The sequence below is a fragment of the Balaenoptera acutorostrata genome, chromosome 10 (genome assembly GCF_949987535.1).
Source record: "Balaenoptera acutorostrata chromosome 10, mBalAcu1.1, whole genome shotgun sequence".
Lineage (NCBI taxonomy): Eukaryota > Metazoa > Chordata > Mammalia > Artiodactyla > Balaenopteridae > Balaenoptera > Balaenoptera acutorostrata.
The window spans coordinates 37,525,874-38,617,356 of record NC_080073.1 but is presented as its reverse complement, the minus strand read 5'-3'; the positions used below and the strand labels follow the sequence as shown (position 1 = coordinate 38,617,356).

Here is a 1,091,483-nt window from a genome sequence, read left to right as displayed (position 1 = left end):
GGGAAGCTGCCCGTTGCCCGAGGCAGGCCTGAATCAGCTGGGACCCAGCAGGACGGAGCTGCCCAGGCCTTGGCATCAAACCCTCATTAGGAGAGACCCCGAACCCGGCTAGGCGGCCAGGGAAAGGGCAGCAGGAAAAATCCAGTTTGAACTGGCAAGGCAGCTGCCGGCTTGAGAAAACCCTGAAGAAAGAACTTCCTCAAGCTGGTGGCTGCTAGGCCCATGGCAGTGCCAGCTGATCAGAGGGGGGCTTCCTGAGTCTGGTTCTCAACAGCCCCAGGCGCCTGACTCCAGCCTGGGGACTCACCCAGGAGCCCCGTGGCCCCAGAAAGGAGCTGGACACTGGCCTAGAGGTGGCCGCAGCCCAGAGTGCCCCTGGCATGCAGGGCTGCCCTCTGGGGGTCTCTGGCGTCTTCCTCGTCAGGTGAGGCCATGGCCCTGCCTGAGACCCTTGGCTCCTGTGGAGTAGGAGGCAATAAAGGGCAGTGTCCATCCTGCTGACAGACCCCGGGTATCTTTTCTCAACCTCCCTCCATCCAAAGAAGGCTGCAGGTCAGAGCAGCAGCAGGACTGCCTGGAATCTCTTAAGACCCCAAGCCTGGCTTCAGGCCTCTCAGACCAGGGGGATGAGCTGACAGTCGCTCCACCCACCCCTCCCCGCTGCCACACACTTACACACTCACCCACATATACACAGCTGGGGTGGAGGAAGGACCCTGGCCCCTGGAGGCCATCTCTGCCTGCCAAGCAAGTTCTCCTCCAGACTGATTGCTGGTCAGCAGGCTCCAGGGGGAAGGGGGCAGGCAGTGTGGCCACTACACTATATCAAAAAGTCAAGTGCCCACAAGACTGTTCGAAAATGAGTATCTCTGGCTGTCAAGTTCCAGCCATTTGGCCTCCGCGAGGATGGGTCTGCAGGCCCTTGGTCATCACTAAGCATTTTTGTATGTTTTGAAGAATTTCCCAGGTCTTTTTTCTTCTGGTTTGCTTTTTTTAATTTGCTCTGAAAAAAATTTTTTAAATCTGAAATGTTAACAAATTAGAGCAGGAATTCCCTGGCGCTCCAGTGGTTAGGACTCTGTGCTCTCACTGCTGAGGGCCCGGGTTCAATTCCTGGTCGGGGAACTAAGATCCCACAAGCTGTGTGGTGCAGCCAAAAAAAAAAAAAACCCAAAATTAGAGCAGCACAGAGGTCGTCAATATTTCTTTTCACCGCTTTTCTTATGACTGCTTGTAACAGAAAAATAAGATAATACAGACCAGGAAAAAGGGCCAAAGCATAGGCCTTGGTCTCCCTGACCAGCAGTTGCCCCTGCCTGCACCCTTCTCACCTGTGTGCACATGCACACATTCGCCTATCAACTGAAAAGGAATTCATTGTTCATTCATTTGACAAGTATTTATTAAGATTTCCTATGTGCCAGGCGCTCTTCTAGCACCTGTATGTACAGCAATGAACAAAGTGAAGAGCCCTGCCTTCCTTGGACTTACAGGTGGGGGATTGGATTCAGACCAGAAACATGAAACATAATCAGTAAGTTATATCATTTGTTGGCAGATGATCAGTAGTATAGGGAGTAAAAATGGCATGGTAAGGGCAATGAAGAATAAGGGTTAGAGGACTTCCCTGGCGGTCCAGTGGTTAAGACTCCGTGCTCCCAATGCAGGGGACACGGGTTTGATCCCTGGTCGGGGAACTAAGATCCCACATGCCACGTGGTGCAGCCAAATAAAATTTAAAAAGAACAAGGGTTGGGAGGTGGGTCAGGGTGGGCCTCACTGAGGAAGGGATGTTTGATGAGAACTTGGAGAGGGAGGAAGCCATGTAGATGTCTGCAGGGAACATCCAGCCAGAGGGATCAGCCAGTGCAAAGCCCTGAGGCAGAACGTGCCGGGCTTGGGAGAGGAGCAGCCAGGAAGCCACGGAGGCTGATGCTGAGAGAAGTGGGAGAGGGTAGAAGGGGCGACTGGGGGCTAATGAGGGGATGTTGTGGGACCATGCCAGCCACCATAGGACTTTGGATTTTTCTGTGGAAAAGGCAAGAGCCAATGCCAGGTCCTGAACAGAGGAGGGGGCAGGATCTGACTCAGTAGCAACTCTAGGTTTTAAATGGATTATTCTGGCTGCTGCATTGAGACTAGACTCTGGGGTGGGAGATGGGGAGCCAAGGGTGACACTGACACAAGGGCTACTACAGTTGTTCCAGACAGACATATCAGGTGTCTCAGCCCAGGTAGTGGCAGAGTTGGGGTGAGACGCTGGGCATATCCTGAAGGGTTCCCTGATGGCTTGGGTACGTATGAGGGGAAGGGCAGAGACAAGTCCAGAGTGACTCCAACTTGCCACTGTATCTGCTGAGGGAGGCGGGGGGAGGAGTAGGCTTGGGAGGGAGATCAGTTTTGCCCATGAAAAGTTTAAAACACTGACTGGACATCAAAGTGGAAATGCCATGTTTGCTGCTAGGTGTGTGACTCAAGTTCAGTAGAGTGACCAGTGCTGGAGCTTTGGATCTGGGAGGTAAAGAGTGTGGGTTGGTACTTAAAGCCAGGCTCCTGGATGTGATGGGAGCAGATGGGTTTGGAAGGAGGAGGGCAGCAGTAGGGACTGAGCCCTGGAACATTCCTCTGTTAGGAGGTAGAGATGAGGTGGAACCAGCAAAAAAGCTGGTGGGAGCAGCCAGGAGGTGGGAGGAAACCCAGGAGAATGCGGGCTCCTGGGAACCAGACGAGCATCAGCTGCTCAAGGAGGAGAGGGTGGAGCACAGACCACTGGGTCCAGCAACGTGTAGGTCACTAAGGACCGTGACCAGGGCTTTTTTGTGGAGGGAGGGGCAAGCCTGCCTGGAGAGGGTAGAGGAAAGAGAGGTAGAAAAGAAAAGAAAAAGTGTAGACAGTTTGTGTGAAGTGAGAGGAGCAGGGCCAACAGAGGCATTTAAGGAAGACTGGGAAGAAGCAGCTATTGAGGGTAAGAGATTGGAAGAAGCTGGCAGGGTGGTAGGTTGGAGGCAGGTGACGGACTTCTGGGCCAGAGCCCTGGAAGTACTGAGCTGGAAGACAGTACGCGGAGGTTGGGCAGTCGTATCAGGGAGCATGCAGGGTGGCCACAGCCTGGCCTGGCCAAGCCAATTGCTGGTAGCTAGGAACATCATGGGTCCACGATGAAGCCAAGGACATCAAGGAGCATATGCAGGGACCCAGAAGACTCTTTCAGATCTCTGCCTTGACCTCAGTTTAAAGTCATCCAGCAACTAACTTTCAAACAACGTGAAACAGTAATAATAGACTGCAGGCTACTTAGGAAGAAAAAGTAGCCCTGGGAAAAATCGGAAAGAACAAAACTGCTTTCAAAACCATACAAGGCTGCAAACCTGCCCTGCCACGCACAGCGGGACCTGGACAGGATTAGACTTAACCCGCACACCCCACCCCCACCCCGCCCCCGCCCCCACCCCCGCCGAGCCACAGAAGGCGGCCTCTGCTGCCCCCTGGCGGTCAATGGCCAGAGTCTGGGCGGCGCAGTGACCCACCCTACACGTTACAGGACCTGGTGGTGGGGATGGTCAGCTATGGCTGTGAAGCGGGACCCTGAGGCTCCAAGGCTGTCCAGGAAGGCGTCCTGGCTGGCGCATGGGAAGAGGGCAGGCAGGAAGGCTCCGGGCGGGGCGGAGCGGGGCGGGAGGGTGAGGTCGCCAAGGGAAGGGCCGGGGCTTCAACACTGGGCATCCTGGGCAGGTGAGGAACTGCCAGTCCCACACTTGGCCGGGTCCTCAGGGAGCCAGGCCTGGGCCCCCCATGAGCTGCCTGACCTTGGAGGGGTTCCTGGTGCGGAGGAAGGGGCCGAGTCCCAGCCCCACCCTTGACCAAGCGTTCTGGGAGCCCCACCAAGCATCGCCCAGCTCCTCTCCTTATGCTGCCCACATCTATTCTGGGGTCAAGCTCAGCAAGGCACCCGGAGCCCCCAAATCGCACCGGCACGCGGCCCCAGGCTCAGCGCAGACTATGGGCACTGAGCCACCCCAGCTTCAGGAAGCAGGGGAAATGCCCACCGGGATAGTCAACCAAATCAGCGTCTAATCTCCACTGTGAATTTGGGGGGTGGAGGCTAGAGAACATCCTGGAACGGAGGCGGTGAAGATGCCAGGACCAGAAGAAGCAGGAAGGCATGTGTCGTGGCACGTTCTGAGGATGGGCCGGGAGGGAGGCTAAGGCTGGAGGAAGGCCAGGAGGGATGGGGTCAGAGCAGGGCAAGGGCCATGGGGCGCCACGGACGGCTCTGAGCCAGAGGACACCGAACGGCTATTGCCCTATGAAGGGAGGGCCTCGCTGGCCACCGAGTGGGCAGATCGGCGGAGGCGGGGGCCAGGGCTGGAGGCTGAACGAAACGGGAAGGCAGGCCTGGTGGGGGTAATGGCGAGCGCCAGTCGGGAGAAGAGGAGAGGACTGCGGGGAGGTGCGGGCTCTGGGCCCGCCTCGGCTCCGGCGTTGCGCCAAAGACCCGCTAGGAGGCGCCGCTGCCCCGCGAAGCCGTGCCCTGCCTCTAGCGCCACCCAAACCCCGCACTCCCGCCTAGAGAAGCCCCGGAAGAGGCGGGGCGGCGCGCTCAGAGGCCGCTTCCGGTTTCAGCTTGGCCGCGAGGCGGGGGTGGTAAACTTGGGGAGGGAAGTCACGAATAGGGAGCGGGGAGGGAGCGAGGGGCCTGCGGTGGGCCGAGGGCAAGCAGTGTTAAGGGGTACTAGGGCAGGGGTGGGAACAGGGTGGCAGGAGGCCGAAAGCTGAGGGACAGGCTCTGGTCTTTGAGGCTCGCCCCACATCTGAGCCTCCGGCATTTTCCCTTGTGAAATACAGTCCTGGAGCTCCTGGGAAGCTTGGCGCTGCCCGAGACCTGGGTGCAGGGCAAGGAAGGCTTCCCAGCGATGGAGAAATGGGAAGGGAACTCCAGCAGCGGAGTAGAGAGGTGCACAGAGCTGGGGAAACAGCTATAGGGGCCTGGGGAACCCTTTAAACAGATTTTCTTTAAATGTTTGAGCCATGTCTATTTGGAGAAGAGGTCAAGCCTGTGGAGAAGGCTGAAAGGGGACTAGTCAGCCCAAACCTGCTGGAAGGAAACTAGCTCAGTCCAGTTATATATGCCCTGCCTCCCACATGTCCCCAGCTAGCCTCTCCTAGAGGATGTGGGACAGCCCTGTCCCCATAGGCGTCACTCCATCACCCTCATCTCCTGCACCACATGGTGGTCCCCCCGTGCCTCCTTCCCTGCCTTTCCTCTTGTCCACAGGGGCCACACTCTCCATAACAGTCAGAGGGAACTTTAGAAAAGTAGATCATGTCACCTGCCCTTAAAAACCCTCCAATTTTTTTTTTTTTTTTTAGGCTGCACAGCTTGTGGAATCTTAGTTCCCTGACCAGGGATTGAACCTGAGCCCCAGCAGTGAAAGTTCCAAGTCCTAACCACTGGACTGCCAGGGAATTCCCCAAAACCCTCCAATTGTTTCCATCACATTTGGAATAAAATTTAAACTCTTCCCTGCCCTTGGCCCTGATGATCTGGCCCCTCCTGACTACCCACTGGCGCTGGCCCATAGCTGGGCCTGTGCTCTGACAGACGGTGCTGGCCCAGGGGATCTCAAAAGCTTTTCTCCAGCAACCTGAAGCCATCCCCAACCAGGCTTATTCCTCTAACTCTGTCTAGTTGGCTTCAGTGGCAGCATTTGCTCCCTGCAGTACTGCAGAGCAATGTCCCATGCTTCCAGGGTTCAGTGACCGGCATCTCTCCCAGAACAGGTCCCCTTTCTCTTCCCCCTCTACTCCTGGTCACCATCTACAGGAAGCTCCTGAGCCCTGGTGGCTGGGCCTTGGAGGCATCTCATGGGCTGCTTGCTGTTGCATTACCTTCATCAGGGCTGTTTTTGCTCCTTCATTAAATTAAATTCCAGGAAGCAGTGCTAATGAAGGCCCTAACGAGTTGCAGGAGAAGCTACCAGCCCCAGCCTTTGGACAGCATGGCAGGGAAGTCTAGGCAACAAGGTGAGCAGAGGAGTGGCTCCCAGGGATAGGGCTGATTATCATTTCCCAGGCCCTCTAAGGACCCTGGGTTACCCAGGGGAGGTGGCCTTCAGAGGCTGCGTAGGTAACAGACACAGTGGCAAGTTGGACAAGAGCTTTTCAAGGACATGGAGGGGGGCTCAGCTCAGTCTTGGACCCAAAGCCTTGAAAGCTCCCTGGGTCCCCTGCTAAGTCACTGGGCAGTTCTCCCCCAGTCACATCAGCAGCACCCTGAGTGCCAGGATCAGCTGGATTTTCAGGGCCAGACATGGGTCACTGGCTTGGAGATGCTGGTGTCCACTGCAGGCTCATATGAACTACCTCAGCATCTCTTGGGCACTTGGGAGCCCCCTGCCTGCCCTATGCCTCACTGATGCCTCATGGCTGTCCTCCCTCACCTCACAGTCCCTCCTGCTCTGGCTGCTGTTCTGGCCAGGCTGGCCTTTCTGTTCCAGGAACACTCAGGCCCTTCCCGCCCCAAGGTCTTTGCACTTGCTGTTGCCTCTGCCTATCGCTCTCTTCTCTTGGCTTGTCACATGGTTGGTCCCTTCCCATCATTCAGAGTTCCCCTCCTTGGACTGTTCCTCCTTTTTTTTTTTAAATTTATTTATTTAATTTATTTATTTTTGGCTGCGTTGGGTCCTCTTTGCTGCGCGCGGGCTTTCTCTAGTTGCAGTGAGCAGGGGCTCCTCTTCATTGCGGTGCGTGGGCTTATCACAGTGGCTTCTCTTGTTGCAGAGCACAGGCTCTAGGCGCGCGGGCTCAGTAGTTGTGGCTCACGGGCTCTAGAGCACAGGCTCAGTAGTTGTGGCGCACGGGCTTAGTTGCTCCATGGCATGTGGGATCTTCCCAGACCAGGGCTCGAACCCGTGTCCCCTGCATTGGCAGGCGGATTCTTAACCACTGTGCCACCAGGGAAGCCCCTGGACTGTTCCTCCTGCATACACCTCCCAGTGGCTCTCGTGTCACCCTGTTGAGTTACTCCAAAACAGTGGAGTTCATTTCCCTGTTTACATGTTTGGTGTACTCCTGAAGGGCAGTGCACAATGGCACACAGTAGTTTCACAGCAAACAGTAGTTGAACAGAGGACTCCTCCTCTCAGAGCCTCCTGCCCATGTCAGGTGGAATCCCCTGGCCCCCAGAAACTTGAGCATGGAGTGCTGGGCCCTGAGTTCTCCAGGCCAAAGCCAATTGAAGGAGGTGGATGACTGTGAAAGGGGACCCTGGACCCCAAGGCCTGCCAGGCTTGGGACTGTTTCTCTGGGGGTAAGAGAAGCCTGGGAATAGCGGTTTGGAAGGAAGGGGCAGAGAGTGCAAGGTGGCTGACTCCAATCTCAGAAGTGCTGCTGGGCTCAGAAGCAGGAAAGGGGAAGTGCAGGGGATGTACTAGGAGGTGGAGCCTGGCTCCGGGTTGTAGGGAGGGACGGTCCTATCTGCAAAGCTGTGATTTGGTTGTACAGGGTCTAGCTGGGGACTCCCTGCCATCTGAGAGCCATGGAGGTAGAGTGGCCAGGATCCTGGACTTGGCATCCCTGTGGGGTCCTGCCTGTTCCTGGACTCTGGTGGGGGCAGACACACCCACCCTGAAACTGCCTTTGGGGAAGTTCTGGCAGCTTCCCCTTCCTGGAGTCTGTGGGCCGGGGTGTCGCAGCCCACTGAGGGGGTCTCCGTTCCTCACCCTGTTCAGCCTGGTGCACGACAGGAGCTCAGGACAAGCTGGACTTGCTCTGTGGCCTGTGGTGAGCCTCGAAGTTATCCTAGCTGTCCAGGTGAGCCAGTAGCTGCCTCTTCTCCATTCCAGCTGGGATGCCATCCTCAGTTCTGCTGAATGTCATTTTACTGTCCTTTACGGTCTAGTTCAGGTGCTGCTGGACCAGCATGCACAGACACAAGTCATGCCTCCTTTGGTGCCCATGAAGCCCTGACTGGGCAACCATCCTCTGCCCCCAGAACAATGTCTCTTGAAAGGATGAAAGGACTCCTGGGTTCCCAAGTGTAAAGGAAGCAGCATGCCTGTGATGTCCCTCACTGGATGACAGTGGTTGCGTCCTGACCCCTTCTGGGTCTCAGTGGCCTCAGCTGCAAAGCCAGGTGTTTCTCTAGCTCTGACCGTTGATTTTCTCCCCAGCCCGTTCCCGAACCCACCCTCCCAGTCCCTGTTCCCACTTCCCTCAGTGATCCTCTCCCTCTAATACTCCCCACACCACCTCCACCAAGAAGGCTCCCTGACCTTCCCAGGCACCATGAGTTTCTCCCGTCTCTGCACAAACAACTATGGCGAATATTTTTATAGTGATGGCAGGATTAGTGTTTACACCTCTCCCCGCTCCAGGGGGAACCCTTGGAAGGGTGGGTTAAACTTTGTGTGATTCATTCATTTCATTTGACAAATATTTACCTGCCACCCTCAAGGATTATGCTGTAAGGGGTCTGGAATCAGAGATCTGGGTGGGTGGGAGAGACTCACCACTGGGATAGTGGGATCTGGCTGGGGAGGGGAAGCCCCAGGACAATGGGAGTCAGAGATGCCCAGCTCACAGCCAGGGAATGAAAGATTGGGAGGAGGGAAGTGGGGGAAGGGAATGGGGGACATGCAAGAGAATGAGGAGAGCAAGGCAAATCAGATGGCTGGAGTGCTGGTGTGTTGCAAATGGAGGGAGATGAGGTGGGCCTTGGTCGGGGACAGCCCCTACGGGGCCTGGCAGCAATAAATGTTATAACAACTCACCCCTACTGAGGGCGTTTTGTGTACCATGCACATTCTGAACATTTACCTACATTTCCTCCCTTAGCCGTGACCTCAGCCAGTGTAGTGGATAGCTATTACTGTTAGGTCCATTTTACTGATAAAAAAAACTGAGACACGGGAATTTCCTGGTGGTCCAGTGGTTAAGACTCCGAGCTCCTGGGCTTCCCTGGTGGCTCAGTGGTTAAGAATCCGCCTGCCAACTCAGGGGACACAGGTTCGATCCCTGGTCTGGGAAGATCCCACATGCCTCGGAGCAACTAAGCCCGTGCGCCACAACTACTGAAGCCCATGCGCCTAGAGCCCATGCTCTGCAACAAGAGAAGCCATGACAATGAGAAGCCTGCGCACCGCAACGAAGAGTAGCCCCAGCTGGCTGCAACTAAAGAAAGCCCCACGCACAGCAACAAAGACCCAACACAGCCAACAATAAAACAAACAAATAAATAATAAATTTATTAAAAAAAGACTCCGAGCTCCCAATGCAGGGGGACCGGGTTCGATCCCTGGTCAGGGAACTGGATCCTGCGTGCTGCAACTAAGACCCAGTGCAGCCAAATAAAAAAAAAAAAATTAAAAAAAAACAAAACAACAAAAAACAGAGACACAAGGCGTTTCTGGTACTTGTCCAAAGTAATATGCAGCCGGCAAGTTTGTGGAGTGCTCCTCAGAGTCCTTGCTGTCAACCACCACTGTACCACCTCTGCCCCTGCACAGTCCAAAGCAGTGTGTGTGGGCTTTATCCTCAGGGTATTGGGGAGCCACAGAAGGTTTGTGTGCAAGAGAGTGATATGGTTTCTTTCAGCAGGATCCCCTTGACTGCCATGTAGAGGATGGATTGTAGAAAAACAGGAGAGCCAGGGAGGAGGCTGGAGGCCTAGAATAAGGGACAGTGGGGATAGAGAATGGGGACGTATTTGAGGGGGAGTTAAGGAGGGGAAGAAACTGACAGGATGTAGGGGTGGGGAGCAAGGGTCATGGCTCTGGCTGGTGGGAGGTCACAAAGTGGAAAGCCCAGGAACACGGGTTATTGGGGGTACCCGAAGTGTCTGGGCTTCAGAGCAGCAGTGGACATGGGGCTGGTGATCGGGGGAGAAGTTGGGCCTGTGGGGCTCTGAGCCCCTGGAGTGGGAGGTGTGTGACTGGAGGAGCAAACAGAGACTTCGCAGTAGCCCCGGGGACCCCCATGAAAATGGTGAGGGAGCAGCCAGGAGCACTGGATGCAGGGGTTGCTGGACTCTGTAGGAAGAGCACTTAACTGGAAGCGGGTGGCTAACTGGTGGGAAGGGTGCAAATACCACAGGAACTGGCTTGGGGCTGGGGGAAGCCATGCCTCCCAGTGGCCCTGTCCTGCCTCGCCTCCATTGACTGGGGTCTGTGTCTACCTACCTCTGGTGAGCCTGGCCTCCAAGGGGCGGACAGGTTCTTCCTGTTGCCTGGCAACTGCTAGAGCTGTTGCCTGTTGCTAGGAGCAGGCTGGGGAGGCCCAAGGAGGGAGGATCAGCTCTCAAGCGAGGGGCAGGGCTGACAGGGGAAGAGGCCCGCCTTGGAGCTGGGTTTGTAGTCTGTGTGGACAGGCTGTGTTCTTGGCTGTGTGCACCCATTTTTACAGTGTGTTCTGTGGATTTGAAGCATTTTGGAGGCTAAGCCTATGTATGGATGTATAGAGCCTATCTCTGAATGTCTGTGTCCCTGGGTGGGCATTGTGTGTTTTCAACAGTTGCGCTGAGTGCTCATGGCAGGGCCTGCCTGAGCTTTGGCTCCAGGCAGGAGGGAGCCCTGCGGGAACCATTTGAGGACTTACAGGCCAATGCCCCCTCAACAAGGGAGCCATTCAGAGAGGGACACATGGACATTCCAGGGAGAGCAGACTGAGGATTGGGAGTGGAAACAAGGTGTGTATCAAGGTGGTAAGGAAGGAGTCTGTGCTGAACAGGGGACTGTGGGTGGCTAAGCATTGATGACCAAGCATTGGTGGCCAGCTCCCTTCCCAGCTTTGTGGACCTTCCTTGTCTTTGGACTGGGGCCTCCCCAACTCATGGCACTAGGGCCACACAGGACACCTTCCTGGGTAACCCTTGGCAGACTTTTTAAATGTCCATCGGAGGCCAGGGCTGTGGCCTCCTCCTGGAGAACAGGATCAGAAAGACTGAAATGTCCCCCTAAAAATGCTGCTGCCTCCACCCCACCTTTGTCCAGCCATGGGGTTGCAGCCACTGTCCAGGGGTGACAGGCCATAAGATCATGGCCACTTATGTTCCCAGAAGTCAGGGGGCACCTCTCTCTCTCTCTCTCTTTCTCTCCCTTGGGTCATGGTTGCTGGGTCCCATGATGGAGTCCAGGATGACTACCTGCAGGAGAATACCTCCTAGAAGATCAGAGAAGGATGGATAAGACTTGGATGATTAGAGAAGGTACCCCAGCTGAGGGAGACAGCCTGGGCAAAGGTGTTGAGGTGGCAATAAACCTTTTTTTTAACTGCAACCTAGAGAGAGAAGGGGCCAACCCTGCTTTAAGACTAAGAAAGCCGCAGTCCAGAGAGTCTCCGGGGCTCTGTGGATCCTGAAACAAGTTTATTGGGTTCATTAACTTTAACAAGTGACGAAGACACGCCCCCTCTGCTCTGCTCGCCCAACTCAGAGGACTGGTTCCTGCTCGGCCCCTGAGGTGCACAGGATCCCCATCCTCAGGCTACGAGATCAGCCCGCCCCCGCCGTCGGGCCGCGGAGCTCCAGACGCCCTGCACCCAATCGGAGCCCGGCCCCGCCTACAGCCCGTCCTGCGCTCAATCCTTCTGGGCTAGGCTCTACCCCTACCGCTGTCCCTTGGCGTGGCTCCGCCTCCAGCCCGAGCCGAGCTTGGGCCGCACCTAACTTCGCCTTCGCTCCGCCCTAACTTCGCCTTCGCCAATCACCGGCCCCGAATCTCCTATGGCCCCACCTCCGGCCCCGCCCCGGCCCAGTCCCGGGCCTGACTCGCTCCGGCCCCACCCCCTGCCCGCCCTGCGGTCGGTGCGCGGCGGCCTGGAAGGCACCGCCCGCAGACGCTCGGAACTGTCGACCTGGGAGCTACCCGTAGAGGGCCGGCGGCGGGAGCGGAGTGGGTCGGGCGGGGCCGAGCCGGGCCGGGGCCGTGTGGGGGCCGGGCAGCGGCCGGGCCGGCGGACGGCGGGATGGGCTGCACCGTGAGCGCCGAGGACAAGGCGGCGGCCGAGCGCTCCAAGATGATCGACAAGAACCTGCGGGAGGACGGCGAGAAGGCGGCGCGGGAGGTGAAGTTGCTGCTGTTGGGTGAGGCCGCACCCTGCGCTGGGACCCCCGATTCCCCGCCCAAATCCCCGACTTTGACCTGAGCAGTAGGGCTTCGAACTCTCAGACTCGGCCTGGACCCCCACACCTGGACTTGAATCCCCCCAAACCCGCCTGGCAAGGACATACAAATAATGGATCAAAACTCTGGGTTGGCCTAGACCTGTGATCCATAGCCCAGACTCTTAGATCACATCCTTAACTCATCCCAGACCCCAAACCCCCAAATACAGCCACCAGTGCCCCAACACCCGCTGCCCAGAACTCTGCTTCACCATCCACCCTTGCTGACCAACCTCACAGATCCTCAGAGCCCCTGCCTGTCCTTCCATACTTCCCTAGACTTTACCCAACCCCCCAGAATCCCACTCGGCCCCCACCTTCAGGCACCACCTGTTCCCTCACCTGCTACCCCTATTCCTATTGGGCATGAGTATCTCCAGGGCCCCTCCCAAGCCCCCACTCACTCCCTCCTTCCCCCTCTGTGCCCCATCCCTACTCTGGACCTTATATCCTCCATCTGTGCACCTTGACCCCAAGGGACCTCTCAAGTGGGATGACTGCTTATAATCTCTCTCTCCAGCCAGAACCCCCAAACCTTTAGAGACCCCTGCTCCCTGCATCTGGCCCAGTAGCTCCCTCTCTGCACACATCTCTCCTCAAACCCTCTGCTCCCCTGCTCTTAAGTCCTCTCCCACACTCTGGCCTTCTCCAGGTTCCCCCACCCCTCCTACACCAGGTGGGCCGGGCTGAGAGGACTGGTCCCAGACCTCTAAGGGGCTGGACTGAGGCTCCACTGGTCATGTTGGGGGAGGGGACCTGGCCTCAAGCTTCCCAGGGAGTTCTGCTGGCTATCTGTTTCCCAGTTTCTAAACCCTGTCTGGGCCAGTGAGGGGGGCGTCTGGGAGTAGGAGGGAGTGTGGAGGAGTTTGGGTTGCGTTGCCTCCAAGGCCAGGGAAGATGGTGGCTGCTTGAGGGGTGGGGGGAAGTGGAAGTGGTGAGACAGCCGACATATTGCTGCCCCCGGCGGGCGGGCCAAGGAGATCTGCTGATGGGTGCTAGTCTTCCTGCACCCTTTCTGGGCCCAAAGGCCTGGGACATGGCCTCCGGGGGTGGGTGGGCCTGTCGGATCTTGAGGCCCTGTGAGGGGGGAGTGGTGGACCTGCTGGTTGAGTAGTTGGGGGCCTGCTGGGGGTGGGCTTCTGAAATGGATTTGTGCAAAGGCTGCGGGCCTGGTAGTTGTCCCTGTCCAGCCTCCCCCTGGGAGCAGGTGTGGTGCCCAGTGGCGGCCTGATTTGGGGGGGTTTCAGGCATGGGGGTGAGGGAGGCCCTCGCGGCAGCGTTGGAGGCTGGACCTGTATGTGGGGGTGTGTGGCCCCTCAGCCCCAGAGCCGCGTGGGGTCCCCAGGCTGTGAAAAGCGGGGCTTTTCATGCTGAGCGTTTGGCCGAGGGACAGCGTGTCTTCCATCCCGGACCCATCTGTTGACTGTCCCTGGGGGCCTGGCCTCAGGGGCACAGCCCCAGAGGTTTCAAAATGGCATCCGCTCCTCTGCCACTGCGGGGAGGAAGAGAAGGGGCGGGAAGGGGCGGCGGTCCAGCCTCCTGGGCTGTTTTGCGTTGGGCGCTTGCCTCTTCCTGTCTCTGCTGCGAGTGCGGCAGCGGCAGCGAGTGGGTGTCGTCGACGCGGCGGAATGCCCATCGCTGCTGCCCGCTGGGCCTGGGGAGGGTGCTTCCGGTACTGCTGCCTCCCAGTGCCTGGCCAGGGGGTCTCTAGCCAGCCCCTTCCCAGGCCGATTGCAGTTATGGCAGTGCCCGAGAAGATGTGGGACTGGGCCATGGGGCTCCTAGCCTGTTCTGTGTCCTGACCCCATCCCACCAGACTTGCTCCTTGGAGCCCCACTCAGGTTTTAGGCCTGGCCACCCCTCCCATGCTGGGCCGGCAGCAACCAGGGGTGCAGGGTCCCCTAGAAATGCTCAGCATTTTCTAGACTGGGGAGTCCATCTCAGCATTCTGCCCTTCTGGCCTTTGCTTCCTCTGTGAAATGGGCTTCCTGGGTTTGGGCCAGAGGAGTGCTGTGCCCAGGATGGGGGGAACAGGGACCTCGTGGAGGTTCCTGTTGGGAGTGGGAAGTGGGGGCTAAAACCCTGCAGAGGATACACTGTAAGGGGCTGGGAGACCAAACTTTGCCTGAAATTGAGGACTCAATCTGCCAGGACTGCCTGGAGGAGGATCCTGGCTGGCCATCCCTTTCCTATCCAGGTACAAGGAGGTGATGGGAGCCTAGCTGAGGCAGCTTCAGAGAGCTGGGTGCCTGTCCCACGTAGCGGAAAGACTCTGTCCAGGCAACGGAACTCAGGCTGGGCAATTGCCAGCCTTGCCTCCCAGCCAGAACCACGCCTGCTGCCCCACCCGCATACTGGCTCCTTCCCGTCCTGGGTTGCCCCGCCAGCAAGCAGGCATAGTCACTGTCACAGTCACCAAGGCAAAGGCAGATGTGGTACACACTAACTGGTGAGAGGGTTTTTTCTGGCAGCTTGGTAGGGGGAGCAGAGTTGCTGATACCACCCCTACTTCAGCGATACCCCCGCCTCTACCCAGTTCAACTTGACTGACCAGCTATCCCCAGGTAGAATTTGGGGACTCAGGCTGGGCACTTAGGGGAAAGTAAACCAGAGTGTGTGTGTTTAGGGAGTGACTCTGATTTGTTTGGGCTCGTGTGGGCAGTCTACAGAGAAAGGAGAGACAGTGCCCATCGCTGGCCCCAGGAAGGCTTCAGGGTATAAATACAGCAGTTCTCTCTTGCCCCTGGGACTTTGTATCTGTTCCCTTCACTTGATGTACTTTTCCACCTTTTCACTCCTACTTGATTGTTCTTCAAGACTCTGCTCAGGGATCGCCTCCCAGGATCCTTCTTTGACAGACCCCCTTCTCCAAGGCTCCTCTGCCCCCCGCCACCACCACCCTCAGCGCTACCCCCATCAGAGCGTGGTATTTGTCCGTGTCACAGCTGCCGTCCCTTGCGACAGGGGCAGGGCTGCGTCCTGTTCATTTCTGAGCCTTCTGTGCCAGCATGGAGCCTGGTACCTGTTGGGTGCTTCTTGTCTGTTTGTTGAATGAAAGAAGTGCTACTGGTGTGAACTTGGTCTTGGGGATGGGTAGATGGAGGAGCAAGATGGCGGTCACTGAGCCATCGCCTGCCATATCATGGGCAGGTGGCAAGGGCCCAGTGTAGGGCCAATGACCAGGACTGGGTGGGGGGGAGACTGAGGGAAAAGTTCTTCAGGCTGTTTCCTCCTGGTCTCATCAGGCTATGCTGGCACTTCGGAGACAGCCCTTATCCCACTCCATGCAGATCTCTTGCTGACGAGTGTGCAGCCTGTCACAGGGCACAGCACACAGTAGGGACTTCAACTGTTCATGGGAGACTGGCTTTACATTCTTCCTTTCAGCTCAGGCTGTTTGGGGACTGTTGCAGGCCCGCCATCTCTGCCACTCCAATAGAGCCTGTCTAGCTCTTAGGGCTGGAGCTGCCCCATAGTCATGTGGCTCAGACCAGAGTAATGCTGCAGGAGTTCTTGGCCTGGCCAGTGCAGAGACTGCACATACAGGGGCTCAATTAGGTTTATCAAATGAAAAGGAGGGGAGTTTTGTGACCTTTGTCCTGTCTGTGTCTCTCACAAGGGGCCTGGCACACTGTAGGTGCCTATTCAGTGTGTATGAAAAGAGTGAAACTATTGCGAACATCCGTGAACAGGGATAAATAATTCTGGGGCTGCTGCTTGGAGCTTGGTGTAGCTGGAGTTAGTGGGAAGGGCTAGCCCAGGATCCTGGCTGGCTGGGTAATGGGTAGAGGCTAATGATGCCTATGAGTGCGGGGGGTTGCTTCCTGGAGAAGGGGTCCTCTGGGTAGCCTTGAAAAATTAGCAACATTTGCCAGGCTCAGGCATTGGGGGCAGAGGGACCAACTCGGTTCCCAAGCCTTTGGGTGGGTGTTTCCTGGCCTGTGGCGAGGAGGGCTCACCCTCCTTAGACTGGCTCTTGGGGTCACACAGACCTAGGTTCAAATCCCAGCTCCACCTAGTGTACTGGCTGAGAAACCCAGTGACAGGTGAAATCCTAGTAGGTGACCTGCTCTCCATCCATAACCTGGGACGTGGTGCCTGCCTATAGCCACAGGTGTTGTGGGGACAGTACACCAAAGTCTGGGGGTGTGAAAACAGGTGGGGGACCCTCTGCTGACTCACGCAGAGCTGAGAGTTTGGTGGGGAGGGATCTCCCCAGCCTGGAGGCTGCCTGGCCACAATATGGAGCCCCTGGGAACCCCCTCCCTTTCCCTTAGGCAGCTGCTCACAGCAAGTGGGAGACTGAGGCTTGCAGACATTGGGTGCCATCTGGAGTGACACACTGTCCTGGGGACCTTAGGCCCAACATCTGGGGACTGAGCCACCTTCCTGGGGGTCTAGGGTTGGGGGTGTGGCAGGACCCTGGGTACCACGTGGGCTGGTACCCAGGCCAGCCTCCAGCCTCCCTATTCTCCCCATAGCCTTCACCATCCCACCATCCCGCTATCCCGCTATCCCGCCGTTGGGCTGGAGCTCATTAGCACTTGAATGGGGGGCGGGGCAGCTTGGGCCTCTGAGTCTCTTCTTCCCACCCCTCCCCCAGGCTAAGCCAGGCTTTGTCTTCCTGAGTCGGTAGTGCAGTGCTGGGGCTCCCAAGTTAGGGAGTGAGTAGGGGTCTAAGCCATTTCTGACCCCCTCTGCCTGGGTCCTGCTCAGGCCTCCTGGGCTCAGCCCCTGCCCATGACTCCAGTGTTGGTGCAGCCAACATGAAAAGTTGTACCTCTAGGATAGGAGTGAAACTGGGTCCTTCAAGTGATACCCCTGAGCTGGGAGACTGGGTGAATAAGGGCAGTTTTGCAAATGAAGTGACACTGGAGCTCAGCTGAGGGTATCCCAGGAGGGTTGGGGGTTGGAGAACCCCAGACAGAGGTCAGAGCGGGTGGTAAGGACAGAGGGAATGCCTGCCACTGTGGCCGGAGGTGGAAGTCAAGCCAGTTAGGGAGCTCAGGCTTCCATGCCAGGCCCTGAGGCAGCGTTAAGCCACCCACTGTGCTTGAGTTGGAGCCTAGGCTGCCAGATGGGGACTGGCATGGTCAAGGACCTCTTTGGGTTGGCCCAGGGTTGGCCCTGGGCTGGCCTGAGCTGCAGGATCCCTGGGTAGCATCATCGATACCCTGGGTAGCATCATCGATACCCAGGCCTGCAAACGTTGCCCAGTTGCCCAGCAAGTGACAGCAGGTAGCACTGGGGGTGGGGCCTGATGGGATCCCAGTGAGGTCCCTAGGCTCCAGCAGAGCAGGGACTGGCAGTTGGGACAGCTTGGGCCAGAGGCAGGCACACTGGTCCTGTACACCCTGCGCTCGATCTAAGTCCCTAGATGTGTGTCTCTCGGTCTCTATCACTAGAAGCCATCCATTCTTTTGGCAGGAACAGGATGGAGGAAGCTTTGTCCACATAAGCCCTTAGCCTCTGAGGGACCAGGGACTTGCCTCACCACATCCCCAGCAGAGGACGAGACAGTCCGACCCAGAGCCTAAGTGCTGTCTCCCCGGTAGGATGGGGGCAGGGCGCAGGCCAGCTTCTGTCTCACCTTCCCAGTATCTCAGGGCAGGAGTCCTAACCTAAAAGTTCAGGGAGGGAAAGGAGTTAACAGGTTCTGGCCAGGCCACAGCTGATGGGCCTGCCTAAGAATGCCCTGGGGAGGGCAAGGACTAGGCCCTTTGATGGTGGCCCTACTACCTGCTGCTCTCAGGCAGCCCCTCCCTCAGCCACAGGTGCAGGGTGGGGCCCCCTCTGCCCAGCCCCACCCAGCCTCTGTAGCCTGTAGCTCTTGTTCTTACTAAACCCCAAACACTCCACCCTCACCCCGATGCTGCTTTTGGGGCTATGATCGTCTTGGTGGTTGGAGAAATAATCTCCCTGGAATAACCACACATTCCCTAAACTGGGCTGGACCTTCAGTGTTGGCCTTCTGGGTACACTTCCAAGGCTTGGCAGTAAATGCCAGGCCAGTTTGAGCCAAAGCCTAGAGGTGGGATCATATAAGGCTTGTTGAGAAGGTGTCCTTATGGCTCGGAGGATTCCGGGGTGCCAAGGCTGCTACAGCCTCAGAATATCCAGAGGGGGTGTTGATGGCAGCACCTACTGTGCCCCGGGCTGGAGGAGGGGCAGTGAAGTCTGCATGGCAGGGCTGGGCCTTTCAGGGAAGTGGTGTCCACACCAGAGGAAAAGGAGGAAGCAGCTGGAGGAGGAGGAGCCCAAAAGGGGAAGAGGCTAGAGAGCCGCTCACACTCTGCACTGGGGTGCGGAGTGTGAGCCAGGTCAACTGGGGGATTTAGAAGGTGAGCCCCACCTGTGCAGGCTCATCTGCATATCCCTATGGTCGACCCTACTGGTAGTCACTGGGTTGGAGTCAATCTAGACAGCTCTGTCCCTCGTCCTGTCCCAGCAACCACTGGGCCCAAGATCTCAGAGAAGGTGGCGCCTCTGAGAAGGATTCCAGGCCCCTCCTTAGACCACAGGAAGTGGTGGATGGGAGAGGGATGCCGGCAGGGGGGCTAGCAGGAAAGCAGAGGGCTGCTGCTGTGTTCCCAAGCAGCCATTGCCCTCCAAAGCCGGAAGGCCGGCTGCAGGCCCAGATGAATACCCGGAAATGGAGCAGCAGCCCAGGGATTAGCTCACTCTGGGTTTCCCCTGCCTGGGGTAGACAGAGGGGCCCTTGATCCAGCCTAAGGATTCCCCCCACCCCACTACTCACTGGGCCTGGGGGTGCCTTCACTGGGCCTCAGTTTCCCCTCTGGTGATAATAGCAGCTGCCTCTGATTGATGACTATCGTGTAGGGCTGGTCTCATCGTATTTAACCCTGCAAGGCTGGGACTGACATTACATCCATTTCACTGATGCAGAAACGGAGGGTCTGGGACATCATGTGACTTACCCAATAAGTGGAGACACCAAAATGCGACCCAGGTAGTGACCCTGAGCACCTGCCCCCAACTGTTGTCACCCCTCAGGAGCCTGTGCCCAGTTGGCAAGAACTGCTCAGTCAGGATGACAGGCAGATGCTCTGGGTGCTCGTGTGTTCTGCATATGCCTGGAGGGGGGACCTCAATTCTTCTTTTAGGAGATTGAAAGGGGACCATCTGCCCAGGAGGGTGGGACCCAAGACTCTGTGCGTGAATCTTTCTCCTGCTTAAAGCCAGAAATCTGTGTGGCCATGGGGTGACCTCGTCCTAATATATCTGGCTCGTGTCCCCTCACAGGAATACTTAGGTCACAGTCAGGCAGCTTAGCGCTTCGCTCTTCCCCTAACATTACGCTTGCGCTTCCCACAACCCCCAGGCTTGGACTGAGACCAGGCCTGAGGAAAGCTCAGAGGCTGTCAGAGTCCAGCATGGGGGCCCCTGAGCCTGGTCTGAAGACTGGGAGTTGTCCAGATGAGGAACAGGGAAGAGTGTTTCAGCAGAGGGTCCCCACTAAGAGCAAAGCCCGTGTACGGTACTGTGTGGCGACTGAGATGTCTGTGGTGTGGGCTGGCTACAGCATGAGACGTGGTGAGGCCGGTCCTCATGCTACTTGGCCTCCAAAATCCAAGTTTTCTTGCCTTGCCTTCCCCCACGGAGGTTCCCAGGGTTTTGCTCTGGGTTGTCAGGCCAGGCCCTAGGGAACTGAGGAGCCTAAAAGACTTAGGAGAGCTAGAGCAGAAGCAGCAGAAGCATCAAGGCATCAGTGGGCCGTGAGGCCACACACAAAGCTGAGAACATGCATCCTCATGGCCAGTTAAGACTTCGGGGCCCAGAGCGCCCACTCCCCCGTCTTCCTCACTGTGTGACCTCAGGCTGTCCTCTCCTCTCTCTGTGCCCAGTGCTGGGACCTGTGATGTCTTGATTCTTGCATGGTCCATGGCTTGTGAGCACATAGGCAAACTGCCCACTTGGGCTGGACAGTTTGGGGTGGGTGTGAGGACCCAAGGGAGGCTGCTCAGGGCAGGCTTTGGGCTTGGCACACTCCCCTGAGGGGTACATTTCATAGATGGGGACACTGAGGCCCAGGCATGGGCATCTCACCCAGGGTCTACCACAGTGAATCAGGAAGAAAGGTAGGGGTTATTCAGATTCTTTGAAAACAGCAAAGCGATTCCTTAAATGAAGAAGCCTCAAGAAGAGGGGTGTGCCAGTGGCCTGGCTCCTTGTATGACCTGGGCCCTGTCCAGCACCGCCTGGCTCCTGTGGAGGGTGAGACCTGTAGCCTGAGTGGCCAACAGTGCACAGGTCTCAGGGCCTCCTCTCCTCCAGGGTGGCCTTCCTTACACGGTGCCTCAGTTTCCCTCTGTACAGTGGGCAGGGCCCCACTGAGGGAGACACAGCCCTGCCCTGGAAAGCCCTCTCCATGTCTGGCAGAACCCGAGGCCTGTTTCCCTTGCACAGAGAGCTCTAACTTGGCAGTAGCAGGCCAGGCCCTGGTTGTTGGTGCTTCCCTGATGGGCATCATGAAGCCATGGAAGCCGCTGGAGGCTTCCCAAGTGGCAGAGACTGGAGGGAGGGAGGTTCCGGGTTTGTTGGGGCACCTGGAGGAAGCCAAGGCCACGCACGTGGGTGGGGGTGTCACAGGGTCCATCCAAGACCCACTGCCCAGCCCCTCACAGTGCCAGACCCCAGCTGAGCCTCCTTGGCGGGAGTGAGAGGGCCAAAGAGCAGCACCTGGAGGAAGGAAGAGACGCCAGGGGCGGGGCTTGGAGGGCCTTTGTCTGGCGGGGCCCTCTCCCCCTCCCTGCCGTCTCCATTGTTCCCTGGCGTGCCGCGTCTCTGCGGGCCGAGGGCTTCCCAGGCTCGGGAGGGGGCCGTGGCTGCGGCACCTCCCCCAGCTGCCCCTAGCCGCGGCTGCTTTCCAGAAACCAACGCTCCTCTGCGCCGCCCAGCCCCCACCTCCTCCACCGGGCCTCTGGCTGACGGGCTCCCCCTGGTGGTGGCGGGGCGGGACCCTAAGGCTGCAGGGGAGGGGCGGGAGCTATGGGGCCCCAGAACCGCAGGCTGCGCTGGAGACGTGGCACCTTCCTGGGATGACCGTGGGAGGTGGTGCCAGGGCTGCCTTAGGGGTGGGCTTCCCAGGGCTCACCCCTACCTTCCCCCAGTGTCCCCCGCCCAGGGTAGGCCAGTGGAGGGGGTTGGGAGGGGGGCGGTGGGGGCGAGGGGGCGGGCCCGTGCTGTGGGTTTGAGCTGGGCTGCTGCCCAAGTCTACCCTGTGGTCCCAGCCACTGCCGCTTCTGAGAATCTCTGCCCTCAGGCCTGCCACGTCAGTTGGCTGCTCTCCCAAGCCCCACATGTTCCAGGGGAGCCCACCAGCACAAAAACCTCTGCAGGGAGGCCTGTTACCCAGCCTGCCCAGCCTTCTGGGTGAGGAGAGCCAGTGAGCAGTGTCTGCCGTGAGGCTGCTGGGCGGGAAGGAGTACCCCGCTGTGGAGAAGTGCCGGGTTGTGAAGGGAAGTGACAACTAAGAGCAAAAAGCCGGCAAAGGAGTGAGTGGCTCTGACTCTGGTCCCAGGTTACACAAGTCCCGCCAGGGAACCACCGCTGCTGAGTCAGCCTCTTAGCCACTGGTCATTGCCCTGTGCTGTGCTTTGTCTGAAAGCCTCAGAAACTCGCCTTCAAAATGAGATGGTCACAGCAGGCCCCTCTGCAGGCTGCGGTTGCAGTGACCTATGCAGCGTGGTCACTGTGGGTTGTAGGAAATGAGAGGTTTGGGGAAATCTGTCATCTTCCAAAGGGTAAAAGAAATAGTGATAATAACTTTGATCTGAATGCTCACCGTGTGCCGGGCACTCACCCGTCTCCTCGGACGAGATAATGGTGGTATCCTGTTTCACAGATGAGGTGCCAGAGGAAGGGCAGGATAGGGCTGCAGCTCTTGGAGATCTCAGGGAGAATCGGGGTGGACACCAGGGCTCTGGAAGGTCTGGACCTCCCTCTGGGAGAGGATCTGAAAGTGAGAGATGGGCCTGCTGGCCACTCGAGGCTTCACAGCTTCTGCAGAAGGGAAAGTGGGGCCAGAGAGGGAAGTGGCATGTCAGGGCCTCCCTGCAGGACAAAGGCTTGTCTGGGAGGTAGAGGGTTCAAGATACACCACAGCAGAGACCTGATGTTGGGGCTTGGGATCAGCATCAAGCCATTGGACCAGTGGCCCTGTCTCTGCTGCAGAGGCCCTGCTGGCCTTGTTCAGGCAGGTGGAGCCCTTCTTTCTCCCTTCCCCCATCTGTTCCCTCCTCCGTTGGGGCCCAGCGCTCCCAGAGTGGAAGCAGATGTTCTAATGCAGAGCAGCCGCTGTCGCCCAGCACATCTCGGCAATTACTGCCTGCCCGCTGGGGGCCCAGCAGCTGCGCCCCAGGGCAAGGGCTGCAGAGGCTTCTTCCTTGGTGGGAAGAGGTATGGCCCAGTGGGAACACTGAGGGCACCCCAGGGATCCTCTGTGGGTCCCTCTGGTCTCAGCTGGAGAAGGAACGCCTGGTGGGCCCGCTGTGGGTAGGAGACTCCTGGCACCTTCTACTGGCTGAGTTCCCCCCACGCAGCACCTTTGCAGCAATCCGGATCCAGCTAGTGAAGCCCCCTTCTCTGAAGGGAAGGTGCAGGGCTGGGTGGGGAGAACTGGGTGCCTAGGATTAGCAAGGTACAAGCAAACTCTGCTCCAGGTACCAGCCTATCTAACAGGGGGACATCATCAGGCCCCGATGGAAAAGGAGGTCCTGGGGCATCTAGCTTGTGGGCTGCCCGAGAACCAGGGTGTCCACCTGGATATCATGCTGTGGCCCCACCCACCTCTGTCCCCTGATCTGCTTGCTGTAGCTGCTCCTGGGCCATGCCTCTGATTCTGTCCTGGTGTTCTCCCCTGCTTTCTGCTTGGCTGCCAGCACCACACCCTTGTCCTGCCACTTAACTCCTTCCCTCTTGAGTCACAGCTGCTGGAAGGACAACGGGACTGCTTTGAGTCCAGGGATGGGGGCTCCATGACCTTGGCTTGTCCACCTGTCAAATGGGAGTTGTTCTGCAATGACCCCTGCTGGGGGCAGAGAATGTCCTCCTAACTCTTTAAAGGGAGAGGAAGGGAGACTGAGGCTCGAAGGGGACAGGGAAGGGAACCTCAGTGTCTGCCAGGTCTGCCGCGGCTAGGAAAATCAGATGCAAAGCAAGTTTGTGCTGTCATCCCCATCTCTGGGCAGGGTCATGGAGTGGCCCACACCCTTTACCAAGAGAGTAATCAAAGGGCCAGACAAGGAGACTGGTGCCTCAGGTGGACGGTGGTCCCAAAGTCACCCTCACCTGTGGTCCCCTACGCCCTGGAGATCTACCCGCTCTGAATCTCAGTTCGCCTGGCTGGGGACGGCATGATCGATCTGACCCATCACTTTGTATCGTTGGCCTCCACTCTTGCACTGGGCCCCCAGTCCTGGCTGAGATTTGTGGCTCCTGGGTCTTCCTTTGCTCCAGGATGTGTTCCCTCCCTCCTGCTCTGTGGGAGCAAGTGACTAGGTGGGAAGGACAGCCAGGCGGTCACCTGGCCCTCGTGGTTAGCCAGTCCAGTGCTGTCCTCCCTGCCCCGTGGATATTCTGGGCCCTGGGAAAAGCGCCTCAGTGATTAGGCATCACCATCAGGCCTTCCCAGGCCCTCTCCCCATGTCCCCACTCTGCAGGTGGGAAGTGTTAGTGTGAGGGGTCCTAGCTGTTCCCCTGCCATGCACAGCCCAAGGGAAAGGGAGGGATGTTGCCATTGACCAGAGCCCACACCCAGGGGAATGCACTGGGACTGGGGCCACTAGTGCCCAGGGGCCAGACCAATAGAGGGGCTCGTGCCCCAGCCTGCCCAGAGCCTTCCCATTTGTGCCACCCCCAGTGCTCCCCTATCCTGGGAAGCAGGCCTGGGACAGTCAAGCCCAGTGATTCCAGGCAGCTGGTGGTGTTTGTGAGGCCTCCTCAGGGAGGCCCCTGGGTTGTGGACATGCCCAGGCTCACAGCTGTGAGGGCCGCAGCTGCAGCTCAGTTTCCTCCTGGTCAATGTGGATCTGGGGTGGGAGGTAGGGGGGATGCAGGCAGGGCCTCAGCAGGGTCTGCTGCTTCTCGGAGGGCACTGCAGAGACTCAGACCTGTGTCTGCCTGGGAAGTAAACCCAGTGGCAAGGTCTGTGTGGCCCAGCCACAGTACCAGGCATGCAACACTGCAGGGTGGGCCACCTGCAGAGGGGCTATAACCATGTGACAGCAGCCTCTCTCAGTTTCCCTTTTTTTTTTTTTTAATTTTTTAATATTACTTTTTGGCCACACCCTGCGGCTTGTGGGATCTTAGTTCTCCGACCAGGGATCGAACCTATGCCCCTACGTTGGAAGCGCGGGTCTTAACCACTGGCCTACCAGGGAAGTCCCTCAGTTTCCTCATTTTCGAGGTGGTGGTGAGAGTAGAGCTACCCCCGGGGCTTGTTGTGAGGTTACTTAGTGGGCGTGATAGGCGTAGAATAGCATCTGACACGTAGGGAGCACCATTCACAGCTCGGCCGTGATCATCATTGCTGATGTTATTGCTTGCTGCTCATGGTAGTTTGTGTGTTAGCACCTTCATCCTCTGAGGTTGTCTTAACCAACCCTGAGGGATATGGGGGCCAGAGTCCTCAAGTGTGACTTCCCCACAGACCCCACCACACACCCTGCTGAGCTGCTCAGAGGGACAGACCCGCCACAGTGATCAGGAGGGTTGGGACACACGTAGGTGGAGCATGGGGCAGGTGTGCCCAACAAAGAGAACTGCATGGGCAAAGGCCTGGAGTTGGCAAGAGGAGATGCCTGGCGGTGATGGGGCAGAGCAAACAGTCTGGGCAAAGACTGGGAGGGAAAGCCAGGCCCAGCTGAGGTGCGCTCTACTTGGAGCTCAGGACAGGGAGCGAGCTGCAAAGGGAAGAGGTGAGACCCTGCCTCCACCCCCTCCACCCCCCAGCCAGGAGTTGAGTGGCCTTTCTGGTCTCACACTTCCCTGCAGACTCCCTGGGGAATGCAGATTTCTGGGCTGCACCCCTCGAGATCTGGCTGTGTGCCTGGGATGGGGCCTGGGAATCTGCTTTTTTTTTTTTTTTTTTTGGGAATCTGCTTTTAAAAAGACAAAAAAAAAAAAAAAAAAAACACCCTCCCGAGGCATCGTCCTGCAGCATCTGAGCCACATTTGGAGAAGGGCTGGGCAGGCCAGGTATCATCGTCATACATGTCTCCCTGCCTTTCTGAATCCTGGCTACATGATCTTGGGCCAAGACTTTAATTTTCTGAGCCTCAGTGTCCTTGTCTGTAAAATGGGAGAAACAGTACCTATCTCTGGGGCTGCTATGACAGTCACAAGAGAGAGTGCCAGCAAATCCCTCAGCAATGGCCAAAGAGAAATATAGGATGGGGCTCTGCCAGGGAAGCATCTTGAGTCAGTACAGGTAGGGTGTGTGTGTGTGTGTGTGTGTGTGTGTGTGTGTGTGTGTGTGTGTGTGTGTGTGTGTGTGTGTGTGTGTGTGTGTGTGTGTGTGTGTGTGTGTGTGTGTGTGTGTGTGTGTGTGTGTGTGTGTGTGTGTGTGTGTGTGTGTGTGTCACTGCATGTTTCCCAAGTCCTGGTCTCTATCTGCTCAGAGCAGACTTGGGCCCAGTGAGCAGGGTGCTGGGCCTTGGGCCATGTCTGGGAGGCAGGGGTATGACGCCGTGCCCGGATCCAGGCCCCTTGGCAGCTGCGGCTCAGCGTGGAGGGAGAGAGGGCTGCTGCCCTGCTGGAGTGAGCAGGGCTCCTCTGCTAGCTGTGCCTAGGCGCCATGTTGGGGAGCACTAGCCGCAGAGTGGCAAGCCTGCATGTGTGAGGATGACAGGGTGACTCCTGAGCCTCAAGTCTCCAGCCGAAGCCCCTGAACTCAACCAGGGCAGTGGGGAGCCATGGTGGGCAATGGACCTTGTGGGAAGCGAAGGCCTGGAGTGAGTCCACCATGGGGTCCAGGTGGCCAAGGTTGCCTTCACCCCTGTGGCCCTGCCAGCTGCACCCCTGGTAGCTCTGCTGCCCACCAGGCCCGACTGCCTCCATCTCACTGTGCAACTGATGGGGAGGGTGAGTTCTGTCTCCAGGCCACGTGACTGGCTTACCTCTGTAACCCCACTGGGCCTGCCCCCTGACCAACTGTGCCCTTTGTTCCAGGTGCTGGGGAGTCAGGGAAGAGCACCATTGTCAAGCAGATGAAGTAAGTGCTGTGTGCGGGAGGCAGCCTCCAAACCTTGATTTCCCCTCTTCTTCCTCTGGGCCTGTACTGGGTCCAGTATACCCAGCCCAGCCGTGTCAGCCAGGTCCAGGACCTTCCCAGAGGCAGCATCCATCCTCAGGTCCCAGTGGTTTAGAGGCAGTTTCCTCCTTTCTTTTTCTTTTTAAATTTATTATATTATATTTATTACATATATAAAATATTATATTTTATTTTTGGCTGCATTGGGTCTCCGTTGCTGCACATGGGCTTTCTCTAGTTGCAGCGAGTGGGGGCCACTCTTCATTGCGGTGCGCGGGCTACTCATTGCGGTGGCTTCTCTTGTTGCGGAGTACAGGCTCTAGGCGACGCGGGCTTCAGTAGTTGCGGCACGCAGGCTCAGTAGTTGTGGCGCACGGGCTTAGTTGCTCCGCGGCATGTGGGATCTTCCCAGACCAGGGCTTGAACTCGTGTCCCCTGCATTGGCAGGCGGATTCTTAACCACTGCGCTACCAGGGAAGTCCAGTTTCCCAGGGAAGTCCAGTTTCCTCCTTTCTGAAGTAGGTCTCTCCAGGCCCCAGCAGCCCCAGGCAGCCATGTGAGGTCCCTGTGCCCTGTACACCCTAACCCCTGACTCCTGGCTGCCAGGATCATCCATGAGGATGGCTACTCAGAGGAGGAATGCCGGCAGTACCGGGCAGTCGTCTACAGCAACACCATCCAGTCCATCATGGCCATCGTTAAAGCCATGGGCAATCTGCAGATTGACTTTGCCGACCCCTCCCGCGCGGTACGTGGACTCCCCAACACTGCCTCCCTCCCATAAGGCTTCAGGGCAAGTCTTGTCCTGGGGAAGCTGAGAACACCCCAATATGGGCCTCATTCCGGAGGCCTCCCTGCCTCTGACAGGTGGGGTGGGGGTGTGCTCCTGCGACTAGCTGACCACTCACTGCTGTGCCCAGGACGACGCCAGGCAGCTGTTTGCACTGTCGTGCACGGCTGAGGAGCAGGGCGTGCTCCCTGAGGATCTGTCCGGTGTCATCCGGAGGCTCTGGGCTGACCATGGTGTGCAGGCCTGCTTTGGCCGCTCGCGCGAGTACCAGCTCAACGACTCTGCCGCCTAGTGAGTACTCCAAGGGGCTGGGCTGGGGGTGCAGTGTGGGGAAACCTGGACTATAGCCTGAACCAGAGGGCCTGAGCACCCTTAAAAAGATACTGCCAGCCTCTGTTCGTGAAGCTGCTGACTGTCAGCCAAGGTCTTGGTCATCTTGGGTTTGGCCTGGTGCAGGGCTGTGGAGGGACATCCAAACAGATGGTGCCACCCAGATAGGCTGCTGGCCCTGTACTCTCATCTCTCCTCTCCTACCTCGGCTTAAGCCAGTCCCTCTGTCTGAACAGCTTTCCCAGTCCCACTGCCCATCCCATCCTGAGCCCACCCAGAGAGGGGCTGGACCTCTGTGAAAGTGGGTGGGAGGCCGGTCTTGCCTGGCCATGGCGCCTGAGCCCTGCCCGTCACATGGACAGCCGCCCCACTCTCCCTGCAGGGGCCTGAATGCACTTGTGAGTGCACGCCCCCCGCAGGAGCTGCAGAGTCACAGCCAAACACTGCGGGGGAACTCCCCAGAGGTCACAGGCTCAGTGCCAGCAGAGCTTTTGGGTCCTGGAGGCACGGAGGGGTGGGTCCTGTCAACCACTGCCATCTCAGTGCCCAGGATACTCAAGGAGGGCAGGGTTAGGGCCACCTTCCGGCTGCTTCCCACTCCTCCATCATCCTCATCCCTATTCTTCATTCACCAGACATTAAGTACCCACCTTGTGCCCAGCACCGTTCTGGGTGTGGGGATTCAGCCGTGAATGTGGGCCCTGCCCTCCCAGGCAGGTTTATGCCATGACAAGATCACCCAGAGGTGGGGAGCAGATTGGAACACTCCAGGGACCAGGCATACTCCAGCCCCTCCTCACAGCAATCCTCCAAGGCTGCTGTGGGGCAGTGGGTCCCTGGGGTGAGCCCACCTGTTGGGGACAAGGGAAAAACTAGTGTGGAACCCACCATGAGGCCTCTGGGCTGGAGGCTCTCAGTAGGGGGCAGGGTACAGTTTGCAGGTCACAGCACATGCGTCATGGTCCCCCATAGCCCTTCCTGTTTTTCTGTTCTGTCTCTGTGTCTCTGAGGTCATTTCCCTCTGGCCTAGCTGCTGGTGGGAGCCAAGGGCTGGCCCCAGCAGCCCTGCCCCAAGAGCAAGACACTGGTACTGGGCAGTGGCTGGGAGGCCTGGACCCATCCCCCAGGACGCAGCAAGGATATTGAGGCAGGCAGCAGAGCTGGTCTCAGGGCTTGGCCGGGGCGGCTTGGATTCTAATTAAGAGAGCTGGAAATGAAGAGCCCCTGGGACCCCTGCCAAGCGAGTGTTGATGCCTTCCCCCTGAGGAGCCCAAATTTTACTGGGCACAGAGCCCACTGGGCCTGGCAGGCCCCAACCTGTCCAGCCCTGCATCGAAGGACACGCCAGGCTGCTCTGTGGCGGGTGCCGTAATTACGCCGATTAGCATCCTGAATCTCTCACTGAAGGACTAATTTGCCCCCTCCCACCGCCCTCGCCTGTAGTTCCACCACCCTGGATCTTGTCTGACACAGGCCTGCCTGAGACCTGGGTGCTGGGGCTTGGCTGGCTAGCCACAGAGCTGCCCCTCCTCCCAGGCCCATTCCACAGGCAGGAGGCAGGGGTTCTAGTGCAGGTTTCCTCATCTGAGCAGTGAATGCAGTGCAGGCAAGTGTTAAAGAGGCAAGGGCTATGCCTGGGAAATGAGGGGATGGGAGGGAAAGGGGCCCGGTGGCCCCCACTGATCCCCCACCCCCGATCCCAGCTACCTGAATGACCTGGAGCGCATCGCACAGAGTGACTACATCCCCACGCAGCAGGATGTGCTGCGGACTCGCGTGAAGACCACGGGCATCGTGGAGACGCACTTCACCTTCAAAGACCTACACTTCAAGTGAGCGAGCATGTGGGCAGGGTAATGGGGCAGGAGCTGCCAGCCTTGCGGGTGACAGGGTAGAGATCCTCACTCCAGGGCCTGCCAATGGCTGTTGGGAAAGAGGGCTGGTCCAGGATCCGCAGCCCCACTCTGAAGTTTCTCAAGGCTTTGTGGTTGCCAGCAGCTCACAGCCTCTGCTGACCCTGCCCCATGTGGAGGCAGCCTACCCTGCTGACCAGCCTGACCCTGCTGGGCCAGACATGCCCTGGCCTAGAACCCCAGGGGTAAGGTGGGCCAGTGTGGATGATTCCATGGAGGCAGCTGCCATACTCTGAGCAGGCCTCTGTCCTCAGTCGGTCAACCTGTGAAATGGGGCAGGGACCTTCTCCCAGAACTCCCTTCTCTGGAGCTAAAGTGCTGTGTCTGCAGGATGTTTGATGTGGGCGGTCAGCGGTCTGAGCGGAAGAAGTGGATCCACTGCTTTGAGGGCGTCACAGCCATCATCTTCTGCGTAGCTTTAAGCGCCTATGACCTGGTGCTAGCCGAGGACGAGGAGATGGTGAGAGGCCCAGAGGCCACTAGGGGAGGGTGGGGGCCGGGGTGGGGGCAGGGGCTGGTGCTGAAGGCGCTGTCCTGCCCCCAGAACCGCATGCACGAGAGCATGAAGCTGTTTGACAGTATCTGCAACAACAAGTGGTTCACGGACACGTCCATCATCCTCTTCCTCAACAAGAAGGACCTGTTCGAGGAGAAGATCACACACAGCCCCCTGACCATCTGCTTCCCTGAGTATACAGGTGTGGGGTCTGGGCCTCTGGGGAGGAGCTGGTGGTGACCAGGTGGCCCACGGGCGCCCCCTGCTGGACAGAAGGGTAACTGTGGGACACACGCAAGGGCTGGTGCCTCACAGGCTTATATATCGATACTTGTGTCTGTACAGCCCAGGGCCCTTTTTAACACACTCAGGCATGTACTCTGTACGTCACTGAGCATCCTCCTTCACACAATCAGGTGCCCCTCTTTGCACACTCAGACATGCCTGTGCCCTCTCACGATTGTCACACGTTATATGCTTGTCAGTTCACACGCATAGTACCTCGCTGTACCTGTGGGACAGGCCTGCCAGCCGCACATGCAGCACGAGTCCTCACCATTTTGTCTCCCACAGGGGCCAACAAGTACGATGAGGCAGCCAGCTACATCCAGAGCAAGTTCGAGGACCTGAACAAGCGCAAGGACACCAAGGAGATCTACACGCACTTCACGTGCGCCACCGACACCAAGAACGTGCAGTTCGTGTTCGATGCTGTCACCGATGTCATCATCAAGAACAACCTGAAGGACTGCGGCCTCTTCTGAGGGGCAGCGGGGCCTGGCAGGATGGTGAGCCAGAGGGGGCCGGGCAGGGAGGAACAAAGTGGGGCCACTGAGCCGAGAGAAGGGACACGGTTGGGGCTGGGGAAGGTCCAGGTGGGGGTGGTGAACTTGGACACCCACTAGGAGACCAGAGGGCAAGGGGAGGGAGGCACAGGGTGCTGAATCAGGAGGGTGATGGAGTGCAGGGCACTGAGGAGGTGGCACAGGTAAGCTTGGGCTCCGTTCTGCCCATTGGTCCAGACAGCAGAAATGCCTGGTTGTATCCTAGGACAGAACTAGAGAGCTGTCCCGATTTTCCTTGGAGAAAACTCACTTCTCACCCACCAGGCCAGTGGCCTAGCCTGAAGGATCTAGATGACAGAGGGGGCCCAGCTGCCCCAGCTGCCCGCCACTCAGTATGACCAGCTCTACACTCATCCCTGCTGTATTCCCCTCGGACCTATCTGAGGGCCCTGGTCTGAGGCTGGCCCCACCAGCCCTGGGAGAGGTGGGGAGGATTCTGCCAGTGCTACAGACTCCCCGCCCCCACGTAACCCAGCAACACATACTGGCTTCTGGGCGGCCACTGTGTCCCTGGTAACGAGTGGGTGGGGAAAAAGGAGAAGGGTCATTGTCTAGGGAGGCGGGAGGAGAGACACACACTGGCTACCTCCCTCCCTCCCGACCCATGCCCTGACTGTCCCCCACCTCCAGGGCCACCGCCGACTCTGCTCCCCCCAGCCCCTGAGGAAGATGGGGGCAAGAGGACCACGCTCCCCGCCTGTCCCCCTGGCCGCTTTTCCCCTTCTCTCCTCTCTCTGTTCTTGGCTCCCCCTCTCCCCTCCCTCAGCTCCAGAGACTTGGGGGAAGGGTTGCCACAGGCCTCCCTGTTTGAAGCCTGCCCTTATCCCAGGTGCAGGGAATGGCCGCCGTACCCCCTCCTGGCATCTGTTCTGGTTTTAACTGTAATCTTGTTCTGTGATGGGGGAGGGGAGCACATGCTGAGTCTCCCAAGGCCTGTGTTTGGAGGGGCACCCACTTCTCCAGCCTGGGACCCCTGGCTTCGCCCAGCACCAGCCCCTGGCCCAACCCAAGTCCAAATGTTTACAGGGAGCCTCCTGCCCCCACCAACCCCCCCGCCCCCCCACCCCCAAGACACTCGGAGGCCCCAAAGGAAAAAGCACAAGAAGCGTGAGACGCCACCATTCCTGGAGACCACAGTCCACCGGCTCATTCTCGTAGCTTTTTTTTAAAAAAAAGAAAGGCAAAGGGAAAAAAAAAAAAGAGAGAAAACTGCAAACCTAGAACACTTTTTAGAAAAAAAACTATTTAAAACTGTCAGGTCCTGACCAGCACCCACCCAACACCCTTCCCGTGATTCCGTGCCTTGAGTGTGTCTGCGTGTTTACACCCATCCCTCTGCTGGTTGCCCCCTGTGCGGGCGGCGCCCCTGCCCTGCCCTCTACAGAATTGGGTTTCAAGGGCTGTTCCAGACAACTGCCAACGTCACTGAGGGCCCCGCCCCAGCGGCCCTGGGCCCTGGCTCCATTAACCTAAATGTAGCTCCTTAGCGCTAACCTAGGAACCGCCGCTGCCTGCTGAGGGGCCATGCCCCTCATGCCCTCACCCCAGGCCCGGGTCCTTCAGCGTTGAACACTTCCTTGCTTTTTTCACATGTTTTATGGAATTGTTCACCTGGTTTGAAATAATAAAATGTAGAAAGAAAAAATACCAAGAACTGCTCGGCATTCTTCTCTCCAGGGGGCAGAGACCCAGGCTAAGATGTGCCAAGGTGATGGTAGTCTGGACCTGGATCCTCACTTGTGGCAGGGCCCTGGGCACTCAGCTCGCAAGTCATACTCAGGCCCAGTACTCATCACTTTAGTTTTCCCCCTTGGACTAGTCATCTTACATGTTGGGGCCTCTGTGTCTCCCCCTCTTCCCTCAGCACCTCTGCAGTCTTGGGTCTGGGGCAGCCTTCTGGAACAGTGGGGCAGATTTCTTAAGGAGCTCTTCTCCTAAGGGATTCTTCCACATTGGGAGCAGGAGGAGTGTCCAGTGAGTCTGGTGCAGAAGGAAATGTGACTTCTGACCTCCCAGGCCCAGGGCCCAGGGACAGTGTGTGTTGCTGAGGCCACACAGCCAGGTGGGCTGCAGCCCCCTGCATACCCTCCCTTCTTCCTGTCTGAGACATTGCCCAGAGCCCTGCCCAGAACTGAGGCCCCTTGGGCTTGACTAAACAGAAAGTTGAGGACAGCAGGGGCCTTGAGACATGTTCAGAAAGGTCTCTGACCCAGAGGTCCCCCTCCAAACCTGAGGAGGGCAGGGACAGGCAGGTGGCTACACTTCAGTGTGACTGTAGCCACCGGCAGGGCAGCTGGATAGCTGCAGGGCTATGGCTATGTTGGGACCAGGGCTCTCAGAGTGCAGAGCCTTCCATGAGGCTATGGGAAGTGCTCGTGCATTGCTGGAGGAGGGAGCAGCAGATGACAGGGCCGAGGTGCCTGTGGGGTGAGCCCCTAGCTCCAGGCAAGGCACCTGGACCTAGGGATCTGCAGCTCTCTGAGCCTGTGGGAAGGGCTCGGTAAAAGGCCCTCCTCTGCTGGGCGGGGCTCCTAGGCGAGCTCTTCCGCCTTCGGCCGCCAGAGGGCGCAGCAGCCCGTGCTGGGCCCCGCCGGGCCGGTCGCGGAGGCTGACGTCATCGAGTCCTGCGGAGGCCGCCGGGCACAAAGGCAGCTTTGTAGGGCGGCGGCGGCCCCGCGCCCTCTGCGGGACAAAGCGGCCTGGGCCGGGGTCGGCGCCGCGGAGGCTGAGAGGGCGGGGCTGGTGGGAGGGTAGGGCCGGGGACCTGGGACCCCTCCTCCGCACACCTGCCAGTCCTCCTTCGGCCTTGGGGCCCCGAGTCCTGGCGAGAGATGAGAGGCTATGGCTGCCCCCTCGGAAGGAGTTCAACGGTCCCCACCCCCCGTCCCCGCCCCAGTCCCTCGGGCCTTTCCTGCTACCCCTGCCACTGAGGGCTGAGGATCGCCGACTGACAAGGAGAACAGAATCCCACGCCCAAGCCAGGATCCCTTCCTGCCCTCAGCGGTCAGCCCTGGTTCGCGCTGAACCCCAGATATGCGGGCGGGGTGGGAGTTCCGGTGCCCTGATATCCGCCCAGCAGGAAACGGGAGACAGAGATGGTTCCTTCCTTCCGTCCTGAGGGAGAACCCCGCCGCACAGAGGGACCATTGAGGAGCTGGCATTGTCTGCCTGATGAACCCAGTGTATCCCTCCCTGAGTGGGCCACGCAGGATTCTGGCCAGGATCCCCTTGTACCCGGCTTGGCAGTGGGTCTGGGTGGGGTCCTGGCAAGCAGTACTTCCCTGGGGGCAGACAGCTAGGCCCCCACCTGCCCTTGGCCTTCCTACCCCTGCTCTGATTTTGAGAGCATAAAGCTTCATTGTCCCAGCACTGGCTGGGGCGGCCTCTCAATTCATCCTTGTCTTTCTTGGTTGGGAAATTCCCAGCCATGGGGGGCGGTAGGTAGGGGGGGTGCATCCCAGGTGTCCTGTACCCCAACAGGAGGGACTCAATGAAAGTGACACCTGGGGATCCCCCCATTGCCTAGAACTGTTCAGGGCTGTACCTCAGCCATCCCGCATCCCTGGGTGAGGAGAGCCAGAGATTCAGTGCTCCTTGGCTGTGTGTCCCCCAGCGTTCTCCCAGCCTAAGAAGGCCCATCTTCCTGGCCCCACCCATGGGTAGCTGCATCTATGAGGCTCAGGACCCTTAGACAGGCAGAGCCAGGCAAAGGACCCAGGCTCCTGCTCCTAGACCAAGCCGTGGATCCCAGTTTGAGGTAGGCTGTCTCCAGCCAGTGGGGACCACCACAAGGCTGATCCATCTCCCAGAGGGCCCGCCCCACTCCAAATAGTTGCTCAGGCTACTGATGTGGTAGCAGCCTCGCTATTTTTAACCCATTTGGGAGGGTGGGGTGGGTGGGGAAATGGCTGGGAAGAGAGAAAGAGACAAGCTCTGAGAGAGAGTTCTGAAGAGGGAAGGATGTAGGGAGACCCTGTGGGGAGAAGCCAGTCCTGGCCTGCAGCCACTTTCCAGCTCCCCTGGGCCAGACCTCCCACCCCCAGCAGGGGGGTGGAGGCCCAGATGCCAGGTGCAGAAAGGGGAGGGGGCCCCATTAGGACTGGAGCCTCTGAGGCTGCGGGAGATTCCAAGACCTAGAATAACCCCTTACCATGTTTCAGGGCAGCCCCATAGCTCCTCCTGAGGTCAGGAAATCCTCCCACTCCCCTCAGAGCCCCTCAGAATCATTCCCCCCTACCCCAGAGTGCCAAGCCAGCCATGAAGGCTGTAGAATACAAGTCCTGACTCCAGCCACCTGGCCTGTGGCATGGCCAGCCAGGTCCTACTTGCCCTGGGAGTCAGGGACGGGACTGCAGCTTCTCTTGGCTGAGTTCTGGGTCCAGGCCCACTCCCAAACCACTGACCCCAATCCTTGGGTCTGTTTCCCTAAAAGAGATCCTAGGCGACCTCATCCCTGCCGTGAGGCTGTGCATTCCCCCAAGTCCGTGTCCCCCCCGCCCCCCCGCCTTTTAAAAAGATTAATTTTATTTATTTATTTTTGGCTGCGTTGGGTCTTAGTTGCTGTGCGCGGGCTTCTCATTGCGGTGGCTTCTCTTGTTGCGGAGCATGGGCTCTAGGCACGTAGGCTTCCGTAGTTGTGGTTCGCGGGCTCTAGAGCGCAGGCTCAGTAGCTGTGGCACACGGGCTTAGTTGTTCTACGGCATGTGGGATCTTCCCGGACCAGGGCTCGAACCTGTGTCCCCTGCATTTGCAGACGGATTCTTAACCACTGCACCACCAGGGAAGCCCCCCAAGTCCCCCTTGAACCCCCAAAGTGGAAGCCAGCTCCCAGCACACCCCCAAGGAGAGCCTCAAGCCAGCTGAGGTCTGCGTGCAGCTGTGTGACCCCAAGTATGTCCATGCCTGCCAGCCAATCAGCTCCTCAGTTAACCACACAGCGACGACGGGCACTGGTATCCAAGGGGACAGGGGTCAAGGCCATGCATCTCTTTCTTTTCCCTGCTTTGGTTTCCCCCTTTACAGGAGACTTGACCTCACAGGTGATCTTATTTAGGAGAAAAATCGGTTTGACATTCTTTGGCATTTACTCTGTTTTCTGACCTCATTGTGGGTGGAGGGAGTCAAGGCCTGAGTGACTGAAGCCTGAAGGGGCCTGAAGTCTCTCTTCTCCATCAACCCCCCATCCTCACCCAGGTTCAGCAGGCCCAGGAAGGTGGCAGGGCTTCCTGCGGGCACTCTATCTCTTGCTTCCCTGTGCCTGGGGCCCCCAAGGGATGGTGGCTGCTGGGGAACCCAGAGCCCTGCAGAGAGGCTTGGACCTGGTGTTATAAGCACCTGGGGCTTCACAGAGAAAAGTGGGTAGTGGGTGATGAGGAAAAGTCTAGCAGGTGGCAAAAGGGCAGAGGGCACAGCCCAAGCTAAGTCCTAGCAAAGGAACAGATGCCACCTCCCAGAGATGGGGTAGCTGGAGCGCTGGCAGGGTTAGCCAGGGCCGAGCCAGGGAGGGGTGTGTGAATGCCTGGCTAAGAGCCTGGGATGTCGCCGGGCTTCAGCAAGTTCTCTGAGTGAGGAGCTGGGGAGGCAGGGTACTGCAGAGGGGAGGCACTGGGAGGAGAACTGGCAGAAGGACCATGGGGACCCCCAGGCTGGGTACCTGGGGAAAGGGTCAGGCTTCAAGCTGCAGGGAAAGGAGCTGGGGACTTGTTCTATCTTAAAGGAGACAGAAGTCCTCCCTGAGTTGGGGGCTCTCTGGAGGGAGAAGGGTGTGGGCTTGGGCACTGCTGGGGGTGGGGTTGGAGACCTGTGGAGTAAGAAGACTGAGGAATCCCCAGCAGCTGGGGAGAGAAGGAGGTTCAGGTGGAGGGTCAGGGTGTTGTGCTGGGGGCTGGACTTGTGGCCGGGGTGGGGGGGCGGGGGGGGGGAGGGAAGGGGGCAGGAGGGGAGTCAAGCCTGAGAAAGGGCCCCATGAAGCTGGGCTGGAAGAGGCAGCAGTGACTCGCTCGAGGCCTCCAGGCCTGCATGCCACAGGATGCCCAGCGCTGAGATGGCAACTGGAGTGCACACCTGTGTACCCCACGGTGTGCCAGACCTGCCTGGCCCACCATTTTCAACGGCGGGGCAAGTGAGGAGAGTGATCTGAGAGGTTCAGTCTCCCCCTAGGGACACATAGCTGGTGAGCAGCAGAGTCAGGATTCAACCCCACCCCTTTCTGGCTACTGGGGAGAGGATTCTTGGGGCGGGCTCTGGTCTGCCCTCCCAGAGCATCCCGAGCCCTCAGCCAGTACTCCTGGGAGTCTCTCCCCCTGACTAGTAAGGGATTGTAGCATTTATGTTAATGTATGTTAACGAGTACAGGGTGCCTCTGGAGTCTACTTTGCCGCATTCCTGACACCTCCTCCCCCCCTCCCCCAGGCAATGGAGAAGGAGGGGAGAGGGAGGCCCCACCCCCAGGCCCCTCTTCCCCCCGCCCCGCTGGGCAACGAAGAAAACAGAAGTGAGTGAAGAGCTGTGATGTGGCTGGTGGGGGGGGCTCCCCCATCCCGGAGGGGCTGACCTCAGCCAGGGAGGAATGTGCAGGAGGCGGAGGGCAGGGGCGGAGCGGGTGGGGGTAGGGCCCCAGCTAGAGGCCCAGGGTTCTGGGTGGCCCCTCCCTCAGCCCCTCCACCTCAGCTCTGACTTGGCCCTCAGAAGGGAACAGGCAAGGAAGGAGGGGAGGAGCTCATCTTTCCGAAAAGGTGGGCTGGGGGTCCTCGGGGAGCCTGGAAACCAGGTGGGGGGTGGATGGGGGAAATGCCAGAAAGACCCTTCCCGGGAGATCCCCTGGAGTGGGTAGCAGATTGTCAGGGAAGTTAGGCCTCAGCTGGGCTTTCCAGGGCCCACTTTCCACCGCTTCCCTCCCCCCATGCCTAAGTCCTCAGGGTAGCACGTCCTAGTACCCACGTGACCGGAAGAGGGAAAGGTTGAGACTTTGGAGCCACCAGCCCTGATGGCTAAAGCAGGTGTGAGTGGGGAGCCAAGGCCCAACCCAGCCCAGGCTGGGCACTGGGAGTGTTGGCTGTAGCCTTCCTCAAATGGATGTCTCACCCCAGCCCAGTCGCACCACCCAGAGTCCAGGCAGGGTGCAAGGGGCAGGCCCAGCTGGCGATGAGGCCTGGGGAGGCAGGTGCTGGGACTTGGCACAATCCACTTATTTCCAGAAGGAAAAACCAAGGCCTTGGCAGGCTGTGCCACTGATAGGCAGCACCAGAGACCCAAGCTGCCTCCCCTGGTTTGTTCCATTCTGTCGAGACCCAGGCCCAGGCTGCATGATTCCAGAATCCTTGGGGACTTCCAGAGCCCAGTGTGACCCACAGCCAGTGACCCTGTCCCTAGAGGGCTGCCTCCATAAGTTTCCTACCCAGGGTCTGCATACGCTGGGACCTGGGGCTGAGGAGCAGAAAGGAGACCTTGTGGGATGGGGACAACTTGAGCTCCCACTCCTGGGGATCTCCCTTCCTGCTCCAGGGAGGGGGACACATCTGGAAGTGGGAAGGCAATGCCAAGGGCTCAGGTGGGCCAGGAACAGCCCAGTCCCTTCGGCTGGGGGTTGAGTCCCAGGGTGTTGGACAGATGGGGGGGGGGGTCCTGGTCCCATTTTCCAGTATGGACACTGGGTTGGGGGTGGGGATGAAACAGAGGCTGGGACCCTGGGCCTGAAGAACTAAAAGCAGTGGGGGCAAGTAGGGGGTACCGTGCAGTTGGGTAGGGACCTCAAAGGCACTTGCTGATCTTGGCTGCTTGGGTGGAAAATTGTAAACAGCCAAAGAATTTTGTTTGCTTGCATGAGGCCAGGGGACGCTGCCCAGGTCCAAGGCAAAAGAGCCTGGGAGGAGGGAGAGGCCACATCCTGGAAGCCCAGGAGCTCAGGCAGGGGTATGTCACCCCCACTCCCCCTCCTGAAGGCCCCTGGTCCTCCCACTAACCCCCACCCTTCACCTGCCCACCAGCCAGCCAGGCAGGGCCAGAAACACCAGGCCTGAAGTTCAGGAAAGAGGGGCATGGCCCCACCCTGGATGGGCACAGACACTTCTACTCCAGGGACTTGGCAGGAGATGGGCAGCAGAACCATGCACACTTGAAGTGCCCACATGGCCTCCCTCATAGACCCCTGAGGAGCTGCTGATAGCCTTGGGGAGGATGTAGGAGGATGCATTTTGGGGGGATTGAGGGGTGGAAGCCCACCTTCAAGCCCTGGTATGTTCACCCAGGTGGACCTGAGGGCCCCCCTTGACCATTGTCAACATTCAATCCCTCCAAGGAAGTAGCCCTGGCAGTACAAACAGGGTGTGTCCACCAGACTCACCTTTAGGCCAAGACCCCAGACCCTTCCCAACTGAGGCGCTGAGGTGTAGGAGCCCCATCCTATCCTTGAAGCCCCCTTGGGTACCTCACTCTGTATTTGGTGGGGCAGTTCCTCCCACCTTCAACCTTGGAAGAACGACTGGAGTTCATGGAGATGGCATAGAATGCCCCTCACCTCCCAGCAGAGACATGGGACCACCGGTCAGGACGGGTCTCTGGATGGTCCCACACCCTGCAGTGCAGAAGTGAGACTTGCCGCCTGCCTCCCTGCCCTGCCTGCCCCTCTGGCCCTCTTCTCCCGCCCCAGACTGGCTGTCATCAAAGCCACTGCCAGCCAGGTGACAGAAGTACTAAGTGGCCCAAGCCCTAAGGAAGGACTGGGGCAGGGTCTTGGGGGCCCATCAAACCTCCACTTGAGAACCCCCTCTCCGACCTCTGACCGGCCCTTCCCAGCTGGCTCCTGGGGACTGAGGTGGCAGCTGAGCCCCTCATTACCCACCTCCAGCTCCCCAGCTATGGAGGGACAAGTGAAGAAACGAGTCCCTGGGGGTGCCCCGTCTGAGCAATCCCTCTGCCGGAGCTGCCTGGGGCTAGGGGGTCTCTATTGCTTCTTCCTTATTTGCCTTGACTGCCGGCCCCACTTCCAGGACCGCTGCGTGGGGCATCCTGCTCTGAAGCCCTACGGGGGAGGGGTCGGCCCTGCCCGCCCCTCCCTTGTGCCCGCTCCGCTCTGGCCACCAACTCCAGCCGGTCCGGCTGCCTGCCCAGTCACCCGATCCGCCCCGTAAACTTGACGGCGGGGCGCGGCTGGCTTGGTGGGGGCGGGGGCTGCTCCTTAAAGGAGCCGTCAGAGGGTGCCCTGGGGCCCCTCGGCTTCTCCCCTTCTGCAGGGTGAGAAGGGGCCAGGGTGAGGAGCCGCTGCTGCCGGAGCTCTCGGTGGAGTGTGGGAAGGCAATCTGGTGTTTTGTGACGTCGCAGACCTCACGGGCCTAGAAGAGGCAGCGGCAAGTGTCAGTGGAAGGAAGGAGGGAGGTGGGAGTCCTAGGGTGGGAGGGGTCTGGAAGCGGCGGAGCTAGGCGGGGGTTTGGGGAGAGCAGTCTGGAACGTGCCCCGGCAGCTGTGCCCCTTGCTTGAATGCACCCCAGGACCTAACCCCACGCCAGGGCTACTGTGCCCGGCACCTGCCCAGCTAACTTCTGGGAAGGAGGGTGGGCATTGCAGCCAGAGCCTGGCCCCATCTGAGAGGTCCAGGGAAGGGCTCTGGCTCAGAGAAGTGGACGGTCTCAAAGATGGGGAAACCCTGAGGGGGAAGACGGGATGGAGAGGCTCAGGGAGACTCTGGAGGCTGGAGAGGGAAGGGCAGCTCACCCGAGCTGGGGGTGAGAATCTGCTTCAGGACCTTGGCTCTCCCCACTTGATTCCTCTTGGGTCTGAAGTCTGAGCTCACAGAATTTCTGTGTGTGACCAGCCCCTCCCACCCTCTGGGGTGGGGAGAGAGAGGTCAAGCACAAAGCTGGGGCTGCTGGATCCAAGTGGGAGCAGCTCCCAAATCAGAAACTGAGGCGTCTGCCCAGCCCTGGGTCTCCCGGCTGCACTTCTCCCTCTGAGAAGTGGGTTTCTGGAGTGTCTCAGAGTTGAAGGCAGTGATTGACGCTGCAGTTATAATTTGCTCACCTGCATGTCCAGAGAGACTTGTACACTTGTGCACAAACACATACACACATGTGCAACACAAACACGTATATTCTTACAAAGTGTACACACCCCCAGACATGTACACACTGTGTAGACATGCATACAATGCCGTGTGTGCACACATGCATGCCACACCTACGTGTGTAATACAACGCACACGCCACATGGTTTCACATAGATATGTACACATATGCCTGCACACACACTACACACACACATACATACACACTGCAGAATACAGATACACAAAGGGATCCTTAGAAGCACATTCACACTCAAAGACGCCCACACCATTGGCTCCAGCTCCAAATGTGCTTCTGTTCCTCTGTGGGCCCGTGGGTGCACAGCTACCTCCAGAGGTCTGACCCCCCCTCCTGTTACCCTCACGCCCATGACTGTCTTGTTTTGCTCATTACACTTGGCACCACTGCAATGACTACACCAATCTGAGTCCTTGGTACTCTGCCCCCTCCTGCAGGAGGACCTTGTCTGTGTGCCCCACTGCCCCCAGCCCCAGTCCCAGGCTGGCATGACGTAGGCACGCAGAGTTTGTGAATTAATGTCTGTGAGTGTGTGTACAGGAGGGCGGGTTACTGGGGAGGGTGACGTGGTGGGGCAGGCGCCTGCCAGTGTGGGGTTGACCCCGAGGGTGTGCCCAGCGTGGGTGTGTCTGTGATTGTGGCCAGGCAGGGCACCCTCCAAGGGAGAGGAGGGCTTGCAAGTGGAATGCGACCCCCCAGCCTCTTTCCCCTAGGGGCTGTAATCTGATCCCTGGGGACTCCCCCCAGCCTCCCTCCCTCGCCCTCGCTGCAGCTCCTTCTCTTCCAGATCCCGGGGCAGAGTCCAGGGTGGCTCAAGGCTCCTCCACACACGCCCGCTGAACCCTGAGCTCCCTGAGCTGCAGGGATGGGGCGGGCTGAGGCCGCCGCCATGATCCCAGGCCTGGCCCTGCTCTGGGTGGCAGTGCTGGGGGGTGCTGCCCCCAGCATGCCACGCCTTCGCCTCTCCTTCCAAGGTAGGTGCACCTGGCAGGCGGGAGGGCCCACCTCAGCGTAGGCAGGAAAGGGGCCCAGTGTGGGTAGGGGGCATTGTGTTTGCTGTTGCACTGTGTGTGTGCCACCGGCTGGGTTGGATTGGGGGCACGCTCAGGCCATCTCCAATTAACCCTTTCCTGGCCTCAGTCCCCAAGCTCTCTGCCCACATTCTCCTCATGCTTTCCCAGGAAGCATGGCAACAGATCCTGCCTCTGTTCCATCCCCTGCTCCCAGGGAAGTTGAGATGTGGGGACCATTAGAGCCCCCTTCCCACACCCCCTACACAGGGTGGTTACTAGGCAGTGGCATCATACTGAACCTAGGCTGGTGGCAGAGAACCCTCAGCTTGACTTTGGGGTTGGGGTTCTGGCTGTCCCAACATGCAGGCCTACCCCAGAACCCGTGCCTCCTCATGCGCTCGCCTGGAGACACTACTTGTCTGAGGTTGCCCTAGAAGCTCCACCTGCTTCCCCCCTGGGGGCAGGGGTGGGCTGCACTGCCCACCCTGGAAGCTCTGCCCCTGGGTGGGCCTGTCCCCCGAGTGTAAACTCACACGCGTGTAAATTCACATGTGTGTGGGCCAGGTCACATGTACAACCTTGGCCTGTGAGAGAGACAACAGGCAGGGCCTGGGAGAAGCTTCTAGCATGACTGGCGAATCCTCAGTGGTGTCCCCACCCCACAGAGCTCCAGGCCCAGCACGGTCTCCGGACCTTCAGGCTGGAGAGGACGTGCTGCTACGAAGCTTTGCTGCTGGATGAGGAGCGTGGGCGCCTGTTTGTGGGCGCCGAGAACCATGTGGCCTCCCTCAGCCTGGACAACATTAGCAAGCGGGCCAAGAAGGTACCAGGGACCCCCAGCCTCAGCACTGCCCCGGGACCCCACTCCAGGCTTCCTGGAGGAAGGGCCCCCTGAGTGGACACCCTCAGCATAGAGAACATCCCGAGTCCCTGACCTGTGTTCTCCCTCCCCCACCCTCCCCATAGCTGGCCTGGCCGGCCCCTGTGGAATGGCGAGAGGAGTGCAACTGGGCAGGGAAGGACATTGGCGTGAGTGTTGGCTGCCTGGGTGGGAGTGGGGAGGGTCAGCCCCTCACTCTAGAGACGGGCAGTGCTAAAACAGAGGCCTGCCTGTTCTGGCTATGATGGGGGCAGGAGGGTTGAGGTGGCTGAGGTCCAGAGGTAGTGAGTCAGGGTGGGGGCTATGTGATTCTTCTTGGAGGCCTCTGCGTCATGGGGGGCAATGCAGGCATGCTTCCCGATGAACCCATTCTGGTGAGAGGTGAGCCGGGCTGGTCACCAAGGGCACCTGAGTCCCTAGAGCCCATGTTAGTACTTGCCTGGACTAATGCGGAAAAGAAGAAGGGGTGGGAGTGCCACTGGTGAGCTGGGAGCCCTTAAGGCCACCTCCCTGGGGGAGGCCTCATTGTTCCTGCCCCTGCCCGCCTGCACGCTAGACTGAGTGCATGAACTTCGTGAAGTTGCTGCACGCCTACAACCGCACCCACTTGCTGGCCTGTGGCACAGGGGCCTTCCACCCAACCTGTGCATTTGTGGAGGTGGGCCAGCGGCTGGAGGTAAGGCCAGGTCTGGTCAGGGAGGGAGGTTGGGAGGGTAAGGAAGGGCCTGCAATAACAACTCCCCCCTGCCTCTCAGGAGCCCATGCTTCGGCTGGACCTTCGAAGGCTAGAGGATGGCAAGGGCAAGAGTCCTTATGACCCCAGGCATCGGGCTGCCTCCGTGCTGGTGGGTGAGTCCAAAGGCTGGGGCCCCAAGAGAGCTCCTGGAACCCCTCAGAGACTCTAGTATCTCACAAAGTCCCAAGACCCTCCCTAGAGCCCCAGGGATCCCCCATGGCCTCACTGGCTCCCCAAGAGCCCCCAGAGCTCCATAGTGCCCCCAACCCACCACAAGAGCCTTTGGTTTCACTAAGCAGCCTTGTCATATCTACAGGGGAAGAGTTGTACTCGGGAGTAGCCGCAGACCTCATGGGCCGGGACTTTACCATCTTCCGCAGCTTGGGTCAGCGTCCAAGTCTCCGAACAGAACCACACGATTCCCGCTGGCTCAACGGTGAAAGGCTGGTGGGACTGTTGGGAGGGGGCCCTCATCTCCAACAGAGCAGGTGCTGAGTAAGGCTCATAAAGGGAGTGAGCAATGAGTGCTCACCAGGTAGCTACCCTGGGTCAAGCCCTGCACTAGGCACTGGGTCGCAGGGCGGACAAGATAGGTATGGCCCGTGCCCTCTTTGAGTTCACAGACCTCAGAATGAATACACAATAAGATCAGTGCCAGTGGCCAGGAGATATAATGACAGAATGGAGAGGAAGGGAAAAGGAGACTAGGCAGCTGTGGTGGTGGTGGGAGGGTTGGGGAAAGGAAGCCACCCTGCTGAGAAAAGGTATGCGCTAATCCCCAAAACACAGCAGGATTGCGGGAAGAGCATAAGACCATTCCAAGCAGAGGGAATAATTAGTGCAAAGACCCTGGGGGCAGGAACAAGCCAAGGAACAGACTCATGAAGGGAGCAATGATAAGGGGTCCGGACTGTCATCACAGTGTAGGGCCAGGGTAGATTATTCTAAGAGTGATGAGACCCAGCAGAGTATTTGAAGCAGGAGTGGGGGCATCTACTTCCTGCAGAGAGGAAGATTCATGAGTGAAGGTAAAACCAGATACCCCATATCCCTCCTTTCTTGGCCCACTGGCATAGAGAACTGCCAGGGGAGAGGCGAGAGGCCCACCACTGGCCAGGGTCTGCCTGCCTGTGGGCCCAGGTAGCCATGGTCTCTGCTGCCCTCTCGTGGCTGCTTCTTGACGCGCAGGCCCTCTTCCTCTCGATTGTGTCCTCCGGGAGCACCATCTGAACTTGGTCCTAGAGGCTGGGTGGTCAGCTGCTGCCCTGAGGGCTTCTGCCAGCACGAAAGGAAGGGGAGGCAGTGCCTGGGCCTCCTAGCAGGGGGCAGGGCCAGGACCTTGCTGACCCCACGCCTCCTGCTGTGGCCAGAGCCCAAGTTCGTCAAGGTCTTTTGGATCCCGGAGAGTGAGAACCCGGACGACGACAAGATCTACTTCTTCTTCCGTGAGTCGGCAGTGGAGGCCACGCCGGCCCTGGGACGCCTGTCTGTGTCCCGCGTTGGCCAGATCTGCAGGGTGAGGAGTCCCTGGGCCACATTTGGTGATCTTGTCACCGCCCCTTTGCCTGTCTGTCGGGGCCTCGCCCTCATCCCCTCCTACTGACCCCGCAGAACGACGTGGGTGGCCAGCGCAGCCTGGTCAACAAGTGGACTACGTTCCTGAAGGCGCGGCTGGTGTGCTCAGTGCCTGGTGCTGAGGGCGATACGAACTTTGACCAGCTCCGTAAGCGCCAGGAGTAGAGGATGGGGGTGTGGGGAGGGGATGCAGGGGCGCAGACCCTGAGCCTGGCTGTGCACCCTCCCCCAACTCGGTCCCTTCCCTGCAGAGGACGTGTTCCTGCTGTCCTCGCGGGATCGCTGGACCCCGCTGCTCTATGCTGCCTTCTCCACGACCAGGTGAGGTGTGGGAGGTAGTGGGGCAAGGCTGGCTAGGCCCCACTTGAGCCCCTTACTCCACTTACATCTTCACCTGCAGCAGCATCTTCCAGGGCTCCGCAGTGTGCGTGTACAGCATGAATGATGTGCGCCGGGCCTTCCTGGGACCCTTTGCACACAAGGAGGGGCCCGTGCACCAGTGGGTGTCCTACCAGGGCCGTGTCCCCTACCCCCGACCTGGCATGGTGCGTAGCCCAGGGACTCCCACCACAACCCACTTAAAGCTTCAGGGGTGGAGAACTTGGCCTGGGGTTTTCTTGGTGAATGTTGTGTCTTCTTTTTTTTATGGGTGGGAAAACATCATCTTCATTAGACAGGGCTCCTCAGGGGAAGGCCATGTTTCCCCCTCAGACCCCCAAAGGCAAGGCTGGAGTTCCTCTTCAGATTCCCAGGGCAGGGTTCTGTCCAACACCCGCCCCCTGTGCGCGCGTGTGCGCACACACACACTCACACATGCTCCAGGTTCCGGGAGGTGTCCTGTGGACGGCTGCCCACCAGGCCTTCACATCCACATCCTTGTCATGCCTCCTTCCCACCCCCCAGTGCCCCAGCAAGACCTTTGGCACCTTCAGTTCCACCAAGGACTTTCCTGATGATGTCATCCAGTTTGCCCGGAACCACCCCCTCATGTACAATTCGGTCCTGCCCATGGGGGGGCGCCCCCTCTTCCAACAAGTGGGTGCCGGGTACACCTTCACCCAGATCACCGCGGACCGTGTAGCAGCTGTTGACGGATACTACGACGTCCTCTTCATTGGCACAGGTCAGTGTCCTGCCATGACCACCCACAAGACCCAGCCCAGGCTCTTTGGCCTGTTAGTGGAAGCTCCCCCTGTTCAGTCCCATCTCCATATTTTTCCGGGGGCTATGCCCCCATCTCCTTCTGGATGCTGCTCTGATTGCTCCAACCCACATTCTTCACCATCCCAACCATGCAGAGGGTGGAGGCCTCAGAGGTGAGGAGACCCCTGGCCCTGGCTCTCAGGGAACACAAGGAGTCACTCACCCTTCTCATCCCTGCAGATGCCGGCACCGTGCTGAAGGTGATCTCCGTCCCCAAGGGTGGCCGGCCTAATGCTGAGGGGCTGCTCCTGGAGGAGCTGCACATGTTTGAGGTGAGGCCTAGCCCCCGTTGCCTGGGGTACCCCCACCCCACGGAGCCCTGATCCCAGCACCCCTCCTCCCTCTCAGGACTCAGCTGCTGTCACCAGCATGCAAATCTCCTCCAAGAGGGTAAGTGACCAGAAGGCTTGGGGGTGGAATGGACCCAGCCTGTTCCCAGGTGCCCCCACCCCCATTCTTCTCTTGGTAATTACAAGCCCCAGTTTCCAGTACAGGCTCTGCCCTCACTAGACTGTGGGACCTGAGACCTCAGTGTTCCCTTTTGTCAAATGGGGGAAGGGATCCCTGACCTATGGGAGGCGGGCACGGGGCCACCCTCGGTCAGCCTGGAGCCCCTTGTACCCCTAGCACCAACTGTACGTAGCCTCTCGGAGCGGGGTGGCCCAGATCCCGTTGCACCGCTGTGCTGCCCACGGCCGCGCCTGTGCCGAATGCTGTCTGGCACGTGACCCTTACTGTGCCTGGGATGGGGCCGCGTGCACGCGCTTCCAGGCCAGTGCCAAGAGGTGGGTAGGATCAGGGGCGGGCTGCCTGGAGGGAGGCTTTATTCGCCCCTGGCTAAAAGAAGGGCTCACGGAGGCTCTAATGTCCCCCCTCCCCAGGAGGTTCCGACGGCAGGATGTAAGGAACGGCGACCCCAGCACACTGTGCACCGGGGGTGAGTGTCCCAGCTGCTCCCACCCCCCAACCCTTAAAGATTGCCCCACCCTGTCCTGCCTTGTCTGAATCTGACATTCCCTTTGCCCCCAGACTCATCCCATCCTGCGCTGCTGGAGCGGAAGGTGTTCGGTGTGGAGGGAGGTAGCGCCTTCCTGGAGTGTGAGCCCCGCTCGCTGCAGGCGCGCGTGGAGTGGACCTTCCAGCGCGCGGGGGAGGCGGCCTACACTCAGGTGAGCCTCCCGTCACTCCCCTCCCAACCAGGCCCTTGTTCCGACTCCTACGTCCAGGAAGTGCCCTCCCTGATTAATGAGGCCCTTGGCCTGCTCCGCACATCTAGATGCGATCCAGCTCCGCCCAGTGAGTCTCCGCCCAACCAGACCCCTAACGCCTAGTTTGGCCCCTTGCCTGCACTCCGCATCCTGGTGAGGCCCCATTCCTCTAACTAGGCTCCTGACGCCCGCGCCCCAGCCCAGTCCGAAGGAAGCCCCGCCCTTGCCCCGCCCACTGGGGGGGGGTCTCTGACGCGCCCCCACGATAAGGCGAGCCCCGCCCCGTTTCCTAACGCCCCGCCTCACGCTGATCCGGCCCGCAGGTACCCGCAGAGGAGCGAGCAGAACGCACGACGCGGGGCTTGCTGCTTCGCTGGTTGCGGCGTGGGGACTCAGGCGTGTACCTGTGCGCAGCCGTGGAGCAGGGCTTTTCGCAGCCAATGCGTCGCCTGGCGTTGCACGTGCTGAGTGCTGCGCAGGCTGAAAGGCTGGCCCGTACCGAGGAGGCTGCGCCCGTCGCGCCGCCTGGCCCCAAGCTCTGGTACCGGGACTTCCTGCAGCTGGTGGAGCCGGGCGGCGGTGGTACGAACTCCCTGCGAATGTGTCGTCCGCAGCCCGCGCTGCGCCCACCGCCTCCCGAGTCGCGGAGGAAGGGCCGCAACCGGAGGACACACGCCCCGGAACCGCGTGCTGAGCGGGGGCCGCGCAGCGCAGCGCACTGGTGACTCGGCCGTCCTCACGCTGGGGACTGGAGAGGTGGCAGCAGCAGGGAGAGGGGGCGGTCAGACCCTGGGAAGCAGCTAGGGGCCCGGCACACAGCGGTTCCTGGTGGAGGGAAGACACCGACCCGACAGGCCCTGGCCAAGAGGCAGCCATGCCGGCTTATTTATTAACAGAGAATAATCCTTGAATGTAACCCCGATAGGGGCGGCCCAGGCTGCGCACAGGGTCCAGCTGGTCAGGAGGAGGCAGAGAATCAGGGTCCCCGAGCAACGACCTGGGTGGGGGAGGTGCCCAGAATGCCCACCCTGGGGTAAGGGCCACCTCTTTGGGCAGTGAGCAGAAAGCTGTGAACAGGCTGGGGGGGTGGGGGTGGGGGTGGGGCAGGCCGACTGTACTAATGCAATAAACATGTTATCAGCTGAAGCTGGAACGGCCCCATCAGACAGCCGCTGGTCTTAGTGTTACTGACCCAGGTTCTTGGACTCTTTAATCAATAGAAGTTGGTAAGAGGTCAGATGAGAAATTCAGGCAAGGCTTTATTGGGGCTCATGCTGCAGCACAAGGGAGTGAAAATAAGAAACAGGTGTCCAACAAGCAACAGGTGCCCTTGCTTGCTTGCTGGGGGAACAAGGGTTTGGGGGAGGGTGGCTCCGAGCTGGTTCCTTGAGTGAGAGTAGGGGCACATCCATGGGTCAGGCCAGAGGGGTGGCTTAGGTTGTCTACCCACCGTCTTGGTGGTGTCGTGTGCAGGAATCATGAGTAGTCCCCTGCTTTTCTCCCAACACCTCAGAAGTGGCAGTTGGGTTTTTGGTTTTTTTGCGTCTTGCTCATAATTTGCCCCAGTTGCAGGTGTGTGTGGTTATTTTTAGTCCCTTATAGTTTCTTGTATTCTGTTGCTCCAGGAGATGTTTGTCCAGGTGTAAGCACTGCAGCAAAGGGACCCAGGTCCCAGCCTGTCTCATTCCCCCCTGAGTGATTCTACACCCTTTATTTTTAAGGATTAAGGGACTGAAGGTCTCTTCTTCTGAAATGTCTTCCTGCTGGACAGGGGCTGCAGATCCTAACGTGCCCTAGAGGTATAGAAGTCCCTTGCTGACTGTTTTAGGGACCTGGGTTACCCTTGTCTGGAATGGGTTGAAATCCTTGAGCCATCATGAGCCTTCCTTGAAACTGTTGGAGCCTAGAAAACACAAACAACCAAAAGCTTAAACAGACAAGGGCCAAAAAGGAGAAGAACAATAATAGCCACAAGAGAGCCTAGGAAGGGAAGGAATCATGTTAACTTTGGGAGGGCTTCCCTAACTGCTGACCAGACAATGGAGGCGATATCACCCCTGCCAAAATTGTGAAGCCATTCTGCTTGGGTGTATATTTCTTTAATATTAACTTCTGTCTGTCCTGTGACACTGATTTAGGTGCAGCAGGAAGTAATAGTTATCCCACAGATTGTGCCTTGTTCTGTCAGAAGGTAATCAAGAGCTAGATGATTATTAAGAGCTGCATTAACCAAAGTAACGGGAGGTCTTAAGTCCTGTTAAGGCTTGCCCTGTCTGTGTTATCACATAACCAAGCTGTCTGGTGAGATTTCTCAGTGTTGCTTCATGATAAGGGAAGCCTCCCCATGGAGCTGCCAGTCCTGTGGCCAGCGCTGCCCCTGCTAAGATCATTCCTAGTGCTCTCCGGGTTTGGTGGTGAGCTAGAGTGGTCCTGTTATAGATCACAATCCCTCTTAGCCCTGTAGTTCCTAGAGGGCACTCTCCTATGAAGTGGACATTATCAGTGCACTTATAGGCCAGAGCTTGGTTGGAGAAGGACAGGGTCTGGCCATAAATTTTCTAACATATGATGGTTTGGATGTCCACAGAGGAAAACAAACCCTTCAGGGGTGCAGGCCTGAATGTCTGTCTCACAGGGGTTAAGATAGTCCTTGAAGGACATAGCTGTTGCTACTACCTGTTCGACTAGGGGGGGACAGCAAACTGTTGTTGGTAATTTAGATCATATGATGTTATAAGACTCTCTCTCTCTCTCTTTTATTTTTATCTTTGGCTGTGTGGGATCTCAGTTCCCCGACCAGATATTGAACCCGGGCCACAGCAGTGAAAACCTGGAATCCTAACCACTAGGCCACCAGAGAACTCCTGCAAAGCTCTTGTTAATGCAGTTAGCTCAGCATTCTGGGCCGATGTCTGTGGTGGCAGGGCCTTGGTTTCTCTGACTTCATCTAGACCAACTATGGCATACCCTGCCTTCCGAGTTCCCATCTCTATAACACTGTTCCCGTCAGTAAACCATTTGACCTCAGGGCTGTCAAGAGGTTCATGTAGAAGATCAGACCTGCTGGAGTAAGTTTGTTCTATGATCTCTATACAGTGATGCAGTAAACCTCTACTCCCGACAACTGGAAGGAGGGTTGCCGGGTTCAGGGTTTGGCACATCTTTATGTCAAGGGTGTCCATGAGGAGAGCCTGATATCTTGTCAGTCTTCCTCCAGTCAACCAATGATGTCCTTTGACGTCCAGTACAGATTGTACTTGATGACGGGTTAATACATCTAAGTGTTGTCCCAGGTTGAGCTTGGAAGCCTCATTAACTAAGAGACCTGTGGCTGGTATTGCCCGTGAAAATAAGAAACAGGTGCCCAACAAGCAACAGGTGCCCTGGCTTGCTTGCTGGGGGAACAAGGGTTTGGGGGAGGGTGGCTCCGAGCTGGTCCCTTAAATGGAGTGAGAGTAGGGGCACATCCAGGTTGCTGGGCCATCCCAGGGTTATTGAGTCCAGTTGTTTTGAAAAGTAAGCCACTGGTCTCTGATCTGGTCCCACATCTGATCCCAGTTTTTGGGTCAGGACTCCTAGCGCTATCCCTGACTTCTCATGAGCATATTGGTTGTTGAGCATATTTGGCTTGTCCAAATTTGGAAGTCCCAGTGCTAGTGTTCTGTTTAACTCAGCCTTTAGAGTCTCAAAGTCCCATTGGTGGTCCCTATTCTGGTGAAGGAGTTCCCTTTCTTTTCCCTTTAGAGCCTTATAGGGACTTTGCTGGTGGTCCAGTAGTTAAGACTCTGTGCTTCCACTGCAGGGGGTACGGTTCTATCCCTGGTTAGGGAACTAAGATCCCACATGCTCTGCGGTGAGGCCAAAACACACACACACACAAAACACAAAAACAATTATCTAGAGCCTTATATAGGGGTTTGGCTATAATGCCATAATTTGGAATTCAGATATGACAGAACCCAGCCATCCTGAGAAAGCCTTGGAGTTGCCTCTATGTGGTTGGAGATGGTAATGCACTAATTGCTATTCTTTTTTTTTTTTAAATTTATTTATTTTTATTTATTTATGGCTGTGTTGGGTCTTTGTTTCTGTGTGAGGGCTTTCTCTAGTTGTGGCAAGCGGGGGCCACCCTTCATCGCGGTGGATGGGCCTGTCACTATCGTGGCCTCTCTTGTTGCAGGGCACAGGCTCCAGACGTGCAGGCTCAGTAGTTGTGGCTCACGGGCCTAGTTGCTCCGTGACATGTGGGATCTTCCCAGACCAGGGCTTGAACCCGTGTCCCCTGCATTGGCAGGCAGATTCTCAACCACTGAGCCACCAGGGAAGCCCCTGTCCCTAAGCTTTTCAGGGTTCTCTGAGAACCTGCCAAATCACTCCTTACAGATTTCTAGGTCCCCCAGTGAGAAGGGATCACACACTCTAGTAATTCCTCTGTTTTCCTGGAGCGGGTAAAAGCCTGGTGGGGCAAAAGTGCGGGCAACTTTGAACCTGATCAGAGCCCCATTGGGGAAAGCACCGTGGGTACTGATTTTGAGGTTTCTGATTTGACAGGGTAAGGTGTGGGGCTGGGGGCTGAGGGAGATGGTGAAGGGGAAGAAATGGGGGCCTGACAATGAGGCTCGGTGTGCTGACGGCTACTTGGCGGTTGAAAGAGGGGATCCGTGAGAAGGTCTGGCTTCACACCTTTTGGGGGAAACCTGGAAATAGAGACTAAACACATGACAAGAATCCCTCAGACCTTAATCTTGATAAAGTTTTATAAAGGCCTGTACATATGGGACTTCTCCCCATTTGGGGGACTGTTAACAAAACAAGTCCAGTAGTAAAATGGTGTTAAAGATAAGGGATTCATTCTCTGACCACTTCTGATGGTCATCCAAAGCATTTTGGGGCCAGGCTGTGTTGCAAGAAAAAATCAGCTTACTCCTTTTTTTTTCCTTAATTTTAAAAAATTTTGTAATGGAGTATAGTTGATGTATAATGTTGTGTTAGTTTCAGTTGTACAGTTAAGTGATTCAGTTATATATATATATATAGGTATCCATTCTTTTTCAGATTCTTTTGCCATATAAGTGAATAATTACAGAATATTGAGTAGAGTTCCTTGTGCTATATATTAGTAGGTCTCTGTAGATTATTTTTTTTAACAATGGAAGACACTTTATTAATTTTTTAAAATCATCTCTCAACATTTCAACTCTGGGTAGAAATCAAACGCATAGATCATCTTTTTGATAAAAAGTAGTGTGTATACTTAAGTCCCAAACTCCAAATTTATCCCTCACCTGCATGTTTCTTCCTGACCCATCCCCAGCAAGCATCAGTTGGCTTTCTTTTTTTTTTTTTTAATTAATTAATTATTTATTTTATGGCTGCGTTGGGTCTTAGTTGCGGCTCGGGGGCTTAGTGGCCCCTCGGATGTGGAAACTTAGATCCCCGTCTAGGGATGAAAGCAACGTCCCCTGCATTGGAAGGCGGATTCTTAACTACTGGATCACCAGGGAAATCCCACAAGTTGGCTTTCACGTCTGTGCTTCTGTTTGTGTTCTGCAAATAAGTTCATTTGTATCGTGCTTTTTTTCTTAATCCACACTTAAGTGATATCCTATGATATTTGTCAATCTCTGTTAGTCTGTCACTGTTTGGTGAATCAGTTCATTTGTATCAATTTTTATATTCCACATATAAGTCATATCCCATGATATATGTCAACCTCCTTCCGACTTTACTTCACTTAGTTAGATCGTCTCGAGGTCCTTCCATGTTGCTGCAGATGGCAGTATTTCCTTCTTTTGTATGGCTGGGTAGTATTCCATCGTAGATATGTACCACATCTTCTGTACCCAGTCATCTGTCGGGGGACATTTTGCCTGCTTCGGTGTCTCTGTTGTTGTATAGAGTGCTGTCATGCACCTTGGGATGCGTGTAGTTTTTTTTTTTTTTAATTAATAGCTACTCTATTTATTTATTTATTTATTTTTAGCTGCATTGGGTCTTCGTTTCGTGCGAGGGTTTTCTCTACTTGCGGCAAGCGGGGGCCACTCTTCATCACGGTGCACGGGCCTCTCACTATCGCGGCCCCTCCTGTTGCGGGGCACAGGATCCAGACACGCAGGCTCAGCAGTTGTGGCTCACGGGCCCAGCCGCTCCGCGCCATGCGGGATCTTCCCAGACCAGGGCCCAAACCCGTGTCCCCTGCATTAGCAGGCAGACTCGCGACCACTGCGCCACCAGGGAAGCCCTGCGTGTAGGTTTTTGAACTCTGGTTTTCTCTGGGTGTTTGCCCAGAAGTGTGATTGGGGATCAGATGGCAGTTCTATGTTTCTTTGGGAAGGAACCACCCAAGTGTACTCCCCAGTGGCTGTACCAGTTACATTCCCCCCAGCAGTGGAGGAGGGTTTGATTTCTCCATGCCCTCTCTGGAATTTATTGTTTGGAGACATTTTCATGATGGCCATTCTGACTGGTGTCAGATGATATCTCGTGGCTCTTTTGATTTGCAATTCTCAAGTAATTGGTGATCTTCAGCATCATTTTTTTTTTTTTTTTAGATTTATTTATTTATTGATTGATTGATTGATTGCTATGTTGGGTCTTCGTTTCTGTGCTAGGGCTTTCTCTAGTTGCGGCGAGCGGGGACCACTCTTCATCGCGATGCGCGGGCCTCTCACTGTTGCGGCCTCTCTTGTTGCAGCACAGAGGCTCCAGACGCGCAGGCTCAGTAGTTGTGGCTCACGAGCCTAGTTGCTCCGTGGCATGTGGGATCTTCCCAGACCAGGGCTCAAACCCGTGTCCCCTGCATTAGCAGGCAGATTCTCAACCACTGCGCCACCAGGGAAGCCCCAGCATCTTTTCATGTTTTTTTTTTCTTCTTTCCCAACAGTGTGAGTGAAATGTACCTCTTGAAATTGTCTCTGACAAATCCGGCCTGTTCTGAAGTCTTTTCAATTACCTATCCTAGGACATTTCTTGAGCGCAGGTGTTATTGTTTTAAAGCCCTGCAGGCCTTGTGAATCGTAGTGCCCAGAAGCACCGGTTTCCAAGTTGTTGTTCCAGAAATCGTCCGCAAGGCGGCAGGCTTCTTCGTGCCCATCTCTGGTCCCTCTGGCAACCAGAGCCTTAGGGAAAGAAAGCGGTGTTCCCGGGTTGTAACTTGGAGGGGCACATGCCAGAACCAACACCCAAGGGCTTGTGTCTCCTTCCTTTCTGCCTGTTACCCTTCACCCCCACACAAGTCGCACCCCTTGCCAAAGTGCTACACTGAGGGAGGGTGCCGAGGGAACTGTAGTTGGTACGACACGAAGGCAGGAGGCTGGAGGTGGGAACCCCAGCACCAGGAGATGTGGAGATCAGGTGACGTTTCAAAGCTCTTTCAGCCCAGAGGATCCACCCTCCTTTGGGCGCACTAGGCTTGGTTGAGCTATAGGAGGGCCTGCCCGGATCTGGAGATTGTGGTCCCATTTCGAGTGGACCAGACACTGCAGGTCCCAGGGGGGCTCATTTGCTGGCACATCCTCCCCAGTCCCCTCAGCCCCACGACAACCAGGCTTGAGACACAGCCTGCTGAGGCTGCAGGGATGTGACACCAGCCCAGGTCCCCGAGGCTGCAAAAAATCCAGTACACGTCTTTCATTTTCTTCCTTTCTTTTTCTTGAACTGCATTTTTCTTTCATTTTCAAGCAACTTGATGGACCATGTTGTGTCTCTTGCAGGTGTAAAGCGTTGTGATTTAGTCGTACGTATGCATATGTCTATTTTTTAGGATCCTTTTCTTTTATAGGTTGTGACACAGTGTTGGACAGAGTCCCCTGTGTTGTAGGGTAGGTCTTTGTGGAGTATGTATTGTATATATGTTCATGTATACATGTTAATGCCAACCTCCTAATGTATCCCTCTCCCCCATGTTTCCCCTTTGGTAAGCATAAGTTTGTTTTCTAAGTCTCTGAGTCTGTCGCTGTTTTGTGAATCAGTTGATTTGTATGAGTTTTTAGATTCCACATGTAAGTCATATCCCATGATATTTATCGACCTCCACCTGATTTACTTCACTTAGATCATCTCGAAGTCCTTCCGTGCTGCTGCAAATGGCAGTATTTCCGTCTTTTGTATGGCTGAGTAGTATTCCATCGTAGATATGTACCACATCTTCTGTATCCAGTCATCTGTCTGGGGACATTTTGCCTGCTTCAGTGTCTCGGTTGTTGTATATAGTGCTGTCATGCACGTTGGGGTGCGTGTAGGTTTTTTGTTTTTAAATTAATAGCTACTCTATTTATTTATTTATTTATTTTTAGCTGTGTTGGGTCTTCGTTTCGTGCGAGGGTTTTCTCTACTTGCGGCAAGCGGGGGCCTCTCTTCATCGTGGTGCGGGGCCCAGTCTTCATCGCGGTGCGCGGGCCTCTGACTATCGCGGCCCCTCCTGTTGCGGGGCACAGGATCCAGACGCGCAGGCTCAGCAGTTGTGGCTCACGGGCCCAGCCGCTCCGTGGAATGCGGGATCTTGCCAGACCAGGGCCCAAGCCCGTGTGCCCTGCATTACCAGGCAGACTCGCGACCACTGCGCCACCAGGGAAGCCCTGCGTGTAGGTTTTTGAACTCTGGTTTTCTCTGGGTGTCTGCCCAGAAGTGTGTTTGGGGATCAGATGGTAGTTCTATGTTTCGTTTTCGAAGGAACCTCCCAAGTGTACTCCCCAGTGGCTGTACCAGTTACATTCCCCCCAGCAGTGGAGGAGGGTTTGATTTCTCCATGCCCTCTCTGGAATTTATTGTTTGGAGACATTTTCATGATGGCCATTCTGACTGGTGTCAGATGATACCTCATTGCTCCTTTGATTTGCAATTCTCAAGTAATTGGTGATCTTCAGCATCTTTTCATGTTTTTTTTTTTCTTCTTTCCCAACAGTGTGAGGGAAATGTACCTCTTGAAATTGTCTTCTGACCAATCCGGCCTGTTCTGAAGTCTTTTCAATTACGTATCCTAGGACATTTCTTGAGCGCAGGTGTTATTTTTTTAAAGCCCTGCAGGCCTTGTGAATCGTAGTGCCCAGAAGCACCGGTTTCCAAGTTGTTGTTCCAGGAATTGTCCACAAGGCGGCAGACTTCTTCGTGCCCATCTCTGGTCCCTCTGGCAACCAGAGCCTTAGCGAAAGAAAGCGGTGTTCCCGGGTTGTAACTTGGAGGGGCACGTGCCAGAACCAACACCCAAGGGCTTGTGTCTCCTTCCTTTCTGCCTGTTACCCTTCACCCCCACACAAGTCGCACCCCTTGCCAAAGTGCTACACTGAGGGAGGGTGCCGAGGGAACTGTAGTTGGTACGACACGAAGGCAGGAGGCTGGAGGTGGGAACCCCAGCACCAGGAGATGTGGAGATCAGGTGACGTTTCAAAGCTCTTGCAGCGCAGAGGATCCACCCTCCTTTGGGCGCACTAGGCTTGGTTGAGCTATAGGAGGGCCTGCCCTGATCTGGAGATTGTGGTCCCATTTCGAGTGGACCAGACACTGCAGGTCCCAGGGGGGCTCATTTGCTGGCACATCCTCCCCAGTCCCCTCAGCCCCACGACAACCAGGCTTGAGACACAGCCTGCTGAGGCTGCAGGGATGTGACACCAGCCCAGGTCCCCGAGGCTGCAAAAAATCCAGTACACGTCTTTCATTTTCTTCCTTTCTTTTTCTTGAACTGCATTTTTCTTTCATTTTCAAGCAACTTGATGGACCATGTTGTGTCTCTTGCAGGTGTAAAGCGTTGTGATTTAGTCGTACCTATGCATATGTCTATTTTTTTAGGAATCTTTTCTTTTATAGGTTGTGACACAGTGTTGGACAGAGTCCCCTGTGTTGTAGGGTAGGTCTTTGTGGAGTATGTATTGTATATATGTTCATGTATACATGTTAATGCCAACCTCCTAATGTATCCCTCTCCCCCATGTTTCCCCTTTGGTAAGCATAAGTTAGTTTTCTAAGTCTCTGAGTCTGTCGCTGTTTTGTGAATCAGTTGATTTGTATGAGTTTTTAGATTCCACATGTAAGTCATATCCCATGATATTTATCGACCTCCACCTGATTTACTTCACTTAGTTAGATCATCTCGAGGTCCTTCCGTGCTGCTGCAAATGGCAGTATTTCCGTCTTTTGTATGGCTGAGTAGTATTCCATCGTAGATATGTACCACATCTTCTGTATCCAGTCATCTGTCTGGGGACATTTTGCCTGCCTCAGTGTCTCGGTTGTTGTATATAGTGCTGTCATGCACGTTGGGGTGGGTGTAGGTTTTTTTTTTTTTAAATTAATAGCTACTCTATTTATTTATTTATTTATTTTTAGCTGTGTTGGGTCTTCGTTTCGTGCGAGGGTTTTCTCTACTTGCGGCAAGCGGGGGCCTCTCTTCATCGTGGTGCGGGGCCCACTCTTCATCGCGGTGCGCGGGCCTCTCACTATCGCGGCCCCTCCTGTTGCGGGGCACAGGATCCAGACGCGCAGGCTCAGCAGTTGTGGCTCACGGGCCCAGCCGCTCCGTGGAATGCGGGATCTTGCCAGACCAGGGCCCAAGCCCGTGTGCCCTGCATTACCAGGCAGACTCGCGACCACTGCGCCACCAGGGAAGCCCTGCGTGTAGGTTTTTGAACTCTGGTTTTCTCTGGGTGTCTGCCCAGAAGTGTGATTGGGGATCAGATGGTAGTTCTATGTTTCGTTTTCAAAGGAACCTCCCAAGTGTACTCCCCAGTGGCTGTACCAGTTACATTCCCCCCAGCAGTGGAGGAGGGTTTGATTTCTCCATGCCCTCTCTGGAATTTATTGTTTGGAAACATTTTTATGATGGCCATTCTGACTGGTGTCAGATGATACCTCATTGCTCCTTTGATTTGCAATTCTCAAGTAATTGGTGATCTTCAGCATCTTTTCATGTTTTTTTTTTTCTTCTTTCCCAACAGTGTGAGGGAAATGTACCTCTTGAAATTGTCTTCTGACCAATCCGGCCTGTTCTGAAGTCTTTTCAATTACGTATCCTAGGACATTTCTTGAGCGCAGGTGTTATTTTTTTAAAGCCCTGCAGGCCTTGTGAATCGTAGTGCCCAGAAGCACCGGTTTCCAAGTTGTTGTTCCAGGAATTGTCCACAAGGCGGCAGACTTCTTCGTACCCATCTCTGGTCCCTCTGGCAACCAGAGCCTTAGCGAAAGAAAGCGGTGTTCCCGGGTTGTAACTTGGAGGGGCACGTGCCAGAACCAACACCCAAGGGCTTGTGTCTCCTTCCTTTCTGCCTGTTACCCTTCACCCCCACACAAGTCGCACCCCTTGCCAAAGTGCTACACTGAGGGAGGGTGCCGAGGGAACTGTAGTTGGTACGACACGAAGGCAGGAGGCTGGAGGTGGGAACCCCAGCACCAGGAGATGTGGAGATCAGGTGACGTTTCAAAGCTCTTGCAGCGCAGAGGATCCACCCTCCTTTGGGCGCACTAGGCTTGGTTGAGCTATAGGAGGGCCTGCCCTGATCTGGAGATTGTGGTCCCATTTCGAGTGGACCAGACACTGCAGGTCCCAGGGGGGCTCATTTGCTGGCACATCCTCCCCAGTCCCCTCAGCCCCACGACAACCAGGCTTGAGACACAGCCTGCTGAGGCTGCAGGGATGTGACACCAGCCCAGGTCCCCGAGGCTGCAAAAAATCGAGTACACGCCTTTTATTTTCTTTCTTTCTTTTTCTTTAACTGCATTTTTCTTTCATTTTCAAGCAACTGGATGGACCATGTTGTGTCTCTTGCAGGTGTAAAGCATTGTGATTTAGTCGTACCTATGCATATGTCTATTTTTTTAGGATCCTTCTCTTATATAGGTTGTGACAAAGTGTTGAACAGAATCCCCTGTGTTGTAGAGTAGCTCTTTGTGGAGTATGGACTGTATATATGTTCATGTATACATGTTAATGCCGACCTCCTAATGTATCCCTCTCCCCCATCTTTCCCCTTTGGTAAGCATAAGTTTGTTTTCTAAGTCTCTGAGTCTGTCGCTGTTTTGTGAATCAGTTGATTTGTATCAGTTTTTAGATTCCACATGTAAGTCATATCCCATGATATTTATCGACCTCCATCTGATTTACTTCACTTGGATCATCTCGAGGTCCTTCCGTGTTGCTGCAAATGGCAGTATTTCCGTCTTTTGTATGGTTGTGTACTATTCCATCGTAGATATGTAACACAACTTCTGTATCCAGTCATCTGTTGGGGGACATTTTGCCTGCTTCGGTGTCTCGGTTGTTGTATATAGTGCTGTCATGCACGTTGGGGTGCGTGTAGGTTTTTTGTTTTTAAATTAATAGCTACTCTATTTATTTATTTATTTATTTTTAGCTGTGTTGGGTCTTCGTTTCGTGCGAGGGTTTTCTCTACTTGCGGCAAGCGGGGGCCACTCTTCATCGTGGTGCGGGGCCCAGTCTTCATCGCGGTGCGCGGGCCTCTGACTATCGCGGCCCCTCCTGTTGCGGGGCACAGGATCCAGACGCGCAGGCTCAGCAGTTGTGGCTCACGGGCCCAGCCGCTCCGTGGAATGCGGGATCTTGCCAGACCAGGGCCCAAGCCCGTGTGCCCTGCATTACCAGGCAGACTCGCGACCACTGCGCCACCAGGGAAGCCCTGCGTGTAGGTTTTTGAACTCTGGTTTTCTCTGGGTGTCTGCCCAGAAGTGTGTTTGGGGATCAGATGGTAGTTCTATGTTTCGTTTTCGAAGGAACCTCCCAAGTGTACTCCCCAGTGGCTGTACCAGTTACCTTGCCCCCAGCAGTGGAGGAGGGTTTGATTTCTCCATGCCCTCTCTGGAATTTATTGTTTGGAGACATTTTCATGATGGCCATTCTGACTGGTGTCAGATGATACCTCATTGCTCCTTTGATTTGCAATTCTCAAGTAATTGGTGATCTTCAGCATCTTTTCATGTTTTTTTTTTCTTCTTTCCCAACACTGGGAGTGAAATGTACCTCTTGAAATTGTCTTCTGACCAATCCGGCCTGTTCTGAAGTCTTTTCAATTACGTATCCTAGGACATTTCTTGAGCGCAGGTGTTATTTTTTTAAAGCCCTGCAGGCCTTGTGAATCGTAGTGCCCAGAAGCACCGGTTTCCAAGTTGTTGTTCCAGGAATTGTCCACAAGGCGGCAGACTTCTTCGTGCCCATCTCTGGTCCCTCTGGCAACCAGAGCCTTAGCGAAAGAAAGCGGTGTTCCCGGGTTGTAACTTGGAGGGGCACGTGCCAGAACCAACACCCAAGGGCTTGTGTCTCCTTCCTTTCTGCCTGTTACCCTTCACCCCCACACAAGTCGCACCCCTTGCCAAAGTGCTACACTGAGGGAGGGTGCCGAGGGAACTGTAGTTGGTACGACACGAAGGCAGGAGGCTGGAGGTGGGAACCCCAGCACCAGGAGATGTGGAGATCAGGTGACGTTTCAAAGCTCTTGCAGCGCAGAGGATCCACCCTCCTTTGGGCGCACTAGGCTTGGTTGAGCTATAGGAGGGCCTGCCCGGATCTGGAGATTGTGGTCCCATTTCGAGTGGACCAGACACTGCAGGTCCCAGGGGGGCTCATTTGCTGGCACATCCTCCCCAGTCCCCTCAGCCCCACGACAACCAGGCTTGAGACACAGCCTGCTGAGGCTGCAGGGATGTGACACCAGCCCAGGTCCCCGAGGCTGCAAAAAATCCAGTACACGTCTTTCATTTTCTTCCTTTCTTTTTCTTGAACTGCATTTTTCTTTCATTTTTAAGCAACTGGATGGACCATGTTGTGTCTCTTGCAGGTGTAAAGCGTTGTGATTTAGTCGTACCTATGCATATGTCTATTTTTTTAGGATCATTTTCTTTCATAGGTTGTGACAAAGTGTTGGACAGAGTCCCCTGTGTTGTAGAGTAGCTCTTTGTGGAGTATGTATTGTATATATGTTCATGTAGACATGTTAATGCCCACCTCCTAATGTATCCCTCTCCCCCATGTTTCCCCTTTGGTAAGCATAAGTTTGTTTTCTAAGTCTCTGAGTCTGTCGCTGTTTTGTGAATCAGTTGATTTGTATGAGTTTTTAGATTCCACATGTAAGTCATATCCCATGATATTTATCGACCTCCACCTGATTTACTTCACTTAGTTAGATCATCTCGAGGTCCTTCCGTGCTGCTGCAAATGGCAGTATTTCCGTCTTTTGTATGGCTGAGTAGTATTCCATCGTAGATATGTACCACATCTTCTGTATCCAGTCATCTGTCGGGGGACATTTTGCCTGCTTCGGTGTCTCGGTTGTTGTATAGAGTGCTGTCATGCACGTTGGGGTGCATATAGGTTTTTGAACTATGTTTTTCTCTGGGTGTTTGCCCAGAAGTGTGATTGGGGATCAGATGGTAGTTCTATGTTTCGTTTTTCGAAGGAACCTCCCAAGTGTACTTCCCAGTGGCTGTACCAGTTACATTGCCCCCAGCAGTGGAGGAGGGTTTGATTTCTCCATGCCCTCTCTGGAATTTATTGTTTGGAAACATTCTCATGATGGCCATTCTGACTGGTGTCAGATGATACCTCATTGCTCCTTTGATTTGCAATTCTCAAGTAATTGGTGATCTTCAGCATCTTTTCATGTTTTTTTTTTCTTCTTTCCCAACAGTGTGAGGGAAATGTACCTCTTGAAATTGTCTTCTGACCAATCCGGCCTGTTCTGAAGTCTTTTCAATTACGTATCCTAGGACATTTCTTGAGCGCAGGTGTTATTTTTTTAAAGCCCTGCAGGCCTTGTGAATCGTAGTGCCCAGAAGCACCGGTTTCCAAGTTGTTGTTCCAGGAATTGTCCACAAGGCGGCAGACTTCTTCGTGCCCATCTCTGGTCCCTCTGGCAACCAGAGCCTTAGCGAAAGAAAGCGGTGTTCCCGGGTTGTAACTTGGAGGGGCACGTGCCAGAACCAACACCCAAGGGCTTGTGTCTCCTTCCTTTCTGCCTGTTACCCTTCACCCCCACACAAGTCGCACCCCTTGCCAAAGTGCTACACTGAGGGAGGGTGCCGAGGGAACTGTAGTTGGTACGACACGAAGGCAGGAGGCTGGAGGTGGGAACCCCAGCACCAGGAGATGTGGAGATCAGGTGACGTTTCAAAGCTCTTGCAGCGCAGAGGATCCACCCTCCTTTGGGCGCACTAGGCTTGGTTGAGCTATAGGAGGGCCTGCCCTGATCTGGAGATTGTGGTCCCATTTCGAGTGGACCAGACACTGCAGGTCCCAGGGGGGCTCATTTGCTGGCACATCCTCCCCAGTCCCCTCAGCCCCACGACAACCAGGCTTGAGACACAGCCTGCTGAGGCTGCAGGGATGTGACACCAGCCCAGGTCCCCGAGGCTGCAAAAAATCCAGTACACGTCTTTCATTTTCTTCCTTTCTTTTTCTTGAACTGCATTTTTCTTTCATTTTCAAGCAACTTGATGGACCATGTTGTGTCTCTTGCAGGTGTAAAGCGTTGTGATTTAGTCGTACCTATGCATATGTCTATTTTTTTAGGAATCTTTTCTTTTATAGGTTGTGACACAGTGTTGGACAGAGTCCCCTGTGTTGTAGGGTAGGTCTTTGTGGAGTATGTATTGTATATATGTTCATGTATACATGTTAATGCCAACCTCCTAATGTATCCCTCTCCCCCATGTTTCCCCTTTGGTAAGCATAAGTTAGTTTTCTAAGTCTCTGAGTCTGTCGCTGTTTTGTGAATCAGTTGATTTGTATGAGTTTTTAGATTCCACATGTAAGTCATATCCCATGATATTTATCGACCTCCACCTGATTTACTTCACTTAGTTAGATCATCTCGAGGTCCTTCCGTGCTGCTGCAAATGGCAGTATTTCCGTCTTTTGTATGGCTGAGTAGTATTCCATCGTAGATATGTACCACATCTTCTGTATCCAGTCATCTGTCTGGGGACATTTTGCCTGCCTCAGTGTCTCGGTTGTTGTATATAGTGCTGTCATGCACGTTGGGGTGGGTGTAGGTTTTTTTTTTTTTAAATTAATAGCTACTCTATTTATTTATTTATTTATTTTTAGCTGTGTTGGGTCTTCGTTTCGTGCGAGGGTTTTCTCTACTTGCGGCAAGCGGGGGCCTCTCTTCATCGTGGTGCGGGGCCCACTCTTCATCGCGGTGCGCGGGCCTCTCACTATCGCGGCCCCTCCTGTTGCGGGGCACAGGATCCAGACGCGCAGGCTCAGCAGTTGTGGCTCACGGGCCCAGCCGCTCCGTGGAATGCGGGATCTTGCCAGACCAGGGCCCAAGCCCGTGTGCCCTGCATTACCAGGCAGACTCGCGACCACTGCGCCACCAGGGAAGCCCTGCGTGTAGGTTTTTGAACTCTGGTTTTCTCTGGGTGTCTGCCCAGAAGTGTGATTGGGGATCAGATGGTAGTTCTATGTTTCGTTTTCAAAGGAACCTCCCAAGTGTACTCCCCAGTGGCTGTACCAGTTACATTCCCCCCAGCAGTGGAGGAGGGTTTGATTTCTCCATGCCCTCTCTGGAATTTATTGTTTGGAAACATTTTTATGATGGCCATTCTGACTGGTGTCAGATGATACCTCATTGCTCCTTTGATTTGCAATTCTCAAGTAATTGGTGATCTTCAGCATCTTTTCATGTTTTTTTTTTTCTTCTTTCCCAACAGTGTGAGGGAAATGTACCTCTTGAAATTGTCTTCTGACCAATCCGGCCTGTTCTGAAGTCTTTTCAATTACGTATCCTAGGACATTTCTTGAGCGCAGGTGTTATTTTTTTAAAGCCCTGCAGGCCTTGTGAATCGTAGTGCCCAGAAGCACCGGTTTCCAAGTTGTTGTTCCAGGAATTGTCCACAAGGCGGCAGACTTCTTCGTACCCATCTCTGGTCCCTCTGGCAACCAGAGCCTTAGCGAAAGAAAGCGGTGTTCCCGGGTTGTAACTTGGAGGGGCACGTGCCAGAACCAACACCCAAGGGCTTGTGTCTCCTTCCTTTCTGCCTGTTACCCTTCACCCCCACACAAGTCGCACCCCTTGCCAAAGTGCTACACTGAGGGAGGGTGCCGAGGGAACTGTAGTTGGTACGACACGAAGGCAGGAGGCTGGAGGTGGGAACCCCAGCACCAGGAGATGTGGAGATCAGGTGACGTTTCAAAGCTCTTGCAGCGCAGAGGATCCACCCTCCTTTGGGCGCACTAGGCTTGGTTGAGCTATAGGAGGGCCTGCCCTGATCTGGAGATTGTGGTCCCATTTCGAGTGGACCAGACACTGCAGGTCCCAGGGGGGCTCATTTGCTGGCACATCCTCCCCAGTCCCCTCAGCCCCACGACAACCAGGCTTGAGACACAGCCTGCTGAGGCTGCAGGGATGTGACACCAGCCCAGGTCCCCGAGGCTGCAAAAAATCGAGTACACGCCTTTTATTTTCTTTCTTTCTTTTTCTTTAACTGCATTTTTCTTTCATTTTCAAGCAACTGGATGGACCATGTTGTGTCTCTTGCAGGTGTAAAGCATTGTGATTTAGTCGTACCTATGCATATGTCTATTTTTTTAGGATCCTTCTCTTATATAGGTTGTGACAAAGTGTTGAACAGAATCCCCTGTGTTGTAGAGTAGCTCTTTGTGGAGTATGGACTGTATATATGTTCATGTATACATGTTAATGCCGACCTCCTAATGTATCCCTCTCCCCCATCTTTCCCCTTTGGTAAGCATAAGTTTGTTTTCTAAGTCTCTGAGTCTGTCGCTGTTTTGTGAATCAGTTGATTTGTATCAGTTTTTAGATTCCACATGTAAGTCATATCCCATGATATTTATCGACCTCCATCTGATTTACTTCACTTGGATCATCTCGAGGTCCTTCCGTGTTGCTGCAAATGGCAGTATTTCCGTCTTTTGTATGGTTGTGTACTATTCCATCGTAGATATGTAACACAACTTCTGTATCCAGTCATCTGTTGGGGGACATTTTGCCTGCTTCGGTGTCTCGGTTGTTGTATATAGTGCTGTCATGCACGTTGGGGTGCGTGTAGGTTTTTTGTTTTTAAATTAATAGCTACTCTATTTATTTATTTATTTATTTTTAGCTGTGTTGGGTCTTCGTTTCGTGCGAGGGTTTTCTCTACTTGCGGCAAGCGGGGGCCACTCTTCATCGTGGTGCGGGGCCCAGTCTTCATCGCGGTGCGCGGGCCTCTGACTATCGCGGCCCCTCCTGTTGCGGGGCACAGGATCCAGACGCGCAGGCTCAGCAGTTGTGGCTCACGGGCCCAGCCGCTCCGTGGAATGCGGGATCTTGCCAGACCAGGGCCCAAGCCCGTGTGCCCTGCATTACCAGGCAGACTCGCGACCACTGCGCCACCAGGGAAGCCCTGCGTGTAGGTTTTTGAACTCTGGTTTTCTCTGGGTGTCTGCCCAGAAGTGTGTTTGGGGATCAGATGGTAGTTCTATGTTTCGTTTTCGAAGGAACCTCCCAAGTGTACTCCCCAGTGGCTGTACCAGTTACCTTGCCCCCAGCAGTGGAGGAGGGTTTGATTTCTCCATGCCCTCTCTGGAATTTATTGTTTGGAGACATTTTCATGATGGCCATTCTGACTGGTGTCAGATGATACCTCATTGCTCCTTTGATTTGCAATTCTCAAGTAATTGGTGATCTTCAGCATCTTTTCATGTTTTTTTTTTCTTCTTTCCCAACACTGGGAGTGAAATGTACCTCTTGAAATTGTCTTCTGACCAATCCGGCCTGTTCTGAAGTCTTTTCAATTACGTATCCTAGGACATTTCTTGAGCGCAGGTGTTATTTTTTTAAAGCCCTGCAGGCCTTGTGAATCGTAGTGCCCAGAAGCACCGGTTTCCAAGTTGTTGTTCCAGGAATTGTCCACAAGGCGGCAGACTTCTTCGTGCCCATCTCTGGTCCCTCTGGCAACCAGAGCCTTAGCGAAAGAAAGCGGTGTTCCCGGGTTGTAACTTGGAGGGGCACGTGCCAGAACCAACACCCAAGGGCTTGTGTCTCCTTCCTTTCTGCCTGTTACCCTTCACCCCCACACAAGTCGCACCCCTTGCCAAAGTGCTACACTGAGGGAGGGTGCCGAGGGAACTGTAGTTGGTACGACACGAAGGCAGGAGGCTGGAGGTGGGAACCCCAGCACCAGGAGATGTGGAGATCAGGTGACGTTTCAAAGCTCTTGCAGCGCAGAGGATCCACCCTCCTTTGGGCGCACTAGGCTTGGTTGAGCTATAGGAGGGCCTGCCCGGATCTGGAGATTGTGGTCCCATTTCGAGTGGACCAGACACTGCAGGTCCCAGGGGGGCTCATTTGCTGGCACATCCTCCCCAGTCCCCTCAGCCCCACGACAACCAGGCTTGAGACACAGCCTGCTGAGGCTGCAGGGATGTGACACCAGCCCAGGTCCCCGAGGCTGCAAAAAATCCAGTACACGTCTTTCATTTTCTTCCTTTCTTTTTCTTGAACTGCATTTTTCTTTCATTTTTAAGCAACTGGATGGACCATGTTGTGTCTCTTGCAGGTGTAAAGCGTTGTGATTTAGTCGTACCTATGCATATGTCTATTTTTTTAGGATCATTTTCTTTCATAGGTTGTGACAAAGTGTTGGACAGAGTCCCCTGTGTTGTAGAGTAGCTCTTTGTGGAGTATGTATTGTATATATGTTCATGTAGACATGTTAATGCCCACCTCCTAATGTATCCCTCTCCCCCATGTTTCCCCTTTGGTAAGCATAAGTTTGTTTTCTAAGTCTCTGAGTCTGTCGCTGTTTTGTGAATCAGTTGATTTGTATGAGTTTTTAGATTCCACATGTAAGTCATATCCCATGATATTTATCGACCTCCACCTGATTTACTTCACTTAGTTAGATCATCTCGAGGTCCTTCCGTGCTGCTGCAAATGGCAGTATTTCCGTCTTTTGTATGGCTGAGTAGTATTCCATCGTAGATATGTACCACATCTTCTGTATCCAGTCATCTGTCGGGGGACATTTTGCCTGCTTCGGTGTCTCGGTTGTTGTATAGAGTGCTGTCATGCACGTTGGGGTGCATATAGGTTTTTGAACTATGTTTTTCTCTGGGTGTTTGCCCAGAAGTGTGATTGGGGATCAGATGGTAGTTCTATGTTTCGTTTTTCGAAGGAACCTCCCAAGTGTACTTCCCAGTGGCTGTACCAGTTACATTGCCCCCAGCAGTGGAGGAGGGTTTGATTTCTCCATGCCCTCTCTGGAATTTATTGTTTGGAAACATTCTCATGATGGCCATTCTGACTGGTGTCAGATGATACCTCATTGCTCCTTTGATTTGCAATTCTCAAGTAATTGGTGATCTTCAGCATCTTTTCATGTTTTTTTTTTCTTCTTTCCCAACAGTGTGAGGGAAATGTACCTCTTGAAATTGTCTTCTGACCAATCCGGCCTGTTCTGAAGTCTTTTCAATTACGTATCCTAGGACATTTCTTGAGCGCAGGTGTTATTTTTTTAAAGCCCTGCAGGCCTTGTGAATCGTAGTGCCCAGAAGCACCGGTTTCCAAGTTGTTGTTCCAGGAATTGTCCACAAGGCGGCAGACTTCTTCGTGCCCATCTCTGGTCCCTCTGGCAACCAGAGCCTTAGCGAAAGAAAGCGGTGTTCCCGGGTTGTAACTTGGAGGGGCACGTGCCAGAACCAACACCCAAGGGCTTGTGTCTCCTTCCTTTCTGCCTGTTACCCTTCACCCCCACACAAGTCGCACCCCTTGCCAAAGTGCTACACTGAGGGAGGGTGCCGAGGGAACTGTAGTTGGTACGACACGAAGGCAGGAGGCTGGAGGTGGGAACCCCAGCACCAGGAGATGTGGAGATCAGGTGACGTTTCAAAGCTCTTGCAGCGCAGAGGATCCACCCTCCTTTGGGCGCACTAGGCTTGGTTGAGCTATAGGAGGGCCTGCCCTGATCTGGAGATTGTGGTCCCATTTCGAGTGGACCAGACACTGCAGGTCCCAGGGGGGCTCATTTGCTGGCACATCCTCCCCAGTCCCCTCAGCCCCACGACAACCAGGCTTGAGACACAGCCTGCTGAGGCTGCAGGGATGTGACACCAGCCCAGGTCCCCGAGGCTGCAAAAAATCCAGTACACGTCTTTCATTTTCTTCCTTTCTTTTTCTTGAACTGCATTTTTCTTTCATTTTCAAGCAACTGGATGGACCATGTTGTGTCTCTTGCAGGTGTAAAGCGTTGTGATTTAGTCGTACCTATGCATATGTCTATTTTTTTAGGATCCTTCTCTTATATAGGTTGTGACAAAGTGTTGAACAGAATCCCCTGTGTTGTAGAGTAGCTCTTTCTGGAGTATGGATTGTATATATGTTCATGTATACATGTTAATGCCCACCTCCTAATGTATCCCTCTCCCCCATCTTTCCCCTTTGGTAAGCATAAGTTTGTTTTCTAAGTCTCTGAGTCTGTCGCTGTTTTGTGAATCAGTTGATTTGTATGAGTTTTTAGATTCCACATGTAAGTCATATCCCATGATATTTATCGACCTTCATCTGATTTACTTCACTTGGATCATCTCGAGGTCCTTCCGTGTTGCTGCAAATGGCAGTATTTCCGTCTTTTGTATGGTTGTGTACTATTCCATCGTAGATATGTAACACAACTTCTGTATCCAGTCATCTGTTGGGGGACATTTTGCCTACTTCGGTGTCTCGGTTGTTGTATAGAGTGCTGTGATGCACGTTGGGGTGCGTGTAGGTTTTTGAACTATGGTTTTCTCTGGGTGTTTGCCCAGAAGTGGGATTGGGGGATCAGATGGTAGTTGTCTTTTTCCTTTTTGCAGGAACCTCCGCACTGTTCTCCCCGGTTGTTGTACCAATTTATATTCCCTCCAGTAGTGCAGGAGGTTTGCGTTTTCTCCACGCCCTGTCCAGCATTTAGTGTTTTGAGACTTTTTGCTGATGGCCGTTCTTACTGGTTGAGGTCTTACCTCGTTGTAATTTTGATTTGTATTTCTCTAATAATTCGTGATGTTGAGCATTTTTTCATGTGTTTTTTTTCCATCTGTACATTTTCCTTGGAGAATTGTCTAGTTAATTCTTCAGCTTATTTTTTGTTTTGTTGTTGTTTTTATATAGAGCTTCCTGAGCTGTTTCTGTATTTTGGAGGTGAATCCCTTGTGGGTTGCTTCATTTGGACATGTTGATACTTTCCAGCATTTTGATGGTTTTCTTTTTTTATGGTGTCTTCTGTGCTGAACCATTGAAGTTTAATTATGTCCCATATTTTTGTCTTTACTTTCATTTCTTAAGTTGTGGATCCAAAAAATATTTTTGCTATTTATGTCAAACAGTGTTGTTTTTATGTTTTCATCTAAGTGTTTTAGAGTATTTGACCTTACACTTAGGTCTTTAATTCATTTTGATTTTATTTTTATGTATGGTGTTAGAGAATGTTGTAATTTCATTCTTTTACATGTAGCTTTCTACCACCAGTCATTGAAGAGAGTGTCTTTTTCCATTTTATATTCTTGCCTCCTTGTCGTAGTTTAAGTAACCATTTTAGGGTGGGTTTATTTCTGGGGTTTCTATACTGTTCCATTGATCTATATTTTTGTTTTTGTGCCATACCATCCTGTTTTGATTACTGTAGCTTTGTAGCATAATCTGAAGTTAGGGAGTCTGATTCCTCCAGCTCCCGTTTTTCTATCTCAGAATTGCTTTGGCTATTTTGTGTCTTTTGTTTGGGACCCAGCCTCAAGCTTTTGCAGTTTTCTCCTGCTATCAGGAGCAGAGTGGGTGATAAAATGCATGGTAAATAGTGATTTCCCTTCTGCAAACTCAGGGTCTGCATTGGTTTACTTCCTGAATGACCCTGCCTTCCAGCTCAGGAAGAGTGCTGGGTTTTTATCTTGTTTTTGTGTAACTTCTTGGACTTCATGATTTACAGGTTTCACCGTATACCTTTTCATTCCTTCTGATACACAAGTAACATGTTTCATCTTAGCCTGGCCTACATGATCCTCATAGTCCCAGTGTGGCTCATGATCTTGGATTGTGTTACCACTCACTTGATAAATTTGGTGGTGCAGATTGGTGGTCAGAAGGCCATCTGTGTGTTTTTTGTCCTTTTTCAGTATACGCTCCATGTCATTCAGGGTACAGCAGTGGGCCAGAATAACTATGATATCCTACCAGGTCAGGGAGAATGTTAATCCCAGCCTGATAAATTTGTCCCTAAGCTTTTCAGGGTTCTCTGAGAACCTGCCAAATCGCTCCTTACAGATTTCTAGGTCCGGCAGTGAGAAGGGGACATGCTGCACTCTAGCAATTCTCCATTCTCATCAGTTACTTCCCAGATGTCGTAAAAGCCTGGTGGGGCAAAAGTGGGGGCTACCTTTGAGCCTGATTGGAGCCCCACTGGGGAAAGCACCTGGGTTCTTATTTTGGGGTTTCTGATTTGACAGGGTAAGGTGGGGGTCCGGGCCTGAAGACAGGGAAGGGGAAGAAATGGGAGACCGAAAAGATGGCTTGGTGTGCTGACGGCTAGTGGTGGTTGAAATAGGCGTCTGGCTCCAAACCTTCTGGGAGAGACACAGAAATAGAGGCTAAACACATATGACAGGAATCCCTCAGAGCAGAGTTTTGACAGAGTTTTATAATGGCCTGTGCTTATGGGACTTCTCCCATTTTGGGGACTGTTTACAAAACAGGTCCAGTTGTAAAATGGTGTTAAAGTTAAGGGATTCATTCTGTGGCCACTTCGCCTGGTCGCCCAAGGCATATTGGGGCCAGGCTGTGTTGAAAGAGAAAAGCAGCTTATTCCTTTTTAAACCGCCTAATTTAAATTTTCCCCAGTTTTTAAGAATGCAACCCCGAGGATAGTCTTTGAGGATTCCCTGGGTGTTTTTCATGTTTACATATAAATTTGGGGCTAACAACTGGAGATCCCGGGGGCCAGATGGAGCTGAGGCCTAGCGTTACAACCAAGGGGGTCACAGAATTTCCTCCCCAGAGTTTGTGACACAAAGAAGGAGTCCCCAGGATGAAAGGAACAGGAGTGTAGGTGTAAGAATCAAGGGAGAGGTAAAGGGAGGAGGGATAGAAAAGACAGAAAGAGAGAGATTGCCGTTTCAACCTGCCCCCAGCAGGTGTCTATGTAGGCACCAGTCTGCGCACCTTCAGAAAGGGCCAGTGAAGGAGGCAGCACCCTGTCCACTGCCCACTGGGGTGATTAATCCTGGGAAACAACCATTTGTACGTCTCTGTGGGATTCTGATCCACAGGTGGGACTTCTATGCATGCGTACACTTTGTACATCATACGTAGGACTCTAACCCACAGGTAGGATTTGCACCCACAGGTTTTTATAGAAATCTGCCTTGGCCCGTTCCTGATGGGACTTCTCTTGGCGGCAGGAAAATAAAGGTGAGGATATTGTGATGATTGGACTTGCAAAAACTACAGGATATGAGGGTTGAACCTCTATCACTCTCAGAAATCTCCTGTCCGGGAGAGCCTGCTGGACCAAGATCTGCACTGCTTGAGGCGAGCCTCTCCCACCTCTGTTTGTCATCCATCAAGGTGAGTCGTTGGTCAGAGGGAGCATGGTCTCACAAGCTGAGAGGAGTGCTGCTGTAGCTGCCCGATGTCCACTCTCTTGGAACAAGAGGACAGAGAAAGGGGAAGTAGAGAGCTATCAGGAGAGGGAAAGGGAAAACCATGAGGGAAAAAGGACAAAGGGGAGGGGGAAAGCGTTGCCTGAATGATGGTACTGAGACTCTCAGGGGCCAGGAAGGCAGACTTACCAAACGTGATTATGCTGAAACGAGGTTCAGGTGGCAGCTTGTCACCTACGGGGAAACTGCGTTTGTTGGTTCCAGAGGTGCCTGGATTCTCTCCCAGGGAGGGGGCAGAAGTCCCCATAGGTGTCCAGTGGAGTTGCCACCAAGTACGTTACCGACCCAGATTCTTGGACTCTTCAGTGAACAGAAATTGATAAGAGGGCAGACGAGAAATTCAGGCAAGGCTTTATTGGGACTCATGCTGCAGCACAAGGGAGCAGAAACAAACAACAGGTTGCCTTGCTTGCTCCCTGAAGCGGGGGTGGGGGGTGAGTTGGTCCTTTAAATGGGGTGAGGGTAGGGTCAGATCCATGGTTCAGGCGGTAGGGGTGGCTTAGGTGGTCTGCCCACTCTCTTGGTGGTGTCGTGGGCAGGAATCGTGAGAAGTGCACTCCTTTTGCTCCCAACACTTCAGAAGTGGCAGTTGGGTTTTTGGTCTTTTTGTATCTTGTTCATAATTTGCCCCAGTTGCAGGTGCATAGTTATTTTTAGTCCCTTATAGTTTCTTGTATTGTTGCTCCAGGAGTTGTTTGTCCAGGTGTAAGCACTGCAGCAAAAGGTGCCAGGTCCCACCCTGTCTCACTAGTTCTTGCTGTGTGGCCTTGGACACCTTCCTGGAAGTCTCAAAACCTATTTATTTTAAGGATGCTGTGGTGAGGATTAAAGGTGGTTTCCATGTGACTGAGTGGATTCTGTAGGGCCTTTGGGGATACTGACATGCATAGTACAGTTAACCCTTGAATAACACCAGCTTGAGCTGTATAGGATCCACTTACATGTGATTTTTTTCAATAAATAGTACTACAGTACTACAGGATCCCTGGTTTGTTGAATCTGCAGATGCGGAACCATGGTTACAGAGGGTGGGTGAACTGTAAAGTTATATGTGGATTTTCCATTGCACAGAGGGTTGGGATCCCTAACCCCTAGTTATTCAAGGGTCAACTGTATATTCTGGATGATATAATTTCTGGGCTAAATGCTATGAAAAAAATAAAATTGGGTGATGTAGAAAAGAACGTGAGCAGAAGGCCTCACTGAGGGGGTGACATTTGAGCTAAATGACAGGGAGCCAGCCATGGGAGCATCTAGGGAAGAACATTCCAGGTGGGAACAGCCAGTGCAAAGGCCCTGAGGTGGGAACAAGCTTGCGTTTGAGGAATATCAAGAAGGATACAGCAGAGTGATGGATTTCAGATGTTTAAGAAGTAGCTCCTATTGTCTTGCTTTGTCCCATTTGGGAAGGAGGGGCACAGGGGTCCAACAGCAGAGGGTGGGTCCTAAGCTGGGCCACTCCCTCTCTTTAAGGGCAGGTGGTGCCATGCATCCTCACATGAACTTGTGTGACCTCTGTTCCCTTATGGAGAGAGGAAGGAGGATCAAAACTTTGCATTGGGCTAAGGGCTTCAGAATGTGCTTATATTTCCATTCTCATGTGAACTGTGCCAGGTAGGAACCATTGTTATTCCTGCTTTACAGATGAGAAAACAGGTCTGAAAGGGAGCATTCCTTTACCCAAAGTTGTAAACTTAGTAATAGAAGTATCAACCTTCAACCTATGTTCCTCCACTGACCAGCATGGGTACCTGCAGGTATTGGGGGTGTCTCTGTCCCCTTTGGGGGCTCTCAGAGCCCTCAGGGCACTGGGCTCCAGTTGTTCATCACTCCTAATTCGTGATGCCAGCAGATCAGTGGTGGGTGCTTGTCCCACATTTGCTAGATGAACCCGCTGTGGGTAGGGGTCTTCAGGGGGTGGAGGGGTGGAGATGCATAGGACTCCCTTGCATGGGCTTGCCATGTGGGACATCACTGGAGGTGAGCCTGAGGAGGCTTGTCTGGATGGACACCAAGGCCCTGCAGACATGAGTAGCAGGGTTCCCAGGGTACATGCACTACTGGAGGTGTGCTCTTGCCTGGGCTCCATCACCAGGTAGCTCGTCTAGGCTGGTCCATGTGGGTCACTCTGCTCCTTCCCATGGCTGGGAGGTGCCCCCTCTAAATATAGCCCAGTGTGCTGAGCTCACGCCTATTTTCAGCCCAGGTTGGGAGGCGGCCAGGCCTTCCCCAGGCTCTCAGCGGAGCCACTGCTGCCTCTATCTGGTCCTGGTACTAGGCACTCCCATCGACCCCCTGCCTGCCCAACACCCACCATGCCAGAGGAGGCCCAAGAAGGTAGGAAATGACTGTGAGGGAGGGTAAGGCCCCAATGCTGTGACCCTGTAGACCATGGAGAAACCTGGCCCCTTTCCTACTGACCTCACTTCCTTAACTAGTCATCAGTCACCGTGTCCTAGCTCGAGTGAAGGGACTGGCCCCCTATGCGTGAAGGAAGGGCCTACCATGCCCCGAACGCCTCCTCACCTCATACCTGTAACCCCTGCTGAGGACAGCAGGGAGGGGTTGGGGGCAGGGGAGGGTCAACTACAGGTTGTGCCCAAGTGGGTGTGGGCTGGGCAGGCTGGCCAGTTAAGCTCTTCCTTAAGGGAGGGCACTGGGATTGGGGGCAGGCAGTGGTTTTGCAAAGCATTTGGGCACATGACCCAGGGACTGGGAGTGGATAGGCTTCTGGCCTCCAGTGTGGGCCTGTGTGGCCCCAACTGGCTAAAGGTTGGGGTCCCTTGGCCTGGCCGGACTGACTTCTAGTTAAAGACTTTGGTGGCCACTTTCCTAATTGACTCACTGTCATGCAAAAAGTATGGAAGCTCAGAGGGGCCAGAGCAGGGACCTGGGAAGCTTCAGGTACAGTGCTGGCCAGGATGCAGGACCAGCTGCACCAAGGCTCCAGCTTGACCCAACTGGTCAACTCCCCCCATCACATTTTCGACATTTTATACTGAATGGGAGGGGACTGGCCCTGGGTGTGAGAGTGTTTGCTTCCTTTTGAGGTCTTTTTTTTTTTTTTTTTAATATTTATTTTTGGCTGAGTTGGGTCTTCGTTGCTGCGCACGGGCTTTTCTCTAGTTGCGGCGAGCGGGGGCTACTCTTCGTTGCAGAGCGCGGGCTTCTCATTGCGGTGGCCTCTCTTGTTGCAGAGCACAGGCTCTAAGTGCCCGGGCTTCAGTAGTTGTGGCTCACAGGCTCTAGAGCGCAGGCTCAGTAGTTGTGGCGCACGGGCTTAGCTGCTCCGCGGCATGTGGGATCTTCCTGGACTAGGGCTCGAACTCGTGTCCCCTGCATTGGCAAGCGGATTCTTAACCACTGAGCCACCAGGGAAGTCCCCTTTTGAGGTCTTAAGGATGACATTTACTATGTGTTCTTCCTGGTAACAGAAAGAACCCAAGATCAATTTAAAAGTGTGGGAAAAACACAGCCAAGTGCACAGAATTTAATACGAACCCCAATCCACCACCACCCAGACCTAACGGACAGACAGCACTGGTTTTTGTTTTACACATTTTTGAGCATGTCAAAGGTCAGTTTCAAGCAAATCATGAAGGTTACGGTACTATTCTGAAAGTGTTAGACCCAGAGAGTCCAATCACCCCTGCTTCTATCAGGAGGTATCCTGCCAATGCCCCTGAATTTGTTATCTAGCTTCCAGCTAGGCATCTGGAGATCTTAAGGGGCCAAGAATTTTTTCTTTTAATTTGGCTGCATCGGGTCTTAGTTGCAGCATGTGGAATATAGTTCCCTGACCAGGGATCGAACCCAGGCCCCCTGCATTGGAAGCGCAGAGTCTTAGCCACTGCCACCAGGGAAGTCCCAAAGGGGCCAAGACTTCAAGGGGAGGGGGGAAGCACCACCAGAAGAAAATATAATTTTTAGAGATCACAAAATAAATACTTCACTGGGTCCAAAAATAAGTAATTAAAATCACAAGAACGGTACACAGCCCCAGTGACTAAATGGGCAGAGGCTGTGAACTAGGAAGCCACACAGATATTGGTCAGGCTCCCCAAGCAAAGACCCCCAACAAAATTGGTCAAGAAAGGCCTTTTCTCATCTCCCAACTTAGCAAATATATATGTGCACACTTATGTATATAAAATTTTTTTCTATGGAGATGCCTATTGGTGGCGACATTTTACTCTTTTGGAGGCTGTGGACAACTATTCCAGAGGACAATGTGATGACAGCTTAAAAGGAAAAGTCCCTGCTGTTTGACCTAGTAATTCTGCTTCTGGGAATCCATCCTTAATAACTATTGGGAAACTGGGGGAAAGCCTTAATACTCAATGATGCATGTCCTTTTCTAGGGGGTTTTAATTTAGGAAGGGGATTGGAAACAACCTAAATGCCCAGGCAGCCTCGAAGAGATGCCTGAGGGGAGACCTCAAAGGCAAGTGGAACAGTTTGCTAACAAAGGTGGGTCTCCTCTCATGATGAGTGAGAACAGCAGGGTTCACAGCAGAATCACACTTAGTATGTAAAAGGAGGCAGAGCTGAGGCCAGGAGCAAAAGGCAAAAAGCTGGCTAGAATAGGGCTGCTTCTGCTGGGTACTGGGAGAAGGCCCCAGGCACAGGGTCTGCAGGGAAAACTGATAGCAGAAGCAGGAATGAACTTCATGGGCTGTGGGTTGAGTTCTCCAAGCCTGATAAATTCTCTAGAAACGAGCAAGCAGAGGGGAATGCCTGAAAGTCCCTGAGGTGCTTGGAAGGAAACAAATAAATGTAAGTCAAGCAGCACCTCCTGCTACTGTGGGTGAAACAGGCGTACGCAGTTTTCACGTTGTCTTGGTTCCAAATCACGGGTCACTCCTGAGTTGGTTTTAGGGGATCAGGAGCCAAATGCCCCTTCTACCTCTTCTGAGCCCCTGCTGCCGCTGGACACCATCTAGAAGGGAGGGCATGACCCGCTGGCTGAATCAGCCCCACGCTGCCCCTGCAGACACCGTGGCACCGACAAGGAGCAGGGCACCACTGGCTCCTAATCATGTGCAGGAGGTTCGCCTACACCGGGTGGAGTCCATCAGCGATCTGCACAGCGGAGGTGAGAGGGTGCAGGGGAGTGGGACCCATGGACTGGGAGAAGGGAGGAAAGCAGGCGCACCTGCCGCCCTCCTGATCCCCCGTTTGCCCTGCAGGTTCACTGTGGCCCTACCTGGCCGAGGAGGCGCAGCCATGGGATGAGCTGCTGGGCATCCTGCCTCCATCGATGTGTGCCCAGACCAGCTGCAGCCCCGCGCACAGCCGCGGCAGCTTCCTGCTGCTGCTGGCGCTGCTGGTGCTCACCTGCCTGGCGCTGGCTGTCCTGGCCGTCTACCTGAGTGGTAAGGAGGGCGCAGGAAGCCAGTGGAATGGAGAGACCGAGGCAGTGAAGGGCTGGGAGGGTCGGGTGTTGTGGGGTGGCATGTGGTCTGATAATCCCCCATTACTGCCCACCTGTCTTAGTGCTGCAGAGCGAATCCCTACGAGTGCTGGCGCACACACTGCGAACGCAGGAGGAAATGCTGCTCAAACTCCGGCTCGCCAGCCTCAGCCAGCTGCGGAGGCTCAACTCGAGTGAGGCCCGAGCACCCAGTTGAGATGCCACTTGGACCTGGGGCCTGGGGGTATGTGTAGGGGGGAATAAAGTGGCCATTGGTAGCTTTCCCCTCTCCCACTACTGCTCCACATTACTTCCTTGGTGAGGTTTTCATATAAGAGCCTGATCTGACCCCGCAGCTGCCTGCCTTTCTTGCCTTCTCCAGATAGCAGGTTCAGAAGTCTAAAAATAGCTGCCCACCCTGGTCACCCAAACTCTGCCAGGCCTCCCAGTGGGGGGGGGGTCCAGCCTCAGCTCTCAAAAGACAGGCTGGGCTCTGAGTAGGGGGAGGAGGGCCCCTGGGGAGAGATTATTTTGGAGGGCAAAGGTGAGATGGAGATAGGGAGGCCCAGCTGGGCCCAAGCCTGGGTTGGTGGATAGGGAGGGCAGGCAGAAACACCCAGAAGCCAGGGCCACAGAAGGCTGCACATTGTTTAATTAATTATCTCTAAAATCTTTAAAACTCAGCATATAAATCCACTTCAGGTAGCCTCACCTCCCCACATGTTGTAGTGGCAGTTGTCCAGATACTCTCACCACCCCCGCCCCGAAAGTGGGTCATCCCAGGGGAGCAAGGCCTGAGAAAGGGACAGCCCTCTTCTGCCTGCCCCACAGCCCTGAGACAGGGCAGGAAGTGGCCACAGGGCTGGCACAGGGGCAAAGCACGAAGGTCCCAAGTGGCCTGGCCTCCAGCCACCCACCCCCATGTCTGTTTTTGGTTTTGTCATTAAAAAAATAAAGCGACAATGCCTGGCAGGAACCAGGTGTTGCACTGTCTTCTGTTAAAAATATGGGCAAGGATGTGGACAGTCTCCTCTTCGGCTGATCCTGCCTCACAGGATGTCTGCCCGCTTGTCCCGCACACGGCTGCGTGCCTTGGTCCTGGCTTTGAAGGCAGCAGCGTTGTACAGGTGCTGGGGTGGGACAAAGAGTGAGGGTCTAGTGAGCTGGGAGGAGGCAGCCCAGGGCTTCTCCTCCAGCCCCTGCAGAGCTCCAGGCCACAGGAATGGAGGGAAGACAAAGGTGCAAACCTTCTCAAAACGTGAGATCTTGCAGGCCTTCAGGGCAGTGGCATCCAGCACCAGCACAGGGCCCAGACCAAAGATGTCACGGAGTAGCTCGTTGTTCTGGGGGCAAAGAAGGCAGTGAGCTCAGGCCAGTCTGAAACAGCCAAGCGGGGTACCCCTTCCCCATCCGCCTCCCCACCTGGAGGTGGTGGTGCATGCCGGAACCCAGCGCGTCCTTGAAGGCAGCGTAGACCCGGCGCCGAGCCCAGCTGTCCACATAGAGCACCTCGAGCCCGAAGCGGATTGTCTCCTCCTCACACTCGCCGCCCTGCAGGGTAGAGGGGCTGTGACTGGGCTTGGCGGCTATGCCTGGGGGTGCACCCTCGCTAGGACGCATCCCTTGTCACACGTACCTCGACAAAGTGCAGCACGGACCGGAAGGTAGAGCGTTGGCGCCGGCGGTCAGCCTTGGCCCGATACTTGTTGCTGTCAGTGGCCAGAGTGCGCAGCATGTTGCAGAGGGCCTCCATGTCCTCATAAACAAAGTCCTCCTGCAGTGGGAGCGATGGAGGACGTGGGAGCAGAAGCCTGAGCTCTGTTGGCTTTTAACACAGTGGGGTCGCCCAAATCCTTCCTTTCACCAAGAAAGTCATTTTCTTCTCTGCCTGACCCTCCTCTGCATCCCTTCTTGGCCCCTGCCTGCACCAGACACCTCCGCTAAGGGGCCCCATCAGAGCACTTGGCCTCTGAGTCTGTGTTGGGGCTACTTCCCCTCCATAATGACCTAAGGCTACCTTGTTTTCTGTGGCATCCCTGCACCCAGCCTGAGATGGGCAGGTGGTGTCAGCAGGCACCCTCCCCTGCGCCCCCCCGCCATCTCTCACACCTCAAGGTCCCGGGTGAGCTCAAAGAGCAATGCGATGGTCTCGCCGGCAGCCATCCGCAGGTTCACACTTTCACTGGACAAGAGCTGGGGCAGCCGGGGCAGCTGCCTGGGGAAGTGGCAGGCTGAGCCATGTGTGTGGGCTGGCGGCCTCTTCACCCTTCCCCTCCCACTCCCAGTGGGCAGTCACCCCTACCTGTCCAGGATGCGGCTGATATGGGCGCTGGGGCAGATGGTGAGTAGCAAGGCCCAGGCCTGCAGGGCAGCACAGAGCAAGCCCTGCAGGCTGACAGGGACCACAGGGGCTGTGGAGCCACCCACACCACAGGACCGGCTGAAAACGCCTTCCAAGCAGGTGAGGCAGGAGACCAGGTCCTAGAGGCATAAGGAGGCAGGGGAGTGGCTCAGGGGCAGAGCTAGGGCCTACGTGCTCTACTGCCTGTGCCTGAAGGCCACTTACCTGGACATCGGTGGCAGCCACGTAGCAGCCCAGGCCAAGAGCAGAAGCGCACTGCTGGGAGGAGGGCAAAGCCAGGCCGTGGTCAGAGGGTGAGCCTGGGTTCCCAGCCACGGGGCTCACCCTCGGAGCAGGGGAGCCTGGAGGCAGGTGGAACCCATGTCTCTGCTTAGGGATTAGGTGAAGGAAGGGTGTCACAGGGCAAGGAACACTCACGTGGAGCCGGGCAGCAGGGCTAGCTGTGCTGTCACTGAGCACAGAGACCAGCAGGGGCTGCAGGCTGTGGAATAACTCCTCACCCTTGGGTCCAGGGCCCAGCTGAATGCACAGCAGGCCTAGCACAGCAGCGGCAAGGGCCTGTTCCTCGCCCTTCCCTGCAGGGATGCCTTCCAGTCAGTCAATGCAGCAAGGGCCAGTACCCAGCCAGTTCAGGCCCCCTGTGCGCCCCCAGGCCCAACCTTTCTTGAGGCACTTTTCCAAGGCATCAGCCACTGTGAGGCTGCGCTCCAGCAAGAAGTCAGAGAGTAGGTGCGCTGCTAGGGCCAGACGCAGGCTCTCGAGAGCACCCTGCCGGGTCTTGGCACTGGGGGAGGAAGAAAGGGGTTTGGTGGGCCAATCCTACCTGGGTCACATTTGGCATGGGCTAAGCAGGGACACAGGGGAAGGGATTGGTTGGAAGTCAGGAGTACCTCTTGTCTGTGAGGCAGTCCACATATTCCTTCAACTTCTCCTCAAGGTCTTCCTGCTGGCCCTGCTCATCCACGGCATCCCCCCCTGCAAGGCCAGCTCGTCATCCCCGCTTCTTGCCCTAGCCCACGGAGCCCCACTGAGTCCCTGCCATATTCCCACCCACTCTCACCAAAGCTTTCCTCTGCTGCGGTGCTAAGAAGGCTGGGACATTCACTGGTGGTGCTGCGGGCCTCGCTGGCTGCCTCATCCTCACTGGAACCTGAGTCAGCTTGCGTACTGCTCCGGGCACCTGGGGAGGGTGGAATGGGGCACATGGTCTGCCTTCATTGGTGAGTGATGGCTTCGGTTACCTCACCCGGCCTCATGACCCCACAAGACAGAATGCTGCCCTTCTCAAGGCTGAAGTGGGAGGCACAGAGGCTGATGCCGGGGACTCTGAGCCAGGAAGCAAGAGACGGGGACTCTGAGCCAGGAAGCAAGAGAAAGGGAAAGAAGTCTATCTGCTGGGGAGAGTCACACGCCAGGCCCAACCTAGGATATCCTGGCAGGCTTGGTGAGCAGATCCTCCCTGAGACTAGAGCTTGCTTTAAGAAGGAGACTTAGAGGTGGGCAGAGGCGGAAGGGACTGCACAGGCCCCACCTAGGCCTGTGGCTCAGCCTGGAGTGGGGCATATCCAGGCGCATCCTGGGGGAGCTCAACCACCAGCCCAGATTACTCCCCAAAAGGGCCAGGGCAAGGGTCAGGGAAGTCTGACAGAACCGGGGTTCAAATCCCAGCTCTACATCTTAACAGGGGTGTAACCAGGTCAGGTGCCTAGTCTTCAAAGGCTCAGTTTCTCCATTGCAAAAGAGATGAGAAGCACCTATTCTGGGCAAGGTAAGTGAAGACAATGACTAGACAAGTGACTAGCTACGGCTCTTCGGTGGGCCAACAAGCTCATCAGGTCACCCATCAGCACTGGGGGCAGAGGCCCAGCTCCTAGTGGATGTAGGTGAGTGCCCCAGGCCTCAAGCATACTGTCTCCTGAGCCCACCTTGGTCCACTCCAGGCCTTCAGCCCTGGGTGGATGGACACACAGGCTCCTCCTGACCCTGGGAAGTGCAGAAAGCTGAGTGGCCCCTGACTTCATGAGCCCTTGAAAACAGGTGAACACAGGGGACTGTGAGGGTCAGCAGGGCTGGAACACTTATGTGTAAGGGCAGCTGCTGCAGCAGGAGCCCCAGACAGGTTCTGGTCACCAGGCTGGCCCTGCTTCCAGGAACTACGTACATACTCCCTTGTGCCTGCCGGACAAAGTCCAGCACATGCTGCTCACTCCTCTCTCACTACCCTGGCTGACCAAAGCAGCCCAGCCTTCCCTCATTTGTTTCACCATGCCATGGTCCCTCCAGATATCAGGCCCTCGCCCAGTGTATTGCCTCTAAATGGTGCTCTCCTCTTTACCTTCTCAAGACTCACCCAGAAGCCCCTCCCTTGAGGCTTCCTTGGTTCCTGTCTGGGACTGACACCACTCCGTGAACTCGTCCCCCAGCACTAGGCCTTCTGGAGTATTGCTACTTTCTTCAACGTCCTCTTGTAACCAAGCAGGACCCTATGGGGTCTTCCTGGGATAGACCCCCTCCACCATATCCTCTGTTATAGCTCATCTCTGACGTTCCTAGATAACAGTATCAGATGCACATTTCCTGAGTTGTTTTACAGGTGCTAAAACCACCACCAAATGGAAGAAGTTAACTATGTGATGACCATGAGCACGTAGACCCTAGACCTACTGGCGCCTAAGGATTGATAATGTTAACACCATGACACTGCCCTGTTACCTCACCATCAACCAATCAGAGAATTGTGCACAAGCTGATCACATTCGCTGGGACCCCTCTCCCTCACCTCGCCTTTAAAAATGCTTTACAGGGACTTCCCTGGTGGCGCAGTGGTTAAGAATCCACCTGCCAATGCAGGGGACACAGGTTCGAGCCCTGGTCAGGGAAGATCTCACATGCCGCGGAGCACCTAATCCCGTGCGCCACAACTACGGAAGGCCACACGCCCTACAGCCCGTGCTCTGCAACAAGAGAAGCCACCACAATGAGAAGCCCCTGCTCGCTGCAACTAGAGAAAGCCAGCGTGCGGTAACGAAGGCCCAGTGCAGCCAAAAAAAAAAAAAGTGCTTTACAGAAACCCTTCAGGGAGTTCGGGGTTTTTGAGCACCAGGCACGGCTTCTCCTTTTATTGGCACCTTACAATAAACATTGCACTTTCCTTCACCATAACCCAGTGTCAATGATAGGGACAGAGTAAAAGGACAAAGCAAGTAATTAAAGAGTTAATCCTAGTAAGGGATTATAAGTAAAGAAAAAAGTATGGGAGACCCCTGTAAGTTAATGATCACTCAAGAAAGCAGGTTTGCTTAACCACAAACCCATGCAACAGAAGCATGAGACATGCTCCAAAACAACACAACAATGGTGGAATGTGACCCACATCCTGCCCAGTGAGCTCCATAAATTAATGATTCCCAGGACACGCTCCTCTGCATGCACTAAAAACAAAAATATAAGGAAAGGTTGACGTTATACTAAAACTTGAAATGAATTCATATTTTATTATACATTACTGCCTTTTTGCTCATTTCCATTGCACCATGACAGTCCTGCTTTGACCATGTAATGACAAGAAAATTCCCCACGTGGAGAAGGAGCTGATGATGAAAGATTGATGTCTACTCAAGAATGAGGAAGCAGGTGGTCTTCTCCCCCTCCCCACTCTCCCTTTGATTATAAAACTGTAGCCCACTAACTTGTACCCAATTAATTTGGCTATATTTGGTAAATGAGGGTTATTTTAAAGAAAAATTTTTTTCACACCTACAAAAAATTATGTTTTAATAAACATTAAATTTTAGTTTTGCTAATTGAGGTCAGTATCTACTGTCTAAAACTCACTTTTCAAGACAGGATTAAGATGGCAGAGGAGTAGGACAGGGAGCTCACCCTCTCCTACAAAGACATTAAAAATACACCTACAAGTGGAATGATTCACACACACCTACTGAACGCCGGAGGAACACGTCAGACTTCCGAAAGGGCAAGAAAACCTCCATGTAACCGGGAAGGACAAAAGGAAAAAAAAAAGGGAATTTCCTTGCAGTCCAGTGGTTAGGACTCCACGTTTCCACTGCGGGGGTGGGGGGTGGGGGTCATGGGTTCCATCCCTCTTCAAAGAACTAAGATTCCGAAGCAGTGAGACTCGGCTTAAAAAAAGAAAAAAAAAGGTGGGGCGGGGTGGGGAAGGAATCTAGACACTAGGAATCTAGTGCCCCAGGGAAGGAGCAGTGAAGGTAAAATATTCCAGCACCCTGGGAAGCCTGATCACTGACAGGGACATTAGCCTAGACAAAGGGGAAGGTCCAGACCCTAAGAGGACAGTGCAGCAACCTGTTTGCAATGGCAAAAAGGAGAGTAATCTGCACATAAGGTAGGCACCTCCACCCTGTGCAACACCCTGTGCACCAGAGCCTGAGATGCTCCTCTGCTGGTGGGGGCGGGGTACTGAATATCAGGCTTCAGAGGTCAGACCAGGGTTGGCTGTGTGGAGACAGCTTGAAGAGGCTGGACTGTGGCAAATGAGGGTGTACTCCTAAGAAGCCTAGGTCCGGACTTCCCTGGTGGCGCAGTGGTTAAGAATCCTCCTGCCAATGCAGGGGACACGGGTTTGAGCCCTGGTCCAGGAAGATCCCACATGCCGCGGAGCAACTAAACCCACGCGCCACTGAAGCCCATGCACTCAGAGCCTGTGCTCTGCAACAAGAGAAGCCACCGCATTGAAAAGCCTGCACACCTCAACGAAGAGTAGCTCCCTCTCTCTGCAACTAGAGAAAGCCCGAGCATAGCAACGAAGACCCAATGTAGCCAAAAAAACAAAAACAAGAATAAGCAGCAGCAGCCTAGGTCCGCCAGAGAGGGAAGGCACAATTACTGGGCGGGCGGTGGGTGGGGGGGGGGGGAGCCGTGGTATGGGAAGAGGGGTGGGAAAAATTAGGGGGCTGGGATTAACATTTACACATTAATATATAGAAAATGGATAATCAACAAGGACCTACTGTAGAGCACAGGGAACTCTACTCAGACCCTATATCTGAAAAGAATCTGAAAAAAGGAACTTTCCTGGTGGTCCAGAAGTTAAGACTCCAGGCCCCGAACACAGGAGGGCCGGGGTTCGATCCCTGGTCAGTGAACTAGATACTGCATGCCACAACTAAGACCTGGCGCAGCCAAATAAATAAATATTAAAAAAAAAAAAAAAAGAATCTGAAAAAGAGCAGATATATGTAAATGTGTAACAGAATGACATTGCTGTACACCTAAGACAAACACAATATGGTAACTCAACTATATGCCAAAATAAAAGAAAAATTGAAAGAAAGAAAGGAAGGAAGAAAGAAAGAAAGAAAGAAAAAAGGAAAGGAAAGAAAAGGAAAGAAGGAAGGAAGAAAGAAAGAGAGAAAGAAATCCCTACTCTATTCCCCTCAGGCCTCAGGGACCTAGGCTGGAGTCACATCCATGGAGCTTAAGCAGGTTGGGTCCAAAGGCAGGACTGTTGTGGGCCTGAGCGAGCTGGGCAGGATGTGCCAGCAGATGAGCCCTCTTGGACCTGGAGTGCCTGATCCCTTCTGGATGAGACAAAATCTCCAGATCGAGGCGGGCCCTCCTACAGCTAAACCAAACATAGTGCACCCAAAGGATGGTGGACCCTCTGGGCTAGAAGAGCTTTGAAAAGTCACCTGGGGGCTTCCCTGGTGGAGCAGTGGTTGAGAATCCGCCTGCCAGTGCAGGGGACACGGGTTCGATCCCTGGTCTGGGAAGATCCCACGTGCCGTGGAGCAACTAAGCCCGTGTGCCACAACTACTGAGCTCTTGTGCCACAACTACTGAAGCCCATGCGCCTAGCGCCTGTGCTCCACCACAAGGGAAGCCACCGCAATGGGAAGCCCATGCACTGCAACCAAGAACAGCCCCCGCTTGCCGCAACTAGAGGAAGCCTGCACGCAGCAACGAAGACCCAACATGGCCAAAAACAAATAAATAAAATTTAAAAATTTAAAAAAAAAAAGAAAAGAAAAGTCACCTGGGCTGTGCGTCTCCTGGTGGTGGAGCTCCCACCTCCATCCTCCTTCCATAGAGTCCCCCACCAAAGTATGCTCAATACCCTCAGCATCGTGGTTTTACAGGGGTTGCGATTTGTCTGGAGGGTGAAGGGTAAGAAGGAAGAAGTAAGGAGACACAAGCCCTCGGGTGTTTCTTCTGGCACATTCTACTCTCAGTTACAACCCAGGAACAGGACTTCCTTTAATTAAGGCTCTGGTTGCCCTAAGACCCAAAGTTGGGCATGCATAACCCTGCCACCATGTGGCAGTTAAGAGTAACAACAACTCTAAAACCAGTGCTGCGGGATAATTAATATTCACAAGACCTGCGGGGCTGTAAATAAATGATACCTGCCCTGGAGAAATGTCTGGGAGTAAGTAATCAAAACAGAATTCAAAACAGGGCTGACTTTCAAGACCCAATTTTAAGAGGTACATTTTACTCTCACTGTTTCAAAAAAAAAAAAAAAAAGCACACAAAAACACACTCAGCATTGCTAATTATTAGAGAAATGCAAATCAAAACCACAAGGAGGTATCACCTCACACCAGTCAGAATGGCCATCCTCAAAAAGTCTACAAACAGTAAATGCTGGACAGGGCGTGAAGAAAAGGGAACCCTCCTACACTGTTGGGGGGAATGTAAAAGGGCACAGCCAGTATGGAGAGCAGCAGCGAAGTTCCTCAAAAAACGAAAAATGAGCAATCATATGATCCGGCAATCCCACTTCTGGGCAAATACCCAGAGAAAACCATAGTTCCAAATGGCTCATGCACCCCTATGTGCACTGCAACAGTATATACAATAACCAAGACAAGGAAGCAACCAAAATGCCCATCGATAAATGAATGGATAAAGAAGATGTGGTACATATATACAATGTAATATTAGCCACAAAAAAGGACAAAATAATGCTATTTGCAGCAACAAGAAGGACCTAGAGATGATCACAGTAAGTCAGACAAAGAATCAAAAACATCTTATGATATCACTTATATGTGGAATCTAAAAATTGATACAACTGAACTAATTTACAAAACAGAAACAGACTCATAGATTTAGAAAAGAAACTTATGGGTAATTCCCCATGGGTCCAGTGGTTAGGGCTCTGAGCTTTCACTGCCAAGGTCCGAGTTCTATCCGTGGTCACGGAACTAAGATCCCAGAAGCCGCGCAGCATGGCCAAAAAAAACAAGAAAAGCAAAGAAACTCATGGTTACCAAAGGGGATAGAGGGCAAGGAGGGATAAATTTGCAGGTTGGGATTAACATATACACACGAATGTATATAAAACAGACAATCGACAAGGACCTACTGTAGAGCACAGGGAACTCTACTCAACACTCTCTCATAAACTATATGGGAAAAGAATTCGAAAAAGAATATATATATATAACATTCTCTTTTTTGTACATGTGAAACTAACAAACACTGTAAATCAACTATACGTCAATAAAAATTTAAAGAAAAAAATCAATAACAGGAAAAAATAACTGTAAAAAACACAAACATGTGGAGGTTAAACAATATTTTACTAAACAACCAGTGGATCACTGAAGAAATCAAAGAGGAATTCAAAAAATACCTAGAGATTTCTGACGACAATGCTATGAGATTGGAAATCAATTAAAAGAAAAAAAACTGTAAAAAAACACAAATACATGGAGGCTGAACAGTGCGCTACTAAATAACCAAGAGATCACTGAAGAAATCAAAGAAGAATAAAAAAATACATAGAAACAAATGACAATGAAAACAGGATGACCCAAAACCTATGGGACACAGCAAAAGCAGTTCTAAGAGGGAAGTTTACAGCAATTCAATCTCACCTCAAGAAATAAGAAAAATCTCAAATAAACAATCTAACCCTACACTTAAAACAGCTAGAGTAAGAAGAACAGAGAAAACCCAAAGTCAGTAGAAGGAAAGAAATCATAAAGATCAGGGCAGAAATAAATGAAATAGAAACGAAGAAAACAATAGCAAATATCAATAAAACTAAAAGCTGGTTCTTTGAGAAGATAAACAAAATTGATAAACCCTTAGCCAGACTCACCAAGAAAAAAAGGGAGAGGATGCAAATCAATAAAATTAGAAATGAAAAGGGAGAAATCACAACTGACACCGCAGAAATACAAAGAATTATAAGAGACTAGTACAAACAACTATATGCCAATAAAATGAACAACCATGAAGAAAAGGACAAATTCTTGTAAAGGTTCAATATTCCAAGATTGAACCAGGAAGAGTTAGAAATATAAACACGGGCTTCCCTGGTGGTGCAGTGGTTGAGAATCTGCCTGCCAATGCAGGGACATGGGTTCGAGCCCCGGTCTGGGAAGATCCCACATGCCACGGAGCAACTGGGCCCGTGAGCCACAATTACTGAGCCTGCGCGTCTGGAGCCTGTGCTCCGCATCAAGAGAGGCCGCGACGGAGGGAGGCCCGCGCACCGCGATGAAGAGTGGTCCCCACTCGCCGCAACTGGAGAAAGCCCTCACACAGAAACGAAGACTCAACACAGTCATAAATAAATAAATAAATAAAAGAACGTGAATTTCTTTAAAAAAAAAAAAAAAGAAATATAAACACTTATCACAAGTAATGTAATTGAAACTGTGATTAAAAATCTTCCAACAAACAAGAGTCCAGGACCAGATGGCTTCACAGGTGAATTCTATCAAACATTTAGAGAAGAGCTAACATTCATCCTTCTCAAACTCTTCCAAAAAATTGCAGAGGAAGGAACACTCCCAAACTCATTCTATGAGGCCACCGTCACCCTGATACCAAAACAGACAAAGATACTATCAAAAAAGAAAATTATAGACCAATATCACTGATGAATATAGATGCAAAAATCCTCAACAAAATACTAGCAAACAGAATCCAACAACACATTAAAAGGATCATACACCACGATCAAGTGGGATTTATCCCAGGGATGCAAGGATTCTTCAATATACACAAATCAATCAATGTGATACACCATATTAACAAATTGAAGAAGAAAAACCATATGATCATCTCAATAGATGCAGAAAAAGCTTTTGACAAAATTCAACACCGGTTTATGATAAAAACTCTCCAGAAAGTGGGCATAGAGGGAACCTACTTCAACACAATAAAGGCCATATATGACAAAACCACAGCAAACATCATTCTCAATGGTGAAAAACTGAAAGCATTTCCTCTAAGATCAGGAACAAGACAAGGATGTCCACTCTCACCACTATTATTCAACATAGTTTTGGAAGTCCTAGCCACGGCAATCAGAGAAGAAAAAGAAATAAGGAATACAAATTGGAAAAGAAGAAGTAAAACTGTCAGTGTTTGCAGATGACATGATACTATACATAGAGAATCCTAAAGATATCACCAAAAAACTACTAGAGCTAATCAATGAATTTGGTAAAGTTGCAGGATACAAAATTAATGCACAGAAATCTCTTGCATTCCTATACACGAACAATGAAAGATCAGAATGGGAAATAAAGGAAACAATCCCATTTACCATTGCAACAAAAAGAATAAAATACCTAGGAATAAACCTGCCTAAGGAGACAAAAGACCTGTACTCAGAAAACTATAAAACACTGATGAAAGAAATCAAAGATGACATAAACAGATGAAGAAATATACCATGTTCTTGGACTGGAAGAATCAATACTGTGAAAATGACTATACTACCCAAAGCAATTTACAGATTCAATGCGATCCCTATCAAACTACCAATGGCATTCTTCACAGAATTAGAACAAAAAATTTTACAATTCGTATGGAAACACAAAAGACCCCAAACAGCCAAAGCAATCTTGATAAAGAAAAACGGAATTGGAGGAATCAGGCTCCCCAACTTCAAACTATACCACAAAGCTGCAGAAATCAAGACAGTATGGTACTGGCACAAAAGCAGAAATATAGATCAATGGTACAGTATAGAATGCCCAGAGATAAACCCATACACATATGGTCACTTAATTTACGACAAAGGAGGCAAGAATATACAAGGGAGAAAAGACAGCCCCTTCAATAAGTGGTGCTGGGAAAACTGGACAGCTATATGTAAAAGAATGAAATTAGAACACTCCTTAACACCATACACAAAAATAAACTCTAAATGGATTAAAGACCTAAATGTAAGACCAGAAACTATAAAACTCTTAGAGGAAAACATAGGAAAAACACTCTTTAACATAAACCACAGCAAGATCTTTTTTGACCCACCTCCTAGAGTAATGGAAATAAAAACAAAAATAAACAAATGGGACTTAATTAAACTTAAGCTTTTGCACAGCAAAGGAACCATAAACAAGACAAAAAGACAACCCTCAGAATGGAGAAAATATTTGCAAATGAAACAAAAGACAAAGGATTAATCTTCAAAATATACAAACAGCTCATGCAGCTCAACATCTAAAAAACAAACAATCTAATTAAAAAATGGGCAGAGGACCTAAAGAGACATTTCACCAAGGAAGACATACAGATGGCCAAGAGGCACATGAAAAGAGGCTCAACATCACTAATTATTAGAGAAATGAAAATCAAAACTACAATGAGGTATCACCTCACACCCGTCAGAATGGCCATTATCAAAAAATCTAGAAACAATAAATGCTGGAGAGGGTGTGGTGAAAAGGGAACCCTCTTGCACTGTTGGTGGGAATGTAAATTGATACAGCCACTATGGAGAACAGTATGGAGGTTCCTTAAAAAACTAAAAATAGAACTACCATATGACCCAGGAATCCCACTACTGGGCATATACCCTGAGAAAATCATACGTCAAAAAGATACATGGGGCTTCCCTGGTGGCGCAGTGGTTGAGAGTCTGCCTGCTGGTGCAGGGGACACGGGTTCGAGCCCTGGTCTGGGAGGATCCCACATGCCGCGGGGCGGCTGGGCCCGTCAGCCACAACTACTGAGCCTGCGCTTCTGGATCCTGTGTGCTCCGCAACAAGAGAGGCCGCGATAGTGAAGAGGTCCGCGCACCGCGATGATGAGTGGCCCCCGCTTGCCGCGGCTGGAGAAAGCCCTCGCACAGAGGCGAGGACCCAACACAGCCAAAAATAAATATAAAAATAAATAAGTAAATAAGACCCGGTGCAACCAAATAAATAAATAAATATTAAAAAAAAAAAAAGATACATGTACCACAATGTTCATTGCAGCCCTATTTACAATAGGCAGGACATGGAACCAACCTAAATGTCCATCAACAGATGAATGGATAAAGAAAATGCGCCACATATACACAATGGAATATTACTCAGCCATAAAAAGAAATGAAATTGAGTTATTTGTAGTGAGGTGGATGGACCTAGAGTCTGTCATACAGAGTGAAGTAAGTCAGAAAGAGAAAAACAAATACAATGTGTTAGCGCATATATGGAATCTGAAAAAAAAAAGAAAAAAAATGGTACTGATGAACCTATTTGCAGGGCAGGAATAAAGATGTAGACATAGAGAGTGGACTTGAGGACACAGGGTGGGAGGGGGAAGCTGGCACAAAGTGAGAGTAGGATCAACATATATACATTACCGAATGTAAAATAGTTAGCTAGTGGGAAGCACAGGGAGATCACCTCCATGTTTTGTGATGACCTAGAGGGGTGGGATAGGGAGGGTGGGAGGGAGGCTCAAGAGGGAGGAGATATGGGGATTCATGTATGCATATGGCTGATTCACTTTGGTGTACAACAGAAACTAACACAGTATTGGGAAACAATATACTCCGATAAAGATCTATTTAAAAATATATATATCTAAAGAGAAATGACAACGAAAACACCACATCCAAAACCTATGGGATGCCACAAAAGCAGTTCTAAGAGGGAAGTTTACAGTGATAAATGTGCTACCTCTGGAAACAAGTAAAATCTCAAATAAAGCAACATAACCTACACCTAAAGCAACTAGACAAAAAAGACAAACAAAACCCAAAATTAGTAGAAGGAAAGAAACCATAAAGATCAGAACAGAAATAAATGAAATAGAGACAAAGAAAACAATAGGAAAGATCAAGGAAACTAAAAGCTGGCTCTCTGACAAGATAAACATAATTGATAAACCTTTAGCCAGACTCATCAAGAAAAAAAAGGGAGTGGGCTCAAATCAATAAAATTAGAAATGAAAACTGAGAAGTTACAACGGACACCATAGAAATAAAAGGGTCATAAGTGACTACTACAAACAACTATATGCCAATAAAATGGACAACCTAGAAGAAATGGACAAATTCTGGGGAATTCCCTGGCAATCCAGTGGTTAGGACTCTGCACTTCTACTTCCAGGGGCCCAGGTTCAATCCCTGATGGGGGAACTAAGATTCCACAACATGTAGGGTGTGGTTATAAATATACACTTAAAAAAATTTGTTTTAATTAAAATAAAAAAGAAATGAACAAATTCGTAGAAATATACAACCTTACAAGTCTGAACCAGGAAGAATCAGAAAATATAAACAGACCAATCACAAGTAATGAAATTGAAACTGTGATTAAAATACTTCCAACAAACAGGAATTCCCTGGTGGCGTGGTGGTTAAGAATCCGCCTGCCAATGCAGGGGACACAGGTTCGAGCCCTAGTCCGGGAAGATCCCATATATCGCGGAACAACCCACATCCAAAGACAAAGGAGAAGCCACAGTGAGACGGTAGGAGGGGCGCAACCACGGTAAAATCAAATCCCATAACTGGTGGGTGGGTGGCTCACAGACTGGAGAACACTTATACCACAGAAGTCCACCCACTGGAGTGAAGGTTCTGAGCCCCACGTCAGGATTCCCAACCTGGGGGTCTGGCAACGGGAGGAGGAATTCCTAGAGAATCAGACTTTGAACGCTAGTGGGATTTGATTGCAGGACTTCGACAGGACTGGGGGAAACAGAGACTCCACTCTTCGAGGGCACACACAAAGTAGTGTTCGCATCGGGACCCAGGGGAATGAGCAGTGACTCCAGGGGAGACTGAACCAGACCTACCTGCTAGTGTTGGAGGCTCTCCTGCAGAGGCGGGGGTGGCTGTGGCTCACCGTGGGGACAAGGACACTGGCAGCAGAAGTTCTGAGAAGTACTCCTTGGCGTAAGCCCTCCCAGAGTCTGCCATTAGCCCCACCAAAGAGCCCAGGTAGGCTCCAGTGTTGGATTGCCTCAGGCCAAACAACCAACAGGGAGGGAACCCAGCCCCACCCATCAGCAGTCAAAGGGATTAAAGTTTTACTGAGCTCTGCCCACCAGAGCAACAGTCAGCTCTACCCACCACCAGTCCCTCCCATCAGGAAGCTTGAACAACCCCTTAGATAGCCTCATCCACCAGAGGGCAGACAGCAGAAGCAAGAAGAACTACAATCCTGCAGCCTGTGGAATGAAAACCACATTCACAGAAAGACAGACAAGATGAAAAGGCAGAGGGCTATGTATCAGATGAAGGAACAAAATAAAACCCCAGAAAAACAACTAAATGAAGTGGAGATAGGCAACCTTCCAGAAAAAGAATTCAGAATAATAATAGTGAAGATGATCCAGGACCTCGGAAAAAGAATGGAGGAAAAGGTCGAGAAGATGCAAGAAATGTTTAACAAAGACTTAGAAGAATTAAAGAACAAATAAACAGAGATGAACAATACAATAACTGAAATGAAAACTACACTAGAAAAAATCAATAGCAGAATAACTGAGGCAGAAGAACGGATAAGTGACCTGGAAGACAGAATGGTGGAATTCACTGCTGTGGAACAGAATAAAGAAAAAAGAATGAAAAGAAAGGAAGACAGCCTAAGAAACCTCTGGGACAACATTAAACGCAAAAACATTCGCATTATAGGGGTCCCAGAAGGAGAAGAGAGAAAGGACCAGAGAAAATATTTGAAGAAATTATCATCAAAAACTTCCCTAACATGGGAAAGGAAATAGCCACCCAAGTCCAGGAAGCGCAGAGAGTCCCATACAGGATAAACCCAAGGAGAAACATGCCAAGACACACAGTAATCAAACTAGCAAAAATTAAAGACAAAGAAAAATTATTGAAAGCAGCAAGGGAAAAACGACAAACAACATACAAGGGAACTCCCATAAGGTTAACAGCTGATTTCTCAGCAGAAACTCTGCAAGCCAGAAGGGAGTGGTATGATATACTTCAAGTGATGAAAGGGAAGAACCTACAACCAAGATTACTCTACCCGGCAAGGATCTCATTCAGATTCGATGGAGAAATCAAAAGCTTTACAGACAAGCAAAAGCTAAGAGAATTCAGCACCACCAAACCAGCTCTACAACAAACGCTAAAGGAACTTCTCTAAGTGGGAAACACAAGAGAAGAAAAGGACCTACGAAAACAAACCCAAAAGAATTAAGAAAATGGTCATAGGAACATACATATCGATAATTACCTTAAACGTGAATGGATTAAATGCTCCAACCAAAAGACACAGGCTTGCTGAATGGATACAAAAACAAGACCCATATATATGCTGTCTACAAGAGACCCACTTCAGACCTAGGGACACACACAGACTGAAAGTGAAGGGATGGAAAAAGATGTTCCATGCAAATGGAAATCAAAAGAAAGCTAGAGTGGCAATACTCATATCAGATAAAATAGACTTTAAAATAAAGAAGGAAACAGAAGCTTTAAATGACACAATAGACCAGATAGATTTAATTGATATTTATAGGACATTCCATCCAAAAACAGCAGATCACACTTTCTTCTCAAGTGCACATGGAACATTCTCCAGGATAGATCACATCTTGGGTCACAAATCAAGCCTCAGTAAATTTAAGAAAATTGAAATCATATCAAGCATCTTTTCTGACCACAACGCTATGAGATTAGAAATGAATTAACAGGGAGAAAAACGTAAAAAACACAAACACGTGGAGGCTAAACAATATGTTACTACATAACCAAGAGATCACTGAAGAGATCAAAGAGGAAATCAAAAAATACCTAGAGACAAATGACGATGAAAACACGATGATCCAAAACCTATGGGATGCAGCAAAAGCAGTTCTAAGAGGGAAGCTTATAACTATACAAGCCTACCTCAAGAAACAAGAAAAATCTCAAATAAACAACCTAACCTTACACCTAAAGGAACTAGAGAAAGAAGAAGAAACAAAATCCAAAGTCAGCAGAAGGAAAGAAATCATAAAGATCAGAGCAGAAGTACATGAAATTGAAACAAAGAAAACAATAGCAAAGATCAATAAAACTAAAAACTGGTTCTTTGAGAAGATAAACAAAATTGATAAACCATTAGCCAGACTCATCAAGAATAAGAGGGAGAGGACTCAAATCAATAAAATTAGAAATGAAAAAGGAGAAGTTACGACACCGCAGAAATACAAAGCATCCTAAGAGACTACTACAAGCAACTCTATGCCAATGAAATGGACAACCTGGAAGAAATGGACAAATTCTTAGAAAGGTATAACCTTCCAAGACTGAACCAGGAAGAAACAGAAAATATGAACAGACCAATCACAAGTAATGAAATTGAAACTGTGATTAAAAATCTTCCAACAAACAAAAGTCCAGGACCAGATGGCTTCACAGATGAATTCTATCAAACATTTAGAGAAGAGCTAACACCCATCCTTCTCAAACTCTTCCAAAAAATTGCAGAAGAAGGAACACTCCCAAACTCATTCTATGAGGCCACCGTCACCCTGATCCCAAAACCAGACAAAGATACTATCAAAAAAGAAAATTACAGACCAATATCACTGATCAATATAGATGCAAAAATCCTCAACAAAATACTAGCAAACAGAATCCAACAACACATTAAAAGGATCAAACACCACGCTCAAGTGGGATTTATCCCAGGGATGCAAGGATTCTTCAATATACACAAATCAATCAATGTGATACACCATATTAACAAATTGAAGAATAAAAACCATATGATCATCTCAATAGATGCAGAAAAAGCTTTTGACAAAATTCAACACCGGTTTATGATAAAAACTCACCAGAAAGTGGGCATAGAAGGAACCTACCTCAACATAATAAAGGCCATATACGACAAACCCACAGCAAACGTCATTCTTAATGGTGAAAAACTGAAAGCATTTCCTCTAAGATCAGGAACAAGACAAGGATGTCCACTCTCACCACTATTATTCAACATAGTTTTGGAAGTCCTAGCCACGGCAATCAGAGAAGAAAAAGAAATAAAAGGAATACAAATTGGAAAAGAAGAAGTAAAACTGTCAGTGTTTGCAGATGACATGATACTATACATAGAGAATCCCAAAGATGCCACCAGAAAACTACTAGAGCTAATCAGTGAATTTGGCAAAGCTGCAGGATACACAATTAATGCACATAAATCTCTTGCATTCCTATACACTAATGATGAAAAATCTGAAAGAGAAATTATGGAAACACTCCCATTTACCACTGCAACAAAAAGAATAAAATACCTAGGAATAAACCTACCTAGGGAGACAAAAGACCTGTTTGCAGAAAACTATAAGACACTGATGAAAGAAATTAAAGATGATACCAACAGATGGAGAGATATACCATGTTCTTGGATTGGAAGAATCAATATTGTGAAAATGACTATACTACCCAAAGCAATCTACAGATTCAATGCAATCCCTATCAAACTACCAATGGCATTTTTTACAGAAGTAGAACAAAAAATCTTAAAATTTGTATGGAGACACAGAAGACCCCGAATAGCCAAAGCAGTCTTGAGGGAAAAAAATGGAACTGGAGGAATCAGACTCCCTGACTTCAGACTATACTACAAAGCTACAGTAATCAAGACAATACGGTACTGGCACAAAAACAGAAACATAGATCTGTGGAACAAGATAGAAAGCCCAGAGATAAACCCATGCACCTATGGTCAACTAATCTATGACAAAGGAGGCAAGTATATACAATGGAGAAGAGACAGTCTCTTCAATAAGTGGTGCTGGGAAAACTGGACAGCTACATGTAAAAGAATGAAATTAGAGGGCTTCCCTGGTGGCACAGTGGTTGAGAATCTGCCTGCTAATGCAGGAGACACGGGTTCAAGCCCTGGTCTGGGAGGATCCCACATGCCGCGGAGCGGCTGGGCCCGTGAGCCACGGCTGCTGAGCCTGCGCTTCTGGAACCTGTGCCCCGCGACGGGAGGGGCCGCGATAGTGAAAGGCCCGCGCACCGCGATGAAGAGCGGTCCCCGCACCGCGATGAAGAGTGGCCCCCACTTGCCGCAACTGGAGAAAGCCCTCGCACGAACCAAAGACCCAGCACAGCCAAAAATAAATAAATAAATAAATAAATAAATAATTTAAAAAAAAAAAAAAAGAAATTAGAACACTCCCTAACACCATACACAAAAATAAACTCCAAATGGATTAGAGACCTAAATGTAAGACTGGACACTATAAAACTCTTAGAGGAAAACATAGGAAGAACACTCTTTGACATAAATCACAGCAAGATCTTTTTTGATCCACCTCCTAGAGTAATGGAAATAAAAACAAAAATAAACAAATGGGACCTAATGAAACTTCAAAGCTTTGGCACCACAAAGGAAACCATAAACAAGACGAAAAGACAACCCTCAGAATGAGGGAAAATATTTGCAAACGAATCAACGGACAAAGGATTAATCTCCAAAATATATAAACAGCTCATGCAGCTCAATATTAAAAAAAAAAACCACCCAATCAAAAAATGGGCAGAAGACCTAAATAGACATTTCTCCAAAGAAGACATACAGATGGCCAAGAAGCACATGAAAAGCTGCTCAACGTCACTAATTATTAGAGAAATGCAAATCAAAACTACAATGAGGTATCACCTCACACCAGTGAGAATGGGCATCATCAGAAAATCTACAAACAGCAAATGCTGGAGAGCGTTTGGAGAAAAGGGAACCCTCTTGCACTGTTGGTGGGAATGTAAATTGATACAGCCACTATGGAGAACAGTATGGAGGTTCCTTAAAAAACTAAAAACAGAATTACCATATGATCCAGCAATCCCACTACTGGGCATATACCCAGAGAAAACCGTAATTCAAAAAGACACATGCACCCCAATGTTCACTGCAGCACTGTTTACAATAGCCAGGTCATGAAAGCAACCTAAATGCCCACTGACAGACGAATGGATAAAGAAGATGTGGTCCATATATACCATGCAATATTACTCAGTCACAAAAAGGAACAACATTGGGTCATTTGTTGAGACGTGGATGGATCTAGAGACTGTCATACAGAGTGAAATAAGTCAGAAAGAGAAAAACAAATATCGTATATTAACGCATATATGTGGAACCTAGAAAAATGGCACGGATGAACCGGTTTGCAGGGCAGAAATTGAGACACAGAAGTAGAGAAAAAACGTAGGGACACCAAGGGGGGAAAGCGGCAGGGGGCTGGGGGTGGTGGTGTGATGAATTGGGTGATTGGGATTGACATGTATACACTGATGTGTATAAAATTGATGACTAATAAGAATCTGCTGTATAAAAAAACAAATTCAAAAATTAAAAAAAAAAATTACAGTAAAAAAAAAAAGAATCAAATAATGGCCTTTGCAGCAACATGGATGGATCTCGAGATTATCATACTAAGTGAAGGAAGTCAGACAGAGAAAGACAATTTATCATATGACCTCCCTTATATGTGGATCTTATTTTAAAAATGATACCAAATGAACTAATTTACAAAACAGAAACAGACTCACAGACCTCAAAATTAAACTTATGGTTACCAAAGGGGAAATGTAAGGGAGAAGGATAAATCAGGAACTTGGGATTAACACATACACATCACTATATATAAGGTAGATAATCAGCAAGGTCCTACTGTATAATACAGAGGACTCTACTCAATATTCTGTGATAACCTATCTGAGAAAAGAATCTGAAAAAGAATGAATATATGTATATGTATAACTAAATCACTTTGGTGTACACCTGAAACACAACATCGTAAATCAACTATACTCCAGTATAAAATTTTGTAACGTAAAAAAAACTCCCAAAAAACTCTCACTTTTCAAATAGCTCTTTGTTGCTATGTTATATTATTGTAAAGGTTAATTAAGTTATTAAAAAGATATTCTAAGCTTGTTTCTAAAGCTGAGCACTGTAATCTATCCTTAGATAAAAATTAGATGCCCATAATCTATAACCAGGGGATTATACATACTAGGGAAAAAAAATCATTTAGGGCTTCCCTGGTGGCGCAGTGGTTAAGAATCCGCCTGCCAATGCAGGGGACACAGGTTCGAGCCCTGGTCCAGGAAGATCCCACATGCCGCAGAGCAACTAAGCCCATGCGCCACAACTACTGAGCCTGCGCTCTAGAGCCCACAAGCCACAACTACTGAGACTGCGTGCCACAACTACTGAAGCCTATGAGCCTAGAGTCCGTGCTCTGCAACAAGAGAAGCCACCGCAATGAGAAGCCCGCACACTGCAACGAAAGGGTAGCCCCCGCTCGCTGCAACTAGAGAAAGCCCACATGCAGCAACGAAAATCCAATGCAGCCAAAAATAAATAAATTAAAATTAATAAATTAAAAAAAAAAGAAATATAAGAGTTCATGTGTTTTTTTCAATGTCCGATTTAAGTCTGGCAGAAGTTGGAAAGTTTTTCTGAGGATTCTAAGCTTTCCACAAAGAAGTTTACTTGGTTAATGATCTCACCAGGGGGGATTTACAAATCTTATTCAACTGCTGCACCCCAGAGAAAGAACAGCATATAATACTGGCAGCCTGAGACCAACAGGGCCACACAGTACACCGCTTGGGGAACAAATCTGTCCCCGAGGCAGACCCATAGTGGAATTACTAACTAACTAAGGCCCCTGCGCCACGACTACTGAGCCTGCGCTCTAGAGCCCACAAGCTACAACTACTGAAGCCCGCACACCACAACTACTGAAGCCCTCGCACCTAGAGCCCGTGCTCCGCAACAAGAGAAGCCACTGAAATGAGAAGCGTGTGCACCACAACGAAGAGTAGCCCCAGCTCTCTGCAACTAGAGAAAGCCCGCGTGCAGCAACGAAGACCCAATGCAGCCAAATAAATAAATACATACATTTTAAAAATAAATAAATAAATAAATACGTGGTAAAAAGCAATGGCCGGTCCTCAGACACCTGTAAGCGACTTGCTCCAATTGGCTTATTCAGTTTTCAATAATAGGAATATAACCTAAAAGACTAAATGCACCCAAAGAAATATACAAAAGGCCCAAATGATGGCAGTAACTTGGTCCTCTGAAAAACCACTAAAGGGGAGGCTGGGCTTTCTGGACCAATCTGGCCACGGTAAACCACAGGGCCCGTGGGTACCGAGACAAAACCAGTGTACCCTACCTGGACAAGGGGGCACTGAAGGAAAGACTGTGATCGATGTGCCCTTTGCAAATAGCCAGGGCACTGGCAGAGGGAATGCCCCAGATGCCAGAAAGCGACAGGGATCCCTCGGCCTTTGATGGTTTTACAATCGAAAGACTGAGGGGGGCCCAAGGCCAAAAGGGGATCCGCCTAGAGATACCATCTACATAACTAGTGTCCGAGCCTCAAACTTTGGGTGGTAATTGACATGGCGAGCCACTTGATAAAATTTCTCATAAACACCAGTGCAACCCTTTCAGTCTTAACCCAAGACTGAAAGCCTTAACAACCATAGGAAATATGTAATGGGAGTGTCAAGAAAGAGACAGGGGCACACTTTCCTGGAACCCCTTTTGTGCAACATCAATGGCCGGTCGTTTTTACATTCCTCTTTGTTTGTGCCTGATTGTCCTCTCTCTTTAATGGAAGGGACTTAGTAACTAGATTAGGGGCCACTCTGTTTCTCGAGGCACAAGGAAGCCACCCTTATCACTAAATGATATTAACAAAAAATAAAGAAAAACAGAGTAAATCTATAACTAAAATAAAAGTCTCAATAAACCCCAAAGTATAAAACATTAAGGTTCCGGGCCCAAAAGCAAACAGATTGAGGTCTCAAGTATCTGCCTACCAGATGTGTAAAATGTTTTGAAAAAATGGTTTGGGTCTCCAAGATCGTGGCTACAATCTCTTTTAATAACTCTTCTAATGCTTATTGCTGTATTTCTTTCTTTTTTAAAAAAATAAACTTATTTATTTTATTTATGTATTTATTTTTTTGGCTGCGCTGGGTCTTCATTGCTGCATGCGGGCTTTCTCTAGTTGCAGACAGCGGGGGCTGCTCTTCATTGTGGTGCGCAGGCTTCTCAATGTGGTGGCTTCTCTTGTTGCGGAGCACGGGCTCTAGGCGTGTGGGCTTCACTAGTTGTGGCTCATGGGCTCTAGAGCACAGGCTCAGTAGTTGTGGTGCACGGGCTTAGTTGCTCCTTGGCATGTGGGATCTTCCCAGACCAGGGACTGAACCTGTGATCCCTGCCTTGGCAGGTGGATTCTTAACCACTGCACCACCAAGGAAGTCCCTGCTGTATTTCTTTCAATTTGTATCTTTTATAAACTCATCTTCCCATGCTCAATGTCCACAAGGGCTAAAGAATAATGCTAACCAGAGGGGCACTGGCTTCTGATTCTCCTAACAGAGAAGGGACAGTCAGCCAGGTGTTTTACTTCTTCCCCAGGCAGGCCTACATCCCATCTCAGCAGAAAGTAGTTAATGATAGGTTGCTGCCCCTTATCCCACTTTAAGCATAAAGGGTAAACACCTGCAGGGGGGAATGATATGATACGGACAGAGTCAAAAGACAAAGCAAGTAATTAAATAGTTAATCCCAGTAAGTGATTATAAGTAAAGAAAAAAGTATGGGAGACACCTGAAAGTTAATGATCACTCAAGAAAGCAGGTTTGCTTAACCACAAAACCATGCAACAGAAGCATGAGACATGCCACAAAACAGCAAAACAATGGTGGAATGAGACCCACATCCTGCCCAGTGAGCTCAGGTTAATGATTCCTAGGACATACGTTCACTAAAAACAAACATATAAGGAAAGGATGACATTATACTAAAACTTGAAATGATTTATCATATGTTAGTGTATGTTACCGCCTTTTTGCTCATTTCCATTGTGCCATGACAGTCCTGGTTTGACCATGTAGGGACAAGAAAACTCCCCACCCGACTTGGAAAAGGAATTGATGATGGAAGCTTGATGTCTCCTCAATAATGAGGAAGAAGGTGGTCTTCTCACCCTCTCCATTCTTCCTTTGATTATAAAACTACAGCTCACCATGTTCTCCAGATGGCACCCTCTCACCCACCTCCTTGTAAGCCTCTCAAGTGTCCTACTCTAATAAGTCACTTCCTATCTAACACTTTGCTTTTCACTGAATTCTTTCTGCTCTAACGAACGGGAGCTACTCGGACCACGCACCCCCCCACCCCAATGCATTTCTGCGGTTTCATCAGTAGATTGGCTTTACTCCTCCGGGGCAAGCCGACCCACGTTTGGTTCAGTAACACCCTCACCCAAGCCCCACTGAAGTGGCGGCCAGGTCTGAGCTGTGCCTGAAAGGCACCCCATCCCTACACAGTAAACATGTGTGTTTACTGCACCAGGACATGCTCCTCTGGTCGACCTGATAAGCGACTCTCTGGACTGCCTCAGGCTCCAGGGCGCTCATCAACCTTCGGCGCTCATCAACCTTCTAGGTCCAGGCAGTCAAGGCCCAAATTTTGCAGCTTCCCCATCACCCCCTCTCTCAGTTCTCCGGGATAGCTCAGGCCTCCGGCCAACTTCCTAGTCCAGTCCAGGCAAGGATCAGGGCTTGGGGAGGGGGCTGGCTTTCTGCTCCGTCTGGCCTGTTTGTCCATCACAACAGACAACTTGGGTAGAGAGGCAATGAGGAAACCAACCAAGGCCGGGAGGTGCGGACCAGGTGCGGGCGGGGAGCGAGGGCTCCGGGCAAGCGGGCAGCGCACTAAGGTTAGGCGCACACGTGGCCGCTGACTCCTTGGGCATGTGCCGGTCACGGGGAGAGTTGCGGGTGGCAGCACCGGACTGGTCGAGGCAGGAGTCTCTACCCCAGGACTCTTAGGGACACCGACGGGAACCCACACAGGGCCCCAGCTCAACGTTCCTCAGTTGCCCAGAGCCCCCCACTTACCTCCTCCGCTGCGCTGGCCGCCTCTGCGGGGCGCGCTGCCTTTTCGGGCGCGGGGCATGCCGGGAATCGGGCGCGGCGGGGCGCGGGGTCAGGGACCCGGCGGGCGGGGGCTCCAGACCAGCGAGTCGCCGGCCAATGCGCTGAGTTGAGACTTGGGCAGACGACGGGAGCCACACGCCGCGCGCGCCACCATCTTCGCGAGGCGCCCCGCCCTGCCAAACGTGTCGAAGCGCCCCGCCCTGCTAAATGGGTGGCCGGGAAGGCGAGTTCCTGGTCTCTCGGTTCATGGAACCTCTCCATGCGGCCGAAACTACTATTCCCAGGGTGCTGAGCGCGGATTAACGCCCCTCCCCGGCTGGGCGCAGAGCACCTTGGGAATTGCAGTCAGCTTCAGGGACCCACAAGCCCACGACGCTCTAGCTCAATTATGCACCCACAATGCCTTGCGGTGTTCCTCCCCCAACCCCCCCTCGCCCAACACGTGTAGTCGTTAACTCTGTAGCTGCCCACGACGCAGGACCGGCATCTCTGGGCACTTGCAGCGGGACGCTCGCGACAGGAAGAGGGTGGGTTTGGTAGAATTGGGGAACAGCCAAACCTCAGGCAGTGAAAGAAAAAGTAACTTTATGATGAAAGCAGATTACAGACAACAGCTTAGCCCTTACAGATCTTAGCCAAGATCTCCTTGGCGGCCCACCTGCCCCTGGACGGGTCTCCTGTGACCTCTCCATGGACGCAGTGAGGTGTAGAACAGAGCCCTGGGCTGGCGACCTTAACCTTTTGGAACACCGACTCTTCCTGGGGCTGCTTTCTTGTCAGGAGGGATCAGGTGATGTCAGAGGGCCTCTAGTTTTAAAACAGTATGTTTTTTTCTGGCCTCTTCCACTCCCCAGGGATCCCATGGGAAGTGGGGTGTGTGCATGAGAGAAGTGACGGTAAGCTAAATAGAACAAGAGTGGGACAAAGTCCTCCCTCCAGGACTGGAAAGATGGCAGCAGGAACATGAAGGTCAGAGGCAGGTGACTCCTGGCTTTATGTTGCTTCTTCAGGCCCAAGCTCAGGCCTGGGCTCCTGGCAGGTAGGGCCAGCCCAGCCCCAGTAACAACGGCAGCTGAAGGACTCCCAATCTCCAGGGCTGCCATCTGGCTCCAGGTGCAGAAAGACTTCCAGTTGTCCTGGGTCTTGCCAAGCACATCGGCCATGGCCATGGCACCGCTGGTGACTGCAGGCCATGGCTGCCCTGGTCACGTTGATCACATAAGGGCCCAGGGTGCTCACTAGGTAGTCATGGAGATGCCAGCACTCCTCCTGAGGAGAGGGAAGGGATGTATCAATGCTTCTGCTCCATGGCCCTGACATGGTCTTTCCCCATCTCTGGGACCCCAGCATGGGCTGTGTGGCAGGCTGGAGGGGGCAATGATCACCTCAGAACTGGAGAAGCTCAGGTCCCCCCAGAGCACCACGCCGGCTGCCCCCAGTGCGGCACTCACACCAATGGTCTGCACAAGTTCTTCCTGGAGGCAGAGAGCTGCTAAGCCAGGGCTGGGCTGGCCAGCTCCATCTGGCCCTACCTCCACCTTCAAGAACTTTCATGGCTCACTGCCATGATCCGATTCCACCCCTAGAGGAGGGCCCCTTGGCCCTGAGCCTCTGAGTGGCTTCTCAGGCCCTCAGAGAATGTCATGCCTCCCCAGTCAGACTCCTAGACTTCAGTTTTCACTCACCTGGGACAGGAACCTCCCAGAGCTCTGGTGTGTGAGGCGGGCATAGGCCAGGACAGGCAGGGGATGTGGGTGCCCAGCGAGGGCCGCACGGAAGGCCTCCTCCAGGCGGTATCGGACAAATGCCTGGTGGTGAGCAGATGGTAACCTGGGTGGGAGGTATATGCTGGGGAAGAGGGCGCTGGAGGCGGCCCAGAGCCAATACAGTTGGGTGTTGCGGGCAAGGGTGGCTGCATGGCAGTGGCCCGTGTAATTCGAAGCTGTACCATGCCAGCCATTGCCACAGGCAGGGAAGTGATAGAAGCCCCAGAGCCCATGGGGCTGCAGTGCCCGGCCTAGCCGCAGTGTGTCCTCCATCAGTGCACGGGCTGCCTGTTCAAAGCCGATACGGGCCTTGTAGAGCTGCTCCTGGGGGTCCAGGTTGGGGAATAACCGCTGTGCCCAAGCCCAGGAGGCTGTCTGATAGACCTGGCGGCGGCCCCAGTTCCCAGCCCAGAGTGGACACCATTCCTCCCAGTCCAGTACTGCCAGGCCAGCGAAGCCAGGTTGCAGGCTGCGGCGGATCTGATAGGCAGCCCATGCCAGGTGGCGGTCAAGGGGCACAGCCTGGGGGATGCCCCCATTGTGAGCTGTGCCCCTCGGCCCAAGGTAGGGATAGAAGCCGAGCTGGTTCTTGTAGAAGATGGTGACATTCTGGCCGTGGAAACGCTGGCCACGGTTGGCTGCAATGCCCAGGGCCTCTAGTGGCAGGTGCACGCCAAAGCGGGCCTTACAGTGTGCTGAGGGCACGTTCCACAGCACCAAGAAGGGGTGTTCAGGGGCTTGCAGCAGGGGCTGGCCACACCCCAAGCACAGGGCCACCCCTAGCACCAGGGCCAGGCCTTGCTGCATGGTCATGCCCCAGGGATGGAAACCTGCAGGAGAGAGGGGGTGTGAGCTTAGACTCCATGGCCATGGCCACACCTTCCACACAGCAGAGAAAGCTGGGAAAACTCCTCCAGCTCCTCCTCACAAGAAAGGGAGGTGCGTAAAGCCTGGTTCCCAAGGGGTCTCATAGGCCTCTCAGAGCAGCCACAACCCAAGCTGGCTTGGGCAGCTCCCCTTCTGTATTGTCCATCTCTGCCATGGCACCACCGTGCCCTCTGACACCTCCCCCACCTACAGCTTTCACAAGTCCCCTTCTTTCCTCTGCCCATTTTGTTTACTGCCCCAAGAACACTCAGCCCCCACCTTGCCTGGCTTAATTTCTACTCAGCACTCAGGTCTCTGCTATGACATCACCTGCCCTGGGAGGTCTCCCAGATCTCCAAGTGGAGTGAGGGCACTTTAGCTCCCACTGTCCCAGCATGGATCCTGCCACAGTATGCCCTGCCCTGTCCCTTGGGTTGAGACCCTATCTGTCTAGTTCCCCACTGCCTGTGCCCAATCCAGGGCCTGTAACACAGCAGGTGCTCAGTGAATGGTGATGAGTGAATGTCTCCTTGTCCCCTGGGCCTGGCAGAGTGAGAGAGGTAAAAGGCAGGTGTCTCTCCACCCATGGCCCTAAGGCCGAGGTGGATCTGAGGGCCCCTGCAGGGACAGAGGACCTAAGACAAGGCTGGGAGATGAGGGTGGGGGTCAACAAATACACTGTCACAACCACACCCAACAGAAGCCTTTATTCAGCCACACTGAGAGCTCTGAGCCACAGCCATAGCGCCATCTCCACTGGCACTCAGGAAACATGCCTAGGCTGAAGCTGCCCTCAGGGGCTAGAAGCTGAGGGATGGCCAGTGGGCTGAGGCTGGTACTGTCCTGGGCAGTCAACTGACCCAGAAAGACAGCATCTTGCCCTGGGTAGCCCTCAGATGTCTTTCTCCATCCAGAATATGGGGCGTCTTCTCAGGTCTTGGTATTGAGTCTCCAGCAGGCTTTGTGGAGGGGGCCCTCCTGGAGGTGGGGGTAGGGTGGTCAAGGGCTCAGGCAGGGGTGGGGGTGGCGGCAATGATGACCCCTTGGGGGCTCTTGGGGCAGCTTGGGCAGTCAGGCTAGGGGCCTTGCAGGGTGGCCGGGGAAAGGGGGCCCTGGGGAAGGCATTGAGCAGGGTGGCAGGCAGCCGCCGACTGGTGAAGACCAGGCCTTGCACAGGCTCACCCAGCTGGTAGCCCAGGTGGGCGTAAAAGTGCAGCTGGTCATGGGTGGTGAGGTGTAGCCGGCGGAAGCCCCGGGCCTGAGCAAAGGCTTCGAGGCCCTCCATGAGGCGGCGGCCAAAGCCACGGCCCCTCAAGGCTCGGGCCACCACCACCGTCTCCACTAGGAGGCTCTGGGGCTGGTCCAGCACCCGTGACAGGCGGGCATGGCCCACCACAATGGGGGCTGCCTCTGGCGTGGGACGGGGGCTCAGCAGCATCAAGCAGAGGGGGAAGGCATCTGAGGACTGGCCCAAGGAGTGCAGGCGGGAGGTGCGGCTGCGGGGCCACTGCTCATTGATGAGGTCGGCACAGGCATCCAGGAGCTCAGGTCGGCAGTGCACAGGCTCCAGGGTCAGCTCAGCCAGGTTGGGGGCTGGGGTCTCCTCTGGCTGGCGTGCGGGATCCAGGGTCAGCTCAGTTGAGCCAGGACTGAGGGTCATCTCTGGATGGCATGCAGAACCCAGGGTCAACTCAGCTAGCCTGGGGCTCAGGGTCAGATCTGGCTGGTGTGTAGGATCCAGGATCAGCTTGGCCAGGTTGGATCTCAGGGTCACCTCTGGCTGGCATGCAGGATCCAGAGTCAGTTGGGCTGGAGTGGTACTCAGGATCAGAGCCACCTGGTGTATAGGGTCTAGGGTAGGGGTCAGCTTGGCTGGGCCAGGGCTCAAGAGTCAGCTCTCGCCTACATGTGGGATCCAGGCTCAGCTGCCAGGCTGGGAGCCAAGGTCATCTCCTGCTGGGTTACAGGTGGCTCAGTGGCAGGCTGGGGGTTAAGGCCACAGTCTCCAGGCAGTGGTATCTCCTGAGACCAGAAGGGTGCTCCTCCTGTGGACAACAGCCATGCTGGGCCGTGCCAGAAGGGAGGATGGGGCTGGGGCAGGGAGTGGCTGACAGAGTGCTAAGGAGGGCCACACATCCTGGAACTGGTGGGCTGCACCTTGTCCCCATACTCACCTGATGGCACAGGTGACCTGGAGGATCCCATCCCCTATACCTGGGGGACCTGACTCAGGTGGAGAGCAGAAGGGATGGGTCGTGGGTGCTCTACCTTACACTGTATGGAGGCTGAGGACTAAAGGCTAGGGCAGAACTCAAGAGTCCAGGCCCCAGCCTGCTCTGGCTACCGCTTTGTCCTCCCCAGGAGAGTAGATCCAGCCCTACACCATTGCAGCTGGCTGGCCATCAGACGGAGCATACAAACTAGACACCACGACCCCCTGCTTAAACGCTGTATTCCCTTCGGGGAACATAGCTTCCCTAGGAACTTCCCTGTCCCACCCTTCTCCCTACTCCAGGTCCCAGCCTTTTTGACCACCTGGGCCATGCCTGCCACCTAACCGATATTGGGGTGCCATTCACCCACCCATCAGGCTCAAACTTCCCCTCCCTTGACTGCCTTCCCTACCAGGGGCACAGAGTCCATGGCTCCCTCCCCAACACTGCCCAGCTCAGGACACTTTGACTGGGCATGGACCCAACTGCCCCTCAGAAAGGGCCCGGCTCACACAGCAGTGTGGCTCCTGCAGGCCTGGTTCCCCACTGGCCTGTTTCGCAGCCACCCTAGCTAGATAAGAACCACAGCTTCCTTCCTACATCCACAGGGGTGTCCAACGGCTACCAGGTTGGGGGCTCAGACCTCCTGACCCCGAACTCCATTGTGTGCCCATCCTACCCCAGGCTCTGCTGGCAGGAGGGTCAATGCTGGGGGATTTCTAGCGATAGGTGGCCGCTGGGCCCCACCCTTTTACTCACCTGTTCCATAGAGGATGACTTGGCTCCCCTTCCCCCCCTCCCCAGGAAGGACCCGTGAGCCTGAGGCCAATTCCACACTGATCAGTAACAGGTAGCCCCCTCCCCTCATACCACATCCCACTCAGAGGGCTATAAACCTCTCACCTGCATCAGCCACCTCCGCAGCAACTGCACCTCTGGACCAGGAGAGAGGAAACCCCAGGATCCGCCCCTGAGCCTGGAGCCCCAGACTTCCCCCTCAGGCTCAACCCCTTCTGTGCCGACCCCACCCACTGTGGGTGGGGCTCCCGGGTCCACAGAGAGAGGCGGCAGTCTCTCCTGCCTCAGTTTCCCCCTTCCTCCCACTGGGTGACAAACCGTGGAGTTTGGGGGTGGGGGCTTCGGGAACTTGACTCTGGGAGGCTGTGGCTCGGCATGCTCTGGGAGGGAACGACAGACGCAATGAGGGCGTGCGGGGCGGCTTAGTCACTTGAGAACTGTACGCGCGGAGCGGACGGGGAGAGCGGGGGACAATGAGGAGGAATACGCCGCGCATGGGGAGGGGGCAGTACTGACATGCTGACGCCTGGCTCCGGGACGCTCCGTGTCCTCCCTCCGCACGGATCTGTATCTCGCTGTCTCTGGCTCGGACCCCTCCGGCCCCCGGCGCTCGACCCCTAGCGCTGCGGCGGACGCACTGCAGCCGTCACGGCCCGCGGCACACCACCAGGTCCCGGGTCTTCGGGGCGGCCAGCCCCCGTCCCCGGCCCCTCGCGTCATAACACGGAACCGACACAGACTGGATCTCTGCCCTGGCTCTACCTCTGCCCCTCCCGCCCTTGCTTATCCAGGCCCAGCTCCCAGAGAGCGCAAACCGAGCGCTGGCTCCGTTACGGGTGGGCTGGGCTTCCATCTCGCCCCGCCTCGCCCCGCCCCAGACTCAGATAGGTCTCCCCCCAATTCAGCTTTGTCTCGGCTCACGTCAGCCTCCTGCCCAGTGTGGAAACGGTCAGGTGGAGCTTCCTCCTGAAATTTGGGCCTTACCCTGAGAAGCAGCCGCCCTCGGACAGACATCAAATCTGAGCGAGAGAAAAGAATTTTCCTGTGCCCTCTGGATCCCAGCGCCTGCACGTTTTAAGCGCTCAAAAAACAGCTCTTGAAGTTAGAATCATGTCTGCTTTATTTGTGAGGCTGTTACCTCTGAACGGATTCAGGTTGCAGTGCAGGGCTGATTACCGGCGACATATAGTAGGAGCCAAAGGGCTCCATCGCTATAGAGGTAGAGGTAGAGGGTAGAGATTCAAACCCAGATTCACCTGGGTTTGAATCTCAGCTGCTCTATTTTCTGGCTGCAACCTTGGGTAAAGTGCTTACCCTCCCTGTGTGTGCCTCAGTTTCCTCATAGCGTCGTGTTAGGACTGCACAATTAAGTTAGACTACTTAAAATGCCTAGCACGACTTGGAAAGAGTAGGCACCCAGTGAATGTCAGCTCTTTCTTTCTTTCTTCCTTCCTTCCTTCCTCCCTCCCTCCCTCCCTTTCTTTCTTTCAGCATGCGGGATCTTAGTTCCCTGACCAGGGATCGAACCCCCGCCCCCTGCAGTAGAAGCGCGGAGTCTTAACCACTGGACCGCCAGGGAAATCCAGAACGTCAGTTCTTGTGATTGCTGCAGTTTAAAGACTGGCTCAATGTCTCTGGAGGAAATATTTTTAACTCTGCTGGGTGCGTGCCCGAGGCTCAAACTCCTTATGCAACTATCTTGGTCTGTAAGCAAGTGTGAATGTGCTGGCATATGCTCATGACAGTGCCTGAGTGTACTTCTGACTGTGACCATGGCTCATGTGACTGTGCCTGTACTTGAGAAAGCTGTAGCCAGGTCCAGATTGCATTAGGTACTCAATGTGTGCATGTGCCAATCACCACATGCCCCACTGCTCACACCATGTTCCCGTCCACCCACGGTAGCAGCGACATTTGAACTCCACAGCCATCCGCAACTGATCCTTGAGTGAGAGGGCACCTCGGAGGGTCAGGGGCCCACCACCAGGCGTGGACTCGATGGAGAAACTGGTGGGGCTGAGGATGAGGCGGGCTTCAGGGTGACTGGGGCGCCGGGCACAACGGCCATGGCCAGAGCACAGGACTTGACTGCACAGAAGAGCCCCGCTGGTCACATTCAGGATGAAGGGCCCCAGTGTCGTGTCAACATACTCCTTGATGGCCTGGCAGGATTCCTAGGTGGGAGGGGGAGCGTCAGGACACCACGGCCATGCACGGGTCCACCTAGGGCATTGAGGCACTCACCTGCTGGTCAGCCAGGACTGCAGGGGTAAAGGGTGGGCCAGGGTCTCCCCAGTCAGCCTGGCAGCCCCACTCCTGCCCCCACCCTCACCCCCATCCTGGGCTTGAGCTCACCTTGGTTCTTGTGTTCTCCCAGCTCACCCAGAGCACCACTCCTGCTGCCCCCTGGGCTGCACTCTCCCCCAGGCTGTGCTCCAGCTCCTCCTGGTGAAAGGACAGCATAGCTCTGTGGGACCTCCCTCTGTCCCCACAGCAGACTGCTGTAACACTATTGCATGGGACAAATAATTCATAGCCTGCTCTAGCTCTGGCCAGAGGCAAGCCTGCCCTCACTCTAGCCTGTGAGTGCCATGCAGGCAGGGATGATTTCTTTCTGAAGAATGCTGAATTGTCTGTGCCTAGCACAGAACTTGGCACACAATAGGTGCTCAAAGAATGTGGGAGGGAATGGATGAAAGTGCCCCAAGGCTAAAGTGCCCCAGGGCTGTGTGGCCTCACTTACTGGACTAATGCCTGACAAGGTAGGTTACAAGGTGGGCAGGGTCACAGGAGACTCACCAGGGGCAGAAAGCGGTTAGTCATGTCGTAGAAGATCTGGACGTAGGGCAGCACTGGCAGATCAGGGTACCCTGCACCCACGGCCAAACGGAATGCCTCACCCACACGGTGCTGCACAAACATCTGTGCCTTCTTCGTGCCCTCCAGTGCTGCGGGCAGGTAGATGCTGGGGTAGAGGGCACGGCTCTGGCCCCACAGCCACCCCAGCTGGTCATTCTGGGCACGGATGCCTGGTGGGCACTGGCCGGTGTAGTTGGGATTTTTAAAGTCATAGTTATAGCAGTCAGGGAAGCCATAGAAGCCCCAGAGGCCACGAGGCCGCAGTGCGTGTCCCAGCCTGAGGGTGCCTGCCATCCAGGCCCGGGCAGCCCCCTCGAACTGGTCCTGAGCTGCTGCCTCCACCCAAGGAGCTGGCCAGTCAGGGTGCTGCCCCTGTACCAGTGCCCGTGAACGCTGCCGGTAAATGTCCTTGGTGTCCCAGTTGAAGGCCCAGCGTGGGCGCCATGCCTCCCAGTCAATAACTGCCAGCCCTGAGAAGTTGGATGCAGGCATGGCAGCCAGGATGTCCTGGAATGTGCGGACCAGGTGGACAGCCAGGCTGGCATTCTGGGGCAGGCCACCGAATACGGGCTCCCCAGCAGATGTGTAGTAAGGGTAGGTACCCAGCTGGGAGCTGTAGAAAATGGTCATGTCAGGGCCATGGAAGGTCTGCCCCGGGTTGACCGCCACATCAAAGACACTGATGTCCACGTCCACGCCATGCCTCTCTAGACACCACTGGGTGTTTGCATTCCAGATGGTGGCGAAGGGCCGGTTGGGTACCACGGGGTCCCTGGAGCCTTTGGCCATGCCGAGCAAGTTCAGGAAGAGGGTGCAGATGGGAAGCAGGTGGGCTGCCATGGCACAGGGCAGGTCTAGGGAAACCTGGCCAGGGGAGGCAGAGCTGAAAGCAGTCCTTGAACTCTCTGACCCCAACTGAGGGCAGGCAGGCCAAGTCCCTTATTAATCCACCTCTGTTCTGGCTTCAGGTAAATATTGACCTGCAGGGCTCGGGGAAGTCAGAGGGCAAAGGAGAGGCATTGAGGGGAACATGGCCACTAGAGGGCACACCCGAGTTGCCTCTTGGGCCGACCTCTGCCCTCTGTCTCCCACAGGTCTTGTCCTGGCTTGCCCACCCCCCTTCCCCAAGGGCCACAGAAGCCATGACATCTGTCTTGAGAAAAGTGGCTGAGAGCCAGGCCCTCAGCCCCCAGGCTGGCCGACTGATGAAGGCGGGGGCTTCCCTGTCTCTTCCCCCAGGAATCCTGGCCACCCATGCAGGAGGGGATGTCCAGCCCTCCTGTACGCCCGCCAATCTGCCCACTTGTCCCTGCTGACCTCAGGGCTGAAAGGCCTCATTCTCCAAACTTCCTGACCTCAGGGTGAGGGCCTATGCAGGGATCAGCAAGATTCTGTTCCTTAACTCTGGCCTCAGCTGCACCGAGACTCTTGGAGGAAGAAGCCGCTGCTGGAAACCCTGAGCTTTTGTAGGGGTCACCCCACCCAGTCTGGGGGCGGGCTGAGGGGCGGGCCCTGAGTTAGAGGGCTGGGCCAGACGGCAGAGCCACCTCTGCACTCCTGGCAAAGTGCCCTTGGTAGGAGGTGGGGCTAGGCCGGAAGTGGCCCCTCCCACTCTGTCAGCACTGGGGCTGGACTTTGTGGCTTTACTTGGGATGATGTGGGGATGGAGGCAGTGCATGGGGGCTGTCTGGGTGGCAGATCCGACTGGGCAGCCCTGTCTGTGATACTGGAGTCTGGGTGCCTTCCCCACGTGGCTGCATTATGACACCTATGGGCCCTAGGCACTTTCACCTTTGTGGACCCATTCCTCAAAAAAACATTTTAAGGGAATGGTTAGGACTCTGCTTCCACTGCAGGGGGCACAGGTTCGATCCATGGTTGGGGAACTAAGATCCTGCATGCTGCGCGGCCAAAAAAATACATATTTTTTAAAAAATATATTTTACGACTATATTGGCATAAGGACAGATATAATCCAGACTGAATTCATTATTTTATATTCATTATTCCTATATTTTTTCTTCTGATTAAAAAAGATTAAAATTAAAACATTTTTGTGGGCCCGTATAAGTATTGTGGCCCTGTGCCTACCGGTGTGCCTAGTGGATAAGTCATCCCTCCTTTAGGGACCTGTGTCTGAAAGGCACTGTGTTCCTGAAGTCAGGGCTGCGTTGTCACCCTTTGTATATGTGCTGGATCAGTGACTGTGTCTGTATAAAGCTCCAGTCAGTGGACACTTGGGACTCTCCACAAACTCCAGTAGTGTGTATGTGCAAGTGTGGGACCCAGTGCCTGAGACTTGGTGTGTGTGAGACCCTGTTGTCTTATGACCATGAGACCCCATGTTTGTGTGACTACGGGTATGAGCATGAGTGTATCAGTGATGACGCGCTTGTTCATTCCTTTGTGATTTTGCTTGTTTGCTGATTCAGACGCTAGCAACTGAGACCTGCTAGGTGCTCAGGCCCAGGCTTGCCTGCCAGAGTGGGATGAAGGAAACATCATATTCCTGGCCCAGGTGAAAGCACTGCCTGGGCCTACAGCCCAGTCTGAACCTGAGCTCATGGCCAGGTCACAGCTGCGTGGGTCAGGTCACAGGTATGTCTGGATAACCTGTGTGTTGGCAGGTTACAGATGTGGGCGGGGTAGCTAACAGGTGTGCATGGGTCACATCTGTGTAGGGGAGGTCACAGCTGTGTGTGGGGTCACAGTTGGGTAGGGGAAGTCACAGGTGTTGGGGAGATAGGTCACAGCTCCTCCTTCCTTGCCCTCCCTCTGCTGGCTCCACCATCTTATGGCCTTATTGATCTACACCTGAATCTTCTCTCCAGCCGGCCTCTCCCCACCTTGGTCACGAGCAGCCAGGACCCCTCCCCTACCCCCACCATGTGATTTGACATCTCCCTCCCAGTGCTACCACGCCACCTCCTCTCTATTCTCTGCCATCAGCAGCCAGAGGGATGAAGGATCACTTTACAACCTGAATCAATATCGATTTGGTGAGGATTGCTTCTCCAGGCTCTAACCACACCATCCCCTTGCCTGCATGCCTCTCTGGGGAGCACTCTCCACTGTCCAACATCTGACTTGGTCTTGGCATCCGAAGTGCATCTCCCTTTATGCCATCATACCCCTGAGGATGGCAGTCTTTGCTGGTGTGGTTCATGGGTGCATCCCCAGCACCCAGCCCAGCCCTGGCACATGTGTGTGCTCAGTGTGTTCACTGAACAGGTTAAGATAGTCACCATCATCAGACAAAATCAGGCCTGGTGCCACTCTAGGGCCACCTGCAGCATACCCCCCTGTCACACCCTAGCCTCAAACTCTGTGTCTCCATTTGTGTTCTGTCTTCCTCCAGCCTTTGCCCATGCTTTGTTCCCAGCATCAAGTTTCCCCCTCACCTTTCAAAACTCAGTGTAGGGACTCTCAATGTAGGGACTTCCCTGGCCGTCCAGGAGTTAGGAAACCGTGCTTCCACTGCATGGGGCAGTGGTTCGATCCCTGGTCGGGGAACTAAGATCCCATGTGCCGTGCGTGGTGTGCCACCCCCCAAAAAAAACCCAACCCAACCTCAATGTAGAAAGCACTTCCTTGAGGCTACTTCCCGAGTCCTTGTGGCTGGGGTGCCCTCCTCACTGCTCGACAGTTTCTTGAGTCTATCTCCCCAGAGCCGGTGTTATCTGAGGGCAGGGGTTCAGTCATCACTGATAGGGACAGGAGGAATCCAGGTGTGGGTCCAATGGCTGAGGGGAGGGGCAGGGCCCCACCCAGAATAACTCACTTCAGAAGCAGAGGAAGTGAAGCAGGTCAGAGCTGGTATGACTGCTCTGGCTGCTACTTCTCTCTCCTGGGACAGCTGGGGACAAGCTATGCTCTCCCATGGCCATTACAGGGCTGACTGTTGAGGATGCCTCCCCCTCACCCCATCATGCATCTCTGCAGTGCGACAGGGACTGGACCTCATGATTCGGATCCCAATGCCCTGCTTGCCTCCCTCTGACCATACCCAGTGGAGGACTCTGAGCCAGATGGGGAGAAGTGCGTGTGGCTGAAGTCCACTGTCCTTGGGACTAGGGAGTGGAGGAGACGCCCTTGCCTGTGAGAACAGCAAGGAGGAGTGATTTGGCTACCTGCCCAGCCAGGGAAGATCAAACATCCGCTTTCCCCTTTCTCCTTGGGTGGGCAAGGCGAGGCGACTGGCACCAGCCCAGCTGGGGATACAGTACCAAGTAGGAGAAGCACAATGAGCCCCATCCCTCACAGAAGATTGTACCCAACTGCTTTCCAATCAATATGGATAAAGCAAGGTCCTTGGTGTTGGGGTAGACTGTAAGTCCCTCCACTCCCAGTGGCCCCTGCCCTAGCAGGACAGCTAGAGTGGGAAGCTCTGGCCTGCAGATCCCAGTGAATGCATTTTACAGATGAGAAGTTCCCAGCAGAGAGTCTCACAGAGACAGAACTGAGCTCAAACCTTATATGGAAGACCCTGAAATCTCTCTCACATGCCCTGGCCCAGGCACAGACAGTCCAAGCAAAGAAGCAGTTGTTTCATATTTAATTTACAAAAGAGACCCCAAAATAATAATAATAAACTATTCAGGGGCAGGGGAGTAGGGTCAGGTCCTCCCCCGCCCAGCTGTGCCCCTCTTCCTCTCTGGCAGGGAGAGAAGGGGCCTCCCACGGGACTGTCCCTCCCCCTTAGAACAGGGGGTGGGAGCTGGTACGGACACCCTACTGGGCATCCCATGGGGCTCTGCCCCTTCAGACTCTGGTTTGTCCACCTCTTGTGGGCTCCTACATGCCTGGCAGAGCCCTTGTGGCAGAGGCCAGCTTGCCTGGCAGCTGCGTGAGAGACCCTTACAAAGTCCAGGTGAGGGCCAGGGCGGCCACAGCCAGCAGGCTGGTGAGGTGGGACCCAGACCAGGCCCCACTGGCACCCCCAGCTGCCCGCCTGCGGTCCCACTGGCATTGCTCGCCGCCCCAGCCTAAGTAGCACTGGCAGCGAAAGTGCGTCTGCAGGTGGTTGCGGTCGGCCCAACTGAGTTCCCCCTCTGGTCGCAGCTGCGGCTCACCAGGTGCGTGGCTAGGCACTAGGCGGAAGCTGCTGGCACTGAGGTGCAGGAAGGTATTAGCACCGGGGTCACGGCGCACACAGCGCCCGTGGCCATGGCACTGGGCCCAGCTGCAATACTGGGCAGCCCAGGACACATTGACGACGTAGGGTACCAGCAACCGAGTCAGGTAATCCTTGAGGTACTGGCAGGTCTCCTGGGGGCAGAGGTCAGGGATCAGGGTCAGCTGTCTTAGCCCACAGGCCCAGATGGAAACTCTGTCTACACTGTGGTGACTGTACCTTCTTTTAACAATGCACACACACACACACACACACACACACACACACACGCATGCCTGAGCCCTCACTGTTCCTATTCCTTCAAAGAAGGGGGTGGGGGCAGGGACTGGAACCCAGCAGGGCAGATGGGGCAGGGTGGAACTCAACAGCTGGTCAGGACAGCAAATTCCCCTTCCTGGGAGAAGGGGAGGGACTCTGTCTTCTCTGTTGGGACTGGGGCTCCTTGGGTGGGAGACAGATGAGGGGACCACTTTGAGGTTTGCAGCCAAAAGCACAGATGCTCTGCCTGTCCCTGCAGACTCAGCTCCAGTAGGCTGGGTGGATCTTACTTACCATGCTGGTGGTGTACCCCGCATCACCCCAGAGGATGACACCAGCTGCACCCAGGGCTGCACTCTCGCCAATGGTGGAGATGAGATCCATCTGCGTGGGAAGGAGATGGTCACTGGGGAAGACTGAGACTACAAGGTGAGAAGGACAGACAGGGTGGGCAGGCCCTAGCCTGTTCAGACCTGCTAACCTCCCCCAGCCCAGTCCTCTCCTCCTCACCCCTAGGCAGCAGCTGTTTCACTTTCTCCTTAAATGTTTAAGCCGTTTCCACCCCCACTTCCGGCCTCCCATTCCCAAGCCAAGGGCCCACTTGAGCCTAGTATGTATCTATCAGGATGGACCGCAAAGTCAGAATACTAGGCCCAAGTCCCTGCTCTGCCTGGATTTGCTGAGAAGTTCTGGGTAAATTTCTCAGCATCTCTGGCCCTCAATTTTCATATCCACAAAATGGAGATAACAACGCCACCCTTTCATAGGGTTACAGAGAGAATGAGGTGAGGAGATGTAGAGTAGCCAGTAAACTTGGGGGCAGGAGGCCTGCAGTGGTTTTCCAAGGACGAAGGCAGGGCCCTGGGAAGCACATACCTCGCTAAGCCCTGTGAGTCCGCGGCTATAGGTGGGCCTCGTGAAGACGTAGACCGGGAGTGCGTGGTTGGCATGGTGGGTGTGAGCCACACGAAGGGCCTCCTGAACACGGAAGCTGACAAAGTTGCGGCCATGAGTGGAGGAAGCGAGCGTCTCTTCCAGGTAGACAGAGGGGAAGAGGGCCGTGCTCTCGGCCCACAGCCAGGCCAGCTGGTCATTTCGGGAGACCTCAACATCAGGGCAGCGGCCTGTATAGGTCTCCCAGTTCTGCACATAATCATGGTTGTAACAGTCGGGGAAGAGGTAGAAGCCCCACAGGTGCCGAGGCCGAAATGCCTTGACAAATCGCAGTGTCTCCAGCATGAACTGGCGTGCAGCGAACTCAAACTCATACTGCGCCTGCTTCACTATGCGGTCTGGTGGCCAGTCAGGGTGGCGACTGGCCACCAACTGGCGTGATAATCGGCGGTACACGTCCTTGTCCTGCCAGTTGCGTACCCACACTGGCCGCCAGTCCTCCCAGTCGATGACTGCCAGCCCTGCAGGCTCCTGTGTACGAATGTAGCGTTCCACATGTCCCTTTAGCATCTCCAGGTGTACCCAGAGGCTGCCATTCTGTGGCACGCCACCATGAACAGACCTCGCCACTGAATCGAAGTGTGGATACATGCCCAGCCGGTCACGGTAGAAGATGGTGATGTTCTGGTTCACGAAACCCTCATTAGGTGAGGCCTGCACATCAAAGGCCTTCATGTCCTTTGGGTCCAGTGGCACCTTGTGGCGTGGGCCACAGTCTTGTGTGGGCACGTCCCATGCTACCACAAAGGGCCGGCCCGTGAAGATGGGTGGTGCTGTGGGCTTCAGCTCCGTGGCCCATGCCACCGCCAACACCAGGGCCAGTGTGACGGCAGGGCCCAGGCCTGCCCACATGCTGGGGGCTGCAGGAAGACAGTGTCACCTGCCTGGCACTAGCTCAGGAACTGGGGGAAAGGTGGGAGACAGCAAATCAGTCTATAGAATCCTGGAGGTGTACACCCCAAACCCATCCATACTCCCAAAGCCCATGCTGTGTAGGGCACCGTGCCCAGGGTTGTTCAGACCCTGTTATTGGGTATAACAGGTCTGAGAGACCACAGACCACTGAGAGGCAGGCAAGACACCCCCCGAACTCACTGCCAGGAGCACAGGGCTCCTTCCTGGAGCAGGTAGCCTACGGCTGGGCAGGAACTTGTTAGGTCTGTGACCCCTCTGAGAACTGGACGAATTGAGCTATAGACTCACTGCCCAGGGACTCACACATGGTTGAATACCACCCAGGACAAGGTTTCTGAGAGCCCCAAACCGAGGCCCACTTTACCCTGTGAAGTACTCTTGGTCCTGAGAAACCATAGCATTTGGGTAAGGCAAGGCACAGCTGATGAAGCAGCTAGGAAGCTGTAACACAGCCCCAGAGATGGTATCTTTTTTAGCACCCGCCCAGCAGCAGAGTGAGGCTAACAGACTTTGTCTCAGCGCAGACACTCTCCCAAGCTTGGTAGAGGCCCCGCGGGGACAAAGGGGTGGTGGATCTCCCACGGTGGCGCTGGCAGACCGGCATTTCCTCTACAGCTACCAGGAATGATCGCGCCCGCGGGCCAAGCGGTCCGGGGTAAAGCCCACTCCACCTGGCCTTTGTCCGGGACCCCGCCCCCGCCCCGCACGTGGGGGCTGAACCCGGCCCAGAGTTGGGGGGGGGGGGTCCTGGGCCGCCTCCCTGGGGGTTCAGAACAGAGCCCGCGGAGAGGGCCGCCAGGCTCGCACTGCCCTCCCTCACCTCGCGCAGGGAGCCGCCGGGACCTGCGCCATGGCCATCGCCATCCCCGCCCCAGCCCGGCCCGCTCCGGCAGCTCTACCAGGCACTGCCCCGGTTCGGCGCCTCTACTGGCTCCGCCCCCCCAGCCCGCGGGCCCTTTAAGAATTCAGCGCGGAGGCGGGCCCTGCGCAGGATTTGCGGCGGGGGCGGAAAGGTGTGCCTGACTTTCGGGCAGCCAGTGCTGCGTTTTGGGCTCCAAGGTCCCCAGATCCTCTGCCGAGGAATGTGGCCATCAATCTGGGACCGTGAGACCCCTCCAAATGGGGCTTTCTTGTGGAGTCTCAGCCGTGAGGGCCAGTCAGCCCCAAATTCCCCCCCGCAGCCTGCGACCGGTGGTACAGTCCTCCCTTCTCTGCGACGCGGCCAGCCGCTTAAAGGGACAGCATAAAGGACCGGGGTCGGGGAGGGAATAAAGGAGGTGGCGTTCCGTCACCCGGCCAGAAGGAGGTGCTGTGGGACCCAGAGGCCTTGGCCGGGGGTAGTAGTGAATCTGGCTCAGCATCCCTGAGCGTAGTCTCCAGTCCTGGGGCCCCTTTGTATGGAAAGGGGGACGGTGACCAGAGCCGATCTCCGGTCTCGCAGGACAGTAATGTGCCGCCCCCTACGGATCAGGGCTCCCTTCCCCCGACCCTGGTCTGAAGGGAATCCCCGCCCCCTGCCAGACTTGGGGAGGGGGCCTAGCACCCGCGTCTTAGCTCTTCCAGGACTGGGTGGAGGCAGTGGTTGTCCTGGCAACACGAGCTGTGGGTCGCAGCTAGGCCCGCCCGGCTGGGGCCAGTAAGCCCAGCGGGCCCTGGGGATAGGGCGTCCCCCTGCCCCCGACCTGCATCAGGCACAGGCCAATCCCTGGGCTCCCATCGCCTCCTGTCCAGTCTCTGGGGGGCCTGTGGGAGCCCCCAAGGCTTCCTTTCAACTCTGAGGAAGCTGCCACCCTTGCAGAAGTTCCTGGCCAGACGGCAGAGAAAGCCGGCCCGGCCAGAGGGTTTCCCCTGGGCCTCTCTGCCCAGTATCCTAAGTCCTTTCGTCCTGCAAGCCCCTCCCTCTGGGGAGCAGGCTTGGAGCTGGAATGGGGGGAGTATTCCTTGCCTCTTCCTAGATACGCTCCCCCGGGATCCTCAGCTCCCCAAAGGGCCCGGGTCTGTATGGCCAGCCCATTCCCCGCCCGCGCGCCTGGGAGGAGAGGCAGGGAGTGCTGCTGTGAGCGCATGTACCAGGGTGCAGACCAGTCGTCTGCCCTGGGCTCACCTGTGTGGGAGTCCGTCGGCCCAGTAGGTCGGCGGCCTCCCTCCTTCCCGGGGTAAGTCTCCAGACAAGCTACTCGCACCAGCTGCTGCCCTCCGGGCAGCCCGCCGGCAACTTGATAAACCCCATCCCTCCCACCCACTCCCGCCTCCCGCCCCGGCCCTTTCTCCTCACTTCCTGCTGCCCCTCAGAGAGGAAAGGGCCAGGAACATGCGCGGGGGAGGGGACCGCCTTGACCGTTTCCCTCCGGCATGCCCTGCTGGCTGGCTGCCCGCCCCACCCTTCCCCTGAGTAGGCCCTGGCCCAGCAAACTGCACCAGGTGACAGGAAGGCTGGGGGACCTGGTTCAGGTGCCAGCCTCCCCCGTGCTGGCAGCTTCCTTAACACTGAAAGCTTTTCTCCCCAACCTGCCCTTAAGGTTGAGGCCCATCCTCAAATCCAGCAGGTTTTGAGTGGAGAGGCCCTGGTGGTGGTGCTTCGGGGAGTCAAACTACTCGGGGGATGTTTGGCAGATGATCCCCCAAAGCAGGTGGTGAAGAAGAGAACCAGCCCTGGGGTGGGGGTGTTGGGGGAACTTACAGGAGCTGAGTCAATTTTTTTCCACTGAGAGCGGAAGCATCCCAAGTGTGACAGAGTGGACAATGTGTTGATGTGGGTGACTGTTGGGGGAGGGGCAGGGCCTGGGAGGGTTCTGCAGGGTGCTCTCCTGCCAGAGGATGTTCCTGGGTGGATTTCACTAAGATGCTGCAGAGTAAGGGGCTCCTTACCACATGGGTGAGGAAAGGGGTGTATTCCTGTGGGAAGGAGGTGCCCATAACGTGGCTGGCTCCCGGGAGGGCTGCAGCAGGGTCCCAGCAGACCCCTCCAGAGGTACAAATATGCACACCCTCAAATCACCCTGAGCCTTCCCGCCCCCCGATCCTACCAGCCCACCTCCTTCATGCCCAGGCCCTCTCTCCTAACAGAAGGCTGTGTAAGACTGGGGGACTGGGGGAGATGGGCACATATCCTAGAATCTACCCTGATGACCAAGGAGTCCAGGACATGGCATGGGAGGGTGGTGTCCCTGGACCACTGTGCTGGCTCCACAAGGGACACAGGCCTTCAAAGCTCCAAGGCTCGGGGCCCCTGGGGAAACAAAGGCCAGACCAGACTGTCCCAGGGCAGGGACACTTCCTCAGGAAGGAAGGAAGTGAGCACAGCCCAGTAGGAGGGAGTGGGGAAGCACAGCCATGACCTCCATTGTTTCCAGCTTTGGGGTCAGCTAGGGCAGGCCCAGCACAGGGAGTTCCCCCACACTGGGACAGTGGTGATGGGATGCCACCCAGCATGGCAGAACCGTGGCCCTGGGGCAGTCAGTGGGAGGGACAGTGGAGGACGATAGGGCCTTATGCCTGGCATCTTATTGGGAAAACGGGAAGGTGCCCAAAGAAGAACTGCAAGTCCAGGCTGCAGAGGGTGATCCTGCTCCACACTTGACAAGTTTAAACCTCCAAAAGACAGGTAGGCCAACTTCCCAGACCCAGCAGCCTGTGTCCCTGAACTCCCTCCTCCCTTACTGGGAGATGGGCTAATGGCCAAGGGCTAGGCCCAGTAGAGAACCAGCCTCATAGCAGGACCTGAGAAGTGTAGGCCAAATGTCCACAGGGAGCAGGCTGCAGGTGAGAAGACAGGGCAGAAAGGAAGTATTGGGTAGCTGAGCTTTACCTGCTGGAACAGAAGCCCCAAGCCTACTCTCCTGGTAGTGCAAGTAGGTTTGGGCTGCAGAGCCTCGCAGTAGGTCAAGGGCAGTGGTACCCACTTGGCTGCTCTCCACCTAAGGCTGGGCCTTGGAGGTCCATGGGGCTCAGGCTGTGACCTCATGTGGGGTCAGCTGGCACAGCTGGGGGCAAGACAACTGTTCCAGACCTATGTGAGGTCACACTCTGACCTCAGGTCAGGCAGGTGGGGCCAATCCCTAGTGAGGTACCCCAGGGCCTTCCAATTCCAGGGGTCCCCGCTTATTGAACACAATACACAAGTACAAATGGCTCTCCATCCTGAGGGGGTCTGCAATGAGGTCTGTGTGAATACACTGCCACCTGCTGGTTGTGGCTGGAATGGCCGCAGGCTAGGCTCAGGCTCACTCTGGGCCTCGCTGGAGATGTGGGCAACAAGAGTACCCCACCCAGGCCCACCTACTATGCCCAGGTGGTGGTCTAGATACTGGGTATCAAGCCTCAGAGATGTCATTCTTGTATGCAGGGTCTACAAATAATTTTATTGAACAAATAACACAACAGCCTTCCTAGATTGAGGGCTACCCTCCCCAAGCCATTTCTCACGCTTAAAGCACAGAGTTTGCACAGTAAGGAACTTAAAAAAAAAAAAAAAAAAAGTCATTTTTATGTAGAAATCAGACTCTGCTCCAACAACATCATGGACTAGACTATTTACAAGTTTTCACATTTTAAGTATTCCTTTATGATTGTTCTCTCCTTTCTGTCCCTACCCAGGGCTCCAGTACTTTTCTCTTACTGATCCTGAAGAGATGGGTATACTGTAGGAGAAGGGGTGGTGGGCTCCTCAGAGCTACTGGCACCAGCCCTAGGGTGCTGTCCCTTATCACACGGTGGTGGATGTGTAAGGGCAAGGGGGATTAGACACGGTAGGTGGGATGTGGCAACACCCCATAGGCACAGGCATCCAGAGCCCTTCCTGATCCCCATCCTATGCCCTCTCAATTGGCGTGGGGGTCAACAACTAGTTGCAGTGGGGAGGGATCAGCCCAGCCCAGGGTAGAGGGAGAAACCTCCCACACCTATTAACAGCCAGCAAACTGTCCATCCATCTGGGGGTGGGAACAGATGGGCAGGTAGGCAGGAAGAATCAGGCTTGTTCTGCCCCCAGCTTCTGTCCAACACAGGAGGAATCGAGGTAGCAAACGGCTGAAATGCTCCAACTAGAGGGTAAAGGAAGTGAGCGAAAGGAAGTTCCCACTTGTGTACAGCTCCCACAGCCCTGGGGCTGGAAGAAGGCAGACCTTACTTGTAAAGTGCTGTAGCCTCCAGCAGGGCTGGGACCTAGGCAAGCTTGGAAGAATGCAGGCCAGGCAAGGGCACAGGAACCAGGCATTCCTGACCAGCATATGCCCTGCCATGCTCCTTGTAGGGATTGCTGGGAAAGGTGGACTGGTAACTCCGCCATCAGCCCTTGCCAGCCACCAGCCACCTCTTGTCCACATACAAACCAACACCCAACCAGCATTGTAGGACTGCCCTGCTCACAGTTGAAGGTTCTGGGCCAGTGGAGTTTATTCACGGTTGTGGCCCCAGCCTAGGTTCCTCAATGGAAGCCACACCTTGAGCCTGGGGGTTTCTTGCTGGGGCAGGGGGTGTTTATGCCTGCCACCCCCCAGGCTCACACCTCATAGAGGATCACAGGGAAATCCACGTGGATGCGGGGGGGATCCAGCTTCACGATGCCCTGCCGTGGAAACAGAGGCTAGTGAGGGCCAGCTCAGGGCCCCTACTCCAGGAAGCCTTCCTGTTCCTCCCAGCTCCTCCCCCAAGAGCCCCCACCATAAGAGCAGACCCCATCTGGGTCTACCTCCACACAATCAACATAGGCTCTATGACCACTGCCCAGCCCCTCACCTGAGGAATCAGGTTCTTATGTACCCGCCTCAGCTTGGCCCGCTTCTGCCCGTTCTTGGTGACGATTGTCTCCTCATAGAACTCGTGAGCCAGATCCCCATCCTCGTCATAGAACATGGAGCTGTGCAGAGGAAGAGGGGAACAGGCTGGGCTGGAGCCCCAACCTAGTCATGGCAAATGCCATAGACCACAGCGAAGTATGCCCTCCCCCAAATGGGGAGGAACAACCTTGGTGGGAGGAAGGGAGGTTAGTATGCCTGGAGAATCCCTTGCTTAGGATCTGGGGTCTACTAGAAGGAAGTGGGGAGTGGGGTGGTGGCCAGTGCTACTCTGTCAGACTATGAGAAGAGAGGTCACACCAAAAAATCACTGGTTTGTTCAGCAAGAGTAGCCGTTCCATCAGGCCCTTGCCTTCACCCAGGGCTTCTAGAGTGGGCAGGATGGTGGCCTGGGCATGTTGGTCTCACTCCAGAAGACACTGCTGGCCCAGGGCCAAAGCCTGAGAGCAGATGCCTGAGCTAGGAGGGAGCTGAAAGGGAAAAAAGCCTGCATCCTCCCCCATCCAGGTGGCTGATGCAGCCAAACTGCCACTGTTGGGGTCTCCCTACTATCTACAGCCAAATCTCCAGCATCACCTGAGTGTCACTCCCCAGGGCCCATCACAGCCAGGTCAATCTAGTGCTCCTGTCTGGGCCGCTTGGGGGAGGGGGGAGGTCAGTGCTCCAGATCTGGGAAGTATACCTGGGTGACGGTCTTTTTCCCCAGGCCCCATCCCCAACACTGGGGACCAGTCCTGCTTTCCTGGCCACTACCCAGAGACGTCCAACCCCACCAGTGTGGGGAACGGAAACAGACAAAACAGAGGGTCATTCTCCTCGAGGGAGAACTGGGGGTGAGGGAGGATAGGAGCCTTCAGCTTGTAGGCTGGGATGGATGGGATGAAAGGAACAGGTTCTGAAGTCTCAGGGAGGTCCTATCTTAGCTTCACCGTGAGGAGGGCCTGCCCAGGGACAAGCCTCAGGTCCACCCTTCTCCTCGGGAGACCTCCAGAGCAGCCAGGCCGCCAGGAACCGACTGCTCGGCTTTCCCCACCCCTTGTTCCTCTGGGAGCCTGAAATATGGGAGCTGTCCTGACTCGGGTGTAGGGGATACAGCGGGGGGAGCGCCCCATGACGCGGGGCACCCAGCCGCCCGTCTTTCCTCCCGGGGGCGGAACCCCACGCCCTTACCCGCGGCGCGTGAATACGAAGGGGGGCACGACTCGGCCTCGCGGTCGCACCAAAGCTTGCTCAGCGACAGCCGCCTCCGGGCCGCCGCCCCCCGCCGCCGAGGCGAAGGGCCACAGGCCCCGAGCTTTGGAGCCGCTGGCGCCCATGTCAGGGCCGCCGGCGCATGGCGGGCCCGGCGACAGCTTTGCTCTCACAGGGCCGTCGGCGCCGCCATGCCCCGCCTAGGCCTCCGCTCGCAGGTGCCGCCGGCACCGCCTTCCGCAGGCTCCGCTGTCTCCACGGAAACCTCACTTCCGCTTCCGAACACTGCGTATGCTGCTACCTCTGATTGGCTGCTTCTCTCGTCGGTCCGCGGGGCTGGACTAATAGCTGCCCTCAGATACTAGGTATCCCAGCATGCACTGCGAGACGTCAGGTCCCAGCAGGCCACGCTCTCTCCAGCTGGGGCAGCTCACAGCCTGGAAAGCGGTGGCTGCGTCGTCCACCTGGTTTCTTCAGCTTGTACTGCGGCTCCGAAGTCCCCGACCCCCAGAGGTCAGGCTCAGCGGGTCTGCCCAACCAAAGCAGCAGTTTAGGGCCTGACCCTAGGCCAGTTTGGGCAGTGCCCGTCTGCCCTCATTCTATGCCCACACCGTTTTTACGATCCCCACTGTGGCACGTGGCAAAGAAACCGAACCTAAGGAAAATTAAGGAATTGGCTTAATGTAGTTGTACATCTACATTCAGGGCTGAAGAACTTCAAATTCAGAATTTTTTCCAGATCCACCAGAAGCCATGCTTCATGAAGGCAAGAGTTAACATATCTGTACCTTCGGTGCCATGAGCAGTGTCTGATCCACAGTAGTTATCTCAATATTTGGTGAAGCGCCTTCCACAGCTTGGAGTGTGTGGTTTCCCTAAGCTCTGGCTGCAGCCGATGTTCTTTCCCCCACCACGACCTGAGCCCCGGGGTTTGAGTGATGACTCAGTACATATCCATACACCACATCCTTCACAAATTTGTCCCATGGTCCCACTTGAAAAGGTGCTCTGTGAGCCTGTCCATCAACCTTGGCAGCCACTGGCACAAGGGGCAACTGCAGATGAGGGCCCATAATAAAGAATCCAAAAGCAGGAGGATTCTTAAATCTTTATTTAGCCAATTCTCTCAGACCCCAGGCCCTGATGACTGTCACCCCCACCCCTTCCCCCACAGGAGGCATTCAACTGAGGCCACAAAATATTACATACATTCGCACACATCATCAAAAATACCCAAGGGAAAGACCCTGGCTTTGACTGGCAAACAAGGCACAGACCTGGGCCAGTGCCCACACTCACACAGACCCTGGCACAGGGACATCCTCCTTGGAGGAGGCAGAGGCACTGTTGTTGCACCATGAGCCAGCACTCCCTGACCCCAGGGTGTGTGAGGAGTCAGAGGGTGCTGTAGAGGGAACCCTAGACTCTTTCTTGATGCCTGTCTTATCTTGAACACCCACCCTTGGTTCTGATAGGGCTGTCCTGAGACCCCATCCAAGACCCGAAACACACAACCTTTCACCATAGGTGAGGGCCCTCATCCCTGCAAACATGACCCTATTCTGTTTGTAGGGTCTCCAAGATTCTCATATCTGAGACACAAATTAAGGAGACTTCTGTCTCCTCTACCCCTGCTGCAAGCCTGGAGCAGCTTCCCAGGGCAACCCTGGCCCACCATGACCCAGTACACAAAGGGCAGAAGGATGCAGAGCCATGCTGTGCTACACCCACTGGTGGACACAGGGGGCCAGCTCCTTCGCTGTTCTCTGGGCTCATTCCCCCAGCAAGAGAGGGCCTCCATGCACACTCATTCCTCGGGCCACGTGGCCCTTTGCACACTCACACGGCACGCCCTTGGCGCTGCCTACTCTCCTCCTTCCACCCAGGGGTACAAGAGGTCACCCCAGGGGGCAGGCATGCAGGGCTTCCTGGATCTTCTGGCGGCAATACGAGTACTTCTGCAGGATCTGGCGGAGGTGTTCCTCTTCCTCCCGCTGCAGGATGCGTAGGAAGTTGTGTAGCTCAGGCATGCTGAAAGCATCCCACTGTAGGGGGAGAAGGGAGACATAGGCTACAGCAGGCCACTGCCAAACCAGCAGGCTCTCCCCAAAGAAGACCAGTGCATCACGATCACACAACTAGGATGGGGCTTTCTAATGTCAGGTTCTTGCCTGAATGGTCTGTGTTAGGAATCCCAACAACAATCCATATAGAAGATGGGCCCCACAAAGTAGGGCAGTCACCTCGTGGACAGGCAACCAAACCAAACATTCCCTAGTTACTTGTGAACAGGTCATGCCCACTCTCTCTGAGTTTGATCTCACTCTACAGATGCACTACCTTGGAGCTGTAAAGCTTCCAGGTAAAAAGTTCTAATGCCTGAAGGGGGTGCCTGCATGTTGTCCTGTGCCCATCTGTGTGGCTTCGACCTGGCCTGAGATCAGAATGCCATCAGATGGACTCCTGCATCTCCTGAGGACTTTCCACAATAGGAAAGAGCAGTGCACCAAGACAATTCTTCCTGGCTTCTTGGGACAAGCCCTAGACCTTGGCATGAGTTTCCTGGAAGCCTTCACTTTAGCTACAAGGCTCATGTACTCCTGGAGAGGCTTTGCAGGGCTTGTCTGCAGCCCTATTCCTCCTTCAAGCCTGCAACCCACCAGTCCTGCCCAGTCACAACCAAGAAACTAAGAAGGGCTGTTACTCACGTTCACCTCCCCAGAGTCATTCTCCTTCAGGACAAAGCTTAGGGCCTTCTCACTGGGCCCTGCAAGGAGCCGTAGCCGTAGGGGCTGCTCATCATCTGACAGCTTCCGGAGGTACACTGAGGGCCAGGCAGGGGGAAGGGAGTGTTTGATTAGAGCCAGGCCCAGCCCCCTCAGCTCCTACATGCACAGGCACATGCATATACACCCTCACACATGGTGGGATGGGGTGGGAAGCCCACCTTGGCCATGGCGCTCAGCCCGCTCAAAAAGTGCAAACTTGCGGGGGTCATCCACCACCAAGAACTTGCGCAGCAGGGCCTCGATGACCTCGCGTGCCCGTGTGCGTGACAACACATGCAAGTGCTTGACAGCATCCTTGGGCAGGTAGAAGGAGGTGCGGCGTTTCACAGCTGTACCCCGCCCTGGGCCCCGCCGGGCATCCTGCAAGGAGGGTGGCTTCTTGCTGGCGGGAACTGAGACAGGGCGCACCAGCTTCAGTTGAACCTTGATGAAGCCTGTGTAGGAGCCATCCTTGTTCTAAAGAGGAGAAACCAAACCATGACTAGATGCCAGATAAGATGGAACAGATTTGGGCACTACCAGTCCACTTAGGGCTAGGCTGGGTGTGAATAAATCACTGCTTGGGTCTACCCAAGAATACCTCAGCTGTGACCCTTTGGGCATCAGGCACACAGTTGGGTTCCTGTCTCTCTCCAAAACAGGCTGTCAACTCACCAGGCTCATGAACAAGTTGCTGTTGATCTGGCCATTGTACTCCTTGATCTTCTGCTCAATCTCAGCCTGAGAAAGGTCAGGTGTCTCCCACTCCACGGGCTCATCCTGAAAGATGGGCAAGCATGGACATAGGATCCTTATGAAACCCATTCCTCTGCAATGCATGTCACGGGCAAGGAGGTAAGCCCTGGGTGGACCACTCTGAAAAATGGCCTGTGGGCAGCCTTTGGAAACTGACAACAAAGTTTGAGGCCTGATGAGAAGAACCCATCACTGCCCCTGGTTCTGCATGCTATGGGTGGAGACAGCCAAGGCAGAATCATTTGGCTTCTCTCTGCCGCCTGCCTGGAGCCTCCTCAGCACTGGATGAGGCCCTAAGGATACCTTAAAACCAAAGCAACTGAAAGCACGAGGCTAGAAGCCAGGAAAAGATCGAGGACTCTGAAAAGGAACAGCTTGATCCCAGCACCCTAGTTGGATGGGGTCAGGGTGTACCCTGGAGAAGGCAGTCCACTTTGCCACCCTGCCCTGGCCAGGGCCCACTGCAGGGTGAGAGGTATGGGGAATGGTACACACCAGGAGCCCAGCCACCAGTGGGCAGGAGGAGAAGGGCAACGTCTACAACCTTAACACTCCTTGGTGGGGAACTTGGGCCAGCCCTGCATGTCTCAGACATAGTGAGGAAACCACTATGACATGCCATTTGATCTTGACCCAATCTGCACAAAAGGCAGCTTCAGGCCAGGCTCCAATCTGCCAGAAGTTGGCATGGGCAGCCTCCTGGTAAAGCCTGTCCCACAACTGCCAAAGAGGGAGGCTTATGTACCTCCTCTCTGCTGTCTAGAGGTTTAGCCCAAAGATGTTAGCTCTACCACTCAGCCCTTCCTCTGTTCCTCCAGGGACTGGATTCTTGTCTGAAGGGGGGAGTATGGGCCAGGGCTTCTGCCAAACTCCCTTAGTCCCGTTGCATCAGCCTTACCTCCTGTTGATGTCAGATAGGCCCTAGTAGGAATGAGAGTGTCACAGACACAGCTGAGATCATCACTGACCAATGCCTTGTCCCAGGGGAGTTCCCATCAGAAGGTCTCCTGCAGAATAAGCTTAACCTTGTGCTCAGCTCTGAGCCCAGGACAGCCAGGCTTCTTCCTGACTACTGCCTTGGAGCCCCCTAAGCTTAAACCATCTCATGGGGACAATAGGAAGGACAGATGAGGGGGTAGAGTAGGGTAGAGTCCACAGCCTTTTAGCAGTATGCTCTTTACCTAGAACCTGCTGCTGTTCAGTGGCCAGCAAGTACATGGCACTGAGGACTGAGGCTGGGGGAGGGGTGGGAACTGAAGCGTATTTGCTTCCCCAAGTTTCCAAGTCTCCTAGATGGAAAAGAGCATTGAGAAGTGAAAACTCTAGGGACTTCCCTGGTGGTCCAGTGGTTAAGGCCTCACGCTCCCAATGCAGGGGGCCCGAGTTCCATCCCTGGTCAGGGAACTAGATCCTGCATGCCGCAACTAAAAGATCCCGCATGCTGCAACGAAGATCCTGCGTGCCACAACTAAGACCCGGAGCAACCAAATAAATAAATAAATAAATATTGAAAACAAAACAAAACAAAAAAACTCTAGCAGAAACCTTGTTGGAGACAGTGGGAAACCCTGTAGGACTAGTAAGAACAAATGGTCTGGACCCTGGAAAACGAGGGATCTGGGAGGTAAAATGAGGGCTGGAGGTTGGGAATAAAGGGTGGATGTGTTTGTTCAGGCCCAAGGAGAGGGCTTGAGACAGGAAGAAGTGCCCCAGTGGGAAGGAGTGTCAGGATGGAAGGGGTGCTAGGGGCAGGAGGAAAGCTGAACAGACTAGTGCCAGGGCAAAAAGGAAGAGAATTCTACTTACAGAACAGGGTGATCAAAGAGATGGCACTAACTCATTCCCCTTCCTTGTGATGGCTCTGAGCTCTAGCCTGGGTCCTTCCTCTTCCCTTCCTGGGTTATCTAGGAGCCCTGAGCTGGGATGCAGTGACTTCAGTTTCAGCCCCTTCCCTTCTCCAGGTGAACCTCCCTCAGTATCTTTATTCATAAAACAAGGGACTTGGACTGGAGGTACTGCACTGTCCTCCCAGGATTCTAGAGCAGGAAGAGTATCTTTTTCCATTTTCCGAAGCTGACTGCTGGAGGAGGATTCCAACAGCTGTCCCAGAGGGATACCATGAATTTCCCTTCTGCGACACTATAGCCACCTACCCTCTACTCTGCCACTGTCCATAGTGACTGATGGTTTTATTTTACATACAACCTGGGACTCCCCAGCCTCCTTCTCAATTGGTTAGTGTCTTGTGGTTTTCTCACCTTTCCACAATGGAAGATGGCTCAGGCCTGAGTGACACACGGACAGTCCCAGGGATCCACACTCAAACCTTGCACCCAAACTCTGGGCTCAGCTTTCCAGGTATAGAATTTTCCCCTAAAGAGTTATCCACAACTCTCTTTTCTTGGCTCATGTAAGGAATTCTGCCCCACTGCTGCCAGGTATACTGAACTTTACTTCATGGTCCCCATCTCTCTTCCCTGATGCCCTGGCCAGGGTGCTCTTCTGAGGTGTACCATCTCTGGAACAGTTATCTGAGCCTGGTGGTCACACTCATGGCACACATCACAGAGGTCTCTGATAATGGGGACAACTGGGAGACTCCGAGAGGCACAGCTGCTCCAGCACTGCAACTTATAGTCCTGGATTAGTAACCCCTATCTCTCTTGACCCCTCTCAGGGCATTTTACAATCTAGCCTTCCCCACCTCTTGTGGATAAAGTGCTCCTGGATGCTTACAGTCCAGAACAAGGCTTCCTTCCCATCCATTCCCAGATCCCCTTTCTCCAGGTCCGCTCTAACTTTATATGCTGCCCAAGCGAGCACTCCTGGTCCACTGCAGAGGAGGGGAGGCTCAGAATCTTCCACAGTCCAGTAGCTGGTGACAGGCCAGGACCGGCAAGAGATGGGGACCAAGCTAGCTCCATCCAGGAGTGCAAATGGAGGGGCCTGGATCTTCCCTTGCCTCTCTCCTAAACACACTTCTCAATTCCCGGCGAGGACTCCTCCCCCTCCACTTCCTCCTGGTCCCCCAGAGAGGGGGTGGGAGCGCCCGCACGCGGAAATAGAGGTGTTAGTCTAGACTGCGCAGTCAGCCTTAGTAATCGGTGGATAATACCTGTCCCTGGTCTACCCCATGCCACTTAGCTGCTTCCTCTGGTTCAACCGGTCTGTGACAGAAACAGCAAGGCCTCAGCACTCAGTACCGACGCGTTGAAAGCCCAACACACGGTTCCGAGGGCTGGCCCACACTCACGGCAGGACGGGGCTGCCCACAAACTCTCGACCAGGCAACTTACCGGGGAGGAGCGGGGTCCCAGCGACCGCCCCCAGCCCGCTTCCCGCAACCCCCGGCCCCCACCTGATCCCGGCGCGGCCTGCGCGCCAGCGAGGTACGCGCTGTGAAGTACTGCTCGAGCTCTGAGTCCGAGTCCTCCTGGCTGCAGTAGCCACTGCTTGTCGTGCTACTCCAGGTCATCTCGAAAGAGGGAGTCCCCGCGTCCGCCTCGCCCATCGCCGCGCCCGCCCGTTCCCGTGCGCCCGTAGCCTCCCACCACCGCCCCAGGAGCGTGTGCGCGTGCGCCGGAACCAGTGTCCGCGCCGCAACCGTTAACACTGAAACGTAGACAGCGGGGATCTAGAGCTCATCTCGTTGGAGGACGAACGTCGAAGGGCGGGGCCACACGCGCCTCGCCTCCAGGAATGATCTCATCGCTCAGGCAGCTCAGCTCAGCTCCGCCTCGCAGGCCCCACCTCCCACAGGGAACTAGTCGGAACGTGTGCGCATGTGCACCAGCGTGGCCTCAAGACCGGATGCGGCTGCGGGAAGGTGCGGAAATTGTGCTTGCTCGGAGCCGCGGGGGCTCCGGGCGGTAAGGGCCGAGTCAGCACCACCCGCACCCCTTCGAGCCCGCGCGCAGAATTAGCTACTCTCTGCCGCCGGGAAGTCGGCTATCAGAACGTTCATTGCGCGTAGCGCCAGGCGGCCCTAGGGAACGCCTGCAATGTGGCCCGCTCGTCTGCGTATACCTGTCTTGCCTGTAAGCTCCCCGGTCCCGCGCTCACCACATTCGTGTCCCGCTCCAGCGCCGGTTCCCAGCCCAGGTCCCGGGGTCCGCAGCAGTCTAGGCAGACGAGCGCGCGGCAACGGTAGTGGCAAGTGAACTTGCAATCTGCAGAGAGGGCTGGCCGTGAGGCGGAGGAACCCCAGCACCAGCTCGGAGAAGCGTCCCGAGGGCAGAAGCGAAGCCCCGGGGTGAAGGCCGTTGCTCGCGGTGTTCTGCATGACCGGCCTTTTCTCAGGCCCCGTTACCACCCACTGCTACGCAGATCATAGTGTTGGTCCCCCGGCGTCTGGAAACTGGCGGGAAGGCCTCAGGTGGTTAGGGATCCAGGCCTGCTCAACAGTTGCATTTCTAGCGCCTAGGGCAGAACTTCCCCCTTCCTCATTATCAGCGTCCCTCCCTCCGTCCATTTACTTGAAGGGAAAAAATTAAAAACTTTTAACCCAGTGCCCCTCTCTAGTTGTCATTTGTTTCTATTCCCCTCACACCAAAAACTTACCAACACTGGTCTACAAACACTCTTAATTCCTCGCCTTCACCCTCTACCCATTCCGGTCAGGCTTGCCCCTCCCTCCAGGAAACTCCTGCGCACCGCCGAATCCGGCTGTCCCGTCTCCGTCTTCACCTCATCAGCATCGTCTGATGCTTGCTCCCGGGGGCCCCCACTACCCCGGTTTTCCTCCCACCTCCCTGCAGCTCCTGCTCAGCTCCTTTAGTTCTGTTTCACCTTCTAGATCTAATGGTGGAGTGTCCGAGGCTCAGTTCTGATCGCTTCCCTCCTCTGTGTACGCTGACCTACCCCAGATCCAAGGCTTCCATCACTGACCTCCCCACTGAGATCAAATCCTATGTGTCACTATCTTCACTTGGATGTCTAATAAACATTTCAACCCAACATGCCCAAAATTTAACTCACTTTCCTACCCCTTTTAATTCTTCACTTTTCCTCACCCTTACCCTTGCCAGTGTTCCTCAGCTCAGCAAAAGTCGCTACCATTCTCCCAGTTGAGGCAAAACAAAACAAAACCACCCCAACTCATCCTTGATTCCGCCCTTGTTTCTGCCTCTGACACACACCCAAATTGTCCTGTTTTTCATTTCCATCGCCACTTTAGTTCTCCTTGGGAACAATGCTGTATCTGAGCCCTTGTTCATGCTTTGTATTCTGTCACAACTCCCGTGCTCCTCCCAGCTGAATAAAGGACAAACTCCTGTACTAGATGAGAGGGTCTCCAGGCACACACAGGCTTGGGACACCTTCCCTAAGTTCCTAAATGGGCCAGAGCAGTGATTCTCAACCCAGGCTGCACATTAGAAGGATCTGTTTTTAAAAATTGCTGGTACACTCCCAGTGATTGAGTCAGCAGGTCTGTGGTAGGGTCCAAGCATAGGGGTGTGGAGGGCTGTAAAAGCATTCCAAGTGATTCTAGCTGGTATATAGCCAGTGGGAGAGCAACCTCTGCTTGCTGGTGATTCCTGGGAGGGCAGAAGCACCAGCTAGTGTGTGGCTGTGTTTCATGTTTTAGCACCTGGTTGACTGAACTTGCAATAGGTATTTGCTAAATACTCAAAACTCCTGCTTGCAGGGGGCCCACCCAAGGTTCTGACTTTTTCCAGGCCTTCTCCCATAGGTGAGTAAATTCCCTTCACGGCAACGATTCTGCAGCGGGACTTGGCGAGTGAATCTTTGGGAAGGGGCGGGTGTGGGAATATGAACTCAGAGACTGGTAGGCACAATGCCTTTCTCAAGAAGGACCAAGGCACCCTTTAAACTTGAAAGCAGCACCTTGTTATTTACAGGCAACAGCCTCTGCCTATGTCCCAGACACAGGTGGAGGTTGGCAAGGTTATAAACCATCGGCCCGCACTCTCTTATGCTATGGGGTAAAGGTAACGGACCTGGTCCGTGGGAACCGAACCCGCCGACCCCCTCCGTCCCAACTTGGCCCTCAGCGACGGTGCTGCCCCTTGGCCACCCGCTTGTCTCCCGCCAGCGCACAGGGCCGCTACTCACGTGCGCACTGCAGGCCCTTGCGCACGACGCCCCAGATGAAGTCGCCACAGAGGTCGCACCATGTGTGCGTAGTGGGCCCCGCGGGCTGGAAGCGGTGGCCGCGGCCTGGGACCAGCTGCCTTGCGGCGTTGCGCGCTGTGCCCGGCGCGATGCGCAGCGCGTTGGCACGCTCGAGCCGGGTGCGGCCCGGGGCGGCGCAACGCGCGGGTGCCAGGTCCCGCAGCTCAATGAGCTCAGGCTCAGCGGACATGGCCCTGTCGGGCCGGGAGTCCCACCGGCTCTGGGCTCAAGCGAGCGCGGGGCGGGCGGGGCCGCGGGGCGGGCCCCAATGCGGTGCCGCCCCTGGGATTCAGGCAGAGCGGCGGGAGAGCGGAGGAGAGCGGCGCAATGGAAACCTGGGCGCCCGGGCTGTGTCGGCCCGCAGGCGGAGTGGGGCGGCGGGCGCGGCGAGGGGCTGCTCTCGCGGAGTCCCCGCCCTCCGTTTCCTATCCTCCCTTCATCTAGCGAGCAACTCCCCTCCCCCTAACAACCACGACGACCTCAAAGGGCCACGCGGAAACAGGCGTGTTTCTGGAAGCTAGCTTTACTGTACTAGAGAAAGAGGGTCCCCACATCCGGCCCTTGCCCCCGGCCCAGGCCTCCTGCCCCAGCTTGCTGAGGCTGCACCCTAAGCCTACCCGCCGGATGGAGCAGGAAGTGGCGAGCGCTTTGCTGGGGGAGATGGGTCAGCAGCTCTTCCCGCCTGCTATCTTCACCACCTGGGAGGCTGGGGCACTTGCAGAGGCCGGACTGAGATCCAGAGGTTCAGGGGCACGGGGTTGTATGGCATGGGTGGTCGGCCCTCAGCAGCTGCAGCCTTCACTTGGCTCTGTCATCCTGGGCTGCCGGGACACAAGCCTTTCCATGCTTCTCCCAGTGCTTGACTTGGCACTCCCTGCAGGCAAATGGGCCGGTGAGGATGCCGTGCTATGAGAGGTATGGAAGTGGGACTCAGGGGTCCAAGGTCCTAGGATACTCTCACCTGCAGCAATACCACTCATTCTGGCATCGTGAGCAGCGCTTGGAGGCCTCTGCATTGCAGTAGGCACAGCGGGGCTGCTCTGGAGCCACTGCCTCTAGCACGTCCAGTCTGTAGGTCTCAGCCCACCTGGGAAAAGGGTCAGTCGGACTTGGCTGGACCTGGTGGGTGGGTGGACGGGAGCAGCCCTGCCCACATCAATGTCTTCTGCCTCCCTTCTACCCTTTCTGCCAGTTCAGCAGGCCTCACCTTCGTGCCTGCAGCCTCAGTTCCTGCTCTGAGGGGCTGAATACATGCCGCAGCTGATGCTTGGCAATAGCCTGCCACTTGCCTCTGTTCTCTCGCTCTAGCCGCTCCCAGATTTCTGGGATCTGGGGAAGAGAAGTGGAGAGTGGCAGGGAGGAGCTGGTTAAGTGGGCAGTGGTCCTGAACAACTAACTTCCTAGTGCCTACCTGTTCCAACACCAGGTCCTTCTTAGGGGGCTGGGCTTCGGTCAGGGCCAGGTGGGCCAGGAAACCCTGCAGGTCTGCCAGGTTGGGCAGCTGGTCGAGCAGTGTGTCTGTGAGGAAGGCCCGAAGCTGCAAGGGTGTCCAGGGGAGGCCAGTGTGAAGCGGTGCCGGTCAGAGGGTCGAGGAACAAAGAGGGCCTGAGCTGGGCTGAGCTGAGGGTGCCAGTGGGAACCATGTCCTACTAGCTGCTGTGTCATCTGATGCCCAAGGTGTGGAGAGAGGGCTGGGGCTGAGGTGAGTGGGCAAAAATAAACATAAAGGGAGGCATGGGGCAGTGCTGGGGCGGTGGTGACTGGTGTGGGAGGAGTTCCCTACCTTGAGTAGCTGTCCTTTGGCAAAGCTTGTGAGGCAGTAGCGGGCCCGGGCCTCAGGGCTTAGCAGCAGATTGTACAGGGCGATCCACACCTGCCCATCCAACTTGCTCAGCTTTTGCTGCTCTGAGGGGGACACTGTCTGCCAATGGCCGCTCTCAAATTGCTGCAGCTTGCCTGGGGAGAGGAACTAGCATACTGTGTGCAAGCGTTGCATGCTCTGTGAGTGAGCCAGCTGTGTGGGCTAGGGGACTGACCACTGTCTGGGCACAGGACATGCCCATGCTGGGGCGCTGCTCACTTCAGAGCAGGGTGAGTCCTCAGTGGTGGACACACAGGCCCTGCCTGCTGCAGAGTCCAGGTCTAGGCCCACTTTGGGTGAGGCATCCTGGTATTCTCTGTGGGCAAGGGGGCAAAGTTTTCTGCCTGTGTGCAAGCTGCCCGCCCCATTAATCCTGGAGGATGTCCTGGAAGCAGTGAACTGGGGCTTAGGCAGGTGGAGGAGGACCTTACCGCCTTCCTGCCGGCTCCAGGGACTGTGCTCCAGCAGTTCCACCAGGAGACAGGGCAGATTGTGGGTGCTGAGCATGCGGCTCAAGGTGCTCAGGGAAAGGCTAGGGACGGGGATGGAGAGGTGAGCTGAGGCTACAGGCCCAGGCTCCCAGCCCTCCACTGCAGGCCCCAGGCTTAGCAGGACAGCCCACCTGTCCACACAGTCTGTGATGTAGCGCAGCACTGAGAGAGCCTTCAGTGCGATCTCAAATTCCATCAGCTCTGCCTGCTTCTGCAGCTCCTGGGGTGGGGCACATGGTGTTCAAGCTAGGGGAGCCTGGGTCTAGCCCTTGCCAACCCCTGGGAACCTCAGTCCACCTGCATGGGGGTGCCGTACTGGGACTCCTCCTCCTCAGGGGGGCCACCATGGCCACTCTGGGCGACCAACAGAGTCAGTTTGCGGTGGCAGTAGTCCACCAGGTCCAAGATGGTGTCCTCTGCTGACTCACACACCTCCTGAGGGGCAGGTGGAGGGGAAACATTCTGCCTCTGATGCCCTTCCCAAACAGACACAACCCCTCTTGCTGCCAGACCCTGGCCTAGGCTAGCCAGTGGGCAGGGCTGGTGCCTCACCTTGTGGAAGAATGCTGTCTCCAGGAGGTTGATGATGGAGGCCTCATGGTGTAACTGTCAGATAAAGAGGAGGACAGGGCCCTGGGCTGCTGAGAGAGGGGTAGGGGCTACCAGCTACTCTCTCTAGTCCAGGGCCCTCTGAAGGGGTGGGAGGGGTTATGAACCGATGGCCCAGCTCACCACCATGTAAATGGGAAAAGTGTTCTGGGGCTTGAAGTCTTCCAGCCTGCACAGCACAGGGAACACCTTCTGCTTCCACATCTCCACTGCAATCAGCTCCTCCACCAGCGTCGGGATCTTTGAAGGAGAGGGGAAAGGACAGGGATGAGGTGGGCCTACCTTAGCCTGGCAACCCTCCCATCTCTGGCTCAGCCCAGCCCAGCCCGCCTCAAACTCCCCTGGGCCCCAGACTCTCCTATGCCCCATGAATTCCTTCCCGATCTCTCTCCTGCACCATAGACCTTCATTTCCAGCTGCCCCCGACATCTCTGTGGGGGCATTCCCCAGGCTTCCTATTACTGGCCCTTGCCTTGTCCCCAGGCTGCCATGCTCCCCCTGCACCTGAGCCCCTGTCAGTCCTCCCCCATTCAAGTGTACCTCTTAGGCCAGCCCTCCTGCTCATGCCCTCTCTCGTCCCTGTCCCTGTTCTCTGGCCTTCCAAGGCTTTTGTGTGCCTTGGCCTCACTCTTATTCAGGGCCCTTCACAGTGCCCTATTCCTACCTCACACCCCAGTAGGGGGCTCCACCTTTTCCTTGCAGAGGAATCTTTCTGTCAAGTGATATTTCAGGTCATCTACTGGTGCCACCTCCTGGCTCACATTCCAGTTAAGCCAATCCCTGGTTTCTAACTCCCTCTCTCTCATGTTGGGAAGGTTGCCTCCTTCTATGCCAAAGTCCCACCTCACTTCAGTGGTTGCCCCCCTCTAGCCTGACAGTCTATTCAGGAATGCCTTTAGAACTTGGGCCCTCCCCCTACAGCCTAGGCTGTTCTAGGATCCAGGACTATCTCCCTAATCAACTCACATCCTGCACCCCACCTGGCATGCCAGGGTCCTGTCCCATAGGGCTGCAAAATCAAATGTGTAACACACTTTTCCTTTTCCTTTGGGGCGGACAGGGGTGCCAGCCAGAGGGAAGTGCAGGCACCCAGGGTGCTCCTGAGGGGTAGAGTGGTGGGATGAGGGGTGGTGAGAAGACAGGAACTCTGCCTGTGACTCCAACATACCTTCCCATGGGTGACCAGCAGCTCCTGGATGGGCTCACCCTGGCTGGCCGTGGCATCAAGGATAGCCTGCATGTTCAGCTTCTCGAGGTTCTCATGCTGCTGGTTCCACCTGCCCAGGCAGGGTGTGTGTGCACATGTGTGCAGTAGGAGTGGGTGTGGCGGCTGGGTCTTACTGAAGCCTAACCAGGGTCCAAGATGGCTTAGGACCATATAACCCTGTCTCGGAGAGCTTTACCTCCCCACCGAGGGGCCCCTCCACGCCGGGCAACCCCTCCCCCAATGTCAGGCCCACAGTCCCCCACTCAAGGACTCTGATCCCATGACTCCACCTGACCCCGGATCCAGCTGCCTCACCCTCCGGAGCCCATCTCGCGCAGCTGGAAGCTGCGCAGTCCCCGCACTAGTACGTCAGCCTCCCCGGGCAGCAGCAACTCCAGGTCGCCCATGTCGGTGCAAGGGACAGGAAGCGGGAAGGTGGGGTTCGGCTGACCGCGAGCAGCGGCCTGCGCTGAGATGGGGATGCTGACACGCTTGGGGACCACGGTCTCCCGCGGGGCCGAAGTCTGGGACCCTACAGTTGTAGAGCAGTTGCGGCGCGTGAGTCCTCGCCGCCATGGAAACGGTTAGCTCAACGCCTGCGCACTGCGGCCTGGGTCCCGCCCCTACTGGCGGCCCGCGCTGGGTCCCGTCACGCCAGCGTCTGCTTGCTTGCCAGGCTGCAGGTAGCAACCCTCCTTAGACTCCTGGAGCTTTCTCCCTCACAACCGGCTGCGGCTCACGGGTCTCCCTGAGTTACAGACTTTTGCGGCCTAGCTTCCTCCTCGGATGGACGTCAAATCGGCCCGCCCCCCACCAGCTCTCCCTGTAGCTGCTCCCTCTCCGCCCACACGGATGCTCCTCTCCGTGGCCTCCTCGCTCCAGTATTCCTCGCGCGCAGCTCCACCTTGTTGGCTCTACACCCGAAATACTGCGCAGGGCTCACAACTTCTCTCCATCCTAAGCCAGGCTGCCGTCACCTCTCATGAGGTAACTACTGTGGTCTTTTTACTGGACCCATTTCCACCCTTGACCCTCCTGAGTAGCCAGGAGTCTTTTTTTTTTTTTTTTGGCCGTGCCACGTGGCATGTAGGATATTAGTTCCCCGACCAGGGATTGAACCCCGGCCCTCGGCAGTGAGAGCCCTGAGTCCTAACCATTGGACCACCAGGGAATTCCCACCAGGAGTCTTTTAAAGGTGTACATGAGACATTACTTCCTCACATAAGTGTGAATCTGGCTGCCTCTGGCTCTCAAAATACTATGTCCAAAGCAGCTTACCAGCAACTCTGCACAGTCAGGCTCTTGCCCCCTCTCCTACCTCAGGACTTCATTTCTTCCCCCTCTCCCCCTTGTCTTCTACAATATGTTCCAGCCCCATGGGCTTCCCTTGGCTTCCTCATACATCCTAAAGTGGCTTTTGCTTCAGGGCTTTTGCACCTGTTTACCTCTGCCTGGAATACTCTTCCTCCTTCAGAGTTCAATTTAAGTCAGTTCAGCTAGGCCTTCCTTGAGAATCTGATGCAGAGTAGCCTCAGCTCCCATCCCAACTCACTTTTCATCTCAGCTTCCCCATTGATTCTTTCTGGCTATTTATTTCAGTTTATAATTAGCGGGCACTTTTACATGCCCATTGTTGGTTCTGTCCACCAGATGGTGCTCCAGGGCGTCGGACCATGGCTATTTCTTTCACTGCGAGTTCTCTCTGGTGGCTGACTCAGATGCAGTATTCAATAAAGGTAGGTTGAAATGGATGACTTTATTTATAGAAATGAGGGTTAACCTTGAGACAGTATGGACTAGTTTGTAGGTCTAGTCCTCATGCACCAGGCAGGGCTTAGGAGGAGAGAATAGCCATAGCTATGTGCCTGATCCAGCCCCCACCAGCCTCACTTCCAGCAGATGATGATGTTGGGGTCGTTTTCCAGCCGTTCATCCAGCTCTTGGTAGCTCATGCCTGGGTGGTGTGGTGGAGGTGAGGTCAGAAGCCTTGGCTTGGCCACCCTGCCCTGACCCCACCTCAGTGGTCCTGCCTGCCTCTACCTGTCTTGCAGCAGATCTCATCGTAACTGTGGCAGCCTGTGTAAAGCCTGGCAGGGTGGCTCCGCTCCTCCCGAGACACCCGCACGGGATACTTCTGTAGTCGCCGGATGAGGTTCTTCATAAGCCCGAACTGGATCAGCTTCCTGGGGTGAGGGTTGAGGAAGAAAGGAGTGATGCTCTGGCCAGGCCTCCTTCTAGCCAGGCCAGTCTCCCCTCCAGTTTTGTTTCAGTGACCAGACTGGCCTTCAAACCCATCACCTCCAGGAAGCCTTCCTGGAGTAGCAGTGCCACATGATTCTGCTCACTAGCAATCTCCTGCTTTCTCTCTGACCCAGGGCTCAGGAGAGACACAGAGAGTGTACCTGCCCTCAGGCAAACCTTCCATGCCCCAGGGGATCCCCCTCTGACCGTTCATCAACGTGCTGCAGCTGTTGGGGGTGGCGGCCAATGAGATCTCTCACAGTAGTGCCAGGGCTCAGGCTGCAGTACAGCTGGAACACATCCCGGAGACTGGCCCTCTTGTGCCCTGTAAGCATCAGGAGTCAGCTCTCCAGGTGGCCCTTCCCTCCCTGAGATGGCCTGCCCCGGAGCCTGCCAATACCTTGCTTGGTCACGTAGGATAGACACGCCTCCTGCAGGGACTTGTCATCTACCAGGTCCTGGACCTTGGGCGTCGGGCAGTACACATTGGAGTACTGGAGGGTAGCAGGAGGCACAGGGGCCTGAGTGAGGGGCTTGGAAGTCTGACACAGCCCCAGTTGGGCTCAGCCACATGATCCATTCTCCATTTAATCAGACCCCAGACACACCTACCTGGAGGATGGACACCAGTGTCACAACGCCGTAGTACCTGGGGGAGATAGCTGTGCTCAGCTTCTGAGGGCCATGCCTTCCCAGCTCCCACACTGAGGGCCCCTGGGCTCTTCCTGACTGGCGACCCTGTCCTGAGTGTCACTGTTCCCCACTCACAGCAGGTTCTGGATGGCAATGCGCACCAGGTTGAGCTCCACATCTGCCTCGGCTGAGATCTTCTGGACGTGGCGGAAACCATCAATGTAGGGCAGGATCTGGACAGGGAAGAGCAGGGTCAGTAGGGGTGGGATGAGGCCAGGGCTATGGCCAGCCGCAGGTCATGATAGCCAGGGAGGGCTAGCATACCTGTTGTGTGGTGAGGTCCCACTGTGAGTTGAAGAAATCCTCCTTGTCTTTGGTAAAGACAGGCACATCATACTCCTGGGCCACAGGAGGGTCAGGCCGCTGCTCAATCACCTTCAAGTGGATGGTGTTAGACTCATCTGCAGGGGACCCCACCCATATCCTCAGTGCCATCTCTTCCAAGAGGCCATCAATTACCATCCAGTCCTCCCAGCCACCCTTGAGGCAGGCAGATGACTCTGGGTAGGGCCATCTTCTCCTTTTATGGAGCAACAGACTGAGGTCCATACAGGGGAAGGAACACGCCCAAGGAGCAGAGCTAGAGAGCTCTACTGGCCTCCCCCTCTCCAGCCCCATCACGCACTGGACCCTGGACATCATCAGCCCAGCTCATGGCTATTTACTGGCCACCAGTTTGTTCACGAGTCTTGTCCTTGACTGGGCTCACCTTCCCCTGCCACCTTCCCATCCCTCCTCAACCCCTCTGCTGTCCTTGCAGAGGCTAGGCCATACCGATGGGCAGAGTGCACCGGCCTGAGGCATTTAGCTCCTCCAGCAAGATGGTCATGATGGGCACCAACTTCTGTTTGCTCTCCTCCGTGGACACGAAGCTGCTCTCTAGCTGGATGGAGCATGGACAGCATGGTGGGCACACCCCAGGACCCTTGGCTGGCATCCTACCCTGGCAGGTTCCCGGGTCTGGAGGGCTTTGGAGACATGCGAACACCTTCCTTAACTCTGCCTGCCCATCCACCCAAGCCCATCGTGTTGCAGACCTCCAGTGTGGTCAGGTAGCCAGCCAGCTTTTTGACGATGGGCTCAAGGGCACAAGTCTTGGCCTGGGCATCACACACGAAGCCTAGGTTGAAGAGCAGGGCATTGCGGCTGTACTTCTTGTGCTCGATGCACACGGGGCAGCCGATCAGTTTCTTCTCCATGGCTGTGCTGGACGAGAGGAACAGATGGGAACAGAGTCAGGCTCCTCTCACCCCCAAGTCTGTCCAATCCTCCTGGGAACCCTCCCAACCCCCCAGCTAGGGCCTCACACAGTGATGAGCTTATTCTGCAGCTCTGGCTTGGTGATGATGTACACCTGGACAGTGTCAAACAGCTCCCGGGAGATGAAGTCCTCGGGGACCTGTGGAAGGGAGTGACAAGAATCCCCTTAGTGGACCTTATAACTAGGTGGAATACACAGGGTGACCCCCAAGACCTAATCCCTCTTCTCCAGGGTTTCTCCTCTCTCCCATCCACCCAGGCCTACTCTTTTGTGTTTCCAAACACACATTATGTTCTCACCTACCTCCTGGCTTTTGCATACGCTGTACCCTCCACCTGGCACACTCCTGCCTCACCTAAATTCCTATGCATCCAGGGATACTAGTGGATCACCACTCACACCTCTCGTAGAACCTGGCACCTCCCTTGGGCCCCCACAGCCCAATTTCCCACAGTCACTGCGTATGTGAATGTTTGTTCGCGATTTTCCGCGAATGAAGGGGTGGCGTGCCTGCGTGCAGCACGGGGCACGAGGTTCCACCGCTTCCAGGCAGCTGGCTGAACTCCCCCGAGCGTCCCTCTACCTTGCCTCCCATGCCCCGCGAGCCCGGATGGCACCTGATAGGTGATCTTGGGTCCCAGCGTGGGGTGGAACTCGCTGAAGAATATGCATTCGATGCGGCAGCTACTGCCCATGGCGCTAGTGGGGCCGGGGTTCGTAGCTGGCGCCACTGTCTCTGGGAGCACCTGTCAGAAACAGCCCGGAGGTTTGGGCAGCCTGGTCAAGCACGCCTGCGCACTGAACACCCGTGAGGCCATCTGCTCAACAGCGCCTGTGCAGCGCGACTCAGCAGTGTGGCTGCGGGGGACTGTCCCAGGAAGTCCCGGATGGGTAGGCGTCGCACCCGGAAGTTAAGAGGCTCCGCGACGGAGCGGCAGGGCGCGCGGCAGAGCCCCGAGTAACCCACTTTCTCGGGAGGGAACCACCTCGTCAGGTCGGCGCTGCGGGTGAGGCAGGCAAATCCCTAGCGTGTAGGGGAAGCATGCCAGCGGCAAGTGGGGAGGCTGTGCGCAAAGGGACTCAGGCCGTAATTTCGACGCAACTGGGAACTACAACTCCCGTAGTGCTTCACGCCCTTCCAGCAGGCGCTCCCGCCCGGCGACGGCGTGGTGCACGCTGGGATTTGTAGTCTATTACACGGCCTTACCCATCTTACCTGGAAGGTGGGCCAGTGATCAGTGCCAATTCAGATGCGGGTACACACTGACAGGCCAGCAGTCCTCGACTGTTCCTGGTGTCTGCCTTAGTACTGTCCCTTCCTACCTTAACTTTTTGGAAGAGAGTGGCATTCCTGTCCCGCAACCGTTGCTCCAGTGAAAGGAGTGGACAGCGGGCACCAGAGACCCTTGCTTACTCTGCTATGCTTTCAGGCTACAGCCGGCCTGGTTGACCATGGCCCTTTCTGTGGAGACCGAGTCGCACATATACCGAGCTCTGCGCACTGCATCTGGGGCTGCTGCCCACATTGTGGCTCTGGGCTTCACCATCTTTGTGGCTGTACTTGCCAGGCCTGGCTCCAGTAAGTAGAATTCATAGTTGACTTTTGGGAAGGAAAGTGTCACTTTTCCTGGGGAGCAGGGGCAATAGTAAGCCTTGGGTCTGACTCCTGGGAAAGGCCTCGTTGGCTGAGGGACATGCTATGCTGGAGGAATAAGTGGGGTGGAATAGATGAGAGTTGGGGCTCTGCCAGCTTGGCCAGGTCCCATAGAGTACCTGGCTTCTCTTGTCTTGGTGCTCCACTTAGCTGCCTCTGGCAAAGTGAAGGGGGAAGGAGGGAGGACTGCCAGAGGAGTAGCAAAGCATGGCTTCTGATCCAGGGAGGGTCCAGGAAGAGATGATAGGTATGGGGTCAGTTTGTTGCAGCAAGAGGGGGCTTGCGTTTTGGCAGCACCTCCTTGGGCAATGAGCTACTCATACTCCTCAGCCTGTGGGGATTGGCGTGGCTGGGTTCTTCTTGCTTCAGCTTCACGAGGCTTCCTCTTCTCATTCCAGGTCTCTTCTCCTGGCACCCCGTGCTTATGTCTCTGGCTGTAAGTAGTGGGCCTGGCCAGCTCTTGGGGATGGGAGGGAGCATAGCTATGGGTGGTCTTAGCGCCCTCTAAATGTTAATGAACACTTAATATCTGTTTGGAGTAATGGGATGTGGGGTTGGATGAACTGTTTGCTCCAACTCCTGCCTATAGTTTATATCCCACGCTTGAACTAGAGTATTCGAGATGCAGGGCAAATGGGTTTGTCTAAGCACAAAATGAGGCTTCATCCACCTCCAGGCAGGAGGCTTAGAATATGCATTTGGGTGTACCTTTGTCCCTTTTCACCTTAATTTATAGTGATGCACCTAATTTTCCTGAAACAGTGCACCCATGTGGCCAACTCTTGCCAAGAAATTGTATCCAGTCCTGTGTCAGAAAAACAAAGCTTGTGAATCATTTATAACTGCCACATCTCAAACCTTGTGTTTGCTGGGTAGCACAGCAGAGATGACATTTCAGAATAGCACCTAGAAGAAGTGTGGAGAGGTACCTCCTGCTGGTTACTCAGAGCAGATGTTCTGTCCCAGATGGAGTTCTCCACTCTTTTGCCACCAAATAGATACTCGTTAGTGGGGAGAGAATGAAGCGGAATCTGCCCATACTAGCTGGCAGCTTAGGTTATATCTAAAGCTTTCTTCCCTTCTGCTGGGCAGCACTCTCATTTAGTGTCCCATCCCTGTCTCCCCAGTTCTCTTTCCTGATGACCGAGGCACTGCTGGTGTTCTCTCCTGAGAGTTCGCTGCTGCGCTCCCTCTCACGGAAGGGCCGAGCACGCTGCCACTGGGTTCTGCAGCTGCTGGCCCTGCTGTGTGCACTGCTGGGCCTGGGCCTTGTCATCCTTCAAAAGGAACAGCTTGGCAAAGCCCACCTGGCCACGTGGCATGGGCGGGCAGGGCTGCTAGCTGTGCTGTGGGCAGGGCTGCAGTGCTCAGGTGGGGTGGGGCTGCTCTACCCCAAATTGCTGCCTCGATGGCCCCTGGCCAAGCTCAAGCTGTACCATGCCACTTCTGGGTTGGTGGGCTACCTTCTGGGTAGTGCCAGCCTCTTGTTGGGCATGTGCTCACTCTGGTTCACTGCCACAGTCACCGGTGGGGTCTGGTACCTGGCTGTGCTATGCCCTGTCGTTACCAGCTTGGTCATTATGAACCAGGTGAGCAACGCCTACCTGTACCGCAAGAGGATCCAGCCGTGAGCTCTTCCCAGAACTAGGGGAAGCCTGGATTTGCCCCTCAGTGTGGTAGCCGGGGATGAGACCTCCTGGACTCTCTCAGCTGACTCAGTCACGGGGCACCTCAGGCAATGGTGCGGTCAGGGGTAGCCGGAGTCCTTTGTGTGACATTATTACTTGCTCCTCATGCTGGAGTACCTCCCCTTTCCTTCTTTCTCTGCCATCCCAGAGGAGTTTATGGATCATGTGTCTGGATGAAGTTGGGTTGCAAGACTGCCCCCTGCCCACAGCAACTCAACTTGTGCTGGTATGTCCAGAAATGAGATAAGAGAAAAAACTAAAATAAAATTTTAAAAAAGACTGAAGGGACTTTCTCGGTGGTCTGGTGGTTAAGACTCCGCACTTCCAATGCAGGGGGTGAGGGTTTGATCCCACGTGCCGTGAGGCGCGGCCAAAAAGAAAAAAAAGAATAAATAAAGACTGAAAAGACTGGATGGGAGGAATAGCCCAAAGCTGGGGATAGTTCTTGCTAATGCCATCAGCATGAAAAAATGGGCAGCTGGGCAAGATGGGGACCCGTCCCTGGCTGCTCACTGAGGGGCTAAAGCTCTCTTGGCAGACTAGCCCCCTGGATCTGGCTGCTAAGCACCCCATGCCACCCAGGGCCCTAGCAGGCCTGAGGGCTGTAGCTGTGAATGGTGCGGCTGTGTGTATTTCAGTCTCCCAGCTGCTCACTATGTTGGAGTTTCTAGACTGTGGTGGTCAAATCTGGGCAATGACAGGATGGGAGCTGGGGATGGGCTGCCTCCCTAGGTGTCAAGCCCTGAGCACTCTGTCTTGGAGGTGAGCCATGGATAAGAACAACTCCTTATGATAGAGAGGCGCTTAATTGTCAGGTCCTCCCGGCAGGGCCTCCTTCACCAGGTAGTGCAGGGAGGCAGAAAGTAAGAGCCTGAGGTGACAGCTCTGGGAAGGCTGCTTGACAGTGGGCATGCAGTGGTGAGGCAAGGGGGAGTCTGATGGGGGGAAGGGGATGAGGGCAATGGGCTTTTTATCCAGCTGGAGTAGCCTTGGTGACTGAGCCCTTGAACCTAGAGTTAAGTCCCTGTCTTAACTCAGTTGAGCATGATGAGGGGGCTGCACAAGGTGGTCTAACAGAGCCCAGGAGCCATACCTCAAAGAACTGCTTTATTGATACTGCGAGGCTGGGCTTGGCTGCCCACTCAAGTGGTCCTGTAGAAAATACCTGGGAGCTGTGACTGTTCTGGCCCAGAAGCAGCTATGGCCACAGCAGAGGGAATCAGACATCTTGACATGAATGTAGTCTCTTTGGGGGCGAGCAGGGATGTACAGCCCTTCACTGGCTCCTGCACTGGCTGGACCCCCAGAATGTTTTTGGCAAATCCTTGCCTTGGCTCAGGGCTCTCGGCAACCAGTATCAGGTGTGAGGGTTGGCCTAGGAGCCATGGCACCAGTGCCCCTGCAGCCACTTGCTTGAGGCTGCCTGCTGAGGTACAGTCTTACCTCAGATGGCCTGGGCTGGCTGTGCTTCAGAGGCCCCATGCGTGGCATAGTGGTTGTCTGGAGTTGGAACCAGGTAGCAAGAATCCTGGGTAGTGTTGGCGAGAAATAGCAGAAGGCTGTGGCAACCCCCAGCAGGCCTTCTTCCCTCTCCTCAGAGCAGTCAGTGCCCTGGAGTAGCTGAGAGTGTGTCAAGGGGGGCTTGGGAGAAGAGGTGCTACACTCAAGGTGGTCTAGAGTTACAGCTTCGGGGGAGCTGCCTCAAAGGTGATCAGGCTGGATCCTGGGACAGGCCCCTTCCCTGGGAGCGTGGGGGCCTTGTCTGACGGCAGGGGGCTATCCACCTTGGCCCCAGCCTCCTCTTCATCGTCTTCCATGCTGGGCCAGACGGACTGGTCCTCCACTCGCTTCAACCGCTCGTTGAGGGCCTTCAGAGCCAGTTGCCTGGGGCCAGGGGAAAGATGACAGGTCACTCGGGATCTGAACTTGGCTCATGCCCTGCACTCTTTCCCCAGGAAACTGACATGCCTTACTGCTCACACTCCTCTCTCAGAACCCTATGGGTTCTCCTTCCCTATACAGGGCCCAGGGCTCCACAGGGATTGGATTAGGGCACACTCTGCCATCAGAATGAGGACCCAAAGGCTGTAGGGCCTTCCTTCCATAGCTGGGGCACCTCCAGGCTGAGAAGGCCAGCTGGGTGCCTGCCAGCCTGCCCCCAGGCCAGCCCCAGGAATGGTTCTGAGGATGGTGCCTAAGGTTGGGCAAAGCTGGTGTCCCTGGGCAGACAGGTGGAAGGGCAAGTCCCTGGACATGTGAGTTTCTGCTGGGCACTGGCATCACATTCAAGGCATTACTTCTCCCCCTCTCCTTGTTAGGAGTATTTTGAGCCTCCTGGCAAGGGTCTATGGGGAAGTTTGGAACTCAAGCACCTGCCTTGGCTCTCAGCCTGGGAAGCAGGGCCAACCTGGGTCAGCTCACCCCTCCTAACTGACTCTAATATTCTCCTTCCGAGAAGAATCTCCAAACCCACCAGGACCTGTGTTAGAGCAGGAACACACAGCGTCCTAGCAGGAGAAGAGGAAGGAGAAACAATCCATGTGGGTAGGGCAAAGGCCAGAGCCTACTGGTTCCACTGGGCAGATCCCTGGAGACCCCGCTCTGAGGGGAGGTGGGAAAGTTCGCTAGAAGAAAGTATATACATGCACTTGGGACCCTGCCCACCAGAAGGTGGGATGCCCATGCTGCCAGGTAACACTTCTGCTAGTGGTCACTGTGGACCCCTGATGCCTCCAACTCTGTGCCACCAGCATGGGGGACCTGTATAGCCTTCCATGTTCCAGCAGAAAACCAAAATCTCCACCATGCCAGGGAACATAACAAGAGGGACAACGAGAACTCAGGCACAGAAAGCCCCAGCACACTTCCACCCTGTCCAACAGCCTGGCACCATGGCAAGTTGGCACAGACAGGAGGGTCCTTCCCTGCTGCTACCCAGGCTCCCATTCTGGAGACTGCCTTGTCAATTCTGTTTAAAGCCTGCCAAGGCAGAGAGATGGTGGCATGCTAATCACTCCCTCACAAGGGTCAAAGATAGGAACCCCTGCTTCCCACTATCACTAGCTCTTTGGGTCAGGGAATGGCATGCAGCAAGATGTCAAACTGGTTGGTGGAGTAACCCCCATCCCCAAGCAAGGTAACAACCACAAGACTATGCCAAGAACCCACTTCCTGACACCACCCCCACCCCAATCTGCTTCCCCCTGTCCATTTTCTTGGGGCTGCGCAGAGGTTTTTCGAATGTTCAGCCAACCCTAACAATCCAAGATCTCTCACGGGGGGAGGGGACACCACTGTGGCCTGGGATCACCTGAACAGCTCTGAGGACAGCTCAGTTTCTACCAGGCCTAGCCCTCCTGACCGCATCTCCTCCACTGGATAAGGTTAATAGAGACCTCGGTCTTTAGGATTCATCAGCCACAGAGACACAAACTGTAGAGCCCACAATTAAGCTCTGCAGCATGCCGTGTGTACTTTTCAACACCTACCACCTTGGACCATAGTAATCTGTGGCCTTTCCCAGCTGGAAACTCCTTCAAGAAAGGGGGTGTGGCCCACACTCCACAGCCCCAGTGGAGAGTAAGTACAGGGACAACTCCAGCTGAATTCATAAAGCTGCCTGCTAAGAACTCATTTCACAGGTGAGCAAAAGCAGGCTTTGACAAATGCAGAAAGTATGAACAGAGCCTGCTCTAAATTTCACTACTCAAGTAACTGCATCAAAAAAAAACACTCAAGGGCTTCCCTGATGGCGCAGTGGTTAAGAATCCGCCTGCCAATGCAGGGGACATGGGTTCGAGCCCAGGTCCGGGAAGATCCCACATGCCGCGGAGCAACTAAGTCCGTGAGCCACAACTACTGAGCCTGCGCTCTAGAGCCCACGAGCCACAACTACTGAAGCCCGTGCGCCTAGGGCCCGTGCTCCGCAACAAGAAGCCACCGCAATGAGAAGCCCGCGCACTGCAATGAAGAGTAGCCCCCGCTCGGCGCAGCTAGAGAAAGCCCGCGCGAAGCAATGAAAACCCAACGCAGCCAAAAATAATAAATAAAATTTTAAAAAAATTAAAAAAAAAAAAAAAAAGAATAATGTTGGAAACAGAGCTGTGACCACTCTGGTAAGTCCACAGACCTGGGAGAGAGAGAAAGAGATGGATTAAAAAAGATCTGTCCTGCCCTGGCCAAGGTACATTCAGTGAATAATTCAGTTGGGATTCCTGATGGTGCAGATGGCTTGGTTTACAGATAATGAAAAGGTTGTCTCTACTTCCTGGTGTGATCAGCAGGCTCCCTCGGTGGATCATGTGGCTGTCCCCTGGGTTTGGTGACACATGCCTGCCAGAGTAGGCGGGGGGTGGGGGTGGGGGTGAGGGGGTGTGTCTAAGTCTAGTTATACCCCAGGCTTCCCTCAATAAATAAGCGGCAGAGAAGCACAACATCTGAATTAAGGCTCAGGAAGAGGGTGTAGTCCAGCGTTTGGAAACTAGGGTGGCCCAGATCATCTCTTAAGGATCCCATGTCTCCTTCTCTGTTCCTCTCTCACAGGGGAAGAAGGACCAGCAGGTTGTTTCTGGCTCCCACAGGACCAGTGTCTAGGATTTGGAGATTCTGAGACAAGGCCAGGGTTACGTGTACCTGGCTCTCCATCTGCCCCTCACACAGCTCAAAAGGAAGCAGGGCATTTCTTGAAACTTAAGCGGCCTGAGTGCTGAGAAAGGCCACTTTTAGTCCCTAATTTTGGAAAGCACCTCCTGCAGCCCAGACACTTAAATGCTGAGCTCCAGGCCACAAGCTGGCTTTTCTCTTTCTGAATCCGCCCCAACATCTGACTGTAGGCTGCCAGCCTACATACAGCAAGCACCTCAACAGATGGAATGTGACTTGATTAATAATACTCTCCTAGCCCGACAAGGTTTTGGAAGATTCCACAGTACCTTCTCCGCTCTGCGTCTTGAGGGTCTGTGCCTGGGAGGCTGATGGTGATGGAGGATGGGGCACCCACATCATAGCGCTTCACTGTCTTCTGGCATATCTTTACCTTCACCAGGAGGCCATGCACCAAGTTCGCCAACAGCCCCACCACAGGCTGCAGAATCTCAGGGAAGAAGGTGGCAAAGGCAAAGTGGTCGGCCATGTCGCCTCGGCCTCGGCTATGGCGCTGGTAGAAGCGAAGATACACCCAACTGGAGATCAGCCCAAAGCCATAGGAGGCCAGCGCTGGACTCTGAAGCAGTGTGGCCAGCCGCAGCAGCAGCAGCAGCCCCAAGAGCAGCATGGGCACCACACTGACACGCACCTGGGGCACTCGCAGGACCACACAGTCCCCCATGGTTTGCTTGAGTGCCACCAGGACACCACCTAGGAAGCCCAGGGCGCCGTGGATGCGGACAGTGAAAAGGTACACCAAGTTGAAGGAAGCCATGTAGGTGAGGAGGTAGGCAAAGGCCCCCAGTAGCCCCACAGACACGTTTACCACTGAGAAGAAGATGAGTAGCTCCAAGGCCCCCCAGAGGGGCTCCAGCAAACGTCCGGCCACCACCACTGTGGCTAGGCTGATGGCCACATCCCACACATGCTGTTCCATCAGCCCATGGGTGGCCAGGGTCCAGATCCAGAAGTTGGGTGGAAAGAGGTAGCCTGGGGTGACCGCCAGGCAGCCCGTGTCCACGGCGAAGGACAGCAAGTAGAGGAATAGTACCGCAGCGCACAGAGCCTTTACCACCACGCTGGCGCTGGACAGGATGGCCCCCAAGTGTTGGCGGGCGCCCGGTAGGGCGCGCTGCATCTTCCTGGCGGGCGTCGGCCTTAGGAAAGGGTTTACTGGGCTAGGGGCCTCCCCGGGGCCTCGTCCCAGTCCGGCCCCGACGGGAGGCCCGGGTCCGACCTAGTCACTGGCCTATGGCCCCGGTGAAAGCTCCACTTCCGGTCGGGTCGACTCCGGTCCCAAAGGGCAGAGCCGGGCCTGGTCGCGGGGCCGGGGCCTAGGCCCCTCGCCGGGGATCTGAGGGAAGGCCCTGGGCAGCTTAGGCACGCCTGACTGCCCGCTCTGTGTGGCCACCGCGCCGACCGGACTGGCGGTGATCTCAGGGCTCGATCTTCTCCATCCACTCTGGGGCCCTACGGTCGACGCGGGATTGGAGAGGCTGGTTCTGGGCCAGAGTCAAGTCTGGTCAGCTCCGCCTCGGCCTCGGCTTCGACCGTACCTCTTCCCTTCTCAGGCGCCGACAAACAGCGGCGCTGCGCCTGCGCGCCCGGGGAGGCGGCAGAATGCCCTCTGAGCGTCGGCCTTGAGGTTCCGCGGCATGCTGGGACATGGAGTCCTCGGTCGGAGCAGGGACCGGCGGAAATCAGGGTTCTGGGTAGAACAACAAGTCCCAGGAGGCTGTGCGCCGGAAGAGGAGGGTGTGCTTGGGAGTTGTAGTTCTCAGGACCGTTTCCGTCGGTTCTCCAGAGGTAGGGGAGGGTGAGCGGGCATCGCTAACCTCAGGAGAGCGGCGGGTACCAGCGGCAGCACAGCTGCAGGCCACGCGCGTGCTGAATTTCCCGGAAGGATTGGCTCAGTGTGTGCCTGTTTATCTGAGTGGGTGTGTCCTAGTGGGCAGGTGTGCAGGTAAGAATGTTGGATGGTCCAGGGGGCGCGAACTCCTGGAACTTCCGCGGTCTGGTGTGTGCCTGACCCAGGCTGGAATTCTTGCTCTGCCTTTTGGCGGCTGTGTGACAATGGCCAAATTACCGAACTTTGCGGAAACTCAATTTCATGGACAGTAAAATGGAGATGATGACTGGACCTACCGTGAGGATCCAAGGGGACTGGCGTGTACAATGCCAGTCCACCCTGGGTGCTCGGTGAGTGTGTTGCCCAGGCTGCCCTTGTTACAAGTGAGGTGGAGCCCATACTCGAACTCGGATCTCCAGCCCCCAAAGGGGTGAGACTGGGCTTCTCTTAGTGACTCTCTTCCTCACCACAGTCAATCGCTGATCCTGATGAAGAGAGGTCTCTCCACAAACTTGGGTCAGGCTGGCCTTGGGCCTCCACCTCACTGCAACGGTGGCTTCAGGTAGGTTGTGTCCTGTGCAAAACTGATTTTTTTTTTTTGTATATTGAGTTACTTTTTTAAAACGTGCATATAATTAAAATAAATGTATGACAAAGTACATTTATAAAGTGCAGAATCGCTTCCTTTCCGCCACTGATCTCAATACAACTGCCGACGTGTGCACAGCCTTCCAGATCACAAAAGGTGTTGCTTTCCTTTATCTTTGGGCTCTGGGTTCCTGCTGGATGCCACCCCAGGGTAGGGTTGCCAGATATAACAAATCAAAATACAGGGCACTCAATTGGAATTTCAGTTAAACAATAATTTTTTCAGTATAAGCATGTCTTCAATTTTTAGCATAGTTATGTCCCATGCAATGTTGGGAACATACTAAAGAATATTCATTGATTATCTGAAATTCCAAATTTGATTGGATGTTCTGTATTTTACATGGCAGGTCTAGCCCAGGACCTCTGGGGCTGTTGCGGAGCATGGGAGCTGCCTCAGGGGTTGCTAGTTACGCTTTGCTCTGTGGCCAACCCTTGCAGACTGTGAGAAAAGGTGTCTTCACTAAGGCCTGGAATGCCCTCTTTTATTTATTTAGCATCCAAGGTCCCCAAGCCACAGGGCACCTCATTTCCAAAACCTTTGCTGATTTCTTCCATCTGGGAGAAAGGATTTCTCCTAAGTCTCAGTTTGCTCATCTGCGGTATGGAGATAAACTAATATCCAACTCTAATGTTGTGGTGAGGACTCAGCACAGGGTGAGTGCATAGTGTGGAGTGTGTACTCTAAGAGAACAAGTGTCAGTAGTACTGGGAAATCTCTGCACTGGTGGTTATAAGTCTTTCCCGTTGAAAAGAAACTCAGAGGTCACACAGCATAGGATTGACTATTAAGAGAGTTGGGATTAAAATGAACAAGGGTGTAGGGCTTGCCAAAGGGAGGCCCGAGAAGATTTGCTGAAATGGACTCAGAGCTGTGTCCCAGTGTGAGCAGCAGTGGCCACTGAGAGCACCAGGCCTCCCTTGGGCTGGGAAGGAGCAGCCATCATGCTTGTGGGTGGGCCAGACCTTGGCCTCCTCTGGACAGCAGCATTGGCCCTCAAGCACGAAGTCATGGACTTGGGCCAGGTATTCACTCTTTGCTCCACCTGGAGGACCTGCGTAGGCCAAGGAGGTCTGATCCTATTGGCTAGAAGCCTGCATCTCATCTCCATCTTCTTTCCTCCACAGTCTTGGCCTTGAGCCTCTGGGAGACTTTTTTTTTTTTAAAGATAGCTTTTCCTGGAGGCTTTTGAGAAGATGATATGAGACAAAGGATGTCAAGGATCTAGCACTTAGGAGGCCTGGGAAGCGTCATGCCCTCCACCCACCCGAGACCTGGATTGCTATGGCCTTCACTCCCAATTAAGTGGTAAGTGGGGCTCTGAGGTCATGGCCATCTGTCTTCAAGCCACCCAGTCCTCACTCCAGGGCAGAGACAGTGTATGGGAACCATTTGAAGTGAAAATATGAACATTATTTAATAACTGATCTTCTGTAATAAACCATTTGAAAATATTTTACAAGGAATCACACACACAATATTTTACAAAGTTTCTTGACTTTTTTGTCACTGTTGTTTTTCCGACTTGTCTGTACAAAATAGAACAACCAAAAAAAAAGGGCAGATAAAAGGAAATGGCCCCCCAGTCCCCCACAGATCCCCCGAGCCCGAGGTGAGGGGACAGCCAGGTCGGGTGGGTGATGAGAAGGATCAGACCCAGCTGGGGGTTTGACAACTACCTGATGGGGATTGCTTTGTCTGCTTTTCTGTTTTTTAAACTTAAAATATATATTAATTTATCTGTATATGTTTCTTTTTTTATTTTTATATTCTCCATTGAGCACCTGACTACACTACAGTTACACACACGCCCCCGCAAGACATGGCTGGCATCTAGGCTGGGTGTACAGCATGGGTGCCCACCCTGGCACCAGCAGTGGGCATGGACCATACACACACACTGAGAAAGCGACAAGCAACGTGACATTAATTAACGGAGCCATTAATTAATGCATCACCCTCCCCCCCCTCCTCCCAGTCCATCTGAGCCCTACGGCCATATCCCCCTGCCCTCAGTCCCCCAATGGCCCCCAGGCTGGGATGCCTTTGCGAGAAATGACCAGAATGAATGGTGTGAAGAGGTGTTCCCAGGCCCAGCCTGTATGTGTGCACAGAGTGTGTATATGTGTGTATGTATGTGCAAGTGTGTGTTCAGCAGGGAGGAGCAGTTTGGCCAGGGAGTGTGTGTGTGTGAGTGGGAAAGAGACAGGCCTGAGTGTATAAGGGGCAGATTGGGGGTGGGATGACCCAGCTAGGAGTAATCAAGTCACCCCCGCTAAGGCAAAGGGTGATGCCTGGTGAGAGTTCCTCTGCTGAGGGGTGCAGGCAGTGGCATGTGGTCCCACTGGGGGCCTGACACTAGTGAGAAATGGTTACAATGAGCACCTGGCAGGGTCAGGGACATTAAGGGGACACTGGCGGCTAGGTCAGGACAGAGGGGTCTTCACCCTTTGCCCCAGCATTTGGCACTGTTTGACATTCAGCTTTGGAGATGGGGGACCAGCTGGGTTACAGGTCAGATAAGAGGCTGATGGTGAGCAGGAGATGGAGTGTGCACATGCCAACCTCCCACCAACCCCTCACCCTGTATAAGGCTTTGTGAGTCCCCACCCTCACCCCACCCCAGGGTGTGTGTGTCTGTGCACATCTGTGTTTGTGTGTGTGCCCTCCTGGGTATGTCCGAGTCCAGTTTCTGCCCTCAGGGCTCCAGGTGCGTATGGGGTTGAGTCTTAGCCGGTGTCACTGTCACTGTCCTGCCACCTGCCGGGCTTGGGGAGGGAGAGGCGGCTGTAGGCCTGAGAGAGGCAGGAGCTCATTGGGGGCTGCCCCAGGACCTCTCTCCTGCCAGGACTTAAGCTGGGATGCACAGGCCTCGAACTGCCCATCTCAATTTCCTCCATTATTTCCAGATTTAGTCCTGGGTGGGGCAGAAGGGCCAGGTTAGAGGAGTCCAGCTGGGGCAAGGCCTAGGTCTCCCACACAAAGGGAGCCTCGGGGCAAGGCGGGCAGTGGAGGCCTGGTTTGGCACCAGTACTGTGGCCTCCCTGGCCCAGCCCTCCGGGGTGGGTGAGTCCAGTGGGAATGAGGGGTCTGGGGACACTCTGACAGTTCAGCAGCCAGACGTGGCTTGGGGGCCAAAGACCTGCGGCGCCCTCCTTCGGGACCCCCCCCCCTCCAAGGCGCAGATTCTCGGGGCCAGGCGCACTCAGGTCCTTCAGTGGGAGGGGGGCGAGGCTCTAAGGCGGGAAGTGTGGGGCGAGGGAGCAGGGGAGCGGCGGGGAGGCCTGGTGGGGGGAGGGGGCACTCAGAGGCGGCGAGAAGGGTGGGCGTGGACTTGAGGCTGCGGCCGGGGAGGCAGGCTCAGGAGGAGCAGCAGCTGCAGGGACACCAGGACGCCCAACGACGGTGGGAAAGAGGCTCCGCGGCCGCAGTCTGAGGTATCTTCCTGCGCAAAGAGACAAGGAGCAGCCGGTCTGCCCGGTCTGGTCGGGCAGGGGATGCGCAGGGCCGCACTAGCTCTGGGGCAGGGGAGCTGCAGGTCAAGGCCGCCGCCCCGCTCCTCACCGTGGCGTTGTAGTCGAAGCAGATGTGTGGGCCTCTCCGGTATCGCGGTCTCTGCACCAGTTCACACTGCTCCGGGCCGTCCGCTGGGCATGGGTGGGGAGTCAAGGGGGCGGCGGCACGGAGGGAACGCGCTGGGCGGGAGGGGCCGGGGAGCAGCGCGGGAAGGATACAGTGTGTCTCCTTCTGCAGCAGCCGGCCAGCCTCACACTGGCTGCACAGCGGCTTCTCGGCCACCACGAAGAGAAGATTGGTGTTTGTGAGTCTCTGCGCGTGGAAGAGCCTGAAGGCAGCACAGAAAGGCGGGGCGCTGAGGTTCACCGCCCCGCCCCGCCCCGCCCCGCCCCGCTGCAGCCTCGGCCCCGCCCCGCCCCGCCCCGCCCCTCTGGCCAGCTCCAGGCGCGCACCTGGAGCAGTTTCCGCAGTCGATGATAGCGTTGTAGGAGGCGTTCACCGAACCGAAGTAGTACTGGGTCTGTTTCATGACGCAGCTGCTCTCGCGCACCTCGGGGTTCCCCTCGGTCTCTGCGGGGTCTGCGAGGGTCCAGAGCCCCTCAGCTGCACCCCTACACCCTGAGCCTCGCTCAGCCGTAAGCCCCGCCCTCCCTTTGGAGTAGGTCTGAGATTGGGGAGGGGCTTTGAGGAGGGACCTCCAAAGCCCTACCTACCTGCCTGGAACCAGCTGTGGTAGATGAGACCATAGAGAAGTTGCTGGAACAAAGACCTGCAGGGCATGGGTCACCGAGTGGGAGTGGTCAGCAGAGGCCAGTACCATGCCCCATTTCTTTCCAGCCCTCCTGCCCAGGGAGCACCCTCCCTCTCCCATTTCCCCTGGGGACTCACCAAGCCGCAGCAGAGGTCCACCAGGCTAGGTTAAGGAAGTCTGCAATGGTGGGCTGCAGTGGAGAGAGTGGCATGGGCTCCCACTGCTGTCCCTGGACCTGGTTCACCCCCAGCTTTCTCGTTAGAGGTGGGGGATCATCTGTGGGCAGGTCTCCCAGTCCCCCCATCTGCAGGCCAGGCATTGCTGGGGCTCACCACAAAGATGCCCCGGGGTGCAGCACCCAGGTTGCCCGGGGGCAGGGGGGCACAGGCCGCCTGATAGTCGTAGGACTCCTTGCGGGTGTAGAAGGAGTTATTGTAGAGTGCCAGCATCAGGTTGGCATCCACCTCACTGAAGAATCTGCCCACCTGGGGATGCCAGGAGGCAGTGGTAGTCACAGGGCTGGCAGTGCCATATCCCCAGAAGGCTCAAACCCGGACCCTCTCCTTCCACCCTCTTCCTGACCCTCACCTGGTCCCACTGATGGTTCTGGTTTGACAGCACCAGGAACCCCCCATCATCGATGAGGACACAGAGCAGGTCCTGAGAGGTGGGAAAGGGGGAGGAAGATGGGGAGGGGCTCCAGCCCAGCCTTTCCTCCCCAGACCCTGGCAGTCCAGTAGCTGAGTGGAGGGGGCACCATTCCCCCAGTTCTGGTAAAGCTGTGAAGTCAGGGTGGGATGTTGAGACCCACTGGCTAAGGGATGGGATGGGCTAGGAGCTGCAGTTGGGACTCAGGTGTCCGGGAGTGGGGTAAGCTAGGGTTCAGGGCACACGCACCTCGTTGTTAACCTCGCAGTCCATCTCACAGTGGCTGTTGGGGCCGCACTGCTGGGCAGAGAGCAAGGACCGTAAGTGCCCACCAGTTTTTCCCCTCCCATCACCCCTTATACATCGGGGACCCTGCCTCCCCATAGGCACCAGAGCCACTCTGAGTGGGAGGACTGGTAGGGGTTCCTGGGGACTCTAGAATGGGTGCTTCTGGGCTTACTGCCCTCATCCCTGACCAGATACCTTCTGAGGCTGGTCCTGGTGGGTACGGTTGCTGGCTAGCACCTTGAACTTCTCAGCCCAGGCCTCCAGGTCCAGCTTAACGCCTACCACTGTGGAGGAGAGCAAGGGGCCATCAATGCCCACCTACCTGGGCAGCACACTGCCCATTTTCTCTTTCCCTACCTCTGCCCTGGGTATTCACCTGCTGGCCTCAGTGTGCGTCCACCTAGGCTGAGCTCCACAGCCGTGCTGACGAGGATGCCCACCGTGTCATTCTCCAGCTCCAGCGGCCTTAACCGGGCTGGGGGTGGGTGAGGTGGGGTGGTCAGGAGTAGGGGCTGGCAGCCACATGACCACTCTGTGCTGGGCCCTGTGAGCCCAGGAACCCAAGGCAAGGCTGACCTCAGCCTAAGCACCAGGCACCCAGCATAGCGTTTGGCACAGCTTAGCCCTCTCTTTATCTGCCCCGTCTCAGCCAGCCAGCCTCGTATTTGAGAGGGACCTCAAAGAGCAGAGCCTCACCCTGGCCGAGCAGACAGAGAACCCTCAGCTTCCCACCTGCTGCTGTGCGCCTGGGAGGACACTCACCATCCTGCTGTGGGGGCTTGAAGACATAGCCATGGTTATCCAGGCTGCGGCGGTAGAAGCTGGCATTGAAGGGCTCAGGGGTCTCTGTCCAGTCCTCAGCTGCCCTGGTCACACAAGAGGTTGGTGGAGGGGTGGCTTGTGGGGGCAGTGGTCTCAGCAAATGCAAGAAGGCCTCTGGGCAGCGGGACAGGCGGGGTCCCAGCAGGGGCAGGGTGTCAGATAGTGGGTCAGGTCACTTACTTGTTGGGGAATACGCGAGTGATGCCGCCATCAGTGGCGGCGAACACGGCCAGAAGGCTGTACCTGGGGGCAGCAGGGAGGTGAGGTCACAGACCTACTTTCTGCAGGGCAGGGCCAGCGCCTCTGGGCCCATCCCAGCCTCCTGCCCCCACAGGGTGGGTGGTGCCTACGTGTTGAGATCCTGGTCCCGCCACACGCGCTCCACCAGCTGCTGTGTGATGCCCGTGTCCAAGATCAGGTTGTGCAGAAGGAAGTTGTTGCCTGGAACAGGAGGGTTGGGGTGGAGGGAGGATCTTCTTTGGATCCCTGCCCACTCTCCCCGCTACCCCCAAGGCTCCGAACCTTCCCCGTGACCTGGCCCAGGACCTGCCCTTGGTTTGGGCCTGCATGTTTCCACACCTGCCCAGTCTCTGGGTTCCTCTGGGCTGCCCCCTTGCTGTCTGGCACTGCCCAGACCCCGCTGCCCCACCAGTCACTCACACTGCTTGGAGTCTGGAGTCACTTTCTCCATGAGCTCAATGAAGTTCTTCAGGAACTCGGTGTTGTTGTCTGAGGCATTCAGTTCCTTGCAATACTCTCTGGGGGTGGGGAGGGGCAAGAAGAGTGGGCTTGGGGGGATGCACAGGGCAATAGGGTTGAGGCTTCCCAACAGGCCTGCCTGGCCATTCGCTGAGAAGCCCAGGCCTCAGGGAGGGGCATGTGTATTCTTACAGGCTGCAGTGACTATATGCCCAGCAGGTAGCCAGGTCTGGACAGGGGCAGAACTGACCTGCTTAGGTGCAGGAAGCAGAGAATGAGGGTCTGCTTCCTCCACCCAAGCAGGTTCTCCCTTCTGGGCATGACCCTGCAGAGCCTCCCACCTCTCCTGTGTAGCTGGAGCTAGACGGTGCACCTGGGAGGCCCCAGGAAATGCCTCATGGCTGGCTCATCCAACTGTGTGCCGTAGCGTTCCATGGGCACAGTGGGTGGAGTCCTGGCACTGGCTTAGTTGGTCTGAGACCTCATCCTGCTGCTTCCTGGCTGTGTACCTTTGGGCAACTCACTCAAGCTCCCTGAGCCATAGTGTTTTTCATCATACCACAGAGGGTGTCACCAAGTCGGTGGGAACATGTGGATTGGCTGTTCCCTCTGCCCAGAGTGCTCTTCCCCCAGAGATGGACAGGCCAAACCCCTCACCTCCTCAAGGCCCTCTCTGGGCTCAGACTGTGGGTCCAGAGAACGTAGGGGCTGAAGGGAGCGGGGAGATCTGCTTGGGGTCCTGCTCCCCAGGAAGTCTTGGCAAGCAGTCCTTCTACCCTGGTACATGGAGCTATCTTTCCTGCCTAATCCCTCATCCATACCCCTGCCATCAGAGACCTGCCTTGCATGGCAGCAACTTTGTGGGAAATTTTTAAATGCTCTTCTTCCCGAGGCTGTGCTAGGGCCCAAAGCTTGGTGAGGGCACCTGGGACTGAATCTCAGTCCCCACTTGCTCCCAGGGCCTTTGTGTAGTACACAGCCTGCAGTTCTACATGGGGGAGAACACACCTGATACACTCAGAGTGACACCCATACAGCTGAACTTGGGATACAAGTCACCTGCAATCCCTCCCCCTCACATAGTATGTACATTTACACTCACCCAACACATATTTATTGAGCTCTCCTGTGCCAGAGATACAGAGGTGACAAAAACAAACATGGTCCCTGCCCTCAGAGCTCCCTCAGGGTCCTGTGGGTCACACAGGCCTTTCCATACATTCCCACAGTCACCAATGCACACGGCCACCCCACATTTACACTTGGACTCTTACAAATGTACATGATGACTCACAAATACAAACACACATCTACAGAGAGTCACAGCGAACTTTGTGGGTGCATGCACGCACGTGCACACACATGGAGGTTAGGAGTGTCCAGAGCCCCCGAGTGGTACCTGAGAGTGCCTATGGATCTCTGTCAGTTGCACCCACCTGCCCTCATGCAAAGCCCAGGCCACAGGGGAGGGCTGCACCACCCGGGGGCCTGCTGGCCTCCTCAGATGTGGGCCAACAGACAGAGGGTGTGCACACAAGGGTGCACGCCAGGGATGGTCCAGGCCCAGGCCTGTGCTGGGCCCTGATCCCTTACTTTCCAGAGAGCTCTTCATAGCCCCCATCCCCTCATCCCTGTACCTCCCCCCAGTCCTCAGTGAGCCACCACACCTAGATGGGGCACTGCCGACAGGGGCTCTGGCTGGCTCGGTCCCCACACCCACACAAACACTGACTGACACAGGACAAGGACGGGTACGGGGTGGGGGTGGGGTGGGGAGGGCGCCACAAACCAGAGCAGCAGCTGCCCAGTGAGTGAGGGGCGTGCTGCGGACAGCCGGCGCAGGGCAGAAAGGGCTCCTTCCTGGTGGCCTGGGAGGGCAGGGAAGGTCAGCAGAGAGTCCAGAGCCCTCCCGTCCGAGGCCTGGTGGGAGCTGAAGCTATAGGCACTGGTGCCTGGTGCGGCTACATGGCCCAGGTATGCACACGGCCACACATACAGGGCTGTGCATGGCAGGGTGACACTGCACAGGACACAGACACACACAGCTCCAGGCAGCAGTGCAGGAGGTGGGCCCAGGGAGGTTGGGTTGGGGGAGGACACCTCAGCAAGGCCACACGCAAGCTACCTGGGAGCAATGAAAACATGTCCTTCAGACTCAAAGCTGCTGGGGAGCAGGAACTCAAAATCTGCAACAGAAACGGGGGGTTATCCGGCGGGGGCTGGGGAGGCGGGAGGCCAGGGGTTCAGAGCTGACAGGGCTGGAGGGACAGGGAAGAGGGTGGCTTGAGGGAGGGAGACACCAGCAAAGAGGAAACCCGCCACTTCCACGTTCAAGTTCGAGCCAGAGAGAAGGGGCGGGCGGGGAGGGCCTGTGGAGACTACAGCATCGCAGGAGGAGGGCAGTTATAGCCAATATGTTGCCCAGGCCTGGTCCTCTGTCGGCAGTGAGTCCCTTGGCGTGGCTGTATATGCTTCCATACGGCTGTATAGCACATATACACGGACATACACACACACATATATATATACACACACTGCTATATATATGCATGGTCTGGGGGAGGCACCAGTCTCGCTCTTATCACATCCATAATGGAAAAAACCACATGCTCAGCTTCCTTCCTCCAAAGAGACTCTGAGGAATGGAATTGGCTTTTGGCTGCGGATTTTTATCTCTCTTTGCTGTAGCTGTTTGCATTTTGGTAGGTCTTGCTTTTATTCTGTGTCAGGCATCAACATGGCCAAACCGAGGGGGTTCCTCACGGGCACAGACAGTCCAACCAGAGACAGTGTGGGCAGCTGGGGGTGGGCTGCAGTGCATTGTGGGGGTCCAGTGGTCTTCCCTGGGGTAGGAGGCTGGGTGAGGGGAGATCCTTGAATGTTCCCACACTGTGGGAGGAGAGTCTGGGAGCTGGGAGAGCACAGAAGCGCTGCTCAAACATGAACACCCTCTTGGGCCGGGGGCATGAGGGCAGGTTCTGGTCTATCCAGAAGGGCTGGGTCTGGTCTATCCTTCCGAGGACCTGTCTGGGCTCAGAGCAGCAAGGGAGAAGCTGGGGGCTCCAGAGAAGGCATGGGGTGCTATTGAGGGATCCATCGACTGGGCCTGTATGTGTGTGAGAGTGAGCACGTATGTATGAGCGTGTATGTGCATGTGAGAGCATGTGTGTGTGAGTATGTGTGTTTGCATGAGTGTGTAAGCATGTGTGCAAAGGTCCCTGTTTGGGTCTGTCAGTGAATCTGGGGATGTGGCTACTAGGGCTCCTCTGGGGCCTCTGCCTGCCCAGCTGGGCTGGCCACCTTGCTGGTCTGAGTCTGGGAGGTGTCCCTCTGTTCTCGCACTCTGAGCAATGCACCTCCCTATCCTTTCACCCAAATTCCAACCCCTCATTTTTTTTTTTTTTTGCCATGCGGCATGTGGGATCTTAGTTCCCCGACCAGGGTTCGAACCCACACCCCCCTTCACTGGAAGCCCGGCATCTTAACCACTGGACCGCCAGGGAAGTCCCAGTGCTTTATTTTTGCAGAAGAGGGGTCTTCCCTGTTCCAAAATACTCCCGCAGTGCACTGCAAGATTCTGGGGAGGGGGACTTTGGGTGCCTGGAGGGGCTGGGCAGTCACTGGTTGGACTGTTGCTTTCTGATAGGACTGTGAGGCGGGGTTTGGACACAAGCCAACAGGGAAGGGTTGGGGTGGGGAGAGGAGGAGGAGGAGAAAGAAAAAGAGGTGGGGGGAGCAGGAAGGGAGACTATGCTATGGTTATTATTGTTATCAGGGCCCTGCATTTCTGGGGTCACTGGAAGGGAGGGATGTGGGAGGGGGAGACAAGACAACTCAAGCGAGTGGGAGTAGGGCACGTCCTCCACCTCCACCCAGGCCAGTGGGGGCAGCTGGATCCCCTTTGCTGGACTAGGTTGGACAGGGCCACTAGGGCTTCTTAGGGAGGCCCTACTTCCCCATGTGGACTGGGGACAGGACATCTCCCCATGGCTCTCCATGGCCCATCTGCCTCGGTGTTCCGTGGGGGGGGCCTCTCTGTGTACCAGCGGCAGAGACCCTTGTGTGCTGTCCTCTCTCACTCCTCTTGTTCTTTGCCAGGGCCTGTGAGTTCACTGCCTACCTTTTCCCGAAGTCTCTGGCTTAAGTACCTCTGAGTGCCAGAATCTTTTTCTTCACCCCCAGCCTGATTCCCTCTAAGTTCCTTTGCTGACCCTTGGGGTCCAGACAGATCACCTTCTGTTCCCAGCCAGGCCTAGGGGCCCTGAGTCTGCCTTTGTTTCCCCGGGGAACACCTTCCCCATACCTGACTACTCTTGCCAGGAGCAGCCAGCACCCCAGGGCAGGGCTGGGCCAGTGGGCCTTAACAAAGTCACCAGGAGTAGCAGGGGTGGCAGGGGACAGGGGTTTCAGCACCTAGGCCAGCGCTGGGTCTGCCTTGCTCTCCTGGTGGCCTGGCTACTGCCCTATCCTGCCCCTGGGCCCCAGAGTCAGGGTGTGGGGCTTCCAAAGCCTTCTGTCTCCCCTTGGGAGGGCTGCCAGCTTCTAGAGAGAAACTGGAGAGATCTGAGGAGGGAGAATATCCCCGAGGAAGCCTCACATAAGCCCCTCTGAGGACTGATCTACCCCCTACATCTCAGGCCCCTTGCCCTGGTGGGTGGGAGGTGGTAGAGAGGCATCTAGCCCTGTCCCCACTGTTGAGTTGTCTTGGAGGGACAGAGAAGGTGGGGTGGGGGGCAGAGGCCTGCCCAGAGGGAGCGAGGAGGATGAGGAGAGGGCCTGAGCTCTTAGAACACGCCGGAGACCACCCTGCAGGCAGGGCCAGGGGAAAGGGCTGCTGGCTCTAATAGAGGTTTAGGGATCAGAGGAAAGGCAAGAACTAGAGGAGCCCAGGGGATGCTGGGGGGGAGCCCTGGAGAGCAGGGGTTTGGCTGGTCCTGGGCAGGGAGGGGGGCAAGCAGGGGCGTGAGGGCAGGGGGTGGGGTGGGGAGAGGAGGGTGCACTGGTTCTGAATATACTTGCCCTTCAGTTTGCTGATTGGCACTGGGACAGTCCACCAAGAGAGAAAGCGAGGAAAACAAAAACAACACAAACACAAAAACAAACGAAAAGGGGGAGGGGAAGGGGAGGGGCACAAACAATATTTTATTCAATGGCTGTTTGAATGAAAATATTGTGTCTCATCATCATACCGAAAGGAAACTTCTTGCAAAAAACGACATGAGAGAGAAAGAGAGAGCGAGAAAACTCAAAGGAGATGAGCCCCAGTCAGCCAGGCAGGTGGGGGGCGCCCGGTGGGGCCGGAGCCCCAGCCTCCCTCCCAGTGACCTCGGGCAGTGGGCAGGCGGGGCCACGGGCTCCGGAGGCCTCTGGGGGAGGCCCAGGGTGAGCAAGACATGCAGGGATGAGCCACAGGCAGAGGAGCGGGAGAGGGAGGGAAGGAAGAAGGGCAAGAGACAGGGAGGGTGGGGGAGGCAGGGATGAAGGCGGGAGGAAGGCAGCAAAGGAGGGGAAGGGGTAGGAGAGAAGATGGAGAGAGGAGAGTGTGACAGGAGAAGAGAGGGAGAGAGACTGAATGGGGAGTGGGAGGGAGGGGATGTGGGAGAGAGAAATGGAGGGAGTGAGCAGAAGGAAGAGGGAGGGAGATAGAGAAGGTGGGGTGCAGGGAGGGGAAAGGAGGAGGGAGGAGGGGGAGGAGGGGGAGAGGGAGCGGGAGGGAAGGAGGAAGGGCAAAGGGAGAGAGTAAGGGGGCAGGAAGGCAATGGAGGCAGAAGCTGAGAGAGGAAGTGAGGAGGAAAATAAGGGAGGATGAGCAAGGGGGGACAGAAGAGGGGGCAGAGTGGGGAGAGACCCGGGGGTGGTGCCGCAGGGGGAGAGCACTGCGCAGGGAGCAGGGGGCAGGAGAGATGAGAGGAGGGGGTGTCTTCCAAGAACTCAGCCCCCAGGCGTGTGTGGGGGAGGCAGGCTAAGGAGGGAAGACACGGAGGAGAAGAAACCAAAAACAAAACCTCAATGGAAACCATGAGAGAATGGTCAGGAACCAAATCTGAGAAAAGGCGAGCATGCAGAGTTCCACAGACTTTCCGATGGCTGGTGCCCCAGCCTGCGGGCGCCTGGGGGGTGGGCAGATTGGGCAGGAGGGGCCGCCTGGCCACAAGCGGCTGGCTATGCTGCCTGGGGCCAGCCAGGGTGCGGGGCAGAGGCGGGGGTGCAGGGCGCAGGCAGGGGCCGGGCCACTTACACTTGACCTGCAGGATCTGGTCACTGAGGTTGGCTTGGAGGTAGAAGGTGCTGTAGGGCGGGAGCACTAGCCCTAGGCTGGGGAGGAGGGGAGGGGAGGAGCACAGGTCACTGCTGGAGAGAGGCGGGCCCCATTGGCACCCTCCTCCCCACGGCTTTGGAGCTGGGTAGAGAGGCCCAGGCTGTGGCATCCCCTCCCCCGACCACCAGGGACACCTCTCCCTGGTTAGCTGTGAGAGATTCAGGGCCTAGGGGCCTGGGCCCTCCATTTCCCGAACTCTCCTGGAGGCCTCAGAACTCCCAGCCCCGGAGCAAATCCCCATCCCACCCCTCACCCCAGCAGCCTCCCCCAGCACACCACCTGCCCAGCCAGTCTCCTCCAGCTGGCCAGCAGCAGACTCACAGGGGCAGAATACTGTCAGTGAGCTAGGCTGTGGGGATGGGGGTGGGGGTGTTGCCATGAGAGCGGGGTCCATAGTCCCCAGAGACTCAGGCCATGTGAGAGCCAGCTAAAAGCAGGGCTGGCACTAACACAGTGAGGGGCAGTCATGGGCTGGTACTGGAGTGTGAAGGAGACCAGCTCTTGGGGCACGCAGAAGACAGTCAATACACTCTCTGAGGCTGTGACAACTGCTGAGAGCAGGCCGGTGAACGTGCTGAGGATGACATCCTGCATGCACACATCCAGGGATACAATCCACGGTGGGAGGGATGTAGAGAGGGTGGTGGGGAATGGGGAGGCATCAGATGCACTGTCATGTCTCCACTGTGCGCTCCCAGGAGATGCTGCTTGTTCATGAAGGGTCAGCGAGGGACCCTTGGGACTGAGCACCCAGGAGTGAGAAGTAAGCAGCCCTGGCTGCTGGGGCCCCACTGGGATCCTGGTCACAGCCGCTGAGAACTGGCACACGGGGGTGGGGGAGGGAGGGGCAGCTGGGGCTGCCCTGCCCCTCCCTGCCTGCCCAGCCTGGCCCCACTCACCTGTAGTTGGTGCTCCTTATAGGCACCCAGGTGTAGTTCCGCATCACCTCGTCTATGTACCTCTGGGAGAAGAGGCTGGGTCAGGTGCTTGGGGTAGCAGGCAGGGGTGAAGTTGGGGGTAGAAGGGTGTCCACCCTGACCTTCTGTCCCCCTTCTGCCACCTTCTCACCTCATCCAAGGACTTGACCAGTGTTCTGATCTGTTTGTGGCCCTTGTTGCCATCGATCATGCTCCGACGGATCTGGAAGGGTCAGAGATGTGAAGGGTGGGGCCCCTATCCTTCTCTGCTCTGGGTGGCCCCCCCATCCCTCCTCCTCTTCTTCTCCTTACCTCCTCCTTGTTCTCATCCTCCAGCTCTGCATCCAGGAAGTCCAGGGTCACAGGCTCCCGGAAGTTGGTGGTCTAGGGGAGGCAGGGCAGGAAGTCAGGAGTCCTTCTCTCACAGGGTTTACCCCCCATCTGCAGGCCACCCACCTGGCTCACCTGGGGCTTGAGATTGGGGTGCAGCAACACGTAGCCATTCAGGTCAATGGCAAACACGTAGCCGTTGGCTCCAAGCTGGGGGTATAGATAGGGGGGCTTAGGGCCTGGAGGGTTGGGCAGGGATTTCCTGGGCTCCAGAGCTCTTGCTCATCCTGCCTTCCACGCTGCTGGGGGGTGCCATCTGCCTTCCTGGGTCAGGGACCCCCACATGCCGCTCGGCCCCAAGCCTACCTCTCAAGCCAAGCCCAGCAGGCTGGTGCCCCGCATGCACTAGCCCTGGCCCAGGCTGGCCAGCTCTGTGGGACCTTAATGTGATTTGGCCTTCTCAGCCCCTCCCCCGTGTTCTCATGGCGCTATCAGTCAGCGGAACCTCTCCACCTCCACTGGCCCCACAAGGCTGCTGTTGCCCTCCCCTCCCCTCCCCACTACGGCCTCTTCCTGGTCCCCATCTTGGTAGAGCGCAGGGGGACGAGTGTACCCTTGGACGACCTGGGGTGTCCCTTCCAAGTGTAAGGGAAAGAAAAGCAGGACTCTGGACTCACCCCTTACCTCTCTGAGGCAGTTTTCTCACTGCATATGGAGGCCAAAGACAAGGGGCCTTCATGTGGCTCAGGTTTAAGCATGCTGACACACATCTCCCAGCCTTTTCACAACCAAGTCCCAAACTCCCTTTGCCATAGGCCCTGGGCCAGCCACACTGATCTGGTCCCTTCCCTGGCTTATGATTCTGTTTTTCACCTTCAGGCCTTTGCCCAGAGAGTTCCCTTTGCCTCCAAGGTACGCCTTCACCTCCTTTCTACCCAGGACACTCCTGCCTATGTGACAGACCAGGGGTCGACAAACTAGGGCCCATGGGCCACATCTGGCCCGCTGCCGGTTACTGTACTGCTGTGAGCTAAGAATGGTTTTTACATTTTTAAATGATTGAAAAAGAGGGATTTCTATTTCATGACTTGTGAAAATTATCTGAAATCCAAATTTTAGTATCTACAAACAAAATTGTATTGGAACATAGCCATGCCCATTTATTTATGTTCTGTCTCTGGCTGTTTTCTCAATGCAGCAGAATTGAGTATGAGTATGAGTATTTAAGCTGGCAGAGACTGAAATATTTATAATCTGGCCCTTTACAGAAGTTTGCTGATCCCAGTTCTAGGCCCAAGATCACCTCCTCTGGAAGCTTTCCCTGACCGCCTGAACTCGGAGAACTCCACAGAGGTGTGGGAATCCCCATGAGCCTCTGCTGAACCTGGCTTGTGTCCACAGGAGAGGCAGAACAGGGAGATGGGCAGGTGGACACTCACCGTGTAGTTGGGAGTCAGCCTCTTGATGTCATTCAGAGCCACGTCGATGCCCATCACTCCCAGGATCAGCTGGTTCTGGGAGCAGAGGCAGGGGGTCTGCAACAGGCTCAATTCCATGGGGGAGCCACCGTGCCCAACTGCCCATGCCCATGGCCTCAAGCTGCTCTCTCAAGCCGCTGCCCCTGTCCAGTTTAGAAGCCTGCCTATCCCCGCTCCATCCCAGACCTGTTTTGGGCATGCCCAGCTCTCCCCAGGCATGACTAGCCCTTCCCCAGTGGGGAACCTCACCTTCTTTTCCCCAGGGCCATCCTGCGTCAGGTTGAAAACAGGGAGGGTCCCTGTCACCACCAACCCCAGCCCCTGAAGGGAGAGGAGGAGGATGTGTCAGACCTCTGTGGCCAGCCATGCCCCGACCCTGAATGTTCAGAGCAAGGGTGTGGGGACAGGCCACCTCTCTTTCTCCTCTGTTTGGTTTACCACCATAAGGGGGCCCTCATGGGACCTGACCCTGTGGGCACATCCTGGGGGAAGGTCACCGGCCCCACCCCTTCCTTGCCCCGAGGCCTTACCAGTGCGTCCTCGTATACGTTGGTCCATTGAACCTGCTTGGCCTCCTTGCCCGCCAGCACCATGGGCCTTCCCAATACATCTAGATATTCCTGGGGAGGTGGTGGGGGCAGGGGTGGGGGGTCATGAGTCTGCCTCTCCCACTGTATCTTCCCTGTCCTGCCTCCCCATGTGTCAATTAGCCACCAGGGGGCGCTCTCATCACACAGCAGCCCATGGTTCCCACGACCCCGCGAAGCAAAGACAAGGGGCTGGGAGGAGGGGCGCCCCCACAGTCTCACCTGCGTGTTGATGCGAATGGCACCGATGGAAGGGATCTCAAAATAGTAACCTGTGAGGGAAGGGGAGGCAGAGGTGGGCCTGGGTGTTGCTTGGGATCCATGGCACAGGAGGCCCCGTACCCTGGGGTGTGTCTGCAGCCCTGACTGGTCTCTCAGGTTCCCTCTCTTTTTGGTGTCATTTCCTCTGAACTCATGTCCCTTTAGTGCTCCCTGCCATTACCCTGTGAATGGGACCAATGACATGGAAGGGGCTGTGAGTGTAGGGGTGTAAGGAAGCAGAACTGGGATGAAAAGAGGAGCCTGAGGCTCCCTCATTCTAGGATGGCAGTGACATCCAGAGTCCACCTGCAAGCCAGGCCCAATTGCATGGAGAGTCGGATTGACCAGAAAACAGATGCAGGAGCAGACAAGCTAGGGACAGATGACCAATGGACAGTCAGATAGGCAGAAAGATGCTGAGTCAGATGGACAAGTTAGCCACATAGAGAGATGACTAGTCACATATACAGAAAGACAGACACTGGATGAACAAGCATCTGGAAAGCTGGACATATGAAGGACACGTGGACAACCAACCCAATGGATTGGCAGGACACGGCAGGCAGGGCTTGTGGCAGTGACACCCGGACAAGGTACCTTTGTTGGTGCAGGCCATCCACTGCAGGGGCGTGACGTCGTAGTTGTGCTGCCCCACGGAGAAAGTGAACACGCGCACCTGTTTGGGGCTTGAGGTTACTGCCGTGGCTGCCAGAGGACAGCCCTCCCCTGTACCAGGCCAGGTCAGGGCAGCCCCCACCTGGGCTGAGCCTCACCGTCCGGTTGGGCCAATTGTACTTCTCAAAGACGTCCTGTACGCGGTCCTCACCGCCGTCCGTGAACATCATGATCATCTTATTGCAGTTGGCACGAGTGATGTTGGACTGGGCAGGAGTAGGTGTGGGGTCAGGCAGCTTTCAGCCCCTCCCCAGTCCACGGGTGGGTCTCCTTCCCCGGAATGGGCCTGGCCCTCTGGCTCCCCTACCCCACAGTAGACGGCGCTATCTGCCCAACCTGCCTGTTGGGTGCTAACAAGGCCATCTATCTTGATTTCCCTGGTGTCACCAAGCCTGGGCCCTTGCCTGTCCCTGGCCACCCGCTCGCCCACCCAGGGGGCTCACATTCTGCAGCTGATCGAAGGCATACTCAAAGCCGGCCTTGTAGCCTGTGGTGCCCTTGGCCACCATGCCCTGCACAGCTTCCTTGAACACCTTCTTGTTACGCACGTTGGCCTGAACCAGGTGTGTGAAGCATGACACAGGCTGTGCCTTTTCGTTGAACTGCAGGGACAGTGAGGGTGGTGAGTGGCCTCAGGCCGGCCCGGGCAGGCAGGGGTTGCATGGGGCAGGAGGGAGTGCCCGCCTACCGCCCTTGGCACTCACCGAGGCCACATTCACATAGTCATCATCGGAGAGCGTGTCCAGCATCTCACAGACAGATGTCTTCATCAGCTTCAGGGTCAACCCGCTCACGCTGCCACTCCTGGGGGGTGGATCACGGAGGCGCCTGGTCGGCCTCAGGCGTTCTCCTGCTGCTCCCCCATGATGTTCCCCAGCAGTAGATTCTAGCCCCTAGCCCCGCCCCCACCCCACCCGCCAGCATCGCTCACTCACACATCCACGATGATGACCATGTCCTTGGGCGATGAGGCCCCCTGGATATACCTGCCCAGGAGAAGCCTCAGTTAGGGCCAGCCTCACTGAGACCTTGTGGGTTCTTCCTTCCTTCACCCACATACTGATTCAACATGTTTCTATTGAGCATCCATGGCATGGGTCAAACAGGGTTCTAGGCACTGAGGATACCACATTTAATAAAGCAGACAGTCCTTGCCCATGGCATGAGTGACCTGGTCCCCCAACACGTGAACAACCCCAAGGAGGGGTGAGCAGGTGATCCAGAGAGAGGCTAGGAGGCCTGTTCCATGGCCTCAGTGGCTTGTCATTTCCCCTGGCCCAGGCTGAGGAGCCAAGGGCAGGGTCATAGCTGCGTAGGGGATTGAACAGGTGGCAGAGGAGGAGGCCAGGGAGTACTGCAGGAGAGGCAGAGCAGAGGGTAGGGGTGCCTAGGGCTCAGATGGGTACAGCAGGGGCTGGCCAAACCCACAGAGGATACATCCACCCTGGGGAACCCCCACTAGCCCAATCCCTCAGTCCCGAGGGGGTGGAGTGCCAGGCCGTGGACGGGGGGCAGAGGCAGCTGGGAGGCCTGCCTGGGTGATGGGATCCATTTTCCAGTGGCAACGATGTGTGAAATGAAAATTGGATAGAGCTGGCTGCGCCCTGCTTGGAGGCCTGGTTATTGGGAGGGAGGGGAGCAGGCGGGAGAGCTGAGGGGGTGTCCCTGCCCAGCCCCTGCTTGCTTGCTCACCAGGGTCTCCTTCGGACATCGTACAGGTCGATTTTCTTGGGGGCTCGCCATGGGGTGGCTGTGGGAGGAGAGGAGGTGACTGGGGACAGGCAGGGAAGGGCCTGGGGCTGGTAGCAGGCCTTGCAGCAGTGGCCAGGCCACCCCGCAACCAGCAAGGTGACCATCCCGCCCATGCACCCCAGGATGAGGGGGCCGGGAGATGGAGGAGGGTGGGGTGCTGAGTGGACTGGGGAGATGGGCTAGCGCTCACCTGGATAGTAGCGAGTGACTCCCGTGGCACTGCCGAAGACCTGCCACAGGAGTGTGGGGTCCTGCCTGCGGTTCTCGATGAACACATTCTCCAGGGCCTCTGTCCAGTTGAGCTCATTGAGGATGACGGTGGCTAGGGGGGAAGCAGGGGGCTGGGGTGGGAAGCGCTTCGGCTGTTCCCCCGCTGAGGCTCATCACAGCGACACCCATGCACGTGCCTCTCACTTAGAAAGCCTCACCTGCTCTCTGCCTACCCAGGTCTCCCTCACTTCCCAGGGCTCAGCTGGGACTGCACCAGCTCCTCCAGGAAGACATCCTCGTCCTCATCCCAAGAAACAGCTCAGCCTACCCTTCAGCCAGGCTCCACATGATCAGGCAGGGCAGCTGTGGCCTGTGGCCCCTGCGGAGGGGCCACCCAGGTCGCAGGGAGCTATGAGCCGGGATGCCCATCCAGCCTGCTGCCTGGAGCTTGCGGCTGGTCCCCTGTGAGCTCACCCACTCAGCATGCACTCCGGGCTGCAGCCACAAGAAAGCAATTAAGGGCTCGATGATGGTGCTGGAATTATTCAGCTATTAAGGTACCTGATAAGCTGGAAGCCACTCAGCTCCATGATTAATCAACTGGGGCCAGGAGCAGGCAGGGGTGGGGGCGGGGGCTCTTGGAGGGGCACGGGCTGTGCCATGATCCTGCTGCAACACTGGCACGTGCACATCCACACACACACACAGCCTGCACTTGTATACTGCATGCAGGTACACAACAGGTGCACCTATGTCTAACCTCTGTGTTTCCAGCCGGATGTGTCATCCCCTCACCCCCAAACCTACCTGCCCAGCAGCCTCACTGCTGCCATGGGCACAGGGGCACACATGCTCATACCTACATACCACTCTGCCGTTACAGGAGGACACCAACGGGTCCTGCTTTCACAACCCCCCACCACAAGTTACCCCTCCTCCCCCTCCCTCAACCTCTGTGGCTGCACAGGTGTGACGCCCTGGCCAGACCCATCCCCCCCCACACAGAGCAAGGCTTCTCTCAGATGGATGGCCTCCATCCATCCGGCAACCCGGGCAGAGACTTGGGATGGCTTAAGCAGTATGCAGCCCCCTAACTCAGGACAGCCCTAAATCTGCCCAATGTGTGTGTGTGGCACATGTTCTCACATGCGCAGTGTACCTGTCTCTGCGTGTGGGACACTCAGAAAAAACAGCAGGAGTTGGATACCTGCTACTGCCAGGCCTCTGTATTGCACCCCCTCCCCTAGGGGCTATTTCTTCCTCCAACTTCTCCCACCTCCTTTCTTTCCGGGTGGAGCCCTGACACCATCACCTCTCCCCGAAGATCCACTCCCCAAATGGGAACCAGAGCATTTCTTCCAAAGGCTCTGCTCTTCTTTTCAGAGAAGAAACCCTTAGAGCAGATGAAGAGCTGTGATTTATTTTTTATTTTATTTTATTTTTTGGCTGCACCGCCTGGCATGCAGGAGCTTAATTCCCCAACCAGGGATCGAACCCGTGCCCCCTGCGGTGGAAGCGCGGAGCCCTAACCACTGGACTGCCAGGGAATTCCCAGAGCTGTGATTTAAAGATACAGATGCTCCAGGCTCGGCCCACAGCCTAGGGGGTGACAATATATTCTGGGGCATTCTTCCCTCTGCTCTCTCTCTCCAGACTGGGGGGCCTCTGCTGTCTAGTCCTCCCCCTCTGCTCTCACTCCCTTCTCTCTGGCCCTGCAGCTTCCCTTAACTGACCATAATGTGAAAACAAAACACATTTCTAGCATTGGCTGTGCCTATTGAACAGTACGTTATGGTCCTGTTCCTAATTTAGAAACTTAGTGAGTTGTACAATTTCTATTTTTCTCTTTAAGGAAAAAATAAAGTCAGGCTCTCAAACATTTCACACAGTACTGTCTGCCCTGGGAGAGTCTGCCTGGCAGGTCCCACCCCTCACTGGACCTCAGTTTCCCCATCTGCACATGAGAGGCTTAGAGCAGACAGACCATTCTGGGAGCCCCTCTAGCTGCTGCTGGAAGAGGGGTGTCCCTGACTCAGGTCAAGGGCCGAGAGGAGACCTGGCTGGGCTGTCCCTGCAGGTAGCCATGACCACATGTACGCTCACACATACACTGTGAGACACACCTGGGGAGGGCGTGCTGCTCAGCCCTGTGACCACACACACACACTCATGTGCCCACACCCTCAGATCACACTGAGCTTGGAAATGGGGACCATGCCCCCTCAGGCAGGCGATTACAGATTTAATTAAAAGTGACACAGTAAATAAAAAACATATAAAATGTAATTTGTGTGGGTAGCGAGGGGTGACTGGGGAGGGCGGTGTGGCTCCTGTTTTAATTAGCGTGCCTGCCTGTGATAGTGCCCCTCGACTGGCTCGGGCAGGTGGCCTGTGGGCGGCCCTTGGAGGGTGTGGGGGGCATCCGCCCTCACTCCTGCCTGAGGCTGCCCAGAAGGCCTGGCTGACCCTAAAGGTGGAGGGGCCTCCCTGAGAACCCTGGAGGATTCCCTGCTTTCTGAAGACCACGCAGAAGTTCTGGGACCTTTGCTTCAAGAACCTCCACCCAGTGGGCCCCTTGGATTCTGAGGCTACCCTGTAGGTGCCCATAGAATTGTGTCAGAAGCAAGAGACTCCGGGGCCTTAAATCCTGCAGCTAGAGTTCCCCATTCAGTGTTTGACTCTTGGCCTCTTCTCCCTACACCTCCCAAGTTCTTCAGGAAGTTCATCCTCTTGTCTGACTCAAATCCTTCTAGCTGTAGTGACCTGGTTTCCCCATTGTGCAAAGCTATACTGTCCCTGGAGCCTGGAATCTCAACCACCCTCTACTCAATCCCCCTGACCTCCATCTCCACCTCCCCCTGCTCACCAAGGAGAAGAAGGGAGGTGTTACAGGGTTGGTGTCTGTGAATGAGAAGTTGCTCCCTGTCCTGTGCCCATCTGATGTGGTAGCCCCTCAACCCTTCCTGCATGGGGCCAGGGAATGGGAGAGGGTAGGGAGGAGCTGCTCTGGGGACAGGTGGGGACTTGGCCCAGCACGTCGGGGCAAGAGTTGTGTGCATGCCTTTGTGTGAGCACGTGTATACACATGGGCAGGAGACCGGGCATGCATAGGGGTGAGAGGCTCGGTGTTTTGTGTCTTGCTGAGAGTTAGCGTAAGGCTGTGCCTGAGAGTGGCTTGATGCCTGCGTGTGGGCGGGTCTGAGAGGTGAGCATGTGTGACCTTGGGTGTAGGGGGCTGAAGGTGGATGGGCACCTGGGACCTGGTGGTGCCCAGGCAGCGGGCCTAGCCCCCATGGTGGGTGGGGAGGGCTGCTCCCGATCACTCTGCACACTCACAGCCTTTGTAGATGTCCGTGGGGATCTGCACAGCCGTGTATGAATAGTTGACCTTGTTCTTGAAGTTTGAGTCCTCAATGAAGTCCAGCCGTAGGGTGCTGGCCTTGGACCCCCTTTCCACATCCTCACTCTCAGGGTCGTCCTGTGGAAAGGGACCCCCCAACCATGGCAGTGTCAGGGCTGGGAAATGGTGGAGTGGGGTTGGATAGAACTGCAGGCAGGGGGGCCAGAATCTAGGAGATAGGGGCATCTCAGAATCAGAGACTACTGCAGAGACAGAGAGATAGAGAGACACAGGGACAGAGAGACATGGGGTATGGATCCCTTGCCTGGGAGGCCCGTGACACCCACCTGCCCCACCCACCATCCCCACATTTGCTAAACCCAAATTCCAGAGCCAAGACCAAACCAAACCCTTCCTCACATCCTTGAAAAACAATTATCAGCAAAGGAGGCAAATCTTGGAGCTAGAGAGAAGGAGTGGGCTGCAGACCCCCTGCTCATATGGACTTGCCTTGTGTAATCACAGGGCGGCCTCAGCACTCCATCCCAGGAGCTTTGCAACATACACACCTCAACTTGGCCCCACCTGTCCCCTGCATGGAGTTCCTTTGGCACCAGGGAGAGGTCCCTAGCCTCATCTGGGGGAGGGGCACCACCCCCTGCAGCAGGGTGGCTCTAGGGGCTGAGCTGGAGAGCGGGGAGTCCTGGGGAGAGCTGGACTAGGGTAGGGGCTAGCACTGATACCTGGTAACCTCCAGAAGGAGGGTCTGTGGTGCCTGCTAGCAGCAGGACTATAAAGGCCCCCGTTGACTTTCTAAAATGAGTCGCAGCCGTCTGACAGGTGCCAATTACAGCATCTCTCGGCCAGGCAGGCTGGGCATGCGCCGTGCGCCCCCGCCCACCACCACAGGCGGGCAGGAGTGGGTCTGCGACTATAGTGTTGATGCCGCAGCCGAGGTGGGGGGTGGGCAGGCACGGGTGCAGGTGTGCAAGGGGGAAGGGAAGATGGAGGTAGAGAGTGAAGGGGAAGACAGAGAGAGAAAAGCCAGATGGGGAGGCAAGGAGAGATGGAGAGCCAGGCGAGGTAGGCGCAGAGCTGGGGGTCTTTGTGCCCTGGGAGGAGGGAGTGTAAGCAGCTGAACCAGCCACATGTTCCCTCACTGCCCCTCAACGCCCCTGTGACCACCTTCAGCCCCAGGCTCAGCTCATTTCCTCTCCCCAGTGGATCTCACGTGACGGCCGACCCCACTGCTCACTGGGTCCTGGGCACACCCCTCGTGTTCCTGCCGCCAGGCTGTCTGTCTGGGGAAAGGGTGATCGTGCCTCCCCACCCAGCCAGCTGTGCTCTCCCCACCCAGGGAGTGCTCTGGGTGCACCCTCAGGCCTGGGGAATGAATTACTGCCTGGATGGTGGGTGCAGCTGGCTGGAGGGCCTGCAGCAAACAACCTTTTCATCTCTTCAAGATTGGATTTTGTAACAGCAAAATCCAAGCCATCTACTGCCCTGCCATTGCCCCTCACCCAGTGTGCCACCCCTCTGCCCACCTCGGCACACCCTAAGAGGACCCTCAGAAGCTCCTGGATGCTGGATAAAGCTGGGGCAGGCAGCTGCTGAGCATGGAGGCCAGAGCAGGGAGCCGGCCGCCTCTGAGGTATGAGCCACTCACGTTCTGCTGGGAGGAGGGGGAAGTGCGGGAGAAAAAAGCCCCCGAAATGTCAGCGGCATATGAAGGGCGCTGGAAAATTTAATCTCCCAACTTTCCCAACTAATGTGACATTTGGATTCTGTTCTGATAAGCTATCAGCTGGCGAACTTTTTCCTTCCTTCTTTCCCCCCTACCCCCACCTTCTGGCTGGTAATTTAAAAGTAAATGGTCTAGAAAGATCTCTAACTGTACCTCTGGCAAAGATTAAAAAAACAAAACAACATAACAGGCAGGAGAGTTGGGGAATGTGTGCGTGCTGATATTTATACCGGGGCTGGGAGGGCTGGGATTTTGGCCTAACTGACCCTGGCCCAGCCCCACCCGGGGTGAATCTCCCTCCCTGTGCTGTCCCTAGCCCCCCAGCAGATGTCCAAGGGGCTGGGGGCAGGGAGTCAGTGATTTAGAGCCAGAGGTTGGGGGCTGGGAGCAGGGAGTCCAGGGAGGGGGCCGGGCACCAGACTGGTCAAGGAGACCCCTCAGTGTCACCCCGACGCCCAGGGGCTTTGTACGGTGGGCAACTGCAGTCTCCTGGTTTATATTTAATGCACTGATTGCTAAAATTACAGCCCGCTGCTGAGGGGGGTAAGGAATTAGATTCAGGGTCTAATTAAAGGTTTGTTCTTCATTTGAATTTCAGATTCCAGCTTTAATTTTAGCAACTTCTCTGGGAGCCACAGAGGCTCAGCCAAGGGGGAAGCACACCTGCTTTAGCCCACCCACCCCTCCTTCTCTGCGGCCCTGCCTGCCTGCCCTCCTGAAGGCTCACCAAGGCCAGCCTGGCACCACAGACCCTCTGCAGGAATCCCTTCCTGCCTGCCCACCTCTTGGTGCCATTGGATACCTCCTGCTCGCCCTAGGCAACCCCCCAGGCCAATAGGCCCAGGAGTGGGAGTCTAGCTGTTGGGTCTTCTGCACCAGCCAGCACAGGTGGGGCCCCAGAGACTGAGTTGTGACACCTCTGTTTACAGAGGAAATAACCGGGATCAACTACTTTTGCCTCAAAAGCAGGCAGATGAATTTGGGCCTTGAAAGGTTCACCAAAACAGTCTGTTCCATGTGCCCTGCACCCTCAGACACTCTTGTCTCCTCTGTAGACCCCCTCACACCACAAATGGTCACACTTTCATGGGAGTCCTCTGGTGACGGGGACCTCTCTCTGTCACAGGGCCGCCCAAGCAGACGTGAACCAGTCAGTGAGGCAGAAGAGCAGTGTAGCTCTGGGTTCTCTGGTCAGTCCCAGCACCACCACTTGCGGGGCGGTGACCCCTGATGAGTCAGAGCCCGCTCCTTCCTCTGAAGAACAGGCACAGGGACTGGGCTGCCTCTACAGCTGGGGCGAGACTGACTTAGCCCAGGGCCAACACTGATTGGGGGGCCAGGCTGTGGGGTGGTCAGCACACGGAAGCCACTTTCCCCTCACCACAGGGAAGGGTACCTGCACTCACCTGAAACACACCTGCATCCCGGCCCCGCCTGCCTACCTCCAGGAAGCCCTCCCCACCTGCTCCCTCTCTCCCCTACTCTCGCAGCACTCAGCAGCCCTCTGTCCTCCCGATGCTGGCACCTGAACTGACCTAGGGGAGGAGGTCCAAGAGCCTCACCACCCTGCCCAGGGATGGGGCTGGGCCCGCCCCACACTGTACAGTGAAGCTGTGCCCCTTGGTGCCACAGAGACACAGCCCTGGAGGGGTCAGGGCCTCTAGGGAATTGTGGGAGGTGTAGGGCGGGGACCTGTGCAGCCACAACTCTGCAAGGCCAAGCTCAGAATGCTGAAGAGTGCTGAGTCCTAACACTCATTTTACAGCCAAGGCCATGAGGTCCCAGAGCGGGGGGTGTGGCTCTGGCAGCTCCTCATCCCTGCCAGCATGGGTGGGGGCACTTACCAGCTCAGCGTCGGCCTTGGCGTCATAGTACACGATGTCTTCCTCCTGGTGGGGAAGAGACGCCTCAATACTCCTGAGGCCTCCTGAGGTGCGGCCAGGACCCCCAGCTCTAAGGCCTGGATTCCTCAGATTCCTCTGGGGCAGAGACTGCTCCCTTACCCATCCAGAGCTGCCATCCAGGGAGGGCTGGATGAGTCAGGCTGGATGCCCCACCCACACCCCAGCCAGACCGTCCTCAGGAGCTCTCACAGGCACCAGGAGGATGTGGTACCCCGGGCCGGTACCCCCGGGGCTCCCTGACTCTAGGATCAGGGTCTCTGCACTGCATCCCTGCTGGGAGGTAGGGTTAGAGCCAGCCTATCTGCAGAGACTCTGGCTGAGGCAGTACCAAGGGGGAATTGAGGAAGATGGAAAAATAGAGCCGAGTCTGGGAAAGAGTGAAATAATGACTCGACACCGCATCTTCCAATTTCTTCTATTAAAAAGCCTGCTCATTACGAGCATGTACTTATTAATTATCTGTGATTTGTTGTGAAATGCAAGGGGGTTTACACAACAGGAGCGGGAGAAAACAAAGCCCGGCCCCCGTGCCTGCCTCCCAGCCCTTGCCTGCCTTTGCTAGCACCGCGCGTCCTGGCCTCGCCCGCCTGCCCGCCGCCTGGGTTCTCAGCCATCTGCACATCATAATCACCGGCCACCCCAGGGACCCGTAACACAAACGGGCTAATTTCATGTTTAATGATCTTTAATCAGAACTGAGCATGGCTGACAGCGGCTGCCAGAAGGTAAATCTGGTGCCATCAGGTGCCACCCCACCCCTGCCTTGATAGGCCCTAAGGCCAGGACACAAGATAGGGCCACTGTCCGAGTCACCCTCCCCTGGTGCTCCTCAGCCCTGTTTTGCACAGCAAAAACCTGCAGCATGGCCCTGGCAGTCCCTTGTTCACTGGGAGCCTGTTTCTTTGTGGTCTGTAAATGGGGGTGATGACCAAGTGTGCTCCCAAGGGTCTGGCTGTAAAACAGCAAGCACAGAGCCAGCACTTACTCCATGGTGGGTCACCCCTTGCCTGGGCCTGGCTGGGCCCCATGTGCTGTGTGACTGCAGGGCTGCACTGTTCCCTCTCTGAGCTCAGGCTCCTCATGGAGGGAGGGACTTAGCCTTGGTGACTGTCCAGGTGCTGGGTCTGAGGCCATGGTTTGAGGTGGTTGGTACCGGGGCTAGTTGTGGGGAACAGTCGCGGGTTCTCTCCCACCAGAGGTCTGGGGGGTGCAGGCCACTGGCTGGACCTATAGGTATAGTCCAAGCATTCTGGAGCATTGACTATAGGCCTGGCGCCATGCCTGGGCAAGACCACACCTCCTGATGACTGAAAGACCAAAGTTTCAGTCCTGTGAAGTATCTGCTGTGTCTAGCTAGGCCTCACACACACTGCAGTACAGGGTTCTCTCAACAGCCCTATGACCCCATTATACAGGTGAGGAAGCTAAGGCAGGGATAAAAAAGGTGTTGCACCCTGGCTCCATTCTGCCTTCTCGACTCATCTCCAACCCCTCCCACACCTGCCCAACCACCAGTCCAGAGAGACTGGAGCTCAGGTGGGCCCGGGGTGGGGGTGAGGGCCAGGGCCCAGGCTCCAGGGTGCTCAGCCTTTCCCTGGGCCCAGCTCTGACCCAAGCGCGTAATGAAAGCTGACATTACATCAAACACAATAAGGAGTTTCAGTTGATGAAGATCATTCCTGAACACACAAACCTATTAAACCAAGGGGAAAAAATATCAATTCAACACAGTCGCTGGCGAAAAGAAAATGTGATTTGTTATCTAAAAGGGGGTTATAAACACGGCTCTGATGCTCTTTCCCTCTGTAATGAAAATAGGCAGGCACAGTGGGAGGACTGCAGATTAGAACATAGGGCTTCACTCACCAACTTTTTAGGCAAACCTTCTGCAAGGGCGGGAAAGGGCATGGGTGATGGGTGGGGGTCGGTGGCTCTAGGCCTCCAGAGTGACCTTCACGGTGACCCTCCTCTGGGCTCCCCTCACAGACCATGCCTGGGTCCTGCCTGACCTGGGCTGTCCCTGGGGCACCTGGCATTCACTTGGGCCACCCCTCCAGCTACTCCAATGGCTCCCTTTGTCTCTTTGTCCTGCTGTTTCATGGACTCAGTGGAGGATGAGATGTTGATGGCATCAGTAACACAGGGGGAATGTATCACACAGAAGGATTCTAGCCCCCCCCTTCAGACTGCAGGTGAGGCTCAGGAATCTGTATGCAGTCTTGGTGCCCCAGGGGCTCAGATACACGTGGGCAGGACTCCTCCCTACCTCTCCCATCTTGAGAGGGCCCATGTCCCTTCCTTGGTAGAGAGTGGCATTAGCTATGGATGGTGGCGGGCAAGGTCACATGTGTGAAAGTACAGTGTAAACCCAGCTGTGGTCGCTATGTTTGATATGATGTGGAGCTGGGGACAGGGCAGGATGGGACCATTAGGGTCTGGTAGGAGGGTCCCTGGAAAGGCCTCTGTGTCTGCTTTGGGCTGCAGGTGCCCAGTGTCCACCACTAGTGCCCTGTCTCTGGGACACAACAAGGAGGCGGTACCACCTAGCGATTATGTGCAGGGGACTAGGCAAAGGGTCCTGGCCTCAAATCCTGACCTGAACATGTGAGCTCTGGGATTCTGAGCAGTGAGTGAAGACCGAGGCTGAAGCCTCACAAGTCCCTGTGGCCCCATGAGGGCTCCTGGAGGTCACCTCCACCTCACCGATGAGGCAAGGGTGCCTGTTAAACCCTTCAGCCTCAGTAAGGCTTTACCTCAGGGTTTTGATTTTCCACTTGTAAAATCAGAACGATGATGCTAGGAGGACAGGGAGTGAGGCCTCTCCAGGGGTTCAGGCCAACCCAACCCATGAGTGGCCCCCTTAAGCTTGTAACTTCACAGGCCCGGGAGGGGTCTGAATGTGGAAGAAACCCTCTGGTTGGGGTGAAACGTGTGTCCTTAATGTCCAGGGTACACACCTCTGACACCCCCTCCATTACGTAGTATTTTAGGGGCCATTTTGCACAAACTGGGCAGGGAGTGGGGGGAATCACCCCCTCTGAACTCACACACATGCCTCCCCGCAAAGTGGATTTCTGTGCATACACGACACATGAGGAGTGGGGCTAGGGGGCCCACACGGCCCTTGTATAGATGACACACACAGTCTCCTTAGCTGGAGCTGAGCCCAAGAGAGAGCATGAGGGATGCTGGCAGGTGGGCAGCAGGGTGAGGAAGTGAGAGTGGGGTGAGCATGGGGAATAGCAGTTGGCATCTACGTTTGGTGCCATGGAAGGCGGCTGCTGTGGCTTGGTCAAACCTGACTGCTTGCTGCTTGCTCACCAGGCCCCTGTGCAGGACCCAGGCAGCTACCCGGCTGCACCAGTGAGGACGCTTGGCCTTCCTGCCCTGGCTCACTGCCAGCTCAGCTCAGCCAAGAGGACGGTTTTCTGAGAGAGCCGTCTGTCACCGGCTTGGCAGAGAGGCAGGCAGCAGGCCCCGTGGCTGGGGCAGACCTCAGGCCGGGGGAGCCACCTGTCCTGTCCAGCCGGCTCCTTGGCCTGGCCCAGCCTTCGCAGCCTTCTCTTTAGGTTCCCAGGCAGAGCTATGTCTCCTGTTAGACTCCCAGGGCAGCGCTTTGTCTCCTGCAGGCTCTGGGGCTGGCACTGAGGCCCTGGAACCAATGGCCTCTCCTGCCTCCCCGACCCATGCCCTGGCCCAGTTCCTCCTTGGTGGCCGTCTAGATAGCAGATAATACTGGCACAGTGCGGTGCTGGCACCAGGCACAGTGTCCGGCAGGCGGGCCATCTTCATCCACCCTAAGTGTTATGGGCACCAAAGCACCTGCTGCCTGTCTACAGCGGCCATGGGAGGTGCTGCCCGCTAATAAGGGCCGTGGTGACCAAGGGCTGCAGCCAGGGCTGTGGCTACAGGTTCCCTACCCTTGCCATGGCAAGGAGTGTGAGGTCATGACCTGGGACTAGGGAGAGGAGCACGGCTTCACATCCAGATATTTTCCCCTCACTCTCTTGTCTCTCTTGACCTTGCAGACTCCAGGATCCCCCAAGTCCCTGGGATGGTGTCAATGGTGTGATTGTGTGTGTGTGTGTGTATGTATGTTTGTGTGTATGTGTGTATACCATTGCCCGTTTCTCAGAGGTCTGCATGCAAACCTACTGTGTGCTATTGACACAGGCAAGGCCACACCCTACTGATCATGCAGTGGATTCCAGTCTGGCCCCATGGGTCAAGGGTTTCCTCTGTGCCCAGAACTGCTGACTGCCATCCTCCCCACCTCAGAGGTAAGAAGACTGAGGCCCTGGTCACTCTGTCCACAGGGCACCTGGCTGGGCACATGGACAGGTGATGGGCAGCACTGAGTCAGGCTCAACTGCTTCTGGCCAAGAGGAGCCAGATGGGGCAGACAGATGAGCCTACTGGGCCACTGGCCTGGGGGAGCCTGCACTGGGAACCATCTGTGATGGGGCACCAAAGGTGGGTGCTGTGGGCAGTGGGGGCTAATCCTAGAGTTGTGGCAAGAAAGAGGAGCTCTAGGGAGTTAACTGGAGTGGGAGGTGTTGCCCTTCTGAAGGAGGTAAGGGCATTCCTAAGAAGGCCTGGCTTGTGTAAAGGGCCTGAGTTTGCCACTGGGTGTGCTCCTGAATGCTGGGAAGGAACATGACTCCTTATTGGTCACCTCCTGAACGTTGCTGGGAAGGACATAGTTTCAAGGGTGGGTGGTATGCCTTCAAGGGACAAAACACCATCCTTTCTGCAGCCTGAAGTCCCCATATCCCCCCTGGCATGGACAGTCTGCACCCTGGCAGCTCTCCCTGGCAGCCCAGGCAGGGCTGGCTGGCAAGTCAGCTAATGGGCCCATCATTAGCACTGATGCCTTTTAGCCCGGCAGCTGGGCAGCTCAATGCTCCTGGGGAAGAGAAGGGCCCTGACCTTGCAGCTGGAAAGGAGGGGGCACCTACAGCTCCACCCTGCCCAAGATACCTGTGGGACAGACAAACAGGTAGACTAATGGACTGGTGGGGGTGGGCAACGAGCATCAGGCAAACAAGGCTGGGCCCAGCTGGCCCTGTGGTCACACCCATAGCTGGGGGCATCTCAGGTCAAGCCAGGGGGATGGGGCCAGCAGAGCCCTCTCCTGCCTTAGGACAGACGCACCCAGAGCCTATGGGCTGGTGTGGCCAGAGATGCACCCATACCATCACCAACTTGCACCTACATGGCCTGATGTGTGGACTGACCCTTTCACACATCACACCTGAGCTGACAGATAGCCCCCAACACCACCTGGTCATTTGCCAAATGGGGAAACTGAAGCCCAGAGAGGGGTGAGCCCTTGCTGGGTCCCGCAGGGACTGTGACCCAGTGTGCAGGGAGTGGGTCCTCAAGTAGCACCGTCTCAGCATCCCCTGGACACCCTGAGACCTGGGCCTTCCTTCCTGCTAGGCCCCCGTGGTGCCCACTCTGGCCTGCAATAAGCCGTTTCTGTCTTGGAGTAGCTGAAAATCAGGGGTCAGGGGTCCAATAGGATGATCCTTGGAAATCCTGGGCTTTCTGCAGAGTCAGGAAGAAAAAACAGGTTTGGGGCCGAGGCAGCCTCTTCATCTTCCTGTTTGGGGCCTACACTGGGAGGGAGAGAAAGCCAGGCCGAGGGCTTTCATTCCCTTATTTCCTGATTCCTGCATTCCCTCTCCTGTGCCTGCTCTGCTCATCTGTCCTGGGTGGGGAGGGGAGGAAGCAGGTATGTCAGAAACAAAAGAAGGGACAGAGCAGGAGCCAAGGGTTCTGGATGCCCAGAAGGTGGAGGGGCTGATGGGCTGGGGAGCAGAAGCAGCCTCACTGGGAAGAGGCAAGACAAGCTGGGCTTTCAAAAGGAGGAACGGAGGGCATTCTGGGTGGAGAGATCAAGAATGGGTCTGGAGTGAGGTGTTCGGTGTGGCTGGAGCACAGGGGGAGGGGAGGGAGGAGGCAGGTTGACGAGAGAGGCAGGGACAGCCAGATCCTGGGGCCTCGAGCGCAGGCTCAGGCTGGGCGTTGCAGGGAGTCGCCAGGGTGAGGTTATCTGCAGGTGGGGGCACACCCAAGTGGCCAGGGAGTGCAAATGGAGGCTGCTGTGTGTATTTCTGATCAAGAGGCTCAGGAGGCACAGTGGCCCAGGGATGGGTTTGTAGTGCTGGAATGGGGAGCGAGAAAAAGCCCAGCCCCCAGCTCCCAGGGAGGGAGGATCTGTCCAGGGAGTCATTAGTTCGTTAATGTGTTCACTGTAAACAAACATCTGTTACTCACAACCCCATGTGAGCTCCCTGAGGGCAGCACCCAGCACCCACCAGGCAGCAAAGGAAGAGTGCTATGGTGTGCGCTCAGGGTGGCCTGGGGGGATGGGGACTGGGGAGAAGGAACAGGTTTAGGGGGCATGCACCCCCTGGCACCTGACGGCCCAGCTGTGAGACTCTGCCCCCAACAGGTGACCTCAGGTAGGTCTAACCACTCTGTGCCTCAGGGTTCTCATCAGTTAAGTAGGGATAATAATCCCTCCCGCCTCCTAGAGGTGCCAGGCTCAGAGCTGGAGTGAGTCAAGGCCTCCCCCCTCCCCCTTATTGGCCCCTGGGTCCTAGGGGGCAGCTCTTGGTGCCTCTCCCTGCATTTAGCACAGAGACCACTGGGAGGCGTGGCCCACATGCCTGAGCGGCTGTGGAGGACACAGCGAGCCCTGCCAACTGGTCTGGTCCCCGAGGGTTCCGTCATCCTTGGCATCGGGGGTTTCCTGAGTCTGGGAGGAACGCTGCCTCAGTCTCTCTTCTGGTTTACTGTTATCCTCTGACAGGAAAGGTGCAGGTGTGTCCAGTCTTGTCCAAATCAAACACAAGCTGCCTGAATATGTGAGCCACCTGGGTGTGAGGCTGGGGGTCAATGAGGCTTTCCTTCCCTCCTCCACATTCTGGGCCCTTCTGTCCTCAAAAAGAGTCCTGCTCCCAGCTTCTCACGCCTCCACTTGTTCCGCACCTGAGCCCCTTCTGAGCTTTGCTGGCGGAAGGAGAGGATTTAGTGGCTGTGACAGCCTGGTCCCCGATCCCAGCCTGGCAGCCTTCTGGAAGACAGGCTGCTGCTCGGGGAAGTCTGGGAAGGGGATAGGGTCCCTTTCCCCCAGCATCTCTTCCAGGTCAGTGTATTAAAGCCTGGGAAGTCCTGGAGTCAAGAGGCCTCTCTGCCCCAGGGGCTGTCCAAGGAGCCTGTGCACCTCCTTAACCACCAAGGGGATGCCAACTTTGGGGAGCATCACTTCAGAGCAGCCTATCTGCTCATGGGGGACTCCATAGCTCCTCTGGGAGCTGGGAGTGGAATGAGAGCTTCATATCTGCACCCTGTGTCCCAGCACCAAGGGGAGCCTCAGGGCTTCCCTGGTGGCGCAGTGGTTGAGAATCTGCCTGCCAATGCAGGGGACACGGGTTCGAGCCCTGGTCTGGGAAGATCCCACATGCCACGGAGCAGCTGGGCCCATGAGCCACAACTACTGAGCCTGCGCGTCTGGAGCCTGTGCTCCGCAACAAGAGAGGCCGCAACAGTGAGAGGCCCGCGCACCGCGATGAAGAGTGGCCCCCGCTCGCCGCAACTAGAGAAAGCCCTCGCACAGAAACGAAGACCCAACACAGCCAAAAATAAATAAATAAATTAATTAATTAAAAAAAAAAAAGGGGGAGCCTCAAATGTTTGCTGAACATTGGGCAAAGGTTCCCGGCTCCACCCCACAGAGCCCTTGGTGCCCTTCCAGTGGGTCTGGGCAGCCTCCCTCTCCCTCCTCCCCTGCATGCACATCCACCCTTGCTGCAGGTGGGCAGGGCCTAGGGGCTGGGGAGGGCACTGCAGTTCTTACCTTGATGTTGTCCTGCCAGCGGTGGGCTTTCTGGAAGTTCTCTGCAGCATCAGCCAATCTCTGAGGAACAGAGCACAGGGAGGTCAGAGACTGAGGAAGGTCTGTGCCCAGCCCAAAGCCTTTTCCATCCCCAGCAGTCCCTGGGGCCAGGCTGGCTCAGGGACTCCCTGGATATCGTGCCAGACTCCCAGAGATTCCTTGGCCCCAGACATTCTCCAGCTTGCTGTGTGGGCCCTTCCCCCATCCACATCGGGCTCCCACAGGAAAGGTGAAGCCTGCAAGGACCTGAGTGGCATCTCCACGGGACTCCCTGGACTTCAGCTCAGCCACATTTCCTGCCCACAGGAAGGCAGGGGGACCCCTGAGGCATATTAAGACCCAGGCCCTGGAGCCAAGCCCACTGACACTCTCTACTAGCTACAAACCAGTGTCACCCCAGCGTCAAGAGGAAGGCCTTCCCCAGCCAAAGATGAAATGCCACAAGTGACAGAGTGCCTCACTGATGCACCTTTGCCCCCAGCTTGCTCAGGGCCCAGAAGGAGGTGCCCACAGCCCACCTCTGCCTACCCAGGCCTGTCCCCACTGTCCCTGTCCTGGCTTCCTGAGCCCCCTCCCAGCAGGGCTCTCTAAGCCTTTTGTCCGCACAAGCCTGGTCCATCCTTTGGTGCTGGTTCCTGTGGCCTCCTCCACTGAGGCCTCTGTGCCTGTGAGCACAGCTGCGTCTGTCCATCCCACACCTTGTTACCCAATACACCTAGTGCCAGACTGTGCTGATGTGTGGAGATATGGCAGAGCCAGCCCTGCCCTCCCACAGTTCAGAGGAGAAAACAGACACATAACCAGGCAGAACAACTAGGGCAGGAGTAGCTGAGGTGCTTCTGGGAAGCTCAGCGTTGTGGGAACTTGGGAGGTCAGGGAAGGCTTCCTGGAGGAGGTGCTGGAAACTCGCTACCCTTTGGGCCGGAATCCTGACCCACAGAGTCTTACTTTGTGCCTCCGTGGATCCTGTCCCTTTAGGAAGTCTTTTTTTAAAAGTTAATTAATTAATTAATATTTATTTTTGGCTGCGTTGGGTCTTCGTTGCTGCGTGTGGGCTTTCTCTAGTTGTGGCGAGCGGGGGCTACTCTTTGTTGCAGTGCGCGGGCTTCTCATCGCGGTGGCTTCTCTTGTTGCGGAGCACAGGCTCTAGATGCGAGGGCTTCAGTAGTTGTGACACGCAGGCTCAGTAGTTGTGGCTTGAGGGCTCTAGAGCACAGGCTCAGTAGTTGCGGTGCACAGGCTTAGTTGCTCCGCAGAATGTGGGATCTTCCCGGACCAGGGCTCAAACCCTTGTCCCCTGCATTGGCAGGCAGATTCTTTTTTTTTTTTTTTTTTTTTTTTTAATGAGGATCTTGAATCAGATGCGTATGTTTGATTGATTGATTGATTGATTGATTTTGGCTGTGTTGGGTCTTCGTTTCTGTGCGAGGGCTTTCTCCAGTTGTGGCAAGCGGGGGCCCCTCTTCATCGCGATGCGCGGGCCTCTCTCGTTGCGGAGCACAGGCTCCAGACGCGCAGGCTCAGCAGTTGTGGCTCACGGGCCCAGCCGCTCTGCGGCATGTGGGATCTTCCCAGGCCAGGGCTCGAACCCGTGTCCCCTGCATTAGCAGGCAGATTCTCAACCACTGCGCCACCAGGGAAGCCCGGCAGGCAGATTCTTAACCACTGCTCCACCAGGGAAGTCCCTCTTTAGGAAGTCTTGAGGCTCCTGAGGACAGGACTGAGCCTGGCCCTCTAGGGCCTCCTGCAGAGCTGAGTGCAGTGAAGTCCTTTTCATCATAATGATGACTGTCACCCTGAACTGATCATCTACTGCATCCAAGCCCTCCCCCAGGCCAGCGACACATCACGTGTACCTGTCACCATTCAGAACGTGCTTGCCGTGTCCTCCTCAGATGAGGGTACCCGGCACAGAGATGGTGAGCAGCCTGCCTAAGGTCACAGAGGGGCTCTGGGTTGGGCTGGGGCCCTCACCACTGAATTTGCCTTGCCCAGCCCATGACCAAGGTCCAAAGGTATGCTCCACAGGGCCCACCATGCCCAGGGAGGAATACAGTAGCTCTTGGTGTGGAAGGGGCTCTGGTCCCCAACTCCCCGCCCTATTTGACCCCATGAGTGGAGCAGTAGGGTCCTTCTTTCTGGCCTCCAGCCCCTACTCAGAGGGCCCTGCCCCCTTGGTATTCAAGACAAACACTCCCATCCATCAGTCCAGGCCTGATGGCTTGTGGGCCCAAGAGGGGAGATTCTAAAATAAAGCCTGGCAGCTGCCCATCGGGGGAAATGGGAGACCAGCTTTTCCTCCCTTCTAGCATGGAACAGTGTGGTGGGGGCCTGGTGGGACTCCCTGTAGATCCGCAGCCTCCACTCGCTGGGCAGGATGCCACCTCTGGCTGTTAGAAGGGCTGTCCAGAGCTATCCCTACTCCCGCTGGGCCTGGCTCCCCCTCCTCCTCAAGGCAAAAGCACTGAATGCTTCCCAGCACTGAATGCTGGGAAGGCTATGAGGCTGGGGGACCTGGGGGCAGGGTGGGAAAGTCAAACTCCTCACTTCACATTGCTGAGACCCTCCTGCCACCCCCACCTGTCTTTTTTGCAGGTTTTGTCCTCTGCCCACCTGTTACTGCAGTGACTGCTTGGGTGGGCCCCACCGGGTGGGCCCCACCCCCATAATCCAGCTTCAGGAACCATAGGCCTCTCTTCTCCCAGATGGCTCCCAGGTCTTGCCTCCAATCCTGGCCCCTCCTGAGCTCCTGGATACCTTTCCGGGGTAACCCTTAGGCCCACTGGAGTTTACAACACCCCCTCTTAGAATGAGCCCCTCCACCCTGTGACCACTGCCCCTACATCCCACCCTTAACGCTATTCACACCACCTTACTGATCATCCCCAGCCCAGGCTCCTGCGTCCTCTCTTGCTCTTCGTCATCCTTCTCCACACAGCAGCTGGAGCCTTCAGAATGTGGATCTGAGCACATGGCCATCCCCCTCTTCCCCAAACCCCTAAACCTTTGGCAGCTCCCTATGGCTCTGCATAGAAAAGGCAAAGCTTTCTTAAGGCCCCAGGAGTCCCCCTGTGCCCAACTCCTGCCCCTCCCTTTCCATCCTGGGTCCTCCTCTCAGCCTAAAGCACAAACACCCCCACCCGAGCCCGACCCCCTGATGGATCCTGATTCACAAGCTGGCAGTGCCCTACTGCAGAGGACGTTACTGTGTGACACACATGGTTAACAACACTTGTCACTCCTGTTAACAGAGCACTGACCATGCGAGCTCGGCACCAGGCCTGGAATGGAGTGTGGGAGCCCAGGGAACATCCCCTGGGGCTGCATCTTGAGGGGTGAGCCTCAGGCAGTCACTGCATACCCCTTTTCCTTGCCCAGTGGCCCATCACCTTCCCAGGGACCCCAGACCCTTCTCAGAGTGGGCCTGGAGCCATTGCCACTTCATGGACGATGAGGCTGGGACACATGTGGGAACAACTGGATCAGGTCCCTTGCCACAGAAAAGCCACACGGTTGATAGGGTTGCAAACACCAAACTGACACTAGCTGAAGTCTCCAAACTGGGCCATGGCCTTGAGGAGCTGTCCTCTCCAGCCCCTACCTCCCCCGCTGGCCAGTGGATGCCGGCTCCTTCACCTTTCAGGACTTAGGTCTGACCCTGGGATTCACAGGCCTCAGGAACACGGGGGCTGATGGCCCCTCAGGCTCGCTAGCCTAGTGGCCAAGGTGAGGGAGACCAGGGAGGGAGGGCCCCAGCCCGGGAGGGAGGGCCCCAGCCCCCAGCCTCCTTGAACTCATGGAGTCCCACGGGCTCAAAGGCCCGGGTCAGCCTGCTGACTCGTGAATAACGGAGTTGCAATAGCCACAGCGAAGGGATTACTTTTAATCCTCAGTAATGATCAAGCCATTATTATTTTTTCAGTGTTACAGATCAATCAGTCCGTCCCCGGGCACCGGACGTGTGGAAACTGCTAAATCCACAGGCCTGGTGGTGCGGGAGGAAGGGCTGAGGCAGCTGAACGGGGGATGGATGGGGCAGGCTGTGGCTGCACGCGGTCCCTCAGGCCTGAGGGTGAGAGGGCAGAGGACGGGAATACACATGGCACGCATGAGGGGCCCCAGGTGGGGATCAGAGCTTGGACCCTGGAGCCTTGGGTTCAGACCCCAGCTTCCCCCTCCAGCTCTCAATTTCCTGCCTATAAATTAGAAGTAGTAACCTTACCCACGCAGAGGGTAGTTAGGTTCTTGGCAGCCCCCTTGCTCCAACTGCCAGTAGCTGCCCATAAAGCCCAGTCCCCTGGCGTTTCACTTGCTGGCTCTAAGCACACAAGCCTCTTGCCCACCTCTGGGCCTTCCTGTCATCCACTCTTTCTGCTTGGGATGTGCTCCCCATCATCTCAGTCAGTCCTATCAGACTGTCACCTCTTCTGGAAGCCTCCTTTTGCCCTTGTCCTGTCCATGGGCTCCCCTCCCCTCTGCCAGGCACTCAGACTTGTGCTCCTGTCTTCGCAGAGCCCACAACAGTCAGGCCTGCTCGGGGCTGGCTGGGAGACTGCTCATAGCCCTGCCTCTGCCTCTGCCCTGCCCCGAGGTTCATCCTCCTTGCGCTTCCCTCCCACCTTCCCCCAAGTCCTCCTGATGGCCTGGGGGAGACAGGATGGGGAAGGACACTAAGATCCAGAAGTAAAGGGAGAACCTACAAAGACTCCCAGCAGGGCAGAGGCCGCGGTGGGAACATGGCTCGCTTCATCTCAGGGCTCCTGCCTGTCTGGGGAAGATGTGCTCTGTTCCCATCCCTGACCCTGAATACCTGTTCCCTGGGACCAGCTCCCTGCTCGGGCTCTGGGCTCTGCTCTCAGAGCCACCTGCAGTCTCTGGCTCTCCTGCTACCAGGCCCCTGCACATTCTGCTCCCTCCTTGTGCACTCCTGCCCAGACTCCTCCAGCCTGTTTCACTCCCTCACCCTTGAGGCGTTAGCTTAGACCCCATTCTCCTCCTAACCACTCCCTGACCCATGCCAGGCTCCCATCTCTCCCCATCATGGAACTTAGAGAACCCTCTGCTTTTCCCCTTGAGCTGAGCTTGTTGGGCACTGTATCCGGCAGCTGTCAAGTTTACAGTAACCTGGTCCCTGGCACGTAGTAGGTACACAATGAACATCTGATAAATCAAAGTCAGAATGTCTCTGAACCTGGGTAAAGGCTTGAGTCTGGACCTGCCTGGTCAGCTGTGTGACCCTGGGTGGGTGGTTTAACCTCTCTGAGACTCTTTTTCTTCATCACATCCTGGAGGATGAGGGCTGCCTATGAAGGTGATGCTACTACGAAGTTGCTGATGGTGGCTTGCCTGGCCTGCGATGTCTCCATCATGGCCAAGGCGTTGGAAGGAACTGTGGTGGGACTGCTGAGCAGGGCTGCTCACGGCTAAGTCAATTACGATAACAGCAGGTATTTCAGAGGCAATTATCAGAGAGTTTCACTTAACAATCAATTTCCCTCAGCTCTGGAAACTGTTCTTACGGGAAAGGGCAAGAAAGAGGAGGACTGGGCTGTGGACAAAGCTCCCCTGGGGGAGCAGCCCCCTCTACAGACACCTTTGAATTTCACTAAGTTCAAAGTCTCTCAATTGCTCTGGAGCTGAGATAGACCATGACCTAAGATAAGGGACCTGAGGCCATGGTGGCTGCCCCTCAGAGGCCAACACCTGGAGGATAAGGTGCCCCTGGAGGAGCGGGGCTTGGGCCTGGCGGGTTGGAGCCCTCAGGCTTCTCCACTCAATCCTCTTTGAGGTTCCACTCCTCCCCCCAGGTTGGTGACCCCACTTCTCCTTGGCCTCCTCCCCTCCTCCCCCTCACCTGGAGCCCCTCCCCCCCCACCTAGCCTGAAAGGGTCTGGGGAGTAACTGCCCATCAAACAGGATTTGTTTTGTGCAGCCCAGAGGGAAAGATTGAATGAGTTTTTTGGTCTTAATTGGTTATAGCTACTTTCTCTTCCAAGAGGTTAGGAGAGGCTTAGGATAAAAGGCCCTGAACCCATGGGGCACAGGATATTGAGATATGTGCCAATGGGGGCTGAGCCTGGCAGAAGCTGTGATGGGGGCTCTGAGGTAGAGGTTGGGGGCAGCAAGCCCAGAGTAAAGTCCCAGCACCAAGTAGGTGCCCCAAGAACACTGCCAGAGGGTTGCAAAGAAGGCAATGATGACAGGATGATACCAGACACTGCCCCTGTAATTACCCTGAGCTGACTGGTGCAGTTAATCCAACGGCAGGTGGAAGACGGTACCTCTTCCTCACCCTCCCCACCCCACCCCTAGCAAGACACCTGAGAGGTGGATTCTTTTGTTCCCCGTTCTGTAAGGGGACTGAGCATTAGTGCCACTGCCCCAGGCCCCTGGTGAGGAAGTGGTGGAGGGGGCATCAGTAGGTCTACCAGCAGTGTTGGATGCCGAATGTCCCAGGGAAGGATCAGGTCTGGCCAGGTGGGGCGTGGCTGGTTGGGCTCAGGTGTTCCTTACCTGCTTCCCAGAGTGGTTCCTTTGCCCTTTCCCCAGGAGAGGGGATCAGTAACTGGACTCTCAGATGCTGCTCTGAGCCCATCCCCCCAATCCTTGGTGTCACTGGACCCAGACCCTGGGAAGGGGTAAGCACCAGGGCGCCCAGAAGCCCCTGCCCAGCACAGCACTGCCGCCACTGCCACCCTGCTTCCCTCCTCACCTGTGGGCCGTGTATTAACTCTGTATTGTGTACTGATAGATACTAAATGCAGATTTCCAATTTTTAGAGCTGTTATGGTCTAATGAGTAAATAATATACATATTTAAAACTGTCTAAAAAACATATCTGCATAATCAAAATATCTGCATAATAATGAAGCAAGATGCAGTTCAGCAAGGAGGGCACTGGAGCCCCAGGGCTGACAATAGGGCAAGATGCACAGGCAAGTGAGGAGTCCTGGCCCTGTGGGTCCATTCTTCCTGCCACCTCAGCCTGAATGGGTGTTTGTCTGTCTGTCTACTGCCTTCTTCAAGCAGGTACACCCATAGTCAGGGACCAGGAGAATCCTAACTTGGCCCTGTTCTTGCACAACTTGTGCCTGGGGAAGGCGCATGTGTGGGCAGACAGTGCCTGCTATGTGAGCGATGGGTATCCTGATGACTCTGACTGCTCAGAGATTTATGGGCACAACCTCACTCACCACAACCTTCTGAAGGCGGTCCTGTCCTGATCCCCATTTTGCTGGGTTCTGAGGGGTGAAGAGAAGTGCACCAGCGTGGGCAGAGCAGGCTGACAGGACCCATAACTTACGCATGGCAGGTGATGAAGAGGTTGGTGGCTTTGCCTTCCTGTCAAATGTGCTGCCGACACTGGCACCTCCTGGGCAGCACCAGCACTCAGCCTTCTGGTGAGCCCTCCCGCCTTCTCCACCCCTTCTCTCCAAGGTCTCTTCTTTCACCCCCTTCCCGCATCCATCCACACCAGACACACCTGGTTCCTGTCCCACAACACATCTGACCCACGCTTTCTGTATTAACCGTGCTTCCAGCTTAAAAATGAAACAACCACCGGAACAGATGAAAAACAAACAAACAAACACCCAAAACCCAGACCAAAATTCTAGCAACTGAAACTGCAGGGAAAACAACAAACACTCCTAGCTGCAAAGGGCGCCTGGTGGAGGGGGGAGCCATCACGTGAGGCCCACGCTGTTGTTGGCAGCGACAGGCTCCCTGACCTTTTCCCTCACCAGCCACACGTGTTCTCCACGAGTTGATAAAAAAATTAGTAAAATGGAATTTTTTCTTAAAAAAAAAAAGGTCAGAATACATGTAACAGGGAAAAACTCATTCGAGTTGTTCCCCTCTGGAAGAGGCACCCATCTCTCCAGTCCCGGGCCTGGGCTTGCTCACTCCCTGTGGGCACCTTGGCCTTGGTTATCGATTCCTGTGCCCCCTCGGTCCCCACCTGCAAGGGGCAGCCTGTGTTTTAATTTCCCAGGAAAAATACGAAGAAGTGAGGGGTGGCTTGTGATGAAGATGGAGATGCAGCTGGGAAACCTGGTGTCCAGAGGCTTGAATTTCAGACCAGACAGGATCATTCTGCTCACCCACGGACAGTTGCTAGCTTATATTTTGCCATGGGAGGACATTTAAAAAACCACTCTGTCCTATTACCGGTATGTAACCCCAAAGTGGACATTTTCACATCAGGAAAAGGAAAGCCATGTGCTCCGAGATGCTCCTTCCCAGGAAGGAAAGGAGGTGAAGCCACGCTCAGATGATGACAGAAATTCCACTGGCTTCAGTGGACACTTTAGCTTTCAATGGGAACCATGGTCAATACAAAAACGTGTGAACAGGGCAAGGGGTGAGGGAAGGGGCTCTGGAGGCTGGGCAGAAGATTCGCAGGGGCCAGCCAGAATTTACAGAGCAGTTGTCAGGAACCACAGATGAAGTCCACTCTCAGGAGATTTCAACTCTGGCATCAGGCTGCTTCAGGAGGGCATGCATGTGGCCATGCACGGCCTCATGCTGAGGGCAGCAGGACAGGCCCGGCTCTTGGGGTCCTGCCCTGCCGGGTCACTGCTGCTGCTCCTAGGTCCCCCACTGGGCACCCTTGAGAGGTTCCTTGATGAGAGATAAGCCAGTAAGTCCACGTACCGCATCAGGTCCGTGTTTGGGCTGTGGCCCCGGAGCCCTGCCATATGGAGGCACCTTGGCCTTGAGGAGCCCAAGCCAAGGGCTGGGCCATGTGGACCCCAAGGTTGCTGGGACTCCTTCCAAGGCACTGCCCTGCTCAGCACAGTCCCTCAGGGTCAGAAGCCACCAATCCAGCGGGCACCTCCTCAGTTCCCAGCATGAAACCTGCACATCTCCACAGTGAACCAGTCCCTGGTGAACCAGGTGAAATTTCTCATAAATTTGCCAGTTTTGTTAGTTCACCAAAGTTTCTTTCACCCTTTTAAAAAACACACAGAGAGCATCACGTGAAGGTATCAGGCCCAGGGCTGTTGGCCACTCTCGAGATAGAGGAGCAGGGCAACACGTCATTTGTCTAAGTGTACCACGGAATACGTCCTTTCCCCTCATCAGGCCACGTTCTAGAGACACACATGTGTGGGCATGGGTGTGTGTGTGCCTGAGTGTGACAATGCCCCTCCCACTTGGGAGGCCCGAGCTCCTAGGGCTTGGTGATTGGCCCAGCATGTACTTTGGGAAGCACTGACCTCTTCTCTCTGGACCTCAGCTTCTCAAGTCCATAATAGGGACCAGAAGTCCACCCGGCCCTCCCAGGGCTGTGGAGATGTGAATAAGGTATGGACAGAAGACAGGATGTAGACTCACCCGGGAAATTGGAGATACAGTCCCAGGGAGTGGGTTGCCCCTTCCCTCCCCTCAGCTTCACCCCAGGGACCTACTGACTGCTCCCCTTAACCTTAGCTTCTCTCTTGGGCCTTCTGACCTTGGCTTGACCTCTTCCCCTCTGAAGCTCATGCCAATTGACTGTCCCTCTCCTCAGCACCACCTTTGTCCACTAACCCCCAGCACCCTGGCCTGGCCTTCAGCCCAGCCCTGCCCTGCCCCAGGAAGGGACCAAGGGCCCATTTCAGTGTCCTACTCAACCAACCCCACCCAAGCTGGGCTGTCACTTCCCTAAGGTCACCCCTTAGAAGCTGCTCCCCTCCAAAGCCCCCTATTCCTGTGCCCCCTTTCTCCTTTCCAGACCAGACCTCTCCAGAACACCCCTCTCCCCTGCTCCAACCCAACTTCAGACTCCTACCCAAGCTGCTTGGCATGAGCTCATCTGCCCCAGGCCCTCACACCTTCAGGCCTCCCACACAGACCCCTGTGTCCCCATCCAGTGCTTCCTAGATGCCCTGACCACTCTTCCCTTTCCTGTTGCCATCCTTTACAGGGCCCTGTGTGGCCTGGTCCCACCAAACTCGTCACACCCACCACGCTGACCTTGAACTCTGCCCACCTGCCATGCTGAGGTTCCCTACACTTATTTGTGTTGTGCCCTGAACCTGGACTGCCCTTCCTGCCCCCTCCCCTGGCAGCTCCACCTCATCCGTTAGGAGTCAGGGCCCATCTACCTCTTCCAGGAAGCCTGGTGCCCTTGCCAGGCTGGGTTTCCAGAATCCCCTGTGGTGTCTCCATCACTGTTGTGTCTGACTCCCTCCCAGATGTGGTCTCTTGAGGGCAGGGACTTAATTCTTGGATTGGTGTGGCCCCAGAGCTGGGCACAGGCTTCTACCATGGCCAGTGGGGTGGGTGGGTGGATCAGGAGGTGCCCTTAGGGACCTGCTGTCTTGGAGGCCCTGGATTTCCCTGGGATGGAGACTCATAGACCAGGCCAGAAGCAGCACTGACAGAGCACAGGGATCCAAGGTGGTGCAGAGATAAAAGTGAGGGCAGGGTGAGGCTGAGTCTAAGTGTGGGTCACACTGGGCACGCCATGTAGAGGGGCCAAGGTGTTGCCTCAGGGGTCTGAAATGCTGACGTCTGCTCTCTGGGACCCCGACCCCACTCTGGACCTCATGAAAATGTTATCTACCAGTCCCACCCAGCTGCTGCCAAGTCAGTGATGAGGTGGTATTGAAGCAGAAGCCATAGGGGCCCTGCTGGAGTAAGAGGCTAGGGGGTGATGGATATGGGCCCCTCATCTGGCCAGGTCAGCCAGGAGTTGGGTCCCTGGGTAGTTCAGCACCCCCTGCCCGGGCCCCAGACGAGTGCGTTCTCCTGATGTGCTCCAACATCATCCTCCAGGAAGCCTTCTCAGATGCCTCTACACCCCACCACGGGAGGGTGGTAGTTCCAGTGAGAAGGCTGTGATGTGACCTTCCCTCTTTCCTGTCAGCAAATGTTTATTAAGCACCTACTGTGTGCCTGGCCTGTGTTAGGCATGAGTAGGTCCGTGAGCAGTACAGACACGGCCCTGCTCTCATGTGGTATACCATCAGTAGGGTCTTCCCTATCTTCCCACTACAATTCAGTCTCACTGTCCTGAGCACAGAACTTGATAGAGGCTTCTGCAGGAAGAGCTGCCTGGGGTGGCAACTTCACTGGCAGAATTTAAGGGTGCTAGGAGGCCTTCCTGCTATGAAATGTATTTCCACCTGAGAGCCTGAGCGCCCCCCACCAACTAGAACAGCAGAGCCTGAGCCCCTGCCTGTGAGGACAGCAGAGCCCAAGCCCTTGCCCAGCTGCCATGCTCCCTTCCCTTGATGTTATTTTTATACTTTTTCCTAAAACACAGCCTGAGCGGGCCCTTCTCGACTCTATTAACATTAGGAATCTAATCAGTAATCAGGCAGCTCATAATTTTCTGATTAGCTCTGATTAGGCCCAACCTCGGGGGGAGAGGCAGTGGGACAGTGAGGAGGGAGGCGGGCCCAGAGGGGCACGGGGACGTGCCTGAGGGGGCACTGGCAGGGCTGGAGGTGGAGGGCAGAGGGAAAGAGCCCCTGGCCCCACTGTCATTTGTCCTGGGGGAGGGTATGGGGTGAAGTCTTGGGTTGCACTGGGTCAGAGAGGTTGCAGGGGCCAGAGAGCAAGGGCAGCAGGGAAGGGGCCCCTGGCTCACCTTGCAGCAGGGACCCCAGGGCAGTTGGGCCAGTGTTTTCAGCACCTTGGACAGAGTGGGAGGGATGGGCAGGCAGCCTGCAGGACTGGGTTTGGGCAACCACTTGGGTCCCACCCTGCCTAGGCCCCCATGGGTCCCACTCTAGGAATGATCCCAGGCATTGCCCTTAAGTGATGGTGACAGTGACAGGATGGGTCTTCTCAGTGGGCTGCAACGTGTGACCTTGACATGGAGAACTGTGGCTGAGCACACCATAGGCAGGGCCTGGCTTGATGATCATCACCTTCAATGTGGAGACAATGAGGCTGGGGCCCCTACCGCACAGTGGGGAAGCCAATGCCCGGAGGGACTGCCCAGGTGATGGTGCCAGTTAGGGGCAGAGCCTGGACCTGTACTGAGGCATCCCAAGCCAGGGCCAGGCCTCCCTTTTGCCTGAGGCCTGTTTGTCACCTTTGCAGTACACACCCAGATGGAACCGTGGTGCTGGCCAAACCAGACCCATGGTCATCCCTTGCTGACCATGAAGTCCCTCATCCACTGGACTTTCCCACAGGCCCAGATTTCTTGGTGCCGCACCCTGGAGCTCTGTCAGGTCAGGGTCAGAGTGGCCTTGCCCCTGGCCCTGGTCTGGATCACAGGTCACCACCCCTTGTTGAATGCAACAATCCAGGTGACCTCTGATGAAATGCACGAGCCCATTGGAGGAGGCGTGTACAGCTAATGCCATGCAAATTGGCATGGAGGCAATCAGCCTGACTCTAAAAGCTGCCCTATGGGCCGCAGGCTGGCTCATTGTCTTTTCTGTCAATTTGCATCTCATTACCCAGAAGGCTGTGCTCACTGGAGGTTAAAAGAAAAGGAGAATCAAGCAAGCCCCACTGCGTCCTGCCTCCAGCTAGGGCACAGCCCACATGTGGGACAGGGCTGCCTGGTGGACTCTCCCACGAGAGACACTCCACAGGAAGCCTTGACAGCCCTATCAACCCTATCACCACCACCACCATTACCTCTGCCCCCACCAGAGTGTTTCTCTCAGTACTACCATCACCATTACCTCCATCATCACCACTGATCCCCACTTAACCACCATCAACATTCCCATGACTACCGCCAACACTCCTCATCACCACTGCCAACATTATTCCATCATCACCACCGCTGCGACCCCTATCACTATTGCCAACATTATTCTTATCACCCTGGCACCACTCCCATCATCATTGCCAAAGTTATTCCCATCACCGTTACCACTGTCATCCCCAGTGGTACTCCCATCACCAATCAGCAGTGTTACTCCCATCACCGTCACCACCATCACCAGTAGCTCCACCATCGCTACCTTCATCCCCATCATCACAGTCACCAACACCATTACTGTCACTTCTACTACCATCACCATCTACCATTGACTCCACTATCAACATCACCTCCACCACCACCACAACCGTCACTAGTATGGCCATCACTCCACTGTGGTACCTCCGCTAGCATCTGACGTCTCCTTGTGATCACCACCACCACCACCACCTGCCCCATCACCTCTGCATCCCTGAGGAAAGTCTGATGAATGGGCAGAGACTACTCACTCTTTACCTTTCTCTGCCCATCACCCTCCAGCATCATTGGAAGGCTAGGGAACCTGTAAACAAATGATTCAGTGATCAGAGACCTCATAAATCAACCAACCAAATCTGGCCTGGACACTGGTGCTTATAACTGGGTGTCTCAGGAAGGAAGCCCTCACGGCCAGGGGGTGGGATGGGGGTGCACGCCCTCTCTGGCAGAGCCCCTGGGAGGTGGGGCTTACTTTACTCCCCTGATCAGCGGCCACAGAGCCCCATGGGGCGGAGCCAGGAGCTTTGTGTGTGACATGGGAGACTGATGCTAGTCCCCCTCTGAACCTTGACTACTTTGTCTCTAAAATGAGGCTTCTAATAGTCCTGACCTCACAAGGCTGTGCGAGGATGAAGGCAAACAATAAGAGAACGTTGAGTATCTAGGACCCACTCAAAACGTCACATAAAACCTGTGGGAGGAGTGTGGTTAGATCAAACTGGGAGGGCTTCCTGGAAGAGGGAACAGCAGGCCAAATTTGAAGGACAAGGCCAGACAGAGAAGAGGAGGAAGGGGATTCCAAATGGGAGCCTCAGCAGCACAAAGCTGTGTGGAGAGGAGGGCGGTCTCGGCCAGGGCAGCTGATGCAGGCCTTTGCTCCTCCTGAGCCTCCTTCCGTCCAAGGGTGTTGTGGTCTCAGTGTGGCTGAGCCTCTTCCACAGGACATGGTGATACACACCTTGCTTCACACATATGTTCCATTTAAGCCCTATGAAGCCCAGTCATCATTCCCATTATACCAACAAGGACACCAAGGCTGAGAGATGAAGCCAAACCAAGAAGTAGGGGCTCCCCAACAGAGGTCACCCGGAAGAGTGGGAATTAGAGCCAGATCTTTCCACTCGGGCTGCCATTCTGCTGGGTGTGGACGCCTGAGACTCCAGCCCATCGCTGCCCACCACCTTTGGTGGCAGCAGCATGGGCACCACCTGGGACACAAAGCTGGGCACTGGTTGGCCCAGGGGCGATGCTGGGGGCCTGGGCAGAGGCGACAGGCAGACAAAGGCCTGGAGGCGGAGGGTGGGGTGGGCACAGCCTGGCTGGCAGGTGGAAACGTCCAGGGTAAAAGCTGCTCTGAATAGTGGCTGCATCCCGCTGCTCCAATCAGCCTCGACACTTGGTTATTACGAGGAGTAAAGGCGGCCGGAGGGAAAGCTGGAGCCTTGGCGACAACATTTAAGGCATTTGTCAGAGCCGTGGGACACGGGCTGCCAGGCGCTAATGGCTTCTGCTCGCTGCTGCCAAGTGAGAGGAGGGCGGGCAGGTGGAGGCGGCCTTGCTCCTGCCCAGGCCCCGTGCCCACCCCACACTGCACGGCTGCTCCACAACAGGTAGGGCCCACCTGGGCCTTACAGATGCCTAGCAATGGCCACACAGCCACGGCGCCAGCTGGGGAGCGTGGGGCAGCAGCCACGTAGCACGTGCCTGCCTATTTGGGGCATCTCTGCCTCCACACCTGTATTCAGGCTGCAGCCCCTCTCCCCTGGGACAAGGGTCTGGGAGTCTGTTCTCTACCATGCCACCTCCCAGGAAGGAAGCCCTGAATCCCAGCTGGCTAAGGCCACCTCAGCCCCTGATCTTTTCAGCGCTTTGGGTTGGACTTTGTGTGGAAGAGACCCTTTTAGTGATGGACCCACAGTGGACTCCGATCTATCCTGATTGGGTGATTTCAGCTCTCCAGGCCTCAGTTTTCCTCCTTGTGAAATGGGAAAATGGCACCATCCACCATCACTGCATCAGTGAGAAAACAGGAGAATGCTGAGTGCTGGCCACATGGAGCCCGGTGGCACTTGGGCTTATTAGGAAGGGCCAGTAAGAGAGTCAGATGTCACCAGGAAAGGGGGGGTGTGGACCTGGGGCTGCCTGAAGAAGGGAGTAGCTCCTGGAGGCAGGGCAGAGCAAACTGCAGGGAAGGGCCAGGAGTTTTCCAGGGACGAGAAACCCATGGCCAGGTGATCAGGTGGGGCTTTGAGTGTTTCTAAAATATATACGGTTGGCAGGGAATTCCTGCACCTGGAAATGCACTTGTAGGACCTGTGCTTCACATGGACCTGTTGTCATGGCCACACCACTGAGCACTCATCGTGCCCCAGCACTGTTCATGAACCCCTACAAAGCAGGTCCATTCCAAACCCATTTTGCAGATGAGGAAACTGAGGCTCAGAGGGGGTTACTCAGTTTGTCTGTAGTCACGGCTCTTTGAGGGCAGGGTGGGGGTTTGTCGCTGGAACTGTGTAACTAAACCTCCCTCCCCCACTCATTGATTCACCCACGAGACATCCTCAGCCCCCTCTGAGACACTGAACCCCCTCTGAGGAGGAAATGAGCCTTTGGCTGGCTGTGGATCACACAGCATGGGATGGGGGAACACTGTGGGGCTGGGTGAGAGATCCAGGGGGCAGGAGGACACCTGGGTGGGCCTGAGCTCATCCTCAGCTTCACGGCATGACCTTGCACTTGTCATACTGGGTGGCCTTGGAGTTCTTGCCCCTTTCCCAGGGCACAGGCTGAGGCCGGAGAAGATAGGAGAGGTACCTGAAGAAGGTGGGGAGTTGTGTGTCCTTGAGGTCACTCAGTGAGCTCTGGCCCCCAGCAGCTCTCTTCCACCTGTGCTCCGCCTCTGGCATGGCTGCCGAGCACAGCCTGTGACCCTCATGGCATCAGGGCAGGAGTGCTGCTATGGGTTTATGTTCATCATTGCTGAGCTTAGTGATCCTCTGGGGGCAGCTGTGCTTGGCTCTGCCTAGATCTGAAGCTGTTGCCTGAGCTAAGGGCCTGGAGAGGGAGAAGGCCAGGGCCAGTCCATCCCCCAGAGGAGCAGACTCTGAGTCCTGGGCTGGCTGGATTGGCCCCAGGGCCATCCTTTCATGCCCATCAGGGCAGAACCTCCACGAGCCATCCTCATCCCACTTCACAGGTGGGATCAAAGCTCAGCAAGAGGTGGGACTCCCCTAGGGTGGGGGTGAGCAGTAAGGCTAAGTGTAGAACTTGCTCACCACCCTCGGGTCTGTTTCCCTTCCCTGAATGCAGAGCCAGGCACTCTCTGGGGCTGGGGGTCTTTGTGCCCTAGTGCCAGCCCAGCCTCACCAAGGTATTCAAGGCCTCCAGGCCACCTGATTCCCAGACTCCTGCTGGCCCACTCTTGGGTCCTGGCCATGGGGGCTTTCCCTCCCCAGCATTTTGGAGCCTGATGTCATTCCCCTGCCCTGCCCCCACCCCAGAGCCTCCTAGTACTCTTCTACAGGAAAGGGGGGGCAAGTGGGACTCCTGTGACTGAGGACTCTTGGGCCTCTGCTGAGGGAGGTCTGCCAAGCAGGAGGCCTGTAGGGGAGAAGAGGCTTCAGTAGCTGGTGGGAGAAGAGGCCTCTTCCATTCGACTTTGTGGTCAATAGCTTTGCAATCCTGGGGGTGGAGGGCTTGGAATTAGAGAAGGAGGACTGTGTGCATTTGCACTTGAATGTACACACATGAGTACCTGCATGAGAGCATGTGAACACAAGTGCAGACATAAAAAATAAAAAAATCCCATGTATGTGAATACATGTGCACATGAGCATGGGAACACATATGTGTATGCACGCATGCATGCAAACGTGTTCAGGCCCATTTGCACATGGTAGGTGGGTCCTCACCTTCATGTCCTGAGCTCACCTCCTAAGGCACAGGTGGGGCAGGGCTGCTTCCTGCTGTGGCTGGGTGTGAGGTAGCTCACTGGGCCCGTGGCTCCTGGACCCACAGGCCCTACTGCCTGCCATGCACGCCTGGCCAAACAGGCCCTCTGGCTCATTTTGCCACCTGCCTCATTCACACCTAGTGATCTGCTCCTCAAATGTGCCCTCAATTTGTCCATTAGTTTACCTTCCTCCCATCCCTCACCTCACCTGTGATCACTTTGTTTTGTGTTATCTTACCCCAACTAACGCCACAGTATGCAATAAACAAAAAGGAGATGCCCGGGGCCCCTCCTCTTTCTTCTTTCAGCAACCATGTTCATGGCCTGTGCCTGCGCCAGAGACACAGGCTGAATGAGACTCGGCCTCATTCTCACAGAGTTCACAGTGGAGGGAGGGGCTTCCACTTGTCTCCATGCTCACCCTGCTCCCACCCCGCACTCAAGGTACAGCCAATACTAGGCTAGACACATACTTGGAGCAAGGAAATCCTGTGCACCAGTCCCACACCAACTGCCCACCAGGTGCTCTTGTGACCACAGTTATCACTTATGGGGGCCTACAGTCCACTTGTGACCAACACAACCATGGGGGGTGAGGCTGGTGCTACTGGTCCATTTTCCAGAAGAAGGAGGCTCAGAACAATGTGGTCGAGTACTCCATGGCCACAGAACTGGCACGAGGTGGGACCAGGACACACACCTAGGTCTATACAGATGCTGAGCCCAGGCCTAAAGCAATGTAGCCTGTGTGGGCCACACCTGTGCGACCAGAGATCCCAGCTCTGTCAGCAGCTCCTGCCTGTAATCCCTGGCAAGGAACAGATGGGGATCTGAGGCCTGGGGAGGAGGGACATGCTCAGGACTGGAGCCCAGGTGCCAGCTCCCAGACCCTGCTCCTAGTAAAGGTGGGAGGAGCTGAGGGGCACATCGTGGAAGTCTCCCCCAAACACCAATCCACGGGCAGCAAGACTTGGTTTCTGTGGGGAGTTGATCTAAATGTCTCATCTCTTGTGGTTAGAACACAAAGCACTGGGTCTCCCTTTTTCCTTTGGCTATCAGGAGGCTCAACTAGACCAAGCACCTGGTCCTGAGGTTGTTTATCTTGGCTCTTTTGTCTCATCCTTATTATTCATATTCTATGTTTTAAAAACCCTGTGCTTTGGTGAAGAGCTGCTCAATACTTTGCCGAATGAAGTGGGAAATAAACTAAATTAAACTGTGCTCCTCACCCCACCCATTCTCTACTCCTCCAGGACGCAGCTAGACCCGTGGGAAGGAAAACCGTCCAGGGGTCAGGAGGCCTCAGGGCTCTGTGGGGCATCACACTCTCCCAGTTTGTTTCCCCCTTCCTGGACCCCTGTCTTCACCTCCCCCACCCCACAAGCCAAGGAGAGTGAGTGGCTCTGTGAGGCTAGACCGCCTGAGGGGGGGTGGCAGGGCCCTGCTCTGAGCCACTGCCTTGCCAATGGGCAGGCCGGCATCTGGCTGACAGGCACAGCCGTCTCCCTGGCAAACGAGATGCTTCTTACTGAGATAACGAATTGCTCCATTTAGATCCAAATTAACCTCCCCCAATTACCCCTTTTCTATCACATTTCACCAGATACAAATCCCCTTCTGCCCGCAGACTGGGCCCTGCCCCTCCTCTCTCCCAAAGCCACAGCCAGGCCACATTCAACAGCTCCAGAAGGGCTGGCAGTTGCATGGTCCTTCCATGGCCACATTTTTCTTTCCTTCCTTTCTTTTTTTGGGGGGTGCGGCGAGGTGGGAGGAATGGGAAGTTTCATGCAGCTGCCACTCTGAGGAGTGGGAATTTTTATTTCATTTTTTTAGCTCATTCTTTGAAATAAGGATGCAGTATGGGATCAATTTTTGATGACAGTGAAGTAAAAGGGGAAAATAGTAGCAATTTTCTCTTCTGAACATGCCCTATTTAATGGAAGGATGTCACAGTGGAGTTTTATCCAGAGGAGAGAGAGGGCCTGGCTCCCAGGGACACATGGTCAATCAGAGATGCATGGCAGGATCTCAGCCTGGGGGTGGCTGGGCACCCTCTCCCCACCCCCCCATTAGGGTGGCTGCCAGGGTCCAGGACTTAAGGTGGGGAGAGACTGAGGCCACAGGCCTCCCTGCTATCTTCTGGGGCCCAGCTGCAGTGACCATCTCCCCTGACCCAGCACCAGGGTGGACCCTCCCTGCCTTCTGCTCTGCTGGTCTTGGCCTGCATCACAATTCTAGAGCTGGGACCCCAGGGAATCCAGTGTTAATCAGGGTTATAAAATCCTGCCCAGCTGCTGCTGCTGCCTTCATGTTAACCTAGGGAGCTGAGCTTCAGTTAGCCTGGAACTGGGGGTGGGTGGAGAACAGGGGTGGAGGCAGAGATGGGGAGGGTGTCGGACACGCAAGGATGGGGAGAATAAAGTGCTGGATCCTGAGCTGGCTAGGACTGGGGGCAGTCAGGGCACCCAGACTCTTGTCTTGGGCTCAGGAAGGGGTAAGGAAGGGGGCAGAGGTGGGGGCTTTCTCACTGGGCGTGCTTCTCAGGGGATACTGCAGGAGGAATTGTCCCCTCCCAGCGTCAGAGGTGAACTGGAGGCAGACACGGGCTGTGTGGAGTCAGGAGGCCTTCAGACCCAGTCCAGCAGGAATCTTGGGTCCCCTGCTGGGTGTCAGGGGACCTGGCCCTGCTCCCCTGCTCTAAGTTGGCCCAGGTGTGAGGTTAATACCCCTGGGCTGGATGGACTGGGAGGCCAGGGGCCTGGTTGCCAGGGCCACATCTCCAGAGACCAGGAAACCCACCCCCAGAGTCCATTCACCATGGACCCCGTGAAACCTGGGGCACCCCGACGGTGGCTGAGCAGCACCCTGGCCAGCCTTAGCCCACCCCTCCTGAGGTCCAGTCCCCTTGGCCACCTGTCTTCCAAGGCCTCCCTCGCCTTGCAGTGCAGGGACCAGGGACAGAATGAATTTGAGCTGTACCTCGAAGGCCTGAGCAGCTCAGCCACAGACGTCTCATTCATAGATACATGCAGTCACGCCAGGCGGCTCGTGACCCGCAAGCACAGCACACGGTCATGCCAAACCCCTACGTGACCACACAGAGCCCACGGTTGTGAACATAGCCAGCCACACGCCTGCGCAATCAGGGCCCCTGCCCAGGTGCGGTCCTTACAATCAACAACTTCAGCTTCACGCAGTGAGAAGAGCACCGGCCTCTCCGGAGCCTTTTTCCGCTCACCACCCATGACCCACAAGCAATCCAGGGCTCCCAAAGTGACCTTAGAAAGTCCTTACTGTGAGGCCAAAGCAGTGCTGGCAAGAACAGACCCTGCTGCCTCCTCCAGGTACTCCACGAAGCAGAAACCAAGGGGCAGGGCAGCCCCTGCCCACAAATGTCTGCAGGTCCCGGGAGGGGAGTGGGGAGATGGCGGGCTGGGCCTAGCATCCCAGTGCCTGTCTGTTGACAGATGCCACCCAAAGCCGCACCTGCCACCTCCTTCCCCTCCTCGGCTGTGGCCGGGCCTCTGAAATAATTAGCAATTCTGCTCGACAAAACGCTGGCCCGATGGGATAATAAACTCCAACATCTGTCAGAAGAGCGAGCTCCTATGGAATTGCCAAGAGAAACATTTTTCTCCTCATTCAATTCACATTTAAATCGAAAACAACCCCTCCAACTTTGCGCCAGGCTGGAGGCATGGGGCTCCAGGAGCCCACAAGCTGTTCTGAGCCTGCAAAAAGGCTCAGACGAGTGGCGATCACTCACTCAAATTAACAAATCATTTTATTTAGAAATGAAGAGAATTTATAAGTGACGGATGGCTTGGGAGCCCTGAGGAGGAAGGGAAGCCAGCCATCAGCCCTGCTGCTGTGCCGGGGGTCAGCCCCATGTCACCCCCCCTACTGCTCCCCCCGCCCCCGCCCAGGCAGAAAGTCCCCCGGAGAGATTCGGTCATGGGAGCCAACACTCCCCATCTTCACAACCACCCAGTGTGGTAGGCAAGCCAGGAGCTATGCTGCCATTCTGTGGTGGGAACTGAGGCTCAATGAAATGCCCAAGGTCCCCAGTTGCCCCTGCCAGCCGGAGAAGGACACAGACCCCACTCTGAGGGCACTTAGCCCAAAGCAGCCTCCTGGGCCTGCAATTCTACCTCTGGGCTGCAGGAGCTGTTGCACAGGGAGCACTGAGTCCTGTGTGAGTCCAGGGCTGGTTCTGGCTATGGACAATTCTTGCTTTATCCAATACAACTACACTCTTGAAAAGGAGCCATGGAGACTTGAGTTCCGGGCCTAGGGCCTCCGATTCACTGTTTACACCATGAAGGATATAGACTTGGACTGCCAAGGGCCTTTCCAGCTATGAGGGCCTCTGAGGACCTGGTACCAAGTACTGATAAATGAAGAAAAAAAGGCTGACAAATAAGCCCCAGTTCTGGCCAGACCCCTCCTTGGGGGTCCCACAATGCCCATATGTCTTCCATCATACTCCTCCGATGCCTTTGTATCCCCATCAGTGCCTGCGTGCCCTCATCAAGGACTTCACTGCTCTGTCCTATAATTTCCCAGCAGACTGTTCTTTCTCTGAGGCAGGGACAATGCTGTTTTTTTCCATCCCAGTGGCCCTAGTACCCAGCTCTTGGTAATTATTTGGTGAATAAACAAACGAATGAATGAATGTCTAGCTGCACAGTCACTCATAGGCATGAGACAGGGGCTCGATAATGCCTGGTTATCATGACACTCTCTCACCTCCATGCTTTTGCACCTGATGCTCCCTCTGCCTGGAATGCCGTTCTCCTCCTCCTCTACCTGGACAATTGTTTCCTGCCTCTTAATGCCCGGCTCAGTTGCACTCTGTGCTGGGCCTCTTCCTGCTTAGCCTCTCACAGCCATGGTTACTGTAGGGCAGGCGCCAGTCTGGTTTACAAGGCTGGCCATCCTGGGCCAGGTTCTCTTGAGGTCACAGTGGGGTCTGATTCCTCCTGTGTCCCCCCTGGGTCCAGAGCTGGGTCTGTGGGGGCTGAGGGCAACGGCTTACCTCTGAGAGCTTCTCAGATTGAGCAGCTTGACAGGAGCTGCTGAAACAAACCCAGAAATATCCCTGGAGGGTAGAGGGGAGTGGGGAGGGGTAAGAAGACAGGAGGCAGGGCCAGAGGGACAGATAGGAGAGGAGAGAGTCCCGGGAAGGCGGTGGGGGACAAAGTGTTGCGGCTGGTGATAGAGGCCTGGCTGAGACCTTTATTTCTCCTGTAGGCCGGCCACCTCTGTGCATGAGGCCCAGAGGGAAAAAGTTTCTTCTCCCCAAGATGTTACGACCGTGAGCTCAGAGGCTCCATTGTGGGGAGACCCTGGATACACCTGCTGATTTGGCATTCCTCACCGTGGGCCTCAGGGAGCCCCTTTCGAGGGGAGAGCAGACAAGAATGGGGGTGCACTGCAAACCCCAACCCTCTGTCCTGGACCCCACGGGTGCTGCAGGGGAGTATGGGGGAGACACTGCACAAGCAGTGGGACCGTGTCAGACTTAGATGGGATCTTGGGAGACCTGGGTCCAAGGTGTAGCTGGTGAGTCTAGGGCAAGTCCCTCTTCCCTTCCGTGCCTCAATTTCCCCATCTGTAAAATAAGATATTCATCCTGGGCCTGCCTGCCTGTTGGTGCAGTGGTGCGGGGACTGGAGAGAGAAATGAGATGGCTGTGACGGGGCTGCGTACCAGGAGTGACAAGGGCTTTCTAGGCAGGAATGTGTATGTGCGTGTGTGTCTACCTGGTACACACAGATAGATACCACATGTGGGCAAGCGCGGGCCAAGACACACACTTGTACATGTATTACTTGCACGAGTGTGTGCACGTCCAACTGTAGGCACTCACGTGAGGGCCTGGGCCTTGAGTGAGTTCCTGTGGTTGTATAGATGGGGAGATGGGACACGGGCACATGGTTTTATACACACACACACGTTTGTGGGTGCCTGAAGCACACCCACACAAGCGCCTACAAGTGAGATGGGCCATGTTGGTGCAGTAGAAACCTCGAGGTGGTAGAGCTCTCCACTCCCTTCCTACCCCAGCTCTTCCGACTCTTCCAGCACACACCACACACGTATCTTACACCCCCATGCACACAGGCTCTGCCCCAGAGAGCCCCGGCATCACCCCACCAGCCATACACATGGGCGTGCATATCCATCCAGTACCATCCCTGATGTGCACACAGGGCATGTTCCAGCCAGACACAACCCTCCATGAGCAGACACATATTCCACTTGCCATTTGGCCTTGGGTGGGTCCCCTCATCATTGCTGTGAACTCCAAAGGGCACTTGGAGTTCTCTTTTGCTGACGCCAGCAGTTTCTCAGGGTGGCCTGGGGCTGGGCAACCCAGGAAGATGCAGCACTGCGTGCTGTGCCCACCCTGCTCGTTTTACCACCTGCACAGAGGCCCTGCTGGGCACATGCTGGTGTCTGCAGAGCTTGGGGGATGCTCCTGCCCACTCAGGCTCCCAGCAGGGGCACGGGAGACTCCACAGATGCTCAGGAAGCTGTGTCCCTGGTGGGGAGATGGGGCTCCACCCTGAGCCAGGAGGAAGGGCTGTCTCCTCCTTCTCACTGCCTGCACTCCTGCTCATGCTCCAGGTTTGCATTTGTGGAGGGGGGCGGGGGTGCTGACACATGCCCCTGGCCTCCCTGCTGTGATTGTCCTCTGACACCCCTCTGCCACCCCACTACACATCCTCACATTACTTGTCTATCCTCTGCCTTCCATCTGGACCACAAGGTCCCAGAAGGCAGGACCAGGTTTGCCTCTGTCACTGTGAAGTTCCCAGCAGCCAGCACAGGGCCTGGCATACAGTAGACACAGGTGTGCACTTGGGGAATGAATGCATGAGTAGAGCCTGGCATGACAGGTTCAGGGAGCACTGAGATGTGCTGCGATGGGAGGAAAAGCCCTCCATCCCTATCTGTATCAGCTTTGGAATTGAATGGGTCCTGTGGAGAAGCGAGGCAGGAGGAGACGGCAGTGAGAGGCAGGACCATACTTTTGCTCCTATTAGCCGGAAGAGGCTATACCACCCCTCTCCTCCCCCACCCGTGGGAGATGCACAGGCTCCTCCCCTAAGGTCACCCCTACTCTGCCATCCCAGAGCCACAGAGGATCTGTAGGGGAAGTGGGCACTGCCTGGGGGCTGGGTCAGGCCACAACGCAGGCACTGGCACACAGCAGGTGCTCAACATATGCTGTAAAATGAGTAATACCCCTGTCTTACTCGAGAGGCTGCCAGGGCTTCCAGTGCCTGGGGTCTAAATCCCTGTGCCTGGGGTTCGAGGCCTCCCACTGCCATTTCTACTTTCCTGGCCCTGCATTGCCCCCACCTCCAACCAGTCCCTGCCCAGAGCCCCTTCCTGCCTTTGCTTGTGTTGTATCCCCATCTGGCCTGACCACCCCTCCTCCCAGCCAATTCCCCAAATCCTGCCGTGGCCCCACCCACCTCTGTGGGGATGTCTCCCTGAGTGTTCCCAGGGTCGGTTGGCGTGGCCTCCAGGTCTGTGAAGCAGGACACATGCAGGGAGTGTCAGGAGGGTGCTGAGGGCAGCCCAGGAGGCGAGTGTCTGAGCCCCTCAATGCCCTCATCGCAGCCCCTTCTCTGGGGCATCCTGATGACCCCATGAAGGCCAGTGGTGTCCCCTGCCACTGATGCAGGCTGGAGTGGGAGAACGAGGTGAGGGGGTGTGGGGTGGGCCCCATGGAGGCGCAGGCCCTGCTAGCGATGTCCCTGCTCCTCCCCTGGGCTCGGGCCTGGCTGGAGTCCCTTGGCCTTTGGGGGCTAGGTGGGAGCCTGGCCTCTGGAGGTGGGAGAGGTACAACCTGCAGCGGCAGCATCTCAGGATGGGACGTGGGGGTGTGCCTGGATGAGGCAGTGAGTTTATGGGAGGCTTTCTGGGCTGGGCCTGGAAGCCCTAAGATGGAGGCCCTCACCTGCAAACAAGTTGGGAGGTGACAGGAACATGAGGAGTTGGGGATTCAGTGTCTCCTGGGCAAGGGAGGACTTACAGACAAGGAGGTCTAAAAGTTCTCTAGAGGTGGAGCCAAGGAAAGGGGTTCAGCAAGAGGGATAATGATCTGACACAAGGAGGAACTTCCAGACATTTAGAGGGCTCCAATTCTGAAATGGGAACCTGAGGACATGGTGGCATCTCCCTCCAGAATCAGGGCTAGGCTAATGGGCTGATGCCTGGGGCACGGGGGACAGGCCAGCCCGTCTCCAGCCCCATAATTAGAGAAGCTATTCTGGTTCCCTGACATCAGGGATCTGTGTCCTCAGCATCCCTCGGGCCCTGATCTTGTGAATCAGGACCTAAACTTGTACCCCTGAACTGAACTGGGAATTTGACATATGAAGCATCTGTGACCCAGTTGGTGACCCTGAGGCCCCTGACACAACCCAGGGCTGCACCTCACCTGATGAGTAACCCTGTGGGACACTTCCCCAACCTGCGACCAACGGAGCTCACAGCACTCTCACAGGAAAACGGGGGTGCCTTCTACTTACTGCAGTTGGGCATGTGCCGTCGTAGTCTTGAGTGATCCTGTGGGATATGGTAGGAGTGCACAAAGGGCCCTTGGGAGCTGGTGCCATTCCTCAAATCTGGCTGTGGCACCCAGGGTTGGAGCCCTCAGAAATGCCTCCCTTGGCAGAGCTGGGAAGCCAGGGAGGGTGACACAGGGCAGGGGGCAGCCAGTAGCCTCCTCTGGGCCAGGCCTTGGTTCTCCTGGGTCCCCCATGGAGACCCAGGAAGGCCTGACCTCCACTGCTTGCCCTCTGCCCCCTTCCCCCATCTCTCTTTCTAAGAGGAAAATCACAGGGAAGCAAACCTTGGGGGGAGAAAGGAGAATGTTTTTAATTAAAAGTTTAAGAGAATTCACAACCCGAGGGAGTCAAAGCAAGAGAAGGCAGGGAGACAGTGGGGGTCAGGCACAAGGGAAAGTAGGCCACACCAACTGAGGGCTCTGAGCCCAATCCTTCCAGCCGCCCAGAGTCCACCGCTGCAGCGGGTTCTGAGCCACTGAGAGCTCTCAGTGCAGATGAGGCCTCGGAAACCTCTGGTTTTCCATCTGGGAATGGGTGGGGGAGGTGGGGGCAGCGGGCTCAGCAGAGATGGCTCCCTCTGTGCTGCGCCCTCTGCTCGGCCCCACCTCTGGGGCCAGAGGGAGGGAGGATGTTCTGCTCCCAGGGGTGAGGTTGAGGCCTGGCACCTGCCCCGGTACATCCCTGGCTGGAGCTGTCATGCTGGGTCAGGGACAAGGCCTGGGCCACATGTGACCCACTGGGGGGGCTCCACATGTACCCTGCCCACAGTCCACTGTTCCAACAGCCCCCATCTCAGAGCTGGACCAGATCCTGGCTGGGATGGGTGAGTGGGAGTGTGTGGGGGCTTGGGGTAACCCACCCTCTGTGTGACCTTGTCTAACGGGGGACAGTGGGCAGACAGGTAATAATGAAAGATCACTGAGGTTCGTATTAACCAAGTGTTTGCTGCATACCTGGGGCTCAGTCCGTTCACGTATGGCCACATGTGCCGAGCAGAGGCCATGTGGCATCCTGCCTCGTCCCTGCCTACTCACCTCCAGCCTGCCTGCCATATACGTGTCCACCATGGGCAAAGCCGCTTAGTAGCTCATTAGTCTGAGCCCAGCTTGGGCCTCAGCAGTCCCTGGGTGTGAGCAGGAGTGCACAGGTGCCCTCAGGGCAGGGCTTGGTCAGGCCTGCATCATCCTTTCCTCTTGACACTGGAAGGGCTCTGACACTCCCGGGCTCTGCCCACTGACCTCCATCTGCTCACCAGGCTCTGGGTCTGGGATGTGTGTTGAGGGGGCCTTGTGCATGTATCGGTGCATGTGAGGGGCCCTGTGTGCAGGGAGGGGGTAGGGCCAGAGCTGACCCATGAGGTGGCCCCATGCTTAGACATCTTCCCCGTCCCTGTCCACTCCTACCATTTACTGGGAGAAGGAAAAAGCAAGGGGAAAATATGACAGATGCAATATTTTGCAAAATGAGCTAATTACACAGCAGTCACCCAGGAAGATTAGATTAGCAGAAGAATATTTGATAAAAGGAGGCCTAGGTATGCACATGGGTGGTGGGGAAAGGCCCGTGTCATCATTGGGAGATTGTGGAGCTCTCTCTATCTCACACACACACACACGCCCACACTCATGTGCTCCTCCACTACTACCCTCTCCCCAACAAGCTTGTATCTTTGGGTTGGGGCTTGCACCTGTGGTGGGGGTCCTGCAGGTGAACATTGGAGACTCAGAGGGTCTCAGCCCTGCTCCCCTACCCCAACCTAATCCAGCAGCCATAATGGACTCTGCGTGTTCTTCCATCCCCACCCCCAGGGCCCCTTCACGCTGTTCCCTTTCTCAGAATGCTCTTCCCCGCCCTCTGAGAGGCAAATTTCTCCATCCCCACAGCCTCAGCCTCAGTGCCACTTCTCTGTGCTTCCAGGTAACTGGGATGTTTTTCCATGAAATCCCAAAGTGAGGTCAAGGGATGGGGATCTTCCCTGTGGCCCGAGCCCCCTCCCTGTAACAGCGATAACCCCATGGCACGCCCATGTGTATGAGCTGGCCAAGTCTCACCTCAGACGATCCTCTCGGCAATCCCGCCGGGTGGACTCTTATCACCCCGTTTTATAGATAAGGAAATTGAGACTCAGAGAAGGGAAATCACCAGCAAAGGCCGTGCAGCTGATGCATCAGTGCTGTGGCTGAGACCTCACTCAGCTCTTCTGCCTCTTGATCCAGCTGCATGGTTCATGCCTCAGAGACCTCTGTCTCCTGGGTGAGTCACCCTCAAAGGCTCATTTCTGGAAAACCTACTGATGAAGTGGGTGGGGGTCTCATTCAGAAGTAAGGTTTAAAGGTTCAGCTCTGCCATGTGGCCAACTGACCAGGCCCCCAGGTGGTGGGACAGCCTTGGTTGAAGGGTGGGAACCTGAGTTCTCCCCAGGCTCGGGGCAAGTCGCTCCCCCTCTCTGACCTCTGTTCCCCTGTCTGTCTCTGACAGGCACCCCTCAGTACCAGCCACCAGCCAAAGGCTGCTCATCTCTGCCCTCCCCAGAACTGTGGCTCCCCCACCTTCCCACGCCTGCACAGTTCACACATGGATGTCAGCTTGCCTGGCTCAGGCCCCCTGAGCCTCTCCTGGAGTTCTGATCCCCTGCCTGGACCCTGTCTCACTGCCTGTCCATCCATCTGTCCGTCTGCCAGACTGTTCAGGCCTCCTCTCCTCTGACACTTCTGGATCTGATGACTGGGAACCCAGGGAGGAGAGGGCTGGCGCTGGGACTGGGGAGGTCAAAGGGATTCTCCATAGGGGGTGGAGAAGCCCCAAACAGCCTTCAATGGCTTGAAGGCTGACTCTGCCAGGAAGCCCTCCTGAGCTGTGCCAAGGGGAGACTGTGCTGGCCCGTCCTAAGTACCGTTCCCTGCCTGGGGCTGCCTTTGCTGCTTCCAAACACATGCCCAGCCCAGGCCTGGCAGTCCTGGGGGTGAATGGGTAGGGCATGGGAGCTGCCCACTCACCTACCCATCCCAACCGGCCAGGAAGGGGCTGGAGCCTAGGCACCCGGGCAGCTGGTGGATGGGGCCTCGTAACCTCGGCTATCTTGATAACTAGGCTCCAGCTGGTGTTGACACAGCAAACATGCTGCAACTCCCATTTGCCGAGGCACAGAGTGGGCAAACACAGGACGGCTGGAACAAAGGGCCTGGCAACCGTGACCAGCCTCTCAAACGAGGGCCCCAAGGCCTGTGCCAGGAGGCAGGAAGCATCGAGCAGCCTGGACAGTGTGGCCCACAGAGGTAGGAGCTGGGGACGGGCCCTTGATGAGGCGTTCAGAGAGTGGAGGACTGGCACGAGGTCCTACAGCCGAGGCTTGGCCCACACACGGGGTGGAGCTGAAGGAGCACAGGTCAGTCTTGTCCGTTGGGGCCTATCCCACATCATGCCCCCATGAGCGTCCCTTGCTCAGTTGGTGTCACCAAGGCCTGGGCGTAAACTCTGAGGCTATGTTTGTTGTTCTACTGTACAGGCAGGAAAACCGAGGCTCAGAGAATGTGAGTTGCCAAGGGCTCGGTGCCACTCAAGTGTAGCGTGGGGGCCACAGCACCGCGGAGGGTGAGGCCCCTAATTCTTGGCCACCGCTTGGTCACATGTATTATGTGCCATGTTGCACCTTTCTGAGGGGGACTCTTGGCCAGAGGTCCTTTTGGGGGTAGTATAAGGTCAGGACTGTGCAGGTTGTGGTCACTAGGTGAGGTCTCAGCTAGATTCCAAAGAACGACACCTGCACTGGGCACAGCCCATTCCCACCTCTGCCTCAAGGCCCACCTCACGGTGCATCTGTGCACATGCTCTGCAGAGCCGGGCCAGCAGCGAGGCCCTCTGCCAGCACACGCATGCAGACACCCAAACATGCCAACATGCACACACTCTCTCTACCTCTGGCCTTTGTACTTTGCTGTGCTTTCTGCCTTGGACCCTCTTCCTTACTCTCCTCTGCCTGGCTGCGTCTCCAGTAACCCTCCCCTCCCCCCAAAGTCCCCTAGGCCTGGTCAATATCCACGGGCTCACCACCCCGGCTCCACACATTGTGGCATGGGTCACATCACTGTCACCTTGAGCAAACTGTATTCCTCAAGGGAGGCGCCCTGCAGGTACACTGTCCTTGTACCTAGTAACCTAGAATGGCACTTGTACACAGCAGGTGCTCGGCACTCAGTAAACAGAGGCTGAAGGAAGCAAAGGACACCTGAGGCACTGGTATTCCATGACGTGATGAGCCAAGGTCGACCTCGGGGGCCCCTGCCCAGGGTCACCATGGTGCTGGGGGCTGGTCCAGCCTTCAGGTGTGGGCTTAGAGAAGACAGCTGAGGGATCCATGAGGGGCCTGAGGGCCTTCTCAGCACCCCAGAGCCCCCCACCCTGGGGCTGGGTCCAAGGCACTGTGCTCTCCCCACCAGCACCCCCATGACTCACTTCTTCTGCCACAGCAGAGGCACTGCTCGCTGTGTATTTTAAGCCACAGAAAACGGGCTGAGAGAGGTGACTAGCTGCTCCCAGGACTGCCTGTATAGCGAAGGGGCCATGCTTGCAGATATACAGCGACCACCTCAGAACTCAGGCGATGAGCCCTGGCCCGTGCCTTTGTCACCTCCCCATCCTCTCTCCCCGCCAGTGGAAACAGTTACACACAGGCTGCACCTTCCTGGCTCCCTTCCCAGCCCACAACCCTTATCTCAGCAGATTCAGCCTGAGTCACTTCTGCTCCCTCTCACTGTTAGGCCAGGGCTTAGTGCCTTCCTTCTTCCCTTTCTCCAGCTTTGGAAATCCTGGGCATCCCCCACCCCAACCTTCCAAGGCTCAGCTCAAATGCCACCTCCTCCAGGCTGTCTTCTTAGACTTGCCCCTCCCATGTCAGCTGTTCTGCACACTGACCTCGTAGCTTGTTGTCTGTCTCCTCGAAGTCTAAGGTCCTGGAGGACCACTAGCTCACTCTGCCTTAGATGCACACTACCTCCCCCAGTCCTTGTACACAAGGATTTCAGAACAAAGGGCCAGACACTATTAAAACTCAATTAAATTTCTCACTTCTCTGATCCTGAATTAGACTGGCTTGTCCCTGTGGCACCTGCAGGCCCTTTACTCTGCTTCCTAGCATCTGCCCCCCATTGCCAGCTAGGACTCCCAGGGAGGTGGGCAGAAGCAGGAGAGGATCCTCCCTCAGTGCAGGCCTCTGGGGAGTGGAGTCCAGTGAATCACCCTTGGTCCCAGGGCTCATTTTCTCAATTTGGCCAAACCCACCCCCCACGCCCTAGATTCCCCCTCTTGTGGTGGGCAGGGTGTAGGGGTATTAAAAAGGGAACTCACGGCAGTGATTCCCAGCCTGCATCTGTAGCCCTCTCCATCCCAGCCACCCTCACCAGCTGTTCCCCAGGGTCCTCCAGTAGAGGTCCTGCCCTTAGGCCCTTGCTTGTGCTCTGCCCTCTGCCTGGAAGACCCTCACCTTTTCCCTTCCCAACCCTGGGCTTCTTCCTCTTTGCCCCAGCCAGCATGGTTCTGCTTTCTCCCAATCCCTGGGAGCTCTGGGAGGGGTAGGCACACAGGCTCAGGAGCCAGGGGAGCAGGGGGAATCGTGACCTTGTCTCGGCCAGGCAGTGGCTGGCCTGCCATTGTCTCTGAGCCTCTGTTTCCTCATCTGTAAAATAGGAATTCTGCCCCACAGTGAGTGGAGAAAGGCACCACGCCTAGGGTCAGGCTGAGAGCAGAGGAGAAGGTTTGCTTAATGACTGAGTGAGCAAGTGAATGACAGGGAGACTAACTGCTGCTCCCAGGGGATGCAACTGGCATCATGAGCAGGGCCATCGGGCACGAGAGGCTCAGACACACCCCCTTGGGGTGAGACTTGGGCCTGAGGTGTCTCAGCCACGCATCCCACAGGTGGTGGGCGCTGTCGGTCAGGGTAAGCAAGATGCCTGATGTGGCTGCAGTCAGCCTTTCCCCCTGACCTTCAGCCATGGGGCAGAACTGAGCAGCAGGGTGGGTGGGTGTAAGGCTGATCCACCAGGCTCTGTGGCCCTCAGGGACATCGCACCCCAGGCCCCTAGACCCTTCGTTCGGCTAGTGGATGTGAGGAACGACCACAGCTCTTCTGACCCCTCCTGAGGCCCCTGCCCCTTGGAGGAGGAGCCAGGAGAGGGGCCTGCTCCACAGGGGCAATCCCGGGACCAGGGAAGTCCAGCCCCAAACCCACAGCTCAGCCCTTCCTGACCCCCACTAGCTCGGGCAGGTGGGCAAAGAGGAGGGAATGACTTATCTTCCCTGAGGATCCTCGGCCACTCCCTAGCCATGCCCCTCCTGCATTGTCTTCCTCTTTGTTCCAGGGAGGTCAGCTCCCTGTCCTGCCAGCTCAGCCTGGGGGACTTCGAGGGGTCTCTGGGTTCTCAGCCACCTGGCAGGGATGCAGGAAGGGGAGGCCGTCCCACATGCACGTCCACCAGTTGCTGGGAGTAGCATCTTTACTCAAAGCTCATGATGAGCCCCAGGACCCTGGGGTGTATGGCGAGTGGACGCAGGCAGGCCAGCTCCTCCAAGGGGCTCCCTCTGACCCCGATTCCTGAGTGGTCGCTCTCAGGCAGGGGTGCCCAAGGGCTCCCACACAATCAGCACTCACTGGATGCCCATTCACTAATTCAACGCTCCCCCATCCCTGGGGGCCCCAGCTGGCTCCTCTGGGTGGCAGTGGCACCTTGCCAGGATGCGGAGATGCTGTTTGGGTGAGGGGAGAATAATCAGCCGTAAACGCTGCAATCAGGGAGAAAAGGCTGCTTAGGCCCTCAGCGCCCACGCGCGCACCTAATTGGCTCCACGTGTCTGCAGCTCCTTTCAAGAGCAGGAAAGTGGAAGGGTCAAGATCTCTTAATGTTCGTAATGGAGAGGGGGCAGAAGCCACCGCCAGTCCCACATAAACACCTTTTAATTGCCCAGAGAAGGGTGGGTGGAGGCAGCCAACGCTACAGAATTCCCTGCCTGTCTGTCCACCATTAGTGTGCCGTTTAGAGCTTCCCTGGTCTGGAGTCAGACCCCAGAGGCTGACCTCCAGCCAGAGCCTGGAGCCACGGCCCTGGCATCTGTTCTACAAATGTTCATGAGGCTCCTACTCTGGGCCAGGCCTTGGCAGCAGGTGATACCTCTGGCCATGTCTTCCCAGGGCCCATCTACTTGTCCAACCTCCATCAACGAATGCATCTGTGGACTCAGCTTTGAACTTGCCTCCAGCTGCCCCAAATGCCGAACTTTTCCCCCAAATCCTTGATGCCTCCTCCAGGCAGCCCCAAGCTTGCTATTACCCACTTGAACTGAAGGGATCTTCCTCCTGCTGGGCCTGCTCTATTCTGTCTGTACCTCTCTGTGGTCCCCAATGTCCCCCTGCTTATGGGGCTTCTATTTAATATGGCTGCATCTCTCTGTCCCATTAGACCTGTGGTTCTCAACCAAAGGGCACTGTGCCCCCAGGGGACATCTGGCAACATTTGGAGACATTTTTGGTTCTTATAACTGGGAGAGTGGTGTACTACTGGCATCTAGCAGGTAGAGGGCAAGGATGCTGCTTAACATCCTACGATGCATGGGGCAGCCCCCCACAACAAAGAATTATCCTGCTTAAAATATCAATAGTTCCAACACTGAGAAATCCTGCATTAGGCGAAGCCTGAGAAAGGAAGCAGCGAGTAAGTGGGAGCTAGGCAGAACGTTCTCCCTCCTGACTGGGGTGGGGTGGGGGGCTCTGTCCCACAGCCCTGGCCCCTTGGCTCTCCCCGTCGCTCATTCCTCCTGCTCCTCTGAACACCCAGCCCAGAGCCCAGTTCCTGAATGGACCCAGCCACTGCCAACAATGCATCAGTTTAATTGGGTTAAGTGGCCATTAGCGGCAAAAGCAGGGTGGCTGTGTGCAGAAGGGTTTTTAATTTTACTCTTTAAATGATGCTTGCTCCCCAGAGAGGCCACTGATGGTGGGAACGCTGCCCACGGGAGCCCCCAGAACCAGAGCCACAGACGTACCTCCCCCTGTCCCATCCATCTGGGCAACATGAGGGTGGGCTGAGAGGGCTGCTCAGTGTCTTGTCTCCACTGCCCAAGGAAGATGCTGCAGGGGCAAAAGGACTTGCCCAAGGTCAGTAGGTCATCCCAGAGCAACCCCCTGCCAGAGGGGACCCATCTTCTCTTCCTTTGGCCCTGTCCCCCTGTGGATAGCAAGTGCCATGTGGCCACCAGCGGTAGCACAGAGGAGGGCAGTGTCGAGGGGCAGTTTCTGGGGTTTGGAGCCCAAGTGCCTGGATCTATAGTCTGGTTTTGCTGTGAGACCTGGGGCCAGTGGTGTAACCTTGCTGGGGCTGTTTCCTCAAATGTAAAATGGGGATGAGAGTTGTGCTGTAGGGAGGATTTGCAGAGTTCTGAAGTGTTCTGGCTCATCTTAGGCTGCACACTTGGTAGGCACTCAGAAAGAGGCCAGCAATCGTGGGAAGGAATTATTTCTGCCATTTTAGGGGAAACGTCCTGAGCTCTGAATCTACACTTAATCATCTGTGAAGCACTGAAAAATACTGAAGCCCAGCCCCACCCCTACAGAATCTGCTATACTTGGTCTGGGGTGGGGCCTGGGCATCACAATTTAAAAGCCCTGCAGGTGACTCCAATGTGCCAACAGGGTTAAAAACACTGCATGGACGTAGAGAACGGACTTGAGGACACAGTGGGGGGAAGGGGAAGCTGGGACAAAGTGAAAGAGTAGCATTGACATATATACACTACCAAATGTAAAATGGACGGCTAATGGGAAGCTGCTGCATAGCACAGGGAGATGAGCTCGATGCTTTGTGACGACCTAGAGGGGTGAGGCTCAAGAGGGAGGGGATATGGGGATATATGTATACATATAGCTGATTCACAACATTGTAAAGCAATTATACTCTAACAAAGATATATAAAAAACAAAACAAAACAAAAACACTGCATGAAGGCAAAGGTGCAAAGGCATGGCATCTGGAAGGGTCTTGGCCCCCGGGACAGTGAGAAGTAGCTGAGGTGGAGCATGAGGGACATGGGCATGGTGGGGAGGGCAGAGCTCAGGGGCCAAGGTCTCTAGGTCCTGGACCTCAGCCAGGACTCTTCACTGCCTCTGGCTTATTTGAGGTTGGAGGTGAAAGGCTATCCCTGAGTTCAGGCTTCTAGCTGCCACACTGATGTCCCTTAAGAACCTGCTCTGGCCTGGCTGCTCTGGCCCTGGGCTTCCCATTCTCCAGGAACCAAGCCCATTGAGCCACACTGCTCTTGGCCTTGTCCCTGACAGCAGGCTGGAATGCCCCACACTGGGGTCACTCCTCACCTCCTCCTCCTATGGCCTCTCCCCTGAGCCACACAGCAGGGGTGCCAGGAATGGTGCTGAAGGTAGCACAACCTTCAGAGACACTGTTTTCACTGTGGTCTTTATAAACGATGACTCCTGGAGCTGTGAAACCAGAAGTACTGGGCAGGGACAGTCTCCTGTCCCCATTTCACAGAGGGAGCAACTAAGGCCTGGGACAGGATGTGACTGAGAGCTCCATGAAGATAGGAACAGGGCCTGTCCTTTCCCACTGCATCTCCAGCACCAGCCTGGCACACAGTAGGCCTTTAGTGAATGTTGAAGAATGGATGGAGAAAGGAATACAACCAAGAGATGACTTTTCTGAGAAAGGGGCTCTGAGAGAGGCCCCAGCTAGGAGGACAGGAGAGTCCCGATTTGGGTCCAGCTCTGCCTCCAATGTGCTATAAGAACTTAGGAACCTCCTGGGACTTCCCTGGTGGCGCAGTGGTTAAGAATCCGCCTGCTGGGCTTCCCTGGTGGCGCAGTGGTTGAGAATCTGCCCGCCAATGCAGGGGACACGGGTTCGAGCCCTGGTCTGGGAAGATCCCACATGCCGTGGAGCGACTAGGCCCGTGAGCCACAATTGCTGAGCCTGCGTGTCTGGAGCTTGTGCTCTGCAACAAGAGAGGCCACGACAGTGAGAGGCCCGTGCATCGCGATGAAGAGTGGCCCCCACTTGCCGCAACTAGAGAAAGCCCTCACACAGAAACAAAGACCCAACACAGCCATAAAATAAATAAATAAATAAATAAATAAAATTAAAAAAAAAAAAAAAAAAAGAATCCTCCTGCCTATGCAGGGGACATGGGTTCGAGCCCTGGTCCGGGAAGATCCAACATGCCGCAGAGCAACTAAGCCCGTGAGCTGCAACTACTGAGCCTGTGCTCTAGAGTCCATGAGCCACAACCACTGAACCCGCGTGCCACAACTACTGAAGCCCACGTGCCTAGAGCCCGAGCTCCGCAACAAGAGAAGCCATGCAATAAGAAGCCCACGCACCACAAACAAGAGTAGCCCCCGCTCGCCGCAACTAGAGAAAGCCCGCGCGCAGCAACAAAGACCCAACGCAGCCAAAAATAAATAAATAAATAATCAAAAAAAAGAAAAAAGAAAAAAGAACTTAGGCACCTCCCTACCCCTCCTAGGATTCAAGACCCTAACAGAGCAGGCCTGGCTCAGAGGACCCATCTGCCTGGATAGCAGAAGTTCCTAGAAGGTTCCTTCCATGTCTCCTAAGCTGAGACCCCAGCAGGTTTCCTGGACTTGGAGATGATGGTTGCCTGTGTTGCAAAGTCCCTGACCTGGCCTGCTCTGCCTGATTCTTGGCCTGGAAAAACACTCTGTGTAGCTTGGAGAAACTTGTTACAAACATCTGATTGTCCCTGATAAGATGAGATAATGAACTTCCGGCCTGTGCTGCTCAGTTCCCTCCTTGCAAGCCCCACATTAAAATTCTAGACCAGAGCAAGGGGATTTAAGTTGGATTACTGGATGGGGTCCAGGGAGAGAGGGACACTGGAGTGTGGAGGGGTCCAGACCCCCAACATCCCTCCCTCCATATGTACTCAGGCTGCAAACAAATGTGGGAAAGGAGAAAAGAGCCAGAACTTGATTAAAAGCAAATTTAAAACGTAATTAAGACCAAAGCTCAGCTTGAACAATTAGGACCAAGGCAGGAAAAGGACAGTCCTCTCCTTCGCCTGGGGATATGGACAGGAGCATCTTTTGGGCCTGGAGCTGGGGGCGCTGCAGTAGGGAAAGTTCACTGGCCAGGAGACTGCTGGGCTCCATGCACACCTCCGGACTAATGTGGGCAGTCAAGGGCCTGGCTTAGGGTCAGAGTGACATGGGTTAAAATCCTGGCTCTCTCATATCCTGGCCTAATGCATGGCATGTCCGAGTCTCAGTGTCTCTCTCAGGGGGCTGCTGTAAGAATGACGCGTGACAGACTCAGCACACGCTGAGTACCTAATCAGTGAGTGCCTTTTCCTATCATTCCTCCCTTGAGAACCAACTGTGTACCAGGCCACGGGTGCCTGGGTTGCAGACTCAGTGGGAAGGAGGCAGACATCTGCACTGCCTCACCGGGCAGAGTCTGCCATGTGGGGTATAGGGAGAGAGTTCGGGTCGGAACCCCAGGCTTTGGGTTCCCCCACCCCCAAGTTGTTCATCGAGGATTGGGGAAAGGAGCTTGGGGAATGACTCCAGCCCTGTGATGCTCAGAGGGGATGGGCAGGGGCTGGGCCTTGGGCTCCACATGGAGAGGGCAGGTCGGGCATCTGTCATTGCCACCACTCAGCACCCCCTGGCAAGGCAACTCGTCCTGAAGCTGGGGTGGGAGGCAGGCCTAAAGGCATGAAGGGTGCCCCTTCCCAAATCTATCAGATGGTTTCGACACAAGTTCAGGGCTGGTAGCCTGGGCTGGGGGGTGCAGCAAAGCAAGGAAGTAGTGGGCAAACAGGGGCTCTGGAATGAAGCAGGAAGAGAGAGACTAAGAGACAGAGAACTAGAGAAAGGAGGGGAGAGTGTCCAGGTGGTGCCCAGTTCTAGGAAAGGCAAGGAGGTGGGACACGGCGTGCTGGCTGCGTGAGGCAAACAGATGGTTCCTACAACCAGGGGGACACCTTTGGACCCCCACAGGGACGGCCGGCCCAGCTGAAGGCTTGGCTTTGCCTCCTCCCCATGACAGTTCACTCCTCCAACTGTCCCCACCTGTGACTAGGAGATCGCCAAGGTCAGGCTGGGCCCAGCTCTGGGTCTTCCGGCTCCACACTGGGTGGGAGGCCCTCAGGGCCCACCTCCTCTGGTCCCAGGAGGCCAGCCTTTCCCTAGTCCATGATCCCAGGTCACACAGGGGCAGGCAGGGGATCTCAGGGGGACAGTAGGGCCCAGTTCCTGGAGAAGGGGGTCACAGTTCCCTCCCTGGGCCTGGATGTGGTGGGGGTTTGGCTGCTCTGACTTGACCCTGCCAGGCCTCCGGCCCGAGCCTGGGCATGACATGTGAGGCCCTGCTCATTAAAAAAAAAAAAATAGCTTTACTGAGATACCATAATATTCACCCACATAAAGTATACAATTCAGTGTTTTTTTTAGTGTATTCAGAGTTGTGCAACCATCACCACAATCTAATTTTAGAATATTTTCTTCACCCCCAAAAGAAATCCTGTACCCGTTAGCAGACACTCCCTATCCCCTCCCTTCCAGCCCTAGGCAACTACTAATGTACTTTCCATTTCTATGGATTTGCCTATTGTGGACATTTCACAGAAATGGGATCACACAATAGGTGGTCTTTTGTGACGAGCTTCTTTCCCTTAGTGTAATGTTTTCACGTTCATCCATGTTGTCGTGTGTATCAGTACTTCATTCCTTTTAATTGGACTCATCTCTTTGACAAAGGCTTGGGCAACAGCAGTTATGCCTCTGATCTGGGGGAAGCTTGAACCCCCCTCCCTTCTTTACTGCACAACCTGCCCAGGGCACCTTGCATCTCGAGAAGCCCCTTCCCACCTGCTCTCCCTGGGGTGGGTTGAGTACCGGGGTTTGTGGGCTTCATAGACCTGGTCAGCGTGGACCAGCAGGTCCTGTAATGTCACAGGACCATGGTGCCTTGGAGCTCACAGGCACACTCAGTATAGATGGGCAGACTAAGGCCCAGAGGGAGGCGGAGAAATCGTGGGCAGAATTGGAGCTCCAGCTCCCAGTATCACGTGGCCTAGCCTTCTCTGCAAGGCATTCAGGGCCCTCCACACTCCCTCCGCCTCAGCCTGCAGCCCACCTTCCCAACAGAAGGGAGAGGTGGGGCCTGCCATCATACCCACACAGGGCCCCCGAGGCCCCAGGTCACCACTCACGCAGCCTACTCCAGATGAAACTATCCCGCTCCTACCACAGCTGCCCACGGTCCCCACGGCACCTTCTGCCAGTGATGGCCCAGCCTGAATTCAGAGGGCCAGGAGGGCTGTGTGCTCATGGTGGGTGGGGACGTTGCCCTCACAGTGCAGGCCACTCTGCCTGGTCTTCTCTCAACCTAAACAACCGCACCTACCTTCAGGGCCTGCACCTTCCTGTCCAGCAGGCTCTCGATGTCCCCCGCCACCTTCTCCACCAACTTCTGAGGCTCATTCTCCTGCACCTCAAACAGATTCCTGTTGTCTTTGTAGATCTGGAAAGAAGCAGAAGCCTGGGGTGAGGCCAGGGTGGTCCCACATCCCCATGTCATGGTGCCCGTATACCCTCTCTGCATAGCTCACCACAGAACAGTCCTCACCCCCACCTCAACCCTGGCTTTGGCCACTGAGAGAGAACAGGGAGGTCTGGGGTTAGGCCCAGTGCTCTGATAGACTTGGAAGAAGTGCAAGGCCATGAGCTCTACAACTTGCATTGGTTATGTGTGTTTGGTGGGACAAGGTTGTCGCCACCTTCTCTGGGACTCAGGTTTCCTCCTCCAGGGGCCGTAAGCAGCACCTCCCTGACCAGCTCAGGGTGGCTAAGAGCAGCAGAGTGGGGAGGGTGGGCTGGATGGGAGGCAGGGTGTCGAGGGGAGATGGAGCCAATAGACACACATTGTATACCACATACCAACAAGAAGATGCTCTCACACCCACGTGTGTACATAAACCCACACACTCACACATGCATCACACACACAGCCACCTCTCCACACAGGCTCAGGAATCCGTACCCCCTTTCGCTGGTGCTCCCTCAGGGCATTTGCAGAAACTACTGCGGGAGCTCTGGGTGCCCCTAGGGGCTCCTCTGTCATTCTGGGCACAGAATATGGGGGCAGGGACCAGGGAGAAAGAGGCATATGGGGGGAATGAATCTGCCCTCTCCCTCTTCCTTGGGGGGGGGTGGGGTCGGCCTGTGCGCACATGCACTTGGGGGTGTAAATCTGACAGTCTGCATCTGCATGTGTGAATGTGTGTGTTATGGCTCGACGCACATCCATCTGTGTGCACGAGCCTGAGTGTTGGGGTGGGTGGGGTTAGGGCCACTAGATAAAGCCTGGGGGCTGTATGGGAATTGTAGAAGCAGGTTTCTGTGGGCGTCTTTGTTCATGGCTGGGGTCTTGGGTGTGTGCACGTGCATGTGTGTGTGCATATGTGTGTGTTTGCATTGCACACCCTGCATGTGCCTCTGAGCCTGAATGAGTCCATGTGTCCATCCAGGTTACCCCAGGAAGTCCGTGCTGCAAGCTGGCTCCTTCACCAGAGGTCACAGGCTGGTTGCCACAACTGAGCTGCTGCCACCACTTTGCCATCAGGCTGTGCAGAAGTGGAGGGATGTGGAGAGACACAAAGAGGAGGTGATGAGGAGGAGATAAGGAGGTGGGAGAGGCCGCTGATGAGAGACAGACAGGCAGGGGAGATAAGGTCAGTAGAGTGACAGCCAGATGAGGGGAGATAAAGGCCTCTGGCATCTGACAGGGGGAGGAGGTGGGGGACCGGGTGCTTCCAGAGTCCTTGCTCTGCTGCCCACCCAGCCCCTGGCAGTCCAAGAGTTAAAGCACCACTCAAAGCTGGCTCAGGCAATCTCCTCCTCCCACCGCCCCCCATCCCTCCCAGCTTCTCTTTTCTTTTTGTCCTTCTCTTGGAACAAAATAATTTGTGGTGAAGTCGCTCCTTCCCACAGAGAAGCAGCGATTACAGGGCGAGTCGCAGGCCTGGCTACACGGCCGGGGAGGATGGAGGCCCCAAGTGGGCACCAGGCCAGGCTGTTCCTTGGGCCCCTCAGGGCCTGCCTCCGGACAGAGGCCCCCAGATGGAAGACAACGATGGAGGCTGAGGCCAAGGAGGGGTCAGACCCTGGGGATCACTGAGAAATGCAGGGAGCCTGGTGCCTGGTGCCCACTGTTGGGGAAACCGAGGCTCAGAAATAGGAAAGGATAGGTCAAGGCCACACGACTGTGAGTGGAAAAACCAGTCACCCATCCTCCCTGACACCTTCTTCGCAGGTTTCAAGACATTAAAAATACACCCTTTCCCAATCTTGGACCATTGCCCCTGGGTGTGTTGAGGCCTCGTCTCAGCCACACTGGCTGAAACCTCGGCTGAGCACACCGCGGCCCACTGGCGTCAGCAGGGGGCGCAGCCACCTGGCTTCTCAGGGCAGGGGATAAAGTTCCCATAACTGACTCCCCTGTCAAGGTCATTCCCAGGTGCCCCAATCAGGGCTCTCCATAGTGGCGGCAGCCCTAGTATTGGAGGCTGGACCATGCAGCCTCCTGACAACTCTCCTTAGGGAACCTGGGGGCCCTCCCCTCTGCGTCCAGGATGCCCATTGCAACCTGGCATGGTGACTGAACCAGGGCTCAGGGGCCGCAGAGGGAGTGGGTTTCCAGGTGGCAGGGTCACACCCGAGGACCCTGACAATTGATGCAAGGGCTTGGAAGCAGGGACCCTGCTAAGAAATACCCCATCTCTGAACCTCAGTGTCCGATCTATTAAATGAAGAGAATGGCAGTCCTCCCCTCACAGGCGGACCAAGGACCAAAAGATTCATGCCATGAGGAGCCTATACTTTTGTCACTGCTGCTATTGTTTAGGATCACCAGAATTCTGCAGAAGGAATCACAGTCTCCTCCCTGCCTCCACTCTCTCCTGGCTAGATCTGCACACTTAGGATCCAAAGTCATCGGCTCCCATTCCTGGGCAGGCAGCCTTGGTCTCCCTGGGTCTGCCCCCCTCCAGCCCCACCCAGGGCCTCCTTGGACAGCACCCCCTCCATCAGCTATCCTGTCTTTGTCCCCAGCACCTTGGCCTCGGCCTTGGTGGTGATAACAGGGGAGCCTAGACACAGGGACACCATGGATAGCGTACAGCCATGGCCAGCTCCCTTCCATCTCTCCCCAGGCACCAGGCCTGTGTGCAGTGGACCCTCAGCCAATGCACATGCCCAATTCCATGTTCAGAAGCAGAGCTCTGGAGCCAGCGTGACCTAGGTCTGACTCCACCACTTCTGCCTGCAGGTGTGCTGTCCCTTGGAGCCTGGGGCTGCATCTGCCATGCTTTCTTCCTGGGTCTACCCAAAGACCCACCATGACATCCTTCTGCTGGGCCCTGGTGCCAGCATTCGAGGCCTCTCCAGCTCACTGACCTGGCACTTGCATGCAGGCCTCTGCGTCCCTAGCCCATGCTGATTCCCACTGCTGCACTTTTGCTTACACTGTGCCTACTTCCCCTCCGCCTTTCCCCACTTATCTAAATCCTCCCTAGAGTGAGGGTAGGGAAATGGGCTAGAAGGAGTTTCTGGTGAGATGAGGGCAGAATTCCATAACTGCAGAGGCTGGTTGAGCTACTAGCCAAGCCTGTCCCCCAATCCCAAATGAGCCCTTGAGATGCAACAGCCCTCGATCCTTCCATGCCAGGTACCTCACCCCGCTCAACATTCCCCCGGACCTGCTCCAGTTGTCCCTGTCCCCTGGGGTGGGGCCCTGAGCTGAACCCCATGTCCCAGAGATCCAAATGACACAGCCCAGCAGATGGTCCCACCCTGGGGGATAGGTCATCTCTCCACTGATGTGGTCCGGGGAGGTGCTTTCCACCTGCAGGTCCAGGAGGAAGCCCAGGAGAGCCCAGGGCAGCTCCAGGGCATAGCCAGGGCTGGCTCCCCTCAACCACAGCCTCTAGCCTTGGTCCCTGGGGTCAGCTCGGAAGCAACAGGAAGACCAGGGTGCACTGGGGGCAGGGCCTCAACAACCACAGCAGGACTGCATGCCCACTGGTGTTCTCGGCCCAGAGAGGCAATTGGAAAAACCCAACGGCCCCCACAGCAGCGCAACCTGCATGGCCCCCGGCTCTGCACAGGCAGCCGGACCAAAGAGAGAGACGGGGGCCAGCAGGTCTACAGGTTGTGACAGCTCCATGCCAGCCATGAGCGAGGAGATGGGGAATGATAGTGGCACAGGGCAGCAGACTAGGGGACAGGCTGGCTGGAGCCAGGTGGACACGTGGGGGAGGGCAGGAGACACAGCGACAGAGGGGCTGAGGAACAGGGAGAGCGGCGGCAGCTGAGGCCCTGAGGGATAATTCAGGAGGCTGTTTGCAGCTCCTCTTCCCAGGAGTTCCTGGCTCCCACATCCTGTACCGTATACCTATGGCCAGTGCTCGCTCGGGCATCCTCCTCCCCTTGAAGACACCCCCTACCAGTTATCAAGACCTGTCCTTCCATGTCTCTCATCTCCCACCCACCCACTTCCTGCAACGCCCCCCTCCCCCGACCCCCCGCATTGTTGGCCCCGACCCCAACCCTCTCTCAGCTCTAGTAATTCTTTTGTTAGGCAGCATGTCTGGCCAACCTGCCTTTTGGCCTCGGAATTTCCAGGGCCTGTGGGGGCCAAGGCCTCGTCAGGGGCCCCAGGCCCTCTGCCTAGCCTCCTGCTTCCATAGGTGTCCCTACATAAGGGGGAGGTGAGCATGGAGGACACTTGGAGGAACAGTTACCTTGGACAGGAAGCTTGGATTGCTTGCAGGGGCAGATGGAGCCAGCCTCATCCTCACCAGCTCCAAACAGTCCTGACTGGGAGGGGAATAAGGTCTGAGGCACCTGAACATAGAGACAGCCACCACAGGAGACAAGAGGCCCCAGAACCAGTGACCTGGACAGGCCCCCATCAGACTGTTGAGGCATTTTGCTAAGTCCCAGAAGGTCAGCAGCAGTGGGGCCTGGACCTAAGCCAGCACCTAACCTGCCCAGGGAGAGGAGGAAGGTGGGAGAAATGGATACGGAAAGGAGGGCAAGGACGGCAAGGGAGAGGAGGGGAAAGGAGGGAAGAGGGACTGTGGAGGCGGCAGATACAGCCCTGTTTGCCAAGTGATGGCTCTAGCCACCCAAGGGCAGGTGCTTCACAAACTTGACCTCGCTGATGTACAACCGCTGAGGAAGGACCATTCTGATCACGCCCGTTTAGAAGATGGGACACTGAAGGCCAGAGAGGATATGTTACACGGCAGAGCTCAGATAAGAACAGTCTGTCTTATCCAAAGTGTTTGCTTTAGGTCACACTCTGTGCAGTTCTGTTCCCTGCATTTATCCCCAAACTTGAAGGTGAGGCACAGGGTATTAGCTGGGAATTTGGGGGGCCTGAAAGGGGCCTGGGGGACCCAGAGTGATGCTGAAAGCCTGAGGCCCGTGGAAGGCAGGAGGGCCATTCTGGAGGGGAAGAGGGGGAGGACCAGCAGAACCAGCCTGATCAACTAACCAACCACCCAACCCTGGGAGTAAAAACAGGCATGCGTGCGAGGCTCCTCTCTGCAGCGAAGGTGAACGGGCCCTAATCTCTGGAAAATTAAATCAGAAAGAAAATGGAACGAGAAAGATTTGATGCAGGCTGGGCCCTGCTGCTGCCTGTCTCCTCAAAGGCCCAAACTCAGCTGGGGGTTCATCTGGGTACCTCAGCATCCTGCCCCCTTCCCCTGCCCAGGGTGCTGAGCAGGGCACAGGAAGGGTGGGGGGAGCTGAACCCCATCATATGACCTTCCTGGGGGATTTTCTCTTCTCCAACCCCCTTTAGCCATGTCTCAGTGTCTGGTCCCTGGTATTGAAAGGAGCAGCTGGTAGGAGTTTTAACTGCCCAGCCCTCATGGCAACAGGTCCCTAGAGATGGTGGGCTGGCCTCCCTAGGCTGGCCTGCATGGGCAAGCACTGGAGTGGCCACAGGCTCTGGGGTTGGAGACAAGGGCCAGCTGCTATAAGGGGTACACTTGTGCCAGTGATCAGGGGAGCCTTAGGTTGGAGGATAGGGGGCTCATGGTGGCCCAGAGATCCTGAGCTGGGCCAAGAGGGTGGTGGAGGGATGGAGGGACTGGTAGTGACAAGCTCAGGAGCCCCAGTCAGTCAGGGCAATGCTGGCCCCTGCCCTCCCGCCAGGCTGCTGCCCCTGTCTCCTGCCTTCGTGGGGAAAATCAAGGGTATTGACATAGCTGCTAATAATCACCCTTGAAGACCATAGGGTGGATGGAGTAGCCAGGTACCTGCAGACCCTCCCACTGAGAGCACTCAGGTCAGATCCAGGACAGGCTGCACATCCTGGACGCTCCCCACACCCAACCAACCTGAGCCCCACAGCCCAGTTCCCTTGGGGCCGCTCACAGCAGGTACACGAAAACCCTGACCCAGCTGCTCTAGGGACACACCAGGCCCTGGACTGTGTGTGTGGCAGAAGGTTCCCTGGGGCAGGGGTTGTGGCCGTTCTCTGGCCCACCTGGTGTGAGGCTTACAGTAGGACAAGGGCAAGGGGCCCCCAGAGTTTTCACCAGCAGATTCCCTTTGAAAAACTCACAGGGGCACAAAGCCCCCACCGCCACCCCCAGCAACGCCTCCCTGTTTTTAAAGTTAAAGTTTAGTTGACTGTCATCCACTACCGCAATTAGTACATTATGTCTAACTATGCAATTAGTGTAAAAAGTGCACTTGCTGCTGAGAATGGGAAATTACGCTGCCTCGTTACACTGTAAAATCCATGTCATAAAAAGGCTCAATCTCTTGTTTTTCAAAAGACACACAACTCAGTACAAAACAATAAACCAAATCCTCCCAGTTGAGCTAGGGCCAGTCTGTGCCAACCTCTCTGCACTTGCCCCCATGCAGACCCCCCACCTCTGCAAGGCCCTGTCCCATGCTGGCCCTGGGGCAAGGCAATGACCCACCACAAGGGAGCGCTGATGCGTGGCCCACTCCTAGGCATGGTCAGTGTTTGCTCCTCTGAAACAGATTTCTAAACTGAATTTCTACACTGACTTTAAAACCGTGGCAATTCTGATTATCCACCTGTTATTCCAGACCTGATTGGAACGTGGCCTCTAGTATTAAGGCTTGTATATATTAGGTGAGAGTGTCCTGGCCTCTACCCAGCTCCGAGAGTGAGAGGCAAGGTTCCTGAGGGCAGTACTCTGAGGTTCCTGATGGTGCCTGTGGGGAGAGAGGCATATTCCAGCTCAGAGGAAACTGGAGGAACTTTCTCACACTCGAGGCTCTCAAACTCTAAGAGCATAGTCTGGATAGATAGTGAGCTCCCCATCACAGGAAATATGCAAGCCCACCTGTCAGAGATGCTGAGAAGGGATTCACCCACGGTCACCCCGCACAGTAGCTGGACTCTAGGCTGCCATCATTAAATAACAGCATTCCCATGGCTGTGTGCCTACATGAAGCTTGCAGTCTGTGACTCTATCTTCCCCAGGTTCTGGCTCCCTTGGTGGTCAAGGGGCTATCTGGGGACAGGTGGGAGGGGAGAAAGGAATCTGACAGGGGTGTCTCCCTCCCACAGGGGTGACAATGCCAGATGGCCAAGTCCATGGGAGCTGGGGACAGGGCACACTCTTGTGACTTCAAAAGCAAATGCTTCACGGTCAGGTCTCCATCACCCACCACCCAGCTCCAAGGTCAGAAGTTAAAGCTCGAGCATGGGCTGCTCAGTGCCTACCTAAGAAGCCCCCTCTCTGAGCCCCTTCCTTCAAGTTCCCAACACTCCTTGAATCCAAGATGCTTGACCCAGGCCTGGTGGTGGGGTGGTGCAGTGTCACGAAGACTCCTTCCCAGCCAAAAGTCTGCCCTGACCTCATGGGGGAAGGTGCATGCAGCTCCTGCAGCTGCCACTGCCAAGCTCAGGCAAGGCGTTCCTAGAGCAGAGAAACTGAGATGTGGAGCCCCCAGCATCCCGGGGCCCATGAGGCACGAGGAGCCCTGCAACAGCTCCCACCTGCAATGTGCGCACCATCAGTTCTGGGTGTACTGAGGTGTCGGTGCTGTGTACACCCCAGTGGGAAGCACTTTCTGAGAAGGCAGACAGATTTTGGGGAGGGACAGGGGCCTGGACCCCACTATAGGGATACCAGTTGCCTACACTCAAGGTGTGGGTCCCTGGACAGTCCCGGCCTTCACGCCTTTGTCTACTCAGGTAATCCTGGAGAGCGGGGGAACTGTGTCATGGCCCAGCCAGGTGGACCTACCATGGAGACTCTCAGGGCCCCCTGTCCTCTTGATTTGGTCCAGGATAGCATCAGGATTGGGGAGGGGGTGAGCCCAAAGTGAATCAAACTACGGGCGAGATCTGGGGGCCCCTGCTTGCTCCCCCTCCCTGATCTGGGAGCCGCCGGCTGTTGAGGCAGCTGGGAGGGAAGCTGTGCCCAGCATGCCAGCTGGCACGGGGGAGTGTGAGTAAACATACCCGCACTTTCCCAACTCGCAGAAGTCGCCGGGTGTCGCCGGCTGGTGTGGGCGTCCATGTTTACGCGAAACAGATTGTTTGTGCCTGCGTCTGGACCCCCTCACCGCCCACCCTGGCTCGGCTCCCTCCTGCTGCCTCCCCACTCAGTGGCCCTGCCTTCCTTCCCCCAGGACTCCTCAGCCTCTCAACGGCAGAAGACGAGGATGGTGATGACAGGCACCCCCAGGCCCAGGTGGTCAGACAGGGCTCAGCGCATAACCCACTGAGTCATCCTCATAACGATCCTAAAAGGCAGGTATAATTACTGCCCTCACTTTGCAGCTGAAGAAAGCAAGGCTCTGGCAGGTGGAGAAAATGGCTGGAGACTGTAGGCAGTGAGTGGAGGAGCCCGTGATACTGGGCTCCTCAGACCCCTGTCATCAGTTCCAGGCTCCAGGGTCCCTCAGTCCCACCACCCCCCAGACAAGCCCAGTCTGCCCTTTACCTGGGTCACTACCTTGAGCAGCCCTGGCCCAGCGTGGTCTCAGACACAGACCCTGCCCTCTCCCTGACACGACAGCCCCAGGAGAGAGTCCAGGGCCTGGGCACTGGCCTGTCATCTGGCCTCTTCAACCCCTTCACCTCTGAGTCTCTGTCTTCGGCTCTGTAAGGCCCGGTCTCTCCACTCTCAGGAGCAAGAGTACTGGCAGGGTGGGGTGAGGGCTCTGGGAGTCAGGGTGGACAGAGGTTCCAGCAGACCCCTGGTGGGCCAAGGAGGGCTCCTACTCATTTCACAGAGCCAGTTGTTATCAAGATCTCATCTAAGATGACTGTCCTTCAGCCCAGAGCTGGCAGAAATTTACCCCCATAAACACCCTCATGATATGGATTTGAGGCTGGGCCTGAGACACAGTTCCGAAGGCCAGAGAGCAAAGGACAAAGTCGGCTTCTCTGCCCGCATCACCTCCATTCCACCCCTCCTAGCACTGATAGCCCAGGGTGGGCAACCCTCTTCAGGGGCTGGGGCAGGGCTCTCAGGGACTCCACAGTGGCCAGAAACCAACCTTTCCTCAAGAGTCCCTAGGGAGGTTTCCTGGGTGGTGGGGCCTCATCAGATTTTTCTTCATCCATCTCCCTCCCTTAGCTGCGACAAGGACACCAGGAGGGCACCCTTCTTATCTCACAGATGAGGAAACTGAAATACCAGGAAGGTCAAAATCTGTCCAAAGGGGAGACCTTCCCACCCCCGAGTCCCCTGCACTCACAGCTGAGAACTGGCTAAAAAGCCGTGGGTCTGAATCCCTGCCCTGCTCTTTACCAGCCATGTGGCATGGCCCGAGCTTTCACCCTCAGTGCCCACACAGCCCTGAGCTGCCTCAGCCAGGCTTTGTGGGGTGCTCCTCAAAGATGAAAGGTCAAATGCAAGGTGCTGCTGGCTTCTCATGGGGCCTCCTTCCAGGGCTGCTCCCGAGGCCTTGAGAGCTTGCCCTGCCCCACACTGTCCTGCAGGGCCTGACTTTCCAGGCCTCGTAGGCTGGAAGTCTGCCCTTTGCTGCTGAGATTTGCTGCTGAAGATGTTGCCAAATAATGACAGCGCCAATCACAACGAGAGGCCCTCGGGTTGGCTGCTCTTGTGAAAACACTGGATCTTGGCATGTCAGGTACGCAGGATAAAGGCAGAGATGGAGGTAAGCTTGGGAGTGGCTGCAGCCTCCCATGGTATCAAGGGCCCCTTTTGGGGCAGGGTCATCCCAGGGCCCTACCCCCTACCCATGTGCTCACTATAGTTCCAGGTACATGTGCCTGACCTCACACAGCAGCTCACGCATCAACCTCACCAAATTCATACCCAGTGCCCAGGAAGTCGCCTGCAGATCCTGTCCATGCTTCACACTTAGGGTCCAGAAAAAGCACCACAGCCCAGACGGACCTATCCACTGTCACTGGATGCCCAGCAGCCCCAGGCCTGGGTGAGTCTCTGTGGGTTTCCATCTGAACCTCAGAAGGTGGTCTGCAGCCATCTGAAATGTTTTAAGCAGTGAGATTTTTCTGGCCCCAGATGGTTGGGGCTACTTGAAGGTCGTGGCCCTAAATCTTCCTGTTGGACGTTGCACTGGAGAAGCTCCTAACAGCATGGAGGGCTCAGGGGCTTGCTGGGGGAAGGGTATGGCCTGACTGACAGTGGCCTCTGGATCAGCATCCCCAGGAGGGCTGGGCTCCCTCCTCTGGTCACAGTGCCCGAGTGTCAGGTGCTGACAGGCAGTGGGGACCAGAACCTCGCTGGTGGTGAGTGTCCAAGCGAGTGTACGAGGGAGCACACTCGCGCCTGGGCTATCTTGCTCACGTCCTCTGTCGGCATCTCCCAGGTCCATCTTAGTCCTTTTGCTAGTTTTTCTTTTATATTTCTCCTACTTCCCATTTATAGGCTTTTCTTGAATTTTGTGTATCCTTGTAAGTGCCCTTAAATCTTCTGCAGAATAAGTTGGAGGCATAAATAAACAAACAAACAGGATGAAGACACTGAGGTCCTGCACATGCTGAAGATACACTGGGGACACATTAGGGACATGCATGCACTGAGGACACACACATGCTGGGGACACACACCCAGAGGGAACCCACTCTCTCCCGTCATTCACAGGCTCTCCTGAGCCCTCATAGGAGAGTTGGAAAACTCCAGGGCGGTGACCACACAGGGTTTCCTAGAGCTGGGAGGCTAGTGATCCCCACACCCACTCCCAGCTGGGCTCCTGGGCAGCCCTGGTCCCTCTCTGCACCTCAGTGTCCCCTCACCTCACTGTGGGGAGAGAGGGACAATCCTTGGCATCCCCAGCTCCCGGTTTGCTCTCCATGAATGCAAGAAGCTCAGCAGCCAACATTTATCTTCACCGTGACAGTGCTCAGTGTTTGCCATGCAAATGAACTGTGCAAACAGGACCCAGTGCTTGGCCATGCCAGTGAACACTGCGAGGGCCCTCGGTCTGAACAGCCATGAACTTCAAAGTCAGTGTGCTGTGCTCAGGGGAGGCAGAAACACTGTGCCTGGGCTCACACTCCAGGTGGGCCACCTCCTCACTGCCCAGCTTTGGGGGTTGCTTTGGGGTGATGACTGCCACAGGAATAGCTGTCAACACCAATGGGGCCCAAGTGAGCTTCCATGCTAGGCGTACACAGTATCAAACCCTTATAGGCCCTAGTCATCGTCCCCATTTCACAGACGAGGCAACTGAGGCAGACAGTAATTGGTGGAGCTGGGATTCGGTGACACAGACTAACCACATGCTTGAACACAGACCTTGTTCCAGACCTCTGTGCCCACCTCTTAGAAGCTTGTCTCCATTCCATGGGATCCTGTGACCTTCCTCAGCCCCAATGCTGCCCCAGGCCCCCTCCTCTGGGAAGCGGCTCTGGCTGCCCCCTTAGTAATGTCTGTGGGGCCGCGTGCCCCCAGGGCTATGAAAGTCAGTGGGGGTCAGCTGAGTCTGGTGTTTGCAAACCTCATCCTGCCTTGAATGTCCCTGAAGAGCTCATCTCTCAAAGACATCGGCCCAAGCCGATGGGTATCCTGTACCCATCAGGATACAGATGGGTAAACTGAGGCCCCAAAGGGAGGGGTAAGCAGCAGGGCAGGGCCAGGCAGTCCCAGGCTCCAGCCACTGGCACCTCCTCTGTGCTCAGGAGGTCAGGGAAGACTTTCCAGAAGGGGGCTGTGAATGCATGGGCCGAGAGAGTGCCTACCTGGCAGGGGAACAACAGCAAAGGTGATCGTCCAGGCACAAGGGCCTGTGAAGAAAGCTGCCGAGGGTGGGGAGGTCCAGTGGTAGGGCAGAGGCAGCTCCGACCCCAACCCGTCACCAGGGTCTTGGGGGAAGGTCTGCTGGCGTGAACTCTCTGAGAACCCGTGGAGTCATCTAGTGGGCTGGGGGCAGAAGGCCTGGGTCCCTGCATATGGAATGATCTTGTCCCCTCTGCCCCCCACTTTCCCCAGGCCTAGGCACCTCAGGTCTTAGCGGCAAAGATGCTCTGGGCTCCCGCGTCCTCTGCTCAGCAACCTCCAGCAGGAGGGAGTGATGCATGAGCTTCCAGCTCTGTCGAGGGCTCCCTGAGCAAGAAGGCAGTGAGGGCAACGATGCCAGGAGGACAAGAGCAGAACAAATTGCCCCAATTATGTAAGGTGGCCCTACTTCCTCCTTAGCAGGGAGAGAACAGGAAAACTATGTTCCTCCTACCCCACTCCTACCTATGCCACTGCACCTGCTGGGAGATCCCTCACAGGCGGCCTACTGAGAGGTCCCCCCAAGTAGGATCTCTGAGCCCAGGTCATCTGAGGTACTGGGGAAGGATCATGCGGACGGACTCCAGTTGGCCCTCTTCCTGTGGCCTGCAGGGTAGGGTCAGGGTAAGAGGCCTGGGTCGGCCCTGTTCAATCATTGTTCCTTGAAGGTGTTTGAGCATACCCCAGCCCCTCTGGTTTTCTTGCCTGTACACTAGGGTAGGCAGCCTCCCCGCTTGCTTGCCCAGAACTCCGCGCCCCAGGCCTCTCCCCTGCCCCAGACACCATGGAGCCCTGGGGAACTCTGAGCCTCTCTAGAATGCAGCTATGGTCCCTGCCCTACCACACCCCCACTGGAACATGGCTCAGCTCTGCTCTTTCCGGTGCCTCGTAGGGGTCCAAGCAGGAAGGCCCCTCCTTCAGACCCAGAACCAGGCTAAGATGCCAGACCAGCCAGTTCCTCATGGCTACAGGACTACCCCTGCCATATACACAATCTAGCCTCCAACCTGACCCCAGGGCCTGGACCCCTCTGAGTCGCTGTCTCTTCCCCGCATCCTAGGGCCTCTGGGGAGCACTGGAGATGCCTCAGGCCAAGGCCCCAAGGTGGTGTCCTGCCTCTCGGCCCCTGCCTGGCACAGGCATTCCCAGCATAGGCCCCTTTGCCAGCTGGGCCTGGGTATACTCTGCCCTGGAGGGCTGGCCTGCAAAACTGGCTGGGAACCCCCTCCTATATGGGCCCATGCTTTGCTGGGCTGCCAACACGCTGTGAAGACTTGGCTATCAGGCTCTTTGAGTTTACAGAGCTAGCAGGTTAGGGCTGCTAAAGTGCACATTTATCTCCTGCCATAAATCCAGGTGATGCCAGTGTATGTGCCTGAGTGTGTGTCCATATGTGTATGTTGGGAGGCATCACGTGTAGTTTACAGCGGGGTGTGTGTACATAAGTGTTCACCAGCCTGCACATGGGAAGGATGATAGTTTTGCTGTGTGTGTGCAATGCATGCGCAAACACGTGTCCTGGTGTGTGTCCAGGCACACATGCGTGTGGGGGGAAAGCTCGCTATGAATGAGGTGGGATGCATCCTTCCCTGAGTGCAGCCCCGAGTCCCCTGTATCCCTCTGCTCAAGTGCAGCACACAGTAGGCCTCAGGAACATCTATGTGCATGTGACAGGCCCAGGATGTCCTTGAGCAGACCCAGTACCCTGCCCATCTTACCATCGTCTCAGAGGGACTGGAGCCCGGCACTGGTCACACATTCAGACTCAGGCCGGCCATACTGGGCTGGTGCCTCCTGCCAGCCACTGACCCCACAGACACAGAGACCCCTCTTGACGACGATGCCAGGCTGCATTAGAGAGAGCTCCAGGGCACACATTCCCTCCTGTGCGCGTGGGGAGTGACGACGGAACCAGCAGGCAAGGTGGTCCTTCCTGCCCACCCCCACCCACAGACAAGAGGATGCAGAAACACCACGAAAACAGTTGATCTCCTTACTGATAGTGGGTGAGAAAAAATTATCTTTCTCTGAACACTAAAAATAAAGCCCAGTTTTCCTGAAAGCAGGACCTTTCTCAGCTCATGGCTTAGAGAAGCTTTGTCACTAACTCCAAACGTAGATTTGTTGGAGAAGCCAAGAGCCACTAAACCCTCGGCTGCCTCACCCACGGGCTCAGCCTTGGGGCAAAATGGTGCCCCCAAACCCACGCCACAATACAAACCGGAACTGGGCTGTGCAGTGAGTCCAGATGATGCTGTCCGAGGCAGGCAGAAGGAGGGCAACAGGAACCGGGTCCATATGCTACTTGTGCCCAGCTAATGGGCTGACAAATTAGCACGTCTCCCCTCTAAAAGGTGATGAATGAGCAGCTGCCCAGGAGAGCTGGGGCACGGGCCACCTCCCCACAGTACTCCTCAGGCTCAGCTCTGACTTCGCATCTATGGGGTGCCCAGCCCAGTGCCGAGACTCCCCAGGGGTGGGGGCAGGTGGGGGCTGGGGGTGACTGTGGGTATGGGCAGGGGGAGGGCAGAAAGGGCATAAAAGGGCAGCCCCAGCCTTGGAAGACATCCCCAAACAAACCCAGACAGGGAGCCTGAATTCCCTAATCACCCAGGCTGCTGTCACGCTGTCCGAAGGGTGCCACTGAGGAGGGAGGTCGAAGCATCACCCTCCTGACTCCTCCTTAAGACCATCACCACCACACACACAATGGCCTGAACGCCTTAAAGAAAGAAGTGGCCGGGCTCAGGGGAGGCCTGCGGCATGGGAGCCTGTGCCCTAAGGACTGACCAGGACGGGGAGGGACCTAACGCTGGGTCCCGGGGGCCACCCACGGAGGGGGCTGTTTCTCCCACACAGCTACAGGACTGTAGCCGCCTAAGCTCGCAAGGACCATGGAGGAGACCCGTAGGCAGAGGTGAGGAGCCAAGTCGAGGAGAGGTCCAGGGGCCTGACTCAAAGCAAAGGGCGGCCTCCAGTTAGTGAGTGAGCCCCCCTCACAGAGGGGGTCAGCAGAAGTTGGCCCCCAGGTCTCAGGAAGTCCTGTTTGGTGAGGGGTTGGACCAAATGGTCTTAAGTGTCCTTTCTGACCTGAAAGCACGATATCCTCAATTTGCCCCCAAATCATTATATAGTCCCCGTCCTCCATGTACTCAGGACATTTCAAATGGGGCAGGATTTCTGCATACTGACAGAGGATCGGCCTGGCTCCCGTCGAGAGCTGTCTGGCCAGGCGAGGCAGGCCCTGACCCAGGTCCTCTGGGGACTCCCTGTTCAAATAGCCCCAAGCCCCCTGCTTGCACTGCCACCCCTATATCCCCCCAGCCTGCCCCCACCCCGTGTAAATAGAACCTGCCCGCTTTCTCCCAGGGGCTGCTAATTCCTTGCCAGAACTGCTCGGACGTGAAATTGGAGTGAGACAATGTGTGTTTAAGGAAATGAATCTTGCATCTTAAGAGGCTCGGGGAGCCCGCCCTGCACCCCCATCACCCCGCCCACCCACCCAGAGCCAGGGAAGGAGAACTTGGCATGAGGGAAGAGAAAAGCGGAGGTGACATTCAGTGCCAAATTAGCAGCCGCCACAGCCAAATATTGTACTTGCCTCCAATCTTCTTTTATGTTTCAAAAGAAAAGGCTTTTACAAAGTGAAAGAGGCTGTTGGAACACTAAGGCTGATGATCGTTTTAAAAGGCATGCCCGCCACGCGCATGCCCATCCCAGACATTCCCTTCCTCTCTGCTTGCCATCTCCTCCCTGCCCTCAGCCACAACTCCGAGGCGCCTGCCCCCACAGTCAGGCCCCAACACACCAGCCACACAGCTGACATCATGGGTGTTCTTGGCTAACGTGACCCAGGGTCTCTGACCCTGGGCCAGCCCTGGACGTGGGAACGGCCTCTGAGCCATCTCCCAACCTGCATGGTGCCCCTGCAAGTGAGGAGTCATTTGTGGTGGGTCCAGAGCCACCTGGCCTACAGAGGCCTCAATAGAAGTGACCAGCTCATGGCCTCTGCAAGGTCTTCTCGTCCATCGCCTGATGGCCCTTAGTACCCCCGCCAGCCATGAACAGCCACACTGCCTGTGCTAGTCCCCATCATCGTGTTTATCCCCCTCTACTAGATGCCTAATGGCACCTACTCTCTGGTCACTTTGTTGAACAAATAATACCCGTCATCCTGGAGTCCAGCCCCAGAACCCAGGCTGCCTCCACGTGCCACTAATTTATTGACTCACTGAATAGGCTGAGCAGACAGGCTCTGCTTGTCCCTTCAAAGGAAACACTATTTTCACCCCTGAGCCCCTGACCAAGTGCCGGGTTGATCTCACTCATTGCCAGGAGCCAGTCAAACTTAATGAGGTTTTATCAATAGTGAAGACTTAGTCCACATTTCCCATTTCTCCAAACCTGGGCGGCCCCAGGCCTTGGTTTCCTTGTCAAGGGAGAAGGTGGGGAGCCTGGTGGCTCCAGGGGTTGGAGGTCCCTGAGCCCTGAGCCCCCACTTGGATGGTGACTGGCCCTGGCCCTGCCACACGTGTGCAGTCTTGGTGCTCTCACCGATCTGAGCCACCCTCAGATCCCATCCCTGAAGTCCCAGAAGGTGGGGGCCTGGCAACGCCCCGTTTACAGGAGGGGCACTGGGCTCAGAGAGCTCTTGGGACTTGCCCAAGGTCTCAGCTGGTAAGAGGCACAACCAGAACCAGGATCCGAGGTGTGAGGCACCACAGCGTGGATGCTGTCGTGTGCCGCCCAGACTCTCCCTTCGGGACGAGGCCCTCACTCCCCCAGCAGCCAAGATGCTGCCTGCTGACGGCTCTCAGCTGAGTCCCTGCCCAGGCTATGGCCTGAGCAGAAGGGAGTTGCCTCAACCGCGCTCTGCTTGACACACAGGTCAAGTGGAGGAGTACAAAGGTCCGCCTCAATCAGGGACGACTCTGAGGGGTGAGGCCACTCCAGTGCTCAATGTGGAATTGGCTGAGGCCTCTGTTATGGCTTCTGTTAAATCACAGCCAAACTTCTCCTGCTGCCCAATCCTGCTTCCTTTGTCCCTCACAGGTGTGGTCCCTGAGAGTACTCCACCAACCAACACCTGCACACAAACCTCCATCTCAGAGTCTGATTCCAGGGACCCGACCTTGCTACAGCTGGTGCTGGGAGTGGTCCCAGGAAGCCGATTCTTAAGTGGGAGCTGTCCTAATGGCACTGAGGGCCTCACCACAGTGGTCGGTGGAGCGGTGACAATCCTGGCTTGTGATAAAGGTACAACTGATCAAACGTTCATACATCGTGAACTGAAATGGGATACCTGTGGATGGGTGCAATATTTCAGGTTTTGAGAATTTCAGGGAAGTGTAATTATAAGGACTATGGAATAGGATGGCTGTTGCTGAGGGCTATCAGTGCTTTGGAAAGAGACAATGAAAGGCTGAGTGTGATTAATCACGAATTTAAGGTGAAGTGTGAAAGTTAGAAGCCCCCTTGGCAGGATATAAAAAGAGTCTCATCTCTTGCAGCCAGAGGCAGCAAAAGCTGAGGGTCAGGCACAGGACTTAATTAGAAGAGTGACAAAGATCTAGAGGGAGTTACAGTCTCAATCTCAGCAGGTTGGCTACCCAAGGTCAGGACCCTGCTTGGGAAGGAATGGGTCCCTGAGTTGTGAGGTGGGGGCATCTGGGTCACTGCACTCGAGAACCTTGAAACCTGCCCTAAACTCTCTGAGCCTACAGAAGTGGCTGTTCCTCCTTGTTAATGGCTAGGACCCCCCTTGCTTAAAGATGATGAAGAGGCCTCCATGTTACAAAACAACACCCCCCCCTCCTTCCCACCCACCAGACCAAAAACTAGGATCAAGTCACAACATAACCAACCCACCAACCCCAGGAAGCGCTGGGCCTGCTAAGGAAGAAAAAAGGACTATGTCCTGAAGGTACTGTAGTATCTAGCCAACAGCAGGACTGGATCCTGAGGTTGCTGGATCAAGGACAGCAGAAGATGAGGTTGGATATGGGAGAGGTAATTGACATGAGAGCACTTTCTCATGATACAGGATCTAACACCCCAGAAAGGACCCGAAGAGATGTTGGAAACCTGAAAAAAGCAATGGCCCACACTAAGAGAAGTTGAAATGCCAGAACTCCCATAGCAAAGTTGAGAAAGGGATCAAAGGTTTAGACAAGTGGACATACCAGAGTAGTTCTACCACAAAAGGCCAGAAAACCTCTCATGACCATGTTCCGTGGAAGGGCCCAGAGGACACTGTTTACCAAAGTGAGAAGCATTGTGTTGGTGAGAAGGGCACAAGCATCAGAGAGAAAAATATGCTACTGGCCTGTCACTTTACGTTCCTCAGGCCAAGAGAGCAGCAGTCATGGAACAATAATTGATTCTCATTATCAAGAGATGCTGGGACAGGGAAAAATATGTTGGACACCCAGGTGACTCACTGGGGCATTTCTTGGTACTCCCCTGTCTAGTTTTAATGAAGGATGAACAAGGGCATAAGCCATGGCCTGAGAAGGGCAAGATCGGCAGGGGCTCCGACCCACCAGGGATGAGGGCCTGGGTCAGGGTTAAGGGAATCTAGGATGGGTGGTAAAGGAAGGAGAGGATGCATACCAATTGTGGCCTCTGTGTTGGAGACCATAACTCATCCTACAATTCTTCCTCTTGCAAGTTTCCCAGGAAAAGGGAACAACCGGAATTCTAGAGCAAGTGAGCTCCCACATGGACAAAATTTACTATATGAAGCTCGGGGTCCAGGTGACTCAAGAGGTAGGCTGTTGTGGGTATTGCTGAAGGTCCCCCTTCAGGATCAGTGCTTATTCTCCTATTGCCAGATGCTGACGGCCCACAGCTGAGCCTATCTGGGACTCTCCCCCGACTAAAGGGAGACACCCCATGCATGGTTATGCCCCCTCCCCAGGAGCAGCCTGCTCCAGTGACCAGGTAGTGCAGGGTACAAAAGCCAGGACCCCTGGCCTCAATCTAGGACAGCTCTAAGGAGCCATCCCAGCTCCAGAGCTCTCCACAGGGCTCGCTGAGACCTCCATTCAGCTGCATTGTGGTCAGCTTCTTTCCCTGCCCAGGCCTGCTCCACACATCCCCTTAAAGTGTTTCTCAGAGCAGCTCCTCTCCCCGAAATAAACCTTCTGTGTGCAGACCCTAGCGTCTCAGAGCCTGTTTCCCACGAACATGACCTAAGACATGCTGTCTGCCTCCACCATTGCCAAACCCTGGGCCAGGCTACAGAGGCTCAAGAAAGCCCTGCCATGGTGGCTACTGGACCTCTAGTCCCCCACCCCGGCCTGCCTTCACATCCCCCAACCTCTGCATTCAGGCCCCACCCCCTTCAGGAAGGTACGATTATTAGGCCCTTTTAAAGGTGAAGAAACCAAAGCTTTAGAGGGGAACTAGCTCGTCCAAGGACCTAGAGGTGGGAAGGGGCTGATCAGAGTTTGAACCCCAATCTATCCCAATCTCCTTGACCACCATCCTGGTGACTTCTGTATTTTCTGGCAGAGTGAGAGGGGCAGCAAACAGGCTCTGGGAGCTTGGAGGATACAGCTCACCTTGGCCTGGAGAGATGGAAAAAGACTTCACGGAGGAGGTCTTGAGGGGTTTGGGCAGGCAGATGTGCGAGGAAAGGCTTTGCAGGAAGAGGGAACAGTGAGGGCAAAGGCTGGGAGGCAGGCCTAATGGCAGGTAAGGAGCCTGGTTTGGGAGGATAGGTCAGGGAAGGGAGGTGTGATCTGTGTGAAGGTCGTGGTGGACACAGACCAGGCTCGGGTCCCGCATCTGTTTCGCCCTGCCCCCGCCTCGCTGTGTCCCATCTCCCCCCACCCAGGTTCTGGTGCCTGCTCTGAATGGCCAATGAGGCCATCTGATTGGCTCATCAAGGGCAAATAATAGCTTTTGCTGAATTCAGCTGCAGCCAATCAGAGGCAATCAAGCACACAAGAGGCCTGATGGGCCACACGGGCGGGCGCCCTAACAGGCACCAGAGCTGGCCCCTCAGTCAGGTTCCGGAAGCTCCCCTCCTTGTGTGGGAGCACTCGAGTGGGGATCAGGGAACCAGGAGGCCTCAGTAAGAGAAGGGGAAGGGACCCAGCTGGGCTCCATGGCATTTACTTGGCACCTGCTGTGTACCCAGAGCTCTGGAGGAGCTGTGCACTGATGGGGGAGACCCAGGCAGAAACTACACTCACACCAGCACACGCTCTGCAGAGCATCCAGCTCACGGGCCCTGGGAGAGGGCCTCCTAGGAGAAGCTTTTCTGAACCCCAAAACAGCCTCCCAGCATTTGTCCCTCAGCTGCCCCCACTCCCAGCCCCCGCCCTCCCAGGTGTCTCTGTGCCGAGTTCTTGCCTCTTCCCTGAGGAGAGCCGAACCTCCCATCAGACCCTGGGAAAGCAATTTTTCAATCTCCAACTGCAAACACTAATACCGCCGAAGCTAATTTTACAGATTTCCACTCCGAGGCCTCGCCTTTGTCCCAGAATCCCTTAGCCCAGGAGATTAGTAGTTTAGAGACTGGAAAAAATAAGGTATTTTAAAATTCAGCATAAAACTCTCTCTTAGACTCAGTGAGCTAAAAAAGAAAAAAATTTTTTTGATTGGAAAAGAGCCTGTTAGTGAGGGAGGAGCCAGGTCCAGTCCCTGCCCTCCCGGGTGGCTGAAGGAGGGGTGCTATTCCAGCCCCCAGATGCCTACAGCTGCTGCAACAGGCTCAAACCTGCAGCCTAGGGAGGGGCAGAGAAGGGGGAAGAGTCAGGTGCCCGTCCTCCGTGCTGGGAAGCCATGGGCCCTCTTCTCAAGCCTCTGGGATGTGTGTACCCCTTGAAGCCACCTAGGATTTCTCTGATCCCAATCTCAAAGCCTGTTGAGCTGTAGTGAAAAGCGTCGGCCCCTCGGATAGAACAGGCCACAGGCGCACTGTCTACTTTGCCAGTGAGGTTGATTCCATTCCAAAGCAGACTCCCTCTGGGCCCGGTTTTCCCATGGAAGCAAATGACCAAAGTCTCTGGCCATGTGGCCCACCTAGCTCCATGAAGCCCAGCACTGCACCCTCTCTGCACATGCACACCCCAGGCCACACTCGCTTGGACACTCGCCCTGGTACAGGTAGGCGTGGGATGCATTTGGTGGACCTCATTCCACAAGCACCTCCCTATGGCATCTCTCACAGATGGACAGCGTAATCACTCTGGCTCTCCGGGGGCCACAAGCTCAGAAACACCCTAATGAAAAATAAATGTATTTACAGGGAGACATCAAAACTGCCAGGACGAGTCAAAGTAATATGCCTGCGACCAGCACGCGGACTGTTATTTCTTCCCCCTCCACGCTTCAGAGCTGCTCCTGCAGCGTACAGAGATAAATATTTTAAATAGCGACACTTTGGCGATGCACGGTTATGCAAGACAAGGAATAATTAGAAAATAAATTACTTTTTTTAAACACAGCGTTACAAACATCGGGTGCATCAGATTACTGGTCTCCACAGTCTGGGGCCGTGCAGCTCTGGAGGCCAGCACAGCAAGGACCTTGGGGAGCAACAGCGCACCAACCTGTCCCCACAACCCCCAGACAGTGATGTCCCCTCCCGCCTGCTTGGGGAGGCTCCCAGAATGGAGTTGAAGACCACACTTGGCAGCTTCCAGAAAATCTCGGCGATGGAAAGGCTTCCTCCGGCGTCTCACCAGCAGTGGCGCAGACTAAAAATAGTTTAATCTCCTTGAAAGCAAAAGGAGCAATCAGCAAAACAGACACTCGGTCCCACATGCTCCCCCCCACCAATCCTCACCACACTCTGCCCCCATCTGTCCATGCCTGTCACCAGTGCCAAGCATCCTCAGCTTCTGACTGACCCCTGGGCAGCATCCTACGACCCTGCCCAGGAAGGCGGGTCTCACCCATCATCCAGGTGGCCTTATGTCTGTAGCCCCGACCGAATTACACACGTGGTATGTGTCCTTTAAACCTCACGATGCCACAGGAGGGAGGCAGGACAAGGAATGTTATCCCTGCTTTACAGATGAGGAAACTGAGGCACAGTGATGTGGAATCATTTGCCAAAGGCTAGAAATGATGAAGAAGGACTAGCCTGGGCTGTGTGCTGATGGAGGGGGCTCAGCTTCTGCAGAAAGGAGGCTGGTGGCTTTTAATTAGCACTTAACCTGAATCTCCGTGGTTGGCTCCCAAGAAACAAAAGCTGCCCAGGGCAAGAAGGGGCAAAGGTGGTAGGGTGGGGAATGGGAGAGGCTCACACATTCAGGGGATGGGACCAGCTTCTGGAAAGGCTGAGTGAGTCTGTTAAATAGATGTGTCTTGCCCGCTGCAGCCAGGGTGACATTGTTATTTCACCATTTTCACCCATTGGCCTGGGATGGGGTGAATACCTGTGTTCTGGCCTCAGCTCTGCCACCACCCTGCTGTGTGTTTGAGGGCCTGTCCCTGCCCTCTCTGGGCCTCTATTTCCCCCAGCGATTGGCTAAGATGATCTGAGGGACTGAGGACCTGCCAGGAACCCTGATGCGCTCCCAGGCTTGCCCCCTGTATTCTGCCCCTCCTCACTCAGTCCCTTGTCCACCTGCGGTGCGTACCTGCCCCAAACCAGAAACATGGACAGTGTCCTGTCCCCCTACCTGGTTTTACATGAGAAAACTAAAAAACAGGCAGGGGAAGTCACGTGCCCAAGGCCACCCTACAGACGTCAGAGGAGGCACAGCCAAGACCAGGACTTGGTCTCTGATCCAGTCCCATGCCCTTCACAACATTCTTTGTAGCCTCCCCAAGAATGCTGCAGTCTCAGAGTTCTGAAGGCCTTCTGTGCCCTTCCCCCATCCTTCACAGAAAGAAGCCAGGACATAAAACGATAAATTGGGCTCTGGCAGGTGGTCCAGCTCACCCAATCTCCCAAAATGCCAGCAGGGAAGTTGGGACTGAGGCCTCCTTTCCTGCTAAATATCCTTGCTGGTAACCAGTGGCTGCCTGCAAAAAATTACTCTATACCCTTCCTCGGAGCTTTTCAAAAATAGCCTGTGGGCCCACTTCTAGAAGGCACTGCACTGCCCAGCCTTTCCTGGCCCCCCAGTCCCTCCCTTGACCCCTGGTACTCTGGTCCAGTCCTTGCCTCCTGCTCCAACCTTTGGCCCCCAGTCTAGTCCCTGGCCTCCAGCCCCAGTGCAGCCTCTTGCTCCTGCAGCTCCATGTCCCTGTGTTGCTGCCTCAACATACAAGGGGCTTGGTTTTGTTACCTGCAGCTACTTCACATCCTTTTTTATCTCGGCGTGACCCTGAAGGCAGAGACAACTCTCCTTCTTCCACAGATGAGGAAACTGAGGCCCAGGTTACCTGATTTGTGAGGGGTTTCTTTTGGTCTGATTGCTCCCAAACCCTGCCAGGGGCCCATTCCCCCAGCCTTGGGAGAAGGAGCTCAATTTCAGTGGGTTGAAGTAAGGACTGAGGAAGGCGCCCCAGGCAGATGTAACAATTAGGGCAAGAGCATGGCCCTGGGGAGGCTCAGAGACCTGGGACTGAGCTGAAGAGAGGACCCTGACTCACTCAGAACAGGCTGGGCTGTGTCTTTGGGAGCTACCCCTAAGGGATGTGCCCTCAGCCACCAGCCAGATTCAGGGTACTACTCTGCCCTGGTCATGGGTGGCCTAGGTAACCCCACTTGCTGGTACCTACCGCCTAGGTAACCCCATCTGAGTGCAAAGACGGTGCTGTTGGGGGGCCACCCAGGGAATGGCTGGCATGCTGTCAACCAAGTCAGAACTTTATCAGCCAAGCTCTTCCCCACTGCTGACTGTGTCAGCCAGCCCAGCTGGGGCTTCCTACCACACAGATGGGAGAACTGAGGCTCAGGATGAGGGGCACCTGATTACAGGGAGAGAACCAGGCTACTCAAGTTCCTTGTGAGGCTGGTTGAGTCTCCTGCCTCTCTAATCCCCCTCCTCTGTTCCCAGAGGCTCCCTGCTGCTAACCCCAAACCAAGCCCTGGGCTTGATACACTCCCAGGCACAGGGCAGCAGTTCTCAAACTGTGTTCTCTGGAGCCCTAGGCAGTAGGCAGGGGGCCCCGGGCTTGTGTGGAGGGTCACAGGTAGTGAGAGGGAGGTCAGGAGGCCAGCCCTGGCTTGCCACCTCCCTCAGCCAGAGAACCTCCTGTTCATCTATTCGCTGGCCGGGGCCCTACATGTATTTCGGCAAACAAATAGTAAGGGCTCAGTTGCTACAAGGGAGTGAAAGCAGTGGTGCCAGGTGCATTAAACTTTCATTCTTTCTCAAAACTCCCTGAAACAACACTAAAGGGCTATTCAAAATGGTAAAAACCCATGGGTCAAAGAATATGTGGAGGAGGCACCAGGAACATTTTGGAAGCTAGAAGCAGATGGACCATGTGTGACTGACTCAGCAGGCTGTGGAAGGCTTACCTCTGCCGGCAGTAGGTTAATGTTGGGGAACTCCTTATTTGTAATAAGTTGGATGGACCTAGAGTCTGTCATACAGAGTGAAGTAAGTCAGAAAGAGAAAAACAAATACCATTATGCTAACGTACACGTATGGAATCTAAAAATACGGTACTGATGAACCTAGTGGCAGGTCAGGAATAAGACGCAGATGTAGACAATGAACTTGAGGACATGGCGGGGAGCGGTGGGGAAGGGGAAGCTGGGATGAAGTGAGAGCAGCATTGACATATATACACTACCAAATGTGAAATGGATGGCTAGTGGGAAGCTGCTGCATAGCACAGGGAGATCAGCTTGATGCTTTGTGACCATCTAGAGGGATGGGATAGGAAAGGTGGGAGGGAGGCTCAAAAGGGAGAGGATATGGGGATATATGTATACATATAGCTGATTCACTTTGTTGTACAGCAGAAACTAACACAACATTGTAAAGCAATTATACTCCAATAAAGATATTAAAAAAATGTTGGGGAACTCCAAAGACTAAGCCCTGAAACCCCAAATAGGATACTGAGAGAAACTTCTCTGGGGAATCTGCAGCCGAGGAGGGCAATATGGCCAGAGTACCCACAATGAACCCCAAGGTTCCCCCTACCATGCCTAGAGTTCCACCTCCACCTCCATGCTCTGCACTTTGGTGGCGTTTTGACTTGAGGTCCAGAGGGTTGTTAATCCCACTCCTCAGCTCCTATCACGTTATCTTCTCTGCCTGCTTAAATATGAGCAGACCATTTGGAAGCCCAGATACTGGGGGCAGACAGGCACAAAGAAGTCAGAGACCAAAAGAAACAAACAAAAACCTGAAGGAACCTGGGCTACATGGGGAGATGGAAGTGTAAAAAAAATGCTATAAATTGTGTATACAAGGGTTGAAGAAATAAATATACTGCAGATAATGAGAACTGGATTTCTCACTGTTGGAGAAAGTAGTCACCAGAAAGGAATGGAGGAAGACGTCAATGAACCCTTTTGTGCTGGAGTAGAGTCCGAGGTTTCAGTATAGACTCACTGTTGTAAATGTATATACAGATAGACAGATAAAGATGTAATTATAGATATGTGTGTATACATGGGCTATACATATACATATTTCCTAGTTCTTGTGAGAGAGTCTAGAAGCAGTGACATCCCACTAGCAATGAGCACACTCAGCACCCAGATCTTGATTTCTAAATGCCATTCACCAATAAATGGAACCAGAACTCCTTGAGAAGTGGCTGATTCCAGGGAAAATACAAGATGAGCTGAAGATCTTGTGGTAACAAAAAGTAAGGAAGTGATCACATAAGGACAGGGGCATGTCAAAAGGGCACAGGAGCCAACCTGGAAGAGCTCCCAATGCCAAAGCTAGAATAATTTGGGCAAGAAAATTATAATATTGAATTACCACCCATAGAATAAGTATTCATGAGTCCAAACTGACATAAATAAATAATCAAATAAATAAATAAACAGGCGAGAAGGGACAGTTCTTCCTTACAGAAGAATGCCAATTAATAAATGTAGAAGGAATGAGAGAAATAGAAAAGTACCATGAGAACACTGCAGTAATAATTGCTGCAGGCACGATCTACCAGTGGATGCTAAAATTAATGGGCAAAGGTTTGAGAGAAATGGGATATTTGCATAGTCTCAAAGTTTCCCCCAAGAAATGTACTGATTACAAAGGGAAGAGGAGAACCAAGCAGATACCAGCTTAACCAAATGATCAAAGTTAACATCACCAATAATAAGATATACTGACATTATGTTCTCCCTGATATGATGCACTAAGAAGGACACATTATTTTCTATGGTGTACTTCCTAAAAATGCATAACCTCAGTCAAATCATAGGAAAACATTAGACAAACACAAATTGAGGGACAGTAAACAAAATAACTGACCAGGACTTTTAAAAAGTATCAAGGTCATGAAAGACAAGGAAAGACATAGAAACTGCCAGAGATTGGAGGAGATTAAGGACACATGACAACTAAAAGCAATGTGGGATTCTGGATTGGATCATGGTATAGAAAAAGGAGGCTAGTGCAAAAACTGGTGAAATCCAAATCCAGTTTTCACTTTGGTTAGTATTAATGTACCAATGTTAATTTCTTCATTGATATTTGTACTGTGGTTATGCAAGATGATAACTTTAAAGGAAACTGGGTGAAGGGTTAGGGAATTTCTGTACTATTTTGGCAACCTCTCTGTAAATTTAAAGTTATTTCAAGATAAAAAGTTTTTTTAAGCTATCATCCTCACAGAGCTGACAGAATCAATGGCATCAATGAAATATGAGCAAGATATTATTTTTTAAAAGGACTAAGAAGAGATCCTGAAAATTAAAACTATGGTAATAAAATGTAAAACATTACAGAAAGGCTGGAAGATAAAATTGAGAAATCTGATAAAAAGACACACAGATGGAAAATTGGAGAGAAAACAGAAAAAAAGAAAAGGATCTGAGTTAAAGGTTCTAGAAAGAGAACAGAGAAAAGGGAAGGGAGGAAATAGTCAAAGAAATCATTCAGGAAAACCTCCCAGAACTGAAGGACACAAGAATCTAGTTTGAAAATGTCCACTAAATGGTACGGAATGATAATAAACCCCACCGAGGTATATCAGGGTAGAATTTCTGAACACTTGGCACAGGGAAAAAATTTGCAAGTTTCTAGAGATAAAAATCAGGTCACACAATGGATTGGGAATCCGAACCATACTGGACCTTTGCATAGCAACTCAGGAAGCTGGAAGGAATGGAGTGCTGCCTTAGAAATTCTGAGGCAAATGGTTTCCACCCTGGACTTCCACACTCACCTAAAATCTCTGCCAGGTGTGGGGGAGAGGGCGGGCTTTCTGAGACATGAAAGTCCAGAAGTCTGGCTCCCATGTACCTTTGCTCATGATGCTAATTGAAAATGTTCTCTACGCACCAAGGGAGTAAATCAGAAACCAAGGAAGAGGAGTCTACAGTATGCAGAAAGAGGGACTACAACTCAGAAGACAGGTGAAGGAAATCCCTGGCACATGTCCGAGCCGCAGGCTCTGTTCACAGGCACAAGTCAGGAGGCTCCAGACAAGACTTCTCTGGGCAGTGACCCAGAACCCCAGATACACGTGCATGTATGAGAAGAGGTCAGATAGAAGGGCAGGGAGTTTGGGGCAGAATTAGTAAAGGTTCACAGAAAACTAAGCAAACAAACAAATACCAGACAATTGTCACCTGCAGGAAAAAAATGTAAAAATTGTACCCCAAAGTGTGCATTACGAGTCACACAATTCTGAATAGCATTTGCCCCATCAGGACAATGTTAACACTGAGTCCTGACCTGCCATATCACAATATGACACTGGGGGGGTGGTGGTGGTGGAGGAGAGCTATGTCCTCCACTCCCCAGTGGATGTCCATGGATAATGCCTAAAACTGAACAATCATGAAGTAGCGACATAAGTATGTCATTTAGAGGTATGAGCTCTGAGATTAGAAAGTGACAGCCTCTGGGGAGTTGGAGGTGGAGAGGAGGGGGCTGCTGTGCTCCTAACACAACACGCCTGGTAAAACTATGACTTTTCACTATGTATGAGTGTGATGCTGATTTACAAACCCTGACTTTAAAAATCCATCTAGAAATGTAAGAAAAAGGAAAAAAAACATAAGAAAGGAAGAAAAGAATTGGTGAGGGGGAGAAGGATGGGAGGGAGGGAGAGAGAGGGGAAAATAATGGAGACAGAGGAGTCAGGGACAGGAGACTGACTGCTTTGACTCCAGCCTCTGGCCTGCAGACAGGGACCCCCAAAGGGCAGCAGCTGACATTATGCTCTGTTAACAGCACTGTCATCACGTCTGTTAACTCTTACCACCAATGAAGACAGTTCAGTGTTTCAATTCCCTCATCAGTGGAGTACACAAACCAGGGTCCTTAGACTAAAACTCTAATTTGGCATTGATGACCCCTCGCCCCCACTCCTCCATTTCCCCAAAGTTGGTGGCAATCAGAAAGCAAGTTGAGGGCCAGCAAACCACAGGGGTCTGGGAGAGAATGCCAATCATCCTGGGGACAGTGAGGGACCGTGCTGGGTAGGGAGGAGGAAGCTCAGAGTCTTCCACAACATCTGTGAGGCCATGGAAGCACTCACTCCCTTTGCATCAACCTCTGCTGAAGCCTATGCCGGGGTCATGTGGTCCGTCTCAACCAGAGACACAGACAGCCATGCCTGGGGAGGGGTGGAGAGAGAAAGTACTACCTGAGAAGTGGGCTGGGTGGGCTACCAATGTCTTTGCCAACCTCACACCCTCCCTGGAATCCCAAATTTTCCAGGAAACACACAAATCTGTGATTCCTTCCGGTGGCCCCCTTGCACTGAACAAACATCCTGCCCCAGGGGCCCCTCAGTCCCAGGGAGGGGGATGACAAGTGTGAAGTCTGCACCCACCAGCCTCATGCAAAGTACAAGCTCAGATGAGAGTCCAGCTCAGTCTGGAAGAAGCCCAGAGTGTTTGGCTCTCTTGGTGGGCTGGGGCCCGCAACAGATCTTGTGTCTCAAAAGGGAAGGTGGAAAGCCAGGTGAGTACCCGGGAGAGCCCTGTCCATCACTGAGGCCTTGCCCAGGCCCAGGAACCTTCATGCCCCTATATTCCTCACTGAGATCTCAGACCCTTGGGGACCCAAGAACTTGCTGGCGCCCTAGCGTGTGGTGCTGCTCCAAAATTCACCCTTTTGTATCCCGAGTTCACTGGGCGCTCACTGCAGAAGGAGCCCCAGGGTCTCCAGGAGGCGAGGAGTGGGTCACCCAGTCCCACAGATCGACATAACATTTCCAGCTCTGCCAAGGGTTTCTGAGGAGGCTCTGTGGGCAAATATGCTGCTGCTGAAACTCGTGCAGGTGGGAGAAGCATGCCTCCCTGGGCAGCAGAGGGGCACGTGTCCTACCCCGGGAGCCCATCTGAGGAGGGAGGCAAAGGTCCAATCTGACGTCCCTGTCCAATGAGGGAGCCCACCCGGCCTCCAGTCTGCCGTGGGGTGCAGCCACCACCCTCACCAAGCTGTGCTCTGGGGCGGAGACAGTGCAAGCCCCAGGGGGCCTAGTCTAAGCTGGGAGGCTTGCCAGACCCTCCCTGACACGGATCAGTGAGTTTTCAGGGCCAGTCTCCTGCCTTTCCCCAGAAGGCTCCAAACCTCCGTTCTCCCTGAGCAGCTCCTCCACCACTTAGCAACGGAGACAATTTACATAATGCATCGAGTGTGAGAGCAATAATGGCTGGGGAAGCAGGGTGCCCGTTAGTGGCTCCTTGGGAGGGAAAATACCTGCTCCCACACCACCACTTCCTCCCTCATGGAACAGGGCCCTGAGGCTGCCGGGAAGTAGGTGCCTTGAAGTGCTTGGCTGCTGCCAAGAGGGGCCTGGAAGGGCCATGCCAGCCCTGGAAACAGAGCAACCTCAGGACAGAGATGCAAGAGGGAGAAAATTTCGAAAGCACCTGAGTTCTGAACATAACTCCACCCAGCCGTGCTCCCGGAGCCCACACCCGTGCCGGGCCGGACCTGCATCCGCAGCCTTCCGGGAGGAGGAGGCGCTCCACCAGGCGGTAGGCTATAGCCAGGAGGCCGGGGAGCCAGGCTGCAGCTGCCCGGGAGGCGGTCACGTTCAAACACAAAGGCGGCGAGGGAAGGGGGAAAATACATAAAAATTATTGGCACGGTAATTGCTTTTTATATAAATGTTCTTATAAAAAGTTTTCCCCAGTGTGAAAGTCCCTTTAAGAATAAATTCACGGCACACCAATTTATTCCATGTCTGTAATGGAGCATAAGGAAGGCTCCTCTGTCAATACCTGATCAGGAGGCAACTGGCCGCTACTTGACCCAGCTTCCAGGTCTCCTGCACGACAAGGCAAACAGCAGTAGGCCCCTGGGGTCTGCGAGGGGCAGCAGGAGGGGGTGGCAGGCCTGCCTGCCAAGAGTCAGCATCAAGTGAGACTCTGGGCCTCAGGACCAAGCCCGACAGCTGAAGCCCGTGCGCCTAGAGCCCATGCTCCGCAACAAGAGAAGCCACTACAATGAGAAACCTGCTCACCACAACGAAGAGTGTCCCCCGCTCGCCGCAACTAGAGAAAGCCCGTGTGCAGCAACGAAGACCCAATGCAGCCAAAAATAAATAAATTAATTAATTAATTAATTAATTTTTAAAAAATTAAAAAAAAAAAAAAAAGCCCGACAAACCCCATCGGTGCCCCAGGAGCTGCGCTCGAATGGAAGATTCAGAAAAGAGGCAGCTACAATCATGCTGATGGGGAGGCACATGGGGCTGGGGGAGCTGGGGAGCATAGGGCTCTCCCTTTCTAGGGACAGGAGAGAGAAGGCAGTCAGCAGGTTGTGGGGTGGGAGGGATGAGGCCCCTGTGCCTGCCTGCAGGGCATGTGGAGGAAGCTGGCTGGTGACAAGGCACCTGGGGGTTGCAGGTAGGAGTGGCCTGTCCTGAGCTGTAGGAAGCTCCCCGTGGACTCCAGCTCAGCTCTAAGGCTACAGGCACCCATACTCTTCCCCCTAACCCGATGAAGGTAGCACTTCAGTGGACCCCAGCCCAGGGCAGAAAGGGTTGCTCCCCCTTACCAGGAGGCCCAGAACCTGGAAATGAGGCTCCTGCCCAGTGCCCCTTACCAGCCACAGCTCTCTCATCTGTGAAACGGGGCAAAGTCTGGGCGGCCTCACCACTGACTGGGGGCACTGAGGACGGACGGCTTGCACAAAGCTGTGCTCTCCATAGGGGTCTCTTGGTCCAGCAGCCCAGGGCACGGATGCACAGGGGTGTGAGGACACAGATCCACAAGCGACTGGCACCTTGCCCCCCTGCAGGGCTGCTGAGCACAGTGTCAGGCAGAGCGACTTGGGGGAATGTGCACTGTGCATGGGGACATGGCGTGTGTGTGTGTGTGTGTGTGAGCTCCTCACCCACAACTGAGATTTCTCGGCTTCACTAATTAATCGGTTAAATAGTTCTCGCCTGCTCGGGCTACAGAGCTTGTGGCACCTGCCTCCTCGCAGTCCCACCCTGGCCTGTAAGTGTGCCTGCTCACACCTGCACACAGAGCATGCAGAACTCTGCACTCACCACATACACACACACGTACATGCTTGCCTGGTCACACATCCCACAAAGCACACACTCATGTGGGATCACACGTTCTCACACACACACATAAACATGCGTGCCTGGTCATGCCCCTACATGCAGCATTTCATGCAGGCACAGCCACTCCCTTCCACAGACACACAAACCTCACCTGCTCCCGCTCCCGCTGGCAGCACATGCACACACACAGGTTCACGTGTTCTCGTCTACATGTGCACATACATTCCCACACACAGCATCACACTTCTCTCGTCTCTCTTCCACACCTGACCAGCCACATCCCACCTCACAAAGCCTCTGCAGGTCAGAGACTGTGTCTCCCAGTGAGTCATGGGACCAATAATCACCAGGGGCTAGTTGCCTTCTAGGTCTGACTGTCTGTGTTCAGGTGGACTCCTGCGAGGCCCCGGCATGAGCCTGCCCTTCTGGTCATGGTCTCCCTACCCCATATGATGGGAAGACTGAACTGGGCCCACCAGAGGTCCCTGGCATCTCCTGCCTCCTATGTGTACCCGAAGGATGCAAAAGCAGAAGGGAGAGGGGAGCATGGGACACCACTGGCCTCAGCACTGATCTGGAGGGCTTCCATGGGGAGGGAGCTGTGGGCTGGGTTTAAAACTGGGGAGAGGCCTGGAGGGAAGGAGGATGAGTGAGGAGAGAGGCAAGTGGAGTAGGAGGAAGAAGCTGAGAAGGCTAGTGGGGGGGCGGGGAGGACACATGGATGGCTGGAGGCCTAAAGGCTCCTCCTGCCCAGGCCACACACCTTGGCCAGGCCTTTGAGTCACTCCGGGAACAGCCCAGCCTCCCTCACCCCAGCCTGACATCTGAGTGCCAGCACACTGTGCAGCCAGCTCTTCTCCTGGGCCCTCCCCCCCAGCCCCCGCACCCTCCATTCCCTCACAAAGAGCAGTCAGAGACCCTCTACGTGGGCCAAGCCTGGCAGACCCTATGCAAGTTTACCTCTCTCAGGGCATCTGGCACCGAAGCTCTACCTTTTTGATGCACTGGGCCTCAGTTCCCCTAGGTGGTCTGGATGGTTCCCACTGTTCTGTGGGATGGTTTAGACCCTCAGTCCCTCCCTTCTCAGTCCTCAGATGCCTGCCCCTTTGCTAATCCATCCACTGAAGAGTTACTAGCTGAGCACCTACTCCATGCCAAACCTTGTGGTCCACATATATGTATGTTTGTACACTGCAGGCATGTATGTATATGTGCACCCTGTGTGTGTGCACAGCCCGTTCCTCCACCCAGACTGCACATCCTCTCAGGTGGGGGCCCAGCCCCTGACTCTGCATCCTGAGGCTAGGGCGAAAAAGTCCTAGGGTCAGTCACTTGGTTCCCTGATTCATGGGAACCCAAGGATGGATGGGGAGGGGGCCTGACGAGTCTGCCCAGGATCTACCCCCTGTCCTTGTCCCCCCTACCCCCCACCTCCAGCCAGCCAGCTCCCAGCACTGAGAAAGAGGTATAGGAAAGATGGGGAGTTTGGGGCTTGGTAACCTTCTCCAAACACCAGATCTCCACTCACAAGGAGAGGGGAGCCATGCTCAGAGAAGGTGGAGGGAGGCCAGGCTGAGCCTCCATCTCCTGCCTGGTCACGGTAAATGCTGCTCATGTTGCCCCTGGGGCCGGCTGTGGTTTGTCAGAACCAATTACTTCTCTGCCTCTGCCAAATGCTTGGGGCTCCACGGATCTCAGGCAAGTGTCCCCGTGGCTGCCACTGATCCAGCCATGGATGGGGGTGGAGGAGGGCGGAGGAATGCAGATGGGGTCAGCCATCCCCGGGGGCCCAGCATGGAAACCCATTCGGTCCTCTACTCCATCCCCCATCTCCCACCCTTGATTATCCAGTTGAGCCTCCGGCTCTGGACATGCAGCTCCATCACTCTCCAGAGGTGGATGCAGAGGCCAGGGGAGAAGGAAGCATACTCTGGCCTCTCCTCAACAATCTGCAAGCACTTGGTCCCCATCGGAGCTGACCCCCAGCTGTTCTGCTGCAAGGTCAGCCTCCCTGGGGACTCCAGAAGAGAGCCAAGGTGTTTATCAGAACTCTTGCCATGGGAGGGGGGCCTTGCCTTAGGAAAGTTGGACAAACAGCCCAGATTCCCAAGATGGAAGGATTGAGGGGCAGAGATGCCCTTCCCTTCACCTCCACCTGCTTCCTCCCCAGGGGATGCCTCTGCAGCTGGTTCCCTTCCGTGGCCCATAGGCCCTGTTTCTTCAAGCTCTGGTGGCCTTTGTGCCTCTCCCAGTAAGGTCCCCCAAAGATGTCATGGTCAGAAGGTACTACAGATTGAATGTTTGTGTCTCCCCCCCAAATTCATATGTTGAAACCCAATCCCCATTGTGATAGTATTTAGAGGTGGGCCCCTTGGGAGGTGATTAGGTCATAAGGGTAGAGCCCTTGTGAATGGGATTAGTGCCTTATGAAGGAGACCCCAGAGAGATCCTTCACCCCTTCCACCACGAGTGGACACAGTGAGAAGACAGCTGCCAGCAAGTGGGCTTTCACCAAACACCAAATCTGTTGATGCCTGGATCTTGAACTTCCCAGCCTCTAGAAACATGAGAAGTTTCTGTTGTTTATAAGTCACCCATTTTATGGTATTCTGTTATAGCAGCCTAAACAGGACTAAGAGGGCAGGGAAGAGGAAACCAATTTCCAAATTCCTGGGCTTCAACAAGCAAAGGTGACACTTTGGGCACCTGAACTGTCTAAAACTATAACTAACTCCTGGAAGGGCAGGCAACTGATAGTGGAGGGGGTCACAAAAGCACCCCCACATTTGCAGGGCTCTGTCTGCAGCCCTTCCTTGCCCCTGCTCCCTTGAGGACAGGGGCTCGGATCCCCATGTCACAGATGGGGGAACCAAGGCTCAGAGAGGCAGGACAGCATGTGCCAGGTCCCACGGTACGGGGAGGCCCAGCTCTGCCATTGCTCCCCACTTCAGTCTTTCCTCCACCACCCACCATTCAGTGTGGCCCACGGCACAGGCTCCAGGTTCAAATTCTAGTTCTGCCACTTAGCAGCTGTAGCAGCTCAGAAGACACAGCTCTTCTCTCCTGCCCTGAGCCATTCTCTGTCCTCTGGGAGCTAACCTCAGATGTGGCCCCACGGTGACCTCCTGGCACAAGACAGAAGCTGCTGGCCCTTCTCCCGTGCCTGTATCACCAGGCATGGGTCTGCTGATCCCACGCAGAGATGCCTCTCCCATAGACCTGTTCCCTCCACACCCACAACCTCCACAGGAACCTGGGCAACAGCTCTTTGCTGAGGCTGTCCCAGAACCCTGAAGCCTCCTAGCAGAGCTCCCTGCCCCTGTCTTCCCCTGCAAGACTCCAGGAGCAAGGGGTTCTGAGTTAGCCAGAGATGCGACCACCCAGGCATGCCCCTCTGGGGACCTTCCTGTCACTGTATCCCCCACCTGCTGTGAGGCTCTTCTGACCTCACACCCTCACACTCTGGGGAGGAGGAGGAGGAGGAGAGGCCTTGGGAGGGGCAGGGGCTGAGAAGGGCACAACTACTGGCTCAGCTTAGCAGCCCCAGAGGAGCCATCAGCTTGGGGGTGGCTCCAGGCAGCTGGTGCCCACGGAAGGCATGGCCAACATGAGCCAGGGCCCCTGGGCCAGGTGTCTTGGGGCAGCCCTCCTCCCAACATTGACCTCCCCGTGCCCCTTCTCTGGTGGGGGACATGTAGAAGAGGTGCAGGAGACCAAAGCCAGTCAGCTGGCCGTCAGGCAGGAGCTCCTGCCACAGACGAACTGGCTTTTGAAAAGCTTCTCAAAAATGGAATTTTCTGCTTCAGGCAACAACGGAGTATGTGCGGGGAGGGACAAGCAGGAGGGCAACAACCACCCTCCATCTCCCCGCACAGGGCTCGGGAGAGAGCATTCCCAGGACTCACAGTGGGGAGGTGGTGCCAGAAGAGGCCACCCCCAGGGCAGGACGTGGGAAGGAAAGAGGTGAGGAGCAGGCTGGGCTAGGGGGACAAAGAGGGGGTCCAGGAAGGGCTTCCGCCAGGCTCCAATGGCTCTGCCTCAGTATATCCAATTATGCTCACGTGGCAGCCTCACCACGTTTCAGACGCCCTCCCAGGAGCCCCCCCTCAGTCCCATGCATCCCTGCTGGGTGCTGAGCAAGAGGACCATATGGAGGGAATAATAAGACAATTAACTTTCCATTAAAGAAGAATATATGTGGGTTTTTAGAGAGGCGAGCGGCAGCAATCCCTACCCAGCGGCATACTTCACACCCGCGCCCCGCCCACCCCCCCTTCACGCACCCCACACCCCAATCATCTACACTAGGAGAGAGCAGGGTGCCGCTGGGCCTCAGCGGGAGGTGGCTGGAGGAGGGGGGTGCTGCACAAGGAGCAGAGCCCCTAGGATGATGGTTCGGAGGCTACAGTAACCCTGGGGAGGGAGTGTGATGGGCCTGGGTGGGTCTCCCTCACCACCGCTCTCTGGACTGAGCACATTAGCTGGGACAACCGTGCATGTCCTGCGTGAGTGCGGGTCCACCTGGCCAAAATGGACTGCCTCTTGGGGCACATGTGAACCACAGTGCTTTGATAGAAGGACCAACTGTAGGTCTGGGGGTCACAACCACTTGAACTCCCCATTCTGGCCCTCTCAGGGCTGCTTCTGTCCCCTGGCACCTTCCCCCACCCCAGCTTCCTTCATCCTCTTCTGCCGCCCCTCTAGCGTTCTGAGCTTCCCTGGCACTCCTGGACATTGCTGATCCCACCTGAGATGCCCAGAGAGGACCCCTTACCCCAAAGGGGTGCCAAACACAGCCTCGGCCAGCACCCCCTGAGCCAGTGTGTGACGGCGCATGTGTTTCAGGAATTGGCGGTACCAGCGGGGGGTGGGAGTGGAGGAACAGGGAGAAGCCTGTATTTTTTTATTTATTTGGTTGCACCGGGTCTTAGTTACGGCAGGCAAGCTCCTTAGTTGTGGCATGCATGTGGGATCTAGTTCCCTCACCAGGGATCGAACCTGGCCCCCTGCAGGGGGAGCGTGGAGTCTTATGCACTGCATCACCAGGGAAGTCCTGGGAGAAGCCTGTTTCAAGGGCACCTGCAGAGGGCCCTGTTCCTGCCTCCCTGAGCCCTTCAGGAAAGGGGTCCTCAATGCGGCCAGACTTTGGTCCTTGCCTGGAGCCAGCTCCAGATGTGGCACTCTGCAAATATTAATTACACATTCCCAGGGAGCACTGAGCAGACTCGGTGTGGGGATGGCCAGGGGCAGACAAGATGGGCTAGGACTATGGTGCCGTCACTGGTTCAAAAATCCCATTTCTGGCTACCCACAGAAGTGGGGACACATGAACAGCATTTGTCTGATTCACCATGACTGTCCAGAGAAGCACAGCCGTGGGGAGGGGAGCAGGAGACTTGGGGTCAGGGATCTCTGAGTCCTGGGGTCTTGCTCTCTGTGGATGCAGCTCAGCAGTCCAGGGGAGGGGCCGCACCAGGCCTGCACCTCTGCCTTGATATTTCTCACCAACCCCACCACTACCCAGGGCTAGCAAGTCAGGGCTCCAGGATGGGACTGGTGGGTAAAGACAGTCAACCACACCTCGGTTTCCCCACGAGTGACTAGCAGCATACAGCCGGGCTAAGGCCGTCATGGGGGCGGAAGCAGCCAGGGACGTAGGCAGGGCTCTGAGCCACTTCTGCCCTGAGACACGTGTGGGGGTTGATGTGGACTGAGAAATGCTCCCACAGGTCCAGACTTGGATTGAGCTTCCCCAGAGGATGGCCTGTAGTCCACAGACATGACTATCCCAGGCCTCCGCTCCCATACCAGCTCTAGCCAGACAGACTTTCCTCACCCCCGACCCCTACCCCAGACAGAGGATCTTCTCACTTCCTTCTGTAGAGACCCTCCACGGAAGGTGTCTCACCCGAATCAGGAATCCGTCCCAGGGCTGGTGCACCTGATGAGCCACTGGTTCTTCCTCCTGTCTGACTATAATCTGTCTTGCTTTGCTTTCCCACAAGGTCCCCAGAGTTGTTCCCTTTCTACCCTGGACACCCAGTCAGAAGGGGATAGGTCCCTGGCTGTACCCATCAGAGTGACCTGGGCTTCAGAGTGGGGAGACAGGCCGTCTCCACATGGTCCCCCATGCACCCCCAGGCACCTGATGAATTATTCATCCTGATCAGCCTCATTATGTGAATGAGCTCAGAGCCCAAGCATATGCTCTCTGCTATCCCCCCAAAGGATGACAATATGGTGCTGATGGGGGAGGGTAGGAAAGGGGCTCAGGAGACCTTGCTCAGCTTCTAGGGGCCCTGGAGGGGGCAGACTGCAGTAGGGCCCACACTTCTGTGGCCTGTTCACGGCAGGAGTAAGCCAGGGCTGGCGGGGAGGCGGGGCTGGGTTTACCGGGTGGGGCACGGCTCAGGAGCACCAGGCCACAGTGGGTGCTCTGGGGTTAGATGAGGAAATGTGACAGGGTCTTTGCAGACAGCCCCCACACTCCACCAAGGTGTGCCATGGTGCCCAGCCTGTAAATGGGCCACAGTCTGCACCCAACCACGCCCCCATGGAGTTGTGGTGAGGTCGGGAGGAGGAAAGTGCCAAGACAAGGAAAATGCTCCTAAATGCCACCGTCTGCAGTTTCTGAACTCTTGCAGCTCTATGGCACCCAGCTTCTGGGGGTCGGGCTGCCTCTAGGACTGGGGCTGGTGGAGAGGGCAACCATGTTGGGGAAGAAAGCCAAGGATCACCCCAGTGGCAAGGTGTTTGGTGGCACCTCGAGGAAGCATGGAGAGGGGCGGCCCCAATGGGGACTGAGGCCATAAGCTTGGCAGAGGTGGTACCAGGGTCCACGGAGCATCGCAGCTGGGTCAGGGCTTCGATGCAAGCATCCTCCTGACTCTCAGAGTCTGGCTCTCAGGGCGTGCACTGGCCACATGGGCCCTCTCATATGCACTTGAAGGAGAGCCCTGGTGGCTTAGTCAGGGGTGCCAGGGGTTTTGGGGAAGAGGGGCCGGTTGGCTCCCTCCTGCTCTCACAGGGTTGCCCTTTTCCTCTAGAACTCTTCACCTGCTCCCCGGCCGCCCACCTCACAGGGGTGTCCTGTGCCAAGAAGCAGCTCCAGAGCTGTCAGTGGGAAACAAGAGGCTAAGGAAGCAGGTGAGAAAAACTGGAGCAGGACAGAGAGCCACTGGAGAGCTGGCAGCTGTCGATAGGCAGAGGGATGCCAGAAGGAGCCCGGAACACCAGGTCAGCACTTCTCTCCCTGACTATAGCCACACCAAACCTGGCCCAGCTCCTCTCTTTCCCAGGCTCATCCTGCCCACCCCAAGAGGGAAGGCCTAGCTAGAGGAGAAGCAACGCCCTGGGACAGGAGTCAGGAGCCCTGTGTTCAAGCCCCTGTTCTGCCGTACCTGGCTGCGTGACTTTGGTAACCACTGGGAAGGTGGGGGCGGGGAAAGATGTGCTCATTGATGAAAGTGTCTGGAATCACTCAACTCCCATCAGAAAGGAAGGGAACAACATATCCTGGGAATGAAAATGATCAATGAGGGAAATTCAAGTTTGATTTCTAGAAGTGTATCTGTGTCAGCCTGTCCCCTGCCATTCTCACCACCTCATCCTCCAGCCAGACCTCCCGGCCACGCCATGGACCAAGAATGAGGATCAGAGCAGGTCTAGGACTTGCCCAGGAGCACACAGTGGGTATGCTGAGCTGGATTCCATCTCTGGTCTGCACCACCCAGGAAGCTATGGTTCAGACAGACCTGAGTCTCAGGCATGAAATGTGTACGTTATTTTCCCACTGGCAAACTTTTAGGGTCTGAGTTGCCCACGACTATAAAATAAGCATTATCCTTAAGCTGAGGATTGAAAGTACGGAAGATTCTTGACTGGAAGTGCATGGTTAACTCCTTATGTGGGGTACATCTTATGTCCCAATATGAAGCTTGGAGAGGCACATTACACACATTCCAGGGAACTTCATTAACCTACACAGCTGCACTTGGCAGTGCCCACTTAGAACCAAGTAAGTGCTGGGTGCTATTCCTGAGCATAAATTGACTTCTGTTCCGGAACAGCTTTTCCTACAGTGCCTTCTCTGGAAAGCTCTGCTGGTCTCCGAGTGTGGCTGAGTCATTGAAAGTTCACAGGAAGAGAGTACGACGCGGGTTACTGCAATTCAAGCCCAGTAACCAGGGAAGGGAGATTCAGAGAGGCTGGGCCACTGGGGTTGGGCGGAAGGAACCCCGGCAAGTTGATGGTGCAGACCCCCACCTGGACTCCCCCTCCTAACTATGTTACCACCACGTTAGCCACCCCTGATCAGCCCCATCCTGTGCCAGAGGTCCTACATCCACAGCCAATGTCAACACATTCACTGCCACCCCCATTTCCTGGGTACCTGCTACAAGCTAAGCATGGGGAAAGGCCCGAGGACACCACCTCATAGCAGCTGCCCCACAGACGTACCTCTGCTGACCTGGCCCTGACCAAGAGGGACACAGGAACACAGTGGAGTATCTAATCGCCAAGCCGGGGGCCTGGACCCCCAATAATAACTCCACTTACTCTGCTGTTCCCAAGCCCACCAGCAGTACGAGATCCCCATTAACCCCCTGTAGAGTTCAGGTTGCACTTTCTGGCCCAAGCCGCCAGTAAGAGCTCCTTAAAGTCCAGCACGTACCTGGGAGCCCCACCCCAAGCACTCCAAGAGCTCAGCTCTCCAAGCCTCTGCATTTCCACGTAAAGAGCGACAGCTCAGGAGCCTGTGGCCTGACAGCGACACATTTTGCAGCCTTCTGGGGGTGACGGATGGCCTGCTCTTCACATCACTATTTCAAATATTAACATAATCTCCCAGGATGAATGTGGCCGCTCGCGCCTAATCAATCACCCCTCCCACCCCCAATACCTCATCTCACCAAGCACTCGCTTGCCTCTTGTCTCGTGCTGCAGCTCCTTGAGCAGGCAGCACTGACTGCTCTCTGGGGCTGTTCGGCCTGGCCACCCCACTCATTGCGAGGACAGTCTCTCTGGCTTCCGTGCACAACTACACCCACGGGACCCTCCAGGACCTGGACTCCCACCCCGTATGCTGCCTCAAAAACAGATCTCACCCTCCTGAAAAGCCCGACACCTACCCATCAGAGCCGACTAAGTACCACTTCAACATTGTGACCTGGGGAAGAGCAGGCCAAGACCCGAAGGAGTCACTGTTTCTCTAGCTGTTTCCCCACCTGCCCCCATGAGTCCACAGTGTCCCATCACGCTGGGTCCTCAACTGCACCAAGCCTTCCTCACTCCTTATTGCTGAAGCCCTTCCCCCACTTCCAGCTGGAAGAGGGTCCCTAAAGGGAAAGCCAGTGGCACCAGGCTTACCTCACGGAGCTGCTGCACACCCCCAAAGATCCGCATCACACCATCGATCTCCTGCTCCAGGCGCCGGGCCCAGTGCTGCATCCTGTGTGCAGAGAGGAGAGGAGTGTCAGGAGGACCCGCCTGGGGCTGGAACAGCCCCGCCCCGGCCACCTAGGGGTGACCCGCAGCAGCCGCCCCTTCAGAACCCAATTTTCACTAGAAGAGAAACAGAGGCTGGGAACCAGAGCGTGCCTCTGATTCCCTTTGAAGTCTGGACCCGGTGGCCCAGGCTCTCCTCACGTACTGTTGGACAGCCAGGGAGGGGAGCAGATTATAGTTTAAATGCACTGAGGGAGTCCAGCGGCTCCAAGAAGCCTGCAGGGAGACTATTTTTCACCGTGAAGAGCCAGCCCTTGATGCTGCTGCTCTGAACATGGGGACTCAGGATACCAGGGAGGAGGGGACGTGAGTGAGCCTGGTATCTGCTGGATCTCAGAGCCTTCTGCCCCAAGGCTGGGTGGCACCTGCGCAAGGGGAGGGAACATGAGAGCTGCTGCCACCACCAAGTCGCTGTGTAACCTGGGGCAGGCCCCTGCCCCTCTGGGCCTCATTTAAACAGTGGACATGGAGAGCTTCCTGCTCAGACGGCCACCGCCTTTCTAGTACCCTAGTAAACAGAGGCTCATCACTAGATGCCCCGCATGAACTGTCTACCCACAGGTCCAGTTCAGACTATCCCGCACCTTTCTGGGGGCTTGGCAATCCCCATGAGCCCTTCACCCGAGCCACCAGCCTGAGCAGGTCTCCCTTGCACTGGTGCCACGCTGAGCTCGTTTTAACCTATCTGGGTCTCACTATCCTCCTCCAGAAAGAGGGGATAATTTGGGGCCACCTTGTAGGGTCTGAGAAGAACACACGGGAACTGGAGGGTCAAGGGTGCTGCACAGGGATCTTTGTGAGGGGACAGGATGGACAGGTGGTCACAGGTCCTGTATTCTCAGCCCGCGCTCATGAACAGGGATGGTGTCTGGGGAGAGGGCTGGCCTGGGTTCTAACCTGTGATCCCACTTTAGGCAGTGCCAAATCAGGTGAGCAAAATCACACCAGCGCCTGCCAGGGCCTGCCGGCCAGAAAGACACTCTCCACACTGCCAAAAGCACTTTCTGCTGTGACCAAAGCCCCTGCCCTAATGCATCTGAAAGGCATCTCAACTTCCCCTTCCCACCAGACACAGAACAAAGCCTTCCCCGGGAGGGCTCATAGGAGAATTACCACACAGACTGAAATATGCTCACAGGTTAAGCACATCCCGTGAGGCCAGGTAAGGGTGGGGTGAAACCAGTCCCCAACCTCTGGAGGGGTACCCCAGGAGCCATGGGATCCGGGAGATTGAGTCTGGGTCCAACTCCTGCCCTGGGCCTGCTACCTTCCCCACCTCCCCTATTGCCACTCGCGGCCAGGACTCTTATAGCTCCCTGGGTCAGAACAGCTTAAGTCTTTACCCCAGCCCCCTGCCCCATATCCCTGTGGCTGGGGGCTGGGCCCTTGCCATTGTGTGTGCCCGCATCGGTTGGCATGGGAACTCAGATCAGGAAGCGGGCGGATCACTAATTGCAATTTGCCAAGCTGAATGTCAGGACTGTGATGGAAAAAAAAAGTCAACATCAAAAGAAAGAGGTATTGGGCTTCCCCGGTGGTGCAGTGGCTAAGAATCCGCCTGCCAATGCAGGGGACATTGGTCCAAGCCCTGGTCCGGGAAGATCCCACATGTTGCGTAGCAACTAAGCTCATGAGCCATAACTACTGAGCCTGAGCTCTGGAGCTCGTGAGCCACAACTACTGAGCCTGCGAGCCACAACTACTGAAGCCCATGCGCCTAGAGCCAGTGCTCCGCAACAAGAGAAGCCACTGCAGTGAGAAGCCCGCGCACCACAACAAAGAGCAGCCCCCGCTCGCCGCAACTAGAGAAAGCCCGTGTGCAGCAACGAAGACCAACACAGCCAAAAATAAATAAATAAATAAATAAATAAATAAATAAATAAAATCTATTTTTTAAAAAAAGAGAAAGAGGTATCAGCTTCAGCTTGTTGCTGGCTGAGACACAGCCTGATGCCCACCTCTGCTCCCCACTGCAGGGGAAAAGCTAACCCCAAGCCCAGGTGGAGGCCAGGCTGCAGGCCAGGCTATGAAGGGTGACCAGGCCTCAACCACCAGGGGAGGTTTTTTGCTGGGGGGGGCAAAGCCCAGCAGAGAATGGAGAGCCTGCTTGTCCCCTGGCTCCAGTCCACCAGACGCTGATGGCTTGGCCCTGGCTGAGCCATAAGCACCCGACAGTGTGTCAGGTGGCTGTTTTATGCTCCTGAGACAGAGCCTAGGATGCTGCTATGGGCCACAGGGACTGGCCTACCCATGACACATCAGAACAGGCACACCCTCCTGGGGTCTAGAGGTGGTTCTAGTCCTTGGTCTGGCACGGTGGGTCTGATGGGTAGACCCCAGGCCCCAGCTGCAATGCCCATCATCACGATGCCAGGGAAAACAAGTTATTCTGATTATTCACCTAAACCAAACCCAACTAGGAAGGCAACACGTGTCCAAGAGTTTAAAAGAACGGATAGATCATTCATTTCATCATCACAGAGACATGACTTTGTGGGTTCCAGAGTTTGGCTGGTGTCCCAGTGCTGGTTCCAAGGGGTGACACATGGGACCCCGGAGGCCAGGAGTCAACTATGCACCTGCAGTGTTCCTGCCCAGAGGCAGGAGAAACCACCCACCAAGCCCGTACTAACCCTGGCCAGGCAGTCATACTCACACCAACAGAAGGGCAAGGGGGCTTTGAAAGGATTGGGGATGCATCAGGATTCATGGCACCACTGGGTCAAAGGCAAACTGACCAAATCCTGCCTGGGATCCCATCAACCTGGACCCAGGTGCCTGGATCTCCCATTGCCTCCCTGACCAGACAGTGTGGCCCATGGGTCACCCCCCCCAACAGAGTAGATTCCCCTGCTGGCTCCCCACATCCCTGTGATTTTCCATGGGCTTCATTGAGATGACACTGCTTATCTCCAAGTGTCTCTAAGTGCCAAATTAGCAAGACAGTGAGGAGAGTGTCTGGGAGGAGGCACGTGCAGCCAGGGACTGCAGCCGGCATGATGTCTGGTGTGGGCATGACAGGCTGGGGACAGCCTCACACCATTATGTCCTCCAACGTGCCCAAACCTAGTGGGGTGCAGGCACTGAGCCCTCATTTCACAAACAAGAAAACTGAGGCCCCTGGCAAGGACAGGTGCGGAGCCATGTTCTACAGAGAGAAGCCAGACCTGTCTTCCTGGCTCCATCAGCTCCATGACCACACCCTCCTAGGACAATGCAGCCTCTGGGAAGCCTAAGGGAGAGGCTACCTCTGACAGCTGTGTGACCTCGGAGAGTTTTTGCACCTTAGAACCTCAGCTTTCTGGTCTGTAAACAGGGAAGATAATGACTGGCTGAATACCTTTCAGGGCCAAATCCACACGGAACCTTGATGGGCAGTATTATTATTGGGCAGTCCCCTGAGGGCTAGAAGCTCATCAAATCCAGTCCTTCCTCGCCCCCCAGTGCTCAGAAAATCTTCCCTGAGTGCTTGCTGTGGGGAGAGAGCACAGAGGGAGGGAACTGTGGAAAGGGTTTCCCTAATGGCTCCCTGTAACCCCCTGCTCCCCAGGCTGAGAGAGGCCGGGAGCAGGCACAGGGCAAAGATGTGTGTGTCCCAGGGCTAGAGGGTTGAGGGCAGCCCAGCAGGAAGAAGATGATACCAGTTGCTGTGGGACTCCAGGTCTTTTAGTCTCCAGGGCATGTTTCAGAACCAAGAGGAGTACATGAGGGAAGAGGAGGTGTCATCATTAGGCAAGGGAGCAAAATCATCCATGTGTGGAGTGAGGAGCTGGAGCTGAGGACCCCCTTTAGCAGACAGAACTATCAAGACTCATGCTAGAAGGCTGGGGAGGCCCCAGGTCAAGCTACAAGAGCAGTGAGGGCCTCCAGCTCCAAAGCCAGCTGCACAGGCTCCCCCAGACAGGGAGGAAGAGGTAGGGAAGACGGGAGAGGGGAGGAAGGGAGGGGAAGGGAGGGGAGGAGAGGGTAAGGGAGGAGAGGGGAGGGGAGGAGAGGGTAAGGGAGGAGAGGGGAGGGGAGGGGAGGAGAGGGGAGGGGAGGGGAGGGGAGGGGAGGGGAGGGGAGGGGAGGGGAGAGAAGAGGGAAAGAGCCTGTATACAGATGCAACAGCATAGTTTAAACTGTTGCCAGTTGTTAATTTTATACGTGAAGTTGTTGATCAGAATGTGATTTAATTGTACAGTATAATCCAGGCTTTTGGAATAAATTATGCAGAAAACTCATCTATAATTAAACAAATCAAAAAACCAGAGACAGGTGACACTGCAGGTTCACCCTCAGAGGGCAAGGGTAGGTGTGGGCGGCTGGACCCTGCAGAGTGATGAGAGGGAAGGGGGAGGGCTTTGTTCAAGACCAGACAGGGGAAGGCCCAGGAGAGGCTAAGGCCCAGTAGGGGCGAGGATCTCTGGACCCCCACCTACCTCTGCAGGCCTTCTCACCACTTCCAAGGAGGTGTTTTCTTTGCCATCAAAGCCTTGCTACAGACTGCCTCTGCCAGGCAGACTGCCTGGATAAACCCCATTCCACTGGGGGCCTAAGAGCAGTCTGCAGCCCTCCCCTCAGCTCAATCAAGGCAGTCATCGTGGAGGGGGAGATGCCGAGGGTAGAACAACAGGTGAGGTGGGAGGAGTGGAGGGCAGGGCAGGGCTAGGCTAGGGCAGGTGAAGGGTGCAGGGGAGCAGTCACAGGGGAGGCCACTTGCTGCCGAGGGTACTATGAGCCAAACTTGGCAATTCTGAGGGCCCACGGGTCTCCTGCTTCCCTTGTGACGGACTGGCCAATTATTCTTTCAGCTCTGGGGGAGGCAATGATTTAAAATAAAATGCTATTTAATTATTCTGATTCAGCTGGCCTGCCACCTCCCACCTTGGTGCCTTAGCAGTCTTCTGAAGGGGAAAGAAAGATAGGGCAGGAGGAGGGGTAAGAGAAAGACGGAGAGACAGAGAGACATAGACATGAAGAGAGACCAAGAGAGCTGGTCTAGAGGGCCTGGGTGTCAGGTTCACCCCGTCTCAGGGGAAGATTACCGGTGGATGCGCAAGAGGGCCACTCCCCATTCCAGCCTGGAGAGGCCATGCAAAGCTCAGAGAGCAGTCGTGGCCCCTGATGAAGCAGGGCTTGGGACATGGCCAACCCCTCCCCAGGCCACAGTCCTCCTGCAAATAGCAGGAAGCTCAAGGCTGCACCCCAGGATCGTGGTATCTCCAAAGCCACCTCCCCCGAGGAGTCCTCCCCAACCACTCAGTGGATATCCCTCTCTACCTAGACTGAGTGCCCAGATTCAGCCCTGGCTCTTCTGTGACCTTAGACCAAATGTGCCCTCTTAGGCCTCAGTTTTTCCATCTGGAAAATGGAGATAAAGCTCACCGCTTGTCTACCTCCCAGGACTCCAAACAGAAGCAAGTGGAAACCACTGCTTCATGGAAGGGATGACTGCCCCACACACTCATGCACACACAGACCCATCTGAGCGGCAGGGCCGCTCTCCCCTCAATCCTGTCCCCTTCCTCAGACCTGCAGCTCATTAAGCGTGGGATGGCTGTGCCTCCTCCTTGGACTGGGGCCTCTAGGTGGGCTGCAGCACTCCCTGCACTACCTAAGAGACCCCAACACAGGGGAGACTCCTTGGGAAAGGTAGGGCCTCCCATGACCAGAGCATCTTTCCTGCTTGTCCGCTCAGGAGAGAAGACTCTTGGCCTCAACATCTTTCAGGACTCAAAGCCCAGGGTAGGGCCCCCAACCTTGATTTGATCACAGCCTCCCAAGAAGAGAGGGCAAGTCTAGCCAAGGTCATTCACTCCGCAGAGGCCAAGTGGGCCAAGCCACTCCAGGCCATTGAGATCAGAGTGCCTAGATGCGTGGAGACCAGTCAGCACTGGCCTGGCACTGCACAAACTACAGTGGGGTGGGGGATGCACAGAGGCCTGGGGAGAGGGGAGCATGTTGGCTCAGCCAATTCACGTGGAATAAGGCTCCCCAGTTCGCCACCCACCACTTTACAAGCAGGGAAACTGAGATGCAGGACTCAAAGGGACAGGCTCACCTTCAGTGGATTTGTGATTCTGCTTAAGGGGCTCCTAGTGTGAGTAACATGGGGACCCCAGGAGCACCGTCCCCACCCCCACCCCCACCCAACCCATGCACACAGGGACGAAGGTAGCCCACTTATCACAAGGGATCCTCAGAGGTCCCCTGGTGCTGGGGAGGGGCTGGTGCTGCTGAAGCTCAAATTAGTCCAAATCTATCGGCCTCGACTATGTGTGTCTTGGGACCCTGCCCAAATACTGCTCGTTAATGAGGTTATTAATTATGGGGCTGTCTCTTCCCTTTCTTTGTCGGGGGCGGGGCGGGGGAAGCCTTCCCTTCCAGTGGGCTCTTGGCTGGGAGGCAGCAAGCCTGTGCCTCCCCGCTTAGACTAACAGTGAACAGTCATCCACTTTAATTAGGGCACCAGGTCCAGCCCAGTATTTACTCCCAGTAGCCTGATGGGGGGAGGGGAGAAGGCCTGGAACAAGGGAGCAGTTCAGGGCTGGGGAGCCGGGCAGTCCACTTGGCCCAGAGAGGGATGGAGAGTGTCCCAGGCTCACACAGCAAATAGCTACAGCACTCTGCCTCACTCCCCACCATCAGTGCAGGACTGAGGGTCCACAGGGGCACCAGCAGTCAGGGAAGCACACAAGGACTGGGTCAAGCCAGGGACATGCAGGCTGAGAAGGGGAAGGAGGTTTCCCAGGGGAGATGAGGAGGACAGCATGGAAGGGCCACCTGAGTCTGATTTCTGTTTCTGCCGTGGTTAGCTGTGTGACCTTGGTAACATCCTTTCCCCTGTCTGGGCCTCAGGTAACTCATCTAGAAAGTGAACTGCAGCAACACAATACTGTGTCAAGATTGTCACACCCAGAGCCACAAGGTTCCCGAGCAGTCCCTCAGCAGGACCCTCCTCACCAGGCCTGGTCTGGGGTTTCCAGCAGCAGGAAAAGCCCATAAGGGGCACTGCTCCAGCTTCCACGGGAATGAGTTCTGCCCAGCAGCCCCTGCAGAACCAGGAGAGGGGCTAGAGAAGGCACCAGGGAGCTGGGAGACAAAGGAGGTGTGCAGCAGGAAGGAAAACACCGTTCTGCACGAGAGCAGGGGACTGAGGCCCAGACCCAGGCTGGAGGGCTCGGCCAGGGTGGGGATGGGCCCTGGGGCCGAATCTCCTCCAGCCCCTGCCGTGTACCAGGTCCTGCTCTGTGGTCCATACCCAGCTCTGTGGTTTGGACTCTCCAGGTCTCAGTTTCCCTCTCTGCTCAAGGAGGGGTGGCCTGGGGCCTCCACAGGCCATGCGGGGATTTGTTTCCCAAGGGGTCTGACTGGGGCCTTCCTGCCTGACTCACTGGGTCTGCACCAGTGAGGCCAGGGCTCTCAGTGCACTGCCTTAATTATCTTCACAGCAGTCAGATCATCCCCAGTCCTCAGAGGGAAAACTGAGGCACACAGCAATTGAGTGATGCGCCCAAGGTCACACAGCTAATGAACACCAGTCAGGATGATACACACTTCTCTTCAGACACCAGTCTTAAATGCCCGGCTGCGGCATGGCATGTCCGCTTGGATGCCTAACAGGTCTCTCAAACTGAATGTGTCCAAAACCCAGACACTGACCTCCCTCTGGATCCCCTCCTCCCTTTTCTCTGCACCCCCTGCCTCCCCTGGCTCAGCTGATGCCAGCTCCTTGCTTCAGGCCCGAAGCCTCAGGGTAACCTGCCACCTGCTTTCTCTCGCACCCACATCCAATCTCTCAGCAAGTCCTGTTGGCTCCACCTTCACAGTCTGCCCACTGCCCTCCACCTCCCTGGCCTCCAGCCTGGCCTGGGCCGCCATCGTCTCTCTCCAGGACAAGTGCAGTCACCAGTTCACTGGTCTTCAGCTTCTGTCCTTGCACCCCCTCCCCCGGGCCGTTCACCTCCACTCGCAGCCAGAGCACCCTGTTGGAACAGTGTCCCTCCTCTCTCAACACCAGGCCACGGCTCCATGGCACTAGAAGAAAGACAAAGCCCATCCAGGGGCCATACTCTCAATGGCCCCCTTGACCTCGCTCCTCAGGCCACACTGGCCTCCTCGTTGTGGCTTGAATACACTCCTGCACTCCCTGCACAGCCTCTGTACATGCTGTTCCCTATGCCTGGATCAGTCTCTCCTCAGAAGTCCTCAGGGCTCCCCTCTCACCTCCTTCAGTGAAGTCCACCTTGCTCCCCATTTTAAGTTGTACCCTCCCAGCAGCAACTGGTCTCAGGTGCCCTCCTGGGCTGTGAGCCCTGAGGGAGGAGGCTCCTGCTCTCCAGCCTGGGGGAACAGGCACTTGGCTGAGCAAGCGCACCTCCCCGAGGGGCCTGACCTCCCCGCCGTCCTGCCCAGCCTGCATGCTGCCGGCCACAGGAGCAGGCGGGTGGGGTGTGCAGTAGCAGCCTGTGGAGGGGCTGGAAGTGCAGCGGCTGCCCCAGGGACAGCCACTTTCCCCGGCTCCTCTCCGTATGAATTATTAAAGCTCATTTATGATGGGCCTGCCCAGGCCTGTGGCTTCCGTGCATAATTCATGGCTCTCCCAGGAGGGCCGGGTGCTGGAGCAGCCACTTCTTCCAGGAAGCAAGGAAAGTGCAGGCACAGAATGGCCCAGACCCAGGCTGTCCTCCCCCCATCCCTTTCACCCTGTCCCCATCTCAGATAGCCCAGTACCTCTACCCACCCCGCCCCATCTGGGATTCTGGACACTGGGATTCTGGTTCAGTGCAGGCTCACCCACTCCCCTCTCTGTGCCTCGGTTTCCCATCTGTGTACTGACTGAGTTGGTGGTTTTCAAACTGCAGGGACAGCAGAATCATATACCTCCACTCCCCAGGGGGCCGAGGACCATGGGTTCCCAAGGTACCAACACCCAGGTGTCATTGTTTGTGAATTTTCCAGCAATCTAGACCTGGGACTTAGCAATGAGCAAGAGGAGCGCATGAACTAGTTAAGGCCTCCCCAGAGGAAAGCAAAAAGTCCAGGCCAGGGACAGGGTATGGAACAGACAGTCACTCTGCCCAGGATCCACCATCTGCTCCCCAGGCCTGGAACCACCTGCCTCAGTCACTGACACAGATCATGGACATTTGGGGGTCTGCAGAGCCTCCTTCTCTCCCCAGCATGTTCCCCAGGTAGTCAGGTACAATGCAAAAGTAACCCCTGCCTAGGCCCATTTAACAAACTGGTAAACTGAGGTTCAATGAGGCTGGTTCTTGGAGGCAGGGGTAGATACGCTGACACAGCCCCTGTGCCCAGCCAGGTGCTGTGATGGGAGAGCCACACCCAAGCCTGGTCTCAGGAGGTGCACAGCAGGGTTGAGGCACCTGTGGAGGTCACCAGGAGAGTCAAGGAGGAACCCAGGAGTTCCAGCTGCCTGTTCTTGCCCCATGCCAGTAACTGAAGCCTGATTGGAGGTGGCAAGATAGGCCCTGTCCATGTGTCACCAACCACTCCAGCCAGATTCTATGATTCACACATCCCCACCTCCCCTCCTGTATATCCTCCCCACTCCCCAGCATGAGTCAAATCCTCTCTGAGCCACAAATAGCCGTCCTCCATGTGTGTCCTCGACATGGCCTCCTGCCGTGAGGAGGACAGAAACCTCTCTAGGGATCCTTTATTTCTCCTCAGGGCAGAGATCCCCCAGGGAAGCTGGCAGTGTCCCAGAGGACACCCTGGGTGCAGAGGAGAGGTGAAGCAAAGACCAGAAAAGAACTCAACCCATCAGGACAAGCTTTGTTCTCTGGCCTTGTCCTCCCCTACCTGGCCAAGTCACCTCTGCCAGAAAGTCTTCCAGGATTTCTCTCCACCCCTCCCCCCAAACCCACAGTCCTTACTCCACTTTACCAACCCTTGCCTTAGGTTGGAGCTGCAGTCTGGTCTCATCATCAAGCTTCCTGCAAAACTTAGCTTGCACAGGATGGCAAAGAAGAGTCTTCTGGAAATGCTTGGGGATAGATTTCCCTGAACATCCTCCCATCACCAGACTGGTACATGCCCTGTCCAACCCCCTCTGCAGTGGGAGGGAGGCTGGAGGGCAGGGCAGGGAAAGGGCTTCCAACTTCAGCAGGTAGCAGAGCACCAAGGAAAGGAAGAGATGATTCAGAGTACCCGTTGTGTGCTGGGTGCTGTGTGTGTGAGCCCACTGAAGTCACACAGCACCCTTGGCTAGGTGCAAACTGATTCAGGCCCACTTCGTGGATGAAGACGGAGGCCTAGGCGGTGAAGCAATGTACTCAAGGCCACACAGCCAGTCTGTGCTCAACCAGAATTTGAACCCAGCAAAGGATGGCTCCAGAGCCCAGGCTCTGTTCCCTAGGAAATTAGGCCTCCTTAATCCCAAAGAGGACTTCAATGGCCAAGATTTAGGAAACAGGGTGCGGGTAAGGGCCACCCCTCATTTATGACCTTTTCCACCTTTGCGAAGGGATCTACTCCAAATCAGGGCCCTCACCGCCTCCCCAAGCAAGCCAAAGCGGGGCGCAGTCAGAGTCCTTCCTTTTACCCCACCAGAGCTACCCTGCTGTAGGAATGTCTCAGCAGTGCAGAGCCCAAGCTCCCTCAAATCCCTCCCATGACGGGGGGTGGGGGGAGATGCCCACTTCCTCTGGGATTTGCTCCTCACTAGTGAGCTCCGGGCTTCTCAGCGCAAGCCAAACTGCATGTAAATCAAATGTGAGTGCTCGGACCACCTTGACTCTTCATGCTCTATGGTGAATTCTTTAGCAATGCAAATCCCCTCTGTGAGCTGCAATGAGGAGGGACCTTCAGGTGCCACCCCAGCGGCCCCACCCCTTCTGAGAAGTCCCAGGTTGGTGGCCAGGACAAAAGGAGCCACTGCCTGGTGAGCCTGTGTTGTCCTAAGAGATGGCTTGAAGAGTAGCAGGTTGGCCAAACCCAGTAGGGCTTATCACAGACAAAATACTCTGCAGATGTTGCCAACCTTCTATAGATTCCCTACTAGCTCCCTCACTCCCCATTCATTCATTCATTCATTCATATAGTTACTGAGCCAGGCTCCAAGCTAGGCACCATGTCTCCAAGGGACACAGTGGTGAGCAGGGCAGATGCAGGCCTGCCCTCGGAAGCTTGGAATTCAACCAGAGCAGACAGCTGATCTGATCCAGACTCAGTAAGTGGAGGGAGGAGGAGTCCGGCGAGCCTTGGGGGGCTGGGATGCACGGCAAGGGGCCTGACCCAGCCTAGGGGTCTGGCCAGGTAAAGGTGGCACTGCAGAGCAGCAGGGCAGTTCAGACAGAGGGTACAGCAGGTGCACGGAAGGCTCAGCAGTGAGCTCTGCACACGGTGATGCCCTATGAACACCCTCAGACTGACTATGGGCATAAGCAGGCTGCTCCCACACTGAGGCCTGCAGCGCTCCATCCTCAAGGACATGGTGAGCGCCTCCATGTGACGGATGGTGAAGGACAGTGAGCTTCTGACATTGGGGAGATGAGGAGAGAGGGCACAGTCAGTGGCTGGTAAACTAAGGGTTCAAAGAGCAGGGCTCTCTGCTCAGTCCTTGGCACCCAGCCTGGGCAGGCACAGCTCTGCCTGGCCCTCTCCAGAGGCATACCTCCAGCTCTGACACATCTCCACTTGGACGCCCTAGTCTGCATCTCAAATTCAATGTGTCCAATACCTGATGGTCCCCTGGACTGACTCTTCCCCAGCCTCCTCCAGCTTACCTGGTGAAAACTCTGTCCTTCCAGATGCTCAAGCCAAACCCCTGGGGTCTCCTGAGACCCCTTTCCCTTTCTCACACCCAGACCATCAGCAGGTCTCACCACCACCACGGCCACCACCCTGGTGCTCCTCTGTTCACACCTCTGCCTGGGGGCCCCCACTTCAAAGTCATGCTAATTTAATGGCCCAGGCTGTCCTGGTCCCTGCTGCCCTCTGACCTCCTCTCCTCCCACTCTTCCCTTTTCCTCCTGCTCTAACCACATCCCACCTCAGGGCCTTTGTGTTGGCCATTCTTCTGCTTGGAACACTCTTCTCCCAGATACCCATGTGGCTGCCACCCTCCCCTCCTTCCAGGTTTTGCTCAAATGTTTTAGCGAGGCCCACTCTGACCTGCCTCCTCTAGTTAAACCCTCCCCCAAATTCATCCTGTCCCTTCTCCATGGCATTTGTCACCTTCCAACATAACATATCCTCTGTCTATATCACCTCCCCAGACTGTTGTCTGCCTGTCCCATCAGTGCCTGGCACATGGCAGATGCTCATGAGTGTGGAGAGAATGAATGAATGGCAGGTTGTGGTGAGTGTCTGTGGAGGGAACAAATGTGCCCACAGTGGGGGAGGCACTGACTGGAAGAGGATGAACTGAGTGGGAGCCTCAGGTAGGACCAAATCCATGGGCTGTCCCATAGCCATGCATCCCCCTCGCACTGACCTGCGGGCCACCCCTGCCCTGGCATTTGATTTGCTCTATGTTCACAATCATAAAATATAGGAAATATGATCCCATTTTAGAGTCCTTTTTTTTTTTTAACTTCTATTTAATTTTATTTATTTATTTTTGGCTGCGTTGGGTCTTTGTTGCTGTGTGCAGGGGCTACTCTTCATTGCGGTGCATGGGCTTCTCATTGAGGTGGCTTCTCTTGTTGCGGAGCAGGTGCTCTAGGAGTGCAGGCTTCAGTAGTTGTGGCACGCGGACTCAGGAGTTGTGGCTCACGGGCCCTAGAGCGCAGGCTCAGTAGTTGTGGCGCACAGGCTTAGCTGCTCCGCAGCATGTGGGATCTTCCCAGACCAGGGATTGAACCCGTGTCCCCTGCATTGGCAGGTGGATTCTTAACCACTGCGCCACCAGGGAAGCTTTATGATCTCATTTTAAAGGTTAGAAAACTGAGGGACAAAATGACTCATGGTCACATATGGGGCTCCAGCTCCTCCCCTCCTCAACCCCCGTACCCTGGACCATGCTTTCTAGCAAGCAGCAGGCGGACGGCGCAGTGAGGCCACCAAAGCCCACGGCTCTGGGTCCCTCTAGACGGCCCCGTGATGTCCCCACCCTTCTCCATTTTAGAGTCATGGCCTCCCCCATATGCCACCAGTCTGGAAACCACCTGTGAAATATATTTCCCCTAGCGCTGGCTCGGGAACCATGTAAATCACTCGGCTTAATGTCCTCTGGGATTGTTCCCCGCCACCCCTCCCCAGCCACTCGGTGCCGGGAAATGTGGGGCTGCAGGGCACCAGGCAGGTGGGGCCCCAGTCATGGGCTGTGGGCAGCCCAAAGCACCTCAGGTGTTAGGAGGCACTGTGCAGGGGTGCAGCAGCCTCAGGGAGCACGTCAGCAGGAGAGGGATGGGGCCTGCCTGGAGCTTCGGGAACTGGGGCTGGATCCATGTAGGCAAGCCTCTCCCCCACCCCACACCTGCCCCTTATCCTTGTCCCCCTGTCAGCGGCTTACTCTCAGAGGAAGATGGGTCCTGATGCTCTCCCCAGGCCCCCACAGCCCTGACCAGGGGAGGCCCAAGGCCTTAGGAATGGCTGGGGACCCTGAGAGGGCCTGTCAGAATTCAGTCTGGAGTAGGGGCTGCGTCTCATCACCACTTGGATGCTGCCTAGAGCACCAGTCATGTGTGGTTATTATTTATTTGGCCTCACTTCCATTTCTTCCTTGCTGACGATCTCTCCCACGGACTGTGAGCTCCCCGAGAGCAGCCCTGGCACACAGCTAAGGTTTGGAGAGGAGACTCAGGCGGGGCAGGGGCCGTCAGGAGGCGGGTCCTGAAACATGGGAGGGCCATGGACCAATCAGCAGTGTGCATGAGGCATGAGCAAGTGTCAACACAGAGGGGCAGTTGGGAAGGAGTAGGGCAGCCAGCTGAGGAGGCCTGGCGATCTCCCTGGAACAGGCTGCAGACTCTGGCCACTGGCCACATGTACAGGCATCTATGAACAGCTGCCCCCCAACAGGTACAGTGGCCAGAATACTCCCTAGAACCAGTACACTGGTCCCCACCCCCTTTCCCTGGAAGCCTCAGTTCTCCTTGCTGACAGAGCAGGGCAGGGGGAGGGGTCCTATGTTTATCTTCCTATCCTCTATGGCCTTGGCTTTCCACCTTGGCTCACCTAAGTGGCTCTGGAAATATGCTGATGCCCAGGCCCTGCCCCACCAAATTAAATAACATAGCCCGTGGGGCCCTGGACCCCACCTTCATCTCTCTCCCCCGAGCAGCCCTTGGAGGCAGCCTCTTGGCTGGGGCATCCCTTGTAAGAGAGCCGCAGGAAGGTGTGTGGGGTGGCCTTTGTTCTGTTGCACCAGCAAAGCCAGGGCCATGTGGGACCCTGTCCCAGAACATGTAAAAGCTGTTCCAGCTTCCAGAGACGTAACCAGCTTGGCCTGTAGACACCTGTGCTGACTCTCTGTTCAGCAAACATTTTTTGAGCACTTGGTGTGCGCTAGCCTAGAGCTCAAGCCAAGGACAGGTGGTCGTGACCCCTGCCCACCCTCCAGGCACACAGTCTGGAAGGGGAGGCGGCAGGTCTACTGCAGGACAAAAATAGGAGTGACTTCAGGGAGCCTAGGAAGCCCCTGTCCCACATAGGGAAGTCAGGGGAGGCTTCAGGGAACAGTGACTCCCAGTCAAGCACTAAGGGACAGGCAGAGGTCAGCCAGACCATAGGCAGGGTCCTGCTTGGGACTGGCAGGGCCCTTTGCAGCCCATCCAACCTCTCCCCTGCTTACTCAACCCTCAGTTCATAATAGGTGCTTGTTAAGCTCCCGTGGAAGGAGATGGCTGCTGCCCTGGTGCTGCCGGTCCTGAGGGCAGAGATCCCCTCCTGTGCCCACCACCATGCTGATCAGAAGCAGCCCCCTTGGCCATGGTCTCCATAGCACCAGCTTACAGGGCAGGACAGAGATGGCAGCTATGCAGATGGGGTGGCAGGGGAGCATCGCCATCAGCTGCAGAAGAATCCATCACTCTAGAGGGTCCTGGGTATGATGAAGACACTGAGGATGGAGGAGGAAAGCAGGTGGCTTGCCCAGACTCCCACAGTAAGCTGGAGACGGGCCAGGGCTAGGGTGGAGTAGTAAGAAATTGAGACAAGAAGGGTAGAGGGACAGATGTGATGGAAGAATATAGGAGGGCGGGGTACCCTGAGGGTCCTGTGGTCAGGGGCCTCTCTGGAGGAGGTGAGCTGCAGAAGGGCTATGTACAGCAGTGGCTGAATGCTCAGACCCAAGCGCTGGGTTGTGAATCCTGCCTTCACGACTCACCATCTGTGTGATTTCAGCATCACTTAGCCCTGCTGAACCTCAATTTTTCTTATCTGTGAAATGGGAATAAAAATGGACTGATCTCATTGGATAGCATATGTGAAATATAGCACCCGAGGCTCAGATCACAGTGATTGATGATGCAGTTAAAATTACTTCCTTTACAAATGTTTCCTTGAACATGGCCACTCTCCCTTTCCTTCCCCTCCCACCTTCTTCCTCTTATCAGGCCTCTTGTCTGACCCTGAAGCACATCCTGCCTCCCCATTCTCCATCACTCCCCCTCTTCTCGCTAACAAAACCCAAGTCTGCAAGAATCTCTCCTGCTTCCAGTCCCAAGGTGACCCCATCCTTAGCTCAAGGGTAAATCCTGATTAGCCTGAGCCAATCACAATGCATCTTCCTGATTGCCAGTGACTGGTTTAGAGTAGACATATGACCCAGTGCTAGCCAATGAGGTGTGAGGGGAAATTGGCTAGGGGCTTCTGGGTGAGGTTTCCTAGCCTCCTTTTAAGAGGAACCCAGAGAAAACATCTCTTCTTTTACTCCTAATGTCTGGTACATGTGATGCCTGGAGCTGTGGCAGCCATCTTGTTGCCATGAAGGAAGTCAGTCAAGGACAGACAGCCACACCAAAAGTAAGGCCAGCCAGGCAGAGTGCAGGTGAAGGCTTGGTCCTCAATGACAGCCTATACATACCCACCTCTGAGCTCCCTGCCAGAGGGCCTAACCATGATGAAAAAAATTAATGTGCTGGGATTTCCAAGGGGTGCACAGAAGCAGCCTCTTTTTCTTGCAGCCATTCCTTGAACTCAGTTTTTGAAGGATTAGTAGTCAGCTCAATGCCTACTCCTGGAAAGGCCTCTACGAACTGGGCACAGAGCTGCGGGAGAGGCACAGGGTGATAGGAGAGGCCCACAAGGGGTAGGGAGCCAGAGGAGGGCAATGATCTAGAAGGCTTCTTGGCCCAGTACTCAGGCTGAGCAGGCCAGCCTGGTATAGGGACACAGCCAGAAGGTGGAGAGGCCAGAGCTCCTACCAGGACCTGCAAGTGGCTTGGCCTGGCTGGAGTCTAGTCACAGAGCTAGTGGCCAGAGACCAGAGCCAGCCCAGGAGGGCCCTCAAATGCTAGGTGAGAAGTGGGGCTCTGCCCATGGCAGGCTTCTGGGGTGCAAGGTCATAGCTTAACCTCAATGAGAGATACTGCAGCATGCCTGGCAGGTCCAGGAAAGGAAGGGAAGACTCCTAGGTTCTCACCATGTCCACCCTAGCCTCAGCTCACAGGGAGAAAGGAGAAACGTCCGTCTGTGAGAGCCCTCAGTGCAGAGGCCTGTTCTGCCAGCTCATTTCTCTTTTCTAATAAATGAAATTGTGGGGGCAGGGCTGAGGTGGGTTGTTTTGTTGTTTGTTTGTTGGAACCGGTGGCAGCACCAGGCCTGACCTTTAAGGCTTCAAATGTAGCATTTCAGGCAGCGCCAGAGGGAGGAGAACATAGTCTGAGCAGAGAAGTTATCAAGGCTAAAATGCCACGTCAGCCATGTCAGGCTGGAAACTCGCAGCATAGCAGGGGCCTCTACCCATCTGAGGAACACTCCAACCCATTTGTGCCCACCCGGCGACAAAGCTGTCCTTTCCATACCCTGAAAGCCTCACTGCCTCTAAAACGGCAAAGGGCACCAAGGTCTGCCCCAGAGAAACACCAGAAGCTGGGGGCCCACACCACAGGCACCTTGCTCTGCAGGGTTTGCCAAAGGAGGCCTCAAATCACTCCCGCATCTCATGGCAAGAATGTTTTTATTTAAGATAATCAGTTGTACATCATAGTGCAAGGATGGCTGAATGGGGAGCACCCTTTGAGCAGCCTGTACTGAGCCCTGGGTGGGGGACTGGGCCCTGCCCGCAGGATGTATGTAGCCAGCATACATACATCAAGGGCCTGAAGGCTCCTTCCTGCCACTCAGACATCAATTTCCCTGTCTGTACAACGGAGGTATCTAGGTCCCCAGGGGCTTCTGTGGCTGGGATATTCCTTCCCAAATCAGGGACCCAGGCAAGGCCCATTATTGCCCAAGGAGATGGTCGCACTCAGGCTCCCTACCCCCATAGGGACCCTCACAAGCCCTGTAGGTGCCCAAGCCCTTTGCAGAAGTCCCCTCCCGAGTTACCTAGGATGCTGGGTCATCCTAGCACTGACAACACACAGGCCCTGAGAATGCCGGGAAAGCAAAACTTGCAGTTCTCTCAGACATCAGAACCCATCATCTCAGGGCCCACAGAGCCAAGGGCCAGCACCCAGCACAGGGCACTCAGACAGCCTTGTTTATGAAGACCCAGTAGGCAAAAATTCATCCTTGAAAGGAAGAGCTTTGCTGGAGGCATCCCAAATAGAGGAACATGAGGGCATCATCAAGCTGAAGCTTTTATACCCAAATTATGCCTGCAGCTGACTGTACAAATGTCTTGCTAGGAGCAAGAACCCCAAACCTACAGCAGATGCTTCAAGGGATGCCAGTCTCCCTCCCTTGAGTGTGCAAGTGAGAAGCACCCACTCCAAGAGAGAAAAACGCCAGGCCAAGGTCACACAGCAAGGGTTTCCACTGGGCCTAAGCCCAGAACTCCACGCCCACCCTCCAGATTCCACATGGGAAGGGCTGTTAGCAAAGATGCTTTGTTTCACAAAGGACTCACCAAGCTTAGCAGAGTCCCAAGTTCTCTGCCGTATCTAAATACCATTCGATTTGCAAAAATTTGAATTACAAGGATGCAGCCTCTGTGTGTTTCCTTTGCAGACAGTCATCGAGCCAGTTGGTAGATGATCAAACTTCCCAGCTCAGCCTTAACTCAGGCTGTTCTTTTTTTTTTTTTTTAAAGGATTTTCTTATTTATTTATTTATTTATTTATTTATTTATTTATTTATTTATTTATTTATTTATTTTTGGCTGTGTTGGGTCCTCGGTTCGCGAGAGGGCCCTCCCCAGCTGCGGCAAGCGGGGGCCACTCCTCATCGCGGTGCGGGGACCGCTCTTCATCGCGGTGCGCGGGCCTCTCTCCACCGCGGCCCCCCCCCCGTCGCGGGGCACAGGCTCCAGACGCGCAGGCTCAGCAATTGTGGCCCACGGGCCCAGCCGCTCCGCGGCACGCGGGATCCTCCCAGACCAGGGCTCGAACCCGCGTCCCCCGCACCAGCAGGCAGACTCCCAACCACTGCGCCACCAGGGAAGCCCGACTCAGGCTGTTCTTGACATAAAAGTTTGTGAAATACTGGTCCTAACAAACAGGCGGCTTTATTTCCCACTGTCAGCATTTGCCCAGCTGAGCCCTGGCATTAACCTCAAAGGCGGGCTCAGAAGGTGGGCACTGGGAGCACATTCTGGGTGCAGAGATAAACCGTACATATGCCCACACATACATATGCACACCCACGCACAAGCACACACCCACATTCGCATTCATAGGCACACACACATGCATATACCAACACCTGTGTATACACATGCGCATGCATGTACATACAACCTGCACATATACATGAAGCACACCCACACACATGGGCACACACATTCACATGCACTCACATAAGCACATCTTCGTATACAAATGGACATTCTCACAAGTGTGCACACAACGTGAACATATCCAACACATGTGCACAAATACATATAAGAGCACAGACATATAGACACTTCCACACACAAGCTTGCATGTGCACACAGGCCAAGGCAAGGACCAAGCACAGGAGGAAGGACCCAGAAACCACAATGGAGTCTCAGGTTCCTGCAGGGCCTGGCTGGGTGGTAGGCGCTATGGGCAAAGGGGCAGGTGCTTGGCACTCAGAGTATGGGCCCAGCTGGACTGAGAACCCTCATAGATCCAGTCATAATCCACACGCCCTTGTCATGCATCCCTCAAGACCTTTCACACCCCAACCCAATAAGGCAGTGTGATCAAGGGAACCCTGTTTTACAGATAAGGCCCCAAGACCCAGAGAGGCTGAGGAAGTTCCCAAGGTCACACAGCTGGTGAGAGGTGTGGCAGAGTCTCAGTGTGTGTCAACAGGGGACTCATTCAGAAAGATTTGTCCAGCAGGGAAGGAAGGCACCAAGGCGGGAACAAGGGGCCCAGGGTCTAAGGGGAGCGGGAAAGAGGGGCAGAGGGGGTGACTTCTCCCCCTTTTTACCCACTCCTTTCCCCTTTGTTTAATGAGTCATTTCCAAGGTAGGGAGAGATGGTTAATAATCAGCAGGAAAGACTTCCCGTGCCCCTCCCTCTCTGCTAAACAATTAGGCTTATCAGAGCTCAAAGTGGGTCACTCTGAGAAGCAGCTTTGAGACACCCAAGGTGTGGCCAGAGGCCAGTATGGGAGGTGCAGGCTCCTCACACTGGGGGAGATGGGGCTCAGCTGGGCTGGGGTCAGGTCTCACCCCACAGCTAGAGCAAAGCGTGGAAAGGAGCAGGAAGACCTTGGACCTGTCTTCTTAGGGGACTGCAATGTCAGAGTCAGAAGAGCCTGGAAGAGAGGAAACTGAGGCCCAGAGAGTAGAGGAGACTGTCCAAGGTCACCACCATGCAAGCTACCAGCTGAAAGGACTGGGTTGGGACTGCCTTTGACAGAGGCCCTCCAGGACCAGGCCAACCCAAGGTGGGGACCCTCAGGTCCCCCATGTGAAGATTTCCCACCATGTAATCCCAGCTAGACAGGGTTTCCTGCTCTATAAGGCCAGATCCCTCACAGGCTCAGTCATCAGAACCAGCAGTGGTCAGGGGCCCAGCAGGCTGGACTAGCCCCAGAAGGAGGGGGCCCAGGTGAGGTGGGAGGGGAACTAGGTGGTCCGTGAGCAGGACCAGGGCCAGGGACACCAAACCAATGGTCTGAGTCCCACAGTGGCAGGGCAGGGCTTGGCTGAGTGCTGCCCCAGGTCCTGCCTACGTGGACCTAAGTGACAGCATCCCTGAGTCCCTTGCAAGCCCCCCATGGGCATATCAATCCGCATGGTCACCTGCACCGCCAACTCCCCCGCAACTCTTAGCCACAGGCAGCTCAGGAGGCTCTTCAGGTTATACAGGACAAGAGACTAAGTGAAAGGAAAAAAAGCAAAAACCACACATACACCTCCCTCTGGGAATACGAATATTGATTCTGTAGCTTCTTGTTTAGACAGTAGGCACCAGGAAAAAAAAAACAACCTGACACTAAGAGAAGCTCCCCAGTTGGCTGAAGGGATGCAGCCAGGGGTGGGAAAGCCCGCCACCCTCGCCTTTAGAGCACCCTAGGCCTTGGTCTCCCTCCCCAGGCCTGAGGCCCTGAGCCCTCACATAAGGACAGAGGTCACCTGTTCCCGAGGCAGATATTGAATCTGGAAGCCAGCGAGGTTGGAATTGGGGCGGGGGGAGGAGAAAGAGACCACCCCCCACCCAGAGACAGCACCACCCTCCAAGGCAGGGCACACGCCACATGCCGGCCTGCTTTGACTCCCAAACCCCCAGCTGCCCCCGAATAGTTTCCTGGCAAATAGAACCCTGGTCCCCCAGCCCCCCAGACCCCTCTTGTCCACACAGCATGAAAACCCCAGCACCTATAAGGTCCAAGCCCTCTGAAATCCCCTTGGGCTTGAAAAACCTGCCACGGGACTAGAGGACCCGGCCTCAGGTTTCCATGAACAGCCTCCACCCCCACGCCCCTGGCCTCTCTCTCTGGAGTCCTACTGGAATCTGGAGGGGGAGATGGCATCTCAGAGTCTCAAGATGAAGTCCCTCTTGCCCACCCCTGCACGGCAGGCATGCCCGGCACATGACTCGAAGCCTCGGAAAGGGGGAAAACCTGGACTGGGGGGCTCCATGATCGCCTGTGTACACGTGGGAGGGGGTGGGGGTAGGCACAGGGCCTATGAGCACCGGGCTGGCAGGGTGGCCATGGGCCAAGAAAGGCCTCCTCAGGGTTGCCTGAGACCCAGAAGAAGACAGAGGGACAGAGCAGGAAAGGTTACAGTTGGGAGCCTAGGCGTCCCTCACATGTCTTAAGCCTCTTCATTTTCTTCCAAACACCCAGGCTTTGAGTCCCCACCCCAACTTCTTAGCCCCCTGCCCAGATGTGCCCAGCCCCCTGGCAGGACAGCTAAGTGACAGATTAGTCCTCTCCCTGCCCTGCCCCTGGTAGCTGTGGGGCTTTGGGCAGGTCTCTTCATCTTTCTGAGTCTCAGTCTCCCCATCTGTGGGATGGGCATGACCATGGGGTCTGAGGACGTAATGTGGATAAGGGGCCTGGCCTGAGCTCAGTGAGGGGAGGCCACCACTAGCCTGGTGACATCCCCCACCATAGTCAAGCTGGGCTTCAGGGAATGAGGGAGGGAGGTGGCCCAGTGTTCGTCCTCACGGAGCTGATATCCCTGCGGGTGGGTACAGCCTGAGCTAGTGGCACAACCCAGAGGCCTCTGGAAGGTGTGGGTATGAGACCCTGAAGGAAGGATCTAAACCCCTGAGAAAAGCACGCAGTGATGAGGGGACAGCATAAGCAAAGCAGAGGGATAGGAAGGCGCTCAGTCCATGGCAGGAATGTGAAAAGATTGGTGGGTGGGGGCCCATCAGGCTGTAGCATCAGGGCTTGTTAATGTTATCAACAGGTGCCATGACTCCCACCCATGGAACCCTCCCTGCTCACCTGAGGTGACACCCTCTCCCACTAATTCTCACCACCAGCCTCTTAAGCAGATTCTATTATCTTATTTGGGGAAACAGAGGCAAGGTCATCCCAATGGGGAGGGTCAGCTCTGGAGACCAAAGCTTGAGCCTGCAGGGCCCACACCTGACACCCACCATGTCCCCAAACTGCCTCCTCCCAGGAGCTGGCAGGGACAACCTGCACACAGGCAGAGGGGAGAAGGAGGCACCGAGGGCAGAAGTGCTCACTCCACTTGTGAGTCAGTCTCTCCTGGGAGACACCAGTGTGACAAAGAATCTGGAGGGAGACTCACCCGCACACTATGAGGGGGCTCATCTTAAAACAGGCTACTCCCTTCTCAGGGGCTAGCTTGACATAGTTGGCCCAATAAAGGTGGGTCCTGCAGGGGGAAAGCAGCCAAGGGTCCCCCAGCCCCCATCCTCAACGCGAGGAGGGATGTGAGCCAGTGGTAGCAGCAGCAGGCTGTAAAGCCTCAACCCCCTCCTCCTTCCTGCAAAAGCTGTTGGCAGGTTGTTGGGGAAATGGGGTACCCAGATGTGTGATGTTGCCTCCCTCTAATAGGGAGAGCTACAGGGAGGTGAAGACGCGGGCTTGGAGGCCCAGACAGACACACGTCACCCACCATTAACCATAGCTATAGTGACGCATGCCCTGTCGTGGACACTCAGGAAAAGGCGCATGTATTCTGGCTGTCATTAATCTGCTGGGGGCCCAGACCCCTCGGGCTCCTTTCTGCTCCCCACCCACCCACCTACCCACTCCCAGAGGAAGGGAGGTACTGGCCAGCACCATCACTGGGGAAGAGTGGGGCTAAGAGGGTGCAGCCACCCAGGCAGCTCAGCAGGACCCCACAGAACAGGGGACAGAGAAACCTAGGAATGCTGGAGAACAGGGGACAGAGGTCCAATAGAGATGACAGAAGAGGTGGGCAGGGCCGGGTGGACACAGAGACATGAGAGGGATGGGCAAGGAAGTGGGGGGAGGGGGATGAGAGACCAAAGAAGGGGGCAGGGGAGGGGGAAGGCGACTGACAGAATTGGAAAAGGCGACTGACAGAAAAGGAAAAGGCACAAGGAGAGGCAAAGCAGTGAGGGCTGTCCCTCAGCCATCAGCAAATAGGAAACAGGAGGAAGGAGGTAAAACGGAAAGTGTGTGCTCTGACTCCATCTCCCCCTACCTCACCCCAGACACATGAGTGCACATATGCACACACATGCGCCTGTGCACACGTCGCCTCCCCTTGTTTGAAAACCTGATCCAGGTCCAGGTGGGGTGAGAGGGCAACCCCCCCCCCCAAACAAAAGGTCTGTCCTCCCTCCAGCAGTAACTCCTCTGCCCTCCTCCATCCACCTGGAGGAGGTGGCAAAGGGTCTGCTTTGCCTGGTGGGCAGAGAGCCATGTTGCCAAAGCGATTACAGAAATAACAGCCACCGGACCCTAAACCCACACTTGCTTAAAACCCAGCAGCTTGCAAAGCTGGGCCCTGTCGCACTGCCAGACACTAACGAGGAAATGACTTTCCCGTCAAGGGCCCTCTCCACTGAGGGGTCGTCACCCTAGTGCCGTGAAGCTGAGGGTCCCACTGCCCACCTCAGAAAGCCACCTGTACCTGTATCAAAGTCCCTTCCTAGCCTGGTCATACTAACCCAGGAGAGTTCAGGGAGGCCACTGGCCCCGAGCAGCCCCAGGGCAGCAGCCTCAGCCTTTCATGTCAGCTCAAGAAAAGTCCCAACTCCAACTAAGCATGGTCATGTGGGGGAACGTGGGGGAGGGACCCCCACTCAATTCCTCCCCCTTCCTGCCTCCAAGGATCAACGGGCGTTTGCATCCGCGGGACCAGGGCAGCTGAAGGGCGCTGGCTGTCACCGCCAGCCCTGCGTGTCGTCGCACCATTAGTCACCTCCCCCTGGACCCTCGGAGCTGTACAGCCCCCACCCCACCCCCACTCTCATTCTCTAATTACGGTTTTCAAGACATGTCCCAAACCCTGAGATTAGCTCCAACTATATCGACAAGAGAAGAGCGTCCAGCTGAAAATGTGCCACTGCCATCACACCCGCCTCACCATCTTCTGGCTGGGGACAGAGGGACAGGTGTCCTCTCTGGTCAGGGTATCACAAATGTAACATGCAGGGCCGGCAGCCATCTGACCCACCGCAGGTTGCAAGGAGAGGGAGCAAGGTGGGAAGAGGTGAAAAGAGACGTCTACTTAAACCTTCACTCAAGGAGCTACGAAACGGCAAGGGAAAAAAATAACTGTGTCTTGACTTTGAGGAAAAAAGAACAACAAAAAAATAATGCTTTTGCTCTTTTTAAACATTGTGGCTTAAGTTCATTTTCATCACAGCAAATGAAAGACAATAATGCACCCACAAGCCTTGAACTTCCATAGGATTCTCTTCTCCCTGCACACACCCCACATACACACACGAAAAATCCAGACAGCTGACAGAGGACACGTCCGTGTAGCACCTGTAATTTGCCTACTGATCACCCGCCTGAGCACAGCCAGGCTGTTTGAGGAGAGAGATGACAAGACGGAGAGAGACTCAGGCAGCGCCTTTCCTGAGTTTGTTTTTTCCTCATCTGGAAGAACCTACAAGCTGGAGTAGGCAGAACCAGGGGCCCCTACCCTTGGGCAGAACTGGTCTAATGACGCAGAGCCAGCCTTTCCCTTTCCCTGAGGACAGACCCTTCCTCTTGGCCACTAGCAGCCCGGCTACTCATTTCCCAAAACCCCTGTGTGGTCACTGGTGCAGGAGTCCAGGGACAGGTGGCTCCTCAGACCGAGAGACAAATAACAGACAGCAAGGTGGTCACCGTGCCCCAAAGCCACAGGGGTGTCTGGGCACTGACATAAGGCTGGGTCATGGTGCCCACAGAAACAGCTGCTGTCCTAAAGGCCACATGCACTGAATACTCATTTGCAGCCCCAGATGCATCTGGCCAAGCTCACCCAGAGCAGGATGCCTGAGTTTCCAGGCTCCTGGGGAGGGAGAGAAGGCTCAGAAGGACCACGGAGAACCCGCAGAAGCTGGCAGGGCCAGGAGATGCTATTACCCTGTTGGCAGGGGCAGGCGGGGGTCCTCCCTGCCATTCACCTTCTGCCTCCACCTCGGCACCTTCACCTCCCAATTGGTCTCTCCAGGGGACCCTTCCCCCAGGTTTAGTGGCGGGGGCAAGTACAGGGGACACTGACCCCTTCTGTGGCACTGGCCAAACAGTAAGGTGCTCGCATCCTCTGCATCCAGCCCTCCCCCTCAAAGGAAAAGGCCAATGAAAACAAGTGTGAAGGTGCCCCCCACCTCTGGATCTAAAGCGCCAGGTTCCTACCCGGGAGAAAACATGAGGCAGACGCTGGGCTCTGACTCCACCGGGCAGGGGTCGCTGGCAGCCCCCTCACCCAACCCCAGGTTTCCCCTCTCAACCCGACAGCGGCAAGGAAATCAGCTGGCAAGCTCGGACCCCCCAGAGATCTCGCTCTGTGCGGTTTGGGGGATGGGAGGGAGAAGGGGCACCGCGGGGAAGTTTCGCGACGCAGCCAGAAGCGCCGGGACCCCGGCTGCCCGCCCTCTGGGCTTGGGGCCGCCGCCCCCGGGCGCAGCAGGCGGCGGGACCCAGCGCCCCCGCCCGGGCGCGGGCTGGGGGACGGAGGGGGGCTCCGGGCTCGGCCGGGGTCCCGCGGCCGGCCGAGGCCACTTACGTGTGCTGCTGAGGAAAGCTGTAGGCAGAGGCGCCGGGGGCAGCGAGCAGCGCGAGCAACAGCAGCGGCGGCAGTAGCAGCGACAGCGGGCGCGGGGGCCGGGCCGCCGGCCGCCGGGCGCTGAGGCCGGGCCGCGAGCCGCGGTCGGGCCAGCGGAGCGCGGTCCGCGCCGGGCCGGGCCGAGAGGCGCCGCAGGTCCGAGCCGGCACCGCCATGTTTCCATTCAAGATGCGGCGCCGCGAGGAGGGGGGGAGCGGCGGCGGCGGGTTGGGGGGGCGCGGGCGGCAGGCGGCAATCGCCTCTCCTCCTCCTCCGCCTTCTTCGCGCGGGGCCTCCGGGGCTGACCGAGCCGCAGCACCTCTGCGGGGTGCGTGCCGCGACCTCTCCGCCGCGCTGGCTCGAAGCGCTCTGAGCGCCGGGTCCCGGACCAGCGCTCAAATAGCGGCCGCCGCCAACCTGCCGGCGCCGCCCTCCCCGCTCCCTCCCTCCCCCCTTCCCCGGCCGGTCCGCCCCCGCGCGCCCCCGCCGCGGCCACGCGCCCGCCGCGGCCTGCGCGCCCCTCGTCCCCGCGCCGCCCTGAGCCGGCCCTGCTGGCCCGCGTGGCCGAACAGAGCCGGGGCACGCGCGTCTTGAGCCCCAGCCGCGGTCCGAATTTCCAATGTGCGCCCTGCCCCACGCCTCAGACTGCGAAGTGTCCCCGGCAGGCGCATATTGACTCTGCTGGGGGCTCGACCTTCAACAGGCTTAAGGCCTGGAGTCACAGGTTTAATGGTGGAATGGCAGGCTTCAGCAGAGACCACTGTAGAGGGCAACGGAGCTGAACTCATACCCCCAGGGGCTCCAGCTACCTTCAAGAGTCCTCTCTGGGGGAACTTGGGTCCCAAGGCTCTGACAGAAAGAAAAAGCCTGGGTGGGAACAGGTCCAGTTGCACAGTTGTGAGGGGCTGGGAATGGATGCAGCGCTCTGCAACCACTCATTTCACTTCCCTGGGCTAAGCGGGCACTGTGTGCAGACCAGTCCCAGCCCCCGAGGCTTGCACAGCCTCTATTTAAACTCCTCCAGTGCCGGTAAGCTCACCCCTGCACAATCCAATCCCTTCTGTCCTGGAGGCTCCTGGCTCTCCCTTGCTGCCGGGAGAAGGCTGGGCTGGTGTCAGTTCTGACTCTGCAGCTTGTGGGCCTCTCAGAGCCTCAATCTCCTCCCTTGTGAATGCTTGTGTGGGTGCCCACACCCATTTCCAGGATAAAGTTGAGAATGGAAGTCAGTTGCTTGGTAAATTGAAACACTCGTGGTTGGGGGAGAGTACCCCTGAGGTTCCCCTGAAGTTGCCCTGGGGCCCTGCTCTGCCCCTGGCACAGATAAGATGGGAGAATGCTTCCTAGCAGCCTGGAACAGAGCAAGACCCCCTAAGCAGTAACTGCCCACAGATTCGGTGCCTAATATGAGTGAGGGCCAGTAACCACCTGAGCAAGAGCCCCCCACATTATGATATCTGGATGAGTCTCCCATCACCTACCTACAAGTCAGCCTAAAGAGGATTTACAGTGGAGCGGGAAGAGTGGTAACCCCTGGACTGAGGAGGGCAGAGCTACCCCTCTCACCCAGACAGCGGCAAGGGAATAGGGCTCAGGACAACCTTTACTTGCTCCTTATTCCTGCCTGGGCAGTCCTACCCCTGCCTACCCTCACAAGGCAGGGAGACAGCTTTGGAGTATCCTCCTTCCCTGACCTGAGTGAGTCTTCAGAGGCCAGACTGAGGCTTGCCATGGGTCCCAAACATATTATCAAATGAAGGCAGTGCCCTGGGCCCCAAACCCCTGATAGGCCTTGGGGGCTGGTGAACAGGAGGGGCATAGTGGACTCTGGAAGGCCAAGCCAGGCCAGTTCTATGGAGGACAAGCCAGATCCCTGATTGTGCAGATGTCCCCACCCCCACTTCTGGGCAGGGCAGTCCTTCCACCTGGACAGAATGATGGGGGCAGGGTGCTTCACAGAAGAGTCAACAAGCTTGAGCTAACCTAACCAGCCCTCTCCTAGCCCCTCCTACTGATAGCTGTCTCTAGCACCTCTGTCTCCCCCATGCCTAGGGAAGGGCTGGCCTATGGTATCCTCACCCATCTGTTTGCTAGATAAATGCCTGTGCTTATGGCCCCAGGAAACCAGCACAAAGGGCATCACCCCTCCTGGGTGCCCACTGGGGTTAGGTGGGCACCTTCCCAAGGCCAGCTCTGCAGGGGCAGAGTGAGAAATGTCAGGGGCAGCCTCCCTGCCCTTTGACACCAGGATGGCAGCACTGGTGCCCCAAAGAGTGCCCAGGTCATCAGGTACCTGTACCCAGGCTGGGTGCTGCCAGTGGGCATTGGTATTTGGGCATTTCAGTTCCAGCCTCCACAGATGTGCACCTAATTGAGGCCGCTGGTGCCGAGGGAAAGGTGGGAGATTTTGGTTGACAGGCCGTTAAAGGAAGACAAATAAGGAGGGGAGGTAATTAAGAGTAAACGGGTAGTAAGAGTCTACACACTCCAACTTCAGAGGCTCTCAACATCCTCGGTCTCCTGGCTCCTGGCTCCAGCCACAGGTTAAGATCATGGGAAGAAAAATCAAGACTTCCTAGCGAATAGGGGGACTTCCTGGGCAGGAACATTGACAGGTTTGGCAGCAAAAGCCTGGGGCTACCCATCTGGCCAGATGTGCCTGTGCTAGAAGATGTAGGGCAGCAGGGGCAAGTAAAGGTGCAGCCAGCAGAGAGTGGCAGGGGGCCTGGCAGGTGCCAGTTCTGCATGTGGGCTGAGGGGAAGTCAGCTAAGCAAGCCAGAAGAGACTGAGAGGTCTTTATGGAAAACCTACTATGTGCCAAGCAAGTCCTGAGGGACGAGGAAGCCTATCAGGAATGTCCGGGACACCTGGGGCAGCAAGATCCCCACTTCAACCTGCCCACCTTCAGCCCCCCTCCCATCACCCTTTTGCTGCTCTATAAGCCAGTGGGTTGGAGAGCTCCTGGCTTTCTTAGAGTTCTACCCCTGCAGTTCCTTCTGCCTGGAACACACTCTCTCATCTCTACCACTTGAACCCAGAATGTTTATGAACCCATAAATACCACTTATGCCAGGAAGCCTTTCTGGACCTCCCCTCAACTAGATAGGCTTCCCCACTCCAGTCCCTACTCTCCTACCCCCTCCCACCTGCCACACACACATGCAGCAGCCTCTGCCTTGGGTTCAGAAAAACACCTGCACCCAAGCTGGGACCCTAAGTCCTCCTTGTCCCTGTCACCCCCTCAGGGCCCCACACAGAGCCTGGCCATTGGGAGGGCACAGGAAGTGTTGACATAAGGACTTTTGAGTGGCATCTCCAGGAACCTGGGGCTATGCCCAGGAAGAGTGGTCTGGCCTGGGCGTAAGGAGTGATAGCTTTGGCATCAGATATCACAGGTTATATCAGCAAATCACTTTGCCTCTCTGAGCCTTTGTTTCTTTGTCCATATAATGGGAGATATGGTACCTGCAGGGATGGTCTGAAGACCCAAATCATGTAACACCCTAAGGGCAGGACTTGGTACTTTGCAAGGCCTTAATGAAGGGAAACCACAGAGAGACTCAGGCATCCCGGGGAAGGGCTTATGGTGAGCAAAGAGACTCAGGCTCCAGACTGAGGTCGAGACTCTGTCCTCTGTGCCCCCTCCCAGGCACTGGGGCCCTCAGAGTCCTCAGAACCCCCCTTGGGAGGACTCTGACCTGAACATCTTCCCCAGCGGAGTGAGAGGCCCCTCAGTGCCACCCCTGTGTCCTATACACAGTGATGTGTGTGGCACAGAGGCCCAGATGCTGGCTTTGCCCCCTCCCCTGAGGCCTTCATCCCACCGTGGCAAGAGAAAATGAGGACAAATAAAAAAGAGAAATTCTCCCCTCAGAAGAGCATTAGGTGTCTGAACGGCTTCCAAATAAATAAAAGGCTCCTCAGAGGCCCCGGCCAGCACTGACAGCAGCTCTAACTCTCCACGAGACGTGTTTTTCTGCCTCCAGGTGGAAGTGAAGAGTGTCAGCGGTGGGCGAAGTCAGGCTTTGAAGAGGTGGCCTTCCATCACCTCCTAACACCCCATCAGCGCCTCGGCTGAATGGCCACGGCAAATTGCCTCCTCTGATGGCCGCCCCTCCAGGCCCTCAGAGAGCAGAGAGGAACAGGTGCTGGCCTCCCCCAACAAGGCCCGGAAAGAGCTTCCCGGTCAGCTCCTGTCCCTGCGCATTGCTGGGATCCAGTTGTCAATTCTGTGAACCACCCATCCCTAACTTGCTCATTTTGCAAATGAGGAAACAGGGACAGAGGGCTCTGGCGACTTGGTGAATGAAACCAGCAAGCCAGGGATGTGTCCCTGAATGAGTTAGCTCTGTTCAATGTGAGGGCAGAGCGAGAGATATTTCCTGAGAGGGGGCTCTCCGAGCGCAGGTCCACACCTCATGCTATCCACCTTCCCCTCTGCACCTGAAAAGGCAGGAGAGATCAAGGCTAGACCCCAGGAAGTACCTCCTTGAGCAATGGGCTAGGGAAACACCCTGAGGAAAGTCCTCAAATCTTCTGCTTTTCTGCTAAAAGCATCTCTTGGCTTTTGCCCACCAAGCTTTTAGAGGATTAGCCTCTGCTAGGTGGTTGAGGGGAGGACAGGACCTGGCTCCACCATCACTTAATTTAACTGATGGCTGCTGCTCCTGTGAGGGGCAGTTAGCACTTCATTTGTCGAGCCTGGAAGACGGATGAGGCTAGGTGTTCTTCAATTACTGAAAGAAGTTGACGCTGTGGGAAGTGACAGCAGAGCCAGTAGGAGCAGTGTGTGGTGAGAGGCTAGGTGGCCCAGAGGCTGCCCTGCCCCCTTTCATGAGGCCCCTGCCTTCTCGGGGTGATGCCAGCACTCAGGACCCTCCCCCTGAGTTCCTTAGACACCAGACAGGGAGGAGAAGGGAGGCCTTCTGCCAAGAACCAGTCCAGCCTTTCCCATTAGCGCTGGATATGGGTCTTTCCGCTCCCTGAATCAGGGCGCCACTGCAGCCCTTGCCGTTCTCCCTGGGTCAGGGCCTTTGAGATCTCACCTCCGGGGCCTGAGGTGAGGTGGGGCAGGGAGCAGGGAGGAGGGAGGCATGGACTCCTCCCCCGCTGGTTGGAGTGGCCTGGAGTTGGAGATCCTGGAGGACCCCCTCTTGGCCTGGAAATGTTGTCCCCGAAGCCAGGCCATTAGCCTCAAATACAATCCAAGTGCACTTACGATTCAGCAACTACCCAGGCCCTGGGAGGAGAAGGTATTTTCCAACCCAGTCCCCCGTGAAATCTTCCTTGGCACTGACCCAAGGGGGAATGTGTGAGCCACTAGGATCTGCTGAGGAAGGTCATGCTGGATTGGAGGCTACTTTACTGCCTGGGGGTATGGGGGAGGCTGGGGACACTCAAGACAGATGGGCCTAGACTAGGCAGGCAGCAGGGCCGGGAGCTCCAGCTCCTTAGGCCACGTGAAGGGGCAAAGCAGACAGGGCTGGGTGGAAACACACTCCTTCCTCTCCTCTGCCAGCATGAAGTAGTACCGGGTTAGGCAAATGAAGGGAGCATCTGGTCTTGATAGAAGGCACAACGTGTGAGATATGGCAGGAAACAGGGGCAGGGATGGAAGTTAGGGGGACCAGCAGAGCAGAGGTTGTCCTGGGACCATTGTACCCCAGGTGGGCTAGCTAAGGGAGAGACATCACTGCCCAGAAGTTGTGGGGTGGGGAAAGGGAGGTTGTTTAGGGCACAAGTGCTGCAGGTGACCATGGCTTGCAAGGATTCTGGATCCCTCCCCAACTGGTCTAGGCAGTTGGGAAACAACCTGGATGTTCTGGAGACAACCAGGCCCCAGAATCTCTTTCAAAGGACAGCAGGACCTCTGTGGACCCCCTCACTCTACTCTATAAATTGGCAAATTGAGCTTCAGGGATGCTCTGGGCCGGGCCTAGTGAACAGTGGCACCTCTGAGACCAGAACCCAGACCCCTTGGGTCCTTGCTTGGGGCCATTCATGGCACTCTTTTATGGTCAGAGCTGGCCCATATCCCCATCTTGGGTGTCTATTTTCTGCTTGCTGATTAAGGGCCAGTACTGTGGCCAGCAGAGCAAGGCAGGTACCAGGACAGATACAGATAGCAGAGGGCCCCTCAGTGGCCTAGAAAAAGACCCTGGAGGTCTGGGAATTCCCAAGGCAGAGCCAAGCCCTCTTCCTGCAGAGTAAGCCTATCAGAGAGTTTCGCTGGGCTCCAGGCAGGCAGGGGGTGCTTGGGAAGCTGCACCCAGGTGGGCCAGTGAGAGTCCGGCGGAGGATGGAGAGGCTTCTGCCTGCTTATGTTCCCACCAGCTGGAAGGTCTCTCCCCCACACCTACCGCCACGGCCTCCCTGAGCCCAGTCTGGCGGCTCCAGAGCACCATCTTGCTGAGGTCTTAATTTCTAAATGAGTGAGGAGGAGCTTTGGAGAGGCAGAGGCGGATGGAGAGACTCGCTGAGAGAGACAGAGAGAGACCTTGGGGAGGATCAGGATGTGGACTCAGCAGTTTGCAACAAGCCACTTAGGTCTTGCCTGCGAATCCAAGCCAGCTGCCATGGGGTGGCTGGGAGCAGGCCATGGACAGGAAACACTGGTGATGAGTCAGGCGTGGGGCAGGGCGGGGGATGGTACTTAAACCCGGGGTGCAGTAGGTATGCCAGGCGTGCTCAGGCCCCTCGGAAGATAGGGCATTATCAAGTGTTGATGAATGACTAAATGACTATGTAATAACATATCATCTCCATCATGCTGGGGTCTGGGATGGGAGCCATGTGACCCCTGCAAGTCCTGCAGATCAGATCCCTGGGAGTGAGATGGACCCTGCCCTCACAACTCCATGTAACCTCCTCCCAGTTTCCTGTACTATTCTCTGCCAGCCATAGATCTCTGATGGGACTGAGGATTCCCCACAAGCCCCAGCCACTCAGTGCCCCCCACCCCCATACACACACTGTAGCAATTCTGCTAGACACTCCAGGGCAACTGCTGCCCTTGCTGGCTGGCCTCAGAACCCTGGCCTAGCTGCTCTTATAGAAAGCTGGGCATGTCTGGTATCTCCTCATCCCAGGCTCTGCTGATCCCCTAGCCCTCTAGACGTGCTTTGATCTCACTGAGAGTCTTGCTGCAGCTTCCTGGAAAATAGGCCCTGAGAGAGCTCAAACTACCCCCTCCACCCACTGGAGTGCCCCTACTCCCAACCTCCCCTGGAGACTAAGAACCTTATATTCACTGTACAGAGAAAAAGGACTTACCCTGGTCACTGTGGCTTTCCTGTGATTTCCAAAAGAGAATTCTTGATGTTTCCTCCCGACAGTGAATGAGAATCATAAGCCCCATCATTATTCCTCCCTCTCCCCCAGCTTCTCCTTCCCCATTACACACCAGACACGGGGCCCGAAGGATGCCTAATTCTCACAGTAGCCTTTCAGGTAGATAGCATTATCCCCATTGAGTGGATGAGAAAACTGAGGCTCCAGTGGTTCCGAGTGAGTTGTTCCATCTGGCTGGGAAGCAATGGAGATGGGATCTGACTCCCAATCCAACTCCTCCTTGGTTGAGGCATGAGGAGCATATTGTAATCTTTAAAAAAAATTTTTAATAAGAGCATCTTATCTCAATATGCAAAGCTATGCACAAGGCATGCAAATGAGCACTTCCTGCCCACTCCCAGGGTAGCAGTGCAGCCTTTGGGTTTGACCAGCATTTAAAAGGCCTCCTCTCTCTTGCTTGGATGGAAACTCTCTGCTCTGCCTGCCAAACCCAAGGTACCTCTGGGCAGAGCTTTGCAGAAAGCAGTTGGGGATCTGTCCCCACAAAGCCTGTGAGCAGGTCTCGGATCCCACGGGTAAGGCAAGGACCGCCTGCCTCATGCCTTCCCCTTTCCCTCCATGGAGCCCCAGGCCCAGCAGAAATGAACATCCGCACTTTGGGATGCTCAAGGACGGGAACTGCTTGCTGCTGCGGGAATATGGGAAGGCTCTCTAGAGGTAAAGGAGAGGACATTCCAGGTGAAGGGAATACTGGAGAATTGGTAAAAGATGTAATGGTAGGATCCGCTCCGGGGAAAGCCAGTGAAGCATTTAAGGTCTGCTCTGTTTCCAGAAGTGAGGCTTCTCCATGATGAAAGAGCCCATTGCACTGGAGCAGGAAGGCCTGGAAGCCGGGAGGTGGGTGGCAGGGCTGGATACAGGCAGTGGCCACAAATCATGGGAGAAACGTCCCATGAGCACAGGGTGGAAAGGACAATCATCCAGCGCCTTGGCCTGATTCATGTCTGGGAGGCAGCGGACATCCACTGGGCCCAGGTAACCTTGAGTTCATTACCCAATGTCACTGCACCTCACTCTCCTTGAAGGTAAAATGGGTTTAATAAGCCCCCTCATCTTCCTCTCAGAGCTGCTGGGAAGCCACGGGGGGCTTGATGCTTTGATGCTGAGTCACAAGCATGCATAGCAGGGCTGCTCCCATGGTGCCTTCCAGGTCCATGGAAGGAGGAGGGGCAATAGTGCCACTCCTGCCCCTACATACTCCACCCAGTTGAGGCAATGAGCCAGGCCCAGCACACACCAAGCCGAGGGCAGGACTGGGACTGGAGCACATTGCAGAGTGACGGGTCAGTGAGGTTGGGGCAACGGGCAGAGGCCTTCCTGCAGCTGCTGAGGTGCACAGGGAGAATGGGGTGGCCTGTGGAGGAATGTGACAGTTAGGGACAGGAGGTGGCTGGCCCAGGTCAGTTTAGAAGCTTATCTTCTCTTGGAGAGGTCCCAGGAAGGATCCCAGGGACAAAACTGATCTGCCCATTAAATGGTTCGGGTGTGGTCCATTGAAGTTTTGGGAGCCTCTTCCAGGACACTGGATTTCCAACTATATTTTGATGAACAGGAATTCATTTTAAACTAAATTTGATCAGATCCCCCATATATGACAGATTGAAGTGGGACTGCTCTGATGGAGGATGGCAGGGGTCGGAGGCTCCAGAGGCTCCCAGAACAGAGTTACGGTGCGCACCCCATGCCAGAGGTCGGCATAAGGAGGGACAGGAGCTGGGCACAAGGCCTCAGCTCTAAACAGGGTCTGGACTCGTTTCAACCCTCCCTGGACGACCTTGGGAAGGCCTTTCACAGCCGTGGGCCTCAGGCTCCCATCTGCAGAATGGGTACCTCTTAGCACCCTTGCCCTCAGTTGTGCTCCTGGGCAGCCCTCCATCATGGAGAGGAGGCTATTTATTCATCCTCCTGAAGCACTGAGATTTTAGCGAACTCATCTGCCGCCTGGCTCAGCTAATTGGAATCGCTTTCCCCCTTCTCCTCTGCCTCTCAGTAAATTATGCGAATTGCCCCAGTCAGAGTCCTGGGTGATGGACAGCCCTGTCACAGCAGCCTAAGTGTTTAAAGAGCAATTGTTCTAGGGAAGGCTGCCATTCCTCAAGCCTGTGCTGAGCAAGGTGCCACGGGGAGAGCCAGCCTGGCCCTGCCTGGGTGGCAGCCCCTGCTCCACCCCGGGCCAGCCATCAGAGCCTGCTCTGCCTAGCCTGCCAGCTACCGGTTTCCAGGATGTTATCCTTGTCATAACAATCAGAGCAGCCGAGAGGTATTGCACTTAAACCCTCAACACACATTTTTATAACCTTTCTGTTTAATAAGAAAGAGACAGCTCCAATTAGCTGGGAATATTCTGCAGAAATGGGATTATTTTAAAAGCTCTGGCAATATTATAAAATAGCTTCAGTAAGTGAACAGCTGTTGCTGGGTCCCACCCGCCATGCGCACTGCGCCACCCGCACTCTCTCACCAGGCAGGGGGCCTCTCTCCCCGCCCCAGAGGCCCTGAGAACCCTGCTCTGGCTGGCAATCACAGACCCCTCTTCTGGCAGCAGGATGTAAGCTGTGAGATGTAGAGCCCGGTGCCCTCTCTTCTGGGCTGGAGGAGAGGAGTAGCTTAGATCTACCTCTATGATTGGACCATGGTCTTGCTGGAGTCCTGCCTTCCCTGGGAAAGCCTACGTGGGACATCATCTCTAAAGGGCCTCCAGTCCCCCACAGTTGCCCCATGACCTGGACATGTCCCCTGCTATGACAGGACTCCCATCCACTCAGGCTGGGCTCAGGTCTTCCCAGCCTCTCCGTCTCCCCAATCAAGGGGGCAGGGCAGTGTCATCTGGCAACCCCGGTTCCAGTTACTGTGCATTTTCTGAGTCCACTCTGCCCAAGCCCGCACCAGGGCCAGGTAAGCATTTTACCTAAGGGTTCCCTGCTCCTCCTTCTTGGGGCCAATTGCCATCCCCTCTTTGGAGCTTCCTCCACTCTCACCGACAGCCTGCTGTTTTCCTTCTCTTCAGGAGTCTTCTCTCTGTTTCTTTGCCCACCCCAGCTGGCAGGCTTATCAGTAACAGAGTCTAAGCCCCCATAGCTGTGGGCAGGGTCATGGGGGTCCTGTCCTTTCTCGCTCTTCCCATGTCTGTCAGCAGAACTCTGTAGAAAGGGCTTCTCAGCTCCCCCCTCCCAAAGCTCTGGGGTTATATCATACCACCAGCCTCCACGTCGGCAGTCAGCCCCACCTGGGCAGGAGCTTGACACCACCTCTTTCCTGGAGCCAGCCCAGCCTCTACGAGGAGGGTCTGAGGGTAGGGACTTCGGGGAGGCCCTTGGTCCTCTTTGGCCTGCTGGGCAGAGGGCTCTGTGTTCCTGCCCCCTCTGTCTGCTTGCCCCTCAGTGCACAGCAGTGATCCCCATAGTACTAGGTCCCCCTCAAGATTCAGGCTGAACAGCAGATCATGTTTGAACACCCTCCAGGGAAGGTTAAACTTGGAAAGGACCTCAGAGTTTGGCCCACGGAGCCTGTCACTGTATGGTTGTGGAAACTGAGTCCAAATGAGAGGAAGATCGAAGGCTATGTTCTAAAACAGGATGGGAGGCGGGACCCAGGTTGTCTGCCTCAGCCCTCAAATTTGACCTCTGTGGGCCCCGGCACAGCAGGTAGTGAGATTTGAACCCTCGGCCCTGGTATGGTGGGATGGAATGGGCCCTGCCTCAATTGCTCAGGTGACCATAAGCAACTCCCTCCCCTCTCTGAGAGTCAGCAGCTCAGTGAGGCCCTGCCTCTGAAGTCAGGACTCCTGGGGCTGAGGGGGGTGAATGGGACACCAGGGCAAGCTGCTGGGAAGAGCTGGGGTAAGAACTGGGTCAATGGGGCTCCTTGGGGTCCCCATATGCCCCACTCATCCATCCCTGCCAAGTCCCCTCCAGGCCTGACCAGAGAGTGTGGGGCCTCAAGGTCTCTCAAGGCTCCTGGGAGGAGCAGCCTCATGGCCAAGGGAACACCCACATGATGGGCCCCTCCCAGCACCGTGGCCCCAGCCTCGGTGATGCCCAGGTCTTGGGGTCACTGCCTGGGGAATAGGAACAATTTGGGGGCATCCTTGGGAGGAGACCACAACCCACGAACTGCAGCACGATGCAAATGCACCATGTGCTAAATGGGGAAAAAATGAATTTTACACCCAGACAAAGTGACTTTTATCATGTTAACGACCATGGTTTGCTCATCATGTCTGCTGCAGTGAAATGGGGCCTGTGGATGTTTTTCTTTTAGTTCTGCTTTGAAATGGAGGCATTTTCCCCCCTCGTAGCAGACAAGCCAAGCCCCTCAGATTGGGATGACAGAAATGCCGATTCAGCAAAAACAAAACGGAGGAATTAAAAAAAAATCTTCATCTGTGCCTTCCAGCAAAAATAGAGCTCAGAATGAGGAGCTGGGGAGTGGCGTGAGGAGCCCTGGCCTGGAGGTGGGAAAGTGATTCTAGCCCAGCTCACCTCCAAGTCCCTGTGTGACCTGGGACGTACCTCACCCATTCCTGACCTCAGTTTGCCCAGTGGTACCAGGAGAGCTGCTCTGTCCTGGCCCTTGAGCAGATATCCATGTCAAACTTGTCATGCTCAGTCTGGGTCCAGAACTGCCTCTTCCATTAGACTGGGACTTGCAGAGGGCAAGACTGGGCAGAGTCATCACTGAGTCCGTGGTGCCCTCAGCGATCAGTATAAGGCCCTGCATGGAAGGGGCACAGGTGTTTGCGGATAGAGCCAGGGCTAGTTCCCTGACACCCGCAAGGAGTGTCCAAGTAGACTCCATGAGCCAAGACCCTAAGAGTTCCCCCCACCAGCCCTGCACCCTGAGCATGTCAATGACACATGGCAACTCCATATTGTGCTCATCAAGAGTCAGGAAAACACCATCTGATGCTTTGTACAGCTGCCCAGCCCGGCACCCAGCTCCCGTGGAGGAGCCTGTGCTGCACCCAGTGGGGGAGTGCTCAGCTAAGGCAAATGAAGAGGGCTTCGGGGCTGGCATATCTGAGAAACCTCTGCTCTGACACCATGCAGTACTGCTCTGGAAGGCAAGCCCGGGTCAGGCAGGCAGGGCATTTGATGAGCAGAGATCGGTGGACAATTAGCCAGCCCCAGTGGAGGTAATTAATCAATGTCTGAGACCTTCCATCTGGGTCTGCTGTGATCACTGCCGTGCCTATGCCCTGGTGGAAGTCAGGGCCTGGGCCAGGCTGACAGGAGTGGTCTCAATTGCTGTCAACATCGCCTTTGCCAGCACAAACACCACCATCACCACTGCCTCCAGCAGCTCCGTGTGGCCGTCACCATCACAGTTAACCATCACTCTCAGCCCCCTACAGTAGCATCATCACCCAACCAGGGACGCGCTGTCACCAACTCAATCCACACTCACCTGTGCTTACTCTTCCCGACTCAAGATGCTTTCCCACTGTCTCCTCATTCCATTCCTCCCAGTCCCAAAAGATACACTGGTGGCTTGCTGGTAGGGAGACTGAGGCGTAGAGAGGGGAAGGGCCAGGGTGGTTAAATCAGGGTGAGAATCTGGCCTCCTGGCATACAGCCTACCATCACTGCCACCCCCCTCCTCCGTTCTCCCAGTACCACCTACTCGCGCAGCATATACTTTCTCCCCACATCAGTCAGAATGGATTAAATCTGGCTTCAGTAACAATGACCCTAAAATCTTAGTGGCTTAAAATAATGAAGATTTATTTCTTTTTATTGCTACATGTTCTTCATAGGTCAGCCAAGGCTCTGCTCCATGTCATCCTCACACTGCGACCAGGCTGACTACAGAGCCAAAGTCTAGAAAACAGTCATGGCAGAGGGAGAGAGGGCCTTGAAAGGTCTCACACCAGCAATGAACTGCTCTGTCATGGAAATGTTGCTTCTGCTTGCCACTCATTGGTCAGAACCAGACCGCAGCCTCACTTGACCACCAGGGGGCAGGAAGGGGCAATTCTACCTTTAGCCTGGAAACAGAGAACAAGGGCATTTGGCAATTGTCCACAGTGGCTATCAGATTTCCCCTTCCTTCTCTCCCTGCCTTCACCTCCCAGCCCCATATGCCAATGTTCTCCAGCCTCCTGGCCCAGCAGGACTTCAAGGGTTGAGATGAAACTTCCTCGGTCTGCCTGGTATCCTGCTGAGATTCCTGTTGCAGGGAAGGATGACTGTGGGGATGAAGCTGACTGAGCCAGGAGGACCTGGGAGCCTGTCCTGTCCCAATGGAGCCTTGTGGAAGGGGAGAGAGGGTCTGAGCTGAGCTTTAGGCAGTGACTCTGGCCACAGGTGTGGCGATGGTTGGAATGGGAGAGGCTGAGTCAGAGACCAGCTAGTAGAGTCTTGTGAGGATTCAGAAAGAGAGAGGATGGACCAGCTGAGGGTGAGAGCCTTAGTGGAGAGGCCAAGACAGAGGAGAATGATGAATGAGGTGGCTCTGGGTTATCAGAGCCCAGATTGGTTCTGGCTGACTGGTTCTGGGGCTGTGAGACTCCTGGTCTCTGTAGGCATTTATAAGGCACCATTTGGGGTACCCTAGTCACACACTGGTCCTCCAAACATCTACCTTTGCAGCCTGGCCTCCCAGGGGTTGGGCTGTAGGAGCAGAGATTGGGGGAGTGGGCTAGTTAGGGGCTCTGGAGATCAGGTCTGGAATTCTGGGATTCAGCCTTAGGGCTCCAGATTCCCAGTTTAGTGCTCATTTTGCTCCATTCCCATGGGCCAGGGCTAGAGGGGGACAGTGAGGTAATGGGATAAGGAGAGTCTGCATCTAGGCAAGGCCATATCTGGTTCTCCTGGTGCTGGGGTGCTGGTGCCAGTGCAAATATGGCTCTTCCCACATCATCCATCACTGGGCTATAGAAGGCTGGTCATGATCAATAAAACAAACAATTATCCTGTCATTACTGATTGTGAGCCTGGGGTAGGAGCAGCGGAGCGGGGAGCACTTGGGGTCTGGGGGAGCTTCTGATGAGGACAGTCCACGTCTAGCGTGTTGGCCCAGGTTGCAGGGTGCAGGGGATGAGGATTGTGGAGGCTGCCAGGCAGGGCTGCCCAGCAGTTGGGGCAGGGCCCAGAACCTGCAAAGCAGGGGGACTGAGCTCCTTCTGAAGGAGGTGGGAGGCGGGCCAGTCCCCACCAGACTGGGCGAGGAGGCAGCTCTAAGTGGGCTGACTGGCCCCTCTTACCCACTCCCCTCCTTCTGGTGTCTCTCTCTGTGAACAGCCCAAGCTTGGGGAAGGGGACACATCAGGGAAGGTAGTAACTGTGAGCAATCCCAGCCACAAATTAAGGGCTCTCCTCTGCCTGCCTATCCTACCTCCTGCATCTTCAGATCTTCAGCACTCAGCCATTGTCTTGGCTACCCAGGCAGGGCAGTGTCCAAGGCAGTGGGGATGGGCCTGGCTGTGAGGGTGGGAGGAGGGGGAGCAACCACCACTCTGGAACCTGGGTCCCAGCTCCTGAGAGATGCTGGGCTTCTGGCCGTGGAATGGAGAACTTGAGCTCCAAGCCCCTCGGAGGGTGGAGCAGGCCCATGGCCCGCTGACTCAGTGGAGAGGAACCAGGGCTGCACAGCCATGGCCACCTCAGTCCCCCCAGTTCTGTTCCCTGTCCTATTCCCAGCCTCACGGAGGGGAAATCTCTCTCCATCAGAGGGAAGGGATGAAAGGAGAAGTGATTTATTATTCTATTCCATTATGCCTGTTTCCAGAGAAACTAATTATGGTGCATTGTTGTATTAGATACTTTCAGAAAGATTACATTTTCTTACTTTGGCCGATAAAAAAATTAAATCCATCAGTTTTCCTAAACACATTACAGTAAAGATAGACTTGCTCCTTGTAATTATTAATCAGTCGGATTTGGGGATGCAAAGCATTTGACTTAAGCTCAATACAGTCATGAACAGCGTCCCAGGATCACATCTGGTATTGAAACAATTTTTCAATTTATTAAAAAGTCATTAAGGTGGTTGGGGTGGGGGGTGCAGGGAGCTGGGTTAAGCCGCTGAGTCAGGGCTGTGGATCTGGGGGGCGGTTTGCAAAGGGGGCCCTGCAAGCAGGAAGAGACCCCAGGACTGTCTCATTGCTAAGCCCAGCTCTATACAAGGGGTCTGTTCGGGGTGAAACAGAATCCTGAGAAGTCAGCCCCTGCCCGCATCCCAGCAACCCCATCCTATGCCTATCTGGCCGTCCAGAGTCTGCCTTTCCAGACCGTGAGCTCCATCGGACAGAGCAGTGGCCATAAAGGGTCCCTCTGGGAACAGTTTGGCTACTGAGCCTTGAGCCCACTTTCTGGTGGTCCCGCGCTGAGAGCTGAAAGTCCGCCTGACTCCCATGAGGCAGGGAGACAGGCCCCTCCTACCAGCTCAGGCCCTTGGAGCCCCCAACTGGGAACATGTGGCTATTTGGAAGGACACCTGGTGTGGCTGAGTGCCTTGTTCCAGTCACTGACCCTGGTGACTCAATCATTTAATTACTCCTCTGACACTTCCTACTCCCAGGAGGGATTTGCAGGGGTTTAGGAGGCTGGCGAGCTACAAGCTCAGCTTAGCCCGAGTCCTGGCCAGGGTGGGAGCTGAGGGGTGGCAACAGGATCCGGGCTCAAGTCACAGCTCAACCACAGGCAAACTCTTGACCCTGGACAAGTCAGTTAACCCTGCTACGCCTCAGTGTCCACTACCAGAGAGAGGGAGTGCTGCTGCCTGCGTCCTCACACTGGACAAGGGAGGTCACAAGATTTTGTCTGTCCTTCTTGAACTCTGTCATGCCACCCCTCTGCCCCTCCGCCCTCAAGGCCAGAGTCCTGGCTCCTCCCTCAGGGGCTACTTCACACATGTTGATCCCTCTGACTGTAATACCTACCCCCTTCCATGGACCTAACTTCTGGAGAATTCCACTCACCCTTCCTTCTGGCCTCTGCTTTAATGACCTTCCACAAATCTGAATAGGGCCTCTGGGTGATCCCATGGCTCCTGGGCTGCTCCCTCTCATCACGTAGATCCTGCCCAACCAGGATCTTATCTGTCCCCACTAGGCAGGGACCCCAGAAGGGCCAAGTCCTGTCCCTGACATCCATCGGCAGAGCCCAGACCTTGTGCCCTCCCTCCATGCGACGCCCGCCCTGAGCCAGCCTTGGACCTTGCTGCACCGGGCTGGCCGTTCTTTCCCAGAGCCAGAGGACCAGACAATGCTGGACCCTCTTAGGCTCTCTTGACCCAGTGCTGAGAGACCCTATCCAGCAGCAAGACCTCTCAGCTCTGTGCCAACCTCACCCCAGTGCCCTGCTCTGGATTTGCTGCCAGGGAGGGAACCAGGCAGGGAGGCCAGCCCTGCTCTCGGGAAACTCAGGATGAGGCAGGGGTTGGGGCCAGGACTTGCACTGCTCCCAATTCCTGGGTGGCCTTGGCTAGCTCTGCCTCTGTGTGCCTCAGCTTTCCCCTTATGTATAATGTCCCCCACCCCATTAGCTGAAGAGAGATGGAACTGGGGATCAAATATCCGAATGGAAGGGAAGACTCCAGGATAGGAAGAAAGACCTGGGAGCAGAGCTGGGGTCTGAGCATCAGCATAACTGTGGGTGACTGGTGAGGTCGGGGCTGGGTCTGCTGCACAGGGTTGGGTTCCAGGCCTGTCATACTCCTTACTGTTATGGGCCACAGGCCACAGAGAAGGAACGCTGGGTGCTGGGCACCCTGCCCCCCTCCCTGCACCTCTCACCTGCAGGCAGGTGGAATTGAGCGTGTTCCAGACACTCCATTTCCCAGGAATTTATGGAGGGTTTTATCTTCCCTCCTTGATCACTGGTGAGGGAAAGGAGAGGGCACACTGGGCTCCCTCCCCGCCAGAGGGGCAAAGAACAGCAGCCTGGCCACCCTGGAGCTTGGAAAATACTATCTAAATCCCACCTCAGCAAACCCCCCTCCCCCCATGGGGCCCCGTCAGGGCCCAGTGGGTATGGGGAGGGGATGGCAGCCATTTAAGCTGTCACCAGCTCCATCAGAGGATTTAAATCACTGACACAGAGTAACAGCGCTGTAGATTACAGTGCGGGAGCCATGCGGACACAGCGCAGCAGAGGCAGAGGAGGGGTGGCAGGTGAGTAAGGAGGTAGGGGCTGAGAGAGGCACTGCCCTGGCACCTCAGCTGGGGGGCGCTCTACAGCTGAGGCGGGCTCAGCCCCAGGGAGCCCCTGAGCACCCTGCCTGCCCCTCCACTCAGACCAGACCCCCCCCACCACAGAAGCCCCCACCCCCCTGGGCTACTCCAGGGCCCTCCTCAGCTGGGGACCCATCCTGTGTGCCCTCCAGATAATGGCTGGGATCGCGGCTCATGTCTCTCCCAGGTTCCCCGTGGATCTTGGACCCAGAGGCCTCACAGCCACGGGCACCCCTGTGAGTGGGTGGGGGCGGGGGGGCTGGGGGTACCTGCTCCCGCTCACAGGCGCCCAGCCATTGTCTTTGATTGCACGGTATTAGCCATAAATTACAGCCTTTGGGAGGCCGCGTGTAAAAATAAAATAAAATAAGTGTCAAAAGACAGAGAAAATATTGATTCTTCAGGGAGAAGAAAGGATGGCTTGGTTAAATTAAAACTTTGAGAGGAAGGAGAGTGTGGGAAGGTGGTCCCCAGGACTGGAGAGCAGCCCAGGGTGTGGTGGAGGTTGCCCGGGAGACCATGATTCAGTTGGTCAACAAACTCGCCAGTCCTGAGATCCTGGCCTGTCCAGGCCAATGTGGAGGAGACACAGGCAACATGTGACAGCACTCACTGGGGAGAAAATAGACCCCTGAGACTCACCAGGAGGGACCCCAGGCACTGATTCATAGGCAGAGTGGCATCTGGGCTCCGGCAGGGGCCTGGTCAGTGTGTAGGAATCCTCCATGGTGCTGAGGCTCATCTACTAAGTGATCCTTCCCTCCCAGCACAGGGAGAATCCCAGGCCCGCCCCCCACACACCCTCTGCCTTGGTCTGAAGACTGTAGGGAGGCCCACATCAGAGCCCAACTTGCCCCACCCATCCAGTTCTCCCTCCACAAACACTCCTCTTCTGGTGTCCCATCACCCTCTCCCACTGAGAAAGACAGGGAGATTTCCCAAGGCTGCCTCAGTAAGGGCAGAAACAATAGAAAAATAGACTGAAGGAGAGACAGAGGCCCTGACTGTCTGGCTGATTGACCATGTCCACAATGACATTTCTGCAGCAGGCAGTACTTCCTACTGGGGTCTGATACAGATCCCAGACCTATAGCACCTTAAAGCCAAGGCTGGGGGGACACAAGAGCGTGTGGGGTGTCAGGCCCAAGGGGACAGACAGGAGCCCCTGGAAGCACTGGCTGATAAGGGCAGAAGCAGCAGAAAGTGCCCCCCGCCCCTCATCACAGATTCCCTAGACCTCCAGAGGGCCCCCTCGAAGAAACCAGAACAAATCTGAGGCCACAGCTATTTTTCTAGAGGCTCCTGGACCTCAGGTTGGGGGACTCATTTGTTTCTTCAATGAGCAAAATTCACTAAAAGGACAACCCACTCCCAGCAACAGGCTTTGGGTCCTTCACTCACCCACAACAGCCTTGGGAGGAGGGAGACTCCAAGCTAGCCCTGCCAAGCTCCCTTTCCTGTTCTGAAGGGGGTCACAGCAGGGGAATCTGTAGGGTGCTTGCCATAAGGAACGGAAGAACTGGGAACAACGAGGGCTGGGCATCTGGACAAGGCCTGACCTGGCTCCTGCCGGGGGTGGGGGAGAGGTTCTTGGGGGTGAGACACCTCATCACCAGGGACACCTGCCTGAACCTTTCCCCCTTCCCTCACCTGCAGCCCCTGGCCCCACCCATCTAGCTGCTCCCACTTCCCTAGTCCACTGCCCAGTCCTTCTTGACCTCAAAGTATGGCAGGATAGGGCACTGAAGCAGGTTGGCTGAACAGGTCCTGGCATGGCCTGCATCTGACACCTGCTCCCCATCACCTGCTCCCTGCCTGGGAATACCTCCTCTGGAGAAGGTGCCCACCTGACACCAGGCATCTGGGGTGAAAGATGCCTGCCTTCCTGAAGTGGGGAGGGGTGCAGCCTCTGGTGCCAGAAACCCCCTACCCATCTTCCTGCTCAGCAGTCCTGAGGCTGGCCATGTTTTGTCCTCCATTGGCACTCAAGGCCAAAGCCTAGCCTGGGCCTCCTCTTGCCACTTGGCCTCCCCAGTCCTGTAGCCCATGTCCTGCCGCCCTGGATGCTCACACTGGATGACAACTCCACGACTCAGGAGGTGCTGGGGAGGTGAATCCTTGAGGGTCCCACCGGGACTGGGCCTAAAAGTCCCCTCCTCGGTGCCTACATCCTCCTCAGCAAGTCTCTCCACCTCTGGTGTCCTTGAACTCGTCCTCCCCTCTCTGCAGCTTGGCCCCCAGGGTGGCCTTTCTCCTCATCTCTCCTTCCTCAGGCTCTGTCACCCCAGAGCCTCTTTGAGTCCCCTCCTTCTAACCCCCTCCCCCCACCCCTGCTAAACCCCTCCCCTGACCAGCCAGGGCTATGCTGGTTGATTTCACCTTGAAGCTCCCTTATCACAGTCTCCATCTCCTGCTGGCCTTAGCTGGAGCAAAATTGTTTTCTTTGTGCCTGCCCTGAGCAGTGGGGCCAGAGTGGGTGCAGGGATGCGAATGGGCTATGGTGGGTGGAAATTCAAGTCCTGAGATCCAACGGTCTCCTCTGCTTCCTCTCCCTGCACCCAGACCCTATCCATGCCCCACCCCCACCCCTAGACCAAGGTACAGGCCTGGCCTACCTTGATTTGTTGCTCATGCCCACACTCACTTACCCTTCTCACCCTGGGCTGAGCTGACCTAGCAGACCCTTGGGACGCTCCCTCCCCCGTGTGAGCACGCTCCTCCAACCCCATGGGCTGTGACCCACACAAGCACATGCCCACATTCCTTTGGACCCCCATTTTGTACTTGTGCTCCCCTTTGGGCTTGCACACACTCCGCCACAAAAACATGTGCCCACTTACTTGTGCATATGCCTAACACAGAGCTTCAGAAGGTCAGAGCCCAGAGAAGCCCAGCAGTCTTCCACTCCCCTAACCCAGTCCAGACACCTTGTTGTACAGATGGGAAAGCAGAGGCCCAGAGGGGTGGGATGGAAGCAGACATCCTGGGTTGGAGGTGGGGTTGCAAAGTCTCAGGGAGGGGTTAGGGGTCCAGTTGGTTTCCCCTAAGCTTTGAAGAAAGGCCTCTCTGTTGGGCCATTCACCTGGGGACATTCTTTCTCCAGGCTTTTTTCCTGGCCAGAGCAATCAAGATCTCAGTGCTCTGCCCTGAGGTACTCCAGCCCCCCATGTCTCTCAACTCCTGCCCTCCACTCTCTCCTCTTTATCTCAGCTTTCTCTCAGAGCCACCTCCCCATGAGGAAAATTGTCTCAGGCCCCAGCCATGCTCTGGAGTCCCAGCTCCAGGATCCTGCTGTGTGACCTCAGGCAGGTCACCTCACCTCTCTGAACCTCCATTTCCTCAGCAAATAGGGATGATAACAGAGCTGACCTCACAACCTCACGTGATCTTATGAAGCTGAAAGACTCACCTGGAAGGGACTTAGTGCAGGCAACAGGGTCCTGTACCAATACAGTAACAGCAATGATAAAAACAAAGCTGCTGCCCTTCCCCGCTCACCCTCCCTGGCCTCACCCTCGAGGATTTTTTTCTTCTTTATCAAACTCCTTGCAAGAGTTGCCTGCACCCCAGCCACCACTTCCTCTCCATGCACATATACTCCTAAACATGCATGCCCACCCATGGGAGTGTGCCCCTCAAATCCACACCCCCATCTAGTACTCGCACATGCTCACACACACACACACACAAATGGTAAGCAGAATATAATTCATTTGTAAAGGAGACTCCAGTCGTGCCATCCATCTTAAGCTAAAATTCAATACTTCCCGGTGCGGCCCACCAGGCCTTGATGAATGGAGAGGACAAAAGGCTCCATCCCACGCGCCCCATTCTCTGGAACAGATGCCAGCCACGAGGGGCTGGTGGGATGGAGAGGCAGGGCAGCATCCCAGCCATCCAGAGAGGTGGTTCTAACAGTCTAGCAGCCCAGCTGGGGCCAGAGCAGGAACTACTCTGACTTCAGCCTCCCATCTGTGGCCTCCCAGGGGTTCTCTGATTCTGCATTTTTTTTCTGTACCCTTTGGAGCCAGTGCAGCCTGACCAGAGGGTTGGCTGAGGCCCTCCCAACTACCTGGATGCCAGCTCCCACCTCCATCCCCAGCACCTCTTCCTCCCTCAGCCACCCTCTCTAAAACAAAAGTTCCCCTTCCTTGCTTGCATCCACCCCCTTAGGGCCTGTGGCTACTTCCCAAGTACTCCTGACCTTTGCATATACTGTTCCCCCACCCCAAATTACCATTCCTTTTCTTCTTAACCTGGAGAAGTTCTCCACATGATTCAAAGCCCAGTTCAAACACCCTTCCTCCAGGAAGCCAGCCCTGACCCTCCTAGGAACAGCTAATTCCCAGGCAGCCAGGGTGTCTAGAGCCATGAGGCAGGACAGGGTGAGGGAGGGCCCGCCATGCAAGCCCCTGCAGGCCAAGGAGGGGGCTCAGATGCAACCCAGGCAATGGGGGGCCATGGAAGGGATTAAGGGGCAGCAGCATGGCCAATGTGAGGTGCCTGGGTGTGGCTTTAAAAGGACGATGCCTCGACCTTTCCCCACCCTAAGCCTGGGTGAGGAGCCCGGCCTTGGCCTCTGCAGTCAGGGTCCCGCTAGCTATGCGAACATTCCTCCTCCGCTGGGGGAGTTTTATGGCCCGCGGGGCTTCCTCCGCAATGGCCTGTGCTGTTTACGAACCCCTCTCCGGCTTGGAAATAGACTGTCTTTTCTGAACGATTTTCTCTTTTCACATTTACTAAACATTGATTTCCCCCCTCCTGCGCCTCTAATAGAGCAGAAACCAATACGTCTTTGTTTGCTTTTCTCGCGCGTTTGGGGCGCGGGGGTCGGCGGCAGGGCCAGGCGGCTGCCCCGCGCATGTGCATCCGTCCAGGTGGCACTGCCCACCGCTGGCGGCCCCGGCTGCCCCCGCACTGTTGCGCCCCGCCCGCAGGGAGGGTACCAAGTCTGGGACACTGGGTCGGGGCGCACCGCAGGCCAACAGAGCCGACCAGGAGCCTGAGTCTCCGAGGCTGCTGTGAGGACTGGTAGCGGGGGTACCAGGAAGGCAACCGGTTCCGGTCGCCTCCCAACTCTGATGCAGTTCCATCAGCAGTGCCTCACCTCCTCCAGAGCCTCTTGTGAAGTCCAGGTGCTTCTGGTTGAAGGGCCCATTAGTGCCTGGGGCTGCACTCAGTAGTGGCCAAGTGGGGATGGGATATTCGTTCCTTCTTCCCTTCATGCATTCAGTCACCAAAGGTGTCTGAGCCAGGCCCTGTGCTGGGGGCTTGGCAGGCGGGACAGTGAGCAAGACAGGTGTGGTTCCTTTCCATCCTGGTGCTGCATTCCCCCTCACACCACTGAAGAATCAAACAGACCAAGGCAGGGAGGAAGGATAACTGGGTGTGAAAAGACCTCAGTCACCTGTGACCACAGCCAGATTCACACATTCCCCAGGGCAGCTGGCGGTGCAAGCCCTCCCCCCGTAGTATGGGGGCCCATGTTCCTGCCAGACAGAGCCCCTGATAGACCAGGATTCACATGTGACCTTGGCAATTTCTTCCTTTTCCGGGCCTCATTGTCTCAATCTGAAACATGGGTCCAGCACCCAGGTGAGCTAAAACTGCTGCTCAAGGCCCGTGCTGCCCATCTCAACCTTCAGGAGCACCCAGGCTCACCAGCACCCAGTGACCCACCCCAAGACAAGCTGCAAAGCCCTAGGTTCAAATTATACTCTGCCCTTATTAGCTGTGAGATCTTGGGTACATCTCTTCCCTCTCTGGGGCTGCTGATGGTCCCCACGTCATAGGGTTGTGCTGAGGATCAAACGGCTTGAGGAAGCTCAGCTGCTGAAACCCAGCAATGACTCCACTGAGGGAGAGGGTAGAGGGGCTCAGAGAGGGGAAAGTGGGCCTGGGGGAGAGGTCCCAAAGGATGGGGAAAAACGGCCCCTGGCCTCCCTGTCCACTCGTTATGTGGTTACATGTCCACCCAGAACTCCTATGAGCTTCACAGCAGCCCTGTGAGGGGCCATTTATAGATGATAAAAGTGGGAGCTCAGAGAAGGGAAGGATCTTGCCAAGTCACACAGCAAGAGAGTGGCAGCCCTAGTACAGGGCCCAGTCCTACTAACTGGGTTGGGGGGTGTGTGTGTGTAGTCATTGGATGTGTCAAGAGAAAGAGAGGGCACATCCGGCAGGCATACCTGCTGGGAGCAAAGGCCTGGAGGCAGGAACATGTGTAACACAAGCTGAGGGAAATGGAGATCAGGCTCAATTTTGAAACTTCCCAGGAACTTGGCTCTGACTTGTTTGTGACCAAGTAAAATGTAGGAGAGGCCTCCACGGAGTTGTGGCTTATGGAGAAAGGAAAACCAGAGGCCTCATGGGCAGACACCAGGGGAAGGAACCAGGCTAGGGCAGATGCAAAGGGAGACTTGGGCAGACTGAGGGGCAAAAAATCAGACTAGGAGACCCACTGACAGGCTGGCAAGTAGGCAGAGAGATGGGTAGATAGAGGGGATGCACAGATAGACCGGTAGATGATGGGCAGATGGATAAACAAATGGACAGACCAATGAGCAGTCAGAGAGCACTGAGTAGGATTCAGCAGAGCCAAGAGGAGGAAGGGCATCCCAGGCAGGAGTACCTGTGTGAACAGTGGATCAGAGGTGAGGCTGAGAGTGACCTCTGGGCTTTGGGCAGTGGGGGAGGAGGCTGGGGTCCTACTGCAGTAAATCTCAGAGGCAGAGGGCCATGAGGAAAGCAGGGTGGGGTGGCGAGTTGTTGGGAGTTGGGAGAGGAGGTGGTTGCATCCCTGCCAACCGCAGGCAGCCCTCCCACGACAGGACAAAGGCAAGTTCTCAGGTGGGTCCGGTCATTTACATCCCCCTAAGATCACTGCACTCACAGCCCTGTACAGTTGGTGCCCAGTGTATGTCTGGACGATGGACCCAGATCAAAATGCCTTCTCTGCACCAGGCGTCAGGTGTTGGGTCGGCCTCTGGAGCAAGGCTGTGACCACCCGGGGCCGACTGGGGCAGGTGGTGGGCAAGCTTTGGCCACTCTGAGGAAGCCAGCTGCAGCCACAGCACAAGGATAGGGGCCTGGACCAATTAGGAAAGAAGGGGAGGCAGCAATAATTAAAAATTAAAATCCAACAAGACAGCAGTTTAAAAATGGAAGGGGTGAGTAAAAACAATTAGCAGAGATGAGGCAATAGGGCGGGCACGATACAAATGGAGCTGATCACAGAGCACTAATGACATCGGAAACCTAATTTTTACAGTGTCAGGACTTTGTGATGAAGCACTGGGTCTGCTCCCCTAAACCAGGCCTCCAGCTGTCTGAGGGCCGAGGGACTCCATCTCCCTCCACACAGGTCCCTTTCAGAGAGGCCTGAATGGAGGGGTCAGGAGGGAGAGGGCATGGGCTGGTGGGGAGGCTTGGTGGCAGGGAGGCCAAAGGGACAGTGCTGGGAGGCAGAGCTGGGAGGCTGGGAAACCAAGGCATGAGTTCGTGGTGGGGGGCAGCTATTGCCCCCTCAGTTTCCCTACCAACCAGGCAGCAGTGGTGAAGTCACAGTCCTCCGCAGCATCCCGTTGCCACAGAGACCAGGCGACCCTCCTGGCAGAGGGAGGCTGAGTCAGTTTGAGTAATGGTGGAGAATGCTGCCACTGATGGGGAAAAATACATCTTCATAACAGGGTGAACCTTTTGGAAAATGGAATAAGTAAAATAATTGAGAGAAAGAAAATTGAGTTTTTATTGCTTTTTAAGTGTTTAAGTGGAGGTTTCATTTAGGGAAATTATCGTTGCTTTTATTTTTAGCCACCCGGTGGGGTGGGGTGGGGCCTGGGGGAGTTTGATTCAGAGTGGGGCTTGGGTCTCCCCCCCCCCCACAGGAGCCCCAGGGGCAGCCGCATCTCACAAAAGAGAGAGGAGGCTGAGGCTGAGGTCTCAGTGGAGGGCCGCCTTGCCTCCTGTGTCTCTTGGGTCCTGCCATCAGGCTGACCACTCGCCTCCTCTTTTGTTAGTCCCCTGACTGTGTTGGAACACCCCCCTTCACCTCGACAGCTCTTGCCACACACTCTCAAGTGGGCCTTGTGCCTCCCCCTGAGCTCCCTTGCTCCCCTGACCCTCCGGATGCTCCCCTTGTCATTTCTGGCCCCTCCTGAGTGGTCCTGTGTCTCCTGTCCCCAGTCCTGTATGGCACCACAGTGGAGGAGGAGAAGGGGGCTCAGTGAACCCTTACTGACTCATCTGCTCCATGGGAGGAGAGGGTTGGGGAGGGACTCAGACAGTCTGTGGACCTGATGCCCGGAAGGTGCTGGTTGAGCCTCTCCAACACCCCCTGCCAAGCCTGGGTGTCTACAATCTCATCCACGCTTCCCATCCCCATTCTCTCCCCTGTCCCAACTCTGCTGGAACCCTTCTATACCCTGAAATGGCTCAGGTGAAGGCCACCAAAGACCCCACTGAGCAGATCACACAGTGGTTGGGGTGGCCTGCCTCTCCAGACCCCACTGCCCCCTACCCTCTGCCCCATGACTGGCCTGGTTGCTACTTGGGGTTCCACCCTGGGTCTAGTCCTGCACTCCCTTTTCCATCTCTGCGGTTGGCCTCTCCAAGGCTCCAGTCTTCCGAGGATCTCCCAGATGCCCTCCTGAGCCCCAGATGCCCTCCTGAGCCCCAGATGGAAGGCCCTGCTGGCTGGTCTTCACTCTTCACTGGCTCCACCATCCTCCTTTGCTCAGTTCAATCCCTGATCCATTCTTTCCACAAACCCTCTCATTTCTCGCCATAACAGCAGCTTCAGCCTTTCCTGGTCTCCTGCCTCCATGCTTGTGCTCTCTGTCCCAACAGCTTCTTTCAATTTCTCAACAGTGTCAAGCTTTCCTCGACCCCATGGCCTTTGCTCATGCTATTCTCTCTGCTGAGAAAGTATTTCCCCCTCACCTGACCTGACCAAGTACAGGGGGCACTCTCACCCTTAAGGTCATGAATTAGGAAGCACAAACCATGATTCATGTTACCTCAGTCACAAAACAGAATTTATTGGCACAAGTAACTGAAAAGTCCAGGTCTGTGAGCTTCAGTCATGGCTGGATACAGGTGCTCAAACATTATTACCAGAATACAACCTCTCTATCTTGTACTTTCTTGAGTGTAAACTTCATGCCCAGTCAGGCCCTCTCATGTCCTGCCGCCTCATACCCTGCCCCTAGCCCTAGCATCAAATTCACATGCCCATCTCAGAAAATCACTATGGTCCTGGAGATGAAGGAAGCCAATTGGCCAGGCCTGTGCCAAGACAGAGAGATGGGGGAGGGCACTTGCTTATCCCCAATCCATGGAGAGAGAATGAGGGGGTCAGGGGTTCCCAGGGACAACTGGGAGTGAGCATGTGAGCAGGCCCAGCCTCTGGTGAACTTACACAGTGCCTTAACTCCCCTTTCCTTGATGAATTCCTCGAGGGGTGATCCTCTTCTTGTCTGGCCCCCTCTAGGCTGTGAACCCAGAGGCAGGAACCAGGCTGTCTTGCTCACTACGGGATCCTCAGTGCCCATGCGTGAGGGGGAGCCCCTCATATTGCAGATGGGGAAACTGAGGCAGGGACTTGGCCAAGATCACACATCTACGTTCATGCTAAGGTGCCCTATGCTCTGCTCCTCGTCTCCATCACTCCCTCCACCAACCCCTCCTCCCACTGTTCCCACATCTGTCTCCCCCACTTAAACCATCCCCATTCCTGTCTGTGGCCTCCAGCTCTTCTTATGTGTCTACTCATCTCTCCAAAACTCCTTCCCTGGTGTCCACACTCTGTTCTTCACCTCCTGCCCAGCCTGACTCCCTCCAAGGCCCTTGTGGCTCCACTGACTCTGACATGCACACAGCAGCCCCTCGTCAGCGTGCGGCTTGTCAGCGACAGCTCTCTATGTCACACACCTGCCTCCCCTCCTGCCCCTTGGCCACACTGTCTCAGGCCCTTTAGACATGTCTTCTTCTAGCTGCCCCTGGACCATGGCTGTCCCCACGGCTTTGTCCCTCGCTGCTGGTCTCACACCTCCTCTCCCAGGCCATCCCTGCCTGTGGCCTTATTCCCATCCTGTGGCCTGCTGCACACATTGTACTCCTTGGTCCTGACCTCTGCCTCCAGTCACCCCACGGGACAGCTCCATGGGCGTCCCTTGAATGCCTGGAGCTCAGGGTCTATCCCCAGACGTGCTGCCCCCACCCACATCCAATTCATCCCTCTTCCTGGCCCTGAAGCCCCTGCAGAGACCAGGTTACAACACGCTGTCCTGGACAATCCAGCCTCCAGATGGACCTTGGCTCCCTATTGTCCTTAGGACCAGCCCAAGCTCCTCAGTGGGCCCCCAGGCCCTCCCACTCCCACCACGCTGACTTCTCCAACACCACCTACATATCCTTACTCTGGCCCCTCGTCCTCACAGATAGACAAGGTGCCATCTCTGGAGGGTGTTCTTATCGGCCCTCTGCCCGTGCCCCGGCCATCCCCCATGCCCAAGTGTCTTCCCTCCCTGGCCTCCTCCTATGCCCACTCCTGTCCCTGGTTAATCACTCTTATTCTCCAGCCTTAGTTCAGGGGTCACCAACTGTAGGAAGCCTTCTGGGCCCTTCCCTCCGAGCCAGACTCCTGAGTCTCCTCCACAGCTGTAGGATACTGATCCGTGTACGCATTGTCTCCTGCAGTACTCTGCCCCCTCAAGGGTAGACAGTGGATGACTCCTCTTGGTATCTGTTTTGCCAAACCCCGAGCCTGGTGCGCTTAGCACACATCACTGAATGAATGAATGAATGGATGGATGGATGAATGACTTTCCAGTGATAGGGGCTTTCACACACGGGGCCAGTTCTCCTGTGTGCAAGATGTGGCATGTCAAAAAGACCCCCTGGGCACCCTTGGCAGAGCCCGGGACCAGCATTGCCACTGGAGTAGGACGTGAGGCGTCCTGGAAGCTGGATGCTATGTCTACATCTCAATGGCTGGCCCTGCTCCCCAGGAGAGCACCCCTGGGAAGCTGAGAGGACACAAGTGTGTCCTTCTGTCCACCGTGGCTCTCTTTTCCATCCTTTCCATTCTCTCTGCCACCACCCAGTCCTGGTCTGGCCCCTTTGGTCAGCGACCCCGGTCGTAGTTCCTTTCGCCTCCCCTTGGCTTCTGCTCTCCTCCCCAGGGTGCATTCCACAGCTGGCTCTGGCAACCACCCCTCCCTCCCTGCCCTGCCAGCTCCCATCCCCTCCCTGCAGCTGCCACAGCCCCCATCTCCCGCGGCACTGCCATCCCTCAGCTGGTATGGCTGCTTTCCTCCAAGAAGTTAAGTTGAATTGAGCTGCTGTTTAATGACCTGATGTGTTCATTGCCCACGTGGCCCATTGGCAGAGGTGGCTGAAGTGGTGGGCAGGCGGACACCTGCCTGCCCACCTGGGAGCACAGCCGTGCAGATGTGCTTCCCAGAGAGGCCAGGGCAGCGGGAAAGGAGCGCACACACCCACCCACCAGCATACACACACACACACACACACACACACACACACACACCTTGCTGAGTCTCCACATGCATAAACACATGCACGCAGTCATGTCCCCTCACCCACACCAGCTTACAGTGTTTCCAGCTGCAGCCAACAGCTGTTATTACCACCACTCCTGGGCCTGGCATTCAAGGCCACCATGATCAGGCCTCAGCAGACCACTCCAGCCACACCTCCTCAAGGTGTCTCTGGATCCAGGGACAGAGGAGGGGAGGCTCTCCATCTCTGTCCATTAGTCTCTCTGTGTCTGTAGAGGTGTCTGTCACTCTGAGGGAGCCACCAGGGCAGATGCTGTACAGGCATGTTCTCTCTGAGCCTGAGAGGGGGTGCACTGTCCTCCTCCCAACCATGTCCTGGGCAGCACCTGGACTTGGGTTTGCCCAGAGCTCATCCTCAGCACTGGAGGAGGCAGAACTCAGAGGAGCGAGCCCTCACTGAGCACCTACTCTGTGCGGCGCTTTCACACCGCTGTTGCATCTGGTCCTCGTCACGGTCCTACTCCCTGCCCGCACACCTTCCATTCCTCCTCCTCTCACTGACAAGGAATGAGGTCCTCAGGCAGTGCCCTTCCCAAGTCACACCCAGCCTGCCTAATTCTCTCCAGGGTTTCTTGACTGTTTTGCAGGGTCGAGGATAAATCCCAGTTGTACCTCATCTCTGGGCCAGGCAGGAGCTGGGGGTAGGTGGGAGCGTGGGCATCATTGTCCTTTTTGCCCACTGCTGGCCTGGGTTCATCTTGCCACATTCAGCTGTGATACTCTGGTCCTGCTTCCTATGGTCAAAGTCCGTGTGCCAGGCAACTCCTCAGGTCCTCACATGCCCTGCAGCAGAGGTGTGACTCATGACCCCATTTTACAGATGGGGAAAGTGAGACTTTGAGAGTTTAAGTGACTTGCTTGCGAGGGAGCTCACAGGTAAGAAGGGGCTGAGGCCTGAACTGACCCTGGGTCAGGTCATCAACTGGGCTGGCTGACACCCCACACCTTCGATACAGATGGGAAGACTGCAGCCCTGAGGCCAAGAAAGAAAGATGCCTGGTGGCCTTGAGCACTGCAGCTGCGGTACTCAGTGCATGGTGTTCTTTCCGGAACTAGAGGACAAAGCCGAGGATTTCCTGAGGGTCGGACTCCAGATTGCAGGGAGCAGGTGTCTGCTGCTGGGGTTGGAGTACTAACGCTTCCAGGCCGCAGCTCAGATTTGCATCCAGTTATGTGCTCTTCACTAGGCCCTCCTATCTCCACTGTAAAGCAGCCCCCAGGGGCCTCTCTTTGTAGGGTGTCGTTAGCTGTTCCTCCCCTTTGGAGGGAAGTGGCCAAAGGGTTCTTTGTCAAGTGGCCCTTGAAGGCTGACCTTGGATGAGTGAGTACAGTGGCCACTGTCCAGAGCCCCCCAACTCCTTTGTTTCCCTAAGGGAGGGCATGGCAGGGGAGAGGAAGAAAGAGGGAGAGGAAGTGAAGGGGAGGCGATTGGGAGGAGGATAAGGAGGCTGAGGGGGAGGGAGGGGAGGAGAGAGGCAAGGAGGAGGAAGGTGAAGAGAGGAGAGGAAGAGGGAGGGGAGGGGAAGGGAGGAGGACACGCCAAGCTGACCCGAAGAGAGGCTAGAGGGAGGGGGAGGCAGGCCACAGGGGAGTCAGCGATGGCTGCAGGAGACAGATAAGGCTGGGGAGGAAGACGCGCTCCACTGAGGGGAGCGCAGGGATTAGGGGCTCCAAGGGCCTGTCCTGGGCCTGTGAGTGGAAACTCAGGAAGAAGGGAAGCTGCCCTAATGAGAAGGGAGGAGAGAGAAGAGTGATCCCACTTCAGGGGACCCATGTGTCCTTTGGGAACAATGAAAAAGGCCCCACCCCCACTCCACCCTGGCTGGCTGTGCAGTGAACTAAGGGGGGCCCAGGTCTCTGGCCCAGGCAGGGCAGCATGGAAGATCCCCTGAGCTCAGTGTTCTCCCCCAGTCAAAGAAGACAAGTCATGGCTATGGCCCATCATCCTCATGCCAACCTGACATGCCCGCACCCTGGCAGGCGTGCGTGCCAGCCCATGGCCGCAACAAGGACTGTCCCTGTCCTGGTGGAGTTTGGCTACGCTTCACACGTGTGTCCTCTACAGCTGTGTCCTCACGCACTCATGGCCATGCAGATCTCTGAGGGTTCCTATACTCTGCTTGGTGCCAGTGGCCTCTCACCTGGGGTAGGTGAAGGCATGCCCGTACCAGTCGGGCTGGGCCCAGTGCCAAGTGAGGGAAGAGCCCTGCATGGCATGCCGTCATTCTCAGGGCTAGATTCTGAGGACACCCCTGTCCTCAGCCCCTGAGGCAGGCCCCTTGTGGAGGCCCCTGGGCCCCCAGACCCCAAGCCGGAGGAGCCCAGGCCTGAGGGTCCCTGAGCTCGCACTCGTCGTGGGGCTGGGCCTGGAAACCAAGTCCCTCCTGGCCAGCGGAACACAGCTCTGTGTGGGTGGGGGTGGGCCTCTGGCCTTGCTTGCTGTGATGTGCCCAATTCCCAACCCATGTGGGCATGCAGCGGGCACTCACAGATGTCTGGGGTGCATGCATTCTGAGCTGTTAGAAGCTCAATCTCCCAGGGGCTTGGTGGGAAGGGGTCCCTCTTATAGGCCCTTCTATTTTTTATTTATTTATTTTTTAACATCTTTATTGGAGTATAATTGCTTAACAATGGTGTGTTAGTTTCTGCTTTATAACAAAGTGAATCAGCTAACATATACATATATCCTCATATCTCCTCCCTCTTGCGTCTCCCTCCCACCCTCCCTAACCCACCCCTCTAGGTGGTCACAAAGCACCGAGATGATCTCCCTGTGCGATGCAGCTGCTTCCCACTAGCTATTTTACATTTAGTAGTGTATATATTGTCAGTGCTACTCTCTCACTTCATCCCAGCTTACCCTTCCCCCTCCCTGTGTCCTTAAGTCCATTCTCTATGTCTGTGTCTTTATTCCTGTCCTGCCCCTAGGTTCTTCAGAGCCTTTTTTTTTTTTTAGATTCCATATATATGTGTTAGCATACAGTATTTGTTTTTCCCTTTCTGACTTACTTCAATCTGTATGACAGACTCTAGGTCCATCCACCTCACTACAAATAACTCAATTTCATTTCCTTTTATGGCTGAGCAATATTCCATTGTATATATGTGCCACATCTTCTTTATCCATTCATCTGTCGATGGACACTTAGGTTGCTTCCATGTCTTGGCTATTGTAAATAGAGCTGCAATGAACATTGTGGTACATGAGTCTTTTTGAATTATGGTTTCTCAGGGTATATGCCCAGTAGTGGGATTGCTGGGCCATATGGTAGTTCTATTTTAGTTTTTTAAGGAACCTCCATACTGTTCTCCATAGTGGCTGTATCAATTTACATTCTCACCAACAGTGCAAGAGGGTTCCCTTTTCTCCACACCCTCTCCAGCATTTACTGTTTGTATATTTTTGGATGATGGCCATTCTGACCGGTGTGAGATGATATCTCATTGTAGTTTTGATCTGCATTTCTCTAATGATTAATGATGTTGAGCATCCTTTCATGTGTTTGTTGGCAATCTGTAGATCTTCTTTGGAGAAATGTCTATTTAGGTCTTCTGCCCATTTTTGGATTGGGTTGTTTGTTTCTTTAATATTGAGCTGAATGAGCTGTTTATATATTTTGGAGATTAATCCTTTGTCCGTTGATTCGTTGGCAAATATTTTCTCCCATTCTGAGGGTTGTCTTTTTGTCTTGTTTATGGTTTCCTTTGCTGTGCAAAAGCTTTTAAGTTTCATTAGGTCCCATTTGTTTATTTTTGTTTTTATTTCCATTTCTCTAGGAGGTGGATCAAAAAGGATCTTGCTGTGATTTATGTCATAGAGTGTTCTGCCTATGTTTTCCTCTAAGAGTTTTATAGTGTCTGGCCTTACATTTAGGTCTTTAATCCATTTTGAGTTTATTTTTTTGTATGGTGTTAGGGAGTGCTCTAATTTCATTCTTTTACATGTAGCTCTCCAGTTTTCCCAACACCACTTATTGAAGAGGCTGTCTTTTCTGCTTTGTATATTCTTGCCTCCTTTATCAAAAATAAGGTGACCATATGTGCGTGGGTTTATCTCTGGGCTTTCTATCCTGTTCCATTGATTTATATTTCTGTTTTTATGCCAGTACCATACTGTCTTGATTACTGTAGCTTTGTAGTATAGTCTGAAGTCCAGGAGCCTGATTCCTCCAGCTCTGTTTTTCTTTCTCAAGATTGCTTTGGCTATTCAGGGTCTTTTGTGTTTCCATATGAATTGTGAAATTTTTGTTCTAGTTCTGTGAAAAATGCCATTGGTATTTTGATAGAGATTGCATTTAATCTGTAGATTGCTTTGGGTAGTATAGTCATTTTCACAATGTTGATTCTTCCAAACCAAGAACATGGTCTATCTCTCCATCTGTTTGTATCATCTTTAATTTCTTTCATCAGTGTCTTATAGTTCTCTGCATACAGGTCTTTGGTCTCCTTAGGTAGGTTTATTCCTAGGTATTTTATTCTTTTTGTTGCAGTGGTAAATGGGAATGTTTCCTTAATTTCTCTTTCAGATTTTTCATCATTAGTGTATAGGAATGGAAAAGATTTCTGTGCATTAATTTTGTATCCTGCTACTTAACCAAATTCATTGATTAGCTCTAGTAGTTTTCTCATAGCATCTTTAAGATTCTCTATGTATAGTATCATGTCATCTGCAAACAGTGACAGCTTACTTCTTCTTTTCTGATTTGGATTCCTTTTATTTCTTTTTCTTCTCTGACTGCTGAGGTTAAAACTTCCAAAACTATGTTGAATAATAGTGGGGAGAGTGGACAACCTTGTCTTTCCTGATCTTAGAGGAAATGGTTTCAGTTTTTCACCATTGAGAATGATGTTGGCTGTGGGTTTGTCATATATGGCCTTTATTATGTTGAGGTAAGTTCCCTCTATGCCTACTTTCTGGAGGGTTTTTTTCATAAATGGGTGTTGAATTTTGTCGAAAGCTTCTTCTGCATCTAGTGAGATGATCATATGGTTTTCCTCCTTCAGTTTGTTAATATGGTTTATCACATTGATTGATTTGCGTATATTGAAGAATCCTTGCATTCCTGGGATAAAACCCACTTGATCATGGTGTATGATCCTTTTAATGTGCTGTTGGATTCTGTTTGCTAGTATTTTGTTGAGGATTTTTGCATCTATGTTCATCAGTGATATTGGTCTAGGCCCTTTTAGAACTGTGAGGGACCTGCCTAAGGTGGCCTTGTCCCTGGGGGAGCCCATCTGCTGAGACCGAGAGTCAGGGAAGGGCTGCTTAGTGTCAGTCCCATGGGATGGAGATAGGACCTGCTGGTGGAGAGACTGGCTGCTGGGAGCAGCTGATGGAGATAAATTGTCCTGTCCTGGGTGGGGTCAGGGCTGGGTAAGGTGGCCTTGGGTCTGATGGAAGACTCAGGGTTGTCCAGGAAGTCGAGGAGGCCTCCTGCAGTGGATCTGTCTGGGCAGCAGGAACCCAGTTGTCCACAGCCTTCCAAGGTCACCTTCACCGGGGCTGAGAGTTTGGGGGAGGGGAGGGGCTGGCCCCCCCCCTGTTGCATGTGTGGAAGCTGAGGCTCTGCTGGGCCCTCAACTGCCTGGTGGGCCAAGCCCCATCCTGGGCAGGAAGTGGGTTTTCCTTGGTGTATTTGTCAAGTAGACCAAGACACTCCTGACAAAGACCTCAGGGTGAGAGGGCTGGCCTGCTAGAGGCTGGCCCCAGGCCTCATTTTTTTCTTTGTTCATTCATTCATTCATTCATTCCCATGCCTGCCCCTGGTGTCCCTTCCAGACTGCTATAAACTCCTCTCCACCCAGGGAGGCCAGGCCCTCCCCTCTGCCCTGGCATCTCTTTGCCCATGTCACTCTCCTTCTGCTACATTGGCCTATTGGCTGTTTCTTCAGGAAGACTCTGGACCTTTACTTTTGCTGGTATTTATTTATTTATTTATTCATTCATTTATTTATTCATTTACTTACTTATTTTTCCAATCTGGAACCCTCCTGCCCCAGGTGTCTGCATGGCCAGCAACTCTTGACATACAGTGCCAGTGCTTCGGGTGCCCTCTCCTCCTTGATTGCCCCTCTGAAGCTGTCCCCTGCCATTGTCTATTTCCATACAATCCTGGTTTGTTTCCTTCAGAGCCTAAACATACTTTGTTTGCTGGTTCATCTGTTTATCATCTGTCTCCCACAGGCTTTGGGAGCCCAAAGGAGAAGGCACCTCACCAAGCCCTCCCCAGAAGCCAGGTGCCAGCTGCTTTCCTTAGTGCTTTCCATGATTGCTCAAGTCCCTGGGGCTACTCAGTTCAGTGTAAGGCAGGACCTCTTCATGGGCCAGTAACAAGACTGTTGCTAGAGCAATGGGCTGCCCATTTCTGAGGGTCCCATATAAAGGTTTAAAGCTTTGGATCCAGGTTGTCAGAGGGAGAGCAGGTGGCCAGGACCCCAAGGACCCTACACACCCAGAAAGCAGGTTCCCCAAGCCCTGACTGGGCTAGGCCCTGTGGCTGAAGCCTGGAGAGGATGCACATGAAGATTGGCACCAAATCTGGGTACCTCCACCCCCAACATGATGGAGGTAAATGAGAGATGTCTGGAGCTGTAGTGGATGACAAGGAGGCTGGTGTAGCCTGAGTGATGCAGAATTTGGGGAGGGGGACAAGGCAGTGGGAGACGAGATGCTGGGAGAATCTATAATCCCTCTAGGACACCCACTGCCCTCTGTGGAGAAGAGGGGAGATGTGCTCCACAGGTTGCGGCGGGATGATGAGGGGGGGATGACTTCAGGGCCCAGTTCAGCCTCAGCTCACAGAGGGGCAATGCCAGAGCCTTTAATGCCACCCTGGTGCTGAATCCTGGGTGGGGAACCAGCATGGGGCCGTGGAACCCCACCCAGCAGTCGTGGCTCCTCTCCCCACCTACTCCACCGTCTTCTCTCTCCCTCTACATTCCCAGAGTCCTCAGGCTCCAAGAAGGGTCTTCCTGGTTACTGTCTAGGGATCAGTGGGCCTGGTGGGGGTGTGGCTGTGGGTGTCTCCAGTAGCCAAGTTCCTGAGTACCACCCCAGTCTCTGTTCTACTCAGCTACTACTCCAACAGCCCCCAGGGGAGGTGCTGGGAAAGGAGTCAGGGCCACAAGCCCCTCATTTTTTTGAGATGGAAGGGGGTCCTGTGGCTTGGAGAGAATGTGGCCCCATCTTTCCTTAGCTCCTTGGAGGTCCTGGGCCACTGGATAACCTCAGGGTCTCTTGGAAGGTCAAGTCCATAGATCCAAAGAGAAAGGATGGAGCGGGGCTGACTATGGCTTCCACCTGGTGGCTGAAAGAGGCAAAGCATCTGCTATTCCAATTCCCAGAAGGAGGTGGAGGGAAGGACACTCGTCAGGGTTGGGGGCAGAGGAACAGGTAAGACATGCACCCCCCACCCCCGCCCCGTCTCCCACTAGCATCATGGCCAGGAACCTGGGGCTTCACTTGCTTTGGATCAGAGCCTCCCTAGGTGCTATCTGACATGTGCCCACCAGAATATTCCAGAATGTCTTCAAAGCAGATCTAGCATCAGAGGTGGCCTGTTTGGCCTCCACTGTATTAAGGGAGGACCCAGGGCCTGAATGGCATCCAGGGCCATGCCTGATGGGTCTTAGTGGCAGAGAAAAGGGGGAGGAGTCGGAGCTGGGAAGGAAGCAGGGAGCAGGGGGAGCAGGGAGATGGGTGCAGCCCAGCCGAGCCCTGCCTGTCCTGTCCTTGCTTTACTCACAAATGCAGCTGGTTCTCTGTTTGCAAGACCTGAAGTGAGTCCCATGAGGCTCTCCAGCACCCTGAAGTGCCCTGCTTGTGTTGTAATAAACCCCCTCCCTGCTCCAGAATTGGGGGTGGGGTGGCTTGCTCAGGATCCACAGGCCTCGGCCAGCTGGTCTCAGCAGAGGGTCCTCGGGAAGGAACAGATTTCCCTTCCTGCTACTCCTCAATTCCCCACCACTCTGACTGCATCAAGGTGATGTCAAGGTCACCAAATCTATTGAAGGAATTATGGTGTGGCAGGCAAAGTTAAAACTGGATACCAAAAATGACCTTCTTAGAGTCCAAGGGAAAAAAAATCAGGTGCATCCCCTCAAGTGGACTTTCTTCTCCCTTTTTTCAACCTCCAGGAGGCACGTCCCACCCTGCCATCCTGCTCTCCTGGTCTCTCTCTCTCTACCTGCCACAGAACATGCTATTTCCCCAGTGGTACATTTCCTAAAATCTCAATGATTCAGTCGAGAATAACCTCCAAGAAAAGATGATGTTGAAATCACTGGATGATAACCTGGGGGAAAAAAATTAACTTGGCTCCCTACCTTACACCTTAAAACAAATACCAGGCACTTCCCTGGTGGTGCAGTGGATAAGAATCCACCTGCCAATGCAAGGGACACAGGTTGTTTTTTTTTTTGGGACACAGGTTTGATCCCTGGTTTGGGAGGATCCCACGTGCCGAGGAAGAACTAAGCCCGTACACCACAACTACTGAGCGTGTGCTCTAGAGCCCGTGCGCCACAACTACCGAGCTCGTGTGCTGCAACTACTGAAGCCCGCGCCTGACAACTACTGAAGCCCATGCACCTAGAGCCCATGCTCCGCAACTAGAGAAGCCACTGCAATGAGAAGCCCGCGCACCGCAACGAAGAGTAGCCCCCACTCACCACAACTAGAGAAAGCCCGTGCACAACAAAAAAGACCCAAAGCAGCCAAAAAAATAAAATTAAAATTAAAAAAACCAAAAAAACAAATACCAATTCCAGTTGGATCAAAGCTAGAAGGACTAAAGAATGAAGAACAAATTCCTAGAAGAAAACAAGGGGATTTTTGTACAGCTTTTATTTGATATGACCTTTTCTAAGTATAACAAAAAAGCAGAAAAGCCACAAGAGAAAAAGTTGGATACGTCTGACTACATAAAAATCAAACATTTCCATGTGGGGAAAAAAAAATCAAAGTTTAAAGACAACAAGCTGACGGAAAAAATTACAGATCATATATATATACAAATATATATATATGGGCCCCTATAAATCTAGAAGGAAAAGACCAACAATCCTAGTGAAAACTGCATGGACAGAAGAGAGGAACATATAGTCGCACAAAAGGAAATCCAAAAGACTCACCCACTGAAACCATGCTCAACTTCCTTCCTCTGAGAGAAATGCAAATTAAATAGGCACAGCTGTGAAAGGTTGATGCACATTTCTGGTAAGCACAGGGGAAAGCAGAAACTTGCAGTCTGTTGCTTGTTAGAGTATAAATTTTGTAACCTCCGTGAAAGCAATTTGGCAGTATCTATCAAAATTAAAAATGCACAGATCCTTTGGCCTAGCACTGACCACTTCTAGGAATTTATTCTACAGATAAACTCACACACATGTGAAATTACACCCCAGGGTGTTCGCTGTGTGATGTTTCTAAGAGTAATTGATTGGAAACAGCCTACCCTGAGGAGCCTGGCTGAGTAAATACGGAGCATCCTCACCATATATTCTATGCAGCTATTAAAATGATGAGGGCGAGGCAGTGCCACATGCAGTGATGTATGAACAAGGTATAGTATATGTATGGGATGTTAAACCCATGTTTTTTGGTTTTTGGGTTTTTTTTTAAGGCTTGGTATTTTTTTTATTGAAGTATAGTTGATTTACAATATTGTGTTAGTTTCAGGTGTACAGCAAAATGATTCAGATATATATATATATGTATTTCAGATTATTTTCCATTATAGGGTATTACAAGATATTGAATACTGTTCCCTGTGTTATACAGTAAATCCTTGTTGCTTATCTATTTTATGGATGTAACATAATGTTTTTTTAAAAGGAGAAGAGTAAGTGTTCTGGAACCCTGCTAGTACCCTCCAGACCTCTCAGCCCCCATTCCCCACCCCCTCGCCCTGTCCCATGAAGTTGAGCTGCATGGGTGGCATTCACTTGCCTCTGCCCTCTTGGTGTTAGGTCTGGACAGTGGGAGCCCAGCAGGAACTTAGCAGGCAGGAGGAGGGGGTCATGTTTATTCCCATGTCCATGTTTATTCCCCTCCCAGTCAATCCTCCTCTTGATTTTTCTGAACAGAGATCTGGTCACATCCCTCCTTGTTCAAAACATTCTGTGGCTCACCACTGCCCTCTGGATAGAAGCCAGATTCCCACCACAGACCATGGACCATGAGGCCCCACCATGGCTTTTGAGGGTCTGCTCCTGCCAGCTGTCCATTCTCTATACTTCCAAACCTCTCCCAGGCCCTGGTCTCAGCATAGTTCCCTCTGCCTTCAACGCTCCTCCCTGCCCCAGGGGACAGCCTCAAAGGACCTCCTTGTCTTCCCCTGACTGCTGTGCTCCTGCCCTGAAAGCAGGGAGCACTCTTCCCTGCATCCTACCTGTGCTCCTGGAATGCAGTTTGGCTAAATGGACAGAGGTTCCCCAAGGTTCTTGGCCTCTGAAACTCTTCGGAGTCTGTTCTGCTGCAGGGCCCAGCTCTGGTCCTTCCAGATTTAGGGAAGAAGGTGGCCTGCTTGACTCACCGCTGGGAGGCTGGACCAAAAGAGGCCAGGGAAGACCCAGGGGACTGGAGACCAAGGCTCAAGGGAGAGGCCTGGTAGGACAGGCTATTGGTTGGGGCAGGGTAGGAATAGGACTGTGTACAATCAGTAAAAAGCCATGTTTTAAAAAATAACTCTGCTTTCAGCCGTGGTGAAACAATATAATAAATATGAGAAATAAATCTCGTTACCATGTAATGAGCTGCCTTATTAATGTGTTAAACTTGTAAGAAATGCTTAAGTGTATAATTGGCACCTAATGAGGGTGCCAATTAGGAATCGTTATACATTTCTTTAAAAAAAATCCTAATTGGCAGGGGGGCATTTCAATCAATGCCACAGAATTAGCTCCACAGGGACCCCGTCCTGGAGGTGCATCTGGAAGCTGTACCTGCAGGGCCACACATTGGTGGCTAGCCCCACTGGAGCCCACAGCAAGGTCAGGGCCACCTGGGTTCGATGTGCCCCCAACCCACCAGGGACCAGGACTCAGTTTCTCCTGGGCCACCAAATCCTGCTACTGATTAAAGCCCATCTGAAATGGTGTTTCATCAGGAGGTTTCCCTGTTGCTCCAGCCAGATGGGGGGACTTGGCCTGTCTAGAGGCTTCCAGAGGCCAAGGGCTCACTGAGCACCGTGACCATGGCTCTCCTCCAGTGCCCGGCACACAGAACCTCAGCATCCCTCACTCAGCTAAATCTCATCCTGGCCACCTTTACAAGCAGCCCCCATGTGCCTGGCAGGGCCAGGGGGAGGCGGGCAGGCAATGGAACTCAGAGTGGATTCCATCCCTCTTGCCTCCAGGATTCAGCCTCCCTTCCCAGGAAAAGTAAAGCCAAGCAGATTACATTCCAGGCCAGGCCGGCAGAAGAGAAGCGTCCTGAGCAGCCGGAGCATGATTAATTACCAAATTAATTACCACATTAGTCACTTGGGTAATTGCCAGAGGGCTGGGAGGAGGGCAGGGAAGGAGGTCCACGAGGGGCAAGGCCCAGTCCGGGGCAGGGTGGTGGGTAACCCTGGCCCAGGCAGTGGGCAAGAGGGCAGAGACAGGACACTGGCTGCAGTCTGAGCAGATGGCTTGGGCAGAATGGGAAGCAGTAGGCTGAGAGTCTTGGAAGCCAAACTTGGAGGTTCCAGAGTTCAGGGAAGACTTGCAGGCCTGTGAGTGGAGGATAGAGGGGCCATGGAGGCAGATGGCTGGGAGCTTGGCTGGGGTGGCTGGGAGGTCCAGGAAAAGGTGGCCAGGTGGACTGTGTGTAAACCTGGAGGGAGGGAGTTAATTGGCCTTGGGGGCTGCAGGTTGGGGGAGAGTGCCAGTTTCTTGCCTGGAAACTAGGAAGGAAGTTGGCATCTCTGAACCCGACAGAGAATGAGATGGGGCAAGGGGCCAGCCCCTTGCCTGCGGCCTGTGGACCCCCAGGCCTCCAGGGCCCTGACCCTGTCTGTGACTCTTGTATTAGGAGTGACTGGGGAAGGGGCCAAGTAGCTTCTGCCACCTGCTGATTTTCAGGAACTATCAGGAAACTGAGGGATCCCATCCTTCCCAATGGAAAAAAATACAAGGCCACTGAGTGGAGCCAGGTTAGAGGGCTCTCTGGCCCCAGAGCTCAGGCCCTGCCCTGTTTTTCTCTCCTGGCCCAGCTGCTTCCAATTACCCCTCCCAGACCAGATCCCAGAGGCTGGGCTGTGTTTCCAGGAGGCCCCAGGTCAGGTCAGGTATGGAGCAGGAGACTGCCCCCCACCCTGCACCCACCTGGCAGTGGGGGACTTGGTGGGGCCACAAGTGTCTCTGGGGAACTGCCTACTTCAGAGAGAAGGAGATGGGGGAACATGAATTGGTGGTTAGTTTCTGAGTTTTACCAAATAAAGTAGAATCTAAGAGGAAAAAGCAGTTGCTGGGTAGAGGCAACTTTAGATCTTGGGCTCCTTGGGAGAGTTTAGAGGGCAAGACCGGAGTTTGAGCCAGGAGGTACAATCCGAACCAGGTGGACCTGCAGCCCCAGGGCGCTGGAAGGCTGAGTCTATATGTGATTCAGAAATTCCCACTCCTGTGAAGGCCTGTACCCCTTGGACTACCGTTTGGATCTTTAGTGTGTTATTTATTTAACAAATTATTTACCTAGTGTTTCCTATGTGTCAGGCACTGTTCCAGGCCCTCTACAAACATGAACTCTTCTTTTTCTTCAGTTATAATGTGCTTTATTACTTAACATAGATCACGAATTCCTTTGTTAATCATCAAATATGCATTCATGGCATCATTTTCTTTTTTAAAAAATAAATTTATTCATTTATTTATTTATTTTTGGCTGCGTTGGGTCTTCGTTGCTGCACGTGGGCTTTTCTCTAGTTGCAGTGAGCGGGGGCTACTCTTCGTTGTGGTGCGCGGGCTTCTCTTTGCAGTGGCTTCTCTTGTTGCGGAGCACGGGCTCTAGGCACGCGGGCTTCAGCAGTTGTGGCTCACAGGCTCAGTAGTTGTGGCTCGCGGGCTCTAGAGCGCAGGCTCAGTAGTTGTGGCGCACGGGCTTAGTTGTTCTGCAGCACGTGGGATCTTCCCGGACCAGGGCTCGAACTCATGTCCCCTGCATTGGCAGATGGATTCTCAAACACTGTGCCACCAGGGAAGCCCCATGGCATCATTTTCAAAGGCTTCTGTCCATTCCCAGCACAAGATATTAATCCACCCTCCATTGCTGCCTTTGGTTTATTTTCAAACAGATCTGTGATGTAAACAACTTCATGCTCTGGATTTTTCGGGGTATGGAGTCTCAGGTCACCTGAGGACAAGTGGTCATGCCCTGCTCTCAGGTAGTCCTGTGGGTGAAGTGGGCCCTGAGAGGAGAGGGGGCTAAAGGACCTGAGGACTAAGGGTACCTTTGGGTAGATTTCTAAGGGTGACCCCTAACACAACCCTAAATCCACCATGTGGGGACTTCCCTGGTGGTCCAGTGGGTAAGACTCTGCACTCCCAATGCAGAGGGCCTGGGTTCGATCTTTGGTAGGGGAACTAGATCCCACATGCATGCTGCAACTAAGACCCAGCACAGCCAAAATAAATAAATAAATAAATAAATATTAAAAAATAAACAAATAAACCCACCATGTGATTTCCACCAACCCAGCAGCATCTCCCGTAGGCAACAGCAAAGCCGCACCTATTCCAGGAGGAGCTCAGCCCCTAGGAATCAGGCCCAGGGAACCAGCACTTCTGGAAGTTCTTAACCCAAACCTTCACGGTACTCAGTGGTCTCAGGTGTGCTCTGACTGATAACTCTAGCTCAGTGCTACTGGATACGGGTCTGAGAGAGTAACATCTGCACCAACAAAAAACTTATTAAAGATGCCATTTTGTGAGCCCCACAGGAGAATCATAACTTAGAGTGGGGTCCTGATTCCCCCCAAATTTGTATGCACTTTAAAGCTTTGGAAGAAATGTTTGCTGCGTGGTTCCCATGCAGTTTCCCATTAGTATTACATGACGAGTATTTAGCAATAACATCACCTGTGCCCTCCCCACAGAGCCTGTCTATTGAACTGGGTGGGAGTATCCACGTTGTTTTAACTCCAGGTGATTCTAAGTTTAGGCCCGGTTTAAGCACGAGGACTGCTTGGTACACTGGTGAGAGTTGCTGCCTGTCTTTGGTCCTTTTGCCTTTGGGTAGGCAACAGTGTCTGCTCTACATGGGATTGGAAGGGGCAGGGCAGTGTGGCCCAATTACTCTATGCTGTAGCAGAGTTTATGGACATCTGTGTGAGGGGAGAGCATGTGTAGGCAGGAAAGAGAAAGCTCATAGTTTGTTCTCCACGCAGGACCTCATTGTTCCTGAATCTCTTTTTCATACAAACGTGAACTCTTAATCCTATCAAGTAGGACCTGTTTTACACTTTACAGATGAGGAAACTGAGGCAAGAGGTTCAGGGATTTGCCAGGGGTCACACGGTGGCTGAACTGGGATTCAGACCAGCTGGTTCCTGCAGCAATGGGCATTCAGGTAAGTCCAGTTGTCCCGGGGGGGTGGGGGTGGGGTCTCTGGGACACCTGGCACCAGCACCCACAGTGGAAGGCAGAGCTGATTTGCCATTAGTTATACCCCTCTTGATAGCTGAAGGAGGGCCTGGAGCCAGGTCCACCACCTCTTCTTCAGAGTCAGGCTGCCTGTGGCACTTTATCATCAGTAATCACTTTGCGGGAGCTGCTTGTTTCCTGCTATCTGCCTTGTTGGAGATGATGTATGGGGATGAGATGGTGCAGCTCCTGCCCTCCCCAGCCATACAGCTTAGCTGCTGCAGGCAGCAAATTCCCCATCTCATGTGTTCACTCATGGGGATGCAGGAGCTGAAAGGAGGGCAACTCTCGGTGACGTACCCAGGAATCCACCTAAAGTCCAGCCCAGAGCGGGACCTGCCATGGGGGAGGCAGGGATGAACCAGACCCATTCAGAGTGTGGCCTAGGATTCCCACAGAGCTAGGTTCAAATCCTTTGTGACCGAAGACAAGTCACTTAGTCTTGAAACTCAGCTACAGGTGGGATAGCTAATTGATCTCGTAAGAAATCAGTGGCAAGAAGCCTCCATAATGGGGGGAGGGGAGAGACGGTTTTCGTCTTTCTGTGTGATACCCTGGTGGGCACTGAAAGGATCTAGGATTTGAGATAAAGATGGGATAGGAATTTACAGTAGAGATCCCAGGGCAGGCACAGGTGGCAGTGAGAAAGTTCCAGGAGGGAATTAACCTGCAGATACCGTGAGCTTGGCCATGACCACGAAAGGGCATGGCCCCCAGCCTCACCCCTGCCCAACCTCCAGCAGCTGAACCTGTCAGCAGGCCAGCCCGGTCAGGGACAGGAGAAGGTTGGCTTTCTCCTCTGCCTATGGAAGATGCCTGGTGAAGTAGAGGGGGCCCCAATCCCTGTGCCACCCTCAGGGCTTGGCACAGACCTTTCCTGTCTCCAAATGCCCACAAGGGCTGCTCTGCTGAATGGTGAGGCTTTGGGGTTCAGTCTTTATCCCCTGCTGGGAGAAGCTGTCTAGATACCAGGACGGGGCCCACAGCTTAGACTTTCCAAAATGGGTGGGGACCATCCATAATAAAAGTTCAAAGACGTGCACACATTTATTGAAGTCTTTCCACGTGCTTTTTATATATTAACTCATTTAATTCTCATGAGGCAAGAACCACTTACCAATCCTCCATTCAATGAATAGCCCTGAGCACCTACCAGGTACCAGGCTCCATTCTGGAGGCTCAGGACACAGCCATGAGTAGACAGTCTCCATGACCCAGCCCCCGTCCAGACCTGCTCCTGGCAGGGAGGAAGCAAACAGCTTCAGTGCACCAGCCACCTAGACTCCCAGTCTCCTGAGAAAGGGCTCAAGGCCAAGTTTCATCCAGAGCACTCCTCAAACTGGCCCCCCAAGCCAGGCCTATAATCTGGGAGTGCACCGCCATCTGCTGGTCACATTGGGAAGGGCTCCAAACAGAGTACTCTTGCCTTCCTCCACCAAAGGAAACTGGTCCACTTACCCACTGAGGCTTGGGCAGGGGACAACTTGGGTGTGGGAACAGGCCTCCTGGGTCCCTCTGGCGGAGTGGAGGTGGGTGTGGTCTCTCTGGGGGAGTCTTCCAGCAGCACCCTTGGTCTGGTGATCCTCACAGAGCAGTCTGACAGATCCACTCCCCTAACAGCACCGGTGTGAAGAAAGGGGGTACTCAGTAGAGAGGCAGAGAGGGTGTGGCACATAGGGCTGGCCCAGCACAAGGTAGGCACCCCATGTTTGTGGGGGTCATCTCCATTGCTAGTGTCATGGCTGTGAGGAAGCCCATCGTCCCTTACACCGTGCCCCTGCCCAGCCCGAAACATCCATTGTGACCTTGTGTCCAAACAAACCCAGCACAAGGCCCGGCACAATGAAAGCCTTGCCTTGCCCCTAGCCAGAAGTGATGTTGTGTCTCTTGTCATTTCCTAGAGAGGGGTGAGTTGTTAGTTGTTGCTGTCATCGTCGCTGTTCTGGCTCACACGCTGCGTAGGACTCTTCTAAGGCCAGCCCCTTCTGGGTGCACCTCGGCCCCAGGGTCCAGCAGAGGGCCTGGTGTGGAGGAGTTGGGAATGGTGAAGAGAATGAACAAGTGGTGAGAGGAGGGGGCAGCTCTTTCTCCAGAGAACATTCTTACCTTCTTTGGGAGTCTTGGGTGTGAGCTCTGGGGTTAACCCACCTGAGGTAAAATCCAGGCCCTGCCGCATGCTGTTACCCTACTGCTCCGTGCCTCAGTTTCCCCATGTATAATATGAGGGCACAACTGGTGCCCATACTCTGGGGTTGCTGGGGGATTAAATGGGGTCTGATTTTGTCTGCAAGTGCTGCGGGAGGTTCACACACACACTTCAGGTCTGAGCTGCCCACAGGGATTTACGGCAGGAATCTTGTCCTCCTCCTTCACCTGGGGCTTCAGAGCGTCACCTTATTGACTAGTTATCGAGCCGCTGCTAAGTCCCTTAAGTCTCTCGTAATCTGGTGTTCTCAGCCTCCTCTGGGTAAAGAGCATCTGTGCAAGCTCTGCCAGAGAGAGGCCCACACTCCCCTTGCTTGGCCTTCTGGGGCCTCCAGCCTGCTGGCATGGGAGTGAGTGGTGGTAGGACGGAGGTTCAGTGTCTGCCTCCTGGGTCCTGACCAAGAGGGGCCTGAATAGCAGGGCCGGGACTAGGATGAGGCGAATGAGGCACCCAGGGCACAGATTGAGGAGACATTCACGTTCAGGTTGGTGCGAGTGTAGTATCAGCACCTGAGTGGCTCCTGCCATTCTGAACCCTGTGCTCCCTTTCACCTCACTCTAGTCCCTGCCCTGCCAGATGAGCCCCCGTGTCAGGACCTGCAGTGTGAGGGCTGCTCTCCACGCCACATGGGGGAGAGGCAGGGGAGGAAACCGAGGATGGGGCCAGAGGTGCACTCGGGGCCACCAAACGGGTGACTGGGCTGACGGTGGGGGACAGGAAGGCCACCTGCAGTGCCTATAGATGCCAGCAGGTGGCAGCACAGGAGCACATTGGAGTCTGGAAGGCAGATTGGGGAGCCAAGTGGGCCGTGCCTCCTGGGTGCCCCATCAGGCCCCAGCACCCTCCTGTTTCTAGGCCTTGTCTGACACTTCTTTCTCAAATGGCATAGAGGAAGAGCCAATCCCCTGGCTCTGAGCCTGAGCCTGATGACCCTAGTCTTTGGGTGCTAGATCTCTTCCTCTGTAAGATGGGTGACAGTATACCCCACAGAAGGACACTGGGAATAAAGTGAGATTGTGCCGGGATCAGGCCAATCAAAGGTAGCAGTTACTGGGACCAGATTCTGACCCTTGAGGTGGCCCAAGGCCCTTTCTGGCCATTGTCCAGCTGTGAACACATGTGAATGGCAGTGGGGAACACTGACCTGGCCCTCCCTCAGTGAGCCAGTCCACTGTACCTGGCACGTGGCAGGAGCTCAATAAACCACACATCATTATTATTACTGTTATTATTATTGACACTGTTATTACTGCAGCCCCTTTATCTCTAGCTGCACTCCCAGGAAGTAGACCTGCCTACCCCTCCTAACGCAGGCCTCCAGGCCTCCAACAGAAGTACAGTAAGGGCTGGGTGGGTGGGAATGGCCAGGGTGAATGTCCCTCCTCTCCTGTTTGACCAGTGGCCAGAGGACAGGAGGCCCATCAACCCCAAGGGCTGGGACATCTACTGTTGTCCCCTCTCTACATTCTCACAGGTCAGATCCCAGAGGTGGCTGGGTAGGAGAAGCTGAGGGGACTGACTGGGCCTCAGCCTGGATGTCACTGAGAGCACTGGGGAAGCTCAGGCAGGTGGGCACATCCATCCGTGTTGCCATCCAGGAAGGTGGGAGCTGGATTAGTGGTGTGAGAGACTGGGAGACTGGGTGCTCCTTGACAGTGATCTGTGGGGCTTTGGCAGCCCCAGGGGGGAGGTGCTGGTATGCAGCGACCATGGATTAGAACAGAGGGGTGCAGACAAGGACATGGCCTCCCATTCCGCGCCACATATGTACACCTGGAGGAAATGGGGCTGGGATCCAGGCTGTCACGGAGCCTCAAAGGGGACCTAGTCCTAGCCCTGGCCTTGGAAAGCTGGACTGAATCTATGGCCCTTTCCCCTGAAATACCTAGGCATAGGTTGCAGGACATGCCCAGCCTCCTGTCCGGTTAAAGGGAGGTAGGAGGTTGGAGCACTTTGGGCCACGCTGGTAGGTGCAGGCTGTGTTGCTGTCCTCCATATCAAGGCCTGCCTGGGCCACATGAGCTGTGGGCTGTGGGCCCAGGATGTACCAGGTTCAAACCCCGGCCCCAGCGTGCCCTGCACCAGCTGTACACAGAGCCCTGGGCTACTCTCCCCTGGCTCCTCACTGATGAAACAGGAGTGAGACAGCCCACCTCCCCCAGCCATTGTGGGTATCAGCATCTCTGGCCTTTCAAGAGTGTCCTCTGTATGACCACAGATGCCCCTGGCTGCACTTGCCCCCTGTCCTGAGCCCTCGGAGGCCAGGAGGGAGGGGGATGCTCCTGGGGTTCCCTCAGATATTCTCAGCCAAGGCCCCTCACACTGAGGCCTGCTGCAGGGTGCAGCTGGATAGGATAGGGTGGCAGTGTCTGCTCTCAGCCTCTGAACACCCCCAGGCACACTGGACCCTCTTCCTGCCTTCTTTTTCATATAGTTGTAGACTTAGAGTGTTTGTGGATACACTTGAAACACACACACACACACACACACACACTCTCTCTCTCTCTCTCTCTCTCTCTCTCTCGTCCTTTCTTCCTATTTGACATCTGTTTCCTCCCATCTCAAATGGTGATGCAGAGACTGGTTTGGTGCTGGGCCCCCTGTGGGGCTCAGTGATGTTTCTGGAAGGAACCCATTGCAAGGTCAGACTGCTCTACAGGAGTTTCTGTGCTCATCCCCACAGGAACTTTCCTTTACATTCTGAACGCGTCTCTGGCATCTGCCTGCAGCCAGGCAACGGGATTATTGTATTCACTTTGGCTCGAAGGTGACACTTCACTTGATTAAACAAGATGGCCTCCTCTGAAGGCGCCACTCCACATCCACCCTCATACCACCCACTGTAACCGCCACAGCTTCTGCCCAAAACTCCGGTCGCTACCCGTGAGGAGGGGTTTCATGTATTGATGTGTGTACAGGGCTGGGGGCCAGGGGAGCAGCTCCCAAGGGCCCCCTTGTAACAGTCACCACCAGGAGTAGTAATGGCAGGCAGGCAGCGCCGTCTCACCCCGTCTGCTGGGCTGAGGGCAGTGAGGAGCTTTCTGGTCAGCCCACCAGGCCCGTGGTCACATGGAGGACACGTCACCTGGAACATTTTATCCCATTGTTTATTGATTCCACACTCTGTGGAAGACCTGGGAACTTTGGGGGGCATTTGGTTTTCCTCCAGGAGTGAGAGCTAGAAAGCAGAAGGTGGGTGGAAGGGAAGAGGGGGTGACGTGAGGGGACAAAGGAGGAGGAAGCGGCCCCCATCACCCAGAGAAAGCTGCCCTGTGTCCATCACCTAGCCAAACCCACCCAACCAGGACAGGGGTCTGGGGCAGGCAGTGGGAGAGAATGGGGACAGGGGTCCTCCCGGAGTCCCCATCCCAGGCTCTGGTCCCTGGGTGCCAGCCTTACTCTCCAGACTCCATTTTTAGGGTCCCCCAAACATTGGGTCCTCTGCAGCTCCCACATTCTTGGGTTGAGGGGCTATCCAACAGGATGGGGGTGCACAGCCCACACATCACGTCTCCCCTCACCCTCAGAAATCCTCTGTCAGTCTGCTGAGGAAAGGAGACTCCTCCAAGACCAGGCTTGTCACTGACAGGCCCGGCTGTCTGACCCCAGTGTGGGAGGCCCATGGGATGCTTGGGGCCCTCACTCTTACCCAAGGCCCTGTCCTGCAACCCCCAGGTCCAGCCCAGCCCTCCACCATGGGATTGGGGCTCACCCCCTCCTCGTTTCCACTTATGCTAGCCTGAAGGCTCAGTTCTTTAGCAGAGGGTCAGGATGTCACTTAAAGTCCTGGTTTGAGAGATTTTCAATGCTAAAATTGTGCAGTCCTGGGAAAACTAGGGCATTAGGTCACACTAGTGACCAACCCCTCCAAACCCTTCTGAACACTGCAGATGGGTTCCCCAGACATAACCCTTGTGGCTTCCCAACACCACCCATCCCCTGCACCCCTGTGCTCTGGGAAAGACCACATTATTTAGTTCTCTTTTGTGTTTCACACCCAGCTCCTATGGGTCCTGAGGCACCGCACCTCCCCCTGGCCCCTGGGGCTCAAGCCTCCTCCCTCCTCTGGTCCCATAGGTCCTGTCCACTTGGCCTCTCCAACTAAGGGGATGGCAGGCATTGTGACCCCATTCCACAGCTGAGGCACGAGGCCCCAGAGCAGCCTTGAACTCAGGACCAGAGGCAACTCATTGGATAGATCAAGGAAAGCCAGCTGGGCTTCCGCCTCATAGCTGGGATCCAAGCGACCATCCCCCCCGCAGCCCCTCACCCATCCCACCCCTCCTGGGGTTTCACATCCCCAGTGTCACAGGCTCACACTCTCTTTGTGTAAACGTCTTAATTACATCTTTAATGCTCTCACATGGAGATGCTATGAGTTAAATTACAGCTTCTGTGCATCCTAAATTACCCACAGCCCTCCAGTTGGCTCAAATGCTAACGTATTTATAGCATCTAGAGGAGGAAATAAATCCAGAACCTTCCCCATGAAGTCCTCCTAGGCCCTCATAGCCTGACACCTCGCATTTGCCACCCTCACGTCCCCGCCAACCAGCGGAGGACAGTGATGGCGGCGAGGCTGGGCACAGGGGCGTGCGTCTGTGCCTGCTCAGGTGCACATGCGTGCCCAGCGGAGAAGTGCCCAGCTCTTGGGGTCTGGCTTGACCCAGTGCCTTGCCCAGATGCCCCAACCTGGCAGAATTCCTGCGGGGCATGGGGTGGGTGGACAATGGGTAGGTGGGTTGTGTGATCAAAACCCAGACTAGGTCTCTTAGGTCTGTTTTCCAAGGGGCTATCCCCACCCTGTTTCAGGCACTGAGGACTTCCCCTGCTAGCCTGCAGCTGGCGACCACCGCCCTCCGACCAATAGTCTCTCCCCCAACCCCAGGTCCCCGATAAACACCAAGACAGGGAACTGTTCCAGAAGCAGGTTACCTGGCTTTCAGAGCCCAGTGAAGGGATGTGGTGGGCAGTGGACCCTTGCCTTTGCTTCCCTCTCCCTTCAGTCCCTGAACACTGAAGGTGGAGAAGGTGGCCTACTTAATGTTCCTCTACACACCATGGGGTGGGGGTTGGCTTGGAGGGTGGAGCCAGTGCAGGGGTCTCCATCCTGCCCCCCGTGCTGGGACAGGCACATGTCTGCAGGTGGGCACCTTCATGCGCATGCAGGAGGCCTTCCAGCAGGTCTGGGCACTGCATCCCTCCACACCTGCTCCCCCACCTCCCTTCCCCCTCAGCTCTCATCCTAGCTTGGGCCCAGCCAATAGCCGACCACCATGGAGGGATGGCTGGAAGACCTCCTGGATCCCTGTAATATGGACTGACCTTGGGTATGAGTAGCCCTCCTCCTGGCATCCTTGTCCACTGGGCAGTTTCAGCTCTATCCCTGAGCCTCTCCCAGGGTACCACCATACCATGTGCCTGAGACCTGGGTAGCTGCCTCTCCCCACTCCAGAGGAGACTCCAGATTCCAAAGATACGTCTCTCCCTGATGGACGGGAACCCCCTTACTCTCCTTCCCTTCCCCCTCCCATCCCACATCTCCCCCCATTTCCTCCACATTAGAGGAGCAGACCCTGATGTGAGGGGTCTGGGAAGGGCACAAGGAAGCCAGACAGCATAAGGAAGCCTTACGAGGGATGCTCTGCATGCCAGGGCCCTCAGGTCAGGGGACATCAGTGGCCATATGCCCAACCTGGCCAGGGGCCTCTTTTAGAGCCTGGAGAGTCAGCAGCTGGGTCCTCAAAATAGCTGAGGCCTTGGCAGGGCAGGTCCTTAGAGTAGGTCCTAATGATCTCAGAGTGGGCAGCTGAGGGCACTGTGTCAGGTATCTTCATCAGAGGTCCAGGCCTGTCCCTGGGCTCCTCACGCGTGGATGGCATTGGCTACATCGGTGAACACCAGCCGGCTGGGCCTCTGCATTGGGCCCTGAGAGGGGAGAGTGGTCTGCAGAGAGACAGGGGCATCAGGGACCTTGACCAAGGCCATGCACTCTTTGGCCCAGTCCCCTCCACCCTCTGGTGCCCACGTGCGCTTGGCACCAGCTATGTCTTCTGCCTGGAATGCCCTCCCACAAGCTCAGCCAAGAAATACGACCTGGCTCAGATGACTCCTCCCCCCAGCCATCCCCAGCTTGCCCTGCCACCTCAGCCAGTTGCAGCACTTAACCCAGGTCCCAGGGCCTGGATTAATTATGCATGTACCGACCTCTCCCAGCAGACAGTGTTCACCTCTGTACCGCCAAGCCCCAAAGCCGCGGCACAGGGGCTGGCAGAACGGAGATGCACAGGAAACAACCGTCAAATAGTCAGTAGTCCCAAGAGCTGGGTGGACCAAGGTTCTCAGCCCAATTTCCTGAATATCCCAAGGGGGAATGAGTCCTGATCCAGGTGACTAAGAACTGGTAGCAAAACCAGGGGACTCCCAGCCTGGACTCTTCCTGAGCCCAGTCTCTTAATTCTGCCACTGTGGAGCCAGGTTCCTTAGCAACCTGTACAGTCAAGGCAAGGAGGGATGCAAAGGGGTATCATGGGTCAGGGGGAGACCAGGCCTCCTCATGGTGCTCTGGCCCCTGGGGATTTCAGGGACTGGTGGCAAGTGGCCAGGCAGCCCAGTGACTCTGGCAGGATAACCACACAGGTACCCAACACTTTGGACATGGGAGGTGAGTCTGGCTAGGGTCTGCACCTGCCTGGGGTCTGCCAGCTACTAGGAACCCACCAATCTACTCAGAGGTGCCACTGCCCCAGAATCTGACGCCATTCACAACCCACTCAGGACTGGGATCTCAGGAAGCAGAAGAACCCAGGGTCTCAGCCCCCTAACAATCCCTCCCATGAGTCTTCTCCTGCTTTCCCTCTAGTTTGAGGGGGCATACCTGAGGCAAGAATCAGGATTTTCACTTGCAGATGAGAAAACTGAGGCTCAGAGAGGCCAGTGGAGCTTCCAAGGTGACCAGGCTATCGGGACAGAGCCAGGCTGGATCCCAGGGCTGCCCTGGCCTGGCCTTGTGCAGTGAGTCTGTGGGTGGCCGAGGAGCAATTCTACTAGTTTCTAAACAAATCTGACAAAATCCATATACCCGATAGCTGCCACTGACCACATGGCAGGTGCTAGAAAGCTACACGGGAAAGGAGGGAGGGTGGGGGTGGAAGAGCCACAGACAGGCTGCAGGCTGGGTGGAGGAGCCTGGTCAGTGCCCACCTTGGCCTGCGTGGCCTGCACAGCGGCGGTGGCCTGCACGGAGGCAGTGTCCCGCCCATGCTCCAGCAGCTCCTGCTCCAGTTCATCTTGCTCCTCCGTGGGGTCGAAGTTGTACATAGGCATGAGCTGGTGGCGCAGCTTCTCCAGCCTGGGGGGGTGGGGGCAGAGACTGCTGCAGGCAGGGCAGGCAGGGCAGGCCCTTTCGCTCCCACCGGCCCTCCAGGTGCTGCCTGCTGACCAGCTGACGCCACCATGTTTAGGGTCCTAAAATTTCCCCTGGGATTCAATGAAAGACATTTTTGCACATACAGTACTAGCTCTACCCCTTGGATGGGTGGCCTGGGAGGGATAGTTACCCACTCGTGGGACCAGATGGGGCCATGGGCCGCAGAGCTATCATCCATGAGAGCCATGGGGACTGCCTAAGCCAGGGCCTTGTGCGATCCCCGGCCTCTGAGGGGCCAGGGTGGGGAAAGGGGAGTCAGTGGCCATGAGCTCAGGGCAGCAGGGCGAGGGTGGCTCAGCCCTCCCCAGCGGAAAATGGTTACCCCCAACCCCGAGTGGGCAGAAGAGGCCCTGACTCCCTCACTAGGGAGAGGGACCCTCATGGTGGAGGGACTCTCCTTTCCCACCCACGTCCCCTGGAGTCCAGCCCAGCATTGCCCACGGGCTGGAGTCTTGGGTGGCAGATGGGGAGTTACCTCTTCTTCTTCCTGATGTACAAAACCTGCAAGAGAAGGAGCAGCATCAAATGGCCAGGAAAGGAGGCCCTAATGAATCCAGCAGTCCCTCAGGACAGGGGACATACTGAGGCTGATGAACGGGAGAACTCTAGGTCCCCATGTCCTCAGCGACCCCATCCCAGGGACACATACATCCTAAATTTGTGCTTCCATTTGACGTTTATTAGATGCTGACAGTGCCCGAACTCAGAGGTGGGGAGAAGGCCAGCCTGGGGAGACCACACAGGTAAGCCTGGCCTAGGGACTCGTGGGCCCGCCCCTGTCAAAACTGACTGTGGCTCCAGCCACTCAGTGCCTGCCTCGGACTCCTCAGGGCTGAAGTGGTTGGGGGGGGGGGGACTTCAGCATACCCCCTCCTCTCAGCTGTACCCAGGACCAAATTTTCTCCCCATGTATGGGCAAAAAGAACAGAGGATAGGCAGTGGCCAGACTGCAGGGCAGTGGCTCTAGGCAAGGCTCTGGGCTGGCTTCCTGGGGTTTCCATGGGAGGCTGATGGCCCTCAGGGGCTGAGGAGGGGCTGAGCCCCTGGACATCAGCCTAGACCAAACTCCTGAACCCTGATGCTGGAGGAACCTAGGAAGACCCCTGGGTCCTAACCCCCATCGTAATGACTTGAAGATAAAGGCCTAGGCAGCCTGAGAAAACATCTGAGACCCAAGAGCTCCTGGCTAGAGCAGGAAATCCTGGTACAAAGCACTAAGGGGAAGGAGGGAGGGGGTGAGACTTGGGGACCTCTGCAGGACCTGGAGCAGGAACTCCAGGGACCTCTGCCACCATCTCGCTCATCCCTAAACTGGTGTTTTTTGACTACCAGGAGCATGACTGCTTCTGCCTGGGGGAAAGCCATGTCCCTAGAGTCTGTCCCAAACCCCCTGTGGCTCCTACACTCTTTGTGGCCCATTCATAGCTTGAATCTGGTTTGTTTCCAGCCTGGCCCAGAGCTCCTCCTGCTGCTCATTCCCAGGGGACCCCAAAGGCGGAAAGCAACTGCAGTGCCCCTTGCTCCCCCATCCCCTCCAGGAGGTCACATGTTGGCATGGCCCTTGCTCTCTTGTGGGTGGGATGCAACAGGAGCTCCAGGTCTCTGGCATAGCCCCTGCCTGCCCTGAAGCAGCAGCTCCAGCCCCAGTACCCTGTACTCCCGCACCTCTCAGCCCTCCTGCCTGCCCTGTGATACGGAAGGATCTTTAAGAGAGGCTAGAACCAATCTCCACCCCTCGCCCTTGCTGAGGCAAGAATCAGGATTTTCTGGGGCTCCCTCTGCCCCAACTACTAACACCCTCCCCCAAAATACCTTCCTTTCCAAATCTTCCTTACCCTTCACTGTCCAGCTGCAGCCCCACCTCTTCCAGGAAGCCCTCCCCCACTGTTCCTCCTACGTGAGGCACACGGCCTGGCACTGATTTGTTCCTCCTTGCACCCAGCATGGCCTGGCTCAGGGTTGGCATGAGGGGAGAGGAAGTAGTACTTAAGGAACATCTCCGGACCTGTCCCCTGCCCAGGAGCTGTTTCCTGCCCTCCACTGCCTTTGCCCCATAACTTCCCTACCTCTCCATTTTTGGTGATAAGGCCATCCACCCCGGCCCTCCGAATATTCCTCCAGAATGAAGAGTAAGGAAGTCTTCCCAAGTTCCCAGGACAAAATCTTTGGCCAAGAGTGACAAAGGCAGATTCTAGGCCCTGCTTTGCCCCTGAGGTTAGGGTGTCTCAGCCTGCTTAACCACCACATGGGTGCCAAACACTGGTATTCTGCCTCACCCCTGCCCCAGGAGACTGCTCAGGCCCCGGCCTCACTCTGTGTGTTGCATCCTGGCTCTGCCCACTGGCCAGAAGTTGGTCCCTGGCAGCAATCCGGAGCCTGTGGGGCCCATATGGTGACCCTGTTTTACCAGCAGCTCCAGCCATGAATGGGTCATCCAGCCCTATTTGTCACAGCAACATGCTCCTGAGTCTAAGGCCAGCCATCAGAGCCTGTGAGGGGCAGCAGGCAGAATGCCACCATTGCCAGGCCTGTTGGGGGACCTCAGGTGCACCTCCCACCTTCCAGGTCTCAGTCCTCGCAATCCCCAATGGGCCCTCGGTGACATTCTGAGTGTCCATGTATCATCTTAAGAGGAGAGTCCATATTTTTTTTTTTTTTTGTCCACGCTGCACAACTTGTGAGATCTTAGTTCCCTGACCAGGGATTGAACCTGGGGCCACGGCAGTTAAAGCGCTGAGTCCTAACCATTGGACCGCCAGGGAATTCCCAGGGGAGAGTCCATATCTTCAGAGGCAGATACCAGATCTGGAAGCATCATATCCACTCTCAGGGGACACCTGCAGCCCTCACCCCAGCTCACCTCTGCCCTGATGTCTGCCCAACTCTGCCCTTCCCATGACACTGGGACCAGGCCTCCACTGTGAGGTCTTAGCTCTAATGTTGCCTCCTCAGTTGTCCCTGACCATCCAGCCTAGGAAGTCCCCCCAACCCCCACCCAATTCCCTAATCCAGTCCCTACGGGATTCCCTTGGCACCCTTGGTTTTATCTATCTCTCACTCCCTGTAAGAACTGCAGGGCAGGACTTTTTCTCCCTAGTCTCTGGGGTCACAAAGGCTTGGTCCAGGGCAGGTGCCCAGTAAATAATTGCCAAGTGAATAAATGAATGAATGAATGAACACTGCCAGCAGCCTGCCATGCCTAGATCATCCCATTCGGACTCTACAGTCCACGATCTATCCTGATTGCCTTCTGGCCTCTACTCCTATTGCATCCCCACACTCACTTGCCTCACTGTCCTGCTTGCTGCTCACAGAACCTCCTGTCTGCCTCCAAACTTTTGCCCATCAGGACCCTCCACCTGCAACACCCTCCTCCCCAACTCCTATGTGGCCTTCATGGCCCAGCTCAAAATGCCATGTATTCCTCAGAACCTTTTCTGGTTCTTCCAATTGGAGGCAGCCTCTCTGGTCTCTGGACCCCAATAAACAAATCTCTGGGGAAGGAAGGGATTGTACTATCACTAACAGACAATTGTGTTCTGATTAGATCCTCTAAAATCTAAACAATGATCGCCCTCTGCCAAGTGAGGGCCATCTGGGCCAGCCCCAGCCTGCCCCAGCTCTCACCATGGCCACAGCCAGGCCAATCACTGTGATGATCCCAAAGGACAGAAGCATTGTGCCCACGCCGGCTGTGCCACCAGCCACGTCAGAGATTCTGGTGTCATTAAAGCTGGTGGCTTCTGGGCTGAGTGTGGTGGTCTCGGAAGCTGGCCCATCTGTGGCAGGCTCCAGGTCAGGTTCAGAGGTGGGTGGGTGGCTGCTGACCCAGCTCCTAGCAGATGGGATCCTGGGGTCCATGCTGATGCTGAGGGACTGCTTGCAGTCAGTCAACCTGCCCACTCACTTCTGACATCAGGGGTGTCCCAGCCTGTGGCCCCCACTACCCATACAGGGGGCCACGTCCTTGGATAAAGAGAGCTCCCTGCCTCCCTGGGTGCTGGAAAGGAAAAAATAAAAAACGTGAGGCTGAGGATGGGACTCTGTGAGGAGATGAAGTCCCCCTAAGTCCTGAAGGCACAGGGGAAATAAAAGTTTGAGGGCAAGGCCAAGTTCAGGGAACATCAGGACATGTGCTTTATATATCTATGGATTCCACGTGGATTTGGGAACATGAAAATGAAGCCCTGCCCCCTCTTTGTGGGTAAGATGATCATAGTGATCATACTTGGAAGATGTGAAAAGTAGTGGGGAGGTTTGAAAGAAAAAGTTCATTCCCCGCCCCCAGCCCCTACTCCCCATGCTGCTCACCTTCTTACTTCCTGCCCCCCACATCCCTCACCTCCTGCTTGGAGAAAAAAATACTGCAGCTTTTTCCCTTCCTGGAGGAAAACACTTGCATGAAAGTCAGACAGGCTTGTCTTTGAATTCCGGTTCAGGCACTTAACTGGGTGACCCTAGGCAAGTCACTCCACCTCTACATGTCTCAGTTTTCCTGAGTCTAAGGTAGGGGTATTAAGAACACCTCCCTCACGGAAAGGGTCATAGGGTCACTGAAATATCAGAATGAACAAGTCCCTAGAAATGACTTAGCTCAGTACAACCCTCATCCACAGCAAGCACCCAATAAATGTTAGATCTTCTCCCTCTGGCCACTCCAGTTGGGAAAGGGGAGCCCCAGAAGCCCCTGGACCCAGCCTGCTGTGTGGTCCAGCTTGTGCTTGGAGTAAGGGCAGGGACATGTGTGGCAAGACCAGAAGACAGGAAGGAGAGAGAGGCTAAAGTCAGGTCCTCTGGTGGGCTTTCTCTGTAGGCTCTTGGGTCATTGGACTCCCTATAGGGGCTGCCAGGGACTAGGAGAAAATCAAGGGGAGTGTATCTTCAGAGGCAGGGATGGAGCTCCCACTCTGAGATGCCTTCTCTTCCCCTTCCCTCCTCCCTTGGGAGCAGAGGGTGGGCGATGTGCCCAGTCTAGGCTGTAACTTCGGCCTTCCCAGGCCAAAAGGCCCTGGGTAAGGCAGGGTGGGAGGAGGTCCCAGCCAAACTGCAGAAGGGAAGGCCGAGGGATAGGAGGGATGCACAGCTCATGGTTGCAAACACACCTCTGTGCTAGCTCACGGGTGTATGTGGGATGCCTCCCTGTGCAGGTGTATGGGTGTGTGTGAGATGTGCACACACCAGTGATGGCCTCTTAGGAAGGAGCAAGGCTGGCACAGAAACATGGGATGGGAGAAGCTCATCGTCCCTCTCTGTCCTCCTCCTCTAGCTAGGCTGGGCACGTCAGGAGTCCCAGGTTCTTTCTTGGCTCTGCCGCAGACCCCAGATGTGACCTTGGGCCAGACCCTTAACACTTGCTCTGGGGCTCTGTTTATTCTTCCCTCCAAAGGAGAGAAAGGGCCCTGCTCATCACTGTTCAGGAACGCCTCATGGTCCAAAGGGCAAGAGAAGGAAGCCAGAGAGAAAGGGGTGGGCACCACCACCTCCAAGAACCCGCATACCATTCTCCACCAGGTTCATCAGTCCTCCCTGCCCCAATCCCCAACCCCACCTTCGCGACTCTGTGATTCCTCCATTCTTGCACAGAAGCGGCGACCTCAGCACTTACTTAATCCTCTCTGGGGCGCCGAACTCAGCGGGAGAGGCTAGGGGTGGTGGCGACTGGCAGGAGGCCGGGGCAAGGTGAGGGGGACCCCCAGGCCCCGGGGTTGGGGGCGGCGGGTCCGACCCAAGGTCCGCCCTCCCTGGGCGCCCTGGGAGGACCTCCCTGGGCTGGGCCCGCGACGTCACAGCGCCCACAGCCGAGAGCGCCCGCTCTGCCAGCCTGGACAGGGACTGGCCGGCCGGGACCCACCTCGGGGGTGGGGCTGAGGCTAGCAGCCTCGCGGCTCCGCGAAGCTCCAGCTCCTCTCCTCCCTGCCAGCTCCGTGCCCCCGGCCCCGGATTGGCTGTCAGGCCCAGAGCCTGCCCTGCATTGGCCCGCTGGCCTGCCGCTCGGATCTGGCTCTGCCCCCAGCAAGAGGGGGAGCCGGGTCGCAGTTCTTGGAGACCACTCCTCACTGCTCGTGGGCTGTGCCAGAGTCGGGAGGGGGACGGTGGGTGGCCAGGCCTTCCTAAGGGCTACAACTCTGGTCTCCGGCTAGCCTGGGCTCCATCTCCGCCAGGACAGAGTCGCGCTCCGCAAACGCAGGTGGACACAAATTTGGGGAGATCACTAGGCCAGGAGTCCTTGAGTCTGCATTGAACTCCGGCTCGACACTCCACTAGCTTAGTGACCTGGAGCAAGATGCTTCTCTTCCCTGGGTCTCAGCTTCCTGCTCAGATGGGCTCTGGTGTGAGGGCTCTTGTTAAACGATACCCATCCCAGGCTAGAAATGAGACATCTTCAGAGAAGTTGGGGGACGGGATGGTATTTTTATTACAGGAGTGGTATTATTGGACACCTGGACCCAAGCAAGCCTACATACACCCCTCCAATCCAGAGCTCGATCATCTCTGGAGAGGAGCCTTCTAATCCTCAGGTTTTCAAAGGAGCTTATGGGGATCACCGGAGTAGCTTGTTACAAATACAGATCCCCGGGTCTGGGATGGAGCCCGGGAAACTGCATGCTTCATAGTAGTTTAGTCAACAGTGATCTAGTTAACAATAGATGAGGGGGCGAGGGGGTGGCATTGGCAGGCCATACTTTACGAAACACTGCCATGAATTTTATTGGAGCGACTGAGGCCCACAGAGGGGCACATGGACAAAGCCTCACGATGAGTCAGGATTCAAACCCTGGTCTACTACTTCCAGTTTCGAGCTCCCTGCTCGAAAATGGGAGCTAGAGGGTCAAGAGCGGCCCTGGGGTCCAGTTGCCACCTGAACCCCAGGTCCTGGACACTGGGTCCCACCCCCCAAATTAGTGCCCGCCCCCAACACTGGGACCCGCCCATGTGCCGCTCTACCAGCACACAGCCTGCGTTAGACCAGGTCCCTGGGCATCGCGCCCCAACTCTCGAACTCAGAGCCGACTGGTGACATGTCTCCGTTCGGGCTGGCTACACACCGGCCGGCCGGGTACCCAAACGCCATCTCGGAGCAGTCACCGCAGGCTGGAGCCTTATCCCTGCCTCGACCTTCAGGAAGACCGTCCGGTCCAGGCCCCCGGGGAGCAACCCTACTCCCAACCACGCACTTTCCCGCCAGTGGCCTGCGGGCGTAGTGGGCGTGGCGTTCATATCCCCCACTAGCCGCAGGGGCTTCCAAGGTGGAACACACCGGCTCTAGGAACTCTGGAGCTGGGCGACGGGGTCCGCCCGAGCCCTTCCTCAGTTGCGCCAACCCCGGAAGCAGAGCGTCGGAGGGAGTTTACCGCGGGTCACGCATGTCCGGGAGCCGAGTCCGCGGCAGTTTCTTCAGGCTGGCGGGCGAGTGGGGAAGCTTTTCAGGCAGGTATGCGTAACACCCTCGAGACCTCGAGTTCGTCAGAGCTCTGGCAGCCTTCCTTAAAAAGTCTGTAGCCCCGTTGTACAGATGGAGAAACAGGCTTGGGGAGAGGCGACCTCGCGGTGCGAAACTGAGAGGGAAGCTGCGCCCCTGACTTCAGGCTTCGGCTCCTCCCTGGGCGGCGCTCTGGTAGAGCTGCTTCTGGAGTCTGAAGGACTTGTGTCTTGACTGGGACAGTTCCTAGCTGGGTGACTTTGGGCAAGTTGCTTCCCGTCTCGGAGTGTCATTTTCCTCTCTGTCTGTCTCTGAAGAGTGGCACCTAGCAGGTGTTCAGTAAAGACTAGTTTGAACCCTGGTCTCTGTAAGAGGAAAGGAGACCACTGGTTTTAAACCTTCAGTTAAATTTGTTTGTGATAACTTACATATAAAATTAACAAAAATTGTCAATGTTTTACCTGGCAGTTTATGCTGGTGTTTAGGACTATGGGTTAAACTGGGTGGAGGGGTGATTTTCAGCATACAAATCAATGATAGTGCATGCAAAATGTCAAAAGCAAAGCTGCCAAGCAAGGGCAGTCTCCTCCTCTTAGTAATATTAGTCAAGAGCATATAAAATTGAATTCCTCTATGTGTTGAGCTGGCTCCCAGGCCTTTGATATTCATTGACCGACGCACTGCTCACTGTGGAGTTTGTGTTATTTCCCCCGTTTTATGGATGAGGAAACTGAAACACAGAAATAATGACTTTCCCAAGTTCACACCCTCTGGGTCAGATAGATCTGTCCAACCCCCAAGCCTGGGCCCTGATCCACATCAGCCCATTTATTAGCAGGGACTGAGCTATGGGTTCAGATCACTTGAGCCAAAAACATGGAGAAAATGTCACTGACCAAGACAAGAAAACTCAGATAGGTGGGTGAGGGTCTAAAATGGAGTCAAAGAGGTGACAGAGCAAGAGCATGCCCTCTCTCAGGCAACAGGTCAGAGAGGAGTGGGTCCCACAAGTCTCAGCTGCTCTCCTGGTTCTCCTTCCCTATTCTAGGGCAGCCACATCTGAGGACCAGAGCCATGCTGAGGAGCCAGAGCCTGTGACCTCCATTTCCATCCAGCTGAAGCCAGCTACCATCCTCAGCAGCTGACATCACGAGAAAGATTTGGGGACCTTGGGAAAGTACTCAAGGGATCCTTTCCCTGAGATGTGGAACGTCGGGGCAGAATGCTGAGGGCCCTCCTATCTGGCCTGGGGTGGAGGGGAGGCATTTGGGGCTGCACCTTCAGCTCACAGCAACCCCATCTGCCTCCGGCTCGGTTGTTGAATGCCACAGAACTAGTCAGCCACTGGACAGTGGTCTTTAAGAAAAGGGGCATCCCTGAGGCCCGGGAATCCAGTGAGTACATCGTGGCTCATGTCCTTGGAGCCAAAACAGTTAAGTGCAGTGTTGTCAAGAGGGCAGGAAGTGGGGGGAGGGAGGACTCTGGGGAAGAGACATCCAGGCTTTTCCATTCCACTGAGAGTGCTGAGCTGAGAATGATGAGATTTTTCTGGAGGAATGTGTTAGGCAGATACTTATTCATTCATCCAGCAAACTATTACAGTGTGTGCCAGGCACTAGGGGTTCAGGGATCACCAAGGTGGCCAGTGTTGGACCCACTGGCATTGTCTACAAAAGAAACCTGGGTCAGGGGAGCCAGCCACTCACATTCTCTCTGGGGCAGTTTCAGAGCCTGAGGCCAGGACTTTGGACCCAGCCCCTGAGCCCTTGGCAGTTACAGTATGTCCAGGAGCTGAGTAGCTACCGATTGCAAAGGTGAGCACCATGGGCCAAACCAGAGGGCTCTGTGTGGGGGGCAGGGTCCAGCTTCCTTCAGCTCCACCAAGTTCATGGTCAGGGAGGAAGAAAGTGTCCAAGGACTAGGGAGGTGTTGGGATGAGAGAGTGATGAGAGAGGGGTCATGGTAGTAAATAGGAAAAGGGAGGGAAGGAAGGTCTTGGCTAGGAGTTCTGGGGCATAGGAGACATGACCCTACCCGACACCTTTGGCCACAAGTGGTATCCCAACCCAGACATAGTCTTGTTGGTCCAGGTGCTGGCACTGATGATCACCCTGCTGCCCCCTCTGCAGGATGCCTGTGCAGTACATCCTTGGTGAGTGGGACTTTCAGGGCCTCAGTCTGAAGATGGCGCCCCCAGTGTTCATCCCTCGGCCAGAAACGGAGGTAGGTGTGCCATCAGGACTGGGCAGGATGGGAATGAAGGGGGTTCAGGGCACCTGTCTTGTCCCAGACTTCCACCAGGGGGCGCTGGAGCCCCATGACTGCGGTCCTTTAGAGGCAGCGCCCTTCCTGGCTGGCTGAGTAGGTGGGGCCAAGAGGAAAGAGGTCTCCTGCTCACCTCCTTGACTGTCCTCACTTCCCAAGCCACTGCCCCAGCCCCTAGGCTGGCAGTGGCTCAAGGTGCCCCAACTAGTGCTGCCCACCAAGTACTCAGCCGGTTCCTGTCATTTCGCTAGGAGCTGTCCCATGGGCCCATAGCCTACCCAACCCATGGGAAACAAGTGCCCTCCTCTTCCTCAGGAGGCATGGGCGAAGTGGAGAGGGCTCCAGCTGAACATCTGGAAGCCTGGTACAGCTTTGTGACCTTGGGTAGGTCACTGCCCCCTCTGGGCCCAGATGATGAGAGGATTGGGCCTCCAGACTAGGGAACTGGTTGGGACCTTTTACCTTTTACATTCACTATCTAGTCAGGTATGTTTCTCAAATTACTAGTACTGGGAAGTGTGTGGTCCCAGCGTGCTGTCTGTAGGTGAGACACCCTAGTCTTGGGAGAAATGCTTTCTATGGCCCTTCTTGGGCTTCCCCATGACCTTGTAGGTGGCAGGGCTGGGAGCCAGAGAGAGCAGAGCAGGTGGAGGGGTGTGTGGGTGGGGGCTGGTGGGCAAGCCAGACGGCACCAGGTTCTGAGAAGGGGTGTTTCCAGAAAGGCACACACGTTCTTGGGAAAGATCAGGCCTCATCCACCTGCCCCAGCCAGGGACCCAGAGCCCCTTCTCACTTTCCCAGCCTCTTTCCCTCAGCCAAGAAACCCTCTGACCCCACTTGCCCCCTGCATCACGTGGTTGGGAGGCCAGGTCCTTGCCTTAATGCACAGTGTCAGGGCAGGAACAATAGGGAGTCTGAGACCTTGCTGAAGTCACAGGGCTGCCAAGGCAGCGAGCATGGGGGCAGCACTCAGACATCCTGTCTCCTGGGTCAGGGCCCCATACCTTACAAGGGGCTGAACCATCGGGGATTGGATGAGCTGGGATAGGTGCAGAGACCCAGAGCAGGATGTAGCCTGCTACCTGCAGACTTTTGGGAGGCCAACCTGTGGCCCCTCCAAGCATGCGACCTCTGGCCAGGAGGTCACTCACCATCCCCTGAGGCTGCCAAGGGTCAGGGCATGGGAGGGAAGCTACCACGATGACCTTTGAGTCCCCTCAGAGCTGACCTGGCACCAACCATGTGTTCCAGGGTTCTGAGTGTTGGGTGTGGACTTCCGGCTCCCATGTGGGGGCCCCCCCCTTTCCTGGGTGGGTCTGGGCCAGGAGAGCAACTCTGCTATAAGGGGTGGGGGAGAGGAGGGAGGCTGCGGTTGGGAGGCCAGGTCCTCAACTCACTGTACAGACATTTCTCAGAATTTGCCAGGTTGCCCCAATGTGAAGCCGCATTGGGGGGTGCCTTACCAAGAACTTGAGAGGACGTGGCCTGTGGTGGGGAGTGGGGAGAATTAGTGCAGGGGAGGGACCATGGTGCTTGCATTCTCTCCATCCATTGAAGGGTGGTTTCTGATGATGGGTGCAGAATTCTGAAATGCAAAGTTGTAGGTGGTGTGTGGCCTGACCAGTTGGGTTTTCTCTGGGGATGGGGAGGTGGCTCAGTCCCCGGCCTGGCAGTGTGTACAGTGGGAAAACTAAGGCTGGAAGTGTGAGCCATTCTTGCCCAGCTTGGCGAGGTGAGGCTCTGTGAGGTGTGGGAGGCTCAGTGCCCTGTCTGTGATTAGCTTGAGGGAGGCAATGCTGCCTTCTTGGGGCTGCCTCATCCAGAATGTAATCCTAATGAGGGTCCTTATGGCACTCAGGTCCTGCTGAGGCCTTGTGCCAGCCTCTTGAGGGGTGTGGAGTCCCGTTGAGGCAGTGGCTCCAGGCAGAGCCAACAGCTGCCTGCTCTTTGCCTCCTTCCCACATTCCCCTCTGCTCCGACCCTGCAGTGTTCTTGGATTCTCCCCTTGTTCACCTGGGAAAAGTGCCCTGGGCCTGTGACCAGCTCGATTTTCAGCCTCCCCCAAGGAGCCACCAACTCTAGGCTGAGGAGGCTCTCTACTAGATGAGGAAGAGAGTTTCTGGACTTGCTGGGAGTGGTCTCCATCCCTACCCACCCCCCCCAAAACCCAAAGTGGTCCTACAGCCAAGATGATCTTTCCCGTGATCTGGAGGGTAAGGGAGAGGCCAAGGGGCACTGGTGGCAGTGGGGGCCCAGTCTCTCATCTTCATGCCCTGCCCAGGGTAGCCATTCACACATGTGGTGTGTGTCTCTGAGGTCAGGATGTCTCTCTGTGGTGGCTGGCCAGTGTGGTTGACTAAGGGGTCATTCTCCAGCCAGGTAGGTCTGTCTGTGGTCAGGAAACCAAGAGAAGTTCATGCCCCTGACAAGTTTCAGCTGGCCAGCTGGCCACTTAGTATGTGGCCTCACCACTGTGACCGCAGGCTCCCAGCCACAGCCCTAGACTGCTGGCTCTGTGCTGGTCCCAATGCTGTGGGCGCAGCTTGCTGCCAGCACTCCAGTTCTCCAGTAGTGCCTGGTACAGGGCTGGTGGGAACGAGTGAGGGGAAGCCCTCTCTGGCTGGAGACGGGCTGTCTCACTCATAGGCAGTAGCTTGTTTGGTGCAGAAGGGGCTTGGAACAGAAAAGGTTGGACCCACTGGCCAAGTTCCACCTGCCTTGGACTTGCTACCCTGGGGACAGGTGAACTTTGCTCCCGGGTTGGGATGAAGGATGAAATACTTTTGGGGACTCAGCACTGAGCAGCTTATGTGGAAAATGAGTCTGAGTGATCTGGAGCCCTCTGCTCTATCGGGGCCTAACTGTTGACATTGGGGCTTGGGGGAAGCTGGGGGTCTGAGGCTCAGGGTAGCTTCCTGTGGCCACTGAGGGCTTGCCCAGCACTTGGGAAGTAGCCAAGAGGCCGCTCTGTGGGCCAAGCCCTGCCCTTGTGGGACACGCCATGACGGGTTAGATTCCTGGTCTTCACGTCATGGAGCATTCAGTTTGGTGGGAGAAGCACACCCCATCCTAGACCTTAGGCCCATAGTGAGGAAGGTCATGGTAGAGAGAGCCTGGAGGAAGTAGATCTCTTTCAGATGAGGGAAACACCCACTTCCTGACTACTCCCCTCGTTCCCTGAGCCAGCCCCGCCTGGAACCCCAGGAATCCTCAGCCTCTAGGGGGGCCTTTCCTGCCTTCATCCAAAGGGCAGGTCCCTTTGAGAAGGGACACACTGCCCTTTCCCTGCTCCATGCCTGGCTACTTGGGCCCCCACTCTACTGCTGTTTAGAAAGATTTTGGCCAAGGCGCAGCAGCGGCCCTCCACCCTCACCCTATATTGGTTTTCATGCACAGTCTTCAGGTGACAGATGGGTGGGTGAGACTTGGAACTCTGTTGTTTCTAAAGTGACAGTGTCTGAAAGTGTCCCCCTGCCACCAAAGCAGGTACGGTGCAGTTAGGCACCTCTTCCCATGCCATGCCCACTTACCCCATGCCCTGTGTGTGCCACAGTCCCCTTCAGATATGGGGCTCAGGTAGGGCCGTCATCCCCCTGCCCCTCCATGGAGGGAATTCCATGTCCCTTTGACCTGGGAGCCTCTCTGGGGAGGCTGTGAGGAAGCTGGGGACACATTGGCCCCTGATTCTTGGCCACCATGAGCTGCAGGCCAGGTTCCCAGCGGGGTCTTGACCCCTGGGCCTCACTTTCCTCATGAGGGTCTAACAGATTAATACAGCGAAACCTCCAGAAACAGGGCCAGGCACAGAGGGGATGGCCAGGGACCATTAAGTATGATTCTTAACATTGCTGTGAGCACAAAACAAGAGGATATCTGTAAAAGGATTAGCTGGGGCTTACTGAACACTTACCATGTACCAGGCATGAGATCAGTGCTTCATGAATGTGCTTCTGTTTAATCTCCACCTGCCCCCAATGAGGTGGGTTATTCTCAACTGTGCTCAAGTTTACAGATGGGGAAGCGGGGGCATGGAGAGGCAGTGTGACCTGCCCATGGCCCCAGCTGACAACGAAGTTCAGTCTGGCTTTAACCATCCCCCTTCTACATTCACACAGGGGCTAACTATGCTTGGGCCTCTTGTGCCAGGACCCACAGGGGTCAGGTCAGCACCAACTCTGATCAAGATCTATCTACCTTGTAGGAGCTGGTTGAATGGGTTCTGGAGGAGGTGACCCAAGGGCCCCATGTGGTGGGAGCTCAAGGTGGCCCCCTCATCCTGGAGGTGGGCTGTGGATCAGGAGCCATTTCCCTCAGCCTGCTGAGCAAGCTCCCACAGGTGAGCCCCCTATGCATCCCTCCACCCCACCCTGGGTAGACTGTGACTGGCACTTACTGTCCTTCCTGCTGATCCCTCCCCAACCCACTCTGCTAGAATTACTTGAGAGGAAATGACGGAAAATAGGAGGAAGACAGAACTGCCCCAGCCCACCATGGTCACAGCCTTTAAGTCCCATCCCCTTCCATCTGGCCAGACCCTGGCCACAGAGGAAGAAAAGCTACTGAGTATTTCCCTCCTCTTCTAGCAGAGGGTTGGAAGAGGGCTCTGGTCCCCAGGCCTGGCCTTTCCGAACACCCTGTCTCCCATGTACCTTTTGTTTGTTCTTGGGGCAGAGCCGAGTCATTGCTGTGGACAAGGGAGAAGCTGCCGTCTGCCTGGCCCATGAGAATGCTCAGAGGTAGGGGGGCTTGGGGGCAGAGGGTCAGGGTAGGGGGAGTCAGACTTTGGGGCCTGATCTCAACCTCTATCCAGGTATCAAACCCGCCGATGTCCACCCCCAAGAAGGAGGAGGCAGTGGGGGAGGCCTGGCGTAGGTCCCACAGGGTTACAAATGGACAGTGGACACCAGGTATCTTGCTGGTCCAAGAAGGGTTTATTCTCCCATTCTTTGTAGCCAAGGGTAGGAGTCTGTCCCCACCCCCGCCCCCACCCCCTCTCCCCCTCCCCATGCTCACCTTTACCTTCCTATCTCTCCAGGCTTCGGTTGCAAGACAGGATTCGGATCATCCCCTTCGATGTGACCTTAGGTACTTTCCCCACCCATCTTCCCTGGGTGGGGATCCTGGGTCCAGATGCTGATGGGTGGATGAAGCACTCTGCAGAGATGGAGGGAGGGCTTACACACACACACACACACACACACACACACACACCCCACACCCCCCCCCCACACACGCCCCCCCCCACACACCACACACACACACACAACACACACACACACACACACACACACACCCCTTCCCCACCCCCAATCCTTGCTGAGGACAGGCAAGTCCCTGTTGCCTCCTGGGCTGACCTGACCCATGAAGGGACCAGCCACAGGATCTTTCTTACCTTTCGTATCCCCCATAATTAATTAATTTAACTGGGGCTTGTTTGTTGTCAAGAAGTAAGCAGAAGCTCAAGAGAAAGCCTTTGGGACCAAAATACTTGAGTGTCTGCCCGCCCCCGCCTGGCCCAGGCACAGCATGACTTGGCTGCATCCTTTACGGAGTGCCTTTGGAGTTCTGGCTCCAGCTCTGGCTCTATCACATGCCCACAGCATCCTTGAGCTTCATGTGCCCTCTCCATGGAGTGTGATACCTGGCACAGGGTGGGGCCAGTAAACAGAGCCACTAGGAATCAACTGAGGCCAGGCTTGCCCTCCATACACTCAGTCCATGTTGGCTATGAGGCAGAGTGTGGCAAGGCCAGCGGGGCGGCAGAGAACAGAGGCGCTTGCTTTGTCAGGCAGTCAGAGACGGCTGCCTGAAAGTGGCACTTGATATGAGTCTTGCTTATTGAGGAGGTTTTTGATAGGAAGAAGAGAAGGCAAGGACACTCCAGGGGGAGAACTGCCGTGTCAGAGCGTACACACTCCCAGCCAGGCTGCTGGCTGGGGACCCTGGACACCACTCTACAAGTTTAGTTTATTGGGTCCAGAGATAGGCCTAAGTTGTGGCTTGAGGAGAGGGATTACCCAAGGGACATAACAGTGCGTGGAGCTTCCACCCTTTACCTCCCATTCTCTGCTTTGTGTTCCCTTTGACCACAGAGGGGAGCTGGGCACATCTTCTACCCTGGGGCCCTGTGGACCTGGTCGTCAGCAACCCTCCCTACGTCTTCCACCGGGACATGGAGAAGCTGGCCCCTGAGATCCTCAGGTGTGGGGTAGACCAGGGAGGCCAGGCCTGAGAAGGCCTAGTGGGATGGGTCTGCCCTGGAGGACCATACTATCAGGAGGGATGGGGAGGCTGGGGGGCTGAACGGGGCAGTGGTGTTGAAAGAGAGGCTCACTCTGGAACCCACAGACCTACTTTGGTTCAGCATCTGCCTTCCCACTTAAGACCACTGAACCTCTCTGAGCCTCAGTTTCCTGCCTCTGAAAGGGGAGTGGTAGAGCTTTGCTGGGCCATGGGGAGGACTCGCTAATGACTAAAATATCAGACTAGTGTACAACACATAGAAGGTGCTCAGATGGGTGCATCATTTTCCAGAAGACTGAGGCCCAGAGAGGGAAGGGACCTTGTCCAAGGTTGTGTGGGGGCTTAGCAGGAAAGCTGGGACTAAGACTCTACTCCAGGCTTGGCACTGAGCCATCCTGTTCTCAAACGGCCTGAGAACCAGGGGTAGCCCAGCAGCCTCTGGATGAGGCAGTGGTAGTGAGTGTCAGGGTGCTGGCTTCCAAATTCCTGGCTCTCAGGAGTGGTCAGGGCCAGCTCTAGGCCTTCCCAAGCCAAGAATAGGAACATCCTTGTTGTGGGGAGACCCTCATGCCCTGGGGGTAGTCAGTCAATGGGATTCGCTGAGCATGCCCAGCACTGCCCGGTAGGGGGTTGCCTGTAGGAGGTAGGGGAATCGGAGCTGACATCATTCGGGGTCCTCAGACTTTCTTCTCAGCCTAGAGTGTAAGTTCCACAGAGCCCTCTTTATGGAAGTCCTGGTCAGCTTCTCCATACTTTTCCGATACCCCATCCCAGGCCCTTAGCTCTCACTGTTTTCCCCTTCAGCTATGAAGATCCACTAGCCCTGGACGGTGGGGAGGAGGGCATGGACATCATTACCCACATCCTGGCCCTGGCACCTCGGCTCCTGAAGGACTCTGGGTATGGCTGGGGTGTCTCCTGAGTCTGACCTCAACAGCCTCCTCCCCTCCCAGTATGTACTGGGCCTGCCCTGGGTGTCATTCTGCCTCCACCCCTCCCAGCTGGGACAACCCAGAAATGCAGGTCCAGCCCTGCCCAGCTGAGCTGACCCATTTCTCCCCCACCTAGAAGCATCTTCTTGGAAGTGGACTCAAGACACCCAGAGCTCGTCGGCAGCTGGCTTCAGAGCCAGCCTGACCTGTCCCTCCATCTTGTGGCTGTGCGCAGGGACTTCTGTGGGAGGTGAGACTCTACCCTCCCCCCAGTCCCCACAGCCATGCTGGTCCTTCCACTCATACTATCACAGCTCTGGCTGTGGGGCAAGCGTGCGGTTCCCACCCCCTGCTCATTCCCCAGGGCCCAGGCAGTAACTGGCCCCTTGTCCCTGTCTCCTTAGGCCCCGGTTCCTACATATCAGGAGGTGTGGGCCACAGCATGGTTGCCCTGTGGATGCCTGGCCAGGGCCCCAACCTGCCAGAGTGCCTGGCTGACATTTCTACCTGGAATGCTACTTGGAGGGAGGTGGATGGTGCCTTCCAGACCCCAGATGTTTGTGGCATTTCCCATGGCTCTGTGATTCTCCATGCTCTACATTTCTAGGAGACTTGGGAGTAGGCACAAGGGCGGGGGTGTCCTTCCTGGGCCAGCAAAGAGCAAGAGCACCCACAATCGAGCTTAGGAGCTCAGCAGACTGGATTCCCAGTCTGGCCCCATCGTGTCAGTGTGGCCAAGGCAGGTTGCTGTGTCTCTGTGGGTGGAATTGCTCTAGGGATGTTGGGAGATACGGCCAATAAAGTGGCGAGAGACCAGCAAGTGGTGACCTAATGTTTTGTTACTGTGATTTGTGGGTCCCCTGACCCCTTGCCCCTAGGCAGTGCTGGGGGTAAGAGCTTCCTTCTGCCTTAGCGGGGCTGGCTGGCAGGCCCCAGCTGGTGGTGTGGGGAGCAGTGTGGAGAAAGGCACATGGTTGCTCCTTCTGGCCTTGGAAGCCAAGGTACTTGGCACTGATCAGCTCCCTCCCAAGGGCTGGCGTAGCCCTTCAGTGGCCCAGGTGCACTCAACACACACTCCCCTAACTGGGCCTAAGCTCTGAGCGCAGGAACCTCGTCTGAGCTTGAGCTTGGGGATGGCAGCCTACTTCCTGGTGGGGATGGGGCTGAGGGGCCTTGCACAGTTCTGGGGTCACATGTCCACATTCATTTAACTGAAAGCTTGAGCCAGTGAGGGGTGAACAGGGCTTGTGTTTACTTTTTATTCCCATAGTTTTGAGCTAAAACATTCCCGCCAAGCCTTGGGATTTCTGAAAACCCATCTGTCCCTGGTTGGAGCTGGGGAGAGTGAGAAGCTGAGACAGAGTGGGCACCAGGTTTTGACCTCCACCCTAGCTCTGGTCTGCAGGCTTGTGGCTGCCAGGAGGCCTAAAGGCCCTTCTGTCCACAGCGACAGGAAACCTCCAGGTTGGCAGATGCTGGTGTTAGCCTGCATCAGGGTGGGTCTCAAGGAACATGGCAGACTAGGCTAGCTCATTCTGTTGGTCTCCCCTCCCATCCCCCCAACCCAGCACTTTCAAGGGCCTGACCTGGTGATGCAGTGGCCAGAGGCAGTGTGTCTGGTGGACAGCATCCTCTGATGGAGCCAGGATGCTGGATTCTAGAGCTGTGTCTTGCAGTGGGACCTTGGGCAGCTCCCTTCCCTGTGAGAAGCTGGCTCTTCTGGCTCCAAGGCCAGTGCAAGATGGCAGCCTCATTTTACTCTCAGTCAGTCAGGTAAAGTATGTAGCTGGTATTCAAGGGCCCACTCCCCAGGCAGGGACTCCACAAGAGAAGACATGGCCTGCCTGAGGTCCCATGATGGGAGGAGGACAAATGGAGATAGGAAGTTAGGTCCCTGCCTTGGGGGAGTCTGTATTGCTGGAGTCATACCTGGCCTGAGCTACTCCCTCGCTGTGGTTGGGGATTGTATTTGCCTTAGCAGAGGCCACATTGCAGTTCCCAGGGCTACCGTATACTGCTCCTTGCCCAGACCCAGCTGCATGGACCTCAGGCCGCCCATGGCTTCCTTTGAGGAGGAGCCAGGGACTCCCAGCCATGGCTGTTCCAAAAGGAACCTGGAAAAGTAGGGTGGGCTTTCAGAGCCCCCGTGTGCTCTCAGATCTCGGCCCGCCTCACCAGTATTGCCCTTCCTCTCCTCCTACCTGTGTCCTTGGGCTCTTGCTCTCTTTGCAGCACCTCAGGGTAGCTGCCCTGACCTAGCAGTCTGTTGCCTCCTTGTCCCACACCTCAACCACTGATGGCTTCCCTGATGGTCTCACCCTCCTGGCTTCAGGCCCGTTACTGAGGAAGGGCCTTGGCAAGCATGTGGATATGGCTCCCCAATAGTACATAATAATGGGGAGTGACAGTGTAGGCGTAGTTGGGGTCACTGAAGCAGGAGACACCCTTGGGGACAACTTCCTCCCATGAGGCCTGACTCCCCTGAGAAAGAGGTGCAGGCCAAGTGGACTGGCAGGACCAGGCTTCAAGCCTGCAGCCACTGGCTTGACTGGGACTTGGACGTTGAGCTCCAATGTTGGAGCCACACCAGCCTGGGTGCAGATCCTGGCATCTGCCCCTCAGTAGGGTATGTCCTTGGGTAGATGACTTCAACTCTGTCAGCCTTGGCTTCTAAGTCTGAGAAATGGGACCAAGTGCTTTCTTTATCTTAATATGATGATTTTGAAGAGACCATGGGTTGCACCTTTCATGGGGCACTGTGACCGTTTTCACTGCTTGCCTTGGAGGGCAGACATAAGGAGGACCCTGTACCCTCATGTGTGTGTCTTGTGGTTGGCACCAACACGAGTCAGGCAGAGACATGGCAGTCTGGAAAGAAGGGAAGGCAGGGATTTCAGTCTCGGGCTCTTGACTTCTCTCTGCCCTCTGGAGATGGAGCCACCAAGAGGCTGGTAGCCAGGCAGCCAGATCTCCCCTCAGTCCCTCCTTTCCCTCTTCACCAGGGCCTGAGTGCCCCAAGGTCCAGGCCAGAGCAGCCTGTGGCTCCAGCCCAGGGAAAGCCAGTCTCACCTGCCTGTCTCCTCTTTCCTTACTGGGGCCAGAGCAGAGATGAGCTGCCTCCTTTAGCATGTATCATGGAGCCCAGGAGACAGAACAGCAGGAGGATGTGGGGCTGATGGTGGAGTCCAGGCTCTACAGGCCCCTGAGGTCTTGAGGGATGTGCCTGCTGTCCACCCAGCCTCTGTCAGCTGGAGCCCCAAGCGTGGGCAGAGGGTGTAGGAGTCCCTGATGGATGTACTCTGGAAGAGCAATTACATCTCCTCTTCTGACAGTTGAGGAAACTGACACTTTGCCTCAAGTTGTATGCTTTTCCCAGCTGCCCATGGCTCTTTCCTTTGGGCCCATCTAGCTGCTTTATTGACATGTACCCTTTCTGCTCTCCCCTAACCCCACCTGGACCCTGGGCCATTAACTTCTCCCAATCCCTCCTCTAAATCCTTGGCTGGCTCCCCATGACCTGAATGTGGTCTCCGTGTCCTGCTGAGTCCAGATCTGAAGAGGTAGGGGAGGATGACTATGGGAAGGGTCTTGGGGAGCCCTCCCAAAGCCTCATCAGTGCTCTGAGTAAGCTTCCATCAGAACAAAGTATTCCACTGCTGACTGGCTTTGAGAACTGCTTTAACCTCTGCAGGCCAGCATGTCCCTTCCCATCCATCTTTGGATTCTTTCTTCCACTGCCCTAGACTCCAACTTCCCTGCAGAACTCTCCATTCCTCAAACACCCCTCCTTCCCTTTGCCCAGGCTGTGCATTCATCAGAAATGCTCTTGCCCACCACTTGTAGTCCAGATAATCCTCTCCTTCAGGCTCCAACACAAATGCTCTCTCCTCTGGAACACCCATCTGACCTCTGGGTTCTCCCCACCAGACCCTAGCCCACTTCTTCCAGTAGCAATGACATTCTGTCTCATGCATTTGGAAGCCTTCCTGTCTTTGTCTTCTCTCTGGGGTCCCATGTGGGTCTAGCATACCCTAAGCTCAGTAAATGTCCACCAGTAAGGCAACAGTATGCGTTTTCTAGAATGGAGCTGGAATTTCCCATGTGGCTCACATCATACCTGACAGCAGCTCTCGCATATTCTGGTCAGCAGGGAGAAGAAGCTACGAGGGCTTAGCCTCCCACCCGAGCCAGGCAGCTGTTCAAGTTGAGCCATAGCCACTTCTTGGGCTACAGTGCACCTGATCTCTGCACAGTGGCCACGCCAAGTACAGGCTGTCCTGTCTGCAGCAGGGGCAGGCGCCAGGTTTCCTGGAGCTCTGGGCCCCGGCCAGCCCCCAGCCAGCCCCCAGCCAGCACTGGCCAGAACAGCAGCCTGATCCCCCCTCATGACCCCCCCAGTCCTAGGACAGGCCATCTGGGCGGGGATTGGGACTGGTAAAGCAATCTTCCCCCTCCTGTAGTAGGTAGAATAATGGCCCCAAAGATGCCCACGTCCTAATCCCATAAACCTGTGAATTTGTTACCTTACATGGCAAAAGGAACTTTGCAGATTTAAGGATTTTGAGATGGAAAGATTATCCTGGGTTATTCAGGTGGGCTCAATATAATCACAAGGGTCCTTATGAGAGGGAGGCAGGAGTGTCAGAGAAGGGGATGTGACGGTGGAAGCACAGGTCAAAGTGATGCCATTGCTGGAGGAAGGACCGTGAGCCACGGAATACAGACGACCTCTAGAAGCTGGAAGAGGCAAGGGAATGGATTCTCCCCTAGAGCCTTAAGAAAGAATGCCAGCTTGCCAATATCTTGATTTTAGCCTCTTAAAACTGATTTTGGATTTCTGACTTCCAGAACTGTAAGATGATACATTTGTGTTGTTTAAAAACACTAAGTTTGTGGTCATTTTGTTGTAGCAGCAATAGGACACTATTACGGATTTTGGCACCCGAAGTGAAGTGCTGCTCTAACAAATACCTAAAAATGGAAGTGGCTTTGGAATTGGAATTTGGAAATGGGCAGAGATTGAAAGATTTTGAGGTGCATGATAGATTGCCTTGAACACTTTTCCTCTGAGCAGTGAGGTGGGTGGGGATGGGGGTGGGAAACCCTTCACAACCTGGAGACCTGAGCTGCCCAGGCTCCCTAGAGCTGGCCCTTTCTTGGAGTGAGAGACTAGAAGACTGCCCAGGGTGGGACGCAGAGAAGCTGGCCCAGGCACTGGGAGCTGTGGGGAATGGAACTGGGATCAGGGAGAGAGAGCAAAGCTGGCCTCCATGGTCCATCTCCAGTGGTATGGGGGCCACCCAGGCCCTCAGAGGGGACCTCAGAGACTGGATCCGAGCCTGGTCCTGACTCCCATGGAGTCACGTGGCTGACCCAGCACCCCTGGAGTGTGTGATAATGAACAGGGTGTGAGGGTGAGCAGGTACTGTGCCTGAAATGAGCGCAGCAGCCCCTGACTCCAAGATGATCCCTCCATGTAGGCCATGGAGGTTTGGCTCCTTCCAGCCTCCAGGCAGTGCCCAGCTCGTGCTGCAAGCCTGTGCTGGGCTGTGTGGCTGGGCTAGAAGTGGGTCATTCCTAGCATTCTCAGCTTCATGATCCCCAGAGCTGAAGTGGCTACCTGGAACCTTCAACCCTATCCCTGATGTCAGCCACATTAGCCCAACTACAGCCTTGGGTGTGCGGGCAGATCTGGGTCTCATTTGAAGCCCTGATGGTAGTTGTGAGGAGAGCAGGGGTTCCTCTTTGCATCCCTCCCTGAGAGAACTGGTTATGCACCCTGCCAAGGAACCTTTAGCATCTTTGGCCTCATAACCAGGAATCCGATGTGTAAGAGCTTCAAATTCTGGGACCACTCCCCTTCCAAGACACTCCTCTCAATCATCCTATAGGGAAACGGTGGGGAAAGGCCAGTTTTACAGTTCACAGAGTAGGAGAGGCAAGGGAAGCTTACCTCAGCCTCACTGGGAGCCCTGGACTGAGCTGCCTTCCACCTGGCCCTGGCCATGACTGAGCGGAGAGGGTGAGGTGGCTCAGAGCAGCTCTGCCCAGCAGAAGGCAGGCCTTGTCTGGTTGCTCCTTCTCAGAGGCTGGGGTCTCTCTCAGAGACTTTGCCTTTCAGAGCAAGGGATGCCACTGTCTTGCCCCCTGCTGTGCTGCGTCTATAGCCCTCTCCTGGGGCATGCATCTAGGGGAATGGAGGGGTCAGGTCTCCCAGCCTACTGAGCCCCAGGAGCAGGTTATTGGGACTTGAAGCACCCACAAAGATCCTTGTGTGCAAATGAGAACATTAAGGCTCAGCAGACCAGGGCTGGGGCTCAAACCCAGGTCTCTTCTCTGCCTCCCAGCCTCCAGCCATTTATCAGCTGCAGACCCCCAACCTGCCTTGCTTTCCAGGAATAGTCCTGTCTGCCATTCCTGGGAGTCAGTGTGAGGCCAAGCTACGTGGGCGAGTAGAGTGAACCCCGAGCTAGAGCTGCTTGGGCCTTGTTTGCCCTCAGACCCTGCAGCTGAGTGAAGTATCTGGGCAGCCCCCTGGGCCTTCCTCCTCCTCCTCCTCCATCTCCTTGCCATCATTTCTTGAGCTCCTGCTGGGCACTGGGCCCCAAGCAGCTGCTTTACATTTATTGGTGTTAATCCTCACACAACCCCACAGACTGGGTTTTTAATCATCTCCGTGATGAGGAAACCAAGGCTCAGCAGGGTGCAGTCACGGATCAGGTCTCACCACTGGATTGGAAGGGAGGGTGAGGCCACCATTGGTGCCCATTTGACTGGTCAGAGACTGAGGTCAGCATAGCTAGGTCCTGGGCTGCCCCCTGCAGAGCTTAGTGCAGAGGTCCACCTGGGCCTATGGATCCTGAGAGCAGGAGCAGGGGTTGCCGGGGTTGTTCCCAGAGGGCTTTCCAGAAGCCCAGTGCCTGCCCTGGTGGGCCCTTCTCCTGGGGTGTGTGCAGCATAGGCTCAGGCCTCTGTCTCCCAAGCCTTACTATGTGCCAGGCCCTGGGTAGATGACACCAGTCAGAAGAGCTTGTAAAATATGGAGATTGAATGGTGCACCCTGAACCAAGTGCTTCTGGGATTATCTTATTCACTCTCAAGACATCCCATAAGGCAAAGTCAGTGAACCCTCCCATTTTACAGATGAGGAAACTAAAACTGGGAAAGGCTAAGGAACCTGCTTATATGCTGGCTGAACTGGGATTCCAGTGCAAGCCGAATGACCCAGGGCCTGAGGCCTTGGTCATCACACCTGGCTTGAAGAGGGTAGGGTGCAGGACAGGGATAGAGCAGGCCCAGAGTGAGGACAGTCTGGGCAAAAGCCTGGATGCCTGAAGGCACATGGAGAGGACTGTGTTGTGGCGAGGTGGTGGTCGTGGTGGGTGCCTTTGGATGAGCTCTGAATGCATTTCTGGGTACCAGAGCCTAATTTAAGGGTCTCAGGGTGAGTTACAGGGTCAGGTAGGCATTGAGGATATTCTCTAGCTGCCAGGAAGAGGGGACTGGGGTAGGAGGCTGCAACTGGGCCAGGATCTAGAAGCTGCTAGGGGCTATAGCAATGGTATATAGCAATAGGCCTTCTGGAACAGAACCAACTCACAACCATTGCTGAGGGATTGGATGTAGGGTGGGGGGTGGCCAGGACCACGATAGGGCCCAGGGCTCTGACTGGAACCTGGGGGCCCTGGAGCCACCCTGAACTGGGCACTGGGGTACTAGAGACAGACAGCTTGAGAGAGTGGGGTGCCCTCAGGCCATCCCATAGGCAGTGTCAGGGGCAGTGGGCAGGGGTGTCTGGAGATCCAAATGTGACCATGTGGGGACATAACCTAGAGGCAGCCCTTTAGATGGAGTTGTGAAGACCACCCTCCCAGGCCTGAGCTCTGTCAACAACAGTAACTGGGCATCTCCATGTGTAATGGTGCCCCGTGCTACACACACTTTGTCATAAATCCTCGGTCTGCACATGAGGGGAGCCTTCCTTGGCCCACTAGACAGATGAAGCAACTGAGACTTAACCGGTGCAACATCACACAAGCAGGAAGTAGCCATGCTGGGCTTTGAACCCAGTCCTCTGACATCCCAGCTGGAAGGGGAGTGAGCAGGCCACAGAGGCCAGCTGCAGCCTGGGCCCCCGATAGCCAGCTGGGGTGCACCCAGGGCTGACATGGGCTTCCAGGGCAAAGAGGAAAGTGGTGAGTCAAACAGAAAGCGCCAGATGTGGAGTGAGCTTCCTCCCCTCCCAGCTGCCCCTGGTGCCAAACTTTCACACCCCACAGCAGAGGAGCCCATGGGGGAGGGGAGGGCAGTGAAAGTGGCTGCTGCTGAAAGGAGGCTCTGATGTACTCCGGATGTGGGGTGGGACTGACAGACACCCAGACTCTGGTTCCCTGCTGACAGGTGGGTGAGGAAAGTGAGTCCCCTCTCAGCATAAGGAGGTGTAAAGCCTGCCATATCAGGCGGAACATTTCAGGTCCCCAGGCCTGGGAGGTTCTGGGAGAGGGTGCAGGTGGATGTGCCTAAAACCCTTCTTGAAGGCATTCCACAGCTCAAGAACTGACCAGGGCTCCCCACTCTCTCTGCTTGCACAGAAATCCTCTGTCTCTTGTCATTCTGCCCAGCCCTCCTGCCCAGAGCCCTAGAGCTGTAGAGTTTGTTCTTTCAAACCAAGTTTCACGTGGAACTCAACTATGTAGTTTTTAAAAGATAAAAGCATCATTTTAAACATAAATGTATTTTATAAGTTCAAATTCTCAACACTTTCTTAGCATTAAGTCCATCAAGGTGAACAGCGATGAGCACTGACGTTTGAACTGGGGGCTAGGATGGGAGTTGCAGTCTTATGTCAGCCTCAGCGTTCAGTGTCTTTCAGTGTTTGGTTTTGGTGGCACAGGACCAAATGACCCCACCAAGTGATTCTCACAGATAAGTGGTTACAAATGGTAGCATGTTTCTGAAGGGCCCCTTGCAGTCTCTTTCATTTGCAGGGACAGCAGGAGAAGGCTTATGTCCAGCTCAGCCCAAACCTGGTTCTCTGGACACATCGGTAGGATTCTAACGTATCATAGTTTGGTGTTGTGCCCATTTGAGTGTGTGTGTGCTTTTTTAAACTGGGCTTTTTCCAATAGTTAAAAATATGAACGAAAGAAAGAGGGAAAGAGAGAGGGGGAAAAAAGGAAAGGAGGACGGGAAGGGAGGGGAAGGAGAAAGAAGGAACTCACATGGGGTATCTGAGGATGCCCTCACTCAGGTTCTTGGTGAGGGCAGCCTCTGTCTCTCCTGGGAAGCCCACCCTGACTGCTCCACCCCTACCTGTCCAGGAGGTTCCAGTGCCTCCTCTCACTCAGCATCTGTCTCAGCAAGTGAATCTGGGCCACATACTTCTGAAAAGTCTGAGGAGTCCACGACTCCCTCCTGGCTCTGGTGTGGACCTTCCAGGTACTCAGTCCCTGGTTCTGGGGCAGGGAAGAAGGTCCCAAGGAGGGGACAGGGACTAGGGGCTTCCCCAGGCCCTATGTGGGATCTCCAGGGGTGGGAGGACTGGGGAACCCAGTGCCCCTGAGAGCCTGGGGTTTCTGTACCTTCATTTCTGGGAACTTGCTATGCTTTAGGAAGAGAGAAATGAGAAGCAAAACCCTAGGGCCCCAGCACCACCAACCCCCCTTCCTGTCTTCCTTCCGCTGAGTCATAGCCAAGAGCCCAGCACCTCTGCCTCCTTTGGGGCCATCTGGGTGGGGTGGAATTCAGAGTCATGTGAGGACACAGCATCTGGACAAGTCCTCTTTTCCTGCCAATATCTGTGAGGGACCCTGACTTGCTGAGGCCTGAAGCTACCTCCCAAGCTTGGAGAATGGGTGACTGAGGTCCTTAGTGTCCTGTCTCTCCCCCATCCCCAGCCCCACTGTTCACTACAAGCATTGAGCACCAACTGTAAGCCAGGTGGGGTGGTTCAGATGGGGCCCTGTCCTTGAGGAACTCATGGATTTGGACATGGACTCCTCCTGACAGGCCCCTCATGACTGGCTGTGTCCTTAGGCTTGTTCTGGTCAGCAGTAGGGAGCCAGGCCACATCACACATGCCCATCATAGAGACCTGCACACCCCTACACAGGTACCCATAGATATGTGCATGTGCACAGGTGTGGGACTTGAGCATGTGGGTCCATGTCCATGATCACAGGTGTGTCCACACAGGGCTTCCATTGGATGGGGGAGCTCCAGGCTCTGGGAACCAGGTCAGGACCTTGTGTGTGTGGCCTCTGTGAGGGGCCCCAGGTTGCTGAGGGCCAAGGCTGTCTTCCATACTTGGAGAAGGGGTGACTGAGGTTCTTATGAGGTATCACCCTGTCTTGGAGGCCCAACTACTGTCTCTGAGTTATGGGAGCTCATGGGAGCTTGAGTACTGTGTCCCCATTTCTTGGAAAAGAAAGCTGAAGCCCAGAGAGGGCCCACGACTTGCCCAGGGTCACACAGCAAGTTAGGGGAGATCTGGGAGGGGAATGGGCCAGACGTAGGCACCTGTCCACATCCCTGACCTTTCTGGCCTGGCGTTTGGGGCTTGGCAATCCCTGATGACCACACTGCATCAAACTCTGGGTTGATTCTCCCAGAAAACCCACCTAGGGACCAACCACAGGGTCCTCCCAAGCCTTGCCATTTCTAGGAATTTCCCCCACACTACACCTTTGCTTGGGCTGTCCTAGCTGCCTGGAATGCCCTCTCTCTCTCAATCTCTGTCTATCTCTCTCTGATTCCGCAAATAAAATCCAAACTTCCAAATTCTGTTTAAATGGTTTCTATACCTTCTTTGACCCCCTGGAACTTTCCCCTGCCTCTAGCCTCCCTCAGCCTCTGTCCCCCTCACTCCCACCCATTTTGCACCCACCTACTAAACATAAAATTAACCCCTAGAGCCCTAGGCTGGGTGTGAAGGGTCCTTAGAGGCTGAGACAGTGGAAGCCACACCCAGGCCAGCCCAGCCCTCCAGACTTTGCCAGGCCCTGGGGTGGGCCCTGGAGCTAGGAGAGGAAACCGAACCTCTGCTAGGCCTCACCATCTGCCCCCAACTCTGCTCCTTCCCTGAAGGCCCAGAAGCCTGGAGCACTGTACTCTCGGCAAGATTGATCCCTTGGAGTTTACCATTCCAGCTTTTGTTTATTCCCCCACACCCTGAGTACCCCTCAACTGGGGGCTAGGCCTGTGTTTGGTGGGGTGGAGGGTGGGGGTTGAACAAAGAGTAGAGAAACCTCAGATTTGTTGGGTGCCGCCCTTTCATTAAATGGCCCTGGACAGACCTGTCTGCTCCTTTCCAGAGCTCTTCCCTTCCACTTGGTCTCAGGAGGCAGGCAGGGAGTCTGCCTTTGCCCCATGCGGCACTGAGCCCCATCACTGCCTGGCTATCCCCTCACTCCCCTACACCCCTAACTGGGAGCCTAAGGTTAATTGTCAGGCCTACCCTTGGTGCTAGAGTATGAAGGAAAAATTGACAGAGACACTGCCCATAAGGAGTTCATGGCCTAGTGGAGAACAGAGGCAAGTAAACAGGTCCTTATCCTTGGCCCATGTGGCATGCATTTGATCACTGTCTGCTCGGCACTGTGCCAGGCACTGGGCATGGGCAGTATTCAGATAAGGCCCTGCTCACATGGAGCATATCCCTTCCCACTCAGGTTCCCACACAGCAGTTGCAGTGCTCAGCTTGAGGCTTTCTCTATGGCAAAGGCCAGCTTGGTAGGTGAAATGGGCAGGGAGTTCACCCCCTGGAGCAGCCCTAAGCCAGTGAAGAGTGGGAGTTGGTGGATACACATCCCAGCTTCCTTACCTCTCGGGTAGGACAACACTGATGTGTGTTCTACACTATCTCTCAACCGAGGACTGACCTCAGTTGTCCACAGAGGGAGCACACTCATTAACACACCTGCTTTGGCTTCCTTTCCTTCCCTGTCTCACTTCCCCTGTCCTCTATGTCAGGAACTGGGAAGGCTCTGAGATTTCACCCAACTCAACAAGCTAACAAGTTGCCATATTCCTGAGGATGTTGGCTGAAGACACAGATTCCTGCTTGAGAAACAAAGGTCAGTTTATTTTCCACAGTAACAGTAGACAGAGTATCAGCATTTTCTTGTACCACTTCCCTGAACCCCAATTCCTGCAGAGTGACCCAATAAGGGCCAGATGATGCCTGCGCATGCCGTGGGTTGACAGGAGAGGAACCCTGAGATCAGGGAACCCAAATCTTTTATAATAGACTATAAACAAACCTGCCCACCCTTCACTCCAGAGGCAGATATTATCTTTATTATACTGGACAGTAAACAAATCTGCCTTTTTCCCTGGAGGGAGACGCTATCTCTATCTTCTAAGGCTGTTCACTGGAATAATCACCCATTCTGAAAGTATTGTTCGGAACAAGGGCAGTCAGTGCCTCTACCGGCAAGTGTACAGAAATGGGAGATAACCAGGAAAAATTGCCTCCCTATCCTCTACTGGTGCTTCTTGACATCACCTCTGAAATAAGCTGTTTGTGTTTGGATCCTTGTCCCTGAGCCTGCCTCTGGGGGAAACCCTCCAAGACTTGGAAGATGACACTAAATGGGCAGTAATGGATTTCTGGCTTGGCTCTCATTTCTCCAGACCTGTCCTGCAAGTAATGCAGGGGAGCCACATGAAGGAAGAAGTTTCCTTACCCAGAATCGATACTGTTGTGACTCTTAAGGAGGTGCTCTAAAAGACTCTTAGGGTGTGATTTTTTCATGTTTAAATATTTAGTCCATCTAGAATTATTGAGATTTCCCTGTGTGAGGTAGGCATTGGACTTCATTTTTTTCCCAAATCAATATCAATTATTGGATTGATATTGGATCAATATCATTTATTGGAAATTGTGCCTGGTCTGTCACCACTCTCTTCTAAGCTGCTTGGAGGCTGTTATTCAGAATGTATCACAAGCACACAAATGATCAATTCACAATAAATGGACTAAAGAACCCATGGGCATCACCATCACTGGGGATTTGACACTTAGCGCTGGCACAATGTGAGACAAACCCAACACCCACTCGTGATGACACCATTCAGACCCCAGGGAAATGCAGGGAGGCTGTGAACCAGCCTTAGAGTTCGCAGGGGATTTGAACACGAATTGGGAAGGTTTCTTTCTATAAAAATATTTAACAGTTAATAAAAATTTCAAAAAGTTGAATAACATTTTAGCTTAAATCTTTTTGACTTAAATTTTTATATTAGTTCATTATAACTTATAGTTTGTATTTTTCCTTTTAATTTTACTAATTTTGATTATTTAAAAAATAACTTTTTGGAATGTATTTTAAATACTTTCAATTTCTAATATTTTAAATTTAATTCATATTTTTGTGCTCTTTGAATATAATATTTTATTTTAGTCTTTTAAATCATTATTGCCAATAGGATAGTAATTATGTGAAAATCTTGACTATAACAACATGATCAATAGTTTTACTGGAATCAAAGCAAGAACAGTGAATGTTACAGAATAAGTATATAATACCTTATGAATTAGGCATGTCTGTATCTTCTTACTCACTTAGTATCAGTGAACACCTGAACATGAGCAATAATCATTAAATTCAATCATCTTTGATATCTGACTTTCTGATATTTTTATGACTTTCAGACATACAAAAACCACAGATTTACAGATTTTTTATTGTTATGAAAGTTTACTTGTTGAGTAGGAGGATAGAACGTGTTTTATTAGCAGTTTGTAGCTTGATTTATGATTTTAAATATTTAGATTCTGTAGTGTGGGCCTCCATTTGTCCTTTTGCCCGGAGCACTGCAAATGTCAGGGCCTGTGCTCCAGTGGGAAGAGCAGATGTGTCCATAGTTCTTCCTGTTGCAATAAGGGCCAAAGATAGAGTGCTTCTGGGGCTCTTGTCTACTTGGGCCTATGGTCAAGGGGGAGCCGGAGGGGTGGATTGGGACCAGGGAGGAGACCCCAAGGAGAAAAATCACCAAACATATTTACTCCTCACCATGATTCTGTAAGGTAAGAAGTCATGACTGGCTCAAGTCATGCAGAGTGCCTGGCTCTGGAGCTACCTATATAGAGCAGGGCACCAGTGTCCTCTGCAAACCCAGTACGTGCCACCCAGCAGCTCTTCCCACTCAGGTTGGGTGGTTCCAGGTCCAGTCCTCCCATGGTATCTTCCCAGTCAAGGCCAACCTGACCTGGGTGCAGGCACCAGGGCTGCTAAGTGGTGGAGAATGCAGCACTACACTGCCAGCTGCCTCAGGTAGCCCCAGAGAACCAGCACTCCAAAGTGCAAGCATAATGGTGAACTGTGTCCCTAGGGTGCCCCACCATCCTCCTGCAGGGGTCAAAGGGCCTCTCTGTCACAACCCTGCCTCACAGCCCCCGCCTGGGCACTGAGTCTCAGCCCTTCTCAACCCCAGGACTGGCCTCTGGAGGATGGGCTGGGGGCCCCATCTCTGTGACATGTCGGGGGTGGGTGGGTAGCAGGCTTGAAGCTGTGCTCAGTGAGAGCCAAGGAGTGACCTGAGGGCATGAGGGGAGAGGCAAATCCCTGCCCACACCTCTGTCCAGCCTTAGCCAGGGAGGGTTCTCCATTCTTCTGAGGGCAAACTGGTCCTGAGTGGTTAAAAGACTGCCCCAAGGTCACCCAGCTAGAGAGGGAGGCCCTTATTTCCCCTCTCTGCCCGTCTAGACATGTCCCCCAGCACCCCTTCAAGACCCCTGCTGTCCCCAGGACCCTTTGATGGGAATACTCATGGCTACTCCCTCAAAGTGTGACTAGGTCCCAACCCAGTCCCAGAACCAGGTCACAACCTGCACAGCTGTCCTGGGGGCCCTGCAGCTTCTCCTCTTCATTCTCTAAGTAGGGAAACTGAGTCTCCAACAGGCCAGATGTATGCTCAAGACTGCACAGCTGGGCACTGGTGCTAGGACCATACCAGGTGGCCTGATGCTGAGGCTGGGACCTGTACTCCAGCTGTGGGACAGGGATCTGAGGGGAAAGACCCTGTAGGAAAAGACTGGCCTGAAGGAGAGACAGAAGTCCTGGCCAGAGGTTTCCCATTCATCAGCAAGGGACTCAGTGAGCAGGGCCTGGCACTGCTGATCCCACCTTGCTCGCTCTCCTCCTCCCCCTTAGCCTTCGTAGCCCTGACTGCTCACCAGCCTGGGCAGTACACTTGTACCTAACATCCCACTTTCACCTGTGCCCCCTCACCTGCCTATTGCCCCTCCTCCCAGGCACGCACACCCCCCCTTTTCCCTATTGTTTCTGGTTTTCCACTCTGTGCCTATCCCTGGGCTGGATGTTGGGTACTGCAGAGGTTGTGCCAGACCTGGGCCTGTCCTGGCAGAGCCCTTAGAGGGACCCTGCAGACTCAGTGCTGAGAGAGGGGAGTCTAAGGAGGCACCCGCAGTCAGGGAGGGCTTCCTGGAGGCAAGGACCCCAGCTGTGGCCTCAGCTCCCCCTCCCCCTCACCTAGGTCACTGCCCCTCCTCCGAGCCTCTCTCCCTGGAGTGGCCAGCGGGTTCCAGGAAGCGTCCCCTCGCTCTGCAGTGCCGATTCCAAGAACCGCGGCTCCTGGCAGCGCTTGCTCAGGATCCTTTCCTAGAACATACGCCTCGCCCCACCCAGCCTGCTGGGGTCTCATTGGGCAGCTGGCAAAGGGAATGAAGGAGGGGGTGCCCTGGGCGGGGGCCTCTGTAGAGTCCAGACGCTGGGAGGTGGGCCTAGGCTGTCAGCCCAGAGAGGGTGGCCACACTAGGGTCGGGGGGCAGGAGGTCAATGTGTGTGAAGGCACTTTGACTCCCAGTCAGCTAGGGGGCAGGGTAGGCCCAGTGAGTTCAGCTCACAGCCTCCCTGAACACACAGGAGGCTCACCACTTGGACCCAGAACTTGGGGTCAGCTTGCTACACTCCATCCTCGATTCCCCGACCCCCATCCCAGGGTCCCATCTCATAGGCAAATGACACAAGCCTTACTCTGGCCTCAGAGCAGGCCTTCATCAGATAACCTCCAGAGGTATAGACCAGGGGACAGGAGTGGCAGGTTCTGAGCAGTGAAGGGGGGATGGGACAGTCGGTCCTTGGAAGGACATGACACCTGTATTATTAATCTTCTTACAATTTCACCTTGCCTGATTATAACAGAGGAAGTCACCCCATCTGACACCCTCAGCAAGGTGGGTGGGGGTTGGGGGTGGCAGGCCCTGATTCATGGGCAAGGACAGGGCCCAACTTCCTTCAAGGTCACTGGGCCTCCCACTCTGGGGCGTGTCCTCCACCCCTGCCACCTCTGAGCTGGCACCAGGCCTGCCCACCCGTCTGGGACCTGCCAGATCATGTTGAGCAACCAGTTCCTGAGAAGCGTTGAAGGCTGTTTGGTTTAAAATTAACTCCCCCACTACCCCTCCCCTGCCTGCAGGCCTCCTCCGAGTTCTTGGAAGAGGTGCTCTGCTCTTTCTTCCTGGGAAGAGGCCTCTAGCCACAGCTGCTGCGATTCCAGCAAAAACACCTCACCCAGTGTGGGGGTGGGGGGTACCCATTCCACGCCTTCTCTGCCCTCTAGTTCTCTGCCCTCCGTGAGGCCCAGGGATACTCCTGGAGCCTAGCATGCCCCAGTTCACCCACTGAGACCCAGAGGAGAAAGGGGGTGACTGTCAAAGTGCTAAGAGCAGGTGCTACTGCCCCAAAGCCCACAGCCCCCCAATCAGGCACCTGCTGGCTCTGAAGAGAAAAAGGGCTATAGAGACCCAGTCTGAGCACCTCTGGGGTAGAGACAGTGTGAGCTGATCGCACTGACAGCAAACCCAGGACTTTGGTCTACTTTAAGACATGTATGGCTCAGAGAGATAAAGCAATCTGCCCAGGGTCACCCAGCTTTGCCTGCCTAAGCTCAGCCTGCCCACTAGATGCCAGGCTGACAACACTGACCTCGCAAGGATGCCCAGAGGCCAGACCCCGCAGGCACTCACACTGGCATTAGAGCTCTCTTTTTCTCTTACCCACACTCCTCTAACTGCTCCGGAAACCCATCTCCTTCTGGATAAGCCTTCATTTTCTAGTGTTTCCTTGGGCTCCATGTTTCTATGGCTTTGGAGAAAAGGTTTCCTGAGAACCTGCTCTCCTAACAACTCCTCCTACCATGGCCATCTACCCAAAGGAGCTGAGAAATACAAAGGAATGTTGGCCAAGTGGAAAGGTCAACACACACACACACACACACACACACACACACACACACACACACACACACACACACACACACACACACACACACATTGATGTTGCTCAGAAGTAGAGCTGGTGGGGGTGGGGAGGGGAGAAGTGCTTCTTAGGAGAAGGCTGAGAGGCGAGAAGCACTTTTAAAAACAAAGCTTTGGCCCAACCCAAACTACGAGTGATATCCTCACCTCTGATGGAGGAGGAGCCCGGCTCTGGTGACAGGAAGGGCCCAGTCTGGCTCATCGGTGCTGGGTGTGGGGAGTCCCTGGAACAGGGCTGTGCCTGGGGAGCATTTTGCTGGGTGCCACTCCCCTTCCAGCCATACCATCAGAGTGTGGATCTCCCTAGTGGGGACTGTGCAGTGAAACAGTCCTAGAGGACTGCCTGGAGGAGTTGTGGCCATCCCAAGTTCCCTCAGCCCTCAGAGGCCACTTCTTGCACTCTGGGCCCTGCCTGCTTCAACCAGGCCTGAGTCATGGAAGCAACTGTCTTTACATTGAGCATAAAACTTTGGCCACACAAAAAGGCTCCTCCTGCTTTGGGCCTGCCACATCTCCTGCTCAGAGATGAGCATCAGCTTCTACTCACCCCATATTCCCCCAAAACCAGGCACAGCCACTCTCCAACCCCCCTGTGGCAGGGCACTTCCACTATCTCTGTTAGACAGATGGGGAAACTGGGACTTCCCTGACAGTCCAGTGGTTAAGACTCCGTGCTTCCAGTGCAGGGGACGTGGGTTCAATCCCTGGTCGGGGAACTAAGATACCACATGCCATGCGGAGTGGACAGAAAAAGAAAGAAAGAAAAAAAAAAGAGCTCTTGGCTGTTTGCGCTCCAAGGAGGAGCTGTGGAGGACGCAGCTGCTTGGCCGGGGAAAGAGGGAGCCAGAGCCCACCTCACCTGCGACGCAGCAAAAAAAAGACATGGGGAAACTGAGGCTCCAAGAGGTTAAACCATTCGCTTAAGATCCTACAGTGATTTTGGAGGGGCTGAAATTTGAACTCTGCCTGAGCTCTTTCCACTTGGCTAATTTGCCTCTTCAAAGACATCCCCAGGAGACTTTCATGGGAAGCATGGTGTGTATGTGTGTGAGAGAGAGAAATTTAGTCAAACAATGGCTGTTTTGAATTTATTATGGAAAGTATGTTTTCTCCTCCCCAGGCTGGAGAGACCTGGGAAAACTCAGTCTCCAGGGAGATTCCCTAGGATGCATTGGGTGCCCAACACAGGCATGAATAAATGCAGGAGAAGTTAAGGAAGACTTCTCAGAAAAGGGGCATTTGAGTTGGACTTTGAAGGGTAAGTAAGAGTTTGCCCTGGCAGAACTGAGGAAGAGGACATTCCAGGATGAATGATATCCTGGTATGTGGAGGGCTGTTTGGAGGGAAGCAGAATGAAATGGCTTGTTGGCAGTTTGGGAATCCATGTCTTGGAGCCTGGGGTAAGGCACAGGCAAGATATGAGGGTAGCCTGTGAATATCACTAAATGAGGAAGGCAGGACAAGTTTGGGTTTGCAAGCCCCTCACTCTGGAGATGGTGGTAGTGCTGAGGGGGCTAGTGAGGAGGCCATCAGGATGGTCCAGTCAGGTTAGTGAGTGATGGTAAGGCTAGATCTGGGCAAGGCAGCCATGGGGAGCAGCAGGAGAGCAGCTTGAGAAGGACCAGGGGCAAGGTAGACGGACGTGGAGATCAACAGGCGGGGGGTGCATGTGGGGGTTGTGGAGGCATGTCTAGGGGACAGCGAAGAGTCCAGGTCTGGACAGGGGGAGTCTGGAGGGCCTTGAACCAGGCTGTCCATGCTCCTAGTCAGAAGGCAGCAGACTCAAGTTCAAGAGTTCTAGGGTGAGGGGGACAGGCCCTGGCCTGGGATTCAAAGCCCTGGGCTCCAGCCCCGTATGGCCACTTCCTCTCTGGGTGACTGTGGACAAATTACCCTGACTCTCTGGGTCTCAGGCTTGCAGCTTTGAAATGGGACAGACCCAGAGGTGCTACCCAGCTCACCTCCCTCATCTGTGACTCACCTCTGAGGGCATAGACCACTGAGGGCGTGGAGAGTAACAGGCCTGAGGGAGACCCATCCCCCAAGGGTAGCAGATGGCCTAGTCTCTACTGGAGCTGCAAGGGAAGTTGGTAGAAGGTTAGGCTGGTCTAGCCTCCACCCCAGCCCATGCAGAGACCAGACAAAGGGTCTATTTACCACGACTGGAACCCAAGGCCTTGGTTGGCAAATGACGCCTGAAGGTGGAGGGCTGGGCTGGCAGGGCAGCATCAAAGCTGGTGGGGTGAGGGGCTGCTTATAGCTCCAGGGAGTTCCAGCCAGCTCCCCTGCAGCTCCCATGGGGACCTCAGGGGACATCAACACCTGTCCAGGGACTTCCCTGGTGGTCCAGTGGTAGAGAATTCGCCTTCCAATGCAGGGGACGCAGGTTTGATCCCTGGTGGGGGAACTAAGATCCCACGTGCCATGGGGCAACTAAGCCCACATGCCACAACTACTGAGCCTGTGCGCCTCAACTAGAGAGCCCACGTGCCGCAACTACAGAGCCCACGCACTCTGGAGCCTGCGCGCCACAACTACAGAGCCCACGTGCCCTGGAGCCTGCGCGCCACAACTAGAGAGAAGCCCGTGAGCTGCAACGAAGAGCCCGCATGCTGCAACGGAGAGCCCGCGTGCCGCAATGATGATCCCACATGCTGCAATTAAGACCCGACGCAGTTGGGCTTCCCTGGTGGCGCAGTGGTTGAGAATCTGCCTGCCAATGCAGGGGACACGGGTTCGAGCCCTGGTCTGGGAAGATCCCACATGCTGCGGAGCGACTAAGCCCGTGAGCCACAATTGCTGAGCCTGCGCGTCTGGAGCCTGTGCTCCGCAACAAGAGAGGCCGCGATAGTGAGAGGCCCGCGCACCGCGATGAAGAGTGGCCCCCACTTGCCGCAACTAGAGAAAGCCCTCGCAGAGAAACGAAGACCCAACACAGCCATAAATAAATAAATAAATAAAAATTAAAAAAAAAAAAAAAAAAAAAAAAAAGACCCGACGCAGCCAAAAAAAAAAAAAACCCTGCCCTGCCCGCCTCTCAAATGGGATTAAAGCAAGGGACAAGGAATAGTTACAGTGACAGCTGCAGCAGCTGCCAGGTTGAACCCTCTCAGGCTCTCCTCAGTATCAACTTATAAATCCTCCTGGGCCCCCCATGTCCCCTCTGAGAGAGGTGCTGTCACTCCCCCCATTTCACAGCTAAGGAATCTTCTGAGGTTCAGTGAGGTTGAGGGAAACAGCCCCCCCCAAACCAAGTGTACAGCACATAATCCAGACTGGAGGGGAGGTGGGGGTAAAACCAGGGTTGGAGGGACATGCTAGCCAGGAGTAAACCTCCAGGGACCTCCTGTCTTAAGTATCAGATGTGGGAGCCCCAGCCTGCTGCCCCAGAGTGACCATTGGAACGGCCCCTTGGGTGGCTGGCTGTGCAGCCTGCCTAAGCTGGGGAGGGGGCCCCATACCCTGCAGTTGGGGTGGGGAGGACACGTTCACCAGGAGAGGCTGTTGAATTTCTGGCAAAGCTCCAACCTGCTTTATATTAAAACTGGTCTAACAGGTTGGTATGAAAGGGCTGCCCAGGCCTGCGCAGGCTCCACTTCTCCTGAAGAAAGAGGGCCTTTGTGAGGTCCCAGAATCCTCCTGCCTTCTTGATTAGGACTTATTTCAGGCTCTTGGCTCCTCTATTTCACTGTGGAGCTGTGCTGGGCAGGAGGGTTCCCATCTGAGAGTGGAGCCAGCCTGGCCATGTCCCCAGACCTATTCAGACCCATGTTCGGCCTTGATCCAGCAAGATTTGCTTAGTTGGCAGATTAGAAGCTGGGCCCAGGTGCAGAGACCCCGATGGTTCAGGGCGTGTTAGGACACTCGGTGATCACGGGTGAAGCCTCCCAGGAAGACCTCTCATTGATTGACAAGAGAAACCTGAATGGCCTAGTGGCATCTCTGTCCCAGAATTTTTCCAGAGGGGCGTTGTGAGTCCGAGGATGGACACCACGAAGGATCAATCTGCAAACCCACTTCCCCATGGCCTGACAGAATCCTCTAGGGCAGTCCCCAGCCCCCCTCCTCCAAAAAGCCTTCCTGAATTGCCTGGCCTTCTACATGTCCCCAGTGCCTTGTGAGGGCCAAGGCCTTAGCATGCCAGCCCCTGGGAGGCAGAGCAGAAGAGCCGTTTATACAAATGAGGTCTTGAGTCAGAGTTTGAACCCCGGCTCTGCCCCTCACAAGTTGTGTGACCCTGAAAAAGCCACCACCTCTCTCGAGTCTTACCTCTTCTGCTGTAAATGGGGACAACCTCTGCTGGTGTGCAAGGCTGCAGTGAGAACTTAATGGGGCACGAACCCCACCCAGGATCACCTCGCCTCCTCTGCTCTCCACCACACCCTACTCCTCCATATCCCATACCTCTCAACCTCCTTTCTGGCCTCTGGCCCCCAGGCCCTTGTGGGGCCATCCCCCCCCGCCAGCTGACAGGTTCACGCCTTAGAACTGAGCATTGGATCATAGCTTGTCCCTGCTAAACACTGAAGGGGCGCTCCATCGCACCAGAGCACAATCCATGTGCACCCTCTGCCCTCTTCACCTGCCCTCTGTCTCCTCAGCCCTCCTGGGCAGCCAGCCATCTTTTGGTCACACCAGGTTTGTTCCTGCCTCAGGGCCATTGCACTGGAGCTCCTTCCACCTGGGATGTCCTTTCTCTAAGTTGTCTGCATAGCCAGTTCCTGCTCTTTGCTCGGGTGTCCAGGCTCAGTGCCACTCTGCTCCAGAGCTTTCCCCGACCCTCTCATCTGCAGGAGTGTCCCCACACCCAAAGCACTTTCTTCCCCGCCTCCTGCTTTGCTTTCATTTCACTCTCAAAACTCATCCTGAGTGCCCATTTGTTTACTTATTATCTCTCGCCCACCAGCCCACGAGTCCCACAAGGATGGGGAGTGTGTCCATCTTATTCCCTGCTGTGTCCCCAGGGCCCAGATGGAGTCTGGCCCAGTTTGTGCCCAAAGAGCACGTGTGCTGGTAAAGGACTTAATCGGTAAAGGGTTACCATCAGTTATTGTTTGTATGTTGTGCAGGGTCCTGTGTGCCCTCCAGTCAGCTCCTCTCTTCCTCCTTGGTCAGTGCCGGTAGGTGTGCTCCTTTCACCAGCCCAGAACCACCCAGGGGTGATTGCAGCGACCAGAGGATTTTCAGCATCTGTTAGGCTGGGTCTCTGACTTGGGTCTGGGGCCCGATGACATGCTCTCCACTGATCCTGTTCTAAGTAGGCGTCACTCACTCCCTTGGTAGGGAAACATGAAAATAAGATTGAAGCAGATTGGGACTTCCCTGGCGGTCCAGTGGTTAAGACTCTGTGCTTCCAAGGCAGGGGCTGTGGGTTCGATCCCTAGTTGGGGAACTAAGATCCCACATGCCGCACGGTGCAGCCAAAAAAAAAAAAGATTGAAGCAGAAAAGTGTCAGGGGTCAGAAGTAGCTGGTAGCCCCTCCTCAGGCAAGAGCTGGACCCTGGCTTGGGCTGAGGCGACGGGGAACGGGATAGGACCCTTTTGGTCAGGCCAGTGGCTCCAGAGACCTTAGCAGGCAGGAACGCAAGGGGATAAATCCAGCATCCAAGAACAACTCACCTGAAAGCCGCCCCCCCACCCCAGCTGCCCGTCCTCACCACCTCATGTAGCAGTGCAGGGGCAGGTGGGCAGTCAGGACCCCTCAGGCTTAGCTCTGCTCTGTGCCTCACCTCCTCAGCCAGTCTCTTGCCCCCTCTGGGCCTCAGTTTCCTCTTCTGTGAAATATGGGTAATATTTAGACCTACTCCCAGGGTTGTGGTGAGCATTACATGAGGTGCAAAGCCCTTGTCTGTTGCCAGCACCCGGTGGGCACCCTGAGACTTGTCGCCTCTGTGGACAACGAAGGGCTTCCTCCTGCTCCAGCACTTTCTGTCTGGGTCATGGCACCAGGTGGGGAAGAGCCTGCCTTTGGCCCCTCTGTGTCTGCTACCCACCCACTGGGTGACTCAGATCTGGGGGTGGAGCAGACAGAGGGGTCACCTCAGGCATTTTGGGAGTCATCAAGGGGCTGGGATCCAGGCTGAAGCAATAAGGAACTGTAGACATCCCTGGCAGGGCCATGGTGACCTGGAGGAGGTGTTTGTTGGGCCCTGCAGCCAGCAACGGAGAAGGCACCAGGCGGGACACGTGGGCCTGGGCACCGCTCCGATAAAGACAGCCCTCACCCACTTCTTGCTCACTCTCACCCAACATCAGCTCCATTCTTTCCCACAACTATCTCCATGCCCCCCAAGGTTCTGTGCTGCCATAGTTCTTGATTTTTATCCTTTCCTGCCTGCTCCTTGTCATCAACACGTCACTCCTCACACCTTCCTGCCTTCAATCTGCTGACATTTGCCTCTTCTAATCTTCAGCTTTTAATTGTCTAAGGGCTAAGAAGATAGAAAGTTTAGAACTGTTTCTAAAATAAGGGTTAAAGGCTATGAATGAGGTTCACAGGAGCCTTCCTGTGAGGTACTCAAGTAAAGATGCAGAAAATTTCAGGACATAGTGGGATTCCGGGTGCTGAAGTGCTCCAAAGGCAGACCATCAGATAATGGAGAGCGTTTTCATTTTAATTGCTTTTTCACCTACTTCTGATATGCAGGGCCCTGAGTGAGAGAGTCCCCAAACCCCAATCAGCCTAGACCAGAGCCCCATTAGCCCCATCCCAGGCCAGACCCTGCCAGCTTACTGGCCACTATCCACAACTCAACTGTTCCACCCCACTGCACAGAATGACCCTTCCCCAGGCCTCCTTGTGGTCAGGAATATAAGCTTCCCAGTCACGCCCTGGTGCCTTTGCATGCCCTGTACCTTCTTCTTGGAATGACTGGTCCTGACTTCTCTGATTGTTGGTCTCCTCATCTCAAAAGACGCTGCCCCCAGGAGTAGTCCACAGTCCCCATCCCCCTAGTATTCTCCACTTTCAATCTTTAATTGACATCTCCTGTTAACACATCTCTCAGATCTGGTGCTCCTCTGCCACCACCCCCCACCTGACACTGGGCAGTGACCCTGCAGGCAATCCAACTGGCCTTCATCTCCTGCATCCCACCCTCCAAGGGGACAAGAGGAAATGAGTGGAGAAAGGCTTCTCGCTACCCCCTCCACTCTTTACTGGGTGCCCTAGCAGGGCCTGCTCTGCCACATAGGTCTCTGGGCCTCTGCTGACCCAGATGTAAAGTGGGGGATAATGATAGTAAGATCAAAGGGGACAAACTGTGTACAACTCAAAAGAGGCCCCACTGAGGTGCTCGATAAATGAAAGGTACAATTTTATTGTCATTACAGAAAAATCAGTGAAAAAAAAAAAAAAAGACTACCAAACTGTGGGGTTTTTTTTTTTTTTTTTTAGAAATAATTATTTTATAAAGTCTTATCAGATATGTATTTTCTTTCCCTCTTCCATGTGCAGGCACCTTCCTGGGCAGGAAGCAGACCCAGCAGAGGTGGAGTGGCAGTCCTCAAACTACCATGCCCCTCCCTGACACGGCACCCACACTCATGCAGGGCCTGTGCCCCAGCGAGACCAGCTCTGTGCAGACAGGGCTCTGCCCTGCAAGGGGGTGAGTGGCAGGCTCTGCAAGGCCCTAACACTTTGGCTTCCTTTTCTTGTTTATTCACCCATCCTCCCAAAACAGGGCTGGAGGCAGAAGAGGGTGGACACCTTCACAGGTGGGTGGGTGGGACATCCAGGACTGCCTTGGGTCCAGCAACACATCTCAGGATGAGGCTCTCTGCCGGGAGGAACCAGAGAAGCTGAGGCAGGGCTGGGGCCTCTGGAGCACTCAGGGCTCAGGCAGAGAGGTGGGGTTGGCTCTCCAACCCAAGGAGAATAAATAAATAAATACTATATAACTGTGCCGTCCCCAGCCTGGCCTGCTCCCGCACCAGGGGACTGTCACTGTCAACCTCAGTTCCTCTGGCTGCCATCCCCCCTGAGACAGAGGCTGGCTGAAAGGAGGGGGCCTGCCCCACCCTGTGGACTGAGAAACCAGGGCTGGCCAAGTCTACGCAGTACAGGAGGCCACAGCAGGTGAGTGGGGGCCTGGGCCCAGCCCACAGGGTGAGACGAGGTGCTGCCAGTCCCCTCTTCTGTCACATGGCCCGCCACAGTGGAGCCACATGGGAGCTGGGGGTGCTGACCTCCAAGTCGCGTGACACTTCTCCCTACCCCTCACCCCCAGCCTTGTTCCTGCAGACCCTTCCTGGTCCAGCTGCCAGATGCATGTGGCACCAGGATGACTGGAGGAGGGATAGTGGGAGCCCAAGTCCAGCTGGAGCCGGTGTCCCCTCCAGGGTTTGGCTGGGTGAGGCTAGGCGGTTGCTCGGCTGGGTCAGAGCTGGAAGGGGTACTGTCGGAGGTAGTCAGCCATGCGCCGGGGTAGTGGCAGGCAGTCCACGTCGGCCACCAGACGGTTGATGACGAGGCGGCACAGGTGCTGCAGGCTTCGGGTGCTGCTTTTGCGCACAAAGGGCTGCACCAGTTTTAGGTGTACAGCAGTAGCAGGCAGTGCTGGGTCACCAGGTGCATCTTCTTTAGGGGTAGGCAGGGCTGGGGTGGTTGCAAGGTCAGGACTGTCACTTCGGGTATCTGCAGCACAGGAGGCCACATAGTGCTGCACAAGGCTGACCACATCTGGGAAGGCCAGGATGCGCGGCCTGGACAGGCAGTTGGAGTCCAGGCGGAAGCTGGAGTCGGCGTACTCAATGCGCACGTTGGTGGGGCCACGGGTGGTTTTGACCGACAATGTGAACAGGTAGCTGGGGTGGGTGCTGTCACGTACTAGGAATGTGCCCTCTGGCATCTTCTGCAGGTGTTGCCGGGCCTCACTGGCCGTAATGGAACCCCAATACCAGCCTAGGCAAATGGAGAGGGGGCTAAGAGACTGGTCACAGTGGAAATTAGTTGGGTGCACCAACCCAGGGCAAGGCAGGGCTCAGCCTTTCTCTTCACACCTCCCTGGGGAGTGCTGTACCCCTTTTCTCCCATCAGACTCTTCTGGCCAGAGCCATGCCTCTCAAATTAGACACAACAGGCAGAGCTAAACTCTCCCCATCAGACTTTCCAGGACAAGTCCTGCCTCCCTCCTCAGACTCACCAGATTCCCGAAGGTACGAGAAGGTCTTGGCTATGCACAGCAGATCTTCTTCGGGGTCCAGCACCTTGGGCTCACCCTCTGGCTGGGCTGGGGACTCCTCTGCTGCTTCCTCCAGGAAGGCGCCAGCAGGTAAAGGCTGCATAGCTGGTTCGGGCAGCTCCAGGGACTGGGCCCACAGGGGCCGCTGCCCGATCTGCTCCACAGCCAGCAAAGGACAAGGTCTAGAAAGAGGTGGATGGGCAGTGAGTGGAGGCCCTGTGCTCTCCCCATTTCCAGAGATCCCCTCTGCCCCAGACTGGCTATGTGACCTCTGGCCAGTCTATCTCACTATGAGCCCCAGTTTCCCCTCTGCCCACCCATGGGCTCAATGAGACCAGTACCCCACCTCCCACTTGTCATCACAAAAGGCCCCTTGATTACTTTCCCCACATATGAACCCTCTTCTGAAAGAGACTTCTCCACCCTCCTGCATTTATTAAACAGTAATTACAATCATCCCTCAGTATCCGCAGGGGATTGGTTCCGGGAGCCCCCGTGGATACGAAAATCTGCGGATGCTCAAGTCCCTTATATGAATGGCGTAGTACAGTGAATACTTTGGGCCCTCCATATCCATGGGTTTCGCATCTGCAGATATGAAGGGCCAACTGTAATCTCTTTCTATTTTGCACCAACCAAATACACTTCATTCTCTATAGGCATCTCTAGCTCACAGTTGCCAGTTGGTGTTCTCACCACACTGATGGGATCCAGCACAAAGAGGCTTCACAGTGGTGCCCTCCTGGCAGTGGTGGGCCAATTAAATGGCACTGGTTCTGGTTGAGCCGAGGGATTGGTCACATGCTACCTCCCCATAGATAGGAGTATCTGTCAGAGGGACCTAGGTCCACACTGGCCAGGGCTTAGAGGCTGGAATAATCTCCCCAAACAGGTCAGACACCCATCCTGTTCTCTCCTCCTCCCAGCTGAGGGTATAGGGTAGACAGTGGCCTCTAAAGGCACTGACAAGTCCCACCTCCCATAAATATGAGCTCCCACCAAAGGGCAGGGTACTCATCCCACATTCCAGATCCTACCCTGATGAGCGTGCCCTACGAGGCACTATGATCTTATGCAAACACTGTTCTTCACTAGACGTCAGTTTCCCCTCCTCCTCAATGAGGGGGTCCTACCAGCCCAGACACTGAGGGGTTTGGCCACACCATACTTTCAGATGGCTAGAGTTGGGTTGCTGAACTGGCCCCAATCTGAGCAGTAGCTTCCCTTTAGAGGAAGCCCACCCAGCATGGTGATCCTGGGGCTTCCTGGGAGTGAGGGGCATGGCCCTGGTTCCCAAGGAAGAGACTGCTGGTCCTCTCCCACTCATCACAAAATAAATCCTCGGGTCTTGGGTCTGGTTCTCTCCTGGGCCTCAAGATACCAAATAATGAAACCCTGGGCCCTACCCTAAAGGAAAACTCATAACCCAAAGTCATAAAAGCAAAGAATGTTAGGGGGAAGTCAGGGTCTGCCTGTTCCTGAGCTGAGTCTGCCAGGCTAAAGGAAGGAGTAGCAGGGAAGGCACCACAGGCAGAGATGATGGCATGGGTAAACACTGACAGGTACTGCTTACGAGGCAGGAAGAGGTGGGCAGGAACCGGCGGCAGGAGTCAGGCAGAGGTACCAGATCTGACAGTGTAAGTTATACAGTGTAGGTTATAGGTGACTCTTAGAAGATTTTAACAAATCAGGGGCCCATGACCACTCAAGAGAAGAAGGGGCCATAAGACCCTAGCATACCACAGCCTGCTAATACTTTTCCACCCCTACCCTGGCTGTACTACGGGAGCTCTGGAATCCCTGTTGGGGAGCTAGAGGCTGAGTTTCAGGGAACTGGCTTATGGCCTGCCTGCTGGGACCCAGAGCTCAGCTCAGGCCCAGGAGCCTTCTAGGAGTATGGGAGGTGTCATTGTCTTGGCGGTGGCTGTTATGTTCCAGGTGTGGGTGGCCAGTATGTGTGTGTGCCTGCTGTGGAGCCCAGCCTGTGAGTTCTGCCTGGGCACATAAGCCAATGAGGCAAACTCAGCCCTGAGGGGGGATCCCTCAGCAAAGCTGACAACCCATACCTACAATTGGGAATCCCTGCTCCCTACCTCAGGAGGGCACCAGCTGGTCTGTGGCTGTGTGTGTGTGTAGGTCTTAAAAATCTTGCTTTCCCTGCTGTGGAGCACCCATTCACACAAGATCTTGTCACTTGACAAGATCACAAGTGATCTTCTTTCACTCTCCCTGGAACTTTCTGAGCTCCTGTCAGATCATTTTGGAGAGCATCAGACCCTTGGTTGAAGGGGATCCTGAGGCCCTGGCCAGAAGGAATGTACCAAGAATGCTCAGCTGAGGCCAAGACTCTGTCTTATCAGTCCCCACCCCACCCCCACATTTTGGGAAACTTGGAGAAGGGAGGCAGGAGCCAAGGTCCTTCTCACACTGGGATCCCATTTTGGGCTGAGAGGAGGATTGAGGACATTGTGGGGGTGCCTCAGGCAGGACTGGGCCAAACCTAGGCTCTCCCAACAGCTGCTTGTTCAGCAGGTGCCAACCAGGGGAGAGGCAAGGATCTCAGGTTGGCTTCCCAAGAACAGCCTAATTGCTAGACGAGGCAGGAGAGTGGATGACAGGACAGAGAAGGGCAGGGGCTGGCCCAAGGTCACAGTAGGCTGTTGGGCCGGCAGGCTAGGATAGAGCGCTCCGGGCCCAGAACGGCTGGGCTGGTGAGCCACGCCTTGGAGGACGCGCTGCCTGAGGCGTCTACCTTTTCCAGCCAGAACCCACGCTTAGCCCACCCTGTTTGTCCTGTCACCAGCCGACCCCCAGTTTCCCTACCCACAGTGCCAGTAGAGGTGGTGACGATGTTGTCACCCTTCCCTGTTGTCTCTCTCGAGGTCTTTCCGCGCTCGATCATTTCCGACCGGTCAAGCCCTCTTAATGCTCGGCAGCTAGCACGAGGCCAGTAACTCTGCCGCGTGCCGGCGCAGAGGTGGGTGGGGGCGGAGAGCCGCGCTTACCCCTGAACGCAGAGGACCATGTCCCGGCAGCGGCAGCGGCTGCTCCGGAGCTGGGGCTCGGCCTGACGGCGGCTGCTGGAGGGAGCCAGTGGGCGCGGGTCGCGCTCTCAAGGCAGGCTTCCGGGGCGCACGGGCGGCGGGCCGGGACTGAGAGGTGGCGGCGCGGGCGGGCCGGGAGGGCGCGTGGGGCGGGCCGGGAGGGCGGGGCGAGCAGCCTAATCTTTTGTCCTCTGTGTCCCAGCCCTTCCCGGAAGCGACGTCTTCCTAGAACCGCCGGCTGTGCGGCCGGGCGGGGAGGGGTGCAGGCGAGAGAGTCGGTTCCCTGGTCTGCGACCGAGGGCCGCTAAAGGAAACACCTTTGACAGATTTCCAAGAACTTTCCAGGAAAATGAGGCGGGGCCGCGCTCGGCGACCAATCGCAGCGCAGGAGGTGGAGCCGAGTGGTCAGGCAGGGCCAATTACAGCGCTTGGACCCAAGGCTGACGTGACCAAGCCGGGTTGAGAGTGACCTAGAGAACATTAGGGAAAGTCCAGGTTGAAGAGGGCTAGGCAGGGGCAGGTGCTCTACCTACCGGAGCCCAGATTTCTTTCGGGCACTCCGCTTCGTTGGGGACAGGCCCCCTTATCTCTCTGTAGAACCGGTGGCAGCACGAGGGCGCGGTCACCGACCTGTCTGCCCAGCTAGCGGCTCCTCCAAGGCGGTCTGTCTGGTGTGCAGGGGCCCCCTGTGGGCTGCACTTGGACCCCTGGACTCTGTGTCTGGGGAGGTGGGTGGCAAGGGGTGTGGTTTGGAGAGGGACATTAGGGGAGGGAAGGGGTACAGAGGGAGTACTCAGATACGAGCAGCTTCACGGGGGTCAAGCCTGCGGCCACCACAGCCAAGAGGATCCAGGCGAGAACGTTTTCACTGAGAGTTGAGGGAGAAGGCACCATCCCAACCTTTGCACCAGGCAGGGCCATCCAGTCTCGGCCCCAGCCTGGCCTCTGGCCGGCCCTCCAATCAAGGAAGAAATGACTACCGATTGAGGGGCAGGCAGGCCCCCAGCTCACCCCACAGGACAGTTCACATGTGTCTCTGGGTTGGTGGGTCCCCTAAAAATGTGGGAGAGAGACCTGGAGCTCCAAACACCCAGAGATAAACTGAAGGTGGGGGGTAAAGGTAGAGAGAAGGAGCAGTGACACCCCCTCCCATCTACATGGAGCACTTGATACATTTGATCCTCAACAGCTGTTATTACCCCCATTATGCTGAGCCCCAGGGAACAAAAGTCAGAAGCCCATGCTCCTACCCTTGATCCTCTCCACCTTTTCCTAGTTCACTGGACTCACCAGGGAACATCTTGAAAGACCATAGGGGCTACGCACACCTCCTCTAAGCCCTTGGACCAGAAGGAGAGGGAGAGAATTGGAGAAGTGGCAGGGTCCACTCCCCACTTCCCACTTCCCGGTGTGTACCCCCAGGTTCCCCAGAAAGAAGGTAAGCTTCAGGTCCCCTAGCAGGGATGACAGACTCCTGGCAGGGTCCAGAAGCCTAAATGGCAGTATCCAGGTTTTCCCCAGGGCAGACAGGGCTGAGTTTGCCCTTCCTGGGAGGGGATGGAAGACAAAGGGGGTCCAAAAGCAAAACCCCGTGAAACAGGACAAAATGACAAAATAATTGGTTAAGATGAGAAATGACTTCAGGAAACCCACTTCTCTGTAAATTTCCTGAAGGGAAGTTGAGCTTCAGTGTCGCCCCACCAGTCCTGAGTAGGCCAGAAGCTGCTTGCATGGGGTGGAGATGGGTGTGGAGACCTCAGTACCACTTTGATGGCTGGGGCACCTGGAGAGCCCAGCATGGAGCCCCTGTATAAGGTGCTGTTTCTCCAGTAGGAACTGTCTACTGCCCCACATACTATGAAGACAAAGGGGCTTCACAGCTGCCAAGCAACAGAGCTAGGATTTGAACCTTGGTCCCCCTGGCAACAAATCCCAAGCTCTCTACCCCGAGATTGCCCTTTCCCTTTAACTGTGATTACTTTACTGAATGCTTACTATGTGCCAGATGCTCTCAGCAATTTCCAGCCCCATTTCATTGCCTAACTACTACATATTGTCCCCTCTTTACGGGTGATAAAAATGAAGCATAGAGAGGTTAAAATATACCCTAGATCTCACAGGCCCAACCCCTCCCCCACTTCCTCTCTAGGCTCCTATGATAAGCCAACTCCTAGACATCCTTCAGGATCCAACTTTCAGGTCCTCAGTGAAGCTTCCCTGCCTCCAGGACAGTCAACATCAGGGCACCACAGGTGTCCCCTTGAAAGCGCCCCCTACAGAAGTCAGTGATTGTGCAGTTCTGTGTGTAAACTAAAGGACCGAAGGGTTTTGCCCTCCAGCTGCCCTTTGTAAATTTGACAGCACTATGCACCTCCCCTGAATGCTGGGAAGAGTGGTGTGCCTTTGTTTTACCCGAGGTGCCTGCCTGCCCCAGGTGTTGTGGGTCCCTCTGGCCATCTAATTGTCACCTCTCCTGCCCTGACTGCTGGGCCCACACTGCCACCCAGTGGCAATTCCTCTCATAGTTTCATGTGCCACATCTCCATGGATTCTTCCTTCCAGAAAAACCCCTCCCATGCACCCGAGATTCTTGCTGCAGGATCTCTGCCCTTCCCCACCCAGAACAGACACAAAATGGGTCACAAGAATATACAGCAGTGCCTTCCTCAGGGTCTGGCTCATTTGGTCTGTAAACTTTCACATATGCAGCCTCTCCTCTCCCCAAAGAATAGTCCACACGTCCACACGTGTGTGTGTGTGTGTGTGTGTGTGTGTGTGTGTTGAGAGAGGGGTCTCAGCTGCCCCACCACCCCACCCAGGCACTCACTGGATTCCTTCGTCACTGTAAGCTATTCCAAAGTTCTCAGCCCTCATCCCCTTGGACATACAGCTCTCATGGAGAGCTGTGTGGCAGAGTTTGCCACCATGTACCCACCTGCCCTGGCCCAGCCATCCCCAATACTGAATCCTCCCATCAATTTTCAGATGGCAGATGCTTGCTGGAATGTGAGCAGTGAGGGGAAACCATGCATTCTGACTCCCCTGGGTCAGCTGCAAAACACGTGTCTATGATGAAGCCATGTGGGGAACGTGTGTGTTTGTGTAAGCATTGGCCTTGGTATGGACACTGCAAGAGGAGAGACATTGTCATTCCTTGCTTTTTATATTTCTATATGGTTCGAATTTATTATAACAAGCAAGTTTTGCTTATGCAATTAAAATTTTTAATAAAAAGAGACCAGTTTAAAAAATACAGATACAGAGCGCACAGGCCACGTTGGAGCTGAGCCCAGCTGATCAGCCACGATCATGGATGTGCAGCTCGCCATCTTCGCCAGCCTGCTTGTCGTTCTCTATCACTACATGGCCATCAACAGTCCCAAGAAGCAGGAATGAAAGTGGCGTTTTCTTCACTTCAGGTTTCCAGGGCATAGTCTGAGGCAATATGGAGCGTGTGAGGGTCCTTCACCCTTCACTTCATCCCTTCTACCCATCACAATATACAAAGCAACTACACCTGGATTTTTCCAAACAACTTTTATTTCCTCAAAGTCTTCCTTAACCCTATGGAACAAAAAGCTGCCACTGAATAGGGCTCAGTATAGGGGCTACTTTCTTTTCTACTTCCTCCCCCCAATATAAAAATATAGATTTTTTTGTGGTCAAAAAAATACAAATACAAAAATGTTAGAACAATTGTAATCTAACTCCATTTTTAGAAAATAAGATAGCTTAGAGACCACAGCACGCAGAGATGACCTTGGCTACGACAAGTGGCCAGCCTCCACCCTCAGCTCTCTAGACCTCTGCTTATGGGTGGGGCCTTGCTTGTCCAGAATGAGATCTTGCTCAGCTTTGGGTTCATCTGGCTCAAACCAGTCATCTCCATAGGAGAAGGAGAATCCTTCTCTAGTCTCCAAGCCTTCAAGCAGTGGTAGCTTCTGGATCACAGGGCTTCCTGCAAGGCTCTGAGATCTTGGATCAGATTCTCAGGTGGGGCTCAAGGACAGAGGTCCTGGCTCCAGCTAGGCATAAATGTGTGTGTGTTGTGTGCATGTGTATGCCTGTGTATCTCTGTGTGCATATGTGCACACGTGTAAAGGTGTGATTGCATGTGTGTGCACATGTGAACACGTGTGAGAATGTGTACATGTGGATGTGGGAGCGGGGCAGGGAGGCACAGGAGAAGAAGGCATAGTTTGAGGGTGAGAGTTGGGCCCTGGAGTTGTTCTTTGGGGGTTGGCATAGGGGCTGTGCCATGGTAGCTAGTGACCTCAGGCAGGTCGCTTGACCTCTCAGGGCTTGTCACTCGTGTGTCTGGTGTAGGCTGCATGGGATTGGTACTGCCTTCCCTCCTCCAGTCCCAGTGCGATCATGGGGTGCCCAGATAGAGCATCTACCCCGTGTCTGGTCCAAAAGAAGAGCTCAGTACGCTTAGTTGAGGCTGTCATCTGGGCTTCTGCTTTACTGAACCTTCCTAGCTTGAAGGTCGCCTCAAGGAGAGAGGGAAGAGCCCCTCACACCCTCATCCAGCTCAATGCCTGCACACAGAGGGTGCCTGTTCTCCTGGAGCTGCTGCCCAGTCATCCACGTGCGTCCACATGCATGTGTGTGTTGGGGCTTAGGGGCAGGGAGCTCGCTGGGCCCCAATTCCGAAGCCAGAAGATACCTTTGGATACTTAGGTATACAGAGGAGTTACCTACGGGTGGGACAGAGGCCGCGGTTCCTGCAGTCCTGCTAGTGGCCTGTAGATGGCAGCAGAGGCCCGCACAGGGATCCTGCCCCAAATCACATCTTCCCTGTCCCAAGTGAGCCACCTCTTTCGGGGCTGTGGGGCGAGAGGGAAGTGCAGGAGTAGTGCAGATTTGTCCAAGGAGACAGCTACACACGCTGCAGCTCTAGACAAGTTGTTTCCTCTAGGGGGTTCTCAGCTTCCTCATCTGTGAAATAAGAGTTAACAGTCTGTGATGGGAAGACCCGTTCGAAATACGTAAGGTAATCTAAGGTGGGCTCAGAGTAGAGACCTAAATGTGGAAGGGAAAACCACTTAGCTAATAAAGAATATCTGTCACTGTGGTGGGAGGAGGAGACTTTTTAAACATGACACCAAAAGCTCAAACCATAAGGTGAAAAGTTGATGGATCTGACCAAACGGGAATTCAGGATTTCTGGTCTTAGGACGCTGTATTCCAAGGGATATGAGCAGGAGATGCACAGAAGGGTAGAGATGCCAGTGCTAGAGAGACGCGCAGAGCCACCAGGAGCTAGAGACACGAATCACAACAAAATTCTATTGCACTCTTGCCCTGTTGGCAAAAATTAAGACTTTAGATACGCTGGCGGTGGGCCACCACTAAGGAAGTTGCAAGCCTTAAGATTATACTGGAGGGCCTCCTGGCAGCGTGCAGAGAAAACACCCGACTCAAGGGGCTACCTGAGACTCCAAGAAAAACAAGACTTCCTGTGCTGCCACTTCCTTGGTGGCTGGTAAAATTCGCGGCTCGCACAGCCCACGCGGAACCCGGCTGCGCTAGCGCTGGAGTCTCCCCGGAGGCTGGCGGAGCCTAGGAGGTTTCCGCACCCTTGAGAAGCCACGCCCCCTATTTCTGCCTCAGCTCTAGGCGGGCCCCGTCCCGCCCCGCCCCGCCCCGCCCTGCCAGGGCCCGCCTGGCCCTTTAAGGCTGACCAAGCCCGGCCTCAAGCCGGGGACGCGCGGGGGAGGGGAGCAGTCACGTGGGCAGGCGGCGGGGTGACTCTCAGCTCTGGGCGCTCGCGGCCGCGGGCTTCGGCGACTGCCGCCCCTGCCCTTTACCGGCACCGCAGCCAGGTGCGCTGCCGTCAGGTACGCCCTCGCCAGGTACGCCCTGCCTGGGCCCCCTCCACCTCCCACTTCCGGGACCTCGCGGCCCTTTCCCCTCTTGACAGGTGGCCGGGCAGGACTCGCCTGTGCCCGGCTGCGTGACCACCTCCCCTTGCCGCGGGTCCGTACACTCCGACAGTTCGTTCCTCATTCCCAGCCCTGTCCCCGACCCGAAGCCCACTCTGGCTCAGGGCTTCCAAGGCTGGGGTGTATTGAAGAAGTCTGAACGGAAGTCACTCTTCCTCTCTTTACCAGGTGGCCCTGGACGCGCCAGGCTGGGGCCGCCTCTGAGCGCCCCGCGGGGGCCATGGATGTCAAGACAGCAGAGGAGCAGGGGGGCCCTGCGCCCCCACCAGGTGCACCCTGCGGACCTTGCTCAGCCGGCGCTCCCGCCTTCGGGGGGCGGCGGGAGCCCAAGAAGTACGCAGTGACCGATGACTACCAGTTGTCCAAGCAGGTGCTGGGCTTGGGTGTGAACGGCAAGGTGCTGGAGTGCTTCCACCGGCGCACCGGGCAGAAGTGTGCCCTGAAGGTCAGTGACCCCTCACTGCCGCGTGGGTGACCCGGAGGGCCCAACAGCAAAGACCTGTGGGTACAGGATATGACCAGGGCCCCTGTTAAGCTTCTTATGCTCAGCATTTCATCTTCTTACTCCTCTGTAAGGTTGGACTCCTGGTTCTCTCTGCTTTACAGATGGGGAAACAGGCTTAGCCTTGCTAAGCCCAGAGTGTCCCAGGGAGCAAGGGGTCGAGGGGTGGAGTCAGTGTGGGTAGAGCCTGCTGTACCCGGAAGCAGGGAAGGAGGGGCTCCTGACTCTGGGTTTCTGGCTGGGCCTATGAGTTTGGGCCCAAGGGGGACCCTCACTCAGCTTGGCTCCTCCTTCCATGAGAAACTCTTCTGACTGGAATGGGTCTGAGTTTCTTTCTGCCTGAGGCTGTGTCCTCACGAAAGTTTGGGGTGGGGCTACATTCTCCTGAGGCCCCTGGCTGCCTAGGCTGGAGTGGTGGGAGCCTCCCAGGGCTTGCTGGTGGGCAAGGCTGACGCCCACTGCACCTGTGGACAGGAAGCTGCTGATGGGCTCCAGATGAGTCACTAGACCCATGTTGAGAGGGGGCGGCCCTGCTCCAGCTCTGACCCACCCTGTTTCCTGGGCAGAGGGCAGCTAGCCATCTAGCCACGTCACACCATAGGCTCCCTATAGGCCTGGTTAAGACCTCACTGATACATGTGGAGCCCAGGGAGTCCTGGAGGTGGCTGATCTAGCCATGTAGTTCTGGCTTAGGTCATATAGTTCTGGACCCAAGACCCTGCCCCGTACCCAGAATCCCTTGAATCTGTCATCACTGAGAACTTTACTTAATTGCAGCCTGTACCAGCGGCCACCTGGATAGGTAGAGTATGGCAAGGAGAGTGGCTCCTGGAGGTTAGAATACAGCTAAGGATCGTCTCATTTTACAGACATTGCAATTATGAGGCCAAGCACAGAGTCCTGCAGATGTAGCTCTAATCTTTGGCCTGCATTTGCCAGCTCCATAACCTTGGACTAGGTCTTGGACTCTTGAAATCAGGTTTCTCTGCTCAAGGGTTGATAAGATAAGAGTTGATGTGAGCTTGGAATGAGATGATGCATGTAGAGTAATTGGTACAGGGCCTGGTGCAGGCCTGGAGAGGCTACAGGAGTTATTTAGGGCACAGAGTCTGCAAGTATCTGAGCAGGGGACCTGGGCCCAGCTCCCTGTGTCTTTCCCAGTGGCCCTAGGACTGATAGAGGGGGTCATCTCCCCAGGGTGGTCTTGGAGGGGATCATGAGGATGGGTCTGGAAGATGCTTAGGGCAGGGCAGGTGAGGCTGGGTCTCAGGCACAGCTTCTTTGCTTATGAACCCAGCAGTGGAGTGGGGTTGGGAGGCCCTTTTGGAGCCCCGGGCAGGGGATTCTCTGAGTCCTTCAAGGAAAAGGAGGCTCTTCTGAGGGGAGATGGGGCTAAGGAAGTGAGAAGTGAGAGTCTTCATTCTCTCCTTCAGCACCATCTTAGCCCTTTCACTCCTGCTAGGGTCATGGTGCAGTCTGGGTGGGCAAGGGGACGACAGAGGCCTCTTCTTAATACCAAGGTTTTGGCCTTGTGAGCCAGGGCTGAGCTCTGACCACCCCCTGTGGTACTCTAGATGCTGTGAGTGAGGCAGGGGTGGAGTGAGAGGCTGGAGTTCATGGTTCCAGGCAGCACTGGCTTTAAGCAGGCCTGGGCCTAGGCCCTTCCCCGTAGGTGCTGTGTGTCTGACAAGTGACTTGGGGGGAACTTCTGTCTGCAACAACTTCCAAAGCACCTCCTCTTGAATCTAGGGCCTCAGTGCTCTCTGTTCTGGACTAAGAATGGGGCAGGCCTAGAACAGATTCCCCTACTGTACCACTTTAGGCTTCATGGATGAGCGTGGCTAGGGCTATTGGCTTGGGACCTTCAGGACCTGGTGCTAGGTTGGCCCTCAAGGGGGGACATGGATTAGATGTGCCCCCCCAAGCACTTTCCTGTTCTTGCCAACCCCCACTCCCCTCCAGTGACCAAGTCCCCACCCAGCTAGGTAGGGCCTCACCATCTTCCAAGATGGGATGAGCACAGCCTCTAGCACATTGTACCTATACTGTGAGTGATGGCTCTAGCCTTGACAAGGTAGGTGGCACCTTTATGCTTATAGCCTCTGCCCCCTGCCCAGGAGGGCCAGGACCAGGAGACCTCAGCACGTTGCCTGGCTTGGGCCCCAGGAGCTCAGCCAGTCCATGAATGGGTCTCAGCCCTCTCTCTGCCTCTGCCTAGCCCTCTCCCCAATTGCCGCAGGTCAGCCTAAGTAGAGGCCCTGGGCTCTGTGCCTTTCTGCTTCCCTGGACCTACGTCCTAGGTTACCAGGCTGGCCCATCTTTGTCTTGTGGTCTGGATTTGTCCAGGCCATCTCTGCCATTCTTGGTTTAGGCCTCGTGTCGTGACCTCTCCCATATCTGTCCTCTTGGCCCTGTTGCTTAGGGTGGTAGATAGTGCTTAGCATAAAGCCTGGAACACAGCAGGCACTCATAAAACAGGAAGAGCTGTGGTCGATGGCCCGATAGCTGTTGCTGTTCTTTGGGGGCCCTAGAGAAGCAGGCTTCTCCTTCCTGGGGAGCTGGGCCTCTTCCCCTTTCCCTCAGCCCCTGACCGCTGGCTTGGTCCATCTTGGCCTCACTCATACTCAGGAACTCTCTCCCAAGGCCAGCTTCTGCCACCAGTGCCGTCATTCCACTCTCCATTCGACCCTTAGCACTTCTGCTGTCCCTTTGGCAGGAACTAGAGGTCTGCCTGCCAAGTATCTGGGACAGGGAAGTGCCTCCTACTGACCTCTTGCTTGTGACCCCTTCCAGGCCTAACTGGTTAATTGACACCCCTTATCTTCACTCCTAACTGGACACAGCCACCCCATCACATTAGATACCCAGCCTCTCAAACCTTATCCCATATATGAAAGTCAGGACCTGGAGTTAGTGGTCAGAAGTCACGTGGCTTGATTGGGATGGGGGATTATAGCAGAGGCCTGAATTTCCTCCCCTCCTGACTTCCTGCCAAGCCGCCTTGTGGTCCTCGGCCTCCTGGCAGGCAGAAGTGACAGTGGTACTTAGATAAATAAAAACAAAGCCTTGAGGAGACTGAGGGGGTCTGCAGTGGGAGTCTTTCCTAGCCCTGCTCTCTGGGTTCTGGGTCCATTGAAAAATGTTGGAGGCCCCTGGGGCTTCCAGTGCCCTCATCTTCCCATCTTTGTCAAAGAGTAGAGTGGTGGGGTGCTGGATCCACATGCCCAGGAGATCCCTGCATTGCTCCATGGGTGGGGCTGGCCTGTTGGAGCTGGTGCTGTGGAGCTGGATTTGAGGCTGGGTGGGGCTGCCAGGCAGGCCAGGTACTTCCTCATTTGGAGCTGCCACCCCTTCACCTACCGTCTCCAGACCGGTCAGATCAGCCTCGGCAGGACCTCTTGTTTACTGAGTCAGCAAATTAGGAAGCATGTGGAGGGCTGGTGGCCTTGTACAACGGAGTCCCCAGTAGTGGTTTTACTGTACCCAAGCATCTCTTCAGGCTGCCCCTCTCCTGAAAGGAAAGAATCTGAGGAATTCAAGCACTACCACACTCAAGTGGAGCCTTCTGAATTGCCAGGAGTGGGCAACTTGCTTTTTAAATGAGGATCCTAAGGAGAGCATCAAACTCTACAAAATGCAAATAGTGAGACTTTGGGGCAGAGGGGGATTGTTTGGAGGTTCTTCACATCCTGCCCAGCTGGCCTCGCTCACAGCTTTAGAAGCTGTGCTCGTAGCCTACTGTCAGGATCCCCTTTGTTGGGACTTCCAGAATCTTCTTCCCACCCCCACCTCCACCCCCCAGGAACTGATGCCATCTCTCCAGCTTCAGGCCTTGGTGGTATGGAGTCTAATATTCTCATAAATGGCTAACAGTTTTCCAGAGCGTTCTGTCTGGCAGGCCCTGTCCCCAGTGCGCAATACATGTTATCTTCCCTAACTCTTTTCATTCCCATTTTATGGATGAAGACACTGATATTCAGAGAGGTAAACGACTTGCCCAAGGTGTATAGCTGGTGAGTGGCAGGGCTGGGACGTGAATCCAGGCAGTTTGATGCCAGAGTCTCAGCACCTAAGTCACCTCATGCCTCATGCAAGTCTACGGGGACATGGGAGGGTCTCTGAGGCTTGGCTCCTGGAAAGATGGTAGAAACGTCCTCCATGACTCCACTGGGCCCCAAGTGATACTGCTGGTGTTTGTCTGTATCTGCCCAGCTCTCCTCACTATTCAGGACTCTATGCCTGTAAGTGGACAGGTGGTGGTCCTGCAAGGCCAGTGCACAGGAACCATGATGGCTGTGGGACTGCCTCAGAAAGGGTATATGGTTCATCTCAAGCCTTGTGAGTCTCAGACAAGCCCAGCCCAGCGAAGTCCAGGGTGCCACAGGCAGGAAGTCAGGTTGGTGAGTGGGCGAGAGGAAACTGTCAGGACTGGGCCAGCCAGGGGACGTTTCCTGGAAGAGATTGCCAGCTTTAATGCAGGCCTCTGGTCTGAGAAGGATGTGGATGACAGAGGAGGGCACTGGGTGTATGCGACAGCATGCCTGGTTTGCACAGTTCAGCACTTGTTGTGGAGTACCACTTCCCCACTCCCAGTCTTGTGTCCTGGTAGGATGTGGCTAATCTCAGCAGGGCTGGTGTCCAGGCCCTGGCAAACTCTGGGGAGCCGTGGAGAGACCAAAGGGCCCTGTGGAAAAAGAGGCATTTACGTAGGGTTTAAAGGATGGGAGGAAGTGGTCAGCTGTGACTCTCCCTCTCCATTTGCCCACAACTGAGATTCATACCTCATCCCACCAGAGGCCTCTGTCTGTCTTTGTTGCCCTCCATCACTAGGTGGGCAAAAATCCTCCCTCCTTCTCCCAGAGCTTTCTTTCACAGCATCACTGGGACCCTTGTGGAGTATTATTGCCAGGGGTGCTGTAGGGGCTTCTGGATCACCTGGGCTGTTGTTCAGCTCAGGGCCTGGTCTCCACGACAATAGAGGTCTATTCTGTCTCTGCCTGTTCCCCAGGTTTGCACTTGGGGAAGCTGGTTTCCTACTTGGATCCCTCGTCTTCCTCTCCCAGGGCCTCCTTGGGACACCATCATAGGAGGTCCCTGAGAGGGTGCAGCAGGTGGAGCATCTGGCTCTGCAGCCCCCCAGCCTCCTCTGGTCCCAGCCTGGCTGCCACGTGTCCATAGGTGAAGGCCACCAGGCAAGAGCTGGGGACGGTGGTCATACTTAGGCGAGGGCGCCTTCCCCACACATCTGCGCTGTAAAAGTGCGCACCAGGCCCTACCCGGATAGGTGGGTCTACTGCTCTCAGGGCAAGGAGACCACAGCTCCAGGGGACTCCCACAGGCTCCCATGTTTTCCCAGGAGAACTTTGGTTCTGCTGCCTTCCCTCCCACCTGTTCGAGGTCTTGTGTGGCTCCACATGAGAGGCTGCCTGGGGTTGAGAGAGGAGCAGGGCTCTGGGCTTGAAGTCCTTCCTGCTACTTTCTCCCCAAGTAACCTTGGAAAAAGGCAGTTTTGGAATTTTTTGCAAAACCATTGTCTTTGTGGTGCCGTTGAACGCAGGGTTTGAATATGTGGTGGGAAGCAGGATTCAGTCTTGGTAGCTAACTATCCCCAGGTTCCTGCTGTGAGACAGCTGGGGCCTGCAGGCACTGTGAGAGGGCAGAGCTCTCCTTTGGGGCAGCCTGGGTGCATTTTTTGGTGGCACATTATTGGCCTTCATGAGGACTCACTTGGGCTCACCCTGCACCTGGGGAAGCCAGCTCCTTGCAGGGTTGGAAAGAATGGTGTGAAAGAAACGCCCCCCCCCCCACCGCCCCCCAGCCCTTTTGGAACTAAGTAGATTAGGGCCAGTGTAATTGTGATTAAAATTCTGCTCTGTGGGAACCGTGGGGGTGTGTTTAGGGCTGGAGTACCAGGCTGCCTCCGGCTGTTTGTGGGAACTGGGAGCCTCAGGAGGCCTTTTCAGCGCTGGACAGACCAGAGACACTGAGAAAATTGCTTTTGGGTTTATTTGCGGGTTTGGGATTAGGGTTGCCCTTTTCTTTAGACTAGGGCTTTGTCCTTGCTACTTTCTCTTTGTGCTGCTCTCCCTTTTCGGTCTTCTTTGCCTCCTTGTCCCTCTCCTTCTTTCCCATCTCTGTTTTTCCTGCTGTCACTCAGTCCCTCCCCTCTCGGGCCCTGCCACTCTGTCTTGTGGGTTTTGGGCTTGGTTTGCCTCTTCCCCTACAGCCCACAGGCTGAGGGCAGGCAGAGGACAGATGGGGGCTGGTCAGGTGCTCGGGACTCATCCTAGTCACCCTGAAAGTCTGTCCCACCTCCTAGGGACAGGGTCGGGGTAGGACAAGAAGGAGGAGCACCGGCCGTACCCATGCCGCTCGCAGTGTTTCCTCTTGCTCCTGGCCTTGACCAGCTGCTGGCTGCCTTTGCAGCTAGAGCAGTGGAGTCAGGAGCATCTGGGCCAAGTCTGTAACCTGAGGCATCCCCCTGTGGAGTGTGGGAGGTCAGCCTTGGCTGTGGCCTCTGCCTGTGGGTCTCCTTTTATGGCTCAATGGTCTGAGCCTTTTGCTTGGGACAGTGGTGCAGGACCAGGAGCACTGTGACTCCTAAGGATTCTTGGGCTGAGGTTGGGGAGAGAAGGGGCTGGAGCCAGCCGAAGGAGCCTGCAGAGGGGCTAGGAGGGCTTGAGATGCGAGGTGCAGCCTGTGCAACTGTGCGCTGCCCCGCACTAGCTGGGAGAAGCACCCCAGAGCAGCTGGCTCTTTAGCCTGCACCCTGCACCTGCCCTCACCCCCACCTCAGCAAAGCTCACAGTCTGTTTTCAGGAGTGTGAAGGATCAGAGCCTTGACCTGCCACATTCATCGCCCCATTCCTAAGGGTTCAGCCTCTAAGGACTCATAGCTTGTTCCCTAGCTGTTTCCCCAAATAAACAAGCCCCCTTCTCAGGATGTGTCAGAGGGACTGGCCGGTGCTCTCCATGCCCTCTGGCAGGCAGCAGCATAGGGGGTGGGGGTGGGGATGGGGATAAGAGCACCCACTTATCCCTTGAATGCTTCCGACATGCTAAACACAAACACAGCAGACTCTAAGAATGGGTTGTTATCACCCCCATGTCATGGATGCAGAGACTGAGATTCAGAAAGGCGAAGTAACCCTGGAACCCTGGCCTGTCTGGCAGTCAGACGGTGGCTCTCAGCCATCCTTCCCTGTGTGCCAGGCTCAGTGGGTATCAGGAGCTGGGCCCCTCTCCCAGGCCAGTCTGCCCATCTGTAAGATGAGGGGCTGGGCGCTCTGTTTGACAAGGGCCCCCCCTTCTGGCTGTGAAGACCCTTTGGGTGGGCAGCGACTGTGGGCAGTGCCAGGCAAGCAGGCAGGTGGTGGGGCCCTCCTTGCCCGCTGCTGGGGCCACCCTTGCAAGAGGACAGGCAGCGCGGAGGCTGACTAGAGGGTGCCCCGAGATGCCTCTCCTGAGCCAGCTAGCAATGGTATTGCCAGGGGAACCTGGTCATCTGTGGTGACACCACCAGCAGGGTATGTGTTCTGCTAGGGACAGGAGCTCAGGGGGTTATGACTCAGGTTTGAAGACCCCTCTGCACTGCGCTCTATGGCTGGTTCAATCCTTGAGTCAGCCGAGCCTGTACCAGGGTGTGTCCTTACCCTAGAAAGGCCTGAGAGAGTGCGGGTGAGTCACTGCAGTCCATTCCCATGGCCGGAGTGTCCCTCAGTGCTGCCTGGCTGCCACCCTGGTCTCCCAGAGGGCGGGGCCTTCCTCCCTCTTCCACTTCCCCTTCCTCACAGCTACGGCTCCAGAGACAGGAGACTTTCCCAGGAGCCAGCTGGGCGTCAGAGGCGTGGGAGCCTTCTAGCTGAACAGGAGCAGGAGAGAGAAAGGGATCAGGGGCCAAGGCCTGCCAGAAGCTTGGGCAGCCAGTTTCCCTGCCTCCCCTGGGAGGAGCCTGAGTAGGGCGATGGCTGCCGGTGCTCACCCAGGCCTGTGTGGGGAGCTGCAGGGACGTGGATGAAGCCAAGGGAAGCGGGAGAGATGCAGAGCAGATATGAAATTGGCTTTGGGAAGAGCAGGTCTGGGGGGTGGAGTCAGAAGGTTCCCAAGGGTCTCTGCACCACGTCTCTGGGGGTGGTGTGGTCCATCCTCCCACCCCCCCCCCCACTTCTTATTCCTTTATCATCTTTGTAACGTCTCCTCCAGGGGAAAGAGACCAGCTGTCATTCTTCTGAGAGCTAGAGTGTGTTGGGTCCCCTCTCCAGAGCTGACCACAGGCATGGCAAGCTGGGTGCCTCAGCAGGGGTCGCCTGGGCATGGCCTCACTCGCCCTGGTCGCTGCCTGTCCTCTGTCGCCCTGCACGGGCTATGCGGGCGTCACTGCAGCACAGCTGGCCAGCTGGGGGCACAGACTCTGTGGCCAAGGTGGGGTCTCCTCATGAGGAGGGACCATTGAAGAGACATTTTTGAGATTAGAATAAAACACTTACGTTTGCTAAAAGTTGTCCAGTCTTATGATGAAGATGTCTTCTTTTTACACTGTCACAGAAGAAATAGAACCAGGGTAACATTTCACCAATTATGTAGCTGATTTTGACAGAAAAATCCTTTTTTCCTCTAAGAAGTTAGATGATAATAGAAGCTGGACCTTCTGAGTATGCACTCAGGGGGCTCGCAAGGTACCTGTGTGGCCTCTCCTCAGCCCCCTGTGGGAAGGCTGTGGGTAGGATGCTGGGATCTGGCACCTGCCTGGGGCAGAGGGAGTTCTGATCCTGCCACTTACACACTGTGTAACCTCCGGGATGGGGAGGAGGTTGTAGCTCTTTCTGGGCCTCTTTCCCTGCCTGTAAAGCAGGTGCCGATGGTCTCAGACCTGCCTGCCCGCCTCCCTTCGTTGCCATGGGTGAGGAGAGTGCATATCCATTTCACAGATGAGAAACTGGGGCTCAGGGAGATATTAGGGGACAGGCCCAAGGTCACCACACACTTTGCAGAAGGGGACATTGCCCAAAAGGATGCATGGAGGAGTTGAGGATGTAAAGGTGTTTGCCACGTGGGAGAGTGGGGATGTGCCCTCTCCTCCAGTCTGCCAAAGCTGAGGGCTGGGTTAGTTCCCTGGCTTACGTCCCTAGCTCTCAGCATTGCTTCCCATGCCCCAGGGTCCCTCCCCTGAGATTAGCCGTGATCTTCCCACCCTGGAGGGTCTGCCCCTCCTCACTGAGCCTTTCATAGCAGCAGTATCCATAGACTTTTTTTTTTTTTTTTAACTTTTTTTTTTTTTTTAAGATTTATTTATTGATTCATTGATTGCTATGTTGGGTCTTCGTTTCTGTGCGAGGGCTTTCTCTAGTTGCGGCAAGCGGGGGCCACTCTTCATCGCGGTGCGCGGGCCTCTCACTATCGTGGCCTCTCTTGTTGTGGAGCACAGGCTCCAGACGCGTAGGCTCAGCAGTTGTGGCTCACGGGCCCCGTTGCTCCGCGGCATGTGGGATCTTCCCAGACCAGGGTGCGAACCCGTGTCCCCTGCATTAGCAGGCAGATTCTCAACCACTGCGCCACCGGGGAAGCCCATCCATAGACTTTTGATTCTTGGTCTACCTCTCAGGATCTGAGACCATTTCTGTGACCTGCTGGATTGGAGGGAGTCTGCCTCCCTGGGTCCCAGAGGCTGCACCTGAATTTCCCCAAATTCTGGAGAATAGGGAGGTGAAGAGTGTGAGACCACCTCAGGGCAAGACCCAGGGGAATCCTGAAGCCAAGCAAACCTCAAAGCCCATTTCCACTCAGTGTGCACTTGGCACTGTGCTAATCTGAGCTCTCTGTGTGTTCTCATTCTGTCCTCATGGCCACCTGGGAACATGAGTACTGTCACTGTCCCCATTTTCCAGATTGGGCCAGTGAGGCTCAGAGAGGCTGAATGGCCTGCCCAAAGCCACAGGTGAGTGGAGGATGGAACTGGCCTCTGCATCTGGCATGCAGGTCTCTCTGACCCAGAGCCCTGTGGCCACAACTGGTCTTTCATAGTGCATGGACCCTGGCCTGGGGCACTGGGACCTGGGCCTGCTCCAGCTAGCACTCATGTTCCCACTGGTCCTCTCCCTCCCTGCCTGGGAGCCTAGCTTAGCTTCCTCTTTCTGGAAGCATTCTTCCCCTCCCCGACCCCTCCCTATTCCTCCCCAGACCTGGCACTTCTGCCTTTGTTTCCAGGTTTTCTGGGGCTGGGAGGAAGCAGACAAACTGAGGCCACCAAAATTTAGCAAATTGAAGGAGTTCTTGTGTTCCTGAGATTTGACAATTTCAAAACGCGTGTTGGCTCTCCTGCTGGCAGAGCTTCCTGGAAAGACGTTGGGCCTAGAGCCCCAGCCACTTCCTCCCCTCCCAGGACTCTGGTGGGAGGTGATTAGGGAGGCTCCCAGCCAGTCAGCCACTTCCTCCCGGTCCCCCCCCAACGCCCACCGCCCTGGCCATCAGGTACCCCACCCTTGGCTTGGAATGGGAGCAGCTGTTTGGGGGCCCTCCTTCCCGGGGCTGGCCTTCCCCATCTTGCCTGCTCTGCCAGGTTCTGGATCTGGAAAGAAAGGAGAAGGGAAGAGAAGGAGCCAGGCACAGTTCCCTAGGGCCTACATCCTCATCAAGCATCCTAATTGGCAGTAACTCATCCATAGACCCCCAAATCCTTGAGTATGGAGTGCCTGTGGCAGCATTCCTAGCCGCAGCTCCAGGCCTGGCCCCCAGGCAGGGCCAGTAAATGTTTGTAGGGGTCAGGAAGACATCTGTAAAATGTGCAGTCCTCCCTGGGCATGAGGGTTGAATCCTGGTGTCCAAAGGACTCCTGGGCTCGGAGGTGGCCATGTGTAAACCATGTGACCCAGAGTCGCTATAAAACATCCTTGAGTCTCAGTCTCCTAAGCTGAAAGTGATGGTCAGTAATGCCGTTTTTGAAGGGCAAGAGCTAACAGGTGTGTAACATGCCTGGCAGATGGCAGGGGCTCTGTGAACATCCACCACCGTTGTAATGACCGCCAAGGGGCAGAGCCTGGTCTAGCCCCAGGGCTGTGGGGCCAAGCTCCACACATGAAAGGAACAAAGCAGCCGCCTGCATCGCCCTCACTGCCTAGAAGCCAACAGGTCTGGATCCAAGTTTTGACTCTCACTACCCAGCTATGTGACTTTGAGCAAGTCACTTAACCTCTCAGAGTCACAGGCTCCCCACAGGAAAAGGATGATGCTGGTTCTTCTCAGGATGTGATGAGTACTGAATGAGGCGGTATCTGTGACCAAGCACTGTGGCCAGCACAGCACTGGCCAAGCACCAGGGAGGGACGGTTGTTATGAAGGGTGTGCTAACCCTGACCTGACTCCGTCAGTCCTTAGGCGTTCAGCTGGGGCCTGGGCATTTGGGGTCAGTAGATCATGTGAGCCGACCTCCCTGGAACTTAAGCTGCTGAGGAGGAGAAGTGAACAGACAGGGTGAGACGGAGGACAGGATATGGCCAGAACTTAATGAAGCGAGGTCTGATCTGGCATGGGGCCAACTAATCCATAGTTGCAAAATCGGTTCCGTTAGCTCCCTTAATGAGCTACGAAAGCTGGGGAAATTAGTGCATGAGAGAATAATGGCACATGTCTGAGGCTCTAATTTGAAACCAGGGCTAAAAAGTTAGATTTGACATGACCAGCAACTCTCCAAATAGCACTGGTGCCCTTGCGGGGAGGGAGAGGGTGAAGTCAGTGACAGGGGGATGAGTCTGGGTTTATAAGGAAGATACTGAGGCCTTAAAAAGGAAACTCCTGCTTCAAACCCTGAACTTGAGGTCAGTCTGTACCACCCCATCCCGAGGCTATGGCCTCTGCTCTATGTAGGCAAAGCAGCCAGCAAGGGTCCCACTAGCTGGCCAGGGGCAAGGGTGCAGAGTATTAATAACCACCCGTGCTGCTAACAGCACGAGGCAGGGTGGCCTCAACAGCTGGCTGTAAAATGAATCCTGCTCTTCCAGTGGTGTCTCTCATAAAATTGGAGATATGTTCCCATGGGAAAATAATTACAGAACTGGGAGCCAGAAGGGTCCTCAGATATGGCTGAATTGAAAAACTCCTAACAAGGAGGGAGTTTAGTAAATTCAAAGTGCTTTTTCTCATCTATAACCTCCCTCTGTAGAGAATTGGGGTTCTCCACAGTGAAAAAAATGAGTCGCAAACCTAGATTTTCCCATAATATTCTGTTCAGTTCCACTGCCTGAGTGTTTGGCGCTGAGCGTGTGTAACTGTGGTGTAATCGACAGCCCGGAGATGCAGCTCCTGAGTGTTCCAGCCTGCCCTTGCCTGAGGCTGGGGTGAGACCTGCAGGGTGGGAGAGAAGGTGTTGGGGGACACAGCAGTCCTCCTGCCTCTCTCATCTCTATCCTCTGGCATCAAACCAAGCTGGAACCCCAAGAAAGTGGAAATAATGGGACTTTAGTGGCCCACAGAGCAGTGAGAGGAAGTGGATCCCTGGCCTCCATGAGGTTCCCTTTGCTGAAGGGTTAATGTCTCTTGGGCTGTGGGCTGTCATGAAATCCAGAGTTCATATTTTTTAATTTGCTGCTGCCTCACTGATGGGAGAGATTATAAACCAGCTCTCTTCCCCTGGAAGGAGTGGGTGTTCCGGCACAGGCCACAGCAGTTTGGCCTGGGCTGCAGGTTCATTGGCTGGGAGTGTGGAGGTTGGGATGGGGTGGGAGAGGCTGCTTGTCCAGCCCGGGGCCTTGGGGCCTTGTGTCTGTGTGTGTGTGTGTGTGTGTGTGACAGATACTGTGAACACTTTTACTTGAAAAGAGCCCATCCTGGGGTGAGCTGGATGTGGACGCTGGCTGTGTGGGTGGGCATGTGGGCCTGGGAAGAAGGGTGGAGAAGGATGTTGGGGGCTGGTCCCAAGGCTGTGTCTTACAGAGTCACTGCAGACATCCCAGCTCTGTTTGATGCTCTAGGAAGGCAGACAGAGTACTTTTACAGCTCTGGGCAATGTGAGGTGATGGCTCCTGCAGTGGAAATGGGGCCTCAGTGGGAGAGGAGGTCTGAGCAGAGGGTCTAGGCTTGATCACCTGCCCAGACAAGGCTGTCACAGGTTGAGTTGTAGCAGCAAGACCCCCAGTCTTTCTTGGGCGCCTCTCTGTGCCCAGTTCTCTGCTAGGCACTTCAGAGAAATAGAAAATATTGGACAAATAAATGGACAGATGGATGGGCCTTATTCTCTGAGGGGATCAAAATCAACATCACAGAGTCTAGAGACACAAACATACCATGGCCCACACACTGACACACATTCCCCAGCCCCATACCACATACACCCGTACACACCCATGCACACACACACATACCTACTCACATCCCTGCTCGTGCACACACCCATGCACCTATGCACACATTTATTTCAGAACGAGTTTCCCAAGTCTTGCAAGTAGTAGTTTTGGCCAGTGCCTGTCTGACGCGGGGCCACCCCCTCCTCTCATTTCCCCTCAGGGAGGGGTTGTCTGGATGCTCTCTCAGGAGTCCTGTTCTCCTCCCTGTCCAGCCTTACCTTACTCCAGCCTGGTGGCCCCAGGGCAATGACTTCATCCTCCAGAGCCTCTTTTTCCTCACTCTATAAGTTGGGGCTGACGGTCCCCGCCCTGCTTGCCTCACAGGGTGGCACCGAGCATTCCCATGAGATAAGGGAAAAGAGTGTTTTGTAAACTGTAAATTGTTTTCCAAACAGTCAAAAGCTGCTGTTGTTTTCCCAGCTCCCGAACTCAAGAATTCCTCCACCTGCATGTAAACCCTGTGCTTGGGTGGAAAGGGACACAGCGTGGAGGTAGGGAGGAGGCCTGGCCAGTTCTGAGGCTCCCATTCCACCTGGAGAGCTGGAGGGACGTGGGTCCCTCTGCCCTCAACCTTTGCTGGGGTCCGCTGTCTGGTGTGGTTGGCAGGGGTCTCAGCTGTCTGGCTACAGGCTCTAGGGGTAGGTGAGAGAATTTGGCAAAGGAGAGTGAGGGGAGAAGGGAGAGGTGGAAACCACATAATCAAAGACTGAGGCTAGAGCATTGTCATTTGATCAAAGAAATATGGTCTCAAATTCGATGCTTGTGTAACTTCAGTGGGGGCCCACAACTCAAGCAGAGCTGGGAGCCCTCCCTTAGGAGGAAGCCAGGGTTCTGTCTGACAGGCATATAAGGGAGCCTGTTGGGCACTAGCTGGAGCTGTGGAGCTGTCCAGGAGCCATCACAGACCCTCCAGCTTTCGTGGACCCCTGCGGGGCTCAGGGGATGTAGGATGGGAGTGAGGACGGGGTACCGGTCTGTTGGGTTGTCAGAAGGCCACCCCATCTTCTTTTCTTCCCAGCTGTGGCTGGGGACCAAGACACCGGGTGGCCCCCAGCAGCTTCAGGCATTTGAATATGGGGTCAGTGGAGACCAGAGGCTGCTCCATGGGGACAATGCTGTGGGAGTGGGGCTACTGACCCCACTTTGCAAGGAGCCCCTGACCAGAGGTCCTCCCTGTGGTTCCCATCCCCCCCACCCCCAGTCTAGCCCAAGCCCTGCATCTTAACACAAGGGAAACAGAGACACAGAGAGGCAAAGGACCAGCCCCAGCTCACACTGAGAATAAGAGTAGAACCTGGGGCTCCTGTCTCTTAGCCCTGTGCTCATTCCCATGCCTGGGAAGACGGGCTCTTGCTTGGGGACACCTTTCATGAAGGATAGTGAAGCCTCATATACTTGCATGAATGAAGTCAACTTGTAGCAATGGCCTTGTGGGCTGGAGGAGTCAGGATGGGCTCCTTGGAAGAGGAGGTGAAGTTCACCAGAGAGGGTAGGTGAGGTACAGTGGGGAGGAAATCTGTCCAGGTTGTCATGTCTTTCATTTGTTGAGCCTTCCTGGGTCCTCAATTTAATCTTGTTCTCTCCTCATGATGGGTTGTGAGGGTTTCTTCCCTTTATCCCCACTTTATAGATTTGTTCATGAAATCTACAGATATTATCTGAGCCAGTGCTCTGTGCCAGTACTGGGACCCAGAGGTGACCAGGCAGACTGGCCCTGCCCTTGGGGGCCCACAGTCTGAGGCCGGAGGCAGCACAATGCCAGCCTGACTGGGGAAATGGCTGCATGATCTGGGGCCGGTTATTTCACCTCACTGTGCCTCAGTTCCTCAGCTAAAGAATGGTGGTAATAAAGTCCCTTCCTCCTAATGTTTATCAAGTGCTCAGAACAGAGCCAGGCATATTGAAAGTGTAACATCTATATGTGTGTGTTTGTTTAAAGAGTTATCAAAGGAACAAGTTAATTGTAGGTCATGAGCAAGTGATGCACAGGAGGGAGGAAAAAAGGGTGATGATGCGAGAGCTTTCTGGGGAGCTGGCAACATTTTCTGTCTTGATGGGGGTGTGGGTCACAGGGTGTATGCAACTGTCAAAATTCATTGAACTGGACTCTTGAGATCTGTGTATGTAAAGTATACCTCAATAAACAAGCATATATAGAAAGAAAGAAAAATAAAGGATGAAGGGAGAATAAGGGACCCTCGAGGTCCTCTTTAGACAGGGTTGTCAGGGAGAGCTTCTGAGAGGAGGTGTATCTGGCGGTACTCCTAGGAGAGGAGAAGACTTTGGCAAGGGGGAAGAAAGATGAGAACACTGAGGCTCTAAGAGGTCTGGGGCTGCACTCAAGGTCACCCTGAGACATCAAGAGAGACAGCCCTGGAGATTTCTTGGCAGCTGGCCCTGGGTGGGCCCAGGTGCAGGGCTCTGTAACCTCCCCTTTAGAGAGACCTGGAGGCATTTATTGTGTTTTCTAGGGGCAGTTCTTTCCCCACCCCTGTGCCTGTTCTCAGGGCCTTGGCACTCAGAGAAGGACTATTTTAATCCATGTGGTAAATGGGATCCTAAATATGGACTGAGTAGGGCGGGAGGCATTGAGAGGCTCCAGCTCAGGACAGCTCCACCTGCTCCTCCTCCTCAGCAAAGCACAGGGTGCAGGCTCAGGCCATCCATCTTCCTCCTCCTTTCCCTCTCACACCCCCGTCTCCTTCCAGCCCCATGCCCATCATCCCATCCTTTGTTTGTTCAGGAGCCCAGTGTTTTCTGCCAGACCCCAGCTGGGGACTCCCAGGTAATCCTGACCTGTCTCTACCTTCAAGCTGCTTCCAGCCTGGTGGAGGTACAGAGGCAAAAACCACTGGGGGAGGTGCTGGGAGCACTTTCCAGAGGAGGAGACATCTGAACTGAGCCCAGAACCTTCCTCAGAAAAAGGGAGTTGGCCCAGTGGAGGAGATGGAGCAAGAGTGCACCTGGCGTAGGCGGAGAGTGAGGCCTGTTTGGGATCAGAACATACATCATTCTGACCAGAACCAAGTGCTCTGGGGCCAGGGTAGCAGGAAATGAGCTGGGAGAGGAAGACGAGCTCTGGATGCCAGGCGAGGAGATGGCCTTTATTTGGAGCACTAGGGCTGGCGATTTAGAGTGGGGGTGGGGATAGGTAGTGAAGGACCAGAGAGAAAGAGGTAGGGCTGAGGACCCCACCGAAAGCATTTCAGCTGTGGGCTTGGGATTTTAGGAGAGAAGAGAGAGGACCCTGGTACCGGGGTCGGGTACCAGAAGCAGGGCAGAGTGAGGAGAGGGTCCAGGAGCCTGCCTGGGGGCCCTGGCAGGACATGGTCAGGTGGGCTAGGGAAGAGGTGGCAGGGGGCAGGGAGAAGTGTTAGGAGGCCAAGGAGAGAAGGGGTGCAGAGAGGACAGAGCAGGGAGGGAGGATGGTGCATCTTTGGTCCTGTGGCTAAAGCCTGAGGTGCCCCTGGATTGAGCCACCTCAGGACACAGTGTGGTGGGGGGAGCTGATGTGGTGAGTGGGGGTGACCAAGCCTCTACCCCCAGTGCTGTTAAGTAAGAAGCCGATACATGGGAGCTGTGTGGGCAGAACAGAGGAGGCAAAGGCAGCACGAGCAAGGGATCCATGGTTTCCAGGCTGGGAGTGTCTGCCTACAGCCGTCTCCATGCACACCCCCATTCTGGACTGGTTAGTGGAGAAGGAACCCCGGAGCTGGTGGAGGGGCTTGCCCAGCTCCTTGCACCCCACACTAGGGTCAAGCTCCAGAGACCAAGGGGCAAGCAGATGCAGGGATCCACTGCCTTCGTTTCCGCCCCAGTTGATCTTTGCCTAGAGAGCTTGGTCTCAGAGCCTGCCCACACATGCCCTGGCAGAGGGGAAACCATCCTGCAGAAGAAGAAAGCAAGGCCCAGGGTAGCCCAGGGTCCGGTGGGTACTGAGCAAGATGGAGCTGGTCTGAGCCTATCTTGGGCTCCAACCCTGGTCTTCAGCCCTGTTCAGCCAGGAAGCAAATGTGAGCAGCCTTACCCGGGGGATGGCTTGTCCCTGCTCTCCCCATTCTGGGCCACCTCACGCTGCAGGCTGACTTCTCCACCCCCTACACCTCCTCTGAGCATGACCACTTCAGGGTCTTGCTCATTTCCGGTGATTGGCCTTAAGGTTGACAGCCACAGCCCAGGGCTGAGTTAACCTGAGCAAGGATCCTGACGCCCACCCACGTGCTGCCTGCTTTGATGTGATGCATCCTGTGGGGATGACTATTATTACTCCATTTTACAGAGTTGTGGGCTGTGGCTTGGAGCTGTGAATGTTTGCTTGAGGTCACAATGAGTCATTGGAGGAATTTAGCTCCAAGCCCAGACCTCACCCCGCCAGGCAGTCACTTCCCTCGAGCAGGGTCCTCCTTGCCGCCAACCTCTGCCTCTGGTCCACAACCCTCATGCCATCTCACTGTAAAAATGAGGCTCTGGGGATGTGTGGCTCCTGGCCTGGGGCCTCACAGGTGATGTGTGATTTGACTACAAAGTCCACTCAATTTCCACTTCAGTTGCTGTCCCCAAGAAGGGAGGCAGGGACTTCTCTGGCCTCTGAGCCCTTCCAAGCTTTCAGCTACTTTCCAGGGCTGCCTGAGCTACCAGCTAAGCTGCTTGAAGTTGACCCTCAGTCAAGTCCAGAGGCTCATTGGACCACAGATCAGGGAAACCTGGATTTGAATCCTCATTTTGCCCTTCATAAGCTGGGTGACCTTAGGCAGGTCACAGGCCTCTCTGAGGTTACGTGTCCTTGTCTGCAAAGTGAGGGCAGTGGCACTACTGGGTGGCTCCTGGGGAAGTGGATTTTGGGCCTGACACTCTCTGTGCCTACCTGCCCGCAGCTCCTGTATGACAGCCCCAAGGCCCGGCAGGAGGTGGACCACCACTGGCAAGCCTCGGGCGGCCCCCACATTGTGCGCATCCTGGATGTGTATGAGAACATGCATCAGAGCAAACGCTGTCTCCTCATCGTCATGGAATGGTATGCTGGCCCACCCTGCCTCAGTGCCTCTTTAGTACCCCTGTGGCCCCCAGGCTCCCGCCATTCTTTAGGGGCTGTCTCTGTTCTTCAGATAGCATCTCCGGGAGGCCCCCCCAGCCTCTGAAGGGTCGCAGACCTGCGCAGCTGGCCACAAGGGCCTTCCTGCAAGGGTGGGAAGGAATCCACAGGGGCTCTAATGTGACCTCCCTGGGTATGATTTCCACTCTGTGAGGAGGGGCTGGAAGAGCTGAATGTAGGGGGTGGGGGAGAGATGTGGGGAAGAGTGGGATGTACACTGTCCCCTCAGCTTTCTCCTTCCCACCTGGATTTGTGCTCCCACGGCCCCACCAGGTGCTGGGTGATCAGGGCCTAGATCCAGGAGCTAGCGGCTTCCTCCACCCTGGGCTTCTCCCACGAGCACTGTGGCTCAACCCTAACCTTCCTCAGACCCTGGGCCCTGTGTCTTGGCCTCCAGCTCCTCCCTGTCTGCCTTTAAAGTTCCCCCTCACCCCACAGTGTAGCAGCTCTTGAGTCAGATTTGGGGTTCAGATCCTGGCTCTGCCACCCACTAGCTGTGTGACCTCAGGCAACTGCTAACCTCTGAATCGCTGTAACTCCCATGTAAAATGTGGAGGGAGATCTTAATATAGCATTCACCCTGTTCATTCTAAGTGCTCTATGTGTATTGCTGAATCAATCTTCACAACTCTGTGAGGTTGGTGCTATAATCCCTGTTTTACAGAAGAGGAAGGTGAGGCACTGAGAGATGAAAGGACCAGCCCAGGACTACACAGCAGTACACACAAAGGGTTTGCCTAGGGCACAGCACACAGTAGGTGCTCAGAAAACAGTGGCCATGACGATGATAACTGACATCTCCTTCCTCACTTGGGGAAACCTGGATGAGGGTGGGGCTGCCAGGTAGGGGCAGTGCCCCTGGGAACACAGGTGCTCCCTGGTTAAGATCCTCCCCTAGTTCTAAGAGTTGAGTTCAACCCACCCAAGCCAACAGCCCACCATGCACCAGGCTCTGCAAGGCACAGGGAGGCTGAAGGTGACCATTCCCCAGGAGAAGAGCAACAGGGCTGGAGGCCTGGGCCCATGACTCGGGGCAGGGGCAGGTTGATGCCTGATTCTCCTCCTCCCTGCCCACTTTCTCTAATAGCATGGAAGGCGGTGAGTTGTTCAGCAGGATTCAGGAGCGTGGCCACCAAGCTTTCACTGAGAGAGGTGTGTACATGCAGCTGCACTAGGGATTTGGGCTGAGATGGCTCACACAGAGTTTCTGTGTGATGCTGGGCAAAGCCCTGCTCCTCTCTGTACCTCAGTTTCCCCAGCTGAATAAGAGAGGATGGGACAGACTGTTTATCTCCCAAGGGGTTCTGTGAGTCTGTGACACCTTGTCAGAGATGGGCTCTCCATGACCTTGGGATGGAGGACTCCATGCCTCTTGGTGCCAACCAACAGTTGAGCTGGGGAGAGGTAGCCCAGGCCTGCTGAAAGAGCCCCAGATGAGCTGGGGGCATCCCCAGAGGAAACTAGGGTGACCAGGGTGTGGGTATGGGATGGGGGCCCTGGGTGGGAGGAGTGCACCATCTTGTGCTTTCCCAGGAGGGATGATGGGGTGGGGCCCCCTAGGCTGCCTGACCCTTGACTGACATCAGTGACCCCCTCCTCTGTCTGTGTCTGCAGAAGCTGCAGAGATCATGCGGGATATTGGCACCGCTATCCAGTTTCTGCACAGCTGGAACATTGCCCACCGAGATGTCAAGGTGAGGCTCCAGGATCCAGGTTCGGAGACCAGGGGAAAGAGTACCATCCACAACCCTCAATGGTCCCAGCATCCACTAGATGGAGGCCACGTTCCTTGGTTGGCATTCAAGGCCTCTTCCCCCTGGCCAAGACTGCTCTTCTCAGCCTTTTCTCCCATGGTTCCAGCATATTCATTCTGCTCTAGCCAGATGGGTCTCCTTGTTTCCTTCAAACACGGTATAATCCCAATAGCCATAAGAATAATTGAATGCCTACTTCAAGCCAGTAGTCCTGATAAGCATCTCGTTTAATCCTCACCCAGCCCTGTGAGATGGGTGCCATTACCCATTTGACAGATGAGGAAACCGAGGCTGAGAGAGAGATTGTCTTGCTCAAGGCTGTGCAGTTGCTGCACTGGGATTCATGCATTCATTTGTTCATTCAGCAAAGATTTTGTGGAGACAATGTGCCAGGCCTCAGGAAGGGGCTGCCTTACAATGTTGGGGCTTCTGTGAAGTAACAGCCATAGTTTCCATAGGTGGAGCCCTCTAATGTCAACATTTTAAGGGAAAGAAGCCATTTGCTGGGTACTGGATGAAGGAGCAGAGGTAATCCCAGTTGCTGGACCTGCTTGCCCTTCCAGTGGATGGGCTTGAGAGATGTTCTCTCCAAACTTCCTATCTAGGGAGGACTGACTCTTACAGGTGATCAAGATCAGATGGATGAAATGCAAACCGAGGCAGCCTTACATACACACATGCACACACATGCATGTGCCAGCCACCATCAGAGTAGAATCTGCAACTCCTGGGCCCTCAGCCCCACACTTAGAGCATGACACCCCCAGGCTTATTTCGTCCTAAGACTGGGCAGAGGAGACCTGAGGGCCCAGCTGCTGCATCAGGTTCTTCCTCTGGCTGACTACTGCCAACCCATACAGTTAGGTATTCTTTGATTTTGGATACACGGGGAGCCGCAACAGTCTCACCTTTGCTTTATTTTGCAAAATAAACCATTGCTTTATTTTGGCCCTGGCTTCCTTTTTTTCTCCCAAGGGGAGAAAAGCCTTCTGCCGAGAAGATTCCTTTGTACAGACCAAAACTGCTTTCCTGTTTTTAATCCCAGTCCAAGGTTGGATCGTCTTAAACAGGACCTGAGAAATAGCTTTCACTGGCTCCAAACTGGAACTCCATCTAACACCCATCCTTCTACCCCAGCTCTGCCGCTCCTCTCCATGGGCCTAGGTCCTACCCATTCATTAAAAACCAGCTTCAGGGCTGCCTCCTCCATGCAGATTCCCCACTGCCTTCATCCCTCAGACTCTCTGTGCTCTGCAACCAGGAAGGATGGCCTCTGTGCAGCTCCTGGGATCTTAGCTCCCGGAGCAACCTCAGGGGGACTGTCCTGCAGGCTCATTCTGGGCTGGGTACAGGCTGTGTGCTTGGCAGCACTGGCTCGCTTGCAGCCCACCTTCCCCCGGATCCTCATTTTTGCATCTCAAGGCATCATCACCAACTCAAACTCAGAATTTCCTGCCCCTGGGCTCTCCTTGGCACTCGGTTATCTGCAGCCTTGGTTGAACAACTGCCTCAGTTTCCCCTCTGTGAGATGAGGTGTCACCTCTCAGCCACATTAGTGTCCTCCATATTTGACCCGTGTTGTTGGTTGCCAAGACCCAGGTCTTTTTAGTGAGGTGGACCTGGCTCCTCTTGCATCAATCTGGATGAGGGAAGATTCTGCCCCCACCTGGTGCCTAACTCCAGACTAATGTTTTCTCTTTCTGGCCCAGCCTGAAAACCTGCTCTACACGTCCAAGGAGAAAGATGGGGTACTCAAGCTCACGGACTTTGGCTTTGCCAAGGAGACCACCCAAAATGCCCTGCAGACTCCCTGCTACACTCCCTATTATGTGGGTGAGTCCTTGGGATATGGTTTGTACTTCTTTACCACACCCGCCTCACCCTGCTGTGGTATGGGGCAGCCAGTGGGGTGCAGAAGCCAAAGGGTTAAAGCCCAGTGAGGAGGGAGGGGAGGATTCTGTCTGCGAGGAGGCGGTGACTGGGGGGCCGGAGGTTGCAAAAATATTCTCCCAAACTTCAGCTTCTGCTTTTGAAAATAGATCCAGGAAAATTCTGGCTGTGGCCTGTGAGCTGAATGACATCACAGTGGCTCTAAATATATACGTGATAAAAGGCTGCCATCAGCTTGGGATGGAGCCCAACTGCGGTTGTTTTTCTCTGGTTTTTATCTTCCTGGGAGTCATATTCAGAAAGTGGGCAGGCATTTCCTCCTACATTAGAGGGATGCAGAGTACCAGCCACCTGCCTTGTGGGAGAGGGTCCCTTAGGTGAGGGCATGGATGGGACCCGGGGTTGTGCACATACCCATGCTTCCTGGAAAAGCTCCCTGCTCCTCTGTGAGCGGGCAGCCCCCAGATCTGGAGAAGCCCCCGCTGAAAGTGCCCCTTCCCGGAGAGTGGGGTGATGACTCGTTTTACAGAGAGCTCTTCTCCCTCAGGATAAGCCTTCCAAGAGCTGTTTAAGGGGTGGGAAGCCCCCTGAGACAGCTGGAATGGCACTCTGTTTACCAGAACGTGTTTTGCAGTATTTTGACTTAGAAATCTTCCGGCCTACCCATCTCATTGAACAGATGGGAAGACCAAGGCCCCATGGGATGGTAGCCAGGCTGACAGTGGAACCCAGAGCCCTGGCCGTGGCCCCTCCTTACCCATGACCTAGGCTGTACATTCAGGAGGCAAGGGACACAGGGCAGCTGGCGGGCTGAGGCCCTCTCACCTACGGCAGGACCCCATCAAACCCCAGACTGCCCTCCTATCCCTCTCCTCCCACACCAAGACTGAGATGGCCCAAAGTAGCTAGGAGGCTATAATTTCTTACAGCCCAGTCTAAAAGTGGGATTATTTTATCTGGGAGCTGCTTTTCCTCCCGCAACTTCACACACATGCTGCCTTCCCAGAAGGTGCCAGACACCAGTCTGCTCTGCCCCATCCCCCGGCTTGGGCACCTGCTCTCCACCTTGTCCAGGATTTAGGCTCCTGCCTGGGCTCGAGGACCCTTGGGACTGAGGCCCCTCCTGTGCCCTCTGCCCTGGTAGCTCCTGAGGTCCTGGGTCCAGAGAAGTATGACAAGTCATGTGATATGTGGTCCCTGGGTGTCATCATGTACATCCTGTGAGTACCATCCATCTCCTGCAACCCCATGTACCCTCAGAACCACTTCTGCCCCCGCCATCCTTGGTGAGGGGCTTGAGTGGGTCACTCTTCAAGGAGGCTGCCCTTCCCTTCTGGTCTTGGGACACCTCTTCTTCAGGCTCCCTGAAGGCCTCCCCATGCCAAGGGCAGATGGTGGTCCTGGGATGAACACCAGAGTTCCGAGGGCTGGTATTATTGCCTTGGTGTCTGGCTGCCTGTCTCCCCAGTCAGGGTCTTGAGGGAGGAGAATGGGTCCACCCTGGCGCTTCCCCCACACCTGTGCCGAATGACCTCTGCCCTCCCCCAGCCTATGCGGCTTCCCGCCCTTCTACTCCAACACGGGCCAGGCCATCTCCCCGGGGATGAAGAGGAGGATCCGCCTGGGCCAGTATGGCTTCCCCAATCCTGAGTGGTCGGAGGTCTCTGAGGATGGTGAGTGAATCTCTGCCCCAGCTTGCTCCGCTGGACCCCATAAGCCTTCCTTCTGGGAGAGAACACTTTGGTGTCAAACTGACCTGTATTCAGATCCTAGCTTCCCCCACATCCCAGCTTTGTGGTCCTAGGCAAGTCACCTAACCTTTTTGAACCTCAGTTTCTATATCTGCCAAACAGGCTCAAAACCTGCCTCCTCAAAACTTCCTCTAACTCCTGTTCATATTTTCCCTTTGGAAACCACAAACAAGTCTGCCTCATATCAATTATCTATTGCTGCCTAACAAATTGCCCGGAACATTTAATGCCTTAAAACAAGGAACAGTTATTAGCTCACTGTTTCTGTGGGTTAGGAATTTGGGAGCGTGTGCAGAGCTGGTGGTCTCTGGGAGGCGGGGACTGGCTCTGAGGAACTTCGCAGCCTCACCACTCCCCTCTCTTCACTAGCCAAGCAGCTGATCCGCCTCCTGCTGAAGACAGACCCCACAGAGAGGCTGACCATCACACAATTCATGAACCATCCCTGGATCAACGTGAGTGCCACCTCGTCCTATGGTGGGCAGGGCGATGAGCTTGAGCAGGGCTGCCAGAAGAGTGATGGCTCCGGAGTCCCTTCCATGGGCCACAGATGTGCGGTAGTGCCCCACCTATAACCTGCCTTTGCCACCACTCATGTCAGGCTCCTTCACCTCCCTGAGTCTCCGTTTCCCCATCTGAGACTGGAAGAAAGGGGGTGGGGTGGGGCAGCCAGTGTTGTCCCGGGTGCCCGCAGGGTCTGATCCACGGGCCTGGGGCTCCTTCCAGCAATTGATGGTGGTGCCACAGACTCCACTCCACACAGCTCGAGTGCTGCAGGAGGACAAAGACCACTGGGATGAAGTCAAGGTGGGTGGACTCTCCCTCAGCCTCCCTGCAAGTAGCAGGGTTTTGGAAGAAGGGACTCCACGGTGGTGACCACCCAGAACCTGGGTCTTCGGCCCCCTCTCGCCTTATGTCAGTGACAGCAGCTGTTGTCTGACCGTGGCACTTGGAGCACTGGGCTGCACTACCCCGTTCAAGGTGGTGCTCCTGGCTCATGCCCTCAGTGAAGGGGGGCTTTGGGGTCAAACCGACCAAGCTTTGGCCATAATCCCTCCTATGATTTGCAACATTTGGGAGGGTGGTCAGCCTGCTTTTAGACTTAGGGTAGGCCAGATTTGAGCCTATGGGGCAGCAGCTCAGAGCCTGGGGCAACCAGGGCACAATCTTCAGGCGCTGGTGCCCTGGGTGCACAGCAAGATGGCGTCCCCTGCAGGCCTTGTGGTTCTGAGCAGGTGACATTGGTCCAAGTCCCTGTCCTACTTACCCTTGGTGTGGTCCCAGGGAGTCACTATACTTTCTGTGCCTTTTTGGATAAGCTCAGTGTCTACCACAGTGGACTAGAGTGAGGATCATATGAGGCAAAGGGATGGGCCCAGTGCTGGGTACACAGGGGGCACTCGGGCAGCATAGATGGTCACTGCCATCACTGATATTATTAAGGGGCTACTCAGGCAGGAGGTGATGTCTCTTGAGGTCAGTGTACCTGCCCTCCACCCACATCTGTCCCCAGGAGGAAATGACCAGTGCCCTGGCAACCATGCGGGTGGACTATGACCAGGTGAAGATCAAGGACCTGCAGGCCTCGAACAACCGGCTCCTCAAGCGGAGGAAGAAGCAGGCAGGCAGCTCCTCGGCCGCTCAGGGCTGCAACAATCAGTAGCTCATGCGGCTGTGGGGGAGCTGGGCCTCTGCCTGGAGGACACACTGGAGGGGCCTGAGGCCCTGACCCAAAGGGCCCAGGCTCATGGTTTTTAACAAAAGGATTATTTTTGTTATGTTTTAATTTGTCACTTGGAACTTCAGGATGGGGGGACATGACCCTGATCCTTCAGAATTCCAGCCCAGGTTCAGGCCCTAGACAAGGGCCAAAACCTGGGGGCTAGGGAGCCACCTGCTGCAGCTGCAGTGCCTTTGACCAGAGTGGCCTGAATGAACTGTGACTTTGTCCTGCCCTGGGCATGGCCTTAGACTTCTAGGCCACTGGGAGTTGTGGCTGGGCTTCCCTCCTTCTGTGGAAACAGCTCCCTGGAGGGTGGGCAGATGGGCCTGGCCTTGGGAAAGGCATCCGGCCACTGGTTGTCATGGTGACCAGGGACAGAGTTGCTGTCTCTGAATGCTGAGTGAGTGAGCAAGGGAGGGAGAGGGGCAATTGAGGGTCTGCCTGCCTTCTTGGGGAGGCTGCTCTCCCTCACGCTGCATGCCTCTCTCAGGCTCACCCCTCTTTGGTCTCCCTGAGGCTGCAGGGTCAGTCTGCCTGGCTCTCTGGGTGGTCCAGCCCTGTCTTGCTGCAACCCCATCCCACGGGGCCCTTGGAGTTCTCCTTGCACAGAGTCCCTGGGCCCAGCATCCTGTTACTACCCCCCACCCACAGAGTAGCCTCTCATCTCACTGAGAGTGGGAGGTATTTTTAACCCCTTTTTTTTACTTCGGAAATGTCACTGTGACAAAAGCTAAAACAGTTACCCTACCCCCACCTGCTCACCAGATCCCAGGCAGGAAAGCCTTTCCTTAACTGTTCATCCTCTACTCTGTCTTGATTGAAGGCAGGGGTTGTCTCTTGGTGCACTTTTGCAAGAGTGGATAGCTCGGGGCAGGGCCAAGGGCTCCCCGTTAATCAGGGGTCTCTTTCTATACTCCGGGTCAGACCCGAGGCAGTGGAGGGCTGCTGTGTGACGCTTAGAGGGTCTGGTCCTGGCTTTGGCAGAGTCGGAGCAGAGAGTGCCCCTTCCTTGCTGGTCCAGGCTCACCCAGCCCCACACTGCCCAGGCAGCCTCAGGGTGCTGAACGCCTGATATGGGCCTGGCAAGTGCCTGACCCCCGGCCTGTTTGCTGGTTCCTTACGCTTCTCTCACGGGCAGGGAAATCCTAGATCATGTCAAATAGGGTGGTTACACTATTTGTAAAACACTGCTGGGTTTTACATCCTGATATTAGTAAACAACATTTTGACATTTTCCCCTTGTTCCTGAGTTTCTCTTTGTCTACATGAGTGGACAAAAGTGGCCTAAGGGCATGTCCTCACACCTACTAATGATTTCACTGCTGCTGGACAGGGTGCCTCAGGCCTGGTAAACATGCCAGGCTGCCTCCAGGTCCACCCTGGCCTCACCAGGCATGGGAAGGTCATGGGAGCTAAGGGATGGCAGCTGCCCCATGCCCCCAGCTCTGTGCCGCCCGGTGCGCTACGTGTGTGACACCCACCCCCGGCTTGGTGTGTGCCAGCGTCTGCCCACAGTGGCCACCCCCAGCTGTGTGCCAGCCTGCTGAAGGGCGGGCAGAGCGCCTGCTGCAGCGCTGAGCTATTTTCAGAAGCTGCCAGATTTCATTTGGCAGCAAGGATGTCGGGGAGGGGAGGGGGTGGGACGCTGGAGACTCTTTTGACTACTCCAGTGACGGAGCACCCTCAGCCCTTGGGAGCCCTTGCGGGCAGCCTCGAGGGGGGGCCCTGACTGTGACATATTCCCCCAGCTCCTGTCCTCCCCATTTCCCAGGAGCTCATCTGACACCTGCAGCACTCCTTCCCCCACCTCCCTTCTCCTCAGGGTGTGGGGGAGGGCGGGAGATGTTAGAAGACAGGGACAGGCAAGCCACCTGAGATGAGTGCTGCTTCCTAGCCTGGTGACCTTGGACAAGCCTCCCCGCTTTCCCACCTTGATTTCCTCAGCTGTGTATTGGGGTTGATGATGTCCACTCTGGGGAGACATCTGGGGGATCAGGCAGATGATGTGTAAAGTACTTAGTGGGGTGCCTGGTGCATGGCTCATGCCCAGCACCCATTTGCCACCCCAGCATCCTTAGCTGTCAGGAAGGAGAGAAGTACCTGAAATTGCTCAAGGAAAAAGCAGCCCAGCCCCAAATCTACCTCTGGGACTTTCCACCCAGAAAATCAGGCTTTCTCCACCCATGGGGTCTCACTCCCAAGGACCTGCTCTCCAGAACAGCATCATATGGGCTTCCTGGACCTTGGTTCCAGCCCTGGGCTTCATCCTTGAAGGGGTGGCCCACCCTTCTGAAGGGCCCCTGAGGTCCCCAAATGAATTCTGGGGGCCTCACAGAGCCTGTGGTTCAGACCAACCCTTGTCATGTACTCTGCCCAGTGAAACGCTAGCCAGCTGCAGAGGCAGGTAAAGTCTGTCTAGTCACAAAGCTGCAGAGGTGCAGATGGACTCCTTGGCTACTTAGTGCCCACTCCCGGAGACCCTGTGCTGGGTGCAAGGAAGGCAGCAGTGGAAGCTGAGGATAGAGTCTCACCTCGGGGAGTTTACACACATGAGGGAGAAGGACAAAATATCACACAAATACATGTTGAATCATGGACTTGATATTTGCTATGAAAGAAAGACGTGGCTTCCTTGCAGAAGGTGTCGTCGTGCAGTTTAAGTCAAAGAGGTAATTTATGCCCCAGTGGCTGGGGAGGGTGCCTGGTAGGTTGCAAGGCTGAAGGCAGAATCGTAGGACCAGGGCCTTAGGGACAGAGGGACTCTGTGCGCCCCTCAACTTTGCCTGTCTATGCTTCTCTCGGGGGCTGGCCTTGATCTTCCTCCTGTACTGCCTTCTCCACATGCAAGACCAGAGCTTCAGTAGTCCTAGCAGGGAGGCATCTGCTCAGCTGTCTGCATGCCGTTCCCAGGTTTCTTATTGGCCATACTTGGCCCATTGCTGTTGGTGGGGGCATGCCCCCTCCTATGACTAGGTGGGGAGGGGTGCAGCAGAGGTAATTAGCAGAGGAGAGGATGGAAGGATTGCCCGCGGATCTCCCATATCTGTGTGGCCACTTCCAAGAGCCCCTGAGGAGGCTGGCCCAGCGACACACCTAGCCCAGGGCTTGGCCCCCTGATCTCTGGCATCAGGTACAACTCTCACAAGCCAGGGCTGGGAGGCTGGATGCCTGGCCAGATCACACTCTTTGGGGCCTCAATGTGTCTGTCTGTGAAATGGGAGCAAATGCTGACAATTAGCTGGTATCAGGTGAGCTAAGAAGCCAAGGGGCCTATTCAGACACATGCATTCACCCGGGCTTCATGTGGTTTCCCCAGGAGCTTTCAATAAAGAATCCATAAGAAGTGTATTCACATGTGTGTGCGTGTGAGTGCACGTGTGTGTGTGTGAGAGACATTTCTTCCCAGTGATGCTCCCCCTGACCCAGCCGACAGCAGCGTTCTCTGTCTTACAAACCTGGTGCTGGCCGGCTTCCAGCGGCCTGGCTCATTGCTATTCCACACCAGCCCCTCTCCGCCCTTGATTCAGCCCCTCCACTGCAGCGTCGGAATTGAGCCTCAAAATGCAGCTTGCCGCAACCTCTGCAGGGGTCTCGATTCTTCCAGGGCTGCTTGAAACTCTCTCTCTGGCAGGCGTGGGGAGGGGGCACAGGTCCCGGGTAGCTGTCTCCGAACCTGGCTGTCTTGGGCTGAGCCTTTGAATCCCTAGTGGGTTCTTACAGCTGCCCCCAAACCCAGCAGGATAAAATTCTCCCCTTTGTCCCTCTGGACAGCCAGCATGTTCACGCCTTGGAATTGAGGCCAGCAGGCAAGGAAGGATCTGGGAAGCCCACCTCCCACCCTGTGTGTGGAGTGGGGTGGGGTTATTTAGTTTGGAGCCAGGAGATCTCAGCTCTGGTTTACATGAAGCCTTGGGCAAAGCTATTTCACCTTTTGAGGTTCCCTATCAGTAAAATGAGACATTGATTAATCAGGGCCAGATCCTCCCTGCACCCTTGGTAGACATGCTGCCACTAGTTGGTGGATTATGAGAATGCTCTATGGTCTCAGGCAGGTAATGCACTTCGCTGGGCCTCAGTTTTCTTACCTCTTAAATGGGAGTAATCCTCACAAGGGTGGGGGAGGACTGCAGTGGAAGAGGGGAGGGGTGGCCAAGCCCCCAAACCTTGGTCACCAATGCAACTTAAGTGTCTGCTAGGTGACACACCCAGCTACCAGGACTTTGCCAGTTCTACCCTCTCTCTGTTTCCCCTGACCAAGAGAAGGCAACCAGTGACTCAAGGGAACCAGTTTCCTGGGATTCATAGGAGCTGGTCAGGACAGGTTAGTTGGGGTGTGGGGCAACCTGCTGGTCACCTGGTGAGTATTCAGTAGATGCCTACTGTGTGCCAGACCCTGAGGCAGCTGTGGTCCTGCCTAGGTGGAGGGGGAGACCACAACATCATAATGAACAGCTGCCATTTACTGAGTGCCTATTGTATGCCAGGACTATGTGGGGGCTTTACCTGGATCATCTCACTTAGTCCTCACATTCCCATTTCACAGATGGAGAAACTGAGCCCTCAGACTCTTAGCCGGAGGAGGTCAGAGGAAGGGATGCTACTATTGGCTGGGGACAATCATAGAGGGCTTCTAAGAGGTGGTGACATGTGAATTTGAAGGGCAAATTTGGATAGACAAAGATTTGGGAAAAGTGCATTCCAGCTGACAGGTATGGGGGAGGCAAGGTGAGGAGGCAGGAATGGGATGTGAAGAATGGAGAACAAGTCTGTTTAACCAGTGAGAGTCAGGAGGTCGCTCATTTCCTCATCCCATCTCCTGTAGGTAGTCAGGGTGGGGACTTTAGGGGTGAGACAGTGGGTACCTGGTGGCAGCTTCTCTCTCTTAGTGCTCCCTGGCCAATCTCATGTGTGGAGGACGCATTCTCTCCTCCCCATATCCACATCTGCCTCCCCTAGAGATACACCAGGCTCTTGATGCTAGTTTGTCAAACTATCTATCCACCTCCTCTTGCTGGTATGGCCTTTTCAGGTGGCTCCAGAGTTGGATCTTTTCACACTGGACTCCCTGGACCCTCAGGATGTGGCCTCTGCTTCCAACAGAGCTATTTTGTGTACTGGATTTTCTCCTGAGATTTAATTTGAACAAGAGTTTATGTGCTTTAAAAAAGTTTATGGACCATTGAACTAGACGCTTAACATCTCAAATCGTGCAGTATGATCCCATTTTACAGATGGGAAACCGAGACTCAGCATGACTAAGTACTTGCTGGGGTCCATGGCTGGGCTCTGATATGGAAAAATGGCTTCAAGATTGTCCTTTCTCCCACTGTCCTCAAAGGGTCCAGACTTCATGCGGACAGGCAGAGAACAGCCACCTGCACAGTCTGATGGGCTGCAACAAGTGCTAATAAGGAGAGCAGAGATGATGGGGTGATTGTGGCTCTCTTAGGCAGGGTTGTTTTCCTCTTTCTGGTGGGGAGTTGAGAGAAAGTTGGGACAAAGAGGAGGTGATGGGGATGAGGAGGTATTGGGGAGGCACTGGGGAGCCTGCCTCATCCCCAAATACCTGCCCCTGATGCAGCAGCTGTGTGGATAAAGTAGATTATGCCCCCAGATCCACTCCCAGCCTTCAGCTGTGTTCACATCAAGCCAGAGAGACCAGCAAGCCAATCCACCATCAGACCTGGAAGAGATCCTCTGTGCAGAGCAAGGTAGGCCCTTCAGCTGCCCTCTGGAGTAGCCCCCCAGTGTGGTGAACCTCCCTAGTGCAGCCTCACTTCCAGTTTATGGGACCTCGACTCATGGGCCATGTCTTCCCACCAAAGAAAGGCCCAGTGAGTGAGGGGCTGGGCTACCCAGCTCTGGGCTTGGCCTGTTCCAGTTACACATTGGAGCCCATGGTTTGAGCATCTAGAGTATGCCAGGATGTCTCATATGTGACCTCCTTTACTTTTCTGTCCTTCCAATAGCTTTCTAAGCAGGGATTATGCCCATCTCGCAGATGAAATCACTGAGGCTTGAGTAGCATGGGGATAAAGTGCCCAGGTTCCTCCATGTGGTGAGTGGCAGGGTGGGGGGTCTGAATCCAGGAGCATGGGGCTCTAAGATCCCCTCCCTAACAGAAATGCTCTCCCTGCCCAAAGAATCCCAACCCTGCCTGACCCTTCCCTGATCTTCTATGTCCCTGGCTGCTAGAGGAAGGGCCCTTGGTGGGGGCCTCCCATGCTCTCTGGCCCCCAAACCTGAGCAGGGAGTGCCAGGCACCTCTCAGCATGGTTTAAGGTCAAGGCATTTCCCTGTGGATGAAATGGAAGTTGAGCTGGGTCACACAGCCTGGGGCCCCTTCCAGCTCTGCTCTGTGACCATGGACAACTCCCTTAACTCCTCTGAGCCCATCTCCTCATTAGAACATGTGGACAGTAACACCTGGCCCCTGGACTATGAGACTGTGAAAGGTAAGGCACGATGCCCTGAAGAGCTCTCAGCATATCATAGGTCCTAGAAAATGTCGCTTCACACAAAAGACTGTAGGGTTTGATGGTGTATGGGGAAGTATTGAGTCGAGGCTGAAAGCCTTCAGAAAGGAGGCTGTCTTCCTGGGAAAAGCTGCAGTCAGGGCCCCTGTCTGAGTGAGCTGCCCACCTGCTCTGGGGACCTCTCTTTCTGAAGGTCCCTTTCAGGCCAGGGTCTAGTGGGCTGTGCAGCAGGGCTGGCCAGGGCTGCTGGGGAGACAGTGAGGCAGAGGAGGCAGCCAAGGCAGGTCCGAAGAGCTACTCCTCACAGGGTCATAAAGGTATCCAGGGAATGTGGGGCACAGGGCTGGTCACCACGCCAGCCAGATGAGGGGATGGGCTGACCTAGAGTGTCTACTATGGGCAAGCCTCCCTGGACCATTGGCTGGGGCAACCTAAGCAGACAGAACTCCTTCTTTAATGACAGAGTCCATAGCCAAAGTGGGGTGACAGACACGGACAGGAAGGTCAGGGAAGGTTTCCAAGAAGGGGAATTCAGCTGAGGAAGAACGACCAGAAGAAGTTGCTGTAAGAAGAACAAGAGGAAGGGTATCCCAGATGGAGGGAATAGCAAGTGCAAAGGCCCTGGGGCTGAAAAGACCTTCAAGTATCTGAGGAACAAAAATGAGTGCAATATGCCTGGAGAGTGCTGCTCCAGCCTCTCTCGGACAGAAGTGAGTATGTGGACTGCCTTATGGGGCCCCAGGAAACTGGGCTTTTTGGAGCGCCTTTCTATAGGCTCTGCCACTGACCACCCAGAACAGGGTCTGACCTAGGGCTCAGGACAGCTTGAGTCAACCCTTACGTGGCCCTTGACTCCCCTGATATGGTTTTAATATCTAATCGTTGACAATAAATTGAACTCACTAAACTGTGGATGCAAAGCTTGCTGGAGCTGTTAACATCAACAAAGCCAGTAGCGGGGCTTCCCTGGTGGCGCAGTGGTTGAGAATCTGCCTGCCAATGCAGGGGACACGGGTTCGAGCCCTGGTCTGGGAAGATCTCACATGCCGCGGAGCAGCTGGGTCCGTGAGCCACAACTACTGAGCCTGCGCGTCTGGAGCCTGTGCTCCGCAACAGGAGAGGCCACGACAGTGAGAGGCCCGCGCATCGCGATGAAGAGTGGCTCCCGCTTGCCGCAACTAGAGAAAGCCCTCGCACAGAAACGAAGACCCAACACAGCCAAAAATAAATAAATAAATGGGAAAAAAAAAAAAAACACAAAGCCAGTAGCTGTGTCTATTTCCACACAGAGAAGATGCAATAAAATATAGCTCACCTCTGGAGATAGATTCTATAGAGCTAGGGCTCTGCCCTCTGGGCTCAGGAGAGAGGGGATCAACTCCTCTTGGTGAGCTCCTATAAATGGGGTTCAAGCTTATTGGAATTAGGTGAATGCTCGGGTGGGAGATCCTAGGGTGTGGGGTGTGCAGAGATTCTCGGCAGTGACTATGTACTATAATATAATCTCAGTCAGCAGGAGACAAGGCCCTCCTCTCTCCAGCACATGAGTCATACAGGCCAGGGGCCTGGGTTGGGAGCACTGCCAAGGGATGAGTGGTTCATGCCTGCCCTTCAGGGCCTGACCCGGAAGGTTTTCTTCCTTCTGTTACTCTGATGGTCAGGTGGGTTTTCTCAGAGAGCTAATTCTGCGGAATAAATCCTGCCCATCTGAAGCTGGGAGGGGTGCCTGGAGTAGGCCAAGATGCAGTAGATGGGAAGAGGTTTGGGAGAAAGACAGGTACCCAGGTTCTGCCCTCTGGAAGGAAGGTGGTCAGAGGTCAGCTGATTCGTCCAAGGTCATACAAGGTTAGTACAGTAATGGAGCTGTGAACAAAAGAAGGCTCCCTGGAGATGGCCCTAAATTTGGGGGTAGAGGAGGAGGGCATCAGGCCTAGAAGAGCTTGTGGGTTCCAGCTTCAGGGCTTCTGATGTCTCCTCTTCAGAGTACAATTACCTCGAGGGAAAAGTGGTAACTCTTGGGCCTCTGCACTCTCTCCCCTCTGTGTGTGACTTCCTGGACCGGCCAAACCTAGCCCTCCAAGGATGGAGTGGATCCTGAAGCAGTGAAAATCAACACAGGTGTGGTTCTGACATGGCTTTGAGAGCTGGAATGGATGAATAGATAGAACCTGGGGAGGTCAGAGCTGGAAAGTGCCTTACTGCACTTAACTCCCGTTTTATAAATGAGTAAATAGAGGCTCACAAGCCAGCCTCTCAGCCTAACTGTCTGCCCCCCACATGAAGCCTCCCTGTCTGCTAGCTTCCCTGGCCTCAGAGTTCCCTCTCGGGTCTTCGTGGCTCTCACATGCTGCAGAGCTGTTTTCCATTTTTGCTTGTTCCTAAATAGGACTTTATCAGTGACTGTGCCTGGGGCCTCCATGGCTCTCAATTAGGCTTCCTTGAGCTTCCTTTGCAGAGGCCTTTGGGTGAGGGGAGTGTTAGTGCTTGGCACCAGGAGTGGTGTACAGGGCGCTGCCTGTAGCCTGGAGAGAAGGTCGGGTGTGCAGGGAGGCTGGTGCTGAGGGCGCTGGGCTGCCAGTGCATAGAGAGCCTGGAGGCGTGAAGGGTGGGGCTTTCAGGCCCCATCTCTGCCCTGTGCAGGTCTGCTGGAGCCCAGGGGGCTTTGAGTCTGAGACCTCAGGCTCCTGGCTGGCTGCTGATGTTCCCCCTTCTGCTGCTCCGAGGACTGGGGCTGCCTGAAGGCTGGACACACACAAGGGATTTCCCGGCTGTGCCCTGAGGATGGGGAGGGGCTGCAGCTGTGGAAATGTTGGGAGCCATGGCCCATTTGATCTGGAATCCCCACTCTCTGGCTGGAGACGTGACTTCTCCCTCAGGCTCCTTCTCTTCTTCTGGGTGAAGACTGGGATGTCGTCACAGAATCAGGGCTGTGGAGGCATGAGAGGAGAGTGGGGGCTTTGCTTGGTCTTGGGACTCGATGGGAATTCTGGAAGGTCAGAGCCAAGAGGGCACGGCATGGTCCTGGGAGTGGTCTTTCGGCCTCTGTGGGCTGGGGATGCAGGATGCGGCTGGGGATGGGCAGAGATGCAGGGGGCAGCCTAAAGCGCCCTGCCTAGGGTGGGATAATAAATGCCAGGCTGAGTGTGGACACTGCTCTAGAGGCATCAGGGAGCCATTGGAGACCCTTGGGCTGCAGGGAGGTGACAAGCCGGGAGGTTTGGAGCAGCTTCACCTGGGGGTTGGGAATGATGAAGCAGGAGTGGAGGAACTCATCGGACCCTCTCTCCCGGGCTCAAGTGGCATGGCCTCTGGGCAGGCACCCCTCTGCAAGGGTGACTGGGACTGTGGCTGGATGCTCAGGGACAGCTCAGGGTGACTCCCATGTAAGTCACCATCAGTTCCTGGATCACACCCACACTTGTTTAGAGTCTTCTCCTCAACAAGCTCTCCTTGGGACATTCTTAAACGAGTCCCAGGTCAGTTGTCCAGAAAAGCGGAGCAGTTCTCATGCTGCCAGCCCTGTGGGTTGCCCCTGCCCTGGGATTTCCTGTCCTGTGGAAGGAGGAAGAAAAACTCACATTATTGCCACATGGATGCCAGAAACCTCAGTTCATGTAACCCTGGCAGCACTCCTGAGAGGCAGGTGCTCTTCTACCCATTTTCCAGCTGAGACCTCCCTGATGACCCAGGTCTGCTCAGGATCCACAGCCCATGCTAGTCCCATGACCCCAGAGTTCCTCTGCCCCCAGTCCTGTCAGAACTTCCCTGGGGCTTCTACCTTGAGATCCTGCCTCAGCGTGAATGGCACCTACTTTACTACTGGCTCCTTGAGCGATGCTGCTACACAACTTTGGGGACCTTGGCCCCAGCTGGCTACCCCTAGTGGTCTCTCACTGGCAGTGGATGCCGGCCCTACAGGGCTACCATGGCTTCCCCACTGCTCAGGAAGCCCTCAGGATTCTCTCTGTGTCTAGAAAAGAGCTCAAAAAAGTAGGCCATATCCTTGGGGTAGAGGGAGAGGAAAGCCTCCCCTACTGCCCTCTCCCCCAAAGTATCTTCCATAGCTTCCAGACTTATCCCCATGGATGTCACGGTCCTAGATCTGGCACTGCCTATTCCAGGTTCTGCAGAAAGTTGAAGGTCAGCCCCTCTTTCCCGATATAGAGAAGGGCTTTTGGTGTCAGGAAACACCTGGAGCTGGAGCTGGGGTCTGGCCGCTGTGCATGATCTTGGACAAGTTTCTTCCTCTCTTTGGAATCTCAATTTCCTTGCTGTAAAACGGCCACAGTGATGCTCACAGGGTTCTCAGGAGGACTCAGAGCCTGCTGCTTCAAGAGTTGAGGTACGCCAACTGAGCTGGAGGGAGTGGTGGGCCCTGGACCATTTATAGTGTGAAGAGGGGAGTAGGAGGTGGAGGGGAGGAGGCATTTGATCTGACAGAGAGGGTCAGGGCAGCCAGGAGGCCAGAGGCCCCTATGCCCTGCCACGGCTTTTGCAGTACAGACATTGAAGGTTGTCTGCTGCTTATCCAGAAGAGTTTCTAAGAATCAAAAGTTTAGGGTCCAGGGAGCCAGAAGAAAACAGTGTTGGGAGGCCAGCAGCCAGCCTGGAGGAAGGAGAGTACAGGTGGAGGAGGAAGGAGATGGATTCCTTTTCTCCAAAGGCCACACATGCACTCCTGAACATGTCATCCCTCAGACTTTGGGTATTGGGAAGTCAGTCTCCCACCGGCTGCCTCCAGGACCAGTTGACAGGGATGAGAAAGCTTCAGATTTGGTGAGGGCCAAGGACCATCTCCCAAGCACAAAACAAACCCTCAGGGTACCACCTGGTCCTAGGCCCAAGGACAGAAAGCCTTCAGCCCCCTGTTCCAGCCTCATCCCCTGGCAGTCTTGGTTCATCTGCCCAAGCACAGATCTATACCTACTCCTGCTTTCCAGGGCTGAGACTCTGAGTCCAGTAGTCAAGGCCTGGCTTGGACCTGATGAATGAATCGGATCAAATACATGCAGTTTTCTCCCAGGCCTGATTTATCCAACCCCTCCAGACCACATCCACGTTGCATCTGAGTCCACACCTTGATTTCCATAAGGAACAGCATTGGGTCTATGATGGGCTTTAAGAACAGACCATAGGTTTGTCAATTGGCCACCGTTAGAGTCAAACAAGTAGCTCCCAAAGTTTGATTCTTTGGTATAATTTATATAAAGTAAAATCTTAAATGTAACATTAGATAATTTTAAACTAATGTATATACCCACGTAACCAGGATCCCGGTCAGGATATAGAACATTTCCATCACCTCAGAAAGTCCCCAGTAACCCCCCATCACAGAATGCTGATCTGATTTCTATCATCATAGATAAGCTTTGCCTATTCTAGAAGTTCATATAAATGAAATTATACAGTATGGAAGTAGATAGCTTTCTTTTTTTAAAATTATTTATTTATTTATTTATGGCTCTGTTGGGTCTTCGTTTCTGTGTGAGGGCTTTCTCTAGTTGTGGCAAGCGGGGGCCACTCTTCATCGCGGCACGCGGGCCTCTCACTATCGCAGCCTCTCTTGGTGCGGAGCACAGGCTCCAGACGCGCAGGCTCAGTAATTGTGGCTCATGGGCCCAGTTGCTCCGCGGCATGTGGGATCTTCCCAGACCAGTGCTCGAACCCACGTCCCCTGCATTGGCAGGCAGATTCTCAACCACTGCGCCACCAGGGAAGCCCTTAGATAGCTTTTTTGTGTCTGGCTTCTTTTGTTTCATTTGCGATTCATCCATGTTTTTGCAGTAACAGCTCTTTCCTTTTTATTGTTCCTTTTTATTGCTGTAGAATATTCCATTCTATGACTATACCACAGTTTGGTGGTTATTTGATTCCAGTTTTTGGCTATTATGAGTAAAGCTGCTATGAACATTCATGTATAAGTTTTTGTGTGGACATTATGCTTTCATTTCTTTTGGGTAAATACTTAAGACAAATGGCTAGTAAATACCTAGTGAAATTTCTGGACATACATTAAGTGTATGTTTAACTTTTTGAGAAACTGCCAGATTTCAAAAGTGGTTGTATCATTTTACATTCCCACCAGCAATTTATGAGACTTCCAGTTACTCCATGTCCTCATCAACATTTGGTATTATCAGTCCTTTTTAGCTTAGCTATTCTGATGTATATGTAGTGTTATTTCATTGTAGTTTTAGTTTGCATTTTCCTGATGACTAATGACGTTGGGGACTTTTTCATGTGATAATTGGCCATTGACATATCTGTTCAAGTCTGTACCTTATTTTCAAACATTGGGTTGTTTATCTTTTTTATTATTGACTTGTGGAAATTCTTTATATATTCTGGATATATATCCATTGACAAAGGATATGAGTTGGGAATGTTTTCTCCTACACTATGGCTGACCTACTCATTTTCTTATGACTTTTGATGAGTAGTTTTAAATTTTTTTGAAATTCAATTTATCATTGTTTGCTTTTATGATTAGTGTTTTCTATGTCTTCTTTAAGAAATTTTTACTTATCCCAAAGTTGCAAAGATATTCTGCAGTTTTTTTTCCTCTCCTAGAATCTGTATAATTTTAGCTTTTACATTTGGGCCCATGAGCCATCTGTAATTGATTTCTGAATATGGTGAGAGCTCAGGATTGAGATTTATATTTTTCCATATGGATATCTAGACAGCAGCATTCTTGAAGAAAAATAAATATTTCTTGCTATGGCACTCTTAGAAAAAAACGCTTGTGTATAGTTCTGGACTCTATTCTCTTTCATTGATTGTCTATATATTTGCCAATACCATACTGTCCTGATTACGTTCAATCCATCAACATGGCATATCTTCCTATTTATTTAGGTCTTCTTTAATTTTTCTTAGCAATATTTTATAGTCTTGCACATCTAACTTTACATTAATTTCTACCTAGTATTTTTAGTTTTTGGATTCTGTTGTAAGTAGAATTAAAAAATATTTAATTTCCCAATAGTTTATTACTATTTTATGAATAGTTTACAAAAATACAATTGATTTTTATATATTAATCTGTATTCTATGACAATGTTAAATTTTCTCATTAGCTCTAGTAGTTTTCTACATTCACAATAATGTTACCTGTGAATAACGAGAGCTTTACTTTTTTCTTTCCAATCTTTATGCCTTTATTTTTCTTGCCTGTGCACTGGCTGGGACTTCTAATACAATGTAGAATAGCAGTGGTGAGAGCAGAGAAAGACAGAGTAAGTAGCTGAGGCTTTGTTTCTTGGAAGGCCATTCTATTGACTGCAGGGATGCCATGCTGTGATTTACACTTAAAAAAAAATTCCTCTGGCTGCCTGGGAAGAATTGTAAGAGCAAAAGGGAAGCAGGGAGACCAACAAGGAGGCTGCAGAATTCCACATGAGAGAGAGGGGTGGTTTAACCTGCAATGATGGGAGATCTGGGATGTATTTGGAGTTAGAGCTACAGAATTCACTGTGGAATGGATGTGGGGGAAGGAGAGGAGAATCAAAGATGATGCTAGAGTGTTGCCTTGAGCTGCTGCAGGGATGGAGATGCTGTCTTTTTTTTTTTTTTGGTTGTACTGGGTCTTAGTTGCAGCAGGTGGGCTCCTTAGTTGCAGCTCGCCAGCTCCTTAGTTGCTGCACGTGGGCTCCTTAGTTGTGGCAGGCATACTCCTTTAGTTGCAGCTCGAGGGCTTCTTAGTTGCGGCTCGCTGTCTCCTTAGTTGCAGCACGTGGGCTCCTTAGTTGTGGCATGTGAACTCTTAGTTGCGGCATGCATGTGGGATCTAGTTCCCTGACCAGGGATTGAACCCGGGCCCCCTGCATTGAAAGTGTGGAGTCTTAACCACTGTGCCACCAGGGCAGTCCCGGAGATGCTGTCTTTTGAGATGAGGAAATTGAGGGTGAGGGTGCAGCTTTGGCCACTTTCATTTCAGGATACTATTAGACATTCAAGGTCTCAGGAGGGCAGCTGGAATGATGGAACTTGAGGTACAGCTTTTGGATAACATCATGATTTAGATGGAATCTAAAGCCACAAGACCAGATAAGAGAGGAGAGAATGTGGAGAAGGATGAAAAGGAGACTTAATTCTGGAGTAGAGACTGGGGAGACATGAAGGAGCCAGGAAAGTAGACTGAGAAGGAACAGTGAGGTAGGAGGAAAACCAAAAGAGTATAGTTTTTTGGAAGTTTCTTGAAGCAAGTGTTCCAAGAAAGGGGTAGTTACTGTATTGGATGCTGCTAAGCAGGAAAAATAGGACAAAGACAGAGAAACAACCATGAGACATTCTGTCGCAAACATCCTTGGTGGAACCTCCCTTCACTTCCTGCCCTGAGGTTTGTGAGAGGAGCATGCTTCTTTCCGATAAATACATCATTTCGAAAAAAAAAAAATCCTTGGTGACCTCAACATAGGCATTGCTGCGGAGTAATAGAGCTGAAAGCCCAACAGGAGAGGTGGGAGATGTAGCTATGGAAGTAGAGGCAGTGAGCACAGAGAAGGGGAGTGGCAGCCTTTCTCCACACACCCAGTGAGGAGCCTTGAGGACTCTAGGCATCTGCTGAGGGACCAAAGCCCTCACTGGCCACGCGGAAAGAGAAAAGTGGGCCATGTGCTCTGGAAGTTTTGGCCTGGCCCAGCCAGGGTGGATGAGTAGATGAGACAGGCTGGGGAGAGTGGAGAGGATGAAGCATGCACAGGAATCCATGCCCAGTGCTGTCACTGGCTCTCTATCACGAGTCCAGCTTCGAGAAATCCTCCATGTTCATCACCAGAAGGGATGAGCTCCAAGGAGGGTGGGAGGGTAGACTCGAGAGTGCTGCCTGGCTCCATGTCCTGCCCATGTGTATTATTTTCCTGAGAAAGCTGCACTCTTTTTTTTTTTTTTTTTTTAAAGGATTTTCTTATTTATTTATTTATTTATTTATTTATTTTTGGCTGTGTTGGGTCTTCGGTTCGTGCGAGGGCTTTCTCCAGTTGCGGCAAGCGGGGGCCACTCTTCATCGCGGTGCGGGGACCGCTCTTCATCGCGGTGCGCGGGCCTCTCTCTATCGCGGCCCCTCCCGTCACGGGGCACAGGCTCCAGACGCGCAGGCTCAGCAATTGTGGCTCACGGGCCCAGCCGCTCCGCGGCATGTGGGATCTTCCCAGACCAGGGCTCGAACCCGTGTCCCCTGCATTAGCAGGCAGACTCTCAACCACTGCGCCACCAGGGAAGCCCAAAAGCTGCACTCTTTATACAGGTCAGTTTGTCATAAAAGCAACTCATATGCACTGGGAAATTGCAGAAAAGAGGGAAAGGTTAACTTCTTGATATATTTTACTCTGGTTTGTTTCTATATGCAATTGTTCTTACATAATTATAACCATGCTGTGAACAGAGTTTTGGGCCTGATTATTTTTCACTGAATGTTACATAATAGACATTTTCCACGTTGATATATAGCTTTCATTGTTGTTATTGGTTGCATAAAATTATATGCGCTAATGCCATGTTCAATTAATTCATCCCCTACTGGTGGTCATTTGGGTTACTTCCAATATTTAGAGACAGTATTGCATTGTATATCTATGTGTGTGGAGCTTTCCCTGGATCCATTTTTCACAGAACTAACATTATTGGAGTTTGTGATACCCACTTGCCATATTGCTGGTGGGGGGTCAGCTAGACCCACCCTGCTGAGAAACACTACATGAGGCAGGCTACTCTCATATTCCTAACTGCCTACACACTGTCATTTAAAATTTTTCTTTTTATTTGTTGGGCCAAAGAAGGGGTCTCATTGTAGCTTCAAGCTGTCTTTCTTGATGGTTAGAGAAGATGCTCATTTTCCTATACGTTCCCTTACTGGATCTATTTCCCCTCACAGGAGGGAGCAGATCCTATCAACGGATCCACGCTTGTAATTTTCCAGGTGGGCTCTCTGAATGGCTCTCCAGGCCCTGCCAGAGCCATCCCTACCCACTGCAGCAATCCTTAGTGTCTTCCTGGACTGTCCCTTCTCCCCCCACGCCACGCCCCCTCCCCCCACCACCCCAACCAGTTTTCACAGTCACATTCTTCCTCCTGAGGGTCTCACATAGTTCCTGCTGCCCAGTTTTCACTGCCACTCCCAAGGCCAGACCCACATCCCCACATCAGGGAACCATGGAATAATCACAGCAGCTTCTCAGCTTGCTGCACAAATTCTCCTCTAAGCCATCATCACCTTTGCCCCGGCCACTTGCCCTGGATCTGGCAGAGCCTTTGGGAAACATATCTTGACCAACTGACCAATCTTGTCTCTACTGACTGCCAGGAGTTCTGTCATCTGCTTCCACCCACCTGCCGCCTCCCCCAAGGAAATCTCAGGCTCTAGTCACACTGGCCTTGTTACTGCTTTCTACATGTCTTTGCCTCTCCTTTGCTCTGTGCCTTGGTAGGTGAAACCTCCATCAAGAGTACCCCCCCTTGGGGCTTCCCTGGTGGTGCAGTGGTTGAGAATCTGCCTGCCAATGCAGGGACACGGGTTCAATCCCTGGTCCGGGAAGATCCCACATGCCGCGGAGCAACTAAGCCCGTGCGCCACAACTATGGAGCCTGCACTCTAGAGCCCATGAGCCACAACTACTGAGCCCGTGTGCCGCAACTACTGAAGGCCGCGTGCCTAGAGCCCGTGCTCCGCAACAAGAGAAGCCACCGCAATGAGAAGCCCAGGCACCGCAACGAAGAGTAGCCTGCGCTCACTGCAACTAGAGAAAGCCCGCGCGCAGCAACAAAGACCCAACTCAGCCAAAAATAAATAAATAAAATAAATAAATTTATTTAAAAAAAAAAGAGTGCCCCCCTTTACTCCTGAGCCGTGTTCAATCAGACTCATCCTCTGTGATCTTGCCTCCTTAGCTGAGCCTTCCTGGATTTTTCTGACCTACTTGGCCCCCCTGCCTCTGAATGTCTGTAGCATTTATAGTCTACAGGGACTCTTTCAGAGGGTCCTCAATAAGTAGTCCCTTGTCCCCCACCCAGCTTCTGAAGAACTCGAGAAATAAAAACCCAGATGGAGGCCAAAGTATCACCTTCTTCACTGATGAAAGCTGGGGGGAGGAAGCAGTTTAGTGTGAGGACAAATGGGCCTGTGAACTGAGCCCAGAACTAGGCTGACCTCTTCCCTGTTCCCTACTCTCACTTGCCCTGGGTGAGTGAGGACTGGGGTATCACAGCCAGTGGGGACCCACACATGGAAGGAAGTGAGAAATCCACCCCTCCCCCACAGTCCATTCCCAGGGAGAAGTGCTAAATCTTGTCTTGAATTATTTTCTAGACACTTTCAGTGGATTTTGTTGCTTCAACTGCATGAGCTCCTCAAGGCTAAGGTATGCATAACTTCTTATCCTCGCAGTGCCTTCGAGTGGGTGAAGAGGACTTGCTTTTAGGAAGCCCCTCCTCCTCCCTTTACACACACCCCAGCAAAGTTTGAAATTCTATTCTGAGGGCCTCATTTCTCTATCAAAGCTGGCCTGAGTCGATGGAGACCCTATGGGAGTGGGCAGGGATGTAACCACTGTCATTCACTCAGGCCTCGGTCAAGAGGGTAACAGGCCCTTTCCTGAGGGCAGGCTTCCATGGAGGTGCAGGGCATGGAAGTGCAATTACTCTTGGTGTCCTTGTAGTAGGAATGAGTAGAGAGCCAAACAAGTAGTTGGGATGGCACAGACATGCTTTGCTTAACTCACAATTGTGCTAAGAGTCTCCTTTGGACGTTTACTGGACTGATTGATGAATGATTGGATTGTCCAAGGTCTGGGGGTTTAATTATTTTCAGCTGGGCAGGGGATTCCATGGACAGAGCCAGGTTACAAACCACTGCTCCATTGGCTACTGCTTTCTAGAAGAATTTGAGCCCTCACACAATTTGGAGCCCACCTGGTGATGCTTGGATTCCAGAACTGTGGGTGCACACACATCACTGCACCATGTAGAGTTAGAAAAAGACTTCTCTAAAAATAACCACCGAGGAATATTTAATTTGATAGCAAAACTGTGACTAATGCATGAAACAGAGAGAGTCTGTGTGACAAGACACAGTACAATAATGGGGAGAGATTCATGTTTGACCTTTAAACCAGTGCAAAATCAAACATACCTTAGCCTTGGCAGCTGAGGCTCTAGGGAAACTGGCTTTGAGCAGGGGGTATGATGGTCATGGAGGAGAACTGATGGGATATGCGGTTCTCAAGTGTGTTGCATTATGGAAATAGCTCAGGGAAATCAATACCTTTTGGTGTTAAATAGAGAGAAGGGGCTGGGTCTGAGCCAAGTGCTGGCTGGTGAGAGGCGGATGCAGGAGGCCAGCCCAGCTGGATGGGTGATGGAATCAGCTCTTGCAGGCTGGCTTGGAGAAGAAGTAGGTTCCCCAAATGCAAGGAGACCCAGCGTTTCCGGGATGCAATCTGAGCTGATGGGGTAGGAGCAAGGTTCCAGTGTTGAGTGAACAATTACCCTCTGGTAGGCTCTGTGTTGAAAGCTTCCCACGCATTATCCTCATAAGCGTCCCTGATATAGAAGCCGTTATTATTCCCACTTGACAGAGGAGGAAACTGGGGTCACCCAGCTGGGAAGTGTCTGGAGCCGGATGTGAACCCAGAGCCTTTAAACTCTATTTGCTGTTGCTTGGTCACTTACAACTTGAAAAAGCTCAAGGGCTGGCAGCAGCCTCGAGTGACGGGTTAGGGCTGGGGTTGGGGCAGGCTTAGTGTGGGTTGTGGATTTGTCAGGGGCCACCTGGTGACAGGTTCTCAAGAAAAATTGCCATGGCTCTTGGCATGGCAGGTTTCCAGGTCCGAGTCAATTCCATGAGCGTTCCATAATTCATGACTGCATATGATAAATTCTGATCCATCACCTTCAGTGCTAATTGGAGAACAAAATAGTCTCCATCTCTTAGAGTTGTTCATCTTCAGTGGCAACACGGTGAGTATTGGTGCTGCTGCTTCCTGGGTCAGGATCTTGCACGTTCTGAGTACTCATTCAAGGTGTGCTCTCAGGAGAGAGTTCTTTAGAGGGTTTTTGTTTTTGTTTTTACGTCCTCTTCTAAATGTTCCTCAAGAAAGAGATTAGAAGTGGTCCCTGATCAGATTCAGGGCCAGTTGCTTCTCGGAATGTTTGGTGATATTCTTTTTAAAGTTTAATTTTTATTTATTTATTTATTTATGGCTGTGTTGGGTCTTCGTTTCTGTGTGAGGGCTTTCTCTAGTTGTGGCAAGCAGGGGCCACTCTTCATCGCGGTGCGCAGGCCTCTCATTATCGCGGCCTCTCTTGTTGCGGAGCACAGGCTCCAGATGCGCAGGCTCAGTAGTTGTGGCTCACGGGCCTAGTTGCTCCGTGGCATGTGGGATCTTCCCAGACCAGGGCTCGAACCCGTGTCCCCTGCATTGGCAGGCAGATTCTCAACCACTGCGCCACCAGGGAAGCCCCCTGTTTGGTGATATTCTTTCCCTAGACCCTCAGCATGGGCAGGGCTGTGGGGGACAAGCAAACTGTTGAGGTTGCAGTTGAAGCTGTGGGGCCCCTCCTAGACTCTGGGGGGTGGCTCCGTAGGAGGTAAGTTACTCTTCCCCTTTGAGCCTGGGAGATGAGAGCTGAGCCTCCGCTCAGGTGTGCCACCTTGAGAATTAAGGAAGGATTGGCTCAAAGAGGAGAGGGAAGCCTGGAGTGGTCCTGGGTGGGGAGTGGTTCTGCACATCCTCTGTCGGGTACTCAGAGGATTGGGAATACACAGTGGTGCCTCTGAGCCCAGCGCTCAAGGGGGTGGGCCTTTGCCTAGGTTTCCCCCCCCCAAAAGCCCAGGATCTACTTGAGGGATCTTACATCTTTCATCTCTGCTTCTGACCCAAGGCCTGGCAATGGTTGGTGCCCAAATGTCATGGGACCCAGCAAGGTCCCAAGGCCTGGCCCTGCCTCTCACTCTAGCCACATCTCTCCCCACTCTTCACTTATTTGCTTGCTCGGTCATCACATCCTGGTCACAGTGGCCTTTCCATTCTTCAGAGACATCGAACTCCTTCCTCACCTGACCTATCTCCCCAAATGCTGCTCCCTCTGCCTAGAGCACATTCTCTCCTACTTTACTTGGCTGATTCATCTGCATTGTCAAGTTCCAGTTTAAACATCATTTCCTCCAGGAAGTCTTCCCTGACTTATCAAACCAGGTCAGTTCCCTTGGTGGATGCTCCCTTTGTAAGTGTACTCTTCTGTCCTAGTACTTATGTCTCTAATTAGAGACTTGCTTGTGCGATAATTGGTTCAGTGTTTCTTCCCCCCAACTAGACGGTTAAACTCTGTGATGGGAAAGACTGAACATCTTCTGCTCTGGACCTGTTCCATAATAGGTGCTCAATAAATATTTGGTGGATGAATGATTAAAATTTCCCATACTTCGAGGTGAAATGTATGAGGAGCTGGTGGGAACAAAGTCTGAGTTCCCTTTCTAGCCCCAGCCCCACAGCAGTTCAGAGATGGGGTAGGTGGTGCTACACCAAACGGGCTGTTTTGCGCTTAACTCAAGCGAAATGGTAAAGGCATTGCAATTGGTTGCTTTTTAAATGTAGAGAAATTACCTCTGTCCTGATTTGCAATATCTGTGCTATTGTGGGCTGTTTTTCTCTTTTGGGCCTATTTGTATTGGAGCAATAATTTCACCCTTTGGCTACACAGAAGTCCAATTAATATTACAAATACGGTCCCATAAAATTCACTTCTTGACATTAGAACGTTTTGTTGCTAATTACTCTCCAAGGTTTTTAATTTCAAGTCCTCCTTGGTGACTTAGTGCAGAAATTCAAGAGCACAGTTATTTCCCCCCAAAGGGAAAGGTGAACTAAGTGATGCCAAACTTCTATCAACTTGCTCCTCCTCCCGGGGGTATCTTGTTTTTGATTCTATCTCCTTTTACTTTCCTCGCCAGAAAAAAACAACAAACAAACAAAAACCATTTTGGAACAAAGATTTATATTTCTGGAAAAAACACTTATTCACTAATGCATTCATTCAAGCAATATTTACCTACTGTGTGTCAGATCCTGTGTGTAAGGCACTGAGGACGCCAAAAAAAAAAAAAAAAAAAAGACTGTTTTCAGGTAGCTCACAGTCTTGAGTGGGCAGGAAGAAGGTGCTGAGGAACCTGTGACATATCCGGAGGTGCTTCCTATGGTGGGGCTCTATAGCTACAGCCCATCCGGAAGTGCCATGTCAGTCTCCAGAGGTTGAAATCAGGGAAGCTTTGGTCACTTCTCATTTGAAAGACCCTGGCTAACTGCAAGGAATCTGCATTTTAATAATATTTTGAATGGGTTGGTAAAATAGGAACAGATGGTTAAAGTTTGTCTTTTAGGGAAAATAATGAAACATTGCATTGCTTAATCTGTCTCTTTTTCACAGTCTTCCCTATCCCCTCCCCACTGCAAAGATATTCAGATGTAACAAAATTTAAAGGAGAATACTAATAGTATCTTAGTCACTTAGGTCTCTTCACCTGAAAGGACCCTAACTTTGTCAGCCATCTCTGTGTTAACCTATTCTGTTAGCCCTTTATTCCAGTGTTACCTCCTGAGAGAAGGTTTCCTAAAAAGTGTTGGTTTGGGGGAACATAAGAGGTGGCGGTGAAGTGAGACTAGCTTGGGTGTCTTTCTGCTATGAAGGAAACCAGCTCTGTAGATGCTTTATTAACCAAAGCAGACCCATTCCTAGATGAACCCAGCAGGGCAGAGCTGGATAACATGTATTATGAGCCTCCTATCCACCTGTCCCTGGGCTACAGATGGGCATAAGCTCTAGATGCAGCACCTCTTGATGAAGAGAAAGCAGAATGTCACTACTATCACCTGCATGTCACTTGGACTTGCCTCAATACCCACTGCATTTCTCTGAAGTTTTTCCATCATTCTGCTTGGACAGAGCACCAGATGAGATCAACTGAGGGGAGAGGGAATTGAGTGCTGCTCTGGCACCATGGCCAAAAGCTCTTGGGAGAATGAGCAGCAGGTACCACTTACCTACTGCTTGCTGACTTCAGTCATGAGAGCCTCCATCCTGGATAAACATCATCTTTGTGGCCACATATTGTTTTATGAGCTGAGTCATCAGACCGGCTGACTCCTTAAATGCTGCTGTCTGATTCTCCAGGCAGCAGAAAACGAGGAGAGAAGATATGAAGTGTAGCTCATTGAGCTTTGTAGAGGGCCAGTCTCAATTGCCAAAGGTGATGGGGGAGTCATCATTATGGAGTCTGCTTATGTTAAAAAATGGTTGATTAACTTAAGTTCCATTTAGGAGAAAAAGATGATGCTGTCCACATTTCTTGTATGTTACTACAAAATCTGTTTGGTTATGGGCTAATTTTTTATTTTTTATTTTTTATTTATTTTTTATTTTTTATGGGCTAATTTTGATAGCCACCAGTCTTAAACAATATCCTGCTGAAAACTTGATTCCTTCTTCACTCGTTTATTATGATGCAATGTATTATCTGAGGTAATAAGTTCAACCTAAAAGCAATAGTGACATGTTACGTCCAACTGTTTGCAGACTTTTCTATTTCTTAGATAAATTGCTCCACCATGTTTATCTTTTATATAGCTACTCAGCAACATGTCTCAATGAATTTTTAATTAAAGCCAATGTGCCTATATCAAAGAAATTTACCCTGATTAACTCAAGTTTCTGAATTTGGAGATTTGTGACTTCCTGAAGTAAATTTCGCAGTTCTCTTTTCCATCCTATTTCATTATGGTCTCAGAAAGCATACAGGCAGATCATTCACCCAAGAGTATATGCTGAATTCCTGTTAGGTGGCAGGCACTATGTTAGTCTCCGTGTCGGGTAAAAATAAGTGAAGAGCAATCTTTACCACTGAAGAAGGAAACAAATGTTTGTCAATGTGCAAGGTGGACATATTTGATCTCTTGGAGGAGGATGGGATGAGTAAGTGCTATAGGAAAAGCCCTCATGGGAGAGCAAAATCCCCTTCAGCCAGAGGCAGTTGGGGAAGCTCTCCTGGGGAAAACAGCCCTTGGATGGTGAGGAGGATCCATGAGTTTCAAGAGAGGAGAGTACAAGGGCTGAGGGATACTGTATGCAAAGGCCTAGCAAGTCAGGGAATAGCATATGCTTGTGTCTGGAGCTGGGATGGCCCTGGGGCTCTGGGAGAGCAGTTTCCAGGAAGTGACAGGGTCAGAAACCAGACCTTAGGGGACTGAGAGCCAAATAAATTGTGTTGAAATAAAGGGGTCTGGGGACTTCCCTGGTGGTCCAGTGGTTAAGAATTCACCTTCCAATGCAGGGGGTGTGGGTTCAATCCCTGGTCAGGGAACTAAGATCCCACATGCCTGGGGCAACAAAGCCCGTGTGCCACAACTACTGAGCCTGCGTGCTCTAGAGCCCGCTTGCCACACCTAGAGAGAAGCCAGTGCACCTCAACTAGAGAAGCCCGCGTGCCACAACGAAAGATCCCACATGCCTCAACAGAGATCCCGTGTGCTGCAACTGAGACCCGATGCAGCCCCAAAAAAAGAAAAATAAAAAAAGAAAGAAAAACGAAATAAAGGGGTCTGGAGTGGATAATTCTCCTTTGGAGTCAGATAGAGAAAGGAGGGAGAAAGAGGGAATGGGGTGGGGGATGAGAGTACCAACGGGACAGGTGTACCTGGGACCACAGAAATATCCAGTGGAGCAAAACAGGGTAAAAATGGGGGACAGGGAGCAACAACGGTGCAGGGGTTCCTGGGGATCCTGAGTGCCACAGGGGTGGTGGTGAGAACATATGGAAGAGTGGGTGGAAAGGAAGGGAGGGCAGGGCACTGAGGGTCTTGATTTTCAGAGGCAAGCTGGAAGTCACTTCACATGCTGGGAGGGGTGTGTTTGTGTGGGGTGAGGGTAGATTGAGAGCCTTCTTAGTCGAGTGGACTGAGAGCTTGAGGAAGGGCTCAGAGCAGATGCTGTGGGTATAGGAGAGCAGGTGCATAGTCCTGCTGAAGGCCAGTTTTCCACAACGTGTGCTTTGACCTTTTGCTTCAACTCAAGACAACTTTCTAAATTTAGTGCAAACAGCAAGACTGTAGGAGTCTGGGACTTATCATATGCTCTCCTTCTCACCTTGGCACCCTTTCTTCTCCCTTTGCCAGTTGGGATTAAAGCCCTCCCACCCCTAAGCTGAAGTGTGCAGTCATGAATTGGGATTGTCTTCGTATGGGGAAGCCATCATCTAAGATGGATTCAGACAAGGAATAAGAGAGTAAACTTTGGGAAAACTAGTTCTTAGGCTCTGAGATTGTCATCACGTATATCAGTCAATGGAGTGGAGCTAGAAGACAAAATAAGAGCTTTTAAAAGGTTGTTCACAGAAGAATGGATAAGTGACCTGGAAGATAAAATAGTGGAAATAACTACTGCAGAGCAGAATAAAGAAAAAAGAATGAAAAGAATTGAGGACAGTCTCAGAGACCTCTGGGACAACATTAAACACACCAACATTCGAATTATAGGGGTCCCAGAAGAAGAAGAGAAAAAGAAAGGGACTGAGAAAATATTTGAAGAGATTATAGTTGAAAACTTCCCTAATATGGGAAAGGAAATAGTTAATCAAGTCCAGGAAGCACAGAGAGTCCCATACAGGATAAATCCAAGGAGAAACACACCAAGACACATATTAATCAAACTATCAAAAATTAAATACAAAGAAAAAATATTAAAACCAGCAAGGGAAAAACAACAAGTGACACACAAGGGAATCCCCATAAGGTTAACAGCTGATCTTTCAGCAGAAACTCTGCAAGCCAGAAAGGAGTGGCAGGACATATTTAAAGTGATGAAGTAGAAAAACCTACAAGCAAGATTACTCTACCCAGTAAGGATCTCATTCAGATTTGATGGAGAAATTAAAACCTTTACAGACAAGCAAAAGCTAAGAGAATTCAGCACCACTAAACCAGCTTTACAACAAATGCTAAAGGAACTTCTCTAGACAGGAAACACAAGAGAAGGAAACGACCTACAATAACAAACCCAAAACAATTAAGAAAATGGTAATAGGAACATACATATCAATAATTACCTTAAATGTAAATGGATTAAATGCTCCCACCAAAAGACATAGACTGGCTGAATAGATACAAAAACAAGACCCATATATATGCTGTCTACAGGAGACCCACTTCAGACCAAGGGACACATACAGACTGAAAGTGAGGCGGTGGAAAAAGACATTCCATGCAAATGGAAATCAAAAGAAAGCTGGAGTAGCAATTCTCATATCACACAAAATAGACTTTAAAAAAAAGACTATTACAAGAGACAAAGAAGGACACTACATAATGATCAAGGATCAATCCAAGGAGAAGATATAACAATTGCAAATATTTATGCACCCAACATAGGAGCACCTCAATACATAAGGCAAATACTAACAGCCATAAAAGGGGAAATAGACAGTAAAACAATCATAGTAGGGGACTTTAACACCCCACTTTCACCAATGGACAGATCATACAAAATGAAAATAAATAAGGAAACACAAGCTTTAAATGACACATTAAACAAGATGGACTTAATTGATATTTATAGGACATTCCATCCCCAAACAACAAAATACACATTCTTCTCAAGTGCTCATGGAACATTCTCTAGGATAGATCATATCTTGGGTCACAAATCAAGCCTTGGTAAATTTAAGAAAATTGAAATCGTATCAAGTATCTTTTCCGACCACAATGCTATGAGACTAGATATCAATTACAGGAAAAAAATCTGTAAAAAATACAAACACATGGAGGCTAAACAATACACTACTGAATAACCAAGAGATCACTGAAGAAATCAAAGAGGAAATCAAAAAATACCTAGAAACAAATGACAATGAAAACACGATGACCCAAAACCTATGGGATGCAGCAAAAGCAGTTCTAAGAGAGAAGTTTATAGCAATACAATCCTACCTCAAGAAACAAGAAAAATCTCAAATAAACAACCTAAGCTTACACCTAAAGCAATTAGAGAAAGAAGAACAAAAAACCCCCAAAGTTAGCAGAAGGAAAGAAATCATAAAGATCAGATCAGAAATAAATGAAAAAGAAATGAAGGAAATGATAGCAAAGATCAATAAAACTAAAAGCTGGTTCTTTGAGAAGATAAACAAAATTGATAAGCCATTAGCCAGACTCATGAAGAAAAAAAGGGAGAAGACTCACATCAATAGAATTAGAAATGAAAAAAGAGAAGTAACAACTGACACTGCAGAAATACAAAGGATCATGAGAGATTACTACCAGCAACTCTATGCCAATAAAATGGACAACCTGGAAGAAATGGACAAATTCTTAGAAATGCACAACCTTCCGAGACTGAACCAGGAAGAAATAGAAAATATGAACAGACCAATCACAAGCACTGAAATTGAAACTGTGATTAAAAATCTTCCAACAAACAAAAGCCCAGGACCAGATGGCTTCACAGGCGAATTCTATCAAACATTTAGAGAAAAGCTAACACCTATCCTTCTCAAAATCTTCCAAAATATAACAGAGGGAGGATCACTCCCAAACTCATTCTACGAGGCCACCATCACCCTGATACCAAAACCAGACAAAGGTGTCACAAAGAAAGAAAACTACAGACCAATATCACTGATGAACATAGATGCAAAAATCTAGCAAAATACTAGCAAACAGAATCCAACAGCACATTAAAAGGATCATACACCATGATCAAGTGGGGTTTATCCCAGGAATGCAAGGATTCTTCAATATATGCAAATCAATCAACGTGATACACCATATTAACAAATTGAAGGAGAAAAACCGTATGACCATCTCAATAGATGCAGAGAAAGCTTTCAACAAAATTCAACACCCATTTATGATAAAAACCCTCCAGAAAGTAGGCATAGAGGGAACTTTCCTCAACATAATAAAGGCCATATATGACAAACCCACAGCCAACATCATCCTCAATGGTGAAAAACTGAAACCATTTCCACTAAGATCAGGAACAAGACAAGGTTGCCCACTTTCACCACTATTATTCAACATAGTTTTGGAAGTTTTAGCCACAGCAATCAGAGAAGAAAAAGAAATAAAAGGAATCCAAATTGGAAAAGAAGAAGTAAAACTGTCACTGTTTGCAGATGACATGATACTATACATAGAGAATCCTAAAGATGCTACCAGAAAACTACTAGAGCTAATCAATGAATTTGGTAAAGTAGCAGGATACAAAATTAATGCACAGAAATCTCTAGCATTCTTATACACTAATGATGAAAAATCTGAAAGTGAAATTAAGAAAACACTCCCATTTACCATCACAACAAAAAGAATAAAATACGTAGGAATAAACCTACCTAGTGAGACAAAAGACCTGTATGCAGAAAACTATAAGACACTGATGAAAGAAATTAAAGATGATACAAACAGATGGAGAGATAGACCATGTTCTTGGATTGGGAGAATCAACATTGTGAAAATGACTCTACTACCCAAAGCAATCTACAGATTCAATGCAATCCCTATCAAACTACCACTGGCATTTTTCACAGAACTAGAACAAAAAATTTCACAATTTGTATGGAAACACAAAAGACCCCGAATAGCCAAAGCAATCTTGAGAAAGAAAAACGAAGCTGGAGGAATCAGACTCCCTGACTTCAGACTATACTACAAAGCTACAGTAATCAAGACAGTATGGTACTGGCACAAAAACAGAAATATAGATCAATGGAACAGGATAGAAAGCCCAGAGGTAAACCCACGCACATATGGTCACCTTATCTTTGATAAAGGAGGCAAGAATATACAATGGAGAAAAGACAGCCTCTTCAATAAGTTGTGCTGGGAAAACTGGACAGGTAAATGTAAAAGAATGAAATTAGAGCACTCCCTAACACCATACACAAAAGTAAACTCAAAATGGATTAAAGACCTAAATGTAAGGCCAGACACTATCAAACTCTTAGAGGAAAACATAGGCAGAACACTCTATGACATAAATCACAGCAAGATCCTTTTTGACCCACCTCCTAGAGAAATGGAAATAAAAACACAAATAAACAAATGGGACCTAATGAAACTTAAAAGCTTTTGCACAGCAAAGGAAACCATAAACAAGACGAAAAGACAACCCTCAGAATGGGAGAAAATATTTGCAAATGAAGCAACTGACAAAGGATTAATCTCCAAAATTTACAAGCAGCTCATGCAGCTCAATATCAAAAAAACAAACAACCCAATCCAAAAATGGGCAGAAGACCTAAATAGACATTTCTCCAAAGAAGATCTACAGATTGCCAACAAACACATGAAAGTATGCTCAACATCATTAATCATTAGAGAAATGCAGATCAAAACTACAATGAGATATCATCTCACACCGGTCAGAATGGCCATCATCTAAAAATCTACAAACAATAAATGCTGGAGAGGGTGTGGAGGAAAGGGAACCCTCTTCCACTGTTGGTGGGAATGTAAATTGATACAGCCACTATGGAGAACAGTATGGAGGTTCCTTAAAAAACGAAAAATAGAACTACCATACGACCCAGCAATCCCACTACTGGGCATATACCCTGAGAAAACCATAGTTCAAAAAGAGTTATGTACCAAAATGTTCATTGCAGCTCTATTTACAATAGCCAGGACATGGAAGCAACCTAAGTGTCCATCATCGGATGAATGGATAAAGAGGATGTGGCACATATATAGAATGGAATATTACTCAGCCATAAAAAGAAATGAAATGGAGGTACTTGTAATGAGGTGGATGGAGTTAGAGTCTGTCATACAGAGTGAAGTAAGTCAGAAAGAGAAAAACAAATACAGTATGCTAATACATATATATGGAATCTAAGGAAAAAAAAAAAAAGGCCATGAAGAACCTAGTGGCAAGATGGGAATAAAGACACAGACCTACTGGAGAATAGACTTGAGGATATGGGAAGGGAGAGGGGTGAGATGTGACAGGGTGAGAGAGTGTCATGGACATATATACACTACCAAATGTAAAATGGATAGCTAGTGGGAAGCAGCCGCATGGCACAGGGAGATCAGCTGGGTGCTTTGTGACCACCTAGAGGGGTGGGATGGGGAGGGTGGGAGGGAGGGAGATGCAAGAGGGAAGAGATATGGGAACATATGTATATGTATAACTGATTCACTTTGTTATAAAGCAGAAACTAACACACCATTGTAAAGCAGTTATACTCCAATAAAGATGTTAAAAAAAATCAATTTCCTTTTTAAAAAAAAGGTTGTTCAGAAGGTCTGTATAACTTGGCATCTCTTGCTGGATAGCTCCCTGGAGAAAACTTTGTGGGAATGTGGCTTCATTCCGCGGTAAACATTCCATGGTGGCCATTGGGCAGGGGTCTCTCTTCCTGGAATAGTCAGCTACATAAATAAGGATATGTCTTTTATTATGTTCTTGGATCAAAAAATATATATATCTAGCTATTGAGAAACTCAGTCATTTACGGAACATGTTCCAGGGGCAGGAGTGGGCAGCCTTCACTGGTGGGAGGAGGAGTCTATAGGTCAGGAGTCTGTGGCAATAATCCAGGTGAACACAGTCAGGCCTGGGAGGAGTTACCAATCATAAAGAATATTGTGAATGAAGAATCAACAAGATCTGTTGATTACCAAGATATTCTTGTATTAGTCTTGCTTCCTATTCAACAAGTGTGTCAAGTGCTGGGCTGCATCATGATGGACCAGAAAGGTGACTTTAGCCTGGAGCTTGCCTTTTGGAGCTGACAGTCTTACAGGAAAAGTAAGGCACAAAGGCACACAGCTTGAATCCCAGGCAAAAGAAGGATCCAGTCTGCTAGCTGCAGGATCAGGGAAGGTTTTCTGGAGGTGAGGCCTTGAGCTGGGCTTTGTAGAGTGGGAGTGTCCAAGACTGATAGTGAGGGATGACACCAGGATTTTGACTTGGTAGTGCTGGTGACAGAATTGTACAGATCTGCTGGTATTAGGGCTAGGAACACCATGCAATCCAGATGTAGGTGGAAAGGAGAAGTTCTGCAGTTGCCAGGACTTTCCTGGTCTTTGAGCGGTTGACCTAGGGTCACAAGGTGATATTTGCAGGCCTAAGAGTGAATGGATTCTTAAGGAGGAGAGGAAGGAGAAAAGTTTCGGGACCGAACTGGAAACTCAGGATGGCCTGTAAGGCAGAGACCTAGGAGCAACAGAGGCGGTGCCCAGGGCAGGAACAGCACCTCCCTCCCGCCCCCTACTCCCCCTTCCCCCAACCCAGTGAGCAACTGCTTCCTTACTAGGAAGCCTGCAGTGATTGTTCTGGCCCCAAACATTTACTACGCAGGCCAACTCATCGAAACAAGAACCAAGGAGGCGCTAGCGGCTTCGGCCTAGGAGGAGTCCCAGAGACCTAAGAGCGAGGGGCACGAGTATGCCCCACTTGGTTCTCCCGCGGCGACCCCACCCTGCGGGCCCTGGCGCTGCTCAGGGTGGCTCCTGGGACCTTTCCAGGGATGGGGTCGTGACAGCGCCGTGGATGACACCTGGATGGGTCTTAAAACTGTATCCTTCCCTCCTTTCCCTGCTCTCCCGTCTCCGACCGGCGGATCTCGCAGGGATCTCGGCGTGCCTGGCAGGAGGCACTGGACGCCGAAGCCCAGGGGGTCCGAGGGCCTCCCACCTGCCCAGCCCCGCCTCCTCCAGCGCTTGCTGCCGCCCGGGGCCTTGGGTCTAAGAGCCAGTCCTGACCCCGACGGGGCCATTCAATCGCCTCTCGTGGATTTCCCTCCGCTGCCGCGCGGCAGTGGCGACACGTGGGTTCGCGCGCGGGCTCGGGCGGCGCGAGCCCGGGCAGCGCGAGCCCCCGCGCGCCTGGAAGCGGCGCATGCGCGGGCGTCCTGCGAGCCCGCTGAGGCGAGCCGAATCGCGGCGGCGCCGGGAGCCGAGCAGCGGAGCTGTGAGGAACGAGCGGTGGCGTGAGAACGGCAGGGACTGACAGGTGGCAAACCCTCGCCCGCGCTGATCGGGTTTGCTGGGGCGCCCGCGGAACCTGGCGGTCCGGGCGTGGCGGCGGTGGCATCCCGGACGGCCTGTGAGGGATGCGCCGCCCACTGCCCTGCGCCGCCTGACTGCCCCCGCCTCGCCTCGCGGTGCGCCACAGCCGGGCCCGCGGCCGTCCCCGCCGCGCTGTCGCCGGGCCGCCGCCGCGCCCGCGGGGTCGCGCCCGGCCCGGCCATGTGGACCCCCACGGAGGAAGAGAAATACGGCGTAGGTAGGTGAGGCTCCGGCCTGGCCGCGGCGGGCGTTCGGGGGACGCGCCCTTGCTCTCGGCCTCGCGCCGGCCCCGCCTCGATTCGCGCCCGCGCGCCTCCCGCCGCTGTCCGCAGGCTGCGCGGCCTCGGCGCGGGGTGTGCGCGGGGTGTGTGCGGGGTGGGGGCGGCGCGGGCGCGAGGCGCGGGGGTGGGAGCGGGTCCCTGGGCGCGGGGAGGGCGGCAGGGGGCGCTGGCAGTGCGGCCTCGGCAGATGCGGCCGGAGGGAGGGGTGGGCAGGGCCCCAGCGGCTCCCCGAGGTTTTTGGTGTGGGGCACAGGGCAGTTTCACGCAAGAAGCCAAATCCTGGGAACCTGTTTTCTCCTTTCTCAAACCTCAATTTTAGTGAGTTTCTGCACCTGAGTTGATAAGCCCGCTGACTATTTTTGGAGTGGAGCCTTAGGAAAAAAAAAAGGGATAAAATACGTTGACATCATTTTCCCAGTTCAGAATTTTGCAGACATTTGACTGGAAATGTTTGATCCGTTTTAGTTTGTTTTGCCTTCAATATTATAAATAATTATTACTTAAAATAGGAAGTGTTTTTGCACATGTCCCAATGTTTAGTGTATATTACAGTCATGGTTTTGTTAAGAAACAAACGAACCCGTTTTTAGATGAGACCATTATTCCTCTTAGAATCCTCTTTTTATCTGTTACAAGTGTTAAACTCCAGAAGCTAAATAATTCTTATAGTACTCAACTTCTTTAAAAAGCATATTCAATAATTTAAGGGATTGAATATTAGTTTTACTTTTATGGTGTTAGTGTTTTGTGGTGATTACATGAGAGAGGAGTTCAGCCACACTGCATTATTGTAAGTCACCTGTCATTCAGTTAGAAACAGATAGAAAAATGAGTGTACAGGTTTTTTTTCCGCCTAAGTTTTAATGGAAAATTTTAGATGGGGAAATCTGTCTAAACATAGGCTTTTGTTTCCCATGTTTACTGCAGCTCAATCAAGGTTTAGTTCACAGTTCACTACAAAATAACTTTTAAACTGTCAGTGGTAACAAACGTTTAGGAATACCATCAGGCAAATTATGTGGAAACTGAATGTATTTAAATTTAAGGACCTGCAGAGAGATCTGTGCTGGTAGAAAATCTTGTTTTGAAAGGTAACTTTCTGAAGTTTTTAATTAGCTATGCTCTAAGGGCATAATGATACAGGCTAGGATGGAAGTGATAAAAGGAGCCCTAGTGCTAGAGTCTCTGTTGAAATGGGATTGGGAAATGATGTGAAGAGCCGGGATTCACCTCTGGGAACATTTTATCCTTTCTCTTAGAGCATTCCCTAAATACTAAATACATTTTGTGATGTGAAGAGTTGATGGTTTATCTTTTCCGTAACTTGCTCTCAGACCTGCTTAACTCGAATAACAAATAATTGATGTGAAAGTGGTCAACTGTCCAGTGGCAGTTTAATTGTGATAATTTCTTTCCTGCCGGGTTGGAACCTATGAGTAGTGGAATTGGCAGATTTCTGAGTCCTGGCTTCTCTTTACTGGTGTTGTGGGCAAGTTATTTAACATCATTTTCTTAATGTGTAAATTGGGGATAATATTTACCTACAGGGTTGTGAAAATCAAATGAGAGCATACCAAATGCTTAATAAATGTTAATTTCTCCTTTTCCCCTTAGTACAGTACTTAGAGTAATAACAACACTAGGCATTTCCTCAGGTGTGTTGGTTCTGAGATGGAGGCAATGCAGGGTAATCAAGATAGGCATATGTGAATCTCAAAGCACTAGGATTTGGTGTGTGATTTACTCAGGAAGATGGAAGGAAATTTTTGCATTCCTTGGACTGTGGGTTTAGCTTTAGAAAAATTTTTTCCTGTGGAGGGGTACAGCATTGGGCACAGGGTAGGACTTAAATGCTTGTTAAATGAGAGAGACAGTTATTCTGAAAACATTAGCAGCTGTGATTTAGTGTAATTTTTTTGCCCTTTCTGCCAAACAAAGAAAGTCTCCATCATCTTCTCTCACAGCTTTCTTCTACTATCCCTTCCTCAGCTATGGTCGAAAAGTTCTTGTGTAGATTGTTCACACTCAGAATATGTTTTTTCCATAAGTATTTCAGGGTTACACTCCTAGGCCTTTCCATAAAAGCCAGTTCAGTCTATAAAGAGCCTAAATATTGTACTTACAAAGAGAAAAATAGTCAATTAAAAATGGTATGTTAGCTGCATTGTTTAATTGTTAGCTTGAAAAACTAAACATTGGACTTCTCTGGTGGTGCAGTGATTAAGAATCCGCCTGCCAATGCAGGGGACACGGGTTCGAGCCCTGGTCTGGGAAGATCCCACATGCCACACAGCAACTAAGCCCATGTGCCACAACTACTGAGCCTGCGCTCTAGAGCTCGTGAGCCACAACTGCTGAGCCTGCATGCCACAACTGCGGAGCCCGCGTGCCACAACTACTGAAGCCTGCACGCCTAGAGCCTGTGTTCCACAACAAGAGAAGCCACTGCAATGAGAAACCTGTGCACTGCAACGAAGAATAGCCCCCACTCGCTGCAACTAGAGAAAAGCCCACATGCAGCAATGAAGACCCAACATGGCCAAAGATAAAATAAATAAAGAAAGAAAGAAAATCTAAACATTATCATTATTCCTATGAGAAAATATTTCAGATTTCAACTTTGATTTTTATGAGCAGCATGAAGCACAGATTTCTATCTCTGCTTGCTAACCCATAATCCTTACAGCAAGGAGGGAAAACATATCTTTTTCCCACCAATTTGTGTAAATTGCTTGGATGTTGGTGAGGGAAGGAGTCCCCTGTTGCAGCAGTGCAAAGGAGTTTTTCGCAGTGCAGCTGTTCATCTGTATTTGACATTGGTAAGGTTTTTGAGATCATGTAGTAATATCTTAATGCCTTTAAAATTTTTTATGATATAAAAATTCTGTACAAGTTATAACACTTTCAAATTATTTGATTTATTTGCTTAGGACTAGGCAATATCTGAGCTTCCCTTTCCATTGTAATATTCTGTGATTGAGTTTAGAGGGAGGGGAGGAAACTACCCTTTTTTGAAGATCAATGATGGACCAGTCAGTGTGCTGGGGATTCTCACTTATGTTATACCATGTAGATCCCCAGAGCAGTCTTAATGTTATCTTCATTACACAGATGATGAAATTGGATCTCAGAGGCTGTTAATCCTTTTTTGTCCTTTAACAATTAAATATTCCCCTTAATTTTCTTCTTGGCAATGGGCAATATTTTGCCATATACTTGACTCTCTTACTGTACTTCTCTAGTATCACAAGGAGCTGTTCTTTACTGAACCCTTTTAGCCTGTGTTCTGACTCCTTATGTCTCTTCCTCTTAGAGATTCTCTGCTTTTCTTTCTGTTGCCATAAATGCTTGGAAAGTCCTGCATCTTACCATTCTTTATTTTACCTTTTCAAGAAGCTTCCTATTCTAGAGTGAATTAGGTGAGAAAAATCCAACCATTTTTGTGAAACACCTGTCTTTTCCCATATTGACTGCACCCAAACTACCAAATATAGAAACTGAAGACCAAGGAAATACTTTTCCCATCCTCTGACAGCAGCAGCAGTAAACACCACCAACAAATGAAACAAGAGTTTGTAATTAAATTCCTAGAATAGAATAACAGCAGAGATTTGAGTACATGTGTATTAGTTTGGCATCTTAGCAGTGAAAGCTGCTTCATAATGTCATCTTGTTTATTCTGCTCTCCTGAGGTAAATTTTGTAATAATTCAGAGCATTTATTGCTTATTTTTTTCTAATCCCCACTTAGCAGACCATGAAAATATTTCCTCATTACCAACCAGATTACCTTCTATTTTAGTTTTGTAATGTCATATTTATTTTTTTTCTAATTTAAAAACAATGCATATTTTCTGCCTTACTCTTACCTGATTTCCTTCTGCTTGATTTTCCCCAGATAGGAAAAAAAACAAACAAACAACACTTAAAAAAAGCCCTGAATCCTTAAAAGAAATTTAACTTCTAATGATCCTGTGGTGCAGAGGCATATGAAGGTGGGAAGGGAATAGGTCCATGAAACCACATCTGAAAGAACCAGTGTTCACAAAATTTCACTAAATCTGTTGGTAAATGGGCTACACCTCAGTGAAATAGTGCAAGGGCAGTGGGCTCTTTAGTTACTTGCTCTGTAAGGAAATCCCAGCCTTTGAAGCCTTGGAAAAGGCCCTATATCTTTATCTCTCAGAGGTAAAGGCATCCACTAGGGGTAGAGAAGACGTCATAAACCCAGGACTTTATTTTGCCCTGAAAAGTGAGGATGTGCTTGATATTTTATGATCAGGGGTTTAGTGTTTACAGGGAACTTCCACATCATGATTCTGCTTGAGCTTTACACCATAAAGCTCCTTTTTTTTTTTTTTTTTAAAACAGATGACAAAGAAACTTTAACTGAAAGAAATTAAGTGACTGATCTAAGATACTTAAGCCAACTAAGTGCCGATTTGAGATTTCAACCTAGGACTTTGGGATTCTAATACACAGCTGCTTTCATTACACCATGTTGCCTCTGAAAAGAATTTGTCGGCAGTGTATGTCTCTGGCTCAAAAAATAAGGCCTTTTTAACAGACTTCAAATTTAAATTGGATAGTTATATTTAAGGAATTTTATTTCTATATTAAACATTTTTATAAGACTACATAGTATTTATCGTTCTGCTTCTGAATATATGATTTGCATCGCTGATGAGTACAGATTCAAGGCATGACAATTCATAAGGCAGATTTTTAATCAGCCTTGAGGAGTATGTTGGGTACTTTTGCCTTCTTTTAAAGACGTTGTTAGTAGGGAAGAAAGAAGTTGATTTCAGCAAACATTTATTGAGTGCCTTCTTAAACCGAGATGGCTTTGTTTTGATCTGCCATTCTGTAAAGCAAGCAGGAAATAATCAGCAGGAAATGATCAATATTTTAACAGGAAAGTCAATATGCAGCAATATTCTATAGACTATTCAAATGTTATGGTTAATTTTATCATGCAGTGTTATGAGAGAATATGCTTTAGAAACATAAAGCTTAATTGTAAACATGACACCCTTTTCTATCATTTTTAGACACATTCTGAAGCATGATGTCTCAAAAGAATGGTCATTGAGGTTGAAAGTGCTTTATATTCATACTATACTTTTACATTGGTGCTGAATTTCAATTTTTAATAGTTTGTATTATGATTTTTTTTTGAATTCTTGTGTCTTTATTCTTGAAGATAAGAATGATCTGAATTTATTTCCAATGTGTAAGCATTATTGGATATGCTATATTAGGGCTTTATTCCAATGTTGTACTTTTACCATAATGAACACATCTGTTTATTATGATTATGCTCTAAAGACTCTTGTATACCCCCTCTTGATAGATTTTGTATAGAAAAGCAAGATTTTTTTTCCACATAAAGGTTCTGGGAACTTTAAAATTTTTTTCATAAGTACGTTGCCAAATTATTTTAACTGTGGCCCAAGTAACTACAGTTGACTTGCTATATCACACATTAGGATACTCTAGTAAGGATAATTACTATGTTGGGAAATGTCGTTCAGAAACTTCCTGTTTTTCTACTTATCTACAATGGAATAAAATCTCAACCTCCTGCTTCCATCTGTTTCTCCCTCTCTCTTTAGAACTCATTCATGAGCTCTTGTTGATTGATGAATGAGAACAAAAATTGATGGAAGAATTAATGTATGATAAACGCAGAACTTTATATTACAGACTTAGTATCATACTTTGACCTTTCTTCAAATACATCTAGTGACAGTGCCCTCACCACTTTTTGAGACAGCCCATTTTATTGTTAGACAGCTGTGATGAGAACGTTCTTCCTTGTTGAATAGACTCCTTGTAATTTCTTATAAGTTTGTGTTCTGTGTTTACATATAAATAACTTCCATCATAGCCCTTCAGTAATTCATAAAATTTTAGTATTGTAAGGGATCTTAGAGATAATATGGTTTAAGGCTCCAGAGCTAAGTAAGGCCAGTGGAATAGCTAACATTCATTAAGTGTTTACTGTGTGCCCAGCACTTGCATGTTATGGCTCAAATTTGCATTTTCAGCCTCATCTGCTGACTTGCTTGTATTTTACACTTTAGCCAAACTGAACTTTCCCCAAGTCCTTCTGTCTGGACTTAATTATACCAGTGCTGCCGTGTACCAGGACTGTTTGCCATCTATTAAACACTTCTTGTTATTTGCTGCATCATGTCTCTGTTCATATTCTTTCTCTGGGGGGTGCCTCCCCCCGCCCCATCTTCATCTCTCAGATTCTTTCCTATCTGTTAAGGCTTCTATCATGTATTACTGTCTTTGTAAATCTTTTTCTAGACCCTTGACCATACCCCTTTCTTTCTCCAACCAGATAGATTTTATTCTATGATACTTTATATCTTACAGTGGTATATTTATTCTATCCTCTTCCATTAGATTAATGTCCTTCCAACTTTTGACTACGATCTACAATAAGAAATACAATTAAAATTATTATCTCATGTGTGTATGTTTATACTATACACACACATGAAAAAGTTAAACAAAAGTTTCATGGTATAGTATTTTGTAGAGTGTACTCTGATGTTTCTATTCATTTCTATTTCATTAAAAAATATTGGTGGCAGCTCAGTTGATTTTTTGACCCATGGTTAACTCTGATTTAGGCTATAAACTCTTAAAAAGTAGGGATTGTGCCATATTTACAGTTGACCCTTGAACAATGCAGGGGTTGGAGCGCCAGCCCCTCACACAGTCAAAAATCTGTGTTCCGCTATTTCTGCCTCAAAAACAAAGGAGATGATAAAATGACTCACCCAAGGGCAAGAAGCTGAAACAGTTTGGATGGAATCAGAACTCAAACCCTAGTTCTTTTGACTCCACATATTGTGATCTCTAATTAAATGCAAACTTTCCCCCATGCTTAGTTAATTTAAAGATCTGTAACATGAAAATACAGGTACTATATTTATTGAAAAAAATTGTGTATAAATGGACCTGCATAGTTCAAACCTGTGTTGTTCAAGGGTCAACTGTATCTTTGTGTTCTTGACAGACATAACTCAGTACCAGGCATGTAGAAGGTTTTATACATGTATTTTAGCATTGAATTGGATATTTTTTGTTAATGTGGTATAAAGCCTGATATTCGGAGACTTTTGAGCTGCCATTTCACACTAATTACTCATACTGGTTTTGTAACAGCTAAACTCTAGATTTTATTTCATATTAACTGAAGTAAAGCTAGATCTCCATCCTGAATGTGTGCTATTGATAATAAACATAAATGTAAAATTTTAGTTTCATTTAAAAAAGATTTTACATTTATTTTCATTACATTTCATTGAGGGGGAGCATATTTGGCTTGCCACTGTTGGTCCTAAATGGGGGGTGGGCTCTCTGTATTTGGCTCATTAATACAACTTGTCAAGTCTTTTTTGTAGCTTGAGTTTGTCATCCCACATATTATTATCTTTTCCTTGAAGTTTCACCTACACAGTTGATAAACCTGTCTTCTGTCCTTTTCCAAGTGGCTGATAAAAATGTTGAACAGAATAGGAAAAAAATTTCATTACCTAGAGGGAAGTGTCCAGTTTATAAAGGAGTAGATTTTATTATGTTGTGTTTTGAATGCAAATTATCAGGATGACTTACTGAATGCTTCATGACAGTGCCAGCTGTGCCACCTTTGTGAACCTGATAGTGTTCGGGGTTAGGATGTGTTCCTGGCCAGACTGTGGTCTATGGCCAAGGAGGAAGGATGCTGCTGAAGTCTGTGTGGCCTTACTTTTAAGTGTGGGGAGTGATAAAGATATATTAGCATTAAAAAGATCTGAAGTCCATTTTCATCTTCATGTATAGGAGGAAGGGTGGCACGAAACTTTTCTTGAGTTTTGTTTCTGATGTTCTTTCCACATTCCCTACACTTTAGATATGCTGGACAACTCACCCTTTTCCAGACAAGCCTAAAACTCTCCTACCTTTGTCGCTTTGCTTGGTTGTTATAATATGACAGGAATGCAATGACTACCTTTCTCTGCCTGGGAAATGCCACCTTAAAAAGCTGAAATGTCGGGGGCTTCCCTGGTGGCGCAGTGGTTGAGAATCTGCCTGCCAATGCAGGGGACATGGGTTCGAGCCCTGGTCTGGGAAGATCCCACATGCCGCGGAGCAACTGGGCCCGTGAGCCACAATTACTGAGCCTGCGCGTCTGGAGCCTGTGCTCTGCAACAAGAGAGGCCGCGATAGTAAGAGGCCTGCGCACCGCGATGAAGAGTGGCCCCTGCTTGCCACAACTGGAGAAAGCCCTCGCACAGAAATGAAGACCCAACACAGCCATAAATAAATAAAAATTAAAAAAAAAAAAAAAGCTGAAATGTCATCTTCTCTTTGATGCCTTCCCCAGCTCTGCCCAATAAGAAGCATTGCTTCTTGCTCCTACAGCAGTTGGTACCAACCTCTAGTATGGCACTTACCCCTTTAGATCATGCTTAATTGCATGTCTTTGCCTCAGGGGATTGAGCTTCTCGAGGACAAGGAATTTTGTCTTCGTGTTTGTAACCCCAGGACCTAGCACATAGTGAGGGATCAATAAATGCTTAATTAGGAGTCCAACCTAGTGAAAAGTTTTATTTTGCTTTGTTAATCCTGATAGTATTTTATTTTTTTAAATTTATTTATTTATTTATTTAGGCTGCACTGGGCCTTTGTTGCGGCGCATGGGCTTCTCTAGTTGCAGCGCGCGGGTTTAGTTGCAGCATGTGGGATCTTACTTCCCCGACCAGGGATTGAACCTGGGCCCCCTGCGTTGGGATCACGGAGTCTTAACCACTGGACCACTAGGGAAGTCCCCCTGATAGTATTTTAAAAGGCAGGCTGTAAGTCTAATAATATTTAGTTGTTAGAAATCTGTGACATCATGAATACACTTTTTTTTCCTCAGCCTTTCTCTTTCTTAAGTCTGTTAGGAAGGTTTACTGCCTGTGGCTGAGTTGAGATGACTGATTTTCGGTGGGAGCCTTAGGATTCCAGTATGAATCCATCTCACCTCGAGTTTCACAGTTATCACAACAGTGATTCAGGAAATTTGTAGCAGGTAATTGGGATGCCGCTTGAATTTACCCCAACAGTACCTCTTTCGTTTGACACCTTTGGGGAAGCCGTATTTTGGATGAGTGACTTTTCCATAGAACTCAAGTTTAAACCTTTAAAAGCACCAAGAAAATATTTTTTTGTTGGATTTTTTTATAGTAAAAGATAATATGTTCCATTCTTCCCTGTACTGAATTCAATATTGAATACATTTGAGCTTTTTCTGTGTAACATTTCCCCTCTGATTACATAAGATATATATTCATTATAGACATGTCAGTAACTATAGAAAAATACACAAAAAAGAAAATAAGGGTGATATCTTATTTTTGTTACCCAGACATAACCCCTCTCAACACACTGGCATATCTTTCCAGTCTTTTTTTCTGATGCAGGCATTTAAAATAAATTTAGGACTATACTGTTTATATTGTCATTCAGTATTTTATTTTATTTTACTTTTAAAACTCAAGTAATTTATTTATTGGCCATGCAGCATGTGGGATCTTAGTTCCCTGACCAGGGATCAAAACCACGCCCCTTGCAGTGGAAGCATGGAGTCTTAACCACTGGACCACCAGGGAAGTCCCAACAGTCTTTTATTTTAAATCTGTTATACTATGAACATTTTCTTATGTCTGGAATGTCATTGTTTTAATGACTGCTGTTCCATTAGGTACTATATTAGGTACTATAATTTACCTAATCTCCTACTTCTGAGCAGTTGGTCGTTAGGAATTAACTATTGCCAGGACAGTGAGGGTACTTGTTTCTCTGCACCCTTGTCAGTATAGGGCATTATTTTCTCCACAAATTTGCATCTTCAAAAATTTCAAAATTGATACATGCTTAAGAGGAATAAATTCTCAGGCATTACAAAAATAAAGTATCCTGTACTACCATTTCAACTTCTTGGGCATCATTTGTTTAATTGAACTTTCTGACTATTTGATATTGTTAATACAAATAAGTGATTATGACTTTAATACAGTGATACTTGTTTGCTTCCTCACTGAAATCCCTGGGAAGATCACTAATTCCAGTTAGTGGTTCTCTTGTTTGTTTGTTCCTTTTCTCATCTGGCTGTGATGCTCTCTGGGAATTTGGTGGTGGTGGTGGTGGTCGGGGAGGGGGGATATGTGAGACTCTTCGACTCACTATCAGTGACTTGAAATGGTATTTTTGTTTTGTTTTGGTATTCTTTCTATCTCTGTACATTTCTGTTCTCTGTAGCTACTTCCAGTATCATTCGTTTCCTTTTCCTATTTGCCAGCCACTCTTTGCTGTTTGCTTCTTTCCCCAGCCATACCTTTCCAAGCTAGACCCGAATTGAACTTGTTCAAGGGAAACTGGGTAATCAACTCTGAAAAACTAAAGTGGCTCCTTTCCTTTCTATTGGAGTGAAATTCAGTGCCTTTATGAAAAACTTAGACCTATTAAAAGAACTTTCTGACTCATGGCCAGGGCTGGGCTCTGTAGGAATGCCTGGCTTTGGAACAGAGGCAGTGCTCTGGGAGTGATAGAGCCTAATGCAGATTTGCTCCATGCAGAGCAGTTTCCCCTCTGGGTGGCTGCATGTAGGTATGATGTCTGGTACTGCTGCAGCCATCTTCTTATCATGAAGAAAGCCAGGAAGGGGGAGGGGGATTTGTTCTGCTTTTTGGTATGGGAAAGGGAAGAAGCACTTAGGGGTGCTTGGACCATTATGGATGGAGGGAAGGAACTGTTTGAAAAGAAAAACTTTTGATACATTTAAACATACTGAAATATTTAAGCTCTGATAAGACAATGGTGTATGATTGTAGATGATGAGACTGTGGTTGTCCCACAAAGCACTCATTGTTTTTATTGATTTGCTTTCTCAGAAACCATAGCAGGTTTCTGTGTTAGTTAGACCATGTAGAGTAATGAACTGTTTTAATTGGTTAATTCTTCACCCTGATATTTACAATTTACCCGGATTAAGTGTACAATTTAGTGGCATTAAATACATTCAAATTGTTGTATAACTATCACTACTATTTATTTCCAGAGCTCTTTTTTTTATCATCCCAAACAAAAACTCTGTACCTCTCCCTCCAGCTCCAGGTAACCTCTATTCTACTTTCTGTCTCTATGAATTTGATTATTCTAGATATCTCATATAAATGGAATCATACAATATTTGTCTTTTTGTATTCGGCTTATTTTACTTAGCATAACATTTTCAGGGTTCGTCCATGTTGTAGCAGGCATCAAAATTTAATTCCTTGGGCTTCCCTGGTGGCGCAGTGGTTGAGAATCTGCCTGCTAATGCAGGGGACACGGGTTCGAGCCCTGGTCTCGGAAGATCCCACATGCTGCGGAGCAGCTGGGCCCGTGAGCCAAAACTACTGAGCCTGCGCGTCTGGAGCCTGTGCCCCGCAACGGGAGGGGCCGCGATGGTGAAAGGCCCGCGCACCGCGATGAAGAGCGGTCCCCGCACCGCGATGAAGAGTGGCCCCCACTTGCCGCAACTGGAGAAAGCCCTCGCACGAACCGAAGACCCAACACAGCCATAAATAAATAAATAAATAAATAAATAAATAAATAAATAAAGTAGCTATAAAAAAAATTTTAATTCCTTTTTATGTCTGAATAATATCCCATTGTGTGAGTATATATCACATTTATTTATTTATCCATTCATCTGTTGTTGTACACTCAGGTAGTTTCTACCTTTTGGCTCTTATGAATTAAGCTGCTATGAATATTAGTGTGCAAGTATCTGTTAGAGTCCCTGTTTTCGGATCTCTTGGTGTATACCTAGCATTGGAATTGCTGGATCAAATGGTAATTCATGTTTAACTTTTTGAGAAATCACCTTTTTCCACACCAGTTGTACAATTTTACATTACCACCACCAACTTGTGAGAGTCCCACATCCTCGCCAACACTTCTTATTTTTTGATAATAGCCATCCTAATGGGTGTGAAGTGGTGTCTCACTGTGGTTTTAATTTGCATTTCCCTAGTGATTAGTGATGTTGAGCATCTTTTCATGTGCTTATTGGCTATCTGTATATTTTTGTTGGAGAAATATTCCATTGTATGTATGTACCACATTTTGTTTACCCATTCTTTGTTGATGGACACTTGGGTTGTTTCTGCCTTTTGGTAGAAATTGTGAATAGGGCTTCCCTGGTGGTGCAGTGGTTAAGAATCTGCCTGCCAATGCAGGGGACACGGGTTCGAGCCCTGGTCTGGGAAGATCCCACATGCCGCGGAGCAACTAAGCCCGTGAGCCACAACTACTGAGCCTGTGCATCTGGAGCCTGTGCTCCGCAACGGGAGAGGCTGCGACAGTGAGAGGCCCGCGCACCGTGATGAAGAGTGGCCCCCGCTCGCCGCAACTGGAGAAAGCCCTCGCACAAAAATGAAGACCCAACACAGCCAAAAATAAATAAAAAAAAAAAAAAAAAAGAAAAGAAATTGTGAATAATGCTATAATGAACATTTGGCATCCAAGTTTCTGTTTGACTCCCTGTTTTAAATCCTTTGGGTATATACCTAGGAGTGGAATTGCTTACCATTTGGTAATTCTATGTTTAGTTTTTTGGGGAACCACCACGCTGTTTTCTGTAGTGCCTGCACCATTTTACTTTGCCATCAGCAATGCATGAGGGTTCCAGTCTCTTTACATCCTTGCTAATACTAGTTATTTTCTGTCTTTTAAAAAAATGTTTCTATAAATGGCCATCCAAATGGGTGTGAAGTGGTATTTCGTTGCGGTTTTAAAAAATTATTTATTTATTTATTTATTTATATTTGGCTGCATTGGGTCTTCGTTGCTGAACGCGGACTTTCTCTAGTTGCGGTGAGCGGGGGCTACTCTTACTTTTGGTATGCGGACTTCTTATTGCGGTGGCTTCTCTTGTTGCAGAGCATGGGCTCTAGGTGCATGGGCTTCAGTAGCTGTGGCATGTGGGCTCAGTAGTTGTAGCTTGCGGGCTTTAGAGCACAGGCTCAGTAGTTGTGGCGCATGGGCCTAGTTGCTCTGTGACATGTGGGATCTTCCCGGACCAGGGCTTGAACCTGTGTCCCCTGCACCGTCAGGTGGATTCCTAACCACTGTGCCACCAGGGAAGTCCCTCATTGTGCTTTTGATTTGCATTTTTCCTAATAATTAGTGATGTTGAGCGTCTTTTCATGTGCTTATTGGCCATTTGTGTGTTGTTTTTGGAGAAACTTCTATTCAAGTACTTTGCCCGTTTTAAATAGATTTTTGTTGCTGTTGTTAGTTTGTAGCTCTTTATATATTCTGGATATTAATTCCTTATCAGATACATGGTTTACAGATGTTTTCTCCCATTTCATGGTTTGCCTTCTCACTCTGTTATAGTGTCCTTTGATATACAGAAGTTTTAAATTTTGACACAGTTTAATTTATGTTTTCTTTTGTCATTTGTGCTTTTGGTGTCATATTCAAGAAATCATGGTCAAATCCATCATGAGGCTTTCCCTCATGTTTCCTTCTAAGAGTTTTATAGTTTTAGCTTTTACGTTTAGGCCTTTGATCCATTTTGAGTTAATTTTTGTATATGGCATAAGGTAAGGGTCCAGCTTCATTCTTTTGTATATGGATGTCCAGTTTTCTCAGCATTGTTTGTTGAGAAGTCTGTCTTTCCCGTTGAATGGTCTTAGCACCTTTGTTTGAAAATCATTTGGCCATATATTTGACGGTTTATTTTTGGGCTCTATCTTTATGCTGATATGTCTGTCTTTATGCCAGTACCACACTGTTTTCTGTGCCTTTGTAGCAGGTTTTGAAATCAGGAAGTGTGAGTACTCCCACTTTGTTCTTCTTTTTCAAGTTTGTTTTGCCTCTTTGGGGTCCCTTGAGATTCCATATGAATTTTAGGAAGAATTTTTCTATTTCTGCAATAAGTGCCATTGGGATTTTGACAGGAATTGCAATGAATTTATAGATTGCTTTAGGTAGTATTGTCATATTAACAATATTAATTCTTCCAGTCAGTGATCATGGATGCTTTACATTTACTTAGGTTGTCTTTATTTATTTTATTTTATTTATTATTATTATTATTATTATTTTTATTTTTGGCTGCGTTGGGTCTTTGTTGCTGCACATGGGCTTTCTCTAATTGCAGCGAGTGGGGGCTACTCTTCGTTGCGGTGTGTGGGCTTCTCGTTGTGGTGGCTTCTCTTGTTGGGGAGCACGGCTCTAGGTGTGTGGGCTTCAGTAGTTGCAGCATGCAGGCTCAGTAGTTGCAGCATGTGGGCCCTAGAGTGAGCGGGCTTCAGTAGTTGTGGCGCAAGAGCTCAGTAGTTGTGGCTCGCGGGCTCTAGAGCACAGGCTCAGTAGTTCTGGCACACGGGCTTAGTTGCTCCACAGCATGCGGGATCTTCCCAGATTAGGGATCACCCGTGTCCCCTGCATTGGCAGGCGGATTCTTAACCAGTGCACCACCAGGGAAGTCCTTGGAATTGTTTTCTTAATTTTGTTTTTGTATTGTTCATCGTTAATGTATTTTTGCGTGTTAATTTTATATCGTGCAACTGGTGAGTTCATCTGTTAGCCCTAGCATTTTGGGTTTTTTTTGACTGCATTCTTTAAGGTTTTCTACATATAAGATCATGTCATCTGCAAAGAGAGATCATTTTATTTCTTCCTTTCATATTTGGATGCCTTTTGTTTCTTTTTCTTGCCTAATTACTACTCTGGCTAGAACTTCTAGCACTATGTTGAAAAGGTGAAAGCAGTCATTCTCGTCTTGTTCCTGATCTTAGAGGAAAAGCTTTCAGCCTCTCACACTGAGTATGATGCTTGCTGTAGATTTTTCATATTTTTTTCTTTTTTTCTTAACAAGGTTAGTTTTCATTTCACTTAACCCAAGCTACTACTTGTTCATGCCCAGACTGTGTGTGTTGTTTGTATCTGTAAAAGTATGTATCTGGGCATTTTATCTCTTCTTCTTCTCAGTATTTTTTTTTTAACTTTATTTATTTATTTTTTATACAGCAGCTTTTTATTAGTTGTCTATTTTATACATATTAGTGTATATATGTCAATTGTAATCTCCCATTTCATCCCACCACCACCCCCCGCCCCCCGCTTTCCTCCCTTGGTGTCCATACGTTTGTTCTCTACATCTGTGTCTCTATTTCTCCCTTGCAAACTGGTTCATCTGTACCATATTTCTACATTCCACATATATGCGTTAATATATGATATTTGTTTTTCTCTTTCCGACTTACTTCAATGTGTATGACAGTCTGTAGGTCCATCCACGTCTTTGCAAATGACCCGATTTCATTCCTTTTTATGGCTGAGTACTATTCCATTGTATATATGTACCACATCTTCTTTATCCGTTAGTCTGTCAGTGGGCATTTAGTTTGCTTCCATGACATGGTTATTGTAAATAGTGCTGCAATGAACATTGGGGTGCATGTGTCTTTTTGAATTATGGTTTTCTCAAGGTATGTGCCCAGTAGTGGGATTGCTGGGTCATATGGTAGTTCTATTTTTAGTTTTTTAAGGAAGCTCCATACTGTTCTCCCTAGTGGCTGTATCAATTTACATTCCCACCAACAGTGCAAGAGGATTCCCTTTTCTCCACACCCTCTCCAGCATTTGTTGTTTGTAGATTTTCTGATGATGCCCAATCTAACTGGTGTGAGGTGATACCTCATTGTAGTTTTGATTTGCATTTCTCTGATAATCAGTGATGTTGAGTAGCTTTTCATGTGCCTCTTGGCCATCTGCATGTCTTCTTTGGAGAAATGTCTACTTAGGTCTTCTGCCCATTTTTTAATTGTGTTGTTTGTTTTTTTAATATTGAGCTAATGAGCTGTTTATATACTTTGGAGATTAGTCCTTTGTTGATTCATTTGAAAATATTTTCTCCCATTCTGAGGGTTGTCTTTTCATCTTGTTTATGGTTTCCTTTGCTGTGCAAAAGCTTTGAAGTTTCATTAGGTCCCATTTGTTTATTTTTGTTTTTATTTCCATTACTCTAGGAGGTGGGTCAAAAAAGATCTTGCTGTGATTTATTTCAGAGTGTTCTTCCTATGTTTTCCTCTAAGAGTTTTATAGTGTCTGGCCTTACATTTAGGTCTTTAATCCATTTTGAGTTTATTTTTGTGGATGGTGTTAGGGAGTGTTCTAATTTCATTCTTTTACATGTGGCTGTCCAGTTTTCCCAGCACCACTTATTGAAGAGACTGTCTTTTCTCCATTGTATATCATTGCTTCCTTTGTCATAGATTAGTTGACCATAGGTGCATGGATTTATCTCTGGGCTTTCTATCCTGTTCCATTGATCTGTATTTCTGTTTTTGTGCCAGTACCATATTGTCTTGATTACTGTAACTTTGTAGTGTAGTCTGAAGTCAGGGAGTCTGATTCCTCCAGCTCCATTTTTTCCCTTCAAGATTGCTTTGGCTGTTCGGGGTCTTTTGTGTCTCCATACAAATTTTAACATTTTTTGTTCTAGTTCTGTAAAAAATGCCATTGGTAATTTGATAGGGATTGCATTGAATCTGTAGATGGCTTTGGGTAGTATAGTCATTTTCACAGTATTGATTCTTCCAATCCAAGAACATGGTATATCTCTCCATCTGTTTTTGTCATCTTTGATTTCTTTCATCAGTGTCTTATAGTTTCTTGAGTACAGGTCTTTTACCTCCTTAGGTAGGTTTAGTCCAAGGTGTTTTATTCTTTTTGTTGCAGTGATGAATGGGATTGTTTCCTAAATTTCTCTTTCTGATCTTTCATTGTTAGTGTATAGGCATGCAAGAGATTTCTGTGTGTTAGTTTTGTGTCCTGCAACTTTACCAAATTCATTGATTAGCTCTAGTAGTTTTCTGATGGCATCTTTAGGAATATCTATGTGTAGTATAATGTCATCTGTAAACAGTGACAGTTTTATTTCTCCTTTTCCAATTTGTATTTCTTTTATTTCTTTTTCTTCTCTGATTGCTGTGGCCAGGACTTCCAAAACTATATTGAATAATAGTGGTGAGAGTGGACATCCTTGTCTTGTTCCTGCTCTTAGAGGAAATGCTTTCAGTTTTTCACCATTGAGAATGATGTTTGCTGTAGGTTTGTTGTATATCGCCTTTTGTATGTTGAGGTAGTTTCCCTCTATGCCCACTTCCTGGAGAGTTTTTATCATAAATTGGTGTTGAATTTTGTCAAAAGCTTTTTCTGCATCTATTGAGATGATCATATGGTTTTTATTCTTCAGTTTCGTAATATGGTGTATCACATTTGCATATATCGAAGAATCCTTGCATCCCTGGGATAAATCCCACTTGATCATGGTGTATGATCCTTTTAATGTGTTGTTGGATTCCATTTGCTAGTATTTTGTTGAGGATTTTTGCATCTATATTCATCAGTGATATTGGTCTGTAACTTTCTTTTTTTGTAGTATCTTTGTGTGGTTTCAGTATCGGGGTGATGGTGGCCTTGTAGAATGAGTTTGGGAGTGTTTCTCCCTCTGCGATTTTTTGGAAGAGTTTGAGAAGGATGGCTGTTAGCTCTTCTCTAAATGTTTGATAGAATTCGCCTGTGAAGCCATCTGGTCCTGGACTTTTGTTTGTTGGAAGATTTTTAATCACAGTTTCAATTTCATTATTTGTGATTGATCTGTTCATATTTTTTTATTTCTTCCTGGTTCAGTCTTGGAAGGTTGTACCTTTCTAAGAATTTGTCCATTTCTTGCAGGTTGTCCATTTTATTGGCATGGAGTTGCTTGTAGTAGTCTCTTATGATGCTTTGTATTTCTGCGGTGTCCATCGTTAACGTCTCCTCTTTCATTTCTGATTTTATTGATTTGAGTCCTCTCCCTCTTTTTCTTGATGAGTCTGGCTAAAGGTTTATCAGTTTTTTTAACAAATTGAAACAAATTGTTTCTTTGTTTTATTTCATTTATTTCTGCTTTGATCTTTATGATTTCTTTCCTTCTACTGTGTTTGGGTTTTGTTTGTTCTTCTTTCTCTAGTTCCTTTAGGTGTAAGGGTAGATTGTTTATTTGAGATTTTTCTTGTTTCTTGAGGTTGGATTGTATTGCTATAAACTTCTTTCTGAGAACTGCTTTTGCTGCATCCCATTGGTTTTGGATCGTCTTGTTTTCATTGTCATTTGTCTCTAGGTATTTTTTGATTTCCTCAGTGATCTCTTGGTTGTTTAGTAACGTATTGTTTAGCCTCCATGTGTTTGTGTTTTTTATGTTTTTTCCACTGTAATTGATTTCTCATCTCATAGTGTTGTGGTCGGAAAAGATGCTTGATATGATTTCAGTTTTCTAAATTTACTGAGGCTTGATTTGTGACCCAAGATGTGATCTGTCCCGGAGAATGTTCTGTGTGCACTTGAGAAGAAAGTGTAATCTGCTGTTTTCAGATGGAATGGCCTATAAATACCAATTAAATCTATCTGGTCTATTGTATCATTTAAAGCTTGTGTTTCCTTATTAATTTTCTGTCTGGATGATTTGTCCATTGGTGTAAGTGAGGTGTTAAAGTCCCCCACTATTATTGTGTTACTGTCGATTTCCTCTTTTATAGCTGTTAGCATTTGCCTTATGTATTGAGGTGCTTCTATGTTTGGGTGCATATATATTTATAATTGTTATATCTTCTTGGATTGATCCCTTGATCATTATGTAGTGTCCTTCCTTGTCTCTTGTAACATTCTTTATTCTAAAGTCTGTTTTCTCTGATATTAGAACTGCTACTCCAGCTTCCTTTTTCGTTCTTTTTTTTTTTTTGCAACATTAAATATATACTTATATTCATGATAAGTAAGTACAAACTAACATTTCCAGTTAAAACTTTTTTCTCTTTGTTTCTGTACACAGATAAACCTTTCCTTCTTATTTCCCGATTTCTGTAAACTTTTCCCCAGAACGTTTCTCCACACTGCAGTACTTGCCTTTAGTGCAGGAATGCAACATGAGTGGTATTCCTCCTGAGGGTCCCAATAGTAAATGTAGCTTAACCAACAGTGAAATCACTTCTTACAAACCACCTATGAAAACCATGCATTTGATCTCCATAAAATGTAGGATTGCCAACACCCCATAACAGGAATTCCATGGCTACTTATAAATATAGTTCTCGAAGAAGTATTTGGGCAATGCCTGTAATACCATAGGCTGGCAAACCAAATATTTAATCCAATGGTTTTATTACCCTCAATTTAACTTCATTCTGTTGAACACCTGATTGGTTATAAGTCAAGAAATAAACAATGGTGTGGAGTAACCCTAAAGCAATAAAAATGAACACCGTTTGATAAACTAAGCAGAAATAACATTAGTGATGTCATGCAGTTTCTGAGATATCATAGAAAAATTGTTTCTTAATATTGATAAGAAAATTATTTATCAGTGAAAATGCAGGCTTAGAAAAATAGTACTGAGAGTTTCAATTTGTGATGTCTTCACTGCTGAGGGAAAATGGAATTCTTATTACTAAAGAGAGCTGATCTCTTGGGTGTTGCCGATGGCTCCGTAACTGAGCTTAGTGTTTAATGATGCTGTACAAATAAAATGCAGTGGGGGAAATATGAAATTCCAGCTTTCTTTTGATTTCCATTTGCATGCAATATCATTTTCCATCCCCTCAGTTTCAGTCTGTATGTGTCCCTAGGTCTGAAGTGGGTCTCTTGTAGACAGCATATACATGGATCTTGCTTTTGTATCCATTCAGCAAGCCTGTGTCTTTTGATTGGAGCATTTAATCCATTCACATTTAAGGTAATTATTGATACGTATGTTCCTATTACCATTTTCTAAATCGTTTTGGGTTTGTTTTTGTAGGTCCTTTTCTTCTCTTGTGTTTCCCACTTAGAGAAGTTCCTTTAGCATTTGTTGTAGAGCCGGTTTGGCGGTGCTGAATTCTCTTAGCTTTTGCTCTTCTGTAAAGCTTTCGATTTCTCTGTCGAATCTGAGTGAGATCCTTGCCCGGTAGAGTAATCTTGCTTGTAGGTTCTTCCCTTTCATCACTTTAAATATATTGTGCCACTCCCTTCTGCCTTGTAGAGTTTCTGCTGAGAAATCAGCTGTTAACCTTATGAGAGTTCCCATGTATGTTATTTGTCGTTTTTCTCTTATTGCTTTTAATAATTTTCTTAGCCTTTAATTTTTGTCAGTTTGATTACTGTGAGTCTCGGCATGTTTCTCCTTGGGTTTATCCTGCCTGGGACTCTGTGCTTCCTGGACTTGGGTGGCTATTTCCTTTCCCATGTTAGGGACGTTTTCGACTATAATCTCTTCAAATATTTTCTCAGGTCCTTTCTCTCTCTCTTCTCCGTCTGAGACCCCTATAATGTGAATGTTGGTGCATTTAATGTTGTTCCAGAGGTCTCTTAGGCTATCTTCATTTCTTTTCATTGTTTTTTCTTTATTCTGTTCCGTGGCAGTGAATTCCACCATTCTTTCTTCCAGGTCACTTACCCGTTCTTCTGCCTCAGTTATTCTGCTATTGATTTCTTCTAGTGTATTTTTCATTTCAGTTATTGTATTGTTCATCTCTGTCTGTTCTTTAATTCTTCTAGGTCTTTGTTAAACATTTCTTGCATCTTCTCGATCTTTGCCTCCATTGTTTTTCCGAGGTCCTGGATCATCTTCACTATCATTATTCTGAATTCTTTTTCTGGAAGTCTGCCTATCTCCACTTCATTTAGTTGTTTTTCTGGGGTTTTATCTTGTTCCTCATCTGGTACATAGTCCTCTGCCTTTTCATTTTGTTTGTCTTACTGGTAATGTGATTTTCGTTTCACAGGCTGCCGGATTGTAGTTCTTCTTGCTTCTCCTGTCTGCCCTCTGATGGATGAAGGTATCTAAGAGGCTTGTGCAAGCTTCCTGATGGGAGGGACTGGTGGTGGATAGAGCTGGGTATTGCTCAGGTAGGCAGAGCTCAGTAAAACTTTAATCTGCTTGTCTGCTGATGGGTGGGGCTGAGTTCCCTCCTTGTTGGTCATTTGGCCTGAGGCGATCCAGCACTGGAGGCTACCGGGCTCTTTGGTGGGGCTAATGGCAGACTCCAGGAGGGCTCACGCCAAGGAGTAGTTCCGAGAACTTCTGCTGCCAGTGTCCTTGTCCCCACTGTGAGCCACAGCCACCCCTGCCTCTGCAGGAGACCCTCCAACACTAGCAGGTAAGTGTTCAGTCTCCTGTGGGGTCACTGCTCCTTCCTGCTGGGTCCTGATGCACACACTACTTTGTGTGTGTCCTCTAAGAGTGGAGTTTCTGTTTCCCCCAGTCCTGTGGAAGTCCTGCAATCAAATCCTGTTAGCCTTCAAAGTCTGATTCTCTGGGAATTCCTCCTCCTGTTGCCGGACCCCCAGGTTGGGAAGCCTGACGTGGGGCTCAGAACCTTCATTCCAGTGGGTGGATTTCTGTGTTATAATTGTTCTCCAGTTTGTGAGTCACTTACCCAGCGGTTGTGGGATTTGATTTTATTGTGATTGCGTCCCTCCTACCATCTCGTTGTGGCTTCTCCTTTGTCTTTGGATGTGGGGTATCCTTTTTGGTGAGTTCCAGTGTTTTCTTGTCGATGATTGTTCAGTAGGTAGCTGTGATTCTGGTGCTCTCGCAAGAAGGAGTGAGCGCACGTCCTTCTACTCCACCATCTTGACCTCCTCTCAGTATTTGTGCCCCATTTTGCTGGTAGTTCTGTATCTTTTCCAATCTCAATTCATTTTTTAAAAAGATTTATTTATTATTTATTTATTTATTTTATTTATCTTTGATAGTGTCAGGTCTTAGTTGCAGCACTCTGGGTCTTTGTTGTGGCATGCGGGCTTCTCTTCAGTTGTGGCGTGTGGGTTTTCTCTTCTTTAGTTGTGCTGTGCAGGCTCTAGGGTGTGTGAGCTCTGTAGTTGTGGCACGCGGGTTCCAGAGTGCATGGGCTCTGTAGTTAGTGGCACACAGGCTCTCTAGTTGAGGCGCACGAGCTCAGCAGTTGTGGCTCCTGGGCTTAGTTGCCCTGCGGCACGTGGGATCTTACTTCCCTGACCAGGGATTGAAGCCGTGTCCCCTTCATTGTAAGGCTGATTCTTTTCCACTGGACCACCAGGGAAGTCCCTCGAGTCGTTCTTTTTTTACCATATTTGTTAATACCTAAGATCAAGGTATATGTAAAAACTTGTTTATATAATTTAAGAGTAATTTAAAATTACACAAGTTAACATGTGGTTATTGTTGGAAAAAATAGGTAGAAATGAATAAAAAGAAAAAAATTTACTTAGCCCAAATCTCACCACCCAGAAATATTTATTTCATGGTTCCCCCCAGACTCCTGTAGTGAAATGAAAATAATTTGAAAGTTGAACTTCAAGATGTTTTTTAAAATTTTATTGAAGTATAGTTTATTTACAATGTTGTGTTAATTTCTGCTGTACAGCAAAGTGATTCAGTTATACATATATATATATATATTCTTTTTCACATTCATTTCCATTATGCTTTATTACAGGATATTGAATATAGTTCCCTATGCTATACAGTAGGACCTTGTTGTTTATCCATCCTACATATAATAGTTTGCATCTGCTAACCACAAACTCCCAATCCTTTCCTCCCCCACCCCCCTCCCCATTGGCAACCACAAGTATGTTCTCTATATTTGTGAGTCTGTTTTTTGTTTCATAGATAGGTTCATTTGTGTTGTATTTTAGATTCCACATATAAGTGATATCATATGGTATTTATCTTTCTCTTTCTGACTTATTTGGCTTGGTATAATAATCTCCAGGTCCATTCATGTTGCTGCATATGGCATTGTTTCATTTTTTTTTTTTTTTTTTTTAAAGGATTTTCTTTTTTTATTTATTTATTTATTTATTTTATTTTTATTTATTTTTGGCTGTGTTGGGTCTTCGGTTCGTGCGAGGGCTTTCTCCAGTTGTGGCAAGCGGGGGCCACTCTTCATCGCGGTGCGGGGACCGCTCTTCATCGCGGTGCGCGGGCCTTTCTCTATCGCGGCCCCTCCCGCTGCGGGGCACAGGCTCCAGACGCGCAGGCTCAGCAATTGTGGCTCACGGGCCCAGCCGCTCCGCGGCATGTGGGATCTTCCCAGACCAGGGCTCGAACCCGTGTCCCCTGCATTAGCAGGCAGATTCCCAACCACTGCGCCACCAGGGAAGCCCCTCATTTTTTTTTATGGCTGAGTAATATTCCATTTATATATATAGACAAATTTATGTATATATATACATTACACACACACATGCACACACACCCCACACAGGGTAAGTTTTTAAAAGTCAGTCTAATCTCCTTGAGTCAGCACATTAGAGTGGTTCTTAAATATACTTTCACTTAGGGTTGTTCTAGCTGGATATTCCCTAATTGTTCACTTCATAGAGAGCATGTAGGTTAAAATAAACTCCAACATTGGGATAAAGAAACTCATGCAATTGTAGTGGTTGGAGATTGGTGAAAGCATTTCAAACATATTTAAATGAAGATATAAATTGATAGAAGTTGTTAAACAATTCAGCCCTGAAAATACAGAATTTGAAATTGTTTTCAGTTGTAATTAGGAGAGGGAAGATAATGATGGTACTGAGATTACATGTTCCAAAGATTGGCAAGACGGTATCAACTATAGTTTGTTGCAGGGACCACAAGATGGAAAAGAAAGTTAAACTTTGTTTCTTGGCAAGATTGGAGGAGGAAGTTTTTTTGAGGTAATGAAAAACGGTAGTAACATGAAGTTAAAATAGAAGTCTAACTGGAAGGTTAAGGTACTTCACTGGATTCTTTTATTGATTCAGTAGACGTTTATGGAAGATCTGGTATGTGTACTAGGCTCTGGGGAACAATGATGGAAGAAGATACAGGTCTATGTACTTTCAAGACCTTTAATCTAGATGATTGTGAAAATTAGATTTGGGAAGTTGTATTTTATGAATATAGTAGTTGAAACAATGCAAGTAGACAAGAATTTTTAGCTAAGAGTTATATATTTATGAAACTTTTTTTTTCTTCCTTATTTTTTAACATCTTTATTGGAGTATAATTGCTTTACAGTGGTGTGTTAGTTTCTGCTGTATAACAGAGTGAATCAGCTATAAGTATACATATATCCCCATATCCCCTCCCTCTTGCGTCTCCCTCCCACCCTCCCTATCCCGCCTCTCTAGGTGGATACAGAGCACTGAGCTGATCTCCCTGTGCTATGCGGCTCCTTCCCACTAGCTATCTGTTTTACATTTGGTAGTGTATATATGTCAGTGCTACTCTCTCACTTCGTCCCAGCTTCCCCTTCCCCTTCCCTGTGTCCTCAAGTCCATTCTCTATGTCTGCGTTATTTATGGAACTTTAGATCTAGAAGGGACCATAATGTAACACGATGTTCTTGTTTTTCAGATGGGATCACCAAGGTCAGAGACATATGGTAACTTGCTCAGAGTCACACAGTTTGGCTATATGGGTCTTGAATTCAGATCCTGATTCCCTAAAAAGGCTTTTTTTCTACTATATGATTGAATCTTGGATGAAACCACCAAAAGATAGGAATCAGTCTAGAAATATTTATTGGATGCCTACTATGTGGAAGATTTAATGGAGAAAACTGGCATACTCCTGTTCTTGAGTATTCTTTCTTTTTTTAATATTGAATTATAGTTGATTTGCAATGTTGTGTTAATTACTGCTGTACAACAAAGTGATTCATTTATACATATATATATACATTCTTTTTTAATATCTTTTCCATTATGGTTTACCATAGGATATTGAATATAGTTCTCTGTGGTATACAGTAGGACTTTGCTGTTTATCCATTCTATATATAAAAGCTTACATCTGCTAGCCCCAACCTCCCACTCTATCCCTCCCCTAATCTCCTCTCCCTTGGCAACCACCAGTCTGTTCTCTGTGTCTGTGATTCTGTTTCTGTTTCATAGATAGGTTCATTTGTGTCATATTTTAGATTCCACCTTTAAGTGATATCATATGGTATTTGTCTTTCTCTTTCTGACTTACTTTGCTTAGTGTGATAATCTTTAGGTCCATCCATGTAGCTGCAAATGGCATTATTTCATTCTTTTTTATGGCTGGGTAACATTCCATTGTATATATACACCATACCTTTTTTATCCATTCATCTGTCGATGGACATTTAGGTTGTTTCCATATCTTGGCTATTGTACGAGTGCTGCTGTGAACCTAGGAGGTGCTTGTATCTTTTTGAATTCTAGTTTTATCTGGATATATGCCCAGGAGTGGGATTGCTGGATCATATAGTAATTCTATTTTTAGTTTTCTGAGGAACCTCGATACTGTTCTCCACAAGGATTCTTTCAATTATAATTAATAGAAATACATCTCAAACTGAAGCAGAAAGGAGCATTTATTGGTTCATATAACCAAAAAAGGCATGAATGCATCTGGCCTCAGGAGACTGGGATCAGGGCCTTAAGACATCAGAACATTTGTGTTTCCATTTTACATTTTGGCATATGCCTATGTGTTGGACTCGTTTTTGCAGTCATTAACTTTAAAAAATTTACTGTTTTCATTATTGGGGAACATAGCTCCTGGTCGCTCTAGGGTTACATCTTTACAGTTCATGATGGAATAGGAAGGAGCTAGTTCCTATTGGGAAGACCTCAGGGAGTGAATGATTTGGCCCAGTCTGCTTTACATGCTCACTTGCGGTTGAGGGGGTCTGACTGATAGCCCCACTGAAATCACATAGAGTGGGAAAATTTCTGTAAAAAGTGAGCATTAGGAATGCTGGGCACACAGAACAGTAAGGAGATAAGACTGCCTGATGCACATACACTACATGCACACAAAGCAACAGTTAATGTCAAACGTGTGATAGCAGTAGAATGTGCCAGGGACTTCCCTGGTGGCGCAGTGGTTAAGAATCTGCCTGCCAATGCAGGGGACACGGGTTCGAGCCCTGGTCCAGGAAGATCCCACATGCCTCAGAGCAACTAAGCGCGTGTGCCACAACTACTGAAGCCCGTGTACCTAGAGCCCGTGCTCCGCAGCAAGAGAAGCCACCGCAATGAGAAGCCCGTGCACCGCAACAAAGAGTAGCCCCCGCTCTCTGCAACTAGAGGAAGCCTGCATGCAGCAACGAAGACCCAACACAGCGAAAAATAAATTAAAAAAAAAAAAGGCTTCCCTTAATCTACATGGTTAATTTCCAATTTAAAAATTAAAAAAAAAAATGTAGAATGTGCCAGATGACTTCAGAGCCTGGGGGAAATAATTTCCAAGAGTGAAAAAACTGAGTCTTGATGCGTGGATTGGATTTTTGTCAGTGAAGGGGAAGCATGAGAGGAGATCCAGGCAGTAGGAAACAGTGAGGTGTGAACTGGAGACTTGTGCAAGGTATGTACTGGAGACTTGTTTTGGAGAACTGTGAATAGAACAAGTCTCGTGTCGTTGGGAGAAGATTGGGAGGATAGGTTTGGCTGAGAGTGTTAAGGGCCTTGAATGTAAGAAGAAGGAATTTGCCTTTTATTCTTTGTGCCGTGCGGGGGGCCAATGAAACATTTTGATGAAGGGAAAAAGCAATTTCAGGAATGGAAGTGGAGGAGCATAAGAGTGATTTTAGATTCAGAAAAACTAGATAAACGAATAATAGAATTTATTTTCAGAGGAACTAGGCACTACTGTTCCTAACATGGAAAACCTACAAGGACTGTGAACAAATCGTTAACTGCCTTCTGTTTGCCTCTTCAGTAAAATAAAATAAATATATTGTACTAATCTTTCCTTACATCAGATTAGAGTTAATATATAAAATTGTTTCAATAACAAAATATTGTGTTGTAATAGGCATTATTGCTTTATAAATGACTTATTAACTTTGATACATATGAGAGAGTATTTTTCTCTGTGGTATTTGGAGATTATAAGTTGGAAATAGATTGTTCATTGAGGAGATGACCTTTACATTTTATTAGCTCATAAAGTAAATGGAACTAATACCTTGGGTTGCATTTTCTTTTAAATTCTTTATTTTAATTAGGTAGATGACAGAAACAAGTTCTGAAACTAAACTTTAGCGCTACGTGTTAATTTTTTTCCTTCTAGTCATATATATATTTTTAATTACTAAGAATTCTCAAAACTGCCTTTGTAACTGTGATTTTTGAACACCTATATCCTAAATCAGTGCTATAACTGCTGTGTGCACTGCTTGCGCTCCTGGGTCTCAAATTCTTGGAGAGAAAGCTTCAACTCCTCTGTCTGTACCTCACCCTAATAATTCACTGTCTCTTTGGCCAGGATGGGAGACAGACCCCTTGCTGTCCTCTTCCATCTATCCTTCATGCCTCTACTCTTAGCTCCCCCATTTGCCATTCTGCAAACCACCTCTTTGAAATCTTTATTCTTCTCCTGACTCACCAGACATTACATGCTCTCCTCCCCACCTCATGACTGAAACTCGTTTGGGACTCAGTTGGGGTACCTAGTTTATCTCTTACATTAAAGCATATTCACCCCCTTAAAAATTTCTCTTTGCCTGTAGTGTGTTTGAAACACGTTTTTAAAAGATAATCTCTAACTTGAAGTGCTCTTTTCTTGAAGTGCAAAAAGATAACCCAATAGTTCTTAATTTATAAGCAGCTGGTTTTCATCTAAAAGTGGAAACTCTGAATTCTGTTCTGATGGCTAGTGTTTGTATTAAAAGATTTAGCAATGGTGGTTTCTTTTATTTCACATATAGGAAAGTAAACTTTAGTGTTGATTCTATGATATTTTTGTATTACTAGAGTTACACTGAAAAGAGTACAACTTTAGAGACATGGTGGAATGCTTATATAGATGCAGTGTGCTTATACATGGTATAGGCAAATACAGTGGACTTAATTTTTAAAAATCCTTATAGCTTTTATAAACTGTGGAAGTAATACTCAAAGCCTCTTAACTCATTTCCCCAAGTGTATCCCCACTTCTTCCCTCACCCAGCTCAGGTAACTGCTATAGATGATTTGATATTTCTTTCTACGTATATATAAATAAGTTATGTACATACTTTTTAGAAGTAAATTGTGGAATAATAATTTCAAACACTTACATAGTACTTTGTACCAGGTACTATTCTAAGCACTTAACGTATACTAACTGTAATCTTCACCATAATCCTATGAAGTATATGCTATTATCATCCCCATTTTTAAAGATGAGGAAACTGAGACACAGGAAGGCTGAGTGCCTGCCTTGTCCATTGTCACACAACCAGTAAGTTGTAGGGCCAAGATTCAAACTCAGGCATTCTGGTTTTGGAGTCTGTATCTTCAGCCATTATCTCTACTGGGAAGATGCATAACCTTTCTGTGGCCAGTAAGTCAGAACAAACCTACCTTTGTCCCAGAGCATGGACTTGAGAAACCAAATCTTGGTTTTGCTTTTTAAACCTTTTAAGTAAAAATTTTATTGTGTATCAATTGTCTTTTATAGCTGTCATCTTTAATCTAGTGGTACTTTTTTTGGGGGTGAGGGGGGCAAGCGTCAAATTCCGTTTTGAGAATATAATGAATGTTACAGATCATGTCTGCAGGAAAATTCACGTATGCCAAAATAAAAATTTACCAGGCATATCAGAATATTTATGGACTTCTGGAAGCCCATCTTTGGATTCTTTTAAGAACCACGACTTAAAACATTTCAGCTTGTCTTTTTTCTCTACATTGTGTATACATTTTTTTTTTTTAGCCTGCCATTAATGTTACTGACTTACTTTCTTTTACAGGATTGTTTCTACTTCTTGTTTTGCCATTTTTCTTTTTTTTTCTTCTTTTTTCAGTATGATCACAGACTCATGGATTTTTATTTATTTCATATGATACAAACAGTCATTCTGATTGTAATTCTCAAATTGTCCTAATGCTTTTAAAGTTCTCCTGTGAGGATTTCCTCTGTAGAGACATCTGCTTTCATCTGCTTTGTTCTGATAATTGACAATATTTGGTCTTAGGTCTTAAAGTGTGTGCTATTTTTACTTTTTTGAGGTAAAAGTCATTTATATAAAATTTCCTTGTTTCCTGCAATTAGTTTTCTTTTATGATGTTGATTTATCATTGTTTGTGTACTATTTTTTTTTCTTTTTTTGTGTTTAAAAAAATATATCCTTATTTGAGAGATAATTCACATACCATATAGCTCACCCTTTAAAGTGTACAATTCACTTATTTTTAGTATATTTATAGAGTTGTGCATTCATCACCACTACCTTAATTCCAGAACACTTTCATCACTCCAAAAAGAAACCCTATACCCATTAGCAGTCACTCCCCATTCCCTCTCTGTCACCCCAGCAACCTCTAGTCAACTTTTTGTCTAATGATTTGTCTGTTCTGGGCATTTCAAGTAAATGGAATCATACAATATGTGGCCTTCTGTGTCTGGCTTCTTTCACAGGGCATAATGTTTTCAAGATTCATCCATGTTGTACATGTATCAGTACTTCATTCCTTTTTATGGCTGGTAATATCCCATTGTATGGGTATACTACATTTTGTTTATCTCTTTACCAATTGATGGATATTTGAATTCTTTCCACTTTTTGGCTGTTATGAATAATTGTGCCATGAATATTCATGTACAAGTTTTTGTGTGAATGTTTTCAATTCTTTTGGAAATATGCACAGAGTGAAATTGCTGGATCATATGGTAATTTTTAATTTTTTGAGGAATTGCCATGTTGTTTTCCATAGCACCTGCATCATTTTACATGTCCTCCAGCAGTGCACTAGGGTTCCACTTTCTCCACATCTTTGCCAAAACTTGTTATTTTCTGCCTTTTAAAAGAAAATTTATTTATTTTATTTATTTTTGGCTGCATTGGGTCTTCGTTGCTGTGCGCGGGCCTTCTAGTTGCGGCGAGTGGGGGCTGCTCTTCGTTGTGGTGCGCAGGCTTCTCCTTGCGGTGGCTTCCCTTGTTCTGAAGCATGGGCTGTAGGCGTGTGGCCTTCAGTAGTTGTGGCTCACGGGCTCTAGAGTGTAGGCTCAGTAGCTGTGGTGCACAGGCTTTGTTGTTCAGTAGCTGTGGCACACAGTCTTAGTGGGATCTTCCTGGACTAGGGCTCGAACCTGTGTCCCCCACATTGGCAGGCGGATTCTTAACCACTGTGCCACCAGGGAAGCCCTTTTCTGCCTTTTTGATGATAGCAATTCTGGTGGGTGTGAGGTGATATCTCATTGTGGTTTTGATTTGCATTTCCCTAATGACTAACGATGTTGAGCCTCTTTTCATGTGCTGTTGTTCATTTGTATATATTTTTTGGTGAAATGTCTATTAAAATCCTTTGCCTATTTTTGAATTGGGTTTTTTATTTTTGTTGTTTATTACTTTCTTTATACATTTTTTAAAATATTTAAAGCCTTTTAAGAGTTGATTTGTAAATATTTTCTGCTGGTCTACAGACTATCTTTTCAGTCTCCTAATAGTGTCCCTTGCTGCACAAAAGCTTTTAATTTTGTTGAAATTCAATTAATCTATTTTCTTTTGTTGTTCTTATCCAAGAAACTATTGCCAAATCAGATGTCATGAGTATTTACCCTATTTTTTTTCTGATAGTCTTATAATTTTAGCTCTTATATTTAGGTCTTTGATCCATTTTGAATTAATTTTGTATATAGTGTAAAGTAAGGATTCAACTTCATTATTTTGCATGTGGATATTCAGTTTTCCTAGCAGTACTTGCTGAACAGTCTTTTCTTTCCCCATTTAATGGCCTTAAAATCTTTTGGCTACATGTGGCAGGATTCATTTCTGGCTTTTAATTATATTCCATTGATCTATATATCCTTATGCCAGTACCACACTATTTTGATAATTGTAGTTTTGTAGTAAGTTTTGAAACTTGAAAGTGTGAGTCATCCAACTTTGTTCTTTTTTAAGACTGCTTTGTGTATTTGGGGCCTCTGGAAATTCCATATGAATTTTAGGATGTGTTTTTCTATTTCTTGGGGATTGTGATAGGGATTCCATTGAATCTGTAGATTACCTTGGGTAGAATTGTCATTTTAACAGTATCAATTCTACCAATCCATGAACATGGGATGTCTTTCTACTTACTTAGATCTTTAATTTCTCTCAGCAGTGTTTTGTAGTTTTAAGTCTTATACCTCTTTGGTTAAATTTATTCCTAAGTATCTTATTATTTTTGGTGCTATTGTATATGGAATTGATATAGCTGAAGGCTGTTTTATTAAGTTCTCCATCTCTTTTTTTCCCTTGCAGTGTTTTGTTAAAGAAACTGAATCTTTTGTCTCATAGTGTGAATCTTGCTAATCATGTTTCTGTGAATTCATTTAATATGCTCCTTTTTCCTGGTATTTCCTTTAAGTTGGCAGTTAGTTCTATAGGCATCCCCATATTAAGGTTTGAGTTTTTTTTTTAAATAAATGATTACTTTATAGATGGCATTATGTACTTTGTTCAGTAGTTACATAGTTTCTTGTTTCCTCTTTTTGTGATGTTAGAGCTATTGATGATCATTTCCTATACCCATACATTTATTGGGGGTTGCAAAATGGTGATATTCTACCTTTGCCATCACTTCTTTGTTTATTGTCTAGGATATTTTTTATAAAGAGAAACTTTTCCTTAACTACTTGGGTATTCAAAGGTATATAGTTTGTATAGGAAAAGCATGATATATGTTCTGGGTTTTTTTTCCTGTTTTGCTAATTATCACAGTAGTGAGTTGATTCCCTTAGCAATCTCTGAAAAGTGACCATAAGCTTTTTTTTGAACCATTGTTATTATTAACTCAGAGATTTAAATATACTGGTATACTATTCTTTTAGTGAGTAGTGGGACTCTCCTGGTGTTGAAAGTCCTTTTGACCTGACCATAGTAGTTTTTGATAGCTTCTTTGGTTTTTAGTATGACAGGATATTCTGTGCTTATCTTAAGCATTTCCTGTCCTAAACTTGGCATTTTCCCAAGGAGCCCTAGTTCCTTTTAGTGGGAAAGAGTATATTTAGAAATCACAATTTCAGTGCTAGAGATTTGTCATTGTTTCTAGGCCTTGTCAGGAACTGTGCATGGCTACATTGTCTTTACTTAACTTCATAAATCTTACATCTGCATTTTCCCTCCCTTAAAAACAGATTCCTAAGTAATTACTTACTTGCCTTATTCCCCATTACTCGCACAACAGTCTTAGAATAGCATTACTATCACTATATCAACAGTATGATTAGTGAAAGCAGATTAAGATTTTTTTGAAGTTCTTTTTATCCTTAGAATATATTCCATTAGGGATATTTGGTCAAATTACTTTCTTTTGACATTACTTGGAATAGTTCCTCTCTTTTTGGTTATGCTACTAACTTGGCTGTACATCTAGGTTTATTTAATTCATTTTACTTTCCATTTTTAGGGCTTTTTTTTTTGTTAATTTATAGCTCAGTTTTGCTATTGTAGAAAACAGTATGCTGCAAATCTTGCTGCATATATATTTATTTACTTGATGGTTATCGAGTATTGATTTCTAGAAGTGGAATTGTGTCAAAGCATGTGAAATCTTAAAATGGACCCATTTCTACCACCTTTTTAAGAAAAAAATCTTACACTTTGTGTTCTGGTCATGTATGTGCACATCTTTATCAGCACTGTTTGGGTATTAATCTTTGACAATCTGATAAAAAAATAAAAATGATACTTTTTAGCAATCTTTGTTACAGTGGTTAATATTTTTTCATGTGTTTTTTGGCCTATTTGTATCTTTTACCCAGTTTTCTTATGGGCAAAAAAAGTCTGTGTTTTTCTTTTTGATTGTAAAAACTATGTCCATACTGAATGTAGAACATTTGATTCTTGCTGGCATTTTTCCATTTTTCTTTCAGAAGTTTTAGATATTATATATGGACATCTAAAAAGTTTTACATGTAGTAAAATCCATTACTTGTTCAGAACAAACCAGTTTATAGGTTTGATGTGATCCAATCAAAATGCCACCAGTACCTTTCACTGAATTTTATAATCATTTTCTCCAGTTTGTCTGTAAGAAGAAACATAGGTGGGCTTCCGTGGTGGCGCAGTCCACCTGCCACTGCAGGGGACACGGGTTCGAGCCCTGGCCCGGGAGGATCCCACATGCCGTGGAACAACTAAGCCCGTGCGCCACAACTACTGAGCCTGCGCTCTAGAGCTTGCGTGCCACAACTACTGAAACCTGCACGCCTAAGAGCCTGTGCTCCACAACAAGAGAAGCCACTGCAATGAGAAGCCCATGCACCACAATGAACAGTAGTCCCCACTCGCCACAACCAGAGAAAGCCCGCACACAGCAGTGAAGACCCAATGCAGCCAAAAAAAAAAAAAGAAAAAAACAAACATAGGAGCTTAGTCTTAAAAGAGTAATGGGGGGAGGTACTTAACTTTACCATGTTAGGTAATAGCAATTAAAAGTGGGATGTTGGAACAAGAATGATTTATACTTGAAACAGAATAATGTTCCAGAAATACATTCTTTATATTTATGAAACTAGTATATGATAAATGAAATATCTATGTAAACAGTTAGAAAGAAGAAAACTAATGTAATAGTAAAGGAGGCAGAATAATATGGGTCAATCCTGCAGTACAGTTCTTGTAGTATCTTTTGTTTGAGTTGGTGGGGGAAATAATCGAGTGGAAAGAGGTAGATATTTTTCTCTGAGCCACACTGATACAAAGTCAGTTTGGAGTATGAGTCTATTACCATGACAACTTATTTTTGAAATCAGAAGAGATTTGATTTTGTAGTATTATATGGGTGGGCTGGTACAACAATCCAAGATTGTATAGTGGATTTGCTTCAGAATGCATCTTTTGACCCTTCTTTCATGATCTAACAAAGATTAAGCTTTCCCTCATGAGTGTGTGCGTGTGCGTGTGCGTGTGTGTGTGTGTGTGTTTATAGGTATGTATATAAAGGTAGAAATATTAGAGAAGTATGTATACACTGTAGACAAAATAGGTAAGCAGAACAAGAGGCAGATAAAAATATTCTTATAACCTAGTTGCAACCTCTTTTATTTGTATATGCCACAAAAAATAGAATCATTGTATAAATATTGTTTATAATCTTTTTCTACTTAACACAGTATGAAAAATTTCAAGCTAAATATCTGTAAAATTTTTAAAATTAGTATTTCTCTCTGTTAACATGTTTTTCAAACGTCTTCAATCTTATTTTGCCACTGATGAATTCTTAATTACTTGGGGATTAAGATGGCACAAAACTGAAAGAATAATGGTAAAGGGCATAGTTGTTGTTGTTTTGTTTTGTTTTTGTTTTTTGTTTTTTTTGGAGAATGGGCTGAGAAGGGGCACCGGTGGGTGTGAGCAATCGCTTAGGAGGCCATTACAGGAGTCCAGGCGAACTTGGATTCAAAAGGTAAAAAAGGTTACGAAGCTGCAAAGAGCTGCTGTTATCATTATGTTTGTATTTATCCGTCGGGGTCTGGGCAGGAAAGAGATTGCACAGTCAAATGGGGTAGTCTGAACAGGGTTTAATAAAGGGACTACTTCTGAAGGTGAGGCAGGAGCTAGGGAAACGAATAGGGTGCAGTACCCCGGTGGTTGCTTCCACCACTAGGACTCAAGGGGCAAGTGAGGGAACAGTTACAGAAACTCACAGGAGCTGTGGCCTTCAGCAGAGGGATGCAGCCAACTCCCAGGGCCCAGCAGGAATAAACATCCCAACCTTATTGTCTGCCTGTTCTCCAGCATCTGGCAGTGTTCTCCACCTGATTTACCCAACCAGCCACGGGGCAAGGAGGAGGCTGTTGATGCTGCCCGAGAGGGCAGGCTCTCCGGGGTATAGAGCGAGGTGGAGGAGGGTAGAAAGTGGATCTCAGGGGCAAACAAATCTTGCAGCATCATACGGATCATGCATTTTTTCCCTCTCATCTCACACTCCTTCCCCTGCCACCACCAATGAAATGATAAATTCTTTGTAGGTGGAGATTATTTTCTTTCTTTTTTAAAAATGTTTATTTTATATTGGAGTATAGTTGATTAACAATGTTGTGTTAGTTTCAGGTGTACAGCAAAGTGATTCAATTATACATATATATGTATCTATTCTTTTTCAAATTCTTGAAGCTCGCAGTGACCAGTAACTTCTAATGTACCTGACAGACACAGAGGAGAATAGAGTGAAACGATCTGTAACTCATAGGTTTATTCTTTGTGATATTCCAGCAAACAGAGTATAGGCCTGAAAGTAGATCCATGATTATAGGGAGAAAGATCTGCTTTCTTTTGAGCCTCTTGCTTTTCTAGCAAATATAATTTTTTTCTTTTCTACTTATACATTAATTTAAAAAATCACTTGAAAGCCAGTGTTGAATAAAGGTAGTTATTAAAGTGGAAAGTTTACATAGGTTCTCTGAATAGGCATGAAACACCCAATTTCAAACAAGGAAAGCCGTTGGTAATTTTAATGTTCTTGTCAATTAGTGACAGAGGTTAGGAAGACAGGAGTGATGAATGCTTTGGAGATTGAAATAATAGCAAGGCTTTCGATAAAGAATTTGTTAGGGAGTACGTAGAAGATCTGGTGAAGTTAAATTCCTAAATGCTCATGCAATTCATTGTAGTTTTACTATAAGCTATGGCTCAGAGATTGCATACTTTTGACCTTAGGACACCTGTCTCATTGTTAATATGTGGGTGCCTGCAAGGATTTGAGAGATGCTGGAACATGATTTTTTCTCCACTGTGATGAAGGATTCAACCCAGTAAATCCTAGGGAAGACTGTTTTTCCGCACTTGGTACTTAAAGGAGGATGCTGTTGAGTATTTGCTGTTTCTTAACATTTTCCAAATCTGTATGGCATTAAATGGTAGAAGTTGGTCTAACTGCTTTGTTATTTGTGTTTGTTCAGAATTTTGTTTTCCATGGGGAATTTACAACATTTGCAGAAGATTGAATAATGCTACTACTATTTAGAAATATAGCCAAATACTTTAATAAGAGCATACTAATTACCAGTGTCTTAGTCCAGTTCAGACTGCTATAAAAAAAATATTATAGACTGGGTAGCTTAAATAACAGACATTTATTTCTTGTAGTTCTAGAGGCTGAAAAGTCTGAGATCAGGGTGCTAGGATGGTCAGGTTTGGATAAAGGCCCTTGTCAGGGTTGCAGACTGCCGACTTCTGTGTCCTCACATGGTGAAAGGGGAGAGGGATCTCTCTGAGGTCTTGATTTATAAGTGTACTACTCCCATACATGAAGGAACCACTTTCATGACCTAATCACCTCCCACAGGCCCCATTTCCAAATACCATCATACTGGGGATTAGGTTTCAACATAGGAATTTTGGGGGGACACAAGTGTTGTCTTTAGTAACCAGTAAGCAAATTTGATATCTTCAGTAGAGATTAAATATATACATATATATGTACACATACAAATAGGCTCATGCTATTCACACACACACACACACAATTTTATAGCTTGGGCTTTTTTTTTTTTTTCAACAGTGGAAAGGCTGATATTAGGTAGTATATATTCCTCTGTTTCATCCTTTGCATTTTTATGCACATTGTAGAATCAGTTTATTGATTTCCACAGAATGTCTATTGGGGTTTTGGTTGAGATTGCGTAGAATCTAATGATCAATTTGGGGAAAATCTGTATCTGTATCTTTATACTGTTGAGTCTTGGAATTCATAAATAGGATGTATGCCTTCATTTATTAGACTTTTACTATAATGTCATACAGTTTTCTGTATAGAGTTCTTCCATATGTCTCTTAGATTTATTTATAGTTACTTGACATTTTTGATGCTGTTATAAATTGTATATTCCTAAAACATTTCATTTTGTAGTTGTTTGTTCCTAGACTTAAAAAAATTCATATTGTATCTAGTGACCTTGCTACACATTGACATATTTTCTGTGTTGGTTTATGTCTAGGTACTTCGGGATTTTTTCAGGCCTGCAGATAATGATACTATTATTTCTTTGTTTCTAATCATTATACCTTTTATTTCTTTTTCTGCTTTATTTGCACAGGGTGGCCCATCAGTGTAATGTTAAATAGAAATGGTAGTGGACATGCTCTTCTTATTCCTAACCTTAGTGATAAAATGCTGAGTATTTCACTAATATATATGATGTTTGCTATAGATACATTGTACATAACCTTCATCATATTAAGGAAGTTCCCTTCTATTCTTAGATTATTAAGAATTTTAGTCACGAGTAGACATTGAATTTTATCAAATGCCACTTCTGCATTTATGGATATGATCATGTGATTTTTTTTCCCCTTTATTGATTTTTTTAACATTAAACCAATTGCGCTCTGGAATAAACCCAAATTGGTCATGGTTATTCTTTTTATATATAGTTGGATTTGATTTGCTATTTATTTATTCATTCATTCATTCGTTCATGCATGCATGCATGACCACATGGCTTGCGGGATCTTAGTTCCCCGAACAGGACTCGAACCTGGGAATCATGGCAGTGAAAGTGCCAAGTCCTAACCACTGTACCACCAGGGAATTCCCAGTTTGCTTTTTATTTTTTATTTATTTTTTAAAATTAATTAATTAATTTATTTTTAACATTTTTATTGGGGTATAATTGCTTTACAATGGTGTGTTAGTTTCTGCTTTATAACAAAGTGAATCAGTTATACATATACATATATTCCCGTATCTCTTCCCTCTTGTGTCTCCTTTCCTCCCACCCTCCCTATCCCACCCTTCTAGCTGGTCACAAAGCACCGAGCTGATCTCCCTGTGCTATGCGACTGCTTCCCACTAGCTATCTATTTTACATTTGGTAGTGTATATATGTCCATATATACACTACCACTCTCTCACTTTGTCCTAACTTACCCTTCCCCCTCCCCGTGTCCTCAAGTCCATTCCCTAGTAGGTCTGCGTCTTTATTCCTGTCTTGCCCCTAGGTTCTTCATGACGATTTTTTTTTTTTTTTTTTAGATTCCACATATATGTGTTAGCATACGGTATTTGTTTTTCTCTTTCTGACTTACTTCACTCTATATGATAGACTCTAGGTCCATCCACCTCACTACAAATAACTCAGTTTCGTTTCTTTTTATGGCTGAGTAATATTCCATCGTATATACGTGCCACATCTTCTTTATCCATTCATCTGTTGATGGACACTTAGGTTGCTTCCATGTCCTGGCTATTGTAAATAGAGCTGCAGTGAACATTGTGGTACATGACTCTTTTTGAATTATGGTTTTCTCAGGGTAAATGCCCAGTAGTGGGATTGCTGGGTTGTATGATAGTTCTATTTTTAGTTTTTGAAGGAACCTCCATACTGTTCTCCATAGTGGCTGTATCAATTTACATTCCCACCAACAGTGTAGGAGGGTTCCCTTTTCTCCACACCCTCTCCGGCATTTATTGTTCGTAGATTTTTGATGATGGCCATTCTGACCGGTGTGAGATGATATCACATTGTAGTTTTGATTTGCATTTCTCTAATGATTAATGATGTTGGGCATTCTTTCATGTGTTTGTTGGCAATCTGTATATCTTCTTTGGAGAAATGTCTATTTAGGTCTTCTGCCCATTTTTGGATTGGGTTGTTTGTTTTTTTTTAAAAAAGATTTTCTATCTGTGATCATGAGACAGATTGGCCTGTAACTTTCTTTTCTTATAATGACTTTGTCAGCTTTTATTTTCATGCTGAATTAAAAATGAATTCTCTTTTCCCTGTTTCCTGGAGGGATTTATTTGTGGTTGGTGTTTCTTCTCCAGATGTTTGGACAAATTCGCTGGTAGAGTAGTCAGGACTTGGTATTTCATTTGTGGGAAAATTTTAATTACAGATTCACTTTTGTTTAATAGATACAGGACTATTCAAGTTTTTAACTGCTCTGTCAGTTTTTGTAAAGTTGATCTTTCTACAAATTTATCCATCTATTCTAAATTTTCTAAATTTTTGTTATAAAGTTTTATCTAATGTCCTTTTATACATCATTTAATTATTAATTACATTAATGTTTTTATTGCTGATACTGATAATTTATACCTTTTCTCTCTCTCTCTTTTTTTGATCCGTCTTGCCTACGTGTCTATCAGTGTTAGTATTTTCAAAGAATTAATTTTAGATTATAAGGCTTAGTATGTGATAGTGTACCTCCTTTAAGATTGACAAGGCTTTTCTTGGTTCTTTGTATTATGTAAATTTTAGAATCATTTTATCAGTTTTCTAAAAATAAAATTATGTGGGATTTTGATGAGTATAGATTTTCTCTGTTGTACATTTGCTTTTTACTTCATTAATTTTTGTTTATTTTTATTATGGGGATTCTGTTTTTTAAAGCATAATCATATTTATTTGGTGATCCTTTTAAAAATATCTATTTGTCTGTTTATAGTAGATAATAAGCTTCTAATGTTCATTTTTTCTTAATTGATACATACTTGACCAGAAAGAACAGGCAAACACAAGATATGCTGAGGGGGAAAGAGAGGGAGACTCTGTTTACAGAAATGTTTTCACATACATGCATGCATGCACACACCTCTAAGTAATAGTGATTCTGCCAAAGTATACTTCAGTGTTCTGAACCATTTAATATTACCTTTCAAAATATAGATAAAGTTGAAAGAGACTTACATATTTGAAAAATGAATTAGAAAGGAGAGTATATACTTAAGAAAATTTAGTGCTTAATTTCATTGACACTGACCCTGTCCCAGTATTTTAAAACGCTAATTGACATGTTTATCCTTGTTTTTCTAGTGATATGCAGCTTTCGAGGATCTGTCCCTCAAGGGTTGGTCTTAGAAATAGGAGAAACAGTCCAGATTCTTGAAAAATGTGAAGGTAAGTGGACCCATAAATTGTAAAACACAAATGGTGATCATTTTTGGCAGTATGATATGCATTTATTTTGTAGTATGAGGTTATAAGCAATCATTTTGAAGCCGTAATTAATCACATTATGATACACTGCTATAAAATCATTCCTGATCTATGTTCAGCATAAAGGATGAGCTATTTTGGCTCTAATCTAAAAGTGGCAAATAACTATTGTTGGCTGTCAGAACATGATTTTTTTTTTAAATTTTATTTATTTTTTTATACAGCAGGTTCTTATTAGTCATCAATTTTATACACATCAGTGTATACATGTCAATCAGAACATGATTTTTACATACTATATCAAATACTTATTTTTGATTTCCTACAATCAAATAGATAATATTTACTGATTATCTGCATTTGAATAGAATTGAATTGTAATCAGTTCATTTGTATGTTTCTGTCTGATTGGCTGGACATGATCAGTCGTAATTAAAACAAGGCAGTAAATGTGCTCAAATGAAGTTTGGCCTGACTGTCTTCTTTTGTGATATATTTGGGTATTTCTGCTATAATATTTACGCATTATTGAAAAATATCACGTTCTTCAAAATTATGCACTGAAATCAGCAAGATATGTGGAAAAAATACAGTTCCGGAGAAATCACCCAAAATCAGAGCATGGACAAAAACAAAATTGATACCAAAACTGATAGCAGTTCAGCATGACTAGAAGCCACCTCAAATTATATAACAGAGTAGAAATGTTGGTATGTGGGCATGGAGATAGTACACATGGAAGTAGAACTCTGATCCAGTTACTGTTCAGATGGGTATGGGAGTAAGTGCAACCTACTATAACCCAGGAACTGTTTAAGTTGGGGAGTACACTTTTCTGGAAAGGGAGCTCTAGTGCAGGATGCATTTTAATAATTTTCTTAAAGCAGAAGTATAAATAAAAACTCCTTCATGATAAAAAACTCATAGCAAAATAAGAATAGAAGGGAATTTTCCTAATCTGATAAAGGATATCTAAAAGCCTACAGCAAACATCATATTCAGTAGTGAAATATTGAAAGACGTCCCACTGAGATCTAGAAATGAGACTATTATAAATTAAGACATTGTGGTTTGGGGGCAAAGACAGAATAATGAAACAGAGGGTCCAGAAATAAACCATCATGTTTATCATCCAGTGATATATGAAAAAGGTGGTATTGCAGTGCAGTGGGGAAATGATGTCCTTTACAATAAGTGATGCTGGGCTGATTGGAATGAAAAATGGTGGCCTAGTCAATAAATGGTATTGGGTCAATATTGAAACCAATGAATCGTGAACCTGACTTCACAGCATATACTCCAGATTCAATTCCAGATGGATGGTAGAATGTGAAATGTAAAACAATCATGCACCTTAAAGGAAGCATAGGAAAATATTCTTTTTGACCTAGGGGTAGACAAAGATTTTTTATTGATAAGTTGTACTTTATTAAAATGAAGATATGTTGTTCAAAAGATATCATTAAGGAGAGGGAAAAGACAAGTCACAGAGTGAAAGAGCTATTTGATAAAGGACTTGTCTTCACATGGTATTTGCCTTTCTCTTTCTGACTTACTTCGCTTAGTATGATAATCTCTAGGTCCATCCATTTAGCTGCAAATGGCATTATTTCATTCTTTTTATGGCTGAGTAATATTCCATTGTATATGTATACTATGTCTTCTTTATCCATTCATATGTTGGTGGACATTTAGGTTGTTTCCATATCTTGGCTATTGTAAGTAGTGCTGCTGTGAACATAGGGGTACGTGTATCTTTTCGAATTATGGTTTTCTCCAGATACATGCCCAGGAGTGGGATTGCTGGATCATATGGCAATTCTACTTTTAGTTTTTTGAGGAAGCTCCATACTATTCTCCATAGTGGCTGCACCAATTTACATTCCCACCAACAGTGTAAGAGGATTCCCTTTTCTCCACACCCTCTCCAGCATTTGTCAGACATCTTTTCTGACTTCACTGGTAAGAAATTAGGAATTTACTACAAGAAGAAAACTGAAAAAAAAAAAAACCCACAAACATATGGAGACTAAACAACATGCTACTAAACAATCAATGGGTCATTGAAAAGTCAAAGAGGAAATCAAAAATTACCTGGAGACAAGTGAAAATGGAAACACAGTGATCCAAAATCTGTGGGATGAAGATAAAACAGTTCTAAGAGGGAAGTTCATAGTGATACAAGCCTACTTCATGATACAAGAAAAATCTCAAACAATCAAAATGTACATTTAAAGAAACTAGAAAAAGAAGAACAAGCAATGCCCAAGGTTAGTAGAATAAAGGAAATAAAAGATCAGAGTGGAAATAACTGAAATAGAGACTAAAAAACAATAGAGAAGATCAGTGAAACTAAGAGTTAGTTCTTTGAAAATATATACAGAATTGATAAACATTTAGTTAGATTCATCAAGAAAAAAGGAGAGAGGGCCCAAATAAATAAAATCAAGGATAAAAGAGGAGAAGTTACGACCAACACCATACATACAGAAGATCATAAGTGATTACTATGAATAATTATACACTAATAAAATGGATAACATAGGAGAAATGGATAAATTCCTGGAAACGTACAAATTCCCAAGACTGAATCAGAAAGAAATAGAAAATATGAACAGACTGATTACCAGTAATGAAATTGAATCAGTAATAAAAAACTTCCAACAAGCAGAAGTCCAGGACCAGATGGCTTCACAGGCGAATTCTACCAAACATTTAAAGAATAGTTAACACTTTTCGTTTTCAAACTATTCAAAAAAATCAGTGAGGAAGGAACACTTCTGAACTCATTCTATGAGGCCAGCACATCCTGATAACAAAACCAGAGACATCACACACACACACAAAATTACAGACCAGTATCACTGATGAATATAAATGCAAAAATCTACAACAAAATATTATCAAATCAAATTCAACAATACATTAAAAGGATCATACACCATGATCAAGTGGGATTTATCCCAGGGATGCAAGGATGGTACAATATCTGCAAATCAATCAACAAGATACACACATTATCAGATTGAAGAATAAAATCATATATCAATAGATGCAGAAAATGCATTAGCCAAATTCAATGTCTGTTTATGACAAAAACTGTCAACAAAGTAGGTATAGAGGGAACCTCCCTCAACATAATAAAGGCCATACATACATTAAATCCCACAGGTAACATCATACTCAATGGAGAAAGTCTGAAGGCTTTTGCTCTAAGATCAGGAGTAAGACAAGGATGCTTACTTTCACCACTTTCATTCAACGTAGTATTGGAAGTTATTGCCACAGCAGTTAGGCAAAAAAACAAAAACAAAAAAAGGAATCAGAATTGGAAAGGAAGAAATAAAACTGTCATTGTTTGTAGGTGGCATGATACTATATATAGAAAACCCCAAAGACTTCACAAAAAAACTGTTATTCAGTAAGTGAATTGTTATTCAAAAACTGACTTCAATAAGTGACTTCAGAAAAATTGCAGGATACAAAATTAATGTATAAAGGTCTGATGCATCTCTCTATTTTAACAACAAACTATCAGAGGAATTAACAAAGTGATCCCATTTATAATTGCATCAAAAAGAGTAAAATACCTAGGAATAAATTTAACCAAGGAGGTGAATGACCTGTACTCTGAAAACTATGACATTGATGAAAGAAATTGTAGACAAGACAAATAAATGGAAAGATGTACTATGTGCATGGATTGGACAAATCAATATCATGAAAATTACCATACTGCCCAAGGCATTCTACAGATTCAGTGCAGTCCCTATCAAAATACCAAAGGCATTTTCACAGAACTAGAACAGATAATCCTAAAATTTGCATGGAACCACAAAAGACCCTGTATAGTCAAAACAATGTTGAGAAGGAAGAACGAAGCTGGAGGTATCATGCTCCCAGGCTTGAAACTGTACTACAAACATATAGTAATCCAAACAGTATGGTACTGGCACAAAAACAGACACATAGATCAATGGAACACAGTAAAGAGCCCAGAAATAAATGTATACTTACATGGTCAATTAATCTATGACAAAGGAGGCAAGAATATACAGTGGAGAAAAGACAACCTGTTCAATAAATAGTGTTTGGAAAACTGGACAGCTACATGCAAAAGAATCAAACTGGACTACTTTCTCATACTATATACAAACCCCCCCCTCAAAATCAGTTAAAGACTTAATTGTAAGACATGAAACCATAAAAGTCATAGAAGAAAATATAGATAGTATGCTCTTTGACATTGGTCTTAGCAGTATTTTTTTGATCTGTCTTCTCAGGCAAGGGAAACAAAAGCAAAAATAAACAAATGGGACTACATCAAACTGAAAAGCTTTTGCATAGCGAAGGAAACCATCAACAATACAAAAAGCCTACTGAATGGGAGAATATATTTGCCAATAATAGATAAGGGGTTGATATCCAAAATATATAAAGAACTCTGAAAACTCATTGTCAAAAAAACCCAAACAACCCAATTAAAAAGTGGGCAGAGGACCTGAGTAGACATTTTTCCAGAGAAGACATACAGATGGCCAACATGCACATGAGAAGATGTTCAACATCACTAAACATCAGGGAAATGCAAATTAAAACCGTAATGATACCACCTCACAACTGTGAGAATGGCTGCTATAAAAAAGACAAGAAACAACAAGTGTTGATAAGGATGTGGAGAAAAGGGAGCTATCGTGCACTGTTGATGGGAATGTAAGTTAGTGTAGCCACTATGGAAAACAGTATGGAGGTTCCTCAAAAAATTAAAAATAGAACTACCATATGATCCAGCAATTCCATTTATGGGTCTTTATCAGAAGAAAATGAAAACAGTGTTTTGAAAAGATATATGTACCCCTATGTTCATTGAAGTACTATTTACATTAGCAAAGATATGGGAGCAATCTAAGTGTCCATTACTCTGGGATATTACTCAGCCATAAAAAAGAATATGATCTTGCTATTTGTGACAGCATGGATGGACCTAGAGGGTATTATGCTAAGTGAAGCAAATCAGACAGGAAAAACAAATATGGTATGATGTTACTCATATGTGGAATCTAAAAAACAAAGAAGAAAAGAAACAAAACAAGACAGGAAAAGACTCATGGATACAGAGAATAAACTGGTTGTTCCCATAGGGGAGGCGGTGGAGGGACGGATGAAATAGGTGAAGGGGATTAAGAGGTACAGATTTCCAGCTATAAAATAAATAAGTCATGGAGATGTAATGTACACATAGGGAATATAGTCAATAATATTATAGCAACTTTTTATGGTGATGGATGGTAACTTATTTTGGTGATTATTTTATAATGTATAAAAATATGAAATCACTATGCTGTATACCTGAAACTAATATAATATTGTATGTTAATTATAACTCAATAAAACAAAATAAGACAGTTCAGTAGAAAAATGGGCAAAAGGGTTGGATAGGCTCCTCACAAAACAGATATTCTGATGGTTCATAAACATATGGGAAGGTATTTAGTCTCAGTCATCAGGGAAATGCAAATTAAAACCACAATGAGATATCAATCACCACACAGCACTAGAATGACTGAAGTTCAAAACACTGGCAATACCACGTGCTGGTAAGGAAGTGGAACAACTGATACTTCCATACACTGCTGGTGGGAGAGAAAATGGCTTAACTACTTTGGAAAACTCTTTGGCACTATTTACAAAAGTTGAATGTATGGGTACCTTATGATCCAGCATGTCTACTCATAGATGTAAATCCAACAGCAGAATACATATGTAAAATGTTAGCAGCTGTATTCATAATTGCTGTGAACTGTAAAAAAACAAACTGCTCATCAGCAGTAGAATGGGCAGATAAATTATGATATATTCAGATAACTGAAAGTGACACAAGAAGGAAAATGAATGAGTTATTGCTACACACAACAATACAGATGAACATCACAGATAGAATCTTTACAAAAGGAGGCAGATGTAAGAGTTCATGCTGTTATGGTTTCATGTACATAAAATACAGAACCAGGTAAAACTAATAGCTGGTGATGTTTGTCAGAGAGTAGTTAGATAACCACTTTTATATCTGGCTTTTTATTTTTTTTAATTTTAATTTTTATTTTTATATCTGGCTTTTTAAATCAAGAACGTATCTGTGATATCGTTGTGTGTAGCAATTCATCCATTTTCCTTTATTTATCACATTCAGTTTGAAGGTGTGTCTGTGTGTGTGTTAGTGACTGTAAGAGACATGAGTGGCTTTGGGATGCTGCTAATATTTTATTTACTGGGTGGTGGGCATATAGGTACATACTCCTTGTAAATTTGTTTAGCTGTAGACTAATGATTTGCATACTTATGGATGTTACATATCAGTAAAAAATTTGCTTAAAAACAGGAGATCCTTGTAAAAATAGATAAAAATGTAGAGATAGAACAACATGTATGAATTTAAAAAATATTGTGTTGAACAAAAGAGCCAGATATAAAAGATTATATTCTGGTTGATTGTATTTATATGAAAGAACAAGCAACATTACAGATTTATGGTGATGCAAACCAGGATAGTGATTACCTCTGGGAGAGGATTGTCTGGAAAGAGACATGAGGGAACTTTTAGGGTGATCGAAAAGTTCTGTCTCTTAATGAAATATGGGTGTTATATGTTACGTGGGTGTTACATTTGTCAAAGCTCTGATTTGCATCACCAGCCCCATAGGAGTAGGTATTGGGTTCTGTTCTTAGTTTGATGTTCATCTCTGTCCTCAGCAAAGTGTGGGTTCCTGAATCCTGAACCGGCCTTGTCCAAACTCCCCAGGGAATGACCCTTGGTTTTTCTGATAGCGTGGGGGTAGAGGGATGTTTGTCTTACATTGTGGGCAGAATAAAGAAGAACTGCAGTGTTTTGACTATTTTTCTTAAAGAGTTTCAAGTAGTCCTTTTGTTTTCAACCCCATACCACACCTAGACCTTACATTTTCCCCTATTTCCCAGCTTTGTTGAGATATAAATTGATATATAACATTGTATAAATTTAAGGTGTACAGTGTGATGATTCGATATACATATATATTGTGAAATGTTTACTATTGTAAGGTTAGTTAACAAATATTTTACCTCACATAATGACCATTTTGTTGTTATGGTGAAAACATTAAAGCTCTACTCTCACAGCAATTTTTTTTTAAGAGTTATTTTTTATTTATTTATTTTTGGCTGCATCGGGTCTTAGTTGCAGCATGCAGGATCTTCATTGAGGCATGTGGGATCTTTCGTTGCAGTGCGTGGGCTCTTCATTGTGGGGTGCGGGCTTCTCTCTAGTTGTGGTGTGCAGGTTCTCTCTTCTCCAGTTGTCTCACAGCAATTTTTAAGTATACAATACAGTATTTTTAACTGTAGTCACCATGCCGTACATTATATCCCTGAAACTTACTCATCTTATAACTGGAAGTTTGTAACCCCTTGACTAACATCTCCCCATTTCTCCTACTACTCAGCCCCTGGCAACTATTGTACTCTCTGTTCCTGTGAGTTTGGCTTTTTTTTTTTTTTTTTAAAGATTCCACATATAAGTGAGATCGTACAGTGTTTGTCTTTCTCTTTCTGACTTATTTCACTTAGCACAGTGCCCTCAAGATCCATCCATGTTGTCTCAAATGGTAAAATATCCTTCTTTCAAGTGGCTGAATAATATTCCATTGTGTTTGTGTGAAATATATCTATATCTAGCTCACATTTTCTTTGTTCATTCATCTGTCTATGGACACAGGTTGTTTCCATGTCTTGGCTATTGTGAGTAATGCTGCAGTGAACATGGGATATCTTTGAGATAGTGATTTGATCTTCTTTGGATACATACCCAGCGGTGGGATTGCTGGATTGTATGGTAGTTCTAGTTCCTCAGTTTTTTGAGGAACTTCCCTATTGTTTTCCATACTGACTCTACCAGTTTACATTCCCATCACCAGTGCACCAGGGTTCCTTCTCCACATCCTTCTCAGCATTTGTTATCTCTTGTCTTTTTTTTTTTGTAATGTCTGAAACATTTATATTAACATATTTCCATATAAATAACCCAATGAAAGTTTAGTATTAGTTGTTTTGTTTGTTTTTTTATACTGCAGGTTCTTATTAGGCATCAGTTTTATACACATCAGTGTATACATGTCAATCCCAATCGCCCAATTCAGCACACCACCATCCCCACCTCACCGCAGTTTTCCCCCCTTGGTGTCCATATGTCCATTCTCTACATCTGTGTCTCAACTTCTGCCCTGCAAAGCGGCTCATCTGTACCATTTTTCTAGGTTCCACATACATGCATTAATATACGATATTTGTTTTTCTCTTTCTGACTTACTTCACTCTGTATGACAGTCTCTAGATCCATCCACGTCTCAACAAATGACTCAATTTCGTTCCTTTTTATGGCTGAGTAATATTCCATTGTATATATGTACCACAACTTCTTTATCCATTCGTCTGTTGATGGGCATTTAGGTTGCTTCCATGACCTGGCTATTGTAAATAGTGCTGCAATGAACATTCGGGTGCATGTGTCTTTTTGAATTACGGTTTTCTCTGGGTATATGCCCAGTAGTGGGATTGCTGGGTCATATGGTAATTCTATTTTTAGTTTTTTAAGGAACCTCCATATTGTTCTCCATAGTGGCTGTATCAATTTACATTCCCACCAACAGTGCAAAAGGGTTCCCTTTTCTCCACACCCTCTCCAGCATTTGTTGTTTGTAGATTTTCTGATGATGCCCATTCTAACAGGAGTGAGGTGATACCTCATTGTAGTTTTGATTTGCATTTCTCTAATAATTAGTGATGTTGAGCATCTTTTCATGTGCTTCGTGGCCATCTGTATGTCTTCTTCGGAGAAATGTCTATTTAGGTCTTCTGCCCATTTTTGGATTGGGGTGTTTGTTTCTTTGATATTGAGCTGAATGAGCTGTTTATATATTTTGGAGATTAATCCTTTGTCCGTTGATTCATTTGCAAATATTTTCTCCCATTCTGAGGGTTGTCTTTTCGTCTTGTTTATGGTTTCCTTTGCTGTGCAAAAGCTTTGAAGTTTCATTAGGTCCCACTTGTTTATTTTTGTTTTTATTTCCATTACTCTAGGAGGTGGATCAAAAAAGATCTTGCTGTGATTTATGTCAAAGAGTGTTCTTCCTATGTTTTCCTCTAAGAGTTTTATAGTGTCCAGTCTTATATTTAGGTCTCTAATCCATTTTGAGTTTATTTTTGTGTATGGTGTTAGGGAGTATTCTAATTTCATTCTTTTACATGTAGCTGTCCAGTTTTCCCAGCACCACTTATTGAAGAGACTGTCTTTTCTCCATTGTATATCTTTGCCAACTTTGTCATAGATTAGTTGACCATAGGTGCGTGGGTTAATCTCTGGGCTTTCTATCTTGTTCCATTGATCTATGTTTCTGTTTTTGTGCCAGTACCATATTGTCTTGATTACTGTAGCTTTGTAGTATAGTCTGAAGTCAGGGAGTCTGATTCCTCCAGCTCCATTTTTTTGCCTCAAGACTGCTTTGGCTATTCGGGGTCTTTTGTGTCTCCATACAAATTTTAAGATGATTTGTTCTAGCTCCGTAAAAAATGCCATTGGTAATTTGATAGGGATTGCATTGAATCTGTAGATTGCTTTGGGTAGTATACTCATTTTCACAATGTTGATTCTTCCAATCCAAGAACATGGTATATCTCTCCATCTGTTGGTATCATCTTTAATTTCTTTCATCCGTGTCTTATAGTTTTCTGCATACAGGTCTTTTGTCTCCCTAGGTAGGTTTATTCCTAGGTATTTTATTCTTTTTGTTGCAATGGTAAATGGGAGTGTTTCCATAATTTCTCTTTCAGATTTTTCATCATTAGTGTAGAGGAATGCAAGAGATTTCTGTGCATTAATTTTGTAACCTGCAACTTTACCATATTCATTAATTAGCTCTAGTAGTTTTCTGGTGGCAGTTTTAGGATTCTCTATGTATAGTATCATGTCATCCGCAAACAGTGACAGTTTTACTTCTTCTTTTCCAATTTGTATTCCTTTTATTTCTTTTTCTTCTCTGATTGCCGTGGCTAGGACTTCCAGAACTATGTTGAATAATAGTGGTGAGAGTGGACATCCTTGTCTCGTTCCTGATCTTAGAGGAAATGCTTTCAGTTTTTCACCATTGAGAATGATGTTTGCTGTGGGTTTGTCATATATGGCCTTTATTATGTTGAGGTAGCTTCCCTCTATGCCCACTTTCTAGAGAGTTTTTATCATAAATGGGTGTTGAATTTTGTCAAAAGCTTTTTCTGCATCTATTGAGATGATCATATGGTTTTTATTCTTCAATTTGTTAATATGGTGTATCACATTGATTGATTTGCGTATATTGAAGAATCCTTGCATCCCTGGGATAAATCCCACTTGATCGTGGTGTATGATCCTTTTAATGTGTTGTTGGATTCTGTTTGCTAGTATTTTGTTGAGGATTTTTGCATCTATATTCATCAGTGATATTGGTCTGTAATTTTCTTTTTTTGTAGTGTCTTTGTCTGGTTTTGGTATCAGGGTGATGGTGGCCTCATAGAATGAGTTTGGGAGTGTTCCTTCCTCTGCAATTTTTTGGAAGAGTTTGAGAGGGATGGGTGTTAGCTCTTCTCTAAATGTTTGATAGAATTCACCTGTGAAGCCATCTGGTCCTGGACTTTTGTTTGTTGGAAGATTTTTAATCACAGTTTCAATTTCATTACTTGTGATTGGTCTGTTCATATTTTCTGTTTCTTCCTGATTCAGTCTTGGAAGGTTATACCTTTCTAAGAATTTGTCCATTTCTTCCAGGTTGTCCATTTTATTGGCATAAAGTTGCTTGTAGTAGTCTCTTAGGATGTTTTGTATTTCTGCGGTGTCTGTTGTAACTTCTCCTTTTTCATTTCTGATTTTATTGATTTGAGTCCTCTCCCTCTTTTTCTTGATGAGTCTGGCTAATGGCTTATCAATTTTGTTTATCTTCTCAAAGAACCAACTTTTAGTTTTATTGATCTTTGCTATTGTTTTCTTTGTTTCTATTTCATTTATTTCTGCTCTGATCTTTATGATTTCTTTCCTTCTGCTAACTTTGGGTTTTGTTTGTTCTTCTTTCTCTAGTTTCTTTAGGTGTAAGGTTAGATTGTTTACTTGAGATTTTTCTTGTTTCTTTAGGTAGGCTTGTATAGCTATAAACTTCCCTCTTAGAACCGCTTTTGCTGCATCCCATAGGTTTTGGGTCGTCGTGTTTTCATTGTCATTTGTCTCTAGGTATTTTTTTATTTCCTGTTTGATTTCTTCAGTGATCTCTTGGTTATTTAGTAACGTATTGTTTAGCCTCCATGTGTTTGTCCTTTTTACGTTTTTTTCCCTGTAATTCATTTCTAATCTCATAGCGTTGTGGTCAGAAAAGATGCTTGATATGATTTCAATTTTCTTAAATTTACAGAGGCTTGATTTGTGACCCAAGATGTGATCTATCCTGGAGAATGTTCCGTGCGCACTTGAGAAGAACGTGTAATCTGCCGTTTTTGGATGGAATGTCCTATATATATCAATTAAATCTATCTGGTCTATTGTGTCATTTAAAGCTTCTGTTTCCTTATTTATTTTCATTTTGGATGATCTGTCCATTGGTGTAAGTGAGGTGTTAAAGTCCCCCACTATTATTGTGTTACTGTCGATTTCCTCTTTTATAGCTGTTAGCAGTTGCCTTATGTATTGAGGTGCTCCTATGTTGGGTGCATATATATTTATAATTGTTATATCTTCTTCTTGGATTGATCCCTGGATCATTATGTAGTGTCCTTCCTTGTCTCTTGTAACATTCTTTATTTTAAAGTCTATTTTATCTGATATGAGTATAGCTACTCCAGCTTTCTTTTGATTTCCATTTGCATGGAATATCTTTTTCCATCCCCTCACTTTCAGTCTGTATGTGTCCCTAGGTCTGAAGTGGGTCTCTTGTAGACAGCATATATATGGGTCTTGTTTTTGTATCCATTCAGCCAGTCTATGTCTTTTGGTTGGGGCATTTAATCCATTCACGTTTAAGGTAATTATCGATATGTATGTTCCTATGACCATTTTCTTAATTGTTTTGGGTTTGTTTTTGTAGGTCCTTTTCTTCTCTTGTGTTTCCCACTTAGAGAAGTTCCTTTAGCATTTGTTGTAGAGCTGGTTTGGTGGTGCTGAATTCTCGTAGCTTTTGCTTGTCTGTAAAGCTTTTGATTTCTCCATCAAATCTAAATGAGATCCTTGCCGGGTAGAGTAATGTTGGTTGTAGGTTCTTCCCTTTCATCACTTTAAGTATATCATGCCAGTCCCTTCTGGCTTGCAGAGTTTCTGCTGAGAAATCAGCGGTTAACCTTATGGGAGTTCCCTTGTATGTTATTTGTCGTTTTTCCCTTGCTGCTTTCAGTAATTTTTCTTTGTCTTTAATTTTTGCCACTTTGATTACTATGTGTCTCGGCGTGTTTCTCCTTGGGTTTATTCTGTATGGGACTCTCTGCGCTTCCTGGACTTGGGTGGCTATTTCCTTTCCCATGTTAGGGAAGTTTTCGACTATAATCTCTTCAAGTATTTTCTCTGGTCCTTTCTCTCTCTCTTCTCCTTCTGGGACCCCTATAATGCGAATGTTGTTGCGTTTAATGTTGTCCCAGAGGTCTCTTAGGCTGTCTTCATTTCTTTTCATTCTTTTTTCTTTAGTCTGTTCCGCAGCAGTGAATTCCACCATTCTGTCTTCCAGGTCACTTATCTGTTCTTCTGCCTCAGTTATTCTGCTATTGATTCCTTCTAGTGTAGTTTTCATTTCAGTTATTGTATTGGTCATCTCTGTTTGTTTGTTCTTTAATTCTTCTAGGTCTTTGTTAATCATTTCTTGCATCTTCTCAATCTTTGCCTCCATTCTTATTCCGAGGTCCTGGATCATCTTCACTATCATTATTCTGAATTCTTTTTCTGGAAGGTTGCCTATCTCCACTTCATTTAGTTGTTTTTCTGGGGTTTTTTCTTGTTCCTTCATCTGGTACATAGCCCTCTGCCTTTTCATCTTCTCTGTCTTTCTGTAACTGTGGTTTTTGGTCCACAGGCTGCAGGATTGTAGTTTTTCTTGCTTCTGCTGTCTGCCCTCTGGTGGTTGAGGCTATCTAAGAGGCTTCTCTCTTGTCTTTTTGATGATAGCCATTCTAACAGGTGTGAGATGATATCTCATTGTGGTTGTGATTTGCATTTCCCTGATGATTAGTGATGTTGTGCACCCTTTTATGTACCTGTTGGCCATTTGTATGTCTTCTTTGGAAAAATGTCTATTCAAGTCCTCTACCTGATTTTTAGTCGGTTTGTTTTTTGCTATTTGAATTGTATGAGTTCCGTATGTATTTTGGATGTTAACTCTTTATCAGATAATATGGTTTGCAAGTATAATTGACTCTTGAACAACATGGGTTTGAACTGCAAGGGTCCACTTATATGCCAGTTTTTTCAGTAGTGCTTATTACTATAGTATTACACAATCCTTGGATGATTGAATTTGTGGGTGTGGAACCACGGATACGGAGGAACCACAATATGGAGGAACTGCATATGTGGAGGGTTGACTGTAAGTTACATGCACATTTTCGACTGCATGGAGGGTTGGCACATGCCATGTTAAACCCCATGATGTTCAAGGGTCAGTTGTATTTTCTCCTACTCCAAATGTTACCTGGCCATTTTGTTGATTATTTCTTTGTTGTGCAGAAGCTTTTTAGTTTGTAGTCCCACTTATTAATTTTTGCTTTTCTTGTTTGTGCTTTTGGCACTGTATCCAAAAAATAATTGCTAAGACTAATGTCAGGGTACATTTTCCCTATTAGGAATTTTATGGTTTCAGGTCTTACTGTTTAAGTCTTTAATCCATATCAAGTTAATTTTTGTGAGTTATTTAAGATAGGGGTCCAATTCTTTTGCATGTGTATATCCAGTTTTTCCAACACCATTTATTGAAGAGACTGTCCTTTTCCTATTGAGTATTCTTCACTCTGTTGCCAAATATTACTTGACCATTTATTCATGGGTTTATTTCTGAACTCTCAGTTATTCTTTTGTTTTTTGTTTTTTTTGCCTCCAACTTTGCCCTTTCTCAAGATTATGTTGGCTGTTCAGAGTCTTTTATGGTTCCATATGAATTTAAGGATTGTTTTTTCTATTTCTGTGAAAAATGTCATTGGAATTTTGATAGAGATTGCATTGAATCTATAGGTAGCTTTGAGTAGTATGTGTATTTTATTAATATCAATGCTTCCAATCTATTGACACAGAATATTTTTTCATTTATGTATGTTCTTCTTCAGTTTCTTTCCTCAGTGTCTTATAGTTTTTGGTGTATAGATCTTTTACTTCTGTGGTTAAATTTATTCCTCTTTTTTTTGTTTTTGATGCTATTGTAAGTGGGATTGCTTCTTTTTTTTCTATCTTTAAAAAATTTTTTTTAATTAAAAAATTAGAAAAATCTTTTATTGGAGTATAGTTGCTTTACAATGTGTTAGTTTCTGCTGTACAGCAGAGTGAATCAGCTATATGTAGACATACATCCCCTCTTTTTTGGATTTCCTTCCCATTTAGGTCACCACAGAGCATTGAGTAGAATTCCCTGTGTTATACAGTAGGTTCTCATAAGTTATCTGTTTTATACTAGTAGTGTATACATGTCAATCCCAAACTCCCACTTCATCCCACTTCCCCCTGCCCCCCTTGGTATCCATACTTTAAAAAAAAAATTAATTAATTATTTATTTATTTTAGGCTGCATTGGGTCTTTGTTGCTGCACGCGGGTTTTCTCTAGTTGCAGCGAGCGGGGGCTACTCTTGTTGCCGTTTGTGGCCTTCTCATTGCGGTGGCTTCTCTTGTTGTGGAGCATGGCCTCTAGGTGTGTGGGCTTCAGTAGTTGTGGCTCACGGGTTCTAGAGCGCAGGCTCAGTAGATGTGGCGCATAGGCTTAGTTGCTCCATGGCATGTGGGATCTTTGTGGACCAGGGCTTGAACCCGTGTTCCCTGCATTGGCAGGCGGATTCTTAACCACTGCGCCACCAGGGAATCCCCTATTTTTGTTTTTATTTTCATTACTCTAGGAGGTGGATCAAAAAAGATCTTGCTGCGATTTATTTCAAAGAGTGTTCTGCCTGTATTTTCCTCTAAGAGTTTTATAGTGTCCAGCCCTACATTTAGGTCTTTAATCCATTTTGAGTTTATTTTTGTGTATGGTGCTAGGGAGTGTTCTAATTTCATTCTTTTACATGTAGCTGTCCAGTTTTCCCAGCACCAGTTATTGAAGAGACTGTCTTTTCTCCATTGTATATTCTTGCCTCCTTTGTCATAGATTAGGTGACCGTATGTGCATGGGTTTATCTCTGGGCTTTCTATCCTGTTCCATTGATCTATATTTCTGTTTTTGTGCCAGTACCATATTGTCTTGGTTACTGTAACTTTGTAGTATAGTCTGAGGTCAGGGAGCCTGATTCCTCCAGCTCCATTTTTCTTTCTCAAGATTGCTTTGTCTATTTGAGGTCTTTTGTGTTTCCACACAAATTGTAATTTTTTTGTTCAAATTCTGTGAAAAATACCATTGGTAATTTGATAGAGATTGCATTGAATTTGTAGATTGCTTTGGGTAGTATAGTCATTTTCAGAATATTGATTCTTCCAATCCAAGAACATGGTATATCTCTCCATCAGTTTGTGTTGTCTTTTATTTCTTTCATCAGTATCTTATAGTTTTCTGAGTACAGGTCTTTTGCCTTCTTAGGTAGGTTTATCCCTAGGTATTTTATTCTTTTTGTTGCAGTGGTAAATGGGGTTGTTTCCTTAATTTCTCTTTCTGATCTTTTGCTGTTAGTATATAGGAATGCAAGAGATTTCTGCGTATTAATTTTGTATTCTGCAGCTTTATGAAATTCATTGATTAGCTCTAGTAGTTTTCTGATGGTACCTTTAGGATTTTCTATGTCTAGTATCATGACATTGGCAAACAGTGACAGTTTTAATTCCTCTTTTCCAACTTGGATTCTTTTTATTTCTTTTTCTTCTCTAATTGCCGTGGTGAGGACTTCCAAAACTATGTTGAATAATAGTGGTGAGAGTGGACATCCTTGTCTCGCTCCTGATCCTAGTGGAAATGCTTTCAGTTTTTCACCATTGAGAATGATGTTTGCTGTGAGTTTGTCATATATGGCCTTTATTATGTTGAGGTAGGTTCCCTCTATGCCCACTTTCTGGAGAGTTGTTATCATAAATGGGTGTTGAATTTTGATGAAAGCTTTTTCTGCATCTATTGAGATGATCATATGGTTTTTCTCCTTCAGTTTGTTAATATGATTTATCACATTGATTGATTTGCGTATACTGAAGAATCTTTGCCTTCCTGGGATAAACCCCACTTGATCATGGTGTATGATCCTTTTAATGTGTTGTTGGATTCTGTTTGCTAGTATTTTGTTGAGGATTTTTGCATATGTTCATCAGTGATATTGGCCTGAAGTTTTCTTTTTTTGTGGCATCTTTGTCTGGTTTTGGTATCAGGGTGATGGTGGCCTCGTAGAATGAGTTTGGGAGTGTTCCTCCCTCTGCTATATTTTGGAAGAGTTTGAGAAGGATAGGTGTTAGCTCTTCTCTAAATGTTTGGTAGAATTCACCTGTGAAGCCATCTGGTCCTGGGGTTTTGTTTGTTGGAAGATTTTTAATCACAGTTTCAATTTCAGTGCTTGTGATTGGTCTGTTTACATTTTCTATTTCTTCCTGGTTCAGTCTCAGAAGGTTGTGCTTTTCTAACAATTTGTCCATTACTTCCAGGTTGTCCATTTTATTGGCATAGAGTTGCTTATAGTAATCTCTCATGATCCTTTGTATTTCTGCAGTGTCAGCTGTTACTTCTCCTTTTTCCTTTCGAATTCTATTAATTGGAGTCTTCTCCCTTTTTTTCTTGATGAGTCTGGCTAATGGTTTATCATTTTAGTTTCAGTGATCTTTGCTATCATTTTCTTCATTTCTTTTTCATTTTCTTCTGATCTGATCTTTATGATTTCTTTCCTTCTGCTAACTTTGGGGTTTTTTTGTTCTTCTCTCTCTAATTGCTTTAGGTGTAAGCTTAGGTTGTTTATTTGAGATGTTTCTTGTTTCTTAAGGTAGGATTGTATTGCTATAAACTTCCCTCTTAGAACTGTTTCTGCTGCATCCCATAGGTTTTGGGTCGTCGTGTTTTCATTGTCATTTGTTTCTAGGTATTTTTTGATTTCCTCTTTGATTTCTTCAGTGATCTCTTGGTTATTCAGTAGTGTATTGTTTAGCCTCCATGTGTTTGTATTTTTTACAGATTTCCTGTAATTGATATCTAGTCTCATAGCATTGTGGTCAGAAAAGATACTTGATACGATTTCAATTTTCTTAAATTTACCAAGTCTTGATTTTTGACCCAAGATATGATCTATCCTGGAGAATGTTCCATGAGCACTTGAGAAGAAAGTGTAATCTGCTGTTTTTGGATGGAATGTCCTATAAATATCAATTAAGTCCATATTGTTTAATGTATCATTTAAAGCTTGTGTTTCCTTATTTATTTTCATTTTGGATGATCTGTCCATTGGTGAAAGCGGGGTGTTACAGTCCCCAACTATTATTGTGTTACTGTCGATTTCCCCTTTTATGGCTGTTAGCATTTGCCTTATGTATTGAGGTGCTCCTATGTTGGGTGCATAAATATTTGCAATTGTTATATCTTCTTGGATTGATCCTTGATCATTATGTAGTGTCCTTCTTTGTCTCTTGTAATAGTCTTTATTTTAAAGTCTGTTTTGTCTGATATGAGAATTGCTACCCCAGCTTTCTTTTGATTTCCATTTGCATGGATTATCTTTTTCCATCCCCTCACTTTCAGTCTGTATGTGTCCCTAGGTCGGAAGTGGGTCTCTCATAGACAGCATATGTACGGGTCTTGTTTTTGTATCCATTCAGCCAGTCTATATCTTTTGGTTGGAGCATTTAATCCAGTTACATTTAAGGTAATTATCGATATGTATGTTCCTATTACCATTTTCTTAATTGTTTTGGGCTTGTTATTGTAAGTCTTTTCCTTCTCTTTTGTTTCCTGCCTAGAGAAGTTCCTTTAGCATTTGTTGTAGAGCTGGTTTGGTGGTGCTGAATTCTCTTAGCTTTTGCTTGCCTCTAAAGGTTTTAATTTCTCCGTCAAATCTGAATAAGATCCTTGCTGGGTAGAGTAATCTTGGTTGTAGGTTTTTCCCTTTCATCACTTTAAATATGTCCTGGTACTCCCTTCTGGCTTGCAGAGTTTCTGCTGAAAGATCAGCTGTTAACGTTATGGGAATTCCCTCGTATGTTAATTGTTGCTTTTCTGTTACTGCTTTTAATATTTTTTCTTCGTATTTAATTTTTGATAGTTTGATTGTTATGTGTCTTGGTGTGTTTCTCTTTGGATTTATCCTGTGTGGGACACTCTGTGCTTCCTGGACTTGACTGACCATTTCCTTACCCATATTATGGAAGTTTTTAAACTATAATCTCTTCAAATATTTTCTCAGTCCCTTTTTTTTCCTCTTTTTCTTCTGGGACCCCTATAATTCGAGTGTTGGTGCATTTTATGTTGTCCCAGAAGTCTCTGAGATTGTCCTCAATTATTTTCATTCCTTTTTCTTTATTCTGCTCTGCGGTAGTTATTTCCACTTTTTTTATCTTCCAGGTCACTTATCTGTTCTTTTCCCTTAGTTATTCTGCTATTGATTTCTTCTAGAGAATTTTAAATTTCATTTATTGTGTTGTTCATCATTGTTTGTTTGCCCTTTAGTTCTGGTTCCTTGTTAAATGTTTCTTGTATTTTCTCCATTCTATGTCCAAGATTTTGGATCATCTTTACTATCATTACTCTGAATTCTTTTTCAGGTAGACTGTCTATTTCCTCTTCATTTGTTTGGTCTGGTGTGCTTTTACCTTGCTTTTTCATCTGCTGTGTGTTTCTCTGTCTTCTCATTTTTCTTAACTTACTGTGTTTGGGGTCTCCATTTCGCAGGCTGCATGTTCGTAGTTCCCGTTGTTTTTGGTGTCTGCTCCCAGTGGGTAAGGTTGGTTCAGTGGGTTGTGTAGGCTTCCTGGTGGAGGGGACTGGTGTCTGTGTCCTGGTGGATGGGGCTGGATCTTGTCTTTCTGGTGGGCAGGACCACGTATGGTGGTGTGTTTTGGGGTGTCTGTGAACCTATCATGATTTTAGGCAGTCTCTCTGCTAATGGGTGAGTTTGTCTTCCTGTCTTGCTAGTTGTTTGGCTTAGGGTGTCCAGCACTGTAGCTTGCTGGTCGCTGAGTGGAGCTGGGTCTTAGCGTTGAGATGGAGATCTCTGGGAGAGCTTTCGCCGTTTGCTATTACATGGGGCCAGGAGGTCTCGGGTGGACCAGTGTCCTGAACTCGCCTCTCCCACCTCAGAGGCTCAGGCCTGACACCCGGCCAGAGCACCAAGACCTTGTCAGCCACATCGCTCAGAAGAAGAGGGAGAAAAAGAAAGAGAGAGGGAGGGAGGGAGGGAAAGAAAGAAAGAAAAAAAATGGAAAAAATTATTAGAAATAAAAAAATTAAAAATAATAAGAAAAAGAGAGAAAGAAGAGAGCAACCAAACCAAAAAAAACATCCACCAAAGATAAAATCGCTAAAAACTATTCTAAAAAAACAAAGAAAAAAACAAAACAAAACCAAAATGGACAGTCATAACCCTAGGACAAATGGCAAAAGCAAAGCTACACAGACAAAATCACACAAAGAAGCATACACATACACACTCACAAAAAGAGAAAAAGGAAAAAATAATATATATATATAAAATAAAAGAGAGCAACCAAATCAATAAACAAATCTACAAATGATAATAAGCTCTAAATACTAAACTAAGGTAAACATAAAACCAGAAACAAATTAGATGCAGAAAGCTAGCCCCAAGTCTACAGTTGCTCCCAAAGTCCATCACCTCAATTTTGGGATGGTTTGTTATCTATTCAGGTATTCCACAGATACAGGGTACATGAAGTTGATTGTGGAGATACAATCTGCTACTCCTGAGGCTGCTCGGAGAAATTTCCCTTTCTCTTCGTTGTTCACACAGCTCCTGGGGTTCAGCTTTGGATTTGGCCCCGCCTCTGCGTGTAGGTCACGTGATGGCGTCTGTTTCCTACCCAGACAGGACAGGGATAATGGAGCAGCTGATTAGGGGGCTCTGGCTCACTCAGGCCCGGGGGAGACAGGGGTATGGAATGCGGGGCAAGCCTCCGGCGGCAGACCTTGCAATAGCCTGAGGCACGCTGTGTGTTCTCCTGGGGAAGTTGTCCTTGGATCCCGGGACCCTGGCAGTGGCGGGTTGCACAGGCTCCCAGGAGGGAAGGTGTGGATAGTGACCTGTGCTTGCACACAGGCTTCTTGTTGGCTGTAGCAGCAACCTTAGCATTTCATGCCTGTCTCTGGGGTCTGCGCTGATAGCTGCAGCTCACGCCCGTCTCTGGAGCTCGTTTAGGCGGTGCTCTGAATCCCCTCTCTTTGTGCACCCCTGCCTCTTAGGCAGGTCCAGACTTTTTCCCGGACTCCCTCCCTCCTAGCTGTGGTGCACTAGCCCCCTTCAGGCTGTGTTCACCCAGCCAACCCCAGTCCTCTCCCTGGGATCTGTCCTCTGAAGCCTGAGCCTCAGCTCCCAGCCCCCACCTGACCCTGAGGGTGAACAGACGAGCATCTCAGGCCGGTGAGTGCTGGTCGGCACCAATCCTCTGTGAGGGAATCTCTCTGCTTTGCCCTCTGCACCCTTGTTGCTGTGCTCTCCTCCGTGGCTCCGAAGATTCTCCCCCACCCACCCCCCGTCTCTGCCAGTGAAGGAGCTTCCTAGTGTGTGGAAACTTTTCCTCCTTCACAGCTCCCTCTCAGAGGTGCAGGTCCTGTCTCTTTTCTTTTGTCTTTGTTTTTCCTTTTTTCTTTTGCGCTACCCAGGTATGTGGGAGTTTCTTGCCTTTTGGGAAGTCTGAGTTCTTCTGCCAGTGTTCAGTAGGTGTTCTGTAGGAGTTGTTCCACATGTAGATGTAGTTTTGATGTATTTGTGGGGAGGAAGGTGATCTCCATGTCTCATTTCTCTGCCATCTTGAAGGCACCCCCTCCTCAACTGATTTTTAATATTGCTTTTGTGTCTTGCAGCTTCAGTGAATTTATTTCTTAGTTCTAATAGTTTTTTTTTTGTGGAGTCTTTAGGATTTTCTGTATGTAGGATCATATTGCCTGCAGGCCTTCTTGAACTCCTGATACCTTGAATTCCTATGATTTGCTAGGGGTTTGTGTTAAGAATTGACTCTTGTTGGCTTCTCTGCTTGTAGATAGGTTTTAGTATTTATCTGTTTGCCTTCAAGCTTCCAAATGTTTTAAGTGATTATTGTCTGCTGGTATCTAAATTACCTTTTCCTAGACTATGTAGGTTTATTAATTAATTTACAGTTTTTTTACTTACTGTCATTTTACTGAGGTTTTGGGAGAGAGCTGAGATGAACAATTTTGTTTAATCTACCTTTTAAAGCTAAAACCTGAAATTTAAAATTAAATTGAATGCATATTCATTGAGTTTACTAATGACGAAACTTCTCATTGTGTTCTTTAATTCTTCTTTTTAATTCATTGAGCATCTTTATGGCCATTACCTTCAACTCTTTATTGGGTAGATTGCTTATCTTTGCTTTGCTTAGTTATTTTTCTGGGGTTTTGTCTTGTTGCTTTGTTTGGAGCATATTTCTCTATTCCCTCATTTTGCCTAATTCTCTGTTTTTATTTCTCTGTATTAGGTAGGTTGGTTACATTTCTTGATCTTGGCAAAATGGTCTTATGTAGGAGTTGTCCTATGTGTCCCAGCAGCACATTCCCCTGTGGTCTTTAGAGTTATATGCTCTAGGGCTGCATGGGCCTTTCTGTTGTGGCAGGGCTGACTACTGGGGGCACTCTGGTATACAGGCTGATCTCTGGCCTGGTTGGTTGCCAGTCCCTGCCTAGTGCAGAGGCTGCTGGCCTACTGGTGCACCTGGCTGTGTTTCTTGGGGGTCCTGCACTGGTGCTGGTTTGCTTGTGGGTGTTGATAGGTTCTGGGTCATCTGGCTCTGGGACCTGGGGGTTCCCAGGTCTGGTGCCAGGTTGCTGGTTGGTGGGACTGGGTGCTGGTATGGCTGACTGTAGTGCCCGGGTTGTCCCAGGGCTGGGGCCAGTTGGCTGGTGGGCAGGTAATCCCCCAGTGCTAACAGGCTAGAGGGAGAACTCCAAATTGGTGCTTGCCAACCCCAGTGTCCTTGTATTAGAACAAGCTCACCAAACAGGGTGCCACCCATGTCTGTGTCCTCATGGGGAAACAGTTGCTTCCTTCCTCTCTAGGAGGCTCTCCAAATCAGCAAATGGGTCTGATTCAGGCTCTTTTAAAATTTCTACCTCTATTCTGGGTCTCAGAGCATGGGAGATTTTGCCTGAGTTTTTTAAGAATAGAGTCTCTGTTTCCTACAGCCCTCTGGCTCTCCCACATGCAAGTCCTACTGGCCTTTAAAGCCAGACGTTTGGGGCTCATCTTTTTGCTGTAGGATCCCTGGGTTGGGGAAGCCCGATGTCGGGTTCGGATCCCTTGCTTCTTGGGGAGAACCTCTGCAGTTGTGATCATCTTTCCATTTGCAGGTTGCCTGCCCAGGAGTATGGGTCTTGACTGTACCACATTTCTGCCCCTCATATCCATCTTGTTGTGGTTCTTTCTTAATATATTTTGTTGGGAAAATCATTTCTGCTAGTTTCGGGTTGTTCTTTCATCGATAGTTGCTCTGTAAATAGGTGTAATTTTGCTGTGCCTGTGGGAAGAGGTGAGCTCAGGGCCTCTCTGCTCCACTATCTTGGCCACTAATGGGATTGGTTTTCCTTTTCTCATCTTGTTCTGCTTTAATATTTAGACCAAGAATCAGTATCAGCGTCAACAAAGGAATGTTAACTTTCTGATACACATATAGAAATGAAACATGTTTCATTACTTCCAAGGTTATTGAAAAATTGTATAATAAATAATTAAAGAGACTCCTAGGTTGGGTACTATTTTTATTAGTCTCTACTGTACTTTGTTGGATAAATATTCCCTGTCACTTTCTAATGGCATGTAAAACTTTAAGTTTTAATGAGATTTATGGATAGTAAAATTTTGCACCTTTCTTATCGATAAGAAGAAAGAATTCTTGTAATTATAAAGACTTCATTTTTATTAACTTTAGGAAATGATTTATGTATGAAAATTGTCACAATTTCAAATCATAGTACTTAGTGTACAATTTTGTACACTATTTTGTATAATATAGTTCTAAACACTTAACAGCATTACTTTTAAATGCCTTTGGCTGATTTTCCATTATGCTTGCAACTTGATGTTTAGAAGTAAGAGTTTTATAATAAACATTTGCGGGGCTTCCCTGGTGATCCAGTGGGTAAGACTCCGCGTTCCCAATGCAGGGGGCCCGGGTTCAATCCCTGGTTGGGGAACTAGATCCTGCATGCATGCCGCAACTAAGAGTTTGCATGTTGCAACTAAGAGTCCACATGCTGCAGCTAAGAAGTCTGCATGCCACAACTAAGAGCCGACATGCCACAACTAAGACCCAGTGCAGCCAAAATAAATATAAATAAATAAATAAATAATAAATACATAAACAGAACTTATTAAAAAATAGTCATTTGCTTTCTACCTACCATATTCTGGGTAATAGTAGTAGATATTATACATTCATTATTTCAGCTGATTCTCAGAATAACCATATGAAACATTATTACCTTTATATTTTAGTTGAGGAAACTGAAGATCAGGAGGTTGAAGGGAACATAGGGGTATGTGGTAGAAAGAAGATTCTCTTTGTCCTGAGTATTAAGCTATTTGGCATTCAATGAGACTCTACTTTTGGAAAAACCACTGTTTCTTGAGCTCCATTTTAAAGTCTATTGGGTTGTGTGGGACAGCTGTTTCTCCTAATAGATTAATAAGTGAATGAATGAACGCTTAACAAATGTGTTTTCTGTTTTTGGACATTGGAGCAATTCATGGTTTTCTGGTCACCAGGAAAGTTTTCATTCGTGGAGTATTATATGAGAGTTTAAGTTAACAATAGACTGGGTCATAGAAAATAAGCGCCAGGGTTTGAAGTTTTATATAGACAGATGTTTGCCTCCCCTGGGTCTTGAAGATGGCCTGTTTTGGGCAGAGGAGGGTAGTAATTTTTTATTTTTGTAGTTTTGTGTACATATTTGAAACCAGATTTGTTAGGGGTTCAGAATGATGCTGATAATATTAGTCTCACATAGCCTTTGTTGAATGGCCCCAGGCATCTCAAACTGCTGTATCTCTCCTCTTTGTATTTTCACATCCTACCTATTCACTGCCATTTCATAGTGTACCTTCATCAGGATACGTCAGTGGTTTGTGGAGAGAATAATAAAGTGGATCTTGGGAAATCAGGGGTCTATCTCTGTTGTGGAAGGTTTATGACTGAGCATGAGCTTATGATTTCTCAAGTTCCCCTTTTATAAGATATACAAGATAGCTATTTTTGCATGGAAATTTTAGGTGGATGAGTGAAATATTCTTAGAGCTTTTAGTAGGAAACCACAGTTTATATTTCAAATGAATGTACCTTGGATGGTGTTTTTCATAATTTTTCCATTACAGTTTGAGTGCTACTACGAGGACTCAAAAAAGAATACGTCTTTGTATCAGATCTTTATCCTTCTTTTGATTTTGTTTAATATTAAATGTGACCATAAATTAACAAACTGTTAAAAAACAAATGTTATATACATCAGATGAATTTTATCCTTAGAGTAGTAGACACCTTGACAAATTATATAATTATTCTAATAATAGTGAACTTTTTTCAAAAAGTATTTGGAATACTCTTTAAAGTAAGCTTACAAACTCTAAAAGGATGAAAATTTGTTACCATGTTGAAAAGAATGTTGGGAGCTTTTGGGTTACCATGGAATATTGATTATCTGCATTTGGTTTTGCTTGTTGCTGAAACACTACAAAAATGAAAATACAGGGATTTAAAAATGTAGTATACTCTCAGGGACACAGAAAGTTGGTAAGGCGTTGGAAGAGTGGAAACTATGACTTTACAGACCCAAGATATCTGAATCCCAAGCATGTAGTAGGAATATCTGGGAACCACCCTCATTTACACAGCAGATCCTTAAAAGGCATAGGGACTTATAGCACCAGATACCTTTAGAAATGAGGATGAAATTATGTAAGTGTTCTCCCTTACTTCAGCTCATTTGGTGGCTGCTCCTTCTTCATCTGGTAGAAGTTTTGAGGTTTATTAGAAAATAAAGGATAATAGAGCATCTGTGGATTGAGAGACTTCATACATGTTTTTGTAGGAAATAGGTTCTGTATTGAAAACTGGGTGATTAAGTCACGACATGCCTACAGAATATTGAATATGGAAACTTCTAGCCTTCATCTTCCACTTGGCCTTTGAAATCATGGCAGCCAGACATTTACCTTCCAAACAGGAGATTAGAAGACTTTTGTCAGCTATCTGAACATGGCAAGATGAGAGACCTAAAGATGCTGACTATGCCAGTTATTGACTTATTACTGCCGCTAAGTTCCAAACCTGCCCTTCTTAGCCCTTCCTGTGGTGCTGGAGCTGGAGACTCTGAAAACCACATTTCTTCTTTGACAGCGAAATCTATGTTAGGCTCTGCCAATAAAGGGGCATTGTAGGGAGACTATGAGGCTGGAGGTTGATGAAGAGAGTTGATTCTTCCTGTTTTTATTTTATCCCACTGGCAAACTGCTCTGAAGGCAGTTGGTCCCTGCAGTATTCCTTATGGCAGGCAGTGGTGTTGGTTCTCGTGAATGGCGTCCAGCATTTGTCACTGTGGCCGTGGTTAGCATGTTTTGCCACAGCACGCTCTTCCTCAGAGATCTGTATCTTAGCCTTTTGGGACCCCTTCTTTAAGTTTCTAAGCTTTATTTCTTGTCTACTTTTCCCTTAGCCTGAAGAGTGGCAATAGTTTTTTGTAGTTGCTACCTCAGTTATATCCTAGAGTCCTCTTTTACATTTTTAATCAATTACTATCTTTTACCTACTTAATGATTCCTTTTTAAAAAAATCAAAGTATAGTTGATTTACAATGTTGTGTTAGTTTCTGGTGTACAGCAAAGTGATTCAGCTATATATGTGTGTGTGTGTGTGTGTGTGTGTTTATATTCTTTTTCATATCTTTTCCATTATAGTTTATTACAAGATATTGAATATAGTTCTTCTTGTTGTTTATCTATTTTATACATAGTAGTTTGTACATGATAATCCCAAACTCCTAATTTATCCCTCCCTCCTTCCCTTTTGGTAATCATAAGTTTTGTTTTCTGTGTCTGTGAGTCTGTTTCTGTTTTGTAAGTAAGTTCATTTGTATCATATTTTAGATTTCACATATAAGTGCTATCATATGATATTTGTCTTTCTCTGACTTCACTTCGTATGATCATCTCTAGGTCCATCCATGTTGCTGCAAATGGTATTATTTCATTCTTCTTTATGGCTGAGTAGTATTCCATTGTATATATATACCATGTCTTCTTTATCCATTCATCTGTCGGTGGACATTTAGGTTGCTTCCATGTCTTGGTTACCTAGTTAATGATTCTTTATATTAAAATTTTTCCTCTTTGAAAGGTTGGTGTGGTTTCTGTTTCCTGACTGGACTCTAGTAGATACCTTGATATCAGAATTTTCACAACAAATGGTAGTCAGATCTCCATACAGTGAATCAGAAGGTCAGCAAACTTCACACATGCATTTAGAGCTTCCAGTTAACTTTTTCTTTTTTGCTGCACTTGTGGGATCTCAGTTCCCCAACCAGGGATTGAACCCGGGCCACAGCAGTGAAGGCCCAGAATCCTAACGACTAGGCCACCAGGGGACTCCCCCAGTTAACTTTTGATTTACTTCCTTTTAAATCGAGCAGACAACTGAGGATACGAGATATTTGAGGATGCCTCTAATATGAAAGATGGCTCCCTTCCTTCCCCCCAAAAAAGAAAAAGAAAAAGCACCGTGGGGAAAGAGACTACATAGGGTGGGAAAAACTTAAACCTTATCATTAATACCACTCTGAGACATAAAGGAAGCCATAGCATCCACGAAACAAGAACAGGATACCATAAAAAAAGGAACATTCAGCCAACATAAAAGAGCCCTAGGAAATTAAAAACATGATAGAACATCATGAAACATGAAAAATCTCAGTAGAAGGGTTGAAAGATAAAGTTGAGGAAATTTCCTGGAAAGTAGAGAAAAAATACAAATCATAGAAAATTAGAGAAGATAAGAAAATTGGAGGTCAGCTTCAAGAGATATATCACCTGGTGGAGATTCAGAAACATAAAAGAGAGAAACTGAAGGATAGAAATCAATGATGAAATAGTTCAGGAAAGTATTTCAGAATGGAAGGACGTAGATTGATAGATTGAAAGTACCTAACACAAATGAATGAAAATAAACCCATATCACTGTGAAATTTCACAATGTTTCACAAGATTCAGCAAGCATTCAGAGACAGGAAAGAGCATAGTACATACAGAGGATTAGATTTTAACTATAGAAGCTAGAAGACAGTAGAGCAGTGTCTTCAAAATGTTGACAGAAGGTGATTTCTAATCTAGAATTTTATAACCCAGCCAAATCATGAATTGAATATGAGAGTATACTAAATATATTTTATGCCATGCAAAGGTCTCAGTTTTCCTTCCATATAATTTTTCTCAAGAAGGTATTAGGGGATGTGTTCCTTTAAAAGCAGTAAATAAAGCAATAAGAAGATGCGGGATTCAGGAAACAAGAGAATCCAGCACATGAGAGATTCTTGAAGGTTATTTCCTGGATGAATGTAAAGGGTGATAATCAAGGTGACATATGAGCACCAGATGTAGAAAGTAATCAGAACAAATTAAACTTGTGAGACTTGAGAGAGGGAGAGAAACAGACATATTGAAGGCTGTCATCACCATTTGCCTTGCTGCCATTATCCGCCTTTTAAATCCAAGGACAGAATGACCAGTTGAGCTTGCCCTAGAATATTACATGTACTTGACTTGTTTTGACAAGGTTCCTTGTTTTGACAAGGCGCCATACTCTTTTGCCTATATAAACTGAGAATACTCATTCTACCACTGCAAGCCTGTGTGTAGAAAGCGAGGAGAAGTCCAGAGAATCCATGTAAAAAAGAACTGGCAGTCTTAGAAAAGTGTTGCATCTGCGTGGGAGATGTAGTAGTACAGTAGGAGCAGGTGCTCTAGAGTTAGCTCTTTTTAATTTGGAGTTTTTCTCTACGTAAATGTAATTTGAAGTCCATAGTATTCCCTGACACTTAGTAATGTTGAAGGCATAGATTAATCATGGCTTTAATGTTTTTTGTTTTTTTTTTTAAAATCTGTATGTCCTTTGGAGGCTATGTGGAGAGATTCAGTGACTTCCATTATTCTGGGCCAAGTGAAAGTCACCTATGCTTCTACTTTTAACTTTTATACATTCTTATGTTTAAATGTGTGTGTGTGTGTGTGTGTGTAGTGTGTAAATAGCACATAATAGGGGATTTCTTTTTGTTTAGTCTGAGAATTTGGATTATTTCATTTGCAGTTGATTTAATTATTGATCTAGCTAGGTTTAAGTCTGTCATTTTGGTCTTTGTGCCTTAATTTGTTTATCTTTTCTTGCCTCCTTAAGTTGACTTAGCAACTTCTATTTATTTTCCTCTATTAGCTTGTTGGTTTTGAAGTATTTTATGTGTCCCTTGGTGTTACCCTAGAGTTAAAACATACATCCTTGAATTATTAGAGTCTACCTTGAATTTTTACTTTTACACCTTCCAACAATGCGTGAACTTTACAGTGATTTAATTGCGTTTACTCCTTTATTACCTTTTGTACCACTATTGTCATATATCTTCTGTCTATATTCATTTGTTTGCCCACATTTTTACCCTTTCCAGTGCTGTTTCTTTCTTCTTTTTCATGGGTGCATCTGGGATCACTTTCATTTTACCATAAGTACTCCTTTTAGTAATGCTTCTTTAGTGCAGGTTTGCTGCACATTCATTCAGCTTTTGTTTATGTGAATCTGTTTTTTCATTTGTCATCATTTTGAAAGATCTTTTCCCTGGGTGTAGTATTCTACACCCAGGTTGATGAATACTTACTTTTAGCATTTTAAAGGTTTACTTCATTAACTTTTGATTTCCATCATTTCTGTTGAAAAGTCACTGTATTATTATAGTTCTCCTAAAGGTAATGTGGCTCTGTTCAGCTCTTTAGCCTGTCAGCTGCTACTTTCTGCTGGGCTTCTTGGAACCTTGCCCTGAATTAGAACTGTAGGAATTAGGCAATCCCAAGAGTGGGGATTGTATCAGGTAGCTCTCAGTGTCAACCCTTTTCTTCTTACCTCAGTGGGACTCTCATTTTTGCTGGGATGTCCTCAGGGAAAAACTCAGCTGAATGATGAGCTCGCTTTGATGTGATTCTCTTTTTTCAAGGATTATAGTTCCTTAGATCTTGTCTATGATAGTTGCTCTCCATTGCTCTTACACAATTGTTTCATGTATTTTGTTCAGGTTTATATTTGTCTAATGCAAAGTGTTTTGCCAGGGCTAGAACCAGAAGTTAGTAAATGTATTTTATATATATTTGAATTCTAAAAGAGTTTAAAAAATATCTTAATCAATGACAATATTATTGAAATTTGTTTATGGTTCTCCCGAATGACTACTCTTAAGGGAACAATAACTCATTTGGAAGTAAAAGTTCTTATTTTTTAATGTACGTTTATTTATTGCCAATTATTGTCTTTTATACTTACTGCTCATAAGTGAAGATTTAAAATAGCATTAAATTATTTTTTATGCAAATAAATACACAAGGTTATTCTTTAACAGTTTTCAATGAAAATAATGGAAAGAGGATTTTGAATGTAGACCTTTTGAATAATTATGTTCCCCCACTTTGGGGCTGAATTCTCTGTAAGTTTCTTTTTTCATGTAAGTGGTTGGTACTTTCTTTCCTGCCTATTAGTTATATAATTGGAAAAAGGATAAAGAATTAGATGGGCTGTGCATATTTTTATTGATATACCAAAGAAAAAATTAGTATTTTGGTCCTTGATTTTATAGTTGGTTACTTAAATGATCTCTAAAGTGGATCTACATGCAAATCTGCCCTTCATAATGAATGATGATTTTGTAAACTATTTTTAATCATGATATGGAATAGAATAGAAATTGCGCTTGTTGTCTACCTGTCTCTACTTCCTGAGCAGCTGTTAGCCCTGGGATGGGAGTGGGGATAGATACATTTGCATTTTTTTCCTTTTGTCAGACGGTGAAGAATATGTTATACCTTCGAAATAAAAAGTCTGAAACTTCTTATTGAAGGATACTTTTTGTTGGACTTCATTTGGTACTTTTGATCTGGCTTGATTGGTTTGCATCCGGAATCTTTGTAAAGGATTGCTGATTGTTGACCGTCACAAGGCCTGAATTATATAGAGGCTTCATTCTTTTGGGTTAACACTGCTAACACTGTTCTGTAGCCTCTCTGTCAGTAGCAATTGTAGTGGTAGTGTTGGCTCTTTTTGATAGTACAGCCTTACTTACATTGGCAAGGACATTTCACAATCTAAATGATGATGCATATTTAACAAAGTGGTATTCAGCAGTGTTTTGGGATTGTAGATGTGAAAACGCCTGGCACAGAGCATGGCACAGGGACAGGTGACCACTATTTTTTTGTCTATATGTTTAAATAATTGTAGCCTTCAGATGAATTAATCTTTCATATATGTATTTACACACAGGATCCAGAATATTTTCCCAAACAGCCTTTCTTCTTAATTTGTATTTCCTTTCTTACTGATTGCTTTTCTAACCTAATGGGATTAAAGTTTTAAAGTGTTTTTGTTTTTTTAAAAAAAATCAGGCTTGAACTGACTTTTAAATTTATACACCAAGTGTGTTTATACACCAATTGTGGAAGGTATAATCAATCCAGAGTTAAGTTGACAAATGTAAACCCTTACATCTGTCTCATTTCATTCACATGTTAAATCCTCACTGAGCACTTACTTAGTGACAGTAAGCACACATACACACTAGTGTGCTACTTTACTACTTCTTTGACAATCCAGTATTCTCAGTTCTATTTTTTGTACATTAATTACCTTTAAATAGTATGTAATGTTTTCTCTGAGTTTTATTATATTTGAGAGTCTAGTGAATCCCTAGCTGTCTTTCTAAAATCTACAATTTGCTTCTTGCTCTTCAGTCTGATATGGTTATATTTTATTTAAAAATCTATTTTCTATATTTTTCAATCTCCTTTGTGGAATAATTACTTAAATAGAATACACTTTGAATAACTCCTAAAGCGAACCCTCTTGCACTGTGGTGGGAATGTAAATTGATACAGCCACCATGGAGAACAGTATGGAGGTTCCTTAAAAAACGAAAAATAGAACTACCATACGACCCAGCAATCCCACTACTGGGCATATACCCTGAGAAAACCATAATTCAAAAAGAGTCATGTACCACAATGTTCATTGCAGCTCTATTTACAATAGCCAGGACATGGAAGCAACCTAAGTGTCCATCAACAGATGAATGGATAAAGAAGATGTGGCACATATATACAATGGAATATTACTCAACCATAAAAAGAAACGAAATTGAGTTATTTGTATTGAGGTGGATGGACCTAGAGTCTGTCATACAGAGTGAAGCAAGTCAGAAAGAGAAAAACAAATGCTGTGTGCTAACACATATATATGGAATCTAAAAAACAAACAAAAAAAGGTCATGAAGAACCTAGGGGCAAGACAGGAATAAAGACGCAGACCTACTAGGGAATGGACTTGAGGACACGGGGAGGGGGAAGGGTAAGCTGGGACAAAGTGAGAGAGTGGCATGGACATATATACATTACCAGATGTAAAATAGATAGCTAGTGGGAAGCAGCCGCATAGCACAGGGAGATCAGCTCGGTGCTTTGTGACCACCTAGAGGGGTGGGAGGGAGGGAGACGCAAGAGGGAGGAGATATGGGGATATATGTATATGTATAACTGATTCACTTTGTTATAAAGCAGAAACTGACACACTATTGTAAAGCAATTATACTCCAATAAAGATGTTAAAAAAAAAACTAAAGTAAAATCCCTAGTGATTTCAGTATAAAACAGGACTTAATATTGCATCTCAATTAGAAATTTTCATTTACTACCTTAATTTTTAATCACATTTTATAAAATGGCATTTTTAGAGTCTAAATTTCTGACATTTTTAAAGTAGACTTTTTGTATATACATTATTGAGTTTTCTAACTTTACTAGTATGTAATTTAAAATTTTATTTTAGGTAAAATTACCATTTTTAGTAAATGTAACCAATAACATTTAAGTTGATGAAATGAAAATGTGTCACTTTTTCAGTGGTCTTCACAAGTATTGTAATGTCTGGGTGAAAGAAGTTAACACAACATGGGACTGTTTCTATATCAAATGAGGCCAAGATTGGAGGAATACAAACTCCATAAGGAAACATTTTTATTAGACATCTGTGCCACAGTATCACTACACTACATGCTTTCACGGGGTCCCTAAAATCAAGTCTAATATTTCAGAGTCCAGTTAATATCTTAGAGCTTTTGGTTTTACTGTTGTTTTTCCACTTTACTTTTCTGTTTTGTCATTTTCTATCTTATCTTGTGGGCCTTCTACAATTTTTTCAAGTGAGATTATATTTGCATTGATGTATTTTTTTATGTGGGATTACAACCCACATTTAATTTTTTTACTTGGTACTGGTTCTTTTCCTGGCTCTTTGCAGCATAGAATTTTTCTCAGTAGTGACTGTTACTTATTTCTTGTGCTGATAAATTTGATGTTATAAAGAATTTTTGTAAACCTAGCTAACAGGAAACCTAGTTTGGCTTTTCATGAAAACTGTACACCCAGTAAAAAACTATGTAGACTAAGAAAATAAGCTTATTCTCTTAGGCCAGTCTGTGTTTTGGGACACTAAAGGGACATTTTGGTTTATTTTAGCTATCCTATTCCTAATTTACTTTCTACATTTTGTTGATTTTAGTAGAAATCTTACTTTAGGTCAGAAATATAAAGCCCTCCAGTGGATGGATAGCTCTAGATAGCATTTTGTATGAAGGTGAGTTATAAGTAAAAGTCCATTGAGACAGAGTTATGGTTGTAAGCATGAAAGATTCAATGGTGGCTTTTTAAGAATAAAGGGATTGTGGCTAAAGTCATATTCGTCATTCAGGTTCTATTAGTGATAATTAATTATGGACAGATTATATGGTGAAAAAGTCATTTTTGTTTAATGTTGGAAGAGTTACTTTCCATGTGTTTGGAGGCCCTTCATACTCATTCTCTCCAGTTTTAGGTTCAGTGATTGTACTTTCTGTTGCAGTAGTAAATCTTCTCTGTACAAGTGTCTGTATCAACATTTTGCTGGTGAGAAAGGAGAACACGGGTATTAATTCATGCACTAATTTGAATCTCTGTTAGATGGGTAAGAGTATTTCTTTTTTATTTATATCCCTACTTTTTCCAGAAATGATTTAAGAGGGCCATTTAGGAGTATATTTTTGGGCCCTTAATGTTTCTTAGAATGAACACCATTTATATTAAGAAACTTCTGACTGCAGGTTTTTTTTTTTCCCCCTATAGGCCCAGTCTCCTTTGGGGAGGTTTAGAAATACACTTTACAGTATTATTTAGCAGACATAGAGTTTTAGTGTGTCTAGTTTCTCTGTCATTCCCCCCCCCACCCCCAGTAATTGAGTATGAGACATTGTTCAAGGCACTTTACATATATCAACTTTATCAACACCACTTGCCAGTTAGGTATTATTAGCCCATATATTACAGATTTATTAATTTCTTTCAGTTACCAAATATTTGAGTGCCTAATGCTGATCAAGCACTTTCAGCTGGGACTCAGCTGAAAAGGATAAAACAAACTTCTCATTGAGAAGAATAAGGAAGGACAAAACAGGTAGAAAGAGATAGAGTGATAGTGTGCATTGGGGTGGGGTGGGGGGTTATGTTTTCTATGTATTTATATAGGATAATCATGGAAGGCCTTTGCTGAGAAGATAACATTTGGGCAGAGAATAGATGGAAGTGAGGAAGCAATTCTGTGGTTCTCTAGGAGAAGAGCAGGCCAGGCATATGTGGCATGGAGTATAAAAGTCCTGAGGTATGGGAGCTTGCTTAGTGAGTTGAAGGAATTGCAGCGAAACTGGTATGGCTGTAGTTGAGGGGTTGGTTAGGGAGGAGCAGAGAGTGTGGTGGGAGATGCAATAAGCAGAGGTTGTAGTAAGGACTTTGGATTGATTTTTTTTTTGGCTGCATTGGGTCTTTGTTGCTGCCGCGGGCTTTCTCTAGTTGCGGTGAGTGGGGGCTACTCTTCGTTGCAGTGCGTGGGCTTCTCATTGCGGTGGCTTCTCTTGTTGTGGAGCACAGGCTCTAGGCGCGCGGGCTTCAGTATTTGTGGCACGTGGGCTCAGTAGTTGTGGCTCGTGGGCTCTAGAGCACAGTTTCACTAGTTGTGGCACACGGGGTTAGTTGCTCCGCGGCATGTGGGAATTTTCCCGGACCAGGACTTGAACCCGTGTTCCCTGCAATGGCAGGCGGATTCTTAACCACTGAACCACCAGGGGGGGTCCCAGGATTTTGGATTTTATTTTGAGATGCGATGCCATTGGACAGTTTTGAGCAGGCTCAAGGAGTTATACTTTGCTTTTGGAGTTTGAAGACAACACCCAAACTTTCCCCAGTAATTCTTGCATTATAAAGTTATATCACCAAATATTTGGGTGAAATCCTGTGAGTAACATTCCCCTAGCTTAGAAGTTGGAGAGTTGTAGCAAGTTATTGAGGAAGGAGGAGCTGGTGTTTCGGGAGGCAACACTAGTTTAGCATTTCTTAGAATTCAATCATGATGTGACTTAAGTCTAAGGTATACATGATAATTGATTCCCTGAAGGAAGCAGTCTTTGTAGTAAGTTATAAACTTGGTGTTTTAAGAATACGTTCCTTTCCTCATTCAATTTTCTACAAAAATTTATATCTGAAAATGCTAAAGTATAAAAATATATCTGACTCTTAACGTTCCTAACAGTGATCAAACCATCAGATGTTGACTCATCAGATGAGAAAGACTGATACACTCTTCTATTAAATGTATATGGTGACAGTGAAATTGATGAGGAGTCCGGCAGTCTGACCATCAAAGGGGTTTCACTTTGTGTGCCAGCACTGTGAAACCTTGGAAAGTCAAAGATAAATGATGAAAATGAAAGGAGAGAATTATAGTTGCAAACGTACATTGTCCAGGGTTATTGTAATAGGAAAACAGAAATTTAGAAGATGTGTCATTGTACTAGCTCATTAAAAACATCTTTTTACTGTTGATTCTGTTGATTTACTGTTGACTTTTTTTAAAGTAAATTTATTTATTTTTATTTATTTATTTTTGGCTGCGTTGGGCTTTTGTTGCTGCGTGCAAGCTTTCTCTAGTTGTGGCAAGCGGGGACCACTCTTCGCTGCGGTGCGTGGGCTTCTCAATGCGGTGGCTTCTCCTGTTGCAGAGCATGGGCTCTAGACACACGGGCTTCAGTAGTTATGGCTCGCGGGCTCCAGAGCACAGGCTCAGTAATTGTGGCGCACGGGCTTAGTTGCTCCGTGGCCTGTGGGATCTTCTTGGACCAGGGCTCGAACCTGTGTCCTCTGCATTGGCAGGCGGATTCTCAACGCCTGTGTCACCAGGGAAGCCCAGGACAGAGCTTTTTGATAAACAATATTGTGAGAGTTTACTTGATGAGAAATGGCTGACCTCTGTAAACATGTTATGTTATCTGATCAAGTGCTTACCTGAAATCTTGAGGTGGTGCTTAATCTGCATGTGATTTTATCCCAGTTATTCTCTCACTGTTGTTTTATAAAAACATAAAAAATTGGGACTTTGTTGTTGCTTCTGTGTGAAATTGTTGCTTAACCCAAGGTCATGAAGATTTACTCCTATATTTTCTTCTAAGAATCTTTGACTTTTCAAAATATAAATATTTTTAATATCTTCTCTGGTAACTCAGAACCACCCCACAGATTTCTAAAAATTCCTCTAGAGTGAGTAATATCCCCAATTCAATGCTGTTGTATAGGGGATAATATATGGGAGTAGAATTTCAGTGTCATACAATATGCAGATAATATTGCATTGTTTTTGAAAGTGGGGACCATTTATTATCGCCCTCACTAGCAGTATCTGATCACTCTACATTGTCTTGCCAACACCTGATATTGTTAGAATTTCAAATAAAAATTCTAACCATTGTGGTAGATGTGAAGTATAGTATTGTGTGTGTATTTATTTCAGTCAGGTTATTGAGGTGTAACCTATATACAGGAAGAGTCATCCTTTTTGGAGTATAGTCATAAGAATTTTGTGAATTTTGGCAAATGCATAATCTTGTAACCATCATCACAATCTAGATATAGAACATTTTCACCACCCCCAAATATAACATCATGCTCCTTGTAGTCAAACTTCCTTCCCAACCCCTTTCTCTCAACCCTGGCAACCACTGATCTGTCCTTCTAGTTTTGTGTTTTCCAGAGTATCATATAAATGGAATCACACATTATATAGTGTCTGGCTTTTTTCACTTAGCATAATGCATTGGAAAGCCATTCATGTCATATGTATCTGTAGTGTGTTCTTCCTTAGCAGTATTTCATCATACAGGTTGAAACCACATTTTATTTATCTCTGCAGCAGTTGATGGACATTTGAATTGTTTTGTTTTTGATTGTTATGAATAAAGTTGTTATAAACAATGAGTATAGATTTTAGTGTAGGCTTTTTTGTATTGGGCAAATACCTAGGTGTGGGATTACATATAGTAAATGCGTTAAAAAAACAAAAGACTTTATTTTTTAGAGCAGTTTTAGACAAAATTGAGTGGAAAGTACAGAGAGTTCCGGTATACCCCCTGCCTTCACACATGTGCAGCCTCCCCCAGTATCAACATCACTCACTAGAATGGGTACACTTGTTACAATTGATGAACCTACATTGACAAATCATTATCACCCAAAGTCCATAGTTTACATCAGAGTTCACTCTTGGCGTTGTACACACTATTGGTTTAGATAAATATATCATGACATGTATCTGCCACTATAGTATTATACAGAGTAGTTTTACTGCCCTAAAAATTCTCTTCACCTATTTATCCCTCCCTCCCCGCTAACCCTTGGCAGCCGTTGATCTTTTTACTGTCTCCATGGTTTTGCCTTTTCCAGATTGTCATATAGTTGGAATCATACACTGTGTGGCATTTTCATATTGGCTTCGTTCATTTAGTAATATGCATTTAAAGATCTTCCATGTCTTTTTGTGGCTTGATAGCTCATTTCTTTTAAATCACTGGATAATATTACAGTGTCTGGATGTACCACAGTTTTATTTATCCATTTACCTATTGAAGGTCATCTTCGTTTCTTCTAAGTTTAAGCACTTATGAATAAAACTGCTATAAATATCCATGTGCAGGTTTTTGTGTGGACATAAGTGTTCAACTCATTTGAATAAATACCAAAGAGTGAGTCTGATGGATCTTGTGGTAAAAGTACATTTAGTTTTGTAAGAAATTGCCAAACTGTCTTCCAAAGTGGCTGTACCATTTTGGATTCCCATCAGCAATCAAAGTTCCTGTTGCTCCACACCCTCATCAGCATTTGGTGTTGTCAGTGTTTTGGATAGTGGCTCTTCTAGTAGGTGTGCAGTGGTATCTCATTTTTTTATTTTGTAGCTCCTGAATCACATATGATGTTGAGCATCTTTTCATATGCTTATATGCCAACTGTATATCTTCTTTGGTGAGGTATCTGTTCAGGTCTCTGCCCATTTGTTAATTGAGAACAAACTTGTAGTTACCAGTAGGGAGAGGGGAGGGGGGAGGGGCAATATAGGGGTAGGGGATTAAGAGGTACAAAGTATTAGGTATAAAATAAGGTACCAGGATATATTGTACAACACTGGGAGTATAGGCAATATTTTATAATAACTATAAATGGAGTATAACCTTAAAAATTTATTCTTATATGGAGTGTGCTTAAGAAATCTTTGTCTAGCCACAAGATCACAAAAATGGTCTCTTGTTGTCCTTGTATAAGTTTTACACTTTTAGGTACATTTTGAGGTAATTTTGTTTATAGTGCAAGGTATAGGTTGGGGTTCTTTTTTTCTTTTTGTATATGTATGTCTGATTGTTTCAGCACCGTTTGTTGAAAGACTACCATTTCTCCATTGAAGTGCTTTTGTACCTTTGTCAAAAATCAATTGTTCGTTTATGTGTGGGTTAATTTCTGGATTTTACAATCTATTTCATTGATCTCTGTGTCTATTCTTTAGCCAGTATTACACTCTCAATTATGGTAGGTTTATATTAAGTCTTAAAATCAGGTAGTGTGGGTCATTCAAATTTTTTCTTTTTTCAAAATTGTTTTGACTATTATAGTAGTCATTTGTCTTTCCTTATAAATTTTAGAACTTGTTAATACCATACCAAAAATTTCTCTGGGATTTTGATTGGGATTGAATTGAATCTATAGATCAATTTAAGGATAATTGATATCTTAACAGTGCTAAGTTTTATAATTCGTGAACATGATAAACCTCTTCATTTATTTAGGTCTTCCTGCATTTCTTCTTTTCCATCCTCTTCAGGGGCTGTTAGTTTTCTGGTTTTCACTGTGAATGTGGGACTGGTTTTCAAGTTTAACACAGGGCTGTGGAGAGGGAGATGGGATAGGGCAAGTTAAAAGGGTCGTTCTGACTGAGATTCAGATTTCTTGAGTAAATACTCTTTGGAATATTTCAAATCTTTAGTTTGCTTCTAGAGTTCTAAAAAAGTTGATATTGACAGTTTTTGCCAGTGTTATTATTGCTTTTACTGAGGATAGGGTTTTTTTGGCAGTCCTTACTCTGCCATACCTGCTGATGTCATTCTTTATCCTGTTTAAGATATGGTAAAGTGTCACATTGGTAAGGTTATCACTTACCAAAAATGAAGATATTGAGACTCTCAAGTGTAAATTGAGTTATTCAAATTTATGATCTCATCTGTTGTACTAAACAGAAATAAGGGTATTCTTTTATTGTTTGTTATGATTTCAGGGGAGAAAAAGTTGATTCTTTTCCTCATAGCTTTGTTGTGGGACTTAAAGGTTAATACATGGAACAACTCAATTTCAGAACATGGAATTAAGGATAGCAAGCTCTCAGTTAATATTAGCTATCATCAACAATCTCCTCTTTCTTTTTTCTTCATATTCCTCCTTTAAATATAATTCTTAGCTTCCTCTTCTACTTATTGGAGTTGTTTCCCCTTAAACCCAAGTAGAGAAACTATAGCAACCCTCTGAAAATAATAGATTGGATTTGAGAAAAGTTGGTAAAAAAATTTCCTTTCTCTGAAAATTGTTTTTATTGTGTAATTTTAACTTTCATTGTTATTGCTGTGTATGAATGGTGAGAGGGAATAAATGAAGCACTGATGTCAACTTCAGCAGCTGGAAAGCCAAGAAATGAGGGTGGTGTAGTTTAGTGCATGGGAGAGTCAATGAGACCAGGAAATAGAAAGTCTGGGCTGTACTCCCTATCTGCCACCAAAAAAGCTATATGATTTTGGCATTTTCCTAACCCCTAACGGTTTCCTCTGGGAATTATCAAGGAGTTGAATATATGTCCTCTGAAATCTTTTCTAATTTTTTTTTTTTTGGTCTTATTCAGTTGAAAGGGATTTTGTGCTTTTTGATGAAAATTGGGAATGTTGTATTTATTGTAAGATTATTTCTTTTGGAGTAAACTACACTTAATAAAGGCATAAAGTGCCTAAAGCTTACTAGAAAGTTTTGCATTAATTAACTAATTATCCTAAAAATAATGTCTCTTACAGAAAATGACAACAATATGATTTTAATATCTTTTGTATGCTTTGTTTTAGGTTGGTATAGAGGAGTTTCAACAAAGAAGCCAAATGTAAAGGTAATGAAAAGTTTACTGTTACCTTTTCTAATGTACAAAGCAGCCTAGTATATTTGTTTGATATAAAAACAATTCTTACTTGTCGGTCTTTGAATCTTTTACAGTAACCACATTCATTCTTCCCTTTATAGAACTGTACCAGACTCTACTCTGTCTCAGCAGTATTAAAATGACTTTTTAAAAAGGACAGCAAAGTGTGTGTATGGTAATAGGTGCAAAGCTTATTTTGAAAAAGCCTATTTAGGACATTTAATATTTTTTCCTTAAAACAGTTGACAAAAGTATATTGACTTTTTCATAGGCCTAGTCCTGTGTAGTCATGTGATTAGTTAGATGAATTTATTTCTAAAATGGAAAAAACTTTAAAAATAATGTTCAGTTAGATACATCTCTGTTGGTCATAATGTTCTTGTTAAAATATGAATTTAAATAAGACTTTTAAGTGCCAAATGCTAATTTTATGGACTAGATTTATGTGTTTATTCTATTACCAATTAATAGTAATTTGATCAAAATATATTTTAATTGGCAGTTATAATACATGTAGCAACATTTTTTTCCAGTAATGCATTTGCAAAAACTTCTTTCTGCTTTACTTTTTCTATAATATTATCAGTTTTTCTTATATATTTTCTGTAGGCTTAATATTTAGTGTATTATGCTTTTTCTTATGTAGAAAATGCCAAAATTATCACATTATTTTTATTAAAAAATAAAAATTTTCAGAGTTGTAATCATCGATTTTACCAGTAGAATCACTTGTTTCGTTAGTTTTTAAGGTAGTGATCATAAGACAATATCTTCAAACTTTCATTCCTCATAGCTAGGGCTTCTTATCCTTGGCATTGTTGACATTTTGGGCCAGATAATTCTTTGTTATCTTGTACATTATAAGAAATTTAGCAGCATATATGACCTCCACTCACTAACATCTCCTCTCAAGTTGTGGCAGTGAAAAATGTCTCCAGACATTGTCAAAGGCCCTGGGCCTTGGGGGTGGGAGGTAGGTGGGGTGGTGGTGGTAACATTGCCCCAGTTAAGAACCACTGCTTGTAGGTAATTTTTTACCTTGTGTCTCTAGTTTTAAGACACACTTTCAGGTGTTATTTACATCTCAGGAAGGCTCGTGTGGAAATAATTTCTATTTGTATTTTATGTTTGTTATCTTGATTTGAAATTGTTAAAAATTTAGAACTTGAATAAATGAGAAATCTTATAAATGATTGGAAAGCTGTAATTTGTGATATTACATGCTATTTATTTATTTTTATTAATATTTGTGATCTTAGCCACCCCACCACCTTGCTTCGAATACTAGGGTTTGGGGATCAGTGTGGAGACAGTGGTCTTTGAAATTATTTTATTTTTGCCTTTAAAATATCAGTTGATGCACAATGTGTGGCTTGAAAACCTTGTTAAGTGGGACATGAATGATGATACCCTTACAATAATCTATTGCTGTGCTGCAAAGCACCCCAAAATATAGTGGACTAAAACTAATCATCATTCTGTATAGGTGACACCACTTGTGGCTACAGGTATCTGGGGGCTCAGCTGGCTGGAACGTTCAAAAGGGTTTACTCACACGTGTGGTATGTTGGCAGGGATGGCTAGAAGGCTGTCCTCAGCTGGATCACCGAAATAGCTACATGTTGTAACCTCAAGGTCTATCTTTCCATGTGGCTTCTCCAGCAGTTTAATCAGAGTTCTATTTTAGAGTTAAGGAAAAGTGCTCAGAATCTCATACCTATTTTCTAAATTCTTTTTCCTGAAACAAAGGTGTTTAGAGCCTGTGGGAGAGGCCATTTTGTGATTAATCTTAGCAATGATTTGATAAACTAATCAAAATGAGGGAACCAGATGACACTAATCTAAAGTGTTAGAAGGAATTCTCTGGCGGTCCAGTGGTTAGGACTCGGTGCTGTCACTGCGGTGGCCCGGGTTTAAACCCTGGTTGGGTAACTAAGATCCCACAAGCCGAGCGGCACAGCCAAAAAAAAAGAAAAGAAGTGTTAGAGCTCATTTTGTCTGATCAGACTCCTTTAATATTTTTAGTTTGGGCTAATGTAGTACTTTTGAGGTTGTGTATTTTGGTAATACCAACTCCATTCTAGAATCTTAGATTACTGTAGCATTTATTAGCGACATGTATGTATATACCTCTTGATAGCTAGTATTTATATTCTTAAACTTAAAAAAATTAACAGATGGAAAGACAGTATTAACTAAATTTCACCCTGTGGCAGTGATATTTTATGGAACTATGTTGAAAATTCTTTCATGTTTGTAAAAGATAATCATTTAGTGATTTTACACATATAGAATGATAAAAAAATGCATCCCTATATATCTTTTATTTATCTTAATATTATGATCACAATAATTAGAAATTTCAATAGGTTTTTCATAGCTATTAGTGGCTAAAGAAAAATGAAAAAGTTTACTTATTAAACTATGTCTTTAGTTATGTACAATTTATACTAATAATAAAACTTGAAATAGCCCAAATAAAATAGCGTCTGAACTAGATAGCATTCAGAAATAATTAGTAAATGGTAAAACATTTCTTTGTATAAAAAGTTTTACTATAAAATGCCCTTTCAGTTATATATTTTTGTGACCATATATTAAAATTGTAGTTTAAGAGAAGTATAATATGCAGGTAATATGTACTACTAAATTTTGTGAATTAAAAAGTAGGAGAATAAGATAAAATTAAGGAAAAGGAGAACAGATATTTGATGATAATTCTGTGCATTTTATAAAGCATATGCCCAAGAGAAAAGGAATGAAATTCAAGAGAATTTATATTTACTTTCATTTTGTGGTTTCAGGATCAGTTCTTATACAGTAATTGTCAACTGGGTACCTAGAATTCTGCCAGATAGGAACAGGACATTACTGAATGTTTTACACAGCAAAACAGAAGTATAGAGGCGTGAAATTGCAAGGCATGTTCAGGGAATGGTAAATAGTCCAAACTGGCTAGGGCATAGTGCCTGGATGAAAGTGATGGATGGTAAGGCAGGAAAGGTACATTGGATCCATATTTACAGAGTCTTATATACCAAAGACTATAAGGAATCCTAAGGAATTTGGATTATGTCTCTTCGGCAGCAGGGAATCTGTCATTTAACAGAGGCACAGATTCACTATTGCCATACAGTATAACCATGAAATAGAGTTTATTGGAGAAATAGTAAGCACCTGTTAAAAGATACATATTTAAGTACTTATGGGTAATTTCTGAAATTTGCTCTAAAGTATGGCAATGGGTGAGAATATATACGTGGGTATTAATTAATCAAGGTTGGCAAAACATTGATCATTGTTGAAGCTGGGTGGTAGGTTTGTGGAGGTTCAATATACTGTTCTCTCTTAATTTTGTATGTAATTTGAAATGAGTGTAACATTATTACTTATCTTGTAGAATTGTTAGAAATCAATGAGCTTATATGAAGCTCTTAACACAGCACCTAGCATATGGTAACAGTACAGTAAATATTTGTTTCTGTTGCTATAACAACAACTGCTATGATAGCATAGGGCTGGAAATGAGACTTTAAAGACTGCCAGCATCTTGGAGGACAGAAAAAGAGGTATTAGCACATGGAGTTTGAGAAATGGAGGTCATAGCTAAGGAAAAGAAAGTTTTTAAAAAACAGAGTAATTAATGATTTCAAGTACTGTGGAGTAGTCTAGTAGAATAGAATGAGTACTGAGTAGGGGCCATTGTGTTTGACAGAAGGCCATTGGTGATGTTTTAGAGAATCCCATGTAGTCATAGGATGATAGTGGCAGAAAGCCAGAGTCTAGTGGGTTGAGTGATAAAGCGAGAGAAGGTAGAGTAGTTACCACAGTAGGTTATGGGTGAAAGGAAGGAAGTAGATGTAGATTCTTGGGAATATAAATAAGGCTGTAGTGGTGATTTTGTGAGTGGAGGACTGATGAACATTTCAAATTTGATTTAGGTAAAATTCTGGAAAATGCTAATAATTTGTAATGCCTTAAACCAGTTACATGGTTGCCTGCCAATCTACCCCTGAAGAGAGGGATAGATTACAAAAAGATATGAGGAAACTTTGGGGGGTGATTCAAATGTCATTATTTTAATTGTGCCATGGTTTCACTGGTGTATGTATATGCCAAAGCATCAAATTCTACACTTTAAATATGTGTAGTTTGTGGTACACTATCATTTCAGTCTCTCAACTTACTTTGTAGCTGTGGTGGTTCATTTTAATACAGACTTGGTCATACACCAAGTCATAATGAGACCTAATCTAATGATTTTTTTTTTAATGAAGGAAAGTGCTAATTATCATCAGTAGGAGCTCTCCTAACTGAAAACTTAAGAAAAATTGACATTTTATCATTGTTATTCAATACTGAAATGTGGGTTTGTGATCTGGAATTTACCTAATAGCCACATTTTAAGTGTTCTCCATTAATGGATCTTATTATTAGTGTTTGTGTTGTTGTCAGTGGGGGAGAAGATGGTGGGAGTTGAAGGAAGTGAAGGCTAGGTGATATTTTGTGTCATGCTTATTTGTTGTTGTGTTTGGAGGCCCTCAAGACCCCTAGACTTGAAAATTTGCTGTGGGGACCCAAAGAACTCATTATGTAATTGTACTCAAAGCTGTGAATAATTACAGTGGAAGGATACAAATCAAAATAGCAAGGGTGCATGGGGTAAAGTCTGGGGAAACCAGGCACAAGCTTCTAAGAGTCCTTTCTCAGTGGAGTCATACAGGAGAAGCTTAATTCCCCCAGGAATATTGTGACAACACATGTGAAATGTTGCCAACCAGGCAAGCTTGTTTGAGACTCATAGCCAGAGTTTTTATCAGGCACTGGTCCTGTACGCGACCTCTGTGTAGCATGTAACAAAATTCCACATTCCTGGAAGGAAAGCAGGTGTTCAGCAGCATAAACCATGTTGTTTGTACAGATAGTTGAGGCACAGTGAGTACTTCTTATCAGTTAATGGTGGGAACCCTCCCAAAATTTAAGTATAAATTTAAGTATCGGACTTTCAATTGGTCCACTTTTTCAGCAACACTTTTTATTTTCAGTCTTTTTAATTTTAGACATTCTAATGGATGAGCTAGTGGTCTCTTGCTTTGCTTTTAATTTTTATTTCTCTAATGACTAAAGAGGTTGAACACCTTTTCAAATGTTTATTGTCCTTTAACCTCTTTTTTTTCTGTGAAGTGTCCATATCTTTCACCCATATTTTATTGGGTTGTTTTCTTATTGAGTTATATGAATACTCTATTATGAATACAAGTCCTTGTAAATATATTCTTTCACTGTGTGGTTTGCCTTTTCATTTTCTTAATGTTGTGTCCTGAAGAATAGATTTTAATTTTGAGGAAGTCTAATTTGTCATTAAATTTTTTTTTGTTTTTGGTCTGGGCTTATAGTCTATCTTTAGTATCTTTGTCTAACTCATTCTCTCAGTTTTGATTAGTTGTATTTTGCAAGAGATTTTTCTATTTCAGTATGTTTTTGAATTGTCCTAGATAATCATGCTATTTATTTTTTAATGTCTGTAAGACATTTAGTGATGATCCCTCTTTCATTCTAGACTTTAGGGAGTTATGTCCTCTATATTTCTTGGTCAAATCTATTTAGATTTTTGTTGTTTTGATCCTCTCAACTTAACTTCTGACTTAAAAGGTTTTTTTTTGGTCTGTTTCACAGATTTCTTCTCTTTATTCATTTTATTTGCTTTGGATTTACTCACCTCTTTCAAAAATATTTTCATTGGGTATACAATTCCCTTTATTTATTTATTTATTTATTTTCATTTCATTTTATTTTATTTTTAACATCTTTATTAGAGTATAATTGCTTTACAATGGTGTGTCAGTTTCTGCTTTATAACAAAGTGAATCAGTTATACATATACATATGTTCCCATATCTCTTCCCTCTTGCATCTCCCTCCCTCCCACCCTCCCCATCCCACCCCTCTAGGTGGTCACAAAGCACCCAGCTGATCTCCCTGTGCCATGCGGCTGCTTCCCACTAGCTATCCATTTTACATTTGGTAGTGTATATATGTCCATGACACTCTCTCACCCTGTCACATCTCACCCCTCTCCCTTCCCATATCCTCAAGTCCATTCTCCAGTAGGTCTGTATCTTTATTCCCATCTTGCCACTAGGTTCTTCATGGCCTTTTTTTTTTCCCTTAGATTCCATATATATGTGTTAGCATACTGTATTTGTTTTTCTCTTTCTGACTTACTTCACTCTGTATGACAGACTCTAACGCCATCCACCTCATTACAAATACCTCCATTTCATTTCTTTTTATGGCTGAGTAATATTCCATTGTATATATGTGCCACATCTTCTTTATCCATTCATCCGATGATGGACACTTAGGTTGCTTCCATGTCCTGGCTATTGTAAATAGACCTGCAATGAACATTTTGGTACATGACTCTTTTTGAACTATGGTTTTCTCAGGGTATATGCCCAGTAGTGGGATTGCTGGGTCGTATGGTAGTTCTATTTTTAGTTTTTTAAGGAACCTCCATACTGTTCTCCATAGTGGCTGTATCAATTTACATTCCCACCAACAGTGTAAGAGTTTTCCCTTTCCTCCACACCCTCTCCAGCATTTATTGTTTGTATATTTTTGGATGATGGCCATTCTGACCGGTGTGAGATGATATCTCATTGTAGTTTTGATCTGCATTTCTCTAATGATTAATGATGTTGAGCATACTTTCATGTGTTTGTTGGCAATCTGTAGATCTTCTTTGGGGAAATGTCTATTTAGGTCTTCTGCCCATTTTTGGATTGGGTTGTTTGTTTTTTTGATATTGAGCTGCATGAGCTGCTTGTAAATTTTGGAGATTAATCCTTTGTCAGTTGCTTCATTTGCAAATATTTTCTCCCATTCTGAGGGTTGTCTTTTCGTCTTGTTTATGGTGTCCTTTGCTGTGCAAAAGCTTTTAAGTTTCATTAGGTCCCATTTGTTTATTTGTGTTTTTATTTCCATTTCTCTAGGAGGTGGGTCAAAAGGGATCTTGCTGTGATTTATGTCAGAGTGTTCTGCCTATGTTTTCCTCTAAGAGTTTGATAGTGTCTGGCCTTACATTTAGGTCTGTAATCCATTTTGAGTTTATTTTTGTGTATGGTGTTAGGGAGTGTTCTAATTTCATTCTTTTACATGTAGCTGTCCAGTTTTCCCAGCACCACTTATTGAAGAGGCTGTCTTTTCTCCATTGTATATTCTTGCCTCCTTTATCAAAGATAAGGTGACCATATGTGCGTGGGTTTATACAATTCCCTTTAAATATGTCAGTTCATTGTCTTCTGGTTTTATAGTATTTCTAATGAAAAGTCTTTATTAATTCTTATCTTTGTTTCTTGTACTGTAGTGTTTTAAAATATTTGTTTTGTTTTTATTTCTGGATGCTTTTATGATTTATCTTTATCATTGTTTTGGGCAATTTGCTTATGATATATTTTGGTGTTGTATGTGTATGTGTGTGTTCATCCAAATTTATATCATGGAGTTTCCTATATCTGTGGGTTTGTGTTTTTCATCTAATTTAGAAAATTTTAAAAATGATTTCCTGAAATATTGCTACTTCTCTTTGGTTCTCCAGTCCTACATATGTTACACTGTTTTATATTATCTCAAAGATTTCTACTTCTATTTTAATTTATTTTTCGGTCTTTTCCCCCAAGTCTGTTTGGATAGTTTTAATACTAGGTGTTAAAGTGTGCTTCTCTTTCTTTCATGTATCTAGTTTGCCATTAAACACCTCAAGTGCACGTTTTCATTTAGGTATTCTGTTTTTCAGCTCTGTTATTTCCATTTTGTTCCATTTTGTATATTGATAGCACTTTCCTTATGTTTATGTTTTCTTTTAAATCTTGGAGAAATTTTAATAGCACTGTAAACTTCTGCTAGTTCCCATTATATATCATTTTTGGTCTCTTGCTATTAACTGCTTTTTCTCCTGGTTATGGTTTAAATTTTTACATATCTGGAAATTTTTTTGTTTTGTTTTCTAGAATTTTGAAGTTATATTGTTGAATTTCTTGAGCTGAATTTTGTCATCTTCTTTTAAAAAAAATTGAATTCATTTTTGCAAGCAGTTAATTTACTTGTAATTCAGCTTGATCCTTAAGGTTTGTTAGAGCGTGCCTAGAGTAGCCTTTACTCTAGGGTTGTTTGACCTTTTTTTTTTTTTAAAAAGGATAATCAGCATATATACTTTTTTAAGTTAATTAATTAATTAATTTTTGGCTGTGTTGGGTCTTTGTTGCTGTGCACGGGCTTTCTCTAGTTGCGGTGAGTGGGGGGCTACTCTTCATTGCAACGCGCAGGCTTCTCATTGTCGTGGCTTCTCTTGTTGTGGAGCACGGGCTCTAGGCACGCAGGCTTCAGTAGTTGTGGCACATGGGCTCAGTAGTTGTGGCTTGTGGGCTCTAGAGCTCAGGCTCAGTAGCTGTGGCACACGGGCTTAGTTGCTCCGCAGCATGTGGGATCTTCCTGGGTCAGGGCTCGAATACGTGTCCCCTGCATTAGCAGGCGGATTCTTAACCACTGTGCCACCAGGGAAGCCCCCGTTTGACCTTACGTTTAACATGCAGTGTTACTGGATCTTTATTTGAAGAACCATGTGTTCACTGAGCTCTTTCCATTGTGGTCGATTAGAACTTTAATGTGTACCAGTCTTAGGTATGCTCTAGGAATTGTTCAGCTTACAGCTGCCAATTATTAGTTACTCTTTCCTTGGCCACATAGAGTCTCACTCTGTGTAACTGCAGCTTAGTTTTCAACTAAATACTCAATGGAGTCTCTCTGAAGAATTCTGTACTTCTTTCTCTTCATGATTCCCTTCTGTTTTCTGCCCCACAAAATTCAGCTCTCTCAGCCTTCTCCTACTGGTGTTTGGCTTTTAATCTTAGTGACAGTTCCTTACTCTGTGCTGTCACTCTCTGATCAATAAAGGCCTCTAGGCAAAAAGCGTTGGAAAATTGTATGACCCATTTCATTTGTTTCTCTTCTCCCAAGATCACATTCCTGTGCTGCTGGTTGTCCAGTGTCTAAAAACATTTGGCATATATTTCAGACTTCTAGTTGTTCTTGACGGAGACAGATCCTGTTGTTGTTATTGTTGAGAAATAATAAGTAAGCAATCTATCATAAGGAATAGAAGAGAGTTTTATTCGAGCCAAGCTGAGGACCAGCCTGGAGTGCAGCCTCCACCAAAGCACTCGGGAGAAGCATGGTTTTCAGCACAGTTTTATATCTTGTAAGAACAAAGAACTGCATCAAACATGACAGGGCTCCATTCCTTCAAGGTTTCAAAAGAGACAGATTAGCTCGTACACAGTGAGTCAGTATGACCTTGGCATCTGGGAGGAAAACCTTGTCTTCGAAGCAGTACTAGCATTGGTGTCATAGGAAGGGAGGCATTTATCCCTATCTTCAAAGTGGACATTCTTTATACTTCTAGATAATGCATTCTTTTCTTTAATGGTGAAAGCAGATATGCAATGTATGTTTGACAGACTGTAAGCCAGGCTGTTCTAGTTGACATAAAGTTCAGGCCAAATCATGTATAAGCCAGAATGGCTTCCCCATACCCCAATATGCAAAAATTTCTTCCATCATTATACTTTATATTTTTTGAGATGATTAAAGATTTATGTGCACTTATAATAAAGAATATAAACAGATCCAGTGTACCCTTTGCCTGGTTTCCTTTATTGATAACATCTTAGAAAACTATAGTACCATATCAAAACTAGGATATCATTAACCAAGAATTCCAAGAATGGAGACCTGGTTGAGGCCCAAAAAAAAAAAAAAGTTTATTTGGGGTTTGTTAGGACTGCAGCCCAGGAAGCATAAATCCAAGACAGCACTTGAATTGTATTCCACTGGACTACAAAATGGGAGAAGCTTATAAAGGCAAGACCCACAAGGTTACAGAAATTGTTTGTCAAGAATTAGGATTGGACTGAAAGCAGCAGAATACACATTCTTTTCAAGTGCACATGGAACATTCTCCAGGATAAGTCACATGCTAGGCCACAAAACAAGCCTCAGTAAATTTAAGGAAATTGAAATCATATCGAGCATCTTCTCCAACTGCAATGCTATGAGACTAGAAATCAACTACAAGAAAAAAACTGCAGAAAAACACAAATGCAGGGAGGTTAAACAATATGCTACTAAACAGCCAGTGGATCACTGAAGAAATCAGAGGAAATAAAAAAATACATAGAGATAAATGAAAATGAAACAGGATGATCCAGAACCCATGGGCTGCAGCAAAAGCAGTTCTAAGAAGGAAGTTTATAGCGATACAAGCTCACCTTAGGAAATAAGAAAAATCTCAAATAAACAACCTAACCTTGCACCTAAAGCAACCAGAGGAAGAAGAACAAACAAAACCCAGAGTTACTAGAAGGAAAGAAATCATAAAGATCAGAGCAGAAATAAATGAAATAGAGACTAAAAAAACAGTAGAAAACATCAGTGAACTAAAAGCTGGTTCTTTGAAAAGATAAACAAAATAAATGAACCTTTAGCCAGACTCTCAGGAAAAAAAGGGAAAGGGCCCAAATCGATGAAATCAGAAATGGAAAAGGAGAAGTTACAACCGACACCACAGAAATACAAAGGATCATAAGAGACTGCTATGAACTACTATATGCCAATAAAATGGACAACCTAGAAGTGGACAACTTCTTAGAAAGATACAATCTCCTAAGACTGAACTAGGAAGAAAAATTTCTATTTCATTTTTTCTAATGAACAGACCAATTACCAGTGATGAAATTGAATCAGTTATTTAAAAACTCCCAACAAACAAAAGTCCAGGACCAGATAGCTTCGCAGGTGAATTCTACCAAACATTTAGAGAAGAGTTAACACCCATCCTTCTGATACTCCAAAAAATTGCAGAGGAAGGAACACTTCCAAACTCATTCTATGAGGCCAGCATCACCCTGATATCAAAACCAGAAAAAGATATCATAAAAGAGGAAAATTACAGGCCAGTGTCACTGATGAACATTGATGCAAAAATCCTCAACAAAATATTAGCAAACTGACTCCAACAATACATTAAGAGGATATACACCATGATCAAGTGGGATTTATCCCAGGGATGCAGGGATTTTTCAGTATCTGCAAGTCAATCAGTGTGATGCACCACATTAACAAATTGAAGAATAAAAACCATATGATCATCTCAGTAGAGGCAGAAAAAGCTTTTGATAAAGTTCAACATCGTTTATGATAGAAGCGCTCCATAAAGTGGGCATAGAGTGAATATACCTCAACATAATAAAGGCCATATATGACAGACCCACAGCTAACTTCATACTTAATGGTGGAAAGCTGAAAGCATTTTCTTTAAGATCAGGAACAAGACAAAGATGTCCATTCTCACCACTTTTATTCAACGTAGTTTTGGAAGTCCTAGCCACAGCAGTCAGAGAAGAAAAAGAAAAAGGAGTCCAAATTGGAAAGGCAGAAGTGAAACTGTCACTATTTGCCAATGACATGATACTATGCATAGAAAATCCTAAAGATGCCACCAGAAAACTACTAGAGCTCGTCAATGAACTTTGTAAAGTTGCAGGATACAAAATTAATATACAGAAATGTGTTGCGTTTCTATACTCTAACAACGAAGTATCAGAAAGAGAAATTAAGGAGACAATCCCATTTACCATTGCTTCAAAAAGAATAAAACACCTAGGAATAAACCTACCCAAGGAGGTAAAAGACCCATGCTCGGAAAACTGTAAGACACTGATGAAAGAAATTGAAGATGACACAAACAGATGGAAAGATATATACCATGTTCTTGGATTGGGAGAATTAATATTGTTAAAATGACTATACTACCCAAGGCAGTCTAGAGATTGAGTGCAATCCCTATCAAAATACCAATGGCATTTTTTACAGAACTAGAACAGATAAATTTAAACTTTATATGGAAACACAGAAGACCCTGAATAGCCAAAACAATCTCAAAAAAGAAGAATAGAGCTGGAGGGATCATGGTCCCTGACTTAAGGCTATACTATAAAGCTGCAGTAATCAAAATAATACGGTACTGTCACAAAAACAGACACATAGATCAGTGGAACAGAATAGAGAGCCCAGAAGTAAACCCACACACTTATGGTCAGTTAATCTATGATAAAGAAGGCAAGAGTATACAATGGAGAAAACACAGTCTCTTCAGTAATTGGTGCAGAGAAAACTGGACAGCTCCAAGTAAAAAATAAAATTAGAATGTTCTCTAACATCATATACAAAAATAAACTCAAAATGGATTAAATGTAAGACTGGATACTATTAAAACTCCTAGAGGAAAACATAGGCAGAACACTCTTTGACATACATTGCAGCAATATTTTTTTGGATCTGTCTCCTAAAACAAAGGAAACAAAAGCAAAAATAAACAAATGGGACCTAATTAAACTTCAAAGCTTTTGCACAGCAAAGGAAACCATCAACAAAATGAAAAGATATCTTACTGAATGGGAGAAGATATTTGCAAGTGATATGACTGATAAGGGGTTAATATCTAACATATATAAATAGCTCATACAACTCAACATTAAAAAACAAATCCGATTAAAAAATTGACAGAAGAACTGAATAGATGTTTTTCCAAAGAGGAAATGCAGATGGCCAACAGGCACAACATCACTAATAATCAGGGAAGTGTTGAGTTTGTCAAATGCTTTTTCCTCATTTATTGAGATGATCATATGATTTTATCCTTCATTTTGTTAATATGGTGTATCCTACTTATTGATTTGCGTATGTGGAACTATCATTGCATTTGACTGATAAATCCAACTTAATAACAGTGTATGATTCTTTGAATGTGACGTTGAAATTGATTTGCTTATATTTTGTTGAGAGTTTTTTTGCATCTATGTTCATCAGAATATTGACCTGTAATTTTCTTTTCTTGTGGTGTCCTTGTCTGGTTTTGATATCAAAGTAATGCTGGCTTTGTAAAATGAGTTGGAATTGTTCCCTTTTATTAAGTTTTTTTGGATGACTCTGAGAAGAATTGGTATTAATTCTTCTTTAAATCTTTGTAGAACTCACCAGTAAAACCATCTGGTACTGGACTTTTCTTTGTTGAGAGGTTTTAAATTACTGATTCACTCTCCTTATTTGTAATTGATTTGTTCAGATTTTCTCTGTCTTTATGATTCAGTCTTGGTAGGGTGTATGTTTCTAGGAATTTATCCGTTTCTTCTAGGCCATCCAGTTTGTGGATGTATGATTGTTCATAGTAGTCTCTTACAATCCTTTGTATTTTTGTTGTATCAGTTGTAGTGTCTCCTCTTTCATTTTCAATTTTATTTATTTGATTCTTTTCTCTTTTTTCTTTGTCTAGTTAAAGGTTTTTCAATTTTGTTTATTTTTTCAAAAAGCTAGGTCTTAATTTCTTTGATCTTTTCTGTTTTTTTAAGTTTATTTTATGTTTATTATCATTTATTCTCCTCTGATCTTTTTTGCTAGCTTTGGGCTCAATTTGTTCTTTTTTAAATTTCCTTGAGATATAAAGTTAGGTTGTTTTTTGAGGTTTTTCTTTTTTTCTTAATGTAGGCATTTATCACTGTAAACTTTCATCTTAGAAATGCTTTTTATGCATCCTATAAATTTTCATATGTTGTGTTTCCACTTTTGTGTAAAGTTATTTTTTGATTTCTCTTTTTTTTCACATTCTCAAAAATAATTTAATGATACAGAAATTCACATGTTAAGTGAAAAGAGCTGGATAGAAACCATACATACAGTTGGACACCTGTTTTAAAAAACACACACAAACACACACGTGCATTTTAGAAAAATACAGTATCACAGCATCAGCAGTGGTTACGTGGTGGTGGACTTCAGGATCGTTTCCTACATGGTTGAACTGGTCACACAGTTTTAAAAGCAGTAAGTGGGGTTTACGAAAAACTCCCAGGAGTGGGTGATCAGTGGAAGCCCTGGGACCTACCTCTCTGGAGCCCTGAGCAGGACCGGCAGCAGGAAGAACGATGTTAAGGTAAACCTGCCTGGGGGCTGCTGGGTAAGATGGTTTCAGATGCAAACAATTAGTTTCTGCTTTGTTCCAATGTGACTGTGAGGAATACAGTCTTGGTCCTGCCTTCTGGATTTACAACCCAACCAGAGACAGGCCACATGCTAAGAGTTACTGCTACGCCTGCCGTAGACATGTCTGTTGCCCTCCTCATGCATGGACCCTGAGGGAAGTGCTGTCCGCCCATCTTAGAGGACACAGGCTGATTTCTCTTTTGATTCCTGCTTTGATACATTGGTTTTTCAGGATGGTGTGGTTTCATTTCTACATATTTGTTTATATTCCAGTTTTCTTCCTGTTATTTATTTCTAGTTTCATATTATTGTTGTTAGAAAAGATATAATTTCAGTTTTTTGAGTTTGTTAAGACTTGAGCTTGCTTTGTGACCTAACATGTTATCTCTCCTGGAGAATATTCCATGTGTGCAGGAGAAGAATGCTGCTGTTGAATAGAATGTTCTGTGTATTTCTGATCATTTGGTTTAAAGTATAATTTAAGTCTGATGATTTCTTACTGATTTCCTGTTTTTAAGGTCCATCCATTGTTGAAAGTGTGTATTGAAATCCCTTACTGTTTTTATATTGTTGTCTAGTTCTCCCTTCAGCTCTGTTAGTATTTAATATATTTAGGTGCTCTGTTGTTTGGTGCATATGTATTTACAATTTTTTATATTCTCATGATGAATTAACCCCTTGGTCATTAAATAATCATTCTTTATGCTGTCTGGTTTTTGACTTGAAGTCTATTTTGTCTGATATAGGTATAGCTACCCCTGCTCTCTTTTGATTTACATTTGCATGGAATATCATTTTCTATTTCTTCATTTTGAGCCTATGTTTATTCTTAATGGTGAGTTGAATTTCTTGTAGGCAGCATGTAGGTGGGTTATATTTTTAAATCCATTCAGTGACTGTATGCCTTTTGATTGGTGAATTTAATTCATTTACTAATGCCATCCTTTTGTGTATTACTGAAGATTTTTCTTTGTGGTTGCCGTGAAGTTTACGTAAGATGTCTTACAACAGTCTGTTTTATTACACTGGTAACATCTTAACGTCAAACTCATATAAAAACTCTTCCCTTTTATTCCTCTTTTCCACATTTTATATTTATGTCACAATCTACATCTTCTTATATATCTATTGACAAATTGTTGTAGGTATAGTTATTTTAAATTCTTTTGTCTTTTAACCTTGATAGTAAATTGATTAATTTAATTTAATTTTATTTTTGGCTGCATTGGGTCTTCGTTGCTGCACACAGGCTTTTCTCTGGTTGCAGTGAGCGGGGGCTACTCTTTGTTGTGGTGTGCAGGCTTCTCACTGTGGTGGCTTCTCTTGTTGTGGAGCACAGGCTCTAGGCACATGGGCTTCAGTAGTTGTGGCTCGCAGGCTCTAGAGTGCAGGCTCAGTAGTTGTGGCGCATGGGCTTAGTTGCTCCGCAGCATGTCGGATCTTCCCAGACCAGGGCTCTAACCCATGTCCCCTGCATTGGCAGGGAGATCCTTAACCACTGTGCCACCAGGGAAGCCCCCGAGTTAATTGATTAATATGTTGCCATATTACAGTATTAGAGTATTCTGAATTTAACTATATATTTATCTTTATCACTGTGTTTTGTATTTTCACATGCTTTGATGTTAACTAATTATGTCCTTTCATTTCAGATGAAGAATTTCTTTCATCATTTCTTATAAGGCAGGTTTAGTGGTGATGAACTCTTTCAGTTTTTGTTTGTCTTGGAAAGTCATTTCTCCAATTTTGAAAGACATCTTTGCCAGTATTCTCAGTTGGCAATTTTTTTCTTTCAGTACTTTGAATGTATTATTCCACTGTTTCCTTGCCTGGCATATCTGCTGAGTACTACTGATAGCCTTATTGGGTTTACCTGATAAGTTACAAACTTGTTTTTCTCTTGCTGCTTTTGAAATTCTCTTTGTCTTGGATTTGAGTCAGTTTTATTATAATGTGTCTTGAAATTGACCTTTTTGGGTTGAATGTTGTTGGAGACCTAGCTTCATGAACTTGGATGTCCAAATCTCCCAAGATTTGGGAAGTTCTCAGCCCTTATTTCTTTAAATAAGCCCTCTAACCCTTTCTCCCTCCCTTGTCTTTCTGGAACTGCAATACTACATAGATTGTTTCCCCTTATGGTATTCTGTAATTTGTATGGACTTCTTTTGCTGTTTAAAATTTTTTTCTTTTGTTCTCTTCTGACTGGATGATCTCAAAGTTCCTGTGTTCAATCTCACTAAGTTTTTCTTCTTTTTGATCAAGTCTGCTGTTGACATTCTCTATTGCAGTTTTCATTAAATTCATTGTAATCTTCAGTTCCAGAATTTCTGTTTGGTTCTTTTTTATGATTTCTGTACATCTTTTAAACTTCTTATTTGTGTATTGTTTCCTTGATTTCATTGAATGATCTTTCTGTGTTTTCTTGTAGTTTGTTGAGCTTTCTTAAAACAACTATTTTGACGTTTTTATTGGACACATCACAGATTCATTTCTTTGAAGTTGGTTACTGGAAAATTGTTGTGTCCCCTTTTTATGGTATCATGTTTCCTTTATTTTTCATGTTCCTTGAAGTCTTGCATTTCTGTCTTTCCGTTTGAAGAAGCAGTCACCTCCTCCATTTTTACTGACTCTCTTTGGTAGAGAAGTATCTTCTGTCAGCCCTGCTGGTTATTCTGAGGCTTTCTCAGACCTTTGCTATGTATGCACCTACTCCACACTTCTTGTTCTCTTTTTTGGGGTGGAATTTCTAAGATTGTATGCTTTTTCTCAATCCTGCAAAGTTAGGCTGGTTGCTGCCAGTCTCTTGTTTGCTTCACCTAGGGTGGTGCTGCATGCTTAAGTTTATGTGCTTTCTCCCAATTCTGCAGAATTGAATGGCTTTCTGCATGTGCTTAGTAGCCATGTACAAAGGCTTGCACTCATTGCCACCCTTGGTGGTGTGCCCAGGGAACTGGCCACAGAGTTAGGGAGTATGATGGAGTGTGCAGAGCATTGGGGATGCTCATGGGCCAGTTGGGAAGATCTGCAAGTGTGAGACATCTCCATTGGCTCATGGACAGGCTTCCTGATGGAGTCCATGAAGTAGTTAGTAGGATCCATGTCCCTTTGATGCCCTTTGATTCCTGGTTCTTGGTATGATGAGTGATTTTCAACTGAAGCCTGGACCTTTGGGTATTATAAGACCCTGCATTTTATTTAAACCTTCAATTTTACCTGGCTTTTTGTGACAGTGCTTCTGCAGAGGGAAGAGGGGTTTTACCTCATTACTGCCAAGGGGGTTTGAATCCCATGTTTCCCACGCAGCCTCTGTTGACACCAAAGGGTGAAGCCTCCTTGTTTTTCCTTGTGTGGGAATTCCAGCTTCCTACTAGTGTTCCACTGATTATTCACTGGTTGGAAGGCATTGTAGTACTTCCTTACTGCTCCCCACGTGGCCTTCAATGACACCAGGAGGAGGGTGATGGTCTTGTTATTTCTGAGTGATGGTGAAAGTTTCAGTTTTCCCCTTGGCCTCTTCTTATACCAGCACAGCCGGGTGATGGAGGGAATCTCATTAATACTTGTTAGGGGTGGAAGTTCAGGTGCCCCCAAGTAGTCTCCACTGCCAGAGTGCTGGTGGCTTATTATTGCCTACTGGCATAGAAGGTCTTGGCTCCCAACTTGGTTTTCTCTGATACTGTACCAGTTTGGGTGCCTCATTACAGCCTGATGAGGGTCTAAGTTCAGTCCCTCCAATGGACCTTGCTTGTGTGGGTGGGAGTTGGGCCATTCCTTTTTTTTGGTGGTATTTGGAAGCAATATAGTGGTTGTTATTGAAAAGTTTTTTGTTTTGATAGGTGGATCCTTTCCTGGTTCTTAAACTAGAAAGAGCAGGGTTTTTTGGGGTGTTTTTTTGTTTGTGCCTTTTGGTGTTTCCAGGTCTCCAGCTTTTTTAGCTTCAAGTAGTGGATACATAATGCAAAAGAAAATCTAGGGAGTTCACCACTCTGCTATTTCTTGCATCTCAACCCAGTTGGTTTGCCTTCTTCTCTTCACCTTTCAGAGTCTTCCAGTTTTTAAAAATACTTTTATGTCTATATATATATATATATATATATGTATATATATATATATGACACACGTTATATATATGACATATGATGTATATTTTTATGTGTATTTTGTGTGTCCATATGCATGTTATATATATAATGTCCAGAGTTTTACATTGTACTTAGCAGGAGGAATAGTGAAAAATATGTCTTCTTCCATCTTCTTAGAAGTATATGCTAATTCTGTGTGTTTTAAACTTTTTACTATTAATTCTTCCCTTACAGATAATCAGTTGTCATCATTCAGGTTTGGTTATATGTGGTCGTGTGTTTTATCCTATTTTCAATCCCATATTTTCACATATTAGATTTCTCTGTTGGCATAGGTTATAGTTTATTATGAGTCAATATATAAAATACATTTCTGGTGGCCTTGATGTCCATGGTAACCACAAAGCAAAAATCTACAGTAGATTCACAAAAGATAAAGTTATGGGAATCAAAGCATACCACTATGGAAGAATCATCAATTCACAAAGGAAGGCAGCAAGAAAGGAATAAGGGAACTATAAAACAGCCAGAAACAATTAAGATGGCATTAGTAAGTCTTTACCTATCAATAATTACTCTAAATGTAAATGGATTGAATTCTCCAATCAAAAGGCCTAGAGTGGCTTGATGTATTAAAAAAAAAACAAGATCCAACTACATGCTGCCTACAAGAGACTTACTTCAGCTTTAAGGACACATGTAGGTTGAAAGTTAACGTATGGAAAAAGATATTTCGTGCAAGGGGAAACTAATAGAGAGCCCAGGGAGCTATACTTATATCAGATAAATAGACTTTAAGTCAAAAATTAACTAGAGACGGGCTTCCCTGGTGGCGCAGTGGTTAAGAATCCGCCTGCCAATGCAGGGGACACGGGTTCGAGCCCTGGCCCGGGAAGATCCCACATGCCACGGAGCAGCTAAGCCCGTGCGCCACAACTACTGAGCCTGCGCTCTAGAGCCCGCGAGCCACAACTACTGAAGCCCGTGTGCCGCAACTACTGAAGCCCGCGCGCCTAGAGCCTGTGCTCCGCAACAAGAGAAGCCACCGCAATGAGAAGCCTGCGCCCCACAACAAAGAGTAGCCCCTGCTCACTGCAACTAGAGAAAGCCCACGTGCAGCAGCAAAGACCCAATGCAACCAAAAATTAAATAAATGAATAAATAAATAAATTAAAAAAAAATTAACTAGAGACAAAGAAAGTCATTACATAATGATAAAGCGGTCAATTTACCAAGAAGGTATAACAGTCATAAATATATGTTCACCCAAAATGGAGCCCCTAAATATATTAAGCAAATACTAATAGATTTGAAGGGAGAAGTAGATAACAGTACAATAATAAAAGGGGCCTTCAACACCCCATTTTCAGCACTGGGTAGATCATCCAGACAGAAAATCAACAAGGAAATGTTGGACTTGAACTATATTTTAGACCAAATATAACTAACAGACATATATAGAATATTCCATCCATCAGCAGCAGAGTACATGTTCTTCTCAATTGTAAATGGAACATTCTTCAGAATAGGTCATATAACAAGGCTTTAGCAAATTTCAGAAGATTGAAATCATACCATGTATCTTTTCTGACCACAGTGGTATGAAACTAGAAATCAGTAACAGCAAGAAAACTGGAAAATTCACAAATATATGAAAATTAACACATTCTGAACAACCAATGGACCAGAGAAGAGATTAAAAAGAAATCTCAACACAAGTGAAAACAGAAACACAGTATGCCAAAACCTGTGGGATACTGCAAAAGCAGTTTGAAGAGGGAAGTTTATAGTGATAAATGCCTACAGTAAGAAAAAAAAAAGATGTTAAATAAACAACCTTACTTTACATCTGAAGAAACTAGAAAAAAGAAGAAACTATGCCCAAATTTAGCAAAATCAAGGAAATAACAAAGATCAGGGTGAAAAGAAATGAAAAAGAGACCAAAAAACAAGAGAAAAGATCAATGTAACTAAGAGCTGGTTCTTTTAAAAGATAGACAAAATTGACTGAGGAAAAAAAAAGGCTCAAAATGAGAAATGAAAGAGGAGACATTGAAAATGATACCACAGAAACACAGAGGATTATAAGAGACTACTATGACAATCATATGCTAACAAATTGGACCACCTAGAAGAAATGGATAAATTCCTAGAAACTTACAACCTATCCAGAATGAACCACAAGGAAATAGAACATCTGAATAGTCCAATAATCAGTAAGGAGATTGAATCAGTAATAAAAAACCTCCCAATGAAGAAAAGTTCAGGGTCAGATGACTTCACTGGTGAATTCTACTAAACTTTAAAGAAGAATTAACACCAGTCCTTCTCAAACTATTCCAAAAATTGAAGAGGAGGGAACACTTTCAGATTCATTTCATGAGGCTAGCATTACTCTGATACCAAAGCCACATAAGGACACTGTAGGAAAAGAAAAATACAGGTCATTACTTCTGATGAATATAGATGCAAAAACTCTCAATAAAATATTAGCAGTCCAAATTTAATAGCATATGAAAAGGGTCATACACCATGATTAAGTGGGATTAATGCAAGGGATGCAAGGATGGTTCAACATTCACAAATCAGTGAGTGTGATATACTGCATCAATAGAATGAAAGATAAAAATCATATCATCTCAATATATGCAAAATTTTTTTGACAAAATACAACATCCTTACATGAATAAAACTGTCAACAAATTGGGTTTAGAAGGAACACACCTCAACCTAATAAAGGCCATATGTGATAAGCCCACAGCTAATGTCATACTCAGTGGTGAAAGTTGAAAACTTTTCCTCTAAGATGAGGAACAAGACAAGGGTGCCCACTCTCACCACGCCTATTCAACATAGTACTGGAAGTCCTAGCTAGAGCAGTCAGGTAAGAAAAGGAAATAAAAGGCATCAAAATGAGTAAAGAAGTAAAATTTTATTTGTTTGCATATGATATGATATATAGAAAATCCTAAAGATTCCCCCAAGAAACAGAACTAATCAATAAATTCAGTAAAATTGCAGGATATAAAATTAACACAGAGAATTTAGTTGTGTTTTTATGCACTATCAATGAAATATCTGAAAAAGAAATAAAGGAAACAATCCTATTCACAGTAGCATCAGAATAATCAAATACTTAGGAATAAATTTAACCAAGGAGGCGAAAGATCTGTACACTAAAAACTGTAAAATGCATTACTGTAGTCCAGCTGCTGATGGGTTTGTGTGGTGTAGATTGAGTTTATTACTGATAGTGGTGTGGGCCAAAAAGTATTTAAAAAATAAGCCATCTGTGTTTTATTTGAAGGGAGTTTTATACATCAGGAAAAAGAGTGAAACATTGTTTGGAAAACTTATTTGTTTTCTAAAACAGAATACATTTTTTATCCCTTAGGAATTGAAATCAAATTATGGCAGATACCAAAGTGGAAACTATTTGGAAAGAGTAAAAGAAGAAATATTTATAGAAGCTCCCAAATTGATTTATTCTTGTGAATACAAATGTTACCCAGAATGTGCGAATTCTTTCTCTAGCTCAGAGCTGGATAATCTATAAATTGTTAGTTAGATGATGATGTCGTTTTGTAGATACATGTCAAGCTCTGTACGTTAAGTCTATATCCTAAGAGTGATTTGATGGAATATTTCTAAAACTTAAAAAAAATTGTTTTTTGGTGGTTGCTTAACATCACAGTTGTTTTTTCCCTGAGGATAGACTCTGACTGCAAATGACAGTGAAATTCCTGTTGAATATAGTTTGTGCAACTTTGTATTCTTAATTAATTTGAAAAGTGGTTGCTACATTAAAAGATCTACTGTGTTGTTGATAGAGTAGTTCCATGCTGAAATCTGGCTGCTGTTTTAGTCTATATGAGATGTTAATCACAAATTACTTTTTCTAATGGGAAATCTTTTCTCTTTTACAGGGGATCTTTCCTGCAAATTACATTCATTTGAAAAAAGCAATTGTCAGTAATAGGGGGTGAGTAGCTGGCTTTACTAAATTTATTTATAATTTTTATTGGTTGCAGAGGAAGGCTTTTTTCTTTTTGGTTCATAGTATAAAATATGCTATTGGCATGTTTTCCTGCAAAAAATATACCTGCTTTATCATGTATAATTCTGAGGACATAATTTTATCTTAAAATACTGACAACGTTAACCAATTTTCCTGTATACTGGAAAGGTAATTTGTTACAAATTTTATAAAACAATTATGCATGCAGCATGTTTTTTAAAAATGATGTACTATTTTGAGAATGGTCCTTGATGAGAGGATAGGAGTTAGTGATAAATCTGTCATTTTGTTTCTGTATGTGAAAGTGAGGGAGACTTAAAATCTTTTCTTTCTGCAAATAGAAATTGAAAAAACTGTAAAGGCATACCTAAGGATAAAAGGACAGTGTAGAAAATGGGTATGTAGTTTGGTCACAAATTTGTGAAACAAAAGCAATCTCTGAATAGAGGAGAGACAAGATGTAAATATATCAAAATGTTAACATTTGTTGTTTTTGCATGTTCAGATTTTGGGTGATTTTTAAAAATTCTTTACTGTCATGTCTTATTTTTAAAAGTAATATGTATTATTATTAGATTGTGATTTTTGTATTTTAAAATTCATCATTTTAAAATATAAAATTTAAGGTACTATGTAGCTTTTGGTACTAGAAATTATGTTTTTGACCAGAGGTTGAGTTAGCATCAGAGTATCCTTCTGCTAAGTTAGGGTTTAGTCAGGAAAAGAGAAACTTATGAGTCACTTAGTGAAATAGAATTTAATATAGGGAATTTTAGACACATATTTGAAGAGTGAAAGAAAAAAAGGAGGAAATACTGATATAACCCAGAATAATCACTGCATTAAAGCATTCTACACTCTAATGTCTGGGAATACAAAAGATAATAGGTTGGGGATACCAGAACCCAGGAACTGCTCAATATTTTAGTATATACATCTTAAGAAAAAGTACATTCTCTAACATAATCACAGTATAATTATTACACTCAGGAAATGTAACATTGATATAATAGTACTATAAAATATATAGTCCATATTCAGATGTCTCCCTATTTGTCCCATGAATGTCCTTTATAGCTGTTTTCATTTGGTTGGTTTTTTGGGGGTCGGGTGGGGTGTGGTCCAGGATCCAGTCAAGAATTAAATATTATATTTTATCATTGTCATGTCATAATCTCTTTTAATTTAGAACAGTTCTCCAGCCTTGGTTTTCTTTTTTCTTTTCATGGCATTGACTTTGTTGAAGTGCCCAGGCCAGTTGTTTTGCAAAATGTCCCTCAATTTGTATTTGTCTGTTTCCTCATGGTTAGATTCAGCTTAAGCATCTTAGATAGCAATACTACATGGGTGGTGTTGTGCATTAAAATGGTCAAATTTCTCCTGGATAACTTCCCAGTGCTTGGGTAGATCAGCAGGACTGGGACTTGGGGCTCTACCTTAGCAAATATCAACCAGGAGTTGAGGGCCTCTCAATCAGAGAACATGCATTGTGTTTCTATCTTGTACCTTCTTCATTGCATCCTGCCATACTTGGGAGCATAACTGTGCTCTCAGTGCTTCATAGGGTATATCATCTGCTTCTTGAAAAACGTGTGCCATTTGTACTGAAGTACTTCTTGTTTTATTTGGTTGACAGGGAGTGAAATTGCTTGAATAATCCATCTGTGGGAATGTTATTACGGGAACTTTAAAAATTTTCATATTTTCAGTTATCTTTTAAAGTGTTTCTTGATATCTGGGTTTTCTCATTCTTAAAATGATTCAGGTATCGTTGCTACTTTTTATAAAGTTTCACTGAAAAACTTATACATTTGTAGTAAACTAGAGGATTTTAGGGCTGATAAAAGACATGACCATGAGATAGTAGTAGCACATAATGAGCTTTATTTAGGTAGAGCTCTGACAAGTTGCAAAGGAAATCTGTCACAACAGGAGACCTTTCAGAGACAGCAGTGCAGGGCCACAACCAGAAGGGGGAAAGGGTACTTGAACTCTTTGGGGAGAGGGGTAGCAGAGAGGAGACTCATGTGTCTAGATCATGTCACTCAGTTACAAGATGGGAATTCTCTGTTCAGAGAGCACCGCAGGACAGCAGCAGCTTGGAATCTTTTATAGCCCCAAGGTTTGTCTTATCTATGGCTAGCAGACATTGAGAGCAGTTTCATTAAGTATGTAAAACAGATAGGCTCTAAATGAAAAGCTAAGGTACTAGTTTTCAGAAAGGATAGCAGCTGGAGTAGCTCTGTGAATCTGGATAGCAAGACTTAGAGGACAGTCTCTTCAGGATGCTACTCCTGAAGTTTTACACTGTTTTCCATGTTTATGTTGCTCCTCTTGAGATTCAGATTATCAGGAGAGTGGCAGAATGGCAGAGGTTGGGTTGTGTGCACCCAGTAGATTTAGTACATTAAATAAATATAATAGATGCAAAAAAACCCCCATTTAATTAAATCAGCATTCATTTAAAATATGTATTTTTAGCCATAAGGCTATCAGCGGTTTCACAGCAGAAGCCTAACAAGCCAGGAGAGAAGGGGTGATATATTCATAGTGCTGAAGGAAAAAATACCAGGAATACTTTACCTGGCAAAGTTGTCTTTCAGATGTGAGGGAGAGATAAAGACTTTCCTAGAAAAACAAAAGTTGTGGGGGTTCATAACCATTAGATCTACTAGATCGGCCTTACAAACAATGCTAAAGGGTGTTCTTCAAGCTGAAATCAAAGGATGCTAGTTAATAACATGAAAGCATATGAACGTATAAAACACTGGTAAAGGTAAGTATATAGTCAAGTTCAGAATACTCTAATACTGTAATGGTGTGTGAAACACTTAACTCTAGTATAAATGTGAAAAGGCAAAAGTGTTCAAAATGATGATAGCCACAATAATTTGTAATGGATGCACAGTATAAAATGTAAATTGTGCTGTCAAAAACATGTAGTTTTTGTACAAAATGTACAAAAATGTACAAAAATGTAGTGGGGGGAGTGAAAGTGTAGAGTTTTTATATGCAATTGATGTTAAGTAGTTATCAGCCTAAAATAGACTGTTATAACTTTAAGATGTTTCGTGTAAGCCTCAGTGTAACCACAAAGCAAACACCTATAGTAGAAACACAGGCGATAAAGATAAAAGAATCAAAGCATACCACCAGAGAAATCCATCAAATCACAAAGGAAGTCAACAAGAGAGGAAGAAGGTAACAAAGGAACAACAGAAGAGCCAGAAAAAGATTAGTAAGATGGCTTTAGTAAGTCATTACCTGTCAATAATTACTTTAAATGTATATGGAGTAAATTCTCCATTCAAATGACATAGGGTGGCTGGTGGATAAAAAACAAGACCCCCTATATTCTGCCTATAAGGGACTCACTACACCTTTAAGGGTAAACATAGGCTCAAAGCGGAGGAATAGAAAAAGATATTCCATGCAAATGGAAGCCAAAAGATGTCAATGGCAGCTTTTCTTATATCAGACAAAATAGATTTTAAGTCAAAAACTATAAGGACAAACAAAGAAGGTGATTATGTAGTGATAAAGGGGTCAATTCATCAAGAGCAAAAAACAGTTGTAAATATATGTCACCCAACATCAGAGCACCTAAAGATAGCAAGTATTAACAGAACTGAAGGGAGAAATAGACAACAATACAAAAATATTGGATGTCTTCAGTACCCCACTTTCAACATCAAATTTTATTGTATTGCTGTCTATTTGACATTTAAAGAAATAATACCAGTCCTTCTCAAACTCTTCCAAAAAAGTTGAAGAGGAGGGAACACTCCCAGACTCATTTTATAAGGCCAGTATTACCCTGATATCAAAGCTAGACAAGAATACTACATGAAAAGAATTATAGGCCATTATCTCTGATGAACATAGATGCAGAGTCCTCAACAAAATCCTGGCAAACCAAATTCAACAGCACATTAAAATCATTCACCATGATCAAGTGGGATCTATCCCTGGGATGCAAGGATGGTTTAACATATGCAAATCAATAAATGTGATACATCATATTAACAGAATGAATGATAGAATCCAATGACTATCTCAATAGATGCAGAAAAGGCATTTGCAAAATACAACATGCCTTCATATTTAAAACTCTTAACAAATTACGTATAAAAAGACTATGCTTCACCATAATAAAGGCCATATATAACAAGCCCATAGCTAACCCTCATACTCAATGGTTAGGAATAAGACAAGGGGATGCCACTCTCTCTAGTTCTGTTTAACACAGTACTGGAATTCCTAGCTAGCGCAGTTGAGAAAGAAAAAATAAAAGACATTCAAATAGGAAAAGAAGAAGTAAAATAGTTTCTCTTTGCATATGACATGATCTTATATATTGAAAACCTTAAAAACATCAGTTCTCTTATATTTTCCAGGAAATTTTTACATCCCCATTTTCATATATATATATATATATATATATATATACATACATACATACATACATATATATATTTATAAATTCATTTATTTTTTACAGCATTGGGTCTTTGTTGCTGCACGTGGGTTTTCTCTAGTTGCAATGAGCAGGGGCTACTCTTTGTTGCAGTACGTGGGTTTCTCATTGGGGTGGCTTCTCTTATTGTGGAGCATGGGCTCTAGGCACACGGGCTTCAGTAGTTGTGGCATGCGGGCTCAATAGTTGTGGCTCACAGGCTCTAGAGCGTAGGCTCAGTAGTTGTGGTACACGGGCTTAGTTGCTCCACGGCATGTGGGATCTTCCCCGACCAGGGCTCTAACCCATGTCCCCTGCATTGGCAGGCGGATTCTTAACTGCTGCACCACCAGGGAAGTCTCCCCATTTTCATATTTTTTGTCAGGAAGTTTTTTATTGTATTTCTTAGGATACTTTAAAATCTTGACTGCATTTATGGTTATGTCCCTCCTTTTATACTGATATTGTTTTTGTGCTTTTTAAAATTCATTTTCACATCATCAGTCTTTCTGAAGTTTATCTGTTATGATTCTGCAAAGAACCATCCTTTTCACATTGCTGATCCGGACTCTTGTCTCTCATTGTTTTCTGTTTTGTTAATGTATTTGTCAATTTTCATAAATAACATTTTCTATTTTCTGTTGTTGATCTCTAGGTTTTTAAATTTTTAAAAAATTTAAAATTTTTGTCAGTTTTTAGGTTGGGCACTTAGTGAATTTATTTTTAGTCTTTTCTAATACAAGAATTGGAGATTATAGAATTCCCTCTATATAGTGCTTTAGCTATATTACACAAGGTTTTATCCTTAGTATGTCTTTCCAGATTGATGATATCTAGAATATTTTCCCTTCTAGAGAAATGGAGAATAGTTTCATAATGTTTCTCTTTTGCTCTTCTATAATATGTGGATTGTAGTGTAAATGAAACCTCATCATTATACCCTTTAAAAGTAGGTGGTGATGCACACATGGTCACCTTATTTTTGATAAAGGAGGCAAGAATATACAATGGAGAAAAGACAGCCTCTTCAATAAGTGGTGCTGGGAAAACTGGACAGCTACATGTAAAAGAATGAAATTAGAGCACTCCCTAACACCATACACAAAAATAAACTCAAAATGGATTACAGACCTAAATGTAAGGCCAGACACTATCAAACTCTTAGAGGAAAACATAGGCAGAACACTCTGACATAAATCACAGCAAGATCCCTTTTGACCCACCTCCTAGAGAAATGGAAATAAAAGCAAAAGTAAACAAATGGGACGTAATGAAACTTAAAAGCTTCTGCACAGCAAAGGAAACCATAAACAAGACGAAAAGACAACCCTCAGAATGGGAGAAAATATTTGCAAATGAAGCAACTGACAAAAGATTAATCTCCAAAATTTACAAGCAGCTCAATATCAAAAAAACAAACAACCCAATCCAAAAATGGGCAGAAGACCTAAATAGACATTTATCCAAAGAAGATATACAGATTGCCAACAAACACTTGAAAGGATGCTCAACATCATTAATCATTAGAGAAATGCAAATCAAAACTACAATGAGGTATCATCTCACACCGGTCAGAATGGCCATCATCAAAAAATCTACAAACAATAAATGCTGGAGAGGGTGTGGAGGAAAGGGAACCCTCTTGCACTGTTGGTGGGAATGTAAATTGATAGAGCCACTATGGAGAACAGTATGGAGGTTCCTTAAAAAACTAAAAATAGAACTACCATATGACCCAGCAATCCCACTACTGGGTATATACACTGAGAAAACCATAAATCAAAAAGAGTCATGTACCAAAATGTTCATTGCAGCTCTATTTACAATAGCCAGGACATGGAAGCAACCTAAGTGTTCATCAACAGATGAATGGATAAAGAAGATGTGGCACATATATACAATGGAATATTACTCAGCCATAAAAAGAAATGAAACTGAGTTATTTATAGTGAGGTGGATGGGCCTAGAGTCTGTCATACAGAGTGAAGTAAGTCAGAAAGAGGAAAACAAATACCATATGCTAACACATATATATGGATTCTAAAAAAAAATGGTTCTGAAGAACCTAGGGGCAGGACAGGAATAAAGACGCAGATGTAGAGAATGGACTTGAGGGCACGGGGAGGGGGAAGGGTAAGCCGGGACGAAGTGAGAGAGTGGCATGGACATATATACACTACCAAATGTAAAATAGATAGCTAGTGGGAAGCAGCCGCATAGCACAGGGAGATCAGCTCAGTGCTTTGTGACCACCTAGAGGGGTGGGATAGGGAGCGTGGGAGGGAGATGCAAGAGGGAGGAGATATGGGGATATATGTATAGCTGATGCACTTTGTTATAAAGCAAAAACTAACACACCATTGTCGAGCAATTATACTCCAATAAAGATGTTAAAAAAAAGTAGGTGGGGAAAGGAAGAGGGAAGACATCAATGAAGTAAAATTTATAAGTGTATATGATACAGCATGGAGTAATATATAGTAGATGTCATAGACATGTTTGTCTACCTGGTTGCAGGTTGCATCAATAACTTCTCATCTTTGCTACCCATTTCATGATCTCTTCCTTTTAGCTAGTACCTCAGCTAATGGTATTTGAGCCCTTGGTAGTTCTGTATGTTTCAGGATGCTATAGTCTTCCGTTAACTTTTAGCACAGAGCATGGCAGTATTAGGATGTCCCTTGAGGATCCCTTTGGTTGCATCTATACTTTTCCCCACTTCTTTTGTATAGCAGCAAGCCTGTTTCTTCTTGAGGACTAGTACAAATTAATCATGCCAGCCAATACCAAAAGTGCCTTTTTTTGGTTTGCCCAGTGTCAGGAAGAACCTAAACCTGAAAAGGCTTCATGGTAATTTCAAATTCATTATAATTGAATAATGTTCTCATCTGGTATATTCATGCTTCATTGGATTCTGTATTAGCAGAGTCTGAGTCCTCAGAGATGGGAAGTTAAAATTTTACAAGTGAGTCGTTATGTTTGAGAGTGAGAAGTGCCCCTTCCATCTCTATCTCTTCTTTTTTGAACCATGTATTCTGCCTGTGGGAGAAACATAACTCTATATTGGTTGCTGGTTCAGAGCAGTTATCACAATATATGGATAGCGCCTTTAAAAAGGTGGCATAACAAAGTCTCTTATAGTTCTCTCTATTGCTTTATATAGTACAGTGCTCTGGGTGATGAAGTAATTAGTAATATCAGTAAATCCTGTGAGTTTCAATTCCTTATTCTACTTCTTTTACTTTAAAGTGAGTTCCTTCCTCATATTGTAGTTTTAAACATATTAATGTGATGGCAAATCAGGTATTCAGTAGTCTATGGAAGGTCTATTGCCAGAAATAAAGCAGGCATAGAAAGAAAATTCAAATCCCATCCCTTTCATGATCAGTGGAGTCCACTGTAATGAACTTGCCTATCGGTGTTGGCTAATTAATCCACTTGGTGTATGGTACCATATCAGGGACTCAATGCTACTCAGTTCTTTTTTTTTTTAATTTTATTTATTTATTTAGGCTGTGCTGGATCTTTTAATTGCGGCATGCAGGATCGTTAGTTGCAGCATGCAGAATCTTTAGTTGCGGCATGCGAACTCTTAGTTGCAGCATGCCTGTGGGATCTAGTTCCCTGACCAGGGATCAAACCTGGGCCCCCTGCATTGGGAGCACAGAGTCTTATCCACTGGACCCCCAGGGAAGTCCCTACTGGCCAGTTCTGATTCAACAGTTATGGTACTGCTACTGAACCAAACTTTGGCCTCCTTGCCCACATGCAGTTAAACCAGTCTGCTAACTCTGGGTTGTGGTGAAGCAAAGTGCAGCATTTATTGCAGGGCGCCAAGCAAGGAGTCCAGGTAGCAAGTGCTTAAAAGTCCTGAACTCCCTGAAGGCTTTCAGGGAAAGGTTTTTAAAGACTGGGTGAGGGAGGGGGGTTGTGGGATGTGTGATCAGCTTGTGGATATTCTGCTGACTGGTTGGTGGTGAGATAATCGGGAGTCAATATCATCAGCCTTTTGGTTCCAACCGGTCTGGGGTCTACCTGCTTGTGAGCAGTATATAGTTAACTTCTTCCACCTGGTGGGGGTTTCAGTATCTGAAACAAAGGACATGGCTCATAATATTATCTATAGTATTTGAGGAGGAACTAAAGGTCCTTGACTTTGTTTAATGGCTAAATTATTATTAATTTGTCTTGCTCGACTGTTTTCCTTTATTTCTGTATTTTCTCACTTCTCTGATTAAATTTACTCTTTGGAACTTGGGGAAGGCCTAGGAGGCTAAAGGTTTTCTATAGACAAGAGGCAGGTGGAGGACACTGTGGGCGATGGAGGGAGGCATTCTGTTCTGGGAAGGCCCCATAGGGTCCTGCTCAGTTACAGTACCAGATCAGCCTTGATGAGTGAAAGTCCATGGAGCTGAGCTCGTGAATAACTCCTATCTTTTACACCACATTCATCCTGGGATGGCTAGGAAAGGAAACTGATTTCATGGAACACTGGGGATAGTTGGTATAGGGCAGAACGAAAACTGGCTTGCTCTGCAAGACAGCTCATTTGGGTGAGCCAATCTAAAAGTCTTCAAGCAAGGCAAGAGCACCCTCATCACAGTAGAGAAGGAGGGCCTTTTTCTGCTACAAAGGGAGGTTTAGTAGCAGAGAAATGTAGGGTCTTCTGTGTTATCCAGTGTCTCTATCTCTACCATTTTTTTCCAAGTCAGTAGCCTGATTTTTATCTTAAAATATATAAAAGGCCATAAATTCAACTGACCTTGTAATTCAGCAATGATCAGGATCAAAAACTAGAGTATGGGTTTTGACTATTTGAACACTGAAGATGAAAGAGAAGATTGCTCTGAACTCTTACACAGAGCATCAGTAAAGTGAGCATTCAGCTTTTTGCAGCCCTGGTTTCTTGACTAGAGATTATCCTTCCAATTAGATATTACAAAGTATCAAATTGTCTCATCTATCCATTCTATGTCTGCTAGATTTATTTAACTCTTAGTTTAGAATACAGGTAAAGGGAGAAACGGTAGGTCAGCAGTACCCAGAAGGTCTCTTGCTTTTTGATCATGTAGGCCAAGTTATCCTTTTATACCTGTCTTTTTTTAAAAAATTGCCTTTGACCTCATTGTTGGTCTATTTTTAAAACTTCCCTCAAACTTAGCCTCAGACTTCCCCCCCCCCCAAAAAAAAGCTCTCAGATGGAGCTGAGAAGATAGTGTTAGACTCTGCTTATAATTTTATGGATTTTTGTTGCATGTGTTCTGGGAACGTTGTTATTACCTTTACCACATATGGTTGGGGATCTGTGGTCTTAAAGTGGATAGATGAGAGAGGGAATAAGAAGGGAATCTATAATGGCATCCACTAAAGAAATATTGGGAGAGTTATTGAGAGTCTGCTGTCAAAGAACAGTGCAAAGGACATGATCATCTCAAGGACTATGGGATAGAGTTGTGCTTTGCACAGTATTAGACAGCTTAGAGAAAGACAAGCTTATGTCCTAAATTGTCACAGCTTGACATGGAATGAAAAGCAGGGGCTTTCTATGATTACGCTTTCCTACCTGTGTTACTGCAATGCCTTCTAACTGCTCTCCCCACTTCTATCCATGCCCAACTATAGTTTATTCTCAATATAGCTGCTAGAGTGGTTTTTTAAAAATAAGTTAGATCATGTTACTCCTGTGCTTAAGACCTTCCAGTGGTTCGCATGTCACTCAAAGCAAAAACCTAAGCTCTTACAAAGGCTTACAAGGTTTTATGATGTGGCTTCTTATCACCCCGTGACCTCTTCTGCTGTCCCTTTTTCTCAGTCACCTTCAGTTACACTGGCTTCCTTGCTTTTATTCAAACATATCAGGTACGTTCCTGCCTTAACGTTTTTGCTCAGGATGTTTCCTGTGCTTGAATACTGTGCCTGGTTAACTTTGTTACTTTCTTTAGGTCTTTTCTCAAATCTTCTCAGTGAGATACACCCTGACTTCTGTATTTAATTCTGCCTCTTCCCCTCCCCTCACCAACTCAAAACTGGATGCTCCCATAGGACATCTGCCTCTGGAAACTGAATGTACCTGCCAAGACGTTGGTTTCTTTGTAATTTTTGCTGCTTTGGATAATTGGTTTTCTTTTTCTTTTTGGCTGCTTTGGGTCTTCCTTGCTCCACCCAGGCTTTCTCTAGTTGTGGCAAGCAGGGGCTACTCTTCGTTGCAGTGTGCGGGCTTTTCATTGTGGTGGCTTCTCTTGTTGTGGAGCACGGGCTCTAGGCATGTGGGCTTCAGTAATTATGGCGTGCGGGCTTCAGTAGTTGTGGCTCGCAGGCTCTGGAGCGCAGGCTCAGTAGTTGTGGCATATGGGCTTAGTTGCTCTGCGGCATGTGAGATCTTCCCAGACCAGGGATTGAACCCGTGTCCCCTGCATTGGCAGGCAGATTCTTAACCACTGTACCACCAGGGAAGTCCCTGGTTTTCTCTTCTAAGTCTGGGGTGAATGGACCTCAGGTCATGAGTACTGTAGTCATAAGGAGGCTGAGAAGTCAAGTATCCATCATTTTCCACTTGTATAGTGGAAGGCAGCTCTGTCTCAATGTTAGGGTTTTTCTCAAACATAGAAGGGGAGTTACAGTGCAGGACGGCTAAGGAAAAGAAAATCACAATTTTCTCTAACACTGCCACTCTCTTCCTCTGGGATTTCTGTTAGGATTAGGTTGGAGTTCTTCCACCTCATCCCCATATCTCTTAAGTACTCTCTTATACATCTTGCTAGATTTTCTTTTGAGTTCTGTCTGGCATGTGTCCTTTGTGTTGAGGTTTTTTCCCCACTGCTAGTATTTTTTGTCATTTAAATGAGTAACATAAAATTTAGCATTTTAAACATTTTTAAGTGTACAGGTCAGTGGCACTAAGTACATTCACAGTGTTGTGCAACCTTCATCAGTATTCAACTCCAGAACTTTTTCCTCATCCCAAACAGAAACTCTGTACACCTTAAGCAACAACTCTTCATTCCCCCGTTCTCCCAGTCCCTGGTAACCTCTGTTCTACTGTCTGTCTGTATATAAATGGAATCATTCAATATTTGTCCTTTTGTGTCTATCTTATTTCACTTAGCATAGTGTTTTCAAAGCTCATTCATGTTGTAGCATGTATCGAATTTTCATTCCTTTTAAAGATTGAATAATATTCCATTATATATTTTATACATATATATCACATTTCATTATTCCATTCAGCCATAGATGGACATTTTGACAATATTTTTCATTTGCAAAATCCCTAGTTGGTTATTTTGCATATCCATTGGCTCTTGTTTTATTTATGTTTGCTTTTATTTTATACTTTTTTTAAAAATGGAAGTTACTCATTTCTCTAAGCATTGTAAATATTTTTAAATGTTTATCAGACTTATAAAATCCTGAGAAGCATTTTCATTTTATTTTTAAGACTTTGGACATCTTAGAATTTTGGTTTTCAGAAGTGGGAGATTTTGTTTTCCCCTTCCTTTTCTCCCCCTGAGCACATCTGTCTAGTACTTGTGTAGTTACCTCTACCTGCTTCCAAGGCCCCAGTGTAGAACCAAGTCCTACAATAGCATTTTAGATCTCCTTCCCCACAGTGACGTTAGACTTTTGGCAGATCCTGACCTTTGGCTAAGGGAAGGAGGGGACTGCTTCAGTCTCCAATCTATTTAGCCCTAGAGGTTTCTAAAAGCCGTGATTTTAAGTGAGGCTCAGTAGCAGTTTTTGCTGTGCTTCATGTTGGCCTTCTTTCAGGGAGCTTCACGTAGTGAATCAGGCCTTCATCCTCTTCTCACTTGGAGCACTTTTCATCCCTATTCTCCCTCTACATCTAAGTTCCTAGATGTCACTAGTAGCTTTTGACTCCAAAGCCTAGAAGTGCTGTGATTTCACCCTAGTTCACTGCTCTGTTTTTTTCTGTTCTGTTGCTGCTCAATTGAGGTGTTAATTTTATTTTGGAGTTCAGAAATACATTTGGTTTTCTATTTCGTATTTTCTCCGCTGGGTATTGGGAGGTTAGGAAATACGCCGAAGCATGAATTTACAGAGCTATTTGGACAAGAAGTCTTTGTGAAATATATTTTTAAAGTACAATATGAAATCTAACTCATTTTGACATTGTTTATTTTAGATATGCTTTTGCAATTTGTAAGTAATGAAAATTAAAAGATTAAGTAAGAGTGAACAATAGCTGCCATTTATTAAATATCCTGTGTACTGGGCTTTGTAATTGACATTTTACACCCATTATATCACACTTCGGAATTCCAGATTAGAAGATGGGATTATCCATTTACTTCACATGAGGTGGGCAAGGCTTTGAGAGTTAAATACCTTTGCCAACGCATGGCAAGGAAGTAGGGAAAGTAGGAATTGAGGCCAAGTTATCTTACCCTAACGATCATGCTCTCAGCTACATTTCTGTGCAATATACATTGAATTAAAGATCGTCTCTTCTCACTACCAAATTTCATTTCTAACAAACTTTTTTTTTTCAAGGTAACAGCAGTGTTTTATTTTTTTTAAATTGCACAGACGTCTATAAACCTAATAAATAGGTTTTCTCTATTTTTTTTTGTACAGCAGGTTCTTATTAGTCATCAGTTTTATACACATCAGTGTATACATGTCAATCCCAATTGCCCAGTTCATCACACCACCACCACCACCCACCTGCGGCTTTCCCCCCTTGGTGTCCATACGTTTGTTCTCTACATCTGCGTCTCAATTTCTGCCCTACAGACCGGTTCATCTGTACCATTTTACTAGGTTCCACATACATGCGTTAATATACGATATTTGTTTTTCTCTTTCTGACTTACTTCACTCTGTATGACAGTCTCTAGATCTATCCATGTCTCAACAAATGACCCAATTTCATTCCTTTTTATGGCTGAGTAGTATCCCACTGTATATATGCACCACATCTTCTTTATCTATTTGTCTGTCGATGGGCATTGTGGTTGCTTCCATGACCTGGCTATTGTAAATAGTGCTGCAATGAACATTGGGGTGCATGTGTCTTTTTGAATTGTGGTTTTCCCTGGGTATATGCCCAGTAGTGGGATTGCTGGATCATATGGTAATTCTATTTTTAGTTTTTTAAGGAACCTCCATACTGTTCTCCATAGTGGCTGTATCAGTTTACATTCCCACCAACAGTGGAAGAGAGTTCCCTTTTCTCCACACCCTCTCCAGCATTTGCTGTTTGTAGATTTTCTGATGAAGCCCGTTCTAACTGGTGTGAGGTGATACCTCATTGTGCTTTTGATTTGCATTTCTCTAATAATTAGTGACGTTGAGCAGCTTTTCATGTGCTTCATGGCCATCTCTATGTCTTCTTTGGAGAAATGTCTATTTAGGTCTTTTGCCCATTTTTGGATTGGGTTGTTTGCTTTTTTAATATTGAGCTGCATGAGCTGTTTATATATTTTGGAGATTAATCCTTTGTTGCTTCGTTTGCAAATATTTTCTCCCATTCTGGGGGTTGTCTTTTCATCTTGTTTATGGTTTCCTTTGCTGTGCAAAAGCTTTGAAGTTTCATTAGGTCCCATTTGTTTATTTTTGTTTTCATTTCCATTACTCTAGGAGGTGGATCAAAAAAGATCTTGCTGTGATGTATGTCAAAGAGTTCTTCCTATGTTTTTCTCTAAGAGTTTTATAGTGTCCGGTCTTACATTTAGGTCTCTAATCCATTTTGAGTTTATTTTTTGGTATGGTGTTAGGGAGTGTTCTAATTTCATTCTTTTACATGTAGCTGTCCAGTTTTCCCAGCACCACTTATTGAAGAGACTGTCTTTTCTCCATTGTATATCCTTGCCTCCTTTGTCATAGATTAGTTGACCATAGGTGCGTGGGTTTACCTCTGGGCTTTCTATCTTGTTCCATTGATCTGTGTTTCTGTTTTTGTGCCAGTACCATATTGTCTTGATTACTGTAGCTTTGTAGTATAGTCTGAAGTCAGGGAGTCTGATTCCTCCAGCTCCGTTTTTTCCCCTCAAGACCACTTTGGCTATTCGGGGTCTTTTGTTGTTTCCATACAAATTTTAAGATTTTTTGTTCTAGTTCTGTAAAAAATGCCATTGGTAATTTGATAGGGATTGCATTGAATCTGTAGATTGCTTTGGGTAGTATACTCATTTTCACAATATTGATTCTTCCAATCCAAGAACATGGTATATCTCTCCATCTGTTGGTATCATCTTTAATTTCTTTCATCAGTGTCTTATAGTTTTCTGCATACAGGTCTTTTGTCTCCCTAGGTAGGTTTATTCCTAGGTATTTTATTCTTTTTGTTGCAATGGTAAATGGGAGTGTTTCCTTAACTTCTCTTTCAGATTTTTCATCATTAGTGTATAGGAATGCAAGAGATTTCTGTGCATTAATTTTGTATCCTGCTACTCTACCCAATTCATTGCTTAGCTCTAGTAGTTTTCTGGTAGCATCTTTAGGATTCTCTATGTATAGTATCATGTCATCTGCAAACAGTGACAGTTTTACTTCTTCTTTTCCAATTTGGATTCCTTTTATTTCTTTTTCTTCTCTGATTGCCGAGGCTAGGACTTCCAAAACTATGTTGAATAATAGCGGTGAGAGTGGACATCCTTGTCTTGTTCCTGATCTTAGAGGAAATGCTTTCAGTTTTTCACCATTGAGAATGATGTTTGCTGTGGGTTTGTCATATATGGCCTTTATTATGTTGAGGTAGGTTCCCTCTGTGCCCACTTTCTGGAGAGTTTTTATCATAAGTGGGTGTTGAATTTTGTCAAAAGCTTTTTCCACATCGATTGAGATGATCATATGGTTTTTCTTCTTCAATTTGTTAATATGGTGTATCACATTGATTGATTTGCATATATTGAAGAATCCTTGCATCCCTGGGATAAATCCCACTTGATCATGGTGTATGATCTTTTTAATGTGTTGTTGGATTCTGTTTGCTGGTATTTTGTTGAGGAGTTTTGCATCTATATTCATCAATGATATTGGTGTGTAATTTTCTTTTTTTGTAGTATCTTTGTCTGGTTTTGGTATCAGGGTAATGGTGGCCTCATAGAATGAGTTTGGGAGTGTTCCTTCCTCCACAATTTTTTGGAAGAGTTTGAGAAGGATGGCTGTTAGCTCTTCTCTAAATGTTTGATAGAATTCACCTGTGAAGCCATCTGGTCCTGGACTTTTGTTTGTTGGAAGATTTTTAATCACAGTTTCAATTTCATTACTTGTGATTGTTCTGTTCATATTTTCTGTTTCTTCCTGGTTCAGTCTTGGAAGGTTATACCTTTCTAAGAATTTGTCCGTTTCTTCCAGGTTGTCCATTTTATTGGCATACAGTTGCTTGTAGTAGTCTCTTAGGATGCTTTATATTTCTGTGGTGTCTGTTGTAACTTCTTCCTTTTCATTTCTAATTTTATTGATTTGAGTCCTCTCCCTCTTTTTCTTGATGAGTCTGGCTAATGGTTTATCAATGTTGTTTATCTTCTCAAAGAACCAGCTTTTAGTTTTATTGATCTTTGCTATTGTTTTCTTTGTTTCTATTTCATTTATTTCTGCTCTGATCTTTATGATTTCTTTCCTTCTGCTAAGTTTGGGTTTTGTATGTTCTTCTTTCTCTAGTTCCTTTAGGTGTAAGGTTAGATTATTTATTTGAGATTTTTGTTTTTTTAAAATAAATTAATTAATTAATTAATTTTTATTTTTGGCTGTGTTGGGTCTTTGTTTCTGTGCGAGGACTTTCTCTAGTTGTGGCAGGCGGGGGCCATTCTTCATCACGGTGCACGAGCCTCTCACTATCACGGCCCCTCTTGTTGCGGAGCACAGGCTCCAGACACGCAGGCTCAGTAGTTGTGGTTCATGGGCCTAGTTGCTCCACGGCATGTGGGATCTTCCCAGACCAGGGCTCGAACCCGTGTCCCCTGCATTGGCAGGCAGATTCTCAACCACTGCGCCATCAGGGAAGCCCTTTTCTTGTTCTTGAGGTAGGCTTGTATAGCTATAAACTTCCCTCTTAGAACTGCTTTTGCTGCACCCCATAGGTTTTGGATTGTCGTGTTTTCATTGTTATTTGTCTCTAGGTATTTTTTGATTTCCTCTTTGATTTCTTCAGTGATCTCTTGGTTATTTAGTAACATAGTGTTTAGCCTCCATGTGTTTGTGTTTTTTACGTTTTTTCCCCTGTAATTCATTTCTAATCTCATAGCGTTGTGGTCAGAAAAGATGCTTGATATGATTTCAATTTTCTTAAATTTACTGAGGCTTGATTTGTGACCCAAGATGTGATTTATCCTGGAGAATGTTCTGTGTGCACTTGAGAAGAAAGTGTAATCTGCTGTTTTTGGATGGAATGTCCTATAAATATCAATTAAATCTATCTGGTCTATTGTGTCATTTAAAGCTTGTGTTTCCTTATTTATTTTCATTTTGTATGATCTGTCCATTGGTGTACGTGAGGTGTTAAAGTCCCCCAGTTTTATTGTATTACTGTCGATTTCCTCTTTTACAGCTGCTAGCAGTTGCCTTATGTATTGAGGTGCTCCTATGTTGGGTGCATATATATTTATAATTGTTATATCTTCTTCTTGGATTGATCCCTTGATCATTATGTAGTGTCCTTCCTGTCTCTTGTAACATTCTTTATTTTAAAGTCTATTTTACCTGATATGAGTATTGCTACTCCAGCTTTCTTTTGATTTCCATTTGCATGGAATATCTTTTTCCATCCCCTCACTTTCAGTCTGTATGTGTCCCTAGGTCTGAAGTGGGTCTCTGGTAGACAGTGTATATATAGGTCTCGTTTTTGTATCCATTCAGCAAACCCATGTGTTTTGGTTGGAGCATTTAATCCATTCACGTTTAAGGTAATTATCGATATGTATGTTCCTATGACCATTTTGTTAATTGTTTTGGGTTCGTTTTTGTAGGTCCTTTTCTTCTCTTGTGTTTCCCACTTAGAGAAGTTCCTTTAGCATTTGTTGTAGAGCTGGTTTGATGGTGCTGAATTCTCTTAGCTTTTGCTCTTCTGTAAAGCTTTTGATTTCTCCATCAAATCTGAATGCGATCCTTGCTGGCTAGAGTAATCTTGGCTGCAGGTTCTTCCCTTTCATCACTTTAAGTATATCATGCCACTCCCTTCTGGCTTGTAGAGTTTCTGCTGAGAAATCAGCTGTTAACCTTATGGGAGTTCCGTTTTATGTTATTTGTCGTTTTTCCCTTATTGCTTTTAATAATTTTTCTTTGTCTTTAATTTTTGCCAATTTGATTAGTATGTGTCTCGGCGTGTTTCTCCTTGGGTTTATCCTGTATGGGACTCTCTGCACTTCCTGGACTTGGATGGCTATTTCCTTTCCCATGTAAGGGAAGTTTTTGACTCTCATCTCTTCAGATATTTTCTTGGGTCCTTTCTCTCTCTCTTCTCCTTCTGGGACCCCTATAATGCGAATGTTGTTGAGTTTAATGTTGTCCCAGAGGTCTCTTAGGCTGTCTTCATTTCCTTTCATTCTTTTTTCTTTATTCTGTTCCACAGCAGTGAATTCCACCATTCTGTCTTCCAGGTCACTTATCCATTCTTCTGCCTCAGTTATTCTGCTATTGATTCCTTCTAGTGTAGTTTTCATTTCAGTTATTGTATTGTTTATCTCTGTTTGTTTGTTCTTTAATTCTTCTAGGTCTTTGTTAAACATTTCTTGCATCTTCTCGATCTTTGCCTCCATTGTTTTTCCGAGGTCCTGGATCATCTTCACTATCATTATTCTGAATTCTTTTTCTGGAAAGTTGCCTATCTCCACTTCATTTAGTTGTTTTCTGGGGTTTTATCTTGTTCCTTCATCTGGTACATAGCCCTCTGCCTTTTCATCTTGTCTATCTTTCTGTGAATGTGGTTTTTGTTCCACAGGCTGCTGGATTGTAATTCTTCTTGCTTCTGCTGTCTGCCCTCTGGTGGATGAGGGTATCTAAGAGGCTTGTGCAGGTTTCTTGATGGGAGGGACTGGTGGTGGGTAGAGCTGGGTGTTGCTCTGGTGAGCAGAGCTCAGTAAAACTTTAATCCACTTGACTGCTGATGGGTGGGGTTGAGTTCCCTCCCTGTTGGTTGTTTGGCCTGAGGCAACCCAACACTGGAGCCTACCTGGGCTCTTTAGTGGGGCTAATGGCAGACTCTGGGAGGGCTCACACCATGGAGTACTTCCCAGAACTTCTGCTGCCAGTTATCTTGTTCCCACAGTGAGCCACAGCCACCCCCGCCTCTGCAGGAGACCCTCTAACACTAGCAGGTAGGTGTGGTTCAGTCTCCCCTGGATTCACTGCTCCTTCCCCTGCGTCTCGATGCGCACACTACTTTGTGTGTGCCCTCCAAGAGTGGAGTCTCTGTTTCCCCCAGTCCTGTCGAAGTCCTGCAATCAAATCCCACTAGCCTTCAAAGTCTGATTCTCTAGGAATTCCTCCTCCCGTTTCCGGACACCCAGGTTGGGGAGCCTGACGTGGGGCTCAGAACCTTCACTCCAGTGGGTGGACTTCTGTGGTATAAGTGTTCTCCAGTCTGTGAGTCACCCAGCCAGCAGTTATGGGATTTGATTTTGCTGTGATTGCGCCCCTCCTACCCTCTCATTGTGACTTCTCCTTTGTCTTTGGATGTGGGGTATCTTTTTTGGTGAGTTCCAGTGTCTTCCTGTTGATGATTGTCCAGCAGCTAATTGTGATTCTGGTGTTCTCACAAGAGGGAGTGAGAGCACGTCCTTCTACTCGGCCATCTTGGTTCAGGCCTCTAACAAACTCTCTACTCTGCATGAATCCAGAATTTCTTTGGAAATTTGTTATTAATTCACTTTATTTGGTTATTTTTCTTAGTGTTCTGACTACATTCTATTTGGTCTGTGGACCAGTGTATTTATAAATAACACTGTATCTGAATTTTAAGAATTTTCAGGATGTTGATTATATATTATAGCCTAAGAAAAATACATCAGTATTAGTATAGCCTTGGGTTAGTATAAATTGAGGTAAGTCCAAAGTTTTAGAACTTTAAAATAGGAACAATGTAATTTTCCCATAGATCTCAATGATTAAAGTAGCTGGAGACCCAGTATATGAAACTTTCAAGAAATTTTATTCCAGTTTATCCTATACAGTATTTCTGCATTAATGTTACTAAAACACAACACTCTTACAACATCTCCCATGTCTCTCTATTTCCATAGTGTCAAGTTTAAATCTCAGCCTTGCACTGCAAATTCACCTTATAAATTTGATGAATATGGATAGTGCTCTGGCATCATTCCAAGATGATTTTTTTTATCTGCTGGCATAAATCACACAAAATAAAAAAGAAAGCTGTATAGCATAATCAAGTAACATATATTAATTGATGCTCCATATTAATACACTGTCACCTTTGAACACAGTGGTGGTTTGCCAGCTGTGTAGAGAAATGATACTTAATGCTAATTTGTGAAAGGAATTTTCCTTTGTTACTTCCAAGTGGATGATGTTCTCTTTGGCTAACAAATCGGAGTATAGGTTCCATCCACCTCAGCATATCAGTATATAAAATCTTTGTTCCCAGAAAATATTTCATTAACTCTCAAAAGTGGCATAGACATTATAAAAATATCATCAAGTCATGCCCTTACTTTGAACAACCTTTCAATATCATCTCATTCATTCTCAGTGCCCTGTGGTGACCTAAATGGGAAGGAAATCCAAAAAAGAGGGGATATATGTATATGTATAGGTGATTCACTTTGCTGTACAGCGGAAACTAACACGACTTTGTAAAGCAGCTATGCTCCAATAAAAATTAATTTAAAAAAAAGGTCTGGTATCTTTGGTATCATTTGGAAAGGCCCTGTGAGAGCTGGCCTCAGTCATACCAGCCTTCTTTAAGTTCTTAGATACGTGAAATTCTTTACCATCTCAGTGACTTCTTGTATATTGTTTCCTCTGCAGGTGACACCACACCTCTCCCTCCCAACAAACTTTTCTGTCGTGACCTTTTTGCATCTTTTGGGCATTGCCATTTCTTCAGAGAAGACTTCACTGATCTTCTCTTCTTTAGTCGTGTCCCCCAGCTAAAATCTCTGATAGTACAATTTGGTTTCTTTCTTAGATTCATCGCTATCCATACCTGTTGTGATTATTTGTCTGATTCCCTATCCACAATAAGAGCTCTCTGAAGATAGGGACCCTGTCCATTTTTGTTCACTGATAACTCCTTGGCAGTTAGCACAGGGACTGGCACCATAATGGGTGTTGCTTACAAGGTAGTTGGAGAGAAACCTAGTACCTTTCTGTTTCCAGGATCAGAGTTCCCCTACCAGACCCAGAATTCCTCAATGGACAAGTTGAGGAAACTTGTTTACATTAATTCAGTTCACTTATATTATTGCAGTATATTACTGCTAAAGAATCTGTATTCAATTAGATATACCTCTCTTTATATTTACATGAATTTAAATTTGATTTACACATGTTGAAAAGGTCAGTAGACAGTATTCTGGTATTTTATCAAAGATAATGGGGCTGTTTGTTGTGGCTCTGGTTCTAGGCAGTATGAAACTGTGGTTCCACTTGAAGATTCTATTGTGACTGAAGTTACAGCAACTCTGCAAGAATGGGCCAGTCTGTGGAAACAACTCTATGTGGTAAGTAGTTTATAACTAGTTTACTAGATGATTAAAGTGAATTGTACCAAGTGAAAAAATTATTGTACTTGTGCCAGTTGCAAATTTATAGATTTCTGAATATCGACAGTTTTTCAAATGTATATTCCTAATATTAACTGAAACATAGTAGACTTGAGTTTTGTCCAACCTGAAGAGAACACATTATTCATATGCCTGCAGTTCTCTCCATCCTATTCCAGTCAATAGAATGTAAGTTCCATAACACCAAGGATTTTAGCTGTCTTACTCATTGCTGTATCCCCAGAAGCTTTCACAAAACAGGTCTTTATTAAATGAATGAACAAACTTCAGAGTTACATTGTGAACCTAATGGTGGGTAAAGGCCAAGAAGCTGTATCAACACTTTCTTACAGCTAATAAGCTTAAAGGATATGTCATATATGATACTTTTTGCCAAGCCAACAATTACTAGGTTAATAAAACCTCAGTTAATATCCTCTGGAAACTTAGAGAGTAGAGGGTGATAGGACACAAAAAATATAGACTGAAAATAAGTGACAGGGTTTGGGTTCTGAACAAGATGAAGTAAACACATTCTATTTTTCTCCTACTAATCACAAAAATCCTGGAAAAACTCATGAAATACCCTACCAGAAAACTCTGAAAGTTAGGGAAAAGAAGGTGGACTGAGTAAGGACCTTGAGACTCAAGGATTGAGTGAGTTCCCTGATTGTCTTTTTTTCTTGCCTCCCATATATCTTGGCCTGGGTTGTAGAGAAGACTACAACCTGGAAATGCTAATGAGTGCAGACAAAAAAATAGTACCAACGAAAGCCTGTTCTCTCTAGCCAAAGGATGGCCCAGCAAGATAGAAACATCCTAACCTATCCCATCCGTTCTCTAGGAGAACATCACAATAAAATCTATACCCCCTCCCACTCAAACAGGCATTACAGCAGCGGTATCCATGACCAGAGCTTTGTCTCACAGACACCCTTCCCCCACCTGCAGTAACAAGGAGATGTCCCCCTCCAGTGGAGCCTGTGGGTCAAACTCTGACTTCTCCTCTTCCCTGCTCAGTAATGAGGCAGTCCCCTTCCTGAGCAGAGCCTGTAGGGAGGACTGACTTCTACCCCACCAGAATTTACAAGGTGGCAACTCTCTTCAGCAGAGCCTGTGGGTGAGACCCTGGCTTTCACAACTACACAGGATTAACAAGATGGTGCCCTTACCCTGCAGAGTTCTGAGGCAGAACTTGACTTTCTTCCATGCTCTGAAGTAAAGAAGAAGCATTCCTCCACAGAGGAGCCTGTGTTTGGAGCTTTTGATTTCCACTCCCCTGGCAGTAATAAGGTGGTACCCTCCCCAACTGAGCCTGTGGGTAGTACTTTGACTTTCACAACTCCCCACTCCCCTGCATATTACCCTATTTTCTATGCCTGCCCTGCTGAAATGAGGCAGTGCTTCTCCCCACTCAAGCCCATGCTGAGGATAATGGGGAGTGGAGTTCTGTTATATAGGTAACATGTAAATAGAGAAAACCAAGGAGTACTGGAGAGACTTTATAAACTAAATTGACATTTGAATCACAGTCCACAAAAGTGAGCCTGGGATCACATTCGGAATCTAAACAGGTTGACCATTCACTAAAATAAAAGATTTAAGTAGGAATTAGAGTGTGATAGTATAGTACTTAAAATGTCCAGCCTACAGCCCCAAATTACTTGTCATATGAAAAAATCAGGAAAAACTCAACTCTAATAAGAAAAGGCAATCAACAGAGGCTAACTTTGAAATGACACAAATGTTGGAATCATCAACAAGGATTTTAAAGCAGCTTTTGTAAAACTGCTCCAGTGAGCAATTATGAATTCTCTTGAAACAAATGAAAACATAAGAAACTGCAGCAAATAAGTAGAAAATATAAAGAATCAAATGAAAATCTTAGAAATGAAAAATACAGTAACCAAAATTTAAAAATTACTGGTTAGGCTAAATAGCAGAATGGAAAGGACAGAGGAAAGAGTTAGTGAACTTCAAGATGGATCAGTAGAAATTATGTAGTCTGAATAATGGAGAGAAATTGAAAAAGTGAACTTAGAGATCTGTGGGACAATAACAAAACGTATAACATTTGAGGCATCGGAGTACTAGACAGAGAGGACAGGATGTGGAATTTAAAAAATATTTGAAGAAATATTGGCTTAAATCTTACCAAATTTGCAAAAGACATAATCCTACAGATTCAAGAAGCTGAGTGAACTCCCAACACGATAAACCTAAAGAAATCCATACCCAGACCCATTATAGTTAAACTTTTGAAAATTAAAGCCAAAGAAAAAATCTTGAAAGGGAAACCAAACATTGCTATTAGGGAAAGGGCAATTTGAAATGACAACAGATTTCCTATCAGAAATTGTGGAAAACAGAGGAAGTGCTAAAAAAAAAAAACCTGATGTCACCCCAGAATTGTGTATCCAGGAAAAATATACTTAAGGAATGAAAGAGAAATCAACACATTCTCAGATGAAGGAAAGCTAGGAAAATTTGTTGCCAGCAAATTGGTTGTAAAATAATGACTATGAAGGAAGTTCATCAGACACAAAGGAAGAGATAATGGAGGGACAGTTGGGATATTAGAAATGGAGAAAGCAATGGAAGAGATAAATAAATTCTCTTCAGTTTAAAAAATTGATGATACAAAGCAAAAATTATTACATTTACGTGGTTCTCAATGTATATAGAGGTTATATTTAAGAAAACTGTATCGAAAGTGGGAAAGGAAAGGGACATAAATTGTGGCAAGGTGTTTATATTCCACTCAGGGTAGTAAAATGTTGATACTAGTAGGCTATAGTAAGTTACACACACACACACACACACACACACATTGTAATCTCTAGAGCAGTCATTAAAAATATTATATGGTAATTCAAAAAGAGTCATGTACCACAGTGTTCATTGGAGCACTATTTATAATAGCCAGGACATGGAAGCAACCTACGTGTCCATCGACAGATGAATGGATAAAGAAGTTGTGGCACATATATACAATGGACTATTACTCAGCCATAAAAAGAAATGAAATTGAGTTATTTGTAGTGAGGTGGGTGGACCTAGAGTCTGTCATACAGAGTGAAGTAAGTCAGAAAGAGAAGAACAAATATCATATGCTAACATGTATATATGGAATCTAAAAAAAAAAGAAAGGTTCTGAAGAGCCTAGGAGCAGGACAGGAATAAAGACACAGATGTAGAGAATGGACTTGAGGACATGGGGAGAGGGAAGTGTAAACTGGGACGAAGTGAGAGAGTGACATTGACATATATACACTACCAAATGTAAAATAGATAGCTAGTGGGAAGCAGCCACATAACACAGGGAGATCAGCTCTGTGCTTTGCAACCACCTAGAGGAGTGGGATAAGGAGGGTGGGAGGGAGATGCAAGAGGGAGGGGATATGGGGATATATGTATACATATAGCTGATTCACTTTGTTATACAGCAGCAACTAATACAACATTGTAAAGCAATTATACTACAATAAAGGTGTTAAAAAAAGTATTATATGGTGATGTAATAAAAATATTGTAAATAAATCAAAATGGAGTACTAAAAATGTTCAAGTAACCTATAGGAACATAAGAAAGGGGAAACAGAGGAAGGTAAAATGGAGGGAACAAACAGAAGTAGTAAAATGGCAGACTTAAGTCCTAACATATGAATAATTAAAAGGTAGGAAATGGTAGAATTGATCAAAAAAGACTGAACTGTGTTTTGTCTATAAGAAACTCACTTCATATGCAATGACACAGGGAGGTTAGGAGATAGAAAAATACATACCATGCAAACACTAATCAGAAGAAAACTGGAATGGCTGTATTGAAAAGAGATAGTAATATTAAGTATGAATTATCGCTTCCTTAAATAAATGTAAATAAAAATAAACTTACTTTAGTAGAAAAAAATGATGTCAGAATAAAGAAAACTACCAGGGAGAAAGGGACATTACAAAATGATAAAAAGATCAATTTACCAAGAAGACATAGCAGTCTTAAATATGCATGCACCAAAAAACAGAGCTGGGAAATAAATGAAGTAAAACCTTAAAGGACTGAGTGGAGAAAATAGTTGAAACTAGAGAAATCTGATATTATACTTGGGGATTTATAACCCCTTTGCTTACTAAAGGATATAACTACTAAAAATTATCAAGAATAAGGAAGAAGTGAACAGTGCCATCAACCATCAGGATCAAATGGAAATTTTTAGAACATTCCACCCAGTGAAATCAGAATAAAGATTGTTTTCAAGCATACATGGGACATTCACCAAGAGTGACAATATCTTAGGTCACAGAACAGCTGTTAACAAATTTGTAATAATTCATGTCATACAAAGGGTATTCTGACCATAATGGAGACAACCTAGAAATTGATAACAGAAAGATTACAGGAAAATATTGAAGCACTTAGAAATTAAACAAGCCACTCCTAAATAATCCATGTATCAAAGAGAAAGTCTCAAGAGAAATAAAAAAATATATTAAAACTGAATGTAAATGAAAATATAACATATTAAAATCTGTGGGATGCAGCTAAAGCAGTGCCAAGAGAGACATTTATAGCATTAAGTGCATATAACAGAAAAATGTGTCAAATTCAGCTCCTACTTCAAGAATTTAAGTTAGGTGGAGAAAGACAAAGATAAATATCATATGAACATGATCTCTCTTATATGTGAAACCTTAAAAAAAGAAAAAAAAAAAGAAAGCACATAGGTATAGATAACAGAGACAGGTTGGTGGTTGCCAGAAGTGGGGAGTTGGAGGAATGGCTGAAGGGGGTCAAAATGTAATAACAAAAAAAGAATCTAAACCTAAACAAGCAGAATGAAGGAAAAAAAAAATAGCAGAAATTAATGAAATTAAAAATAGAAAAACAGTAGAGGAAAAACCAATCACACCAAAAGCCAGTTTTTGAAAATATCAATAAAACTGATAAACATTTAACAACATGAGAGAAAATAGTAATTATCAATATATTAGGAGTAAAGAAAGAGATATCACTGTAGATACCACAGATATTAAATGGGTAATAAGAGAATACTATAAACAACTTTGTACACATAAATGGCAGTTTAGAGGAATAGAACAAATCCTTGAAACCACATATTACCAAAACTCACCCAAGACAAAATAGATAATTTGAATATCTGACAACTATTAAAGTAATTGAATTTACAATGAAAATCCTTCTAAAAAAAGAAATGTCCAGGCACAGATGGTTCTAGTGGTGAATTCTACCAACAATCTAAAGAAGAAAAACCACCATATCGTATCAATTGATTCAGGAAAAGCATTTGAGAAAATTCAACTTTCATGATAAAAACTCTTAGCAAACTAGGAACATAAGGGGACTTTCTCAGCCTGATAAAGGACATTTATTAAAATGTACAGCAAACATCATACTTAATGATAAAAGTCTGCTTTGGGGAAAAAGGTAAGGATGTCTGCTCTCAACAAGCCAATTCAACTTAGTAGTAGAATACTTAACCAATGCAGTAAGGCAAGAAAAGGAAGGAAGACACATGTGGACTAGAATGAAAACATAAAGCTGTTCATATTTGCAGACGATATGATTGGCTACCTAGCAAATCCCAAGGAATCCACAAACACTAGAGTTTACAAAAGATAGTTCTGAAAATAAGTAAGTTTTCAGTTGCAGGATATCAGGTGAAAATACACACACAAACTCTCTCTCTCTCAATCATATTGCCACATATTGGCAGTGAACAATTGGAAACCAAATTTTAAAACATATACCATTTACAATTGCTCAAAAATGAAACATTTAGGTATAAATCCAACAAAACATACAATTTCTATATGTTGAAAACCACAAAAATGCTAATGAACAAAAGCAAAGAAGGCAATAAATAAAGGGACAGACATGACATGTTCATGGGTTGGAAGACTCAGATATTAAAAATGTCTCTTCTACCCAGATTGATCTGTATATTTAATTCTTGAAACAGTCCTAGGGATATTTCATAAATATAGAGAAGGTGATTCTAAAATTTATAAGGGAATACAAAAGAAGAATAAAGTTAGAGGAATCATGTTACCTAATTTTAAAGCTTACTATAGCTGTAGTAATCAAGATGGAGTGGTATTGGCAGAGGGATAGACACAGATTATAGATTAAGGGAACAGGATAGAGAGTTCAGACGTAGATTCAGTTAAGTAAGGGCAACTGATTTGTGGCAAAGGTGCAAACGAAATTAAACAGAGGAAAGATGCTCCTGTCAACAAATGGTTAGGTGGAGTAGTTGGACATTCAGAGGCAAAAACAAAAGCCAAAAAACTTGACTTAAACCTCATCCGTTATACATCATAGACCTAAATGTTAAACATAAAACTATAAAAATTTTAGGGGAACATATAGGAGAAAATCTTCATGACCTGCAATTAGGTGAAGAGTTCTTAAGCATGATGCTAAAGGAACAGTCCATAAAAGTAAAGGTTGATAAATTGGACTTCATCAAAATGAAAAATTTTGCTCTTGAATGACCCTGTTAAAGGATGAAAAGATAAGTCATAGACTGGAAGAAAATATTTTCAAATCACATATCTGTCAAAAGACTTGTATGTAGAATATATAAACAACTTTCCAAACTGAACAGTAATTCTAACAATAATTTCTAACCAGTTAGAAAATGGGCAGATAACTTGAATAGACACTTCATCAAGGAGGATATATGGAGAGTCAATAAGAACATGAAAAGATTTTCCACATAATTAGCCATTAGGGTAATGCAAATTAATGCATATTTTTTCCCATTCTGAGGGCTGTCTTTTTGTTCTGTTCATGGTTTCCTTTGCTGTGTAAAAACTTTTAAGTTTAATTAGATCCCATTTGTTTATTTTTGTTTTTATTTTCATTACTGTAGGAGGTGGATCAAAAAAGATCTTGCTGCAGTTTATGTCCAAGAGTATTCTGCCTATATTTTCTTTTATTAATTAATTAATTAATTTTTATATTCATTTTTGGCTGTGTTGGGTCTTCGTTTCTGTGCGAGGGCTTTCTCTAGTTGTGGCAAGTGGGGGCCACTCTTCATCACCGTGCGCGGGCCTCTCACTATCGTGGCCTCTCTTGTTGCAGAGCACAGGCTCCAGACACGCAGGCTCAGTAGTTGTGGCTCACGGGCCTAGTTGCTCCACGGCATGTGGGATCTTCCCAGACCAGGGCTCGAACCCGTGTCCCCTGCATTGGCAGGCAGATTCTCAACCACTGCGCCACCAGGGAAGCCCTGCCTATATTTTCCTCTAAGAGTTTTATAGTGTCCAGTCTTACATTTAGGTCTTTAATCCATTTTGAGTTTATTTTTGTGTACAATGTTAGGGAGTGTTCTAGTTTCATTCTTTCACATATAGCTGTCCAGTTTTCCCAGCACCACTTATTCTGAGTGCTTACCTTGTGCCTGTGCTTCATTTTTTACATACATTACCTCATTTTAATTATCACTACAATTACTATTGTTCTCATCATATTACTGATTAGAAACTGATCCTTAGAGAGGATAAGGAATGTGCCCAAAGTCATATAAAAAGTAAATGTTCAGCCAGACCCCAAATCTAAGTTCATTAGACTCCAGGGCTCTTAATAACTCATTATTTATCTTCTGAATTAAATTCTTTTAATATTGATATATCTCGCATACAATTTATGGTGATTTTAGTAGTTAACTTATTATCATCTTCTGAAATGGTAGTTGCATTTATTAGAATGAAGATTATGTGGCAACAGCATCCCCTCCAAAAAATGTAAAATAATCGTCCCTTAAACAAAATAGACCTTTATTTCTTTTTCAAGTAGGCACAGGCAGTCTGGATTTGGTATGGCAGCTCTACCATCATAAAGGACTCAGGCTCATTCTGTCCTCCTGCTCTATCTTCCTCATTATAGTGCTTCAGCTTTGTAGCCCCAAATGCCTAGCTCTAGGTAGCACATCTGCACACCAGCTGTAGGAAGAAGGAAGAGAAAGAAAAAAGTCATGCTCTTTCCTTTAAAGGATACTTCTTGGAAGTTGCTCAGAACATTTCTTGCCTACTTCCTGTTGGTCAAAACTCAATCACAGGGTAACCTCTAGCTGAAAAAGAGGCTGAGAATTGGTCTTTATTTAAGATGGCCATATACTAGCCCCAAATCAGGCATTCTATGACTGTAGAAAAAGTGGAGAATGCATACTGAGGGACCACTAGCAATCTTTGCCACAGCAACTGTGAAAATTATTTTCCTGTAAAGTTCTGTTGTGTTTTTCTTTTCTGCCAATTTTATTTGTGAAATAGTGGAATAATGCCTTCACCAACACTTTAATATATGTGGAGAAGTGAATTTTAGGTAAAACATGAAAAAGTAATGAAGTTGTTGGTAAGAATCATTAGCATCACCCAAGCTTGCCTTTAATATGTTTTGGTAACTTGACATGCATTTGTGAGGGTAAATATATTGTACCTAAAAGTTAAAATCATACCGATATGATGTCTTCTTTTACAACAGCTCATCTTATTCAGAAATGTTCTGGATAAATTAGAGCTGCTATTTGATGCAATGGTTTAGAACACTTAACGTTTGAAAAATCTTTTAGATGTGCTTTAAGGCTTATATATTTGCTTACCAATTTTCCAGAGATACGGAAAAACTTGAAAGTGAGAGGCTGTATTGGAAAGAGGACTACTGCAAATCGTGATTTTTATTTTATACCCCAAATTTGAAATTGCCATTACAGTTTTTAAATTCACTTTTTGATGAATGGAATGTTGCCTTTCTTTGCCATTTTAACAAACCGCAGTGTTTCTGGTTAATTCTTTTTAATCTATTGTTAATATCACAAGTATCAAATGATTTTTCTTATTCTTTTATGCAGGTAGGAGGTCAGACATGTAGCCAATTGAATTCAAAACAAATGAATACAAGTCTTTTCCAAATGACTTTCTACAAGAAGAGAATAAAAATCTGTTATGTTACTAAAATCAGAAAGCCAAACATTCTCCCTTTGTTTTCCCTACTTAATTTCAAACCTTATAGTTCTTTTCTTGATCTAACTTTACTAAGAGGCAGTTAATTACCTGGCTGTCCTCTGAGAAGTATACTTAAGAGCCCGAATGAATCTAGGTTAACAATGTCTAAAGTCTAATTTATCTGATTTTGAAAACAAAATGAAAATAATTTAAATAAAAGACAGTAAACTATGAGAAACAAGTCTCAACATATGTGACTATAAAGATTAATATCTTTCTGTAAATAGAGTGTGTACAAGTCAATAAGAAAACCAGTAAAAACACTGCAGATATTCAGCAAAGGATAAAACAAGCCATTCATAAAGCATTACATTAGGGAAATATTCAGTCTTACTAACAATCAAGGACATGGAAAGTAAATCAATGAAGTAATAAATTCTCCTTCAAATTAACAAGTAAGAAAGTGGAAATTATCCTCTGCCGTTGAATTTTTGCTGAAATGAATACCTCCATATCCACTTTGCTGGTTGATATCAAGTTTTTGTTGGCACATTTGAAAAATAGTTTGGGAAAAGCCTTCAGATTCTTCAGACCCTAGTAATTCTAATTCTGGGAATTTGTTTTAAGATAAAGTTAAATATGGGAGTTGGTTGAATTGCAATCTCATAAATATTTCCATTAAAGCATTATTTGCAATAGCAAACATAAATTTACTTTCCTGAATGTGCCAACTGTAGTCCAAGTAAGACACAGATGAGCTGGGGTTTACATCTAAAGAGCTGTTAGAAAAATTTAAATAGTATGTTACATACTAAAGTGAATTTATGCAAAATTATAAAGTATAACTTCATCTATATTCTGAAAACATATTTGGGGAAAAAATGAAGAAAATTCACCAAAATATTAATGGAGATTAATTGAGGGGTTAAGATGTTAGATGTCTTCTTTTTCTAATCTTTGTTTTCAACATCTTGAATTGTGAATATATATTATTTTGATTGTTAGGAAAAAATAACCTAAAGCTTTCATCAAAAAAATAATGATATTGTGAAATAATACTACCAATGTTAAGTGAATAATATGTGTATACAAGAGCTTAAGGTAAGAGATGACACTACCTAATTTTCTATGTTTTACTTTTATCATAGCATCAGCAGGTGTATGTTAAATTCTAGGGAAAGGGCTTTGGACCTAGGCTCAGATCTTGGTTTTTCACCTTCTATGTTAGTCTTCTCGTTAGGTCTTAGCTTTAAAATACCCATTTATAGCAGAGAGAATTATTTCAAAGGGTTGTAAGAGATTAAATAAAATTACATATAAAGCTTCAAGCACTCAATCAGTGTTAGTTGCATTATTCAGTTTTTGATATGAACTATATATCTCTCCAGATATGCATAACTGATGTCACAATTTATCACTTAAGAAGTATCTATACATAGAGAAATAAATAGACTCAATGAAATGGACTTCATTTGCATAATGGGGTATTTGGTTAAGAGTATATGTATACTTGAGCCAGGGTAGAAAAACCCTCATCTCTCTGAGGCAGTTAAAACCATAATCTCCTCATCCAGTAATCTTATTTTGATGTGAAAAAGATTATCTGAGAACCATCATTTGTGGCAAACAGTGACATCATTACTCATTCCTGTCAAAAGCAAGATTGTCAAATTTTAAATAGATATTTATGCTACAGTACTTTTTTTTTTTAAACCAAAAACACATTAGAAGTCATACACAGAAGATACCTCTCTCCTTTTGCCAAGATAACAATTGAGGCCAGTAAAGCTAGAAAAGAAACTTATTACCCAGAATTATCCTTATTCTTCATCTCTAGAGTTACTACAGAAATGAGAAAAAGCGAATTTTGCAGCAACTAAGAAATCTTCATAAAAAAACTGTGTAGTTGTTTCCATTTTCCGTGATAGGGTTTAACATCCAATTATAGTGTCTATTAAGATGACAGTAAAAACTAAATAGAAAAGGCATGTGTACTTGCATTAATCTTGGACTATGAATTTTCCTTCATGTGTATAACTGAAGGATTTTATAATTGTAGCTAAAATCATTTGTTTGTACTATTTTAGGGAGACATTAGAAATTTTGCTTTTCTATTAAAAACTCACCTTTATTTAATTGGATATCTATGATGAAGCTTACCCTGTAGTTTACTTTTTCCTTTGTGATAGAATATATCTTAGTACAGCAATACTTTCATGTTATGGAAAGCTATTAAACACATTTCTACTAGAACCTAGTTACTGAAGATGATAAGCTTTATAACAGTTCTACTTTGTATTGCTATAAGAGTTTTTAAAAAATTTTTTCAGGAATCCTAAAAATGAACAATTTCTAGATTTTATTAGAAATAAGGCACAGTTCTCTAAATTCTGCTGAATAGTGTCTTTCTAATCTTTGGAAGATTAAGTCTGTGAATGGAAGGCAACATTTCATATTGAGGCCCCACCTAAAGAACAGAAGATATAAAATTCATTTTTATGTTTGTCTCAAGAATATTGATTTGACAAACATTAAGAACATACATGCTTACGTCATCATATGTTTAGGGTGCATATAAGAGGAATTCAGCAGAGAGACTGAATGCATAGGCTCTGGAGAGAGACTTCCTGAGTTCAAATTCAGATGCCACAACTCGGTAGCTGTGTGATTTTGTGCCTGTTAGCTTCCTCCTAGGAGATGATAATGGTATCTGCTTCCTAGGGTTACCATGTTGTCTAGATGATATAAAAAACTTAGAACACCTTTTAAGTGCTTGGTTGAATGCTTACTTGTTATTTCATTTTTGTTGTTAGTAAGAATGATATTTGCTGTTTTAAGAGTCTATTCTTAAACCAAGTTTTCCACTTGCTTTAGTCCTACATTTTTTCAAATATATCCTAGCCCCCATCCCATCTTACTCTTAAAATTTCAGTCTTTAAAACTGGCAAGCTCTTTTTCTTGCTGCATTTAGAAATAATTTTGTATATAACAAAATGATATTTTTAAAGGGTTTTCTCTCAAAATATGTTGTAAATCAGTATTTTAATGACTTAAGACTTTTCTTTTTTCAACTGAGCATAACTTTTAGTGTATTTTATTTTAGCTAGGTTTAAAATCTGAAAGAATATTTTGGCAGGCACCCTGTGGCTATCCAGTAGCTGGATTCCTTTTCTTCCTTATTAAAAGAGCCAGAACTGTTTAGGTTGGCATTGTGTACAGCTAAAGTATCCATCTTTCCAGACTCCCTTGAAGTTAGGGGACACCATGTGATGCATTTCTGGCCATAAATTATATGCAAAAGTTTCTACAAGGGGTTTCTGGATGAGCCGTTGTTTTTCTTGTAATAAGTGACTTCCTGTATTGGCATATGGTAGAGTTGCCATCTTATTACCAAGAGATGACGGTTATGTTAAAAAGTACCTTCCAAGGATGGCAGAGCACAAAGATGGAAGGTATTTAAGATATTACTGATATTGTAGGATCACTGTAAAAGCCCTGGACTGTTTACTTTTGAATTTTTTATGTGAAAAAATAATCCTTGTTTTTGTTAACTCCTTTTATCATATGTGTTAAATGCAGCCAAACACAAACCTCATTGACTGATGAGATGTCACTGAAAGAATAGTGAATTTACTAATTAAATGATTGATTCCCACTACTTTTAATTTACTGATTTTATTTTTCTGTAAAATGTGGGCTTGCCTTCACTACTGTCTGTATCCATTGAAATGGGAAAATTGATTTTTGAATTGTTTATATAAAAATGCATATTTTAAAATGTACTTTTTCTTTCAAGTTGAAATTTCAGTCATTTAATCATTTTAATCTTAATACGAGACATATTCTATAGTTTGAAATCTTAATAGACTCCATGAAGACATAATAACTGTAGAAAAGATAACCTTAAGTAGTTGATATCATTTCATTTTATTTTACTGCCTTTTCCAGTCAGCTCAGTTTTCTTTGTGAAGTAAACTTTCATTTCAGTGTGCTTGAAAGTATTTGTTTGCAGGAGAAATGATTTATCACGGTTCTTAGATTACTTTTGTATCATCGTAGGGGAATTGTGTTAATAGAATAAGATAATATTGGGATACTAGTATGGGAACAGAATGTTAAAACTGCACTGTTTCTGTCTTACATACACTCACATCCTATTATGAACAGAACTACCCTCCTGCCACCCACATGCAAGATATGCTTAGAAACTGTGAAGCATGTTTGGCTAGCATTAGGTCAATTTAATGAAATATGTGTAACACCTGTCCACTAAAGCTACAAACCATTGCTGAAAGAAATTAAAGAAGACCTAAATAAATGGAGAGATAATCAGTATATAGTGATCAAGGTAGTGTGGTATTGATGAAAGAAAAGACATGTACATCACTGGAACCGAACAAAGACAACAATTGACCACACAGATATGGTCAGTATTTTCCATTTATTTATATATATTTTTTTATTTATATATTTTTAATAAAGATTATATATAATTTAAGGTGTACAACATGATGATTTGATACACAATATGCATAGTGAAATGAATACTAGAGTCAAGCTAATTAACATGTCACCTTCTCCTCACATAGTTACCATTTTTGTGTATGTGATGAGTGCCCCCGAAATCTACTCTCTTAGCATATTTCCAGTAATCAATATAGTATTATTAAGTATAGTCATCATGCCTGTACATTAGGTCTCTAGGCTTATTCATCCTAGATAACTGCAACTTTGTACCCTTTGACCAACATCTCCCCATTTCCCCAGCCCCTGATAACTGTTGTTCTACTCTCCGCTTCTGTAAGTTCTACTTTTTTTTTTTTTTTTAAGATTCCACATATAAACGAGGTCATACAGTATTTGTCTTTCTCTGTCTGGGGCTTATTTCATTTAGCATAACGGCCTCCACCTTTATCCACGTTGTTGCAAATGGCAGTATTTCCTTCTTTCTCATGGCTGAATGATATTCCATTATATATATATATTATATAAGCATTAATATATATCCATTATATAATTATATATATCACATCTTTTTTTATCCATTCATCCATTGGTGGACACTTGGGTGTCACTATTGTGAATAATGCTGCAATGAACAAGGGAGTGCAGCTATCTCTTTAAGGTCCTGATTTCATTTTCTTCGGGTATATACCCGTAAGTGGGATTGCTGGATCTTACGGTAGTTCTGTTTTTAGTTTTTTGAGGAATCTGCATGCTGTTTTCCATAATGACTTTACCAATTTTCATTCCCACCAACAGTGTACAAGGGTTCCCTTTTCTCCACATCCTCACCAACATTTGTTATCTTCTGACTTGGATAATAACCATTCTAGTTACATAACATTTGTAAGCCAACAGTTTAGACAACCTAGAAGAAATGGATAAGTTCCTAAAAGCAGACACCCTTCCAAGACTGAATCATGAAGAAATAGATCTACAGGGACTTCCTGGTGGCGCAGTGGGTAAGAATCTGCCTGCCAATGCAGGGGACACGGGTTCGATCCCTGGTCCAGGAAGATCCTGCCTGCCTTGGAGCAGCTAAGCCCGTGCTCCACAACTACTGAGCCTACACTCTAGAGCCTGCGAGCCACAACTACTGAGCCCGCGTGCCTGGAGCCCACGCTTTGCAACAAGAGAAGCCAAGGCAAGAAGCCCGCGCACTGCAACGAAGAGTAGCCCCTGTTCTCCACAACTAGAGAAAGCCCACGTGCATCAACAAAGACCCAACACAGCCAAAAATAAATAAAAAAAAATGTTTTAAAGAAATAGATCTACAGTTCAATGCATTGAATATCAATGAGGTGATATATCATTGTTGTTTGACTTGCATTTCCCTGATGATTAGTGATGTTGAGCACCTTTTCATATATCTGTTGGCCATTTTTATGTCTAATTTTGAGAAATGTCTATTCAAGTCTTGCCCATTTTAAAATCAGATTATTTCTTTTCTTACTATTGAGTTGAGTTCCTTATATATTTTGGATATTGACCTGTTATCAGATGTATGGTTTGCAGATATTTTCTCCCATTGTGTAGATTGTCTCTTCATTCTGTTGATTGTTTCCTTTGCTGCAGAAGCTTTTTAGGTTTAGTCCCACGTATCTATTTTTGCTTTTGATGTTGTATATAAAAAAAGCATTACCCAGGCCAGTGTCAATAAGCTTTTCCCCCATATTTTCTTCTAATAGTGTTACGGTTTCAGGTCTTAAATTTAAGTCTTTAATCCATTTTAAGTTTATTTTTGTAGATGGAGCGAGTTGAGGGTTCAATTCATTCTTTCTAGGTAGAAAAGCAGTTTTCTCAAATGCCATTTTTTTTGGAGAGACTGTATTTTCCCCATTGTGCATTCTTGACACCTTTGTGGAAGACCATAAATCTGTAGACTTATTTCTGGTCATCATAGACACTGGTCTGTATGTCTCTTTTTATGACAGTACCATGCTGTTTTGATTAAGGTTTATAGTATATTTTGAAATCAGATAGTGTGATGCCTACAACTTTGGTGGGGTTTTTTTCCCCTCTCTCCAGATTGCTCTGACTGTTCACCATCTTGTGTGGTTCCATATGAATTTTAGGATTTTTTTTCTATTTCTGTGAAAAATGAAAAAAGGCCATTATTTTTTTTTTTAATAAATTTATTTATTTATTTATTTTTGTCTGTGTTGGGTCTTCGTTGCTGTGTGCGGGCTTTCTCTAGTTGTGGCAAGTGGGGGCTACTCTTTAGTTGTGGTGCGCAGGCTTCTCATTGCGGTGGCTTCTCTTGTTGAGGAGCACGGGCTCTAGGCGTGCGGGCTTCAGTAGTTGTGGCACGCGGGCTCAGTAGTTGTGGCTCACGGGCTCTAGAGCGCAGGCTCAGTAGTTGTGCACGGGCTTAGTCGCTTCGTGGCAAGTGGGATCTTCCTGGACCAGGGCTCGAACCCATGTCTCCTGCATTGGCAGGCGGATTCTTAACGACTGCGCCACCAGGGAAGCCCGCCATTAGTATTTTGATAGGGATTGCATTGAATCTGTAGATCTGTTTCTTCATAATTCAGTCTTGGAAGGTTGTATGCTTTTAGGAACTTATCCATTTCTTCTAGGTTGTCTAAATTGTTGGCTTACAAATGTTCATCATAGTCTCTTGTGATTCTCTATTTCTTTGGTATCATTTGTAATGTCTCCTCTTTCCTGGATGCATGGGGGCTGACCCAAGTGGGCCTTGAACCTGAGTCTTCCCAGGCCCGTCTGGCACTGGGTTTAGCCCAGTGCCTGATTACACATGAATTGGCTTAATCCTGAGCCTGCAGGGACTAGCCTGGTACTGGGGTCCACTATGGGCAGGCTTGATACCTAAGACCACAGAGTCATGCTCAGTGTCTGGGACTGTGGTGTTGGTTTGTGAGAGCTAGAGTGCTGTTATGATGAGCCTAGGGCCTTAATCAGTGGTGGCAGTCCTGGAGCCTGGGTCCAAGGATACTGGCCCAGTGCCAAGATCTACTGCAGCAGGCCAGGCCTGTGTGCTGGTTTCACTGGACCCTGGGGCCACAGGGTCTGGTCTGTTCTGGTGCTGGAGGGGCCCCCAAGGCTGGCCTTGAGATTGGGCTTGTAGGGTCTCTTGTGGTGTTGGGGAAGCCCTAGAGCCTTGGCCGTGGGAGCTAGTCTGGAGGCTGGTGCCTTGGGAGTTGGCTTGGTGCTGTGGCAGACCAGGAGTCTGGGTCTGTGTGTGCTGGCTTCGAGGTTGGATCCATGGGGAGGCTGGGACCTGGCTTTGCACAGTGTTGGGCCTGGAAGTTAGGTCCATAGGGATCAGCTTGGCACAGATTGGTGCCGGAAGCCTGGGTGCATGGGGTAGGCCTAGAGGTCAGGTCAACAGGGGCTGGTGTGGCACAGGGCGGGAGCTGGGACCATGGTCTGTGGTTGCCCACCTGGAGGCTGGATCCATGGAGGCTGGCCTGGCACTTGGTCCATGGGAACTAGCCTGGCACTACAGTGAGCCTCTGGCTGGCGATGGGGCAGGCCAGCATTTGGTTCCATGAGAGCTTGCCTGGGGCTGCAGGGGTTCACTTGGCACTGGCTGGCCTTGTGCTGGTGTCTGCACTGAAGTAAGGTGCTCACTTCACTCTCCTTTCCCTATGGAGAGAGTGTATCTCTCTGCACTGGGCTGCTGAGGCTTTTAGGAGCAGTGACAGGGGTAACATGAAATTGTCTTTTCTCTTCTCTTCAATGTGTCTTTTCTTATTTCTGTGCTACACCCAGGAATCCTTAGCTCTCCTGAAGGTATTTTCATGCATAGAAAGTTGTTCAGATTGAAATTTCTGTGAGGGGACAAGTGCTGGAAAGCCCTATACCACCATCTTGCTGATGTCACCTATGGTCAATTAATTTTTGACAAAGATGACAAAGCAGCTGAGTGGGGAAAAGGAAAGTCTTTCTAACAACTGAGAACAAATAAATATCCAAATGCAGGGGAAAATGAACATTGACCCTTACTTCATACCATACTCTACACCCAAATATAAAGCTAAAACTCTATCTAACACTTCAGTGAAAACACAAGAGAAAATCTTAGCAACCCAGAGATAGGGTAGATTTCATAGGACATTAAAAGCACAAACCATAAAAGAAAAACCTGACAATATCAGACTTCATCAAAATTAAAAACTTCTGTTCCTTGGAATGCACTGTCAAGAAAATGAAAAATAAGTGCAGACTGGGAGAAAATATTCTGTTACATGTATCTGACAAGTGAATCACATGCAGAAAGAAGAACTCTTACAATTAATAAGACAACCCAACAAGAAGAGGCAAAGTATTTGAATAGACAATTTACAGATGAAGAAATACGAATGACCAGTAAACAATGAAAAAATGCTCAACATCATTAGTTACCAGGGAAATACAAATTAAAACTACAGTGTGATACCACTGTGCATCTATTAGAATGGCTAAAATTAAAAAGACTGACAGTATCAAGTGTGGACAAGGAAGCGGAGCAACTGGAACTCTCATACACTGTTGGTGGGAACGTAAAATGGTAGACCCATTTTGGAAAATGGTGTGACAGTTTCTTATGCAGTTAAATATACGTCTCCCCGACATGTTTACATTGACGTGGAGATTTGTATACAGATTTTTTTTTTTGGTGGCTTTATTTGTAACAGCCAATACTGGAAATACCTTAAATATCCATCAGTAGAAGAATAATCAAATTTTTATATGTCCATATAAGTGAATACTAAGCAATAAAAATAAATGAACTCCACCAGTAAATGCAACATTGATGGATCTTAAAAACATGCTGAATAGAAGGAGGTAGACTCAAAAGAGTACGTGTACTCTGTGATTTCATTAATAAGTTCTAGAACAGGTAGAATTAATGTGTATTCACAGAAAGCAAATCAGTGGTTGTCTGGGGCTGGAGGTGGAGTTGAGGCTTAAATGCAAACAGATAGGCTAAAAATGCAAAGAAAACTTTGGAGAGTGGAGAAGATGTATGTCTTGATTGTTGTAAGAATTACATGGTATATACATTTTGTTAAACTCATTGAATTGTACACTTAGAATAGGTACAGTTTATTATATGTAAACTGAAATACTCCATTGAAATACTGTATTGTGAGAAATACAATTTCCAAGCAGAAGAAATAGATGTTCGAGTTGGGCACTTTTCCTAATCAGTATCTCTGTTTATTCAATTAATGCCACCAGTTAGGTACAACTGAATACAGTTCTAGTTAGGGAACCATTTTTTTTTTTTTTAATAAATTTATTTATTTATTCATGGCTGTGTTGGGTCTTCGTTTCTGTGCGAGGGCTTTCTCTCGTTGCGGCGAGCGGGGGCCACTCTTCATTGCGATGCGCGGGCCTCTCACTATCACGGCCTCTCTTGTTGCGGAGCACAGACTCCAGACGCGCAGGCTCAGTAGTTGTGGCTCACGGGCTTAGTTGCTCTGCGGCATGTGGGATCTTCCCAGACCGGGCTCGAACCCGTGTCCCCTGCATTGGCAGGCGGATTCTCAACCACTGCGCCACTAGGGAAGCCCAGGGAACCATTTTTTAAAGAATAAATTTGTATATTATGTTCCAAACATTAAATATTTCTTTTACTGTTAGAAATTTTGAGAGTAATTGTATTTCTACCATGAGGGGATCATGAATTCTCATATTGCCCATCCATAAACCTTTATCTGAGTCAAAAGCAACCTACTTACTCTGATGTCTTTGATTCTGAATGAGCACCCATTTTTCTGTTGTGGTCTTACATTTGTAATTTAGCATACATGAATACGTATCTCACATATACAGCTTAAATAACAACAACAACAATGGTCCAAGCACCTATGCACCTTAAGGAGTAGAACCAGTTTGGAAATCTTTCAAGACCATTTAATACTCCCCTACAATCACATTCCCTTCTTCTGCACAGTTAATGACTGTTTGGCATTTTGTGTTCAATTTCCCCTGCATTTCTTGATATATATATATAAAATATATCATATATTATTGTATATAAATATATATATAAATCTTTATAGTATAATAAATATGTCAAACCTAAATTATACACATTTGTTTGGGTGTTTATATGGATAAAATTACTGTGCACATACTTCTCTACAACTTCCTTTTATTCCTCAGTAGTATGTTTTAGACTTATTCATGTTATTGTATTACTGATTGTTCATTTCATGATTATATAGTATTCCATGTGATTATACTGTATTTATTTATTCATTCCATTGTTTGTTGACATTAAGGTTAATTCCAAATTTTTGCACGTGTTCTGTAGTGACACTGGTCTATAATTTGCCTTTCTCCAGTGGCCTTTGTTGGGTTTTGGTATGAAGATTATACTAACTTCATAAAATGAATTAGAGAGTTTTCTTCTCTTTCTGTTTTTTTAAAAGAGTTTGTATAAGTTTGTCATTACCTATTCCTTGAATGTTTGGTAGAACTCAGTTGTAAACTATCTGTGACTGTGTTTTCTTCATGAGATGATTTTTTAAATAACTGATTCCATTTCTGTAATGGTTTAGAAATCATTAAGGATTTTTAAAAACAATTTTGGTAATTTCTTTGTCTAGGAATTTTTCTATCAAGTTTTTACTAGGAAAGACATAAATTTGCCTTCTGTAGAATCCATAGTTATTTCCCATTTTCATTCCTGATATTGTTTATTCGTGCCATCTTATTCATCTCACTCAGACTTGCCAGAGGTTTGTCTGTTTTAATAACTTGTTCAGGTAATATCTTCTGGTTTTATAGTTTCATTCTCTGTTTACTTAATTTGTGTTCTTGTTTTTATTTCCTTCTACATTTTTGTGGGTTTATTCAGTTTTTCTTTTACTTATACTTTATTTTATTTTTTATTGCTCACATTCACTTGTTTTAATCCTGATTTTGGCGGGTTTTTTTATTTTGAACTGACATTCTTTGGAACTCTAACTGTAGGAATTTTTTAAAGGGTTAAAACATTTCTCAGAGAGGATTTGCATTTTGTTTTGCCAGGTTCTTGGGGTATTACCACCTGGAAACATGTTAAAATTTAGATTAAGTTTCCTTAGGCTATACCAGTAGTATGGATTCCTTCCTCAGACCCTTGGGAGTGCTCATTTGCAGTTACTATTCCTTTTTGCTCCTCACCCCATCCACAACCAAAGCTGAGACAGATACCTAGTCTCAGTATCTCTCTGTGCTTGGTGGGATTTTTTTTTTTTACCTAAGGGTACCTGCCTTCTAGAATTCTAGCCTTCTCGGGTTTGACCCCACCTCCCACCTAGCTCTGGCCTACGATACTTGGCTAAAACCCAAGGATTGGCAGATGCCCACAGGGTAAGTGCTGATGCCATGACAAATTCTCCTTATTGTGATGTTGTAGTAGTTTATGGCCTTACTTTCCTACTCACTCAGCCATATATTAGGTGTTTTGATTTCATTTTAATGTCCATAATTTGTAGGTTTTATTTTATGTGAAGGGATTATCTCTGGTTTGTGATATTTCTACATTTTGTTCCATGCTCTTGAAAGGTTCTGTTTCTTTTTTAAAACAACTCTCTCCAAGGGTCATCTTCCCTTAGTAAAAAATGGCCATCATTTATTGATGTTATACTATGGACTCAACACTGTTTATACATTCCTAAGCATTTTATACTGACAGCAGCCTTGTGAGATGGCATTGATATTCTCACTTCATACTCTGGTGAATCACACAGTGAGGAAGTGACCAAGGTGACTTGATAACACACTGCCTCCCTCTTTCTTCCTCTCCCATGGACCAGATTTTGCTGGATAGGAGTTGATAGGTGAACAAATCTGAGTTATTCTTTTTGCTCTAAACCTTGTCTCCAACCAAATCCCAGAAAGATTCACCATATTGCTACATTGACTAATCATCTTCACCTCTCCATATTTGTCTTCATGTGAGTTAACAAATCAAAAACCAGTATCTTTTTCTCATATGAACGCTTTATGGACTACATAATGGCTTTTCTTTAAACCCATTAAGAGTCAGTATCAGAATTAAATTTATATAAATATCATGATCTGGCAAGCATTTGGTCCTGATCTATGTCAATAAAACAATGGATGTAAAAGATTATTTAGAGATGTATGATTTTGTCTAATTTGCTGTTAGAGTTTTTCTTTCATTCATATTAGGATCACTAAGACTGTTTTGGGTTGTCAGGTAATTCTCTAATGGTTATCCATAATTTTAGCAAGAGTGTTTTTAACTGTTGTCCTGGTGTAAAATAATCTCGAGAGAGAATACTGTTCGTGAAAACTATAAGAGGAGATTATACAATACTAAAATAAAGTTGAAAAAAATGATACCTGGGACCTCACTACTGCTATGATGCCATAACACACTTGGGTTTCATTTTACTTACCATTATGAACTGTGGCAGTTATATACAATATTCATTTTCAGTATTCTGTAAAAATGAATTTTCAGTGAGAAAGGACATCCTCCTGTTTAAATGTATTTTGGGCTGAGTTATTAGGCTTCTTTCAAACACACTTTCAATAGAAATGTATTTAATATTTCAGGCAGGTAGTGACAGATTGGCTGGAAAGCTTGAGTTCTCTCAGAGGCATCCCCAGGAGAGTTGCATGTCCTCTTACATTTGTGTGTAGAGCATTGGGCCAGCAAGTTATACCCAAGGACATTCTTTCAATGAGACGTAACCAGCTCTGAAGCTTGCTTTGTAAATCTGAGTCATGAGAGCAGCGTATGTAAAGAGGTTAAAATATTACATTACTTTCCTAATTTCTGAGAAATGTTGTTTTTACCTAACAGGAACTGAAAGTGATTGTTTCAGATATGAATTGTCCTAAAGCTGTGGATCAAAAACATGCAGGAACATAGCAATGTTTAGAGATGGCTCAAAAGGTATAAATCTTTGTTTCTTCTCCAAAAGACTAAACTAGGGGCTAAGAAATTCTGTTATTATTATTCATAGAAAAGAGTATTTCCAAGAAAGCAGATGTCTGCTTTTCTCAAAATTCTCTCCTACAGAAGGGCACATTTTTTTAGAAACCTGCTTTTAGAAGCTGCATATATTTTCTTGCTTAATACATCTACTTATTAATTTTTCCTTACATAAAGTATTTAATAATGTTTCCCCAGATGGCCAGCTTCTTTTTGCTTCCCGGTCACAACTTCTACCCAGGAGAATCAGCCTCACTGGGTTCCATGACAGGTCCTAATTATCAAGTACAATACCAATTAGTTGCATATAGTAAGTGGTAGGAGTGGAAATTACATGGGCTTTGGCATTATACACCTGGGCTTGAATCTGAGCCCCCCAGGTTTCTAGCTTTGTGGCTTAGTAAAAGTTATTTATATTTAAACACTCTTGAGTCTTAGTTTTCTCATCTGTAAAACTGAGACAAGAGCTGGCACATGGGGTTATCATGAAGATAAGCAAAATAAATAATAGTATATAAGGGCCCTTTGTAAAGTATCTGCATGTAGGAGGTGCTAAAGGTTGATCATACTTAAGTGATTTTCTTAAAATGTTTGCTAATTGCTTATGAAAGTCTTCTTCCTTAGATGTCACACTTTCTAAAACCATTCTCTGGCCTAACTAGATATTTTTTAAAAGTTGATGCACATTCATTAATTGTTTCTTTGAAACTTGATCACTCTTTCTTTGAGAAAACATTCTTTTGAAATAAACAGAATGAAGCAATCTGTAGTGTAAAGAAAAATCTAAAATCTAGTCTTAAAATCTAATTTTAAAAATTCAGATTCTTTCTGTTTAGAAAACAGCATTTGATTTCCAGGATGGTCCACAAATGAATCTGGTTAACCTACTAAATTGCCCAAAACCAAAAAAGTGGAGAAGACATTGTATCTACATTAGGTAGTATTCTGAAATTGGATATATCAGAGCTTGTGTCCTTCCTGGTTTCCTAGAGGATCCTAGAAGAGTATTGTGAATGATCCTATTTCACTTTCCACCCCCAGTTATACAACCATCTACATTAGCACAGTGGCTTGCCAATTGACAACTCATTTCATAGAAACAGGAAAGGTTCATTCCCTAAATGACTAGAAATGTCTATTTCTTGAATGTCTAAAAACCTCTGGAAAATTCATTACATTGAATGTAAAATGCATAGGGGCATCTCTCAAAGAATGTATTTCTTAAGAAAGACGACAGACATAAATGTATAAGCAGATGTATGCATACACAGATAGGCTCTTCCTGGAATGTTTTGGGAAGAATGAGAGAGGTAATATGTTAAAGTTCATTTGACTGTCTTTTTATTCTTTAGGTCTCAGCTCACATTTTACCTTCTCAAAGAGGCTTGCTTTCGTCACCCCATCTAAAGAGCCCTTGTCTTTTCTTCCTTGTATATTTCTTCTTGTTAGCACTTACCACTGTATGTTATTGTTTGTTTGTGTATTTATTGCCTGTCTTTACAACTAGACTTTTTTTTTTTTTTTTGGCTGCGTCGGGTCTTCGTTGCTGCGCGCAGGCTTTCTCTAGTTGTGGCGAGCGGGGGCTACTCTTTGTTGTGGTGTGCAGACTTCTCATTGTGGTGACTTCTCTTGTTGTGGAGCACAGGCTTTAGACATGAGGGCTTCAGTAGTTGCAGCACGCGGGCTCAGTAGTTGTGGCACACGGGCCCTAGAGTGCGTGGGCTTCAGTAGTTGTGGCTTGCGAGCTCTAGTGCGCAGGCTCAGTAGTTGTGGCGCACGGGCTTAGTTGCTCTGTGGCATGTGGGATCTTCCCGGACCAGGGATCGAACCTGTGACCCCTGCATTCGCAGACGGGTTCTTAACCACTGCGCCACCAGTGAAGTCCACCACTAGACTTTTAGATGTATCAAGGCAAGGGGCCAGAGTTTCTCTTGTTTAATCCTGATATCTAGCACTTAGCATTGTGTCTTTGCATCATCTGGGTTCATTCAGGATAAAGAAACCACATAGTAATTGGAATGGAGAAAGTGTAATACAGAGACTTATTCACTAAAACAGGGGATTGGAATAACAAGGGATTGACAGTAAGAAGTAAAGAGATCTCTAAAGAATATAGGAGTAATAGAAGAATCAGCTACAACCCCTAGATTAGAGGACCCAAAGAAGAGGATCCCCTCCAGTGCAGAGATCCAGACTTTGTTGAGGGAGGGCATGGCCATGACTCACTGGATTGCAGAGAAGTTACTGTGGCTGTTCTGACAGAAATTGTTAGAAATCCACCCTCTTGGAACTTGGAAATTTGTCTTTTAGGACGGGAATTGGCAAGCTATAGCACAGGCTAGACGCCTGTTTTTGTCCTTAATCAAGGACATTTATAATCAAAGACTTTCAAGTAGCACAAGGTAACCAGTATTATCGCACTCACTTGATGCAATCCGAATCACACACAAAGAAAAATACAGTGCAGTGCAATTGTAACAAAAGTTAATACATGAGACCATCATTACTACTTTGAAGTACCTGGATTCCCTAATTTCAGAAGCTTTGTAGCATAGTTTGAAATCAGGGAACGTGATACCTCCAGCTTTGTTCTTCTTTCTTAAATTGCTTTGGCTTTTCAAATTCTTTGTGGTTTCATACAAATTTTATAATAATTTGTCCTAGTTCTTTGAAAAATGCCATTGGAATTTCAGTAGGGATTGCACTGAACCGGTAGATTGCTTTGGGTAGTATGGACATTATAACACAATGTTAATTCTTCCAGTTCATGAGAATATCTTTTCATTTATTTGTATCTTCTTCTGTTTCTTTTATCAGTGTCTTGTAGTTTTCGGTATACAGGTCTTTTACCTTATTGACTAAATTTATTCCTAGGTATTGGAGGGGGCAGAGGGAGATGGTAAAGATGGCAGCTGCTAGCCTTCTCTGTCCTTGGGGAGGATTACAGTCAGTCCCTAGATGTATGCTAAATTAGCAGCCTGACTCTCAGGCTACAGCTTTTAAGATATGCAAGAGGACCTCTTTTAGGGAAAGGCTAGAAGATGGACATTTCTGTTTGTTCCCTCTGTACTGAGCCCTGTTTGTGAGGGGGGGTGATGGGTGGAGGGGAATAGCCACAACAAGTTCTTGCAAGCCCGCTAAGAATTGTTTCTTTGTTTGCTATAGTCTGGTAGGTCTTGTGGACACAAGCTCTGTTGGCTTTCAGAGCTAGGTATTTTGGGGGTCCATCTCTCAGGTAAAAGTCTTAGAAGGTGGGGTGCTAGATGTGCGGTCCAAACCTTTCACTCCTCAAGGAGGAGTTAAGAGTTGTGAGTTTTCTCTCAGTTTTGTGTCATTGTGCTAGGGGTGGGGTTTATGTGTCTTGGCCTTTCTTACCCATTTCAATGTGGGCTTTTTCTAATTCACTCGATGTGTAGGGGTCACTCAACTAATTTCTGGGTTTCTTTCAGAGGAAATTGTTCTCTGTGTAGCTGTAGATTCGGTGTGTCCATGGAGGTGAGTTCAGGAGCCTCCCATGTTGCCATCTTTTACCAGAACCCATGCACTTTTGATCCTGGGTAAAGTATCATGCCAAAGTTTATAATATGTCTCCTGTCCTTCAGGAGTTTATATTTTAAATGAAGTAGAAGATAGATGTAAACTTCACAGAGAGATAGTTTAAGCAAATATATTTCTGGCAAGAAGTTTTTTGTTTCACATGCTTGCTTTTTTGCAGGTTGCCTGTGTGTGTTTTGGTGGGTTTTGGTTGATTTGGAAGGAAAAACAGCTCCAATTATTTGTTTAGGTTGCTTCAAAAATCATGTCACTGCCACATGTGAAAGAAAGGTCCTGTAACATTAAATGTGGGTAGATTCAGATGATCTTTATTAGCGTATTTATCTATTGTGCATTTCTTAAGGAAGCTGAGTTTGTTATAAATGAATTAATCATTCCTCACTCTACCCCTAAGAGAGCTGGTTAATTTCTGTTTTAGTGGCACGGGAGCTGGCATGTAGAGAAGTTAAATTACTTGTCCATAGTTATTTGCAGAGGTGTAAATAGAATTTTGAGTTTATAACTCATCATGTAACATAAAGACCAAACAGAACTTGCAAAAAATACATTTCTGCTTTTTGTGTTCTGATTAAAATGCTTTTTGCATTCTAATAAAACACCTAGATTCTAGTCCTGGATAACGTTTAATCCCTGTGACCTATTTCTGAAAAATAACCCCTCTTGTGATGAACAAGCCTCAAACCATTCTTTTACCTGGCTCCTTGAAAGTAAATATTACAACCTTTTTATTTACAGATTAGCAGGTTGAGTTTAGGTTAAAAGCATTTTCAAATTCTTGCCTTCAAATGAATGAAACTAAATTTTTGAATGGTCTTTTAAAAAATCATTCTCACTTTTGTGTCCATCTTATGGAATCATTCATTTTCCTAAAGAAGAATTTAAATGTTCAAAGACATTTTTATATGATCAATATTTAGAAAATTTGTTGAGACTAAGAAATATAAGTTAGGCTTGCTGATTTTCTTGTGGATAATTATTGAACCACCAATCTGAGTATGTTAGATGAGTAGATCTAAAGAATAAATAGTACCATACAACATATTATGGCTGCCAGTGGCACTTGACATGTATGTGTATGAAACTCATACCTTCCCATTAGGCTTGAGGAAGGTTTTACTGGCTTAATTAGAGATGACATGTCCTGCTAAGTAATTGGTTACATACAGTCACTGATTAAACATGCCAGCTATTGGTTTGATTTCTCTGGTGCTCTAAGTAAATTATAATAAAATTATAATAGATAATAGATAACTATTTAATCTATTAATGTTAGACTGTGCTGTGATAATAGAGAGATAGACTCTGATTTCAAGATATTTTCACTAGGTATGAGTTAAGAAGGACTTTTAAAAAGCTTTTTATATAAATTATTTAATACCTCTTCCTCTTAGACAGGTGGTATTAACAATAGTCTATATAAACAGAAGAAACAACTGCCTTTCAAAGAGGAAAAGTGCCTGACTCACAGTCATTTAGCTGGTTAATGGTAGAGTGAAGTCTTCAGCCTTGCAGACTACATGGACCCTCTGTCACATCATGAGACCAATGCCAGAAGTCAGGCCAGGCTGGTGGTTGGTTTAAGGTAACAGCGGCATGATGTGCTTGAGATTTTGAAACAGAAAGAGGTCATTTCTAATAGGAGAAGAGCAGTGTGGCATTGGGGGAATTCTGGAAGACTCCAAATACATCTTAGCATTCAGATGGGTCCTAGAGGATGGAAGGAAGGGAGTTCAGCAGGTAGAACTGAGCTGTTCTCCTTGCTTCTATTTTCAGTGGTTTTTATTAGTTGCCAAAAAGACCAAATGAACAACAGATTTGTGGGCAATGAGCAAAAATGGTACTTATTATCAAGTTGATTGGTAAATACTCAAGTTTGAATGTTCTAGGTTAAATGTTTATAAATAATTGGACAGCATAAAGATCAAAGTTAGTTGTTGATGTTTATTTTTTAAAGCTATTCAACAAATATTCTAAAGCTGAGGTGAGGGAGAATCTTTATTTTCCCGGTGCCTGGCACCCAGTAGGCACTGGTAAATGTATGATGAATTATTGATAAAATTTTCTTATATCTTTCTTAATTCACACGGTGAGGTTACATCCTTTGATGCTCTTATGACCGGATTTACCTTCTTTAAAGTTTGAGAACCAGTAGTAATCTGCTTGCTTATGGAACCATCTCCACATCTCAGTTCTGACTAATGTCTTGTTTACTCAATGTTGTTGCTGTCTTAAACTTGGGGACTGTTCAGTCTTATTTAGAATGTCTTGGTTTGAAAAGCAGTTGTCATTTGGTTCACACTAGTTCAGAGGATACCTACTATCTGTAACTCAGAAACGTGTAAGAAAAAAAGTACACATCAAAGAAATAATGAAGCCAGGGAAACTAAAATAAACATGTTTTTGAGCAGGTGATGGTAATGTTAAGTTTACAGTACAGTAAAAAAAAAAACCTCTAAGAGAGTATGTAGATAAAATAAAGATCTTTCTCAAGTCTTTAACTCAAAGTTAAAGATAAGGAAAAAAAAGTTAAATGACTGAGAAGGAGAGGGTAAGGCAGCAGATACCATGCAGGGTCCGTTTCTGAGGAAGATTGTCCACAGCCGCTTGTGATCAGGATCAGCTAATTACATAAACTGTGCATGTTACAAAGCAGAGAATCTTGGGGTTAGCATTGTGTGCAAGCACCAGGAGTGAAGTTTGTAACGTGGGAGCTTAGAAATAGATGCAGTAGGAGGATGCTACATGGAACAGTTGGGGAAATTGCTGAGATGTTTCTTTATTTAAAGATGAAAGAAAGATTTGCCCTTCTTCTTCTTCTTTTTTTTTTTAACATCTTTATTGGAATATAATTGCTTTACAGTGTTGTGTTAGTTGCTGCTGTATAACAAAGTGAATCAGCTATATGCATACGTATATCCCCATATCCCCTCCCTCTTGTGTCTCCCTCCCACCCTACTTATCCCACCCCTCTAGGTGGTTGCAAAGCACTGAGCTGATCTCCCTGTGCCATGCAGCTGCTTCCCACTAGCTATCTATTTTACATTTGGTAGTGTATATATCTCAGTGCTACTCTCACTTCGTCCCAGCTTACCCTTCCCCGTCCTCGTGTCCTCAAGTCCATTCTCTATGTCTGTGTCCTTATTCCTGTCCTGCCCCTAGGTTCATCAGAACCATTTTTTTTTAAAGATTCCATATATATGTGTTAGCATACGGTATTTGTTTTACTCTTTCTGACTTACTTCACTCTGTATGACACACTCTAGGTCCATCCACCTCACTACAAATAACTCAATTTTGTTTCTTTTTATGGCTGAATAATATTCCACTGTATATATGTGCTACATCTTCTTTATCCATTCATCTGTCGATGGACACTTAGGTTGCTTCCATGTCCTGGCTATTGTAAATAGTGCTGCAATGAACATTGTGGTACATGACTCTTTTTTTTTTTTTTCATGACTCTTTTTGAATTATGGTTTTCTCAGGGCATATACCCAGTAGTGGGATTGCTGGGTCATATGGTAGTCCTATTTTTAGTTTTTTAAGGAACCTCCATACTGTTCTCCATAGTGGCTGTATCAATTTACATTCCCACCAGCAGTGCAAGAGGGTTCCCTTTTCTCCACACCCTCTCCAGCATTTATTGTTTGTAGATTTTTTGATGATGGCCATTCTGACTGGTGTAAGGTGATACCTCATTGTAGTTTTGAGTTGCATTTTTCTAATGATTAGTGATGTTGAGCATCTTTTCATGTGTTTGTTGGCAATCTGTATATCTTCTTTGGAGAAATGTCTGTTTAGTTCTTCTGCCCATTTTTGGATTGGGTTGTTTGTTTTTTTGATATTGAGCCGCATGAGCTGCTTGTATATTTTGGAGATTAATCCTTTGTCAGTTGCTTCGTTTGCAAATATTTCTCCCATTCTGAGAGTTGTCTTTTCGGCTTTTTTGTGGTTTCCTTTGCTGTGCAAAAGCTTTTAAGTTTCACTAGGTCCCATTTGTTTATTTGTGTTTTAATTTCCATTTCTCTAGGAGATGGGTCAAAAAGGATCTTGCTGTGATTTATGTCATAGAGTGTTCTGTCTATGTTTTCCTCTAAGACTTTTATAGTGTTTGGCCTTACATTTAGGTCTTTAATCCATTTTGAGTTTATTTTTTGTATGGTGTTAGGGAGTGTTCTAATTTCATTCTTTTACATGTAGATGTCCAGTTTTCCCAGCACCACTTATTGAAGAGGCTGTCTTTTCTCCATTGTATGCTCTTGCCTCCTTTATCAAAGGTGACCATATGTGCGTGGGTTTATCTCTCAGCTTTCTATCCTATTCCATTAATCTATATTTCTGTTTTTGTGCCAGTACGATACTGTCTTGATTACTGTAGCCTTTGTAGTATAGTCTGAAGTCCGGAAGCCTGATTCCTTCAGCTCCGTTTTTCTTTCTCAAGATTGTTTTGGCTACTCGGGGTCTTTTGTGTTTCCATACAAATTGTGAAATTTTTTGTTCTAGTTCTGTGAAAAATGCCATTGGTAGTTTGATAGGGATTGCATTGAATCTGTAGATTGCTTTGGGTAGTAGAGTCATTTTCACAATATTGATTCTTCCAATCCAAGAACATGGTATATCTCTCCATCTGTTGGTATCATCTTTAAATTCTTTCATCAGTGTCTTATAGTTTTCTGCATACAGTTCTTTTGTCTCCTTAGGTAGGTTTATTCCTAGGTATTTTATTCTTTTTGTTGCAGTGGTACATGGGAGTGTTCCCTTAATTTCTCTTTCAGATTTTTCATCATTAGTGTATAGGAATGCAAGAGATTTCTGTGCATTAATTTTTTATCCTGCTACTCTACCCAATTCATTGCTTAGCTCTAGTAGTTTTCTGGTAGCATCTTTAGGATTCTCTATGTATAGTATCATGTCATCTGCAAACAGTGACAGTTTTACTTCTTCTTTTCCAATTTGGATTCCATTTATTTCTTTTTCTTCTCTCATTGCTGTGACTAAAACTTCCAAAACTATGTTAAATAATAGCAGTGAGAGTGGGCAGCCTTTTCTTATTCCTGATCTTAGAGGAAGTGGTTTCAGTTTTCACCATTGAGAATGATGTTTGCTGTGGGTTTGTCATATATGGCCTTTATTATGTTGAGGTAGGTTCCCTCTATGCTTGCTTTCTGGAGAGTTTTTATCATAAATGTGTGCTGAATTTTGTCAAAAGCTTTTTCTGCATCTATTGAGATGATCATATGGTTTTTCTCCTTCAGTTTATTAATATGGTGTATCACATTGATTGATTTGTGTATATTGAAGAATCCTTGCATTCCTGGTGATCCTTTTAATGTGCTGTTGGATTCTGTTTGGAGTATTTTTTTTTTTTAATAAATAAATTTATTTTTTTTAAAAAAGTGGCTGTATCATTTAGCATCCCACCAACAATGAATGAGAGTTCCTGTTGCTCCACATCCTTGCCAGCTGTTTGGAGTATTTTGTTGAGGATTTTTGCATCCATATTCATCAGAGATATTGGCCTATAATTTTCTTTTTTTGTGACATCTTTGCCTGGTTTTGGTATCAGGGTGATGGTGGCCTCGTAGAATGAGTTTGGGAGTGTTCCTCCCTCTGCTATATTTTGGAAGAGTTTGAGAAGGGTAGGTGTTAGCTCTTCTCTAAATGTTTGATAGAATTTGCCTGTGAAGCCATCTGGTCCTGGACTTTTGTTTGTTGGAAGATTTTTAATCACAGTTTCAATTTCAGTGCTTGTGATTGGTCTGTTTATATTTTCTATTTCTTCCTGGTTCAGTCTTGGAAGGTTGTGCTTTTCTAAGAATTTGTCCATTTCTTCCAGGTTGTCCATTTTATTGGCATAGAGTTGCTTGTAGTAATCTCTCATGATCCTTTGTATTTCTGCAGTGTCAGTCATTACTTCTCCTTTTTCATTTCTAATTCTGTTGATTTGAGTCTTCTCCCTTTTTTTCTTCATGAGTCTGGCTAATGGTTTATCAATTTTGTTTATCTTCTCAAAGAACCAGCTTTTAGTTTTTCTTTGCTATTGTTTTTCTTCATTTCTTTTTCATTTATTTCTGATTTGATCTTTATGATTTCTTTCCTTCTGCTAAACTTGGGGTTTTTTTGTTCTTCTTACTCCAGTTGCTTTAGGTGTAAGCTTAGGTTGTTTGAGATTTTTCTTGTTTCTTGAGGTAGGATTGTATTGCTATAAACTTCTCTCTTAGAACTGCTTTTGCTGCATCCCATAGGTTTTGGGTCGTCATGTTTTCATTGTCATTTGTTTCTAGGTATTTTTTGATTTCCTCTTTGATTTCTTCAGTGATCTCTTGGTTATTTAGTAGTGTATTGTTTAACCTCCATGTGTTTGTATTTTTTACAGATTTTTTCCTGTAATTGATATCTAGTCTCATAGCGTTGTGGTCGGAAAAGATACTTGATACGATTTCAATTTTCTTAAATTTACCAAGGCTTGATTTGTGACCCAATATATGATCTATCCTGGAGAATGTTCCTTGAGCACTTGAGAAGAAAGTGTATTCTGTTGTTTTTGGATGGAATGTCCTATAACTATCAATTAAGTCCATCTTGTTTAACGTGTCATTTAAAGCTTGTGTTTCTTTTTTTATTTTCATTTTGGATGATCTGTCGTCCATTGGTGAAAGTGGGGTGTTAAAGTCCCCTACTATGATTGTGTTACTGTTGATTTCCCCTTTTATGGCTGTTAGCATTTGCCTTATGTATTGAGGTGCTCCTATGTTGGGTGCATAAATATTTACAATTGTTATATCTTCTTCTTGCATTGATCCCTTGATCATTATGTAGTGTCCTTCTTTGTCTCTTGTAATAGTCTTTATTTTAAAGTCTATTTTGTCTGATATGAGAATTACTATCCAGCTTTTTAAAAATTTCCATTTGCATGGAATATCTTTTTCCATCCCCTCACTTTCAGTCTGTATGTGTCCCTAGGTCTGAAGTGGGTCTCTGGTAGACAGCATATGTACGGGTCTTGTTTTTGTATCCATTCAACCAGTCTATGTCTTTTGGTTGGAGCATTTAATCCATTTACATTTAAGGTAATTATCGATATGTATGTTCCTATTACCATTTTCTTAATTGTTTTGGGTTTGTTTTTGTAGGTCTTTTCCTTCTCTTATGTTTCCTGCCTAGAGAAGTTCCTTTAGCATTTGTTGTAGAGCTGGTTTGGTGGTGCTGAATTCTCTTAACTTTTGCTTATCTGTACAGGTTTTAATTTCTCCATCGAATCTGAATGAGATCCTTGCTGGGTAGAGTAATCTTGGTTGTAGGTTTTTCCCTTTCATCATCTTAAATATGTCCTGCCACTGCCTTCTGGCTTGCAGAGTTTCTGCTGAAAAATCAGCTGTTAGCCTTATGGGGATTCCCTTGTATGTTATTTGTTGCTTTTCCCTTGCTGCTTTTAATATTTTTTCTTTGTATTTAATTTTTGATAGTTTGATTAATATGTGTCTTGGCGTGTTTCTCTGTGGGTTTATCCTTTATGGTACTCTCTGTGCTTCCTGGAGTTGATTGACTATTTCCTTTCCCATGTTAGGGAAGTTTTCAACTATAATCTCTTCAAATATTTTCTCAGACCCTTTCTTTTTCTCTTCTTCTTCTGGGACCTCTGTAATTGGAATGTTGGTGCATTTACTGTTGTCCCAGAGGTCTCTGAGACTGTCCTCAATTCTCTTCATTCTTTTTTCTTTATTCTGCTCCCTGGCATTTATTTCCACCATTTTATCTTCCACCTCACTTATCCATTCTTCTGCCTCAGTTATTCTGTTATTGATTCCTTCTAGAGTATTTTTAATTTCAGTAATTGTGTTGTTCATCACTGTTTGTTTGCTCTTTAGTTCTTCTAGATCCGTGTTAAATGTTTCTTGTATTTTCTCCATTCTGTTTCAGAAATTTTGGATCATCTTTACTATCATTAGTCTGAATTCTTTTTCAGGGAGGTTGTGTAGTTCGTCTTCATTTATTTGGTCTTGTAGGTTTTTGCATTGCTCTGTCGTCTGTAACATATTTTTTTGCTGTTTCATTTATATTGTTTGTTTTTGATGGGTAATGCTGTATTCCTGTCTATCTGGTTGTTTGGCCTGAGACATCAAGCACTGGAGTTTGCAGGCAGTTAGATTCAGCTGGGTGCTGGTGCTGAGATGAGGACCTCTGGGAGGCCTCACTCCAATTGATATTCCCTGGGGTCTGAGGTTCTCTGTTAGTCCAGTGGTTTGGACTTTGAGCTACTACCACAGGAGCTTGGGCCTGACCTCTGGCCTGGGAACTAAGATCCTGCAAACTTCGTGGCACAGTAAAAAAAAAAAAAAAAGCAAGAAAGAAAAAAGAGCAGTACAATATCAAAGAATAAAAAACAAAATAAAATTAGAAAGATAAAAAATATATTAGGAAAAATAAAACTATAATTGAAACAACTGCAACAAGGTAAAATAAAACCACAGTAGAAAAAAAGGGGGGGGCAACAAGCCAAAAGGAGAGAGCACTAACAAAGTATAAAGAATAAAATAAAATTAGAAAAATAAAAGATTTATTAGGAAAAATAAAAATATAAAGGAATCAACAACAGTGAATCAACAAGGTAAAACAGAACCCCAATCTAAAAGAGGAAAAAAGAAAAGAAAAAAAGGTGGGGGGAGAAGAATAAAGCCTTTTTTTGGGGCCTAAGTTCCATAGGGCTGGAACTCAGGCAGGGGCGGGGTTTAGGGTGGGGCGGGACCTAGGCCGGGTGATGTTCAAGCATGGGGCGGTGCTTAAGGCCTCTGCAGAAGGGGAGAGGCAGCAGGTGGAAAGGAGGGCCTCCGGAGCGTGGGATTCTGGAGTTTGGAGGTAGGGCCCTGAGTGAGGGTGTGTGGGTGGGGTTTAGGCCCAGCTCATTGGAGGGGATCTCCAAGTGTAGAGGTAGGGCCCTGGGTGGGGGTGTAAGGGTGGGGCTTGGGCTCTGCGGGGCAGGAGGGAGGCTCCGAGGGCAGAGGATTAGGCCCGGGAGCCCAACAGACTTCCCGGTGCCTAAGTGGATAGGGAAAGCACTGGCCCCCATTCCCTTTTGTTCCTTTGTGCCCCTCCCCCACCGTCTCCCCCAGGGTTTCCCCTGTACTGGACCTCTCACCATGTGTGGGTCCCGCTGGGTGTAGGAACTCCTCCCCTCCCCCAGCCACCCCTCAGGTGTGCCCATCCGGGAGGTCTGGCCTTTACTTTTGCTCCCCCTTCCCTCCCTCCCACTCCCTCAGGACCCGCATGGCTGGAGGGAGTCTGGGTGGGCAGAAGATCAGGCCCGGGATCTCAACAGGTTCCTGGGGGCCCAAGTGGGCAGGGGAAATCGGACCACACTCCCTTTTGATCCTCTTCCCTCCCGATGGTTCCCCAATTTCCCCCTTCAGGCATGGGATCCCTTCCCCTCCCCCAGCCGCCCCTCAGGGGTGCCAGGGCCGTCCCGCCTCCACTTCTCCTCCCCCTTCACTCCCCCCATGCCCCACATCCTACCCGGTCGCTGGGGGTTCCTCCTGTCTCCTTAGGTGTCCGTGGTCCCCCACTGGTGCCTAGTAGGTGCCCTAGTTGTGAGGAGACGCGAATTCTGCATCCTCCTAGTACGCCATCTTGACTCCGCCTCAAGATTTGCCCTGCTTGCTGAACTTTGAATCCCTAGACACGTGTTTGCTAACAGAATGCCAGGGCATTTTGGTTTGGTTTGGTTTGTTGTTTACACATCATCATTTGTGATTTCTCATCCACATTTGGATTGTTTGGATCAAGGGGACTGCTTCTTTTGATATAAACAAATATGTTTGTGTTATGAGAGCTATGGAGATAAACTTGGAAGGCATTTACAGTATAGCACTTTTCCAGCATACTTTAAAGGGGGCATCAGATACTGCCTTTATTACATTTCCATTGTGTTGCAGTTTCTCCAGTTTGAGAACTCCAAACTCTAAAGCTTCACCAGTCTGTGCTCTGATTTTATTTGCTAATGATGAAGATACTTCTCCTAAGAAGCAGCTTCAGGGCCATTGGGTAATTTTCTAGCTCAACCATGATTTTAAATGTCCTTAATTGTATCACCCCAGATCTTCACCTGAGATCTTCAAGTACAACTTAGGAATGATCTTCCCCACTTTTTCTTGAATAAAGTTATTATGCTGAAAAGAGTTGGACACAAATGTTCAAAAATGGCACTTGGCTATCTTTAAGTGTAATTCAGTGTTTGAAATTGGCAGCTTAAATCTTCAAGATGAGGGTATAAATGAATCTGTGTTGGAATGATTGTGCTCACAGTGTGACCAGGTGGCAGCAGCAGACAGGATATCTTGCCATAGTAACTTCCCAGAGTGCACAGTGGAGGCGACTGTTGTCAAAAGCTCTGCTCATCAAGCGTGTCAGTATCTGCAAGAGGCTGCTCCCTTCTCCTTGAGCCCTTGGGGTTTATGTTTCACATTCAGTCTTTATCAGCTTTCTGACTAACGTTATAGGCTTGGCTTTGTTTTGTCTCTTTGCATCAGATACGTATAGTTCTTTTCTTGATATGGTGTAGTATTTTGTTTGTAATATTTTTTCCTTTTCTTAATTTTGCCTGGGATATCCAGAATCTGATGAATATGTGGAATCTGAGCTTCACATATATAACAATATTGGAAAGAACCTAGATTTTGGAGTTAAATATGCCTGGGTTCAAATCTTATTTAGGCCACTCACGTGCTCAGTGACCTTGATGTAGATTTATAATTTCTCGGAGTCTCAGTCTCCCCACCTACAAAATAATGAAAACAAAACCTTTTTGATGGAGTTGCTGTACATATTACATTGTTTATATAAAGCACCCAATACAGTGATTGGCAGTCCGTGGTAGCAGTTGCTGTTATCCTTACTACCCACTCTAAGTGATGACTCTGATGTGTGTGTGCTGTTAGTTTCTCCAGGCCCTTTGAGGATGATGGCACTTGTGTTGCAAATTATTATCATTTCAAATCAGTATTTCGTCATTACTGGGACTTTCCCTTCACCCACAGCAGAACCTGCCCTGACTGTGATCCTAACGTTTTACTCAGGACAACTGCTTCTTATTTGCTATGCATCACTTTTTTTAAAGCTGGTTAGTTCATCAGCCACTGTTCCATTTGTATTTCACAATTCCTTAAGTTAACTGACTTTGCAGCATTCTGATGATATATCAAATCTATCTGAACTTCAAATTGCCTTTTATATAAAGGTGTTTTCGGGAATTATTTGAGAATAGGAAAAAGTCCATGATTGGAGAGCAACTCCAATTAAAAAAAAAATGAGAAACTTTACTACCCATGGACTAGCTGTTAGAAGATTCTATTGGCTAGCACAGATATTTTAAGAACCACAGATTGTCAAATCTATATTCCCTGTGTCTTCAGCATAACTCCCTGTATAATTAGATCTTTTATCTTTTCCTTGTGAGTCACAGAATGAATTGAGTTTAATTCATTTTGGCTTTTTGTGATATGAGATTGAATAAAAATAAGCATCCTGGTATTTAATTTTTGAAATACAGGTTGAATTTTGGTAAAGATTATACCACCACATATTTGGTTGGAATGTTGCAGCTCGAGTGCTTGGCATCCATTTTTCCATTTTATCTTTGCTACATCCTAGAAGTTCGGCAGGGAAGATTGCTTTTTCCCTCTCCCTTTGTTTTATAGGTTAAGAAACTGAGGATTAGAGAACTGGAGTATCATAACCAAGCTGAAGGAGATAGATTTTGTCTAGTTGAGGAGGCAAAACGGGACTGGAATTTAGGTTTCTTGCTTTGACTGAAAGTTTTCCATTCTAAGACAGGGGTCCTCAACCCCCAGGCCACGGACCAGTAGCGGTGCGCGCGGCCTGTTAGGAACCGGGCCGCACAGCAGAAAGTGAGCAGTGGGCGAGCGGAGCAAAGCTTCCTCTGTGGCTCCCCATCGCTCGCGTTTCCTCCTGAACCATCCCCAACCCCCGGCCCCCATCCGTGCAAAAATTGTCTTCCACAAAACCAGTCCCTGGTGCCAAAAAGGTTGGAGACTGCTGTTCTAAGAGATTTAGACTCAGTTAAATTGAACAAATTCGTAGTACTTGTTAACCATTAATTGTAAAGATGTTAAAATGGAAAAGTTGGTATCTTATATTACTCAATTTTTCATTGTAACATCTGGATAATGCTAATACACAGGCAAATTGTAACATTGTCCTGAGCGTTTTTCTTTAATATTTATAAATTTGTTTCAAGTGTTTAAAATTTTAAGAAAATTTCGATACATGGTATTTCAAGTAAATAGCTATTGTTTAAATATAGAAACAAACAGAATGGAAATATCATTTAGCGAACATTAGGTTTCATTTCCTCTTACTCTGTTAGCCTCCATAATCTAGAATTACCTAGTTGGCATTGCAAATATTGGACGTCCTTAGGACTGCCTTACTCTGAAAATTACTCTGCTAATCTGTCAAAATTAGGGGCACTTTTCTATTGGGTGCTACTATTATAAAAACAGAATGCCAGCTTCTTTTTGTTTCCTTATTCTGAGCATTTATGTAACAACACATTGTTAAAGTAGAACAATGTATTTCAGGCAAGGATTTTTTTTTTTTTAGACAAATAACATTTCTGTTTACTAAATCTGTGGCTCTCAGGTATTTTAAGGAATGCTTACATGTTGAACACCAGCCAAAGTACCAGAATACACCAGATGGATACTTTCAGGTTTTCATCCAAAAGCCTTCTGATATGTGACAGATTGTTTGTATTATTCTTTAAATGTCTTTATTAAATTTTAAGTATTTGTATTAAAACATAAAACTGAGCAGTGCGTTAGAATAATTCTGGTTTTCATTTGTTCATTGACTTCACTGGGTTAATTTAGAAGGAAGGGTTCTTAAATTACTTAAATTACCTAAAGCCAAATTATCCATTCCATAATTTCCTACCTTTATTCTCTTCGTGTCTGTTTGAAAGCTTATTTGCAATTTAGCAGGGCTTTTTATTTTTGTTTTTGTTTTATGGCCTCTAATTTTTTAATTTATTTCTTAAAAATTGAAGTATAGTTGATTTACAGTGTGTTAATTTCTGTACAGCAAAGTGATTCAGTTATACATATATATACACATTCTTTTTTATATTCTTTTCTATTATGGTTTATCCCAGGACATTGAATATAGTTCCCTGTGCTATGCAGTAGGACCTTGTTGTCCATCCATAAGTAATAGTTTGCATCTACTAACCCCAAACTCCCAATCCATCCCCCCCCACCCCGCCCTTGGCAACCACAAGTCTGTTCTCTATGTCTGTGAGTCTGTTTCTGCTTTGTAGGTAGGTTCATTTGTGTCATATTTTAGATTCGACATATAAGTGATATCATATGGTATTTGTCTTTCTCTTTCTGACTTACTTCACGTAGTATGATAATCTCTAGTTGCGTCCATGTTGCTGCAAATGGCATTATTTTGTTCTTTTTTATGGCTGAGTAGTATTGCATTATATATATGTACCACATGTTCTTTATCCATTCATCTGTCAATGAACATTTAAGTTGTTTCCACGTCTTGACTATTGTGAATAGTGCTGTTATGAACATAGGGGTGCATGTATCTTTTTGAATTATAGTTTTGTCTGGATACATGCCCAGGAGTGGGAGTGCTGGATCATATGGTAATTCTATTTTTAGTTTTCTGCAGAACCTTCATCCTGTTTTCCATAGTGGCTGCACCAACTTACATTCCTACCAACAGTGTAGGAGGGTTCCCTTTTCTCCACACCCTCTCCAGGATTTGTTATTTGTAGACTTTTTAATGACAGCCATTCTGACCGGTGTGAGGTGGTACCTCATTGTTTTGATTTGCATTTCTCTAAAAATTAGTGATGTTGAGCATCTTTTCATGTGCTTATTGATGGCCTCTAATTTTTTTCCTGTAGATTTCTCTTCTCTTCTCTCTCTCTCTCCTGCCCTGCAGGCATCATATGTTTTCACACCTGTAGCAATCCTTCCTTTGATATATCTTGTAACTTATCCTCTTTCTATCCAGTCCCTCTCCTGTCATCTGGAAATTCATCCTCTTTGATGAGATTTAGTTTGTTTCCTCCTCCAAACTATTCATGTCACTCTTATTTTGTTATTCCTCTACTTATAAGCTCTTCTTGACATAGTTGTCTTCTGCAGGAAGAATAGCTGCACATTCATTTCTTCTGTATATACTGCCTCTGCTCACTCATTTTCACGGTTTCACAAAAATTATGATTCCCAAATTGTGATAAGCCAGATCACTCCACTAAACAGCATCCCCCTGTTTTCAGCTGCCTATTGGCTTGTTAGTCATAGCTGCCCAGATGTACTGCAGGTGGCTCAAGGCCAACATGTTCATTCCAGTCCCTGTGCTCTCTCATCTGTTATGTGTCATCAGGCTCTTGTGAGGATCAACTAGGATAATACAGATGTAAGTCCTGGATATTCATTGTTCAGGATGCACTTATAAAAGGGTGTATGATTAATGGTGGGCAGTGCTGAGCATAACACAAGTTTGAAATTTGTATTCTCATAAATAATAATGCATTCAATCATTCATTCAACAAATACTGAATGCTTTCAATATTCTGTACATTACTGTGCATGCCCCATATTGCTGCTGGGAATTCAGCATTTAACAGAAGGATAAAGTTCCTGTCCTTTTGGAGCTCACTTTCTAGTGTGGGAAAACAGATAATAAACAAGAAATGTATTTAATATATTCTGAGATACAGAGTATTTCATAGTTCTGATTTATATCAGAAATTGGAAAGCATCTTTTTAAAAACAGCTCTGTAATTTACATACCTTCAAGTTCATTCATGTTAAGTATACAGTTAAATGATTTTTAATAAATTTACAGAGTAGTACAAACATTACCACATCCAGCTTTACACTATTTCCATCACCCCCCAAAAATCTCTTGTATCCATTTGCAGTCAATCCCCACTTCCACCAAGCCCAGGTGACCATTTATCTGCTTTTTGTCTTTGTAGATTTGCCTTTTCTGGGCATTTCACTTAAGTAGAGTCATATAATGTGTAGTCTTCTGTATCTGATTTCTTTTATTTAGCATAATGTTTTTGAGGTTTATCCATATTGTAACATGCATCAGTAGTCCATTCCTTCTTATTGCTGAATTGTATTCCGTTCTACGGATATGCATTTTGTTTATCCTTTCAGTAGTTGGTGAACATTTGAATTGTTTGTATTTTTCGGCTGTTATGAATAATACTGCCGTGAACATTTGTGTACAAGTTTTTTTATAGACACATGTTTTCACTTGGAGTGGGGGTAGATACCTAGGAGGAAAATTTCTGGGTCATAGGGTAAATTAATGTTTAACTTTTTAAGAAACTGCCAAACTGTTTTCCAAAGTGGCTGCACCATTTTCCATTACCACCAACAGTGTGGGGGTTCCATTTTCCCTATATTTCTGTTAACGTTTGTTATTGTTATTGTCTGACTTCTTTATCATAGTTATTCTGGTGGGTAAGAAATAGTATCTTATTGTAGTTTTGATTTGCATTTTCCAAATGACAAATGTTGTTCAGCATCTTTTCAAATGTTTATAGGTCATTCAGTTTTTTTTTGTTTTTTGTTTTTGGTAAAATGTCTCTTCATATTTTTGGTCCAGTTTTTCATTGGGCTGTTTGCCTTCTTGTTGAGTTGTAAAAGTTCCTTATATATTCTGAATATAAGTTCTTTATCAGGTATGTGATTTGCAGATATTTCCCTCTAGTATATGGCTGTTATTTTCATTTTCTTAATCTGTCTTTTGAAGTAGAGAAGTTTTTAAAAAATTAACTAATTGTTTGTTTATTTTTTTACAGTAGGTCCGTGTTATCTATTTTAGTTTTGGTGTCCAATTTATCCCTTTTTTATGGCTTTGTGCTTTTGGTGTCATACTTAAGAACTCTTTATCTAACCCAAGGTCACTCTATGTTTTCTCCTAAGAGTTTTATAATTTTAGGCCTTACAGTTAGACCTATGGTCCATTTTGAATTAATTTTGTGTATGATAAAAGTCTAAATTAATCTTTTTGTATGTAGTTGTGCAGTTGTTCCAACATCATTTGTTGAAAAGAATATCATTTCCTCCATTGAATTGCCTTGGTATAATTGCCAAAAATCAATATAACAAAAGTATAAGGGAAAACTTTTGGACTTTTAATCCTATTGCATTGATCTGTATTCCTGTCTTTATGCCAATACCACATTGTCTTGATTATTATAGTTTTACAGTAAATTTTACAGTTGGGAAGTTTGAGTCCTTTAACTTTGTTCTTCTTTTCCAAAATTGTTTTGGCTCTTCTGGGTCCTTTGCATTTCTATGTAAATTTTAGAATTAGCTTGGCAAAGAAATTGGGGAACATCTTACAACTCATGACTTCTTACAATTATAATTGGCACTTCTTTTCTTTCATAGTGATGTTACTTACGTTGAATCATATCTTACATTCAAGGAAACATGGTAAAATATCATAATGATATGTGCAAAGGAGAGAAATAAAGCAGTGAGAGAAATAGGAAGTTCTGGAGTTGGTGTTGCATTGCTATTTATAAAACAGTGGTGAAAGAAGGTCTTCCAGAGTAGGTGACTTTTGAAAGAGAGTTGAAGAAGGTGAGGAAATGAATCATGGTGATTTCTGGAAAGTGGTACTGTCAGAGGAAGAACAAGTTCAAAGGCTCTGAATTAGGAACACACTGGGTTTTTTTTCCAGGAACAAATAGGTCATAGTATGTGTGGCTGTAGGGATTTGACAGGGGAGAGATTTGTAAATGGGCTAAGAACTACTTTAGATTTTAGGTATCTTATTTCTCTGAAGATTAAATGAAATGACATTCGGTGAATATTTAGGGAGAATATGATTATTTTCTTCCAAAGGCAGTGCAGGCATTACATGATATAATTTGTCACTTTATCCACCTTTGTTCATTCCTTTGTCTTATTACATCTCTTATCCGTTCACTATGATGTGTATGAAATGGCCCCACAATTGTAATTAATAGAAAGGAACTGGGATCTTTTAAATGTTCTCCCATCCTCATTTCTTATGGGGAAAAAACTCAAGCATAATCTTGCTTAGTCCATAGTATACATCTACTAGAAGTCATTGAAATTATACATCTAACAAGAAGCATGTCCTTATAACAAAAGACCTAAATGTATATTTTCTGAAAGTTATGGTTTATGATGTATACTTGAGTGAAGTTTCCTCTGCTGATATCTAAAAAGTTGTTATTTAGTTTCCTGATCTTGGTATGGAAGTGACTCTTTCCACTTTTCACATATGCGTGAATCTTGTACTGAGGCATTCTTTTGTGTGAGGTTTTTTTTTTCTCACTTCCTAGTGTCCATGTGGACTTAGAATAATATATGCCATGGGACACAGCTATATTCTTAGAGGAGAGCGAGAGTAACTGACACTACTTTTCTTTCCCACAGCTCAAATAAATCCATGTATGCTATCAATATTTAAACCAAATTATTTTAAAAACTCAGCAGGCTTGCAGGACAATACTATTACTATGCAAGGAGACAGATCCAGTGAAATCTGTAGCTCAGAGAACGTTGCTAACACCCTGGGTGAGCGTGAGCACACTGTTTTCCCCTCCCCCTCATTCTCCTTCTCTTCTTTAATGCATTTTTTAAAAAATTTATTTATTTATGGCTGTGTTGGGTCTTCGTTTCTGTGTGAGGGCTTTCTCTAGTTGTGGCAAGCGAGAGCCACTCTTCATCTCGGTGCACGCGCTGCGCCTCTCACTATCACGGCCTCTCTTGTTACGGAGCACAGGCTCCAGACGCACAGGCTCAGTAATTGTGGCTCACAGGCCCAGTTGCTCCGTGGCATGTGGGATCTTCCCAGACCAGGGCTCGAACCCATGTCCCCTGCATTGGCAGGCAGATTCTCAACCACTGCGCCACCAGGGAAGCCCTCCTTCTCTTCTTATAACTCTCTCTCTCATAAATATAGGAGATATACTTATATCTCTTATACATTCTGTCTGTATATCTAAAATCCTGTTCTTCCTTGTACCTGCTCTGATTCCTTCCAGGTTCTACCTAATTCTTTTCAGTTACGGGCCCCAGGAATCATATATATACATATTTATTACTCCCTGTATGTAATAGCTTTGTAAGTTTATCTCAACTTTAAATGCATTAGTTAAGCTTGCCTTTTAAATACACTGTTTGTTAAGTTATCTTTTAAAATATGTCATAATGTGTACCATTACTATATTATATGAAAGTCTTGAATTTGTTTTATTGATACCTCTAAAGTTTTCCATAAGCTTTGTGCATCTGTATCTTAATTTTTTTATTTTTTATTTATATCACATTTTGTTTATCCACCAATGTACACTTAGGTTGCTTCCACATTTTGGCTGTTGTGAATAGTGTTGCTATGAATGCAGATGTACAAATATCTCTTGAAGTTCTTGCTTTCAATTCTTTTGAGTATATACCCTGAAGTGGAATTGCTGGATCATATAGTAATTCTTTTTTTTAATTTTTAAGAAATCTGCATGCTGTTTTCCATCATGGCAGCATTATTTTACATTCCAATCAATAGTGCCAAAGGGTTCCAGTTTCTCCACATCCTCACCAATACACATGTTATTTCCTGTACGGCTATCCTAATGGGTGTGAGGTTGTATCTCATGGCGGTTTTAATTTGCATTTCCCTAATGATTAGTGATGTTGGGTATCTTTCCATGTGTTTGTTGGCCATTTGTATATCTTCTCTGGAGAAATGTCTAAGTCCTTTCCCCTTTTTTTAATGGGGTTGTTTGGGGTTTGTGACTATCTTTATACTTCTCTCATTCTAATTAGGTGTGACAGGGTGGCAGTGTTCATCCCTCCCATTTTGGTAATCATTATATCTATATTATATTATTATATTATTTGGTAATCATTATATCTATTTTAGTTTATGGACTTAGATATGAAATAAAATATTAGAAGATTGAGTCCAGCTATGTAAGAAGGATAATATATCATGACCAAGTGCTGTTTATATCAGAAATAAAAACCTGGCTTAACATTTAAAAATCAATGTAGACTTCTTCCTCTGCTCAAGGTGGAGTTACTGGGACTATACATACCCTCCCACTTGAACAACAGCAACACAGACAAAATATGAAACAGTGGTTTTAAAGAAACTGGATATCAGTCAACAAAGGGTAGTATAGTGGTCCTTGAGAGAAAACAAATAAGGTGAGCCTTCAGTTTACCTAAGTTTAGTGCCTTGAGGGAGTTTCCACATTGCATCACAGGGAGATGGAATTCAAGTGGAGCCCAGTGGGCTACTGGAATTGAGGAGACAGCACTGTGGTTGGGATGAACTTCTGGGGTGGCTGGCAAAGTTCTACTTCTTGACCTGGGAAGTGTTCACCTTATGATAATTCATTAAGCCATACATTTGGTTTGTGTGGTTTTCTGTATTTGTGTCTTAGTTAACAGTAAAAATATTTTTTAAAAAGTTCATTAGAACAGCTGAATTTCAGAATGGATATAGCCAAAGAAAAAATTAGGAATCTGCAAGCCAACATCAAGGAAAATCACTCACAACATACAACAAAAATACAAATGGAAACTATGAGAGAATTGTTAGAAAATACAGAGGACATATTCAAGGGATCCAGTATCTGCTTAGTAAGAAATACAAGTAAAAATAGCTAAAAATAATAGAAAAAAATAATTCCTGTGCCATAAACTTCAGACTGAAAGAGCCCCCTGAATGTCAGACAGAATAACCAAAATTATCTACCTACCTACCTGTCTGTATACATATACATACACACATATGTACATATATACATATAAATGTACAGGTCTTAAGTATACATGTAAATATAATTACATTAAATAATTTTAATGAGACTTGCTTTTTTTCAATTTTGTACTCCTCAAATGTCAGAAAATTTATAAGCCTTGTTATTTATGTATGTATGTATTTATTTATTTTGGCTGTGTTGGGTCTTCGTTGCTGTGCGCAGGCTTTCTCTAGTTGCAGCGAGTGGAGGCTACTCTTCATTGTGGTGCGCGGGCTCCTCGTTGCAGTGGCTTCTCTTGTTGCGGAGCGTGGGCTCTAGGTGCGCGGACTTCAGTAGTTGCAGCACACAGGCTCAGTAATTGTGGCTCTCGGGCTCTAGAGCACAGGCTCAGTAGTTGTGGTGCATGGGCTTAGTTGCTCTGCAGCATGTGGGATCTTCGCGGACCAGGGCTTGAACCCATGTACCCTGCATTGGCAGGTGGATTCTTAACCGCTGCGCCACCAGGGAAGTCCCTAAGCCTTGTTATTTAATATATCTTAAATGTAAATCTGGTGTTTTCTCAATCACTAAAAATTTTAAACTGAATGAACAGTCAAATGTTATAGAATGCATGTTAATTTTTACTGTTTTGGACATATGTTCTTAAATTTAGTGAGTATTAAGAGCCCTTATTGTATTGCGGACTAATTGAAAATTATGTAATAAGTTTCAACTGTGCCTTCAAAATTGTCCTTTTGAGTAGATTTGTTGAAGAGGAATTTTTGCTTTTCAACAATATTCTTCCACATATATGCTTACCAGTGTGTCATATGAAACTGGTTTTCTTCCCATATTTTCACTAACATTAAATATTTTTTTGTTTTCCATTTAATAGATGAAAAAGGTCTCTGGTGATTTTAATGGGGGCAGTATAGAGTTACTTCACTTAGTTCTGATTGTACATCTTATCACGTTCATGGACTTTGAGAGAGCATATTTATTTGTTGAACTGGTATACACTGTGTAACCATTTAAAATGACAACTCTGCCTATAGTCTATACAACTGTGATATAGAAATTATCAAGACAGGCCTCTATCATACCTAAGACAACCATCAACCAAGTATGAATGTATTTTCAGAGCCATTCAGACAGACTATTTTAAATTCATTTAGTTAAATCAGGGATGTATTATTCCCATAATATCCCACTGACCCTCCTCCAATATTTTCTGCTTATCTTTTTTTAATAATTTTTTTTGTCCTATACCAGTGTAGCATGTTTTTGTTCTCTGTGCAGTCTATCTTGTGCTTTCCTTTACTGTATCTGTCTATTCTGTCTGTCTACTCCCCCAGTCCCCAAATATTTGGACTGTGAACCCATGATTCACTACTGCCAATAGAATACTTACTTGAAGAGTATTGGTCTGATTCAGTCTCTATCATTTTCAACTAACATTTATTAAGAACCTACTATATCTCAGACCCTCCCTATATCAGGACGTGGGAATAGAAAGATAAATGGCCTATATAGTCTTTATCGTTAAAGAGTTTAAAGAGTGGTAGAAAAGACAGATGAATAAACTGACTAAAAAAAACTATGTGAAAACTATGTCCACACAATAAATTGCACATGGATGTTTATAGCAACTTTACTCATAATTGCCATAACTTGGAAGCAATCAAGATGCCTTTCATTAGGTGAATGGATTAATAAGCTGTGGTATATCCAGACAATGGAATATTATTCAGTGCTAAAAAGAAATGAGGTATTGAACCATGAATCGACATGGAGGAACCTTAAGTGCACGTTATTATGTAAAAGAAGCCAGTCTGAAAAGGCTACATACTGAGTGATTCCAACTATATGACATTCTGGAAAAGGCGAAACTATGGAGACAGTAAAAAGATAAGTGGTTCTCAGTGGTTATGGGGGAGGGAGAAATGAATAGGCAGGACACAGAGGATTTTAGGACAGTGACAACATTCTGTATAATACTGGTAGATACCTGTCATTATACATTTGTCCAAACCTGTAGAATGTACAACACCAAGAGTGAACCATTATGTAAACTATGAACTCTGGATGATAATGATGTGCAAATGTAGGTTCATCGATTGTAACATGTACCACTTTGGTGGATGATTTGATTATCTGGGAGGCTGTGCATGTGTGGGAGCAGAGGGTATATGGGTAATCTCTGCTTTCCTCTTAATTTTGCTGTGAACCTAAAACTGTTATTTTGAAAAATGGTCTTTATTAAAAAAAAAAAATGCAAGTGTGGAGTAACAATCTAGAGTAAAATCCAGTTATATTATGTCCATTCATTCCTCCTTATCGTAAACCCCTTTAATCCTGTTTGTCTGAGTTTGTCTGTGACATGTATCTCCAAATGACAAACTACATTCAACTGTGAAGATGTTTGGCTATTATAAATGCCATGTCCAATATGCAAATGTACAAATTGACACACACACACACACACACACACACACACACACACACCACTGTATCCCCACTCATTACACAGCGATATGATCTTGGTACAGCCTGTCTTAGGCTGGTTTCCATTCTTACTAGAGTATCTTTTGGAATTTCCAAATCTTACTACAGTTTGCATTGCCTTTCTGAGTGTTTTGAATAATCATATTCTTTTGGATTTTCTCTATCGAAAATCTAGATTTGTTCTTTCTGCCTTACATCAGGTATGTTTTATAGTTTAAAAGAATAGCATGAAAAATATTTTTGAGAGACATTAAATTACATAGCATAAAAACAATATACATACACATAGAACTCTGTGTGTCATCAGTCTAAGCGCAGGCTTATATCTTACAAGAAAGGGTGTTACAGAAGGATCCTAAAGTTGTTCAAGCATAACACTTTGATTTGTTGAGAAAAGTATCATTTTTAGGAATAGCATACTGCTGTGGTCCTAAGGTACTGGAGCCTGGAAACTCACTACCTTGAAACTTCATAATAACTTTGCCCATTCTCCAGGCAACATTCTGCGATCTCCAGTCCATTTTTATGTCTTGGTGTTTCATCTTTTTCAGCCATAGAAATTGTAATGTTTTAGCAAAGATTGCTTCTTATCTTTGTGATTACCTCCCATAAGACCACATGATAAGGGTTATGTGCATTTTTAATTAGTTTTGTTTCCTTGGTCTCTTTATCAAAATACTGATTTTCTGCTGTTGAACACACATTGGTAGGATTGATCAATTGAATCTGTAACAAGTGTTTCTTTTTACACTGATTAATATTTAGAAATTCTATTGATAAAAATAAAGAATGTATTCTAGGATTTATCATCCCTGATCTTTTAAAATGTAGTTTACTTTAATATATTAATAAAGGTAACTGGTAGTCATATTTTAAAATTTGCCATGTATTGATTATTTACCTGATCTGATTTAACCCTTGCAACAGTCTATGAGGAAATACAATTATTTTCATTTTATAGAGGAGGATACTGAGGCACAAAAAGGTTAGGTAGGCTGTTCAGGTCACCTTTGATCACTAACATACATTATGGTTTACAGCAGTGACTTTGAAATTTTTTGCATGCATCCTACAGTAAGAAATACATTTTATATCGCAACCCAATCCACATATATAAATGCACATACATACATATACATGGACACACTCATAGGCATACTGAAACAAGTATTATTTGATAAAGCAATATTTACACCATGCAATGTACTCTGTTACGTCTGTTCTGGTATAATTTAAAGTAATTGCTGATTCCAACCCTCTAAATAGATTTTATGACTTACTAATGGGATGCATCCCACAGTTTGAAGAGTACTAATTTGTTAAGTGCTGTTAATTACATTATTTTATTTAATTTTAGTAATAACCTTTTACAGGTAAAAGAAACATAGTTTCAGAGGAAAAGTCTTTCTCCAAGGCCACATAGCGAGTACATTGTGAATCCAACATTTCCAGCTCTAAGTCCTGTGTTCTTATTTTTCCTTTCTTTCTCTTACCCCACTATCTCTAGCAAAAGGGAAAATAGTTTTAAGTAAACTGTCATATTGTGGCTTTTTTGTGCAAGAATAAGCCAGGAAAATGCTTAGAGTCTTGGTTTAAAATTAATTTTCATGATGGTTAAGGTTAAATAGAAGAAATACATTGATTTAAAGCTTGCTGTTGAATTTTCTAAGTAAGTGAACTAAAGTCTTAATGTTTCAAAATTCAGCTTTTTCAAAGTGATTTTTATTATCTTGCTTGTGTAGGAATAACCTCATTGGTTTATAGATTTAACTCTCATATTCAGAACTTAGAAACAAGCAATGAATTTTTTCACAGGCTTAATGTTAACTAGAATCTTGTATTTAGGTGAGACATACTATCGTTTTCATACTCATGACCATCAAAGTAATGACATTTACTGACCGTTTATCCATAGATTTTTTTTTTTCTTGGACATTTTTGTAAGTTGAGATTTTCATTTTATCTATGTGTAGCCACCAAATATTAGAATCAGAGATATATTTAGATGCAAAACAATAAAACCATACACATCATTATATGAATATATAATTTAATCTGTATGTTCATGTGATCATATTTTATTCAATGAAGATGAAAGGAAAATGCTGATTTAAAGAAAAGTGTGAATGAAAATTAAAAGCAACTTTTATAAATGGAATTAATGTTAGTGTCATCTGGAAGTTTTCTGTTGTATTGCTATTTACAACTGGTGAGCTCGCTACACATTTTATCCAACACTTGAGCACCCACTGTTTGCAGATAAACTTATACATTGTCCCTGCCCTTAGGAAGCCCACACTCTTACTAGACGGGCCAGCATGCAGCTAATAGTGCTATGTGATAAATGCTGCTTAAAAAGATATGAGGAGAAGAGTCTGGGAAGGAGAGTGGTGGGGAGGTAGGGTACTTAACCGGAGGTGATAAAGAAGGATACTAAAAGGAGCAGAACCTTGAACTATTTCATATATAATTAGTAGGATTCTGACTAGTGGAGAACACGGGGGTAGTTTTCCAAGCAGAAGGAACATGACATGAGAATGTGAAAAAATATGTGGATATTCAGAAGATTGGGTTTTTGTATGGCATAATCCTTGATACGTGAAGGGATAAAAAGGAAGTTCATCATTCTGTTTAGATTTTCTATTTGTCAGGAATAGACTCTCTCAGTTATTATTTTAAATAGTGGAAGTTCATTACACAGGAACCCAGTAAAATAAAAAATGCTCAGCCCTCAAAAGGATTGGGAGTTTGGGATTGGTTCTGCATCCAGAGTGGTTCTAGATTGGCTTTAAATATTGGAGTTCTTGAAGGCTCTGACCCATACTCCCTTTTCTTCTCTTCACTCTTCCTAGGTCATACCCACAGCTTCAGTATCTATTTACCAATGTCTACCAGATCTGTATCTCTGGCCTTGACTTCTCTCTGACATTCAGACTGATATAGCCTGCTGCCTACTTGCTACCTCTAAATGTAATAAGCATAGGTGTCTTATAATCTGTCTTATAACTCAAGTGCTTGTTCATTGTTTTGAAATTTTATTTGTGGAGATATTTTAAGGCATAGGATAAAAGAGCCTTCCTCTAGAGAAAAATTGCATTTACTTCTGTAAATTTACTTGGAACCATTTTCAACAAAACTAAAATTGAGGTTTTCTGGACTACATCAGTGATGCACACTGAACATCAAATTTACAGAAAGGAACTGCAGTGGTGGTTACAACCTTTAGGGAAAAGGCTCCCTACTCCATCTCTTTAGCACTAGACCATCTCCTCAGACCCTTGGGGTAACATGATTTACTTCTAATTTCCCTTTATCTGGAGTGTAGCCCTTTGAGGTCCTATTTTAATATGGGAGTATCTCCGATTAGATTCTCCACTTGGGTGAGCTCTCACATCTGTCCCCCCTAGTCCAAAGAGGCTGTCAAACTGTGGTTTTGCCTAGATTAGCAGTTGCCCTTAGGGAGAAAGCAGATTAGGTCATTTAGCTTCTTTCTCTGGGTTTTTGATTTGTTTGAAAATTTGGCTTAATAATTCCTTACCATATTGTTGGCTTTTTGATGCTTTTCAGAAACTGGGTTTTTGAAATATTTTGTGTAGTACTTTTTAGATTTTTTCAGCAAGAAGATTTAAATAACTTGGCCTTGAATAACTGGAAATGGAAATCTTCCTACTTATCATCTCCCTTGGATTGTCTCAAGGCATCTCAAACCTGGCACTTCCAAAATAAGACTCTCCCAGCCTCCTTTGCTCTTCCAGCTTGGTCTTTTCTCAGTGCTTATCAGCTTATTTTTGCACATGAGAAATCCATATGGATTCATCACTTTGTTCTCTATATTTTTATTATTAAATATTTCTTTAATCTCTCCACCTCCATTGCTTCCAATCTGATCCACCATCTCTCACCAATACAACTATAATAGAATCTACACCTCCATTTTTAGGCTCCTATATTCTGTTCTTCAAACTATAGCCAAAATGACCTTTTAAAATTGATTTGATCATGCCGTTGCTGTGCTTAAAATCTTTTAATGGCCTCCCATAACTTTCAGAAAAAACACCCATATCTTTATTATTGTTGACCAGGCCCTGTAGGGTCTGATCTGTGCTGCCTCAGCCACAAGGTCTTGGTAGTAGGTCTCTATAATACATGACTAGAAAAGGCTGTTGGTCCCAGGTTATGAAGTTGCTTTTTATTTTTTAAGGCTGTGAGGAGCCAGAAGAATTTTTTTTAAGCAATGGAAGGATATAATTATCTGCTTTTGCAGCATTGTTAGTGGAGTGGAGTGGCAAGGCTGAGGAACCTGTGAAGATGAGAAATAGTGTGAGCCTGAGCCTGGAGAATGGCAGAGGATGCAGGAGTTGCACACAAAAAAGCTTTTAGAAATAGAATTAGATAGCAACTAACTGTATGTGGTTGTTAAAGGAAAAGGAGAAATCAAAGAAAATTGTAATAAAATATTTCACATGTAAATTTATCAAGCAGATAGGTATATTGGACACTGTTATAAAACTTAAGCGTATTCTCTTTTATTCCTCACAATCATCTTATGAGATAGGTATTATTTACATCCTAAGTTTTTCAGTAAAGGAAATGCCAACATAGAGAGATTACTTACTTTTCCCATTTCTAACAGCTATTCTGTGATTGAGATAAGAGTTCAAACCTGGGCAGTGTGATTTCAAACCTGTGCTATTTCTTACTCGAGAAATCCAGTGGGCAGTAGTTGTGTTATCTAAGGTATAAAACATAAGATGGGGGCAGACTTTGAGGAGCAAGTCTGTATATGTATGAAGATGAGGAAGAAAGTGGAAAATAGAAGATGAGTATTTTTGGACATCTAGAAGGAGATATCCACACCCAAATGGGAATGTGGGTGTGGATTTCCGAAGGGAGACTGGAGTTGGAGAACGAGGTTATGTAGTCATCAGTCAGTGATGTTTAGAGCCATGGAAGGGCCCAAGATTACCCATGGAGAAAGTGTGACCTTGTGTGAGGGTTCATAGGCCTTGTGTGAGGCCTTGTGTGAAGGTTTAACTACATGACATGTAAAGAGCACTTAGCACAGTGCCTGGAGCACTTTAAGTGATCAGTAAGTGTTATCTATTATAATTATTATTGTATAACATAAATAGAGAATAAATTTGAGAATGCAACAAAATTTTTGACATCTTATTAAACATATGAAGCATGATTTTCTTAAACTAAATTATGATGGTATCAGGTGTGTTGTGAAAGATCAAGCATTCTGTAGGAGATAAGTAACTCTGTATTCCTGAAACAGCAAAAAGGGTTTGGATTCTCATTGTTAGTTTTATTTTTTATATAGTGTTTTGCATTGATGTGCAGAACTGTTACTGTCACTTTAAAAAATATTCTCAGTAGGAGAAATATGTTTCTTCAGGTGATTAAATTCATTTGGAAAAGTCAGCTGATTTAAATAACTTCCGGCATCTGTAATAAAGAACCTAAGCTAGGACTTCCCTGGTGGCACAGTGGTTAAGAATCTGCCTGCCAATGCAGGGAACACAGGTTCCAGCCCTGGTCCGGGAAGATCCCACATACCGCTGAGCATCTAAGCCTGTGCACCACAACTACTGAGCCTGCACTCTAGAGCCTGTGCTCTGCAACAAGAGAACCCACCACAATGAGAAGCCCTTGCACCGCAACAAAGAGTAGCCCTGCTCGCTGCAACTGGAGAAAAAGCCCGCGCACAGCAACAAAGACCCAATGCAGCCAAAAAAAAAAAAAAGAACCTAAGCTATAATTGTCTGCCAGAGGAGTGACTGCTGTTAGTTTTTGTCTCTTTAAACAGATTCAGGTATGAATTTTTTTTAGCAGTTTAATCAGTGCCACCTACAAAGCTTATTTAATATTTAATGAGGAGGCACAATCCTTAGCAATAAGGCTCTGAAATGTTGCTAGTGCACTGAAGTGCTGTTCATCTTTCACATAGCTGAAAAGGTGGAGGCCAGGTTACCAAAGAAACTACCAAAGAGCTAAAGCATGGGATCTGCAGTTAGGGGATGTGGAAGGCATATTTTTAGGACTCAGTGAAGCAAATAGGATGGCTAAGCCATCTATAACCATGAAGCAACAGCAGGAAACAAACCGTTAGGTCTGCAGCAAAAAATTTGTCATCAGCCAGCATTTGAACTCTTACTCCACCAGGGTCTTCGTTTTGCAGTTGAGGGAAAGGAATAGGATGGTGTGTGGAGAATGAACTCAAGTATAAAGTTTGGTCCCAGATTTCCAAGTACTTACAGACTTTGGGGAAGGAAAGATTCATAAATGAGGTGATAAAGGACAATAAAAATGATTCCTACTCCCTAATGAGTAGTAAAGACCGTGAGTGCTATGGGTCTTGAATGTTAGAGATTAGAGAGATCAACCAGTCTCTCCACCTGCAAGGATCAGTTCAGGAAGGATGCTTAGGAAGAGAAAGTACATTTAAAAAATAGAAAGATTGCAAGAAGGTAGGAGCTAATAGGAAGGAAGTGTTCTAACCTAGAGAAGTTGGACAGTCTCATAATGTCATGCATTGGTCCTGTAAATAGGACCAATGTGGTATATCCATTTAAGAACTGTTGAATTCCTGTTTGTAAGTCATTAATCTTGACTTTTGTGATAATCAATTCCTTGTTCTTTTTCTCTACAATTTTCTTTCTATGTGAAGACCTTGTGAGCTTTTCATTCATTCATTTATTCCAGAAATATTAATCACTTATTACATGTCATACTTTGTTATAGGTTCTAGAGATGCAGCAGTAAATGAAATAGACATAATACGTGCCTTCATGAACTTTGCAACCTAGTGATAGAACTTACATTTTATGATTAATTTTATTAAAATACCTCTCAGAACCTAGAAGATTTATCGGATAGCATCATATCTGTAGATCATTAAAAAAGTTTTTCTCCTATGTCTCATTCTTTTATTCATTTATCAAATATTTATTGTGTACTTTAAAGGAACTGTGTTAAACCTTAGAATTCAGTGGAGAGCAAAAACTGACAAGAGTCCCAGGCCTTATAAACATGTTGGTAAAGGAATCTGATTTTCTTTCTTGACGACAATTTACAGATTAGGGATGATTCCCCCAACTGTTTCAGCTTATTTTAGCAGCATCAGATGAATTTGTCATATAAGTGTTAAGCTAAATCTTTATCTGCTATGGTCTAAATGTTTATGTCCTCCCAAAATTCATAGGTTGAACATCTGATGTCTGATGTGATGGTATTAGGAGGCAGGGCCTTTGGGTCTTGAGGGTATTCTCATGAATGGAATTAATGCTCTTATAAAAGACACCCCAAAGAGCACCCTAGCCTCTTCCACTATGTGAGTACACAGCAAGAACTCTGCAGGTTGCAACCTGGAAGAGGGCCTTCACCAGAACCTAACCAGGCTGGCACCCTGATCTTGTACTTACAGACTCCAGAACTGTGAGAAGTAAATTACTATTGTTTGTAAGCCATACAGTTTATGGTATTTTGTTATAGTAGCCCAAACGGTCTAAGACATTATCTTACCATGTAAAAGACACTGGCTTTTTTTTTTTAAGAGGTAGTTAATTTTATTTATTTATTTACTTTTTAAAAAACTGAAGTATAGTTGATTTACAGTGTTTCAGGTGTACACATATTTATTATACATATACCCATATTATTCTTTTTCAGATTCTTTTCCATTATAGGTTATTATAAGATACTGAATACAGTTTCCTGTGCTGTCAGTAGGTCCTTATTGTTTATCTCTTTAATATATAATAGTGTGTATCTGTCAATCCCAAATTCCTAATTTATCCCTACCCTCCCTTTCCCCTTTGGTAAGTATAAGTATGTTTTCTATATTTGTGAGTCTGTTTCTGTTTTGTAAGTAAGTTCATTTGTATCATTTTTTTAGATTCCCCAAAAATGTGATATCATATATTTGTCTTTCTCTGTCTGACTTATTTCACTTAGTATGAATAATCTCTAGGTCCATCCATGTTGCTGCAAATGACATTATTTCATTCTTTTTTTATGACTGAGTAATATTCCATGATATATATATACCACACCTTCTTTATCTGTTCATCTGTAGATGGACATTTAGGTTGCTTCCATGTCTTGGCTATTGTAGATAGTGCTGCTATGAACATTGGGGTGCATGTATCTTTTTGAGTTAGAGCTTTCATCTTTTCCAGGTTTATGTCCAGGAGTGGGATTGCTGGATCATATGGTAACTCTATTTTTAGTTTTTTAAGGAACCTCCATACTATTTTCCATAGTGGCAAGACACTGACTTTTTATTATTCTTCCTTGTCCTTAACCACTGATGAACTTGCTGAAAGCAACAGTATTGAACCAACTATGTAAGTCAGTCATTTCTAAGACAATATTTATAAGGAAGGGAATTGGTCTAGGTAGGTGAAAAATAACTATAAGATTGCTAAAGAGAAGTAGTATTCTTTTTAATGTGGGAAGAAAGAGTAGCTCAGCATAGATCTCTTGAACTATTGTTTCTCTTATCAAACCTGAAGGGAATTAAGAAGTTGGGCATATGTTGATTCATTGTTAATTATAGAGTGTAGTGATAACAGGTTTGGGTATTAGTCACTGTTCTCCTAGTCTTTGACAGTAGCTCTTAATGCAGGAAGAAAAGGCTTTTCTTTCTTTCTTTCTTTCTTTTTTTTTTTAATAGAATTAAGAGCATTTCCAGTACCATTCCTTTGCATATGGCAGTGCCTTGGATTTGTGCCTTGAAATATTTAGCTTTAACCAGGTATAATTCCAAAATAGACTTTTGTTTATTCTTCTTTGTATTTGAAAGTGATACTGCTGATGAATTAAACTTATTTTTATGGATAATCATAACATGACATGGTTTCTTTAAGATGAATATAGATGGATTCTGTTGTTAAAATAAGGACCAGTAGTGATAATAATTCAAAGCTTATTATCGTCTCTTGTATTGCTTCCTACCTAATAGAAGTATAATTAAAACAAGTATAATGACAACTTCATGACATTTAATATCATTTAATCTTACAAATTCCTGGTCCCAATTATTTCAGACTTTCAACTGAATGGGAACTCTTGATTTTCTGGCCATGACCCTTAAACTATGAATTAAAGTTGCCATAAGCTTATCAAATGCTGATCAGAGTTGAGGGTCCCATAAAAGATGTATACTGATTATTAAGAGAACAGGCTTGAACTGGGGAGGAATTCATTACACTCGGCAAGTCAGTGACTAGGAAACGTCAGTAAGAGGCAATTCAGAGGCCAGATCTAAGTTAAATGCTAGCTCTGGCCTTGTTACCGAACAAAGTTCGTATGCCCAACACACAGCGAGGCCAAACAAACTGAAATGTTGGAGTTTGGAGCAGAGAAAGGTTTATTGCAGGGCCTTGCAAGGAGATGGGTGGCTCGTACCCAAAAATCCCTGAACTCTCTGAAGGGTTCCAGCAAAGCACTTTTAAAGGCAAGCTGAGGGAGGGGCGTGGTTAGTTGTTGCACACTTCTTGGTGTTGGAATCCTTTGTTCTTGCAGCTGTCCACTTAGGTCATGATGTTCTTGTAAACCTCCAACAAAACAAATGTTATTCTCTGTTCTGCAACTTTTTATCTCTATGTGAATGGACCATTAAAGGCCAGAGCCCTGGGACTTCCCCAGTGGTGCAGTGGTTAAGAATCTGCCTGCCAGTGCAGGAGACACCAGTTCAAGCCCTGGTCTGGGAAGATCCCACATGCCACGGAGCAACTAAGCCCGTGCACCACAACTACTGAGCCTGCGCTCTAGAGCCCATGAGCCACAACTACTGAGCCCGCATGCCACAACTACTGAAGCTCACGTGCCTAGAGCCCGTGCTCCACAACAAGAGAAGCCACCACGATGAGAAGCCCACGCACTGCAATGAAGAGCAGCCCCCGCTTGCCGCAACTAGCGAAAGCCCGCGTGCAGCAATGAAGACCCAACACAGCCAAAAAAATAAAATAAATTTTGAAAAATTAAAAAGAAATAAAGGTCAGAACCCTAAGAATAGGCTATCCTGTATATTTCAGGCTATAGGCAACATTATTTGACAAAAGGTGCAGAGCCAGCATGACCAAGCACAGGCAACAGAGCACAAAGGTTAAAGTAAAAGAAACAGATCTAATATGGAGTCAGATTTGTTCTTCCCTATTACAACCTTAAAGTCAATAAAAGAAGGTAAAAATGAGGTTATCATCCCCAAGAACTTTTGAACTACGGAAATAAGTTTTCCATTTGGGAGTTAGTTACAAAGGCAATATATAATTGTTCATAGCATAGTTGCAATTGCCTTAGAAAAGGAATGCAGTGTACCGGACTTTTTAGGAACTAGCATGAATTTATCTAAAGAAAAGTGTGTCAGCTAGAAAAGTGATTTGTAAATGATAGAAACATAGAAAAAAGGAGAATCACAGAGTCAGATGTTAGTACTGCCCATCCAGATACTTTATAGGGAAAAGGGAGTCTTTTTTTTTTTTTTTTATGTGGACCATTTTTAAAGTCTTTATTGAATTTGTTACAGTATTGCTTCTGCTTTGTGTTTTGCTTTTTGGCTCCAAGGCATGTGGGATCTTAGCTCCCTGACCAGGGATGGAACCCCACACCCCCTGCATTGGAAGGCAAAGTCTTAACCACTGGACCGCCAGGGAAGTCCTGGAAAAGGGAGTCTTGTTAAGCTGGTCCTACCCTTTCCATCTTGGGGGCACATCCCTCTGGTAAACTGGTGCATATATGTATGGGTAAGCAAGGTTCCAGGGTCTAGGCAGGAAAGAACTGATTTTTCAGGAGTCAGCTATGAAGTAAAGTGGAATTTAAGATTTGAACCAGAAAAAGGTAAAAGCCAGGGACTGCAGCATAAATCACCTATTCAGAATAATCAGAGCCAGTGGAGATTTCATAAAGCTCAGTCTATAGATGAAGAGGCATTTATACAGCAGAGAGAGAGATCTGGTTTCATTACGTTATAGAGCTGCATGCATCAGACCATCTGACTGTCCTTTGAATATCCTTTGATGATTCATATGACACATCCATTTCCCCTTGTTAGAGTTCACTCCAAGTGTGCAGCCTTCTGATGTTTTGACTCTTTAGGTACAGTGTTGGTAAGGCCAATGCCAACATCAGGCTCTCTTACTCTTTTTCATTGTAGAGTGATAACTTGGCATATTGTTTTGTTTATTATATTTTCTTTTGGAACTCAAGGGACGGTTGAGATATTTTTATACTCCCTGGTTCATGGCACACTATAGTCATCAGTACATTTAAGCCTCCTCTCTTACACCTTATTTTCCCCTTTATTCTCTTGCTGTTGCTCCTAGTTTGCCTCCAGCTTCCTGCTGCTAGAAATAGTACTGTGATAAACATCCTATAAATTTCCTCAGGGACCTCTGTGAGAGTTTCTCTGGGATATCACTGGGAGTGGGATTGCAGCATTGTAGAGTATACGCCTATTTAACTTCACCAGATTACTCCCTCAAATTGCTGACTGGGCTGTACTTTCATGATTTTTTACAATTCTGTTGGATATAAAAGTGGCATCTTATTGTCATCCTTTGCTTTTCTTTTCTTTTTAAACTAGCAGTATTGGTGACCATTGCTTTATGTATTTCTTTTTAGGATTTCCCTTTTTGTTAATTATTATTCATATCACTTGTCTATTTTTCATTTGAGATTTTTCTTGTTGATTTGTAGCAATTCCTTGTAATTTTTATATCTTTTTTGGTTGAAGTGTAGTTGATTTATTATATTAGTTTCAGGTGAACAACATAGTGGCTCAGTATATTTATAGATTATACTCCATTTAAAGTTATTATAAAATATTGGTTATAGTCCCTGTGTTGTATAATATATCCTTGTAGCTTATTTATTTAGTACACAGTAGTTTGTACCCCTTAATTCCCTACCGTTATCTTGCCCCTCCCCATTTCCCCGTACCTACTAGTTACCACTCATTTCTTCTCTATATCTGTGAGTCTGTTTCTGTTTTGATGTATTCATTTGTGTGTTTATTTTTTTAGATTCCACATATAAGTGATATCATACAGCGTTTGTATTTCTCTGTCTGACTTATTTCGTGAAGCATAATACCCTCCATGTCCATCCATGTTGTTACAAATGGCAAAATTTCATTTTTTATGGGCAAGTAACATTCCATTGTATATGTACCACATCTTCTTTACCCATTCATCTGTTGATGGACACTTAGGTTGCTTCCATATCTTGCCTATTGTAAATAATTCTGCTGTGAACATTGGGGTGCATGTATCTTTTTGAATTAGTGTTTTCATTCTCTTCGGATATATCCCCAGGAGTGGAATTGCTGGGTCATATGGTAGTTCTACTTTTAGTTTTTTGAGGAACCTCCATACTGTTTTCCATAGTGGCTGCACCAATTTACATTCCCACCAGTGGTGTACTAGGGTTCCCTTTTCTCCATTCCTTCTCTCCAGCATTTATCATTTGTTGACTTTTTGATGATGGCCATTCTGACTGGTTGAGGTAGTTACTATGCAAAATATATAAACAGCTTATACAAGTCAATAGCATCAGAAATAACTAATTTTCTTGTCAACTGCATTATTATGAACTTTCATCAAATCTTTAACCATGGTCATTTTTAAGTCTTTTGTCATTTACAGACAGTTCTGGGTGTACTCTGATGATTTTGCAAATATGTTCCTATAAAAGAGTTTCATCTTCAAGAAATTCATGGAAAAGACTCTGACAAGTACAGGTTTCTGGTAACTGACTGTACTGCTGAACTGAATGAATAAGCATTTTCAGAACTCTAATGAAAAACTGATGAACTCATAAAAGTGCTAACAAAAGATCAAGATGAAAAAAAAGAAATTAATTACATGGGACTGAGTGAACTGATGAGGATGAGTATAATTTTTGTGACTTTCTGTCTGAATTAAAAAAAAAAAATCCCACAAGGACTCAGAGGAAAAGAATATACAAATCAATTTTCACTGCAAAGTAAAGGAGCTGTTACAGTGGAGGATTACTGGACTGAATGTCAATTTTATGACATAGTATAAGTGTGTTTCATGTTTGGTAATTGCAATCATTGTTGCTTTTGTTGTGGTCATCCATGTACAATGCTTGGTGTCAGTCTATCTATCTCTTGTAAAAATAAAATACAGTGTGTGTGTGTGGAAAAAAAAAAAAAAAAAAAAAAAGGAAAAAAATAAAAAAATAAAAAAATAAAAACAAGTCAATAGCAAAAAACACACAACCCAATTAAAAAATGGACAGAAGGCGTAAACAGACATTTTTCCAAAGAAAATATATAGGCACATGAAAAAATGTTCAATATCATTAATTATTAGAGAAATGCAAATCAAAACCACAATGAGATACCACCTCACACCTGTCAGAATGGCTATCATCAAAAAGAACACAAATAGGGGCTTCCCTGGTGGCGCAGTGGTTAAAAATCCACCTACTAATGCAGGGGATATGGGTTCAAGACCTGGTCTGGAAAGATCCCACATGCCACAGAGCAACTAAGCCCGTGCGCCACAACTACTGAGCCTGTGCTCTAGAGCCTGCGAGCCACAACTACTGAGCCCATGAGCCACAACTACTGAAGCCCGCGCGCCTAGAGCTCATGCTCCACAACAAGAGAAGCCACCTCAATGAGAAGCCCGCACACTGCAACGAAGAGTAGCCCCCACTCACCGCAACTAGAGAAAGCCCGCGCGCAGCAATGAAGACTCGACACAGCCAAAAAAACCCAAAAAACACAAATAAACATTGGCGAGGATACTTTTTAAGGAATACATACATAGGTAGTTAAAACATGAAAGAATAAAAGGATACAAATCAAGACCATGGTTACCAGGAGGTTGACAAGGATTATTATTAGGGATGTGCGCATAGTAAGGTTCAAGGGCCAAGGCCAGACGTGGTGCCCTGGCAGGGATGCCATGATCATAGTTTGGAAGCACATTTAGATGACTTGGTGTTGTTTGGTAGCCTGGTCCAGAGAAGAATGTCTGTTGGAGGGAGGGCAAGGAATGTATTGTGGTAATAACTTTACTCAAGAGAACTTACTAGGTTCCAGGTGCAGTTAACCCCTGTAATAACCCTAGATAGATGCTCCTTTTTTTTGTTGTTATTGTTAAAAGGATGAGGTAACCAAAGTCACGCAGAGATTAGTAAATTTGCCCGAGGCACCGCAGTTCACAGAGTTGAGATAGAAAACTAAGCATTCTGACTATAGAGCCAGTACCCTTATCACTATGCTATACTGTCTTGATATTAAAGAATTATGAAACCCCCAGAGCAAGGGTCAGTAGTAGGAAGGCAGGAGATGGTCTGGATAAATTTCACAGATTGAATGTTTTTAATGGTGTTAAATATAAATTGTAAGAGTGGGGTGGTGGGGTGAAGTAAATTTGTGTTTTTATTTAAATTTCCCAACTGTTTTGTTTGTTTGTTTCAGTAGGTAAGACTAGAGCAGACAGGGGTAGGATTTGGGACAGCAAAATCCCTTTATGCCCTTGGAATTATGGCCTTGTGTGAAAGTACTGTTCATGAAGCATCTCTAGATAACTTGGATGCAAATGTGCACCTTCTGCCTTTCCCACTCTTTGCTGAAGCTGGGTGACTCATATTCGGAAGGGGCTTGCTTGGCAGGGTAGCTGCTATCATTTCTGCCCTGTATATACTGTCACCAGAGTGTGGAAGCTGTGAATGGACAGATGCTATGCTGCAGTCAAGAGACAAAGCTTTCTCAAGGGCATTTTTCTGCTGTGGAATGTGTTTCATTTTTCATTCACTCTGGGAGTGAGATATATAAATGATCTAGCTTTTGTGTTGATTCGGCAGGGGATCATTGCACTTATGCAGGTTTGGCTGCTTTCATTTGTTAATATTTAAAGTAATAAATAGCAGTGAAGGCTGAATTGAGACTGCTTAACTTTGTGACTCAGAGAAACACACTTGGTGTAGGGGATGGGGGAGGGGCTTTTATGTTAAGGGTTATTTAATTTCATTTTTTAAAAAAATTCAAAGAAATATGTATATATGGATTTTTAAATAATATATTAAAAATAACTAGGCCTTTAATGAAAAATATTAGTTCTTGGTCCATTCCTGATTTCTGTTCCATACTTATTTTATTCAGTTCTTTTAGCTGTTTCTTCTAATATTTCATATTTCTAAATAATATTCTTTTAATGTACATCTTGATTTTTTTCTATTTTAGATGTCATTTAATGATCTCTTATTACAGAAGATAAGAATTAAGCTCTGAATGTTCTTCTCCATACACATATACTCTTTCCCTCCTCCAGTACTTCCAAAATAGTTATATCACCTTTTTTTTTTTTGGTTAAGTCAATATGCAGTTGCTACTATGTCTGTGTAATTACTTTTACTTCTGAGCCATATAGTGAATTAAAGTTACATTTCCTTTCTTTATCGTGTAACTTTGTTTTTTTATATTAATAATTGTTTCTCTTTTCATTTGTTTTGTTTTCTTGGTTTTCCTTCTCCTGGGCTTCTGGCAGAAATGAAAATCTCCTTTGAGTATATTCAAATACTTTACGTATTTTATAAGTTTACTTTTTTTCCCAGAGACATCGTGTATGGAGCCCTCCAACCTCCTGTGTTGACCTGACAATTTTCTTTGCCCCCTCCTATGTTCCTTTGTCTCCTGGGTTAAACCAGTGTCACCTTAATTCTTGGTTTACTTCCTCATTTGATGAATTACTTTCTCCATAATTTCCTGAGAAAAATGTGTAGGAGAAATTTTTTTGAGATTTTGCATACTTGAAATGTCTTTAGACTACCATTACCTTGATAGTTAGTTTAGCTTGATATAAAATTCTTGGTTACAAATAAAGTACAGAAGTTTTAAAGTATTGCTTCATTATTTTCTAGCTTCCAGTGTTGTTTTTGAGAAGTCCAATGTCATTCTAGTCATTCTAGTCTTTTATTGACAATTTGTTTTCATGGAAGATTTTAGGATGGTCTCTTTGTCCCCAGTGGTCTCAAATTTTACAGCAATGTGTCTTAGATGGGGTTTTTTTTTTTGTTTTTTCCTGTTGATTATGCTGGCTACCCAATGAGTTCTATCATCCTGGAAACTCATTTCCTTCATTTCTGGGATATTTATTGTATTACTTCTTTTGCAGTTTCTTCCTCTCTTTTTTCACAGTTTTTTCTTCCAGGAACTCTTATTAGAATTGGACATCCTGGAATGATTCACCAGTTTTCTTATATTTTCTCACCCATTTATCCATTGTATTATGTTTTTTGTTTTACTCTCTGGCAGAATCCCTCGAAGTTCTATTCTATCATTATTACTGAATTTTGTTTTAAATTACAGCTATCCTCTTTTTGCCTTCTGAAAGCTTTTTTGGGCTCTGGATCTTTTTCTCCTGTTTTGTTATATCCTGTTCTTTTTTCAGGGATGTACTATAATCTTTATGCTCTCATGAATGTTAATTATTGTTTCTTTGGAATCTTCTTTTATTCCTGGAATTATTTCTGTTTCCTCCAATTTCCATTTTTCTGATTGCTTTAGGTCTCATTCCTTCATGTTGGAAGCTTTATTCATTATATGGTGTTCTTTTCCATTCATATTTAAGAATGATGCATTAAAAATTTGACAGAAAGCTCTGTGAATGCGGCTAGTTTTTACCAACTGGCGGATATTACTGTACAGTGATCAGAAGAGAGCCTGGCTTCTCATGGGAGAAGGAGAGCAACTGTCAATATTTCTGGGTCTTTTCCCCTGGCTGAATTTTCCCAGTGAGGAATCCTTCATTCTCCTTCCTAGGAAGGCATAAGTCTGGCTATCAACACTTCGGGAGCTCCGTGTGGGAAGGGCACCAACGGCATCATTTATTACATAGTCTTTGACTTAATTTCCCTGGTTTAACATCATCAGCTCTGTTTGGTGCCCTGCAGTAGTTTAGACTCTGTTTTAACCTCTGTAGGGAGTAAAACTATCATGTGGAAAAAGCCTGGCAGAATAGAATAGGGGTGATGGTCTGAAGGTCTTAAAGCCTTTTAAAAGACTTTTAACCAGTTCTCCTGTTTCCATTTCCCAAGCTCATGCGCCAGACCTACCGCACTGGCACATGCACATATATATCTTCAGGGGTTCTTGGTACCTCCAGTGCCTGAGCCTTTCTGCACATAATGGGCTTCATTATAGATTTCCTTCCTCTCCCCACCCCTCTGATCTCGGAGAGAAAGCAGTGAGTGGTCCTGAAGAGAGATCTTAGTTCCCTGTCCAGGAATTGAACCTGGGTAGCCTGGATGAAAACCAGGAATCCTAGCCATCAGATCACCAGGGGCTAGAGGCTAGAAGCAAAGTGGCCCTGGCTCTTACCCCGTTTGAAAAATCAATGTCTCAAGTAGGCAAAAACTGTAAAAAACTGTAAAACTTTTTAAAAAAAGGTACAAAGTTTATTATCAGAGACACAGCATAACATGTGGGAGAGCACACAGACAGGCAGTTTGTTTATGTAAGGCAGAAGCAAGGCAGAAATACACACCCGGAGAAAAAGGGTATGGGCATCCTCTCTAATGAGGAGGAGCGCAGTAGAGAGGTGATTTAAATCACTTATATAGGACAGTTCTTCTGAGTCTTTGTTTACCTTTGGTCAGTTATCTCGTTTCTTTTTTCACACCTGACAGGTCCTAGGACCCTCCCCAACATGCGTGCACAACTTTTTGCTAAGATGGAGTCCACCGCAGAGGCCTGTGGGGGTATGTCCACACTTATTATGGGGTGGCGCCCCCTCCCTTTTTGACCCCCAAGGAGCCTTCCTGCGCATGTGCAGACACAGAAGTTTTCCTCGACCTCAGGAGTGGTCATCTTATCTCTTTACTTCAGCAAGCTCAGCTCTTGCCACTAACTTTGTCCTTGGAGTGTCTAGGGAAAACAAAGCTTCAGTTTTACTCCACTTGACAAACACCAGCTGTTCAGCCCAGGGGCATATCTACCTACTACCTCACCTCCCGCTCACCTGTCTTCCCCACCCTGTCCCCAGGGCTTAGTTTTCAGTCTTTTATTTTGGCCCAGTTATCTACTTTCCAGCCTTCAACTTTAACATTTGGAGGAGTGGGTAATTGGGGCTGGTTTCTTATTGGTCTCTGTATCTAAAAAGAGGTATCTAGGGGAGACAGATTAAATGCTGCCTTTAAGTAGAGCTTTGTTCAGTCTTGTGTAGAAGGGCTGTGAGCCTGAGAACGCCTCAGCTGTCCACAGCCCACTGTTAGGTAAGTTCACTGTGTTCAGAATCGTGAATGGGTGCCCTTGACATCAGCAACTGGAGCTTCCATTTTTCATATCACTGATATTTTACTTACCTTTCAGTTTGCTTTGTTCCCTTCTTAGCAAGATTCTTATCTGCTCTAGGGAAAGAATCAGCTTACTTAAACTAAGACTTTTAAGTCTTAACTCTCTTGTAAATATTTGTGTTGTAAAAGAGGATTGAAGCTATAAGTGGTATTATTTTGGTTATCAACAAGTCTGTGAGGGAGGATGTGTTTGGGTCAAGACTGGAGTGAGGAAGACGTGTAGGCCTGTGAGAGGTGGAGGAGTAAATATGTATGTCAAGCAAAGAGAGTATGTAGACACACCTCCATATTAGTGAGGAGTTTAAAAAGAATTTTCACATTACTTATTTGCATTCTTATTTCTTGAAAATATATGCTTGAAGATCAGTGTGAAATAGGTTGGATTTACATCTCTTGTTTCACAGAAATTTCTCTTTTGAAAATCAGTTTCAAGCCTTGGCCAACTAAGTTGTTGAACAATGTAAAATGAAAGTTTAAATTCTTGGGCTTAAAGATATCTTTGGCAGAAAGTTCATTAAAATTGCAAGTACTGCAGTTTAGATATTTTTTATATTATACTGGGATGAGTGCTAGAGCTTTGGTATATAATATAAATATTTCAAATAGGGTTAGTTTACTTCACAGTAAGACACTTGATTATTAATAGCAATTAAAGAAAGAAATACTGGAGAAGTTTGAATACATCTGGGTTCTTAATGGTTAATCTTTTAGCAAGAAATAAAAGGAGTAAATAAAAGAATGTTCAAAAGTAAAAGGTAAAATGGAGAGAGATCTGGGAATCTTCCCTTAACAACTTAAACTTTAGATGCAGTGTTTAATTTCCATTAAATTGATTTTGACCTAAAGTTTTTGGTACTATGGCAATAAAGTTAGCATGCTTTATGATGGATATTCTACAGCTTTACTCATTTACTGACTCAGAGGCATCATTGCAGCACAATCTTTCTCGCAACACTGAGTTACAAGCAGTTTAGTAAAAATAATTTTAAAATCTGGAATATTTCTGCAGAGCTCCAGGAATTCTTTCACAATGATAAGGCAAATTCTACCTGGCATGTGCTGGCAAAGTAGTTTAATTATTCTAAATGTATCATTTCTACTGATTCTTCGGTATACTTTCCAAATTCTGTGACCATTCTTGACAAATATTAGACAAATACTAGAGCTTTTGGAGAGGCTAAATGTGTTGCTAAGATTTCCTTTTCCTCTTCTTTAAAAAAATTTTTTTAAATTTTTTTTTTTTAATTTTTGACTGCGTTGGGTCTTTGTTGGTGCACACGGGCTTTCTCTAGTTGCAGCGAGCGAGGGCTACTCTTCGTTGCCGTGTGCGGGGTCCTCATTGCGGTGGCTTCTCTTGTTGCAGGGCACGGGCTCTAGGCACGTGGGCTTCAGTAGTTGTGGCTCACGGGCTCTAGAGCGCAGGCTCAGTAGTTGTGGCGCACGGGCTTAGTTGCTCCACGGCATGTGGGATCTTCCCGGACCAGGGCTCGAACCCGTGTTCCCTGCATTGGCAGGCAGATTCCTAAGCACTGCGCCACCAGGGAAGCCCAAACTTTTTCATTATTGTATTTGTTATGGTGATCTGTGTTCAGTAATCTTTGTTACTACTATTACTCACTGAAGGCTCAGATGATGGTTAGCATTTTTTAGCAGTAAAGTATTTTTCATTGAGGTATATACATTGTTTCTTTAGACATAATGCTATTGCACATTTAATAGACTACAGAATAGTGTAAAGATAACTTTTATATGCACTGGGAAACCAAAAAATTTGTGCAGCTCTCTTTATTGCAGTATTCACTTTATTGTGGTCATCTGGAACCAAACCCGCAATATCTCTTAGGTATCCCTCATATACTGTTATTTTGATCTACTAAGGAGTAGGTTTCTCAGTAGAAAAGGATTTTTCAGCCTGAGTGGGGTATTTAGCTGTCCTGTGGCATCAAGTGCTCTCAGGTAAATTGTGTGCTCTGGAGCCGGTCTCCGATATTGTTCAGGTTGAATGGCGTGTGTTCTCTTCTGCTAACAAACCCAAGAGTACCACGTGGTGTCAGAGCAGTGCTGGTAGAGCCTCTAGGGCTAGGACCTCTGGTCAAAGAGGCCATTAGGTTGGTCTGGAAAAAGAAATTAGCACCACGTTGATTATAATAATAATGCTGCTTTCTGATGGTATGATCCATTTCATTCTTAGTGCAGGGTTAGTATTCCCAGCTTTATATAATTAGGAACAGTAACTGATTTTCTATTGGAAAAAAATACTGTACAGTTGTTCTGGTTATCTACGTAACAAACTACCCCAAAGCTTAGTGGCTTAAAACAACTGTTTATTATATTTCATTCTTCTCTGGATAGAGTGAGCTCAGCCGGACAGTTCCACATAGGGTTTCTCATTCTGTTGCAGTCAGATATTGGCAGAAGCTGTAGTCTTCTGACAGTGTGGCTCAGCTAGGTGTGGCATCTAACATGGATCACTCACACAGCTGGGACTGCTTAATGGAGCATCTCCTTGTGGCCTCTCCATGTAGCTTGGGCTTTTCACCACAAGGCGGCTGGATTCTGAGAGGGAACCTCCCAAGAGCATGTATTCTAAGAGACAGGAAGCAGAAGCTGCCAGACTAGTTAAGGTCTATGCCTAGAACTAGCTCAGATCACTACTGTAATGTTTGATTGGTCAGAGCAGTCTCAGGGCCTGCCCAGGTTTAAGGCTGTAAAGAAACAGGTTCCAGGGAATTCCCTGGTGGTCCAGTGGTTAGGACTCTAAGCTTTCACTTTGGTGGCCTGGGTTCATTCCCTGGTTGGGGAATTAAGATCCCCCTAGCCACAAGGCAGGGCAAAAAAAAAAAAAAAGGAAAGAAAGAAAGAAAGAAAAATAGGTTCATACCAGGGGAGTGTCAGATTCACATTTTTGCAGAAGAGCACTTGGGATGGGAGATATTGTTGTCATGTTTGGAAAATACAGTCTGTTAGAAGCTCTTGATTAAAAAAAAAAATAACCATATAATGCCTTAAAAGAGTATATTAATATATTCTTTCATTGCTATTGTATGTGTGTGTACATGTTATTACATAGATATTGTATGTATGTGAGTATATGTTATGTGTGTGCATGTATATATGCATACACACATGTATATACATACATATATGTGATATTTCAGTATCAATATACTTCATTATACGTGGCTTTAAAAAAACACAAAGCTGCACTTTTAATTAGTGTTCACAAATCTCAAAACCATCTAACAGTTGAACTATCTTTCCCCTGATGATTTGTGTTACCACTCTCCATGACACTTTTTTAATATCTTTTCCTCTGTTTTCAAACCTCTAACACCCCCTCCCACTCTACTCACTCTCAGCTGATGACTTTGCTTTTTATTTCCCTGGCAATAAAGCAGCCAGAGGAAAAATTTAGTTCTATCACCAAGTCTCCCAACTACCTGTGTCATTACTCAGTTCTGTGCCTTTCCTCTCTGTGACAATAGAGTATCCTGGTTAAGCGAAACCTCCCCCCCGCCTTTTAACCTGGGACCCATCTCTTCTTGACTACTTAAGGATTTAACACCTGCATCATCAAACTTTCCCTTCTACTAGATTATTCTCTTCAGTATACAAATAGCCTAAAATTGTGTTTCATTAAAAAAAAAAAACCCTCCCTCCATAGCACAACCCTGTTTTGCTACATTTCTCTGCTTCCAGTTACTGAAAGTTCTACAAAAGAGTTGTCTATGCTCTGTCTCCATTCCCTCCTTTCCCATTACGCTTGAACTCACTCCACCTATTCCATCACTGGTCAGTGATGGCCACCACAGTGCCAAATCCAGTGGCCAGTTCTCAGTCTATATTTTATTTAACCTCTCAGTGCATTTAACAAAGTTCTCCTTAAACCCTGTTTTCAGTACTCTCTTGCTTTTCCTCTCACTTCACTGCTTACTTCTCAATTTCCTTTGCTGGATTCTCCTCACTTTCCTGACCTCTAAATGTTGAAACTTGGTGTCAAACTTAGCATGTCCTAATTGAGCCTTGTTTCCCTCTTCCAGACATGCTTCTCAGGCTCTGAAAAAGAATGATCCTTGATTCCATTCATATCTCACATCTAATCTATCAGCATATCTTGACAGCTCTAACTACAAAAAATGTCAAAATTCCAAACTCTGAAATGTTTACCTTTACCATTCTTACCTTTGTCCAGTCAGCCATCATCGTATGGATTGTTGCAATAAATAGTTTCCTAACTGGGACCCCCACTGTCCTCTTTGCCTTTTCATGATTTATTTTCAACAGAGCACTCAGAGTAATGCTTTCAAGACTTAGGTCATATCACATCACTCTTCTATTCCAAATCTCCAGTGGCTTCCCATCTTGCTGGGAGTAAAAGCTAAAGACCTTAACATAATTTACAAAGGCCCTGCCTAATCTGGTCTGTGTTGCCTCTCTGACTGTATCATCACCACTTTCCCCCTTGTTCACTTTGCTCCAGGTACACTGACTTCTTTATTCTCTGTGAACATGCCAAGTTCACTTCCACATTGAGGCATTTGCTCTTGCTGTTTCTCATGCCTATAAAATTTCCCCAGTTTTCCTAAATGCTGTCACTTTATTTCATTCAGGTTTCTACTTAAAGTTCGGCTCACAAGGAAGCCTTTCCCTGACCATTCTACCAGAAGCAGTAACTTCTCCTACCCCCCAGCCAACGCACCCTTCGCACCCTTGGCCACCCACTGTCTCTATTCTGCTTTAATTTTTCTTCTTAGAATTTTCACCACCATTATGTATTTGCGTATGGTCTGTCTCTGCTCTCTAGAATGAAAGCACCATGAGAGTAGGGACTTTTGATCACAACAAAGTAATAACACTCAGCAGGTGCTCCATAAGCATTTGTTAATTGAATGAATAAGTCAATGCTTGTATATGTATGTAGTGGATTGTTGTGTATGGCTTGATGGGAAAATAATAATCCTAACTTTCTATTTTAAACTTAGACAGGTGACCCTGATTTATCATAAAGAAATGAATGTGCTGGAAACAAACACCACATTGCCTTTGTTGCTTATCTCAAGATCTCAATTTTGCAGATGTAATTTGCTTAGGCTTTGTTGCATTTGAGCTGGCAAGCATTCGAGTTCTGCCCATCTGCCAGCATTGTGTACCATCAAGGTGCTTAACTTTTCTTCATATGTTCATTGAGTGAAGAAAGAACAGCTTGATGTAGTTAGAGTGCGTGATTTCTAATGTCTTCTAGTTAAAAATAATTTCTCTTTAAATGGACCTTTAAAAATCTAATGCTCTAGTGCTCCATTAGATGATTTCTAAGTAGTATGATGTTCCAAACATTTTAATCATAAGCTCAGAGCCACTTAAAAACATTAGCTGATTCTACTGATTTGTAATTTACTTTATAATTATAATTTTATTTACAGTCACTTGAATCCAGCTTATTTTGACAAGTGTCTTTTTAGGGGAAATCCTAGATAGAGATTTTACTAACACTATGGTAGAGATTGATCTGTCTTTAAAAGCATTCTTTATAGATTAGTTATATTCCAAGAATTTTAATTATCATATAAAATTGTGCTTCTCTATAATAAAAACAGAAACTGAAAGATTCCAAAATCAAGATTTCACTTGTGAGCAAATAGAACTTTAGTTCTTAAACCTATATTCTTAAGTAAAGATGCTTATTTTTGTTAAGCATCTACTGTCATGGCATTTACATTTTTTACTTGTTAAAACCACTGTGATGTCCATAATTAAGTTCATTAAGCTGTTTCCATTTAACTCTTATAAAGGTGACACTTTTTATTGAACTGAAAAGAGTAGAACTCTATGACACTAGGGACACATACTGTTTTCAAAAGCTAATTAAAGCTAGATGAGGCCTGGAAACCTGGAATGAATCTCACTCCAGAGACTGTAGCTTTATGTTGAAACAGTTCTTTAAAATAGGGCAAGTGATTCTCTCTCTCCCTACCCCAACTTGAGTATCCTTCCTGGAGAAACTGGAGATGTTGCTGGATGGTTGAAATCTTTGTCATACATAGTAACTTCTGTCAGAGAAAACCACTCTAGGCTCCTGTGTTTCTTTTGGTTCTGATTAAGTTTACTAAGTTACTGGAAAATTAATAGTCCAGTATAGAGTAGAGATAGACAAATGGTACTTTGCATGAGCCAGATCAATTATGTTGTTAGATGTCACTTTATAGAGATTGTTAGACAGTAGGAACTAAGGACTTTGGTTTAAGATTCTTAAATAAGCCTCTCTTTACATTGCCTTTTTTTTAGAGGTTCAGAGAAATGAGCACTTTTCATAGTTTAACTATTTCTCTTTTTTTTTTCATTCCCTTTCCATATCCCTTTTTTATTTCACCCAACACCAAAAATGCCCTTTCAGAAACATAAAGTAGATCTTTTCTACAAGCTACGCCATGTGATGAATGAACTTATTGACCTTCGAAGGCAGCTCCTGTCTGCTCACCTGACTCAGGATCAGGTGCGGGAGGTTAAGCGGCACATCACCGTGCGCCTGGACTGGGGCAATGAGTAAGTATGAATGTCATTTGGGCATCTCTCAGTTTCATTTATGATAACTCAGTCCTCATAGAGTTGTACCTGATCAAAGCTTATCTTTAGGGATTAAAGACATTGTTGTATTCTCCACTAAGCTTTGATCATTTTTACAATGAGTAGTCGTTTTTTTCAGTTTATAGCAAAGGACACTCACTGGTTCTACTCACTGAAACTCTCTCAGCCTCTGTTTTCACTTCCAGAAAATTAAATAATTGGATTACATTAGCCTCTGGGGTTTCTTCCATCTCAAATTCCTTGATTCTAAACCTCAGTAATCAGAATACTCTTTTGTTTCATCTCTTAGTACCTTTGAATTTCATGTGAATTTGGTGTCCTTTACATTTTATAGCCATATAATGAATCCGAATAAACATATACTACAAATGGGAACTGTCTACATCTGTACATCAGAATATTGTTAACTAATTCATCATTCAGAAATAGTCCTGTATTTATGCAGTGGGTATGACTATTTACTATTGCCATACAAGTACAATTATAAGACTTTGTCATGGGAAGCTGGAGTAGATAGTACTCAGATTTTATTTCTTCCTAGATTTAATAATTGATATAATTCTCAAATGCTTTTGCCTCATTCTCTTAAAATCGGGTCCACTGAACTTTGAAGTGACTAGGTTGCTTCCTATTTAAGATATACATTTACCTTAAGTATATTTTAGAACAAGTCTTTAGCTCCTCTCCCCCTCAAGACATCATTGAAATGATAAAAAATAAAAAGAGTGGGAGGAGCACAGCAATAAATGGGATATGTGAACCCATTTCTAGAAGCTGAAAAGTAGATGGAGGATTAGTAACAGAAGAAGAAGCCTGTAATGTATTGAGGAAACCTCAGCTAATGAAGGAGCTGGTCTGCCTTGCAGCTGCTAGAATCATGGAAGAAAGGGAGTGTGCCCTGGAGCTTAAAAAAAGGAAGTACTTAAAAGTATGTAAAGTAATAATTCACCACCATGAGTAGCAAGCCTGGCAGCCAGGTGTTTCCCTTTCAGATAGACAAATACAAAGACCAATTGCCTAGGGGGAAACTGGGCAACAAAAGTTTGAACTGGGACTTTATTGCAAAGCCCTCCATATTGAGGCATTTAAGGGTTTCAAAGTGTAATGAACAAATCCCTTCCACTTACCAGAAAGAGAAGCTTGCTAGCCACCCACCCATGTACAAAAAACTCATCACATTTCTAGTGCCTTTTAAATTTGAATGGACAATCAGGTATTACCAGGTATTTGAAGAAATCCTTTCACAGGGAAGAGAGGGAGACCAGGATAAACAAAATACCTGGCCCTAGAGAGAGCTAGAGATTAGTAAAGAACTTTAAAAATCTCTGAGTATCCTCCAAGAGAATCAAGAAGATTCATTATGCATTATAAAATGCTACGAAAAAGGAATGGAGAATAGGAAGATAATTTTATGTCATCTCTAGGAAAATAAAACAAAAAGATGGGAAATGGTTGAGGAAAAAACAACAATACAGAGATTCAATCTAGGGGATCCAACATCAGACATTATATTTCCAGGAAAAGAACAAAGGCAATAAAGAGGAAATTCTAAAGAAATGATAGAAGAGAATTTCCTAGAGCCAAAGAGAAGGTGACTTAGGCTTGGAAGAGTCTGTCAAATACCTAGTATAATGAATGGAGAAGAAAAACCAAAACCTACAGTGAGGCACATTAAGATATTTCAATATTTGGGGCTGAAGAGAAGATGTTAAAAGGTTATCAGACAGAAAAACAGGTCTTCTTACAAAAGAATAAGATTCACACCAGCCTCAAAAGTTTTATCAGTAACACTGGATGCTAGAATATAATGAAGTAATATCTTCAAATTTCTGTTGGGAAATGATTTGCCAGCCAGAATTTTATAAACAACCAAACTATATAATCAAGTGTAAGGGCCAAATAAAGCCCTTTTAAAGTATTCAAGGATGCAGAAGTTACCTGTCATGGCTCCTTTCTTAAGAAGAGACTTGAGAATGTGTTCTTCCAGAAATAGAAGAGTAAATCAGGAAAGAGGAAACACGGGATCTAATAAACAGTGAACAGAGTGGTAATGTTCAGTAGAAAAGAAAAAAGAACAACTCTACATTAGTTATTTGTGACCTTTTGAAGTGACACCATCCTATCCCTGTTTGTTTCATTAAATTACAACCTCTCTTGACTGTTAATAGGATTGCTTGGCATACACCACAGACTCCTTGTATGATATAACATGAATTCAGATGTACGATAGATCAGACAGTGTTCTTTAAATCTAACTTTGGGCAGTAAAAATCTTAGCAAAATGTAGTATGTTAACTTACAGTATAGCTACTGATCCTGTCTCCTCAGCTTCAAACAGTACTATATGGTATCATTGTATTTATTTTAAAAAATCAATAATGGTAGTAATTTGCAAACATAGCATCACTATGTGCCAAGCAAATTGTTACTCTTGAACTGATGACACTAATAGTTGTATAAATCATTATGTTGAAGTTTAACTGCACTATACATACCAGTAAATGAACAAGAGAAATATTTTAGAAATATCAATACCTCTTTATGATGAAAGTTAGAAAACAGACCAATCAGATTTTGCAGTCAAATCTGAAAACTTAAAGATGATAGCTTGGAAACAAGTTCAAATTATATCTGAAAAAGGCAGAGAACATTATAAATACCTGTCAGTAAAGTACAGAGTTGTTCCACCTTCATTAATAACTTTTTCTCAACAAAGTCTGTTATGTGCTTGTGTGTGTGTAGGGGGAGTATTTATATGTTCATTTTGATAAACAATATAAACCAGAAACATAGTTCCATTTCTCCCCCCACCCCACTTTTTTCCCTTCTCCCTCCTTTCTCGAAACCCTGATCCTCCTCTCCTGGTGCTTCTGTATCTTCTTCTCTCCTTTCTCCCTCCCCTTCCACTTCTTTCTTTCCCCAGTTCTTCTTCTTTCCATTTTCCCCTTTACCCCCAGTGGAAAATACAGTCACTTAAAAACTTAAATGAGAACTTTTTAGGTCTACTGTTACTGAAGGAAAAAGATGTATTGCCTCCCAAACCAACAGGACAGTTCTCTCTGGTTCTCACTCGAAGTGACCCTTTTAAAAACATTCCTTCTTAATTTGAAAGAAACGATAGTGTACTGCAAAAATAAAGTCATTTCGTACCAATAGGTTAGATATAGGAGACTGCTCCATGCAACAGCTGAGCACTGATAACCGTATCCATTCTTCCCATTGTATGCCCTCATAATTCCACTCTTCTTGTTCCACAACACTTTTATAAATGCCATAAAATATTGATAAGCTTAGCATATGCTGGCATGTTTTGGGTGCACAATCAATATTTTCTGAATGTATTTTTACGTTGTAATTGATGTAATTAAATATTAATCGTATATAATTTTAAACTTTATGCCTTTTTCTTTAGACTCTTAAACTTTATAGCTCTGCCTTTTCAAAACCTATTTCAGACACTGTTAATAACAGCTATTAACAGTTTATTGAGTACATCTACCTGTATCACTGTGGCAAGTGCATGGTCTAACTTATCTGCACTGTTATAATGAAATGCGATTATGCTTTTCCAAGACAAGAGCTCCATTTTACCTAATGAAGAAACTCATAAAAAGGCTCAGAAGAACTTTTTCCAGTGTTGCATAGTGAGTGGTAGAACTGGTGTTTGTACCCAGAACTGATGCCCAAGCCCATATAGTTTATGTAGGACCTTACTATCTTTATGATCATTTTTAAGTGTGAGTCTTAAAACCAGGAAAATTATTGTCAGTATCTCTAGTCTGTGGGTTATTTGATCTTTGTTCTGTTATCTATACCACATGTCTCATAATATATATATCTGCTTTAACACTGAGTTAGAACTTTCAAGGATAAAAACGAAACTGGTACTATACTCTTGTATTTAGAGTTTAAGTTAAATGCAGAGCCCTCCACATCTACATAACAACTATTTTAATTTTTTTCCTGAGATTAGGAATTTTTACTTATTTGGCTGAAAATTTGAGGATTCTGGCATTAAATTTACGTGGCTTATACTTGTTGGCCTCTTTGCCTATGTGCACACTCATTCCATAAGTGAAAATTATTAAAATTGTATTAGGTAGAAATCAGCATTTATAATATTGTGTTCTAAAATACAGGAAGGGCATAAAACAAGGTTGTATTCAAATTAACTAGCCATTATCTCTGCTCAAGTCTCCTATTCAAAGATTAAGTCAGTTAATTACATCCTCTCCAAGGGAAATTTAAAATAATTTGTCTAGCAATGTAACTTTAATGTGTTAATTTAATATTTTTGACACCTTCCATAAAGATATAGAGAAAAGTTTCTTCTCAGTCTCTATCATCACTACAGTAAATATAGCATAGCTGAGTTAAAAGTTGCGTTAACCCAGGACTGACACAGCCTAATTGATCTTTGCCATAGAAAAATACCTAAGTAAGAAATACTTTACTCTTAGAATAATTTATAGGATTTTTCTATTTCTTCTTTAGGTAGAAAGTACAATTTGATTAAAATGTAAACATTTTATAAGCTTTTGTTGAATTAGAATAATGTTTCTATAGATTTCAAGTATCAAATGAAAAAATTGGTATCTTTTTATTTTGAAGTCTCATCATTTAAGACAAATCACCAATAAATGTATACTTTCTAGTTATTCTTTCTCTCCCTCTCTATCAAATTATTTCCCTCCCTCGCTTCTCTTTTGTACCTTCTCTCAGGTTTTCAAAGATCCTAACCTACCCATGTCCCTTTCTTCCTGCTTAGTTTATGTTCCTTACCAAGGGAATTGCTCTTGGAGGAAGCAACACAAGCAGTAGTTTGAGTTATACTATGCAGAGAATACTGCCACCACCACCACCCCCGCGCCCCCAACCCCAGCGAGTTTCCTCTGAGTAAATTTTTAGCTAGGACTCAGAAAAGTTTATGGTTCAGTACTTTCTCTTTAAGGACATAGTGATATTTTCCAGCTTCAGGATATCTGAAATTAGCAGAAGCTTCCAATGCCTTCTTAGAGTTCTTCTGATATAAGGTGTTGTACCCATCAATCAGTTTCTTGCCATACTTAAGTCTGAGATAGCTATGTTTAAACTATGCATGTGTCAAAATTCTTCTCTCAAGTTACCATGTTCAAATGATTAACTTACACACACACACTCATTCTTTGTGCATCTGTTTTGCTCATCAGCATACCCTGCACTTAGCACAGTGCCTGCACTTGATAGGCACTACATGAATGTATCTAAGTAACAAGGTGGGTTTTTCTTATGCCTGTTGGCTACTCATTCATCAGTCTATGTTTGTTTCCTTCTGGATTGATGTATTGACACAAAATTATTCCTCAAACTATTATGACCAAATTGATTACAATCACTTATAGCCATTAGTATTTAACTTCATGGTTATTAGTAGAAAGGTGGCAGGTATAGTGGAAATATCATGGGTTCAGAGTAAGACAGACCTAGCTTGAGACATGCTCAACTGTACTCCCTTAAAAGGCTACTTAGTAACCTCTCTGGGCTTCAGTTTCCTCAATTATAAAATGGGTCTAATACTGTGTACTTCCCATAGTGCTTAGAGGGGATATACATAAAATGCCTATTCCAAGTAAATGTTCAGTAAAAGGTAGCTATTATTAGTTATATCTTCTATTTTATTACTATATAAATATACCATGCTTTCATTAGTATAGTTATATCTATATGCTCTCATAAGTATTAGAAAAGGGCACTGCCCATAGAAAATCTTAGTATCTCTAGCCTTTTTCAACTGATTCTGGGGGAGAACTAGATCTTAAATGCCTTAAAACATCCATCGTATATAATTAATTAGCTTCAAGTTATTTTCTATGTTCTGTGGTTCAGATGAGGAAACCCAGAAGAAAAAGATACAATAGAAAATAGAATAGAATATGGAACATTCAAAAGACATGTAAAATTCAAAGAATTTGATAGAGAGAGATTCACGGTCTTTAGAGTGGTGCACCTAAAAGAATGCAGGAGCAGAAATATGTCTTTTATTCACTGCTGTGTCCCTAAGTTCATCATGAGCCTAGCATAGAGTAGGTGCTAATATTTATTGAATTATTGGAATGAATGAATGAGTGATTAGTGACAAGTGGTGAGAGAAGACTATTTTTGTGAAGACTATTCACCTAAGCAGTTGGTAAGACCATTTTAAAAACTCAGCTCTATACTACATCTGTATGTAGATGTATATGTAGTTGTATGCCTCCTGCTTGTTTAGGAGTCTTTTTTCAGACACAATTCTCTTTAATCACAATCCTTGTACTTTAAGTCATATTTTAGCTAACGATGTAACACATAATGATAACAGCAGAAGCAGTTCACAATGCCTGGCAGTGTACTGAGTGCTTTACATGGATTAATCCTTACAATAGCCTGTGACAGTAGAGAAGACAGTATTGCTTGGTGGGAGAGCCAAGATACAAACTAGGCAATCTGACATCAGAGCCCATGCTCCTAACTACTCTGATGCACTGCCTTCCTTTGCTGTGACAATAAAGAGACTAAGTTGACCATTCCCTGCACTTACTGTTCACTGTTCTTAGAATATGCCATAGGAAGAAATAGCCAGGAACCTCTTTTACAGAGTGAAATTTTAGTGAACATGTGTTGTTTCTCACTGTGCAGCACCTCTGCTTTCTTCCAATGAGGACAGTCCTTCAATTTAGCTTTTGGAAACTACTCTTCCTCCATTGAAGATGATCTTAGTAGAAGGAAATCAGTCTTCGGTTTTATTAGATCTCCTGTTAATCATTTTCTTATTTCCTAAGGTAACGAAATCAAGAAACTAAAAGGTACTGTGTTCTAACAACTTCTAGGAGAGGGAAAACACTTTGCTCTTGGGAGAATTAGCATGAGGAATATGAACATTTGCTTGACTCAAAACTGCTCTATTTCCTATATCCAGTACCACTGGTGGTACATGATAGATCCTCAGAGAGTGTCTTTGGGGTGAGTGGATGGGTATATGGGTGGATAATTGAATGGACAAGCAGGCTAAGGGTGGCATAGTGCCAAGGTAGAGTTTGCATAGATGCCATTCTCCAGACAAGCCCCATCACTGTGTGTAGTGCACTACTACAGAGCATATACTCTCAACCCTGGCCTTACTGACTTAGAGCCATCTGGATTTTTTCTTAAGCTGTTGTACTGAAAACATCTATTTTGATTGGATTATTTGTACAGTCTTCTTTTTGTTAATTAATTGTAATATTTAGACTACCTCATATATGTTGTGACCATCAGTGGTTAAAGAATATGTTTGAAATTTTATCTCTTCATTTTTGTATTTAAAGAATTTTCAACAGCATGACTATAGAAAATTTGTAAAATATCTTAAATTGATAAATTGTTTAATTTCACTTTCCTTCTACAAATACTAATACCATTTGTGTGATCTTTCCACTGTTTTTCCACATGCATGTAAAAGCATTCTAAATATTTGAGATCAAAACTGCAAAATTGTCTTTCAGATGTAAATTGCTTTTTAAGATGAGAGAGGTGGAAAGGATGTGCTTCAGCTATATCTTGCTCTCCATGATACTACTGCCTTTACATGCTATAAGTATTAGAAGCCAGAGGCCTGAAATTATTTCAGGGAAATTAAGAATAATTAATAAGAGGTGATTGAATGGAGTACTTCTTTGATGTATGAAGACAGGAAATAAAATCTTAACAGATTTAAGTACATTAATGTCAGTAATCAGATTTGATGGCATGGTTTTACCATTAAGCTGTGAACTATTGTAGTTAAGGACAACCGTGTATTACTGATCTTCTCATCATGCAAAACTACAAGGGTTTTTTTTTCTTCTGCATTTAATACCAAAAAATTGTTTCTTCTTTAAAAACTCATATTTCTCTATTATAGAATAATACAACTTATAGTAATAGGTAATAGAAAAATATGGGTTTTTATCCTTTAATAGAAAAATAGGTTTCTCCTTTTTTTTTGCCTGCTAAAAAGTACACATCTAAATTTTAATTCTTAATCATAGTAATCATATTAGTCTGTGTGATTAGTGTGTTTGCTTATAGCTTCTTCATGTAGGTTTGATTCCCCATTTTTATTTTATCAGTCTTATTACCATTTAACCTCTTCATATCGTTTCTTATAAAATAGGGTTAAATTGTAAATAAAATAATTCTGCATTTTGGATGTATATGTGGCTTATTTTAAATAAGTGGGAGTTTTATGTACAGAAAGAGCCTAGGGAATTAGTTTTGCTGGCATATTCTAAATGTAGTTCATAATCTAGGTGAAGAAAAAAATATATATACTTATCCTTCCATCATCTATGGCATACTTTTGCCAGGTGCAATAATTCATAACACTCGTTTTAGAGTAGGGTGGTCACAGAGCAGCTCTGAAACCCTGATGAGAGTTATAGGCCCTCTCCTCAGAGAAAATGCATATATGAACATATGCACATACTTTTATACATAGTTACAGGGGTCCACAACCCCTAATTCCACTGACTCCAGATTTAGAGCTGTTGTTCTAGAGAGTGAGAAAGGGCGTAACATGTATTGAATATAAATTATGTATCATATTTGAACCCAAGAGTTCTGCCTGTCTAGAGTTATTTCCACTGTCTCATACTGCCTCCCAATCAACTATTAATCATTATCACTTATTCCTTCCTGCCCAAGTTATACCAGATCTTCTAAGTATTGTTTTCTTTATTAATCGCGCTCCCTGGTTAAACTTCCATCTAAAGTGTCTTAAGGTATTGGCTAATGTGTGGCGAGGTCTTCACTATAACCCAGTGTCAGTATTAATTAAATTGAAAATGAGATAAAACTCAACCAAAACATACATTTCTTTGAGTTTAATACCTTTAGGAGGTGATTTTTTTTTTTTTTTTTTGGCTGTGCCTTGCAGTATCTTCGTTTCCCAGCCAGGGATTGAACCCATGCCCATGGCAGTAAAAGCGCAGAATCCTAACCAGTGGACCTCCTGGAATTCCCAGGAGGTGATTTTTATGTGTTTGACTTTGAATTACAAATCTACTTGGACACTGAATAATTTTTTTTATCCTAATGAAAGTAATGCATGGCTGAGCCTGTGCATACTTGCAGGATGGGGGATATCAAAAAATAAACACAACTTATTAATAATCTAAGAAAATCCATCCTTAGTGAACTCAAGCAATCTGTTATAAATGTGATACTGAATGAATCCTTTTTACCGTCACAGGGGGAACTGCTTGATGACGAAAATTGTCACAGTCTTAAAATTCCTAGCCTCATTTATTTACCTAAAGGTGAACACAGTTAGGTTACTGGATAAAGGCATGTCCCTGCGGAGGCAGTGTCTGAACTTCTGTCCATAAGGTCATGGTTGGCATGGGCTCCCAGGCACATAAAGAGAGATGAGTAGTTTGAGGACATGGCATGCTGAATGTGGTCTTTCTCTTTACTAGGCATTTGGGCCTGGACCTGGTGCCTCGAAAGGACTTTGAAGTAGTGGATGCGGACCAGATTAGTGTCTCAGATCTCTATAAAATGGTAAGAAATATTACACAGGGTAGCTTGCTCCTGCACACTTAATTTTTTTCTCTCTTATTATCCCTAATTACATTATGAAACAATATTGCTAAAATCATTCCTTTGTTTCAATGTATTTAAGGGCTCTTCCTTATCTGGACAGTACCTATCGCACTTGCTCTCTAAATGGAATTACTATGTAGGGCTGTTGGACCTACTGTAATGTCTAGCAGTCATTTCTCAGTTGGTTTTGCTGGTGAACAGAGCTCCTTCAGCCTGCAGCAGTTACTAAAATTTTGTCTCTCTCCACCTCTTAAGAAGAGAAGGTAGTTGAAGCTGAAAAGAGCCAGTTATTAATTAATGTAATGATTAACCCTGGAAATAATGTACCAGCATTTCTTTCTTAAAACTTTTTTTATTGAACTATAGTTGATTTACAATGTTGTGTTAGTTTCTGGTGTATAGCAAAGTGGTTCAGTTATGTGTGTGTGTGTGTGTGTGTGTGTGTGTGTGTGTGTATTCTTTTTCAGATTCTTTTCCATTAGAGTTTATTACAAGATATTGAATATAGTTCCCTGTGTTATACAGTAGGGCCTTGTTGTTTATCAGTGTACCAGTATTTCTAAGATAAATCCTTAACTGTCTGTTGGTTATTATAAAAGTGCATTGAGTTGACTGATAACCAAGATTACATTTTGCAGGGTGAATGAGAAGAAGTAACTAAAAGGTACAGAATTTTAAAGTAAAACAAATAAACATCAAAAACCTTAGGTGACTATTAAGCTTAGACTAAAGGACTGGGTAAAACCTTACTTTGAGGAGTATATATTCAAGGAGTGTATATTGGTGAGAATTACAAGTTTTAGAAAGAATTACAAATTTCTCTTTAAGAAAATGAAATATTTTTAGGAAACATAGAGGATGCAAAGTATGTTGCCTGGTCAAGAACCATAGGAAATTTGCCTAAATAATATACAAATAACATATCAATTGCTTCTGTATATTTGCTTATGTATATTTACAAGTATACAAAAGCATTTGTGTTCAGTTGCCTTAACTATGCTCTGTGTGAAGTGATATGTGTGAGATACAGAAATTAAAGATGAACGAGACTTACTCCTTCCTTTAAGAATATCACCATCTATGGCGCAGTGGTTAAGAATCCACCTGCCAATGCAGGGGACACGGGCTCGAGCCCTGGTCCGGGAAGATCCCACATGCCGTGGAGCAACTAAGCCCGTGTGCCACAACTACTGAGTCTGCGCTCTAGAGCCCGTGAGCCACAACTACTGAGCCCACGTGCCACAACTACTGACGCCCGCGCACCTAGAGCCTGTGCTCCGCAACAAGAGAAGCCACTGCAATGAGAAGCCCGCGCACTGCAATGAAGAGTAGCCCGCACTCGCCGCAACCAGAGAAAGCCCGCACACAGCGACAAAGACCCAACGCAGCCAAAAATAAAAAAAAAAATAAAAAAAAAGAATATCACCATCCAGGGTATTGGCTTCTAACTCTTTCTAGATTATGGAGGATCGATAAAATTTCTCCTCAGGACGATGCAAATATGATTTTGCATACAAATTTTATACTCAATTTTAGGGAATTGATAGTTGCCTCTGAACCCCATGCATGGTCCCCATGTTTAGAAACTACTCTAGTGGGATCAAATAGACCACAAACAAGAATGTTTATGAGCTGCATGTCATAATTAAGATATACACTGATGCTGTTAGAGGGAGTAGCTGATTTCCTGGGGCTTTGAGAAATCAATGAAAGCTTCCAGAGGCAAGTAATGCTTAAGGTGAGTCTTGAGAGATGCTCAGGGCTTCGTCAGGAAGACAAGCCATAAGGAAAGACATTCCAAAATGACACAGAGCGTAGGGAAGTAGTAATTCCAGGAAACTATAGGATACTTGGTAACTTTGGCATGTAAGTATGTGTTAGCAATTGGGAGATAAGGCCAAGAAGGAGGCAAGAGCCAGATCACAAAGAGCTTTGTAAACCCCAAATTGGTAGAACTGCTAGTCTGATAGAACCATGGAGTGACATGATTGGATGTGGGTTTTAAATGCTGAGAGAGTATAAAATGCAGAAGACTGGAATCAGGGAGGAAAGAGGCCACGGAAGTGATTCAGGCAAGAAATAATGGCTAGGCAGCAATAGGAATGGAGAAAAAATGCAATAGAAAATGTAGATGTTAATACGTAAAAATGATGAATTTTGATGATCAATTAGATATGGAAAGTGAAGAAAGAATGACAGTTTGAAGCTAAGAACTCCTATGAGAATGGTGGCTTGGAGGATGATATTTTTGGTAAGGATTTTGCATTTTATTCTAAGTGTGACAGAAGGCCTGTGAAGGTACTTGAGCAGGGGAATTACATGATTTGGCTTACATTTTAAAAGGACTCCTCCAGCTGATGTGTGCAGAAGGACTGGAGTGGAGCAAGAATGGAAACAGGGAGCGGTCATTCAAACAAAAGATTTTGATTTCAGTATCTTGAGCTAGATAGAGTTGGAACAGTGGAAGTGGTAAGTTGTTGGATTCTGAATATGTGTTGAAGATAGATCCAGTCAGAGTTGTTGATAGATTGAATAGGTGTGTGTGTATACAAAAAAGAGAAAGGTCAGAGAAGAATGACTCCTATGTTTTGACCTGCCCAACTTTGACCTGGGTGGAAATGGAATAGGAAACATTGTGGGAGAATTTTTGAGAGTAGAACAGTGGGGATCAATATTTCTGGGTTTTCCTTTCAAGGTTTAAATGTCTTCTAGACCTCCAGACTAAGATGTTGAAAGTCTGGAGTTCAGAAGTGAAGTTAAGATATAACAATTTTGGAGTCATCAGAGTATATATGGTATTAAAAGCTGTTGGATAAGATGACCACTGCTTTCCACAAACCTCCATGCAGTGAAACCCAGTGGTCAGCAGGTCCTACACAGCAATTCCAGACAGCCAAGCATCAACAGCCATTGGAAGAAACCTCCCACATGAAACTTAAAGACCAAAAGAAATACTTATGAAAGAAACTTGGAAAAAACAGACAACTCAGTGGAAGAAAATGGTGATTGCTGTCTGCAAAGAGAAATGAGACAGCCAGGAAGCAGAGTGGAGCAATCTAAGAAGCAACCCCAGAAGCTCTAGAAAATTACAATTGAGATAACTGGAATAAACTTGGTATAACTACTGAGACATCTAGACATGGCTAGGAACAAGGAAGTAGGGCAGACAGAGGCTGCCAGTATCAGTCATGCATTGGGAGCAACCATGGCTCACAGTGGCCTGCTCTGCCTAGAATCCCAGCAGCCTTTGCTGCTGTGGACCTCAACAACCCTTGTGGACACTGCAGAACCCCTCAGCTTTTATTACTGGGGACCTCATAATGGACCCCAGCAGACTGCTGCACAGAGGACCCTAGCATATTTCACCACTGAAGAAACCAGTAACCACCACAGAACCCCTGCAGATTTTACCACTCAGGTTTTCACCCCACAGGTATCTGCATTCACAGATGCCAGCCACCTGAGTCCCCCAGCTCCCTCCACATCTCTTGACAGAGCACGAGTTATGTAGCAGCCCTGGCCTCTGTGGTTGTGTGCATGTAAGACACCAGTCTAGACCCCTACAGCTGACCCTCACTGCTTTGTGTGTGCTCATGTCTAGCCTCTGCAGCTGTGTACCTGCATGCCACCAGCCTGACTCCCAACACAGGCCTCCACTGCCATGCATACAACCACGGCAAGCCCCTGTAGCCACAGGAGTGTATGCCAACAGCCAAGGCCCCCACAGCTGCTTGTGGCCCATATCCAGCCTTGACTTGTCACTGGCCTGCAACCCTAGGCTCACCTAAAGCTAACCCCTGCAGCTGTGCACCTGCACACTGCCAGCCCAACTCCCATCCCTGCCTCCATTGCCATGCATGTGCTCATGGCTAGCCTCTACAACCTCATGAGTATGTGCCAATAGCTAGGGTCCCTGCAGTTGCTCGTCAGTCTGCAGTTGGCACCAGCCCTTTCTGCTAGTCCCAGCCCTTGCTATTATGTGTGTGTCTGCAGCTTCCCCCTCCCACTATGCAGGCACCTGAAGCTGGACCCTGAAACCATGTGTGTACACACTTCTGACTCTGGCCACCACTGCTGCCTGCCCTGGTCCCTAGCCACTGGACCTGGAAGAGCCACTGAGGACCCCAACATCCCTTGCAGCTACTGTGGACCCTCCACAGCTTTCCCTAAGATTCACAGAATTGTTGATATTGTGGACCTATGTGGCCTCAGCCAATGAGACCTGCACCCTGAGCCCAGAGCTACGATATGCCCTAACCTGGGCACCCTGCACCATTAGACCCAGAGTCATAGCATGCTCTAGCATCCTCACATCCATAGGTGAAGGTCTTTCCTTACCAAAGTCAGTCCATAAAGTCTTGAAGAGATAACGGCTCTTCAAATGTGCAGACAACTATGAAAGACTACAGGGATCACAGAAAATCAGAGAAACATGACACCACCAAAGGAACACAGTAAATTTTCAGTAACTGACCCTAAAGAAATGGAGATATACAACTTGCCTGACAGAGAATTCAAAGTAGTTATTTTAAAGATGCTCAGAGAGCTACAAGAGAACACCAGTAAACAGTTCAACAAAATCAGGTAAATAAAACAAGACCAAAATGAGAAGTTCAACAAAAACATAGAAAACATAAAAGAGAACCAAACGAATTTTGGAGCTGAAGATTACAGTGACTGAACTGAAGAATTCAGTGGAGAGCTTCAATATTAGACTGGACCAAGCAGAAGAAAGAATTAGTGAACTTGGGACTTCCCTGGTGGTGCAATGGTTAAGAATCTGACTGCCAAAGCAGGGGACACGGGTGTGAGCCCTGGTCTGGGAAGTTCCCACGTGCTGCGGAGCAACTAAGCCCGTGTGCCACAACTGCTGAGCCTGTGCTCTAGAGCCCATGAGCCACAACTACTGAGACTGCGTGCCGCAACTACTGAAGCCCACGTGCCTAGAGCCCATGCTCCACAACAAGAGAAGCCACCACAGTGAGAAGCCCGTGTACCACAACGAAGAGCAGCCCCCGCTTGCCACAACTAGAGAAAGCCCGTGTGCAGCAACGAAGACCCAATGCAGCCAAAAAAGATTTAAAAAACCCAAAAAACAAAGAGTACCTGGAATTCCCTGGCGGTCCAGTGGAGCCAAAAAAAAAAACAAAACAGAGAGAGAGAATTAGTGAACTTAGATATATCAGAATTTTCCAGTCAAAGGAGCAAAAAGTAAAAAGAATGAAGAAACGCTATGATATTTAAAGGTTACCATTAAGAAAATCAATCTATACATTACTAGAGAACCAGGAAGAGAGGAGAGCAGAAAGGGGCAGAAAGCTTACTTAAAGTAATGCCTGAGAACTTGCCAAATCTGGGGAGAGAGATTTGAACATCAAGTTCATGAAGCTCATAGGTTCCCAAACAATTTGAACCCACAGAGATGTTCTCCACGACATTATAATAAAACTATCAAAAATCGAAGACAGAGAAAAATACCATATGATATCACTTATATGTGGAATCTAAAAAAATGATACAAGTTAACTTATTTACAAAACAGAAATAGACTGACAAACATAGAAAACAAACTTACGGTTACCAAAAGGGAAAGGGGGGGAGGTAAATTAGAAGTTTGGGATTAACAGATACACACTACTATATATAAAAACAAACAAGCAGCAATGAGACCCAACGCTGCCAAAAATAAAATAAATAAAATAAATTTTAAAAAAACCATGAAGATATAAAACACTTAAGTATATAGTCAAATTCAGAATACTCCAATACTGTAATATGGTGGTATATTACTCTAGTATAAAGGTGAAAAGACAGAAAAGTTAAAAATAACTATAATTACAATAATTTGTTAATGGATACACAGTATAAAAAGATGTAAACTGTGATATCAAAAACATAAAGTGGTGGGAAGTGAGTAAAAGGGTAGAGATTTTGTATGGGATTGAAGTTAAGTTGTAATAGCTTTATCTATAAGATGTTTTATGTAAGTCTCACGTAACCAGAAAGCAAAAACCTACGGTAGACATACAAGATAAAGAGAAGTGAATCAAAGCACACTGCTATGGAAAATCATCAGTTCACAAAGAAAGACAGCAAGAGAAGAGGAAAGGAACTACAAAATGAGCTAGAAAACAATTTTTAAAATAGCAATAGAAATTTCTTACCTATCTATAATTACTTTACTTAAATGTAAATGGATTAAATTCTCAATCAAAAGACATAGAGCGGCCAAATGGATTTAAAAAAAAAAACCAAGAATATTCTGTTTATTAACAGACTTACTTCAGTGTTGAGAACATGCATAGGCTGAAAGCAAGAAACAGAAAAAGATAACCCATCCAAATGGCAACCAAAAGATGGCAGCAGTAGCTATTTTTATATCAGACAAAATAGGCTATTTTTTAAAAATAAATAAATTTATTTATTTATTTATTTTTGGCTGTGTTGGGTCTTCATTGCTGTGCACAGGCTTTCTCTAGTTGCGGCGAGTGGGGGCTACTCTTCGTTGTGGTGTATGGGCTTCTCATTGTGGTGTCTTCTTTTTGTTGTGGAGCATGGGCTCTAGGCACATGGGCTTCAGTAGCTGTGGCACGTGGGCTCAGGAGTTGTGGCTCACAGGCTGTAGAGCGCAGGCTCAGTAGTTGTGGCGCATGGGCTTAGTTGCTCTGTGGCATGTGGGATCTTCCCGGACCAGGGCTCAAACCCGTGTCCCCTGCATAAGCAGGCGGATTCTTAACCCCTGCGCCACAAAGGAAGTCCCAAAATAGGCTTTAATTTAAAAACTGTAACAAGAAACAAAGAAGGTGATTATATAATGATAGAGGGGTCATTCATCAAGAGCATATAACAACTGTAAATATATATGCACCCAACTTCAGAGCACCTGAATCTATAGAGCAAATATTAACAGAACTGAAGCAAGAAATAGACAAGAATACAACAATATTAGATTCTTTAGTACCCCACTCTCAACAAGTGATAGATCATTCAGACAGAAAATCAATGAGGACACGTTGGACTTGAACTACACTTAGTACCAAATGGACCTAACAGTCATATTTGGAATATTAAGAATATTCTGTCCAATAGCAGCAGGATACACATTCTTCTCAAGTGCACATGGAACAATCTCCAGAATAGATCACATGTTAGGCCACAAAATAAGTCTTAACAAATATAAGAAGATAGAAATCATATGAAATATCTTTTCTGACTACAGTGATTTGAAACTACAATTCAATAACAGGAAGAAAACTGGAAAATCCACAAATATGTTGCAGTTAAGCAACAAAATCCTGAACAACCAATGAGTCAAAGAAGAAATCAAAAGGGAAATTAAAATATATGTCCTGAGACAAGCAAAAATGGAAACACAACATGCTAAAACTTAGGGATGCAGTGAAAGCAAATCTAAGAGGAAAGTTTATAGTGAAAAATGCCTCCGTTAAGAAAAAAAGATCTCAAATAACCGAACTTTATACTTCGTAGAACTAGGAAAAGAACAAACTATTCCCAAAGTCAGCAGAAGGAAGGAGATAACAAAGATCAGGGCAAAAATAAATGGAATAAAGAACAGAAAAACAATAGAAAAGATCAATGAAGCTAAGAGTTGGGTTTTTTTTTTTTAAAAGACTAGTTGGCAAATATTTGGCTAGATTTAGCAAGAAAAAAGAGAAGTCAAGTAAATAAAATTATAAATGAAAGAAGAGACAGCTGATAAACAGAAATACAAATGATCGTAAGAGACTGCTATGAACAATTATATGCCAACAAATTGGACACCCTAAATAGAAACATACAACCTACCAAGACTAAATTATGAAGAAATAGGAAAACTGAACAGACCAGTAACAAGTAAGGAGATTGAATCACTAATCAAAAACTTCCTAATAAAGAAAAGCCCAGGACCAGATGGCTTCATGGGTGAATTTTATCAAACATTTAAGAAGAATGAATGCCAATCCTTCTGAAACTCTAACAAAAAATTTGAATAGGAGGAAACACTCTTCAAACTTATTTTACAAGGCCATCATTACCCTGATACCAAAGCCAGATAAGGACACTCCAAGAAAAGAAGGCCAATATCCCAGATGAAAGTAGATACAAAAATTCTCAACAAAATGCTAGCAAACCAAATTCAACAGCACATTAACAGCACATGATCAAGTGGGATTTATTTCAGGAATGCAAGAATGGTTCAGCATCTGCAAATCAATCAATGTAATGTGCCACATTAACAAAATAAAGGATAAAAATCATATGATCAAAACCTATAATGGAAAAGAATCTGTAAAACATTATATATATACATATATATGTGTGTGTGTGTGTATATATATATATATATATATAAACTGACTCACTTTGCTATATGCCTGAAACCAACACAACATTGTGAATCAACTGTAGTTCAATTAAAAAATCATAAGATCATCTCAATAGATGCAGAAAGAGCAATTGACAAAATTTCAACATCTTTATAATAAAAACTCTCAAGAAAGTGGGCATAGAAGAAGCACACCTCAATATAATGAAGCCATATATGAGAAGCCCACAGCTAACATCATACTCAACAATGAAAGGTTGAAAGCTTTTTCTCTAAGATCAAGAACAAGACAAGGGTGCCCACTCTCACCATTCCTATTCAACATAGTACTGGAGGGACTTCCCTGGTGGCGCCATGGTTAAGAATCCACCTGCCAGTGGGTTCGATCCCTGGCCCGGGAAGGTCCCATGTGCTGCTGAGCAATTAAGCCCATGCGCCACAACTACTGAACCTGCACTCTAGAGCCCGTGAGCCACAGCTACTCAGCCTGCGTGCCACAACTACTGAAGCCCACACGCCCTAGAGCCCATGCACTGCAACTACTGAGCCCATGTGCTGCAACTACTAAAGTCCACGTGCCTAGAGCCCATGGTCCGCAACAAGAGAAGCCACCACAATGAGAAGCCCGTGCACCACAATGAAGAGTAGCCCCCGCTCGCCACAACTGGAGAAAGCCCGCACACAGCAACAAACACCCAACGCAGCCAGAAAAACCAACAACAACAACAAAAAACAAAAAAAGCCCCATAGTACTGGAAGCCCTAGCCAGAACAATAGAGCAGTTAGGCAAGAAGAAGAAAGAAAAGGCATCCAAATGGGAAAGAAAGAAAGAAACTGTCACTACTTGCAGATGACATGATCTTATACATAGAAAATTTTGAAGACTCCACCAAAAAACTGTTAGAATAAAAAAATTCAATAAAGTTTCAGGATACAAAATCAACAGATATAAATCAATTACAAAATTCAGAATACCCTATGAACTATCTGAAAAAAAAAATAAAGCAAACAATCCTATTTACAATAGCATCAAAAACAATAAAATACTTAGGAATAACTTTCACTAAGTAAATAAAGGATCTGTATACTGAAAACTGTAAGATATTGATGAAATTAAAGAAGACAAAAATAAATGGAAAGATATCCCATGCTCAAGAATTGGAAGAGTTAATATTGTTAAAATATCCACCCTACCCAAAGCCATCTATAGATTCAATGCAATCCCTATAAAAATTCCAGTGGTGTTTTCCACAGAAATAGAAAAACCAATCCTAAAATTTGTATGGAACCACAATGGACTCTGAATAGCCAAAGCAATCTTGAGAAGGAAAAAAGCCTGGAAGCATCACACTTCCTGATTTTGAACTATATTATAAATCTGTAGTAATTCAAAACAGTGAATGTTGTACTGGCATAAAAACAGACACGTAGACCAATGGGACAGAATCAAAAGCCCAGTAATAAACCCACACATATACAGTCAAGTAATATTTTAACAAGGGAACCAGTAATATTCACTGGGGAAAGGATAGTCTCTTCAATAAATGTTGGGAAAACTGGATATGCAGAAGAACGAAACTGTACTCCTGTTTTATGCCACGCACAAATATTAACTCCAAATGGATTAAGGACTTAAATGTTAGACCTGAAACCGTAAATCTCCTATAAGGAAACATAAGGGAAAAGCTGCTTGATGTTGGTGTTGGCAGTGATCTTTTGGATATGACGTCTAGAGCACAAGCAACAAAAGCAAAAATCAGCAAGTGGGACTATACCAAACAGAAAAGTTTCTGTACAGCAAAATATACAAGCAACAAAATGAAAATTCAACCTGCAGAATAGGAGAAAATGTTTGCAAACCTTATATATGATAAAGGGTTAATATCCAAAATATGTAAGGAACTCTTAAAACTCAGTAGCAAAAAATCAATTATTCTGAGTTTTTAAATGAGAAAAAGATGTGACTTTTTTCCAAAGAAGTCATACATACATGAAAAGGTGTTTGATAATCACTAATCATCAGGGAACTGCAAATCAAAACCACAATGACATGCAACCTCACACCTGTTAGATATTACTTCACACCTATTTGCTTATCATTAAATAAATGCTTGCAAGGATATGGAGAAAAGAGAACTCTTATGCACTTTTGGTGGAAATGTACATTTGTACATTCCAAAATGCCAGTTCTGATGCCATTCTCTGGCTACCCATGTGGGGTGCTTTCAGACTAGGTTGAAGAGTTCTCCCCCAATTTTTTTTTTTTAATTTATTTTTTTGATTGCGTTGGATCTTCTTTGCTGCCCGCAGGCTTTCTCTAGTTGCAGCGAGCGAGGGCTACTCTTCGTTGCGGTGCACGGGCTTCTCAGCGGGGGCTACTCTTCATTGCGGTGCACGGGCTTCTCATTGCGGTGGCTTCTCTTGTTGCAGAACACGGGCTCTAGGCGCACGGGCTTCAGTAGTTGCAGCACGCTGGCTCAGTAGTTGTGGCTCTCGGGCTCTAGAGTGCAGGCTCAGTAGTTGTGGCACACAGGCTTAGTTGCTCCGCAGAATGTAGGATCTTCCTGGACCAGGGATCGAACCCGTGTCCCCTGCATTGCCATGCGGATTCATAACCACTGCGCCAGCAGGGAGGACCCAAGTTCTCCCCAGATTTGATGCCTCTGAAGTCTAGAATGATGTCTTTTATTGTCAACCGGGATAATTTACACTGAAATTAGCTGTAAACTAATTGAACATTAATGTTTATGATTGGTAATCATTTTTAAGAGTTAGTCAGTAAATTCACTTGAGAAGAATGCCTTAGTGTAGCCCCTAAAAATAAAACAATGGAAAGAGTTGTAGGCCAGTAACCTTCCCAGTGGGATATGGGTCAGTAAACCATAGAAAGGTTGCTTTTTTTTTTTTTTTGAAAGCCTGATTTTTTTAAAGCTTTTTTTTTTGTGAACTATTTTATATATGAAGTTTTCTGTTGTACATAAGCCTTCTATGTGACGGTTTCCCCAGCTGGTGGAGACCTGTTTTAATTATATTTAATATGTATCATGGGAACATATATTCCCATGGATGAACATTAATAGTCAATAATAATTAGCTAATATAGCTAATAATGCACATGAATATTTAATAATTAACTAATATAGCTAGTGAGATGCATTTAAATTAATATTTAATTGTACTTCAGTTTTATTTAGGGTTAAATGTGAATACTTGTTAAAAGAATGAAACCATTCTACTCAGCAACCAGTCTTATTAGCCATGTGATGTGGAACAGTTCACCAAATGAGAGCTGTCTCACAACCTGTAGGGGTCAAAAGGAGGCAGGATAGAAACTCTCATTTTCATGTCTCCTAAGACCAGGGACTTGAAGAATGGTGAACACACCTTTCTTCCTGGCCGGGGTTTACTTCTAAATGTGACTGACTTTTCTTTAATAACTAATTATAAAAATAGAACAGCAATAATAATAAGAATACTAATTATAGATAACAGTGATCAACCACTTACAGTGTGTACTATGCTGGGTTAATCTGCACAAAACCCTATGAAGTTCAGCATGAAATGTTATCCTCACTTTACAGATGAGGAAAGTGAGAGTCAAGGTTTAAAATTTTACACTTAGGTCCCTAACTACTATGTCTTGCTGCTTCCCATTATGTTGTTTGAACCTTGCATTAACCTTGTGAGGAAGACAACAAAAACTTGTATTTCATTTTTATAGTTGAGGGAAAATGTCCCTTGGAGAGAGTAAGCAATTTGTCTGGAGTTTCACAACCCATTTGCATGCAGCTGGGATTGGAATCTGCTTCTTCTAACTTTAGCCAGCAGCAAAGGAACAGCATGGAGAGATGTTTGGGAAGGAGCCACTTGTGGTTAAAGGCTATACCTTCTCCAGTGTGGAGAGCCTGAGGAAGCTGTGTCACGCAGTGCAGGATGTGATACATTGTGTGGATAGGACAGTGGCAAAGCAAAAATCCAGTAGCAAGCACCCACCTGTGACTTGGCTGGTACTCTAAGGTAGAAAGGCCTGGGTTTGAATCCAGACTTTGCCACCTTCTTGCTGTGTGGGACCTTCAGCATTTCACTTCCTTACACTAAACCTTAGTTGGCTCTGTCAAATACAAATAACATTTGTCTAACAAGGTTATTAGAATTAAATGAGATCATATATGTAAAATATATATCAGAATGCCTAGCGTATAGAAGGTTCCTGGTAAAAGTTAGTTTCCTTCCCAATTGATTGAGTTTTTCTTTCTTTCCATAGCATTTATCTAGCCGGCAGAGCGTACAGCAAAGCACATCTCAGGTAAGCAACTTAACCAGGCCTCCCTATCTTTTCCCTCAATTCTTTCTTTTATGTGATTATAAAATAGGGATGCACCAAGAAATTACTGACTTCTTTTTTTTCTTTTTGATAATCTTTTATTTTTATTTATTTATTTTTTTTTTACCACTGACTTCTTGATTGTGACCTAAGGAGCCCTGACCTCCAAGCGGACTTGGCTACTCTCCACTCCTCTGTGCAAATTTACACAAGCACAGTTGAAACAGAGTAGACCGAGAGACTAAAATGAATCAGTCTGAGAAAATAAAAATGGTATTTAGAATGGTAACTATTACTATCTAACAGTATAAACCAAGTGCATCGGGGTCATGACAGCATCTCCAAGAAGTGACTTTGAAAATGGTTCTCTGGAGAATTTAGATGTTTGTGACCTGGTGGAGATTTTGAGTTCACTTATAAGTTGGAATTACTGTTCCCATATCTCCTTCACTCTGTTTACTTTTCCCAGCTGCATATTTGCCTACCTCAAATCAAGCATATTGACGCAACATCTGCTACTAGCAAAGAAAACACTTTCAATCTCCCTTTCTCTTAAATGATCCCCTTCAGCAGTATGAGGAGTTAGTCATTTAGTTTTAATTTTACTTATGATCAATATAATGAATAACTACAATATTAGCAATCACTGTTTTTTGCCTTCCTCATTAGGTAGATACAATGCGCCCACGACATGGGGAAACCTGTCGGATACCAGTGCCACATCACTTCTTCCTCAGTCTGAAGAGTTTCACCTACAATACCATTGGGGAAGATACCGATGTCTTCTTTTCCTTATATGATATGAGAGAAGGCAAGCAGATCAGGTAAAAGTTATTAGAAGCTCTGGTGAGGTTGAGACTCTGTATTAGAATGGTGTGTCCTAGATCGTAGGCATCTCTGGACTTCAGAGAAGATAGATGCACGGAGGAGGCAAAACAAGATAAAGTAACCTCCTCTTATTTAGCTGAGAGTTTTGCTTCAAATCCCAGTGTACCCTGAAGTCACATGTGGCCTCTTTTGTCCCTGTGCCTATTTCCACATGGAAGCTCAAAACTCAGTCTTGGCCATCACCACCTCAGGGAAAGCAAAGGATGCATCTATTCAATGCCAGAGGAAACACATAGGAGAAACATAGAACAAAGCAGATTCAGCAAAGCGACCCAGCTCTTGAATGCAGGAAGCCCTGGGCTCTGCTTTCCTGCATGTGGGATAGAGAGGGCTCACAAGGAAATAGGCTAATGTTGTCCTGTTTGAGGGCAGCCCCAGCCCTCATTGTCCGCCTAGCCCTGTAAAAGGAAGAGCATATTCTGGACAAAAGGGAAAGTTGGCCTGACTCTATCATTCCTCTTTAACTTGGATTGGAGGAGAAGCCACAGAAAGGGGCTGACATGCAGTAGACTGTGTGTCTTGAAAGAGCAATGAGACCCTTAAGCATGAGCAACTGCAGTAGTGTTTTTCCCCTTGAAAGGGAGGGAGAAATCAAGGAGACATTCTAGGCTTCTCTTCCTCTAGATGTCAGCAAGGCTCTAAAAGGGTGAGAAGACCTTTGTAGCCAACTTGGAATTTTAGGGAGCCCTGACTTTTCTCTGTGATTATCTTCTAGGTGGGGCAGAGAGAAAATAAATCTTGGGATACTTTTATGTTGCATGGGGACTTTCTGTGTTAAGACTGCTTTATGGGTTGTTGTTGTTGTTTTACTTAAGATTTGAAAATAACTTTTACTTTTCCAATTGCATGCTACATGTGGGAAGATTTTAAATGGAAGTTATAACAGAGTACAAAAAGAAAGCAGTTAATTTGTATGTTCCACAGTGCCTCTAGTCTTGACTATCCCACCCCGCTCCCCCCAAAATTAAAGCACTGTGCTTCACTTTGGCATAGGAGTAAAATGATATACTCACTGATGAGGGCATGTGGGTTTTCCTTGTCACCAGTGGCTCCCAGTATGTGCTTCTAGGAAAGCTGTGGTGGTGAAGGCAACTACAGCTGCTGCACATAGGCAAGACTATAGGCCAGGGCTGCATGAATGTAGATTCTGACTGCTCTTGTTTTTCTACTAGACCAGAGGTTTGTAAACTTTCTTATTTAACATTTGTGTGTGGAAGAGTCCTTTTTCTTCAAGCTAAATTTTATAAGAAAGTTCAATAAATGAAACAGATAAAATAGAGCTACTCTGCTGATGAAAGGGGAAGTAACAGGAATCTCACAGTGTCCCTGCCCCTACCTAGTAAGTACCCTGTGGAACCACTGAAAGTACATGGGTTACAATTTGAAAACCAGAGCACACTGTTTTGTCATCTTTGAGTGCCAGGGACTCTGTCTTCTCTCTCCATGATCCTAGCACCACACACAGTGCCTGTGCCCAGTACATTCTTTATCAGACTTACTGCACAGAGAAGATGCAAGCCCAGTACAGGCACCCCATTGCTCTGGTTTGTAATTCATGCAGGATCATCAGTCCATGCAGTTGTTTTATCTTTGGACTTACTGTTTATAATTTAGTCTCAAGAAACAATAAAACATTTTAAAAGAAGAAATGTAAAAAAAATTTTTATAGAGTTGCTGGACATGATTAGGTCATTTAAAATCCCTACATATTAGAGAACTATACAACCTTCACATTCACGTAATAAAACTGTAAGATTCTTAGTTGAAAATACACACTTTCTTTAGTTTTAAGAGTGAACTAACAAGTAGAATTTTAGACATAGGTTTAACCAATAAATGTTCTTTCTTCTTTCCATTAGGATTTGTGTAGTGTGTAAGCCCTTAAAAATTTTAGGTCATTGAACTGGTATTATCAGATAATTATGCTTTCATTATGATTAATTATCAAATTGGTCACATATTACTTTTTTGAAGCAGTTGTCAGAAGTCACAAAAGATTAGGGGGATGTATTACATCAGGTGCACAGAGAATAGATACAGAGCAATCGGTTTAATTATTTCTTCTCCTCAAGGTAACTCCTTGAGTGACTATTTTTCCAGTCAAATATTTCTAGTCTGGCCTCCAATCAAATGGCGCTAGTCTAGTGTTCAGTATTGCCAGGACACACTCAACCTCTGTGCCAAAGAACACATGTGAGCGGGGGAGCAAACTAAAGAGAAGACCAGCTATTCCTCTACTCTTAAGTCTTATTGCTGATTCCACAGGCACACCTAGAAGGGCTAAAGTGAATGACAAATTGCCAACCCACATCGTGCATTCTGATATATGTTGACTGATGAGTATTAGATGATCTGCTGGAGGGCAGAAACAGCAGCTGGCAGGGCCTTGGTAGCTCTATTTTTTTGTTTCATTTCATCATTCCAAACAGAATCATAAATATTTAGCCTTGAAATCTAAATCTCTAATTAAGACCTCTCCCCTGAGCTTCAGGTCCTCATTTCCTTTTTTCTACCAGACATATGCCCTTGGATGTCCTTCAGACATCCATCAACATTTCTAAACTGTGTTCATTTTCTATCCTCACACATATACTTCCTCCTTAAATCAAGTGAAAGGCATTTGCTCAGAGATCCATATCAGAAACTTAGGAGTCCTCTTAGGCTCCTCCCTCTCTATCTCCATCCCTTCTCAGTTAATCACTGTATCTTATTAACTTCTATCTCCTAATGCCAATCAAATCACTACCCTCACTTTATCCTCACTGTCACCCCAGATCCTTCACATTTCTCCCCAAATGTAGACTCCCTGAATCTGTCTTCCTACCCTGAGTTATCTTCCACACCACCACCATACTTCTCTTTTAAAAATACAAACTGTTCATGTCAGCTCCCGCTTAGGCTAAAAGCCCTTGTTACTTAGCATGGCATAAAAGGCCCAGCATGATATAATTCTGCCTGTTTCTCTAACTTTATTTCATGCATCCTAGTTTACTCCTGATGACTTATTTGGCTTTGTCTAAACATGCCTTGCTCTTTCGTGCCTCTCTGCCTTTGTTGGCTTGGTAAACTCCTGTTCATTCTTTACAACTCAACTTTATGAAACCTTCCTCATTCTATTTATGAGTAGAATCAGTCCTGGGGCTTCATTGTACACATTATGTCACCCTGTACCTAGCTTTATCCCATTACCAGATATTATACTGTAATTATACACATGCATGTAGATTTCCCCCACTGGAATGGGAGCTTCCTTGTGTGTTTTTTATACCATTTTCTCCCCAGTGCTAACCACAGGACTTTGGATATTGGAGCATTAAATAAATAGTTATTGAGTGAATGAATGAATAAATCCATCTATCAAATAAGTACCAATCAGTCCTGTGACTCAAGAAATTTTCATTTAGTTGAACAGTTTAGCAAGCATTTGCTGAGGGTTTCTTGTTTGTGGGCCCCTGCAATACCTGCTAGGGATTTAGAGTTAAAAAAAGAAATGTCCCTGCCCCTGAGGGGGACTGAACAGGGTATTACAGAATTCCTAAAAGATGTGAAACATGTTATTCCCAATTTTAAGTACCAAACAAGCTGAGTGGAAAAGTAAGATGGGCAGATGTCTTATTGACATGTGGCAAGACTTTAAGCACAATAAGAAGTCAGGGAGCTGAATGTAAAATAGTTGGCTGATGGGAAGCAGCAGCATAGCACAGGGAGATCGGCTCAGTGCTTTGCCATGACCTAAAAGGGTGGGATAGGGAGGATGGGAGGGAGGCTTAAGAGGGAGGGGATATGGGGACATGTGTATGCATATGGCTGATTCGCTTTGTTGTGCAACATAAACTAACATGGTATTGTGAAGCAATTATACTCCAATAAAGATGTATTAAAAAAAAAAAAAGAAGTCAAGGAGGGACTTCCCTGGCGGTCCAGTGGTTAAGACTTTGCCTTCCAATGCAGGGGGTGCAGGTTCGATTCCTGGTTGGGGAGCTAAGATCTCACATGCCTCGTGGCCAAAAAACCAAAACATAAAACAGAAGCAGCATTGTAACAAACTCAGTAAAGACTTTCAAAATGGTCCACATCCAAAAAAAAAAAAAATTCAGGGAAAAACAAACAAAAAATACAACCTATTAAGATAGAAACTTTTATAGAGCTTTTCAAGCTGAAAAAAATAAGAAGTCCTGGGGCTTCCCTGGTGGTGCAGTGGTTAAGAATCCTCCTGCCAATGCAAGGGACACGGGTTCAAGATCTGATCCGGGAAGATCCCACGTGCCATGGAGCAGCTAAGCCCGTGCGCCACAACTACTGAAGCCCACACACCTAGAGCCCGTGTTCCGCAACAAGAGAAGCCACTGCAATGAGAAGCCCACACACCGCAATGAGAGCCCCTCCTCGCCACAACTAGAGAAAGCCCGCACACAGCAATGAAGACCCAACAGCCAAAAATAAATAAATAAAATAAATTTATAAAAAAATAAATTTATAAAAAAACAAACACAAAATTAGAAGTCCTATCCAAATCCTGGTTGTTTTATATATTTTTTCTAATCAGTTACATTTTAGACTTTGCTTCATATTTAGGATTAAATTGTATGGTTTGGGAAAGAAATACAGTCAGCTTTGCAATGATGTACTGGGAGAGATGACTTATCCTGTCATGGTGAGCTGGATCAGTTGTCACCAGGGTTTTGAATTCAACATTTGAAGAACTATTTTTTTTGAAGAGGAAAAGAAGTCAGGGAAGAAAAGGGTCATTGAGAGACTGAGAAGACCTCAAGGGCTCTTGGAGAAAATGAAAGTAGTTGAAAAACAGTGGCCAGGATCCAGATAAGGTATTAACTCATTTGTTCAACAGATATTTATTAAGCATCTACCAAGTATTGCGTTAGGTGCTAGGGATACTGAGGTGAGCAAGAGAGAGATGTGCTTGTCTTCCTGGAGCTTACAATCTAGTAGAGAAACTAACTTTCTAGTAGAGAGACCATTAAACACATGATCACATGAATAAGCACATAGTTTAAAAATTGTCATAAGTGCTATAAAGGAAAATCATGCAGCGTGCTGTGAAACCTCATGTAGATTGGAGTGCAAGGAAGGGAGCTCTTATGGCATCCAAACTAAGGCTTAAAGTATGAGTAAGAAAAAAAGTGGATAACATGATCTAGGCAGAAGAAGGTCTAGATGCAGGGAAAAACTTTGTACATTCAGAAAACTGGGAGGTAGTCATTGTTGGGGGAATATAGTGAGTGAGGGAAGGAAAGGATATCACAAGAAGCAGTCACAAGAAGAGATAGTCAGGGACCAGATTATGCAGGGCCTTACAGCCATAGAAAGATTTTGGATTTTATTGTAAGTTCAAGAAGAGGAGATATTCAAGTATGAAAAGTAGCAAAAGCAAAAGCTTGAGTTAGAAATAATAAAGACATGAATGCATGTATGCAGGAAATTGGGAGAGGCTGTTAGAGCTAGGAAAAAGTTTATGTTGACAGTAAACGCCAAGTCTTGAATCTGTTTCTTACCCATCTTTGTTCATAGCTCCTTGAACAAAGAAAGAGCTCAGTAAATGGTCAGAAAACAAGTGCTAATACAAGATTGAATAGGTTGGAGATAGCCCTGAAAACCCTGTAGACTGATTGAGACTTGATGTATTAGATAAACTGTTCTCAATCCTTGAATGAGGGACTGCCATGTTGAACATGGTGATTTGGGATTATCCCAGTGGCAATATATAGGTTAAACTGGAAAATGGATGAGATGAGTTAGGAGCTGTTGCAGACATGGTTTGATAAGGCCTCAGGATAAGGGGACTAGTACTAAGATTAGAGAAGAAAGGGCATCTTACCATATAAGATGTGGTCCCAGACTCATCACCTCTATCATTTAATTTCCTATCATTTCCCGCCTTGATCACTCTACTTTACAATGACCTCCTTGCTATGCCCTAAAAACATAACACGTGTTCCTACCTTAGGGCCTTTCTTTGCACATGCTGTCTCCTGGATAGCCTCATGGTGCTTGCATCCTGACCTTCTTCATGTTTTTACTTAAATATCACCCTCTCAGGCTTTTCCTGGCCACCCTGTCTAGAACTGAAACCATCATTACCATCATCTCCCACATACACATGCATACTCTCAATCCCTTCCTTGCTTTATATTTCCCAAGCATTTATTGCCATCTAGCATACTAAATAGTTTACTTATTTACCTTTTTTATTATCTGTGTCTCATCACTGGGCTGTAAGCACCGTGAGAACAGAGGTATTTTTCTCTTTTTTCTTTATTTTTTTAATTGAAGTATAGTTCATTTACAATATTTTTTTAGTTTCAAGTGTACAGCAAAGTGATTCAGTTAAACACACGTATATATATATATATACACATATATTCTTTTTCAGATTCTTTTCCATTATAGGTTATTATAAGATGTTGAGTATAGTTCCCTGTGCTATATAGTAGGTCATTGTTATTTACCTATTTTATATGAGAACAGAAATTTTTTTATCTTATTCACTAGCAAATCCCTTGAACCTAAGAGAATATTAGCATTTGGTAGGTACTGAAGTTACTTATTGAATGAATGAGTAGTCAACTAAGTGTTGCAACAAACTTAGTTATTCCTCTTATCTCTTTTCTCTCTCTCTCTTTTTAAAACATGTAACTCAATGTTTTTCTACCTTGGAGGCAAGGAGAGTGGTACTATAATTATTGAATCCAGCCAAGTGAAAGAAATGTTGAGTTCATTTTGGGCTATGTTGAGTTTGAAGTGATAGCTATGCAAACCACATGCCATGTAGTGGGGGCATCTGGGATGCAGGTAAGGTGTCACAGATGAAGATAAGAATTTTCTTAGGGATAGTTCCTGTGTGCAGAAACAAAGCTATCCAGACCTATTTAAATAGCATGTGAGAAGAGCAGAGGGCAAAACACAGGGAATATTTCAGTCATTAAGAAAACATTTCATGCACCTAACATGCAGCGTGCTGTCAGGTAATATAAGAGTTCATTAAAAAAGCAATTTGTTGCATCTGACCCTTGCTACAACCTAAGAAGGGGCACAGTGCCTAGTGGGAAAAAAAAAAGAGTTCATTTAAGATTGGGGAAAAAATGCCAGTAAAGGAGAATACACAATTGAACAAAGCTGAAGGTATACACTTTTTTATTTCAAAATATATTACAGAGCTACAGTAATTAAAACAGTATGGTACTGGCATAAAGACAGACGTGTAGACCTATGGAACAGCACAGAGAGCCCAGAAATAAACCCACACATGTCCAGTCAACTGATCTTTGACAGAGGTGCCAAGAATACACAATGAGGAAAAGATAGTCTCTGAAATAAATGGTGTCGGGAAAGCTGGATATCCATAGGCAAAAGAATGAAATTTTACCCTTACACTATACACAAAAATCAACTCAAAATAGATTAAAGACTTAATGTAAGACCTGAAACCATAAAACTCCTAGAAGAAAACACAGGGAAAAAGTTTATTGACATTGGCCTTGACAATGATTTTTTGGCTACAACACGGAAAGCATAAACAACAGAAGCAAAAATAGACAAGTGGGATTACATCAAACTAAAAAACTTCATTCTGAACAGCAAAGGAAACAATCAACAAAATGAAGGCAGCCTATGAAATGGGAGAAAATTTTTGTAAACCAAAATAATATCCAAATCAGATAAGGAGTTAATATCCAAAATATATAGAGAACAAATAAAATTTAATAACATAAAAACAAACAATCCAATTTTATAACTGGCAGGAGAACTAAACAGACATTTTTCCAAAGAGGACATCAAAGTGGCCAAGAGGCACATGAAACAATGCTCGACATCATTAATCATCAGGGAGAAGCAAATAAAAACCAAAATGAGATATCACCTCCCACCTGTTAGAATGGCTCAAGGATGTGGTGAAAAGGGAACCCTTATATACTGTTGGTGGAAATGTAAATTAATCCGGCCACTATGGAAAACAATATAGAGCTTCCTCAAAAAAATAGAAAATAGATCTATCATATGATCCAGCAATCCCACTTCTGGGTATATATCCAAAGGAATTGAAATCAGGATCTCAAAGAGATAGCTGCACTCCCATGTTCATTGCAGCATTATTTACAACAGCCAAACAAGGAAGCAACCTCAGTGTCTATTGGTGAGTGAATGCATAAATAAAATGTAGCATATACATAAAATGGGATATTGTTTAGCCTTTAAAAAGAGGGAAACTCTGCCATTTGCAACAAGATGGGTGAACTTTGAGGGTATTGTGCTTCATGAAACAAGCCAGACATAGAAGGACAAATAGGACATAATACCGCTTATGTGAGAATCTAAAATAGTCAGACTCAAAGGAGGAGAGAGTAAAATGGTGGTTGCTAGAGCCTAGGGAGAGGGGAAAATGGGGAGGTATTAGTTAAGGGTAGTACAAACTTTCAATTATACCAGATGAATAAATTCTAGAGATCTACTATATGGCATGGTGCCTACAGTTAGCAATACTGTATTGCACACTTAAAAATTTGCTAAGAGTTTAGATCTTTTGTTAAGTATTCTCATTTCACACTCTAAGTAGATGATAATAATAATAAATAGAATGGGAAGAAACTTTTGGAGATGATGAATATGTTTATGACTTAGACATAACATAACATTGTGGTGATGGGTTCACAGGTGTATATTTATCTCCAAACTCATCCAGTTGTATACATTAAATATATATAGCTTTTTATTTGTCAATTATACCGCAATAAAGTGGTTTTAGAAAAAGAAATGCTGGGAGATGTGAATTTTCCTAGCAAGTGTTACACCTAATATAAATACAAGACTTACTAAAATGTATATGTATTTTCTGTGTCATCACATAACCAGTATGACAAATATTTGCCTCGCTTATGCTCTGAAACAGAATTTTCTAAGACAATCGATAATAACATTATAGGCAAATAAAATTGTCTTTTTTTGAAGTTAAAAAAAAAAGAAGAAATTACTCTCCTGTTTGTTTGTTTTTTAATAACATTATCACCTTCTACATTCTACATAGTTTAGTCATTTATTGTGCTTATCACTTATTATCTGTTTCCTCATTTTGTGTTTCCTGGACAGAGATGGATGTATTTTGTTCACTAAGGTACTCAAGTGCCTGGAACAGTGCTTGTCACCTAGTAAGTGCTCAATAAGTGTTTGTTGAATAAATGAGTGTAACTATCCAGAATATTGCAAAGAGATAAAAAGGAGATGAAAAATATGAAAGAAAAATTAAGGAACATGGAGGATAGAATGAGAGAGGGTAATAAACATCTAATTAGAATCACAGACAAAGAGAAAAGAAAAAAAAGAAGAATATATACACCAAGAGATAATGGCTGATAATTTTTCATCACTGATGAAAGACAAGAAGATACAAATATAAAGCTACTTATTTGCTTTGCTCTCACAAGATTCCTCTTTGGGAGCAATGTACTCTCTGACTGTTGTCAGAGGCAAGCCAAGGTTGTTAAATAGAACTTGTCCTCATTTCCGTCACTTCACTCTATGGTAATGGTAAATTTACAACATCCAAGTTGGGCCAAAATGCTTTATAATTTTTTTTAAAATTTTTTTTCCTTTTTTAAAAATAATTAATTCTTCTGGCTGCTTTGGGTATTCGTTGCTGCGCACGGGCTTTCTCTAGTTGTGGCAAGCAGTGCTCCTCATTGCGGTGGCTTCTCTTGTTGCGGAGCACAGGCTCTAGGCCTGCGGGCTCAGTAGTTGTGGCTCGTGGGCTTTAGAGTGTGGGCTCGGTAGTTGTGGCACACGGGCTTAGTTGCTTCGCGGCATGTGGGATCTTCCCGGACCAGGGCTCAAACCCGTGTCCCCTGCATTGACAAGCAGATTCTTAACCACTATGCCACCAGGGAAGTCCCCAAAATGCTTGTATTCTTAACAAATATAGTATAACTTGGGAAAAGACATGAAGCCCACTGATGGTTTATGGTATCTTGATAAAAGAAGGTTTCACCACCAACAGCAACAAAAACACTTTTAAACTATTTGACTTTTGAAAACACTATAGCACATAGATTCAGTTACATTTTAAATGAAAAAAAATAAAGGTATTCACAGAATAAATCCTTAGATTCTCTAACCCAATTTAGAGTCAGATGTGACTTTAAATACTGTCAAGGACTGCCATTGACAGAGCACCCTCATGGAAGAGTCATGGTATAGCTGTTCCTTTTGCTGCTTCCAAATACTGGCCTTTGTGGGTAGCTGCCCAAACATTGCCTGAGAGTTTGTCAGCAAACGGATGACTTCATGTGCCCCTTAATTTTTTGATTGTAGATTTACAGTGTTTCAGGTGTACAGCAAAGTGTTCAGTTATATATATTTATATATATTCTTTTTTTTACAAGATATTGGATATAGTTCCCTGTGTGTACTTGTTTTTTTAAATCTATTTTATATATAGTAGTGTGTATCTGTTAATCCCAAATCCTAATTTATCCCTCCCTTCCCTTGCTCCTTTGGTAACCATAAGTTTGTTTTCTGTGTCTGTGAGTCTATTTCTGTTTTGTACATCAGTTCATTTGTATCATTTTTTTAGGTTCCACAAAAAAGTGGTACCATATGATATTTGTCTTTCTCTGTCTGACTTAGTTCACTTCGTATTATCATCTCTAGGTCCATCCATGTTGCTGCAAATGGCATTATTTCACTTTTTTATGGCTGAGTAGTATTCCATTTGTGTGTGTGTGTGTGTGTGTGTGTGTATGTGTGTGTATATATATATATATATACACATACACACCACACCTTCTTTATCCATTCATCTGTCAGTAGACATTTAGGTTGCTTCTATGTGCTGCTGTGCCCCTCAATTTTGCTGCACATCTCCTCCACGTACACTCTGGTTGTCAACAAACCAGGTCATTGGCAAATTGCCGGCCCCCAAATAAAGAAAAATAAATGAATTATGTTTTCAGTTTAGGATGCTAGAAAAAGAAGTAAACTTAAAGAAAGTAGAAGAAGAAAAATAATATAATTATAGAACTTAAAGAAATAAACAATAGGTACAGCAGAAACTAACATATAAAAATTGAAATAAAAAAAAGAAACAATAGAGAGGATCAATAAAATAAAAACTGATTCTCTGAAAAAAGAAACTTTAAAAAAGTAGACACACCAGTAGCAAGAGTAATCAAGAAATAAGATAAACTATAAATACTAAAAATTATATGGAAAACATTTTTTAATTGAGGTAAGATTCATGTAACATAAAATTAACCATTTTAAAGTAAACAGTTGAGTGGCATTTACTATATTCACAATGTTGTTCAACCACCACCTCTGTCTAGATCCAAAACTTTATCATCACCCCAAAAGGAAGCCATGAACCTGATAAACAATTGTTCCTCATTCTCCTCCCCACCCCACCCCTCTCCCCAGCCCCTGACAGCAGCCAGTCTCGTTCCATCTCTGTGGATATATCTATTCTGGATATTTCATGTCAGTGGAACCATACAATGTGTGACCTTGTACATCTGAATTATTTCAGTTGTCATAGTGTATTTTTTTTTTATTTTTATTTTATTTATTTATTTATTCTTGGCTGTGTTGGGTCTTCGTTTCTGTGAGGGCTTTCTCTAGTTGCAGCAAGCAGGGGCCATTCTTCATCGTGGTGCGCGGGCCTCTCACTATCGTGGCCTCTCTTGTTGCGGAGCACAGGCTCCAGACGCGGAGGCTCAGTAGTTGTGGCTCATGGGCCTAGTTGCTCCGTGGCATGTGGGATCTTTCCAGACCAGGGCTCGAACCCGTTTCCCCTGCATTAGCAGGCAGATTCTCAACCACTGCGCCACGAGGGAAGCCCCTGTCATAGTGTTTTTAAGGTTTATTCATGTTGTAGCATGCATCAGTACCTCATTTCTTTATATGACTGAGTAATGTTTCATCATATGGGCATGCCACAATTTGTTTATCCATCCATTCGTTGGTAGACAGTTGTGCTGTTTCTACCTTTTGGCTATAGTGAATAGTGCTACTATGAACATGTATGTATGTGTACTTGTTTGAATGCCTGTCTTCTGTTTTTTTAGGTATATATCTTAAGAGTGGAGCTGCTGAATTATACAGTAGTTCTATGTTTAGCTTTTGAGGAACTGCCAAACTGTTTTCCATAGCAGCTGAACCATTTTACATTCCTGCCAGCAATATATGAGGGTCCCAGTTTATGCACATCCTCATCAATGCTTGCTATTTTCTGGGGGGTTTCCCCATTGTGGTTTGATTTGCATTTTCATGATGACAAATGATGTGAGCATCTTGTCATGTGTCTGTTGACCATTTGTATATCTTCCTTGGAGAAATGTGTAGTCAAGTTCCTTGCACATTTTTAATTGGATTATTTGTTTGCCTTTTTGTTGAGTTGTAAAAGTTCTTTATATTTCCTAGATACTAAACCCTTATCAGAGATATGATTTCCAAATACTTTTTTTTTTCCTGTAGGTTATCTTTTTTCACTTTCTTGGTAATGTTGATGCACAACACTTTTTAATTTTGATGAAGCCTACTGTATCTGTTTTTTCTTTTGTTGCTTGTGCTTTTGGTATCATAGAACACATTTTTAAAATTGTGTATGTATACTGTGACCAATCTGATACCAATGAACTTGTGCTCATATGTATAAGAATGTTACTTTTGTAATAGCAAATAATTTAAGGCAGTCTAAATGTTCATAAGAAGAGAAATGACTAGATAAATAATAGTGTAACCTTTGAAAAAATTGAGGTGAAAAGAAGTGAGAGAGGGACTGAATTAGGTTTCTATTGTTGCATAACAAATTACAACAAATTTAATGGATTTTAAAATTTCCCATCTTTTAGTTCATAGTTCTGTAGGTTAGAAGGCATTTCTGGGTTCTTTGTTCACGATATCACAAGACTGAAGTCAAAGTGTCAGCTGGGCTGTGTTTTAATCTAAAAGCTCTAGGGGAAAATTTGCTTCCAAGTTCATTGGTTGTTGTTGGCAGGATTCAGTTTCTTACAGTTGTGGGACTGAGGTTCAGTTTCCTTGCTGGCTGTCAGCTGAGAGCTGCTCTTATCTCCTAAAGGCCACCTGCCTTTCTTGCTATCTAGCCCCCTCCATCTTCAGGTTAGCAATAGTGCAGTGAATCCTTTCCATGCTGTGAATCTCTTACTTCCTTTTCTGCAATTAGCAGGAGAAAATTTGGCACTTTTAAAGGACTCATGGGGTTAGGTCAGGCTCACCCACATAATCTCCCTGTTTTATGGTCAACTGTGCCATATAACATAACCTAATTATGGGATTAAAAGTCACCATACTTACAGTCCCAGGGATTATACAGCCCTGGGATTATTGGGGGGGAAATTTAGGGGACCATTTTAGAGTTCTGCCTACAACAGAGACTACTTCTAAATACATAAACATGTTCTATATATGAAAGAAAGTTAATGAGATATTGTTCAGTGAAAACAGCAAGTTTACAACTGTATGTATAGTATTATTTTGTGGGGAAAAACTACATACATCTATATGTGTATAATGTATATATGTATTATAATTATTAATTTTTTAAAAGACTAAAGTTTTTTAAATAATCCTTGAACTGACAGATATTTGATGTTTTGGTACTAATTCTTTTTTTTTAAAGTAGCTGGCAACAATCTTAAGGGAAAGACAGTTATAAAAAAATATAGCAAATATTGGTTTCGCTGTATGAGGAGAAAAATAAGAAAAAAAATTTCTCAGTTATACTTCTCCCCTTCTTCAAGCCTTCTGGCTTGGCAATCCAGAATAAACATCTGCTTGCTTTTGAGTGATAATGGGGTAAGAAAAGGACAAAGCCTATAAATGGCTAGAATTTTAAATGTCCTTTATATTTTTTCTCTAATATCATGGATTCCTTTCTATAAGGAACTCATTGCCTTTGTTAAAAAATATTTTTCTGTTAAGAAAAAGAAAGAAAATATTTTTCTGTATACACATTATGAGTGTTAACTGTTATCTTAATCTATTTAATAATTACCACCTAATTACCTCCTCAAATCGTATAAAGAATATTCTTTTAGAAAAGAATTTGTGTTTTGATCTTTATTTGCTTCTATATGGATACAGTTATCTTTTATGTGAATTTCCTTATTCACAGGAGGAGTATTATTGTTTAACTAATTTTCTCTATGTTACTGGTGTGCCTGTTAATATGCCTGATTCTCTCGCTGGCCCCCTACAAATTTAGCAGAGTGCTCTAAAGCCTCTGGGTGCTAGTGATTGATTTTATCACTCAACCAGCTTTCCCTAAGGAGTCTTCAGTATGCCAGGTTTTTCTCCTAGGCCTTGGGAATACAAAGTTGCCCTCAGAAACTTAACCTCTCTTGATTATCATGTGAAAGCACTTATGTTAGCCATCTTTTCATGGATGCTGTGCAAAGCAAGCTAAAAGCCTCATTTCTAATTCTCCTGGAGTTTAGTCAGCACTCAAAATACCCTTGCGTAGAATGAACTTTTTCTTGAAAATCCGCTGCCTCTGTAATTGAAATAGAGGGTTCTGCCTGAGAGGCAAGCTTTCTACCCAAAAGAGATAATCTGCCTCTGAAAATCTCAGGTACCCCTAGAGAGAAATTTCCTTTTAAAATAATGGCGGAGAACTTTGTTAATTAAATCAAAGTTTTTCTTTTCTCTGCAAAAGAGGTCATGTCTTACGATGCAACTAGAACTTATCTGCGGTGCTCAGGCAGCCAGTGAAGGACCTGCACATCAGTCTTGGTCCTTCCACTCAGGGCCCCAAAGTTAGACAGGTATGGTCTAACCTGTCTTAACTTTGTCTGGGACATAGACTCCAGCTCACTACCCAACATTCCCCCAAGGATTTTCTGTCAGTCCCAGCAGGAATAAGAGAGGCTAATACCCTGACTGTGGTGACTATCAACATCACTTTCTTTTCCTACCCTGCTCTCATTGTCAATATGCATATCTTCCCTGGAAATTACAAAGATCTAGAGAAATTAAAAATTAGCTCACTCTCTCACACAAAGAAAGCCAGGAACCTGTGCCCTATGGATAGAGAAGCCAACGCATGAATATTTAAGTGAAACCATTTATAATCTATTGTCTTATAAGTTTTCTCTTATAAGAATATATTTTTCTAATATAACACAAAGCTGAAAATATAGACAGAATGAATGCAAATGCAGTTTAAAGCTAAATATATTTCATTTCAGTGGCCAGGCTAACTCAACATGTTTCTACATACATGCCCAAGATATCATATCTTGCTCTGAAACATTACGGTGAAAATCTGCTTAGAGATAGACAAGTTGAAACTGCCGTTTTAGATATGTACCTTGGCCTGTGGTTAATGTGTCTTTTTTCATCTGAGAATAAGGTGAAAAATTGCTCTCCTGTATGTGCCATCGTTTCATTATGTTCAGAGTCTAAATATCAGGCTGGGGAAATTTTTTAATACAATGTCCTACAGAGTCGGGACAAAAACAGTAAAAGAAGTGGTCAGGCTTCTTTAAGAAGTTCTTTGTTTACAAGAAATTTGCTGTCTACTCTGTCTAGACCATGACACACAGTGCAAAGTAGAATAGAATAACTAATGCTACTGACATAAGTTTGGAAAAATCCTCTGCCTAGAGAGGAATGTGGAAAATTAAGGGGTATCAGAGGTAGAAGTTATAGTGGATTGATATAGTCAGACGTTTATTTTTCACCTGTTATGTGCTCCCATTGGTATAGGCTCTAGAGACATGGCAGTGAGGAAAACACACAGAAATTCCTGTCCTTGTGAAACTTGTATTCTGGTAGGGGGAGTCAATCAATAAATATAACGAAGAGTAAATTGTAGAGTGTATTTGGAGGGATAAATGATATAGAATAGAAAAAGTTAAAGTACGAAGGAGGATTTGCTGTTTTGAATAAGGTGTTCAGGGTAGGCCTTACTGAGAAGGTGAACATACCATGGGGGTATCTTCCAGGGGAGAGACCTTTTTTCTACCATCTTCTCATCCTTGGATCTCAAAATGACTTCCAAATTAATGAGGTGGACCAAGGGATGAAATTACAACCAGCCTTCTCACCTCTGGTCACTTAAAGATAAATTAGGAAACTAGATAGGAGGCCTTTGCAGTAATCCAAATGGGAGATGATGGTGGCTTGGACTTGGGCTTTTTTTTTTTTTTTTTTTTTGAGGTAGATCTGTGCTGGTTTCATTTCTGGTATGGTGGAGTGACCTCCGAACAGGCCAGCCCTCCAACAATTAACTATTAACAGTGGGTAAAATCCAGAAAAACAACCACGTTAGGGTTCTGCTGAATGAACAGAAGCAGCAGATTTTGGAGGGAAGTAAAAACTTGGAGAAAGGGACCAACACAGGGTGAGTGTCCTGTTTTTGTGGTTTTGGTCAGAGCTGTACTCTCAACATAGCATGGGGTAGCTAAAACGCTAATAGAAGCCTGCCATATTTTTAGCCTGAGGAACCAAGAGATGGAGCTTGGGGCTTGAAGGGAATCCTGGGAAAGAGAGAGCAGGAGATGGAGAATCCCAGATGTTATATATCACCTCTGCCCATGTCACTGGCTGATCCCTGAATCACACATATGCAGGGCAAACTCAAAGCAGCTAGCAACTAAGACTAAAAGAAAACTGAGGGACTTCCCTGGTGGCGCAGTGGGTAGGACTCCACGCTTCCAATGCAGGGGGCCTGGGTTCAATCCCTGGTCTGGGAACTGGATCCCACATGCATGCTGCAACTGAGAAGCCTGCCTGCCGCAACTAAGGACAACTAAGACCCAGTGCAACCAAATAAATAAATAAATATTTTTAAAAATAAATAAAGAGAAAACTGAAGTTTGACCTGCCGTCAGTCACAGGAGAAACAGATTACAGATTAAGTCTAACCAAATTAATTTCCTATTAAAATAAAAATACTAACTGACCCTCTTCAGAAGACTGTAAGAGAATCCAGAGTCTCCACAGCATAACAACTACAGTGTCCAGGGTACAACCCAAAATTATGGGACATACAAAGAACATGGAAAATATGACCCAGTCTGAGGGGAAAAGACAGTCAACAGAAGCCAATCCTGAGATAACTCAGATGTTGAAATTATCAGACAAGGATTTTAAAGGAGCTATTATAACATGTTCAGTGAATGAAAAGATAGTAAAAATCTCAACAGAAAAATAGGAAATACTTCTTAATACCAAATGAAATTTTAGAACTGAAAAATACAACATCTGTATTAGGGATATCCGGAATAAAAATATCACCGGATGAGATTAATTGAACCATGAAATGATAGCAGAGAGAATCTTTGAATTTGAATATCAATATAAGTTATCCAATCTAAAGAAAGAAAAATATTGAAGCCAAACTTCATTAACAAAGCCTTAGGGTTACAGTTTCAAAAGGCCCATATTGGAATTTCAGAAGGAAAAGAGAAAAAGAATGGGGCAGAAAAAACATTTAAAGAAATAATGGCATGTAACTTCCCAAATTTTGTGAAAGACATAAACTTACATATTCAAGAAGTCTGTCAAACACCAAACAGATTAAATATGACACATCATAGTCTAACTAAAATTCTTAAAGTAGCTAGTAAAAAATGACACATTGCATGCATGGGAACAACAATTCAAGTGTTCATGGGCTTTTTATCAGAAACTGCGAAGTCCAGAACATAATAGGAGAATATCTTTAAACATCTTTAAAGTATCTTTAAAGAAGATACTTTGTTCATCTTTAAAGAAGGACAAACAAACACAAAGTTACGTATTTAATGAAAAAAACTTTCAAGAATGAAGACAAAATAAAGACATTTTCAGATAAAGGAAAACTAAGAGAATTTGTCACCAGCAGAATTGCACTTTAAGACTTGCTACCGGAAGTTCTCCAGGCTAAAAAAAGAATCAGAGGGAAACTCAGATCCTCAGAAATGAATGAAGAACATTGGAAATGGTAAATATATGGATAAATATAAAAGACTATTTGTCTCTTAATTTAAAAAATACATGACTGTGTAAAATAAAAATACCATTTTCTTTTTAAAAAAATTTTATTTACTTATTTATTTATTTATTTATTTATTTATTTTGACTGCCTTGGGTCTTCGTTGCTGCGTGCGGGCTTTCTCTAGTTGCGGCGAGCAGGGGCTACTCTTCGTTGCGGTGCGTGGGCTTCTCATTGTGGTGGCTTCTCCTGTTGCGGAGCATGGGCTCTAGGTGCGCGGGCTTCAGTAGTTGGGGCGCATGGTCTTAGTTGCTCTGCAGCGTGTGGGATCTTCCCGGACCAGGGCTCGAACCCGTGTCCCCTGCATTGGCAGGTGGATTCTTAACCACTGAGCTGCCAGGGAAACCCCCAAAATACCATTTTCTTGAGAGTATTCTAATGTAGATACATGTAGTACATATGACACCTATAGCAGAAAGGATGGTTAATTTAACCTCTACAGTTGCAAGGTTTCTACATTTTTTGTAAAATAAGAAAATATTAACTTGAAATTGACTGTGAGAAGTTAAGGATGTGTAAAATAATGCAAAGAGGTACAGCTAAAAAGTCAGTAGATAAATGGAATTCTAAAATCTACCCAATAACAGAAGATTCCTGAACTGTTTTGGTTCTTTCTTTCCTCACATTCTAAAGTACATGTTCATAGTGTCTGAGGAGCCAAATCCACACTAAGAGAGTATGATTTCAGGTATCATTCAAAACAGTAATGAGTTGCCTCAGTGGCTAAATTTAATTAGTCTTTCTTAGAAAATTGCTATACAGTAGAGATCAAAATTATCAAAACAGCAGAGAAGGGCTTCCCTGGTGGCGCAGTGGTTGGAAGTCCGCCTGCCAATGCAGGGGACATGGGTTTGAGCCCTGGTCCGGGAAGATCCCACATGCCACAGAGCAACTAAGCCCGTGTGCCACAGCTACTGAGCCTGTGCTCTAGAGTCCGCGAGCCACAGCTATTGAGCCTGCGTGCTGCAACTACTGAAGCCCGTGTGCCTAGGGCCCATGCTCTGCAACAAGAGAAGCCACCACAATGGGAAGCCCGCGCACCGCAATGAAGAGTAGCTTATGCTCACCGCAATTAGAGAAAGCCCATGCACAGCAATGAAGAACCAACACAGCCAAAAATAAATAAATCAATTTATTAAAAAAAAAAAAGACAGCAGAGAAGAAAACAGATAACTTACAGCAGAAGGAAAATGCTTTGTGAATAAAGTGGCAGTAAACTTTTGAGCAAGTTTTCTAACTTAAGTTGAAAACTAGAAAATTGCCATAATATACACACACTAATTCCTTGCTCAGTTCTTTTTCTTTAGAGTATTAAAATGTGCAAGCAAAAATATTACAGAGCCTGAGTGAGCTAGTAACATTTATCAAATGAAAGAATGATTTGTTATAAACTCTCAAGATGGGCTTCAAGCATTGAGTCTGTAGCTGCAGATATGACTTTGTGTGAAATCTGGCTGAATTCATATTAAAGGCATTCTTTCCTTTCCCCCATCTCTACTCCTGCCTCAAGGCCAGAGCTACAGGTAGGGCAACTCAACTAGGTTAGTCACCCCCACTCTTTTCCCAGGCATCCACTTGGCTCCATGCCTTGGGTTGATGATTCCCACTAGGTGCTAGTCAACAGAAGACAATTCTCAAAGGATTCATTCCAACCATCCTGATCCAACAGATCATTTAATTGCTTTTGTCTTCTCAAATACAACTACTGCAGATGGCAGTCTGCTAAAAACCAGTAGACAGTGTCTACCAGAGATGTCAGAGGCCAGGTTGGGATATCCACTGATCACCACTAAGGGCCTTAGTGGTGATCAAAATTATTCAGACACTTGTTAAAGACAGGCAGACTTTATTCAGGTCCATTGCAATAGGTATAAGGACCACTACAGTACAGCCTGTCAGTAGAGGAGGGAGATTGGGCTCAACTGTGACTACAGTAAGAGAAAGTCGGAATTTATAGCCAAAGAGCAGGGTAGGAGTCAGTGGGTTGACAGTTACTAAAAAGAAACATCAGGGGTTGGGGGGATTCTGGCTAGACCAACCTAACAGGATTCTTGCTGAAGGCAGGCCAGGGTGATCAGACATCACTTGAGGGTGATGGGGAGAGTCTGACTGATATTGAGGAGGGTCAGATATTGAAGGTGGAGGATTTTGGCTAAACCAACGTAGCAGGGTTCTTGCTAAAATTAGGTAACGCAGAGAAGGACATCGGACTCTAAAAGTTCAGGTCTAGTTGAAAAACTCAGAGGAGCCTGACTAGAGTTTGGGCAAGGAGAGAATCTCTGTCAGCTTCCTTCTCAACATGTACAGTCTGATTTTGGCCAAAGAATGTCTGACCTAGTACCTGTTGTGTTCCTGATCAAGAGAATCCCTGCCCTCAGAGAGGCACAACTGGTAAATGTGTAAACAAGACAGTTTCAGGTACTACTACAGCTAAGGAGACTGCTTTGTAAGAGGCAATTCCATAGCCCTGAGTATTCTGTGAAGCCTTTTTGAGCCAGGTGATGAACAAAGCTTTGGGAAATAATCTGTCAGGAAGCATTTAAAGGTGTGAGAGTGGAAGTCCCATGATTCAGTGAACTGACAGTAGGCTAACAGCCCTTTCTTCCAGAGAGGTGCGTAGACTTTTCTGTGCAAGGGGACTTCTACTTTTCAGACACATGTAGTGCCAGCTAGGGCCTGCTCTTTTCTTAGGCCATTGAAGGTTCCCTTCTTCTTACTGCTCTTGCCAACTCTGATACCAACACAAACTAACTTCTTTTATCATTCTAAATCTCAGATTTGCAAAGTACAACTTAAGATGTTCCAGAATAGTGGATGAAAGAAAATATGAAAAGATGAAAGAAAATACTGGATTTAAGTTTGCTCTTTCTAATGTTCCTTTCAAAAAGCTTTATTGTTGTTAAAATATATTTAGCTGGGAGAGATTTTAACTAATTTGTGTTTCTCTGGAAACCAGATGATTAGAGAAACAGCTTAACTGTAAGACCTGTGGCTGCTGTCCTTAGAGTCACAATCCTGATGGATCTCTGAGGCTACGTGCCCTGAGACACAACTTACAGCGATTGGAAGTGTTTCTGTCGGAACTAGAGGCATTTCCTCACAAACTAGGGATTATTTTCTCTGCCTTCACAAAGCAGTGTAAAATATCTGCCTGGATTGATATCTGAAGTTATTAGAGATCATCTCAAGAAAGACCAAGACTTTAAAAATGAAATCTTTGAATCCTCACATGGAAGTGGAAAAACACTAGGTGCTAGATTCTGTCAGCAGATCAGTCAGTGCATCAAGATTGTGTTTTGAAGGATGTGTTATGTGCTGTTTGAAAGCAAACAATTGAGACTCATGAGAGAGAATGGAAAACTGAGCATTGGATGTGTAGGCTTAGTGTCCATGGAGCAAGATGAATGGCTGTTGTTAGGGTAACTAGAAATCAGACGCAAAGGAAGAGAAGAAATAGTGGAGAACTAGCACAAATGGGGAACTCTGAGACTGATTTGATCCTTTGCAGTATGTGGGAACCAGGAAAGTCCACAGTTGGACTTACTAGACAAAGCTAAGTGGTATGAAAGGAAAATGAAAATTTAGAATTTCAAATTCAAAATATAAACAGTTACAAGTTTTAAGAAAATCAGTTCTTTGGTAGAAAACAGTAGAGAATATTTTGTCACAACACTCCTGTATAAACTTACTTTATCTTAATATGGCATCTAAGGATGTGGCTGCTGCTTCCTGAGGGAACACTGCAAGTAGCTTTCCCTGTGAGCACGTTTAGAGCAGAGACTCATGTGGAAATAGATCCTGCTAGTAGTTTACCTTGAACTCAATTATTATTAACACTCCTAGCACCTTCCCCCAAAAGCCATATTACACTTTATATGGGCTCTTCAAATCAAAGTTGTAAAACTTTATTAAATATCTACCTGATTGTTACCCTTCAGTTTTGAACCTAAACACATTAAAAAGTAGGTTTTTCTTTCAAGGGCTTTTAATGGAAAATAGAAATATTTCAGTACCTCAAGACAGAATGGAGAGACACACCTAGCACATTATTAAATCAGTGATAATGAAGACCCAGGAACTGGAGCCTGGGCTGAGATGTCTATAGAGTGAAGTGGATGAGATGCTTGTACAGAAGAAGGGAACAGAACAGAGAAGAGAGATTCTAGCATCTGGAAAAGTGAAAGCAAAGTTAGTTTATAAGTTTCACAGGAAAACAAGTCTTATAGTCATCCCTTGTTTATTGGACAAAAATATTATCCTCCTTTATTATCCACTTTTTCCAGACTTAGATCTAATTACTTTTTGGAGTGACTGTTGAGTGTATGTTCAGGCCATTAACCACAGGAGGGAATGCAAAAGGAGTGGACAGGTTTAAGGGAACTGGTTTTAGACCAGTAGTTCTTAACATTGGCGGCACATTAGAACTAAAGTTCCCAATGCCCAGGCCACTGCCCGCATTAATTAAATCAGGAGTTCTCAAGTGATTCCAATGTGCTGGGAAGGTTAAGAACCACTGCCTGGGACAGCCGAGTTTAAGGAAGTATCAGATTTTGGGTAGAGCTACTGTGTGCAGAAGGCAGTAGGAGAGTGTTAGAAATAATTTGTTAGTAATGTAGTTACAGTACTGATTTGAAAATTATGTACTTTTTATAGAGTAGATTTGTGGTTATAATTATATCCCTCTTGTTAATTTATTCAACACACATTATATAACTACCATGTGTAAGATATTGTTCCAGGTGCCAGGGAATCAGCACAAAACAAGACAGAAAATCCCTCTCCTCTTGTAGTTTACATTCTAGAGGGGGAAACAGACAATAAATAAATGTATACTATAAAACCAGGAAGATATAAATACTTTGAAGAAATTGAGAATCACAGAAATGAGACATAGCACTTTTAAAATTAAGGTGCATAAGGAAGATCCCTATAAAGAGATGACACTGACTCCTCAGGTTATTAAATCACAGAACCTCTCAGGCCCCCAGCGATTGACGCCCTGCCACCCAACAAATCCCCTTCACTTTCTGAGCTCAGAAGACTTCCTCAACCATTGATCTTTTAAAAAACCCATAACACATTTGTCTTGGGCCCCAAATACTATCACTGGAAGCTTTACATCACTCAAACTCTTAAACTTCTCAAACATTTATCTTCATACCCCAGTCACTAATCCTCCCAGACCCCAGAGCTGCTCACAACACCCTTTTGACTATAAGTCAGACAGACACTCCCAGTAATGAGACACTCAAACACCACAGGACCCCAAGTAAATCACTGAATCCACACAGAGGGCTGAAGGGAGGCTTTCAGAGGAGAGCATGAAGATAGAGGAGACTGCGATGGGGCACAGTCCTGCAGGGACTGGGGAGGAGGGATGGTAATGCCCGGAATCATAAATAGGTTGCATTAGGCTGTGGTAAATTGGAAGACATTCATATCCAGTGATTTTTATTTTCTTCTGAGGCTTAAGGGGAAAGGCAGAGGTTTGGCTTGGTCTCTGTGGGGAATGAGGGATAGAAAGAAGCAGGAGTAAACATTCCTTGAGGGCATGTGATGTGCCAAGCCACGAGCTTTACATACGTCACTTAATTTAGTCCCTACATCAACTCTGAAGTCAAACAGATTGCTGGTTTCCAGTCCAGGATTCAAGTCCTGGTCTGCTCCCTGCTTTATTTCCATTACACCATATTGCCACAGGAATTCATGAGAGAATATCCAAACATATTACAGAATTGCAAGAGATAGAAATCAGAAACTTTCAAGGGGACCTAATGGTCATAGTCATGGATTCCTGCAGCCCAGGGATCTGTATTTAGTGACTGCTCACTGTTCCTTCCAAAAAACAACAGGCAGGTTTCCCTACTAGCAATACTCTGAGATACAGATTCTTGATTCCAGAATGTTATATCACTGGAAACACAGCAGGAGCCCAAATTTAGGAGAAAAGCTGAGGAAAAACCTTACTGAGATCAAAGTTAAACATTTATCTGGGGCTTCCCTGGTGGCGCAGTGGTTGAGAATCTGCCTGCCAATGCAGGGGACACGGGTTCGAGCCCTGGTCTGGGAAGATCCCACATGCCGCGGAGCAACTGGGCCCGTGAACCGCAATTACTGAGCCTGCGCGTCTGGAGCCTGTGCTCCGCAACAAGAGAGGCCGCGATAGTGAGAGGCCCGCGCACCGCGATGAAGAGTGGCCCCCGCTCGCCGCAACTAGAGAAAGCCCTCGCACAGAAACGAAGACCCAACACAGCCATAAATAAATAAATGAATGAATGAATGATGTTCATGAAATATTAAAAAAAAAACATTTATCTGCTTCAGAAACCCTGAAATATAAGTTGTTTGACTTAGTTTGCCTTGAATTTTTGCACTGAAATATCTTTTTACTTCCATTCCAAGAAATTTGTGGAATATGTTAAGGCTCATACTGATTAAGGCTGAGCACCGTATGGATGGCTTCAGAGGAACAGTTAGCTTAGTTTATCTTCATTGGTTTGTGGCATTTGTGTAGGGTCAGAAGTCAAAAAGTATGGCAATAGAGGAAATGGAGGAATAAGCTTGCAGTCAGCTTCCCACTGCCTGGAAGAGCATCCTAGCCTCTGACATGGTCCTGCAAGATTCATGGATGTATGAAGACACAGAAGTAAACCAAGGAGAAGAAGCTGAGGACCTTCTGATACCCTTCCCTTGGAAGATTGCATGTGCCCAGAGAAACATACATGCCCTCTTTACGTCCTTCCTCTGAGGGTACACAGAGCTTCTAAAACCTGTCTGACCCCAGGCTGAGAACTCTCCTTTAAGGTATAAAAGACCCACTCTGGAAATAGTCCCTTTGCTATTTTGTGACCTATGCCTTGGCATCCACCTCATCCCATCTACCTACTCTCACTCCACAATCTGCCCCTCCATCAGGGTGTGGTCAGCCGTGATCAGTCTGTGGCTTCATCCTCCTGCCCCTGAAGATAATTCAGTCTATCCATGGTCCATCCCCAATACCAGCCCCGCTTGAAATTCTTCAGCCTCAGCCCTGTAAGTCAGGAGTACTCAGGATTCCTGGACTTGACCTTTGAGGTCTGTCCTTGCCCTTGTTCTAAGCTCCCTGAACTCACACTCCTGCTAGAGCCTACCTGCCTTACCATGGTTAGTGCTGCCAAATAAGCTAGGCTGCTTAACCCCTCTGTGCTGCCATTTCCTCAACTGTGAAATAGTAGTGTTAGTGTCTACATCATCAAGGTGGTAATATGTGTCAAGTCCTTAGATCAGGCCCTGGCAGATAGTAAATCTCAATAAATATTCATAATTATTGTTGTTTTTATATGCGTTGGAACTTTGCTCTTGAGTCCAAACATCAGTGTTTTTGTGTGCTTCCCTCTAAAAGACAGGAAGGGCAAATATAGGTATGTCACCACTGAAAAGGTTCTTCCCACCACAGAGGCCCTGCTTTTGCTGCGCGTCTGGCAGGTAGCCTCCCCTAGGACCTCAAGTGACAAGAGTCTCTGTTAGCTTTGTCTAGGTGGCGGGATAGCAGAGAGATTCCATCAAGCTAAGAAGTCGTAAGAGCCCTGTGGCAGCAGCAGGCACATTCAGCATACTCATTTATTGCTGTGAAGCCCCTGAGAGCCTTTAAAGCAGGAAAAAGCTGTGTGTATATAAATAGGAACGTTCTTTGGGGAAAACTGCCCCTTTATTATTTTTCATTTTGCCCTCAGCTACCTTGGTATTTTAATTGCGTAGTCCTTATAAAGTTATAAGTCAGGTCTCTAGAAACTTTAAACTTCTGTGCTTGATTCTTTGAGGGTTGCAGAGATGTAGGAGGCACAGTCCCTGCTGCTTTACAGACAGGGACACTGGACTTAAAGGATGTGTGGAGATCCCCAGGACAACCCCTAGTGGTCATTCACTAGAAAGACTCATGGGACTCAGCATATAGTTGTACTCGTGGCTGAGATTTATTACAGCGAAGTAGTAAGGATACATCAGTGGCTCATAAGGAAGAAGGACACAGGTAGAGTCTGAAGGGGTCCACGCACAGGCTTCCTTATGCTCTCTCCTTCACATGAGGGGTCACACAGAGCACACATCTCCAGTTAAAATGCAGCAGCATGTGTGCAGTATTTCTGCTCTAGGAGGCCCATTAGAGATTCAGCAACCAACATTTATTGGGGCCTGTCACGTAGGGGCCCTCTGCTTAGCGTGTACAAGATGTCCAGAAGGGAAGCAAGTGTTCAGCATAAACCATATTGTTCACACAAATAGTCTAGGCACAGTGAGCCACCCTTAACTGTTGGGAACACTCTAAGAGCCAATTCCCAGATGCCAGCCAAAGGCTAACCTTGCAAGCAGGCCTTTTTAAAGATAGCAGTCTCAGGCCTGCTACATTAACTCTTTTCTGTACAGGAAAGGTGCCACATACATACACAACCAGCTCTAATGCTAGCCTATCAGAGTCACTGCCATAAATGGTTCGATGTTAGAGAAGGAACAGGTCCCTTCTGACTGATGGGTCATAGAAACCTTTCTGACACTGCGCATTTGAGCTGGGCCTCAAAGGTTAGGCAGGGTTTGAGCAACAGAGAGAAGTGGGAAGATAAGACGCAGTGGGCAAAAAAAGAGTACTTTCAGGGAAAGGCAGGCAGGCCCATCTGACCAGAAACAAGGGTATGTTGATGGAAGTAGGAGAACCTAGGAAGACAGAGAGAGGACAGGTGCCACAGGGCCTGGACTACTAGGTGGAGGCTTGTGGGCTTTATCTACAGAGATAGAACACCACTGAAAGTTTCTCTTTTAAGAAAGGAAGTCATATAGTTCAAGCCATGTTTGCAGGAGATGTATCTTGGGGTATAGATATATCTTGGGATAGGCTGAGCTGAAGGTCAGAGTCCTAGAGATGGAAGGCTACTGAAGATACTTGGATATATTCCCAAAAGGCCTGGGCTTCAGAAGATGCTCATTTGTTTATGGTCCACCTTAATATATAGGAAATATGTAAAATAAATGGAGAAGGCAAACTCTGACTATGTCTGTGTTGTAGATTACCCTTTAGTACCTTGGCAGGCAGGCCAGAGTTGACTAAGCCTGTCTTGACATGTGCAGTGAATTTGTGCCTACTGCGGCAATGTTCTAAATGCAGAGAAGAGATTGTATTTACTTAAAAATAATGTACAACCTGTACTGATTAGAGTACTCAGAAACTGCCAAATCCCCAATTCAAGTCTGCACAAATATCTGGCTGTCTTGTCCCAGCCCTAAGCACAGGTAGAGCAGATCTTTTGTGAAGCTGCAAGTTACTTTATGCACACATCTGGGTCTCAAGGCTGCCCCACTCTCAACAAAAAGTTAAGAAGGGGCCAAAGGGCAGACCACATGGGACCTGCTCACTGACAATTCTTTATATGCTATCTGACTTCCTAGATTCTTGTTCCAGATCCCTGGCCATTGACATCTTAGACTGCCTTACTTGGGCCCTATACTCCTGGCTCACAATTTTGGTCCAGCTCATCTGTGTAGACTTCCTCATCTATGCTTTGATTACTAGGTTTTCAGAAGTCTACTTGCCTATCACGTGCCCATTTCTAAGCCTTAGAGACCAGGAACACCTGCCCAGAAGAGTGCCATTCCTGAACCTGGACCTCTGAACACCTTTCCTCCAACCCCAAAACCCCACCTGTGTATCCTGACCCTAGTGTTGACAGCATTATAATTTTGTGCTTTGGAACAATGCTGCTGTGCAGTAATACAGAGCTCTTTGTCTCAGTGACCACTCCCTCCCCTGACCCTATAGAGCTGTGCTGTCCAATAGAACTTTCTAGGATGATATAAATGTTCTATATATGGCAGAAGATTATGGTCTGCATGGTAGCCACTAGCTACATGTGGCTGTTTAGCACTTGAATTGTGGCCTTTGTGACTGAGAACTGAGTTACTAATTTTATTAATTTTAATTAAATTTAAATATAGATAACAACATGTGGCTAGTGGCTACCATATTATAATGGCACGGCATAGAACCTGGTGGGAGAGATCTGGTGAAGTAGTTGTGCAGGGCCATGGCTGAAAGGGTAGACTTAGTCTGTGTGCACAGGATATCAAGAGGAGGGAAAGACATGAAGCAAAAGAGGACAATTAAGGAGAAAGTCCTTTGTAGTCTCAGATCTATCCATTTGTGCACGTTTCTAGGTATATAATATTTAGAGACATACTATTTTTAAATTGGTTTCTTTCTTTTTGATCAATATTAAATCTTACTTTCACTATTTAAATATGTATCATGAAAGACAATTGACTACAGGAACTAGTACAGGCTTAATATTACAACTTACAGACTTAAGTTGAAGTCTTATCTCTATACCATGTTAGCTATGTTACTATATTGTTTTTTAAATAATATCAATTTTTCAATATTAAGGGAAAGTAAGAAAGATTTTGACATAGTGCAGTGGACACTGTTCCTATATCTTAAACTTTTAAAAAATTAGAATTCTTAAACCCTTCATTCAAAGTTTTAGTACTTAGGAAATCTTTGTTTGCTGTTTGTTCCCTGAGATTATTCCTGAGCTTCTCAGTCATACTTTAAAAGCCTAGAAAATATCTAGTAGAATGTCTGACAGATATAAATATTTATTTGGTTTTCACATTGACTGAGTTTTCTAGCTTCTGTTCAGGAAACAACCAAAATTTTTCTATTCTGTGTATGTTTATTTTGGCTTTTGTAAGCTCTGCTCTTCCCATCAGGACTCCCGCATGACCTTTTAAACAGCAAGTCTTTGCTTCACTGAGGCACAGAAACAGCAGCAGAAATAGTGACAAGAACAAGTTAATAAGTGTAAATAATATGTATTCTGGTATCATTAATCAGAGGATTTATGTAGTTACAACAGGCCAGATCTGTAGGGTGTGGGGTATTATGCTAAACAGAGAAAAACGTGAGTAAAGGAATGAAATTAAAAAGAACAGTAATGTTCTCATCATGAACAAAGAACTGGAAATCACAGAACAAAAGATTATCAATATAAGTGCTGGGTAAAGAGGGAGGAGGGAAGCAAGATCAGGAAGATAGGGCGCAGTGGTTGAGAATCTGCCTGCCAATGCAGGGGACACGGGTTCGAGCCCTGGTCTGGGAAGATCCCGCATGCCGTGGAGCAACTGGGCCCGTGAGCCACAACTACTGAGCCTGCGCCTCTGGAGCCTGTGCTCCGCAACAAGAGAGGCCGCGACAGTGAGAGGCCCCGTGCACCACGATGAAGAGTGGCCCCCGCTTGCCGCAACTAGAGAAAGCCCTCGCACATAAACGAAGACCCAACACACCCAAAAATAAATAAATAAATAAATAATTTATTTATTAAAAAAAAAAAAAACATCAGGAAGATAGAATGAGAGCAGCCAAGATGGCAGCTGCTGTTTTAACATTGCTTTTTTGACCTCAAGGGCTAGCATGGTTACTTTTCTAGAATACTTAAGACTGCTTGACCTTCAGCTGAGCAGTGAAGAAGTGTGGCACTTCTTTAGTCCCCGTAGGCATGGTTAGCAAATCATAAAGAAGACAGGGTCAATCCCCCTGCCCCCACCTTCCTCACATGGAGGTACACCTTCCTCAGAAGCATTATGGCTTGATGTTGGAGATGGCAAAGATGAACTGACTCAGCATTGTGCTGTCCTGTCAGCGGAGTCTCACCCTCACTTCACCCCCATTTATTCATTTACATGCTTTTTATTGTTAGAATTGGAAGCCTGATCCTGGGGTGGGAGCATAAATCATTAGAGTAAAAACAACTGTTTGTAGCTCCCTGCGTAACTGATCATTAAGTTACCATTTTGTTCATTTTCATGAGAAGTACATGATTTCTAAAGACCTTGTAGGGGCTGTATAATTATAGCAATGCTATTGTAATTTTCAGAATATGTGATAACAGATTTACTCAAGTGTCTCTTTTGCTTTAGAGAAAATGGAAAGAATCTGTTTTCTGGGATCATTTGTCATTCAGACAATTTTCTGCTTGTTCCAAATCAGACAAAGTATTCCCCCTCCCCGATCTCTCAGTCTTTTGGGTGGAGAATGCCATGAACCTGAAAGAGACTAGGTGCCACCAGCAGAGCTGGAATGGGGCTTGGCATGGCCTTTCTAATCAGAAGGGTCAGGTGCCCCATGTGGGTGATCGGGATCCTGGAGCTAGCTAGGTTTCATTCACAGACACTCACTGTGCATATCTAGGGCAGGATGTGGTTTGCAGCATTTCCCAGATATATTTGCCCAGGGATCCCCTCCTCCCTTCCACCACACACTTTCTTTTCCCAGTGCTTATTTCATAAGATGAAATACAGGTAAAGCATGGGCTTTGAAGTCAGACAGCTTCAGATTTGAATTCTAACTGTACCACTCTACCTTTTTATTTCAGGTCAGAAACTTTGACTCTCAGTTTGTTCAGAGGCGAAATAACCGTTATGAGGATTAAATGCAATTAGGCAAGAAAAGAAACACTTTAAACAATGCCTGGTACACAGAAGACACTCATTAAGGGGCCGCTGTTGCTGCTGCTATAGCAAGCTGATGAGTACCAGGGCTGTATCCACCCCACCCCCCCACATCTTCCCCTGAGCTTCAGGCTTGGGCTTCCAGCTGCCTAGTTTTTTGTTCACCTACATGTCCCAGAGACCTCAATCCAGTATGCACTTCTGAACTTTATATCTTCCTCCTTGTATCTTCTCTGGTTGACACTACCACATTCAGTTAACTGCTAAACCTGGTCAGCTTTGTCCCCTAAATACATCTCGCATCCATTCACCTCTCTTCGGTCCCAAAACTGCATCATAGCTTGCTGGGGCTACTCTGCTTTGTCTTTGGAGTATTTTCTATGTTACCAACCCGCCTTCCACACTGCAGCGCTAGTGATCATCCTAAAAACTTATGAGATCAACATTGCTTCTCATAGTTGAATTTTCAGATCTTCTGTAAGGCCCATAATGGGGTTTTCCAAACTTGCTAATCCTAAGAACCAATTGAGACCTTTTTAAAAATACAGATTCTTGCGCCCCCTCCAGGAGTCCTCTCCTCTAGAGATTCTGATCCAGAAGATCTGGGATGGGACACAGCAATCTGTACTTTTAATAATCTGGGAGGTACTCCTGGTGTTAGCCAAGCTGGGACAACCCTCACATATAATCTACTCCATGGGTTTGTCCACTCTACATTGCACAACACGCCCCAGCTCTCCCGTGCCCTCTTAACTCATGATCTGAGCTTCCCTACCCTCAAGGTGCCTCATACTTAAGAGGGTCTGTACTTGGCACACTCTTCTCCTGGAACCCCCTTCTCTTCATCTCTAACTACCCTTACCAAATGCTAAAAGTCTAGCAAAGTTGCAAGAATTTGTCCCAGTGTCTCATTTAGGCAGCCTACCTTCATCCCAGTGGAGCTTGTCAGCCCATTTCTGTGCAATTAATTATAGCATTTTCACATTGTGTTGCAATTTTTGTTTTATGTGTGTCTCTCTCCCAGTAGACTCAGAACCTTTGAAGATAGGGACCATTTCATTTCTCCATTCCCAGCATCTTGCGTAGTTTCTGGAACATGATAGGTGTTCACGAATGCTTGTTGAAATAACAAAAAGGAGAGAGGAAGGCTAGAAAGAACTCTTTTTTTTTTTTTTAATAAATTTATTTTTGGCTGCATTGGGTCTTCTTTGCTGTGCACGGGCTTTCTCTAGTTGCAGCGAGCGGGGGCTACTCTTCGTTACGGTGCGTGGACTTCTCATTGCGGTGGTTTCTTTTGTTGCAGAGCACAGGCTCTAGGCACGCGGGCTTCAGTAGTTGTGGCGCATGGGCTCAGTAGTTGTGGCGCACGGGCTTAGTTGCTCCGCAACATGTGGGATCTTCCCGGACCAGGACTTGAACCCGTGTCCCCTGCATTGGCAGGTGGATTCTCAACCATTGCACCACCAGGGAAGTCCAAGAACTCTTGAATTGTAGTAGGAGTCATAAAAATGTTTTTTGGAGCCCTGAGGTGTCTCAGGGACAGGTGGTGGTTAGGAGAGAGGCCTGAGTAGGAAAGATTCCTGCTTCTGTCCCTTCTCCCTGCCTCTGATTCAACCAAAGTAGCTGTATTTTTTTTTTTTAAGCAAGGAGAACAGGTGTCTTTTTTTTTAACATCTTTATTGGAGTATAATTGCTTTATAATGTTGTGTTAGTTTCTGCTGTATAACAAAGTGAATCAGCTATATGTATATATATATCCCCATATCCCCTCCCTCTTGTATCTCCCTCCCACCCTCCCTATCCCACCCCTCTAGGTGGTCACAAAGCACCGAGCTGATCTCCCTGTGTGATGCAGCTGCTTCCACCTAGCTATCTGTTTTACATTTGGTAGTGTATATATGTCAGTGCTACTCTCTCACTTCATCCCAGCTTACCCTTCCCCCTCCCTGTGTCCTCAAGTCCATTCTCTATGTCTGCATCTTTATTCCTGTCCTCCCCTAAGTTCATTAGAACCATTTTTTTTTTAGATTCCATATATATATGTGTTAGCATATTGTATTTGTTTTTCTCTTTCTGACTTACTTCACTTTGTATGACAGACTCTAGGTCCATCCACCTCACTACAAATAACTCAATTTTGTTCCTTTTTATGGCTGAGTAATCTATCATATATATGTGCCACATCTTCTTTATCCATTCATCTGTCGATGGACACTTAGGTTGCTTCCCTGTCCTGGCTATTGTAAACAGTGCTGCAATGAACATTCTGGTACATGGCTCTTTTTTTTTTTTTTTTTTTTAAGACTGGTTAAAAGGTTGTTTTTATTTTTTATTTATTTATTTATTTATTTATTTATTTATTTTTAATAAGTCATCAGTTTTATACACATCACGGTATACATGTCAATCCCAATCGCCCAATTCAGCACACCACCATCCCCACCCCACCGTAGTTTTCCCCCCTTGGTGTCCATACGTTTGGTTCTCTACATCTGTGTCTCAACTTCTGCCCTGCAACCCGGTTCATCTGTACCATTTTTCTAGGTTCCACATACATGCGTTAATATACGATATTTGTTTTTCTCTTTCTGACTTACTTCATTCTGTATGACAGTCTCTATATCCATCCACATCTCAACAAGTGACTCAGTTTCGTTCCTTTTTATGGCTGAGTAATATTGCATTGTATATATGTACCACAACTTCTTTATCCATTCATCTGTCGATGGGCATTTAGGTTACTTCCATGACCTGGCTATTGTAAATAGTGCTGCAATGAACATTGGGGTGCATGTGTCTTTTTGAATTATGGTTTTCTCTGGGTATATGCCCAGTAGTGGGATTGCTGGGTCATATGGTAATTCTATTTTTAGTTTTTTAAGGAACCTCCATATTGTTCTCCATAGTGGCTGTATCAATTTACATTCCCACCAACAGTGCAAGAGGGTTCCCTTTTCTCCACACCCTCTCCAGCATTTGTTGTTTGTAGATTTTCTGATGATGCCCATTCTAACTGGTGTGAGGTGATACCTCATTGTAGTTTTGATTTGCATTTCTCTAATAATTAGTGATGTTGAGCATCTTTTCATGTGCTTCGTGGCTGTCTGTATGTCTTCTTTGGAGAAATGTCTATTTAGGTCTTCTGCCCACTTTTGGATTGGGTTGTTTGTTTCTTTAATATTGAGCTGAATGAACTGTTTATATATTTTGGAGATTAATCCTTTGTCCGTTGATTTGTTTGCAAATATTTTCTCCCATTCTGAGGGTTGTCTTTTCGTCTTGTTTATGGTTTCCTTTGCTGTGCAAAAGCTTTTAAGTTTCATTAGGTCCCATTTGTTTATTTGTGTTTTTATTTCCATTTCTCTAGGAGCTGGGTCAAAAAGGATCTTGCTGTGATTTATGTCAAAGAGTGTTCTTCCTATGTTTTCCTCTAAGAGTTTTATAGTGTCCAGTCTTACATTTAGGTCTCTAATCCATTTTGAGTTTATTTTTGTGTATGGTGTTAGGGAGTGTTCTAATTTCATTCTTTTACATGTAGCTGTCCAGTTTTCCCAGCACCACTTATTGAAGAGACTGTCTTTTCTCCATTGTATGTCTTTGCCTCCTTTGTCATAGATTAGTTGAACATAGGTGTGTGGGTTTATCTCTGGGCTTTCTATCCTGTTCCATTGATCTATGTTTCTGTTTTTGTGCCAGTACCATATTGTCTTGATTACTGTAGCTTTGTAGTATAGTCTGAAGTCAAGGAGTCTGATTCCTCCAGCTCCGTTTTTTTCCCTCAAGACTGCTTTGGCTATTCAGGGCCTTTTGTGTCTCCATACAAATTTTAAGATGATTTGTTCTAGTTCTGTAAAAAATGCCATTGGTAATTTGATAGGGATTGCATTGAATCTGTAGATTGCTTTGGGTAGTATAGTCATTCTCACAATATTGATTCTTCCAATCCAAGAACATGGTATATCTCTCCATCTGTTGGTATCATCTTTAATTTCTTTCATCGGTGTCTTATAGTTTTCTGCATACAGGTCTTTTGTCTCCCTAGGTAGATTTATTCCTAGGTATTTTATTCTTTTTGTTGCAATGGTAAATGGGAGTGTTTCCATAATTTCTCTTTCAGATTTTTCATCATTAGTGTATAGGAATGCAAGAGATTTCTGTGCATTAATTTTGTATCCTGCAACTTTACCAAATTCATTAGTTAGCTCTAGTAGTTTTCTGGTGGCAGTTTTAGGATTCTCTATGTATAGTATCATGTCATCTGCAAATGGTGACAGTTTTACTTCTTCTTTTCCAATTTGTATTCCTTTTATTTCTTTTTCTTCTCTGATTGCCATGGCTAGGACTTCCAAAACTATGTTGAATAATAGTGGTGAGAGTGGACATCCTTGTCTTGTTCCTGATCTTAGAGGAAATGCTTTCAGTTTTTCACTGTTGAGAATGATGTTTGCTGTGGGTTTGTTGTATATGGCCTTTATTATGTTGAGGTAGGTTCCCTCTATGCCCACTTTCTGGAGAGTTTTTTTTTTTTTTTTTAACTTCTGGGTTTATTTATTTATTTATGGCTGTGTTGGGTCTTCGTTTCTGTGCGAGGGCTTTCTCTAGTTGCGGCAAGTGGGGGCCACTCTTCATCGCGGTGTGCGGGCCTCTCATTATCGCAGCCTCTCTTGCTGCAGAGCACAGGCTCCAGACGCGCAGGCTCAGTGATTGTGGCTCACGGGCCTAGTTGCTCCGTGGCATGTGGGATCCTCCCAGACCAGGGCTCGAACCCGTGTCCCCTGCATTGGCAGGCAGATTCTCAACCACTGTGCCACCAGGGAAGCCCTGGAGAGTTTTTATCATAAATGGGTGTTGAATTTTGTCAAAAGCTTTTTCTGCATCTATTCAGATGATCACATGGTTTTTATTCTTCAATTTGTTAATATGGTGTATTACATTGATTGGTTTGCGTATATTGAAGAATCCTTGCATCCCTGGGATAAATCCCACTTGATCGTGGTGTATGATCCTTTTAATGTGTTGTTGGATTCTGTTTGCTAGTATTTTGTTGAGGATTTTTGCATCTATATTCATCAGTGATATTGGTCTGTAATTTTCTTTTTTTGTAGTATCTTTGTCTGGTTTTGGTATCAGGGTGAAGGTGGCCTCATAGAATGATTTTGGGAGTGTTCCTTCCTCTGCAATTTTTTGGAAGAGTTTGAGAAGGATGGGTGTTAGCTCTTCTCTAAATGTTTGATAGAATTCATCTGTGAAGCCATCTGGTCCTGGACTTTTGTTTGTTGGAAGATTTTTAATCACAGTTTCAATTTCATTACTTGTGATTGTTCTGTTCATATTTTCTGTTTCTTCCTGGTTCAGTCTTGGAAGGTTATACCTTTCTAAGAATTTGTCCATTTTTTCCAGGTTGTCCATTTTATTGACATAGAGCTGCTTGTAGTAATCTCTTAGGATGCTTTGTATTTCTGTCGTGTCGTAACTTCTCCTTTTTCATTTCTAATTTTATTGATTTGAATCCTCTCCCTCTTTTTCTTGATGAGTCTGGCTAATGGCTTATCAATTTTGTTTATCTTCTCAAAGAACCAGCTTTTAGTTTTATTGATCTTTGCTATTGTTTTCTTTGTTTCTATTTCATTTATTTCTGCTCTGATCTTTATGATTTCTTTCCTTCTGCTAACTTTGGGTTTTGTTTGTTCTTCTTTCTCTAGTTTCTTTAGGTGTAAGGTTAGATTGTTTACTTGAGATTTTTCTTGTTTCTTTAGGTAGGCTTGTATAGCTATAAACTTCCCTCTTAGAACTGCTTTTGCGGCATCCCATAGGTTTTGGATCGTCGTGTTTTCATTGTCATTTGTCTCTAGGTATTTTTTGATTTCCTCTTTGATTTCCTCAGTGATCTCTTGGTTATTTAGTAATGTATTGTTTAGCCTCCATGTGTTTGTGTTTTTTACGTTTTTGTCCCTGTAATTCATTTCTAATCTCATAGCGTTGTGGTCAGAAAAGATGCTTGATATGATTTCAATTTTCTTAAATTTACTGAGGCTTGATTTGTGACCCAAGATGTGATCTATCCTGGAGAATGTTCCGTGCGCACTTGAGAAGAAAGTGTAATCTGCTATTTTTGGATGGAATGTCCTATAAATATCAATTAAATCTATCTGGTCTATTGTGTCATTTAAAGCTTCTGTTTCCTTATTTATTTTCATTTTGGATGATCTGTCCATTGGTGTAAGTGAGGTGTTAAAGTCCCCCACTATTATTGTGTTACTGTCGATTTCCTCTTTTATAGCTGTTAGCAGTTGCCTTATGTATTGAGGTGCTCCTATGTTGGGTGCATATATATTTATAATTGTTATGTCTTTTTCTTGGATTGATCCCTTGATCATTATGTAGTGTCCTTCCTTGTCTCTTGTAACATTCTTTATTTTAAAGTCTATTTTATCTGATATGAGTATAGCTACTCCAGCTTTCTTTTGATTTCCATTTGCATGGAATATCTTTTTCCATCCCCTCACTTTCAGTCTGTTTGTGTCCTTAGGTCTAAAGTGGGTCTCTTCTAGACAGCTTATATATGGGTCTTGTTTTTGTATCCATTCAGCAAGCCTGTGTGTTTTGGTTGGAGCATTTAATCCATTCACGTTTAAGGTAATTATCAATATGTATGTTCCTATGACCATTTTCTTAAAATGTTTTGGGTTTGTTTTTGTAGGTCCTTTTCTTCTCTTCTGTCTCCTACTTAGAGAAGTTCCTTTAGCATTTGTTGTAGAGCTGGTTTGGTGGTGCTGAATTCTCTTAGCTTTTGCTTGTCTGTAAAGCTTTTGATTTCTCCATCGAATCTGAATGTGATCCTTGCTGGGTAGAGTAATCTTGGTTGTAGATTCTTCCCTTTCATCACTTTAAGTATATCATGCCACTCCCTTCTGGCTTGTAGAGTTTCTGCTGAGAAATCAGCTGTTAACCTTATGGGAGTTCCCTTGTATGTTATTTGTCGTTTTTCCCTTGCTGCTTTCAATAATTTTTCTTTGTCTTTAATTTTTGCCAACTTGATTACTGTGTGTCTCAGCGTGTTTCTCCTTGGGTTTATCCTGTATGGGACTCTCTGCGCTTCCTGGACTTCGGTGGCTATTTCCTTTCCCATGTTAGGGACGTTTTCGACTATAATCTCTTCAAATATTTTCTCTGGTCCCTTCTCTCTCTCTTCTCCTTCTGGGACCCCTATAATTTGAATGTTGTTGCATTTAATGTTGTCCCAGAGGTCTCTTAGGCTATCTTCCTTTCTTATCATTCTTTTTTCTTTAGTCTGTTCCGCAGCAGTGAATTCCACCATTCTGTCTTCCAGGTCACTTATCCGTTTTTCTGCCTCAGTTATTCTGCTATTGATTCCTTCTAGTGTAGTTTTCATTTCAGTTATTGTATTGGTCATCTCTGTTTGTTTGTTCTTTAATTCTTCTAGGTCTTTGTTATCATTTCTTGCATCTTCTCGATCTTTGCCTCCATTCTTATTCCGAGGTCCTGGATCATCTTCACTATCAGTATTCTGAATTCTTTTTCTGGAAGGTTGCCTATCTCCACTTCATTTAGTTGTTTTTCTGGGTTTTTTTCTTTTTCCTTCATCTGGTATATAGCCCTCTGCCTTTTCATCTTGTCTATCTTTCTGTGAATGTGGTTTTTGTTCCACAGGCTGCAGGATTGTAGTTTTTCTTGCTTCTGCCGTCTGCCCTCTGGTGGTTGAGGCTATCTAAGGGGCTTTATGGGAGGCTCTGGTGGTGGGTCCATGACTCTTTTTGAATTATGTTTTTCTCAGGGTATATGCCCAGTAGTGGGATTACTGGGTCATATGGTAGTTCTATTTTTAGTTTTTTAAGGAACCTCCATACTGTTCTCCGTAGTGGCTGTATCAATTTACATTCCCGTCAACAGTGCAAGAGGGTTCCCTTTTCTCCACACCCTCTCCAGCATTTATTGTTTGTAGATTTTTAAAAATTATTTATTTATTAATTTATTTGCCTGTGTTGGTTCTAGTTGCAGCACGTGGGATCTTCATTGCGGTGTGCAGGATTTTTTTTTTTTTGTGGTGCGTGGGCTCTCTAGTTGTGGCTCACGTGCTCAGTAGTTGCAGTGCGTGGGCTTAGTTGCCCCATGGCATGTGGGATCTTAGTTCCCAGACCAGGGATCGAACCCGTGTCCCCTGGATTGGAAGGCGGATTCTTAACCACTGGACCACCAGAGTAGTCCCTGTTTGTAGATTTTTTGATGATGGCCATTCTGACCAGTGTGAGGTGATACCTCACTGTAGTTTTGATTTGCATTTCTCTAATGATTAGTGATATTGAGCATCCTTTCATGTGTTTGTTGGCAATCTGTATATCTTCTTTGGAGAAATGTCTATTTAGGTCTTCTGCCCACTTTTGGATTGGGTTGTTTGTTTTTTTGATATTGAGTTGCATAAGCTGCTTGTATATTTTGGAGATTAATCCTTTGTCACTTGCTTCGTTTGCAAATATTTTCTCCCATTCTGAGGGTTGTCTTTTCATCTTGTTTATGGTTTCCTTTGCTGTGCAAAAGCTTTGAGGTTTCATTAGGTCCCATTTGTTTATTTGTGTTTTTATTTCCATTTCTCTAGGAGGTGGGTCAAAAAGGATCTTGCTGTGACTTATGTCATAGAGTGTTCTGCCTATGTTTTCCTCTAAGAGTTTGATAGTGTCTGGCCTTACATTTAGGTCTTTAATCCATTTTGAGTTTACTTTTGTGTATGGTGTTAGGGAGTGTTCTAATTTCATTCTTTTATATGTAGCTGTCCAGTTTTCCCAGCACCACTTATTGAAGAGGCTTTCTTTTCTCCATTGTATACTCTTGCCTGCTTTATCAAATATAAGATGACCGTATGTACGTGGGTTTGTCTCTGGGCTTTCTATCCTGTTCCATAAATGCATATTTCTGTTTTTGTGCCAGTACCATACTGTCTTGATTACTGTAGCTTTGTAGTACAGTCTGAAGTCAGGGAGCCTGATACCTCCAGCTCCGTTTTTCTTTCTCAAGATTGCTTTGGCTCTTCAAGGTCTTTTGTGTTTCCATACAAATTGTGGAATTTTTTGTTCTAGTTCTGTGAAAAATGCCATTGGTAGTTTGTTAGGGATTGCGTTGAATCTGTAGATTGCTTTGGGTAGTATAGTCATTTTCACAGTATTCTTCCAATCCAAGAACATGGTATATCTCTCCATCTGTTTGTATTGTCTTTAAATTCTTTCATCAGTGTCTTATAGATTTCTGCATACAGGTCTTTTGTCTCCTTAGGTAAGTTTATTCCTAGATATTTTATTGTTTTTGTTGCAGTGGTAAATGGGAGTGTTTCTTTAATTTCTCTTTCAGATTTTTCATCATTAGTGTATAGGAATGCAAGAGATTTCTATGCATTAATTTTGTATCCTGCTACTTTACCAAATTCATTGATTAGCTCTCGTAGTTTTCTGGTAGCATCTTTAGGATTGTCTATGTATAGTATCATGTCATCTGCAAACAGTGACAGTTTTACTTCTTCTTTTCCGATTTGGATTCCTTTTATTTCTTTTTCTTCTCTGATTGCTGTGGCTAAAACTTCCAAAACTATGTTGAATAATAGCGGTGAGAGTGTGCAACCTTGTCTTGTTCCTGATCTTAGGGGAAATGGTTTCAGTTTTTCACGAATGATGTTTGCTGTGGGTTTGTCATATATGGCCTTTTTTTTTTTTAACATCTTCATTGGAGTATAATTGCTTTACAATGGTATGTTAGTTTCTGCTTTATAACAAAGTGAATCAGTTATACATATACATATGTTCCCATATCTCTTCCCTCTTGCATCTCCCTCCCTCCCACCCTCCCTATCCCACCCCCCCATCCCACCCCTCTAGGTGGTCACAAAGCACCGAGCTGATCTCTCTGTGCTATGCGGCTGCTTCCCACTCGCTATCTATTTTACGTTTGGTAGTGTATATATGTCCATGCCACTCTCTCACTTTGTCACAGCTTTCCCTGTTGAGCTAGGTTCCCTCTATGCCTACTTTATGGAGAGTTTTTATCATAAATGTGTGTTGAATTTTGTCAAAAGCTTTTTCTGCATCTACTTAGATTATCATATGGTTTTTATCCTTCAGTTTGTTAATATGGTGTATCACATTGATTGATTTGCATATATTGAAGAATCCTTGCATTCCTGGGATAAACTCCACTTGATCATGGTGTATGATCCTTTTAATGGTGCTGTTGGATTCTGTTTGCTAGTATTTTTTAAATTTATTTATTTAATTTATTTATTTTTAGCTGTGTTGTGTCTTCCATGCTGCATGTGGGCCCTCTCTAGTTGTGGTGAGTGTGGGCCACTCTTAGTTGAGGTGCACAGGCTTCTCATTGCTGTGACTTCTCTTGTTGTGGAACACAGGCTCTAGGCACGCGGGCCTCAGTAGTTGTGGCACGTGGGTTCAGTAGTTGTGGCTCACGGGCTCTAGAGCGCAGGCTCAGCAGTTGTGGAGCATGGCCTTAGTTGTTGCTCCACAGCATGTGGGATCTTCCTGGACCAGGGCTCGAACCCATGTCCCCTGCATTGGCAGGCGTATTCTTAACCACTGCACCACCAGGGGAGCCCCCTGTTTGCTAGTATTTTGTTGAGGATTTTTGCATCTATGTTCATCAGTCATATTGGCCTATAGTTTTCTTTTTTTGTGAAATCTATGTCAGGTTTTTGTATGAGGGTGATGGTGGCCTCGTAGAATGAGTTTGGGAATGTTCCTCCCTCTGCTGTGTTTTGGAAGAGTTTGAGAAGGATAAGTATTAGCTCTTTTCTAAATGTTTGATAGAATTTGCCTGTGAAGCCATCTGGTCCTGGGCTTTTGCTTGTTGGAAGATTTTTAATCACAGTTTCAATTTCAGTGCTTGTGATTGGTCTGTTAATATTTTCTGTTTCTTCCTGGTTCAGTCTCAGAAGGTTGTGCTTTTCTAAGAATTAGTCCATTTCTTCCAGGTTGTCCATTTTATTGGCATAGAGTTGCTTGTAGTACTCTCTCATGATCCTTTGTATTTCTGCAGTTGGTCGTTACTTCTTTTTCATTTCCAATTCTGTTGATTTGAGTCTTCTCCCTTTTTTTCTTGGTGAGTCTGGCTAATGGTTTATCTTCTCAAAGAACCAGCTTTTAGTTTTATTGATCTTTGCTATTGTTTCCTTCATTTCTTTTTCATTTATTTCTGATCTGATCTTTATGATTTCTTTCCTTCTGCTAACTTTGGGGTTTATTTGTTCTTCTTTCTCTAATTGCTTTAGGTGTAAGGTTAGGTTGTTTATTTGAGATTTTTCTTGTTTCTTGAAGTAGGATTGTATTGCTATAAACTTCCCTCTTAGAACTGCTTTTGCTACATCCCACAGGTTTTGGGTCATCGTGTTTTCGTTGTCATTTGTTTCTAGGTATTTTTTTATTTCCTCTTTGATATCTTCAGTGATCTCTTGGTTATTTAGTAGTGTATTGTTTAGCCTCCACGTGTTTGTATTATTTACAGTATTTTTCTGTAATTGACATCTAGTCTACAGTGTTGTGGTTGGATAAGATACTTGATATGATTTTAATTTTCTTAAATTTACCAAGGCTTGATTTGTGACCCAAGATATGATCTATCTTGGAGAATGTTCCATGAGCACTTGAGAAGAAAGTGTATTCTGTTGTTTTTGGATGGAATGTCCTATAACTATCAATTAAGTCCATCTTGTTTAATGTATCATTTAAAGCTTGTGTTTCCTTATTTATTTTCATTTTGGATGATCTGTCCGTTGGTGAAAGTGGGGTGTCAAAGTCCCCTACTATTGTGTTACTGTCGATTTCCCCTTTTGTGGCTGTTAGTATTTGCCTTATGTATTGAGGTGCTCCTATGTTGGGTGCATAAAGATTTACAATTGTTATATCATCTTCTTGGATTGATCCCTTAATCATTATGTAGTGTCCTTCTTTGTCTCTTGTAATAGTCTTTATTTTAAAGTCTATTTTGTCTGATATGAGAATTGCTACTCCAGCTTTCTTTTGATTTCCATTTGCATGGACTGTCTTTTTCCATCCCCTCACTTTCAGTCTGTATGTGTCCCTAGGTCTGAAGTGGGTCTCTTGTAGACAGCATATGTATGGGTCTCGTTGTTGTATCCATTCAGCCAGGCTATGTCTTTTGGTTGGAGCATTTAATCCATTTACATTTAAGGTAAATATCGATATGTATGTTCCTATTACCATTTTCTTAAATGTTTTGGGTTTGTTTTTGTAGGTCTTTTCCTTCTCTTTTGTTTCCTGCCTAGAGAAGTTCCTTTAGCATTTGTTGTAGAGTTGGTTTGGTAGTGCTGAATTCTCTTAGCCTTTGCTTGTCTGTAAAGGTTTTAATTTCTCCGTTGAACCTGAATGAGATCCTTGCTGGGTAGAGTAATCTTGGTTGTAGGTTTTTCCCTTTCATCACTTAAAATATATCCTGCCACTCCCTTCTGACTTGCAGAGTTTCTGCTGAAAGATCAGCTGTTAACTTTATGGGAATTCCATTGTATGTTATTTGTTGCTTTTCCCTTGCTGCTTTTAATATTTTTTCTTTGTATTTAATTTTTGTTAGTTTGATTAATATGTGTCTTGGCGTGTTTCTCCTTGGATTTATCCTATATGGGGCTCTCTGCGCTTCCTGGAGTTGATTGACTATTTCCTGTCCCGTGTTAGGGAAGTTTTCAAGTATAATCTCTTCAAATATTTTCTCAGGCCCTTTCTTTTCCTCTTCTTCTTCTGGGACCCCTATAATTGGAATGTTGGTGTGTTTAATGTTGTCCCAGAGGTCTCTGAGACTGTCCTCAATTCTTTTCATTCTTTTTTCTTTATTCTGCTCTGTGGTAGTTATTTCCACTATTTTAGGTTCCAGGTCACTTATCCATTCCTCTGCCTCAGTTATTCTGCTACTGATTCCTTCTAGAGAATTTTTAATTTTATTTATTGTGTTGTTCATCATTGTTTGTTTGCTCTTTAGTTCTTCTTGGTCCTTGTTAAACGTTTCTTGTATTTTCTCCATTTTATTTCCAAGATTTTGGATCATCTTTACTATCATTATTCTGAATTCTTTTTCAGAAAGGCTGCCTATTTCCTCTTCATTTGTTTGGTCTGGTGGGTTTTTACCTTGCTCATTCATGTGCTGCATATTTCTCTGTCTTCTCATTTTATTTAACTTACTTTGTTTGTGGCCTCCTTTTCACAGGCTGCAGATTCGTAGTTCCCATTGTTTTTGGTGTCTGCCCCCAGTGGGTGAGGTTGGTTCAGTGGCTTGTGTAGGCTTCCTGGTGGAGGGGACTGGTGCCTCTGTTCTGGTGGGTGGGGCTGGATCTTGTCTTTCTATTGGGCAGGGCCATGTCCGGTGGTGCGTTCTGTGATGTCTGTGAGCTTAGTATGATTTTAGGCAGCCTCTCTGCTAATGGGTGGGGTTGTGTTCCTGTCTTGCTAGTTGTTTGGCATGGGGCGTCCAGCACTGGAGCTTGCTGGCCGTTGGGTGGAGCTGTGTCTTAGCGTTGAGACAGAGATCTCTGGGAGAGCTCTCGCCAATTGATATTACATGGGGCCTGGAGGTCTCCGGTGGTCCAGTGTCCTGAACTTGTCTCTCCTACCTCACAGGCTCAGGCCTGACACCAGGCTGGAGCACCAAGACCCTGTCAGCCACATGGCTCAGAAGAAAAGGGAGAAAAAAGAAAGAAAAATACGTAAATAAATAAATAAAATTATTAAAATTAAAAAAAATTTTTTTAAGAGTGCAACCATACCAGTAAACACAAATCCACCAGTGATAACAAGTGCTAAAAACTATACTAAGATAAACATAAAAATCAGAAACAAATCAGTCACAGACAGCAAACCCCAAGTCTACAGTTGCTTCCAAAGTCCACTGCCTCAATTTTGGGATGATTCATTTTCTAGTCAGATATTCCACAGATGTAGGGTACATCAAGTTGATTGTGGGAATTTAGTCCACTGCTCCTGAGTCTGCAGGGAGAAATTTCCGTTTCTCTCCTTTGTTTGCACAAAGTAGCTATATTTTTAAATTTTTCATGTGTTGGTGAATAGTGTAAGGTCTTGTAAAAAAGGGAAAGGTTGATACTAAAAATAAATTTGAAAACCACAGCACTGATTTGCCTTAATGAAACCCCTTTATGCATTTCTACTCTCTGTGATTTAGAATGAAGTGGGAAAACTTGAAGAAATTGAGAAATAAAGCCAAGGATCTAAATTGGAAAATGCATCTGTGAGGAAATTATAATAGAGATTTCCTAATCTGTTGGGTTGTACAGTGTAGTATGGCCTTGGGGCTACTTACTGTTTTCAAGCACCTGGGGGTGATCATGAGAGAGATGCTAAGTAGTTGGCATCCATCTCCACAGAGGCCCAAATTAGAAACATGAAGATTAAACTGAAAGAGTCGGGAGAATTCCTCTGCATTTATTTGAGGCGTGTGCTTATATTTCCAGACCAGTGTCTTCAGGAAATAACCTCCCTAAGGATTAAAGACTTTGTCTCTGCCTCAATGCCTGGCATAGACTAGCACCTCATTGTTGGTCACCAAACATTTGCTGTAGGCATGCATGAATTACCATCAATGGTGAAGTGTATGAAATGCAGTACCACCCAGGAATTAGAACTCTCATAAAAGCAAGTGATCTTAAAATTAAGACTCTATTAGACTTGTCACAGATTCAAATTATGGATTTCATTTGTAAGAACTTGCTCAATAATATGAAATTAATGTAACTTCATATACTGTTCATGCATAGCTCATCATAAAGACAAGTAAATGTAGAGCAGTTCTCTCATAATGTTGCTTATTGAAGAATAAGAATTTAACCATCTCTTTTTTTCTCTTGAAAGAATTAGAGTTTTCTTACCCAGAGTATTAGGAGAAAAACTGACCCGTTGCTCTCATATAGGGTGTGGATGTTTGTAAAATCTCATAAATAAATTTTTTTCTTTGGCCACAGTTCCTTTCACACTTTTGGGATATATGAAAAGGAGTCATGCCTCTAGTTGGCAAATAGATTCACTCAGCATTTATCAAATTGTATTTGTACAGATTCCATCGCCTTATGCAAAGGCAGGTTGTGGAGTCAAAAGTCACCTGTCCCATTGGTACTTAAACACATAACAACATTTTAAGCCTCTGAGAAGTCCTAGAGGGTAGAAACCTCTCTGTAATATTGCATTTTTCTGGAAATGCAATATTTCCCAGCAATATTGACCACTTCTTTTGCAGAACAGCTGTTGCCAAATTAGGAAACATTGGGTAGATATTTGCCTTCAGATAGTTTGAATGTTAACAGAAAGCAGCATTTATTTCATACCCATTGGTGAAGCCAGCAAAACAGGAAGTAATTCGATTTGTACCTAGAGCCCTTTGAAATGAAACAAACAAACAAACAAAAAACAGTTATTTTCAGTCTCACAAACTGTGAAGAAAGCCAGGTGATACCAGGAGTGTGAAAGGCTCTAGGAAATGTGAAGCTCAACTGGGCACTGGGAGAACCACCTTAGGGGCCTCCTTTTACTGTTGAGGAGAAAGAGAAGTTCTTGGGTTCTCATAGGGCCAGCAATACTGTCTACCCTGGAATTTGTTTTATCTACCCTTTTTTCTTTGGATCACAGCTTGGTGTAGCCCCTCCGAATAGCACCCCTTTCTCTAGTTTGGTAACAAGAAGCTCCAAATGGCAGCCTGCTTGGTAGATGTCTGTGCTTGAGAGATTCACTGAGAGAGGTAATGTGAGGGTGAGAGCAGTTGTATGTCTTCCTTCCAAAGAAGAGAACAGAAGTAATGATAAATTCTCTTGAAAAGGCATAAACTTCTTAAAATTGTTTTTATTTTCATCTATCAAGTTAACAACTAATTGAGTGGTTGTTATATACATTTATACATATTAAGATAGATCAATTTCTGTAACAGTTAGACAGAAAAATGCATAACAGCTCAAGCACAATAGAAATGTATTTCTTGCTTGTATACTGATACCAGGTGGGTGAATTTGCAGTAACTAGGGTGGGACTCATCCATACAATCATTCAAGGACTCAGACTAATAAATACTCTGTCAACGCCAGTACATGGCCCCAACGTTGCCCTGTGGGGTCATCTCCACTCTAGGCATCTGAAAGGGGAAAGAGTGTGAAGACAAACATGTAACCCGTGTTTAGGGCTAAGCTGAGAAGTGGTGTACATCACTTCTATCTGCATTCAGTGTCTAGAGCTCATTATATGGCCACACCCAACTATAAGGGAGGCTGAGAAGTATAGTCTATCTGCCTGCCCAAGAAGAAACAGAGAACATGGATTTTAGTGAGTAGCTGGGAGACTCTGACTGCCACAACATGCTTGATGTTTCTCAGTCTTTATCCACCAAGTTAGAAGGTTGGTTTGTCCTGACCATCTTGTTTGCTCACTGTTGGCTCATCAATGTTTCTGCATAGTATGATGGTGATGCTACCCATCCAGTTTATGGTGACCTTTGTCAGCAGGCTTCCACACACCACACAGCAATTCTTCAGGGAACTTCCACCTTCTTTCATTCAACATGTATTGAGCACCTATTGTAGGTTAGCCTCTTGGAAGTACTAGAGATACAGCAGTAAACAAACATCCTTATTATTAGGGAGCTTATTCTCTCATGTAAGAGAAAGATAATAAAGAAAGAAAATAATTAGTTTGTGCCAGGTGCTGAAAAGGAGAGAGAGGGTATGGGAGGGGAGGGGTATTGCTCTTGCTAACATCATTGTAGTTGGCTTCCCTGGGAAACTGGCATTTGAACGAGCCACTTGGGCTGAAAGAACAGTATTCCAGGCAGAGGTAACAGCATGTGCAAAGGTCCTAAAGCAAGAAGGAGCTTGGCTTGTTCAAGAAACTTGTATCTAGGAGAACAGTGTGTATGGAGGATAGCAAGCAAGAAAGGCTCTTGTGAGATGGGGCTATAAAGATACACTGAATGTTCCACACAAGGCCTTGGAGACCTTAGAGATCTGATTTTTTTTTTTTAACATCTTTATTGGAGTATAATTGCTTTACAATGGTGTGTTAGTTTCTGCTTTATAACAAAGTGAATCAGCTATACATATACATATATCCCCATATCTCTTCCTTCTTGCATCTCCCTCCCTCCCACCCTCCCTATCCCACCCCTCTAGGTGGTCACAAAGCACCAAGCTGATCTCCCTGTGCTATGCGGCTGCTTCCCACTAGCTATCGATTTTACATTTAGTAGTGTATATATGTCCATGCCACTTTCTCAATTTGTCCCAGCTTATTACCCTTCCCCCTCCCCGTGTCCTCAAGTCCATTCTCTAGTAGGTCTGCGTCTTTATTCCCGTCCTGCCCCTAGGTTCTTTTTTTTTTTTTTTTTTTTTAAGATTTCTTTATTGACTGATTGATTGCTATGTTGGGTCTTCGTTTTTGTGCTATGGCTTTCTCCAGTTATAGCAAGTGGGGGCCACTCTTCATCGCGGTGCGCGGGCCTCTCACTATTGTGGCCTCTCTTGTTGCGGAGCACAGGCTCCAGACGCGCAGGCTCAGTAGTTGTGGCTCACGGGCCTAGTTGCTCCGCGGCATGTGGGATCTTCCCAGACCAGGGCTCGAACCCGTGTTTCCTGCATTAGCAGGCAGATTCTCAACCACTGCGCCACCAGGGAAGCCCCCCTAGGTTCTTCATAACCATTTTTTTTTGTTTTTTAGATTCCATATATATGTGTTAGCATATGGTATTTTTATTTTATCTGAGAGCAAGAGTAAGCCATGAAAAAGTTTGCTGTTGTTTGATTTTGCAACAGCTTTATTAGATACAATTCACACACTATAGAATTCATCTATTCAAAGGGTACAATTCAGTGGCTTTTAGTATATTGGAGTTGTGCAAACTTTACCAGAGTCAAATTTAAAACATTTTCATCACCCCCAAGAGAAATTCCATACCCTTTACAAGTCACCTCATTTTCTGCCAAATCCCCAGCCCTAGGCAACCACTAATCTATTTTCTGTTCCTATATATTTGCCTATTCTGGATATTTCATAGAAATGGGGTCATACAATATGTGGCCTTCTGTGTCTGGCTTCTATCACTCAGCATGATGTTTTTGAAGTTCATCTACATTGTAGTGTATATCAATACATCATTCCTTTTATGGCTAAATAATAACCCATTATATGGATATACCTACCATATTTTATTTATCCATTCATTTGTTGTTGGATATTTTGGTGGTTTTCATCTTTTGGCTATTATGAAAAATGCTGCTGTGAATGTTCATGTACTTTTTTGTGTGGCCATATATTTTCATTTCTCTTGGATATATACTTAAGGATGGAATTGGTGGGTCATATGTTAAACTATGTTTAACCTTTTGAGGAACCACCAGACTGTTTTCCAAAGTGACTGCACCATTTTACATTCCCACCAACATTATATGATGGTTCCAATTTCTCCACCTCCTTGTCTACACTTGTTATTATCTGTCTTTTTGATGAAAGTCATTCTAGTGGAAGTGAAGTAGTGCCCCCATTGTGGTTTTGATTTGCATTTCCCTAATGGCTAATGATGTTGAACAGCTTTTCATATCCTTATTGGCCATTTGTTTATCTTTGATGTAGAAATGTCTATTCGTTCTTTTATTATTGAGTTGTAAGAGTTCTTTACAAATTCTAGCTACAAGTCCCTTATCAGATATATTATTTGAAAATATTTTCTTCCATTCAGTGGATTACCTTTCCCTTTCTTGATGATGTCCTTTGAAGCACAAAAGTTTCTAATTTTGATGAAATCCAACTTACCTATTTTTTTCTTCCATTGCTTGTGCTTTTAGTATTCTAGTCCTATCTAAGAAACCATTGCTTAATCCAAGGTCATGAAGATTTATGCTTATGTTTTCTTTAAAGAGTTATATAGTTTTCACTCATACATTTACAGCTATAATCCATTTTTAGTTAATTTTTACATATGGTGTGAAATAGAGATTCAACTTCATTCTTTTGAATGTGGATTTCCAGTTGTCCCAGCATCATTTGTTAAAAATATTATTCTTTCCTTCATTGAATTGTCTTGATACCTTTGTATAAAAAATCACTTTGACCATATGAAAAATTTTTTAATATGGGAGGTAGTGTAATCTGATTCACATTTTAAAAGGATCAATCTCTCCGAAGAATGAATTATAGAGAGGCAAAAAGGGAAATAGATCAGCTGGGAAGTTGTTATAATAATCCCAGCTACAGTCCAGTAGTAGCCTAGTCTAGTGGTAGGTAGTGAAAGAGATGGAGAGATTTTTAGAGTTTCAAGATTATACTTTTGAGAGAAAATTGACTTAACTGAATGTCCTTTTTTCCACTTTGCACTTGTCCATGTGACAACCATCATTTTTACTTTTCCTAGTTACATTTTCTTTCAGATGGTCTTGAGAATTTTTCCTGATGTTTTTGGATGTCTTTTTTTTCTAAACTTTACCCGTATGTTCTTATTTCCTGTTTCTCTGTTAACCTTCAACTCTCCATTACTAAAACTACAGATTTTTTTGTATCCACACCTGTTGTTTTCTCCTTAACTCTCTCCTGGATTCTCACAATACCCTGAGTAGGTGGGAACCTTTTTTTCCTTTACCCATTATTTTTTTCTCCACTGTCTTCAATCTCTCCCCTTCTACTAACATTTTCCCATTAGATGTAAATGTTCTTAGGTGTGTCCCATCTTTTTTGAAGTCAGGTTTATTGAACTGCAATTTACATATCGTAAAATTCACCCTTTTTAATGCATAGTTTGATGAGTTTTCACAAATTTATAGTTGTGAAACCACTACCATAGTCAAGAAACAGACATTTCATCACCCCAGAAAATTCCCTTATGTACCTTTGCAGTCAACCCCTGCCCTCCTTCCTCAGTCTTGGCAACTTCTGATGTGATTTCTGTTCCTATAATTTTACGTTTCTAGAATGTACTATAAATGGAGACATACAGTATATTGTCTTTTGTGATTGCCTTCTTTCACTTAGCCTAATGCCTTTGAGATTCATCCATATTGTTATAAATCTTAGTAGTTTGCTCTTTTTATTGTGAAGTAATATTCCATTGTATGGGTATACCATACAATGGTATATCTGTCTGTTCATCTCCTGATGAACATTTGGGTTCTTTACAGTTTCTAGTGATTATGAATAAAGCTGCAATGAACATTCACAATCAGGTCTTTGTGTGGACATATGTTTTCATTTCTTCTGAGTCAATACCTAGGAGTAAAATTGTTGGTGCATATAGTAAGTGCATGTTTGACTTTATAAGAAACTATCAGGCTGTTTTCCAAAGTGGCTGTACCATTTCACATTCTCCTCAACAGATTATTAGAGTTCTAGTTGCTCTACATTCTTGCCAATCCTTGGTATATTCAGTCTTTAATTTTAGCCATTCTAGTGCGTGTGTAGTGGTATCTCACTGTGCTTTTAATTTACGTTTCTCTAGTTACTAATAATGTTTTCTTGAGGTTATTTTCCATCCCTGTATATTCTTTGGTGAAGGATCTGTTCATATTTTTTGGTCCATTTTTTGAGTTGTTATTTATTATTGCGTCTGAGCTTACGTTGTATGTTCTCAATACAGTCCTTTCTTAGGTGAGTGTAAATATTTTCTTCCAGTCTATAGCTTGTCTTTTCATTTGCTTATCAGTGTCTTTCAAAGAGAAGATGGTTTTAATTTTATAAAGTCCAATTTATCATTTTGTGATTCATGTTATATGCTTAATAATCTGAGATCACAAAGGTTTTTCTACTGTGTGCTAAATATGGAAAAACAAATGTGAACAAGATACACGAAGGTACTTGTCTCATTTTTCATGTGTGTATTCTTACAGTTTTATAGTTTTAGCTCTTATATTTAGGTCTATGATAAATTCAAGTTCATTTCTTGTAGGCAAGATCAAGGTTTAATTTTTTTTTTAATTTATTTATTTTATTTATTTTTGGCTGCGTTGGGTCTTCATTGCTGTGTGCAGGCTTTCTCTAGTTGCGGTGAACAGGGGCTACTCTTCGTTGCGGTGCATGGGCTTCTCATTGCGGTGGCTTCTCTTGTTGCGGGGCACAGGGTCTAGGTGCGTAGGCTTCAGTAGTTGTGGCACTCCAGCTCTAGGGCACAGGCTCAGTAGTTGTGGCGCATGGGCTTAGTTGCTCCGTGGCATGTGGGATCTTCCCGGACCAGGGCTCGAACCAGTGTCCCCTGCATTGGCAGGCTGATTCTTAACCACTGCGCCACCAGGGAAGCCCAAGGTTTAATTTTTTATATGGATTGTTCACCATTTGTTGAAACTGCTGTGCTCCCTTACTGAATTTTGATACTTTTATTGAAAATTAATTGAATATATGTGGGTTACCCCATCTTTAAACAAAGACCTCCCTCAACTCAACATGCCCATTTAACTAAAATTTCATCACTTCCACATCTTCACCTCTTCAAAGAGTGGTCTAGACTCACTGTTTCTGCTTCCTTATTTCTTACTCCTCACACTAGCCTCTTTCACTATCATTCCACAAAAACGGTTCTTGCCAGAATCACCAGTGACATCTGTTTTAACATCCTGTGGACACTGTTGTATTGTCTCATGTGATTCTCAGTGCCCTTGGGCCTCCTTGACCCCTCCCTCCTCTTTCAGACACTTTTTTCCCTTACCTAACATAGCATCCCACCATTCTTCTTATTTTTCTTCTGTTTTTCTATTTGTCCCTACATGTCTACTTGGCTAGTTCTTCTTCTTTTACCTGTTTCTTAATTATCAATGTCCCTCAGGATTCTGACCAAAGCCCCTTTTCTTCTTGTTCTGTGCATATTCCCATCTAATCCGCTGGCTGAAGCATCTCAAATTTATATTTGCCAGATTTATAAAAGCCAGATCTTTTCTGAGCTTCATTTCTGCACGTTTAACTGCCTAGGAAGTTAAGCTCTAGGAAGGACCATGAGCTCTAGGAAGAAAAGTGCCCTATATATATTGTGTTCACATTTGTGTTCCTATGTTTAGCACAGAGAACTTAATAACTATTTGTTGACTAAATGAACAAATGAATATGTGAACAAACTAAGCAACCTGTGCAGCTGATATTATAACATATCTTATAATTCTAGTACAATATTTTAGTATTGGCCCTTTTACTGTTACCTAATAGATGTAATGAGTACATGACTCTGGGCACAGGAGAAGCAAATTACTTTTAGAATAACATACTTTGTCTTTGCCATGGCTCAGTTTTCCTGTTATAATTGGTAGAGAACCTTGGGATGAGGAGATGGGAATGAGATCCTAGACAGGGGCAGGAAGGAGATAAGAGAGCAAGGAGACATTTCTCTAGAATGTTGCAAACACTGTTTCTAAAGTTTTTCAGTCCAATAATTTCCTTCAAGACTTAACCTATATTGTTTGAGGAATAAAATATCTTAATGGCCCTATTAAATTCTGATTACAGCTTTAATTACAGTACATTATTTCTTTTTTACTTTTCACCCAAACTTTTGTAAGTCCCTGTAACATTTTTTCTTGGCTCTAAAATGATTCTCAAAAATTGTATAGGAAGATGTAAACTGGGTAATGTAGACTCTTTCGGACCTAGTGTGATGAATATTTTTATGATGATCTGAGTGTTCACATCAAAGAATGTATATGCTTCTTATGGGCTTACTGTTACGCCCAGAGCTTTGAGGGTATTTGGGAAAATACAAGACATAATCCTCATTGCTGCCCTCAGGGAGCACACAGCTTTAGGGAGATAAGAGCCACAACTGGCAAGTAAACAGCAACACCTGTGAAGCAGTTTGTAGTCTCTGTTGTACGTTGCTTGGCAAGAAAGATAGTCTCCTGCCACTAGACATGTCCTTTTGGCCTTGCCTGTCACTATGGGCTGTCCTGAAAGTGTTTAGGGTTTCTCTATAAATGCCCTTTTTATTTGGTCTCGAGCATGCAGTCCCTTACATTTCTCTGTCTCTCTCTCCTACATTTCAGTGAGCGGTTTCTGGTGAGACTGAACAAGAATGGTGGGCCAAGGAACCCAGAGAAGATAGAACGAATGTGTGCCCTTTTTACAGTATGTGCAAATTCTCTTTCCCTTCTCTGCTGTTGACTCTAACTAGGGCCCTGCTATGTGGATATTGTTGCCCTGGAAACAAGCATTTATTCTTATTTCCCCACACACTGGTGAGAATAGAACTTGATTTATGTGTCTTTCAGGTTTTAATGAAATATTTAAGAAAACTGAAATTAGCTTCAGTTTTTAATTGAATTTATTAAAGAAATATAATCAAGTACCTTTTACTGATGTACATTTTAGAAGCTATTAAATATAATAGACACATAAAATTTGAGGAAAGTCTTTCTTACAATTCTTCTTCAAGGCCACTGGGAATTTCTCTGATGTGTAAGTATCGTTCCTCTAAATGCACCCACCAAATTTACAGCTCTGCAGTTTTTTAATGAGTTTATATAAAGAGAGACAAACTAAATAGTCCTCCTCTTTCAAATACCGAACAGAGTCTTTTCATGCCATGATTCATACTTCAGTTTTTTCTGAATAACCATGCTGTTATTTGTGGTCTCTGAGCTCATGGACTCATCAGCTCAGAGAAGGCTTGGTAACCTGCTTATTGAAAAGTGCTGAGCCTCACAATACCACGTTGCCTTGTGTATTCTTTACTGATTTACTAAATTTTTTTTTTACCCAGTTATAAAACTTAACTGCCCAGCTTTATTTATTTCAGTTAATTTATTTGCTGAAGAAGAAAATAAGACCGTGTCACAATTTTAAACCACTTTTGACTATCATGGATTCTTTGATGTGCTTCAGTGATACTGAGATCCATCAAAACCTGTTGAGTACAGGGAGGTATGATGGTGTCACAGTGCCACTGCCCTCGTTTGTGGTGCATGATTGATAGGTGACAGTCAGGTGTCTCAAACCTTATGGTGTGCCTCTTAAACACAAATGGGATTTATCTAGGGCTCTGATATGTGACTTTCTCTGAAAGATAAAATTGGATTTGTTTACCTGACTTTTTTTGTTCATTTACTACAACTTTATCGAAATCTCAAATGATGTTACTGCAGAATCAGAAGCCACTTTTACAGGAATAACTTTTATTGAAATTGCTTCAGATATGAAGGATTTACAAATCTAGCTAAGCTAACATGAAGTTTCGTACATCTTTGAGCTCAGCATTCAAAGCTTAGGAGATAATACAGGAAGAAAAAGCAGGAAAAGCAGATCCAGGAAGACGGCTAAGGGAATTGAGATGGTTTAGTCTGGAAAGATCAGTGCTCTCTCTTCAGCAGGAGAACAAGGGAAAGAGTCGAAATTGCAGGTAATGGGATGTAGGTTAGAATATTGGGGGAGAGCATCTGAAGTGAGACTACCTGAACACTGAGCTGGTTCTCTAGGGCCACCTTCCTGAAACAGGATTAGAATGAGATGAGACACCCATCTGTCTAGAATGTCCCAGTGACCTTAGGAGTCTTTTATAGATCCTCATGCTCTGATATTGTTTGGTTAAAGCAGCAAAAGAAATTGTCGATTCCTTGTTCTTTGGCACTGTGGGAACAGAGCGGTGTGTGTGTGTGTGCGTGTGCATGTGTGTGCGTGTGTGCTGTCCTTGAATGTGATGAGTGCAGTCCTTGTCTCTTGAAAAATGAACTTAATTATGATATTTGAATGTAATTATACAGTAAATCAAAATTTTCATTTAACAGCATTTTAATTATCTATAGGGGCCCAGAGGCCTAGGCTGTAGCTCCAGCTTTATAAATCAGAGATGCACGTAACACTTATTACGTGCTCTTGTTCTGCCACAACGGGAAGGCACAAGGCTGCTAAAAATACCCACTTTTGTAGTTCCCTTTGCAGTACAGCCCTGGATCTTTTCTTAAAGATCTCCCAAAAAAATGATTTGAGGAATTTTTTTCAAAGCCTAGAAGATTTTTGAACAAGATTGTTCTAGCCAGGATTTTCATGTTTTACTTTAAGCTTATACGAAATAATAATTTTGGTGGAAACTATTTTCTGACTATCTAAGACTTGAGTTCCTCCTGTGGGCCAGAGGAGTTTTCCAGATTGGCATATGTGTTACAGAGTTTTCGAGTAAATGCAAGAAAATGCAGGTACAGCTGTGGTCAGTGCCAGCATGTTAGCTTACCTTAGCATCAAGAAAAGGGAACCATACAGATGGAGCAGTTTTGCAGGGTTACTCAAGCTGACTTCAGAGCCACATTACAGACAGTCACATTATCCATGCACAATCTTGCTCTTGGTAAATCCTGTTTTTTTCTGACTATGTTAGATTTCAGAGCTTCCTGTGCAGGAAGAATTTTATCCAAGAAGGAGGTGTTTCATATTTATGTAAATGTCTAATACAGTGAGGATTTTGATGACTTTCATGATTAACAATGGCTGTGTGGTATGTGCATGAGAGAGCATGTCTGTGTATTTACTCCTTACTAGATATCCAGTGCCTCACACACAGTGCCTGGCAAATACTAATGATTTGTTACGTAAATAAATGAATACATGTTTATTTTCTATTATAGTTGAGTGATCAGCTCAGGGAATGAACTTGTGTTGTTTTCCCTGCATTAATTGGCATCATATTTTTTACATTTACTTTTTCACATTTCAAAATAGAATTTTAGGTCGTGCTTTCTTGGAATTAAGAATGAATTGAATTATTAGTGCAATAATATCATTTATTAAAATACTGCCTCCTTTTCTGCAGCATAAGAATGAATAAATTGTCTATGTTTTATATTTGTAAATCCTATTATCTCTACAGAAAAAGGGTAGTCCAGGCACAGGAAAGTGAATTGACTTTTCCATGTTTCAGATGAAATATTAGTAACTGAGTCAAGATGCTGATCCCTGAGTCACTGTCCTTTCTACCCACCAGGTAGTTGGGAACCAACTTCCTAGTTATGTAGGATTGGAGGGTAAGGTCCAGTGAGTAAGTCTAAATTCAAACCCTGCTCACCAGATGAATGGTGGGTGAGTCACCTCTCTTCCCACCTTGGTTTTACAGGTCTTGTGACATAACTCTATGGTAACTGTGTTTAACCATGCTCATATCTAATAAGATAGCCCTTACACTGAATTTTGACACTGAAATTATGTGGAACTCACAAATGATAATTTTACTTAAAATATTTTCTGGTACTGATTATTATCATCTTATTTTTACTGACTTCAAATAAATACCACAGAATGTTCTGGGTACCATGTACAACATGGTAAGAAAGAGCCCCTACCCAGCCATTTAGAAAATACTATAAATTACATTTTAGGCTTCTTCCTTTCATTCACCTGAACAGAACCAAAGGAGAGATCCCATGGTCTTGTGTACAGCCCGTCTGGTTAGTGTTTGGTCATCTTTGGTAACTGGCTTGAATTCTTTACGTATATTGGGATTTATAATTATACTGGTTATTTGATAGTTTGGATTAACACAATCTAAGGTATGTAGAAGACCATTTCACTTTGAAATGTGTCAAACATTTACATATCTTTTAGCAATAGACATGTTTCTATCCCAAAAATTATATAAAAATGGTAATCTGTTTTTTAATTTCTATTTGTTATTTAGTAGTCATCTTAATATTTAGCAAAATGTAGTAGTGTTTGGAGGATATCATTTTAAATTAAAGGAATTATTGAAATGGAGTCTAAAACATATTTTTCAATATCAAAAGACAACTTTCATGCAAAAATATATCTTTGTGATTCCAGAGATAACAATTTATGTTAAATTATTTTGTAACCCATTTCATTGTAAGTATATTTCATTATTCCATCAAGAATTTGGCAAAATATTATAACCATCTAGAATCTAAAAGCTTCAATTTCACCATTAAAAATTACTTTTTAATGTCTCCTTTTCTTTCATATGTTCAGGACCACTCTACAGGGCAGAGCTGGGATTATGGTGAGGCAAGCAAAGCGCAGGATCCTGAGAATGAGACCTTAAATCTTATACCTTAGATGGTTTGCTTGCTTCACCCTAGACCTAACCCTGCTACAGGGTAAACATAAACATAAAGCAAACATGGGGATTCTGGATCCAAAGCTCATTCAAAATCATGACTGCTGCTTGATTGTCCCTTTTCCTGCTTTATTGAAAAGAGATAAGTATCTGGGACAAATCAAAAGATGAAAGATGGGAAGGAAATGGAACTAAGGGACCTTTTCCTAGAAGCAAAAGGGAACTCACAGGAACCTGTCCCATTAAAAATAGAGGTTACTTCTTCATCATTAATTCATAACGTGGCTGGGAGTGAGCAGCGGTTGATGACCCGGTGAAAGTCTGAAACAATACATATTAAAGGAAGTTTTATTACTTCGAGTATAATGTGTTAAATAAAGTATAAATATATACTCAAACATTTTTTTTCAAAATGTGTTCTACACATAAATAATGTATAAAATTATTTTTATAACTCTAGTTTTAAAAGTGATTCTGGATCAGATTTGTTTACTTAAAGGAAGCCCTTAAAATTTTCCAGATAAAATTATTTTCAGCTTTATACTTCAGCATAAATGATGCATATCTAAATTTAGAAATGGGAGATCTAATTATTGAGGTTTCACTAAAACCAAAGTAATCGCTTTTCAAGGGAACGTATCTAGTGTATAATAATCATTTGTGGACAGCAGAATAAATATAAAATTAGTAGAGAGTAAACTTTCAGAATTTCAGTCATTAATGCGCCTTTTGATGTTTTCCCATTTTTTTTTCTGCATTGGAAATTTCTTTTGTTACAGAATGTTTTTATATGATTTTGGAATAAACATGGATAAGTCAATGTCATGAAGATTTCTAATGTGAGAACTTTCGGAGATAGGTGGTCTAAATAAGAGCTGGAAAAATACTGTCAACAAAATAATCTTCCAAGGGCATATAAGATGTCCAGACTTTCACTGCAGGAATCTTATAAACACTAAACTGCTATGTACTTTAATCCCCTTCCCCCACCTATAGCATATGCTAAAAGCAGCAAAAGCAAACCATTATGAGGTTCAAAATGAAATTTTAATTATTTTCTATGTATTCATTGCCTTAATTTATTTTTTCTCTTTTCTTAGGATCTGAGCAGCAAAGATATGAAGAGAGATTTATATATAGTTGCCCATGTGATACGAATAGGTATGGTCCACTTTATCAATTCACATGACTAAGACCACCCCAACTTGGGATATCCACTTGTGTATGACCTTTGTCTTCTGCCTAGCTCTTCAGGTCTTAGGATTACTTCAGGTCTTAGGATTAGAGTCCAGCTTGTACTGGAGCTGTACCTTAAGCTCAGCTGCTGCAATAGCTGAATTTGATAGAAATGAAAGCATTTTCTGCTCCCTATTTGTTTTTGGACCCATACTTTTTATTTCAAGTGGTCTGCTTTTTTACATTCTCTCCATCTAATGTTCTGCCTCTGTACCAGCCCTCTGCCTCAGAGATCTTATAACGGGTTGCCAGGGTTGCCAGCTTAACAGGTAGTGAATGGCCTTTGCTGTGTTTTGTATCAAAAAGTATGTATCTATGCTATTTTCTACAAAATTAGAGTTACTGTCATTACTGCACTAGATGGATGGTATCTCACTTCTACCCCACCCAAGATTTTTGCTACCTGTGGTTTGTTTGTCCAGTCTTATTTTTTAAGTTTATGACATAATTTGCGGGCCTATGACTAACCAAGTCTTCTTTCATAGTGGGTTCTGGCATATCTTGTACAGCAAAAGAGTTGTTTTGCCAACAACAAAACAACTCTTTTTTGCTGTACTTTTGGGTTTTTGTTTTGCTGTACTTGATAAAGCATTTGTTGAGGTTCCAGTTCTGCATTTGCAAGTCCTCTTGCCACTGTAAGCACAGCCTTGGTAAGCAGGAAAATCAACCTCCCATCTACTTTCTGAGACTCTTCTTGCTCCTACAGTGGTTCAGGAGCAGCTTTGGCTGAAAGAATTTGGTTGGAAGAATAGTACATTGTCCTCCTTATCTCTGTATACATAACTTTTACCTGTCAGCTAAAATACTCAACTAAGAAGTTAAAATATATTAGCACATTGGTTTTTCTAATAAATTCATGAAACCACTGTTTCATTCTCATATGATTAATAAATGGACTGTTGGTGTTGAGGTGGGTAGTAAGGATGATTAATTGAATGTGGTGCAGGGGAAGAGCCCTGGCCAAAGGCCTATTTGGCATTCCCCTACATAAATATCCTTGCATCCTTGGATGGCTCCCTTCATCTTCAGTCTTCCAATTTAGAAGATCTCTAAGGTGCCTATAGCTCTGGCATCCTTGGATGATAATTTGGTGGTGCTATAGAGGAGCATGGAGTTCTCAGTCTGACTGGTGTTTCTGCTGTGCCCCAGGCCGGATGCTCCTGAATGACTCAAAGAAGGGCCCTGCTCACCTGCACTATCGGCGGCCATATGGCTGTGCAGTCCTAAGCATCCTGGATGTCCTGCAGTCGCTCACAGAATTAAAGGAAGAGAAGGATTTTGTTCTTAAGGTTTACACGTGAGTAATGGACCTCAGAAATATTAATGATTTGCAACACAAGACATCCCAGCACTGCCCTTGAGAGCAGAAGTTCTCAAGCTTTGCAGGACACAGACTCATCAGGTTATGTAGGATAGGGAGTTTTTTGAAAATGCAAAGATTTCCTTCTAAAGGTTTGGGGTGGGCCCAGGCAACTGTATTTTTAATAAGCTTCCCAGGTGATTCTGAGGCAGCTGAACTTGGAACATTCTATTCTAAAGTAAAAGTCTGGTAATACACAATTCCTCTTCTCTCCAGGACTAGCCAACCTTATTACGTATTTACAGGAAAGCTAATAATCTAATTTCTCCTGTGTTTTGGCTGTAAAAGAGTCATCTGTGTCTAATACTTGCCCACCAGCTGTTGTAACTGAGCTGGCTACTGATGTAAATTGCTTCAAAGAATGATCACAAGTCAGGTTGCCCTGTCTTTGAAGAAAAGCCAGTTTTTCTGAGGAGCTAAGGTTTTACTCTTCATTTCTGCCACCACCGATCTATAAGTCACCAGCCAAGCATGGCATTATTTTTAGTATTCATCATCCAAGGGCTCTGCCTTACAGAAGCAGTGCATCTCCTCCTGACTCTTGTTAAACAATAGGAAAAACAAAGAAAAATAACACAGAATCCAGGTATATCGTCTGTCTTTGCTTGTAGAGACTTAGGCATGAATCATAATGCTGAGAACATGATCAATGGTGAGTTTAGTGAGTTTTTAAAGCAAGTGTATTTCTAACTGTAAGAATTAAAAAAAGAAATCTCTTCCCTTTTGGTTTTAACCCAATATTGTTTTTTCAAATTAAGTCTAATGCTGTCAATCACCAGGTTAATATATCTTTACTGTAATATTTGTGTGTATTTTTCTAAATTATCTGTTCTGTCTGATTCAGGCATGAAGTAAACTTAATGCACAATTATGCTTAATTTGGACCTTTGTATAATCAACCACATTTTATTAATTTCAAAATAAAAGCCCAGATATCCTTATTACCTATTTTGCCTTAAGCTCTGTTTTGTTCAGAGTTGTGTACTTGATGTGATGAGGATCTTCCTTTGAAATAATAACTTACAAAGGAAATTTTGGCAGTTTTCCTCTTCCTTTCATGCATCAGTCACAGCCTTTCTCCATTTACGAAATCTCTTCAATGATGGGTGGTGGGACCTGCTTTTTTTTTTTTAAATAAATTTATTTATTTAGTTAGTTATTATTTTTATCTTTTTGGCTGTGTTGGGTCTTCGTTGCGGTGTGCGGGCTTCTCATTGCGGTGACTTCTCTTGTTGTGGAGCACGGGCTCTAGGTGCGCGGGCTTCAGTAGTTGTGGCTCACGGGCTCTAGAGCACAGGCTCAGTGGTGCATGGGCTTAGTTGCTCCGCAGCATGTGGGATCTTCCCGGACCAGGGCTCGAACCCATGTCCCCTGCATTGGCAGGTGGATTCTTAACCACTGCGCCACCAGGGAAGTCCCGGGACCTGCTTCTTGATACAACTTCCTCCCTTTGAAAAGGGCTAAATGTTAATCCAAAATCATCATCATTATCATCTTAACTCCACTGTATCCTTTCTAAGGGCATGGAGTTTATAGATAGAACTCCAGAGTTGCATCTCTCTGCACATATCAGCTGTTCCTTGCTTCAATGCAAGTTCTCATTGTGGATAGGGGCTTGCACAGCATCTCTCTTGAAATCATGCTGTCAAGCTTAATTAGCCTAACTGCTTCTAAAACAACAGTTTTCAGTACTAACATGTCACTTTTCAAGAAGTGGGATTCATGTGTAGCTTTTTCTTAGCTCCTTTCTCTGAGCTGTGCCTAATATATCAGTTCTAAAAAGCCAAAGAAAGATATCGTTTTCAACAGAGAAGATAGGTTTTTTTTAAAGTTTTTTGAAGGACTAATAGAGTTAAAAAGTAGGATAATTTTTCCACTTGATAATATTAACAGACTTTCAAAGACACTTGCATGTTTGTGAAATCGATTTTGTGCGTGGTATGGAATTCCTCTAGGGTTAGTGTTTTAAATCCACATCAGCACAGTGAATTCAGCCCTACGGAGAAGTAATATTTTCCAATAAATTTTAGGGGACATGTTTGTTAGGTTTAATTGGAAGCTTAAAGGTTTTACTAATAGCTACTGATAGTGTTTTAGCCTTTGCTAGGACAGAATTTTGCAAGGATAAAAAAATCTCTTGTATAGTTTTTTTTTTTTTTTTGGCTGTGTTGGGTCTTCGTTTCTGTGCGAGGGCTTTCTCTAGTTGCGGCAAGCGGGGGCCACTCTTCATCGCGGTGCGCGGGCCTCAACTGTCGCGGCCTCTCTTGTTGCGGAGCACAGGCTCCAGATGTGCGGGCTTAGTAGTTGTGGCACACGGGCCTAGTTGCTCCGCGGCATGTGGGATCTTCCCACACCAGAGCTCGAACCCGTGTCCCCTGCATTGGCAGGCAGATTCTCAACCACTGCACCACCAGGGAAGCCCTCTTGTATAGTTTTAATCAGTGAATTAGCAAAATACCTCATTAGTTGTTGACCTTCTCATCGTTTCTTTTATTATTCAGAGTCAGCCTCAGGCCTCAAGCCCCTGTATGTCTCTTGCCATGACCACTGCTCTGGCTTTATAGATATTTAATATCATGTGTGTTGGGAAGGCACCACATCCTTTTAAAAAAAATCACAACAAGAAGCTGAGGTGTAAAAACTAGGTCGCTTTTTAGTGAGCTAGAAACCTTAAAAATCACAAACGAATAACCACTATGTGAAGTTCATTCTGATATAGATATCATGTTTCTTCTTGGACAGAGGGACTGGCCTCTCAGGCAGGCACAAGGCTTGCTGAATCTGGAGCCTAGGATGTGAAAGGAGAGGAATGCCAAGGAGCTAAAGCCAGCATTGGGATGGGGTGGTGGGTGTCCATAAATAGTACATGGGACCAAATACAAGATGCCTCTGAATATGTGATGACCACTCTCCAACTTCACATTGAAAAAAGTCCAAACACCTTTAGGCCAACTTTAATGAAATAAATAACTACTTAGAATATTAAATTTATCATTTTAGTTATATTTTAAATCATATTATATAAAATGTGTATTACACACTATGTACTCAATCACATATTATGTAAAACTGAGAAGTATTGCTTTTTCCCACTCTCACATTTTATGAGAAGATTTTATTTGAATTCTTTATGTGCAACCATGCCATCAGGTCTTTGTCATCACTATAGCCATATTCTGAGTCATCTGACAGTTTTCCAGGGCACATTATCAGGTTGGTTTTGATACATCACTCTTTGAATCCTTAATGATGCTTTCACTGGAGATTCATTGGAGGCCCAATTACATATTTGCTGAATAGTTGGGCACTTGATGTTTTTTTGTTTTCATTTGTCATGTAGGCCTATGTATATGACCTTAATGATACAGCCACTTACTATGCTGCTTCTAAGGTGAGTTTTACAATAGCATCCAGTACTTCAATTTGGAGGTCATACCCAAGGATGATTACTAAATCTGTGTAGTTTTGCTTTAAAAAAATTTTTTAACCAAGATAAAATTTATAAGCATCTAAAACTTGCATTGATTGAAGATATTTCAGGATAATGTAACTTATCCAAACAGTGCTGTGATGTTAAAAATAAAGGGATTCAGAGAATGCCCTATAACATGAAAGGCTTTGTGAGGGTGGAAATACAAGGTGGCAGCCTCTTCTGTGAGTGATGCCTGGAAGGGAACCTCTCCTTGTATTTGGAATAGACACAGGCATTTCCTCAGAACACTGCCTTTGGGTTCTTTGTTTCATCACTACCTTATCTGTGAAACTGCCTTAAGTTGAGGGGACTTGTTTAGGAGCCATTCTTAAATGGAAGCTCATTCTTAAATGGGTAAAGGACCATTGGGTCACTCTCATTTTGGTACAGATTAAAGGAGTCTGATGTCTTTATATGTAATAACTCTAAATGAAAAATTCTGCTTCTCACTTGCAAGTCAGGTAAAGAAATAGCTCATATTTCTCTTTCTCCTAGCCTAGGCCTTCTCAATTTTCAGTGGATCATCATCCACCCAGGACCATTATCTGCTGGGTCCATTATCATTGTTCAGACATGTGTTGTTTGAGCATCTGCACCAAAAGTCTTTTCAGGCCATACAAGGAAGACTCAAATCCAGTAGGTCTCTGTCCATGGAACTGCTCTATTTTGACTTCTCGTGCCCACTGTCTCTAGCCTCAGTGTCTAACTGGGTTTTTGTGTGTGTTAGTGCTGCTGCAAAACAGAACACATTAAATAATGAACCAAGATAAAGAAAGTTAGCTCAGGATGACTCCCTGTTCATGCAGAGGTGAGAGGTTCACAACAGGAGTCTCTAACATGGATCTAGTGTTGGCACATGAGGTCCCAAGTATTCTCTACCACAGGACTGAAAAAACAAATGTGCTTTCTCTTCCCTTTTTTGTTCTGCTGCTACTCTAGAAAGAGTGATATGAAAGAACAGTGGCTCTACAAGCATACAAACATAGAGCTGGCTTTGTATAACAACTTTAACTGACTTAAAAGTATGTCAGTAGTATGTATGATCCCAGCTTGGTTTTTAAAAACATAGATATAATACTTTCATCTATTAGATGGATTAGATAGATGAGATGATAGATAGATAGAAGCTGTGAGATTTGGAAAAGTCATCCTAATTCCCCAAACTTTAGTTTCCTCATCTAAAAAATTGGGGGTGGGAGGATGGAATAAGGTAATATAAGAGAGACAGAAAAAAAAAAGAACCCATTTAAACTAGTGAATCAAACAGGAAAGAGGTGGAAAAATAAATGAGAGGATTGGTGGTTCAGGAAATGAGGTATACCCAAATAATGGGTGTATTACATGCCATCTAAAAGGAGTTTCCTGTCTTTTTTTTTGTTTTTTGCTAATGACTCTTGTTTATTGGCAAGTTCCACTTTCACATCTAAACTACAAATCCTACATAATTCCATCCATAATATCTTAATTACTCCATGGTGGCCACATAAAATGTCACCTGTTTTCAATGGTAATATCAGTGTACATTTGTTTAGTGCTCTGTACTCTCTCAGAGCCCTTCTGGCTATATAATCACGTTGAAACTTCATAACAAACCTGTGCACTGAGTGGGGCTTCACCATCTTACAGAGGTAGAGGTGGTCAACACCAGTTAAGTAAGTGACTAAACAAATTAATGACATTTCTTGGAAGAACAAAAGAATGGTAGTAATCATATTTTGATTTTAAATTAATTTTTCATTTAACCTATAATGATTCAAAAACAGCACCAATAACAAAAAATGTAGGGATAGAATCATATCATGGGCTTTATAGAACGTGTTACTTTCTTTTTAATTTTTTTTAATTTTTATTTATTTTATTTTATTTTATTTTTGGCTGTATTGGGTCTTTTGTTGCTGCACACGCGCTTTTCTCTAGTTGCGGCAAGCAGGGGCCACTCCTTGTTGCAGTGTGCAGGCTTCTCACTGCGGTGGCTTCTCTTGTTGCGGAGCATGGGCTCTAGGTGCATGGGCCTCAGTAGTTGCGGCACGCAGGCTCAGTCGTTGTGGCTCGTGGGCTCTAGAGTGCAGGCTCTGCGGCATGTGGGATCTTCCCAGACCAGGGCTCGAACCCATGTACCCTGCATTGGCAGGCAGATTCTTAGCCACTGCGCCACCAGGAAAGCCCTAAACTTTTTATTTTAAATTGGAGTATAGCCGATTAACAGTGTTGTGATAGTTTCAGGTGCAGTTTCAGCAAAGCGACTCAGCCATACATATACATGTATCCATTCTCCCCCCAAACTCCCCTCCCATCCAGGCTGCCACATAACATTGAGCAGAGCTCCCTGTGCTATACAGTAGGTCCTTGTTGGTTATCCATTTTAAATACAGCAGTGTGTACATGTCAATCCCAAACTCCCTAACTATCCCTTGCCCCCATCCTTCCTAGAACATGTTATTTTTAAAGTGTTTAGTCTTCTTTATGGTCAGCATTTAGTTTTTATGGCTGTTGGGTTGTCATACCTTTTATTAACCAGTAATAAAGGCATAAATTAGATTTAAAAGCTGTATTAATATTTCTGTTAGTAAAAATTCAGACATTTCTATCCTAACGGAAACCCTAATATAAATAAATGCAAGATGTATAATCATTCAGCACAAAGGTGCATGTAAGAATATATATCATACAGTACAAAAGCTGCTGTAAGAGAGCATTAAAAAATCAGAAAGCCTAGAGCAAAGGACAGTAGAAAGCCCATATCAGTTATGACAATATATATAATTGAGATGAAAGAAAATCCTATTAGGTAAAAATTCTCAAAATAGAGGCAAAAAACAAAATTCATCTATATATTAGTGAGAGACTCACAAATATAATAAGAGAAACAAAAAGATTAATAACAAGCTAAGTATAATAATAAAATACAAACAAAATGAAATGTCCTAATATTAATGATAAAAAATAAATTCTAATGTAAAGCGTATGCAATGAATGTGCTGTGTAAGGAGTATCAGGGATTGACAGAAAAAGAAAACACACACACACAATAAAGTTAAATTTGGTTTCCTCTTTCATCCTCCAAGAATACATATCTCACAGGAAGCAAAATGGCCTCTCAGCGTAGGCACACACATAACATGTAACGCACCACTCACTCCCTCAGCCCTAGAATCCCCAGCAGAAGCAGCCCCTGATACTTGGACTCTGCAAAGTAGAGGGTGACTACTCTACTACAGTTAAATTCAGGGTTCACACTTCATTCCGGAGATATTTACTCAACAGTTCATGTTCTTCAGTTTAAAGAAACGTTGACCAAACTTAGCCTTAACACACTCATCTTCTTAACTGGGGAAAGAAAGCAGAGTGAGAAGCCTGGGTGTCCTTGCCAGCATCTCTGCCTCCAGCTCACCAGTGTTCCAGAAAGCCCTGTTTTTTCCTTTACAGGGATAGAAAGAGCATTTTATACCGATACATGGTGAAATTTATAGTGAAGATCTAATTGTTGTGACCTTTGAATATAATAATGACTCAAAATTATTATGTCCAATTTATTATAAATATAAAGATGAGATAAAAGTACAGTAAAAGCAAGAGATTTGTTAACATCCCTTTTGACATATAAGAAGACAAAAATAAGGATGGAGATAAATATCTAAATCAGATAAATAAATCTGACTTAGGAGAGAATCTGAATAAGGTTGATGTGACAGAGAATAACAGCATCATTGAGCACTCATCTGGGCTGTTATCTCTTTTTTACATATGAGGGAGACAGGACACAGAGTGGTGAGGCACATGCCTGAGCAGCCTTGTTAAGAGACCATACTCTTAGCCACTTCCTCTCCTACCTCTACACAGGGTGAGCATAATTTATCATCTAAATCAGTACGTGCTGATAGTCAAATGGAGTGCTATTGCTTGCCAGGACAGCAGATGTAACTGGAATATCCCAGCTCACCAGGCTGTATGATTCTTCCAGTGCTAAAAAAAAAAAAAGATTTGTCCAACAAACAGAATACATCTTTTCCAGGGCCCATGGAACATTTTACAAAAATTATTCAGAGAAAAAATTTTCATAAATTCCACATGGCACAAGCCACTCTCTGATCCCAGTGCAATTAGCATATTAGTCATCCAGAGGGGAAAGACCTTACGATAATTCTGATATCAAAAAAGATAACTTGACAAAGGTCAACCTTCATTCCCAATTATTTAACAATTTCGGCTTAGTAAACTAAGAATAAAAATGCTGTTTGTTGCAGTTTGAGGGGACTAATGGATATCATTAGTATTCGTGGGAGTGTAAATTAGTACAGCCACTATGGAGAACAATATGGAGGTTCCTTAAAAAACTAAAAATAGAACTACTATATGAACTTGGGCTAGTGCAGATAATCCAGGATGATTTCATCTCAAGATCCTCAACTTAATTACAACTGCAAAGACACTTTTTCCAAATAAGGAAACGTTCACATTTCTAGGGATTAGGATATGGACATATCTTTTTAGGGGCCACCATTCAACCCATTCTAACTTTTGATTAACCCTGAATTAGAAAGACTTTTAAAGTCACAGTCAATGTGGAGCCTGTTGGTGCAGAGATTGTGTGCTGTCTGCAAACAGGTTGCTCCCAAAAGAGGGAAGAGGCAGATCTGAGATGTTCATGTGTGGGTCCTTCTCCTAGAAGCACTGGCCAAAGAAGTCACTCCTTTTCCCAGGAAAGTGATGGAAGGGGCGGAAGTGTTACTCACATAGGCTTTTCACCACCTGGAAAGAGGAATAAAAATAAGTATTCTTGCTAAAGCACTATAATTTTACATATATATGTGTAAATATACATATATATGCTGTTTGACTTCCTTTTTAATTGACCGTATTAAATAAACATATGTTATAAAATAAGAAATAGTTTAAATTTTTCATGAGTGAAAAGGCAGTTTCTCATGGCCCATGAGAGACCATCCAAAAAGAATCAGATTGGTTGATTTGTGTCAGCTTGGTCTTAGGGACTCTGTCCAACTGGGCCATTTTAACAGAAATGCAGGCTTCTCAATGCTTCTCTCTTCTTTTACGCTATAGGTAAGGACTGCATGAACCAGTTGTCAGCATCTGTAGTGTTCCTAAATCTGTAGATTGTTGCCTATTTCCTAGCTTATTAGAACTTGCAACCAAATAAATGCCAAAATAAAGCAAGTCACACCCAAAGAGAAAGAATTTTTAATATCATAGTAGACTTTTTTTTTTTTTTTTAAATTTTTTGGCCACACCGTGCAGTGTGTGGGATCTTAGTTCCCTGACCAGGGATCAAACCTGTGCCCCCTGCATTGGAAGCACGGAGTCTTAACCACTGGACCACCAGGGAAGTCCCAAAAGTAGACTTTATTTTTTAATTCTTTTAAAACATTGTTTTATTTAAGTGTAGTTGATTTACAATGTTTCAAGTGTATAGCAAAATGATTCAGTTATACATATATATATTCTTTTTCAGATTCTTTTCCATTATAGGTTATTACAAGATACTGAATATAGTTCCTTATGCTGTACAGTAGATCCTTATTGTTTATCTGTTTTATATATAGTAGTCTGTATCTGTTAATCACAAATTCCAAATTTATCCCTCCTTACCCCTTTGATAACCATAAGTTTGTTTTCTATGTCTGTGAGTCTATTTCTGTTTTATAAATAAGTTCATTTGTATCAATTTTCTGGGTTCCACATGTAAGTGATAGCATATGATATATTTCTTTTTCTGTCTGACTTATTTCACTTAGTATGATAATCTCTAGGTCCATCCTTGTTGCTGCAAATGGCATTATTTCATTCTTTTTTATGGCTGAGTAATATTCCATGTATATATGTACCACATCTTCTTTATCCATTCCTCTGTCAATGGACATTTAGGTTGCTTCCATGTCTTGGCTGTAGTAAATAGTGCTGCAGTGAACATTGAGGTGCATGTATCTTTTCGAGTTAGAGCTTTCTCCAGATATGTGCCCAGGAGTGGGATTGCAGGATCATATGGTAGGTCTATTTTTAGTTTTTTAAGGAACCTCCATACTGTTCTCCATAATGGCTGCACCAATTTACATTCCCACCAACAGTATAGGAAGGTTCCCTTTTCTCCACACTCTCTCCAGCATTTATTATTTGTAGGCTTTTTGATGATGGTCATTGTGACCAGTGTGAGGTAATACCTCATTGTAGGTTTGATTTGCATTTCTCTAATTATCAGTGATATTGAGCATCTTTTCATGTGCCTGTCGGCCATCTGAATGTCTTCTTTGGAGAAATGTCTATTTAGGTCTTCTGCCCATTTTTTGATTGGGTTGTTTATTTATTTATTTATTTTTGATGTTGAGCTATATAAGTTGTTTGTATATTTTGGAAATTAAGCCTTTGTCGGTTACATCATTTGCAAATGTTTTCTACCATTCCATGGGTTGTATGTTCGTTTTGTTTATGGTTTCCTTTGCTGTGCAAAAGCTTTTAAGTTTAATTAGATCCCATTTGTTTATTTTTGTTTTTGTTTTAGTTACTCTAAGAGATGGATCCAAAAAAATATTACTGTGATTTATGTCAGAGAGTGTCCTGCCCATCTTTTCCTCTAGGACTTTTATATATTTAGGTCTTTAATCCATTTTGAATTTATTTTTGTTTATGATGTTAGAGAATGTTCTAATTCCATTCTTTTACATGTACCTGTCCAGTTTTCCCAGCACCACTTACTGAAGAGACCATCTTTTCTCCATTGTATTGGTATATTCTTGCCTCCTTTGTTGAAAACTAATTGACTGTAAGTGCGCGGGTTTATTTCTGGGCTCTCTATCCTGTTCCATTGATCTCTATGTCTGTTTTTGTGACAGTAACATACTATTTTGATAAATTCAGCTTTGTAATATAGTCTGAAATCCCCCAGCTCCGTTCTTCTTAAGATTTTTCTGGCTATTCAGGGTCGTTTGTGTTTCCATACAAATTTTTAAATATTTTGCTCCAGTTCTGTGAAAAATGCCATTGGTAGTTTGGTAGGAATTGCACTGAATCTGTAGATTGCCTTGGGTAGTATAGTCATTTTAACAATGTTAATCCTCCCAATCCAAGAATATGGTGTATCTTTCCATCTGTTTGTGTGGTCTTCAGTTTTTTTCATCAGCATCTTACAGTTTTCAGAGGACAGGTCTTTTGCCTCCTTAGGTAGGTTTATTCCTAGGTATTTTATTATTTTTGATGTGATGCTAAATGGGGTTATTTCCTTAATTTCTCTTTCTAATAGTTCATTGGTATTGTATAGAAATGCAACAGATTTCTGTATATTAATTTTGCATCCAGCAACTTTACGAATTCATTGATGAGCTCTAGTAGCTTTCTGGTGGCGTCTTTAGGATTTTCTATGTATAGTATCATGACACTGGCAAACAGTGACAGTTTTACTTTTTCTTTTCCAATTTGGATTCCTTTTATTTCTTTTTCTTCTCTCGTTGCTGTGGCTAGGATTTCCAAAATTATGTTGAATAAAAGTAGCAAGAGTGGACATCCTTGTCTTGTTCCTGATCTTAGAGGGAATGCTTTCTGCTTCTCACTGTTGAGTATGATAATTGTGGGTTTTTCATTTATGACCTTTATTATGTTGAGGTGTGTTCCCTCTATGCCAGCTTTCTGGAGAGTTTTTATCATAAATGATGTTGAATTTCATCAAAAGCTTTTTCTGCATCTATTGAGATGATCATATGGTTTTTATTCTTCAATATGTTAGTGTGGTGTATCACATTGAGTGATCTGTGGATATTGAAAAATCCTTGCATTTCTAGGATAAATCCCACTTGACCATGGTGTATGATCCTTTTAATATATTGTTTGAGTCAGTTTGCTAGTATTTTGTTGAGGATTTTGGTGTCTTTGTTCATCAGTGATATTGGCCTGTAATTTTCTTTTTTTATGATATCTTTGTCTGGTTTTCGTATCAGGGTGATCGTGGCCTCATAGGATGAGTTTGGAAGTGTTGTTTTCTCTGCAATTCTTTTGGAATAGTTTCAGAAGGATGGGTGTTAACTCTTCTCTAAAGGTTTGGTGGAATTTACCTATGAGGGCATCTAGTCCTGGACTTTTGTTTATTGGGAGTTTTTAAATTACTGATTCATTTTCAGTACTGGTAATTGGTCTGTTCATATTTTCTATTTCTTCCTAGTTAAGTCTTGGAAGATTGTACCTTTCTAAGAATTTGTCCATTTCTTCTAGGTTGTCCATTTTATTGGCATATAATTGCCCATAGTAGTCTCTTATGATCCTTTGTATTTCTGTGGTGCTGGTTGTAACTTCTCCTTTTCCATTTCTGATATCATTGATTTGGGCCCTCTCCCTTTTTTTTCTTGATGAGTCTGTCTAAAGGTTTATCCATTTTGTTTATATTTGCCAAGAACCAGCTTTTAGTTTCATCGATCTTTTCTATTTTTTTTTAGTCTCTGTTTCATTTATTTTTGCTCTGATTTTATGATTTCTTTCCTCTACTAACTTTGGGTTTTGTTTGTTCTTTTTTCTCTAGTTGCTTTAGGTGTAGGGTTAGGTTGTTTATTTGAGATTTTTCTTGTTTCCTGAGGTAAGCTTGTATCGCTATAAACTTCCTTCTTAGAACTGCTTTTGCTGCACCCCATAGGTTTTGGATCATCTTGTTTTCATTTGTGTCTAGGTGTTTTTTAATTTCCTCTTCGATTTCTTCAGTGATCCATTGGTTGTTTAGTAGCATATTGTTTAGCCTCCACGTGTTTGTGTTTTTTACAGTTTTTTTCTTGTGGCTGATTTCTAGCCTCATAGCATTGTGGTTGGAAAAGATGCTTGATATGATTTTAGTTTTCTTAAATTTACTGGGGCTTGCCTTGTGGCCCAGCATGTGTTCTGTCCTGGAGAATGTTCCACGTGCACTTGAAAAGAATGTGTATTCTGCTGCTTTCGGATAGAATGCTCTATAAATATTAATTAAATCCATCTGGTCTAACATGTCATTTAAGACCTGTGTTTCCTTTTTGATTTTCTGTCTGGATAATGTGTCCATTGATGTAAGTGGGGTATTTTTTAAATAAATTAATTTATTAATTTATTTATTTTTGGCTGCATTGGGTCTTTGTTGCTGCTTGCACGGGCTTTCTCTAGTTGCGGCTAGCGGGGGCTACACTTCGTTGCGGTGCGCAGGCTTCTCGTTGTGGTGGCTTCTCTAGGTACGTGGGCTTCGGTAGTTGCAGCACGCAGGCTTAGTAGTTGTGGCTCGTGGGCTTTAGAATGCAGGCTCAGTAGTTGTGGCGCACAGGCTTAGTTGCTCCGCAGCATGTGGAATCTTCCCAGACCAGGGCTCGAACTCGTGTCCTCTGCTTTGGCAGATGGATTCTTAACCACTGCGCCAGCAGGGACATCCCCTAAGTGGGGTATTAAAGTCCCCTACTATTATTGTGTTACTGTTGATTCCTTCTTTTATGTTTGTTAATATTTGCCTTATATATTGAGGTGCTCCTATGTTGGGTGCATATATATTTACAGTTATTATATCTTCTTCTTGGATTGATCCCTTGATCATTATGTAGTGTCTTTCTTTGTTTCTTATAACAGTCTTTATTTTAAAGTCTATTTTGTCTGATATAAGTATCGCTGCTCTGGCTTTCTTTTGATTTCCATTTGCATGGACTGTCTTTTTCCATCCCCTCACTTTCAATCTGTATGTGTCTCTAGATCTGATGTGAGTCTCTTGTAGGCAGCATATACGGGTCCTGTTTTTGTATCCATTCAACCAGTGTGTGTCTTTTGGTTGGAGCATTTAGCCCATTTACATTTAAAGTAATTATTGATATGTATTTTCCTATTGCCATTTTAATTGTTTTGGATTTGTTTTTGTAGATCTTATTTTCCCCTTTTTCTTTTGCTCTCTTCTCTTGTGATTTGATGACTATCTTTAGTGTTATGTTTGGATTCCTTTTTCTTTTTTGTGTGTATATCTGTTATAAATTTTGGTTTGCAATTACATCAGGTGTTTGTATAGCTGTCTTTGTATATACGTGATTGTTCTAAGTTGCTGATCTCTTAATTTCAGATGCATTTTAGATTCCTTGCATTTGTACTCTTCCTCTCATGATTACTGTTTTTGATATCATATTTTATATCTAATTGTTTTGTGTATCTCTTAACTGCTTATTTTGGATACAGGTGATTTTATCACTCTTGTGTTTTAACCTCCGTATGAGCTTTGTTTGTGGATATTTTCTACCTTTACTGTATGTTTCCCTTTACCAATGAGCTTTTTCATTCTGTAATTTTACTGTTTCTAGTTGTGGCCTTTTCTTTTTCACCTAGAGAAGTTCCTTTAACATTTGTTGTAAAGCTGGTTTGGTGGTGCTGAATTCTTTAGCTTTTGCTTGTCTGTAAAGCTTTTGATTTCTCCTTCTAATCTGAGTGAGAGCCTTGCTGGGTAGAGTATTCTTGGTTGTAGGTTTTTCCCTTTCATCACTTTAAATATATCATACCATTCCCTTCTAGCCTGCAGAGTTTCTGCTGAAAAATTGGCTGATAGTATTATGGGAGTTCCCTTGTATGTTATTTGTTGCTTTCCCCTAGCTGCTTTTAGTATTCTCTATCTTTAATTTTTGTCATTTTGATTACAATGTATCTTGTCTATTCCTCTTTGGGTTAATCCTGTATGGGACTGTATGCTTCTTGGACTTGGGTGACTGTTTCCTTTTGTAGATTAGGGAGGTTTTCAGCTGTTATCTCTTCAGATATTTTCTTGGGCCCTTTCTCTCTTTTCCTGGGACCCCTGTAATGTGAATATTAGCAGACTTGATGTTGTCCCAGAGGTCTCTTAATCTGTTCTGACTTCTGTTCATTCTTCTTTCTTTTTTCTGTTCAGCAGCAGTGATTTCCGCTACTCTGTCTTCCCAGCTCACTGATCCATTCTTCTGATTCATTTAGTCTACTGTTGATTCCTTCCAGTGCATTTTTCATTTCAGTTATTGTATTCTTCATCTCTGTTTGGTTGTTCTTTATATTTTCTAACTCTTTGTTAAAAAATTTCTGACTTCTTTTTCTGTGCATCCATTCTTCTCTCGAGTTCTTTGATCATCTTTACAATCATTACTCTGAATGCCTTGAGTGGATTGCCTGTCTCCCCTTCACTTAGTTGTTCTTCTGGGGTTTTATCTTGTTCCTTCGTCTGAAACATATTTCTCATTTTATCTCAGTTGCTATTTGTATTTTTATGTATGTGGTAGGTTAGTTACTTTTCTCGACCTTGGAGAAGCAGCCCTCTGTAGGAAGCGTCCTATGCATCCCAGCAGTTCCGCACCCCCGTCATCCAAGCTGTGTGATCTAAGGGTTCACTTGAAGAGGGCTCCGTGGGTCCTTCTGTTGTGGCAGGCTAACTGTGTGGGTGGTCTGATAGACCCCTAGTCTGGTTGGTTGCCAGAACCTGCTTTGTGTGGATGCTACTGGCTGCTGTTTAGCAGGGCCTGGTCATGAGGTGGCTGGTTGTGCAATCCTACATGGCCCCCAGGGCTAGTGCTGGCTTACTGGTGGGTGGAGTCAGAGTCCTCAAGACTCTGGGGCTGTTGCCCTCCCACTGGCAGCTGAAGCCAGATCCTGGGGTTAGTGCCGGTCTACTAGCAAGCAGAGCTTGTTCCTGGAGTCTGGCTACAGCCCAGGGATCCCAGAGCTCATTTCAGATTGTTTTGTGGGGACATGTTGGTTCCTGACACAGTTGGGTATGGGTTCTGGGGTGTCCTGAAGGTTGCATTGGCCCGCTAGTGGGCCAGGCCAGGGCCCAGCTGATCCCAGGGTAAGGTCTGCCCTGTATTGAGGGGTCATAGTTTTCTTGCTTCTGGTGTCTGCCCCTTTGTGGATGAGGTTGGTCTAGAGGCTTGGTCTGGCTTCCTGGTGGGAGGGGCTAGTGCCTGTCCACTGGTGGGTACAGCTCCATCTTGGCCCTCTGGTGGGCCGGGTCATGTCTGGGGGCAAGCCCAGAGGTAGCTATGGGCTCTTTAGTCTCTTTTTTGGGTTGCCCACCTTGGGGAAAGATGAGAAGAAAGTTAGGTGAATACCCATGAGAAACACAGAAATCAAGAAGATAAGGAGGTAGTAGGGAAGAGGCAAATGGTAAAGTGTGCTGTAGTACATGAGTGAATAAGAACAGTGTTCTGAACACTCTTTGCTGAGCAGAATCTGCACACCTGCTCTGATGCTTTGGAATGCTTAGTGATCCCATGTAGAAAACCAAAAACCTCTCACCCCTCTGTGTTAACCCCTGAGTAAAATCCCTGGACATGTAGTGGTTGAAGTGCTACTTCGTTGCCTGTGCTGGTTACCTCCTCTGTGGGGAAGGTGTGCCACAGAGGCACACAGACCTGTTTTAGATTACGATCCCTCATGAGTCTTATGATTGAGGACAAACTATCAACATCAGTAATCATGCTCTAAATACTAATTTGATTGGATACAACATAATCATGCTTCATTATAATCATAACTCATTTGGTTAATAAATGCTTACATTTATATTTTTTCCTTACAAAATATCCTAGTGATTGGTTAAAATATGCTGATGACACCACATCCACTTAGTTTCAGATGATTTGAGAAGCTCCCTTGGCATTCTAGAAAGGGAGATAATTGAAAGGCCAGTTAAGAGGTGATTACACTGGTCTGGAAGAGAGGTGGTAATGGCTGAACCAAGGGATGAAGAGGAGAGGTCAGATGTGACAGAGTTTAAGATAACAAAATCTACAGGACGTGATGACAGCTGGAAGAGTTCTGGTTTAGTGAACTAGTGGGTTCTACTCAGAAGGAGTCTCTAGGAGCAGACATGTGGGTAGGAAATGATAAGCTGTCTTGTGGCCATGCAGGTCAGGAACTTAGGGATGAGTCTGGGCTGGAGACACTGCTTTGGGTCTTGTCAGCTTTTGGTGGTGGTTGAAACCATGGGAGCAGGTGAGATTGCCCAGAAAGCTTATATGGTAGGAAGGAAATGGGCTTCAAATGCAGATCTTTGAAGGCCAATGATAGTTAAGGGGTATACAAAGGGAGAGGAGTACAGGGGACAAGCCATCAGGTGTCTGGCATCTGAATTGTATGTGTTGGGTGGAAAAGTACATGTCAGTGAAATAATACACATTGTCACTGTTGATGTGGTTGATAAAGCACCAGCTCACTGGTTCTATACTGCCAAAGAACCAGTGAGTGTTTTATTGGAGAAATACTGAAATTATACCACCCATTGGGGAGAGGAAGTTAATTTTAAAGACTCTTTTTTTTTTCTTTTGGTTTTATTTATTTATTTATTTATTTGGATTCTTTGTGTGTGTATTTTATATATATATATATATACTTGAGATGTATAGCGTGTTACTTTGATATATTTATATATTGTATTATGATTGCCAGTCAAGCAATATTTATCACATTGCATCATTATAGTACAATATTATTGTCTGTATTCATTATACTGTGCATTAGTCAAGACTCTTATTTTGAAGTGGGGGGGAGTACACTATTTATAACAAACTATAGTCAGATTTCCATTAAAGAAAGTAACTACTGATTTTGTAAACCTAGGAAGTGGCAAAAATCTGACAGCAAGACAAGTCTGAGTCCTCACCAGCTGGGCACTTCTCTGATGTATTGACTGATTGGAAGAGTTGAGACAGTGTGCATGTCAGACAGGAAGGGCTAGACGTGCTGCTGCCAGCACCTCTCACTTTTGATTTCCAACTGAGTTGCTAATCACAAGTGATCATTTTAAAGAACACTCTCCCCCTTCCTTTCCTTGGAAGGAATTCTGTGAGCAGAAGTTATTCTTACAGCTCTGGACTTTGAGAACCTTATCTTTGACAATTCTTTGTAACATCTCTGAGTAAGTGAGGTTTATTTCTACTAAGGAGTCTGAAGAGCTACTGATTAAGAAAAATTAGTCTAGTGACCAACCTCCTTTATGTCTGAATGGTCTCTATACAAACTCCTTTATTTAGAAACCTGTTGTGCTTCACTCTGCTGGATGGCGCATGATAAAACTCTTGCTGGAGTTTCCTCTTGCTGTGGCTGGACTACACACTTCTAAGTTACCATGGAAAGATCCTGTGTGGTTTCCTTTGTGCATGGGCTCTGTTTTCTGGGGTCAGTGGGTTCTCCCTATCCAACAGGGGAAGGGAGGGGCCAAGGCTGTGGAGACTCTGGGTGTCACATGGAATTTTCAAGAGATGATTCTAATCTCATTTCAGTTGTTTCATCAAGATGTCTACATTAGGATGAGGAATTCCTTCCTAGTCTCTGTTCCTAAACCATACCAAGTGGTTGTATGACTGCAGCTTTCCTGGAATTTTCCTTTAGAGGGGAAGACTCTAAAAATGTCAGAAATTAATAGAGGTGCAGTGTTGTTCCTCCATTCTCTCTTTTCTCCCAATCCTGAAGTCCCTAGGAAAGAACTTTATTCTTACATATTTAGGCATCCAGCCTTCTCTACTAAGCCCTCCTTCCCCTTGACTACAGAGGATTTCACAGTGAACAAAGCCCACTGCTCTCCCAAACTTTTCTTCTTATCGTGGTCTGGCTGAAATACAGCCACAGGCAAATGTCAACATTGCCCTGAGCTTAGCAGGATTTTTCTCTGGGGCCATTACAGCGACAGTTGAATGACAATGTAGAGCAAGTGTGACATGGAAGTTTCTAAACAGTAGTACTCGTTGAAAGGAACTGTTTTTTCCTCTATCAGGAGCTTTCCTCTAGCGCCTAGTTTTAAGGGTGTATAAGGAACTAAAAAAGAAAAAAACTTGTCATGTGGGAAAGTGTTACTTCAGACAATAGGATATTTTGCCACTCAAAAATATTTGCAGAGGTTCATTTTAGAGTTTCTACTCTTTCCCCAAATATGAATCTTCTGTGTGCCTTACCAGAAAATGAGCCTTGTCTAATTTAGTAAAATATATGTTCATTTCTTTAGGAAAGTGAGTTTGAAGTATCCCTTCAAACTTAGTGTTACACATTGAACATCAGACCAGATGTTTAAAACTGTTGAGAATCATAATGCCTGTCCTTCTGTTGCAGGTGCAACAACGAGAGTGAGTGGTCCCAGATCCACGAGAATATCATCCGCAAGTCCAGTGCCAAGTACTCTGCCCCCAGCGCCAGTCATGGTAACGTGCTTCTCTAACTAGGAGAATTTGTGTTGCATTTGCAGTTGCTGATCATACACACCTTAGTTGATTTGTGCTGATCAGTTGCCAGATGTAAAGTTCAGTCTCCTGCAGACATTTATTCTCCTGTTCAGGCAATTTCTATTTCTTTTTGTGATAATTTGAGACCTTCCCTAATTACTTTTTTAAAAAATTTTTATTGGAATATAGTTGATTTACAATGTGTGTTAGTTTCTGCTGTACAGCAAAGTGAATCAGTTATACCTAGACATATATCCACTCTTTTTTAGATTCTTTTCCCATATAGGTCATTACAGAGTATTGAGTAGAGTTCCCTGTGTTATATAGTAGGTCCTTATTAGTTATCTATTTTATACATAGAAGTGTGTATGCATCAATCCCAATCTCCCAATTTATCCCTCCCCCCCCACCTCCCATAGTAACCATAAGTTTGTTTTCTACATCTGTGACTATTTCTGTTTTGTAAATACGTTCATTTGTACCGTTTTTTTTTTTTAGATTCCACATATAAGTGATATCATATGATATTTTTGTCTTTCTCTGTCTGACTTACTTCACTTAGTAGGATAATCTCTAGGTCCATCCATGTTGCTGCAAAGGGCATTATTTCATTCTTTTTTATGGCTGAGTAATATTCCATTGTATGTATGTACCACATTTTCTTTATCCATTCCTCTGTCGATGGATATTTAGGTTGCTTCCACATCTTGGCTATTGTAAACAGTACTGCAGTGAACATTAGAGTGCACATATCCTTTTGGATTATGGTTTTCTCCAGATATATGCCCAGGAGTGGGATTGCAGGATCATATGGTAGTTCTATTTTCAGTTTTTTAAGGAACCTCCATACTGTTCTCCACAACGGCTGTACCAGTTTACATTCCCACCAACAGTATAGGAGGGCTCCCTTTTCTCCACACTATCTCTAGTATTTATTTGTAGACTTTTTGATGATGGCCATTCTGACCAGTGTGAAGTGATACCTCATTGTAGTTTTGATTTGCATTTCTCTGATAATTAGTGATGTTGAGCATCTTTTCATGTGCTTTTAGGCCATTTCTTCTGACCTAAATACATTTTCTGCTCTTTCCATGGTGGATTCCTTATGCTTTGATAGGTAACTTGAGTTCTAGTTTGAATCCAGAGTGAACAAAAGTGTTGCCTGGTTTGTCACATTGTGAAGTCTGTTTTTTCCTGAACAAAGATTACACACCCAAAAAAGACACACATAAATGTCACTTTTTCTATTCCTGTTCACTGTTAGCATCACCAAGAAGGCCTGACGCTAATGAGAATCAATGATTAGTCTGCCAGTATCAGTCATTCTGGAACTAAAATAGAAGATCTTTATTTCAAAGCAGCTTTCATCTTAGCTCAACTTCTCCTTTTCTTTTTCCCTCATTTTAAAACCCTGTTTAATTTCTATCTAAATCTTGGTACAGTTGTACATATTAACATTAATTCTAAACTGAATATTGCTTGATTAAATTAGAAGCACTATTTAAAAGCCTATAAGATCTGAATAGACGTTTTTCCAAAGAAGACGTACAGATGGCCAGCAGGCACATGAAAAGATGCTCAACATCATTAATGATCAGAGAAATGCAAATTAAAACCACAATGATGTATCACCTCAAACCTGTCAGAATGGCTATCATCAAAAAGGACACAAATAACAAATGTTGGTGAGGCTGTGGAGAAAAGGGAACCCTCACATACTGTTGGTGAGAATGTAAATTGGTGCAGCGACTGTGGAAAACAGTATGGAGGAGTCTCAAAAAACTGAAACTAGAACTACCATGTGACCCAACAATTCCACTCCTGGGTATATATCCGGAAGAAAAAAAAAACGCTAATTCGAAAAGATGTATGCACCCCAGTGTTCATAGAAGCATTATTTACAGTTGCCAAGATATGGAAGCAACCTGTGTCCATCAAAAGATGAACGGATAAAGGAGATGTAGTGTATATATATGTACAATGGAATACTACTCAGCCTTAAAAAAGAACGAAATTTTGCCATTTGCAAAATCATAGATGGAGTTGGAGGGTATTATGCTAAGTGACATAAGTTAGAGAAAGACAAATACTGTATGATATCACTTATATGTGGAATCTAAAACGTAAAACAAACTAGTGAATATAACAAGAAAGAAAGAGACTCGCAGATACAGAGAACAAACTGTTGGTTTCCAGTGAGGGGAGGGACATGGGGAGGGGTAGAGGATTAAGAGGTACAAACTACTATGTATAAAATAAATAAGCTGCAAGGATATAACAACACAGAGAATATAGCCAATATTTTGTAATAACTATAAATGGAACATAACCTTTAAAAGTTGTCAATCACGGTTGTACAGCTGAAACTTATATAATATTGTACATCAACTATACCTCAATGAAATATATATATATAATATAAATAAAAATAAAAGCCTATGAGCTTTTATATGCCCTTGAAGATAGCTATCAAATTTGCGTAGAACTGTGTTTCTCCAGATAGTTTTTATTGAGGTGGCCAAAAAGTTCGTTTGGTTTTCCGTAAGATGGCTCTAGTAGCGCTTAGTTGTCTTCAACTTCATTCGAAACAGTTTTGTTAGATTATATTGTGACAGCTGTCATCAGCGTGCGTTTAAAAAAACTTATCAAAATTGGTGATTTTTGTGTAGCCATTTTAATATCGAAGATGGAAGAAAAAAAGCAACATTTTCAGCATATTATGCTTTATTATTTCTAGAAAGGTAAAAATGTAACTGAAACACAAAACAAGATTTGTGCAGTGTATGGAGAAGGTGCTGTGACTGATCGAACGTGTCAAAGGTGATTTGTGAATTTTCATGCTGGAGATTTCTTGCTGGATGATGCTCCATGGTCAGGTAGACCAGGTGAAGTTGATAGCGATCAAATCAAGACATTAATTGAGAACAGTCAACGTTATACCATGTGGGAGATAGCCGACATGCTCAAAATATCCAAATCAAGCATTGGAAATCATTTGCACCAGCTTGGTTTTGTTAATCTCTTTGATGTTTGGGTTCCACATAAGTTAAGCGAAAAAACCCTTCGTGACCATATTTCCGCATGCAATTCTCTACTTAAACGTAACGAAAACATTCTGTTTTAAAAACAAATTGTGACGGGCGATGAAAAGTGGATACTGTACAATAATGTGGAATGGAAGAGATCGTGGGGCAAGCGAAATGAACCACCACCAACCACACCAAAGGCCGGTCTTCATCCAAAGAAGGTGATGTTGTATACATGGTGGGATTGGAAGGGAGTCCTCTATTATGAGCTGCTTCTGGAAAACCAAACAATTAATTCCAGCAAGTACTGCTCCCAGTTAGACCAACTGAAAGCAGCACTCGATGAAAAGTGTCCAGAATTAGTCAACAGAAAACACATAATCTTCCATCAGGATAACGCAAGACTGCATGTTTCTTTGATGACCAGGCAAAAACTGTTACAGCTTGGCTGGGAGGTTCTGATTTATCCGCCATATTCACCAGACATTGAACCTTCGGATTCCCATTTATTTCAATCTTTACAAAATTCTCTTAATGGAAAAAAATTTCAATTCCCTGGAAGACTGTAAAAGGCACCTGGAACAGTTCTTTGCTCAAAAAGATAAAAAATTTTGGGAAGTTGGAATTATGAAATTGCATGAAAAATGGCAGAAGGTAGTGGAACAAAACGGTGAATATATTGTTCAATAAAGTTCTTGGTGAAAATGAAAAATGCGTGTTTGGGACTTCCCTGATGGTCCAGTGGCTAGGTCTCCGTGCTCTTAATTCGGGTGGGGGGAAGGCGGGTTCGAGCCCTGGTCAGGGAACTGGATCCCGCATGGTGCACCTGGGAGTTCGCATGACGCAACTGAAGATCCCACATGCCAAAATTGGAAGACCCCCCACCCACATGCCGCAACTAAAGATCCACCTGCTGCAACTAAAAGATCCTGCATGTTGCAACTAAAAAATCCCGCATGCTTCAACGAAGATCCCGTGTGCCGCAACTAAGACCGGTACAGCCAAATAAATAAATTTTTTTTTTTAAAGGAAAGAAAAGTGTGTCTTTTATTTTTACTTAAAAACCGAAGGAACTTTTTGGCCAACCCAATACCGCTAAATTGTTTCATAACCTCTTTTATATAGCCTTCTTTGTTTTAACTTCCATAGACCTGTTGTAAATAAAAAGTTGCCCTTAAATGACAGTGTAAAGCCACTGCAGGGCATGGCAGTTCCCAAAGTTGTTGAAAAGAACTTTTTTTTTCTTTTTCAGGGTCAACATATATTGAACTAGGAGGGTCCTCAGAGCAGCTCCAAATCAGAGGCTTCAGAGTTTGAGACTTCTCTAAAACTCTGTAGCATGGGGTTCCTCAGGGCCTTTTCCACTGTTTTTAAGTGCCTATTTCCCCTTATATGTGCCTGGATGCCAAGGAGCTACAAGGGGAAGGGAGTTAATATTCCTCACCTAAAACTAGGCTAAAGCAAGAGACAAATCTTGTTTTTAAAATACGGAGAAGTTACTACAATTTGGAAAACTGTTCACACCAATATTTATAGTGTTCTTTGCTTTATTTCCTTATTTTATTTATAAAGAGCTACCCTTGGCTACAAGTTCTTGGGATATGATGTGATTAAAACATGGAGAGGGGCTTTCCTGGTGCACAGTGGTTAAGAACCCACCTGCCAATGCAGGGGACATGGGTTCGATTCCTGGTCCGGGAAGATCCCACATGCCACAGAGCAACTAAGCCCATGCGCCACAACTACTGATCCTGCGCTCTAGAGCCTGCAAACCACAACTGCTGAGCCCGAGTGCCACGACTACTGAGGCCCACACGCCTAGCGCCCGTGCACCACAATGAAGAGTAGCCCCCGCTCGCCACAACTAGAGGAAGCTCATGCACAGCAACAAAGACCCAACGCAGCCAAAAATAAATAAATAAAATAAATAAATTTTTAAAATAAATTAATTAATTTAAAAAGGTTTTTTTTTTTTTTTAAAAAAGAAACAACTAAAGAGCAGTTTCCACCATCACTTCACCAGGTTAAAATGCTGAATTTTGTCTCACTTCCCAGAGTGAGCAAGAGACCATGCCATCTTCAGTGTCCATGATTTTTGTCCAGAACTCACAGACAGTGGCCACTTAAACAGTGTTAGAAAAGCACCCCATCCTCTGTGCTGCGGGCACCATAGACTTCAGAGAGCCTCAGTTAGGGTGGCCGTAGTGAGAGGAGGTCTTCATGCACTTGTGGGAAATCCAGGAGGAGAAATAGGCTGCTTTTCTTTGAAGTGTGTGTCTGACTGCTTCTTGGCAAGGCTTAACTTGGAAGCTGGTTGAGATCTTGGAAATCACGTGTTTCAACTCCCTCATTAAATAAATGAAGAAACTGAAGCTCAGTGAAATGATTTAGTGGCTTAACCAGGGAGCCCAGGTTTCCATACTGCAGGCCACTGACCTTTCCACTCTATTGTCAAAGCTTCTGAGCATGGGTTTTCCACTGCTGGACTCCAGGGTCTTCGTGTCAGAGAATTTCATAATTGCTCAAAGAATATTTCAGGTCTTTATTAGTCTCCTTAATTAAAGATACTTCTTTATAAAAAGTTAATTTACTTTACTGTAAACTCTCACCCATCTTTGTTAAACATCGCGAACAGTTCATTGCCTTGGCAGTCTGTTTCAGAAGTCATTAGTGCTTTCCCGTCAAGTCAAATCATACAAAAATGCAGAAGGAGTTGCTATATTGGTTTTTTTTTTTAAGATTTTTTTCGATGTGGACCATTTTTAAAGTCTTTATTGAATTTGTTACAATATTGCTTCTGTTTTATGTTTTGGTTTTTTGGCCGTGAGGCATGTGGGATCTTAGCTCCCCAACCAGGGATTGAACCTGCAGCCCCTGCATTGGAAGGTGGAGTCTTAACCACTGGACTGCCAGGGAAGTCCTGCTATATTGGTTTTGAGTGCTGAGAGTAAATGTGTCATCCACCAGTAAATCTCTTAGGTGCAGCTTTAATATATGTGGCTCTTCATTTTTGTTATTGGCCTCTTAGATATGTAGCCACAAACCCAACTTCTAGCAAATAAAACAGTTGATGCCGTGGTTTTCTATGTATTTTATTTATTTATATAAATTTATTTATTTTTGGCTGCGTTGGGTCTTCGTTGCTGCACGCGGGCTTTCTCTAGTTGCAGTGAGCGGGGGCTACTCTTCATTATGGTGCATGGGCTTCTCATTGTGGTGGCTTCTCTTGTTGCAGAACACGGGCTCTAGGCGTGTGGGCTTCAGTAGTTGTGGCACGCGGGCTTCATTAGTCATGGTTCATGGGCTCTAGAGCGCAGGCTCAGTAGTTGTGGCGCACGGGCTTAGTTGCTCCATGGGATGTGGGATCTTACCGGACCAGGAATCGAACCTGTGTCCCCTGCATTGGCAGGCGGATTCTTAACCACTGCGTCACCAGGGAAGCCCTCTATGTATTTTTATTTTATTTTATTTTTTTTAACATCTTTTCTATGTATTTTTAAATGGCTATTAAGTACAGCTTTATTTACAAATCTTGGGCTAAGATTAATTTGCATTATTAATCCTCATCCAGCTCTTCCACGAGGGATGGGGATGGCGAGGGGCCAGGGCCAGATTGCTGGCCCTCCAGTATTCCAAATAGGTGTCAGTTGTGTCCAGTAACTTCTTTATGGGGACAGTGTTTAACTTGAGGTTAAAAAGGCAGTTTTCTTGTGTCAGGCATCAGATTAACAGAGAACTTGTATAGACGTATTTACTTTCAAGTTCTTTGGCTTGAGAGCCAGATGATTGGTAGGTAGAATACCAAGAATTGCTAAAGGACTGGTTGTGTACTGGGTAGGTGAGTGGTCATTTTTCTGAGTTATTCGCGGAGGCTCTTCCGTCCTAAGGACCATGCCTTACCATTATTTGGCATGTGCCTCAATCACTCAGGGTTTCAGAGCCAGAAAAGTGATCCAGAAGTTCTGGGATTCCAGCCCTTACAAAAGCGGATGGAGTTTTCCTCTATTTTCTTATTTCTTACTTGCAGTATTGTTGATTTACAATTTATATTAGTTTCATGTGCACTATGAATCGCTATTTTCATAGCAATTCAGCATTTTTATAGATGATACTCCATTTAAAGTTATTACAAAATAATGGCTGTATTTCCTTGTACTGCACACTATATGCTTATTGCTTATATATTTTATACATAGTAGTTTGTATCTCTTAATCTGAGTGATGGAATTTTTATAGCCTCCATTGGTGGTTTCTTTCATTCTTCATGTGCCTTTTCGCTTGCTCTCTTGCATAAACTGAAGCCCTCTTAATTGTCATGTTTGGAAGAGGAGAGCAGCTACTCAGGATCTTTTTGAGTAGCTTGAAAGCTAGATGTGATTCTCCCAGGACCTTCAGCCTACATCCTCACAGGTTGTACTTTGCATATATAGGCCAATTCGATAGCTCAAAAAATGAGGAGATGAAAGGCAGTCAGTGGGTATTGGAATAAATCCTTGCCAATAGAGAATGGTAAGAGTGCACTCACCAATTTTTTTTTCCTTTGCCCTCCATCCACTATCTCAAATTCTGGAAACTGTTTCATTCTTAGCTATCTGCTCCAGGCTAGGCCATCTCCTAAGTCAGTGGATTTTTGGTCACCCAGAGGATGAGATGTAATGATAGCTGTGTAAAGATACTGTAGATAAATGAGCTGAGGTTGTGGGGGAGGGTGAGTACCTCCCCAACTGCTGTCTTCTATAGAAATCAAAGGCCTTCAGCCTTTCAGGGTCATAAACTAATTGTAACTGAGTCCATCAAGTGATTAGGCTATAAAAAATTACTTTAGGGTGGCTGAATCTCAAACACTGATTATCTAACCAGAACGCCAACTGGAATATCATATGTCTGCTTTTCAGGGCACTGTGATCCTGGTGTTCATGACACCTGCGACTTCGTATGTGTAATCCCAGGGTTTCTTGAGGGAGATGCGCTTAGCTGAAGCAATGAGATCATCTTGAGGTTCTGTCTGGGCAGCAGTAGAACTGTATTTCCTCCACTGACCCAGCAGTGAGAGTACATATTCCTAGTTCCTAGAATACTTTGACCTGCTAGATACAGTATCTGTGACTCTCCTATCTGACTTCTCTTTCTCCACTTCTCCATCTCCTCTCCCTTCTCCATTCCCAGACTGTTCTTATTCTGCATCTCCACTTGTTACTGTTACTGTCTCCATTCTAACCACCACTCTTTTGATTGTCCTGATTATCATAACATCTTCCCTCATTTCTAGATATTCATCTTCTGCTCAACTCCCAAGTTTCCATATTGACGAGGGTGCTTCCTGCTGACCCATAGATCAGCACCTAAACTCATCCTCCTACCAGCTAATCTCATTCACAGAGTCTCAGAGGCACTTCAAACTCCACCTAGGCTTGACTTCACAGACTTCTAGCCATTGGCTGCAGTGAGGATCCTTGAGGGCAGGAGAGGAGAGTGATTTCCAGGAGACTGTTTCTTTGTGCAAAACTCCTAAGGTACAAGTAATGAGCAAAAGCCAGATCACTTTAGGGGACATTGCACATTCTCCCACGTTCTGAATAAAGCCCCTGGGATCATCTGGAGGATCTGAAACTCTTACAGTCTGAAGCAAGGCTCAGTTAGCCCCACAAAATATCCCTTCTTTTCCTTGCAGTGCATTGGTTCCCTGAAGGGAGAATGTGATGTCTGCTCTGCTGCCCTCTGTACAAGCCATTGCAAGGTTGAACCAGAAAATTGCATCCCGCACTTTGGCATAAAACACAGCATCTCTTAACTTAGTCGTTTCCAACTGGTGGGACACCCTCACACAAGGTCTTCTTCGGCTACACTTGTTTCTAGTCTGCCATTGTTTCTATAGAGTTCTCTGGGTTCCTAAACGTACAGTTTATGTGAATCAACCCTCTCATTCAATATTCACTAAGACCCAGTCAGGCCCTGGGCTGGATGCTGGGGAACAAAGAGGAAGGCAACTTAATCTCCCAGACCTCAGTTTGTGTTTAATAGAATAGTTCTCTGGATTTTTGAGATTATCTTGACTTAGATTCTTTTAGCTTTCTAGCATGTTTCTTCAGAATAATGTATACTTTCTGCATCAAAACTTTTCTCAAGAAAAATGCTGAATTTTGCACATTTTTGCCTGAAAAAATGTGACTCTGTGTTTTCTAGGGTAGAAGTGTGATACTGAGTTTAAAAAATGCTTTTGTTTTTGCAGGTCTTATCATTTCTCTGCAGCTTCTTCGTGGAGACATGGAACAGATTAGGAGAGAAAATCCTATGATATTTAATAGGGGATTGGCAATTACAAGAAAATTGGGATTTCCTGATGTCATCATGCCAGGTAGGCAGAACTTCTTGGGGCTGGGGTGGGAGAAGGGTTAGGAGGGTTGAGTCCAGTGCTCCCCTTGTGAGCAGGTGGTGAACTATGCTGTGGAGGAGCCCTGCAGCCATTAAAAGCCTCTACAGCCAAAGTCAGGTTGCTGACTGCAGTCTGCAGCCAGTGGCTCCTTTGACTCTTGTTGGCATTTGTTCTTTTCCAGAAGACCCCGCATATGTTCACCAGTGCAGCACAGCAATCCAGCAGATGAGCTTTTTTGTCTCCTATGGAGACCAGATGGTAGGAATCAATACAGAACTTCTCATGGGGATGCCTTTTTATACTCTTCTCTTCAATTACATTTCCTAGAAGAGAATCCCCTCATAGGAACATCCTCTTTAAGGAAAATAGTGCCTGTAGTGTCAATGAATCCCAGTTCATGTAGGAATAGCAGATATATTTGTATCAGAAACATGAATCATAATGAAAATACCATAATGTATAAGAAAAATGGGTCAGGCGAATGGTATAAGTTAGGCACTGTGAATAGTACTATCTGGCCAGTTTCTCAGAAATTGTCTAACTCCTTTCATCTAATTCCTGATGGAGAGCCAGGGCAGAAAGTGGGAATGCATTGACTCTCAAGTGTGGTTCCAGCAGGTCAATCTCAAGTTCATGCTTCCTGGTCAGGGGGATGCAGGCCAAGCTAGAGAAGTGGATCCAAACAGGCCATCAGAACCAAGGGGGCTGTAGGGAGTGAGGGAAGGGTAGAGGCATGGCTCCGATGGATGGCAGGTGGTCTGATAACCAGAGAAGATGGGAACAAAGAGAGGGAAAGCAGAACAAGCAAATTGCTGTTTGTCTGGATGAATTATGGGAGGAGTAGCCCTACCTTTTCCAATGAGGTTTTTTTTTTTTTTAGTGATGTGATTTTATTTTATTTTATTTTTTTAACATCTTTATTGGAGTAGAATTGCTTTATAATGGTGTGTTAGTTTCTGCTTTATAACAAAGTGAATCAGCTATACATATACATATATCCCCATATCTCCTCCCTCTTGCGTCTCCCTCCCACCCTCCCTGAGTTTTAATGTTCTGCTGAAAGTTTATTTGCCTTTGTTTAAAAGAGCCAAGCCAGGCTAGACTAAACTGATTGTGACCACTCTAAACATCACCTATTTGGAGTTCCTCCTGGTGCTGTAAAATCCTCTTGGTGGAAATATTTGCCAGCACATACCCAGAGGAGAGTATGGCCTGAGTATAGAGAAGGCCTGTGTGATGGATTCCAGCTGCCCTCCAACTTCCCACATTATGCCCAGACTTGTTTTCTGTTGCCTTCGTTCTCTCTCCATAGACACTGTGAATGCAGAGCAAGCTGCTGTGACAGCCTTCGTCTCCTGCTCATGCACACAGGAGGGTCTTTTGTATGGGAGTCCTAGGCCATTTAATCAATTCCTAATCAATTCTGTGTTTATCTTTAAATACTTAGGAGACTTCATGCTTATGAAAGGCCCCCATCTGACTATTGTAGAGGTGATGTCCTCCACAGGATGTTTCTCCCATCCTTTCCCGACACGTTCCTCAGCTCTCTATGGCCCTGGTAATCAGGAAAAGAAGAGCCCAGGCATAGTCCCTGACTTCTTGGCAACATGTCACTGAAGAAATAGTTAGTGGTTACCAAAATTGTTCTGGTGATCTTATTTTAATTAGGTATCTGGGCTCATGATGTAGAGTCATATATTCTAAAAGATGTACTTAAAGTTCTTTCTCTCTTTTAAGAACTTGTTTGTCCTAGATTTGGACATTTCCTTCCTCTTAGCCTTCACACAGTCACAGAATCAAAACAAAGTGAGCAGAGACTAGAAAGGAGCAAGCTTCAGTCAAAAATTTTTAAGCAAACTTTAATTTCTGGAGTTGCAGTATCCAAACCTCATCTATGGAAAGAGATTTTTCTGTGGAGCACTCTGCATCTCTTTGTATCATTGGCACACAGGTTTATAAAGGATTTCTGAGAATGTTAGACATGACCATGGAAATAAGCAGTATCAGTATCATTGGCAAGGCAAGCTGAGTTTAAGGGGACTTTCCCTCCTTTGGGCAGCTAAGAGATCATCATATGATTTGCCCTATAAGGCAGAGACACCGGCAATCCTGGGATGTCCAAACTGGGGCTGCGAGTGTGCTCTTCGCTGGGTTGTCTGCCCTTGAAGTACTGAGTGCTGGAGCTGAAAGTAAGGATTGATTCACAGGCAGGAAGCAGTCCTTTATGCATCTATCCTCTCCTTTACCTTTCTTCCCCCTGAGGAAAGAATTTTTGCATAGATAGCCACTCTCAGGACTGTGCACTAACAACTGACAGCCCTCTTAATGCACCCCAAGATATCATCAGAGTAGGTTTGCCATCCTTGGGCAAGGGGATAGGGCAAGCCCTGAAGGTCCTGCTGGAGCAGCAGGAAAAGTGTGCAGCAGTGTCTTAAATTGTGGTCAACCTGTCTTGGGAAACCATGTCTGTGGCAAGAAGTCCCTAAGTGAGGTCACCCCTCCACTTGCAGCTGGTCCACTCATCACCTGTGGAAATATTGTACCTGGGCTGCAGCAATCCCTCAGCCCTCATGGTCCTGGTGTGACCGAGTTAAAAGAGGTTGTGACTTCTTGATGCATGGTCATATGGGAAATGAACAAGGAAATAAATTATGTTAGTAACTGTGAGCATTTCAACACTTAAGTCTGAGAAATTAGAGTAAATGGGAAAATTAGAATTATTCATATACTGTGATTCTTATTTTGAAACTACCAGCATTTGGCAGAAACCACCAGATACTCATTTGGAGAGGTCCTTTTTGTCAGATGGCCCAGATAGGTCCTTGTCAAAGCATATTGAGAGAGCTTTCAGCTCTGAGTTTCAGCATTTAGACAAGTTCTAACCACACCAGTATCTAACATACCATTTCGAAAAAGGTCTTTCTGATGGTCTCCTATTGCTTTCCATGAGTGTGTACACATACACCATGTGACTGGTGTGAACAGGAGATGTTCACACTGGGGTGAACAATACTGGGGTGGGGTGTCATTTACATTATTAATCCTACTCTTTGCCACAGCTGAGGCCCTGACTACACAGCCATCCAGCTGTGCTCATGACCCACGGTGCTGAGCAGGAGGCAAGACTGCCATTGCTGGTGTTCTGGGAGGTCACAGAGAAGGCACATCAACCCAGGAAACGTCATCCAAGATTATAGAAGAATAAACATATACGGGAATTTAAACCTTACTTTGAAACTGAGCACTTAACAGACTTTTGTTGGTTTATCACCATATTTCTATGGGTATTTCCTCCTTCCCTCCAAACTCATTTTAGTTGCGTACGAAAGCTAATAACTCTATAGCACACTTTTACTCCTTTCTTAGATTTTTTTCAAGAAACTGGAGAGGAAATATTGGGGCAGAGCAGGTGTTTCAGGTGAATGAGGTGAATGTTGAAGTTAACATTGTTTTCTGTGACTCACTTGTCAGCATTAGCCAAAATAAAACTTTAAAGAAAACTGTCTGCCAAAAGACTGTAAACTGAAAGGAATGATTTAAAACCACTTGCTCAAGAATGGTCTGTACCCTTCTCCAGGCCACATCTAAGCCAGCAGAGAGGTGCCACCAGCTTCTGTGCAGTTCTCTAACTGTTAGCTTTCCTGGAGGGTCTGTTCCCTGGAGTCAGTAGGAATACAGAGCTCTGTCATGCCTCTGTGGGAAATAAATATTTTAACTTGTTTTCTAAACCTTGAATTTTTAAGGTTATCATTTACTGTGGGCGTTGTGGGCCAAGTTTCATGTTAGTTAAATGAGCTTCTCTCTTGTCAGAAGAAATCTGCCCTTTGATTTAGTATGTTCTAGCTGATGGCCAAGTTTTTCCTAAAGCAGTAGTTCTCTAACTTTAGTATGTATCAGAATCACCTGCAGTGCTTGGAAAAACAGATTGCTAAGCCTAACCCAAGAGTTTCTGAGACGGTAGGATTGGGGTGGGACCTGAGAATTTGTATCCCTCACAGGCTCTCAAGTGACGGTGATGCTGCTGGTTTCGGACCCCCTTTGAGAACTATGCCCTAGAGAGTACTCTGCTTTAGGGATGCTTTGCCCTTCCCTGAGTCAGACCTGGCACAAGCTCCTCTCTGGGTTGCCCTGACCTTGCCCTAATTTAGAAGGCAGCTGTGCTGGCATGGCAGCCCTCTAGGGGGCCCCCTGACTCTTGCCCTTGTGCTCAAAAATACACTCTGTCCTTTGCTTTGACCCCTGATAAAAAGTGCATGCTTCATCACCAACCTGCAAGTGATGTTTTTTTTTCTCTTTTCCTGTTTGTCTTAATTGTTCTTGTTTCTCTCTGTGCTGTCCCCTCATTCTTGCCCCTTTCTTTCTGGTGCAGAGGTGAAGATAGTTGGGTGTAAGTTCCTGCTTTTGTGTGTCCTGTCTGCTTTTGCCTGCTTTGTTTCCATCTTCATTTGTTTCATGGGAATGTTATGTTGCAATACTGGGGTGGGTTGTCATTTACATTATTAATCCTTCATCAGCCTCACCTTTTGGGATAACTGACAAGACATTAGAGAAGCTACCAGCCCAGCCTAGAAACTGTGTATTACTTACGGTGTTCATTAAGATCAGAGAAAACTAAGGACATGTTGGAATGTTTAGAAAACCTTAAAAAGCCCTAGGTGAATAGATACAGGAAAGGATTTTTATGAGACGGATCAGCTACTCCCATTGAAAAGAAAATGAGTAGCGCTTATCCCAAGCTACAAAGAATCAGAAAGGCAGAAAGCTGCTCTTTTCAGCTCTGCTGGACACATCTCATGACTCTTGAAAGAGACGCGACTTTTGAAAGAAAAGCTCTTCTCAGCAGAGTGATGAAAGTATTTACCACAAGTAGATTCATAGGACTGTGGTCAGTCTGAGTGTCAAATGAAGCTTTGGCAGTATCTCTAAGGGAGGGTTTAGGAATAATCACATCTGGTCCCACAACAGGTTAGAAGATCATCACATCCCTGATCCAAGAAAGGAATAATTGTACACAGTGATGTCACACTATGCCCATTCCTGTCATCCTGTTAGAGCAGAGAACATCACTGACTTTGTAGCAAAAGAAACCAGAAGTGTTGACACTGAAGACATGGTTAGAAAAATAAGGAACCTGTCTTTCCTGGATACTAAAGAAATCCTACCGAGAGTCTTTTTTTAGTCTCTTCCTCAGAATAAGAATTACTACAACATAAAGCATTGGTCATGTGGTCTGAAAGTGTCCATATTAAATGGTAGTTAACATCTCCACATCTCCATGAATGCTGTCAGGAGACTCCTATTCTGCCAAGAGACAGAATTGGCACCATCCCAAGCAGGCTGCTGTGTCTGCTGGGAGAAAGTTAGTTCTAGTTTTACATGGTCTTAAGGGAAAGAAAGCACTATCCACAGAAGCTCTTCCTAATCCTATCTAGAATTAGACAAGGTCTAAATAATGTAGTATTTAATACTGTTATCCTTGAACCTAGAGCCTCCACACACATGGTGTGAGTAATTTATACAGAAGGAACATGAATATAATAAAGAATCCAAGCAAGTCTTAGTGCCCAGGGACTTCCCTGGTGGCACAGTGGTTTAGAATCCGCCTGCCAGTGCAGGGGACACGGGTTCGAGCCCTGGTCCGGGAAGATCCCACATGCCACGGAGCAGCTGAGCCCGTGCTCCACAGCTACTGAGCCTGCACTCTAGAGCCTGCGAACCACAACTACTGAAGCCCGCGAGCTGCAACTACTGAAGCCCGTGCTCCAAAACAAGAGAAGCCACCGCAATGAGAAGCCTGCACACCACAACGAAGAGTAGTCCCCACTCACCACAATTAGAGAAAGCCCACGCGCAGCAATGAAGACCCAACGCAGCCATATTTATTTATTTATTTATTTATTTATTTATTTAATAAAAGACTTAGTGCCCAAACCTGTGTAGGCTGTCCTGGACCATTTCTCCTGGCATAGAATTCTACACAAGCTGGAACTATGTGGCCCCAAAACTTCAAGTAAGGCTGGAGTGTCTGGCAAGAGATTATCTTGCTAACAGATGCTCTGGTGCCTGAGCTGGACCTTGAAGATTCTGAAACCTCTATGGAGACTGCTTTCAGAAGAGACCTGCAAACACGTTTTGAGCTGTTTCTCCAAAGTCATGCTAGGATTCAGGTCTTTGGATGATGAGACCTGGCCACTGAAGCATGCACTTTTCTCTCTGCTGGATGCAGCTCTGTCACAGTGCTCCCCAGCCCTCTGAGATTACTGGTGGCTGAAAAGCACTGTTTCCTTCTAAGACCTATCACTCTCTAAGGACCCCAGAATGTTTCACGCCAATCCCTGACGTAATAAGGTGGCCTCAAGTTCATTACCTTGCTCCTTCCCAGCAGCTGTTTATTGTAGACTTCTAGGAATCTGGATTTTTGATGTGTAGTTGCAGCGTAGTGATGCTGCTCTTGACACTCGAACACTCCAATTCAGGTATCAGCAAACTATAGCCCACAGGCCAAATCCAGCAGCCTGTTTTTGTACTACCTACCAGCTAAGAATGGTTTTTTACATTTTGAAAGGGTTATGAAAACAAAGAACATGTGACAGAGACCTATGTGACCTACAAAGCCTAAGATACTTACTATCTGACCTCTTAGAGAAAAAGTTTGCCAACCTCTGCCTACTCTTAAGTCCCTAGTTCTCTGACATGCAGCTATACCAACAGCTGTCACTGGCTGCTGTGTGAAACTGTGAAAGGGACAAAGATTATTTATTCTGAAGCCCTCTTACAAGAACAACCTCATTCATTCATCTTCCCATTCAAGAAACTCTGTTGCATGTCAACTGAGCACTAAGCATTCAGAGATGTAAGGCATTGCTGATGCTGTTAGAGGCTCTGCCAACCTTAGGAAGCAGAGGACACCTAACAAATGGAGTCAGGGCTGCCCTCAACAATACGCACTCCCAGTCCCTGTGGAAAAGCCTCCCCCTTCCATACCCGTCCCAGCATTCCTCCATGCTGCCTAACAGGTGCCCAGTCCCCCACCCTCAGCCAGACTTCACTAGTATCTTCCCAGCAGACCCCCACTTTATAGTCCCCTGATGTTAAACCCTGGAGAGCATCAGAATTACCTGATGATTTTTTTTAAAATACAAGTACACAAGCCCACCCAAGACCCACTAGAATCTCAAAGGGTGAATATTAGAAATCTAATTTTAACAAGCTCCCTACGTGATTCAAACACAGTCAGCCAGGCAGTGGTCTTCAGACTAACCACAGAAACCACTGTTCAGGACTTCTCTTTCCCATTCTTATGATAAGGTGCCTGTCCTCATCCCTCTCTTGGTAATATTTCTTGGCCATTGGTGCTAAAGTTTACATGAGCCTCCTGGAGACAGTACCTTAACCCAGAGGCATGATTCCACTTGTAGGCTTTGCGAACATGTAACATACAATAAGGATAAGGATAGCTGAAGAGCAGGGACCCTGGGAAGCTCTGTGTAAGGTAGGCCTGGGTCATTACATTCTGGAGCTTTTCACATTTGTTTCTTCTAGTTCCTTGAGAATTAGTGGAGAGCTCAATTTAAATGATCCTCCAGAGAGCTTTTGACAAGAAGGCCCCAGCACCATTAACTATTAAAAAGTGCTGCTTTCAAAACTGAGGCCATAATTTGCAAAATCGCAACCCGTAAGGCAGCCTGATACCTATTCTGACTGAGAACAACGTTGGTCTAGGCAGGTCTGTTCTCTAAATAAAGAGCAAAGATCTGATGAAATCTAGCTGCTTCAGTGTGTAACCCAGAAGGTACAGTTGCTTGTATTTATAAATTTTCTCAGCTAAACGATCACCAAAGCATTCTGTTTGAATAGAAAATTTTAAAAGAGTGAAAACTGTAGGAATATCTAGCTCAGTCCTTCCATTTGAAATTGGCATTTTGGTTTAAAATACCCTGGAGGAGCTTCCCAGAAGCTATGAGCTCACTCTATAAAACCAAAACAGACCAAATTCTGTCATTATCAATCTCCAAGACAATACCCAATTTAGTATTAGTATTTTATATCATATATTGCTAGGAAAAGTTTGAAATGTGCCATTTAAGGACATACTTATTATAATATGGTTAACTTTTGTATAGAGCCACAGAAATTTATATGTTTGTACAAGCCAGACTACTATTCCTGGTAGCCAACATCTGCTTTTAAAAGTCACGTGAATTATCTTGAGAATAACTGCCAGAGAGTGCTGATTTATACCACGGTAATTTTAAACAAAGCACCTATTCTTTAGATATTAAAAGTCTCTAGACTATTCACTTTATGCCAAATTGTCCTAGAAATGGAATAATTACTTAAATTTCATAGAAAAGCTAATGTGTAACTAAAAGGCTTTTATCAGGAGAAAGCTCTGAGATGTCTGTTCCAGTTGTTAAAAATTTAAGGTGTAACCAACTCTGATTTATCCCATTATAATGGCAATAACCCATAGTAAAGTTCCCAGTTAATTTTGAATTTTACTTTCAGGGCTGATTTTATTCAGCCTCTGTCCTGACGGTAGCAAACTGATGGATTTGAGTTTTCCTTCTCCTTCTGCTAGTCTTCCCCACCCTACCTAGACACCTGAGTGCTATTTTAATGACTTGCTAGGAGGGCCCAAGCAGGGATGTCCAAAAGAGGAAGATTAAAGTGTCAAACTCATCAGAATTCAAAGTAGAGGTTCTGCTCAACCCAGGAGGAAAGTCTATATGGACTGCAAGGATGGACACCCTGAAGTCTGTCCCACCTACCCAGCAGTTGCATTTGTGTGTGATTTTCAAGAACACATTTTCCTGTTCCCTTCATGGTAGCCTCAGGGCTATTTGTTTGGGGAAATAGCTTTCACGCATTAGAGAAAGTTCTCTGCGCTGTCAGAGAATAATTGTTTCTCAGGGACTGCTCTTCCCCACTTGGGTCAAAGTGCTTTGAGAGTATTATGTGACCAAATAACCATGATTGCACTCCTATGGTAGGAAGGCGACCTGAAGAATAGAAGGTCTGGTCATGAAGACCCCCAAAGCCCAAGATAGATGCCAGTCCTGGTCTATCACTGTTTCACGTGTAAGAGACACTCGGACACTTCCACAGTTAGAGAGGTGGGCAGTGCAGAAAAGGAGCCGTCAGTCATCGTGTATCTGACCAAACCAGAAAGCTGAGTTGCTAACCAAAAACAAAGACTTATGTCATTGTGATTCCAAGTAATGAACAGATTTAGTTGTGCCAGTTTTTCTAAAAACTGAAGGAGAAAAAATTTCTGGCTTCTGAATTGGCTTGCTTTGCAAGTTAATTAATTGTTCCATTAACTTTTAGTTGATTTCTTCAGGCTGCTAACACATCTTCACTTTGGCCTTACCTGGTTTCCTTTGTCATTTTCTTCCTTTGAAGATTTTTTTTCCCACAGCCTTTACTATTTTTTTTGAAAGTCAAAAGCCCTTCTTTAGTTTGTGTTGAGTAAAATTCGTCATTTTATGGGTTTAGAAGCTTAGAGCAGCCTAAATAAGCTCCTTTTATGCATGAACAGACAATTCCATCCCCCCTAAAAAAAGGCATTTGAGACTTAGGTCATTTCAGACTTGCAGTTTGAGCTACTGCTGCCCAGTCTCAAGCAGCAGGTATGGGCTGCATGGGCTAGAGTCAGAGCACGCAGAAGCAACAAGAGCACAACAGACTGTCGCCCCAGTCCTTTGGCACCTGTGCTTTTGGAGAGTCATCTGCTCCCAGAGCACTTGCTACAAAAAGAAGAAAAACTGACAGTCCAGTGACCTCTGCCTGACACTCCAGCAGGGAATGGGATTTGGAGGTAAGCCTCCAGAAGGAAGAAGTAGTTTATCCTCTAGTCAGACTCAGAAGGATTGAGGGTTGCAAAAAGAAAACCAAGAAAAAAAAAGAGAAACGACTTTTTTTTTTTGTTTTTTGTTTTTTTTTTGAGGGAAAGGAGAAGGAATTAGTAGTTACGACATAGACATGATTAAAATAAGTGTTATTCTTGTTGATTCTAAAATCTTTCCTCTCTGGGGGGCTTAGATTACAGCTATTCTCCTGGAGGGGAGAGAGACTGAGCAGACACCTGCAGTCTGCCTTTTCCCACCCTAGACAAGCTGTGGTGAACACCTTTAAGATTCAGACTTAGAGAGCACATGACTAACCAACCTGAGTACTGCTGCACTGATATTGGTAGAATGTCCATTGTTATTTAACCAAGCTTGGAATGCCCTGAGCACCCACCTGAACCCTGGAGGATCCAGATGCTAGCCTTGTCCTCCATGCGCATGGGGCAGAGTGGCTTCTGCGGTCATGAAGACATGATATTTCTTTCCCCACAGGTGATATCCGCAATGACCTGTACCTAACCCTGGAGAAGGGGGACTTCGAGAGAGGGGGAAAGAGTGTACAGAAGAATATTGAAGTGACCATGTATGTGCTTTACGCAGATGGAGAAATCTTGAAGGTAAAGTTTGCCAGTCAGTTTGGAACGGAGGCTAATCCTGTAATAATTTTAGTGCTTCTGTGGACTTTGTCCAGAGACCCATCCTCTTCAGGAAGAGCTGAACTCAAATCACCCCATATGCATTCTTCTCCACCTTAGCCTTTCTTCAAGGAAACTCTGCAGTTTGCTCTGATAATGACTTGCAGTGTCATACAGCCTTTTTAGAAATTCTTCCTAGTGTCTGACCTGAATCCTTTCTGTTCTAATTTAGACCTATTCCCTCTAGTTCTGTCCTACATGTTACTTTTTCAGCCACCTGTCTAGCATCGAGCTGCCTAGTTTTGGTAACTGTTATTAGGTCCCACGCTTTTTGTTCCTTGAGCTAATACAGAAAGTTATATTTTCCCTTTAGTAAAGAGTGGAACTTAGGTACCCACTTGCTGTTACCAAGTTATGTGGCAAGGAACAGCAGACTCAGGCCCTAAAAGATGATTTCCAGCCAGTGCAGTACAAGGATCCTCTGTCACTCTTCATTAAAAGAGAAGACCTGGAGTGCTGTTTTTCTACTGTCATTATGTCAGTTTTTCCCTCAGTCTAGTCCCTGGCAAATAAAAAGGCATTATTTGCATGTCACTTGGTAGAAGGCAAATCACTCTTTTACAGACCTTGCTTCTGTGTGTTGACAACAGCCTTATGAGGTAGGCAGACCAGGAGTGATCGTCCATATTTTACAGAAGGAAAAAGGTAAAGTTAGTCAGAATCATCTCCCAAACCTAGAAAGAAATGGAGGGTAATGTTGAAATGGTGGTAGAAACAATGATTTGTGTGTCATTTTGAAAACCCACCTCAAGGACTAAGGCATGTTCATTGTTTGTATGAATAATGCTAAGGTCAGCAGAGCTGTCAGCTGTTCACACCACCCTGTGTGGACAAGGAGCTGCTCCTGATTGTACTGTCCGCAGCTTCCTGGGGGGCCTGGGACTGGATTTTCACAGCAACATTTGGGAACTGGGGTCAAGTTAAATCTGGTCTACCTTGTTTATATCCAAGGACAGTCAGCCATGGGCAACCTAAAATGCCAGTGCAACATTAGGCCAAAGATTAGAAAACAAGCTCCACTTTATTATTATTTAATTAATTTTTTAAATTTAATTTTATTATTATTTAATTATTCTTCTGATCTGGAAAGTGCCATATAGGGTTGACTTCTCCTATGAATTCGTTGTTTCCTTTCTTAATGAGGATGAAGAGCCTACCTTAGTGATTCAGGTGCACCACTCAGCTTCCCTCAAGTTTTTTAAGCAATGTGTGTGGTTACCTCTGCCCCAAGGAAAACAAGGAGCATTGTGACTGCTCATTCCTTATACCATCTAGACAGTTGTTTCCAAAAGTACTGAATTTAAGTCATCTTATAGATTTGGCCTGATAGGAAAATGAGACCTGCATAAAGGAGAAAATGAAATGTCCTAGTGACACGGAAATCCAAGGGATCCCTCCAGGAAGATGGCACCTTACTTTGCTTCTCTCTTCCAGGATTGCATCAGCTTGGGTTCAGGAGAGCCGAATAGGAGTTCCTACCACTCCTTCGTCCTCTACCACAGTAATAGTCCTCGCTGGGGAGAAATTATCAAATTGCCCATCCCCATTGACCGGTTCCGGGGCTCCCACCTGCGCTTCGAGTTCAGACACTGTTCCAGTGAGTGAGACTTCTCTCCACATTCCTTTGAAGATATGAATATAACTCTTTCCTCTCTGGAACAGAAATAAGAGAGTTCTTACTATTGGGGGAAGAAAATGAGGAGTTGTGTACTCAGAGATGGGATATCATCAGAGGCTGTCCTTTGGACAGTGATTCAGAAACATGGGATCTGGTGTTGGCCTGTTGTAGTGTCAGACCTGGATGCTGGATAATTGCCAGTGTCATTCCTCTTTGGGGGTTTCCTTTGTATGTATTAAACTCCTTCTTAAAGAGCCCCTGGTTTATCAAGACTAGCAATTTAGTTTCTATTTGAGTCTAGGTTGCCTATGTACCTTGGGATATGAATGGAAACTCAGTCTAGTACATTTCTCATCATTCTTGCCAGTCAGGTTGCTACCTAATTAATGAACAAAGTAAGGGACAAAGAAGTAAAGAGCATCGGTGATAAGCCAAAAGGGAATTGCTGTTAAAAAGCAAAGTGTGAGGCAAAACAACTAATGCTTGGCTCTGATTGCAGCAAAGGACAAAGGGGAAAAGAAACTCTTTGGCTTTGCATTCTCACCCCTGATGCGGGACGACGGCACCACCCTCTCAGATGATATCCACGAGCTCTATGTGTACAAGGTACAGAGCCTGGCTGTCTCTCACCCTGCTGAGACCACTCTCACACATGGTTCTCAGTTAGGTGGTTTTCACTGAGCGGGCCAGAGGATCCAGGGTAATGCGCTGGTTGAGACAGCAGGACAGCTGTGGGCAGTCTTTTGTCTTCTAAATGAGGTGAGCTTCCTCCCATAAGTAATGCCAGCAGGGCCTTTGTTTTCCACCTCCCACTCCACTAGTCATGGAAATCTATTACCAACCCCTCTGTGCTTTTATGGCCTTGGCTTGTTCATTCGGAGACCTGCTATTTGAGATTGGGGTTCTGTCAGCTGTCACAGCATAGCTGGCACTCAAGTTTGCCTGCATACCAGGTAGAGGCCACGAGCCCCGCCATGTTCTCTTTAAAAGGCACGTGAGCCGTTCTGGGGAAAGAAATGAAAAGCCCTTTTAAAGTGCTTAGAAAGCACTCTTCTAAGAGGACCTGAGGTCCAAGGTCCAGCCTCAGGAAGATGAGAGTAAACATCAACTCAGAAATCCCCTGGGACCTGATTTTTTACAAGTGGCATGGTTCAAGAAACATTCTGTATTCTCTACTTTTGCCTATAGTGTGATGAGAATAGCACATTTAACAACCATGCTCTGTACCTGGGCCTGCCCTGCTGCAAAGAGGACTATAACGGCTGCCCTAACATCCCCTCCAGCCTCATCTTCCAACGCAGCACCAAAGAGTCTTTCTTCATTTCCACACAGCTCTCCTCCACCAAACTCACCCAGAACGGTAGGTGATGGTGCCTGCAGTGTGGTGCCCTCCACTGTTCTCACTTGCTGGTTCATGTTGCTGATACATGTTAAAAGAGACAAATTATTGCTTTTTCATGCCACAGGGAATTCTTTTCATTTGAAATTGAAGGAATCATTTGGCAATAGCAGCCTATGAGATTTTCCACGGTTTTAGCAGCTCCTGAGTGACATTCAGACTTTACAGATGTGTCTTTAGCCTTTATCTCAGCACTCCAGAGGCTGTTATACTGCTTGTAGCTATTTCTGTCCTTCTAGGTCTCACCTGTCCTTGGCAGGGAGAGTCTGGGCTTTGCTTGTCCATGACATAGCCAGGGTTCACCGTCTTTTGGGCTTGCTTCCTAGTGGACCTCCTTGCTCTGCTGAAATGGAAGGCCTTTCCAGACCGGATCATGGACATCCTAGGGCGGCTGCGGCATGTCAGTGGGGAGGAAATTGTTAAGGTATGGCTTCACACAATTCACACATGCTACCTGAGCAAGAATCTGGGCAGAAGGCCTCACTTCCCCTTGATTTCTGCCAGTAAGCCTCTAAGACCATTTCTCGAGGTTTATAATTAGGTGAGTAGAAATAAAGGTATTTTTCTTTCTTAACTTCTTTTTTTAAAGTAGGTATCACATCAGGTTTATTACCTTTTAGAAACTACCTTTAAGTTTTAATCCTATTTTCTGTCTTGTTTTTCTTCCTAGAAAGCAAACTGGTAATTAAAGGGCAGTGATAAAAACACCCTCTCAGAAACAATCCCAGTGTGTGCTGCTGCCCACATGCCTTAGGTCTCCTCTCCCTTCCTCTCTCTTCCCTTACTTTGTAAACCTTTACCACAAATCCAGCCTGATGTCTTCTTGGCTCTACTCTCTTGATTATCTACAGGAACTCTGAATACTCTCCATTAACTGTAACTTGATTTTGCCCAGTCTCTCACTAGAGTCCGTAATAGGGGACCCTTCCTTACTCCCTTCCTCGATTGCTTTTTCAAGTACTTTTGTGACATTTCCTATCTAATGGCCTGAGCAGGCTGACAGCAACACTACCAGACCCCAGTTGTTTTCCATAGGGCTTCTCCGCAGTGTGTAGAAACCAGGTGTTTGCCCACCTGACTTTAGCTCAAGAAAACTCCCAGGCACTTCCTGATGGTGAAAGCCCAGTAGGTGGATTCTGCACAATGGACTGAACTCAACTGAGGAAAATGGAAGTGCTTTTGGTGATCAGCAAGGGCAATGGAATGTAGGATAGAGATTAAATGTCAAGAAGGCAACTTGTCTATCAGTGAGCATTCTTGGCTCTATCATTGCAAGTGTCAAATCTATTAACATTGCACTGTCTGTACTTTCATTTTACAGCTCCGTTGACTCAATAATACACAACATGGTGTCTCCAAACGAGGAATAATTTTAAAGTCTGTGTATGGCTTTGTACTTTTATGAAGTCTTGTATGAATTTTGTGTTAATCAATTGATCAGAGTATCATAAATTTTTAAAAGAACTCTTTATACAAACAAGCTAATACTAGTTTTTGAAACTTAAGATAAATGCCCTTATACTCAGGGCATTTTTTTCCTTCTAAACATATGAAAAATTTAACCAGTAAAACAGACCAGGTATTAAGAAAAGTCTGTGATCTTTTTAAGGCTGAGTTGTTACATTCCCGAGAAAAGAACATCCTACCAGCATTTCTGGTTTTAGCATCAGTATTTGTCTCAAGCCAGCCAGAGAGGATTAAAGAGATTATGCTAGCATTTTAATTAATTTTTACTTTTTATTGTAAGATTTCAAACATACCAAAAAAAGTTGACAGAATAGAATAAATAACCGTACATGTACCTATCCTATCAGTTACCCCTGACTGTCATCAGCCCATGGTCAGTCCTGCCCATAAACTCCTTATCCATGCCTTCTACCTTATATTGTTTTGAAATAAGTTATAAACATTATATCATTAAATTGCATTTTGACCAACAGAATATTAGATTTGATTTTTAAAGACTGGGAGCATCTGTGAGTATTTATTATTCTCTCTTGGTTTTTGCATCTTAGAAAGGAAAAGGCACGTGCTCAAAAAAAAAATGGTGACTCCAGATATTTTACCCTCTTTGACAGCGCTCATGAGCTGCATTCTCCCTTCTCCTGGGATACTAATTTCTAGACCAAAGAATAGTTTCTGTAATTAAGGCCTAGCTTGCCACAGCCTCATCCAAATGTCCTCTACAGAGTTAGGCCATAGAGGAGAACAAGGGACTATCAAATTTTGGGGGACCCAGGAAAGTAAGCCCTTTTTCTCAAAATGGATTTGGCATCAGAATCACTTAGATTGGGACTTCCCTGGTGGCACAGTGATTAAGAATCCACCTGCCAATGCAGGGGACACAGGTTCGAGCCCTGGTCCGGGAAGATCCCACATGCCGTGGAGCAACTAAGCCTGTGAGCCACAACTACTGAGCCTGAGCTCTAGAGCCCGTGAGCCACAACTACTGAAGCCCGCACGCCTAGAGCCTGTGCTCCACAACAGGAGAAGCCACTGCAATGAGAAGCCCACGCACTGCAACAAAGAGTAGCCCCCACTCACTGCAACTAGAGAAAGCCTGCGCACGGCAACGAAGACCCAATGCAGCCAATAAATAAATAAATAAATTTATAAAAAGAATCACTTAGATTGTCTTCATTTCAAAATTACTGTTCTACCTGGATGTCCTACGTTTTTTAAGTAATTGCTCTTTCCTTACAAGTTTAGCACTTACCCAATAGGAAGAGCCTCTTTAGGTCTCTCTTAGGGCCCTTTGGGCTGTAAGCAAACACCCCCAAGTCCACCTCGTTATTTCTTGGCTAGGTGGAGGTGGGGTACTAGGTTATTTTTAAGTGGTGGTTTGAGATCTTAGGAGATCTTTGACTTCGTTTACTGGGAAATAAATTCATTGGTGTATGGAAGTTTGACCATGTGTCCAAGGTCCGAAGACCTGAGCCCTCTGATTTTTATGCTGTTGCAGTTTCTACAGGACATCTTAGATACGCTGTTTGTGATTTTGGATGATAATACAGAGAAATATGGCCTGTTGGTGTTTCAGTCTTTGGTAAGTCTCACCCTTCCTGATTTTTATTAATTATTCCTGTCACACATTTTTTAAAAATCTAAGGAAAGCAATTTATTAGAGTGAGTCAGCACAAGATGTAGATGTTTCCAATAGAAAAGGAACTGAGGAGTGTCACCCAAGGAAGACCAACAATCACCCTACCAGGCAGAGCCCTACAAGATCAAATCTGGACTTCAACTTTGTAGTTTTGATACTCAGTCTCACCACTGTTACAGGGTTTCCTAGCCCCTTAAATAGTGACCTACGCGAACAAAAGGCCCAGAGACTAATATAGGAAACAAGACAGCCTGTTTTTCCACTTACAAAAGTAGGATATAACCACCAGGAAAAGCAGAGACTCACTTGTGCTGGTGGAGCATCACACTCTCTCCCTCTATGCAGTTGTTTGGGAACCAGAGTCTCAGAAGGTTGCTTAGTGTGAAAGGACAGTGATTTGGATGTTTAGTGCATTTTGTTGAATATATTCAGTCCTACAGGAGGGCTGTATGTTCAAGGAGAACCAGATACTCTGAGTCTACCTGATAGATGAGGAGCAGAGGCAAGAGTTAGAATGGTACTTGCAAAGTTTGCTTCTCTGGCTTTTCTTCTTCCTTGTTTCCATGGCCAGCCGACCCTGTTTCCGAAGGGTGCAGCCTTTCATAGGCTGGTTTGGCTTAGAGGACAATATTTTTCTCTCTCTCTTTTCCAAGTTTTTTGAGACAACTTAGTGTTTATGACACCTACACAGGTATTTTGATTCCCCAGGTCCATATTGAACCACCTAGCATTCGTGAAGAGAGAAGATCAAAGTAACACTGGCATTGACAGATGAGTCCCAAGTTTGGAATAGGAGGCCAGGGATGTTAGGAGTAGAACAAACATGACAGAAATACAGACACAGAATGGAAATCCTACATTCACTGGGAACACTGGAGAAAACACTAGCAGTTTGCCATTCCTTGAAGAATCAAGAGTTGTTTTCTGCTGGGGTTAGGATTGAGGCCTCCAATGAATTCTGCTACCCTCCATCTCTCCCAGGTATTCATCATCAACCTGCTCCGAGACATCAAATATTTCCACTTCCGACCTGTAATGGACACATACATCCAGAAGCACTTTGCTGGAGCCCTGGCATACAAGTAAGTTGCATTTGGCACCATCATTAGGACTTGTGTTTGACTAGAAAGACGGGCTTTTAAAAAGTTCAGTGGCAACCAACATTCGTTCAGCAGACCTTTTTTTTTAAACTTCATTTACTTATTTTTTAACCCTGGTAAAATACACATAGCATAAAATGTATCATCTTAACCAATTTTTTTTTTATAAGGGTAACCTCTCTTTTTTTTTTTTTAAAGAATCAATTTTATTTATTTATTTATTTTTGGTTGCATTGGGTCTTCATTGCTGCACGTGGGCTTTCTGTAGTTGTGGCGAGCGGGGGCTACTCTCCGTGGCGGTGTGCAGGCTTCTCATTGCGGTGGCTTCTCTTGTTGCGAAGCACAGGCTCTAGGCATGCAGGCTCAGTAGTTGTGGCACACGGGCTTAGTTGCTCTGCAGCATGTGGGATCTTCCCAGACCAGGGGTCGAACCCGTGTCCCCTGCATTGGCAGGCGGATTCTTAACCACTGGGCCACCAGGGAAGTCCCTTAACCATTTTTAAGTGTACAGCTCAGTGGCATTAAGTATATCTACATTTTTGTACAACCATCACCACCATTCATCTCCAGAACTGTTTTCATCTTGCAAAACTGAAGCTCTGTACCCATTAACCAATAACTTCCCATTCCCCCCACCACCACCCAGCCCTCGTGTAATCACCATTATAATTTTTGTCTATGGATTTGCTAATCTAGGACCTCATATAAATTGAATCATACAATATTTGTCTCCTTGTGACTGGCTTATTTCACTTACCATAATGTCCTCAGTGTTCATCCATGTCATAGCATGTGTCAGAATTTCCTTCCTTTCATTCTAAATAATGTTCCACTGTGTGTATATACCACATTTTGTTTATCCATTCATCTGTTGATGAATGCTTGGCTATATTTATCCACCTTTCAGCTATTGTGAATAATGCTACTATGAACACGGGCATACAAATATCTCTTAGAGACCCTGCTTTCAAGTCTTTTGGGTATATACCCAGAAATGGAATGGGTAGATCATATGATAATCCTATTTTTAATTTTTTGAGGAACCACTGTACTATTTTCCACAGCAGTTGCACCATTTTACATTCCCACCGATAATGCACAAGTGTTCCAATATCTCCACATTCTCGCCAATACTTGTTACTTTCTGGTTTTTTTGGTTTTTTTTTGTAGTAGCCTTTCTAATGGATATGAGATGGTATCTTGTGGTTTTGATTTGCATTTCCCTAATGATTAGTGATGTTGAGCATCTCTTCATGTGCTTATTGACCATTTATATATCTTCTTTGGAGAAAAATCTATAAGTCCTTTGCCTATTTTTGAATCAGGTTGTTTGGTTGTTTGTTGCTGAGCTGTAATTTTGGATATTAACCCATTTTCAGGGATATGATTTGCAAATATTTTCTCCCATTGCCTTTTTAATCTGTTGATTGTGTCTTTTGATGCACAGAAGTCTTCAGTTTTGATATAGTTTAATTTATCTAATTTTTCTTTCATTGCCTATGTTTTGATGTCTTATCCAAGAAATGATTGCTTAATCCAATGTTGTGAAACTTTTCTCCTATGTTTTTGTATAAGAGTTTTACAGTTTTAGCTCTTACGTTTAGGTATTTGATTAATTTTGAATTAATTTTTTTTTATTGTGCAACATAAGAGTCCAATTTTATTCTTTTGTGTGTGGATATTTAGTTTTCCCAATACAAGTTGTAGAAAAAGAATATCCTTTTCCCATTTAATGATGAAAATCGTTTGACTGTATACATGAGGGTTTATTTCTGGGCGGTTTTATTCTATTGATGTATGTATCTGTCTTTATGCCAGTACCACCCTGTTTTGACTAGTCTTTTTAATCAAAGTTAAAGTTACTCTTTGTAGCTTTGTAGGACATTTGAAATCAGGAAGTGTGCATCCTCTAACTTTGTTCTTCTTTTTCAAGATTGTTTTGGCTATTTGGGGTCCCTAGAGATTCCATATGAACTTTAGGATGGATTTTTCTGTTTCTGCAAAAAATGTCATTGGGATTTTGATGGAGATTGCATTGAATTTGTAGATCACTTTGGATAGTGTTGACATCTTAACCAAATTAAGTCTCCCAATCCATGAACGTGGATGTCTTTCTGTTTATTATTAACTTCTTTAATTTTTTTTTTTCAGCAACATTTTGTTGTTTTCAAAGTATAAGTCTTTCACCCCCTTGGGTAACTTTATTCCTAAGTATTTTATTCTTTTTTGATGCTACTGTAAATGGATTGTTTTCTTAATTTTCTTTTTTGATTGTTCGTTGTTAGTATATAGAAAAGCAAATGATTTATATATGTTGATTTTGTTGCAGTGTTGCTGAATTCATTTATTAGTTCTAACAGGGTTTTTTGTGGATTCTTTAGATTTTTCTACATACAAGATCATGTTAGCTACAAACAAAGATAATTTTACTTCTTCCTTTCCAATTTGGATGCCTTTTATTGCTTTTTCTTGCCCAGTTGCTCTTTCACTACTAATACATTGAATAGAAGTAGCAAAAGCAGGCATCCTTACCTTGTTTCTGATCTTAGAGGAACACATTTCAGTCTTTTACCATTGAGTATGATGTTAGATGTTAGCTTTCCGCTGATGTTTTAAACTAGAGTTTATTACATAGTTGTCATACTTTTCCTTCTAAGAAATGATGGCAGAGCTGCTAAAAATATGTCTTGCTTTTTCAGTGAGAAACATATGAATAGCTAACTATAGTACTGACAAATAAATATCAAAGAAAAGAAAAAGCTAGTCAATAAAAGAGATAATATGAATAATAAACATGGGAAACACTCACAGGTTATGTAAAACCATTAAAGCAATTTTTAAAGTCACCATATTATTCTATGGAATGAGCACAAGTTTTTTTTTTAATATTTATTTATTTATTTGGTTGCATCAGGTCTTAGTTGCAGCAGGCGGGCTCCTTAGTTGCGGCACGTAGACTCCTTAGTTGTGGCATGCACGTGGGATCTAGTTCCCTGACCAGGGATCGAACCTGGGCCCTGCATTGGGAGTGCGGAGTCTTATCCACTGCGCCACTAGGGTAGTCCCAGCACAAGCTTAGCAAACAAAACCGAAGGGTTCTGAGGCTGTGGAATCACTGGAACTCTGACACTTTGATGTCACTTTGGAGAGCAGGCACTGTGCTATATATTTTACATGTGTCATCTCATTAGAATTCACAGTTTGAGATGTACTGTTGTTTCCTCTGTATTTTAAATGAAAAGAATGAGGACAGAGGATCCAAATAACTTGCCCAAGGATGCAAAGCTAGAAACTGATAGGCCTAAGATGCGAACTGTTATCTGACGAGGGCCTGCACTCTTGCCCTGGGTACTCTTTTGCCATGTAAACGTGAAGGCCTTCTGACCCTGTAATCCCATTCCACTCAGATGACTTGGTCCTAAGGAAATAAGATCATTGGGATGGCAAGGAGGGGCACACCGGACTATACACCTTTATTCAGAGTCTGTTGTATGTTCTGGAGACTTAGCACTTTTAAACAAAACAAAACACACATCCAGTCCCAGACTTCGGGAAAACTTTCTTGTAATCAGAAAAAATGTGTGTCAGGGAAAGTGGGAAAGAATGATTATAATTGCTGATTGAAATGTGGCAACTCTTTTTGGACAGGGAGTGTTGTCTGGTCTTGGATGATCTAAGGATTCCACAGCTGTATTGGATCCATCACTCCATTCTAGCTCATTAGCAGTATATTATTTCCTATATGGCTAATTCAAGACTGCAAATATTTTAGGCTGCATTGCTCTTGGATTAAAGTGGGGTTTCTGGAACTGTTCTTTTTCCCAGGGAGCTAATCCGCTGTTTGAAGTGGTACATGGACTGCTCAGCAGAACTGATTCGGCAGGACCACATTCAGGAAGCCATGAGGGTAATGTACTGAGCTTGCTATACAAAAAGGGCCCACCCCTGCAGAACTTTGCAAGTAGCCTCAATGGAGTAGTGTGCGGGACAAGTGTAGACAGCCAGTACACTGCTCTGCTTTCAGGAAAGACTGCCTTGATCCACATAACTGCCCTTTCCTCACTTTGATTTTGCCCTAAAAGGTCTTTATTCCTCATAATTTTATCTTAAAGCAGGAGGGAGGGATGATGTGCATGTGGCTCTGAGCCATCCTCCCTGCTTGGTTTTTACCAACAATGTCAGTCTTTGCTTCTACTGGCTAAAATATCATATCTCCTTCTAAGCCAGTGTTGGTGGCAACATTGACTAGAAATAAGATCTTCCAATACTTTTCCCTTCTTCAGTAGTTACTAAACATTGTTTTTTATAACCGTTTTAAGTTAAAAGAGCTGAGTGGATTCACTGTATGCAGATATGTTGAGAAGAAGATAATCTAAAAACCGTGACCAGGCAGCCCTTTGCATTGCTGGACAGCTCCACTTTACAGGGGACTGTCCTCATTGTTAGTTAACTATACTTTCTGGTAACTTCTTTTCATGGCTACTGCTTCTACTCTAGAGAACAGCCTATGAGAATGTTGATCCCTCTTTTGCTCAGCAGTTCTCCGTATAGCTATTTGAAGAAAACTGTCCTATCCTCTGAGAACTCATTTAAAGCAAGTTCATGCTTGCTTGCTTGCTTGCTTTTTTTGTCCGTCTTTTCTTGTTCTTGAGTTACTCTCTTTTTTTAGTTGCTTTTTAACCATGTCTTTCCCATCCTTTCTAGTTAGTAATAAAAGAAGAATGGCAGCAAAGTAGTTCTGCTTTCTCTCTGTCCTCTTTTAATATCCCATCATCTGCTCTAAGTACTTCTGGGCCTATGATTTTGTTATTCTTGTCCACGTGGTAACAGGTGAAACAGATGTTCCCCCAAGCATCATCAGATTAAAGAGGCAAAATCAAATCATAAATCCATATTTTCCCTGCCTCTTCTTTGCACATTCTGTAAAAATGTAAGGCCACAAGTCTCACTTCTGTCTTTCTTCATGCAATACATGTCAGCTGAGCAATCAGCATGTCATGGGTGCTAAGATGCAAAGAGTAAGACTGACCTCTCCCCTTGAAGAACACATCCCCTGTGTCCTAAGGGGAATCAGGCTCAAACACAAGTGTGGAGCAGGGTTCTGAGTGTAATGTGAGGGCAAGCACTGGGTTCTGTTCTTCTCAACCCCAGCGCCTGTGAAGTGCCCTGCATAGTATTTGAGGGGATACAAGTTGAGTTAAATGCAAAAGATTCTATGTGAGTTCATAAATTAATTGCTTAAGGTTACTGGAGATGCTATCTCGGAAGTTTTCTCCTAAGAGTCATTCATTCAACCATGCATTCAGTTAGTATTGCTTGATACCTGCCATATGTCAGACACTGTGTTAACCACTGGAGATTCAGCAGGAGCCCAAGTAGAAAGGCTAGGCCTTCATAGCACTTCCATTCAAGTGGGGAAAAGACAGATAGTAAACATGTCAAACAGATAAATACACAAAGTAAGTGAGAAAAGAAAATTGATGATGATATGAGGGAAATAAACAGGATCTTGGGATGGAATGGCTGGAGAGGAGGGTTTACTTCAGATCAAGAGTTTAGGGAAAGCTTCTCTGACGAGGTGACCTGAGCTGAAATCAGTGTTAAGAACTGGGGGACACACATTTCAGACTGAGGAAACAGCATGTTTAAAAGCCTGGATGGGAAAGAGCTGGAGTTTTCAAGCAACCATAAAGTGGCTGATGTGACAAAAGCAGAAGCTTTCAAATATTAGGTTGGATGTGAGAGGTGGCAGAAAGGAAGACCTGAGGCTGGTTCCAGGGGTCTGGCTAGATGAGCTGGGTTGATGGCAGGGTCACCTATGGAGGTAGAAAACTCCTGGAGAATACCAGGTTTGGGTGGGGAAAAGGAAGAGTTCCATTGTGGGGGAGCACTTTTCAGGGGGTACTTTCATACTTGTTCTTACCTTTCAAATGTATTTGAGTGGCATCTGATACTAATGCATCTAGCCCGACAGTTTTATCAGGCCATTTCCACTTCTTCATCAAATTTCAGTTTACAAGTCCTCTTGACCAAATGTGTAAGTCTCTATCTGATCCTAATTTCATCCTTATTCACAGAATGCATATGCTTCTGACCTGGCATTTCTTATTCTGGTATCATAATCTGTGGACCAGGAAACCTCCTCTTCTTTATTGCTCTTGATTCAATACATCTTGCTACTTGTACATCATCTCTTCCTTTCTCTTTCAGAGTCATGACCTTCCAAAGTTATGCCACTAAAGAAGATGAAAATAAAGAGTCTTTTATTTTCTTACTTGGTTACATTATTCCTGTGTGAATGACTTACGAGGGGCTATCCTTAGTGGGTCTGAGGATGGCTTTTGGCAGGGCGTTCCAAAAAGGCAGCATACTTTTCACTGCTGAGCTGCATCAGGTTCTTACCAGGGAGCCAGGAAAGAGAAAGCACAGTGATCTCCTTAGTGACAGAAAGGTTGTAATAACTTTTAGGATCTCTTTTCCTTTCAGGTTTATTAACTTAAGTAGAAAAAGACAGAGAAGCTGCTTCAGCCATAGTTAAGTGTTCCATTGTCTCCACACGGGGTTGGGAACACCTGTAAACTTCAAACAACTTCCACAGGATCCACCCTCACCTTTTATCCCACTCTTCTGCTCTCCTCTCTTTACCCAGTTGCATCTGTCACAGGTGGCCAGCTTCACCTGGTCCTGGTCATCAGCTGGTGCTGATGGTAAAAATCAAGAGGAGTAGGGAAAGGGGAAGTCAGGTAATGATGGATGACTGGAAGTGAGCTTGTTTTCCTTGCCCTCATCCAGGTGTTCACAGGCTGTCTTCGACGACAGCTGTACTCCTCTGCAGAGTGTTTTATATTTTAGGACTTAATGGAGGAACTGATCTCTCATACCCAGGAAGTGCAAGCGACTTTGCTGTCTGGTTCTGCCTCTCACTCTGAAACTAGTGGATGTTTTAAGCCACTCAGTACATCTCTTGTGGTAGTTGTTTCAAACTGAAAAAAAAAACAAAAAAAAAACACTTTCCTTTATAAATTTAGCAGAGACTTTCCAGGTTCTTTACAGACCAGACATTAAATTTCCAGGTTATTTGTAGACCAGGCATTAAAAGGCTACTGAAACAGAGACTGTAGCGTTTATGGAGATGAGGCCAAACACTGTAATTTATTCTACAGAATCCTCTGGTGCAGGCCTTGGAACACACATTTTTCTGAACTAGCCATTTTCCAGTGCCAACTGAGTTTAGTGTGGGACACATAAACACACACACACACACACAAAGTTTTGCTTTGCTAAACCTGACAGATGAATAGATCATGAAAGTAGCTTGGGAATTGTTTCCTGTTATATAGTTCAAGTAACTGAGCTCCATATTTCATCCTTGGATAAGTTTCTCCTCAGTTTTCAATGTCTCTGCCTTTCCAGTGTCTGGGAAATCGTTAGCCTTTCTTTGATTAGAAAGTATAGTCTTGGATCTTGAATTCTCTTAAAAGAGAATTATTCAGCTCATAAGCATGGACCAAGCTGCAGGGACTCCTCAGACACAGATTCTGCTCCTAAAACATGTTATGGGAGCTTTGTCTTCTGTATTGTTCATGAACTATTGATGGCAGGTGTCCTGGTCTGGAAGAGGATGGAAAATGGGTGGGTTAGGTCCACCAGCTCCTGTGCAACTAGTGGCAAGTTCTTCAGACTTGACCCCTGGTGAGAAGGCTGGCACATGTCAGGGGCCAGCTGTTTCTCGAAGATGCAGAAGACTCCTTAAAGGACTCTTCCTTCTTGGAATAAATTTAAGAGAGGTTCTTATATCATTACCTTTGTAGCCTTTTATTTCCAGACCTGAGAAATATGAGAGAAATTTAATTTTCTTTTGATCCTATATGGTCTTGAATTCAACTGCTTCCATAATAGTCTGTGGTTATACACTTCCATAACCACATGAAATAATTTGATGATTCTCTCAGTACATAGACAGTTGCTGCTCAGTGACCATTGGAGTTTTGAGAAAAGGTTTAGTTCACTACTAAATATAAAGTAGATAACTAATAATAACCTGCTATATAGCACAGGGAATTCTACTGAATACTCTGTAATGACCTGTACAGGAAAAGAATCTAAAACAGAGTGGATATATGTATATGTATAACTGATTCACTTTGCTGTACAGCAGAAACTAACACAACATTGTAAATCAACTCTACTCCAATAAAAAATTTTTAAAAATTAAAATGCTTGTCTCCATAGTTGGAATTGTCCACCTCCCAATTTTGGTGTATAATTTTCTGGTACTCCACCCTTCATTCCCTCATATGTTAGCTTCTGGACATCTTTAACACCTCTCTATCCCTTTTTCTCCTACACCTCCAGGCCTTGGAGTACCTTTTCAAGTTTATTGTGCAGTCAAGGATCCTGTACTCACGTGCCACCTGTGGGATGGAAGAGGAGCAATTCCGGTCCAGCATCCAAGAACTTTTCCAGTCCATCCGGTTTGTGCTCAGTTTGGACAGCAGAAACTCAGAAACACTCCTTTTCACTCAGGTCTGTGAGCTACAGGAAAGTTTTGCTGCTGGATTCTTGTCTGTGTTAGCAGGTGGTTTCTTTGTCCTCTGGCTTCCAGAGTCAAAGAAGCCCTGCCAAGCTCCTGTGTTTTGGGTAAGGGGTGAGTTATAAGGAAATACCTAATAGAATAAAATGCTGCTTTTACTTCAAAGCCAGCTATGCCCCAGCTTCCAAATATAAGACAGCCCAGTGGCTTTATGGTGGAGAAGAAGCACAACTTTGCCCTCTTTAGACCAAATTTATTTAGCTACCATGCTATTAGTTGTTCATGAACATCTTATTTATAGAGGATATTCAGAATGTATAGAGACTTTTATTTCCTAGCCACTGTATTAATTTTAAAAACCTCAGGTTAGTATTGGTCCATCCTAGCAGTTAAGAATGAAATAGGTTGAAAAACAGCAGAAATAACTAGAAAACTTTGGCTAAGAATTAGGATTAGATTCTATTAGAAATACCAGTGTGGGAAGGAAGTTGCTTCCTTATATTAAAAACGTCTGGCCAGCTAATCAGTTACCTTTTACATGCAACCTTACCCTAGAAGGGATCACGGATATTGTTCATTACCCCAGTCACAATGGGGTTATTTTTGCTTATAAATAAATGTCAGAATTTTATCTAATGAATTTCACTTCTTTGATTTTTTTGAAGCCAATTATTACATCAAAACGTATGAGCAAAGACCAGACAGCCTTTCTCATGTCCATTCATTCAGTCACTGCCAGGTCTGTCAGTGCAAATGTATGTTTAAATATCTCGTTTAAGATTAGAATAGTCTGCTTTTTTTGTTTTCCACTTGCTTCTATGTTGCCCCTTGGCCCAGAGAACAGGTGAGCAACTGGGTGATAGCCTCTATTAAAGAGTGGAATACATCAAGGTCACCAGGTATCTCTATAAGAAAGGCTCCTTCTATGGTCTCCCCTCCTGAACACCCCAAGCCAGTCATCTTTCTCCTTCCTTCCTCTCCCCCAGCCTATCTGTTCCTGCCAACCAGGGCCCAGGACACCTACTCCTCCCTCAGCCTGTGGAGATATAGGGAGCTAGCAGAGCAAGCCAGATACGCTTTCTGAGAACTCAGGAATGCCCTGTACTCAATGGCATGTTCCTATCACATCAGGATAAATAGCTTAGTTGTAGTCTTATCTTAGACCTGAGTCAGAATCAGACCTGCTTCTTTGGTGCCAGGCTCATGTTTCACAGTTTCAGAACTTTCAGCAAGTATGCTAGTCAGTCAGACTTTATATCTTTGATTCTGACCACTAGGAGATGTTATGGTGCAAGTGTCCTTCTGTTCCGATGCCATAAGTATAGGAAATTTCACCATTTAAGAGAGCAAATCAGCTACTGTTTGTTGTTGATTATGAAATACCTGCTTTTCTGGGAATTCCCTAGCAGTCCAGTGGTTAGGACTCGGCACTTTCACTGCCATGGCCCCAGGTTCAATCCCTGGTTGGGGAACTAAGATCCTGCAAGCTACACAGCACAGCCAAAAGGAAAGAAAAAAAAAAGAAATACCTGCTTTTCCCCCTTTGTCTTTTGTATCTAGTTGCTTATGATGATAGTTTTTGTGCTGGTTCTAACTACTGCAAAATGATTTCCTTGATATCCCAGGGAGTTATAAATCTGCAGATAGAATTCATAAAAGTTCAGTCCTTGGTCCTGGCCTGAACATAGACTGCAGTATGACAGACCCATTTCCCCATGTGATAAATTTTCACTCACTCTAGGCCAGTGTCTTATTGCCTGTTGAAGCAATCAGGAAAAACAGCTCCCCACCCTGCCCCCCAAACTGCCACTTAGGAAGAGCGCACTCTCACCTCGTCTCAAGGTGACACTCCATTTCCCTTTGTAAATCTCGGCTTAATAGTGTAAGAGGACTGAGAAGTACGAAGAGCCTCCTTCATGCTGCTTCCATTTAGACAAGAGAAATGAACAAGAGCCAGCATTTATTGAAGGTCTATTGTGTGCCAGGCAGTCTACTGGAAATTAATTTTATGCACCTAAACTTTTTCCTCATACCAATACGAGGAGAAAAGTAATAGCATCATCCCCATTTTATAGATGAGAAAAGTGAGGATTACGTAGTAACTCACCCAAGGTTATGTGGCAGATAAGTAGTAATGCTGGGATTTAAACTCATGTCTGTCCAATTCCAAAACTCATTCTCTTGCTCCTAAACTATTCTGCCTCCCAAGTCTCAGATTGTTCTCAAGAGGTTACCGTATGGGTCTGCCAGAGCTAAGATCCTAGGAGAGAATTCTCCAAACACACGCATACTCCACTTGTCCAGGCCATCTAGGTCTCTGAACTCTATGCCAACATTATCAGCAGTCCTCAAGAGTTCATGGCTGACTAAATCCACACATTCTCCATCCTTTTGGATTTACACTTGAAACTGCCAGGCATCACACGTGAAGGAAATAATCTACAAAGTCTTTAGATTTCATGGTTTCAAATAAATGACACTATTCTGGGGAAATGGTCCAGTTTTCAGAGCTGGATTGCTGGCTGCAGGACTGTGAATGGAGTTCACCTAGTGCTGCTTGATGGTGCTCAGTTATCTTTGCCTACGTTCTTTGAGAGCTTCCTGGCTTGAATTTGGGACTGAAACTGGAAAGTCGAGAGCTTGATCATAGAGACAGACAAAAAATTTAAATCCATTTTATGAGCAAAAACAGCTATGGATGTTAAGCCCTAGAGTTAATTTCTCTATATATTCCCTTCTCTTGCCAGCAAATGCCTTGGCAAGTTCTGAAAGCTTCAAGCGGCCTGGGCCCCAGTAAATTCTCTTGTTTTGGTTTCCTTTTTGGTTCTCCCTGCTCCATGCCCTAAGAGTGCTGCAGGGATGGGTGGAGTCCAAGGCCAGGGAGGAGCCCATTCGAGGCTGGGGTGCTGCAATGACTTCTCAACCTCTCACCACCAGGTATCATTGTCTAAGCATGCAAGATAGGTGCATACCTAACTCTGAGCTAACCAGAGCTTCACTTGCTTCTGCAGGCTGCACTTCTCAATTCCTTCCCAACGATCTTTGACGAGCTGCTGCAAATGTTCACTGTGCAGGAGGTAGCAGAGTTTGTGAGAGGGACTCTGGGGAGCATGCCCAGCACTGTGCACATTGGGCAGTCAATGGATGTGGTCAAGCTGCAGTCTATTGCCAGAACTGTGGATAGCCGCCTATTTTCTTTCTCAGGTAAATCAAGTTGGGATGAGAGTCAGACTCACCTTTCTTCCTTATCAGGGTGTTGGCCAAGTGGGAAGCAAAGCATCAGTTTCATCAGCCATCATGCAAGATGCCAGTGGCCCTTCAAATGCAGAGTTTTTGGTAAACTCTGTTAGAGAATGCAGCCAGAACCTAGGCCTACTGCCTTACTCACTATTTATTCCTAGGGACCCACATGGGGTGGCCTGCCTCCAGGCCCACAAGTCTAGCCAGCTGCCAAGAATGGGGCCTGCCATAGCCCCAGCAGGATGAAAAAGCAGAAGGAAAGGAGGGGGAACAAGAGAGAAAGGTCTAGCCCAAGGGGATAGGATAAGTCAAGGAAATAAAAGAGACCCTGAAAGGGGGGCGCTGAGGACCCACTATACTTTCTTGGTTCCTTTCCTCACCAGTCAGATAGATTCCTTTTCCTCTCTCTGAAGGAGCTTCTAAAGATTAGACAAAGTGATGGACAGGGAGCCCTCCACACTCCAAAAGAGGTCAGGACAGCCTAACAAATACCGTCAGCAGGCCAGACTGTCTTTCAGACGGAACCCCCGGATTCATACCTGAAACCACATTGAATGTGATCAAATACTCAATAGTCAGATGTTAAGATCAATGTGAGCCTGATCCTTTAAGCAGAATATCACTATTGTGGAATAAATTTCTAGGGCACAGGAATAAATCTGAAATGCTAGTAAAGCAATTATTATTAGAATTTTTATAATTAGCATTTTTTGGTAGTAAAATATTTTAAGTTTGACTTTTAAAGTATAAGAACAATAATTTCTCAGCCCAGAGCTACACACATTTGCAGTACTAAATAAATACTCTCTTTAACTTAACTCTACCTGTGTAAAGTATTGCTGATGGTAAAGCTGCCACCAAGAAATTCAGCTTTCCTCCACCTATAACTTTTTATGGTAAACACTTTTCTCTTCATCAGTTCTTGGATTGAAGATAAAATCAATGGTTTGGACATACTTTCACTGAAGCCACTGCATACACTCAAGCTTTGAGCACTGCCTAAAGCAGATGCTTTCTGGATATATGGGAAGGCGGACAGCAGACTGCCCCCATTGACATAGTTATTTCTAATACTTTTGCATGTACTTGCTGCTTCCCATAATCACTTAAGAAAAATTATTCTTATGTGGCTGGAACTATGTAATTGGATATTGAGATAATAAGCCACCACCAAATTTTCACTTGCATCTCACTTTCATTGAATGCCTGAGTTGAAGCATCTTCCCTGAAGCAGGAAGGCTTTTACCAGTGGTGTCATTAACCAACACATATTCTCAGAGCATATCAGTTTGTTTTCTTCATCAGCAGACTCCAATAACAAACTACTATTTTGTCTGCAGGCAGCTGTTGGTTGTTACAAATCTTGCTCTGTTGGTATTTTGGTCTACAAAATACAGTATGAACTTCTCTTTTATCCAAGCATCCTTTTAAACATAGAATAGCTGTCATTCCATTTTATTTGAACATATTCTAAGTGTTTGACAAGGCAGTCCCCAAAACTTCTTGTATGTTATGTAGTTTGTCTTTTGCTGAAAAAGATTTTCATTCTGAATTTCATCTGGAATACTTAATTATGGTCAAATATGAATAATAAATCCCAAATGCCTTGGCTTGTTTGTGTTACTGGTAGTCGGACTGAATCATGCTGGCCAGGTATGGTGGTACTTTTATCAGACAGTCATTGACCACATTGGAGTGCAAGATACCAGAAACATGTTCACACTTGTATTTCACCTTCTCACCACACCTGTGAAGTCATAGATGGGGGAAATTAAGCCCACAGGAGGAGTTAACCTGCCTAAAATCTTAGAATGAATTAATAAAAGAGCTTGATTTAGGATTTAGCCTTCTTGAATTCGGAGTTCTAAATATAGTCACCCCCTGATGAAAATATTATTCAGGTAGCATTGAAGAGAAAAGAAAAGAAAAACATTTTAATGTATGCAGTAGGATTGACAATGAGGTTTAGCTGATTATCGCAGGCTTATGACAAGATAAAAGTCCTGCTTCTATTCCTTTCATTGCTGTGGATACATGTAGCATCCCACAAGCCTGAGGGGAAAAGGAGGCAGGCCCGATGGCTGACGCAAAGTGCGTAACTTACGGGGGTGGAAGTGCCAGGCCGCCATCCAGGGCATTGTGAAGAGGGACCATATATAATCCATACCAAGTCTGTAAGTTCAATCAGTGTAGTTCAGGGCTTCCCTGGTGATGCAGTGGTTAAGAATCCGCCCGCCAATGCAGGGGACACGGGTTCAAGCCCTGGTCCAGAAAGATCCCACATGCCGCGGAGCAACTAAGCCCGTGCGCCACAACTACTGAGCCTGCGCTCTAGAGCCAGCGAGCCACAACTACTGAGCCCACGTGCCACAGCTCCTGAAGCCTGTGTGCCTAGACCCCATGCTCTGCAACAAGAGAAGCCACCACAATGAGAAGCCTGCACACCACAATGAAGAGTAGCCTCTGCTCGTTGCAACTAGAGAAAGCCCGCACGCAGTGACGAAGACCCAACACAGCCAAAAATAAATAAATTTATTTATTAAAAAAAAAAATCAGGGGCTTCCCTGGTGGCGCAGTGGTTGAGAGTCTGCCTGCTAATGCAGGGGACGCGGGTTCGAGCCCTGGTCTGGGAAGATCCCACATGCCACGGAGCGGCTGGGCCCGTGAGCCACAACTACTGAGCCTGCGCGTCTGGAGCCTGTGCCCCGCAGCGGGAGGGGCTGCGATAGTGAGAGGCCCGCGCACCGCGATGAAGAGCGGTCCCCGCACCGCGATGAAGAGTGGCCCCCACTTGCCGCAACTGGAGAAAGCCCTCGCACGAACCGAGGACCCAACACAGCCAAAAATAAATAAATAAATAAATAAAGTAGCTATAAACTATTATCCTTTAAAAAAAAAAAAAATCAGTGTAGTTCATAGAACTGTGTCATTTAAATGGGGTTTTCACTGTAATCTGTGCTTTTAATTTGGAGTCTAGTCAGTAAAGAGATTTTATTTGGAAGCAGTCTCCTAACATTATCCTGAATAACATGCCCTAGATATTTAGGCCTGAAATGAGAAAGAAGGAAAGAGAGATAGAAAGATAATGCTGTGCAATGTCTTAAAATGTCCAGGAAGTGGGCTCTTAGGCCCACATAAGGGAAGGGGGTGATTTCCAGCTTGGCTGCAGTCTCAGCCCCACCTACTTTGAGACCAGCTGCATCCCACATTGCCACTTGCTTCCAAAGGTAGCTGGTTCTCCTCTGAAGGGCTTCTTCACCTTTGTGTTTTCTCTCTCAGAATCCCGCCGCATCCTGCTTCCTGTGGTTCTCCATCACATTCACCTTCACCTGAGGCAGCAGAAAGAGCTGCTAATCTGCTCAGGGATTCTTGGCAGCATCTTCTCCATCGTCAAGACCAGCTCTCTGGTAGTGGCCCTAGACCCGCTCCACTCCCCACCCTAAGCTCTGTCCCTCTCTTGTGTTACTTTAGCCAGAGGCAGACCAACAAAGATCACTCTGTACACTTCCCAGTCAGAGAAGCTTTCATCAGTGATGGGGGTTCCCAAGTGAATGGAGGCCTCCCTATGTGTGCCCAGCAGGCTTCTCAACACAACAGTCTTGCTATGTTAAAAAATTGTACTGCCATAAATACACCCAGAAACATAAGTTGTCTGTAGTACCAAAAAGCCCAATCCTGTGCATGCTCTATTTCTGTCAAAAGGTATTACTTCTGTATTCCTGGGAGTGTTCTAAGGATACTCAGGCACAAGCACAGGGAGGCAGGCCCAGGCTGAGAGGCAGCTTGCTCATTCAGACTTTTCTGGCAGCTTCCTGGCAGCTTGATTCCACCCACATGGCATTCCTATACCATGCCAGATGAGAGCAGGGTGTACGAGAGATAAATGTTGTCCACAAGAGTTCTGAGCCTCATGGGATGGTAGAATTGTACTTTAGGGGTCAGGTTTCAGCTAGTAGTGCTTTTGCCTATTTTCTTTCTTCTTTATTTTTATTTTTTAGAAGAGATCTGTGGTAGGAGGGAAGGGAGGTAGGAAAGGAGGGAAAACATGTATCAGGCATGAATAAGGGTAGGAATTTATTTTAATTATATTTATTTTATCTATTTATGATAATGGAAGAAATGCATATTTCTTTTAGAAAATTTGGAAACTATAGGAAAATATAAAGAAATTTAAAACAAGAATGAGTTTTTAATTACGCCATCTTATTAAGTTGAGATAAGGTTTTTGGAGAATAAAATTTCAAGTGCATTTAAAATGAATGCCAGTAGCCAAGTGATAGGAACATACGAGGTTAGGTTATCCAGGAAGATAGAGCAGGAGAGGTGCTGAAAAGAAAGAGTGTGCTTGGTTTGAACAGGATACAAGGACTCGATAGGGGGCTCTGGTATCCAGACTTAAAGTACCATCTGGTGGTGGGGGCCCAGCTTGGCAGAGTGACTGTGATGGTTGTAGTGGCCCTTTTGTTTGATCTTGGCTCCAGGCAAGGCCTGGCAGCTCTCTTTCCCATCAGGCCTCAGAGAAGCAACACCAGGCACGTAAGGTGTACTGGTAACCCAGGGTCAGACTTGGGATGGGAGGCTTACTGCTAAAGGAAAGAGAGAAATTGAACGGGAAAAGAAAGGGTAGGGGAGGAATGGCAGAGGAATGGGAACAGGTAAAAACCTGAAGGAGATGATCTGGTTGTGTTTGTGGGGCTAGAGAGTCAAGTGCAATTAGTTGCTTACAACTACTCAAAGAGCCATCACAGGTTTTAAGAGTGTTATGATCAGTTCAGCAAATGAGAAAGAAGACTTTGGTCCCAAGAGCTGCTCAAATTTTTCACGTGGAATGGGACTCAGTGTAACTATATTGAATGGATGGAGGGTGGGTGAAATTTAAGCTCCATGAAAGCAGAGATATTACCTTTCTTGTTCACTTCTGTATACTCAGTTCTCAAACAGTGACTGGCACATGGTAAATACTTACTCAATGGTGGGTTGATGGATGGATGGACATTTGGACCAGTAATAATATAAAGAGACTGGAGAAGAGGCAATGGGAATCTCTTTGTGAGATAATGAAAATCAAGTTACAGGGTTTGAGATTGCATGTGAGAGGTCTATAAAAAGATAGCACAGACTCTGCCTAAATTCAGAACCTGGTGACTGGGAAGCAGCCCTTAGTGAGGAGGCGTGCTCCGTTGTTTTTGTGAGGCTGCCTGAAAGAGACGCACTGAGACCAGAGTCCTTCTGGTGGACCAGGGAACGTGAGCAAGAATGCCAAGGAGCTAGAAGTGGCATATCTGGGCAGCAGTCAGGCCTGGCAAAAATTGAGGTCACTCAAGGAGAAAATGGTTCTCAGAAAGACTGAGATACTTCTGTGTGCATTAGCAATAGTAAAGGTGCTGCCACCACACCCCGTGGTGTGAATTCTTTACCATTTTCTCAAAATGTTAGTCAGCAGTGCTGTGCTTCCTCCTGACTTTTCTAGGAAAATCAAAGAAAACATTTAACTTAGAACCTTCACTTCTGCCCTGTATATTGAAATTAATGTATTTGTCTGAGGTTCACAACTGTGGGTGTCAGGGTGGTGCTACGTTAGGGTAAGGCCCCAGCCACCAAACCAACGCAGCAGCAGCAGGTGTGCCTCACCTCCTTTCAGAGCCATTGTTCCAGGTTCCTTGACACTGCATACCAGTGAGGCCAGGAGCTCAGTGCTGAGAATTAAGTCAGAAGACCACTCCTGATGTGGCTGACTTAGTAAGTACTGCCAGCTGCACATCAGCAGGTCTGGCACTAACGGTGTGCTCTCTCGCTGCTCACTCCAGGAGGCAGATGTCATGGAGGAGGTAGAAATGATGGTGGAGAGCCTCTTGGACGTGCTCTTACAGACTCTGCTCACCATCATGAGCAAATCGCACGCTCAGGAGGCGGTAAGAGGGCAGCGGTGCCCGCAGTGCACAGCAGAGATCACTGTTAGTAACTAACATTCAGGTTTTCTTGCTTTCTTTTCTAACCTGGGGTTCCTCCACACCAAACCTCATCTCACCATCACACCACCTTCATCTCAGCTTCCCTTCCTGCCTGGTTGTCAGCATGCTGCCCTTTTTCCTTCTCGAGTCGGACTCCATCTCCACTCTGAACGCTCTAGGTGCATACTCACAGGAGTCTACTTCAGGGCAGAGCCAGTGATGCTTCCTGTCCTGTTCTCCTGCACACCACCTCCATTGGCCTTTGCGTTTGAGCCAAGTCATTTTCTATAATGTGGAATAAAGCAAAGACATAGTAAGAGGTTGAAGGTGAAAAATATAGACTATTCCTTCTAGGAGCAGGCTCTTATAAATGATGTGCATGACAGTTATTTTCTCACAATTTGCTTGTACCTACAAATTAGTTGCTTTTGTCCATAGTGTTTGTATCTAAATGTCTAGCATCAGGAGAAATGTGATGAGGTAGAATTGGGCTGGCATTACTGAACAATGATATCCTATGATCGAATTAGAAGAGAAACAGACTGGGAAAGCTTCTCAGGTGTGGCAAAGAGACACCCCCCAGAACCCCCACCCCTATACAGAGTGGACTTCTTAGCCCTGATGTTGGAACATGATAAACAGATTGCTTGGAATCTTCTAGTTGGCAGGTGGAAGACTAAAATGATCCCTTTGTAGAAAACCTTCTATGGGAGCAAGCCAAGCTCCAGCATGTTAGGGAGAGCAAAGAGCAGACGTGAGTTCTGGAGCATTGGGCTTGGAAAGAATATCTGCTCTCTTAGGAACCCCTATTCAGGACACCCTCACTGTAGGTAAAAACATATGCACCCTGGCATGTCCTGGCAGCCCATCCTTCTAACCAGCAATGACACAGTGCTGGCTGTGGGCCAGATCCTGCTTTATGCACTCTACAAATATTAACTCATTAGCAATACTAAAGAAGTGATCTATTTTATATGGATTTAATGAAGATGATAGCAACAATTTATTGAGCACGGCTTTATGTAGTGAACTGTTTACTTAAATGCTTTATGTACATTAATGCATCTGATCCTCACAACAAATCTATAAATTATGGCTTATGTCCATTTTTTTCAGATAAAACTGAGGTTCATGTACCTGTATATATTTTAAATACATGTATGTATAATAATTTCATGAGTCTAAAAAGGATCTGAGAGACTAAAAAACTGTTGTCAAATTCCCATGAGTTTAAAAACATTTGAAAACTGCCCAAATGAAGTAATTTTTCCTCCATCCCTTCTAAGGAGGCAACCTTGTAAGAGGAAGCCATGCTCAGCTGCCCCGTGCCAAAAATTTCCATGAGATGAGTCTTTGGAGTCCTTAAGGTGGAGTTTTCATCCATGTACCCCAGTTGGAACTTGAAATTTTAAAGACTCATTTTTTTATCTTTAAATGTTTACTTAAAGCCATTAGCTCATCTACTCATAAAGGTCTGTTTTGACTCTTCTGCTTTCCAGAGAATTATGTTGATCTACTGTGTTACATCTGCCTGGTCCAGTAATCACATGTAAGCTCTGGGAGGTCCCCAAGGAGATCCTTGTAGAAGGGCTTCTCCAGCCCAGCAGGATAGGCAGAGCCCAGATTCTGTCCAGAGAAGGCTGAGAGCCCTGTTCCCAGTAGCCCCTCCAGACTTCAGTATGGTACCCTGGCAACATATAATGACAAAGGACTATGAAGCCAAAACTTTCCTAGGAAAAAGCTAGACTATCTGTCTTACTTGGCAGTACTTCTTTGTTATAGGTTAAGGTTTTTCAATTAGCCCCATGCTGCACAGGTCTTATTAAAACTCCCAACCCCTCAGGCCCCCCTTAGCTGAAAAGAAAATTCATATTCAGGGCCAGAGTTGTCACCTTCCCTTTCATGATCATTGGGGCCATCTCAGACCCTTCCTTCTCTCCTTGCCCTCTGTGGATTGGGGGAACACAGCTCTTGTCATTGGCTTTGCTAAGTGTTTTTTGGGTTGGTCCCCAGGGCGAGTATGTGTCCTGCCTTCTCTCATTGCTCCGCCAGATGTGTGACACCCATTACCAGCACCTCCTGGACAACTTCCAGAGCAAAGATGAGCTCAAGGTAGGCAGAAAAACATTGACCTTTCACCCGGGAAAGGAAGCATGCAACTAAGACTACCCAGGAGTCTTCCCCCTGCCAGAGGGTGAGTGCAAGTGGCCAGTGTTGCCAAGGGTATAAGATGTACCAGCCTCACTTTACAGCTGACTGCATGGCTTCCAGAAGCTGAAAGCCAGCAATATTCCCACAGATCCAGACCCCAGTAACATTGGCAAGTTTTCCCTGACTGATAGCAGCCCTGTGACCATGTGCCTCTATGAGAGGCTACTCTGGGCCACACTGGTTGTCAGCAAACCAGGACTCTTCCCTTTCTTATGAACTCAACAGATGATTTGTAGATTGCTCATGAAACAGGCTTCACAAGACCTATCAATGTTCCAGCTGTCTTTTTGCAGAGAGTGATAATCTGATCCATAATTCATATGGAAATGTGAGGAACTCAGAATAGCCAAATGGTCTTGAAAAAGAAAACAAAATTGGAGGATTCACACTTCTCAGTTTCAAAACTTACAACAAAATAACAGTAATCAAGATTGGTACTGACCTAAAGTTAGACAGATAAATCAATGGAATTGGATTGAGAGTCCAGAAATAAACCTTTATATTTACAGTCAATTGATATTCAATAATGGTGCCAAGACAGTTTCAATGAGGAAAGAAGAGTCTTTTCAACAAATTGTGCTGGGACAACTTGATATCTACATGCAGAAGAATGAAATTGTACTCCTACTTCACACCATATAAAAAATTAACTCAGAAGGGATCGTAGACCTATTTGTAAAAGCTAAACTGTAAAACTCTTAGAAGGAAACATAGGAGTATATCTTTAAATCCTTGGGTTTAGCTGTGGTTTCTGAGATTTGATGCCAAAAATAGGAACAACAAAAGATAAAATAGATAAGTTAGACTTTACCAAAATTAAAAACTTTTCTATTTCAAAGGACACCATCAAGAAAGTTAAAGACAACCCACAGAATAAAAGAAAATATTGGCAAAGCATGAATCTAATAAAAGACTTGTATTATTATATAAAGAACTATTACAACTCAACAATAAAAAGACAAATAACCCAATTTAATAATGAGCAAAGGATTTTAATAGACATGTCCCCAAAGAAGATATGTAAATAGTCAGTACACAGTTGAAAAGATGCTCAACATCATTAGTCATTAGGGAAATGCAGATCAAAACCACAGTAAGATACTGCTTCACTTTCAAAGTGGATATAATTAAAAACACAAGTATTGGTATTAATTCTAACTTAAACATTTGGTAGAATTCACCAGTGAAGCCGTCTGGTCCTGTGCTTTTCTTTGTGTGAAGCTTTTCAATTATTAATTTGATCTCTTCATTTATGATAGGTCTACTCAGATTTTCTGTTTCTTCTTTAAATGAATTTTAGTAGTTTGTATCTTTCTAAAAATTTGTCCATTTCATCTAGATTATATAATTTGTTGGCATGCATTTGGTCCATAGTAGTCCCTTATAAACCTTTCTAGTTCTGTAACATTAGTAATGATATCCCTTCTTTCATCCCTGATTTTTTTTTATTTATTTATTTTTAATTAATTTATTTATTGGCTGCATTGGGTCTTCATTGCTGCAAGCGGGCTTTTTCTAGTTGTGGCGAGCAGGGGCTACATTGTGGTGCGCAGGCTTCTCATTGCAGTGGCTTCTCTTCGTTGCAGAGCATGGGCTCTAGGCGCGCGGGCTTCAGTAATTGCAACATGCGGGCTCAGTAGTTGTGGTTTGCGGGCTCTAGAGTGCAGGTTCAATAGTTGTGGTGCATGGGCTTAGTTGCTCCGCGGCATGTGGGATCTTCCCGGACCAGGGCTCGAACCCGTGTCCCCTGCATTGGCAGGTGGATTCTTAACCACTGCGCCACCAGGGAAGTCCTATCCTTACTTTTAGTAATTTGAGTCTTCTCTCTCCTTTTTTTTCTTGGTCAGACTAGCTAAAAGTTTGTCAATTTTGTTATCTTTTCAAAGAACCAACTTTTGGTTTCATTTTCTCCTCTATTTTCCTCTTCTCTATTTCATTTACTTCTGCTCTAATTTTTATTATTCCCTTCCTTCTGCTTACTTTAGTTTGCTCTTCTTTTTCTAGTTTCTTAAGGTGTAATGTAGGTTATTTATTTGGGATCTTTCTTCTTTTTAATATAGGCACTACAGCTATAATATTTAGCTTCATCCCTTAAGTTTTGATTTGATATGTTTTCCCTTTTATTCATGTCAAAGCTGTTCCTGATATCCTTGTGGTTTCTTCTTTGATGCATTGGTTATTTGGGAGTGTACTGTTTAATTCCACATTTAAAAAAATTTTCCTAAATTTCCTTCTTGATTCCTTCTTTCCTTATTGATTTCTAACTCCCTTTCATGATGGTTGGAGAGCATGATGTGTGTGATTTCAGTTCTTTTAAATTTACTGAGGCTTTCTTTATGGCCTAACGTGGTCTACCCTAAAGAAGAGAATGCACATATCCTTCTGTGTGCATTTGAGAAGGATGTGTGTATTCTGCTATTGTTGGATGGAGTGTTGTATAGATGTCAGTTAGGTCTAGTTAGTATATAGTATTGTTCAAGATTTCTCTTTAAATATTTATTTATTTATTTGGTTACGTCAGGTCTTAGTTGTGACACGCAGGATCTTAGTTGCAGCATGCAGGATCTTTCATTGCGGCATGCGGACTTCTCTACAGTTGCGATGCATGGGCTCTAGAGCATGTGGGCTCAGTAATTGCAGCACACAGGCTCTCTAGTTGTGGCACGCGGGCTCCAGAGCACACAGGCTCAGTAGTTGCGGCGCACGGGCTTTCTAGTTGTGGTGCGTGGGCTCTAGAGCATGTGGGCTTAGTTGCCCCATGGCATGTGAGATCTTAGTTCCCTGACCAGGGATTGAACTCACATCCCCTGCATTGGAAGGCAGATTCTTAACCACTGGACCACCAGGGAAGTCCCATTCAAGATTTCTTTTTCCTTGCTGATCTTCTATTTAGTTGTTCTATACATTATTGAAAATGGTACATTAAAGTCTCCAACTGTCATTGTTGAATTGTCTGTTTTTCCTTTCAGTTTTGTTAGGTTTTGCTTCCTGTATTTTGAGGCTCTCTTTTAAGTGCATTTATATTTATAACTATGTCTTCCATACCAACTGACTCCTTTATCACTATAAAATGTTCTTTTTAATCTCTATTAACAATTTTTGTTAAAGTCTATATTGTTTGATGTTAACATAGCCACACCAGTTTTCTTTTGGGTACTATTTTCATTGTATGTATTTGTCTATCCTTTTACATTCAATATATTTGTGTCTTTGAATCTAAAGTATTTATGTATCTTGTAGATAACATACAATTGGATCATGTTTATTTTTTAATCCATTCTTCCTGTCTCTGCCTTTTGATTGGAATGCTTAACCCATTTACATTTGTTGTAATTACCAATAAGAGGATTTACACCTGCCATTTTGCTATTTGTTTTATATCTATCTTATGTATGTTTCCATAATTTCCTGTTTCATTTCACATCTTATAATTTCTTTGTTGAAAACTGGACAATTTAAATAATGTAGCAAGTCTGGAAATCAGATTCCCTTCCCCCTGCCCACATCCCCAGGGTTTGTTGTTGTTTCACTTTTGTTGCTGATACTTGTTTGTTTAGTGACTTTCCTGGACTAATTCTTTAATGTCTGCATTTTTTGTTGTGTGCAGCCCCTGAAGTTTTCATTCAGTTAGCTTAATGATCAGCTTAATAACTAGACAGAGATTTCCTTAAACACTTTAAATCAATGAGTCTTCCACTTTGCTAAGTGTCTCTGTGTGGGGTTGGGGCTCACCTTCAGTGCTTCAGCAGTTTACGTTGCTGCCTTAGCCTTCACTTCTTGCTTGCATAGAGCCTCAAAGTCAGCCAGAGGCGACAGATTAGGCTTCTTAGGTCTTTCCTGGGGATGTGTACAGCCCTGCACACATATGTGGCCTTCTAGATTCCTAGGAATATGTCAGAGCTTTTCAAAGCCCCAAGTGTATGTCTCATTACCCAGATTTTTCTTTTAAGTGTTTTGGCCACTCTCTTGTTTGTCCCAACTGATATGATTGCTTCATGAAGCTGGGATGTTAAATTATTATGGCTGATTTTTTCAACAACTGCACTAGGGATAAGGCTTTTCTCACTTAGTGAACTCTGAGTCCGGTCAATTAAGCCCTCTGAATGGGGCTTTCCCAGGTTGCTGCCAAACAGATCAAACAGTAACAATTCTCTGGGGATGGCACTTTTTGGGGAGCTCCAAAACCATTTTGTCCCTTCTAGTGACGGCTAGGGTGCTGGTTTTTACTACTACCATGGTTTTACAGCTGCTTATTTTCAAGGATACGTTGAAGATAGGGAGAGAGAGGGGATGGGAATGGGGAAAGTTAAAACACAATAAAGCTCACTTTTCCTACTGAGATTCAACCATTTTTCTTAAATAACACTTCTTATTGTTACAAGCCTTTCATTAACCAGTCTTTGTGACTGTTCTCATTGCTTTCATGGAGGAGCACATTTTTGGAGGTACTTACTCTGCTATCCCTAAAGTGCTTCTCTTGTCAATGTGTTCTTAACATCCAGGAAAGCAAGTTCTTATAGTCAAGTGCTCAGGGGTCATGCCCCAAAGATTGAGAACGATGGACTCTGGTGGATACCATTTCTGCTGGACCCCCTGTGCTTTGGTCGTTAGGCACTGGGCTGAGTGGGTATAGTGCATCTCTTCTACCCAGTTTTGGACTGGCCTTTGAAAGTGCCCAGACCTCACTCTCATGCAGCCCTCTAAGAGAAAAGCAGCTCACAAAGGGAACCAGAGTCTCACCTACTGGTTCCATCCATTCTCATGGTCTAGAGGTCAGGAGAGCCCTGTTGAGGAAATGTATGCTGCAGTGATAGAGGTGTGGTGTCTCACATCAGATTTTCCTCTCGGACCAGGAATTCCTGCTGAAGATTTTCTGTGTGTTCCGGAACCTGATGAAGATGAGTGTCTTTCCTCGGGACTGGATGGTGATGAGACTTCTCACAAGCAAGTGAGTGTGGAAGGGCCCTGCACCAGCATCCACAGAACTGTTCCCAGACTAAGGAGAGTGTGTATATGTGTGAGAAGAAGCAAGTCAGAAATCAAGGTCGAAGCCATGGGGACAGAGAGGAGAGGGCAAATGTGAAAATGTTTGGAGGCACAATCAGCAGGACTTGGCCATTTACCAAAGTTCAAGGAGAAGAAATAGTCAAAGACAGTTTAAAACTGGAATCTAAGTGCCTGGCAGACGATGTCATGGTAAGGATAGAAAAGGAACTTTTAAGAATGAGAAATATAATACCCAGAGAAGGGCTCCTCCTTGAGGAGGGCCTGTTCATTGGCCTCTGTTGCTCTGTAGTTTCAGGCAGTATCCCAAGGCCTCCTCTTGATTTGATTTGTGTTGTCTGCCAGACACTGCTTGCCTCCCACAACTAGTGCTAATTACCCACCTGAGACCTGGCTGTGAGGCTCTCTCTGACCACTTCTAACGCTGGCCACAGAATTCACTCTAAGGCTGACCCCAAATTGTCTGCCCCATTCATATTTCTACCCTGTGCTTCTAACTGACAAACCAGACAAGTAATGTGGGTGGTAAGGTGCTTGCTTGTGGGAGAAGGCCACTTGGCCTCCACTCTCTAGTCTACTGCCCGCTCCCTCTGATCTGCCTTTTATGTTGACATTATGCAGTGCGGTGAAATTATTTATGTTAGATATATTACCAAGGTGTCAGCATGGTCTTTCTACTTTGTACCTTTTATAGCACTGTTTTTTCTTTTTTCAAAACTGCAAACATTTAATACAGAACAGAGGAAGGGTTTTAAACAGAGTTGCACAGATATTTCCTTAAATAGTGCATTTTCCATTTGACCCCCTCTTGCTTCTCTTAGCTCTAGTCGGGGCACTTCAGGCTCTCCAGCCCATTCTGCAGGAGCAGCCTCTTCTTTCAAAGCTTTTACTTTTCAAATTTGTTTGCTGGTGACTAGTCTCTCTAATGCACCGTTTTTGCCTTGCCCCTCTTCTGCACCAAGGTTTCGGTGGTCATTGTTAGATATAAGCTCCTTTGCCAGGCATCCAACACCCTCTGTAATCAAACCCTTACCTGCCTGTCCCACTTCACTTTCTCCCTCCCTTGACCTGTGCCCTCAGTTCTAACAAATCAGCCTCCCATTGCCCTTTAAATGTGCCCAGGTGAAAATTGAAAGTGATATTCTAGATCAAAGGCTGAAATCAAATGACTTATACATGAAAATAATAGTATATGATAAAAGTAGAGGTTTAATAACTATAAACCCCTATTATCAAGTAAAATAATAGAATGCTACTCTAAGTCCTCTGGTGGTCATAATATATGTTCATTATCCAAGGTCCCCAAAATACTAGAATCACTCTTTGAACTGGAAGAAACCTTGAAGAACCATTAAACCTCACTCCCCTCCTTTTATAGGCAGGGAAACTGGGGCCCAGAGAGAAGTAGTACCAAGGCCAGGTAATGGCAGAGCTAGGTCTAGAAACTACTGGTGGGACATTTCTCCAAGCTGGGTTTTTTGTGGGGTTTGTGCCATCTCTCTCTCTCCTTTAAAGTCACATCTCACACGAAAGCTAGTTGTACTCAAGAAGTTTGCACACGGGCCATAGACCGTTGATGCTAAGCTATAGGATGCCATCGTTAGTCTTTTAACTCTGCCAACACCTTGTTCCCTTACTACAGTATTATAGTCACTACAGTCCAGTACCTGTCTTCTGCACTGCACAAGAATTTCACAGAGACAGACTTCGACTTTAAGGTAGGAGCTCCTAAAATCCATCACTGTCTTTGTAATAACCCTAGAAAGCCAGAAACCAAGCTCACTGTTTTGTTTTTGTTTTACTTAAAACAACCATTTTATTTTGCTCACAAGTTTGCAGGTCAGGAATTTGAGAAGGGTTCAGCTAGGTGTCTGCTAAGTGGCTGGGGGCTTTCTTAGTATGTTCATAGTATCAGTTTCCAAGCTTGATAGTAATTAGAGTATGACCTAGAAGACCCCTATTGGAGGTGTTGGGAGCCAGACATCCATGAGTTTGTTTTCTAGTCCAGAATCAACACTACTGGTTTCAGGGAAGTCAAGAAAGGGGGAAAAAAGTCCCGTTTGAAAAGATATTTTTTAAAAAATCAAGATCTTAACACTGTAAAATGAATACTGTGCTACATGCATATATTTAGAATCTCTCCTTGCAAGGTTAAGGACTCAGGCTTTCACATATTTCCTCTTTCTCTCTCTCTCTCTCTAGGTGTGGAATTCTTATTTTAGCCTGGCAGTTCTGTTCATAAATCAGCCAAGCCTTCAGCTAGAAATCATTACTTCCACCAAGAGGAAGAAAATTCTAGATAAGTAAGACATATGTCTCTTATTCATCTTCCTACCATGTGCCCAGATGGGGTTATGTTTCCATAAGGGGCTCCTTAAGAAGTCCACATGGTTCTCACTGAGGTAGCCTCCCAAGGAGCCAAGTATAAGAATTCAGTTGAGAGCCAAAATACTTAGTATTTTGGGAAGCTTTAGAAACAGTGCTGAAGTACTGGCCTCCTGGGGTTTGTAGCCCCATCTTCCTGAACCTTCTCCCACTAATAGCTGGTTCCTGTGTTCTATTCCCAGGTATGGGGACATGCGTGTGATGATGGCTTATGAACTGTTCAGCATGTGGCAGAATTTGGGTAGGTCTTTTCTCCATATTTTTCCCTTACACATACTGCATAGCCAAATAAAAAGTGACAAGACTAATTATGTCCCCCAGGTTTTGTGAATGTTAATTCAGACCCAAGAGATCTTTACATATCTTTAACATAACACCTCAGATGGATGGTATAGTGTAGCACATGTGCACAAAGCCCTTGGCAGGGAGAGTTAAGCTGAGAAATAAGACCCCAGTAATACATATGCACAATCCCTTTTTTGAGAACCAAAGTCAAAAGGAAAAGAAGAAGACGAGGCTCTAAGACTATAAGATCCTCTGTGCTCTTCATGTCCCAGTCCAGATGATACAGGCCCACAAGCATAGATCTTGGAGATAGTCAGCACATGAGCAAGGGCAGCTATTCATTTTAATAAAGATTGAAACACTTCTTGGGTCTCTGGTATTCAGGCATCCAGACGAGGTTCCTGCTGCCAATTGCGTGTAAGAAAGGAATTGCAGCCTCTAGGTGAGATTGATTTTCATCTCCTTTCTTTCGACAGCTTCTCTTTACAGCTTCTCTAATATCCGCTGGTTTGGATCTCAAATTGTCAGTTTTTGGTAGAATCCTTGGATTGCCCTGGTGACTAGGTGGGCCATCCTCTGATACTGTAAGCTTCTTAGTGGCCTGTCAGGATGCTAGAGAAGCTGCTGCTCTTCTTCCTAGTGAAGGCTGCTTTCAACTAAGCTCATGGCTCTGAAGTCTTAGAAATGATGGCCATAAAATCTTATAGTTCTCCATTAACCATCCCAGTCACAACTCTAGAGGCAGCAGGCAAGGTGCAAGGCATTCCTGCCAGCACTAGGGCCTTCCGTCCATGAGTGGGGATGCGTTTCCCCAAACCAGCTTTCTAGCTTCAGTACTCTTACTCCCTGCATCCAGCATGGTCCAGGTATAGATTTTAACCCCGAAGATGACTCTGAAATTCCCAGGAACACATGGGACTAGCAACTGTACCAAATACCAAGATTGGACTATGCAGAATCTGCCTCAGAGCTAACAGTTGCTCTTTAAATAGGCTTTTAACATGGAAGAAATCAAAAAACATGTCAAATTTGCCTGATAAAGCCATTCCTGCCTCATTGTTTTGGGTGGAAATGACATTTTCTAGTTCTCAAGAACTGATTTTACTTGACCATAACAGTCACTGCACAGGCCCACAGTTTGTCTCCTTAAGTCTCTGAAGTACTGAAAGCAGAGCTCTGGAAGATGGTTCACTCGCTTTACCATTACAAGGAAAAGTTCTCCCACGGTCTTCAAGACTGGCCCTGGCTTCTGGGAACATGCCCAAATGACAAGCTAGTCACAGGTAGAGTCACCACACACTTTCCATGGAAAGGCCTCATTAAGAAAAATGAGGGATCAGCCAAGCTGGTCTGAATAAATGTAACGCTACCATCAAAAATGCAGTGTGAAAAAAAAAAATGCAGTGTGAAGACAAGGGGTGGGGGTTGGAGGGTGCACAGAGAGTCTCTCAGCCAGTCTGTCAGGGTAGGGCTGTGCAGGAGGCTCCTGCTAACTCAGGAGGGGGCTCTTGGGCACACTTGAGCACAGGCAATGAAGAGGCCTATGGATTTCAGATCACTAGTGGCTGGACCTGGGACTGAACATCCTTATCACTTAAATGCCTCTGGGCTAGAGGCAGAAACCCCAGGGATAGTGCATTGTGTTTAAGTAGAAATAGATGAATTTTCCTTGCTAAATAAACACTATGAACAGATTATCTGAAACTATTACAGTGTACTCAGAAATCCTATTCTGTCTAGAGTAGTGAACTCTGTTCCTTGACCTCAGAATGATTTTCAGATAGTTTGTAGAACCTCCCAGTAAATTCTTTGGAAAGAATTTGTGCCTGTTGAACGTTTGTTTTAACTGTACTGGGCCAGTTTAATCCATGAACTCTAAAAAGCCAAACGAAGCGGGTATCTCAGAAATCTATAGGGGAGAGCTTGCTATGCTCTCAGATGCTTCCAGTGAAGATCAAATCATGTGTTGTGGCCCCACTTGGGAAGCTTCTATGGAAGGAGCAAAGCAAGCATAAACTAATATCTGTTGGGTTTTGTTGTTCAGGTGAACATAAGATCCACTTTATTCCGGGAATGATTGGTCCTTTTCTGGGTGTGACACTGGTCCCACAGCCAGAAGTGAGGAATATCATGATTCCCATCTTTCATGACATGATGGACTGGGAGCAAAGGAAAAATGGCAACTTCAAACAGGTAAGACAACACCTGGCAGTGTTAAGGGTGCTCTCCCCTGGAATGGACCCCTTTTGCCCAGGCACGTGATCCAGATGCCTGGCTGTAGTTCCAGTGGAAGTAGGCTGTAACTTGGCCGTCTTGAGTCCTGTTCTAGGGTTTCCTTTACTTACTGGCCAGAATTGATTTGTGGATTTTCTTCATGAAGTTAGAGGCCAGAAAAGAATCAGAGGAAAGGAATTGAACATCATGTGAAAGGAACTTTCTGATCAAGGAGAGAATGACTGAGACTGTAACCTCCCAGCTTCATTCAGGAGGAGGTCCTGGGAGTGTTGTCTCTTCTCTCTGGAGGTTCCCCAGTTTGTGTGGTCGGGGCATTTCTAAGTCTAGAGCCCAGACCAGATGACTTCTCATAGCCTAGAATTTCACAGACTCCTGCACAGAGGGGTGGGTCCATAAGGTGTAAGCCCTTGGCTTCTGACTGAGTGACTTCAGGTTGTCCCTCTCTGCAGTTCTTCTGCCACCCTAAGGTGGAGGAGATGGCCCCTGCCCTTTTATCTAGAGCTCCAGGGAATAGGATTAGGAACAATAGGTAGAAAACAGTGGTAGAAAAGCCAATTTTAGCTAACAAAAGAAATAATTTGCTAGCAACAAGTTATTTGCTGTAAGCTGGCCTGCTTTCAGAGATGGGGATTTCCTCTTTGCTGGTGGTTCTCAAACAGAAGCTCCCTGTAGGCCTCGAGGAGAAATTCCTACTTTGGCTTGGGGACTATAACCAGTTCCCCACTAAGCTCCCTCCCAACCCTGTGATTCTGGGATGAACCAGTGCTCGCAGAGTGAGTGACTGTAGCAGTGAGGAACAGACCAGGCAAACAGGAATTTTTAAATTTTTATTTATTTTTAAATTTACAGAGAGTAAAATTCAGTCTTTGGGATTTCCAACTCTGTAAATTTTGGTAAACACATAAAGTCATGTAACCACTACCACAGTCAAGATTTTTTTAATTCCTAAAAATTCCATCTTGCTGCCCCTTTGTAGTCAAACCCTTCCCTTCCCTTTAACCCATGGCAGCCATTGATCTATTCTCCTTCACTATAAGTGTGCCTTTTCCAGAATGTCATGTAAAGGGAATCATGTAGACTGTAGCCTTTTGAGACTGACTTCTTTCACTTAACATAATGCCTTTGAGAGATTCATCCATTTTGTTAAATGTATCAGTTTTTCTATTGCTGAGTAGTATGCCATTGCAGTTTATTCATTCGCCATTTGAAAGACATTTGGGTTATTTACACTTTTTGGTGATTATGAATAAAGCTTCTGAAAAACTTTTCTTTACAGGTTTTGTATGAATATAAACTTTCATTTTTCTTAGGTAAATACCTAGGAGTAGGATTGTTGGGTATTGTGGTAAATGTATATTTAACTTTATAAGCTATCAAACTGTTTTCCAAAGTGACTATACCATTTCGAAATCCCTACAGAAGCGTATGAAAGTTCCAGTTGATCCACATACTCATCAGAATTTGATATTATCTCTTTGTTTATTTTAGCCATTCTAATAGGTGTGTAGTTGTATATCACTGTGGTTTTAATTTTCACTTCCCTAATGACTAATGATGCCGAACATCTTTTAATGTGCTTATTTGCCATCTTTGTATCTTCTTTGGTGAAGTGATTTTATTCAAAACTTGTGTTCATTTTTTTTTTTTTTTTTTTTTTTTTTTTTTTAAAGTTTTACTTGATTTTTTTTTTTATTTATTTATTTATTTTATTTTTGGCTGTGTTGGGTCTTCGGTTCGTGCGAGGGCTTTCTCCAGTTGCGGCAAGCGGGGGCCACTCTTCATCGCGGTGCGGGGACCGCTCTTCATCGCGGTGCGCGGGCCTTTCTCCACCGCGGCCCCTCCCGTCGCGGGGCACAGGCTCCAGACGCGCAGGCTCAGCAATTGTGGCTCACGGGCCCAGCCGCTCCGCGGCATGTGGGATCCTCCCAGACCAGGGCTCGAACCCGTGTCCCCTGCATTAGCAGGCAGACTCTCAACCACTGCGCCACCAGGGAAGCCCTTGTGTTCATTTTTAATTAGGCTGTTTGTTTTCTTATTGTTGAGTTTTTAGGGTTCTTTATATATTCTGAACGTAAGTCCTTTGTTGAATATATGGTTTACCAATATTTTCTCTTAGCTTGTCTTTTCATTTACTAAACAATGTCTTTCACAGAACAGAAGTTTTTAATTTTTATGCTGTCCAATTGATCATTATTTTTCTTGTATGGATCGTGCTTTTGGGATCATATCTGAGAACTCTTTGCCTAACCCGGGACCATAAAATTTTTTTCTTTTGTTTCTTCTAGAAGTTTTATAATTTTACATTTAGATCTATGATCTGTTTTGAGGTAATGTTTGTATAGGTGTGAAGTATGGGTCAAGGCTTTTTATTTTTCCTTTTTACATGTGGATGTCCAGCACATTTTGTTGAAAAGACTGTATTCTTTGTTGAAAATCAGTTGACCATATGCATGTGGTTCTCTTCCTGGACTCACTAGTCTTTCCATTGATCTATATGTCTAATCTGTCACCATACCACGTAGTCTTTATTATGGTAGCTTTATAGTCTTAAAATTAGGTTGTGTGAATCCTCCGACTTTGTTCTTTTTTTTTCAATATTGTATTAGCTATTCCAGTTCCTTTTCTTATAAATCTTAGAATCAGCATGTCAGTATCTATAAAAATTCCTGCTGGGATTTTGATTGGGATTGCATTGTAATCTATAGATCAAATTGGGAAAATTGATATCTTAATAGTACTTAATGAATACTTCTAGTCCTTGAAGACAGTATATCTCTCCATTTATTTAGGTGTTCTTTGATGTCTTTCATTAATGTTTTGTAGTTTCAGCATACAGATCTTGCACATGTTGTTAGATTTATATGTAAATATTTTCTGGTTTTTTTGGTGCTATTATAAATTATTCTGATTTAAAATTTTTAATTTTCAGTTTGTTGCTATTATGTAGAAATAAAATTGCTTTGTACATTAACATTGTATCCTCCACCCTTGCTAAACTCACTTATTAGTTCTAGAAGCTTTTTTGTAGATTCCTTGTGATTTTATATTTAGATAATCCTATCACTTGTGAAAAGACACAGTTTTATTTCTTCCTTTCTAATCTGTAAGCCTCTTGTTTCTTTTTCTTGCCTCATTGCACTGGCTAGGGCCTCTGGTCTGATGTTAAATAAGAGTGATAAAAGTAGACATCCTTGCCTTGTTCTTAATCTTAGGAGAGAGCATTCAGTGTTTCACTGAAGTATGATGCTAATTCTAGGTTTTTCATAGATACTCTCTATCTTGAGTAAATAGTATTTAAGATAAGAATCCATTTTTAGAGTGTACAGCTCTTTTGCCTTCAGAACTTCAGGAAATAATAACTTCAAACAGAAAAGAACTGTTGCTTTTCTATGTTGCCACAACATGTGCCTTCTAATTGTGCAAAATGCACAACTGCCTGATGAGAGAACCTGGTTACCAAGAAGTAGACGACATTGTGGAACTGCACCATGGGTCACCTGAGTTTACTAAAAGAAGAGCTGGGCTGTACTTAACCATCACTAACACTGAATAAGGAAGGTTAGCTTTGTGGAAGGCTAAGTTGGAGCTCATTTGGCTCACACTTCAAGACTCAGCTGATGGGTAGCATTCTTTCATCCAACAAGACTGTCATGAATAACTGATATCCAGCAAGCCATGTAAACCTCGTTGTCCCTGGTTAAAAAAATCTTGCTGCTGCTTCCCTTTGCCATTACATATTTTAAAAGAGTAGTCTACTCTTTTCATCCCCACATTTCCATTTCCCATCCTCCTATCAGTTCAGTCTAATGTATATTGTGCACCCACTTTTGTTGACATTGCTCTCTCGAATAACCTTCTAATCATTAAAATCCAATTGACTTTTTTTTTTTAAATTTTATTTATTTATGGCTGTGTTGGGTCTTCGTTTCTGTGCAAGGGCTTTCTCTAGTTGTGGCAAGCGGGGGCCTCTCTTCATCGTGGTGCGCGGGCCTCTCACTATCGCGGCCTCTCTTGTTGCGGAGCACAGGCTCCAGACGCGCAGGCTCAGTAATTGTGGCTCACGGGCCCAGTTGCTCCGCGGCATGTGGGATCTTCCCAGACCAGGGCTCGAACCCGTGTTCCCTGCATTGGCAGGCAGACTTTCAACCACTGCGCCACCAGGGAAGCCCCCGATTGACTTTTTGGTCTTGGTTCTAGTTGTGCTTTCCACAGCTTTGGCTCTATTAACTCCTCCCCTACTTCTTACCACCTACTATAAATACTTCTTCTAATTATAAAAACAGTACTTATTTAATGTAGAAAAATTAAAAATGCAAATAAGCTATAGTGAAAAGATTTAACTCATAATTGTACTGTTACTAACTTGCGGGGGAGAGAGGCTGGACACGTCTTTTTCAGACTTTTTTTCCCAATGCATAGAGTTTTTTAAGTTAAAAAATGGAATCATTGTGTACATTGGTTTTTTTGGAACCATTGTGTATACTGGGTTTTAATCTCCCTTTTTTAGTAGCACCTTGTCATCACTATCCTTCATGTCAGTTAATGCTCCTCTGCACCACACTGTCAGTTTAGAGGCTACGTGGTATTCCACTGCATAGCTTGGACCACAGTGTATTTAATCAGACTCCTAGGTTTTGTGGGGCTTTTGGTTTTTTGGTTTGTTTGTTTTTTGGCCGTGCCCTGCAGCTTGAGGGATATTAGTTCCCCAACCAGGGATCAAACCGGGGCCCATGGCAGTGAAAGCACCAAGTCTGCCAACTCCTAACCACTGGACCACCAGGGAATTCCCAGTCTCATAGTTTTAGGAACTTAGGTTCATTCCAAATTTTTGCTGTTAATATTACAAAAAACATATCCATTTTAAGTTACTTTCTTAGGTAAATCTCTCACCTGTAATTGATGGATCAAAGAGCAAAAACATTTCTTAAGTTTTTACAGCACTATGTCTCTCCAACAACCTCTGTTGTCTGTAGACTACTCAGACCCCAAGCCACTTTCTGTGTGTGCCCCATCCAAGCACTGCGCGTGCTGAGCTGTGTCAGCTGTTATCCCTGCCTCCTCTACCAGATGATGAGTTATTGGGACCAGGACCATTTCTTGTGCTTTTATTTCTTAGAACCCATGCCTGAGACATGGTGGGTTCATGAAGATGAAAATCAAAACTAACATTCATTGAGCACTTCCCAAGAGCTAGGGCACAGTGACACTGAAGAGGAATGTTAACCACCATTACCATTTCACAAATGCAGAAGTTTAGGCTTAGGTAAATATTTTGTACAGAAGTAGGCAGCTGGTTATGTCACAGGACAAATGTTTGTTGAATGAATAACAAGGTGTCACTTCAGGAATATTGGTTTCATAAAATAAAAGTAACTCCACAGACCTGAAATCATCAGTATTACCAGTTACGACATGATATATCTGAAGAACTTAGCATTTTGTTTAACTTAGAGACATTGATTTTGCATACATTGATCTTCAGTGTCCTGTTTTGGATTTCTCAATTTTTCTTAGTAACTTCTTCCTTTATCAGCACTGCAGGGAGTGAGGAAGTAATGTCCCTGAATCCTTCCATCACCAGCTCCTTTGCCTAATACAGAAGTTCTAACACTTGAATAAGCATCATAACAACCCGGAGGGCTTATTAAAACACAGATTGCTGCCCCCAACCCCTGAGTTTTTAATCCAGTGGAGCCTGGAATTTGTATTTCTAACAAGATTTCTGGTGACTTGATGCTGTTGGCCCAGGGACCCATTTTGAGAACTCCAGGGAACTGCTGCACCCACATTTGCACTGTTGTACTCTCTGCTGCTCCAGGTCCCTTTCCCACCTTTGCCCTGTTCTGGAAAGCACAACCTGTACCTGCGTGTGTGATGAGAGATCCCAACCTGACTTTACATGACCCCAGGCAAGTCCCTGCTGGTGCCTTTTCTCCACACGGAGAAAGGCAGATGGCCTCGATCCCTAAGGACCCCTGATCTCAGACTTTGTATTTCCTCTGGAAAGTATATTCAAGCAGCCTACTGATTAGGCCAAACATAAATGTACAACAGTCTCCATCCTGGCCATACCAGACCACTATAAAAGGGCCATATATTCATCCATTCTCATTTTCTGCTGATAGGGTTTCAGAAACCGTAACTGCCTTTGATGAATTTCCTAATTCAATTATTTTTTTAATACTTCACCATCTTAGGACTCTGGCCCTATGTGGAGTGAGAAAATGCTTTTGTTATAGCTCATTATTAAATGCAGCCATGCCACTTTTGTTTATATAAAAATCTGTATAAATAATTGCACAATACCACATTTTAAAGGCTAATGAACAGTTTAAAAGATTTTTATCTCACATCACTTACAACTAATTTCTCACCTCAGAGTATATGCATTGAGGCCTGTTAGAGAAGTGGCTTAACACTGTTGAATGCCTTGCAGATTAGTGGGGTAGGAATGAATGCAGTATTGCTCCGTATGGTTTAAGAATCCAATAACAAGTGCAGGGGGCCCAAGTGATGAGGCAGCGGCAAGGGCAGCAGCTCCAAGGGCTTTAGGTCCTGTGAGGACAAAGAATAGAGCCTTTTATCCTGAAGGGGACTCTTTGAAGGAAACACATCTCCCTCAGCCCAGACTAATGCCAGCCATTAAAGTGAGGACCAGCCCCCCAAAGCAAACTTTCTTTGTGACTGGCTGATAGAGGGTAAAGTTCTAACCAAATGTATTTTATACATACAAATTCGTTTGAATGAACATTTTTTAAGAAAGAAAAACACTTGACAAAGGCCTCTTTTGGATCCGAAATGCTTCTCTCACCAGAGAGTCCTTGCCTTTTGCCCCTAGGGAAAAGAGTATCTGAGCTGGATGTGTAAGTTCCAACTCATTGAAACCACTAGAGTGGGAGCCCTTCCTGATTGGGGAGGCAGGGTGGTTTCTCAGTGCTGTAGATGAGATCCTGCCTTCTCTAGGATTTATTTGGTGCAAGGAAAAAATCAGGAAGCAGTTCCCCACCATCCTCACCTATCACAGGGGCTGGATTTCCCATCCTTCCTCTGAGGTCAGTTCGAGTTTACAAAATCTCTGCTTCCCTCTAGGTGGAGGCCGAGCTGATTGACAAGCTGGACAGCATGGTGTCAGAAGGGAAAGGCGATGAGAGCTACAGGGAGCTCTTCGGCCTGCTGTAAGCTGCTTCAGCCCCAAGCACCTCACGTTGGGGGAGGGGGTGAAGTGGGCTAATGATGGGTAGGGGTGCAACCTGCGCTGGGCAGGCTTCAGAGGGTGGGTATCAGGAGAGACCAGGGTTGTTCCTGGTGGTAGCAGTGCTCACCTTCTGTCAACAAGAAAGTGACATCATGACAGCAAGCTGTCTCAGGGATTGCCATAGTTGACTAAAGATGTAGGGACAGGTGATAACTCTGAGCTCCTGGATTTGCTGATGGGAAAAGGATCATCATATATCTTCATACCATGTACTGTATCTAGTTGGGCAAACAGTTCACGGGGACTCAATGAGGGCTCAAGGCTGACATTTTGGGGTGGGGGGAGGGAGGGAATTAAATCTCTGTAAGATTGTACAATCAGCTTGAAAAACACTGCCATGAGTTTTGTGACTTGAACAAATTATACCCCCTTCCAAACCAGTTTCCATTTGTGAAACAGGTTGGTTGTACTGACTGACGTCAAGGGTCCCAGGTCCACCAGTTGTGGCTTCTGTCTTGAGTTGATGGAGGCCAAGAGACCTTACAGGACTAGCCACAGGGCTAAGCCCAAAGGAGGGACTCAGGAGAGCCGTGGTCCTCCCAGATAGATAGTAAAGTTGGGTATTTTATCTTTCTAAAAAACAAAATTTTAAGACATTTACAGCTCTAGAGCCCTCTCCTATCTCACTCATTATTTCTAGCTTTGAGATTTTCTTTATTTTAGTGACATTTTTAAGATAAGCCTGTAATATATTTTCTAATAATAATACTGTACATTTGCTTAGAACTTTACAGTGTACAAAATTTGTTGACATATCTGATTTAATCCTCACAACACACCTGTGAGGTGGGCAAGGCAGATATTATCCTGATGAGTAGAGGTGATGACACTGAGCTCAGAGAAGTGGTAGCATGGCCTCAGTTGCATGGCCAGTAAGAAGCAGCTCTGGGGGTACAGCCCAGATATTCCAGTTTCAAGAGGGGGAAATCTTTCAGCTACACCCTGCCTACTTTGTTCCTTGATGAGTCATGCAATAAAATGTGAATTCATTTGAAATTTAAGTAATTTTCATTTGTGAAAATGAATCCATCCTTTAGTATTTCTCTTTTAGCTGAAGATGTTTCTAATTGTGGAAATAAGGAAGAGAAATCTGTTCCTAAGCCACTAACTGATGATTTTACTAGGAAGGAAAAAGCACAAAAATAACTTGCTATTAATAATTACCTGAGCAAACAGTGTTACATAAACACTGTTCACGTCTGAGAACTGAAAGCCACTGATAACCATGGAGCTGCATGTCCCAATTTGTGTTTGGGGAAGATGTTTGTAGGTATGCTGGGGGGAGGTGGGAGTGGATCATGGGCTAATCAGTTTAGAAAAGACTCAGTTAAATAAAATTGAACAGGCCTCTGTATTATAGGACTTCTCAAAACCTTTAATATTTAGAAAGATGTGAAAAATCTCTAAAAGGAAGGTGTAGTGATCAGCATCTTCCATGCTTTTTTGCTCACAGAACACCTCTCTCTGTCCTCCAGGACAGCAGAGCTCAGTAGAACGGAGTTTGGGAAATGTGAACACAGTGGCTTTTCCCACACAGCTCAGAGGTGAAAGACAATGGTCCTACCTTCTCGCTCTAGTAACTTGGGTCACATGGAAACCCTCACTTTCCCAGAAGCCTCGGCTCAAGTTAGATGCTGTGTGCAAGGAAGACAGTTGTCATCATTGCAGTGTTAATAGCAGTCAGGCTGTGGGTGTGAGTTCCCAGTGCTGGGTCCCTGGCTGAGCCTTCCACTCTAGGTGACTTTCATGACCTTAGGGAGCTAGGGACAGTGTGCAAAGGGATCAGGAGTGAGACCTGGACCTGAGATAATCACCAGAGCAAACAGAAAGAGTCCATCCAGGTCATCATCCCCTAGGAGAGATCTGTGAAAAGGCAGAGGATCTCAGAAGCCAGGCTCTTTGGAGAAGTCAGAGGCTACCTGGAGGTGACAGGAGCATGGGCTGGCAAGTGAGAAAAGCACCTGGGCGTTTAGCTCTTGGCTCTGGCACATTTTACATGGGAGTATCCCATGACAGTGAAGATGACAGTGTAACTCCTGGACTCACTGTCCTTCACACTGGGCCCTCAAGACTGGTTGGAATCTTTCCCTTGGTTTACATGAAAACATTGGTTAGTATGTTTGCTGAGGATGGTTCTAAGCAGTGATAGAGGCAGCCAGCCAATTGGCAAAGCCAGGTCTATCCCTCAGTGGACTCTTACTCCGCCGCTTCTTCAGAACAGATCTCACAGTGTGTACACCTAAAGGGTCTGGGGCTTTGAAACCGCTCCCTCAGTTTGGAACTTGCAATGGAGAATGGAAGACGTGTTCATTGGTTGCTGGCCAGTTCAGTAATTGCTTTGTCTTTGCTTTCTGCTGCATGGAGTAGAACCCAGCTGTTTGGGCCCTACCCCAGGTAAGACTGCAGTGTGGTGAGTCTGCCGTCTCCAGATCCATCACAGGCCCCACGGGCTCTGGGACCTTACTCTGGTGTCCAAGGAAGGCTCATGCATTGTGCATTGTGTTTGCTTCCACCAATAGCCTGCTGGAGAAAGTTGAACAGGAAACATGGCGTGAGACCGGCATTTCCTTTGTAACCTCGGTCACCCGCCTCATGGAACGCCTTCTTGACTACAGGTATCTTCTCAGGAACCTACCTGACCTCTTCTCTGGTCAGATGCTCTCCCCAGCAGGAGGATCCCCTGACCTTAAAATTGAGACCTCGTGGCCATGAGAGGTAGGACTGTTCTGGTGTTGTGTGCCATCACCAGTCGTTAGGAATCTCCTGATGGCCAAGGAGAAAGAGGAAGAAAGCCTTCTCCCAGGGGTAGGCCAGGGCTTCCTGGGCTTACCCCTGATACGTGGGCACGTGTACCCAAGAGGTATCCCAGGGACATGTAGCCTTCTGGCTTTTCATCCAGAAAAGTCAAGGCTCAGAGGAATGGGCACAACAGAGAGGAAGAGAAAGGCTGTCTCCAGAGCAAGTTAGGTCCTTAGTGCAGACCTTCCTCAGAGCCATGTGGCAGATGGGCAGGAAAATATCACCTGGTACAGAAGTGTGACCCAGGAGGACTTTCATTTGGTTTTTCCAGGGAAGGGGGACCCAACTTTTCCATGCCTCCATTCTTGGTGTAAAATCTGTTTATTTCTGTCCCTTGATCCTGGCCATGAGCAGATTAGAGGAGGTAGCCTGTGAGCTCAGAGATCTTTATGATACATTCAGTCTGGAAGTTCATGTGAAATTCATTTTTTCGTGAAAGCCTGCCTTCTCAGTCATATCATGGCTTTTGACTTAGCCTAAAAGTAACAATAATGCTACCATTGCAGCCTTAGTTATTCTCTCAGTAGAGTTCAGGTGATAGCTAAGTGCCTTTTGGGAGCCTAGAGGAAGGTGATAAGGAATGAGGAGGAATGATAGAGGAAACCCAGACCCAAGCAATAGTTGTCTTCTCTATGCTACATGTCATGCAGATGCCAAGGGAGAGCATCTGGGACTCCGGCTAGCTGCATGTACAGGAAGCTTCTTGCTGGATTCACCAGTCTGGTTCTCATTCTCTTTCATCTCCTTGTGCTAGGCCTTTCTCCTTCCCAGAGGAGCTTGGCTTTGACCAGTCCCTGCCCTCCCTTGGCAAGGATTCATTCTCAGTGTTCCCGCTGTTCTGTGTCTGGCAGGCCAGCCATGACCCCTCCTAAACCCAGCCCTACTCAGCATGAATGCAGCTCAGCCCTGGCCGAAGCTACCCCTAAATCAGAAAAAAGCTCCAAACCCACTGCTCCTAGTTAGAGGGGATTCCAAAGACTAGTGCACAGGAAGGACACCATAGGGAGAAAAGCCAATGAGATGATGAACATGGCAGCCACGCCGTGGTTGCTGTGGCCACAGGGTCCTGAAGGTAGGTCCCTAGAGTAGAGTGTCTTGGCTTCCATGAAACACTGTCTTACAAAATGAAAACTGCCCTTTAAGGAAAGCTCTGTGCCTCCCCTTTTGGAAACTTGAGGATTTAACCTTCTACTTTACTGACATACTCTTTTGTGCTGAAGACATTGGTAGGTGTTACTTAATGCCCTGATATAGCATCTGGGCTCTACACTCTGCCACCAGAGCAAGGGGTCCAGTTGAACAGAGATCTTTGAACCCTAGGAGTGGGTCCAAAGCTTAGAGGGAGCTCACAGTACAGTCTCATCTGTGGAAGAAGTTTCTGTTGGAGAGCATCCTCATCTGGGGTTTGGACAGACTAATGCCTCAGTGACACTGCAGGTCTCTGTGTTGTCCCAGAGGCACCACTTTGTGCATTCATCTGTGCTCTCCCTTCCAGGGATTGCATGAAAGGAGAGGAGACAGAGAATAAGAAGATCGGCTGCACTGTTAACCTGATGGTGAGAGAACATGGGCTCCTCCTCCTCTCTGCCTCGTAGTGTGGCTTCTGTCCTGCGATTGGCCTGTCCTTTCTACAATACATGGCTATAAGCCTAAGGGGTTTTTTTGGTTTTTTGTTTTTTATTTGGTTGCACTGGGTCTTAGGTGTGGCAGGCGGGCTCCTTAGTTGCAGCAGGCAGGCTCCTTAGTTGCGGCATGTGAACTCTTAGTTGCAGCATGCATGTGGGATCTAGTTCCCTGACCAGGGATCAAACCCGGGTCCCCTGCATTGGGAGCGCGGAGTCTTAACCACTGTGCCACCAGGGAAGTCCCAAGCCTAAGGGTCTGAGTCAGGACATCAGCTCTGTTACTGGTATCTTGGAAACTTGCACCTCATCACTCACATTCCTACTTGGGAAAAGAATGAAATGAGATTCCCTTTGGACAGAGCTCTAGCCTGGCCTCTTGGCAAGGTCCCACCAACCCTGACATACTCTAATTTCCAGTCTGCCCTGGTACTCTTCCTCTATCTCATCACTCAGGGCTCCTGCAGATCTGCCAGAGGTTTTACCCCCAGCAGGTGTGCCTTCTGGCTGGTCCCTTCTCTTCCTGGTGCTGGCTACCTCCACAGCCTGTCTTCTCCCTCCTGTCCAGCACACCCAGGGTTTTGGCCATCTGCCTGGAGTTCAGAGATGGCCTCCACAGGCAGCAGCCTCTCCCATATTCATTTATATTTCCTTCTCTCTTACAGAACTTTTACAAATCTGAGATTAACAAAGAAGAGATGTATATCCGCTATATCCATAAGCTTTGTGACATGCATTTGCAGGCCGAAAACTACACAGGTAAGTGGGAAGGGGGAGCTACGCCTCCCCATGAGGACAGACTGGACATACATGCACAGCTGGAAGAGAAGGGCTCTGAGCTGGTTCCTCCCAGATTTTAGCAGAGTGTCAGGACCCATGATGCCCATCACCTCACTCCTTTCCCTCAACTCCTTTGTAACGTGGTGGAGAAAAAGCAGGTGGAACTTCCACTTGTGCCTTGCTGCCCAAAGCTCTTCCACTCTCCTTGCCTCCTATTCACCCCCTCTGAGGCCTCAAGGGTGACCTCCAAGTTCTGGTGTGCCAGGTTCAGAGCATCCTGAGCTCACTGTCCCTCTTCATGAGCAGAACTTCTCTGAGGACCTTCACAGCTGGAACTAAGTGAGGCCATAACACAGGAACATCAGCCTAACCCTGGGACTTCCAGAACTTGCTGGCAGACCTGCCTTGCAGTCTGGGCTCTTCCCCTGCAAGTACACAACAGCCCCACATTGAGCTCCCAGTGGAGAGTATGGAGAATGTTCACTTGACTTTTTGACAGACCAGACAGGGACCCTTTCATTGTATCTACAGTTTAATCCATTACTACAGCCTTTTCTAAAAGAACAAATTTAGAAGCGTTTCAACATACCTGTCATACTCTGTTTACTGAGCGCTACTTTGAGTCAGGAAGATATGTGTACCCATGTGTGTCCTGCCTGATCACCTTGTGTCATAGTTCCCCCAAAATAGCCACTTCTTCACTGTGGTGACCAGCCATCACATCTTAGCCCTTGAGCCATAGGACTTGAATTTGTGTGATAGACCAGGAAGTTCAAGCTATTCTTGTCCACAGCATTACTAGAATTAGATGAATTTGTAGAAACAGAGAATCCTCCTTCCTTATTTTATGTTAGATGTTAAAGAGTGTTTGGCATAGATTCCACCTTTCCTGACACAGCTTGGCAAGAATTAATCTGAAATGACTGGGATGAATCTGCCATTCTCTGCGTCCACTTCCACCCATGATCCCAGCAGCCCTTTGAGAGGGCAGTGAAGTGATAGACTGAAAAATTCCATGTATCAATAGAGGCATTTACTAAACTCCTGGAGGACTGGGCCATCACTGAGAGGCTATGTCAGGAATTTGGACAGAGAGAGGGTGCTGAGCCTTGCCTCTGGTGGCCTCAGGAATAACATCTTAAAAGAATATTGGCAGGGAAGAAAAGGATTTCACATGGTTTTCTAAGTTCTAAAGGGAGGCCTTGAGGGCCTCATTGGCTTGTTCCCAGTGAGAAGGGGCTTCACAGCTCCAGTGAGGAGGCACGTGTATCCCTGGGCAGGAGGGTCCAGTAGCCAGAGCATAGGCAGAGCGGCAAACATGAGCAGGAGCCTGGAAAGTGGCTGCAGGCAATATACCTGGCTAAAACTGGAAGTGGGTCACTAGATAATTAGAAAAGAGATTCTTCATAGTCATGGGGAGCAGATTTGAATAGGGCCTTGAAGGCCAGGCAGAAGCTAGAACTAATTAACTTGCCAGTAGGAAATGCCCACTAAAAATGAGCAAATAGAACAGGAAAGAGCAGACTGTGTCAAAGGACCATGAGCAGCAGCTGTAACTCAGTTTGACTGACTCTTTGGGATTTAGGAAGCTACAGTATTTAGCTGCGGTTGTTTTATAAACCCTCTCTAACTGTTCCACATGTATGGGAGGTGTCACAGGGCCCCGTCCTGGGCCCAGCATCAACTTTAGCTTCCTCCAGGAATGGAGCCCATCACACAGTTATCACCGTACACACTCCTTCTCTCTGGTCCTTTTAGAAACAGTCAAGATAAGGAGAAAGGGTCATTCCCAGGGCCATGCTGAGCTCAGAAAATGGAGCTGGAGGCATTGAGGCTGGCTTCGGGAGGGCTGAGAAAAGCCTTAGTCAGTGCTTACCCCTCAGAGCCAGTTCTGAGAAGGTTGGAAAAGAAGCTCTAGTCAGTTGAGCAAAAAGGAACCCAAGAACTCTCTCTGACATGTCAGTGTGTCCCAGAGTAAAGCAACCTGTACACAGACCCTTAGGTACCTGAGCCATACTTTATCTAGCACCCAGAGCAGGTGACCAGGCTGAGGGAGGAAGGTGTCTACTAGGATCTTTGGTTCCTTCATGCTGTGGTCACGGGCTATTGGCTGGCTGGACAGCCCCTCTATCTCAGCTTTGGTATCCAGCATCCCTGATCTGGGCTGCACATGCCTTACGCTGGCATGCTGCTTAGCCTGGTCCCTTGGCACCTGGCTGCCCCTGGACCTCCATAGCCCCTGTCCCCACAGAAGCTGCATTCACTCTGCTCCTCTACTGTGAGCTGCTACAGTGGGAGGAAAGGCCACTGCGGGAATTCCTCCATTACCCATCCCAGACAGAGTGGCAGCGGAAAGAGGGACTGTGCCGCAAGATCATCCACTACTTCAACAAAGGCAAGGTGGGTGTTATTAGGCAAGGCTTTGAGCGTCTCAGCTTCTACTGTACTACATGGCATCTTAACGCTATAGGGATGGCAGCAGCTGCAGAGGTTGCTGTGTGGGGTGGTGAGGGGGTGGAGGCCCATATGTGTGCATTAGATTTGGAGGCAGCATGACTTTCTCTGGGGAAAAAAAAAGTAACAGCTTAATTCTGTGGCTTGGAAGCCAATTCCAGATTGGGGATGTAAGAGACAACCCCACATACCAGCTTTGCACATCTGTAAATACTAATGCTCCAACAGCAGGGGCTTCTGGGCCCCCTGCTTATATTTATTAGATTTACTTAAATTATTGTAGCTTCCTACTCTGCTATAGAAAATGTGAGCTGTAAAAATTAATGGATTCTAACCACAGCCAACGGAGGCCTGTACTGCCTCTTACGGGTACATGTTCTTGTCTTGGATTTCCCTTCCTTACAGCATAGTCTGGGCTCCTCTCATTGGGGTTATTCTCTCTTCAACCTGATTCTGTGGAATTAGCAGGCATTGTCAGCATTGGTTCAGGCTTCCTTGGGACTTCCCAGCCATTCTGCTCCAATCTCTGGGAGAGCTCCTTGTGGGGCCCTCTGACCCACGTATGGCCTGTACACTGGAAAGGCTGGGCTTGTGTAACTTGTTGAAGGTGTTCTCTCATTACTCAGCTTTGAGCATGTTAAAAAGCTGAAACAGGATTGTTCAGGGAACTATAGTGGCTGAACTCCAGACGTGAATGGAAATTGGTTTTTTAAAATAAGCTTTTTTATCATAAAAAAGAAAGATTTAAACATTAATAACTTCTGCCCATAAATCAGAAAACATTCATCAGTTTTACACAACATGGGAGACTTTTGTTTGTCAAAAACATTCACCCATGTAGGGAACGCACTGGTAAGCAGGAACCTTTCCAAAACCTCAGGAGCTCTCATTTCACCTAGCCCAGAAAGGAGACCCATGCTTAGCTGTCAGCCGGCCACACATGACTGAGCCACAGTGCCAGCCCAAAGCCTCCTCTCCTTGCTGGTCCAGAGATGGACGGAGGGCCCCATGCCAGCACACTTTTAGGTCTGTCTTCCTGGCACCCAGCCCACCTGGAGCTGCCACCTACCCATATGCCCAGCGAGCCCTCCCGGCTCTGAGGGAATGGCATAAGCATGGTGTGAGTGTGCATGAGTGTTGTTAGTATATTAGCTTATTTTTCTTTGCATGGGCGTAGAGTACAGAGTAGAGTTATGCTTATCTGATTGAGCCCAGCAGTGGGACACGTGAGCGTTAATGGTCCCCTTTTCACCCCACACTACAGTAGTGTTAAGAAAGCAGGTTTAAAGGTTAGTATGAACAAGGGAAGGTAATGCAAAACCTGCCTGAGTATTGTGGATAAGCAGGAAGGGGAGAAGGACTGGGAGGCTCCGTAGGCTACCTTCTCAGGGATCTCCCACTCCTTCTAGCAGCCCTGCCTTTGGTGTGAATTGCTGGGGGAGCAGCTTCTGTGCTGAGAACAGACCACTCAGTGAGCCCTTTCATGAGCGCATCCTCAAAGGGGTACTTACCACAATCATTCTCTTGGGCTCATACAGAAGGTCCAACTTTTCTGTTTCTGTACCTTCATACCTGACGGAACCAGTGGATAGGGCTAACCAGTTCTCTTGAAAGCATTCAGGGTTTTTTTTCTAATGCCTCCAGAAAAGCAAAACCTGGCTGATACAAGAAAAGTGCTCCTGGGCTTCCCTGGTGGCGCAGTGGTTAAGAATCCGCCTGCCAATGCAGGAGACATGGGTTCGAGCCCTAGTCCGGGAAGATCCCACATGCCACGGAGCAACTAAGCCCATGCACCACAACTACTGAAGCCCACGGGCACATGCCCTAGAGCCCGTGCTCTGCAACAAGAGAAGCCACCGCAATGTGAAGCCCGCGCACCACAACGAAGAGTAGCCCCCGCTCTCTGCAACTAGAGAAAAGCCGGTGCGCAGCAATGAAGACCCAGTGCAGCCAAAAATAAAATAAATAAATAAATTTTAAAAAAAAGAAGGAAAGGGAGGCATGAAGATGGGAGCTGGTCCTTCATCTCAAGGAAGAGGGAGCAGACAGAAAGGGAAGCTGGGAGGAGGCCTCTGACCCCTAAGGCATACAGACCATCAGGACTGAACCAACCCTCCACGTGGCGGTGGGCTTGGGCTCTACTACTGAGGGCTGCTATTGTTCACACTGCTTTGAAGGAATGAGTCTGTTGCTTCTAAAATGTTGTGTGTAGACAGAAGTACAAAGACTGACAGTCTGGAGTCCCAGGCTTTTGCCTTCCTTTCCAGTTTGAGTAGAGTGAGCCAAGTCAGTGCAACTTTTGTGCCATCCCTGTCAGTGGGGGCAACAAGGATGTATAAACACACATCTGCCCAAGCTGGTAGAAGTGATTGGATTTCAGACACTGGTTAGTAGTTGTGTAGTTGGCTTTGCCTCCTGCCAGAAGGAAGGACACCAAGAGAGAAGATGTAGATGGGATGCATTGTATCTGCAGGGCGTTCCCTCCCTGTGTTCCGAGGTAGCTCTCAAAACCCCCAGCATTCCAGCACAACCCTCAAGGCTGACAGAGTGCCCTGGCTCACACTTGGGGGTTGGGGGGGCAGGCTTGGAGCAGCAGGGCTACAAATTAGGGCAGAGATGCCAGCGAGGCAGATAAGCGTTGATCCTAATAGGAGAGTAGAACTGCTTTACTGGGAGCTACTGTCAGCAGACAAAGCGCCTTTAGCCTCACATGGGTTCCTCATCACCTAAATGAGCAGTTCCCCATTGGGCGCTCCTTACAGGCTGGCTAGCAGTCTGCACACAGCTCAGCTGCTTAGCCAGCCCCCTTGGAGCTGCCTGCCAGGCAGACCCTCCTGTGGGCCCTTCAATGAAACCTGCCCAAGCAGCACTTGGAGCCAGAGAGAGGACAGACATGTGCCCCCTTAAAAGCTGTGATGTGGGGGTACAAGAGGCTTTCTAGCTCACTGAGGCAGAGGCATTGTTTCGGAGCAGGGAGTCAGGGTCTATTTAAAATTCTCTTTGGTTTGTTTCAACATTTTTAATTGGTCCTGCAGTTCAATCCATATGGCGTTAATTTCTTCAAAGGATAAGAAACACAGTCCTGGGCTTCCCTCATGGCGCAGTGGTTGAGAATCCGCCTGCCAATGCAGAGGACACGGGTTCGAGCCCTGGTCCAGGAAGATCCCACATGGCGCGGAGCAACTAAGCCCATGCGCCACAACTGCTGAGCCTGCGCTCTGCAGCCCGCAAGTCACAACTGCTGAGGCCCGTGCGCCTAGAGCCCATGCTCCGCAACAAGAGAAGCCACTGCAATGAGAAGCCTGCGCACCACAGCGAAGAGTAGCCCCCGCTCACAGCAACTAGAGGAAAAGCCCGCGCACAGCAACGAAGACGCAACGCAGCCAAAAATAATTAATTAATTAATTAAATTTTTAAAAAAAGAAACACAGTCCTGAATAAAACAGTGTTGTCCTTCTCCCTGATGCTATTTCAAATCTATTTTTTTAATATAGTCCTTATTAAACATTCATACTGAAATATTGATGGGTGAAATTATAGTATGATATCTGATATTTGCTTCCAAAACTATGGGGAGGAGTAAGTGGATGAGATGTTTAATGATACAAGACTGGCCATGAATTGGTCATTGTTGAGGTTGGGTGATGAGTACCACCCAACGATGAGTAGGGGTTCATACTTCTATGTTTCTATATGTTTAAAATTTTCCTATAATAAAAAAATTTAATTAGTACTTAGAAGTTGGGGAGAAGAGCCTGGCTAAAATGTCAAGTAAACCTTTGATTCCCAATCTCGCCAAGAGAGAAAGCACTGTATTAAAAAGAGGAGGAAATGCACAATATTGCCCCTTAGTGAAGGCCACTGTTAGATGAGCCTGTCACCATAATAGGAGCCACACCACAGAAACAGCCCGAGCCGTGATTAGGCAAGGATTATCTGAAGCCTGCTCTAAGATTTGAATATTTCTGTAAAGGAAATTATCACACCTACTACCAAGCCCTTGGGTAGCTACTTCCTACTTAGCTTCCATACTTGTTTCTAAGCTTAAATGATCTTAATTTAAAAGTCATTGTTTCCTTCATTAACTCATTAAATAAATCTTTATTGAGTACCTGCTCATGGCTGGCACTGTTCTAGGCTCTGAGGATAAAGGATGTAAACAGGATCCCTGCCCTCATGCAGCTTATCATCTAATTGAGACTAATACAACATAAAAGTAAATACTTTTTAGCCCAGAAATAAACCCACACACCTATGGTCAATTAATCGTCAGGCAAGAATATACAGTGGAGAAAAGACGGTCTCTTCAGCAGTTGGTGCTGGGAAAGCTCGACGGCCGCATGTAAATCAGTGAAGTTAGAAAACTCCCTCACACCATACACAAAAATAAACTCAGAATGGCTTAAAGATTTAAATTTAAGACATGACAGCTTAAAGCTCCTAGAAGAGAATATAGGCAAAACAATCTCTGACATAAATTGTAGCAATATTTTCTTAGATCAGTCTCCCAAGGCAAAAGAAATAAAAGCAAAAATAAACGGGACCTAATCAAACATACAAGCTTTTGCACAGCAAAGGAAACCATAAACAAAATGAAAAGACAACCTACAGACTGGGAGAAAGTATTTCAAATGATGCAACCGACAAGGGCCTAATTTCCAAAATACACAAACAGCTCATATAGCTCAATATCAGAAACAAACAACCCAATCAAAAAATGGGCAGAGGGACTTCCCTGATGGTCCAGTGGGTAAGACTCCATGCTCCTAATGCAGGGGGCCCGGGTTCGATCCCTAGTCGGGGAACTAGATCCCGCATGCATGCCACAACTGAAGATCCCGTGTGCCGCACATAAGACCTGGCACAGCCAAAATTAATTAATTAATTAAATGTTAAAGAAAAGAAAAAATATTAAAACAAAACAAAAAATATGGTTGCACCATTAAAAAAAAAAAAAGGCAGAAAACCAAAATAGACATTTCTCCAAAAGAGATATAAAGATGGCCAACAGGCACATGAAAAGATGCTCAGTGTCACTAATTACTAAAGAAATGCAAATCAAAACTACAGTGAGATATCACCTCACACTGGTCAGAATGGCCAGCATCAAAAAGTCTGCAAATAGTGGTTGAGAATCTGCCTGCTAATGCAGGGCACACGGGTTCGAGCCCTGGTCTGGGAAGATCCCACATGCCGCGGAGCAACTGGGCCCGTGAGCCACAATTACTGAGCCTGCGCGTCTGGAGCCTGTGCTCCACAACAAGAGAGGCCGTGATAGTGAGAGGCCTGCGCACCGCGATGAGGAGTGGCCCCCACTTGCCACAACTGGAGAAAGCCCTCGCACAGAAACGAAGACCCAACACAGCCATAAATAAATAAATTAATTAAAAAAAAAAAAAATTAAAAAAAAAAAAAAAAAGTCTGCAAATAATAAATGCTGGACAGGGTGTGGAGAAAGGGAACCTCCTACACTGTTGGGGGCAATGTAAATTGGTGCAGCCACTATGGAGAGCAGTATGGAGGTTCCTTAAAAAACTAAAAATAGAGTTAGTTTTAGTTACATGGTTCAGCAATCCCACTCCTGGGCATATATCCAGAAAAGACAAAAACTCTAATTCAAAAAGATACATGCACCTAATGTTCATACCAGCACTATTTACAACAGCCAAGGCATAGAAGCAACCTGTGTTTGTCAACATAAGAATGGATAAAGAAGATGGGGGGAGGGTGTGTGTATGTGTATGTATGTATATATATTATATATATAATGTAATATTAGTCATTAAAAAGAATGAAATACTGCCATTTGCAGCAACATGGATGGACCTAGAGATTATCATACTAAGTGAAGTACGTCAGAGAAGACAAATATTATATGATATCACATGTGGAATCTAAAAAAATTATACAAATGAACTTATTTACAAAACAGAAACAGACTCACAGACATAGAAAACAAACTTATTGCTACCAAAGGGGAAAGGGTGGAGGAGGGATAAATTAGGAGTTTGGGATTAACAGATACACACTACTATATATAAAATAGATAAACAACAAGGACGTACTATATAACACAGGAAACTACATTCAATATCTTGTAATATCTTGTAATAACTACATTCAATATCTAGTAATATTGGAATCTGAAAATATATGTATGCATGTGTGTATATATATATAGTCTTATTTATATAACTGGATCACTTTTGTGTACCTGAAACTAACACAATATTGTAAATCAACCGTACTTCAATTTGAAAAAGTAAATACTTTTTTTATACAAGATAACTTCAGAGTAATGAAAGAATGGTTGGCGTAGTGCCTGTCCTTGACAAGGTAGTTAGGGAAAGGCCTCTTGGAAGTGGAAACATTTGAGTAGAAACCTGAAAGCTATGCCTCAAGCCAGAAAACCACAGTGCTATGTGTTCTCCACAAATTGGTTTTGAGCATATGTTCTTTGTGACATATGAGTTGCAGGAGGCCTTTGGTTGTGCCCTCTGATATGTTTGATGTGGGCTTGGGCCATTCCGAGGCTGCCTGAGGTGCTGAAGCCTTTTTCCTATTTCTGATGCAGAGTTGGGAGTTTGGGATCCCACTGTGCAGGGAGCTGGCGTGTCAGTATGAGAGCCTCTATGATTATCAGAGCCTCAGCTGGATTCGGGTGAGCTTTGCCCCTTCCCCCACCCCAACCCTGAGTGGAGGTGCTAGCACTTTTCTGGCATCAACTTCTAAGGGAGTGTTTACTGTGGACCCAGCCCTTGGTTTAGTGCTGTGGACAGTACAGGAGAAGCAAAAGCCAAGGTTCCTGCTCTCAAGATGCTTGCATTATGGCTGGGGAACCAAAACAAACACATGACAAATGATTGTATGATCCAGACCCCAAGGGCCACTGGTGCTCAAGGAAGGGAGAAGCAGTATACACAGGATAGGATGGGGGTTTCAAGGAGGCAGTGGCAGCTCGACTTCATGAAGAAGCTTTTCCTGAAATGATTTTGTTCAGGTATGCTTCATCTGAAAACATTATAAGATCTTTCAGTGCCTTGGCTTATGGTCAATTCTAAGCAGCCAAGTAAAGGAAGTTCTTCTTCCCTTCTTTGATGAAAAATATTCAAAATTAAGTGAAATGGACTTTGAAGGTCTCCCAAATTTTTCCTAGTTGCCGGTGCTGGGTATTAAATCGTAACAGGTCATTGGCAAAGAGAAGTCAGGAATCTCAGTTCATCCTCCTCCTGCACCCTTGTCAGCATGGCTAGCTCTTCTGTGTTCCCTGATCCTGATCAGGATTTGGGCTTATATAATAGATGTGGTTCTCTAGCAATAGCTTTTTGACTGGTCTTTGAAGGCCGCTCCCCCCTGGCAGGCTGGCTTGATTGAGTGCATTAGGGCTGTCTTCCCAGTCAGATTTCAGTGAGTTTTTCTGAACCTGAAGCCAGGCCAGCCAAGACTAAAAAACTTATTGACCTTGGTAATACCAGACATCATGGATATTAGTTCAACTTTTAAAGTTTAAAATCTCCTAAATTGGGCTTCCCTGGTGGCACAGTGGTTGAGAATCCGCCTGCCAATGCAGGGGACACGGGTTCGAGCCCTGGCCTGGGAAGATCCCACATGCCGCGGAGCAGCTGGGCCTGTGAGCCACAATTATTGAGCCTGCGCGTCTAGAGCCTGTGCTCCGCAACAAGAGAGGCTGTGATAGTGAGAGGCCCTCGCGCCGCGATGAAGAGTGGCCCCCACTTGTCACAACTAGAGAAAGCCCTCGCACAGAAACGAAGACCCAACACAGCCAAAAATAAATAAATAAATAAATAAATAAATTTATTAAAAAAAACAAAAAACAAAAAACACCAATGACATTCTTCTCATGGAATGGATCCTAAGATGTTTGAAAATCTGCAAATCTGTGAATACCACTATAAAGTTTCTCTCCTACTGAAAAAAAAAAAAAAATCTCCTAAATTGGGACCAGTACCAGTGATGCTGGTAACTAAGCCTTCCTCATTCTGTTAGCATCGAGTCAGATGATAAATGAACAAGAGCAATGCAGATGGACTGATGGAAAATGGTGCCACCTATAAGCAACACTAGCTTATACTCAATTGGTGTAGTGAGTATCAGTCAAAACCAGGAATTCCTGAGCAAAAAAGGAAGTCCATGTTAAATGTGTACCCCTGAAAGTACAGGAAGTCTGAGTCTCTGTGGGGCTGAGTCCACTCATTGGGAAGGACACTCCAAGCAGCCTCTCAGGGCTGCTTCACCATCAGGGGACAATGGGGAGCGAAGACTTCCTCTCCATCAGGCAGTTCCCCAGGGAGAGGTTGATCAGGGCTAGGGGCTCACTTTTTATCTAGACTGAGTCACCATGTTTTCTTTCCAAAAGACAGTGTCTACTTAGGCCTGGGAGAACTTGCTTTGGACACCACTAGCAGTCAAGCCAACCAACACAACTAGCAGTCAAGCCAACTAGCAGTCAAGCCAACTTCCTTTCTCGTTCACAGAAAATGGAGGCCAGCTACTATGACAACATCATGGAGCAGCAACGCCTGGAGCCTGAGTTCTTTCGGGTCGGCTTCTATGGCAGGAAGTTTCCTTTTTTCCTTCGGGTGAGTCCATTCAGGTAGTCACAAGAACTTCTATCATATTTTACATGTAAGTTATTTATAACCTGTTTTTTTTTTAACCTTTTTCCTATTCTACTGAACACATCTTTTTGAAGGACTGACCAGCCAACAAAAAGCATTTGGCTTAATTTGACTGGACTAGCTACCAACTTTAGACTCTGTTTCTCTCTGCAGTACTGTTTTGTAGCTACCTGGAATGTATGAGGGTGGTTTTCTTACCAAATCAGCCAAGTTCCTGCAGGAAATGACCAGGGTGTGAGAATGTCCCATAGGTATGTTTAGAAACCTTCCAACTTTTGTTTCCAGTGCCTGGAATCCTCCAGTGTGACTATTCTCAGCCAGACAGGACATCAGTACAGCCCTGACCTCAACAGTAGGCAGTCCAGCCAGGGTGGAGAATTATTGATTTGAGAGATTTCAGAGGATAGTCCCCTTGCTCCTGGGGTTTGTGGGAGCTGCCAAACATTGGATTTGGCTGTGGAAAGCCTTTCCTAGGCAGCCAGTTCTCTGGCCCATGATGATTACAGCCATTTTCCTCCACCATTGCTGGAAAGGCTGAGCTGGTATATAAACAGAGTGGAAGGAATGACTGAGCATAGACATACTGACACCAGTTAAACAGTTGCGATTTTTTTTGTCTTTAATCAGCACAACCCAGAGGCTCCAGGAGAAGTCAGCCTGGGCTTGTAGGCTGTAGCCCATATGGATTTGCTGTTCTCAAATGACCTAAACGAAGCTGTGCTGATGAAAGAGCCCTAGGGCTGCAGTTGAGACCTAAGAGTAGCTCCGATTGTCCCCAGTTCCAGTATCATACTAAGGTTCAGTGTCCAGGAATCAGCTGGGAAAATTCATAGGATTCCCTTGATGTGTTTGGGATCTTATCTTACTGGAGAAATTGTTTTAGCCAGTGAGCAATAATAAGCTTGGTATCTCATCAAAGGTCAACTGAGCTTAATGGCTCCTTAAAAAAAGCCAGTCTGCTAAGCAACAAAGTCCAGGTTGACTACATTTCAGATGTAAGGCAGGTCAACATGCAGATTTCTTGGGCAGTAATCATTATAGGCTAAAAAGAAAATGATTTCTACAGGAACTAGCAATAGTGATAGGGACAGCAAGCACTCTCTGCCTGATCGTGATCCCCGGAAGGCTCTAAGTCTATTGCACAGGAGTGTTTATAGTAGCAGAATGTGAATGAGTAGAGGATCTCCTCAGGAGACTGGACCTCCTTCATTCTCTAGGGACCATCCAGTCCAGGCATATCAGAAGTGGCATGTTTGTTGCCCCCATCAGCATAGATCATACAACAGCAGTGGGGGTAGAGGTCAACAGAAGAGAAAGCAGGCAAAAAAAAAAAAAGAGAAAGAAGGAATAGTACAAGAATTAGAAACCAAAAGCATCTCTAGAAAGCCCTTTGATAAGCTAATGATTCTAGCCCTGTAAGTTATTTCTTTCGCATTTTATCTTTGCAAATTATGCTTGTCATTTTATTCTCCTTGTTTAGTCCCACAATTTGTATGTCATCCACCAGATTTTACTCCAAAACATCATTATTTTGAGTAATACAAAATCAGGCCCTGATGTTCCCCATTTCTGTCTTTGTCAAGCAGGAGGTCTCCATCATGGTTCCACCTGGCTCCCACCCCTCATGCTCATGTCACAGGGAATGTCAGTGTCTTAGGGCTCTCAGAGCTTTCTGACAAGTAGGACCTGGTATAGAACCTGCATCTGAGCCATTCATACAGTGTTCTCAAGTGACAGTCTAAATGTTCAAACGTGGTTTCAAGGGTGCCAGTAATGGAGGAAAAATAACAAGAGGTGTTAGGAAATATCGTCCATCAGTCCATCCTCATTTCCACACTAGGAGCTATGTTTCATGCATACAAATCTGCCTGGCCTGGCTACATGCTGCCTTCCCTTCCCTCAGCTGCTCAGTTCATCTGTGGCAAATGGAATAAGTCCAGTGGAGGTAGCCGTTTGCTTTATAAATGGCAAGGGCAACATGGAAAGCAGTGGCAGCCAGATCTGTCTCATGTAGAGATGCTGGGGCTCTCGCCTGAGCAGACTTGAAAGCAGCAACCAGCCTCAAAGTCAGTGCTCTGTGCCTTCCTCCTGCTGGTCTTCCCCAGAACACTAGGCTACTCTTTCACCTTCCCACATAGGCCATCTATTACTCTAGCTCTGTCAGCTTGAGTTCTCTGGACCATCTGCCCGTCTTGCTTCACAAATGTGATTATCTACTAATCTGCATGGAGACAGGAAAACATCCAGCCCACCCTCCTTGGGGGAATTTCTGTTTCTCTTCATTTGACTTATGAACAGACACTGGAGAGGATTGTACGTTTGTGAGTGGATATGAAAAGGCCAGTTCTAAACAGTTACCTTCTTTGTCAGTTCTCCTTATCAAGCAAGAGACTTAGAAATGTCTCTGTCCTCTGTCTGTTCCACTGGAGAGGCCAGCCTGCTCTTCCTGACCTTGACTTCCCTTCCAGTGTTGCCCTTCCATTCTGATCCATCTGGACCTGTGGCCTAGCCTTAGCTGAGTTCTCCCATAGTAAGAGAAGAAGTGAAAAGTGGGCAGAAATCCTATTCCAAAAAGGCTGAGGTCATCCACAGCCTGGCCTGTGATTATCCCTGTACTGGGAAGCGTAGGGCTGGCCCTGTGGAACCTCTCTCTCCCCCTTCCTCTGAAGACATGCCAAGAGGGGCTGCCAGTGCCTGACACCATTTGCCAAAGTGAATCTAGTGAGGCAACTAGGCAGGCAGACAGATGTCACCAGAGGGCTTCAGAGGAGCCTCCTCCAGCCACTCACTCTTGACCAGCTGTGAGGTAGACAGAGCAGCAGGGTTGAAGGTGCCTTGTCATGCCTTCCATACACAAAGAAAAAAACTGAGACCTAACCTGTACCAAGTGTGATGTAACATGAGGTTTTAAGAAATGTGTAATTGGGGACTTCCCTGGTGGCACAGTAGTTAAGAATCCACCTGCTAATGTGGGGGACACAGGTTCTATCCCTGGTCCGGGAAGAGCCCACATGTCGCAGAGCAGCTAAGCCCGTGTGCCACAACTACTGAGTCTGTGCTCTAGAGCCCGCGAGCCACACTACTGAACCCACGTGCCACAACTACTGAAGCCTGCGTGCCTAGAGCCTGTGCTCCACAACAAGAGAAGCCACTGCGATGAGAAACCCATGCACCACAACGAAGAGTAGCCCCCTCTCACCGCAACTAGAGAAAGCCCACGCGCAGCAACGAAGACCCAATGCAGCCAAAACTAAATAAATTTATTTTTTTAAAAAAAGAAAGAAATGTGTAGCTGGAATGATGTTCTGCTGACACGGTTGCAAAGGAGTTGCTGCCAGAGAGGTTGATAAATGCCCACTGGACACTGGGCAACGTTTAGACTGTTTCTCCCAGCTGACAAAAGTGATCCTACAAAAGCACACACCTGATCACCCCTTTTTCTAAATTATTTGGTGGTACCCATAGTGATACTCCTTGGCACACACCTGCAGGCATGTTCACTCACCCTCCCACCAGTTCTCCACAAGCACCTTCTTTCTAGCTGTGCTTTTTCCTGTCTTGGCTTGTGGCCCTGGTTGTCACCGTACCCACATAGATTGCCCCCCACTCTTCTCTACTGCGTTAACCCAGGTGGACCTTCTAAGGACTCTTTTCAGGCATGGCTGTTTCCAAAATCTCACCCCGCCTCCCCACTTGCATCCCTTCCTGTGTGAAGAGCCCTCCCTCCCTCGAGCTTCCTGCAGCCTTTGCCGTACCTACCACCCCGGGCTGTCACACCACAGTGCAGTTCTCCCTTCTGCTGTCCCTCACCCTTCTTGACCATCGTTTCCCTTAAGGCAGAGACTTAGTGCTGTGTCCATGCCTGCCACAGGGGTTCCTAGGACACGTCTGTGGGATGAGGAGGCAGGGGATGGGTGGCTGCAGGCGAGGCATTGAGTGTGCTCTCCCGTTTGTGGCAGAACAAAGAATACGTGTGCCGTGGCCACGACTACGAGAGGCTGGAGGCCTTCCAGCAGAGGATGCTCAGCGAGTTCCCACAGGCTGTCGCCATGCAGCACCCCAACCACCCTGATGACACCATCCTGCAGTGTGATGCCCAGTGTATCTTTTGACACTTAGTAGGGGAAGGAGGGCTGGGATCCTGGGAGGTGAGGCCCACCCAGTCAGCTGCCCCTCTGCCATGTCGTTGGCCAAACAGGCCAGGTTACCTATAAGTCCTGAAGCAGAGTGTGTCCTCATTACTGACTGACACTTAGCAGGGCACTTGTGCTTCACAGAGGGGCCGTGGCATGCCCTTAGCCATGGGGACCTGGTCATCAGCTGAGCTTCAGGGGGACCTTTATCCCTCTGGTTGGCTGCTGCCAGCACCTGAGTCCCCACCCTGCCCTATGAAGGGCCTGCCTAGGCAGCCAGCAGCAATCACTGTGGACTCTTGCCACAGGGATACTCCACTTCTGTGTCCTGCTCTACTCCCACGTGCATCTGTTGTTACCCAGCGCCTTTGCCAGCAGGACTGAGGCACAGCTCTGGGGATGGGGGAGGAGACAGGGGGTCTGAGGCACTTGGAAGTCTGAATGCAAACACTGGCCTGCCCCTCATTCCCCACACACAGCTTCCTTGAAGACCTCATGACGGTCGCCATGACTGTGGCAAGCTTGTTCCAGAGAGAGGAGGGCAGGTAGACTCCCATATGTTATCTCGCCACAGAGATCCCAAAGAGTACTTTGTTAAAATGTTGTTTTGCAGTAAATACAGTTTACCCACAGTGGGCAGGCCCAGGCCCTTGCAGCTTTTTCATTTCTGTGGGGTGGGCACCTGCATTCTCCTGACCCCTTTCCCTTCTTTCTTAAAGGGGCACTGGAGAACACCTAGCTGTTGACATCTCACCTTGGCTGAGTGCTCAGGAGACTGATTGCTGGAGCGGGGAGAGGGGCAGATAGGGAGATTCGGTCTGTGTTTGGGTCTGATCTGCCCCTTGAAATGCTGCTGCTGCCAGTAGGGAACAAGGGCTGTGGTGTTCTTCTCTCCTTTGGGGGGATGACAGGGGTCAGCCACTCAGGTCCATCTCTCTTTCAGTCTTTCTGGGTTTCTCCTTCACTTCCTGCCCAGACTTGCAGATCTATGCAGTGACGCCCATTCCAGATTATGTGGACGTCCTGCAGATGGACAGGGTCCCAGATCGCGTCAAGAGCTTCTACCGCGTCAACAATGTGAGGAAGTTCCGGTACGACAGGCCTTTTCACAAAGGCCCCAAGGACAAGGAGAATGAATTCAAGGTGAACAAATCTAGGGAAGTGGGGGCAGTGCTTATAGCGAGGCCGGGGCAAGCCCCACTTTCTTAGGAGCTCATCAGTGTCTCACCCTTCGGGCAGGCAGGGCGTGGTAAAAATCACTTAATGGCCTGAACCTACCTGTGCCTTCCCTGCAGAGCCTGTGGATCGAGCGAACCACGCTGACCCTGACCCACAGCTTGCCTGGCATCTCTCGGTGGTTCGAAGTGGAGAGGAGGGAGCTGGTGAGACACGTTTCAGATGGGGCTGATTTTCACAGCTGCTTCCTCAGTTCTTGCTTTGGGGGCCTTTCTCTAAGGGCTGAGGAGAGAAAGAGTGCTTAGGCCGCCTATCTGGCCTAGGCTGCCACAGGCAATCCTGTGCTGGAGGCTTTGTGCACCTTCGTTCTCTCATTGAATAGTCACAACACCCTTAGGCACCAGGTATTTTTTTTTCTCACAATTTATGAATGCAGAAACTATTCTCTGAAGTTCAGGAAGCCAGAGACCTCTGACTTCAGAACTGGTGCTCCTCTCTATTTACTGTACTTCTAAGTGCCTACAGATTAGAAGAGGAAATTACAAAGGGCTCAGGGAGTCCCAACTCCACAGGAACAAGGGCGGGGAGTCAGAGTCACAGGTCATAGATCCCTGCTGTCAGAACTGTGATGAGGGAGGGGTTGACATTGTGCCTGGGATGACACCATTGATGTGTGTCCCCAGGTGGAGGTGAGCCCCCTGGAGAATGCCATCCAGGTGGTTGAGAATAAGAACCAGGAGCTGCGGGCCCTGATCAGCCAGTATCAGCACAAGCAGGTGCACGGCAACGTCAACCTGCTCAGCATGTGCCTGAATGGCGTCATTGACGCTGCTGTCAACGGAGGCATTGCACGCTACCAAGAGGTGAGCTGGGGTCCCAGACCAAACCCTGGCTGGGAAAGCAGTTCTCAGGTGCCTCTTCTTGAGATTCCAGCCTCTGAGGGAAGCCTTCCCAACAAGCCCTCTCCTGGCTGTGCCTCAGCTGGCCAAGGATGGTCCTGGGATGAGGCTTTAAGCTCCATGCCACTCCCTATTTACATTGCACAGCTCTCTGATGGGGCCTTTTCTTCATTTTTATTCTCTGAACTCTGACAGATGGGTAATCCATCTGATTATGGAAGGATGTTAAGTGGCCTCCAAGAGGAGCCTGAGAGCCCAGCCCTTCACAAGAAGTGAGTTGTGGGCTGGCTAAGAGACTAGTCCCCTCACCCTGGCCACCAGCCCTGCCTGCCCTACCCAAGCCAGCAAGGCTCCATGAGGGGCTGAGACCAGCATTCAGGCTTAGATTACTTGGTCACCTTCGGTCCTTCTTAAGACACAAAAAAACACATCTGTGATTGCCGGAGGTTCAAGCAGGCCAAGCTAGAAGGTACGTTGGTGTGTGTACCTGTTAGGAGGCAGCCCGGCTACCTTTCAGGTGGCACCTTCAGACTCTAAGTAGTAGCCCTGGGAAGAGTCTTCCTGACTTGGCCTTTTCTTTCACAGGCCTTCTTTGATAAAGATTACATCACCAAGCACCCAGGAGATGCTGAGAAGATCACTCAGCTCAAGGAACTCATGCAAGAGCAGGTATGTCTTGCCGGGGTTAGAGGCCAGTGTCTAGGAGGGAAAGGCTAGGCACCACACGATAGCTGGATAGCTGCAGCACCCAAGGTCTGCTCCCTGGCTAACAGAGTAGTGTTGTCTATCACCCTGATAGGTTCATGTTCTTGGAGTCGGGCTGGCAGTTCATGAGAAGTTCGTGCACCCAGAAATGCGCCCTCTGCATAAGAAGCTGATTGATCAGTTCCAGATGATGCGGGCCAGTCTCTACCATGTAAGCTGATCCCTGTCCTGTCCCTGCTGCAGTATAACCAGGTGTCACTTCCTCCAGACCTGTGCAGCAAGCCAGAGGAAGGGGGGGTGGGAAGAGGGGCTGGAGAGGCAAACGTGAAGGAAAAGCTGTTCCCACCACAGGATAGCAGGAGGCAGAGGTGGGTGCTCTAGCCAGGAGAAGGACACCCAGGATCCTCTTATTCACTTCCTCCCTAAGGAGGAGTCATATTCAAGGACAGAGAATGTTTTTTTCAATGCACTGTGCTGGTGAAGAGAGGTTTTCATATGAGGAGGAAAAGTTTACGGCCCACATGCAGGGATCTCTTTGGAGATATTTTTCATCCCAGGAACCTACAGAGGTAAGGCATAGCCTGAGCCACCCTTCTCTCCTCCCTCTCCCTCTTTCCCCTCTCTTTCCCCTTCCTCTTTAACCCCCTGCCTCCCTTCCCTCCCTCTTCCTCCATCATGTCTGATGACCCAGGCTCACATCTGAGAAAGCCTAGGGTGGGCAGTACTTTTGTATTGGCCTCTCTTAGAAGGATCAGGTAGGTTCTGGGGCTGGCCCAGGCCCCAGAAGATCTCCCTGACTCTGACCTGCCTCCTAGGTCTCCATGGCAGGGTTTGACCCAAGGACTGATGCACACAAGCAGTAGCAGGGTCTGTATTCCAGGGCTAGTTTCCCTCCAGGGGTCTTACAGGGAATGCTGTCTGGCTGAGAGTAGGCTTCAGGTGGTCTTGAGCGAAAACTTCTGGTCTCTCTGTGTGTGAACTTCCCCATCACAGCAGGTGACCCAGGCAAGCTAGAGCCTGGCCACTGGGGGAGCTCTCTAGCATGCAGGCTGTCAGGTCACTGCAGGAAAAGGCACAAAATGCTCGCCCACATACCTCAGGCTCTCCAGGGTACACATGGAGGTGTCCTCTCCAGCTGCAGAAGCACATTTCAGCCTTCTGCATGCTTTGGAAGAAGGAAGTGGAAAACCTCCTGCTTCTTCAGGGCAAGCTCAGAAACATCCCCAGTGCACCTAAGGCCCACAGATTGTGAAGGACTTCAGGAAGCCTGGACAGTTGTGCTTTGTTTCCTCAGAGTCACAAATAGGGACACAAACCAATGTGCTGTCACCCAGGAGGATTTGGGATCAAAAGTTTGTGCCAAGATGTCTACATACTTAATTATGCAAAAATAGAACTGTACTGTTTTCCAATTACTTGCATCAGGATTTTGTGTCCTGTCTCCCCATAGACTGTGTCACAGACAACTTAACCCAGGTCACTGAGAACTGAGCCATTTAGCAATCCAATAAAACCCAACTCCAGTTCTTATGTAAGAGGTGTCCACTGTCTGACAGATGATAATCAGCTCTTCCTCTCCTGTTTCACAGCTCTTGTTCTACTTTTCCTATAGTGAGAAATGCCTGTTAACACACTCTTATGAACTCAGACCAACCTCAGCCTACTCCAGATGAGCTCTTAGTGGGTTGACCTAGGCCTCACAGCCTCTGCCCCAGGCTGCAGTGTGGTTAGGAGGGTGCTTTAGTCGTGAAGGGGTCACTGCCCAAAAGAAGCCAGTAGTTCAGGTTCAGCCAACAGTATATGATTATTTTTTCTTTTACATTCCTGCCACCAGCCTGCTCTTCCCTCTCACCTCTTAATTACTTATTTATTCTTAATTATTTATTATGAAGGGGCATTCGTTTCTCAACAGGAGTTTCCGGGTTTGGACAAGCTAAGTCCTGCATGTTCAGGCACCAGCACCCCACGGGGAAATGTCCTAGCATCCCATAGCCCCATGAGCCCAGAGAACATCAAGATGACCCACCGGCACAGGTATGGCCTTAGGGCTGAGGAGGGTCCCCTCCACAAAGGTAAGTCTGAATGTCAAAGATCAGAGCAAGGAAGTCCAAAATAGTGCTTGTGTGTACGCGCATGCCCTCTTACCCATGTGCACAGCAAACACACAGCTCCTGCTACAGGATCTACAGTCTGCATCCAGTCATCCTGGGTGACAGAGGAGTATACATGGTATTGTGGGAACACGGAGGAGGGGGCATTTGGGTTAAGTCTTGAAGGGTAAGTAGAAGTTTGCTGGGCAGAAGAGATCCAGGCAAAGTCACTAACATGTGCAGACACCTCAAGATATGAGCAAGCCAGTCTGGTCAGCACTCCAGGTAGAGCCAAGTGGCTGGAGTGCAGGATTCCAGGGCATGGAAGAGGGCCAGGACCAGCTCTGGATGGGCTCGGTTCATTCAGGCCTTTGGACTTGATCCCAGGGGGAATGAGGATCACCAGTTGGTTTTAAGGAAGAGGACAACATGGTGATGTGAACATCAAGGTGTCCCTGCTCTGCACTCAGGAGTCCTGGTCACCGGGGCTCCACTGGGGAGACTTCAAGTCTCCAGGGCAGGAAGCCCAGGCCAGGGGATGACCCTGGAGAGGAGCCCTCACTTGGGTTTGTTTTCCAATGTGAGCAGCAAGTCAGCACAGAGGGGTACTCAGCAAATGAGAAGGAATGAATGAATGGGGGGCTGCCTAGAACTGATAGAAGAGAACTGTTGGCAAGCCTGTGGCCACAGAAATGGAAGGAGGCCAACAGATGGTTCACAGCCAGCTATTTTGATAGCTTCCCCAAACCAGGAAGACACCCTGACCTAGGAGCAGATCCCATCCGGGTGTGGGCACTGGCTCAGATAAACACCCCATAGCAAGGAGGACCTGGGATCCTTGACCTGATTCAGCATATCTCTCATTCCTCCTGCGACACTGCTGATGTCATCAGACTGAGTGGCCATAAACCATTTAACTCTAGGTCGAGGCTATGCCAAGCTACGGTTGGCCCTCCCAGACTAGGGGCCCCTGGTGGGGTTCAGGACTGCTCCAGGCCTCAGATGGGTATGAGCATTGGCTATGGAACCATCCAAACCAGTGATGGCTAAGGCTTGGGGATGACTGTTTTATACACACCCATGACTCTCCCCCCACCACCTAGCAAAGTGTCTCAGCTCCAGACCTGACTCCTCCCTATCTCCCACTCTTGTTCACAGCCCCATGAACTTGATGGGGACCGGCCGCCATTCATCATCCTCTCTCTCCTCACACACATCTAGCGAAGCTGGAAACGTGGTGATGTTGGGTGACAGCTCCATGGGCGAGGCTCCTGAGGACCTGTACCATCACATGCAGGTACAAGAACTGTCCAAGGAGAATGGACCAGGGCACCATACCTAGAGGATTCACCTCTCTGCTGGCCTGAGGACTGGCATCCCTGCCTAGTTCTCTTGTTCCTGAATTCAGAACACCCAGAGCTAGCAAAACTGCCTTCCCTCCACACCATCCCATGTTGCACTTCCCAGGCCTTCTTTCCCAAGAAGGAAATCTAGCTTCAGTCCTGGCTGCTCTTAGAGATCCCATGGGAATGCTTCTCTGACAGATTGCCTTCCTGCCTGGCATTCCTGATGGCTAAGTCCTGCTTCCTCCATGGGCACCATCACTAGAGTCTACCCAACAGCCCTGCTCCTTTGGGGTTATAGGTGACCCTTAGTGCTGGCCATCAGCCTGGCCTCCATCAGGGCAAGGGTACAGTATCAGACACTGGGTCTGGGCACCTCATGGCATGAAGAAGCCAACTCTGGGCCAGTCTACAATCCTGGCCATTCAGACCTCTATCCTGCTAATTTTTCTCCCTTTGCAGCTCGCGTATCCCAACCCCAGGTACCAGGGCTCAGTCACCAACGTCTCTGTTCTGTCCTCGTCCCAGGCAAGCCCTTCTTCCTCCAGCCTGAGTTCCACTCATTCAGCACCATCCCAGATGATTACCTCTGCCCCTTCCAGTGCCCGAGGTAAGGATGGCAGGGCGCTGCTTGCAGAAGGGAGAGGAGAGAGCCTCATGGGCCCCACTTGTCCTCCTCTCATCTGTGGCTATGTCTTTGAAAGCGGCCCTGTGACTTAGAGAATGCTCACCTGCGCTTTTAGCACCAAGGACTCGAGGGGTCCTACCTCCAAATCTTTTTCTCTGGCTGGCTTCAGTCCCTGCTTGGAGCAGTGGTTGCAGCTATGCTGCCACCGAGGTAGCTAGCCATCGCATCTCCACCTCAGTAAGAGGACACACAGCCTAGGGGAAGGCTCAGTTCTTTTCCATTGAAGTGTTTGCAAGAATAAAGCTCAAAGTTAAGGCAAAAGTGAGTTTTTCTTGAGTAATCAAACATGATGAAAAAGTATGAAAATTAAATTTGAAGACTAAAATTAACCCTGGAAAATATTATTATAAACAGTAACAACAGCCAAAAAATCTTTGTTCAGTTGGGAAAGTCTTTTTTTTTTTTAAATTAATTAATTTATTTATTTATTTATTTATGGCTGTGTTGGGTCTTCGTTTCTGTGCGAGGGCTTTCTCTAGTTGCGGCAAGTGGGGGCCACTCTTCATCGCGGTGCACGGGCCTCTCACTATCGCGACCTCTCTTGTTGCGGAGCACAGGCTCCAGACGCACAGGCTCAGTAACTGTGGCTCACGGGCCTAGTCGCTCTGTGGCATGTGAGCTCTTCCCAGACCAGGGCTCGAACCCGTGTCCCCTGCATTGGCAGGCAGATTCTCAACCACTGCGCCACCAGGGAAGCCCGGGAAAGTCTTAATCAGGAGAGATGGCTCTGTAAAAAGCTATTAACTTTGCCAATTATTGATTGATTTCTTGTTCAGTTGAATAAATATTGTTCTGAGCCAGCATCTTTTTCACATTCTGATTCTAGTTCCTGTAGTAAAATTTGATTCTCTGTCCTTTTAGATAGAAACATTCACAGTGGAATGGAAATTAGCTATGATGACTAAAATCTAGCACTTCCCAGGGTTGGCTGTGCAGAATAGTAGCAGAAGAGAGTGGTGAGCTTACCAGCTAGTCACTGGCTATTGCTTCCAGGCTGCAGAGGGGTGGAGTCTCTTTGTTCTTCTCATTATTATGAAGATAAACAGAAATAGCACAAATGTATGACATAGAGGGTCACTGAGGGGAAAAAAAAAATCTTTTCTTTCATAGCACACAAACCTGAAAGGCTCACAGTAGCAGTGATGGAGAGAGAGATGCAGTGGCCAACTGGGAAAAGCCTCAGCAGACAGCAGAAGGGGGGTAAGGCTGCAACAGGCACAGTTACAGACTTTCACCTGAAGCATCCAGCCCAACCCCTCATTCCCTGTGGAGGAAACAGGTCCAGTGAGAGGGGCTTAAGGCCATCCAACCAGTTTGTGGCCAAGTTGATTTTGGAGTTTGAGTCTTTACACTTGCCAGCCCTCAGTCTGATGCCCATTCCACTTCCATGATTGCCTCCCTAACATGGACCAAGGCACTCAAAAAAGGGGAGCCAGCATTTGGAAGCAGGTATTTCTAGTGTTAAAGAAGAAAAATGATCCAACAAATGGGTGCATGTTGAAGATTTGTCAGTATGTGAGGGCTGCAAACATAGAGAAGCAACAGTGATTTGTGTTATAAAGAAGGTACATCAAAAGATGGTTTGGGGAATAAAAAGGAAGGAAACCCTGAGAAGTCAGCCATGACTTCTGTAGTGGAGGTTAGCATTTGCAGTGTCTTAAGGTAATGCTCCTGAATAGAGCTGCAGAAACAGATTTTGTAATCTAATCTGTTGTGTGGGTTTTTTCCTAACCTGAACACTCTCTAAGATATACTCAGCCATATCTAAGTCTTTAGCTGGGTATTCTTGCTGAAGTCAGATCTCTGAACCATGATTATTGATAAAAACAGAGGCAGCAAAGGATGGACATTTTAACTCACTTCCACTCTGACATTGCTCAGACACTTCCTCTAGGCAGTGCCTGGTACTCGGTGCCCTGAAGAGGACAAAGACGCCATCAGGGACCTCACAGGCTTTCTGGTACCACGTTTGTCCTTCCAGCTAACCATATACTAATCTATTCCCTCATCAAGCTTTTACGAGTGCTCAGTGAGAAGTCTGCGTTGCTCTTACACCATCAGAGTTGAATAGAGAGAAGTTATGTTCTCCCTGTTTGGAAGTGATCCCTTTTTATTTCAAAAGGCTTGGTTATCAATTGCTGCATAATAAACCACCCACCAAAACTTAGTGGCTTAAAACCACAATTTATTATCATCTTGCGTGATTCTGTGGGTTAACAGGGCTCACTGAGCAATTCTCAGTTGCAGTCTCTCATCAGCTTGCAGTCAGATGTCACCGGGGGCTGGAATCATCTCAAGACTCAACTAGGCTGGACATCCAAGATGGCTCGCTCACGTGGCTGGCAGGTGATAATACCTGTCAGCTGGGAGCTCAGCTGGGGCTGTCAACCTGAGTCCCTACGTATGACCTCTCTCTGTAGCTTGAGCTTCTCACAGCATGCAACCGATTTTCCCCAGAGCAAGCATTCCAAGACACCCAGTCAAAAGCTGCAAGACTTATTACCCAGCTTTGGAAGTCCCAGAACATCCCTTTTGCCACATTCTGTTGGTTAATCAAGTCACTAAGGCCAACCCAAATACCAGGGTGTGGAATAAGACTGCACCTCATGATGTGAGGAGTGGCATGTGTTTTGGGAGGGAAGACATTGATGGTCGCCATCTCTGGAGGTAAGCTATCATGATGGTCAAACTCTAGAATATCATATAGTGAAAGGCTGATAGGAGCTCCCTCCCTTTCTGGAGTAGATATGAAGTATAAAAGTGAACAAAATGGTTAAACAGAACGGGGCGCAAAGCTGGGAATCATGATAAGAGCAGAGGCTATTAAGAAAGAGCAGGAAGTCACATCTAGGCTACAGCATCCATGCAATCCATGTGTAGGCCCATCTGGAGGAAACAATGGGCCCAACATGTGTCAGGCCCACATGTGAGAGAAGATACAGACTGTGACCTGGTGTCATAGAGGAAGACTGATATTTTTAGATAAATGCGGTAGGTGAAGTAGTAGATGCACTGGGGTCACCGAAGAAACAGAGCGGCCCACTCTGGGGTTTATGTCTGATGTTACGGATGAGGGGAAGGCTTTCATGGAGAGTGTTCTGGAGAGTCCTTTGCATTGGAGTCACTTTCCCCACTTCCAGGAGTGGTCATGTCACCAATAGCCTTCCTTGCCGTGCCCATTGACACTCTGCTGTGGTTCTTGTTGCTTTGGAAACCTTCAAGTTGAATGGCCTGCAAGGCATAGTCTAAACTCTTGTACATCAGCAGCGCCCCCTGGTGGTCAAAAGGCTGAGTGGGGCTAGGAAACATGGAGATTTTGATTGATCCTCCTTGAATAACTCAGTCATGCTGGGACTTAGCCCCCCTGGGGTTTACCAAACTACAACTGAAGTAGTTCAAAAGTCCTGTGACACAAAAGCCCTTGTGGTGTTTAAATGTTTTCATGAAAAGTAGCCATCACTCTCTCCTACCATGGTATTGGCTGCCCAGGGAAGACAACTGGGAAGGAAGTAAGATGATAGAGTTAGAAAATCTAGTGGTAGCACAGAGCACCCTTTTGTTTTCGCACCAGAGAGGCCTCCATAACATGGATACAAATCCTCAGCATAGCCCCTGGGGCCTGCAGGCTGCTGTCCCGCCATCCTAGCCCTGCAACATGTATCAGGATATTGAGTGCGCAGATCTGGGGTTGGCCTGGTGAGCCAGACTGTGAGCTCCGTGAGGTGAGGGACCATGGCCAAGCTAAGCAAGGCGGTACACCATGTTCCAACCACATGCCTGGTGCGGGATAGGTATTAGATATGAGTTTGATGTAACTGAGTTGGTATAAAGGGGCTGTGTCTCTGTGCACGCCAAGTTGGGGGTACCCCTGTCCAGAGATGTGGCCAGCAGGACCCAGGGAGTATTCAGAGTTTCTTGCTGGAAAGGCACTATAGAAACCAGTGGGATTAGGAGCCCTTTTCCTTTTTTCTTTACACAGCCGTCTTTTTGAGGTTGCCTCAGAGCATAAGTTCTAAAAGAAAATATTGATGTAAGTAAAAAAAAATCACCAAATAGTAGCAATTCAGGCCAAGTTTTTCAAAAAAGCATACTTTACTCATTCCCTTATCAATGAAGGATATTTTTATAACTAGGTCTTAGAGCCAGCCCTGAGGTTCTGTAAACAGTATCGCTCAGACCAGCTGTGGAAGAAGTTTAGTTAAATAATAATTGCCTTACTTGTTTTTAATATACTGATTTTTCAACATATTTAAGCCTCATCTTCTTGGACTAAAATGAGTACAAGAGTCATTTCTCAAGAACGCCTGGCTGCAGAAGACCTTTTTTAGTTGTACCCTGACAGTGCCTGGACGGCACACTCACAGGAAGGCCCAGAGACCCTGGTTTTCAGGGACACACAGCCTCCTGAGCTGCAGGTTGACCTCTCAGATGGAGCCTCACTAAGAAAACACCACAGAGAGGGGTTTCAACCACTTGAACCAGCCAGAGGCTGCCGAGCTGCCAGTGGGCAAGTAGGGGGCACTGGGGTCCAGCTGACCCTCCCACGAAGGGTCCAGAAGACCCCACTAGTTTGACATGGACATGCTGGTGTTTGGCACAATGAGTGATACACGTTTGGAGGGCCTTCTAAATTATATCTTCCCAAGGGAAGCCTGCAAGTTTATTCTCACTACTTCTGTGGAAGGTCCCCTTGAGGACCATTGGTTGACAGGTTCCTGGGCCCATAGCTGTGGCCTGCATCAATGGGGACTAAGCCACACCACATCTGGCCTCCATAACAGCCCCTCAGGCCAGAGGAGGTCTCACAAGAGAAGGGCATGAACCAAGTCAACTCAAGAGCCTGGGTTAAAGACCCACAAGTCCCAGACTAGCTCCATGACTCCCGAGTTCACTGAAGGGCAAGTCTTAGAAACCCTGGAGAGCCCCCTGTGTGCAGGGCCCTGGGCCCCCAGCCAGTGTGGCTGGGTCTGCAGTAGGATGGCCAGGAAGGCAGAGGCCAGGCACTGGAGGCTTGGAATCTGAGAAAAGGTGGTAGGGAGCCATCTGGGAACAGGGCCAGTGGTGTCTGGAGAAGGTAAGTGTGTAGAAACAGTGTGTCAAGTAAGAACCGTGCTGCTGTGTTATCTGAGTGTATCTGTTTCTGTGTGATGGCTCCATTGCAAGCTGGCCTGGGCCCATGCCTGGGCCCCCTGAGAGAGCTCAGCATCCAGGCCACACCCATCTCCCAAGAGTGCTGGATGCAGAGGGCCCCTAGGGCCCCAGCTCCAGTCCCCAGCTCTCCTCATGATTTGCCTCTGAGCATGGTGAGGGCGCTGTCGGCGAGTCTGCATTGCCCCAGGCTGTAGTGTGTGTGCCTTGGCTGGGATGCCAGGTGCAGCCCCCGCCACCATCTAACCACCAGGCTCTGCTTCATTCCTCCTGTGCTTGCTGAGTTCATCCTCACCCCAACTGCAAGGGGACACCCATCCTGGTTCCTTGGCCCCAAGGATGCCTGCCCTCTGGGCCCTCCATCTGTGGCTTGTCATCTGTGCGTGATTGTTCTCACTTGGTTACAGGCTCTCCCTCTCTGCCAGATAAGTACCGCCATGCCCGGGAAATGATGTTGCTGCTGCCCACACACCGGGATCGCCCAAGCAGTGCCATGTATCCAGCAGCCATCCTGGAGAACGGACAGGTAATGGAGCCAGCCTACTGACTGCCCTTTGCTGCAAGTGTGTTGCCCTGGGCTTCCCTCGTGCACTTGCTAGGCTTTCTGCATTGTCCTTCGTGCCTCCCTCATTCTGCCATAAGACCCTCAGAAGGCTGCTGGGCTCCTAGATGGGAACTGCAGTGAATGTGCGGACCAGCAGTCCAGATGGAGTACAGCTGTGGGTAGAGTGGTGGCAGGGTTGGAACCACCATTGTTTGTGTGGCTCTCTATCCTTCCGGCCAGCCTCCTGGACTCCATCTATAAACAGTCTGGCAGAGAAAATTGGTTCTTTTCTGTCCCAAGAAGGCAGTGGTGGACGTGGGTCTAGAAAATGGCCTTCTTCCCTGTGTGTGTGAAGGACATCCTCACTGGGGCAAACTCTGCCTCTTTCATCCATCCATCCATCCATCCATCCACCCACCTGAAGCCCCTCTCTACCCGCTGGGACTACTCTCCACACCATTTGCACAGCTCTCCAAATATCCTATATGGGGCCCTTGAACAAGAAGCTGCAGGGATTAGCTCCTTCCCCTCCTGTCCAGTCTGCCCTGCCCTTCTGTCAGGGTCCATGAAAGTCACCTCCAAACAACTGTTACCTAGTCCCAGAGTGCCAGGACTTCCCAGCAGTACCTCCCTGTGCCTGGTCAGCCCTGCCAGGTGGAAGGAGCAGGTCTGCCTGGCCGCTGCCCATCAGAACAGTAGGTCCTGTCTGTGACTTTGGGCTTGAGTGCTTCCCTTTCCCTGCCCTCAGTGCTCACATGGGCCTGTGCCTGTGGGGCATCTCCAGGAGACTAAACCTGCCAGTGCTCAGGGGTGAAAGGGGTCCCTAAATCCTTTCTACCAGTGGGTCTCCTCGGCAGGACAGAAGGATACAGTTAGATACCCTCGGGTGCCTGTGTCCTTTTTCTTGGCCATGTACAGGACAACCTGGAGCCCAGGCAGACACTGGAGGGTGGACCCTCAAACACTTTACATGGCAGGACTCAGAGCCAGATAGCATGGATAGTTCTCCAGCTGGCCTGATGTTCTCAACACATCTCAAGCATGAGCTGTACCACTGCTTTGATTTTTCCATCTGATCCTGGAATATCCTGGCTCCTGTGGCCCACAACACTGCTCCCAAGGTGTAACTGGTTGTTTTCACTCTTTGATGTTTTTCTCCTTCCCTCAGCTGCCAAACTTCCAGCGGGCCCTGTTCCAGCAAGTGGTTGGAGCCTGCAAACCCTGCAGTGATCCCAATCTGTCTGTGGCTGAAAAAGGTATAATTCCCCTTCCCAGGTGGCCTTCTCCCATGTTTATCCCCATCCTGAGCGTCTGACTTTTGTCCCTAAGCACCAGCTGGCCAAGGCTGAGCCACACTCTAATGCCCAGGCCAGTCTATCTGTCCAGAGTCCTGACCAGTTCCTGTGTTCACCATTTAACCCACGTCTGGCTTGATGCTAAGGTTTGGATCCTGTTTGTTTGTATCTCTCCCTCCCCAGGGCCCACCCTCTGAGAAGCCCCAGCTGCCACCTGCCCTGAGCCCACCTTTATGAAAACTTGGGCTGCCGTATGCAAACGGTGGGCAGCCACTCCCCGGGGCTCCTCCCAACCAGCCCCAGAATTCAGCAGGCCCTGTGGCCCCTTTGGTCCCTCTCAACTTGGGCCCACGGGGACCTCTCCTTGTTGCTCAGAACAGGCCTGTGGCCAAGTCTGCCCCCAAGAATAATGGGAAGGACAGGCCATGGCAAAGTGAGTTTCCCAGAGACAGTCCTGTCCAAGGGACTTCAGTCCTGCTAGAGCCGCTCTGGCCTGCAGCTACTGCGAGTCCATTTTTTACACGTTGCAAGTCCAACAACTATACCATGAGACTAGGCAATAATTAGAACAGAGGCTGTTTATAGATAGTGGAGTTTTACCCTGTGTTCTGCTTTAGCAAGCTGAAGGAAGAACCAGACTTGAACCCATATGACCCCGGCCCAAACACGGAGACCTGAGTTCATTTAACATAGAACAATACCTGTGTGGGGACTATGCTAAGCCTACCTGCCACACAGAACCGTACCCATGTCAACCCGCTCCCTGTAGGTTCCCCTCCCCTCTCCTCCATCTGTTGGAGTTTAGGGCACACTTAGTCCCCAGCAATACAACCTGCTGTCCCATCAGAACATGTCCCTCCAAAGCTGTTGTCATGTCATCATTGCACCTCTTCACCAAGTACTGTCTGCTGTTCCCACTGTCATTGTTCCTCCCTTGCTCATCATGGAGGATATGCCTCTCTGTCCTCTTTAAGGAGACCACGCACGGGGTCCATGACCTCAGTGCCTGGTAGGCATCGGCACCGGGTACTCAACCACAAAGGGCATGGAGATTCTGGCTGAAGATGCCTTCCTAGCCTCAAGGTTGCACATCCCCAAAACATGCGGCTTACCTGGACCCCTGCACCTGTGCCCCAAAACAGAGTGCCCTTTTGGCCTTGAGGGCCAGAATCCACAGTGGCTTCTCTTTACCTGAGTTGTGGAGCAATCTCAGATCTAGCCAAGAGCAGAGATGGGCTCAGAGCTCAAGTGGGTGCTGGTGGCCAGACCAGGACCTTAATGCCAACCGGACCCAGAAGAGCTTCAGGCTTCAGACCAAGCTGCAGCAAGAAGCTGGATATGCCCACCACCCCCCAGGTGTGGGAAGGAAAGAGGGTTGTCTCAGAACAAAGGCTGAGCCCAGAGCAAGCCCATTTAAGCCACAAAGCCAGTGCTCAGTGGGTAGCAAACTAGACATTTGCCTAGGGGGAACACATAGGCCAGAGTAATGACTCCCTAAGTCTCTACCTGGATCCTCCAGGGCAGGAACTGTGCATACTTGTCACCATTCTCTTGTCATCGGGATCTTGAGTCCCATGAGAACTCCACTTCTCACTTACATGTGTCTCTCTTTGCCAGGCAGTGACTCCCAGACCAGGCAAGCCTGCCCTCGAGGCTGTGGGCTGTGCACAGGGGACCTCAGGCCAGTGGTGGCCCGTAACAGAGAGAGAGAGAAATGGCCAGGACACAGTGGGGATTGCCCCTCTTCTCCTAGGATAGGTCTGTGCATCTTAGATTTTCCACTAACCCCAACGCACTTGTGCTGTATGGCACAAGTTCACTGGTCTCAATGGTCACCAACAGCAGGCTACAGGGTGAGCTTGATGATTTCTGGTTCACACGGAGGGGCTCAGGCAGGTACCCTTTGTACACCATTGCAGCCTTGCCAGCTTTCTTCCCCCATAGCGTTCCTACCTGCAAGATCCTCTGGGCCCTTGTGGGTAAACTTTTGCAGTCCCACAGTTCTTCTGGGGTCTAGATGTGCACATGAGATCTTGGGCTGTCAGAGCCCCTTTGGGGAAGCTGCCCAGACCCACCTCCAAGCTTCTTATTCCATGAGGTTTGGTGGCTTTTTATGGAGATGGAACTTCTCCTTTTCGGGAGAGGGAGGCTCAGTGCTGAGGACCAGGAAGCTCATGCTGCATCTTGAGGAAAGCCTACATGAGAATAGGCCTGTCCTGTTCTTAGGGTGGCTCAGGCTCTCTGAGGAGGCCTTCTGGTGGAATCCACCTGGTGTTCACCAGAGTCAGAATTCTTTCCTCCTTTCAGTGGACAGCTGAGTGTCTGTCTACCCAATCACTGCCACGCCCTCCCTTCTGCCACCAGCCATCAGCCATCCCATGAGACTGAGCCACGCTTCTCAGAACTGAAGCTGTTGAGGTCGTTGAGTTCTACCCTGTGTTCTGCTGCAAGCCCACAGCAGTTCTGGACCAGTGAGGAGGACTAGGGTGGACATGACCCATCACCTTATCCCTGGACCACATGGGGCCCAGCCCCTCCTGGCCACATCCTCCTCAACGGCTAAGCTCCAGCCCCTTCCCTCCCAGAGCCTCTCAGGTCCCATTAGGCCCTGGCGTTCCCCACTCAGGACCTGGAGTGGGAAGAACCCAAACCCCAGCCTCGTCAGGCTCACTTTAGCTATGACTGCCTCAGAACAAAGCCAGTGGGTAGGCCGCTTCTCTCTCTAGGAGAGCCCAAAAGGGAATTGGTGTCTGTCTGGCTTTGTAAGAGAAAGGGCATATTTCTTGTCAGTGTTATTTGTTCTCCAGGAGGAGTTGGCCAGTAGCATTCACATGCCCCCCTTCTGCTCCTCGGACCCCAAGGTCCAGCCATTCCTCCTCTCCTCTCCCCTCCTACAAAGTCACGCACCCCAGCTGTGGCTGAAGGGCCAGTATTCTGGCACTGGACTTCTTCCTTACCATAGGTGGACACCCTGTGTTCCTCTTTGTCCAGGGCCCACTCTACCCTGCATCCATAGCATGTGGGTGCCAGGAACTGGGCCTCTCTACATGCCCCAAAGCACCCATGGGCTCCACAGCCCTCCCTCCTCTCTGGAAGCAGTGGTCCCTGCTGGACCTGGGCCATGACTCACGGGCTTTAGACTCTCCTCCAGCAGACACAGTGAATACCAGTCCTTACCTAGAAAACCCCTGTGCATCCCAAGCCCGGCCAGTGGGCACAGAAGCAACAGGGATGGGCAAAGCTTGTACGTACCACAGGCTCTTTGTGGGGCCAGCTTGGGGGCAGCTCCTGCCCACTCCCTGGCCGTGCACCAGCTGTGGATGGAGGCAGTCTCTGCTGCCCGCCCATCCTGCTCCCTGCTTTTCCCGTTGGGCCAGGGCTATGGGAGAGCCCTGAATCCTGACCTTGGTAAGACTCTCCATAGGTGCGCGCTTGCACTCTCTCTCTTTTTTTGCAGTCCCATCAGCCTGTTTGACTCTCCTCTTCTCATCTCTTCTGTTCTCTCTTCTCCTCCTGGCAAGTCCTGGAGGTTGCAGATGCTCACTCCTTGCTGCACTTTCTCTCCGCTTACCGTATCCTGAGTATTCTTCAGACATCAGTTCACTCTGTTGCCGTCCTCTTAAGTGGCTTCTGTCCTGACCACGGTCCCCTGTGGGCCACAGTGTCTTGCTTGGCCAGTGTTTTGTGTCTTAGGAGCTGGCGTGCCACTCCCACGTGTGCTGAGTACATAGTATGCACCTGCAGAAGCCATAGGCTGTAGGACAGGCTTCTCTCAGAGGGTGGCTCAAGAAGTAACCTCCCTTCATGCCATCTGTTTTCACCCTTCAGCGGTGCCAGCAGCCCCCAGCAGCTGGAGCCTGGATAGCGGAGCCCGAGAGGCCCAGCCCTTCCTGTCTGCCCACACGGGGTGCATCCTGGCCCCCCCAGTGCCTCCCCGAAGCCTGCTGCATGGTAAGAAGACCTCCAGCGGGTCCCCCAGATAGTCCCGTCTCAGATTCTACTCACAGGCAAGGGCAACAGCCCTCCAGGCTGAGAAGATGGGCCGACTCAGCCAAGGAAAACACATCCCCACTGCAGGAAGGATCCTGCTGGGCTTGGGGGTCAGTGAGGTTTCCAAGCACAGCAGGTGAGCTCAGTGAGGCCTTTCCAACCGTGGAGGCTGAAGACATCAGAACTGACCATGCCAAGCATGATACTCACCAGCCTGTCATCGCCAAGCAGTGGGCTGAGAGCTGCCACTGTCTGCGGTCTGTTGTTCCATGGGCTCTGATGCACTCGACCTTCTTGACCTCCTGTGTGGCATGGGTGTCTTTACTCCAGCAGCTTGTTTTGGAGAACTTCAGTGAAAAGAGAGGTTTTCCAGTGGCCTTCAATGCTGAGGGGTTGCAGGAGACTCACATCTGTCCAGTTGGCCCTGCAAGATATGCTGACTTGCAGCGCAAGAAGGCCCAGCTGAGGCTCTGGTTCTGTTTCCTTTGCAGGTCATTACTCCCTACACTTTGACGCCTTCCACCACCCCCTGGGTGACACCCCCCCGGCCCTCCCAGCCCGGACCCTGCGCAAGGTAATGCACTAAGGTGACACCCCCACCAGGATGTGAGAGGAGTCATCTCAGCTGCTAGAATTACCCCTGAGACACCTGAGGTCTACCTCTCCTGCTTCTGTCCCTGAGAGCCCAGCCTGGCAGAAGCTCAGGGTGGCCAGAGCCACACTTGGGATGCAGATGACCAATGTGTCCTGCAACAAATGTGATGGGGGCAGGGAAGTCAGAGGGTCCTGGAGACGGCAACACATGGTACCCAGAGTATGTGAGCAACGAGCAGTGAGAAGCCAGGGGGTTCCCTTCCAACACCCAACTTATCAACACACCACAGTTCAAGACGTAAAGAAACATTCCTGTGGTGGATCATAGAGCACTTTAAACTGGAGTCCACTCAAAGCAAGACGCATCAGATACCAGACCTTTACGAAAAACTCGTTAACTTTTCTGCAAATTGGAAAAGACTGTCACAGATTTTGGCAGCAGAATGCACTCATCTGGTCCATGGCCCACTAGGGTTCTTTCTACCCTCACCAACTGGCCTGATGACCCAGCCCTTCTGTCTGTACCCCAGAGCCACAGCCAGCAGCCTGGGACATGGCTTCAGGGGGCACAACTGCCCAGCAGCCAAGACAGGGCCACTTTTTAGCCACAGAAATGCAGGTGATTCTGGGGCTCCACTGGCTTGTTGGGGGCAGGGAAGAGCTAGGGGGTGACTGATGATGAAACAAGAAACATGCTGTTGATGAGGATTATTTTAAAGTTCATTAATAAGCAGACTCTTGGTCTTCTCTTCCCATGGTGGGCCAGCCAGCCTGTTTAGAAAGAGGGATTCTAACATTTCTACCTTTTCTTTTGCAGTCTCCTCTCCACCCTATCCCAGCCTCCCCCACAAGCCCCCAGTCGGGCCTGGATGGCAGCAACTCTACGCTGTCTGGCAGTGCCAGCAGCGGTGTGTCTTCCCTAAGCGAGAGTAACTTTGGGCACTCCTCGGAGGCCCCTCCTCGAACCGACACCATGGACTCCGTGCCGAGCCAGGCCTGGAATGCTGACGAAGATCTTGAGCCGCCCTACCTCCCCGTCCACTACAGCCTCTCTGAGTCCGCTGTCCTGGACTCCATCAAGGCCCAGCCGTGCCGAAGCCACTCAGCCCCGGGATGCGTCATCCCTCAGGACCCCATGGACCCACCTGCGCTGCCACCCAAGCCCTACCACCCCCGCCTGCCGGCCCTGGAGCACGACGAGGGTGTGCTGCTGCGCGAGGAGGCTGAGAGGCCTCGGGGCCTGCATCGCAAGGCCTCGCTGCCTCCTGGGAGCACCAAGGAAGAGCAGGCTCGCATGGCCTGGGAGCACAGCCGAGGGGAACAATGAGGGGCAGGGAGGCAGCTGGGACACCACCCTCAGTGAGCAGCTTGCCCCACCACTCCAGGTCTGAAAAGCAAGTCCCCCCGCAGGGAGCCAGAGAGGCCCGGCACTCAGGAGAGGACCACCCCGAGTCTACATTTCTACTGCCGTGAACTCGTGTGTTGCCATGTACAGAGGCCACAGCAGCATGAAGGGTTGTGGCTTCTCTTTTTATTTCATTTTCTACATTCCATTTCTATGGGTTTTCCTTTTTCCTTTGTGGAGTAGATGCTTTCTTCCTCCTGTAGTTCCAGACCACGTGGAGCTATATGGAGATATTGCACAGACGGAATCGATTGCTTTGCAGGGCCCCAGGGGGTAGGAGCCCAGGCCCTCCCTCCAGGGAAGAGATGCACAGAAGAATGGAAATTGTGCTAGGGACCTCTTCCTTTGCTGTGTGGACAGAAGAGCTCACGGTTGTATTCAGGGATTGCAAGGACCACGTGGACTACGTCACCGGTGGACAAGGGGGCTACAAGCCATTTTGCACAAATGTCTGCCCACCTGCTCCCTCTTCCATCCAGGAGTGTGCAACTGAGAGGCTGGCTAGACCAAACTGCCAGCTCAGGCATGTCACCTGGCCTAACTGCATGCCCAGGGCATACTGCCAGGCTTCCATGGGCCAGCCCTGCCTCCTACTCTACCTTGGATTTTTCCCTCCATCGTTTTTATTTCTGACCCTTTGCCCCTTTCCACTCTTAATACACCCCATGCCCTGCAGGAGCCCCCTTGGTGCATGGATCTGCAGTGGTTATTTCCTACCCTCTGGAGTTTGAGTGGGGGTGTAGCGCCAGAGGGACTACCCTCTCCACCTTCCTCCCCAGGGCCCGGGCAGCCACGTGTTGAGAAACAAGCTGATACAGGAGTGAGGCTGGGGTGTGGCAGGGGCCGGAAATCCTCTAAACTTTCAGAAGTGGCCAGAGTGCCTGTCATCAGCTCCTGAATCAGGGATTTTCAGCACTGCCTCCAAGCAGTGGGGTTGGCTGCCCAGCCAGGCTTCTAAGGCCGGAGGACTCGTGGTCAGGTTCAGCAAGCTCCTGGGTAAAAAGGGTGGGAGGGAGCTTCTCCTCTTAGAAGCAGAGAGCCACGCAGGTTGAATTATCCTCTCCCAGTAGCCAAGTGCAGGGCCTCAGCTCCAGGCCCATGGGGACCACCACTCAGGGTTCAGGGCGGGCAGGAGGGCAGTTTCTCCAGCCTCCCCAGTCTGTTGGGCAGAAGGCAGTGGTGTCTTTATAGGAAACTCTTTCAGGTCAGGGCACCGATTTTCCTCTTGGTTTATTATTTGGGGGAATAGGGTGGGGTGGTAATAATATTTTACCAGGGTGCTTCTAAGTTACTTTAAAAAGTCTACGAAACATTTATTTGCTTGCATTCACAACTTTGATGGTCCCAAGGCTGCCTTCTCCTTGTTGAGCAGGTGTGTTCTCCCCTAGTTCCTCTTCTGCTGGCCCATCTGACCTCCATGGTTAGGGTGTTTTTCACTTGTAAACAAATGCCAGGTTGTTTAATAGGAATGCCAGCAAGTAACCTATGAGGAAAGATGGGGGGCTGCATTAGCTTCAGGGCATCTGGGAGTGTTTTATCACCGTTGTGGGTCCTTTCTGATACTTCGAGGGCGACTCCAAGCAGAGTGGGTCAGTCCTGGCAGGCCTGGACCATCTGGTGTTCACAAGTGTGACCATCGGAGACTAGCTTTGGATTTCTTAGGTAGGAGGGCATATTTAGGTTTTAGGGCACCTCTGAACCTCAATCCCTGGACAAGGCAGTCCTCACATAAGAACATCTACCTTCTCCACCTGGTGGCATGGGAGGGTAGAGAGTGGAATGTGGGTTCATTTGGCCTTGCCTTATACAGGGTGAGCCCGGTTTGTTTTCCCTCTCCCTCTCCATTTTCCCTAATTCGATGAAAAGGACATAATCCAAATTCCTTTCATTGGAGAATCAGCCAGTCTGAAGGTAAGTAGGAGGCAAGAGATGAGAATCCTCTGAAAAGATTGTGAAATACTGATTTTCATTCTTTCAAGCTTATTTGTAAATACCTATTTGAATGCTGTGTATTTGTACAGGAATTTGAGCAAAAAATGTATAGAGTGTGATGTCCAATTGGTATTCAGCCCTATAAATGTGTTTTTAACCTTTGGCATTCTGTGCTTATTTAAAATAAGAAAACTTCTAACCATTTCTTTTGTGTATTTATGTTTAAAATAAGAAGTGACTTAAAAATGGTCTTACCTGTACCAGAAAGCAAAGTTAAAGAAAAAAAAAATTTGTACTGGTGTCCCAAAAGGTATTTTACTGTATATATTGTGGTAGCATGTTCTAAATCCAACAAGTAATGTGAATTTTAAATGTAAATATCTGCCACTTTATTTCCCCCCTTTCCCCACTCCTTTGACTGCTGTGATGTGAATTAAAGATGAATACCTGATACTGACCCACTGAATTCACTGAATTGGGAGCAGCCCAAGTGCCCCTCTCCAACCCTTGTCGCTGGGCTCCAAGCCCTTTTAGCTCCATAGAAATCTCCTTTCTGCCCTGAGCGCAGAGTCAACCTTTCCCACGTCCTACCTTCAAAGACAGGGAGCCAAGCCCTGCCTGCCCTGGAAATGAGGGCAGCCAAGGGCCCTGAGCGCTCAGTGGGAAGCAGCAGGCGGCGTGCCAGCCACCTCGGCCAGGCTTCCGAGGCTTGTGAGGAAAGGGGGGCACCTCTTCCCAGCGTGCGGGACAAGCCTCCGAACCCCCGACCTCCCCACTCTGAGGCGGGATGCTTCTGATCCCAAAGCCACGCAACCAACCCTGGCCCGGGTGCCTCTCTGAGCTCTGGGAAGGCAGCCCGGAGGAGAGCCCTTCCTACGGGCGCCCCTCCAGCCCAGAGTCTGTCCACCCCGGCCCGGGTTCCCCTGACGGCCCGCGCGAGGCGGGCTCCGGCTACCCGGGGCTCAAGCGGGTGGGCGCCTGAGCTGCTGGGGCAATTCGGACGTGGTCCGCCGGCCTCGCAGGCGCCAGAGCCTCCGCAGGGGCTCCCCAAAGTCTGGTCCCCCCGCCTACGTGATCCTTTAAAAAAAGGTAAAAGGAAAAAACAACCTCTTCGGAGCCTCGCCTGCCGCCGCCCGCCGTCCCTGCCTTGTTGGGTTGCGGCTGGCCCCAGAGCCCCTGACCTGCGCCACGATTCGGGGCCTGGGCGGGGAGGTCCGTGGGTTTTTCGGGCCGACTTGGGGCCCAGAACAGGGGGTACGCAGGCCAACCCTACTTCAGCTTGCAGCGCTCCGCCTCAGCCACTTCCGGGGCACCTACCCAACATGGCGGCCGAACCGCTTCCGCCGCCTTCACGGCCGCTTCCTGCCGGCCGCCCTGGTTCAATCAGCGGCCGACAACTGTCTAGGGCCGAGGGCGGGCGACGCCACCAGCCAATGGGGAAGGGCAGCGTGGAGCCGCCCGTCTGGGCTCCGAGGCGCGTGGACCAATGGGGACATGGCGTGTGGGAGGGCGCGGAGGGCACCCGCCAATGGGGAGCCACGGCGCGCGGCCTGGACCTGGAGGAAGCGCTGCTCTGCGGGCGCGGTTTAGTCGGGCGGCGGCGGCGGCGGCGTGTAGAGGAGGATGTGGGCCACGCATGGGCTGGCGGTGGCGCTGGCTCTGAGCGTGCTGCCGGGCAGCCGGGCGCTGCGACCGGGTGACTGCGAAGGTGCTGCGGGGTTGGGGGTCCGTGCGCTGTGGCCCGCCTGGCGGCGGCGCCGCCAAACCTAACCAAACCACTGAGCGGCCCAGTGGCAGGGGCTGATACGGGCGGGGGCGGCGGGGGCGGCCGGCCCCAGCGGGGTCCGCCAGAGGAGCGGCCGACGCCGGGCCTAGAAAACATTTCCTGGGCCTACAAAACATTGGTCCGACGAGAAGAAGTTGGGACTAGATCGTGCAGAAAACTTGGCCTGAAATTGGGATAACGCTGGAGTTTTGGTCCTTTCCCATCACTGGGCAGAGGCTCCCGGCAGCGGCCCTGGCCGGGGTGGGGAGTCCTGAGGGCCGGCCGTGGGCACCGCGCCTTGTCTGATGGGGTTGCGAAGCCGCACCTCGGAGTTCGGTGTTGTATTTGGAAATGAGCAGCATTTGGATCGCTTTTTTCTTCGGCCTCCAGTTTGTCCATTTATGAGGTCACAGTGAGTCCATCTCAAGGACACGTGTTCAGTCTCGGCTTAAACTTTATGGAAAAAGCAGGGAGGAGCCGTTTGTGGGTCATTGGGTGATGATCGTTCCCCGTATGCCCCGGGTGAACCAGGGGACCCAGCAACCCGGAGCGCGGTTCTGTCTACCTGTGGGCACCTGAAAAAATCGGTGATGGAAAAACTCACCTTTCTCCGTGTCTCGTATTAAAATTGCTGACGGAGTTCCCTCCTGGTGAATTGCGGTGCAACTTGGTGATTGCTGAGCATCTCCCTTCCCTCTCTTTTCCAGTTTGTATTTCTTATCTGGGAAGATTTTACCAGGACCTCAAAGACAGAGGTGTCACATTCTCACCAGCCTCTATTGAAAAAGAACTTATAAAGTTCTGCCGTGAAACAAGAGGCAAAGAGAATCGGTTGGTGAGTAGCTGTCTGATCCTCCCCAAGCTGGCCCTGGCCAGTGTTTAACCCTCTGCTTCACAGGCCTCTCAGTAAAAGGCCCTGCCCACTTGTCTATTCAGGAGGCCAGATATTCTGTTAGTTAACTAATGTGGGACTGAAGGGCTTTCTGTGTTCTGCAGTTGTGATGTTACCCTCTTAGTACTGATTAAGCACCTACTGTGTGCTGGGCACTGGAAATATCAGGGGAGAGCAATGACAGGCAAATGATGCAGTGGGATGGGTGTCATGCAGAAAATGGACCAGGATGGAATGAGTGGGTGCTGATTTAGACAGTAGTCAAGAATTCTTCTGAGAAAGGGTCATCATTGTGAAGGGGGAAGAGCATCCCAGGCAGAGGGAATAGCCAGTGTGAATGCCCAGAGGCCAGAGCAATCTTGGCATGTGTGAGGGCAATAGAAGATTACAAAGTGTGCCCAGGATAGGCCAAGGCTGAATTGAGGACAAGAGCCCTAATGAAACGATGGCTTTTGTAGCTTTAACTTCCCTGGCAGTCTCTGGTTTGTCTGTCTTTCTGTTTAAAGGTTTGAACCGTGGTGACTTTTAAATTCATCTGGTGGCTGTCAGCTCTGGGACCAAGCGTGTATTAAGAGCCTTGGGTTTACACTGACTGAATCTGACTGCCAATACAGGCGGGGCATGGGAAAATGAGGCCCTGGCAGAGAAAGAAGATGTTTTCAGATGTCAATATGCTTTGGAGGAGACAGCTCTCAAGTGGCACCTTCTGAAGGCCATTGTCCTTTCTTGCTGCAGTGCTACTACATTGGGGCCACAGATGATGCAGCCACCAAGATCATCAACGAGGTGTCAAAGCCCCTGGCCCACCACATCCCTGTGGAGAAGATCTGTGAGAAGCTCAAGAAGAAGGACAGCCAGATCTGTGAGCTAAAATACGGTGAGTGTGGCCTTATTTAACCGACACCAAACACCCTCTTTGCTCAGGCATTAATGAAGTTTACTTTCTAGCTGGGGAAGGCACGTGATAAACTAGAGCCTTCACGAGTGAGTTACACAGCATGGTTGGTGGTGTTAAATGGTGGGGGGGGGGCGGCGCAGTGCACAGACTCACCTTGCATCATGGTGGGTGGAGGTCAGAATAGGCCTCATCGAGGAGGTGACATTTCAGCAAACTTTAAAGGAGGTGGGGGATTAGCCAAGGGCATAACTAATGGAGGAGCATTTCAGGCAGAGGAAACAGGCAGTGCAAAGGCAGCCAGTGGCATGACAGATGGGTGGGCAGGTCACAGAGGGCCTTGCAAGTTGGTGAAGATTTGGCTTTTAGTCTGAGGGAGGATGAGAATGTTGGTTTTCGGCCAGAGAAGGGATGTAGTCTGACTTGCCTTTAACAGGCTTGTCCTGACTGCAAGCCCTGAAGGCCCAGCGATCTTTATTATTTTGAAAAGAATGGCTGTGTCCCAACAAGAAGGCCCAAGATTATGGGCGCACAGCATCTCTTGCTGAATAAGTCTCTGGTGGGAAAAACAGTTCAGGTCTTCAGAAGGAGTCAGGGCCAGGAATCATTGTCCTCTTCTGTAAAATTTAAACAGCACCAACATATTTTATTGTGAATTGAGTGTCCAAGGGCTGTGTTCGCCCACTTGTGTCAAGGATAACTGGTCTTCTGAGAGTGATCCTGGTTCAGTCCTGATGACTCAGGGTCTCTCTGTGGGCACAAGTGGTCATGGAAGAGTAAGCTCCTAACTCAAGGGCCCGACCAGGGTCTGTGTTGGGCAATTGAGGCTAGGGGATCTATCTGCTCTGTCACCCTGGAGCTCTTATTCTACAGTGGTGTGGGCTGCACTGTGACTATTTAAGAGGCACTTGGAGTGGGGAGCCACATTCCTCCTATAAGGTTCCTCCTGTAAGGACCACATGGCCTCCATCCCTGTCCCTGGTGACACTGCATGTCTGTGGTGGACATTGCCAGCATGAGACCCACCTTCCTGGTGAAGGGGCCTGGGCTAGTTCCCCCTCTTGGGAGCAGTGGGCACTGACACACCTGCATGTGTCTCTCTCCCTGCAGTCAGTAGGGCTGCTTGTTTTAAAGGATGGTTTGGATGTGCAGGACTATTGGGGTCCGCTGTTCCTCCCACCCAGCTGGTTATTCTCCCTGCTCTCTCCAGACAAGCAGATCGACCTGAGCACAGTGGACCTGAAGAAGCTTCGAGTTAAAGAGCTAAAGAAGATCCTGGACGACTGGGGAGAGACGTGCAAAGGCTGTGCAGAAAAGTCTGACTACATCCGGAAGATTAATGAACTGATGCCTAAATACGCCCCCAAGGCAGCCAGTTCACGGACTGATTTGTAGTCTACCTGATGCCTGCTGCACCTGAGGGGAAAAACACTTCGTCTGTGTCTGCCCCAAACACCCTTTTTGTAATTTATTTTTTAGGCAGGCTCCTGACAAAGTCAGGCTTGAAGCCTGGAGCTTTCCTGATGATGCTGGGTCCACAGCGCCCCCTTGGGGGGGATTCACTTTGTTCTGTTGCCGATTTACTCTAGGACTTCAAAGTATGTCTGAGATTTTTTTATTAAAGGAAGAAAATTTCTAGCTGTCCTTGAAGAATTAAAGTGAATACTGAAATTGGGTTTTACCCGTAATGAAGATTTCACCGGTTTATGCTTTCCAGTTTATAAAGTTTTCAGGTATATTCACATTTGTCCCCCGACCACCAGTCAGTGCTGGAGATGCCAGGGGGACTGAGGCACGTGGGGTTGTGCAGGACCGGAGGGTCTCTCAAGGAGAATGTTGGGCTTGGTACCCCCAGCCCACAGGGACTGTCTTACCCATATGAGAGGGGCTGACATGGGACTTGGCTGTGAGCAGGACTGAGGTTTAGTGCAGTTTTCTGTGACGATGACTTCAATAACTGCATATGTTCAGTACTGTCACATTTCTAAAGATGCTGATGGCCTGGCTACCTCCACCAATCAGTGTCCAGATCAGGCCATCTACTTGCTCATCTGAGTTTGTGGTCTAGTGTCAGTCCTAAGTCTCTGGTGCCTAATTGGGATTTTGCAAGACTGGCAGGAGTTGGTTTGTACAAAATGCCAATGAGAGGCTGCCTTTTGCCTTTGTTTACCCAAGATAAGCCAAACAGTTGAGGTCCCGAGAGCATGTCCCTGGAGTCTGGTTTTTTAGTTGCTCTCTTTGGGGTTGGTGCTTGGGAAACCCAGTTACCAGCATGAACTGTGACTCAAGTGGAGACACCTGTGGTCCTCATGCCTGCAGAGACCACCTGAAGGGAAGGACTAAGAAGCAGTGCTTTCCAAGGAATTGCTCTGACTTTGAGTCACATCATTTGTGCAGTCCCTAAATTCAGTTTGCCTACGTAAAGGGCCCTCTCAGCTTGCTGTGGGGCCCACTAATGCCTGGCAGGAGCAGGCCCAGGCCCACATTTTTCACCTCTACAGCACCATGTCTGAGAGGAAAGTGAGGTCGAGTCTCTTAGGCCAAGCGTTCCCTGTTTGGAGGAATTAGATGGGCTGTTAAGATCTGACAAGCAAAAAAAAAAAAGATCTGACAAGCACAAAGTATCCTGAGCCCCCTTGAATGGTGCTGAGACAATCCATGGCTGGAGCCATAAGTCTTAGGAGATGGAGCTGTTTCAGCCTAGCATCCTAGGTCTCTGTTCCTGTGGCCTTTGTGTCCTCCAGGCCACAGTGAGCAGGGAAAACAGCCCAACTACTACTACCCTAGAGCTGATCCCCAAGATTATCTGTGAAAGGAGGCGTGGAATGTTAACAGGTGTTTCTTCTAAGACTTTCCTCTTGCACCTGCCTTCGCTGTTGCAGGAGCTCCTCCCACAGCGTTCTGGCCATGGGAGGAGGAGGGAAGAGCTGTGGTCCGCTCTTCCCCACTCCACGGTTTCTGTGGCTGAAGTTGGGTCAGGTTCTGCGAAGCCTCCAGCAACTCTCCATGGAGAATGAAAGCTTCCCCAAGGGGCTTGGCACCTGGGCAGGATTCCCCCTCACCTCACCACCATGGAGGTGGACAGAAGGGCACTGGCCAGGGAGAGGTAAGCGTGGCAAACTGGGTAACCGCCGGGTTTGGCGTTCTCTTCGCCCTTGGCTCCATGGCCCTGCCCTTACAGCCCTCTGTGTGCTCGAATGCCCAGAGCAGAGGGTGGGGCCCTGTGGCGCCAAGGAGCCTATTCCCACTCTGGAGGCCGCAGGTTTGTTTCGGATTTCTGTGCCCAGGGCCCAGACAGGTCGCGCCTTCTGCATGCATAGGCATAGTCCTCATAGCCTTTCGGGGCGGGGCTGGGCGGGGGTGGGGGGCGCTGTTGCAGGTGAACCTGAACGCAGGGGATGCTCGACATATGGGGCGTGGGTCCTAGGGAGCGGCGTGTTTCGGTCCTTGGGGTTGTCCATGCTGGACCCCAGTCAGGAGACGCTGTGGCAGGGCACGGGGGTCACCCGAGCCTAGTCCTGGAGTTGGGGGGAATACCACGTAAAGAAGCCGCTGGGTCAAGGCCTGGGACCCCCGCGCCTACAGAGGCTGCCACAGCCGCTGCCATCAGCGCGGGCCCCGGAGCCGGGAGCCAGAGGCCTACGTCCCGCAGCCACCTGGGCTGGCTCTTTCGAGGTCTCCAATCTCCGTGGAGCCCCGAGCCTCGTCCACGCCGGCCGCGCAGTGGCGCCAGAGCTCGCGGCCTGGCTGCGCTCGCCCGCTTGCCCCGGGGTCACGTGGAATGGGGGGGGGGCGCAACCCGATGACGCACGCCCGGCGCAGCTCTCGCCCCGCCCGCCACGGGGTCACGTGGCACGGCCGGCGCAGCTTGATAACGCGACGCCCAGGCCCTGGGCGCAGCTCCCGCCCCGCCCCTCCGCCGCGCCGAGTCCTTTTGTCCAAGATGGCGGCGCCGGGGGCGCTGCCTCCTCGGCCGCCGCCGCCGCCGCCGCTGTGAGGGGCCTGCGGGCCGCCCGCCCGCCCGCCGCGCCGGCGCCATGAAGAGGCAGAGCGAGCGAGACTCGAGCCCGAGCGGGCGCGGCTCGTCATCGTCGGCCAAGCGGCCGCGGGAGCGCGAACGGGAGGCGGAGGCGGGCGGGCGGCGGGCGGCACACAAGGCCTCGGGCGGCGCCAAGCACCTCGTTCCAACGCGGGCCCGCGACAAACCCCGCGGTAGCGGGGGCGGCGGCGGTGGACATCGCGACGGCCGCAGCGCCGGGGACGCGAATCACCGTGCGAGCAGCGGCCGCTCATCAGGCTCGGGCGCCGGCGGCGGGGGACGCGGTGCCAAGGCCTCGGGGGACCCGGGCGCTTCGGGCGCTTCGCCCCGCGCGTCTCCACTACCGCCACCTCCGCCGCCGCCCGGGGCCGATCCCGCGGGTCCCGGCTCATCAGCAGCCGCACCCGAATACAAGACGCTGCTCATCAGCAGCCTGAGTCCCGCGCTGCCCGCCGAGCACCTCGAAGACCGGCTCTTCCACCAGTTCAAGCGCTTCGGCGAGATTAGTCTGCGCCTGTCGCACACGCCTGAGCTGGGCCGCGTGGCCTACGTGAACTTCCGGCACCCGCAGGACGCGCGCGAGGCCCGCCAGCACGCCCTGGCCCGCCAGCTGCTGCTCTACGATCGTCCGCTCAAGGTGGAGCCCGTGTACCTGCGCGGTGGCGGCGGCGGCGGGAGCAGCCGGCGAAGCAGCAGCAGCAGTGCGGCCGCCTCCACGCCGCCCCCGGGGCCACCCGCTCCCGCCGACCCGCTCGGCTACCTCCCGCTGCACGGCGGCTACCAGTACAAGCAGCGTTCGCTGTCCCCGGTTGCCGCCCCGCCACTGCGGGAGCCCCGCGCCCGCCACGCCGCTGCAGCCTTTGCCCTGGATGCTGCCGCCGCCGCTGCCGCTGTAGGACTATCCCGGGAGCGGGCCCTGGACTACTATGGGCTGTACGACGACCGCGGGCGACCCTATGGCTACCCGGCGGTGTGCGAGGAGGACCTGATGCCTGAGGACGACCAGCGGGCCACGCGCAACCTCTTCATCGGGAACCTGGACCACAGCGTGTCAGAGGTGGAGCTGCGACGGGCTTTCGAGAAGTACGGCATCATTGAGGAGGTGGTCATCAAGAGACCCGCCCGTGGTCAGGGCGGTGCGTATGCCTTCCTCAAATTCCAGAACCTGGACATGGCCCACAGGGCTAAGGTGGCCATGTCGGGTCGGGTGATTGGCCGCAACCCCATTAAGATAGGATATGGCAAGGCCAACCCCACTACTCGCCTCTGGGTGGGTGGCCTGGGACCTAACACCTCACTGGCGGCTCTGGCCCGGGAGTTTGACCGCTTTGGGAGCATTCGGACCATTGATCATGTCAAAGGAGATAGCTTTGCCTACATCCAGTACGAAAGCTTGGACGCAGCCCAGGCCGCCTGTGCTAAAATGAGGGGCTTTCCCTTGGGAGGTCCAGACCGCAGGCTGCGGGTGGATTTTGCCAAAGCAGAGGAGACTCGGTATCCCCAGCAGTACCAGCCCTCCCCCCTCCCTGTGCATTACGAGCTGCTCCCAGATGGATATACCAGGCACCGAAACCTGGATGCCGACCTGCGGGTGAGGGATAGGACCCCCCCACACCTCCTGTACTCAGACCGAGACCGGACCTTTTTGGAAGGGGACTGGACCAGCCCCAGTAAAAGCTCTGACCGCCGAAACAGCCTCGAGGGCTACAGCCGCTCAGTGCGCAGCCGGAGTGGTGAGCGCTGGGGAGGAGATGGGGACCGGGGCCTGCCCAAGCCCTGGGAGGACAGGCGGAAGCGCCGGAGCCTTTCCAGTGATCGTGGGAGGACAACCCACTCCCCTTATGAGGAACGGAGCAGGACCAAGGGTGCTGGGCAGCTTGTGGACCGAGGCTCTGACCGCACGCCTGAGCGCAGTCGCAAGGAAAACCATTCCAGTGAAGGGACCAAGGAATCGAGCAGCAACTCCCTCAGCAACAGCAGACACGGGGCTGAGGAGCGGAGCCACCACCACCATCACGAGGCTCCAGACTCTTCCCACGGGAAGAAGACACGGGAGAGCGAGCGCAATCATCGGACCACTGAGGCTGAGCCCAAGCCTCTTGAAGAGCCAAAACACGAGACCAAAAAGCTCAAGAATCTTTCAGAGTATGCCCAGACACTGCAGCTAGGTTGGAATGGGCTTCTAGTGTTGAAAAATAGCTGCTTCCCGACATCTATGCACATCCTAGAGGGGGACCAGGGGGTTATCAGCAGTCTCCTCAAAGACCACACTTCTGGGAGTAAGCTGACCCAGCTGAAGATTGCCCAGCGCCTTCGATTGGACCAGCCCAAGCTCGATGAGGTCACACGACGCATCAAGCAGGGGAGCCCCAATGGCTACGCAGTGCTCCTAGCCACACAGGCGACCCCCAGTGGGCCTGGCACTGAGGGGATGCCCACGGTGGAGCCAGGCCTACAGAGGCGGCTTCTCAGGAACCTGGTCTCCTACTTGAAACAGAAGCAGGCTGCAGGGGTGATCAGCCTGCCAGTGGGTGGGTCCAAGGGCAGAGACAGCACGGGCATGCTCTATGCCTTCCCTCCCTGCGACTTTTCACAGCAGTACCTCCAGTCAGCACTGAGGACATTGGGCAAGCTAGAGGAAGAACACATGGTGATAGTTATAGTAAGAGACACAGCCTAGCCTGAACCTGTCTTTTCCACAAAAGCAGTTATTTTAAGGTCTGACCCCACCCCCACACCCCCGCCTCCCCCCCCCAACTCCAAAACGTACCCCCTTGGTTTGAATTCTCTGCTGCGTTATTTCGGTTCATTTGGTAGGGGACCAAAGTCCTGTCCCCCACCAAAACTATAAATTCTTAGGTTTTGGGGTTTTGTTTTTTTTTTTTTTTTACAGTGATGAGAAAAATGAGAAGGGACTCCAGTCATGTTGGTTTCTAGTGTATGAGATACTGTCTGCTGTGTTCTGTATTTTTTTATTTTTTGACTAACTGTATGGAAAGTTGTCAGTAAAACCTTTGTCAGAGGATGGATTTTTAATCCTGTTCAGAGTCCTGGTTTAATTAAGTTTTTTTTTCTCAAAGGATGGAAGACTTCCCTGCTGTATGCACACAAATGCCCTACGTCATCTTTCCACCACTGGCATATCTCACAGTCCTCCTGCATTGGTGGCTCTCAGCCCCTCAGCTCTTTGGGCTGAATCAGGACTTTACTCACATTTGTTTTTTATGTTGGCTAAGAGCAGGTGGGTTTCATTTTGGACCCTGCCATGCCAGCTTGAGCAGAGCCCATGCACAGGAAGGGGTTGAGCCGAAGTCTGGCCAGCAGCTGTGGTAGTTTTTTGTTTTCTTGCCCTAAACAATGTGTGTGTCCATCAGTTTGAGCTGTAGCTGTTGAACAAAGCACCTAGTCTTCAGACCTTTTTGAAAGCACGTAGACCTTAGCAGTTGTGTGGTCTTGTAGTCATGGGAGGAGCAGTGCAATATTGGGGTCTTGGTACCATGGATCCGTGAGGCCTCCTCTCTCGTTCAGCCTCCCTTCTAGCCTTAATGCAGCAGCCCAGGGATACCCAGTTGGAGACAGCTGCCTCGGGACTCCAAGGGACAGTGGAGGCCAAATGCTGGAATGGAGAGTGGGAGGCAGCTTTCCTTGGTTAATTCTTGAAACTTTCCCGTCCCAGTGTATGTGAATTCTGGCTTTTCCTTTGATTGTTCGGGGCTGATGTGTCAATGGAGTGGGCCTCTGCCCAGTCACTAGAGCTTTGTGAGGGACACTGTATCCCTGGCCTGAAGAGTTTTTGAGGTAGTACAGTGGGTTAGGAAGATGCTCTTGTTAACTGACATAACTTTCCCAGGTACAAGTAGGCACTTATGCCTAGGTCTCTTGCCCTGATATTGCAGAGGTGGGGACCACTGGGAGAGAGGTGCTTCTGTGGGGAAATGTCACAGTTGCCGAGGTGTTGGGCAGTGCTAGAGCTCACGGCCATTCAAGCTGAGCTGGGGAGGAATGTGGAGGGATCAAGCTGGGAGGGAAAGATGGCTTGAAAGGAGTCTAAGTTCTGTGGCCACACATCTCTACTAAGACAGTATGGCCAGCATTGGCAGATGAAGCCAGCAGTGTTAGGTACCAGGGAGGGAAATCAGTCACACAGCAGTTGTCACCACAGAGCACAGCCCAAACACTTTTTCAGAATGTTTGTGGCAGTTTAGATGTTTCAAAAGGATCATTGTCAAGGCTGATGGAGAACAGAAGCTCCAGTAAGGGAAATGAGCCCCCAAATGACCAGGAACTCCGGATTCTGTTGACCGTGCTGTCCTCTCTCTAGGTCTGGTCCACTACCCTGGCTGGCACGAGGCAGCGCAGGTGACAGCTGGGATGTGTTGAGAGAGACAGTTCGTGAGATGGAGGTGGGGGCTCAGTGCGGACCTCATGGACAATACATGCCTCTCCACAAGGACAGTGAAAGAGGTGACTTTTTGAGACCTTAGAGATTTAAAATAAACAGGGCAAGGAAGGCGCCTGGGGAAGTACTGCTCACTAGGCTTCAGCTGGTGCTCGTGAGAGAAAAAGCACGTTCATAACAAACACAAGAAGTGTCAAATGTGTTTATTTGCCTGCTTGTACTTGAGCTTTGGCCACAACTGCCAGGTATCTGAGCAAAGCAGTGCGAGGCACAGTAGGCCACAGCTACGCCATTTCAGGCAGTTGGAACCACCAGAAGCAGGAATGGGCCTCATCTTGTTTAGAGCAGATGAGGTAGGGACGAATGCCTGGGACACAGTCCGGAGCCGCCTTGCTGTATTAAGCCCAAAACTTCTCTGGGCTGTTCCTTCATAGAGTGGGTGCTCAGGACCCAGAATACTACGCCTCCTAGTTCTCCCAGACAGAAACCTAGAAAGTCTGGCTGGAGAGGACACTTAAACCCTTGCTTTGTTCACCCTTCTTGAGGGATAGGTGCTTTCTGGCCCCAAATTGAACTACAGAGTTTTCCCGCTGTGTGACCATCCTCCTCTTCCTTGGACCCTCTTCTCAACTCCTTCCTTCCTCTCTTAAGACAGCAGCTTCTGTAACGTCTCTCAGAAAGGCCTTGGCCAGCACTAGCAAGGGTAGGTCAGGTGGTCAAGGCCCTGGTTGATTTATGATGCTGCCCCCAGAGAGAGAACTATTTAACTGCAGGCAACCTGTGCCTCCACCTGGGGTTCAGGTTCTGTCTATCTGAGGTGTGGCTTAAAGGCAAAAATCAACCTAAGGCGAAATTTGCCTCATTGGTGGTTTGCTATTCCGTGTGTTTCTTCCTAAGTGACTGAGATCATGTGCCCTGGCAGATAAAGAGAGCTGATGTTTCCTTAGCCTCTTAGGGCACTTCCCTAAGGGTGTGTTGTCAAGTTGAACAGGAATGTGCTTTCTTATTGCAGGTCCCCATCTCCACCCGAGAGACCTGTGGGTGTTCCCAAGAGCTGCTGGCAGAGTTCAGGGAGACTGTGGCTCTGCTGAGTTACTGACTAGAATACAATGCGTTTAGTGCTTCTTGACTTTTAACCTGTTTTCTTCTAATGCACCAGCAGTCAGACTAGTCCACTGGTTAGGTGTTAGCAGTCCATTTAAGCTGAGGCATGAAGCAACGTAAGAGCTGAGACCTCTGCTCTCTAGAGGACCAAGAGGTGCCTGTGTGTGACACAGGACCAACCACTTCAGTGTGTGTGATGAACTGTATGGTGCTCCGAAGCCCAGCAGGGCTTCACCAGCCCCTGGTGAGTTTTAGCTGTCTTGTCTTGCTTATTTACTTCACAAATTTGTCCTCTTATCTCAGCAAAGGGAGAAAAGTCTCTTTAGCTATAAATACCTATATGATAGAAACCGAGCAAGCTCAAAGGAAGGAGACTAGGGTCTCCTATTTATTGTGGGTAAGAAGGGGGTGGGGTGGGGTGGGGTGAGTGAAAAGGTAAAAAAGCACCTGGTACTTTCCCTGGTGGTAGCACAGTTTAACCATAGGCCAGTTGTAGAGGCCTGTGAAGTACCTGCAAACCCAGCCTGACCAAGCCCTAGCTGCCCCTAAACTGCCAAAACTGAAGAACTGCCCAGGTCTACTGTTGTACTCCCTTCAGAAAACAGTAATGACAGTCAGTCAGTCACCCAACTACAGGGATGGCCAAAATGCTTTCACTCCCTAGCTTTGCCAGCTCATTGCTCCACAACATCCCAGAACCCCTAACGTTCCAGCTCCACCAAATCTACTCTGGAGCTGCCTTCTTGCTTCAGAACCCAGGATAGAGAGATGCATGTGGAGTGGGCAGTGCCCTGAGCACCTCCCTCTGCCCCCTGCCCAGTCCTCCTCGGGGCAAGCAGCAGACCAGGGTTAGATGCTGTGACTAAGCTGCTTTTCTCCCCAGAGTGCTTTATTTGGGCAGAACGTGTTCTCCCCCCGTCCTGGGCTGCCTCTCTTGGAAGGCGTCTTTATTGCCTGGCTAGAGCTACAAGGAAAGGGACAGACCCCACTTCAGTAAAAGAGAACAGGGAAAGGCCATAAACAAAGAAAGACAGACTTGTAGTTTATTTTGTATTTTTTTTAAATAAATACACTTTACATTAAAGAAAAAGGCCTTTGATTTGTACTTTCCACATTGGGGAGAAAGGGAAGAAAAAAAGATTTCTGAAAAACTGAATCACAAAGAAAAATAGAGGGAGTGAACTTATATCCTAAGTTCCCTCAACTCCACAAAACCAATATCCACAATGACCTTGCTGCCACCCCCCAAACCATGAAGGTGGGTGAACTTAGGCATTTATTCAGCAAACAAGCAGCACCTCCTCCCCACCTCTGGCACAAAGGAAAACAAATTAACCTGACAGCATATGAGGCAACAAAACAGGTTAAAAAATCATATATTATATTTATAATAAAATATTCTTAATCCTTATCAATTTAAGAAACCACGATTTTCCTTTTCATTTAAATACGTATGTAAAAATGCCTCTATTGTTATTTAGACATCATTTTCTTCCATAGAAAATGAACTGCAGGGACAAGAGACCTGGTGGATATAAGTTCATACCCTCAGTTATAAATGCCTTTTTTTTTCTTTTTAAGTTTTATAAAAAACTATTTCTTGTTCTTTAAGTAAAGAACATTATACAAAGAAAATATATTGTGAAATAACCCCAGAGACGTGTTGGTTTTTTTTTCCCTTGAGGAAAGATAATGTCCATCCTAGGAGAAGGTGGAAGCAGAATAGGCCCTAACCCCTGTTGTCTTTTTTTTGTGTGGTTATTGTTTTTAGAAGGACTCAGATTCCAGTGAGACTCTAAATCATAATCCTCTGAATGCAGGGCATGCAGTTCCTTAAAAGAGCCCTGGGAGAAAGGGAAGGGAAGATGTTCTGAATTCATTTGACTCAGTTTCTCGCCTGCCAAGAATCTCTTCCACGTGGTGATGGCTCCTCACTCATTTAGAGATAAGATGATGTCATCTTCCAAATCAGAGTTGTCAGAGCTGTCGGCTGAAAGGTAAGGAAAGGGAGAAACTAGATTACGCACTAGGCTTGTAGGAAGCTTTCAGGGAGAAAGCACCTGCATACACATAAATTTATGCCTGAGCAAGGTTAATTACCAGTTTCCAGAAAGAAGAAAACATGTCAATTAACTCCTCGGAGCTGGCTCTGGAAAATATACTGTTTTGGCAATGATGGTTACTTCTGGGACCTCTTGCTTGCTTACCTTTCAAAGGACCTGGACGTGGTACCCTCTTGCTTCCTAGAGGTTCTTCCTCCTGCCTGAAAGGCCCTAAAGGGACCAGGCAAGCCACCTCTGAAGCTTTCGCCCATGGTGCTTTGAGTGGCTGCAAAGGGGCAGGGCTGACAGCAGTGAGTGAGCCCGTGTAGTCCTTTGGCCTCTGGAGGCCCTCCGGTGGGCACAGGCCTGCCTGACCCCCAGGACCACTAAAAAGGCAGGCTGAGCCCAAGCAAGGATGAGATTTCTCTTAAACTCGTCAGCCACTCTTTTCTCAGAAGACCTCATAAAGGCAGAGGTAGTCAACCTGGGATTCATTCCTCTGCAATTTCTAAATATAATCTGCAGGGAACAAATTCCCAAAAAGATACAAGCCAGAGCTTGCAGCAATACCAGAAAAACTGGGCTGGCGGTCAGCAGGGAGTAGCTATGGCACCCTGGAAGGTGGCACTGTGTCTGACCCTCTGCTTGACCATCTGCCTTCCAGGCAGTGAATAGACCACATGAACACCTCTGGAAGGATCCATTAAGAGGTGAAACTAGGTGGTAACAGAAAGAACCCTCAAAGTGAGGTAGATGCACCTGTCTGGATGATAGAAATCGGAGAGAAACATAGTACCTAGCTCTACTATTTGCTGAGTGAAGGTAAAGGAAAAATCTTAGTGCCCATGAAGGTCCCATGAAGGTCAAGGAAAAATTCTAGTGCCCATTTTGATCACTCTCAGCTTAGGAAGCTGTGAAACAATTTTAACAAGGTCCCCAGGGAAATGGGCCAGCAGGTCCTGAGCTGGAGTCCTGAAAATGCCCGTAGGCCCTGGGGTTCCCATGAGGAGAGGGACAGCCACTGGTTCCAAAGAATCCCTCATCAGCCCTTTCCCAGGTACCTGAGAGACTCCACTCGGGGAAAGCTGACGAAGAACTACATGTTCCCAAACCTTCCATTCACTACAATCTCCTTTAGGAAGAAAACTGAAGTGGATAAAGTAAAACCAAGAAAAGCATGGCCGTGATAAAACGAAGTCCTGAAGGTAAGCAAAAGTGATGGCTGGAAAAACCAGTGTTCCTGGGTCTAACAGGGCACAAGCATGGCTTGACTTTATTGGTGAGGAGTGGGGAAAACAAGATGGAGATCAAACTAATACCTGACACCGCTAAACCACAAACGAAGCCTCATCAGCTTCCTTGCTGAAAGAACTCCAGGAGGAAGTGAGCAGGGAAGGGGGTGACTCAAGCATAGCACTGTGTCCAGGGCCCATGGCAGACCGCAAAGAATCCCCTCGTGCTCATGCGATCTATGAACCAACAATGCCAGACCCACCTGCCTGAGACCTATTCTAACCATCAGCTGTAGAGCTAGTAAGAATTAAGAATCTTAACAACTCTGCATCACATCTAAGGACTGTAAATGCAGCTGGAGGAGGATAACACAATCTTCCATAAGCAAATAATTGTCAGGCACAGGGTTTAACAGAGAACTTTCAGGGGTCAGGCAGTGATTCCCCTCCTGGTGGTCAGGTGGCAGGACTCCCTTCTCTACCTTCCTTAGCCTTTTCTCATCCTCCAAATGTTGAGGAGACCCAAACGCAGACCCTGGTGGGGACCTCTCCCTCTGAAAGGCCCTGGAAGCAAAAGCAGTGTTAGTCCCTACCATGTTTATTTAAACCTGTTGCTCTACAACATACAGGCTTTTGGGGCGGGGGGGTCAGAACTGACTGGAACAGAGAAACAAAGACCTCAGAGTCAAGGTGTTTCTCTTCCTAGGCCTGGGGTTCTGTATATGAAATCAATCATTGGATCTCTGGGATCTGGGGCCTATGCAATGTTACATGGGGGGCATGTGGGTGTGGTTTTCTATAGTCACAGCGGCTTTCATCGTATCCTAAAAGGGCTCCTCCATAAGCCCCAAAAGGTTAAGAGTTAATACACCAGATGATTAGTGTAAGGCAAAATATCAGCAAACCAAGGATACAGAGGGTGCTCCCTTTGTCTGCTCTGTTTCGAGCCACTATCAATCAATCGGTCTCTGTAAAACAGAGAAAGAGCAATAGAGTACAAACACTGCACATGCCACCACCTCAATTCTAGAGCCCAAACTGACATGTCCTCAACTTGTCATCTGCAATGGCATTTTCACATCATAAATATTCCCACCAAGTTAAAGTAACATTCTCTGATAGAATTAGGGTTTTCCAGATTACCTCTTGGGCTTAAAAGAATGAATTTCCTAGAATAAACAGTAAAAGGCTAAAGGAAGCAGTAATTTTACAGGCCAAATACAAAATTAATTTATATTCAAACTGAGAATGGAAAAATTAGTGATACTCTTAGGTCGGGGGTACCAGCTGCTCCCCTAACCTACCTTATATTACTTATAATTTAAGGGAAACAGACCTTGTGCCCACGTGTCACAGGTGACAAAGAAGTTAGTAAAACCTTCCTTTTTATTCCCATCAATATTGTCATGTTTCCCTTGCCCCTGAGTCCCTCTTACCTGGCTCTCTGACCATCGCTAGGGACAAAGGAAGTCCTCCTTCAATGAATCATCTCAACCTCCAAGTACGAAAAAATGAAGTTGGCAAACAGCAGATGGGCAGATACAAGGCAATCCCTCCCACCCCACAGAGCTTCCTCAAAATGCAACTTTGGCAAGAGGACTTACGTAAGAAAGACAGTCTCCCCTAAGCCAACTGCCTTCAATCTTGAGCTCTAGAAGCATGTATAAGATTTATCCCAAAGAAAATGGATTTAGGTCACTGTGGAACAGGAGAATCTTATACATATATGCTTAAATATATATACTGCCACCCACCCTCTCCTCTCCTACCATACATACACACTCCCTCCCTCCCCCTGCCCCCACCACCAAACACCAATGACTGTAAAAACCAAGCATCTACTCTGAAGAGGCTTGAAGTTTGTTGAGCTTAGGCCAATACAATAACATTTTCTGTAATGATGTAAATGTTCTATATCTGTGCTGTTCAATATGGTAGCCACATGTGGCTACTGAGCACTTGAAATGTGGACATGAAAATGAGGGACTGAATTTGAAATTTAATTAAAATTCTAATGGCCACAGGTGGTTACTGGCTACCATATCAGGCATAATACCTACCTTGGCTGTGAGAATGCTGGCCAGGTTAGCTACATGAAAAATGACTGGATATCACAGTGATTACTCCCCAGTCAGGCAGAGCAGCACTAGGAAGAACCAGGACCACAGCAAGCATGAGTCTGTCAACAGTGACACACGTCACAATGATGCTGCCAAATATGTCCTCTTAAAACATGCAGAGTATAGCAGCAGAGCTCACAGACTCTTAGAACTATTAGGTGATTTACTCAGGGTCCATTAGTATAGGCAGGGGACAACCTGACTTCAGAAACCTGTTCTAATGGAAAGGTACTGGAAAAACTGGAGCTTGTTCTTCAAAACTTGGAATAAGAAAGAGGGGTGGGGAGGAACAAAACAGAAGCCAAAGAGAAACATCTGTCCCCTGGCCTTTAAGAGGGATTAAGCAAAAGCAGGCAGGAAGGGGCTGCAACCCACAAGAGGGCTTTTATTTCTTTACAACTTTAGGAAAGAGCAGGTACAGCACCCCATGAGCAGCTGCATCTGATGATACCAGCTCTGCCTCTTGGGAGAACTACACTTTTGCCGTCCAGTCTAAGGCTAATCCTCTGAAGCAGGGGTCGACAAACTACAACCCATGGGCCAAACCAAGACCACCAGCTATTTTTGTAAATAAAGTTTATTGGAACACAGCCACATCATTAATTTATGTCTTGTCTCTGGCTGCTCTCACACTACAACAGCAAAGCTGAGTAGCTGCAAAAGAGACCATTCGGCCCACAAAGCCAAAATTATTTACTGTCCTGCCTTTGTAGAAGTCTGCCAACCCCTGTTTTAAAGAGATAATAGCCATTTGGTTACAGAGTCATCATGACAGGAGCACTGAGGATGAGAGATGTGAAACTGCTTTTCCTCAAGGGCCCAGGTGGTGACTCTAGTTATGGGGCACAGAACCCTGGTGTGGCTTGCCCTCTGGGCTGGGCTGGGCTGGCACAGGGAAGGGCCCTTTCCCTAGGTACCCAAGCTCAGCCTCGTGGTCAGCCCTAGACTTACTGTCCCCCAGGATCAGTTCCACTTCCTCATCTGCATCAGAGTCTTCATCTTCTCCGTCCTCTCCCTCCTCTAGCAGGTTTGCTAGCTCCTCATCAGAGGGAGAAAAGTCATTGTCCCCATCCTCCCCTGCGTTCTCATTGTTGTCATCCTCCTCCAACTCCGCCTCCAGCAACTGGTCAGTGTCAAGCTCATCTAAATCATCGGTGTCGTCATCATCTTCATCATCATCTTCTTCCTCCTGTTCTTCCTCTTCCTGGTAAGAGAGCATGAGGTCCGTTAGGACAAACACAGAGACCCAGCCCATGTGGGCCACATGGGGAGTCTCTCTCCTCTTCCCAAAGGACAGAGGAGGTAACAGTCAATAGAGAGCATGGTAATCTAGGTTAGCACACACTTCATGGGCCAGCTTGACTCGTCAGTGAAGGCTGAGACAGGCACATACATGTCCCCCAAGACACTCAAGCACTCCTCAGACAAGGACTACTGGTCACTCCACAAAGGCATTACTGGTCACACAGCCCTTATCCAAGGAAATGGACAACACACTTCACAGAGGTCTCTGCCATCAACATTCTATGTTTCTAACTAATAGTAAACCCAAAGGGGCTCTTCTCTCTATCCTGTATCAACCAAACCAAATGAAATCACTTGAGGCACTGGAACTAAACCTTCTACCTGGAATCTAAAAAGCAGTGCTTTAATAAAACAGGAAGAACACAGCTGCTGAGTCACCAGCTCCTAAGCCCTTCAAATTCTTGTCCTTGATCTTATTTATAACCATGGATGTGGGTCAGCACCTCTGACAATGCTATCACAAGCATCCAGTGATCTGAATGTCCAACAAAATAGACTTTTACCACTAAGAGATACTTGCATTTTCTGTTTCAAGCCACACACACACTAAAAAAGTATGCTAGAGAAATTGTCCAGCCTTCCATTCCCTCCAAACTGTTTCCCTTCAAGCAAGAGAGGACACAAAGACACCTTTTTGCTTTCCTAAGGACGACCGGTGTTCCCAAGTTAAAGTGACCAACATTCAGTCACTAATCCTTCTGCTCAAACATCAACTGTCAGCACTGCCAGTAGCAAAAGGATTCTAATTCCTGCAATAATAAAATATAAAATTCATTTAACACACCGGCCTAATGAAAGTCAAGACAGAACAAGCCCTACATAAGCAGAAAAAAAACTTTAAAAACATTTTGGAAGTGCTTTTAAAAAAAAAAAAAAGGGACTTCCCTAGTGGAACAGTGGTTAAGAATCCGCCTGCCAATGTAGGGGACAGGTTCGATCCCTGGTCCAAGAAGATCCCACATGCCGTGGAGCAACTCGTGCGCCACAACTACTGAGCTTGCGAGCCACAACTACTGAAGCCCGCGTGCCTAGAGCCCGTGCTCCGCAACAACAGAAGCCACCACAATGAGAAGCCCGCGCACTGCAATGAAGAGTTAGCCTCCGCTCACCACAACCAGCGAAGGCCTTTGCACAGCAACGAAGACCCAACACAGCCAAAAAAAAAAGTGCTACTGCATGCCAATCACTTAAAAACCAAACACTGCTTATCCAGCCACTAGTGTTCATCAGCTGTAAAGTAAACTAGGCTCATATTCAGCAGGGTAGCTCTGCTTTATGAACTTTTGGATAATTTTGGAACCACCATTTAGAGGCTTTTTGATTTGCTGTTTGACCCACTGATTTAGACTTTTCAACAATTTCTGGCAAATACATGGGAAAAACTGACCCCTTTAAATACCCAGTATTCCTAATGCCTGTACAAGTATGTGTCCACACCAGAGTGTGTGTGTGAACGTACCCCCATGATAACCTGAGACCACTGTTCCACAGCCTGGCCACACATGACCTCCACGTGGACAGCTACTAAGCATCTGCCCACTGGAAAGGAACTGAGAATGCCTGGAGGCAGTAACAATAAACTGACGCACAGACTAGCTTCTGGCCCTACAAATACATCAGCTCATACAAATAACTGGGAAAGGAGAGAGGAGTCAAAATTCAGGGAAATAATTCAAAGTATTTACCAGATTATAACTTTTGCCTCTTTTTTCCACACATGTTTTCAGGGATTTGACCAAAATTAGTTCTAATTAATAAAGTTCCCTCAGTTAAAAACAAGCACATTAAAAAGAGCATCCAGGGCCCTGTGTTTCTTAAGCCTCTGTGGAATAGAATAATTACATGAAGATAGTGTTAATTATTTTTATTTTTGATTCTGAAGTTAATTTAGTACACAGTTATTGATATATACACTCATCATTGTTTTCGGAGTATGGGATAGGAGAAAATGCCCAGGCTTTGGGATCCAACAAGCCTGGGTTAGAATCCTGGCTCTGCCAATTATGTGTTGTATGAACTTGGGCAATTTACATACATTTTCAATGTCTCAGGATAGAGTAACTTTTAAAGGCCCACAGTTGAGTGAGTATGTAAAAGGCTAAACTGTTCAAACAGGCATCTGTTAGCCAGCAAATTTAAGGAAGATCGTTCTTCATTTCTAAAAACATCAAAACTTAGCTGATCCAGGAGAACTAAGAAAAAGCTCCAAAGTCAAGAGCAATCCTAGAAAATAGGTCAACCAGGGTCTAAGGTTTGAACTACAAATACCATTCCAAATTCTTCCAGAAGCCTACAAACTCAGCTTTTACTTAATCTTGTAGCAGAAGAAATAATTTATATTTATTCATCCCAGAAGGCCATGATGACATATGTGACCACAACAGGAGAAGGGAAATGAATAGGAAGGGGAGACCTACCTGAATCTCAAACACATCACTTCATCATTTATACTCTGGATTTAATGACCAGTAGTTTAACATGTATTTTGTTACACATGGATATGGCCATAAACTCACTTTCTAAATTTTAAATCTGAAACGTGGAGCATGAAACAGAACAGAGGCTCACAAGATCTATCCAAAGTGCTGTGGTAGAATCTAATTCTGTGGTTGAACCCAAAAGAGAGTCTAGGAAGCAATTTTAAGAGCATTCTTGCAGGTTTAAGTACCTGGTTGGTAACAATGAGGCACTCTCCTTCATATCTAGAGAATAAAGCTTCCACTAATGAGTGGTCAAAAAAGTGGTCCAAAAAACCAAAAATTATTGCTTAATGAAAAAAGCAAATCTTGCTTGAATCCCGATTCAACTCCAGCAACATTTAGATAATGTTTTGGATCCAGGAATACTGATTTTTTAAAAATTCTCTAAGACCTCTCTTCTAGGGCTTAGAAACAGGAATTCAGGGCCAGGCTGTTTTAAACTACTGATAAATTCTACAGAAAAAAATTCTAAAACTCTTCCCTTCCTGGTTCCATCTTAAGACAATTTCATGGTTACCCGAAGGCCCAAACCCCTGCAGATACATCAACCCACTCCTCTCCTGTACAGAGAACAGGTCAACTGGCATAAGCTCCCTCAGCTGCCCTCTGGTCCCCTCACCACATCTAAACCTGACTTCAACCATAGTCTGAGGAAGAAGAAAGCCTTCCACTTCCGCTCTGGACCTCAGTCCACCCCCGGTCCTTATTACCACGCTGCACCTTTCTCATGCCCACTCCACTCACAACCACGCTCACACTTGGCTCCACTAGCTTTCTTACCTTCTCTGAAGAGAGTCAGCTTCCCCAAACCTAACAACTTCTCAATCTACACAGGCTTTGAACTCCTTCCATCTATAGACTTCTGAAAAATGGTAACCTGAACCCTACTCCTCCTGGCCTCCAGGTCCTCAGCCACCACTTGCTCACTCATCCACTCACTCTGTCTTCTATTCCTCTAACACTTGACAGTCCGGCTTCTGCCCACAGCACTCCACAGTGTAGCAGGTAATGGTATGTGCTCTGGAGCCAGGCTGCCTCACAGGATCCGAACTCTGCTGACACTATGTTTACTTAGCCTCATAGGGTTGTGGATAGGATTTAATGGGGGGAAAAATGTGTATGCATGTATGTATATAATCTCTTTGCAAAGTGCCTGGCATATACTAAGTGGTCAGTTAGTCTGTTGCTCTGATTATAGTAACTGGAAGCTTCCTAAAGGAATCTGAAGGCCTGAATGGCTCACCACGGGGCTTCTCTACAATGACTGACACTAACCAATCCTGGCTTCCACACTGGGCTGCTGATCTTTACCAGATCCCTTCCAGATCTCCTAGGCATAAAGGTTCCTACAACTTAAAATTTATTTCTGCCTTTACATTTCCTCTCATTCATAAATCCTGAACTCACATTAGATAGCTCTACCCATCTGTACCACAGAAACTTCTAAAACAACTCAAAGCACCCCCTAAACCTAACACCTTCCCCACACCTCTCCCAGTTACCAGATGAAATCTCAAACATCTTTCACTTCTCCCACTTTCACGGCTTCACACCCAGTTAACTAATGTCACTCACAGATCTGGGGTGCCCAGCACTCCCTCTCATTCCACTCACCTACTGCATTCTCCCTCCTCCTGTCTACCTCCAGTCTCTCCAACTCTCTATGGTCTTATCCCTTCCCAGATCAAAAAACCCAGGCACTCCATAATGCTGCCCACATTACAGAAGTACAACAGAAGCAATGATTACTAAACAACCATTTAATGCCAACTTCTCTAAATCTTAATTTCTTGTTAAATGAGAGGATTTAATTACATCAGTGGTTCCTACTCAGGTATGGCCATCAGAATGTGTATTTTGGAGCACTGGGAAAGTTCTCCAAAATACACATGCCTAAACCCCACCCAGGGTCCAGGCTGACAGAACCAATCTTTACAAATTAAGCTCCAACAGGAGGATTTTGGAAAGGTGCCCCAGGAATTGTGGAGTGCATCGTTATGAAGAACCACTGTTCAAGATGACCTCTGGTTCTAAAGTTCTACTCTTCTGTAATAATGTACCCTATCCAAAGACTCCCAATGACAAAACCAAAAAGGTGAATACAGGCATCCCTTGTTTTATTGCAATTATACTTTGCAGATACTGCGGGGATTTTTTTTGTTTTTGTTTTACAAATTGAAGGTTTGAAGCAACCCTGCATCGAGCAAATCTATCAGCACTATTTTTCCAACAGCATTTGCTCACTTCATGTCTCATGTCACATTTTCTAATTCTCAGAATTTCAAACTTTTTCATTATTATTATATTTGTTATGGTGATCTGTGATCAGTGATCTTTGATGTTACTATTACAACTCCCTGAAGGCTCAGATGATGGTTAGCATTTTTGGCAATAAAGTATATTTTAATTAAGGTATGTACACCTAATAAACTACAGTACAGTGTAAACATAACTTTTATATGCACTGGGAAACCAAAAAAATTCATGTGACTCGCTATATTGTAACATTCACTTTAATGCAGTAGTATGGAACTGAACCCACAATATCTCCAAGGTATTCCTGCATAGGTATTACCAGTGACCTTCCCTCCTCCTATCAAACTGTCTTGCTCTCTAGGACTTAATTTGATTTTCTTTTAACTAGTGCACCATTTGTTTCTAGACCATTCAAAATTCTTCTTGAATACATGTCTATTTTTTCAAGAGAAACAGCTTTTAGCTTACACTGCCTTCAAAAATATAACCGATCTCTTAGAAAAAAACCAAACCTCTCGTCATACTTTAAAAACAGTTAATCTAGAAACTAGGATAGCTTTTTTTAAATGCAATTAAAACCTGAGCCTACTGTCTTGACATTTCAACGTCATATCTGCAAAATTTAAACTCTTGCTTCTCCTTCTGACACTTGTTCCTGTTGTTAACTAGCCTTAAAAGCTATAGATTCATTTCAGGGTCATAAACACTTGTGCTTTTCTCTCCTCATCAGCAGAATCTAATTCACATATATTTTAAATTTCTTAGTTGGGAAAAAAAGGTTTTTCAGGAATCAATGACCAAGCTTACAGCAGGTGTGTAATCAGTAAAGACTCTTACCATCCGCTTCTAGGCAGTGGAGAACACATAGGAAGCACAGCACACAGTGTGTCCCAGATTCCAAAATGGAGTGGAGAAAAGAAAGATTATTCCCTTGTTTTGTTTTTGTTTTTAAAAGAAATTTAAGATTAACTATAATTAGTTGAAATGTATTGGCTTTCCAAAATCTAAGAACAATGATCAATTACTAATCTTTGGTTTTATAATTTTCCTAAAAGCTAACATCAAAGTTGACTGAATTTTTAAAAACAACACATATACCGAAATTCCAATGGATAATATGAGTTTTGATAAGTGACTAGCTTATCTCTGCTTTCACCAAATGCCTGAAGGCTGGCAGACTACCAACCTCAGGAATCAAATATTTATAGCTGTCAAATACACTGTATTATGTTTTCATTCAACAATACAGTGGTACAGTTCATCCCTTCTTGTTAATCTCCAAGCTTATTTAAACAGAAGGGCAAAAGACAACCATTTTTATGTATGTAAATTATATCTCAATAAAGCTTTTTCAATCAATAAAAACCATTTATATAGGCACTTTATGCTAGACCATCTTATCAGATGGCAGCTGACCATTCAGGATTCTGAGTTTATTTTGCTAAGGTGAAAAGGCAAATTCAAAGGTGTTGGTCACAGGTGCCTGCATCCCTGAGCCATGCAAGTCATACCTGGAACATCTGAGAAGACCTGAGAGCAGATATCTGGACTAGGACAAAACTCTGAATAGCAAATGACTCAAATGAAAATGAAGTCTCCAGTTTTAAAATCAGGTGAAGCAAACAAAGGAAAGTAAGTTAAAAAAAAAAAATCAAGCTGATACAGGGAAGAGGTGATGAGGAGAAATCTGATCAAGATAGTAAATACAGGAAAACCCCACTGCAAGATACTAAGAGGACATGTGAATCAACAGAATTAAGGTTACAAAGGAAGCCTGCTTAAATAGATACAGTATTATCACACTGAAACATCTCTGAATCAAAACCCAAAAGGTCAAGGGCTTAGGGGGAAAAAAGTTCTCTAACGCATGTCCTTTCAACATGAAATGCACCAGCTGATCCCTAAGGACAGTGGTATCAGTATGTGCCATGCAATGTGCCTTGACCCTAAGAAATCCAGAAACAATGCTAAGTCACCCACATTGCACACCTACAGAGACACCTACTCCTCTTCCAACTAGAAACCTTTCAGGCCCTTCCACAGACTGAGCCCTAGGGCCACTCATTAGGGCCCTCTTGAGTCTGTCCCTCTCGGCCTTGGCTGTCTATGCCTCTATTTTTCCTTCCTGAACCAGAGTCAGAAGCCCTAAACACCACCCTACCTCTCTCTGGTATCTTTCTCCCTTAACCTCTCAAAATGAAGGTTAAATAGAACCACAGAAGAAGAATGAACCAGTCTCTTCTCTGACCCAAGCCTCCCTAAAGAGGGTGGAATGAGAAGAGAAGAACACTTAGGGTGTTCCTTTATGGTGGTCTCTTGCTTCCACAGCCAGCCACCCAAGATTCACTTCTCATCCATCACTCCACATCTGCAAGAAGAATGAGGCCAACCCCAATAATAGCCCCTCAGCATCCGAAATATCTAGCTTCTCTTTTCTTGACCTCCTCCTCAAAGACAGACACCAGGTATCACATGGACCCATGTGATAGCTAACAGAGAAGACTGTTGCCCACTGCTTGGTAAACTGCAAGGATGTGGGAGAGTAGGAATAATGGTGTTGATAAATAACTTTAAATAAACCCAGTTTTTGCTTCAGATTTACAGTTCAACATGTAACATCCAAGAAGCTTGAGACAAAACTGATATCTCATAGTGATCTATAATGAGAGGGGTAGTGATGAATGAACCCATGGAGGACGAGACAGTCTGCAGCCACCTGTACCACTATAATATACCAACAAACAGCTTGACAACATCACCTTCTATACCTACTCAAGGATAAACTACATCTTGATTCACGACAGCTAAAGTGGAGAAAAGTATGCATTAAGGGAAGGTGGTATCTAAGGAAGCAAAAGGCCACAAGAATAAAAGACCAGACACTATTAAGAAACTGACTCAAAGCAACTACATGATGTTTGGAGGATCTAATACCACTTGCAAGCTCTGGTATGAAGAAATACTAGCAACACATACGAGTTAAACACTGCTGCATTCAAGAAAACATGAAGATCCATGTCACAAATAAATCAAAGATCTCAAGTATCCATCTGAAGACCTCTCCCTTTTATCCAGATCTCACAACTCACATGAGGTTTAAATACTGTGGGATCCTCTCACCGATGAAACCAAGGAAATCACTGAGGACTCTATGGCCAAACAGCCGGAAAGCATTAAAGGAAATCCTTTCTATAATAGGGATTTCCTGGCCGTATCTGGTGAAGTGGTTTAAACTCTGGAACCTAACTGTCCTTTATAATAAATATGGTATTTAAAAACCTACGGTACTGCTTCTGGTTTCTAGGCACATAAGAAGCTAGAAGTTGCCACTCCACCCTAACAAGTAAAAAGCTGAACAAACTAAAAAAGATCAGTAACTCTTCTTCGATTCGACAGAGAAGTGGGGTGACAGGGCAAACCACTGCCCCAAAATTGGAGAAATACAGAGAACTGCAACTTGCCAGAGCATAAACCCAGAAACACAAACCTCCAAAGGAACCAGTACCAAGGTAGGAAAACCTGAACTGTAACTGACCAATGGCTGGAGACAATTCTGAGCAAAGTCTGAGAGATAAAAACTTCTGGGGCCAGTCATCAGGGCCCCCACACATTTGTGAGTTTTACCTCCAGGAACTTGACCTGGTTCTCCTGGCGAAAATTGGAGAAAAATCCCCTAGTGCTTCTGGTAGGGGGAGGGTAAAAGGTAACATTTTGAAATACATCAGAGCATTCTGTTCTTAAACAAGGGCTGCCCTAAGGAGAAACTATTTAACCAGAGACTGAACTGCTGGAGGAAGGGAAATAACCAATTCCAGCCCACTCTAGCCATCTATACCATTGAAAGGAGGTGGAAAAAAATGACAAGATGTGTGAAGTTCACAGTACAGAGGTTCAGACTCATTAAAAGACTAAGACCTAGTTATAAGACTATAAAATGCTTCCCCTTCCCCCACATCTTACCACCACATTCTAAAGGCCTACAACAGTTCCTTTTATCCAGCACATCATGTCCGGCTATCAAGAAAAATTACAAAGGACTTCCCTGGTGGCACAGTGGTTAAGAATCCGCCTGCCAATGCAGGGGACATGGATTCAATTGCTGGTCTGGGAGGATCCCATATGTCACAGAGCAACTAAGCCTATGTGCCACAATTACTGAGCCTGCACTCTAGAGCCCGCGAGCCACAACTACTAAAGCCCACGCACCTAGAGCCCGTGCTCCGCAACAAGAGAAGCTACCACAGTGAGAAGCCCACGCACTGCAATGAAGAGTAGCCCCCGCTCACCACAACTAGAGAAAGCCCATGCGCAGCAACGAAGACCCAACGCAGCCAAAAAGAAAGGAAGGCAGGGGAGGGGAGGGGAGGAAAAATTACAAGACATGCTAAAAGGAAAAGAAAAACACAGTTTGAAGAGACAATGTAAGCATCAGAACCAGACTCAGATATGGGAGGGATTAACAGACCAGGAATTTAAAACATCTATGATTAAGATGCTAAGGGCTCTCTAATGGATTAAGTAGACAGCATGCAAGAATAGATGGACAACAGAAGCAGAGAGATAGAAGTTCTAAGAAAGAACCAAAAAGAAATGCTGGCAATCAAAAATACTGTGACAGAAATGAAGAATGCTTTTGATGGGATTTTTTAGTGGATGGACACTGCTAAGGAAAGAATCTCTGAGCGTGAGGATATCTCAATAGACACCACCAAAACTAAAAAGCAAAGAGAACAAAGACTGAAAGACACAGAACAGAATATCCAATAACAACTGTGGGATAAACTACAAAAGGCATTAACATACATGTAGTGGAAATTCTAGAAGCAGAAGAAAAAAAAGAACAGAAGAGATATTTGAAACCATAATGACTGAAAATGGGGCTTCCCTGGTGGCGCAGTGGTTGAGAATCTGCCTGCCAATGCAAGGGACACGGGTTCGAGCCCTGGTCTGGGAAGATCCCACATGCCGTGGAGCAACTAGGCCCGTGAACCACAATTACTGAGCCTGCGCGTCTGGAGCCTGTGCTCCGCAACAAGAGAGGCTGCAATAGTGAGAGGCCCGTGCACCACAATGAAGAGTGGCCCCCGCTTGCCACAACTAGAGAAAGCCCTCGCACAGAAACGAAGACCCAACACAGCCATAAATAAATAAATAAAAACAAATACTTTTAAAAAATGACTGAAAATGTCCCCCAAATTAATGTCAGATACCAAACCACAGATCCAGGAAACTCTGAGAAAACTGAGCAGGATAAATGCCCAAAAAACCCCACACCTAGTGACATCATTTTTTAAACTACAGAAAATCAAAGATAAAGAATAAATCCTGAAAGAAACCAGAGGGGAAAAACACCTTACCTATAGAGGAACAAAGAAAAAAATTACACCCGATGTCTCCAAAACCATGAAAGCAAGAAGAAAGTGGAATGGAGTATTAAAAATGTTGAGAGGGGGCTTCCCTGGTGGCGCAGTGGTTGAGAATCTGCCTGCTAATGCAGGGGACACGGGTTCGAGCCCTGGTCTGGGAAGATCCCACATGCCACGGAGCAGCTGGGCCCGTGAGTCACAATTGCTGAGCCTGCGCGTCTGGAGCCTGTGCCCCGCGACGGGAGGGGCCGCGATAGAGAAAGGCCCGCGCACCGCGATGAAGAGCGGTCCCCGCACCGCGATGAAGAGTGGCCCCCGCTTGCCGCAACTGGAGAAAGCCCTCGCACGAACCGAAGACCCAACACAGCCAAAAATAAATAAATAAATAAATAAATAAATAAGAAAATCCTTTAAAAAAAAAAAAAAAAAAAAATGTTGAGAGGGCTTCCCTGGTGGTGCAGTGGTTGAGAATCCACCTGCTAACGCAGGCGACACGCGTTCGAGCCCTGGTCTGGGAAGATCCCACATGCCGCAGAGCAACTGGGCCCGTGAGCCACAACTACTGAGCCTGCGCGTCTGGAGCCTGTGCTCTGCAACGAGAGGCCGTGATAGTGAGAGGCCCGCGCACCGCAATGGAGTGGCCCCCGCTCGCCTCAACTAGAGAGAGCCCTCGCACAGAAATGAAGACCCAACACAGCCAAAAATAAATAAATAAATTTATTTAAAAAAAAAAAAAAACGTTGAGAGACCAAAACCACCAACCTATAATTCCGTACCATGTGAAAGTATCCTTCAAAAGTGAAGGAGAGGGACTTTCCTGGTGGTCCAGTGGGTAAGACTCTGCACTCCCAATGTAGGGGGCCTGGGTTTGATCCCTGGTCGGGGAACTAGATCCCACATGTCGCAACTAAGAGTCCGCATGCCTCAACTAAGAAGTCTGCGTGCCACAACTAAGAAGAAGTCCGCACGCCGCAGAGAAGATCCCACGTGCCACAACTAAGACCCAGCACAGCCTAAATAAATTAAAAAAAAAAAAAGTGAAGGAAAAATACTTTTTCAGACAAACAAAAACTGAGAGAATTTGTTGCCAGTAAACCTGTTTTGCAAGAAATGTTAAAAGAGGGCTTCCCTGGTGGCGCAGTGGTTAAGAATCCACCTGCCAATGCAGGGGACACGGGTTCGAGCCCTGGTCCAAGAAGATCCCACATGCCACGGAGCAACTAAGCCCGTGCGCCACAACTACTGAGCCTGTGTGCCACAACTACTGAAACTCGCGTGCCTAGAGCCCGTGCTCTGCAACAAGAGAAGCCACAACAATGAGAAGCCTGCGCACCACAATGAAGAGTAGCCCCCACTCGCCACAACTAGAGAAAGCCCGCGTGCAGCAAAGAAGACCCAACACAGCCATAAATAAATAAATAAGTGTAAGTAAATAAATAAAATGTTAAAAGAAATTCTTCAGAGAGAAGGAAAAAAGTTAGAAACTCTGGGGCTTCCCTGGTGGTGCAGTGGTTGAGAGTCTGCCTGCCGATGCAGGGGACACGGGTTCAAGCCCTGGTCTGGGAAGATCCCACATGCCGCGGAGCAGCTGGGCCCGTGAGCCACAACTACTGAGCCTGCGTGTCTGGAGCTTGTGCTCCGCAACAAGAGAGGCCGCGACAGTGAGAGGCCCACGCACCACGATGAGGAGTGGCCCCCACTCGCCGCAACTAGAGAAAGCCCTCGCACAGAAACGAAGACCCAACACAGCCCCCAAAAAATTAACTGATTAATTAATTAATAATAAAAAAAAAAGTTAGAAACTCTGAATATATTAAGGAAGATCACTGGAGAAGGAATAATTGAAGGTAGAATAAACATTTTATTTTTCTTATTCTTAACTGATCTTTGTTCAAAATAAAAGTAGTTTGTTTAAAATAATAATACCAACAATGTATTCAATTATGTATGCTTTTATATAAGTAAAATGAATGACAGCAATGAAACAAGGGATAGGAGGAAAGAATTAGGACTACAGATTTTGTTATCATAAGTTACTTGCACTATTCATGAAGAGATACAGTGCTATTTGAAAGTGGACTTGGATTACTTGTAAAAGTACACTGCAACCTCTAGGGTAACCACTAAAGAAAGTTAAAAAAAAAAAACGTATAACTAATATGCTAATAAAGAAGAGAGGGGAATCCTATAAAATACTCAATTAAAACCACAAAAAGGAATTTCCTGGCGGTCCAGTGGTTAGGACTCTGCGCTTTCAGTGCCCTGGGCCAGGGTTCAATCCCCGGTTGGGGAACTAAGATCCCACAAGCTGCACAGCGTGGCCAAACAAAAAAAACAAAAAAACACAAAAAGCAGAAGAAGAATGGAAGACAAAAACAGGAGCAAAGAACAAATAGAAAAAGTAACAAATATGGTAGATGTTAATCCTACTATATCAATAATTACTTTGAATGTCAATGTTCCAAATGCATCAATTAAAAGAGAGACATAATCAGAGTGGATCAATAAATAAGACTCAACTACATGTTGTCTGTAAGAAACCCACTTTAAATATAGACACATATAGATTAAAACTAAATGGCCATGGGACTTCCCTGGCAGTCCAGTGGTTAAGACTTAACGTTCCAATGTAGGGTGTGCGGGTTCGATCCCTGGTCAGGACGCTAAAATCCCACATGCCTCACAGCCAAAAAACCAAAACATAAAACAGAAGTGATATTCTAACAAATTCAATAAAGACTTTAAAAATGGTCCACATCAAAAAAAAAAAATCTTAAAAAAAAAAAAACTACAAGGACAGAGAACTCTATACCATGCTAACATGAATCAAAAGAAAGCCAGGGTAGGGAATTTCCTAGTGGTCCAGTAGTTAGGACTTGGCAGTTTCACTGCTGAGGCCCCGGGTTCGATCCCTGGTTGGGGAACTAAGATCCCACAAGGCATGTGGTGCCACCAAAAAACAAAAAGAGAGAAAGAGAAAGAAAGAGAGAAAGAAAGCAAGCCAGGGTAGCTATATTAATTTCAGACAAAGAACCTCACACCAAGGAAAGTTACTAGAGATAAAGAAAGGCATTAGGGCTTCCCTGGTGGTGCAGTGGTTAAGAATCCACCTGCCAATGCAGGGGACACAGGTTTGAGCCGTGGTCCAGGAAGATCCCACATGCTGTGGAGCAATAAAGCCCATGCGCCACAACTACTGAGCCTGCGCTCTAGAGCCCGTGAGCCACACCTACTGAGCCCACGTGCCACAACTACTGAAGCCCTCACGCCTAGAGCCCATGCTCCACAAGAGAAGCCACTGCAGTGAGAAGCCTGCGCACCACAACGAAGAGTAGTCCCCACTCGCCGCAACTAGAGAAAGCCTGCGCACAGCAATGAAGACCCAACGCACCCCAAAATAATAAATAAATAAATAAACACTAAATGTTAGTTCTTTAAAAAAAAAGAAAAGAAAAAAAGAAGGCATTATATGGGAAACAAAATGAAAAGACAACCTACAGACTAGGAGAAAATATTTGCAAATGATGTGACAAACAAGGGCTTCATTTCCTAAATATACAAACAGCTCATACAGCTCAGTATCAAAAAAACAAACAACCCAATCAAAAAATGTGCAGAAGACCTAAACAGACATTTCTGCAAAGACATACAGATGGCCAACAGGCACATGAAACGATGCTCAACATCACTAATTATTAGAGAAATGAAAATCAAAACTACAATGAGGTATCACCTCACACCGGTCAGAATGGCCATCATCAAAAAGTCTACAAAGAATAAATGCTGGCGAGGATGTGGAGAAAAAGGAACTCTCCTACACTGTTGGTGCAGCCACTATGGAGAACAGTATGAAGGTTCCTTAAAAAACTAAAAATAGGGACTTCCCTGGTGGTCCAGTGGTAAAGAATCCGCCTTACAATGCAGGGGACGCAGGTTTGATCCCTAGTTAGAGAACTAGGATCCCACATGCCGCGAGGCAACTAAGCCTGCACACCACAAATACTGAGCTCATGCACCTCAACGAGAGAGCCCACATGCTGCAAACTACAGAGCCCACACGCTCTAGAGCCCGTGTGCCACAACTACAGAGCCCATGCGCCCTGGAGCCTGCACACCACAACTAGAGAAGAGAAAACCCACACGCCAACTAGAGAGAAGTCCGCGCACCACAACAAAAGATCCTGTATGCCTCAATGAAGATCCCGCATGCCGCAACAAAGACCCGATGCAGCCAAAAATAAATTAAATACATAAATAAAAAATAAATCTTAAAAAAAAAGAAAAAAAACCTAAAAACAGAGTCACCGTGTGATCCAGCAATCCCACTCCTGGGCATATATCCAGAAAAGATGAAAATTCTAATTCAAAAAGATACATGTGCCCCGATATTCATTCATAGCAGCACTATTTACAACAGCCAAGACATGGAAGCAACCTAAGTACGGCCATCAAAAGATGAATGGATAAAGAAGATGTGGTACACATATACAATGGAATATTACTTAGCCATAAAAAAAGAACAAAATGCCATTTGCAGCAACATAGATGGACCTAGAGATTATCATAGTAAGTGAAGTAAGTCAGAAAAAGACAAATATCATATGACCTATCATATCACTTACATGTGGAATCTAAAAAAAAGATAAAAATGAACTATTTACAAAACAGAAACAGACTCACAGACATAGAAAACAAACTTACGGTTACCAAAGGGGAAAGGGTGAAGGATAAATTAGGAGTTCGGGATTAATAGATATACACTACTATATAGAAAACAGATAAACAATAAGGAACTACTGCATAAGCAAAGGGAATTATCTTCAATATCTTGCAATAACCTATAATGGAAAAGAATCTGAAAAAGAATATATATATATATAAAAAATATATATCACTAAATATCACTGAATCACTTTACTGTCCACCTGAAACTAACACATTTTAAATCAACTATACTTCAATTAAAAAAAACCAAAACAAAACTGCAAGACCTAAATTCCTTTCCACTCAAAAAAATCTTAAACCACACATTTTGATTGTTCAACTAAAGGAATAAATGTCTATTAATTTTTTAATTAAATAGTGAGACCACTACATATCTATTAAAATGACCAAAATGCAAAACACTGACAGCACCTAATGCAGGTGAGTACATGGAGCAACAGGAACTTTCATTCATTGATGACAAATGCAAAATGGTACAGCCACTCTGGTAGACAGTTCGGCAGTTTCTTATAAAACTAAACATACTTTTACCATATGATCCAGCAGTAACACTTCTTGGTATCTACATAAAGGAGTTGAAAACTGACGTCCACACAAAAACCTGCACACGGTACACAATATGTTGATTTTTTTTTTTTTGAGGTATAGTTGATACAGGAGCTTTATTCTGAATTGCCAAAACTTTATTCAAATTACTCCAGAACATAATTGCCAAAACTATTCAACACTGTGATGAAGATGTCCTTCAGTAGGTAAATGAATAAATAAACTGTGGTATACCCAAACAATGGAATAGTATTCAGCATTAAAATGAAATGAGCTACCAAGTCATGAGAAGATATGGAACAAACTTAAATGCATATTACTCAATGAAAGAAGCCAATCGAAAAGGCTACATTCTGTATGATTCCAACTATATGACACTCTGGAAAAGGCAAAACTATAGAGACAGTAAAAAGATCAGTGGTTGTCAGGGGCTGAGGGGAGGGAGGAATAAATCGGTGGAGCACAAAGGATTTTTAGAGCAGTGAAACTACTATGTACAATACTACAATGGTGGATACACGTCATGTTTGTCCAAACCACAGAATGTGTAACACCAAGAATGAACCTTAATGTAAACTATGGACTCTGAGCAATAATGATGTGTCAGTGTAGGTTCATCATTTGTAACAAATGTACCACTGTGCTGTGGGATGTTGATCATGGGGGAGGCTATGCATACAGGGACAGTGCATTTATGGGAAATCTCTATACCTTCTGCTCAATTTTGCTGTGAACCTAAAGCTGCTCTAAAAAATAAAGTCTATCCAAGAAAAAACAAAAACTATTGTACTGAGGATGTCATTTTCAGTAAAGTGCTTTATAAAATAATATCCCCATGGTATCCAACAAGGATCATGACTATCTTATCTGTGTGTGAGGAGAGAGGGAAGATAGAGCTGGGAAACTGCCCCTCCCTAAGAGGGCATCCCACGAGGGAAGCACTGGCACAGGATGCCTCTGGGTCAAGAAGCAAGCCCTGCACAAGGCTCTGCTCTGATCCCACAGTGACCACTAACCCCAAATACATACAAGTCTCCTCTCCTCACTCTGCTCAGAAACCCATTTCTTGGGATTATGAATTATCTCTGAGCTCTAATAAAATGCATACTTAGACAGTTAGAACATTCTACCAGAGACAGTGGCGATCAAGAGAGTATACACAGAGGACTGTAAGGTGAGTCTGTTTTAGCTTGTTGATTCCAGGTGACAGGGTTTACTCAAGGATTCAATTTAGAGGAGAAAGTAGAGGTTCATAACCTATAAAGCCCGATAGTGGAACACATACCTAAATCTCAAACTGGCACAACAAATCACCCTTGCTTAGTCAGTACTAAGTCCTGTCAGAAAAAAACATGAGTCACTGGCCCATAGTATTAGACTTGCATGAAAAAAAAACTTTTAGAATTACCACTTTCAAAAATTTTGCTCTTAAAAATTATTTTAAATCTTAAATACAAGCTGCTGGGGAAGAATGCTAACAGAAAGATATTCCATTAGCCCTAACCATTGAGCACGATTTACCAAAGAATAGGGGAGGGGTGAGGATGAGAGAGCAATGGCAGGGCAAAAAGAAGAAAGTGTGCTTCCTCTTGTCCTATGGTGGCCCCTGCCCTCACTCAGGGCACTTCTGTGCCCTTAAAGAGGATATAGAGCACCAAGACCAAGCAACACCATAGTGGAAGAAAAAACAGAAATGAATCCAAGATCTGGAAAAAAGATATTTTATCTGCTTTATTATCTACAACAAATATGTAAAAACCTAGTTGTTCATTTTCAACTTTATATTACTCAGCAATAAACATTTCTCAGATTTGTCTGGAGAATCGGGCCAAGAGAGTATATCCTTAGAAAAAGAATGTGGTGTGAGCCTAGTAGACAGGAAAGATATGCTGAAACTCAGAAGTTTAAGAAACTCTTCATAACTGACATCAACTGACACACCACACAGACGAGCACCTAGCATAACATGACCATAAATTAAAATCCCCTATAAAAAAGGAAAAGCTAAGATTCTGAGACATGATACCATCGACCCACATTTTATAAATGTTTAATTTCTCAAAAGCATCAATATCTTCTCTTTACCTGTAAGCTCCATTCTATACTCTGAAAATAGACTATGCCATAAAACTGAGAAAATGCAAACCAGAACTTTATAGAGGTTAAGCCATTTCTATGATCCAGCTCAGCAGAGTGACTTTTCGGTTTTGTATTGACATTGAGAAAATGGGGGCCTGCTTATCCTGAAGCCAGACAGGGCACTGGTTTTGAGGTTGAGTACAAGGAAATCTCTAAAACAAAATCAGAGATTGCTGACCTGCAAATTAATCTATAAATGGAACTCACAGGACTATCAGATACTCCTTAAAGTCTTGTAATAATAAAAATCTGCTTTCTTCTAATGAGTTTCAGTGATCAAGGACACATGACAGGCCTTCAGAATATGCTAACAGGTAGCAAACACCCCTATAGCAAAAATCTTAAAAAGAAAAGAAAAGAAAAACCCTATAACTAAAGGCAGAAATGCATAATTTCTAATAAAGCATTATTCAGCAGAAAGAAATTTCAAAGACCACTAACCTGGTCCTCCTCTTCATCCTCATCCTCTGCCAGACGCTGCCTGCCTACTTCATACAGCCTGCACACCGTGTCCATGTTCAGAGACTCTATGCTGCCTTGGTTCTGAAATAGAACACCCAGTCCACAAGAAGTTAGTTTTTAGAAGGCCCATATCCGCACCTCAGCTATGACTGGCACTCACACACCTTGACCCTGTAACTATCAAAGCTTCCAATACCCAAAATTCTTGAACTGATTCTGAAAATGTTATGCCTAGGACACAGAGAGGGAAAGAAAAACAGGATGAGAAGGCCTGGACAGCAAGGCAGAGACCACCATCCCTGCGAACAACACTGTTCCAAGTACGTTCTAGAGAGAGATTGACTCCTCTAAGAAAGGGATGACAGTGTGAGTCCAGGATAATAGGAGATGGGACGCTCCACAATGCTCTATATCAGGATTTTCCTACTTCTCTTATACTGTGTATCTCCCCATCAGATGAGTAGATTATCATAATCTATCACCAGAAATGCATCATCTTTAGAACACATTAACAGACAAAAATGTCTGGAGTATAAGTTGAAAATGATCTTAAATATCAGAATAAAACAGTAGGATTTCTTCTAGCTCCCTTTACCTCGATGACAGCAAGATAGCAGTCTTTGGTGTCTGTACATAGGTCAAAAATGTTCCGTTTCACATCAATGGTCGCTGGAAAACAGAATGTGACAAGACTCAGGACTAGACTACTGCTGTGATCTTAAAACCAGCCTTTCTGTTAAAGGAATTCAAGGTGACTGTTCATAAATATTTCCCTAACTCCTCTGCTTTTCAAAAGCAGAAAAATTATAATTCTCTCAGAAAATGGAGGATCTTAAATAAGGAACACCAAAACAAGGCAAAATCATCAATACCTGACCTTCACACTTACCGATAGGTTTGTAATCAGTTGCATTAAATGTTCGGAAGGATGATCCAAAAGGGCTTTTCATCCTCTCTTCCATTAAGTCATCTTCATCATCTGCCTGCAACATAGCTAGTTGGGATGGAAAGGGGAAATGGGAAAGGGAAGCAAAATACTATTAGAATCAGAAACATCCCCTATTCACAACTGCAGAAAATATTAATGGACAATCAAGACTTCAGAGAGTTTCCCTGTAGTAAATTCCTCTCAAAGCATCCTCCTTGCATATCCAAACAATATCCTCAACCTCTCATCTAGCTTCCAACAACTGTTACAGCTGAAAGCGTACAAAAATCACAAGACAAAAAAGGTTTTTCTTTAAGTTCATCATGATACGCATGGTAAATTACTCATGAAATTTCTTTCTGTATAAGATTTACTTGTTATCTTCAAAGCCAGTGGCCCTCCACTCTAAATCAACATTATTCTCATCAACAAATTTTGTCACCATTTGTACTATTATTTTATCTTTTATGTTACAACTTTGAAATGTTTTTCAATTCACATTTGACAGATATTTCTAAATAGGAAGTATCAAATTAAATGAGTGGGGAGAGAAGGGAGAAAGAGAATAATGAAAAGTGAAAAGTTTATTACCTCCATACATCACTGTCCCCGTGTGGTTGAACACCACGCGACACTGATCTAGAGCAGGAACTGTGTGTAAAAGATGGAAAGTACGAAGGTCCCACTAGGAGGGGAAAGGTCAAGGAAAACTATTTTCCCCAAAACTTATTTAACCTCATGAGGAAAATTCTGAAATACCACTTTCTTTTCCCCTCCTTCTAGGTATTAATGCTTTAAAAGTCAACAAGATCAAGATAAAGCAAAAGCATGTAGAATGCATATTACTGAATAATGACCCTGAAAATCTCCTATGATATCCTCATATACATAAAAACTACATGAGCTCCCTCTCTCCCAATAGTAGCACTTCTTTTTAATCTTATGTGTGATTTCTATAGAGCAAAAGTAAAATCCTTCTGAAGACAGATAAAAGTCAATCTGACACCTGGGGAAGTGGGAGGGAGTAATCTGGTCACTTCCCAATACAAAGAAAACATGCTAGTAAAAGTCAACGATAATTACCAATATCAACAAGAATCCACTAGAGATTCAATAATACTTCAAACCAAAGGAAAAAAACCAGGTTATTTACCTGTGTGGATACTTCGACCAGGTATTGGTAGAAAGATAAATAATTTCTACATTACAAACTAGGTAACAAATGGCAATTAAGACATGGGCATAAAGGATACAATCTCAGTATTAATGATGACCTCCAGCCCATTCGGATGGAAAACGCCACTGATGTTCATGTTGAACTTGTCAAACTTGTGGATGGCCTGTGCAGAGCGGACATCCCAGAGGACGCCATCATTTAAGACAAGATCATCTGTAGGATTAAAGGTGGCACAGTTCCTCTTGTAGTTGTTGGCAAGATCTGGGTTAAACAGAGTCAACAGCTTGTTGCCAGTCTGAATATCATAAATCTTTAGAGAAGAAGGGGTGGGAAGAGAAAAATCAGACCAATCCATCCACTGACAAATTCAAACAGATGCTGCGTAAAATATCTCTCACGCTTTCCAAAGCCCATCAAAATTATAAAAGGCCTAACATTGAAAATAACTGGAAAATAGGAAGACCACACCCATACAAGCAAAGTTTATGTACTTTGGTTCCCATTCAAAGTTTGAAAAGTCTCTTTGCCACAAGTAAGAAAATAAGAAGTGAGACTGCAATAGGGATAAGAAAACCCTCTTCTTCCCCATCCCACTTTCAAGAAACAGAAAATGTTTCTAAGACTGAAACTGAGAAACTCTCCATGTGGACTAACCAACATTACTCATAGAATAGGTTACTTTTTGGAGAAAGGCATCAACAAAATGCCCTTTTCTCCTTAAAATCTCTCAATATACTATCCAAAGTCTACAATGTGCAACCCATGCAGAGACCAGATCTTTCCCATCAGCTTACAGACATGCTGTAATATAGCCAATCTTTTTAAAAAATCCTCCTTTAATAGAGGAACAAACAGGGAGACACCACAAGGAAACAAACAAATCCAGATCGTGGGACAAGACAACTAGCCTGGTCTCTTCAAAAGTCAATGTCATGAAAACTGGAGAAATGGTTCTTGGCTTTAAAACATTAGTGAGACATAACAACCAAATGCAATATGTGAATCTTGGCTGGATCCTGGTTCAAAAAAAAAAAAAAACATTTGAAACCAAACACATCAGGAACAATCGGGAAAACTGAGTATGGGATGGCTATTAGATGATATTCGGGAATTACTATAAATTTTCTTACATTTGATAACAGAGTGTGATTATGTAATAAAATGTCATTATTGCTAGGATATACATGTTATAAGAGTTAGGGATAAAATGTCTGCAACTTACTTTCTATGATTCAGAAAAACACACATATTTACACAGAAAGAAACTATGGCAAAATACTAAACTGATGAATCTAGGTGGTAGTTATGTGTACTACTATTTCAACTCTTCTATATATTTTAACATTTTCAAATTAAGTTTGGGAGAAACCCTCCCTTCACCACTCCATATCCCCCACCTCAAGCTACTACCCCCCTTCTCTTTATTTTTCAGCAAAATACTTCAAAAGACTTGTCTATACTCAGTGTCTCCACTTCTCTCCTGTTCTCTCGTGAACCCACTCTAATCAGATTTTTCATCCCAGTGCACAGAACTAGCTCCTGACATGGTTAACAATGACCTCCACATGGTTAGTCAAAGGTCACTTCTCAATTCTCATTCTTTTTTTTTTTTTGGCCACGCCATACAGCTTGCAGAATCTTAGTTCCCCGACCAGTGATCGAACCCCAGCCCTCAGCAGTGAAAGCCCAGAGTCCTAACCAATGAACCGCCAGGGAATTCCCTCAATTCTCATCTTATGCAACCTATCAGCAGTTTCTGACCCAGGAGATCAATCCTTCCTCAAAAGAGTCTTCCCTTGCCTTTTAGAGCACATCTTTTTCCTAAGGTCTCCTGCTACCTAACTGGCCACACTCTTTGTTCTCCTTCCCAAGTTCCTTCTCACACGGGCAACTTCTAAATACTAGCACATGCCAGGACTCTGTCCTCACACTTCTCTTCTCTAGCCTCCTGAATGATCTCATCCAAGTTCACGGTTCATACTGTCGACAAGTGAACAACTCCCATATTTATATCTCCCACCCCAGACTTTTCTCCTGAACCCCCAATTTGTATATTCAACTGCCCATTCCCTATTTGAGTGTCTAAGAGAATCACAAACTCCATGTATCCAAAATCCCAGGGCCCAGCTGCATCACTTCTCATTGCCTCCACCACACCCACCTAGGCACAGCCCCACTGCAGCTCTTACATATTAGCTGGCACAACACCCTCCTAACTGGAAAGCCTCCTCTTGCTTTCTCACAGAAACCAGACTCACACTTTAGGAACTTTACATCCAGTCATGTGCTTTCTTGCTCACCCTCCAGTGTCTGCATCTCACTCAGAGGAAAAGCCAAAGGTCTTAAACAACACATTGCAAGAGGCTACATGCTATGCCCCACCACTGACCTCAGCTCTTACCCCACCTTCTTCCTCCCACCTCCCAAGTAAGGGCTTTCCCCTTGCCATTCCCCATCTTAGATCACTTTTCCCCAGATATCTGCACGATGCCCACACTTCCTTCAAGACGCTGCTTAAACATTACCCAATCAGTGACACTGATTTCCTAGATAAAAAGGAAGTCCCCCACACCACAACCAAGCACTTCCTACCTCTTACCCTGCTTTCTTTTCCTTGGCAGCACTTACCACCTGACATACTATATATTTGCTTCTTTATTCATTGTCTCCCCAGTGAGGCTCCATAAAGGCAGGGACTTTATTTCATCTAAAACTTAGTGTTTGAAAATATCTGCTCTGCTAATGAAATAGTTCTCAAATTGTCAGATTAAGTTCTTTTCACATTTTTCCCATATAGCTCAGAATTACTTCATTACACTTCCAGATTCTATCTGGAAAGAATATCACTGAGTAATTTCTCGTCACCCACAGGACTTGAAGTCCTCACACTCAGTCCAGAAAATTTCAGTATAAACAAATAGACAAATCACTTGAAAGAAGTGGATTCTCAAGTACTTACATGGGCAATGTCTCCTTTTGTGCCTATGACCCGATCCTGAGAGTGCTTACTGAACTCAACATAGTGATCTTCTGTGAAGGAATGCCTATGAACAAACAACAGAAGTACTGATGTAACTGACCTTTGGGACATAATTATTCAACTGACTGAAAATAACGTGATCCTCAGCCTCTTGCCTGACTATACTCACCTAAGATTCTCAGCTCCCAAAGAGGAAAAAATTGTACACATAAGATTACAACAAAAATCCCCTCCACCAGTTTGTCCAAGCAGATCCAAAACAATTAATGGCAACTACCTGGTTAAAGAAATGGCTAACAGGGTACATGTGCCTTTGAAATATGCTCCAGCAAAGACAGCAATGTACACATGTGAATGTGAGAAAATACGCAGATGTGCCATTCTGGATTAGTGAAGGGTCTGCTGTGTGATGGGAATGTATATACCTGGTAAGAAAACCCAGGAATTAAGAAAAATAAAATCTTATTAAACATGTACCACAGATGAGGAAGAGAGAAGTCAGCAATATAACTTATAGCATTCCTCTTCTTCCCAAAAGCCTTTAAGTCAAAGAATCAGATGAAGGGGATAAATTGTAAAACAGACAGACTAGGTGATAAAAGTAGATACATACTTCATATCAAATACTGATTTCATTCCCCAAAGTGCAGACAGAGGCTGGCTCCAAGTAGCAGATGTCAGCAGCAAGGACCCGTCCTAAAAGAAGATGGGAGGCCCAAGGTGGGTAATCATGTGTTTATATAAATGCCATCTTCCATTAGCATTCTAAAATATAAAATATATTGTTGGATTATAAAGAAAACAAACTTTTAGGAACCAAGAAATGGTCAGAAGCTGCTAGGACTTAAGTAACATGTACCTCCTATGTCCTAAAAAATAACTGAATTTAAGAGAATATTAAATCCTCCTAAAATATAATAGTTCCAAGGCGGGGGGTGGGGGGATGCGACACTTGGAAAGATGTCAAAGATGGTTCCTCCTTTCTTAATATTTGGCCATATTTCTCCATCTCTCTCATCTGAAATATCAGTCAACTGGAAACAGCTGTTAGACTTCCTAGCTAAGGATTCTTAAAGGCTTTTCAAAGAGAAAGCCCAATAAACGGTCAACCTCCTTTACTTTAAAATTAGGAAAATTATTCTTGTCATCTTAACAGTCTTGACTTTTAGAAACAGCAAAGGCATCAATTTCATCCACAGAATAGTGTTAATAAACTGTGAACTACCACTGGAATCATATGCTTGTTTTCCTAAAAATTCACAGTACTTTGAGATTTCCTTCCAACACAAAAAGAAAACTTTAGTGGTCATAGTTGATAATCTCTGTTTCCAAATGAAGCAAATTAAAAATCTATCTATGTTCAGGTCTTAGAACAAGGGTTGGCAAACACAGGGCCAGACAGTAAATACTTTAGGTTTATGCAGGCCATATGGTCTGTGTTGCATGCAACTACAGTACTCAACTCTGTCGTGGTAGCATAGAAGTAGCCATGACAATACATAAACGTACGAGCACAGCTGTGTTCCAATAAAACTTTATGCACAAATACAGGCAACCAGTCAGACCACAAGCCCACAGTTTACCACCTATCCTAGAAGAATGACTGAGAATAACCTAGGAAGGGACCTTTACCCTGGAAGGTTCAAGGTGTGTGATAGCTGAGTTGTGACAGTTATAGCTGGCCTCCTCCTGTCCACTAAACACATTATAGAGCTTCAATTGCCCAGTGCAGGTGCCAAGCATCAAGAACCGCTCTCGTGCTGAGAATGCACAACAGGTGAAGCCACTCTCATCCTCATTGGCTTCCCGGAACACTGAAATAGGACGGAACCTAAGCAAACAAAAGAGAATCAGAGACAAAGAACAGGCAAGGACTCAGAAAAAGAAAACTCTTGTTAGAAGGACAGAAGGAAAAACAAAGCATTTATGTTTCAAATGGGTTCTTCCAAAATATCAGTGACCTTCAGTGGTTCATCTTCATTTTAAAAGAGAGAAAATGACCTTCACTTAAAAATTTTAGCAATAACAAAAATTCCCACGTGTAAAACCTGGGATACCATGACCTTCACTTAAGATTTTTAAGGAATGAGAAGAGGAGACAACTTGGACCAGCACAAAAACAAACTTGAGAGCCTAGTTAGGGACAGATTGTTGCATGGGTTCTAGAAAACATACTAGTTATAGTAAGAACACAGTATCTTAACAATATATTGCCAATAATCACACAAGGAACCCATGGTTGACTAAAGGGGGTATAGTCACATTGCTCATGTATTCACACAGTGATAATTCCTGGTATTTCAGGCCAACAGATGGTTTTCTGGACTAATTACTTTATGCTGATATTGCCCACATACTTTGACTTAAATAGAAAAATCATTCCAATTCCCAGGAAGTGAGGTAACCTCTCCTTACCTGCTAAAGATAAGGTGCCTATCAAAGCATCCGCCATCCACCCCTCCATACTTTGGAAATGATGCCCTGCGGTTTAGCCTTGAGGTAAAATTTATTGGCGCTTGCCGCCTCTGTTTTGGCTCAGGACATTGGTGAGGAGTAAAGAGAGAGAAAGGTGGGCAGGTGGCAACTGGGTTCTTGCAGCGAGCATGTTGCTCTCTAAGATATTCTGTGATGATACTGTCCAGCGTAGGTGGGGAAGGAAGATGTCTGTCCAACTGCTTCTTTATGGCTGGGCTTTGGCTGTAGGCGCCATGGTCCGACTTCTGCCGCAACACTCTGATTTTCCTGCCATTGCAGGGTGATGGCCTCTCTCTGATAAAACTGATCCTACCAATCAAAGGGGAGTTGCCTGCATAAGACGGGCCAGGCAGAGCTAGTGAACCCTGGGAGGCCCGTGGCTGAGGATGAGCAGTGGGGGCAGAAGGGGCAGAGGCACCCACAGCAGCATGGCTGCCCAGTCGAGTTGCAATGCCATTGGCGATGCGAGGGGTACGGGGAAGAGAAACAGGAGAAGCAGCAGCAGTGACTGGGGTGAAGGCAGAAGAATGGGAGGCAGCAGTCATGGGCAGGTCAGCCTCTTTCGTCAGCACAGTTGCTGTCTCCCCAAGCCCTTTAGAAATGAGATGGTTTCGTATCAGCAGAAGCAGCTCTTTCTCAGGAAAGGAGATCCTTGACTGGGCAACAACATCTGCTTTCTGCAGTCGTGCCAGGGACACATCAGTGCCAATGAGAAGTGGCTTTCCTGACACCCGTTCAATGAGCTCAGCAGCATACTTGCAGAACTTGACATGGTCACTGCGCTTGTCCTGCAGCACAGGCTCTTTCATCAGTTGCTGGATTTGACAGCTGCTGAAAAGGGGCAGTTTGCTGATGATCTGCCGGACAGTGCTACTGCGAGACAGGCCCACCAGGGCCTTGCAGGCCAGGGCCCGGATCTGGTCTGCATCTATGATGGGCATCTTGATGGAAAGTAAGGACAGAAGCACCTTGATGCCATTGTTGGACTGGACCACATTCCACATCTTGGCCAGAGTGTGCTCACTGCTTTTGGGAGTCTGAGGCAGCTTTCTCCGAGGAGTTCCAGAGATAAATTTGCCAATACTAGAAATTCTGTTATCCGGGCCACACACACAATTGATGATAATCTGAAGTGCTGACTTCTGAATTTCAGCTTCATGAATAAAGAACTCACCCTCAGCCACTCCCAAAATAATGCTGATACCTATTGGGGAAAAAATAAACATTTTATATTATTCCTCATAAAACTAATGGCCAACTTCAACGGTTATTCCAGAGTCAGAATTTAGAGTTTTATTCATTTTGTTCCACTTAAAAGAAAACTACACTTTTTTTAAAAAAAGTATAAGCAATAGTTTGTATAAAATGCAATCAGTTCTACTACAATGCATCTTTATGACATAATACCTTGTATGCAGTTGTTAAATAGGGGAATGACGTCAGTATTATGTGGAAGTCACCCAGGGTCATGTACAAACTTTCCTGGGTAAGTAGAGCAAAAATAGTGGGAATAAATAAAAACCTTCAGCAGGAAAGGAAAAAGCCCTCAGCCTGGCTGCTATAGTGGCAGCAAGTTAAAAACAAGTGGCTATGCCTTGGGCTTTCTCCCCAGAGTGGTACACCCCAGGGCCCACAGCCAGTCACACAACTTGCCATGCTCACCTTAGCAGCAGCCCTCATCAGCCCTGCTCTTAATAAAGGGTATTTTCAAACAAAGTGTATTTTCCTTTTGTTTTTGTGTGTAATAGCTTCTATCCATTCTGCACTGCTTGCCAATTACTAATTTTGTTAGGGCTCAGATTACAAAGTTGCTTAAGTTTTTTATTGTCTGCCCCAATCTGTTTTTCTCATAAATTCTATTTTTAGCACAACACTCTGCAGAGTACAAGGTTTTCAGGAATGCACATGTACAATTATAGAGGAAATGCCTATACCATCCAGAAAACCTGAATTCACTACCATGACTCCCTTATATGAAACTAATGGCATGACTTATAAGACTTACAAGGTACCCTCCTCTACTACCTTCTGTTCTAATACTGTAAAATTAGGTCAGGTAAGTAACAACCAGAATGGCAAAGGAAAACAAAGACCACGTAATAACAAAAATGGCAAGCTACAACCTACCTACAGTGGAGACGGTGGAGCCAGCCTCATCCAGCACATCCACTGATTCTGCCAACTGGAGCTGAATTTTTGGCACAACAGTGAGAATAGCCAAGACATCCAAAGCAAAGCGCACGGTGTCATTCCTGGACAGGAAGAAGAATTAGTCAAAGGGAAACTAGGATACAGCCACAAGAAACAACAACAGCTAAAACAGAGAGACAATGGATCAGAACTACTACTGATGTAGTAGGGACTATGGCTCTGTCCCTAGCCATGGCATCAGGAGAGGGCCTGTAAGTCACCACAACTTTAATTTCAAAAAACACGGGGATGGAATTTTCACCTATCAGACTGCTAAGATTAAAAACAAGGGATAATCCCCAATGCTGATGAAGATGTACAGAGACAAATGCTCTCAAACTTTTGGTGGGAGTAGAAATAAGGATGCTCTTTTCAGAAAATAATTTGGAAATATGAAACAAAGTTCTTAAAACGTTCATAACCTTTGGCCCAGGAATTTCACCTCTAGGAATCTGTCCTAAGGAAATAATCAGAAGTATTCAATACGAACAAGTATTTATGTATTAAGATCTCCATTAACACATCATGGACAGCAAAAGAATTAAGAAAACTTACACAGACCAAAGGAATATATGTGTTAAATTATGGTACTCTCATATGATGAACTACTTTGCAGCTACTGACAATTATTTTCAAAGAACTCTAAAGGACAAATGAAAAGGCTCAAAATACAACATTAATGAAATAGAAAACTAAGATATAAAATTTTAAATCTGACAATACCAAGTATTGGCAAGAAGGTATAAAAATGAAAACTCCCATAGACTGCTGTGGGAGAAGAAAATAGTATGAGCATTTTCCAAGCAACTTGGCAACATCCACTATAGATGAAATGAAGACACACTAGAACCCAGGTTATACACATCATATCCTCAAGAGAGACTCCAAAAAGAGGTTTGTGGTACCATTCATTTAACAGGAAAAAAAGAAACAAAAGACACTAAATGTTCATCAATAGGAGAATAAACTACAGTACAGAAATACAAGAGTTCAAATAAATATCAACACATAAATCTCAAACACGTAAGGGTGGCTGTATACCTGAAACTTATATTTAAAAAGTAAATAAATAAAAATAAGGGTGAAAAAAGCAAGCTGCAAAAGACATATATAGGATAATACTTTATATAACTTTAAAACATACAAAAGTAATATATTATTGTTTACACACCCACACATATGTATAGAATAAAAAAATGAATGGAGAGAATGCACACCAAGTTCAGAAGACTGGTCACTCTCAGGAGGCAGAAAATGGAAAGGAACTGAAAAAGAAGCAAATACAGCAACATGCCAACCCTGGTTATGGAGGAGTTGTTATATTATTCTCTGTATCTATGTATTTTGAGATATTTCATTTAAAAGATGAGTTTGATTAAATACTATAATCTCAATTATGTATATTTACATACATTATGGAAAAAAGACTAAAGAAATTAACAGTGGCTAAGAATAATTTTCATTTCTAAGGTTTTATATATTCTAAGCAAAAACAAGTATTTAATTTTATTTTTAAAGTTAAGCTTTTAAAGGACATATTTATATCTTCTTATGTAATCAAATATGAATTTACCACTCAAAAAATGTATTTATAACCTTCCTCATTATCTTCTGAGTTTCCATCATCTTTAAAGCAATGTTCTCCAAGTAAATATAATAACCTACTTTAAAACAGTGGTTCTTGAAGTGTGGTTAGGGGACCCTAGGAGCCTCTGAGACTCTTTCAAAAGGTGCTGAGATATAAAAACTATTTTTATAATAACACTAAGATGTTATTTTCCTTCCTCACTCTCATTCTTTCAAGAGTGTATAGTAGAGCTTTCCAGAGGCTTGTCATGTGTGATGTCACAAAAGATTGAATATAGAAGCAGATATGAGATATTAAACCAGACATTTTAAAAACTTGCTGAAATCACCTGGTTTTATTTTGGAAACTTTTCATAAAAAATGCTAAAAAAGCAATGGGTTCAGATTACTTTTAAATAAATAAATATTTTTATATTTTCTCAGTTTTAATTTCCAATATGTTAAATATCAATAGATGTAAAAACAAAAGTTTTTTGGGGTTCTAATAATTTTTAATACAGTAAAGGGATCTTGAGACCAAAAAGTTTGAAAATGGCCACTCCAAAAGTATTCCTCTAGATTTAATTATCCTGGGATTTAGCAAACAAGCTATATGCACCCTAAATAAGCACCTCTTGTCTTTATGGCAGTGGGTGGATAGGGAAAGGAGGTCAAGAACCACTGTTTATAAATTTTGTTACTATCTTCCCTTCAGACTCCACCTTTTCCAAAATATAGTTTTAATTCTTTTTACATCATCCTCAAATAGAACCTACCCAACCTCCTGATTCCATTACCTGTTTTTCCCTGAGCCTTGTCCCACTTTGCTCTGTTTTCAACTGAATGGTGAAAATCATAACAAGAGCAAAAAATACAGTTTTATGTGAAGGTAAGATAAATATTATATATGGTTGTCAAGCAATAGAGAGAGATTTAAAGTCTAAGTACCAAAGAATACTGGACTCCAGTGTCCAGACAGGACTTCAACCCCACCTCTGCAGCTGTAGCCATGTAGCTTATGTAACTTCTGTAAGAGTACAGATAATGATCCTTGCCTATTTTGCAGTATTTATAATCACCATGACCAAGCACTCTATAAATTTAAAATGATATTATCATGCTTAATTATCATGCTTAATCTAGTTTCTCAGATTCAAGTCCAAAATTTCAATTCAATTCAACAAATGTTTGTTAAGCACACACTATGTGAAAACCAACGTTAACTTTAGCAAAAAGCAGACTCTTAACTTCATGGTCCCACCTTGCATAATAGGTCTTCCAATTACAAGCAATAGAAATAAGCTGCAACAAGAGTTGGACACAAGAAAGTTTGAGGAAGACTTCAGCTGGCTCCCAATATAGCTGCGCTGGGCCATATTCTATCAAAAACTCCATCATTTCCACAATCTGTTCATGAGTATATGAACATGCCTAAAAGGAGAGATACATATTATTTTTTTTTTTAAATTAATTTATTTATTTTTGGCTGCATTGGGTCTTTGTTGCTGCGCGAGGGCTTTCTCTAGTTGCGGTGAGTGGGGGCTACTCTTCGTTGTGGTGCGCAGGTTTCTCATTGCAGTGGCTTCTCTTGTTGCGGAGCATGGGCTCTAGGCTCGTGCGCTCAGTAGTTGTGACTTGCAGCCTCAGTAGTTGTGGCACACGGGCTTAGCTGCTCTGCGGCATGTGGGATCTTCCCAGACCAGGGCTCGAACCCGTGTCCCCTGCACTGGCAGGCAGCTTCTTAACCACTGCACCACCAGGGAAGCCCAGAGATACATATTATTAAAGAACTCAATCTGCCTGCTATCTTCTCCAGCAGAGCTCAGTGGTCAACAGATTTTAATAATAAAGCTAAGTAATAATAGCTTTCAAATCCCACACTTCTTGAGTCCACAGCCCACATGTGAAACAATGACTATATATAAATGATGTTTAATCTTTTATTTATAACTAGACTCATAATACATTTTGCCCAAAAAGGTAACAAAATGTTCAAATCACTGGTGCATATATTTCACAGCTTAAAAAGAAAAAGAAGCACCACGTAAAATAATTGGTTTCTTTTCAATCTGTGATTTTTAAAACACACAGATACTAATCTTTGTTCCAAAACATACTAAGTTCAAAAATGACAGTGAAGTGGAATTATAGATGCGCCCTTTCAGAAAAAAATTCCACACAGAAGAAGGTAGAATATCTAGTACTTTCCATAAAAGAAAGCCCTTTTACAGACATCTCAGTTCATCTTTTAGTTCTAGTATCCCAGAAATAGAAACTTACAACTGGGAGCAAAATAAGTCCTCGATATATCCATTTTCTTTTTTTTTGTTTTTTTGTGGGTTTTTTTGGCCACACCGTGTGACTTGCAGGATCTTAGTTCCCCAACCAGGGATCAAACCCAAGCCACTGCAGCGAAAATGTCAAGTCCTACCACTGGACCACCAGGGAATTTCCTACATCCATTTTCAAGTATTCTGCCTCCACACAGTGCAAGTATAATCCAACAATGTACATCCCACGTGGACTCCATTGATATGAATGTGCATTTCAGGCCCAAGATGCTACAGACAGTGCTAACAACGTTTCCTTTTTAGACGAGGTCCTCTCACCTTGTACGGGGGTTGAGGATGAACAAGAATGCCACCCTCAGTCCTCTGAAGTGACTGCTTCACTTGTTCCAATTTAATGGCCAGGTGAGCCTCAAAGTACTTGCGCAAGGCCATGCAGGTATGTTTCCCAGTTTGGCGGCTAGCAAATATTTCATCATCACTCAGAAGAGCACCCTGATCTTCCAAATTTAGAATCTCCAAAGTACTGATCTATTAAGAAAGAGGCAAAAGAATGGGGCAAAAGAGGAGGAAGAACAAAGAGGAAGAGAAAAGTAAAAGGAGAGGAGAAAGACTTCAATCAACTTTTGTGCTCATGAAGATTGACAAACATCAAAGTACATCTGTCCATACAACATGCTAAGAGTAGCCATATGAAAGCAAAACATTAAACCTATATTGAAAAATTACATAGTTTTCAGTCACGTTGAAAGACAGAGAGGCACAAAACTGTTGCTTTTTAGAAGGATCAAGCAATTCCCCCTGTAAGATTACTATATTCAAGGCAAGTTTACAATGGTATAGTCCTCTTAAGAGGAAAAGAAACTTGTAAATGAAGGAGGAAAAAAGACTTCATCCATAAAAATGATAGCAAAATTCCTCCAGTCAGAAGCTTCCTCTCTTCAATGCCACTGAAGGGCAGCCCAGACAAGCAGGACCCCTGCTCCTCACAAAGAGAAGCCACTGAAGAACCTCACCAAGTTCACCAGACGACGAAGACCATCATAGCGGTCAAAGAGTTCCAATACAGCCCGGAAGGAGAAGCAGATTGAGAAAAACATGGTAGCATGGCAGCATCCTGAAGCATGAGAACATTCCATTAACCACAGTGTGTAGTTCACCACATCAGAGAGAACGTTGTGGGGATGCATGCAAACCTGCAAAAAATAAAAATAAAACGTAATTTTTAAAAATTTGGGGGAAAGGAACCTTCACAAAAGGGAAGAAAAATTCACAGTGTAGATAGACATCTTTGCAAAATACAATAATCACTCCTGGGCAAGTCATTCTGAGTTTAAAGCTTAAGTTACAAATGAAATTTTATAACAATCTATTCCAAGCCTGAAAACAACTTAGATTTAGAGAAATATTTAAATTCCACCTAAACATACTGAGTGCTAAATTCTGCAAATATTTATATCCTTTAATGCTCACAACGCTGTTACACAGATATTAGTAGTCCCACCTAACAGATGAAGAAGTGGCTCAGAGACATAAGGGACTTCCCCAGCCTGATAAAAGTGACTGAGCCTTCTGATACTAAAGTCTACAAGTTTAATATCCATTCACTCACTGATTCGTTCACACACATTTTGTTGTCTCCTGTAAGTCAGACAATGAATTCTGAAGCATTACCCAGGTTTGTTTGATACTTTTTTATCTTAACCACAATTAATTTTGTACATACACACACAGATTAGGTTACTACTCTCAAAAGATTACATATCCTTGCATAATGCTGAATCTTAAGGAGTAAAAAAATTAAAATCAAAATATTACCCTAATAGTAAATATGCAAAGATGAATAAAGACACCACCCAAGAAGAATTTACCAACTTCACTCTACCAGAAAAGCCACACCACATAGAATATTAGAAAAATATTCCAGGCATAGATATGACAAGAGCTTCCCTAGTGGTGTCCAGGGACCCATTTCTTTTCAAATGTACAACTCACTTACACTTTTTTAAAAAATCACTAAATAAAAAGTCTTAGCTGGAAAAAACAGAAAAACCGGAGGGGGTACTTCTGGAGCCCCGAGAACAACTGGAATGATTTTACTGTCTCTACCACGAACTATTTGTTAACATACACAAAGCATCATCTGTTGTTTTTATAATAGACTCACTCAAAAATGCAAAATATAACTCCACTGAGGGACATCTGAGAAGAGCCTGAAAATAATTCTAATGCAGTAAAAATGGCAAAAACTAAAAAAAAGTTCTGTGACCCCAATCCATCTTGGGTTTTTTGTTGGTTTTTTTTCTTTCAGAGAGTCAGGAAAAAAAGGACTACAAAATTTTACATTTTGGACCTTTTCTAAAGAATTTTACATTTTTAGAATGCTCTGTAAAGATCAGACATTCATGCTCCTTGCTTCTTTCATTAAAACCTAATCCACCTATTCATTTTTTCTTATCCAAAAGTTTTCCTGTGAATGTACCAGAATATTCCCCACCTTATCCCATTCCCATACATCTGAATGGACTGGACTTACTCTTTCCATGGCATCCTGGTTGTAGGACAGGTAATACAAGCACATGGATACACCAGTTGCAGCCATAGAAGGACGAGGAATTTCCAGTAATTTCTGTACTCCACCATGCGCAACAAATTCTGTGGCAAACTTGTTATGGAGCAGGAGAGATGCTAGGTGCTAAACAAAGAGGACACACATCACCGTGGAACAATCTAGAACAAATATCTCTTCACAGAACAATCTAGAACAAATATCTCTTCACAGTTGCTAAACACAAAGACTCCTCTGAAGCAGACAACCACTCCCTCAAAACAGAAGTAAAACCAATACTGCTTAAGGGAAACAAAAAAACAAAACAAAACAAACAAAAAAACTCTAGAATTCCATAATATTCCCTCCTAATACCAAAGGTTTTCATGAAGGTGAAAAACAAGAAATGAAGAATATTGCTGTACATAATGACATATCCTACACCATTTTATTATTACATAGCCTCCCTAAAGGACTTTTGTTACCCTTCCCATTTTAATCCTTTTAACATCATCAGCTCTATGTTTTAGCTTTGGCTCAGTCACTGACTCATCATCTAATAAAATCCAAAACTCTGCTTTCTTTTAAATTGATCCTCGATATATCCCCAAAGAAAAGTCTTCAGCAAATTATCAAAATTAGTAAATTTTTAGAACTAATCAGAATGCACTTTAAATAGACCTTTATTAATGAACTATTTTATTAAGTCTCTATTAGACAGGCCTTTGTTATCAAGTTTTGTCAACTTGCTGTTCAATTCTTACTAGCCTCTCTGGGTGGACCTGATCTTCTGGGCAATTTTAAGGGCAGGGAGTGCAATGCAAGCAGCAGGCTACTCAATGACTTTGAACCCAGGCCAACGTGGATGGGGCCTCAGGAGAACTGGAGCCTCCTGTTTCTGTTGGCCTCCTGTTTCTCATGTCATGGTGTCTTCTGGGTGTGATACAGGCAGTAGGTACAGACAACACAGATTTGTAATTACATGATTTGATACCTGTATAAATTTCACCAAGGTCAATGGCAAAAACAACATGTATGTACCCTCTTCAGAAGTCCTCTTAACACACAGACTCAGACTAATCCTTATATATAATTCAAATCCCTTCCCTCTTTACTTGGCTGATACACAAACCTCTACCACATTCCCACCAAGTCTTTCCCCAAGAAACAACTAAACCATGTATGGTTCCCTCCCCAATACTTAGGCCACTGCACGTGCTTTTTCCAATAATGTCACTACCATAAAGTGGCAGTTCCACTGCCAGAATCAGTAGGTAGGGAAACAGAGAACAAACAGGCTCAATCTTTACCAAGAACCTTAATTCTACTTGGCTCAACATGGCCCATAACCTGGCTCACCTCACTCATGTGGGCAAAGATTCTATTTTCTCTCCTTGTATTAATGTACCTCCATATAAGGTTCTAGTTCTTAATTTACTATTTTAACCCATTTTGTTTCTATTGATCTATAAGATCTTACAGAAAAACCAGAACTTTTTGGCCAACCCAATACTAACTTCAACACCTGTTCCTTCTACACAACTGAGACTTCTTTTTGAACAAAACAGTACACATAACTTTCTATACTTTTTATTTCCCTATAAGAAGGATCTCTTGTCTGATTTTTCCCTGTTCATCCTTATTTCATTTTCTTTAATCCCTTATATGAGTTTGCACAGAAAACAGTTGAATAATGACACCCATTACAGTTCCTCATACAAAGACCTACAAAAATAGCAACTGCCCAAATCCCTTCTTCCACTATTTCCTTTTCAGGACAGGATGCTGCATCTGAAAGCAATAACTTTGGGTCACTGGAGACAACGCTGACCTCCAGCTTCATCCCACTGTTCAAAGCATAATCATGAGTTTACACACTTTACACACACACACACACACACACACACTGCATCCCATACATAGGAATACGTGTTACTCCAATTTATGTCTGACCCCCTCCAAACTTAAAATTTCTGGGGTCTGAAAGGCAAATTTCCTCATTTCTATTTAATTTCAATATACTCTGGAACTGTGCTATCCAATGCACTAGTCACTGGCCACATACGGCTAATTTAATTAAAATTTAGTTAAAAATTCAATGCCTCAGAGGCACTAGCTACATTTTAAGTGCTCATATATGGCTAGTAGCCACTGTTTTGAACAGCACAGACAAAGAACATTTCCATCGTCACAGAAAGTTCTATTGGACAGCGTGGCTCTGGAATATCAGGAATGAAATTGTAACTTTGAACAGCCAGTGAGAACATTATCTCTTTTTCAGAGGTCTTGTCTAGAAGCTACTATTTCTCAAGGGCAACAGACCATTCCTTCCTTTGTGCCCCATACTTTTTTCACAACATCTATAATATCTAAAAGAAATCATAGGCTTACATGCCTGTCTCTCTTAACCAAACAATAAACAGCAGAGACTTAATTTGTCTAATATTGTAAACATCACAGAATAGTACTGTGTTTAGTTACCTGTTGGGTAGAACTATAATAGCCACAAAATTATTCATTCCACTTAACCTCTCTCCCTTCAGATTACCTTAATTATCATGAAAAGGTATGGATTTGGTGGGCTAGACATACTTGCCCTCTTACATTTAGCCCCTTTGCAACCTAGAAAATCATTTACCTTTACTGAATTTGAGTATGCCTCTATTTCTTTCCTCATTTTCTGCTTTATATTTTGTTCACTCTAAATAATCTAATATCATACAATATGTATATAGTTAATAATTGAGAAGAAGTGTTGTTAGCTGACAGAATACTTAAAAGGTAGTATGACCTAAGGTACTATACGCTTAATTTCTCCTCCTATCCAGTAACAATAACTGAGGCCACTCTCAGGTCTAGATCCACTTTCTCCCTTAACATTCAATCCTCTAGGACTGACCCCTGAATTTCTGTGGAGGCACTTGGTAAGCCTTATTTCTTCTATCTAAAAAAGAAATTTTCATTTGTCACAATTGACACATCTGGCAATAGAAACACCCTGGGGACTTCCCTGGTGGCAGAGTGGTTAAGAATCTGCCTGCTGGGACTTCCCTGGTGGCGCAGTGGTTAAGAATCCGCCTGCCAATGCAGGGGACACAGGTTCGATCCCTATTCTAGGAAGATCCCACATGCCACGGAGCAACTAAGCTCGTGTGCCCCAACTACTGAGCCTGCGTGCCACAACTACTGAAGCCCATGCACCTAGAGCCCATGCTCCACAACAAGAGAAGCCACCACAAGAAGCCCACGTGCTGCAACGAAGAGTAGCCCCCACTCACCGCAACTAGAGAAAGCCCGCATGCAGCAACGAAGACCCAGTGCAGCCAAAAATTAATTAATTTAAAAAACAAAAACAAAAAGAATACACCTACCAATGCAGGGGACACGGGTTCTATTCCTGGTCCGGGAAGATCCTACATGCCACGGAGCAACTAAGCTCACGCACCACAACTACTGAGCATGCACTCTAGAGCCCGCGAGCCACAACTTCTGAAGCCTGTGCGCCTAGTGCCTGTGCTCCGCAACAAGAGAAGCCACCACAATGAGAAGCCCATGCACCGCAACGGAGAGTAGCCCCCACTCGCTGCAACTAGAGAAAGCCCGCATGCAGCAACAAAGACCAAATGCAGCCAAAAATAAATAAATAAATTAAATAAATTTATTAAAAAAAAAAACCACCACCCTGAACAATAAAATCCAGAGATGCTACATACCAAAACATATAGGCACATCCATGTCAATAAAATGCTCAGTGACCTAATATTTTTAAGAACTTTACCTTGAGTGCCTCAAATGTAAGTAGGACATCATTAGTCTGTTTCAAGTCAATATAGAACATCATCAAATCCCGTGATCCAAGTTGCATGAATATGGGAAGTAACTGAAATCAACACCAAAAACAAGTCTTAACATTTGAATTTATTTTCACATATTTCCTATTCCTTTATGAGGAGAGAAGATTAAAGAAATGAGGTGCCTCTTCCCCCCCCTTTATGAAGATAAACATACAAACACACTTTGATCGAAAAGGCCTTATCAGGAGTGACCTCCATAAGACTTTAACAGTTTGAGGCAAAGACTTTTCCGTATTAGAGTAAAAACACATCAATGTATAAAATGACACCACAAAATATCCCAGAAATAAACACAGTGGTTCCAAAATGTGAACACTACTCTTCCCAATAAGCTTACCTCCTGATATTCTCCTAAAGGGGTCAGATACTGGAGAATAAGTCGCTGCTCGATAGCAGGAGTCATAGGATAAAGGGTATAATTGGTGCCAATCACCCAGGGGGACATTTCTGACCAGCTGCTGTTAGACAGCTCAACAAACATGCGATCTGGATCAGATGATGAGAAACCCAACTTTTGCTTGGCTTTCCTAAAGCTCTCTCTGTCACCCTGTTTTGCTGACTTGTTTTTCCTCAATCCTCCTTCCTCAGGTTTAGTTGCTGAGTTCACTCTGCTACTGGTCTTGTGGCCTGAATCAAGATGAAAGGAGATCTCCATGTCTCCAGAAGCTTCCTCTTGTTCGCCATCCACTACATCTACAGCCATGTCGCCATAGTCCATATCCACAGCTTCTTCATCCAGAGGCAAAAGGGGTTCAGAGGAGAGCTTTCGTGGGCTAGGACGCTTGCTTTCTTGCCTCAAAGCTACTTCCTGAAGCTGTAGCTCCCTCAGTCTTCGAAGTACTATTGCCACCTATCAACAGATATTGGAATAAAAGGGGTTGTCTCTTCTGCATCTTAATTTAAATGATTCAAATAATTCTTACTTCCACTTAAGGATACTCATGCAATTATCTCAATGCCTGGTAATAGTAAAGATTTGATAAATATGTTGACTTGATTCCTACAGCTTGATGAAATAAATAATGGCTAAAAGTCTCATTCCCCATAAAATTTCCCAGAGAACCCAAACCAGAAGATTTGCACATAAAACACCTAATTCACAACATATCTGGCTGGATCAAGCTGGGGTGGACCATCACACCTGAAGAGGCAGACACTAGACATATTCACAATTTTTAAAAAGTGTCTTTGAAAATCAAACATGAAGGCTTCTGAAACTTTTATCTGCCATAAGTTGTATTGTTAAATATTGTCATCCACATTATACATAATTACATAATCTAATTTTCAAGTTCACCACTTATGTTTTACCTTTTCTTTTAAGTACTCATTTTTTGGGCCAATCCTAAACTGTAGTATTATGCTTAGCTTTAAAAAGAGAGAGTGATTAGGTCTGCAATTTATTTTAATCTGCATTAAAAAAAAAAAAAAGAATGGTGGATGGATATAAAGATGGGTGAATGGATGAATGGGTATGTCATGAATATAAGTTTAGTAAAATATTCACAACAATGTAAGTGGTGTGTATACAGGTGTTCACTGTAAAATTATATTTTGCTATACGTTTGAAATTTTTCATAATCCAGATGTTGGGAAGGGAAAGGGAATAGTACTATTTATCTGGTACAAAATATCATGATCCTTGACAAGATGAAAAACAGCTATTTTCTAGTAAAAAAAAAAAAAAAAAGGTCCAATCAAAAAACTCTTATGAAAATTAGTCTTGAAATACTGAAATTATAGCTATACTCTGGTACAAGATAACAAATAAGATCTACCTATTCAAGTTCAGTAGCAAGAAAGAACGAGTGAATACACTCCTATCTTATGCAAAAAAAATCATTCTAACATGGTCCTTACCAGCTGTGAATTTTCATCCCTGTAGTTGGCAGCAATGTCTTGATTTTCCATAGCACCTCCTAACAGACCAGTAGAATATGTCCTCAGTGGCTGATCAGCCCCTTGGGCCCATTTGAAAAGATTCTCAACAATTCCTTCCTATAGTAAAGGAAATGAAATAGCACAATTCAGGAAAAAAAAATTCATAACTAAAGATATAAGCAAAGACTTCAGTCTTGTAAAAAAAATTTTTTAATAAAACATTTCAAAATTGCTCATAAGTTTAAAAAATCCAAGTGAACTCAATGTACAATAGTAGGTGGTTTAGTTAAAATATCTGTGCACTGTGAAACAAAATCCTATTTATCCACTAAAACTCAAGCTAAAGATCAACAATCACATAATGTAGTCCTACTTTAGCTGTTAAGACCCAAAAGGTTCCATGACCAAGTGGGGAGCCTTAAAAATTCTATATCTCTCTTTGAAGTTCACAATGCACAATTAACATTATCATTAACAGTCCACAGAAAATGAAAATCACCTCTGTGATTTACCACCAAGTTTAAGAAACAGAAACCTCCCATGTGTCCCCCCCTCCCTATACCACCTGCCTCCTCCCTCCCCCAAAGGGTATCTGCATTAATAAATTTTAATAATTTTCTTGTAAGGCTTTTGTTAAACGTTATATGCTTTGAACTGTATAAATTGTGTGGTGCCATGTGTATTTTTCTGCAACTTGTTTCTTTTACACATTATGTTTTTTACATTCATCTATATGGTTACATGTAATTGTCACAAATAGCACTCAATATAAGACAGGCTTTACACATAACATTTAATCCTCATATCAACCCTATATGATTAGGTAAGTTCTATATTTACAGAAGAGAAAACTGTCACAATGAGGTTAAGTAACTTACCAAAAGTCACAAAACTAGTTAAGTGGCAAAGCTGGGATCTCATCCTAGGCAGTGTACCTCCAAATGCTCTTCATCTCCATATTCTGCTGCTGCTATTCTGTTGGCTTAACCATACCTATTTTTGTGCAAGCATGTCCCTAGAGTTAGACACCTAGGAACAGTACTAAGTCACAGGTGTGTTTCCTCAACTTTACTAGAGGAGGCCAAACTATTTTCCAAAATGACAATTCACATTTCCTACAGCGAATAGTTCTTTTTTCCTACATCTTTACCAACATCTGGCTACTATCAGACTTTTAATTTTTTGCACTCTGGTGGGTATAAAAAATTAACATTTCATTTAACTTGAATTTTCTCATTTACTAATGAAGTGCAGCATTTTTTTTCATGCCTTCTAACCATTCATACTTCCACTTTCTGTGAAATACTCATGTCTTTTACCAGTGTTTCATGATAAGCACAAGTTCTTAATTTTTATATAATCATACTCAGCAATATTTTCTTTTAAACGTGTGCACTTTATATCTTAAGAAACTCTTCCCTAGGGTCATGGTGTCATTCTCCTATATATTTTCAAGTTTTAAAGTATTTTTTTAAAAAATTAACACTCTGAAAACACATTTTGAGAAATTTTGTTTTAAAATACTTATTGAGGGGCTTCCCTGGTGGTGCAGTGGTTAAGAATCCGCCTGCCAATGCAGGGACACAGGTTCAATCCCTGGTCCAGGAAGATCCCACATGCTGCGGAGCAACTAAGCCCCTTGCGCCACAACTACTAAGCCTGTGCTCTAGAGCCCGTGTGCCACAACTACTGAAGCCCGTGCACCTAGAGCCTGTGCTCTGCAACAAGAGAAGCCATGACAATGAGAAGCCCGCGCACAGCAGTGAAGAGTAGCCCCCGCTCGCAGCAACTAGAGAAAGCCCACGCACAGCAGCGAACACCCAGCACAACCCCAAAAAATTAATTAATTTAAAATAATAATAATAAAATAAAATACTTATTGATATGAAAATATACGTACCATCAATATTAAGTCTATCATCCTCCCCTATTTCCAAACAGTATAAGAAACTTAAAACACTAACTTCAACTATTCCCTTCCATCTACATGTTACCCAGAATTTCTGTTTGCCCTTTTGCCCTCCAAAATTGTTTATTTTGGTCAATATTTCTAGGTTTACAGAAGTTCTCAGAAGACATTTTCTACTATTATCTGGCCTCTACTGATGCTGTGGCAAATCATGCTATGTTAATCTGCAGGAAACTTTTTTACTCTAGTTGCTTTTTATTACTATTTTTTTGAGTGGTTTTGTTTATTCATTCATTCATTCATTCATTTAGGCTGCGTTGGGTCTTCGTTGCTGCACGCAGGCTTTCTCTAGTTGCGGCAAGCTGGGGCTACTCTTCATTTTGCGGTGCACGGGCTTCTCACTGTGGTGGCTTCTCTTGTTGTGGAGCATGGGCTCTAGGCACGGGGCTTCAGTAGTCATGGCACACGGGCTCAGTAGTTGTGGCTTGCAGGCTCTAGAGCGCAGGCTCAGCAGTTGTGGCACACAGGCTCAGTTGCTCCGTGGCATGTGGGATCTTCCTGGACCAGGGCTCGAACCCATGTCCCCTGCATTAGCAGGCGGATTCTTGACCACTGCGCCACCAGGGAAGTCCCATTCTAGTTGCTTTTAAAATCTTTTTGTCTTTGGTATTCTTCATTGGGCTTCCTGAATCTGAGTGGTCATGTCTTTCATTTATTTGTAAGATCCTAGCCTCATCTCTCTGAATACTACCTTTCTATTTTCTTTTTCTTTTATATACATCTGTGTGTGTATATATATACACATACACATTTTTTTTTTTCTTTTTTGGCCGCATCGCATGCCATGCAGGATCCTAGTTCCCTGACCAGGGGTTGAACCCGCACCCCTTGCAGTGGAAGCACAGAATGTTAACCACTGGACCACCAGGGAAGTCCCTTCTATTCTCTTTTATTGAAACTCCTTTTAGATACATTTAAAAATTTCTAATTCTAGTCTTATTTCTAAGAGCTTCATTATTGATTATCCTGTCAGATATTCCAGTTTATTAATTCTATCTTTAGCTGTGTCTAAATTTCACTCTACCTCATCTATTAAGTTTTAAAATTCAATAACTGTAATTTTTATTTCCAGTAGTTCCTTTGTTCATTTTCCAAATGGCCATTTTTTTCAGTCTTAGACTTATCTTGGAGTTCTGATTCTTTCTTTTACATTCATAACTTTTAACCATTTTAACCATTTTTCAGTGTGCAATTTGGTGGGATTCAGTACATTCACAATGTTGTATAACCATCAACACTATCTATTTCCAGAATTTCATTATCCTAAACAGAAACTCTTTACCCCAACTTTCAATAATGGATAGAACAACCGAAAAGAAAATCAATAAGGAAACAGAGGAGTTGAACAACACTACAAACCAATTAGATCTAAAAGACATATAGAGAACACTCCATCCAACAAGAGCAGAATATATATTCTTCTCAAGTACACATGGAACATTTCCCAGAAGAGACTATATGTTAGGCCACAAAACAAGTCTTAATAATTCAAAAAGAACTGACCTCTTACAAATAATTTTTTCCGATCACAATGGAATGAAATGAGAAATCAACATCCCAAGAGAAAACTGGAAAATTCATATGTGGAAATCAACAGTCTTAACCAACGAAAGTGTCAAAGAAAAAATCACAGGGAAATTAGAAAATACCTTGAGATGAATGAAAACAAAAACACAGCATACCAAAATTTATGGGACACCGCAAAAGCAATGCAAAGAGGGAAATTTACAGCTGCAAGCACATAAAGTTAAAAAGAAAAAAAGGTCAAATTAATAACTAAACTGTACACTTTAAGGAACAAGAAAGAGCAAATAAAACCCAAAGATAGCAGAAGTAAAAAATAATAATAATAAAGATTAGAATGGAGATAAACAAAATAGCAAATAGAAAAATACAGAAAATTAATGAAACCAAAAGTTGTTGCTTTGAAAAGATCAACAAAATTGACAAACCTTTAGCTAAACTGATCAAGAAAAAAAAAAAAGGAGAGAAGACAAATTACTAGAATCAAAAATGAAAAGGGAGGGGGCTTCCCTGGTGGCGCAGTGGTTGGGAGTCTGCCTGCTAATGCAGGGGACACGGGTTCGAGCCCTGGTCTGGGAGGATCCCACATGCCGCGGAGCGGCTGGGCCCGTGGGCCACAGCTGCTGAGCCTGCGCGTCTGGAGCCTGTGCCCCGCAACGGGAGGGGCCGCGATGGTGAAAGGCCCGCGCACCGCGATGAAGAGCGGTCCCCGCACCGCGATGAAGAGTGGCCCCCACTTGCCGCAACTGGAGAAAGCCCTCGCACGAACCGAAGACCCAGCACAGCCAAAAATAAATAAATAAATAAATAAATAAATAAATAAAATAAAATAAAAAAAAAAATGAAAAGGGAGGACTTCCCCAGTGGTGCAGTGGTTAAGAATCCACCTGCCAACGCAGGGGACACGGGTTCAAGCCCTGGTCCAGGAAGATCCCACATGCCGCAGAGCAACTAAGCCCATGCACCACAACTACTGAGCCTGTGCTCTAGAGCTCACAAGCCATGACTACTGAGCCCATGAGCCACGACTACTTAGCCCACGTGCCCTAGAGCCCGCCCACCACAACTACATAGCCCACGTGCTGCAACTACTGAAGCCCACTGCCTAGAGTCCGTGCTCTGCAACAAGAGAAGCCACCGCAATGAGAAGCCCACGCACCACAACAAAGACCCAATGCAGCCAAAAAAATAAATAAATTTTAAAATTTTTTTTAAAAAAGAAAGGGGGACCATGACTACCAATTTTACAGGAATAAAAAGGATTATAAGGGAATTCCCCGGTGGTCCAGTGGGTAGGACTCCATACTTTCATGGCCGAGGGCCCAGGTTCAATCCCTGGTCGGGGAACTAAGATCCCACAAGCCACATGCGGCATGGCCAAAAAAAAAAAAGGGGGGGGGTGGATTACAGGAGAACACTATAAACAACTGTACACCAACAAATTGAGTAACTTAGATTAAACGGACAAATTCCTAGAAACACAATCTACCAAAATGGACTAATGAAGAAACAGAATAACTGAACAGACGTATAACCAGTAAGGAGACTGAATCAGTTGTCAAAACCCTCCCAAAACAGAAAAACCTAGGACCAGATTGCTTAACTGGTAAATTTTACCATTTAAGGAATTAATACCAAGCCTTCTCAAACTCTTCCAAAAAATTAATGAGAAGGAACACTTCCTAACTCATTCTATGAATCCAGCATCACCCTGATACCAAAGCAAGACACAAAGATAGTACAAGAAAACTACAGATATTCCTTATGAATACTGATGCAACAATTCTCAAAAAATACTTGCAAACTCAATTCAGCAGCATACTAAGAGGATTACTGTATATACCACGACCAAGTGGATTTACCCAGGTACATATGGTTCAAAATACAAAAATCAATCTATGTAACACACCACATTAATAGAATCAGTGTGAATTAATTTTTGTGAATTAGTAGAAAACCACATGACCATGTCAACTGAGGCAAAAAGAATCTGACAAAAGTAAAATCCCTTTCATTAAAAAACACTTAATAAACTAGAAATAGAAGGAAACTTCCTCAACATAATAAATGCCAGTCATGAAAAAATCACAGCTAACACTACACTCAACCGTAAAAGTCTGACAGACTTTCTCCAAAGATTAAAAACAAGACAAGGATGTCTGCTTTCACCACTTCTATTCAACATAGTACTGGCAAGAAAAAGAAATTAAAGGCATCTGTGTTGGAAAGGAAGAAATAAAATTATCTCTGTTCACAAATGACATGATCTTATACATAAAAAGCTCTAAAGTTTCCACACACACACACACACACACACACAGACACACACAGACACACACACAACAACCTGTTAGAATAAATGAATTCTGCAAAGTTGCAGAATACAAAATCAATACACAAAAATCAGTTGCATTTCTATACACTAGTAATGAAAAATCTGAAAAGGAAACATATCCAGTCATTGTTTAATTGTTGACTCCTAATCATGGAGGATTATTTGCTGGGATACTTTGTAATTTTTTTGTGAGCTCACTTTTTGTGGAAATTGTTTTTTCTGTGAAAATCCCTTGTGGCCCAGATTGTGAAAGCTTCTCCACCACAGGAGTTCCTGTATTTGCTTTTGCCAGACAACCAAAGAATATCACTGGTCCAAAACAATTTTGTTTGTTGTTAATATCTTGACTTTGGGGTTCCCAATCAAAATAGAAATTTCAAACATATACCCAAATAAGGCCCATGCCCAGAGTTTCTCAGGGGAGACTTACATGCCCATGCCCCTGCCCCTCAGAGTGGAGTCAGAGAGTGAGAAATCTATCATCTTCCCACAGCATAAAGCAGATAGTTTCCTTTTCCATTGTTTCAATGAAGGTCCTTAGGGAATCCCAGTTTTATATGGAGGTCAGGGTCCCCATTCTAATTCCTCACCCAAGATTTTGTCCCTGTCCTCAATTACCACTTTACTTTTACAGTTCCATCTTCATTTCTGGCACCTAGGAATTTCTCTAAGAGTTTATTATAGTTTACCCGAAATTTGTATTTGTGTGCAACGGGAGAGTTTGTAAGTTATCCTGGTTAGTCATCTTGATAGATCTGGGTCTTGTCCCTTCTGTATTAAAACCATTTCTTTTCTCTCTGATTCTGAAATACCATAGACTCATGGTTTTCTTCCTACCTCATGGGATGCTGTGAGAATTAAGTGATACGATGCAAATCAAATGCTTAGCACAGGACTGGCACTCAATAAACAGTAGCCATCTACCTAACTGACCACGTGGACATTTTCATCATAAAACACCTATTAACATTTTAGGGGAATCTTAATGTTCCAGAGTATAAAATCTTGAAAACGCTGGCTTAAAGGTTACACTTTCTGAGATTTCATTCTCTCCGATTTTATCCCTCTGACCTCCAATAATCTGAGACAACCTCAAAGAAAAAAAAAACGTTAAAGCAGTACTCTTAAAGAATTAAGTCCCTAGAACAGAAGCAAGAAAAACTACAATCCTGCAGCCTGTGGACCAAAAACCACAGTTACAGAAAGACAGAGAAGATGAAAAGGCAGAGGGCTATGTACCAGATGAAGGAACAAGAAAAAACCCCAGAAAAACAACTAAATGAAGTGGAGATAGGCAACCTTCCAGAAAAAGAATTCAGAATAATGATAGTGAAGATGATCCAGGACCTCGGAATAAGAATGGAGGCAAAGATTGAGAAGATGCAAGAAATGATTAACAAAGACCTAGAAGAATTAAAGAACAAACAAACAGAGATGACCAATACAATAACTGAAATGAAAACTACACTAGAAGGAATCAATAGCAGAATAACTGAGGCAGAAGAACGGATAAGTGACCTGGAAGACAGACTGGTGGAATTCACTGCTGCGGAACAGACTAAAGAAAAAAGAATAAAAAGAAATGAAGACAGCCTAAGAGACCTCTGGGACAACATTAAACGCAACAACATTCGCATTATAGGGGTCCCAGAAGGAGAAGAGAGAGAGAAAGGACCAGAGAAAATATTTGAAGAGATTATAATCGAAAACTTCCCTAACATGGGAAAGGAAATAGCCACCCAAGTCCAGGAAGCGCAGAGAGTCCCATACAGAATAAACCCAAGGAGAAACACACCGAGACACATAGTAATCAAAGTGGCAAAAATTAAAGACAAAGAAAAATTATTGAAAGCAGCAAGGGAAAAACGACAAATAACATACAAGGGAACCCCCATAAGGTTAACAGCTGATTTCTCAGCAGAAACTCTGCAAGCCAGAAGGGAGTGGCATGAAATACTTAAAGTGATGAAAGGGAAGAACCTACAACCAAGATTACTCTACCCAGCAAGGATCTCATTTAGATTTGATGGAGAAATCAAAAGCTTTACAGACAAGCAAAAGCTAAGAGAATTCAGCACCACCAAACCAGCTCTACAACAAATGCTAAAGGAACTTCTCTAAGTGGGAAACACAAGAGAAGAAAAGGACCTACAAAAACAAACCCAAAACAATTAAGAAAATGGTCATAGGAACATACATATCGATAATTACCTTAAACGTGAATGGATTAAATGCCCCAACCAAAAGACATAGACTGGCTGAATGGATACAAAAACAAGACCCATATATATGCTGTCTACAAGAGACCCACTTCAGACCTAGGGACACATACAGACTGAAAGTGAGGGGATGGAAAAAGATATTCCATGCAAATGGAAATCAAAAGAAAGCTGGAGTAGCTATACTCATATCAGATAAAATAGACTTTAAAATAAAGAATGTTACAAGAGACAAGGAAGGACACTACATAATGATCCAGGGATCAATCCAAGAAGAAGATATAACAATTATAAATATATATGCACCCAACATAGGAGCACCTCAATACATAAGGCAACTGCTAACAGCTATAAAAGAGGAAATCGACAGTAACACAATAATAGTGGGGGACTTTAACACCTCACTTACACCAATGGACAGATCATCCAAAATGAAAATAAATAAGGAAACAGAAGCTTTAAATGACACAATAGACCAGATAGATTTAATTGATATATATAGGACATTCCATCCAAAAACGGCAGATTACACGTTCTTCTCAAGTGCACACGGAACATTCTCCAGGATACATCACATCTTGGGTCACAAATCAAGCCTCAGTAAATTTAAGAAAATTGAAATCATATCAAGCATCTTTTCTGACCACAATGCTATGAGATTAGAAATGAATTACAGGGAAAAAAACGTAAAAAAGACAAACACATGGAGGCTAAACAATACGTTACTAAATAACCAAGAGATCACTGAAGAAATCAAACAGGAAATAAAAAAATACCTAGAGACAAATGACAATGAAAACACGACGACCCAAAACCTATGGGATGCAGCAAAAGCGGTTCTAAGAGGGAAGTTTATAGCTATACAAGCCTACCTAAAGAAACAAGAAAAATCTCAAGTAAACAATCTAACTTTACACCTAAAGAAACTAGAGAAAGAAGAACAAACAAAACCCAAAGTTAGCAGAAGGAAAGAAATCATAAAGATCAGAGCAGAAATAAATGAAATAGAAACAAAGAAAACAATAGCAAAAATCAATAAAACTAAAAGTTGGTTCTTTGAGAAGATAAACAAAATTGATAAGCCATTAGCCAGACTCATCAAGAAAAAGAGGGAGAGGACTCAAATCAATAAAATCAGAAATGAAAAAGGAGAAGTTACAACAGACACCGCAGAAATACAAAACATCCTAAGAGACTACTACAAGCAACTTTATGCCAATAAAATGGACAACCTGGAAGAAATGGACAAATTCTTAGAAAGGTATAACCTTCCAAGACTGAACCAGGAAGAAACAGAAAATATCAACAGACCAATCACAAGTAATGAAATTGAAACTGTGATTAAAAATCTTCCAACAAACAAAAGTCCAGGACCAGATGGCTTCACAGGTGAATTCTATCAAACATTTAGAGAAGAGCTAACACCCATCCTTCTCAAACTCTTCCAAAAAATTGCAGAGGAAGGAACTCTCCCAAACTCATTCTATGAGGCCACCATCACCCTGATACCAAAACCAGACAAAGACACTACAAAAAAAGAAAATTACAGACCAATATCACTGATGAATATAGATGCAAAAATCCTCAACAAAATACTAGCAAACAGAATCCAACAACACATTAAAAGGATCATACACCACGATCAAGTGGGATTTATCCCAGGGATGCAAGGATTCTTCAATATACGCAAATCAATCAATGTGATACACCATATTAACAAATTGAAGAATAAAAACCATATGATCATCTCAATAGATGCAGAAAAAGCTTTTGACAAAATTCAACACCCATTTATGATAAAAACTCTCCAGAAAGTGGGCATAGAGGGAACCTACCTCAACATAATAAAGGCCATATATGACAAACCCACAGCAAACATCATTCTCAATGGTGAAAAACTGAAAGCATTTCCTCTAAGATCAGGAACGAGACAAGGATGTCCACTCTCACCACTATTATTCAACATAGTTCTGGAAGTCCTAGCCACGGCAATCAGAGAAGAAAAAGAAATAAAAGGAATACAAATTGGAAAAGAAGAAGTAAAACTGTCACTGTTTGCGGATGACATGATACTATACATAGAGAATCCTAAAACTGCCACCAGAAAACTGCTAGAGCTAATTAATGAATATGGTAAAGTTGCAGGTTACAAAATTAATGCACAGAAATCTCTTGCATTCCTATACACTAATGATGAAAAATCTGAAAGAGAAATTATGGAAACACTCCCATTTACCATTGCAACAAAAAGAATAAAATACCTAGTAATAAACCTACCTAGGGAGACAAAAGACCTGTATGCAGAAAACTATAAGACACTGATGAAAGAAATTAAAGATGATACCAACAGATGGAGAGATATACCATGTTCTTGGATTGGAAGAATCAACATTGTGAAAATGAGTATACTACCCAAAGCAATCTACAGATTCAATGCAATCCCTATCAAATTACCAATGGCATTTTTTACGGAGCTAGAACAAATCATCTTAAAATTTGTATGGAGACACAAAAGACCCCGAATAGCCAAAGCAGTCTTGAGGCAAAAAAATGGAGCTGGAGGAATCAGACTCCCTGACTTCAGACTATACTACAAAGCTACAGTAATCAAGACAATATGGTACTGGCACAAAAACAGAAACATAGATCAATGGAACAAGATAGAAAGCCCAGAGATTAACCCACGCACCTATGGTCAACTAATCTATGACAAAGGAGGCAAAGATATACAATGGAGAAAAGACAGTCTCTTCAATAAGTGGTGCTGGGAAAACTGGACAGCCACATGTAAAAGAATGAAATTAGAATACTCCCTAACACCATACACAAAAATAAACTCAAAATGGATTAGAGACCTAAATATAAGACTGGACACTATAAAACTCTTAGAGGAAAACATAGGAAGAACACTCTTTGACATAAATCACAGCAAGATCTTTTTTGATCCACCTCCTAGAGTAATGGAAATAAAAACAAAAATAAACAAGTGGGACCTAATGAAACTTCAAAGCTTTTGCACAGCAAAGGAAACCATAAACAAGACGAAAAGACAACCCTCAGAATGGGAGAAAATATTTGCAAATGAATCAACGGACAAAGGATTAATCTCCAAAATATATAAACAGCTCATTCAGCTCAATATCAAAGAAACAAACACCCCAATCCAAAAATGGGCAGAAGACCTAAATAGACATTTCTCCAAAGAAGACATACAGACGGCCACGAAGCACATGAAAAGATGCTCAACATCACTAATTATTAGAGAAATGCAAATCAAAACTACAATGAGGTATTACCTCACTCCTGTTAGAATGGGCATCATCAGAAAATCTACAAACAACAAATGCTGGAGAGGGTGTGGAGAAAAGGGAACCCTCTTGCACTGTTGGTGGGAATGTAAATTGATACAGCCACTATGGAGAACAATATGGAGGTTCCTTAAAAAACTAAAAATAGAATTACCATATGACCCAGCAATCCCACTACTGGGCATATACCCAGAGAAAACCGTAATTCAAAAAGACACGTGCACCCGAATGTTCATTGCAGCACTATTTACAATAGCCAGGTCATGGAAGCAACCTAAATGCCCATCAACAGACGAATGGATAAAGAAGTTGTGGTACATATATATGATGGAATATTATTCAGCCATAAAAAGGAACGAAATTGAGTCATTTGTTGAGAAGTGGATGGATCTAGAGACTGTCATACAGAGTGAAGTAAGTCAGAAAGAGAAAAACAAATATCGTATGTTAATGCATGTATGTGGAACGTAGAAAAATGGTACAGATGAGCCAGTTTGCAGGGCAGAAGTTGAGACACAGATGTAGAGAATGGACATATGGACACCAAGGGGGGAAAACTGCGATGAGGTGGGGATGGTGATGTGCTGAATTGGGCGATTGGGATTGACATGTATACACTGATGTGTATAAAACTGATGCCTAATAAGAACCTGCAGTATAAAAAAACAAACAAAACAACTAATACTAAACTTTCATTGGGTTATTTGTATGGAAATATGTTAATATAAATGTTTCAGACATTACATGAAATTTCTAAAAATCTTATATTTGTATTTGTATGGAAATATGTATGGAAATATGTTAATATAAATGTTTCAGACAGTACATGAAATTTCTAAAAATCTTATATTTGTATTTGTATGGAAATATGTATGGAAATATGTTAATATAAATGTTTCAGACATTACATGAAATTTCTAAAAATCTTATATTTGTATTTGTATGGAAATATGTATGGAAATATGTTAATATAAATGTTTCAGACATTACATGAAATTTCTAAAAATCTTATATTTGTATTTGTATGGAAATATGTATGGAAATATGTTAATATAAATGTTTCAGACATTACATGAAATTTCTAAAAATCTTATATTTGTATTTGTATGGAAATATGTATGGAAATATGTTAATATAAATGTTTCAGACATTACAGGAAACATCTAAAAATCTTATATGTTCTGGTATAATGTTATAAGTAATAATCCTAGTTATTACTTTAAAATGTATATCTCAGAAATAACTAATTTTCTTGTCAACTGCATTATTATGAACTTTCATCAAATCTTTAACCATGGTCATTTTTAAGTCTTTTGGCATTTACAGACAGTTCTGGGTGTACTCTGATGATTTTGCAAATATGTTCCTATAAAAGAGTTTCATCTTCAAGAAATTCATGGAAAAGACTCTGACAAGTACAGGTTTCTGGTAACTGACTGTACTGCTGAACTGAATGAATAAGCATTTTCAGAACTCTAATGAAAAACTGATGAACTCATAAAAGTGCTAACAAAAGATCAAGATGAAAAAAAAGAAATTAATTACATGGGACTGAGTGAACTGATGAGGATGAGTATAATTTTTGTGACTTTCTGTCTGAATTAAAAAAAAAAAAAAATCCCACAAGGACTCAGAGGAAAAGAATATACAAATCAATTTTCACTGCAAAGTAAAGGAGCTGTTACAGTGGAGGATTACTGGACTGAATGTCAATGTTATGACATAGTATAAGTGTGTTTCATGTTTGGTAATTGCAATCATTGTTGCTTTTGTTGTGGTCATCCATGTACAATGCTTGGTGTCAGTCTATCTATCTCTTGTAAAAATAAAATACAGTGTGTGTGTGTGGAAAAAAAAAAAAAAAAAGAATTAAGTCCCTAAAGGTCCTGTTCTCACTGGATTAAGAGCATACACTGATAAACGTAAACAGTACGAAAAACCTGGTACGTAAACAATATAAAAGTACTCTGTTCTATAACACACTTAATATAATGAAGAAACTCTACAGCCAAATTTTTTTTTTTAATTTTATTTATTTATTTATTTATGGCTGTGTTGGGTCTTCGTTTCTGTGTAAGGGCTTTCTCTAGTTGTGGCAAGCGGGGGCCACTCTTCATCGCAGTGCGTGGGCCTCTCATTATTGCGGCCTCTCTTGTTGCGGAGCACAGGCTCCAGATGCGCAGGCTCAGTAATTGTGGCTCACGGGCCTAGCTGTTCTACGGCATGTGGGATCTTCCCAGACCAGGGCTCGAACCCGTGTCCCCTGCATTAGCAGGCAGATTCTCAACCACTGCGCCACGAGGGAAGCCCAGCCAAATTATTTTAAATAAAAATAAAATTTAAAAGAATGATAAAGATGGCAGAGGAGTAGGATATGGAGCTCACCTTCTCCCACAAATACATCAAAAATACATCTACATGTGGAACGATTCTCACAGAACACCTACTGAATGCTGGCAGAAGACCTCAGACTTCAAAAAGGGCTAGAAAATCTCCATGTAACTGGGTAGGACAAAAGAAAAAAAAAAAAGCACGAAAGGAAACGGGACAGCACCTGCATACTTGAGAGAGAACTGTGAAAAAGGAAAGGTTTCCACACACTGGGAAGTCCCCTCACTGGCAGGGAGAACAGCCCGAATGGAGGGGGAGCTCCGGAGCCTCAGGGGAGAGTGCAGCAACCAGTTTGCAGAGGGCAAAGAGGAGAGACACCAGCACAGCCAGTCGGTGCTGCCACCTGGCACTCCCCAGCCCAAGATGCTCACTCTTCCACTGAGGGGGTCAGGGGCTGAGTGCTGAGGCTTGTGCTTTGAAGGTCAGAACCGGGAAGAGGACTGGGGCTGGCTGCATGGTGACAGCCTGAGGGGGCTAGGGTGTGGTGCGCTATAACCGAGGGACTATGGGAGGAAGCCAGGGCCCCCCAGAGGGGCAAGGCACCATTGTTGGGGGGCCCACGAGGAGAGGGGTGGGCCTGCCACAGGAGCTTCTTTCTCCACGCCCTCTCTCAGGCAGCAGGGCACCACCTACACAAGCTCCAGGGGTGGGCAATAGCTGCCGCTGCCATCTTGGACTCCACAGTCAGGCATGGACGGCTGGCCAAGGGTCCCAAAACCTGGCACCAACCAATGCCCCCGCCTCCCCAGAAGCACATGCAGCCCACTGGCACCAAGGGTCCCATGAGCGGGCTGCAGGCCTGCATACCCCCTAACAAGGGGATAATGACCAGCACATGCGGAGGAAAGAAACAGCAAGCACCCAAACCAAAAACAGCCCTCAGACCAAAAAAATATTAAACCCACACAAGCTATGCAGGGACGCTCCCATAATAAATAGCCCTCCAAGACTACTGTAGGTATTTGTATCTCTTAAACTCACAGAGTAAGAGAAATATAAGCAAAATGAAGAAGCAGAGAAACCACTCCCAATTAAAAGACCAAGAGAATTCCCCTGAAGGAACAAACAAAGAAACAGACCTCTTCAGTCTGACACCGAGTTCAAAAAGGAGGTAATGAAAATAGTGAAGGAACTAAGAAAGGTTTTCAACAGAAATGCAGATTACTGTAAAAAGGAACTAGAAACTATAAGGAGGAGACAAGAAAAATTAGAAAATTCATTTGCTGAGGAGAAATCTAAGCTAAATGCAACGAATAGCAAAATAAATAATGCAGAAGAAAGAATAAGTGATCTGCAAGATAGAATAATAGAAATTACCCAAACAAAAGAGTAGACAGAAAACCAAATGAGTGATATCCCTGGTGGTCCAGCAGTTAAGACCCCACGCTCCCCATGCAGGGGGCCCGGGTTTGATCCCTGGTCAGGGAACTAGATCCCGCATGCCGCAACTAAGAGCCGCATGCTGCAACTAAAAGATCCTGCATGCCGCAACTAAAAATCCCACGTGCCACAACTAAAAAAAAAGATCCTGGATGCCGCAACTAAGACCCGCATGCCGCAACTAAAGATCCCACACACCGAAATGAAGACCCCGCACACAGCAACAAAGATCCCACATGCCGCAACTAAGACCCAGCACATCCAAATTAATTATTAGTTAATTTTTAAAAAAGAAAAACAAATGAAAAAAAATGAAAGCAACATTAACAGACCTATGGGATAATATAAACCATGCCAAAATACACATAACAGGGATTCCAGAGGGAGAAGAAAGAGAAAAGGGGATTGAAAATGTATCTGAAGAAATTATGGCTGAAAACTTCCCAAATTTAAAGAAGGAAACAGATATCCACATATACGAAGCACAGAGGGTCCCAAACAAGATGAACCCAGACAGACCTACATACCAAGATATATGATAATAAAAATGGCAAAAGTTAAAGATAAAGAGAGAATACTAAAGGCAGCAAGAGAAAAACAAAGAGTTAATTACAAGGGAAGGCCCAATATGGCTATCAGCTGATTTCTCTACAGAAATGCTGCAGGCCAGAAGGGAGTGGCAAAATATATTCAAAGTCTTGAACAGGAAAAATCTGCAACCTAGAATACTCTACCCAGCAAAATTATCATTTAGAATAGGAGGAGAAATAATTTCTCTGACAAGCAAAAAGTAAAAGAATACAGCAATACTAAATCTATCCTAAAAGAAATATTGAAAGGTCTTCTCTAAAAGAAGCAGGAAGATACAGGGCGATAGCAATTGTAAAGTAAATCACTTAAATTAGCTAATATACAAATCAAAAAGGAAAAAAAAAACACCACCTATTTGTGAAAGTGATCATAAATGCAAGGAACAGCAAAAGGATAAAGATGAAGATGTAAAAAAAGGACATCAAAATCATAAAATTTGGGGAAGGACTAAGAAAATGCAGATTTTTTTTTTTAGAATGTGTTTGGGCCTATATGACTATCAGTCTAAAGCAAGCAGAACTAGGAAGGGGTTAACATACTTGAAAAACAGGGGAACCACAAATCAAAAACATACAATAGATTCACAAAAACCAAAAACAACCCAAGCATAAAACAAAAAGAAATCATCAAACCCCAAAAAGAAAAACAAAAAGAACAAGGAACAAACAAGGAATATAGAAACAGCTGAAAACAAAGTTTAAAATGGCAATAAATATATATGTATCAATATTACCTTAAATGTCAATGGACCGAATGCTCCAATCAAAAACAAAGAGTGGCAGACTGGATTAAAAAAACAAGAGCCTACAATATTCGACCTACAAGAGACCCATCTTAGGACAAAGGACACACACTGAAAGTGAGGGGATGGAAAAAGGTATTTCATTTCATGCAAACAGAAATGACAAGAAAGCAGGAGCTACAATATTCCTAGCAGACAAAACAGACTTTAAAACAAAGGCCAAGGACTTCCCTGGTGGTCCAATGTGTAAGACTCTGTGCCAATGCAGGGAGCCCAGGTTCGATCCCTGGTCAGGGAACTAGATACCGCATGCATGCCGCAACTAAACAGTCCGCATGCCGCAACTAAGAGTCCTCATGCCACAACTAAGAGTCCAGTCTGCATGTCGCAACCAAGAAGTCCACATGCTGCAACTAAGATCCCACGTGCCGCAACTAACACCCAGTGCAGCCAAAATAAATAAATAAATAAATATTTTAAAAATTAAAAAAATAAAACAAAGGCCATAAGAAAGATAAAGAAGGACACTATATAACAGTAAAAGGATCAATATAAGAAGAAGATTTTACACTTCGTCAACATATGTGCGACTGATACAAGAGCAACCAAATACGTAAAACAAATACAGACATAACAGGAGAAATTGATGGGAATATAATAGGAGACTTTTAACACCCCACTCACATCAATGAAGAGATCTTCTAGACAGAAAATCAATAAGGCAACAGAGATCCTAAATGATACAACACTTAGATTTAATTGATATTTTCAGGATATTACATCCAAAAAAAAACCGGAATACACATTCTTTTCAAGTGCACATGGAACACTCTCTCTAGGACTGACCACATACTACGGCACAAAACTAACCTCAACAAATTTAAGAGTACAGAAATTATTTCAAGCATCTCCTCTGAACACAAGGGCATGAAACTAGAAATCAACCATAGGAAAAGAAATGAGAAAAAAATGATTACATGGAGACTAAACAACATGCTACTAAAAAGCCAATGGATCAACAAGGAAATCAAAAAGGAAATTTTAAAAATACCTTGAGAAAAGCAACAATGAAAACACAACCATACAAAATCCATGGGATGCAGCAAAAGCAGTTCTTAGAGGGAAGTTCATACTGACACAGGCTTTCCTCAAAAAACAAGAAAAGTCTCAAATCAACAACCTAACCTACCACTTGAAAGAATTAGAAAAAGGACAAACGAAACCCATAGTCAGCAGAAGGAAGAAAACAATAAAGATCAGAGTGGAAATAAATAAAATAGAGGTTTAAAAAACAACAGAAAGGGAATTCCCTAGTGGTCCAGTGGTTAGGACTCCACACTTTCACTGCTGAGGGCCCAGGTTCAATTGCTGGTCAGGGAACTAGGATCCCACAAGCCACGCAGCGTGACCCCCCAAAAAAAAGAAACCAAGAGCTGGTTCTTTGAAAGGGTAAACAAAATTGACAAACCTCTGGCCAGGCTCACCAAGAAGAAAAGAGCAAGAACCCAAATAAAACAAGAAATGAAAAAGGAGAAATCTCAGCTGGTACCATAGAAATACAAAAAAACCATAGAAGAATAATATGAACAATTATATGCCAACAAATTTGACAACCTACAAGAAACAGACAACTTTCTACAAACATACAGCCCACCAAAATTGAATCAAGAAGAAACAGATGATCTGAACAGACTGACGACTAGAAGTGAAGTAGAATCTGTAATTTAAAAAACTCCCTACAAACAAAAGTCCAGGACCAGGTGCCTTCACAGGCAAATTCTACCAAATATACAAAGAAGAACTTACACTGATTCTTCTAAAACTCTTCCAAAAGACTGAAGAGGAGGAAACACTCCCAAAGACATTCTATGAAGTCACCATCACCCTGATACCAAAATCAGACAAAGATACCAACAAAAAAGAAAATTACAGGCCAATATCTTTGATGAACATAGACGCAAAAATTCTCAACAAAATATTAGCGAACTGAATCCAACAACATATAAAAAAGATCGTACACCACAACCAAGTGGGATTCATCCCAAGTTCACAAGAACGGTTCAACATCTGCAAAGCAATCAATGTAATACACCACATAAACAAAAGAAAAGTCAAAAACCACGTGATTATCTCAATAGATGCAGAAAAAGCATTTGGCAAAACTCAACATCATCCATGATAAAAACTTTTACCAAAGTGAGTATAGAGGGAACATATCTCAACATAATAAAAGCCATTTATGACAAACCCACAGCCAATATAATACTCAGTGGTGAAAAGCTGAAAGCCTTCCCACTAAAACCTGGAACAAGACAAGGATGCCCACTCTTACCACTGCTATTCAACATAGTATTGGAAGTCCTAGCCACAGCAATCCGACAAGAAAAATAAAAGGTATCCAAATTGGAAGGGAAGAGGTAAAATTGTCACTAAATGCAGATGACATGATACTATATATAGAAAATCCTAAGAATTCCACACTAAAACGACTAGATCTTATAAAGGAATTCAGAAAAGTAGCAGGATACAAGATTAACATTCAGAAATCGGTTGCATAAATTTCTTGACACTAATGATGAAATATCAGGGACTTCTCTGGTGGTCCAGTGCTTAAGAATCTGCCATCCAATGCAGGGGACGCAGGGGCGATCCCTGGTCGGGGAACTAAGATCCCACATGCCGCAGGGCAACTACGCCTGTGTGCTGTCAACTACTGAGCCTGCATGCCCTAGAGCCCATGCGCCACAACTGGACAGTCCGCGGGCCATGGAGCCCATGCGGCACAACTACTAAGCCCGCAGAGTCTGGAGCTCATGTGCCACAACCAGAGAGCTTGCTCACCACAACTACTGAACCCATGCTCTCTAGAGTCTGTGCACCACAATGAAGAGCATGCGCCGCAATGAAAGATCCTGCGTGCCGCAATGAAGATCCAGAGTGCCACAACTAAGACCCAACACAGCTAAATAAATAAATATATATATATATTTTTTAAAAACCAATGAAATATCAGAAAGAGAATGTATAAAAACAAGACCTTTTAAAATCACACCAAAAAAACATAAAATACCTAGGAATAAACCTGACCAAGGAAGTGCAAGACTTATATGCTGAGAACTATAAAACATTACTAAAGGAAATTAAAGAGAATACAAAGAAATGGAAAGATATCCCATGCTCTTGGATTGGAAGAATTAATATTATTAAAATGGCAATACTACCCAAAGCAATCCACAGATTTAAAGCAACCCCTATCAAATTACCCATGACATTTTTTGCAGAACTAGAACAAATAATGCAAAAATTCATATGGAGCCATAAAAGACCCAGAATTGCCAAAGCAATCCTGAGGAAAAAATACAAAGCAGGAGGCATAACTCTCCCAGGCTTCAGACAATACTACAAAGGTACAGTAATCAAAACAGTATGCTATCAGTACAAAAACAGACATATGGATCAATGGAACAGAATAGAGAGCCCAAAAATAAACTTACACACCTACATTCAATTAATCGTGGACAAAGGAAGCAAGACTATAAAATGGGAAAAAGACAGTCTCTTCAGCAAGTGGTACTGGGAAAGTTGGACAGCCACATGTAAATCAGTGAAGTTAGGACAGCCACATGAAAACCAGTGAAGTCAGGACACACACTCACACCATGCACAAAAATACTCAAAATGGCTTAAAGACTTGAACATAAGACATAATACCATGAACTCCTAGAAGAAAGCACAGGCTAAACATTCTCTGACATAAATTGTACCAATGGTTTCTTAAGTCAGTCTCCCAAGGCAACAGAAATAAAAACAAAAATAAAATGGGACCTAATCAAACTTACAAGCTTTTGCACAGCAAAGGAAATCATTTAAAAGAAATGAGGGACTTCCCTGGTGGTCCAGTGGCTAAGACTCCACACTCCCAATGCAGGGGACCCAGGTTCAATCCCTGGTCAGGAAACTAGATCCCACATGCTGCAACTAAGAGTTTGCATGCCGCAACTAAAAGATCCCACATGTCGCAACTGAAGATCCTGTACACAGCAACAAGGATCCCACATGTGGCAAGGAAGATCCCACACACGGCAACGAAGATCCCGCACATGGCAACTAAGAACCAACACAGCCAAATAAATAAATAAATGTTAAAAAAAAAAAAAAAAAAAAGAAAAACCTACAGAATGGGAGAAAATATTTGAAATGATGTGACCAAAACTGCTTAATCTCCAAAATATACAAACAGCTCATACAACTCAACAAAAAAACAAACAACCCAATTGAAAAATTGACAGAAGATCTTAATAGACATTTCTCCAAAGAAGACATGCAGATGGTCAGTAGGCACATGAAAAGATGCTCAACATCACTAATTATTAGAGAAATGTAGAACAAAATTAAAATGAGGTACCACCTCACACCAGTCAGAACTGCCATCGTTAAAAAGTCTACAAATAACAGGGACTTCCCTGGTGGCATAGTGGTTAAGAATCCGCCTGCCAATGCAGGGGACACGGGTTCAAGCCCTGGTCCAGGAAGATCCCACATGCCGCGGAGCAACTAAGCCCGTGTGCCACAACTACTGAGCCTGCGCTCTAGAGCCTGCGTGCCACAACTACTGAAGCCCGTGTGCCTAGAGCTCCACAACAAGAGAAGCCACCGCAATGAGAAGCCTGCGCACTGCAATGAAGAGTAGCCCCTGCTCGCTGCAACTAGAGAGAGCCTGCGTGCAGAATGAAGACGCAACACAGCCATTTATTTATTTATTTATCTTTTTTTTTTTTTTTAAAGTCTACAAATAACAAATGCTGGAGAGGGTGTGGAGAAAAGGGCACCCTCCTACAATGTTGGTGGTAATGTAAGTTGGTGCAGCCACTATACTGGAAAATAGTATGGAGGTTCCTCAGCAAAGTAAAAATACAGTTACCATATGATCCAGCAATCCCACTCTTGGGCATATACCCAGACAAAATTATAATTCAAAAAGACAGGGGCTTCCCTGGCGGCACAGTGGTTAAGAATCCGCCTGCCAATATAAGGGACACAGGTTTGAGCCCTGCTCCAGGACGATCCCACATGCCGTGGAGCAACTAAGCCCATGAGCCACAACTACTGTGCCTGCACTCTAGGGCCCGCGAGCCACAACCACTGAGCCCACGTGCCACAACTACTGAAGCCCACGCGCCTAGGGCCCGTGCTCCGCAGCAAGAGAAGCCACCGCAATGAGAAGCCCGCGCAATGCAACGAAGAGTAGCCCCCACTCGTCGCAACTAGAGAAAGCCCACACGCAGCAACAAAGACCCAACACAGCCAAAAATAAATAAATAAAAAGATACAGGTACCCCTATGTTCATAGCAGCACTATTCACAATAGCCAAAACATGGAAACAACCGAAAGGTCCGTCGACAGATGAATGGATAAAGAAGATGTGGTACATATATATAACGAAATACGACTCAGCCATAAAACAGAACGAAATTATGACATTTTCAGCAACATGGATACAACCTGAGATTATCATACTAAGTAAAGTCAGACAGAGAAAGACAAATATCACGTGATATCACTTATATGTGGAATCTAAAATATGGCACAAATGAGCCCATCTACAAAACAGAAACAGACTCACAGACATAGAGAACAGACTTGTGGTTACCAAGGGGGGTGGAGGGAGGGAGAGGGATGGACTGGGAATTTGGGGTTAGCAGATGCAAACTATTACATTTAGAACAGACAAACAACAAGGTCCTACTGTATAGCACAGGGAACTATATCCAGTCTCCTGGGATAAACCATAATGGAAAAGAATATTAAAAAAAAAAAAAAGAATGTATATATGTATACAAACGAGTCACCTTGCTGTATAGCAGAAATTAACACAGCATTGTAAATCAACTACACTTAAAAAAAAAGAGCAGCAAGCATAAACAGAAAACAATAAAACAAAATAAAATTTAAAGCTATTTCAACATCTGTGAAAGTACAATCCAGCAACTTTTTTAAACAGCAGCTAGAATACAATCAATTTAGTAACTTACAACCAGCACTTAAAAAGAAATGAAATAGAAACTATAAGGATGCACTACACAAAGGGGTAAACAATGTTCAAGAAAACTCTCTGATACATATAATGTATGGGTTGCAATGTAAAACAAAATGTACCCAGCTTTTGGAAAAAAAAAAAAGTAAAATGTGTAACTATCGGTTCAGAAAGTTTGAGAAACACTGCTCTAAAGCAGTGAATCTTTTTTTTTAATAAATTTATTTATTTTATTTTATTTATTTTTGGCTACACTGGGTCTGCATTGTTGCACGCAGATTTTCTCTAGTTGTGGCGAGTGGGGGCTACTCTTTGTTGCGGTGCGCAGGCCTCTCATTGCAGTGGCTTCTCTTGTTGCAGAGCTCTAGAGCGCAGGCTCAGTAGTTGTGGCGCATGGGCTTAGCTGCTCCGTGGCATGTGGGATCTTCCCAGACCAGGGCTCTAACCCATGTCCCCTGCACTGGCAGGCGGATTCTTAACCACTGTGCCACCAGGGAAGCCCTAAAGCAATGAGTCTTAACTGTAGCTTTGTGAAACACCAGTTGCCAATCTGTCTAAAAATAATGATTTTGTTTTCTTTTTCTTCTTTTTTTTTGGGGGGGGGGGGGCTGCACTGCGCAGAATGCAGAATCTAAGTCCCCTGACCAGGGATCGACCCTGTGCCCCCTGCAGTGGAAGTGTGAAGTCTTAACCACTGGACCGCCAGGGAAGTCCCCAAAAATAATGATTTCTGACTCATTAATTTACACACTATAATTAAATGTTTTTAAAGAAGTAAAACATTGATTCACACCAAAATATGTGCATAGGATATTTCTGAAAGGTAAAGAACATGATATAATCCAGCGGTAAGGTCTCACAAGGTTAAAGAGGTTTATAATCCACGCTCTAGGACATTGGATTCAAGGCAATGTTATTTCCAACCAATTATGATTATCTTTGAATAATTCACTTCTTTCAACTTAATAAAAATCAGTTATTAAGAAACAAAACTGGGGCTTCCCTGGTGGCGCAGTGGTTGAGAATCTGCCTGCTAATGCAGGGGACACGGGTTCGAGCCCTGGTCTGGGAAGATCCCACATGCCGCGGAGCAGCTGGGCCCGTGAGCCACAACTACTGAGCCTGCGCGTCTGGAGCCTGTGCCCCGCAACGGGAGGGGCCGCGATAGTGAAAGGCCCGCGCACCGCGATGAAGAGCGGTCCCTGCACTGCGATGAAGAGTGGCCCCCACTTGCCGTAACTGGAGAAAGCCCTCGCACGAACCGAAGACCCAACACAGCCAAAAATAAAGAAATAAATAAATAAAAAGTAGCTAAAAAAAAAAAAAAGTAATAAAAGTGTGTGTGTGTGTATATATTTAAAAAAAAAAAAAGAAACAAAACTGTTCTAGGACTTCCCTGGTGGTGCGGTGGTTAAGAATCTGCCTGTCGATGCAGGGGACATGGTTTCAAGCCCTGGTCAAGGAAGATCCCACATGTCCAGGAGCAACTAAGCCCATGCACCACAACTACTGAGCCTGCGCTCTAGAGCCCATGAGCCACAACTACTGAAGCCCGCTCGCCTAGAGCTCGTGTTCCACAACAAGAGAAGCCACCACAATGAGAAGCCCGCTCACCGCAACAAAGAGTAGCCCCCGCTCGCCTCAACTAGAGAAAGCCCGCGCGCAGCAACAAAGACCCAATGCAGCCAAATAAATAAATAAATAAATTTATTGAAAATAAATAAATAAATAAAATAAAAATACAAAACTGTTCTTGCAGAGAGCTTTATTATTCAAAATATCCCTTCATGCTTCCAACATCCAGAGGGTATTCACTTCATTCTAAACATACAATAAAACTATAAAGAATCAGAGATGATTTTCCTACAATGACAACCAGGAAACTTTTACAAAGCACAGTAAAATCATCTGTAATCTTCTATAAATCTTGCATATAACAAATACACTGCTGTAAGTGCTTCATTTTCATCCTGCTTTTCAAACGAACTCACATAAAAAAAAAAAAGAACTCACATTAAAACATTTTTGACAGGAGATAGATTTTTTTGGTCTCCCACAGTGGTAGCTAATTAGAGATTTTTAAATCTAGTCTACACAATACTGCAAACTATAGCATTAATAACAATGTTATTCTCTAAAATACATTATGTGGTACAATTCTGTAATAAAATTTTCTTAAAAGTTAAGAAAATCTGTTTCCAGATCTTTTGCTCGGCTTATGCATTTAACTATACTGAGACTTCCAGATTTTTTCAGAAGATTAAATTTTTAGTGTCTTTAAAAGCAAAGAAAGCTATATGGCATACGCAGTTCACACTGAAATTCTTAATGCTAAGAGACAAAATATCGACATTACTTCTAAAAACACAGCAACTAATTTTTGACAATTGAAATATACAGTCGCTAACAAATTACCATTTTCTGGTCTTCATAGCACTTATCCTTACTTGAAATTATCAGTTTGTCTCTGTTCTTCCAAACATATAAATGTAAGCTCCTATCTTGCTGACAAAATATTCCCAGCACATAGCATAAAACAACAGCACAGCACAGCCTTCAGAGTGAATATTAAATACTGTCAAGAATAGGACAGCCTTTCTCAGAACAGAATGTCCTCATCACCGGGGAAGACTACTCATCATTAAGAATAAGAGTCTGAATTATTAGAGAAATGCAAATCAAAATTACAATGAGGTAACCTCACATCAGTCAGAATCACCAACATTAAAAAATCTACAAACAATAAATGCTGAAGAGGGTGTGGAGAAAAGGGAACCCTCCTACACTGTTGGTGGGAATGTAAATTGGTACAGCCACTATGGAGAACAGTATGGAGGTTCCTTAAAAAAAACTAAAAATAGAACTACCATGTGACCCAGCAATCCCACTATGGGCATATACGCAGAAAAAAACCATAATTCAAAAAGATACATGCACCCCGACATTCCCTGCAGCACTATTTACAATAGCCAAGACATGGAAGCAAGCTAAATGTCCACTGACAGAGGAATGGATAAAGAAGATGTGATACATATATGCAATGGAATATTACTCAGCCATAAAAAGGAACGAAATAGGGCTTCCCTGGTGGCGCAGTGGTTGAGAATCTGCCTGCTAATGCAGGGGACAAGGGTTCGAGCCCTGGTCTGGGAAGATCCCACATGCTGCGGAGCAACTAGGCCCGTGAGCCACAACTACTGAGCCTGCGCATCTCAAGCTTGTGCTCCGCAACAGGAGAGGCCACGATAGTGAGAGGCCCGCACACCACGATGAAGAGTGGCCCCCGCTTGCCGCAACTAGAGAAAGCCCTCGCACAGAAACGAAGACCCAACACAGCCAAAAATAAATAAATTAATTTAAAAAAAAAAAAGGAACGAAATAACATCATTTGCAGTGACGTGGATGGACCTAGAGATTGTCATACAGAGTGAAGTCATAAAGAGAAAGACAAATACCGTATAATATCGCTTGTATGTGAAATCTACAAAAATGGTACAGATGAACTTATTTGCAACGCAGAAATAGAGTCACAGATGTAGAAAACAAACTTATCGTTACCAAGGGGGAAGGGAGGGTGGGATGAATTGGGAGATTGGGAATGATACATATATGCTACTATATACAAAACAGATAACTAATGAGAACCTACTGTATAGCACAGGGAACTATACTCAGTGCTCTGTGGTGACCTAAATGGGAAGGAAATCTAAAAAAGAGTGGATATACATATATGTATAACTGATTCACTCTGCTATACAGCAGACACTAACACAACGTTGTAAAGCACCTACATTCCAATAAAAAAAAAAAAAAAGGAATAAGAGTTTGAATAAGATCATAAATCATTAAATCCACAAATCCGTATCTAAAAACATATGATCTTAAGATTTTAAAAAAGACTACAGCACCCAAGCAGCAAGTACTCATTAAAATAGTTATTTAAAAATTTTTTTATTGTGTCTTAATTCCTTAAGGTTCTATAATATAGATTACTACTATAATAAGAAAAAACTATAACAATTATTTTAACAAAGAAAAACAGATCAGCATTCAACTAAAAAATAAAATGTTGACTTTTCTTTTTAGTAAGTACCTTTTCTTGAAAGACGACAGCAGTTTCTAGCCCTGGCATGATGTCCAGTAGGAGTCTGCAAGCGGCAGTGTTTAAAGGGGGCTCTCGGCTTGTCATCACATATGCATTCACCAGCTGTAAAGAAAAGGAGTACTTCTCATCTGAAATTCAACCCAATCAAATTAATAACATCTAATAAATCCTTAATACATTCCCATAGCTTGCCTAAAGGGTATTAAAGAAGACTATACCTAACATTACTAATTAAACCTCTAATTATTAGAAATAGTTATGATCCTGCTGAGCCATGATAATACCATATAATTTATTCTGCCACTTTAAAGTCAAATCCCCCTAAAACAACTCAGCAACCATAGAAATTAAAGCTCAAGGAGTATCACAAAGAAAACACCCCCCATCCTCATATACACTTTTTCAGAAGGATAAAACAGGGCAAGATAAGCCTCCCCTCACCCCTCCCTGATTCTTGACAATAGTTAACGAAAAAATTTGAGTTTTATATTTTATATATATAAATGTATCAATAAAACTTTCCTTTTGGCACTCATCAAATAAATACTGGATCTCTAAGTGGCACTGTGTTCTATTGCTGGGTATACAACAGTGAATAAGACAAAGTCCCACCATCAAAGGGTTCATAATCCAAAAGAGGTGACAGCTGGAAAAACAAATATCATTAAGTACAGGATGCTACAGAAGCGAGAACATGAAGGACAAGTAGGAATAGCTAAGGAGGAGTGGGAAAGAGAGGAGGGCCAAAGGTCAGGAACTGAAAATGAGAGAACAGAGGCCATGAGATTGGGTTTATAAACCAAAATAAAAAATTTAAAATTTATCTTGAGAGCAATGGGAAAGCACTAATGGATTTTAAGCAAGAGACTGCCATGATCATTTTTTGCATTTGATAAAGATTTTCGGGATATAAGTAAAGAATGGGTTGGGACAAGATAAGAAGAGAAACCAATTAAGAGGCTACTGCAGTATCAAGAGATGGTGGTAGCTAACCTAAGGTCTGGCAACAAGGGCAGAAAGAAGTGGAGGGATTTGTGAAGGTTAAGGGGGAGGGCACAATAAGACCTGTAAGTTCACTGAATAAAAAAGCTTAGAGGAATAAAGGATAACTTCCAGCTGGCTAGGAAAGGACACCATTACTGAGCTAGAGCATAAGAGAAACAGACTGTGGGGCAAACAATTAGACATGCAGAATTCAAGGTGCCTGTGGGAAATATTCATGTGGGAACGTCTAGAAGGCAGCTGGAAGTGATCTGAAGAGACACCAATGATAAAGAAATAAAATTGGGAATTAATATAATACAGATAAAAATAATAGCTAATAATTACTGAGCCCTCATGTGCCAGGTTCTGCACTAAGCACTTTTCATGCTTAATTTCATTCAAGGATTACAAAAACATTTTAAGGTAAGAACTATCATCCCTATTTTATAGATTAGGGAAATAAAGCTTCAAGAAAATAAAGCTTGGAGAGGCTTAAGTTGCCTAAAGATCAAAATGTCAATGAAGAGTGCACTTAAACCCAAAACATGGACCCCAAAGCCCATGCTCTCAAGCATCATGCTATTCCACCTCCAAAATCACTAACAGCCACAATTTATTGAATAATTACTATGTTCAGGAGCTGTGAGTAATACATACTTTTTTTTTTTTTACCCTCATTTACTCCTCAACAGACTTACCCTCATTTACTCCTCAACAGACCGGAGTTAAATAAGGCACCTTTCTCTCCCTCCACATGCCCGATGCACACACCCATAGTGTCAGTGCAGAATCATACGGTACATATCACTCTTATTTTTCTATTCAGGAACCCAAGAGAACTCCTATATTCCCAAACTCAAAATCATCTCACCCCAGAATGAGCACAGATGCCTTGGGAACCCTCACCAATATTCAACTGAAGAAAGTACACACCAAAGAGAAAACACCTTGGCCACAACCAGGACTTTGGTAATAAAGAAGTCCATGAGTAGTCTATTTCATTGAACCAATACCAAATTTAAAAAGCTACCCACTCAATTCCCAACTTTGTCAAGGCCTCAGGAGAAAACAGACTATTTACAAAAAAAACAATAAAGGTACAGCATCTGCTGATGATAATCTCTGGAGAAAAGTAAGAAGCAAACCTACTGCATTCATGAAATCATCATTCTTGAAGAGTATTCTCAGCAAGTGGCCCAGCATACACTCTGGATCAGCTCGACCTACCAAAAGAAGAGGGGAGGAACAAACAAAGGAATGAGTAAGTCATCCCAGTCAAGCAACTCAGACCTCTGGAAAGGCACCTGGGTTGTTTAAGTACTATTAAAAGGCCAGCAAAAATTAACAGAAACAAAGAAAAGATTCTTTTGATGAATCAGATTTCATAAGGAACATTCTTTAAAATTAAAAATGACAATAAAAAATTTGAGACACTGCTCTCTAACCTTCCCCTCTCCCAGCATATTGCCTACACATCAATGCTGAATTAAATAAATAAGCACTAGACCCAGACCAGTATCATTAAAAGTATACAAGGTCTACAAAAGAATCATAAAGGAGCCTAAGAGAATGAAAACCCATGACTTCCCAGACAAAGAAAGGAAGGAAGCACAGCTTCTTTTGATGAGTGGCCTGGAGAAGATAGGCTCCAAGTCCAATCTCTCAACTATAATGCCAACAGCAGCAGAGATGTGTCCTCAAACCTGTAATGACACTCCAGGTTTGGGGGACAGGGGGAATCCCACCAAGCAATCACCAATTCTAGAGATAAAATAAACCTGGTCATCTTAACTTCTGAGCTCCTGGGGAAAGAAAGGAGGCCAGGAACCTAGGATTTACTCAACACACAGCCTAAATGTAAAAGAATTAGTTAATGGTTGGGAAAATTACTGGTTTGCTTTTAAAACAGATATCATCTATTTAATTTTCCTTTCAGAGTGGCAAATTTAGTCAAAGGATACAATTTAGGATGAAGAAAAGATATAAGCTGCTGATATAAAGTTTTTACCAAGCTGTAATTAATATCCCAAAGTAATTCACAAAAACAGAAGTTAGAGAATGGTACCATAAAAACAAACGTGGACCTCAGATTACTTAACTTTCTCTCTTTATAAAAGATGAAACTGTGACCCTTGTTTTTATTAACAGAAATTATGCCTAATGACAAATATGACTTAACATAAGTTAGGAAGGAAAAAAACTGTCTTTAAATTTCTACTGAAAAAAGGCATTCTTCTCTCCCTTCTTCCTCGTTATCATTTTATCCTTTCCAAGGCAATGTCACTAAGCATGATCATCTCTTTAATTCTTTTCACAATCTCATGAATTAACTTAATTTCTTTTCACTTTCCTACTATTTCATGCTCTGATTGCCTTACTGAAGATGTGAGTTCAATAGCCATTCTCAAAGTCACAAGTGGGGATGTCTAGGACAAGAGCAGCAGGTAACATCACATAAACAACTGGACACTCAATCTGAAATGCTTAGCTTACTTACATTTGGGAATAAAAGTCTAAGAAACAGAAATAAACCCTGGAACATTTGGGTGGATATACAATGTTCTTATTTTTATAAGTCCCACTCATTCTCACTATCTCTCCACATACAAAATCTCAGACTCTTCTCTCCAAAAAGGACTCCTGGTTTTACAAAGAGAAAATGTATATGCAGTGTGGGCCCACACGACATAAGCTTTGCCCACTGGTAATCTACCTTAGAGAGAACATAAAATAGCAGTCTCAAGTCCCATACAGTTCTGTATTACAGCAAATTCCATGCCAAAGCAGGCTGGTTTGTCATGGCTCTAATTAAATTAGCCCAAAAGAAAACCACATTAACATGAGATGGCATATTTTAGCTGTTGGAACACTAAAGTAGACATCAAGAAATCCATTCATTCATTATTCAAGGTTCCAAGCATCAATTTCATAACTAAAAGCAAGGCACTGAATGCATTCTCAACCACATCTCCCCGTTAGTAAAAGGATAATTATTGTTGTTAGAAAAATGAAGGCACAGAGGATAACATCTTTTGGTTTAAAAGTCAGAAAGAGAGAACATATTTCTCTTTTTACATCTTTGTATCAACTGAGTCAATAAGGTATATCTATATAATTCAGTTCCTTTAAGTTAGCTTCTAGTAATAGTAATCTTCCATTTAATAGGTAAATATTAAAAGTATTTCCATTTTTCCAGGAATTTATTTTTCCTCTCTGCCCCCACCTTGAGCAATATTTTAACAAATAAATTCTATTTCAATTGAAAAATATTCCTTATATTAAGCAGTTTTCTTTTGTAAGAAAATTAGAGCCAGGCTTAAGAGAACACAGTCTCACCAGGATGTCGATCATCAAATGGGTCTGGATCCCCCTTACGATATTCTTCAGTTTCTTTTTCAATCAATTCAGACATCCTAGCACAAACAGAAGACAGGGTCAATTCTAGACAAGCATACAAAAAAAATGTATCACTACCTACAATAGTCAATTAAACAATCAAGGTACAAAATAAAAGCAAAAAATTAGAAAAAGGGTATTTTCCTAACAAACATAAAGATCTAAACAACTATCTCATAAAACAATTTCCACTCCCAAATTCATTCTTCTCTCCAACTCTCCTGTCTCAAAAAATAGCACTATCCCCTCAGAATCCAAAAACAAGGAGTCATCATTAAAACCTTCCTTTTTCTCCCCATCCCCCACAGCAATAATTCCTATAAGCTCTACCTACAAAATATCTCCTGACTTCAATCATTTCCTTAAATCTTGACCATTCCTACCCTTGTCCAGACCACCTTTATCAACTTCTGGACTACCTGCAATAGGCTTTTCCCTGGTCTCCTTGTTTCTTGCTTCCATGCTTGACCTGACACAATACACCTCCAACTTTCAATGACTTACCCTCAACTTAAATTAAACCCAAGCACTACAAGGTTTACAGTAACCTGGTTTTTGTCTGCATCTATGACCACTTCTTGTACTCCTCCACCCCTCCTTTATTAAGCTACAGTCACATGGCCTTCCCTGCTCTTCAGAGTCCAAACTCGTAACTGCTTCAGGACCTTTCTAGGTACTGTTACCTCAGCTTATAACATTCTTCCACCCACCCAGGTTCCCACCCCTGCCCTAAGCAACCACTCACCTACTTTTTCTCACTAAAGATTAGTTTTGCCTGTTCTACAATTTCATATAAATGAAATCACATATACTCTTTTTTTTTTTAATTTATTTTATTTATTTATTTACTTTTGGCTGCGTTGGGTCTTCGTTGCTGCGTGCGGGCTTTCTCTAGTTGCAGCGAGCGGGGGCTACTCTTCGTTGTGGTGCGTGGGCTTCTCTTGCTGCGGAGCACGGGCTCTAGGCATGCGGGCTTCAGTAGTTGTGGCTCGCGGGCTCTAGAGAGCAGGCTCAGTAGTTGTGGCGCACAGGCTTAGTTGCTCCACGGCATGTGGGATCTTCCCGGAACAGGGATGGAACCCGTGTCCCCTGCATTGGCAAGCGGATTCTTAACCACTGCACCACCAGGGAAGCTCCACATATACTCTTTTTATGTTTGACTTCTTTCACTCAGCACGTTGAGTCATCCATGTTGTTGCATGTTATCAACTGTTCTTTTTTATTCACACATTTTTTTTGAAATAAGAAAAATCACTTTCTGAGTACCCTAAGGACTGACATTTTAACCTATTATAATGACAATCAAATAAAAGGCTTTCATGCTCTCCAGTATCTAGGATGCTCTATCCTAACTCAAATTTTCCTGCATGCTTTATTTCCACAAAACCATACTTTCTAGTCTTAAGGGTTAAGCTCCCTGCAAAAATTCTTGCCCACTCTGGTATATTTTTCCCCATCAAGCCTCAAAAGAATTTCTACCTTTTCTACCTTTCCCCCTAAACTCTGAAAACTCTCTTTGCCACAAAGGATGATCACACAAAATGTATTTTAAATTACATATTATAAGATCTACTAGTATCTTCAGTGGAAACTAAGCAACATAGCACAGCAGAAGTTAAAAACATGGATTCTGGAGCCAGATGGCCAGTGTTCAAATCATATCTCTTCCCCTGTTTGTGACTTCGGTCAAGTTATTTAACCTCTCTGCGCCTAATCTGTAAAATGAGGATAACAGTCCCTATCTTACAGAGTTTCCCTGAAGTTAAAGTTAATATATGTAGTCTGCTTAAAACAGAACTTAAGTCAGAGCTATTTAGGTGGTGTTCCTATGGTAACTGGGAATCAATAACAAATAGAAAACAAATTAATCTAAGGTAGATATTGATGCAATGGGGCAGGAGGGAGCCTTCTGGAGGTAGTACTCAAGTTCTATAATTTGATCTAGGTGATGATTTTATAAGTAAACAATCCATCCCTCAGTATCCACAGGGAATTGGTTCCAGGACCTCCCAGGGATACTAAAATCCTCTAATGCTCAAGTCCTTTGTATAAAATGGCATAGTACAGTTGGCCCTCCACATCCACAGATTCAAGCAACCGTGGGTCGACTATAAATTATATCACAATAATTTTTAAAAAAACCCCACAAAACCTGGGTTAAGCTCATACAGCTTGGCGCAATGCCAGTCCTTTTTCACAGAATTAAGTCAAAGGCTTGATTATAATAAATAAAACAACATAAAAAATAAAAAGTCAATCAAGTTATAGAGTTGTACACTTTTCTTAGGAAAATAGCCAAAAGATCATTTAAAAAAATAGTCAGTAAAGGAGTAGGTAAGCCTGAAATTCATTTGCTTTTCATGGAATACACCAAAACATCCAAACTGAAGCCAGTTTGCAGGGTGAGAGGGATGACAGATGTGAAGGTAATTTAGGAAATAGCCAGTGAACTAACAGACCCACAATTTGAAGGATGGTAAGAGTTTTGCCCCTATCTAAAATAAACTATACTTTGAATTCATCCTACTGTCTCTTAAAGTCCCAGTCTAACCTTAAAGATCTTTTTAAGATCTTGCTCCATATAACTTTATCTTCCATTCCTACCTTATATTCACCCTCCACTTTGGTGGGGCCCATTTCCTCACTGCCACAAAAACATGCCCCGGTTCATTCGCCCCTAGATACATTTTTCAGTCACATTTGAACTTTTCCTAGAAAACCTTGTCTCTGCTTTCAATCAAGGTATATTCTACCAACTTTCAAGTCCTTGTTCCAAGGAACCTTTACCACATCCTACACTGGAAAGCCCACTGGAATTGGAGTTAAAACCCAGTATTTCAACCTTAGCTTTCTACTGCCTGGCTATAGTCTTTTGGGTTTTTTTGTTTTGTTTTTTTGTTTGTTTTGGCCACGTTGGGTCTTTGTTGCTGCGCGCAGGCTTTCTCTAGCTGCGGCAAGCAGGGGGGTACTCTTTGTTGTGGTGCGCGGGCTTCTCGTTGCGGTGGCTCCTCTCTTGTTGTGGAGCACGGGCTTTAGGTGCGCGGGCTTCAGCAGTCGCAGCACACGGGCCCTAGAGCACAGGCTCAGTAGTTGTGGTGCATGGGTTTAGTTGCTCTGCAGCATGTGGGATCCTCCCAGACCTGGGATCGAACCCGTGTCCCCTGCATTGCAGGCGGATTCTTAACCACTGCACCACCAGGGAAGTCCTATAGTCTTTTGCAAGCAGCTCAGAGGATGGCTATCTTTTAACAATGTAGCTCTCATACCTTTAGTGACAAATGAAGAAGCTGAGGTTCAGAGAAGTGTCTCCTACAGTTCTGACACACAAAAGGTCCTCAAACATTTGTTGAATGAATAGAAGAAACGGACTCATTCAAATTCTTTCCATTCTCCTAACCCCTAGAATATTTACAAACCACACTGCCAATCTAGCACCTCATTATATACCATTTTGTACTACTATGCATTTTTTGGAACCATTAGTTGCCTCCCAGATGGTTATCTCCTTGAAGATAGGGTCCCTCCATTTAGGCTCTGCACTGCTGAATACCATAGCAAAATGACAAAGTTCAGGGTCAAATATGATAATTAATATGAAATAATCCTGAAAATAAAGTTTTTTGGTTTTTGGTTTTTTTTGGCCTCACCACGCAGCTTGCAGGATCCCTGCCCAGGGATTGAATACGGGATCCAGCAGTGGAAGCACCGAGTCCTAACCACTGGACCGCCAGGGAATTCCCGAAAATAAAGTATTAAAAAATACTTTATATTTTATTTTTTTTGAGCAATTAAATGAATCTACCACTAACACTATCATCCCCATTTATGACTCTCTCCTCCTTTCAAAGGTACATCAATCATAATCCACACACGTTAAATGCACAATACTTAAGATTCTTAAATTCACTGTGGCTGCACTTCAAGTAGCTTGTGATTAATAGTTCTTAATCTCCAATGCCTCTACAAATGAAAATCCACTTTCCACCAGTCAGCAATAAACCTTTCCCTAAAAAAAAAACTGTACTTTCACATGTTCCCTACCTATCAAGAGCAATTATGAACAAAGCATTTATCCCTGTTTAAACTTTCAAAAGATCATAGTTCTCTTTATCCCTAGAAAACAGATCATTGCATAAACAAAGTTTTTTTTCTCTGCTATGATATCACAGATTAGATGTTAAAGAACCCCATGTTCCAGAGGCTTCCTGCTTAGAAAAACCATGGGCATCCCAACCCAGCCTTTTTTTTTCACTTTCTCTTCTTCCTTAACACATTCATTCAACAAAATTATGTCCCACACAGTTTACTATGTACCAAGCATTGGGCAAGTCAGTGTCTGAGGAAACACAAGGAGACACCAATAAAAATGAGTAGTACCTGACTTCAAAAAAAACTTACAATTTAGTGAGGAGACACATGTAAAAAGATAATTATAATACAAGTAGTAATTAAAATGGGTGGAAGACTTTTTTAAATTGAAGTATAGCTGATTTACAATGTTGTGTTAATTACTGCTGTACAGCAAAGTGATTCAGTTTTATATATATATATACATATACATACATTTTTTTCAAATACTCTTTTCCATTATGGTTTATCACAGGATATTAAATATAATTCTCTGTGCTATACAGTAGGACCTGGTTGTTTATCCATTCTATATATAAAAGATTACATCTGCTAGCCCCAACCTCCCACTGCATCCCTCCCCCAACCCCCTTGGCAACCACCAGTCTGTTCTCTATGTCCATGATTCCATTTCTGTTTCATAGATAGGTTCATTTGTGTCATATTTCAGATTTCACATATAAGTGATATCATATGGTATTTACAAACATGATTCTTGAACTGCTTCCTGAAAGGACTAGAGCTTGCCAGGCAGATATACCAAGGAAAGGCATTTCAGGCCAAAGAAACAGCAAGTGTAAAGGCACACAGACACTGGAAAATATGTTTCTATTCCTCTCTGAAGAACAACACTATGAGGCAGAAAAAGGAGGTACAGACTAAATCATAAATGGCCTCATAGGCCACTCTAAATTACATTTCATTCTGAAGGAAAAGGGTGCCAGGGAAGAATTATGAGCTGAGGTATGACAGTCAGATTTGTGTATGAAAAAGATAAATCTTTCAGCAAAGGGGATGATATATTAGAAGAGGGTAAACTGCAGACAGAGGGATAATGCACACTGCCTAATGAGCCAGTCAAGACATGATCAATACCTAATAAAGGAAGTGGGAATGGGGAAGAAGAGGAAGCAGAAACCCTCAGGGCTTGGTGACTAAGTTGTACTAGTAAAGGAATACACTAGGGAGAATAATTTTCAGTTTTTAGTTTATAACTATTTACACCAAGGCAGGGAGTACAAAAGCACAAGCTGTGAATGAAGACGGAGGTAGGATGAAGGTGATAAGCTCTACTTTGAACACAGTATGTTTCAGGTGTCTGTGGAATAACCAGGTTAAACATGTGTACACCCATCAGCTGAGAAATGGGTCTGAAATTTTTAAAAAGAAGGGTCTGAAGTGAAAATAGAAATTTGAAAGTTAACATGAGAATAATTTTTTAAATCATGGACAGAGATGAAACTATCTAGGTAGAATACTTAGGGTGAAGAGAGAAGAGAACCACAAACAAAACCTTGGCGCTAAAACACTGGCAGGAGAAGAACCTAGGAAAGAGAATGACAACAAAAGGGCCTGAGAGGAAAGGGAAGAAATTTTAAAAGGTTCAAGAAGTAGAGAGATAAAAGACTAGTTCTGACAGAGAAAAAAATGGATTGAGAATTCATGAAGTGAGCCTTCCTTCCTTCCTCCTTTCTTTCCTTCCTTCTTTCCTTCTGTCTTTCTGTCTCTCTCTCTTTCCCTCCCTCTCTCCCTTCCTTCCTTCCTTCCTCTCTCTCACTTTGCTTCATCTGGGCAGCCAGAAATTATTTTGCTCTGAGAAGTGAGAATAAACTAGAGGAAGTGAAAAGAGAAGAAAGAGAATTACTGAAGGCCCAGTCTGTTCTCTTGAGAAACTATTTAATGGCCTACGTTATGCCAACGCTTATGCAGGGTCTGAATGAGTGTTGTAAGGTCAGACCCAATGACCCCATTGATTTTCTGGCAGAGTATCTTTTCCAAGAACAATCCTGAAATGCAGTGAAACTTTAAAGATCTCGTGTCATATACTTTTACAGAGCTGGAGATGAGTTTAACATTGTAATTTGAAAAATTGTTTTAAAAATGCTTTTCTAGTTTTGGGGAAATTTTTTTCTTCCTGCAAACAAATATTTTATTAAGTAGAATCATTAAAAAAAACTTCTATGGAAAAAAAAACAGAAAGAATTCACAAAGTGAAAATGTTCTATACCATTCTCCAACTTTTTTTTTTTTTTTTGGCCACGCCGTGTGGCTTGCAGGATCTTAGCTCCCCAACCAGGGATTGAACCTGGGCCCACGGCAGTGGACTGCCAGGGAATTCCCAATTTTTCCTTTAAAAAAAAAAAAAACAACTTAATTGTTCATACCTGGTAAGGATAGGTACCATGTCCTGCCCACTGCCATGTTCCTTTTCCCACTGCTCCAGCAGGGTAGTGAGCTCAGCTTTGGAGTCCACATGTACCGCTACTGTAGTCATGACTTGGCCTAAGGAAGCAAAAAAAAAAAAAAAAAACACACACACACAAATGAACACAGGCAAATAAACTTGACATACTTCCTATGAAAAGAAAAGTGAGGAGGGAGGGAAAAAAGGGATGAGCAAGCAAGGGAAGTAACTAAAAGCATGGGAAATTTAACCCTTGGACCCTGTAGATAATTTTATTTGTGGTACAGTGGGAAACCCAGGATTGGGAGCCTGGATACTCATCAAGTCATGACAAACAATTCTTTTCATCTCTCTCAACCTCAGTTTGCTAGACTGTCAAATGAGACAGGGTACTGGATCAAAATCATGATTCTTAACCTTTCTAGGATCAGGAATTCCTGGGAATCAGACAAAACCTATGGTTCCTTTCTCCCCTCAGAAACACACATACAGCTATCCCTGCTTTTCAGAGAAGTTCGCTTTATGCCACTTCATTTTTATGAAAGAACTACATTAGTATCTGTTTTTGTTAACCCAAAGAAATCTGAAGAGGACTTCTGCTTTTATGAAAAAAGGCGAAAAGCAAAAACAGCGTTGTTTGCTTTGCAGCGAGCCATTATAAAGGCAGTGTGCACCCCAAGCAGTGAGAGTGGCCCCGCCAAGCTCCTTCCATGGGAACTACACTCAGCATCAAGCTGCTACAGCTGTGAACTGTGCCTGTGAGCATCTGTGCTTTATCTCAATTTCTGTGCATCCGTGAGCAAGATGTGTCCTAAGGTAATTGCCTCTTCAAGTCATTTCAGCTTACGAAAGGTTTCACATGAACACTCTACAACCTGTACCTATACACCACATGTATAATAATCCCAAGTCTAGAACTCTGAGGTCCAAACCTTTGAGGTTTTTTTTTTTTTAAATACAGAATACAGCAAAAACTACTCCCAGAAATATTTTGCTCTTGTTAAGTCTTCAGGGAAAGTTCTATGAAAGATAAGCAACATATTCCTGTTAATTCTTAACAACAGATCAAGAACTGAAGTGGGTATCATTACCAACATGAAAGCTGAGAAAGAATATTATAAACCCATTCATCCTTCAGCCTTCCTAATCTGTCTCACAGCTGATCTTCTGGAAGGAGGATAAGAGGCTGGAGAAAGGCAGAAAAAGTTGCTGGGTTGAGTGATCAGCCCAGGGGTACAGAAGGACAGGGAGGTGAGACAGGCTCTGAAGGAGCTGCATGTGACATCCACACGGGGAAGAGAGGTTTATAAGGGACTCCAAAAGGAATAAATGAGACCCAACCGTTTAGATGGTTTACAGATCAACTTCTTTGCCAAAGCAGTCTTAGGATCAAAATGTCAAATCCTGCCATGCAAAATGTGTATTTTCACAGAAATAGCAACTGTTCTGTAAAAAGTTTCAGTCCACAAAGGCATTACTAGCTCATCTAGGATTATTGTTCACTCTTCTACCACAAGACCAAAAGAAATATATTTACCACCAACTCTCTAAATTTTAGACATTTATGTTTTAATCAAGTTGACGCAATTCTAATAGTAGATAGAGATTCATGTCACCTGAGCTACCCCTTACTCCAAAGAACAAATATTTCCAAAAAAGAAAAAAAAAAAAGTTAAAATGCTTTTCTACAAAGAATCCACATTTTCAGTCTTTCTAGCCAAAGATATACTACAGATGTGACCAACTAATATAGATTTCTGACCTTAACTTGAGAAGACCTAGGCTGTATTTCTGACTGCAATCTACTAACTATATATGCATTTTTAAAAATAAATTTAATAGGAATAATTATAGATTTGTAAAAAAAAAAAAAAAAAAAAGTTGCAAAGATAGTAAGGAGAATTCCCATATACCCCTCACTCAGTTCAGGTTCCCCTAATGTTACCTTATTTTATAGTGACATGGTGTCAAAATTAAGAAACCAAAAACTGGTATATTATCTTAACTAAACTCCAGACTTGATTCAGATTTCACCAGTTTTTCCATTCTCGTCCTTTTTCTGTTCCAATATCTCATCCAGGCTACTACATGACGTTTAGTTGTCATGTCTCCCTACTGTCCGCTGGTCTCTGACAGTTTTTGAGTTTTTCCTCATTTTTATGACCTTGCCAATCTGGAGGAGTATTAGCCAGGGGGTAGAGAGGGGCAATAATTTAACCAATTTTTTTCAACAGTAAAATTTTATGCTAAGGTAAAAGACCTAGAGACTGGGCAAAGTAGTATATGTGGTAACAGCAAAATTAATCTCTTAAGACACATCCTAAAAGTGCAGGGGAGAGATGGCTTTACTGGTGCATTCTACCAAACATTTAAAGAATTAAGATCAATCCTCAAATTCTTCCAAAAATTGAAGAGGAGAGACACTTCCTAATTTATTACATAAAGCCAGCATTACCCTGACACCAAAGACAGATAAAAACATCACAAGAAAACTATAGACCAACATCTTTTATGAAAATAGATGTAAAAATCCTTAACAAAATACTAGAAAGATGAATGCAGCAGCATATTAAGAGGATTAGATATCATGACCAAGTGGGATTTAACCCAGGAATACAAGGGTGGTTTGACATATGAAAATCAATTAAAGTAATACAATACATTAACAAAATGAAGGGAAAAAAATAATCATGTGATTGATAGGGAAAAAGCATCTGACAAAATCCAACACCCTTTTGTGATAAAAACACTCAATAAACTGGGAACAGAAGAGAGCTTCCTCAATACGGTAAAGGGCATTAATTATAAAAACCAACAGCTAACATTATACTCAATAGTGAAAGACCGAAAGCTTTCCCCCTAAAATCAGAAATAAGACAAAGATGCCTGCTTTCACCACTTAAACACTGTACTGGAGTTCTAGCCAGAGCAATTAGACAAGAAAAATAAAAGCTATCCAAGTTGGAAAGGAAGAAGTAAAATTATCTTTATTCACAGATGACATGACCCTATATATAGTAAATCCTAAAGAATCTACAAATAAAAACTATAGTTAATAAACAAGTTAGCAAAGTTACAGGATACAAGATTAACATGCAAAAATTAGTTGTATTGCTATGTACAAGCAATAAACAATCCAATATGAAATTAAGAAAATAATTTCACTTAAAATAGCACTAAAAAGAATAAAATGCTAAGGAATCAATTTAAGCCAAAAAGGCACAAGGCTTCCACAAGGAAAACTACAAAACACTGCTAGAATAAATCAGAGAAGACCTAAATAAATGGAAAGACATCCTGTGTTCATGGATTAGAAGACTTAATATTGTTAAGAAGGCAATACTCTCCAAAGTGGTCAACCGTCAGTACAATCCCTACCAAAATCCTAATGACCTTTCTTGCATTAGTGCAAACATCAATCCTAAATTTATATGTAATTGCAAGGGATCCTGAATAACCAAAACAATCTTGAAAAAGAAGAAAGTTAGAGAATTCACACTTCTGACTTCAAAACTACAAAGTACGACCATCAACACAGTATGGTGCTGTCATAAGGAAAGACATAGATACCAATGCAATAGAATTGAGAGTCCAGAAATAAAATCTCACATTTATGGTCAATTGATATTCAACAAGTGGGCCAAAACCAGTCAACAGGGAAAGAATTTATTGAAAGACCATTAGACCATTACTAGAAAGACCAATGTTTTCAACAAATTGTGCTGAGACAACTGGATATCCACATACAAAGGAATGAAGTCAGACCCTTGCCTCACACCATATACAAAAACTACCTCAAAATGAATCAAAGACTTAAATATAAGAGCTTAAACTATAAAACTCTTAGAGGTAAATCTTAATGACTTTGAAATTGGCAAGGGATTTTCATTTGACATCAAAAGTATAAGCAACAGGGCTTCCCTGGTGGCGCAGTGGTTGAGAGTCTGCCTGCCAATGCAGGGGACACGGGTTCGAGCCCTGGTCTGGGAGGATCCCACATGCAGCGGAGCAGCTGGGCCCGTGAGCCACAATTGCTGAGCCTGCGCGTCTGGAGCCTGTGCTCCACAACAAGAGAGGCCGCGATGGTGAGAGGCCCGCGCACCGCGATGAAGAGTGGCCCCTGCTTGCCGCAACTAGAGAAAGCCCTCACACAGAAGCGGAGACCCAACACAGCCAAAAATAAATAAATAAAATTTAAAAAAAAAAAGTATAAGCAACAAGGGAATAGATAAATTGGACCTCAACATTTAAAACTTTTGTGCGTCAAAGTACATTATCAAGAAAGTGAAAAGACAACCCACAGAATGGAAGAAAATCTTTGCAAATCATATATCTGATAAGGATCTAGTATCCATAATATATAAAGAACTCCTGCAACTCAACAATGACAAAAAAACCTGATTCAAAAATGGGCAAAGGACTTGAACAGACATTTCTCCAACGAAGATATACAAATGGCCAACAAGTACATGAAAAGATGTTCAACATCATTAGCCATTAGGAAGATGAAAAACACCACCACAATGAGATACCAATCATACGACTAGGATAACCAAAAGCAAAAAATTAGAAAATAAGCACTGGCAAGGGTGTGGAGAAACTAGAACGTACACTGCTGATAGGAATGTAAAATGGTACAGCAGCTATAGAAAACAGTTTGGTGGCTCCTCAAAAAGTTTAAAAAAAAAAAGTTAAACATAGAATTACCATATGACCCAGCAGTTCCACTCCAAGTTATACACCCAAAATAATTGAAAACAGATATTCAAACACTTGTACACAAATGTTCAAAGCACATTCACAAGAGCCAAAAGGTGGAAACAACCCCAAATGTTCACCAACAGATAAATGGATAAACAAAATGTAGTTATATTCATACAATGCAGTATTATTCAGCCGTAGAAAGGAATGGAGTACTGAGACATGTTACAGCTGTGGATGAACCTTTAAAACAATACGCCAGGCGAAAAATGTCAGACACAAAAGGTCACATAGTCTATGATTTTATTTATATGAAACATTCAGAATAGGCAAATCCATATACAGAAAGCTACCTAGTGGTTGCCAGGGACTTGGGGGAGGGGGAAATAGGGAGTGACTACTTAATGAATATAGGGTTTCCTTTTGGGGTAATGAAAATGTCTTGGAACTAAAAGAGGTGATGGTTGTACAACACTGTTAATCTACTAAATGCAACTGAATTGTGCACTTTAAAATGGTTAATTGTTAATTTATGGTATGTCAATTTTACCACAATTTTTTTAAATGGGGGGAAAAAAGGCCCAGGAGGGAATGCCTCTTGGATAACTTAAGCAATCAGCCTAGTAGAGCTTATAAAGGCAAATTTAAAAGAAATACTATCTCTAACAAAGGTCAACTCAAGGGCATTAAAATAGTAAAATTTTAGAGTTCAATTTAGAAACACACATGTACTTCTGGTATCATTTTCAAAATTTCCAATTAACTATGCCTAAAAATAATTATAACTTTGGGAATATTCACTTGCCCAGGGAAAATATAAACTTAAACTAAAATAATAATATCAGTGATAATTCATTTTACTCTCAATGAAAGATTAACAAAATGCAAAAGGTGCAGTCATCTTGTTACACACAAGACAGTGAAGGTACATTACTCAATTCACCATGTTCCAAAGTGAGTTCTTTAAGTGGTATGCAGAATTTATGGCCTAATAGTGATACAATAGTTACCAATTACTGAATATCTGTATGAGATAGACACGTGGTTAAGTAATCTATTTACATTATTCTGAATTTTCACAACCACCCTGCCCTTATTTTACAGATGAGGAAAAGGGCTCAGAGAGGTCCCCAAGACCACTCAATTGGTACTTGGTAGAAAAGGGGTTCAAGCATTCAAATCCCAACTCTGCCAACATACCTGTGAGATCTTGGTCAAGTTATTTAACTTCTCCAAATCTCAATTTCCTTATCTGTAAAATGGAAATAGTTGTTGCAAGGGTTAAATGATAATACTGTCCATACAATGGAATAATATAAAGCCCTACAAAAAATATGTAGAGGGAATTCCCTGATGGTCCAGTGGTTAGGACTTGGCGCTCTCACTGCTGGGGCCCTGGGTTCGATCCCTGGTAGGGGAGCTAAGATCCCGCAAGCCACACAATGCGGCCAAAAAAAAGTCTTTATCCTGAAGGATGCCTGCCAAAGTATTTAGGGGTGCTGTGTCTGCAACTTATTTTCAAATGGTTCCACGAAATAAATATATACCACATCTACCTACTAAGAGAAAACATGGCAAAATATTAATAACAAGTGTTGAATCTAGATGGATAAATAAGTATTCATTTTACTATCCTTTCGAATTTTTTTCTAATTAAAAAGTAGGAGATGCTGGGCTTCCCTGGTGGCGCAGTGGTTGAGAATCTGCCTGCTAATGCAGGGGACACGGGTTCGAGCCCTGGTCTGGGAAGATCCCACATGCCACGGAGCAGCTGGGCCCGTGAGCCACAACTACTGAGCCTGCGCGTCTGGAGCCTGTGCCCCGCAACGGGAGGGGCCGCGATAGTGAAAGGCCCGCGCACCGCGATGAAGAGCGGTCCCCGCACCGCGATGAAGAGTGGCCCCCACTTGCCACAACTAGAGAAAGCCCTCGCACGAACCGAAGACCCAACACAGCCAAAAATAAATAAATAAATAAATAAAGTAGCTATAAAATTTAAAAAAAAAAAAAAAAAAAAGTAGGAGATGGGCTTCCCTGGTGGCACAGTGGTTAAGAATCCGCCTACCAATGCAGGGAACCCAGGTTCAAGCCCTGGTCCAGGAAGATCCCACATGCCGCGGAGCAACTAAGCCCATGCACCACAATTACTGAGCCCGAGTGCCACAACTACTGAAGCCCACGCGCCTAGAGCCCATGCTCTGCAACAAGAGAAGCCACTGCAATGAGAAGCCCACGCACCGCAACAAAGAGTAGCTCCCCCTTGCTGCAACTAGAGAAAGCCCACGCGCAGCCACAAAGACCCAACCCAGCCAAAAATAAATAAAGTAGGAGAAAACTAATAAGAATTTCCTTTCCTAATTTGGACCAACTCTCAGTACACTGTCAAGTGAGAAAAACAAAGAACACTCTTTGCTTTTGTGTGTGTGTGTGTGTCTCTGCAAGAATATATAAGAAACGGATAATAACTATTACTTTTGTGGCAAGTAACTGATCTTCTGAAGGATAAAGGTAGAAGAAAGTTTTTTTTCACTATATGTTACTATCCTAGCTCTACCATTTTTCCACTATTTTGTTACCTTTTGTAACTTTTGAGTTAATCCATAAAATCTGTTCTCTTCTAATACACAATACTATATGGCCTATTCGGCAAAAACTATCCCAAAGCCTAAAAAAAAGTTCACGTTAAGGATTCCCATAAGGTTACAATTCTGAAACAAATGCCTGTAAGCACTCCTCTTTTTAAAAAAAGAAAAAAACCCACTGGGAAAAAAACCCAAGTCTGGAGCTTCAAGTAAAATTTACCTAATAATTAGTATAACATATTAGATCATGTATAACAATACTCTATTACTGTCCATGACCATGACAGAAACAACACTGGTAACAAACCAACTTCGATCACTTCAAATCAACATGTGGTTCATTCCACCAGATTCCTCCTCGATAAAGTTTAACTACTGTACAGCAGATAACATAGTAAAACACTGTGCTCTCCAACTACTCAAGAGATGTTGAGCATAAAAGGATTTCCTTCATAGTTCCCAAATTCTGTATCTATTATTTCCTTTACATCCAAAAATATATCACCACTCGAAAAATGGATAATAAGTGTAATATACAAAACCCAAATCTTGACAGCGTCAAGAAGAATAACAAATCGATTCCTAAAGAGTCTAATCATACAAGCTTACAAAAACCTTAAAAGTAAACTGAGACAAGAAGATTACAGGACAACACTGCCAATGAACCCCTCACTCTGTACATTAACAAAGCGTTTAGAACAGGAAGATGCTGTTAATAATTAAAACTTGTAGACTAATTAAAAGGCTTCATTGAAAAGACAGAGTAAGGAAAAACTGAGGCCAACGTGACACAGTCAATGACGAGTCATCTAGGACTCAAAAAGAACTACTACAAACACTCCAAAACTACTTCTTCAGCACAAGCAAAAGCCAAGCGCTAACAGTGCAATAAGAGGAAGTGAGACGCAAACCGTCTAGGAAGAGGGAGCTAAGCAAATGCCTGACATCCAGTTAAAAACGACTGTAACCCCCGGAAATAGGATCCCGGGAAGCTTGGCGGGCACTCCAAGGTTTGACTCTAAGCTGCAGGACCCGGACACCTCTCCTTCCACCCATCTCCTCCACCATGGGGGCGGGGGGGGGGTGGGTGTGGGAGGAGTGCCCAGAGAGCCCGCCCCCCCTCGCCTGACCAAGAGCTGGGCGGATGCAAGGGGAGGTGGCACGAGACCGAGGGAGGAGAGAGCCAGCCCAGGTGACTGGAACTAGGGGCGGAGACACAGTATGGGAAGGGGACCGCCATACGACATGAAAGATGGAGCCACTCACCCCGACCCCAGGCCCGTACGGAACGAAGCCTGGGAAAACTGGGAGGAAAAAAGTGATGAGAGGAATGAGAGGCGCCCCTCCCCAAGATAGGGGCGGGCACACCCCTGCCCCCCGATCCGGGCGGAAGAGTTACTCTTGGGAAGCTTCTTTTGCGGACTGGAGGAAGAACGTGGAGGCCCCGCCCCCGAGCCAAGAATCTGGAGGATGAAAAGTCCTGTCAGGCCCCGGACCAAGCGTCCCGGGAGGCCCGGCCCGCCCCCTCCCAGCCGGCGGCCCAGGCAGGTGCCGCCCCTCCCCCAGCCCAGCGCCCACTCTCCCGCCCGACCGACCATGCGCCCTGTCTCCTCGCGCCCCTCCCGCAGAGCCGTCTCCCTCCCTTCCTGACTCACCTTCCTGGGCGGCTCCGCCGCTCCCCCCTGACCCCGCCAGCGGCCACAGCTCACACACGCCGCCTCAGGTCCCGCACTCTCTCCCCCTCACTCACACACAACGCGACCGCGACTCCGGAGCGGCCCACATATTATGCGTCACTCGTTCGCTACGTACGCTGCGCGCGCGCGTCCTCCGACTTGGCGCGAGGCTTGCTGGCAGGAGGCGGGAGGAGAACGCGAGGGCGAGCGGAGGAATATCTACGAGCTCCAAGTCGCGTGGAAAATGAAGTTCCGCCTCTAGGGGCGGAGCCCACCAAGTCTTGATTGGCGCGTGAGCAGTTTGCCCCCGCGCGTTGACTTCTGGGGTTTGTAGTTTTTAGCATAAACGAGAACTGCTACATATTCATTGGGTGCTCAGGAAGGCGGAAGCGAAAAGCGAAAGACTCGATCCTCCCAGCCCAAAGCTAGAACGGCTGGATACCTTCCCAGTACCTTATTCGGCCTGTGTGACAGGGAAGAGCCGTTGTTTTATTCTCCCATTGGCCCCATTATACCTAGAACCTACCAGGATCTAAGAAAATATTTCCCGAAGTGTATGAGAAATCACAGCAGTCATTAAGCAGAAGGCTCTGGTCTTCCTGTTCAAGACCTAGCCTGTAGGATCAATAAATATTTATCCTAGGTATTATATGTGAGGCAGAGAAAAGGAAAAAATCAAAAGGAAATAGATTAAGGCAGAGCTGACCTCAGAGGTCATCTAATTTCTTTATTTTGCAGCTGGGAAAAGTGAGACGTGGAGGGAGTGAGTGACTTGACTCACATCACACAACCAATTAGCAGCAGAACCAGAACGACTCCTGACTCTGACTCGGGGATCCCTTTTTGGAGACGTGAAAGGTAAACTCCACAGCTGAGCAGAATCTCTCCCTGACAAGATCCTATCGAACCTTTATCTCTGGGAGTCCTGAGCAAGTTTCTGTGCATTTTTACGGAGTCCTCACAGTCAGCACTTTCACATGGGGAACATGGACACAGCAGGCCGTCTGCCATGCTCAGGTTCCATAGCTAGATTAAGAAGCTAGCCAGAGCCTGGGTGCTGGGTCTCTTGATTCTGTTCCCCACCAGACCCCATTCCCCGCTTTCCAGAAAAGAGACCTCCCTCCTCTTAAGTATGTAACTTGACACAGGTGATACTCAGGCACAAAATTCTAGAATGTTGGGTGGCAGTGTGGCAGACGTGCCACCTCTCTGCAACGCTTTCACCTGCCACAACACATAGCTCTGTTCTCTGTGCTTCTGGGACTTTGCCTATAATGGCCACTACCATTACCTCTGACTTTATATAGCTCTGAGCCAAGTGTTTTAACCACACTTTTTCATATAACCCTCACTACCACCCCACAGGGTAGGTACAGTTTGCCACCTACACAGATGAGAAATCTGAGCCCTGATTGGTGGCCCAAGGAATGGGGCCCAGGTTCATGGGTCCAGAGGCTGGACTGATAACTTTCCTACATCGGTGCTACAGCAATCCTTCACCTGACTTTCCTGCCATGCCTCCCTGGGTCATGAACCCAAAATGCATGAGAATGGAGCACTCAAGCCTTAGATACCCTCCATTTTTCCATGATCTAGCCAGTGCGGTGGTGACTTCCCCACTAACTGAGGTCCTGAAAGGCAGATCCCTTGTGGGAACCCAGGTTCCAGCTTGCCTCCTCCTGGCACAGCCTCAGCCTGCCACCAGATGGCACTGCTCCCCTTCAGAAAATCAGCCTGGGTCCCTGGGTAAATGATGGGAATAAGGGGCATGCCAGAGGGCCTTTGGAGAAGCCAGGGCCCAGGAGGCTGGGGAAGCAGAACAGGAGCTATACAGGACCTGTCTAGCAACTGCTTCCTCCATAATCTCTGTTCTATAATGCCTGTGCCCCCCATACCTCTGCCAAAAGCCCCCCCACATACCTGCAGCCGCAGACCTGCAGGCACTCCCAGACTCCCACTCTGGGAAAAGACTGCACTCAGGTTTTCTGGGCTGCACACACATTTCAAGCACACTCACTGTCACATTTCGTAGGCCAAGGTAACGTGTGCCAGAGACACAAGCATGCACTCCCATGCACTGGCGCCAGTCCTCACAGCCAACACTTTCACATCTAAGTACATGCAAGTACAAAGCTACAGGTAAATCAGGCCCACACACCCAGCTTGACCTGGCACATCACACCTGAATCATTGGAAAAAGAGATTCCTTGGCCTCTTTAGAAGAACATTTCTGGACTCTGTCTCCCTCTGCTCTGTGTGTGCCCATCTCCCCTTATGGTATGCCTCAAAAAGCAGCAGCCACCATCCAAAAGGGCAAGAAGTCATGCTTGCAGGGCTGCCCAGTGGCAAAGGGAGAGCAAGAGCAGCCCAGCCCTGGTCCCAGCACGAAGGGCTACAGACTTAGGTATGATCCAACCTGCCCTCATCCCCACACATGCCCATGCACTAGGGTAGGAAAATCAATAGCACCATGTCCTCTGAGCTTCAGGATGCTCCTCCTCTTTCCCCTATCCTCTGTCTTCCCCATCTCCCCCTCTTCCCTTTTCCACCACCCCTTCTTTCCCATCACTTAACTTCCAGGTTCACCGGACCCAGGTGCTCCCATCAGCCCTTCCCCACCCTGGTGCCACCACAACTCCTGTGCCTCCTCCTGTCCCACATCTATTCCCACTCTGCTGTTTGCTGAACAAGACTGCTACTGCAAGTGTCCAGGAGTCACAGGAGCCACCGAGGAGAGGCTCGGGGCTTCCAGGCTCTGGGCTTCCAGGCACTGGGGACCCCAACCTGGACAAAAAAGGGGATTCTAATCATTCACTTGGTGCCCTCCCCCTTCCTGGGGGCCCCTACAGCCTCCTAGAAAGATGGAACACTACCCCTGTTGCCCAAGAGGTGTGCAAAGCAACCACCCTGTATGACGGCATCCACATCCACCATTCTCATTTCACAGAGTGAGAAACTGAGGCTCCACCTCGTCCAGTGGCCACAGACGCTGCAGTCTCCAGAAGTCAGTACCCCCTCCTGCTCCCACAGGCACAAGTTCACAGAGGGACCTAAGACTCAGGTGAGAAATGAAGCAACGACCCCCCAGTCCCGCCCCAATTCCCACGTACCAGGACCCCAGCCAGAGTGAGGAGCCCCCAGAAGAGCCCCATGCAATATTGAGGACATACTTATATATTTTAAATTATTCTTTATCTGAAATTAAAATTGAACCGGACATTCTATATATTATCTAGCAACCCCACCTCAGAACCACTGCTCAGCCACAGACCCCAAGGACTCCCCTTGATGGCCCCCATGGCCCCACTTAAATCACCTGCAAAATAGTTAGGAGTAAATCAGAACAGCTGCCTCCCAATGGGTCTCATTAAAGGTTACACGGGCCAAGCAGTCAAGGTTGCCTTATCCGAAAGCTGATCTGGGTAATATCAGGCTCAGAGTCTCCCTTCTCCCCGTTCTCTCTTTAACCCTATCACCGATGGTGACAGATAAGAAAATAGTTTGCCTCTTTATTGGGAAGAGTTTGCAGAAGGAGATAGGTCAGCAGTTGAGTCTAGCTTTGGAGGTAGACAGACCTGCATCCTAACACTAGTGCTCCTGTAATTGGCCTAATTACTTCACCTCTCAAGCTTCAGTTTCTCCAGCTGGAAAATGGGAATAATACCTCCTTTCTAGCATTGTAATGAGGACTAAGTGGAACCATGCCTGTAAAGTGCTTAGCTTGGGGTCTGGCACACAGGAGGTGCTAGCTAAGTGGTGGCTATTTCTATTGTGATTACTCTTGGTCTGTGGCTGTGCCTATTGCTGTTCTTCAGGACTACCTCAGCCCTGGCTGATTTCTCTTTGCCCCCGGTACTACTGCCTGCTGGAAGAGCTCAAGCTTTCCTCATCAAAATGAGAAATGAGCTCCTTACCAGAAAAATCCTGGGGCACATTTTCAGACACACTGGGAAGTAGTGGAGTAACCACTCTTAGGGATCATCTGTCTACTCTCTGTCCCAGCACAGAACTAAAAACTGAGTGGGTCAGAGAGTGGATTTTTTTTTTTTTTACATCTTTATTGGAGTATAATTTATTTACAATGGTGTGTTAGTTTCTGCTTTATAACAAAGTGAATCAGCTATACATATACATATATCCCCATATCAGAGGGTGGATTTAAGAGGATCTGCTCCTAGGCCTCCTCATGGCTGAAAAGGCTGTCGTCGATCAAGGGTGAGGGCAGTCAAGGCCAAGGAGCTCCTTAGATGTGAATTCAGACATGTCGCCCTCCCCAAACCAGCCTGTCGACCCTGCCTCCCTGCTGAGATGAAGCCTGCATCTGGAACCCTGCCCAGAGTGCACTCACTTTTTTCCCTGGGGTCCTCTGGCAGGATGGCAATGTCACAATCAAAGTAGAGTCCAGAGAGGATGGCCAGAGATGGTGTCCCCTGGGCCACCCTTACAATGGACCCGCCCAGCACAAACAGGGGCTGGAGCATTAAAAGGCCCAAATTCTGCCCTCCACCTACTCCCAGGACCTGTCAGATCCCCGAGCCTGGCTGCCAGTTATCATCCTTGCTGACTCCTGGGGCCCTGCTCTTCCCAGAGGCTATGCTCCAGGTAAGAGTTAGAGGTTGGAGAACAGGGTACAGGGGAGGTAAGAAGCCTCTTTTGCCTCAGGTTTTTAGAATTGTAAATCCTTCCGGGAAGAAACAACAGTGGAGTCAGCATTGGAGAGAGAAGCCCTTGGATTTTGACAATGCCTGTTTGTAAGCACAAGACTTTTCTACAGGATTCAGGGATCTCTGGCCTGACCCACCTGAAGGTACTCTGGGGACTGCTGGCATAGACCCTGAGGAAGACTCAGGTCAGATAAAGCTTCCCACCCTATCAGTTCTTTCACTTTGAAAGGCCTGGGGCAGAATGACTTTGTTTGATGGAAGGAAGCTGATCTGACTGTCAATTCAGAGGTCAGAGACCCACCACTACCACCTGAATTAATCACCTACTGCCCCACCCCCAAACCTGGCCACGTTGGACCTGGACCCCAAAGAGGTATTGCCAGATATAGCCAGGAGTATCCAGTTAGTCCTGGGAGCCGAAGTTATCAAGGGGAGGTGTTTCTAAGTGCAGAGGGTGTCCTGGGCTCTTACTATGAGACAGTTCCTCTTCATTCCCTCAGAGGTAGGGGTGTCTCTCCATGAAAAGTCACATGATGTTCCTGGGGGGAGCCCCTCTGCCCTGCTCCTTCTTCACCAGGCCCAAACTTGTCACAGGATAGCCTTTTGTGATGTCACAAAGCTGGCTGCCTCCCACAGGACCAGGGACCGGGACAACCAGGGACTACTGGGCATGACTTGGGGAGATGGAAGGCTTCAGAAGTGGCCTTTGGACTCTGGAGAGGGGTCTTGAGGGGCTCAGGTTGTAGGGGGTGAAGGGGTCTGTTGGAGACCTGGGGAAGAAGACAGTTTCTCAGATTCTGGTCATTGCCAGGAGGTGAGAACAGCTGGGGCTTGGGGCTGTGGTCTTTGGCTATGGGTTTGTCCCTCAAGACCCAGGGGGAGGGGGGGAAAGGAGGGCCCTGCCCCAAATGAGTACATATAAAGGTCCTTTTCACTGGTGTTCTGGATGTTCCATGGCAAAAAGAGGTTAAGACCTCTGTCTGAGCTGGGGACCAGATCTTCCCCTCAACGCAATCCACCCATGATCATCTACTTATTGAATATTCCACCTGCTTCTCGGGCAAACACATGCGGCCAAATTCTGCTGCGTTAATAAGCAGCCCTGATGGGCTTGGGGCACCTTCACCTGTTGAACTGCTCAGAGGAAGAAGACTATCAGGAGAAGAAATGCAAGTCCCCAGCGTTCACTCTCTCCAGAGTGTTGAGATTCTCACTGCCAGAGGAGCCAACCCAGGGGAGAAAACAGGAGGGAGGAGAAAGCTTCACTACAGAAAGTGTGGAAAGTCATCCACTGTTGTCGAAGGTCACAGTTGGTATGTGGAGGATGAGGAGAACCACTTGACGGGAGCCCTGTTCTAAAAACCAATGAACAAAACTGTTTTCCGTGAAGTTAAGGATTCCTGTGCCTAGCCCTGTACCTGAATCCCTTGGACTGAGGAGGATGCAGCACACAGTGGAGATGACAGGTCCTGTCCTCAAGGGCCCACAGTCTAGGGACTGAGTGAGCGTGCCCAGCTTCCTCCCTTAAAGAGAAGGCTAATGTCCCAGGAATGTGGCCCAAAGTCCCAGGAAATGGTGGGGCAGCCTAGAATCCAGGGGCCCCACCTCCCAGGCCAAGGACTTACATTTCCCTGAAGGTAAGAACAGACTAGAATCTTGAGGGCTTTTGACAGTTGAGCCAAGGCAGCTTCACACTGCCCTTCAGGGTCTGCAAGTCTGGGTCTTGGGGTCACTCATTCTTTTGAGAGTGGCTCTTCCCCACGTGGCTCCTCTCTTGGCCATTTTTGTTGCTGCATTCAAGACAGACCTCCAGAGAGAACCTCCTGCTGTCTGCTCCATAAAGCCAGTGGGTATGCTGTGGGGATAGACCTGGCCTGAGGGGTAAGTGACTAGAGGGTGACTCTGGGTAAGTTTCCCCATCCATCCCTCATAAGTTTACTAGATCCATGGTTTTCAAATTTTGATAACATTATTTTAGCACAGAATTTTTTTTTTTTAACGCAGTGAAATCTTGTACACCTGTTCATTAAGTAGATAAGAGAGCCATGTTGGTAGTTGCATTACATGGTGTGTCAGAGTCCCTACCAATTCTGAAGAACCCCCTACAGTTCCAATAAACTCAGTTTGAAAAACACATGCCACATGGCTTCCAGACACTTGCAGGTTTGGCCTGCCATGAATTTGTGGCTTCAAAGCCCAGGCTTCATGGAGGATGAGAACAGGCCAAGGAATGCCATGTTTAGTGGCCCCCTCAGAGCCCTGCCGTGAGTACCTTCCCCCACTACCACTTCCAGTTCCTGGTTCTGACTCAGCTTATTTACAACGGCCAATGCATCCCCAAGCCCACCTCTCACCTGCCCTTCTGCCGCCAACTTTGCTTCTCTCTTGCAGGCTCTAAAATCAGCATCCAAGCTTCTGTGGCCCGAAGCCCACATAGGAGTCCTAAGTCAGGAGCGTATCAGGCACCTTTCTGTAGCTGAGTTCAGTAGGCAGGAAACAGGAGGCTCCCTTCCTTCAGGTAGCATTCAGCTTTGCTTGACTCTCTTCTGAGACCCTTGTAGCTTCCAGAATTGTCCTTGTCCTTTTTTTTAATACGGAACAAATTTGATTTTGTGAGGCTGATAGCCTCACCTAGGAGCCAGAAAAGGCCCAGGGCAGCCTGGGTGGGGGACAAACCCTGTCCTCCCCAGTTCTCTTCCCCTAAGATGCAGAGCAGAGAGGACCCAGGCAAGGTGGGCTCTCCACACCACAAGCCAGGGCAGACCTGGATTCCAGGGGCTTTTGTTCCAGAGAATCTCTGAGAAGCATCATGGCCTTGGCTACTTTCAGGAGGACAACGAATTCAGGAGAGCAGAGTAATGATGCTGTGGAGCTTGTTACAGAGAAAGGCAGCTACACTGCAGCTGAGAACAAAGGCTGCTCTGCCTTTATGGCTGGGGAGGCATGGTAAAGAGCAGACACTCCCCACCGCCAGGCAAGCGTGGTGAGGGAATGAACAAGGATCCTCAGTAAGCCGACAGGCTAATGTGAGGTTCCCAGCCTTGGCTGCACATTTGAATCACCTGTGGTGCTCTTCAGACCAACCAGTGCTAGGACCCTGTTCCAGACCAATTAAAGCAGTATCTCTACAGGTGAGGCGCAGCCATCTTTGTTTTCCGAAGCTCCCCAGGTGATTAATTCACAGCCAAGGCAGAGAACCAGTGGCCTAGGAGGAGAGATTAGCATTAAACAGGATGTGGGCATAATGGTCTTCACCCTGAGGTGGGGCCTAGAGTTTTGAAATCCTGGAGGCCAAGTAAGCTGGGCCCTGCTGTCACTGGAAGCCATGGGACCCCCTCTTACCCACCTACCTACACACCCACCCACCTGCCACACACAGACTAGAGCATCTATTTTGGGGAAAACAGGACAGAAGGCTCAGGGATCCAGCTCCAGGGAAGGAGAGTGTGCACTCTGGTTTAGAATCTTGACCCTGCCCCTCTCTAGCTGTGTGGCCCTGACAGCCCTTCTGAGTCTCAATCCTCATCTGTAAAATGAGGCAATATTGCCTGTTTTGAGGGTGGTTGCAAGGAAGCACCCGGCTCACAGGAAGAGCTCCAGAGATGGGGCTGTTAGCAGCAGTAGCAGCCCAAACTCAATCTGTCAGCACGGCAGGGCCCTAGTGGTCACCTGTCCAATCGCTTGGTTTTTTTGCACAAAGACCTCAAAGTCCAGAGGGGAGAAATTTTCGCAGGCCATGCAGCCAGCCAGAACCGTAATCTCCCTCCACCCAGGCAGCTTTGCATCACAGTGCCCTTCCTGTGTGTGGCTTTAGCTCCCCTCATCCAGCAAAACTCCGAAAATGAGTACTGGGGCTTCTAAAGAAGCAAGCAAAGATTTTAAAATACCTCTAGAATGTCTTATTGGAGATGCCTGGTTGACACCCTTGGGGCAGAGGGTGTGCTCAGCCTATCTGGCTACTTGGCCCTAATGTGCTGTTTGTCTCCAGTCCCTTTTGACGTTCTTGGTACTTTGGTGCCAACTGTGTGGCCCCCTAGGTATATAAGAAGGACGCCACCCTGCCCCTGGAGCCTGGGCCTGGAGTTAGGAAGGGCAGAGAGGGCAGGGAAGAGGCATGGTTGGTTTTCCATATAAGCCTTTTTTGTGCTCTGACTTTGAAGCCAAAGCATTACACTGAGCATGTACTACTTTGATAAAAAATAAAATTGGTATTGAAAAGTAAAACTCTGCATGTCATTATACATTTCTCAAAACCCGTAGAATGTACAAGCACCAAGAGTGAACCCTAATGTAAACTGTGGACTTTGGGTGACAATGATGTGTCAACATCAGTTCATTGATTGAGAAAAACGTACCTCTGTGTTGGGGGATGCTGATGGCGGGGAGGCTGTGCATGTGTCGGGAAAGGGGGTTTTAGGGAACTCTACTTTCTGCTCAGTGTTGCTGTGAACTTAAAACTGCTCTAAAAAGAGTCTATTTATAAACAAACATAAATAAATAAATAAAAGTAAAACTGACAAATGCAGAGAATAGTACCCTCCTCATGGTGTTTGCAAGGATTACATGATCTAATGGACATAAAGAGCTTAGCCTGACCCCGGTGATTGCTCAATATGTGTTGGCTTTTGTGTTTTATTCTAAAGCCATCTCTGTCCTGTGGTTCCCTCTCAGGTGCCACTCATGGGAGGAAGATGGGAGAAACAGGCCATTCCCATCCTTTATCTCAGGATGCTGAGGCACCAGAGCCTTTGTCACTAGCTCAATCACATGGTTTAACTGGTGATGCAACAGCCAGGCCTCTGGGGACAGTTTCTAACCTCTGTTGGGGCTGAAGTTTGCACTCACTCCAGACTCCTGACAGGTACTGAGCACCTATTTTGTGCAAGGTCCTATGCTCAGCCCTTTGAAGGTTTCCCTCATCAGTCCTATGAGGTAGGCATCGTGCTCCATTTTGACAAATAAGTAAACTATGGCTCAGAGAAGTTGACTAACTTGTGCAAGGCTGCTCAGCTCTAAGGACAAAGAGAACAGAACTGTTCTCTCATCCATTAGGAAAGGAGGCACAGGAGGTGAGCATTCAGCCAACACACCAGGGACTTCTTGGCCTGTGGCACTCAACCGTGCCCCTCAGCAGCCTCACGAAGATGCCACCTTGGAGAACAACATCTTCTTCCCAGAGGGGCTGGAGCAGCCCAGTGGCCTCCACCAGGTGTTGGGACACCTTCCCTGAGGAGAGATGAGGAAGCATGCCAGTTCCCCCTCTTAGAGGGCCTGGGGTTGGAGGTGCTGGAGCAGGAAGCCTGATTCCCCCTGGCCTACCACATCCTTTTTAGGCAGCTCATGCCTCCCTTTGTGAAGCCCTTGCCTGCTGCCTCCTCCAGGTGAAGGGGAGATGAGGAGGAGGAGCTCTCCTGGAGGTCCAGTCCTTCAATGTGGTAGCTGGGCACAATTTGGGAAGGCCTCCTGCAGGTGGTATGAGAAATAGGCTGCAAAGGAGGTTAAGAGAAATAGATGAAGGGAACCACAGGAAGAACCCGAACTCTGATTTCCCTCGGCCTCCTTAGAACTGCAGATGCATCTCTCTCTCCTGCTGCTCACTCATTTGCTCGTTCCTTCATTTATTCATTGAGCATCATGTGCTGGGCAGGAAACAGGGTCCTGCCTCATGTTCATAGGCTCTTAGGAGAGACAGCCACACAAAAAGCCTTACAATGTGACAAAGGCTACAATGAACATGTTCTGGGACCCCCAAAGGCTGCTTAAGAGGTTAGAGAATCCAGGACAGTTGACATGTAGCTCTTGAAAGTCCAGACTTATATCTCTTAACTCCCAAATATGCTTACAAAGCAAATGAATGCTTTTTATAGGAAAAAGGTGTTACTTTGATCTTAAACAATACTGAGTTCCCCAGTGTTGTGCTTGTAAGCCCCACATCCAACTATGGAACATTTTTTTCTGGATCCTAGTGGATCTTAGCTCTTTTTTTCCATTTTAAAATTGTGATAAAGTACACACAACATAAAATTGACCATCTTAACCATTATAAGTGTACAGTTAAGTGGTACTAAATACATTCATGATGTGTAACCATCACCACCATCTGTCTCCATAACCTTAAGTCTTTTCATCTTGCAAAACTGAAACTCTATACCCATTCAACAATACCTCCCCATTCTCTACTCCCCCCAGCTCCTGGCAACCACCATTCTACTTTCTGTTCTATGAATTTGACTAGATACCTCATAAAGTAGAATCATACAGTGTTTGTCTCTCTGTGACTGGCTTATTTCACTTAGCATAATGTCCTCAAGGTTCACTCATGCTGTAGCATATGTCAGAATTTCCTTCCTTTGTAAAGTTGAATAGTATTCCATTGTATCTATATACCATCTTTTGTTTATCTGTCTAGCTGTTGATGGACACTTGGGTTGCTTCCACATTTTATCTATTGTAGATAATGCTGCTATGAACATGGGTGTGTAAATATCTGCTTTCAGTTCTTTTGGGTACATACTCAGCAGTGGAACTGCTGGATCATATGATAATTCCATTTTTAATTTTTTGAGCAACTGCTATACTGTGTTCCATAGTAGCAGTACCATTTTACATTCCCACCAACAGTGCACAAGGGTTGCAGTTTCTCCACATCCTTGCCAACACTTCTTATTCTTGTTTATTTCATTGCTAGCATATAGAAATACACAGCTGTGTATTGAGTTTGTATCAGCCTAATTTTCTGAATTCATTTATTAGTTCTGACAGTTTTTTGTGTGGAATCTTTAGGGTTTACCACATAAGGTCCTACCATCTGCAAACAGAGATTATTTTACTTCTTCCTTTCCAATTTGGATGCCTTTAATTTCTTTTTCTTGCCGAATTGCTCTGGTTATCAATTTCAGTACTGAAATGGCAAAAGCAGCCGTCATTGACCTGTTTCTGTTGTTAGAAGAAAAGCTTTCAGATTTTCACCATTGAGTATGATTTTTGCTGTGGGTTTTTCATTTATGTTTTTTATTATGTTGAAGTAGTTTCCATCTGTTCCTAGTTTGTTTCATTTTAATCATGAAAAGGTGTTGAGTTTTGTCAAATGCCTTTTCTGCATCAATTGAGATGATCATGTGCTTTTCCCCCTTCATTCCATTAATGTGCTGTGTTACATTGATCGATTTTAGAATGATGAAACATCCTTGCATTCCAGGAAGAAATTGCACTTGGTTGTGGTGTGTAATCCTCTTAATATGCTGCTAAATTTAGTTTGCTAGTATTTTGTTGAGGATTTTTACATCAGTGTTCATAAGGGATAGTGGTATGCAGTTTTCTTGTAGTGTCTTTATCTAGCTTTTGTATCAGGGCCTCACAGAATGAGTTAGCAGGTGTTCCCGCCTCTTCAATTTTTTGGAAAAGTTTAAGAAGGATTGGTATTAGTTCTTCTTTAAATGTTTGGTAGAATTCACCAGCGAAGCCATCAGGTCCAGGGCTTTTCTTTGCTGGAGATTTTTGATGACTGATTCAATCTCCTTACTAGTTATAGGTCTATTCAGATTTTCTATTTCTTCATTATTTAGTCTTGGTAGGTTTTATGTTTCTAAGGAATGTATCCATTTCATCTAGGTTATCCAAGTTGTTGGCATATAATTATTCGTAGTAATCTCTTACAATCCTTTTTATTTCTATAGAATCAGTAGTAATATTCCAACTTTCATTTCTTTTTTCTTTTTTAAGTACCAAGGATCTTTATTCTCAGGTCTTATACTGAATCTGTGGCTGCAGATAATGTCACTATTTTGAGAATTATCTTCATTCTTTGCAAGTCTTCAGCCACAAAGTTACACCTTATTCTCATAACAAGATAAGTGAATCAGGCTGGAAGGGGATTAAGGAGGTACACTGATGATAAAAGCAAAGGGGAACACACACTTTTACAAGCATATTGTCCCAGTTACCTTGAAAGTTAAATTCCAGATTAATTTACAAAAGTAGTGACAGTACCATGATTTAAGTGAAAATCAACACAAGTTATACCTTAAAAAAAAAATCAATTCAGAAATGCTGTCAGGCAAGCATGCAAAATTCAGAGTATTAAAAAATGCAACTGGTTGCCCAAACAGATATATCCCTCAGAAAAAGGGATTTGAAAATGCTAAACAGAACCAAAGGAATTAGAAGCTGAATTAGCAGACCAATTCCCTCATTTTATAAATGAGGGCAGACATTAACTGGCGAAGCTTACTCAGCTAGTTTAAGGGTGTACACAGATCTAATTCCTGGTGCTATTTGCAACTACACATATCTAAAATACAAGGAGATAAATATCCGGAACACATTAGGCCCAACAGTTCAACAGTGGGGGTGAAGTTGTTATTATAGCATAGCAGCACATTATACATATGTAAGATATTAAATGGAAAGAAAGAATCTCTTAAAGATTTTAATGCTCAGTTTTAATACACAATCAAGTTTCCATCCAATTTTCTGATGTATAGCGAACTGTACTAGCTTAAAAAAAAAAGTGCATTCTTCAGTTTTCTTCTACACGTTTTTTGGCCTATCCTTCAAAACTGAGCACTGGGTATTTTTAATGTAAGTAATGTGATGTTATATATGTACATTCTAATTGCACGTTTTAGGAATAAATAAAATCCATATTTCAGTAACTGATAATGTATTTATAAAATGAAAACCTCTCTATCAAAATACACTTTTCACTGGGAAAAATAAATAAAACAGACAAATGGATCTACACAAAGTAAAAATTAACTTTGGTAAATTTCAGTGTAGGACAGTCCATAACAAGCTTATTTGCCCTTACTCCCCCAGAGCTGATCATCTTCCAAGTTAAGATTTTAAAAATATTTTTAAATTGAGATTATTATGTTGACATTTGTTCCTCATTCCACATCATCTTCAGCCAAGCTCTGAGCACTTAAAATTCTCTGACTAGTTCTTGGGAGCTTAGTCAGAAGCCTCTGGAAAACTGGTGGTGGAACAGTTTGCTGCAACACTTGCAGTAACTGCTGTGGCTGTCCACACACAGCAATTGCATTTGTCAAATAGTCCACACCCTTCTCATATTCACCTTGAGCTAGTAACTCTTCACTAAGCTGTATTTCTTCAAGGAAGAATTTCTGAACGGCTTCAGCATCTTTAAGATCAGGTAACTTGGAAAGTCCAGCTCTCTCCTTGGCAAGCTTCTGTTTCTTTCTTCGTTCTCGCAGCCTGTTCTTGAAGTTGGGGTCACTCCGTCTCCTGTGGTCGAAGTAAATGCAGGACCCAATGAAAAGGGCCCCGCACACGCCGGCGGAGATCGCGCTGTTCCGGCCCTCTATCTTCTCTCCAACGAGGCTTCGCAAAGAAGCCGTTGGCTCAGAACCCTCGGAGCGGACTCCCACTTTCATTTCTGATTTTAGTAACTAGAATCTTTTTTTTTTCTTGGTCAGTCTAGGTAAAGGTTTGTCAGTCTTATTGATCTCTCAAAGAACCAGCTTTTGGTTTCATTGACTTTCTCTATTTTTCCATTCTCTATTTATCTTCTAGGTCCTTACCTTGCTATGGGTCCTTTCCCCAGAAAACTGTCCATACACATCAGAGTCTGCATACACAGTCAGTCTTCACAGACCCCTGAAACCAAAGGATCTCCATTTACAAATTTTGGTGCTGAAGGGCTTAAAATTCCAGTGGTCCCTGAAAGATTAAACTGGGTAAAGAACAAGGCATAAGACAAGCAAAGGGACCAGCACTGACAACTCATCAGGCACTGAATCAGCGAGAGCCTCTTGAACTTTATTGTGGTAGGTTGGGTTGGGACCTGAGCATCTGCATTTCTCAAAAGCTCCCAGGGAGGCCAGGTTGTTTGTTCTGGTCATGCTTTGAGCAATGAGACTCTAAACAACCACACGCCCTCTAGCTCTGCTTCTCAGGTAAGTTCCCCTCTCCATAAAAGGCATCCCCAGGTAGGCAGGTGTCACCTTTACTCCTCCCTTCTCTTAACCTCATTTTCAGTTACCAAGACCTGAGATGCCATTTCCTAAACATCTCTGACTCCATTTGTCCATTTGTACCCCCCTCTTCAGTTTAGTTCACCACCGTCTCCTGCTTGGACCATTGTAGAGGTCCCCTGACCCCCAGGTGTGATCCCCAACCTCCACCTGTGGTGCAATTTCAAATGTAAGTTGTCTTAAACTTTTCTTTTTTCCAAAACAAAAACCAAATTTATTCAGCAGACATTTTAATTAAGAAATCCGATAAATTAGGACCACCACAATTTCAGACACTCCAGTGTGAAGTGTACGTCAATAGCTACATCAGGAGAATGAAAAAGACATTGAATCTTTTTAAAAAATTAGTTTAGCTCCCTTAAAGTTTGGGGGTGGCACCTTATTTAAAGTGCCTTCAAGTTTCATATGGGTAAAGCCAGCGGTTTCTCCTCTTGGAGAGTCACATTTAAGAAAACAGTTTCGGTCACTCACAAGGAGCTGGTGGCAGGAGGAAACTGAGGGGAGAGAACCCATGAAAGCTCAGGCCCAAAGCTCCACGAAGGGCCAGAACAGAGCAGAAAAACAGCCGGGGTCTCATCCATGCAGTGCAGACATGAGGAAGGGTGGAATACGAAAGGCCGGCCGGGAGGACAGAAGAGAGACTCGAGATTGTTTATGCCTGTTTCTGAGAAAGCTCATGGCACAGCCAAGAGTGGCCTCACAGGAAGAGGAGGAGTTCTGGATAGAAGGAAAGCACAGAAAAAACCAAATAACTCTCCTCACACACCCCTCTCCACCTATATGTCCTCTGGAGACTCCAAGAGGTAGCAAAGTGCAGACAGGGCTCTTCTTGGAGCAAGAGAAAGAAAAGACACAGGGGTGAGTTAGCTCTCCCAGGAAGCCCACAGCCTTCCACCTAAGCATGTCTTAAACTTTTAATGTGACTTACAAGAGCCTGTGTGACCCTACCCCTGGTCATATCCCTAGCCTTGTTTCTTTGTATCTTACTCATGCAATTCCCCCCTCTTGGCCTTTACCTATCCTGTTCCCCCGACTCAGAATCCTCTTATCCATCTTTCACCCAACTCCCACTTCTGCTCCTGACCTGGCTTGCCTATTCCCTCCCTCCTTTCACCCCAGTCTAGGTTGGGAGCCTGCCTGGCCAATCCTGTCTGAATTAGGGCGGTTGTGATGATATCCAAAGCCCCTGAAGCTCCTTTAAGCAAAACAAGGACCTGATTATAAGGAGAGAAAGGAGGTGAGTATTTTTTGGACTCCACAGCCGGGAACCCTGGTCCTTTCTTCCCTTTCTCCTTTGGGACTCTCAGCCCAGTGCCCTCTGACTGTTTACTTCATAGCTCTCTGCATCTTTGAAACTTGACTCCAAGTTTTGGGACCATAAAATCCAATTGTAATTAGGTATTCTCCCTGGGCCAATCAGCTACTGCTAGGGAACTGACACATAGTACAAACATACTCTATGAGCCTCACTCCTGAGTGAGTGGGCAGTTTTGGAAAGGGGAGTAATGGCTAAGTAGACACCAAAGGTGTCTCCTACAACCCTTAGGGTATTTACCCTGTGTTTCCCTTTTGCAGTGGTGTAACTGCCTTCTATTGGTCTGCCTCCCCCAGTGGGCACAAGCTCTTAGGACAGGGGTCAAGTTGTATAACTCTGTCTACAGGGCTGAAACAGAATGGCCCAATAAGTATTTGTGGAATGAAGTGCCAAGAAAGCCCAAAGAAAGGACTGGCCTTCAGGTTCATGGAGGCATCACAGAAGAGGTGATGTTTGGGCCAGGCCTTAAGCAGAGTAAGTTTACTAACTGGGAGTAGAGGTTGAGCAAGAGGGAATGGTGGCCCTGAGGCCTGAATTGGTCCAACCACACGTTACTGAGCACCCAGTGATGAGCAATACATTGAGTGATGTTATGGGAATAGGGTTAGGCCTAGAAATGAGTAAGAAGTAGATGAAGGGGAGATTAGATTCCTGGAGTGTCGAACCAAATGTTTCCTCCTTTGAACCTCTGCTGATAGTTGGTTCTCACAGGAGTTAAGAGTGTATTATAGGGCTTCCCTGGTGGTGCAGTGGTTAAGAATCGTCTGCCGGGCTTCCCTGGTGGCGCAGTGGTTGAGAATCTGCCTGCTAATGCAGGGGACACGGGTTCGAGCCCTGGTCTGGGAAGATCCCACATGCCACGGAGCAGCTGGGCCCGTGAGCCACAACTACTGAGCCTGCGCGTCTGGAGCCTGTGCCCCGCAACGGGAGGGGCCACGATAGTGAAAGGCCCGCGCACCGCGATGAAGAGCGGTCCCCGCACCGCGATGAGGAGTGGTCCCCACTTGCCGTAACCAGAGAAAGCCCTAGCATGAACCGAAGACCCAACACAGCCAAAAATAAATAAAAATAAATAAATAAAGTAGCTATAAAAAAAAATTAATTAAAAAAAAAAAAAAAAAAAAGAATCGTCTGCCAATGCAGGGGACACGGGTTAGAACCCTGGTCTGGGAATATCCCACATACCGTGGAGCAACTAAGCCCGTGTGCCACAGCTACTGAGCCTGCTCTCTAGAGCCCGTGAGCCACAACTACTGAGCCCACGTGCCACAACTACTGAAGCCCACACGCCTAGAGCCTGTGCTCCACAACAAGAGAAGCCACCACAATGAGAAGCCCGCACACCACAATGAAGAGTAGCGCTACCTGCTCGCCACAACTAGAGAAAGCCCGCACACAGCAACGAAGACCCAGTGCAGCCAAAAATAAATTAATTAATTAATTTTTAAAAAATATATGGCACTTAAAAAAAAGAAGACTGTATTATAATTATGTTTGTGTGTCTGTATCCTCCAGGAGCCTCAGGGCCTGTGTGCTTTTCATCTTTCTATAACAAATCCCCAGGGCTTTGTTTTGTTTTGTTTTAATTGAAACTGAATCACCTCATGGCAAATGGGGGCTGTGGACAACTCTTAATATTCTGTTCAATACATGTTCATGGAACCCAGTCCTGTACCAGAATTTGAGGCTACTGAGATGGACCAATCTTGTCCCATCTGGAAGAGTCAAACACAATTCCAATAAGCATGAGGTAGGTGCTATCACCAAGATAACTGCAAAAGTGCAACTGAGTCTGGGGAATCCCAGCGAATCTCGTGTAGAAGTAAGAGCTTATAATTCCTCTAGAAGGAGATGGTGGAATTGACTTAAAACAGCAAAGATGTTAGCCAAAATTTCTCTGAACTAAATAAACCTGCACATACGTTTAGCACTTTGAAAGGTTGTTTATAGCCATTTTTCTCATTTCTTTCTCACCATTGCAAGCATGTTATTCCAATTTTACAGATGAAGAACCCATCTCAGGGAGGTTAAGTGATTTGTCCAAGGTCATACAGAATGTGAGAGGAGCTGCCTCTGCCCCCCTACCACCAACCCTAAGGAAGAACCCCTCACTGCTTAGAGGAAGTTTCAGCTCCTCCCAGATACTTCCAAGGTCTCTACAGACCTCAGAGTCTGTAAGTGGGGACCATTCTTCCCACCCTATTCAGAAAAATGTGTATTGATCACCTACTACTTGGAAGGCATCATCCCTACTCCCTTGTTGGAACCTACTCTCAGAAAAGCACCAGCGAGGAGATTAACCAAGATGGCGGAGTAGAAGGACGTGCTCTCACTCCCTCTTGCGAGAGCACCAGAATCACAACTGGCTGCTGGACAATCATTGACAGGAAGACCCTGGACTTCACCAAGGAGGACACCCCACGTCCAAGGACAGAGGAGAAGCCACAGTGAGACGGTAGGAGGGGCGCAATCAGAGTAAAATCAAATCCCATAACTGCTGGGTGGGTGACTCACAGACTGGCGAACACTTATACCACAGAAGTCCACCCACTGGAGTGAAGGTTCTGAGCCCCACCTCAGGCTTCCCAACCTGGGGGTCCGGCAAAGGGAGGAGGAATTCCTAGAGAATCAGACTTTGAAGTCTAGTGGGAATTGATTGCAGGACTGTGACAGGACTGGGGGAAACAGAGACCCCACTCTTGGAGGGCACACACAAAGTAATGTGTGCATCGGGACCCAGGGGAAGGAGCAGTGACCCTGGGGGAGACTGAACCAGACGTACCTGCTGGTGTTGGGGGGTCTCCTGCAGAGGCGAGTGGTGGCTCTGTTTCACCGTGGGGATAAGGACACTGGCAGCAGAGGTCCTGGGAAGTTCTCCTTGGCGTGAGCCCTCCCAGAGTCTGCCATTAACCCCACCAAAAAGCACGGGTAGGCTCCAGTGTTGGGTTGCCTCAGGCAAAACAACCAACAGGGAGGGAACCCAGCCCCACCCATCAACAGTCAAGTGGATTAAGGTTTTACTGGGCTCTGACCGCCACAGCAACAGTCAGCTCTACCCACCACCAGAGCCTCCCATCAAGCCTCTTAGATAGCCTCAACCACCAGAGGGCAGACAACAGAAGCAAGAAAAACTACAATCCTGCAGCCTGTGGACCAAAAACCACAGTTACAGAAAGACAGAGAAGATGAAAAGGCAGAGGGCTATGTACCAGATGAAGGAACAAGAAAAAACCCCAGAAAAACAACTAAATGAAGTGGAGATAGGCAACCTTCCAGAAAAAGAATTCAGAATAATGATAGTGAAGATGATCCAGGACCTCGGAATAAGAATGGAGGCAAAGATTGAGAAGATGCAAGAAATGATTAACAAAGACCTAGAAGAATTAAAGAACAAACAAACAGAGATGACCAATACAATAACTGAAATGAAAACTACACTAGAAGGAATCAATAGCAGAATAACTGAGGCAGAAGAACGGATAAGTGACCTGGAAGACAGAATGGTGGAATTCACTGCTGCGGAACAGACTAAAGAAAAAAGAATAAAAAGAAATGAAGACAGCCTAAGAGACCTCTGGGACAACATTAAACGCAACAACATTCGCATTATAGGGGTCCCAGAAGGAGAAGAGAGAGAGAAAGGACCAGAGAAAATATTTGAAGAGATTATAATCGAAAACTTCCCTAACATGGGAAAGGAAATAGCCACCCAAGTCCAGGAAGCGCAGAGAGTCCCATACAGAATAAACCCAAGGAGAAACACGCCGAGACACATAGTAATCAAAGTGGCAAAAATTAAAGACAAAGAAAAATTATTGAAAGCAGCAAGGGAAAAACGACAAATAACATACAAGGGAACCCCCATAAGGTTAACAGCTGATTTCTCAGCAGAAACTCTGCAAGCCAGAAGGGAGTGGCATGAAATACTTAAAGTGATGAAAGGGAAGAACCTACAACCAAGATTACTCTACCCAGCAAGGATCTCATTTAGATTTGATGGAGAAATCAAAAGCTTTACAGACAAGCAAAAGCTAAGAGAATTCAGCACCACCAAACCAGCTCTACAACAAATGCTAAAGGAACTTCTCTAAGTGGGAAACACAAGAGAAGAAAAGGACCTACAAAAACAAACCCAAAACAATTAAGAAAATGGTCATAGGAACATACATATCGATAATTACCTTAAACGTGAATGGATTAAATGCCCCAACCAAAAGACATAGACTGGCTGAATGGATACAAAAACAAGACCCATATATATGCTGTCTACAAGAGACCCACTTCAGACCTAGGGACACATACAGACTGAAAGTGAGGGGATGGAAAAAGATATTCCATGCAAATGGAAATCAAAAGAAAGCTGGAGTAGCTATACTCATATCAGATAAAATAGACTTTAAAATAAAGAATGTTACAAGAGACAAGGAAGGACACTACATAATGATCCAGGGATCAATCCAAGAAGAAGATATAACAATTATAAATATATATGCACCCAACATAGGAGCACCTCAATACATAAGGCAACTGCTAACAGCTATAAAAGAGGAAATCGACAGTAACACAATAATAGTGGGGGACTTTAACACCTCACTTACACCAATGGACAGATCATCCAAAATGAAAATAAATAAGGAAACAGAAGCTTTAAATGACACAATAGACCAGATAGATTTAATTGATATATATAGGACATTCCATCCAAGAACGGCAGATTACACGTTCTTCTCAAGTGCACACGGAACATTCTCCAGGATAGATCACATCTTGGGTCACAAATCAAGCCTCAGTAAATTTAAGAAAATTGAAATCATATCAAGCATCTTTTCTGACCACAACGCTATGAGATTAGAAATGAATTACAGGGAAAAAAACGTAAAAAAGACAAACACATGGAGGCTAAACAATACGTTACTAAATAACCAAGAGATCACTGAAGGAATCAAACAGGAAATAAAAAAATACCTAGAGACAAATGACAATGAAAACACGACGACCCAAAACCTATGGGATGCAGCAAAAGCGGTTCTAAGAGGGAAGTTTATAGCTATACAAGCCTACCTAAAGAAACAAGAAAAATCTCAAGTAAACAATCTAACTTTACACCTAAAGAAACTAGAGAAAGAAGAACAAACAAAACCCAAAGTTAGCAGAAGGAAAGAAATCATAAAGATCAGAGCGGAAATAAATGAAATAGAAACAAAGAAAACAATAGCAAAGATCAATAAAACTAAAAGTTGGTTCTTTGAGAAGATAAACAAAATTGAGAAGCCATTAGCCAGACTCATCAAGAAAAAGAGGGAGAGGACTCAAATCAATAAAATCAGAAATGAAAAAGGAGAAGTTACAACAGACACCGCAGAAATACAAAACATCCTAAGAGACTACTACAAGCAACTTTATGCCAATAAAATGGACAACCTGGAAGAAATGGACAAATTCTTAGAAAGGTATAACCTTCCAAGACTGAATCAGGAAGAAACAGAAAATATCAACAGACCAATCACAAGTAATGAAATTGAAACTGTGATTAAAAATCTTCCAACAAACAAAAGTCCAGGACCAGATGGCTTCACAGGTGAATTCTATCAAACATTTAGAGAAGAGCTAACACCCATCCTTCTCAAACTCTTCCAAAAAATTGCAGAGGAAGGAACTCTCCCAAACTCATTCTATGAGGCCACCATCACCCTGATACCAAAACCAGACAAAGACACTACAAAAAAAGAAAATTACAGACCAATATCACTGATGAATATAGATGCAAAAATCCTCAACAAAATACTAGCAAACAGAATCCAACAACACATTAAAAGGATCATACACCACGATCAAGTGGGATTTATCCCAGGGATGCAAGGATTCTTCAATATACGCAAATCAATCAATGTGATACACCATATTAACAAATTGAAGAATAAAAACCATATGATCATCTCAATAGATGCAGAAAAAGCTTTTGACAAAATTCAACACCCATTTATGATAAAAACTCTCCAGAAAGTGGGCATAGAGGGAACCTACCTCAACATAATAAAGGCCATATATGACAAACCCACAGCAAACATCATTCTCAATGGTGAAAAACTGAAAGCATTTCCTCTAAGATCAGGAACGAGACAAGGATGTCCACTCTCACCACTATTATTCAACATAGTTCTGGAAGTCCTAGCCACGGCAATCAGAGAAGAAAAAGAAATAAAAGGAATACAAATTGGAAAAGAAGAAGTAAAACTGTCACTGTTTGCGGATGACATGATACTATACATAGAGAATCCTAAAACTGCCACCAGAAAACTGCTAGAGCTAATTAATGAATATGGTAAAGTTGCAGGTTACAAAATTAATGCACAGAAATCTCTTGCATTCCTATACACTAATGATGAAAAATCTGAAAGAGAAATTATGGAAACACTCCCATTTACCATTGCAACAAAAAGAATAAAATACCTAGGAATAAACCTACCTAGGGAGACAAAAGACCTGTATGCAGAAAACTATAAGACACTGATGAAAGAAATTAAAGATGATACCAACAGATGGAGAGATATACCATGTTCTTGGATTGGAAGAATCAACATTGTGAAAATGAGTATACTACCCAAAGCAATCTACAGATTCAATGCAATCCCTATCAAATTACCAATGGCATTTTTTACAGAGCTAGAACAAATCATCTTAAAATTTGTATGGAGACACAAAAGACCCCGAATAGCCAAAGCAGTCTTGAGGCAAAAAAATGGAGCTGGAGGAATCAGACTCCCTGACTTCAGACTATACTACAAAGCTACAGTAATCAAGACAATATGGTACTGGCACAAAAACAGAAACATAGATCAATGGAACAAGATAGAAAGCCCAGAGATTAACCCACGCACCTATGGTCAACTAATCTATGACAAAGGAGGCAAAGATATACAATGGAGAAAAGACAGTCTCTTCAATAAGTGGTGCTGGGAAAACTGGACAGCCACATGTAAAAGAATGAAATTAGAATACTCCCTAACACCATACACAAAAATAAACTCAAAATGGATTAGAGACCTAAATATAAGACTGGACACTATAAAACTCTTAGAGGAAAACATAGGAAGAACACTCTTTGACATAAATCACAGCAAGATCTTTTTCGATCCACCTCCTAGAGTAATGGAAATAAAAACAAAAATAAACAAGTGGGACCTAATGAAACTTCAAAGCTTTTGCACAGCAAAGGAAACCATAAACAAGACGAAAAGACAACCCTCAGAATGGGAGAAAATATTTGCAAATGAATCAACGGACAAAGGATTAATCTCCAAAATATATAAACAGCTCATTCAGCTCAATATCAAAGAAACAAACACCCCAATCCAAAAATGGGCAGAAGACCTAAATAGACATTTCTCCAAAGAAGACATACAGACGGCCACGAAGCACATGAAAAGATGCTCAACATCACTAATTATTAGAGAAATGCAAATCAAAACTACAATGAGGTATCACCTCACTCCTGTTAGAATGGGCATCATCAGAAAATCTACAAACAACAAATGCTGGAGAGGGTGTGGAGAAAAGGGAACCCTCTTGCACTGTTGGTGGGAATGTAAATTGATACAGCCACTATGGAGAACAATATGGAGGTTCCTTAAAAAACTAAAAATAGAATTACCATATGACTCTTTTTTTTTTTTTACGTTATTATTTTATAATAGCTGTCCTAATGGGTATGAAGTGGTGTATCATTGTGGTTTTGATTTGCATTTTCCAAATGATTAGTGATGTTAAGCATCTTTTTATGTGCTTATTGACCATTTGTATATCTCCTTTGTATATCTTCTTCAAGTCCTTTGACCATTTTTGAAGTGGCTTGCTTGTTTTGGTTGTTGTTGAATTGTAGAAGTTCTTTATATATTCTGGATATCAATTCCTTATCAGATACATGATTTGCAAATATTACTTCCATTCCATGGGTTGCCTTTTCACTTTGTTGATAGTGGCTTTTGATGCACAGTGGTGTTTCATGAAGTCCAATTTGTCTATTTTTTCTTTTGTTGTCTGTGCCTTTGGTGTCATATCCAAGAAATCATTGCCAAATCCAACATCATGAAGCTTTTCCCCTTTGTTTTCTTCCAAGAGTTTTACAGTTTTATATTTTACATTAGGTCTTTGATCCATTTTGAGTTAATTTTTGTATATAGTGTAAGGAAAGGGTCTAATTTCATTCTTTTGTATGTGGATATCCAGTTTTCCCAGCATCATTTGTTGAAAAGACTGTCCTTTCCCCCACTGAATGATCTTGGCATCCTTGTCAAAAATCATTTGACTAGGGCTTCCCTGGGGGCACAGTGGTTAAGAATCTGCCTGCCAATGCAGGGGACATGGGTTCGAGCCCTGGTCCGGGAAGATCCCACATGCCACGGAGCAACAAAGCCCATGTGCCACGAGTACTGAGCCTGCATTCTAGAGCCCGCGAGCCACAACTACTGAAGCCCACGAGCCTAGAGCCCATGCTCCGCAACAAGAGAAGCCACCGCAATGAGAAGCCTGTGCACAGCAACGAACAGTAACCCCCACTCGCCGCAACTAGAGAAAGCCTGCACGCAGCAACAAAGACCCAACTTAGCCCAAAATAAATAAATAAATAAATTTATTTATTTATTTATTAAAAAAATCATTTGACTATATATGAGGGTTTATTTCTGGACTCTGTTCTATTCCATGACTGTCTTTATGCCAGTACCATACTGTTTTGATTACTGTAGTTTTGTGTAGTAAGTTTTGAAATCAGCTTTTTTTTTTTTTTTTTTTTTCAAGATGGTTTTGGCTATACGGGGTCCCTTGAGACTCCATACGAACTTTATGATGGATTTTTCTATTTCTGCAAAAAATGTTGGGATTTGATAGGGACTGCATTAAATTTGTATATTGCTTTGGGTAGTACTAAAAATCCATGAGCACAGAATGTCTTTCCATTTATTTGTATCTTTAATTTCTTTTAGCAACACTTTAGAGTTTTTTTTTTGTGTGTGTGTGTACTAGTCTTTTCTGTCTTTAAGTTTATTACCAAGTATTTTATTCTTTTTGATGCTAGTGTAAATGGAATTGTTTTCTTAATTTCTTTTCATATTGTTCAGTGTTAGTGTATGAATACATAACTGATTTTTGCGTGTGGGTTTTGTATCCTGCAACTTTGCTGAATTCATTTATTATCACTTTTTTTTTTTTTGGTGTGGACTCTTTAGAGTTTTCTACATATAAGATCATGTCATCTGTGAACAGAAATAATTTTACTTCTTTTTCAGTTTGGATGTCTTTCTTTTTCTTGGAGAGAATGGATGTATTCTCTGTAGAAATTTTTAAAAGCATCTGTTTCTATGACATCTGCCTATTGACTTGGCAAATGTACATGGTCATTTATCAGGTACTACAGTAAATCTGTGCTGCTTCCCTGGAAGTTGATCAGCAGTATCCTTCACACCCTCCCAGGACCAGCCCTGAAATTGATCCCTTCAAGACCATGAAATCTGGGAGCAGAGCTACAGGCTACTTTTCCACTCTCCAGAGCAGTCATCTGGTGGTTCTTACCCCACCTTATGCTGCTCCTGAGCTCTGGTCCTTCTGCCTAGAATTGTCCTTCCCTGAGCCTTCACATTCTTCTCTCTAGCATTCTTGGCATTCAGATTTCAGCTCACAGGTCGCCTCATCAGGGTGGTCTCACCCAATTCTTCCCTCTCCCGACAGCCTCTCTCCCATAGAGGTCTCTGGTTTTATGTTCTTTTCAGCACTTATTAGAATTTGAAATTATTTTTTACTATTTGTCTCCCCTATTTAGAAGGTAAGCTACTTTAGGGCAGAGACCTGTAATCTCTTGTTCAGTGCTAGATTAGCATCTGAAATACAGTTCGGGGACAACAAATGTCTGAATGAACATCCACATGGGACAGGTTTTTATTAGTTTCACTTTACAGACCAGAGTACTCCAAGCTCAACTTTGAGTATAGTTCTTCACTTCAGTGCATGGTTATAAGAGTGTCCTGTACTCAAACCCCACCCCTTATGTCCCAGCTTCAGTTTTTCCAACTTTGAAGTGGGGTGATACTTATACATACCTCATTATGTCGATGTGAGGATCAAATGCATTAATAGCTCTAAAATGCTTACATTTATGCTTGGCTTGTCTTATTAGTATTCCCCAGCATCCAGCACAGTGCCTGGTACATGGTAGGTACCCAATAGGTAATTGCTGAATGGAGAATTTTATGATGCAGCAGTTTTGCTAGGTCTTCAATAGACTTTGGGGTGGATTTTTTTTTCAAGCCTCCCGGAGATTATAATCTAGTATAAGAGAAGCTGTGTACAAGGTGAAAGTTAAAAAACATCCCAAGAATAGGATGGCTGGGCTTCCCTGGTGGTGCAGTGGTTATGAATCTGCCTGCCAATGCAGGGGACACAGGTTCGAGCCCTGGTCCGGGAAGATCCCACATGCCGTGGAGCAACTAAACCCATGCACCACAACTACTGAGCCTGTGCTCTGGAGCCCGCGAGTCACAACTACTGAGTGCGTGCACTACAACTGTTGAAGCCCACACGGCTAGAGCCCGTGCTCTGCAACAAGAGAAACCACCGCAATGAGAAGCCCGTGCACCGCAAGGAAGAGTAGCCCCTGCTCATTACAACTAGAGAAAGCCTGCACGCAGCAACAAAGACGCAATGCAGTCAAAAAAAAAAAAAAAAAGAATAGGATGGCTGTTGAAGAAAGAAAAACAACTATCTGTCACCTTGGAACCTGGTTCAAAGTGATCATGTTTTTTGGCATCCAGAAGTGGGAGTGGGTTGGAAATGTGGCTGGTGGAAGAAGGACTGGGCTGATTTTCATGGAATGAGGAAGAGGTTAAACAGGTGAAAGGAAGAGGGTGTTTTTCCAGGTGTGGGTTCACAGTGATGAAGAAGGCCTAGTTATAGTTTCTGATTAACAAGTCACTGGTGAGTCTTCTCTAATCCCAGCAGGAAGACCCCAGATTTTTAAACTGCACTTGAAGGCAGAGCCATCAATAGGCAGCTATGCGTGTAAATCACTCTAGGGATTCCTCCCTAATATAATCCACTTTCCTACTGGTGAATTGGGGGGTAGCATGATCCCCAAAGGTGGTTGTGAGGGCATAACATTATGTCAGGGAAGCTCCCAAGAGGGCAAGGAAGCAGTGATGTCACAGAAGGGCAACGGCATCTTGGGAGGAGGGAATAGAAGGGGCTTCCATCATCAGGGTAGCCAGCCCTGGCCCTTGTTGCTCAACCTCAGTGACAGAGGAGGCAGGTAAGTGTGGGTGTCTCTGATAGTTGTGTATTGGGTCTTTTGGGAGAGGGGAAGGAGATAAACAATAAGACTGCTCTCTCAAGTTTCTGCCCAGCTTCATTGGTCTCTTTTTCCTCACTTTGGTCATTTTTAGGGCTCTCGCCTGAACCTACTTTGACACTTGAGACCAAATCTGCTTTATGTGTCACACGGGTAGTCCAAGCTAAGAGGCCAACTGGTGAAAATGTGGAGCAGGGAGGAGTCGGACCTTAGGTGACCTCAGGATTCTGAGAAAAGTGAACCAGCTTTTGAGGCATCCTTTGTCCTTTAAGATCATAGGATGAAGTTCCCTTACTTGAGGGAGCAGAGAGCCTCCAGAGGTTTTGAGCATGCTGCTTTCTATCTATGAGCCTGCTGTTTCCAGATGGTTACCAAAATGTCTTTAGCCAGCTGAGCCCTTTCCTTACTTCCAGAGGATAATCTAAATGGAAATCCATGTGTGTACATGTGTGACACAGTGACAAAATTTAATTTAGGTTCAAGTGACTGATATCAGAGCTTTTCTGGAAAAGTCTCTTCAGACAAGGGAGAAGGTATCAAGGTAAAATTTCCTGAGTCTCAAAAGCCAAGGGGCTAAGTGAGAATGGAAAATCTGAGGACATGTGAAAGCTGTGATACTTTTAGAGCACCTTCTGCAGATCTAAATTCCCATGGATAGTTTGGGAACACACATTTGTATTTTTATAATTTAATTTGTTCCAAAAAATAACTGATATCTGGAGGTATGAAGGCCCAGAAGAAAAAGGAAGTGGGAAGGAGTAAGGATATTTTAAAATTAATTAATTAACTTATTTTTGGCTGCATTGGGTCTTCTTTGCTGCCCGCGGGCTTTCTCTAGTTGCCGCGAGCGGGGTAGCGCTACTCTTTGTTGCGGGGCGCGGGCTTCTCATTGCCATAGCTTCTCTTGTTGCGGAGCACGGGCTCTAGGCACGCGAGCTTCAGTAGTTGTGGCACGCTGGCTCAGTAATTGTGGCTCGCGGGCTCTAGAGCGCAGGCTCAGTAGTTGTGGCGCACAGGCTTAGTTGCTCCGCAGCATGTGAGATCTTCCCGGACCAGGGCTCGAACCCATGTCCCCTGCATTGGCAGGCGGATTCTTAACCACTGCGCCACCAGGGAAGTCCGAAAAACGATTTTTTATCCTCTTGATTTTATGAGGAAAACAGAACCCACTTTCAGAATTTTTTCATCATCTCATCAATGTTCACTTCTTGGGATAAGGAGGAGGAGGAAGGGAACCTGGGGCTGTAGTGAAGAAAGCTGACACAGTTCACTCTTCTCGTTAACGGGAGCCCACATGGCAGTAATTCCCAAATTGAGGGAGGAGAACCTGCATCCTTAACTTCCCCCTGAGTGTCAGTGATCAGGAAAGTCCTTTCTTTTCCCCGCTTTTTTTCCAGCTTCAGTTAACAGGAAACCGGACGAGAGGGGCGAAAACCTAGAGTTACATGGTGCGCATCAATTTCAGGGGTCCTTGAGAGCTGCGCCTAACCTCTGTAGGAGGCGATAGCAGTAGTAGCAGCAATCATCATTGGCAGCATCAGCAATGACCGATCCCCAATGTTGAGCCCCATATCTCCGCGCCAGGCACTTGCATCATCTCATCCAATCCTAACAAGCCTCCAGGGTTATCCCCAAGTGAGGAATGAGGAGGAACCGAGGCTCAATTGAAGCACTGACTGGTCAACGTGCCTCTCTGGTGGCTAGCGGGGTGCAAACCCATTCTGTCGGACCCACCACTAAAACCATTCCCAGGCTTCCGGCCTGAGATTTCCGTGCCTCACTCACGCCTGAAAAAAGTTATCTGTAGCATAGACGGCTCTGTAGAGGGAGGAATCGCGGTCCACCCGGCGCGGGGCAACAGCGGCCTCCACTAGTCTCTCAGCGGAACTTTCCTGTCGGCGGCGCGTGTTCCCGTCCGGGCGGCCGGGCGCGCGGGCCGAGAGGGGGACGTTTTCTGGCGCGGACCGCCAGCGGAGGCTGCGAGCGCCGCCGCAGGAGAAGACTGACGCTCAGCCGGAGCCAGCCCGCGGCGCCCGGGCCTGGCCGGCTGCCTCCCTTCACCTCAGCCGCCGCTGCCGCAGGCACTGCCAAGGCGGGCGCAGAGGAAAGCTCGGCCACTCGGCCCTGCCCGGGCCGGCGCGGCCCGGAGCCGCGGCGCGGGAGGTGAGTGCTGGTGCCGGCCCCCGGCTCCCTGCTCGGGCCGCCGGGACCCGCAACAATGGGGGCCGAGTGGAGACGCGGCCCGGGCCCCTGGCGCTCAGCGGCCTGGGTCAGCAAGCGGGTCCCGGCGGCCCAGGCCTTGGGGCGCTGGATCCGACCTAGGGTACTCCAGCGGCCGGAGGCTTGGCGGGGGTCTTCGCCTCCACCCGGGGCCTTGTTGGCTTGGTATTTAGAATTTTTGTAGCCGGGAAAGGGAGTCATAGGGGCATGGAGACTTAACTCTAGAGGCGTACGCTCTTAGCGCCTGATGCAGACGCCCTGGAGGCTGGCCATAGCGGTTGGATTGGGGGGAGGATGCGTTTGGAATTCTAGGGGCCTCAGTGTGCCTGGTCCCTAAGGCGAATCGAGATGCGTCTCTCCCTGCCCTCCTCCCCACCCCCTCCACGCCCCCAGGTCCGTGAACTTGGCAGACCGGGATCTGGCTGGGGAGAAAGGGTATTGAGTATTTAGCTTCTCTGAGGTAATCGGTGATTAGTTACTGGAAAGGCAGGAGCTCAGCTGGGCACAGGGGAGTTGAGCAAAGGGCTGGATTCTCCAGGGTCCAGCATTCTGGAGTTGAGTGGTTCTCAGGTAGGGAGCTTGTCACAAGAATGTCTCGGTGAGTAGTGTTGGCTACCTTGGAGTTAGGGTGAAGCCGGAGTTGTGAATCGGAGAGTATAGAGGAGGGTTGGTAGACTGCTGAAGTTGGAGAATTAGCTTTTTGTGGGCCATGGTGGTAGCAGCCTGTGAGATGAACAAGGGGCCTTTGCAGAGTGGGCTTCCTGATAGAGAATGACCTCTTACTGAGGGGGAGGGGTGACTCAGATCTTAGAATTCCTGTCCCTTGCTAGTGGATGTGGCTGACTGTGTTGGTGGCTGGGCACTGAGGTAGATGGTGCTGGAAGGGGCGTTTGGGGGCTGAATTGAGTTTGTTCCTGAATAGAAGACAGTGTGGACCATTCCTTCTTACTCCAAGTCAGAATGGTAGCTGTCATCGGCAGTGTTTTAAGTAAAGAATTTCTTTGTGGTATTTGGATCCAAAGCTTTCCTCTGTTCATTTTTTTTCTCCTTTGTTTTTGAATTGTGACTCATACTTTCTTTTCAGCACTATGGCTGTTGTTTATGATGATAGACAAACTTAGACAGTATAATATATATAAATTCTAGGGATTTTCATTCCAATTCTAAATCTAAATTAAGAGCCTCTTTTCACTAATTTGTGTGTCATTGTTTAATGTATGCAACTCTAGAGAGGGATGTGAAAACTCTAACAGTTTATGTTGTTAAAAGTTCTTTATATCCCTAAACTTCATTTTCTCCTACTACCGTGAAGTCATTACGTTAAATCTGTTAAATCTTAGTGACCGTCATTTTAACTCTCCCAGGACATTATCTTCACTAGAAGTGTTGTCTGTCTGGTCTGTACACTGTGTCTCATCTGTATCATTGAAAGGCAATGTGCAAACTCCAAACAGCTGAGGCCTGCATCTGTGCACCAGAGCTCTCTCTATGTAGTATTCAGGCAAAAGTTGGTGTGTTGTCTATAGATGAGATATCAAATCTCATATGAAAAAAAAGTGTCAGAATCATTGCACTTTCAGAGTTTGTTTAGAGTGTTAGGAGTTGTATTGCCTCGTTGGAGTATATTAGAGTATAAATTTTCAGGTGAGATGTGAGGTAATTCTGACTATTTGTAGTTGTACTGATGGTTCTGGGGATTGTTTTTCCCCTTAAGCTTTAAAAAATCATATATTTCCCTTGCACTGTATTATTTCTGTCTGTCTGTCTCTTTCTCTCTTTTAAGTTTTCTATCTTAAGTAACTCATTCTTTCATAAACCAATATCTATTGAATTATGCCAGGCACTGTGTTGGGCACCTCTACAATGGTGATTTTTTTGTGTTTTAATAGTAATAGTTCATATTTCAGAAGTGGCTGTAGGTCTATGAAGGAAGAATTGATTCAGGCATATCAAGCTTTTAATCAGTAAAACCATTGAATAAAGTTTTTAATTGATTTTGACTAGTGACAATTGATTATCCTCATATATTTCCATGGGAAAAGCTCACAATGGTATGGGATTGTTTTTGCATTGTTTTATTTACATACACCTGTTAACTTTAAGTATGCCTGTAGACAAACCACAAGGTAAACATTTTGTTGCTGTGTATGTCTTGATGAGCTATGATTTACAAATACTGTATATGTGCTTAGGTTCCCCAGGAAGCCATCACACTTTCCTTCTCACTGTGGTTTTGGGAGCATGAAGGCGTTGCTTACTCCCTTTGTCTGGTTCACTGTATGTAGGCTGGGAGTGTCTGCTGATGCCTTGGAGTGCTGTCTCCTAGAACAGGAGGAATAAGATTGAGGTAAGGCTCAGCCTGTTTGAAATTCCTTGCCTCTTAATTATTACTGCATAAATTATATTTGAATGCTTTTTTGCTTAATTGTTAATCTCCATTCCTATCTAGTTAAATGAAATTCTGTCCTTTGCTCTCTCCTCTATCTCTCTGTATGTATTTCGGCCAAAAATAAATGAAGAGGTTTAAAATCAAGACACTTAGATAATAAATAAATTCTTTGAAGTGTCTTTCATTTTTCCATCTGGAATATTCACTTGATCAAATAAAATGAAAACTGCTTTATTTTGTTGCTTTGAAGGCAAACTGATTGCTGAAAAATGTTTTTGACTACCTCTTAGTCAGATGGATAACCTCAGAAACTCTTGGAAAGAAGGCTTAGAGTGTTTGATTTCTTTGGAAATATTCTGAGGTGTCTAGTACAATGGAAAGAGCATGGTCTTTGGGGTCATCACATCTCTACCTCTTGCTTGCTTTTTGACCTGGGTAAGCTGTTAACCTCTCTGAGCCTTGTTTTTTAATTTAATTTAATTCTTTCAGTCTGTGAAATGGGGTTAAAATAACCTCTGCAGGTTGTAGTGAGGACTGGAGATGAGGGCCTGGTGCTTCATGGGTGGTCAGTGCTTGCTGTTAGTAGTAGGTTGTGTGTATCATTATGTGGGAGTTACTATTCTCAGCAGTATTAGTAATAGGAGTGTGGCTGGGTGCTGTGCATGGATGAGAGGTTCAATTTCCTTGTCTGGTACGGAAGGCAGCCTTCTGTCTACACCTGTTGGCACCCTGGACAGGTGAGAGAATTGTTGAGGTAGTCTTTTTCCAGTACTGGTGGCCGGGAGTCAACACTATAAAGTCCAAGGTCATTCCTGGCACTGGTAGGTTTTTTCCTGGCAATTTCCATGGAGAAGCCAGGAGGTAACTGTTTGGCATGTCCTTGTTTTGGGAACAGTGGGCATTCCCAGTGACAGAGTGCTGGATATGCCAGGCAGCATATTCTGTGTGGCCCCTGATCAGGATATTTCTCTAGCTTTCTTCTGTTGGCCTCAGATACCTGACTTTGGTCTTTTTGCCTGGAAGGCTCCAGATGCTGGAGAGATTTGTCGTCTTTCTCTAATTTGGGCTAGTTTGGTAGAATCTAGCACTCTGTTCAGAAATGTTTATGATGAACAGAAGGTTCACAGGCTTTGTTATAGAATTGTTCAGTTTTATTTTTTCCTTGTGAGGGGGGGGAAAGTAGAGAGAAAAATAAGTATGAGCCAGACAGAAATGATTCAAAATAACTGGCCCTAAATCTCTTCCAGTCTTCCTTAGTGAAATTCCCCCTCCGTTTGGGGTGGTCTTTTTTTTTTTTTTTTTTCCACACACACACACTGTATTTTATTTTTTACAAGAGATAGATAGACTGACACCAAGCATTGTACATGGATGACCACAACAAAAGCAACAATGATTGCAATTACCAAACATGAAACACACTTATACTATGTCATAACATTGATGGGGTGGTCTTTAACTTCAGTTAAAAGTAAATAATATTCCTCTGGCCTCAAAATACACAAACATCTAGATCCTGATATGTCTCTACTTCAACATCTCACAAAGACCTTTATGACCTGGCCTCTTTGGTATCTTCCTTTCTAGTCCCTCTTCTGCCACAATTCCTCTGTCACTTTAGGCTCCAGTTACAGTGAGCTCCTTGAATGTCCCAGCATTCTCAGGCTATTTCTCCTACTAATTTTCCTCCCATTCTAGTGCTTGTTTGACTCTTAGGCTTGAATTTACTAGGAATTCAGGCACCATCACTTAAAACTCTTCCTTGATTCTTCCCAGATTAAGCTGAATGCCTTTTCCTTTGTATGGCATTGCAATCTGTGAAAGCTTCTTTCATAATCACTGTACTCTTAACTTTGGGTATTTTTTTCTGTTTTCTGTGCCTATGTTGTGACCTACTTGAGGGCAGGACCTCGTCTTGTTTAACTCTATATCCTAGTACCTAAACATTACTGATACAGAAGTAGCTACTCAATAAGTGTTTAGTGAAGAAATGAATGACCTCTGCATGTAAAATATCATGAAATCATTCCTTGTGGAGCTGGTGATGTGATGAGGGTTCTGATTTCATGGGTGCCTCAGATCCTGGCTGAAGCAGTGCTTCTGCCTTTGTATTTCCAGGTTGCTAAAAGCAATACATGATTTTGCTGTGAAAATGTGTTGCTTATTCCATATGTTTATGGTTTTGATGCTGGGAAGCTATTACTTGCTCTCTTTGGGTCTTGGCAGAAGTTTCCCTTGGAAGAGAATGTGACAGTTCTTTATGGGTATTATCTAGATCTTCCATTGGCCATTTACTGCTCTGAGCAATTTGTCCTCATGTGTGAAGAACAGTGACTAGTCAGTTTGGGCCACAAGGTCTCTAGACAGCTACTTCCAGCCTGGGAGTGGGTAATGGATTTAACACTAGCATGTTGTGACTTTTGTCAGCTGATGGACTTTTTGAAGATCCAGCTGAGCTCAGTGTGGCCATATTCAGAATATAAGATCATTTGCCCAAACTTTATTTAGGAATCTAAACTCAGTGATTATGAAATTATCTGTATTAGTTCTTTGTTCAGCCTAATACTGTACTAACACTGAAATTGATATATTAGTTCTTTGTTAGGAAGCTCTGTGTTCTGAGTTATTAACCTAGAAGTAATGGAATTGTGCCAGTTCATTTAGTCACCCTCTTGGTTCTTCTTAGTGGTAAAATAACTTGAGAATATACTACCTAAATTACTTTGAATTAATTTTCATGGTTGATCAGACCACATAGGAATCCCACTGGCCAGGTGTAAGGAACTCTACTGAAGCCTACCTAATGCGGTTGTTCTTTCATGTAGGTGACAAACATAACAGACTGAAGAAAAGGAAAGCATGAAAAGTAACTGTAGTTAAAGGTAAAAATTGACATGAGATAAAAAGGAAAACTGAGACAAAGCATAAGTCACTTTAAATGTGGCAAGCAACTGTTAAATTGAAGAAATTTGTGAGCAGTGTTGAAATCTTGTGAATAAAATTGTTATATAGGTTAAAAGCAATAAAAACATGGCCAATTTCAGCCAGCATAGGCACATTGAAGGTGCTAGCACCCATTTATGGTTTTATAGCACCATTGATGAAAGTGATATATAGGTAGAATTGAAAAATGTTTGCTTTGCTATGATAAGTATATGTAAACCTTGCATATGTATGATATTATAGTTTTATAAAACACTTTGATGTACATTTTACTTTACTGCATCCTCCCAACAACACTGTGAGGCAGTTATCCCCATTTTATAGATGAAGAAGCAAACACAAAGAGGTGAAGTGGCTTGCTTTCAAGTTCACAAAGCCAATAAGAAAAAAAGGTGGGACTTGATGCCAGGTTTTCTAAGTTTAGGGCCTTTTTTAACATCCTCATGAGATATTGTTAGGGCTTCAGTTTGGGGTGACAGTCACTCCTTTTTCCAGGCTTCTGGCCAGTAGAGGATACACACAAAGAAGGTAGTGCCACACGGGGAGTAGAGCTTCTGCTCTATTAACAGCAGCCTAGTAACTCTGCAAGAGCTGGGTGTGGGGGGAACCTAGATGGAGCCTCCACCTTCCTCACAGATCCCTTATGGGTTATGAGAAACACCCAGAACCAGGTGGAGAGTTTTTGCCCTTGAAGCCCAGTGACACAAATTGGGATCTTCCTCCTAATGTGATGATGTTTAGAAATTGGAAGAAAAATCGAAGTTTGGGAAAGAATCCTTCAAGTGTGATTCTGGATTGAGCTTAGGCTCTCTGTTCTCATTGTGCCATGCACTCTCACTGTCTCCCCCACCCTATCTCTCTACCTTTCTCTTCTCCACTATTTCACCCACCTCCCACCTTAGTTTGGATGCTGGTTTGCCATGGTCCACAGTTACAGTGCTGCCCTCCCCAAGTCTGAGAACCTGCTTGAACCTTTGCACTCTGCCAGTTGCCAACCCTGAATTCTCTCCCCTGGCTTCTTTCGCTGCCCCTAGGCTGCCCAGTGTTTCTGGGGAGTCAGGAAAATGGGCTGCTTTGGTTGTCAGCAGTTCCCACTGCCTCACTTCAGTTGAGCTGTCTCTGCCCCTCCGGGTGCTCTTGTGCTGCATTCTCAGGGTCCCAGTTCCCACAGCAGCTGGTTGCACGTTTCGCAAGGTTCGTTTTTCCCTCAGGCCCTAGACCTGCTCTCTGTCTGCCTCATTCTTGACCTGTGACTTCACTTTAGGGCTTGTGCTCACTAATTTTTTCCCCTTTCCTTTCTATTATGACACTTTCATCACTCTTGCTTTTGGAAATTCCTTGACTTTTTTCCTGATTATGCAAGTAATATATAAGCACAGTAAAATTCAGGCATTTTTATTTTATTTTATTTTTTGTTTTTTTAAAATTTTTTTCAGTTTACCCTTCCCCCTCCCCAGAGGCATTTTTAAGTAAGGAAAGGAACCCATAATCCCATGTCTCAGTGTTAACCACTATCATGAATTTGGTTTATATTTATCCACACTTTTTTCCACTGTGTATGCTGACATGGATGTATTTGTGCTTCCGTATGTGTGTGAGATAAAGTAATTCCTTTTTACAGAAATGGAATAACAGTATATCTACTTTTCTATAATTTGCTTTCTGTCTTCATTTAATGCCTTTATTTTGGGCATTTTCCCATGTTTCAGACACATATCTATCTTTTAATACTTACGTATTTAATTTCTATCAATTTTCCTAGTCCCCTGGTGATAGCCATTTGTTTCTTTTTCTCTGCAGTTACAAGCATCCTTGTAAGTATATCTTCGTATCTTCTGTACTCTGTATACTTCTTAGGATAAATTCCTACAAGTGTAATTTCTGTGTCAAAAGTTATGCATGTTTAAAATTTTACTAGATATTATCACATAACTTTTGAAAGATTGTATCAATTTATATTTCTTCTCTAACACTGAACGTTGTCAATAAATTTAATCTTTGACAATTGAAGCTTAGATAACTTTTATTTACATTTCCTTAAATGTAAGTGATGAACATCTTTTCATGTTTTTGTTTCATATATAGATTGATCAATTAATTAATTGATTACTCAGTTATCTTCTTTCTAGCATCTTCCTATCCTCCCTCCCTCCCCTTTTTGTTTTTACCTACATACAAGGTAGACCCATAGTAACTTGACCTCTCATGCCATCCTAGCCCTCTCCTTCCTATCCCTTTTATCTAAAATGCAGTTTTACTGCCATTTCCTCACTACTTGCTTTATCTATATCTCTTAATCCTTTGTGATCTGGCTTCTGGTCCTGTTTTTCTCCTGAATACTATCTCTGAGTGAATTCCTTGTTGCCCAGACAAAAATTTTTTTCTTGATGTTTGTTCTCCCTTGTTTTGACTAATTCCCCATTCCCTACCATCTTTGCAGGGAGGGAAGCTGCATATGAGTGGACTTTTTATTATGGAAAATTTCAAACATATACAACAGCAGGGAGTATAGTATAATGAACCCCATGGACCCATCACTCAATTTCAATAATGACCAATATTTCCCCAATTTTTTCTTTCATTTGTCCTTCCCACCTTTTTTTTGCTGTTGTTGGCATATTTTTTTTTAAATTAATTAATTAATTTATTTATTTTTAGCTGTGTTGGGTCTTCGTTTCTGTGCGAGGGCTTTCTCTAGTTGTGGCAAGTGGGGGCCACTCTTTTTTTTTTTTTTTTTTTTTCATGTATTCGTTCAGCAAACATTTATTATTATGTGGACCTGGCTCCATGCCAGACACGGGGATTACAAGAGTAGACAGGCAGGGGCACCGATGTTACAGTTCACACTCTAGGGGGCCACTCTTCATTGCGGTGCGCGGGCCTCTCACTGTCGCAGCCTCTCTTGTTGCGGAGCACGGGCTCCAGACGCGCAGGCTCAGCAGCTGTGGCTCACGGGCCTAGTTGCTCCGCGGCATGTGGGATCTTCCCAGCCCAGGGCTCGAACCCGTGTCCCCTGCATTGGCAGGCAGATTCTCAACCACTGCGCCACCAGGGAAGCCCTGTTGGCATATTTTAAAGCTAAATCTCAGACTTTGTCACTGAGTGTGTGTCTCTAACTAATAAGAATATTTTATTTCTTAAACACCATTACCTTGCCATTTTCTACCCTGATAAAAATTAACATTTCCTTAATAGTGAGGACTTGATATTTAATCCTGGCTCTGATACCTGCTGTTTAACTTGGGCAATTTTTAAACTTGTTTTCTCATCTTGAAATGCAGTGAGATAATGATGATAATGCCGCCTAATAGGGTGGTTGTGAGGTTACCTCATTTATTCCCACATGAAGTGCTTAGCACCGTCCTTTACCTACGTGGGGGCTCAAACATTTTTTGCATTTACTCTGTCTTCATCTATCCATTCATTCAGCAGATATTTATGGAACACATATGTGTCAGCTGAAGAGGAGACACTGACCTTGGCTTCTAAGATTCTGCACTATCCTGATTCTCTGCCTGCCTCTCAGATGTTTAAAAACCCCTTCCTTTTTCCTCCTGGATGTGGATGTAACCCAGGTTTGTTGTTTTTCCTTTTCTATTCCCTCTGTAGTCTGGCCCTCAGAAATCTAGCTCTTTCACTCCCACCACTTCAGGCTATCCAAGTGACTCAATTCTATAACCCTGGTTTCTTTACCAAGCAACAAATCCACATTTCATCCTGGCTTTTAGACATGTCTTTCTGGTCATGGGAATGAGTATAAAGTGCCCTGAACTGAGTCTGCCCACCAGGGCTTCACTCAGTCTTGCCACTAACTCCATGGCTTGGGCAGTTCAGTCACCTCTCTTGATCTTGGTGTCCTCAGTCAGAAGGATGGTAGGGCTGGATTAGAGTCTGAAGTCCTGTGCAGCTTTAAAAGCCTATCAGCTGTGAGAAGGTGGTTTTAGAAATGTCCTGCTCAGCATATGTGGGACCACATGCATCATTCTACTCCCCAAACAAGTTTCTGGCTTTTCCCATCTGGCCTCTCTCAGGATATACAGGCTTCATCCTATGGCTTTTCCCTTTCATTTGTCTTCAACATAGGGCCAGTTATCTCGTGGCTAGTTATTCAGTTAATCCTGACTCCTGGCTCTTCTGGAAACATACATTTAGCACTTTTCAGCTTTGTGTCTGTATTCACATTGTTTTCTTTGGCTGTCCTATTCACATTGTTTCTCCTGATCCTGTGTTCTGGCCGATTGAATTTCCAACCATCTTTCTAGACTAAGTTCAGGTGACAGCTTCATCCACATTGGAAGTGAGTCCTCCCTCTTCTGACTCTCATGACTGGCAGTGCATCAGTGACATTTCACAGTATGCCTGGTGCTTCAGCTATTTGTGTGTGTAAGTTTTTCTTCCCTCCTAGTGTAATCTTCTTGAGTATAGGTACCACATTTACACTGCGTGTAATTTTGCATCCTACAGTGTCCAGCACAATTCTTTGTACTAAGAGTTTGCAATAAATACTGATTGAATAAGTGACTGAGCTAAAGTAGACTTTGCTTCAAGTTAAGAACACTTAAGGAAATGTTTTTATTTTTATTTTATTTATTTTTTAATAAATTTATTTATTTATTTTTGGCTGCGTTGGGTCTTCGTTGCTGCACGCAGGCTTTCTCTAGTTGCAGTGAGTGGGGGCTACTCTTTGTTGCGGTGTGCGGGCTTCTCATTGTGGTGGCTTCTCTTGTTGCGGAGCACGGGCTCTAGGTGCATGGGCTTCAGTAGTTGAGGCATGCAGGCTCTAGAGCGCAGGCTAAATAGTTGTGGCGCAAGGGCTTAGTTGCTCCACGGCATGTGGGATCTTCCTGGACCAGGGCTCGAACCCATGTCCCCTGCATTGGCAGGCAGATTTTCAACCACTGCGCCACCAGGGAAGCCCAAGGAAATGTTTTTTTTTTTGAAATGAATAGCCCAGTTTCCTTTTTTTTTTTTTTTTTAAAGAAATTCACGTTCTTTTATTTATTTATTTATTTGTTTGTTTATGACTGTGTTAAGAGTCTTCGTTTCTGTGCGAGGGCTTTCTCTAGTTGCGGCAAGTGGGGACCACTCTTCATCGCGGTGCACGGGCCTCTCACCATCGCAGCCTCTCTTGTTGCGGAGCACAGGCTCCAGACCCGCAGGCTCAGTAATTGTGGCTCACGGGCCCAGTTGCTCCGTGGCATGTGGGATCTTCCCAGACCAGGGATTGAACCCATGTCCCCTGCATTGGCAGGCAGATTCTCAACCACTGCGCCACCAGGGAAGCCCCCAAGGAAATGTTTTTATACCTAAAAGGCCGAGCTTGTGAAATGGTACTAATTCAGGTACTAATTCCTTGACCTCAAAATTCAAAGAATCCTCTGCTTTCCTGTCCTGTCTCAGAGTTGGGAAGATTTTCCAACTCTTTGGGTAATACAGTTTAGCTTCTCCAAAGCATAGCTGGTCTTACTACATACTGTCATCATGGAGTAGCTAAAGGTAATCACTAACATTAATTGAAAGCTAACTTACCGTGTGCTAGGCAATATGCTAATTACTTTATTTTTTTCACTTAATTAAAAAAAATCTTACATATGTACTGTTATTCTTCTCATTTCATAAATAAAGAAATCTAGGTTTAGAGGAATTAAGTAACTTCTTTAGTATTCCTTAGATAGAAAGTGGCAGTGCTGGGACTCTGACCCAGGCCATCTCGTCCCAGAGCCTTTATTCTTCACTGGTGTGCTGCTTTCCTGTCCAAAGCATGTTTACTACCAGTTGGCTCTTTTATGTTTATTTTCTAGCACTTATCAAATATCTTGCATGGATTTTTTTATTTCTCCCCACCAAACCAGCTATCCCTCTACTGTTCTTTCTGATTTTGGTGAAGGGTATGCCAGACTTCAAGCCTCAGATTCATATATAATTTTTCCCTTTCCTTCCTGTGAGTTTTCCTTGGTAATGCCTTACCCCTGCTCCATTCTTTCTGGTTTCTTTCCTCTTAACCCAGGGCCTCCAGGTATAGTCCTGGATTATGATGGTTGATTTTCCCTCCTTCATTCTCTCATTTTTATAGTCCTTCTGAAAGGGTTGCCTGTCACCCATTTCTCTCCAGTTAAAATTCCTTCTGTGACCCAAAAAAAACAAATCCTTCTGCTGTTCCTGTAACTGGGGTTCCTAAAAGCCAGTTTTCAAATAGTGCTCTACACAGTTACCAGTGTTCTTTTTTTTCAAAAAATATTTATTTATTTATTTATTTATTTGGTTGCACCAGGTCTTATTTGAGGCAGGTGGGCTCCTTAGTTGTGGCATGCATGTAGGATCTAGTTCCCTGACCAGGGACCAAACCTGGGCCCCCTGCATTAGGAGTGTGGAATCTTAACCACTGTGCCACCAGGGAAGTCCCACCAGTGTTCTTTTTAAATTGGGAATTCAGATGATGCCACTTCCCTGCTTGAGATCCTTTAGTGGCTCCCACTGGGGGCACATGGACTGTGGGAAGGATTGCATGGAGACAGATACTGAGGCCACTTTTGAGCTCAGCAGGGAAGGGCTCGATGGCATAATAGTTATGTCTGCCAGAGGTGCAGACAGGAGAGTGGTGCCAAGTGCCACATATTTGCCAATTTTTATATAGGACAAAGTTCAGACTCCTAAACAAAGTCCTCCAGACACTGCTGGATCAAGATCTGGCCTGTCTACTTCTCACAATTTCCCCATTTACTCCCCCAGCCTCTAGTCCTATGGAACTGTACTTCTGCATATGTCATTCCCTCTCTCTGAATGACTTCATCAGTCTCTTCTTTTTTTTTTTTTTTTTTGAATTTTATACAGCAGGTTCTTATTAGTTATACACTTTATACATATTAGTGTATACATGTCAATCCCAATCTCCCAATTCATCACACCACCACCCCACCCCACCCCCGCCACTTTCCCCCCTTGGTGTCCATACGTTTGTTCTCTACATCTGTGTCTCTATTTCCATCAGTCTCTTTTTAAGGAAAGAAGACATTGTCCTTTGACGTTCAGATCTGTTGCCTCCTCTGGGAAGTCTTCACCAGCCTTTCCAGGCAAAATTATTTCCTTCTCTGTCCTGTAGAACCTTTTCCTTCCTCCCTCCCTCCCTTCCTTCTGAAATATAATTCACATACCATAAATTTCCACCATTTTAAAGTGTTTAATTCAGTGATTTTTAGTATATTCACAAGGTTATGCAACTATCACCACTATATAATTCCAGAACATTTCTTTTCTTTTTTTTTTTTTTTTTTTTGATTAATTATTTTATTTATTTATTTTTGGCTGCGTTGGATCTTCATTGCTGCGCGCGGGCTTTCTCTAGTTGCGGTGAGTGGGGGCTACTGTTCGTTGTGTTGCACGGGCTTCTCATTGCGGTGGCTTCTCTTGTTGTGAGCACGTGCTCTAGGCGCACAGGCTTCAGTAGTTGTGGCACACGGGCTCTAGAGCGCAGGCTCAGTAGTTGTCGCCCATGGGCTTAGTTGCTCCGTGGCATGTGGGATCTTCCCAGACCAGGGTTCGAACCTGTGGCCCCTGCATTGGCAGGCGGATTCTTAACCATTGTGCCTCCAGGGAAGTCCCAGAACATTTTTCTACAAAAAGAAACTTGTACTCATTAAGCAGCCACTCCCTATTCTTCCTTCCCCCTACCCACTGGTAACCACTAATCTACTTTCTGTTTCAATGGTTTTGCCTATTCTGGGCATTTCAGATAAATGGAATCATACAGTATGTGGCCTTCTGTGGCTGGTTTGTTTCACTTAGCATAATGTTTTCAAAGTTCGCCCATGCTGTAGCATGCGTTAGTACTTCCTTCCCTTTTATTGCTCGATAATATTCCACTCTGTGGATATGCTACATTCTGTTTATCTAGTCATCAGTTGATGGAAGAAGAACTTTAGTCATATATTATACTTACCAGATTGCTCATCTTATATGTTTATGTATCTGTGTCAGTTGACTGGATGATTCCTGGAGGGCTCCAATCATCACTCTGTGACCAGGGTTCTCTTATCTCTGTATCTTCAGTACCTACCAGTACTGGTCAATACTAGATGCTTAATCAGTACTTATTTATTTTATTTTATTTTTTAATACATTTATTTATTTATTTTTGGCTGCGTTGGGTTTTTGTTGCCGTGAGTGGCTTTCTCTACTTGTGGCACGTGGGCTTCTCATTGCGTGGCTTCTCTTGTTGCGGAGCACAGGCTCTAGGCATGTGGGCAACAGTAGTTGTGGCATGCAGGCTCAGTAGTTGTGGCTTGTGGGCTCTAGAGCACAGGCTTAGTAGTTGTGGCGCACGGGCTTAGTTGCTCCATGGCATGTGGGATCTTCACAGACCAGGGCTCGAACCTGTGTCTCCTGCGTTGGCAGGCGGATTCTTAACCACTGTGCCACCAGGGAAGTCCCAATCAGTACTTACTGATGAATCATTTTATCTCCCTTTCCAGAAATCTGGACACTTTCTGCCTTTTCAGTGCGCCTCAGATCCAAGTCATGATTCCTGTGTGGAATGTCTTCTCCTCCCCTCCTCACTTGTCTAATTCTGCCTTGCTTCAGGAGTTGTCTCAAGGTTTGCCTCCTCCAGGCTTCTCATTGCGGTGGCTTCTCTTGTTGTGAGGACGCACTCTAGGCGCGCAGGCTTCAGTAGTTGTGGCATGCGGGCTCTAGAGCGCAGGCTCAGTAGTTGTCGCCCATGGGCTTAGTTGCTTTATTAAGTGCTTAATGCACTTAATAAGGTGCATTTATTAAGGCACTTAATTAATGTAATCTTACCTATGTCCTTAAGTAGATTGACACTAAGCCTAACGACACTAAGATTCCCTTTTTTCACTCCCAACACAAAGGTGCTTTAATTTTTTAACGGAATTATAGCTAACATTTTACCTTGCTTAAATTGCAGAAGGAAGAAAAAGAGAGAGTAAGAAATAATGATTTATTTATTTATTTTAATATTTATTTATTTATTTATTTATTTGGCTGCGCCGGGTTGTATTTGCACGCGGGATCTTCATAGCTGCATGCGGGATCTTTAGTTGCGGCATGTGGGATCTAGTTCCCTGACCAGGGATCGAACCTGGGCTCCTGCATTGGGAGCGCAGAGTATTAACCACTGGACCACTGGGGAAGTCCCCAGAAATAATGATTTAAATAGTGGGGTAATTTATACTCACCATTTTACTCTGTGAGTACCCAAAGGCAGTGGATGTAGTCAGTGTTGTTAGTTAATATGATTGACAAAACTTATAAATGTAAAGAATTCTTGACCATTGGCAGAACAGAAATTGTTTAGGTGGTGTGGTGATGAGTTGGTAAGTATTCAATGGTGAGGGGATGGGGAGGAAGAACTGAGGGCCAATGAAGAATTGCTGAACTGGTCCAAGCAGCAAAATACACAACAGGTTTAATTTCTGAATATTATACCCTTTTGGAAATATTTTTGGTATATACATCTACAGGAATACATACATAAAACTATTCATACTGTATTTATATGTGGACAGTAGAAAAGGCTTTTCAAGGGTGACTTTAACTATTGATGATCTTTTTTACGTGCTGCTTTAGGCCCTCATGTGAGCCCTGGCTAAGATGGGGTCCTTGTAGTAGATACCCAGTGAACTTTTGTTGGCAGTGTGAGAGCTGCCCTGTTGGTCACTGGATGTGGCTATGGATAGAAGCAGTCACAGCCTGAAAAATACGATGCTGCTCAGGATGGGGATGAGGTCAAACAGGATTTGTTCACTGATGGTTTGACTTTGTAGAGAGAGAATACATGTATAAAGATACTGATTTTACAGTTATAAAGTCATATCTATTACTGTAAAACAAAAGAATAAAGAAGAAAATAATAACTTTTTTGGTAAAACTATCACTCAGATAAAAATGGTTAACCTTTTGGTGCATTTCCTTCTTGTCTTTTTTTTCCCCTATGCATATATAAAATACTTGCACATGTGTAATTCTATTTTTAAAATTGGGATCTAAATATTTATAAGATTTTTGCACATTTTGTACAACATTATATTGTAAAAATGGTCTTGAAGATCTTCCCCTGAAATTTGCTCTACTGTATCTATTTTATGTTCTCAGAAAGGCTTTTCCTCTAATAGGTCAGAAACCTCTTTGTCAGAGCCATCTGTTTCATATATTAATAGAGTTTTTTGTGAACCTCACCAGGTCTGTCTTGCAAGCTCTGGTTAGGACAAATTAGAATTCACTGATTGACCCAATCAGTGCTGTCAGTACAGATTCCTCTATCAGAGACTTGTGACCTGGTCTCATCTGTCAGCTGGCCCCTGTTAGACTTGCCCTTCATCTACTGACTCTGCAGTCGATATTTCAGATTAAACGTTTAAAAAAAAAAACACATTTTAGATGTTTAGAGGAAGGCTTGTGGGATTTTTTTTGTTGTTTGTTTTGTTTTTAATCAAAACCATGTGCTCTGGCAGCATCTTAAAGAACAATTCCATGTCAAGGGCATTTTGGCCAGTTTTTCTCCTTTGAAGATTCATTTCTGTTAATATTTCATAAGTGAAAGTAGCGAGTAATACCTTGTGACATGTACAATCAATACATTCCTTATAAGAAATCAAATGTGTGAAACAATAGCAGCATCAATAAATTAGCCTGTTGAAGTGGAAACTCTTACTCTTTCACATTTACTGTGTTTGAATTTTGTCTCCATTGATATTCTTCCTTCCCCAGGTTGTATCTCTCCAGCTGCCTAACCTCTCATAAGGAGTCTTGAATCTTAATCTGAATAGAGCATTTAGTTCCTACTGCTTACATAAATCTTACCTTTGGCATAGCAGGGAGAATATTTATGTTCCAGATACTTTTCATTTAGTAACTTCGGTGTCTTACACTTGGTAACTTTTGCCTCACCTGACTGCTTCAGAACTGGTACATTCTAAAGCCTTCCTTGGTTCCCTTCTTGAGCTATGGGTTGGCCTTTTGGTGTGGGTTATTCCGGCTCTCTCCATGTCTTTACTTCCCTACTGTTTTATCCACTCATTGTTTGTAGACTTGGTTTATCCAGTTTTGTCTGGGAGGAATGCCTGTTTTCTGGGCTTGGGGCCAATGTTTTACTTAACTTTTGGGTAAAACTACAGTATCCCAGCTGCTATTTCCAGAGATGAGCTCTCTGAAACCAGTTTTATTTGTTTAGAAACCAGATAGCACATATTATGGTGGAAGACGTTACACACATTTTAGAAATAAAAATAGGCTCTCCCTAAATGGGACATCGGTTGCCTGTATGAGAACCAACACACTGATGTGTATTGTACAATTTCAGCTACCAGGGCTTCCAGGTGGGCTGGAGCTGTGATAAGGCTGTAGTGTTTTCATGAGAGACACTGTAAAATAAGCTTCACATCTACATAGGATTTGTTTGTGTTGTGTTAAGTTATTGAGTCCTTATTATGTTACTGGTTCATATGCTGCATGAACACTTGCAGCACCTGAAGTGTAGGTGTCATTACCCCAAATGAGGAAAAGGTAAATTTGCTCTGGTTAAATGGCACCATTAACTAGGGTCTCTCTTGACATCTAAGAGTTCCCACTCCATGATATACTTGTTGCCTCTTCAGCAGTGCTGATAGTAAAAGCTAGGCTATATTGTAGCATCTGGTCTCCAGTCTGGGTTGGTGTCTGAGGAGGAAGTGACAGCAGCACCATAGGCCCTGGTTAGGGAAACCTGGAGGAGAAGTCTTATGTGTCTTTTTCACTGAGGCTTGAAGAATAGTACCCCACTAGCCCTGTTTATTTTACCTCCTAAATAGTTCTCAAATCTGGCCTTTCCTCTGGCTTTTTTACTGGTTATTTCCTGTCTTCTCTTATTGCATCTTACACATTTCTTCCAGCAAATATTTCTTCCAGACCATGTTTTGAATACTTACAATGTGCTAAATACTGAACTGTGTAATTTCACAGTACAATTTACATTTATATTATATTCATTCACTACCTCATTCTCTTAATAATCCTTGAAGGTAAGGGGTGCCTCCACTTTACAGATGAGGAATCTGTGACTCAGAGAGATTGACTTGCCCAAGGTCACGCTGAAAAAATGAGTTGGGATTTCAGTTTGAAACTGCATATACCTATGCTTTTCTATTCTATAACATTCTGTGGTGCAGAGTGATCTTTATAAAAGACAGAGCTCATCATGTTATTTTGATCTTCCTTGTAGGATAATATCCAATCTCCTTAACATATTCAGGGTGCTCCATGATCTTTGCCCTGTTGCTTTTCCAGGTTCATTTTCTACTCTTCCCCCATACTCCCTACTTTATGCTCCAGTAACACAACCTTCTTGGATTTGTTTAATTTTACATTCTGCTCTTTCTTGTCTCTCAATTATTGTTCATAGAGTTCCCTATCTTTGAACTCTTCCCTCCTCTTCTCTATTCATCTCCATTATCTCGTCCCCTCCATCCCCTACCCCACTCCCCACCCCCCCACCCACCCTGCCATTACCTAACTCTGTCCAACTCTTTCTTCAAAACTCGCTTTGGGCCTCATTCCTCTTAATGCTTGATCTGACCTGACCTGTGTTTGCTCTTTATCTTTGTGTCCCCAGTAGATGGTAGTTGTTTAATACGTTTTTGTTGAGCTGAGCAGAATTTTTGGAGGTATCACTCTCTAGAAAGCGACGTTCTAGAGACCACCAAACTTTCTTCTTGGTGAGCTGTTTTGTCAATTTTAATAACTTAGAGTAGGTAACGGTCAATTTCTGACATGAGGGATGTAACCTGTTATTAAAAAGGTTTTTCTGATTTTGGTACTTGAATGTATTAGAACTATCTTTGTGGAACCATGTTTTTTCTCCCTTTCTTAAAAAAAAAAAAAAAAAACTTACTTAGGCTGTGCCGGGTCTTAGTTGTGGCACGCGGGATCTTCGTTGCAGCATGTGGCATCTTTTAGTTGCAGCACGCGGGATCTTTTTAGTTGCAGCATGCAGGCTCTTAATTGCAGCACTCATGCAGGATCTAGTCCCCTGACCAGGGATCGAACCTAGGCCCCCTGCATTGGGAGCGCAGAGTCTTACCCACTGGACCGCCAGGGAAGTCCTCTTTCTCCCTTTTTAAATTGGACTTCTATTGCTGTTCACTATTCTTTATTGGCTAGTACCCTGGCTAGGAGGATGAATCCTTAACTAATGGATTTGGTTTCATATGGTGTATGTGCTTTCCAACTATTGGTTCTCAGTCATCATCTCTTCTGTTCTTTCTCTGAAGCTTTATAGAACAGCCTGATTCAAGATCTCAGAGCCTCTTTATGTCAGGGTACAGAGAATGTGCATTTTAGTAAAAGAACTTCTTGATTTCTAAGTCATGGTTTTTACACATCACCACTCCCCTGCCCCCTTGTGTTTATCAAAAATCACCAGAGTCAGCAGTTCGAATGTAGAATACCATGGCATTTGCTTCATCACTTCACTGAGAAGAGTTTATTCCTTTTAAACTCTTTTCTGTGTGTAAGCATTCAGTAGTATCTTTAGTGAGTTTTAACTGATCGTTAAGTCTGCACATAATGAAAGTATTGACTTTCCCTGACATTGGAAAAGGCCCAGATATGGGAAGATTAGTTACTAGGTGTCAGAGTATCAGCTTGTCCTCTATAGATCATGATCCCTTTTTCTTTGCTGAAGTTCTGTTCACGTAATTCTCTAGACATGCTATGGTTATTTTCAAATCTTCCTTAAAAATCAGTTACTTCCTGTTGTTTAGAGGCAGCTCAGAGGGAGACAACTTTTGGAAAGCAAAATTAAATAATTGATTCAGCTACTGATGGGCTTTTCAGAGTTTGTCCGCTGGCTATAGCATCTTTATCCCAGTGTTAATGCGTTATACACATTAGATACAAGCCTTCTGAAGTGGTTGAAACTGCTGCCAGGACCTGGTAAGAACTCAGGAAATCCACAGGTCAGGAGTATCTTCCCCAAAGCAGTGAAGCAATTTGTCTGTCTGCGTTACACAGGAAAACAAGAAAATGCCCACTGAGGTGTGGGCCGCAATTAGCAGAATGCAGTAGATTTGGGGTCCTCCTTTATATGTAACTGAAGATGTGAGATTTGTTATCTAGGATGCCTAACCAAATATAGAGTGAGGGCTTAGAAATAGAGGGACTACATCAGAAGTACAAGTGGGGCTCTTGGTGTGTGCCCTTTCCTTTAATCCTCTAAAAAAGAGGCTAATTAATTTTATTAGGATTCAGTAAATCATAGATATATATGGCTTCTTGGGTAAACCAGATATAGCCTGTTGAAGAAACTAGGCCAGATGTCATGTTATAATAGGGAGAAAAAAGAATTAAAAGGGTACAATCACAGCTTTGTGGGAGCATGTAGTATATGTTATTTGTATGTTTATAATAGGATGCTATTAAACACGTGAGGATCATGTGTTTGATTCCTTTTTACAAATCTAAATGAGGGAAGCTTTTTTTTCAAATATTTATTTATTTGGCTGCACCGGATCTTCATTGTTGGCGCGTGGGATCTTTAGTTGTGGCATGTGGGATCTTTTTAGTTGAGGCATGCGGGATCTAGTTCCCTGACCCGGGATGAAACCCGGGCCCCCTGCATTGGGAGTGTGGAGTCTTAACCACTGGACCACCAGGGAAGTCCCGCGGGAAGCTTTATTTCTTCCCATTTTGTTGATGATAATGGAGGGTGTGGGACATCTGAAGGCAGTGTCTAGAGATGAGAACAAAGAGGACTTTTCACTCCTGTACAGCACAGTCTGATTGCCAGTCTCAGATGCTTTGGGAAGCCTACAAAAGTTGCCAGGATTGAGCTTCATGAACTTGTATAAAGATTGAGCCTCCTCAGTCTCAGATTCTTTTCTGTTGAGATTCAGACCTTTTGTCGATAGGGTTGCTTAACACCAGTGCCCATGGGCCCCCCTTCTCTTGTTTTTAAGGAAAGGAGGCTTTTTTTTTTTTTTTTTTTTTGGCTGCTGTGGGTCTTCATTGTTGCACTTGGGCTTTCTCTAGTTGCGGCGAGCGGGGGCTACTCTGCATTGCAGTGCGCAGGCTTCTCATTGTGGTGGCTTCTCGTTGCGGAGCATGGACTCTAGGCACGCGGGCTTCAGTAGCTGTGGCACGTGGGCTCAGTAGTTGTGGCTCGCGGGCTCTAGAGCGCAGGCTTAGTAGTTGTGGTGCACAGGCTTAGTTGCTCCGCGGCATGTGAGATCTTCCTGGACCAGGGCTTGAACCCATGTCCCCTGCATTGGCAGGCGGATTCTTAACCACTGTGCCACCAGGGAAGTCCCGGCAGGTGGATTCTTAACCACTGCACCACCAGGGAAGTCCCAAAGAAAGGAGGCTTTGAGGCAACAGTACCGTCAGTTTCCTGGGCAGCTGACTGGCCTTTCCCAGGAATAGTCCCCTTGTTTAGCACAGGCTACTGAGCAGAGGATAGCCTGATGTCCTTCTGTTGCATTCCTGCAAGGATGTTTTCCCTTCACAGTATAGGTAGATTTATAGGAATCTGACCTTCTTGTCTCTTGCTTTTGTATGATTAGTCCCTCCTCTGTTTATACTTTTGAATTGTGAGCTCATCTTCAGTAAGGCTTTATCTTGGTGGTCCAGGTTGAGGTATATGCAAGAGATGTTTTACACTTACTTCTAGGCAACTAGGATGTATCACTTGCTTGGGGCCTTGTTAGTTTTGGTTAATTTCTTGAACCACCTAGGTAAGTATGTATTTCAACCTCAAATTGGTTTCAGGGCAGACTTCTGGTTACAGACTCCCATTGGATACCTTTTTTCTCCCCTCTGACCTAGATTGACACAAGATTTTATGTTGTCTTCTGTGTTGGTGGTTAGATTTTTTCTAGACCACTCTTTCATAAGAGTATAACTCTTCAACGTCCTGACCTTATGTAGAGGTAGCAGTCCCTTCTTTTTGCTTCTTTGAGCCCAGGGTATTATCTCTTTATCCCCCTGTCCCCCATCCCATCCCCTGCAAGGCTGGCACCCTCCTCTTCCCCTAGGACTGCTGTAGTGTCAGCAGTATTTGTTTGTGTTTTCAGTTTGCCTTTCATCATTGCTCCTTGGGGATTTCTCTCACTGTTTTTTGTGAAAGCAGTTGTGCGTTTAGAATGGATACTTATATAATTTTATCCATATTTCTAGGTGTTTTTGCAGTGGGAGAATTTGCAGGGTCTCCCCCATTGCCAAGGGGCCAAGCAGGACATCCTTGTCCAACTTGTTAGATGTACTTTGTTCATTGTGGTGCTATCTTGTTGGTTTCCACCAGATAGTTTCTAGAGCTGTTGACCTGAAATCTTAACTCTGGTGCTGTCCTGCCTTCATGACTCTGGTATACCCAGTATTCAAGTACTCACTCTCAGTTGATAATTTCTTTTGCAGATAATTTTATAGGCTTTTGCTACAAAAGTGGAATCAGTGGGGAAGCTATAAAGTGGTGCACTTAATCTTGGTTTGTGTTCATTCTGAAATTTGAAATGGAGTGCATTTCATAGTTCTTGATCAAGATAACAGCAGTGCTAACAGTATTTGTAAAACTGCATGGGTTGTGTCTACCTAGAGGGGTGGGATAGGGAGGGTGGGAGGGAGACACAAGAGGGAGGAGATATGGGGATATATGTATATGTATAGTTGATTCACTTTGTTATAAAGCAGAAACTAGCACACCATTGTAAAGCAATTATACTCCAATAAAGATGTTAAAAAAAAAAACTGCATGGGTTCTTTCCATCCTTCTATGTGAGTGGCATTTTTTAGAAGCCTGTCCAAGTTCGAAATTTATAATTATTTTTAAAATTTCAATATTTTATTTATTATAAAGAGTAAAATACAGCTTGTATAATACTAATATCAAGTCAAAAATCTAAGTAGAGGCCTGCCTACTATGTCTTATCTACACTGGTGCAAAAATAATGTATGAACTTCATTAAGAGCAGAACTATCTTAAAACAGGGACTTTTGAATGTGAAGAGGCCCATCTGTCAGAATTGTTTGTTATGGAAGGCAATATTTTTGTTTTTAGTTAATGGGAGAGATGATAAGGAGAGTCTGGAAATAGCTGTGTTGTGGGGTGTTCAGTAGTTTATCTATTAGCATGGCTGAGTGGCATCCTCTAGCCCTGGGTTTATAACACTCTGCAGATGCCACCATTGACTTAGCTGGGCCTTTTGTTCAGCCTTACTGTTATGTAACAATGAGTTGCACTCCTTATTCTTGTATGCTGTGGTGAGCAGGAGGGAGGATTAGCTCCTCGTCCTGTCATTTTTCTATTACTCACTCTCCTTCTCTTTTTGGGGCATTTTTATTTTGGCTGCAGTGCTGGGGCAATGTCCACTTGAGAATAGGTCACAAGAATATTTAATGACTACTTGTTGACTGAATGACCAGAAGATTGGAACTTTATTAGCCCTCTTTCCCAAATGCAGGCCTGGAATGTCTGTCCTTGAGATTTGGCAGTTGTCTCTAGGTGTTCCACTTTTATTCTTCACTCTCAGTCAACTAGATTGTTCTTGGATGGTGGTTGCCAACTGTTTTAGGTTGGCATAGTGACTGCTTATGAGGCAAAGGTTTGGGGTTTAATTCCAGGGTACAGCCTCACCCTGGTTAAAGAGAAACCACGCTGCCCCAGACTATACCGTTAACTGCACTAGGGTGAATGAGTATCCTTGGGCACCAAGGGACCATGTAAGAGAGTATAGATGTGTTTAAGGCATATGTTTATGTAATTAGGGGAGAAAAATGCATCACAAATTTCCTAGTGGGACAATAATGTCATTTTTCATTTTTGTATTAGGGATATAATTTTAAATTATGATTAGATTTGATTTGGTATTTGGTATTTATTCAAATGCTACCGACATCTTTGGTGTCCAAAAATGACATTTTTGTTGTTTCTGTTTTGGAGTCTTATGGCTTCTTGCTCTACATCTGAGTTTTCTTTCTTGAGGCATATATTTATATCACCCCCACAGTGCCTGGCACAGTGTCTTTATCACAGAAGGTACCTAAGCTTGGCCTGAATAAATTGCTAGCCCTTCTGCCTTTCCCTTTGACCATTCTTTCTCCAAATAACTTTCTTTTTTAAAAATTAATTAATTAATTTTTATTTTTGGCTGCGTTGGGTCTTCGTTGCTGCACGTGGGCTTTCTCTAGTTGTGGTGAGCGGGGGCTACTCTTCATTGTGGTGCGCAGGCTTCTCATTGTGGTGGCTTCTCTTGTTGCAGAGCACGGGCTCTAGGGCCTGTGGGCTTCAGTAGTTGTGGCACACGGGCTCAGTAGTTGTGGCTCTTGGGCTCTAGAGCGCAGGTTTAATAGTTGTGGCACACGGGCCTAGTTGCTCCGTGGCATGTGGGATCTTCCCAGACCAGGGCTCGAACCCGTGTCTCCTGCATTGGCAGGCAGATTCTTAACCACCGCGCCACCAGGGAAGCCCATCTCCAAATAACTTTCAGCCACTTTTTTCTTTAAAATATTTCTTCAAGCTTTTATTTCATCTCAGCCTTTGCCCTTCATCCCCACTATCATGACAATATCTCCTGGCCATAATATCCCTGTGTGAATTATCTTGGTCTCTTCATTATATCACCTCTCATTTGGTATATTGAAGTTTGGCCTTGTCTCTATGGAATAGCATCTTTATCTGAAGAGTGACGGGATGTACCCGACTGGGTATGCACACACACACAGGTCATCTTCCAGACTTTGACAGATGGCCCTTCTTCCCAAAGGTTAGCATCTGTTATTTTCTGCTTACAGAAATGAGGTTTTCCTGCCGATCCTCTTCTTACTTGCAAAATCTATAGTCTGAGTTTTGTCCAGACTCCATATGCTTTTTCCCCAGAGACATTATAGGAGTATTAATTTGAAAGAAGAAGCCTTTTTTCTACTTTATTGGCTTTAGGTCAGGTGCACACTTTCTTTCCCACTTATCTTTGCTAATATTCAGATGTCACTGGTTTCTTCAGTGTTTATGTCCAGTGATAGACTAGAGAGAGACTTACAGTGCAACTTTTAAGTTAACACTGATTGGTTCAGCGGTATGAATCTTAAACTACATATTTTTACAATGTTGGAGAGAGAGAGAGGGAGTGTGTGTGTGTGTGTGTAAGAGCCTAAGAACTGGGCACAGGTTGAATAACCTTGGCGGTAAAGTAACAGTGAAACATAATCTAGATTGCTTACATAAGTTTCGTTAGAAGACTGTTCTAAACTGGGCCACATCTACATGAAGAGGGAGGGCAAGCCAGTGAGTCCACTTTCTACCTGCCTGTGGCTTGCTATTTGTTTATGACATTGATCAGACCTAGAGCCTTCCAGACAGAACCCAGGTGAGATTTGCCTCAGAGATGGTTCCAGTTCTTGCTGGGCTCAGGGGAAGAGGGAGGGAAGCCTATTCCCTAGCAGGAGGACATACTGCCTGTTCATGGGGATGCTGGGAGGCTTAATTAGCCTTTTTAACCCTAAGTTATTGTGTCTTAAAGGAAAGGAATTTTGTTACTTATTTGTTACTGATTAACTAGGGAGAATAGTTAGCTAGGTAATCTTTCAAATCTGTACTTTGAAATAAGATATTTTTGTACTCATTAAGTGTTTAAATCTTTGGAGAACCAGAAACAGATGATTTTATTCTAGTCCTTGTTAACTGTCTTTTAGAAGGTTATTTTTTTATTTTTACCCCTAAATACTTCATTGTATATTTCCTAAAGACATTTTCTTACATAACTGCAGAGCAGTTCTCAAAATCAGGAAATAAAATACTGATACAATACTATTATCTAATCCATAGTCCATATTCAGTTGCATCAACTATTGTCCTCAGTACTGGCTTTTATAGCTATTTTCTTCCCCAGGTCCAGGACCTAATCCAGGATCCCACATTGCATTTAGTCTCCTTTAATCTGAAACAGTCCTTAGAGAATTGTTTTACATATATGGTAGGATGTGCACAGTTAGTCCCAGGATTCTTCCAATTCTCATTCTGATCCTGACTTCCTCATGCATTCTAGAGAAGGGTGATGCCACCTTGAGAGTCAAGGGATTGTGTTTGAATGGAACTCATTAGTGTAATTCAATTGTTCCACATTTTAGTAGCTGCTAATAGGTTTGGTTGTCGGAGGGGGTGTGTTGGCCAAGGGAGGGGGGAGGTATCTAATAGACAGGTGATGGTTAGACTCTATACGTATTTTATTAATTTTTAATTATTTTTTTCTATACGTATTTTAAATTGCTTAGGTCACTAAATGATCCTCCTTGGTTCTGCTAGTTTTTTTCCTAAATTTCATAATCAGTTTTTATTATTCATTGAAAATGTGGAAAACGGTGTTGGAAACAGATTTGGTTTATCTGTGGTTCTTTTCTTCCTTTGTGATTTGAGGAGGTGAACCCATTATGGATTCCCATTTACAAATTTGTGTATCATGTAATTACTAATATAAGTCAACTAGAAATGTGACATTTAGTAGTTTAAAGGTACAGGTTACCTGTTGCATTGAAGTAAATGCCACAATTTATTTTTGCATGTGGGAAGTCAAGAAATAATGGATCTTTAAATTTTCTATTCTTTGCAGATATAAATTTTTCCTGTGATTTGTCACTTATAAATCCTTGTGGCATTGGGATGTTTTCCATCACCAATAACCAATTCTCTGATTCTCTGTGTACCAACTGGGTGTTCAACAATTTAATTCTGATACTAACTACCCAGAGTTAGTGCAGACTCTACAGGTTAAGGACTCAGTCCCGCAAGACTACCCCTACTTCACATACCAGTCACAAGTCCTTGACTACCCATACTTCTCACTGACTGACTATAAATCAGGGGTTCCTATGAGCCCCTCTTTAGGTTCAAAAATTTGCAAGAATGACTCATAGAACCCAGGAATATACTTATGTTTACTGGTTTATTTTATAAAGGATACAACTCAAGAACAGCCAAATGGAAGAGGTGCATAGGGCAAGGTATGGGGTCGGGGGGGTTGTTGTGGAGCTTCAGTGCCCTTTCCAGGTTCCACCCTCCCAGCATCTCGATGTATTCACTGACCCAGAAGCCCTCTAAATCTCAGTGTTCAGGAGTTTTTATAGAATTTAATCTCCAGTTCCCTGCCCCCATCTTGGAGGCTGGTGGGTAGGACTGAAAGTTCCTGCTAGTCATTTGGTCTTACTGGTGACCAGTCCCATCCTGAGGCTTTCTAGGGACCCCACCCTAAATTACTTCATTAACATAAATTCAGGTCTGGTCAAAAGGGGCTTGGTATGAATAACAAAAGACACTCCTATCACTCAGAAAATTCCAAGGGTTTTGGGAGCTCTGTGCCAGGAACCAGGGGCAAAGACCAAATATATTTTTGTATTGTACCATAGGCACCATAAGGGGTCTACAGCTGACTAGCATTACCATTCATTTTAGAACCGTGAGAAGTGGAGCCAGAAGAGTTTACCTATGTCGTTAAGGAGCTAAGTGCACAGAGTGCCCATGTCACTGACAAGGCCGAAGTGAGAAACTTGAGTAGCCATAGAAATACAATTATGTGAATATATATTGCAAAATAGTAGTCATCCATTAGAACTTTTATTTATAGTAGATACCAATTTAGGAAAAAACCGCAGTGTACAGCCTCTATGTGATGTAGGTATAATTATTTTAAAAGAAATAATAACTGAAAATCTAAAGTGATCAGCATCAATTCAGAAAGTTAGTGGCTAGTTATAGTATAGAAGGATTCATGTCAGGGTCCCTGCTATAGTCTTATTTTTAAAAGCTCTGATTTGATGAGATGCTACTTGCATAGAGCTTTTTAGGATTGTGTCTCGTGGGTAGGTTGACTAGATACAGAGAAGTCTTTACCAAAGTTCATGCTGAATGTTTGCAGGGCTGTGAAGGGTAAACCATCCTCTCTGTGCACAGCTTGTAGTTGTCTGGGTTTGAAGCACCCAGACTGAACTCCGTGGCTTTATGATAGAACTCTTAGGAGAGGGAGGGGTCTCAGAGGGCTAGGGGAAGAGACTGGTGAGGGAAGTGGAGATGGTTGTGGTGGGGGAGTCAGATGGGACACCAAGCATGATTTGGCCTCTCTCGAAGCCTCTTCAGTCTCACCATGTAGTAGATAAACCTGACCTGCTTTTAGGCTGATCTGGACTCAGGGCTGGCTTAGGCTCCAGGAAGCCTAGGGAAAGTGGGCCATCCATGCCCCTGCCAAGTTGGCCCTTATCTCTGAAATCCCTGTTTTAAGAAGTTAGAGCTGTGTGGAAAGAGATACAGGACTCACAAGTTGAATGGTAACATATTTAGCCAGAATTGCTTTTACTCTTGCCTCATCTCCTGTATTTAGAGATCCAGGGATCTTACTTTTTTTTTTTTTTTTAACCACCCTCATATTACACAGATCTGATGTTTTAACATATGTGGTGTATGTGTGTGTGTGAGAGAGAGAGAGAGAGAGATTTTTTCAGAGCCCAGATTTCTCTGGGGAGCAGTGGCTATGTCACACAGGCTTCTCATAGATAGCCAAAGCTGTCATCCCTGCTTTAGCTCCTATCTTCCCAGATCAATTGTTTATTCTCTCCCTCCCCCCCTCCCTCCCTCTCCTTCCCTCTTCTCACCCCTCCCTCTTCTTTTTTTTTCAGCTGCCTCCATAGAGAATGAAATGAATCTTTCATTTGCTCCCCTCAGCAGTGGCCTAGGGCTTTACTCCTACTTATTCAAAACTCCTAGGACTGGCTCTGCAGGGATGTGCTTCTCAGAGACCTCTTGGATGAAGGGCATAAGCCAGGGAAGCTTTACGAGGCGGGCAGTGTACACAAGGAACCTCAGCCCTTGGCTATTTTAAAGAGGATGTGGATAGCAGAGATTCAGTGGTAAAAGTGAAAATTTGACTTTGCAAATGTAGTATTAACTTCAGTTATTGAGAAAATTTGCCCTTGATGGTTAATTACATTTATAAAATAACCTGTGTGTATCATTTATATATCAGATTGATTTTGTTTTTTTATTTGAATATGGTATGGAGTATTTTATGATGTTCATGTAATGTGGTCCTCCGCTCGTTACATTAAAAAAAAAAAAATGCCAATTTTTCTTTCTTTGTGATACCTGAAAATTTGGGGGAAAAGACCATAGATCTTAGAGTTTTGTTGTCTTAGGAGAGCAAGTTCTCAAACTTACTCTTAAAAATTATTGAAGACCCCAAAGAACTTTTGTTTATATTGGTTATATTGGTCAATATATGCTGTATTAGAAATTAAAACTGAGAAATAAAAAAATATTAATTCATTTTAAAATAATAAAATAATTATGTTAACATAAATAACCTTTTAAATGAAAAATAACTATACTTTCCAAAACAAAAAAATTAGAAGGGTAGAATTGTTTTACACATTCGAAAATTTGAAAATGTCTGAGTAGAGACAGCTGGATTCTCAGATCTGGTTCTTCATTTAGCTTGTTGTGACTTACTGTTTTGTTGTTGACTTATCGTATTGTTGGAGTACATGAAGAATGTAGTTGGAGAAGGGAGGAGTGTTTTAACATCCTTTTCAGATAACTGTGGGTATTCTTTGTTTTATTTATTTTTTATTTTTGGCTGCTTTTGGGTCTTCGTTGCTGCACGCGGGCTTTCTCTAGTTGCAGTGAGCGGGGGCTACTCTTCATTGCGGTGCACGGGCTTCTCATTGCGGTGGCTTCTCTTGTTGCGGAGCATTGGCTCTAGGGATGTGGGCTCAGTAGTTGTGGCTCACGGGCTCTAGAGTGCAGGCTCAGTAGTTGTGGCGCATGGGCTTAGTTGCTCTGCAGCATGTGGGATCTTCCCGGACCAGGGCTCGAACCCGTGGCCCCTGCATTGGCAGGCGAATTCTCAACCACTGCGCCACCAGGGAAGCCCCACTGTGGGTATTCTTTACTAGTATACCGAAACGCCGAAAAATGGTAGTTTCTTCAAGGTTAATTGTTACAGAGACTTTGAAACCATATCAAGGAACTTTTTGTATTCTGTTACATTAAAATCCATTGGTCTATCTTGCACTTTGAATGGCTCCTTAACCCATGCATGATTTTGACTTTCTGGCTCCCTTGAAAGGGTCTTTAGGACCCTCAGGACCACCTGAGGGAACCACCCTTTAAAAACTGCTGTCATAGAATCTGGAAGGGGTCTTAAAGATGAACTCAGGCCCATCTTTCTTCTAGGCTGGAATAAGAGGGGTAATGGAAGTTGTGGGAGAACTGATATGCCCAAGGTAATGCAGCTAATTTCCCATTGAGCTGTGACTATAATTTAGGTTTCTTGACTGATTCTTTAAACATGGCTTCAGTGCCTCTGCTGTGCTTGGTGCTGGCCTCACTGCATTGCCTTTTGGGAGAGTTGTCTCCTGTGGCCCTGCTTCTTGGAGTCTTGAATGTTTGTTCACCTTTCCTTCCTTATTTTGTCTTAAGTTCCTAATTGCCAAAAGTCTCTTTAGATTTCTGAATAAAATATTTTGATCTCTTGTCAGTTTAACTCTGTGGCTGCTTGTGTGTATTAAATGTGTTTTTAAGTAACTGAAAGATAATCAAAAGGCATTTGAGCTACGTGGAAGTTTGAAGTACACATCAGGTCTTTATCTTGCACAAGAAAGGTGTTTTGAAATAACTTTAGAGCTCCACAGTCGATCTCTCACAGCAGATTGGAAGAATCTTGTAGATACCCAGGGAGTACTAATATATACGAACTGAACTCTTTTTCCCCTTTGAATTACTTAAATTATTTGACTAATGGGTTTCTTTGAAGGGATGTTGCTTAAAGTTTTGGGCTGAATGTTTTCATGCTCTGAAAACTTTCCTCCCCTTGTAAATTAGCATAAATGCATGGTTTTGTTTATATTCTTAATGGAAAAAAAGGTGTGAGTGGCACTTGCTGTTGAATTGCTTTGAGATCATTTGAGGAAATTTAGTATTACTCAAGGTCACCAAAATTAATGAGGACATGGCAGTTTGGAATGGATTATTTTTATCAAAGGCAGGATCAGGATGCTGCTGAGGAACACAAAGACATCTCTGAAATTTCACGGGCTGCCCTGCAGTGGTGAAGCAGTGTGTGATTGCATTTTTCAGTGTGGGCTCTCCAGGCATGGTCTGCTTTGTGAACAAAGGCTTTATGTGTGTGTGTGGGGGGGGGGGGTGGTTAAGTTTTTAGTATTAGATGTTTTATATGTTTGTTTGTTTTTTTATACTGCAGGTTCTTATTAGTCATCAATTTTATACATATCAATCCCAATCGCCCAATTCAACACACCACCATCCCCACCCCACTGTGGTTTTCCCTTGGTGTCCATACGTTTGTTCTCTACATCTGTGTCTCAATTTCTGCCCTGCAAACTGGTTCATCTGTACCATTTTTTTTTTTTTTTTTTTTTTTAAATTTATTTATTTATTTATGGCCGTGTTAGGTCTTCATTTCTGTGTGAGGGCTTTCTCTGGTTGTGGCAAGCGGGGGCCACTCTTCATCGCAGTGCGCGGGCCTCTCACTGTCGCGGCCTCTCTTGTTGCGGAGCACGGGCTCCAGATGCGCAGGCTCAGTAATTGTGGCTCACGGGCCTAGTTGCTCCGCGGCATGTGGGATCTTCCCAGACCAGGGCTCGAACCCGTGTCCCCTGCATTGGCAGGCAGACTCTCAACCACTGCGCCACCAGGGAAGCCCCTGTACCATTTTTTCTAGGTTCCACATACATGTGTTAATATACGATATTTGTTTTTCTCTTTCTGACTTACTTCACTCTGTATGACAGTCTCTAGATCCATCCACGTCTCAACAAATGACTCAATTTTGTTCCTTTTTATGGCTGAGTAATATTCCATTGTATATATGTACCACATCTTCTTTATCCATTCGTCTGTCGATGGGCATTTCGGTTGCTTCCATGACCTGGCTATTGTAAATAGTGCTGCAGTGAACATTGGGGTGCATGTGTCCTTTTGAATTATGGTTTTCTCTGGGTATATGCCCAGTAGTGGGATTGCTGGATCATATGGTAATTCTATTTTTAGTTCTTTAAGGAACCTCCATACTGTTCTCCATAGTGGCTGTATCAATTTACATTCCCACCAACAGTGCAAGAGGGTTCCCTTATCTCTGCACCCTCTCCAGCATTTATTGTTTGTAGATTTTCTGATGATGCCCATTCTAACTGGTGTGAGGTGATACCTCACTGTAGTTTTGATTTGCATTTCTCTAATAATTAGTGATGGTGAGCAGCTTTTCATGTGTTTCTTGGCCATCTGTATGTCTTCTTTGGAGAAATGTCTATTTAGGTCTTCTGCCCATTTTTGGATTGGGTTGTTTGTTTCTTTAATATTGAGCTGCATGAGCTGTTTATATATTTTGGAGATTAATCCTTTGTCCGTTGATTCGTTTGCAAATATTTTCTGCCATTCTGAGGGTTGTCTTTTCATCTTGTTTATGGTTTCCTTTGCTGTGCAAAAGCTTTGAAGTTTCATTAGGTACCATTTGTTTATTTTTCTTTTTATTTCCATTACTCTAGGAGGTGGATCAAAAAAGATCTTGCTGTGATTTATGTCAAAGAGTGTTCTTCCTATGTTTTCCTCTAAGAGTTTTATAGTGTCCGGTCTTACATTTCAGTCTCGAATCCATTTTGAGTTTATTTTTGTGTATGGTGTTAGGGAGTGTTCTAATTTCATTCTTTTACATGTAGCTGTCCAGTTTTCCTAGCACCACTTATTGAAGAGACTGTCTTTTCTCCATTGTATATCTTTGCCTCCTTTGTCATAGATTAATTGACCATAGGTGCATGGGTTTATCTCTGGGCTTTCTGTCTTGTTCCATTGGTCTATGTTTCTGTTTTTGTGCCAGTACCATATTGTCTTGATTACTGTAGCTTTGTAATATAGTCTGAAGTCAGGGAGTCTGTTGTAAAGTTAGATTGTTTATTTGAGATTTTTCTGGTTTCTTGAGGTAGGCTTGTATAGCTATAAACTTCCCTCTTAGAACTGCTTTTGCTGCATCCCATAGGTTTTGGATCATCGTGTTTTCATTGTCTTTTGTCTCTAGGTATTTTTTGATTTCCTCTTTGATTTCTTCAGTGATCTCGGTTATTTAGTAACGTATTGTTTAGTCTCCATGTGTTTGTGTTTTTTACGTTTTTTTCCCTGTAATTCATTTCTAATCTCATAGCATTGTGGTCAGAAAAGATGCTTGATATGATTTCAATTTTCTTAAATTTACTGAGGCTTGATTTGTGACCCAAGATGTGATCTATCCTGGAGAATGTTCTGTGCGCACTTGAGAAGAAAGTGTAATCTGCTGTTTTTGAATGGAATGTCCTATAAATATCAATTAAATCTATCTGGTCTATTGTGTCATTTAAAGCTTGTGTTTCCTTATTTATTGTCATTTTGGATGATCTGTCCATTGGTGTAAGTGAGGTGTTAAAGTCCCCCACTATTATTGTGTTACTGTCGATTTTCTCTTTTATAGCTGTTAGCAGTTGCCTTATGTATTGAGGTGCTCCTATGTTGGGTGCATATATATTTATAATTGTTATACCTTCTTCTTGGATTGATCCCTTGATCATTATGTAGTGTCTTTCCTTGTCTCTTGTAACATTCTTTATTTTAAAGTCTATTTTATCTGATATGAGTATAGCAACTCCAGCTTTCTTTTGATTTCCATTTGCATGGAATATCTTTTTCCATCCCCTCACTTTCAGTCTGTATGTGTCCCTAGGTCTGAAGTGGGTCTCTTGTAGACAGCATATATATGGGTCTTGTTTTTGTATCCATTCAGCAAGCCTGTGTCTTTTGGTTGGAGCATTTAATCCATTCACATTTAAGGTAATTTTCGATATGTATGTTCCTATGACTATTTTCTTAATTGTTTTGGGTTTGTTTTTGTAGGTCCTTTTCTTCTCTTGTGTTTCCCACTTAGAGAAGTTCCTTTAGCATTAGTTGTAGAGCTGGTTTGGTGGTGCTGAATTCTCTTAGCTTTTGCTTGTCTGTAAAGCTTTTGATTTCTCCATCGAATCTGAATGAGATCCTTGCTGGGTAGAGTAATCTTGGTTGTAGGTTGTTCCCTTTCATCACTTTAAGTATATCATGCCACTCTCTTCTGGCTTGTAGAGTTTCTGCTGAGAAGTCAGCTGTTAACCTTATGGGAGTTCCCTTGTATGTTATTTTTCTTTTTTCCCTTGCTGCTTTCAATAATTTTGATTTGTCTTTAATTTTTGCCAATTTGATTACTATGTGTCTCAGCGTGTTTCTCCTTGGGTTTATCCTGTATGGGACTCTCTGCCCTTCCTGGACTGGGATGGCTATTTCCTTTCCCATGTAAGGGAAGTTTTTGACTCTAATCTCTTCAGATATTTTCTCTGGTCCTTTCTCTCTCTCTTCTCCTTCTGGGACCCCTATAATGCGAATGTTGTTGCGTTTAATGTTGTCCCAGAGGTCTCTTAGGCTGTCTTCATTTCTTTTCATTCTTTTTTCTTTAGTCTGTTCCACAGCAGTGAATTCCACCATTCTGTCTTCCAGGTCACTTATCCGTTCTTCTGCCTCAGTTATTCTGCTATTGATTCCTTCTAGTGTAGTTTTCATTTCAGTTATTGTATTGTTCATTTCTGTTTGTTTGTTCTTTAATTCTTCTAGGTCTTTGTTAAACATTTCTTGCATCTTCTTGATCTTTTTGCCTGCATTCTTTTTCCGAGGTCCTGGATCATCTTCACTATCATTATTCTGAATTCTTTTTCTGGAAGGTTGCCTATCTCCACTTCATTTGGTTGTTTTTCTGAGGTTTTATGTTGTTCCTTCATCTGGTATATAGCCCTCTGCCTTTTCATCTTGTCTAGCTTTCTGTGGATGTGATTTTTGTTCCACAGGCTTCAGGATTGTAGTTCTTCTTGCTTCTGCTGTCTGCCCTCTGGTGTGTGTGTGTGTCTTTGTGTGTTTATTTCCTCCTGAGTGTCTCCCTGCCAGGGGTGTGTCTAAGGGCTGTGCCCACATGATTAATTCTGCTGATTCTTGGCCAGGCAACACTTTACAGACAGGTGTCATCTTTTAATTTAGCAGGGCAGAAGACCCTTTTCCTTCACTCTCAAGATTGCTTTGAGAGGCTCGACTGGGATTGGCTGTGTGTTTCTTCGTAATTATAGCCTCCTTTTAGCAATCCCAATATATTAAACTGTAGAAATTAACATATTACTTAGGGGTTGAATATTTTCCTTTCAGAGTGGTTCTGTTTGGAGTTCCTTTAATAGCTAGGTCTCCCATTTCATTAAAATAGAATTTGAGTCCCAGAATTTGCTTTGTAGGAATACAGATCCTTATCAAGGTGCAACACACCCATGATCACTTTCCTAGTGTCTCTGTGTCTTAGAGGCAGAGCTTCTCTTAACTGGAGATTGAAGCAGTGTTTCACATGGGATGAGGAGCAAATGGGGAGATGCATTTTTTTCCTCATCAACTTTTTTCTCATGTCTGTCTAACAGTTCTACTAAGAGCTAATTTTTTGAATCAGGGCTGCCTTCCCTGTGTTCTGAAAGGCTTTGCCCACATGGAAGTGTCTGTGTGGGTGGGTGGAGCCCCTTAGAGACAAAGTGCAATTGACTGTGCTGCTGCCCCCTGAAGATCAGCTTTTCCTCTGCCATTTTCCCTTTGTTGCTTTTTTGAAGGTGATCAGTAACAGCAAAACCTGCCCCTTAAGTAGTTGGTATGGTTCTAAAGAGCTGAGAAAAGAATTCATTGTGTCCTCTATGTAAAGAAGTTTAGTGGCTCATGGAAGGGAAGGAAAGAGAAAAACCAAATTTGATGGGACTTAAGAAATCCATTACTTTCCAGTTTCTTCTCTGTCATGGGCATCTGATGGCCTGGGTAGTATTTTAAAGTTTCCTCTGTTTTTAAAATGTTTTGAGAAGGGGGCTGGATCAATGTCTTTCATAGTCTAATATGTGTGGTTGTTGAATGTTTAATTGATGTTTGCTTCTGTCTGTCAGGAGCTTGGGGCTGAGGTTGTTTTGAAGATGTTTGTTAACTGGGGGTTTACAGGCTTTTCATTGTTATTGCTGACCTCTCAGTGATTGTCATTCTTCCATCACCACACAATTTCTTCTCTAAAATGACAGGAATTCAGATTACCTAAAGGTACTTGCTAATTAAAAATTGTTCTCTAAAAGCCACTCCATAATCAGCCAGGCACACTGTAAGCAAAACACTTATTAAGCAGTCTAGAATGAAACAGGGGGTTTATGCTGATTATGAACATTGACTTCCAAACACAGAGTAGTTGCTGATGAATTATCATTATACTAATATTTAGAAATAAATTTCACTTCTAAACCTGCTGATATTTAATTGGTTTACTACTTCCTTTCTAAAACCTAATGAACTAAAGATACAGGTTTCCTTCAGAGACTTGTAATCTGCTTTGTCAGTGAATGGTAGCTCAGCATTAGTTATATATATATATATATATATATATATATATATATTTTTTTTTTTTTTTTTTTTACTACTTATTTTATTTATTTTATTTTTGGCTGCATTGGGTCTTCGTTGCTGCGCGCGGGCTTCTTCTCTGGTTGCGGCGAGCGGGGGCTACTCTTCATTGCGGTGTGTGTGCTTCTCATTGCAGTGGCTTCTCTTGTTGCGGAGCACAGGCTCTAGGCATGCGGGCTTCGGTAGTGTGGCACATGGGCTCAGTAGTTGTGGCTCGCAGGCTCTAGAGCACAGGCTCAGTAGTTTTGGTGCACGGGCTTAGTTGCTCCGCGGCATGTGGGATCTTCCCGGACCAGGGCTCGAACCCATGTCCCCTGCATTGGCAGGCGGTCTTAACCACTGTGACACCAGGGAAACCCAGCATTAGTTATATTAATATTTATTTGTGGATCACTTTTCTTCCCTGTACCTTAATGCCCTTTGTAAATGTTTTTGGAAGTGTGTTATTAATGCAAAAATTTGAATTTTATTACTAAATCATTTCATAGCTGCTCTTTGCTTTAGTTGTCTTGAGAGGCTAAGTACGTGACCCATCAGGACATACACAGTCATTATTCCTGTGGTTTTTAACTGAGCAGTCTTAAACTTAAATTCTAGTTTTCCAAAATTCTAAAGGATCCAGTTTGCTTTGTTTGTTTCTGTTTCTGTTCGGGAGAACATAGAAATTCTGTTTCAAATTGTGTCTGGACCTTAATAAGAGATTCCAGTTCTGGAATAGTATTTGTGTTGAATAATTAGAGACTTGTGTTTCCTTCTTTTTTTTAATTTTGGAAGATGGGAGGAATTTTAGGATGACCTAATTCTGGATGTGGTTGTCTACAACAGTTTGTCTTATAAAAGATTATTTATCTTGTGCCCCTCTCCCCCACATTTTATTATTTTAAAAAAACCAAGTATACCAAAAAATTGAAAGAATTGGTGAATCTTCATGTTAATATTTTGCTCTATTTGCTTTATCACAAAACAATCCGTCTAGCTTTCTTTATCTTGTTTTTTCTTTCCACTCAAGAAGAAATGACCTTGCTAATAGTAAAGTGGAGAGAGAGACAGATAGACAGACATGCATAGTGCCTGACACATAGTAAATGTAATAGAGCTGGTTGGCAAGAGAGAGAGCGAATGTGAATGAATGAATAGGACATGTTCTAGATTTAGGATACAAAGAGGCAATTCCCAGCTAAATCCCTGCCATTAGGGCCTTACTGTTGGGTCAGGAGGTGAGAAACCAAAGAAGGCAGACACTTTGCCAGGTAGCTCACATGAAGCCTTCGGTGAAGGTCAGCATGGTTAGCATGGCTACTGGAGTTCTGGAGTTCAGAAGAGGGAATATGATCCCAGAAGACTGGGGCAGTTGACAAAGGCTTCTTGGAAGAAATGGAGGTGGAAATGGGCCAAGAGATAGGGCAGAGCCTGAGAACAGAGATGTGGGCACAGGGGCATTCTGAGCCACGGGGAGCCTGAGGCTACCTAAGTATTTGGGAGGAGTGACAGTGTGATAAATAGCCAGTAGCCTGTAAGTGCTTTATTCAGGTGACTGGAGAGTGGACCATCTTCCTTGTAGTGCTCCAAGGCAGGGCCCACTCCTTATTCCCTGAGCACTCCTAGTTACTCCCGCTCCAGGGCTCCGCCTTTGCTGCTCACTCTGCCTGACTCAGTCCCTCCAGATGTCTGTGTGGCTCCCTCTTCCTTCTGGCCTCTGCTCAGTGAGAACGTCCCTGTTCCCCCTATATAAAATAACAGCTCCTTCTGGCCCACACTAGCCAACTAGCACCCTCTAACATACTTTTTTCTTCTTTCTACTGTGTCCCCAAAGCCTAGTACAGTGCCTGTGATTATATATACATGTATATGTATATATATAGATATAAAGAGTTGGTGCTCAGGAAACAGTTGATGCATGAAGGAACGAACAAATGGGAATTCTGAGGTGTATAGGGCATTTGGGCAAGAAAATATCTTAAAGGGACCAAACAAGCAGCTAAGAGAAGCTTGAGCTGGGCAGAGAGTCACCAAAATATGTCTTAGGGCCAGTGCCCTTGTGGGGAAGGTTGAGATTTGGGTATGGTTAGCTGACCTGCTTAGAAAAGCTCCCAGGGAATTCATCCTTGACATTTTCTCTTTGAAAAATTCATGCTCCTAAGTGAAGCCTTTGGTGATTCTGATGCCTCTTGTGCTCCTCCTAGGATCCCTGCAGTGGACCATGAGACGGTAATGTCCACTGAGGACCTCTGGGAGCCATGTCAGACGAATCCGCCTCAGGGAGCGATCCAGACCTGGACCCAGACGTGGAGCTGGAGGATGCGGAAGAGGAGGAGGAGGAGGAGGAGGAGGTGGCAGTGGAGGAGCATGGCAGGGATGACGAGGAAGACCTGCTGGATGGTGAGTGACTCTAGTGAGTGACAGAGGTTGCCTTATCTTTATTCTAATAGAATTTTTGCTGAGACAACTTCGTGTTGGCAGTTGGATTTCTTAGGCCATCATCCATCGTGAGAAGGCAAAGACTGGAACACAGCAACAATGAACTCATATGCTCTTCCCCAGGAAATAAATTGTTGTTCCTCTATATAAGCCTCACTTTAGTGCTGGAAGGACCTTTAGCATTCACCTTGTCTTTGATGATGTGCAGACTTAGGTCTAAAGATTTGAGACTGGAGCATGCTTGTTCAAGTCATGGAGGGAGTCAGTGGCAGAGTTCCTGTGGTGAGACAAAGTGGTGGTCTGGTGGTCACGGACCCATCAGGTGGCCACAGATAGGTGTGAGGATAACCGTGAGTGGTCTGTGAGTTTCCTAAGTTACATTCACAATTCTGCTTCTGTGAAGATGAGGAAGTTATCTGGGGAGAGATTATTAGATGGGTTCACAACTCCAGAAAGCTTATTGCATCTCCTGCGGTGCTGCTCTGCCTCCCAGCTACTTCAAGTGACTATAAATTGCTCCTACTGTGAGAGAACTGCCCCTCTGTAGCTGGTGGACCCCTTCTGGACTCCTGTTTGGTTTGCTTGGCTCACCCTTCCTTTGTCCCCAACTTGCTGAAGTGGCATTGGACTTTTCCTTTTCATCGTTAGTCTAATGTTAGGTCATCTGGCCAGCCACACAGCTTCTCAATTAATTCTAACCTTTCATGGCATAGGATTTGGTTGTTGGTAAGCTTCCTGTTGACCTAGGAATAAAGTTTTTGTCTTTTTATAACACACCAATATTCAGTTTTATACCTGAACATTGCACTAGATCGTCATTGCTTGGATCTTCAGGAGCCTAGGAAGATGCATTCCTGCCATTCTCCAGATTCCAGGAGAATGAGCATGTATCCTTTTCGTTTGCTGATGTTACTGTCTTCAGTTCTCATTCATCCTAACAGCTGCCATATGGTTCAGGGATCAATTTTCTGTCATTTAAACTGTCTAGAGGTCTTTGCCCCATTTCCAGTTTACCTCTGGCAGGAAATTACCATTTCACTCCCCCACACCCACAACAGCATCTTCTGCTATCCACTGCCAGCTTGGTCAGCTGGAGTCTCCCCACAGCTAGTTCTGCAGTTCCCGTCTATAAAGTAGAATGAGTAGAAGTAACAGAAGATAGTGATGTGAGGGTATATCATCAGACTGTCTTGCTTGCCTCTCATGGTTCTTTTTTTTTTAATAAATTTATTTATTTTATTTATTTTTGTCTGCATTGGGTCTTTGTTGCTGCGTACGGGCTTTCTCTGGTTGTGGCGAGTGGGGGCTACTCTGCGTTGCGGTGCGCGGGCTTCTCATTGCGGTGGCTTTCTTGTTGCGGAGCACGGACTCTAGGCGCGCGGGCTTCAGTAGTTGTGGCACGCGGGCTCTAGAGCGCAGGCTCAGTAGTTGTGGTGCACGGACTTAGTTGCTCCGCGGCACGTGGGATCTTCCCAGACCAGGGATTGAGCCTGTGTTCCCTGCATTCGCGGGTGGATTCTTAACCACTACGCCACCAGGGAAGTCTGCTACCCTTATTCTTATGGAGTTTGCAAGGAAAAGCCAGATGCCCACTTCTTTTCCTCTGGTATCTTTTTACTTCATTACCTGTGCTGATTTCTCTGCTGTTTTCCTGGTTCTCCAGTAGGGGTACTGTCCCTAGGAAATCACTGTTCTGCTTTCTGCCCTTGATTAGTTTATGTGTTCTAGAATTTTTGTATAAATGGAGCCATATAGTATATTCATTCTCTTTCTCTTTCTGGGAGTCTGACTTCTTTCACTCAGCATAATTATTTTAAGATTCATCCATGTGTGGGACTTCCCTGGTGGCACAGTGGTTAAGAATCCGCCTGCCAACGCAGGGGACACGGGTTCGAGCCCTGGTCCAGGAAGATCCTACATGCCATGGAGCAACTAAGCCCATGCGCCACAACTACTGAGCCCGCGTGCCACAACTACTGAAGCCCGCACGCCTAGAGTCCGTGCTCCGCAACAAGAAAAGCCACCGCAATGAGAAGCACGCGCACTGCAACGAAGAGTAGCCCCTGCTCGCCATAACTAGAGAAAGCCTGCGAGCAGCAATGAAGACCCGATGCAGCCAAAAATAAATAAATAAAAATAAATAAATCTATAAAAAAAAAGATTCATCCACATGTATATATCAATTGTTCATTCGTCTTCATTGCTGAGTAGTATTCTATTGTATAGGTATACCCCAATTTGTTTATCCATTCCCTGGGTTTCTTTTTTTGTGGGGGGGTTTCCTTTTTTTCTTTTGTTTTGTTAATACAAATAAAGCCACTATGAACATTCATGTATAAGCCTTTGTATTGACATGTGTTTTTATTTTGCTTGGATAACAGATTCTGTCATCTCTATTGGCTATCCAAGTCATGGGGGGCAATGGAATCAGAGCTAAGAATAGAACCTGTTTATGTTTTGCTAGAGACCTCCCCTTAGATGAACCATTAACATTCAGCAAATCAGATTATTCATCTATCCATGAATCCAAGTGACTATTCTCCAGCCCATAGACCACCATTTATTTACAAGACTATCAGAGTAGACTTGGTCACATTCATTATTTGAAATCAAGGTCTTGTTAGAAAGGTACCTAACAGAGTCTATTAGGAGTCAAATTTGCATAAAAAACTGTGTAGCCCAGTAAGTATTAGTGCCTAAAAGAATGGCAGGTCTCAAAGAGAGCATGGGGCACCAGGAGAACAATACAGTATGTGAGAGTGACAAGGGAAAGGAATGCATTCAGTAATTCAGTAATATTTATTGAGCTTCTCCTCTTTGGCTAGGCATGGGCATGGGCATTGGGAATACAGCAGGGGATAAAAATGCCTCTCCTCATGGGATTTTCATTTTAGTAGGTTGAGACAGATGATAAATAAGTACATAAACAGTATGTCAGAAGGTGTTAAGTGCTGTGAAGAAAGGGGAACTGGGTAAGGTATGAATGTGGGATGATGCTCTTTTATGTCGAATGGTCAAGAAAGACTTTACTTGATTAGGTGACTTTTGAGTTGAGCCATGGAGGAAATAAGGGAGCTAGCCTGGTGGTTGTCTAGAGAAAGAGCATTCCAGGCAGATAGGATAGCAAGAGCAAAGATCCAAAGGCAGGAGCTTTCTTGGTGTATGGAGAAAACAGCAAGGAGCCAGGGTAGCTGAAGCAGAGTGTACCAGGCTGAGGGTGGTAGAAGAGAGGCCATGGGGGTCAGACTGTGTGGGGTCTTATTCTGTGAGGTGGGAGCCATTAGAGGGTTTAAGCAGAGGAAAGATCACACTGGCTGATATGTAAGGAACAGGCTGTGAAGGAGCTGAGGGCAAAAGCAGGCAGGTCAATTAGGAGGATACTGCAAAATTCCAGGCAGGAGGGATGGTGACTTGGTGGAGGTGGTAGAAGTAGTTGGATTCTGGATATGTTTTGAAGATGGAGCCAATAGAATTTGTTAATGAAATAGATATAGATTGCGTCAGAGTAAGAGGGAAGGTAAGGATGGATTCCAAGTTTTTATTGAACAACTTGAAGATGCCATTTTCTACGCTTAGGAAGATTAAGGGAGAGATACAGATTGGGGACAGAGAGGAGTTCGGTTTTGAAGACATGTTAAGTTTGACATGTCTTATGCCTCCAAGTTGAGATGTCCAGAGGGCAGTTGACTATTAAATTGAAGTTCAGAGGAGAACTCTACATTGGAGGTAAAAAAGTGGGATATATCTGTATATGAATGGTACTTAAATCACAGGACAGGATAAGATTATTCCAGGAATAAGAGAAATTAAAGAGAAGTGGTCTGAACAACTAAGCACTTGGCAGCAGAGGCGGGGAAGGAATGAGGATGATCTAGGAAAGAAAATTGAGAAGAAATGGCCACTGAGGTAATAGGAGACCCAAGAGAAAAGTGTTATGGAAGCCAGGTGGAAAAAAAAAATCATTTCAAGGAGGAAGTGATCAACTGTGTTAGTTAAAGGCAACCAATAGTCCTGGTAGTATGAGGACTAAGAATTGACTGTTGGATTTAGCAGTGTGGGGGTCCTTGGTGGCCTTGATCAATTTCAGTGCAATGATAGGGACTCAAACAAGAACAGGTGGAAAACAGGTTTTATCTTTTTAACTTTTTGCCAGTGGGACTGATCAGGTAGGGAGGGAGAAATTGATGGTGCAGGAGAGATTGGGGGCAGTCCATACTGGCTAAAGCCAAGCTGTAACTGTGGTCTGGGAAAGCCTTTGCCTCAGCACTTTAGTGTATGATACAGAGAGGAACACCCCACAAGACAAGGCAACCATCTTCATCTAAATTTTGTGATCTTGGGCAAGTCCTTGATGAGCCTTTAGGTTCTTTTCCACAAAATGAAAAGTCTGCAATCTGAATTCTGGATCTGTTGTTCTCTTGTTCTGGATGAAGACAGGGAAGAATGGGCATGTTTTTAGGAACAAAAAGGAATCACCAAAACAAAAGGGCTATGAATCAGCTGGGGAAGCAGTTAGACCATGTGACTGAATGCACTAAGACAGGCAAGACAGTGTTAATAGCATTCTATTGCATTTCAGAATTTTGTTCTCAACATAGATGACAAGAAGCATTCCTTAAATTACAGATTCAAGCCAGATCTTTTTTTTTTTTTTTTTTTTTTGGCCATGCCACACAGCATGCGGGATCTTAGTTCCCGGACCAGGGATCAAACCCATGCCCCCTGCAGTGGAAGTGTGGAGTCCCAACCACTGGACTGCAGGAAGTCCCTCAAGCCAAATCTTTTTCTTTTTATTCTGTATTTCTCTTTTCCTTCTCCTCTTCCCCAGAAACTTGTGTCGCTTTTTCCTGAGACAACTTGAATATATGTTGTTGGACTGATTTTTCAGAATAGTGTATGTCAGAGTTTAGGGTGACCTCCATGTTAGAAATGAAGTAGTGCTGCTTTTGATACTTGTTCCTGTCCTTCTTTTCTGTGTGCTAGGGTTAGGGAGACAAAGGGGCAGAGAGTTTGGGTGTGCTGGGGGCAGAAGATTGTTTTATAAACCTGCATCAGAAAAGCATGTCAGACATTGACCCAGTTGTTCAGAGTGACTTTTTTTTTTTTAATACATGTTACATTTTATTTTATTTATTTATCTTTTTTGGCTGCATCAGGTCTTAGTTGCGGCACGTGGGATCTTTGTTGCAGCATGCAGGATCTTTCGTTGCGGCATGCGGGCTCTTAATTGCGATGTGCAGCCCTCTCTCTAGTTGTGGTGCGTGCGCTCCAGAGCACGTGGGCTCTGTAGTTTGCAGGATGCAGGCTCTTTATTTGAGGCATGGGGGCTCAGTAGTTGCAGTGCACGGGCTTAGTTGCCCCGTGGCATGTGGGATCTTAGTTCCCCAACCAGGGATCGAACCTGCGTCCCCTGCATTGGAAGGTGGATTTTTAATCACTGGACGACCAGGGAAGTCCCCAGAGTGAATTGTAGGGCCTTTAACATTCCTTCCCAACAATCCAGGGAGTGGGAGTATCTGATTGTGGTTTTAATTCGTATTTCCGTAATTACTTAAGATGAGCTCTTTTCCACATGCTTATGATCATTTTCACTTTTGTGAAGTGCCTGAACTCATGTTTTTGACCATTTTTCTTTCTTCCACAAATTTCTTATTGATTTATAGGAATTCTTTATATCTGGATGTGAGTCTTTTTAATACACACACACACACACACACACACACACACACACAGACACACACATACACACAGCTTTCCCATTTATATTGCTTGATTTTTCACTCTCTTAGTTGTGTATTTTTTGCAGTTTTATAATCTTTTTTAGATTGTATTTTTGATGATCTATAGGTGTTTTAATTTTAATGAGGTCAAATTTATCATTTTTTTTCCCTTTATGTTTAGTGCTTTTTGTACTTTGTTTAAGAAATGTTTGTCTACCTCAAGGTCATGAAGATATTCTCCTGTTATCTTCTAGAAGCTGTAATGTTTTACCTTCACATTTAGGTCTAGGATCCATCTGGAATTGATTTTTGTGTGGTGTGAGGTAGGGGTCAAGCTTCATTCCCCCCCCCCCACCTCCACCAATATGATTATCTAATTGATCCAGTATTCTGCATTACCTTTTTGTTTTACCCTTTGTTGTAAACAAAGGCACAGTACATATGTGGCTCTGTTTCTGAACTCTATTTTCTTCCCTCATAACTTTCAGCGAAATGGGAGTGGAGGAGAGATTGTTCAGGGTGGTGGCTAAGAGCATGGACTCTGGAGCCAGATCAACCACCTGAGTTCAAATCCTGTCTTTACTACTTACAGCTTTGTGAAACAAGTTTTTTCATCTGTAAAATGGGAATATTGTAATATCATCTACTTAATAGGGCTGTTTCGGGGACTGAATGGGTAATATTTGTAACATGAATAAATCTAGCTGAAGGATAACAAGCATTGCTGGTGAGCTGGGCCCCAGTGCTTTTGGGAGCAGAGCTAGTGACTAGAGCAGTTTTGGATGGGCTTGGACATGACTGGGCATGGGGTAGGGTCCATATCTAGCAGGGCTCATCACAGACCTGTGCTGGGACTACAGCTATTCCCCAGTTGCTGTGCCTGCCCTGATTTTGGAGTTACCCAGCAACCCTCCTGAAGAGAAGGTTTTTCAGTATTTTTTAAATCTTCTTCTGAAGTCTTCAAATAATCTTTGGTCCAATTTAGAATACAGAAGCAGAATGTGCCAGGTTTGAATGAAGTTCCCTAAACAGCATACCAAGAGAGACAGCAGCAGCTATTAACTTTCTCTCTGCAGCTATATTGACAGGCACTACAGCTTAGCAGTTGGGCACATCCTAAAATAAAAAGGAAGAAACCTAGAGAGGGCCTTCTGGAGGCTAACCTTTAAGCAGAGACCCAAAAGAGAGTATGGGTTAGAATTGTCATTAGAATCTAAAACATAACTGTTAGATGAAGAAATGGGGAAAGACAGACACAGCCTCAGCCAAGGCCTAGAGACCTTGAGAGCACTGTGCTTTTGAGGCTAGAGAGCAGGGAGTGGAGGGTGTGTGGGTGCAGGTGGTTGGAGGGAGGTACTTGCTGGTCAGAAGGAAGGCTGGATACTAGCAATCAGAAAAAGCCTTAAGCATTTTAGATTTTATCCTAAGGGTAGAAGGGACATTTTAAGGTATTTTAGAAGATCCTGGGTGGGTGGAGACTGTGACGTGATCAGATTCAGAAAGCTCTCTTTCTGCAGCAAGCAGCGTGGATTGGAGGGGGAGTCATCAGAAGGCGGCAGGGTGACCCTTTGGAGGCTTGTGCCAGAATCCAGACCAGGTAGTACAGTGGTATGGAGAGAAGTAGAGTGGGATATTTAGGTAATTTCTTCAGGCACAGAATTTGTGATTGAGCATGAGGAGATGAGAGGTTTTTTCCTTGATGGTGATCATATATGGTAGAGGTCTATAAAGTTGTTTCCCTGTGGAGTGTAAGGTCCTGGGAGAGCCACTGCTGAATGCTCTTCCAGCTTAGAAATGTTGTACTTACATTCCAGCCACTCTTTTAATCCGGAAGCAGAGATGCAGCGTGCTCTCAGATAGATGCATATTTTCTTTGCATTTTCTGTGGCCCTAAGGAAAAGATTTGTTTTATATCTAATGTGGTCAGTCAGAAAGGGCTTTACCTGTCTTTCTCTGACCAGAATTTACTCTCCAGCCTTTTGCATTCATAGAGTTAACATTTAAGGTTTCAATTAATGAGAAAATTCAGGAGGTCAGTGACATGCAATCGTTTACTATTTTGCCAAGGCATGACTTTAAATGATGCTCTCTGGGGTATGGGAACTGATAATTGAGCCCTGCCCTCCACAGCATCTGCTCCTCAACCTACCTTGTTTTCTGCTCTCAAATCAGAGATTCTTATCCTCAGTAAGAGTCTGAAGGGATCATTTAACTGTTTCAGTTATATGTGAATGCATTTTGTGGAGGAAATTTTTTGCTGGAGGTATCTTTCTTCTCTCTTGCCTCCTGTGCTTTCCCAGAATGATATCCGATGCTCTGCTTGTGAAACCCTAGTCTTTGTATACAGCCCTTTCTCAACTACTGAATCATTCTGGGAATTGTGTGTTTGTGTGTGTATGTGTGTGTTTTGTGGTCGTAGCCTCAGTGCTTCAAAGCATTCATCAGTAGAATGAAAAAATAAACTGAGTTGTGTTGATTTTTTTCCCCCCCATACAGGTTACTAGCATGCTTTTGTTTGTTCATAGGACCAGTGTTACTGTCTTCTACTCTTAGGTTAACAGATACAACAGTAACAAATTTTAGAAGATTATCACCTTAGTGTGTGTACCCAAGTCCTCTCTCAAATAAAAGCAGCAGAATTCGAGCTGTTGGTGTTACTCTTTGCCCATTCCCTCTTAAAAGGGACAGCACTTGTGCCCTCCTAGTTTCCTCTTGCTTGTTGTGGACACCCTTACATGGGCCCCTAGTGAAGTTTGCATGTTTTGCAAAGATTTGTGTGTTATTCTGTGTTTCCATCACCATTTAAAATGGATTTTCAGGTGGGAGAGTATGGGGCTTTACTTGCCTGAGCTCCAGAGGGAAGGGCTACAATCCCCCGAAGCTGCAAGCAGGCTTGTTCTCTTCATTCCTCTCTTAAAATCTTCCCTTTGCGGGTGCAGAGGTCCTGTTAATTCTAGCCTCCTTGAGAGAGGCTGCCAGTTGGAGCCCTCAAGAAGAGCAGGAAGCCCAGCATGGATTGACATGGCCCTTGAACCAGCTCCAGCCCGACACCTCTCTCAATCAGTTGCAGCATCCGGTACCACTTTACTCCCTGTAGTGCTGAATGGCAGGTGGTGAAAGCACTAGCTCTTTAGTGATTCTGAAGTTTCCAGGAATAATTTGCTTGAGTTTTTAATCTATTTTTATTTCTCCCATATTTGGATCACTCATACTTTGGGAAACAAGCAAAAAACATTTCATTGCTTCTGTCTTCCCATTCATATCCCTAGCCTATTTCTTTTTTTTTAATGGAGATGTAGTTGATTTGCAATATTATATTAGTTTCAGGTATACAACACAGTGACTCAAAAATTTTATAGATTATACTCCATTTATAGTTATTATAAAATATTGGCTATATTTCCTGTACTGTACAATATATTCTTGTAGCTTATTTATTTTATATAAGAGGCTTGTACCTCTTAATCCCCTACCCCTATCTTGCCCCTCCCCTCTTGTCTCTCCCTGCTAGTAACCACTAGTTAGTTCTCTATATCTGTTTTTGTTTCTTTTTTGTTATATTCAGTAGTTTCTTTTATTTTTTAGATTCCACATATAAGTGATAATATACAGTGTTAGTCTTTCTCTGTCTGACTTATTTCACTACGCATGATACCCTCCAGGTGCATCCATGTTGTTGCACATGGCAAAATTTCATTCTTTTTTATGCCTAGCCCAGTTTTTTTAAAAGATCTGTTTATTTATTTTTAAATTTTATTTATTTATTTATATTTTTTGCTGTGTTGGGTCTTTGTTGCTTGTGCGCAGGCTTTCTCTAGTTGCAGCGAGCAAGGGCTACTCTTCGTTGCAGTGCACGGCTTCTCATTGCGGTGGCTTCTCTTGTTGCAGAGAACGGGCTGTAGGCGCACAGGCTTTAGTAGTTGTGGTTCGCAGGCTCTAGAGTGCAGGCTTAGTAGTTGTGGCACACGGGCTTAGTTGCTCCACGGCCTGTGGGATCTTCCCGGACCAGGGCTCGAACCTGTGTCCCCTGCATTGGCAGGCAGATTCTTAACCACTGCGCCACCACGGAAGTCCCCTGGCCCATTTCTTTAAAAAAACCCAACACATTACTAGGGAGTTGAGAGACCCTTGGAGAACTCTTGAGGAAACAGTGACCAGCCTGTTGTCTCTTGAGGCCCTTGGCAGAGTGTAGAAGGAAGGGCTCTCCCCCACAGGAAGCTGGCTGCAGGTTGCCAGATGCCACAGTCACCAGGTGCCGTGGGTAGTGTGTTGTTTCTCAATGAACTGCAGCCATTTCCAGATAGGAGTTGGCTCTTTCTCCACCTTCTGTCCTTGGGCAGCAGTAAGGTTTCTCTTCCTTAATGTGTGATGATGGCTAGGTGTGGGGTTGCTTGTGGAATTCTGGGGGATGGAAGGAATGGGGGAAATTAAGCCGAGTAGGTGATTGAGCATTCATGTTTGGTATAAAGCCATAGGATGTTAAGGATGATAGTGGATGTTTTCTTATGACTGATGGAATAATAAAGTTGAGTGATTAGAGAAAGCTGGGAAACACTTCAAGAACCAGCTCAAATTTCTCAAGTAATGATGTCAGTTTTGGCTATTTGTGGTGATGATGTTTTTCATATTTAAGTGTTCATATTTGTAGGTGTTCATATTCTGGATATACTAATCCTTCACTATTTATATTGTTAATAGTAGCTAGTCTGTAGCTTCTTTCTTAACGTTGCTCACAGTGCTCTTTGTTGTAAAAAAAATCTGTAATTTCATTGTAGTCAGTTTAAGCAATCTTTCATATTGTTTGATAGTCTTATTTCATGAGTGAAAAAGTGAGAGGACATAGGAAAGGCATATTTTAAAGATGGGGATGTGGTTTTCATCAGCATCTTTGGGTTTAATTTGGATTTTTAAAAATTTTGATTTTGTGAAATTATTCTAGACATTACCTTGTCTGTAAGATTTTAGTAAAGCCAAGTATTCACTTTACATTTTCTCTCATTTCTTTATATCTTATTCCGAAATTAAACTAGAATCCTTCAACGTTTCAGCCTTAGTCTGTCTTCTTTCCTTTGCTCAGAAGTTCCTACTTTGTGGCTGATTTGCTGAGAACTTGGTAATTCTTGCCTGTGGTTGCAGAGATGGCCAAAAATCTTCATCATCATGCTGAGCAGAGTCAAAATTAAATCTGTCTGCAGCAGAGGGCTAGAATTTCAGATGGGCTGAAAAGAGGTGTAGTTGTGTTTACAAATGACTGTTTCTTTAGTATTTTGGCGTTGATTGTGCTATAAGCAGTGGTTCTCTACAGGGATTGATTTTGCCCCCAAGAAGACCTTTGGCAATGTATAGAGACATTTTTGGTTGTCACAACTGGGAAGATGCTACTAGAATCTAGTAGATGGGGAGGTGGGGGGTGGGATGCTGCTGAACACCCTACAATGTACAGGAGAGCCTCCGACAACAAAGGATTACCCAATCCCAAATGTCCGCAGTGCCAAGATTGAGAACCCCTGTGCAGTCTTGGTATCTTTTACAGATGATTTGCAGTTGTTCCCCAGCCCTGTGAGAGCTAAGTGGAAAGCCTGGCCATTTCTTTTCTTCATGTCTTAGGTTGTTTCATGAGTTAGTTAGAGTGGTATCGGTCCCCTTGCTCTCAGATCTCACTTTAAAAGATGTGTTTAATTTGGAATCCTCTAGTGCCTTTTAGCATTAATGCTGTGAAGAGTTATTTCTTCCCAAGGAGCAACTATGATGAGAATTTTTTTCCCTCTCATACTGGCTTCTATGACTATTTTGAAGGTGAATCACATTTTGGTTTGGGTGAGTTTTTAACTTTTTAAGGCTTATTGGCAAATATATTGGCTTGTCATGACATATATTGAGTCAGGGAAAGCTCAGTCCACAGAGAACATCAATACGCACTCATAAATGCTGACATATTGAAGATATTGAACATAAACATACTGAATAGGAACTGGTATACTTCAGTGGATTTTTTATTCATATGTGTTTTTCTCTAGTGACAGTTTTTTTAATAAAAACAAGCTCATCTTGAAAAATTCAACGTATATTTATTGAGCATCTGTTAGGCAGCTGGCATTTTTGTTAAGCTTGAGGGATATAGTGGAGAATGAGATGGACAGAATCCCTGCCCTCAAGGAGCTATAGTCTAAAAGGAGAGACAGGTAAGTGTTGGATCAAGTTCCTAAAATAACTTCAGATCTTGATAAGAGCCTTGTAAATAATAAAGAAAGGGAATAAGCCCCAGGGGTTGCGAGGAAGGGCCTGTTTTAGCCAGTGTGTTGGTTGTGGCAGTGGTGGTAAGGCTTTCTGAGGATGTAGCATTTATGCTTCAAAGAATCAACTTTTGGTTTTGCTTTTGCTCTTTAAAGTATGTTTTCCTCTGCTTTTTATTGTTTTCTTCCTACTACTTTCTTTGGGTTTGGTTTCCTGTTCTTTTTCTAATTTTTTGAAAAGAAAATTTATTTACATCATTGATTTTCACTCTCTGTTTTTTTTGTTTTTGTTTTTTTTGCTGCCCTTTGCCACATGTGGGATCTTAGTTCCCCGAACAGGGATTAAACCTGTGCCCGCTGTATTGGGAGCAGAGTCTTAACCTCTGGACCACTCTCTGTTACTTTTTGACATTAATTTAAGGCTATGAATTTCTCTTTAAGAATAACTTAGCAATATCACACAATTTTAAAAAATCAACTTTATTATATAATTTACATAAAGTAAAGTTCACATCTTTTACCTGTGCAGGTCGATGATTGTTGACAAATGTATGTACCCATGTTATCATCACCCTAATCAAGATATAGAAAATATCCATTTTCCCAGAAAGTTCTCTCATGCCCCTTTGTAGTCAATTTTCTAGGCAACCACTGAACTAATTTCTGTCATTATAGGTTAACTTTGCCTGTTCTAGAATTTTATATAAATGGAATTATACAATACATATTCTTTTGTCTTTGGCCTCTTGCTCAGCATAATGTCTGTGAGATTCATATGTATTGTTGCATATGATCATAGTTTGTTATTTTTTATTGCTGAGTAGTATTCCAATTGCATGAATATATTACCCCTTGTTTATACATTCATCTGTTGATGGACATTTAATCTTATGAATGAACCTGCTTTGAACATTCCTGTAAAGTTGATTTTTAAAAAATATTAGAGATATGTTTTCATTTATTTTTATTTATTTTATTTTTTTGGCTGCATCAGGTCTTCGTCACTGTGCACGGGCTTCTCTCTAGTTGTGACATGCAGGCTTCTCTCTAGTTGTGTGCGGGCTCCAGGGCACGTGAGCTCTGTAGTTGTGGTGCACAGGGTCTAGAGCGCTCTCTCGTTGAGGCGCGCAAGCTCAGTAGTTGTGGCATGTGAGCTTAGTTGCCTCGCGGCATGTGGGATCTTAGTTCCCCAACCAGGGATCAAACCCACGTCCCCTGCATTGGAAGGTGGATTCTTTACCGCTGGACCACCAGGGAAGTCCCTGTTTTCATTTCTTTTAGATAAAATATCTGTAAGTGAATTACTGGGTCATATGGTAGGTGTATGTTTAACTTTATAAAAAACTGCCAAAATGTTTTCCAACATGACTACCTCTTCACACTTCACACTTCAGTAGTACATGAGTAGTACATGAGAGTTCCATGAGTAGTACATGAGAGTTCCAGGTGCCCCACATCCTTGCCAGCACTTGATATGGCCAGTCTTAGGAATTTTAGCCATTCTAAGTGGGTGTCCAGTGGTATCTGATTATAGTTTAAATTTGCATTTCCCTAATTATATTGAGCACCTTTTCATGTGTTCATTGGCCATTTGTATATCTCTTTTTCTGAGGTATCTGTTCCTCCCCTTTTGCTCTTTATTGGGTTGCTTGTTGTCCTTTTAATGAATTGTGGTTTTGAAAAATATATTCTAGATACAAGTCTTTCATCAGATATATGTTCTGCTGTTTTCTACAAGACTGTGACTTGACTTTTTTTTTTTTTTAATTAATTAATTAATTTATTTATTTTTGGCTGTGTTGGGTCCTCGTTTCTGTGCAAGGGCTTTCTCTAGTTGCGGCGAGCGGGGGCCACTCTTCATCGCGGTGCGCGGGCCTCTCACTGTCGCGGCCTCTCGTTGCGGAGCACAGGCTCCAGACGCGCAGGCTCAGTAGTTGTGGCTCACGGGCCCAGTTGCTCCGCGGCATGTGGGATCTTCCCAGACCAGGGCTCGAACCCGTGTCCCCTGCATTGGCAGGCGGATTCTCAACCACTGCACCACCAGGGAAGCCCTTGACTTTTTATTTAGTTATAATTGACATAAAATATATTATTTTCAGGTGTACAACTTAGCGATTTGATTTTTTTTTTTTTTTTGGCTGCGTTGGGTCTTCGTTGCTGTGCGTGCGCTTTCTCTAGTTGTGACAAGCGGGGGCTACTCTTCGTTTTGGTGCGCAGGCTTCTCATTGCGATGGCTTCTCTTGTGGTGGAGCACGGGCTCTAGGCACACGGGCTTCAGTAGTTGTGACACGTGGGCTCAGTAGTTGTGGCTCGCGGGCTCTAGAGCACAGGCTCAGTAGTTGTCGCGCACGGGCTTAGTTTCTCCGTGGCATGTGAGATCTTCCCTGACCAGGGCTTGAACCAGTGTCCCCTGCATTGGCAGACGGATTCTTAACCACTGCACCACCAGGGAAGCCCCAGCAATTTGATATTTTTATACATTATGAAATAATCACCACAATGAGACCAGCTACCATCCATCATCATATAAAATTGTTACAATATTATTGACTACATTCCCTGTGTGTACATTACATCCCCCTGACTTATTTATTTTATAGCTGGAAGTTTGTACCTCTTAACCCCCTTCGCCTATTTCCTCTGTCTCCGCATACCCCCTCTTGACAACCACCAGTTTGTTCTCTGTATCTATGAGTCTGTTTCTGTTTCATTTTGTTTGTTCCTTTGTTTTGTTTTTTAGATTCCACATACAAGTGAAATATGGTATTTGTTTTTCTCTGACTTATTTCACTTATACCCGCCAGGTCGATCCATGTTGCAACAGATGGCAAGATTTCATTCTTTTTTATGGTTGCGCAGCATTCTCCCCCTCTGGAATCTTGTCCCTTCAACTCCTGGTTGTCTCAGCATCTCTTCAGTGCCTTCAAAAGAGTTTTGTTGTTGTTGTTGTTTGTTTGTTTAAATTTGCTAACATATTCCTAGCTGTTCTGGGTGCCTCCTTTGGTTTGCCTCAAGCTATTCCGTCTTAGCTGGAAGCAGAAGCACCAAGCCAACATAAAAAAAAAAAAAAAAAGTGTGTGTGTGTTTTTTTGAGATATAATTCACCACTTGAAAGTGTACAATTCAGTGGTTTTTAGTATATTCACAAGGTTGTGCAACCATCTCTACTTTCTAATATCAGAACATCCTCACCACCCCAAAAAGAAACCCTGTTACGTGTAAGCAGACACTCCTATTATCCTCTCCCTCAGTCCTTGGCAACCACTGTCCTACTTTCTGTCTATATAGATGTACCTGTTCTGTGCATTTCTGTAAATGGAATCATATAATATGCGGCCTTTTTTGTCTAACTTTAACTTAGCATAATAACTAAGTCAACTCTGCGTGTGTGGTAAAATATGTGTAACATAAAATTTAGCATTGTAGCTATTTTTAAGTGTACAATACTGTGGCATTAAGTACATTCACATTGTTGTTGCAACCATCACCACTGTCTTATCACCAAAACGTTTTCATCATCCCATTCTGAAACTCTGTACCCATTAAACAATTACTCCCCATTCCCTTCTCCCCCAGCCCTTGGGAACCTTGGGAACCACGATTCTACATTCTGTCTCTATGATTTTAACTACCGTTAAGTACCTCATATAAGTGGAGTCATGTAGTATTTGTCTTTTTGTGACTGGCTTATTTCACTTAACATAATGTCCTGATTTATCCATGTGGTAGCATGTGTCAGAATTTCCTTCCTTTTGTAAGGCTGAATAATATTCCATTGTATGTATATATCACATTTTGCTTGTCCTTTCCTCTGTCCGTGGATACTTGGGCTGCTATGAACGTGAATGTATAAATATTTCTTTGAGACCCTACTTTCAGTTCTTTTGAGTGTATATATAGAAGTGGAATGGCTAGATCATATGGTAATTCTATGTTTAATTTTTTGAGGAATTGCCATACTGTTTTCCACAGCAGCTGTACCATTTTACATTCCCACCAACGGTGCACAAGGGTTCTAATTTCTCCGCCTCCTTGCTAACACTTGTTTTTTTAATAGTAGCTATCCTAATGGGTGTGAGATGGTATGTTATTGTAGTTTTGATTTACATTTCACTAATGATTAGTGGTGTCGAACATCTTGTCATGTGCTTTTTGGCCATTTGTATATCTTCTTTGGGGAAATGACTGTTCATATCCTTTGCCCATTTTTTAATCAGTTTTTTTTTTGTTATTGAGTTTTTGGAGGTCTCTTTATGTTCTGGGTGTTAATCCCTTAATAAATATATGATTTGCAAATTCTATGTGTTGCCTTTTCACTCTGTTCATAGTGTCTTTTTTTTTTTTAATTTATTTAATTTTGGCTGTGTTGGGTCTTCATGCTGCGCAGGCTTTCTCTAGTTGCGGCGAGTGGGGGCTACTCTTCGTTGTGGTGCGCGGGCTTCTCATTGCAGTGGCTTCTCTTGTTGCAGAGCACGGGCTGTAGGTGCACGGGCTTCAGTAGATGTGGCTTGCAGGCTCTAGAGTGCAGGCTCAGTAGTTGTGGCACATGGGCTTAATTGCTCCGTGGCATGTGGGATCTTCCCGGACCAGGGCTCGAACCTGGCAGGCGGATTCTTAACTACTGCGCCACCAGGGAAGCCCTGTTCATAGTGTCTTTTGATGCGCAAAATTTTAAAGTTTTCATGAAGTCCAGTTTGTTTGTTTGTTTGTTTCTCTTTTATTGCCTATGCCTTTGGTGTCATATCTAAGAAATCATTGCCAAATCCAATGTTCTGAAGTTTTCCCCCTATGTTTTTCTTCTAAGAGTTTCATAGTTTTAGGCTTTACAGTTAGGTCTTTGATGCATTTTGAGTTAATTTTTGTATAAGGTAAGGGTCCAGTTTCATTTTTCTGCATGTGGATATCCAGCGTCCTGGTACCATTTGGCAAAGTAACTGCCCTTTTCCTATTGAATGGTATTGGCAGTTTTGTTGAAAATCATTTTGGCCATATATGTGAGAGTTTATTTCTGGGCTCTAATTGATTGCATTGGTCTATATATCTCTATTTTATGCCAGTATCACACTGTTTTGATTACTGTAGCTTTGTTGCAAGTTTTGAAATCAGGAATTGTGAGTCCGCCAACTTTGTTCGTTTTCAGGATTGTTTCTGCCTGTTTTTGTAAATAAAGTTTTACTGGAACAGAGCTGTACTCATTCACTCATTTGTTTATGTATGGTTGCTTTCAAGCTACAACAGCAAAGTTGAGTAGTTGCAACAGAGACCTTATGGCCCACAAAATCTAAAGTATTTACTCTCTGACTCTTTATAGAAAAAGCTTGCCAATCCCTGAACATTAATACTCTTTGCTCATTTCCCCAGCTGTAGTGGATTATACCACAGATATGTAAATCAAAAGGAAAAATAGTTTGTACAAGGGTGCTTATGCCAGTATAGATGTGAATGAAAAATAAAAAACAGCCCAAATGCCCAGCTGCAGGGGAATGACAAAATATTCTGTGATATGCTGTTAGCTTGCCATTAAAATGACATGTGGACTATATCAAAGAAATATTTATATATAAAACAAGTGATTAAAAGTAGAACACAAAATGATGTGTATTCATTGATTACCAGTATAAAATAAATGTATATTAACAAATGTGGAAAAGTTGAGACCTAAATAGTTTAGAGGTTAGTGCCTGTTACATTTTATTTTCCATTGAAACGTCTAAAGTTAAAGAAAACTGTAAATTTTTTATTCTGGAAAATCTCAAACATAATTAAAAAATAGAGACATAGTTTTAAAAAATGTAAAATGAACCTTGTGTTCCCAGTACTCTTTTCAGTCATTATAAATACAGGGCTAGTCTTGTTTCATCTGTTCCCCCACAATCTTGGGTTATTTGGAAGTACTAGTTCCTTGTAAGATTTTATCTATAAAAACTTCAGAGTGTATTTAATCTGTTCTCTAATATGTAAAGTCCCTAAAAAACAAACACACAAACAAAATGAAACAAACACCATACCTTTATCATACCTAATTTTTTAAAATCAATAATTCCTTATATCATAAAATATCCAGATAATCTCTGATTATCTTTAAAAAATATTTTTACTGTTAATTTATTAAAATCCCTACTAGGTCTACATTTAGTTGATTTGTCTTTTAAATCTCTTTAACATTTAAGCTTTTTAAGTACAGCTAAGATATAACCTACCTCTTTTTCGTTTTCTTTTTTTCCTTGCAACTTATTTATAGAAGAAAAGGATTCACTTGTTCTGTAGTTTCGCACATTTCTAGACTTTGCTGATTGTATCCCTATGGTTTTGTTTATCAAGTTTAACATAGTCCTTTGTTCCCTGTATTTTTGCAAACTGGGAATGAGATATCAAGGTGTGTTCAGATTCAGGTTCAGTGTTTTGACACACATACATCATAGGTTGTGGTGCACATATTCTACCACATCATGTCAGGAGGTACATGGTAAGACTTGGAATCCACTGATCTTTGTTTATACAGATGAGATTGAGGAGGAAGAAGAAATGGAATAGCTGGAGAAAGGGCCCTGGAAGTGTTTGTACCTTATACCCTAATGAATGAAATGTAGGTATTTTTTTTTCAAAGCTACTCATTTGCCTATCATATTTGTTGTGATGGTGTTCATAACTTGTTCCTGAGAAGCTTATGTAAGTGTTCATAGGTGTTTATATAACTCTGGTGATCACTGCTCACAGCTGGCTTGCATGAGGGAGAAAGTTCAGAGGTATCTGCCGCCAGGTCTGATTCCATGATCCTGAACTTGGGTGGCAGTAGTCACTGACTTTTGAAGCATGCAGACACTAATTTTCCTTTGTCAAAGCACATGTCTCTACCTCCTTGTTGAATCTTTAATCTTTTTTCCTCAGTGACTTTTGGTGGATTATACTCCAGAATTTTGGGGTGGGCTATTTTTTGAAAGTTAAATTAATTATTTCGGTTAGGTTGTAAATTCACATGGTTCAATATTCAGAAGGTACAAAAGAGCACAGTGAAAAGTTATATTTTGACTTAGGGAAATAACAGTTGTATTATTAAGAATAGTTTAAGATGTGGTGTATATTATAATGTTACGTAGAAACCAGAAACTTCACAATAAGCATTATGAAGCAGTAATGAAGCACTTGTAAAACACTGACTTACATGACAACAAATTTTAAATATTAGCACATCCGTAAACTAAAGCCCCTTTAACAAGCAAATAGTAGTTGTTGAACATAGAAGCTAAGGATTCATTCAAAGAATGCTAGGTGGTAAGGAGCTGATTTAGACCTGTATCCTGTGTATAAAGGAAAGGGGAAACCTGTGTCTGAACTCAGTGTGCATGAGAATTGTATATACTGTTTGATCATTTAAAAATTACTTCTGTGCTTGGCTACATTCAACCCATGCCAGACAGAAATTCACAGCCAAGCCTCACAAGTTGGAATGTCTGATAGTGAATTTGTGACATTCAAAAACTATCAGGTTTTGTTCTTCCTCCTCCCAGGAACAGCCCACTCTGCAAGGCAGAAACCAGAAGAAATAAATACAATAGTTGGCAACAAGTTCCCACTGCCCAACAGATCAAGTTCAAACCCTTTGGACCGACATTCAAGGCCTGCCGTCTATACTCTGACTCTGTTCTGCCTACTCTGTAGCCTTGCCTCCAGCTGTTCCTCCAAGTGGTTACTCAATAAATTTGCTTGTGAAATAGAAACAAAACAAAAGGCCTTAAGGCCAGGAGAGCATCAAAGGTCATTATCTAACCAGGTCAAGGGACCCAGCAAAACACCAAGTTGAAGTGTGCCAACACAGCCCTGAGCCTGCTGTCTAGCCATCTATTACTTTGGGAGGAAAAATTTGATGGCTCCCAATTAGGAGGGAAGAATTCAGGGCTGTAAGTTAGGAGGAAGGTGACAATAGTACTATATGACAGTGCTATGGAAGTATTAGCTCTTTGGAGGAGTGGGAGGCCTGAAGGAATGATAGTCTTTAAGGAAAACCAAGAGTTGCTGAGCTTTCCTCCTGTAGGGCTTCAGATGGAAATGCGAGAGGACTGTTTAAGGAGGGTAGTGAATTTGGGAAGACAACTAGCCAGACTTGCAGTTCTACTTTGGAGCTTCTCTTTTAGTTCTCATGTCTGACTGGACACAGGAGCGATGGCACCTTGTCTCCTCAGCAGGTGGAACATGTCCATGAGCCAAGGCCACTTAACCACCCTGGACTCTGCTGTCTTTAGGAGGCCTTTTTATAAAATGCCTGCTGTGGACCTAGTGGTAATGGAGAGGGGATTGTGATGTTTTAACCTCTTGCTCCTGTTAATGATATTGCAGTGTCCCGTCGTAAACATTCTTTGGTGCCTCCCTTGACCATTTCCCGTTTGCTGTTCAAAAAGCAAAGGTTATGGGGCTTCCCTGGTGGTGCAGTGGTTTGGAGTCTGCCTGCCAATGCAGGGGACACGGGTTCGTGCCCTGGTCTGGGAAGATCCCACATGCCGCGGAGCAGCTGGGCCCGTGAGCCGCAATTACTGAGCCTGCGCGTCTGGAGCCTGTGCTCCGCAACAAGAGAGGCCGCGATAGTGAGAGGCCCGCGCACTGCGATGAAGAGTGGCCCCCGCTTGCCACAACTAGAGGAAGCCCTCGCACAGAAACGAAGACCCAACACAGCCATAAATAAATAAAAATAAATTTTAAAAAAAAAGCAAAAGTTATCTACCTGAAATCTTTAGTGGTCTCTCCGTGTAAGAGTCAAGAAAGTTGCTTCCAGTGCTGCTTCAGGGGAGTGAATCAACCTGGGCATTCACATGTGAGTGTGTGTGCGTGCATGCACACAGGTCCACACCCACCATCTCCCTCCACCCACAGTTTTTACAATGGCCACATTAGCTTCCCCTCCCTACCCAAACACCAGGCAATGGGATATAGAATGCTAGGAATAAAAGGCCTTGGAATTAGTCCTCCCTGGGACAGGGATTGACTTCTGTGCCAGCATCCAAGAAACTTGGTCTATACCTCTGGTCTGTACCTAAGTATTCCTTGGACAAGGGGCTACTGGGAAGAGACAGGGAAGTGGTTGTTGGGTTGGAAGGCCACTTGTGCTGCTATTTTGCTTAGTTCATTTTAGCCAATATTGAACTGCATGTACTTTCCTAACCATTCCACCTTGTTTAGAGTCTCTATTCCTTTTGCTTATGCTCCTCTATCTGTCTAGAATGTTCTTTTTTTCCTTCCTTTTCTAGCTGGTGCCTACCCATTCTGTTAGATTAAACCCAAGTCTCACCTTTCCCAAGGAAGCGCCCCCATAACCAGTGATAGGCAAGGCTAGATTAAGTGTCCTTTCCCCAGTGTTATTGCTATTAGGCATTCCACTGTATACGTATACACGTTTCCCCACGTGGACCATTCCATTGTGCTTTGGCACAGGGCCTGGTACATAGCAGATGCTCAAATGTATGTTAGGCTAAACTAAAAGCAGGGGATGGGAGAGGGAACAGTGTCTGGTTTGCGGCAGTCTCAAGTGGAAAGGTTTAGAATGTGGAGGGGTGTGTGTGTGTGTGTGTGTGTGTGTGTGTGTGTGTAAGAAACACTCATTTTGTAACAACCAAATGCTGTTTTCATATGTCATTTCTGCTTCTCCCTTTGCTTTCTTATTGATCTTTGATTAAGATATATAATTGAAGTTTGAGTTCTCCATACAAATGAATACTGCTACCTGGCACAGCTGACCAAGCTCCAGAGCTTTGTGTACTCCCAGACTGTTGAATGTGGTTGTGGGAGTATGGAGTTTGGCACACCAGGGTTTAAAGAATAATATTTTCCATGAGAGAGCTATTTACATCCTCATTTACACATGTGGGAACTATGGCTCAGAGAAGTTGAACCCATGAACATAGAGCTAATAAGTGACAAAGCCAGGATTCAACACCAGGATTGCCTGACTACAAAGCTTATTCTCATAACTGTCTGCTCCTGTTTTCCTGCTTATTTCCTGTATACCCATAGGCAAGTCTTTTTATCTTTTTAGGGCTTCAGTTTATCATATTTATTTATTTTTAAAATTTATTTATTTATTTTTGGCTGCTTTGGGTCTTCGTTGGTGCACACAGGCTTTCTCTAGTTGCGACGAGCGGGGCTACTCTTCGTTGTGGTGCGTGGGCTTCTCATTGCGGTGGCTTCTCTTGTTGCGGAGCACGGCCTCTAGGCGCACGGGCTTTAGTAGTTGTGGCACGCGGGCTTCAGTAGTTGTGGTGCATGGGCTTAGTTGCTCCACGGCATGTGGGATCTTCCTGGACCAGGGCTTGAACCCATGTCCCCTGTATTGGCAGGCAGATTCTTAACCACTGAGCCACCAGGGAAGTCCCAGTTTATCATATTTAGAATGAAGGGAGCAAAACTCACCTTGTAGAGTTACTGTAGGAAAGAAAGAAGAAAAGAAACCAAACCCATTCTTTGTACCTGGAATAGTGGTAGTCATAGTAAAAGCAGCAGCTGTTTTATACAATGTTTACTGTGTGCCGGGCATTGTCTTAGCGCTTTATCTAGGCTATCTCATATAATCATCACCACAACCCTCTGAGACTGAGGAATAACACTACACTTGTTATTCCCTTTTTATAATTGAGGAACAGAAAGGTTATAATAAGGGGTAGAGTTGGTGTTCACACCCCAGCAGTCTGGCTTCAGTGTCTATACTGAACCCCTATGCTCTGTTATCTCTTGGGAAACATTAGTTTCCAACTCCATGCTGTTCTAGAATCTGGCATTAATATGAAAGAGACCATAGGGAACCCAGAATGGTAACAGGGCCAGGAGGGGCTACACCGAGCCGCGGAAGGTGAGCAGTAACAGAATGTCTGGGACACTCATGATTCTCTGACTCAGCCACTGACTGGTGAGACGGCCCTTTGGTATTTTTTGGTGGTTGAGTGCATAGGATGATGACCCATGGTAAGTCTTTTTTTCAGCTTGGGGACATCAGCTTACTGGTTCACTCATTGAGGTCTGTGGCAGCCCTGGCCTCCCTTTACCAAAGTCTACAGGGTTGCATATTTCTTCTTGAGTCCATCCTGACATGTTTTTTTAAATGTTGAATATATAAATGAGGGAGAAGGGACAAATCTCCCTTACAGAAAAATTCCAGATAATAAATGTAGATGGAAAGAGGGAAATAGAAAACCACCATTAGAACACCACAGTAATAATTGCTCTAGGTAAGATCCACTGATGAATGTTAAAATTAGTGGATGAAACTTTTAAGGATATTTGTGTTCTGGAAGCCTCAAAGTACCCCCCACAAACATTTTTTTGTATGTGGTTTTAATATATGTCCAGAAATTCTTTGATGCCCCTCCCTCCAGGAAATGGAGCTTAATTCTCTTCCCCCTGAATGTGGGCCAGGCTTAGTGATTGGCCTCTTAAGAATAAAATATGGAAAGGGAAACATAGTAATTTTACAGTGGAGAAATCTGGCAGACACCACTTCAAGGTTAATGTCACCAGTAATAAGTCATGTTGATATCATGTACCCTGATAAGATGTGATGAGAAGAGCACTTCACCTCTGTGGTATTCTTTCCTAAAAGTCATAACCCCAATCTAATCATCAGACAAACCCAAATTGGGGGACAGTCTATAAAACACCTGACCAGTACTCTTCAAAAAAGTATCAAGGTTGGGAGTTCCCTGGTGGTCCAGTGGTTTGGACTTGGCACTTTCACTGCCAGGGCCCGGGTTCGAACTCAGAGAACTAAGATCACACAAGTCCCTTGGTACGGACAAAAAAAAAAAAAAATCAACGTCATGAAAGACAAGAATAGGCTGAGAAACTGCTGCAGTTTAGGGAAGACTAAAAAGACATGAAAGCTAGGGGCTTCCCTGGTGGCGCAGTGGTTGAGAATCTGCCTGCCAATGCAGGGGACACAGGTTCGAGCCCTGGTCTGGGAAGATCCCACATGCCAGGGAGCAACTGGGCCCATGAGCCACAATTGCTGAGCCTGCGCGTCTGGAGCCTGTGCTCCACAACAAGAGAGGCCGCGATGGTGAGAGGCCCGCGCACCGCGATGAAGAGTGGTCCCCACTTGCCGCAACTGGAGAAAGCCCTCGCACAGAAACGAAGACTCAACACAGTCATAAATAAATAAATAAATAAAAGAACGTGAATTTCTTCAAAAAAAAAAAAAAAAGACATGAAAGCTAAACGCAATATGGTATCCTAGATAGGATCCTATAACAGAAAAAGACATTAGTGGAAAACTGGTAAATCCAAAATAACGAACAAAAATAATACCACCAAAAAACAAAACTTCCTGAGTCCTTCCTGCCTGAGAGCCAAGTGGCATGGACTAGAGCACCTCAGTTTCAGCATTTCTGTTCTTATTTTGAATTCCTCTTACCTTTGGGAAAGACCTTTTTTTGGTTGTGTAGTGCTTGTATTTGGGAGGCTGTGGCAGACTTGGGGACAGGTCTATGTGATTGTCAAAGCCTGCCCATCCAGCGAACAGAATGCAGCTCAGCAAATGAGGAGAGGGATGTGCACATGGACCCCAGTTCTTGCTGGTGGTTGATACCACAAATGACATTCCCTCTGTCAGGAATTTCTTCCTCTTTTTCCCCTGTCTCCAAGGCAATAATACCATTAGACATTCTCTTCATCTTTTAAGTTCTCACTTACATTTTACCTCCCATATAATTCCTTGTGTGATCACCCCATGAAATAGTACCTTTCATATTCCTGTGACCCTAACAATTATTCTTGGTTTAGCTAATTACCTCTGGCTGAAAAATGGTACCTTAAACTCTGAAGGTCTTTAGGTCAGTTTCCCTGCCCCTCCTTTGGTATTTAGCACACCTTGCCTTATTATGTCTAGAAAACAAACTCCTTGAAGGGAAGGAATTTAGAAATATTCCTTGAAGCATCTAGGACAGTGCTTGCCATGTTGTAATCCCTCATTAAATGGTTGGCAAATTGAATGAACCCTTTAATACACTGAAGGGAGGAGTGGTCTCCCTGTTGGCAGTTGAGACTTGCTTAGAGTCATACAAATGAGTGTGAGCTGTATTGGGAACTCAGTTGTCCCTTTCTGAGTAGTCTGAGACCATGACACTTCCTCACTCTGATCATAGTGCTAAATTATATCAAGAATGATGGCTATCATTTGTTGTGAGCCTACTCTGGGGGCCAGGCCTGTAGCCAGAGCTACAATAGCTCTATACTCATTTTATAGATAAGTCCATTGAGGTTCGGAGAGATGTAACTTGCCTTATTAGATCACCAGCTAATAAGTTGCTGAGTTGAGATTTGGACCCTGGTGTGTCTGGCATCAAAACCCACTCTTCCTCCAGTAAAGGTTGGTCCCTGGCACCTCTTTCCCTTTGTGTCTTCAGACCCATCCCTGGAAGACATGTGTGGCACTGAGTGTGCCCAGCTCGGGGAAGATGGGCAGCGGCCACCGCGGTGCACTTCAACTACCTCATCTCAGTCTGAGCCTTCAGAGCAGCTTAGGCGCCACCAAGGCAAGAGCCTTGCCTCCGAGGACCCCAAAAAGAAGAGAGCTCAGAAGCCCTCCCACATGAGGAGAAACATACGGTGAGCTATGCTCTTGGTAAGAGGGGAAGAGAGGGAGTAAAAGTATTACCTTCATTTGAAGGCTGTCAGTAACAAAAGGACTGGTTTGAGCAGGAGAGTCTGATTTCCCAAGGAGAAAAGTATAAGTTGTGTGCCCCAATTAATAGTGAAGATGCAGCTCAGGACCACTGGGTCTGGGCTGTCAGAGGATACAGGGCTGAAGTGGATGGCACTCGAGCACCCCTGGGGAGTGTCCCACTCTTTCGAGGCCCTGGGAAGCAGCCATAGCATGCTCTGGTTGGACTCTGGTTTCTTCCTTTATTTTTTCCTTATGTCTCAAAATAAGAGGAGATAAAAGAAGTTGAGTTCTTATTTTCTTAGAACTCAACATCAGTTGGAAGATGACTGTCTGGTCCAAAGCAGGGCTTCTTCCTTGAGCTAAGAGATCAGCAGATGTGAACCTCCTTAACTATCCAAATCCCCAATAGTCCTTTCTTCCACCAATGACAATTTTGCTGTTGAAAGGAGATAAATGATATTTTTTTCCTCCTACCCTCATTTTTTTTTAAACATAATGATGACTTGAAAATTTACTCTAAGTTTGGGAAATAAGGATGTAGAATCATCCATAATCCTACTTTCCCATATAACAACTCTGTTTTTTATACTGCTTTCCAGCTTTATGAATTACATATTACTCTATTTCACTCTTGATCTGTTATGTGCAGAGATGATTCGGCAGGGGCACCTGTCAGGAAGTTAAATAATATGAAAAACATATTAGCCCAGAACCACCTGAACCTTGAAGTCCCATTTATTTTTTTGCCTTGCCCATTGCGTGGGTGTAGTGGGACTGATATGGCTTCTTCTCCCACCTCAGCTCTCTGAGCCCAGCAATGATGGTTTCCCTCTTTATCTTGACATTACATTGCCCAAATCTCAAGTGAACCCAAGTGCTCTCTCTTATTTAAACGTTTAGCAAGCTGCTCCGGGAGGATCAGTTGGAGCCAGTTACCAAAGCAGCACAACAGGAAGAATTGGAAAGAAGAAAACGCCTGGAGCAGCAGAGGAAGGATTACGCAGCCCCCATTCCCACCGTTCCCCTGGAGTTCCTTCCCGGTAAGCAGTGGAGGTGGCAGGAAAGGCCCCGCGCTGCAGGGAGAAGAGACCCTCAGTGCACACTGTGGTCAAGGACAGATCTGGAATAAGATGGTGGCCTCTCAGGAATCCTTTCAATCCATTCAGTTTCTTAGAAGCACACGATCAGGAGGATCTCATTTGAAAAGTTAAGATGGATAAAAATGTACCTCCTCAAATTGATCTTATTTAGATTTTCATCCATAACTTTGGATGTTAACATGCCAAGGGATTAGGACATTTTCTAGTGGTCAGGTGAATACTAGGAAGTAAGAGCCAGTAGAGAACAGGGAATTAGGGAAGAAGACTGGGGTTTTTGAGATGCCCTCTACTTGTCTCCTCAGGGGATAGTCCCCCAGAGAGCAACAAAGGAGGAGGATGGCAAATCATTTTGGAAAATATGTTTGAGCTAAATGTGGTGTTGACATTCCCGTCCATCTTTTTTTCCCCAGAAGAAATTGTCTTAAGAGCAAGCGATGGACCCCAACTGCCTCCTCGGGTCTTGACCCAGGAAGTGATTTGTTTGGACAGTAGCAGTGGCAGTGAGGATGAAAAAAGCAGTCGAGATGGTAAGATTGAGCCAGAGGTGCCCCTCCTTCCTCCTGACCCAATGTTCGCCCTGAGACATTGGCTGTACCTTTGAATAGAAAATTGTTCAGTCCTTCCTCATTCAGTTTGGGGTCTGACTGTGACAAATTTCCCTGAGTCTCCTTGGTAAATAATAAGTTTTCCCCTTGTCTTAACATGAAGCTAAAAGAGAGAAATAATAGAAATAAAAATTTTTACAAGTGATAACAAGTTCTAACTTTGTTTCCATGCTCTCCTGTTTTAACAACGAGCAGTAAATTATCTCTGCTCCCTGAGTTTTTGTTTTGTTTTGTTGGCTGCCTCAGAGGTGATTGAACTGAGCTCTGGAGAGGAGGACACTCTGCACATTGTGGACAGCAGTGAGTCTGTCAGTGAGGAGGATGAGGAAGAGGAGAAAGGTGGCACCCATGTGAATGACGTCTTAAATCAGCGCGATGCTCTGGGGCGGGTCCTTGTCAACTTGAACCACCCTCCGGAGGAGGAGAATGTCTTCCTGGCCCCACAGTTGGCACGGGCAGTGAAACCGCATCAGGTACAGCAAATCTGGACTCTTCTCTTGGTCTCCTTTCAGCTTCCTTGCTGTGGACGTCACCCGCATCACAGCCTGTGAAGTACTTGTTTGGTACCATGAGCAGCTATTGGAAAGGCCTGATTCTTCCTCCTAGCAGTTGATGCTTCAGGATTCCTGATGAATGGGAAGGGACAAGCCTGAGAGATGCCCTGTCATGTAGAAGGTGCTAATCTTTTGGCTTAATAATCTTGAGCCTCCTTCTGTGAGATCTGCAAGACTGATTGAGATACTCTCTGGAGAGCAGTGCTTTGATTAGGGAGTTGTGGCTCTGGAAGAGATGTGAGACTCAGAAGTCTGAGGGACTTTCTGATAGGAAGGATCAGAGTAGTTTGTGTTGACCCAGAACCTGGAACCAGGACCAGTGAGTGAAAGCTCTATGAAGGCAGAGGTTGACTCAACATAAGAACTCTTAACAGTAAGAATAGCTCCTCGTGAAATGGGCTGCCTTGAGGTGAGCAGCCAAGGTCAGCCCGACGAAGCCTAAGTGAAGGACCCAGTCAGGAATTTGGTACTCAAGATTCTTGCCTCAGATGGGCCACTGTACCAGGTGAATGCTTTTCTGTGTTTTCTCCGAGAAGAACGTCACCAGCCAATAAAGTAGTCAGGGTTCAGGGAAACTTCTGTAGCCATCCACACCAGCTGTCTGGTACAATGTCTGCTCATTTACTTAATTCTGACTAGTTCCAAAGTAAGTAAACTAGACCCCTGGTCTTTGCCAGCCAAAGATATTTGTTTGTGTTTGTTCCCTGGCAGATTGGTGGGATCCGGTTCCTGTATGATAACCTGGTTGAGTCCTTGGAGCGATTTAAGACCAGTAGTGGCTTTGGCTGTATCCTGGCCCACAGCATGGGACTGGGGAAAACTTTGCAAGTGATCTCCTTCATCGATGTCCTCTTCCGCCACACGCCAGCCAAAACCGTCCTTGCCATTGTGCCGGTAAGTGTTTGGGAAGGCACCACTTGGTCACCCCTCTTCAGAGCTCTGGAGTAATACCTTACTGGGCACTAAAAAGCCTTATGAGCTCAGCTCTGAGCTTGTTCCCTAAAACTCTCTTTTTGGACTTGACTTTCTGAAGGTTAATACTCTTCAGAACTGGCTGGCAGAGTTCAACATGTGGCTCCCAGCTCCTGAAGCCCTTCCAGCTGACAACAAGCCTGAAGAAGTCCAGCCTCGGTTCTTTAAAGTTCACATCTTGAATGATGAGCACAAGTAGGTGTCCTGCCCTCTCCTCTCTGCCCCTTTCCTTTTATTTTTTTATTATTATTTTAAAATTTTTATTTATTTTATTTATTTACTTTTGGCTGGCTTGGGTCTTCGTTGCTGTGCGCAGGCCTTCTCTAGGTGCGGCGAGCAAGGGCTATTCTTCGTTGCGGTGTGTGGGCTTCTCATTGCAGTGGCTTCTCTTGTTGTGGAGTGCAGGCTTCGGTAGTTGCGGCACATGGGCTCAGCAGTTGTGGCTCACGGGCTCTAGAGCGCAGGCTCAGTAGTTGTGGTGCACGGGCTTAGTTGCTCCATGGCATGTGGGATCTTCCCAGACCAGGGCTCGAACCAGTGTCCCCTGCATTGGCAGGCGGATTCTCAACCACTGCGCCACCAGGGAAGCCCTAAAGCTATTTCTTGATCCAAGCCAGCAATCCATGCTACCCTTTCCCCTCGTTGATATGGATAATTGAGAAGGTAGACTTTCTTTTCTGCAGAGGCCACCTTTTGTGATGTTTGGTCACACACGTCAAAATGAGGAGACTATGAGTGGCCCCACAGGTGGCTGATCACCTGCTCTTTCCTAGATTTCAGGACTGTCAGTCCACACAGCAGTTAATGAAATACAGCCAGGGCTCAATTGTTTAGGAGTAGAGGGACTGTGCTGAGTGGCATCCGGTCTCTGCTGTTCTTTTTCCTTTACTGTGCGTCCTTGGCTCTTTATTCACGAGGGCCTGGGCAGGTGAAAGGCAGAATGTTGCCCTTGCTTTTACTACTTTGTATTCATTATGGGAATAACTTGAAATTCTCCCTCAAATGTAGAATTGTAGTCATGAATGTACATCCAGGGAGGTTGTCACTTGTGCTTGTCTTGTGCCGTTGAATTTCTGTTTTTTGTTATTTAACCATCATAAGTGAACCAGTCCATCCTTAGTGCAATTAGTGTCTCTAGAATGGTGGGAAAGTCCTTGGGCAGCTGGCCAGCCCTATGATGCTGCCACATGAAGTCTTTGGCAATAAGGACTTCTGAATGTACATGAACACAGCTTTGACTGTGAGGAATTTTTCCTGGGGAGCAGGGGAAGCAATATTTTCTTTCTGTTCACTCTTGCAGGACAATGGCAGCTCGTGCTAAAGTGATGGCTGATTGGGTGTCAGAAGGTGGGGTGCTGCTGATGGGGTACGAAATGTACAGACTCCTCACCCTGAAGAAATCCTTTGCCACAGGTAGACCGAAGAAAACCAAGAAACGTTCTCACCCGGTCATCATTGATCTGGATGAGGAAGATCGACAGCAGGAGTTTCGAAGAGGTGGGCAGCCTCTCTGGGAATACTCTAAAGGGTGATCCAGGGGAAAAGAAATAGTGTCTGCTATAGCACCTAGTCAAATGGGAAGCATTATTGATGTGAGTTGTATTGACATGAACCAGAAATCCTGGTCCCTGAGGTAGGTGGGATGACCTGCACTGGCTCTCAGAAGGTAATGCTTTCTCTGCGGGCAGTGGAATTCTGGGTAGGCCAGGCCACAGGCTGGCATGGGGGAGACTCCCCTGTGTCTTTCATAGAACAGTTAGAAGAGTAACTGCTCCCTTCACCACTTCCCAGAGATGCTGTGAGATAGCATTAAGAAAATATAAAGTATTTAAATCGCTAATATACAGAGTAGTAGTAATGTTGTTTGTGAATTTATAAAAGAAGAATTTATCCCAATTTTCTTGTTTTTTGGTGAAAGCCATTCTTCTCATAGTTCTAGTTCTGTTCCCTCTTCTATGGGGCCTTGGTCTATTTGGGGAAGAAAATTTTTTTTAAGGTTCAGAGGCTGTTTCATTTTATAGATCTCTTCATCTATGAGATTCTGTTTTTTAGGTTTGCTTCTGTGGCTGAATTTGCCATTTAGCGTTGACTGGCGAGTAACTCCAGGAAGACCTTGTCCTTTAGTTAGTTCCCACCAGCCAGCTCTCAGATGGCACCAAGACAATGGTGAGAGCCAGTGGAAGTGTCTGTATTATTCCCATCAATATCATCCAGACTCATTTTTAATCCTAGGCTGGTACTCTGTAAAGTCATGCTGTCTGCTCCCTAGTTGGTATAAGCCCTAGGAATGCAAGTCAGTTTTACCCTCTCTAGCCTAAAGGGAAAAAAATTAAGGAAAGGAAAGAGGGAAAAGGGATATTTACTGCAAGAGTCAATAGGCCAGGTTAATGTGTCACACCAAATGCACAGGAGCTTGAATGGCTGGCTCCCTTTCACCAATGGGGGCTGACTCTTGCTTTCCTGCTTCCTTCATTTCTTCTGTCTCCTCCAGGGTGCACCCCTACTTCTCATATTGTTGACTAAGAGCAGGCCCTCTCACCCTCTTACTTCGGATCCTCTTCCCTCCCTAGAGTTTGAGAAGGCCTTATGCCGCCCTGGCCCTGATGTGGTAATCTGTGACGAGGGACACCGCATCAAAAACTGCCAGGCCAGCACCTCACAGGCCCTGAAGAACATTCGCTCTCGCCGCCGGGTGGTGCTGACCGGATACCCCCTGCAGAACAACCTCATCGAGTACTGGTGCATGGTGGACTTTGTGCGCCCAGACTTCCTTGGCACCCGGCAGGAGTTCAGCAACATGTTTGAGCGCCCCATCCTGAATGGACAGTGTATTGACAGCACGCCTCAGGATGTCCGCCTCATGCGGTACCGGAGCCATGTCCTGCACAGCCTCCTGGAGGGCTTTGTGCAGAGGTGAGCCATCCTCAGGGCTCTGTTTTCTAAATCCTTGGAGAGCCCTGGTGGAATAGACATGACAAGGCTTTCCTGAAGGGAAAAGGTGGTTACAGTGGGAGGGCCCCTTTCTAGTAGGGCAATAGTAAAACTTTCCTTTTACTGAATAGCTTTTCCTGAATAGTTAGCAGACGGTGGATATCCAATATTTCAATCTCTGAAAGTCTGGTCCAGAAGTGCTTTTCTCAGAAGTTAATCTTTGAGGTTACTAGGGATATCTGCCTTACTTGCTGAGAGAAGCAGGAGACAGCTACCATTCTAATGACTTGAGTGAAAGAATAAAGTGGTGGTTCTCAGGGGTATGACTTCACCAGTTTCAGCATCTTAGAAGATGTAGGTTAGGCCAGTCTGAAGCATCCCGTTGTTTTTCCTTGTTAAGATGGCATGTGTGGAGAAAGCTTAGAGAAGCAGCCCTAGATTAGGGTAAGAACCTGGAGTTCCCAGGTCACTCTGCCTCTTTGCTTTAGTTTTTATACTCAAAATAAGTTTCTTGATGGTTGCTGAGCCAATCCGCATTATGGTAAGGCTGTTGTGAATGTTGAGATCCTAAAGAAGGCGGTGTGGCAGAAATGCAGGGTTCTGTTTTTATCCTGCACTGACCCCTCCTGGACACATTGCCTTGTCAATTCTGATCTGTACCTTTGTAGGAGAGGCCACACTGTGCTGAAGATTCATCTCCCTGCCAAGGAAGAAAATGTGATCCTGGTGCGACTCTCTAAGATCCAGCGAGATTTGTATACACAGTTCATGGACCGCTTCCGGGACTGTGGTAGCAGCGGCTGGCTGGGGCTGAACCCCCTCAAGGCTTTCTGTGTCTGCTGCAAGGTGTGTTGAGGCCTCAGGGAATACTAAGATACAGACTAAGGATGCTCATGGTCCCAAGGGAGTTGTTCCTGCTGGGAGTCCTTGATAAAGGAAGAAGTTCACTGAATTGAGAGCTCCAAGGCGAGACAGTTCCCAGGAGTGCCACTCATAGACTATAATGTAAATGGTGCCCTTGCAAATGTGCAACTTGTTATACCAAACTTGAGAAGTCACTTCCTTTCTCACTGATTTTTTTTCACCTGAGAAATGGAGTGATGGTGGAACATCGTGGGACAAAATTTTTGACTGCTAGCGTAATCAGGATTCAAGAAATATATAGCATAGACACATTATTAGGGATACCTTCCATTTGATTCTGTATTTAATCAGATCAAGATCTCTTTCATTCTGATAATGCTTGAGATGGTTTGGGGACAGCAAGGCCTAGGTGTCTTTAGCACTGAGCCTCGTGAATAGGTTGATGAACCCTGACTTGTCTTTGACCTGGCCAGATGCTCTCTGTTGCCTCACGAAGGATCTGTTTCTTTGACAGCTCTCAACCAACCTGTTGGATATTATTTCCAATTGAGCACTGCTTTAATAAGTCAGCTGAAGGTGTGTGTCTGGGGACAGATGGGTTTCAAAATATTTCTTTTGTACCCACAGTCCTAGACCAGGGCAAGGAAGCTAAAGCAGACATGGTCTTGAGGATGCTGCGGTGCAAACATACCCTTCCCATCCCCCCCCCCACCCCTCTTTCCCCTGGAATTCTCAACTCCTGCCAGGAATAGTCCCTGAAATGACTTACGGTTGATCATCTGTAAGTTAGATACATTTGTCCATAGGGAGAGATTGGTCTTGTTTCATAGTTTCATACAGTAGTTGACTGTAGCCACATGGTGAAACAGGAATGTTCTTGTTCTTGCTTAAATAAGAATGCAAGACTTGTGACACAGCCTTTTTGGTTGTGTACCAATCATACTGGCATGCCTCCTGGTGTGAATTCTCCCATTCATGTATCATGGCAATCAGAGTTGGTTAGTGAAAATGAATGTGCAGGCTCTTTGACCATGAGGGGGTTGGGGAGACAATTTTTGGTGTGACTGTGTGCTGTGGGAGGTGTGTGTTTGAATAACTGCATGTTTCCAGACTCCCTGGGACACCCTTAGATTGTTCTCTGCCCTATGCTTCCTCCCCTTTAACTTGAACCTCAGATCTGGAATCACCCCGACGTGCTGTACGAAGCCCTTCAGAAGGAGAACCTGGCCAATGAGCAAGACTTAGACGTGGAAGAGCTTGGTTCAGCAGGGACTAGTGCCCGCTGCCCTTCACACGGAACAAAAGGCAAGGGTGAGGACAGCGCCTCAATGGGAGAGGCGACCAATAGCAAGTTCCTACAAGGGGTCGGCTTTAACCCTTTCCAGGAGCGAGGCAACAACATTGTCACATATGAATGGGTGAGTCAAGCAGATACTTTTGTGGCCATAAACCACTGCTGAGAAGGGATCGTGCAAAGCTTTTGTGGGGAGAGGGTGTGGCTTGCGCAGTGCACTGTACTGCTAAGGTCTGCAGGGAACTATTAAGGTTGCCCGTGAGCTGCTGCCTTTGAGGGAGAGAATTCTATTTCTAGTAATCTGGCCATGGACCTGCTCCAAGCTGCCTCATTTCCTCTCCTATAGGCCAAGGATCTTTTGACTAATTATCAGACTGGTGTCTTAGAGAACTCTCCCAAGATGGTACTGCTTTTCCACCTGATTGAGGAAAGTGTGAAGCTTGGAGACAAGATCCTTGTGTTCAGGTAGGAAGAGAAATTGCCGAGTGTGTGTCTTTGGTAAAGAGTGATACAACCCCTGCAGACTGAGACCATCCGGGGTTGCACCAGCCCCCTTTTATCTCCATGCCTCTGCAACCAGTGCTTCTTGTGAGGACCTTCTTGCATTTCTTCTCTTTCTTAGAGTTTCTTTTTTTATCCAGTGCAATTTGTCTGCAGAGAACAATTTGAAACCTTAGGCTAACAGATCACAGTCTAATCCTTCAGATTGTGGCGCAGGCCAAATATGACCTATGGCCTGTTTTTGTACAGCCTGAGAGCTAGTTTTTACATTTGAAAAGAGTTTTTTTGTTTTTTTAAAGAAGCATATGCAGGGAATTCCCTGGTGGTCCAGTGGTTAGGACTCTTGAGATCCCACTGCGGGGGACACGGGTTCAATCCCTGGTCAGGGAACTAAGATCCCGTAAGCCGCAGGGTGCGGCCAAAAAAAATAAAATAAAAAAATTTTTAAATAAAAATAAAAAAAAGAGAAGCATATGCAGCAGAGACTGTGTGTGGTCTGCAAAGCCTAAAAATATTTACTCTCTGGCCCTTTACAGAAAACATTTGCTGACCCCTGGTCTAAACTGTGTCTATGCCTCCCCAGCCATTTTTTTTTTTTTTTCTTTTTCTAAGCTTTGTATATAAGGCCAGATAAATGATGGTTTTTTTCCAAGTCACATTCTCAGTCTTGCCAGAGCTTTGAGTCCCATCAAGGCCTCACTCCTCAGGGAAACAGACGTAAAGTAGATTGCTTCTCCTTTGTTCTGACTAGATTATGCTCCAGTGAGAGCTAAGTGGCAGGAGCCTGGCTTGGGAGTCTCAGAGTGAGGGTTCCCATGTGTAAGATACTTTGAGAGGAAAGCAGTCATTATAACTTAGGGAGAGCCTAGTGTTCCACTGCTTTTATGGACTGGCTCTCTGCATAAATTGGAAGCAACTAAATGATCTATCTCCTTAGTAAAATCCATAATATTGCATGTGGCCTATAATTAGATCTAATGCATATTCATGCAGTGTTGGTTTTTAATGCTGATGCTATTTGTTACTCTGCACTGAGCTAAATCTCAGAATTTTTCAATCAAGGAAGTAATAGGATAGAGAATTTTTTAGTAGGGTGGTGGTAATAAATGTGTGGATGACTCTACTCCCTATGAGCTAGGGTGGTTCTTTGTGCGGAGTAGGATGTGGGAGCTCCCACTGTCAGAGGGGAGCCTATTGAGGTGGGCCTATTGGGTAACAAGATACCCTTAGGTCCAGGAGCCTTCTGAACCAAATGTGTCCCTTTCAGCCAGAGCCTTTCCACCTTGGCTTTAATCGAGGAGTTCCTAGGGAAACGAGAAGCGCCCTGTCTACCTGGTGCTGAGGGGCAAGGAGTACAGAAGTGGGTTCGAAACGTCAGCTACTTCCGTGAGTTCATTGCTGCTTTCTTCCTGGAGCCTTGGCAAGGTCTGCCTAAGGGTTTCCTTTCCCTCTCTCTCTTTCTCTCTTCTCCTACTCCATTCACCGTCACATGAACAGGAATATCTGTGATTGACTAAGGAGCAGAGAGACACTAAGAGCGAGCTGCTTTGTGTGAGGCACTGTCCTGGGCTGGGGAGCTTAAGCCAGATAGGGGGAGTGCAGAGATGTAGAAGACGTATGCCTTGTCATCATCCGAGGTGCAGCAACTCAAGGACAGATTCAAAGTAGCATTGATTGATTGCCCTCATGGGAGTTCTAAGGAGGACAGAATCATCATGGTGAGGACGGTTGGAGAAGGCTTCCTGGAGGAGGTGGAACTTGTACTAGACTTGCAGCGATGGGGAGAATTTGGATATACAGAGCTGGTGTGGCCCAAAGATCATCTTAGGCAGAAGGAACAAAGTGAACACAGCCTAGATCATGTATTCAAATTGGGGGAGATGGTGTCCCTAAGGGGGTGAAAATTGGTTCTCAAGGAGACAAAAAAATCTTAACTTTTTAAAAGTATAAAGTACAAATATGTGTATAATGAGTAAACATATACAGTATATCTGTAGTGTTAAAATTTTATGGAGGGCATGGTGATTGGGAAAAAATGTGTAAAAAGCCTCCTTAATGGGGTGGTAATGAAAAAAAAAGTTGAGAAATAGTGACTTCAGGGACTTATTGACCAGATATTGACATTTGGGCCAGTTAATTCTTTGTTGTAGGGGGCTGTCCTGTGCATTGTAGGATGTTTAGCAGCATCTCTGTTCTCTACTCACTAGATGGCAGTAGCATCCACACAGTTAGAATAACCCAAACCGTCTCCAAACATTGCCAAATGTTCCCTGTGGGGTAGTAGGGTGGGGAAATCTTCTTGTTGAGAAGCCCTGGCCTAAAGGAAAGATTTAGAGAAATGGAGGTTCAGGGGGTGGTGATGAGACTCCAGCGCAGGAGCTAGCCTGGATCCTTGTGTTGACTATAGGCTTGCCCAATGAGTCAGTGCTGAGCTTTTTTGTGCTTGGAAATTGTGGGAACTCAAGTTGAAAGGTAGGTTGGGGTGTTGTTTGAGGGAGCCTCTAATACCAGGCAATTAAACTAATGCTTCCTACATTGGTAGTAATTCAGTTCTCCATGTAGTATTTCATACCCTTAGCTTTGCCCTTTTCTCTGCTTTACTATAGGTGGCAAATGTCGCCCCTCTTCCCTTATTCATGCTTCTTAACTGAAGCTTACCTTTTCTCTTTCTTTCGAGCTTCCCTCTTTTCACTCATATGTCCCATCCCACTGCTCCAGTTCTATTTTTTTTATGTCTCCTTAGAGCAACTTCTTAGCCTTAGGAGCTTGTTAACAATGTGGATTCCTGCGTGGTGGAGGAACATCATCCATATCAAAACACAAAACCCTTGGTCCTTTTGAAGTCACTAAGATTCACAGGACTGAGGCAGAGCAGTTACCTTAAGCCAGTGTTTACCAGGCTTCCTTAACTAGGGCGATTCTTTTGCACTCTGAAGTCTAGGAACCTTGGCCTTAGAATTGACCCAAGATACTACAGGGAAAAACACAGTTTATAGTCTTTGTTGCACATGTGAATCACTTGGGGGTATTTTAAAATTATAGATGCCTGGGTCTCATGGTAGATCCCCACGGAATGTCCAGGGTGTGGAATCTGAGCACTGTTGTGTGTGCTTGTTTTGTTTTAAACACGTTTGCCCATTGATTTTGCTGTGTACCCCTGCCCTCATCTGTCCATTTCTTGTGTGTTTCCTTCTGTCCTAGGGCTAGATGGTAGCACCCCTGCCTTTGAGAGGGAGCGGCTCATTAATCAGTTCAATGATCCCAGCAACCTCACCACCTGGCTGTTCCTTCTCTCCACAAGGTGAGTGGATCCTGAGAGGAGAGGTCAGAGGACTGCATTCAGGGCATTTGGCTACATGGGCAGGTACTGCAAAGGCTTGTCCAAGTTCTGTCGGAAGAGATCTCCTCAGGTTTGTGACTTGTTTTTGAGGTCAGAGAGGGGACCCCAGAAAGAAATTGTGTTAGAAGGGCAATTATGATAGTGTCATGAATTTCTCTGAGACCTTCATTCACAATGGTCATAATTAGCTTTTCTGTCAGGACGGTTCTGAGGCTTAGATGATGTGATGAATGTGAAAGTGCTTTAATAAGTAGAAAATGTAATATAACTATAAAAGGCTGATGGCATTATTTGTCTCATGCCAAGCGACTTGAAGGCTGTGCTGCCTTCTGCCATCAGAACGCCCTCGATAGGGTATGAACCAGTCATTCTCCTAAGCTGTTAGACTAAACACATCAGAAACATTGGTACGCAGACATTTCCCCTCACCCAGTGACATCACTCTGGGGCCAAGATGTGGGCCTTTACTCATCACAGAGGGATGGGAGAGTGGGTTTTCTTTCTGAGCTGGTAGGTACTTCCATGTTGGACTTTCAGGGCATACTTTTCAGTGCTTGAGGAATGCACTGTTCATTAGCAGAATCATTCAGTATATTCTGCTTAGGATAAAGAGCATGATATTGGGGTAGGAGTCACAGAGGGTGAAACCAATTTGAAAACTATCTTTAAAACTAAAGGTTCTGTGATTATTGGCTTGTGTTTTAAAGGGCTGGGTGCTTGGGCGTGAATTTGATTGGTGCCAACCGAGTGGTGGTGTTTGATGCTTCCTGGAACCCTTGCCATGATGCTCAGGCAGTATGTCGGGTATACCGTTACGGCCAGAAAAAGCCCTGTCACATCTATCGCCTTGTGGCTGATTTCACCCTCGAAAAGAAGATCTATGACCGTCAGATTTCCAAGCAGGGCATGTCAGGTGGGCCATCTTCCAGGCTCAGAAGAGGCACATTTATACAGACTACCATTCTAATTGTATCAAGGGTGGGAGGGGACCCCGGGGGGGCAGGATGTAGAAACACAGACAGGCTTTCAGTCATAGAAAGCTAGCAGTTCCTTCCATCTCATTCTGATTCAAATAATTGCTTAAGAGGGAATTTACCTCAAATTGTTGAAGATGGGTTTAATGATACGAGCTGAGCTGGTTATGCAGTTTTCTCTTAACATATTTCTGTTTCATGAGGGCCTCAGACCTGCTCTTTGACTTTCAGATATGGGGTGGCCTGAGGTGGTTTAGATATTAGTGACAATTATGCCACCCACAACCTTTCTTCCAATATTTGTAGCTGTGCTTTTGCAGTTTTCTTTGCTGTGAACTGACTTTCTCCATGTCTTCTCCCTTCTAGATCGGGTCGTGGATGATCTCAATCCAATGCTGAACTTTACTCGAAAGGAGGTGGAGAACCTACTGCACTTTGTTGAGAAGGAGCCAGCTCCCCAAGCATCCTTGAACATAAAGGGGATCAAGGAGCCCGTCTTGCAACTTGCCTGTCTGAAATACCCTCACCTCATCACCAAGGTAAGACCCTGGTTTGCATGTGTCCCAGTACTGCACTCTCCACTGAGGGAGGCTTGTCTGGCAAGCTTGTTTCCTTCATCCAAAGTTTTGTTTCACACAGACAACTTGAATTTAGCTGCTTCTTTTCCTTGCCGCAGACAGTCCCCCTCCCCTCTCCAAACCACCTATCCTATCCTAGTCTCATCCTAGGAGTGTGAGCTCAGTCATGAGAATAATTTGGCCATTGTGAGTTTTCCTAGCAGAAAGAGAGGGGGGAAAGTTCTGAAAATATAGTCTGGTAATTCTCTGAACTCTCCCATTCTTTTGATATGGAAGGCAGACTTAGGTTGTCTAAAGCTGGTGCTAGGTTAGAGTTGAGAATTTATGCTCCTGACAGGAAGACAGTAAACCCTCCTGTCTGTCTGAGAGCAGGCTCTTTGCTAAATACTGGAGACAGCCAGCCATTTCTTGGTTTCAAAGTAAGGCTTATTGTACGTCACAAAGACTGGTAATTAAATCAACATCCTCCTGTGTCCCCAGGAGCCTTTTGAGCATGAGTCATTGCTCCTTAACCGAAAGGATCACAAGCTGACCAAAGCTGAGAAAAAAGCAGCAAAGAAAAGCTATGAGGAAGACAAACGTACATCGGTCCCCTACACCCGCCCATCATATGCGCAGTATTACCCCGCCAGTGACCAGAGCCTGACCAGCATCCCTGCCTTCAGTCAGAGAAACTGGTGAGTCACTGAAAAGGGAGGAAGGTTTGCTGCTGGGCCAGGGCCAAGCCTTTCAACTGGTTCCTTTTTTAAATAAAGGGAGACCCTACAACTTGCTCTTTGGCTGCTATGAACTGAGAGGTTCTGCTCTTGGATGAGGTGCTGAAGCAGTTCAGCAGCCCTGGTGTTTTAAGCAGCTCTGGCTGGAAGAGTGAGCTGCTGGCCTTGTGACTCAGGAGAGTCCCTCTGGACTCCCGAGGAGATGCAGCTTCCCATAACACAAATGCCCAGCCCTCCCACACAGCTGCTTCCTATCTGCAGCACCTTGGTGCTAGCCCTCACTTAGCAGCGAAGTTCAAGAGTGAAGACCAGGTCTTCTATGGGTCTTGGATTGTAGTCAGGGAATTCTGCTGTTCCTAATGGAATTTCATTCTGTGTCTGCCTTATTCCTGAGCAAAAAATCTTTTTCTTGAGTACAGCTTCCAGAACTATTAAGAATAGGAAAAGCATGGAAGCCAATTGCTAGGCGGGAGAAAAGCTCTTTGTAGGAAATTATAGAATAGTATCTGTGGTTTTTTTTTCCTCATTACAAGACAAAGTGCCTCATAGCCTTTATCAGATCAGCTTCCTGATTGCCTGGTTTGCATTTTTACATTGTTTGATTATCTTGAATTAAAGATAATTATTTTGAGAGGGATAGATTTAAGAATTGTTTCTTTTGACTATTCCATGTTTTAAAAAAAAAAAACAAACTTGTCAAATGAGCTTCTAAAGGAACTGAAGCCATATAAGATTTTATGTAAGACTAAATTTTAGTGAGTAAATTTGCTACTTTTTATGTATAAGATGCTTTCAAGTAGAAAATTGCTATGTTTCAAAGCCTTCAAACTTTATTTCTGTGTCATTTTCCAAGATACTGTTGCCTGAGTATGTTCTCCTCTTGTCCTCCACCCCTTTTATCTCTTTTCTGGGCTTTTCCTTGTAATAGCAGGAATGGACTAAGTCTGAACCCAGTAGGAGAAAAGCCATATGGAGGGAAGATGTGACAAATGGGCTGGGCTGTGAGGAGATTTCAGCTCCTTTTCTGGCCCAACTCTGGCCCTGTGGGAGGCATCGGCCTCTCACAGCATTTGATGAGCCATCCTGTGATCCTGCTGATTCCTTATCCTGTCTGGGTACATGTGAGGAGGTCTTTCCGCCCCAATTCCTAGCCTTAGCCCCTGCAGAGTATGGGGCTTAGGCTAGATTCCTGTTACCCTTCTGACTTCTTATCCTGAGAAGAGTCCCATTGACATCTGAGCAGGGCCACCAGCTCCTGCATAGCCACCCTGGGCAGGCATTGTGGAAGTGGGTCCCAGATCCTGGTGAGCTTGCTGTGCTACCTGGCCTATCTGGGAATGATGGCATCCACAGGGCCCCAGGGGTTGCCCAAAGGCAACCTGAGAGCATTGTGACTGAGGAGACATGCAGACCTACTCCAACAGCAGTGGTGTGTTCTTTTATGTGCCAGTCTTCAGTCAGATGACGAAGAGCATACCAGTCCAAGAGGCTCTCTTTCTCAGAACTGAAGACCAAAGATGCAGACTTCAGAAAGCTTAGAGACAGGGGCTTAATTTCAAAAACCTTAAATAAGGAGTAGCTTTCTTAAGGTACCAACATCCAGTTGAAAGGAAGGTGAAAAGTGAGGAATGCATCATTGACCACAGGATAACATTTTGGCACTTTGGTAGTAAGAGATGCACAACCGGTGCTCAGGCTGGCCATGGCTATGTGCCATTTAGAAGCCCAACTTCTGTGCACGGCGTTTTGCCTGCTGCTGCTTTTGTGGTGGCTGTGACTATAGGGGCACTTTGGGGATTGGCCCTGGGAGAAGTCCATTGAAAAGTAATGCAGAGGAGAGAGGTGTCTGCATTACTTATTGAAACTTGAGGTTTCAGAGGGTAATGATGGTTAAAGCTGGATAGATGGTCTCAAGATCACCAGAACATGTGACATCACATGGCCCTATTTTCTTGGGTTAGTGGGAAAATTCCACCCATTTATTTTCAAATTAGTATGCACCGTGTTCTGAAGAACTTCTCCCCACTTAATGCCTCTTTGCCTCTACCTGATCCAAGGACGAATTCCTTCCAAGGACGAATTCCTAATGTATGTAGACAGTCCAAATTCTAGAGGAGCAGATGTCACCTCACATTTCCAAAAAGGCATTATTCCACTGACATCTGATTCTTATTAGACTCTGAGAGGCTTTATCCCTTGCTGTCTCTGTCTCCTCTCTGTCTCAGCCCTGCCTCTAGTCTCCTTTTGAATTTACCATACCCTGCAGGTTCTTTTGATCCTTTTCTCAGCAGCATCTGAGGCTGTAGAATGGGGAAGTCTGGAGAGGCTCAGCAGTCTTTGCAGAAAGGTAAGTAAGGGCTGTTCTGCCAAACTTCCTTAGTGTGCTTCTCTTTCTCTCCTAGGCAGCCAACATTGAAGAGTGATGAGAAGCCTGTGGCCAGTGTTCGCCCTGTACAGTCCACCCCGATCCCCATGATGCCACGGCATGTCCCACTGGGAGGTAGTGTAAGCTCTGCCTCCAGCACAAATCCAGCTATGAACTTCCCAATCAACTACCTGCAACGTGCGGGAGTCCTTGTGCAGAAGGTGGTCACCACAACAGGTTGGGAACTCCTGAGTTCTCTTCCAGGGTGCTGTCCCTTTTAAAATTGCTTTGTTCATTCAGGAAGTATTTATTAAACAATGTTTGCATTCTAGGCCATACTACATTGGCACTCTAGGTAAAAATAGAGAAGGCAGCAGTCCCTGATCTTGAAGAATTTGCATTCTAATGAAATGTCTTAAGAATAGCAACACGGAACTGGGTTTTCTTGAATGTGGTGGGTGGGATGGACTCTGAACACTGCAGAGATTGTGGAAATGTCACTGGACATAGGGTTGGTCTTCAGAGAGAGGTGTGAATGTGTTGAGTCCTGCCTGACTTGTAGGGTCAGGTGGGTATGAAGGACAGCTCTCAACCTCTTTAGTTAAAAGACCTAAATGTCGCTTGCTTCTTTCTTTGTAAGTTTAATGTAGATCGAGCATGATGGGCCAGTGGTAGGAGATGGGCAGCCCATCCGTCCCTGCAGTTGATTCTGTGGTTCAGGGTAATTGGGAAGGAAAGCATTTCATGATGCTGTTTTTCATCTTGTTATCTAGAAATATTCATAATACATTTTCATGAAAACATCTTAATTGGTTTTTTTGAGTATGAAAATAATAGCTGTTCATTGTAAAAAAAAAAAAATTTGAAACAAATTAAAAACAGAGTGGCTCTCAGGACTTCCCTGGTGGTCCAGTGGTTAAGACTCCGTGCTTCCACTGCAGGGGGTGTGGTTTCGATCCCTCGTCGGGGAACTAAGATCCCACTGCCCTGCGGCGCAGCCAAAAAAAAGAGAGAGCCTCTCATAATCCTATTTCTCTGCTGATTCTTGAAAATGCTCTTTCTCTTCATAGTGACAGGAGCAGCAGATACATGCAAATAGCTTAGGGAAGGAGAAACAAAAATAGAAATAACCATTTGAACTGAAACTTTTTCTAAACCAAAAACTCTATGATTTTTAAATTAAATCAAGGAAACTTGATCAGAAAGATGATCAGATTTCTAAAAAGTTTCTTGTTTTCACAGTATTCTTTGTTTAGACAGTTGTGAGAGGCCCTGCTGGTTTCACCTTCCTTGGTTCTGACCTCTGCTCCACTGAGATGCTTTAGGGAAACCATTGAGGAACAGGGGTGCATGTGGACTTTGCATTTTATTTCCCTCCTTCAGTCAGGCCCCATGTAATCTAAATCTGAGGTCTGTTGTCTCCACTAGATATTGTTATTCCTGGACTCAACAGCTCCACAGACGTACAGGCAAGAATTAATGCTGGTGAGAGCATCCACATCATCCGTGGGACAAAAGGTGAGAGCCTGACCAAAGGGCTTATTCCCTACCTTTGGTTGAGAGTGGTGGGCTGGCAAGCAAAATAAATACATATGGCTTGAGCTAGAGAGAAGATAGGAATCATCCTATAGGAGTGTAACATGTGGGGGAAACATGAGAAAATGACATTTCTAGGAGCTTAGCCGAGTTGGAGTGGGCTCAAAGGATATCTGTCAGTGGCTTAAAAGAAAGGAGTTAGGGTCCCTGCATTCCTATATTTTGCCATTGTTTTTATGGAGAATCTTGGAGTGGGTTTGGATACACACAGTGTTTTGTGTTGGTCTCAGCCTATCGATAGTATCGGCTAGGAATGCCTGGGGCACTCATCCAGTCCTGTAGTACTTGTGGCAAGCCCCCACATACACTTCCCCAGAGCCAGTGTTGTGGCTAGACCAGCCCTTGTTGTTCTTATTATGATTGCAAGATGTACCTCAGCAACAATCATCAGGGAACTTTGAAAAAACAAGGTTTACTACTCACAGGTCCTGTAGGGTACGTGGCACACTCCAGGGCCACACAGGAAGGTTGTGGGAAGAGAGAGAGAGAAAGAGATTGTGGACCTGGGTCTCTGTCTTTATTAGGGTCCAAGAGTGGGGTGGCTAAGGTTTCACAGGTTCACTCTTCATTGGTGAATTTATTTATTTATATTTTTGGCCACGCCGTGTGGCTTGTGGGATCTTAATTCCCCAACCAGGGATCAAACTTGTTCCCCCTGCAGTGGAAGCATAGAGTCCTAACCACTGAACCACCAGGGAAGTCCCTTTATTGGTGAATTTAAAACATAAGAATGGGAATTAGTGTGTGGGAAGGGAAGAGCGAGGTCACTCAAGGGTTAGTTACCTAGGTTACCTCAGGCTTTCTAAAAAGGAACTTTTCAAGGGAGGGAGCAGCCTGGTTCCTTACCTAGTAGTTTAGCTAGTAGCTGTGCCGTACAGCTGGCAGTTTGTTACCCAAGATGGATATCTTTGAAATGGATGTCTTAGCAATCAAAAGCTTAATGTCTAGCACTTACATTACACACAGGGAGACCAGAATCAGAGGGAATGAGCTGTGGAATGGGTTATAAGCCAACATGTTTATTGTTGTGCCATCTTACCTACTTGCTTAGAGTGGGGTGGACGTCTCTGATTAGGAAATGTAGTGGGTGGATGAATTAGTATACCTGGGTTGCATGACAGAATTTTCCAGTGTGGCCATTTGAAAAGTCCACTGCCTCTGGCCTCCTTATGGAGTTCTCCAGGTGAGATTGCTGGAGAAATCTGGGCTGGATGGTGTTAGGACACAGCTGAAGCCTATCTTTTATGTCAGCCTCTGCTGTGTGAGGCTCCCCAAGGGTCTTTGTTTAGTAAGGAGATTTTGCCCTAGCCTCTGTTGGGTTAAAGTACTTTTAGTCTCAGGGAAAAGATGCCATGAAATACATGACACCCAGAGAAGGTCATATGTAGCCCCCTTACTGGGTTCTTCCTGGCCTAGAGCAGGGGTATGCAAACTGTGGCCCACGGACCAAATCATGCCTGCTTCCTGTTACTGTACCTCTGAGCTAAGAATGGGTTTTACATTTTCAACCATTTTCAGTTGGTTGAAAAAAAAATCAAAAGTATAGTATTCTGTGACATGAAAGCCATATGAAATTCACATTTCAGTGTCCATAATTAAAGACCTTTGGAGCACAGCCATACCCAGCTGTCATGTTACAGCAGCAGAGTAGTTGCAACAGAGACCTTATGGCTCACAGGGCCAAAAATATTTACTAACTGAACCTTTAAGAAAAAGTTTTTTGACCTCTGGCCAAGAGGCAGCCCTACCAAGAGATAGATCAAATGACATGCTCAAGACCAAGGGAAGGTAGACTAGTGCCGTGTGGGAATAGAATGCCCATCTTGAATTATTCCTACCAAGGGAGGGGTGTTATTGAGGGAAAAAGGCTCCTTCCAGATCAAGAGGACCTGGGCCAGAACAGAAGGAGCCAATTTACTCTCTTTCACAGCACCCTATTTATTTCCTCCATTGCATTTAACCTTTCCTGATATTTTCTAGTATAATTGTCTATCTCCCCCTCTAGAGTTAAGCTCCGTGAGACAGGGCCCTTTTCTGTCTTGTGTACTTCAGTGTCTAGAACAGTGTCTGGTATATGGTAGTCATGCAGTCAGTGTTTGTGGAATAAGTGAGTAATATTGGGTCCACAGCTCAGTCATCCCACTCCTCATTTCAGGGATATTGAGAGAGGGTGTGACACCAGTTTTATAACTGTTTCTGAGCCCACAGTGCCTAGGCCTGGAGTTTCCCAGGGTTGGCTGTATTGCATGTCTGCTGCTAACAGTCTTCCTCATGTTTCTTCTTAGGGACATACATCCGTACCAGTGATGGGCGAATCTTTGCTGTCCGGGCGACTGGCAAACCAAAGGCCCCTGAAGATGGTCAGATGGCTGCCTCAGGTATAGTGGCTTCTACTTTCCATTGACCTACATGGCATTTTTTTTTTGGTTTGGTTTGTAATTAATTTATTTTTTGAATAGATAATGTGTACATGGTTCACAATTCAAAGGGTACAAAAAGGGGTAAAGTGAAAAGTAAGTTTTTCTTCCCTCATACTCCCAGCCATCCATTGCTCCTTCCTGGAGGTGCTACTCCTGGTTTGTTTTGTTTGTTTGTTTTATAGATTTATTTATTTTTTTATTTATTTTTGGCTGCGTTGGGTCTTTGTTTCTGCTCGCGGGCTTTCTCTAGTTGCAGCAAGCGGGAGCCACTCCTCGCCGCAGTGCGTGGGCCCCTCATTACAGTGGCCTCTCCCACTGCAGAGCACGGGCTCTAGGTGCGCAGGCCCCAGCAGTTGTGGCATGCAGGCTCAGCAGTTGTGGCCCTCGGGCTCCAGAGCACAGGCTCAGCAGTTGTGGCACATAGGCCTAGCTGCTCCGTGGCATGTGGAATCCTCCCAGACCAGGGCTCGAACCCGTGTCCCCTGCATTGGCAGGCGGATTCCCAACCACTGCGCCATGAGGGAAGTCCCTCCTGTTGTTGTTGTTTTTTTTTTTTTTTTAAGAGATATTCTATACATATACATGGTACAGGGATATGTATGTGCGCATGTGTGTATCTGTATATTAAAAAAATGTATATACGTATATAACTTTTCTTTGTATTTTTAAAACAAATGCTAACTGACTGTAATATACTGTTTGCTCTTTTCTTCATTCACTAGTGTATCTCAGTGCTTGTTCCTTATCCTTTCTTTAAATGTTCCTCAGTGAAGGTTTGCACAAGATGCAGTTAGATGGGTTTAATACAGTGCATTACCGAGTTCCCTGTCCCTGGACATTTAGATTGTTGTGCTCCACCATTACAGTACTGGTTCACAGTCATATGGGTGTATCTGTAGGAAAAATTCCTAGAAGTGGGATTGCCAGATCAAAGAGTATATGTGTGGCACATTAACAATGTTAGGAACTCTTGCAAAAGTCCCCTCTATGGGAGTGGTTCTCACTTATCCTCCCACCATGAGGTATGAGGGTATGAGAGCTAGATTGCTCTTGTTCCCAGCTTTTATCATGGATATTGAGAGACATGCAGACAAGTCGAAAGAACAGCACTGTGAGCACCCATGTATCCTGCAGCTAGATCCAATGACTTTTATCATTCTCATAAACTTTCTTCTCTCTCTTCCTTCCTATTATTTGAACTATTTGTAAGTTGAAGACATCATGTCATTTCATCCCTAAATATTTCAGCACACATTTGCTAAGATTGAGGACATACTCTCCTAGTCACAAAACCATTATCGCACTAAAAAAAGTTAACAATTCCATAATATTACCTACTATTCAGGCCATTTTCAGATTTCCCAGTTGCCCCATTCACTTTCATGGCCATGGATTTTGTTTTGTTTTTAACCAGGATGGACTGCTTTTTAAACTTCATTTTCCTCTTTTCGCCCATCCTGGTCACTGACCATCTTTGTCCCCAGAAGGAGTGTGACTAAAAGAATATCTTTCAGCATTTCATATCCTTTATTTCATAGGATTCACCTTGGTGGAGTTTTACAGGGAACTGGGGTACAGAGAAGTCACATGTCTTTGCATGGATAGACTTGTTTCCTAGATCAAAGGACTTCTTTCTTTGTGATTGGGAAAAATTGACTCGGTGATGTTGTTTGCACATCAAACTATTTGAATTTGGGGGACCACAGGACAGGATTTTTTTTTTTAATGGAATTTTGCCTTACACCCGCCTTCTGTCCCTGACCATTCTGGTTCTCAGTTACCTACATTTTGTCCCCAGGTTCCCAGGGGCCTTCTCTCGAGTCTACAAGCAACGGCAGACACAGTGCCTCATCACCCAAAGCCCCCGACCCTGAGGGGCTGGCCAGGCCTGTCTCTCCAGACAGCCCGGAGATCATCAGTGAGCTCCAGCAGTATGCAGATGTGGCTGCTGCCCGGGAATCCCGTCAGAGCTCCCCAAGCTCCAATGCTGCCCTGCCTGGCCCCCCAGCTCAACTTGTGGACAGCAGTGCTGTTCCTGGGACAGCTCTTGGGACTGAACCTAGACATGGGGGTCATTGCCTCAATAGTTCCCTCTTGGTGACCGGCCAGCCCTGTGGTGACAGGCACCCAGTGTTGGACTTAAGGGGCCACAAGCGAAAGTTGGCCACACCACCTGCTGCCCAGGAGTCAGCCCGCCGGCGGTCCAGGAAGGGCCATCTGCCAGCCCCCGTGCAGCCGTATGAACACGGGTATCCAGTTTCTGGCGGGTTTGCCATGCCACCCGTCTCCTTAAACCATAACCTCACCCCACCCTTCACCTCCCAGGCTGGGGAGAATTCCCTGTTTATGGGCAGTACCCCCTCCTACTACCAGCTGTCCAATTTGCTGGCAGATGCCCGCCTGGTGTTTCCAGTGACTACTGACCCTCTGGTGCCAGCAGGCCCCGTCAGTTCCTCTTCCACGGCTACCTCAGTCACTGCCAGCAACCCCTCCTTCATGCTCAACCCCTCTGTACCAGGGATACTACCCAGCTACTCACTCCCGTTCTCACAGCCACTCCTGTCCGAGCCGAGGATGTTTGCGCCTTTTCCTTCCCCTGTCTTGCCCAGCAACCTTTCACGGGGCATGTCTGTCTATCCAGGCTACATATCCCCACATGCAGGCTACCCAGCTGGCGGCCTTCTCCGGTCCCAGGTGCCTCCGTTTGACTCTCATGAGGTTGCTGAGGTGGGGTTCAGCTCCAATGATGATGAGGATAAGGACGATGATGTAATAGAGGTCACTGGGAAATAGCTGGGGAGCCCCTCTGCACCTCACTCGGGGCCCCAGCAGGTTGCCCACCAAGATGGAAGACAGCAATCTGGGCTTTCTGAGAATAGGGCACTTGGCAGGAGGGAAAAGGAAGAGGACAAAGAAGGTGGTTGACCATAGGTGGCAGGGCTCTGTTGCTGTTTAACAAAAGAGGCAAAAGTAATCCAACAGAGCAGCAATAGTGGGAAATCAGGGACCTAAAACAGGAATGGAGAGGCAGAGCAGTCTGCCTCTCTTCCTGCCTGCCTTGCTTATGCTGTCTGCTTGCTTGCTTGCCCATCTGAGGGTAGATGCTCACATCCCATTTCTGTCTTTGGGAACATTCTCTCCCGAGAGAGCTGCCTTACTGGGTGATTTAGCTTGGCCTGGAGAGGGGAGGGGAGGGAGGGAGGGTAAGAGAAGAAGGGTAGGCAGACTGAGATTCCACATGAAGTGGAATCCTTTTAGGGGGTGGGAAAGAAGCAGACCAGGTATGTGTGTGTGTGTGCCTGTGTGTGTGTGTTTATGTTTGTACTTACATGTATGTAACAGAGCAGGGGTAAAGGTGGGTGGGAAGGGAGGGAGGGAGGGACTAAGGGGGAAACTAAGAAATGAATTTATCTTTTGTAAAATGGAAATCAGAGTGTGGTGGTTCATGGCAACTATTAGTATGAACATCAGGGTGAGCCCAGGAGAAGAGCCATGGAAACCACAAGTTTCCTTCTACTTGGGTGAAGACAAGGCCCAGCTAACCCACGTCCCTGGTTATCAGAGCCAGACTTGTTTTAAAATTCGGGGGAAATTATTAGAGAAAATGGGCATTACCAATCTGTGTCTCTTTCCCCAGTGGCTGTCTCTGAGCAGATCTCCCTTTCTGGGGTGTGAGATTGTCTGTGTGCAGAGACTGGGAGGGAGAAGCATTGCAGTGTGTGAGTGGGAGGTCATGGAGTTGTGGCCAGAAAAAACATTCTTCACAAGGTTGGAACTGAGCCCCCAGCTGCCTGTTCTGGTGGCCTTTCCTTTCCTTTTCCTTCCCCATTAGAGAGCTCCATGTTAATTTATTTCTTATGGGCAATTATTTATTATTTGGACTTTTCATGTGTCTTGGTTCTTTTTTGGGGGGTGGGAGGGGAGGTTAGGGTAAGGAGGGTAGGAGATGGGAATGGAAATTTTAAGATATCTCAGACCCCATAGCTGCTGGTGAATAAATCCTGGGTAGATGGTGAATTGACCAAGGAAAGAAAGTTAGGCTTGACCAAGGTTTACACTAAACAACTATGTTTTCAGGAAATGGCCTCTCAGGAAGATCAGGGAATCCTGTGACTGGATAGTTAGTGATGGTGAGACTCATTCCACAGTGCTTGAAATTTAGGATCATGGAGTTTGCAATTGGGAAGTAAGTGACCCCAAATTTGGAGCTGTGTCCTCCTGGGATGACCTTAGGGGCAGGCTCTCTATGCTGACTAGTGAAGCTGTGTGTAGGTGGCTGCTGGGTTGAGGCAACAGACTGTTGATTTCCCATTGGGAAATGTCTTGGCTTCCTCAACCTATCGGATGATCATTGTGGGCCTGGTGTCTGCTACCTCCATCCTCTTTGAAGGAACATGGAGGAGCCCTTCCTCTGTAGGAGACTTAAATCGTCTTAAAAGAATACATCAGTCATTCTGGGTCTCTGCTGGGGGCGGGGGGGCATCTAGGCATTAAGCATAAACACTGGTTGTCTTCATATTGTCTTTTTTCCCCCTGCTGCTAAGACCTTGCTGGGCAGTTCTTTATGATGAACAAACGCTGTCTGGCTTTAGAGCTTTACCTCCTACCCATGGGTCCCTCCTCACTGGGCAGCTGCTGCACCTGCCTCTTCCAAGCCCTGGAGGCAGCTTAGCCAGCTCACCCCAAGTAGTAGCTGCTTGCTTCCACAACTCTTCTGACCAGCCTGTTTCCATTGTTGGGGAATCTTAGCACACTCTGGCATATTATCCACAGAGAAGAGACAAGGAGATGGCTGATGGGTGTGTGTGTGTGTGTGTGTGTGTGTGTGTGTGTGTGTGTGTGTGTGTGTGTGTGTGTGTGTGTGTGTGTGTGTGTGTGTGCACTGTTCAGTTACACCAAAAGTGGAACTTAGGGAGCTTGCTTTCTGTATTTTCATAAGCACCCTGTCAGACACTTAACTCTCCTACTCATAGAAGCCTTAGACCTACAATTTAGCTATGCAAATTATTTTAATAATTTAAAAACAGCAGTTCCAACCAGTGCTTTCTCTTTGAGATGCATCCCAAGAATGAATGATGAAGGGACTCAGTTGGAGTGGGCTCTCAGGTTGAGGCTGGTTAATGGGAGTAAGCTAGCCTGGATCTCTGATTTGCAGAGCGCACTCACAACCTGGGTTACAACTGATGCCTCTAAGGCTCCGGAGCACTGGGATCCCAGAAATTGTGTGTGTGTGTGTGTGTGTGTGTGTGTGTGTGTGTGTGTGGGGAAGGAGGGGTATTTCTGTGTTCACCTCTAGGAAATCACAGCAGCAAGCTCTGAGAATCCAGAAACTATCCCAGCAAGGAACCGAAACCAGTCACTGGAGGGATGGGCTTTTGAAGGTACCGGGAAGTGAATGGGTGTTCTGAGTGGCAGCATGTGCCTGCTCTCTACCCAGTGTTTCCATGGGCTGGGTCTTGCTTCAACTCAGGAGAGGCCATAGTTTTGGGAGGCTGACCTGGCTAGACAAGATTTTCTTTGATATGTGCAGCTTATATTGTGTAAGGGGGTAGGGCTGGGATCATGGGAAATTAAGAGTGCTACTGGTTCCATGGTTTGTTTCGTTTTTTTTTGTTTTGGTTTTTTTTTTTTAATTGAACCTGAAAATACTTCTCTGACTTTTCTGCCGTCTCTTTCTGTGTGCTGGTAGGCAAGCGTGCATGCACACCAAACGTAAGCATATGTGTGAGGGAAGCAGGAAATGTCTCAGAGCCCAAGAACCATGTTTTACAGTTTCTTTGATCAGAGACACTTGGTGGTGATGTCCACGCACCGTCCAGGCCTGAGTAAGGGAAGGATGGTGATAAGAGGGAGGGCAGAAGATCAGGTCTAGGTATCTTCCCTCACTACTGTCTTCCATAGAATGTTTTCAAGGGCCTTTCAAGCCCCATCTGTCTGGTTTAGCCTAAATCCTCAGCCTAGGGACTATAGTACAATTTAATAATTCAGGATTACCATTTGTAATAATGCTTGATTTCCTTTTCTCAGTATCTTTGTAGATAAAAATTCAACAGAGACAGATTAGCCATTTAAGTGAGAAAGTAAGTGAACCATGTTGGATCCAGATATTTTTCTTCAGATTAGATATCTGCAAAGTTTTCACCCCCTTGAGTTATGCTTCTTAAGCATCTATCTTAAGCATCTTTTGACTTAAGGATGTCTCTGGTCCTTGGAACTCTATTCCCTAGGAATTAGTGTGTGGAATCACTATATACTTGTGATTCACAACTAAATATGAAAATTTCCCACTCCAGGACCTGAAGCAAATCATTGGGGTAATATTTTGCTGATAGGTTGAAACACTCAACCAAACTTTAGCAGTCTGGGTAGGACTGTCACTCCCAAAGCACTCAGCAGAGCAAGGCTCTCTGCTTGTCTGTTCATGCCTGGCATTGCTCTGGAACTGAGTCCTCATCCCATGGGGAAGGCCTTCTGGGGCTTTACATTCCTTGTTCCTAGTGTTCCTGGCCATGACCCCCTTGTGCTTCCCAGTTCCCTGTGATTCCACAGAAGACCAGTCTCTCCTTTCTGAGCCATGGCCTCCTATGCACCCAGCTCAGTGACTCTTCCCCCATCAAAACTCCTGAGAGAAGAGCTCCTTCCCCCATTAGTTCCCCAAGAGACTTTCTGGCCCTCTGCTGACTGTTCCCAAGAAATCCGCACCTCAAGGTCTGCCTGAGAAGGCTATGCTCTCCATCAGTCACCTTCAGACTCTGTTTCCCTCCTACTGACTCTTCTCTGTTGTCCTGTGTATTCCACTGTGACCCCTTAATGTCTGTTCTGTGCCACTGGCTTGGCCCTAGGCCTTTTATGAATACCCGAGTCTTACGATGAACTTCCTGAGCAGGCAGTGTCCAACTTCTTTGCTCTTCAGGGACCTTAGTCTGCTCCTTTCCTCTCTCAGAGGTCTATTTGATATAGTAATCTAGTGCATTGGAGAGAGGTAGCTAGACAGGCTGCAGAGTCTGTAGGGCTGGGGGCTGGGAGTGATTTGGGTACTCTCTGTTACCACTACTGGGATAATATTCAGAAAAGAGGGGACCTCATACTGTGACCTGACCCAGGGCCCTCCCCTGGAAGAGAGCTCAGCCCAGGTTTGTGTGTGTGTGTGTGTGTGTGTGTGTGTGTGAGACAGAGTGTATGTGTGCACACGCATGCCCTTGTGCACGTGGGTGTAAACTGTTATCTGGTTGTGTTACTCAGGGTGGGCTGGGGACTCAACCAGAAGAATCCCCTCAGCCCGCCCAAGACTGTTTTTTTCCTGTACCCTCTCCAGAGGGGTCGGGGAAGGGGGTCCAGGTGGGTTGAGGGGGTCACAATGGATAACCACTAAGGCCACACTGCTGCCAGGAGGAGTGGGGTGGGGGAGAGATGAGGTGGCCCCAGGGACCTGGCACCTGGCTTTGGTTTTCCATCTTCTTTCTTCAGGACACCCCCTGAGGCCTGGGACCTGCGCCTGGCTTTGAGGAACATCTGTAGCTGGGTGTTCCAGCTGCTGGTGTGATCATGGGCTTCCCTCCTCTCTCAGCAGGGCAGGTGCTCCTGCCCCAGAGACTGGGCAACTGGCTGTTTCTATGACGTATTTATTTTTACTTGTGTTTCATGTCACTTTTTTAAAAAAGCAAACAGAACAATTGTAAGTATAACTGCCTATCAGTTTTCTTTATTTCTCTTTTTGTAAAATAAAATTTAAACTGAAGAAGGCAGTGTTGTTTGATCAGGGAATTGTCTGAACAGCTGTTTGGCTGGGTGGTGGTGAAAGGGATATAACTTAGAGCATAGTGGATGCTGAGATGGCACCTGTGAAGGTGGGGGGTGGGAACAGAGGGCAGACTGCTAGCAGGCTCTTTTTATGCAGTGGGGTTCATTAGGCATTTTCTGCCTTTGCTCACCTGAAGAGGACCGCATTTCCTGGCTCTAGAGGAAACAGCGAAGCTGACTCAGAGTGGCTTGAGGCTAGCTGGTCCCTCAGTCATGGCAAGTCCTGCAGGGGCAGCCCTAACTAGGCTGTGAGTGGCCAGGGATTGGGCACAGCATCAGTGCCTTCAGAGGGGGGGAGATGGCTGGTGGCAGGGTTTGCAGAGCATCTTACATTGCATGTGTGTTCTCCATTTGGCATCTGAATTAGAGGATCTAACCACTCCCTAAGAGAACTAACAAGGGCTTTGGAGCATGAAGAGGTAGGGAAGGAGGGGATGGTCTATGCTTTAGTTTCCCAAGTTTGGGGAAACATTCTCTGGAATTTACTAAGCGAGAGTTAAAGCGCTTCTGTAGGAATTCTTTGGACAGAGGAAGGCAGGAGGAGACAAAGGCCAAGTCTGGGCTCATGAGAGGAGAATATGTGCTATTGGGAGATAGGACTGGGAGTGGAGCATGGGTGAGGCAGATGGCTAGGTGATCAGCTCTGCTCAGACTTGCTGCAAGGGGTAGTGGAAAGTGCCTGGGCTACTGCCTCCTGGTGGCTAGTGGAGGCCTTGCAGGGATGCGGGGGAGGACAGGGCTTGCTTTGTTAGGAGCAGCCTGCAATGAAGCCTGGGAGGCTGATGGCCTGCAGCCCCAGTCACAGGCCAACTCTACTTTCACCACAGAGGTGCTGAAGCTCCTAAGGCACACCCTGAACTCTGACATGGGGCTCTGGAGTTCCCCAACCAAGCT

The 1,091,483-nt window shown here is 46.6% G+C and overlaps 24 protein-coding genes and 1 long non-coding RNA gene across 81 annotated transcripts; 11 read left to right on the top strand and 14 right to left on the bottom strand.

Moving 5' to 3' along the window:
• Positions 1 to 11,827: 11,827 nt before the first annotated feature.
• On the top strand, positions 11,828 to 32,454 carry GNAI2 (G protein subunit alpha i2). Its single transcript, XM_057555160.1, has 9 exons — positions 11,828 to 12,079; positions 26,351 to 26,393; positions 27,039 to 27,180; positions 27,353 to 27,513; positions 29,256 to 29,384; positions 29,796 to 29,925; positions 30,010 to 30,163; positions 30,535 to 30,749; positions 31,437 to 32,454. The coding sequence occupies exons 1-8, from the start codon at positions 11,962 to 11,964 to the stop codon at positions 30,723 to 30,725; spliced, it is 1,068 nt and encodes a 355-aa protein (XP_057411143.1). The 5' UTR covers positions 11,828 to 11,961; the 3' UTR covers positions 30,726 to 30,749; positions 31,437 to 32,454.
• A 5,008-nt stretch (positions 32,455 to 37,462) lies between these two features.
• SEMA3B (semaphorin 3B) lies at positions 37,463 to 48,570 on the top strand. Of its 8 annotated transcripts, none has more exons than XM_057555535.1 (19): positions 37,504 to 37,540; positions 38,637 to 38,717; positions 41,670 to 41,856; positions 42,561 to 42,718; positions 42,862 to 42,924; positions 43,332 to 43,451; positions 43,531 to 43,624; positions 43,828 to 43,947; positions 44,882 to 45,027; positions 45,123 to 45,234; positions 45,338 to 45,407; positions 45,487 to 45,631; positions 45,990 to 46,209; positions 46,470 to 46,561; positions 46,638 to 46,679; positions 46,917 to 47,074; positions 47,171 to 47,226; positions 47,319 to 47,458; positions 47,821 to 48,570. In XM_057555535.1, exons 3-19 carry the CDS (start codon positions 41,748 to 41,750, stop codon positions 48,220 to 48,222), a joined length of 2,247 nt encoding a protein of 748 aa, XP_057411518.1. In that variant the 5' UTR covers positions 37,504 to 37,540; positions 38,637 to 38,717; positions 41,670 to 41,747; the 3' UTR covers positions 48,223 to 48,570. The 8 variants fall into 8 exon arrangements, 7 of the variants coding, with proteins under 7 accessions (XP_007168757.2, XP_057411518.1, XP_007168755.2 ...); XR_003622172.2 differs by lacking the exons at positions 37,504 to 37,540; positions 38,637 to 38,717 and adding exons at positions 39,416 to 40,156; positions 47,566 to 47,650 and having other exon boundaries at positions 47,821 to 47,906; XM_007168693.3 differs by lacking the exons at positions 37,504 to 37,540; positions 38,637 to 38,717 and adding exons at positions 39,417 to 40,156; positions 41,320 to 41,406.
• A 23,897-nt stretch (positions 48,571 to 72,467) lies between these two features.
• IFRD2 (interferon related developmental regulator 2) lies at positions 72,468 to 103,252 on the bottom strand. 7 transcript variants are annotated; one of them, XM_057554964.1, is made up of 12 exons: positions 103,026 to 103,252; positions 80,964 to 81,083; positions 80,794 to 80,878; positions 80,563 to 80,687; positions 80,321 to 80,478; positions 80,108 to 80,161; positions 79,844 to 80,022; positions 79,651 to 79,756; positions 79,178 to 79,366; positions 78,964 to 79,092; positions 78,789 to 78,884; positions 72,468 to 75,552 (listed from the first exon to the last, which is right to left on the bottom strand). In XM_057554964.1, exons 1-12 carry the CDS (start codon positions 103,081 to 103,083, stop codon positions 75,409 to 75,411), a joined length of 1,443 nt encoding a protein of 480 aa, XP_057410947.1. In that variant the 5' UTR covers positions 103,084 to 103,252; the 3' UTR covers positions 72,468 to 75,408. The 7 variants fall into 7 exon arrangements, with proteins under 7 accessions (XP_057410947.1, XP_057410948.1, XP_057410950.1 ...); XM_057554965.1 differs by having other exon boundaries at positions 80,108 to 80,158; XM_057554967.1 differs by having other exon boundaries at positions 79,178 to 79,315; positions 103,026 to 103,251.
• LSMEM2 (leucine rich single-pass membrane protein 2) lies at positions 74,181 to 78,071 on the top strand. Of its 3 annotated transcripts, none has more exons than XM_007168685.3 (4): positions 74,181 to 74,465; positions 77,007 to 77,223; positions 77,318 to 77,503; positions 77,625 to 78,071. In XM_007168685.3, exons 1-4 carry the CDS (start codon positions 74,181 to 74,183, stop codon positions 77,756 to 77,758), a joined length of 822 nt encoding a protein of 273 aa, XP_007168747.2. In that variant the 3' UTR covers positions 77,759 to 78,071. The 3 variants fall into 3 exon arrangements, with proteins under 3 accessions (XP_007168747.2, XP_007168749.1, XP_007168748.2); XM_007168687.3 differs by having other exon boundaries at positions 74,377 to 74,465; positions 77,122 to 77,223; XM_007168686.3 differs by having other exon boundaries at positions 74,378 to 74,465; positions 76,997 to 77,223.
• Positions 103,253 to 103,632: 380 nt separating the features above from the next.
• HYAL3 (hyaluronidase 3) lies at positions 103,633 to 109,549 on the bottom strand. 9 transcript variants are annotated; one of them, XM_057554860.1, is made up of 5 exons: positions 109,225 to 109,307; positions 108,814 to 109,088; positions 104,750 to 105,660; positions 104,450 to 104,539; positions 103,633 to 104,333 (listed from the first exon to the last, which is right to left on the bottom strand). In XM_057554860.1, the coding sequence occupies exons 3-5, from the start codon at positions 105,641 to 105,643 to the stop codon at positions 104,058 to 104,060; spliced, it is 1,260 nt and encodes a 419-aa protein (XP_057410843.1). In that variant the 5' UTR covers positions 105,644 to 105,660; positions 108,814 to 109,088; positions 109,225 to 109,307; the 3' UTR covers positions 103,633 to 104,057. The 9 variants fall into 9 exon arrangements, with proteins under 9 accessions (XP_057410843.1, XP_007168740.2, XP_057410844.1 ...); XM_007168678.2 differs by lacking the exon at positions 108,814 to 109,088 and having other exon boundaries at positions 104,750 to 104,894; positions 109,225 to 109,363; XM_057554861.1 differs by lacking the exon at positions 104,450 to 104,539.
• A 261-nt stretch (positions 109,550 to 109,810) lies between these two features.
• On the bottom strand, positions 109,811 to 114,420 carry HYAL1 (hyaluronidase 1). 2 transcript variants are annotated; one of them, XM_007168681.3, is made up of 4 exons: positions 112,885 to 114,420; positions 111,508 to 112,482; positions 111,064 to 111,153; positions 109,811 to 110,882 (listed from the first exon to the last, which is right to left on the bottom strand). In XM_007168681.3, exons 1-4 carry the CDS (start codon positions 112,903 to 112,905, stop codon positions 110,565 to 110,567), a joined length of 1,404 nt encoding a protein of 467 aa, XP_007168743.1. In that variant the 5' UTR covers positions 112,906 to 114,420; the 3' UTR covers positions 109,811 to 110,564. The 2 variants fall into 2 exon arrangements, with proteins under 2 accessions (XP_007168743.1, XP_007168744.1); XM_007168682.3 differs by having other exon boundaries at positions 111,508 to 112,431; positions 112,885 to 114,419.
• A 1,686-nt stretch (positions 114,421 to 116,106) lies between these two features.
• Positions 116,107 to 119,791, bottom strand: HYAL2 (hyaluronidase 2). The gene is made up of 4 exons (XM_007168684.2): positions 119,649 to 119,791; positions 117,836 to 118,815; positions 117,254 to 117,343; positions 116,107 to 116,835 (listed from the first exon to the last, which is right to left on the bottom strand). The coding sequence occupies exons 2-4, from the start codon at positions 118,763 to 118,765 to the stop codon at positions 116,425 to 116,427; spliced, it is 1,431 nt and encodes a 476-aa protein (XP_007168746.1). The 5' UTR covers positions 118,766 to 118,815; positions 119,649 to 119,791; the 3' UTR covers positions 116,107 to 116,424.
• Positions 119,792 to 123,168: 3,377 nt separating this feature from the next.
• Positions 123,169 to 126,075, bottom strand: TUSC2 (tumor suppressor 2, mitochondrial calcium regulator). The gene is made up of 3 exons (XM_007168897.2): positions 125,794 to 126,075; positions 124,565 to 124,685; positions 123,169 to 124,394 (listed from the first exon to the last, which is right to left on the bottom strand). Exons 1-3 carry the CDS (start codon positions 125,937 to 125,939, stop codon positions 124,329 to 124,331), a joined length of 333 nt encoding a protein of 110 aa, XP_007168959.2. The 5' UTR covers positions 125,940 to 126,075; the 3' UTR covers positions 123,169 to 124,328.
• A 1,405-nt stretch (positions 126,076 to 127,480) lies between these two features.
• RASSF1 (Ras association domain family member 1) lies at positions 127,481 to 135,697 on the bottom strand. Of its 3 annotated transcripts, none has more exons than XM_007168896.2 (6): positions 135,414 to 135,697; positions 133,401 to 133,507; positions 129,258 to 129,362; positions 128,762 to 129,059; positions 128,523 to 128,638; positions 127,481 to 127,859 (listed from the first exon to the last, which is right to left on the bottom strand). In XM_007168896.2, the coding sequence occupies exons 1-6, from the start codon at positions 135,661 to 135,663 to the stop codon at positions 127,713 to 127,715; spliced, it is 1,023 nt and encodes a 340-aa protein (XP_007168958.2). In that variant the 5' UTR covers positions 135,664 to 135,697; the 3' UTR covers positions 127,481 to 127,712. The 3 variants fall into 3 exon arrangements, with proteins under 3 accessions (XP_007168958.2, XP_057410449.1, XP_057410448.1); XM_057554466.1 differs by lacking the exon at positions 135,414 to 135,697 and adding an exon at positions 133,899 to 133,942; XM_057554465.1 differs by lacking the exons at positions 133,401 to 133,507; positions 135,414 to 135,697 and adding an exon at positions 132,697 to 132,961.
• On the bottom strand, positions 133,401 to 140,231 carry ZMYND10 (zinc finger MYND-type containing 10). The gene is made up of 13 exons (XM_007168673.2): positions 139,957 to 140,231; positions 139,603 to 139,711; positions 138,558 to 138,674; positions 138,378 to 138,431; positions 138,123 to 138,260; positions 137,957 to 138,045; positions 137,766 to 137,866; positions 137,257 to 137,429; positions 136,885 to 137,010; positions 136,681 to 136,802; positions 136,435 to 136,560; positions 136,091 to 136,347; positions 133,401 to 133,507 (listed from the first exon to the last, which is right to left on the bottom strand). Exons 1-12 carry the CDS (start codon positions 140,046 to 140,048, stop codon positions 136,272 to 136,274), a joined length of 1,323 nt encoding a protein of 440 aa, XP_007168735.1. The 5' UTR covers positions 140,049 to 140,231; the 3' UTR covers positions 133,401 to 133,507; positions 136,091 to 136,271.
• A 188-nt stretch (positions 140,232 to 140,419) lies between these two features.
• LOC103004456 (transmembrane reductase CYB561D2) lies at positions 140,420 to 147,457 on the top strand. 3 transcript variants are annotated; one of them, XM_057554467.1, is made up of 5 exons: positions 140,420 to 140,628; positions 141,292 to 141,377; positions 145,267 to 145,415; positions 145,889 to 145,926; positions 146,618 to 147,457. In XM_057554467.1, exons 3-5 carry the CDS (start codon positions 145,289 to 145,291, stop codon positions 147,119 to 147,121), a joined length of 669 nt encoding a protein of 222 aa, XP_057410450.1. In that variant the 5' UTR covers positions 140,420 to 140,628; positions 141,292 to 141,377; positions 145,267 to 145,288; the 3' UTR covers positions 147,122 to 147,457. The 3 variants fall into 3 exon arrangements, with proteins under 3 accessions (XP_057410450.1, XP_007168733.1, XP_007168734.1); XM_007168671.3 differs by lacking the exons at positions 140,420 to 140,628; positions 141,292 to 141,377 and adding an exon at positions 144,691 to 144,843; XM_007168672.2 differs by lacking the exons at positions 140,420 to 140,628; positions 141,292 to 141,377 and adding an exon at positions 144,693 to 144,830.
• On the bottom strand, positions 141,379 to 144,688 carry NPRL2 (NPR2 like, GATOR1 complex subunit). Its single transcript, XM_007168670.2, has 11 exons — positions 144,454 to 144,688; positions 143,883 to 143,974; positions 143,613 to 143,781; positions 143,350 to 143,458; positions 142,840 to 142,976; positions 142,651 to 142,748; positions 142,495 to 142,531; positions 142,283 to 142,376; positions 142,090 to 142,207; positions 141,682 to 141,824; positions 141,379 to 141,595 (listed from the first exon to the last, which is right to left on the bottom strand). The coding sequence occupies exons 1-11, from the start codon at positions 144,529 to 144,531 to the stop codon at positions 141,528 to 141,530; spliced, it is 1,143 nt and encodes a 380-aa protein (XP_007168732.1). The 5' UTR covers positions 144,532 to 144,688; the 3' UTR covers positions 141,379 to 141,527.
• An 815-nt stretch (positions 147,458 to 148,272) lies between the features above and the next one.
• TMEM115 (transmembrane protein 115) lies at positions 148,273 to 153,419 on the bottom strand. Its single transcript, XM_007168669.3, has 2 exons — positions 152,110 to 153,419; positions 148,273 to 149,062 (listed from the first exon to the last, which is right to left on the bottom strand). Exons 1-2 carry the CDS (start codon positions 152,958 to 152,960, stop codon positions 148,858 to 148,860), a joined length of 1,056 nt encoding a protein of 351 aa, XP_007168731.1. The 5' UTR covers positions 152,961 to 153,419; the 3' UTR covers positions 148,273 to 148,857.
• A 2,338-nt stretch (positions 153,420 to 155,757) lies between these two features.
• Positions 155,758 to 294,210, bottom strand: CACNA2D2 (calcium voltage-gated channel auxiliary subunit alpha2delta 2). Of its 2 annotated transcripts, none has more exons than XM_057555748.1 (38): positions 293,977 to 294,210; positions 268,182 to 268,263; positions 227,351 to 227,467; positions 188,429 to 188,488; positions 180,502 to 180,546; positions 176,910 to 177,051; positions 173,554 to 173,685; positions 173,304 to 173,361; positions 172,547 to 172,597; positions 172,316 to 172,415; positions 172,055 to 172,213; positions 171,710 to 171,817; positions 171,534 to 171,612; positions 170,898 to 170,947; positions 170,619 to 170,708; positions 170,338 to 170,409; positions 170,050 to 170,124; positions 168,746 to 168,820; positions 168,593 to 168,664; positions 168,432 to 168,503; positions 168,263 to 168,324; positions 167,283 to 167,359; positions 163,170 to 163,230; positions 161,006 to 161,103; positions 160,696 to 160,786; positions 160,526 to 160,588; positions 160,286 to 160,389; positions 159,900 to 159,998; positions 159,719 to 159,807; positions 159,485 to 159,535; positions 159,176 to 159,247; positions 158,920 to 159,072; positions 158,725 to 158,777; positions 158,550 to 158,605; positions 158,289 to 158,415; positions 158,055 to 158,164; positions 157,885 to 157,967; positions 155,758 to 157,765 (listed from the first exon to the last, which is right to left on the bottom strand). In XM_057555748.1, exons 1-38 carry the CDS (start codon positions 294,189 to 294,191, stop codon positions 157,625 to 157,627), a joined length of 3,444 nt encoding a protein of 1,147 aa, XP_057411731.1. In that variant the 5' UTR covers positions 294,192 to 294,210; the 3' UTR covers positions 155,758 to 157,624. The 2 variants fall into 2 exon arrangements, with proteins under 2 accessions (XP_057411731.1, XP_057411732.1); XM_057555749.1 differs by having other exon boundaries at positions 159,485 to 159,532.
• Positions 294,211 to 345,129: 50,919 nt separating this feature from the next.
• C10H3orf18 (chromosome 10 C3orf18 homolog) lies at positions 345,130 to 353,213 on the bottom strand. 2 transcript variants are annotated; one of them, XM_007168655.3, is made up of 5 exons: positions 352,982 to 353,213; positions 351,004 to 351,376; positions 347,852 to 347,877; positions 347,151 to 347,298; positions 345,130 to 345,893 (listed from the first exon to the last, which is right to left on the bottom strand). In XM_007168655.3, exons 2-5 carry the CDS (start codon positions 351,235 to 351,237, stop codon positions 345,813 to 345,815), a joined length of 489 nt encoding a protein of 162 aa, XP_007168717.2. In that variant the 5' UTR covers positions 351,238 to 351,376; positions 352,982 to 353,213; the 3' UTR covers positions 345,130 to 345,812. The 2 variants fall into 2 exon arrangements, with proteins under 2 accessions (XP_007168717.2, XP_007168718.2); XM_007168656.3 differs by lacking the exon at positions 352,982 to 353,213 and adding an exon at positions 352,925 to 352,974.
• A 1,153-nt stretch (positions 353,214 to 354,366) lies between these two features.
• HEMK1 (HemK methyltransferase family member 1) lies at positions 354,367 to 382,773 on the top strand. 8 transcript variants are annotated; one of them, XR_009009494.1, is made up of 12 exons: positions 354,367 to 354,808; positions 355,845 to 356,228; positions 356,519 to 356,610; positions 356,926 to 357,019; positions 361,263 to 361,397; positions 361,733 to 361,797; positions 362,097 to 362,146; positions 363,154 to 363,262; positions 364,109 to 364,204; positions 364,376 to 364,486; positions 376,207 to 376,310; positions 382,638 to 382,773. XR_009009494.1 is itself a non-coding variant. In XM_057554720.1 (11 exons), the coding sequence occupies exons 2-11, from the start codon at positions 356,019 to 356,021 to the stop codon at positions 364,732 to 364,734; spliced, it is 1,056 nt and encodes a 351-aa protein (XP_057410703.1). In that variant the 5' UTR covers positions 354,368 to 354,808; positions 355,845 to 356,018; the 3' UTR covers positions 364,735 to 365,056. The 8 variants fall into 8 exon arrangements, 4 of the variants coding, with proteins under 4 accessions (XP_057410703.1, XP_057410702.1, XP_057410704.1 ...); XR_009009492.1 differs by having other exon boundaries at positions 354,370 to 354,808; positions 364,373 to 364,486; XR_009009493.1 differs by lacking the exon at positions 382,638 to 382,773 and adding an exon at positions 376,870 to 377,391 and having other exon boundaries at positions 354,370 to 354,808; positions 364,373 to 364,486.
• Positions 382,774 to 389,022: 6,249 nt separating this feature from the next.
• Positions 389,023 to 426,972, top strand: MAPKAPK3 (MAPK activated protein kinase 3). Of its 5 annotated transcripts, none has more exons than XM_028163172.2 (11): positions 389,023 to 389,125; positions 399,861 to 400,137; positions 418,403 to 418,542; positions 419,708 to 419,772; positions 420,235 to 420,314; positions 422,084 to 422,207; positions 423,409 to 423,484; positions 423,813 to 423,937; positions 424,385 to 424,470; positions 424,742 to 424,822; positions 425,529 to 426,972. In XM_028163172.2, exons 1-11 carry the CDS (start codon positions 389,034 to 389,036, stop codon positions 425,676 to 425,678), a joined length of 1,296 nt encoding a protein of 431 aa, XP_028018973.2. In that variant the 5' UTR covers positions 389,023 to 389,033; the 3' UTR covers positions 425,679 to 426,972. The 5 variants fall into 5 exon arrangements, with proteins under 5 accessions (XP_028018973.2, XP_007168728.2, XP_007168726.2 ...); XM_007168666.3 differs by lacking the exon at positions 389,023 to 389,125 and adding an exon at positions 389,466 to 389,595; XM_007168664.3 differs by lacking the exon at positions 389,023 to 389,125 and adding an exon at positions 399,440 to 399,587.
• On the bottom strand, positions 389,897 to 393,856 carry CISH (cytokine inducible SH2 containing protein). Its single transcript, XM_007168658.2, has 3 exons — positions 393,706 to 393,856; positions 390,662 to 390,882; positions 389,897 to 390,420 (listed from the first exon to the last, which is right to left on the bottom strand). Exons 1-3 carry the CDS (start codon positions 393,723 to 393,725, stop codon positions 389,897 to 389,899), a joined length of 765 nt encoding a protein of 254 aa, XP_007168720.1. The 5' UTR covers positions 393,726 to 393,856.
• A 30,168-nt stretch (positions 426,973 to 457,140) lies between the features above and the next one.
• On the top strand, positions 457,141 to 860,548 carry DOCK3 (dedicator of cytokinesis 3). 5 transcript variants are annotated; one of them, XM_057555410.1, is made up of 55 exons: positions 457,141 to 457,486; positions 497,334 to 497,417; positions 537,618 to 537,658; positions 559,794 to 559,849; positions 580,888 to 580,984; positions 653,968 to 654,116; positions 663,611 to 663,695; positions 676,328 to 676,369; positions 677,057 to 677,211; positions 730,762 to 730,843; positions 735,875 to 735,935; positions 737,160 to 737,307; positions 755,888 to 755,976; positions 765,253 to 765,378; positions 775,740 to 775,864; positions 777,377 to 777,539; positions 778,060 to 778,166; positions 778,749 to 778,920; positions 779,286 to 779,383; positions 781,922 to 782,005; positions 783,044 to 783,144; positions 786,988 to 787,069; positions 791,518 to 791,688; positions 794,707 to 794,899; positions 798,215 to 798,342; positions 800,743 to 800,889; positions 802,900 to 802,998; positions 807,951 to 808,045; positions 809,744 to 809,819; positions 810,304 to 810,404; positions 810,669 to 810,727; positions 812,816 to 812,964; positions 820,096 to 820,181; positions 822,629 to 822,655; positions 822,781 to 822,876; positions 824,556 to 824,616; positions 825,348 to 825,441; positions 827,714 to 827,862; positions 834,491 to 834,577; positions 836,412 to 836,516; positions 840,515 to 840,656; positions 841,665 to 841,831; positions 841,984 to 842,070; positions 842,548 to 842,727; positions 843,349 to 843,432; positions 843,563 to 843,679; positions 845,381 to 845,502; positions 846,717 to 846,855; positions 847,364 to 847,511; positions 848,700 to 848,789; positions 853,145 to 853,263; positions 854,450 to 854,537; positions 858,405 to 858,527; positions 859,058 to 859,140; positions 859,978 to 860,548. In XM_057555410.1, the coding sequence occupies exons 1-55, from the start codon at positions 457,450 to 457,452 to the stop codon at positions 860,485 to 860,487; spliced, it is 6,306 nt and encodes a 2,101-aa protein (XP_057411393.1). In that variant the 5' UTR covers positions 457,141 to 457,449; the 3' UTR covers positions 860,488 to 860,548. The 5 variants fall into 5 exon arrangements, with proteins under 5 accessions (XP_057411393.1, XP_057411395.1, XP_057411394.1 ...); XM_057555412.1 differs by lacking the exon at positions 848,700 to 848,789 and having other exon boundaries at positions 853,163 to 853,263; XM_057555411.1 differs by lacking the exon at positions 848,700 to 848,789.
• Positions 860,549 to 863,983: 3,435 nt separating this feature from the next.
• On the top strand, positions 863,984 to 867,737 carry MANF (mesencephalic astrocyte derived neurotrophic factor). Its single transcript, XM_007168654.2, is given in 6 exon segments — positions 863,984 to 864,021; positions 864,023 to 864,112; positions 864,114 to 864,205; positions 864,970 to 865,097; positions 865,890 to 866,031; positions 867,260 to 867,737. Coding segments are annotated over 6 exon segments (675 nt in total). The 3' UTR covers positions 867,445 to 867,737.
• A 2,211-nt stretch (positions 867,738 to 869,948) lies between these two features.
• RBM15B (RNA binding motif protein 15B) lies at positions 869,949 to 873,135 on the top strand. Its single transcript, XM_007168653.3, has one exon. The coding sequence runs from the start codon at positions 870,087 to 870,089 to the stop codon at positions 872,766 to 872,768; it is 2,682 nt and encodes an 893-aa protein (XP_007168715.2). The 5' UTR covers positions 869,949 to 870,086; the 3' UTR covers positions 872,769 to 873,135.
• Positions 873,136 to 876,610: 3,475 nt separating this feature from the next.
• On the bottom strand, positions 876,611 to 968,757 carry DCAF1 (DDB1 and CUL4 associated factor 1). 8 transcript variants are annotated; one of them, XR_009009624.1, is made up of 27 exons: positions 968,601 to 968,744; positions 965,564 to 965,615; positions 959,643 to 959,760; positions 953,071 to 953,147; positions 950,884 to 950,957; positions 948,739 to 948,852; positions 922,131 to 922,268; positions 920,608 to 921,120; positions 920,195 to 920,296; positions 916,405 to 916,563; positions 914,885 to 915,064; positions 914,190 to 914,399; positions 912,842 to 913,011; positions 909,952 to 910,076; positions 907,765 to 909,028; positions 906,982 to 907,180; positions 905,963 to 906,045; positions 905,329 to 905,413; positions 902,446 to 902,679; positions 901,784 to 901,877; positions 901,154 to 901,258; positions 900,860 to 900,933; positions 900,244 to 900,345; positions 881,937 to 882,189; positions 880,926 to 881,044; positions 880,302 to 880,360; positions 876,611 to 877,581 (listed from the first exon to the last, which is right to left on the bottom strand). XR_009009624.1 is itself a non-coding variant. In XM_057555792.1 (25 exons), exons 3-25 carry the CDS (start codon positions 959,750 to 959,752, stop codon positions 877,523 to 877,525), a joined length of 4,524 nt encoding a protein of 1,507 aa, XP_057411775.1. In that variant the 5' UTR covers positions 959,753 to 959,760; positions 965,564 to 965,615; positions 968,601 to 968,743; the 3' UTR covers positions 876,611 to 877,522. The 8 variants fall into 8 exon arrangements, 6 of the variants coding, with proteins under 6 accessions (XP_057411775.1, XP_057411778.1, XP_007168711.2 ...); XR_009009625.1 differs by lacking the exon at positions 880,926 to 881,044 and having other exon boundaries at positions 968,601 to 968,743; XM_057555792.1 differs by lacking the exons at positions 880,302 to 880,360; positions 880,926 to 881,044 and having other exon boundaries at positions 968,601 to 968,743.
• Positions 968,758 to 969,364: 607 nt separating this feature from the next.
• On the top strand, positions 969,365 to 973,369 carry LOC130709021 (uncharacterized). Its single transcript, XR_009009434.1, has 3 exons — positions 969,365 to 969,479; positions 971,569 to 971,682; positions 973,284 to 973,369. It is a non-coding gene; the product is annotated as an uncharacterized LOC130709021 (long non-coding RNA).
• An 8,804-nt stretch (positions 973,370 to 982,173) lies between these two features.
• Positions 982,174 to 986,581, bottom strand: LOC103012351 (mitochondrial import receptor subunit TOM20 homolog). Its single transcript, XM_057555790.1, has 2 exons — positions 986,570 to 986,581; positions 982,174 to 982,605 (listed from the first exon to the last, which is right to left on the bottom strand). The coding sequence occupies exons 1-2, from the start codon at positions 986,579 to 986,581 to the stop codon at positions 982,174 to 982,176; spliced, it is 444 nt and encodes a 147-aa protein (XP_057411773.1).
• Positions 986,582 to 997,874: 11,293 nt separating this feature from the next.
• RAD54L2 (RAD54 like 2) lies at positions 997,875 to 1,086,143 on the top strand. Of its 5 annotated transcripts, none has more exons than XM_057554995.1 (23): positions 997,876 to 998,093; positions 1,000,436 to 1,000,497; positions 1,036,150 to 1,036,345; positions 1,061,720 to 1,061,921; positions 1,062,880 to 1,063,019; positions 1,063,490 to 1,063,606; positions 1,063,931 to 1,064,157; positions 1,064,950 to 1,065,132; positions 1,065,272 to 1,065,405; positions 1,066,511 to 1,066,707; positions 1,067,781 to 1,068,123; positions 1,068,810 to 1,068,987; positions 1,070,181 to 1,070,423; positions 1,070,646 to 1,070,764; positions 1,072,068 to 1,072,186; positions 1,074,002 to 1,074,101; positions 1,074,848 to 1,075,053; positions 1,075,481 to 1,075,653; positions 1,076,173 to 1,076,369; positions 1,078,811 to 1,079,010; positions 1,080,202 to 1,080,291; positions 1,082,655 to 1,082,747; positions 1,084,588 to 1,086,143. In XM_057554995.1, exons 3-23 carry the CDS (start codon positions 1,036,204 to 1,036,206, stop codon positions 1,085,580 to 1,085,582), a joined length of 4,398 nt encoding a protein of 1,465 aa, XP_057410978.1. In that variant the 5' UTR covers positions 997,876 to 998,093; positions 1,000,436 to 1,000,497; positions 1,036,150 to 1,036,203; the 3' UTR covers positions 1,085,583 to 1,086,143. The 5 variants fall into 5 exon arrangements, with proteins under 5 accessions (XP_057410979.1, XP_057410980.1, XP_057410978.1 ...); XM_057554994.1 differs by having other exon boundaries at positions 1,000,343 to 1,000,497; XM_057554996.1 differs by lacking the exon at positions 1,000,436 to 1,000,497 and having other exon boundaries at positions 997,875 to 998,093; positions 1,063,493 to 1,063,606.
• Positions 1,086,144 to 1,091,483: the final 5,340 nt, after the last annotated feature.

Coding starts and splice junctions, on each gene's coding strand:
- GNAI2 (XM_057555160.1), top strand. CDS start 11,962: ATGGGCTGCACCGTGAGCGCCGAGGACAAGGCGGCGGCCGAGCGCTCC. Junction 26,394..27,038: donor ACCATTGTCAAGCAGATGAA/GTAAGTGCTGTG, acceptor CCTGGCTGCCAG/GATCATCCATGAGGATGGCT. Junction 29,926..30,009: donor TAGCCGAGGACGAGGAGATG/GTGAGAGGCCCA, acceptor TCCTGCCCCCAG/AACCGCATGCACGAGAGCAT.
- SEMA3B (XM_007168695.3), top strand. CDS start 41,748: ATGGGGCGGGCTGAGGCCGCCGCCATGATCCCAGGCCTGGCCCTGCTC. Junction 45,632..45,989: donor CCTACCCCCGACCTGGCATG/GTGCGTAGCCCA, acceptor CCCACCCCCCAG/TGCCCCAGCAAGACCTTTGG. Junction 47,075..47,170: donor TTCCAGGCCAGTGCCAAGAG/GTGGGTAGGATC, acceptor CCCCCTCCCCAG/GAGGTTCCGACGGCAGGATG.
- LSMEM2 (XM_007168685.3), top strand. CDS start 74,181: ATGCACTACTGGAGGTGTGCTCTTGCCTGGGCTCCATCACCAGGTAGC. Junction 77,224..77,317: donor CAGCGATCTGCACAGCGGAG/GTGAGAGGGTGC, acceptor TTTGCCCTGCAG/GTTCACTGTGGCCCTACCTG. Junction 77,504..77,624: donor CCTGGCCGTCTACCTGAGTG/GTAAGGAGGGCG, acceptor CACCTGTCTTAG/TGCTGCAGAGCGAATCCCTA.
- IFRD2 (XM_057554964.1), bottom strand. CDS start 103,083: ATGCCCCGCGCCCGAAAAGGCAGCGCGCCCCGCAGAGGCGGCCAGCGC. Junction 80,688..80,793: donor GACTGCCTCACAGACAAGAG/GTACTCCTGACT, acceptor TTCCTCCCCCAG/TGCCAAGACCCGGCAGGGTG. Junction 80,479..80,562: donor GGAAAAGTGCCTCAAGAAAG/GTTGGGCCTGGG, acceptor GCATCCCTGCAG/GGAAGGGCGAGGAACAGGCC.
- HYAL3 (XM_057554860.1), bottom strand. CDS start 105,643: ATGACCATGCAGCAAGGCCTGGCCCTGGTGCTAGGGGTGGCCCTGTGC. Junction 104,540..104,749: donor CTGGGAGGTTCCTGTCCCAG/GTGAGTGAAAAC, acceptor CTCTGCCTCCAG/GAAGAACTTGTGCAGACCAT. Junction 104,334..104,449: donor TGAGCTTCTCCAGTTCTGAG/GTGATCATTGCC, acceptor CCCTCTCCTCAG/GAGGAGTGCTGGCATCTCCA.
- HYAL1 (XM_007168681.3), bottom strand. CDS start 112,905: ATGAGGCCTTTCAGCCCTGAG. Junction 111,154..111,507: donor CTAACCGCTTTCTGCCCCTG/GTGAGTCTCCTG, acceptor TCCTTTCACCAG/GAGGAGCTGGAGCACAGCCT. Junction 110,883..111,063: donor GGGAGAACACAAGAACCAAG/GTGAGCTCAAGC, acceptor CCTCCCACCTAG/GAATCCTGCCAGGCCATCAA.
- HYAL2 (XM_007168684.2), bottom strand. CDS start 118,765: ATGTGGGCAGGCCTGGGCCCTGCCGTCACACTGGCCCTGGTGTTGGCG. Junction 117,344..117,835: donor GACTCACAGGGCTTAGCGAG/GTATGTGCTTCC, acceptor CTTCCCACGCAG/ATGGATCTCATCTCCACCAT. Junction 116,836..117,253: donor CGGGGTACACCACCAGCATG/GTAAGTAAGATC, acceptor CTCTGCCCCCAG/GAGACCTGCCAGTACCTCAA.
- TUSC2 (XM_007168897.2), bottom strand. CDS start 125,939: ATGGGCGCCAGCGGCTCCAAAGCTCGGGGCCTGTGGCCCTTCGCCTCG. Junction 124,686..125,793: donor TTCGTATTCACGCGCCGCGG/GTAAGGGCGTGG, acceptor TCCTCTGCACAG/CTCCATGTTCTATGACGAGG. Junction 124,395..124,564: donor ATAAGAACCTGATTCCTCAG/GTGAGGGGCTGG, acceptor TTTCCACGGCAG/GGCATCGTGAAGCTGGATCC.
- RASSF1 (XM_007168896.2), bottom strand. CDS start 135,663: ATGTCCGCTGAGCCTGAGCTCATTGAGCTGCGGGACCTGGCACCCGCG. Junction 129,060..129,257: donor GCAACTTGTTCATGAGCCTG/GTGAGTTGACAG, acceptor TCTCCTCTTTAG/AACAAGGATGGCTCCTACAC. Junction 128,639..128,761: donor GGCTGAGCGCCATGGCCAAG/GTGGGCTTCCCA, acceptor CCTGGCCCTCAG/TGTACCTCCGGAAGCTGTCA.
- ZMYND10 (XM_007168673.2), bottom strand. CDS start 140,048: ATGGGCGACCTGGAGTTGCTGCTGCCCGGGGAGGCTGACGTACTAGTG. Junction 139,712..139,956: donor CGCGAGATGGGCTCCGGAGG/GTGAGGCAGCTG, acceptor CTGCCTGGGCAG/GTGGAACCAGCAGCATGAGA. Junction 138,261..138,377: donor AGACAGCATTCTTCCACAAG/GTGAGGCACCAG, acceptor CCTGCCCCTCAG/GAGGTGTGTGAGTCAGCAGA.
- NPRL2 (XM_007168670.2), bottom strand. CDS start 144,531: ATGGGCAGTAGCTGCCGCATCGAATGCATATTCTTCAGCGAGTTCCAC. Junction 142,208..142,282: donor ATCCTACGTGACCAAGCAAG/GTATTGGCAGGC, acceptor TGATGCTTACAG/GGCACAAGAGGGCCAGTCTC. Junction 141,596..141,681: donor TGAGATCTGCTGCAAGACAG/GTAGAGGCAGGC, acceptor CACACCACCCAG/GCATGAGCTACCAAGAGCTG.
- LOC103004456 (XM_057554467.1), top strand. CDS start 145,289: ATGGCCCTTTCTGTGGAGACCGAGTCGCACATATACCGAGCTCTGCGC. Junction 145,416..145,888: donor ACTTGCCAGGCCTGGCTCCA/GTAAGTAGAATT, acceptor TTCTCATTCCAG/GTCTCTTCTCCTGGCACCCC. Junction 145,927..146,617: donor CCGTGCTTATGTCTCTGGCT/GTAAGTAGTGGG, acceptor CTGTCTCCCCAG/TTCTCTTTCCTGATGACCGA.
- TMEM115 (XM_007168669.3), bottom strand. CDS start 152,960: ATGCAGCGCGCCCTACCGGGCGCCCGCCAACACTTGGGGGCCATCCTG. Junction 149,063..152,109: donor CAAGACGCAGAGCGGAGAAG/GTACTGTGGAAT, acceptor CCCTGGCCCCAG/GCAACTGGCTCTGAAGGCCC.
- CACNA2D2 (XM_057555748.1), bottom strand. CDS start 294,191: ATGGCGGTGCCGGCTCGGACCTGCGGCGCCTCTCGGCCCGGCCCGGCG. Junction 167,360..168,262: donor ATAAGGAGCACCAACTACAG/GTGAGTGGGGCC, acceptor CCTCCTCCCCAG/CCTAGGGCTAGTGCTCCCGC. Junction 157,766..157,884: donor GCTTCGACTACAACGCCACG/GTGAGGAGCGGG, acceptor CTCTTTGCGCAG/GAAGATACCTCAGACTGCGG.
- C10H3orf18 (XM_007168655.3), bottom strand. CDS start 351,237: ATGGACCCCAGGATCCCATCTGCTAGGAGCTGGGTCAGCAGCCACCCA. Junction 347,878..351,003: donor TTGGCCTGGCTGTGGCCATG/GTGAGAGCTGGG, acceptor CTTCTCTTGCAG/GTTTTGTACATCAGGAAGAA. Junction 347,299..347,851: donor TACATCAGGAAGAAGAAGAG/GTAACTCCCCAT, acceptor CCACCCCCCCAG/GCTGGAGAAGCTGCGCCACC.
- HEMK1 (XM_057554719.1), top strand. CDS start 356,019: ATGCTGAGGGCCCTCCTATCTGGCCTGGGGTGGAGGGGAGGCATTTGG. Junction 363,263..364,108: donor CTGGCCCCTGAGATCCTCAG/GTGTGGGGTAGA, acceptor TTTCCCCTTCAG/CTATGAAGATCCACTAGCCC. Junction 364,205..364,372: donor CGGCTCCTGAAGGACTCTGG/GTATGGCTGGGG, acceptor TCCCCCACCTAG/AAGCATCTTCTTGGAAGTGG.
- MAPKAPK3 (XM_028163172.2), top strand. CDS start 389,034: ATGCCCCTCCCTGACACGGCACCCACACTCATGCAGGGCCTGTGCCCC. Junction 400,138..418,402: donor GGCAGAAGTGTGCCCTGAAG/GTCAGTGACCCC, acceptor ACCTGCCCGCAG/CTCCTGTATGACAGCCCCAA. Junction 423,485..423,812: donor GGTGTCATCATGTACATCCT/GTGAGTACCATC, acceptor GCCCTCCCCCAG/CCTATGCGGCTTCCCGCCCT.
- CISH (XM_007168658.2), bottom strand. CDS start 393,725: ATGGTCCTCTGCGTTCAGGG. Junction 390,883..393,705: donor ATGGTCCTCTGCGTTCAGGG/GTAAGCGCGGCT, acceptor ACCTCTTTCTAG/ACCTTGTCCTTTGCTGGCTG. Junction 390,421..390,661: donor CTCGTACCTTCGGGAATCTG/GTGAGTCTGAGG, acceptor CCATTTGCCTAG/GCTGGTATTGGGGTTCCATT.
- DOCK3 (XM_057555410.1), top strand. CDS start 457,450: ATGTGGACCCCCACGGAGGAAGAGAAATACGGCGTAG. Junction 800,890..802,899: donor AGTGCACAGCAGAGATCACT/GTTAGTAACTAA, acceptor GTTGGTCCCCAG/GGCGAGTATGTGTCCTGCCT. Junction 824,617..825,347: donor GCTGCACTGTTAACCTGATG/GTGAGAGAACAT, acceptor TCTCTCTTACAG/AACTTTTACAAATCTGAGAT.
- RBM15B (XM_007168653.3), top strand. CDS start 870,087: ATGAAGAGGCAGAGCGAGCGAGACTCGAGCCCGAGCGGGCGCGGCTCG.
- DCAF1 (XM_007168649.2), bottom strand. CDS start 959,752: ATGACTACAGTAGCGGTACATGTGGACTCCAAAGCTGAGCTCACTACC. Junction 913,012..914,189: donor ATCCTCAACCCCCGTACAAG/GTGAGAGGACCT, acceptor CTCTCCTTTTAG/GCATGTTCATATACTCATGA. Junction 909,029..909,951: donor CTCCACCGTCTCCACTGTAG/GTAGGTTGTAGC, acceptor TTTCCCCAATAG/GTATCAGCATTATTTTGGGA.
- RAD54L2 (XM_057554993.1), top strand. CDS start 1,036,204: ATGTCAGACGAATCCGCCTCAGGGAGCGATCCAGACCTGGACCCAGAC. Junction 1,080,292..1,082,654: donor CATCATCCGTGGGACAAAAG/GTGAGAGCCTGA, acceptor GTTTCTTCTTAG/GGACATACATCCGTACCAGT. Junction 1,082,748..1,084,587: donor TGGTCAGATGGCTGCCTCAG/GTATAGTGGCTT, acceptor TTTTGTCCCCAG/GTTCCCAGGGGCCTTCTCTC.